Below are 1,068,841 nucleotides of genomic sequence, written 5' to 3'. Positions count from 1 at the left end.
CTTTTAAGAGAACAGGGAATGATTGTGACCGTGTGTATGTATGTGCATACACATGTGTGCCAGAACTGCTTTACATTCATCTAGGTTAAACTGCAAGTTTCTAAGAAGGGTTTTGTATGAACGGAGAATTCATTGACCAAAATTTGAAAACGAGTGACAGGACATATATCTCATTATCACTCTCTTACTTAACAACTTTCAGTGGCTCCCATAGGACAATGCCCAAAATCTTGTCATACTGCATAATAATTTTCTGCATTACCTTTTAAGAATGTCAGTAAAGCAGGGCCTGCAAAGCCTAGCATTATAGCCTCTTCAGGTGCTAGCTGGTAGGTATTTACTTTTTTCCCCCTCTTCTTAGTATCTCTTATTACCACCTTAGCTGTAAACTCTAGACGGAGATCTTTTCTATGACTCCATAATGAGCACCTGAAATGGTCCTCAGTGCTATTTTTAGTTATCCTATTGGTATCACAGCAGAAAACGTGACTTGTCTTTTTTATTTTTTTTGTGACTGTCTTTTATACAGGCTGAGTTCTGAGAAATTATCAGACTTTTGTATCACTGAGGATAGCTAGGAACCAAGATACTCTGAACGAAACTCCCCAGAAAGGAATAAATATAAAAGCACCCTGTGGTCTTACCATAGAGGTGGGCACAGGGACTGATGATTAAAAGCACAGCAGCCCCTTTCTCATTTGACTTTCTCCGTCTTACAGCACTGCCTCTTCATTAACTCAGTTCTCAGCAGAGAAACAGCCAGGACTTCTTGGAGACAAAAGAGATAGATAAACTAGCCAAGATAATGGGGCCCCATATTGTATATATGACATCATGTGACATGCTATCAATGAGTCTATGAAGGAACCTAACAGTACCTATTACCAGTCCCTTCCTTCTTATTCTTGAAACAATTCCAAGTCATCACTGATAGAACAACCCTGACAATGGCCAAGAGCTTTTCTCACTTGTGCCAACTAAAAGAAAAATCTCTTAGCCACACTGCCGCAGGCTCCTCTGACATACACGTAACCCATATCAATAAACGGGCTGATTTTAAAACCCGACTGAAAATTCCTGTGAGTTACAGTAAATGTAGATGAAAGTAAGCAGTATATGTAGAAACAAGTTCAGAATCATAGATTCTTCTCAGAAGTAATTCCACAATGTAAAGTTAGAGCAAATCTAGATGAAAGTAAGCACACATTTCTTTTCAGAAGTAACTTCCCAAAGTGAGTTAGTGTATGGCTCAAAACCTTCATTTGTTTAGATGCACAAAGTGTACTTTTCCAAGAGGGGAATTCATCCCTCTTACTCTTAAGTCCAAATTTCATGATCGATCACCATAAGTGCTCACATGCCACATTTGATTGCTAAGCTATGGGATTTGAACACAATATATTCCTTCAGTTAAATTCAGAATTGTGAGATGAGTGGCAAGTAATACCTACCTTATAGGGCTGCTTAGAGGGTTGGTGGTAATTTTATTTAAAAATTAGAAATAAATTAGAAGAAATCAAAAATAGAACAAGGCCCAGCATGTACAGTGGGTACATCAGAGCTACAGGTGTCCACTGTTTTTCTAAAGTTCCCTTCACACCACTTCACTTTTAGGAAAGACCTTCATGAGTACCTGTTTTTGCTACACAGAAGAAATCTGGAGAGGATTTTTGCTTTTATGAAAAAAGGTGAAAAGTGAAAATACTGTTTAGAGCCTTTTATAGAGGCAGCATGAAGCCGGAGCAGTGAGACTGTCACCACCAACCTCCATCCCCTGGAACTACACTTAACACCTCAGCATTAACCGTCATAGCTTTAAACTGTGTTGTCTGTGAGCATCTGTGCTTTTATCTGAATTTACTTTGTGCATCCTAGCAAGATGTGTCCTAAAGTAATTGCTTCTTCACTTTACACCATTTCAGCTTATGAAAGGTTTCATAGGAACATTCTACTTTCTACTTTCGGAAAGCGGGAGAAACCTGTATTGTATTATCACTCTCCTGGCTACTCCTTTCCACTGTTTTTTTCCAAGGGCAACGGGTTTGTGTGGTCCTTAAAGCACTTCCTACCTTCAATAAGGAGGGACAGGAATTTGTCAAGCATAGAGCCTTTATTTTACATATCATTTCCAAAGAGGACATTGTTTAAGTCAGCAGAATTTCCGAGAGAGAAAGTGACGGCAAAGGTAACTGGCTCAAGTCCCTCTGTGTACACCAAGTACATTTCATGTCTGAGCACCTTGTGTGTCTGGCTTAAGTAAAGGTAAGGCAGTGTAGATTGTGCGAACAAGAAATCTGTGTTCTGTGATCAGAATGGCTACTACATGCATCACGCAAAATGCACAACCTGAAACATTTCAATCTGCAACCAAAGTTTCCTCAAGCAAAGATGTGCGTGGACAATGATGGAACACATACAGAGCCTTGGGCTGAGAGAATGGATAATGCTGTGGGGCAGTGAGGTTAGCACACTGATCAAGAGCCCCAAGCAGGAGGAGCCGTCCCAGTGGCAGAGCAGGCTAGGAGGGTGAGCAGCAGCCGTCTCCAGCCACCTTGAGTTCCTGCCTTCACTCTAAGTTGAGCAGCTCCACGTCAAAGATGAGGGTGGCATTGGGAGGGATGACACCAGGGTGGCCCGTGGCTCCATACGCCACATCAGGGGTGCAGGTCAGCTTCGCCCTCTGCCCCAAGCTCATCTAGCAGGGATAGGGGCAGATGGGGAGAGGAGAAAGAGGACCCAGCTTGATTTAAAAGAAAAAAGTAAGATAACTATGGCATTTTCCCAAACCATCCTCATAATAACTCTGAAGATCTGAGATGCATTTTATATGTGGCACACTGAAATGATGCTAAAAGCTGTAACAAATGCAGATTCTGCCTTAGACTAGCAGAGACTTGACTGCGGGACAGTAACTTCTACAAAGTTGTCTCAAATTCATTCATCCAGCAAATTTTGCTGGTTATTCAATTGGTGTATGGCCCAAAGACTTCTATTTGTTCATAATTGTTCCTCACCTTCCAAAGAAGCCTAAGGACAGTGTATAAAGCACACGTACATGTATATACTCAAGTAGGTAACAAGAGCAGCTCATTAGAGAGGTTTAGAGATTAGAGGCCACAGCGAGGACCATCATATGCCTTCATGGATCAAGGAAGAAGAGTTTGAACTAGGGCTTATCACAGCAGTCCTCAAGAACCCATCTGGCATTAGTGGGACAATTGGTGAAATTTGAACAATCCATTTAAAAATTTTGAATAACCAATTCAAAGATTTGAACTGATTGGTTAATAGTATTGTATCAATATTAATGTCCTGGTTTTGATCATTGTACTATGGTTGTGTAAAACATTCACATTTGGGGAAGCTGGAGAAAGAGTATATGGGAACACTACTATGTCTGCAATGTTTTTGCAAGTCTGAAGTTGTTGTTGCTGTTTTTTAAGTTTTAAAAAAGATACACTTTGGCCTACCCCACCCCAACTCTTCTGCTGCCTCAGTCCCGAACAGCTGGTAGCTCACAGGCTTGCTTAGAACTAGCTAGGGAGATGTGCTTGGGATGAGAGCCCCCAGTGACACAAAGGAATCATGCTGGTAATCAAAGGGGTGGGGACACAAGGCCAGGACTGAAACTAAGTGGCATCACCATGCCCTAGCAGTAGAGTCAAAGTAGTAGTGGTCTGTGATAGGGTGAGGGTGGTGGGCCGAGTGCTAAGTCCAGGCCCTCAGCGCCTCAAATCCCCCTTAACAAGGATCCTCATCCTACCTGGGCTGCACCCTCTTCAAAACCTTTGATGACTTCCTGTTTGCCAATTCTGAACTTGAAAGGTTTGTTTCTGTCTCTGGATGAATCGAATTTCTTTCCATTTTGGAGCATTCCTGTGAAAGCAGAGATAGGGTGGAAAAGAGCTGTGGTTATGAGTTAACTCCCAAAACAGGTTCAACATGTCAGAAATGGAACTCCCATTGTGCACAAACCTGCTCGTTTTCCCATCCTCCCCATCCATCCTATTGGCCAAATGAGAAAGCTGGATACTTTCACATACAGCCTATCACCAAGTCCTATATGTCTTTGGAGTTCAACTATTTTGTCCATTTATTTTTTGGGGGGGGGGGAATGTGGGGGAAGGTAATTAGGTTTATTTATTTTTAGAGGAGGTACTGGGGATTGAACCCAGGACCTTGTGCATGCTAAGCATGTGCTCTACTACTTGAGCTATACTCTCCCCTCCTATTTTCTCCATTTCTATTACCACCACCCTGAGGCCTCATCAAGCCATCATGTCTCACCTGTGTACAGGAACCACCTCTACCTGGTCTTTTTGCTCTGCTCTTACTCCTCCATTCCATTCTCCACACTGCACCCAGAATGTTTGGTTTTTTGGTTTTGTTTTTTTTTTAAACACATACCTGATCATATTACTCCCTTGCTTAAAATGCTTCAGTAACTCCCCATGGCAGAATCCAAACACCTACCTTGTATCCAGGCACTTCAAGATCTGACTACTGTCTGCCTGATAAGCTTCTCTCTGCCCTCCCCTTTTTTTCCTTTCCCTGTCCTATTCAGGTCACACCTTTCTCAAATACTTCTGCAGGTTACAACTTTTCTCATACCACTTCCTTTAGCCTGAAGGTCTGTTTTCCCAGGCATTTCAATCTCAGATTGAGTTTGAAACCTAGTTTTCCCAAGGTTTCCCCAACATGCAAAATGCAAAGGTCATATGATCCTTTACTGCAGTGAACAGAATAAAGTGACCTAGCCAGTCAGTAGTGGCCTCCAGACCCCATTCAAAAGGGCTGTTTGAACCCAGATCACCCCGAGTTGTCTTCAGCAGTTGGGAACATCTCTCAGCCTCCAGCCACAGATACCTTGTCATTCCTGATGTACATGTGTTGTCTCAATCCCACTGCCAAAACCCAAGAGCTGCTCTATTTCAATTCTAATTGGTGTCTCTAGCTTAAAGAGCAGACCTGTAAATGATGCTATTCACTTCTTATGGCCCATGCACCACAACAGAAGGAAATTTGGGACCAGAAAAAGGCCTGGTCTGTAAATTCAGAGACTAGATTCTGACTTCACTCTGGCACTAACTCATTGTGTGAAGTTAGGCAAATCACGTCCCTTATAGCCTCAGATTTGCCACATTTAACATGAGAAGTCTGGGCCTGCTTAGCGTCTGAGCATCTGTGATTCCACTTCGTAATTCCTACAACTTAAATGTATACAAGAGACATTCTTATTTACCTACTTTTGGGGCAGAATAAATTGGGCTCTTGCCCTGAGTACTAAATCAGGCAAGGGAGAAAACCCTATGGCTACATGAAGATACACACAGATGGATACTTCTGTATCAAATATGGGAGATAGAATACAAACTCACGCATACACACAGGTTGCTAAGATATTCAGAGATGCGCATGCATGCTCACGTGCACTTATGCACACGCACTCAGAAAACCCCGATGGCCAAACAGATGCTACGAAAATATTTAGATACACAGATATACTAACATTCACAGACACACACTTGTACAAATATACATATGGATATGCACACAAACACACTCACTCACACATTCACACAAACCATTTAAAGATTAGCTTTCTCATTCTCCAATTTCTTCAGGTTTCAGATGACTTAATCTACTTCAGACTATATACAGTTATCTACTGCTGCAGGTTCAGCCAAAACCATGCAGTCCAGAAACACACCCAAAGATATATGGTGACCTGATTTGCAAAGGTGCCACTGCAATGCAATGGATAAAGGATGATTTTTTTTTCTTTAATGAATGTTGCTGTATCAGCTATATATGCCTATGGGGAAAAAATGAACCTATCCCTCCTGTCTCACCTACACATAAAAAAAATCAATTCCAGATGAATCACAGACCTAAATATGAAAGATAAAATAATAAAGCCTCTATAAAATACTAAACAGAATAATATCTTCCTGACCTAGGAATAGATAAAGATTTCTGAACTGAACACAAAAGTACTAACTATAAAAGAAAAGATTGATATGTAGGACTTCATTAAAATTAAGAATTTCTGTTCAAAAGATGCCAATAAGAGTAAAAAGGCAAGCCATAGCATGGGAGATGTTTGGAATAGGTGTAACCAATGAAAGACTCATATCCAGAATACATAATAAACTCCTACAAATCAGTAAGAAAAAGACAAACAACCTAATTTTTTTTTTAAGTGGACAAAATTTGGGCATACTCAAGAGGCTAACCAGATGGCCAGTAAGCACATGAAAAGGTACTCAACTTCATTAATCATCAGGGCAGTGCAAATCAAAACCACAATGAGATACCCTGAGCACCCACCAGAGTGGGCCAGAAACCTGACAATACCAAGTGTTGATGAGGCTGTAGGAGAACTGGCACTGTCGTACATTGCTGGTGGCAGTGGAAATTGGAAGGCTGAGAACAGAGAGAACCCTGTGCCCCAGCAATTCCACTCCTGGGTATAAAGCCGACCAAAATGTATACATATGTGCACCAAAAGGCATCTACAAGACTGTTCAAAGCAACACTACTCCTAATAGCTAAAATCCAGCAGCAACCCAAATGTTCATCAACTGCAGAGAGGATAAACTATATACTCAAACAATGACTTGTACAGGAATAAAAAAAAGCAGCAAACTACTCCGGATAAATCTCACAGGTATAAAAAGTGAAGTAAGTAATATAATGAGTGAAATAAGCCAAATCCAAAAGATTACATACTCTACGATTCCATTTATATGAAGTGCAAAAGTAGGCAAAACTAATGCATAGGGACAAAACATTAGAAGGCTGGTTCCCTTTAGGGAGGTGTAATGCCTAGGAGGAGGCATGAGGGAGACTCCTGGGGGTGCTGGAAATGTCTATGATGATCTAAAGGATGGTTATATAAGTGTGATCACTTTTGAAAAATTTCACTGAACTGCAAATCTTAGAGTTATGTTCTCTACTGTATTTACATTTAATTTAAAAGTTTAGCAAAAAATCCCATACAGTCTCCTGTTGGGTTTGATAAGACAGTCCCTCCCCAGACCAGAGCCACTCATGGCTGATGTCAGTGCTTAATGCACATTGCCTTCTGTATTGTGAAAACTCTTTTCAAAAGGATGTTGTGGTTTCAGTAACTTGATAAGTACTGGTCTGTCTGCAACATGTAGAACAGATAAATCAATTACACAGGTCAGAGGCCCCAGAAGACTCATGGTAATTAGGCCACATCACCGGGAGATAAAACACAGCTCTAGCCCGCTGACGTCAGCGACTGGCAACACAGCTATTGAGAAATACCCACACCGTCTGCCTAGAATTAACCTGGCACTTCACCCTGGCCCAGAGAATTGCTAAAAATGGCCCCATCTGAATATGTCCTAGGAATTAAACTGGCCTTGCTTTCTGCTAAGTGGCTGTCACCAGGTTTGCCACATTGGGAAGCAAGTCACAAGGCAGAACACTCACCCGCCTTGGAACAAACACCTGCTCATGATCTTCCTGCCAGCCGTCCTCAGGAACTTCATCTAGAATGTTCCTCAGCCCACCTGGCCTTCCAATCCAGATCACCCCAGAGGGCTGAGCAGAGATGTGGGGCCCCCCTCTGGCTCCCACAGCACCTTGAGGCAAGCACTGCCATCACCCATCCCTCACATGGCGTCAGAGCCTCTGGCTGACTTGTCTGCCTTTCTCCAACCCCCACAGCCCCAGTGAAGGTAGGGATTCTTGTGTGTGTGTGTGCGCGCGCAGCATGTGTCCAGTGCCTAGAACAGAATCTTGCACACAATAGGTGCTCAACAGCAGTAGCTGAATTGAATAGTCTATTTCTGAAAAAAGAAAGGAAATTCTAAGGAAGCCAAATTCCTCTTCTAGAATAAATACTGTTGGATGAAAAGGGAGTCTATAGGGAGGGTCAGGGCTCTCAGAGCTGTAAGAGGAATTTCCAAGTACTAGACAGAACCAGGAGGGCCAGGGCTCCACCCCGCCTGCAACAGACAAAAGGGGAGTGGAGGTGGCTGGCTCAGTTAGAGGCTAGCACCATGATGGCTCTTGCTGGTGTAAGTGGGAAGGGGTTAACCTTGTAAGCCCCCTTTCTCATCCCCTCAAGGCTGACTGGGAGGAATGGGAGGGACAGCTGGTCAGAAGGAGACTTGTCTGCCTTAGGCCTTGGGCCTGATCCAGCAGGGAAGATACCACTGGAGAGGAGTGTCAGAGGAGAGACCTGCCTGGGGAGGAGCAGGTCTGGATGAGGGCTAAGGGAGCGAGGCCTACCTGTGTAGTGCACCACACACGTCTGGCCCTTCTTGGGGAATGTCCTTCCTGCAAGGAGACATTAGGGCTGATGAATGAACAGCATATAGGAAAAAGTCGCCTGGGACATTTCAGGTGTGATGTGACCAAGATCTATGACCCAAATTCCTCTCCATACCATGGAGATGCCCATGGCTCCAGGTCTGGCTCTTGCTTTGTATGAACCAGATTAGTCACTTCACCTCTCAGTCCTTGATTTGAATTTTATTCCCTTGGGTTCCTCAACTCCACTCTCTGCTGGTTCTTTTCATTTCTTTGATTGCTCTTTTTACTTCCCTTCATCAATTCCATGAGCATTTCTGACAGCCTGCTCTCTGCCAGGCCTGGACTAGATTCCAGAGACACAGAGCAATCTATGAACTCATGAAGTTAGGAACACAGACACATAAATAATAGACTATAATGCAGGGTGATGACTGCGCTCAAGAATGAATAAATACAATCATTCACAAATGTTTACTGCATAACTACTACATGCAAGACCTGGGCCTGATCTCAGGATACACCAGTAAATCATACAGACAAGATCCCTACTCTTTTGGAGTTTACATTCTAATGGAGGGAAACAAACAATACTCAAATAAACGAGACAACATAGATAGTGATAAGTTCTCTAAAGAAAATAAACAGAATGATGAATTAGGCAGAGATTTAGTGGGATAGGCCATTTTAGAATGGGTGGTCCGGGGCAGCCTCTCAGAGAAGATGACATTTGAGCTGAGATTTGAATGATGAGCAATGTGCTGGGAAAAGCACTGCAGGAAGAGGGAGCAGCAAGTGCACAAACCACGAGGCAGGAATGGATCAGTGCATTTGCAAAACAGAAAGGAGCCTAGAAGACTGGAAAGATGGAAGAAGGTGGAGACAAGTGGGAAAGAGCCAGATCATACAAGGCCTTGCAGAGCTGGGTTTAATTCTAAGTGGAACAGGAAGCCACTAGAGGGTTTTAAGCAAGACAATGACATAATCTGAATTAAGATTTTATAAGATCACTCTGGCTGCTATATGTAGGATGGACAGTTAGGCGCCTGTTGCAATAACCCAGAGAGAAAATCAATGATGGCTTGAATTAACGTGGTTGGCAGCAGAGAAGAGAGTAAAATAGATGGGAGATATATTTTGGCATCAGAGCTGACAAGGCATGCTAATGGCTTGGAGATGGGATCCAGGATAGGGTGAAGGAGAAAACAAGCACGATGCTTGGGTTTTACATCTGGGCGACAAGAAGGATGGAGGAGCTAATTCCTGAGATGGGGAGGATTGAGGAGGAACAGATTTGTGTGGGTGGCAATCTTAAGATGCCTATTAGACATCTGAGTTTATATTGCAAATAGGCAGAGGGAAAGTCTGCACTGGAGGTATAAATTTGGGTGGGATTTAAAGCCATGGGGCTGGATAAAAAAGCCTTGGGAGGGCTAACAGCTGAGCCAATATTTAGATGGGGGCCCAGAGGAGGGAGCAACTGACAGAGTGTCAGGTAAAGTATCTGAGAGGAGACAATGGTTAAACTGAGTCTTAAAAGATGAGTAGTTTGCCAGAGGAAGTAAAGGAGATAATCTGGGAAGAGTGAGCCACATGTTCAAAGGCCTCAAGTTGAGCAGTAGTGGGAGCCCATCTGGTTCCCTGCTGTAACCCCAGGGCCTAGCACACAGTATATGTTCAATAAATATTTGCTGAATGACTGGTGTATTTAACAACTTGCAGACAGCTCAATAAAACCAGAGGAAAAGTTGGTGGTGGGGGTAGGGACTGGTAGAGATCAGGCTCTAGTGTGAAAGGTAACAGGAGGCTATATCACTGTCTGCCTAGAGAAAGAGATGGAAGATTCATTAAAACATTTTATGCCTAGCGAGGGGCATGGTCAAATATGCACTTTAAAGAATCCTCAGACTGTGATGGGGAAAACAGTGGGGGTGAGGTGGGAGGCCAGATGCAAGGCCAGGGGCTGAGACTGGAGGTGAGGAGACCAGTTTAGAGACTGCAGAAATCCCAGTGAGAGATGACGATGGCCTGAACTAGAGCAGGGACTGAGGAGATGGAGCCTTAGAGATACTCAGCAAGAGAACTTGGCAGGATTTGGTGTGGGTCCAGTCAAGACAGTCATCCTGAATACAACAGCATAGTTGTTGAAATATTAATTGGTACATCCCCCTTCTGGGATACAGCACGGTAGCTGGCCCTTTTGTGCTTCCTTGACTCAGAGGTTTAGACTGACCTAAAAACAGAAGGCCAAAGCTCCTTCAGGCTTTCCCTAAATATCTGATCCCCTTCAAGAGAAAATGCCCCTTGTCCTTAGAAAAGATGAAGAAACTCTAAAGGCTTCTGTGAACCAGAGAAGGGAGAAGAGGCCTCCAGGCCTCCGGCAGAACTCTATGGCAGTGCCCTGGGGTGGGTGACAAGGCCTCAGGGAGATATTTCCTGGGACCCAGAACCATGGTTCCCAGCATGGAAAAAGAAGCCTATACCTCCTGGGTGATCCAAGGCTGTGGCTGGGGCTTCTAGAGACCAGTGCTTTTCTTTAAGGAGGGTGGCCTGGAACCAAAAATCCCCCCAATTTCCTGTGGGGGGTGTCAATAATGTCTGACATGCAGTTTGCCTGTCAAATTCTGCAGAAATGGGGGCTCCAGTCTGAATTACTGTTGATTCAAGAAATAAAGAAATAGCTACTCCTTGCACATCCAGATTCAGTTACACAAGGGTAACGCCTGTAATATCTGGCTTGGGAAAGTGAGTGGTGCCAATCCTGAGGCAGGAAACAGGGAACACAGAGGAGCGCTTGAGAGTGGGGAAGCAGAGGAGCATGAGTTCTGTTTTGGACTTGCTGACTTTGAGGGATCCGTGGGATGTCCAGGTAGAGGTTGAGCAGAAGCTGGATAAATGGACCACCGTGAACTCAGATTGGAGGTCTGGGCTGGAGGCTTAAGTTTGGAGGCCATCGGTTTGAAGCCCATAATGAAAGTCATGGGAGTGGACAGGATGGCCGGAGAAGCTGAGTGGGGCAGGAAGGATAAAGCAAGATGCGGAGGCAGGAGAGGGAGTTCTCCCTTTCCAGACTGGCTCTGTCCTTACAGAGTCTCACCGCCCAGATCGCAGAGGGCTGCCAGACAAGAGGCCCGGCGGCAAGCGCGTTAGAAGGGGGCTGCCCCGAGCAGATGAGACCCCAAAGCATGTCGTTTCCCCTGTTTCCAGAGCTCACCCAGCAGGGCAGGGAAGCGGAGCAGTAGCGGAAACCTGGGAAATCAGCAGTAGTAGGTAACCGAGTGGTTCCAGCCGCGGCAGTAGCAGCCAGAGGCCCCCGGGGCGGTGGCGGGCCGCAGACCCCAGCCTCCCGGCCGCCGCCTTCTTTCCTCTAGGTGAGCAGGAGAGGAAAGGGATGGCGAAGGATGTCTGCTAGATCCCCAACAATCCCGTCTGGGCTTTTCTCCCGCCGCCCCCATCCTAGGCCCGCTCCCCCTTCGGCACCCTCCGCGCCACCTCGTTATCGGACCCCCGCCCGCCGGGCTCCGCCCCGAGACCCCTCCTCCTCCCCCAGCTCCGCCACCCGGTACCGTCTCCCGGAGAGATGGTCTCGATCTCCACGCCCATCGCGGTCCCACTGGCCCCGCCTCCGAGGGTCCCCGCTGTTGCCCTGACCCCGGCTCAGCTCCGGCCCTGGCCCGCTGGCGTTCCTGCTTGCCTCCCCGCCGCCACTGCAGAGTCGGAGGAGGTGCGGCTGGAGTCGGGACCTGCGCGGGGAGGGGCCACCGGGAAGGGGGCGGCGGGGCGGAGCGGCGCGGAAAGGTGGGGTCGACCGGGGCGGGGCCCGCGGGAAGGGACCCTGACGCGGCTGCTCTGGAGCTTGACCAGGCTAAAGATCATTAACCTACTGACTGGGAAGGAAGGTGAGGGAGGCATGCAGACAAGCGCATTTACCCGCGCACCCACCCACCCATCTGTCCATCCATCTATACATCCATCCATCCATCCATCCATCCATCTGTTCAACACATTTATCTCCACATTTAAGCTCCAGGAGTCAACTCGGTCTCACAGACTAGGGGAAGAAGGCTGGTAACTAAACCAACACTTTAATTAGATGCGTTCACCGCCATAGAGTTCAGAACGTTATGGAAGCACCAGAGATGTAGCTACCCCAGCTAGGCAGCCCGAATCTGCAGGGGCAAGCTGGGGTTGAGGTGGGGTTAAGGGGGGGGGGTCGGGGGAGGGATGGGGGAGGGGAAGAAACCAGTCATTACTGACCCTCCTGCACCCAACTTAAACCCCTCTTCTCCATCCCACGCACAGGTGGGTTCCCACCTTTCAGGGCAGAGAACTATGCCCTGGGGGTACCAACTGAATTAAGACAGAATTGCTGTCCTCGAGGAATTGAATCTGAATCTGTGATGGGTGGGGTCACACAGTAACAGCGGTGGCGTGATTCTGCTGTGGGATGACTGAATGAGTTCTACCTTGAGTTCCTCCTCCACGCAAGACCCTTCGCCTCCACCCAAAGGAGATCCAGGAATCTGGAAAGACATTTTTTTGGAGGAGTTAACGTTTGCTTGAAGAATGAATGAGACTTTAACTTTTGTTTCATTTTTTTCTCATTCTTCAACGCATTGCTGCAAAAACTGATGTATGATTGTGACGAGTCGGCGCCGGAATATAGGCATGGGGAGAAAAGCCAGGGCAAAGATGTCCAGAGTGGGCCCGAGAGGTGTTCTTCCTCCACTTCCCCTCCCACCACTCTCCCAGATGATTAGGGCAGAGACTTAAGTTATCAGCATTGATGAAGGAGGGCTGGTTGTGTTGTTCAAGAAACATGACGATCTACCGTACTGTGAGGGTCAGGGTCTGAAATTCCCCACGGGCTGCTCCAAGGCGGGGCCCAGAATGTCCCAGGGGTATAGCTGGTCTTAGCCTAGTGTCGCACTAGCTCCTTGAGCTGTGGCCACGGGCAGGCACTGTTGGGGTAAGTGTAGAATAGGAGTTTGTAATTGGGACAGGTCCGTGGAGCGGCTTCAGTTAAATGCACACCATTTTGTGAACGGATAAGAACATTTTTCTGAGGAGATTTTTATCTTATTTTAAGGAGGGCTGCGACTCCTTCCCATCCCCGACCCCCACCACCTCCACCACTTCCACAAAAGAAAGGTTAAGGAATTGTGTTGACTCTGGGGCTCCCGGACTCGTTCTTAGACTAAGAGAACCGATGAGAAGTGGGGAGAAGGCGCTAAACCTCTCACGGGAGAACTTGTGGCAGGTTTACCGTCGGTGGTGCTTCTCGGGGAATACAACTCCCAGAGGCCCGTGCGGCAAAGCCCGAGCTTATTGGCCAGTGGGAAGGACCCTATCCTAACGGACATATATAAAAGCCAATAGGCCGAGGCATTGCCGAGCTTGCCAGCCACCGCTCACCTATCAGGGGCCTGGGAGCCGATGCTTCCGGTACTCGCTTACGGCTTCAGATCCGCGGTGCGTGAGCCCCGGCGGACTCCGGGAGACTGATTTTCTGTGGGGCTGTGAGGCCAAAGGTATTTTGTCTCCACTGCTGTCTGGTCTGGCCGGTTTGGGGAGGCTGAGGTGGGCGGGGAGGGTAGTGGAGGGATCGGTACTTTGGGGGTGGGGAGGAAAGAGGATGTGTCACAGGTGTGCGGAGAGGATGGGGAGAATTGGTAGGGGGCCGCGTGCGAGGGGCTGGTGGATGCGGACGAGCAGGGGGTGGGTGAGTTTATATCAGTGAATATATTCTCTGTGTCACGAGTGACACTCCTATATATAGGTATATGTCCTAAGTCTGCTATTCAAAATGAAGAACGTGCTTTATACGTAAACACCTTTATCACAACGTTATTTATAGAAGGATGAATTTGGCCATAACCTGGTATCTCACCAGTGAGGGAAAATTATGGAACTTCCTCAACAGTGAGGAAAAGTGAATATTAAGTGGCTCCTAAAAGTAATTAATAAAACTTTTAAGTAACTTGGGAAACTGGTAATATATGTGAAGTGAAAAAATCGTGATACGAAATTGTACAGTATGATTGAAAAAGTTTAAAACTGCATAGAAAAAAGGCTGAAGGGATGTAGTCATAATTTTCTTTGATGAATAGTTTTTTGTGAATTTACCTTTTTACCTTTCTTGTGTTTTAATTTAAAACAATAATAAGTGTAAAGAACTTGGAATTATTTTATAGTGAAAACACAATAAACTTAGAAAAACAAATTGCAAAATATGGAACTCTATTTAAACCTACTGTAAGTGCTCCAATTCACCTAAGCCCCTAGATTCTCACTGTGAGTTGTTTTTAAAGAAGATTAAAAACAGAAGAATTAAATGGGCATAGACTGAGCACCAGGTCCTGGTTCTGACCATCTCCCCCCTGAACTAATACAGTCAGCCTTTCTCTCTGTAAAACACCCAGGGCCCCTGATTTGAGAAATATTATAGTCTGAGGATTGAGACCAGGAGATACACAGTTAGCTTCAAGCAAAATGTAAATATTTAAAAATATACAAAATAATTGGAGAACACCTGAAGGCCATTTCAGCCTTTGTCCTCTTGGCTCTCTTGTAACTTTACAGACTCTATGATAGTGACCCCCAAATGTTTACCTGTGACTGCCTAAGGTGCAGTTCTACCCTATAGACAAATGAAGCACATTTAATACTAAATTTGTTACACACTACACACTGTTCTTACCTTTGAAGCATATTTTGCCCTCTATCTCTGTTAAATGGTTCAACAATTTCCCATGTTATCCTTAATTCTCCTTCCTCACTGCTCATCCTACTTGATGTCTGTTTCATCTGTCTTAGAAATACCTCTTGAATCTGACCCTCTTTCTCTACTGAAGTAGCTACAGACTTGGCTTACTTTCTCATAGTAACATTCAAACTATTTCCTGGTCCCTTATTAAACTTGTCAGCTTCCTACTTTCTCTGGTCCATTCTGCACATTGTTGCATAAATGCGTGCTGGTTCCTCTAAATTCCAAATTCCTCAGCAGGCCCTTTATGATCAGGGGGATAAGGCTGGAAAGGTCTAGCAATATAGGACACTTTACGGCCTTCAATGCTTTGCTGAAACATTTTGGAAGAACTTTTATATGCATAGACTGTGGAGACTTATCAAAGGCATTTGAGCAGAAATGCAAAATGACCAGAGCTGTGACTTTTCTCCAGATAATTCTACCCAACATACAGAGTCCTGGCTCTGTGGGAAAGAAGAGACTGGTATGAAGAGGACTTCTCCTTGTCCTACCCTACTGAAAAGGAAGAGGTGCTCAGGACCTGGACTAATAATGCAGTAGAAAGGAAATGGAGTAGAAATGAAAGAATTAGAACAGATTTTTGTAATTATTAGGATTTTGAGGGAAATAGGCCGAATTTCTTCTTGTGATTTAAAGATGAGAATATTAAAGTTAATTCTTCTAAAAATCTCAGTAACTTTATTATCATTTATTTTTCCCTTATTCACAAGGGACATTTATCCCTTACCTTCTGTTACTCCTGGCCATACACACTCTTAATGACATTAGACTGACTTGGGTGGCCTAAAACATATCATATAAATTGCCTTTGATACAATTGGCCCATTAGGGATTTTCTCTGCCCAGGAAAATACATCATGCATTATTTATCAATAGTCTTTTAAAAGTACATAAGTAGATATTAGGAAAAAACATATTATCTTATACAAGACCAGTAGGTTTGAGATGGCAGTTTTTGTTATTAGTAATGACAGAGGAGATGTTTCTTCATTTAGCAAGTCACTGCCGAACCACTTAATCTGACATCATGTGTAGAAGTATAACAGACCATTCCGTCTTAGTAAAAGATTCTAAGAGCAGGGACAATGGTAGCAAAGAGATATGAGAAATAATTTGCAGATAAGTTAAAAGCAAATCTGCCAGTTTGGTGGAGAATACATTTCTTTGAATTTAGAGTCTGAAGGCAATTTCTCAGGTTCTGTCTTTAGTTAGGAGTCAGTATTACAAGATCGAAAAATGTCCATTGGATTCTGTGAGGTGGATGGCACTGATGAGTTGGTGAGAGTTGTTCTAGAGAAGAGGTAGAAATGGTGTCAGTTTGCGGTGGATTAAGAAGAGAATGGATGAAGAAATGGACGCTGCAAGTTTAGACAATCCTTTATGATAATTAACAAGCTTAAACATCACTTAGAATATACTTTTTGATCATCATATTATTTTGTAAATTGCCTGTTGGTTATCTTTGTCCACTTTAAAATTTAGCGTGTTTTGTCTTTTTATCTGGCTTATAACAGCTTTTTATAAAGTAAGTATTTTTTTACATTTAAATGTTTCCTTTTTTCAATTACAAAAGGACTATTTGAATACATACATATTATAAAAGCAATTTTTCCCAAAAAATGCAGAAGTATCCCAGTGTCTTTCTTACACCACCTCACTGCATCTCAGTATGTACTATGAACACTTTGGTATGTGTCATTTCTGATCCTTTTCTGCATCTTTATGTAAGTGTACACGAACACACATGTATATAGACATACAGAGGTGGATTTTTTTCCATAAATAGGAGCATACTAGACATGTTACTTTGTGAATTTCACTGCATTTTTTGCGAGGAAAGATTTTTTTCATATCAGTACTCATGGAGCTTCTTTATTTTTATTTAACTGCTTCCATATTGATGTACATTTGGGTTTTTCTAATACAAAAGACGCTACAGTAAATCCATATATGTGTATGTGTTTGAGTGTTTCTATAGTTCTGTCGAAAGTCTTTCTTTTAAATCTGTTATGTTTTTGTTTTACACATTTGGATCTTTATCTGGAAGGTGTTTTGTTGTAAGATGTGAAAGGTTAGTCTCTTTTTAGAGCTTCAACTTTGTTGTCTCTCAAATAAGAGTAAGAATGCCATCCTTATAAGACTATTACAAGGATCATATCAGATTCTAGGTGACCAGCACTAAGTGTGGCACATGCTGGACATGTTTATTCCCTCATTTCCTTTGGCAAGTTCAGGTAGTATCTGGGTGTATTTATAGAGTATGGTCTGTTTTTGCATATTCAGTAACTGTCATCCTGATTTCCTTTGTTTTGGCATGTCTCAACATTTCACAGAAAGGCTAACAGTAAAATTTTACCATTGAAATTGATGGAAGTTAGTAAGGTTCTACCATATTTTAATTTGGTGACAAATGGGAATTCAAGTCTTACCTTTTGCTTTCCCTTTAGTGTTGAGAATAAAGTGAAATAAAGCATACTGACAAGGAGTCAGATATGAGCAGTCTAAAGGAAAAGTATATGTGAAAGAAAGATATTTGAAAGCTTTAAAAAGATTCTTTTCAAACATCTCAGATCCTTAATTGCAATAAAAAATATGACTCAAATAACATGGTGCATTTTTTTAAATTGAAGTATAGTCTGTTTGCAATGTCGTGTTAGCGTAATTCTGGTGTATAGCATGATTCGGTTATATATATATGTATATATATTCCTTTTCATACTTTTTCATTATAGATTATTATCAGGTATTGAATATAATTTCCTGTGCTATACAGTAGGACCTTGTAGTTTATCACATAGTGCATTTTGTAATTAGGCTTTGGCATTTAATTTTATACAATTGTAATCTTTAGGCACACGTATGATCTTATTATATACTTGTAATTGTTATGTGCTCTATTTACAAAAGAATTTGAGGCAGCCGTCTACTGTGTTGATCAACTCTGTGATGAGTTGACTCATTTCAGGCCTTACGTGCATCTTGCATATTTTATTGGCTCTCTCTAATTAATTATAGCATCATAGTGACGCTACATTCAAAAATTATGATTACAGTAACTTAAAGAGACATGGGGTTAGTATTCAGAGTGTACATTTTTTGCTTGTTTACCTGCTTTCCTATGAGTGGCTTGGAATTTTGAACCAAGAACTATTACTATAAGCATTATTATTGTTTTGTCTATATTGCTGTTTTTCAGTATTCCAGTTCTGTGATCAGAGAAGTTTGAACTAGAGGTGTCCAGAATATACATTTGGCTCCATAAATTGAATAAAAATCAGTATTCTGCAGAGGTGATCATAGAGTGAACCTGTGGAACAACAAGAAAAAAATCTGAAATTTCATTCTCTTTATTAAAATTTCACTGAAACAGTGTAGTCATTTGGCTTCAAAAGTTTGACCTTATTTTGCAGGAACAATAATTTCTAAGCACTGCCAGGCTGTCTTTTAATCTGTTACATTCCTTCCATCCTTTTATCCCCTCACAGTAATGACTTGTGGAAGGGCTAAGCCATTGTCTGGTAAAATGTTCTACATTTTGAATTTGTCTAATTATATTCTCATGGTATAACTTTCCTTCATAATTATTTCAGATAACCTTTATCAGAAAGGATGGAGTTGGGAAAAGGAAGACTTCTCAGGACTGGACTGAATGCATTGTATCAAGCAATACACCCAATTCACGGCCTTGCCTGGACTGATGGAAATCAGGTAGTCCTGACTGACTTACAGGTTCAGAGTGGAGAGGCCACGTTTGGAGACTCAAAGGTCATTGGACAATTTGAACATGTGTATGGGGTGTCCTGGGCCCCACCTGGTACAGCTGATACACCTGCTCTGCTCGCTGTCCAGCACAAGAAGCATGTCATTGTGTGGCAACTGTGTCCTAGCACCTCGGATACAGGCAAATGGCTGATGGCTCAGAACTGTGAGATAAGACAGTCACTCCCTGTCCTTCCCCAGGGCTGTGTGTGGCACCCAAAAATTGCTGTCCTGACTGTGTTGACTGCACAGGATGTCTCCGTTTTCCATAATGTCCACTGCAACAGTTCCCAGGTAAAAGTGGACCTCAACACCCAAGGCCTCATTCACTGTGCGTGTTGGACCCAGAATGGCCAGATGCTGGTGGTGGCAGTAGGCAGCAGCCTGCATTCTTATATTTGGGACAGTGCTCAGAAGGCTCTTCACAGGTGCTCCTTCTGCCCAGTGTTTGATGTGGACAGCCACGTGTGCTCCATCGGAGCCACTGTGAACTCAGAGGTTGCTATAGCCACTGAGCTTCCACTAGGTAAGATTTGTGGCTTAAATGCATCTGGAACCTTTGACGTTGCCCCTAGTGGTGAAGACACTTGTTCATATACTTTACCAGTTACTGATGAAGTTTCCTCTGTGGATAACGACGCAGTCGCTTCTGAATCAAGTTCTGAAACACCGGTTTCTCCCTTTTCTTCATCCTTTTCTGATCTTCTGGATCTAACTCATATACACTTCAGCAGATCTAAATCTGAGGGTAGTTCTCTTATTTGTCTAAGAAAAAAGGACTATTTGACGGGAACTGGCCTGGATTCTTCACATTTGGTCTTCTTGAACTTTGAGAAAGAGGTTACGCAGAACAGGAAAGTCACCATTCCAGGCATTCTGGTTCCTGATCTGATAGCATTTAGTCTTAAAGCACAGGTAGTCGCAGTGGCTTCCAATACGTATAATACAATTTTTATCTATTCTGTCATTCCATCATTTATGCCAAACATCCGGCAGATTCAGTTAGAGAGTAATGAAAGACCAAAAGGCATATGTTTCTTGACAGATAAATTATTATTAATTTTGGTAGGAGAACAAAAACCCACTGATTCAGCATTTCTTCCTTCTTCAAAGTCTGATCAGTATATCCTTCGTTTGATTGTTAGAGAAGTGATGTTGGAAGAAGAATCTCCAGTGACGTTGAGTGAAAACCAGAGTGGTTACTCTGCTCTCAGTACTGTGTTAAACCAAGCAAATAAAAAGCTAATTGAAAGTCTTTCCCCAGATTTTTATCACCAAAATGGAGGGCTCTTGTTAACAGCTAATAGCAGCAATCCAAGTAGGAATCCTGGAAGAACCCTTATTAAAGAAATCAAAAGTCCTCCATCCAGTATCTGTGATGGCTCCACAGCCCTAGAAACTGCAGGTGCCGGACCTGTTAACCAGCCAGTAACACTGCCCAGACCCAGCGGCACTCCAGACCACACCAAGACCCCAGAACCTACTAACTTACAAAGGGAAAAGGAAATTTATAAGCTGTCTAAAGAACTGAAAGTTTTATCCAGGAACCTAAATGAAGTGCAGCAATGTCTTTCTGAGCTCACAGACTCTCTACAGAATGGAAAGAAATCCTCTCCTTCGTATCCACTCTCTCCGGATCTACCGTATGTTCACATCACTTGCCAGGTAACTTCCCCTTTGAGGAGCTACCACTGGCTCCTGCTGCCAGTGGGTGCTTGCTGCAAGAGAAATTTATTGATGAGGAAGATGGTGTTGTAATTGAACTTCACTGACCTGGGCATGCTATATTCAGGCAAGTTCTTATACCTTTCCATGTTGGTGGCCTGCCATCCAGATGGGCACATGTACCAGTGTACACTGTGATTTTATCATGTGCGTGGTGTGAAAACATGAATGATTGTACTCATTCTGGTGTCTATATTTAGAAAAATAATTTTAAATCATGCTGTTTCATTGTGAAAACCTTTTCCTTATGCACTTGCAGACACTCTTCCATTTATAAGAAAGGTTATAGTGATTAAAAATTTTTAATGCTTCTATTTATGCCTGCATATGCAAACATAAAATATTACATAAATAGGACCACATCATATCTGCTTTTATCATGAACACTTTCCTTCCCCATTGAACTTGACCCTGCTCCTCCTTTCTGGAACCCCTCTTTAACTAACAGCTCTATGTGGAGCCTTCTGTATTTCACTTCACACTCATATAATCTTACACAGAGCTTTGTATACATAGATATATTATGTGGAGGGGTGTTAGTGGTGATTTTGTCATTGTTTTACAGGAATGGGGTCATAAGGTGCATTCTTTACTTCATGCTGAGAGTGTGCTGTTTATTCAGCCGTTCCCTTGTTGATGGACACTCACTTTGTTTTCAGTTCTAAGCCACTCTGAATAGTGCTGCAATAGTATTCTTGTATGTATCTATTTATACTCATACTTTTATTTTGGTTGGCTTGGTTCCCAGAAAGTGGAAGTACAAATTTGAAGACTATGTGTGTATATATATATGTATAGAGAGAGATAGAGAGAGAGAGAGAGAGGAGGGAGAGAGGGAGAGAGAGAGATGTTTCTACTTCTAATAGAGTTGCCAGATTGCCTTTCACAGATTTTTTACTAAACAATGCATCATCACATGCCCATCAGCATCCTATGGGACTGTCCTGTCCCTCACATCCTCACCAATCTGATGAGTGTGAAGTGGCATTTCACTTCTATTAATTTGTATTTCCTTTGTTGTTAGTGAATTTGAGTATGTGTTCATTTTTTTGGCCAATTGAATGTGAATTACCTGTTGTTCATTTTTTCCTGTTGAGTTAGCAGTTTACAAGAGGTTTTTGTATATTGTAGAAACTGATATATATGTAATAGTCTAGATTTTCTTGCGTTATTTTATTATATTAGTTTTTACATTTAAGTTTCTAAACTTTAATTAAAATTTTCCAAGAGTTAGATAACCAGTTGTGCTACCAACATCCATCTTTATCTCACTGAACTTGATCTACCACATTTGTCGTGTAAACTTGTAGATCCTGGGATCTAATTGTGGATTCTTCTTGCTGCAGCTACTGTAATGCTGATCTCTTTACCTAGAACTTTAATAATACCACACTGATTTGATTATGGCAGACTTACATATCTTCGTTTTAAAAGATATTTGCAGAATGTTGGTGTGGAAATCAATAATAAATAATATGTAAATTGCTATTTAAATAATAGTCAAAAAGAGATACTTTAGTTTTTTCATAAACTACTGTTTGACTCAAGGATGTAGGTTTTTAAAAGAACCAAAGAATACTTAAAACTGAACTAAATATTTTTATTATAAAAATTTCAAACATGTAGTAAAATGTGTTTTTTATTATGAAAAGTTGTAAACATATAGGAAGACTACAAGATGAAACCCTATCTATGTGTATCACCTGGATTTAACAATTGTTAATATTTTGCCATAATTGTTTCCTTTTTGTTGTTTTTGTTTTCTAAAATATTTTTTTAAGTAGAGACATCATGGTATTTCACCCAGAAGTATATTGGGATGCTATTCTAAAGTGTAAGCACATGTTCTTTAATTATCACAGTACTATTATCATACTTGATAACATTAATAATAATTACTTAATATCATCTAATACCTAGTCCTTATTCAGATTCCTAAATTGTCCCCAAAAACCAGTTAAATCACAAATAAATCAGTTAAAAATCAGTTAAATCACTTAAAATTTTTTTAAGTTAATTTCACAACCATGTTAGGGATCTTAGTTGTATCATGTATCAAAGCTAATTGAAATAGATACTTAAAACATTTAACATCTCAATTCTAGATTTTTGAAGAGCATTTTTCCCACATTGTCTTCAGCCAGAATAGACATTTAAATGGTTTTATGTAACTCCATGAAGTTTTCTGTGTATTTTCAGTAAATAAAATTTTTGTTTTAAAAAATTATAGTACTTATAAATGTGAAATCTAGTTTGGATTTTTTTCCCTCCATGATTTTTCAGATTTTTTTTTCTTTTTTCCCTTGTTCTTTCTCTTTTTGAATAGGTAATTCATTTACTTGGTTTAGAAAAGCAAAACATTATTTTAATAGAAAGCTGTATACTGAGAAGTCTTACTGTCACCCCATCTCTGTTCATCCTGTTCCCCTCACCTCCCATAAGTAACCATTTTCATTTTTATTTCTCTATGCAGATATTAGCAGGTCTTGTTATATATTTTTGTTTTTCCTTTTGTTACACAAAAGGTAAAGTACTATATACAGTATTCTGCATCATGTTCCACTGGGTAATATATTCTCAAGAACTCTGTATCAGCACACAGAGCTCTTCTTTTTTTTTTTTTTTTTACAGCTGCATAGTATTATTTTCCCCTCATTACAGAAGTAAAATATGCTCATTGAAGAAAAATTTAACCAATAAAAGAATATTTAATGTTGAAAGTGAAAATTCTTCATAACCCAACCCTTAGAGAAAACCACAGATGTAGTTAGTAAAGGAAATATTTATTCCATTTTTTTCTATGCATTTACTAAAACTTTTGTTAATCTAAAATACAATACCTAATTGTTTGATTTTATTTTTATTTACATACATTATTTTATCAAACAATATATGTTTTAAACATTTGTAAATATGAAATTCTGCATTTTTTTAAAGTAAGAAGACGTGGGTTTTTTTTTACCTTTCAATTCCTCAGCTTCTCAGTTTATAATGAACTAATCCAACCAAACTGTTATCGGTAAGTACCTCTGGAGGGTAGAATTTTGGGGACTTTACTATCTGCATTATAAATTTCTGTTTTACTTTTTAATATTGAACACATATTCCAAGAAAAGAAAGCAAAATAATCAAAAGCAATGAAGTTTCCCCTATACTTTCAGAAGCCCCATTTTATATGAGTTAAAATAAATGATTAGTTGCTTATGGCCAATACAGTTTATTCATGTGACATCTTTTAGAATGTTACTACATAGTAGACTTACCTTTTGAGTTTTTCATTCTACCACATTTACCTTTTATTGTTGAAATTATTTTTTATTATTTAATAATTTCTTAGCAGTCAGAAAATGAGTAGTGATAATTTTAACAAGAAAATGTTAGACATACAACGTGTAAAACTTTAAAAAATGCTTACATGAAGATATTGCTTCAACTAATATAGAATTAGAAGGTTTTCTTACTCTTGTGTTCTGTGGATATACTTTTGGACTCCATGTATCTTAAATTAGAGCAATAGATGTTTTATATTTTCTTTCTCTAGGGATATTTGAAACCATTTTAAAAGATGAGTTAATTTTTAATGACTTTTTAGAATTTAAACATCACTTTCACTTATACTTTTTTCTCAACTAAGTGGATTTACCACAGTTTGTTTATTTTATTTATGCAAATTCTCTGCTACTCTACTACTTAGGGCAGTCTTTCTTGGAACTTTTTCCCTAATAAAGAAAACACAAAGTTTCTTAGTTATACAGGCATACTTCATTTTATTGTGCTTTGCAGATATTGTGTTTTTTACAAATTGAAGGGTTTTGGCAACTCTGGATTATCAGATGATAAGTAGCATTTTTAAGCAAGAAAGCATTTTTAAATTAATGTATGTACATTGTTTTATGAGACATAATGCAGTTGCACACTTAAATGGACTATAGCATAGCACAGACGTAACTTTTATTTGCACTGGGAAACCAAAAATGCTTGTGGCTTACTTTATTGCAATATTTGCTTTATTTTGGTGATCTGGAACTGCACGCGCAGTATCTCTAAGGTATGCCTATACCTAAAACAGCCAAGCAGTTGTTCCTCACCATGAGATTGTGTCTCTCAGGCTGCCATCCATCATCCTATAGTGTTATTAGTCATATCCTAGGAAAGCCAGTAAGTAGCAATAAAGACAGACCCTGGAGAAAGAGCAGAGCAAAACGAAAAGGAAATTGGGGTTAGGAGTTGTGTTTTATCAGATTCTTTAGTTATGTTAAATAATGCAGCAAAAAGCTCCTTATTTAAAACTGAAGTCTAGTTGATAGTGCTAATAGAGAAGGATTTTTAAAACTATGCGTTCTGTTCTTAGGAATAGAATAGGAATTCTTAGGAATGTTAATGCCATTGATTCTGCAATCAGTTTAATGACTTTAATTTTTATTTTTGAAGAAGTCTTGTTTTGTAGGTCCTGTTGTTGGAAAAAGAGATGTCCTTCTCTGCAATGGCAAATTAAGACTCAGTACACTTCAGGAGACTTTTGGCCTATCACTTATTGAAATGCTGCATGGTAGGTAAAATTGAGAAATTGACTCTACCCAACACCCCCTTCCTCTGTTTTGTAACTTTTCACTGGTAATGAAAATGAAGTGTACCAACCATCAGTGATTCCTTAGATCGTTAAAAAGTATTATTAAATTGCCTACTGTATACCCAGGCCTGTTATAGGTTCCAAAACACATGGAAAATACGGGTTCTGCCCTAAGGAACTTACAATCTAGCTGGAAAACCTAAGTGGACACATGAAAAAACTAGAATAGAGCAATATATTTATATATCCATGGCACTAAAACATAGAGATCATAGCATTGCAGAATATTTCTTCAAGGAGTTGTCATTATAATATGCAGCAAACATATGGATGTGAAGGACACTTCTTGATGGCAAACGACTGAGTGCTGCCTGATTTCCATCTGATGGAGATGGTGGTGGTTTTCTTATGCCTCATTCTTTGGTAGTCGCTGCACTGAATATAATATTTTGTTTCATTTTTTTCCCCCTTAAAGTTGTAGTATCAGCACTTTTCTTTTTTGACACATGCATGTATGATATGACTTCATAATTGTCATTTTTACTGGGTGGGATTAATACTCCATCTGGGGTGAACCATGTATTTTTTCTTCAGTTTTATTGAGATATAATTGACATGCAACACTTTATAAGTTTAAGGTGTACAGCATAATGATTTGGCTTACATACATCATGAAATGATTACCACAGTAAGTTTGGTAAAAATCATCTCATGTAGATGCAAAATTGAGGAAATAGGAAAAATTTTTTTTCCTTGTGATGAGAAAGATTTAGTCCCTTCATACTGTATTTTACTTTGCCATATTTTCTTTGACATTTAGGTGGTTTCCAATTTTTTACTATCATAAATAACACTCTAATAAAAACTCTGCATATTTTACATGTTTTTGGAAAGTGTAGATTTTCAGAAGTAAAATATACAGAGTCAAAAGGTGAGACACAGTTGACTCGAAAGAACCAGAGAAGGTCTAGGCATGTGTTATACTAAGGCCCTATGTTAACCTGGAACAAATCATTCAGGGTTATCTGGACCATTCTAGTCTAGCTCTAGTCAGCTCAGCCTCCTTGGGTGTCTAGAGGCTGGTATGGATCTCAAGAATATAGACGATTCCTCCATAGAGTAACTATTCCCAACTTCACATAGTTTCTGGAGAAACTGTGGGACAGCATGTAGATAAGGTAGGGGCATGCCACACACAACCTCTAACATGTATGCACACACAAGTTCAAATGCATAGCACTGAGTGATTAATGCCTAGATGGGGTAAAAATATATGTCCCTTAGCTATGCCTAACTCATCAACATCCCCTTCCTGCCATGTAACCTGACCCTAAGTTATACACAGTCCTTTCATCTCCCCATTCTCTAAAGTTTTGTGATGATCAGGTTTAAGATTGTCAACTACTACATTCTCAAAAAAATCATATTTGTCATATTTTTCTTTATAGAATAAGATAAAACATCCTAAACTGCGTATGTGTCTATTTTCCTTTGCAGGCTCCCACTGGATCCTTCTCTGTGCTGATAGCGAAGGCTTCATCCCGTTAACTTTCACAGCCACACAGGAAGTAATCATAAGAGATGGCAGGTCAGATGTCTTTAGAGACTCTGTCTGAGACTCTTGATCTTGGTCCTTGAAGTTTGTAGAGACCTCTAGCCCATAGTATACATACTAGCGGCTGTCTTAACCATTTAGGCAGTGTGGCCTGATACTTGTTTGCAGAGTATTTGCTGAGTAGCCCTTCAGATGAGGCCATTACAAACAAGATCTGTTTTCCGAGGCGGACTCTCCCCAGCTGGGATTTGCACTGTTGTTCAGAGGTGAAGCACTTGCCATGGTTGGCTTGGCCACTTTTCTCCCTTGGGGCTGACGCTCCCTGCTCTGCAGCAGAGCCCAGTCTTTGTTAGATGGCACAGAAAGTGGTTAGTTATGTATTCATGACTATGTGGTTTTGTCTAAGGGCAGAATTCCCAGCACAAAACAATATTATGGTGCCATATGGATTGTGTTTTATGGTTTCTCTGAGGCTTTCTGTCCCTTGCCCAAAATGGTATTAAAGCTCTTAGAAGCACTTAAAAGATACCTCAGCATTGTTAAAGATCTTTTTCTTGGCTTGAGTGTGAAGAGTGCTGGAGAACATCTGCTCCAGCATCTTTTTACCCTAAACCAGCAGGAATTGGCAGAGTTCAAAGTAAGACAAAAAATCGGTTGACTTCTCCTCCTAGTGCTTCCTGGAACAGGAAGTAGCTCTAATGTTGACTGGACCTCAGGATTTAAACCTAACCCTTTCGCTTCCCTAGAAAGTTCTTGCCAACAGCCGTCCAGATACTCGTAAAACTGGCCCTGAGCAAGTTTCAAATGAAATTTAAATGCTTTGGCTCCCTCTGGGTCCCACTTGTGTGTGTCCTGATGTTACTGATGTGGGGCCTATGGCATGATTTTGTGCTGTTGCCCCTAATGATTTTCTCCCTGGTAGGTTCCCCCCTCCCCCACTTTATGGATCATAAAAATACCCTGTTTCTCTCCCAGTAATCAACTCCCTTAGTTAAACTATCGCTTTAAATTTTGTTATTTTTCTCCTCCCTTCCCTGCCATTCAAATCTTAGAGACCAGCATAGAGTCTGTGAGAGAAAGTATTTCAGAAAATTAGAGGTTTCACTAAATCTGAGATATTTTATTATAATTATGGGCTAAAGTGCCAGCTTAGTATAGTGGAAAGAGCCCTGATTCCAGGTTTGGATGGACTCACAACTCCTCACTGCCTTCAAACAGAGTCATAAACTTCAGTCACTGCAGCATAACAAGTGGATTGGCATGTGGCTAGTCAGAGCACATCTGCAGATGAATTTTTCTGCCATAGCAGCTCATATGCATAGGAGTACATATGCATCTTTTCCCCATTTTCTTTTAAAATTTTCTGGAAAGAAGTATTCTGTACCCTGAGGACTCCTGTCTGTCTGTTACAGTTTATGAAGATGGAGCTGGGATAGGGAAGAAGCGAGGGCCCATTTGTGGTTGAAACGCATTAGAGAGATGCTGGGATAATGGAAGTGGAGGCCACTTGTCTGTAATCAGTCGCCTGAGAGCAGTGGCTGAGTGGTCTGAGGCCTGGCTCCATTCTCAAGGGAAGTGTCCGGCGTAACATATAACTGAAGCCTCAAGAGGGGGCTTGGTCGTCCCTGTAGTAAATCAGTGTGGGTGCCTCCAAGTGTACATTTTAATCATCATTTCATGAGTCTTCAATAAAATCACTAATGGTTGTTTTGGCTGCTGTGAACGTTTTGATGGTATTTTTGTGATTGTTGTGGTATAGACGAACATTCTTGATTTTACGTATGTGTATGTTGTATTTCTTCTGCTGGACAGTCCATAATATAAATTATTCTTTACAGCAAATCTGATTCCATGACAACTCTCAAAAAAAAAGATGTTTCCTTGGCCTCTACTGTTTATAGTCTTTGGAATAATAGAAGATAATTCAGTATTGGTTTTGGAGACAGGGAGAGAAGAGCTAAATTCTTTAAATTATTCTTTAATGTTATATTGAGAATATTTGGGGGGAAAAAAGACATTATTTACAAATTCCATTTTGTGCCCAAATTTTTCTAAATTTTGTATTGGTATTATTTCAGAAGTGCAGTAGTTGTATAGGAGGGCTGAATAAAAAGTAAACCACGTACCACCTAATTTAAGAACCAGAACATTAATAGAAACCATTCAAGTCCCCTGGGTAGCCCTTCTGGATGCTTCTCCATAGAGGTAACTCCACCCCAGAGGCAACTAATCTCTTGATTGTTGTAATTATCATTTCTTCATTCCTTTTCTTTCTTTTTAAAAGGATTTTCACCAAAATCACATGTATACATTGGCCTAAACAATGTAATGGTTATTTTCCCTTGTTTTGGAGCTTTATACAATGGTATTTTACTGTATATACTTTTCTACAGCTTGTCTTTTTTTTCTCTCAGTACTGTTTGTAGGATTTATACTTGTTATGTGTATGTTCCACTGCTTTCATTGTTTCGAGTTACCACAATTTATCCAATTTCTTGCTGTGCACATTTGGATTATTCCCTGGTTTTATTTTTGCAATTATAAACAGTATTGCTTGTTAAACGTCACCTGATGCAGGTGTTTGAAAAGTCTAAGGGCTCTTACCTAGACATGAAATTGCTGGAGCACAGGGTGTATGTAAATTCAAATTATTTTCCAAGGTAGCGTGGACTGAAATAAATGCACAACCTATAAGTTGAGAGTTATGTTTTATTCGGCAGACTTTGAGGACTCGAACCTGGGAGGCAGCCTTTCAGATTGCTTTAAGAAACTGTTCCAAAGTGGCAGGGGAGGCGCCAGGACATATAGGGGTTTTGCCACAAAGACTAGGTAGTCAGAACCTCAAAAGATGACTGTCAATTAAAGAAAACCGGATATCTCAAGTTAAGGAATTTAATGCTTTTCTTTGTATGGGAAGGTGCAAAGTTCTGGGCTCACTTGAAATCATTCTTTTGATATGCACCTAGCTAACTAGGGCCAGCATCCTGTTCTTTCCATCCTGACTTCCCTCAGGGTGCACTGTTGTGGGTGGCAGCAGAGCCCGGGGCTGCCTACTTGTCTGTATCCTGAGTTCCTTCCATTCACTGTCGTGGGTGATGGTAACAGCTGATGACTTGATGGCCACAGCATCCTTTCTTTACTGATATGGCTGGCACTATTGTTCATTCACAGTGGTTATGTCAATCTTCACTCCCAACAGCAATGTTATCAGAGCTCCTATTGTTCTATAGGCTTAAGGCTTCTTAATTTATGACCCTCTAGTAGTTCCAAATGGTTTCTCATTGTGATCCTAATCTTTATCATAAAATTGAGCATCAATTTATTGGCCATTCCAGTTTTCTCTTTTGCAAAATGTCTGTTTATGTCTTATGCCCAAATTTCTATTGGGTTGTCTTTTTTTTTTTTTGTCCAGTTGTAGAGATTCTTTTTATTTTATTTTATTTTTATTGAATTATAGTTGATTTATAATATTGTATTACCAAGTTGTGAGGGTTCTTTATATATTCTAGATATCATTAATGTGGCTAACTTCACCCAGTTTGTGACTTGTCTTTTTCTTTTTCTTTTTTTTTTTTAACAGTTTTTGAGTTATAGTCATTTTAAAATGTTGTGTCAAATTCCAGTATAGAGCACAATTTTTCAGTTATACATGAACATACATATATTCATTGTCACATTTTTTTTTCCACTGTGAGGTGACTTGTCTTTTTCTTGATTGTGTGTTTTGTTGAAGAAACATAGTTAATTTTAATGAAATCACATTATCTTTCTTTTTAATGAAAGTTTTGTCTTTCACATATTTCTCTAGTCAGCATTCTGTTGGGTACTTGAGGGGAACCTGTAAATCTCCCAAGGTTTCACTGTATGTCGTTCTCTCTTCCACTATTCTGACCTGCAAACTCTAGCCACTTTGGTGTCCTCCAGCTCATCTTCTCAACTCAGGGTGTCCTCTGGGCTCCAAATGGTTCTCTTCACTGTCATCTGGAAACTCTCAAGATGATAAGCTGGGGCAGTCATAAGCTTCACCTTATTTGTTTCCTGTTTCTCAGAGATTACTCCTTTGTTGCCTGATGCCCAGGGCTTTGAAAACTGTTGTTTCATATATTCAGTCCATTTTTTTTTTTTTTTGATAATTGTTTCAGCCAAGAGGCAAGATGTGGTCTCTGTCTACATCATGGCCAGGAACAGAATTCTTCCACATCTTGTTCATTTATTCTTAAGTACTTTATATTTTTTGTTGCTACTGTGAATGATATCTTTTAAAATTTATATTTTATAACTGTTTCTGGCATATAAAAATACAATTTGTTTTTATTTTATATCCAACTGTTAGAGCAGGCAGATAGCTAGATATGAGCAGAGAAAGGGGGACACAGACCAAGTGGCAGAAAGGCAGGGCACAAGCCAAATGCAGGAAAACATACATCATGTAAGCACCAGGGGTCCCTGGGCAGAAGAAGAAAAGCAGGAATCTTTGGGCTGATAAGGGGCCACACCTTTTGGCCTGGAGACCAACAAAGAAAGGTCAGAAAAGGCAGGAATTTCCAGTGTCCCAATGTAATCTTTTGCTTATTATGCCCTCATTTCAATAAATTAGCCTTGCAGATCAGAAGTACCCATCATGCACCAACACCATGACACTTCTGATCCAGACTAAGGACAAAAATCCCTCCTCCCTTTGGGAAGGTGGAGTTGGGATGATAATCAGGAAATATGACCCCAAGCCCTTCCCTCCTCAATGAATATTCCGCCCATTCATTTTTACACCCTATGTAACTAACTTGCCAAAGAAACTCAGGGCAGCTGCTCACCTGAGCCTGCCCGCTCTCCCTCTGAGAGTGTACTGTCCATCCTTGAATAAATCCTCGCTTTACTTTTCTTAATCTCTATGTCTTGTCTCTGAATTGTTTCTGGGACAGGACAAGAACCTGGAACACTGGTTGGATCCACCAGCAACACAACTACCTTGCTATATATTCTTATTAATTCTAATAACTTATCTGTAGGTAGATTCTTTTGGGTTTTCTATGTAGGCAATCATATCATTCACAGATAATGACAATTTTGTTCATGGTGGGTATGCTTTCCTTATACCTGATTTTAAAGGGATTATTTCATCATTAAAAATGTTTTGCTTGTGGGGAGGGTATAGCTCAGTGGTAGAGTGCATGCCTAACATGCATGAGGTCCTGGGTTCAATCTCTAGTACCTCTGTTTCAATAGGATGGATAGATAGATAAGTAAATAAATACTAATTACCGCCCCAAAGTTAAAAATAATGATGTTGTTTGCCCAAGATTTTTGGTAGATATCCTTTCTCAGGTTTAAAAATTTCCTTTTCTTCTTGGTTTACTAAGAACTTTTATCATGAGTGTTAGATTTTTATCAAATGCTTCCTTCTACAACTGCTGAGATAACTTTTTCCACCCTTAATCTGTTAATGTGGTAAATCTCACTTGATGAATTTTTCTAACATTAAACAAACTTTGCGTTCTTGGAATAAACCCAATATGTTGATGATGTACTTATTTTTTAGACATTACCAGACTCAGTTGCTAATATTTTGTTTTACATTCTTGCTTCTGTGTTCATGAGTAAGATTAGCTGCACTGTCTCTTCAGCAGGGAGGCAAAGGCCAGGTTTAATGGATTAAGGAGGTAAGGTCAGGTGAGGATGAAGAGACAATACTATGGAGCAGAGGGTGTGGGGAGAAGAGTAAAGCAGATTATTTGGAGAAGAGAATGCTAAGGGAACAAGGAAAGGCTGTTTTTGTTTGAGGATGAAGGCAAGTGAGCATTCACTTGTTCATTTAGCAAACACATATTCCTATTGAACGTTTAACTTCTGGGCACCAAGGATGTAGTGGTTAAAGCCCCCCTCATGACATTTACATTTTAACAGGGGTATCAAGCAATAAACAAGAAAGCCATTGATAAATTTATAACTGTATGTGGAGGTGAGCTTACTGAATACAAGCAAAGCAGGCGGAGCTTAGAGAGTGCTGGGGGTGGAGGAGGCCATTGTTGGGGGAGCAGGGAGCAGGAAAGGCCTCTCTGAAGAAGTGACATTTTAGCAGCAACGTGATCTTGTGGAGCCTTGAGGCCATCCTAGGGGCTAAGTTGGTGGGATGCACAGGAGGGGCTGGGAGGGTCTTGAGTAAGTGAATGGCATGATCTTCTGGATTTACATCGAGATGGAAAAGGCAGTGGAGAAGGAAGGGGTGAGGGGAGATGCCTGCCTTTACCAGCCGTAGGCCAGGGCTGGCCTTGGTGGCAAGGAGAGATCCTTTCCTCTGAAACAGGAGGACGGGCCCGGAGGGTGGGTGTCAGAGGAGGGATGTGCACATGTGCAGAGCTCAGTTGTCAAATGTGAGCCAGACGAAGGTCGGAGGCCAGGAATAATGGGAATCACAGTGGAACTGGAGCATAGAGTCAGAGGCAAGATGCTGGTGTTTGGTTTCAGAGGAGAAGTGGTCCTGTGATACCAAAGTCTGGGACCGGCCATTCCTCCAATAAATGTTTTAACCCCTGGCTAGCTCCACAAGCTTTGGAATCAGGCCAAATTGGATACAAGACCATTTCTACTACCAACTGACCTTAGGCGAGTTGCTTAATCTCTCTAAGCCTATTTCCTTATCTGAAAATGAGAATAGTACTGCTTCATAGGACTGCTGTGAGGAAGAAATGGAATAATACATTTTTTGCCAGCCCACCATCACCTCCTGTCTGAGATCTAACCCCTGACCCCCAGAGGCTGCCCCCTGCAGCTGTCTTTGTACTGAATAGCTCTACTCCTTTGAGACTGCACTCTGAGGAAACACAGATAATCTAAAACGTAGCACAAGCTTCTGACCCCACCTGCATTGTCCAGGTTTCCAAAGCGGAGCGTAACATAGGAGAGTAGGAACTTTACCTTGCCTTCTGTGGTGCCAGGTACTGTCTGCACTTAGCCAGTGATTGTCCAGTGTTAAGAAACTGTTCTGTGTGCGTGCATTCCTATGTGTGAATGTATGGCTAAGTGTGAGTGTGCGGTGTGTGGCCTGTGTGCCTGTGCACAGTGTGGGGTGGGCAAGGAATAGAGGCTGACCCAGCTCTTTCTGTGGTGCCTGTGACCTCAGGGATCAGACGTCCATGTCAATGTCACAGGGCCAGGAAGTTCAGGTATGGGATAGACCGGGTCACATCCTGCACTCTCTCTCTGAGGTCAGGTTCCTTCTTGTGCCACAGCATTTGTAGAGGATGCTGAATGCCTTAAGCTGTGAGGAGCACATCCTGTCTGTGTGTCTGAGCTCTGGCAGTCTTAGTCCTCACACCTAATCTCACGTCTGTCTGTAAGAGGCAGCGAAGTTCTAAACGGAAGTGGAAGGGGGCCTAGCCCTGGGCAATGGGCTCAGGAGGGGACAGAGCCGGGGGCTGGGGAGTAAAGTGCAGAGCAAATCTGTACCTCCTGAGCCCCTTTTAGATAGTAAGGCTTCTCTGGGAGTTGCTGGGGCATCAGGTCCCCCACAGGTCCCCAACTCCTCCCCAGATCCCAAACCCACATGGGCCACCATCGCCTACTGCCCTGGGCCGCCACAGAGTCACAACTTTTTGTCCCTTCCAAAGGCAGGAAGGAACACACCTCCCACATGGCCTCTCTGGTCTGAGGAAATGCAGACTTGGGGATATATGGCTGAGGGGACATAGCCAGTTTCAGTGACATTAGGCACCCTCCCCTTCCCTTCTTGGGGCAGGGCTTTCCCAGGAAGTGGGAGGAGAAGGCTGGCCGCAGTCACATTTTACAGTCTCAGTAGAGGATAAACCCTTTAATTTGTTTCTGAAAAAAATAAACCTCAGTGGATCTTTCTTCCGCAAAGACATGGCTTCTAGAAAATGGTGCTTCCTGTGCTTTTGTAAGATAAAATTTCAGAAAAATATTTCCACAAAAATGCCTTTTGGTCATAAAAATGACTGATCTTTGGTGGTTCAGTATCAGTCTCTGTCCACTTCTAAGGGAAGGGTTTGAGAATCACCTCACATGCCCTGCCCAGTCCCCCGCCTCCGACTGCTGGCCCCATTCATGCCCCGGGTTCTGTTGGCTTCGCTGCACCTGTGTGTGTCTTTCCTAACTGGACATCCCAGCATGTCCCTCTGCCCCCACTCTGCCCACTCACATGGTGTCCGCCTCTCTCTCAGATGTCCACTAGAGTGTCAGGAGGAACAGGAAGTCTGTGTGTCTGCCCTGTCAGGTAGCTTTGCCATCCAAGCAGGTTGGTGGGCCTGGTGCTCCCATGGGAATTCTGCAGACCAGGCTAGTAGGGGCTTCCTTCTTCCAGGAATAGTTGCTACTGGGATGCTTTACAGGTCACAGGTTGCCTGGAGCTGGGTAGTCAGGGGCACAGGCCTATCTGAGATGCTCTGTGGTCAACAGGCAAGAAATTACAGGTGGGGGTCCTGGAGCCCAGGCCACTCCTTCCAGGAGAGTCACTGAAGACTCCATATCCCAGGGAAAAAGATGGATCATGTGTAAACTGTGAAGCAAGGATGCTGAAGGGCTGAGATGAAAAGGGAACTTGGAGCCCAGAAGATGCTGCTCCTGCGTCCTGGCTCACAGAAGTCTCAATTCAAGCGAGGCTGTAGCTGGTCCTCCTGTAGGAAAGAAGCCAAAGAGAAGGATGTGGGTGGAGTGGGGTCCTGTAGAAGTATCAGTGGCTGGTCCTTGTCTTCCTTGTAATAGCTCACCTTCTTGACCTTGTGAATGAAGCTACAACCCTGTTTCTCTAAGTCCCGTCAAGCAGTTCCCCATCCATGTGTCATTCCCTGGTGTAACGCGTGATCTCAGTATGATGGGCTAGAGTCCAAGGCAGGGAGGGGCCCACGGTGATGCCACTTCCTGCCTATCCTGTGTGGTCCTCTGTATGGACATATACTTGTATTTGTAAGTGTATGAGCACCTGCAAAAATGTGGACATGGCTTGTGAATGTCTGCTGGACCAGACATGTTAATACTGCAATACCTCCTTGGCCTCAGGCTCTGTGTGGAGCTCTTGGGCCACAAAAATGAATAAAACTCAGCCCCAGCCATCAAGGTCCCTGTAGTCTACTAGGAGAGCCAGGCAGTGAGCATATCGTCCCTGTGCAGTGAGATCGGTGCTTTGAAAGGGGAAGGACAAGGCCAGAGAGCTGCTCAGTGCAGCCTGTGGTGGGAAGAGTAGAAGATGACTCCTAGGTCTGGGGTCCCAGGCTGCAAGGAGGTGCAGTTCACTGGGATGGGGGTACAGTAGGAGGAGAAATTGGGGTGAAAATGAATTTAGCTTGGGGCATTAAGACTGACTGCCGTGTTTGTGAGACACCAGGTGGAGATGTCCAAATGACAGCCGGACATGTAGATCTGGAATTTGAAGGAAGTCCAGGAGCGGGGCAGATTAAGAACTTACCAGGCACAAGAGGTGCCTGAGGTCAAGCAAGTAGCTGAGGTGCCTGGAGAGCAGAAGGAATAGGGGCCAAGAAAGGAGGTGATGGAAGGAAGGAGACTGAGCTGGGATGAGCAGAGTCGTAGAAGAAAATCCAAGAGAAGATGGCATCACTGAAGCTTAGGGAAGAGTCTCCAAAGGCAGGCCTGTCCAGCTGTGTAAATACCGCAAGGAGACCTGCGGCCTGGTTAGTCAGTCCCACACCAATGCATGGCCCTCTGCCTCCCTGGGTGTTGGTAGTCCTGATGTGTGTACCCATGTGTGCGGGGTGCCCACCTCCGAAGGCTCAGCGGGCGGGGGGTGTCCTGACGTGGCACCTTTGGAGTGGGGCCGACCATGAGGATGCACACACCGGTGAGAATCATGCAGGTAGGCACGGCACCGATGAGGACTTTGAGGGTCACCACCACCTGCTCCGCCTGCTTGCAGGCTCCTGCCTCATAGCCCGCAAAGCTGGAGAAACACCATCCTGTGCATTGAGTTCAGATCCTACCAAACCTGGCTGCCGGGCAAAGGGGTCCCAGTTGCCCACCACACTATCTGGAAACTTGAATTCATTTCATGGCCAAATAAGCCTAACAGTTGAGGGAATGGGCAGGCCAGGGAGGAGTTCAGAGAGAACTGAGAATGGGGAAAGCAGAGGCTTCAGAAGGGGTACAGCCACCAAGAAAGGCCAATTCTCAGTCATGTGCACAGAGAAAGCTGGGGCAGGGGGTTCCCCCACACTCTCCAGACTCAAGGGTGGCCCCTGGCTGGCTCGGGTGGGGGACTCTGCCCTTTCTTCCCATGCCACGAGTCTTTTGTGCCTCTGGTACAACCCAACTCTGGGACTCACTCCAGGCTGAGAGTGGAGATGCCCAGGGCGCCTGCGCCTGAAAGCTTGGTGAAGAAGACATAGGATGAGTAGAAGATGGTCTCCAGCCCTGGGCCATGCTGGTGCTGGTGCTGCAGCTGGAAGTCATCCACCACATCTGGAAGCATGGACCTGGGAGAGGGGGCTGCAGAGTTATCCCTTTTATCCCTTTGACAGCCACCAGCCTGTGAACTCCCTGGGGACAGAGACTGAGTCACCCCTGGGTCCCCACTGCCCAGGACCAGGACTGGCCCACAGAGCCAGGGAATAAGTGTGCTTGTATTTCCCCAACACACAGCTGTCCACCCTTCCTGCTGTCTGGTGCTCTTTTAGGAGGGCTCCAAGGACCGAGCTCGTGGCCTCCATCTCCATCTCCCATAAGTGGGAGAGGCCCTCCCCAGCACAGGCTGGGCACAAGGGGCCTGGGACAGCAGGTTCACGTGCACAGGGCTCCCATACCCCTTTCCCCTCACCCAGCCTACCAGGGCAGCAGCAAGGACACAGCAATGCTCACGCCAGACACAAAGGCCACGACATACGCCACAGGTGCTGTGGGCACAGCAGCCAACAGGATTGCAAACGGCACTATCCCCTAGGGAGACAGACACACTAGCTGCTCCCTCCAGCTGCACCTCCCCCTTGCTCTTCGATTCACACACTCACCAGTCTTTACTGATGAGCCCCTGTGCCTGGTTCTGTGCTGGGCACTGAGGACACAGCGAATACAGATGCAGCCCTGCCGACCCCCAGGAGGAGGCTCAGGCTTCAAGGTCACCTCCCCCGCAACATCACCCTAGGCCTTGCTTCCCGCCTCACTCACACAGATACCGAAGGCCGACATCCTCTTCCCAAATCGCTGTAGAAGCCACTCCCAGAGGGGGGTGCTCAGGACTGCTGAGACCTGTAAGCAGCAGAATCATCACAGCCCAGGACGCACTGCCAGCGCCTTTGCCAGGTTCTCAGAGCCCTGGGTTTTAGGTGGGATGCCCAACTTCAACCTCCCACTCTGGTTGGAACCTGTGGTTATGAACTTTATGACCCTGGCCCCAATCCCACCCTCTGCTGAAACACAGGTGACTAAGACCACAGCAGAGTCCCAGTGTTGACCATCAGAACTTGGGCCACACATGTCATGTTAAGGCCCACACGTCCCCAACTCAGGCCCCTGAATGGCCTTGCCCCCACCACCCCAGGTCCCCTCACCAGGATGGTTAGCACCAGGTTCTGGACATGGTCATGTAGCCGGGAGGCATGTGTACAGAACAGGACAAGGTAGCTCTGCTCCACCTGAGGAGGTCGATAGGAAGTGGGCATGTACAGGAAATGGTAGAAACTTGGAAGTCGAGGGCAAGGTCGAGGTCTCAAGTCTGGCCTCCCCTTTGGGAACTTGAGCTCCGGTTCCTGCCTGCATCATGGCAGGATGGCGTATTCTCCCCAACAAAGGATGCTTATACCTGACACAGGTATAAACACCATTCCTAGTCCCCCTCCCTGGCACAGCTGAAAGCTGTGGACTTTACCACCCCAGACACTGTCAGCTTCCTGGTGCCTGGCCCTGACCTCCCCAGTCCCACAGGCTCCATTCTCTCCTCCTAGCACCAGCCTTGCCGGGCCCACGCAAGCCACTGGTTCCTCTGTGTTGCGGTGGAGATGAAAAACTGAACCTGAACGTATGCAGGGTCAGTATGGCTACAGCCAAGCCAATGCAGATCTGTCTGGCTGGAGGTACCTGAACGGCTGCTGAGATGAACAGGAAGGAGATGACCAGCTTCAGGTAGGGCGGGTGCCGGACTGTGAGGCACAGCCCAGACAGGAAGCTCAGGCCCTGGCCAGAGGCTGTGGCAGAGGGGTCTGCAACACAGGAAGGGGATACCATGGCTTTGTGGAGTTCAAAACCAAAACCCACACCCAAGAGGGGCCCTGTCCTAGCTGCTGTTTCCTACAGTGCCTTCACCCCCATGCCGTACCTGGTCGCTCCTTCACGCCGAGGCAGAGCAAACCACTGCACACAGGGTAAGTCACAGCAACCACAGCCGCTGCAGTGGAGTAGAGACGAGCCTGGAGGACAGGACAGAACTTCAGTGAGGATGACACCTCCAACCAATGGAGGCGGGAACACCTAGGGGCCGGGCAGGAATACCTCCCAGTGGGAGCCGAGGGACCCACTGCCCAAGGTTAAGGATGCTCGGTGCCCCGCCTCCCAATCAGCCCAGCAGGGGAGGGAGATCTAAGGGGCCAGAATGGTCCTTCTGCTGACCCCGTGCCTCCTGCGTGCACCCATGACACCACGAGTCTAAGCCATGCCCCGCCCCACCCCCTCTCATTTTTTTAAGCAAACGTTCATTGCTGCTGATTTCTGTGTGCTAGATCCTGAGGTCACAGTGGTGAATAAGTGACCTCTGTGCATCCACAGTAAGCGGCTTGGAGGGTGTGTGTGTGTCGGGCTTGGGGAAGACGCGGACCCAAGAATAGACAGTTACAGCACAGTGTGAGGCACGATGACCCAGATAAACGTCAAAACCAGACATGGTGCCTCCTATCATTGAGGGTAAGACACAGAGGTAATAAAATACACGTAAGACACGCATGGGAGTCAGTCATTCAGTTCAGGATAAGGGCTGTTTCTGGTGGGGGAGGCGGGCCGGGCTTCACCCGTGCAGCTGCAGCACAGTTGCACGGGGCCCCACGTTCAGAAGGCGCGGCACTTGGGAGTTGATGCTCAGCTGTCTTGAAATTCTTGATGATTTTATCTACGAATTTGTGTTATGTAAATGAATTTGATGGGACAATAGAGCTGGAACTACCAACAGGCACCTGAATGCTTTGCACCTTGGCTCACACAAGGCTCCGCGTCCTGAAGGTGGTTCTCAGCCTCCTGCTCCCTACTTCTTGGCACCCCAGGACCCACCCAGCCTCTTGCTCTCCAACCCGAGAGGCCACTGCCACCCTCTGTTCCACTCTCACCCAGACAGCAACCCACCTAGTAGCTTTGGGGAGGGGGCTTGTAGAGACCTCAGAGACCTCAGAGGGGCCCAGTCATGGAAGTGGGGAGGGTAAATCTGGGAGGGGCAAGGGTGCAGGCCTCTGGTCTTTGACTGGCAGCACCATGATGGGTTCTGAGGACAACTGGGTGGAGCCTCTCACCAACCCTGATCCAGGCAATCCTGTGATTGGGGTGGTGAGCCCTGGGACAGAGGACTGACTTCCCCATACTCTCTGGGGGCCTAAAGCTTCATTTTTGCACTCTACACAGGCAAATTCTGTAGCTGAGCTGCAGATGGGTCTGGGGATGAGTATGCAAGGACTTCATGTAATGAGTTCTTAAGAGTGGTGAGCCGTGGGTGTTGGTGTTATTATTCTCACACCACTGAGTCTCAGATGTTGGTGGAAGACAGTGATGTGTTTTCCTTAAGGAGAAAGGGGAGGAATAGAAGATGAACTTGACTGATAAATAGATGAACTTCCCCTAATTGCTGAAGAGGGACCTGCTTTGAGAGGAGAGTAAGGGCTACTGCCCCAGGTTTCTATTCTCCTTTCACACTGGGGGTGGGGCTTTACCCGGAGCTCTGCCAGGACACCAAGCCCTTCTGCTGTCCCTCTCCCGTGCCCCTGCCTGTGGCCCTTCCCCACCTCTTTCCCTTCTCTGTGGTCTACCTCCTCCCCTCCAGATGGCCTGCCGATCCATCCTTTTACTCTATGTTTAGGTGGCACCCAGGGGGAGAAGCAGGTTTAGTGGGGAGGATGGGTTTCATGGGCTCAGAAGAGCAGGGAACAAATTGGAGGGTGTGGTGTGCAGAGCTGAGCCCCCAGTAACCATGAAGAGACCTGGGGGAGAAGTGGCCCTGGAAGGAAGAGGCGACCCTGAAGTGGGGGACCCAGTGGGTCCAGGCAGTCTGGGCACTCACCGCACTGGGGGCAACGGCCACCTGCCCTGGGAACGTGTCCTCCTCACACCTTTGGGACCCGTGGGCACCAGACACGATGAGTCCATGGATGGTGGCGCCCATCAGTGTCCCTGCCATCTCCATGGTCATCCCTGGGATGGAACACAGAGCAAGGTGATGGAGCTCATGGGGCCTGGGGGCAGAGCCATCTCACCCCACCCTACCCCCACCAGCGTGCACTCACGGTATGCAGTGCCAGAGTCCCGATCCCTGGGGTTGGGGGTCAGGAGCATGATCAGCTGCTGTGTAGGGCACCTGGAAGAACTGGGGCGCCCAGACAGAGCATGGGATGGCCCCTACCGCCAGACTGCCAACCCGGGCCACAGCTTCCCAAGCCTAGGCCCACACCAGGCTGGCACATCCCCACTGATCTCCCAGGCGTTAGGGGTGAGGGGCAGGAGGGATATCTAGCCTAGAGCCCATGAGAAGAGCTAGTGGTAGATCAGCAGGCACTGGTGAGCAGGTGGGCAGTGGGAACCTGGACACCTACCCCTACCACACACACACTTCACAGTGGCCACCGGTTAGTAATGGGGTTCCAGGAGTCCAGGCCCAGGAGGCGGGGCCACCTGCTTACCGTGGCCAGAGCCTGGAACAGGCAGTAGAAGGTCATGTACCAGAGGCCTCGCAGGCTGGTGAAGGGGGACAGGTACCACAGGAAGAAGTAGGCCAAGGCAATGAAGGGCATGCAGCCCAGCACCCTGTGGAAGCACAGCCTAGGTTGAGTGCCCTGCAAGCACCAGGACAGGGGATGCAAAGGGTGGGCCTGGAGCACCCTCACCTCTCTGGGCATAAGCCCTCTGCCCCTAGAGAAGCCCTGGGCTGGAACTCTCACCGTGGGAGCCATGGAGGGGGAGAAGTGGCTAATGGGATGAGGAGTTGGCTGGGAGTTGGGGGCTGGGGTGCTTGGGGGCTCCGTGGTGCCATTCCCTGTATCCAGGACCCTGAGACAGAAGCAATTGTTATCTCCTCTGTAAGATTTTCCAAGATGTCCAGCCCAGTCCAAACACACTCCTAAACCTCTGGGAGGCTTTGAATAGTCCTGTGCCACCAGATGAGGGAGAGCCCCCAGGAATGTCTCTGAATTCCTGTATGATGCAGTCTGACTCAATCCATTCCCGTCACCTACTGTCCAGTTTTGTCTCTAACCATCCACAGAATTTTCCACTAAGAAGCAGGGCTGTGACAAACACAGTGACCTCAAGCCAGGGATGGGTGCCAGGATCCTAAGATCCACGGGGCTGCTCACCAGGGCATGAGTCGTCCAGACCCTGTCCTCCTGCTTCTGTTGATGAAGAACCCAGCCAGAGGGTCGGCAGCTGCCCCAAACACCTTCCCTCCAAACAGGACAAGTGACACCTGGGCAGCAGAGATCTGAAAGGGACAGGGGAGGGGACAGCCAAGGCCTAGCTGAGTCAGAGGGGGTGTCTGGGACTGCCTGCCCAGCAGGAGGAAGATCTGGGAAACCGGCTGCGGCTGGAGTCCCAGTGTCTCTTCCCCAGGACACGAACCCAGAAGGCTCTGAGGGCACATCTGAACCAGTGAAGGAGCAGCTGAACACCAGCACATTGCTGTTATACTTAAGCCCAGTCACTTTTGGAGAAGACTGAGAGACTCTCACCCAAGTTGCTCAGTGTAAGAAGGGTGCACCGAGGCTGACAGTCAGAGGCAGACCTTGTGTTATGCAATGTAAATGTTTTATTGATTTTTCTGATGACATAAATGATACACTCATAAACACAACCAAACAGTACAGAAAAATATTGACCAAAGCTCATCTGAAATTCCACCATCCCGAGACAACTACCAGAAGCATTTTGATCATCCTTTCACGCATTTCTTTATGTGTATTTGCAATTTTTAATTTTACATAAATAGGATCATAGCAGTGTCATTTTAAAAAAAATCATGGCTACCTTATTAAAATTCTCATTTTTGCTTACACTCTATCCTCCACCATTCCTTCCTAAACTCAGCATTAACAGTCTGGTGGATATCCTTCTGGAAATTACTTTGTCCATGCTCATCCTTTAATCATGTACAGACATATACATGTCAATATACCTACGCACACACAAATATATGGCATGTCTTTGGTAAAATGGGATCATTTTACACCCTTCTCTAAAACTAACTTTCTTCACTAGACAGCGCATAATGAAAATCCCTCCACGTCAACTAGTATGGGTCTAACTCATTCTTTTGAACGACTACACATTAGTCCATCATATGGATATAGCTCAACTTATTATCCAATTACTTCTATATTGTTGGACATCCACATTGTTTCACATTTTTCCACTACAAACAGCCTAAAATAAATATCCATAAGGAGACTGCCTTCAGTAGCATTTGGTTTTCTGTCAAGCTTGGAAGTGCCACGTGCCAAGGATGGTGTGGGTGGAAGTAAAGGCGGGGTGAAAGAACCAGACACCAAGGAAGATGACAGACAGTAGAGGGCCCAGGGGCTGCTGTCCACACTCACCTGTGCCACATCAAGCAGGAAGAGTTGCAGGTAAAAGGCTACGGCGCTTGAGGCCACCTGGTTGGGAACCCCGCCAATGCCATAACACACCTTTGTACAGAATGAGAGGCGACCAGCTCTGCTGTCCTGCAGGAGACACAGGAGCTAAGCTCCCACCTCCATAGACACATCACAACTCCCCACAGCCCCCTGATTTCCAAAAGCATTCTGAAGTCTCTATGTCTTGAGGGCTTCTCCAGCAACCTCTCAGCCCTGATTTGTCCCAAATCATCTTAAAAGGAAGTGAGACAAAAAGGAAAAAAAAAAAAATCCTAACTATGACCTGTAAACATTTCCAAGGGAAGTTCTTTCTTATATCTGCCCCACAGGGCTTTCTGCTGCAGTCTGTTGTATTTTCTGAATCAGCCAGCCAGAGTAAACTGGGGGTTGAGAGGCGCCCCCAGCTTTGCTACCAACTGCCTGAGTGACTCTGAATAAATCACTTTACCTCTCTAAGCCTCATCTGTCAAACGGAATATTCCTGCCAATTTCAAGGGTTGTTTTCATGAGCAAATGAGTCAATGGCTTTGGGGGCTGACTGTTAAATGTTCAGGACTTTCACAAGCCAATTGTTGAACCACTGGCAGCCTGAAATCAGCCATGGTGAGAGTATTTACACCACAGAAATCAGCAAACACTACAAATCAGAGCTTTCCTTTTTTTTTTTTTTTAACCCTGGAGACACTGTTTAGCAACCCACCACTGAAATGAAGTAATGCTTATGACCCCAAATATGTGTGTGTGCATATATACATATATATATATATATATATAACTGGGGTCATATATATATACCCCCTAGGCTACCCAGTGAACTCCCAATTCGAAATTAGACTCTTCTCCCAGCCCCACGTGGTTGCTGAATAGGCATTTCAGTGTAGCATGGTCAAAACACAGCTCCTTATTTCCATTCCACTGTCCAAATGTCCCAAACCTATTGTCCCCATTGCATTAAATGGCCCCACTCAGCAGCTCAGGTCATAAACGTAGGAGTCATCTTGATTCCTCTTTCCCAATTCCTCTGTCTAATCTATTGGTGAGAGCCTCCTAAGTGGCTTCCCTACTTCTACTCTCATTCCCTACTATCCACTCTCTGTCCAACAGCCAAAGTGATCTTTTCATAACATAAATTAGATTGTCTCATCTCTATATAAAACCCTCTGACAGCTGCCCAAAACTCCAATCCTTCCCATAGAGCCAAGGGGCCCACCCAATCAGCCCCCACACCCTTTCCCACTTCACTTCTGATAGCTACCTCACCAACCATGGTAGTCTCCTTCCTGTTCCTCAAAACGACCATGCCTGCGGCTGCCTCAGGGCCTTTGCACTTCCTGTCCCTTCTCTCTGGAAGGCTCTTCCTCCAGGTCTTTGCAAGAGCTGACTCCTTGCCATTCAGGCTGAAGCCTAAGAGGCCTTCCCTAACCACCCAAATCCCTCTCTCAATTATACTTACTACATGATATATTCTTATTTATTTCCTGCCTCTCTCCACCAGAATATAAACTCTCTGCGAGCAGGAACTATATAAATTTTATTCACCACCATGACCTTCACACCTAGAACAATACTTGGCATATAGATGCTCAATATATATTTGTTGAAAGAATAAATCCTATGAAGACACTGCATAAAGTTCTATTTCTTCAAAAGATGCTGGGAATCCTTCTTTTTCATCCTTTGCCTGAACATGGGAGGGGGAGTGGAGAGGGCTATTGCTTCGCCCATTTTGGTATCTTGCCAGACACCCCAAATGGGCTCTTTTGAACCGAAGGTCTTCCCAGATAAGGGTTTATCAAATCCTCTGCACACGCTTCCTTACCCACAGAAGAAAACTACACGAGGCAGGATGTGGTCTCCTTTTCTGACATTTGTGTGAACATTATTTCAACTTCCAGAAAACTTTAACAACAGGCAGAATCCAACATGATAGCCCTTCCCACACCTCACTCCATAATGGATTCTGGTTTCCCTCTAAACGTACCTATCAAGTTTCTGGTACATAGAAGTCACTTGAAAAAGACATTCTAGCTGAAACTAGTTATATGACACAATCTTGGAATCTTGAGGAAGACAGTTTTACCTACTTAAATCATAAGCCCTTCACAGTCAACTGAGAAAAAGTTTCAGAGTTAGACAAGCTTAAATCCAAACTCTCTGTCTGCCATTTCTGGCTGTGTGACCAGGGCAAGGTACTCAGTGAGGATGAGCTTCATCTCCCCCCACGTGAAGGGGGATAATACACCTCACAGAGTTGTCCTGAGAGTTAAATGCTAGCATGTAACTGGCAATGTTGATCTGGCCATTAATCTCACCGTGAATATTTAAATTTCCCTGGGAAATGAGAGTCCTCAGAGGGCCTCTTTATCTCACTAATTCTTTCTTGAGGGCCACAATCTTTTGCTCTGAGGTGCCTGAGAGGAAGCACTGAGTCAACAGGGAATTGAGGTGGTGGTGAAGTGAAGCCATAGACAGAATGGGTGCATTGAGCACAGAGCTGGCAGTGGACTTTTGCATTCAGCAGAAAGCTCAGACGTCCTAACTCCTCTTCAACAGCTACCCTGAGCAGCACGCTCCAGTCCCATGCACGGAGTGAGGACAGAGGTGGGGGATATGGAGAGGCTGAGGACACCCCTAGGTTCCCACTTGCCCTCCACCCTTACTCCAGAGCCAGGAAGGACATCTCTGGGGGCAGTCATCCCAAGCGAGGAGAGCCTGGGACCTGGAGGAAGCCAGGGTTTGAGAGGGTAGCTAAGTCCACAGCATCTGCCTGGAGATTGAGGAAGGGTGGCAGCCTCCACACGCACAATTCAAAGTCCTACCCGCCCAGGGTTCAGGAGAACTAGGGAAGGCCTGGAGTGTGACGGACAAGAGCCCTAGACTGACACTGACCATGCCTGACCAGTTGAATTCAGCAAGTCAGGTAACTTGCTAGGACTCAGTTTCCCAATCTGTTCTGTCTAGGACTACCGAATATCCTCTGCCTCTCAACTGTCAAACCCCAGCAGGGGCAGTTCAACAGCCTGAAGGCTTGGGCCATGGACCCTGCGGAGCTGCCGCTGGCTACACCCAGACGCCTGGAAGGTCCCGGAGACCCCACCGGCTCGGTCCCGCGCAGGAAGGAGCCCAGCGCCCACCGTCCGCGCCTGGCTCAGCCCCAGCTCTCCTCGCGCCCCTGGCTTTGCGCTCACCGAGTCGGCCTCGAAGACTTGCGCTTCCCGCAGGGTCAGCGGCGCCTCAACCGCCGGGGCGGCAGTCCCTTCTGAGGACACCGCCATCGCGCACGGCTGCTCCAAGACTGCGGCCCTCCCTCTCGGGGTTATCACCCGGCCGGCCTCAGCCCCGGCCCCGCGGGGAGGGCGGCTCCCGGGCCGAGTGGGCGCGGCGCGGCGCGGGGCGGGGGCAACGCGCGGGAAATCAGGATGCCGCGAAGTGGGCGGGTTGTTTCCCAAAGTAGAAAAAACCCGCCAGGAACCCAAATTTGCTGCGCTGAAAGGCTGGCAAGTTACTTGGGGCAGTTTTTCTTGGGACAGGTCTCCGAGGGAGTGAGAGCCAGCGGCGGGTCCCGCTGAACTCTTCTGCGAAATCCTCTAGAAAGTCAAAATCGACAAATGGGCAATAAAAACTTGAAAAGATATCGTCATTAGGGAAATACAAAACTACAAGACAGCACTCCCCTGGAAGTCTATAATTAAAAAGATAGACAATAACAAGCATTGGTAATGGAAGTGGATGTGGAAAATCATACATTGCTAGTGGGCAAGTAAACTGTGCAGGTGCTTAGGAAAACTTGTCAGTTCTTCAAAACTATGAAATTATATGACTCAGCAATTCCACTCCTAAGGATGTAAGAGAAATGAAAACATGATCATACAACTTTAAGACAAATGTTCATAGCAGCACTACTTATAATAGCTAAAGTGGAAACAACCCAAATGTCCATCAACTGATGGATAAATAAAATGTGTTAGGAATATTCACACAATGGACTAATATTCAACAATAAAAAGGACATGGATGAACCTTAAAAACATTTTAAGTGAAAAAACCCCCACATATTGTATGAAATGTCCAAACAGGCAAATCTATAGGAAGAATGTAGACTTGTGGTTGTCTAGAATTGAGAGTGGAGAAAGACTGCTAATGGGTATGGAGTTCCGTTGAAGAGAGAAAAATTTTCTAAAATCAGCTTGGGGTGATGATTGCACAATCCTGTGAATACACTAAATATCTAAAGTACACTCCAAATGGGTGAACTGTAAGGTATGTGGATTACATCTCAATAAAGCTTTTTTAAAGAGGGAATGGGTGTGATTCTTTCCACTGGATGAAATGATGAAATGCAAATATGACTGGTGCCAGCGAAGCTATCTGGAGACCTCGAGTCAAACTGGTGCTAAGGTCTGCTGATTAACAATACAGGAGTCATTGTTTCATGAAGTTGATCTAGCAACCCTAAACTGCTTCCCTCCGGACTTTTGCATGGGAAATAAAAACTTATTCTGTAAGCCATTATTATTTTGGATTTCCTATTACAGCAAAATTTAACCCTAAAGTATTAACTACCCTGTCTTTCCACTTTCTATGCCTCAATTCCTTAATCTAGAAAGTGGGTACCTTCAGTTTCCTTGATTGAAGCCCTAGCAAATGCTGGAAGGATAATTAGGTAATGTAGGTGTTAAATATTTTATTCCTTGGAAACTAAACATAAACATAAAATGAAGTTTCTTTGGATAATCTACTTAAAAAAATTTTTTTTTGGTTGGGGAAGGTAAATAGGCTTTTATTTATTTTTAGAGGAGGTACTGGGGATTGTACCTAGGTCTCGTGTATGCTAAGCATGTGCTCTACTGCTTTAGCTATAACCTCCCCAGAGATAATCTTTTAAACACAGTACTTTATATGCAATTTTAGCAGGTTTGGAAACACTTCACTCACAATACTTGTAACACTTTGTTGCACATACTACCATTATTTTAATTTTGAAAGGAAGCAGACAAAGAAAAAACCTTCCCTCTTTTTGCACAGAAGTGCATCCCCCTCCCAAATGTTACTATTCTACTTAAAGTGATGGTATATTCCTAATGCAATTTTTAAAGACAAATAAATTAGACTTCAATAAATAAAACAGGCTTACAATAAATAACCAAGAAACTTGCCTCTTAAAACTAAAGACTGATACACTTAAAAATATCTAAAGAGATGCACACCAAAATGTTACTAGTGATTATCTCTGAATGGTGGAATAATAGGTGAATTAAAGATAATTTTAGCATAAATACATTTTATAATTTTTTTACAATGAGTATGAATTAGCTGTGCAAAAACCACACATTTAAACCAAATGACAAAGAGCCAGTAACAATGGTTAAAGTATCTGGCAAAACAGAAGGCACCTAATAAATGTCTGTCGATTCTCAAACTGAATGACTGTGCCAAATAAAAATGACAAATGCATCCATATGTAACTACTTTACACAAACAAGTAGAAATTTCACAGATCCTTTTAATAAACAGTATTTCATCCTTAAGACAACAGTTCTTTAACCATTAGCAAGATTGCTTTGAAAATGCTTTAAGGCACTGAAAAAGATGCATAAATATTTTCAACACAAATATAATGAAGCGTATTCTCAATGAGAGAAGTATATAAAATAAATAAGATCACTTTTATAACCTGGATAAAGCATAGTAATTTAACCAATAAATTAGAATCTGTAAAATTAGGTATGTACTTCTATACATCAGTCCGAATGACAATTTTAAAGAAACTGATTGATGCCAATTTTGAAACAACTCCCTAGGTCAAACTGTATTCCACATCTAAGATGCTGGCTTATTTTCAAGTATGCCTTCCCTTGCTAAATTCAGTTTGTTTTCTAAAGTCAATATACTTTAAGTATTCTACACAATTAACAACTTTAGAATTTTAAATTTTCACATAAAAAGCTTTATCAGATGGCTCTCACTTTAGAAAACCTTTAAGAATATCATCCACATTAAAGTTTTCAGTTACAAAAACGAGAGTTATTGCTAATAACAGGTCTTTCTCTATAGCAACTTCTCACTGGGGTGTATTCTACAGGTACATACAAGAAAACCTCTAATGTGCCTTCTGGTTAATAATTACTATAAGCTGGAAAAGTCACAAAGGAGGCTTTTCTATACATACAAGAAAAATATTTCCAACGAGAAGCCCCTTTTTAGATATATATGGAGAATCACATACTAATAATTACGCAAATAAAAATTACAAAATGCTTCATGATAGGCCTATATGAGACATTTCTTACAGATTCTTGAGAATACATTAATCATCTTGTTATATCTGATTTTACCAACCCTTCATTTTTGTAAGAATGTCATTATTTTTCTTTCACTAGAGAGAGGGCTCAACCATGGCTTTAAGTATCTGTTCATTTCTGAGGGAAAATGACAAAAGGAAAAGGCTCTCCTTTGTCTTTCCTTTCTTCCTGATAAAAAGACAGACTTCTACCATGTGGAAGGCTGACAGCTAGAAAAGGAAGCATTCTTAAAATGGACCTCAAATAGAAGACATATCTTATAAACCAGGTCATCCTGGTTATGTGTGTATTTCCTTTCTGTTATCCCTGAGCTATTAATTAAAAAAAAAAACTCATTTAAATGTTGCAGCCTTGTCTCAGCTGTGTTTATAGGAGATAAACCACAGGTTTATGTCATGATTAGTTCAGAGTTAAAGCAGGGAGGGGGAACAGTCTAAGAACAAACTGTGTGGGATTAAGATAAATTTAAAAGTCTAACAGTTCCATAGCAGAGGAGTCTTGCACTGTCCATGGTGAAGCATATAGGTTTTATTTTGTTAGGGTGGAAGCTTAATGCAGGATTTCCTAAAGACTGGTTCATCTACTATATACCTAAGAATCACTTGAGATTAAAAATGTAGAGATCTGGAACCCATCCCAGATACAATGAATCATTAGAATGTGTGGTAGGTGGCAGGAATAGGCATTCTGAAAAGCTTCCCAAGTGATTCCTACTTATTAAGGCTGAGAATCACTGCTTTATAAGATTTGTTCTTACAAGGGGTCTGCAAGGTCCAAACTATTTTCATAATCATACTAAGATGTTATTTGCTTTCTTTCACTTTCTCTTGAAGGTACAGTAGCATTTACTACCAGCTACATGATGTGTGATATCGCAACAGACTGAATGTAGAAGCAGATGAGATTCCATCTGTCTTTAAGTCAGAGAGTAAAGATATCTGCAAAATTGGAATACAATGCCACATTTCTCAATCTTTTCACATTTTAGAAAATATTTTTCATAAAATGCTATACATTTATTATTGTAATGAATAAATATTTTATAACTTTTATTTTAAATATTAATATATATAAACCCATATAAGCAGAAGGTCTTGAGATCAAAAAGACTGAGAACTGCTCCTTCCAGGCAGACGTCCAGCACCCATGAACATTACTGCTAACAGGCATGACCACTTAGTTCCTTAGCACACTCAATGTATATTTCATTTTTACTATGATTCAATAGATCATCTGCAAAAAAAACCTTCTTAAACTTATTTTCAGGCAAGGGGATTTAATCTGACAGTGAAATGCTGAAGTATAACCATTTTTAGTTTAAAATCTAAGGTATGAAGTATGTTTTCCTGGGTGACGTAATGTGACAAATAATCCTTTATATTAATATATAAACACGCTGACTGATATATGGAATAGAAAACCATACTTTACATGACGCATTCAAAAAATATTCATTAGTAATATGACAACACAAGCATTAGATTCTCAGTGAGTGATGGCAAACAACTGGCCCACTCCAAATGTCAGCTAAGAACAAATCCCTAATTTCTGAAAGAAAATAAAATAGGGGATGAACTGGGGTTCCTAGAGAAGAAATAATTTTTAAAAATTTGTATGTTTCAAAAATACTGAAATGTGGGTAGGCAGATTGATACTGACATTATACTAAGCTACACAAATTTATTCTTAATGAAAATACATCCCAGATACTGTTGCCAAATTAATATCTGAGTGTATCTTAACATTACAGAATGCAAATTGGGAATACTTTGAAGGTTTACACATAGCTGTGGTGAAAGCAGTTCCTTCCAGCCTTTTGATTGTATATCAGATATAAAAAAATTATACTGATGTTTTTGACCTGCCATGTACAATTTTTTTTAATGTATTTCTATTTTAAAAAATCTGAGACAGTTAACATTTAAATAAGTCACTGCTGCTTGGGAATGATGTTTGAATGAAAGATGTGGTGAACCTATTTGCTAATGTATACCCTATTAAGGTTTTAAATGATATAGTTATTTAATATATCGTTACGTTGAATAATTGGTATTTGAAAATAAGTATATTTTTCTGGGTAGCCTTCCGGAAAAGTTCACAGAATACACTTTCCAGTCACAGTTTAAGCTGCTATCTTGTACTTATTTAAAAATCTCACCAGGAGGGAGCTGAATAGTGCCAAACCCAGCAAATCTGACTTTCCCCCACTTTGGTTTGCATGTCCACTTACAATCATTTCTCTGGAAACTTTCCACTTAGTGTATCTAAAACCAATGTTATGAAAGTTCTTTAAAAGGTTCAGCAGTTTTCTTGAGTCTCTGAATGATTACAGCATTCTGCAAATCTGCTTCTTCCAGTGTGAGTGTTTCATCTAGCAATTTGAGGAAAGGAAGAGCTGTTGCCAGGGAAAAGGGAGGACTTCTTTGAGATCCTTGGTATTTTTCGATGAAGTCTTTGATGTGGCTTATCCTGTAAAATAGCACAAACTATTAATATAATTTTATGAAAACTTGAATAAGCTAATTTAAGGTAATAACTTGTGATGATATCCGGCTATGTTAGTGTATAGAATAATCAAATTATGATGAAAGAATTACTCATTTGAGCTATCTTTTAAAGGCTGATCCCTGATGATAGTAAGGAATTATTATTAATTATCTTGTATGTGACAGGGTTATTATTATAATCTGAGTACTTATCTTTAGAAACACAAACTGAAATATTTACATATTAAAGTATATGAAGTCTGGATTTGCTTCCACATAGTTCAATGGGAACTGAGTGATGGATCATTATCCCTTGTCTTTGCTTTTGCATATGCCTAAAAGTTTCTATAATAGAAAGTCTACATATCCAGCTCTGAATGGATCAGAAGGGGTCCAACCAGTAATACTACAAAGATATAGATCGTATCTCTTAAATATCAGGTCATGTTATGCTTAAAGGTAATTAAGAAAACTCTTAACTCAGTGCAAGTATATCTTCAGTTAGTAAAATGAACACTATAATGTAATATGATCACTGTAATCTTGAAGTCAGCCCAAAGTTATGTTCATGTAAGTATATGCGTGTGTATTTAGAGAGAGCATGTATTCAGTTCATCAAAACTAAGATGCCATTGATTTTAAGATCATTCTATATATTACTAAAAAAAAAATCCAGTTTATGACAAAATACTTTAACACTTAGAATTTTTATATTTATTGAAAGAGCACTTTTAACTTATTGCCACATAAACATTCATCAAATCGCTCAAGTACTTCTGTCATAAAACTAGAATAAAAAGGTTGTCATCCCTAGCATTTGAACATTACTCAGATTCAGATCCTTCGAGTCACTTCTGATTCAGTCATTAATGTATGTGTTTTTCCACATACTATATACCCCTCTGTATCATCAGGTGTGCTCATATAAAATTTCCTTAAAAAATACCCCACTACTTTCTCTGGGGTGATCTTTCATTGAGCTGACACTTGATCTGCATGCTTTGAGGCAGATGCCAAGGCAAAGACAAATGTATCATGACTGTCATATGGCCAACAATAGAATATAGGATGTATTCTTATTTCAGAGATGCTAAGATGTGAAAAAATGTGCAAACAAGAATTAATGAAATATGACATCACTAAAGACAGAATTCTCACGTTCAGTCAATTAACTAATTGCCACTCTATTAACTTGTGCAGATTACCAGAAAAGTCAAGAAAATGGTCACTTATATTTATTTGGGTACCAAAAATTGGGTAACTAAAGGCTAAAGCTTACGGCAAAAATTATAAAAGGTAAGAAAACAATAAAGATTAAAGGAACTATGCGGTAAAAACTTAAAATATGACTGTGGTCTCTACAATACTGTTAAGAGGACAAAGAAATGCCACTCTGAAAAGCTGAAAGAGAAAAAAAAACAAATACTTATTAAGCTCAAAAAGAGGCGAGAAAGGAGGAATGAAAAATAAAAAGATGTGGGGTAAACAGAAAAAGAGCAAGATGGTAGTCTTAAACCCAACTAGTCAATGGAGTAAATAGTCTAATTAAAAAACAAAGCTTGGTTAATTGTCACTTAGTAAGTACTGTTGGCTAGACAAAGTTTTTAAAATGCTTCATGTCATTCAGGGGAAAAAAATCTAGGTGACCATTTGTTATGGAAAATGCCAGAAGTATTCTTCTAGACAAAGAAGTTGGGATTAAAATATTTTACTTCCCTAAAAAGAAACAAATTTGGACCAGAATAATTCTCGTTTTCACATCCTTAGTCTGCCCTCCTTTCCATTAGAAACAAATTTGGGTCACAGAAGCACTTTAAACACGTTTCTTCTATTATTATGATAATCATCTCTCTGATTCTAGGTGTCTAGGGTGATTCTGACATTAAGAAATATTTTAAGTGAAATGCCTTGAAGAGAGCTAAACACCTAGACAGCCCTCAGTAGATGGTAGCTAACTAAAAAGGAAACAAAAACACAAAACAGGAACCAAAAAAGACTGTTAGCCTACATATAAAAACTAAACTCAACTATTTACAAGAAACACTGTTAAATATACAAATACAGATAAATACACCACTAAGCTGAAATTAAAAGGAAGGAGAAAGATATACCATATCATGAAAGCGCATTATAAGGAAGCTGGTGTGACTATATTAGTAACAGGCAAAGTAAATTTTAACACAAATTATCAGGGATTAAGAAAGACATTAGTAGTGCTAAAGAAGCCAATTAATCAGAAAAAAATTGATCAATGTCTGGACCTAATTATATAGCTTTAACATATATAAAGTAAATGGTGACAGAAAGAAAGGAGGTCTAGACAAATCCACAATCATGGTTGGGGACTAGCACAATTCTTTAGGTAACTGATAAAATAAGCAGGGGGTAAAAGGCAGTAATTTAATATATTATAAAGTAACAATAATTAAGACAATGTGGAGTAGACAAAAGGAAAGACAGACAGAATGGAGAGTGCAGAACAGATCATCTGATTTACAAAAAGATGTCATAGAAACTGGGTCAGGGAAGAATATGCTTCTACAAATAGTGGAATAAAAAGGACCTGGCCACGTAACTTGCTCTGACCAACAGGATGTGAGGAGAGTGATACACGTAAATGCTTGCTTAGTGGGACTAGCCCTCTTGAGCCTCTGCCCTTGCTATGAGAACTACAGGACCAGGTAGTTTGCTGATTCAAGAATGATGAGACACAAAGGAGCAGACTTAGGCTCACTGACCAGCAGCTTAAATTAGAACTCTCCTAGATGACGTGCAAATAAGTCAATGAGCTCAAATGAGATCAGCAAAGCCACAACCACTGACACATGAGAAATAAAAACTTAATATTCTATGCTGAGATTTTTGTGACTGTTTACTGAGCAATGTTGACTGATACATCCACTGTAAGAAGCCAAGTGGGGTTAAGACTATATCCAAATTGAGAGGTAGGAGAGGTGGTGCACAGCAGGCTGTCTCAAGTACAATAAAAAGAACATTCATACAGAGGAGTGGCCAACTCCAGTGTGTCACAACCAGAAGAGTAAAGAGAACAGCCAAGAATGGGGGAGGACAGCCAGCACTGACCGCCAGAGCCTGACAGGGTGAACAGCTCATGGGAGTGATTTGTCAAGAGGCCCAGCAAGAAGACGAAGGCTTCCATGTCAGGGAGAAGGTAGCAGTGGAAAGAAGTGACTGGTTACATACAACAAAACTGATCAACAAATAAATATATTAAGAATAACTAGTCAGGCATCTCACTGTGAAGAAGTTAGTTACAGATATGGAAGGGGGAAAACTAGAACAAACCCTGTGGTGGTGGATGGATAGAGGTATCTATGTGAATTCATGGCTTTCGACATGCAAAGATATAGAAATACAGATATAAATGTATATGTGTGATGGGTCTCTCTCTCTCTTTATACATATATGCTTATGTGTCTGTATGTGTGTGTGTATGCATACACACTGGCAGCTCTTCCCACTCGGAGGGCCTGGGAGTGGTGGCAATAAGTATACCTAGTAACCAGATCCCGGCTTCTCAACACCACTGTCTACTAAAAAGAACCAGGGTTTCTTAGAAAAAGTACAATTGAAAATTTTGTGCCAGTAAATAAGAAAACACTCAAAGAATGATGGGAACCTGTAAAAAGTTTAAAGGAGGTCCAACTAACTGTATCCTGTACAATTTGGGCATTAAAATAAATACCTTTGGTAAGAGATTATAATTACAACTCACTCAATAAGATAGTTATTCATGAGTCATGGTTATGACTAGATAAAGGCATCGATTCTGTGACAGTCCTGCTAAAATCAGTGACCTAAATAAAATTATGAGAAACCATCAAATAAAAAATTGATCTGTAATTTAAAAAAATGTCAAGGTCATAAAACTCAAGGAAAGAGTGAGGAATTATTATTTCAAACTGAGACATGACAAGTAAATGCAATGCATGTTTCTGAATGGTCTTTGGTACAAAGGATGATATTAAACGTCAAACCTTGACCAGCATCCAAATAACAGTTGACAGAAGTGAATCAATGTTAAATCCCCATCTAAACATGGCTCAATTGTGGTCACATGGGACAATGTCCTTATTTGTAGAAAATACAAACTAAAATATTTCAGGTTATGGGTCATCAGATTGGTGATTTACTGTTTTTTTTTTTGTTTTTGTTTTTAATATTCTGGAATAGCTTATTTCATCCATCTTGTTACTTGAAGAGTTTTACTGTTATACATCAATATACAAAACAAATTTTTACATTACATTTAGTCATTACAGGTATCACAGAGAACTCAGTGCCCCCTCCTGGGTCTCAGGACAGAGAAGAGATAAAGAGCTTGTCAACTTGTTGCAACTACAAGGAGCATATATACAAACACAACTGAAAAGGTAAACTTATAACCACAAAACCTTTCCCATGCTGTTATGACAAAGCTACCTAGCTCTTAATGTATTTGATCTTTGCTTCGGATTCTTGAAAAGGGTTATATGCTTTTTGATATTCTTAATGATATCACTAAGGAAGAGCTAAGACACCTTAGACTATGGCAGAACAGCCTCAGAACATGTCGTGTAACAGAAAATGACTTTTTTTGGTGTGACACACTGGCAACTTACTCTTGAATCATTAGGGGGAAAAAGTTCTTTATACTGTTCTTAAAACTTTTCTGTATGATTGTTTTAAAAAAATTATTTGAGGGGGAAGATATAGCTCAAGTGGTAGAGTGCATGCTTAGCATGCACAAGGTCCTGGGTTCAATCCCCAGCACCCCCTCTAAAAAAAATAAATAAATAAACCTAATTACTTTCCCCTCTCCCCCCAAAAATTAATTATTTGAAAATGAGCAAAACAACTCAGTATTTTTTAGGGATACACATATACTTGGTAAAACTATGAACAAAATCAGAAAATGATTAACACAAAATTACAATCTCTTGCACAAAAGGAAAGAGATGTTCAGGCAAAGGAATACAAGATATATTGGTATATGTTTAGAGCTAGGTGGTACATATGTGTTTATTTTATTATTATTATTTTAACTAAGCATATGTATGTATAACATATGTTTTATTTATCTGTATAACATCCCCCAATTTTTGATGCTTTTAAATAGAGGGAAATCTATATACAGTATGTTCCTACTCTTAAAATGAAAAATATTTTAAGAGATAAAACAGTAGAAAAGTCCATCAAACTGGTAATAGTGATTATCTGTGGGTGATGGAATTTAAATTGACTTCAGTTTCTTTCAGTACTTTTCTGTATGTTCATTTTATTCTACAATTAACAAAAATATGCACATAATGCCAACAATCAACTTAAAGACATATTGAAAATAATTCTTTTAAAATTTTGTATCTAGTTAAGCAGGAAAACTAATGAAATGATAAGAATGATAATCCATAAAACAGACTGAAAATACTTCATTAATGTCCAAGATTTTCATTGTCATGATATATTATGTTTAGAGAACTGTTTATTAAGAGTCTTGGTTAGTTCTTAAAAACAACTGCTGACTGATTTGAAATGAAGAAATAAAATGAAAACTTAGGGGAAAAATCAGAGAAATAGTGAAATGAAACAGAAGACTCACCTATGAGAAACGTTAAATTTCTGGACAATCCTTTTCCCATTGGCTAACCAGATCTGTATATTAGTGATGGGTTCCAGATTGTTTAGTGGAACAGTCGACAACTTATTTTTATTCTCTACTTCAATACTCTTTGCTTTAGAAACAATTTTTGGTGTGGCACTAAGAAAATCCAGACAACAAAGACAGATGTATGTTTTTCATTAAGCAGAACTTTACCATTAAATAATCACTATAAAACCTTTACACTAAGTATAGTTTTAGGAAGGTTTCAGCCAGTCACAGCTGTTCCCTCAATAACACATTAAGATATTAATATCAGTTATACCGACCACACACGATGATTATAGGAATCTAATGAAATACGCACATCCAAGTAATTTGTAAGCTTGTGGAGCGTTACGTAAATACACTGTTAGCAGTATTTGAAGAGTGTCTTACAGAAAAGAGAATTTTACAGTGTTGACAGATCTATAAACTTTACCTTTATCTACTCCTCAGATTAAAATTTCTAAAAAATTTTAAGTTCTCTGTAGAGAACAGTGTTTGGGTTATAAAGGAAAAGAAAGGAAACGAAGTATTTCTTCCTCATTCTGGCAGTCACATTTGGGTATTTTTATATGGGTAGATGAATATGTATACATATATTTTACCAATCTTGATAATTAATATATGGAAATTCATTTTTAAAAAGCAGTCTTATACCTAACCTCTTTGCATTTTCTGTCATAGGCATAATTAGGTAAGACGAAGACTGCAAAGTCTGAAAATAAAAAAGCTTTGATACTAATACTAACTTTCAGGGATTTTTTCATTCTTATTACCTCAAAATTCAGATACTGATCAAGAACACAATGTTGAAGGCATTGGTAACTATAATATAGAACTCCATATTCAAAAGCCTACTTTATAACATTAATGGCAATGATCAAGTGGTGGATACAGGAAGAAAAAATGATTTATCCACCCAAATTTGCTGAATGTCTTCAATAAGCCAGGCCCTTCTGATATGATAAAACAAAAAAAGCCTTCATGATTTTTTAGTGTAGTGCCAATATATGTTAATATAACAAGGTGAATATGACTTAGAAGTTCTCATAAAAGTTAACATGAAAAATCTCATTTCCAGTGAAGAGAAATGATAAACTCTATATATGTGGTCTACGTGGTAAAAATAATGACAGGCTGAGTATCTGTCAAAACTCTGCTTATGGAAAGCACAGAGCAAGAGACTACTCACCTTCCCAGTCTGTGACCCTGTCCTGAGAAGGGCTGGAACACAGGCTTCGTTGACATACATACTTCATTTTTCTTATCTTCAACTTCAACATCCACCTCCTCTTTATCAAAGACTCCCTGTAATTCTAAAGGTAATTCCCTTGGAAAGTAAAGAAACAAAGTGATAAAGATCCTAATACGTTTTTTCTTTCTCTGAAAAACATTCTGTATGTAGAAATAATAGACGTTAAGAGGCATATAAAAACTAAATATATTTAAAATAATATAATTACATAACATGAATAATTAGAAGAACAATACAGAGTAATTTTTAAGACTACAAATTCACAAACAGCTTGTTATTCAATGGTACCTAGAACACTAACATAATGAAATATTTGATGACTATATACTGCTAAACTTAAACAATTTGATCATTTCTATAGATGTCTAAGTAGGACTAAAAATTTACTAGAAAAATCAAGTTCTTATTTCATTTTTAAAGTGAAAATATAATTTAATCCAGAAATGACAAAACAAAAAAACAAAACATGATAGAATTTTAAAAATGTTTTCACATTTCATCCACCTAACAGAGATAGAGAAAGTGACATAGTTGGGACTGTCACTCAGTCTGAGGCTTTGTCTACTATACCATAGATGCCTCTCTTCTGAACAACGTAAACTTTAGATAAGCAGGGACCATATATGTTTTACTCATAAACATTTTCAAATATTGAGTACAGTGTCTGGTACGGAGCAGGACTTAGATACCTTTTGAATCTTATAATCTTTTAAATGTAGGGTCTTTTCTAAGGAGCAGTTGACAGTTTATAATGTTACACTTGATAGATAAGTAATGAACTTCCATGGGGAAATTTTTTAACAATTATAAATTTTAACAAACTTTCATAAAATAATTGACTTTCTTCCTGGTAACAGAAATGATACCAATTAATTTAGTATATTCTTGTGATTTGTGTACTTTTCTGTATATGTCATCCTCCAAAATTTTTATTTAAGAGTAAGTAATACATGCTTCTAAAAAAAGACACAAAAAAATGTAAACACATCGTCAATTCAGAAAGTGACAGTCCAAAAAAAAAAAGTGACAGTCCTTATAATTCCATTCTCATGCTAATAAAAACTTTGGGTTGTGTCTCCTATATTTTCTCTGTATATATAGTAAAATTCGACATAATTATTCTATTTTTCCCAATGATGGTATCATTCTACACACACTATTCTGTATTTTGGAAACTGCTTTTTCTTCTTTTTCTTTTAAAGCAATATACTACAGAAATCTCAAGTTAGTATATGGATACATGCCATTTATTTTTACCACATGCACACTATTATTTTGTTATAAAGTAGATCAAATGGCAAAAACACATCAAATATTCTTTCCTTCTCTTTCTTATTGATTTGTAAGAACTGTGTATATATTCCATTTATAGGCTATATGTGCAACAAGTATTCCTAGTTTGGTATTTGTCTTTTGACTGTACATAGTGTCTTTTGGCTTATAAGTTTTTAATATTTACATAATCAAATTTATCCATCTTTCTTATATTGCTTCCAGGATTCAGGCCAACTATAGCTATATGCAACAACATGGATGAATAGCCTAAAGAAGTAAGCTGAATAGAAGGATCTGAATAGACATTTCTTCAAAGAAGATATACATGTGACCAATAAGTACACGAAAAAATGCTCAACATTACTGGTCATTAGAGAAATGCAAATCAAAACCACAATGAGATACCACTTCCTATTTACTAGAATAGTTATAATTTAAAAAAAAAGACACTAATAAGTGTTGGTAAGGATATGGAGAAACTGGAATGCTCACACCATTAGTAGGAGTATAAAATAGTGCAGTCACTTTGGAATATAGATTGGTAGTTCTTCATAACAGAGTTAACAACAATTAAGCCCCTAGACCTGAGAAAATTGAAAACATATGTCAACACAAAAACTTGCGTAAGAATGTTCATAGCAACATTATTCGTAATAGCCAAGATGTGGAAATGACTCATACATCTCTCCACTGATGAATGTGGTATATCCATACAATGCCACATCTGGCAATAACAAGGAATGAAAAAAACTTAAAAGCTATAATATGGATGAACTGTGAAAACATTACACTGAGTAATGAGAAAGAAGTCAAGACACAAAATGATTCCATTTACATGCAATGTCCAAAATAAGTAAATTCATAGAGATAGAAAATAGATTGTTGTTGTGTAGGGCTGTGAGGAGGGGGAAATGGAAAGTGATTACAAATATAAGATTTCTTTTTAGGGTGATGAAAATGTTCTGGAATTAATAGTGCTGATGGTTGCATACTGTGAATATACTAAAAAATAATGGATTGTATACTTTAAAGGGATTAATTTTATAGCAGGCTGATTATATCTCAATAAAGCTGTTATTTTAAAAAATATTTAAATACAAGGATAGTTAATAGATTTTTTTTATAGTGGGAGACAAGAAATAATCTGTCAACCACTAAGAGTCTATATAAAAATTATAGGTCATCACTATGATAAAAGAATATGCAGATGTATTGAAATATTTCAGGATAAGGTCAAAATTTAAAAAACATATATACCTATATGCACATTATATATGAATCCATGCACAGAAAATGCCAAAATGAAATTCAACAAAAAACTTAATGGCAGGGGGTGGGTATAGCTCAGTGGTAGACTGCATGCTTAGCATGCATGAAGTTATAGGTTAATGGCAGTAATACTTCTGGGTAATGAAATTATAGGTGATTTTCAGGTTCTTAATACTTTAAAAAATTTTCTAGACCAGGTACATATAACACGTAAAATCGTTAAGTATGTAACAGAAACACTACAGGGCAACAGAAGTCACAATTCAAAAACTATAAAGTTATTCAAACATAAGCATTAAATAACTAGGATGTGATGTGGTATTAAGTAACACTTGGTATTAACTAACACTTGGCAAAGTGAATTAGTTTAAGTCAGATTTTGGTTGATCAGAATTCAAATTCCTAACCCTTCAAAGACAGATGTGGCTCTCTTAAGAAAATCTATCCTATGAAAATCTGAATTTATAAAATAAAAAGTATCTGTGAATGCATAGGGATGTGTGAACAACATTAAACAGTAATCTTCCAAAGGAAACATATCTAATATCCTTCTGTTCACAAAGATCACTTACCCTTTTTTGATGGAGTTCAGAAACTGCTGACTTGCACCATCAGAATAACTTCTGAAATCATCATTGACTGTGAATCCATTTTTCCATAATTTTATACTTACATCTACCTGCAAAGCAGTAAGAAACAAAATGCATCAAGTTAATAAAAAGTACTAGTAGATTAAAAGTCCTTTGAAAATTTCTTCTATCAGTGTATATTTTATATATCTTTTTTTAAAAAATTGAGATGAGACATACATAACATTGTATTAATTTTAGGTGTACAACATGATTTGATACATGTATATATTGCAAAGTGATTACTAGAATAAATTTGGTTAACATCCATTACCACACACAGCTACAAATTTTTAAAAATGTATCATTCTTAAGTATAAACTTCAAACGTAAAATATCAAAAATTATAATGTACATACATAATATGGTTCGTAATAAATGTTTTAAAATAAATCATTAATAGTTCTAAGATAACACATTTCCAGAAATATTATGTGTCCTGCCTCACAGGACACTAACTTTTGGTCCAGAACAGACTTCTCAACAGTTAGAGAAGGACTTTGAACAGAAGGGGAAAAAAAACCCCTGAGTGATTAATTAATGGCTTTTCCTTCAAATATAAAATATCAGTGCTACTGTTATCAACAACACTTCATCTCTCAACATCTTGTTGATTAGCTCTTACTGAACTACTACTCACTCATTCAATCAAAGTCACTGTATAAATCTAGAAAGGTTCAGAAATACAGTACAATGCAGGGATGCTTCAGGTTGAACACAGAAGGACTAATTTAAAACTGTCTAAGAGGGTATCAGACCATTACAGCCCCTCTCTTGTCTCTAGCATTTATTCAATCATTTATTCAATCAACACATGTCTATTTTCTGTCTCATACATAACACACTCCATTAAGATGTTAGGGAAAACAATCATAATAATGATAGGATATATTATTAGCCTGCCTACCTAATTTACCTATCTATCTGAGAGACCACTCAGTATGTACCAAACACTGTTTAAAGCATTTTTCCTATATAAATTTATTTAATCCTTCCAAAATCCACACAAAATGGGTATTATTATCCTTTTTATAGATGGGGAAATAGAAACACAGAAGATTAATTAAACTGCTCAATGTCACACAGTCAGTAAGGGTAGAGCCAGAGGCCGGAATCCATATTCTTAACCACTATACTATATTGCCCATTTTTATCTATAACCAAACTGCCAAGACTCACATAGAAGACAGAGAACAAAAGAAATGGGAGAAGAGACATACACATAAAGACACGGAGGAGAGTAGAAGAATTTTAAAAACAAAAATCCAAAAATGATAATTAATGCACATAAGAGAAGATGTTTGAAAGGGAAGTACGGAGGGAATATTCCAAGGAAAAAACCTCTTAGTAAATGAAAATGGAAATTGAATTTAATAAAAAAAAAAGGTCTAGAATCTGAATGTGGAATATGAAACTTAATTATCTTTTTGTATACCTGTTATAATCCTCATGACACTTGTTTTTTAATTCATGCATCATTTTATAACATCACGTATTGATCATATGGAAAATACTGGCTCAGTGATTTATGTGAATCTTCTAGATGTTGATATATTTCATTACATGATATAGATAAAAAAGACATATTTATTAATATGACAATGATCCCATCAGAAAAATCTTTTAAGTTCTGGGAAGCACTCAGGTACATGATGACAGTTTATCAAAATTCTTATTTTCACTTAAAAAAGTCGATAAAATCAAATCATTTGCAATAAATATTGTAAGTTATTTTCCTTGAAGTGCCACTCACTTCATACACATTGAGAAAACGTCTGCTGAATATCCAAGTCTGAATAATCAGTTGTCTATAAATCACTTTCACATAAAAACAGTACACCGTGAAGCAAGTTGTTCATCTTGCATCTAAAGAAACTGTACTTTTCCTTAAGATCCTTACATACATTGCAGAAATGCTTTATGTATAGTTCACATTTTGTCAGACAATATTAGGAAGATGTGTACTGAAGAGCTGGGATTTAATAAGATTTGTAAGTCTTACTGGTTCATCAAGGACATTCTTAATTGAAACCAGTGTTTTTCCCCTCTACAAGTATAAGGAAAGAATGTAGTAATTACTGGTACAGTTTGGTGCTACTGGCCTCCGAAGGGGCCAGTTTAACCTGTCATTGCTTTTGCAGTATCAGTGCAAAGTCAACACAGTGAAAGATATAAATAATATCTATTATTATTAAAACAGTTTTGACCTCTGAAGGTCCGTACTTTGAGAAATACTGGGAGAGAAAAAAGTTATGGACACTTACCTGTTTCTTTTGTTCAGTCGGGGTCAAACATTTGGCACCAACCTTCTGAGCTTCCTCAAAAAGACTGTCAACAAAATATTCACAATTTGTTTGTCGATTATCACTAAGAGGCTGGTGGTCAGATCCTGTTTCACAAACCCTACAAACAAAAAAGAAAACAAGCAGTAGTCGTCACTCACTCTCTAAAAATTTACATAAATTGTTCTAGTTAATGGATCTTGAACTGACATGCTACCTCCATATCCCCAGCTAAGACTTTTCTAAGTTAAGATAGTAGATACGGGGCCTTGGGAAGTCATCAAACCTTTTGGTCTAGAGAGGGTTTTCTCAACTTTAGTCTGTTGACATGTGGAGAAGGATACTTCTTTGTTGTGCAGGCTGTCCTGTACACTGTAGGAAATTTAGCAGCTTTTGCGGCCTTTACCTACTAGATGTCAGAAGCATGCATATCCCCCTACCCCTCAGTGTTATAACAATAAAAAAACACCTCTATACATTGCCAGATGGCCTCTGGCGGGGGAGGCAAAAATCTCACCAGGCTGAAAACGACTTGCCCAGAGTTTAAAAAAAAAAAAGTGCTCTTTGTAAAGGTCTCAAAATGGCTTCTTTTAAAAGGTGTTACTATGTACTTTTTGGTAACAAAGCACTCTTGAAACTAAAGGTGATAACATGTCAGGAACAGTCATCATAGTTTTACTCCTTTACACATTTCAGAATGAGATTTCCCACTCAAGACTTTCATTTGTAGTGGTTTAATACTCTACTGGGTTTTTCTTTCTTTTTTTCTTTTTAAATTGAGGTATAACTGACATACATTAGTAGGAAGGGTATAGCTCAGTGGTACAGTGCTTGCTTAGCATGCATGTGGTCCTGGGTTCAATACCCAGTACCTCCATTAAAAAAAAAAAAAAGAAAGAAAGAACAATGGCTATAATTAACTAAACACATTGAATAAAATAAAGATCCATGAATCTAATGATACTCCAAGGGAAAAAATTTAATTGGTGAGCAGGGTACTTTAAAAAAAAAAAAGAGAGAGACATATGTTAGTTTCAGATACATAATAATGATTCAATATTTGTATATATTGCAAAAAGATCACCACACAGTAATTCTGGTTAACAGTTAACATCTATCACCATACATAGTTATATAATTTTTTTCCCTTGTGATGAGAACTTTTTAGATTTACTCTCTTTGCAAATTTTAAACACTCAATTCAGTAACTATAGTTGCCATGATATACAGTACATCCCCATGATTTATTTATTTTATAACTGAAAATTTGTACCTTTTGACTCCCTTCCTCCCTTTTCCCACTTTCACCTACTGTTCTTTGTGTTTATATTTTGTCATATAAGAAATATTACCTAAGATTTTGTCTGATTAAAAGATGGTTCCTGGCTGATCTTTTCTAAAGTCATATAGAAAATTCATAACGTACTGAGATATAACTTCTCAGCTTTCATAAATAATAATCAACAATTTTATAGCTCTTACACTTTGTCAGGAACTACAAGGCAGATATTCTTATCCACATTTTACAGATAAGAAAAATGAATCACAAGGTTAAGTTACATGTTAGAGATTACACAGCTAGTAAGTGGCAGAAACAGAATTCAAACCCTGTTTATCTTCCATGTCTACTCTTAACCATGATACTTTATAAAGCCTCTCTTAATAGCTATTATTTGTTGAGCATTTATTAATACATGTTAGGAACTATTCTAAGTATTTTACATATGTTAAGTCATTCAGTCCTCACAATGAACAATGACTGGGTGAGGACTCTTGGAAGCTTGTGCCTGGTTTCCCCTGGACTTTGTCCCACACATTTATTTTTCCCCTTTGATGATCTTGCTTTGTATCCTTTCACTGCAGTAACTCTTAGTCATTAGCAAGACAACATGCTGAATCCTGTGTATCCTGTGAACAAATCATTACACCTGGAGGTGGTCTCAGAATTACAGTATCAGATGTTTATATAAAATAAGTACTCTAGTGAGAAAATAACAAAAATATTTGTTCAGCATAGAAAATGTTTACAAAGTATTTGTAAGTATGAAATAAATGCTTATTTGTTTCCTTAAATGGGCTATGAATGAGTCACCTCATCAAGTACTTAAAACAAAGAGCGTAATTAAAAAATAAATATCTCACCTCAAACAAGTGAGAATAAAGAATTCCATATTAATAATAACCACAGACTTTACATCCACTATTTACTGGGTGCCTGCTATGTGCTAATACTATCCTGAGTGCTTTACATCAGCTATCTAATTCTCACAAAAGCCTTTCAGATGCCTCTATATATCTTCATTTTATAGGTGAGTTATTGAAGCTCAAATAATCTACCTAAATTGCTCAAAGGCCAGAGAGGTAGTACAAGACAGAGATGGAATTCAAATCTAGGTTTATCTGACTCCAAAGCCATTATATTTTACTAAGACTCCAAGACAGTATAACAAAAGAGGCTAACAAAGTAAATAGTTACTTTAATTTCACACTTAAATAACAATGTGAGCAGAGAAAAATTTTACACTTGATATTAATAACAACAACAACAAATAGATTTAGTAACTTCACTAAATTCCATTCAAAGCAGCTATGGTAAAAAAAAAAACTTTCAAATAATCACTATTAGGTATTTAACAGATAATCATAATGAAAACTTACTTTATCAGTCAGTGAAATGCAGTAAAAATAGACACAGTAACAAAGGCATTAGTAACAAAGAAAATTCGTAACATAACTTACCATTCTTCTTTTATACTTTCAAGATTATCTACTTCTTTCATTCTCTTCTGCCTTACTGTAAAAGTAAGTAAGTAAATAAATAAATAAATAAAAGCTAAAGCCCTTAATATAGTATATATTTTACTAATTTTTTATTGAAGTAGTCAGTTACAATGTGTCAATTTCTGGTGTACAGGACAAAGTATATACATACATATATTCCTTTTCATATTCCTTTTCATTAAAGGTTATTACAAGATATAGAATATAGTTCCCTGTGGTATACAAAAGAAACTTGTTTTTTATCTATTTTTATTCATAATGGCTAATATTTGCAAATCTCAAACTCTCAAATTTTAATATAGTATTCTAAATAAATTCATTCCAATGGATGCATTAATACTCTTTAAACATTAAGTTATTATACAGCCCTAAAGTAGCTTAAAGGGTTCTTAAGAACAAGTGATCAGACTCAAAGCTGTCATTTTCATCTATAAAGCAATAATAAAAAGTAAATTTTGGTTTTGGACAATCTTCTGACAGAAGAAAGATTTTATAAAAGTTATGATTAAAAAAATTATAATGTAGCTTTTGGTTTAATAACAAAAAAAGTGAATGAAAGCACTTCACTCAATCTCTAATAGTAACAAAATATCAAATCAATATAAACTCATCCTTACAATTCCCCTGGAAAGCAAACCCACCAGATGTATTTACATGTTGTACAAATATTCATATCTTTTGATCTTGATCTTCCACATTTCTCAAAACTGAAAAGTACAACAAAGTAAGCTATACACATAAGATGTCGACCACAGCTGTTATTTGTTAGCAAGAACTGAAAGTAAAGTAAATGGTCATGGTGTAGCCTTTTGATGGGATAATATGTATCTGTTAAAAATAATTATGATGCAGTTTATGTGGCCAAATATAAAAAGATATCACAAAAGTGAAAATACAGGAAACAAAATTATTCATTAACTAGGAATGCAACAGAATGCATACAAGAAAATAGAGAAGAACAAAGGTGAAAATAATTGTTGGGGGTAATAAAATTACGGATTATTTTCTCTCTTTCCCAAACTTAATGCAACACTGTTTTGCCTCTATAACAAAAATAATGTAAGAAATTAGCAAACAAATCAATGTTTAAAATAGTTCAAGTCATCTGCCCACTGAGAAGTCCTGGAAGCAATGACACACTAGAAGCAATAAGCATACCAAGTGCAGACATCTTGGTTTCTAAGTACAATTTTCCTAAAAAAAAGGAATCATGGCTCCTTAGAGAATAGGCTGATTCCAGGGCTGGGGCACAGAAAGAACAAATGAGTTGGAAATTACTTCTTGCTCCGCAAATGTAAGATGGTACTCAATGAATGATGAAGACATATCAAAAGGATACAGAGGTTGCAATAAAGTCGTGGGAAGTGAGCACAAGAACTGTATGGTATGTCTCAAGGCTGCTGTGGACTCTTCCCCAAACCAGGGGAAGGCAGCGCCCTGCGCCATCTTTGCATAGCTGCCAGCGTGCAGGGCCCTGATTCTAGAAGGTGGGTCCACAGCACCACAAAGGAGTTTAAGATGTCCATGTCCACCAGTGTGTTATCCTTGAATAAAGCATGAGCTTTGGAAGCCCAGACAGGGGCAGTGCCCCTTCACATAGACTCAGGGCTAGCCTGGTGACTGAAGGACTTAAGGTTTGGAATTCTCTTGGGGAAGTTATGTTGGGATGGCTGGGATGCCTACGTAATGGTTCCTGCCACTTCAACAGCAGGCTGTGACATGAAGTGAAGAGCCACGTGCCTTCTACCTGGGTACTATGGATTTTGCTGATACAAAGGATGTCCCATATCTGGTGTTGGAGAGACCTTAAAAACTTCACATCTTTCCTGCATTAACCTGTGTGAGAAGCTGTCAACTTACTGGAGGAGGGGAAACTGCCTAGAAATTTGGGGGCACTTAAATATCAATTAGACAGCCTTTATTTTGTCTTTAGTAAATACTTTATCAAAAGGATTTCAATAAAATATTTTAAAGCCAAAAAAAAAAAAAGAAAAAAAAAAAGACACTGAAGCCACGTAAAGGAGCACCCACTGGATAAACCTGGACCTGGGAAATGGGACATCAAAGTAAATAATGATACTAATGGATTATAACTCACTGAATAAATGACCAAAAACCCATGAGGAGTCCACACTATTAGATCTAAAAAAAAATCAGGGAAAGATGGACTTTTAAATAAATTCAACAGTCTTATGGAGTCACCGTTACCAAGATAAATTCCAAATACATCCAAGATTTAAAATTTAAAAATTGAACTTGAGAGTGGTGTCAGAAAAATGGCAGAATAGGCAGCTCCAAGCTCCTGTCCCCACAGAAACATTAAAAAACAAGCAGAAACTGTCCAACTTAGTTTGAACCCTGGAAAGTAGTCAAAAGTTTATAGCAATCAAGCAATGATGAATCAAAAAAAAAAAAAAATACAACTTAAAAATAGCAGGCAAAACAAACCAATCCAAAAATGGGCCAAAGACTTGGAACAGACATTTCTCCAAAGAAAATATATGAAGAGCCAATAAGCATATGAAAAAAGATTCTCAACATCATTATTTACAATGAGATACCACTTTATACACATTTGAATTATTTAATAAAAAAAAAAAACAAGTGTTGACAGGGATGTGGGGAAATTAGAACCCTGGTATAATGCTGGTGGGAATGTAAAATGGCACAGCTGTTGTGAAAAAGAATTTGGGTGGCTGAGACATTATTTACAACAGCCAAGAGGTGGAAACAATGAAGATGTCTATCAATAAATGAATGTGTAGACAAAATGTGGTATCTACATAAACAGAATATTTAGCCATAAAAAGGAATGAAATTTTGATACATACTACAACATGAATGAACCCTGAAAACATTAAGTGAAAATTATTGCCTAATGTGCACAGGGTTTCTGTTTGGGAAGATGAGAAAGTCTTGGAAATGGATAGTGGTTATGGCTGCACAACACTGTGAATATAATAAACACCACTGAATTGTACAGTAAAAATTGGTTAAAATGGCAAATTTCATGTTTTATATATATACACACATATACATGTATTTTATCACAATAAAAAAACTTAAACAAAGGCAAACTCGCTAATTATTAAAAGAAAACATGGTAAATGTCTCCATAACTGGAAGAGAGGACAACCTTCCTATAACTCAAATCCAGAACCAATAAGGGAAAAGACAGATACATTTAATTATATAAGGGGAAAAAAAATTCAAACTTCTACAAAGTAAACAGATAAATGACAAACAAACCCCAAAAAAGTGAACTGGCATTACAACTAAAACATTAGTATATAAAGAACTGATACAAAGAAAAAGGCCAACAATCAATAAGCAACAAATATGAGCAGACTTCTCAGAAAGAGAAAAGCAAATGGCCTTAAAATATGTGAAAAGATGTCAGTCTCACTTATAATGAGAGAAATGCAATTGAAACTATACTATGATACCCATTTCTCACCAATCAGATTGGCAAAAATTCACAAGTCTTGCAAAACATTTTGTTGCTGAGAGTATGGGGAAACAGCCTTACACATTCTTGGTGGGAATGTAAAATGGTACATCTCCTAGAAAGGGAATTTGGCAATACTTAGGAAAGTTATATATGCATATGACAGAAACTCTCTCCACCAAATTGCAGTCAGGTTCCTCTGAGGCATCTTCTCAAGGAGGTCTGAACTTGGGCTTCCATTTCTGCCTTTGTAGAGCCCAATTTTAGCAAGAATCCTGTTAAGTAGGTTTAGCCAGAATCCCCTCACCCTTGATATCTAACCAAATTCCTCATTGCCCACTATCCCTACAGATGACACTTGATCACCCTGGCCTGCCTTCAGCAAGAACCCTGTAGGTCAGTTTAGCAAGAATGCCTCCTTGCCTTCGAAGTTTCTTAGTAATTTTCCATCCATTGACCCCTACCTTGTTTTTGGCTATAAATCCCTACTTGTTTATGATATATTCAGGGCTGAGTCCAGTTTCACACTGAAGTCTCTTTATCCTTATCGCATAGTTCTTGAGCAGAATCTGGTTTTACTACTTTACTGTCCAGTTCTGTTTTTTATTTTGATGCATATATCCAGAAATCCCAGTATCTAGACAATCTATCCCAATTATATTTTGGCAAAAATATAAAAAGGTGAATGCACAAGATTATTCACTGCAGTATTATTTACAGCATTGACTGTTACAGGAAATCCTACAAAAATCCCAACTGTTCATTAACAGGGATTTGTTGAGCAAACTGGTAAATCCACACAGTGGAATGCAGCAGTAAAAAAAGAATTTTTAATGGTTGCAATCAATAGGATATGCTGTTAAGTGAAAAGAGCAAAATGAAGAAAATCATGTGTAATATACTAGTGTTTATCTAAGAAAGAGGTAGACATGAATATATGTTTGTTTATGTTAGAAAAAAATGAAAAAGTAAACCTTAAAAAATAAAATTAATAAGGTTACCTATAAGCTGATAGTATGATACCTATTTCTCTGATATATTCAGAGAAATCCAGCTTCTACCCTGTGAAGAGGGGAAGGGTAGAAGCTGGATTTCTCTGAATATACCTTGTTTTTTAGATCAACTTTGGACCCATGTAAATACTTATAATACATAAAACATGCTAAGTTTTTAAAAAAGAAATCCTTAAAAACAAAGTTAAGATGAAACAAATTAGTAAAACTGACAATCAAGTTGGTAGGAAAACCACTTGGAGACAAATTATTTAAAGCTAATTTTAAAACATAGTAATTTTACTGTATATTCTAGTGGGATGAACCCAAAGAGTAAAAATAGTTTCTAGTAATCATACTATCAGCAATAATATATTAGTATTGTTTTAATATATTAGTATTAGTATTATTTTAATGAAACTATGGTATAAAGATGAAGCAGCAGGTCTCAACCAGGAGGCAACTGTGACCCTCAGAAGACATTTGGGAACAGCTTGGAGGAAATTCTGGTTGTCACAACTGGGGTGGAGGATGCTGCTAGTATCTAGTAGATGAGGTCAGGGAAGCAAAGGACAGCCCCCACAAGAAAGTATTGCCCAAAATGTCAATAGTGCTGAAGCCGAAAAACCTTGAGATAAAGAAGTAATTATGATCTGTCCCCCAAAACCAAGATTTTCTTCAGAGTAAGAGTTAGAGAATAGAAACATAAAAATCAAAGAAACCAAGTTAAAATTCTGTAATCCTAAATTTTATTTTATTTTTTAAATTTTTTGAGGGAGGAGGTAATTAGGTTTTATTTATTTTATTAATGGAGGTACTGGGGATTGAACCCAGGACCTTGTGCATGCTATGCACGCACTCTGCCACTGAACTATACCTCCGCTCCAATCCTAAATTTTCAATTGGAAACATCAGTATGAACTTATGCTATTGAGAAAATACATAGTAGCTCTGTCCAATGAAAGGCCAAAAAGTAATAAGAACACCTAGTACCTCAATTTGTTGTCTCCAAATACCATTTCCCACCAAAAGGAATCAAAGTTTCTTAGAGAAATGGATGACTCCAGGTCTGGGCCAGGAAATGTGTACTTATGCCTTGTATTGACATCTTGGATTAGTGTGAAAACGATTCAGGAGTCAATCTGAAAAGTCTCAAAAAAGGAAAAACAACTATGTGAATTGAAATACATCAAATACAAGCTCATACTGATACTCATTAAAACAAACTCAATTCACTGGTCATCTTTCCAGAGAAAACTAGCAAATAAGAGAAAGAATCAAGTATGCATCCTGCCTTTCCTATATGAACCCAGAGTAAGAGTTAAGAATTTCCACGTTCTGGGTTCTCTTGATTGCATCCCTGTGATGTCATCTGTTCATGTTCCTCTGTGCCCTATATTTCCTGTAATCTAATGGTTAGATCTAGAGGCTTGAATGGAGTTAGATTCACATTTTTGGAAAGAATTCTTCACACTTGGTTTGGGCTTTCATGCTGAGGCATGTATTTATGTCTGGTTTCTTTTCGTGATGCTAGCAGCCATTGATATCATTGCCTAGATCAGTTTGCATTAGGGATTGCAAATTGGGAATACTCTAATTCTGTAATCCTTTATTTAACTGAATTCATTTGCAAAGGAAACTTTGCAATCCCTAATGCAAACTGATCTAGGCAATGATATCAATGGCTGCTAGCATCACGAAAAGAAACCAGACATAAATACATGCCTCAGCATGAAAGCCCAAACCAAGTGTGAAGAATTCTTTCCAAAAATGTGAATCTAACTCCATTCAAGCCTCTAGATCTAACCATTAGCTTACAGGAAATATAGGGCACAGAGGAACATGAACAGATGACATCACAGGGATGCAATCAAGAGAACCCAGAACGTGGAAATTCTTCAAGAGAAATGTTCCATATTCTTCAACATATATATTACCAGGGAGAAAAAATAAGTAGATATAATCTTTTAAAATATTCAAGAGATATATCAACTAATTAAAATATATGGGCCATATTTAGATTATCATTTAAAAAAACTGGGAAAAAAGCTATGAAAGAATCAGGAACATGTGAACACTGACTAGATATTTAATGATATGTTGAGTAACTGTTAATTTTAAAGATGCGACAATGGGATTGTAGTTATAATCTTTTAAAGTACTTATTTTAGCTACATACTGAAATATCTAGATGAAATTCCATAACTAGAATTTGCTTAAAAATAATCAAGTCTAGTGGGGAGTGGAGGGACTAAATAAAAAACAAAATGGCTTTGACTTGATAATTACTGAACCTGGGTAATAGTATACATGAGAGTTTATTATTCTCTACATTTTCATGTTTGAAATTTTTCATAATAAAAATTGAGATAAAAAAGCGATCCTAAAAACATACACATGTAGAGTCCTACAATGTCATTTCATTACCGTCTTAATAGCCAGTACTTTTGCTCTAGTAGTAAACTGCTCAGTAATCCAAGAATGGCAGTACTTCCAAAGATTTGTATCCTCAGTGAAAAATGTGCTTCTTACTCCCCAAATTACAAATGTGAAGTGATGAAAAGTACTATGAACTCATACTTAAAGAGACAAACATGAGAAGTAGATTTATCCTGTTTAGGACAAAGATAAATTTGTAAAAGAGACAACCAAAAGAGCTCCATAAGACGTTTGACTCATGGCTTGAAGGCAATGTGGGCACAGAGAGAAATTCTAGCAGTGCATAGATGTGGTATGTGAAGTCAAACACAGACAATAGTTATAAACTGTCTATTGTACAATTAAAGTTATCAGCTGTCTAGAGGGGAGAGGATAGCTCAAATGGTAAAGCGCATGCTTAGCATGCATGAGGTCCTGGGTTCAAACCTCAGTACCTCTTCTAAACAATAAATAAGCCTAATTACCTTCCCCCAGGGAAAAAAAACAACATTAAAGTTACCAGCTGTCAAAACTGAAGTTAGGAAAAATCAGGTCTGTTCTATAGAACCTGGAATGTCTGGTTATTTAAGGAAAACATAAACAAACTGATTATGGAGATAAAGGAAAAAAAAATCCAGACTTTTTAACGTTTTAAAATTAAGTAAGTTTTAAAAAATTCAGAGTGCAATGTTTTAGTAAATGTATGTAGTTATAATTCATGACTAGACTTTTAAAAGTGACCCAAAACCAGATTATAATTATTTCTTATATGTGCTTAAAAAACAAATAGTTAAGAAAATGTTACTGTTAGGTCACAATAGGTTGTTTATGATAATGAAGGACCCAGAGTCTACTCTATAGATTTGAAACTAAAGCAAAACACTTTACTGAAAAGAAGACATAATCAAGCTAGACATTTCCACAAAGCATTAAAAATATTTCAATTCTCAGATAGACCTATATCAAATACAGAAAATATCAAATATAGAAAATATTGAATGTTTCTTAAATTTGTATATAAAAAGCAAATACCTCTATTTAAAAATCTAAGTGTTATCTAATTACCCCCCAAAATAAAAATGAATAAATAAATAAAAATGTAAGTTTTAGGTATACTTAAATAGAGGGTAGCCCTGCTTAGTAATAGCCACTGAAGACCCACCAGACCCATTCCAAAGCAGTGAGAGCCAGAAAATGGGTACTATGAGCAGTAGCATACTGTTCCCATTAAGGTCTCCAAGGTATCTGGAGGTGAATTTAATCGGGGTAACTGAGGCTTCAGCAGCAGCCTTTCACCAGATAACATCAGTCAAAATGATCTTAGATCCTGACTTCCATTCCAGTTTCCCACTGCTAATGGAACTGGGCTCATAACCACAGTCAATTTGGCTGGAGCGCTGATTTCCACTTAGCCTCTGTTTCGCTAGGAATGAAAGCAGGATAGTGGAGTCAGCTCTGGAAAATACCATTGAAAACTGTTTTAAATGCCTCTATTGTTTTCATTATGAACTGAATATAAACTGATAGTGAATGTTTTTCTTAGCCTTTTCATAACAAAATTGTGAGCAATTCTGAGAGGCAAGGGGAAACTGAAAGGAAGGCAAAAGGAAGAAATGCAATGAGGCAGAGGAGTGAGTACCCAACATAAAGGGCACCTGCAATGGCACCCCCAACAAGAGCTTCATGCTCTACCTTTTAGCTAGAGGGTAAGGGAAGAGTCACTAAAGCCACAGTATCCAAGGGGATGGCATCCAACCATCAATGCAAACTGGATGGCTCTATAGTCTCAAGCAGGCATTTTGTATTTCTAACTCTTAATGTATCACTCTTCAAAATTATTCCCTAGACTTAAAAATGAAAACAGGCCATTATTTCATCCAAAGAATTTTAGTCAATATTTATTAAATGTAAGGCACTGGATTAGGCATTAGATTTACTAAGTAAGAAATCATATAAGCGGGAAGATATTTTTTATAATCTCTAAAATGTATATCATCTTAAATGGGTTATGTGACTAAATAAGCTATATACTGTAAAAACACAGCCATTAAAAATGACTTAAATGTAAAATACAGCATTGTCAATGTTCTTTTGAGCTTGCAACTGTTTATTACTTTTAATAGACAAACATAATTATACCATCTCTGGGCCAAGGATGAATCTGAGGTCTAAAAGGAAAAAAATAGTGTATACTTTTATTTATGGCATGGGAAAAATTGACCTAAAACCATTAAAAGGGTGTGAGAAGGAAAAGCGGGTAAGCATAAGAGAGCTAAAACAGTTATCTATCCTGATAGCAATATCTATCCTGATAGCAATGTAATGTTCAAGATCAGTAACTCAAAATATACACACTGTTTAGAAATATGGCTATAAATTACAGAAGAAATAGCTATGAGTTCAAAGTAGTTGTCTTTAGGGAAAGGAAGTGGGAGCATTTTGAGTTTTAAGTCTTCTAACACTACGTATTTGTCTTTTAAACTATGTGAATATATTACTCTGATGAAGAATTTTAAAAAACAGAAAACAAACTCAAAACATATTTAGAAAGCCAGAATTTCATGGTTTTTCTCCTAAGACTTTGTCCTTCAAATCTTATTTCCAAAACTAGTTGCTTCACTTAAAAAAACTGCATTCCTTTCAAACATATACAAAAGAATAGAAAAAAATATAAACAGCCACTTCAACCATTCAGATTTCAAAAGTTTCTATTTTGACTTGTTTCCTTCTTTTATACTTAAGGAAAGCATTATACACTTAAATATTGTTTCATTTAAAAATACTTATTACATGGTATGTCTTAAACATGTGCATCTTAGTGCACATTAATTATACCTAAATAAAGTTGCTTAATATATTAAAATGTATATTTATTCAGCACACACTATATACTATATATGCTATTTATCTATATATACTATATATACTACTCTAGGTGCTTGGGATACGTACTGAACAAAACAGACAAAAATCCCAGCCCTTCTGGACATTACATTCTGGTAGTGCTGTTTGCTTTTCACTTGACAGCTTTCCAACAGTATTTTCAACTACTCTAAAATAATCCCTTAGTTTAGATATGATCTTAACTGTCTCATAAACATAACATATTCATTTCATTTCTTTGTCCACATTGTCACCATCCTTCTAGGCATCTGAACCTTAGTGATCCTTTAAGTCCCAGCTCAAGATGTACTGTAAAGTTGAAGTATTAAATTCCTATTAATATTCCTCTCCTAAAGCATTTAGATTTTTGGCATTTAAATCATACTGTCTGATATTATTTACTATTGTTTCTTTTAGTTCTCTCTACTGGATCCAAGATCCTTGAGCACAATTTTCATGACTTAAACATCTCCTGTTCCTTCCAGGGTGCTGAGCAAGTGCAAAGCAAGGAGCAGCCATCTTTAAAGTACTTCACTATGTTTCCCTTAATAGATGACTGTTCTCTAGCAAATCGCTAATATTTTTCATTACTTCAGAGTTATAAACTACTATAAATTGTTTTTATTTGTTTCATGACAACAGGAGAATATAGAACAGACCTTGGATTCAAAGTGACCTGTAATGGAATACTGCCTACATAATATCTGAGCTGGGTGATTTACATGTTAACTTCTCTAAGTCACAGCTGCCTAACTTCTAACTTGGAGATAATCCTCCTCCTAAGGCTGTTTTGAGAACTAAAAGAAATACTGAGAATAAACTAATGTTTTGCTCCTTTCTCTTTTCCCAGCCCCTGGTCACAAACTCTGTTACAAGGATTTATGGTAAGAAACACCTTCAGACTGTCTTAAAACTTTTAATTTTGATATGGCTAAGAAATTTTACTTTTAATTTCATTAATTAAACTTAAAAAAAAAATCTGTATACTTAATGAACCTCCCACCACTGTGTGCAAGGCACTGCTTCAGAACTAATGACAGAAGGAACAGAAGGGTCAATAGGACAGATCCAGTATCTACTATCAAGGAGTTTATAGACTAACAAGGAAAAAAACATACTGAATTACTAATTGCAAACATGGCATAGAATTATGAAGTAAAAACTGATTATAAACAAGTTTCTACTATATAACACAGGGAACTATATTCAATATCTTGTAACCTATAATGAAAAAGAAATGAAAAGGAATATACGTATGTAAATGGTGACTGAAACATGCTGTACACAAGAAATTGATGCAACATTATGAACTGACTATACTTCAATAAAAGCAAAACAAAAATCTTATTAAGTAATCTGTAAGATTAAGTATTTCAAAAATAAATTGCTCTATTATATTATTTTTTAAAAAACCTGATTCTATAATGGACATAAGAGTCACTATTATTATAGGTATTTTCTATCATAAATTAGTAATATATAAGTGAACCATGTAAAATTCCTCTATATCAATTGAGTGAGCTTCTACAATCATCATAATCATGTGAAACGAATGAACCGATGTACTGTACTGTATGTAGAGAATAAAAAAGAAACCATCTGACAAATATCTAAGTTACCAGCATGAAGCTGGGCATCAGAATGGACAAACTGAACAGAATTTCCTTCATTTTGCTTCAGTTTACTTCCAATTAATACCATTACCACCTTACATTTGTGTTGTTTATCAGTTTACTAAACACCTTCCCAAATACTATCCCACTTAACCCAACAACTGCAGTAATAAAATCAGTCGGGAACATATCCACTAAAAGGAAAATCCAGGCAAAATAGATTTAGACTACTAAGAAATGTATTCTTTCTAATGTATACATCAGAATTCAAAAAAAAAAATTTGCATATTACAAATTTTACTTAATTTTTTCTCCCTTTCAGTTTTCTTAGGTAGAATCATTACAGTTCAACTGCACATACACATTATATTGCATGTAAATACATACATAGACAGTATACTACACTTTTTTAAGTTTACATATATGTACTAATTATTGTTTCTAAGAACAGATTAGATCTTTAGCTTTCTAAACTTACATAGTTACAAAGGAATAAAGCCACCTACAAAATAAAAATCAACAGAATGCAGTAATCCAATCATAAAGGACAGTCTAATGTGCTTACACATATTCAAGACATCAAAATATTATTTTTATAAACATTTACTATAGGCTACTTATTTTTAAACAGATTATGGATTTATATCAAGATATTATACCACTAGGCATGATATATTTACATAGAAGCTTTAGTTTCTGCCTAAGGACAAAGCCATCCAACACAAGGGAAGAGAAACCAATGGATCAACTTTCAGTTACGTCTTCTATGGAACAGGATTAGACCTCCATCAGCAAACTATGGCAGCATTAGAATCAAACACTTTAAAAGGCAGTTTACTTGCATATTTTGTGAATTCTAGTTTATTAACTATTAAGTACATAATAAAAAAATGAAACCTTTTGGGAAGTTTCAGCTTAGCTCTAATCACAGTAATCAAAAAACACAATTTTGTTGTCTTCTAGAGAAAAATTGTTTATGAGGGAGTTGTATGCTCCCAAGTACCAAAGTGACAGTGAGAAAGGTAATTTAAATGAGAAAATCCTAGGAGAAAGGTGGTGAAACTTCTCAAGGTTACTGAGTCAGCCTCCCTTTGACACTAAGACATTCTCATTCCGAGGCTCCATTCTAAAATGTTATTTATCTTGAAAAAAATCCATTTAAAATACTATCTCCTTCAGAAAATCTTCCACAGTTCCTGCAAGAGACGTGAATATAGAATTACTAACCCAGCAAGAAGAGATCAGTTAGGTACTTTTAGAATTTGCCCTGCTTCCACAGCCACAAATGCAGCCCACTATCAATTCTTAGATAGTTTCCCCATACCCACTCTTGTCCCCATCCAATTCAGTTTCTACACAGGAGTCAGGGTGAACTTTAAGATACAAATTTGATTGTGGGACTTTCTTGCTTAAAACCCTTCAACGACCTCCCATTGCTCTTCATTCTGAAAATAACTATTATTTTACAGTTGTTCAGGAAAGTTCCTGGGTTGCTGTGACCAACACAGAACCACAGAACAAAGGATTAGAGCAGATCAGTCAGTCCACCAGTTTTCCATTGCTCTTAAAATATTAATCCTTTGGATAACATTACAGCAGGGTTCACTGCATTTGGGTGGTTTGAAAATTTCCCTACAAAAGTTAAAAAAAAAAAAAAAGGCCCCAAATCCTTAACACTGCTTAAAAGGCCCCACATCATCTCTCTGGCTCTAACCACGGCTCCCCTTTGCTTTCTACATTCAATCCAACTGTTTTGAACTTCAGTTCCCCAAATCGTCCCAAGTCCTCTGTGGAACCGATTTCCTTTGCCTCCACCTTTGGGAGTCACCTTCACGTAATTACCTATAATAACTCAGCTCCAAGATTACTCTCCTAGGAAAATCTTAACTGATTTCTCCAGCTGGGATATGTACCCTGGTTACATGCTCTCACATCACCCTATATTCTTCCTTTTTAGCCTCTCTCTAGGTTAACTGGCATTTACTTGTGTGATTGTTTAATGTTTCCTCCAATGACAATGCAAAGTCCTTAAAGGCAAAACTTATAATGATCACCAACATACTGTCGGCACTTTATACAATAAGTACTAAAAACATAAGAATGATAAACTAAGTAATTAATATTGAATATTAAGTAATGTGTATAATTACCACGTGCAGGGGCAGAGTCAACAGTAGTAGTTTTTGTTAATACTGTATTCTGCCTTGCATCAATTGTTTGTGTGCTTAAATCACTCCCCTCCATCCTGCGCACAATTCTTACTCATTTTTGGATTCCACCAGTGCCTCGCTCTAACTTTAGTGTTATACATTAGTCCTCAATATTCATTGGATTTAATTGCTTTTTAATCAACGTGACTTTCAGTATATTTAGACAGAAGACACAACATCAACTTTTAAAGTTTTTCCCATTAAAACTGAAGTATTATTAAAAACCTTATAAACAGTCCAAAAACACATTGGGCCACGACTACGAAATACGGAACCTGGTTTTCACGTCGCTTATACAACCTGTCATACAATTCCACGTTGACATATATAGACTGTCAATTTCCTATTTTTTTCCCGTCTTTTATTTTCAATGATCTCAAATTAAGTACTAAGGAACCAACGCTGGATGCCATACTAACATTGTTATTGCTGACAAGTAATACACTGCAAACAGCAAGAGAAACGCACACACAGAAAAAAGAAATGAAACATGAAAACAGCGAACATCAAGCCTACAAAATAAGTCAGTTGCGGGAGCCAGCTAACGAAGTTACCTAAGAAACGGCCACCCCAAACAGACGTGCTTTGCATTTCTGTACTGTGCTTTTGCAGGGTTCGCCTTTGGAAATGCGGCATTTTGAGAACAGAGAACTCGAAGTTTCTGAGCGCCCGCAGCGAGAGAAAACCAGTCGCTGCGCTTCCCCGGCGTCCCAGCTCAGGAACGCTGCGCAGCCCGCAGGCCGAGCCGCGCCGCACCTGGGCTGGCGGCAGTCCCGCCCCGGCCGCCGCCCGACCGCGCCCTTTCGGGGTCGCGGACACGGGCTCCGAAACCGAGACAACACAGAGCGCGGCGGCTCGGCGGGACCCAACGACTCCCACCGCCCCTCCCGGGAAGCGCCCGCCCACGGCCGGCCCGGCCCCTCACCGCGCCGAACGCCGCGCGGCGCCGGGAAACTCACCTCCGGGCGCGGCCGCTGGAGGGGGCCGCGCCGCGCCGCGCCGTCGCCTCGCGGCCTCGTCCTCAACTCGCTCGGGGGCCGCGGGCGCCGCCGCCGCCGCCGCCGGGCTGGAGCCCCTCAGACGAGAAGCACCGCCGCTACCACGCTGTCTCAGGCTCGGCTGCCGAGCCTACTGGGACCCGGCCCGCCTCCCTCTGTCACCGCTGCCTGGCGCCGAGCGCGCGCCGAGGCCGGCTTTGCGCAGACCCGAGAAGCGCGCGCGGGGACGCGCCAGCGCGCGCGGGGGCGGGGCTGGCGGCGCCGGCCGCCTCAGGCCTGGGCCCTACCCGAGCTAATGGCGGCCGCCGCCTCCCTGCAGCGGGTGCAGCTGCCGGCTGTCTCTCAAGCCTGCGCGGAAAATGCAGGGAGCCAGGTGTGGGTTCACCTGAGAACCCAGCATCAACTTACTTCTTTGCCTCCTCAGCTTCTGATTGAATCCGTGGAGAGATTTCCCTGCATTCGGACCGTGTTGAACTTTACCTGAGACCTGTGGTTGTGGAAAGCGACGGTTAAAGAAACCCCCTCACCCTGTCGTGTTCCTGAAAGGGGTGACAAGCTACCCTTCCCCATGTGGTTTTGATGAGACTCACGATGCCCCCTTGGTTACCTCTGATAAGGTCAGACAGACTCCCCAAGTTCTCAATCTTTTTGCCTCATAAGTGATTAGCTGAACTGACAGTACTCACCAATCAGGACAAAATAACCAGCTAACCTTGATTTGACCAAATTTACCTGTTTCTCCTTCCTCCAGGCTCCTAAACTTTGACCCACCCTCAGCCTTATTCAGCATACAAGCCTTCCTTCATCAACTTCTGAAAGTAGGCTGACCTCCTTGAGAAAGATTCTGTAGTCCGCTTTGTGATCACTGCCACCTCCACCTATCCATCCCACTGTGCCCCACACCCAGTTCCTTCTGGTCTTTTGCTTGCTCCTCCCTATGAAAGAAAGGCCGTTTTCTGCCTAAACTTGGAGACAGTTGCAGAATTCACTGTCTTAGCGTTCCCCTGTAACAGTAGTTGTCCCCTCACCACCACCCACCTCCACTGCAGTGGTTCCTTTTCCTCTTATTGGAATAATTGGTCTCCAGTCTTATTTCAATAGTCCCACCCCCCGGCCCCCTTGGAATAATCCTTTCAAGTATAGTCTCCATCTGCCTAAATCGGTATTTGTTTTTACTTGGCAGTTATCAGTGCTGGGAGTCAAATTGATATTGGGCCTCACCTACAGTCCTGTGCCATCCCCACCCCTGCAAAGGCACCCTGTGAGTGCTTTGAACTCTTCAGTTGAGCAATTCTGGGATCCTGTGGTGAGTTCCATTTTCAAACCAAGTCTCCAGAAATCTTGTCTGTTGAAGCCCCCAGAGAAGAAGTTACTTTGAAGAAGTTACTTTTAGAGCAAAGAGACTTTCCTATCACTTAAGTGAGGCAGGGCTTCTGCCTCTTCTTCCTCCTTCATAGAATGAGTTAGAAAGTGGTTCCTCCTCTTGTGTTTTTCAGAATATTTTGAGCTGGTTTGGTGTTAATTCATCTTTAAGTGTTTGGTACAACCAGTGAAGTCACCTGGTCCTGGGCCTTGTTGGAAGGTTTTTGATTACTGATTGAGTGTCTTGTTACAGATTTTCTATTTTTCCTTGAGTCAGTTTTGGTACTGTGTTTCTAGAAATTTGTCCATTTCATCTAGATTATCTAATTTGTTGTCATATAATTGTTTCTAGTATTTTGGGGTGACTTTTATTTCTGTAAGGCTGGTAATAATGTCCCCTCTTTCAACTTACAATTTTAATGATATGTATTTTCTCTCTTTTTTCCTTGGTCCATCCTGCTGAAGTTTTGTCCATTTTACTATGCTCCATTGTTTTTGTATACTCCATTTATCTCCACTCTACTCTTTATTTCCTTTTACTAGCTTTTGGGTTTATTTTGTTCTTTCTCTAATTCTTTCCTCTTTGGTGGGTGGGTTAATTAATTAATTAAATTTTAGTGAAGGTACTGGGGATTGAACCCAGGTCCTTGTGTATGCCATGCATGCGCTCTACCACTTGAGCTATTTTATTTTATTTTTTTTTAGTTACAAGTCTAACCACTCACAAAGGACTGTAAGCTCCTTAAGGGTGCAGACTAAGGTAATACATTTGATAGCTATTCTCCAGAGCACCTTACACAGTAGCTATTACACAGGTACCTAACTGGGTTCAGTAAATGCCTCCTGACTTGACAAAGACAGATGATCCATGACACTCAGGAATTTGCTCATGACCCTGCACCCCCTATTCTAATTGGTAGCCCCTCCAACCATCCATTTCAGGTCATGCACACAGTGATGATCTTTGAGCATTTCCCCATCTCAAAATGAATTTCTAACGTAGAGCTGTCTAATATAACTTTTTGAGATGATGGAATTATTTCTGCACTGTCCAATACATTAACTACTAGCAACATTTGGCTAGTAAATGATTAAAATATAGGTAGTATAACTGAAGAACTAAAGTTTAATTTTTTAATTTAGATAGCCACATGTCATAGTTATCACATTGGAGAGTATAAAATTCTAATGTCACCAATTCAGACTTTGTCTCATGATTTAGTGTTCATAAAAATGTGTCATGTTTCTTAAAAATATAATCTCTTGAAACTCATGTTTATGGAATCAGTAACAATTTTTCTCTGAGGACCTTTTTATAGAGTTACAGTGTCTCACCTTAACTCCATCAGAATAAAACAAAACAAAACAAAAAAACCCGACTAATGTTGTCATTGTGTTGCCAGTAGATGTAACCAGTGTTCAGGTTCCTGTCCTGTCCCAGAAAGAATTCAGAGACAAGACACAGAGGTTAAGAAAGTAAAGTGAGGATTTAAGGGACAGCCGGCCGGCTCAGGTGAGTGGCTGCCCTGAGTTTCTTTGGCAAGTTGGTTACATAGAGTGTAAAAATGAATGGGGAGAATATTCAACGGGGAGGGAAGGGTTTGGGGTTGTATTCCCTGATTTTCATCCCAACTTTACCTTCCTGAAGGAAGGAGGGATTTTTATCCTTATTTAGTCTGAATTGGAAGTGCCATGGCATCAGTGCATCATGGGTACTTTAATCTGCAAGGCTAATTTTATTGTAATGAGGGCAGAATGAGCAAAAGGTTACATTCAGACAGTGGAGATTCCTGCCTTTTCCCACATTTCTTTGTAGGCCTCCAGGCTTCTTGTCACCCCAAAATGTGTGACCACTTATCAGCCCAGAGATCCCTGCTTTTCTTTCTCTGCCCAGGGACCCCTGGTACTTACGTGATGTATGGTTTCATGTATTTGGCCTGTGCTCCTCCTGTCTGCCCAAATCCTATCATTTGATCTGCATCCCCCTTTCTCTGCTCATATTTAGCTATCTGCATCCTCTTAACAATTGCTCATCCTTTCAGTTAAGTCTTTATTTTCTATATCATTATTTTCTGTTTTTATTTTTATTAATAGTTTCTCCCACTCTGTGGCTTGCCTTTTGCCCTCTTGCTTTTCTTAAAAGTGTCTTTCAAAGAGAAAGCCCAATCTATCAACTTTTTCCTTGATAGTTTGTTTTTGTGGTCTTTGTAAGAAGTCTTTGCCTACCCCACGGTAGGTTTTATACTAAAAAATTTACAGTTTTGGCCTTGTGTTTAAGTCTGTGATCAATCTGAAGTTAGTCTTTGTACATAGCACGAGGTCATGGTCAAGGGTTATTATTATTATTGTTATTATTACTATTTTGCACAAGGAAGGATATACAGTTGTTCTGTATATCCTAGAATCATTTATTGAAAAGAATATCCTTTCTCTATTTATTACCTTGGCCTTCTCTTTGCAAAAATCAATTAATCATATGTGTGTCTCTTTCTATATTCTTTTCCGGTGAGCTATATGATTATATATCTACCCTATTTGATTATTATACCTTTGTAATAAGACTTAAAGTGAGGGAGTGTAAGTTTTTTACTTTTGTTCTTTTCCTGATTGTTTGGGTGATTCTGGATTCTTTGAATCTCCATATAAATTTTAGATTGTTTCTTAATTTCTACAAAATGTCTGCTGGGATTTTGACTGGGATTAGCTTGAATCTATTGATCAATTTGGGGATAATAATTTTCATCCTGATAATATTAAGTCATCTGGTAAATCTCTCTACTTCTTTAGATCTTCCTTTTCCTCAGCAATGTTTTTTAGTTTTCAGTATATAAACATATATTTTGTTAATTTTTTTTTTTAATTCTTAAAGAGATGTACACTCCATAGGCAGAGTGCAGGCCATCTCAGAAGGCAAGAGAAAGGCCAAGAGGTACGGGGTTGGGTGTTTAGTTTAAAGTAAAAGTAGATACACCCTCCATAGACAGAGTGTGGGCCGTCTTGGAAGGTAAGGGAGCAAGAGAGGCCAGTATTTTGTTAAATTTATCAGTACTCTTTCAAACTATGCACAATTGTTTATTTTAAGTATATAGAAATAAATTGATTTTTTATAAATTTATCTTCTATCCTGTGACCTTGCTAAACTTTGTCTCATATTAGACTTAGTAGGTTTTTTGTTTTGTTTTTTCAGATTTCTTAAGATTTCCTATAAGATTTTCATAGGACATAATAGACAATTCCTTCTTCCTTTCCAAATTATTTATTTTTTATTTTTTTTTTCTTTACTACCACATTGCCTAGGACATTCAGTACAATGTTGAATAGAAATGATTAGAGCAGACATCCTTGCCTTGTTCCTGAAATTAGGGGGAAATCAATTACCTTTCACCATTCATTACGATGCTAGCTATAGAATTTTTTTGGGTGTTGTTTGGTTGGTTGAAGAAGTTACCTTCTATTCCTATTTTATTGAAATTGCTAGAATCATAGGATATTGAACTTGTTAAATGCTTTTTTAGCATGGTTATTCTCCTTTATTATGTTGGTGAGATGAATTGCATTGATTATTTTAGTTTCAAATGTTTCAATCTTGTGTGCCTGGGGTAAACCCCACTTGGTCATGATTTATCATTCTTTTTATATATTATGGGTTTGATTTGGTAATATTTTGTTAAGGACTTTTTTTTATCTTTCTATGAGAAAATTAGTTTGTTTCCTTTTATGTTAACAGTTTTAACATAAGAGTAATGCCGACTTTATAAATGAGTTGAGAGATATTTCTTCTTCAATATTCTGAAAGATTGGTGAAAATTGGTATTCTTTTTTCTTACATATTGGATAGAATTCACCAGTGAAGTCATCTGGGACTGATGTAACATTTGTAGGGTAGTATTTAGTTACAAATTTAATTTCTTTAATTAATGATAGCAGTATTCAGGTTATCTATTTCTCTACTAGTGAGCTTTGGTAATTAGTATCATTTTGAGTAATTTATCTACTTCACCTATGTTTTGAAACTTATTGGCATAAAGTTAAATTGTTTCCTGTTATTTATTAATTGTCCCTTTAAAATTTATAGTAGAGGTTGACAATTAGCAGCCCATAGGCCAAATCTAGTCTGTCGCCTGTTTATGTATATTTGTGAACTAAAAATGGTTTTTACATTTTTAAAGGATTGTTAAAAAACAAATAAAGCAAAAACCAAACCAAAAGAAAGAATATATGACATAGACCATGTGTGGCTTGCAAAGCCTGAGATATTTACAAACTGGCCATTTATAACAAGAAAAAAGCTTGCTGACCTCAAGCCTATAAGGTCTTGAGTGATGCTTACACTTCATTCCTGAAATGTGTAATTTGGGTCTTCTCTCTTTTTTCCCCCTTTGATTGATATGACTAGTGGATTATCTTTCCTTTTTTAGTTTCTTTTTATGAGAAGCAAGTTTTGATTTAATTGAATTTCTCTATTATTTGTTTTCTATTTTACTGTTTTATGCTGTCATATATGTTATTTCCTTCCTCCTGCTAATGCATAATGCCTTTGATATTCATATAAGTTTTTGCATATATCACTAGTTAATTCTCGTTTGTTGTTGACTAGTATTGTATGTTTTGGATGTACCAAAGTTTGGTTAACCATTGACTTATGAGTGACTTTTTTTTTTTTTTTTTCATTTTGGCTATTACAAATGAAGCTGCAATGAACTATGGTCTACAGTTTTTTATGTGGATATAATTTTCATTTCTTTGGAATAAATATCCAGGGTTGTAATTGCTGGGCTGTATTGTAAGTGTATATTCAGATTTTTGAGAAACTGTTAAACTGTTCTTCTGATTGAGATTTGTTGTATCATTTTACATTCTCACCAGCAATGTATGAATGATCCAATTTCTTTGCCTCTTCATCAGCATTTGGTATTTTCACTACTTTTTGTTTTAGTTTTTCTAATAAGTATTTAATAACTCCTGATGGTCTCAGTTTGCATTTCACTACTGGTTAGTGATGTTGAAATATTTCTATATGCTTACTTTCCATCTGTATATCTTCTGTGAAATATCTCTTCTGATCTTTTCCTCATTTTCTAATTGGATTGTTTGTTTTTTTAATTTTGCATTTTGAGAGTTGTTTTTATATTTTAGATGAGTCCTTTGTGAGATAAGTGGCTTATAAACATTCCTTCCAGTCTGTTGTCTGGTTTTTATCATCTTCACTGGGTAATTCATAAAGCAAAAGTGTTATATTTGATGAAGTCCAAGTTACTCTAAGAACTCTACTCTTTTTGTCAGTTTTATCTCATTCTTTTAAAATTTACTTTGTCATTTTTTGCTTATTATCAGTATTTTCTAACCTTTGATCTGTATTACGTATCTGAATAGAAAGAAGTCCTTTGTGTGTGCTAATTTGCATACCATATACCTCTTCAGGATATTTCAAATACTGCTTAAAGCCAGCTTTCTGCAGGAAGTGAAATTGTTTATTCTGTTCAATGATCTCATGGCTAATTGACACAGGAAAACTCCCAGGTCTCATTCCATTATGAGGTCTCCACACCCAAAAGAGGCCAGCACTAAATGGTGGTTGAAGTGTCCTGGTGAGGGTGTGGTATGCAAATTAGTGTAAGAAGGATTTGTCTTTCCTGGAATCCTTACTGTTTCCCTAACAGAAAAACTATCTCTATTCTCAAGGCATTATGCAGTTTTGTTGAACAACTGGGAGCTTGGATGGCTACAATTCTCTAATTTTGATGTAGCTTGGTGATTTTTACAAGACTTTTCTCGAGTCTTCAATTTCTCTTAGCTAGGCAAACAGGAAGAACTTCTGCCAATAGTAGACTCTGTATCGCTAAGGTACTGAGAATTTTTGGAAATGAACATACAGCAGAGCTTTTCATAGTGTGTCCCTTAATCTTTTTCCTTGAAAGTTAAATCACACATTTTATATCTTTGTGTTCAGCTTTTTGTATTCTTAACTCCTGCGTGGGCGGGGCAGGCTTTTAGGAGGAAGAATTCATTCTTAATGATTCTTCCTTAGATCCGGCTAAGGGTATAGAAAACAACACTGCCTTGCTTTGTTTAAAGACGCAGGGTTCTAGCGTTTGTTCTTTCTTAAGCTTACCGTGTGTCAGATACCCCACAGATCTATTTTATCATAGTTATCATTCACATTTTTACAGCCATGAAAAGTGCGACTCAAGTTCACTGTCTTGCTTTGGGTGTCCCTGGGATTCCAACTCAGGTCATGCGCCCTCACCTTCACTGGTCCCCTCCCAACCCTCGCCTTCACAGGCTGTTCCTTGCTCCATCCAGGCCACCTGGGGTGATGGTAAGGGTGCTGGGATACTCGGCCTGGCAGGGTGTGAAGGCTCCAAAACCAGCTCCTACTCGCGAGCTCGCCCGGCGCGCATCCTGATTTTTCCCATCCCCCTGTCCCGAGGCGGCCGGCCAGATCTGGAAACCATAGAGCTGATACAGCCCAGAGCGTCCCTTCCCTGACCGCCCAGCGCTGACGGCTCGTCGCTGGGCGGGGCCTACTGGAGGGGCGGGGGAAGAGGAGGGAGCTGCCGGCATGGGAAGGGCTGGCCGGCCTTGCAGCGCCTCCAAGCGGCCACGGCCGGAAGCGGTCTCGTAGGCCCTGCGGCGCTGGAGCCCTGACGCACGGAGCTCAAGAGCTAGAACGGGAGAGAAAGGGGCAGAAATGGCGGCTCCGCTCGGCTCCCGCTGAGGAGGGCGAAGCCGGCGAAGGGTCTGAGCTGTCGGCCTGGAGCATCGCTTCCGTCTCCCGTTACCTGCCTTCTCACGCCGACTTCCCTTCCTCTGCCCTACTCTTGCCTGTCCTCGTCTGCGCTCCGCAGAGAGCGGGTCGGCTTGTCTCTCCCAGCCCGGCTCCACTGGCCCTGATTGCCCGGCCGGCGGGCCGGCCTTCCTTGGCTCTCCCGGGCGCGGCGGGCGCGGTGTGGACCCCGTCCTCCTGGCTGGACCATGGTGAACACCCGGAAGAGCTCCCTGCGCCTTCTCGGGTCTAAGTCGCCCGGGCCCGGGCCTGGGCCTGGGGCCGGAGTAGAGCCTGGGGCGACTGGAGGCAGCAGCCATTTCATCTCCTCTCGGACCCGATCCTCCAAGACCCGCGCTGCCAGCTGCCCCGCCGCCAAGGCCGGGGGAAGCGGCGGCGCCAGCGTCGCTCTGGACGAGGCCCGGGTAAGAGCGCGGCAGTCCGAGTCCGGAGGCTTCACGCGTTGGCCCGGCCGCCCGGCTTTGTCTGGCTGGGTTGGGGCAGGAAACCTCCAGTGGAGACCGCTCGGGCGGCTGGAGACTGGGGCTGCGGGTGCGGTGGAGGATGGCAGCCGGCTAGGTAGGGCCGCGACAGCTTTGCTGGCCCGGCTCTTTTGTGTAAAGAACGGGACTTGAGTCCAGGGGAGAGGGCTCTGGGTGTGTGTGGGGGTGTCTTTTCGGGGACATTGGAACGGCCTGCTTTCAGTGTCCTTGTCCTGCCTGAGAGGGGAATTCTAGGGGAGCAGGAGCGAAGGGAGTCCCTGGGTGGAAGGGCTGGAGAGGAGAAGTGAAAGTTTTCTGCGGTGTCAAACCCTTCTTGTAAGTGTGTCAGCTCCTGCCGGTGTCTAACTCCGGCTTACGCTCAAACTGTTTGGGGGTGGTTCAAGTTAGTGAGGAAGTGAACGGAGAGCTCCAGTTGGCAGCCGGGCGGGGATGCTGAAAAAAGTTTGTAGCTGCTCTGACACCAACTTTAAAAACAAAATCAACACCATCGCCTCTCCAGGCAGGAGCGATCAAACGTGATACTGTAGCTGGAGAGTCAGCCAGCCAGCTAACCAGGGTTCTGGTAGGGACCCAGTAGAGCTTTCTCGTAGAGCCTTCAGGTTTCAAAAGCGGCACTTCGAAAGAAACATGTCGAATGTTGTGGATAGTAGGCACTATCATCTCCGAATTGTATGGTTTATTGGATGTCCCCATTTTTGTAATGGAAATAGTTTATAAAAGGTGAATTAACACCATCGTTGTCACATTGCTGCAAAAGTGACATTTGAAGAAGGCCGGTGATGATTGAGGTTTTTTTTTTTAAGTGATAGATCTTGAAATTTTATTACAGTGTAAAGCTGGCACGTGTTTTTGATCACTTTAAAGGAATTGTTAAGGTTGTTTTACGAGACTGGTTGTGAATTCGGAAAAGTGTTGCTTCTGTCTAGAGAGGTTAATTTACCGGGAATAGCTTGACTGGAAATTGTCAATTGAAAATACTCATTTAAATTCACACCATTTTGTTATTCTTAGGGGAGGGAGGCAATATTTTATTTTCTGTAGTGGTCGACAAGATTATGGTTTGTGTGTACATTTTCTCTGTCTCATACTGGCCTGACACGAATGAACTTAGACAAATACCACAGACATATTTAACTGTATTTTTCTGAAATATATTGTATGTTTGAAAATATATTTGGCTTTTAGTTTGCTAAAAATCTGGAAAAATTTTTTTTTTTTTTTTTTTTTTTTGGTGAGGGGAGGTAATTAGGTTTGTTTGTTTGTTTATTAATAGTGGTACTGGGATTGAACCCAGGACCCTGTGCATGCTATTCACGATACTCATACTGAAAACTAGGCTTTCTGTAGAAATTATTCCAAACATGTACAAGGTTATTGACTTTCTGAAGCTAACATATATTTTAAAATAAAAGTAATTTCAGAAAGATTTGTTCTCTATCCTTAAGTACAAGTGAAATATTTTGAGTGTAAGCATTTAATTGTATAATTGCTATGAGTAACAAGTCTATTAGAGCAGTGTCTCTTTATCTGAAGCAATTAGCTCATCTGTCACTGATCAGTTTGTAGTCCCATTTTTGAATTCATGGATATCATGCTGTCCTTACCCCCTGAGGAATAAGGTGAAGTAATTTGTCAAGCAGCTGTTAGGAGACATTAAAAGGCAAGGAATCAATAATCTAATGTAGAAATGAATATGTGGTAGCTTTTAAATTGCTAAAAGAATGAAAGCTGTTAGCTCTTTCTAGAAGGATGCTAATGAAACTTTGTTTCGAAGGTCCTCTTAAAGTGTTTTAAACGACCATAAACAAGAGACTAATAAAGATTTGAAATATTTGTTTTTCAGTTTTAAGATTTATATTCAGGCTCTAGTAGATGATAGAGTGATCAAATTTCTTTTCTCTGAGAAATTTAAGAAATTAACTAATCCTATGTTGTGATTGGTTTTTTAGAAGATGGTAAGTTATAAGTCTGAACTTAGGCTTGTGGACTGTATATTTATGAAGCAGGCTGTATATTTCTTTGCTATGTATTTCTGAAATGGATTGATTTGAGTTGGGTAAGCGCTCCCTCTCAAGTTGGTTTTACATTACAAGAATTTAGCACCTCTCCTTGTTCACCCTTTCTAGTGTACTTTAAAGGCACCCTGTATGTCTGTGGTGTCTTAGACATTTGCTAACGTCTGTAAAGACTCACTTGGTGGAAAATGGGGTTGCTTGTGCTGTTGCTTTAGGAAACTCTTATTTCTGTAGGAAGAAACATATTCCTCTTTTTACAATATGAATTGAAGAGGTTCCCCTTTTTCTGTTTTGTGTGATGTTCTTCACTTTACACTTGATGCTGATTGTTCTTTCCCTCCCCTCTCTTTTTAGACTATTTCACCCATTGTCTAGAGATACTTCATTTGCTTAAAAAGCCTTAGGACCATGGGCTGTCCTATAGCTTTGCCTTTTCCCCAAGTATGTGCAGGGTGGGGAAATAAACATACGATACACTCTGTAGGTTATCGGAATGATTTTCTTGTGCTCAAACTTTTTTAATGTCAAGTTAACTTGTGCTCTGTAGTTAGTTGTATGTAATTAGTATATACTTGGCTTTTTTGTTTGTTTAGCATGATTAGACTTGACCTCTTTTAAATCAATTAATCTGATCATCAGTAATTAGCATTTATTTGCTCCACCTAAGAGTCACTCTCAGCAAACTAATACTGTATTCACAGAATCTGAAAGCAGTCTTTGAAAAATATTTCAACTTTTTCTATCGCTGTTAAGCCTGTTTGATGGTACTTTTAGCTTGTCACTAGCTTTTTGTGTTTTTTTGAGTCCACATATTAGTTGCGAGGATCAAAATGCATATTTTAAATAACTTTGTAGGTAAATTTTCTTTATCTTAATTTTTTAAAAAAAAAACCCTCTCTATCCTTCTTTAATACGCTTTTTCCCCCCCGTTTTTCATTCTGTACTTATTCTTTTCCGACACTCATGCATTTGCCAGCGTAACACAAGCAGAGTGGTCAAAACTGAGGGATAAACATGAAAGAGAAGTCTGAGAAGGGAATGTAGCCATGTAGATAACTCTCAGATGAGTAGGGAAAATGCACGTTCCTCAGAGTAGAGCAAGTTTTTCCTTTTATCAAATTCACATGGAGCATCACATAGGTGATACTGAGTAACGTGATAAAATAATTTCTCCTGTCACAATTTTGAACCAAAGCAGCTGTAGAGTTCATAGGATTATCTCTAGTGTCCAACTGAAAATACAACTTAAAAAAATTCAATTATTGGCCATTTCTGTAGTCCAAGTAGACAGACTTGCAGTTTTTTAGGTCATGGGTAAAATTTACAACACTTGTATAAGTAAATACCTATTAATTTCTTAAATCATTTTCCCTGGAAAGTTGTCTTTTTAACTATCTTTTGATAGGTCCTTGATTGCATGAATCCTAAATACCTAATTGTAGATAAATCTGTAACCTGAAAGTTAGGTGGACAGGTGGTAGGATTAACCCTTGTTAAAAGAACTAAGGAGCCCAACCAGTGTCTGCACCTGAATGGGGAGTGATCTGTCTCTTCAAGGATCCACTTCAGGGAAGTCCTGCATTTGAATTGTGTATTTGGATTGTTTTTTTGTTGGCGAGAGAGGACATGCACAATGAAGTTTAATTTGTGTACATCACTGAGTATTTCTTGATTTCTGGGTTTTTGGTCTTTTGCTAAGAATATTTTATATTTCTGTTATGTCTTCCTGGGGACATAACTGCTCCCCCTCTGCTGTGGGAGGATTTTGTGAACAATGAGTTATTGAGTAAAAAGCGTTTGGATTTTTGGATAAAAAGTTCTGTGGAAGTACAAAGCTAGGGGGAGAAGCCATATGTAAAATGTGTTAACTTTATTTAAATATGAATTAGACATTTTTAGAGAGAGAAGTGTTGTATGTGGCTTACATCAAACAATAGAAAAGATATCTACATTAAAATTAGTAGGCTATAATTAGCTTTCAGGTACTTTGAATATATGCTGTAAGAGTCTAAACTTCAAATGCTTTTGAATTATAAAGTATTTTGGTATAAGATTTTTCCCCCCATTTTTAGATTGTTATTGTAGTTTTATCTGGAGGAAAGATATATATACCTTTGCTTAAAGTTTTTTTTCCCCTAGACCCTTTTATTAGATTGGGTTATAAACCCTGTAAGGGTGGCCTCTATAGCTTGTTTTCCCCCTAACTGCTGTATTCCCAGGGCCTAGTGCAGCATCTGGCATATAGAAGATGCTTCATAAATATTTGTTAAATGAATGAATGAACAGCTTATTAAGGAGCCGATCTAGTATGTGAAAATTGTTATGATTGGACTTTGAGAATAGAGAGTAAATAAGACATAGCCCCTACCTTCAGGGCTCTAATTGTGCATGTAGTATACATATGAGAAATTACTAACAGGATAAATCAGTTCAAGGTAGGGGCCAGATGACATGAAACTCAGATAAGAGTTCTAATCCTTTACTCACTGAATGTTTTGAGTGGATCTCTTGGATGTTCTTTAAGGATAGATTGTCATGTTCACTGCTGTGTCCTGAGTGCCTGCAACAGTGCCTTCCAGACATAGTGCTAAATAGTTTTTTGAGTGAATGAGTGGAAAGTACCCTCATTTGAAATTATTTTCATATTGGCAATCTTCACTTTCACTGTATTTACTTTTTGCAGTTTGCCCTTTAACCCATTTGATGATAGCCTAATAAGGAGAAGAGTAAACTAAGGTTAATTAGCATCTCATGCCAAATGTTTAATGCTGTCTCATTTAATCCTTGCAACAACCTTATAAGGCAGGTGATATTAACCCCCTCCCCCCATTTTACAGAGGAGTAAATTGAATTGCTAAGGAGGTTAAATAGCCTATAGAAGGTCAAATAGGCAGTAGGCAGTAGGGTAATACTTAAATCTGGTTCTGTCTTCTCCACTTGTATGTCTTGTCTCATCTGTATTTATCAGTACTCTTTGATGCTATTCAATCAATTTTCATAGACATCTGAGAAAGTGAAGAAGGCTGCTGTTGTACAGCCAGGAAATACTGTACAATGTGTGTATAGAAAGATTTTTACTAGACTGTCTGGAGTTGTGTTTTGTAGTATTGTATTGGGACTGGAAGTATGAACAGTAGCCTACAGGGATATGAAATATAGGACAGCAATTTTCAGTAATTACTTGCTGCCTGATTTCAGAGGGTGGGTGTTGGAAGAGGAAAAGACATATCATGTAGAGTTCTTTTTTTTTTTTTTTTTTTTTCAGTATTTTTGTTTCCCAATATTTTAAAGATGGTTTAGGGAAAAAAAATCTCTATAAAGAGACCAAATCTGAGGCCTTGTGATCTCCATTAGATGTGTACTTGTGCTGCCATCTTTCCCTCTGCTTGGTGATACTCATTTATCATTGTATATCTCTGGGGGAGATAAGTGTTCTTTCTCCATTTGAAAAAAATGTTTCACATTTTAAATCTCTTGAAAAGACATTATATGGCATATTTATATATGAAGATACATATTGTTGACTGAAACATGTTTAGTGTTACTACTTTGTGCTAGATAGGAACTTGGAGATAATTGAGTCTGACTTTTGGTAGTGAGGCTTGCTTATTCCTTTGTTCTTTCATTCAATCAGTAAATGTTTATCAACCCGCTTCTAGGTTAAAATGTTAAGTGCCATGTGGGCAAACATTTTTGTCTCTTTGTTTCATTGTTACTGGGCAACTGTGTTGCAAAAGTCAAGGAGGCACCATTCTCAGTATAGTCTATGTGACTGGCTCCCCTTGGAGTTGTACAGTGCACTCCTTGTATGTTATATGCTGCAATTAAATACCCATGAGTAGAATAGAGTATACATGTACTTAAATATTATCTCCAGATTCGCTGTTCTAGTCTCCATTTCTAGTAGTGTATAGGGGTTCCTGTGTCCCCACACCCCTGCCAATATTTTGGTAATATCTAGCCTTTTAATTGCTTTTCTTTGATTATTATTGAGAATGAGCAATTCTTTATTTCCATAGTAAATTTTTTTATTTCTTCATCTTTAAAATGCTTGTTAATATTTTAAAATTTTCTACTGGAGTTGCTATTTCTTTTTCCCAAGAATATTATAGATCAGTGGCTTTTAACCTTTTTTGTCCCATAATAAGGGAAACTTTTCATGTTGTGAAACTGTACACATGTATAGTTTTACTTTTCCTGTTTAGGTCTTTGATTATTTTATTCATTTTACTAGACAGTCTATCCTTTGTAGTACCAATTTATAATACACCAAGTTCCCATATATATTCTGCTTTGATCTCTGTATTCTTTTTTTTGTTGGTCTGTTTATTCTTATGGCAGTACCATACTGTTTCTGTGGTTGTGGTTTCAAGGTATGTCTTAATATCCTGAGAGGCAAGTTCTTCCTCTTTGTTATTTTTCAAAGTTGACTGTAATGTTCAAGGATTTTTATTTTTATATTTATTTCCAGTTCAGATTATAGAGTTCTCAAAAGATCCAACTAGAATTTTGATTGGGAATATTTTTGAATTCCTAGATTAATTTGCAGAGAACTGATACTTTCATAATAAGTTATCCAAGATCAAGGAACATCTATCACATAACATAGTTTGTGTATTTCTCTTGTGGAATTTGATGCTTTTTTTTTTTTTTTTTTTACTTAATGAATTGTCAGTTTTGATAAATGTTCTTTGTGTGCTTGGGAAAAATGTGTATTTTCTATTAGAAGTAGAAAAATATAAATATATATACATGATGGAAAACATTAAGATATGGAAAATATAGAGTGAATTTATTGATTGTTCAGATACTCAAATAACCTATGTTGTTCTGTATTAAGATTCAACCTGGGGGGAGGGAAATAGCTCAGTGGTAATGAGCATGCCTAACATGCACAGGCATGCACAGGGTCCTGGGTTCAATCCCCAGTACCTCAAAAAAAAAAAAAAAAAAAAAAAAAAGATTCTACCTAATTTTTTTATGTTCAAATTCTATTGGTATACGTATACTTTTTTAAAAATAAATTTATTTTAGAATAGTTTCTAATTTTCTTCTTGCTTTATTCATTGATCCGTTGGTTCAAAGAAAAGGTAAGAAGTGTATTGCTTACTTTTCAGAATTGTTGTACATTATTTTCAAATTATCTTTTTACTCTTTACTTCCAGTTTAATACTCTTGTACTCAGAGAACATATTCCATATGATTTTGATATTTTGAAATTTGTTCTGGTTTATTTTTGTCACACTGTTTATGGTTAGTTTTAGTGATTGTTCCATGTACAGTTGAAAAGAATGTGGATTCTGCAGTAGGGAGTGCAGTGTTATAGATATGTCTACTGGGTCATATTTGTGCATCTTCTGCTGACTTTACTTCATTTATTTTTAAGTTGCATTATCTTTTTTTTCTGCTGATTTTAAAGTTAAATATTTTCCTTTTTGTGTGTGTGTCTGTGATTGCCCTTAAGATCTAGATGTATTTATTAACTTATTTTTTCCTAAATTATATTCCCTCTAACCATATGGCCTTGAACATGCTCTTGTAGTGTCCTACCTCTTTTTCTATTTTGAGTTTATTTTTGTGTATGGCGTAAGGGAGTGTTCTAGCTTCAGTGATTTACATGCTGCTATCCAGTTTTCCCAACACCATTAGCTGAAGATATTCCATTGTATATTCCTGCCTCCTTTGTTGAAGATTAGTTGACCAAAAGTTTATGGGTTCATTTCTGGGCTCTCTATTCTGTTCCATTGGTCCATATGTCTGATTTTGTACCAATACCATGCTTTTTTTTTTTTTTAATTAAAAAAATTATTTTTTTATTTTTAAACATTTTTTTAATTGAGTTATAATCATTTTACAATGTTGTGTCAAATTCCAGTGTAGAGCACAATTTTTCAGTTATACATGAACATACATATATATATATATATATATATATATATATATATTCATTGTCACATTTTTTTTTTGCTGTGAGCTACCACAATATTTTGTATATATTTGCCTGTGCTATACAGTACAATCTTGTTTATCTATTATGCATTTTGAAATCCCAGTCTGTTCCTTCCCACCCCCTGCCCCCTTGGCAACCACAAGTTTGTAGTCTATGTCTATGAGTCTGCTTCTGTTTTGTATTTATGTTCTTCTTTTTTTTAGATTCCACATATGAGTGATCTCATATGGTATTTTTCTTTCTCTTTTTGGCTTACTTCATTTAGAATGACATTCTCCAGGAACATCCATGTTGCTGCAAATGGCGTTACGTTGTCGGTTTTTATGGCTGAACTTTTTTTATGAATAGTATTTCATTGTATAAATATACCACATCTTCTTTATCCAGTCATCTACTGATGGACACTTAGGCTGATTCCATGTCTTGGCTATTGTAAATAGTGCTGCTATGAACATTGGGGTGCAGGTGTCATTTTGAAGTAGGGTTCCTTCTCCCTAAAGTAGGTCTCTTGTATGCCGCATATTGAAGGTTCTTGCTTTATTACCCAGTCTGCCACTTTACGTCTTTTGACTGGAGCATTTAGTCCATTAACATTTACAGTAATTAATGATAGATGTGCATTTATTGCCATTTTGAACTTATTTTTGCTGTTGATTTGGTATTTCCTCTTTGTTCCTTTCTTCTTCCTTTTGTGGTTTGGTAATTTTTCTTTGTATTATCTTGGATTTTATTTAGTTTTTGTGACTCATTTGTAAGATTTTGGCTTGTGGTTACCCTACCATGCTGTTTTGATTACTGTAGCTCTATATTACAGTCTGAAGTCTGGGAGAGTTATTCCTCCAGCCTCTTTCTTTTTCTTCAGTAATGCTTTGGCAATTCTAGGTCTTTTGTGGTTCCATATAAATTTTATTATGATTTGTTCTAGTTCTGTGAAATATGTCCTGGGTAATTTGATAGGGATTGCATTAAATCTGTAGATTGCCTTGGGCAGTGTGAACATTTTAACAATATTGATTCTTCCAATCCAGGAGCATGGGATATCTTTCCATTTTTTAAGTCTTCTTTAATTTCCTTAATCAGTGTTCTATAGTTTTCCATGTATAAGTCTTTCACCTCCTTGGTTAGATTTATTCCTAGGTATTTTATTACTTTGGGTGCTATTTTAAAGGGGATTGTTTCTTTACTTTCTTTTTCTGTTGATTCATCGTTAGTGTTAAGAAATGGAACTGATTTTTGATTGTTAGTCTTGTAACCTGCTACCTTGCCAAATTCTTCGATTAGTTCTAGTAGTTTTTGTGTGGACTTTTTAGTGTTTTCTGTATATAGTATCATGTCATCTGCATATAGTAACACTTTTACCTCTTCTTTTCCAGTTTGGATCCCTTTTATTTCTCTCTCTTGCCTAATTGCTGTGGCTAGGACTTCCAAGACTATGTTGAATAGGAATGGTGATAGTGGGCAGCCTTGTCCCAGATTTTAGTGGGAAGCTTTTGAGTTTTTCACCATTGAGTACTATGCTGGCTGTAGGTTTGTCATATATAGCTTTTATTATGTTGAAATATGTTCCCTCTATATCCACTTTGGTGAGAGTTTTTACCATAAATGGGTGTTGAATTTTATCAAATGCTTTTTCTGCATCTTTGAGATGATCATGTGGTTTTTGTCCTTTCTCTCATTGATGTGCTGTATTACATTGATTGATTTGCATATGTTGAACCCCCCTTGTGTCCCTGGGATGAACCCCACTTGATCATGATGTATAATCTTTTTTATGTGCTGTTGGATTCTGTTTGGTAATATTTTGGTAAGGATTTTTGCATCTATGTTCATCAGTGATACTGGTATGTAATTCTCTTTTTTGGTGGTGTCTTTGCCTGGTTTTGGTATCCTACCTCTCTTTCTACTCTATATTCTCTAGAATTTTAGTTTTGAAGTGTTAGGGGTGTAAGTACTTTGTCTTTTTCTTTTCTTTGGACTTTTTTTTCAGTAACAGTAAGTTTCACTAAGGTACCGTATTTGATTTTCTTACTTTTTATATCTTGCATTATTATACTGTACTTATTTCTCTTCTTTGTGAGTGCTTCCTTTAAGAATATTTTAGTCTGGGACTTTTGTGACAAACTGTCTGAGGCATTACATGCCTGAGACTATTTTCATTATACTCTTTCATTCAAATGGAAACTTGGCTGGATACAAAATTCTAGGTCCAGTACTTCAAGAATATTACTTTATTGTCATCTTGCATCCTCTTGAAGTTTAATACTTGTCTGATTCTTTTGTATGTGTTTTGTTCTTTCTCTTTTGAAACTTCATATGATTTTTTGATCTTTTTTCATAAATTGTGCTATATTTTAGGCATGGGTTTTTCCTTTACTCTCTTGTTTGGCGGTCTTATGTCTTTTAGTCTGTGGTTTTTCATCTATTTTGATGGTGGTAAGTTTATCATTATTTCTTAATGGAAATCTAAAATTACTATTTCTTCAAATATTACTTGTCTCTTTCATTCCTTCAGGAAGTCATATTATTCAGATATTGGCACCTAGAAAAATTTTGTCTGTAAACTAATAATAAAGCAGACTTTTTAAAAGCACTTTTGATAGCATGCTGGAGAAATTTACTGTCAGTTACTTGAATAAACAAGACTTTTAAAAAACAAAACGAAGCCCTAGCTCAGAGCTGTACCTTCTTAATCAGTGACACATTATAAGAATTCTAAATGTGTGTATAGAAACAGGAGAAAATTATTTCAGAGATATGCACAGAGAAGAGAAAAACTGATGGGGAGTGGTTTCTATGTTAAAAATTTGAAAATGTTTAAAAATTTTTATTTTTTAGCTTTTGCTTTTCTACTTAAGTCTCCAAGTTTATTAGATGGGAGAATTAAGGAGAAGTGATAGTTGCCCAAGGCCATGTGATTATTAGAAGCAACAGTTCAACTGGAAATGGAAGTTTCTTTAATTCTTTAATATCTTTAATTGAGTGACTCTATGTGCTAGATACTGAAGATAAAGGAGTACACAAGACTCTTGACCTCAGCTCTTTGGAAAATGTTTTTAGTAAAAAATTATGAAATTAGTATTTCAAACAATATGGAGGTACACAGAAAAAAAATAAAGGACTTCCTCTGCTCCCCTAATGCCTATAGGGCATTCTTCCTAGGGATAACCACAGTTAAAGCTGGTGTACATCTTTCCAGACCATTACACATGTATGTGTGGGTTATTTATATGTGTATATTTTTAACAGAAATGGAATCATATCTTATATACTACTTACGATAATTTTTCTGCTAAACTATGTATCATGTACGTTCTTTCACATCTGTCCTTGCTGACTTTCTAATATTTTGTTTTATCATTATACAATCACTCTTTAACTGTTCCCTATTGGTACACAGTTAGGTTGTCTCCATGTTTTTAATATTATAAATAATGTTGCTTAAAATGACCTTTCTCTTTTAGGTGAAGTGGAAGTACTGGGTCAAAGGTATAATGTATTTTAAATTTTTTTAGGTTTTGCCAAATTGTTCTATTAATAGGCTAAATCAGTATACATCCCACTCTCCAATACTCTAAGCACTGTTGATTTTCTGTACTGGTTGGCTTTTATTGGCTGATTTAAGGAGTTAGGCTTTAAGTTTTTTGAAGGGCAGATTGTTTTATCCTCTAACACAATAATAGGTGTTAGTAAATTTTGTTGTGGAAGAAATGAATCACTGAAGATAATGAATATGTTTATGAAGTTGTATTAATCCTACAAAGCCAAACAAGTATCCTTATGTTAAAGTGTATCCACTGTCAGACTGTAAGTGTAATATTTGTTACTTACACTTCCTCACCTGGTTCTAACAATATTATGAGGTAAATAGTCCTTGAGTCACAGTGGTGGTGCTGCACTCACTGTAAGAGTGGTTTGGTCTAACTTAAAATCTGTGGCATTTTTCAGTATCCCCATTGTCTCCTTTTTATTTAAAGTAATGTAATATTTTCAGATGAAAAGTTATCTTTATCTTCCAGGAAGAAAAAATGCATTTTAAACTGTAATAGACTATTTATCTTTTACAACTCCTCTGTTCACTTTTGTATTTTTCCCCCTTTTTATATTCTTTCATGATGATTGTTTAGAGACACTAAACTAGTAAGCTAGTACTCTTGGGACATTTTAGGACATTTTGTGTGCCTGAAGTTTTATGACTTTGTAGAATAGTATTGGCTCTAAGAAAATACATAGCAGTGTGAGTTTGTTTTCTGAAGTCATGGTAACTGCTGCCCTTGTGGATTCTTGTTACAAATGAGAGAAAAAGAAATTGACGCACTTGTAAGCTTTCTCATGAAAACAAGAATACTTATTTAAAAAAAAAAGTAGAAAAAAAAGACTGTCTTATAAAGGAAGTCGGAAAAAAGATTGATTGCACCCATATATTTTCTGATGTAGCCTGGGGAAATGAGGTTCCTATTCTGTTTTTCCATGTCTCTTTGAGGATCTTTTTCTTATCAGTTTTCTTGCTCTTTAAAACTTTATTTTATTTTATTCTCTTCTATGGTTCCTTTTTTTCTGTTTACCAGAAACCACATCATCTTTTAAAAAAAAAAAGTCCTTCTCTGACTTCTTTGACTTTGCAACCTCTTTAAAACTATTCTCTACTTTCTGTCTTAATTCTGACATTTAAGAGTAGCTCTGCAGTTATCATTGGTACATTCTCACCACTCATTCAGTTCTTCACTTAGAGATTTCCACCTCAGCATTTGCAGAAATTGTCCTCTCAGAAGTTATAATGACCTCCTAATTACTCATCCACAGGTTTATCAACTTTCATCTTATTTAGTCTTTTTGGAAGCAACTTCCACTCCCCGTGTTTGAGTGAGACATTGTATTTTTCTCTAGTTTATATGAGATTATTTCTGCTCATCCCTTTGATGTAGGGTTTGTTTTTTTTTTTTAATTTTTGACTTCTACCCTCGTGTTTTTTCGTTCTGTATATTACCTATGACCCTTTTATTGCTGCTTCATATCTAGCTCTAGTCCTCACATCACTCATCTCAGAGCTGCATTTCCCACAGCCTGATGGACATCTTCCTAGATTTCTGGATAGAATTCTAAACTTAACTTCTAAACGTAAGTTCTTTTACCTAATTTTATGAGATTTATGGTAGAACAGTGTTCAATATTTGTGATGAGTGTGGCTTAAGAGACTCTAAGACTGGAGGAGAAAATCATTTTTGCAAATTGGAAAAATTATCTACCTATTTTAGAATGTTAGAGTTTAGAGAAAAAGTCGAGTGGGGATGACTTAACTTTTCATTGTACTTTTACTTTCTGTAGCATTTAACTCTGTTACTATTATACTTCTCTTAGAAGTTCCTTGAATTATGTTCCTCTGAGCATTCTAGGTGTTCTATTTTATGATGTTGTTACAAGATAAAGTCCACATCATTTATGATGTCTTCTTTCATCTCTACTAGCAATTATCTTTTTTTTTTTTTGCTTTCTGAGAATTGTGTATTTCTATTATAGTATTTATTATAATATGCCATATGTCATTATGGTGACTGTCAGTTCTACTGATTGCGTATTGAGTTTAAATAGGTCTTAATCTTCTTTTACCTGTTGCCCTCCTCGTCCCCCTATGTCTTATGTACATAATAGGCCCTTACCAAATGTTTGGTAAATGAAATTATTCCCTTAGTTTGAGATGCTTTTCCTGCTGGTGGATTGTAATCACTCTTGACACATATTGCTTAATGACTGTGGGTAGATTGCATAATCTCTCTTAAATATCTTTGTCCTGAAACTGGCAGTGCATTCCCTCAAAGGGTTAGGTTATAATTAACTAGTAAAATGCTTTGAAGAAGTTAAAGTTGAGCATTTTGATCATTCTATTAAAGGTAAACTTTTTAGTATAATACTGGTAGGTAAAATCTTTCCTAAAGCTTGAATTTAATCAAATGATGTTGAAGTAATTATTTTGTAGTATTTACATCTTGGTTATTTGCTTTACTTGAATCCCTAGATTTCTTTGGACAGAAGGAGTCTTTTGTAATGTTGTTTATTCTGAGGTCTCTGTCACAGAGCCAAATCAGGATTGAAACCCTTTCATTATAAGAGTAGTACAATAGTAAAGTGCAGCAGTTAGGATGATGTGCTATACTTAAACTGTATTATATGCCAGAGGGCCTCTGACTTTTGTGTACTAAACATTTGGAGGCTCTCATGTAAAATATCCCACCTCAAGAGATTCTAGTTTAGCAGGTTGTTTCTTTAATGAGAAATACAGGTGATTTCTGACTCGGTATGTGGACAACATTTTGAGAAACACTCTTGAATGGAAATCTAAAAAGCCAATAGAATATGACAGAATGACTAATATATAAACATACAACCTCATTTAAATTGATATTCAAAGAGTTATATAATAACTCACATTATTTAAAAAATGACTAGACTTTAAAATTTTTACAATTTTATCTTTAATTCAGTAAATACACAGCACTTCTTCCCAGAATGTGTTTGTGAAACTTCAATACCTACAGATGCTCCATGAATAAAGAGCTTAATCAGATAAGTTTGTGAAATGTTATATACTGTCTTTCATACTTAGTAGTTTATACTGCATGTTAACATAGACTCCTAGAAGTTCTGAAGCAAACAATCTCGGACCTCATTGTTTCTCAAACTTATTTGACCATGAATCTTCCTTTGTTTCCCCTAATAATTCCAATTAATAATTTACTGGACACACTTGGGGAAATCTCGCACCCTCCCTTTTTGACTTTGTATTGTGTGGAATTAAAAAGAAGTAGGGTATTTTTTTTTATACTTAAAGACCTTAAAGTCTTGCTAGCATCTCAAGATTTGGATGTGACACTTTAAAGATGGTAAGTAATATACTACTAAATTGAATATAATCAAGTGCCAAAATGTAGAGTTGCAGCTAGCAGGGGGAAATTTAGGATAGATTCTGCAGATAAGATTTTTGAGGGAGAGATGGGTCTTGAAGGATGTCTGATGGGATTTGATGAGGAGTAATGCTGGCTTGGAGTATCTGAATTGATAAAGTAGTTTACAGATATCAGTTTCTTTATTCACAGATATGTCTTAGAATACATGACAGTGCTTCCTCAGTGACTGTTATATAATGCTTTTCAAACTCTAATGTGCACAAGAATTATCTGGGGATCTTGTCAAAAATGGTTTCTGCATTTGGGTTGAACTTTTTGTCATTTTTATTTTGTGGGGATTTTAGTTTTGCCATTTTTAGAGGGGTGGTTATTTTGAGGGTTTAATATGTCCAGAAGCTGTTGTGGCTGACACTTGTCATGATCAACAACAACAACGGAAAAGGTTGAAAATATCCCTACTGATGTAACTACTTGTAACAATTCTCTTAGGGCTTTAAAAGATGAACTATTAAAATAGAATGATGCTTCAGGGACTGAAACTTGAATCACTGCAAAATGAATATAGGTTGCTGTCAAATTCTTTTCTTTTGGGTGGTGGGGCTTGATGTAGATTTTACTCTATATGCAGAATTTAATGTTGAATTTATTAAAATAACAAATCTGGCATGGTTTGGGGAGGTTAGATTTACTGGAAAGGTATTCATACTGTGAATTGTACTCCGATGGTTAAAAAAATGACAAGAGTTGTCAAGCATTCCTTATTAACAATGAATGTAGAATTTTTTTTTTCAGATGGATAAAATATATATGGTACAGATGTAAAGTTTTCTATGTAAAAATTTCTGTGCAACTTTCAGTACAATATTGATTATCATCTGGCATATTTCTAATTAGGTTATAGGTCAATAAAGTTTTCGGATTATTTAAAAAAAATGGTGTCTGATTGGCTAAGTCTGAGGTGGAGCACATTTGGAATGACAAATGTAGAGGCTAATCAAGTCTTGGATGAGTAGTTGAGTAAAATGACCTCTGAGGCACTCTTTACCTTTGGTATTTTGTAAATATTCTAGGGTGGAGTGTCTGAAGTAGTAGAAAGAGAACTGTATTGGGGATTGAAGGACCTAATTCTGTTTTTTTGTTTTGTTTTGTTTTTTTGTTTTTTTTTTTACTCAAATTCTGTCAGTCATTTGTTAGCTATATGACTTTGGGCTAGAGTTAGTTAACTTGTGTCTGAGCTTCAGTATTTACTCTGTTAAAGGGTGGGGTTGGAGAAGACAAGGGCCTGGGGAAGTGAAATAATACAATTTTAAAAAGCACCCATTTCTTGACTACATTAAGCATGTTTACTGTTAAGTACTATTACATGATTGAGTTCCATCTTAAATGGTTTTTCTGTCCTCTACTGGATAGTTTGGAATTAGCTAACCGGCTTTTCTTGGGAACATAAACAATTAAGTAGTGGTGTATGTTACACAACTTGGATGTTTATTATCCTTTAATTATAGACACTTCGATGTTTGAAATTCTAGTTGTTTTTCCTTTTGTGCCTTTTATAAAGTACAAATGTGGTCTAGTGGCTTTAAAAGTAGCTCAAGGTAAATTGTATTACAGCATAAAATTAAAACTTGATCATTTTTTTGAAAAAATTTTTGGTAAGTGAATTCATTCTATAGGTTATACTTGGATATTTTTAAACATATATTGCGAGTATTTCTTTTGTTTGTTAGTGGCTACATTTTGACTGATTATTTGTGTAATGTGTTGCTTTGGGGAAAAATGATACAGAAATGACATTTATGGAGTGGATAGTTTTTTTTGATGGCTTAGGTTCATTTTATTATTAGATTTTGAAATGGATAGTTTTAATATATTTTTATTAAAAGAAATTTGTAGCATAAAAGGAAATAAAACTCAAATATGTTTATGTGGTAGCATATTGAAAATGATCATACATGCCTTTGAAGTACTGATCTATAACCTCAAGTGATAAAGTATTAACATACGAATTGAATCTTCTCTAAAGAGAAAGTGATTCCTCCATTTTCTCCCTCACTTGCCCAGTATCTGAGGAATAGGGTGGGGAAGAAGAGAGCTGCTGTGCAAAGACAGTGACTCCTGTAGTTTGAAGACTTGAAGCTAGGGAGGGAATAGTGAAAGTATGTTGGATAGAGATCTCTAGTTGAGAGATTGTTTATATTAAACTAATTAATTAATTGATGGAGCAAATGAATAAATGTATTGAAGATAATGGAAGCCCTGTTTCTCACTGGGGAGGGCTTATAAACAGAAAGAGTCCAGAAAGAACCTTAAGGTGTGGAGTTAGAATTAGAACCATTGGTATAACACATTTGTTTCATTCCTTATGCTTTATTTATCCACAGATAAAGAAATAGGTATAGATGTATGTATTTATAGGTATGTCTATATATTCGATTTCCTAGCTTTCTTTGCTGAGATGACTCAACAACAGTGAAACACTGGTAATAATGAGCATACCTAGTACCCAGGTCTTGATTTCTGAATACTATCCTTGACTAAGAGGAAGCAGGGCTCAATTTCTCGGGGAAGGGAGAGAAAGTACAAGATGAACCTAGAGATTTCTTTTGTGCCAGAAAGTAAGGAAGTACTCAGAATGATGGGGACATGTCAAAACAATACAGGAATCACTTTGAGAGGGCTTCTGATGGCCAAATCTTATATTTTTGAGCAACAGAATACAGTAATGGATTATAACTCACAGAATAAAATAAGAATTCATAAGTCTGTACTGATATAAACAAATGAGTGAATGAATTGGGTAAGGAGGGTTGGGGAGGGAAAGTTCTTTTAAGTAGAATGTCAACTAAAAAATATGGGAGTGATGGGATTAGAAAATCACCATGGTATTGGATAAAGACAAGAGTAGTCAGTGAATGCCATGGCTGGTAGGTGGAGGTTTGATTAGGAACAGAATATTGGTGAGTTATCAGAGTGATTCCACATAAATTAATCTAATACAAAGGGAAAAATAATGACTTTACGGTGAAGAAACCTGACAGACAGCAACTTGACTAAGTGATCAAGGTTATACTTTGTTATGGGTAGGTATATCATGCATAGTATCATGTCTATGTAGTCTTTCCACGAATGTTATGGCTTGAATTGGGTTATGAAGAACACCAGATAGACCCAGACAGGTGGTCATCCTAGAGAATGAAAAGCCTATTCTCTTTAGAGTCAAGGGCATGAAGATGGGGAAAGACTAAAGAACTGTTCCAGACTGAAGGAAACAGAGGAGATCTGATAGGTAAATACAGTATATGTTTCTGGATAGGATCCTGAACCAGAAAGAGAGACATTATTGGGACATCTTATAAAATTTGAATGTGTCTATGGAGTGGCTTTGTGTTATATCAGTGGTGATTTCCTGATTGGAAGAGTTGTATGATGCTAATGTGGCAGAGTGTCCTCATTTTTGGAGTTACACACTTGAGTATTTAGGAGAAGAATGAGGAATCATATTGTAAAAGGTATATATACACATACCTTTTATGTACGCTTGAAAACCATCCTAAAATAAAAACAAAGAACATACTTTTCTAAGTAGAAATTTAATCTAACTCTTCTGTTTCTGTATTTACAAATTATTACATTTTGCTACACTTGCAGAGGAATTCATTCAGTAAATATTTATTGGTTGAACGAACACCTACTTTATCTAATTTAAGAATTCTATGTATTTTAATAGGAGTAAGAAATACATTTTAAACTTTTGTCTTTCAGAAAGCTGAAGTTGATGGTAGTTTAAGTGATAGCCACGTGTCTCCTCCAGCCAAACGCACTTTGAAACAACCTGATTCTCTTTGCAAAGACAAATCAAAATCACGAGGTACTGGTCAGCGAGAGGAATGGAACATATCAACTGCACAAGCCAGGTGAGAAGACAGAACTCATCCATTGTTTTTTGATGAATTATTTGATGTTAGTCAGGACTGTTATTAATGCTAGTTTTCTTCAATTGTAAAGCCACCGGTCTAGAAATACCTATAAATTGTATTAAGCTTATTTTATAATTTTTGTGTGTAATTTTACTTTCTCTAAATATGCCAAAAAATATATTTGCTTTCTAAAAATATGTAGTTTTTAATAGAAACTATTATTACTAAAACATTAAGGATTTTGATAGGTCTTGAATGTGCATATATGTTTACAGTCCTGAAAATTTAAATAAAAACATATGGTTAGAACTGTATTTTTTACTTCAAAATAAGATAAAATCTCCACTTTCTTCCCCCCTTTCTTAAATTATTAAATACTCTACTTGAATTGGTACACTAAAATGTAATAAAATCTAAACTAATTTTTAAAGATATTTTTTCATCTGCTTGTTTTCATCTTAAATTTGCTTTGTGTGTGTTTTAATATGTATTAGGAAAAGTTTTACTCACTCAAGGTAAATGGTAGTAGTTTAATGTAGATAGGATAGGTGTACACACACTCAGAAAAAGATTTAATTTTGAGCTCAGAATCTTTAGCTTTCTTTTTTCTCCAAAGTCTTTGATGTAGGTAGGTACTGATGATGTGCCAACTGCAAACAAAAGTAAAAGGGAAATCCTTTTTGACAATGTTTTGATTTTCTAAGTGTAGGTAAATTCTGGATACTGTTAGTCTTTAATGAAATAATCTTTGAGGTTATATAGACTTTGACAGGCATTGTACATTTCCTAGTCTCTGAAGAGTTTACACCTTTTTTTTATTTAAAAAAAATTTTGGGGGTAATTAGGTTTGTTTATTTAAAATTAGATTTATTTATTTTTGATTAGGTTTGTTTGTTTGTTTATTGGAGGTACTGGGAATTGAACCCACAATGTCATGCATGCTAAGCATGCACTCTTCCACTGAACTATGCCCTCCCCTGTACCTATTTTAATATGTACTACTTAAAGATTTTTATTTTGCATTGTCTGGGAGCTAAGTAGAAAAACATGTGAATCATAGTCTGTTGATTTTTTTTATTCCACTTTCCTGATCTCATTCATCTGTGAGATGACTCACATCCAGATCACCATAATGATGTTACTTAAAATGAGTACTGCCCTTTAATTACACTCCTAGACTTGATCTACCTGTTGTAATCTGTATCCTGTATTTATTAGACGAGTGAATCAGACTTCTTTTTCTAGATAAATGTTTCTGAAAAATGTTGTTTTTATTTTAAAGTTTGATCTTTAACTGTAAGATAATTTTAACCGTTTAATTCAAGTATGAGTATATAATACAATAAATTTTCCACATCTGATTCACTCAGAAGTCTTTTATGTAAATTAATCTTAATCTTGTCTTTCATATAAAAAAGCCTTAAAACTTTTTTCACGGGAGAGAGGTAGTGTTCCTTCTGGTTGGGTACCCTAGAGTTTGATAGTCCTTTATTTAAAAACTATTAAGTACATTTTGAATTAAAAGCTTAGGAGATACTGAATACTGATAAAATTTACTATTTCTGTTTTGGTAGAAGAATTATTTTTCACAGTTCATACAGTTTAAAAAGTTTTTTGAGTTAAACTTTCATCCAGGGATATGATTGAGCTACACTGTTAGAATTTTTTAGTGTTTCTGATGATCTGAAAAGAAAATACCATTTGACCTAATTAGATTCAACAGAATTAAATTTTAGGGAAACTTGTAGTTAAAAATATTTTAGATTTCGAGATAGTATAAATACAAAAATCAGGATTTATTTGAAGGCTTGTGTTAGTTTTTATGTCATGAATTTAAGAATCCTGATTCTTTTATTTTAGTAATCTGAAGTCCTAAATGAGCATCTAAGGTAAAATGAAGCTCTTTCACAAAAATGATTTGTTATAAATACAATTCGTTCAGAGGAAAATTGAAAATAGATAATAATTAGTATTAGCTATGAAAAAGAGTGAACCCTGAAGCACTTTGTTAACAACCACTAAATTCTTTACAGAAACTACTATTGATTGTTGAAATAACTTTTCTTTTTAGAGATAAATAATTGGATGAAGATAGAGGTTAAAATGGAACTAGAACTTTAAAATCTTTATAAATGATTTGAGATAGATTATGAGTTTTCTTTCGGGAGATAACTGGGTTTATATATTTAAAGACCCACATTTATCAACATAATTATGATGATTGATAATTTTTGGTAAAATGAGGATTTTCTTGGTCAAAATCCTTACTGTATTACATCTTTTCTTCTTTTTAAAAATTTTTTTGTTTATTTATTTTTTTGGTGGGAGCTCATTAGATTTATTTATTATTTTTCATGGACATACCGGGGATTGAACCCAGGACCTTGTGCATGCTAAGCATGCATTGTACCACTGAGCTATACCCTCCTCCTCCCACATCTTTTCTTTTTTTATCTTATATGTAGGGATTCACAAATATACCTGCTAACCTAGATAGATGTTGTAGCTTACAAATATTTTAGTACAGAATCTCATTTTATTGTCTTGTTAGCTGACATTTATTTAGCCACTAGACATTTATTAAACTTGGAGACTGTGTGTGTGTGTGTGTGTGTGTGTGCGTGGGGTTGCGGGAGACAACATGAAGAATGTGCATGCATTTGATACCTTTAGAATAATAGAAAGGCCTACTCTAAGATACAGACAATATTTAATCTTTGAAAAGACTGAACTATGCACTAAAATTTGTGGAAGTTTTGTTTTGTGGTCGGATGATGAGACAGTAGTGAGATGAGGCAGAACTGTAATCATCACTGCTGATGTACATTAGAATTGAAGACTAGGGGGAGGGTGTAGCTCAAGTGGTAAAGTGCATGCTTTGCATGCATGAGGTCCTGGGTTCTATCCATATTATCTCCTCTAAAAATAAATAAACCTAATTACCTCTCCCCCCGCCACTGCCAAAACAAAATAATTAAATAATACATTAATAAATAAATAAAATATAAAAAATAGAATGTTTAAAAAAAAAAAAGAAGTTTTGAAAAAAAAAAATTGAAGGCTGACAGTGGTTACAGTCCTTCCAAATGGATGCTTTGCTGAATTGAGATTTAAAATCCTCATAAATCATTGAATGCCTTGAGTTTATGTGGGAAAGGAAGAATAAGTAATGATTTTTGGAATTGCATTGTTAATGTGCTCCACATAATTAAAGATTTAGAAAATTTTAATATCATAATTATCTAATGCAAAGTGATACTGTCTCCATTTAAAATTTTTAGGATACAGAGATTAGGGAAAATATTCCCCAACTACTTCCTCTTCTTAAAAATAAACAAAGGAGACTTTATAATCATAAAGGACTTATTGGAGGATTCAGTTAAGCAGTGAACCCACCTGGTTACTTTTAAAAAATTTGTCTGTCTGTCTGTCTGTCTGTCTATCTATCTAAAGAGCAAGCAAGAGAGCAATTTATTTTATTCATATAAAAAGACCAATAGCAGCAACAGCTTTACCAAGTCCACCTGGTTACATTTTAAGTGATTACTTTTTGGGAACATTGATTCAAGAGTCTTTTTAGGTACATATATTATTGTATAGGCAGACCATAAAATCCCAGTATTCTCTCTTTACATACCCAATGTTTCATATTCTGTCTCCTGTTTTTTCTTTCTCCTTTTTATGAAGAGAAATGATAATGGTAAAATGGTGACAATAATCTGTGATTGCAAGGTAATTGGATTGACTGATGAGCAAGTTTCTTTCCTCCCCTACCTTAATACAGATCTTTCATTAGCAATGAAATAAAAACCAAGGAAGCACTATCTTCTTCAGAGGAAAAAAAAATTGTTATTGTACTTTATTTCCCAGTGATGTTGCCATTGTTCAGAAAAGTTTTAGGGGTTTTTTTTTGTAGAATGATTTTAGGGCTAGTATCTTATTCTGTTGAATAATTTTAAGTATGTAAAATTCCAACCATTTAGTCTTGTGTACACCTAAAATTCATTTTGGAGCCAAACTTACGATTAACTGATTAAACTGAGCTAATGTTATGTTGGGTCCAAAGCCAAAGTATATTTATGGCTTTTCAGTGTGTTTTTTGTTTGTTTATTTGTTTTAATTTTGTTGGAGGGAAAGTAATTGAGTTTATTTATATATTATTTTTAATGGCGGTAATGAGGATTGAACCCAGGACCTTGTGCAGGCGAGGCATGTTGTCTACCACTGAGCTATACCCTCCCTTCATCTAATTGGTTTTAAGTGGGTTTTGAGAGTGCTTTTAGAGAATCCCATATGTATAATCATCTAAGGAGTGACCTGTTAATACGTCAATTTATTTATTAATTTTTTTAAGGAAAGTACTGTGGATTAAACCCAGGACCTCCTGCATGCTAGGGATGTGCTCTGTCATTGACCTATACCCACCCCCCAATACATCAGCTTTATTACGTTAGATTCAAACTGATATATCAGGAGGATCGTGTATTTGCATATAAGGTGCTAAAAATGAAATACTTTGCAAGAGGTAGTATAACAAGATAGTCATGTTGTTTTCTGGAAAAAGGAAGACTGGAGTTTTTTATTTTTGTGTTTTTGATAGTCTGAAAGCATGTAATAGTTTTTGCTCATATCCTGTAGTCATCCTATCTGACAGTTTTTCAGTAGTGGCATTTATAATTAATATTTATAACATTTAACATTCGTAATTTAACATGAAGTTAAAATGTTAGAATATTTTAGTTAAAAATTTTTTGTGCAAATCACATAGAAGATAGTCATAAATGTTTACTATTTTTTGAATGTCCTCTCTCCTCCCTTTTTTTAATCTTTGAAAATAATAATTATTGAATATTTAAAAAATATCCTAGTAAGTTTACATGGACAGCTCTTTTATTATTTAAAAATTTAGTTTTTGTTTTTGAATTTCTTATTATAGGAGGTATACTGTGACTTTTTTCGTTAAGTCTTCACATTTTGATGAGCCTTTAAGTATCCTTCTAGTGACTTAACATTTCTGTTCCTCCACCAGAAGGGAGAATTGTACAGTGGCCTTTGAGAAATTAGCTAAGTTTTCATTTGTCAGTTTAAAATGTGTAATAAAATACTTCGAAAAAAAAATATTAAATGGTATTGGTGTTCAAGTACTTTTATCTTCTTACAATGTATTATTTAAATAAATTTGTCATTGTTTGAATTTTATGTTGTTAATGAAAACCAATAGTAAATGTCTGTGACCATTGTTACTTATGATATCAGTTAACTTTATGATACATATTAAGCTTAAGCATTTTTGTTGGATTTTAAATTATAGAGTTGAAGATGGAGTAAGTTCAGTTTGTAATCTATTATAAAAGCTTTTCTTGAAGTAATGAAAATGACTCTTAGCTAGTGTATTATATTAATTGGTATATTATCAAACTTAGGGTTAAAAATGTTGTCTTTACTCTTAAAAAAGTAATATTATATTACTAACACTTTAAAGATTAAAATAGTTCCACCAGTATTGCATTTCTTGCTTCTTTAAATGAATGTTGATGTGTTTGCATATTAAATATAATTGTGTTCTAGGTTAACTTCTCAGCCTGGTGCTACATTACCAAACGGACATAGTAGCTTATGTGAGTATTCTGTTATGAAACTGGTTAGTATTGAAATTCTTACATTGTTAGAACTGTTAAGGTGGGGTAAAATAGAGAGATTTACTGGTATGCTCAGCATACAGTTGGAAATGACTGGATATCAGTCCTAATAAATATGTATATAGTTGTTAAACGTTGAGAAATTGGTACAACTGAAATAATTTAAATTATTATGACAGATTGTAAACAGTTATGGATATTAACGTCATTTGAGTTTATAGTAAACTTTTAATAATCTTTTAAAAGTAATTTTTGATTTTTTCCTTTCTTTTTATACCTTGTACTTTGAAATGGAAATCTTTCTCTTCTTTGTAGCTCTTCGAAGCCATCCCCTTCGAGGGGAAAAGAAGGGAGATGGGGACCTTTCTTGTATAAATGGTGACATGGAAGTCAGAAAAAGTTGTCGTTCCAGGAAAAACAGATTTGAAAGCGTGAACCAGAGTTTGTTATTTGACCAACTAGTAAATAGGTATGAATGCTTTTGCAGTAAGCAGTCACATGTAATTGTTGGTTTTTAAAGCCACTTATGTTTTAAAAAATAACTGAGCACTGACTTAGCAATCAATACAGTTGTTTTAAAAATTAATTCAAATTAACATGGTTATCAGTGATTGTCAATTTCTAATTACTTTGCTAGATTTAATACAGTTTGTGTGATAGCTAAAATTTTGTCATCTTTTTAAGCTCTTTTGTATAGTTAGATAATATAAAGGTAATTTTATTCTGTCTTCACTACTGTAGTCCTTTAGTACTTGTTCATTTAACATTTGTGTTTTTGACAATTTTCAAGCAACATTAGGTTCCTTATGGATACATAGTAAGTACAGTGTTGCTTAGTCAGCATTCTAAATTGAAAGTCTTTTGAGACTGCAAATGTTGAATGTACCTAGTGAATGATCCTAGTTGACTGCTCAGCATCTACATGCAGTGAAGCTTTATTCTTCTCAGATAGTAAATACATCATCCTACTTAATCCTTGCAATGGCCTGGAGAAGGGAGGTCAATATAGTCCCTGTTTGAAAGGAAGTGAAATTATATTCTATAGTGATAGTTTCAAATTTGAGTGTTACTATTTGTTAAGGACTTAGATCAGTATATGGACACATAGTAAGTGATATGTATGTGTTTAAAAGGTAAAATGCGCCAATGTCAGCATGTATTTCGTTGATGTCAGTGTCATCTGATTTCCAGAAGTATCTGTTAACCTTATATTGGCTTTAAACTTTTTACAGTTTCTTTATTCTTTACAATTTTAACATCACCTTCAAATAAAAAGATTGAATTAGTTTTTTTTTTCTGTTGGATTTGGTGATCAATTATTTATAGTGTTTTATGGATTTAAATATCTGGAGACTTATAAACAAAAGTCTTCTATTTTATAAATTTTACTTTAATAAATATGTTAAGGTAGAAGATGTTCTCTTTCCATCTTTTTGAGGGGCATTATCTTCTGATGGATGCCAGTTCTGAAGGAGATATTTGTTGGGATGCTTTGTAGAGCTGAGATGATGTAATTAATGCTTTGATGAAGAGCTCTTCTACGTGTATGACACAGAGTACGACCCCACATTGCCTAAACCATAGTTTTATTATAATTGTAGTACTGCTGAAGCTGTACTGCAGGAAATGGACAACATTAACATCAGAAGGAATCGGCGATCAGGAGAAGTAGAACGACTTCGGATGTGGACAGACACAGAATTTGTGAGTATAGTAACTTTAACAACCTTTGCAAGTAATTTTTGTTTTGATTGAGGAATTTAAAGAGAGATAGAGTAGCATTTGGATTTTCTTCAGTTAATGGAGCTGTTCCTTCTTCATTTCTACCTTAATCTGAGGCTTTATTTCTTTTTTTCCCCATACCTTACTTGCCACAACCTTCCCCAAAAGACACTCTACACTTTTGCCAGAAGAGTCATCTTGAAGGACAGCTCTGATTCTGTCAACCTTTCTGATCTGAGCCTTTATGGTTTTTTAATATGTACTGAATTAATTAAAAACACCTTGACCTTCATAATCTGGTTTTAGCTTTATTTCTCACAAACCATTGCCCAAATATAAGCAAATCATTCTTATTTTCCTATCTTACTCCTGTTAATACTTCTGGTTAGGGACCGATGCAGTGCTACCTTTGTTTCAAGGCTCATTTCAAATGCTGCCTGCTCCCTCCACCCTGCCCCCAATGTACTCAGAAAGAGGAGGGTCATCTTTTTGAATTCTAAAGTATTTTGTACCTTTCTTTATGGCATTAAACTTGTTTTACTTTCTTTTATAGTTACCTGTATTTCATCCTACTTGGCTATAATTTGCTTAAGGGAGAAAGTATGTTCATGGCATTGTAGTTTTAAATTTTCAAATATTTTATAAGTTTTAGTTTTCCTCATGTTTCTCACATTTAGTGAATTCAGAAAGCTCCATTTTCATGAATCTGTGCCTTGCAAATAGGTGCTCAATACATTCTATTGAGTCGGCATGTCCCATTGGGCTAATGATATTTATAGTTGGGAATGAATTTCATGTTAATATTTGATAGATTTCTCTCTTTAAAAGGAAAACATGGATATGTATTCAAGAGTGAAAAGGCGAAGAAAGTCACTGAGAAGAAATACTTATGGTATACAAAATCATCATGAAGTCTCTACTGAGGGTGAAGAAGAAGGTTTGTAAAGCACTTTATGAAATAAATACTACAGAGTTTAGGTGGGAGTGAAGAAAAATATATACAAGTAATATATGTGTAATAGTGCTGCATGGGTGATATTTGACTTTAAAGGCCTTTATTGTATAATTTGAAATAATTTTTATTCCATTGGTATTTCTGAGTTTTCATAGCCTTCATTTGGAAAAATGCCTTTACTGTACACTATGCATTGTTACATCATGTACTTATTGGTAACTATTGGTAGTCCTTAAGTGACCTAATCAGGTGCAGTATTTGCCAAGGGCTGATTTGCTTGTGAGGTGAGGCCTCTTTTGTATTTAGGTATCTTCTAACTAAAAGTCTCTGTCCATAGTCAACCTTCCACCCATAGCCTCTGAATCTCTGATTATTTGGGTCTCAAATTTAGTTATGGACTGAGGAGGAGTATATGGTGAAGGAGAAACTGCTGATACTAGTGGAAGTTGTATGGCTCTTTTCTGAGGCCTGGTTTGGGGTTTGAATCAGAAAAGTGTGACTGAATTTGTCAGGCTGGAGCTGGGAACAGATGAATGCACATTTGCCCCAAGGATTATAAATTGATGACCAGTACATCTATAGGATTTAATTCTGTAGATATTAACCTTCATTAAAATGGATTCTCAGAAGATTTGGTGTATAGTAAATGCAAGGTAGTGGTATTTTACCAAGAAATCTTACTGGCTCCTACTATTTCTGTATCTTAGATGAAGAATGGATTTATTTCTAAAATTCTGTAATTAATATATTATTAGCAAGTTTTGAAGAGCTGATATTTTCTAATGAAGATACTTTATTGAGCAAATATTGTTGTTGTTACAGCCTAGAACCTCTATATTGCTTCCTTTGGAGAAAATCAGTATAGGTGAGACAGATTATAATGTCATCTTTGCCTTTCCATTAATTGAACACCTTTGTAGAGTTCCCAAAGTAGATTTGCCATGCACAGGATTTCTTCCCATAATAGCATGTTATTATGCAGACTTTTATTCCAAAAAGTAATTTTTTGAAGGTTTAAGGAAACTTATTTGTGTACAAGTAACTTATAGTGTTACTTAGTTAAGTAATACTGTATTTGCAGATTTTCTCTACAACCTAATAATAAACATTTTTATAAACTTAAAATAAGCTTTCAGATGTCATAAGTAAAATGTAAATTCCTTTGCATTTTTAGTCTCCTACTTCATTCAGCAGCGCTGACAGTTATAGATTTTTTCCTGTGCCTTAATGTGATTGTGTTACATTGACAATTCTTGTGGTTAAAAAGTTAATCATAAAATACAGTATTTGGGGAACATAAGCCTATACATAAAATATAGTATTTGGGGAACATAAGCCTATACATTTTCATCAGACTTTTAAACTGTAAATAGATATCACATCATAGCTATAGTCAAACCACTTTTTAAAAATAAACTTTTAGGATTCATGTACATTATAATTTTTTTAAGTGTATAGCTAGGTGAATTATCATAAAGCAATTACTCATGTCAAGAAATAAACTATTATCATTACCCCAGAAATCTGTTTTATGCTTTCTCCCAATCTTTGCCTAAATTTTTCTACTAAAACATAACTAATCCATGTTTACCTGTTGTCAGCAGGCCATATAGTGTCAACAAAAATTTCTCTTGCTGTAACATTAGTAATTATCTTTTAAGCATTTTTTTAAAAAAACTATCAAGTAGTATTGTGAATGCCAGCCTTATTCAGTAGTTAACTGGGCACTGAATGAAGTTTGCTTCATTGTTGTAGTAAAGTTTTGTACTACAAATTGTAGTAAAATTTTGAATCATCCTGTGTTACTGTTTTGTATGACCAGAGAGGTTGAAAGGTCATAGGTAAATCAAGAAGTTTAGATATGATAATATGGATTTATTTAGCCAAGAACTTTGTTGATTATTTTTAGGAAAGACATCTAAGTTGATTTTTAATTGTATTGATTTATGCTGTGTCATACATTGTTGACACTTCAATGTTAGCTGTGAAGGAAGAATAAAAGGTAAAATATAAATATTTAATTCTAGAGTGGACCAATCCTTGTGGATGTTAAAACAGTGTTTTTTTGTTTTTTTTTTTTTTTTTGGTTTGTTTGTTTTTCTTTTGTGCATGGGAAACTAGAATCTCAAGAGGAGGATGGAGATATAGAGGTTGAAGAGGCAGAAGGAGAAGAAAATGATAGACCGTATAATTTGAGACAAAGAAAAACAGTGGATCGGTACCAAGCACCTCCAATAGGTAAAAGTGTCTAGTTAACTTCTTTCCTTTTTGTAGTAGAGTAGCTTATTCTGCTCGACCTCTTAGAAAAATTAGTGTTGCTGAATTTAAAAGAATGAAATTTCTTATAGGTTTCATCTTTTATTATATTTACTTCTATTCACACATGCAACTGAAAGTTGAAGGAAATAGTTGCAATATAGAATTACATAGAATATGTACATTTTATTTAAAGAACCTTACATTTAATAATAAATACTTTTGATCCTTTTGTGTTATAGTTTATTCAGTACTTTCATTTACAGCAGCAGTTCTTTATGGCAAATTTCTCTAGTGTTCCAAATTGTGCAGTAATTTAGCCAAAGGCACAAAAGTGCAGTTTGCCAATAACGTAGGTGGATTTTTTTGTTTCAGTTTTTTTTTTTTTTTTTTTTTTTGAGAAGGAAAATGTTTATCTTAGTGATGTTAAATCTACTGACAAATATTCAGGTCCACAGGTACTATTTTATTGACTCTCCCTCCCCACCACCAGCTTTTGGGAAGTTCCATCACTATTGGTTCCCTCCAATTAAAATAAAAAAGTTGAGGGTATAATTCATATACCTTGAAATTCATTATTTTTTGCTGCATTATGCTGATTTTTAATCTGTAAAATTTATTGGTTTTTAGTATATTCACATGGGTGTGCAGTCATTACCATTATCTAATTCCAGAATATTTTATTACTTCTGTGAAGTTCCATTCCCCCAGCCCTTGACAACCACTAGTGACTCTGTCTCTATAGATTTGCCTATTTGTGACCTTTCGTGTCTGGCTTCTTTCACTTTGCATAATGTTTTCAAAGAAGTACCTGTGTCAATTTACTCAAACTCTTATACTGCAGACATTACTCCAGTTAGGAATCACTGCCATAGATAGTCCTATTAATAATGGAGGAGCTATGTTAGGGTAAAAGAAAGATTGTGAACCATTTTCCAGTTTTTTTTTTTTTAAGCTTTATTGAAGTATATGTAGTCCATTGCCATTGCACATATTTAATGTGTGCAGTTTGGTAAGTTTGAAATACCTTAGGGGTATACCTATGAAACTGTCACCACAATCAAGAGAATGAATATGTTCATCACCCCTCCCCCACCAAATTTCATTCTGCCTGTTTGTAACCTACTCTAACCTTCTTGTGCCTTCCCACTCCTAAACCTCAGGTAGTGACTGATCTAATCTGCTTTCTGTCATCATGGCTTAGTTTACATTTTTCTCAAATTTTATATGAGTATATACTCTTTTTTGTGTATGTTTTCTTTCAGTCAATGTAATATTCGAAAGACTCATCCATGTTGTTGAATATTACAACAGTGTGTTCCTTTTTATTGCTAAATAGCATTCCATTGTATGGGTATATCACAGTTTGTTTATCCATTAATTTGCTGATTGCTCATTTGGATTGTTGACATTTCTGGTGTCTAGCTATTACAAATAAAGTTGTTAGGAACATTTATGTGGAAGTCTTTGAACATACGTTTTCATTTTTCTTATAAACATCTGGGGATGGAATGGCTGGCTTTTATGATTTAGGTATACGTTTAAGTTTCTAAGAAATTACCAAACTGTTTTCCAGAGTGATTATACTGCTTTACATTCTCACTAAGAATGTATGAGAGTTCAGTTGCTCTATATTCTTGACAACACTTGGTGTGGTTAGTTTTTAAAATTAATTTTAATATATATTTATTGTAGTTTAAATTATATTTCTGTAATGACTAACAACATTGAGCATATTTTTGTCTGCTGATTTGCCAGCATTACCTCTGGTGAAATAATCAAATCTTTTGTTCATTTTTTAAATTCACTTGTTTTTATTATTGAAGTTTCGAGAGTGCTGTGTGTACTCCAGATATCAGTCCTTGTGATGTGCAAATATTTTCTGTCTGTAACTCTTTAAAAAAATTCTCTTAAATGTGTCTTTCAAAGAGAAGAATTTATAATTTTGATGTATTTCAGTTTATTAAAATTTTTTTTAATAGATTGTGCTTTTGGTGGGTGTATCTAAGAAATCTTTAACTTGAAGATGCAAAGATTCAGTTTAACATTTTTTAGAAGGTTTATGTACAACTTACAGTTTTTACCACAAAGTTATTATTTTTGTTGTGCTTCTTCTAGACAGCATTTAGAACTTGAAGGTGGATGACTAGCTTCTGTTCAGAAGTACTTTATACTTCTTTAATATATCAGTTTATCAATTTATTATTAGTTATTTCTATGTTAATTTTTTTCTTTAAGTACCAGCTCATCAAAAAAAGAGGGAAAACACGTTATTTGATATTCACAGATCTCCAGCAAGAAGAAGCCATATCAGGTATGTTTTGTTGTTTTTGAAAGGAGGAAGTACTTATATTTGTCATTTAGATATATCCTTTAAGTAATACATAGTGTAATGCCTTACAGTTGGAATATAGATATTGATGGTGTTAATGCCAACGAGTAACTAAATAGCATCTTTCTTTAATTAGTGACTAATAGTTGTTACTCTATGTGTGACTGTTACCTTCCTGGTTCAGTTTGCCTGAAATAGTTACTTTTAACAGTTATGTTCCCTAAAGCTATGCAGCCCTCTGGTCTCTTAGAATTGAATCTGGGAGACTCATGTGGCTTTCATTGGAAGTATTGGTTCCATTAGTCTTTGCTACTTTTTGTTTTCTTTTGCCCTTTCTTTTATGTGTAGGTACAAAGGAGACTTTTTGTTTTTGAAACTTTATCTTGTCTATTAAGTTTTCTGAAAAAGGTGATATATTCCTTATGGTTCAAAAATAAAAATTAAAAAATAAACATGAAAAGATTTTTTTCTAGCCTCAATAATCTCTCAAGATCCTGTAGAAGCATTGATACTGGTTTGTATATCCTTAGATGATATGTTCATATATGTGTATGTATATTGTTACCCTTTTTACACAAAGTATACTGTGCACATTGTTCTAAACCTTGTTTTTTTCACTTGATTCATTTTAACTGTCTGTAGTGAAATTTCACATTTAGTTTATAGTTATGTATGTAACTATACTGTCATTTTAAAACTAGCTCTTTATCAAGAGTCAGGTTGTTTTCAGTCTTTTTTATTACAAAATACAATATAATGAATACCCTTGCATAATTGTTATTTTACATTTGTACAAGTATATTTGTAGAATAACTTCACAGAAGTGGAATTTCTGAATTAAAAGGAATATGAAGTTGTAGTTTTGATTACCTTCAGTAGTGTTGAATCAGTTTGCAATCCACCCAGCAATGTATGAAAGTACCTATTTTTGCATATTCCTGTCAACAAAATGTATTCTCAAACTTTTGGATTTTTGCCAGTCTGAGAGTTGAAAATGAGATCTTGATTTATTTTAAATTTTTATATCTCTTATGAGAGTTTTTTCATGTCTATTAAAGCCATTTATTTTTCCTGTTTTTTGAAATATCTGTTTTTAAAGTTTGTCTATTTTTCTAATAGGTACTTTTAGTCCTTTGTCACAAATTGCCAATCTTTTTCATCAGTTCAGAGTTTGTCTTTTAACTTTGCTTTTGGTTGTCTATACTAGAACGTTCTTATTTTTAGGTAGTCAGATTTATGTCTTTTAAGGTGTTCAGATTTTTGAATCAGTTAGAAAAGCCTTCTCAAATCTGAAGTTTTAAGGGAGTTCCCCTTTGAATTTAAGGTTTTATTTTTTTACTCTTAAATTTTGATCCATTTGAATCTTATCCTTGTGTGAGATTTATGGTATGGATCCAGCTTTTTTCCCAGGTGGAAAATGAGTTGTCCCAACCTCATTTATTGAATGAATCTATGATTTCTCCATTGATTCCAGTTGCTAAGATTATTATCAAGTTATATATAATATATAAATATTACATAAAAGATGCCCCTGCCCCCCTTTTTTCCCCATTCTTCTGTTCTTCATTTTTCCATTATATTTTCTCTCATCTGGCTGTTTATATGAGAACAGTAAATTGCTGTGTATTAATTTTGTATCCCACTTCTTTAATGGGAATGCCTCTAGCATGTCCCCATTAAGGTTGATGCTTAAGAATGATATATTTTGTGGTAATGGCATTGTATCTTTGAGAGTGCATGGTTGTTAATAATCTTGCCATTGGGGTTTATAGGATTTTTGTTTTGATTAAGGATGTCAACTTCAGCCAGCTTTTGGGCCATTTTTATTTCTGTTGAATTTTTGCTTCTGAAGATCTTTTCTTCTGTATTTAATTTTTCTTATTAATCAAAGTAATACATACATGTGGTTAAAATAACAAATAGATAGGTTCAATGCAAGTGATACTCCTAACCCACTCTACCGCACCTCTAGTCCTACTGTCAGTCAGCAATCACTTTGAATATTTCTACTTTTAGTTATTTTGATAGCTACTTCCATAAACTGTATAAATGACATTCTGTTTCTTGATTTATCAACTTTAAACATTGTCTTTTGATTTCTTCCTCACTCTTATATAGTGATAACACTAACCTCAATTTTTCTTTGGTCACATGAAATTTCAATCATTATACTTGAATCTACAATTTTGTTTTATTAATTGTAGGCAATATCTTTGACTCCCCTCTTTTAAGATTAGGACCCTAATAGCTACTCTTGCTATTTCATTTTTTCTAGCTTTTTATATTGCCAAGATTGATAACATTTACATTTTCTTCTGTGACAATTATTAAGTCTTCCTTGATTTATTTCTAAGTTAATTCTAAAAGTTGAAAACCCATGGGTAGCTTTTACATTTCTATGAATAATAATGGTGTTTTTCACCATAGAGCTACATAGGAGGCTAAGATTAAATATCCTCCTCTTACGGATTTTACTGCCACCTCTGGCCTCTCAATGGGAATCGTTCCTGAAGTTAGATTTATTCACTCTTTCAACAAATAAATGTTGTATACCTTCTATATGTACCAAGTGTCATTCAAGGCACTGGATATTCAGAATTAAAAGTATAAAAATCCCTCTTCTCTTGGAGCTTTCATTCTAATAGAGGGAGATAAACTAATGGATATATAAAATACATAATGTGTCAGATGTGACAAATGCTTGGAATAAAATGGTGAGGTGAAGGGGAACATGGAGTTCAGAGGGATAGGAATGTGGGATATTGTATCACTTTCTGCACAGCCTGCATATTCCTGCAGGGACGGGAATGTATGTGGGACTTCTTGTGGTGATTCGTGTAAATGGAGAAAAAGGACCCAATGAGATTATCTTCTAATAGTCTCAGCAATGGTGGTAATTTTAAGAGTTCTCCTTCTCTCACATTCAAGTAGTCTCAAGTTTCCCAAGCTTCTGATTATATTAAAATATTCATATTCTTTTTGTCAGATAACATCTTTCCTAGTGTCATCTCCCTGTTCCTCTTTGGGGAGATGCTTTTCTAGGCCTGCTGCAAAGCTGTAGGACTTAACACTGCTTTCATGGGTTGGATCCCCTTTTTACTAGATCCTTTGTCTCTTTTTTTGCTTTACTGTTTCATTTTGCAGGAATATAGTCTCAAGTAATTTACTCAGAAATAATGTGTGGAGGTCAGTTTTGCATCCTTGTATCTTTGAAAATGTATTTTATTTTCATAGTTTCCAATACTTTTGTGAGTTAATAGAATTCTAAATCCAAATAGGTTTCCCTTAAACTTTCGCAGTTCTTATTTCACTGTATTCCATGATATATTGTTGCTGTTGAAAAGTCAGTCTGGTTTAATTTCTTGTTTCTTTGTAGATGTGTGTGTGTGTGTGTATATATATATATATATATATATATATATATATGTTTGTGTATCTATCTATCTTTCTATATCTATATAAAATTGTTTTTTCACCCTTTTGCTAGGCCCTCTTGCTTTGGAGATTTTCTTTTTTCAACTCTAGAAAATTTTCTTGTATTATTTTTTGCTAGATTTCTTCTCTTCATTTTTTACCCTCATCTATTTCAGTAACTACTGTTGGTCTAACATTGGGCCTCTGTAGCACTTACCCTGTCTCTCATTTTTCATGGTCTTTTTTGCTCTCTCCCCCTCCCCCTTTTTAAAAATTGAAGTGTTGTCAGTTACAGTGTGTCAGTCTCTGGTGTACAGTATAATTTCCCAGTCATACTGATACATACATAATTTGTTTTTATATTCTTTTTCATTAAAGGTTATTTGCTCTCCCTCCTTTCTTTTTCTGAGAGATTTTATTCTTGTTGTCTTCCATCCTTGTAATTTTATTTAGGCAAACATGTTTTTTAGTTTGAATAATTTTATTGTTTTCTGGCTTTTCATAGTATTCTGTTTTTATTTCAGATCATCTTGAGTTTTGTTTTCTGGTATTTTTTGTAAACATTTTTTGTGAATAAACATAATAAAATAAATAATGTAATTAGCTTGCAAATACTTACATATCTAAAGGATAGTTTCTTATCTTGTAAAAACTATACTCTAGCCACAAAGGACTGGAGCAGCATCACTGATGTCTCACCTAGTTGTTTTTTTTTTAAAAAACAACTTTATTAAGATACATACCATACAATGCACATAGCATACAATCCAGTGGTTTTTTTTTTTTTTTTTTTTGTATATTCACAGATAACTGTGGAACTTTCACCACAGTTTTAAATAATATTTCATCTCCTTGGAAAAGAACTTGTACTCTTTAAGTCTAACCTTCTACCACTCCCACTATCCTCTAAGCCCTAAGCAACCACTAATCTACTTTCTTCATAGGTTTGCCTAATCTGGGCATTTCATAAAAATGAGAATATAATATGTGGTCTTTGTGATTGGCTTCTTTCAGTTCACATGTTTTCTAGGTTCATACATGTTGAAACATGTATTGATACTTCCTTTTTATGGTCAAATAATGTTCCAAGGTAGGGTTATGTTACATTTTCTTTATCTACTCATCACTTGATGGGCATTTGAATTTTCCAGCTTTTGGCTTTTATCAATAATAATGCTATAAATGATTCATGTACAAGTTTTTATGTGGACATATTTTCATTTCTCTTAAGTATATACCTAGGATTGGAATAACTGGGTCATGTAATAACTTTATGCTTAGTCATTTAGGAACTGCCTGAATGTTTTCCAAAGTGGCTGTACCATTTTACATTCTCTCCAGTAATGTATGGGGCTTTCAGTTTTTCATATCCTCCCCAACACTTTCTATTATCTGACTTTTTGCTTCTAGTCATGCTAATGGGTATAAAATGTGTCTCACTGTGGTTTTGATTAACATTTCCCTGATTACTAATGATATGAAGCATCTTTTCATGGGCTTTTTGGCCATTTAAAAATTTTCCTTTGAGAACTGTCTGTGTCCTGTGCCTATTTTAAAATTGGGTTCTCTCTTCGTCGTTGACTTGTAAGAGTTCTTTATATAGTCTAGATTCAAATTCCTTATTAGATATATAGTTTGCAAATATTTTATCCTACTTTGTGGGTTGTATTGTTACTTTCTTGATGGTGTTCTTTGAAGCATAAAGGATTTTAATTTTGATGAAGTTCAGTTTATCTTTTCTGCTTTTGTTCGTGTTTTTAATGTTATATCTAAGAATCCATTGCCAAACCACATCACGAAGTTTTACTACTATGTTTTTGTCCGAGAGTTTTATAGTTTTAGCTTTATGTTTACGTCTTTGATCCATTTTGAATTAATTTTTGTGTATGTTGTAAGGGCTTTCTGGTAAATTGCATATACAACTCTGCCTTTAGTGGTGTTATATATGTTATATTTATAAATTTAACAAACATAGCAATAAACTATCAGAATTATTTATATAATTTTGTGTCCTTTGAAAAAGTTGAGAGAAGTAAGTCAGCCAAGTATGTGCTTATAGTTTTGTATAGTAACCTTTTTATGTATCATTCTGCTTCTCTTCATTTGTTCTTGTGCATTTGAGTTGTCATCTGGAGTCATTATCTTAGCCCAACATGTACACTTTTGCTTCTGCCCACTTCATTGTGCTGCTGTTGGCAGATATATTATATTTGTATACATTAGGCCCAACTCACACGCACGCATGTACATACACACACATACAGCATAAGAAACTTGGAAACAGGCATTTTCCTAATGGAGAGGGAAGAAGTAAGAGAGAGGATAACTATCAAAATTGTGAAAATTGACTAGGTAATTATTATAATAGTCTTTATGAACTTTTTGGAGGCATTAAAAACTGATGCAGATGAAATGAAAGGATTTATATTAATCAGTAGAAGGAATTTAGATAGGCCTAGGATCTTAATGAGAGTTGGGGAAAATCTGGGTTTGCTATTGAGGTTAGTGGGAATTGAAGTAGAGTAGGGCTCTGCAGGCTGTGGGCCATCCTTGAAGGCCAATTTAAGTTTGAAATAAATTAATTTATATCAATTCCTCCATACAGTTACCATATTTTCTAGGTATCCTAGAGATGTCATAAGTTCTATTAGTAATGTAGAATTCATTATTATTTCTCTTTGAGAATGAATTTAGCTTGATACATTATCTAATCATTCCATTGTAGTTCTAATTATAAGCTGTTACATTTTTTTCTTCAGAAATACTTTATACATTTTATAAGAAATTCAAACAGGGTATAAGTGTTTTAGGTGGAAAAAGAAAACCCTTGATTCTCTATAATCCAGTGTTTTATTTTCTTTAGTGTCTGGACTATTTCTGATTATTTAGGAATGGGAAAATAAGAAGAGAAAAAGAATAAGCTTTCTTTTCTAATAAGTTTCCCCTGTTATTCATGAGTCGATGATAGATATTCCCTAAATTTGGATGCCAATTAAGTTTATTGCTTTGATTCAGAACGTGTTTTTAAAAGCCCTTTGCTGATGTAATGATTTTAAAGATTTTACTGTCTTTAAATAGGAGAAAGAAACATGCCATTCATAGTAGTGATACAACTTCCTCTGATGAAGAACGCTTTGAAAGAAGGAAATCAAAGAGCATGGCAAGAGCAAGAAATAGGTTAGTAAACTTTTGTTATTTCCATGGTAGAAAAAAAGGAATAACAATTTTAACTATTTGAATGGGATTCTTATCTGTACTATAGCATTTTGCTAACAGTGATATTCAACACATATTTTAGACTAGAGTAATACACTGACTTGGTTTTTACTTAGTAATTCTTAGAGTAGAAATCTAATCTTGGGAAACTTCCTATAAATTACTGACTGTGTAAGTATTCAGTAAAATAGTGTGTGGGAAGGTGAAGAAAGAAGAGCTAGGGGAAGAGGCCAACCTCTATAAGAGTCTTTTCTTCAGTGCCTCTCTTCTAATTCATATCTGTCTAATGAGGCTGATTTTAGATGCTTATAATGATTAGAGCACTCAGAGTAAGATTTGGTTTCTAATAGAATTATCTCAAGAGCCCTTGGATTTCGTTGGAAAATTTGTTTTATTTTTGGTTTAATAAGTATGTCTGGTGATCTCTGCTTAACTAGACTAAATACTCTGATTACTATGTGGCTCATTAAAATCTCGAGTTTTCAGTGGGGAAGAGTATCAGTATTTTGTCTAGTAGATAATTAAAGAATCAAGTTATAATTTATTCTTTAAAATTTAATTTAATTTTCTAGCTTACATTTATAATGCTAAGCATAAATTCTATTTAGATATTTTACATTTAGCAAAACATTTCTATAATTTGGTATTATATATCTACTGTAGAAATACCAAGTTTTCAGTTAGTTGGCCTTGGAAACAAGTTTGGGTTGGTGCAGATTGTATGCTGAAAAGAGTTCCTCATGTGAACGATGGAAAGAAAATGTAAGAGAAAAACCTAAGTTTAAATAAAACATTTTAATGCCTCTTTAATCTGAATTATTCTGATACCTGCTTTGGAAATACATTTTGAAAGTAGGTTTGGATTCAGAAATGTCACTGAAGGTACATAGAAGCTATACTTTTTTTGAGCCTGTTTATGTCATCTTTTGGTGTTTACACAGTGTTAAAAGAGAAAATAGATTATATTTTCTTAGGGGTAATTTAAATTAAATAGTATAGAATTTTAGGCATCTGAAGATCTATTTTAAGATAGGTACACGAAAGATAAAGCTTAGTTCTGAAAATATGATCTGAAATTGGTTTACCTTGAATAAAAGGGAAAGAAATTTCTTCTATCATGTAAGCTGAGTAAGTATACCCGTATGCTATCTGAAGATAAATTTAAATATATAATAAAGCTTGATTTCATTTAATATCATATAGTACATATAGTAGGTCTCTTTTTATTTTATATATGTGTAATATGGAATATCAGGTTTGTTAAATTTTCTAAGTTGGTATAGATTAGGGTCTTTGGACAAATAGATTAATGATCTTATTTGTTTTGTCTAGTGAATAAATTATTTTTGATCTGTTTAAAAGAATTTAGTAAAAGTAGTTTAAAAATATGAAATCCCTTGTCATTTTCTGGGTTATGAGAAAAAGGAGAAAGATGAAAATGTGTCAAAGATTTAAACTTATTATGACATTAAGAATATGAAACTTTTAATGCTGTCTACTTGAATTTTTATGAATTTCAGATGTTTGCCTATGAACTTAAGAGCAGAAGATTTAGCTAGTGGTATTCTCCGAGAACGTGTCAAAGTGGGTGCAAGCTTGGCTGATGTTGATCCGATGAACATTGATAAATCAGTAAGTTTTGTAAATAGTTTCCTAGAAATAGCTTTAATTTTTTTTTTTAAGGTTATTGGTTCTAACTCAGTACACAATAAAAGTAGAAGATCACCATTAGTGTTTTGATGTGTATATTTTAGAACCTAGCACTTCAGGTCATGTTTGATAATTACTCAAGTGTTTCTCTTTTTTTCCATTTCAGTGTTATTGGAACTATAAAATGAAAAATGGGTAGAAAATCAGGCTGACAAATATGACAAGGCCCCATAAACCATGAGAAGCAGTGGTGTATTGTTGAAGCTGCCTAGATTTCATGATCATATTTGCATTTATTAATTTTTTGGTTTTTTTTTGAGGGGGGGTAATTTTATTTATTTATTTTTAATGGAGGTACCGGGGATTGAGTCCAGGATCTCCTGCATGCTAAGCATGCACGCTACTACTTGAGCTATACTCTCCCCCACTGTATTTGCATTTTAAGTAGATCACTCTGTCTATGATGTAGTTAATGAATTTGAGGGAAGCAAGGCTGGCATTAGGGAGACAGGTTTGGACATAGTTGTAATCTAGTAATCTTTAGTAATGATCATGTTAGAAAGTAGGATAATGATGGAAAGAAGTAGTAGATGGATTTAACAGAATTCAGGAGATATTCATAGATGACAGAATTTGGTGAATTAATTGCTTTGGGGGAATGAGGGAGAGAAACACCTTAAATGTATGACCCAGGTTTCTGGCTTAAGTGTCTTGGTGGGATAATGAATAGTTCTACTCTCTGAGGTTGGAAACACAGAAGAAGGTATGTTTTAAGATGTGAAGATGACTTAGTTGTAGACATGGTTAGGTATCTGCGACACATCACAGTTGCAAGTAACTTGTCGGAAATTGGTTATTTAGGTTTGACATTAAGGAGAAGTATCTGGGCTAGAAATCTGGATATGATCACCAATGTAAGGATCATTGTGGTCACTATGGAAAATGAATGGTAGTACCCAGGGAAAGTATGTAGCATGAAAAGAGAGACAAGATTTAGAGGACATGGTAGATTCTTACTGTTAGTAGAATCTTTTGGGACGTACTTACTGTTAGTAGAATCTTTTTTGGGGGATACTTTGGGATAAGGTTACTGCATAACCAAGAACATACTTGATATTTCTTCTTTGCGCTCATAAACCTTTCTATACAAATTATTTAATTGATTCTCATGTGAAAGGCTTAAATTATCAAATGGTTTTGTGTATATTGTTGAGAATGAAATACTGGCTATCTCTAATCTGAAGTCATAGGGGAGAATATTTTACTACTGAGAAACTAAGGAAATTTCAGATTATTTCAGAATCTCATGTCTAATAGTTCACATTCTCAGGGGACCAGACATAATGGTCTTTGTTTAGTTGGGTTTACCAGCACCTTATTCTCTTGAATCTAGTTAACTTTAGATGTCTCTATCACTCAATTAGAATAACTTATTTTTGTTAAATTTGAAGTCATATACAAGAAGAATAAGCTTTTCTTAGAATGTTTCTGTTATTTAAACTCCATATTTATTTTTCTAGATTTTTTTTCAGTCATATTTCTATCATATTCCCTTCAAGTACTTTTTTCTATACAATTTTTTACTTTACAACTTTAGATATTTGAACAGATATGGATGGGAGGGAAAAAAATCTCTGTTGCTTCTTGTGATAGATTAGTGTTTCTGAAGCTATTTTTTCATTGTCTCCTAAGGGGAAAAAATTAAATTTCTCTCTAGATAAATTATTATTGAAAAATAAGATTTTGTCAGGTAAAATTGAGCATTGGAGGGCACAAACCATTGTAATAGCTAAGATTTTTTTTTTTACTTACTCCTGAACTAATTTTTGCCCACCTTCGGAACAATATTGCCCTATTAGAGTGTTAGATTAGCCATTAATCCTGGTCCTTAGTTACAAGAAGATTAATGAATAATAGCTTTATTTGCCTGAGCTGAAGTGTAAACTTGAATTTTACTACCAACTTTATTTTTCTACACTTATTTCAGAAATGTAATTTTTTGAACTTTAACTTAATAATGAATTTTTTGTTTACACTTCAGTTCTTGCTGAAGGCATGCATTTCTGAATCATAAGATTATCTCATAAGTTTAAAAAAATGTATGAACAATTAAAATTATTTTATATTAATCTTTTCCCTTTCTTTCCAAGGTGCGGTTTGATAGCATAGGTGGATTGAGCCATCATATTCATGCACTAAAGGAAATGGTAGTATTTCCACTTTTATATCCAGAAATTTTTGAAAAATTTAAAATTCAACCTCCAAGGTAAGCAGTGTCCTAGATGTTTATTATTATTATTGCTGTTAATTTATCAATTTTCAATTAGTAAGTGATTATAAATATAAATATTTCATATGTATTTATTTGATGTGTTCTAGCAATGAGAATTAGGAATGAAATTTTATATTTAGGGTTCAAAGGCTGTGGTACTAAATGTATTCTTGAAGTTTATATTTTGGCATTTAAGAGTCAGGGACAAGATGCGATTCTTTATACAGGCCTTGAATATACAAGTGGATTGCCCAAATGGATTTCCTTAATTTGGTTTTAACCAAATTTACCTTAATTTGGTTAGCATTGAGTTTGATGCTATATATTGATTAATCTTCAGAAGCATAATTTCAATGAAACGTTTCTTTGACTTGATGATGTGATATTTTTGAAATGGTAAGCTTGATAGTTAACTTTTATGATCAGATTGTTTTTAATCATGAGGTGGTTAACTATTAGAAAAGGCTGAGAAATTATGTCAATGGAAATTGGGCATAATAAAATATTCTGAAGATGTGTGTATAGACTATTAGATTTAAACTGCTAAATGTCCCTTTTCATTTAAGAAGTACTTTTATTCACACTTGGTTTTAATTCATCATTCCTGTGTTCTAGGATGTAGAAAATCTTGCCAAAGAGTGACCTTCTGTTTGGGTGGAAAAAAAGTTGGCCTGTAATTCTTTAGTGACTTTTAAAAATCATAATAGCAATTTATTTGTTTTTCATATGATATAACTTGAATTTAAAAAATAATTATTATTTTCTTCAAAGCAATAAAGTTATATAGCCTTGGGAGAAACCTTAAAACATGGACTTATAAGCAGGAAGTGTTATAAGCAGGAAGTGTTATAAGCAGAAAGGAATCCTACTCCTTAGTGATGAAAAGTTTTTTATGTTCTTTACAGCTTTCTTTTATATATATATGCATATATTAAGTTTATATTTTGCCTATATTATACACATGTAAACATTTAATATAAATGAGATTATTCAAAAATACCCTTATGTAACTTTGTTTTTCACTCTATAGTATATTATAGACATCTTCCCATTTCAATAATGTGTATTATTCATTTTGGCATCATATTAGTGTTCAATTTATAGATATAGCATTGTATATATGTGCCCCTTATTATTAGATAGCATTTAGATTAAAAAAATCTATCTTTATAATATTCTTTTTAGTATTTCTATATGACATATTCTAAAATGTGAAATTTCCTGATCACAGGGAAAACACCTTTAATATTTTGATGTATCGTGACAAATTACTCTCTACTCTGGTTAAACTAATTCTCTTCTGCCAAAGCTTGGTGCTTTGAGAACATCCTTGAGTCCTCTCAGCAAAGTGTAACTTTTGTCTGTATAGTACAAAAAGCATTATCAGTGTCGAATAATTATAATATACATTATTACAAAATTATATGGGAGATGCATGCTTTTATATTGGTTATTAGTGGTGTTGATAACATTAATTTACTTTTGTTGATTCTTTATTCCTCTAGGGGCTGTTTGTTTTATGGCCCTCCTGGCACAGGTAAAACCTTGGTTGCCAGAGCGCTAGCGAATGAGTGCAGTCAAGGAGACAAAAAGGTAGCTTTTTTTATGCGAAAAGGAGCAGACTGTCTAAGTAAGTGGGTTGGTGAATCTGAGCGGCAGCTTAGGCTTCTTTTTGATCAGGTAAGTGAAGTCAGCTAATATGAGAATGTCTTCTTTGGAATATTTAATATGTTTAGTCTATAAATACAAACTGTTCATGACAAAGCATATTTTCTAATCAGTATGTTAAATTTAGGATCAGTGGTCTAAATTTGTATGCTTAGATATTTAGTAGCAGTTTCACTGCTAAGATGGATGCTAAGATGACTAAGATGATTCACAAAACATTTATTGGGGTGGCTACTAGGCATATAATACCATGTTAAGTGCTCTTGAAAACCCTGGGTATAACATATGTATCACTAGATTAAAATTGAGGAAATAGAGCAAGCATAAAAAGTTAAATATCTGTGCAAGAAATCTCACAAAACAGTATGTTATTTATTTTCATTAGTGTAAATATGGTGCCAGAAGAATTCAGTAATAAATGCATGCTTTTAAAAGGCAGAGTAAGGTGGGTAAACACCATGTAGGCTACTTTAATTCTTTATATATGACAGTAACTTTAAAAATATTTCTTAATACTCATAAAAGTTAGTCTGGATGAAAATTCACTTTTAATTATTTGAGCTACTAAAGAAAGTCATTCATATTTGGCAATGCAACTTATATTTCATTATATCTAAGGAAATCCACATAAAATTAAAAAAAATTCAACAAGCATCTGTTGAGCAATCATTACTGATTTGATGTGTATCAAAGTCCTTTGTAATTGGTAAAGCATTTCAGGTATTATTTTTACTGTTAGAATTGAAAACTGCTGTGTTCTAGATAGTGGATAGTAGAAAGAGGAATAAAGTAAAAATTTTACCATCGAGGTGCTCAGTGTTTATTGGGAAGTCAAACATATGCCGTCTTCATGCTTCAAGAGACTTTAATAATAATTAGAAAATAATATAAAATAACATTGGTGGTTTAGGAAAGAGTTAGCTTGGGAATGCTGGCAAATTGTCCAGTGACTTAATTTTAAATTTTTGACAGAGTTATACTTTTTGCCACTTATGCTGGGAGTAGGAATGTCTCTTGGTTTCATTCAAAACCATAGCATAAATCATGCTGCTTTTAAAATCCGTATTTATTTCTGTTTCATAGTTTTCTTTGTGGATAAGAGTAGTTGGAATGTTTGCTTCCTTTAAAAAAAATACTACTGATCGTCATTAGTGTCTTTTTAAGTGAAAGGGTCTACATTTCCTGAATTAAGGACATGCTCTGTGTACCAAATGAAAGTAACGAGGTACAATCAGCCCTCCATATCTGCTGGTTTCACATCCACAGATTCAGGCAACAATTTGATCTGTGGTTCCTTGAATCCACAGGCGTGGAATTTGTGGATGTGGAGGGCCAACTGTATTATGCCATTTTATATATGGGACTTGAGCATCCTTGTATTTGGTATCTGCGTGGGGTGTTGGAATCAGTCCCCCACGGATACCATGGGACGTCTGTACAATATATTGACCAAGAGTTTGACCTGTGGTGTCAGAAATATGTTAGTTCATCTGACTTTGCTAGTAACTATACAACTTTAAGTAAATGAAAGCATCTGATCCTTGTTTGCCTCTTCTGTAAAATGGGGGGAGTAATAATTATCTCACTGGACTACTGTGAGTTTTCACTGAAAGGAAGTATATACAGTTGACCCTTGAACAGTCTGGGGGTTAGGGGCACCAACCTCTGTGTAGTCGAAAATCTGTGTATAACTTTTGACTCCCCCTAAACTTAATTACTAATAGCCTACTGTTGACTGGAAGCCTTACCACTAACGTAAACAGTTGGTGAACACATGTTTTGTATTATGTAGTATATACTATATTCTTACAATGAGGTAAGCCAGAGAGAAGAAAATGTTAAGAAAATGATAAGGAAGAGAGTATACACTGAAAGTTTACATTGCCTGATTACAAAATAAATTGTCTTTCAGCCTACATCAATATTGTCTTATATGGTACAGAACACTGTAGATGTTATACATATGACTAACACTAGGCATCAGAAATGAAAAGATAATATGAAAAAGACATTCACATTTATTTATAGGTATTGTGTATTGATAATGAAGAAGCAGCAGTATGACTACTTTACAGTAGCCTCGTGTAATTGATAAGATTGTTTCACAGTAGCCTAGCCTATACACTAGTGAGTGAATTGTTATTAAATTTTTATGGTATACAGTATTACAGTCATATTCTTAATACAGTATTGGAAACATTGCTATATTAGGAAAAAACTCTTATCCGTGTTGATTTGCTGATATGCAGTTTCTCCAATTACGAGAGGGGCATGCTATATGGTAATGTAATTCTCTGAAAGCAAAGTTATGAAACTAAGAAAACTAACACATTTTTAATTTTTCTATTAAATATCATTCACCTTATACATAGTAAGGATAGACTGTTTCAGTACAAGTCTTGCACTCGTTCTACATAATGAATACTTAAGTGATGATATGACACAAAAACACATCACACAGTTTTAGCTGTACGGTTATTAGATTTTTCACATGGTGACACAAGTACATAATAAATAAATTTAACTGTACAGCATGATGATTGTTCACTATTCATTAAATGGAAGTGGGTCGTCATAAAGGTCTTCATCTTCATTGTCTTCATGTTGAGTAAGCTAAGGAGGAGGAGAAAGAGGACAGTTTGGACATGCTATCTCAGGGGTGGCAGAGGCTGAAGAGGTGGAGGAGTTGGAAGGGGAGGCAGGAGAGGCAAGCACCTTGCTTTAACTTTGTGGAAATACATGTAATTTCTGCCTAACTTTTTTGCTTTTTCATTTTTCTAAAAATGTTTCTATATGGTGCCAATCCTTTTCCTACAGTTTGCTTTAGTTTCAGTGACTGTATCATTGAAGGGTCCATGTTGTAAAAGAAGTCAGAAGCAGTCTTGAATAGTCAGAGACCTGCTGCTAGATTGTCTAATGTCAGTTTGTTTTCTGGCACTGCTTCTTCTATGTCTTCTTTCTCATTTCCTGGCACAGGTTTGGAGGCATTCATATCCATTAGTTCATCTTCTGTTAATGTCTCTTAGTTCTTGAATTTCTCCAAGATTCATATCTTGAAACCCATCACCCCCCACCTTTGTTGCCACATCTACAATCTCTTTCATGATTCCCTTTATTGACTGTCGTTAAATCCTGTGTATACATAACATCTCCAGTTTTCTCCAGCAGGGATTTATTGTTTTGGGCTTGATGGCTTTCACGGCTTTTTCTCTAACAATGATGACTTCCTCAGTGATGTAATCCTTCCAGACATTCATGTTCTCTCTATTGGGGTTCTCTTCCATAGTGTTCACAATTCTTTCAATAGAGTGTTATGTATAATGAGCCTTAAAGATCCTTATGACCCTTGATTGAGAGGCTGAATTAGAGATGTTGTATTTAGGGACAAGTAGGTCACTTCAACACCTTCGGGATTGAACTCATGGGGTTCTGGGTGGCCAGGGGCATTGTCCAATATCAAGAGAACTTTAAAAATCAGTCTCTTACTGGAAAGGTGCTTCCTGACTTCAGGGACAAAGCATCGATGGAACCACCCCAAAAAAGGGTTCTCATTGTTCAGGCCTTCTTCTTGTACAACCAAAAGACTGGCAGCTGGTGTTTACCTTTTCCCTTCACATCTGGGGGTCAGCAGCTTAATAGATAAAGGTAGTCCTGATCATGAGTGTGACTGCATTTGCACAGAACACTGGAGTTATTAGCCTATCCCTTCCAGCCTTAAATCCTGGTGCTCACCTGTCTTCCTTGCTAATAAGTGTCCTTTGTGGCTTTTTTTTTTTTTTTCTCAGAATAGAGCTAGGGTACTGTCATCTACATTAAAAAACTGTTTAGCTCTTACCAAAGTGGGTATAGAGGGAACATATCTCAACATAATAAAAGCTATTTATGACAAACCCACAGCCCACATAATACTCAGCAGTGAAAAGTTGAAAGCCTTACCACTAAAATCTGGAACAAGACAAGGATGCCCACTCTCACCACTTCTATTCAACACAGTATTGGAAGTCCTAGCCATTGCAATCAGACAAGGAAGAGAAATAAAAGGCATCTAAATTGGAAGAGAAGAGGTAAAATTGTCACTGTATGCAGATGACATGATACTCTTATCAAAAACCCTAAAGGCTCCACACACAAACCACTAGAGCTGATAAAAGAATTTGGCAAGGTAGCAGGATACAAGATTAATAGAGAAATTATTTGATTTCTTTACACTAACAATGAAATATCAGAAAAGGAAAGTAAAGAAACAACCCCTTTTAAAATTGCATTCAAAAAAATAAAACATTTAGCAATAAATCTGACCAAGGAAGTGAAAGCCTTATACACAGAGAACTACAAAACATTGATTAAGGAAATTAAAGATGACTTAAAGAAATGGAAAGATATCCTGTGCTGTTGGATTGGAAGAATTAATATTGTTAAAATGGCCATACTGCCCAAAACAATATACGGATTTAATGCAACCCCTAACAAATTACCTATGACATTGTTCACAGAACTAGAACAAATAATCCTGAAGTTTGTATGGAATTACAACAGACCTAGAATTACCAAAACAATACTGAAGAAAAAGAACAAAGCTGGAGGAATAATCCTCCCAGATTTCAGACAATACTACAGAGCTACAGTAATCAAAACAGCATGGTGTTGGCACAAAAACAGACATATGAATCAGTGGAACAGAATAGAGAGCCCAGAAATAAACCCACAGACTTATGATCAGTTAATCTTTGACAAAGGAGGTAAGAATAATAGAGAAAAGACAAGTGGTGTTGGGAAAACCAGATAGCCACATATAAATCAATGAAGTTAGAACACTCCCTCATGCCATACACAAAAAGAAACTCAAAATAGCTTAAAGACTTAAACATAGACAAGACACTGTAAACTTCCTAGAAGAAAACATTTTCTGATATAAGTCTTAGCAATATTCTCCTTGGGTGGTCTACACAGGCAATAGAAATAAAAGCAAAAATAAGCAAATGGGACCTAATTAAACTTAAAAGCTTTTTCACAGCAAAGGAAACCATAAGCAAAACAAAAAGACAACCTACAGAATGGGAGAAAATATTTACAAACAATGCGACTGACAAGGGCTTAATTTCCAGTATATATAAACAGCTCGTATAACTTAATAACAACAACAAAACAAAACAAAACAACCCAATCTAAAAATGGACAGAAGACCAAAAGAAACAATTCTCCAGTGAAGACATATAAATGGCCCATAGGCACATGAAAAAATGCTCAATATCACTAATTATCAGAAAATGCAAATCAAAACTACAATCAAAATTATACCAGTCGGAATGGCCATTATTAAAAAGTCCACAAACGATAAATGCTGGAGAGGGTGTGGAGAAAAAGGAACTCGTATTGCAGTAAACAGGAAGAGAAACACAGAAGATCTGGGAGAGATCACTTTTTACTGCGATATGTATTGTAATTTACAAGAGAGATGAACTGCTCACGAGGAGGTTAGATTAGCCTCACATAGCATTTAGAGCAGATAGTCCCAACACTTGAGGTCAGTGCAATAGTAATAGGAGGTGGCTAAGAAATTATTATAGTAGTACAGTATGTACTGTGGTTAATTTCATACAGTTATGATTTAGTCCTGCATCTTTGTACATTTCTCTGGACTGCAAGTGGTGCCATGTACAATGTTTATCATGTAAGTTTTGATAGATTTTTAACTTTTTATAATTTATGTATATTTTATGGTAGTAAATGATAGATTAGTATCTACATATATTTTGTGCATCCGTCACATACTTTGTGGTTAAATTTTTCAGTATTTCTGGGCTGTATAATTTGTGCGTCTTTTCAAATTGTCATAAATCTCCCCCAATTTATTCCTATATATTTTTTTGAAAAAAATACATGTATAAGTAGACCCTCAAAGTTCAAACTCGTTCAGAGGTCAACTGTAAAGTGCTTATCACAATAACTGGCATTAAAAATACTGTACTTGGAAAGGATATAGCTCAAGTGGTAGAAGTGCATGCTTAGCAAACACAAGGTCCTGGGTTCAATCCCCAGTACCTCGTCTAAAAATAAATACATAAGTAAACCTAATCACCTCCCCCAACAAAAAATAAAGTAAAATTATTAGAAAAACTTATTAAAAATACTATGCTTGCTTCTTGCAATTGTGTGAGGCTATAGTTCTAAAATAGAACTGTGTGTTTCATTTATGTAAAAGTAATAGTGAACTCTTTACTCTTCTTGTCTTACATAATTCTAGTCTTACGAAGTTCTTTTCTGAAACCTAAGGTTTGTGGTTGATCTGTCTTTCAGTTAAAATTATTAGAGAATACTAGAAAGGTTAACGAGTATCATAGCAGTCGGAGAGAAAGGAAAAATTTGTACCCTTTTTTTTTTTAGCTTTATTTATTTATTTATTTATTTTGTTTTGCGGGGGAGGGATGTACTTAGGTTTATTTATTTACTTACTTTTTAGAGGAGGTACTAGGGATTGAACCCAGGACCTCGTGCATGCTAAGCATGTGCTCTACCACTTTGAGCTATATCCTCCCCCTGTACCCTTTCTTTAATAAGCTGACCTGCCTGTGAACCAAGAATTTGCTATAAGTAATTTTGAAACAAAAGTCAACTATTAATTTGAGTAAAATTGAGTAATTTGAGTAACAGAGTTTTCATTTGTAATCATTTCAGTTAAATTAAGTTTCTGCTTAGATCTAAGATTTAAGTGAGAAAAATATTACTGTGAAAGTACCAGAAGAAAACTATGAAGAAATTTGTTTCAAATCAGAGTAGGGAGAGTCTTGACTATGGATGAAATGATCCACTGTATAAGATCTTTTTCTAGATTCTGCATGGCAACAAAATAATGGTAAGCAAAACCAAAAGATAAATGAGATCCCCTGCAGAAGAAGATTTGTGTTTCCTTTCACAGAGTCTAACTTTTAAATAAATAGCTCCTAGAAATCAGTAAGCAGAAGATCAATGATCCAGTGGAAAATTGGCAAACTTACATAGAAAAAGCAATATAAATAGCTCTTTAAGCTATTAAAAATATTCACCTTCACTGATAATAGAAATAAAAATTAGAATGAAAATGAGATAACATCCTTTACCCTAAAAAATTAGTCAAGAACAAGAAGTTTGATAATACATTGTTGGTGAGCACTAAAATATTTCTGGTGAGAAGGCTAAACTGGTACATCAATGGAAGGCAGTTTGCAGATACCTAAATTAGAAATGACACATGCCTTTTGAACCAGTAGTTTCACTTTAAACTTTTAAAATTTTGATATGTTTATACTCATGTACACAAATATTTTTTCTAGCATTGTAGATAATAGGAAGAGATTGAAAGCTTAAATATCCATGAATAGGGGAGTCTTTTTTAATTATGGCATGTACATACAGTGGGGCATTTTGTAGCTATTAAAAAAGAATGAAGCAGCTCTTTATATACTTACATGGAAGCTAATTAAAATATCTTGTTACATAAAATAGGCTGTGATGAAAGCAATGTGTATAGTGTGTTCAAATGTATTAAATAAAGTAGTGTATTTAAAAAATACATTTTTTTGTATGTGTATAAATGACATATGGAAGAACAAACTGAAAACAGTAATTGCCTTCTGGGAGAGGATCTTGTGGTTGGTTGGAGACTGGGGTAGTAAGGAGCCTTTCTTTTTATTGTGTAATCTTTCTTACCTGCTGTATGTTGTACCATTTGGTTATATTACCTATTAGAAAAACACAGTAATTAAATTAGAAATGAAAACTAATATAGTAATGTTTGTTTTCTTTTTATACTAGGCATATTTGATGAGACCATCTATAATATTTTTTGATGAAATAGATGGATTAGCGCCAGTTCGCTCTAGCAGACAAGATCAGATCCACAGGTAATTTTTCCTAATCTGATTATGTTGAATTCTTTTCATTTGTTGACATAGTATTTAGATTTAACCCTTGGATAAGTGCTATGAGGCTTAAAAGATAAGATCTGTGTTCTTGAGGAAGACTTCTTTCATTTAGCACAGGGGTCAGCAAACCACAATCTAAGGGCCAAATCTAAACTTCTCATTGCTTTTGTAAATGAAGTTTTATTGGAACACAGCCACTCTCATTCCTTTTTGCATTATATATGGCTGCTTTTGCACTACAAGAGCAGAGTTAAAGGAGGAGTTGTGAGAGAAAAATCATATGGCTTGCAAAACCTAACACATTTACTTTCTAGCCCTTTACAGAAAAAGTTGCCTAATTCTGACTTAGAATAATGTTTTTGAGATTTATCCATCATGTATACTAATATCTTGTTCTTTTTTATTTTTGAGTAGTATTCCTTGGGCTCTGTGTGTGTGTATGTACCACAATTGTTAATTCACCTGATAGAGATTTGGGTTGCTTCTATTTTTGGCTTTTATGATAATACTACTGTGAACATTTACATATACATTTTCATGTGCGTATATCTTTTCATTTCTGTTGGGTAAATAACTAAGAGAGGAATGGCTGGATCCTATGGTAAATGTATGTTTAAGTTGATACTGTTTCCCAAAGTCGTTTACCATTTTATGTTTTTCCCTGTAATGTATGAGGATTTGGGCTGGTATTTTTATTCTGTTTACTTTTCTCCATTCTAGTCAGTGTGTAGTAGGGGATTAATCTGCATTTTCCCAATGACTAACAATATTGAGCGTCTTAGCATGTGCTTATTGCCCATTTGTATGTTTTCTTTTGTGAAATGTCTCTTAAAATATTTTATTCCCTTTTAAAAAGAGTCATATTGTATGTCTTACTGTGTTATAAATTTTTTTTTATATACTCAAAACTTAAGTAAGCCCTCGTCAGATCTATGTTTTGAAAAGTTTTCAAGTAGTTTGGCTTGTCTTTTTGCTTGTTTAACTATGACTTTTTGAGAAACAATAAGGTTTTAATCTTGATGAAGCCCGTGATACAATTTTTTATGTGTATTTTTTTGTGTGTGTCTTAAGAATAATTGCCTAAGCCAGATTATCAACAGTTTTATATTTTCTTCTGATATTAGTAGTTTTAGCTCTTTAGTTTTGGTCAGTGATTGATTTTAAGTTAACATACATATGTCAGTATAAAGTAAGGGCTTGAGTTAATTTTTGTAGATGGTTCAAGGTATACACTGCAGTTTATTTTTTCCATTTTTTTCTCCAGTTGTTTCAGGACTGTTAATGGAAAAGATTACCTTGTCTTTGTAGAATTACTTGACATCTTTGTCAGAAATTGGCCATCAAGTTGTCTGTTCCTAAACTTGTTACTCGGTTTCATTGATCTTTAGGTTTATCCTTACACCACTGCCTTGATTATTTAATAGCTTTGTATTGAGTCTAATTACTGTGACCTCTCCAATCTTGTTTTTAAAAATTTTTTTTAAAAACTTCTTTAAAGAGCAGTTTTAAATTCACAACAAAATTGAGAGGAAGGTACAGAGATTTTCTCTTTACTCTGTGCCCGCACATGTACATTGCCTCCCTCATTATCAGCATCTTTTATCAGAGGGTACATTTGTTGAAGAACCTGATCTATCATAATCACACAAAGTCCATAGTTACTCTTGGTGTTGTGCACTTTATGAATTTGGGCAAATGTATAATGACATGCATATATCATTATAGAACTATACAGAGTATTTTCACCATCCTAAAAATCCTCTGTGCTCTATCTGCTTATCCCTCCTTTCCCTCACCATCCTACCCACTCAGCCCTTGGCACTACTGATTGTCTTACTGTATACATAGTTTTGTCCTTTCCAGAATGCTGTGTAGTTGTAATCATCCTGTATGTACTCTTTTAGGTTGGCTTCTTTCATTTAGCACTATACATTTAAGGTCTCTCTATGACTTTTGTTAGCTTTTATTTTTATTTTTTTCCTCTTTGCTTTGGGTTTAGGTTTTTCTTTTTCCAGATTATTAAGATGGAATTTTAGATTTTGATTGAAACTTTTTTCTTTTCTAATATAGGCACTGAAAGCTCTAAGTTTACTTTTAAGTACTACTTTAGCTGCATTCCTGTTTTTGACCTCTTCTATATTTATTATCACACAGTTCAAAGTGATTTCCAATTCCTCTTGTATTTCTTCTTTGACACAATGATTATTTAGAAGTGTGTTGTTTAATTTACAAATTTTATTTTTTCCTGATTATTATTTACTTATAATTTAATTTTTTGTTAAGATATAATTTACATAAAACGTTATATTAGTTTCTCTAATATTATTGTTATCAGAGACCATAACTCTTACAGTCATTTTAAATTCACTGCTGTTTCCTTTATGTCCCAGGTATTGTCTGTCTTGTGAATTTGTATTCTTCTGTTTGTGGTATAGTATTCTATATATATATATATCAAGTAAGACAAGGTTGTAATAATGTTACGCAGGATCTTTTGTGTTTTTCCTGATTTTTTTGTCTAGTTATTTTATGAGTGGCAGAGAGATGTGTTAAAATGCCCAACTATGATTGTAGAATTGTTTCTTTAGTTCTACTGGTTTTTGTTTCATTTATTTTGAAGTTTTGTATTGGGTGCATACACATGTATTATTTTATGTCTTTATTTTGAAGTTCCCTTCTTATTATGAAATGTACCCTTTTATCTTTTTATAATACATTTTATTTTGAAATCTATGTTCATTAGATAATAATTAAGCTAATCCAGACTTCTGATGTTTTTTGCTTGTCACATTTTTTTCTACTAATTTACTATCTACCTTTTAGTGTCTTTATATTTAGTGTTTCTCTTATAGATAATATATAGTTGGGTCTTATTTTCTTAATCTGACAATCTCTTCAGTTTAATTTGATTATTTAATGTATTACTTTTAATGTAATTATGGACATGGATGAGTTGGGCATTACCATTTCATGTTTTCTATTTGTCTCTTTTATGTTTCTCATTTATTGCTTTTCTAAAAAGAATTTTTGAAGGCCTTTTAGAATCTCCTTTTTATTTTACTGTTGAGTTTTTTAAAGCTGCTTTATTGAGGTATAATTGATACACAATATATACTACATAAAAGCATTATACTGCATAAAGCATATAAGCATTGACATACTTAGAGTACACTTGGTAATTTTTAACGTATGTATATTCCTGTGAAATTGTAACTATAGTGAAGATAATGAATATACCCATTTCCACCAAAATAGGCATTTACAGTTAATGTGACTATAGATATATTTAGGTTTAAGTTTATCATCTTTATGATGGCTATCTATTTGTCCATCTGTTTCCTGTTCCATTTTTTCTTGTTCTTCCTTCTTTTGGATTACTTGAATGTTTTTATGACTTCATTATATTTCTTTTGTTAGCTTATTAGTTAGGACTATTTTATTACTTTCATGGTAGTTTTAAGGTTTATAGTGTATGTCTTTAACTTTGTACCATCTACCTTCGAGTATCTACCACTTCACATGTAGTGGAAAACCTTAAAATAGTACACTTGCCCTGTTTCTTCTCTTGAGTTTTGTTATCTTATTGTCATACATGTTTTTTATACCATACAGTCTTTTAAAGAGATTTAAATGATGATGATAATAATATCTTAAAGAATTACTCATGTAGTTATCATTTCTGATTTTCTTTATTTTTTCATGGCTATCTGTATTTCTATGTGCTATAATTTTCTTTCTGCCTGTATTTCTTATAGTAGGTCCAAGGTCCACAGGGCATAAATTCTTTCATGTTTCCATATCTGTAAAAGCCTTTATTTAACCTTTAAAATTTATTTTATTGAGTTATGTATTGTAACATTCATCCATTTCCAGTGTAAAATTCAATGATTTTTAAAATAACTATACTGAATGGTACAAACATTAGAATAAATCAGTTTTAGAACCTTTTCCTTCCCCCTATAATAGCCATCATGTGTTTTTGCAGTAAATCCTTGTTACTGCACCCCCCCACCTCCTTTTCCCCAGCCAACTAGTAATCTACTAGTAATCTGTCTCTACAGACTTGTCTTTTCTGGACATTTCATATAAATGGGATCATATAGTATGTGATCTCATGTGTCTGGTTTCTTTGACTAAGTATGATGGTTTTGAGGAACATCTATGATTTAGCACATGTCAGTAAATACTTCCTTTTTATTGCTGAATAGTGTTAATTATATGGTATACTACACATTAGGTACATCTGGTTGTTTCCAGTTTGGACTATTATGAATGATGGTGCTATGAATACTCATGTGCACATCTTTATGTGGACATATATTTTCATTTCTTTTGGGTAGATACCTAGAAGTAGAATTTCTAGGCTGTGTACTAGTTTTATGTTTAACTTTTTGAGATGCTTAGCCTGTGTTTTTTCTTTTTTTATTGAAGTATAGTTGATTTACAATGTTATATTAGTTTCAAGTTGTGCAACATAGTAATTTGATATTTTTATAACCTATACTCCATTAAAATTATTATAAAATACTGATTATATCCTCTGTGCTGTATATTATATCCTTGTATCTTATTTATTTTATACCTAGTAGTTTGTACCTCTTAATCCCCTTCCACTGTCTTGCCCCTCTCTTCACTGGTAACCTCTAGTATGCTGTCTATGAATCTGTTTCTATTTTGTTACATTTGTTTGTTTTGGTTTTTTGGATTCCACATGGAAGTGAAAACATACAGCATTTGTCTTTCTCTGTCTGACTTACTTCACTAATCATAATATTCTCCAGGTCTATCCATGTTGTTGCAGGTGGTAAAATTTCATTCTTTTTTATGACTGTATGTGTATGTATATATGTGTGTATATATGTATATATACACACAGGTATATATAATATATATATACAATTTTATAGTTATTGTGTGTATATATGTGTATGTGTGTGTCTATACAGTACATCTTTATTTATTCGTCTGTTGACGGACACTTAGGTTACTTCCATATCTTGGCTATTGTAAATAACGGTGCTGTGAACATTGAAGTGTATATATCTTTTTGAATTAGTATTTTCATTTTTTACAGGTAAATACCAGGAATAGAATTGCTGAATTGTATGGTAGTTCTATTTTTAATTTTTTGAAGAACCTCCATAATGTTTTGCATAGTGGTTGTACCAGTTTACATTCCTACTAATCACTAGGGTTCCCAATTCTCCACATCCTTGCCAACATTTATTATTTGTTCTCTTTTTGATAATAGCCATTTTGACAGGTGTAAGGTGATATCTCATTGTGGCTTTGATTTCCATTTCCTTGATGATTAGTGATGTTGAACATCTTTTTCTGTGCCTGTTGGCCATCTTTATGTCTTCTTTGAAAAATATCTATTCAGGTCTTCTGTCCACTTTTAATTGTGTTGTTTATTTTTTATATTGAGCTGTGTGAGCTGTTTATATATTTTGGATATTAACCCCTTATCAGACACATCGTTGGCAAATACCTTCTCCTATTCAGTAGGTTGTCTTTTTTTTTGATGGTTTCCTTTGCTTTGCAAAAGCTTTTAAGTTTAATTAGGTCTTGTTTGTGTATTTTTGCTTCTGTTTCCCTTTCCTGAGGAGACATGCAAAAAAAAATTGCTAAGACTTATGTCAAAGAAAGTGTTGCCTATGGTTTTTTCTAGGAGTTTCTGGTTCTGGTCTCACATTTAGGTCTTTAATCTACTTTCAGTTCATTTTTGTATATGGTGTGAAAATGTTCAAATTTCCTTATTTACTATTACTTATTACTAAAAATAGGTAGCTATTTTTAGTCTGTTTTTGAAGATTTTTCTCTGGGCATAGAATTCAAGTTTTACACTTTTTTTTTCCCTTCAGTACTTTAAAGATGTTGGTCCCTGCCTTCTTCGTATTGTTTCAGTAGAGTTCTTTTGTTACCTTTGTTTCTTTGTTTTGTAATGTATCTTTTTCCTATGAGTGCTTTTAGTTTTTTCTTCTTCATCAGTGGCTTTGTGCAATTTGTTTACGGATGTTCTTTGGTAGAATATTCTTATTCTTGAATTGAACTGCTTATATCTGTGAGCTTCTAGTTTTCATCATAGCTGTAATGTTTTTGTCCATTATTTCTTAAAATATTTTTTCTGTCTCCCTTGTTCCTGTCTCTCTCTTTGTGGACCTCCAATTACACCTATGTTAAGTTGCTTATATTCCGCAGTTCACTGATGATTCATTAATTTTGCTTTAAACTATCTTTTCTATGTTTCATATTGGGTAGTTTCTGTTGCTTTGTCTTCTAGCTCACTCATCTTTTCTTCCTCAATGTCTAGTCTGTTTTAATCCCCTTTGTTATATTTTTCTCCTTCATATTTTAAATTTTATCTCTAGAAGTTCTATTTGGGTCTATTTTTAACATATGTAATATGATTATAGTAATTAATGTCCTTATCTGGTAATTCTAATATTTTAGTCAATTCTGGCTTGGTTTTTTAAATTCATTTTATTGTTTCCTTGTGGACTATTTTCCAACTTCTTTGTGTACCTGGCAACTTTTATTGCATGCCAGACATAAATTTTGACTTGTTGAGTGCTAGACATGATATTATCAATAAATATTCTTGAGGTTTTTTTATTTTATTTTTTTAAGACAGTTAATTTACCTGAAAACAATTTGATTCTTTTGAGTTTTGCTTTTAAGATTTGTTATGTGGATCTGGAGTAGTCTTCAGTGTAGGGCTAATTATTCCTCACTAATGAAGGAAAGTCCTTCTGTGTATTCGACGCAGTGACCTGTGAATCATGAGGTTTACCAGTCTGGCTTATGGGAACTGGCAATATTCCTGGCTCTCTGTCAGTGTGAAATACTGTTTCTTCTAGTCATTCTGGGTGTTTTTTTCATAAGCCTTGAGTAATTTCCTCACATACACTTATCAGTATTTATCTGAATTCTTGAAGGGTCCTGTGTATATTTCCTAAGTTCTCTTCGTGTGTAGTGGTCTCACCTCTGGTTCCCTTTCTTAGGATCGTGGTCTCCCTGGAATCTCAGCTCTGTCTCTTCCACTTAATGAGTCAGCTGATCTCTATCAGAATTTTATCTTCATTACATTGCAGCCCAGAAGTGGAAAGTTATTATTGGGATCATTGTTCTCATGCTTAATAGTATGTTGTTTTTCTCTCGCTGCTTTTGCTCTATATCTTTGGTTTTTAGCAATTTAGCCATGATACGCCTCAATATGGGTTTTGTGTTTATTTTGATTGGTGTTATGTATCTGCAAATTTGTCTTTTTTCAGTCATCTTCTCTCTTCAGTTTGGATAATTTTTTATTGATCGTCAATCAGTCTTCACTTTCCTTCTCATGTCTATTTTGCTATTATGTATGGCCAATACATTTCGTATTTCAGAAAGTTTATATTTCAGTTGTAAGACTTAACTTTTGATTCTTTTTCGTTATCTATTTTTTCCATTGTGATTTTCATGAATTTAAACATGTTTTGTTTTACTTCACCAATGTTAGTTGATAATAGTTGCTTTAAAATCCTTTTGTATTAGTTTCAGTATCTGGTTCATCTCACTGTTAGGCCTGTTTATATTTTTTTCTCTTAAAAATATGTTCTGTTTTGGTTCTTGATTTGTTGGGCAATTTTGTTTGGGTTAACTTAATAATGTTAGTTTGTGGAGCCTCTGGATTCTATTATTATTCTTTTATGAGTAATATTTCCTTTGTTTTAGCAGATAATTTTCTGGGTTCAGTTTGAAATGCAGACAATTTCTAGACTGGCAGCATTGGTCTCCTTTGAAATCATTGTCTTTAGCTGGATCCTTTAATTGCTCTGTGCCTTTGTTAGGGATCGTTCAGAGATGTGGGAATATCTTCATTGGGTTGTGCCCTGGTAGGATCACCACATTCTTCAGTGTTACTGGTTTTCCACTTTCTCTTTTCTGAACTCTCAGACTGGAAAATTAAGGGGTTTCCTCATATAATCTTCCTCTGCTACCTCACTGTACTCAGACACATGCTAAAGGCCAGAGAGAGGGCAATTTGATTTCTGTATGTCTCCCTTTATCCAAATGATCATGAATTGCCACCAGAATATATCTGTTTCTATTTACTCACCAGTTCCTTCAGGTATATGCTTATGTATTATTATAGTACATATTTTGTAGTTATTTTCTGAAGGGAAGCAAGGGGTTGTTCGGCAGGGTTTTTATCCATCATACTTGAAAGTGAAACCTTTGAGTACCAAGTATTTGGTTTAAATTCTAGAGTAATCACTAATACAATAGAAACATTATATAATTACTAAACTATTAGTAGGGGAAAATAGAATAATTTTTAAAGATCATTCTAAAAGCAATCAAGAAGGGAAGGGAGAATCATAGAAGCAGTGGGAGAAATAACACAAAATATGATTGTAGACTTAAAACTCAGATATGTCAGTAATTACATGAAGTGTAAATGGCTTAAATGTTCTTTTTGAAAGACAAAGACTGTCAGACTGGGGAAAAACAAAATATGCTGATGTTTTGTTCAGAAGAGACACATCTCCATATAAGAATACAGAAAGATTCCAAGTGGTGGAGGAAAGACATGGAAAAGCTTAGTCACAAATATTCTTAGCAGTGTTATTCATAATAGCAAAAACATAGAAATAACTCAAATGTCCATAAGCTGATGAATAATTAAATAAAATGTGATATAGTCATATGGTGGAATATTACTCAGTCTCAAAAAGGAATGAAATTCTGACCCATATTGTCAGTTTATCTTATACATGTAACATTGGTGAACCCCAAATACTTTATGCTAAGTGAAACAAAGTCAGACACAAAAAGTCACATATTGTACTATTTTATTTATATAAAATGTCTGAAATAGTCAAATTCATAAAATAGTATAAAATTACATCATCAGGTAAATACTTACAGAAAGTTACTGTTGCTGAGGAGGATCACCTTATAATGATAACAGCTTCAATTTGTTGAAAGATGTAGCAATTTAAAGTTTAAAATTCCCTAATAGCTACATTTCACACTATATAAAACAAAAATTAACAGAACTGCCAAGTAAAAGTCATATTGATAATCATTGTGAGAGATATCATGTACCTCTCAGTAATTAATAGACCAAATGAGCAAAAAATAAATTAATCCTCTAGATTATTTGAACAACCGTATTTTATGAATCTGATCTTGTGGGCATACTTACCTAAGGCAAACATAGCATGAATACTATTTTCAAGCATACACAACATTTACAAAACTTGATTGAGTGTGCCTTAAATCACAACTAATTTCCAAAATTTAGTAATAGACAAAATGTAAGAAACAAGTAAAAAAAAGATAAGTAGAGGATTTTATGTTTGTTATTAAGAACTATTGCTCTAATTCTAAGTAACCTATGGTGCTAATAAAACAAAAACCTATAGCTAACAATATGTGAACTGCAAATAAAGATACACAAAAATCAAGAAATTCAAAAGTTGCTTCTTTGAAAAAAATAATAAAATTGACCAACCTCTGGTACAATTGATCACGATAAAAAAGACACTGGTAAGCAATGTTAGGAATGCAAAATGTGATGTTTCAGATTCTGTGAACATTAAAGATTAAGAGGATAAAGGTGTAAGCTTAAGAGGTAAAAGTATAAAACTTCTAGGAAGAAAACCTATGGGAAAAATCTTCACGACTTGTATGTGAATGTTCATAACTTTTTTGGTAATAGCCCAAAACTGGAAACAATCTAAAATGGCCCCCAACATGTGAATCAAGAAATTGTGATATATCCATAAAATGGAATACTGCTTAATAATCAAAAAGAATAAACTATTATCAAACCAACTGTGTGGTGAATTTTAAAATAATTATGCCAAGGGAAAGAATCCAGGAAAAAAAACTACTTATGCTATATAAAATTTTAGATAATGCAGGCTAATTTATAGTGACAGAGCTCAGATCAGCAGTTGCCAGGAGATTGGGTAGAAGTCAGGAGGAACAGTGGGGGTGGATTAGAGAGGGCATGAGGAAGAGCATAATGGATATGTTACTTATTTTCATTGTGATGATAATTTCATAGGTAAATACATATTTCAAAACTTATCAAATTGTATACTTTATGTTCAGTGTATTGTATGTTCTTCAAAAGACTTTAAAAAACCTGTTTAGAACAATATGAGAAAGTTAATTGGAACCTAATTTTACTTGTGAACACAAATATAAAAATCTGTTTTATTAGCATTTAAAAGTGATAAAAGTTAGTATAAGCAGCAGATTTTTACAATTTTTTCTTTCTTTCCTTTGAAAAGTTTTTAATTTTTTCTGAAAATTTTGTTACAGCTCTATAGTGTCAACCCTCCTTGCTCTTATGGATGGATTAGACAATAGAGGTGAAATTGTTGTTATTGGTGCTACAAATAGACTTGATTCTATAGATCCCGCTCTCAGGAGACCTGGTCGTTTTGATAGAGAATTTCTTTTCAACCTCCCTGATCAAAAGGTAAGGGTTTCTGTTTTTGATATATTAAAATGTATTTGTGATTCCATTATGAAATGTGTGTTGTGTGTGTATGTATACACACACACTGTGTGTGTGTGTATATATATATACTTTGAAAGTGAAATTTTATGAATTTTCATTTAAAAAATTTTTTGTGCTTATCAGGGGTCTTAGTTAAACTTTAGGAAACTTGTTAACTATTGAAAAGTCTTTTTCTTAACAATGATCAGAAAGTTTATGACTTTTAGGAAGTAAGAGTAAAATCCTTGATTATGTTGGTATAGATGCTTACTTACTCTTTTCTTCAGTTCTCCAGATTGTAGTAATTACCTTGTGAGGAAGTTTATATGTCCCTCGTTAGCCAAATGAGCTTTATTCCCAAAAAAATAACATTTTTAGAATATTGGTGGCTTTATGAACAAGAGTGCAATATGCAAATTTTCAAAGAAATGACTAACATCATAATTAAAAGCAGCTAAAATGAAATGCTATTCATTATAGTGTAATTTTTAAAAGAATGTATAATTAAAACAGGGCAATGCATAGTCATTGACTATGTAAAATGGTATTTAATATACAAAGTTCTTTTTTCCTATTTTTCTTGGAATTATTTTGTTAGTCTTGATTTGACCAGTTTAATCGTTGACTGTCATCTTAACTGGGAATTAAAGTTTGAGAGGGAGAGACGTATGTAGAGAAGGTAATATATTTGACAGTGTTTTCCATGTGATTTAACACACCAAACCTAACTAGAACATTTATAATATATACCTATACAAATATAACCTAAAGAGAGCAGAGAGGATACTATATATGAATATATAACACACACACAAACACACACACACACTCTCACACACACACTTGCTGTTATATGGCTTTGATTTTGGATCTCTGTGAAATGCGTGGTTTACGTACATAGATGTGAGAGGCTTAGTGATCAGTACAGTAAAGAAGACCATAGGGAAATGAATGCAGTGGCTCTGCTGTACAGAGCAGTCTGTGTAGAGCAGTTAATACCTCAGTCTGACAGTCTGTACAGCCACTATATTTGTCTCAGCTTTGGATTGACAATCCAACCTACAGGCGTTTACTTAGCTTTGTCAGGTTAGGAAACATAGTATATACAGCATCATCTTTTTACCCAAGTGAGCTTCTAGGACTGTACAATGTAGAGAATGCAGTATAAAAAGTCAAAGTAAGGTTTTATAAACCTTTGGTTTATTCAGTGAGTTCAATTAATATGGAGATTACCTTGTTATATATTAAATGTGAAAGCATCAACTAACAAGATGACAATATGCATTATATTTCTTAATTGAAAACTTTTTCAACTTAAAACTTTTTTTTCAAGTTTTAAAATTACCTGTCCTTTAGCTCATTGTCAGTCATGATACTTTAATGCATATTAGAACCAAAAGATCTGTGAAATCTAAATATAAGTTTGTTTAAAAGTTAAGATTGTTATAACACGTTAAAGCTTTTGTTTATATCTTTTCACATGTTAAAAATGATGTGGCGGAAAGTCAAATTTAGTTTTTAATTCTATTCCTAGATCAGTCACATAGTCATATGTGCCACTAGTGAAGTTCCTTGACCTCTCAGAATATTAAATGTCTTAGTTTGTGAAACAGACTGTTTAAAAATAAACAGTTGCTTTTCTGGGATATGTTTATTTCATAAATTTGTTCCAGCTAATACTTTTGAGGGGTTGATGATATTTTGTTTACTTGTACTTTTTTCTTAGGCAAGATTTTATTTATCTGTGTTTTTCTTCTTAGGCAAGAAAACACATTTTACAGATCCATACCAGGGACTGGAATCCAAAATTGTCAGATGCTTTTTTAGGTGAACTGGCTGAAAAATGTGTTGGTGAGTGCTACTATTTGAATTTCTTGATTGTTATTGTTTGTTCTGCTCAGCCTCCCTTTCCCCTTATCTTTGGAATGTGAAAGAGTATAGTTACATTTTTGTGCAATACATGGCTTTGCCTTCAAATGTAAAAATTATTTTAAACATTTCACTCGAACACTTGTAAATTAGAATTTTAGCTGCCATTAAGTGTTTTGATTCACAAAGCTCAGTATTAATACACCTTTCAATGATTGCTGGATTTCCATGTTATTACTGCAGTGTCTTCTTTTAGGAATTGTCCCCTTTCAGAAATTTTACTGAGAAAAGTAAGCTTAGGCTTGAGAGATAAAGGTCAGGGCAGGTCTATAGTCTTTTACTTTGCAGATTACATGATGGACTCATCCTCATGCCTGTGGCCTAAAAAAGAAGTTGAGTGAGAGGAATCTTCAAAGAAAATACTTTAATGGTACCTGTTAATATTTCCCAAAATCTAAAACTTTCCAACTTAATGTTAAGTTAATCACAGTAGAAGATTTCCCATGGAGTGAATGAACATTACTGTCCTAAAAGGATATGGTCAGAGGGTTATATCTACATACATGGTTATTCATAGGAGATGGAATTCAGAGGTTTTAGAATTCAAGATTTTGGCTCTGTTAGGACTAAAATTAAAATGAATATGGTATTAAGCAACTGAATGTACACACAGGTATTTTTCCTCCATTCTTTTTCTGTCTTTTGTCTATTTTACTCTCATTCTCTCAAAAAATATGAGTTAAAAATAAAAAATCTCTCTCCACGAACTTTTTAAACAATATGACGAAATCCCTCAAATAAGTCCATTAACAGTGAACAGTCTACTTGGGAAAACTTTAAAGTTACCAAAACCAAAAAGAATGACTTAGTTAAAAAAATCACTGTGGTCCACCATCAAATAATTAAAACTTAAATAGAACATTAGTCCATTCAGTTAGCTACATCCGAATTATCCTCTTCATCCACAGGGACCTCCATCTCCGAAGCAGCATCCCTCAGCTTTTGAACCACAAAGACCTCGACATCTTCTGGTGAGGAGAAAACGTAAATCTCTCCAGCACTACTCCAGTTTAAGCTTTGCCTGGTATAAGAAAGCATGCGCCAAAACCATTTCATGTAAATTTGGCTTGACCTTTGCAAAGCCTTGTGCTGCTTTATGGGAGAGGGTGGTATTTGGTACACAATCCAGTCTTTTCCCTTTTTGAAATTTGTCCCCTTTTATTTCCTGCTACTTTTATGATATTATTGTATTAGGATATAGATCAGAATGGGAAATCTTTGTAGATTCTTCTGTGAATTTGTCACAGAATGATCCTTAACTGAAATAAGCAGAAGTCTTCAAATAATTTTGTACATTCCCTAAAAGTAATTTTAAAATTAATTTCTGTTACCCTATCGTCTGAAATATTATACACTCTAATTCTTCATCCTAAATATTAGACTCTTAGATTCCTTTTTCATTTTCAGAGGCCACTACTTCTCATTTTTCCAAGTGATTTATTTTAGCTTCAGTTTCTTAGGTTAAAAAAATTTTGAGACATACTTTCTTATAGGACTGAGAAACTTCTCTTGCCTTTTTTTGAGGGTGGCATTGGTGGTTTAGAATCTGCTTATATATACTTCATTTTCTTCCTGGAGAGTGACAAAAATCCATTCTAATTAACTGACTTCTGTTTTTGATCGTGACATTGTTCCTTCCAAGAAACCAGTTCACATTAAAAACAAAACAAAACACGAGCAGGTGTTCAAACAGGATGAAATAGCAATAAATTTTAAATTCTTTATAAACTTAGCACTTATTTATCCCCAAAATGGTTTACCATGTATGGGTTCGGTTGAGTGAAATTTATGCCTAACAAATGACTATGCAGTCTTGATGGACAGCTGCAAAGTTAGCTTACCTCTTGTTAGAGGTTATGGATTTGGTAACTTTTACCTTTAAATGAATTCCCAAGTACTTGGAGGTGTTTGCATGCATTATAGTTGTGATTTTTTGTAGTCTTCACATAATTTTGGTATCCAGAACATCTGTACAAATAGTATGAGCTTAAGGTTAAAGAAGAGCTTAAACCTAATTATATTTGTCTATTCGTTTTCACTGAGGGCCAAATTTATCAGTGAGATAAATACACTTTCATTATCAGTTGTTTGATATTTTACTTAAAAAGTAACTTCATAGGGGTGAGTATAGCTCAGTGGTAGAGCACATGCTTAGCATACACAAGGTCCTGTATTCAATCCCAAGTACCTCCATTAAAAAAAAAAATTCATAAAATTTTGCCTTTTTCTAGTTTGTAACCTCTTTGAATAGCTTGTATTTTTAGTCTTTCATATTTCATCTTAATAGCAGTATTCAAGAATACTTTTTCTTTTGATACTGAGATAAACGTATTCATCACAGTATTAGAATTGTAATGGATAGAATTAGTATGGTTATGGAAGGGATATTGATATCTATAGCAACTTTTAACTCTCAAAAGGCTGTAGTATATTTTCAGTGTTTCTAGAATGGTCATATCATCTATTTTTCTAAACCAAGACCCTTTTGAGAGTGAAAAAAATACGTTGTTGATTATGACAAGGCAGGTGGCCTATACCTGGACATGTTGTCACCCTTAACAACCTATTTAGCCATGGTTATGATGAACCTTTAATTCTGTTTTAGAGTCTAGTAAAGAAATTATTATTTCTTTTATAAAGGTATTATTATAAAGGTATTAATTTAGTAGTTCTCAGTTTTTTTGTATATCAGAATCAGTTGTAAAGCTTTCTCAAAATACACATTTATGATATTCATTCACCAGAGATTCTGATTCACCAAGTTTGTTGGGAATCTATTTTTGATTCATTTTCATTATTTTTCCAGATAAGTAATCAAGGTTGACAACTGCAGATATAAACTAGTAATTCTCATTCACAAGCAAATGTAAAGAAAATAAATCCTATTGTTTATAATTGATTGGTTATGATAATCCGTGTAAAAATTTACTTCTTTAAATGGACTCTATTATTGTTGATAAACTTCTAAATTCTCTTTAATAAATTAAGAAAAATGCACAATACATTGCTGTTATGTATGTTGTTAACATATTATGTCAAAAATAAATGTTATGGGCAACATTTACTACATAAAATACCTTTTAGTGGCTTTTTTCTGTTCTACATTATTTTTGAATTTTTTTTCTTTTTTAACTTAGGCTTTTGCAGGTTTATTCATGGAGAAATAGAAAATAATGTGAGAGACTAATAGTAAACTTGATTATTTTGAAGAATTATTTGGGAGATTGACTGCTGTCTTGAGACAGTGTTAATGCTTGATTTGCTTATAGTTTTTTGAATTAAATTCTAACAGCTCATATTAAATTTCCCCCTACTTCTATATACATGTTTCTTTAAGAATACAGTACTTCATAATTATCATTGAAATTTTTAATAACAGTAAGTTGGCTTAATGGTAAAAGAATTTAGCTTTCTTAGAAACAAATGAAAAGCCCAGTATATTCATCCACTTCTTTTTGGTAGTGCATGGTAACCTAATGGTTTTACCTTCCCAAACTGTCTTGGAGTTACTCTTCTCTTTTCATTCATTCTTTCACTCAAGAAATATTTACTGAATGCCAGGCCAGGCCTTGTTCTTGATTTTTGAGATACATTTAGTGAGCAAAACAGATAAATACCCCTATTCTCACAGAGCTCACATTCTGGTTGAGGGAGGCAGACAATAAACACACTAGGTAAATGAAAAGATGGTAAGTGCAGTGGAAAGAGGAGAGCAGGGTGAAGAGAAGTTTTCTGTTACATGTAGGGCTTGGTTAACACGATCATTTGCCGTACTAATAATAGGGATGAAGTTCATTATAGATGTGTGATTTGGCATGATTTATATGGTTTTTTCCCTCAATGTTCTTTTTCTTCCAGTTAGTTTGGGGCACTTTCTTCTCTGCTCTTAGTCTTCCTGTCTAATCACCATTTTTATTTCAGTATATAAGTGTTCTACAAGGTCATTGTGAGGTATAAAAAAAATAATAAACCTGATACCACTCTAAAGAGCTTAGGGGCACACAGTCTGTAACTTGTTCAGGTGGTTCCCCCTGCTGGCATAACTGATAAAGGTGGCCAGATGCAGGTTTAATTAGTGATACAAAAAAAACATGATCAGTTTGAGTTTTTCTTCCTTTTTGTGGTAAAGACCTAACAGTTCAAATGTCTTTGTACGTGTTTGTTGCTCAAATGAATGAAATGACTTAAGAGCACTGTGGACTTGATTTGTTAACTACATGATCAGTTAAATATGGGTAATGGTTGATACCCCATATCTCTTAAGCCTTTGGGCTAGATTATCAGTCATCTTAAGCTAAAATATATATATATATATATATATATATAAAGGGAATTAATGTGGAGAGTTAGTGCATGCTCATTCCCTTTAATATCTTTGGAACTATCAGAGATGATCACAACTTGATAGTTTTTGGAGTAATTAGTTATTAACTTGCTAATGGGTTGCACTCAGTTGGTAGTAGAAAAGCTCTGATTCTGAAGCTTGAGCTTATATATACTACTTTGTACTACTCAATTATATGTGTTTGGAAATTAGTAATATTAGAAAAATTTATAGGAAACTATAATGTCACAAGGACTAAACTAGTGATTGGGAATATTGATGAAGGATTGATATGAAACTATTACTCTTTTGAAATCTTTCCTGAAGAAAGTTATACATTATAATCAGTGGTTTTAGCACAAAATACATGACTTGTTTTCTTTTAATATCATTAGTTCATGTGTTCGTTAATTAAAGCATTCGAAACATTTTTAGTCTTTATGAGTAAACAGTTTCATTAAGTTGTTTTAAATGGTCAGTTTTCATTTTGCTGATAGATTTGCATATAATGATTGATTTAGTGTTAATTGTTTTCTTAAAGATGTGCATCTTTGTAAGACATAGTTGGTACTTGAAAAAATGAACTTACCATGTTGTCCTTTTCCTTTTGTGCATTAGGCTATTGCGGAGCTGACATCAAGGCCCTGTGCACTGAAGCTGCCCTTATTGCCCTGCGGAGGCGTTACCCCCAGATCTATGCTAGCAGTCATAAACTGCAGCTGGATGTTTCCTCAATAGTGCTCAATGCCCAGGATTTTTACCACGCAATGCAGAATATTGTGCCTGCTTCCCAGCGTGCTGTCATGTCTTCGGGACATGCACTATCCCCCATCATAAGGCCACTGCTGGAAAGAAGCTTCAACAGTATCCTGGCAGTCTTGCAGAAAGTGTTTCCTCATGCTGAAATTAGCCAGAGTGACAAGAAAGAAGGTAGTATAAATTACTTTTTCATACTTTTAAAATGAAACAAATACATGCATAAATAAATAAATTCTGAGTTTCCTTATAAAGTTATTTATGTGTTACTCTTTTATATTTGCCATGAATATAGAAAATGAATCTGTTTCATTCACCACTGTATATTATAGGCCTAGCATATCGCCTGGCATACAGTAGTTGGCTAGTCAGTGTCTCTGAAAACAGTGAATGGATATTTGTTCTGTTTGCTCACTCTTGGGCCATTCTGACTTTCTTGATGTAGGAGTGTTACTGTCTTTAGAAAAGTTGGCTATAATAATAATGGCTTACATTTATTTAATTATTATAAAGCCCTTACATAAATTGTCATTTATTAATCTGCATAACAGTCCTGTGGAATGGGTACTCTTATTCTATAAAAGAGGAAGGTATTCACTCACATAGGGTCACTTAGTAAGTTCTAGGGCTTGCTCAAACCCAGGGTGCCTGATTCCAGAGCTCACGCTCTTAACTATGTTGCTATAATGCTCCTCTGGATTCATCTCATCAAATTGTTGTTATTGGCAGGGCACTCTGCTGTGTGCTGGAGTGTAAATTATTAGTAAGGTAGTTAATTAGAACCTAATTACAGAAGGTCTTGAATTCTGGACTCAAGGTTGTAGTTTGGATCTGAGATAAAAACAGAAACCTACTTGTAAAAATGTTGCTCATTTATAGGAAAATTTAGGTTCATATGCTAATCAGAATGAAGCCCATGTACTTTGAAGAGACAGTAATTTTAAAAAATTACCTTAATTTTCCCAGTTTCTAGTACCTTGTTTTTCATGTAGTCTGCACCAAATAGAAAATTGTTTAGTGAATTATGGTAACATTAAAACTATTATATGTAGTAAAAATCATCAATATTCAGTGAATTTTGCTGGCATAAGTATATTTTTCAGAAACTTTATTTTTTGGGGATAGATTCTCATGAAATATCACATGGATTACTTGATTTCTTAAATTTGTCAAGTAGGGAGGAGAACAAATATGTGTGGTCTAGCTACTTTGCCATGAATAGCATGTTTCTTATCTGATTTTCATAACTGAGGATATGTATCTTTCCCCCCCAATTTTTTATTTTTTAAAAAACTGTGTTACCTTTAGAAAATCATGACAATCTGACCTTCCCTTTATTTCATTTGAGAATTTTTGGTGGCATAATTATCTGTGTTTTCTTACCTTTTTTTTTTTTTTTTTATAAGTATAAAGTATTCTTTAGTTTCATTTTTTTCCTTTGTATACTGTGGAGAAGAGAAACCAAAGTTTCTTTGATGATAAATAATTGTTTTTAGTTAAAAATATGTCTATATTTAGAAATATTATTCTGGTTTGTTTTGTCTTAATTTTTTTTTGGATAAATATCCTTTCCTTGTATATGAAATTATCACTCAAAAGGTACTCAATTATTTTTCAGGTTAACTTTTACAATATTAGTTGTATTAAATATTTAGTTCTTAAAAGCCACTGAAATATGTGTCTGCCAGCACAATTCAATATCTTATTTTAGAAAGTATGCCTCTTTTTCTTTGGTTTTTGAGGGCAAGGATATGGTTTCTGTTCATCTTAATGCCCTCACATTTCTCCTACAGATGTAGCATTGCTTTTTATTGAATGCATGGACACTTTTGTTAGGTATGTGTGAAGTACAGCTATTAATACTTCAGGTTGTAGTCCAGGTAAATTTTTAAATATGGTGCACTTGCACTCAGTAAGAATTTTAGTTCTAGTTAGTCCATTGAGCAATAACTTAAGACCCATCTAGAGACTTAATCTTACTTGAATGAGTGCATTTTTTAAGATTGGCTTTGTTTTTAATTGAATTCTTGAGTCCCTTCTTAACTAGACTAGGTATTCCTTGAAATGTATGTATAGAACATGTGAAAAAATAAGTATCAATTTGTTCCTTGTTGCTTTTGTAAGAATTGGGCCATAATTCAATTGCTCTATTAATTAAACCAAATATCTTATATTAGATGTATTGGTTCTGGTCAGAATTACCTTAGAGATAACTAGTAAGTAGATGGATATTTTATGAGAGTGCCATTTCTTTTCCAGACTTCTTGTAGTTAGTCAGTCTCCCAAATTGCATCTTGTAACACTTAAGTAATCTGTAAAGGTGAAAGAATTACATTAGTTCCATTTATAAATTATTCAAAATACTGTAATTTGTCAGTTTGCCTGGTCAATCTGTATTATTTGTTAGATAACTTGGTTATTGTCACTTGGTTTTTAAACCAATTTTCCTTAGCTTTGGTAGGGCACTAATATTAAGTGACTTCTTAAGCCTCGTAATCTTTATGATTTTTTTTTTGAACAGATATAGAAACTCTAATTTTAGATGATAGTGAAGATGAGAATGCTTTATCAATTTTTGAGACAAGTTGTCACTCAGGATCACCAAAGAAACAGTCATCAGCTGCTGCTGTACATAAACCTTATCTTCATTTTACAATGTAAGCAATTTATATCAAATTTCTTTTAATTTAGAGTGGTTTTTACTACTTTATGGTTAGAATTATAGTATATTTTAAATTATGATTTTAACCTTGAGGGCTTTGCTTTTCTATTCACTGGACAATTCTGGAAAGCTTTTACTTTGTATATGTTTTTGTGTGGTAATAAATGGAGTTATTTGTCAACTAAAGATATTTTTTCCCAAAACTGATTGTGGAATTTTTTTTTTAAATCAGGATAGAAGGAAAGAGTACCTTTTAGAAAGTCAACCCATGTCCCCAATTTTATTGCTTTTTCTTTGAACTAAAATGTACAGAAATTAAATGTTTATCATGATCTAGAGTATTTTAATTTTTAATAAGTTTCACATGATAATTTAGGGACTCTAAGGGTACAAAGATATTTTGAATTAAAAATTGCTCAGTAATTAAACAAATAACTTTATGATTCTCCAAAGCCTCCTTAGTTTACACTTCCCTAATTTAGATTTTATGGTTCTTTCTATTTACACTTACCTTTATGTTAAAACATCTTTTGCTGTGCACTTAAGTGGGTAAACAATTTTAGTGCTAATGTAATTTTAAATTAAGAAACCAAATAGTTTTCAAATACTATCAGCATCATCACTTGCATTTACATAATTAGCATGATAGTTAAAGAACCATAAAGCTCCAGTCAGGTAGGTCTAATAGCACTTTTTTTTAGAAGATACTGGATTGCGTGTACTTTTAAGTAATTTTTCTTTTGACATATTTTGAACAAATTTAAGTTCTCAACTTTAATTGAAGTTTCCCCCATGTAGATTTTGGTGAAATGTTAATTTAGTTATTTGCGTTGATAACCCTTTCTTGTTTTTCAGTTTTTCAAATGAGACTAAATTACTTTACTCTTTTTTCCTTGGTTTGTTCTGTTGTGGGCTCTTCTGTTAGAAACTTTTTCTTCTATTCCAGATCCTTTCTTTTATTCCCTCCAGGAAGTTTTCTTAGAATATTTCAGGAATTTCACAGATCTGTTTTGTTGATGGCTAAGGGAGAACCAATCATTTTTTTCCTGACTCTCACCTGGCTCGCCTGTGTGCTGTGTATGTTACTTGTTTTGACAATTTTAGTTATTTGAATTTGAAATATATATAGCAGGAGCTAAGAAACTATCAAAAGACAGATTTTTTTCAATTTTATGTTAACATTCTGTCACTGATTTAATGTGTGTCAGTACTATGGCTCACTTTTTGGTTTAGCCTTTCTGAAGGAATTGGTTTAATTTTAACTTCTTTTTCATAAGCTTTTCTGGTTCGTTGATTTGACTTTAATAGTGAGAGAGCTATATCCTAGAATGAACTTTTTTTGTTATAGATGTTTTGATAAATTCCATGACTGTATTTCTTTGTTTATCCATCCATTCTGCTAATTTTTATGTGTTTACCCTATGCTAGGCACTGTGTTAGGTGCTGAAAGCATGAATAAGATATAACATAGTTCTTACTCTGGAGAAGTTCTTGTTATTGAGGGCTGACAAACATTAAGTTGTAGCTGGAGTGTTATGAAAGCAGAACTCAGAAGCTTTCATAGGGAAGCCCAGGAATGCTTCACAAAAGAAATGGTGACATGTGTTGTCATTTTGAGTATAAAGGTATAGGAGTTAGCATTTGTTTCTCATTACAAACTAGGCATGTGGTAGGTATATAAAGCTGCGACTTTATACATAGTAATACAGTTAGGCCTCTCAACAATCATTCGTAGTATCATCATTTTATAGATGAGGAAACCAAAGTACAAAGGAAGTTAAGTAAATGGACCATGATTGTGCTCCTGGCAGGGCGAAGAGCCAGGTTTGGTACTCTTTGTTTCCTGGGATCGTATTCTTTCTATTGTACTGTATGGTTTCCAGATTGATTTCTGAGCTTAATAGGTAGATAGGAAATTATATTGTTTTTTAAAATAGGTTGGGCAATATGATTTTTCATACTTTCCAAGAAGCATTTACTTTAGAATGTAAACATTTTTTAAACTTTCTTTATTGAGTTATAGTCATTTTACAATGTTGTGCCAATTTCCAGTGTACAGCACAGTCTTTCAGTTATTAGAATGTAGACGTTTAATAAGGGCTACACGTGTTTTTTGTTGTACATTTGGTTTGGTTTGGCTGGGTTTTTTGTTTTTGTTTCTGTTTTTTAACAACGTGTGCTTTTTCGCATACTCGACAAGTAGAAGCATGACTTTATTGCTGGTGTCAGTAACACTAGCTTGTGCATTGATGGTGGGCTTCTGTTTTGGGGAATAGTTTCCTAAAACAATGTTGAAACCTTTTCTTTAGATTTAAGATGAAGTGGAAGTCTAGATATTTAAGGTCTATCAGTCTGATAGAGAATCCTTATGATGGAAAATAAGTTTTCTTTCTTACTGTGTATTACCATAAGGGGACTAGCAACAGAGCTTTCTGAGGTTTTCCAAATGAAAATCGCTTTGTTTTTTCTGATTAGAAAGATGATATACTCTGTAGAAAATTCAAGTAATAAAGAAGAGCATAAAAAAGAAAGTAAATATTAAAGCCCAAGCACCTGAAGGCAATATTTGTTAGTATTTTGGGGACCACACGTCCGTATTCTCTATTGATATAGACAGACCCACGTATTATTTTATATAAAACTTTCCTTCTATAAGGTGGTTGTTGTAACTTGCTTCCCATCCCATGTTGGGAATATTATTTCATGTTAGTATATGTTTAATGTCATTCTTTTAAAATAGTATTTTTTTGGATGTTTCATAATTTATATAACCATATTGATAAAAATTGAAGCTTCCAATTTTCCTCTTTTATAAACAGTGCTGTGACAGACATCTTTCTAAGTACATATCTTTACACCTTTTTCTGATTGAGAGCTTAGGTAACATTTTAAAAACTGCTGTGTCAAAGCACATACACATTTAAAAACCTGATAGAGGTGGTTAAATTGCCTTCCAGAAAGATTGTACCAGTTACATTGCATCACTAATAAATGAGAGGGTTATTTTTTCTATACTCTTGTCAATTCTGAGCACTGTTTGTCTTTTTAAATCTTTACCAACTAGATAGATGAAAATAATATCTTCTTATTTGTTTGAATCATTTGTTCTTTCATATATTCATTCATTCATACAGACATTTTGTCAGAGTGCCCATCATGTGCCAGATGTTGTCCTAGGTACTAGGAATATGTTAGTGACCAAAATGGACTAAAATCCCTTCTTTTACTCAGCTTACATTTTAGATGAAGACAGAGAATAAAACAATCAGCATGCTAGATGAAATGTTAGAAGATATGTACTATAGAAAAAAATGTAGAGTGCTAAGAAGTAAGGAAGTCTCTGGGAATGGGATGAATTGCAGGATGTCCTTGGATATACATTTTCGTATATATTTGGCATATTTGCCAATTTTATTTCAGAAATTGTACTTTTTCCCATTCCCACTAATCATTAGAATACCAGTTTTCCCATCTACTCACTAATAATGACATAATTTTTAGTTTATCAATTTAACAGATATAAGATGTTTCTCAATATTCTCATTATTTTTTCATCTTTATAAATAACTACCGAGTCTTTCTCAAGCCTAGCTCACCCTTGAGCTTTAAACTCTATCTAGGTGCCTATCTCCCTTTGCTGTATCGCAGATCTTTCAATATATGCTGGCTTGTGTCTCTCCTTCTCTTCCCGTGAGTCCTGTGAGCTCCCATTCATTCAATTGTCCCAACTAGAATTGGACATCATTCTCAACTCCTTCCTCTTTCTTCTTCTGTTTCTAGTCATTGACCAAGTCTTATTGATTTTCCTTACTAAATAAGTATAATCTAAAGCTATCCCTTCTCACCTCCTCTGACATTGTTCTTGTGTACCCTATCATTAACATCTCATACCTGATTATTATAACAAACCCCTAAACTGGTCATCTTTCCTACTGTTTTGTCCTCTTTCAAAACCCTTTCCTATACTGACATGTGGAGCTAGAGTTACCCTCCGAAAACATGTATATGCTTATGTCACTTCCCTTACATAAGCATCTTAGAGCTTCCTTATTGTCTCCAGTGTACATTCCAGTGTTTAACATGGCTCACAATACCCTTTATAGCCCTACACAATCTGATTCTCCTTCCCTCTTCCCCTCCCCTACCCCATCATCTTTACCCCTCATTGCTCTAAAACCATAGAAGAAGCTGGCTGTAATGAACTACATCCACTACCCAAAAGGGACAAGGGCTTTTTTTTAGCCTCTGGTCCTTTGCATGTGCTGTTTTTATTTCTTGGAATTCATCTTTTCTGCCTCCAGTCTGTTGGGTTTGTCCTTTCACATCACTTTTCCAGGAAAGCCATCTATGAGTCTCTTAATAGCACCTTGTAGTTAAAGAGTGATACTTATTAATCATACTGAATTATAGTAATTTGTGTATTTCTCTTTTTCCAATAAATGCATTGGGTTGTGTGCTCTATAATAACAGTGGTATTGTTGGATATCCTGGACTATTTAGCATAAGAAGCATCATTCTACAATTGTGATATAAATGAACCTATTTTACAAAATGTTGCCTATTTCTGTTTTCTTTTTTAATTGTCTGTGTCCTTTGCACAGGAAGGTATTTTTTTGTTAAAACATTGTGAACACAAGCTCCTTAAGCATTAAAAACCAATCCTGTTAATGGCAGATTCTTTGTCTCATTTGGGTGTTTGCCAGTTGGCTCAGATTGTAATTTTTGAGTAACAAAAAGTTTTTAGATTTTTATGAATTAAAAATACATTAACCTTTGTTTTTCTGAAGTTATTTGTGTTGGAATTCATTTTGTTCTGTGAAATGGGCTTTGCACTTATATGACACCCAGTTGTGCAGTCTTATACCTAACCTCTATAGGACTTGGTTTCTTTATTTAGCAAGAGGAAACCTATGTATTTCATATGATTGTTAAGAAAATTAATCAAGGAATCCATATGAAGTGCTTAGTTACTACGATAGGTTTAAATGTTCTAAAATTGGAGCTAGCACACTTTTCCAAAATGTTTTTGATTTTTTTTTTTTAGATAATGTTGCAAATAAGTTTTAACCTCCTCCCCCAAAAGTTTTTGGGATTTTGATTATTAAATGTATAAGATAAAGGTCTACAAATATATAGTTAATTATAGCTAACTATAAATGCCTTGGAAGAATTGACATCTGTGTGTGTGTATATATATATATATATATATATATATATATATATATTTTTTTTTTTTTTTTTTTCCCCTGGGGAGGGGAGGTAATTAGGTTTACTTATTTATTTTTAGAGGAGGTACTGTCATGTATTCCGTATAGTTTCACATTTTTTTTTGCTAAGATTATTTAATATTGTTTATCATTTGTATTTTTGCAGTTGTGAATAGGATCTCCTTTCTTTTATATTGTTATTGGTGGTGTTTAGGAAAGTCTCTTGGTTTTTCTTTTTCCATCTTCAGTCTTGTTACTTTGCTTGTAGACTATGACAGTTATTAGTTAATTCTCTTGGATTTTCTAGTGCATAATTGTATTCTTTACAAGTAACAAGTTTACCCTATTTCTTTTCATTAATTCCACTTTTAAAATTTGCTTTATTCTTATTGCATTGCTTAGAATTTCCTGTATTACCTGTAGTGGCATTAGATAAATTTTTTTATTTCTCACTTTAATGTTGCTGTACAATCTTAAGAATATAAGTTGAATTTGGTTCAGTGTATTTCCCTAAATTTGCTTTCTCTGGTGCAGGGCTTTTGATGTCATATATTATGGTAAGAATTGTTAGTTTTTATTAGCACAGAAACAAAATTGCTGCCACTGAAAAAGCCCTACTTTTTTTTTTTCTAATTGTGGTAAAATACACATAAAATGTACCATCTTAGCCATGTGTTACAAAAAAATTCTATATTTACAGTAAGTTTTAGATGTTACCTCTTTGTTGGAGAAGTGGGATTCTTAACATTCGTCCTTGGATAATTAATAACTAAATTACACTTAATGTCCGAAGCATTTTCCAAGTTAATATTTGTGGTGTTATAGGATGAATACCTAGGTATTTTTATCTTCTTTTAGAACGGATTTTTATACTTTTATATCTTGGTTATTAATATTGTCAGAGAGATCAATATTTTAAAACAATAATTAATGAAAAAATGATTCACTGTACTTAAAAAAATAAGGTAAGAAAATTCTATTAATTTGGAGTTACATTCTTTTAATGTAAATATTTTGATCTTCAGAGTGTATGGTTTTTATGAGACTAACGTGCTGCCTGCTGATCAGAGTGTATGGTTTTTAAATAATTATTATGTTTTATGTGTATTATAGGTCACCATATCATCAGCCAACCTCTTACAGGCCAAGATTATTGCTGTCTGGAGAACGAGGCTCAGGTCAAACTTCTCACCTTGCTCCAGCACTTTTGCACACTCTAGAAAAATTCTCTGTGCACCGACTAGATCTCCCAGCACTTTATTCAGTTAGTGCCAAAACACCTGAAGAATCATGTGCACAGGTAGGTTTGTAGTGTATCAGAGTACTTCCAACTTTCTTATTGTTTATATGTCTGTAATGTTTATAGATACAAGTTTTTCAAAGAACAGTAATATGAATAATAACTTTTTTGTTATTTATTAACATTCTAATAAAGGCAGGGGATCCTTTTGATTTTTTTTTTTAATGTAAGCTCATTATTTTTCCCATGATACTTCATTCTTCTCTGAAATTTTAATAATCCTATTTCTTGTATTAAAGTTTCATTAAACAGTATAGAAAGGGAGTTCCTTTTTGTCTTTTTCTAACTCTTTTTTCAAAGTTGTGGTTTCAAAGCCTCTCTAGACTTCTGTCTATACTTACAGCCTTATCATAGAAAGGGAAATGATACTCAGTTTGAGAATGCCGGGGTTTAAAATTAATATAGAAAAGTGATAGCAATTTTAAAATTATATATGTTTGTGTCAGTAATCAAGTGTTTTTGATATTTTATTTTCAACTACTTTATATTTGCTAGCTTGTGAAGCAAAGTTCTCATGAGGCTATTTATATTTCTTAAGGTTTTAATATGTAACTGTGAATTTATTGAGTGTGTCATGTTGGAACTAGGGACTAGGGGAGTAAGTTTTTTGAACCAAGGGACCATGTCTTCACCATTTCTGTGTCCCTGACACAGTGCTCAGCTCATACATAGTACATGGTCATTAAATGTAGAAATTAGATGACTGAAGTAGTAACACTTAAGAGCATTGTACACAATTTTTTTTTGTTTTTCAGTTATAGTTCATAAATATTTTAATACATAAACTAATTGAAAACCATTCTGTATCTTGTAGTAAACAGATTTTTAAAAACAGTTCGTAGTATCAATTTTAGTTCTCTTTTACTTATAGTTCTCTGGATATGAACATCCTAGAGCACTTTACTACTTACAAAGTCCTATTTAAAGTTTTTTTTTTTTTACAAAACCCACAGCCTGACTGAAAAGCTATATACCAGTAATTTGCTTCAAGTTTTATATATTTAATTCATCCTGGCTGTGAGTGTTTTACAATAATATTGATTTATATTTTGCTCATATTTTTCCTTTATAGTGAGACAAAATTATTGCAGTTTTTATGCAAGTAGGAGAATTACTTAGTAACATTTAAAATAAATCCGAGTGATTTACAAGGAAAATATAAATTAACAAAGTTGACTTCAGAAGAGAGAGAATCTAAATAGATACTAGCTTTGGAGGAAGAAATTGAGTATCAGAAAGCACTAAATCCAAATAGTTCCAGCAGGTGAATTCTTCTAATCTTAAAGGATAAAGTCATTTTGATGCTCGTTAAACTGTTCCAAAGCATAGAAAAAGAAAGATGTGAAATCAACAGAAAGAGTGATGATAAACCCCTGAACAGAATACAAAGAAAACTGTAGACTAATCTCACTTAAACAGATGGAATGTAGTAGCACATCAAAAGAATAATATACCATTGTGAAGTCATGCAAAACTGATTCCGTTAGATGTGGAGAGATAAATATTGGAATGAACACGTGGAAGTTATAAATATTTACTTGTAATATGATTGTATATTTAGAAAACTTAAAGTATCAACTGAAAGACTATTAGGGCCAATAAGAGCATTCTGTTAAGTGGACACTTTAATGTTTTAAAATCAATTGTTTTCTTTTGTATAAACAATAACAAGTAAGAAATACAGCTGACCCTTGAGCAGTGAGAGTTTGAACTGCACTGCTTCACCTGTACATGGATATTCTTCAACAGGAAATGCTACAGGGTCCGTTGTTGGTTGAATCTGTGGATGCTGAGAAACTACAAATCAAGAGGGCCTGGCTAGAAAGTGTACACAGATTAACCCTTGCCTTGTTCAAGGGTGAACTATATAATGGAAGAAGAGGTCCCATTTAAAACAGCAACTAAGTTTACCTAGGAATTAACTTAAACAATTTGCAGGGCCTAAAAGAAGAACACTAAAAGTCACCTGAGGAGGACAGTTGAATAAATGAAAGGCACACCTTGTTTTTAATTACTATACTATAATTCAAAGTGTGGACTGAAGTCAAATTGTAAGATTAAAAATCTCAGCTATTTTCTTATTGGTTGTGGCCTTGGACAAATTGTTTAACGTCTTTGAGCTTAAATTTTCTCATTTATGAAATGAAGATAATGATACTGCATAAGGTTGTTGTGATTATTAAAAAAGCTCATCAGTAATCTTGGCCTGTAAGTACTCAACAGGTGACAGCTATCATCATGTCTATCACTGTTGCTCCAGCTCCTTTCACAACTAACGGCTGGTAAGACTCAACATTGAAAAGCTGTGAGTTCTTTTCTAAGTTAATGTATCAATTAAGTGCAATCAATTATAGTGTCCCCAAAATTTAAGAGGAGGCAGTTTTAAAAAGCCTCTGTGTTTCCTCTAGAACATAAATAAGAGCATAGCAAAAAGCCTCTGTGTTTCCTCTAGAACATAAATAAGAGCATAGCAAGGAGAATTCTAGAGGAAAAAGTGTAAAGAAGAAGCCCTCCCAGATTTTTACACAGGTAATAAAACTATGGTAATAAAGTATTTGTACCTGTGCAAGGATAGACAGACAAAGTAACAAAAGAGAGAATTCATGCTTAGGCCTGGGTGGAAACAGAATTTAGTATTTGATGATATGATGTTGAATATATGATGATGATATTTGATATCGTAGAATAGGTGGATTATTTAACAAATGGTCTTAGAAAACTGGCTGGCACTATGAGGGGAAGAAGAAAAAACAGAACTGGATTTTCTACCCCTTTCTGTAGCCCCCAAATAAATTCTAACTTGTTAGTGGAACTATAAAAGTGTTAGAATAATTCACAATGTCAGTGTATTATCTTGGAATGATAAAGTGATTTCAAAGCAGTGAACAAACGCTAGAAAGTATAAAGGTAAGAACAAATTCGACTTTGTAAAATTTTAAATTACACCCGGCAAAAAAACTTTCTTTGAATAAAATTAATCAACATAACCTGGTAAAAATTTGTATTTGCAACACATGTCAAGGACAAGTTTCCTAAATATACAAAGATACATTAAAATGAGTAAGAAGAAGGAAAAACAAACTAATATAAGAACTGGCAAAACAGAAGCATACCATTTATAGAAAAGGAAAAAGTAACCAATAAAAATTGAAAAGATTCTTTGTTTCATTTACTCATAAGTGAAAAAAGTGCAGATTAAAGTAACAAGATGCTATTTTAAAACAGCTATCAGCTTTGTGAAAGTAAAAAGCTTGAGAAACCTAGTGGAGATGCGGGCACTTATATTCAGTTAGTGGAAATGTAAATTTGTTTAATGATTTTGGAGTGTAGTTTGGAACTATCTTTAAAAATTTCAGTTACATTTTGACCCAGGGATTTTACATTAAGAAAAATTTCCTAGAGATACGTTAGCTTTAAGTATTCACTGCTTAATATGCAAGGATATTTATCACAGCATTGTGTAGAATTGCCAAACAAAATAAGACAAAAAGAAACAAACTAAATGTCCTTTTATGGTGGACTGGTTAAAATAGAGTATATCCTTACATACAAAGGAAAACTATGGAGTCATTAACAAGAATGAAGTAGATTTTCATAATTTGATACAGAAAGATGAAGGAGATGTTAGTGAAAAAGAAGTTGTGAATCAATCAAGTATGATCTTTGTATAAAAGAAAAAAAGCTTTAAAATTTGCTCATGCTTATATGAAAGTAGAAATTTTATCCAAGAATACCCTCCCCCCCCCAAAAAAAAACTGTTAATAATCGTTGCTTTGGCTTGAGGGAAGGAATTTGGAGGACTGGGGAATGGATAAACTTTGTCATTTTAGTTTACACTCTGCTATACAATTTGGAATTTTTTTTCCCTTTTACATGTATATTTGACAGTATCAAGCAAACTGAAAGATAAAATCACTTTGAAAGAGGAACATTTTCAAAGTGAAGAGGGTATTCAGTCTATAGTTATCCTTTATGCCTAATATGTATATATATTCATAAAGACAATACTGGCTTAATGTTAGGTAAGGAAATATTTAAGAAGCATTGTCGTAAATTATATGTTGATGTTAATGGGATCTTGGGATTTTTTTTCCTGAATCCTACTTGACATCATTGGCTAAATGTGAATTCTCACTGCGTATTCTTTGGTCTCTTCCACATTTCTTGATTTTACTACTTTTTTTGTTGTGTTGTTGGGGAGGGTGAGAGCAGTGTCACTTGGCAGTGGAAAATAACAAAAACCCACCATTTATTGTCTTCATTTGTACTACATTGCATCTAGTATGTCAAGACATCTCGTCTTCTCTGATTTCACATCTGAGCTTCTGAGTTAGAAGAAGGGCTTATTCTTGAGTGACCACCATGTGGATGTCCATTCTATGCAGGCACAGAGTCAGAATTTTGTAGTTCTGGTAGCTGAAGCTCTAACTTCCTCTGAATACTGACCAGAGATCAGATAAACTGTCCAGGTTAATCCCTGAGTGTTTGTATTTTAAGTGTGTATTTACAATTATTTTATGTTCAAAAACATAATACTGTCTCTCTTAAAAAATTCTTTAAAAAGAGGCTATTATATAATAAAACTTAAGACTTTTTTTCTTTACTTGTAGCCATTGGCAGGCTTGGTGTAAGTAGGTATAAAAGTCCTAGGGAAGAGAGTGCACAATTCAGGTGCTGAGATGCTGAAAAGATAAAAAACCCCTTCTCTCTATTCTTCTGTTCTAGATTTCCTTTCTTTTCTTCCCTTTTGTTTTACTTCTCTTGGTAGCTAGCCTTTCCAGGATTATCTCTAAATAGATGTGGAATCTAAAGGTTTGGTCTGTGGCAAGTTTTTCTTCTGTGATTGTCTCTTTTCCTCTGCCTCTAAGATAATACAAATTAAATTGGGTTTATTTAATAGTGTAACAGAAACACAAAGGGTAGCTTTAAAGTAAAGAAGTCTTAAATCACCTTTAAAGACCTGTGTTTATATATGTGATAAGATGGAAAGAGGGGAAGAGCCTTACTTGATATTTGTTTATACCCTGGGAACCATGTTTAATTCTGTATCTGTTGTTTAAAACATCCACACACAAACAAATATATAACAAAACTTCCTTTTCTTCTTCTGACTGCCTCAGCTATTGATTAATGTCATTTGGATGAAAAATGGTAGAGGAGTTAGTGTCTGCTGCAGGGTTTTATCATTGTTTCTTAAGATTTAATGAGCATAAGAATCTCCTGGGGGTGCTTATTACAATTTCTGATTCTCTGGCTTCACACCCAGAGATTCTGATTCATTAAATTTGGGATGAGCACAGGAGTCTGCACTTTAAGCATGCAACCTGGTTAGTACTGTTCTTGGTCTTCAGTAGATCACACTTTGAGATACAGTATTTTACCTGATCACAGGACTCTAGTTCGACATACATAACTGAAACAGTTGGCCAGAGTTCATAAAGTAACTGTGTGTGTATGTGTGTGTGCATGTAAGTCTGTATGTTAGTGGGTATTTCATAGTCTCCCAAAGGCTCTGGAAGGAGAATGGAAAACCCTGGTATAGTCTGAAAGATTTATGGTTGTCCCACTACCTTCACAAGTAATTATGGAGCCTTACAAGACTAGAAACATTAGTATCTATATATAGTAGAAGACTTACTGTATTAACATACTTAAAAAAAAAAGCAGCAACATCTTTGATTCCCCTTTCTGACATTTTCACCTGTTTTTTGTCTCACATTATTTCTACTAATTTGGGAAAAAAGGGATTGATGACTTTATTATATATCTTCATTAGTACAAAAATATGGTTGAATTGATAAATTTATATATGGTCTGTCAGAAGCTTGGAGTTTGGGTACTGTATAGTATTATGGGTAATTTCGAATGGTCAATAAGGTCTTGGGGTGAAAATTTTAGTATTTTTCTTTCCCTGGAAAGAAATTATATCTGGAAATTCTCAGGGGAAATCTGTATTAGTTAAGTAGCATTAAGGAATTAATATACTTACCTATGTGTATACTTTGGATGCTCTTGTATTTGTGTATAAGGATTTCTGGATATTTCCATAGCAGTTTATGTATACTTTGGACACTCTTGTGTTTGTGCACATGGGTACACATCTGTGTTTTACCATACCTACTTTTTTTTTTTTTTTTGATTTGTAAACAAGTTAAATTGTCCTGGTCCAAAGTGTATCACATTTACTGAAATTATTGAAGTTTTTAGCAATGAAAATATCAGAAAAGGAATTGGGTGATTTAATTTTCAGTAAGTGTTGATTTATGTGCATCCTTTGTTCAGAAACTCTAGTATAGCTGTGTTTTGTAGCATACTGATTTTATTTGCTTGTAAAGAAATTGGGCATTTTATTTCTTGAATCCTTATCTTCAGATCCCAAACAGTGCCTTCTTTCACAGAGATGCTCAGTAAATCTTAGATAAATGGAACATAAATGGAGTAAGTGACATTATGGAATAAAGTTATCAGTAATGCAGATATAGTATTTATTTTAATATTTTGATAGCATGATTTAAAAGTTTATTAAAATAAACTTATTTAAATAGTGCTTTTTAATTTTTATAAAATTTGAGAATATTTTAGCTCCCAAGATATTTATTTTATCTATATTTTATATAATTTTAGCACATTCATAATACTGTAACATGATCAAGACAAATTCTTGAAGTTTATTGATGACAAAATGTTGTTTTTCTCTTTTTTATATAGCTCCTTTTAGGAGGGTGAAAGCTGTACTGGCTTGGAGCTTTTTACTTCATTCACATTTGTATTTAAGTTGATTCTAGTTTTCAGTTTCTAACGAAAATGGCTTGTTATGGGCTATATATTCTTAACAAAAATACAGTAAATTTTCACACACTGAACATTTTAATTTGGCGTCTAAAATATTGATTTGAAATTTAGCTTTTGAGATAAGAACTTTTATAAATACAGCTGCAATTTATATTATCAGTACTTCCTTGCATGGATGCTTCTAATTTCAATGGCCTGATTTTTGCCTTTCATGTCTTTAATATTCAGAGAAAATAGTTTTTGATTTTTTTAATCAAGAAACTTTAAAAAAAGTTATATAAAGGGACTATGATGTCTGGGGCAAGAAGAGGCCAGAAGTATATTGTTTAAAGAATTAAAATGAACAGTTCACATACACTGGTGTTTGTTCATTTTACTTGTGCAAGAGTGCTGGTCATGTCAGAGGTATTTTGAAACGGTTGGTTCAGTAATTTGGCCTACTGTCTTTTTTTCTCTATAACAGTTTTTCTGTTTTCTACTACACCTTGCACATCCACCAATCCAAGACACCCTGTAGGTGAGTATTTTTCTAGTTATCAAATGGCATCACTTGTTCCCAAGACAGTTGCCGCTTCACTAAAACTAGGCTTTATTTTTCTTCTATGAAATATCTGGTTAATTGATTTCACAGAGTGTTATTCCACAACTTCAAAAGTTACCAGCAAACTGCTAAAGATCTGGTTTTATTTTATAGAAAAATCACAATAGGATTAAATCTTTTTCTGAATTTTTAAATACTATTCTCAGACTCTATTCTTTTTGAAATTTCATTACAAAAACAATTATTTTTAAAGAAAATATTAAAGTTTATTTTAGTATTTGGAGGTACCATGGAGTAAGGAATTAAAAAGGAAACTTGTTTTAGTAGTGCTTTTAAATTTTTCTAGAAATAAAGGATGTTTTTCCTTTAAAGGCTTAGGAGAGAAATTTTGGAAATATTTGGAGGATATTGGTATTGCGTATAGTTACATTAATTTTCAATCTATGTAATTATATATCCATGGGCCAGAAAGCCTGAGCCTTTTAATTTTTCTATATTTGTCTTAGACTTTTTTCCTGTTTTTATCCCTTCTAAGTTTTTCAATATAATTTCAAAAATTCTGTTAATTCAAATATTTTCCTAAAGTCTTTGGAAATAAAACGGTCAATAGTGTGATGTTCAATTTGCTGATTTTGAGAAGATTGAATGAAGAGAGTGAAAAAATAGAAAAAAAGCCTCAACTCTTTTAGAGTCGGTGATGCTTGTACATCTAGGGCAGCCTTGCAGATAAGTTTAAAACACCTACAGTAATGCATTATTTACCTTCTGGCACTGTAAAGTTTTTTATTATCACTTAACCATCTGTTGCTTTGCCCATATTCTTTGATACTTGTTAGCAGCTAGATGTTCTCAACACGTACTCCTAGAAAACCTAACCTACAAATAGTAGAATGCAAGGCAAAATTTAATTTTTTCAAAAAGGCATGTTTCTCATCTCTCCCTGGGCATGTGGTAACTTGCATGGCTGAATTAGTTAGGTAGTTTTGCGGTGTTTCCCAGTAAGCTATGTAGCTTATTAGTCTTTTTCATATAATTACCTTGCTCTCCCTTCTGACTTCCCCTATTTTTACCAGTACAGAATGGAGCTGGAAAGCAACAGTAGGCATTGGTCACTGTCTTCCACATACCAAATGCCTGATTTGGGTGGCTTGTGATTTTTTTATTTTTGAAATCAAATGCCTCTCTTGCCTTTGTGCTCCTGTGTGGTTCCTTCCTTTGCCAATATTTATGCTTGTTTTTCTCTTATGAGTATTCTACAAAATATTCTACAAGAACTTTGGAAAACAGTAATTCTTGAATTTTCAGGATCCTGGATAAGAGAGTTCATGTTTGCAGAAAAGGTTAAAATTTGAGAGTCCTGAAGGAGTTGTACTGTACAACTGTTCTGGATTGGTGGATATGCAAATATTAAAGGAAGGGAAGGAGCAAATATTTTGATGTGAATGATCATAATGTCTACATTTCCAATTTGGGGGGAAATTTTATTTGAGCATCTTTCATTTGACTTACTATTAAATTGGCCATACATTTTATTTTACACAGGAGATTTAAAGCTGTAGAAAGTATAGTATTTTAAAAATTCATGGAAGTGGTAGACTTACTTATTAAAGAAAACAATCCTTTTGAATCTTAGGAGGAATGTTTCTAATAATCCTAATCATTTAAAAGATTAATTCTTTTTTCTGTATTTTGCATATTACATAGGTTAATTGAATACGTTTAAAATAGTAGACAATTTTAGGAGTAGAATTCTCAAATTACATTGAAGAAAGATTTTTACACTTATTCTTACACTTGTTAAAAGTACTGCAGAGATGTCATATTAACCTGTGAGAATTTGTTGATGGGTTATTGAGCAGTTGTTGGCTTTTATGTAAAGGGCAGCAGTTCTGTTTGGCAGCTTAATAGCCAACCTGGTCTTCATTGGCATGTGTTGGCAGACTGTGACTGAAGCTATAGTTACAATTCTTTTGAACACCTGAGGAAACTTTAAATTTTGTATTTTCTGAAGTGAGAGTGTCTCATAGCTTTTTGCTAATTCATTTTTTGCTCTTTAAAGATTAAGGGTATTTTGTGACTGTTTTATAGAAGATTGAATTAAGGTAATAGGAGCTAAACAAGTGGTCAGCAGGTAGTTCATTAATTTTAAGCCCTAGGGTGGTACATCTTGATTAAAATACTTCATTCGTATGTTGAGTGATTTTAGGCATTGTGCAGGAACATGTAAACTATGTCTTCCTTTTCTTCTTTGTGCTTACTGATAGTCACTCTGACGTGGGTGACATACAGGTGCATGCTTATCTCTTAATTTGCAGCATATTTTGTAGTGGTGTTTTGCTTTAATATTTACATGATATATAAGTGGAGCAATTTGATGCCTTTATACTATTAATATATACTGAATAGAAATAATAAAATAACAAAACATATTCCTTTTTTTAGGTGGGATAAGGATAGATAGAAGCTGTATGTAAGTCTTGTGTGTAAAATCTTGAACAACTTAAATATCAGAGCTGAAAATAATTACAGTAACAGGCCTGACACATTTTATGTATTTGGGAGTTACTGTGTAGACTTTAGAATAATATCTATTTAAATTTTTAATGCTAGTTCTTTCCTTAATTAGATTTTTCGTGAAGCTCGAAGAACAGTACCTAGTATTGTTTATATGCCTCACATTGGTGATTGGTGGGAAGCTGTCAGTGAAACTGTGAGAGCAACTTTTCTGACTTTGCTGCAAGATATACCATCATTTTCACCCATATTTTTATTGTCTACCTCTGAAACTATGTACAGTGAACTGCCTGAAGAGGTAAGAACTGATGAAATATTTATCTTTTTTTATTATATTGTTTTAAAATAGCTGACCTTATAAATTTGACACATTTTAGTTATTATAAAATCAATACTGTCAAGGTTCATGCCTTGGTTGTACCACTTATTAGCTATGTGACTTTAGTTAATGTTTTAAATTTCAGTTTCTTTTTTGATATATATTTTGATGTATTCCTCATGTTGTGAGTACTGAGAGAATTCTTGCTTTGACTGGACCCCAACGTATGTACAGTACCTACTAATATGATCTTAGCCGTATTATCGTCAGTTCTAACTATCCTCATTCTTACCATTTGTTAGATTATTTGGTGGGATTTGACCTTTCAGCTCTTTCATTGGTAACATCATGTTAAGTTGAATATTATTATGACTGTGCATATTTTTCAAATCTATTATTTAGCTTTTGAATTCAAATCTAACTCATTTAATTAGTAGAATCTGAGGTAAAAATCGCAGTTGTTTCTGAAAAAATTAGTAGATCAGCTCATATGAATGAAATTGGTTTTTTAAAAATTATTTTAACATTCTGTGCTTACTAGGTTTTGAAATAATCTCCTTTAGAAATGCTTACAAGTAATTTGCCCAGGCAACACAGTTCTTATAAAAAGATTTACATATTTCAGATGCTATAATATAAATCTTGATTATGTAGAATGTTATAATTCAGATGTTTGTTTACCAGGCTTTTTCATTCTGTTTCAGTGTTTGTTATCTGTCTTGCTAAAGATCTGTACAACTTACTACTCTTGTAAGAAAAGTATATTAAATGTAGAATAGTTCTTTTCTGTTATTCAGAGTCTGGTATTATTTGGAGACCATTAATCAGAAATTTTTTTTTAATCACAGGGGCAGTAAAGTTTAGTGGAAAGACATATGTAGTAAGAGTCAGGAAAACCATGGTACTGACTTATATGTCTTTTGATCTTGGGTAAATGTTTGAACCTAGAATAGCCTCAGTTTCTTCATCTACAAAATGTGGATAATAACAGACTGGCTTGTTGGTGCAAGGCAATATATGTGAATTTATTTTGGAAATCACAGAGCTATAAAATGTTTGGTATTATATTAGTATTATAAAGTACGATTGCACTTGAAATTAATTTAGAAGAATAGACTGAACCTGGACATTACCTAGGAGCCACTTTTTAAAATTAGATCTTCACTGTTAACTAATTTTATTATAATTTTATAAAATATAAAGAAAAACCGGAATAATTAAGGGTTTTAGTTAGGAATATATACTTACCTGAATTTTCCTTATATTGTTTGAAAAATGTATAAATAAAAGTCTTAGTGAACCTGTCTTCTTCTTTTTTAAATATACTGTTAATTGAAGTATAGTCAGTTTATAATGTGTCAATTTCTGGTGTACAGCACAATGCTTCAGTCATATAGGAACATACATATATTTGTTTTCATATTTTTTCGCCCTAAGTTACTACAAGAGATTGAATATAGTTCCCTGTGCTCTACAGTATAAACCTGTGTTTATCTTGAACCTGTCTTCTTGATATGGTAGTTTTAATTTTGCTTATTCTTGTCTATTGGCATGTGTGATTTTATTGGTGGTTTAGTTTTTTAGAACTAACATTGCATCATACACATTTTCAATGTTGTCATAATTTTTAGTGGATTAAAAAAGCCTACTAGTTAGTAGGCTTTTAAAATTATTTGTTTACCAGTACCCTTAATTAGTAGCTAAAATATTAGAAATACATTAGCATTGAATCCTGAAATTTCAGCACCCCCCTTCCCACTTTTGTCTTCTGTATTCTTTGCCCTTATTAATCAAGCAGTCACTTAAGTTATCATGGATATTCACATCTGTAGGGTGAAGATTATGAGAATTTTCTCAGACTACTGATTACATAATATGTTTTCCACTAATTTTTTAGAAAGCCTCCTCTGCCCCCAAGCCTTTCATTTTAATTTCAGCTTTGCCATTAGAATATTGCTTTATTTAGGTCACAAACTGAGATAGTGGTGAATTATACTTAGCATATACTGATAAATATTTAGTGAATGAATAAAGAGCACGGAGAATTGCAGACCAAGTAACTGTAGGTTAGCAAGGTGCCAGCTCTATGGAAGTAATGAAGTAGACAGTGGGTAGCAAAAAACTAAGTGATTCTAGAAGAAAGAAATGATTAGTTACTACAGCGTATTTAAGAAAATACACTGGTAGGTTAGAATAACAGTAAGATCCAGATTTTAGCCTACTGAATAGGCAAATATAATTCATGGACAAACACAGACACAACATAGACAACATAAAAAAATACAAGCCTTTATCATAGCCTTTCTTCATGGGTTGGAAACTATCTAAATGTCCTATAATAGGGGACTGATTAGGTCACAGTAGAGTTATTCCATGAAACACAGGACTATTAAAAAAATACTGATGTAGAAAACATTTAATGTCATGAAAAGATGTTTGAATGTTTTTTTAATATATATATAAAACCATTTATATGTAACTATTAATAGAGATATTAAATAGTAATTATTTCTGAGTCTTAAGATTATAGTAATTTTTGTTTTCTTACCTGTTTTTTAAGTCTTCTATAATAAATGCTACTATTTTCATCAGAAAATAAACTCATTCAGAGATGAAAAGTTATTCTCTACTCAGTTTTTAAAAACAAACAAAGCCAAAAATGAATTAGTCATCATGAGACTGTTATTTTATTAAGGCTATAAAAATGTCTTCTTTTTGTGGGGTGAAGTGATTATCTCATTTTTTAGAGTTAAAGAATTCTCTCATAAATGTGCCTCTGTATTTCTCTCTGTCTCTTCTATTCCAGTTGTACTCGAAATAAGACAGTACGTTGGAATATTGAGAAAAACATCAGAACTTCTATTCATTTTAATTTTTTGTATTAAATATTTTATGTATAATGTTTTATAATAGAAATAGTAGTATTAGTAGAATAGTATGTTTAAATAAATATGCATATACTGGAGGGAATATTTTCAAATTTTTTACTGATGAGGTGTTTGATGAAAAAAAAATTGGAAGTCATTGCTCTAGACTCCCTGTTTTCAAAGTATGGTCCAATGATCCTTGTGAGCCCTATAAGACTTTCGGAGGTTGGTCTCACTTCTATTTTTTTTTTCCCTCAACAGTGTATCTTCTTGAATATGAGTTTTTATACGTCAGTCAGAACAACATTATTGTAACAGGTTGAATGCAGAAGCAGAAAATGAGAATCCAGTTGTTTTTCCTTAAGCCAGACATTAAAGAGATTTGAAGACATGGAAAACAATGCCACTTTTCTCACTAAATTTTATTTTATATATATTTTATATTTTAGAAAAATAGATCTTTCAAAAGAACATATTTTGGAAAAATAGATCTTTCAGAAGAATGTATTTTTAAATGTTAACATGTAATGAGCTTTAAGTGAATATGTAATTCGGAAAGTTCTTAGTTTTAATTTTTAATATTTAAATATTGACAGGTATAACCCACATAAACAAAAGCTCTTTTAGGTTCTTGAGTAATTTTTAAGAGTTTAGTAAGGTCCTGAGATCAAAATGTTTGAGAATTTTTGACCTAGACCATGAGCTCTTTGAGAGTATGGAACTGTCTTACTGCCCTTTACTTTCCTGACACACTGGAATTGCTTAGTGAATGTTTGCTGTATGAAAAAAAGGAAGTAACCATTGAATCACCACATAGGCTTTAGATAACTCGTGCCCAATGTCATTCCTTTTTTTTTTTTTTGTAACATTTTAGTTTAAGTAAAATCTACTTCTGTGGACTCTAAAGACTTTTTCTGAGAATAGTTGAAGAATTTTACTTGAGATATATGAGAATTGCAAAAGTTATTTCTCTTCAGGAGAATTACAAAAAAGGTTAAACATTAAAAAGAGACTTTTAAACAAGAAAGCATATAGAAGTAGAAATATTTGGAAAAGGAAAGCAGATTTTGGTCAGAAAGAATTGCACTTAAATTCCTGTAGAGATTCACAGTGTGTACTTTGGTATTAAATTATTGTGGGCAGGCTCAGAATGATATAATTCAGTATATTGGAAATGAATTTTAAAGAAATACCTCCTCAGCTACACTGATGAAAGTAAAGATTTCATACAGCATTTTGTCATCTCAGTATTTGGTGTCATTTTGTGTTTCTCAGTTTATGGTGGAACCTAGGAAGTAAAAACCAGTAACAAGTAGAAACATCAGGTAGGGGCATTGAAAACTCAGTTGAATGATCATATGTACAAGAGAAATATCTTAGTGTTAATATTTTGGTTGTAGAACAATATTACGATTCTTAAAATTTAAGAGGAAGGCATGCCTCCCAAGTTGGTTTTTTTTTAATTAAAAAAAGGGTTGTAAATGAACATGAATTATACTATTTTAAGGTATGTAAAATGTTAATTTTTATTTTTAATAGATTGTATACCTGTTTTGTTTTGAGGAAAGAAAATTTTATTTATGAAAACCATCTTAGGCTCTTTTCTGACCTGATTTTCCACATCTTTTCTCTTTGAGATTTTGAGTTTTTAAACCATTAATTTTCCCCGTTTCAGAGGTTGCATAAACTCTACCTTCAAAACTGGAAACTAACAACTCTAACATTTTATTAAATAAGGTAAAACAAGAAGATTTGCTAATGAAAGAATTGCTGCTGTTTATGTAGCTGTGTGCCAGGCACTGTATAGGCTAATAATATATATTAACTAACTAAGTTTTTAACTGTCCAGTGAGAAAAGTATTGTTTTCCCATTTGACAGATGAAGACACTGATGCCAACAGGGGGTAAAGTAACTTACCTAGGGTCTTATAGCTAGTGGTGGAGCAGGTTTGTCTGATTCCAAATTTCGTGCACCTATACTGCCCTATACTAAAACTGCAGAGAGACAGTTTCTTCATATTGTGATGCTTAGGCTGATGAGTGGTTAGGGAAATGAGGTTTTGTATTCATCAAGTTAAGATCATTGTTCATTCATCAAAAACGTATTGCCTGTTCTGTGCAGTGTAATGTACTAATAAGTCTGAATTTAAGACAGTGTCTCTTCTCTTCACTCTTCCGTTCACAGTGTCTAACTACCTAACGCAATTTCTGTATGTACACAAATCACACATAGATTTATATATATATACACACATATGAATTGCTAGTATAGTAAATTTTTGTTGAATGAAATAAAATAGGTGAAAACCTAGATAGCCACTGTTCTCTAAGAATTTAAACATTTAGAGAGAAGAGAGACTTGGAAAATATAATATAGTAGAAGTGCTGTGATAGTATAAAATATAAAAGCATGATCCATAAAAGAAAAATTTGATAAAGTGAACTTTACCAAAATTAAAACCTTTTACTCTTTAAAAGACACCATTAAGAGAATGAAAAAACAAGCCACAGACTGGGAGAAAATATTTCAAATTTGTCAAATCATGTATCTGGTAAGACTTACATCCAGATTGTATAAAGAACTCTTTCAGTGTGATAATAAGACTACATCAAATGATTTTCAAGAAGAGTGTGAATACCATTCATTGGGGAAAGGATGGTCTTTTCAACTAATGGTGCTGGGAAAGCTGGATGTTCACATACAAAAAAAAAAAAAAATTTGGACCCTTAACTTACACATATGCAAAAAACTAACTCAAAATGGATTGTAAGACCTAAAACTATAAAACTCTTAGAGAAGGACATAAGGGGAAATCTCCATGACATTGGATTTGGCAATAATTTCTTGGATATGACAACAGTTATACAGGTAACAAAGGAAAGAATAGATAAATTAGACTTCATCAAAATTAAAAACTTTTGTATATTAAAGGGGTACTATTGACAGAGTGAAAAGACAACCCACTGAATGGGATAAAGTATTTGCAAATCACATATTTTATAAGGGATTGATACCCAGAGTATATAAAGAACTCCTACAACTCAACAACAACAAAAAACCCCCAAACAACCAATTTAGAAATGGACAAAGTACTTGAATAGATTTTTCTCCACAGGAGATGCTAAAATGGCAGTAAAGCACATGAAAAGATACTGAACATCACTAATCATTAGGGAACTACAAATCAAAACCACATTGAGATACTACTTTATACTCAATAGGATTACTGTTGTCATAAAAACAGAAAATAAGGTGTTAGTCAAGATATGAAGAAATTGGAACCCTTCTGCATTGCTGGTGGGAATGTAAAATTGTGCAGCCTCTGTTGAAAATAAGTGTATTTTGCTGATTCTTTAAAGAATTAAGCAAAATTACTATGTGATCCAGCAGTTGCACTTCTGGGTATGTACCCAAAGAATTGCAAGTAGGGATTCAAACATATTTGTATACTCATGTTCATGGCAGCATTATTCACAATAGCCAACATATAGAAACAATATAGGTATACGTCAACCGATGAACCGATAAGCATAGTGTGGGACATACATACAATGTAAATTGTTTAGCTTTAAAAAGGAAGGAAATTTTGACATATTCTACAACTTGAGTAACTACAACATGGGTTAGCCTGAGGACTGTATACTAAATGATATGAGCCAGTTACAAAAGGACAAATATGATTCCTCTTATACAAGATTCGTAAGAGTAGTCAGATTCATGGAGACAGAAAGTAGAATGGTGGTTGACACGGGTTGGGGCAAGGGAGAGTATGAGGAGTTAGTGTTTAATGGGTAGAATTTCAGTTGGGAAGGATGAAATGGTTCTGGAAGTAGATAGGTAGTGATAATTGCATAACAATGTGAGTATACTTAATGCTACAGACAGTACAGTTTAAAACTGTTAAAATGGCAAATTGTTATGACTGTTTTACCACAACTGAATTTAAAAAGAAAACTACAATTTAAAAATGGGCTAAGGATTTAATAGACGTTTTATCAAGGAGTATTTATATTCTCGGGCTAATAAACATGAGAAAAGATACCAAGTATAATTAGTCATTAAGGAATGAGATACCACTACACATCCACTAGGATAGCTGTAATCACAAAGACAGACAATACCAAGTGTTGACAAGAATGTAGAGAAACTTGAATCCTTGTATACTGCTGGTGGAATTGTAAAATGATGTAGCCACTTTGGAAAAGTTGGCAGTTCTTAAAATGTTAGACATAAACTTGTGATGTGACTCAGCATTTCTACTCCTAGGTAACTACACCAGGGAAATATAAACATATGTTTATATGAAGATTTGTATGTGAAAGTTCCTACTGGTATTATTCATCATAGTGGAAACAACCCAAGTATTAATTGGTGATTGGTGAAACAAAATGTTGTATGTATACATAGAGTGAAATATTATTCAGCAATAAGTGGAATGAACTACTGATACATTCTACAGTGTGAATGATCTTCAGTTTTTTATGGTAAAAGTGAGAGAAGCCATACACAAAAGACTAATTGTTCTCAATATATGCAATTTCTAGAGGGGACGAATCTCTAGACACAGAAACCAAATCAGTTGTTGTTGGCTTGGAGTGTGAGTGTGGATTGACTGCAGATGGGCACAAGGGAACTTTTTGGAGGTAGTGAAAATATTCTAAAACTGATTTGTGGTGGTTGCCCAACTGAATTAATTTACTAAAAATGATTGAACTTAAAAAAAGTTTAACGAGAGATAGTAGAAGGTATGTCTAAATTTATCTGGGAAAGTCAGAGCAGCACCCGGAAAGCATCAGCTTAAGCGGAGAGTTAAAAAACTTTTGAGAAAGGAGTGAATAGCATATATAAAGACCATTATGAACCAGTGTGAAAGAGAATGTGATTTGCTCAGGGAATTACACGAGGCTTTACTTGTTGGAGCATGAAGTTTGAGGCTGGGTATGTCAGAAAATTAAGTTAGGGGTAAATTTAAAGAAAAATAAGCTGTTAGTAATAACCTGGCAAGAAGATCAGGAGATTATTGTAGACTTGCTCTTGGTATGTTTTTGTATTCACAAAGTTCAACACAATGTTAAAAATGATCAGATGGAAGAATATTTGAAACTGAAATTAAATGTTTTGCTACCCTTGAACAAAATCCTGGTACTTCTGTGGTACTGCATTCTGTTTATTTTTCAAGACCCAGTTAATGTTGGCATTTTCTGCTATATCTAATGTCTCTTCACCCCAGCCCTTTGCATGTTTCACTACCTCTGTTATTAACGCTTCTGGTAAGGTACAATGCTTTCTTATGAGATTTAAGATCCTTGACAGCAGGAAGTAAGCATATTTCCTTCAAGTTTATAACTGCAGTGTCTGGCATGATATTTGGCACATAATGGGTATTTAGTGGTAAATTTACTTGCCAGAACTTTCAAATAAAGGCCAGCAAAGTATAGATCAAAGGGTTGGAGTGAATTATACATGAAGGTATACCACTTCAAAAGAAAAAACGGAAAGTCACAAGGTGAAATTTTATATAAGCTCTTAAAGGATTTCATTTTGAGTTTTGAGGTAAATAATTTCCTATCCAAATGATGAATTCTGATGGCTGCTTTTCATTCATTGATTGTTTCTTCTCTATCTTAGAATTTTAGAGCTGGCAAAGGCCTTTAGTGCTTATAAAATCTAGTCATCTCTCTTTATTCACTTTGTGACTTTAAGCCAGGTAGTTAAACCTTTCCAAGCCCAAGTTTTCTCATCTGTAAAATGAGAAACTCCTATGTACCTTATTGTTACAAAGATAGATTAAAATAATATTTAAGAAATTCTTCAATTCAGTGAGTAGTTAGACATGAAAAATTGAATGGATTATCCAAAGTTTGCCAGAAATATGTGCCTAAATTTGGACTAGCATCTGATGTCTTGAATTTTAATTGTCTTTCCACACTGTCATTGTTGGTACTTCCTTCCATATTTAGTGACCTTGTCCTTTTTTTTTTTTTTTTTTTTTTTTTTGCAGTTTCCAATTTGATGTGGGCTGGGGAACAAAAATCACAAGCTTTACTCATTCAGTACATGTTTATATAGCATAACTATGTACTAGGCGCTGTGGTAGGTGTAGGAAAACACAAATTCTCTTCTCAGGTAGTTTTGTGTCTAGAGATAGGAAACAGACCTTCTCGAAACACATATAAATTAAATAAATTTTGTAGGCAAATGTGGATTTAAACAGCATGTCTTGCAAGGGGAGCATCTGAGGTCAAAGTCTTCATAGAGCAGGCAAACAAAAGAGATATGGTTGTCACTGACTGGACAAAACTGAGGGATATGAGCATGACTGGCTTATTTTGCTTGGGAGTTTTGCATAGAAGGTGGTGGTGTCATTGTGGAGCATTCTATGATGAGATCAAAGGTATAGTTTATCTGCAGTGAAACCAGGATTCCAAAGGATACAGTGGAATAGACTTGGTAGGGAAAAAGCCTGGGAAGGGAAGTTAGTGGACAGGAAATTACACAGAAACAGGGTAAGAGAAGGCAGGGTTGTTAGCATCCTCCCAGCTCTCTGTTGTAGACTCTAGGTAATTATTTTTCAGCTCTTACGCAGAAGCCTTTTGAGATTGTTGCCATCTGACTGTTAGAATCAGCTATCCTTTTTTATATTATAGTATAATTTATTAATGACTTGGGCAACTGTGTCACTCTTCCATTCTTGTTTAGTCCGTGGGGTTGAACCACTCAACAGCGTAGCCTAAGACTAGGTTAACCTTAACTCCATGTGAATGTTCAATGAACATTGAAAATGGTACCAAAGTTGAAGAAATTGTAATTTGGTATAATATGTAAGAAGCTTTTAATTCTCTAAATATTTAATGTCTTTGTGTGTGTGTGTATGTGTGTAGGTTAAATGTATCTTTAGAATACAGTACGAAGAGGTCTTGTATATTCAAAGGCCTATTGAAGAAGACAGAAGAAAATTTTTCCAAGAACTGATTCTCAATCAGGCCTCAATGGCTCCACCACGAAGGAAACACACTGGTAAAGTTCTTAAAGCCTTTAGGAAAATGGGGGTGGTTAGAGTTAAGAAATACCTTTCTTGGAGTCATTTTTTTGAAAAAAGAAAAAAAAATTTCTTTGTGGAAGTGAAGACAGTTTTTCAGGTTTTTTTTTTTTGAACTTTAGTTGGATACATGTGGAAGTGGCCATTGTGTTTACCTGGTTTGAAGACATTGGGAAGTACAGCCTCATTGTTAAAGTTTTACTAATAGGTGACTGTTAATGAAGTATTCTCCTTATCACTTCAGTCCAGATACTCTGGTAGTTTCACATTCTGAGGCTCAAAAATTCAAAGAAAAAAGACTATGAACAACAGGTGTTGTGCTGATTGCTTTCTGGGCCAGGGTGGTTTTGATGGGCCAAGAACTTCTTAGAACATTTGCCTTTTCTGGTTTATTGATTAATTTCTCAAATATTTATTGAGCACCTATTATATTAGGTATCTTATCCTAGGCACTTGGAAATCTATGATGGCTTTCTTTTAAGCATTGGAATTTTCTTGGATTTGGGCCCACAGCATTAAGAGGGGCCTCAAAATTTGTCAGATTTTAGTCCCCTGATTTAAGGACTGCAGTCTAAATCATTCAAAAGAGTTTCTTTTCCTAATCTTAAAGCTGCACAAAAGATAAGATGCCCTTGTTTAATCTTTCAGCCTCTTCTCGAAAATAACAGTTCTGTTTATTAAAAAATTTTAAGTCTCTTTTCCCTTGTTCTATTTTTTATGTTTCTTGTAGCTCTTCATTTAAAATACTAAATACATTTACCATATCTGCTAACTCTTTGCTTTTTCATATTCGTTGTACTTCTTTTTTAGTGGTTATATTACCCAATACTTTAATAAGTTTATTGTCCTTTAGTGACTTCTTTCCACATTTTCTCAGTGTTTTAAAGATGAACGCCTATCAAATGGTTATAGTTGTGGAGTTTCTTCCCCCCAGAAACTTTGGGAAAGTCAACATGGAAGTCACACCTTCTTATTATTGGTTGTTGCCTTCTGTTTTCTGTTAATCTTAATAACAGCATTTAAAGTATTTCATTATTAGAATGATTCATTTTAATAAGGTATCTTTCATGCTCCCTGTCGTACTTTAGTTCCATGGATCTGAATTTTCTGTGTTGAGGATGAACATGATTTTTTTTCTTTTTCAATTACTTCTGTTGACTTTTATTTTTCATCTTAGGGCTATTTAGAAATCAGCCAGAATACTTAGAATTTTAATCCTGAGCTTCAGTGTGATACCAGGAAAATGTTTTAAGGACTTAGAGAACATTATGATTAGGCAAGTTAATACTTTACCTTCTCAGAAGATGTTTTGTTTTATGGTAGATAGTGAATACTGTAGGTTTTATATATGGCACTTAAGACTGGGTTTTCCATCTTTTTTATGTCTTGGGATTCTTTTTTTAATTACTACTTTTTTATTTTTATTTTTATTTTTTTGCTCCCTGCAGGTGCCATTCACTATTCCTACTGTGTTGTAGTAAGAATGTGAGGGTAGGAGACTTGTCTAACATCAGAAGTCTTTTGGGAATGGGAAGGATCAAAGAATTGTTACTTGCCTATTTAACTTTCATGCATGTAAGGCACCTCATTTTGAGAAGCAGTTTTTAAACAAGGTTGACCTAAGCAAATCAGTATAGAAGTCTTTCATCTGAAGATACTTACGTTGATTTGAAATATTTCTCATAAGTTGTATGTAAATAATACCTTAAAATAAAATTATTTAAAATCATACAATTTGCCCTTTAAAGGAGTCCTGTTGTAAGTTATCTTTTAAAGTGAAACTATTCCCTAATATATTTTTGGTTTCCATTCAAATTTTTACTTGCTGGGTTTGCATGTTTCACATACATTTGGAATTCTCCTTTTTTTAAAAGGACATTTTGAGAGAGTGCCAGAAAAGTAATTGAGGTCCTGGCCCTGCTGTGCTGGAATCTTAACATTTTCTTCTATTTTCTTTAGGTCTTTGTACTATGGAAGTGCTTCCACTTGCACTACCTTCTCCACCTCGTCAATTGTCAGAATCAGAAAAAATTCGGATGGAGGACCAAGAAGAAAATACTTTAAGAGAGTTGCGGTTGTTTCTCAGGGATGTAACCAAGAGGCTGGCCACAGATAAACGCTTTAACATCTTCAGCAAACCGGTGGATATTGAAGAGGTCTTGTTTCAGTAGTGTGCAAACAGTGAAGTTGAACTGGCTAAAAGAAAAAAATGTTGACATCTTTTTTTGGAAGGAAAAAAAGCAAAGGCATGGATGAATATTACCGCTAGCCTGTAAAATTTTAATCCATGTGATAACTACCAATGTCATCAGCAAACATCTGGTGACTTTTGGATGGAAGTAGTGATGATTTGTTTATGTCTTCTTAATTAGTATTGATCTTTGTGATCTCTTACTCTTCAATTTAAGAAGAGGATTAAAAGTTACTTCAGTGAAATGTCCATACTAGACTATTTTTATTCCAGGATAAATCCTGCTTTCAAAAAGAATATTGGTATTAACCAATCAATACCAATTAATATTAACATTTCCCAGATTATGTATACCTTATCAAAAGAGGTGGCTAAGAAACCTGAAATTTGTCTTTCATATTTTGGAAATGCCTGTGGCTAAGCACATCCTATACAGCTAAAGTTATTTTTCTCTCCAAGTATTTTCTTCTGCTCCCAGTGGAAAATTTCTCACTTTCAATGTGTATTGTTTTGTGTCCTGTGGGAGCATGGTTTGTGATGATGAAAAAAAGAAATTTTCCATTTGGAATCTGCTATACTACTGTGAAATAAACCTTTTTTTTTGTTCTTTATTTTTTTTATCCTGGGATAATATAGTGTGTGGATGAACACATTGCAATCCTTACTGGCCTTCTCCTTAGTTCAGACTCCATGTTTGAACAGCTTTGGTGTTTTTAGTTTTAATTTTTTCTTAATTTTTAAAAATTTGAATTATGAAATGATTCAAAGTTTAATGTTGTGTCCTCGTTGTGAAATCTTGTACTCTTGGATCTGAGCAGAATCCTTTGGAACCATTACCTCATCTGTGCCTGTGAGCTAGCATCATGTTTTTTCCTGTTGGAAAGCCTGAAAATATCTATCTCCCTCCCCTCTTTTTTTTGGGAATAAAACATATTTGTATTTTTATCCACAATACATAGTTTTAGCCATTTGATACTTTCAACAACCTTGCAAAGGCATTATTATGTTGCAGCTAAAGAAACAGTTTCATTGGCAAGTGACACATCCAAGACTCAAACGTTTCTTAAAATTTGAAGCCCACATTCTTTCCATTACATCACAGCTACCTTATATCTTTTTCTACTGGAATGGCAGGGCTTGCCTATTTGCTTTTGCAATTAACACAAATTTTATATTTGTGAAGTATTTTTTTCCTCATAATGTTTTCAGATAATCTTAACACTATCAGCCCACTTTAAAGATCGATTTAAAGGTTTATTTTTATTTCAAATTGAGAATGGGAATTCTGACACTTAATTGATAAGAACTTCTTGCCCCCAAGTTAACCTCCCATCCTGGGAGTGAACCAATTTTGCCTTTGTCCAGGAAAACTTTTTCTTTCTAACTGTAGGAGGTTATCTGATTTCAAATGCCATCTGTGCTAGAGTAAAAGTTTTATAAATGGTGGTAAGGCAGTGGAAGTGGATAGAAAATGTTGGTCAGATAAAACTCTGTTTTAAGGGTTATGTTTTCTCTTTTTCCTCTTTTCTTCTCAGGTTTATTCTGTTACTAGGTTATTCATTTGCTCTTAAGGCTGAAAACATAGAGGTCTCTGAGAAAGATAGAGAGGGGAAACCAAGATAACATTTAAGTAACCTAAAACACAAAAACTTGTATTAAAATAATGAAATTTGAAATGTCTAAAAACTTTATCAAACTCCAAAGCAAATTGCAAAGAAAACAAAAGTTTAGAAAATAGTTGTTGAATTTAAAATTAGGCATAGGTGGTGAAACTTTACAGTCTTTAGTAATATAAATTTTTATTGTACAAAGGTTTATAAAACATTTTTCACATGTACACAACACATGTCAAGTGTCAGAGCCAAGAATCTAACTAATATCTTCCAAACTATCGCTTGTTGAGGATAGCTTCACTATCTCCCTTATAAGGAGACTGACTGGCTTTTTAGATCCTGGAAGTTGAAAAATAAATTAAAACATACACACACACTTACCTAAAATTTTAAAAACATAAAAATACATATATGTGTATTTATATGCATATATTTCTATGTATGTGTTTATGTACATTTATATATATGTAAAAATATATATTATATGTGTAAATTAAAAAAAAAAAAAGGCATCAGTGCCATCTGCAGTGGAGAAAACTAGTCTATAGTTTCATAGATCCAAAATTACCCCATCCCCAGAACTGGTCCTAGACTAATTAAATGTGTCTAAGACTGTATTTGTATCAGACCTAATTACTTGATTTGAAATTTGCATTGAGGAAGACAATATAGGCATACATACCTCAGAGATATTGTGGGTTCAGTTCTAGACCACTGCAGTAATGTGAATATTGCAATAAAGCAAGTCACATTTTTTTGGTTTCCCAGTGTATATAAAAGTTATTTACACTATACTGTAGTCTTTTAAATGTGCAGTGGCATTATGTGTACAAAAAATGTACACACCTTAGTTAAAAAATGCTTGATTGCTAAAAAATTCTGACCATCATTTGACAATACAGGTTGCCACAAACCTTCAATTTATAAAAAATGCAGAATCTGCAAAGCGTAATAAAGGGAAGTACAATAAAATGAATTATGCCTGTAGATATGTAGGTTGGAAGAGCTTTCTTATTGGTCAGGTGATATAAGACACGCAACTTACTGGGCAGTCATGACTTAATGTCATTTATTTTGGGTTATCTCCCAGAAAATCAGTACATAGAGCAAAATATATATATTTTCTTGCTTGTAGATTTGCTTATCTTTAGGGACAAGACTAGCAAACAAATCTTTCACTAGTCATGAAAGCAGTACTTATTTTTGTTATGTTATTGACTCAAAATATTTGTAATGACTCCAAAGGAGCAGAAAATGCTTTCCATGAAACGATTCACTATGGAAACTGAAAAAGAGAGAAATTTCCTTTTGTTAGAGATTTTAAAGAGATTTACCAGAGAACTTGTCTAATAATTAGAAAAAAATCTGTTTATTTTTATTTTCCTTTAAAAAATTTTTCTTGATGTAACATTTTTTGATGCTTATTGGGTGCTTTTACCTATACATTCTCTTCTCAGGTATGTCCAAAGGATTTAAAAAAAAGTTAGCTGACACAGTTGGTTTCATATTTCAAGATGCGAAACATTTCAGAGTTGATTTAGATATGGCTTGAAACTGAAGCTTTTCATGGAAAGTATGACATAGTAACTTTAGTAGTGTTACTTGCTCTATAATTTTATTCTAATCTGTAATTATTTCCTAGATATCTATATTTAATTTTTAAATAACTGTATAGTTTTATTTTGTGTTTTATGAGTAGATCATATGAAATACCAGAAGTAATTTTCATTAAAATATCCTGTTTGTTTTAGGTTTCAGATTATCTTGAAGTCATCAAGGAACCCATGGATTTATCAACAGTAATAACTAAAATTGATAAGCATAATTACCTGACTGCCAAGGATTTCCTGAAAGATATTGACCTTATCTGTAGCAATGCTTTAGAATACAATCCAGATAAGGACCCGGGAGGTAAGATCTCGCCCTGGGTAAGGTTGACTTTGGTGATCAGTGAGAAGATAATTTAAAGTTTAAATAAAGCATACTCATGTTTCAGATGGATAAGTTTATCTTAACGACATGTTATTGTATTTTGACACTTACTGATAAGGAACTAGTAATACACTTAAATAGTAAATTTAACTATAAATTCATTTATTAAATTATTAAATAATGTACTTAATTTAGAGGATTTTATTATTTTAAGTATTATGTTCAGGGTTTAATTTCTTGATTTACCTTTCACTTTTTATACTGAAATTCTTATTTTGTTCAGGTAAGATGGAAGACTGAATAGTTGAGAATTTGAAATTTATTTATTTAGTCATTATCACCAGTGATGATTAAACACTAGGAATTTTGAATTGTGGGGACTCACTAGGATAAATTCACATATCAAAAGACTCCTTTAGGTACGCATTATCTGATCTATAGGTTATAGGTATTTTTATATAATTTTACTCTTTTACTCCTAATTCCACTCTGTACTCAAATCTGTAGTCCCAACCCTTTTAATGCCCTCCAGGGAAGACCTCCAGGAAGCTATCTGTAGTTAAATAAGGTGGATTTATTGACACATTGTAACAAGGGAGAATGTCTATTATGGGGAACATCATATAGGATTTGAACTTGTGTTAAGTGATTTTTGGGGAGGAAGTAGGGCTTTGCAGTGGCTTAGATGCTCTTAGGAAGTGGGAGTAATTTTGAGACTGGTTATTTTAAGAACTTGAAAGGTATGAAGAATGGAGCAAGGTTAAAGCTGTGATTGGTAAAGAAGCAGCAGTCATTCATTTTATCCAGGATAGGATTATATTTATTTTTGTTCGTTAGGACAATGTTCATGCTTTTGTCTGTGTTCAGATGTGATTACGGAGTGGTCTTTTTATCTTGACCCATCATGCTCATAGAGTGATGTTCTATAAAATTGTTTAACATGAGTACACCAAGGCCTCCTGATAATACCAGGTCAGTTCCCAGCTGGCAGGGGTCTTTTTTTCTTTTTCTCACTCTATTCATATTCAGTTTCTTCAACAGGTTATATACAGGTAAGATACTTCTCATTTTTTAAAAATTCATTTAACTTTTAGTTATCTAAAGATGATCAGAATACAGTTTCTGCTTTATGCCTGTATTTATGGGCAGTGGTTCTCAACTCAGGCCACCTGTTAGATGACCTAGCTTTCTCATTTCTACATAGAATGAAGTATTTTTTGTCTAAATTTGGACCACAGTAAATTGCATATTTTAATTCCCAGTTAAGAGGTAGAATAAAATTTCATATGGCTGTGCTTGGTATCTAACAGTTTCTAAGCTTTGTATTAGGTCATTTATCTCTTGTAGTTTTTGTTGTTTGTTTAGCTTTTTTTTTTTTTAACTTTTCATTATGTCATATAGAAAAACAGTATAAAAATGAAGAAAATTAAAGTAACCTATAGTCCTATTACCTAGTGTTTTCTCCTTCTTTCTCATTCACATATAGATATATTATATATGAAATACATATATACATAATATATTTCCTAAAATCAAGATATAACTTTATAAACTTTCTTATATTTCTATCACATAATGTTAGTCATATGGCTATACTGTAATAGTTAATACACTATTGTTGGACATACTAGATATTTTAGTGTTTTTTATAACATTGATGAATATAGCATAAATTTTATGTACATCCTTAATTATTTCCTTAAGATAAATTCCTTAAAAAGAAATTTCTGGATCAAAGGGTATATATCTCTTTTAAGGCTTTTAATCTAAGTTGTTAAAATTTTCTCACAGTTTTTAAAATTTTCTGCTAGCAGTATTAAGGCAACTTGTTAGCCAGTGTAGCAATTTTGTGTGAATGAGAGAATCTCTTTTTCAGTGTAGATGGCATCTGCAGCAGGGCTACAATTTGGCTGGTAAAGAATGGGCTGGATTGGATATCAGCCTCATTTGATTCCCTTCCTGGATTCTTGGTGAGGTACAACTGTTCAAGAGTCTATATGGTGGTCTTGAGCAGTGGGTGAGAGTCCTTGAGTGCCTAACCCTCATTCTGTTAGTTTTTCACAACACTGAGTTTACTGCTACTGTGTAGTAGGTAATGAGAGCCTGGGTTTGAATGTACACCTAGACTTTAGTCCCAGTTTTGGTTCCTAGTTGTTTAAGTTGATTGAGTTAAGTCCTCTAAATTTTAGTTTTCTTATCTGCAAATAGGGATAATTATAGTACTCTTCTCATTGAAGTGGTCGTAGTTGAGATTAGATGAGAAATGTGTTACATTAAAACTTACGAACTTGCCATTTTCATGTTTCAACCTGAATACATTAAGCCCTTAGCATAGTGCCTGGAATGTCATAAGTGTTCCATAAAGGCTAGTCATTCATATTTTTATTATTGTTATCATTATTTACATTGTGCTTTAATTTTTCATAAATTGGTTTCTTGGTGGGTACTTGCATATTTGCTTTAGAATGACCCTTTGTACTTAATGCTTATTATATTCCCTGGGCCACATTTATAATTTAATCCTATTTTGGAACAGATCTAGGAACTGATAGTGAAAAATGAATTTGAGCTGTTAGAGAAAGCCAGTAGAAAGGATCGATGCAGATGTTTTTTTCCCTGTGTAACTCAATTACAACCACATTGAAATATTACTTTTGAGAAAGAAGCAGTGATTTCTGGTACCTAGTAACTGTTTACTACAGAATGTACTTGTATAATCAAAGAATATGGCTTTATCTCACAGTTAGAGTTGAAATGGTGCACTTGTAACTTTATTCTTTCACTGTTTTAGATGCAAAAAAAAAAGTGATATAGTTCAAAAGCATGATTTGGCTCTGCTCAGTTTTTTTCTTATCTTTAGTCAAGAGGCCTGTATTGTCTTAGCAACGGAACCACTTGTTATGTATTAGAAAAACAACCTCGGGGTCTGTTGTGTAGCAAACCAATTACATGAATGTTGTATTACTTTTACAAGTTCCTGTGAATATTTGAAAGCTTAGTATTCTGATTTGCAGAACACTTGGCCGTTTGAGGGTAGCGGGAGTGTTGGAAACCAGAATACACGTAGAAGACAAAAGCCAACATTTTGAAAGCTATACATGTTGCCTAAGTATTTACCCAAATTCTCCTTTGAGGATAATGTGGACAGAAATTAAATATGTTACTCAGAAGAATTTTAACTTGTAGGTTCTAAATGTGACTAGTATCAGATATTTGACCCTAATTATTATCTTACAGCTTTATGTGATATATTTTATGTTTAACTGTTCCCCGTTCTTTGTCTTGTACTGCATCCCTCCTCTAGCCCTCAAGTGCATTCACATACATACCATCATTTAGCTAATTTTGCTGAAATTTCAGCCCTAATCTTTTACTCTTCTCAAAATCTTGAATTTTGTGTCGGTTACTTAGGAATATAGCGCACAGATTCACTCCAGGTTTTGGAGCTCTCTGTGGGCTATGCTTCAGTCCAACTCATTCATATTTTCTGTCTGTATTTATAAGTACCATGTGTTGGTTACTAAGCTGGGTGTTTAGAATACAAAGATGACTATGACAGTCCTTGCCTCTTGAGTCAGGGATATTTTGATCAGTAACGTATATTGAATAAAGAATTGTGTGACAGACATTACACTGTGTGTTACGGTATTACTTTGCTAGGACTTCCTTAACAAAATACCACAGACTGGTGGCTTAAAGACCTGAAATTAATTTTGCCGCAGTTCTGGAGGTGAAAAAGTCCAAAACCAAGGTGTTGGCAGATTTGGTTTCTTCTGAAGCCTCTCTCTTTTGCTTTCAGATGCCCGCCTCCTTGCTGGGTCCTCACGTGGTCTTTTCTCTGTGTCCATGTACCACTGGTATCTCTTGTGTTTCCAGATTTCCTCTTCTTAAAAGGACACAAGTCAGATTGGATTAAGGCCTAGTTTTATTACCTTCTTTTACTTTGATTACCTCTTTAAAGTCTACTCCACATACAGTCAAATTCTGAGATACTGGGGGTTATAGTCTCAATATATGAATTTTGTGGGGGGAACACAGTTCAGCCCATAATAGATATATACACAGAGATAAATAAGCCACAATCCCTACTATCTAGAAACTCACTGTTTTATAGGAATGACAAATATTCTAATTATTGGTAATTACAATAGATTACTGAAGCATAGAGTTAGCGTAGAGGTGGCAATTTTGAATTTTGTCTTAAGGCAGCAGCAGATGATTATAGAGCAGTTTCATAAGGTCTGTATTAGATACATATACAGTGTGAGTAGAGCACAGAAGACACTACCTGCAGATGAACAAGATTAAAAAGGACATTCATTTTAGGCTGAGAAAAGTAGTGTACAAAGGTATAAAAAAGAGAGAATATGACTGGAAAATAGAGTGTCTGTGGAGGAGTGTTGGGAAATTTATTCACTTCCCTACTCACTGAATCTCCATTTACTGAGCATCCATCTGTGAAATACTCTCTTTGTATAAATTGTGTTCAGTGCTGCAGATACACAACTCTGGCCTGAGAGATGCCTACATCCTACTTCATGGGGAGTCTGGCAGATAAATAAATGTCATAGTAAATTTCCTGTCTTCTTTTGTTCCAGTGTAAGGATTTCAGAGTTAATTCCTTAGATGATAAGGAGCCACTGTGTGATTTTGAGACGGAAAGTGATATGATTTGATTTGCATTTAAAAGTATAGTATTAAAGGCAGTATAGATTTTGTGGTAGAGGTCAAGGGAATGATGAAAAGGAGGTTGGAAAACCAATTAAGATACATTTGCAATGGCAGCATAGATTGAACATAAGGGACTTAGTGACTGACCAGTTAGGTATGACTGACAGAAATCTAGTGACTGACCAGTTAGGTATGACTTCTAAGAGTTTTTGGTCTGGACATTAGGAATCTGAGAAGTAAACCAATGGAGGAATAGATTTATGGGCAGTATGCTAAGTTTGATTTTGGATGTGTTATTGTGAGTTACCTTTGGAACACCTGGATAAAATGCAGACATTGTATAGTAGTTGTATATATGTGTCCAGAGATTAGGAGAAGTTTGAGTAAGAGACCTGGTTGGAGTCATTAGTGGAATCATTAGCATATAGGAGTGAATGAGATCACATAGACAGTATATAGAAGGAAAAGAGAGGGGAGCCCTGAAGGAACCATCCTCAAAGAAATATGGTCCCAGTTCTCAATTTAAGTCTCAGTCTTACTGTTGGTACTTACAGGACCTTTGTTAAATGTGTTGCCTCCGCTGGGAGTGTGTACATTCTTTCCAGTGTTTAAAGTGCATTATTTTTAAAACCACACATATCTTTTAAAATCCCACTTATCCTTCAAGGAATATTAAGTGTTATGTTCATGAAAGTTTTTCCTGATTTTCTTCCAGTTATAAGTAATCCCTTCATCTAGGAACCATAATACTGTGTAACTTTTCTGAGACACGTATTCTTTTCTTTTTTTCCCTGGAGTAATTACTTATTTACATATCCTTATCCTATGTTTTAGACTCTAAGCTGATTGAGAGCAGGATCTTTATGGGCATCTTGTATAGAGTATGTTCTTTTCCTTTTTTTTAAATCTATTTTTATATGTAGTGGCTAAAATCTGTAAATTGCAAACTCCCAAATTTACCCTTTCCCACCCCCTTTCCCCAGTAATCATAAGATTGTTTTTGAGTCTGTTTCTGTTTTGTAGATGGGTTCATAGTGTCCTTTCCCCCACTTTTTTTTTTTTAGATTCCCCATATGAGTGATATCATGTGGTATTTTTCTTTCTCTTTCTGGCTTACTTCACTTAGAATGATGACCTCTAGGTCTATCCATGTTGCTGCAAATGGCATTATTTATTTTTTATGGCTGAGTAGTGTTCCATTATATAAATATACCACAACTTCTTTATCCAATCATCTGTCGATGGACATTTAGGTTGCTTCCCTGTCTTAGCTATTGTATATAGTGCTGCTGTGAACATTGGAGTGAATGTATCTTTTCGAATTAGAGTTCCTTCTAGATGTATACCCAGAAGTGGGATTGCTGGATCATATAGTAAGTCTATTTTTAGTTTTTTAAGGAATCTCCATACTGTTTTCCATAATGGCTAAACCAAACTACATTTCCACCAACAGTGTAGGAGGGTTCCCTTTTTTCCACACCCTCTCCAGCATTTATCGTTCATGGACTTTTTAATGATGGCCATTCTGACTGGTGTGAGGTGATACCTCATTGTAGTTTTGATTTGCATTTCTCTTATAACTAGTGATATTAAGCATTTTTTTTATGTGTCTGTTGGCCATTTGAATGTCTTCATTGGAGAATTGCTTATTTAAGTCTTCTGCCCATTTTTGGATTGGGTTGTTTGTTTTGTTACTAAGCTGTATGAGCTATTTATATATTCTGGAAATTAAACATTTATCAGTTGCATCATTTGCAAATATTTTCTCCCATTCTGTAGGTTGTTGTTTTGTTTTGTTTATGGTTTCCTTTACTGTGCAAAAGCTTGTAAGTTTAATTAGGCCCCATTTGTTATTTTTTGCTTTTATTTCTATTGCCTGGGTAGACTGCCCTAAGAGAACATTGGTAAGATTTATGTCAGAGAGTGCCTATGTTTCTTCTAGGAGGTTTATTGTGTCTTGTCTTAAATAAGTCTTTAAGCCATTTTGAGTTTATTTTTGTGTATGGTGTGAGGGGGTGTTCTAACTTCATTGATTTACAAGCTGCTATCCGGTTTTCCCAACACTACTTTCTGAAGAGACTGTCTTTTCTCCATTGTATATTCTTGCCTCCTTTGCCAAAGATTAACTGACCATAGGTCTGCATGTTCTTAATAAATGTGACCAGTGAGTAAATTTTATCAACTGTCCTCTTCTTAGTTACTAACTGAAGGAGTCTCAGATTAAATAGAAATTATAAAATGGAGACATAATAACATAATGCAGATATGAGCCAGGAAATACAATGAAGTTTCTTATTTATGAAATAATTCGGGGTGAAAATTATCCCATAAAAATTCATTTAAAAAAATTACGAGTCTTTCTTAATTTTGTTGAAAAAAGCAGCTAATATACTTCTGTTCACCAAAATACAAAAGAAACATTGATGCAATGAAATAGTTGTTACCTTCATAAAAGTAGTGTTTTGTGTGTGTGTGTGTGTGTGTGTGTGTGAAGGGGAGATAATTAAGCTTGTTTATTTGTTTGTTTAATGGCGGTACTGGGGGTCAAACGCAGGGCCTCATTCGTGCTAAGCACACACACTACCGCTGAGCTGTATCTCCTCCCCGATTGCATTAATTTTATAGATACTCACCAATTTATCCTAATAGCCATTGCTTTTTATTGAAGGCAAAGCTAGGTGGTAATATTTTTATAGATACAGGGAAATTGGGACTGTGAGAGGTTATGTAATTTGTGTGCAAATCCGCAAATATTATATGACACAACTGAGTGGATTAAGATCTGTCCTAACTTCAAAGTCACTGTGTGTGGGTTTTTCTGCTGTGCTTACATTACTTTTAGATTTCATGGATTTAAAGGATATTAAAGTATGAGACAAAGTAAAAGAGCTGGTAAATATGCAACTATTATACATGTACAACTTTAAAGCAAGGACTTTAAGTCTGTTTGGCATGAAAGGGTATTTGAATAACCACATTAAAAATTATATGCATGTATATTATACTCTTCCACTTTCATCACATGCTTTTAAGGATCTAAGATGACCCCTCCCCCCAGAAAAGATGAAGATCCAAGATATGGACATCTCTTCTAATTTTAATACTCTGTAGCCTTATAGTTCTATGCTATGTATAAACTTAGGTACTCTTCTAAGTTATGAATGATTTAAAAGAATTGTAATGAAAGGCACATGAAAAAGAATTGTTCCCTCATCAAATGCAGATGCTCTTTAGAATAAATGTCTTGTCCTTCAGAACAGTGGGAAATTTTTATGGAGTTCTTTTTTCGTTAATTAATTAATAATTCTTTTTTCCCCTTTAATTGAGGAAGGAATGTGGGCAGGAAGCATGTGTTTAAAAAACCAAGAAGAAAGATCACTGAGTTATTTTAGAGTGATGCTACGCCAGATATGTGGCTTTATATTTAATCTTAACCTCTTTTTAGTTTTTCCTAAGCTTAAGTGGAAAGCCAGGGGCAGAAATTCCCAATATTGCATGGGCTACAAATACTGTATTTTCAGCTTGAAAGCATAGCTGCTTCTAAGGATGTTCATTGTAGTTTTTTGTTTATAGTAGTTAAAATTTGAAGCAACTTCCAACTGTTACTCTATTGAGCAATAATTTTGAAAAATGAAGATACATTTTACTTTGGATTATTACATGATTTGGTTTCAAAAATTATTTAAAAGATATCAGGAGACTTCTGATTTTGGCCAAGATGGAGTAAAGGGACTGAATTCCTCTTACCTGAAATAATGGGGGGAAAACAGCAAAATATATGACAAAGCAGTTTTGAAGACTTTGGATATCAGGAGATGAGGCAAATGATCCCCGAAGGATGGGGAGCTAACAAATTGAGCATTATAACTATGTTTGGAGAGGGTCCACACTGTGGCTCAGGAAGGAAGAACCTAGATAGAGTCTGGAAGTCTTCCTGAATTGAAGAGGAAGAGCTGGGAATGTAAGGGGGCCAAAGAAGGTAAAATTCTCAGGGTATAGAGTACCAGGAAGGAGAAAGCTGCAGAGAGAGGACACTGGGGAGATCTGCAAAAGATCCTCCTCTAGTTTTTAGCTGAATGCTGATTAGCATATTCACGTGAGGAAATTACTTAAGGCCAGAGAAAGAGACTATTCCTTGAAGTTCATACAGGGCTAGCAATGGTGTAGCAAATAGTTAGAGCTAATAAGCCAACAAACAGAAAAATGGAATCATAAAAATGTTCACAGTTAATGCAAAAGAAGCGAGGAAAAGAGGAACAAAGAGTATATGGGACAAGTAGAGAATAAATAGCAAGCATATTAATAATCATATAAATTATAGTAAAAGTAAATGGTGTAAACCAAGGATCAACAAACTACAAACTGGCTGCCTGGTTTTGTAAATGAAGTTTTTATAGTTGAAACACGGGCATGCCCATTTGGTTACATGTTGTCTAGGGCTGCTTTTATGCTACAAGGGCAGCTTTGAGTATTTGCCAGAGACCTTATAATCTGAGAAGCCTAAGATATTTAGTCTCTGGATTTATACAGGAAAACTTGTTAATACCTAGCCAGAACATCCCCCCAAAAAGCAGAGTGTCATTTTGGATAAAAAAGCAAGACCCGACCATATACTGCCTACCAGAAACTCACTTGATGAGACTGACTCTATCTAATGCACTAAATGAGGCTCCTTTATAAGAAACCTATTTTTTAGTTTGTAGGTTGGACCTCCAGGTCCAGCCATGTTGTTGCAAATGGCAAAATTTCATTCTTTTTTATGGCTGAGTAGTACTCCACACACACGCATATATATGTGTGTGTGTGTGTGTATAACATCTTCTTAATCCATTCATCTGTTGATAGGCCTTTAATGTTACTTTTGTATCTTAGCTATTGCAAATAATGTTGCTGTGAGCATTGGAGTGTATATATCTTTTCAAATTAGTATTTTCTTTACAAGAAACCCACTTTAAATATAAAGCCACAAATGTGTTATGAGAAAAGCATGAAAAAGATAGACCATAAAATACCAAGCAAAGGGAAGCTGAAGTAATTAAATAAATATCAAAGTAGATTTCAGACCAAAAATATTACCTGGGATAAAGAAGGTTATTTCATAGTCATCAACTAGGCATAATAATTCTAGACATTTATGCCTCTGAAAACAGAGCTTCAAAATTCATGAAGCAAAAACTGATAGAACTGCAAGGAGAGACAGAAATTTATAATTTCCTGGAGATTTCAATACCCCTTTCTCAAAACTAGATAAAGCTAATACACAGAAGATCAGTAACGATACATAAGACTTGAACAACCCTATCTGTCAACTTGATCTAAGTGATATTTATAGAACACTTTTTCCAATGACAACAGATAAACACATTCTTTTCAAATGCACAGGATTATTTACCAAGATAGACCATATTTTGAGCCAGACCATATTTTGAGCCATAAAATAAGTCTAATTAGATATAAAAGGATTCAAGTCATATAAAGTATGTTCTCTGACTATAATGGAATTAAATTAGAACTCAATAACAAAAAGTTATTTGGAAAACATATTTGTAAATTAAATACCACACTTCTCAATAACCCATGGATCAAGGAAGAAATCAAAAGAGAAGTTTAAAAGTTTTTAAGGTGAATAAAATGAAATATAAAAATTTATGAGATGCAGTTAATTCATTATATAGGGAGAAATTTATAGCACTAAGTACTTAAATTAAAAAAGAAGAGAGGTCTTAAATCACTCATCTCAGCTCCCAACTTGACTAACCAGGAAGCAAAGAACAAATGAAGCCCAAAGTAAGCAAAAGAAAGGAATAATAATAAAAATCTAAGGTGATCCATACAGGGAAAAAATAAAAAATAATGGGGGGAAAAAACATTGAGAAAGCCAATGAAATGAAAAGCTGTTTCTTTTTAGAAGATCAGTAACTGATAAACCTCTGGTGGAACTGATTAGGATAACAAGAATTCATAAATTACCATTAGCAAGAATGAAGGAGATAACATTTCTACATATTCTACAGATATTAAGAGAACAGTAAGGGAACATTATGAACCGTTTTATGCCAATAGATCTCACAACTTCAGCAAATTTGTCCAATTTATCTGAAGAGAAAGAAGAGCTCATGAAGGAAGGAATGTATAATGTGAATAGTTAATGTTTTTTCTATAGTTAAAAACATTCCCATTAAGAAACCTTCAGACTTAGATGGCTTCACTGGTTTATTTTACTGAACAATTAAGGAAGAAATAATACCAGTTCTACATAAACTTTTCCAGAAAATTGAAGTGGAAAGAATTCTCTCCAACCTGTTCTATAAGGTTAACATTACTCTGAAAAAGATACTACAAGGAGAAAAAAAAAGACCAAAAACTATAGACCAATATCCCTCATGAACATAGAATTTTGGCAAGTTATATGCAATAGTTAAAAAGATACCTTTGTGGTCAGGTAGGGTTTATTCTAGGAATGCATGGTCGGTTTGAAATTTGAAAGCCAATCAATGTAATTCCCTGTATTAACAGACTAAGAAATGATTATCTCAATCAGCGCACAAAAGCATTTGAGACAGATCAGTATGTATTCCTGATTACTAAATGTAAGCTAACTAGGATTAGAAAGGACCATTCTCAGTCTGATTAAGGACATCTACAAAAAGCCTACAGTTCGCATCATATTTAATGACAGAAAACTAAATGCTTCCCCTTAAGATCAGGAACATTGCAAATACAACCACTTTTACCACCTCTACCCAACATTATGTTGAAGGTTCCAGCCAGTGCAGTAAGGTAAGAAAAAGAAATAAAAGTCGTCCAGTTTGGAAAGGAAGAAGCAAAACAGTAAAACTCTTCATTTATAGACAGCATGATGTCTACATAGAAAAGCCTATGAAATTTACAAAAACACTATTAGAAATGACAAGTGAGTTTAGTGAGGTTTCAGGATACGAGTCAATATACAAAACTCAGTTGTATTTCTATATACTGGCTCCAAATAATAGGAAATTGAAATTAAAAATTGCTGTCCACATTAACATGAAAAAGCATGAAATACAGATCAGTCTGACAAAAGATAAGCAAGACCTGTGTATTGAAAACTTCCCTGCTTAGATCTTTTAGACGACTTTTTACTGCTCTTAGATTAAACTCTAAAATCCTTTCAATATGGTCGGATTCCTGTTTGCCTCTTGCTTATTCTAACCACATAGGCTACCTTTCAATTTCTTGAAATCTCCAAGATCTTTTTACCCCAGAGATTTCTCACATGATCCTGCACTGGTTTTTGCCTCTTTCAGTGGCTACCCCAATTCACGCTTCAAAGTCTCAGCGTAAATGCCAGTAAACTCAGGGAGGTCTTTCCTGACTTGCCCACTTAAAATTGGTGTCCACACAAGTATCTTGTAGGTTTTCATCATCACTGTTACAGGGTTTTGATAATGGGGGGGGGCATAGGAGGAGATGTTTATATGTGTGTAAGAGAGATTATTTGGTTAATACCTCTTTTCCTGTACTACTCTAAATGGCTCTGAAAGTAGAGACCTGTCTGTTTTGTTCACTGCTGTGTAGCCATCACCTGACTTAGTTCCTGGTACAGTTGACAATCAATATTTATTGAGTGAATGTTTAGAGAAAATATATTGGGAGGAAATATACCAGTAGATTGCCTTTTGAGTGCTGCATGTTTGTTTTTGTAAGATTTCTACAATTAGCTATTAGACTTTCTAATAGGAAAAGTTATAAATGAAATACATCATTATACTTTTTGTCTTTACTAGAGATGAAAAAGCAGATATTATTTTGTAACTTGGATTCTATTTCTAAATACTGTTAAAAATTAAGTGACCTTGATATATTTACTTGACTTGTAATATCTTGAAGTTGTGTAGCTCTAGGTGGCGCTGCTTTTGTCATAGTGTTAATGAACGAGGACTTCTCTGTTGGTGTAAAGCAGAGACTCTTCTTTTAGTACCAACATGAGGTATAGTTTATCTAGAACAGAGTATGCACTTCTCTCCTAGATCCACCTGGAATTTATATATCATCTTGCATTCTTAGTTTAGAGTGTCTTATTGTGTATGTCGCTATCACAGTTTTTTAATAGGTCACTCTTACTTTGTATACATTATATTCTTTAGCACAGTTTTGACTACTTTTCTCTTATGGAGAAAATTACATAAGATTTTCTGAAATCTGTGTATCTATCTATGGCAGCTCTGGTGCTGGGCCTATGGTGAATATCCTCTAAATCTTTTAAAACTTTTTATTGAAAATCATGCATTTTTATTTTCAAAAATATAAAATAAAGTCTTGTATCTTTAAGGTAGTGATTTGTTAGGTCTCTGAAGTTCTGAAAAGTACAGTTATCAGTTAATTGTCAACTTGATTGAGTAGTTTGTTATATTTCTTTTTTACTCATCATTTAAATGATCTTCTTACCTACAAATGCTTTTCAGTTTTATTTAAATGTTTGTGTTCTTTTACTTTTCTTTTAAAGATGCCCCTTGTTAATGTTACTTCATCTGTATGTATAATAAATATCTACTACCTTTTTTAACAGATAAAATAATTAGGCACAGGGCTTGTACCCTGAAGGATACTGCACATGCCATCATTGCAGCTGAATTGGATCCAGAATTTAATAAACTATGTGAAGAAATTAAGGAAGCAAGAATAAAAAGAGGTAAGTTACCATTAGAGACCAAGAAGTCATTGAATGGTGTTTCCTTAGGGTTGCTGGTATTATGAAAATGTATTTTGAGGCACAGCCTTCACTTAATTTCTGATACTAAAATATGTCATGTAAATTCTCAAGGATATTTGAAAATTTTATTTGAAATATGAAACTTTCCTATGACAGTTTTACTGTGACATTGCAAATTACAGAAATAAAGTACTTTTTAGTGAAACTTCTTTTGTAGGAATATATCTTTGTTAATTATTGATTTCTATTCTTAAAGGATTTAAATAGGCTTTCATAGTTGAAGAGGGTTTATTTCATCAATTTATATCCCAGTACTGGTACTTAAATATATTTTTAGGAATACTTTGTTTTTTTTAACCTATTGATGTTTATGTGCAGTTTCATTAATACAGAGACAGAATGAATTAGCAGATGTGATTTATTCATTCAGTATATAGTCCTTGAGGAACTCACACTTTAGTAGGAAAGAGAAGTTTAGTAGTAAAACAAATCAATGATTACAATGATTGAAGCTTATGCATAGTGCAGAGGAGAGATCTCCTGGTAGGAAACCCAGCATTTTGATCAGAGTTTAGGGAATGAATATGGGAGTGTTATCTCTAGTAGAGTAGAGGAAGGGAGGCAGTGACAGAGACGGGGGAGGTATTGCAAGTACGGCACACAATAGTGTGTATAAAGGCACAGAGAGGGAAATAATGTGGTATATTAAAAGAATTGCAAACTGGTATTGGTATTGCTAAAGATGTACAGAATGGTGGGAAATAGAGCTTAAGAGGTGAGCTGGGTCCAGGACCTTGAAGTTATAAAGATGCTTTTCTTCTTCCTTAGTGAGGCCTTCTGTGGCCACCTAATCTGATATAGGCCTTGGTCACCATAGCACTTGTCATTTTGTTGTTTTTGTTGTCTCTCTCCTCCTTGTTTAGAATGTAAGTGCTATGAGTGTCTTATTAATAGCTCTGCTGCAGTCCCTAGAGCTGTCTCTAGTGTACAGTGGGCTTTCTATGGATATTTGAATGAATCAGTGCCATGCTAAGGAGCTTGGATTTTACTCTGTAGGTCAGTGTTTTTCAAAACATGTGTGTCTATTTCCCCCATCAGCTTAGAACTGGTGAATTAAACTCCCTGAGAGTAGTAAGGCTGAGAAATCTGCACTTTGACAAACTATTCAGGTGGTTTTTATGTACACTAAAGTTTGAGAACAGTTGCCATAGTCAGCAGGAGTCACTGAAGTATTTTAAGCAGTGGAACGGATTGGTAAATTGCTTTGGCAGCAGGAAATAGCAAGATACTCAATGTGGCAGGGTAGGAAGATAAGAGACCAGCTAAAAATGTCGGAGCCAGTTTGGAAGACATTTTGGCAGTTTCTAAAGAATTAAGCATAATATTTACCATAGGATGCAGTGATTCTACTCCTAGGGATCTGCCCAAGAGAAATGAAAACATATGTCCATATAAAGACTTGTATAGGAATGTTCCTAGCAGCACTATGCACAACAACTAAAAACTGGAAACAACCCAGATGTCCATCAGCTGACGAATGGGTCAGCAAAACAGGGTATACTCTACAGTGGTGTACTCCTCAGCTATAGAAAGGAATGAAGTACTGTGCATGGTACAACATGGGTGAACTTCAGAAACAGAATGCTCAGTGAAAGAGCCAGTCACAAAAGACCACATGTCGCGTGATTCCATTTATATGAAATGCTCACAAAAGGCAAGTCTGTAGAGACAAAAAGTGGATTAGTGGTTGCGTGGAACAGTTACCTAAAATTGGATTGCTGTAGTGTTTGCACAACTCTGAAATTTACTAAAAATCGTTTAATATTATGCTTAAAATGAGTGATTTTCATGTTACGTAAATTATACCTCAGTAAAGCTGTTGCAGGGGTGAGGAGGGATGGTTGGGGGGCAGAGGAAGCTGTTGGAGTAGTCCAGATTTTTAATTAGTGAATTGGGAATGAAGGTAGGATTAATATGAGAGCTGCAGCTACAGGGTGGAGGGCGTTGTGAAGGAAGGAAAGGAAGAGTCAAAACTGGCTGCCATATGACTGGTTTAGTGACTTAGTAGATGCTAATACCACCAGTAGAGAGGGGTTCTATATAAGGACAGGGTTTTTTTGTGGGAAAGATAAATCAATTATCTTTTATTTCACCTGTCTTAAGGATGTCCAGTTGGAAGTATCAAGTAGGCAATTGATATGGATCAGAAGCTCAGCACAGTTTTGGGCTAAAGATGTAATTTGGGAGTGATTATATAATGGCAGTAGAAGCTGAAGGCATGGATGATACTTTGTGGTGGGAGGTGTAGATTAGGGTGAGAAGAAAAGGTATTCCAGAGATAGCCCTCAACATTTAAGGGCAACATAGAAGAAAGAAATCTAGTAAGGGAAAATGAGATGAAATGGTTATTTCTATGAAGATCAGTGCAGGAAAACCAAACTTACACTGTGTGGTATGCCAGGCAGCTAATGTCAGATGGAGACAGTTCATGTGAATGGGATTTAGTGGCTCAGTAAATGCTTGTACTTTCTAAGATGGCAGAAATCATGACTCTTAGACAGTGTATAATCTCACTGTCCCACAGTCATAAAAACGTGAAATGTATCCCTTTGCAAAATAAAATGAATAAACATTGGGCCCCTTTGGGGAAGTGTAAAAAAAATGTAAAGTGCCATTTTATTTTTATGATTTTATATCTAGTTTCTTTCCCATCTTAAAACAAAAGATACTATTTTCATCCAAATTACAAACTGTCCAAATATAATTAATGACTTTAAAACTCAGTTCTGTATTTCAGACATTTTTTTAACCTTGTTAATTTATGTAGCTGGGAATATTTAAATAGGTATTGCTTATCTTCTGCTTGCAGGCTTATCGGTAACAGCAGAACAAATAAATCCTCATGGTACTGGAGCTCGAAAGACAGAAACTAGAGTTGAAGAGGCATTTCGGCACAAACAACGAAATCCAGCAGATGTCTGGCACAGCTCTGCAAGTAAATGTGCTTGTGAGTATTTGAGATCATGTTATCCAGCAGTTGTGAAGGAACAGTTGTGAAGGAGGCAGATGTGTTAGGAGCTGGGTGCACACACCAGAGGACTGCTGTTTTTTCTCAGCTCCTTCAGTCTTCTGTCTTTTCAGAGGTGAAGAGCTTGTGGGGTAAGGTGCTGAATCAGAATGCGTTTCTTTAACTTTCTTTGCTTTTTTCTGTCTCCATCCAGTGCTTGTTGTTGTAACCAGGTTTGAATTTTTTCAGTTTTAAACTTTGGTTTTTGGATAGAGATGTGGAGCCACTAGACTTTTCATTCACCCTTGCTGTCTGCAGCCACTTGCTGTATGCTATGCAGGATGTTCTTATTCTGGTGGGAAATGGAAACTCTGGCATAAGAGAGTGACTGAATTGACAGTAGGAAGTTGATTTTTCTGAGAAGAATCTTTTTTATTGGGTTTTGTTTAAGTGAGATGTATTTAGAAAGGGAAAATGTAGTGTTCTAGGTTTTCATCACTTTTCATCATTCATGGTGATCCATAAAGTTTCTTAAAAAAACAAATGTTAGTAAACACAGCATCTTCCTAATACATTGCTTATGTTTCACAGAAGATAGCCATCTTTGGAAGATATATGCTGTTCTTCTGACAGAAAGGTGGTAATTCTGCTTCAACTGTCAGTAAAGATGGCCATAATACGTTCTTTCACCAGTGGCTTGAATTTGAATGAGTGAACTGTGCTCATTTTTAAAAATCTTGTTCTCTTTATGATAAGTGGCATTTATGTGTGAGAACATTTGAAGGACTTAATGGTATATTTAAACTGTTTAAGCTGTTTTTCCTAGTTGTACCTTGGATCATGACCTGGATTATGTAACACAGCACTCTAATTTAAACCTTGAAATCATTACATTATCTGCACCTGATGAAAATACTAACTAAAATACATTGAATATTGGCTTCAAGCAGTTTTAAGTTCCTTTAAGTTAAAATGTTATTTAAATCTGCAAATGTGAGTTTTGATTTCTCTTACCAGTAGATGGCGTATGTGACTCATCATTTGTCTGTTTAACATTAGGTTACTTAAATCATAAATCTAAATATCCCTAAGGAAAAGTTACTTTCCTAAGATCTTAGTTTTGGAAAGAAGCTCAGAGATGCTATAAAAATTGATTCTAAAGATTATGCCTGTAAATGGGCTTTTCACACAAAGCACCCCTGAAAAAGGAAGTATATATATTAAAGATTACTTCCATAAATATATACTACTGCCACATGCCAGGTGCTGTGGAAACACAGCAGTGACTAAAACAAAAATCCTTGTTCTTGTAGAGCCCATACAATCAATTTCTCTTATTTTACCAAAATCATACTAACCATTAGAAATAATTATATAAGGAGGGGGAAATTATCTCTAGTTTGACCTCCCCCTAGGTAAGAACATTTTCTTTGTTCTTAGCCAGGCTGAAAGTATTAAAAGTAACCTTGCTGCAGTAGGGCTCCTAGCCTTTGCTTAGGGTGCTAGTATGTATCAAGTAATTGAGGCACTCTTGATTGAGCAGGGTCCAGCTTCTTGCTCTTGTGTTCCATGGCTTCATTTGGAAAGAAAAGGGAACCCATTGTATTTTTAGTTATTGGAGAATAAGCGAGGACACAATGTCAGCAGTGATTTGTTGGATAGTAAAACTTAGCAGTTCTACTCTTTAGAGAAAGAACAAGCTGAATATTTTTCTTTAATTTTTAATGTGCACTGGATCAGTTTTTTAATATAGTTACTGGACTGCTAACAAATGCCCGTCACTTTAGCCTGTGCTTTTAAAAGTAGACTAATACAGAAATTTCATTTCCAATTACCCTGTAACTATAAATTGTGAAAATAGAAATTAATAGAGGAAAAAGGAATGGAGAGATGATTGTAATGGTAGTACAACTTTGAAGGCAAAATATATTTTGAGCCAAGTGACTAAATAGCTTGAATTTTGGAAATGATTTCAGAAACCTTTAGTAGCTTTGTTCTTAGATAAGAAAGAAGAGTAATATTTATGACAAAATTTGTTCATTTTTTGTGAACACCTTGTATTAAAGATGAAAGGATGAAAAAAGTATATAAACACACTAACTATATACTGTTGATAGATCATAAGTTTTTATTAAGTGCTGGAATAAAGAAATGAAGGTTGTCCACAGACCATATTCCTTTCTATTTGTCTTTCAGAAGCAATTTTTAAACTGTGGATTAAACAGTCTACATTTAGTGATCTCATATTTGTATTTTTTTTTAAAATGTCTTTGCCCAAGAAGCTTTTCAACTTTGATATATTAAAAATATATATTATCTCTTTTTAAATTGAGCCAGACTTTGACATTCTTTTATAGCCTCAGAAAAAATGAATTATTTTTACTCTGATGGCTTTCAACAAACTGATACTCAGAATTCGGTGTTAGACATCAAAAGTGATAGATCTCTAGTTTAACTAGTTTGCTTTTAAATTTCTTTGTGCAAGTGTCCCAAATTGTAAAGTAAAAGCTAACTTTTTGCTTAATTAAGGAGCAGTGCGGTACAACCACATTGTCTGTATAACCTTCTTGGGGCTTCTATCCATGACCATACTTACTGGAGGTGATTCCTTCTTGTGGAAGGAGAGGCAGTAGAGGTTTCTCTGTAGGGATATCTGTTACTATTCGGTCTTCATATACTGGATCATGCCTTTATTCCCTTTCATGGTTTAAGAGCTTTTGGGTGATTTTGCTGGCAAAGCACTCATTTCCTAGTGGAAACCCAGGGCTGTTGCTCCAAACCTTCCAGGCAGCCGGGTAATGTGGTCATTCCCTAAGTGTGTATATTGTATGCATAGCCCCTAGATGTTAGGAATTAGGAAAAACTATAAAGTAGAATCTAGGGCAGTAGTAAAAAGTGAGTGCTGAGTAAACTCATAAGAAATAAATTTAATTTTTTTCATTCTTCAGAGTTCATTCCTGACTTCATATCCAATTTACGTGTAGGTTGTGTGGATTAGTCAGCATGGATGTCAAGAGCTAAGTAGTTTTTGTTGCACTAGTATAGATTTACTTTCTTTTGAATCTTATTTAATAAACATTTATAAGGAAGTATTGTATTTCAAGTTCTACATATCTTTTTTCCTTTTTTGTAAAATAGTTAGAGTTCGGAGAAAATCAAGGCGACGATCACAGTGGGGTAAAGGAATTATTAAGAAAAGGAAAGTCAATAATTTAAAAAAAGATGAAGAGGACACCAAATTTCCTGACTATGAGAATCATATGGAAGACAGGAAATTGCTAGAGAATGGAGAGTTTGAGGTAAGCACTGACTGTCATGAAGAAAATGGAGAAGAGACTGGAGACTTATCTATGACCAATGATGAATCATCCTGTGACATCATGGACATGGACCAGGGGCAGAGGCTTAACAATGGAGCGGGCACAAAAGAGAACTTTGCATCTACTGAAGAGGAAAGTTCAAATGAGTCTCTACTCGTCAACAGCAGTAGTTCTTTAAATCCAGAACAGACATCTAGGAAAGAAGCTTTCCTTAAAGGAGGCTGTCTAAATGGTGAGGCCTCCACTGACAGTTTTGAAGGAATACCAGTTCTGGAGTGTCAGAATGGCAAAATTGAAGTAGTTTCTTTCTGTGGGAGTGGAGATAAATGTAATTCTGAACAAAAGAGTCTTCTGGAGGACCAGTCAAAAGAAAAACCAGAAACTTCAAATGAAAATCAAGGAGATGATCCTGAGAAACTAGAGGCACTGGAATGTAGCAATAATGAGAAGTTAGAACCTGGCCCTGATGTGGAGGTTAAAGATGCAGAACTGGATAAAGAAGGTAGAGCTAATGTTTTACAGTTTTTCCTGAAGGTTTAAACTCCAGAGATAATGAAGTGCATGTTTTGTCTGGTCCCCAGTAGCAGTAACTGATAATTACACCCCTTTGAGAATCTGTTGCAGTTTTCACCCCTTCTCTAGAAGAACGTACACATACATGGTAAATTTTGGTGACTGTTTCAGAGTTTATGATCTAGAATGTGTTGCTTTCCTGGCTGCTTACTTTTCTGCTTCTCACTTGATTATCATCCCTCTCCTGACAGATTTGTGACTAAAAGCTGAGTAAATCCACAGGGGTTAAAAAGATGGATTTCTAACAGAATTATTTGGGTGGGGGCTGGGGTGGGCTAAGAAGACTTGGGTGCTGTAGCAGTACAGTATATGAGTCGTATAGATTCCCACTCAGCTACTACTCCTGTTCATTATAATCCGGTGACTCCGAGCTAATCACTTGTACTCTCCAACCCTGTCTTTTTCATCTTCTAAATTAAACTTCAGAATGATGTCATTGCAGGGATTAGATAAATCATGTATGTTAATCATCTCTCATGGTACCTGGCACACACTAAGGTATGTTCATGCCACGCAGTCATTGTTAGTTGAATCTGAGGGATGTTTAGTCTAAGAGGCTCTACTGCTTCATGAGGCCAGTGATGGAAGAAAGCAGCAGAATCCTCACTGTCAGAGTTGCCTTGTTTTCCAAGAGTCAGAGCACTCTGCCCACTTCTGACTTCCTTTGGCCATGTGGTGTGGTTTTTTTTTGTTTGTTTTGTTTTGTTTTTTTTTTTTAAAGGAGAGGCGGAAAGGGGGAATTGAGGGTTTCTGGCCCTGCTTTTCATTGTTCTCTAGCCCACAGTGCAATGGGGTGAGTTAGAGATCTGCTCTGTTCAGTGTACAATTCCTTCCTGAACAGATGCTCTTATACTATACTAGGCTGTCTTGAAATGTATCATGCTCTGTAAATTGTGTGGAGTATAATGCGTTAGGCTGGGATTTGGGCTGTGTGGAACAAATTATTGAATGCCAGTTTTTGAGTCCTCTGGCAGAATTAGAAAGTAGGTCATGTTACTTTAGTCTTGGAGTTCTTTTAATGGATAAAGAGAGATGTAATGCTCTTGAATGCTTTCTGTTGAGAATTTTCCTTTTTCTTCAACGTTTAATAATAGAAAGTAGTTTTAAGGGCATTATTTATTCTGGGCTATCATGTAGACAGAACTTAAAAAATGTGTTGAAGCTATGGTTAAGTAATGAATGGGACAGAGTGGGGAAAAGGGAGAAATCTATGTTATGAGGCAGAATGGGTGGGAGGGCAGAGTTCTTTTTAATGCTACTTCACTATGAGATTTTTGTAAGCTTGCAGAAAAGGTTTCCATGAATATTATGTTCAGTTGGTGATCTAAAAGCTTTGAAGGTATTTGTTGTGTAAAAACTTCACCTGAAGTTTTCGTTTTAACTCTCCAAGGTACTGTCACCTAGTGCAGTGGTCCCCAATTCAGCTTCTTGGGCCACTAGAAGTCCATGGGTGTGATAATGAGGATCAGTATGGTCCTAGCAAAACTCCTGGTATATATTAATTGAACTATAAAGTTTACTCTAAAGGCTGTCTGAAATATAAAATTTCTCAGATATATCATGGTATATGGGTATGAAGGCAACATTTTGGTTCTTTTATCATTTATGTATAAAACAGGCACTGATGACAAGGAAGGCTTGGGACTAAGAGGACTAATGTAGGAGGGAGGAGGAAGGTTCTCCTGAGGATCCCAGTCAGGGGTCAGGTTCTGTGTAAAGTTCTGAAACAGTCCAAGTTTGTCCTTGTGTTCCTTCCCTCTTGGCCTCCTCTTATTAGAGTACACCTACTTAGGGAGTATAGGGTTCGATGGTCTGCCTACCCTCCCCTACTTCTCAGAGTGCCTGATGCTGTCAAATTATACTCAACCATCTCAGAATTTCTGCTCTTTCAGTGTGGCTGGTCTCAGCAAGATGTTGGCAGGAAAGTAATTAGATTAAACTAATTCACTCTAACATGGGAAAGGGTACTAGATCTTTTACATTTTTAATGGGTTTATATTTTTTAGAGAAAATGTCGTAACATAGATCGATTTCTAATAGAATTTTAGGCAGTGTAACAGAAAAAAATAAGACATTTCAGGCAGTGTAGAGGAAAATGTTTTGTATTGGGAGGCAAATATGAGATAGGTTGGCCTCACTTTGTGTATCTGCTTTTCTGGGTTGCTTCCTTCTCATTTTGAAGGCTCTAAATTTTAAAATAATGATTGTCATACAGAGAGTGAAGACTGTTTTAAGTTAGTGCTTAAAGCTAGTGATTGCTTTTTCGTCCTTTTATAGAAATGTTTATTAGATGATACTCTGGTGTGACTTGGCTTTCGTAGTTGTGGTTTAAATTTAATTTGAGTTGTTTATTTTTACTCCCCACCCCCAAAATCATGTATTATTTAAAGAATTACACCCTTATTCCAAAAAGGATTTATGTTGGGAAAGAGAATATATAATTGTTTAAGCCTGATTTTTCCCTAACTTTTACTTGCTGCAGTGCATTTTTTTCCTCCTCAATTGTAGGTGCTTCTAAAGTAAAGAAATATCGTAAGTTAATTTCAGAGCAGGCAAAAGCAACAAGCCTGGACCTGGTTCCAGAAGAACCGTCTGAGCCGGTGCCACCTCTTATAGTGGATCGTGAGAGATTGAAGGTAAGCTTAGCTGTTCCTAGGCCATTTTAAATGAATGGAAATAAAACTAGTTTTGATCATCTCTCACTTTAACCTAGGAATATAAGTGCTTTAGGGCTTCTAGCAAAAAAGAATTGTGTGTGTTTTGAGGGCTTTAGAAATACGAGAATGGTCTTGGTAATAAACTAAGCCCTGGAATCTTCTAAACTCAGGTGTCACTATTACACCATAGCATCTGGCATCTATTGTCTAGTCATTTGAATGAAACTGTTTAAATTTGAACAATGAAATTAAATTTTATTTTATTCTTTTGGTTTTTCATAGAAATTGCTTGATTTGTTGGTAGATAAAAGCAACAATCTGGCAGTTGATCAACTTGAGAGATTATATTCTCTTCTTAGTCAGTGCATCTACCGTCACCGTAAAGATTATGACAAATCACAGTTAGTAGAGGTGAGTGCTTAATTCATCTGTAGAGTAAGCAAATATCTGCTTTTGCTTGTCCCGGAGAAAAACAGAACATTTTTTAAATCTGTATCTTTCACCAAGTAACTGAATAATGGTTTGAAGACTGAAGATTAGAAGAATTATTAAGAGTTATAAAAATAGGCTCTCTGTACCATTTTGTCTCAGGACAGAAATAATTTGGGATTATTTGTTTATTAAAACACAGAAATTCATGATTCTGGGTTGGCAAATACACAAAATAGCCTGCTACAGTTCTCCCCTCCCTTGCTGATTACTGACATCACGAGTTAAGCGTATCTCTTGGGCCTGTTCAGTGTGAGCATGGCTTCACAGTTCGTATTACCACTGCTTCCTAGGTAGCCACTACTGATTAAAAGGAGTTGGCATGAGCAATGAGATCTGTTGGCCACCCTAGTAATAGTTGAAAGAGAACTTAAAGTTGACTCATTTAGTCAGATCTAGTCCTGTGAAACAGCCACATGAAGGGGTGGTTGGCCTTGTGCTTGAGACACTTTAGAGGTGAACCGTTCCTTTTTGAGACAACACTGGGCCATAAGAAAGTTTTTTGTAATTACGAGCTTATATCTCTGCTCATATAATTTACATCATTACATCACACTTCTGCTTTTTGAGGTCATCTGAGCAAATGTAATTCCTCATCTACTCATTAAATGGCTCAGTGACTTTATTAGATTCCTTTTGTTTATTTGCCTGTTAGTTCACTTATCCAGTGGTCAAGTTATTAAATATTTATTGAGTACCTATAGTTCCAGACACTGTGCTAGGTGTTTGGGATGCAAAAAATGAAGACAGAGTCTCTGCTCTCAAGGAGCATTTCTATTATATTGAAGATTTAGATGCAGAGGATGTGATTATTTTGCATATGTAATATTTTGCATACCTTACTGTATTGCACTTTGCAGATGTTACATTGAAGGTTTGAGGCAACACTGTGCCATTTTCCAACAGCATTTGCTCATTTTGTGTTTCTATGTTACATTTTGGTAATTGTTGCAATATTTTAGACTTTCATTATGTTTGTTACGGTGATCTGTGATTAGTGGTCTTTGATATTATTGTAAAAAGATTACAACTCACATAATAGCATTTTTTTAAGCAACTAAGTATTTTTTAATTAAGGTATGTACGTTATATTTTAGACATACTGCCATTGCATACTTAGTAGACTACAGTATAGTGTGAACATAACTTTTATATGCACTGGGAAACTAAAAAATGTATGAGTCACTTATTGTGATAGTTGCTTTACTATGGTTGTCTGGAACCAAACCTGCAATATCTCTGGTGTATGCCTGTATTGTACTTAAAGCAACAGAGCATTTATGAATTTGCATTGTCCTTATACAATATATAGAAATAACCGGAAAGCACAATGAGAATATAAAAACATCACTCATATCCTACCACTTAAAGAAAACTAATCAGTATTAATCTTTTGGAGTATCTTCCATCTTTTAACAATGTCGATTCAAGATGTACATCCCATGTATATAAACATATGAATATATGTTTAAAAATTGGGATAGTATTGTATATTCTGTTTTATAACCTAACTTTTCTACCATTCAGTAACATATGATGAAACATTTAACAGGAGTGATTTTGATTGATTACTTATAAGAACTTTTTGATCAGATGATAATCTGTTAGTATGGTCTATTAGTTCTCTAGAGATGTAGAATATAATTTCTTTGGAAGTGTTTAAAGTGTCTAAAGGAAAACCAAATGTCTCACACGTATTTGACATTTGTCCATCCGAAAGTAATGTGTGAGGTAGAGTTCTTTTACTTTTTTTATTCTAGAACTTCTTTGTTCGGATAGTTGACATTAGATTAGCTTGAATGGGTTGAATACTCTTCAGCAGTGAAACATCTTTCAGTATGTGTCTTGGAACCCTGTAATCTAGGGGCCTCATTTAAAAGATGGAAGGGATCTATAGCAGAAACACCTGTGAGTGGCATTCCTGGTGGTGATGGCATTGAGTCTTTCTGGCCTTTTTCTTTGTTTTAAATTAGCAAACTGTGTATGTGTATATATATATTTTTTTTCTTAGTAGAATATCTGGCATAATAAGTATTCATTGAGTGTTACTAGTATCATCCTCATTAGCCTAAATATAAAACAGGAGGCATTTGGAAGTGTCTAGGGTAGACAGTCTTACACAGTAGCTATGGTATTGTAATCAGGAGTATATTTAAAGCTTAACTTTGTATCTAAAATTCTTTCTCTAAATTTAATTTGAAGTGAATTTTCCCAGAATATTTTTGTCTTTCCTTTAATAGATAACACATACTTTTTTTTTCCCTTATAGGAAATGGAAAGAACAGTTCATATGTTTGAGACATTCCTATGAACCTTTCAAGATGATTGGTTTATCCCCTCCAATCTGCTCCTAACCGAGCAGTCTTCTGAGCCATTCAATTTCAAATTGCACCAATTACGTGCGGAGCCTTGGTGTAAAGTGCTCTCTCACTCATTCTTTCTCTGTTGAATTTGGTGCTATTGTCTCAGGTACCTGAAACCAACCAGCCTACAAGAACCAAACAGAACTTCAGAAAACATGTTGTATTTTCCACAAATAAAAAATACAACCCCACAGATTGGAGATTTTGGTGCTACAGAAACTGCTCTCACTTCTGCTCCTCTTTTTGTGCACTCTCTTTTGGAGACTTCTCTCTTAGGGAGCAGACCAGCAAACATGAGGAAACTGGATGGGGCAGTTCAAACTGTGTTGAATTGTTTAAATAGTGGGCAACCTGTTTTTTTCCTCCCCCTTCTTCCTTTCTACCCCTTTATCATTTGTTTTTATTTTCTCCTCTGGGTAATGGACTGAAACCTGTTTTAAAGCTGGCTATGGTATATTCTGGTGGGAAATTGAAGAAACTGGATAAAATTAGATTAGGCTCTTTAGAACTGCCTTTAATGTGCCTTTTTATTCATTTGAGAAAGATAAGGCTAAACACGAGGATGGGCTTATTTGTAGCAAGTGAATTAGAATGTTTTCTTTGGTCACAACCTTGGAAATCAGTTTTGATGCTCTGTGTCATCAAGAGGCAATCAGTGTTTTGTTGTAAAATGCCTGTCTTATGTTCAGAACTCAATCAAGACACGTGTTAAGCCACATAATATACTAAAATGGTAAGTTTTCCTGTATGGTCCGTTTCTGTTTAAGAAACGTAATAAAACAACAACAACAGCAAATAATATACAGTCCACCAAAAAACCCCACACACTTTTGGTATTGATGACAGTAATAGCCAGAAAATAGATAGCAGTATCCTGTTTTCTTCTGTCAATGGCGATTTAATAGTTATTCATGTTTGAGTTCCCAGAGAAGAATGATTTTCATGTATAATAAATTGTTACTGTTTTGGTTTAAAGCCAGGACTTGCCAAATGGACAGAAAAGAGGAATTTGTCAGAAGCTCCATAAAATTCATTTTCTATGTTCATAGTTGCAAGTGAGCTCTGGTATGGTCCTTGAATAACAGTATTAATGTTTAAATCCCTTACCATAAACTTACCTTCACAACTATTCATTTGGATTGGAACCCGTTTTGAATCTTGTTGAGCGATTTCTGTGACTTGTACTTATCTAAAATTAATTATGGGTTACTAGTTTTACAAAAACTTTCTACAGATTTGGAGACACAGTCTAGGCAGTTGCAAAGAGGCAAAGGGAGTGCAGTGACATTTTTTTATCAGATGATTTTTAAACAAAAAAGTAGAAAATTTTGACAAGTTGGCTTGATATCTTCATCCATGATAGCCATTGACTGCAGGTGTGTCTTTCCAATATATGCAACACATGTAGTTTGGGTTTTAGTTAGAGCAAACGGTCTTGGACTACTGCAGAGATACTGAGCTACCTCAGCTTTTTGTATTTTAGTTACCAACAGTGTTTACAGAATTCTGTATTCACTTCGCCACCGTTTACATGTTGAAGCTAAGGTATTTGTCTCCTCGTCTCTGGCTGTTTGTAGTGTGCTGGACGCCAGCGCAGAAAGCGCACTTTGGCCAAGGCTACTGCAGTAATCTTAAGTGCTTCTTTGCATTTACATGAACTTTTACGCCTTCTAATTCTAGCTTAATTTTTAAATAATGCCACTTGTTTTCTTCATACCTAGTCTATGAAGTTTTCATAATATTCAGTTAGTCATATAATTCAAGATGCTACCGATGTAGACACACTGTATTTTTAAGGTGGGCAAGTGCGATTAACGATGAACCAATTTTAAAGGGGAGGTTATTTGAAACCTCTAATTTGATTATTGGGAGGATTTTCATGCTTTCTTTAGTATTTATTACCATCATACCTGTTCAGGCTATTTTACTGTCTAATACATTAGCATTTTGTATTTTGATGGAAATTGTTACAGAATTTAAGATTTGATGAAATAAGATGTAGCAGACTTTTTGTAGCAAGTTTCTGGTAAAAGGGTTTTTTGCAAGTCTCAGGTTCTTGCTGCACTATTTTTCTTTAAATATTTATTCCAGTTACTCTAATTCAGAAGCATTCTGTTCAAGTAACAGCAGCACTTGTGAAAGGAAAAAAAATGCACATGTTCTTAGTAGGTTACTAAATTTGTACAATTTTAGCCATCAGTGAGTTTGACAAGGGAAATTTATTTATGTTCAGCATTAAAATGCTTCCAAAAGATCAAGTTTTATAATTTTAACCTTGAGATAGATGGAGAAATAGAAGGCAACCTCAGTATGATAGGAACTGCCACTTTGAACAGTTTAGGTCTTAAAGAGAAAGCCAATCTAATGCCAGGGGGGGAAAAATGAGCTGAAATTGTACCAACTCCTCTGGCCTTTTTAAAAGAAACACCAAACTAGTTCTGCTTATTTTACAGATATCTGGTGGTTCTATAGTTTAAAGCAGCTTGTGAAATTATTCAAGTGGACTCAATTTTGTTTACCTTTCTGTAAGTTCTTAATTTTTGCTGTATAGCATTGGCAAAAATATGTACAAATTGACCTCTGTTCTTATTTCCTATTGTGAGCACTATAAATGATAAGCTCCTGTGTAAAACCTTGCTCTCAGATCACTAAAATACATATCACAGCACAGCCCAACAATAGTTAATATTCAGCTGTGGGGACCATAGGAGCCTTTTGAAGATGATGGAACCGCACTAGGGTTGAAACTGATGGCTGTGGAGTTAATTGTGTTTTTGAGCTTGAATTTCACCTGTGATTAATTTTTTTGTTTTATGTCCTTTCATGACTTGATTTTTCTCATATGCCAATGTATTTGTAGGTTTACTGGATTTTATTTTTAGGGAGTGGGGTGGTAATATCTTCCCATTTTTTTTGATTAAGTTGGTTCAGCTATGGTGCTATTCAGTAGGTATCTTCAGTGTCAGGTCCCGTAGCTGAATGCCATTGTTATTATAATTATTATTTGTAATCACATTGTAAGCTTGAATTTGGACTTGTACCTGCATCTTTTATATTTTGTACATTCGGTTATTTAGACTTTGGGAGTCCTCTTTGGTTTCAGTCATGTATGTCTGCTTTGTAGATTAAGTAGACTTCATCAACTATGGTCTATTTTGGGTTTGTAGTTTAATTTAGAATTGTGTTAAATTGATGTTTTGCATTTGACTTCATTTTACATTAGTTCGAAGTAAATTATTTAATTTTTGAATTCTGGAATTTTGAACATTTACTGTAATTTGTAATATAACTGCTGTGAAATACTTGAATAAAGATGACAAGAAAAACATGTCTTTAGCTTAATTATGGTTACTGTTGGCTGCAAATGCAATGCTACTTTTCAAGCTGAATTCATCTGTTCTGCAGCTAAGGCATATTGATGCTTATTAAGCACCCCAAAAATCTTGTTAATATGATTCATTTATATTTTAGTAGCCCTCAGTATTTTTTAACTATAAGTTCTTTTGTTGAGAAAGTGTGGTTTTAATTTCAGTTGAAGATTGTCTAAAATATGTTGTATAGAAGCAAATGGATTACTTCTGGAATTTGTTTTTCTAATTGGAAGACTATGCTGCAACAGACGATCAGGTAGTATGGTTCACTTATTTTATAGTGTTTTCTCTTTGATCAGGTGATTATCAGCATATTTTGAACAATACATGGAATTTAAATATGGAAAGAGATTTCATACCAGAATTTTGAGAGGCTTGTTGCTTTACGTGAATAGATGTTCTTAGCTTTAGACTGCCCATGTTTCTGCTGTCTATCATGAGCTACCTTTTCATGTCCCAAGGTTAGTATACTAATCTTCCTCAATATAAATCTTTAACTTTCTTCTCTCTCTCTCTTTTTGGGAATCACAGTGAAGAGGAGCTGGTAGAATTTATGTAAGACTTTGTTTTTCTTGATTTTGCAAGTTGTATAATTTTTACTTTTGGTGGTGTCTATCTATCAAAAGACTGGTAACGGTAAACCTGGGAAACAAGATTTTTAAAAATTTTATCTGAGTGTTTAGATAAGCCTCTATCTGGCTTTTCTAGAGTCTAGCCCCACTTTACCAAAACTTAGTTTCTTCTTAGTTTCTTATGACCTTTCATACTGTATCATATCACTTTATCCATACCAGTCACTCTGGGGTATCTTTATCTTCACCTGTTGAAATCTTGCCCATATTTCAGGACTGGGCATAGATTCTAAACCAATAAATCTCCCTTACTATATCGTTCCTTCTGAGAGCTTAGCTGTATTTTGTACTATGTAACATAGTAAATTACTAATATTATGTAAAACTTAGTATTTTATTCATGTGAGAAAGGGGATACAAGGGAAGTACCATATTTTATATTTCTTGTAGGAATTTAAAACAATGTTTGACTGTTCAATGCTTAATTTTTTTTGGTTTAATTGATATAGAAAGCTGAAATTTATCTAAATGATCCTTTTGTAGATTCAACAAATATATAGGAAGTTCCTACTATATGCCAGGCAATGTTGATGGAGCTGGAAATAAAGCAGCAAACAAAACAAAGTCCTTGTCTTCATGGAACTTAAATTCTTTTAGATGTAATGTGCCAGATTTCTCTCATGGTTGATCAGGATTCAAAAAAAAAAGAATAATTTTTTTTAAGTGTTCTTCTCTCTTTAAGCATTGAATGAAACATTTTGTTAAAAATTTGCCAAGAACTCTCCTTTTTGCTTTTCTTATATTCTCCATCTTGTGAATGGAACCATACTCATAAAGTATCCAAATCCTGTCATCCTAAATTTTATCTTCTTAATGGTGTATCTTATTCTAAAATGCAGCCCATTCAGTTGATTTTTTTTCCCCCACTCTAAACATGCCTCATATCCATCACCTTTCTCTATCTTTATTGCAGCTGACTTAGTTTGGGCACTAATCCTTTTGTTTGGACTAGCGTAAAAGTCATCAATTTGAGGGAATGTAAACATGGGCAAGGCATTGTGTCTGCCTTCAATGAGGTTTTTTATAACATATTTAATATCGTATTTATTAGGTGCCAGGGACTGTTCTGTGTTTCACAAATACGAATAGACAGTATTTTAATCCTGTGAGAACCTTGTAAGTGTTCTTATTATCCTCACTTTACAGATCAGGAAAGTGAAACGTGAAGTAATGTGCCCAGGGTCACACCGCCAGGACTCCAGTGCAGGCTGACTGGCTCCAGAATTGATGCTCTTAACTGCTATGCTTGACTTCCTGTGTGGACAGACACACACACACACACACACACACACATCATTTCCATATGATACAGCACATGTTACGATTGAGCTCTGCATAAGGCACTGTTAGGTGTACGGAGGAGGAGCATGTAGCCCAACCTCAAAGAAGCTTTCCTGGGAAACCTGACGCCTGAGCTGAAGCATCAGAACAGACAACGTCTCCAAGGGGAAGGAACAACAGAAGCACAGGCTGAGGAGTGAAACAGCATGACAGCTGCAGGGGAAAGTACAAGCAGTTCCGTGTCACCACAGGTCAAAATTTATTCAACAAATTTCTTTGAGCAACTGCCACTTGCCAAGCACAGTTCTTGGCATTAGAGTTATAGCTGAGGACAGGACAGCAAGGTCCTGGTTCTCTTGGAGCTTACAGTTCAGTGGGCAAAGAGTAAACAAGATGTTATCTAATAGTGGCCAATGCTTGGATGACAGGAAGTATGGTAGTAGTGATAGCAAACTTCTGAGTGTTAGGTACTGTTTTAAGAATTAACCATTTAATTATCACAGCAGTTGTCTGATGTTAGAACTGTTGTTGGTTCCACTTCACAGAAGGGGAAACTGAAATAAGGAGTTCGTTAAGCAATTTGCCCAAGGTTACACAACAAATGAGTGTTAACTGGGATTCATCTTGTGTGGCTTCAGAGCTTGGATTCTTAACTGACCTATCATTAAGGTGAAAGATAATTTTTCACCCTTATTAATAAACAGTTTTTAAACTACAGAATACTACAGAGAGTAATACAATGTGCATGTTCCCACTGTCCAGAATTAAATGTTAACAGTTTGTCATAATTTTTTTCATTCTTTTTTAAAGAAAAAAAATTCTCAGTAGGGTTGAAGTTTGCTTTCTACTCCTCCCCACTCCCATTCCTTTTCTTTCTTCCCCAGAGGAAGCCACACTGATGCCTTTGATGAACATCTTCCCTGTCTATGTTTTTAAGTTGTTATTTGAGAAGATAATAGTATGGGTGCTGGAGCCAGGCTGACTGAGTTTGAATCCTGATTGTGTTATTCTTGGCTGCATGACATGCTGCAAGTTACTTCACCTGTCTGCACATCAGTCTATGTGTAGGATGGGGGATAATGATAGCATTAAACCCACAATGGTTATTGTGAAGGCTATGTACTTGAGTCAACGTATGTAAAGCACTTAGAACAGCACCAGGCACCTAGTAAGTGTTCAATAAGTTTTAATCATTATTTCTTTAATTATACAAATATTACATTTGCATGTATCCATATAAATGGTTTGGGTTTTTTAAATACTATAAATGAAATTATTTTAATCTTGCTTTAAAATTTATTTTTAAGTTGGAAACATGTATGTATGTAAGTACTTTGAAGAATAAAGTAGTTCTAGAATGCTTGTTATAAAAACCAGCAATCTCCTGATTTCCCCTGTGCCCCACAAAAAGAAACAGTTTCCTCAGGACCAATTGTTTTCAACACCTGAAACTATTTTGGTAGGCAGCTCTATGTTTCTAAATAATATTCTTATACGATTGCTTTTTCTTTTTCTAGTTTTTCCATTGTCTTTTGCTTTCCCACCATGGAAGAGAAGAGTCATACCTGTCTCCAACACACCCACACGTCTTGTTTTCTTATCCTCCCAGCTGGTTATAATTTTCATTACATCATTACTCAGTTTTTACATTATTGTGACTATGTGAGAACTATTGACAGTTGAACTATTTAGTATACTATGGTTAGTTTTCCTTCCCTGTACACTTTTTGCTTAATAAGTCTTTGTTGTTATTTGCCTAGTTTTCTATGTATTAACTACTACTTGTCCCTAAATTCAACCCCAGCAGTCCAACACCCTTTTTAGTATCTTCAAACATGTAAGATATGCTAGCATTTCATCTCAAGACAAGGTCTCCTGGAGCATTCTAGCCTTTGCCAATTTTGCATTGGTGTGTACCAAGGTCTTGCATAGTCATTTTCTTGAGACCTCCTTCACTGCCATCCTTCACCTTTCTCTTCTAATTGTCATTTATATCCTGTGTTGCTTTTGAGAATTCCAGTGCTGTTCTGATCCTTGACCCATTTTCCTGATTTTGTTTCTCTTTCCTGAAGCTTTTAGAATCTTCACTCTCCCTGACATTCTGGAATTTCCCAGACATGTCTGGGTGGGTGTCTGTGGGCTAGCATCCATTGGCCTCTCCACTCTGGAAATTCGTGTCCTTCAGTTCTAAGAAATTTTCCTGAGTTATTTCTTTATAATGTGCTTCCCTTTGTTTTCTTTGTTCTCCATTTCTAGAACTACTGTTACTCAGATACTGACCCACCTAGCTTGTTCTCTAAATTGTGTCGTTTCCTCCCCAATTTTTATTTCTGTATGTAATTTTTTAAAGCTATTTTTTTCCCTTAGTTTTTTTTTTAAAGTATCATTTTGTTCTTGTTGCACGGATGCAAAATCAACTCTTCTCTCTGAGGATGTTAATAATTATTTTTTCTTACTTAGTTTTTTCTGCCTGCATGGACTCTCCTCCAAGCTGCTTTTCCCTTTTTGTTTTAGCCCGTTTAGTATTACAGCCTTTAAAAAAAAATGTTTGGTAATTCTTTGCTATCTGTTCATGTGTAAGAGTGGGACACTTAAAAAGCTGCTTTCAGAAAGTAGGACAAGACTCTCCAGATAGGAGAGTAGCAGAGCCTTCTCTGGGAAGTACCATCAGCCCAACAGGAAAAAAGCTAAAGATAATAACATTTGGGGTTCACTTATGAAACCGTCCAGCCAGGACACCCGAAAGAATTGTATAGATTAGAAATAATAAATACAAAGATGGGTAAGTGTTGGCTACTTTAATATTCTCTATTCTTTTAAGAACTGACCCTGAAACTTTGTGGTTTGGTTGGTTATCCCAACAGAAATCTCTTAGAAGGAATGCCTTCATTTGGGGATTATTTTTACAAATCGTTTTGAGATATTTGAATAATCACATGTGCTCCTTGTTTGCTCCCACCTCTGCCCTCCTAACCTCATTTTCCTTTCATTAGGCTAATGTATTAGGTACAAGAAATCAGAGGGAATAGAGTGTTCTTTGGAAGATTTTGCACTGGTGGCTTCTCCCCGCTTTAGGGGCAGCAGTTATCTTCAGAGTGAGCGCTTCTTGGTGATGGAGTCAGGTTTTATTCTTTCTTTGACTTGTATTAATGCTGACTTTTCTCCTGACAGCACTCTTGTTGCAGAAACAGAAACGACTGGTATATTGGTCTGTGTAGGACCATTTGGGTTAATGATTCTACCATTAATGGCTGATGTGGCAGGTCTAAGAGGCTACACACTAAAGGTCATAAGACACCCTGATTTTCTTACTGAAATTCTTTTTATTTCTTTGTGAAATTCCAGCTGTCTAGAACTTTTTCTGCTTAGTGTTTTGTTTAACAGAAGAAGCATGGCTTCGGGGAAGGAAGTCTTATATTAGCTAATCCTTTCCTCTTCGTTCCCGATGAGCTTCAAACTAAGAAAGATGAAAGAAGCCTGGACTGGAGGGAAAAAGGTGAGTAAAGCAGAAAAAGTTCAGTGTTTTTCTTCTGTGATGACTTTTACAAGTTAAACAAAAAGATACCTTGGCCTTTCCCCTACTAGTCATTTGCTGGAGATAAAGAAGTTGGGAGTGTGACCATTCCATCCAGGTTATCTATTACAATGCTTTTAGTGTCATACAGCATTGTGGATTAATTGCTATTGAGTTGCTAAGTAAGTATTGAATTTAATAGGCCAACATTTTTATGGGTTGTAGTATTTTGGGGAGGTAGGGGTCAAAAAGTTGTTTTGGAAGACTGTTAGTAGACTGGCTTAAAATTAAAAATACATGTATAAGGAAATATAGTGGATGATAAAGCTATATAGGTAGTTTGCAGGTCTTGTTATAGAGGACCAGCCTTAAGATATTTGTACTCTATCATGTGAATAGCACCATGGCATGTTGAAAATGGAGCTTTAGAAATATTAATTTGACAGATATATACCAAATGGAAAATAACTACTCTCTTTCAACAAGATATGTTGACTACCTGTCATATTCCAAGTGTGTGCTAGGCATGGGAGTTAAAAAGCTAGGTGAAACAGCCCCCTGCCCTTGCAAATAAATATTCAGTAGAAGAAGACATAGTAAGAGGGAAAAATACATGGTTTAAATTAAGTAAATGCAGTAATAATGGTTTAGTTGAGGTGCTGTTGGAGCATAAAGGAAGGGAACTTAAGTCACCTAGGAATTCACGGAAGATTTTTCTGGTGGATATGATATTCTAACAGCATCTAAAAAATGAAGGAATATGTGTAGTAAAAAAATTAGTAGAGGAGAACATTACAGGCAGTAGGAACAGTGTAGAAACAGAGGCAAGCATGTTAAGTTCAGGCAACTATGTGCACTTCTAGTTTGCTTTATTTTAAAGCAAGGCGAAGGAAAACGTAGTATGAGAGGTCAACAAGGACTTTATTTGCCTCTCTTGTATTCGAGGTGAGAGATGCTGTAGATCTGAACTAGGAAAATTGTGGTATGGGTGGTGAGAAAGGGACAGTTTTTAGAAAATGTAGAGGTAAGCTCATTAGGACTGAGTGATCGCATTTTGGGGATGAGGATAAAGCAGGAGCCTGGAATTGCACTTAGGTTTCTGCCTGGATAATCAGCTAGATTAGTAGCACCATTAACTGAGAACGAACAGGAAAGAGTAGCAAATCTGGAGTGAGTGCGGTGTTGGACAGTTTGACATCTAGGTCCAACAGATATTCAGATGTATCTAAAGCTTAGGACAGTTCAGACCTGGAGACTTTGGGGGTTAGCTGCCATAAGTGTTATTCAAACTGTGAGTGTGAAATTAGACCACTTAGGCAGTGCTTCAAAGCAGAATGAAAATGGTACATAGGGGAAGAGCAATGTTTAAACAGCACTAGAAGAGATCTCTCACAAAGGTGACTGATCATAGTTTCTCAAAAGCAGGATAGCCAAAAGTGGTGTCACAGGAGGAGATAATTTTATGTTCAGAATGGACAACAGTATCAAATGCTTTAGTGGAGACCAATGAAACATATACTAAAACATTGCCAGTAGATATGACAATTGGTGATCTTTGTTGTTTTCAGGAAAAAGGGAAGGAGTGAGATCATAACTAGAGAGGAACACAGCGTTGATGAAAAGATTTTGATGAAAGTGAAAAAAAGCTGAGCATGTTTGTATACTGAAGGAATGGAGATAATGGTAGCTAACATTTATTGAAAAGATACTGGATTTCAGACCCTCTTTTAACGGCTTTACATCTGTTAACTCATTTACTCTTCACAACAACCCTGTGACATAGATACTGTTTTCCTCATCTTCCTAATGAGGAGAGTTAATCACAGAGATTGTTACATGGCTGACAACTAGTCCAGAGCAGAAACAGAATTTGAACCCAGGGATTTTGATGCAATAACCCAGCTGTTTACCGTTACCCTATATTTCCTCACTAGAACAGTTGGATGTTGAAGATTTGGAAGAAATCATTATTAATGGATCGAGATTCCAGAGGGAAGGGTATAAAATCAGGAGCATAGGTGGGAATGTTGGTCTTGAGTAAGAATAAGGATATTTTATTCTTGAAGACTAGAAACTGGGGGTACAGTTTGGAGGTGGTAAGTTTAGGGAGGGGATGGGATATTGTGAAGTTTAGGAAATGAATACCTGATTATGTTATCCTTTTCCTATCAAATATTTATGCATGTGTTGAATTTATACCTTTTTTATTACAAAACATAATAGATATGGAAAATTGCTTAAAACAAATGTGTAGCTTATCATAAACGGTTTTAAGATGCAACCATCACGCAGGTAAAGAAAATAACACATTGTTAGCCGATCCAGAAGCTTTCCAGTTGCTCCATTCCAGTTAAAATGCTCTTTTTCTCCCCAAATTGATTATTTAAATGTGTATTGTTTAGTTTTCAAATATTTGGAATTTTCCAGCTTTTGAGTTACTGACTTCTCATTTAATTCTATTGTGGTCAAAGAACATAGTCTGTGTGATTTTAATTCTGTTAAATTTATTCTGGTTTGTTTTGTTACCTAGCACATGATCTATCTTGCTTAATGTTTTAGGTTGACTTGAAAAAAAGAATGTGTATTCTGTTGTCATTGGGTGGAGGGTTTTATAAATTTCAGCTCGATAACACTGGTTGCTCATGTTGTTTAAATCTTCTATATCCTTGTTGATTTTCTGTCTACTTGTATTAATTACTGAGAGAGGAGTGTTGAACTCCCCAACCGTAACTGTGGATTTGTCTGTTTTTCCTTTTAGTTCTGTCAGTTTTTGCTTCTTACGTCTGGAACCTCTGTTGTTAGTTGTATACACATTTAGAATTGTTATGTCTTCTTGGTGCATTGAACCTTTTCTCATTATGTAATATTCCTCTTCAATCCTTTTAATTGTCCTTGTTCAGAGTCTTCCTTGGCTGTTATTAATATAGCTACTTCAGTTTTTTAAAATTAGTGTTTAAATTAGTTTTTTCCTATCATTTCACTTTCTTTTCCCATAGCCTTTTATCTTTCCATTTATGTATCTTCCTTCTCCGACAAGAAATATGACTCCCTTTATCCTGAATATATTTATTTTCTGAATTCTGTATTACATAAAAAGTAGTTAAGTTAGCCCACACCACCAAAAAAACTAAGCCTACTAAACAGAGTTCAAATTCTATTTATAGTGCTTTTTGTCTTTAGTCTAAAGGTATATTGTCTAAATTCTGTATTCAAAAGTTACTTGGGTTAATCTCCTCTACCCTCATTTACTCTGGTTATGTTATTCTTTGAAATAAAGTTATAGTTAAGTTCTTTTTTTGTTGTTATTTGTGTTCAATTTTAAGGTCCTTCTCATTCTTGTTGTTTGTGTGTTTTGGAATGTAAAACAGTGACATATTTCAGAAATTCATGACTGTGCAAAATAGGCCCAGAGAAGTGTCACTGCCCCCATCCCTTCGACTGTGGACAGTGAGCAATCTCATTAGTTTATCTGGTGTTTCTTTTGTTAAATAAACAATTACATGTATATTTTCTTATTTTCTCCATTTATTCTTACACAAGAGGGAGTTATCATAGGTACTCATTTGCACATTGCTTTTTTAAAATTAATAGACATGTGTTTTGTGCTTGTGCGTGTGTGTGTGCAGTTTTAGGTTTGCAGAAAAATTAAGCATGAAGTACAGAGTTCCCTTGTATCCTCTTACCTGTCCCCCCCACCTGTTTTCTTCCTTATTAACATCTTACATTACTGTGGTACATTTGTGACAATTTATGAGGAAATACTGATACATTATTATTAATTGAAGTCCATAGTTTAAAATTAGGGATCACTCTTTGTATTATACGTCTGATGAGTTTTGACAAATGTATTTAATGACATGTATCCATCATTGCAGTATCAGTAAGACTAACTTCACTGCCCTAAAAGTCTTTTGTGCTCCGCCTATTCATTTCTTGCTCTGCCCTGGCAACCACTAATCTTTTTACGGTCTCCATAGTTTTGCCTTTTCCAGAATGTCATAGAGTTAGAATCATATAGTATGTAGCCCCTAGCCCCTTGAGATTGGTTTATTTCACTTAGCAATATGCATTTAGTTCCTTCATGTCTCTTTGTGGCTTGATAGCTCATTTCTAACACTAATATTCCATTGTAATGGGTATACCATAGTCTGCTATCTGTTTGCTTATTGAAGATTATCTTCTTTGCTTCCGAGATTTGGTAATCATGAATAAAGCTGCTGTAAATATTCATATGCAGGTTTTTATGTGAACATAAGTTTCAGCTCATTGGGTAAATACCAAGTATCATGATTGATGGATTATCTTAGAAAGAGTATTTTTAGTTTTGTAACAAACTGCCAACCTGTCGTCCAAAATGGCTTTACCATTTTACACTTACACCAGCAACAAATAAGAGTTCCTGTTGCTCCACATTCTCACCAGAATTTGATGATGTCAGTGTTTTAGATTTTGGCCTAATGGGTGAGTAATGGTATTTTCACTGTTGTTTTAATTTGAAATTCCCTAATGATATATGATGTTTAGCATCTTTTTCAAATACTTATTTGCCATCTGTATATGATGAGATGTTTAAATCTTTTGTCTATTTTTCAGTTGGATTGTTTGTTTTCTTCCTGTTGAGTTTTAAGGTTCTTTGTATACTTTGGATACTAGTCCTTTATCAGATATGTATTTTACAAATATTTTCTCAGTCTGTGCCTTGTCTTTTCATTCTCATAACCATGTCTGTATTACTTTTAATTTCTCTGTATTGTTATGTTTTATGTGGGCTTCTTTTAGAAAGAAACCTGGATATTTTTAGTCTTTAAAAACTAAAATGGGGTGTTTAGATTATTTACATTTAATGTAATTTTTAAAGAGTTGTGGTAAGATATACACAACATAAAATTTACCATCTTAACCATTTTTAAATGTACAGTTCATTTAGGGATTAACTACATTGACATTGTTGTACAGCCATCACCAGTATCCATCTCAAGAACTCTTACTTACAGAACTGAAGCTCTGTACTTAGTAAAGAACAGCTCCCTATTCCCTCCTCCCAGCAGCCTCTGGCAACCACCATTCTACGTTATCTCTATGAATATGACTGAGTACCTTATGTAAGTGGAATCTTACTGAATTTGTCCTTTTGTGACTGGCTTATTTCACTTAGCATAATGTCCTCAAGTTTCATCCATGTTATAGCATATGTCAGAATTTCCTTCCTTTTTGAGGTTGAATACTGTTCCATTTTATGTATATACCATTTAAAGAAAATTCCATTAATGGGCACTTGAGTTTCTTCTACCTTTTGGCTATTATGAATAATGCTATGAATGTGGCTGTACAAATATTTCTTTGAGTCTCTGCTTTCAATTCTTTTGTATATGTACCTAGAAGAGGAATTGCTGGATCATACATGGTAATTCTATTTTTAATTGTTTGATGAAACACCCTACTGTTTATAATCATGGTCACACGATTTTACATTTCACCAGCAGTGCACAGAGTTTCTAATTTCTCCCCATCCTCACCAACACTTGTTTTGTTTTTGTTTTGTTGTTGCTGTTGCTGAGTGTGTGTGTGTGTGTGTGTGTGTGTGTGTGTGTTTTGGATGGCAGCCATCTTAATGGGTGTCAAGTGGTTTACGTTTAATGTAATTATTGATGTGTTTGGATTTAACTCTATCATTTTATTATATGTTTTCTGTCGGTCCTCTGTTTTTTATACCTCTATATTTCCCCCTTCTTGGAGTCTTTTGGATTATTTAAACATGTTTAATATTCTTTTTCAATGTATCTATTGTAAAAGGGACTCTGCAGATATGATTACAGATTATGAAATGGGGAGATTATCCTGGATTATCTGACTGGGCCCAGTGTAATCACATGGGCACTTATAAGAGGGAGGTGGTAAGATCAGAGTCGGGAAAAGATGTGCTGACAGAAGCAGAGGTTGGAGTGATATGCTTTGAAGGCAGAGGAAGCGGGGCTGAGCCAAGGAATGCGAGCAGCCCCTAGAAGCTAGAAAAGGCAAAGAAAAAAAAAAAGTCTTTCCTAGAGCTCCAGGAAGGAAGACAGGTCTGTTGACACCCGATTTTGGCCCATAAGACCCATTTTAGACTTCTCACCTCCAGAATCATAAGATAATACATTTGTGTTGTCCTAAGCCACTAAAACATAGTAATTTTTGAAAAATTGAAGTATAGTCAATTTATAATTTTGTGTTAATTTCTGTTTAAATGCAGTAATTTTTTTACAGCAGCCATAGGAAACTAATACAACTCTCCATATGGGCCAATCTAGCAAGACATGGGGGTGGTCTCCATCATGGTTTGGATCTCACAGCTCTTGCTCTGTTGACCCTGGTCAGTTCTATGCATGTGCAAGTCAGGATCTCATACAGTAATTTAAAGGGCTTGATTCTCCAGCCCCCTACTCTGTGATCTTCTCTCACACTGTCAGTTTCCCAAGAACCCCCTCTCCTGGTTGTCTTTCTAGAAAGGCAGAAAAGAATCTTTAGGGTTACACCTGTTTTCACTGTCACTACTACCATGAGGAGGCTGATTCATTACTGGGGCTCACCTGGGTTTGGGTCTGGAGGGTGTAGGGAGAGCATTTTTCTTCTGGGATTCTGGCTGCCCTAGAATATAAGTTGGGGGATATGAGCAATAAAAGACAAACTAGGGAACTCAACCACTTTGTGGGTCATTGTTTGAATTTTGAGTTTCCTACTGAGTTCACATGCTTTATTTAGCTTTCAGAGCCCTTGGCAATTAACTATATTGCTTTATGTCTGCTGTCCAGGACTTTTAGTTGTAATCAGTGGGAGAGAGAGAGTGTAGTATGCTTACTCAGTCCTATCCAGAACCAGGAGTTTCTTCATTTATTTTGTTACTTAAAAAAATTTCCTGCCTTTTTCCCTGTTCTATTTGTCTTAAGGCATTATCTGTTTTTTTTATTAACTCTTAAGTTCTTTCTACTTTAGTGTACATTTCTAACATGATTTTTTTTCTAATTCTTTCTGAGTTATTTCACATCCTTTGTGAGTTTTTCTAATTTTGGCTTATATTGTTCTTTCATTCTTCTATTGCTATTTTTGTCCTTTTGCTTGTTTTGAAATAGTAGGTTATAGTTTTCATGTTTGTGTGGGCATGTTTTTCTGGAGGGCCTTTATTGCTTGAAGGGGTAGCTTTCTTTAAAGTTTTTCTTTGTAATATATTTATCTGGGATTTTCCCTCAATCCTTTTATTCCTCATATTTATATGAAATTACTTTCCTTGAACTTTTACAAGGAAGCCTGAATTTTATGGCTCTAGAGCTCTCTCTCCTGTTATTTTTGTGAAGTGTTTGTAAGTATATGACTGCTTATTTTCTGAAATCTCCTTACTTTGTTCCCTTCCAGAACTTTTATCTGAATTCTTCTTTTGTCCCTCTGCTGTTCAATTTAGATTCTGTCCCTAGTAGTTTTGTCTTACTACAGTGCTTGGTCCTGAAATGGGGCCTTGGCAGATTAGCTTTGCTAATTCACAAGGCTCGTACGTATCACAGAACTAGAGGGTACAGGACGCTTCTGCGTCAGGTGCTCTGAGGAACCCCCTCACGCCCCACCTACCTGAGCTTTTTCTGTGGCGGTGGGGGGATGGTTCTTACTTTCATTAGGTGCAATAACTTTCCTCTTCTTTTGTTCTCACACGTGTACCACAGTCTCATACGGGGTTAGTGGTTTGATCCAACTCGCTTGGGATTTGGAGTCTGGCGATTCCTTGTTATTTAGTTTTGTTTTAGATATTATCCACGAGTCTGCATGTTTCAGCCTGGTTTCTCTGTTTTTAATGGTCAATTCAGGAAGATTTAAAAAACTGTACTGTCACTTGCCACCATCCTCTGCATTAGTTATTTTGATGAAAAGGTGTGCTTTTCTGATAAGAGTGAGGGGTTCTAAGTAAGAAATTTAAGGAGAAGTGGTGAAGGTTTAGAAGTCACTGATGGAAAGAGAGAAGGGAGCTCTCCAGGAACAGATGAGAATAAGGTAAGGGCACAGGTGGGGGCTGGGGCCGTGTATTATAGTGGTGCCAGCCTGTGTGAATGTGGGTTTCTCCCCCTTGCAGGTATCTCCCCAGATGAAACCTCAGAGGAGGATGATAGTTGGATAGGACTATAATTAGGATTGTTGGTCCAACTGAAGGACCAGAATGTTAGGGAGTTGAGATAACTTTTGGGAGAAGAATTCCATTCCTGGGTATGAATGGAAATAAAACCAGAGTGGGGTCACTAAATTGGAAGACAATGGAAAGGATCTGGGGACTGAATGTCTGTATAAAACCAAAGAGCAAATCGATGAGAGGAGCCATGTGAATGTACTGGTTGGAGACTTTGGGCAGAGCACAGAGTTTGAGATTTCTTAGGTAGAACAGGTTTTTTTAAAAGGTCCAATGTCAGGTACAGTTTAATATATTTGATCTCTGATAAGTTATTAAGTGCTCCGGGATTTCTGGTTTTGCAAGTGGTAAATCAGTAAGCTTTGCTCCAAAATTGTATATTGTCGCAGGAACTTGAGAGCCACCAGCAAAACGACAGGCTTAAGAAACTATGGAACTATTAATAATAATAAAAAAAACCCAAACACAAATAGCCTGAGTCATATGTCTACAGCTCTGTACATAGAGTACAGAGCTTTTCTAATGTTCTCATTATGACAACAAAGCAAAATTAATTTTGATAGGAGATAGCATTATTTCTAAACATTCTGTATAGTTTCTTTGCTTATAGCTTAAAGTTCCTTGAGAAAGTGTTGGAAATTAATTACAAATTTCTATTTTAGCATTTTAATAAGTGCGAAGTGTTTTAACAAGACTTTGCAAACAGAATGTCCTTTTAAAAAAGAAATGTGACAATCCTCAAGTAACATTATACTTAATATGTTTCTGAAATAAAAGTTATTTGTAGTGGGAAGTCTCAAATTACTTCACATATTTAAAGGAAACATCAGTAAGCTGTCAGTTCTGTAGTTAATGACAGTTTAAAAAAGAAATTTCTTTAATAAAGTTGTTTTAAATGGAATTTGTAGCAGAGAAAGGAGTAATTGCCTATCACACTGTAAGAAATTAGTTTCACATCTTTGGAATGTTTCTTTACACTTAATTTCCACATTGTTTGAGCTTAAATGTATATCTATAGAGACAAAAAAGCAAAAGATCATCAAAAACTCTTTTCTTTTCCAGATGTGCTCAAGATTTTATAGCAGGAATTGGATGAATCTTTGTCTCACTATTACCACAAATGGTAATCTAAACAGAAATTAGAATATTTTTATGTCTTAATATATTCTAATAATAATACTGGAATTAATGTGAAAGTTTTTGAATTTTAAATATTGATGGGACAAGTGATTAATTTCTCTGTTACTGTGTTGCAGCTTACGTGTTGAGAAGATTGTCATGTTCTTCAAGATTAATAAAGTACAAAATGCCCGAGAGTCTTTTCCAGAAATTATCAGGTCACACTTTTGCAACTATCATTGGAAATGTGGGTTGAGTATTATAGTTGTTGTGTAGAATGGTTGTTTTGCCATTATTTCACTTTTTCAGTTGTTTTTCTTTTAATATATATATTGCAGTATAGGAAATGCTGAAGTCTTTTTGGAACTTAGAAAATTGCAGTGAAGCTTATTTGCTGTAGTCAGAAAAAGGATTTTGTTAATTTCAAAGAACACTGATCTTATTCCTTTGCTACCATATAAAAATGTATCAATTTTTCCTTCAATATTTTGAGAATTCTAAATTTGCTTCTGAATATTTCACAATATTACCTTTCCTTTCTGATGTGCTTCTTTCAAAGATGAGGGGTAGAACGTACTGACCCTAGAATCCCATGTAACTGTTTGAACTTGGGTCATAAGTTAGAAGAGAAGAAACGTTTCCTAGATTTGGGGGGTGGGGATAATTTGTGGCCAAATAAGTTCAGAAAACACTGCTTTGTGTATTCACTTCAGTAAAATTGGAATGATTGTTAGTCTGTTTTTGACACAGAAGTTCAAATTTAACCTTGTTTCCCAGCATTTCCCAAATTCATTTAATCTCAAAACCTTGTATACAGTTGTTTATAGCAGCATTATTCTTAGTGGTTAGAATGAGGAAGGAACCCAAATGTCCATCAACTGAAGAATTAAACAAAATGTATCTCATTCAATGGAATATCATTTGGCCATAAAAAGGAATGAAGTGCTGGTCAGTACTCCAGCAGGGGTGAATCTTGAGAACACTATGGTAAGTGAAAGAAGCCAGAAACAAAAGACCACATATCCTGTAATACGATTTGTATGAAATGTCCTAATAGGTAAATCCGTAGAAACAGGAAGTAGATTTGTGGTTGCCATGTGCTGGGTTGGGGGAAATAGAGAATGATTGCTAATGAATATTGGTTTCTTTTTGAGATGATGAAAGTGTTCTGCAGTTAGATAATGGTGGTTGCTCAACCCTGTGAATATTCTAAAGACCACTGAGTTGTGCTCTTTAAAGGGTCAATTTTATCATATGTGATATGTCAATAAAGCTGTTATTTAAAAAAAATAACATAAAAAAGAGGCTGTAGCAACAACGAAGGAGGAGTGATAAGGCCTGAAAATAGGGCAGTGGCTATAGAGAGGTACTGGAGAATGTTGGGGTGAACTGAAGAGCTTTAGAGACTTATTTTTACTAGCAGGAACTCAAAGGCCCCAGGGCCAAAGCCCTGAGGAGATAGTGCAGATGGGTCCCGGTGTGCACAGGTTGGCACTAGCAGTGGCTAGCTTCTCCGAGAATGGCTGAATTCTATACATGCAGTAAGTAAAAACCCTTTAACAAAAAGTTGCTTCTTTAGTCATCTGTAGACAACAGGGATGACTAAAGCAGTGCACAAAATTGTGACCTTGCCTTTATACTTTTCATAACTCAAAACATTTTTCATGCTGCCAATAGAGTTTGAGTAATTTGGCTGCCACTGCTCATCAGGGTGAGGTGCCCTGTAGGGGAGGATAAGAGGACGTGGCCCTTGCCTGCAAAGATCATAGTCTTATTGACCTAGTGTGATCCGCTCAAAGGCTGTGCTCATCTTTCATGAGGAAAGAACCCAAGTGGCCCGCCAAGTGTTAACACAGAGAGCAGCAGAGCACATGGATTATAAATCCGGGAAGTTGAACACAGATTTTTGGATGTTTAATTTTTGCCATCATGTGGAAAAGGCAGACTTCTTGGAATTGGGTCCTCATTTCAGTCAGCTCTTTGACCCAGGTGGGAAAATTAACCTTCTACCTCCTTGGGTGCCAAGGTCATGGCATGCCCTTTGGAACTGAGGATCGTGCAGCCAGTGCTCATGCTGTTCTCCCCCTTTTCCTTTACTCTCCCTGACCCGGGTTGTGGTCAGCAAGAACTCCTTAGGAGCTCATTGCAGAGTGAAGGCTTGCGGGAGGAAGCAGCAATATCTTAGTCAGTGGACCCTTTCCTTCTGCCAGACCCAAGTTTCCTGTGTAAAGCCAAAGCCTTCAGTGGAGGAAGCCAGTCTGTTATTGAGACTCTTACCAGGCATTTCAAAAATTCCTTCTAAAGAGGACTGTGTCTAACACAGAGCTGAATGTCTGTCATATTCACAGAGTTTTCTGTTTTCTTTCTGAGGTAGCTTGGGGAGGAGGAAGGAGGCTTCGTCTTGGAGCCATAAAAGCTGCACATCTCCAGGCAGACTTGGAAAGGAGGTGTGCTGTAGCACAGCCTCTCTGGAGTCCCACTGAGTGGGATCTGAATTCTGATATGCCTTAGACTGACTGTCTGCTTCATGTGGTCTCACCTGTGCAGCCAGGATAACCATCCTCTGCAGGGTTTGCTGAACAGTAAATGTGATAGTGTATGGAGAACACCCGGGGCATAACTATTACTGCACAAGTCTTTTTTGCGATCTTTTTGAGATTGTTTCCTTTTAAAGAGTGAAGATGATGTCCTATGCCTTTTAGGGTAGTTGAGAGGATAAAATGAGACAATGCATGCAATTACATTATAAAATATATTATTGAGGTTTAATTAGAGAAGACCTTCACAAGGATCTTGGTAACCTATTCCAGAGTTTTCACTAATACATATATCCTTATGCTGAACTGGGATTTTTCCTTCTTTGTTATTATCCTTTTCATCTTTCTTGACCTTCCAAGAACACAGAGAAGTGTTGGTGTTCATTTGTTTCATATAAATCTTCATGCACTGAAAGATATAATCCATTCACTCCTGGCCTTTAGGTTTAAAAAAAAAATCTTGATTATTACTGGCAAACTATTATTTGTAATTGTTTATTACATTATTCTGAACCTTTTCTAACTTCTCCATTGCTTATGGAGCCCAAGATAGGAATGATCTTTGAGAATTTCTCCAACTGAAATGTAGAGGAAAGGTTACTTTCTGTCCTTCGTTCCCCATTAAAAAAAAAAATATATATATATGTATATATATATATATATTTTTATATCTTTATTATAAAAGTAATGTTACCACTTTATATATATTTTGGAGAAAAGAGAAAGAAAATTGCCCACAATTCCACCAGTTCAATTAATAGTTTTATGACTGCACATCTGGTCGTTTATATATATATATTTTTTTTTTTAACGTATCTTTATATATAACTTACATATCTTTATATACATATCTTATATAATCGCAATCCTATACAAGTATAAATCCTCCTTTTCACTCCTCTTAAAATGTTTTGTGTATTGCTGCGTGTCTTTAGTGCCTGTCTTGTAGAATTATGAGGATTCAGTGCTTTAAGTGCTTAGCGTGGTGTCCAGTGTATTGTTAGTGTCAATAAATAGGGGCTAGTTATTATGACTCTTTCCATAATTTGCACTATTTTCTGATGGATGCCGAGAAGTGGATTTACTGGGTTAGGTGTTCTAGGCTCTTGATACATGGCACCTGCCACATTGCTTCCTAAGAGCCATTTCAGCTTACAAAGCCCCGGGTGCTACTCAGGAGTTCTACTTCTCCTCACCAGCACTTGGAGTCCCCCCAACTCCCCGCCTTTATTTTTAGGTTTGGGAAGGTAATTTAGTAGGTAAAGATGTTACCTCATTATTTAAATTTCATTATTTAATAAATATCCATGTTGAACTTTTTTATTGTATGTTTATTAGCAATGTTTCCTCTTCATGGGGTCTGTTTATGACCTATTTAACAGTTGGAATCACTTAACATTTTTTTTTCTTTTTTCTTTTTTTTTTTTTTTTGAGTAAAGGCAGATTTATTTAGAGAGATACATACTGCATAGAGTGTAAGGCAAGAAAAAGGCCACAAGTTTTGGGAGTTGGGAACTCAGGCTAAAGTAAAAGTAGGTACACACTCCATAGACAAGAGTGTGGGTCGTCCCTGAAGATGACGGAGCAAAAAGAGGCCCACTTAACATTTTCTTATTGAACTACTTGGGCTCTTTAATAAAGATATTACTCTTTTGTCACATGGACTACAAATACTTTTCCTGTTCTAATTTTGGCTGAGTTTTTATTTATTTATTTTTTTAAAGTACACACACACACACACACACACACACGACCTATGTCCTGTTTGAGGCTGTCACAATAAACTCTCTCACCATCCATGCCAGGTCTGATGGTAGCACCTTGAGTCCAACAAGAGAGACTCTCCCCATGGTTACACGGGCACCTAATATAGCAGACACACGTATCTTTTATGGTAAGTACACACTCTTAATCCATCCTTTCCTTCTAGGACTGGTGTTTCTGAAGATACCACGGCAGATATTTTTGGCAAGTGTATGGTCCACTCATCCTAAGGCCTCAGCCGAGTTCTCTGAAGAACTCTCATTCCCACCTACCCTGACCTACCTTCTTCCGATTTTTTTCTTGCAAGGAGACACCAGGTCTTGGTGAGATCTGGGGGTTAAAGGCATGGGGCTCTTCGCATGGGTAAAATGCTGGTAAACTTACCTTCTCCTACTAACCCATTAAATCTACCCTCTTGCCCTGCAGGAGAGCGAGCTGTCTGGTGTTCTACACTTTCCCCTAGGCTTTGCGTGGGTCTTCTTAGTAGAGCAGAGCCGGTCTGTACAACAGGTTAGAGAACAGCAGGCAGGGAGAAGGCGGGGAGGCCACGCGGACTGGATTTTAGGGTGGAAGTCTCACCTTGTTCTCCCTAGAGGAAGTGTGTTGTGGCTCTTCTCAGGCTGATGAGTTGGAGCTGGCACGCCGCTTTGCCACAGTCCTTCCCAAAGGGTCTCAGGTACAGGAGTCAGACCAGTGGGAAGCTAACTCTGAAGATTTCAGCTGCACAGGTGTGACAAGAAGAGCACTTGAACTGAAGGGAGATCCTCAGGGTCAGTGCCAAAGTGTCTGTGAGTTCCCTTAAACTTTGACCTTTAAGTGCCCTTTATCCTTGGCTTTCACTCTACACATTCCCTTGCTAAGGAGTCCTGTCCTCTGATCACCGAGATCTGCATTCAGGTCTGTAGCAGGGCCCAGACAGCTGCTGTGGGAGGACGTGCAGGCCTGCCCGGGGGTCGCTGGCACACAGAGGCATTACATTGGCTTCCGAGTCTAGATCTATAAATATATTTATTATAATATAACAAGAACTTAACAATAAACGTATACTATGTACAATACCATTACAGAGAACCCTGTTTTATATCATTCACAGAAATAGCCAGTTTTGCTCCAGTGTGATAGATGAGGAGAGAAACGGAATCTCAGTGTCATCTGTGTGAGTCCTGCTGACCACTAGCACCTCCTTTGGAGGCAGACGCACATCATCGCTAACGTTAGCCCTGCCCCAGGCAGTTAGAAATTTGTGCTCCAGTCCTTGGGTTCACACTTGCACCCTGTTTGACATAAATACTTTAAATGACATACAATGTATGTAGTTTTGTGCTTATTACTTTTTAAAAGAATAAATAATATTAAAAACTGCATAACGAAGCTCGGTATCTTGTCCAAGTGGGAGCCACACTTGTAGTGCTAGAAGTTGATGCCCGACATTGGAATCGGAATTTTGTGTCATCAAATACTGAAAGATGGAAAGCATGTCCTGTCCTCTTCTCCATATAAATGGTTTTTTTTTTATTATTATTATGAAATGACGGCAAGTTGACTTCCCAGATATAAAAATGGTAAATGTGTTATTTGGTACCAACTCCAACTAAACAGCAGCAGCAGTGGCAGCCGCATCCTTCGTGCCCTGGAATGGAAACTGGTCACCGCGTGAGGTTTGTGGGTCTGAGGACTAGCGGGAAGGCCTTCTTCTTTGAGCCATGGTGTGACCTCCCTCCTGGCTCCCCCTTCTCGGGTTAATATGCTACAAGAAGAGTGATTCTGCTCTTGCCCCTCAGGCCTTGGCTCGTCTAAGAAGGCTGTCCCCATCCTGAGAGCTCTTGTGGCAGGTGCCTTAATATATAGCTATAAATATCAAAAATAGTCTCCTGTGCTTTGCAGACATTTATTCTCCCTCCTTCCCTTCCAACCCGGCCTGGGTCCTCAGCTTTACCTCATGGAGGGAGCTGGACTGGTGTCACGAGTCAGAACTGGTTTCCTTCTGGAACAGAGTCTTCTTCCTTTGACAGTGCCTCCATGAGGCACAGCTTTTATGGGGCTGTCTGGGAGTTACTTTTTCTAAAAATAAAACGGGGTCATTCACACCCCCCCAGGAGAGATCCTCTATTCTGCACATAGAAAAATTAGAGCAAATGCCCCACTCTGGCACTACCTACAAAGAGCTTTGGGAATTCCTGCATTATCCCTCTCGTGGCTGCCGCTTTCTCTCGGTACTTAAAAATAGCCTTTTGTTTATCAAGAAAATGCCTTGGAAACCTAAATAACTCATATTGGGTAACAGAAAGCTAGCACAATCACCTTGTCCTTCTCCAGCAAAAACATGGTAGAAAACCCTGTGAAGGGACAGACGGCTGTCCCCAGCTGTCCCCGCCCGCGGCTGCCCCTGCAGGGCTGCTCCAGTCAAATCTGGCTCCTCGCGGCGGCTGGACTTTGCTTCGACCCAGCGGGGACCAGCAGCCTCCTAGGCCTCGTGCCCCATAGTATTGTTCCTTGTTTTCTGTCAGCCACTGGATGTGTAGATTGTTTAAATACAAAAGTAGGAATCAAAGTGATAAGGACACTTTGATCTTATTCCAAGAGAGCCTGATGCCTACATTGTCCTAGGATAACTATGGTTGGCTGGGGATCAAGCTTGCTCTGCAGGAAGGAAAAAACAGCTTCTCTCTCCCAGTTGAAAAATACGTGGAACTCTATTGCACCGGGCAGAGTGAGCGCCTCCGTTCAGAGCAAGTCCCTCTGCAGGAGCCCCCAAGGCCTGGCTCGCTTGCTCAGATGGTTGTGGTTCCTGCTGCTTGGAGGCTACGCCCCCATTTCCCCCAAAGGTGAGGATGATTTTCTACATTCAGTGTAGAGAGTATTCAAAATGTTTAGAGCAGTGAGTTCCTCGATTGTGTCGGTCGGCCCCTTATTGGTGTTGCTGAAAATTGACCTCTGTGAGTAGCATTTGCCTCACCAGATGCGTCCACAGTCTCGTCGTGGGCTTTCTGCTGATGTCAGCCGCTTTGAATATATTTCTTTATCACGACGCAGCCGTGTCTGAACACAGGGCAGGGCATGTGGGGGAGGAGGGTCCATGTGTTGGTTGCAGGCTCGTAGGCTTCCATGTTGCCCAGGGCAGGCCCCTCACTGCTAACAATGCCTCCAGTTGCATAAATCTTGCCATCGAGCACCACGGCACTGTCAGAGAAGGTGGGAAGAGAATTAGCTCTTTGATTTCCACCGGGGACCTGGAGGTAGATTCTCAGTACCCTGTCCTGTTGCAGGCTGCCTCTCCTCTTTTGCAAAAGTCAGGTGGGATCTTGCTACTCTTCTTTGTCCTCCGACCTCAGCTGGTATAAGAAAAGCACCTTTCCCCCAGGGCCAATCAGGAGGCCATGCTATATGACCCGTCAGGACCCAGGCAACTGACTGAAGTCAGCTGGAGAAGAGCAGCCTCTGTACAGGTGCTCGGTTCAGCTCACTGGGTCTCTATGGAGCATCTTTTGGGTGTTGCCCAGACAAAGCCTTCCTACTGCTCAAGTCCAGTTGGGATCACAACTCACTAGGATGATAGCAGACAGGATAATAAGGAGCTAAGTTGTAACTGAATATCGGCCACTTGGGAGTTTCACCCTTGCTGAGGTGCTCAGAGTCAGAGTTTGCTGCTGTGATTCCTTCACACGTGTGACCTGATGCTGCTGCCCGCCCGTGACTGCGAGGGCCCGGGGAGCTCTCTGCACCACTACCATGGCCGCCCTGGATGCCTTCCCTGTTAAACTCACGGTCCTGCTGTCTCGGGTGGCTCTCTGCTCCTCTGCACCTACTCCCTTACTGCATCTCAGCTACCCCTTCACGTAGACGGCTACATCTACATTTGCAGGCCTGATTTCTCCCTCCTCTCAGCTAATGGCCATTTCTTCTTGGCTGTCCCCTGAAACTGAACAGATACCCTTTCAAAGTCTCCACCCATTTTTGAAAGTCTGCGCCTCGATGGAACATGCGTGTCTAAACTTCTCACCAGACGCTGAAGCTCCCAGCCTTCTCTCTCAGAGCTCCATGCCCTCTGGGCCCCTCACACTTCTCCCTTTGTGGCACATCTTTCTCCTGCTTCTCTTGCAAGACCCAGCTTAAGTCTCCCCTCAGGCAGCATCTCCCCACGCCCACTCTTACTCTCAGATGGGGCGTGGGAGCTCCCCCACCACCAGCGGTGCTCACACTCCGGTCGTCTTGATCAGTGGACGGTATTGTCAGAGTTGCCCTGCACGCTGCCACCATTTAGAGCATGGGACAGGGAAGGAGGGCTGGAGAGCTGCAGATTCTTCACGCCAACAGGAACTTAGCCGTTACCTAGTCCAACGGCCTGTTTCATAGATAGAACTAGCCCAGAGAGGGGAACTTATTGGCCCAAGGTCACAGGGCACGTTAGTGGTCAGTTGTAGCTTTTCTAGCCTTGCCACACAAACAGTCGGCACTCAATACATGCTTCATGCTGTTCCCACACTGAGGACTTGGTGACCACCTCTGCACAGGTACAAGATGTCTCCAGGAAAGCTCTGCTATGGAAATGCTACAAATGGGATCTTTTGGGCCCCCTTTTTATTCCTTGTTCCTCAGTCTAGGGAAGGATGGGGTAGAAGAGCAGGGTCTGTGTCTCACTGCCCAGGGTGGTGCTTTCTCTGGGCCAGAGCACCCGGGAACCAGCCCGCTCTGACCTCTGCCTCTCTCTTCCTGCGGGGCTGGTCTGGGTACAGTTGCTGCCCAGTCAGCTCAGGGACTCCAGGGGCAGCTGTGCCTTGTGCCTCACGGGGTCCAGCTCCAAAGAGCCATCAGGATCATGTGCACCATCAGAGCATTCTCCCCAAAGCCACTTGTCCCACTTAGGGTGTCACACAGCTCTGGCCTGGCACTGCATCTTGTCTCCTGGGGGACAGCTGACCTCACAGCACCACCCTCACCTCCAGCTGACCGAAGGGGTGGCATTAGGGACCTGGCGCTGGTGCCCATCGGAAGCCCTTCATGTGCGGCTTTGAGACGGGGTCAGTTGGAACCACAGGGTCAGGCTTCTGGGCCAAGGGCTGCTCTGGGGCGTGTCACACCCTGCTCTGGCCTAGGCACTGCTTTGGCCATTGGATGGTGGTCAGTTACTGTGCTCCAACCCCTCCTGCTGTCCTCCCCCGCCTCCTCCCCAACCCTTGCCCTGGTTACTGGCCCCCTCACCTGCAGAACTGGCGAGAGTGATTCATGTTGGGGCCCGCCTTAATGTTCCCTTTGTCAGGGTCGTAGATGGTAGTGGCTCTGGCATAAGCCCCGCCCAGGATGAAAACGAAGCCGTTGAGGGTGACGGCAGGAGCGTACTTGTTGTCTGCGGGAAAGCAGGGCAAGGCAGGCAGGTCAGGGCCCTCTTCTAGGCTTCCCCTCCCCTTCTCTGTCCCAGCAGCCCCCCAGAGGATGGGAGCTGGAAACACCTCCGAAGTCACCGCTTGGCCTGCGGACAAGGCTGGGGCCAGGAGGCACCTGGCATGGATTGGCCCACCCTCTTTCCAGGGAGTGGGATCCGCAGCTGCACCTGGGCTGGGGGCTCGCCTTCCCCCACCCCTCGGCCTTGGGTCTGCAGAGCCATCAGGCTTAGCCAGCCCTCTGGGCTTGGGATACTGGGACTGAATAAAACCATGAGGTGGGGCTGGGGAGATTGCTGGTTCTCACCAATCATTGGGGACTCGATGAAGCTCCATGTGTTGGTCTGTGGGACATAAGACTGGAGGACGCCGGCAGCTCGGCCCGCCTCATTCACACCACCAAACACATAGATCTTACCGCCACACACTGTGGCTGCTGCTGAGTGCACCGCCTTGGGCAGAGGGGCCACTGCTTCCCATTGGTTGGTGATGGTGTCGTACCTGTTGAGAGAGCAGAAAGCCCGGAATCAAAGATGGGCCTTGTGCAGGGCAGGGGCCCCAGCCAAGGCAGCAGACTTTGGGGGAGCACCACCATCCGCTTCCTACCTGAGATCACACAGCTGGGGCACTTGGGATGAGTCACTCAAGGCCCAAACCAACCCTCTCAGCCTTCCTCCTGAACCTCTGCGAGGCTCTTTTCTGTCTGTCGATACTTTTATGCAGACTCTTGTCTCCCTTCCTTTGCTCACACAGGGAACCCCAGGTTCTGGGCCTCTCCATCCAGCTCAATCCCACCCTTTCATTCAGCAGTCCTGCACTGGGCACCTCCTATATATCCAGCCCATGGGCTGGAAACTGGGGAAAAAGTGGCCTGGCTGGGAACAGAAGGGGAGGTGAACTGACAGGGTTCAGTCATTAATTGACATCTCAGTTCAGGGAGTTGCCTAGGGTGCCTCAGGGTCTCTGGCTTGGGAAACTGGATGGAGGGGGCACTACTCATGACACAGGGAATCAGGGTTGGGAGAATTTTGGGGAGGAGGATGATTTTGGTTTTATTCACGGGGAGTTTAAAGTATCTGTGGGTCACAAACTGTGGGCAGTAGGGTATGTAAGTCTGGATTAAATATTCAGCTTTGGGATCACTGGCACACAGATGGAAACTGAAGACGAGAGCGTTCACAAGGAGAGTGAGGGGCGAGGATGGCCTCGAAGAGTGAAGAGGCGATGTGACAGGAGGCAAAGCTGCAGGGCAGAGGCTGTGGCAAGAGAGCAGGCAGAGTCCCAAGGAGGACGCCGGTGGCGGTGTCAAGGGCACTTCGCCCAGAATGGGCTGCTTGTGTGTTGAGGAGGGGCTCCAAGCCAGACAGTGGAGATGGCCTGGGGGCCGTCTCTTGGATGAAACTTAGCTGGGGAGGTGGTTAGGGAGGGTGGGACCTAGAAAGGGCTATGGAGCTAAAGGGGTGATATGCTGATAAAATAATTAAAAACTAGTGATATGCTGATAAATCTTTAAAAACCAGCTCTCTCGGGAAGAAAGTCTTGGTGTGTAGCATTTGCTGATTTCTGCGATGTACATTCTCTCGCCATGGCTGATGTCAAGCAACCAGTGGGACATCACTGAATGTGGAGTTGGGAAAAAACGCCTGGCAGCACACCCGGACAGAGTGTCCTGCGTGTACAGATGCAGTGGGTTTATATGACCTCCAGAACATAAGTGATAGTAAAATAGAGTAAAAAACCCTCGATAGTGATGAGTTTTGAGTATGGATTACCACTGTTTTTAAATAATTTATTTAGTTCTAAGTTTATATGACTAATTTTTAATAATATCTGTAGCTAACTTGCAGAGTTCCTGAAAATTTAACAGTAGTATGAGCCAGCTCCAGCAAACCATGGGTTTTAATTTTAGGGGGGAAGTTTTAATTGTGTTTACATGCTGATAGAAAGGAGCCTAGCAGGATAAAGAAAGATGAAATATATTGGAAAGAGGGGGGCGAGCTGATGATGGGAGGCTCCTGGTAGGTGGATGCAAATTGGATCCAGAGTGGAGAGGGAAGTGGTGTCCTTTTAGGTATGAGAGAGGAAGGCAAGGATGGCATGAGCGTAAGGACATATGCAGGAGCAATGGCGTGAAGAGAAGCACATTCTTGGTTAATGGCTCCATTTTTTCTGTGAAGCAGGAGTTGGAGTGGGTGAAGGTACTGGAGGAGTCTGTGGGGTAAGTGCCTTGAGGAGAGAGTGAAGATGGGAGAGGGCAGGAGACAAGAGAAACACAAAAAGATGCCCTGTGCCATGAGGACCCTGTGGAGTCTGCAGGGTCTGCAGGACTGCAATACATAGTGGGGCCAAGCTATAAGACTGGGATTTTCTCCACCAGCAATCAGCCCCTGTGGGCCAACATGGAGATGGTAAAGGGATGGATTGAACAGGACAGAACAGATCTGCCAGATGTGTGGTGCAGGACAAAGTGGCAGAGTCAGAGGATGGAGAAGTGATAGAACATGAATTTCAGCAAGACAAGGAAAGCAGTGAGAACAGGCAGCAGCTGACAGCAAGGGCAGGACTGGCATGAAGCCGACTGGCCATTGAATGGGGGTCTTCCTTCCTGGGGCAGCGGTGTCTCTGTCAGTTGTTCCCTGGGGCCTGCCCTCCCGAGCATTCACTCTGGATCCTCTGTCTGTGGCTCACTGTGCTGTTCACTGCTCTTCCGTGGGTTCTGGACCCAAGTAGGGGGCCTGTTCCGTGGGCTTGCTACACCACCATGCACAGGTCTCTCCCAGCACACCTTTCCTGGGAAGCACACAGGGCCCACTTTCCTCTCGAGCCTCCTTGGGACATAAGCCATCACACAATCACAGCTCAGTGACCCAGGAAGATGGCCTCTCCCAGCCGGTGCCCCTGGCTGTGAGACGTCCAGCTCTGTGCCTGCACAGACTCAGGATTTGAGAAGAGGCTGGAGTACCTTAGAGGGCAGCAGGGGCTGATTCAATTAAGCCCCAAACCAATGATATGTGGCTAATAGGCAATGAAGTAAGTGCCTGTTTGGACAGTGTCAGAAGTTCAGATATCTGTTTTTAAGCCAATGTGGCAGAAATCCAAAGAGCTCCTGCAGAAGGAGCTGGGAGACAGTGGAAGATTATGTGGCTGTTAGTCTTCAGGCTTTCGGTATAATGGCACATTCTGCCCAATGCGAATTTCTTGTTATTCCAGGTGGCTGATTGCCAAGCCAAAAGCCCTCCATCAGCTCAATCTGTCAGCTTCCTGCTTGAGAAGGATATGCTAATGACATGCAAATGACCCCGCGGAGTGAGGCGCTCTGCTATCATTTATCCGGTAACCACAGCTACTGCAATATATTGCTATAAAGTATTAGACCCAGTTATTTATATAATGATATAATACAGGTTTGTCTATTACACTGTTGTTTTAATCTATAATTATATAATCTTACTCTATTTCTGTAATACAGTAATGTAATGTAATTATAAGGCACCATACATCTCATTCATTATCGATATAAGAGCAATTTGTACCATTAGTGCTTCCTGGGGAACAAAGCGCCCTCGTGTCTGTCCCCATTCCCCTGACCCTCCTGTCACCCTGAATTCTCATCATTGCCACTGTGTGGCACAGAAACTGACTTGACCAAAGGGGGTCCAGCCATGCTCCTTGGGAAACAGTAGGCATCCCTTCCCTGCACCTTCCACCCAGGAGCCTTCAGGTCTGCATCCTGTCCCTACAAGGATGGCTGACAGATCCCAGTGGGCTGGAAGGGGCTCAGGGCACCCTGTTCTGGACTGCTCCTCCATCTACTAGGGTCCCCAGGGGCGTCTTGCTCATTCTGTGCCCCAGCTGATATTTTATAGTGGAACAAAGGTTTGGCCAGCACCCAGGGCAGGCTGGTGCAGGCTGCTCCCGGGCCTTGGAGAACTGCTCCTGAACTTAAGGGGAGTGGAGTTTGTTCCCCCATCTTGGTACATTTGATCCTTGAACAAATCCCTGTATTTATCAACAACTGTAAGTTTGCAAAATGAGTAATCAGTGTCTTAGGAGATTAAAAATAGCTGACAAAAGCAAGACAGGATGACAGATCTAGCTCAGTTTACTCCTACATAGAAAATGTCTCCTTTTCATGTGTTTATAGTGGATGACAAACGATTGGAAGCTGGTGCTTCTGGAAAGCTCAGGGCGTGATGGCCGTTCCATGGGTCCCACTGAAGGCTGTCTGCACGAGGGCTAACCCAGGTTCAACAGCAGCATTACTAGCTCCATGATCACACGGGGATTCCCCATTACCTCCAAATCAAAATGACAATTAAATGTTGTTGCGAGCCATCTCTGGGCTCCACTTGGGGGAGTTAAAAGCCCACAGTGAACATCCAGAGCCTGTCTCACTCTGAAACCATCACTGCCGTAGCATTTGTCAAGTGTCCAATTAGCCATCGAGGGAAAAATACAAATTGAGGGGTTTGTGCGACTCCACAAGCAAAAAGCTATCACGCGGGAAGATGTACTTTCCGTGGCAACTGATGAGGGAGGCCGGGGTTGTGGGCTAAGGTGTGGGGAGAATGTGGGAAAAGGGCTTCGGTGGTCTTAGTTGTGACCCCCTGGGTTGGAACCCGGGCCCAGTTCAGCCTAACTTGTCACTGACTGAGGCACTAGTTTCTCCAAAAGCAGGACTGCACCACAGTGCCCCCGTTCTGCTGCTGACTCGTGAAGCGTCACGAGCTCCTTCCGCAGCTTCTCTCCAAGGTGTCTGTTCTCTGCAAGAACATCTCCCCGGCTCACAGAAAAAGGCTGTGCCCCCAGAGAAGTGCCCACCTCCGGCCCACACCTGACCCCTCCACTAGGTGCCGCCGGTTTCAAAGGGCTGCAGTGAAGAAGCCAGCCTGGGACTTCCAGCAGAGGGCAGGCTCATACACAAGGTTCCCAGGACCATGGGTTTGTACGCTCTTCTAGAGAATTCTAGCAGACTGGCCAGATCCGTGTGCAGTGACCCTTCTCTGTGTTACAAGCAGATTTCCTGGGATGTGTGGGATGGAGGGAGGAAGGGAGCTCCCTGGTGTGTCAGCTCCGCTTGGCAGGGACACAGAGGCACCACCCCCAGCATGGCACACATTTGTGCCATTGGTTCCAGCTTAGCCCTACATCCCAGCAAGTCTCTGGGCTGCTGCTTCCAGGCCGAGTAAGTTTCCTAACTGCCTGGTCAGGGCAGCCAGGCCCATCCTGTGCTTTTCCATGATTGCGTCTTGTGCCTCCAGCTTGTCTGAGCTCCTGAATGGGACAAGAGTGCCCCATCTCAGTGACTGGACAGCTGTCATCCTCCCTGCCTCTACCCCGCCACTCCCAGTTCTCTCCCTCTGCTGTGCGTGAAGAGCCTGGGACTATGGCCTTTAAATGGCCAGTCTCCAGTGGGTCTTAACTGGGTGGGCGCTGGGGAGGAGCAGTGATATGACTTTAGCTTTCAGGGATGCCCTGTCGTGACCGTGGCCTCATTACCTCTCCACGTGGTCCACGTTGCCTGCCACGCCGAGTCCCCCGAGGGTGTAAATCTTCCCATCGTAGACAAGGCTGTTGTGCCGACAGCGGGGGACCGTCATTCTGGAGACAAGGTTCCAGTTATCGAGCAGGGACATGTAGCACCAGACATCGGCCAGCGTCACCCCTGATTCCATCCCACCTGTGGGCAGTATGAGAGGTCCAGAGAGCAGGCAGGGAGTGAGGAAGGGCCCAAGGCTGGGCAGGCCCAGTCCCAGCGTCAGGAGAAGGCTCCACCGGCAAAGCAGACTCTTCTGGGCCTTAGCCTTCCTTGGCCCTGCTGTGGGGAGGGCCCCCCTTGGGAAGCCTGTGCCCCGTCCCCAGCCCAGCCCTGAGGGGCCTCACCTGAGAGGTAGATGTTGTCCCCCGCACTCACTACACTGAAGAACTCGCGGTCATAGAAAGGCAGTGAGGCCAGGGGGTACCACTTGTTGTTCTGTGGGTTCCAGCAGGTGACGGCCACCAGCGAGCGCTGGGTCATCCCCACCATCTGACGGCCCCCAACCAAGACGATGACCTCGGCCACACCTGCAGGGACACAGGTGGGCACCCTTGGGACACACTCGACACTGTGTCAGCATCTGTGCCCCGCTGGGGGACCACCCAGAGTTGGGTTGGCCACACAGCGCCTGCATATGGAGGGTCCCTCCATACCTGCCGAGAGGCGGGGCCGCGTTCGGGGCGTCTGCATCTCCTGGCGGGCATGGGGCAGCATGTGGTAGCGTTTGGCCTCGTTGACCAGGTCCCGACATGCTTCCGATGACTTGATCAGCTCCTCGTTGTCAACCACGTTGAGTAGGTAGCTGGGGTGGATGAAGGGGAGGCGGACCACTGCCAGGAGCTCCGAGGCGTACTGCGGGGTCAAGGAGACACGGAATCCTCTTAGATTATATGGTGGAACCACCTCTCGAGAGCCAAATTGAGAAGGGAAAAAGGAGAGGTGTGGGACTGTGTAAAACGGGCAATTCAAGTCTGTGTTTGTCTTGGGAGGGTCGATACTCAGCTTGCCCCAGCCTGGCACAGATAGTGGGAGCTCCCAGCAGCCCAGGCGAGGAGAGAAAGAGGGGGGAGTCTGACTGGCTGCAGCTGACCCCGGGGGGCACCATCCATTTGTCTCTTCAGCACCTCCTTCCTGCCGCCACTCAGGTCGTGGGCCTCTGCTTCATACCAGGCTGCAAGGGACTGAAATGAGGGTCCTGATCCTGGAAGAGGTGTGCCTGGGGCAAGAACTCAGGAACAGCTGGGAGGGCCCAGGAGAGCTGATGGTGACCATGAAACTTGAAAGGCATAGCCATCAGAACCTGGCCTCCCCACCACCAGCAAACCCCTTTAGCGGCATTCTGTTGGATGCTCTCACCTGCACTGAAGTCTTTTTATGAACTGATCTAAATCCCTGCTCCTGTCTGGCAAACTCTTTGTTCATCACTCTAGTTTCATCCAACAAATAATTGGTGACCACTTTCTGCTGTGCATTGAGTTTGTTATTGGGGGTGCAAAGACCAGTAACACCCGTCTCTGACCTCCAGGTGTACACAATTTGATGGTGGGGGGAAGACGCGTCACATAAAGGGTGGGGCCCAAAGGAAGTCTAGTTAGTGGTTGTGGGGGCGCCGGATAGGGTGACATCTGAGCCGGGTGTGGAAGGATTGCCGACTTCTCCAGGCTTCAGGTGAGAACAGGGAGGGCATTCAAAACACACGCAGAGGCACTGGCGTGTGAAAGAGAATGGTGCATTTGGGGGTTTCTGTGGAGTTTATTCTTGTTGGATGCAAAAGATTTTGATGGGGGATGGAGAGCAGACAGGGAGAAACCAGACTGGAGAGGTCAGCTAGGCGCTGGCCTCCCGGATCTCATGCCTTGCTTGCCAAGGGCTGGGTAGCGTTTCCTGCAGAGTGGGCGAGGCACTCATGATGGGTTTTAAACAGCGACTGCATGATCACACACGCTCCTTATGAAGACCACCAGGCGGCAGCGTGGGAGTGAATTGGAGGGAAGAGACTGAATGCAGGGAAAGCTCTCAGGAGACGGCTGCAGTAATCCTGCTGAGGCGTGGGGCCCTGAATGGGGAGAGAAAAGTCTGCCCTGGTAAGAGGGAGTCAGGAGGCAGAAGTGACAGCCGTGTGTGGCCAAAGGGAGGCGGATGGTCTGGGAGGAGGCCCGGCTTCTACCTTGAGTGATGGACTGAACTCACGATGTCTAGGTCTGGGGGCTTATGAATTAGAGGGGTGGGAGGACATCAGCCAGGTGTCCAGTAACAACCAAAGACAGAGGTCTGTGCTGGAGACTTAGATTTGGGGGTTGTGGTGGAGAAAGGCAGTCACTATTACAGCTGCCCTACCCGACTCTCTTCCTCTGAAAAAAAATGTTGCCCTATCCCCACCGGGTCAGTCAGAGGACCACCTTGTCCTGGCCCAGTGGCGGGGGCAGGCGGAGAGCGTCTCTGCATCCTGCACCCACCCACGGCTACGGATCTCAGCACCTGGCCCATCCCAGGTGCCTCTTCTTGCTCCACATGCAACAAGGTAGCCGCTGCCATCGGTCGCTCAGCTGCCCCAGCTCACTCTGGACCCCCTGGCCCTGTTGTCCCACTTGTTGCTCTCTGGTGGACACTGAGCTCTCCTGAGGGCTACCTGTGTGTCTGCACTAACTGCCGGAGGCGCCTCACACACGAGGACAAGGCAGTTCCGTTCTAAGCAAGGCCGTCAGCCAGTGCCTTCTGGTCCAGAGATGCCGCTGGGCTGTGCTTGACTTCCTGGGACTCTGGTGCCCTCCTGGGGGCCCTGCCCCCCTTTCCTTCTGCCCTGGACTGTGGCTCTGATTTCTCCAGCTGTCCCCTCTGAGGGACTCGCCCTCCCTCCTGTCCGGTGCGCTGTGGTTTCCCATCTCCAGCGTGGCTTCCATTTGTTCCAGGTGCTCTCCACCCTCTAGACAACCAGAGGTGGGGCTCCTGCTGCTGGGTCTGGGCTCACGGGAGCCCCAGGCACGCTGGCTCAGGCACACACTTCTCTCTGCAGGGGCCTTGTGCCACCCACCTGGCCCTGTGGCCTCTCGGTTGGCTTGGGTCTCCTTCAGTTGTACTGCCAGCCCTCGAGAGCCCTCTAGTGCCTGATTTCTTGTCTCTCATTCCTCCCCCCGCAACCTGCCTGCTGCCCACGGGAGCAGTTCCAGCCTCCCTCTGCCAGGCCTGCTGGCTGTCATTCGCTCCCACTGCTGGGCAGACCAGGCCGCCCTGCCTTTTCTACTTCCCTTCATCCCTGCTCCAGACGAGGTCCCTCCCCTGTAGGGGAGAGTGGACAAGCAGGGTGCGGGTGGGTGGGCCCTACCTGCGCGCGGGACACAGGGTCCTTCTTGATCCACTTGATGACGGTCTCGTACACGAGCTCCTCGGCCTTGGTGTTGAGGCTGTCATTGGAGATGTAGGCGATGAAGTCGTCCTTGGAGATGCTGAGGATCTCCTCCTGGGCCGCCACCTCGGGGAAGATCTGCAGCGCGAAGGCCTTGGCCATGTGGTAGAGCTCGCTGCACCGCATGGCCTCGGCCATGGCCAGCACCCCCAGGCAGTTGCTGGCCGTCAGCTGCTTCTCTGGGGAAGAGCACGGGATGGGACCACTGACCGTAGGGCCCTGGAAGGGGTCATTACCTGTTCCCATCACCTGTCACTCTGGATCCCTCTCGGAGCCCATGCCCTTGTGACCTGCCTCTAGCACCCAGTGTCCCCACAAGACCATTCCCTGTGTCCCTGGAGCTTTAGACCCCTCTTCTGAGTTTCCCTCTGCCCCATCGCATGCTGACTCCCAGGGGCCTCCCTCTGCTCCTGCAGGTCCCAGCAGAAGGACCGAGACTGTGAGTGTGGAGTGTCAGAGCCAGGCTCGGAGCCTCCTCAATGCGTGTGAGTGAAGGAGCCCTGGGCCTCAGAGCCTGGACCTGGGCTGGGGACAGGGGTCACACTGAGGCTTATGGTGTCTTCCACAATTGTGACAGGTCAGTCTGGGGTCACAGACTCCTCCTACAGCAGTAACCCCCCTCTATCTCCCATGGGCCCTGGCTTCCCCCAGTCTGACCTCCAGGCCTGGGGTCAGTCTGGCTGGTGCTCCTGAGATCTGACTAATGGTTATTCCCACTTAGATGTGTCTGGGTCCCAGGAGGCCCATCACTTTTGTGAGCCTAACTCTGGAGCTGTGGTTCCTGGCCCTTCTAGATTGTTCATTCCCCGGGTCACATCTCAGGCCCCCAGCCATCCCCCGACCTACTCCCATCCCAGCTCTCACTCCCCAGCGGCCACAGGTTCTTGTGACTCCTGTCTGTGCCCCTCTCTCTCCCTGCTCTCACCCAGACCGGGCAGCTCCAAACTGTAAGCGTTGGAGGCCCAGTGGAAGCAACTTTGTTCGGTGTTTGGAGAACAGGGCTGTGAGCCCAGGGCATGGGCTCCCTCACACAGGCCTCTCTGCCTGTTTGTCCTCACCAGGTTGCCCGAGGTCCTGGAGTGGCCTCTCTGGCCCATAGGGAAGCAGTGCAGAGAACCCCTCTGTCCACCAGCGAGCAAAAACCTTTCTGTATGGTTATCTGAATTACCATTTTAGAACTGCTGTGAAATCCAGCTACAATCCTGAGGCTGTCTGGCTGGGCACACACAGCCCTCCCCTCTCAATCCTTACTGTTTTTGAATTTTTTGCACTTCAGCGCTGTTCCCTGCGGCTCACCAAGAAAGGACACGCAGACTTTGCAGAAGGTGTGGAACTGGAACTTGCTGGCCGCCTCCAGCAGAGTCTTGGCGTTGGCCGAGTCGATGACCAGGGAGCCTGTGTAGACAAACTCCAGCAGCAGCTCGAGGACATCGGCCTGCAGGTTGGACAGGACGAGCTCCAGCTTCTCCCGGCCACACTGGCTACCATCTTGCACCGACCTAGGCACAGAGACCAGGGTGTCCTTACCTGCCACCCCGCGGCCACGGCGCCGCCTCCTCACAGGGCTAGAGCTCCCTGCACACCTCAGTCACGCCCTTCGTTTTAGGACTCAAGGGACACGGCAGTGACACACCTGAACCTAGCGACCTTACACGGGATCTGAAAGAGAAGAGTCTGACCAGAGATGCCCAGAAGAACAGAAAACCCTGCTTATCACTACTCGGCATGTCCATGCAAAAAAAGATGCAAATCAAAAAGCATGAGCTGTGGATGGGGACGAGGACCAGGACTGGCCTCAAAGGGAAACAATACGGTTCAGCTCCACTGCTGGCCCCGGTGTCTCCACCAAACAAGGCCAGCAGGGCGTGGCCTCCGGGGCCCAGCGCCTCCGATGGGAGATTCTCCAACGTGACTGAGGCTCCCAAGCGGCTGTGATCACAGCCAGTCCCTCAATCGCCCCAAAGACTGAGGGCCCCAAGCTGTCCCGGAATCCCGACTCCAACCCCACCTCTTTCCAAAAACATATTGTTTCCTTTTAGGCATGGAAAGGAAGCCCTTCATGACATTGCTTTGAAACTGAGGACGAGACGAGATAGACGGACAGAATGGTCAGAGCCGGGAGGAGGGGAGGGGAACAACCAAGGACTTCCGCCACAGACAGCCAGCAGCCATGACCTAGGATCTGGCCCGGGGCGGGGCCCTCCTGCCACATGGAACACGGGGTCAGAGGTCAGAGTGGCCTGCGTGTAGAGTGTGCATCGGGCTTGTGAACTGGGGGAGCAGGGGAGGGACACAAATATATAAATATGTTTATATCTGGTGTCTACAGAAATACAAAACCATGGCAAAGGCTCCTAAGGCCTGGCAGCTGCGCCCTAAAGCTGGACCTGGAAGGAAACAGATAAGATGAAGCAAAAACAACACCAATATAGAAGTGACCAGGAGAAAAAACACCCGGAGCGTTAAGAGTCAGGAGGTAGGGTTCTCAGAGGCGATCGGCTTGGCACCCGGTCTCGGCCGCTCTGACCTGTCCTATTTCCCGCACTGAGCCTGGTCCTGCCCGGGTCTGGGTTCAGCCACGTGGCTGGGAGGTGACCTCTGCTTCCCCTCCCCGACCCCCATCCTGAGGAGGCCTGGGGCCAAGACTCTCATGACTGGTCCCTTGGGTGCTCCTGTGGCTGGCAGTGGGGGTGTGGAGGTGTCCGGCAAGAGAGCAGGCTGGCCCCAGAGAGAGGCCGACTCCTGTGTGAGCAGGGAGTTAGGGGACCTGGGTGCCCCAGCTCTGCCACCGACAGGCAGGCAGCCTTGGCCTCTCTGGCCCTCAGGCTCCTTGTCTGCAAAATAAGAGGGCTGAACGGGGTGAGGTCTAAAGTTCCATGGAGAGTTTAAGTGACAGAGGCTGGAAAACAACCTTCCCGGGTGACTGCGCTGCGCGACAGCGCTTGAAGTGCCACCATTAGAGCGACACTCTCTGGTTAGGCACTGGCCTCCCGGGGCCTTTACAAAGCAAACATGACTTGGGAGGGAACAGGTGAAGCTGTGAGCCTGCTGCCTGAGCGAGTATCCAAGGGACCCCCCGCCAGGGCTCTGTGCTTCCCCCAACTCCACCCTCCACAGACTGGCTCCTCGACCAGGGGCCTGAAGGGGCATCCTGCCTCCAAGCCCTGGGCAGGCCACAGGGAGCTGAGAGGAAAGGTGCAGGCTAAACGCAGGGCCTGAGCAGAGACCCTTCTCAGACCCACAGACGCACATGGTGTGCGTGAGTTTTAAAGTGACTTAACACACCTAATCTTCTGCTGTCAGGGTGGACTTCTGCACTCGGGCGACTTGGTTAAGTATAAAAATGGTTTATTATACAATCACTAGAAACCACAGACATTCTGAGCAAGCCAGGCCTCAGGGGTCATCTGGTCAACCTCTTACTCTCCATCTTTGCTGCCTCTGTCTTCACTCCTACAGGCCACTCTCTGGCCTTTCCCCCACCCCAAGCCCTCCATGCTCTGGGAAGGTCATGCTGGGCCACAGTCAGGGCAGGGCTGATGAGGCCAACGTAGGGCTGCTCATCTTCTCCCAAAGTCCCCAGCCACTGCTGCCTCCCACTCTGGTCGGCCCTCCTGTCTCCTCACGAGTCATCAGCAGTCAGTGAAGAGCTGAGGTGGGACTTCAGGATGTGCACACAAACACACACACACATGTGCACACACATACGCAGTGAAATGCATGTGACATGTGACCCTGAGAACCAAGGAACCACCCTGTGAGGAGGGGTCTTGGGCAGATGAAAGCCAGTGGAGCCCACGGCCCCGAGTGATGGGTCTGATGGGACCTGCTTGGCTGCACTTGTGGGGAGATGCTTGTTTTGCCCAGAGTCTGAGCCCGGGAGAAGGTCCTGGAGACAAGCTGGTGACTGCGTGGCTGAGGAGCCAGGAGGCTGCAGGGGGAGGCACGTGGATGTTGACCATCACAGGTGCTGCCAGGGTTGGAGAGGACGCTGTGCCTGGGATGCACGGCTGAGGCTCTGCTTCCCCCGGCCCCCAACCCCCATGGCGGTAGCTCGTGCCAGGATGGGGCTACGGACCTGACACTGGGGTGGGAGCTTGGGAATAGGGACAGGCTGGTACCACCCAGCCCACACAGGGCCCACGAGTTCTGTCAGAAAAAGAAAACTTCCTGGGGTCACCTTCTGCCAAGAGGGGGTGTGTCCCCAGGGTATGGGACAGCCTCTGCTTGGTAGGCCATCCTGTGGATGTGCTAGAAGTGCCCTGTCCCACATATTAGAATGTCTGTGATCCCAGTTCCTGGCGGAGGAACGGCCCTCTCCAGAATTCAGGACACAGTCCCTCACCTGCCCCCACACACCTCAGTGATCAAATGCTTTCATTCTGCACATTGCATCTGGAACTCCTGGGCCAGTGGTGGGTGGAGGACAGCCACGGAGCAGGGATGGATGTGGAGGAGACCCTGCTCTGCTCAGGAGGGTGACCCTGCCCTTCTGATGTGATGCCCACGCTGCCCTGTGGAGAGGAGCGCAGGCCTGCCATCAGGTCCAGGGCACAGACACCAGACGGACGGGGTCCTGAGGGCTTGCCTGGCTCGCGCGGGCCCTGGCCTACCCACGGTGACTTGGCGACGAGTCTGGCTCATGTCATTCTGCCAGCATTCGAGCGGTGCGACTCTCTTTTCATCTGTTCTTCTAGCTGCTCTGGTCTATTCTCCCAGGGAAGGGGGCAGACGGCCACCCACAGAGGCCCAACTTCATGGGGAAAGAGGGGGAAGGCGTGTGGCTTGACCTACTGGATTAACATCAGCTGGGCTCCCCTACGTCCAGGGTCTGTGCCACTAGATTAGAGGTCCTTTCAGCTTCCCCTGGAGAGGGGGCCAGAGGGAGAAGCCCAGCGTCTGCACATGGGGCTCGTAAAAGTGACCCTGGACAAATCAGTTTGTCCATCTGTTTTCACTTCATATGAAAAGGGGAAATAGTTCAAATGTGTCATTGGCTCCAACAGGCTTTGCGAGATGAGGGTTTCAGCTGGAAGGCAGAATGCCAGGTCTCTGTCCCATTTGGTGAGATGAGGGGGCCGCTTTCCTCTGGGGCTGGGCATATTCTCCCACACGCAGACGTGGGGAGCGTGCTCGGAAGTGTGGCAGGGAGGCCGGTGCCTCTACTATCTCTAAAGAACAGTCCTGTCCTCTCTGATGGGGCCTGCAACCTGCCCGCCAGGGAGGGCAGCCAGTGCCCCGGTGGCACCAACCATCTTGAGAGCTTCTCAGCTCCTGGGGAACAAGTGAAGGGACTTCTCCTCCACGGGCCCCAAGAGAAAGTCCAGGGTAGATCTAGGTCATGTTCGCTGGGGTTGAGAAGTGATTCTGGACTTGGGAAGCTGCCACTCCAGGACCCCACTAGGTCTAGTCTGCTCAAAGCATCCTCTTCCTTCCCAAAGCCTGGGGCTAAGCCCACTGTCTTCCCCTCCACTCAATCCAAGCTGGAGGCAGGCGAGGTGTGGTTGTTACACAGCACTGGCCTTCACATTTTCCAAAGACAAAGCTGTACCTCCTTTTCTTGCAAGGTTTTTACCTAATTATCACAGGGACTCAGATGGGCCAACAAGGAAGCCCAGTGGTCTCAGCCTCGGCTTTGCTCTGAGCTTCCCCGTGGCCTCATGTGCTCTTCTCCTGGCCTCCTCCAGCTCCTCCAGCCCTCACTGCAGAGGACATAGCCCCTCCTGGGTGTGTGGGGAGGGCCTGCCTCGTAGATGCCTGTTTCAGGTGGGTATTATGTCTTCTCTTGGGCAGATCCTGTTTCTAACACACACACACACACACACACACACACACACACACACACCCCCCACATCTCTTTTCCTGGTAGATCTGCCCACACTGTCAACCCTGAGATTTTACTTCCCTTTCGTACAGAATTTGTGCACAAAAACTACACTTTTGGTCTTCTCTGAACTACCAAATGTATGGTAAGAGCGTGAGCTTTGGGTCAGACCTCAGTTCAAATCCCAGATCTATTGGTTACTTAAAATTCTCTGGGCCTCAATTCCCTCATCTGTGAATGGGGTATGAATGGCGCCTGCTTCTCAGGGTCAGTGGGAGGACTTGCAGGATGATATCAGATAACTCCACCTGTCTCCCTAGGGGCTGGTTGTCACCTCATCAGAGGAAGAAGACAAGAGTTTGAAACTAAATAAGAGAGACGAAGGGCAAAAACTCCTGCAGCCTCAGCAAAGGTAGGAACACGTGGACAGGTGGACACGGTGGGGTTAGCTGGGAGCCTGGAGGACCGGGCTCTAGGCAGGACAGCTGTATGGCTACGGGGCTGAGGAGAGGCTGATGCAATGCAGACGGGCCTCTGCACCGAAGGGGCACCCCAAGACCCAGCTCTCCCACTCACGTTCTGACTGTCATTGTGAATCGTAAGTCTGGCCATGACACTCCCCAGGCTTAAAGCCCTGTGACCCGACTCCTGCCTCCCACGCCACCTCGGTCCCTCCGTGTTCACCTTGCACTTGGCATTGCAGGGACTCCACTCCTGCCCTCATCCTGCTCCCTGGTCATACCCCTTTAGCTTCTCCCCCACCAGACTGTGAGCTCCCCGAGGGCAGAGACCCATCTCATCCAGAGGTTTGTGCGGGACCTGCTCCCAGGAGGGACTCCTGCTTGTTTGCTGAGTGATGAGTAGGGAATTATTGGTTCCCTGTGTATGGCCTGTGTCTGGGAGAGTGTCCACACTGGGTTGGGGCCAGTGCTGGGACGGGGTCCTCCATGGGGCCGGAGTGGGGAACACGTCACCCACCCCAGGCTGGAGGTGGGAAGGAGTCCAGGCCTAGCCTCCAGGCCTGAGGGTCCTGGGGCAGCAGAGGGTGGGCCCCCACCCCTGGCAGTGCTCACCTAGGCCCTCATGAAGGTAAGGACCAGGATATCACGTCTCACAGGTCGTCCCCGCTCCCCCTGCTTGCCTTAGTGCAGCTGCCCGAGAGGGAGGACCCTGTCTGGGCTTCCGTGGGCAGGGTGTCTCTCCTGCTGGGTCGTTCGGGCCACGGCACTGTGTCTCCAGAATCCTAGCCTCGAGGAGGCTGAATGACGTATCAACATCAGCTGCTCCCAGACCTCTAAGCACGTGAACTTCTCAGGGATTTTACATGGTCAGAAAAAAATGTCACCTTCCTGTATAGAGTATGCTTTCCTCCCCACAGAAGGAATTTGTTTGCAGCTATCGGCCGAAATGGTGTTGTGTGCCCACGGTTAGGACTTGGGGAGTAACAGTGGCAACACTGAGCCACTGGGGCGCGTCTGGGCTTAGCTTCAGCCTCCTCTTCTGCCTGAGTGACCCTCCTGGACGCTGAAGACACAGCCCTGTCTGCCCAGACCTCAGACCAGTCTGGGTTTGGATCCTCCATCTGGCTGCCTACCGGGTGTCTCTGCTCGGGTCTTTAGCCATCTTCAGGCTGCTAAAACTTGACATGCCAAACGCTCAATACATCATCTCCCCACAGCTCTCCCCTGACCTTGGTCCATGGGCCTGCCTGCCTGTGACTTTGCCCTTCTCACCCCCTGGTGCTTGCACTTGGGAAGCCCCTCCAGGGCTGGCCCTGCCCATCACCCCCTTACTCTCACGCTGGGATGTCAGAGCTGGAAGGAAACCTGGATGTCATTTGAATCAACCTCCTGTTTTACAGATAAGAATACCCGAGGCCTGAGAGAGAGGACGTGACTGGCCTGGGGTCACAAGACAACTGGCAGAGTCAGATGTAGAACCCAGGTCTCCTAGCTCCCGAGGGGGTGCCCTCTCTCCTCCAGCAACTGCCTCTCAGCCCCAGCACACATCCTTCCTGGTTAGGGTCAGGGAGGCACTTCCTACAGTTCTGCCACCTGCAGGTGGGCATCCCCTCTCCACGGACCCGGAGGCCTCCACACCCTCAGCCCAAGCCCAGGGTTCTAGCCTGGCAGTCAGGGCCTGTCTGCTCAGCCTGTCTCTGGGAAGGCCATGTTCCCCTCCCCACTGCTCTTGACTCTCTCTGTCCTCAACTTTTTATTCCAGGCAACCCATTTCTTGCTTGGAATGTTCTTCCTCCTTCTTTTTTGGTCTGTCTAAGAAGCCTTCACTACTTTGGGTTCCCACCTAGTGGTGTGTCTGCTCTGCTGTGCACAGAGTCAGGCTTTATGTGTAGGGCCTCTGAGGACAGTCAGAGGCTCTGTGCTCCCCTCGCCCACATCTTTCTAGCCCAGGGCTGGGCCGTCGCTCAGTACCAACCTGTCCCTGCATCCCACCCCCTCTGTGCTCTCCAGCTGGCCTGGAGCAGGGACCAAGGCTCAGGATGCCACACCTGCAATCCAGTGGCCATGTGCTGGTCACTGTCAGTTGAGGATTTGCCAAGAGTGGCAGCACAAAGACCTCCCTTGGCCTGAAGAAGCCACTGGCCGTGCCCCTTCACCCCAGAGCTCATGCCCCTGACCCCTGTGCTTGGACAGAGAGAACCCAAGCACTGGGGGCGGGAGACCGGAGCTGTTCATGAGACTGGAAGTCACAAAGAGCCTGACCCTTCCTGCATGGCTGGGGCCAGTGTGGCTGGGCGGGGCTTGCACGCCGGGCAGCTCAGCTCTAAGTGAAAGGACACAACAGATTGGAAAGGAGATGCCAGCCAGTGTGCCATCCTGAAACAAAACACAGTCACTCTGGGGTTAGTTGGCAAGTCCAAACACAGCATTGGGAAGCAAGCAGAGGTCCTGTCCTCCCACTCTGAGCACAGTCCTGGCTCAGCGTCCGCCCCGGAGAGGCTGCAAGGCAAAATGAGCAGCGGCATTAATCTGCTGATGGGTGAGAGAAACAGGAGCGTTACCCTGGGCCGGCCCCCTCGGCTGCTCTCCCTCACTAAGGAGCTAGAAGGTGGCCCCTGACTTCTTTGCAAGGGTATGAAGCAGACAAATTAAAAAATCAACATAATGGAAGAAAAAAAAAAGATGCTCATGCACCATTAAGACTCATTCAGGTAGAAATAGCCGGGGCAGAGGGCAGAAGGGGAGGGGAGCAAAGGCTGAGAGAGACCGTGTTTAGGACACTCCTGGTCTGTGCTCAGACAGCGCTAGTTTAGGCTCAGTGTACAAGTATCAAGACATGCAGCGTGAATGAGGCTTTGGCTACAAGTCAATTCTCTCCGACTCGGGCTGCAGAAAAGCGGCCCCTTGGGTGCCTCGTGCTTCTCGGTGGGGGACGGTCTGGTCGATGTGCTTTCCTGGCATTAGGTTCACTATCGACAGCAGTGATGATGGTGCTGGGACCTGTGCTGGCCCAGTGGGGGCAGTGTGCAGTGGTCCCTTAAAGTGGAGTCTACAGTCCTCCTAATCTCAGGGAGGGCTTGTGAGCCACTGAGAATGTGGGATCCTTGGGATGGGGCGGGGTGCTGTCTACCGCTGACAGAGGCCTCTGGGGACCAGAAAAGCTGTGTGGGATGGGCTGGGGACAGTGGCTGCTCTGAGGCTGTGTGTGAGAGGGCACTCGGGAGGAGGAGGAGGAGGAGGAGGAGGAGGAGAGATGGCTACTGGCTCTGTGACAGGGAGTCACGCTTCAGGAACCTGCAAGAGAGGGGAGGAGAAAAGCGACACAAAAGCGTCCTACAAAGGAACAGACCCGACCACAGCTGGAAGGAAGGCAAACCTTTGAATCAGGTCCTTGAAATACAAGCTGCAGGAAGCTAGAACATTTTGGTGGACTTCAAACTCTCTGCCTTCAACAACAATTTTCAGGTCTGTAAACGCTTTCGCTCTGCGCTGCTGGTTCAATTCCTTCAACATTTCTGCAGAACAGAGAAGACAGACAGGGCCAGGTTCCCATTAAGAGTTTTCTTTTTTTTAATTAAAAAATATTTTTTCAAGAAGTAGAGAAATAGGAAAATACTTGATACTGTTTCTTGGCAAGACTGGCTCAACACTGACAGTCAAAAGAAGTCACAAACATAATGCGTAAACAAGCAGCAACTGGGAGGGGCTACATAACCAAAGGAATAACAACTTTCAAAAGCAAATAAATAAATAAATAAAAAATTTAAAAAATTAAAAAAAAAAAAACAAAAAACCAAACCCAGAAATTGAAAGGCTGGGGGAAAAGATTCCCATACTGACAGTTGGAAACATAGAGAATACATCACCACAGACAACTAAAAACTGTAATTTAACTACGGAACAAGTTCTCCAAATGCCAATGAGTGCCGATGTATTTGATACCAAGTAAAGCATGGCATTGTGATGTAAGATGGGCTGGATATGGTTCAAAGGAATAAAAACCACAAAACCTGCAAAAACAGCATCCCTTATGTTAGACACTCACAGCCATGGCTGGGGCGAGCTACCTGGGGAGGGGTCCTGAGAAAGGAGGCATGGAGTGGGGGCCTGGCAAGCACTTCCCCTTCACACTTCCGGGATGAATGGGGAGAAGCAAGCAAGGGGCAGGGATGGGGTACCTCCTCCCACTTCCTGGGTCATTCTCTCAGGAACCCCCCCCCCCCCACCTGGGGCTTCAGCACCGGGGGTGGGGGGGAGCCTGGCTTGCAGCCCCAAGAGTCCCAGGAAGTGGCCTCTGAGGCCTTCCCACCCCGATGCACACCTACCTTTGCCTGGTGTCTTGGCCACCCGGGGCCAGCACAGAGAGTGCCCCAGGTCGGGGGGCTCCGAACCCGGGGATGTCAGAAGCTTCTCCCAGAGCCACCTCCAGGCTTAGAAGTGGGAAGGAGGAGAGCCTGACAGCTACTCTGCTTGGTTTATATAAGCCTTCCATTTGCAAAGTTAGGGCCTTCAGATCAATGTTCCCACCAGCCTCGTCCAGTCTGCCCACCCCCAGACTCCCTGGTCAGAGCCTGCCCTTAGCATTGCTGGTAGCTGGACATCAGAGGCCCAGATTCTTGGGCCAGTATGGCCTAGATTGTTTGGCAGGTGAACGGGAGAGGGCTGTCTGCAGAGCTGAGCCCCACCCTCTAAGTCGTCCACCAGCACCCCGAGCCCTCTGGGTCTTTGCTGAACCCTGCCTGGTGTTCTGGAATTACCCTCCGGCATGCCCTGCTCCAGCCTGACCAGTCATCTCCGTCCACTTGGGCGAGCATCAGCTGCCTGCCAAGGTGCCCTGCTGGGCCCAGCTCCGCCTTTGCCACTATGTCCGTGGACCAGCCCCCTGTGCTTCCAGGCCCTCTGTTTCTATGTCTGTAAAATGGGGCTGGGGGATCCTATTCTGTTCCCAGAGCCTGGTGAAGATCATATGCTCAGGACCAGAGATGGACAAGGGCTTGTGGGCTTTGAGGTCAGGCAGACCCTTCTTTGAGAGGACACACTGGGCTCTGGCTCTGCTGAAGACCACGGAAGACTTCTGGTGGGGGGACTCTCAGAAGGGGGGCCCTGGAACACATCACCCCACATGGGGGACTGAGGTGTTGGGGCAATGCTGAATCACTGTTCCCCACCAACTCCATATAAGGCAGAGCTGGGGTCGTGGCAGGGCACATGCAGGGTTGTGTGTGTGTTGGGTGATAATGGCTGCAGGCTCCAAAGACTCCCTGTGCCTGGAGCAAGAGAGACCAGCAAGGCTCACAGCACCAGGTGTGGGTGCCTGGGAGCAGTTAAGGAGGGAACAAAGGCCTGGAGGAGAGACAGGGTGTGATGGGTGGGCAGGAAAGGTCAGATCTCAAGAGCCTTGTGAGAGGGCTCAGGCTGAATCTGTGGACATCGGGGAGTCAAAGGGAGTCTGTGCAAGGGAATGACAGGGTGAAACTCTGGCAGACACATCAGAGGATAGTGGGCAGGAAAGCCTTAGTGCCAGGCTTGAGAGAGAACCTATCAGCTGTGTGACCTTGGGAAAGTTAACCAGCGTCCCTAAAGCCTCAGCTTCCCCCTCCGGTGAAGGTTAAGGGAAGGAGCCCAGGGTGAGTTGTTAGCCGTGTGCCTGCACGTGGTAGGTCGACATATTGTCGATGGTGGTGCTCACTCTGTAATCCAAGTGCGAAACGACAAAGGCCTGAACTACAGCAGTGCTGAGGAAGGGCAGAGGAAGACAGGTGTTCACGCTGTGGATGCCACGGCTCCATGGCCGGCAGTGCTGGAGGGAACGAAGTGGGGAGGTACGTGAGGACCACATTCCGACTTCTCCAGGGGGACATCAGGAAGGAAGAGGGGATGAGTTGTTGAGTTGTGGGGTTAGGGTAGTGCCGTGGGACACTCTGGGGAGAGGCGCAGGAGGCCACGGCTGGGGCCTGGGCTGGCGGGAGGCAGTGGGGACGCGGCCGGGTGGGTCTGACTCAGGGAGAGCCTTCAGGGTCGGGCAGGGTTAAGGCTGAACTGCTGTGCTCACACTTCAGCTCCAACAAGAGCCACCAACTGAACTAATTCCCAAACCATGAGCCAGGTGGGTGCTGTCACCTTTTTGAGTGAAGTCCTGTGGGAGGGAAAGAGCTCTGGGCTGGAATTTCTGATTCTTGTTCCAGCTTTGCCGCTAATTGGCTCTGTGACCCTGGGCAAGCTGCTCTCGATTCCCTCAAGCACCCACGGGCACCTGCTCTGGAGGCCCCGGCTGTCACACTGCGGTGAGTGACGGATGCAGCCCCACGTGCCTGCTGAGTTAACCACGCTCAGGGTGCCGGGAGAACACAGAGCCACACAGAACGCCACTCCTTCTGGACCCAAAGCATACTGATTGTTTTGGAAGAAAAGATTTTACTTGAAACCAAGACCCCAGCACTGACGGCGTCTGCAGCCCCAGCCCCAGCCGTGACGCCTACTGCCCTGGGAAGCCCGGGCTGGGTCTGGGAGGAGGTGCTTGGAGATCCAGGTCATCATAACTGTAGGCGCTGCCTACTCTCACTTTGTGGAAATTTGGATTTAATAGCTGGGCAAGATTACTCAGTATCAGAAGAATTTTTCAATTTATGAAAGTGCTCACCAGGGGATTCCTTTTCACAGCAGGGCCCCAAGTGCATTCACAGTATTGATCAGTCAGTACGTGCTTACTGCTGTCGGCGGAGCCCAGCCGGGGAGACGGCGTTTCGGGACATTACAACCCAGGATCCAGGGGAGGAAGCCAGCATTGGCTCCGGGCACAGGCTGCCCTCCTGCCCACCCCCTGTCTCAGCAGAGGGGGACCCTTCAATATCTGAGGAGCTTGGTGGCCTGTGGGCTCCTGGGAAGCCTTCTAACCAGCTGCACTGGTGCCCAGGTTGGGTGGACTGCGGACCTCAGGGCAGAGCCTGGCAGGGGCTGTGTCTTCAGAGTGGACTCCAGCTGCATGCATCCCAGCACATTGCAGAATTTGGCTACTTCAGGCTTGTGAATAAGAGAAGTCTTGATCTCAGGGCCCCTCTGTGTTAGTGGGCATCAGGGAATCACTTTCTGGTCTCCCCGGCTTTCCCTGGGATGCTCCCCCTGTGCCTGAGGAATGCCAGGCCCTTGCCTTGCCCACACAAGTGGCTGTCCTGTGCCCTAGGCCTTGCCCCTCCTTGGAGAACTCCAGCTGCTCAGACCACCCGGCAGAAAGCACATGCCCACAGCCCACACATTTGCTAGGCTCCTAGCTGACTCCTCCCCACCCCTCGCCACACCAAATCCTGCCTCTTTTACCAACTAGACACCTCTGCATCATTCTCGTCTGGCCCTGGTCGCACCTATTTGAACCACCATCTTTTTACCTGAGTCACCATAGCAGTCTCTAAGGCTGTCTCCCTCCATACAGCAGCCTGACCATCAGCCCCTGCTTAAATCACTCTTCAAGGCTGGAGCAAGGCCCTCTCTGATGCCTCCCTCCCCCACTGGCCAGCTCCTCCCCTCCCTGGTGGGTCCTTCACTCCCCTCTGAAGCCACACTGCACAGCAGGCAGGCCCCCCTCCCAGCCTTCACTCATTTCTGCCACTGTGCCCCTCTGCCCAGATCTTTCTTCCTCCTATAGTCTAATTACCATTTTATTTTGCAATTCCAGGTATTATTTTGTTGCAGGCCTCTTTGCCTCTTTTCTTTCTTTCTGCCACATCCCTCTGCCCTCTGCCCCCCTGGCATCCTGAGCTTACCTCTTTAGAGCATACTGTGTATTGTATTTACTTATTTACATGTATGTTTCCTGCACTAGATTGTTTTATTGTTTTATTTTATTTTATATATTTACATATTTTATATATATATATATATATATATATATATATATATATATATATATTTTTTTTTTTTTATTTATAGGTGGTGTGGTAGATTGCAAAAATTCTTTGCAGCCCCTCCTACCAAGGGGTGGAGTTAACTGCCCCACCCTTTGAATCTTGTCTGGCCTTGTGACTTGTTTTGGGCCACAAAATACGGTCTAAAGGACACCGTGTGAGTGTGAGCCATAGCCTCAAGCGGTTTTGCTTGCTTTTGCTCATTTTCTCTGCCACCACCGCCGTATGATCACTCCCGGACTGGTCTGTTGGAAGATGAGTGACTATGTGGAGCAGTGGTGAGCCCTCATAGAAAAGCCATTTACACCAGCCAGTCCCCCACCAATATCAGCTGAGCCGGACCCAGATCAGCCAGCCAAGCCCAACCCAAACTGACAACCAGAATCATAATCTAAATAAACATTTGTGGTTTTAAGCCACTAAATCTCAGAATCATAGAGCACTTTCTCTGTGTCGGTTTCTCCTTTGCTGGCTCAGTTTGAAGCTACTTCTTTTTTTTTTTTTATTGTTGTAAAATTTACCATCCTAACCATTTTTAAGTTCAGTAGTGTTAAATACATTTACACTGTTTTGCAATCAATCTCTAGAACTCTTCATCTTGCAAAACTGAAACTCTGTATCCATTAAAAAACAAATTCCCACTCCCCTCTTCCCCCATCCCCTGGCAATGACTTGTCTACTTTCTGTCTCTGTAAACTTGACTACTCTGGGTATCGCATATAAACGGAATCATATAGTATTTGTCTTTTTGCGACTGGCTTATTTCACTTAGCATATCCTCAGGGTTCATCCATGTTGTGGCATATGTGAACATCTCCTTCCACTTTAAGGCTGAATACTATTCCATTGTATGGATTGAGCACATTTTGCTTGTCCATTCATTTGTCAGTGGATACCTGGGTTGCTTCCTCCTTTTGGCTATTGTGAAGAGTGCTACTATGAGGTGAATTCTTAATACCCAGTTATGCACGTCTCTAAATAAAATACCCGTCTCCAACTCTGTTGTACATGGTTAGGGTAACCTGGCTGTGTGGACCCAGCAAGTCCAGCAAGTGGCATCAGAGGGAAAGGAGACACTGGGGAGGGGCTGCCTGGGGCTGGATGCTTTGCTTCGAGGAGAGTGAGGCCACAAACACAACCAAGACTGGAGATGAAGTTGCAGCCAAACTTCTGCATATTTTTTACCAAACGACACAAGTTATTTGTCAGAGACTAATGGGCTCATTCCAGCTGGACTAGAAAGGCTGTCTGAGGTGGTAATAAAGAGGAAGAGATGTCAAATATTAAAAGGCAACGAATTTCAATGGCTTTGCAGCAGAGAAGTCCATTAAATCAGAGCCCCGAGAAAGGCTGTGCAGCCAAATAATTTTTTTCAGAGCTCACGTAAGAACCCAGCTAGGTGATAAATGCTCTCAAGTCCATTGGTGTTTATGACACACATTTGATAAAGGACCTGAAAAAATTATAAACTCAGAGCAGTTGTGAAATATACTGAGAAAGCCCAGCGAAGACCGTGTCACGCACGCCCAGAGGATAATTCATCCGGGGGCAGGAGCCCGACGCGTGCCGACACCGACACCGCGGGGACAAATGGCGGCTTTACACAAACAAAGCCTCCTGCTGCTGCTACCCAGCCAGGTCACAGCTGGTCTGGAGGCCGGGCTCCCACGCTGGATGCTGCCCTTCCTCTCCCCCTCCCACATCCAGCAGATATACTCCTCTCCCCCGTCTCCTTGGGCTCAGAATCAGCCAGCTGGGATCCAGCTTCTAGTAAGACAGAAAAAAACCACCTGTGGAACACACACCCAGCCTGAGTCAGAGGGACCAGCCTTCTACTGGGAAGTCACTGAGTCCCAGCCCCACCACTCTGCGGGCAAACCCTCCCAGGAAATGGAGCTCTCCAGAGAAGGGAAACGTGAGAGACTCAGGTTTCTTGCCTCTGACAGAAGCCCTAAGAACAATCACTGCTTCTCACCAGCCTGCCTTTTCCAAGTTGTCCAACGCTAGGTGACAGACTTATTTCTCAAACATTGAAACTTGGCACCCAAGATCTTTTCTGTTCCTATAGCCCCTGCCCCAGGCTGTACACCAGTGGGAGCTTGCAAAGAATTTGCTGGGCAGAATGAAGATTACCTTCCAGTTAGAACATTCTCATGTCCTCCAAGATGATATAAACGTAATTTTGAAATTTTCTCCTTAAAATTACTTGAAACCCTCCGAAAACTAACAGAAACATCACCTTCTCTTCCTCTGTGTCTTAGGTCCAAAGACTGACCAGAGGCAGATGCCAGCCTGGGCATGGGGCAGATGACCAGGAGACCTAGATCAAGCCATAGAATCACCATGACTGTCCTGTGACCTTGAGGAAGAGCTCTTCCCTCATCTAGAGGCCACTCAAGCAAGGAATGTTGAGTCCCTTGTTCCTAAACTCCTTCCCAGTGGCTGTCAGAGCCTTCTAGGAATTACTTTTAACCTTTGTTCATAGCCTCACTTCTATTCATGTCCCCACACATCCCTCAACCCTTTTTCTAAGTTCATGCCCACTATGTCCTCCTGTTCCTTCACTTTCATTATTTTTCTTTCAGCCCCTTTGGCCAAGTTTTCCCTAACACTTTTTTTAGGGTCTCATCCATCCCTTAAGCCTCAGCTTAAATTCCATCCTGTAAGAATTCTTACGAAGTTCCCTGATCACAGACCTCTCCTGTGGTCCCCTGAGACTTTGTTGGTGCCTCAATTGCAGTAGACACCCCTGGCTGCCTAATTCCAGAAGAATGTCTGTCTGTCTATCTCCTTTCTAGGCTGTGATCTCCTGGAGGGCTCGTCTCTCTGGCCCCTGAACACCTGGTACCATGATTTGCACAAAAAGTTCCTTTCTGATTGGAATTCTGGGTGAGTTACAGACCAGATGCAGACATGTTCTGAGTGGTAAGAATAACTTCCCCAAAGTATGACCCAGAAGAACCATTTGAAATGTCACAGTTGTGTGGAGTCAGATGGAAAGAATGTGAAAACAAAGCCCCTTCTAACTTCAGGATATACCAGTGTTAATAATAACTTTGTATGGCATCTACAGCCGCTAAGCATGGTTACATCCACTAGGTCCTCCTTGGGGAGGGATTTATCTATTCTGTTCAGCTCCAATGGCTTTGAAGAGCCTTAAAGGGCTCTCTTGGGAAAGACTGACCACCCCAACAGCTCTGCTGAGCCCAGGTGCAGCCTGGAACCCTCAAGGCAACTCTGCAAAACAGGGGCCTTCACACACAGGGGCCAGAGAGAGGTGGCCCTCTCAGCTTTCCAGGGTCCCGGTGGCCTGGATGGTAAGACCTGCTCACACGTAGGCCAATAACTGGCCGCTTTCACTGACAGCTCTCACCTTGAGACCTTGGGGTAGGAGTCCAAGGGGATGGGCTTTTGTTTGGGGAGGGATGAGGGAGGCCAGGGGGCAGAGTGTTAGAACCCCAGTGGCCAGAGTTGGTCACTGTAGAAGTGGGGGCAGATCTTTGGATGAGCAGGGAAGGCCACTAGGCAAACCGTGAGGCTGCAGTTGGAGGGAAGTACCTGGGTAGGTCGACACTGGCAGCCCCAGTAAAGAAGGCTCCATCTCCTGCTTTGAAGATGGAAGTCAAGGGGGCAATGGGACTACTCTGAGCAGGAGAGGATGAAAATGTCATGGCATTGCAGGGATGTGGGTGTCCTGGAGAAGGCCAGGGCTTAGGAGAGTTGGGTGGGAAATGAGGTCAAGACCAGTGTGCGGGGAGCTCTGCAAGGAGCTGGGACTCTAGGCTAATGTGCTGCAGTGGGGAGGGCCAATGGGCAGTGAATTAAGTATCCAGGTGAGTCAAGTCAGGACCCTGAGGGTGGGGTTCACAAGGGGCTAGTGGGAGCCCAAGGCAGATGATCTGGGAGCAGCCAGGGGCTGAGGGATTTGGAGGGAAGGTAGATCTCCAGTCCCTCTGTGAGGCAGGAGCCTCCTCCAGGAGCTAGAACTTGGCACCAGGGAGGCAGGTGCCCTGAGGGGTCTTGGTCCTGAGAACTAGGGGAGGATGAGACTGTGTCTGGCCTCAAGGACAGAGTTGAATCTGATGTTTGGGGTGGAGATGAGGAGCTGTCTCCTCCCTCTGTGCTCTCATAATGCTTGGTGCCTCCGTGAACTATGTTCTGCTTATAGTGTATTTATAGACACTGCTTCTTGTCCAACAGGAGGTAGATTCTTGGAAGTTGGGGTGGTTCTTGGCTACAGGGACTAGAGTCAAGAGGCCAGGACAGATAGCTGGGGCCAAGTGAGACAAGCAAGTTCAGCACCTCAGAGAGCTCCAGGTGCTCAGGGGTCAGGGCAGAAAGCAGGGAGGTTGGGGTGCACTGGAGCAGGAGACTAAGTCCACAGCTGAATGAGGTTGAGGTGTGACTATCCCCTTTCGGAGGCAGACTCTGGGAACGGCAGACACCTTGTGTCTGTTTGGCCCACTTGTTTATCCATTAAATAGATGTTGTTTGTCTCCTGTGTGCTGGGCACTGGATGGGGTCCAAGGACACACACGGATGCACAAGTCTGCAGACCTGGGGAGCTCACTGTTTAACAGGAGACACACTAAATAACTGTGATGCTGAGTGAAAGTTTTAACGGGGCAAGGACCGGGCAGAGGAAGGGTGGCTGGCTCTGCTTTCTGGAGAGCAGGGAGGCTTCCACGGGACTGGAGATGATTAAGGGAACACTGGAAAGATAAGTAGGAGCTCACCAGGTGGGCTGGAGGGGCAACATGTGAACCACGAGGACACGTATGTGTGTGTGTGAGTGTGTGTTGTGTATAAGTATGTGGGCATGAGCATATGGCATGTGTGTGCATATGGTGTGTGTATGTATGTGTACGAGCATATGTGTGTGTGAATGTGTGTGTCTGAGCATGTGATGTGAGAGGCAGGCCCATATCAGGCTGTGAAAGAGATAAATCCTCCTGCGATCTCTATCCCACAGGAAATTGGGTAGTACTGGTGGATTTAATGAGTCAGTTTTGTCTCTTATACTCAAAAAGGCTGCTCAGAGTCAACTGTGAGTGGTCTCACCCCACACACGTGGGCCCCCCGTCACACAACACCTTGGCCCCCATCACCCTCTTCCCCTGGCCTTTTGCACACAATCCCCTTCTTCCGGATTGCCCCTCCGCTCTTCCAACCCATTCTGATGATCCTCCTCTGAAATCCCCAGGTACACAATTAACCAGCCCAAGCACATTTGTCAGGTACCTTCAAGATACAGGGCATTGGGCTGAGAGCTGGTGGCGGAGGGGAGCTGCAGAGAGGGGGCAATAGATGAGCAGGATAGTCCTCGTCCCAGGGGAGAGGGCGGCTCAGTGGGGACACAAGGCACCCAAGGTGAGAAGCTGGATGAGAGCTACGTGAGCAGCGGTGATGCTGAAGGCCGACTGAGGAGGGAGAGAGGGGCGGCCTAGGGATGACCGGGAATTGCAGGGGGTGGAGAGAGATATAAAGAAAAGGGGAAACGCAGTCCTCCTCCATGTGCTTTAGCAAAAGCCAGTATTTCCCAAGAATTCTGAGCGCCACGGTCCCAGCAAATAAATCAATAGTTTAAAAGGATTTGTGAGAATTAGTGAACCGGAGCTGGGAGTACAATCAGTTCAGTTACCCAGGTAAAGAAGGAAATGAAACGGAAACCTCAGATGCCGGGGGCTAATGGCAGCTCAGAGCTCTGTGAATCACATCACAGGAGAAGAGAATTCACAGCCCGAGAGGACTTGGGGTGAGGAGGCAGGGGAGGAGCGATCATGTGTGTGCGCGCGCGCGCGTGTGTGTTTTGTGGGGGTGGGGACAGCTCTCTGCTCCACTTCTGCCTTATGTAGTCTTCTTGGAAGGGGAGTCTCTCCGTGGCCGTCTGCCCCAGGTCTCTATCTGTGCTCACCCTTCCCAATGGCCTGGCCGGGTCAGGTCTGGGCAACACATTGTCTCTTGTTATTTCAGGGGAGGCGAAGGCCCAGGCATTATTTCAGTTTCTCCTGTTGCTAATGGTCTTTAGTCGCCACCATCATTCCAGGAAAATTAGAAAATAAGCATAAAAGAAGAAAGTGGGGCAGTGCCCTCCAGGCAATCAGGCAGCCCAGGAGACACTGTGCCCCGGGGAGGAGCCAGCCCCTGGTGATGCTTCAGGTGGGCCCACTCTCAGGTGCCCCATCTACCAGCCACTTGTCCGACACACCTGCCCATCACACTGGCTGGTGGGGTGCTGGGTGCATGCGAGCCCACGGATGAGGCACCTCGGCCTGGTCCCAGGAGGTCCCTACAAGGGTCCCCAGGTGAACCCTCTTGACATTCCCTTCAACCCCGCCTCCTGTCTGCCAGTTCAGGCTTCTCCCCTGCCAATCCCTCCCTCTTCAGTGCATGCCATTTGCCTGCTGAATTCTGCCTCTGGTTAGGCTGTGAGCTCTGGCTGGGCAGAGATGCTGTCTTTTATTCCCGGAATTCCCAGAGCCTGGTTCCGGCTCTGGAACCCACAGGAGTGGTCCTGGGGCGGCTCACACACACTGGCTCCAAGCAGCGACATACACTGCAAAGACCCAGATGCAGGAAGGGCAGGCCTATTTGGGCTCGTGTGCTCCCTGACCTTCTGGGTTGATTTCCCTGACAGGGGACCTTTCACACTATTATTTCAGCTGAGCTGCCAGCTTTAATGATATCCCTCTCCGCGCGATCACTTCCCCACAGGTATTTAGCCTGACAGTCTATTTTTCTTGAGAAGCTGAACCTATTAGAGTCTATAATAAAGCTGGAGTACTGTTTTTACAAACTCTCATTGGAAGTAATTACCCAAGAGGGGCTGTCCTGTGAGGGCAGGAAAGGGCCTGTGTCTCGGCTGCAGCCCTGGGTTCTGGGTCCTCCCTGCTCTAGAAGGGCTGGACACAGGGGCTGGGCATCCCTGGGAACCTGCCACTGAGCTCAGAGACTGGCTGAGCATGGCCACATGGGGCGGCTCTGTCCCCTGCACGGCACAAAAGCTAAGAAGCCCAGCCCCAGCCCAGTCTCCCCCATGGGCTGTGTCCAGCACGGATCAGCCTACACAGACGGAGCCCTGCCACGTGCAGGTAGGGAGGAGACCAAAGTGAGCCCGCTGTCCTGCTTTCTGTCCTCACGAGCTTTCTTGGCATTAGGTGCAGCTGTACACAGGCTGGGGGGATGATGGCTGTGAAGGGAAGTGAAGGGTGTGGGGTGGCCGTGGAGGGGCAGCACCCAGGCTGCTTCTTGCACAGGCAGCTCCCTTCGTCTGCACTACTCTCTCCTCTTCCTCTTGCAGGACCTGTCTATTTGTCCCATAAGACCAGGTTCAGATGCCATCCCTGGACTCAAAGCACTGGGCTCACCAGAGAGCCAGGGTTATTTTCTCATCTGTCAGGCCCTTGGACTGTGGGTGCCCAAGGGCCAGGACCCTCGGGGTGAGTGTTGCCGCTGGTGGGTGGAGGTGAGGGGGACACAGTGGGATAGGAAGGTCTGGTGGAGGTTAACTACAGCCCTGATCCCAGGAGGAAGCATCCAGGCCCTGGGGCAGGCTGGGAGGGAGGCTTTCCCCAGCACAGCTGCCCTGCACTTGGCAGGGGAGGTGGGAGGTGGGTGTGTGTCTGCAAATCAAGCCATAGAGTTCCCTGAAGCTGCAGGAATGACCCCATGTGTCCCAGCAAAGGTGGATCCAGGGCAGGAGTGGGCTGGCTGCCATCAGAAGCCTCTCCCTCAGCTCCCACCTGCTCCCCTCTGCCTCCTGAAGGTTCTGAAACCAACACTTCCCTCCTTTCTTGGCCTCTGCAGGCCAAAGTACGGCCATGCCTGTCTCCTGTTAGCAAGACCTGTATTGTCCACCCTGAGCAGCGTCTGTTAATGCGGTGCATCTGCACAGCAGGAGGAGACAGGAACTTCCCATATCCCTGCAGGTGCTGAGGAGGAGAACAGAGTGGATTTTGATCACTGCTCAGAGAAGCTCTCAAAAGCAGAGCCTCGGTCTGACCAGCCTCTGTACCCCAGAGCCTGGCAGAGCTTCTGACCTTGAACAGGTTTCAGGTAAGGTTTGAACGAGTGACAGAGGGAATTAATAGTTGCTGGATCAGACAAGGTGTCATGGAAGAGGAGGCACTGAGCTGGGTCTTGAATGGACAGGAATTGAGCCAACAAATCCTGAGTCCTTCTGTGGAGGAAGGGCTGCCCTCAGAGTGCATGGCACAAGCAAAGGAACAGAAGCAGGAAGGCGCATGGAGGGACCAAGGGCTCTAAGGAGCCTGGGGCCGTGGGCCCGGTGGATGGGTGGAGTAATGGATCAAGCAGGAAGAGTGAGACACTGCAGGACTCTGGGTCCGACGGCACTGAGTACGAGTGCAGTGGGCATTCCCAGATCTCCAGCATCCTTCTTCCCCCAGACAGCACCCACCAGGGAAAGAAAAACCCTGCAAGCCCAGCGCCTGGCTCTCTCCCAGCCTGGAGGGAGGAGCAGAGAGAGAGGGGGGCAGGGCTGGGCTGGCTCTCTCAGAAACACGCTGTCTTCCCCTTGCAAGCACCCACTTCCCAGGCACCTGGCAATGGTGGAATCATCAGCCTGGAAGTTATTTTGAAGGAGGAAGGACCATGCATCTCGGATCCTGGGCCCATCCTGCAGCACTCGCTACTCCTGGGGGCTGATTGGGGGCCGGGGTGGAGTCCAGGGTGACCTGGGTCGCAGGGCCAGGAGAAGCAGCCAGGCCTCTAGACGCTCTGGTCCTACATGATGACACTGCAGAGAGATGGTGATGATGATGAAGGCTCCTTTATTAAGAGCCGACTGTGTGCTGGCGTGGCCCTTCACGTACCTCGCGGCACTTGTTTTGAGTGTCACGAGTGTCTCGTACATGTGAGGAAGGTGAGGTGAGGTGAGGTGCCCAGTGTCTGCAGCTGGAGGCTGAGGCTGGTGTGATCTGACATGGGCCTGCCCTGTCTAAGGCATCAGTTCTCAACCTTGGCCTGTGCATCAGACTCAGCTGGAAGCTTCAAAAAAATACTTATGCCTGGGCCCCACCCCTAGAGTTTCTATTCAATAAGTGTGTGTGTGATCTAGGCACCAGGATTTTTAAAAGCTCCCCAGGAAATTTTAATGTTCAATAAAGTTTGAGGCCCTCTGTCCTCCTGCCCCAGTGCTGTTGTTGTTTTTGCCTTTTGGTTCTCATTCCTGAAGTGTTCAGATCTGCACTCAGAACTCAAAGAAATCTAGTGAAAAAAATAAAATAAAATTAAGGAACGACAGCTCCAAGAGCCAGCAATTTATGCAAATGAATGCAAATAAACACACACTTCCATACATATGTTTATGCAAATATTCTTGTGGTCCTTGCAAATCACTCACCCGCCTCCAAACAGCTGCCTATGATTTCTTGGTGAGAACTGCGGGCAGGGTGCTCCTGTTAATGGCAGGTGGTATCACGACCTCCCAGCACAGATCTCTCTATTAGAAAACTCATCCCAGAAGTCCCCCAGGGAACCACTCACCCAGCCTAGCTCAGTGCACCAGTCTCTCAGGCTTCGGGGCTCACTCAAGGCCACAGGCCAGGAAGGGATCAGGAACAGCTGCCTGGTGGGTGATTCAAGGCTACCAGAGCCGTGGGCAGAGAGAGTGGGGGCCTGGCAACTGCTTGGGGCCTGATAGCTGCGGGAGGACAGCTCTGATGGCCGAGGGCTCTAGGTAGACCGTGCCAGTCTGGGTGGGCTAGCGTGTGGCTGGGCACTCAACCCCACTCAGTCAGGGGTGTCCCATGTGTGCTGTCTGCCCGACCAGGTCCTACAGCTCATTTACATAAACCCAGTGGGAGACACGGAACTTCAGAAGACAACTTGCTGGGTCAAGAACAGAGACTGGTACCCCCATCCACATCCCCTCAATGAATGCTAACTGTGCCTCCAGCACTAGTTTGCAACCCCTTCTCCCAGGCCTCAGAGACTTCAGTCTCCCTTGCTTTGCTGCCTCAAGGAGGAGCCAGTTCTGCAACCCGCTGGCTCTGTTTCCCTGAGAAGGACTGAGTGAAACTGAAACCTCAGTGCTTCTTCCTGCAGGCTCAACATTTACCAGGGTGTCCTCCCCGAGCCGGGGACACTCCCCTCAGCCAGTGGCTGCCTGGGGTGGAGGGAGTTCCCCCAAGAGGGGCTGGGATGTGACCCTGGAGATCCACCTGAAAACCAGGCTCTGGCGTTTTGGGTTAGGGTTAGCTGCTGTGCACAGCCCTGGAAAGGTCACACTCAAGTTCTTATTTCTCTCATCCAGGAAGTGGAGGCCATGGCTATTTGGGAGGCTTTGAGAAGCCAGAATGTGAGCTCCATGAGGGTTCTGTTTGTTATGCATAATAGGCTGTCACTCCGTTTCTGCTGGCTGACCCAGAGAGCCTTTCCCCCACAGCACCCATGCCTCGTGATCTTCCCCAGCTGTCCCTGTGACTTGTGCAGGGCTTGGGATGGGGAGGCGTGACCTGTCCTCACAAGGGTGCTCATGTCGTGGAGGGCAGCTGTAGACAGCGTCCCTCAGGGACCCAATGCACAGCCCATGTCTGTGACAGCCTCCCCAGCTGAAAGGTCAATTCACCTGAGCACAGCTCTCATGCTGGGTGATGCTGGCGGTGGGGAGGTGCAATCCTTTCAGGCTGTGATGGAAACCCAGTGACTGGTTCAGGCGGATGCCAGAAGTCAATTCAGGTAGGGTTCTGTCTTAATAAAGAGCTCTTACAAAGACCTTCCCAGCAAGTACAAAAATCTCTGAGCCTGTGGTGACAACCCACCCTCCAAGCCCCTGTGTGCCCTGGGAGTCCAGTAGCAAAGAGAAGTATGCCATGTGGTGTTGCGAGACAGAGCTTAGCCTCAAAGTCCATCCTCCCTCCACTTGCTGCCCTCAGGGTTCACTCTTAGTTCTTGTTGGCCCAAATCTGCAAGAGGAAAAAGAGCTTTCACACTTAGAAAAATCTCTGCTAGAGTACCAGCTGGCTCCAACTCAGCTACCAGCCTCCCCAGAGTTGCTGCCTGGGCACCTAAGAGAGGGCCTTCCACCCCTGGAAAGCGCTATCTCCTGCTGCCTGCTTCACTCTTGGTGGCTCAAATTGAGCTCTTAAAGAGCGATTTTATTCTTTAATTATTTCAGGCTAACCCTTCACCTCCTCAGCTTTTCTGGGCTGTTTGGGAGATTCCTTGTGGCTCCCATCACTCAGCAGCTGTGTGATAAGGGACAAACGAGATAAAGCCATCTCCTTGGAAGGAAAGGGGGTGTGATTAGCCCCAGAGCCTCAAGGCTGGCTGGCTGCGGGCCTGGCCAGTAAGTCTGAGTCTGTTCCGTGGCAGGCTGTGGTCCTGAGGGACCAGCCTTCACCCATGTGATGATTTGGGGCAGGCCAGCCATGAACGAGTGGAGTGCTTCCCTCTTCTTTGTTGAAAATTGGCTGGAATGGTCAGAGGTGAAGGGAGGGCACACAGCATAAGTTTCTGTGGTCAACCTGATCCACCAAACTAACAGGAAACTAAATCAAGACTGTTAGGAAGCATCCTTTCATTCCTTTCCCCTGCTCTGGATACAGACGTGCTGTAGGGCCATCTCACTCAAGACGCAGGGACCCAGAGTGGGTCACCTGGAGTCTAGAGTTGAGAGGGTAGAACCAGTCCAGAGCCCATGACCTAGAACAAACTTAGAATTTACATCTAGAGCCCCAGAGTTTAAAATTTAGAACTTCAAGCCCCAGCCAGTGTTTGACACAGAGGCTAGATTCCTGATTTAAAAACCTGGAGCTCAGATAAATGGACCCAGTTCTGAGAACTCTCCCAGCTCCAATGTGCTAGAAATTTCCCTTTGCTGCCTCCAGCCCTCTGATTGGCACCTGACAGTGTGTGGAGTATTAATTATGGTCAGAGCTTTTCAACATCAATAAAAAGCCTTTTAAACCATTCTGATGGGAGGTGATTAACTCTATTAAGTGGCATTATGGATCTTCCTATCTGTTGCTTTCATAAACATAGTTGTAGGCGGAATGTTTTATTATGGGCATAAAAATGTCCCACATTACAATGCATAAGCACATATTGATGTTGTATTTCTTTACTGTGCTGCACTCCCCAGTCCCTAACCACTCCGAGAAGAAACTACACGTCTTAATAATTTATGCTCCAAGTTTTAACTAGGATTATCAATGGCAGCTTTTGAGCTTTCTCTTTTGGCAACACAATAGATCATAGTAAAAATGCACCGACAAGCGATGTGTCCGTTTGATTTTTTCCACCTGAATCAGCAGCCCAAACTCCAGACACAGCAGTTTAGGGCAAGCAGCAAGCTGAAGAATTTAAGTCTAAGCATTTAATCTGTTCTTTCCATAAATTTCTGCTGCTTGTGCTTTATAATGTTTCTACCAGAGGAAGTTTATTTATATCGCAGATTTTCAGCATCAGCACATTGAAAACACAACGGCGATCGCTCAGTCAATATCTTACAGCCATGTATAATATCACTCCGGAAATCAAAAGCCCATTTGAAGAAAAGAAGGCTCAGATTAAAGTCACTTTAAGACATCAATAACTTGGAACTGGCTGAAGAGAAGTTATAAATATCCAGCCTGCGCATATGCAAATACGCGTTTGCAGACGCGCCACCGCCGCACGCCGGGGAACCTCCCGGTCCTTCCCTCCGGGTCCCTCCCTCCCTGGCGGCACGTGCGCGCGGGGGGCGGGCCCGGGCTACGTCACTGGGGGCGGGTCCTCCCCTCTCCCGAGAGCCGCGGGCCCAGCCCCGCGCGGGCGCCTGCACCCCAGCCGCGAGCCTCTGCCTCTGGGTGTTGGGCAGGGCTTTAAGGCCGGCAAGGAGTTTCAAGCATCTAACATTAAAACCTAACGGAGCAAACTAGCGCCTTTGTGGGTTGTTTACCACGTATCAGGTGCTGGGCCAAGGGGGACTTTACATCCGCCGCCCTCAGCCATCTTTCTGACTTGTAAGTCTTATATACCCAATAGCCACCCGCTGTCGCCTTCTTTGGGGTGGGGGGAGGGGAGGCAGCACCTGCACTTTGAAAAGCCCCCACGGTGTGTGCTTCCTGCCACGCCGCTGAGATCCACAGATTACACTATCTCCTTTTATTCTCTCGGCAACTCTATGACTGAAGGTCTCCATTTTACAGATGAGGAAAATGAGGCTCAGAGAGGGTAACTTGTCCCTGGCCACAGAGTGGCAGAAGCAAGATCTGAATCAAACTCTGCTTAATTCGAAGCCCTGCTTTTATAATTTCAAGTTACTGTATTTGGCTGCTTCCTCCTTGCCCTAGCCGCCTTTTTCAGAGCAGGTCAGGGCCAGCCCAGGAGCCTAGGGGGATTTAGGGGTCACTTGGGAAGGTGAGGCCCAGGGTCCAAGGAGCATCATAAACGGTCACAATGTAGATAGAGGAGGGGGACGTGGATGGTCAGGGCTGGGTGGAGCTGGCTGGGGAGGCCAGCTGCAGGGCTGGCTGGTGGGGCCTGCTGGGTGAGTTCCTTGGGAAGGACCCGAGGCTGGATAGGAGGAGCCAAGGCAAAGCCCAAGCCGTGGATCTGGGAGAGGGGGGAGGGGCCTGGGCTCTGGACTTGAGGTGGGGTGGGTACCGCAGACCTTCAGGAAAGGAGGGAAGGCAGAGTGGACTCATTGGGAGGGGCTGGGACCCCAGGTGAGGCTGGTGAACTCAGTGGCCACAGACTGGAAGCTACATCACCCCTGGGCAGCTCTACGAATGGCCAAGGGCTTAAATGGCCAAAGCCCCTAAGGTTACAACCACCCCTCAGGGGAAAGAGGAACCCTGCTCAGGAGCGTGCTGTGATCCTGCACAGGGCCAGAATCCAAGAGAGAGGGAGTTACCTCTGGTCAGTGGGCAATAATAAGATAATAAGGTTAAACCCTGCAAAAGTGGACAAGACAAAATGTGACAAAGGACAGAACATTTCAATTAAGTTATATAAAATCAAAGAGGATGACTGAAAGAGGACAGCTTTCTTCAGCGTGACTTTTGCCTTAAAGACACCCTAACTCTGGAGCCACCTCGATGCCCTTGCTCAAGCTATCCCATCCCCCAGACTCCCATCCTGTGTCCACAGCACTGTGGTAAGCTTTATGCTTCACTACCGTGGGCAGAATGGATCACTTTCAGCTACAGTCATTCATTCATTCACTTATTCTATTCACTCATGCATTCAACAGATATGATTGTTGCAGGCACTGGGGATACAGCAATAAACGAAACAGACGCAAAGCCCTACCCTTGTGGAGTATGGATCCTGGAGGATGTTTGGTGACCTCCCTGGCCCTCCTTCTCAAGGGCAGATGGGTTCAGCGTGCTCATGAGGGCTGGGCAGCACAGTCACGCAGAGAGGCATCCTCACTCATGCATTGGCTGCAGTTGGTCCCAGAGCTCCCAGCAAATAGCTTTTCAGAGCCCAAAGCCACAATGACTCATCATCTCTCTGCCCTTCTTCCTAGCTAGCTGGGGAGGTTGTTCTTTTTTTTTTTTTTTGGAGATCCTTCCCAGGCCAAGGGTTTGTGTGTGTGTGTGTGTGTGTGTGTGTCTCTACTCTCAGATGGGTAAGACCACACCCTTCCAGAGAAGTGACCTACTCTGGGGAGGGGGATTATACACCATGTTCCCCTCTCTCCTGCTCCAGTGCCAGGAGGGCTCCAAGCCCAACTCCAACTATAGCCTCTGATGAAGGCAGATGGAGGCTGTGCACACACGTGCAGGTGCCCCTGTACAGTTGGTGCCTCCTCAGGAGGGTCTCCTGGATGTATGGAGTGTTCAGAGCTTGGGCTTCTCTCCTTCCTACCAACTGACCAGGATAGAGGCTGGCTGGATGCCCCTGATCATTCCCAGCTCTCATTCTGGCCATGACACTGCCTGCTACCAGGGGAAGCGCTGGATTCCCAGGGGTCTGGAGCCTCAAGGGTTGGGGGCTGGAGGACAGTAACTTGAATCCCTCTCTCCCTTTTGGCTGCTAGAACCAGCTTTTGTTGGGATGGAAGACTCCCGTTTCCTGGAATTCTCTGCCCTTCTGGGAACTCTCTGGCAGGCCTGTACATACTCTGTTTTCTACACTTCCTCAGGAGGGTCCTCTGGTTTCTGTTTGGTGGTCACAGGGGGTCTGGGGATGGTGGCTGCGAAGCCCTGATGAGGCCACACCTGACTTTCGCCCAGGAGGACAAGCTGTCGCAGCTCGGGTGGAAGCACCTGCATGAATCAGAAGAGACGGGCCAGTGTTGGCTGAGGGGAGGGGGGAGCTGGGGCTCACCATAGCCACACCTTGGGTAGCTGGAAGGGGCAGCAGTCACGAGTGACAGCTGAGGGAGATTAGTGAGAAATGAGGACCACTGAAGGGTTTGGACTCATGTGCTTAGAAGAGCGCCTTCTATGGGTGAGGGGAGGTAATACCCTCTGTGAGTCACTAATGGGCTGCTTGGGTTGCACACTGCACACCTCCAGGGGACGCCATTCACTTCGCATCACCATAGGTTTCTTTAGTTATTGTGACAGTTTTCTGGTAGGTGGCAGGCAAGGGTCTTGAGAAAAGGGTATCTTAAAATTTCACATAAAGTTGCTAAATCGGCTGTGGCGGGGGTGTTCTAAAGTCATTCACAGTCGAGTGGGGGAGACAGACATGAAAATAGACCATCAAGATGCTCGCTGGAGAGACGGGTGAGTGAAGTCTGCGCGTGCTGGGGTTAGCTGAGGAGAGGAGCTGATCTTCCTGTGTTCCTCCGTTTCTGGCTGAGGCTGGTGCCTCAGAGTTCTGGCTTGAGAACCGGGGGTTTATAGGAACCCTGGCCTCATAGGAGGTCTGGGGCTGGGGACAGCCTTGCTCCCAGACCCTCTGATTGTCCGCCCAGACTTTACTGCCACAGGTGGGGCCACGGGGCTGCGGCTCCAGCTCTAAGAGGCCCCAGTCCCTTTCCTCTGCCTTAGAATGTAAATATTGCCTTCCTCTCACTCTGCGTTCAATTCTGCTGTGGGAAAGGCAGGCGAACACAAAATAAATAACCAGAAGACCTCTGCGCGCCAGGCTCCCTTGGCTCCGTGGTGATTCCTGACTGGCTCATAATTCACCTCCCACATCCCACCACAAGGCAGGCCCGCAGTTCCTGAGGTGGTCCTCCGGGCTGGCCCACCGCGCCTGCTTCCGTGCTTGTTTCAGCCCAGGGAAAACCGAGCCCCTAGCCGCTGTCTGTCGAGGGGACACGGTGGCCTGTGCTGAGAACATGGGGGGACATTTGTGAGCTTTGTGGGGGTGTCCGAGTCAGGCTGCCCTCCCCCACCTCTGCTGCCTCCCCTCTAATCAGCCGTCAGTGGAGGTCAGACTCCGACACCCCCAGACTGAGCAACTTGAGCTGACGGGGGTGTCTTCCCCACCTTGGTGACCAGGGTGAGGGGTGTTTTTTGAAAGGGAGGGACTTCCGTCACAGACCCTGGAAGCTGAGGCTGGGTTAGGCTCTGGTGCCACAGGCTGCAGAGCCGTGGAAGACAGAGCTCCCCCCCACCATGCCGGCCTTGGTGGGGGAGTGTGGGGCCCTCGGTGGGAGTAAGTGGGGCGGGGGGAAAGGGGGGAGGGGAGGAGGGGCCAAGTGTGGGGCCTCAGAGGGAGACTGCAGGCTCTGGTGATGCATCCTCTGCAAACCTCCGCAGGGCCCCTGTGGGCCTTTCTCCTCAGGGGCCTGCTGGTCCCTGAGGGCTTCTGCCAGGCAGCTGAGAGGCCAGGGGAAAATACGCATCTTCAGTCTCTCCGCTCCTGCACCCACGAGAACCTGTAAGGCTCCTCGGCAGCAGGACACCCAGGTGACCATCCAGCTCAGGTGAGGCTGATCTGGCCAGGATGGGGCCAGCTCCTCCCCTGTGTTCCAGGGGAGCCCTGGGCTCAGGGGAACAGAGGATGCCAGCCAGGCCTGCAGCTCTGTCCTCGAGGCCTCACAGAGTCCCGAGCTCCCTCCCAGAGAGGGCCAGTGACTTTCTCCTGCTCTGCTGAGCTCCTTCAAAGATATCAGCACATGGTTAATCTTCCTTCTGTTCAGAAATGCAGAGTAATTTGCCCGAATGGGGATTTCTGCATATTTATACTAATGTCTGTGTTTAAAGCTTATGAGACAGAGAATTGCTGAGAGATGTCCATTAGCAATATATACAGACTGCAATTATTTCTTTATGGTATGTGGTTTGACTGCAGAATATTTTATTTCAATGGAAGTAGCAGGCTTTTCCTACTGTGTTTTCTTATGTGCCCAAAGAAATCAATAAGAACAGAAAAGAAGTGAAAAGAAGCAAGAATAAAAGGAGTGTGACCTTTTAGGATTCTGGGAGCCTTGAATATGCTATTCCAGGAACTGCCTTCGTCCTCGGAATCTAAATGCTTGCACTCAAGTAGGGGGAATTCAGTACTTTAAAGAACATGGATGAGGACTTGAGAACCTTCCTCAGGATGGAGGTGAAACTCTCAATTCATTTGTCCCTGGAGGAGCCAGCGGGGGTGCCCCGTCAGAGACAAGCAGGAAGGGAATGAGGGGTGTCCTCAGAGGACCCCACTCCTGTCCTCCAGCTGCTTGTGCCCCATTTCCATCCCAGGGACAGAAGCTAAGAAGGAAAGTAGGTTTGGATCTGAAACAAAATAAGCCTCAAAGCCTTAGGCTCACAAACCAAGGCTTTCTGGAATCTGCTTGGAATCTGGTAGAAACCCAACTTTTTTCTGCAGGGGGAGTGAGGGAGGGAGAATGAGCAGGGCTGTTTCAGAACCAATGAGCTGAGACATCTGGCGTGTAGACCGGGAAGGGAAAGCCTCATTGGGGAGTTGCCATCAGTGGGGGCCCAGCCTGGGAGAATGTGGCTGGGAAGCCAGGGACTCCCTCTCCTCTGAAGTCCCACCTCGTGCCCACCTCAGCTCCACCTCAATGCCCACCCCACCTCTCCTGGCCTCTCACATGACTGACTTTTCTATCTTGGTGCCAGAAGGTTTGAGGCAGACAAGTGCGGAGCAGGCCTCATAGACATATTGGACCCCTGTGCACTCTGGAAGTAGGCCTCAGTTACCAGCCCCTGGGAGGGTATCACTGAGCCCACGGTGGCCCCCAAGATGCAGAACTTTCTGGATAAGAAGGGCTGGATAAACTGGGCTAGATGGATGCAAACGGATGATTTCTGACTTTGTGCAACAGCAAACTGGTGTTGACTGTTTCTTGCCTTCTCCTGGGGCTGCAGGGCCTCCCGGTCCTTCCCCTCCTGCCCTCACATCCCTCTGTCCTCCCAGGCGGCCCCCGACACAGCCGGAGCATCTGGGCAGCGCCAGCCGGCCGCTCCCCACCTCCTTCCCGCGGTGCCTGCCATCTCCTGGCCTCCACAAAGCCGGCTTTCATCTGCCGCCTCAACTTCCCCTCGGCAGGGAGGCACCATTCTTTTCCGGCCTCAAAATAGTCCCCTGAAGTCAGTGTTGACTTCTCACTGCCTTCTTGCACAGAAATCTTTTCCAAGAGGCGCCAGGGTCCAGAAGAGGGACAGATGGTCCCTTTCTTTTTATAACACGGCCAGTTTTTTGAAGTGAAGAGCTATAAACACAAGTTTTGCCTTCAGCAGATGTTCTGTGGGCACAACAAGTATCACTTTGTGCTCTTCAGCAACTGTGAGTGGCGTTAGCTAGGGAGGAGGCTGACGTTGGGCAGAATGTCGGTGTGTATTCAGGGAGCCCAGGGGCCGTGGCATGATGGGCCCTGTTTGGTCTGAGCCAGACCTCGTGTTTCTGCTCAGCCTGTTCCAAGTCTTCACTTCCTTCCTTCCTTGCTCTTGTTCCCCGAGCCAGGGACCACCCAGCCCCACATCCACCTGGAGTGGCCATTTGTGAAGGGCCGGTAGTCTAGCTATGTTCTGTGCGGCTCTCCCAGCTGATCCTGGGACCAAGCCTAAAGGCTGGATGCTCTTCAAGAGATCTGAGGTTCAGTTTGATCACTTTCTCCCTTGCATTATTTACCACAGGGTTGTCCAGTCCCCACGGCTGTGCTGGACTGGGCTGATTTGGGCAAGAATGGACAGTCAGACATATCTGTTGAGCTCCCCAGGAGCTGAAGGCTGTGCTAAATGTCAACTGGAAGCCAATACCCAGAGCTCTACCCTGGTGGTTCCACGTCCATTGGTGAGAGAGATAGGAGGTGTCCACAACTACTTCTGAATGGATGTGTTGCTATTTGGTAGATTTCAAAAATTTCATTCATTTAAAAGGGCATAAGCTCGATTAATAGACCTCATTAACTTCAAAGATGTATCATCTTTGCACAGAATTGGCTCTTTCGCAGGGTGACAGGCTCCATTAACTTTACTGCGCTGGTAATACTTTGTATAAGGCGTGGGAGATGCAGCGACAGGAAGGAATCTGCCTAACTTTCCAGCTCCAGCAGCTCCCATGGTGGCCAGTGCCCTGTCTGCAGCTTCCTCAAAGGGCCCAAGGTCCCCCATGAATTTACTTTGAGAATTAGGCCCACCCATGCAGTCACCCACCCATCACTCAGCACTTTTGGGGATGAGGAAAGAACCCAAGAATCATCAGTTTATATTGAGAATATCAGACGCATGACTCTCGGAGGCGTAAGACAGCCCCTGTGGGACTTGCCCATCCTTAGCCCAAACGTGCCTCATGACAGTACAGGCTGCCACTGAAACATCAAGGTGTGGTGTGGTGGAAAAGGGATGGGCATCAGAGGCAGGCGGTTTTGATACTGACTCCCACTCCCGTTCTACGATGTATCCTTGGTGAGCATCTCACCCAGGCCTTGATTTTCTACCTATGAATCTGCCTCACAGGCCAGCAGCAAGGATTACATAAATACAGAGTGAATAGATACTGAATATAAACGTCCACTCCCCACTCCAGGCCCTTCCTGGAAAACAAGGCTGCATCTACCAGCGTCGCCCGCCAGCTCTCCTGGGACAGTGGTCCCTGACTCACAGCCCAAGACCACCCAGCAGGGCCAGCCTCATAGTCCGGGTTGGTGTCATTACTGTGAAGACTTGGGGGAGGACACACGTCTACTTCTCTGCCTTCTGGAACAAATGACATTAAATTAGGAATCCTGGAGCCACTGCCCACACCAAAAAAAACCTTGCCTCGTAAATAACTGTGGGTTAGTCTAAGAAGGTAACGAACATCTCCATGTAGAGGGAAGACCGAAAATACAGGAGTTATTTTTGGATCAATCAGAATTTCTGAAAGCTGCCTGTTCAAATGGCCAGATGGTCCAAGAGCCTTCAGAATCACCACATGGCGGTTCCTAAACTTAGGGGCCTCTGAGGCCTAGGCAACAGGTTCTATTTGAGGTCTGAACAAGAGTAAGCCATCCTGCGCATGTGAACTGGGCCACTGTTTTGGTTCTCGAAGGGGCTCTGGACTCTAATGGCCAAGCGTGGCTGACCACCAAAGGTGTTCATGCTTCTAGGAAGGAGCTGGGCCCTTTAGATGGGCCTCAATATACCGAAATAACCACAATATGACAGCAGTTTTGAAAGGTCAGGTTGAAAAACAAAACCAGAAACCACCCAGTATCTGTAGAGACCTGGAGGGCGGAACTCTGCTCAGAAGAGTGCACTAAACAGGCACGTCCAGGACCAGCCCCCAGCCGTGGGGGTGACGGGGTGAGGCCTGGGGCCTGAGTTACAGAGCTTGCTTTGTCATCTTTCCCTCTCCTTGCTGGACATTTCCTCCCCATCAAACCGCACTCCCAGCGCCATCACTGACCTGGCCCATGTGGTGCCATTGTGACTTGGCCCCCCTGTAAGTGTGTGGGTGTCTTGTCCTTCCCTGTCTTCCCACTCATGCCTTGTGGAGCTGCCAGCGAGCACAGGGCTCCCGTGCGCTCTGCTGCTCTGATCACAGCGGCCTGGTGGTGTGTGCCCCACAGGCAGGGCCTGGAGAGGCACAGTGGTCGGGCCCAGTGCAGCCCAGGCAGCCCCCAGGCCTGTCTCCACGTGAGTTTCAGTCTGCGGGGAGAGGGAAGCTTCTAGGATGAAGAACCTCTAGCAGCAGATGAAGTAATTTTATGGGGCACCTAGGGGGTGAGGGGGGTGTCATAGGGAATTTGCTACAGGTAGTTTCTTGTGGTGTCTTGGTGACACTTCTGAACCTGTTTCCCCACCTGAAACATGACCTTTAAGGTAACATCCTACTCTAATGTTCACTATTGTGGTGGGGGAGGGACCGGATGGTTGGGAAGGAGGGGGATGGAGTGTTGCTTAGGAGCGAAATCTCACTGACACAGGGGCAGGTGATGAGTTCTTAGGAAAACACAGCTGGGAGGTGGGGGCGGGGTGGGCTGAGCTGAGATACATCTAAGCCCTAGACTCAAAAGGAAATAATTTTGAAAACAGAGTGCAAAGGTTAACTTGCTGCTATGGCCTAGACTATGGGGCAGAAGGGCTCCGAAGTGAAGGGGGTGTGCCACAATCCTGATCCTGATGAGGAGGAGGAGGCAGGAGACCCCAAAGAACCAGTGTAGTGGACAGTAGGGCTTTTGTAAGATTTTTTTTTTCTTTTCTTTTAATTCAGAAGTTGGAGTGTGTGTGCTGTATGTTTATAAGTGTGTGTTTTACACAAATAAGTCATGCTTATTGTAGAAAAGTTAGACTATCTGCAGTGTGATGCTCTGGACCAAAGAGGTGACTGTCCCCTGTTGCCTGGTATCCCTTTAAGAGGCACATGGACAAGGTGGAGTGTGACCAGGCAGGACCCGAGTGTGGCAAAGGACTGAAGGATCCCACAGGATGAACTGCTGAGATCACTGGAGATATTTCTAGAAAAGGAAATTCTGTCGCCATCACAAATCTGAAGGGCTGTCATGTAGAACAGGGGCCAGCTTTGCCCTGATGGCCCCAGAGGGCAGGACCACGGAAGTCACAGGAAGACAGCTCTTGACCGTTTTAACAGGATAAACCATCTAGCAATGGGTGGCCGCTGCTAAGTCCCCAGTGGTGGAGGGCAGATTCCTGCTTCCACTTGGTGGCTTCTGAGATCCCTCCCAGCATGAAAGTTCTATGGAAGTAAATAGTAAACCCCAAACACAGATGATTCTAATAATGGAAAACACAGTTAGTGCTCAGTTAACTGGGAGCAGAATGAGCGACTTGAAGATTAAAAAAAAATGACAATAACAAATTTATGAAAAGGTTCATATTACTATAAACCATTCAAAGTCCCCGCAGTTACATTGTTTGTCACCGTATGGTCACTGTGCTGTGGGAAGGGGCCACCTTTTCCATTTGCCAACTAGACCCATACTGAGCCTGCTATGGACTGAATTTTGCCCCCCCCCCCAACTCCAACAAATCCTTGTTGCAAGCTTAACCCTCCATGTGAATGTATTTAGAGATGGGGCCTTTAAGGAGGTACTTAAGGTTAAACGAGGGCATAAGGGTGGGGCTCTAATCCAACTGGACCTTATAAGAAGAGATCCCAGGGGACTACGCACAGAGAGAGGAAGGCCACGTCAGACACAGAGAGAAGATGGCCAGCTGCAAGCCAAGGCCTCATCAGAGACCAGCCCTGCTGGCGCCTTGATCTTGGGTTTCCAGCCTCCAGAACCGTGAGGAAACACACTTCTGTTGTTTAAGACCCCTGGTCTGCAGTATTGTGTTGTGGCGGCCTGAGCCGACTCATACGTAGCTCGTGACATTGGCCCTGCAGAAGGTGGTCAAAAAAAAAACTAGTAGATATTTGCCTGGGACGTGTGTAGACCTGGGTCTGAGACACTGAGCCATGATGACACTGAGAGGTCACTGGGAGGAGGGGAGGAGAAGGCAGTGAGAGGCCTGTGGGCAAAGCCCAGACAGTTCAGGGCGCTGTGCTCGGGCATCCAAAAGGCTGCAGGGAGAGCTGGAAAGTAAAGAAGAACATTTTCTCGGAGCTGCACTGAAAACGGTGTATATATATATACATTTTTCCCCATTTAATTGTAGTATAGTCAGTTTGTACAATGTTTTGTGTTCCTAACCTACTATGTGTGTATTTTTTTGCCTTTTTCATTTCTAGAATAATCAGTGCACTCCTGAATGGATATAGTTTCAACCAAATCGTTTCTCACTGAGCCAGGTTTGTGCCATGGTGTCATGGCTTGGGGTACCGTTACCTGCCCATCACACGGGGACGGGCAGCAGGCATGCCACCCCTGCCCAGTCTCCTCCTCTTGAAACTCATTCCCATCCTCGAAAACTGAAAAGCCCTAGGGGTCAGCCTGACAGGACATGCCTTTCCTAGTCAAGAAGGCACACATTGGCTGTTTGAATGGTGGTCAGGCAACAGGAAACTCACCATTAATGTCTGTTACGATAGGTAACAGGAAGGTTTGCAAAGAATTCCTGGACCCTGGGTGTGCACTGATTTCCCAGTCAGGGGTTAGCGGCCCCCAAGTGCTTCCTTCCCAGATGAAAGCTCATGGAGAGCCAGTGGTCTTCACCCTGTAAGACCGGAATGGCCTTGGGGACTGAGAAAATGGCCTCTTGCCCAAGATCACGGATCCTTACTGCGCCATCTCTGACGGGGACAGCCAGGCAGCCTGAGGAAAGCCCAGGCTTCCTGGACTTTATATGTCAAGAGTTCAGAGAATGGACTTCATGGGTGGGCCCTTCAGCATAAATCACTAGTTGAGCCTGTCCCGGATCAGGACAAGCCCCATGAGCCATTTGAGTAGAAGCGTGTGTAGGTAACTGTGGTGGCGAATATATCGAGAAATCACAGTTCTGGGTCACTGGTGCTTATCTCAAGCATTCTTCCTAAGATGCGGTGTTTGTGGAACTACCTGCCTTCTACCTGCCTCCTCTGCAGCATTCCGACTGTCTTTAAAGGCCCAGTCTACACTGACCTCTCTTTTCCAGCCTCTTAGCTCTTATTACTGGCCCCCAGATCCCCCACGTAGAGTACAGTCTCCTCCAGGAAGACTTCCATCCCTCCCCGTGCCTGGCATGGTGTCTGGATCACTGTGGGCATCACCAAGGCCTCACGTTCAGCAGGAGCCGAGACCTGTATGAGGCATGCGTCTGACCCACTGCCTTGTATCTTTTGCCTGGAGAAGCCAAGTGTGGACCCTGCACACAATAGGTGCCTAATACTACACACATTAGTTGCTCAATAAATGCCTGGTGTTGTGGCGGGGAGGGAGGTGACATGGCTCGAGCCTGTCAGTGGCTTCTGAGTGTCAGTGGTCCAGAACCTAGTGGTCACCCCTGCTGGTGTCTGCTCAGCCACTCCTGAGAGAAGGCAGGGCTTGGGACCAGGGCAGCTGGCTTCCTGCTGTGGGTCAGCACCATTTCCTGAAGCCCCAGGAAGGAGATGTTCCCTCCCTTTGCTCCCATCGAAGAGCCCTTGCATTCCTGCTGGCGTCTGGACTCCTCTGGCCCTGCCTGCCAGACAGTTAGGGCAGAGTGGGATTTCTGACCTCAGAGATGCTTAGCAGAGATTTGGGGCTGAAAACCCATGTGACACTCCCAGGTTGGGAGGAGAGGGCCCACAGTGCCTCGCTCGGCCTGTGCCCTGCTGAGAAGTGGGGCCCCGAGAGGGACGTACACAGGCGGGGGAGCAGGGGTCACCTCCTGCTCCGAACGTGACACGATCTCTGGGTGGTCAGGCTGCTTTGCAGCCTCTTTCCGCTTGCCTGGTTCATTCATTGTCAAATGATCTGTTAACAAAACCGTTAAGCCCTGGACAACCCTCCAATTAATGATTAACAAACCCCTGGAGGCCAGAGCCCTGTGAAGGGAAGGAGGCCCTTCTGAGGCCGGCTGGGGGCCGGTACCATCCAGGCGAGGAGGAAAGCCCTCGGGCTGATGGACTTTCAATTCCACAGGCTCCAAGTCATGTATTTCCTGGGGGAAACTGTGTATTTGGGGGCTGGAAAGGGGAATGTTAGGGTAATGGTGGGACTGTGGGTTTGGTTCCAGATTTGTGTTGAGTGTTCAGTCAGTCAGATCTGGGAGATATTTTGGACACCCTTGCTGTAAAAATAACGGGTATCCTGAGCCAAAGGTGCTCCACACAGTATTTTTCCCCTCAGGATTCTTTAGAATTTACAGTAGTGGCAGTAATCACAACAGCTAACATTATTGTCAGCAGACTTGTGCCAGGCACTGTGTTAAGACTCTACATACTTTATTAAATCCTTAGAACATGTCTGAGAAGATGGCACTATGATTATCCCCATGTCACAGATAACTTAGAGGTTTAGAGATACCACTTTCCTAGCCAAGTTCATTGGGTTAGTGGGCAGTGGAATTTGAATTCTACCCAAGCAACCTGGTGCAGAACCAGGGCTCCTGGCCACCTGCCATGCGCCAGCCACATGCTCCCAACCCCCTCTTCACCTGCAGCCTTGGTTGGTAGGTCTGCAGGACTGACACAATTCTATTTGTTCCATCTATTGATATGGTCATGGAGGAGGACCCCTGCAGTGTCCTTGGCACCCCAATATCAAACTGAATGTCAAAGAATGCTGAGAGCCCCGTGGATGGCTGGGAAGAGCCCTCCCAAGACAAATAGCCCCTGGAATTAGGGGAAAGGTCCCAGCAATGGGCTTGTTCCTTCTGGTTGTTATGGTGACGGTGGAGGGCTGTAAAATGTTACCAGGAGAGAAAGCAATTTTCTTTTGTACAAAGTGGACCTCCGGGAGCCAGATGCTTCGAACATCATGATGTTAATGCAATCTCCTAAGACTCTGGAAGGCAAACTGGTCTTTGGCTTTCTCATGTTACCCTGGGCCCCTAAGAGGCCATGGACACTGAAAGATGGTCCTGGTACCAGGAGTGGAAATCATCATGGCAAACACTTTTATGGTAATTACAGTGTGCTAGGCACTATTCTAAGGGCTTTATGTAAAATAACTCCATCAATCCTCACAACTGTAAGAAGCTGGTTCTATTATTATTCCCCTTTTATAGATGAGGAGACTGAGGCAGAGCTTCAGATCTCATATGCTCTGGGGCAAGTAATCTGGTGGACGTGCTTGGGTACAGGAGCAACTTTGAAACAGAAGGACTTCTGTTCCCAGAAGTGTGAGACAGGTGTGGAGGGTGACCATGCAGCTGCAGAATGAAGCCTCACCCGGACTTTCCTCTACATCTATGCCCTCAAGCACCAACCTGCCGTCAGCACACAAAGGGAGGAGGCAGCTGCAGAGAAGTCACAGAACCTCACTGGGTAATTCCCAGCCCAGTGCTTTGTGCCTTTGTTCCCCTAACTCTTCCTGAGCATCTCTTAGTGCCAGGGACTGGCTGGGATACTAGGGGTGGAAATGGGGTGCAGTCCTTGCCTGCCCCCAATCCAGGGGCTCGTAGTCAAGTTGGGAGAATGACCCAGGTACAGGCAAAGTGTATTGCAGGCACTCAGCCAAGGCCCAGAGCAAGCTAGACAGGGGAGAACTCAGGGGGCGGAGTGGCTACAGGGCAGCCTGCGAGCAGAACGGTAAGAGATGAAGCGGAGGGGTGGGGGCAGGCAGGAGCCGGCCCCTGAAGGACCATGTCAAGGGCTGGGCTCTGTCCCAAGAGCAGTGGGGCTGCTGGAGGCATTCAGCGGGGAATGACAGGACCAGACCTGTATTTTGGAAAGATCACTCTGGCTGCAGCATGGACCTGGACTGGAGGGGACACACCGTGGGCTGGGAGGCCACCGATGCAGGCTAGGAGTGATGATGGTCTGAAAAGGTGGGTGATAGTGGGGATGGAGAGGAGAGGATCAACCCAGAGGAGGCAGAACCAAAGTTTCTAGACTCAGTGCATAAGGGCGGATCTGAGACAGAGACACTGGAAGAGCAGATCTGTGGGAAGATGATTTCAGTTGGGACCTTTTGTGGCTCTGGGATAACCATGTGTCGGCAAACAGCTTTATCATGCACCCCCAGCTCCTTCCAGAATGTTTATTGAGGGAGCGGTGTGCCCTGGCATGACAGAAGCTGGCGCAGGGAGAGATGAGATCTGTGCTGGGCGCCAGGGCTGGGGAGCAGGGCTGGGGGGAGCAGTCCTGGGTCCCCCAGCCAGGAAGGTGTCTCCTTCCACTCCCTATTAGGGATGGGGAACATGGCCCTCCCGTTAAACACTTGACCAGGGGCTGCCAGCCCTGTGAACAAGCTTGTGCTTCTTCCATCTCCTCTGCACTGGGGAGGGGACCCTGCACTCTACCCTTCCACCAGCCTCTCTCTCTGCTGAACTCCTCAGACCTGGGGCCCGTGTCGACATGAACAGCTGTTTTCAGTGATAAGTGGCCACAGTGCTGTGTTCAGGCAAGCCCATGATCTCATTCAATCCTCCTATGTGCCCGATGATTGTGGTACTGTCATCTCATTTTCAAGATGAGGGAAGGAAGGCTCAGAGAGGTTAGAAGACTTGCCCCAGTCACACAGCTGTTCACTCTGCCTCAAAGTATCTTTGCTGGATCCTGTCTTTGCCACTTGTGGAGACAGGGGCAGCTGCTGTCCAAGCAGAAGGGGCATGAGGGCAGACAGAGCTCTACAGGGTGGAGGTCCAGGGGCAAGGGTGGGACAGGAGGAGACACAAAGCCACAGGAAGGGGCTACACACACCCCACTGCATGACACCCGGCCCTGAGAATCCTCATGGCCCCTCACCCTAGGCCTATGAAATCGCAAGTCAAAAGAGACAGGTCCCTCCACTTCTGGTCACCCTGGACTTTGCTTTTTGGTCCAGAAGCAAGAGGGAGCAGGTGCAGCCTGGCTTCTCGCTCCTTGGACATGCAGGGGAAAATATAATAGCTTTTCTACTGCTCACCATTAGGCCCAGTGTCTGGCTTTAAAGGGTCTCCAGCCATGCTCTTAGGCACCAAAAATCCTTTGTGGAAGAAGATAGGGGCTAGAAAGAGTGACATGAATATCTTGCACCCCTGTGGTGACACAGGTGGGCTCACGTGTTACCGGGGCAGTGACACTAGACTTTGAGGGCTCTCAAGACCTGATGCTGGCCACCACCGCTGCCCAGGAGTTCCAATCCAACAAGACCGATGGCTCAGGTGTTTTATAACGGGATTCAAGTGGAACTAAATCTTTTTTCCTCCCTTATCGCTTTGCACACATGAAATCTATTTTAATTAGTTTTCAATATATAATCGAGGAAAAAAAAAAAAGAAATCCTACAGATTGCTCCCACCCCCAAATTGTTCTTCGAGAAAGAAAGGTTTATCTTGTAAGTTTCCTAAGAAAAATCTATATGTGCTCAATGCATTTAAATAACACTCATTAAAGTGAGCTCCACGCAAGCCGGCTTCTCTAGTCACAGATGAGAGACAATCGCTTGACCTACTGCAAATCAAAAAGCATTTCCACACTACCTTTATTTTTCAATTGGTTAAGTTTTAAATTAAAGCCCCAATGGCCTTTTTGGGAAGGCAGACTAACGGAGCCCCAACTGAAATTTCAGCTCAGCCGATGGGAAGATAATTACAAGAAACAAAATGTGAAATTTAAAATCAGGGCACTAATGAAGTCTAAAAATACCAGTGGCCCATCCTTCTGGCTGGCAAGACCCGTTCTTCGTGGAGGGGATCTCTCCATAATTACTCAACCCCGCGAGAGTCCAGGTTGTCACGTCAAACAATGGTAGGAAACGTCGTGGGGCTTTAATGAGCTAGATCTCAAGGAGTTCTATGGTGGATCTTATTATAATGCCGGGCAAGCTTTCAAACAGAGAACAGGAGAAAAGGAAAGTTCTTTTTTTTTTTTTTTTTTTAAAGCAGAGTTCTGAGTAGTGTTGATGCCATCACGCAGGGCCTCCTGGTTCCCGCTCGGAGCCAGCTGCCTGTCATTTCAGAGTGTGAAATCAATTGGGCTTCGGAGATGTAAAATCCCTAGGGGCAAAATTAAAAGTGACCCACATCCAAGCCCACGTGGTCTTGTCAGGAATATGATTCTCACATAGCAAGTTTCAAAGATTTGGTTTCAAAATTCAGGTTTCTTATTTTAAAAAATATGCAGTTGTTTGACATTAGAGCTGACAGACAAATTATAGCTTTAGCAATAAAGGCTTTTAAGATTAGAAATGAAAGGAGAAATTACCTTAAAAAAAAAAAACCACCCAGGCTTGAGTTGGGAGGTGTGTGTATACTGCTTACTTCATTGTCTTTCTTCACCACAAATATAAGGGACTAAATCAGCTGATGAGAGCCGTAAATAGAGAAACGAGTTAAATGCAAGTTCTGGAGACACTCCGGCTCACTGGAAACCCATGGAAGTCAGCATGACGGGCCGGTCAGCAGCTGGAGCTGGGGGTCTCTAGCTGGCTCACCAGAAGGCGGGGCCGGGAACACTTTCTAGCCTGCACCATCCCTTGCCCTCACCTGGTGCTGAATGTACATCATAGGGACTGGAAGAGTGAACCCTACCTGGGACCCCCTCTTTTCTCCCCTCCTGTCTGTGGGCTCAGGCCCAAAGAGGATAGTTCTCACTGACTGGTCCCACACGGATGTTAGAGGCGTGGCCTGCAAGGGCCTGCTGGCCCAGCGCACACGGGGGCCCAGCAGGGACCTGTCTCTACCACCGATAGCTTCTTGATCTTATGGACTCAGATGCCTAACAATGATCAGATGCAATTGTGCCTGGCAGCTTCAGGGAGGTGGATCCCAGCTCTAAACCAGGGACCAGTCCCATCTGGGCCAGTTACCTGTCTGCACAGAACAACTCCTTTTCCTAGGTGCATGACTGAAACTGGCAAGTTGGCAAGACCTTTCAGTCAGCCCCAGGAGGCCCCCCGGGCGGGCCCGCAGGGTTGGGGGAGGGAAGCCCACCCAGTGTCTCAGGCTTTGGCACAGCCTTGGGAGCAGCCGGAACACCCAGTACCCAGTATGTCAGAGTTGGCAGCATGTAAACTGGGAGTAAGTTTTTTTTTTTCTTTTTTAAAGGGAGAGGGAGCTTAACCAAAACAATTCAAACAAACAAAAAAAAATGAATTTAGTCAAAAAATTTTTTTAAAGATCTTAAACAAAGCAAGAGTTTACCAAAATTTAGATGTAATTTTCTATAATTTTGTCATTTAAAACTAGTGCTGATTTCCAAAACAAAGGCAGTCAGGGCGCAATCAGATCCGGAATTAAACCCAACAGAGATCTAGACAAGGCTTTGTTGTTGGGACACTTGACAAGGCCTGAAAATTGCTCGAAGGGATAAAGATAGAAATTCATGAGAGCAGGCTGGATGCGAAAAGCTGGTTGGAGTCCTTGGTCTGCCCACTCCCGCCACACCAAGAGATGCCATCTCAAGGGGTTATAAGTAGGGAGGCTGAGAAGTCATGCCTGCGGTCCACACTGCCTAGACCACCTCCTCCCCTTTCAAAGGAGGCCTGGATACCCAGCAGGGCAGATCATCCATTATGTATCCTCTTGCCTGCACCAGGGTCCAGGTATGGCTGCCTCGCCTCTCCACTCGGTGGGAGCAGAGGCTGGCTGACTGGAGCTTGATGGTATATGCGAGTCTGGGGCAGATAAGCCCCACCAGCCTCAGGTCTGTGGGCCTCAGTCCTCCCACCATCCACTTCTGCATTCTGGCCGGACGAATCCTTCAGACAGTCATGGGGAGTGAGGCTGGTTTGCTGATGCCCTTTGCCCTAACCCTCGGGCTGGGGCTCAGCCTAGAACCCCTTCCTGGTGTACCCCAGGCTCTGTCCTCCAGGATCTGCCTTGGCGTTCCCCAGAATGAAAACTGCCCTGGGCTGGCAGGGTGGGGGCAGTTAAATGAAGGCCAAGGCTGGAAGAGCTCTTTCTTGAAGACTCACAGAACCACCTGTGGGTCCTTGAAACAAAACACTGAACTGGCTCAGGATGGTCCAGGAGTGTCTCCTGGGCCTTGCCTCATGCCCGGGAGCTGCTCTCATCCAATGGCTGGGGGATGGGTGCTTCTCTGGCCAGGGACTCAGACAGTTCTCTGTCCTCATGAGTGGAAAACGGAGAAGTCCCCACAGGGACTGTTCTTTGGAGCCCTAATAAGGGCAGAGGACTCCTGCTCATCCTGCACTTGGCTTGCCGTTGGGACAGAGGTGAGAATGGCCTGGGCTTGGGCTGAAGGCGGAAGGCCCCGGAACTTTGCAGGCTCTCCCCTCCCCTCCTCCTCCTGTGCACTCACACTCCCCCGCCTTCCTTGTCCTGCCCTCCACCTTCCCCTCTGCCTCCTCCGTCTGAGGCCAGGCTGTCTTGGGCAGGGGAGGCCCCCCTGCAGCCTGGATGAAACCAGTGAGGGGCCGCCGGAGAGCACGGTGCCAGGGCCCAGACCCCTGTCCGTGCTGTGTTAGTGACCACATAGAGAGGCACAGATATGGGCACACAGGAGCGTGTGGGCAGCCGGACTTACCTCTGGGGTGCCCGGGGTCGGTGAACTCATACTTCCCCACGCCAATGGTCCGTAGCATCTGCAGCCCGTGGGCCGAGTCTGATGTGGGGGGCCCATTGGTGGCAGGGGCACCGCTGGGGAGAGTGGCAGACGGCTGGGCCGGCGGTGGTGGAGGCAGCAGGGGCCCTGCCAGGTGGCCGTTGCCCACAGCGGTGGGTCCTGGGCGGGCCACCTGCCCCACACCGGGCAGTGTGGAAACAGCCAGGGGCTGTGGGCTGGCATACAGGGCCTGGGCAGGCATGTTGACCACCACGCTGCTCAGTGGCTGTGAGGGCGGCTGTGGGAGCGAGTAGTGGCCTGGCATCAGCGGGAGCTGGGGCCCCACGTGGGGAGGCAGTGAGGGGGTCACCCCAATGACCGGGGCCTGGACGTTCACAGCTGGGCTGAAGGTGGGAGGCTGGGCCACTCCATAGGAGTGTGCGATCAGGGCAGGCTGGCTCCCGGCGGCCACTGTGGTCACCCATGGCCCTGTGCCTGCAAGGGAGATGGAAGAGATGTCATCTACCCGTTACACATTCACTCAGCAAACACTGACCGCCCCTGACCCTGGGCTGGGTGCCAGGGTCACAGAGGTGGACGAGATACCTGTGTCCAGGGGCTCACAGATTAAGGATCTGTGATTACAGTGGCACAAAATAAGTCCTTTAGGAGTATATAAACATGGCCATGAGGGCTCAGAGGAGGAAACACAATCTGCCTGGGAGAGGTTGAGACAAAACAAAAGTTGCGAGAAAAAGGTGGAGATCTTCAAAGAGATCTGGATTCAAAATGACTCTTCCACTTACTAAGGGCCTTGGGCAAGTTGCCTATCTCCTCTGGGCCTCATTCTTCCCATCTGTTAAATAGAACTAGCAGCACCTACCTCATATGCCTCCTTGGAAGAATTGAATGAGGAAAATGTATTTGAAAAAAACTCCCCAAATTAGCAGAGTGTCTGACGTGTGTTAAATGTTCTATAAATGTTGGCGTTTTCCCTTCCTTTCTGGAGAATTATTGTCTGAGAAAGGCGGGGAGAAGGCTGGATTGTGAAGATAGCAGGTGTCTGGCTGGGCAAGGTGAGAGTGTCAGAGCCTGGAGCTGTGCAAAGGTCCTGTGGTGCAGGATGGGAAAGCCATGGGTAGGGGCAGTGGGAGAAAGCTAGCAGGGGCTGCTTTCCTGAGCCTTGCTTGGGGGCCAGGCTTTGTCTTAACCAACCTCTGTGTGGCCAGCCCTGGCGGAAACAAGGGAAGTCAATTTTGGGCCTGAAGGAAATTTTGGCTGAACAAGTGGGTCAGACATACCTCCTGGGATCCAATTCAAGATGCAAAGCCAGCTGTGCCTAAGTCAGGCAGAATAGGGCCCAGGCCCTCCTGAACTCAGCTGACACTGATGTGACCCAAGCAGGCCAGTGAGTGAAGCTGGAAGATACTGTGACATGGAGGGCCACCTCTGATTGAATAAGTCCAGGTCCAGTCTCTGTCACCTGAATGCCACCTTGGTTGTCATGGTGCCTCTGGAGTGGCATTGTAGATTGAGGGTGGAGACTGAAGGAGAGTGGGGACTGGGGGAGCCACTCAGGACCACCAGCCCGAGGCTGGAAGGTAGGGCTTGGAGCTCTCTCACAGAAAGATAATTTCGAGGCAGGGCAGGAGCCAAGATGGTGCCAACCACCAGTGGGTGCTGTCTCCAAGGAGTTGTCCAGAGGGGGAGCCACTTGGCACAGTGGTGGAAAGCCAGGCTTGGCACCGGACAGACAGCATTTTAGTCCTGTTTCTGCCCTTGCTAACTGACTGACCTCAGCAGAAGCCTTCCCCGAGGCAGTTTCCTCATCTGCAATGGGTCAGTAATACCAACTTGCTGTGAGCAACGAGGTGACACACAGAACAAGGCACATAATAAATATGTATAACAAATAGTTCTGATTTTGGTAATGAGAGAAGCTGGAGAAAACTAGGAGCAGACAAATGTGAGTGGAACAGTGCCAGCCAGCTCAGGGGGATCGTCTCTCAGCCTGAAGAATAGGAGGTGGCATCACTGTGAGCTAGCCTGGTGTCTTAAGGACAAGGCATATCATCTGAAGCTCAGTCCTCTCCAGGATTAGCCCGGGAGCCTGGAAAAACGCATCAAAGCTTGAGAGCACAGCTGGCGAGCTCCGTATGGTGAACATAGAGAGAGGTACTGCCGCAGGGGTGATTGATTCACGAGTCTGCGAATGGCCTAGAGGATGCTGGGAACATAAAGGGAGGTCTCTAATGATGTTGATGACAGTATGGAAGACTTATGGCCAAGTCTGCAGGGGACATAATATTGGGAGGGTTAGGCATAGGTCAGCAATAAAAGCAGGCATCTAAGAGATGCCAAGAGTCATACAAGGAGATATTGACAGGGTCTTGCCATTGGGTTCCCACACCCAGCTGCTTAAGCCAGACTGTGAGGAGATGGACAGGGGTCAGAGTAGCCACCATGACAATCTTGGGGTCTTACTGTTGAGACAGGATGTGATGTGGCTGCCAGCAGAGCAGAAGTGATGTAAGGCTACAATGATGAAGGTAGAGGGGCTGAATGGAGGAGGTGCTGCAGACCAATTGTGAGCTTTTTTGGGGGTTGGCACTGAGCGATGCAGAGAGAGGAAAAAACCCCCAGGAAGGTAAAGGGACTGGAAGCCATGGGCTCTAGGGCGTGGTGAAGGATGTGGGGTGTTCAGTCTGCAGAAGACTTGGAGAGGGGATAAGCCAGGGTCTTCAGATACCTGGAGGGCGTGGTGCGGGTGGCCAAGCCCACATGTTCTGTGTATCCCAGGGGGAGGTCTGGGACCAATGGGAGATAACAAGGAAGGCTTTTGTTATAGTTGGAGCTGTCCAAAGAAGGCCGGAGGTACTGTAGAAGGTGGTGAACTCCCAGATCTCAGGGAGGGAGAGGAGCCTCTCGGTTCTCACATAACCATTGGAAAGGCAAAACCTCACTGGAAGATGTGACTTTGGAATTTTGTGAATCAGAGTAATGAGGTTTAGGTATAACTATTCAACTAACTTGAAGCAGATTCAGTCACTCCTACAATGTCACTCTCCCTCCCTTGCCCTTCCCAATACTTTCTTGAGTAATGGGTAGAGACACAGCTACTGCCCAGGGAATTTCACGCAGTTCCCGCCTCCAGCCCCGCCCTGTCCCCAGTGCAGCTTGAGGTCCTGGCTGCTGCAGGCTGTGGGTCAGGACCACAGGAGGAGCTGGGGATACTCAGGAGGCCTCTAACACCCCTCGCAGCCCCAGGCGCAGGTGTCTTTGTCCGCCCAGAAGTACACACCTGGATTGTCGCTCTCCCTCATCTGTTTGGAAGGTGGCTCATCAGTGTCCCAAGGCGTGGACTGATTGATGGGCGTCTGCCCCCACCGGATGCTGGTCGTGAGTCCCTGGGACTGATTGTCTGCTTTGGAGATGCCGGGGGCCTGGGGAGAAGCAGAGAAGGAGGGTGAGCACTGCCTGGCAAAGGTCCTGCCCCGGGGCCCACCCTCCAGCAGTACTCCTGTTGCTTGAGCCATGGGGCCAGAGGCAGAGACCTGGCCCCGCACCCTGTTCCACGCAGGAATTGCAGGGCATTCTGGTGCCCTGTAGTAGCAGTTGCCACTGCTAAGCTCCTGCCTCCAGGAATATCTAACCCACCCGGTGCCTCCCCCGCCACCTACTCCTCCATCAGAAAGGAGGGAGGGCTCTGTGCTGTGAGAAGTGATGTTCCCCCAGTTCTTGAGTTATTAATAAAACACAACAACATCCATGGGCATGTGTTGAGCACTGACTGTGTACTCAGCCCAGGCCCAGTGCCCCAGGTGCCCAGCCCTTTTACATGTGAGAGGACAGCTCTCCAAAGCGTTACCATCAGGCCCATCCTGCCCCCACACTGGCTTCTGAGGCCCCAAATGTCCCACTCCACAGAGGACACGTGGGAGGGTGGGGACTGGGGCTCCTAGGAGGATAGCTCAGTCCTGCCACCAGAGCGGAAGGCAGGGAGCATCATAACTGGGACCCTCAGCTCCTCCTTGCAGAAGCAGGCAGGTTCCCTGCTCCCAGATCTCACTCACTAATTTAGATACTTAGATTAATGTGAAAATAAACCTCAGGGCAAAAACAAACATTAGGACGGCATTGGTCTCCCTGAACTACCACCTTATGGTGAAATACTATATAGTCATTAAAAATCACGGTTACTAAGAGTTCTTAATGAGTTGGCAAAATGCTTACACCATAGTGTTAAGTGAGAAAGGCAGGACATAAAGGACACAAATACAACCTCACCACGTAAAATTCTATGTGCAGGAGGGGAAAAAAACCCCAAATGTTAGCAGGACTATTTATTCTTGGGTGAGAGGATTCAAGGAAACTTTCATTCTCTTGTCTACACTTCTCTGTATTTGCCAAATTTTCTCCTGTGGCCATTGCCATTATAATATTATAATATTTATAATAAATAAAGAAAAAAATAGTTGGAGAGCCCAGGATTGGGATAACTGGGATGTGAGGGGGCACAAGTCTCAACAGAGGTGGTTCCAAGAAGAGTGACCACAATGCCCAGGAGTGCAGCCAGAGCCCAACCAGGTTTGAGGTAAAAGGTGAGGTGGGGTCAGATGCCCACTGGGGACAGCCACAGAAGGCCAAAGGAACCTCAAGGGACATCTGCAGGCTGCTCTCAGATGAGGACACGGTGCTCTGGACTTCTGCTGGAAGCCAACTAAGTGACCCAGCTGGTGGGGGGCAGCGGCCCCTACTGGGCATTTCTGAGCAGCGGGACTCTCCTCACCAGGCTGACTGGGGAGTACCCGCAGGTGGGAGGGAGGAAGGCCTTACTAGGGCTTTGATACATAATGCAGATGACAAACAGCGCCTGCATCAGGGCCTGCTGGGAGGAGCGGGAGCCACATCCTATTAGGACCCGTAGGCTGCACTGAGCTAATTGCATTAGGCTGCACTTTATCTTTGGCCTGCATTTCAGAAGCTTTGCTTCTGTGAACAGCACAGGAAACAAAAGAAGAGACTGAATCTCCTGAGGACAGAACAATTCAGTGGACAAGCTTCCTTATCAGAGGCCTCTGCTCTGTTTCTGTCTGTGGGACAGATGGGCGCTTCGGGTGGGCAAGAGGGCTGGGGATTTTGCCACACTTCTAGTAGTCTTACAGAACTTAGGGAACAATAACGTGGCTTTTACAGCGTTCTCTAAATAGACAGCTTTCCAGTGTGCCCCGTCTGCAGCCCTTTCTGTATTCCCAGGTTCTTGGGGTGCTGGTGGGCTCAGAGGTGCAGATGTTGCTTCCTCCATCATAAGAAGCATCTTGGGGGAAGGAGCCTGTGTGATGTCCCATTCAGGGCCCTGTTCTGGGGTGAAATTTGAATGTGGAGACCCCAGCCTCCTCACCAGCACCCCTGGCAGTACAGAACTACCTCCTGCCAGTAGGGGGCGCTGCTGCCCCTCTCTGCTGCCTGGAATTCCTGGCGGCCTCCCAGGCCAGAGGCAGGTTAAGTTTTCCAGGTCCTCCTGCAGCTGCCCTTCCCCACTGCTGAATCAGCTTTCATGATCCCCCCCACCCCCCAGCCTGGCAACTTGACAGGGTAGGGAAAGGCTCTGTGAACTTGGAGGCCCTGGGCCTGGCCTTTACAGCAGCCACTGCCACGAGAAGGGGTGGTTGGGGTCTCCTCCTTGAGAGTGGGTAGCCAGCCTCTAACACTTTAGGAAGTCCAGTTTTTGCCCTAAAATTAGGGGAGTTTCTGAACTTAAAAAACTGCCCATTTTCCCTCAGGCCCCTGATTGCAAAACGCTCCTGCTGGCTTGCTTTCTTGCACCTTTGCTGGTTCGTCGGTTGATTCTTCACTAAATAAGCCTGGGCCCCTGCTCTGTGCCTGGCCCTGCCCACGGCACGGGGGACGCGCGGTCACTGAGACTCAGCCCTGCTCTCAAGGGGCTGCTCTGGGCCAAGCCGACTGTGACCCGAGCCCCAGAAGGAAGCTGGGCGCTGGGGGCCGAGTTGTGGCTACAACAGGCATGCTGCCTGCCTGCGTCTTTCATGACTGTTACAAGTGAGCTCTTATGTACGAGACAGTGGTGCTGCTATGAGAAGGAAAACAGCCTATCTTTTTTGCTTCAGGAAAGATAAATAAGGACTCACTTATTCTATTTGGCACTAGCAACCTCTAAAGCTATGAGCAACTTACAAGTCAGGATTTTTATTTATTTTATTGAAATAAAGAAATGAACATTCCTTCCTTCACTCCCTCCAGAGAAAACACGGACGCGGGCTGGGCGCCCTGCCCTGGCGCCCGGCTGGCCAGGTGATGAGGAATGTTGCAGCAGGTGATGTGAGGCAGCTCGGCCCGACCGGAGCCCCGTCCTCCTGCAAAGTGCCCTAGGCCCAAAGAAAACACGAGGTGACCAAGTGCGGGTCTGCAGCTCCGGCTCTGAACTCTGCTCCTACTAAGCCTTCCCCCTTGGTTCAGAGTCCCCAAGGTCAACAACTTCACCCCCAGCCCAAATGCCAGGACTCCCCCAGTTTCACTTCTCGCTAGGGGGCTGCCAACCCCTGAGAATGTACAGGCAACAACTAGGAGAAGAGCTCCGGCTGGGCGAGGAGGGGAGGGCTGAAGAAGCCTCCTCTCAACCCTTCCCACTGCCGTTGCCAGGACATCAGTGAAGCCATGAAGACACCTGGCCTCTCCCCTGAGTTCCTGGCCTTGCTCTGCTCCCGTGACACGGTGGCAACAGCACAGACCGGCAGCCGAGGAGAGCCCTCCTCCTGTCCCGGTTCCTCCAAGTAGCCCTACATGCCCATCATCTGGCCCGAGCAGTCTTCTCTCTGCTTCCCTTTAATGAGATGCTAATGGGATGCATCATTAACGCAGTAGCTTTTAAACCCCGAGCTCTTGTAAATTTTCAAAGGTCACATTTTTACGGTGGCTGACAGCATCCCGCTTCTTTCAGTGACTGAAGAACACTAAGGACCCCAATCCTTTACGGATGACGCTCTGTGAAGGGTGCCATGGGCTGAAGCGCCTGTAGGTCAGAGGGGCCAGGAACCTCCACCAGCGACAAGCCTCCCGGGGCCCCTGGGTTGTGCTCTATCAGCTTGGGGTGAATCAGTTACTCGTCGCCCACAGAGCGGCACCGGGGCCCTGCTCCATTTAGGGGACAGCACGTGGGGCTGCAGGCGGGGCACTGTGTGAGGATGCCTGGCAGCAGGGACAAGGGGGCTGACACCCCCGGGGGGGCAGAGGTGCTTTTCCTCCCACAGAGCACCATTTGCTCACCAGGCTGTGCACCCACGAAGCTTTGACAGCCAGGAGGGAGCTTTGGCCAATTTGTCCACCCAGAGGGAGCCCTTTTTTCTTTGTGTACAGGTGCCATATAGACCAGCAGCATGCCAGGTGGTCAGAGAGGTTTGAAAGATGACCGGAAGGGATACCCTGGGACCCTCCCATGCCTTGACTGTTCTCACTCCATGCCCTGAGCATGTGATAATCACAGCCTCAGAACGCTGCCTTCCAGGGCTGGTACTGACCTGCCAGGGCCGATACGGGGGTGAGCTCCAGGATGGCAGGGACCTGCATGGTGCCTGGCCCAGCTGGGGCCAGCCGGGTGTAGGTGCCCGGGGAATGAATGAATGAAGGCACGGTCTCTGCACTACTGTGTTGACCAACAGTGGGAGTGTTCATCACTGTTGGTTCATGAGTGCACAGTGTGCACTTCAGAAGAGTAACCGAACAGAGATGTGAAGTGGCTTAGTGCGCTTGGGAAACCTGATGCAGTGAGTTCCCCTCACTGGGAAGATGACCTTTCCAGACCGTGAGGGCCTCATGTGCTGGGACCCCTAACACCATTGCCCTGGATGCTGTCGGAGGCTGCTTGGAGGTCTAGTGGCCCAGTCCACGGACCCCCTCTCGCCCCTCCTGGGCATGGTAGATGTGGCGTGCTGAGGTTGACTCCTACCTGCGTGGGGCTGGGAGATCGCCTGGAAACCAGAACTCAGCTTCTTCCGCTATTTACCCAAGAACGTCAGAAGGGGGTGAATAAACGGAGCCTGGAAGTCAGGGAGAGCTGATGTTGGACCACAGAAGCTAGGTAGGACTCAATAAGGCAGGTGATTCTGGCCAAAGTTGCCATCAAAGAACCCCACAGCAGCTGGTGTGATTCCAGCCTCGATACATTTGGCAGAGCCAGACTCCGGAGTCCACTTCCGGGGTTCACGTGGGCCTCCTCTAGGGGGAAGGACAGTGCCAGCACTCATGTCCCTCTCTTGCCAAGGAACCTGCCTCCACAGACTGGAGCCTGCAAGTCTGAACACTCTTGTCACTGGTGTGGATGTGACAACACTGGTAGGGACTGCCATCTGCTGAGTGTCCTTGAATACAGCAGTGAGCCCCCTCCCCACAGGGAAGCCTGGAGTCCCCCAGCCCTCATCTTGCTTTAACTGATCAGACAATACTTCCTCTGGGCCAGAATCACCACAGGACACCAAGGCACACCCAGCTGAGGGGAAGGGGGTTGAGGGGGGTGAGAAATGGCCTTGATGGACACAAGCCACAGGGAGGACAGCAGGGGGCAACCCAGGGCTGACTGCACTCCAAGCTTCATCTGCAGCCTGGTTTTTATCTCATGATTCCCAGGAATTCCCACCCAACTTGGGAAAGACCAGCTTTGGTGAGACACGCCCACAGCCCCTGGCTTTGTATTCCAAGGGCCCCTTCTGACGAGGGACTGCTGATGTAGCCTGAGCCCTGCAGTGGACCTTTGACAAATTTTTCCCTCACTGCCTGGCCCCTTTTGAACACCGCTGTCTCGCCCCTATCTTGAGGCGGAAGCCAGGACGTGCCCTGCCAGCTTCCCTTGCAGCTAGAGCACAGGCCTATGCCGGCTGCTTAGACACACTGGAGTGAGATTTCAGTCTGGGAGCCGGGTGATGCGAGGAAACCAGCACAGCTCCAAGTCCACATTCTGCAGAGGTGAGTGGCCGAGCCACGCTGATTTGGGAGCACAAGGATGGTGGTGGCTCTGGTGTCCTGGGCCCAGCATTGGCAGTGAATGCTCTTATTTCCTTTTTCCCCTCACTCTGGAGGGATCTCAGGTCTCCTCTGAGAACAGCAAGAGCAGGTTCCCATGGGGCTCCTAGCAGACGTGGGTGCTCAGGCTTCTCCGACCACGACCATGAGGCCCTGAGCTGTCCTGGGAATCACCTGCTAGCAGCTGCCCATTCCAGGACTGAACATAGCTGGACAATCTGCTCCCTGCAATGAGTGGACATCTCACCTCCTTTTCAGCATCCCTCCCCCTACAAGGCACTTAGGGGCATCATGGTGCCCAAGTCCACCTATGGGGACTGACAGAGGCCAGCTTTTGGTAAACTAATTCACACTGGTGTATCGGGGACCGAGTGTGGGACCCTCTCAGGGTCCCTCACACTACAAAGGTGAAAGCCAGAAAGCAATTCTTACTTAAAGGAACAGTGTTCTAATGGTGGAAATCTAGGCTGCAGAGGAGGATATTTTGGTGCCTGGGTTTTTTACGTCAGCTCAGGGGTTTATACCTAGACGGCTGGCTTTCTAGGGCTTGCAGTTTATCCATGAGAGCAAGGATTCCAAGATCACACAGGTAGAGCATCGACCACCTCCATGGCAGGGGTCCTCTGATTCATGTGAGTGCATGTTAGAAGATGCTAGGGGCGCTGTTAAGAAGGCGGGCTTCTGAAAACATGGAAGCAGCCTAAATGTCCATCAACAGGTGACTGGATAAAGAAGATGTGGTATATTTATACGATGGAATACTACTCAGCCGTAAAAACTGACAACATAATGCCATTTGCAGCAACATGGATGCTCCTGGAGAATGTCATTCTAAGTGAAGCCAGAAAGAGAAAGAAAAATACTGTATGAGATCGCTCATATGTGGAATCTAAAAAACAAAAACAAAAATAAACAAACAAAAACAAAGCGTAAATACAGGACAGAAATAGACTCATAGACATAGAATACAGACTTGTGGTTGCCAGAGGGGTGGAGGGTGGGAAGGGATAGACTGGGATTTCAAAATTGTAGAATAGATAAACAAGATTGTACTGTATAGCACGGGGAAATATACACAAAATCTTATGGTAGCTCACAGAGAAAAAAATGTGACAATGAGTGTGTATATGTCCATGTATGACTGAAAAATTGTGCTGAACACTGGAATTTGACACAACATTGTAAAATGATTATAAATCAATAAATAATGTTAAAAAAAACCCCAAAAACATGGGCTTCTGGATCCCATTTTCAGAGCTTTTGATTCAGTAGATCTGGAGTAGGGGACCCAAATGTGACTCTTTAACAAGCCTACCAACTGACGCAGTTCATAGACCTCACTGTGTGGGGAAATGACGTTCAAGTTTGCAGGTCTCTGTGCCCCAATGTGGGGAACCTAGGGGCTGATGCTGCTGGGCAGGTCCTGATTGGGACGGATTTTTGGGGTCTTGTTCATGTGGCTCATGGGAGCCAGATGGGTGATGCTGTCTTCAGGGACTTCTGTTCCCAGTCTAGGTTTCAAGGGGCCTGAAAAACGAGTTGACAGACACCAGACCTATAAATCTGTGGCCTCTGGGAAGACCAAATGGCATTTATGGGCCTCGCAGTTCTCATTTCATGATTGCTACTGAACTACAGACAAGAAAATAATCGCAGTTAAATCCCCACTGGGGGCCAGGGGAGGCTCTCCAGAGCCCCTCCTGCCCTCATTAACCAGGCTGCCCCCTGCTGAACCCAGGCTGCGCCCTTGGCACCCCTTCTGAGCAGCGCCACAATGCGCTCTGGAGCCCGGTGAAATTTCTAATAATACTAACCAATGATGTGTTAAATTGAGACACTTCTGGCTTGCATGCCGGAAACTGCACGATGGTTTAAAGGACCAGTGCTTACCTTTCTCTATCAATTTGCTGCTAAATTACTGCTTTCGGAGCAACTTACAGAAAAGTAATTCTTTATTTAAATTTTAATTTCAAACTTGTCATTTTAAATATATATTCAGATTCCAATCATATTACGGAATATGATGATGGCTCTGGAGGGCAAGCGTCCTGCCAGGAGCCTGGGTGGGGGCAGAGGATGTGATGGGGGTGGGTAAGGGAGCGGAGTAAGATGGGCTTGACCCTGGGGGACAGCTTGTCGAGGGCAGCCAAGTGCTGGGGTGGGAGATAGAACTGAAGAGACCAGTGGTCAGCCCCTAACCTGGCCCTGCAACTCCAGGCTTCGTGCCCAGCCTGAGGGTCATCTGCGAACATTTTAATTTGAAACCATCAACCACCTCTGGTGCTTTCTCTCTCTTACTAGATCATCATAAGGACCCAACAAACCCCAGCCATAAACGGATGCCAGGCACAGGTGAGAGGGGGCTGCCTGGCCTGCTGGCATCCTAATGGCTTACGTGTATTGAGCGCCTCCTACAGGCCAGACATGATGTGATTTCCTTTACTGAGGAAATCTGCTCTCACCTTCATTTTACAGATGAGAGTAAGGCCCAGAGAAGTTTGATGATGGCTACAGCATGACAGACTTGGGGCTCTAACCCAGGTCTGTTCCATTCTAAGACCCTCAGAAGTGCTCTGTGATGGCTGGAGTGTTCCCAGGCCACCCCTGCTGTGGTGGACAGCCCCATATCAAGGCCGTGTCCACTTTACCCTGTTGGGGTTACCACTGGATCCCTACCCTGGTGACCACAGGAGTACCAGTTATGGCCTCTCCTTCCCCCGCAGTGTCCAGCCCAAGTGGGCCTTCTGCTCTGACTCTGACTGCACGCTGGGGCCAGGGAGCCAACTCCAGTGTGCTTCCATCATCTGTCCCACCCACTCAGACCCCCGAGACCATAAGCCACCACGGACGTGTTCCGCCAACCCCTGCCAGTGAAGTCTTGGCCCTCTCCAATGGGGCCAATTCTTCAGTCTCAGACCAGGGCGGCCCAGACTGGCACCCTCTCCAAAGCTGGTGATGCACTTCCACCCCTCACGTCCCCTCTCCCTTCAGCACCCTACTCCCTCTCCCTCTCCACCAGCCCCTTCCCCTTGGCTTTCCAACCTGGGGACCAAAAAATCCTTGTTTGACCACTTCACTTGCCATTCCAGCATCCATCTGCCTTCCTATTCCCCCCCATTCTGTGGTCATCCACATGGAATTCAGGACACCTGGTACCCACCCCTGTTACCCTCAGCTTTCACTCCTTAACTCTTCCCACCCCTGCACTTCAGTGAAACCATCCCCTTTAAATGGACAGTCAGCTCCCAACACCAAAGCCAGCAGCTCCCTTTTCTCTGATCCCTAACATTGTCTTCCTCTCCTTGAAACTCTTCCCTTCAGTCTCTGTACTGTGCCTTGCCTGGTTGCCGCGCTGTTCACTGGCGTCTTCTCTTGCCGGTTCTCCAGCGTGGATCTGTTCCAGGGCTCACGCCAGTGTTGCTCTGGCCCCTTCTCTCAAGTCCGTTTGGGCCCTATCTTCTTTCATAATGATTTTTCTGATTTGAAACCTCTGTGTGGTAGCCATTGTCTTTGACAGAACCCAGCTTCCTATAGTATTCTGGAAGCATATTTGCTTTTCCCTTTTCCAACATCAAAGTCTATACCTTGGAAACATTTTTGCTGAAACTTCAGCTCAGATGGCCTCCCCTGCAAACATAAAGCAACCGTGGCTGGGGCCGGTTTGTGCACTGTGCTCTCTCGTGTGCCCTGTCCAGGCCCCCAGCCCCTTCCTCCAGGCCCCCTCCCAACGGATGGGCCTTGTGGACAAAGGAAATGATAAATCTGGCGGAACCTTACAACTCAAAGCTTTCAACGTTTCTCTAACAACTTTCAACTGAAAACTTCTTAGTCCCATTTCCAAGTAACTTTTCATCCATTACAAAAACCCACAAAATTTTCAAAGGGGCTTTGAAATAAGATCACCTAGAAAAAAAAGCCCATCACAAACGAAAGTCTTTGAAAAGAAAGTGGCCTTTCCTGTGCTTCAGCTCCCCTCTGATATCAGTTTCCCTTTCATTCTGCTGAAAGGTGCAGGGCAGGCCTGGCCCTCAGCAGACGCCTGTGATGTGAGGGAGCCAGTGGCCCAGACGGACAGACGGGGCTGCGGAGGAGAGCGAGGGACACCTGCTCGCGGCGCTGGGACGGCCTTTCATCGCCCCCTTCAATCGGCCCTCACGGCTCCCCCGACAGCCATGTGCCTTGTAACCTGCCCGGCCTGTTCCTGCTCACCTCCACACTGGTGACAACGCAGCTCCCTCCAGAGCGAGGCGACCCAGCTTCATTCTTGTCGCCAGAGTGGGCGGGAAGGTAGGCGAGGCAGGGGCAGCCCTGCTCTGATCTTTGATGGACGTTTCCCAAATGCTGGCCCTGCAGGTGGTGACTCTGGGACCACCCCTTGACCTCCCAGCCTCAGAGCCTGTGACCTGCCCATCCTCCCCGGGGACAGCTCCAGACTCGCAGACACACATCAGACCACAGCCACATCCAGGAGCTTTCGTTATCTTCAGATTTGAAATCCTCAGTGAATCTGGTGAGGAAAAGTCCACTGTACAGGGCAGCTGAGCTAAGAGAGGGTGCGGGCAAACGCGGGTCTGTTACTGAACTATGTGCTCATCTGGCCCGGCCCTCCGAGGCCGACCCTCTGAACGCCAAACAGAAATTTGGAGCCAGGCCTTCCTGGAGTGGGCTCTTAACCACCCCAGGCAGGGGAAGCAGCAGGCTCTTAAGGACAGCTTGTCTGGGGACTGGCCTGGCCCCTCTGCCCCCAAGGCTCTCCCAGCCCCTCTGAAGAGGGCATTCTAGAATTAAATATGATTTCCTTGCATATAGGACCCGCCGAGCCAGAAGGAACCCCAAGAATGAGTACTGGCCCCGCTGTCTGCAGCTCCCCTGGGGTCCCTCCTTCAACAAACACCTGACACTCCTATTCAAACTCATGGTCCACCTTTTGAGCTGTGGGCCTGGATGAAGCCTCCCTTGTTTTTTGTTACAGACAAAGGCTCGCCAGCGAGAGGGACCAGTTCTGAGTTCTCAGCCCTGTGCTGCGTGACTCTCACGGCTGACTCTCCGAGCAGAAGTCGATTGAGAGCCTGACTCTCTTGCCCGGTAAGACGGTCCTGACACAGACATCTTCAGCGACCTCGTTAGAAGCCTAATAAGAGGGAGGATTGTGGCAGGGTCACCTCGAGGCCAGGCAGGACAAAGAAACAAACAATGCAGCACAAATGTCGCTGTGAGGCGGCTCCTCAGATGGGGAGGCACAGCGGAAGGGGCTGAAGCAGCTTTACTGCCAGGACTTCAAGACTCACTGAAGCAAGTCAGTGCCTGGGTGTGCATCTCAGGACTGGAGCCTACAGTCCGATGCAGTGTGGGGCTGGGAGCCTGGTGGGATGACCTGCTCTGCGGCAGAATATTCTGGAAGTGCCCTACGGGGGACACTGATCAGTTGACCTTCCCCACTGCCTGGTGCTTTCTCCCACCTGGGCTTTCTGTAGGGAGAGCAGCGCAGCCCAGACAGGGTCCGGAGGGAGGGGCATGCCCTCTGGCCACAGTCCAGCTTAGCTACAGTAGTTCAGAACTGAGGTGGGTCAAGTGTTTTTTTTTTTTTTTTTTTTTTTAAGGAAATGGCATCATTCAGCTCCAGCCCATCTTTTTAGGCTTCAGAAAGCTTTCTGGTACAGACAGATTCTATCTAAACTCACTGGAGGTCCAGGTGCAAGAGGGAAAGTGGTAAAATCATTAACAGGTGGTGAAGAGGGGCGGGAGAGGTGGAAGCAGGGCCTCTTGGGGTAGAAGGACGGAAAGCCTTCTCCTCTGGGGTGATGTGGGAGGAGGCGTGGGGCTCTGGGTGAGCAGAGCAGTGTCAAGCTCCGGCCCTGCCCTGCAAGAGGGTGGGGCAGGCGCTGCACCATGCCTGGGGCTGTTGGGCCAGACTCACCCTGGAGACGGCTAGGAGATGGCCTGACGGTCTTTTGCCCGTGGCTGCTTGCCGGGATCCTGGGTCAGGGAGAGGGGATCCAGACAAAGCCCCTCAACTGACACCCTTTCCTCAGCAGGCTGTGTGGGCTTCCTTCCCTTCGCCTCCTTGCACTGCTGCCTGGATACCACAGCTCCGCCCGTTCCAGGCCTGGGCCTGCCACCGTCAGACGTATCATTCAGTCACTCATTCATTCACCCCACACTTACTGAGAAGCTATCCTGTGCTGGAGACACAGCAATGAGTGGTCTCTGGCCGAGGGGAGTGCACAGGAGGAATCATAATCATAACAGCCGGTATCTGTTGAACCCTTAGGTGTGCCAGTTTACAACTCTCAAAACCCAGGAGTTCTCTGAGGCTCAGATTGGGGTGTCCATCTCAGTCCCCCCCCTATATTAGTCAGCTTGCATTGCCATAGCAAAATACCATAGACTGGGTGACATAGCTACAGAAATTCCCACAATTCTGAGGGCTGGCAGGCGGCGATCAGGGTGCCAACATGGTGGGGTTCTGGCGAGGGCTCTCCTCCTGGCTTGCAGACAGCCGCCTTCTCACTGTGGCCTCACACGGCAGAGAGAGAAAGTTCTAGTCTCTTCCTCTATTTATAAGGACACTAGTCTCATCCTGAGGGCCCCCGTCCTCATGACTTCATCTAAACCAAACTATCTCCCAAAGGCCCCCTCTTTAAATACCACCACATTGGGGGGTGGAGGAATTCAACCCTATGAATTTTGGGGGGAACACTGCTCAGTCCCTTGCACACACATAAGCATGCACGCAGTAGATGTTGAGAAAATGCTTGCTGACTTGGGTTGAGCTTTATCTGCCTGTTGTCTCTCTGCCCTACTTTGTCCAGCAGACCCTGAAGGTGTTCAGTGGAGGGCCACCCACAGGCCTGGCCAGCATACGCTTGGTCCTCCCACCAGCCTGAGCTCTAATTTTCTGGTGGTTTGCTTTTTTCTCTCACAACATAATCTCCATGATCTCTAGTCTTTCCCGAATGCTGTTGAAAGCCTTGTTGTATTTATCTCCGGAGAATCCGCCGTGCCCCTGTGCAATTTTCCATTGTCATGGTTCATTTTAATTTCCTCTAAGGCTGTTGGCCACTCTCGTGTTCAGAAATAGCTTGTTCCACTTAATAAAAGCGCTTAAATATGCAGACACAAGAAGTTTCCTTTGCTTGCTCCTAAACATCTCAGTAAGTGGAGTGAGATGCACGCCCTGCTTCATGCAGTGACGCTGAGCACATGCCAGGTGGCTTCCCAGGAAGGAGGGGCTTGGAATGAAAGGTACAAGGGCAGAAGCAGGATCAGAGAACTTCTAGGGGAAACCCAGCCAGCCTGGGAGGCCACACACAGTTGTCCAGCTGGTAGCACGTGGGCCTCCTGATAGCACGTCCCATCTTCATTCTGATCAGAGCTCTGGCCCTTCAGGTGGAGGGTCTGGGTTTGAGGCCTGCACCACCTCTAACTTGCCTTGTGACTTTGCACAAGTCAATTCACCTCTCTGAGCCCTTGCTCCTTCATCTAGGAAACTGGCTTGATAATCCTCCTTCCAAAGACTGATTTTGGCGAGGAGTAGAAACCCCGCGTTTCCAGGGCTTATCACAGAAGCTGGGGCAAAGCAGGGGCTCAGCAGATGGCAGCTATTATTACATTTAGGGGAGCCCAAGAATGCATGAAGGATGCTGTGCTCAAGGCAGAGTTTTCCTTCTACGTCCCCTTTCTCTGGGTTGCTGGAGCCAGAGCACCCCCAACGCCCAACCCCAGGCTATGGATTATTACAAAAGGACAAAGGAGAGGAAAGCAGGCTGGATTCTGATTCACATACCACATCTAAGGAAGCCTTGCTGTTTGACCGTGAGCCCAAAGCCAGGGCACCGCAAGCTCTGGTGGTAGCTGGTCTGAATTGCAGGTCAAGGTCTCAGAGCTGTGCTGGGCCCGCAGACCCAGGTAGCCAGGGGCAGAGTCCCAGGGCACCCTTCTTTGGTTTATAACAGCAATAAGGAATCAAGAGCTGGGTAGGGTACACAGTGATTGAGTGCCATGCTTAGCATGCTCGGGGTCCTAGATTCAATCCCCAGTACCTCCATTAAAAAAAATAAACCTAATCCCACCCCACTCCCAAAAAAAGAAAAAAAAAAAAAAGGAATCAAGAGTCTAGTGACTGGTGAATGGGGATAGGAAGAGGGACGCACAAGGTACTGACTTAAAATCCCCGATAGAATGGCCGCTGAATGTTCACGTGGGTGCACAAGTGTGCATGCACACACACTTGCCTGCTCACACACCAAGCCCCCACACATGGCTTCCACACTCCAGCACAGACCCACACAGCCCCAGCCTGCTCGGGCTGCGGCGGGGATCCAGCCCCCACAGGGCAGGTGACGCTGGCAGACACCCCCTGTCTGCCCCATGGACTCTTTTTTTCCCTCCAGTGGCCCTGAAGCACAGAGTCCCCCATGGCCACTTTGAGCTTCCCTCTCAGACACTTTTTCCTAAATCAGCTTCCAATCTGACTCATTTCAGCTTTAAAACAAGAAAACATCAATAAACACGATGAAGGGAGACAGATGGTAACAATTACAGGAGGGAGAAAACAGCCCGTTCCCTCTACGAGGGGCAGGCAAACAGACTGGCCCCAGACAGTGCATCGTCCTCCGGCCACTATGGTGTAAACCTGGGCGCAGGGCTGCCAGGGCCCGTCCCTCCCGCAGGGCACAGGCCAGCACCGAGGGGCCACGAAGGCCTCCAAGTCCCACTGGGCAGGCCCGCTGGAACCTGGCAACTGCCAGTTCTCCAGGGAGGGAGGGATAGATGTTCTAGCACATTCCAGTCTACCTCATTACCTCTGACGCTCTGTCTGAGGCCTGAGATCTGTGTGGGATGGCTTCCTCCTCTGCACCGGGGCCTACTGTGGCAGCAGAAGCCTGTCTCCCCTACCAGACGCTGAACTCCTCAGGGCAGGATGGGGTTTCTCACTGTATGTGGTGGTTAGAGCTGGGCGGCCTGGTTCACATGCAAGTTCTGCTACTTACAAGTGGGGTGAGCTGGGAAAGCTGGTGGACCTCCCCGTACCCTCCTTTCCTCACCCCTAAAATAGAGAAAAGTCCAGACCTTCACTATAGGATTACAAATTAATAAGTGCAAAGGACTTAGATCCGAGCCGAACACACAAGGGTGCTGTGTGTGGATGCTGTCTTGCTATCACCCATGCAGACGGCCGGCTTCTTGTCCGGCACTCACGTAGCATTGGGAAGGCCTGCCCAGTAGAAGGATGAGGCCTAAAGCCGGGCCCTGAAAGCAGGAGGTGCTCCAGTTTGAGGAAGCCACACACTGAAGTTAGGGCTGAGAGGGTAAGCCCATGCTGGAGTGTGGTGCCCGATGGTCTGGAAGCAGATGGCCAGGTCCAGGGGCCTGAGCTGGAGTTTACTGTCCTCCATCTCCTGGGACCACCATTTGTCCATCCTTTGTGGTTTGAGTAGGACAAGGATTCTGCCCTCCAGCAGATCAGGTGGTCAGAGAGACAGGCAAGGAAACAGGTGCAACCTGGAGAGATCAAGTGCTGTGACAGAGCGGGGCACCTACCTAGCCATGTGGGTCCAGGAAAGCTGCCTGGAGGAGGAGGCTGAGTCCTGAGCGACAGGAGGAGGGGCGTGGTGGGGATGAAAGCAGGGGACGATGTGCCCTTCTGGGCACAGGGAGCACGATGCCTCTGGGGTCAGAACATCAGGGCATCCAGAGTGAGGGGTTTAGTGCCCCTGTTCCTTCATTACCCAAGTCCCCCTGGTAAGGACTGAATGTCTCTAAGCCTCAGTTTCTCTACCTGTACAAGGAGATACCCTGTTCTTCCCCGGCCTGAGGAGGGGTCTAAGTCAGGATGTGCATGGGAAGTGCCTGGTTGACTCCTCGCACAAGATGCTCACGGAAGGGGCTGCTGTTGTGGCCTCACTTACACACACAAGTGCTTGTGCATAATAAACATTTCGCATTGCAGCAGTAGTCGCAAGTGTCCTCACACACTGTGACTGAGTGTGTATCCCTCCAGAGTTTATATGCTGAGATCCTAACCCTTGCGTGATGGTATTAGGACGTGGGCCTTTGGGAGGTCATGAGGGTGGGGCCCTCATGAAAGGGACCAGTGCCCTTAGAAGAAGACAAGTGCGCTTGCCTCCTTCCTCTCTGCTCTCCCTGTGGGGGGGTGCACATGGAAAAGTCGGCATATTGCAACCCTGAAGAGGGTCCTTACCAGCACCTGATCGTGCTGGCACCCTGATCTCGGACTTCCAGCCTCCAGAACTGCAAGAAATCAATGCCTGCTGTTCACAAGCCACCCAGGTTAGGTTTCGTTACGGCCGCCTGAGCTAAGACACACATGCACCTCCCACGTGTTCACATGCCAGGGTACGAAGAGCAGCAGCTGGCAGGCACCAACGCCATCTCCCCCTTTGCCCTGACATGTGCTCCCACCTCCCCTAGTCGACCCGACTCTGCTGAGCCTCGAGCCTCGGGGGAAGTGCAGTGGCCCCCTCACGCTGGGGCCCTGGATCCCCAGAGCTGCATTTAACCATCTCAGAGTGACGTCATTCTGGGCTCACTTTGAGCGTCAGGCAGAAGGAGGCTGCGGAAATTTCAGGATGAAGGGGAGGAGGGTATAATTTACCCCCTCCTCGCCCCCGTCCGCCTCCCGCACCCCGCCCAGGGCCTGTTACAGATGTGCATCAGGCAGCCTGTCTGGTGAGCCCTCTCCAAAGGCAGGGGGAGACCTTCTGTTGCACATTTTTTGGCGGCTTCTATTTTAAAACACATGAGTGCTCCCCTTGTTCTCCTGGGGGGCTCAGCATTTTCACATCTTTCTGGGGTGCCCATTTGCTGGCCTGGAGGAGTCCTTCCCGTCAGCACCAGGGCCACGCACACTCCTCTTCCCCCAGATGCTCTAGACACGACCTTTCCCAAGCTTCTGCAGGAGGGCAGTGGCCTGGGAGTCGGGAGGCCTGGGCTCCGGGCCACACAGACAAGACCCTTCCCTGCTCCGGGCCACATTTAAAAACTGGGCAGTTGGAAAACAGCAGCATGTTTTAGCCTGGGGGGCTTTCCCATTCTCTGCCCTGGGCAGTCTCCCTCAGGCGGGATGAGGCAGGGCCCGGGGCTCTGGGCTGCGGATCCCATGCCTCAGCTGCTGCTGCTGCTGGGGGAGGTCGGAGAGCCCTGCATCAGCTGCTCTGCAGGACCAGCCTCCTGCACAGGCAAATGCTGGTTCTTCCCCACCAGGATACTGGGGCTTGGAGCACCCTGGTCCCTCCTCCAAGGCTGTCCCTGCAGTGGGGCGTATGCCTCTGGCTGCCAGGCTGAACACCATTAAGACAACATCCCAGTAGCTCCCTGCCCGCTGGTCCCATGATCAGGACCACACAGCCTTGCCCACGTGGTAGTTCTCATCATGCAAGGCACGCTGGCCTCGACATCCATCTCTGTGGGCTTGGCCTCCTCTCTTTAACTGCTGGTGTTTCTCAGGGTTCTGTAATGTTCTTCTCATGATCGCCTGACTGCCACGTCTTTGCCACTTTGAATTCCAGACCCCACATATTCAGACGCCTCCTGCACATCTCCGCCTGGATGTGCTACCTGCACCTCACACTCAGCATGTCCTCACGGGATTCCCAATGTCTTCCTCCCCAGCCCGGATCTGCTCTCATGGTTGTGTGCTCAGTCCCTGAGCTGGTTCCCCTACACCCTGTCACCAAGGTGAGAACAGGGCCTCAGCTTTCACAGCCCAGCTCCCTGCCACCGCACTCTCCACCCACCAGCAGCCTTGCTGATGCTCGTCTCAGTATTTCCCCAGCAGCCCTGTCTCCCTGCCTCCCACGCCTGCCTTCCACCTGGCTGTCCTGTCACTGTGGGGTCCGCCCTACTCTGATCCTCTGTTGCAGCCAGATAGTTTTCTAAAATGTAAATATGATCACATCACTCTTCCCTCTAAAACCCTGCAGTCCGTAGTCTAAGGGGTCAAGCCCAAACTCCCTGACGTAGTTCCCAAAGCCCCCTGGTATCCCTGGCCCCATCTCTTGCCCCTCCTGCCCTGGCACTTCATTCTCACCAGCACTCCCTGGAAGTCTGCTGCTTCCTCTCTCCATGCCGTGGCCCAAACCTTCCCCTCCGTGTGTCCACTGGGCTCCCCTTCACCAGGGCTCACTCCATCCTACCCTTGAAGACTCAGCTTGGGCATCACCTCCTCGGAGAAGCCTTCCCTGAACAGCCCTCTTCCCCAGCCGGGCCACATGTATCACTTCTGGGGATGGAGCCCCCATGTGCTCCTGGATTATAATTCCTATTAGCTCATCTGTTTCCCAACAGATCATGAATTCTTGGACGTTGAGACTGTGTCTTATAGCCAGGATAGGGTCCGGCACATAGTAGGTGCTCAGTAACGATTTGAGGGGTGAATGAAGTCTTAATAGGGATCTGTGAGCACATTGGGTGTGGCCGAGCTACTGCATGCTTCACCAGGATGCTCTGAGAAGGTGGGGCGGGGTAGTCTGCGTTTAGTGCAGTTGTTGGCTTCAAGGCCCCAGAAATGCCTCCATCTCTCTCTTCCTGGTATGATTCCAGGGCGAAGTGAGTTTTGAGTTCTTTCTAATCAAGCTGTCAATAGAGAGTCCTGACACTAGGCATTGATTTTTCACCAAAGGGGAGGAGGCTTCCCCTCTGCGTTCTGCGACTCGGCGATCAGTTCATAATTCTAGACCATAATCTCTTCTGTCATCACAGACTATGGTCCGCTTCCAGGTCCCTGGGACCTGGTTTTCTAAAATCAGTGTCAGGACTCCTGTCACTTGGGATGCTTGGATTTCAATAGGAGCCACAGCCAAGGCTTTTCCATTGAGTGGACCCATTTCCCAGATCCATTTCTCTCTATGCCCCAGTCATGCTGAGGCCCTAGACCCCTCTTAGAGTACCCATCACCCTCAAAATAGCCTACTGGCCCAGGCTGGGACCAGGCACTTAAATTTCAGGAGAAGTGAGCCCTAGCTCTCAGTGCAGCCCTGGAGATGCCCCGAGTGGGACATAATAGGCTCAGAGCCTCACCTGCAGCGGGGACAATCACAGACCCATTATTTTAAAGCATGTCATTCACATTCTCTTCTCCCTTTTAGCAGGGGTTGAGCAGAGGGGCAATCACCAAGTCTAGGGACCGAGGAGCAGGGGCTCTGGTTGGAATCTGCCACCTGCAAAAGAGAGGCCCCTCTTTCCTGCTGCACATATGTTTGGCTGCTCCCGGAAGCCAGAGGTTTTGTCCAGGGACAGCTGGGTAGCAGGTAGTTTGTCGGAGAGCAGGGACCTGCGAGCACATCTGGTGTGGCTGAGCTGCGGCATGTATGTGGTTGTGCAGCGCCTTTCTCTCCTTGCTAAGCCATGTGTCCACGTTGGCGGTGGGGTGCGCCTGGGATGGTTAATGTTGTGTGTCAATTTGGCTGGGCCACAGTGCCCAGAAGTTTGGTCATACGTTATTCTGGATGTTTCTGTGAGGGTGTTTTTAGATGAGATTAACATTTAAATCAGTGGATTTTGAGTGTTCAGATAGCCCTCTCAATGTAGGTGGGCCTCATCCAATCCACTGAAGGAACAAAAGACTGACCTCCCTGAACAAGAGGGAATTCTGCCAGCAGACCGCCTTTGGATGTGAACGTCGACTCTTCCCTGGGTCTCCAGCCTGATGGCCCTCCTGCAGATTTTGGACTTCTAGCTCCCATAATTACACAAGCCAGTTCCTTACAATAAATATTCACTACATGTACACATTCTATTGGTTTATTCAGAGAACTCTGACTAGTAAATCACCTGTACTGAAATTGCATAGAAGCCCCACAAGGACTAGTGGGCATTGTGAGAGGGGATCTGCCACTTGTGCAGAGTGTGTGCTGCATCTCCAGTGAAGGCCTGGCTACATCCTGGCCTGAAGGGTCCTCCGAGTGGGGGGGGGGGTCCCCTCTGATGTTCTTACAAGGAAGCATCACTGCTACATTCTAGGCTGTAACTTTCCAAGGTGGGCAACCTAGCAGGCCCCTCCTATGCTTTCAGAAAATGCAAACCTGGCCATGCCACTCCTGCTTCAAAATCCCCAGGGGCCTTCCGCTGTCTTCAGGTCAAAGCTCAAGCCCAGCCATGTAGCCGATGAGTCCCTCCAGGACCAGACCCCTCTCTGGTCTCCAGCCTCATGCCTTACCATCCTCCCTCTCAGTCCTACCCCTTCTCCTTCTTGTCTCTCTGGCTTTGCACTTATAGTCCAGCTCTGCCACCATCTCTTTGCTTGCCTAACTGGAACTTAAACTTCAGCACTGGCATTACCTCTTCCAGGAAGCCTTCCCTGACCACTCCCTGTGCCCAAGTCTGGGGTGTCTCTTCCTCCTCTGAGCTGTAATGGGGCTCAGGGCTGTTGATCTTGGGATTCCTCACAGAGTATCATCTGCTTCCTCTACCAGGCTGTGAGCTCCTTGAGGGCCTGGACTTGGACGTGGTTGGCACAGTAAACTTTTGTTGAATGAATGAATGAGAGTATAAATGAAATAGTAACTTCATAGGGCTTCTCTTGGGTTTCCCCCAGTTAAAACACTCCATTGGGTCACTGAGACTCATTTTGGCATCATTTTCATGGGATGATGTTATTTGCCAACACTCTAACATCACATGTCATCTTGTGGGTATTAATATACCTGGTAAAAGGTGCTGATGATTTAATAGGAAAATGATAACAATATTTTATTGGGCACCAACTTTATTAAGCACAGAACTAAACTCTTTACTACATAATCTTATCTATGCCTCATAACTAGGTTCACAGGTGAGCCTCAGAGGGCTCAGAGTTACACAGCTAACAAAGTGGAGTCGAGGTGTGAAGCTGGGTCTGGTTAGAACACCTGTCTGCTTTACTGCTGAGCTATAAAGCTTGGCATTATTTTCATTCTTGGTAATAGTGCCTGGGTGGGTGATAGACTCTGTACCAGCTGGAGCCCGCATCCCATATGGACCCCATAAACGAACGGCTCATAGCTGACCATTACGTGTGGACGCCAGGTGATAGCCAGTCTCTCGGGTAGGACTCTCAGCTCCTCTCAGTTTCCAGTCCAGGGCTGTGCCCTGCAGCCCCTTCCTGCTCCTCCCAGCAGCCCCAGGGCCCTGACAACTGGGCAAAAACAGAGGCTGTGCAGGTAGAAAGGAATCAGGACCTCTCTGTGGCCAATGGCTGCCTGGGGAGATGCAGTGGGTGAGACGGCAGCTGCTGAGGTTGTGAGAGGGTTTTCTGTTTTTCCACCAAAGCAGTTCTGAGGGGTGGGAGGGACTCTTCCACTGACCTGGGTCTCAGTCACAGTCAAAGGGTGTCTGCAGCACTGGAATAATGTTAGCTTTTACTTCCCGGAGCTCAGCAGATCCATGCGCTAAACCTGCCATCAGGAGGCCCAGGCAGGCTGGGAGCAGGTGATGTGGAGCTGGGTAGCAGGCCCACTCTGCTTGAGTCCTCGGCTCTTCCAAGGGGCATTCTGGGTGGGAGGAGCCAGAAGGCGCCAGGTGAGCGAGGCAGGTGAGCCCAGGGCTGTGCCCGTTTCCCTCTCCCTCACATCACCTTCTCCTATTTCCTAATACATGGCCTCTGATTTTCTCAGCAGAGAGGTGTGGCCAGAGAGCTTTCTGGAGCCACTGGCCACATTCTGCACACTTTGGGGATTCAGTGACCCTTTTCTCTTATAGAGGACACAGCTGATCTGGTCAGGTTATAGATTCAGGAACGATTGTAATGTTTCAGTCCCTACTTTACTAATGCCATCTGTATTAGTCACTCAAGGTTCTCCAGAGAAATAGAACCAACAGGAGATATACGTTATAAGGTTTATTTATAAGGAATTGGCTCAAGTGATGATGGAGGCTGAGAAGTCCCAAAATCTGCAGTTGGTAGGCTGGACACCCAGGAGAACCAATGGTGTGTGTTCTCGTCCAAAAGCTGGCAGGCTCGAGGCCTAAGAAGAGCTGATGTTTCAGTTTGAGTCTGAAAGCAGGGAAAAACCCCAATGTCCCAGCCCAAACAGTCAGGCATGAAGAGTTCCCTTTTATTCAAAGAAGGGTCAGCCTTTCTGTGCCATTCAGACATTCAACTGATTAGACGAGGCCCACCCACATTAGGGATCTGCTTTACTGGCTCCACTGATTCAAATGTTGATCTCACCCAGAAAGAGCCTCACAGACACACCCAGAATTACATTTGACCAAATATCTTGGCCCTCAGCTTGGTCAAGTCAAGTTGACATATAAAATTTACCATCTACTACAACTTCCACAATGATATCACTCCTTGTTGCAATTTTCATATGAATCTCCTCTGGGGAGGGAGAGTCCAGGCAGCAAAAAAGCCAAAACAATAAGAATGCTAAGCAGAGCTTGAAAATTCCTTCCGTGATTACAGGACTTTTCCTCCAGCTCTTCCTTTCTGATAAATACTGCCCACTCCCAGGAGAGGCGGGGTCTGTCTGCCTCTTCTCCATCCCAAATAAAAGAAATAATGCCACTTCCCAGCCACCTCTGCTCCCACATCTCAGCATATGCCCCACCTTGCTTGCTTCCTAACCATTCAAACTATAACAGGCAGTGTCTTTTGTGGTTCCAGCACCCTCGGGTACCTCTCCCCGCCCAGCTGCTGCTTTACGCATTACCCACAACATCAAAAATGTTCCACTGGTGGTTTCAAGATTCCTAAAAAATAGATTCAAAACATCTTTAACACTCTGCGAAGAAGCAATGTATCACAGAAAAAGCTGTAACCTTTAGTACTGCTGATAGCATCCAGGCTGAAGGCTGATCAGGAAGGTAACTGCTGCCTATTCCTATTCTGCATGGCTGCTGCCAGAGGCGCATTGTAGCCTGTCCACCCAGCGTGTGCGCTCCCAAGAAAGGAAGCTGCTGAATTTCCAAGTGTTTGCCTAATGCCCTTTTATATAACCTGAAAAAGAGTCACAGTACTTGAAGGTGATATTTTCCAAGAAACAGCCTTTCCTTATTAACACAACACCCCTGAAAATAATACTGACCGCAAAAAACAAGTCCTGCATGGAATGCATTCTCCTTCCTTTTTTTCCCATTACAGAGCCAAGAGCACGGAGCTGTGGCTGAGCCTTGCCAAGGCCAGCTGGACAGAGGGAAAGCTAAGTGAATTGTTATGTATGAGAGCTTCACAGTGACCAAAAGCCAGCAAGGAACTCCCTTCCCCTAAGAGGACGAGGGGCAGGTGTGGGGTGGGTGGGACGCTCATGGAGGCCTCCCTGGTAGGTCCCGAGAGGGTCTGCGGCAGGTGCCGCTGCCTTGCCTGAAGAGGATGCAGAAATCAGATACTCGGATTTGCCAGGTTGTTTACTTTCGTTTCTTTCTGAAGGTTAATGTTATGGGCAATCAAAGTGAGCTGAGAGGAGGAGACGAAAGGCAAAAAAATGGAAACCCTTCAGACCAGTGAAAGGTTTCGTGTACCTTTGGTAAATAAAAGTGTGTTCCTATTTTCACAAGGATATTTCTATTTCACCAGCTTACGATTCCAGCTGGGCTGGGCAAACATACCGTGATGTGGTCACAGCTCTAACCCAGAGAGAAAGCTCTGAAATGGGAAACAGAAACCAAACGTAGGGGTCCCCCTGGGATGCTCCTTAGCTTTGGAAGTCAGAACAGCTTCTGGCTGGGGCTGGGGCCCATGGAAGCTCTGGCGTGGCCTCTGGCCACCTGCCTTGATCTGGGTGGTGCTCTGTCCTGAATGACACTGAGGACAGTACCAGAGCCACCCAGACTTGATACGAGCCACAGAACCACCTTTTCCATGCTCTGTGTCCTGGACGGGTCGCCAGACTTCTCCAAACCTGTTTCCTGATCTGTAGAAAGGGGATGGTGTCAATCTTACGGTTCATGGGGTGGGCAAGAAGGATGGATGGCCAAACCCACAGCCCAGGGCCTGGCATGGATTTAGCCCCTCCAAAATGATAGCTTTTATTATTCTCATTATTCCAGAAAATGTCTTTGTGAATTGTTTGCTTGGTGATTGAAACAATGTTTCTTTTTAATAAAATCTTGATTTAAAAAAAGCCTGAAGGCACCTCTATTTTCTTTATTTGGTGGAATGGAGTGTGGTGAGGACGATATTCAGATACTTGGCCAATCTCTCACTCTAATGTTTGTTGCCATGTTTTGTTTTCCCTCCTTTCATTTTTTTCCCTCTGTCCCCACCAACCTCTGGAGCCCTCCTGTCACAGAGTTAAAGAATATGATGTAGCCAGGCTGGGTGTGAACTTTGTGTAGAACTCAATAGAAGAAGGGAAGCTGAGTCACTAAAGAAAGGCTCCGAGGAGCTGCCGGGGGCAGAGGCTCAGTGGGGCAGCCTGGTGGGACTGCAGGGGGGCAGCGTAACCCTGCAGATGTGCTGCGTGCGGAGGCACGGCGGGAGTAGGCCTGGCACAGTGGACAGGAGCACAGAGGTCCCCCAGTGACCCACAGGCCCAGCGAGGTCTTTCTCATGAGCTCTGAGGGGACTGTCCCTGGGATCCCTCATGAGGAAGAATCGAGGCCACTGGGCTGGAAGACCAGAGTCCACAGTGAGCCCAGTTCCCAGAAGAAAAGCAGAGGCGGGTCCTGGGGGCCCTGGAGCCAGAGCCAGGGTGGAACATTTGCTGCCAGGGGACAAAAATGAGCAGCAGCAGCTGAAGGAGGGGATGGTGACATCGCTCTGCTAAAGGCCAGTGCAGCTGAACCACACTGACTCGGCCACTGCATTTAAACCCAAAACCCTCAGCGCAAGCCGCATCCATGTAGTGACCCCAACAGCACATAATCACTTGCTGCAAATGTGCCAATGCCTGTGCATATGAAGCCACCTAGACTGGAATAAGGGGTTTTCTCCAAGGAGGAGACACGAGGCTGGGTGGGAGGCCCACGCAAGTTGCAGCATCAGTGACGTTCCTTCCCACCACGCCTGGGGATCTTGCGCAGATGCTCTGCGGCTGCCTGGGTGCTCGGCACACACCCACCTGCCGTTAGATGCAGCCTGGCTTCTCTCAGAGCAGAACGCACTTGAGAGAGGCCTCTGGGCATGTGGGCCAAGAGCACGACCTTCTCTGCAAGCTCCCAATGGCTCTGAAATCAACGGCAGGGATGGGAGAAGGGGTAGGTATCTTCCCCAAGCACGGACCATCAGGAGGCTGAAAACATGCCAGCTGCAAGGACGAAGGATCAAGAAAAATACTTGGACTTTTCTGCTAGTTGTATCAAGGCCTAACGGGATCTCAAGCCATGCTAGACTCTGAATAAACCCACATGGGGTCAGAGATGTTGTGCAAAGTCCATGGATGCAGAGGAGCCAGGACTGACACTCTGGGGGCCACTTGTACCCACAGTGGTTTCCAAAGTACTAGAGAACCCTCTTGGCAACTGTAACTCTGCTCTGGGGTGTGGTGAAGGGACCATGACCCGGGGGTCAGAGGACCTGGGCGTGGCTTCTGCAGCTCTCCACAGGGACCCCGATGGATTATGTTTCTGAGTCTTGGCCTTTCCAGCTATAAAATGGGACAATAATACCAGCCTCATTCAATCATTCATTCACGAAATACTTGCTAAGCTCCTGCCACAGGACAGCATTTCTGTAGGTACCTGGGAGACAGAACTGGAAAACAAACAAAACCTGCCAGGGACCCCATCCCCACCTTCACGGGTCTAGTGGAGTTTGGAGACAAAAATAAAGCAAGATGATTAAATATATAATACTTTTTCAGTGTTAATGATAGTGATGATTGGTAGTAATGAGTGTTCTTAAAAAAAATGAAGCAGGGTAGGGCTTCAGAGTAACAGGGGCAGTGCCGGGTATGCTCAGTTTTACCTCGTCCAGGTCCACTCCTCCCTTCTCCATCCACCCTGCTCTGTTGGGGAAGGTGACCTCTGAGGAGTGCATCCTGGGCTCCCTTGTCCATCGGCTCCTGGGTGGGTTTGGCCACAGGAGATGGGAGGCCAGGGAGAGGTGGGGGTGTCTGCTCTGGCTGCTCCTTTGGGCTGAGGTTGAGAGCAGCTGCGTTCCTGTACTGACGGACACAGCTCCCGGGCACGGCCCCTCCTACAGCTGAGCTTTCCCCCTAATAACCACACTCTCCTGCCTGGCCTCCTCAGGCCTAAAGATGGCACCTGCTTCCTGCTGTGCTCACCCTGGGGTGCTTCGTTCCTAAACATTCCTAACCCGAAGCATACTTCAGTAAGTAGACCCTTCATTCAGCAGTCTCCATCCAGCTGCCCCCTTTGAGTGTGCCATCTGTCTCTTGCCCAGACCCTGCCAGGACAGGTATGACTTCAGAGAGCTTGGTCAGGGGAGGCCTTCCTGATGAAATGCCATTTGGGCTGAGCACTGGACCCTCCTGTGCAGACAGCTGGACTCAGGACAGTGTTCGAGTCGGGGCCCCCACGACATGCGAGAAGGTCAGCAGGGAACGCGGGGAGGCTGGGGCACAATGAGCAGGACCGAGGGGTGGGAGATGAGAACGAAGAAGCAGCCAGGGGTCAAATCTTGTCGCCGAGGGAAGGAGTCTGGATTTTTTTCCCAAGTGACGTAGCGAACCATTGGAAGCTTTTGAGCAGAATAAGGATATGATCATATTTATGTTTTAAAAGAATCTCCCCGGCTGCCGTGTGGAGAACTGACTGTGGGTGGAAAGAGTGGAATCAGGAAGACCAGTCAGGAGGCAATACCGACAGCCCAACAAGAGAGAAGGTGGCCTGGACGAGATGGCGCAGGGCAGGAGGTGGGAAGTAGCTGGATCTGGCATCTCTACTGAACGTGGAACCGATCAGATTTCCTGGGATGTGGGACTCAACCCTGACTCTACAGCTTCTGGCTTGAGCATCAGGGATGGAGAGTTCTTGTGACGCATGGATAGAGGAGTGCACAGTTCCACGGTGGGGCTAGAACCTCAGCCAACCCCAGACTCCTGAACTGAACCCTTCTCTTCCTCTTTGGGAAGAAGACTTTGCCTTGGGAGATGGGAACAGAGGCCACCAGAGAGCCTCAGTCTGGTTAGAAAGACAAGACACACGTGCAGCAAGAGCAGAGGTCAGCAGGAGACAGGGTGGGCCACATGTCCCTGAGGGCTGGAGCCGGCAAAGGTGGCCCAGCGGGGAGGGGGAATCTGAACTGGATGGAAGGCTGGATGGGGAAAGAAGAGGGAGCTTCTCCTCTGCCTTCTCTGGACTGGAGGCTGGGGCTGGACATTTGTCCCCTTGGTGCGACCATTCTGATAGCAAGATTTGGAGAGCAGGATGGGGCGGGGTTCCTGAGTCTGCCCTGGCAAGGGCTACAGAGCTGCCACCAGGGGCAACAGGAAGTGTCTGAAGGAAGCTCTGGGGGTCCTGGCTTGTCTTCGGGGCCCAGAGATGCAGACAGGGTGTGAGGAAGAGCACTGACCCCTGGACTGGCTGCCCTGGAAGCTGGGCCACTGGCAGAACCTGGTTCCAGTTCAGATGGAGGGGCAAGTGAGCATCTGTGAGGAGGCTGGCTTTGCAAAAAGAGCAAAATCCCAGAAAGGGTTTTCCCATCTGTCAAATGGGATAATAACACCCCCCCCCCCACCCCGCCCGGGCTTGCGAGGATGAGATCAAGTACCTGAGAGGGCCCGGCGCATTGCATATTTTCAGTGCGAGTTCCATAAAGCCCGGGTTTAGGGTCTTCCCTGAAAAGACGGCTGGGCGAGACACGGAGGATGGGCTGAGCAGTGAAAGGGGGTCGAGATCAAGAGATGATGAGAGGCTGGAGGGCTAAGAAGACACGGAGAGGAAGAAGTAACTGGACATCTAGAATAGAATTTTGGAGGAACCCTGTGTTGATGGAGGCAGAGCTGGCCTGGCTCTGTAAGGGGCAGCAGCCCCTGGTTGCTGTCAGCAGCGTCCAGGGTCCTGGCACCGCTCACTCGTGGGGACCCACGTCTTCTCCCCACTCCCCTGCTGCCTCTGCCCGCCCTGCCAGCCCCGGCTGTTTCCTGACCGGGCATCTGAGTCACTTACACCCTGATGTCCTTCAGGTCTCTGTTCAAACGCCTCTTCAGTGACATCTGTCTTGACCCCCTTATTTAAAACGGCACAGCCAATATTCCTTAACTTATTTTTCTCCATTGGTGCTTATAAATATTATCTGTGATTCTAAGGAACGTGCATTCCCTAGCTTTTGTGCACAATATTCTATACCTGTCCATTGAGACGTGTTTACTAATTGCATTCTCAAATTTTCTGTACCCTCACTTTTGTTTTGAGCTGCTTGTTCTATCCATTGTTTAGCAAATGTGTCAAAAATTTCCCACTGTGGTTGTGGATTTTTTTCCATTTTTTCCCTTGTAGTTCCATCAATTTTTGCCTCATACATTTTGAGGCTATGTTCTTATGTGCATGCAGTTATTGTTATATTCCTGGTGAACTGAGTTTTAAAGAAATAATGACAGGATGTCCTTTAACTCTGTTTTTATCTATGAAAGTACTGCTTTTTGTCTTCAAGTCTATTTAGTTTGATATTGATGTAGTCATACCTGCTTTTCACATGGAATCTTTCCCCCCCGTCTTTCTACTTTTAATTGTTCTATATATTTTATCCTTGAATGTGTTTTTTTTTTTTAATAAACAGCATATAGTAGAACTTTCAAAATCAGTTTGTCTTTCAGTTGGAACATATACATTTGATAAACTTACTGATGTATTTTAGGTTTAAATTTATCATTTTATGAAATGCTTTCTATTGGTCTCACTTGTTCCACATACACCTTTCTCTCTCTTTCCCTTTGCTTTTTTTCAGAGTAAATATTTTGTCTTATTTCATTGTAATATCCATAAATTTTACTACCTGTATCCTTGCCTTATTGATGCCATATATTAATTGATACCTATACTCTCTTCCTTGTCAGTTCAAGGGCCTTACCATAATTTAACTCCCCTTTCTATGCCGTTTTTGCATCTACTTTTTTCTCTCTATGTGGTAAGCTCCATACGAGAGTATTTTTTATTGTTTATAAGCTAAGATCCATTTAGACATACATGTCTACATTTCTGTTGCTTTTCATTCGTTCCTGAAACTGCAACCTTTCATCCCGAATTAATTTCCTTCTGCTTGAAGAATATACTTTAGTATTTCCTTTAGCATGGGTTTTCTGGTGAGAAATTATTTCAGTTTTTGTTTGTCTGTAATTAAAAAAATCTCATTTTGTTCTTGAAGGGTATGGTCACTGGATATAAAATTCTAAGCTGACAGTTTTTTCAGCACTTTAAAGACATGCCCATTGTCTTCTGTCTTCCAAAATTACATGTTTAATTATTGTACCCTGAAAGTAATCTTTTTTCCCCTGATTTTTCCTTGTTACCAGTTTTCAGCAGTACTGCTATGAGTGCCTCAGTGTGGTCTTCTTTTTATTTATTCTGCTTGGAGTTTGAAGAGCTTCTCGAATCCGTGACTTGATGTCTTTTGAAAGTTTCGGAATGTTCTCAGCCATTATGTCTTGAACTACTGCTTCTGACCATTTTCTCTGAACTTCCTTTGGAATTCCAATAATACATATGTTAGACTTTTTCACTGAAACAGCAATGTCTTTTACCTTAAATTACTTCTTTTGGATAATTTTTTCTCTTGTCTCTCTGTACTTAAAGCTGGTATCTTTTCTAATCAATCTTTTAACTCATGTTTCTCTCTCTGGTTGCATCTGTTAAACTCACTATTGAGTTCTTAATTTTGGGTATTATGTGTTTGTTTACATTTGGTTCTTTAAAAAAATATATATAGTTTCTCATTCTCTGTTGAAAGTTCCGATTTTGTCTTCTAACACTTTGACCATGGTAAGGTATAATTGTTTTAAAGTTTGTGTCTGTGCCTGTAAACTCCAGTGTACCTGGGGCCCTGGTGGGTCTCAGTTTCTATTTTTGTTGTTTTGACTGATGTTTGCTCATGTTGTCTTCTTGTGTCTCCTTGTACAAAGGATGTGGGCTCTCCACTGCTTCTGCCACCACGTGAGCCCCAAGGGACTGTCTGATGTATTTTTCACACCAACACTCAAATGCTCATCCTTCCCAGCTGAGTGACAGACCTCCCATGGCCACGTTACTGAATGCAGTAGTTGGGACTATGGGCTCTGGAATCAAACAGCTGTTTGGGTTCAAATCCAAATAGGAGTCTGGTTCACATTTGCCACTTAGATTAGCGGTGCGTACAGTCTTGGGCCAATTATTTAACTTCTTTGTAGCTCAGAATCCTCACCCATAAAATGGGGATAATAAACACTACCTCAAAATGTTTTGTTTAAAGAGTATATCAGATAAACATGGAAAGCACTGACCGTGTTTCTTGGTCTGGAGAATAGTAAGAGCTCACTGAACACCTGTCATTGTTATTGTCATCACCTGTCCCGAATTTCTCGACCCCTCCCATTTCTCTTTTCCCCACTGTTACTACTGATATCCAGGCCGCCCTTATCATGAATTTCTGCATCTGGCTCCACCCTGGAGGTCCTGCTTCCTGTTATTACCCTGAGATGCAGCCAGAATGAACATTCTGAAGGGCAGGCCTGATTACTATTCTGATAAACCCTTCAGTGGCTCCCTACTACACTCAGGATGTGGTCCAAACTGACCTCTCCAACTCAGGTCTGATCGCTACCCCTGTCAGTAAAGGAACTGAACTACTTTCAGTCCAACCAAGTACCCAGCTCTCTTTTTGTCACTGGGTCTCTCCAGGGAGCTCACTCTTCCCCACCAGCCAACTTTCACCTGGATGTCTCCAACTCATTCTACAGGTCTCAGCTTGGACAAATTACCCACAGGGAAAGCTCCCCCAAGGCTCGCAGGACCTACCACCACCTTTGCTGATCACATCTTACTGTGTAATAGACACACGCATGTCGGCTGCCACCCCGGACCTCGAGAGTGGGGACCATTCTGGTTACCATTGTACCCCCAGCATCTAGCACTCTGTCTGGCACACACTTAATACATGTTTGTCATGTGAATGAGTGACTAACTGATCACGATCAGGGGAACCAGTTAACAGAATTACAGACAAAGTATAACTCTGTAACTGACCTCAACTCCCAGTCAAAAACCTCCTGGAACAGGCTCTGATACAAACCTTCTTGTAGTTACTTTGTTCCTGTTCCTAGTGTGAGGCTTTCTAAAAACCCATAAATATTTTGTTTCCTAATTGCTTATCTGCACCTTAATCACATAGTCGTTTTATTATTATTGTTATCATTATTGTTATTATTAATGGTGATAAATAAAACGAAACATAAAAGTATTTCCAGGAAAAAACAATTGTGTGATTTAGAATTTTTAATTAATATGAGTTGGGGTTTGTATCGAGTGCTGCTGTGCGAGAATGGATGATCCTCAGTACCTCCCCCAACGGGTTTGGTATCTAAATGCTCCATATTGTAATTTACATCCTGAGGGGCTCACGGCACTTAGAAAACCATCAGTTCTCCAGTTATCTGCTTCCTATCAGCAACGCTTTCTCAAATGAATGCATTTCAATTAAAGGAAGAATTTACCCGAGTACACGCGAGGTGTGTATTTTGTGAATTATAGCTCTAACTTTGAATAAACACAAAACAACAAACATTTTTCTGAGCTCCTATGATATCCCAGGCATTGAAGATAAGACAAAGAGGAAGAAGGCAGGCTCTAACTCCAAGGAGACTGCAGCCTTGCTGGGAAGAAGGATGTACATAAAACCAAACCGTTCAATGCGGTTCGGGGCAAGAGAGGGGAGATCTCACAGTACGAATGGGAGTTCCGGGCACAGACAATAAGCTATAGATGTGTTCAAGAGAAAACAAAACAAAAGACTAAAACTTGACAAGGAGATACTGCCATTTTCATGTTTACCGACACAGTTTTACTCCCTTCTGTATGTAGTAACGTCTTCCAGATTATTTCTGGGCACTGTTTTTTTTTTTCTCATCACACCAGGAAGAGAGGTGGATATTACTGACATCTTGGTGTGAACACCAAAAGGTGACCTTTTTGGCCAACGATGGGTAACCTCAAAGCTGGAGACTCACTGCCCCTCCCTCCCTATCCTGGGTCACTTCAAGGCCCTGAGAAAGAGAGGGGTGTGTGAGAATCTAAATTGACTCCATGATAACTTGGGAAATAGCAGCACATATTACAACAGAGCCTTGCTCACCGAAGAAACAAAGTTCGGGGCCCTTTAAAGAATGAGGTACCAGGTCTGTGTATAATCGGGTATGATTCAATTTCAGATACTCAGTTAAAAACAACTTTCCCATTGAGTCCAAGACTGAAAAAGCCAAGTGCATCACTGGTAGTCTCCCACCTCCTCTTCTGCGTTCCCTCCTGGGGTTTCTCAATCATTTTTCCACCGCACCTCATCCCTCGGCACCCTCTTGGCATCACCAGCACGGGGCAGGGAAAAGAGATTCTTCTCTGGGGTCAGAGGGCCTGCTTTCAAGTCCCTGTGTGTTCTGGGCAAATGGCCAGCCTCTCTGAGTCACTATCTCCTGCCTGCAGGACACAGATGGCACCACCCTGAGTACTCCTTGGGTGGCTGAGGTACCAGGATAGCGTCTGCCATTCAGTGGGGGCTCAGCGGGTCTCTAGCTGCCTCCTCCCCTCCCTGATGAGCCCACAAGCACCTGCTCCCTGAGTTCCCAGACCCCCCAGGTGAGACTCTCCTCTTCCCCTCCCCTCTGGCTTCCATTTAGCTTTGGGAGAAAAACTCTGATAAAACCTACTCACACAAGGCAATGAATGATTCATTCCCTCAGGAGGTTAAAACAGCTAATTGCGTTTTATAAGAAGAAGAATTTCATAAAGTGAAACTTTCCTTGTTAAATTGGTCAGGCTGAACACAAAATTTTGGGCAGATCCCTTAAGAATCTGTCAGACAATGTCCAACATGGTGCCTTAGATCTGGCAGCTAGACAGAATGGACAATCAGCTCATGACAGCAAGTCACGGGAAGGGCAGTCCCAAAAGGGATCCTAAACAAATGAAGTCACAGAGACCCCCCGCACCGCGCAGCAGAGCCTGCCGGGGGAAAGGCCTCCTGGCTCTCTGAGCACCCGCTGGGCTCAAGGCCCGGTTTTGCCGCTGAAGCAGGGCTTCCTGCCTGCAGCACCTTCCTGAGTGTCTGAAGAATGTTCGGGAATCAACTCTGTCCGACTCTCTTGAATCTCTCCCTCTCTTTCATACACACACACACACACACACACACACACACAAAGGTTGACCCTGACCCTCACCCCCATATACTCTAGTTTGTCCTTCAAGGACTTCTCCCAGTTCCTGAAGATGTGGTGGGACTTCACAGTGCTGAAGTACCCGAGAAGGAGGCGGCTCTGGATAACGTTCCTGCTTTTATTAGAATTCCTCCTTCTTTCAGGCCCAGAGGCTAGGATATGTGTCAATCTGCACAGACACTTTAATCAATAAAAATGAACATTTACAACAAAACAGAGAGAAGATTCAGGGTGAGGGCTTCCTCCGTGTCCCTCACAGGCAGCCGTCCCTGGGGAGCCTGCACCCCTCGGACCTCCTCCAGCAGGGACACAGTGCAGCATGGAGGTCATCCAACAAGAAACAGGGCCATATTGTCCTCTAAGCAGTGGAGGACTTACTCCAGGGTCTTACGGAGTAAAGAGGTCAGGTCAGGCTGGATCAGGCGGGACTCCAGCAGGCAGGGCAGACCCTTGGCTGACTGTCCATAGGACCTTCCTGCATCACCATCAAAGGGGACTGGCCCTGGGTTCTGCAAGTGGCCAAGAAGACAACTGCTTCTGGGCCCTGGCTGCAGCCCCGGGTGAGGGCAGTGAGCTGAGTCAGGAGGGGACCTCACGCCCACAGCCAGCCAAGCAGCAGAGAGGAGGAGTGTCGGGGATGGGGGGAAGGAGGCAGCTTCAGGGGAGGGGTCCTGCCTAACTGCGAGGGGTGGGTGGGATCCGTGCGTATCTTACAGGCTTCCTTTCTGTTCCCATGCCTGCTCTTGCTCCTCTCTCGCTTTCTCCCTCTGACGAACACAAATGACCCAAAGTGGCTTGGTCTTTCCATTTTGCAGATGAGCACCCAGTGCTCCAGGGGCCTGAGTCCTCGGGGCACGTCCAGTGTCAGAACCAGAGGGAAAAGCTCTCAGTGTCCACCTCCAGGGCTTCTGCTGCTGCCTGGAAGCGACACTGCCTCCCAGGAAATCTGCCACCTTCATCATTGTCAGTTCTTTCCTCAGGTGACACCCATGTCCCAGTGGGACCACTTATCAGCAGGCCTTGTAACCAGCGGCAACTGCCTCAGTTACAGGGTGGAGAAGCGCCCTTCCAGCTGTCGGTCCTGGGTCCAGATGCCTCATGCTGGGTAGCAACAGGGTCCCCACTGGGCCTGCTCCCACCCCTGGGAACTGAAGACAGTCCCGCCATGGGACTGTCCACTAGGCACCCAAACCTGAGCCCACGGAATTGACTTCACGGAGCTGTGGCTGCCTCACCACAAATCCAGGCACCTTCTCTGGGCAGAGCCCCTCGGAGGACATGGGTACAACGCTGGATGACCGGGGAGCCTCACAAGACCCTTTCCTGCCCTGAGCTCCACAGTGAGCCGAGTGCAGACTCCTCCTCCCTCTGGACCTGAGTGCAGCTGCAGTATCAGAGCCTTGGATGGTGAGTCTGCCCGGCTCTGCCGTCGGGCAGCCACTCCCCAGCACTGGCCCCGGGAACGGCCGGGGGGTGTGGACTCACGCGGGTTCATATGCTTTCCTGGGCTCCAGTACCACAGAGAAAACATTCTTCCCTGGCCACACCCCCTCCAGCTCCCTCTTTCAGACAACCAACCAGGGGAGACTCCTCTTCCAAACACCCCAGGGGCTCTGAAAAGGCCTAGGCCTCTGAACCCACCTGTAAAATGAGTGAATTCTTTCAGCTCTGGAATCCCATGTTTCCATTTGCTGATGGGCAAGAGCTGTGACATCATTTCCTGAGAAATCAGGGGTCCATGAGTCACAGAATCGCTGGCCAATCCAAGCTGGCCTGGGGTGGGAGACCCTCCCCCGAGTCCTGATCTCTCTGAGCCAATGGGGTGCAGTCCCCAGCGGCCAGGCTGGGGTAGCACCTGAGATCCAGCCTTACACCCCCCCAGAAACCAGACCCTCGGGAGAGAGGGCCCGAGTTTAAACAAGCATTTTCTTTTAGAACAGTTGCCTGAAGCTGTCCCTTGGCTGGAAGGGACAGTCATGTGCTTCTATGCCATGGCTGTGGCTTTCCTGACCTCCTTGTAGCTTCCCAAAGGTGCTCACTGACCTCACCCAGGACCCCAGGCAGGTGGGGAGTAGGCTTCCTGGGCAGGGTGGCGTGCTGACTCAGGGTCAGCCCTGGGACTGACCAGGACAGAATGTCTCCAGGGGACCTCTGTGCAGGCACTGCAGCCAGCGCTGTTACTAAGAAAAGCCCAAGGAGAGAGGGTAACACAACACGCCTGCCTGGGACTGGCCTAGGGTGGGGGCAGGGGCAGATGACTCAGGAGATGCTCCGGGAGGCACGGGGAGGGCGTCATGTCTAACTGTCCAGCACACTGTCCCCTTGTTTTTCAGGGTGAAGAGGCCTTGCACTCTGGTTGTTTCCAAATCCTGCAGAAACTAGGCATGGCCCCGCAGGCCTCTGGGGCCCTAGAGAGTGGACAGCCCATGCTTCTCAAAGGGGCTGAGGACCAGGGACACACTCAGAGACCCTTGCTGTTGTCCCCTGCCCCTGGATAAGTGGGTTTCTCCAGGGCTGTGACTGCCATGGCCACTGGACTCTGCTCTGTCCACCCTGCATCAGCCTGGCCATGTGCTTTCCTCTGGACCCAGAGCCTCGAGGGCTTCCTTCTCTCGGTGACGCTGAAGCAGCAGCTGTTAACAGAGCCCCATGTGTGTCTGACACCAGGAAGCCTTGGGTGTATATCTGGCGATACACCCATGGGAGGTTGGGTCATAAACAAACAACATGCTAAGATATGGGGTGGAAATCTCTGAAGACAACATAAAAAAGTCGTCAGGCAAGACCAACTTGGGCAGTGCAGTGGGCTAGCCTGGGAACCTAATAACCATAGATACACTGTTTAGTGGGGGGGATGTTATGGACTGAATGTTTGTGGCACCCCAAACTCATATATTGAAATCCTAACCCCACAACATGATGGTATTAGGAGATAGATGAGGTCATGAGGATGGAACTCTCATGAACGGAATTAGTGCCCTCATAAAAGAGACCCCAGAGAGCTCTCTAGCCTTCTTTCTGCCCTGTAAAGACACAGTAAGAACTCAGCAGTCTGTAAGCTGGAAGAGAGCCCTCATCAGAACCTGACCAAGCTGGCACTCTGATCTTGGACTTTCAGTGCCCAGAACTGTAAGGAATAAATTTCTCTTGTTTGTAAGCCACCCAGTCTATGGTATATTTGTTATAGCAACTGGAACTGACTGAGACAGAGGTGCACTTGTATTTTTCACTGGGCATCTCAGAGCTAAGAGTGCATCCCTGCTCTAACCCCCCCAACTCCAATGGTTTTGCCTAAAGGAATTTGTTCTTATTCCAGGACTGTAGAAACTGGAAGGAAGGCACAATGAGATGGAGAACACAGCTTGGCTCTCATAGACCCTGGCTTGGTCCTGAATTCCCACCCTGGGGACCAAGGTGGTCCCTAAAGGGTCTGCTCTTACCTGAGGGCATCATTCACAAGCACAGCATGGTTTAATAAGACCCCAGACCCGCCAGTGCTTTCCTGGTGGCAAACCACCCAGAGCGGAGGCTTGAAAGTACATGCCTGTTCCAGCATGGAATTTTGCTCCTTTACAACCATATAAATTACTTCATCTTATTTAACTGCCATTAGCAAATTGTTCACCCAAATTCACACACCCAGAGTGAAATCACTGGACTCAGACATTTTACTATTAAGGATGCTTTCCTCTCACCCAAAGCCCATTTAACATGTATGTGAATTTTAGCAGCCCAGCAAATCTTCCATCCCAGCTTGCTGAGCCCCTCAAAAGCCCTTGAAGGCATTTACAAACTCTTCTCCCCTTTTAATGATGCTTTTTGTTCAGTTTTCGAACATGTGAGTCTTCATGGGTTGATACAGCACAGTGGAGTTGTCAGGAGCCCAGAATTGGGGGTGAAACTCCAGACAGTGCAGCCATTGTGGAAAACAGTATGGAGATTCCTTAAAAAACTAAAAACAGACTTGTATGATCCAGCAATCCCTCTCTTGGGCATATATTCAGAGGAAACTCTGATTCAAAAAGGTACATGCACCCCAAAGTTCCTAGCAACACTATTTACAATAGCCAAGACATGGAAGCAACCTAAATGTCCATTGACAGATGACTGGATAAAGAAGTTGTGGTATATTTATACAATGGAATACTACTCAGCCATAAAAAAGAATGAAATAATGCCATTTCCTGGAGATTTTCATACTAAGTGAAGTAAGCCAGAAAGAGAAAGAAAAATACCATATGATATCACTTATATGTGGAATCGAAAAAAATTATACAAATGAACTTATTTACAGAACAGAAACAGCTTCACAGACATAGAAAATAAACTTACAGTTACCAGAGAGGAAAGGGAGTGGGCAGGGATAAATTGGGAGTTTGGGCTTTGCAGATCCTAACTACTATATATAAAATAGATAAACAGTAAGGTCTTACTGTATAGCATAGGCAATTATATTCAATATCTTGTAATAGCCTATAATGAAAAAGAATATGAAAAGGAATATACATATATGTATAGGTGAATCACTATGCTGTATGCCAGAAACTAACACAATGTTGTAAATAGGCTATACTTCAATTAAAAAAACCCTCCAAACAGTTTGAACATTAGCGAGCTATGGGTTAACTTCCCTAGGCCTCAGTTTTCTTATCTGTAAAATGGGAATAATAGTACTTACGTCATAGGGTTGTTGTGAGGCTTAAGTGAGATGATGCAGAGTGTTCAGTGCAGTGTCAGACGTGCTGCAGGCATGCAGGAATGATGGCTATCACTGTGGCTGTTTTTATTCTTAGCTAAGTAGAGGTGGACAGGGTTAAAGGTGGCCTCTTCTGCTCTCTGACTGGGAGACAAGAACTTGATCAGTGGCCCTAGAGCAGACTCTGGCAGGAAGGGTTCCGTGTGAGCCAGGTCTTTTCCCGTCTCCAAGCCTGACGGATTCCACTCCTTCCTTGAGCTCTCTTCTTTCTGGCAGGAATCTCCATTCAGAGAACATTGCATTTAAGAAGGTCCTGCATCGCTCATCCAGGAGTCAGGGGAGGCAATGTCATCAAAAGGGTGAAAGCGCAAAAGCTGAGCTGGTGGAGGAACAACGCTCCCTACATAAGAAGGCCTGGGAGTGCTGCCAGGTACACGTGGACATCAGCTTGGGATCCTGGGACAAAGATGCTCATCAGACCGGAGAATGGAGTCACAAACGCCCAGTGCCCGGGCTGGAAGACCAAGGACTTTCCGCCTCAGTAGCTGAGGCTTTAAGTCTCTAGCCCTTTCCCTCCTTCTCCACTTCATATTTTAACAATAATGCTATTTAATATGGGCCCGTCTGAATAACTTTATTCTTCCCTTAGATCTATGCCTATAAAAGGATGCTATGTTGTCCAGGCCGCCCATAATTCATTATGCTGAATTCCCTTCCATCTGGAGACTTATACAGTTGTTGAAAAGCTGTCACTATAACCTATTGTCACTGCAACCTTTTATGAACCAGCCTACATTTTTATGTCAAAAATTTATCTTAATGGCCTCACAGCTCTTACCTCCAATTATTTCGGTGTCACCAACCTCCAGCTTGGGCTGTGTTCCAGCTAATATGCGGGAACAAATTTCCTCTTTGCTCCTACGCTGGCCCCACACTTGAAACCTTGTGGATAACGTGGCATCACCCCTCAAGTGGCACACATATACACACACATATATATATACACTCCCTGCGGAATGTGAGTAGGGCCAGGACCTTTGGGGGACACACTAAGGAAGGCTGGTGGGATGACGAAACCTAGACAGCAGTGGCTGAGCTCAGAGGAGCTCTATGTCACCAGCATGTGGAAGGAAGCACAGAGGAGGGACGTGGCACCTTGCAAGGAGACTGGGCTCATTTTTCTCTTTTGTTTAAAAATTACAAACAGGAATACACATATTTCCCTGTCCACGCAACTGACAAATGCTAGAGGGAAAAAAATCATGGGTACTTTTAAGAGTGAGTACCAGTATCCTCATTAAGGATTCCTCTTGCTCATATTTTCCAACATTTACTATGTGCATATTTACATGTATACAAATATGTAAATATTTATATATGTAAATATAAACATATTTTCTATATTAAATGTATATAAGGTATTACATGACATATGTTATATATATTAAAATATTTAAAGATATTTCATGACTATAGGAGTCAATGACAATTGAAAAGGTGACTAAAGAAACCGACATGTCCTTCAATGTCTTCTCTTCTTGTTACCACTGATGGGACAAGCCCTGGCTTCCTCATCCGGAGAGCTCCTAGACATTTTCTACAACTGTGAGGTATTCAGGGGTATTGCATTGTCCCCACTTCGTAGGTGGGGGTACGGGGACCATGGCGTGCTAAGAGACTTAGGCAAGACCAGTGGTGCACCTGGGCCTTGGACTCACTGGCCTTGAAGCTCAGCCGGTGTCCTCACCACCAGCTTCAGACGGTTTTGCAAGATGCACGTCTCTCCTCACGGCCCCCGACACTGAGAAACAGAAACGTTCTCTACTCCTCGTGCCCCCGCCTGCCCCGCAGGAGCTGCTTACGTAATAACCGCTCCTTAATAGGAAAGAACGCTGGGACAGGCATCCGGGAGTTTCCTGGGACCCTTCCCTGGGAGAGCTGGACTGAGTGCTGGCTGCTCCCAAGGGGCAGCATGCCAGGCCGGGCCTTCCCATGCCCGCCTTGCTCCCCTAGCCTTCTGGGTCTGAAGAAGGACGCCCCTGGGATCGGGCCGCTGCAGGAACCACAGTTCTGTACTCTCAAGACTAATTTCAATATGGCCATTTTGAGCAATCTGGCTCCCCGTGCCAGTGCTGGGAGGGGGCCAGCCCAGGGACCCAGCATGATGAGGACTCCCCATCACCAGCAAAGTGCAGCCCAGGCCTCCCCTGAAGCCCTTCCCTGGGCCGCCATGGGGTTGTAAGCCGGCACTCTGGGATTATCTCAGTTGCAGACCCTGCTGTGCGTGTGAGTTTGTGATCTGTCCTTGGAGACGGGCAATCCGGTCTTTCTGCAACTGTGCAGTGAGAGCTCCCAGGTGGCCATCCGTGGTGACAGGGGGAGCTGGCATCAGGGAACGTGGGTACAACCAGGACAGGGCTGTGTGTGCCCGGGCGCAGCACATGTGCCAGTGTGCACGTGTGTATGCAAGCAGCCCAATGAATGCCGCCTGGATTCTCATTTTTGCCTCAGGCAAACACAGGGATGTTAAACTCTCACACACACTGTCTTGGAGTCAGAGGAATCTGAGTTCAAAACCTTGGAATGTTACTTACTTTGCAAATGATCTTGGCAAATGAAATTCCCTACCTCTCAGTTTTTTTCGTCTTCAAATGGAGATCACAATACCGGCCTTACAGGAAATGATGCAAAATGTGTGCACGGCTCTTATTCATGCCCGGCAGACAGCAGAGAGTCAATAAATGCCCACCATCATCACCACCGTTCTTATCACCCACCGCGCAAGCGCTCAGTCTCGTCAGTATTGTCCCCGTGATGGGATGCCACTTCCCCCACGCCCTGCAGAGCTGCCCAGCTGCCTTTCTGATGCCTCCAAGTCCTGCAGAACCAAGTGCTGCCCAGGTGGAAAAGGCGCCTTACTCCTGGAGTAAGACCAGAGGAGAGCAGGGCCCCCCACCCCAGCGCCCAGGGGAGAAGCAGCCCTCCTGGGACGAGGGCCCAGGGCTCCGAGGGAGGGTGGGGAGTGGCCCCGGAGCACGCACCTCCACAGACGCCCCTGTCTCTTCTCTTCTGAAGAATCTACAAGGGCTGCCCATGTCCTGCCCTGGACTGGCGGCACGTCAGGGCCAGAGAAGTCCTTGTGGATGCTGGTTTTAGAGATGGATGAAACCACACAGCAAGTTTGCAGCACAGCCTGGAGGAGGTCCAGGGCTTTGATTTCCAATTTCAGGACCAGTTTCCCTCCCCACCCCCCAGATCAAGCCCAAATGCTCATCTAGGCATTTGAGTCCCTGCTCCTTCCCCTTTTCCCTTATGCAGCCTCATTCTCCCCGGGTACTGTACTGTCGATTCCTGTCAGGCTGGTTTCCTCTGAGCCATCCTGCTGCCCCTTGGCCTGCCCTTCCCAGTCTCTGTCACCCCGATTGGTCCGGCCCAGCCTCCTTCAGGATGGCTACCATGTCTGCTGCAGCTGGGAGCCTATTTGCGCGTGGCCCCTATCTTGTTCCCTGACCTTCTCTTTGCCCAGCTCTGCCTGTGCAGCCAGAATGAGGGTCCCTGAGGCCAAGTGCTGAGCAGAGCAAACAATACCTCCTCCCTCAACCCAGAGACCCTGTGACTTCAGGCGGGTTCCTCCGTCTCCAGGCTTCAACCTCCTCCCCGACAAAATAGGGAAAATGCTAAACAAATGTCTAATTGTACATTTTTAAAAGGAAGCTTCCCCTTAAAATGTCTTTCTAATGTGCAGGTCTGGATTTCAGGGGAAGCCCATCTAACAAAAGCAGCCCTCCTCACCCCCCGCTCCATAAAGCAGCAAACTATTCAGCTCTGAAAGCTATTTTATTTCCCTTTTCAGTGGGAAGAGTCTTTGCCATTAGCTCTGTTTGATTCTAAACACAGCCCTGAGACTTCCTGCGTCCCCAGGCACCTATCTGGCTGGTACCAATCCAGAAGTACCACTTACGTTAGTGCTATGAGTAAGAGGGAAGAAAATCTGAAAAATGGGTAAAGTATGCACCGGGCATCTCTTATTTATTTGTGTCCTCCTGTGTCTGAGACGGAAGAAAGAATTTCACCGTTCTAGGTAAGAGATGGCTTTGTCTGGGTTTGGAAGTCTTCCTATCTCCTTCATTTAGAAGGAGATGCTCGCAGGGGAGGGATTAAAGATGCGCTAAAGAGGTATGTTCCTGCTTCAGCAGGGGACTTCCCCTAACACGCTGAATTCCCGCTAACACAATCTCATCGTCCGTTATGGAGAAGGATGACTCAGTGAGAGCTCTATTTTCTGCTTAAATTTAAGCCATGTTGTGCGCAAGGACAGTGTGGCACGGCCCCTGATTAATCACGGCCCGCATCCGAGCGACTCCGTCTGTTCCGGGCTGACATGAGTGCGGTTACTAAACGGGCTCCTTCTTCTCCCTGGGGACACAGCCACCAGGACACGAAGCCCTCTGCCTGGAGACTGAATCTCGCAGGGGCTGATTTGTAGCCAGAGTCTGGACGAGGACTCAAGAAACTCCTTGTGGAATGAAGCTGGTGTCATTTAAATTTAATATGTTTTTAACCTGCTAATAGCCCTAAGAGATGCGGATGCAGCTGGCTGGCTGGGTCCGAGCAGAGGGCATGGACCGCCCAGGGAGGGCACCGGGCTGTAAGGATGCTACCCTGCCCTGCCCTCGCTGTTGGACGAGGGCCATCTATTACACGTAGCACAGCTCAAACCACCGAAGGGCCCAGCTTCTCCATGGCAACCCCAAACAGCCTGTTCATTCTAGAGGCTATGCTGGCAGCAAGAATGGACCTGGTGCCGTGGAATGATGTCCTCGTGACAGACAACGCGAAGTATGAAAATGGTTCCTGATTGACTGCCTCCTGGGAAGTCTTCCGAGAATGAAGCCAGACCAAGGACGGCCAGGGATGGCCTCGGAGAGGCACAGGAGAGTGGTTTACAGACAAGGAGACCTGGTTACGGATGGGGGATGTTCGCTACATTGGGGAACTCATAATTTACTGACTCAGCAGCCTCCCTGAACAGGAGAGAATCTAGATGGAAAGAAAAGGTGGGAAGGATGGGAGAGACACTGGGGAGGGGGATTCCACGACTCAGCAACTCCAGGGTATCCAGATGGATTATCCCGGCGTGTGTTGGGGACAATGCCTCCAGGCACAGCTGGAGGCCTGTGCCTCCCAGACAATCAGGATGCTTCTCCCCCTCCACTAGGATACACACATTCATACCCACTGCCCGGCCAGTGGGCTCCACCCTCCATCCATCCTGCACCTTCCTTCTGTTTCTGCTCCCACCCATGCTGGCCGCAGCCTCCTCCAGCCTCTGCCCAGGCCAGGATACTAATGTCTGTCCTTGTAGGAGGGAGGGAAAGCGACTCCGGGCCTTGGAGTCAGACATATGTGGATCTGGACCTAGCGCCTGGATTTGAGTGGCCTTGGGTAAGTCAGCAAATGTGCAGGAACCTCAGTTTCCTTATCTGTATTGCAGACACATAAACATGGCTTTGGAAGGGTTTTGTGGGCACAAATGGGGTAATAGTTGTAAAAGCAAATGACACAGTGTGGGAGAAGGGGTTCATTTCCTCTCTCTGAATTCCTCCCTCTTCATGCCCCACTGTGCTCTCCCCTCCTGGCCTGGCTACGGGTCCCTCTTTCTGGGTACCTGCCCAGGATGACCAAAGTTGGGAAAAGTGATTACCTAAGGAGATGCCAAGAAAGTCCATCAGGATGTTCTGAACACTCCGTCTCTGTTGTGGTAAACGATGACTTTAATTTACAAAGCAGGCGAATACTAAATCTTCATGAAATTAAAAACTATATTATTTATGTGAGCGGAAACGGAAAATGTTCTGTAGCTAGCAGCAATCCGGCTTTGTAGGAGGAACACTAAAATAATTAAAACCACTCGTGCTTCAGTAATAAATAATGATAATAAATAAATGTCCTGACCTTAAGCGAAAATATAAAATTAAAACCCATTTGGTATGTAAATTCATTCAGGACGCTAGCGAGTCTCCCAGCTTAAGATGGTGTGGGACGGAGGAAGCGTTCACTACATGAATTTTGAAAGGAAAATCAAAGAACAACAGAGTGTGTGTGTGTATCAACTCATTATTCTCCTTTAATTCCATCTAATGCTGTGTGGAGCCTTGAGGCTGGGACATTAATTTTCTGCTTTTTCTGTTTCACCAATTCCTCGTGGAGACCAGGAGAAAGAATTTCAATCCTGGAGGCTGAAATCAGGGGAGGCCAGAAAATTGCAGGAGGGGTGGAAAACGGAAACTCAGAAATGCAATTTTTAATGTGTTTACAGAAAGATGATGAAAAGAGTGGTCAAAGAATGGCACTGGGGCTGGCTCGGGGGTGAGTGCCTGAGTGTTTGGGGCACAAATCATCCAGGGGGAGGGAAAAGTCCCTGGTCCTGGGTCCAGGTGGGAACGATTCCAGGGCCTGAAAAAGGCGGGCAGGAAGTCTATGGATGGCCTCTGACTTCAGGAAAACGCCAATCAGTTCCAGATGGTGTGCACTGCATCCCCCCCCCCCCCCGCCACCAGCCCCGCCGACAGCCCAGCACCTGGCTTTAACATGAAATTGCTGCTTGGTCTATGAAGCCTGTGGCTTCCTGGGCTCCCCAAATAAGGCCAGCCCAGGAAGCTGCAGGGCAGCATGCCAGGCAGAAAAATTAGAAACTTTCAAGCGCTGCTGTATGATAAACAGAGAGATACCCTTTTCATTTCAAGGCCTGCCACACCCAGCGTCTCATTTCAGGCTCCTAACTACCTAGTGAGGTGGGCAGGGCAGGGATGGTTATTCCAGAGTGACAGGCAGGGAAAGTGAGGCACAAGAGATCACATGAAGTGAGCGGCAGGGAAAGGGGCAGAATCCAGCTCCAGGCTGGTGCTGCTGTGTAACCGGGGAGCTCTCAGTGGGGAGGAAGGAGTCAGAAAGGAAGGCTCATTAGACCTGCCCAGTAAAGCAGGACCCTGGTCCTGACTCCATGTCCCCTGAGGGATCATCGCTGCCCCAAAGGAGTGGTAGAGAGGCTGCCCCATGGGAAAGAGGAACCCACACGCCCTGCTATCCCAGACAGCCCAGAATCACCAGCATCTTGGGGAGATGGGGCCCCAGGAGAGTGAAAGTCCTCTGGATCTATTCAACACAGACCCCCTAGTTCACTCTCTTGATATGACAAACCACTCACTCTTCCAGGTGGAAAAGAAGAGGAAAATCCAACCCAAATCCTTCAGTGAATGGTTCTAAACCATCCAGGCTTTGTAAACAAAACATTGGGATAAATCACAGATTTTCTCTACTTTTGAATCTCAGACATTAGAAATCACTGAACTGTGGACAGCTACCAGACCAGATACCCTGGTAACTGAGATGCCCTCCATTCCTGCCAAGGGGAGCCCCTCCCTCACACAGGACACGTGTGGCCCAGTCCAGTCCAACCAGGGCGTGAAAATCCCCTCTCATCCCTGCTTGCTTGTGTCTCCGTGACCTCATAATGGACACAAAGACAAAGAAAACACAGCTGTTGAGCAGAGAAGGCCTCTGGGAGGACCAGTAGGGGAGTGGGGAAAACAGCCTTTGAAAAAACCTACAAAAACCAAATGGTAAAAGTTTTCCTTACAGAAGCTTCTAGGTCAGGTATAAAGCCCAGGACCAGTGTGCCAACAGGGAGGGGCCAGAAGATGCAGAAAGTCAGGAAGGTTCCCACACAAACTCCTTTGGGGGCCAGAAGATGGTCCCTTTCTCCCAACAGATTTGTGAAGAATCTTCTCCTCTTGGCTCCCCAAGAAGGAGCAAGGTCACCTCGAGCTCTTGTTTTTCCCTCTTTTTTTCCCCTCTTTTTTGGGTAGATAAGCTAACACCCCTGGCATGTCCCCTCTGGAAAGGGGACTGACTATTCCTGCTAAAATGTTTATGTGACCCCAAAACAGGGGCTGACCTCGAGGCACACCAGCAGTTGGCCCGGCAGGACCCTGAACAGATCTCTGTGCTCCTCAAGAGGCCTTGGGCCTGTCGCCACATGGAACTTAAGCCCTTCTCTGGGCAGAGGGCTCACGTTCCAGTCCCTGCCCTGCCCTGCCCTGCCCCCCCGGTCAGAATGTGCCTGTGCACAGAATGTGCCTGCCCTGGGACGCCCATGGCAGCTCCCAGAGGTTGAGTTCAGAGATGACTGGGCTCAGCTTCCAGGACTCTTGGGTCTTTGAGTCAAGGTGATATGGAACCTTGGGTGGGCAGCACGGGGTTCAGCGTGGGAATCAATTCCCCTGGGACTAAAGACCACCCCTCCCCCAATTCCTACTCTGCCTCCTAGAGCTGCTGTCATGCAGCCAAATGCCCCGGGATTCTAACACCCTCCTGAGCTCCTGGCTGTGTCACTTTTGTGAAGCCATGGCTGCCACAGGCCAGCTGTTCCCAATAAGGACGACCCTCTCCCCAGGGGGCTACCCTAACTTCTCTCCTCCCACAGCAGTAGGTGAGCAAGGGCTAGGTGCTCCAGAAACACCCACTCATTCAGCCAACAGTTCCTGAAAACCTTCTGTGCGCCCAGTGCAATGGCCCAAGAACAGCTCTGAGGCTGGAGTGGACAGGTGCCGAGGAAGGAGTCTGGGGGACAGTCAGGAGTCTTCACTTCTCAGACTCAGGAGAGAGAGAGAGAGAGAGAGAGAGAGAGAGAGAGAGAGAGAGAGAGAGAGAGAGAGAGAGAGAGAGAGAGGGAGGGTGGGGGAGGTCGGTCCCTCTTTCATGGGTGGGAGAGCTGCCAGGAAAGACTCCAGCGAGGAGATGACAGGGCTGGGTTTTGGGAGATGAGTGAACGTTCCCCAGGTGGGAGGGGCAGGAGGAGCACTTCAGGAAGAGGAAGGGCAAAGGCTGAGATGAACCTGCACTGAGAAGGCCACATAGCTCAGGGGACAGATGACAAGGATACTTTAACAAGTAGATGGACGGCGATCAGCCATCAGCTGCAGGGGGTAAGGGAGAGGGAGGAGGCAGGGATGACACCAGGGCTGGACGTGGGGGTCTGAGTCAGGAAGCCCAGTAGGGGCCTGAGGGCTGACCAGCCACGTGAAGTGAAGCAAAGGTGCCCATGGATGTCCAAGGCTTTGCCTAGAAAGCAGGTGGTGGTGTGGACTGGGAACCCAGAGAGAGGGCTGGCCTAGAGACGGGAGGGGACGCGGGAGCCTCGGAACTGTGCCCTGGCTCTGCCTTGGCCCTTTCTCCCCCTCCCTCACGAGGTGGCCAGAGGGGTCCAGTTCAAATGCCTCACAGGCAGCGACCTCTCTCATGGTCCCTGCACAGGCTAGGCACACTCTTCTCTTGGGGTCTCAGCACTTTTTCATCCTTCTGCCTGGAATGCTCCTGCCCAGACACACATATGGGTCCCCACCCACCTTCTTCAGGTCTTTGCCCAAAGGTCACCTAAAATAGGCTTTTATTTATTATTTATTTTAATTTTTTTCTTGGGGGGGGAGGTAATTAGGTGTATTCATTTATTTTAATGGAGGTACTGGGGATTGAATCCCGGACCTTGTGCATGCTAGGCACGCACTCCACCATTGAGCTATACTCTCCCGCCTTCAACAGGCTCTTAAAATGGCAGCACACCTCCCTCTCCACCCTGGTACCCTCTGACTTCCTGCTCTGCTTTACTTCTCTGGGGCACTTTTCACCATCTGACACTTACTTCTTCATTCTATGATCTGTCTACCCATTAGCATGAAAGCCCCACAAAGGCAGCGACGTTTGTTCTGATTAGGCACACAGTAGGAGCTAAATAAATATTTGTTTATTAGTGAAAGAATAAGTTAGTGTCCTCTGGATGGCCCCACTCCCCTCTCCACAGAATTAAGGACGCCTTGATTTGCTGCTACTTCAGGAGTTTACTCTCCTAGCCTCGCTCCGGGTCTGGGCATTGAAGGCGTCAGGTCCTTGGACCTGGTACTTGGACCCCCTGGTTCTAGGCGGCCTGGACTTGGGCTGTTGCCCTGCAGCGTAGGGGTTGGAAGGCGGCCTCCCTGTGGGTGGTGGTCTTAGCATGGGCTTGGCCACCCTCGGGCCTCACATAGGTCTGCAGAGGAATGCAGAGCTTGGGCAGGACGCCTGGAGTTGGATAGAATTTATTGCTCCAAAGGCTCCCGAGTTTTAATATCTTGAACATCAACCCACATACTTTGGCGGGGGCAGATGCAAAAAATAAAACCCAAAAACCTACAGGAAACAATCTGGGAAGAGCTGGAGGGGGAGCGTGAAATGGACAAAACACATGGGCCAAAGCCTGAACAAACAGAGCAGGCAGCCTAGAGCCTTCGAGAAAACTCACAATTTAGAACGCTGCTTGGGAAGGCAGGAAATTCCAGAATGTGATCTCCCTTCAAAGCTGCATCCCTCACTGATACCAATGCGGGTAAAAATACAAGAAGAATCAAACAGAAAAGGTGACAAGAGGCAGGAGGGGCCTGGGGATCAGGAGGCCCAGCCATGCAGTTAGCTCTGCCATAGATGCTGTGCGACCTCGGTCAAGTTCCTTCCCTCCCTAGGCCTCTGTTTTTGTGTAAAGTGAGAGTTTTGAACACCGGGCCTTCTGGCTCTGCTAGCTCCTCCATTTCTCAGTATTCGAGCAGCCTCTTTCAAAATAGCCAGCTGGGCTCTCCCAGCATGCCAGCTGTGTTCTCTTGCAAGTTATCACAATATGGCAGGACCCAGAATGGAAGTCCACATTTGTTCAGTGCACAGCTCGTGCGCTGTATGTGGTAGCCTTATCTGTCCTGCAGTGCAGACACCAGCACCCCTTTTAAAGTTCATCAAGGCCCGGTATTTGGGAAGGCTCCTCCAAGAACTGCTCTGGGTAACAGGACTACTGGAGTTAGCTTCTGGGCTGTGTAGCATCCAGATGGCTGCTGGGCTGGTCCTGTTATGTCAAATTTTCCTCTGGAGCAAAAAGGAAAAGCTTGTTTCCCTGCAGGTCTCCAATGTGCCTTCTGTCTGCTGACCCTTGGGCTACACCCAGGCGGGGTTTTAGGAGTTCTTCACTGGAGTCCTGTGCCAAGTCTGCTCAGAACTGGGCTCCCACCTCAAGCAACCCGGGTCGACCCTGCCATGTTTCACATCGCCATGTGCAGCAGTGCAGAGCAGAGCCAAGCTGAGGGAGGTGGGTGAGTGGGATTCCAGAGTAACCCCCAAGGCCCACAGCTCCAGGGCCGTGCCGCAGGCGCGGGGCCTCTCCTCCGCCTGGACGCGCCCGGGCCACCCTATTAACAGCCCAGCTGCAAGAGTGCTGCCTCCTTCGGAGTTTCCATCTCACAGGCACTAGGTCTGGCTGTCCCAGTGGGGATGGCTTCCTTGCAAAACAAACAGCAGAATCAATATTTCCTTCACTGGGGAGGTGTAGGGTCTTCAGATGGCAGTCCAGGCCCTCTCTCATTCCTGCTGGTGGGGTCCAAGGAAAGGGGCACACAGGGTGACAGGCCCTTCCCCCCTCCAAATCAGCAACTTGATTACATTCAATTGACATTTATGGAGCATCCTCAACACGTCAAATGAGACAGGCCTGGGCTGGACGGAGCACGCGTGTTGTAGGAGACAGACCCCTAAACGGAGAGTTACGGGGGGTGCCGAAGTGGGGCAGACAGGGTGAGGCCAGGAGGACCAGAGTCTGAACTCCTCTACCTTGGGGCACAGTCAATGTCAGACCCAAGGTGAACCGGACCCGGCCTGCCTGCAGTGCGCACGGTCTGAGTGTGCGGAGGCTGACTCCCTGGTCCTTGTTGAGGAAGCCGCCCACCCACCGTCCCCACCAGGCCTATTGGGAGAACTCGGACTTGGATGAGGTGGCTCCAGGGCCGGAGAGGCTCCAGGCCAGGCACCACACAATTCCTCTCTGCCTCCTCTCTGTATCCTCCAGTCCACCTGCTGGGACAGCCAAGAACCACCCCAGCCTGAACCCTCAGGGCGTAAAAAGTCCAGGGAGAGCTTGTTAGAAGTGCAGATCCAGGCTGCAGTCCTAGAGATTCAGTATGCACAGACTCGGGTTGAGGGAGGGGCGGTGGCTGGGAATCTGCCTGATGCTTCTGGGACTGGCCGTGGGCTCCTTGGGCAGGGAGGGGCTGGGCGTTCACCTCTCGCTCAGCCCCTGCCACCCCCATCCCCAACACACACAGCATGGGAGTCAGACAGCAGCTGATGAATGAAATGCTGTAGGATGATTCTCTCAGGGTGAGAAGAGAGGTGCAGAGCTGACCCCAGGCCGCCTGACCTCTCGGGCTCATTTCTCCACGCCACAAACCTGCACATCCAGCCTGGCTGTGGGAAAACCTCCCCGACTTTCCACGTTCCACCTAGGGGATCTTTCCAGCTCTGGGCTTACAGACCTCGGCGTCAGTGGAGCCTGTGTGTGAGTATGTGTATAAGTGTGGGTTGTATGTGTGTTTTATCAGAATCCTGGGTCCAAGAAGCATCCAAATTCCACATGCCCAGAGATCTGAACATGACCCAACCCCCCACCACTCACTGTCCTTCAGGTGTCACGAGATCTGATGGGAACAGGGTGGATGGGTGATGGTCATGGTGGCCCCCAGACCTACTGTCAGCCACGTTCTCCCTTGAAGGCTCTCTCATTTCTGTATATTGTTTAACTTGCTGGGCGGCTGGCCTGTCCTGACCATCAACTGGGCTCTGGGAAGGGTCCCCCTTGGACTCGCCCCTTAGCTGCCCAGTGCAGAGCCCCGCCGAGGACTGGGCACCAAGAGGGCCCTCGGCAAACATCTCTGGCCAACTGGTTGCCAAGCCCCAGGCTGCCCACCCCAGCAGGCCCTGTGCATGGTGACTGGCCTCACAAACAGTGTGCACCTGGTGTGAGGTGAGAGGATGCAAAAGGGAGCCTCTTTCATGGAGGCCAGCCAGTCAGGGGTTTCAGATTGTTTCTCCATTTTGGGGGTTGGAGGCCCTCAGCACACACGGTATCATTTTGTTCACAAGCTGGGAGTCTGTGTGACTGCTAGCACAGGATGGAGTGCACTGCTCCGTCCCTCCCAGAACGGCTCCACGATGACAGCCTCTGTCCCCAGAGAGCCTCGGCAGGACCGGTCCTGGCTATTATGGGGAGCGAGAAGCCCGGAGGAGCCACTGTCACTGTGTGGAGGGAAAACCACACAGAAGGGGAAACAGCCTCGCCTGTGGTGGCAGCACGTGTCTCCAAGGCCCAGTCGCTGAGGGAAGCTTGGGGAGGCCCAGATGTGGGTCAGGAGCCCCCTCAGTGGTCTCACCTGGCAGGTGGCGGGAAGGGTGAGTTGAAGCCGGTGAGGGGTGCAGAGGCCTCATGACTGCCTCCTTGGCCTTTTCCAAGTGGGCAGGTGTGCTTTCCCACTGGGCAAAGGCAGAGGCCCCTGGGCCTCATGTGGCCTCTCCCCAGCTCAGCCTCCCTCCTGAGACGCACTTGGCTGTTCCTTCTTGAGCCCTTAAATTTTCGGTCCATGAAAACAAAACTATTTTCCCTGCCCTCAAGTCTGGCTTCAGTGCGGCACCAGAATGAGAAAGACCAGGCAGACTTTAGACCCTGGACACGGAACTGCTTAGCCGGCATGTTTTAGGATAATAAAGGAGACTAAAGGAGAAGTGGTGCTTCCTTCCCCCAAAGCTCCGATTAGACTCCGGAATATGGGTGACACGTACATGGAGGAGGACATAGCGCAGTTAGAATTCTGCCAGCAAACATTCTAAAATATTCATGAAACACGGGACCAGGCCTGACTGTTAACACTGCAACTGGTTCCCTCCACTGGAGTGACAAATGGGCGCCAAGCACTGTCATCTGTCCCTTTGATCTTTCCAGGTCCTGCCAGAGAGCGGAGGGGGGACTCAGCGGCCCAGGGAGGCTGCAGAGGAGGGGGACAGAGCTGAGCTCTCCCCGTGGCTCCTGTTTCCAAGTAAGAGGGCGAGAGAACAGTGCATTTCTTCAGACCATGAGGCAAAATAATTGATTCTCCAAGTCTTACTCCATCAGACATGATTAGTGGGGGGCCCTGGGGATTCCACGACAGCACACTCACCTCTTTTGTGAAAGGAGCATTGTTATATACACAAATCTCAACGCACGGCACAGGCAAAGAGCAAAATGTCCAAGAAAAGTAAATTGGCCTTCGAAAGAAAATAAGGAAAAAAAAAATAAAATGAACTCTTGGCTTCCTTGGTTAAGAGCTTCTTCAGAGCTTCCAGACACGCTGAGCAGGAACCACAGTGCAAAATTGCTGCAATTTAACAGGGCATCTAATTAAAAGGAGCGACACAAAGGGCCTTTTCTTCCTGCTCTGGGTTCTGTGTCTTTCCGTGCAGGGTTCAAAAGTCTGACAACTTGAGGACAAAGAGTTACGTCCCCAAACAGTAAGTAGCAGCATATCGGCTTCTGAATTACTGGTTTTTATATCCTTCTATCCAGCCAATGCTGCGGAGGCTTTGCTATATGCCACTGCTATGCCAGGCGCCGAGGTCACAGGGAGCAAGAAGACACTGGCAGTGCCCAGGGGGAAGGCGAGAGTGTCAACCACTGAAATATGGTGCGGTGTGTGCAAAGGTAGTGGGGCGCACGGCCTCCCGGGAGGGCAGGGTCACCCAAGCACAAGGCCCTTCTTCCTCCTACCATGACGGCGGGGTGGTCGTTCCACAAGGCCATCCTATTACCCTTACTTTAGAAGAGTCAGGCGTTCAGGAAGTAGGGGAAGGGGTGCGCCTGTCAAATGGGTCTGGGTTTCCTGCTGGGGTGATGACAGTGTTCTAGAGCTGGATAGTGACGACGGTGGCCAAACCGTGTGACTGTACTAAATGCTGCTGAGCTGTGTGCACTTGAAGATGGCGAATTCTATGTTTATGTATACTTCAGCAGTTTTTAAAAAGTAATGTTTTCTGAGATCATATTCAATTTAAGCTCTGTTTACAATGTCAAGGGTTCCGGGGACCATGTGTGAGACGCGGCAGGGAGGGGTGTGGGGGGCATCCCTAGACGGTGAGCCTTCTCAGAGGCTTGCCACTCACTCTCATCCAGTGCAGGGCTGGCTCCTGGCTGGGCTTAAACATTGGAGATGGGAGAAACCCTTTGGGCCACCGCTCAGCTGCCCTCTGAAAGGCCACCGAGAAACCGCTCCCAACAGCCTATTCTCCGGAGCTTTGCCTGGCCTAATTTTAAACTGTCCCCTGTGACAGAGTGGGTAGAATGCTCCTCCCTTCTTGAGAAGAGCCTGCTAGTGTGCAGTTCACTTCTGGGAAGGTGGCTGGGAAGCCGGGCACAGTCTCCTTTCCGTCACCCCGATGCCTCCTGACTCCACCCTCCTGTTTCCAGTTTACATATGGGTCCCTCCTCTTGGTGAGGGAGCTCACCAGCCACAGATCCCAGGAGGCCTACCAGGGGTGGGGGTGGGAGAAGAAGGGGAAGAGGTAGAAATGGAACTTTCCTCAGATTCGACAGAGACCTCAAGCCAGATCCTTCCCTTGGGTTTGAAGTGACCACGCGGCATCACACTCCTTGTCTGAGTCTCCCCTCTTCCCGTGACTGTGCAAATATTTGCTTCACCTTCGTGCAGCCGGCAGTCTGTCTGCTAACGTGCTGGCCAGACCAGGGCCCGGTGGCATGGAACTGACCCAGAAGTAGGTATAATCCTCTCTTCTAAGTGTGCTTAATACCACTGATAATCTTGTCACACAGATCTCCCGGTTAGCAGTGAGCTGCAGCTCTCGCCAGACTCCGAGGATCTTTCAGTAACGGATTCCACCTCCTGTAATCTAGCTCCTTCCTTAGACCGATTTCAGCTGCCATGTTGCTGAGAGCTTGTGAGAAACGCCCTGACCTTTAACAGCCCCGTTTCTCAGAGCGGTCTCTTACAGACGAGGCCAGCGGAGCCCATTCATTCGTTTGTTCGGCCTTCCTGAGGGCCCCTGGTATCCCTCTGCAAATCTCTGCCCCCTGACAGCCACTTCCTATGGGAGGGTCTGGGCCACCGTCTGCGTATTCCACTTAATCACTTCATTCGAGGTCAAGTGGTATTGCCCTTGACATTCTGTTCCCCACGGTCATCCCCCAGTCTCCATGCCTGAGGACTCACCCCAGCACTGCCAGTCTGGGGGGACATGAAGAGCCCAAACGTTTCAGATGCTCCTCCAAAGAAATTAAACTCCATTAAATCACCTCCCATACGTAAGTTACCAGTGTGAACACCACTGGGCACAGTTACTTCTTCCCAAACGTAGAGTCCCTGCTCCCAGAGCTCCTGCCATCCTGCTCCACACAGGGCAAGTCCAGGGGCGGGTGCCCTTCCCCAAGAGCGTGGGCACAGCTCTGCTTCTGCTCCCCCAGCAGCTGAAGAATGAATATCCTTTGAGCAGCACGGAAGCCTGCCCCACTCCGGGCTCTGGGCTGCCAGCAACAGCTGGGCACGCAACTGGGCTGCAACCGAATTTCACATCCAGACTCACGGGAACGGCTGGGGAAAAGGCCCTGCAGGCTGACGCGCCCTACCTGGGGATCTCTTGTCTTCTGAAACAGGCCCATGAGCTTACCTTTGGGTCTAGGCAGGTATGTGCGTTTGGAGAGGTGTTCTGCCCGAGGAGGGCCCACGTGGGTTCACTGGGACCAGCGCTGTCCTGCAGTTCTGTAAAATGCCCTGCCAGAGATAACATGGTCCAAGTGCGACCTTTGAGGGTAAGGAGTGACTGAGACCAAAGCTCTGGCAAATTCTTTTCCTTTCAGTTACAATGAGATAAAGAGGAGCAGAGACGGCAGCAACGAGAATTTTCTTCTGAATTAAAGTCAGCGAGAAGAGGGGATTGGTTAGTGCTTGGGGCTTTTCTTTGGCTTGTGTGGTTTTTTGGATTTAAAGAGTTTCCTTGATGGCTGTCTGAGTTTCATCAAGCAGCTTCTGCTAGAGAAATAACCAGCAGAGCCGTCCATCCCCATGTGCTTACCCCGGCTGAATAGGAGACCCGACGCAGCCTCACTTCACGTGGAGGCCACAGGAGAAGTCTCGCCCCACACCCATCAATCCAAACGTCTCTGTGTGGCCGCCAGCACACATGAGCGTGTGTGTTCCGAGAGGTTGTGCTGTAGGTTGTGAGAGGGGTCTGGGAGGAGTGGAGCAGCTCACTTTAATTGCCCTTTGAAAGTTTTCCAAATTGGAGCCCATATATTAACACGAGGCAGGCAGGTGGTCAGTAGGAAGCTTATGGAAACATTTTTTGACATCAAGGAAGAAGGTGTGATGGTGTTTCATCAACTCAGCGGTGAGGAGGTCAGCAGGCCATCCAGCACCGGGATTAAACTCTGAGCACCGAGAGTAAACTTCGCAAAATAACCAGCCCCCACTCAGGTGGGCCTTCTTTAAGGAGATGCGGGGAAGAGGGGCTTCCCTGGAGTGGAGTAGCTTCCTTAGGGCGGCTGCAACAAATGACCACAAGCAAGGGGCTTACACGACAAAAATGTATTCTTTCTCAGTTCTGGAGGCCAGAAGTCCAAAATCAAGGTGTTGGCAGGCCACGCTGTCTCTGAAGGCTCTAAGGGAGGACGCTTTTTCATCTCTTCCAGCTTCTGCTGGCCCCAGGCATTCCTTGGTTGGCGGCATTGCTCCGCTCTCTGCCTCCGTCTTTGCGCAGCCATCCTCTCCTAGTGTCAAATCTTCCTTTTTTTTCTCTCAAAAGGATACTCATCACTAGATTTAGGGCCCACCTTGATCCAGGATGATCTCATCTCGAGAACCATACCTTACCTACATCTGCAAAGACCTTATTTCAAAACAAGGTCACGTTTGCAGGTTCTGGGTGGACATACAATTTGGGGGGCTACTATTCAACTCGCTTCACGGACAGGGCCCTGAAATTAAAATCTTGTCGATCTAACCCTGCTTTCTCATTGATTCAAGTGTTTTAAAGATGAGACAGGTTTCTTTGGAGAAGGCCCGTTCTTAAAATATAGCTCAGATCCCTACCTGGTGGGGCTGGTGGGGCTGGGAAATCTTAGCAAGTTCACAAGTGAGCCTAGGACAGCTTTGGGGCACAAAGCCCAGATCCCCCAGTTGTGTTCTCAGCCCACAAAGCAGACAGTTGACTGGCATCTGAGAAGTTCCCTGTGAGACAGGGCCATCTCAGGCCACTGTGAAAACCACTGCCAGTCCTTGGGAAGTCCCCCAATGTCCCCACCCTGAGACGGAGTCACCCCTGGGCCTTCTCACTCTCCACCCTCCGCCGCCACTCCTGGCTCAGGGTTGGTGCTTAGAAATGTTAAATAACAATAATAATAATAACACGTCTGAATGTGACGCTTTAATGGCCAATCTGTCATTTTCCTACTTCATTTCTGAGATTTTAAGAACTGTGTCCTTCCTGCACAAAACATCAGGGTGCATTTATATTAAAAAATGAAACTAATTAAAATGTTTGAAAACCATAAACCACAGCACCATAAAACAGCAGCAGCCCTATTCTTCCAGCCGAAAAAGATTTTTCTTCTTCATTTTGTGGCCTGCCCTGGTGAGCAGACTAGTGGAGGTGGGAGCCTGTGGGCAGCCTGCGCTGTCTCTGAGCAAGGCCCCCGGTTCCCTGACTCTGGCGGGATGTCCGAGGGAAGTGAGGCCAGGCAGAGGGCTAAACTCCGATATGGGAGGCTGCAGAACAAGCTACCCTTCAGGTCATCAGAACTCAACCCACTTAATTAGGGCTTGTGTCTTTGGAGAGGTTTTCAAAGCCGAGCACCCATGCTGAAACACACAGTGATGCCGTCGGCCCCGCAGTGCGAGCCAGGCGGGGGTGGGTGCAGCATGAGGTTGATGGGCTGTCACTGCCAGTGACCAGCATAACCTTCACCACGAACGGGATGCCCCAGATGGGGAGGGACACTGTTTTCACAAAAGTCCATACCAAACGTCCAGGCCTTAAGAACCTTCTCTATAAACCAAGTGGGCACATTTGCTGAAGGACTAAGGGATAGGGAAATCCAGTGAGGTACCCCATGCCCCCATGCTGGGAAGGCAGGCAGGTGGCGTGGTGGGGACCAGCAGAGGACCAAGCACTGAAGGCCCAAGTTTCACTCAAGCTGCCCTCAGGCAAGAGGGGTCTGGCTCCCTCTGAAGAACACGGGAGCAACCAGCAAGACGTCAGTGTTTAAATGTTTACGCTTTGTATTTTCTCAGGTGAGGGTCCATTTCTCTAAAAAAATCGCCCTCCAGGAATTTCTTTAGAAAACTAAAGTCATGTTTCACACACTGCCATTACCACCTCCAGCAGTTACAGAGCACTTCCTGTTTGCCCAGTGATGGGCAAGTTTTTTTTCACCCGGAATTTCCCAAATTCATACACAACTCCTGTAAGGTAGTTTTGCTGTTGTCCTCATTCTACAGATAAGGAAAATGAGGCCACAGAATGCTTAAGCAACTTATCAGTGATGTGAGCCCAAGGAGGTCTTTCCGTTTAAGGCCTGTGTTCTTTCCAGTTCGTGTACTGCTGTGCATGGAACCACGGGCTCATACGCCTGCCCTGGCTGGTCTCACCTGCGTCAGATTTGGGGCTTGGAGCTGATGCAGGGCTGAAATGTGGGACATGAGTGGAGTGGAGGTGCAGAGGTGGGGGGACAAGCTTGGTGAGTCATGTGCAGGGGGGATGACCAAGAACCTTAAGCCACTTTACCTTCAGGGCCAGTTTGTAGTAATTGCCCTCTTTAAAGTAGAGGCCTGACAAGATCAGATTTGCAGTGGTGGGGAGAATGGATGGGAGGGAGTGGGCAGACTCAGGGCAGGGAGGCAGTGATGGGGATGGAGATGGAGGGGTGATGCGGATGGTGATGGGCGGTGATGGAGATGGAGGGGTGATGGGGAAGGTGAGGAGAGGTGATGGGGGTGGAGATGGAGGGGTGATGGGGATGGTGATGGGCGGTGATGGGGATGGTGATGGGCAGTGATGGGGATAGTGATGGAGAGGTGATGGAGATATAGAGGGAGGATGCCAGTGGCTTACACAGCTGCGTGGGTGGTAGCTCTGGCCCTGAGCTAGGAGTTCTAAGGGAAGGAGCCACTTTGAGGCTGAGGAGGTGGGGTTTAATTCTGGCCATTTTATATTTGAGGCTCTTGCAGATATCTAAGGGCAGACATCCAGGGAAAAGAACTGGGAGTCAGAGGCATGGACTCTGAAGTAAGAAAAGTCTCAGTTCAAATCCCATTCCTACCACTTATAAGCGAGTGCCGAGCAAGTTGCCCAGGCTCTGAAATTCCATCTCGTGTGCAATGGGGATAATTGCTGGCTTCCCACACAGGGCAGTTGTAAGAACTGAGGCAAAACATGTCCAGCTTTTGGCAAGGTGCCTGGACCTCCACAGATGGTTTGAAAAACAAAACAAAAGAACCACCACCACCACAACACAACTATCACCACAACCACCCACAAACAAAAGGTGGGTTGGAGCCCAGGACTGTTTAGGGCACAGGTTCTAGATTTGAGAGCATCAAATGCAGGAGATGATTTTTCATCTCACGAAAGCATAGCAATTGCTTTGTAAAATGCCCTACTTTGGGACCCCTTGAATCAGCGAGGAGCTAGCACATTTCAATACGTACTGAATTCATTTGTAGGCTATTGACTACAGTCATGGAGATGCCACACGGAGAACTAGGCAGTCACGGCACTTCTCTGAAATGGAATATATGGCCATGGAAAAGTGGAATATGATTTTCAAAAGTGCACAACTGTTTTTTTGGTAAAGCGAGTGAATTTTCATGACTACACTTTCTTCTAACAATTCAGTTTAATAATTCAGCACATATTTATGGAGCACATAGCAGGCCAGTGTGAGGTGCTAGCCATGCAAAACCTAAGAAGACAGGATCTTTTGTGTCAAGGACCCACATTCTAGAGGGAGAGAGAGACAGAGAGGGGAGGGCCACACCGGGAAGGCCATGGTTTCAACAACAGATCACATCCACGGAGCATGTCCTGGACACCAGACATTTGCATTATTAATTCGTCTCATCTCCCCCACAACCCAGTGAGGTAGACTACCATTATCCTTTAACAAAAGAGGAAACCAGGCTCTGAGAGGGTAAGTAACTCGCTAAAAGTCATACAGCTAGAAAGTGGAAGAGTCGGGATTCAAACTCAGGCGGTTTGAACCTGGAGCCTGGGCTGCTCACCCCTTCTCTGTGCTGGCACAGTGGTGTGCCATGGACTTACATGTCTGGTGTGCTTATACATCGGGTGTCCCAACGAGGACTGATTGATGTGGTTGGCTGACCAACTGATCATTTCACTCTTCACATGAAAACCTTCTGGCCTGACTGCCTCTCAAACTGCACACACCTCCTCCTCTTTCCAGTTGCTCCCAGGCATGCCATCCAAAGAGGTCAAAGTTGAAATCCTGGAACAACACCTCTAAGGACATGGAGGAAATCACTCATTTACCAACAGCCAGCTGCTCAGAACTGCCCACAAACTTGGCCACGGTCACAGGAGAATTTCTCCAGCCCCCTGAGTCCCTAGATGGGGATGAGGCAGGGTCAGCTATGGAGGGGCTTGTGAGCAAAGCCAGAGAGGCGGGGTGAGTGTCCCCCTGCTCTGCCCAGCTCTGCACACAGGGCGAAGGTTCAGTGCTACCTCCTCCACTCTCACATTTTTTTGGGAGCAGCCACTCCTCTGTTCTGATTCAAGTTCTTGGCTTTGATAACAAAAGATAGAAAGAACGTGGTCTTAGCCAGGAAGCCCCATTTATCTTTCACAGGCCACGAGGAGACAGCAGAGGTCTGCGCTAAGGGGTAGCACAGCCAGCAGGTGATGGATCCTCTGGGTGGCAGAGCAGGACCAGGAGGCCCACTGGAGGTGGGTGTCCCCATGTCATCAATCGGGGCTTGCTCCACCAGGGCTGACGTGGCCGATGCTTGGCCAGCTGCCTGACCGTGGACGTGTGCTGTTCAGGTCTTCCCCACTGAGATAGCCAGAGGTGGGCGGGAGAGGTGGGGGGAAGACTGCTCCTGACTCCGTGATGCCACCAGACCCCACCTGGGCCCGGGCTGCAAAGCCTGAGTTCCCGGGACTGGAGAAAAGGGAATATCCAGACTTGGGAAAATTTTGCTAGCGTTGGATGTGGCAGTTACTAATTTCTGCTGGAAGAAAGAGTCTTCTTGGAAGTGCGATGCTCACTCTATGCAGCCTTTGGCCCATCCAGGTGCAGACTTTCCCCACAGCCGTGTGAGCTGTCAGATCAACGGGGCCCCATCCGCCCGGGGAGCGAACTGCTGGGATCTCGAAATGGATACACCCAAATTCCGAGCACCAGTTTCTTCCTCAATTATTTACAAGGAACACGATGCAGTGGAATGGAATCTAATTCATAACGCCTCTTTAATGCCTTTATAACACAATATTCACAACGTTCCCTTCTAATCTCAGCAGATGACAAGTTGCCACTATTGAATTCCCATTAATATGAATTATGGGTACAATATTTTTTGCCCAATATCCTCTCCTCAGCCTAATATTGCGGGCGAATAAAAAATCACACCCTCAGCATATTCCTGACACATGAGGCGATGGCAGCGTGGAGCCAGTCTGCACCTGGTTGGGTTGGAGGTGCCATGCTGGGTGGTCGGCAGGCCACGCCCAAGAGCTCGGTTGAGGTGAGCAGCGGTGGCTTCCTCCCTCCCCACCCCTCTTCTCAGGGTCACGTGCACCATCAGAATCCCAGCTGTTCCCACCCCAGGACAGGCCTAGCTTTCATTAGGGCAGCATCGGGTGGCGGCAGTGAGCTGGACGGCACATGTTATGTACTGAGGTTGATCACGGCACCTGCCTCACACAGTCGCTGTGGGATGCAGTGGGTTAACGCCGGCGAAAACACTTAGACCCCGTGCCGGCCCACAGTGAGCACACAACAGATGTAGTGATGATGGTGGTGGCGGTGGCAGCAACCCCAGGACACAGCTAGGGCCCTGGCTGGCCAGCAGCCCTGAGTTGCTTCGTAGGATGGTTTCTGGGTGTGTGAGGTGAAAGTGCACAGTGTGTGTAGCTTGGGGAGCACCCTGGATGCTGGCGAGATTTATAATTGCTGCCGAGCACAGCATAGCTGAGGCCTCACTCGCAGTCCCAGCTCCTGGGCTGCTAGAGAAAATGAAAACAAACACACCCTCCAACGGCTCCAGCATCTCCTAGGACCTTCCTTCTCTGGGGCCTGGCCCTCCCACTGTGCTTGGCAGTAACCTGCTGCAGGTAGGGGAGCCGAGCATCTTCCCAGGGCCATGGGACTCCCATGTGAGTCAGGATAGGGACTCCTCAGTGACACCAAGGCTGCCCTCCTGGGGGCTGGGCCGCCCTCCCATTCCTTGGGGTTCTGGCCCACATTTCAATCAAGCCCAGGTCGGTCTGTGTTAAGTGCCAGCATTTGATTGGCCTCCATTCTAGCCGCTGTGATTGGCGCTCCCATGGCTCTTAATAAAGGAAATTCCTTGGTGAGTCAGGAACCACTCCCTGTTTTTACACTGATATTTCCCCTCTCTCTTTTGATAGCAGGGCACTTATTTATTTAAAAATATTTTTCGTTGTGGTCATATATATACATATGACATGAAATTTGCCATTTCCCCCATTTTTAAGTATACGTTCGGTGGCATTCATTACATTCATAATGCCATGTAACTGTCACCACTCTTCCAATACTTTTTCATGACCCCAAACAGAAACTCTATCCATTAAACAGTAACTCCCCATCCTCCTTTCACTCAGCCCCTGGTAACCTCCAATCTACTTTCTGTCTCTATGAATTAGGGCATTTATTTTTATAAAGCTCTTCTGCCTTCCTATTTCATGTGGACCTCACAAGAGCCCAGTGAAGTGGGCACTGTTGTGTCCAGATTTTAGGTAAGGAAACTGAGTCTTGGAGAGCTTAAGTGCCCTGCCTAGAGGTTGCTCAGCCCAGTGAAATGTGGATGTGGACCTTGAACCCCATATCCTGACCCCAGCCTGGGGTTTCCCCCTTAGTCCAGGGATGGCTGGATTTCCCTCAGACAGAAACATGGCCCCGGAAAGTGTGGTGGCTGTAAGCAATGCCCTAGTGTTGGCATTTAGGGAAGCGGCAGAGAGCAGAATCCCTGTAGACAGCAGCGAGTGCTGAAATAAATGAGTAACAGGTAGAGGATAATCACAAAGGCCAGTGCAGCCATTTTCAGTAAGCCAGTGTGCCAGGCGAGGTCTGGGAGATGGAGAAGACATCCTCACTGTTGCTTGGGAGCCAGTGTGCCAATGGAGGCAGTTTAAAAAAAATTTTTTTTTTTTTATACAACCAGCAAATGTGTTAGCTCAGGTAACAAAAGCCCAGAGGTAGGCAGGGATGCAGCATTAGGGTGCCGGTTCCATATTTCCGAAATTCTCTTATTTTTCCTATGCCTCATGTGTTGGCTTCATCCGCAGTCTTGTAGCATGATGGTTATAGCGGTTCAAGGCATCACGTCCAGACACTACAATGTCCAGAGGAAGAAGGATTTCCTTTTTCTTGTGACTCTTCCTTAGAAGCAAGAAAACCTTTCCCAAAGCCCCCAGATAGGATTACTCTCATGTTCCACTGGCCAGAACTGGGTCCATGACTCTTCCTAAACCAACGTTGGGTAAGGGGAATGGTATTACCACACTTGGTTTTGAACCATCATAATCCTAGCAGGGACTAGGTTTCGTTTTTCCCAAAGCATAGGAGGTGATGGATACCTGAACAGAATGGAGGCTGGGTAGACCGCCAGCAACACCCACTACAGACCTCCAAGTTCACTTTGTCAGGCCTGGTGTAGTTCTCTGGCATCTGCACAGTGAGAGCTCCTGACCCACCTGCAGGCTTGGTCATTCTACCTCCCTATTCCTGCCCCCTACCCCTTGGCCTGCCGGCTTTTGGGCCACATCTCACCTGAGGAAGGAATTCTTTAAGGAGTAGGTCATGAATCTGGATCATGTTCAATGCCAGTCTGGCACTGAGCTGGGCAGAGCACGGAGCACTATAGTTGCTGGCAGCCCAGGGAGGGGCATGGGGAGACACTTGGTACTCTAGGAACAAAAGAGGACAGCAAGCTGAATTGAGCTGCCCCGGCCTCAGGAGCAGGACTGGAGGAAGGGCCTCGTGTGGCAACAGAAGAGCATTTTCCTTAAGGACATCAGCCAAGGATTTAAGTCAAGGGAGGGAGGTTCTGATGACTGGCCTTCTGCGATCCCGGTGTGCACCTTGCTTTACTCCCAGTTCCCAGGACTCCTGTCATGGAGCCAGAGGGTCCAAAGTATTCGCCCATCTCCTCCATGAAACAGCAGGAGAAGGGTGGCTGGGAAAGCGGGACCCCTATCGCATCCATAGGAGAGGCGTGTGGCCCGCGTCTGAATGCACACTGATGCTCTGCTGAATTCTCCCGGCCCTTTATTTCCCAGAGCGAAAATGAGGCTCCCTGCCTCCGGGTTCTATAGATGCAGATTCCAATGCAAATGAAAATGTCCCGACTAGTGGACACTGCAGCAGAGCTGCACAGACAGCTCTCCTAAGCCTTCATTTTAGGGCCTCAAATGCGGTGTTGAAACTGATGGATAATCTGCTACGTTACATCAGCCTCGCTCTGCAGGGACTTCACAATGACGCCTCTCCGTGGCATTATGCTTTGGGAGGACTCAAGCCAATTTGGCTGCCTGTGTCATGACAGTGAGGAAAACAGGGATAGGGCCAGTCTGGGTTTGCAGGAACTCTTCCTCACGGAAATGAAACTAGATCTGTAGGAGCTGATGGTGAACAAATGGCACCGAGGGGCATTCAACTCTCCTTTTTATGTTTATTTCCCTGAGTTATTTTTAGCGTTACAGACAGTTTCCAGTTAACAAATGGGTTGGGTTCTGAAAGTTCATTTGTAATTTGGCTGTTTAGATTTCGGAACATACTTTCCTTATAAAAAACAATGTTATAAATGGTGATGAGATTCCCAGGCTAGTTCTGCAAAGCCTATTTAACCCATAATGTAGCTAAAATACTGTCCTTCTGCAATGAAAAAATATTGTTCAATTGCAACATGAGTAATTAAATGAAAGAGGGAAAACCATTAAAACTGAATAAGAAGTAGATTTATGTTCATCTGGAATGATGCTGTTTAGCAGAAAACCTAATTTAATTTAAGGAGAGGCCTTTTCCAAGGGCTTTTTTGGGAACTGCACGAGATTTATCCTATTAGGGAGAAAGAGCTGTGACGCTGTCCGATCGGCAGCTACTGAATATTTGCATCATGTCACTGGCTCTCTTTCCTGATTTTAGGCTCAACAGAAAGTCTTCTGGTCAAAATTTGTTTTCCTACGTGGATTCTCACAGGGAGAGATTCACTGGGCAAAGTCTGTGAAGGTGGTTTCCTTGGGGTGGATTTTTTGATTTTGAATCGGTAGGTTCTCCTCTGTCCTTGTGAGTGTCCCAGGAACAGCGGTGCCCCAGTCCCACCGACTCTGGGGCAGTGACGGGATCAGTGTTGGAGCCTTCAGGACCGAGGTCCAAGTCCTGGCCAGTGGTGGATTCTCAAGCTAAATGCATCCTGCTAGGTTCCCTGGGGGCCAGATGTAACGCCTTCTCCCTGGCAACACCTTCCTCACCAGTGTCTCCTTTCAGGCCTCCCTAGGCAGCCCCTGGTGTGGATGATGTGTGTCACCCAGGTGTGTGTAAGTCACGAGTGTCCCAGGTTGATTCTGTTCACCAGGCCACACAGAGGAGAGGAGCAGATTGACCGTGTTCTTTCTGTTTGAGGCATGTGAGCCTTGGCTGGAAACGAGAGGGTGAATAACTGCGTTTAAGCAAGTGTGCTGGCAACGCTGCTGGGGAGAAGGGGTATATTGCAAAAATGATCCCAAGTGCTTCCCATCCCCACCTGCCTGCCCCTTTGCAGTGGGGTGTTGTTGCACCTCCTAGTAAGAGGCAGGGTTTCTTTGAATCTGGCTTGGCTGTGTGACTGCTTTGGCCAAGAGGATTTTAACCAAGAGGATTTAAGCAAATGGGTCTCAAGCAGAGGTTAGAAAAGCACACGTGACCGAGCCTTGCCCTCTTGCTGCCCCTGGAAGCCTGAGACCCTCATGTGAACACCGCTGCGGTAGCTGGAGAGAGGATGACAGGTCCACGAAGCACTGAGACGCCTTGGCTGACGGCTGCTACGCATAGGTGTGTAAGCGAGGCCATCCCAGATGAGCCACCAGCCCCCAGCCATCACGCAGCTGACCACAGACAAAGGAGACAGCCCAGCAAAGATCAGCTCCGCCAGCCCAGTGCCACCCAGAACTGCCAACCAACCCACAGAACCAGGATGGTTTTACACCACTCAGTTTTGGGATGAATGTTACCCTGCAAAAGCTAACTTACATGCACAACTGGCCCCAGCCAAGCACATTCTCCTGAGAACCTTCCTTTGGAATCCCCAGCTGCCTGTTATCCAGACTCTGTCTCAGCCCTTACAAATAAGAGAAAATAGATAAATTTCTCCCCTCTCTTTGCCCCCTTAATCAGAAATTTAAGAAATCAAGCCACTCAGGTCTACCCTCCCCAAACTGTAGGCTTTGAAAATGGATACCGGGGAAGCCATGACATTTTTCACTTTTGCACACACTTCGTGACTGATGGGTGGGTTTGGACTCAATGAAGATACAACCCAAACTGTGGCGGCCACTTAACGTGCAGGCGAAACCCATTAGCTCGGCACGAACATGCACAGGTCGTCTCGCGATGCATTTTCAGTGCCTGATAATGTATCATGAGGGAGATCACAAATTCTCATTCACGGAGCAAGAAACAGCCTTCTGGAGAGAAATCACGCACAGTCTGGAAATGCACCATAAACGGGGGCTTGAGTGATTCCCCCAACTGAGCCCACTCAGTAGCCTTTGGTTTTCAACGTGAACACAGGAGGAAAGAGAGGTCTGCCTCTCGTTCTGTAACTGTGCAAAAGCCGCCTTTATCCGTTCGTGGACCCCAGAACCACAGGAGTGGGGGTGCTGGATGGGGCCCTGTGGTCATTCACATGATCCCCCATGGAAACCCCAGCTCCTCTCCTCCAAGAGGAGCATTTCTTCAAAGAATTTAGGGTGCAGGAGGAAGACGTTGTCTCTGGGGTTGTCTCTATGATGACAGACATCCCCCCTGAAAGCCCCAGATGCTCATAAATGTCAAATATCTGAGTGTTTGGTGCTGTGAGGATGGAGCCTGCAGATCCCATGGCCCCTTTCGGTTTTCCTTGGACCTGTGACACAGGCTAAGTTTCTCTCTTCCCAGCCCAGATTTATTTTCAAGGGCTTAGTGCCAAGGAACGATGGGAATGTTTCAGCATGAGTGCTTCTGACCACGAGGAGAAAAAGCCCCTAATACATTTCACAGACATCAGCGAGGATTCTGCAAAGTCCATTCTTTCAAGAACAAAATTGCATTTTATGAAGCCGTCCCTTTTCTGTTTCATCTGTCAAGCAGGTTTGCTGAGAATAATTTAAATTTCATGCAGCAGCAACTGCAGGGCAGCGGTGTTTCCTTTCCAGCCCATAAACAAGCCTGGCCGCCAAGTCGCGTTTCTGCTTCTCAGCAGCAGCCCCCCTCCCCCGGGGCTCTGACTGCCTGGAGCCCAGAGTGCTGGCGGGGCTGGAGGGGAACGGGGTGCCCTTCCAGCTTTCAGCTTTACCTCCTGCCTCATCAGTCAGCGGAGGGGATGGTCCAATAAGCCCCTCTACAGCCTACTAGCTCCAACCAACAGGGGGCTTGGTCTCCTCTCAAATGTATGAATACTTGGTTGGACCGACCTCTGATTTACCTTTTTAAAATTAACTTTTATTGAGTGCTTGACAAGTGGCAGGGTACTATTCTGTGCTTTTCTACACATATTGATTTAACCGATCCTCACACACCTCCATGAGAAACATACTATTATCATTCCCATTTTATAGACAAAGAAACCGAGGCTTAGAGATGTACTCAGCTCCTACGTGGCAGAAGATTCAAACCCAGTTCTGTCTGACTCAAGAGCCTGAAGTTCTCACCAGCTGTGCAATGTTTAGTCGACATAATCTTTGGCCTAAATTTTTCCATCTATAACACATGAGGTAAATATACCCATTTCCTTGCCAAAATTCAGTGTTTGCTGTCAGCTAGGTGGGTGAGAGGATGGGGAGAGTTACCATAACAATGCTGTAGTGATGGTTACCATGGTGAATGCCTGGTGCCAGGCAGCCTGGGGTGGAGAAAGGAGCCAGCTCAGGCCCATTCTGTTTCTCCCTCACTAGGTGACCTCTGTAAGTCTGTTTTCTCCAAGTCTCACTCTTCTGATCTACAAAATAGAGGCTGGGTGGCATGGTTACTCTACTTCTCCTGGGCTCTGTGTCCTAAGGTTCAAAAGCTGATCTTGGCCCCAGGGAAGCAGTTTAATGGTCTGGGAAATGAGTGAGTGTGTGTGTGTGTGTGTGTGTGTGTGTGTCTGTGTGTGTTTGTATGTCTGGCTAGGCCCCCCATTACCTCAGTGGCCCGGGAGGCTTGTCTTGTTGGCTGTGTGGCCTTTCATCAAAAACATGTAAGAAATCCTTAGGTCATGGAAAAAGGCAGAAACTGAAAAAAACCAACTTAGGCCTGAAGGCAGCAGTGACGGAAAGAATTGTCATCACCTCCCTAGTCAGCCGCTGGGAGCCTAGCCAGCCTTCCTTCACCCTGGAGAGCTGGGACTGTCCCCCAGGGCTTGGCAGAAGCAGCCCCAGCACTGGGGCAGGAGCCTGCGGGCAGGAGAGGTGAAGGGGCAGGCCGTCCTTATATTAGTGGTGACGGCCTGGGGTGCCCCAGGCCCACAGCCGCCAGAGCATGTGATGCTCACCCTGCTCCATGCCCAGCCCACTGGGGATGCACAGGCCTGACAGTGCTGACACTTGTCACCATGCTGGGGACCTTTCTCTGAGTCCTCAGGGGTGGATCTGGCTCACACGTGGCCCTAAACCCTTCATGGAGGAGGCCACGCCAAAACATTCAAGCAGCCTTTACCACTCAGGGCAGCAGGTTGCACACGGAGGGGAACAGCTCCCGCCTCCCCCACCGTCCACAGAGAGGGCCTTGGCCCTGTGCGCACACTGGGCTTTCTTCAAGGAAAGGGCCCCGTGGCTGAGCAAAGCTCTAAGCTCCCTTCCCTCCACCACCTGGCTTACCAGGTGGTGCTGACTCTGTAGAGTTTGAGGCAGGCTAGATGCCCTCGTCCCTCCAGCCCGTCCTGCTGCTATGTCACCCTGGTAACGTCACAAGTCAACCTGAGACCTCACCACTCACAAACCCATTTCCTTTCCCTGCCTGCTTGGTGCCCAGCTCCTGTTTCTTATCTGAAGCCTTACCTTTCCCTCTTGGTGAGGCTAGAAATGACCACCTTCCCTTACAGGGGCATGGCCTCGTCCCATACGCCTCCCCTGGGTGACAGTGACTGTGGTGGTGACAATAGCACCTGTATAGGACTTCTGTGTGCTGGGCTCAGCTCTGAGCACTTTGCACGTGTTTTAGCACATATAATCCTCCCAACAACTCTGACAGGCAGGCACTACTACCTATTCCTATTTTTTTCCAAAGTGAGGCCCAGAGAGGTTAGGTAACTTGTCCAAGGTCCCCCAGCAAGCACGAGATAGAGTGGAGTTCAAATCCAGGCAGTCTGGCTCCAAAATCTGTCTTCATCTACTCCACCAAGCTGCCTCTGCCAACAACCTCAATGGGAGAGACATTCTCAGGTCATTTGGTCACACCATCCAGGCCACAGATTAGTTATATCCTGGCCCGGGAGCTCCCGGAGGGCAAGAGCCAGCCCTTGGCTGCTCAGTGAAGACGCAGCTAGTTGACCAGGGAAACCACAGATCCCTCAGTTCAGCCTGCCTGTCAGTTGATGTGGTCCTGGTGTGGGTTAGACAAGGAGGCTGGGGGACAGGCTTCTGGGAGGTTGGCAGCTAGGTCAGAAGGACAGAAAAGCACCACTGCCCAAGTTCAATCACAGTGCCCTGGACAGAAGCCACTGATGGCTGCCGTCCTCCCTCGCCACACACACTCAGTTCTCCTGAGCACCCCAAAGAACCCAGAGTGTGATCAGGCACTTTTGTTTGACTAGACAAGCCCCTACAGGTATGAAACTGGGCTGGAGATGGTTCTGGAGAGAGACATGCCAAGGAGCTGGCTGTCCTCACAGGCATGAACTTTCGCCCCCTCTCCCCTCCCAGCCGCCCCGCTCAGTCCTTGCCCAGCTGTTGTTTTTTTGTCTGAGGCCAGTTTCCTTTCCTCCTATGTGCTGTGGTTTGGGGTCCAGCCAGTTAGAGATGGTGACTATCAAGCTGCCGGGAAGCAAAGCAGGAGCTGTGTGAGCAGGGCGAGCCCTCACCACGAGGACACTCCATTTCCCTTGCTCGGAGTAGTCCAAACCCCTGCCCTGAGGCGCAGCCTGACGCTGTCCCTAAAACATCCCTGAGAGGGCAGAAACCATTAAGTGGACTCCCTGGTCCAGCTCCTCTCCCCTCACCTGGAGCCCCCCAGCAGTCAGCTCCCGAAGCTGCCATTCCCCAGATGGCCAACAGGCTGGCCTTGCTGAGTGGCTGCCAGATGTGGCCGGCAGGGCAGCCGGCGGGGTCACTGGCTGGGTCCACTGGGCAGAGGTCACTGCATTGGAGCAGTCCTGGGGGCTGGCGCCTGGGGAGGAATGTGTTTGGCTGGTCTGGGGGCATCGTGCCCAAATAATCCTCCATCTCCTCTCTGCCGCCCAACATTCCTTCCCTCCCCACCTCAGTGGGGGTGGTGTTTTCATAACAGGAAAATAAAATCAATAAGGCACTGCAGAAGATGTCACTGTGCTGCGAGCTGGCCTCCAATAGCTCCATTGTCTCGGGCCTCCGCCTGGGCTCTGCGCCGGCAGCACTCACAGTTATTAATGGGAAGCAGGGCTGAAAGGGAGTTTTGAAAATCACAGAGACAAAGGCGCAGCACACCTGGAGCGCGACTTTCCAACATCACCGCCACCTCACAATGGCTGGGGCCGGGGCTCCCCCGCCTTTAACTTCTCTGGCAACTTTTATGAAAGCAGGAAAGAAAAGACTAGACACGCGCACAGACACACGCACGCACGCATGCCGCCCTGAGAGGGTTCCTGGGAGGCGGCTCTGAATGGCTGGCAGAGGCAAAGGCGTCCTGCAGAGCCCCTGCTTGCCCAGGAGACAGGATGGCGATGAATGGGCTTCCTGCCACCGGCCTGGGCCCCGTCCCTCAAGGGGCTTCGAGCAGCGTGGCGGGGACCAGCTCGGCCCGAAGCCAGGCAAGAGCCTTGGAGACATTTTCATTTCCATGTCGCAGCTGGTAACACAGCTTGCTCTCTGCTTTCATTCCCGAGGCTGGAGCCGCCTCCAGAAGATGGTGAATGATCTGAAACTAACACCCCTGAGGCCTGGGTCCCCGAGGGGGGTCCTACTGGGACCTCCTCCCACAGACTCCCTGGGCCACCGTGTCATCAACTGTAAAGCGAGTGACAAGTACTGATGTCAGGGCTGTCTGAGGCTTGGAGGAGACGGGGACGTGAGCATTCTCAGTAGTAATAGTGGTTATAAGTAGCAGATTTATGACCACTTAGGACTTACTGCTGATCAGTATCTTCTTGCAAACCCAAGTCATGAGTGCCCCCATGGGGACTTGCCTGGTCCACAGTCACCTATTGAGGGAACCTGTACTGCCAACTTGGAGTCTCACTGTCATTTCACTGATGAAATGCCTTTAACCAGCAGAGTATACGACAATGCACAGCATCTGCATCTTTGTACTAGTTAGTCACAGAGAGAGGCACTATGGAACATAAAACCATGCCAACTTTAACTTAAATACTGGCCCGGCCCAGCTCCAGGGACACCCACACGGTGGAGAAGCGCTCAGGCTGGGGAGCCTGCAGGGAAGCAGGGCCCCTCTGACCGGCGCCTGTTCAGAGAGGACGGAAGCCCTTACCTTGGTGGTGATGGCGGAGGCAGAGCTGGCCACGAGGCTGGTGATGGCCTCGCCACTGCCGGTGGTGCAGGGCGCGGGGGCCGTGGCGGGCGTGGGCAGCCGGGAGGGCACCACGGGCAGCGGCAGGAGGCCCGGCCGGGCGCTGAGGCTGCTGGCTGTGCCGCCACCGGCTCCGGCGGTGGCACTGCAGATGCTGGTGGTCCCATGCGTCCCGTTGGCACTCCACTCGCGGCGGTCCCAGCCCACTCGGTAATCTCTTTCGAAGCGGCTGTGGTGCCGGGACATCTCGGTGGGCCGTGGCTGCTCCTCACGGGGAAACAGAGGCCGGACCTGCTGGCACAGAGTGGAGAGGAGGGCAATTTAGACAAGCAGGCAGCCCTGCAGGCATGCGAGGAGGACAGCAACGGCCGCCAGCATCTATTAAGCGCCTTCTCTGTGTGCATAAAAGGGCTCTCGAACATGAGCTCATTTCATATTCACAGCAAGCCCACAAGGCATGGATCATTAGCCCCCATCACAGACGAGGAATAAATGATTTGTCCAGGATCACATGGCAAAAGTGTAGTCAATGAGATTTGAACCCACTCACAGTTGAAAGTAACGCTTTTCATTCTGCTGCATCACCTTGTCCTGGACGATGCAGGTGTGTGCCTTTCAGTTACAACTGGGGTTTTACCCCTCCATCCCCACTGTGCAAACAGCTCAGCCCTGTGATGGGGCGAGAGCATCGACATCTGTAGGCTCACTTTGTGGTGGACTAGGCCCTTGACATAGATCTCATTTGATCCTTAGAGTAGCTGTGAGTTGGCAAGCTCCACCCCCTACCCCTTTACGGACCAGGGAGCTCATTGAGAATAAGTGATTCCCTTGAGGTCAGGGAACTGGGAGGTGTGAAAGTGGCCAGGATCTCCAGCCTCCAGACTGTAGCTCAATGCAAGACTCAAGTCTGAGAAGGTGTTAAGCCTCCGGGAGTGAAGAGTTCTCTTTTGTCACCTACGACTCAGTGGATGGCGCCAGAGTCCCCGGTGCTCCCTGGCTTCTGTTAACCAGACCATCTCCCACACAACACTCCTGAATATCCAAACATAAGGCCCTCAGTGTTGTCATGGGGACCTAGACACACCAGATACCCTGAGGGCCTCCTGCATCACCAAGGATCGCATTTTGCTCAGCATGACAATGACTTGCCTGGCTCCCTGCCAGCCACCCTCAGTCAGGAAGGAGGTAAGGATACAGGAGAGGCTGTCTCAGTCTGAGAGGCCACAGCAAGGCAGAGGCAGATGGGAGAGAAAAGGCAGTGCCAAGGCACCGACGGGTGGGTTAGGGTGGAGTCTACTTGCCCACCACATCCCCAGCCCTGTCCCTGGCTCAGGCATGGTGTGGTTCTCTTTGACACTTTTCCGTTCCCCATGCATGTGCTGTCTGGGGTGTGAGCTCTTGGAGGTCAGGGACGGGTCCTGGCTCATTTTCCCATCCTGCCAGTCCAGCTCAGCCCAGGGCGGCGGGGTGGGCTCTGGAATTCCTGGCTAGTGAACAGACAGACCACTTTATTTTTAAACTTTCTATGAAGCCTGATTCTACTCTGGTCTTTGCACATCCAGACCTAGTTGCCAACTTCCAGGACCATAGAGCCAGAGCCTGGGCCAACCCAACCCAGGTTGTGGCTGGCAGGGCCCTGGCAGCCACTGTCCCCTCCTTTGACACTGTCCCCTCTACTGAGCATCTGGAGCAGACCTGAGCCCAACCCGCAGGCCCACCGGAAGCAGAGCTGACTGCACCTCTTAAGTTGGATGGTAGGCTCACTGTTCATTTTATCACTACACTTCACGGCTTACACAATGCCACAAAAATTATTTTTGTCTATTCAATATTAACATCATGAAAATAAAAATGAACTCCCTTTTGATCACGCTCACAAACTTTTCCAACTGAAGTTCTTGGGAGAATTGTGCCTGCTTGCCTCTGGTCACTGTCCCTCCTCCTGCTCACATGGTAACCCGCTCCCCTGTGGCTCTCACTCCAGCCAGCCCTCAGGGGTCACTCTCACCGAGGTCAAGAACGATCTGCTTGCTCAAGCCAATGGGAAATTTACTCCTGAGCCTACCCTGACTTCCCCCGACTTGGTTTGGTTGAGCTCACTCTGGAAAGCTCCTCTCTCGGTTTCTGTGACGTCACGCTCTCACTTTTCCACCTCTCTCTGCTACACCATCTCAGTCTGCTTTGCAAGATGATCTTTCTTGGCTCATCCTTGAGAGCCCCTCTTTCCTCCTCTTCTTTTCTCACCCCACATGCTCTCCCTGGACGACCTCATTCAGCTCCACCTCTTTAGTGACGACTCCCGAGGCTCCATTTCCAGTTCCCCCCTCCTCAACACCACACCCACCATCCTACTGCCTGAAAAGTACCTAAATATTATATGTCCCTAAATTAACTCATTGTTCTTTTGCTCCAACGCATTCTCAGGAACTCCCTCTCTCAGAGAATGCCACCCGCATGTCCTCATCTCCAGCCCCATGGCCCACAGCGGGGTCTTTGAGTCATTGCTCTAGTTGTTTCTCAAACCTGCCCCCACATCCACTCCAAATCATGTCTCCTTCATGGATTATCTCAACTGGTCCTCTGTTCCCAGCCTCACCCTTCTAATCCATCCTTCACCAACTGCCCATATGGCTTTTTAAAGCACAAATCTGGTCACCATCCTTTCCTCTCCTGCTTTAAATCCTATTCATCAGAAATATGGTCCAGAATCCTAAGGGTGGCCCAGAGGACAGTTTCTGAAGGCATCGGTGTCCTCTCTCAGCTCTGGGATAAGCCCAGCCCACGCTCCTTCTTTGGCAGAACTGTCTTCCCCCTCCCCTGGCTAAGTCCTGTGTGTCTGTTATGACTCAGCTGAGGCACCGATTCTTCTCAGAGGTTGCATTGACCGCCCCCTTGACCCAGCCCGTCCACCTGAACTTCCATGCACACCATCATCCCAATAACGATGAATGGCTGTTGTACGTTTGCTACCTTGAGACTAGGCTCCAGGCTCATTGTCTGTAATCCCAGCACCCAGCCCTTCTGCCATAGAAGGGTGTTCAAGACACATTTGCTGAATGAATAAACAAACGCTCATTTCTTCTTAATTGCGTAATGTTTCAGGAAGGGACAAGTATTTATGTGAAGGGAGAACTTCAGACACAAAAACCTTGAGGCTTCCAGCTGGAAATTCTGTGTAGGCACCAGAGTCAGGAAATGTCCTGCCTTCCCAGGAAATCAGGACTGGAGTCTCCAAGGACGGCTCTGTAAGGAGAATCTGCGTATCCAGGGGCAGCCAGACCCCACAGCTTAGGTTCCTGTCGCCCGAGATCCACCTGCCCAGGCAGGGCTCTTGGTGATTACCAGTGCCCTGGAGCAGAGATGATGCTCCAAGTTCACCACACCGCATCCTCTCTCTGCCTACTCAGGAAGACCCCTGCAGCCTCCCTTGCAGTTAGGTTGGGATCATGCACCTGGATCCAGGCAGACAGAATGAATGGGGAGCTGACGAAGACCACTTTCAGAACTGGTCCTTTAAAAATATCTTTTACGACCCTGTAGTTCCCTCTTCTCACTTTGGCAGCCCCGGAGGCCATGTCTCTCAGCTGGTGCAGCTATCTGATGGAAGACGGTTGCTCCCCACACCTAGCGTTGGACTTGGCACGATTGGGACATAAATCTTTATCATGTTAAGGCACTGAGATTGGCAGTTTATTTGTTACCTACGTCTAACCTAGCCTGATTGATACGCTAAATCAGCCCTTCATTCCTACAAAACAGAACAACCTCACATTACTGTCAGGGAATCCTCTCCTCCCAGCTGGTGAGGGTGGAGAGGTGGGGTGAGGGGCTGGCACTCAGGTGCCCAGCAATCCCTGTGCCCCTGCATGTGCCCGGAGGTGGCAGAGCGGGCTTGGGCTCAGGTCAAAGGGGCCTCTGGCCCCAGCGAAACCTCTGATGCCGATCAAACCTCTCAGCTCACTGGCTCCAGGAGTGCCGTCGGACCACACTGGCTCCCTCGTCCTCACAGCCCCACAGCTGCGCCTCCGGCCGTCCCCTCCCCTCCCCGTCTGTGGAGGTGGTGACTCAGGCAGCTGGAGGCCACACAATCTGGTCTCAGCCTCATTAAGGGTTTTCAAAACAAAGGTCAACTATTTGCATGCCAGGTTTGGGTTTGACTTCATTCCTCAATTTAATTTTCCCTTTCAGACGGAATGAAAGGAGCGTGCTGCCCAGCGTATCCTGGTGAGACGGCAGACTGCCAGCGCCAGAGGTGGCAACTTCAGTATTTCCTGCTGGGCTGCAGCCAGCGTGTCAAAAGGCCCGGTCCGCCCACGTGTGCATCCAGGGCGGTTGTGGGGGCGGCAGCAGGGAGCGCTCGCTGGGGCGGGAGGAGGCCCCCAACGCACCAGGCATCTCAGACGAGACGGGTCAAGCAATCAGACACAACATGTAAAATGCCTCCTTGTGCAGGGGCGCACCTTTTCCTGGCGGGCTGCCTGTGAACTGGCAGAGCCTGGCATGGGGCCATCACTGAGAGAGGAGCGGGTCTCACAATGCCATTCCTGAGTGTGGGGGGCTGTTTATGAGGACCCAGGGCCCACGCCTGGTGGCGTTCATGTGTTGCCAGCACCTTTTAAATTCTATGCACATGTGTGAGGAAAAAGCTCGAGGATCTAGAAAATCTTATACTTGTGGGTGGAGGCAGGTCAGGCTGAGGTCCAAGGCAGAGACGTTTTGGTGCAAGTCCTGGATTAAATCTGAAAAGTCTCCCAGAGGCGGGAGTTTTATGTGAGAGATTTGCTTCTGGCTTCTGGGATTCTACGTGGCAAAGCTGTTTCTCCACCATGAGTGCTGTCCTCTGCACTGTCCCAGGAGGCTGGGCTGGCAGAGAGGAGGGAAGGGTGACTTGGCCCTTCCCTGGGGCGGGCAGGGCCCCATTTTTGCTTGTCTGAAATCTCACACTTGCATGGAGCCTCCCAGTTCATAAAATGCATACACCTCCAGCATCTCACACGGTGGTCCCAGGTGCGAACATCCAGCTTTCCACTTTTCAGAGTCAGACCCAGACTCAGACTCAGAGAAGCTGAGCCTGGGGCCCGGTGCACCACTGAGGAGGCCAGCCCCGGCACTGGTTCCCAGTCCCTTCTTTCTGCACACACCTCTCCTCTCCCAGGGAAGAGTGAGGGGAGTGGAAGCTCTGCTTACAGAATCACAGCAGACATGATGAATGGGGGCTGAACACGTCACTCTGGGATGCTCCTGATGGGCCACAGTGCTGCTCTGAATGTACAACCATTGGTCCTGCACACCAACTCCCATTCCGTCCCCATCTCCCCATTCAGAGCCACAAAGGCAGAGCCTCAACATACTCAGGCACACTCCTGGGATCTAAGGACAGGGTCCCCCAGCACCCCAGAAATGCAGCAGGGCCACACTGACCAGCTCTGGGGAGAATCATGCCCGTCAAGCCTGACTGCCTCTTGGCTGAGATGATCCCTCAGAAGCGTAACCGAGGCCACCCTGGTGTGCCCAGTAGGATCCCATCGGCTGTGAGGAAGGCCTTCTGCCTTTTCCAGGTCTCCTCTCCAGTGGAGAGCGAAGGGCCTGTCCTGCGGGCCCCCACTCCTGAGGGATGAGATGCAGGACCCCGTGATGGCTCACCTGCTCACCACAAAGGCTGCGAGCTCCCGGGAGGGGCCCTGGCCCGGGGCCTCCACACACGCGCATCGCCCGTGGGCTCCCCTTCCCTTAGGAGTGAACGGAAGTTGGCTTCCCTGCCTACAGGTTGCTGGGGCAAGTCTTCCTCCCGTAAGCACCACTAGGGCTCCAGGCTGCGGAGGGACCACCCTGTCCCCAGGCTCTCTCAGCTCCCTTGGAGGAGACGGCCCGGTGGCTAACTGGAATAAAAGACAAATGACAAAGCTGCGCAGCCCCTGACTTCCGGCTCCTACCCAGCACCTCCGCCCACTGCCTGTCCCCAGCACCCACCTCCCTGCCGCTCTCCTCTCGGCTCCTGGTGCCCAGGCAGAAAGCACGCCCGGGGCCTCCACTGGGCACCCCATCTCCCTCGTCTCAGTTTTCCTGCAGCCTCTGAAAAGAACTAACTCCCTGCTTAGGAGAGAACCTGCTTAAAATTTGATCCAAAGTTTTAGGTGTTGTTTATCTTATCTTCACATTTTCTATAACGTGGTTATTTAACTGTAATGGTGGAAAATTTACGTCTCGACTTGGGAGTATAGGAAATAGGCTGGCATGACTGAGCCTGCCCTAGGAGTCCCTCCCCACTGGGCAATATGCGCTCCGGCCCAGTCAGTGCCTAGTTCAAGGTCTAGTTCAGACCCTGGAGAACCCTCACAGAGCTGGACCCTTTCATGCTGTGCTCTAGTCAGACGCCAAGAGCCGGGCAGGCCCCAGGTGTTCGGCACCTCCCTGGCCCTGCCACGCAGGCTGGCCACTGAGTGGCTGAGTTCCGGGGCCTCTCTGCAAAGGGGCCCACACTCCTTGCTCTGTTTGGTGAAGCTGTACCTAACTGCCTCCCCGAGTCTGAGTGCTGGGCCTGTCCCCTCTGTTCTGTCAGCTCCGAGTCCTCGGTGACCACTCCAGGACTCAACCTGAGGCCCCTGGGCAGTAGAAAGAGGGCCAGGTGGGGAGTCAAGAGGGTTGAGTTTGAACACCAGCACCATCCCTTACCAGCCCCGGGAACTCAGGGAAGCCTCCGCTTATTCATCTAGAAAGCGGGGATGGACAGCTCTGCCTGTCCCCAGGGCCACCGTGAGGACCAGACAGTAAGTTCTGGCAGCCCTCTGTGCACAGAGATCAGATCTGAAAGTTACAGGGAGGAAAAGCATAAGCCCATAACCCCAAGGCCAAAAGGAACTGGGCAGGTTTCTGGGTGAGAACGAAGGAGGCTGTGAACTACGAAGCTGTGTGGATCTGGTGTCTCACGGACTCCCTGAGACCCGCTGTGCTAGGTGGCCGGGACCTTGCAGGGTGCTCTGTCACCTGGGGCCACCGGGAGACAACACAGAGAGGTGGAAAGCAGGCCATCTTTGCTGAACACCCATGACCTAGGTGATCTCCTATCACCCAGGGCCTGCCCTGATGGATGGGAGCCTTCCTGTAGTTCAGGGGAGCTGTCCAGACCTGGAGAAGGAGAGTGAGCAGACACCAGGCTGTGCCTCTCTAACTCAGTCGCACATACACTTGCTGGACACCAGATGAGCAGCCCTGCCCCATGAACTTGCCTCAGCATGAATAACTAATGAGTAAGCAATCAAGCATTGCGAATGTGACAGTCTTTTCCTTAGTGTTGTCCACGTGGGGCTGGGGCACAGGGCCCACTGTCCAGGAGCTCACAGTCTGGCACACTGGGCAGCCCCAAACTTGCCTCAGGATGGTGGCGCCTGGTGTCCTGGGACACGCTCCGTGTCCCCCACTATCGACAAGCCCCGAGTGCACGTGCTGTCCCCAGGATCACAGGTGGCTAATGACCCTTCCCTCATTCCTATCATTAAGGCATTCGGAGGAGTGGGCACTGGCTGCGAGGGCCCAGAGGCGTGATTAATCCACAGGACAGTGGGGGAGCTGTGCTGCCTCCAGACAGGGGGCTGAGAAGGGAACCGCGGCCGCTTGGAAAATGTATGATTGCCTTGTTCGGGGCAGACGTGCTGCCAAGTCGGTTGGAACAGTCCATGCCCATCTTTCTTATTTTCATTTCCCTCTCTGCATCTTTTAGTCTTTCTTCTGGAGCAAAATAATAAAGAGCAGCCGGGACACCATCTTGGCAAATGCAACACAAAGGAATTCTCCGGGCGCTTCTGAAGAAGCTAGCTCAGCCCTGGCTTGGCACAGATGTTAGCAGGAGCCGGGGATGCCCCGCAGAAATGCCTCCCTGGTTCCTGGGGTTGCCTCTGCTCCCATCAATCCCCGGCCCCAGAGAGACCTTACTGACTCAGAAGGCTCACTGCTGGCTGAGGCTGGGGGCAGGCTGCTCCAGCCCCTCTGGTAGGAGGACTGCTCTGAGCAACCCGCTCTTCTCCGAGAGGTAGGCCGACCACCCAGCGATGGGCTGGCACGTTCCGCCCCACTGTGGCAGAGCCACTCCTGTAAGAGTGCACTCCCTCCAGACAGGACCACTCTCTGACTGGGCACAGGCTAGGCACCAGGGACAGGGCTCAGGAAACGCTCCCAGATCAAAGTGGCAAGCCCTTTCCAGCTCAGAACACATCATGAGGCACGAGAGGTGCCCAGGGTGAAAAATGCAAGGCCTCCCCGGACCCACCCCAGGGTCCAGCCCTGAAGGCAAGGGCTCCTAACAGATTTCCTGGTCCGCCTCACCAGTCCAGGCCCTGCTCCTGGGGGAAGGTGTTCCTTAGTGAGGAGCTGGTGTTCAGCATCTGAAGTGGATACAAAATGTGTGGGTAGTGGGGCCAGGTGTAGGTGCCAGCCTAGACCTGGGGCCCCATTTCAAATCCTTTGGACTAGCTCAGAAGCCACGGAAGCTCTGGAACATTCACAGGCTAATGCCGGCAGAGTGACCTGAGGTGCGGTTTCATTGTTAGTCCCTTTCCTTAAATACCCCAGTGAACTGGACACAGCCATTGCTGTCACATTTCACGCCTGCTCTGAAAGAGCTCTCCCCTTCCATCTCACCTTGTCCAGTCAGGACGGACCACCGTCTTCCTGTGAATATCCTTCAGGCTCAGCCATCACCGGTAACTCACTCAGCAGGGCCCGTGTGCTGGGCTGGGGTCGCTCGTCCTAGCCCCGCTACTTAGCTGCTGGCAGCTTCCACCAAGACCTGCTGCAGCTCCAGGGTCTGAACCCAACCAAGCAGCCTCTACCAGGCCCTGCAGGCTTGGGGGAGAGGGAAGTCAGGGATGTGACCGCCCAGATCAGAAACCAGGGCAGTGAAGTCTGACCTCTGCTTCCGCTCCCCAGGTGGCATCAATCTCTGTAACAGATGGCTTTAGGGTGTCATCTTTATCTTTAAAGGGAGACAGGGAACCTGCTTTCTCCACTGCCAGCTAAACCTGCGTATATTTCCTAAGTTTTGGCTCATCCAAAGCTTTGGGGGAGACACAGTCCAGCAGACTCTGGACCAGTGGGTCAACTGGCTCAGGGGAGTTGGGGAGGGTCCTGCATTTAAGGACCAGCAGCGGTCATGGCAACAATAGCATGGCCTTCTGGGGCCATAGAGCTTACCCTTCACAAGGCTCTTCAGAAGCACCACATCGTTTCCTTCTTATAACATCCCAGTGGTGTAGGCAGAGATGTGCTGGCATTGGGGACAACGGAGAGGAAAGGATGAAGATGGGGGCTGGGATAGTAGCCTAAGTGCCCCCTACCCAAGTGCAGCCTTTCTGCAGCATGGGTGCCACCTGGAGGCTTGTTAGAATGCAAATTCCAGGACCCGCCCCAGCACTACTGAGTCAGAATCTGCGTTTTTCACAAGACCACCCAGGAGGACTTGAATGCAGGTAGAGCCTGAGACATGCCAGCCTAATAACTGCCCGCTAGCAGGACCAGAATCGGCCCTAGGACCCAGGCATTCTGATGCTCCGGCAGCGCCCGCCGCTGCACTGTGGTCCTCAGATGGCCCTGGGGGGCAGAGGTGTTTTGGAGAAAAGCCATAGTCCGTAATTACAGGGCTTAATACATGACCTAAAAAGACAAATGTTGCGAAATGCTTTTCTGATGATAGGTTTCCAGAAAAATGCCACCGATTCCTTTCCTGGGCACAATTTCTCACGGAAAAAGCAATCTCCCTGCCTCAGAAAGGTGGTATCCAGCGCCTGTGTTAGAGGAACAATATTAAAAGAACAAGCCTCCCTTCCTCTCCTTCCCCACGTACACCTCTGCTCTGAGACATTCTGGCTGTGGGTTTTGATGTAGTGATTTTTTTTTCCCTAAAAGGCATATATGATTCAGAGACTTTTCTCATGGGACTAATTGACTAGGCATTTGTGCTATTGCTACTGGTGTAAATCATTATAATGGTGATAATGAAATATAAAAAAGATATTGGAAATGACAACTGGCAGCATAAACTGAGCGAAGAAGGGAGGCGTGTCTAAATTAGGGGCTCATAAACATCAGGATGGATGAGGCAGGTATGACGGGCGGGTTTGGTTTGATGGCACTGAGGACAATTATTCGGAGTCATCAGGACGAGTAACCATCTTCGCTCCTTCTGACTCCTAGTTCTTGGTGGCTCCGTGGAGAATGGAAACACTCAGCCGTCTTTCCCACGGTCCTGCAAACACACGACGGCAGAATTGGGAGCTAGACTTTGCAGTTACCTCCCTTCTCCAAGTGGGCCTCCGTCTCTCTCGCAGGTCGCCTCCGGCACGCCTGATTATTCCGAATCTTGCAGAACTGACTAATTCAACGAGATCCCTCTTCACAGCAAATGGTGTTCATCAATGACCCAAGTTGATGGATGAATCCCACTCGGTGCCTGGAGTCAGACCCAGCAGCAAGAGTTGCAAAGAAAGACGAATACATGCTCTCTATTTAGCTACCAAAAATGCTCCTGCAATTTGCTTTCTTCTAGACAAGAGTCGATTCAAAAGTCTATTTGGAAACATTAGGGAACGACCGTCACATGGCCGGCAGATCATACTGCCTATGACAGGATATTATCTTCCTTGGGAGAGACTCAACTGCTTTTTCACTTCACCGAGTAAGTAGCGTCTAGGCTGATGGCTGCAGAATTGCTCCGAGGGCTGGGGACATTAAAATCCCTGTCCAGAGTGAATGCAGAACCAACAGCCACTTCAGCAGCAGGATTTGTGCAACCTTCACCGCCGCTGGTGTGAGCACGCTGCTCTCCTGTTTCCATCTCTGGGGGCTCCTGCTTACCCAGCATCCCTCGCCAAGGAATCAGGAAGTAGCTGGCCTCCTTTTCTGGGGCTCCTCCTCCATGAGACAGGACTCTGTGCCCCCTTTTCCCTCCCAAGCAACCCTCTAGACATGCCCTTGATTAATCCCTGTTCTGCCTTTTCCTTGTCAAATCATAGCACATTTACTGACCACCTCTTGCCCTGTTAGGCCTGGCTCTGTGCAAGCTCCTGAGCGCAGGCAAGGATGGGGCAAGGCTCCTGCTTTGGGGAAAAGTAGGGCTGGTCAAGAGGAAAGCACACAGTAGGGATACAGAAAAGTACGAACGTGCCTGGGCTCAAGGGCGGGAGTGCCTGGTCAGGGCAGGTCAGGGTTGCCCTGGAGCCCAGGGCAGGCAGCTTCCTGGGGTGTCATTCATTCCAGGGAACAGACTGTACTGGAGCTAGGACACTGTGAGGGCGGGCACGTGGGAGAGGAAATAAATGTAGCGTGCCCAAGGATGGAAGTCGCAGCTTTGCCTGCCGTGAATCTGGCCTGCTGAGCTTACCCCATACGTGGACTATAACACCCCTCCCCAACAGAGAGGCCCCTAAAAAGCCTTCCCTTTAGCTTTAGGAGACGAGGGTCCACAATGCTCACTGGTGTTTCCTCCACGATCAGCAGGAGAGGGGAGGACTGTTTTGGGTCACTTGGGAGAGAACTGTGCCCTGGTCCTGGCCACGGACCCCTTGTCTTGGCCACTCTCTTGCTGACCTCTCTACCAGGGGCCTGGCTTGTCTCAGACCTCAGAGCCTCCTCCACCTTCATTTTGGGAGCTGCTGCCCTATCTTGATCTATTTGCTTCAGATTTTCACTATCTTTATTCTAGGTCTGTACTTTTAATTTAATTTAATTAAAAAAAAAAAACAAACCCAAAACACCCGGACCAGAGGGCAGCCTGTTGCGAGGTTGTGTGTTTTATCACCATCCAAGCATGCAAACAAGGCAGCCTCTGTTGACAAGTTCACATCTCCAGTGCAGAGCTGGCTGTTTGAACAGCTTGTGTGCAGTAATTGAAACATAGATTTTTTGTTGCCTTTCTGTTTATTTTTAGATTAACCAAGCAGGGACCCTTGGCTTCTAGGCTGCCACTTCCACCCCGTCGGGCAGCCTGGGGCTGCTGGCCTCCTGCCCACCAGCAGCAAGGACCACCATGTGCCCTCTGGGGTCCCCCGCCCTGGATTTGTCCTGCTTCTAACTCTGGTTTGACCTTCACCGTGACCCCCAGGGCTAAGGGTAGGGAAGCTGATGAATGTAGGTTGCCCACTGGCTGTTCCCTACCCCTCAGGTCCCTGCAGACTGTATCCTCATAATGATGGACTCTCAGAGCCACTCTGGAGTCAGCCACTCGCCTCAACAACATTTGTTACCCGAGGCACCGAACACTGGGGCTCCAACAAAGGAAGGGCCACGTGGCTCAGAGAGGCTGCTCTCAGGGCTAGTTTTTACTCAAAAAACGATGATTGCCGCCACCTGGATAGCTGAGTTACACTGTGACAATAAGCAGCCCCCAGTCTCACAGCTCAAACTACATCGTGTGCTCTTTGCTCATGCTACCCGCTCACCACTGGACACCTGGGAGCCCTGCTCCAGGTCATCCTTCTTTAGGACTCAGGCTGACAGAGTGCCCTGCACCTGCACTCTGCTGGCCACGGGGACAAAGGGAAAGAGGGTTTGAGGAATCAACACACTGGCTCTTAAAGCTGTCCCTTAGAAGGGACCTGTGTCCTCTCTGCTCTCAGGTCATTGGCCAAAGCAAGCCACGTGGCTGTGTCTAACTTCAAGGGGGTGCAGGAGTGCCACCCTATCATATGCCCAGAAGGAGAAAGGATTTTGGGAAAGAGACAGTGAGGGAAGGGTGGGCGTGTGTGCGCGTGTGTGTGCGCGTGCACGCATGTGTGTTCAAGTGCGTGTGTGTATGGAGTGCCGGGGCTGAGCTGAGCCCTCCTCCTCTGAACACTGCAGTGTCCCTGAATCCCTCCCTCACCGTCAGCCACAGTCACTTGACACACTATGATTTTTGTCTCTCCAGCCCAGAAGGCTGGCATTTCCCTGAGCTCAGAGCCTGCCTTCTCCTCATCTCACCATCCCAAAGCTTGCTCTAGGCTGGGCAGTGTATGAGCCCAGTAATATTTACTGGGCTGAACTGTCCCATGGACTGGGATGTGAATGACAAGGATGTGACAGGTACAAAGGTCCTCAGATCACTTTCTTCTCCCAGTGGGGTATCTCCACCTCTGCATGGCTTGAGGCCTTACTCTGTGCCACCTCTTTCTGGAAGCCTTCCCGGACCACTCAGATGGCAACCACGGCTGCTCTGGGTCTCACCCTGTACTCAGCACTGCTCTCTTTTTATTACAGATCCTATGAAATGATAGTCATGTAACAGGTTTATTAAATAGGCTGAACTCAGTGGGATATTAGCAGCAAACAGATTTCTTTTTCTCCCACTACTTCCCTTCAAACCTACCCTGTTGGACCCAAACAGCTTTCTGGGTGTCACTCGGGTACTACTTCTATGATGACTGCTGCTGCCGCCACCGTTACTACCGAGTGCTGACGCACTGAGCATTTACTGCGTGCCTGGCACCGCACTGAGGGCTGCCCACGCGTCAGCTCTCTTTATCCTCAGAACAAACCTAGGAGGAGGGTGCTTGTAGAAACTGAAACATGGAGAGGTTCAAGTAACTTACACGTTTAAGTAACCTACGTGGTCACACAGCTGAGTCATTGGCAAGGTCCACTCTAAAAACAGTCTCATCCTCGGCTTCTCCATAGACAAGTCCAATCTTTTATTGGAATTTTGATCTCATATCCAGTTCAAAGCTTCTCCCCTCAGCCCAGCCCCCATTGACTCAGGCTCAGAATCCCATAATCGGGGGGAGGGGGGACATGTGACACTCCAAGTGCTGCCTCCTTCCCACTCACTAACTGCTGCTTCTGGCTTCCTCAGAGTGGCCAGAAGGGAGGCTGAGAGGACAGAGGCAAGGTGTGACCAGAACGCTGCAAGTCTGGGGCAGTGGCCTCCGGGTGGCAGAGATCCAGTGGGCACCACCGGGGTTCTTTGCTGGAGCTGCCAAATGGTCAGGCTGTGCTCAGGTGCTCCCTGCAGAGCTCTGACAGCTCACGTGCTGCCAGGCTGTCCACAGCTCAAGTCTGACTCCCTCATGCAGTGTCCACTCTAGAAGTGTCATGGTGACCGGCCACCTCTGGTCGTGCAGAGTCAGGTACAGTGCTGGTGCCTGGTCACATCTTCCCAAATGCTCTGGTCTCAGAGGGCACCAGGTCCCACGGAGGAAAGTCTTGAGTTGATGGCGGGTGGGGGCATGTCCCCAGAAATGGGGGGAGACACCCTGCACTCCTTCCTCAGACAGCGCACTTCTCGGGAAGGATGGTCCTTGTAGTCATCACAAGGCTTATCTAACTTCTGGGCTGTGGGAGGTAGGAGAAGGGTCCTACCCAGCTTCTGTTTTATTGTGGGGGTCCTGAGCACCTTTCAGCCTCATCGGAGACTCCAAGACAACAGGAACGGTCAAACCTAACATCTCGTGAAAGCTGATTCAGTCCTTCTCCAGCTCAGTTCTTGTCTCCAAAAGGAAGCTGTCTTGATAATGCTGGGTTGCTCTGCTCCTCACACTTCGGCCCCGCTCCCCTCCAGCCCTTGCTCTGCAAGGCCCCATGTGCCTGGTCACACACTGAGTTCTGAAAACACTCAGCACTGCCATTCCCCATTGGCTGCCTGGGTGGAAACCCTACTTACAGCCGTCAGTCACATCATTTGTCCCCAGTCACATCTGTGCAGACCCCAGCTGCACAGGGCTCAGTCCCAGGGTCTACTGAGGGCAAGGGAGTGGGCATCACAAGGACAATTGGGGACGGGAGAGTTGGGGCCACTGAATGGGTGTTGGAGAGTTGTCTGCAGGCTAGATCTCAGCTGCAGCAGCCCCTGGGAGAGGGAGGGAGACGACCATCTGTTCTCAGCTCTGCCCAGTCCAGTCTGCACGGACAGGCAGTCCGTTGACAGTGGGCTGGCCTGCAGTGGGCCCCCAGAGCAGGGCTGACTCCCCACTGTCTGGGGTTCAACAAAAGATGCTACAGAAGTCTGGGCTTGGATGGGGAGGGAGGGAGTGCCTGCCTGAGGTTGGGGGATTCTGGTGTCAGATACCAGCCTGACACTATCAGGACGGACTTGTGGGGCCAGAATAAAAGCAGCTCAGTACTGCTCAAGCCAAGTCTTCCTGGCTTCCCAGAAAATCACCTGCCCCCAGGAGCAGCGTGCTCACCTCGCAGCCTCCTGGGCTGCTCACCTATGGGAAGTGCCTGGTGAATCTCACCGTGAAGTCAGAGACAGAGGCTGACACCCCCTGTGCTTGCATGGGTGTCACTCTTTATACCCCTGAGGCTTTGCTGGCATCAGCCTCCTGAGCTGGGGACCCCTCTCTGTTGTGTGGAGCCCTCCTCACTCAGCCGCAAGGACACAGCGGGGAGGAGGGCAAGCAGCGCCTGCAGTCTGCCTGTCGCTCTGAAAGCCACTTTAACTGTGTCAGTCATGGCACGGCCTTTGTTTTATAGGGGGAAACTGAGGCTCTGAGATGAGATGGCTGGCTCAGGGCCACAAAGGGAGGAAGTGGTGGTGCCAAGAAGAAAGCTCTTGTTTTTGGCTTTAAGGCCCATGCTCTTTCCACATCCCCTCTGGACCTCACATCTAGACACAAGCTCTGTGAGGCCTGGCCCTGTTGATCCTCTGCCTCAAACTCACCATGTTTCTCATATGCCCCACCCCCTTGACTGACAGCTGTGAATTACCTCCTGATTCCAATCACTCCTCCCCATTTCCATCCTGGCCACCCTGGTTTGAGCCGCTGTCACCTCTCACCCGCATTTCTGCTGGAGCCTCCTAGCTCCACTGCTTCCTTCATCTCTTGCCCTCATTCAGTGTATTCTCCACACAGCAGCTGCAGTGATCCTGCTAAAACCTGAGTCAGACCAGTTTTCTCTTCTGCCCAAGTCCCTGCAGTGGCCCCCATCTCAACCTGGGGAAAAGCCAAACCCTTACAAAAGTCCATAAGGCCTGGGGCCTCCTTCTCTCCTGCTTTATCTCCCCTCCACCCCCAACAACTCTGCTGTGGCACCCTGGGATCCTTGCAACTCTGCCGGTACTTTTGGCCCCTCCTACCCCAGGACCTTTGTACCTGCTGCCCCCTGCCTGCTCCACTCTTCCCTAGGCACCCCCATGACTAGTTCCCTGCTTCCCTTCAGGTCTCTTCTTAAATGCTACCTTCTCAGTGAGACCTTCTCTGACCATCTTATTTTCACATACCAAGCTCTTTCCCTGTTCTATTTTTCATAGCTCTTATTGCCTCCTTTTAGACCACATAATTTACTTAGATTTCTCTGTCTCTCCCACACTGGAATGTAAGTTTTATAAAGGCAGCGCCTTACAGATATTGATTCATTTACTCCACAAAACAATCAGCTATTACAATAGCTATCACCATTTTCCAGGTCAAGCAACGTGCCCAAAGTCACCCAGCTAGGAAGTGGCAGAGCCAGGATTCAAACCCAGGCAGTGTGGCTCTCAACCACCATGCTCTCCCACTGCCAGTTCTATTCACTGCTGGATCTTGGCTCAGACCACACCTAGCCTTTTATAGATGTTCACCGAAGAATGAATGAATGGGAACGCTGCAGTCCCATGTCAGTGTGGCTCCCACAGATGGAGAGATCCTGGATGGAGGACTCCTGTTGTCCCCTCCCATGCTGCCCCACCCAGCAGGCCGCCCACACCCGACGGGGGCTGGGTCGGTCAAGGTCAGTTAAGAGAATGAATCTGTCCTGAATCTTAAAGTGGTTCCGTCTGCCCGTGGTCACAAGGACGAGACAGGCAGGCTGGTTGGACAAATCCTCTTTGTCAGAACTATGGTCTAGACCACACATGATGCAGCCTGGGCCCCACTCCTCTCCCCTGTCCAGTGCCTTCACAGGGCCCTGGAGAGTCTGCTGGGTGGGTCTCAGAGCCACATCTTGGGTGGGGCTCCTAGCTCCAAGCTTCCTATTCATAACACATGGGCACCGGGAGCACTGGGAAGGAACAGCCAGCGCTCCCCCAGCGGCAGGCACATCCACAATGCAATTCCTTCGAGGAAAATTACTCGGGCAGCCATTTATTAAAAGACAACTGCTCCCGAGGAGGTCTTTGGGCAGTGGAAATGCCAAATAGCTTTGAAGCGCCGGCCATACCCAAACCGATGAAGCAGGCTTCCAGGCACTATCTGACTTTTAATCTGCCTGCTCTTTCCCCATCTGGAAGGTCTAATGAAATGTTACACCGCAAGGAAACAAGGAAATAAGTAGCTTCAGAGGTGAGGGACACGTATTTAATTTCTTGCCTTGGTCTGCTATTTGCATAAACCTCAAGGGAATAACTGGTAGAGGAAAGAGAAGAAAAATAACAGTATCTGCGAGGCTCTGGGGCCGGCCGGGAGCTGCGTGAGCCACCGCACCTTGCATTTAACCCTCTCGGCTGACTGGGGGGGAGTGTCTTGCTGGTGTCTCTGTGACAGAGGCCACTGGTAACTCCCCAGGTCTGTGCCCCCCTCTTTCTTGGGGTCCACGGTGGGACAACACCCCCTTATCTCGCATGATTCTAGCTGGGGCCGTGTGAGTGATGTGGCCCCCCCAGGCTGCAGGGTTACGAGTGCGGCTGTCTCTCTCCCCATCTCGTCCGTCGTCCTCTGCAGGAGTCAGGGACACACGGTGGAAGGAGACTTGCTTTGGGTTGGGGATCCTAATCTTGAGGCTGAATCCCTGAGGGTACAGGCAGGAGATCATCCCTGCGGGATGGTCCCAACCTTGCCTCCACCCTGGGGCAAGAAGTCAGGCTTCCCAGGGACTGGCTTCTTCCAAATGCCTGACTAGCTCTGGGTGTGGCACTTACTTTGTAGGAAAGGGCAACTCCAGAAAGCAAGACTCAGCAAATCAACTAGTCAAACCCTGAGAGTGTGCCACCCCATCAGAGCGCAGGTGCCACATGGAAACAGAACGAGATCAGGATGGCGGGGTGAGGGGTGGGGGAGCCTCCCCGGCAGACCTGGCTAAAGCCAACTGACCCTGTCATTGGCAGGAGTGTCCTTGGATACACGTGCCTCCAGACAGACAGCTCTACTGAGGCTGAAATACGTCCTCTAGACGACGAGTGAATTTTGTTTCTTAATGAACACGTGCACAGAAAAAGATGTGATTGAAGAAAGGATGGAAAAAGGACGAACTAACTGGGGAAGAAATACGATTGCTGAACTCTGAGAGGCTATTTTAAACCAGAGATTAAAGGGATGGAAATTAAAACAGAGCAAAACAAAACACCGCCTGGCCCTGGCTGCCTGACGGAGGCCTTTAGTCTCCTTAACGCTGCTTCCTAAGGCCACCAGCATGGCGACATTGTTGACAACACACGGCCCACACCTCAGCCACTCCCAGGAGTGCTATTTACTTCTCAGGATTAATTCTTCAGTTTACCCGACAGTTCCTGCAGCCGTGCCAGAAACCCAGAAACAAGAGCTTCTGGTTGGAAGACACACCTGCTGTTTCCCAGAAGCTGGACTTTGGGCCAAACCCCACACATCCTTTTGCACAAGAAGAAGGCACCAGCTCTGTTGAAGTCCATTGGGAGTACCAATTATGTGGGTTTTTTGGCTTGGACTTTCTTAAAAAAACATGTTGTCCAGGAAAAACTCCAATTTTTTTTTCTTTCCGTGTAGGGGAAGGCCCAGTCTTCCCTACTGTGGGTCTTTATCCTGTGGGTCTCCTTTATTTTTACATAGAAGGCTTACTTCTGACCCTCCTGGTCACCAAATGTGTGTGGGGTTTCCCCACAACAAGAAGCAAGTCTCCAAAAGCAGCTGCAATTCAACTCAGTTCTGACCCTTTCTACCTGGAGACAGCATTCGGTCCCATGGGTCAAGCTCCGTCCTATGAGACTAACCTCCTTACCCCCAGGTCAGATGCCAGTTGCAAGTCCAGGCTGTCACTTGTGCTTCTGACCAACTGGCTTATGGATGGAGGTTCCCAAGAACCCCTGCTCAGGTTCGATTAATTTTCTAGAGCAGCCCACAGAACTCAGGCAAACACTTACACTCACCGTTTATTAAAGGATATGACGAAGGATACAGATGACCAGTCAGATGAAGAGGTACACTGGGTGAGGTCTGGGAGGGTCCACCCCCGTGGAGTTGGGGTGCATCCCCCTCCTGGTGTGGATGTGCCTGCCCACCTGGAAGCTCCCAAACCCTGTACTGATGGGATTTTATGCCTTCACCATGTAGGCATGGTCAATTATCAACTCCATCTTCTGCCCCTCACCCTTCTCAAGAGAGTAAGGGGTGGGGCTGAGAATTCCAAGCTTCTACTCATGGCTTGGTCTTCCTAGTGGCCCGCCCTCATCCATCATCTAGGAGCCATATGGGAGCCCACCCAGAGTTGCCTCTCTAAAACAAAAGTCATTCTTATCACCCAGAAAATTACAAGGGTTTCAGGAGCTCTGTGCCAGGAACTGGGGGCAGAGACCAATACATATTTTCATTTGTGAGGGGCTTGAGAATGCACAGTGTCTGAGACCAGGAGTCTGGGGAGAGTTGCTGCCTCAGACACTGGAATGACCCGTGTGGCTGGTCAGCTCCTGTCTTCCTGTCCCTCTAAAACAGAAGGTGCACAGAGCTGCTTCCAGACTTACAGCCCACCAGCCAGTCCTGGAAGCCATGTCGTACTCTGCCAGGGACTGTGAGGGGTGTGGAGATGCCCTCGAGGATCCTTGGTCTGGCAGGGCTGGACCAATCCTCAAGGGGATCTTAGACCAGCAGACAGAGAGTGGTGCTTCTGCTGGGCATGAGTGTGAGCCCCTTGAGTTCTGGGACCTGGTTCTCTCCTCTTGCCTTCCCCACAGTGTTAGCTAAGTGTATGTGCACCCATCCTTCCATCTATCCATTCATCCCTGCACTCACCCACCCCTTCATCCCTTGATTTATTTATCTGCCCATCAATGCATCAGCTAGTTGTTGAGCATCTGTTTAGATGCCTCACCAGACATCAGGAAGATTACAGGACAAGGTGAGAAAAGTTCTGAGCAGAATTCCATAGTGAAATCTGTTGTTGTCTGCTATCCATTCCTTGCCGTCATGTGATAATAGAAGATCTCCCATGTGGAGCCCATCAGATATGGTTTGGGTGTTCTGACACACCATTTGGGTGAGCATGTGGCCAGGCGAGGCAAATCAGAGTATTCTACCCTTTAGGCCAAAACCCTGACTGATTCAGGGACCACGGACCAAACAGACCCAGCTCTCTTCGATCTATGAACTCAGAAATCAAGGTCTCTCTTCCCTTGGGATTGTGAACAGTGCAGATGTCGTGAGCTGGAACAGCTCCTGGCCACCTTTCCTGGTCACAAGGGGGAAGCCATCTGCACAGCAGAGAGTGAGGCCAGCCACAGAGAGAAGCAGAGACAGGAGCCTGACAAGAGTTCTGATATTACAGAACTCCTCAGGCTAGCTTGAATGGAAGCTGTTGCGAAACTTTCAGTTACAAGAGCTGACACCTTCCCTTTTTTGCTTAAATTTGGTTGAGTTGGGTGCTGTCTGCTGCAGTCAAACGAGTTCTAATATGTTCTTACACACTCTCAGAAGAACTAAGTTCTGTGTGGCTTAAGATGAGGTTTGAGATGTAAGGAAACGTCTTTGTAACTCTTTGGGAAGATTCAGAGAGAAGGAGGGGTGAGAGTATAGCTCAGTGGTAGAGCGCATGCTTAGCATGCATGACATCCTGGGTTCAATCCCCAGTACATCCATTAAAAAAAAAAGAAGGAAAGAAAGATACTCAAAAATGAAAGAACATTGTGAACCAGCACTGTCCAACAGAACTTTCTGCAATGATAGAAATGTTCTATAAGCCATGTTATCCAATATGTAGCTACCAGCCACTGCTGAGTATTTGAAAATTGGCTAATATAATTGAGGAACTGAATTTTCAATTTTATTCAACTCTCATTTAAATAGTGTATCTGGCTAGTGGCTACTGTATGGGACAGTGAAAGTGCGGACAAAGTTCCCTGGTGAGAAAATGTGGGGAAGAGTGAGCACTTCTGAAGGACTAGGGGCAGACATGAGGGAGATGGATTGGAGGTGGAAAACTGGAAACAGGGAGCTCATCTGGGACACTGATGCAAACAGCCCAGTGGAGGACTGATGAGGGGCTGAGCTGTGGCAGAGGAGATAGGGAGGAGCCAGGAATGAGAAGCTACAAAGGTGTTGGGGTTACAGCTCCCAGGGGGATGGTGAGAGCATGCACTGAAATGAGGCATGCAGAAGGGAAAGCAGGCTTGCCAGGGAAGTGAGGGTTTGGGGCTGGGATATATGAAATCTCAGGTGGGAAGACATTAGGCTGAAGGTCGCTGAATAGAAAGCTGGAGGCTAGAGACACAAATTTTTGGAGTCATTAGGGTTTAGGAAGTACTTGGTCAAACTGTAGAAAGAGAAAAGTAGAGCAAGACTAGAACCATGGTGACTACGTCCATAAAGAGGTCAGAAAAAGAAGGAAAAAGGAGAAGAGATACAGGGAGTAACCAGAAGGAGGTAGAATGCACGTAGTATAGCATTGTCCACGTTCTCTGGGATGATCAGTGAAAGTCTCATTTTTCTTCCATGCAGATATATTTTTGACATAAGTGAAATTGAGTCCTTTAAGTGTCCAATATTAACCAAGAACAAAATATTTTAGCTCTTGTAAAGACAAAATATTCTGAAATACACTGCATACTTCCCTATGTGCTGAACAGAGTTGAACATAATGGAGACACTGGGCTGTTAAACAGCATCATGCTTAGAACTGAAGGACCCCACCGGGTAGGACCCACTGTCCCAGCGGTGACCAGACCCAGACTGTGGTGCTTCCTAAGTGTACACGTGGAATTCCAGAGTTTTGCAGTTGCTTCATCTCCGATTAGCTTCTAGCAACCATTTCTTGCTTCTGTTATCTTTCCCCTCTCTTTACTCTTGCCAGATTGGGAGTTTGCAAAACTTGCTTTGAATTTTGAATCCAGGTAATCAGTCTTTTAGGCAGTTCATATTTTTTAAAAGAACAATTCTGAATTAAAGCCCAAGGGATTGATGATGAAAGAAAGAACCAGATTTGGGTGCACACACTTGGTGATCCTTAACTGCTCTGTCAGCTCTTCAGGTCTTTTCTCAGTCTAGGCTCTGGGTGGGAGAGGTTTCCAGATAAGAGAGAACCGGTAGAAAAAGCAGAGACCCTGACAATCTTGCCACTGAGGACCTCTTACTCTGACAGAGATCAATGGCACACACTGTCACATCATCACAAATGTGGAGGACAGACACTATGCACCAGAGTTAGTCAAGTTGTAGCCCAGGCAACTAACAGTGTGACATATCCCACAAAGTGTCCCTCCCCAGAGCCAGAGATCATTTCTCGTGCTCACTCCCACAAAACCACAGGCACACTCCTCCTAGTGCCTGAACGAACTTTTCAGTCATGAACCCAGCTTCCTGCATGCCAGAGAGCATCAGGGATCTGGGTAGCAAGGCGCTGACAAAGGGTGACTCACAACCTACTTGCTGGGGGTCGAGGCCAAAAGCTTTAGACATCTTGGTGAAAACACAAAACAGAACAAGAATGCAGCCAAGTGGATATGATGGAGAATTAGGGATTCCAGTTTGCACCCAAACCACTGGCCTCCTTGCCAGTGAAGCTGACTTCAGGCATCTTTCTTTCTCCACGTGTGGTCCTAGGACCAGCAGTGCCAGCATCACTTGAGAGCTTGTCAGAAATGCAGACTCCTCATCCCAGCCTACAGAAGCAGAATGTGCATTTTAACAAATCCTCAGGTGAACTGGGTGCACACTGAGAGCACGGCCTTGCTCACCTCATAATCCGTTTAGGTGATTAAAGAACTGTACCAGGAGTCAGGAGAAACCTGGGTTCCTGCCCTAGTTTCGCTACTTACTGGGTGCTGTGAATTTGCAGAAGTCCTTTCTCCTTTCTGGCCCCTGTTCTCCCAACTGCTAGCTGGAGTCCAGTCCAACGGGCTCAGGGCTGCATTCATGTCCTAACTGTTAAAGCAAGGTCTGTAGGTGCCCTTGGTGCCATCAGAGCCACTTCGCTTTACAGACCAGAGTCTCCTTCTTCCTCATGGGATTTCAGAAGTGTTTCTCACTGTCACGAAGGCTATGGCATAAATCCTGACATCCTCTGGACACATTCCAAAGCCTCCTGCAGCCCCAGATACCCAACCAAGCTAGCATCATTAGAATCCAGCCTTTCCCCCGGATCAGGAGTGTATGAAGGTGCTGGGCTGGCCTAAGACCTTCCTCTCCTCCACCTCAACATGCAGCTTCTTAGAGGTGGCCACGCCCTGAACGCCCAGAATTCCAGCAAAGAGGCGACGGGCCATCCCTTTCCAAATACCCAGATGGGGTATCTGGCTTCCTTTAGTCCATGCAGTTCTGTGCTTGAAATTCTGCCAACAAATGAATCCCAGTATATTTAATAGTTAAAACAACTCTGCATTCCAAGCACTAATGCAGCTGACATAATACTGGTCACGAGTGGTTAAACAGGATGCCTCCTCTTGATCTGCTGGAGGGGTGTGTGTGTGTGTGTGTGTGTGTCTGTGTGTGTGTCTGTGTGTAACCATTACATACAAAGTTTCATGGAGCCCATGTTTCTGCCCACTGCCGGAATCTATACCTCAAAGTCAACTGAGAAGTTACTCTTCCTTCCTAAAGGACTTTAAATGCCGTTTCCTTCAAGGAAGCACGATGGAGCGGGCAAAGAGGGGAAAGCAGACCCCTCCCCGAGTCCACAGAGTGTCCAGTGAGGCTGCAGGCTGCCCATGAGTCCAGGTGCCCATTGAACTTGGAACAAATGCAAAAGCAGATTGTAGGAAATTGATACCCAGAGAGGGCTGGTGTGGGGAGAGCAGCACGCACTCATCCAGGCTCCACAGAGAACAGGAACCTAACAGACAAAAAGGGACGCCAGGCAGGTCCAGAACAGTCCTTTCCACTGTCCCTGGAGAAGGGTGTGTGTGTGTATGTGTGTGTGTGTGAGGGGGCTGTATTTTGGTTTTCGTTAACTCATCAGGTAGGAGGAGAGCCTAGAAGCTTGTATCACACTGTTGCTGTCCTTGTTTACAACGTGTGGTGTGTATTTATTTACATCAATCTGAGGGTAAACACTATACGGTTTCTCTCCACCGAATGGGCTCAGGCATTTTTGACAGGTCCTCCCTCTGTTCCCCCCAAGGCCTGAACGCAACAAATTCTTATGGAGAGAGATCAGGACTCAACATTCCAGGTTTGTTTTGCAAACAAAAAGGTCAGCAGCCCTGGCAGAATGCCGCTGTGCCCAGACAGTCTCTCCTCTAAGCGTGCAAAGTGTTAGCAGTGAGTTTGAGGTGGTGACGGATGCAGCGTTATGACATTCAAGGGACAAGTCCAATCTGGCCCCCCAGGCGGAGGATGGGAGAGTCAGCCTCCTTAAGTCCTCAGCCATGTGGCTGTCTGAGGGCCTGGTTCCCTGCTGTGACAAGTGCTGAGTGTCACTCTGCATTACAGGCCAAGGACCAACCCACCCTGACAGCCAGGCTCCTTCTACAGAGTATGCTCCAATTTCTGCAGCTTGGGGGCCCCCTGGGTCTCGAGGACCGGGTCACCCCAATTATGATGCTGGGAGCTTCCAGGGCGATAAAGGAAAATTCACCCCTCAGCTGTCAGGTTGAGGCTGTGTGTTGCCTGAGAGAGTCAACAAGAGGAAATCAAGTTAATCCAGTGGTGTGACTGTGTCTGTGTTGACAAAAGGGACCCAGCATTCAGGAAGGACGCTTGTCACTCTGAAAGGGTGAGCACTTGGGTTTTAAGAAAGAGGTAGGCCTCAGAGAAGGTCTGTGTTTCCCAGCACTTCATTTTTAGTACCAGGAACCCAAGAATCACCTCTGAAATAAGAAATGTCAAAATTTATGGGGGTCAGAAGGCAGGTGCAGGCCTTGGATTTTTGTTGTTGCTGTTGTTTTTTTTCTCAAAAGATTTTTTTCTTGTGGTATAACACACAGGATGTAAAACTGACCATCTGAAGCATACACTTCAACGGCATTAAGTACATTCACAATACTGCGTAACCATCACTATGGACACCTGGGTAGCTTCCACCTTTTGGCTATTGTGAACAACGCTGCCACAAACAGGAGAATGCAAATATCCACTGGAGGGGCCTTCAGTGGATATATTAGTGTTAACCCTTCTCCCGTCTGGTGAGAGGTGGACTCCAGCTGGTGTCTGAGCGAGGCTGCAAAGCTGAGAGCAGACTGGGGTCAAGGTCTCCGGGAAGAGGATGGAGAGGCACTCGTGCACCCCGGCTGCACTCAGGACTGAAAGGATTCCAATTCCACAAAAGCAGAGGCTGCTCTGCCCCTTTCCTCCCAGAGCCATCCTGGGACATCCTGACGTTAGCCACGTGTCTCAGTGCTACCTCACCCCCTGTGGAAAGGGAAGACACAAGGACCAGAACAGGACCCTTCACCTGGCCCATCTGGTAGGGCTGCATTTTTTTTTAAATTAACTAATTTGATGGAGGTATAATTCCCGGGAAGTGACTGCTCAGATGCTAAGTGTACAGTCTGACAAGTTCTGATAAATGTGTGCACCCACTGCACCGCTACCCCAGTCCAGACACGGATCGTTTCCATCAGCTCATAAAGTTCCTTCGTGCCAAACTGCATGTTAGCAGCTTCTTTTAGAGCCAAATTACTGTGGCATCAGCAGGGTTAGGGGACTTAGAAAAAGCCTGTGGGGGCTTCTAGGCTGTGAAACCCCAAATGTCCTCAACTCTGAGCCACCACCAAAGGCATTTTTTTCCTTTCTAATTTTGCAGTTGATCACCACCCACAGTAGTCTGGCAAGGTAAATTTTGAAAAACTGGAGCCCAGAGCAGATTGTGGAACCTCAGCTTCACTCAACAGTTTGAAACCCATTCACTACAAGCGTGTGCCCAGCATCCACTCCTTGCTAGGCCTAGGGCTGGGCGTGGCCGTGGCTGTGGCAGGTCTGCGGTTAGGAATGGCCCCTCCGGGCAGGGGGGAGACACTGAGCAGAGTGGACAGAATGACATCTGGGCGGGAACACAAGATTGACTCTTGTGATGCCGCGAAGGCATACATCCTTCTGGCCGAGACCAACAAAGAAGGCTCTTTGGAAGCACAAGGGTTCAGGTTTGCCCTTTCGAGGATGCACAGCTTTTCAACAGAAGCCAGAAAGAGATGAAAACCCCTTCTCTTTCTAGGCTGGGAGGACACTGTGTGTCCTCAGGGCACTGAGACACAAGAGCTATCATTTATGATGTAACTTACCATGATGTACTAAGGCTGGGCTCAGTGTTTCACATTCAGGGTTTTACTTGACAAAAATAAAATAAAAATGCTGAGGGAAGTCCTGACGAGGAAAGTCCTACCAGGTGCAATGCGGCTGAGGGACCCCCAGGTTCACAAAGCATTGCACCTGGATTCCGCCCCGGGGCTGGGTGTTTCTGAAGCCCGTGCTGTTCTGCTGTTTACTGTGCTGTGGGAAGAAACACACGAAAACTGGAGCACGGCCTGCTGTGTGCACAAGGGGAAGAAGGGAAGGAATAATGCCGCTCTGAACGGCATTCCAAAGACCGGGCACTTGCAACGACAGTGGTTCCTCACTGGATTCAAATTTCACTTGAAATGGCAGGAGCAGTATTACCGTCACAAAAAGAGCTCTGCAAATTCTGCATTATGCATACATATACCCGTTTTTTTTTTTTTTAAATGCCATAGGAAAATCTCATTTATTTAAAACAATGGGGGCTTATTAGCAAAATTATTTTTTTCTAAAAGCAGTCTTATTTATACAAAATGGCCCAAAGCAGGCACACCAAGGTTGCAAGCACAGTTGGCTTGTAATCAGCACGACTGCCCAGGAACGGCCGTTCCAGAGGGTGTGCTGGCGGGGGAGTTCTGTTCTCTTTGTTACTGTGATGCCCCGGTTCGTGATTATCCTGTTAGTTCCTAGAGAGGGGGGCTGGTCCTCACAGTATTACAGACATCACCTCCCTTCCCTTCCCCCTAAGCGCCCCACCCCTCTCGAGCTACCATGGGGGTAGGTTTCTGGCAGCTCTCGGGGCCGTTTGCCTTTTATTCTCGGGTCAGGTCAAGGCTCCTGAGAAGCCACACAGAAGCTGTGGCTGCGACCTGGAGCTCTTTGCATTGCATCATATGCTGAACTCCTGGGAGAGGCTCGTGAATTCTCCCAAATGCTGCCAGTCCTGAGTCCTGCCAGGTCAAAGTGTCAAGTCTCCTCAACAGCCTAGTCCAGCCCCCAGGCTGGGTGGAGCAGCAGCCTCAGGGGGTGGAGGGGTGAGGGGCAGGGAAAGGTTCCTTAAGTGAGTCTCATTTCCATACTGCCTTGAATGGTGTGCCCAGAAAGACAGACGTCCCTGGATGCACCTTCCACATTACATCTGCAGCCCCACGAATGGCCAACAGGCAGCCTACTTGGACACACATGCACATGTGCACACACATTCAACCTACACACACGTACACACATGGTTTCTACATAGCCCCTGGACACCCAGGGCTACCGTATGTGTACACTATCCATCATCCTCCCCAAATATCTCCAAACCACTTTATGTTTATGGAGGGATTGAGAGCCACCCGACAAATAGAAGCCCTCGTTGGCAGAAGACCTATTGAGCTCCCCAAAGACTAGGCCCCTCGTACTCCTCTCTGAGCTTGGGGTCTCTGAGTTGCAAAGATGCAGGGTTGGTGGGAGCTCTCCCCCGGCCCCCAGGACTCCTCCCTGCCAGCCGAGCTCCTCCTCTCTGCCCACCTGCACACACAGCTGCAGGGCTATCTCCTTTCTCAACAAAAGCCCACCTCTCCCCAGCTGGTGGTCTGGAGCCAGCCAATCCCCTACTTTGTCCTGAATGCTCCTTGATTTGCAGAGGCCTGCAGTGACAAAGGAACAACTCCCAACCCTAACCCTTCTCCCAGTGCAGAGGGTGAGGACACACCTCCTCCTGTCCACACTCACACTCTGATCCCCAAACCACAGGCTCCCCACCCTCCAGGCTTCACCACATCTTGTAAGCTCCTCATTCTCATGGTTTTGTCTGGAAAGAAGTAGTTTAGCCATGAAAGCAAGCACAATTTAGGTTTGACATAGGAGCCAGAGTCTAACCACGACCACTTGGATCCCGTGATGGCCTGTGGGCAGGGGCCTCACTCTTGACCCAGGAGCAGGAAGCCGGGAACGGTGCAGAGGGCGTGTGGCCCACACACACTCCACCAGCTCCCACAGGCCTCCACTCTGCTGCAAGCAAAGCACATTGCAAACGAGAGTATTTTTTCTCCTTGCCAGTGAGCCGTTGCTGCGTATTCCAGGAGGAGGCCATTACGGGGAGTTAATAGAGTTTTAAATTTGTTTTTAAATTTTATAATGTAATTCATCAAATTCAGCATCTGAGCACAGCATTCATGTTCAGACCAGGCTGCATATGTCAAACTGGCCCCAGCCTCTCCCTACCCTTTTCCCCTTAAAATGAGGAAAGATGAACTCTTTAGGGTAACTGCCAGGCATGGCCCCAAGTGGGGTGGGAAGACAGGCAGCAGAGTGGGTTCTGGTCTGTGGGGGTCATTCTGGAACTGGCCTACGGAAAGGCCAGTGACTTATTTGAGATGCTCTGGGAACCTTTCACAGTCAAGTGTGATCGAGGCTGCCCTAGGCCTTGGTTGCCTCACTGAGGTGGTCACCTGGGAGTCACTGTGACTTGGTTCTTTCAGACACACATCTGTTACAGGACCAGGTGTCAGTGAGAATGGGCGACACCCAGGGCACAGATGTGGAAAGCAAACGGTGCAGCCTGCTGGTCAGAGACAGATGGGAGCTCATTTCTGCTATTTTTCACCGACAAGGATTTCCTTTAAGGATGTGTTGGGCCGAACTTAGGATTATTATTGTGACTTGGGACCCGCTGCTGCTGAATTGGAGGTAAGTGAGATTTATGGGAACACTCTTTTGTGAAGAACATCTCAGGTTTCAGGACTTGCAGCGATCTTCTGTACCATGAAGTGCAGTCAATCTTGCCTTTTATGAAGCGTTAACAAGTGCCTTCGGTTTGAGGGAAAGTTCTGGAATAGACGTTGCCAGCAAGTGGAATTCTGTCGGTCCCAGAGCTGACCTCAATAAAACAGCTTCCTTCTGGCAGCCCTGATGGCAGGACCCTCAGCTCTTCCAGGCCACAGAGTCCTAAGAGAGCGTGGAGAGCCCACTTGCCTGGTACAACCTGGAAGTGGGTGGGTGTTGGGGGCATAAGTATCAGAGCACAACACGGGCCTGGTCTTGGTGCTCATTTGCCCCTGAAATGTGCCTGTTCTCGGCTAACAGAACCCGCAGGAGATGGCTGCACCCCAGCCCCAGCTGTCTGGGCCCAGGTCAGGAGTGGCCAGTAGGTGGCAATAACTTGTGGTCACTACTGATCGGCGGCCTCCACTGTGCTGGTGACAAGGAAGAGGCTTCAGGCAGGCTTCTGCTGAGCCGCAGAAACCATCCTCCTCCATTGCTCTGAGCACTGAGCTCTGCGTTTCTTGAAAGGAACAGATCACAAACAGAAAGCTAACCCTTCCTCGAAGCCACACACCCAGTCAAACATCCTGTACTACTTTTCAGCTCTTGGGGGACTTTTGCCCAGTGATTTATGCCCTCCCGGCTGGAGCCTCAGTGCCCTCATTCTACGTAGCTTCAGACATTCTGCTTCTAATTTCACACCAATCACGATGCCAAGGTGGGCTGGGGCAAGAATCCTGCATGGCCTCGGCTTTCCTGAGCAGATCTGGAAACAGATGCTGAGGGCTGGGCACAGGTGGGATGTGGGAGCTGGGGTGGGGCTGGGCTTGGCAGCCGGCAGGGGCAGGGGGTGGGCTGGGGTGGAGGAAGAGCATCTTGAGGTGATGAAAGTCTTTTTGCATTCAAGGGCTTGCCAGCTTCCAACTTGCTACTTATTGCATTGAAAAATATTCCACACGATTGAGGAACTATTTTCCAAAACAAAATGCTGGTATTCATCAGGAGGCGCGGGTTGTGCAGTGTGAACAATTCACTTTCGTTAAGTACCATATGGCCGCTGGTAGGAAAACGCTAACATGTTTCAACAGTACAGCTGGGGTAGGGTTCCTTTATTCACCGTGCAGATGGCTCTAATTGACATCTCTCCTAAAACAGGTCTCCAGCATTTCTGCAGGATCATTAGAGTAATTAGTTATTAAATACCATCACCACTTTTAGAGACGGGGTCTGATCCCTGGCAACGTTCCACCACAGTGGAACTGACAGGTCCTGGCAGAGGACAAGCTGAGAGACGGCCAACAGGAAGGGCGTGTCAGCTCCTCCTCCTTGGTGGGAAGGCCAGGGAAGGACAAAGACCTCACTAATTCCAGAACAGCCCCCGGAGAGAACTTGGGCAACCAAAGAGCTCTGGACCAGGGTTCTAGAGCCAGGCTCATTGCTTCTTTAGCTGTGTGACCATATGGCATCAATCACACAGCCTGTCTGTTCTTCCCTTAAAAGGGGTCCTGAACTGGGGATCACGCCGGGTGTGTGGGAAAGAAAGAGGTCCCAGGACTGCATGCGCACCTAAGAGTTCTTCCAAAAAGTAAATACATGTTTCCAGAGGGCAATATGGGTTTAGGAAATAGCCTTTACTCTGAGCTCCTTTCCCCATTGACTGAGGGTTAATAGCATGACATTATTAGTTTAATTTCACAGTCTAATCAGTTTCCCGCATTATTGATCGAAGGACTTGGAGCGACTGTAATTTTGTAAAGCTCTTGGCTAAGGGAATAAAGATAGGTGGCTCTCAAGCTTGGGGGCCAGGTGAAGGAGCGCCTGGTCTGATCACACAGCTCATCAGACGGGGCCACACAATCCACAGGTAAACTGTCCGCCCACTGCTGAACCATGTGGAGGGTCAGAATGCCCAGACCCCACAGGGATGACAAATGGAAATGGAGCATCGGAAATGGAGACCAGCCTCGGAGAGAGCCCCTTTCTCAGGCAATACTGGAGCCCAAATCTACCTCGAATGCCATTCTGAGCCCCCACCCGGCCTGGGGCTTCATTGTTAAACACCCTCCGTCAGCAGGGCCCCATCTGTGCGATGGAATTTTTTTTGTCACTTTTTCAAATCAGAATAGAAACAATTTTTAGTCTATAATTATCATTTCTTTTCTCAACAGACAAATGTTTCCTTTTAAATTGTAGGGCGGAAAAAGCAAAGAACAACATTTTAAACCAAAAAGAAAGACTAAAATTAATTTCCTCTTTACAGAAAAATAAAATACAACAGCTCTAAGAAGCCAGGTTTTTCTTTTCCCAAAAGAGCAACAAAAGCAACAGTGCATTCATTGCCAGTACTGATGCCCATTGTTAAGAGGCAAGTCCTCGAGGGATGCTGGGAATGGGCCTGCAGACCTGTCTCCTGGACCTGATCGCCTAGGGGCTGGGCTGCTCCTGACGTCTGAGCTCACTTGGGATGAACCATGTGAAGCCCTCGGTTCAAGGAGCCAGCTCCGCATGGAGGGTCCCAGGAGTCAGGGGCCAGGCCTGGAGTCTACCAGTTGGCGCTAGTTTCTTCATCTCTGAAATGGGATTTTACATTTCACATTTACATTTTACAACGTCGCTGGGAGGATCAACCTTCCTCCTTTGGGCTAAGTGCTTTGGGAGTCTGAAGCACTGAACAAACCCTGCTGCTTTCACGGCAAGTCGAGACTAACCAGACTCACTGTTAAGAAAGAGCCCAGCTCAGATCCTTTCTCTGCCAGCGAGCTCCTCCGCCCACTGGGAGAAGCCAGTCCCCTCACCCACCTCCCCGATCCCGGCTCTCACACTCAGCCCGCGTGCAGTAGGACAGGCGTGTGTCTCCTGAGTGCACCCGAAGTGCCAGGCACGGCCCAGGCTTTCAGTGCCCAAGACCAGTGTTGATGGGGTGAGCTGAGGGGGTGATTTCCGAGGGCGGCTGGGAGGGAGGAGAAGCAAGCTGCCTCGGCGGAGGAGCTGAAAGGAGTTCAGTGTGGCGGGAACAGCCTGCTCAGGCGGGGAAGTGCGCGTTTCCTCTGGATGAGGAGGGTCAAAGGTTTCCTAGTCTGGTTTCAGAACTGGGAACAAAGGGTGAAGACGGTTCAACTCTCCCATCCCCACGGCCACCTTCCAGGCTCCTCAGCAGGAAGGGGCACGACCCCCATCCACAAACGCGCTCTGCCAGTTCAGTGTGGGCGCTGCTGACCCCACTCCTGTTCCTCTGCATAAACCCCATTAGGGGCTTGCCATCACCCAGCCAGCTCGGGGGGGGGGGTGCTCGGGGACAAAACAAACAAACAAAACTAGCTAGACCCAAATTTGCAGCATTTGCCTGTCTCTGTTGTATACACATTCCCACTTCAGACTGCAAGCTACCAAAAGGATGTCACAGAACACAGAGCTGGGAAGAGATGTTGATACCGGGCTCTCGGGAGCCACCAAGCCAGCCCCAGCTCCGCATACTCATGGGACTTGTGACGGAGTGTGGAGGGTGAGGCCACAGAGATGTTGCCCCAAGGCTGCTCTGCTGCTGCTCCGTGACAGGAAGACCCCACTCCCAGCGGCAGAGAGCAGAGCTGGCCACCACACTGCCACGCTCCCCTGTCTTTCCCTGCTCTGACCCTCAGAGGCTCTGATTCATCAGATCATGTCCAAACACCTCACCTGGCTTTCATGTCTTTTCACGCCTGGCACACTCCCCAGGCTCTTGTCCCTCTGTCTCTGCAGAGGCCCCTGTACCAGCCTCCCTGTCTCCTCCTGATTTCCAGTCACACCTTGGCTACCCCACTACATGGTTCCCTCTGCCTGTGACACCTCCCCTCCTGCATTCCCTCACTAAACCCTTCCTGTCCTTTAAGGCTGAACATCCCCAGGCCCTGTACCTGCTGGCAGTGAACCCCACGGTGCACACGGCAGGCCCCTGCTTGACTGCACTCACTGAGCATCTCCTGCAGAACAAGGACTCGAGGCCTGCTGCTTGATGAGCCAACACTCCTCAGGGAGGCATACCGAGTCAAGGTTCTTCCTGACCTGACTTTACTTTCTGAGCTTTGGAGACTCCCTCTCAGGGAGGCAGAGGAGGCCAAGTATGAGGGTCCAAGGTCCATGCTTCCCACAACTTGGGCCCAGGGATCTCAAGGACTCACTTGCCACGGCCAGAGAAGGCCGGAGAGGTGGCTGGGTGACATCGAGAGGGAGCTTAGTGGCTGCCCAGGCTGCAGCGAGACTCCTGTGGCAGAGACACAGGATCCCTGTGGCAGAGACACAGGATCCCTTTAACAGGTGGAAAAAAGCAACTGGGTGTCCTGCACACCTGATAGCTTTCCAAAAATAGCTGGTGGGCCCTGGCCCCGCGGACTTGCCTCTGGGTAGGGGCAGGGGTTGGGGCTTGCGGCTATTTGATTACTAAGTTTCTGAGGAAGGAGGCAAGTCACGGCTGGTTCTATACCTTACTGTCTCTGGCCACGCCCAAGCTCAGGACTGGGGTCCAGGCCTGGCCCATCACCTCCAGCTCAGCTCTGCTCCACCGCCTTGGGGGAAGGAACTTGTCTGCTGGTCATGCGGGGGAGGTAGGGAGACTGTCCAGAGCAGATGCCAGCGGGCTCTGGGCACCATTTCTTCTTGGCCAAAGGACCTGGGTACAGAGACATTCTCCTCAAACCAAGGCACTGACAGCATCGAACAGAAATGTCATGATCTGAAGCCACGTGGCATAGGAGGAAGCAAGAAAAGAAAAAAGGAATTCTCCAGGCTGAGCCCCAGAAATCTCCTCTGCCCTCCTTGGGGGCCAGGCTCAGGGACAAGCAGTGGGCAGAGGAACAAAGGGAGAACTCTTTTCTTTCAGAGGCGGGCCTGGCCTTTGCCTTCTTCGCTCCCAGAGCTCTGTCTCCTTTGGTGCTCTCCTCCCTCCTCTGTGTCTACACGGAACACTTAGCTCTTGGCACCCTGAAGTCATGTGTTCAGCCTCCTGTCCCCTGGACCAGAACCATGGGCTGCACCTGGGCCCTCTGCTGGCTCAGGGAAATCTTTTAAAAACAAATCCCACTCATTAAAAGTAACAGTGTGCATTCTCGCCGGTCGGAATGTCAGCACATTTTGGAGATCCCTAAGTCACCCAGCTGAGAACCCGTCTGAGAGGCGGTGAGTAAAAACTTACAGGGAGAAAAATTACTGCCAAATAGGATCCCTAGCAAATATAAATCCGCTCCACACACAAACACACACACACACACAGCTGGAAGATGCCTTTCTAACTCTTACCGAGAGGCAAGGAACCTGGGAGGCTTGTGCTTTCCCGAACATTTTCATATCAAGTATTCTCTCCCTGCGAGGTCCTTCAGATACTCTGACTTTTAAGGACAGTTTTCTCACTGGGTCTTGCGAAGGACACACAGCATTGCTTATGCTAAAAAAGGTGGCAAGGCCAGCAAAGAAACGGACAGAACAGATAGAACCAGAGAGAGCGATTCCCGATACCACCGTCCCTCCCCCAGCCCCCAGCCCTTCTCCCTGCTGAAGACCACAAACGCCTGGCACGTTCCCCCTCACTCTCTGTGCTGAGATCCTGTTGCTGAAATGTGATGCTTGGCCCACTGACCTGCCAGCTGCGCAGCACCCTGGCACCAGGGCCCCGCGAGCCCCCACCCTTGAGCCGCGAACATCTATCACCGTGACTAGGCAGCTGCAGCCCTGCGGTTCCCCGCGGCGCCTCTTCCGCGCAGCATCTCCAGCTCGCGCAGCCCCTCTGAGCACCAGCTTCTGCTCGGAGCCCAGGCAGGCCCAGCGGGCGCCTGTGCCACTGCGGTGTCGTCTGCCCTTGGGACGGCTCGGGTTTGGTGTAGTGGAAAGAGATGCAGATGAGGAGCCCGGCACTTGGTTTGGGCGGGCCCTGACACTCCCTCGCGGAGCTTGGAGCAGGTCACGAGTCGCCCCCTCTTTCTGGCATCAGCTTCCTTCTCTGCGAAATGGGAATACTCGGGGGCAACTCTACCCACCTCAAGAGGTGTCACGGGGGAAAGGAAATGCAGTATGGGGAAGGTGGAAGAGTGAAGCTTGCTAGTAAAAAAGTTCGTTATCATTACAGAGCAGGGCTAAAGGTGTCCAGGCAAACTCCCCAAAGAGGCACAAGGCTTCCTCTGTGATAATCTCTGTATGAGATGGGTACTCACTTCAAGGTTCCTGTTCCCGCTTTGCTAACAGGAATTGTAGAATCACTACCAAGTCCAAGCGGTACAAACAGCAAATAACCACTTGGATGAGAAGCCTGTTGAAATACGTCTTTGCTGGGCACAAGGTCGGCCGGCAGCCTGGCCCATAAATCAGCACTCCCTCCTTAGCTCATTGGCTCTCTCAAGGAGACGGGCTCAGTTAGACTCGGACACTTCGCAGCTCCTACTACCCTCCCCTGCACACAGTAGGGATTTAGACAGTGCTTGTTGAACTGATTACTGCAAAGACAGCTGGAAGTGTGAGCAGGCAAAGCCCTGCCCACTCAAATTGGAGACTGACTCCATAACGTGTGGCAAGGGGCCAAATCCGAATCAGACAGGACTTGAGGCTGTAGCAGGCGGGGCAGTTCATTCTGCAGCCTTGGCTGAAAGGGATTTCAGGGGGCGGGAGGGCTGAGAGAGGTCAGAATTAACATCCTTACTGTATTATGTTGCAGCAGTGATAAGACTAAAATTTTAGGATTTTCTTAATGAGACTCCTGCATTCACTGGTTTTCCTTATCAGCACTGGCAAGAACCACAGTTTTGCATTTCTGTCCTTTGCTTTAGAAAGGAGGAAGGATCATAGGAGGGATTTGAAAACTCACTCTGGAGAATAACTACACGCGTCCTTTCTGCTCTCCCTGAGGAACGCGGTCCTCTGCCCCCGGCCCTGCTCCAGAAGTGCTGCGCAGTTACCCACCTGCATCCAGGCAGTAAGCTTGCCCTGTTCAGAGTCCGCTGAACAAAATGCGGATTGGGGCTGGGGAAGGAACCAGTGGAAGTCAGAATGCCGGGCAGTTTGAAATGCCTCTGCCCTCCTTCTCCTGCCCCAGGCTTTTTTCCCACCAAAGGTCCATAACCACCCCCGAGAGGCAGGGACACAGGTTCTGACCCTGGGCTCTGCAGAGACAGTTGCTATGGGGGCAGCTCTTTGAAGACGGCGATCAGGGCAACTGCAAAGTCAAGGCCATAGCACAAGTCCTCGCGTCTACGTGGCACTTGCTGCCTCTCTGGGGTGGAGTTTACTCTCTGTGCAAACTCTGTCAGGTACTGGGGGCACAGCCACACCGCCATTTGACAGATGTGCAGCCTGGCCCTTAGAGATGGTAGATGACTTGGCATCTCCTAGGGAGAGCTGACACAGGAGTCAGGAATAGAAGCTGGAGCTTAGGGGGGGAAGGGTAGAGCTCAGTGGCAGAGCACATGCTTAGCATGCACAAGGCCCTGGGTACAATCTCTAGTAACTCCACTGAAAAAAAAAAAAAGATTAAAAAAAAACCCCTAAAAAACAAAAACAAAGACAAAAACAAAAACAAAAACACTAGAAGGTAGGGGTCCAGAATTAGGGCTGGGGTTGAGGAGACCAAACCACCTCCTCAGGGTCTGGGCCTTGGGTTCCTCCTCTTGCGCTCCAGGGCCTTGGATCCCCTGAGGGCCACCAGCCCACTCTGTGGGGAGAAAGCCTGAAACGGCTGCCTCACCTTCCCACCTCACCCACTTGGATGACTATCGAACCCTGCAAAAAAGTGTCTTTTTCTTTTTTTCTGATCAGATTACCAGGAGGTGAAAGTTCTCCAGTCTGCCCAGAAATAAGGAAGAGCTGTCCTTCCTTTACCCCAAAGAGAGCCATAAGTCAAGGAGCAGTCAGATCTGTAGAACAAGCAAACCAGGTGGCATAGTGGTGCAGAAGCTCCTTGATCATGGGAAAGCCTCGGCACCCTTGTTTGTGGTCTGTGAGTGCTTCCTTTGCACACGGTTCTAACGTGCAGTCCACAGCAGGTGAGCGGGTGCTGTTGCTTCGGGCAAGACAAGGACTGTAGCAAATTTCATGGATGAGAGTGAGAGGAGAGGCAGAAAGACGACGGGAAACGGGGGCACAAGCTCAGAGAGCACAGCAGCCTTTGGTCACTCAGTTCAGGGACAAACCTCCCACCTGCCACCACGGCCCCAACCCTGCAGCATCAGGGCATCGCTGCTCTGGAATTCCGTAGAGCCTGTGTCTTGGCTCGGACATTTACCATCTGCGTGTTCTTGAGCTTGAATTCTTGGAGCCCCTGTTCCTTCCTAGGCAGTGGGGGTACAAGTGGCTCCCACGCTCAGCTGTGGGGAGGAGACTGCGGTCAAGTGCTTGGGGGACAGGGCCTGGGTCGCGCAGAGGCTGTGCCTCTCCACCCATCATGCCTTGGAAGAGGGGTGTGTGTGAGCTGTCCCTTCAGAAGGATTTACCCAACTTGGTTAAAATAAAAGAAGGTTAGGGTTTACTGGGGGTAAACCTGGCAGAGAGAAGAAGACTCAGGGGAGAAGCTAGAGGAAGTGTGGGTGGGCATGAGGAAAGGCGCTGCCGGCAGACCCCATCACCTACGGAACCCCTGTGGGTGCCAGGCACCGGAAAGGGTGCTTGACGTGTTACCTAATTCCATCCTCCGGACTGGGCTGTAGTTCTTACAAAACTCCGTTTTACAGATGAAAGATCTTACACAGGAGTGAAGACACGTTCCTAGGGTTACAAAGCTCATCAGGGGGATTCGAATGCATAGATAATCTGAGTCTGAAGCCAGTTTCTTAACTCCCCACATCACAAAGGGAGGAAGCGAGGGAGGTGCTTCGCAGCTACTCCACGGGGAGGCATTTGCAGATGTCTGGGAGGAGGCGGACAAGAACAGCGGCCGCCCTGAGGGCCTGGGCAGACTGGATGCCAGGGAAAAGGGGCCATAGGGGTAGGCTGCACCAACAGCATCAGTGTACCACAGAGAAGGCCTGATCCTGAACCCTCCTGTGAGGTCCGAGTGTCAGTCCTAGGGGAAGCAAGTCTACCTGGAAACTCCCAGCACACAAACCTCACCTCCAAGTCTGCTGTGTGGGAGCCCCTTCCCTTTCTTCTGCAGGTCGGGCCAGCTAGGAGGCCTCGGGCCCACAGCCTCCTCCTTTGGGATTGCCAAAGGGTGGGTCCTCTTGTGGGGGCGCCCTGCGTCAGCCCCCTCACCCATCACTCCCTATACCCACCCTGACCCAGCTTCCTTGTCCCAGATGGCTGGCAGGAAGGAGGGACAGAGGACACAGGACCCTCCATCATAAACCCTTCTACTTCTCATTGTCTGGTTTGTGTATCCAGCAAAGAAACACACCTACCAAACAAACAAATGGTGGTGGGAGGGAGCCAGGTCTTTGTAAACTGTGGGTAGTAATCAGAATTTGTATCCAGAGAAAAATGACAATTGTGGAAACCCTACATGCAGCCTGAACTCTGGTTTATGATAATGTAACATGTCCAGCAATACTATTCGGGGAGGCAAGAGAGATGAAAATGAACTGAACTTTATTTGGGGATCTCATTACTATGAGAATGGTTCCTTTTGCTAAAGTATAGAAATATCTAGAACGAGGATATGTGTTGTCCTAAGGAAAAAAATGTGTGAAAAAGTGACCTTACAGCATGGGGAAACTTTTATGTGCTAGAATACAGAAGTTTGTTTCCCACTAACGAGTGGGGGTATGTAAATAGTCCACTGAAAGAAAAGACTTGTGTAATTCATCACTGGCATCTACCCTTCCCAGTGCGCTTTGGCGGTCTCACAGTCTTGGGACCCAGGGAACAGGAGTCAGGGCAGTGGCCTGGCCTTGACCTCTAGCAAGGGGTGAGGGGTATGCCAGTGAGTCTACAACTTGGATTCCAGCACAAGCAAACAGGCATCCTTTGTCCTCCCTTTCCCTGTCGCCCACATCCAAGGCTTTGTTTTTGTTTTAAGTGGTCAATGAATCAGACAGAGAAAGCCAGCCTGAAAGGCTCCCGGAGGCTCCTCTCCCTCCAGCCCTTCTATTGCACAGATTAGGAAACTGAGGTCCTAGAAGGCACAGGCGCTTGCCCTGGATCTCATGAAACTGCAGAGGCTAACCTTGAGAAAATTACCACAATACACACCCCAACCCAATACTCCATTTCCAGAATGTGTTTGACCCAGGGCTTCACCCTCCCCTGGAGTGGCCACTGATTCCCTTCAAGGAAACACAGAGGTCTTCAGCTCCATCCTGCAACCCCTGTGTCTCCTTTACCTGGCTTCTCCCTTGGGAAGGTGATACTGAGAGGTGGTTTATGCAGACACCCTCTCTGCTGACAGCCTTCGGTCAGGGTGACACCCCAAGCCCAGTCCTGTCGCAGGGCTGGCTGTGACAGCTGGGCACAGACAGGGCCTGGTGGGGGGCTGAGAGGTGTCCCAGGCTTTATATAGGCCAGAGGGTGCCAAGGTGTGTGACCCAGCACTCCAGGAGGGCTGCGCTGGGGGCTGGGCCTGGGGACGGGCCACACTGGGATGGAGGAGACGCACGGATGTGGTGGAATCCCATCAGGAGAGAAACAGAAACCACGAGAGTCTGGTATCCTCTCGTGGTCTGCATGTGGAAGAGATGTGAGAAGAACTTGGAAAGGCTGATGATTTCAAATTGAGTATATATTGAGTCCTTTTAAAAAATTTCTGTCAAATTGCTTATATTGCTGAGTTTAAAGAAAAGAGAAGTCTGCAGATGGTAGACCCCTGGACCAAAAGAGAGAGACTAAGAAAGGGCACTACTCACACTGGCCCCTGGACACGGGGCAGGGAAGCACACCCAGGACACTCTGCATGCGTCCTCCCTGTGGACCTTGCAGCCTCAGTGCCATGAGGCAGCTGAAATCGGGCCAAGCCTGCACCCTCTCCCGGACAGGCAGAGGCCTGTTAGCCACCAGCCTACCCTAGCCCACTCTGCCACTCGTTCCCTAAAGCCCTACTGTCCACTGTCCTCAGAGCCACAGGTGTGGATGCTCAGGGGTTGGGGGAGTTGGCTCTGCACCCAGACCCTACTGCCCCAGCCCAGATCAGACCCCAAGGGCCTTGGAAGCAGGGGTTCTGTGCACTAATTCCTCCTCAGCCTCCCCAGGGTCCAGACCAGGCTCCTGGTGGATTTGCTGATTGGCCAGCTGGCTTGAGGGTCCACTCTCAGACCCTGACTTGTAAGAAGCTTGAATTCCAAAAAGCCAACCAGCTGTTCATAACTCTGACTGTACTTCCCTGCAGAGTCAAAGCCATCAGTGATCATGGGCCTGTTCGGTTCTACTACAGAGGCTGTTATCTAGCTAGCTTGCTGAGCGATGGTGCCAAAGCCCAAATCTGCCCCTGGGGGCGCAGGGAGTGCAAGGTCGGTGGGAGGAGGAAGAGAGGGAAGGGGTCCGCTTTGTTTCTGGGTGCAGGCAGTGAGTTTGGCCAATTTAGCATTCTTGTGTGTGAGTGTGTGTGTGTGTGTGTGTGTGTATGTGTGTGTGAGTGAACTAAGGGGAGACGTTGAAATCAGCAAATCTGGAAGCTGATACTTGGGCCTGTTAAGTGCACTTACTGGGCTGCATGGAAGGTGTTGTGTGACCAGTGGCTCCCAGTTGGCCAGCAGGCCCACAGCCCCAGAGATGAGGATCTCCTGGAAGTGGGTGCTGCCTTCTCTTCCCACTTCCTCTACTGCTCTGCTACCAGGCTGGACAGGGCAGGAGGGATCCATACGCTACCCTGAAGCTCAGATCTAGGCGCCTCAGAGTTATGTTAAGTGAACTAAGATAGAGAAAGACAAATACTATGTGATGTCCCTTATATGTGGAATCTTAAAAAATGCAACAAACTAGTGAATATAACAAAAAAGAAGCAGACTGACAGATTTAGAGAACAAACTAGTGGCTACCAATGGGGGGGCAGAGGCAATATAGGGATAGAGGATTAAGAGGTACAAACTACTATGTAGAACATAAATCAGCTACAAGGCTATGTTGTACAACACGGGGAATATAGCCAATATTTTATAATGACTATAAATGGAGTATAACCTTTAAAAATTGTGAATCACTGTACTGTGTACACTGGTAACATATATAATATTGTACATCAATATAATTCAATAAGAATTTAAAAAATAAAAGCATTAGGGGTGATGGGGGGGGACCCTGTTGTCCAGCACCATGTCTGTTAAGGCCAGGGCTTGGGCAATCAGACCAGAGTTCATAGTGTGAGAATTGCAATTGATCATTTACTTCTTCAATAAAGCATGCTTGACAGTGCCTATCCTCTGCAGGCGATAAGCATCAATCCCCACGTGAGGCTAGGCCACCCCTGAGCTCGCTCACGGGCTCACTCATGGAGCCTCCAGGAGGAACATCTGCTCTGTGTGCAGACACTGCCAGGGCTGCAACTCCTCAGGCCGAGTCCCTGCCTGGAGTGAGTGCCAGGCCCTCAAGGGAGACAGGCTGGCCTGGCGCCAGACCCACGGGCTGTGCAAGGACCTGTCCCCAGCTGTGTAGGGGTGTGGCTCAAGTTCATCCATGAACTTGCTGTAACATGCAGTCATGTACCATCAGGGCTTAATGAGTTCTCTGCCCTCCATGTGCTCCTTGAGCTTCAGTGCAAGTTCAATGTAGATCGACATGTACGGAACCCCTTCTATGGGCCAGATGTGCCGGGCACTGGGACGGTAAGACGGATAATGCCGTGTTTCTGCCTTTAAGGGGAGACACTCATAGTTTATTATCATTGTGATAAGAGTTATCGCAGAGGAAAACACAAAGATCTGAGGGGCTCCAAAAGCCCACAGGCATGGCTGGAAAAGGCTTCCTAGAGGAGATGATGCTGGAGCCGTCTCCAAAGGAGGGAAGCCAGGTGAGGAGGGGGACAAGGACATTTGAGGCAGAGAAAACCTCCTTACCAGTGAAACCAGAGGCAGGAGGCTGCGTAGGGTGGTCAGGAGCAGAGCGGGGCTTGGGGTAAATGGAGCATGTCTGGCTGCGGGGGGCAGAGACCAAGACGTGACCCCAAACCCCAACTAGGTCATGGAGCGCCGGGCTGGTGAGGCTCCTGCTGAGGGTCCTTGGAAGAGAGACAATGTGGAGAAATAGCCAGGAGGTAATGTTGGTTAAGACTTGGCAATTGACCAGCTACTGAGCTCATTCAGGAGAGCCCTGTGTGTGCCGAGCTAGCACTGGTATGGAGGGGAGGAGAGGTGTCTGGGATGAATCCCAGTTTTTAGGCTTAAGAGACTGGGGGATGGCAGTGAAATTCTACTGAGATTGTGAATATTGGAGGAGGAACAAGCCCAGGGGAGACTCTGATGGAAGTGGAGGAACGTGAAGGCTGGGCGGGTTCTACGCAGGTGAGGTGGACAGGAAGGAGCCTTGCGGGTGGGGGAGCCAACGGAGCAAATGCAGTGAGGACAGAAGGAGCCTGTCTATTCCAATGAAGAAGAAACGCAGCCCTCTTCCGGGTCCAGATGTTTGGATTAGGAGAAAGAGAGCCCACCCACCAAGCCCCAGACACAGCCTCTCTTCCCACAGTGCCTCAAAGAAATCAAGAGACATGTGACCCACTGGCTGACAGGGGCTCCACATCTTGTGTGTCAAGATCCAGCCTCCGTGGCCAAGTAGCTCCTTTTCCGATTTTGCAGGCAGAGGCGCCAGGAATTCTGCCGTCGACTGTCCTTGGACCCCGCTGTCAGCCCTCGCTGAGGAAGCCGAGTGGGCACTTGTCAGGATGGGTGAGACTGAGGGAAGAAATCTGCAGGGGCGTTTAAGGCAATTTCCAGGGAAAACCATCTGTCCAGCTTCCTGTGGGGCTGTGGCTGCCTACCCACCCCACGTTCTGCTCCTGGAGGCCACTTAAGGGCTCTGATCCCGGGCACTGTGGCTACGAGGTTCCTGCTGCTTGTGTCCCTCTGCTCAGGTCTCTGAAGGAGCCTGGAAGATTCCAAGAGATGGAAAAGTGGGAAGCATGGTGCACCAACAGCTTCTTAGATGAAAAACAGGCGATTGCATTTCACGCTCCTCTGAGGCTCCCCAACCCCACTCCCTGGCAGCATAATTACAGATGCCTCACTCCTTACAAACCCTTCCTACGCGCTGCATAAAGGAATACAATTTCTGGCTGTCCAAATTACAAGAGACCATAATGCACAAAAGCAATAAACACAGGTTCTAACAGCAATCAGATACCACTTATCGTAAACAATGGTTTTTGTGATTTATTGCGTTTGAAGCAGGTTCGGCATTACTTCTTAGAAGATTTGGTTATTCTTGTTTTCAAGCAGAGTTGCCGGCAGCCAGCTGACGTCAGAAAAAATTGCTCAAGCGCAGCTAGATTTTAAAAATAGGGCCAATGTTGTGTTAAAATAATAATAACAGAAAAATTGGGGTAGCTGTACGCTGATGCGAAAGTCTAAAGACAGGGCCATTTGGAGTTTACAGGCTCCCCTGCCAAAGCCCATACGTTCTTAGTAGTGGGTCTTGCCTTCTCACTTCCTGATACCCAGCACTTCCAACCCCTCCCGCTGTCCTCCTGTCTCCTGAGTGACGTGGGAGGGAGGAGGAGACTAGTAGCCAGATTGTGACAAGGGACAGTCCGGATTAACACATCAGGCTGTTCATCTTCCCCACTCAGGCCTCATTTAGCACTGGTAGTCAGATACTGGGAAAGGGCAGAAAAGTCAAGTTCAAACGGCATATTTGAGCCAAGAGGTCTGCAGTGATGATCCACTAGGACATTGGCCTTGTTCTGGACAGAGTGGTCCCTTCTCTTCTGGACTCTGTCCTGTCCATGCTGCAGGGAAGGTGCTGTGGACACTGTCAAGGAACAGAGGCCAGCAGCAGGGGATGGGCTTAGAAAGTGAGGAGGATGCCCAGATGGAGCAGGAGTTTTCCATCTGGGTTCGGAGACATCCTAGGATTCCATGTGGGATTTTCAGGGGCTCTGGAAGGAGGGCACCCCCACTTTAACCAGGGAGCTCTGCTTTTATTGTCTCTAGTGGGTTTCTGTAAGATTGTTTGCAAAAAAAATTGTATTAGAGAATTAATCCACAAATAGGAGTCAACGATTCTGCCTCTTTCCTCCTTCTCCTCGAATTCAATATTTCACCATGACTTTAAAGCACAGGCACAGGGAAGAACTCGCCCCACACAGTGTCCCAGGGAGACCCTTGGAGAAGTATTGTGCTCTCGTAGCTGCCCTCTGCCCATATGGGGACCATCACATGTGGAGCCCCCAAGGGTGAGTGGCAGGAGACTGCAACGAGCCACCTTGGCCCTACCCACGGCCCACGCACATGGACTTGGTTCTAAGGGAAACTGAGAGTGAACAGTGTGCATCAGGGCCACTGCCTCACAGGAAGCAGAGCCCCCACTGCATGGACAGAAAAGCCATCTAAGCAGGATGCCTGTTCCTAGAATCTCTAGGAACTGGAATATTAACCAACACACAACTACTTTGGGATCGAAGGAGTATGTGCACACATGTAAACACACACACACACACACACACACACACACACACACACGGCCCATGGCCCTGCCCCTTGCAGGAAGGCTGAGACCTGCACTGGCTGATGCTTCATTTCACTCCAGGGGGGCGAAGCTCTCTTGCTTTAGCTTGGAGCAGAGAGCAGAAAAATCACTGAGCTATATAGATCACGATAAGGAAATGGATTTGTTAGTGAGTAGCCAGTCCCTAGAGAACAACCATGATACCTTGTTTGAAGGAAATCTCAGAACATCACTCACCCAGGTGGAAAAAAATGTATTGATTGCTAACATTTATTGCATACGTATATTCCAGGCACTATTTGAAACTCCTTTCGTAATTAACCTATTTAACGTTCACCACAGAACTATGGCAGAGGTAGTATTATTCCCCTGATCTTCCCGACAAGGAATCCGAGGCATAGGGAGGAGGGTGACCTACCAGGGGACCCAGCCAGTAAGTGTGAACACAGTTCCAAGCCCACAGGACTCACTGTGCTTCCTGTCACTTCCAGGCATGTTTTTTCCGCTGAGAGGCCTGACATAGTTCTACTGTCAACTGCTCGTTGGCTGGGATCAGTTCACAGGCAGGAAGATAGGATGAATGTCACTTAAAGCAACCACATCAACACCCATCTGCTGGAATCAGAAGCACCAAGCCCATCCTGTCTGGTGTTCACCCGCTGAGCCTCCCCGCCAGCCACATACCTCCCTCCAGAGAGATGAAGCTGCCCCAGCCGCAAACCACACAGAACACCCCAAGCCTTGAAGTTAGCAGATCTCTGCTGAGTGTTGATGTGTCGGGCATGGATATCACAACCCAAGACCGCAAACAGGAATTCCCGAAAACACACCAAATTTGCTTTTTGATAAAGACAAAAGTGATACACGGCTCAAGCATACGCTTAACAGTGAGGTTTGTTTTTATACAGATCCTCACATCTTCCAGTATCCTTGCCCTTTCATATTTCTGATCCTCAGACTTGAATTATTTCTGTGTGGAGGAAGATGTGAGAAACACCACCCTCTGGGACTGCTTCCCGACTCTCCTCAGTTTGGGGGAACCTCCTGCCTTCTCCAAGTCACCCCGACACTTTGGTCTGTGCTGTTCAATTGGCCACTTGATTACAAGTATATTGCATTTTATTTTCTCTGATTATTTCAAATAGGTCTTGTTTCTGTGGCGAGGGAGCTCCTTGAAGGTGAGCTGTGTCATCCTCAGGGCCACCCTTCCCTTCCTGCACACACACACACACACACACACACACACACACACACACACACACAGCTGAACTTCAGAGGGGACCAGAATCACCTGGGGAGCTGATTTAGTTTATTTTAATACCAAATCCTGAGCCACACCACTAGAGATTCTGATTCAGTGGCTCTGGCATGAGGTTCAGGAACTCACATTTTTTATCAAGTGTCCTAGGTGCTTGATGCTGGCTGTCAGGTTTGCAGTGTGGGAAACACTGCTATCTTGCTTCCCCAGGACAGGATCTGTATGGGCTGAATTGTGTCCTCCCCGAATTAGTACACTGAATGTGACCCAGAATATGACCCTATTTACAGATAGGGTTTTTACAAAGGTAATTAAATTAAAATGAGGTCATTAGGGTGGGTCCTAATCCAACAGGACTGGTGTCCTTATGAGAAGAGGAGATCTGGACACAGACAGGCACCAAGGGAAGACGGCGTGCAGACACAGGGAGAAGATGGCCGTCTCTGAGCCACGGAGAGAGGCCTGGAGCAGGCCTTCCTCACACCAACCCTGCAGACATCTCGATCTCAGACTTCCAGCCTCCAGAGCTGTGAGAACGTAGGATTCTGTGTAAGCCCTCCAGTCTGTGCTGCTTTGTTCAGGCCGCCCTAGCAAACGAACACAGCATCCATAGCAGGTATTTTGCAAATACACTTTTTTTGTCCAAACTCATCTTTGCCAAACTTTTGAACAGCCCTGCAATTCTTCACTGGGTATTCCTACCCCAGGGCAGTGACCTGTTGTTGCCTGACAGTCTGCCAGGCCCAACTCAGCAGCCTGGCGTCAGGACAGAAGACAGCTTGGGAAGGCATCTCTCACCAGCCCCACGCCTGCCTGGCCTTGGGATTCGGCCACAGCACTTCTCCCAGAGGAGGGGGGCCACCCTCCCCCAGAGCTCCTCTCGTCACTGTCACACCAAACGCTCGCTAAGCTCTGCTCTCTGGGGCCAGATGCCACCCCACTCACGCCACTTCCTCCGACACGGTATTCCTGCCATCCTTGCCTCCCAGACAAGCCTGGCATTATCACCTGGAAGGGCTGGCTGGTGACAAACGGGGGAGACCCTTGGGAAGGTGGCGCCTCTGTCTGGGAGATGGGCAGACCGGCAGCAAAGCCTGTTGGAGCTCTGCTCATGGTGACAGCTCACCGTCACCCACACCATGCCTGGGGTGGCCCCAGCCAGCGGCCCATGTAAAGCTTAGGTGCTCACAGTCGGGGCCGAGCTAAGGGAAGGGCTCCTGGGACATCAGCCCCAGGAACTTACAGTAAACTGTGTGCCTGATGAGGGGGAGGGGGTGGTTTGCCCCCAAGCCTCAGCAGCCGCAGTGGCCACGGGTCACACTTCTTGGCAAAAACGCCTCCCCCTTCTGGACATCGTGTGTGTTTCTCAATTCATCCCTTGCCGCAACGACTAGAAATAAGCCTTTCTGCAGGCAAGATTTAAACGGGCTCTCCTGGCACGGAGCACATGGCCTCACACTGAATAAAGGGTCTTTAGAATACTCTCAGATCCACCCTCTTCTCATTTCCTCCTCTCCTTGATCCTGTTTTCTCCCTGGGGTATGGGTGACTGTGCAGCCAGTGTGATTAACTCAGCCGGGACTATAATCTTAGGAAGGAGTGGAATGGAAATCATTTTTGGAATATAAATCAAATAGGATTTCAGCTGAAGTTATTTAAAAGAAATTAATTGACTTGTACTCGCCACAATACACTGATAAGAGTTCATTGCCAGGCCCATCAGGAGTAATGAAAAAACAGTTAATAAAATTCAGCTGTCAAAGGCAGTCTGTGCTGGGGCTCTCCGGGGATGTCCCGCAGCCCCCGGGTCGCAGGGGCGGAGCACACTGGTCTGCCGGGGCCAAGCTCAGGCTTTGCTGTAGTTTTCTCTTGTGTGGGATTACTCAAGTTTTAATACTATAAGATTCTCAGGGCTGAGACTTTTTCCCCAGCTGCTCTGTATTTCTATATAGCTCTCTGCACATACTAAATCACAACCCCACGAAGGATGTGGGCTAGATAAAAACATTTTGCATTCAGTCATTCATTTTTTTTCATTTGCAAGGCCTTCTGAAGAGATATTTCTCCTCCCTCCCCCTTATTGACTGTAAATGACCTTAAGGAGGAGGGAGTGGCAATATTTAATTAAAGCTATCTTCAACTCCTTTCCCCCACTCTCCCCAAACCATGGACAAGAATAAGTTATTAACTTAAAAAAAAACTACACACACACACAAAGATGAAGGAAGGTGAAATCTCCACACTGCAGTTCGACGCAAGACCCTGGGCTCGGTGACCGGCCCAATGCCCCCCACGGCACTTCCCAGCCCACGTGGGTGTGATCTGTCATCCTCATCAAAGATGTGAGTCCTAGCAATGCACAGGCAGAAATTACCCCATGTCTCTAGGACTCCACAAGCCACAGTCCTCCTGGACACACAGAGCAGCTGCTTCCTGCCCTGGGCTCTTTTTTTTTTTCATTTTCTTTTGTAATGGTTACCATAGGCCAAGCACCATTCCAGGCATGTCCCAAACAGTGACTCCTTTAACCCTCGTGGAAGCCCTACAAGGAGGGGCTTTCAGTGCACTGAACTGGGTTCCCCTCAAATTCATGGGTTGAAGCCCTAACCCCCAGTGTGATTACATTTGGCGGTGGGGCCTTTGGGAGGCGATTAGGTTTAGATGAAGCCATGAGGGTAGAGCCTCATGGAGTGAGATGATCGGGTTAGTGTCCTTATAAAAAGAGACAACGGACAGCCACGTGAGGCTGCCATGTGAGGACAAAGTGAGAAGGCTCCCATCTTTGAGCCAAGAAGAGAGTCTTCCCAGAAAATGACCAGGCTGGCATCTTGATCTTGGACTTCCAGCCTTTGAAACTGTGAGAAAATAAGTTTCTCTTGTTTAACCACCCAGTCTATGGCATTTTGTTCTGGCAGCCTGACCTAATGCAGAAGGTACCGTTTTCATCATCCTTATTTTATAGATGAGGGAACAACGGCAAAGACATCTTAAGGAACTTGCCCAAGGTCACACAGCAAGTGACATAGCCAGCCTTGGAACCAGCAGTCTAGTTCCAGTCTCTGCCTTCACCACTACATGGAAGCTGTGCTTTATGTTAAACGCCACCCTCCCCCCCAAAAAAATCATTGTCCCTGGGAACTTGCTTGCAGAGCTGCTTGTATTAAATCACAGGCCCTAGGAGACCAAGGTGGGAAACCCAAATCTGGTCAGGCCCGAGGAATTTGCTCAGAACAGACTCACAAGCACCTTGTCAAGGCTGTGGGTTTTATGTGCAAAATGGAGGGACCTGCAGAGATGCTGTGGTGGACTATATCTCATGTCCTTCTAGAACCTCCAGCCTCCCCCATTGAGAGGCGGAGTCTAACTTCCCTCCTCTGAAGTCCCAGTGGACTTGTGATTCCCTTGTAACCGACAGAATGGAGCAGAAGTGACAAGGCATGCCTTCAGAGGCTACGTCATCAAAGGGATGCACCCCTGTTTCCCCAGCCCTGGCCTTCCAGGTAAGAAAGCCACCCCCCGGGCCACCACACTCTGAGAAAGTCCAGGCGAGAGGAGGGGTCACACACAGCTGTCTCAGCAGACAGCCCCAGCAGAGGCCCGTGGGCAGCCAGTCCCATGAGAAAGGTGTCTCTGGGTGATCCCAGGGCTGCAGTGGAACCACCCAGCCAGGGAGTGTTCCCAGCTGAGGTCCTAGACATTTCAGTGACAGACTCTCCCTGCTGTGCCCTGTCTGAAGTCCTGACCCACGAACTCTGTGAGCAAGACAAAACGTCTGTTTACACCTCAAGGTCTGGGAGTGGTCTGTCACACAGCAACTGTGGCCAGGACAGATGCCACCTGCCTGGTCCCTCCTGTGCTCAGCACCAGGCCACAGGGGCTCTGTCCAGACCCCTGCTGGGGGGCTGAGAGTAGAAGCCTGATGAACTGATGGACAGAAGGAAAGATGGCACCTCAGGAACAAGCATGCTGCTCTGGGTGAATTTCCAAAGGCCGGGCCTGAGTCAGGCCAGCTTCTCTAAACTGCCCACAGAGATGCAGCCCTGGGTCTTCAGTCTGGGCTTTTAGAATCAAGAGACAGGTAAAGACACACTCAGAGCTACTGTTAAAAACTAGTCTTAAAAATACAACCTTTTCCCAGAGGCTCTGCAAAGTCCAAAAGCTGAGTCCCTGGTTACATCAGATCCCCAAGAGTGAGCTGTTCCTGTTGCTGCTGTTAAGGTTGGGGAGCAGGAAAGGAGGACGTGTGTCCCAGCGTCACACTGCTCCGGCGAGCCAGCCGTGGTGGAGATGAGGACCGTACAAGCCTATTCTCCGGTGGGTCGGAACATACAAACAGCCCTCTGAGAGGGGCACCCCTCCCACATGGGTTATTTCTTCCCCACTGTAAGCCTTCTTCAAGTCTCGGCTATTATCCGGCCCCTTACATTAGAGGATCCAGACACTCGTGGTGCTCACAGGCCTGGACCCTGAACCAAGAAGGCTGGGAGCACACACGTGTGCAGACAGCAGAGCCCACCTGTGCAGCCCCACCCAGAAAGGCCACCTTCGTAACTTGACTCAGAACTCCAGGGCTGGCCCCATTCACACTCCGGTCACGGCTTTTCTGCATTATATAAAAAGAATCTAAAGGATTTGGGTGTGGAGGCTTCTCTGACATAAACTCAGTATCCTCCCTTCCCCAAAGCCTGCTCTGGGGCTCCCATGAAGCTCTTGAAGAGAGATTTCTGCCCCCTCCCCGCAGGTGCTGGGGGTACAGGGCACACGGGGGCAGATGCAGAAGGCGGGACTTAAGAGAGCTCTGCTTCTGTCTCGCCTGCTCCTGAGTGTCCTTTGAGGAGTCGCTGCTCAGGTTTGAGCTCCCGGAGTGATGATGGTGTCCATCACTGGACTGGACCCAGGAAAGGAGGAGCTGGTGGTTCTTGGGGGGGGGGGATGCAGGTGCTGAGGGAGTGGGCAGATGGTCCAGCTATGTGATACTCTTCGTCTTGCTTCTCTGTTGCTCTCCCATGGCCCTTGGGAAAGCCCCTTTAAATGTTCCAGCACGATCTCAGTGCCCACAGAGAAGACGGTAATGGCCTTGAACACCCACATGTAGTCCGGGCTGGTATAAACAGAGTAAATGGAGTCCTTGTCTGACAAGGGGGCAGAGATGCTTGCGGGACAAGTGACTCCCAGGGGATAAGGGTGGGGCTGAAGGGTCCTACTGTGTGTGCCTCCCGGGGCAGGGACTCTCTCTTCAGCGCTGAGCTAGAGGGTCTGCTGCTTATTTTACAAAGGGAGGCAGAATCTCCTGACAAAGGCACCCAGGACGATGCGTCCATATTGACCTCGAGGCTGGAAGGTCGGGACGCGAGCTTTTCCATTCCTTCAAGTGCACAATGAGAGGCAGCTCCGTTTTCTAACAAACGACCTGTTAACAAGGCCAGCTGCCCAGTCTGTTGGAAAATGAACCACCAGCGGCAGGAAAGACTCCAAATCATGCCCATGTGGAATATGTCTGGACAGTGCCCACCCCTCCCAGGGAAATGTGCTTGTTTCCTCATCATCTTCTTGAAAGAGGAGGTGAAAGGATTGCAGGCATTCGCCACACAAAATGCTCCCGTCGCTTCCGCGAGTCGGCGCAAGGCTGTGATGGAGTGGTTGCTCACACCTGAGTGTGGCGCCCGGTCGCTGCCCGGCTGGGCTGCGCGGAGAGGGGACACTGACCTAATTAGCTTGGCCGGGAGCTGCCTGGCCTTGGCAGTGACAGACGGATCGTCCTCTTCAGAGGCCCGGAGGGCTGAGAGGCTCTTCCCAAACTGGGTCGGGAGTCCTCTGATGCCCCCTCTCCAGGGGAAGGCTGGGAAGGGGTTATGATGCAGACCCAGAAGCAGATCCCAGCCCCGGCACCCTGGCCTTCTCCGGCCCCTCTTCCCAGCTACAGACACAGCATGTACTCACGTCTGCCGATGTCGGGGAGGGCGTGTGTGCCGCTCTTGATTATACTCCGTCCCGTCACCCAGGTTAGTCCTGTGGGAGCCTCCCTCTGTTCCCAGGATCTGTCTGTGGGAGATTCTGGGGGAGGGGGCTGTTTGGGGGAACTCCTCTTTTGGACAATGGGGCCCAGGTAACAGATTTGGGCTGGGGTTTTGAGAGCCTGTTCGGGGTTTAGGGTGGGGCAGGACACGCAAAGTAGCACCAAAGCCAGTGTCTGCTGTCTCAAGAGTCACCCAGACAACCTGACTGAATGTCCACAGTAAGGGGCTGAGTGTGGATGAGGGCAGCCAGGACACACCCACGTGTGGGGGAAGCGGTCGCTGGGGCTGGGGTGATGCTCAGGGCAAGGTGAGGGTCCTCTGATGCCCTGAATCACGGGCTCTCAACCCTAGGTCTTCCTTCGGTGCCTGGGCCTCAGACTCTCTACTTGCAAACAATGGTGAACAACACTTACAGCTCCAAGGGAGAGAAATTTTCAAGTGTAGTGTGTCAAAGGCCAACGGGACAGAAAACAAAGCATTCTAGCTGAAGAGAGGAGCCCCATTAAGGGTGTTTGTTCCCTGTGGGAAGATTAAAGGCAGAAGGACCTTCTGAAAATGACAGCCTCTTGGGGGCAGGTTGGCAGATCAAAGCTGCCCAGTGTCCTGGAGGTTTCAGTTGGCCACATGGTTGGAGATAAGGTCACCAAGACCGTCAGGGGAGGCTAGGGGGCTTGGGAGGGAGGGGCAGGAGCACATCCATTGGCCAGGGCTTCAGACCACAGGCTGGGACCCTCAGGGACACAGCTGCCTGGCTGGCCCAAGGGCAGGCCTCGCCCAGGGAGCCCCAGCAAGCCCAGCCTGCACAAGAACCAGATGAAATTCACAACCCAGCCCTTTGTTCTGGCCCAACCAACACAGGTCCCCCATCCAGTTCCAGCTGCAACAGGAGCTGTGACCCCCTTTCAGGGAAATCCCTGAGCCAGGCTCCCTCACCTCCCGGCCCCCAGCTCCCCAGATGAGACCCTACTAATGGCCCCCGGGCCTTCAGAGGGCATGGCCGGCCAAGCTCGTCTTTGCCGCCCAGTGGAGCACAGTTGGGTCCTTGCCTGCAACCACAGGCCTCTCACTGTGTGGCCAGACGAGGACTGAAGCAGCCCGGCCCACAGCGAGCAGGGGCAGAGGAAGCGCCGCAGTAGACGGCCCGGCCCGCCGCTTCACTCCCAGCAGCCCCCGTCAGCGCCTCAGAAGCCCCTGCTCAGAAGGCTCAGGCTGGTGGGCTGTCAAAGCACTCACTCTCTGAGCTTCTCCCAAATGACTGCATTTTCCAGGGAAATGACGTTTGTCACTTTCAGCATCAAAAATTAATTAAAAAAAAAGATATTTAAAAAAGTAAAAATCACTTGTGACATGTATGATAAACTTGTCTGGCCCTGAACAGAGTATATGGAACTTGACATTGTCTTCCATCCATGACCTGGAACTGTTTTCAAGAATTTTGAGAATTACCGGCCTGAGGTGTCACTCGGCCAAGCTCTCCTGAAGCCCCCTGCTGGCCCTAAGGCCCTCAGGGATCGTCTACAAGAATGGCCCTGCTCTCGGGGACCTCACTGATTGGTTCAGAGAGTGCTTTTCTGAGATGCTTCCAGCCCAGTGACCCCTTTGGGCTGGAACAGGACTCCCAGTGGAGAAGCGGGAAGGGTGTGGGCACACAGAAGTGTTTTATCATTTATATGGCCTAGAAAGCTGGCCCCTTCTTCTAAACAAAGAAAGCAACACATGCAGGACTAAGGCTGCCGTGCTGAGCTCTGACATCCCCGTCTGCTTCCTCTTCCTCCTTCGCTGGCTGCTGCTGCCTCTTGGAATCAGGGCCTCACTTCTCAGCTGGGGCCTTGCCTGGATGGGGGCAGCTTCTACAAAATGAAGTGAAGGGGCCTGGTGGCCATGGGCCTCTGAAGCTCCTTTGGCTGCCTCACTCTGTATAACCAAGGCTGAGCGTGGCTGGTGGGGCTGCTGGCCGTGGTGGCGAGGAGTCTGTACAAACCACAAGCCATCAGTGGGACAGCACTAACTTCTATGGCCTCCTCTGATTTTTTGGTCTGAGTCTCTAGAACCTGCTAAATATTCAGCAGTGTAATTGGCAGTGATCATGGCAAACTTGTAAGTGACCAGTGACATCCAAGGAATTACAGAGCCTCAGAGGCTCACACTGGAAGTGACCTTTCAGTCCAACACTCACTCAAATGGGGCAACTGAGGCACAGGCCAGGAAATGATTTGTCAACAGCCAGAGAGACAACAGAGGCGGAGTGAGGACTGGGCTGGAGCCCCTGCATCCCAGCTCAGGGCTGTGACCTGCAGTCCCCCTCATGGGGAGCACCCCCGGTTCTGCTCTGCCTTCACCCGCTGCAGTCCCGTGCATCCCAATTATTCACATCTTTAATTCTCATGCCTTGCAGTAATTTTACAAAGGGCACGACTGTGACATTCAAACAAAGCACATACATTCTCAGGTTAGCTTTCCTGATTTAAATCCTGGTGATTAAACAGGAAAATACAATTACAGGTAAAAGAAGAAAAGAAATAAATAAAGAAAGACTTTTTTCCAAGCTTGGCCACCCTAAATAGACCTGAATCCTGATGAGGTTTTAGTAGCCAAACCAACGAGGTCAACTGCGGAGGGTCGCAGGGGAGACACCTGACCTAGAAGGGGCTTGAGTCACACTGCAGCCTGGCTATTTGTTCATGTTTGTCTTGCAAGCTGGCAGCTGGCTGCTTCCACCTGGAAGTGTCCACGGTTCCTAGCAAAGCCCGCTGACGACTCGCAGGAAGAGCGACAGGGCAGAGGGGGTTGGGAAACCAGCACAGCCCCTATAAGACTATGGACTGGCTGTCAGCATCAGGGGAACAAGACACACACGGCATCTAAAGAGGCAGCAGTGTGGTCAGAAGGATGGCCTGACCACCTGAGGCTAATGACTGGGGAACCCACCGGGCAGGCAGGTACGTTTGCGGGAATTTTATTTCACGAGGGTCAGAGGGAGGAAGGGGCATGGGAGCCCGAGCCATCTCTACCCTCTGCCAGGTCCTTCAGGAGTCATCCCGCCTCAGGAGCCAGAAAGTCTGGGGCAAAAAAAGGGGGAGCAGCTGGAACACCCGCCTCCCTCCCAGGAGAGCCGCCCACCAGCGAGCCTCAGAGCCGCACGGCAGCGTCTCAGGAACACACTGTTCTCTTTGTTGGGGCGGAAATATGTTTGCTGCTGATTATGCAGCCCGATGAGCAGCCTCTCTCTCTCCCTCCCTCTAATCTGGAGTCTTCCTGCTCAGCGGGCACAATTGCATGCAAGCGATCCTAGAAAAAGCACAGAATGAATTTTCTTGCCACCCATTGTTCTCCAGGTATTGCGAATGTCTGAGATTCCAGGTGTGGGTTGTGCAGAGACTGCAGACAACTTCCAAGTCTGAGCCGGCGGGGCACGGCAACCTCTGGGTCTGGCTTCAGCAGGGCACACCGTGGGCCCAGGAGCCAGCGACGGGCCTGCCTCGGAGGAAGGAGTCCTTTTCAGTTTCAAAATGCAGGTGATGTTTTAATTTAAAACATCAAATGAAAACACATGTTGAAAACAGTGGCTGCTTCTGGAGTGGGGAGGTTGACTGGGAAGGGGCCCAAGGAAATTTCTGGAACTTTCTGATGGAAATGTTCCTTTTCTTGCTGGGGATGTGGGTTACACGGACATCTGCATTTGCCAGTCAGTGCGTACCATTGAACCATACACCTAAGATCTAGGCATTTCCTTGTACAGAGTTACATTAAACCATTATTTAGAGAGGAACTTCTTGGGGGTGGTGGGAAAGAGTTCTGGATCAATGAGTTTTTCAGATAAAAATGGTAACCAGTTTAAAAATCAAAAACATTTTTAGTTTCACAATTTTGAAAGAAAGCTAACAAGCGGCAAAGCTCTAAAACTTAGAAAACAAAGAACACCAAATCATTTAAACTCTTGCTGACACAAGCTCTTCGACCTGAACACCAGTGGCTGAGCTGAATGACAATGGAGCTCAGTGTCTGGACCCGCAGCTCTCCTCTCAGGGTCTGGACCCTCAGCTCTCCTACGCTATTTCCACTGCACCTTACATCTGCCTCCTGTGCCCAAACGACCTCTTTCTCCACAACCAGCAGTCACTACAGTCCCTCTCAAACATGTTCAGTTCAATCGGTATCAGCCCCATGTCCTGCCCTGGAGAAGCTCACAGTCTAGCAAAGAATGGTCCTAAGATCCCAACCTGGACAGGAAGGGAAGCTGGCCATGCCGGGAAGAGCTGGGGATTTTGGACTTGACTCCGGACTGCCAGCCACTCTGAGTCTCAGAGCAGCTCCTGCATCCCGAATCCCTGAGATGACCCAGTTCATCACAACACTGACACCCCCAAACTATGGCAGGAAGCAATTTCAGCTAATCAAGACGCTCATCAGCGCTCCAGACGGGGCCAGCACTTTCCCAGACAGCGCACACAGTCCGCGAGGCGCTCTGCTGCAGACAGGCAGATGCCGTTTCCACTTTTGTTCTCATTAAACAGTAGCATAATCATGATTTATAAAAATATTCAAATCTTGAAAAGCATGTCAAAGTGCAACCTCGTCAGCTGAACTAGAAAAAGCGACTCACTGCGTGCGCATGATTTGAAATCTGATTTTTTTTTTTAATAGCCTCAAGGAGATGTGGAGATGGGGAAAGTAATCATGTTTTAAAATTCTTTTCTAGGAAATAGTTAATTATGTTTCCAAACTCAAAACAGATTCATTTTTTAAAATATATAAACCTGGAAATCAACTTCCAAAGCTCCAAACAGGTTTTTAAATCAGAGAAAAATGTGTTAAAAGTGGCTTCAGAATCACTGTTGATTGACCATCACATAAAAATCATGTCACCGCTATCAGAATTCTGTTTGTTTCTATACTTTTATGGTCTAGGGGGAACAGGGGGGGATGGTCAGGGGGCGTTTCTAGGTTGTAAGGACAGAGTTTTTCTGTAACACTGGTCTCCATTGCTAGAATCACAAACCGGGATCTAACAAACGGATACCAGGTGGTTTGTAAATTCATAAGGTTAAACACAGCAAGTATAGACCCAAAGAATTGGAAATTATAGTAATAAAACTTTCTCTGTGGATTCCCATCACTTACCTGTTTCTTTTCCCACCACCACATCTTTGTTCCAAACATTGAAGAGCCCCCTGCACTCTTTCCAGACATCTTAAAGTCTTTTCTGCTACTCATTTCAAGGCTTAGGTCAAGTTTCTCCTCTGCCATGAAGCCCTCCTGGACTCACCGTCTTCTGCACACCAGTGTCTGGCATGGCTACACCACCCTGCGTCCTTCCCGCCACTGTCTGAAAATCTTTCTCCTCCCTCCCAGACCATGCTGTAAAGACTCTCTCCCTTAGGGCAGAGATGATCTCATTCACTGTTTCCTTGCTGGGGGACAGTTGGCATCAATACATTTTTGTGGGTTAAAGGAGACTTCCATATAAATGAATTACTCTTATAATGCTAAACCCAATGCAAATGCATGTAAATTAACTGCAAAGCCTTCCACCCTAGGAAAAGCAGTCATCTGTTCCCACCCTTCTCAGCCAGTGGTCAGCTCTGTTTCTAGCAAATGAGACTCAAAGAGTAAGATTTTAGAATCCTAAGCAGTCAAGGAGAAAAGATGTGTCATAAACACAATGTGATGCCTGAACTATTCCCCTCGCCCCTCCATTATTTCCTGAGACCACACCAGGGGGTCTGGGAGACCCTACATCTCCAAGTCATATTCCATTCGACCCCTCTTCCCCCAAGATTTACTTCCTCCAGGCAGGGTAGGGATGGACCAGGGGCTGTCACCATGCCCCCGGCTCTGACTTGCTCCAGCTGTCCCCTTTTCTCCTTAGTATCCTTGTCCAGCTCTGGGAAGTGAGATTGCTGAAATCAGGTGGGGATTCTGATGCCTCCATCAGTCACCCCAGAGCCAGGGCACTTCACCAAACTACTGAAAATCCAGCCGCTGCTTGGGCTGACAGTTCTGGAACAAGAAAATAAATATCTGTCTAGACATTTCTAACTGACACCCAGAGAAGGCAGGCATTTTCTGTGGAATGTTTATCAAATTGCTCCCATCTGCCCATTTTCTGTAAGTGGTGGCAGCCAGCCCCTTGATTTTCTCTCCAATCACCCCCCTAAAGAAGGAAGAGATGGGGGCAACTCTAACTGGATCCCACCATTCTGAGCGGGAGGCAAGGCCCAGCAGCTAGAAATCGATGGTAAGTGGGAACCCAGGTACCACTTCAGTGAATATGCTAAAAATCCCAAAATAATAAAGCCTGCAAAACCATTTCCTTAGACAGAGGAAACTTTATGCAGAAAGAAGAAAGGGCTTTAGGAAAACCTGGAGGATCTTCTCCTGTGCCTAACAAAATTTAACTACGAAAGGAAGCCTCGGTCGCAGGGACCTCTGAAAGCGTTCAGCCCAGACGGATTTTCAGGGTGATTTCTCTCTGAGAGCTTCGTTTGCTCTGCCACTTTGAGGCACAGCAAGGGACAAAGTCAAAGATCTTCTGGAGTCTTGGGATGCACGGGGCAGCCTCACCCAGGCTGTCTTCCAGGGTCGTGTTGCCAATACTGTGTCTACTAGCCAGTGTGGTTACGTCAATTAAAACTAATTTTACTTGAATAGATTAAAAAAATGCAGTCACCCAGTCACATGGACCATATTCAACAGCACTAGACAGCATAGGACAGAATGTCTCCCAGGCTGCAGAAAGTTCTGAGAGGTGGGCAGAACTATACCAGGGAGTCCCTGACCTTTCTGGATTTCCTTACAGAGGCGCCCAGAAAGCAGTGAATGTGGTTGGGTGATGGCTGCAGCAGGATCAAGTTCTCCTAGTCTGCTCGCTTTCCTTCCCCCTAACCCTTCCTGACCCCACCCAGAGGGGCTTCTCTCCACCCAGAGGCCTAGAGCTCCATGCTGTGCAGAGCACATGGAGGCCCACGGGCAGTCTCCCACCTGGCTGGGCATCAACTCTGATTTGTCACATCCACCTGGATGTCCAGGCACCTCACTGGCACTCCTGCCCCGGCCCACCTGGCATTGAGGCCAAGGTCAAGATGGAAGAATGGACTCTACACGGGGATATAAGAGAAAGCAGATATACTGCTGCCCAAATCCCAGACTCCCTGATTGTCAGAGGAATCCTTGCCCGCTTTCCAGGTGATGACTTTCACATTAAAACAAACAAACAAAAAACTATCACGCACAGCACAGGCATTTGAGAGCTCATCGGATCTTGCTCTCATGGCCAGTGTGTATAATCCTGGATTCTGGCCTGAAATCCTGAGTCAACCATTCCCGCAGTCCTTAGACCCACCTTTGTCCCCCTGGACAGTCTCTGCTCAGTGCTCACGTAATACAGCCTTCTTGTTTAGAAAGGCATCCATGTGGCCGGGTTCCCTGGACTCCAGGGCTGAGGAAATGGCCCCTGGCCCTCACTCCAGCTCTGGTTGCAGGCACATATGCACCAGCCTCCTCTCTCTACCCAGCTGGCATTTCCTCTTCTCCACAGACCTTAAGGCTGTGTTGTTTTAGGATCCAGTGGAAGATGCTCAGGGCTACCAAACCTTCCTTGACCCCTCCAGCTGTCTGCTCTCCTTCTCTGAGATCCCTGTAGACCTTCCAGCCTGGCCCCATGTCTCCAGGCAGACGTGAGTTCTGGTCTATGTCTGCCCATCCTGGCTGAGTCACTGCAGCACTGTCCCTCACACAGGCCTGTGTAACTAAAATGTTTTGGGGGGGGGCGGGTAGGAGATGGGGACCATGTGTACATACACTGCCTGAGGTGCTGAGCATGGCTCTCCCCCAGGAAACCGTCGGAAGGAGTCAGGGAGAGAAAAGAGGAAGGAGAGAGACAAAAAGGGACAGCATTTGCCAGAGAGGCAAAACGATGGAGAGATTGTCAGGGAGGAAAAGAGAGTGATTTACTTTAATCCTGTTTTCAAGTAAATTTCAGTTGTCAAGAAAAACACCCAACCCGCCCCAAACATGTGAGGACTGGAGGGAGTCAGAAACTTCATACCAAGATAAACAGCACGGCCACGTAGAGGTGGCTATGACTGGACATTAAGTCATCCTAAAAGGGCTCATGGTTTTGTTTTGCTTTGTTTCCGGCCCTATGAGAACCTCGTGATTCTTATACGGTGGCAGAGCAAATAGAACTGTGACTTACGTTTCCTAGTTTACAGAGCTGATTTCATGGGCTTTCGACAGGAATATCTGACAATCACAGTTCTTCCTGACGCTGGAGTGTTTGGAGGGCAAATGTCCCATAAGCCACACTCTCTGGTTTGTTTTCAGGGCCCTCCAGGTAGGTGAGAAACTCTCATAGAAATGTAAATCTATGTGTGGGTGCTGTGGGTGCTGAAGTCTGAGCTCCCAGGTCCACATGCTGTAAATAACTTGCCCCTTGCAGTGGCCCCGCCATGGATGGAAGTCATTGGAAGAAGGGGAGATGCCAGAGAAATCGGCAAAGCAGAGCGAGCGCCTGCCTCATCTCCCTCCCTGGACTCCACGGGACAGCTCTGACAACTCCTGCTGGGCTGAACGCCACAGAGTCCTTGCTTCCTGGCCAGGTCCCCGCTGAAGGGTGGAGGTACTGCTGTCGCAAACTGGGTGCCCCCTGGGGGGAGTCCTTGCCCTCTGGATGACAAGCTGGTGGCGGGGAGGGGAGAGGAACCTTGGCCAGTGCTCTCCCTCCAGATTCCTTTCCAAATGTAAGGAGTATGGGAAGAACGGAACAAGAAAACAGTTTGGCACTATCCTTGTTCTTAAATTCAGAGGTGGGAGCATGTGTGTTCATTTTACTGTCAGGCTATAAAACTTATCTAAATGTTGTGTGTATTATTTTGAATATGTCTTCTCATATCAAAAATTGTGAGTGGTATCCAGGGATGTCTAATCTCTCTGGATGCAAAATGAAATCTCTAAGATAGATCAGCCTGGCTCTGGGAACTGCTGCTATCAAACTGTCTTAGCAGGAAAGTCTCAGGTCTCTCTACAACCAAGCGTGGCCCTCACTTGCCCTCTGAGACCTGGCAGTGCTGCCCAGGCTGTGCGAAGGACACAGGTGGCCAGGTGGCCAGGTGGAAAGGTAACTCACCTGAGGTCATGCCACAGGTGAGTGGCTGCAGCTCGGGCTGAGGGAGAAGCGAGGCCAGCCGATGTGGCAGCAGCTCCAGCATTTGGTTTATAAGTAAAAACAAGCAGTGGGGGAAGAACAGCTGGTGTTGAGTCTGGTGCTAGGATTAGTCTGCAACGCTAATCACAAGAAGTGGAAAAAATTAGGAGGTCCTGCCTGCCAAGGAGGTTTTCAAACACATGCATGTGCTGCAGTTGCGGCGGGATTAGATCCTCCCAGCGCCAAAGAGGCAGGCGCCCACAGCCAGGACCAGAGCCCGTTCCTGGGCGCCACACCCAGAGCCTAGCTCTGACAGCACTTGAGGAGGGCCAGTCCCCTTGCAAGGGGTGTGAGCACAGAGGGGATACCATGGTGCAGGACAGCCCTCCAGAGCTCCTCTGTGATGTCCGGGAGAGAAGCTGGGACCAATGGGCAGCAGGAGAGAGAATGTCCCTGGTCCCAGTGGGTGCAGCAGAGTTGACCATTATACTCACTGCCACTAAGAAGATTATGAGCATCCTAAAGGCTGAAGTGGGATGATGCTCAGGAAACACATGGAAACCAGGAGGAAGCCCAGACATCAGAAGACACAGCTTCAAACCCCTGTGGAGCAATATTATTGTGTACCCCAGGCCAAGTGGTGCAATGATCTGGACACAGCTCACCGACGAGCATGGTAAAGGGGTGTGGGGAGAGGAAACTAAGAGGTACAAACTATCAGGTATACAATAAGCTACAAGGATATACTGTATATACGGGGGATATAGCTAATATTTTATAATAACTATAACCTTTAAAATTGTCTCACTACATTGTATACCTGTAACTTATGTAACATTACTTTACATCAACTATACTTCGATTAAAAAGAAGCGTGGTGAGGGGGTGATGGGGGGGCACCCTGTGACCTCCCAGCCACCTCCTAGAATGCCACTACAGGGATGCATCCAGCAACTCCTCACATCTTGGTACAGTGGGTTTTCCTTCAAAGAGAATTGAGGCAGCAACTAAAACCCCAGACACTTGGGGCTGGGGGTAAGCAGAGAAGGAGAGGTCAACCCAACAAGATGAAATGAGGACTTCAAAACTGCTGTGGACTGAATTGTGTCCCTCCCAAATTCACATGTTGAAGTCCTAACTCCCACTGTGACTGTATGTGGAAACAGGGGCTTTATGGAATTAAGGTTAAATGAGGTCATAAGGGTGGGGCCCTGATCCAATAGGTTTAGTGTCCTTATGCAAGGAGACACCAGAGAAAGCTTGACTTCTCTCCCTCTCTCTTCCCTCTTCCCTCTTCTCTCTCTCTCTCTCTGCCCAGTGAGGACACAGCAAGGAGATGGCTGTCCGTAAGCCAGGAAGAGAACCTCACCAGAACCTGACCCTGCTGACACTGTGATCTTGGACATCCAGCCTCTGGAACTGTGAGGAACAGCTTCTGTTGTTGAAGTCACTCAGTCTGTGGTATTTTGTGATGACAGCCTGAGATGACTAGTACACAAAGTAACTTCATACAAAGCAAGGCCGTATGAACTGCAGGACAGACACCCTGGTGGCAATGGGGTGTGGACAGAAGACAGAAGGACCATGAGCAGAGGACAGAGGACCAAAAAGCAGAAGAGAAAAGTAGGTGATGGGTCACCAGAATCCATTCTGGACTCGATGGGAGCTGAGGGAGGCTTTAGAGGTCCTCAGCTTCAGAGTCATGGTGAGGGGTCACTCACAACATTTCCAGCCTTCAGTCCCTCCAGTCCTAAATCTTGGAAGTGTGCCCCATGACAAAGCACATGTCTTTACAGCAGCATGGATTGGTTTTGCTTCAATGTGGACTGCACGGAGCTGCAGAAGACGCTTGGGTCGGTGGTGTGCCTGGTCCTGAGAAACTTCTTGCTATGATCGCAGGAAAGCAGCTCTGGAGGAGCTGCCGGTACGGATGCTCCCCAACGTCCTTCCCGCCTCTCCCAGCAACCCCAAACCCTCACTTCGGTGTTGCTATTTGCTTCTACAAAATGTGGAGCTTTTCAAAAGACATTCAATTTCCTTTGTTGCTATTCAGTTGCCATAGTCAATTAAAATCTATCAATGCCCCTGAATAAATTTGTGCTAGGTGAAGAAAGAACCTTGGTGCAATCTCCCGACATGATCTCTATTACCTTATGTTACTTTAATAGCTAGAGTAATAGTTTGTTATTAATGGAATTAAGCAATTTAGTTCAAGCTTCCCAGAGGTCTTAAAAGACAACTATTATAATTTGTATTCTCAGATTTTCCATTGAGTAGATGCCATGTGTTTTACATTACTTGCTAATGTTTCGAGAGATAGCAGTAGTATATTTAATATCTGGCTTTGTTTAATGATTCTAAGCCTCTTTCAGCGTAGGTAAGTGCGGCTGGAATTTTGAGCAGTTTAAAAGTCTACATTGTACAAATAATTATCTCGAATATTATTCAGCCCCATTTCAATTTGTACTTTCACTTTGCCATCCATCCATCCTAAAGATTTGGTCCAAATGTGTTTTTCCATTTTTCTCACTGAAAACAGTCTCCTGTCCCTACGGAGAAAACCAGGAAACACGCTTCTAATGAGCACACGTCTCAGACACACACGCGCGTGCAAACACACACGCACAGATGCCACGCACACCAATTTAGCATATCTATTCATACAAATATGAATAGAGTCATATTTAATCAAAGATTTAAAAAAAACTTTTTTTTTGATGGCGGCAAAACCTGTTTTTAGAAGAAATAAATGTATTCACTGCCTTATGAAACAGCTTGAGAAAACAAGATCTCACAATGTACACCATCTCTGTATTTAAATAGTTTCATTTCTATTCATGAGCTCCCTGATTAGATACAAGGAAAATATCATCAGTAAAATATGAATAATTCTGACAAATTAATACCCTATTTTTTTTTAAAGAATGAAAATATGTGTAAGCATCTCATCCTCATTAGATAAAGCTGCTATTGGGGGTGCATGAAAATCGTGGCTCTCACAAATCCCTTGCAAACAGCAAGCAATGAAAGAAAAGGCGAGGGGGCCTCCAGGGAACTGAGTGGAAAGGGCAGCGCTATTTGCAAGAACAGGTTGGAGCAAACACTCAGCTGGCCAGGAGTGTGCACTGTTTCACCTTACGTCATTCCTGCGAGGTAGGCAGGGCAGAGATGATGACACAGATGGGAGTTTAGAGCAGGACAGGACCTCAGAAGTCATCTCTTCCCACTGCCCATTGCAGGAATACCTTGGAGATATTTTGGGTTTGGTTCCAGACCACAGCCATAAAGTAAATATCTCAATAAAGTGAGTCACACAGGTTTTTTGGTTTCCCAGTGAGTATAAAATTATGTTTATGCTATACTGTAGTCTGTTAAATGTGCAATAGCATTACGTCTGAAACAGCAAGGTGCAGACCTGAGTTGCAGAATCCTTTATGGTTAAAAAATGCTAACCATCATCTGAGCCTCCGGTGAGTCGTAATCTTTTTGCAACAGGCACATCAAAGATCACTGACGACAGATCACCATGACAGATATAATGATAATGATAAAGGTTGAAACATGGAGAGAATGACCCAAATGTGACACAGAGACACGAAGTGAGCAAATGGGGTTGGAAAATGGTGCCGATAGACTTGTTCGACACAGGATTGCCACAAACCTTCGATTTGTAAAAAATGCCGTATCTGTGAAGTGCAGCAGAGCACAGCACAATAACACGAGGTCTGCTGGGACACCTTCCAGTACGTCCGTTGTCGCGGGGCAACCAAGGGATGAACGTGCCCCGCCCAAGATGGCACAGCCACCATGGAGAGAGGCACAACCTGAATTCTGGCTTTTGGGCTCAGAGTCCAGTGCTTTTTCTACTGGGCTGCATGGAAATTAAACTATACCCGTCAGACACTTGACGCCTGGATGGTCCTCGAGCCCGTGGTGGGCAGTGGGGCAACATGGTACACGAGACACCTCTCTTGTCTCTGAGCAGCTGAGAGCCCTGAGTGGGAGACAAGGGGACCGTGAACACACTGCAAGGAGGCGGCCCGTGCGGAGGAAGGGGCACTGCTGTATGTGAGAAAGACTGGCTCACACCTCAGCTCTGTTGCTTCCTCACTCTGTGACCTTGAGCACGTTACCTAATATGTTTGAGCCTCAATGGACTCATCTGCAAAAATGGCAATAATTCCTACATGGCAGGATTACTGCAAGGTACTCAAAAGAAGCCATTCTAGGACCCCAGAGAACCCACCCACCCACACCAGCTCATGTGAATGGGAGGACTCTTGGGAGACTATGGTGGGGTTTCAGGGGGATCCAGCAGAAACAGGAAGAGCTTCAGGGACCAGCCACAATGAGCTCTGTCTCTTGCTCAAGGTCCTGCTTCTCCTGGGCCATCATCTCCCCTTTCCTTCCCCCATGAAGTCAATGCCTTTGAGACTGGACCTCATCATGTACAGAACTCCTGTCTCGCATCTGTATTACCATTCGGCTAAAGTGCCCAGCCCCAAATGGAACTCTCTTTGGTTCTCTGGACAAACATCCTATTAGTCTAGTTAACTTTTTAAAGTCAGGAGCAATCAGTCTCACATAGCTGGCCAGCCAGTGGAAGGGCACCCTTGAAGTCAGGAATCTGCCCCTGGTCTAGTTAAACTGAGGCTGGAGGGGTGGGGTCATTATCAGCAGCAGAGTTTGTGGGTGAGCACAGATGCTTCCAGAAGACAGCCTGGGCAAAGCAGGCAGCCCCAAACATGTCTGATACAGAAGGCCTTCAAAGGTTCATTTCCTTCCCTGCACTCGGGTATGAACAGCATGTTATGTGAAAATAAGGAGAGAGAGAATGGCTGATCCTGCCTTGGGAGGAAACCCAGGTGGGCAAGTCCAGAGAGGGTGATGGGAATGGCATTCCAAGTGGAGGAAGCAGCATGGAAAAGCCAGCATGGGACAGAGTACCAGAGTGTAATCACAGATGCTGCCAGCACAGGGAACGTGGGCAGATGTCTGGATCTCATCCTACAGGGGCTGGGGAGACTGGCAGTGTGGTTGGCACCCTGTAGAGGTCACTCCGGAGGCCAGTGTGCAGGAACTAGAAGGGGACAAGGAGGGAGGGAGGGAGGGAGAAGACTGTGTCAGGAGACCATGGTGGTCGTGCAGGTTAGAAGTGGCGAGGAGCTGCAGAACCAAGTCAAGAGCAGTGGGGACAGAGAGGAAGGATGGGTGGGGAGAGGGTAGGAGACAGAGCTGAGAGCCTGGGATGTAGGGGTGCCGGGTGACAGAGGAGAGGCCTAGGGGCACGCCCACACTTCTGACTTGGGGCCTGGGTGGATGGTGTGGCCATTCCCAGAGGTGGGGAGCACAGGAAGAGGAGTGGGCTGGAGGAAAGATGATGAAGCCTGTGAGGTCCTGTGGCACCCGAGGGACATCCTGGGGAGGGCAGGGGGACATGTACAGACCCTGGGGACAGGTCTGGGTGTTGCCAGTTTATAGCGGAGGGACAGGAGATCAATAGCACCTAGAGGGCTGGAAGATGGTGATAAGGCTTTCAAACCGCTTGGATGGGGATCAAGGAGGCAGCTACCTGAGCGAGAGGATCAGGAGTGGAGCTGATAGCCCGGCCGGGTGGAATGCTGGCATGAGTGGGAGCTACCAGCACCCTGATGTGACTGACATCCCCCAACCCCTCAAACATCGGCTCTTCTGGGAAGAGCCCTCAGCCACTTACGGCCCTGCCACCACTTTCCTGGAGGACCTGGGCCTCACCACATCTTCCTGGGCAGGAGTAGAGTCACTGGAGAAACTCCTTCTGAAAGCCCGAGCCCACACTTCCCTCTGCTAAAGGTCTGTCCATCAGGGCTCTGGGCTCAAGGGCAGCAGAGCCAGAGGCTGCTGTGGCTCACAAGCCCTGCCACCTGCAGAGGGGCTGGGAGCTCGCCCACAGAGGGTGGGGGCTCATAGTGGGTGCCGGGAGAGGGAGTGACTTTCTGGGTCATCAGGGGTCCTTGGCTCTGTTAGGAGCAGTGGGCTTCTACACAGTAGAGGTGAGTGCTGCTGGTCTCACCCACAGCCTCTTGACAAAAAAGGGCAGGGATTTTCACGTCAGAACCTACTGTGGAGGAAAGAGGGGTAGGGTGCCGCCTGTCTCCCTAGACTGGCACAGCTGAGAACCAGACTGGGCGCAGGCTGCCCTCTGCATCCTCCAGAGGCCCCCATGACCCGACTGCTGGCCTGGTGGGCTCTGGCCAGGAGCCCATGCATTTAACCAGCCCTGAGGAGGGGTGGGTGCATTAATATTGAACGACTCCCACTCTGTTTACTTTTACAAGACCCAACTTTCCATAAATCCAAGTCAGAGTCAATCATCTTCTATGGAAGATATTAATGGCAATTCCATTATTCAAATCCAATCAATGCAGCTTTTTTTTTTTTTCCTGTCCTGTTGTGTTGAGGCCAAGTAGTTTGGAGGGGGGCTTTGGACCAGGCAATGGGAAAAAAAAGGTCAAATGATCTTGCTTACGTCTCGGTATTGCAGTTAAATAACTGCTTAGGAAAAAGGGATTCGGTCTTTCTCCATTTACCCGACAGATTGGGAAGGTTTTAATTCCGTTGGCCTAGGAAAAATAAAAATTCGTCTCTTGCATTCACTGCATCCTGCCTGAGTGCTGTCAGGGACACTCAGTGCTATGGCTTTTTGAACTCAGAACTTAGCTATGATCTACTGCTTTCCAATCAAATTTTAAATTTTTATTTATTTATTTTTACTATGAACCCAACTCTTCCAGGAACTGGCTTCAATAGCCTACAAATTAGCTAAAACAAGTGGGGGTTATTTGTTCCCAGAAGTAAAAAGGCACAAAAAAGAGACAGAAACCTAGAGGTCTAGGAGATCAAGAGGCCAACAGCCCCCCTCCCCCACCCCCGAATATCTGTGCCTGGATTAATGCCCTTGCCCGGATTCATGCCCTTGCCCAGGGGGGCTTCCCCCAACATGTATGCTCACTAAAAAGGGAAGGACCCTGTGAGGACGTGGAACTCCTGATACACCACCAGCTGAGGCAGGCTGGAAAAAATCTGCTCAAGCTCCAGAGTAAAGAGGAATATAACTAAGAGAACTATGTTTTCAAACCCAAACCAGGGACCTGGAGGAAAGGGAATCCTTCTGGTATCTGCCTGAAAGCCTGTCCTTTTCGTCCTGGCTGACCCCTCCCTCCCTTGGGATTCAAGGTGGGTGGGTGGGTGTCACTCCCTTCTGGAAGCTCCCCCAGCTCCTGGCCAGATTCCATGCTTGCCCTTTGCACCGTGTGGGGCTGATCCACTCACACGCCCATCTCCCCTGGCTTCTCCCCTGGCTTACTCAGCATCCTCAGGGGCTACCTCAGCGTTGTGCACGGGGCAGGGGAGGGGTGCCTCTGCCACCACCAAGGCTCCCCCGGGATGAAGAATGGTCTCCTGCCTCAATGTGCAAGCTGTTCTCTCTGAGACTTCAGAGAAGGATTCAACAGAGCCGGTTTCTGAGAACGCTTCCACGTGGCAGGAGGTACAAAGGACTTCTGACTCACCCTGCTTTAGGAGGCTGCTGGGGACCAGCTCTTCTCCATTTCCACTCAAAACAAAACAAGGGAAAATGGGCTTAAATTTCAGCAAGGGAGATTTAGGTCAGATAGAAGAAAAGCCTACAGTAGGAGCCACTGGAACGGGGACTCTGGGAGCTGATGGAATTTCCTTCCCTGGAGATCTGTGGAAGCAGGTTCCCGCGTCAGGGCTGATCATCGCTGGGGCTCCCTGGAGCAGGGGGAGAAGGACCAGAGCAGACCCAGCAGGTGTCCGCTCCTCCTCTGCGGCACATCGCTCAGCAGCCCCACAGCACCCCCTCACCGAGAGCAGGAGGACAGATTACACGTGAGCACACGCGTAATAGAGCAGCATTCCTCAGGGGCTGTCAGAAGGTTGTATGTGCTGTCACAGCCCACGGAAAAGCCACGCTCTCTGCCTTGTGACAAAAGCCGATTTCTCTCACTCCTTTGACTGCCGGGGCTGAGAATGCCCCCTCCTTAAATGATAGTTTTGTTTTCTGTCAGTCTGTCTGCAATGGCACAGAAAGTCTCATCCCGATGGGTTGGAAGAGCCAGCCTGGAAGAGAGAGCTTCCTGCGGGGTCTCAGACTGAAGCTGCTGGAGCGGGAGAAAGTACCAGCCCCATGGAACAAGGGGATGTGCCCCTCCTTTTGGGATAAGCAAGACGTAGATGTCTCACATTAGTCACTGGCATCCCCATCCAACAGGAGGCAAGGTCAAAGGCACTGCCAATACAAATTGTATTTACAAACCCAAAACAGACTCAGGGACATAGAAAACAAACTATGGTTACCCAAGGGGAAAGGGCGAGGGAGGGATAAATCAGGAGTTTGGGATTAACAGATATGTGTACACATGGACCTACTGTATAGAGCAGGGAACTATATTCAATTTCTTACAATAACATATAATGGAAAGTTCTGAAAAGACATCTATGCATGCATATGTATAACTGAATCGCTTTACTGTACACCTGAAATTAACATTGTAAATCAACTACACTTCAATAAAAAATAAAATTAAAAAAAAAGGCATTGCCAAGCCTGGAGGTAAATCTGTGACCCACCTCTAGCAGACGTGGCAACTTCCCAGGTGTGGCTTCCCCGAGGCAGCATGCCCTGTGCCACTTCCCGCCCCTACGCTTGTTTGTCTCTCTCCTGCTTTTGGTTTACATTGTCTTACAGTATCCTTTTAAGTCACCTTCAGTCCTGTCTGAACTCAGTGAGGTGAAAACAAACAGAATAGAAAGCTTCCTGCTTTTCTCTGGCTGGGCCCTGGGCACAGCTCCCACCCCGTCAGGCATCCAAAGAGAGAGGGTTGGAGCCCCCCTTCCCCACCCACAGATGCCAGGTCGGCACCCTCGGTTCTGGTAATCTCCACACTGTGGAATTACAGCCAGTTCTGCCAAGAGCTCTCCAAGGCCCGTGAGAGAGGCTGGGTCAGTTCACAGCATCTGTGTGCTGACACGGGACCGGGGCCAAGACCTGCCAGAGCAGCACTGTGCCCAGGACGGCAGCTGTGCACCCTTGTCTGCCCTCCTCCAGTCCGCACAATTCGGCCCCATGCTGAACAATGTGCTGACATCATTGGCCAAAGGCAGGCGATGCCCCGGGGTGGATCCCGCATTTCTGGGTACAAGGTTGTTCAGGAAGGGGCCTGGGGATGTGTGTCAGTGCGGGAGTCTGACCAGCAGGACAGGACTGGTGCCTCCTTCAGGCAATACTTTTCAAAGGAGATGCGGAGCTTCTGTCTGTTTCAAGCTGTTCTAGAACGCAGCAAGGGCCCCCTTCTCCTGGCCTTGGTGTCTCCCAGTCCTGACCACCCATTCTAGAGTAGGAGAGGTCGGAAGGCTAAAAGGGGCCTCCCCCGGGGCTGGTTACCACAGTTATTGAGAAATGAGCACGCATGGGAAACCATTGTGGCTTCCTCCACCACAGGGGCTGGCCGCGAGGTCCGTGCCACGTTCCAGATGTGACCATTACAGGGCCAAGCATCCAGCAACTCCACCCTGTTCCTCACGGCTCCCAACTCAGGGTGGCTCTGTGGTCTGAGAAGTGTGCCCGAGACCGTTCCCGACAGCAGGCCTTGGGGAGGCTGGTGTGTGGGTGCTGATGCGCCCCAACCAGGGGAGGGCCGAGAATGGACCTTCTTAGCAGTGAGAGAGCTCTCCCCTCCTCTTCCTTGGGGTCCCTCCCTGACTGAGGGCCTCTGGGCAGGTCTTTGAAATGGTCCTGCAGACAGAGGGCGAGCAGCTGCCCTAGCTGGTAGGGTGACAGAGTGGGCGGGAAAGGAGCAGCTCTTGGCAGAGCCAACCAGACCCTAAACACAAACCAACCCATGCAGTCCTGTTCACAAGATCTGGGCGCAGAACTCCTTCCCCAGGACAGAGGTCTCCACAGGAACGTGGCCAGAAGGCTGCAGCACCTCCCTCCCTGATACGGGGAAGTGCGCCAGGCCCCTGAGAAGATGGAGCGTTCAGACAGTGTCCTGAAGACAACCCTCCCACTCCCCGCCCCAGGGGCCTTGGTTTGGCCTCCAAACACCACTAACAAGCCTAATGGCATCACTAACCAGCCAGCCGGCCGGTGAGGCTGTGGTCTGCAGGCCCTAGGAGACATCTCCTGGGCCCTGCCCTGGGTGAGGGAGACAGAGGGGGAGCACAGGCCTCCCGGGCTCCGAGTCTAGGTCACACGGAGACCAAGGCCAGACAAGTGAGAGGTTAAAACTCATGGCAGGAGAGAGTGTGGGACATGCTGGGGCAGAGGGAGAGCTCCCAAGTCACACCGACCTGGGCTAAGTTATTCAGCCTCTCTGGACCTTGGTTTACTTCTCTGTAAAGGCGGACAATAACAGTGCCCCCGTCCATAGGGTTGGTGGGAGAATTCGGAGAGAAAGCACATGGAAATCCTTTAGCAGAGCCCCGGCCCACTGTCAACACTCAATACCCATCCCTGGTACTCCAGAGACTAAATCCTGCTGAGCCAGGGGAGCAGGTGATGCCTTTGGGTGGGGAGGGAGGGCTTCAGAGAGGCTAGGCCCGAGCCGGGCTCTTAAGCAGGACCCCAGCGGCGAGGACGGAGTGGCATCCCCACTGCTGCACTGCCCCCGCCAAGCCTCGTTCTAAACGGATTATTGTTTATTGGCGGCTTATCCCATCTCTTGGGTTATGAATTATTTACCAGATAATGGCTTCATAATTGTTAATGACAGATGCCCCAAGGACATGCTGACATACCTTCTGAAGCCACAGTGCTAACTGGGGTGTTGTCCCAGAAGCCCCCATGTGGCCACATCCAGAGTGTCACTCCTCCAGACAGAGCCTGGCTGGCCCCTTGGGGATCAACCATGAATCCACTCCCCTCACGACACAGATAAAGAAACTGAGATCCAAAGAGGAGGCAGGGACATGCTTCCAGGTCCCAAAGCCGGCCAGTGGCAGCCCTGGGTGGTACAAGCCCCAAAGTCTCTGACGGTCATTCATCCACGGTTTGGGGCAGCTGTGGGCTGAGCAGGAGTTCAAGTCCTCTTTGGGGGTGAAGAAGTGCGGGGCTGTGACGGGTGCTGGGAGATTCCCCACCAGAAGTAAGGAGGGGCCCCTGGACCTTCTGCCGTTGTCTGCAGAGAATCAGTTTGCAGCCCAGTGGCTGTTTGGGATTCCTGTGGGTTGAGGAGGGCTGCCTCACTGGGAGCCGAAGTCCCCTGCTGACTGGATGTGTTCAGCAAGCAGAGGCCATCGGGTGACCAGCATGAAGGAGGGGTGCAGGGGGTGGGCACATCGACACCTTCCTTGGAAGTGCATTTGGTCCTGAGGACAGCATGATTTAAGTCCATGCCTTGGCTGGGGTCCTAGCCCTTAGGATAATAATAGCACACCCTTGTACTGGACTATGTTTCGTGCACTGCTCTCGGTGCTGCCTTATGTTAACTAAATCCTATAACCACCTTGTGAGGTAGGTATAGTTATAATCCTTATTTTGCAGGTGAAGAAATTGAGGCATGAGAGATTCAACAGTGTGCCAGAAGTCACCCAGCTGGTAAGGGGCAGGGCTGGGGTTAGAACCCAGGCGGTCTGGTTCCACCATCTGTGCTCCTGACCTACACTATGCTGCTCACTGTAAACATTCCCCAGATGAATGAATGAATGAATGATGAACAAATGAGTGAAGGCTGTGAGGCCCCTCTGAACATGAGACGCACCTGTCCAAAACAGTTTTAAATGTTAAAGTAAGAATATTGAGAGCCTGGTTTCCAGCAGGATTCAGGGAGCCTGTTTTCCTCCTGGTCTGGGGACAGTGCTTGGAAGAGTAGAAATGAGAGCTCTGGCCTGGGTGCGTGGTGTCCCCAGGGGTGGTGGCCTTGGAAGGGCTGGGTCAGTGCACTGCCCTCACTGCCCTACAGTAGGTGGCTGTGAGCTGCTCTGATGGGCATGGCAGGACCCTGAGCACACACAGGTGAGGCAGGTAAAATGAGATGCTTCTGAGTGAGGCACACAGGTCACTTACTCATCCCATGTGTTCCAGGGCCTTCTTTGTGCCAGGCTTTGGGGAGAGACCCAGTGACTGAGACACAGCCCTTGCCCTTAGCGGACGCCTAGCTGTCTCCCAAGGCAGACAAGAAAACAGCCAGGTGTCAGGTGAGAGCGTTCAGTGACAGCAGGGAAGCAGAGGGCCTGGGGGACCAGGAGCCACACTGGAGAGGCCATGTGAGTTGACTTCCCATGATCAGTTCCTTTACAGTGTTAATATGTGCTCAGCTCTGAGCTCACAGGGGCCCGGGATGAGCCTTCAGCACCGTGGACAGTGAAAGGACTGCACCTGACCCAACAAGAACCGGATGGGTGCTGGGGAGAGTAACAGCATCAGGAAGTCAGAGAAGAGAAAATTCCCAGGGGTGGGTGACCTGGGAGAACTTTGCCGGGAGATGCATAGGGACGGGAGAGGCAGGCTTAGTAGGACAAGGGCCCAGAGGTGTGATGCACACGAGCAGGGTCAGTGAGGAGCACTGGGTCTGTCTAGATGGGAGCAGAGGTCGTGTGTGTGTGTGTGTGTGTGTGTGTGTGTGTGTGTGTGTGTGTGTGCGTGCATGCGCGCGTGTGTGTTGGAGTGGAGGTCACGGGAGGCGAGTTTGGCAACCTGGTCCGGGGTCAGACTTACTTTTTCCGATTCACAAAGCCAGTGGTGCAGCTCTGTGCTCACCTGCGCACGATGCAGAGCACTCCGAGTGTGTTTTAGAAAGCCTTGAACTGGTGCTAAATAAATCATTGCACTGTTTATTCTGGGTTGGAGAGGGAGGGTGCCTCCTGTCCGCACTAATGGGAGGGCGAGGCTCTCTGGCTGACGGGTGGGGGCGGCCTCGTGCACATCTGTGAGCCTCAGCGCTGATCTGAGAAGGGACCCTGGACGATAGGCCTTCTCCATAGTCTGACTTTCATTTCCCACATTCAGCACCTGCCTGTGTACCTGGAGGAGGGGGCCGGGTTAATTGCTACCTGCTGCGCTGTTACTAGGTTACTTAGTGGAAGCAGAAATATGCTTTTAATGATTTTGTGTTGTTGTTGCTACCTCACGAACCAGATGCTTTTATCTAAATGAGTTGCTACAAATCAAAAGAAGGGCCCAAGAGGGTTGCTAGGCTGCATCTGTCTCACACGGGGAAGCTCCGGGTCCCGGAACGAGGCTTAAGTCTCCCCCATTCTTTGAGCTTCCAGCTCCCTTACAAGTAGGAGTGAAAACATGTATCAGCAGCTGTAATTAATGCGCCTCCGAGTGGCCTGGATGAGAGGACGCAGGAGTGAATGGTGTGGTCTCCCGGTGGCAAAGGCAATTCAGTTGTCTGTTCAACTCGGCACAGGTGGGTGACAGCCCGGGCCTGGCTGCCTGAGGTCCGTCGGCCTCTTGGGTCACGGTGGGTGGGAGGAAGGACAACCCAGATGGGATTCTTCCAGTTTCCCTTCTGGGTGCGGGTGGGGCTACATTGAAACCCAGAGGATGGCCACTCAGTGCTGGGCTTGATACACGGTAGGCGCTCAACTAACATTTGCGGAAGACAGGCAGGTGCAGACTGACACTCAGGGCTCCGAGGCGTCAATTTAAGGAGTGGCGTTGACACGGAGGCCACAGGGGCTCTGGATTGGGAACCAGGAAACAAGGACTCTAGTTCCCACCTGCTCTGATGGGCTGTGTGACCTTGGGCAAGACACTGGCCCTCTCTGGGCCTCAGCGTGTTGCTTGGTATAATTAATGGCAACAATAATCCCCCTCTGTTTCCTTGCTAGGGTCTCCTTCATGACCAAGTAGATGAAATTATGTGAAAGTATTTACTCTGAGAACTAAAAGCACTGGGTCATAGGAGGAGGTAAAGTAAGTCATACGATCTTAACCTTGGACATTCTAATGAAGTAGGGTTGGGGCAGCGGCTGCACAGAGCAAGAAGCTGCTAGAGTCTCTGGGGGTCAGGGAGTGCACGGGGAGCCTGGCTGTGAGAGTGGTCTCAGACCAGTGCTCCGTGAGCCCTCAGCTCTGTTCCCATTATCCAAGAGGGTGGGTTCTGGAGGCTTAGCGTTGCACTCAGTGCCCATCACAGCTGAGACCCAATTACCTTTCCAGCCACATCTCCCAACGCTTAGGTCTCCCTTAGCAGTTATGGTCTGAGCTCTCCTGTCCTTGCATATCTTCAGGCTTTTGCACAAGTTGTTCCTGTTGCCTGCACACACACACACACACAGACAGACAGATACACACACGCTACTTTCCAGCTTGAAGTTTCCTCTTTTGGGAAGCCTGTGGTTTTGACCAAACTAAGTGAGTTGCTGAGTACTCTCATGGCCTCACACGTGAGCTCTGGTTCAGGGATTTGGTCTCATGGTCACTGCTGTATCTCCAGTGCCTGGAATAATGCCTGGCATAGAGCAGGTGCTCAAGAAATATTTGTTGAGTGAATGAGTTCATCCAGAGCATATTCTGTAATCTCCTATTGCATTTATTACAATGTATTATAAGAATGTATCTGTTTGCTGGTCTCCCTCCTGGACTGCCAACTCCTTGAGGACTGGCTTTTGTCAGACCTCTCTGGATCTCAGACCTAGAACAATATACAATGTAGCTGCCAACAAGTTCTTGAATGAATGACTGTGTTAGGGAATATCATTTTGTTTTACTATGTGCTGGGAGTATTCCTCCTACAGCCCTAGTGCTTCTAACACTATCTGTCATGTTGCATGAGAAAGGGAGAATTTATGATTAGAAGACAAAAGCTTAAAAGTTCTTCTGAGTGACCTGCAAATATATGAGATCATCAGTAAGAGACAGGAGCCCACATATTCAGGAGCGTCCTTACACGGTCACTGGACAAAAGTGTGTGTGATGCTCTCCCCGAGCACGACTCTGGCAGGGCCACTACCACGCTATTCAGCATTTCTGCACAAATTAGAAAGAGGTTGTCCTCCCTCTGAGCACTCACAGGGCACAGAAAAGCTTGCAGAGCCTGAGCTGGGTGTCAGCTCCCATGCTCCCCAAGCCAGATGCCCTCCTGTAGGGCACAGACTCACAACTGTTCCCGGCAGCCCTGGCCTCCGGGGCAGGTGCAAGGGAAGGAAGGAGACAGGTCACTTGGAAAATCAAACTTGGACACAAAAATAAACTCTGAGGTTTTGCAGATAAGCTATTTCTAGCCCAGGTGCCAAACGAGGTTTTGCAGCAAGGGAGAATTGCTTTGTGTGCCCACCCCACCCCCATTTGCTAAGGGGAACTGCCTCCCTGTGTGTGTGCTCTTCCCGCACAACTCAGCATCCAGAAATCGGGGATCTGCCCTAAGGGCATCTCCTGCTTTTGGCCAATGATCTCAGCACGTTGTTGAGCATGGGGCTGAATCGTGCGGACGGAGGAGGGCAGACAAGGGTGCACAGCTGCCGTCCAGGGCACAGTGATGCTCTGGTGGGCCACCCCATCAGCCCCCTCTTGGCCCCGGTCCCGTGTCAGCACACAGATGCTGTGAACTGACCCAGCCTCTCTCACGGGCCTTGGAGAGCTCTTGGCAGAACTGGCTGTAATTCCACAGTGTGGAGATTACCAGAACCGAGGGTGCCGACCTGGCACCTGTGGGTGGGGAAGGGGGGCTCCAACCCTCTCTCTTTGGATGCCTGACGGGGTGGGAGCTGTGCCCAGGGCCCAGCCAGAGAAAAGCAGGAAGCTTTCTATTCTGTTTGTTTTCACCTCACTGAGTTCAGACAGGACTGAAGGTGACTTAAAAGGATACTGTAAGACAATGTAAACCAAAAGCAGGAGAGAGACAAACAAGCGTAGGGGCGGGAAGTGGCACAGGGCATGCTGCCTCGGGGAAGCCACACCTGGGAAGTTGCCACGTCTGCTAGAGGTGGGTCACACCTCTAGGCTTGGCGGTGCCTCTGACCTTGGCATCCTGTTGGAACTGCCTGGGGAGCGTCACAAAGACACTGATGCCTGGGTCCCATCTGGAGAGATTTTGATCTAATAGATCTGATGTGTAGCCTGGATATCAGCATTTAAAGAACTTCCCTGGGTGATTTTAATATCTGGCCAGGGTTGAGAGCCACTGTTTAGACCTGGAAGAAACAAACAAGGAGCTGATCTGTTACGATGTGATCCAACGTGAGACACTCCGACAGTGGCCCGGGAGGAAAATACGTGCTCAAATCAGAGGCACTTCTCCAAGGGTACCAGTGACGGGGTCACCAGGTCAGGAGGAACATTAACTGCCCCCAAATCCTAAATGTGGGCATCTCCATGTGATCAATAGAAAAAAAAAAAGATCTTCTAACAAGTATGGTTGATGTAAAAGCATTTTTAGGCTGGGGCGAGATGAACAGGGTTGCCACTGGATGATAACCAAGTTCCCTGGCTTTCAGGTGGCTAGATCCAGGGGTTAGGCTTTTAGAACATCTTAAAGAGGAGATAAATTACATATTATCCAGGAATTCTGTTTTGCCAAATCTCCGTAACCTTCGCCTCCATTGCTTAGGGCTTAGAATCCAGGAGTTTGGTAATATCTTTGATTGAGAGTAGTAGTTAAGGCTTTAGGATACACAGATGCCCATCCCCATGAGAACAGCTAAGTTAGAAGGTCTGGGGGAAGAACCCAGGTATGTTACATTGGTTAAAGGCCTCCAGGTGCCCACAGGGTTCACCGAGGGCTGAGCACTGCCGCCCAGGCAGTGTCATTTTCCCGCTGAAGCTGTCAAGCCCCCCCTGGGAGCTAGGATGGTGGGGGATTATTCTCCACCTACAGCAGAGGAGACAGAGGCTCTGAAAGCTGTCTGGGGCTTGCCTGGAGTTAGCGGTGGATTTGGGACAAGGTGGTGGATTGGGGCCAGTCTCCCAGTCTCGGGTCCTGTCCAACCTACATGGCCTGTGAGGTCACTCTGTCCAGCAGTCCTATGCCCTCTGAACTGAATAAGATCATCTGATCCCATGATGGGGAGGTAAAAGAACAGTCCCTGTCCTCCAGAAGCTCATGATCCAGGAGGGAAGATGACAGACTCAAGGCGAAGGAGACGGAGGTTCACAGTCGAGGGAGGGGCGAGCGGTGAGGCACCCCTAGAGGTCTGGCCAGGCTGAGTCTGAGAGAGATCAAGACAGGTGGGTAACGGATTCTCAGGACTCTGGAGAAGTGGTCGGGGCCTTAGGACAGAGGTGCCGCCCCAGAATCAAGCCCCAGGGACAGCTGATGCAGACAGAGGAAAGGGGTCAATGAGAGACAGGAAAGCTGAGGGAAACCTGGGAGCACAGACAACCTCATTTATAGGCAGAAGGAGGAAAAGGGGTTGGGGTGGCCAGAAAGACAGAGATGCCACCCACAATTCTCCACGAGACATTTCTCAATGGGACACAAGCAGTGAGATCATTTGTGGATCCCGAGGTGGACGAGGCCAGCTGGACGACTTTAGGACAATGGAGAAGGCGGGGAACAGCTGCAGGGACTGGGCAGGGAATGGACCAGAGATGTACTAAGGATACCCGGGCCAGGCTGAGGGTTCGGCTGAAGCTCCACCAAAGGACCTGTGCCCGAGCCCACGGGTTACATGGCCTCCTCGGGGGTCTGAGCTCCCAGATGCCCAGAGGAGGTAGGGGCTGCCAAGGTCCCCAGGATGCGGCCAGGACAGGCAAGAACTAAGGACAAGTGGGTGACAGCTTGTATGTGTTGGAGAAAGCAGCACTGAAATGTCAGCCCACAGGTCCATCCTTGGGGTGGAAGCCAAAGGGGGATGGATAAGAAAGAGGAGCCCACAAGGGGTGTATCCCATCAGATATGCCTGGTGACATCACTCTCAAGGTCCTTCCCGATCCTAAAATACATGCTTCTCGAAGCTTGGGATGAATAAGAGCCATGAGCCAGCTTGCGTCAGAGGCAGGGAATAGAAGACCCCAAAAGAGGGGCCATCAACCCACTGCCCTGGGTCTCTCCATCCCCACACCCCCGCCAATGAACAAGGCTGCCTGGAGTGTGGGAGAGAAGGAAGCAGAGGACGTGAGTGTGCTCAGCAAGGGCACCTGCGGGATGGCTTCACTGGGTGAAGCTCCTGTGAGTGTGAAAATCCAGGGCACGGTACACAGTGTCCTCTAGTGGAACAGCTCCCATTAGGTTGGAGACATTTGTGATGTCCTCTCAGGTTGCAGGGCACACAGAGGGGTAAGGGGCCTGCCAGGTAGCCCTGAGACAGTCCCAGGACGGAGGCTGGGATGCCGCAAGGGGGTGCTCCTCAGCACCGATGGGGATCGGCATTCACCCTGAGTCACCTCGGAGCCTAGGTGTCTGTTAATGCCATCCTTGGCTTAGCCTCCACTTCCCCAACTAACCGGGTCCTCAGCTGTACCTCCCCTCAGCCCCACCCCGGCGGGGGTCACACACTGCAGTGCTGGCATCGGATTTCGGTCCTGCTGGCTGGTTCTGGTACCATGCTCTTGCTCATGTAGAGGATCCTCATCACACCACTGACAGGCAGAGAGCAGCCCTCCCTCTTTGCATCCGAGCAGACTCCGCTTTGTAGCAGGATACACAGAGCCCCGTGACCTGGCCCCATTCCACAGGAAAGTGATAGTTCTTCTACTGGTCACCAGGGGCCAAAGTGGGCCATGGAAACTTCCTATCTTCTTGGGAATCAGTGGGAGTCCTGCACATGAGGGAAACATACAACCCAGCACCCGGCCACGTGCTATGGCTGTGTGTGCAGTGAGTATTTATTGAAAGCCCTGGCAGGTGCTGGGTGGGGGAGGTGGAAGGGAATACAGAGAGAATCAGATGTGATTCTCATCCTCCAGGAACTGGCCAGGTGGCAGGGAAGCCCACCGTGAGTTCAGTGGGAAGACCAGTCTGGTCTGGTGAGCACAAGGGGTGTATCCCATCAAATATGCCTGGTGACATCACTCTCAAGGTCCTTCCTGATCCTAAAATACATGCTTCTCGAAGCTTGGGATGAATAAGAGCCATGAGCCAGCTTGCGTCAGAGGCAGGGAATAGAAGACCCCAAAAGAGGGGCCATCAACCCACTGCCCTGGGTCTCTCCATCCCCTGCACCCCCGCCACACTCATACGTCTAAAACTTGAAGGAGTATTCTTAGAAAACTGACTTCTGTGAAGAGCAACTCCAGAATCTTTTCTCAGACACTTAACTCCACGTCTATCCCCACCAGGAGCTGAGAATGCCACGGTCACCAAATCCAAGCTCAGCTGTCTAGTTTTCCAACTCCCCTCCTCTGACCCGACAGCCACAGAAGCAAAGCACTCCCTAGTGTCAAGGACGACCTAGTGTCATGTCAGTGGCGCTCTTAGGAATGTGCCAACAGCCCCACAACACTCAAGGTCAGGAGCCTATCTGCCCGTGCTGGCCGCCCCTACTGGGCTGCTGGGAGGCAGCAGGCTGGATGCATGCGGATGATTCTTCTATTCCGGCGGCTGATTCAGGCCCAGCCTGGAGCCTCCTCCTACTTCCTGCTGACAGCCATGACTGCCCGCAACTCGGGATCCCTTCAGTTTGTGCGAGGGCTCTGGGAGTGGAGGGCGTCTCCAACCCTTCTGTCTCTGAGTCCAAAGAGAAAGCTCTCTGACCAGCAGATAATCCGGACATGGCAGGAACCTTGTCCGTCTGCTGCTGTGGCCCCTGCTGTGTGCGGAGGCTGGAGTTCAGGCTGCAGGCTGGCCTCAGGCATAGGCCACGAGGCTCTGGGTCTGAGGGCACCAGGGCGTGGCGTTGCTGAGAACGTGGCACCTGAGCCATGAGCTCCCCCAGCACCAGCCCTGGGAGGTATGCAGAGGTGGCTTTGCCCATGGGCTTCTACGTGCTCAGGTGCCACCAGGCCAGGCCAGGCCAGGCCAGCTCAGTCTCAGCTGCCCTGCATCTCATGCCCCCCGGCCCCACCTTCATTCCAGCCCAGCTGGCTGATTCATTTCACCAGACTTCTGCCCTCACAAGGGAGGCTGTGTTCCCCCAACTCTCCTGACCCTCTGGTCTTCATAATCTAGGCTGGACAGTCCTGAATCAAAATTTTAGGGCAGATCTCCATAAATTTAATCCAAGGAAATCATCAAATGACTATGCACACATACATACAGAAATGTTTGCTGTAGTATTATTTGTAAGAGTGAAACAGTAGAAACACACTAAATGTTCATTATTAAGGCACTGTAGCTTATTACAAGCATATGATATAAAGCCTTTAGAAATGCTATAGATTTGTATTTACTGACATAAAAAGGAACCTGCGACGTATCGTGAAGTCAAAATAGCGCATCACCGAGCAGTACGTATAGTGTGATCCCATCTGTGTATGTGCGCGCACGCTTGCATATACACATAGGGAAAAAGCATAAAAAAGGACCCTTAAATGCTTATTTCTCAGGATTACAGTTATAAGTAATTTATATAATTTTAGGTGTTATCTTTTAAAATATTTTTCCAATGAACAAATAATATTTTAGTGATATTTAATAACAAGAAAAGTTAAATTACAAAAGAAGAAACTATAGTTTTTGAGGCATGTAAGGGTCACTCAGCTGCTGAGTGTCCCCAGATCCGGCTTCCTGTGGGACCCCAGTCCCAGGTGAGCGAGGAGTGACAGCCATGCTTATGGGTGGATTCCAGGTAGATTGGGGTCCAGATGGCTTAGCTTGGCTCAGGGTACCACTTAATCCCTCCTCTATGGTAAAACTCTCACTGACCAAAAGGGTGAGAGGACCTCACTTCCCCCAGGCAATCAGTGGTAGAGAAGATGCCCTTCTGATTTCCAGGGAGCTGACCTACCTTGCGCCGTCCGTCTCTGGCAAGCTCGGGATTCGTCCCCAGGATGCAGAATCCTTGATAGCCACCAACACTTAGCAGGGTATGAGCATCACCAGGAGGCCAGGCTGTCTAGAGAGAGACAGGAGAGACAGGAGATGGGTAGGGTGGGGTGGGGGAAACGTATCATCTTTGTAGAAAGTTCTCTCTGGAATTCCAGTATTTGGGATGGTTCCCACTCTAAGGGGCAGCTAGTCCTTATCCTGGATTTCCAGGTGTAGGTGATGTCACACAGGGGGTCCCCAAACCCTGCCATGGCACCCCAAGATCACGGGGTCTGAGTGGGCAGCAGAGAGCCCCAAGGGGTAGACACCAGCTTTCGCTCTCCCATCCCCAAACACACAAAGCCCTCATCCCCAGAGTAGAGCCACTGACATTCAATAAGAGAGAATAATGACATTCCCTTCCATCTAATCCAAACCAAGAAATTCCAAACACGGGGAAAAATAAGAAATTTAAGTCTTGAATCTAATGCTGAAAAGGGAACAGGACACAGACCTTAGAATTACAGAAACAAATCATTACTTCTTTTACGCAATGGACAAGAAGACCTTGAGGAGGCAAAGGATGGGCTCCTTGGAGAGAAGGTTTAAAAAAAAATATAGATTTAATACCTCGTAGAAAAAGGCTATCTATTATGAGGAGGCAGGGCTGTTCCTCGTTCCCCCTTTCAAATATAATATATGTGAAAGCCATCTTCACGACAGGAAATGGCATCCTCTACTGCAAAAAATGCATGACTGTCATTACCTGCGAGTCAATATATTTTTCTAAACTGAATATATCATTATCAATTGATTTTCCTTTTTCCTCCTAGCACTCCAGAGTCCCGGCTAGCAGGGGAAAGCTTTAATGTGATATGAAGGATGTGGACAGGTAAATAAGTTATTGTAAACTAATCCCGCTCTAAGACGAGCTTCTCTCCGACGACGCAACGGGTCTTTCTTGGAGCCTCTCAAACTCAAGCTTTCTCAGCTGCTGCTGACACAGACATGTGGGCCATATCAAAGAGCCATTGTAAAGCTGGAGGTGGCAAAAATATTACTTTCCCCCAGGATAGAATGTTTCCTTTATGATTAAGAAATAACCTCTGTAGGGAAGCAAAGTAAGCCAAGGTCACCATTTAATTTCGACACAGAGCCAACGTCGTGAGTACATTTCCTCTACCAAGCTTATGTGAAGCCCACGGATAAATCGATCCCCTTGGCCACAAAGTATTGACAGTACTGGTGATAATAAAAGATCGATGTTTTTCTGGGAAAGATCCTTGACAGGTATGTGTTGGTGAAGGGAGAGGTCCAGTGGACAGCGTTCAGTCCATTTTTAGACCCTTGTGGATCTCATTCATTCACCTACCTATTCATTCATTCATTCATTTGATACATGTGTATGGAGTGCCTGCTACGTACCAGGCAGTGTTCTAGCACTGGGAATCTGAGTGAACCAAACAGGGGGAAAAAATCCCTGCCCTCATGGAGCTCACCTCCTAGTGGGTGGAAACAGAATAAACAATAAACTTAAATAATAAGTACGAATTGTAGCGTGTGTTAGAAGGGAGTACTATTTACTAGGGAAGAAGCAGAGCAGAGGATGTGGGTGGCGGGCTGCGGTGCACTTTAGCAAGGGTGGTCGGGGTAACAAGCCTCACGGGAAGATGACACTCAAGCACACTTGAAGGTGATGAGGGAGTGGGCTGTGCAGGTGTCGGGGAGCATGACTCCTGTGCTCCTGGGTCAGCAAGGACCCCACTGTGGCTGGACATGGGAGATTTTAGTAGGACTCTGAGCTAGAGAGGTGAGTATCCAGACTGGGTAGGGCCTTGCAGGACACTGTAAAGGCTACTAACCGAGAGTCCGAGCACCTGGCCACCCAGCTTTAGGAGGAGCTCTCATTCTCTTGAGATAAGCCTCTCGGTTGCCAGTGTCAGGTTAGGCTGTTTCCCTTCTCTCCAACCCAGGTGACCCAACGCTCCAGGGCTGTCCAAACTGTTCTGATGCCAGTGGCCTCATCCTTCCTCCTCTGTGGTCCCCAGAGGCCACCTCCAGAGGAGATAACTGGAACAAAGTTCTGAACAAAAATAAAAAGCCCATGCAAAGCCACATTCTTCGGGACGGTTCCCTGACATGCTTATGAGAAGATCCTGATGTGAGCCGACATGTGTGACATCACAGCTGGGGATCTTCTGTTTGCTCCTCCAGGTCTGCTTTCCATCTGGTTCTGTGTCCTGGGAGGCTTACTTCATCTGCACGGAGGGCATCACTCCAGCTCTGAGACCCTGTGACTTCTGGTTATGTTTAGGCAATGCAGACACCAGTGGGAGCCTGGGGGTGGGAGTGGGGCTGGGTGTTTATCTCCCTTCCTCCTTGCAGTGCCTTGCAGTGTCTTCATGGGATGGCTGTGACCCTCCACTGAAGGTCAGGGCTCTGGCTGGCGATGGGTAGGTGGAGGCTCCACATAGCTCCCTCTCTGCCTTCCAGGAACAGCTCCCTCCCCCCACCCCCATTATGAGCCCTGGGGTATTGCCCTGCCGTGGTCTCTTCCTACTGTGTCTACACCTTTGTGAATAGTCTTTTCATTGAACTCTCTTCAAATTACACATTTGAATGTGTCTGCTCCTGTCAGGATCCTAATGAATATATTATCAGAGATGGTTAGAAGCAGGACTTTGGAATCAGCCATCTGAACTAGAATTCTAACATGGCTCTTGGTTTTGTGACACCAGCTAAATTATTTAATTTCTATGAACTTTCACTTTCCATTTTTAAAACTAGAGAGACTGGTACATAAGTACCATTCTCAGCATTAGCATCTCAGTATTGCCATCACCCACTCACAGTCCCAGGGCCGGTCACACCTCCTTCATGACATCTTTGCCCATCCCAAACAGATGCTCCTCCCTTGAGGGGTTTCTAGTTGTTCTCAGCTCATATTTGGTGTTAGTTCATGTCTCAGTTATTTCATTTCTTTCCTCTTCTTGCTCTTCTTCCTCCCACCCAACTTCTACTCCTTGCACTCAAATCCTGGGCATCCTGAGGACAGACATTATCTTAATATTTGAATCTCTGGCCTACGACATCCATCACAGGGGGGTACACAATAGACCCTTCGTTCACTATCTTTTCTTCTTAGGAGGCCTAGAAGCTATATCCATGCACCTAAATTCATTCTACTCTAAGGAGATGCATGATATTTAAAGTGATTTTAAAATAAATGACTAGAAACTGATTTCTAGTAATAATTTGTTCCCAAGTTAACACTGTAAAACCTTAAATTTCCCAAGATCATGGCCTGGGAGAAATGAATCTCAGGTAAGAACCCAGGAAATCACAGAGAGGTAGGCACGATTTTCCGTCTCCAGGGGAGATGAAGGTACCACCTCTGGACTTGACCTTTGACAGTTCTGGTCAAACTGATCCTTTCTCTCCCACTCATCTCATCATCAAAGGGCAAGCTTCCAGGCTTAAGAAAGGATGAGTCACTAAAGGATGAGGGACTTTTTACTTTAGTTTAAAAAATACAGTAGGTAATAAGTCAATGCCTGTGAAATTGGTCTTAAGTCCTTTACCTTCTCAAGGCCCTGAAGAGATGCTAACTGAGTTTGACAGGGCATAAAGGCCAATATGAAATCAAGACCCATGAATGGGCTGTTTGGGTTAAATAACTGCCTAAATGCTGGGAGAGCCTCAAAATTAAACTCAAAGAAATTTTTGAGGCCCCCTTCCAACTCGAAGTCTATAATAAAGATGGTTCCTGACATGAACCAAATTGATAGCCAAGAGAATTATAAACAAGGGGCCCAGGATTTTTTTTTTTTTTTTACTTCCTTATAAAAGCTACCAACTTTTTGGAGGAGAAACCAATTAGGGAGTCTCCCGTTTGAGGCAGGATAAGAGAGCAGCCGTGCTTGGGTCTTGACCACGCTACCAATTACAGCTCCAGTGCGTGGGTAGCTCACCACCCCACAGACAACTGGGAAAGAGGATTCTAACTTCCTTGGAAGAAAAAAAGCAGAAGAACAGGAGGCTGTACACTGTAGGGAGGAAACCAGCTCCCATACCCACAGTCCTGTCAGCCCAGGTGCAGGACCCCACTGCACACCAGGCACCGGCTGGGATGTCTGCTCTGAACGTATCCTGCAAGGGGAACTCTGATTCACACTCTCTTTTATGAGAGAAAAACAGGCCAGCCATTAATAATATCAACCATGGGTTCACCAAAGCCTGCAGGCATCTTGCCAATCCCCAAAATAAACACTCTCTCTGAGTGTTTATCCATCAGGTTCTCGACTGAGGGGTCCGGAAGGCACTGCTTTTACAACGAGAGATTGAAGATGTAAAGATGACGCGCGGTCCGAGAGCCCACCCAGCACAACGCAGAGGCTTCCTCTTTCCATTAAAGAGCCAGAACTGGCCATTGATGAGATCCATCATGTATTCTCCAAGTAGGGACGCACCGCCTGGCAAGCTTTTCTGCAGGGTGCGTGTTCTTCAAAGAAAGATAGGATCTTCAGAGACCATGACTTGTGATTGAGGGATAATAACAATACTTTCATAATGTTCGACGATCACAAAGCTAGTCATTCACAGTTTCTCACCTGCCTTCTCTAATAAGTTTATGAATACGTTACTTTTAGTACTCCCATTTTACAGATGAGGAAACTGAGGCTCACGGAAAATAAGAATTACCTGAAGTCACATAGCAAGTGAGGGAGGGAGGGAGCCAGACCTGGAACCCTAGACCTGTGCCTCCCAACCCACATCTTTGTTCTGAATTTCGGCCCCCTTGTTCCTGGGACCTCAAGCAATGAGAAGCTTGGAGCTGTCCTGTGTTTTCTCTGTAGTCACCACCCTGGGCTGAATAAAAGCACAGGTGTCAGTGGGTGTCTGCACCCCAGTCAGGGTCCTGGTGAGCCCAAACCAATCCTACAACTCAAATGGCTACCCCCCAACCCCATCGCCCACTTCTCAGCAGCCTCCAGATGCCCCAGAGGTGGTCAGGTTCCGAACTGACCCCCTCACCCTGAGCAGACCCTCCTACAGTAGAGAAGCCACAGGGGGCCCCCTACACCTACCACAACACCTCTGTCAGCAAGAAGGCAGATCACCTGGATTCTTCGTTACTATTACTCATTGTTTCCAATCTTTTTGTTTTGTTTTGTTTTTCATTTCACCACCTCCCCCTCAACAAGAGAAAAACTAAATTCAATTCTTTCCAATGAGAGAAATTCAATTCTAAGGAGTAAGATTCTGTCAGGTAGGGTGGAGCTTTGGCAGGTCAAACACTGATATACTGAGGATTTTTTGCACTTTCCGCACTTCAGTAATCAATTTTACCCCTGCCCAACTGAGATGCACGTGTTTGTGATTGACTTTCCCCTACTTCTGCCACTGCTGGATCCTCCTCTCAGGGCCTGGCACTGCCCCCCCCCCCCACCCCCAGCACTGCTCCGAACAGTTCTCTCCAATCTCCACTGCCTGGGGCAAGGCCTCCCCACCTCTTACCTGGGTCACAGCAACAGCCTCCCAGTGGCCCTGCTGGTGCTGGAGGAACTATGCTCAGTCCCAGAACCGGTCACATCACTCCCGGACCAGAGGCTCTTCCCAGTGTCCTCCACTGCCCGGGTCTCCTGCGCCTAGACACCCCCAGCTCTCCTCCACTTCTGTGACCAGACATGCACCTGCTCCCCTTTCCTGGACCTCCCCCCCTTCACCCCTTCTCCTACTGAAAACTCCCCCCCAAGAAGTTTTTCCTGCACTCTCTGGAGTACAGACCCTTCTGAGAGAAATCACTGGAGAGTATCAAGATAAGGGCACATTGTCACCCAAGGAGGCTTCGTAATGGCCTGTCTCCTGGTCCCTCTCGGCTGGTCTGGGCAAGGAGAGTGGGGAGATACGGACAACGGGGTGCCTGTGCCTGATCGCACCTTGAGCCATGCCATGGCAGAGCTCTGCCAGAAACCCAGACCCACACGTTTCAGAAAAAAAAGTTGTAAATCAACTCCGCCCACACAAAACATTATTGCAGGGCAGACCTCTCAGTAATTAAATTAACTAGGATCCCCCCATTTCAGCCCCACCACTCAGTGCACCCCTTCCTGAGTTAATAGGGATTTTCCTGTCACTGGATCCGGAACTGGGATGACCTTGCACTTCCCGAAGGTCATTAGCTGGAGAGAAGGGCAGAGGCGCCTGCAGGCCTGTTACACAGACTCACCCGCAGTGGCATTAGATGTGAGCCCAGCGTGTAGTAGCACCTGGCACGTAGTAGATGCTCAGTAAAGCTCTGTTGATGGAAGGAAAACGCCTCTAAGACTCAACTCATTTTCTCCAATTTTGCTTCGAACATCTGGACGTTCACACCACAGCTTCATGATTGGAATACAAACCAGTTTAAAAGAAAATCAGACATCGCTTCCAGATTTCGCTCTTATAAACAGGCCTGCATCCTCCCTTTAAATTGCAATAATTCCTTCCCAGATGTTGCTTCTCCTTTAGACCCATAAATTTAAGCTTTTCATGATGACGCTTCACATTTGCCTGGTGCCGTGGGCTCTTTGGAGTGTTTCTGCATCTTCTCTCCTTCATTAGATGGCCACGCGGACCCCAGGAGAGGCAGGACAGGCGCCGGCATCCCTAATTCACTGACGCGAAGGCCAGCTGCTGATGCTGCTGGGCGGGAGTGCGGCAGGTACGGTGCCCCCTCCTTCCCGGTGCCGAGACACACGGTACCCTCCTCTCCAGCACCTTCTAGGTCGCCGTGTGGGTAGGGCCATCCCCCCCCCCCCATGCTGCCGCTTACAACTCTGACTCAGATGTGGACAAGTCTCTCCCCTTGGTTCTTCCCACACTCCTGGGGCCAGGCTATAACATTTGAACAAGACTTACCTAGAGTCCTAGGGAGTAAAACAGAACAGCGGGCCAGGAGGTGAGTGAGAGCAGTGGAAAGAGGAAGTAGAATGCGGCCGGATAAGCTGGCTGCCCAGCTGTTCTCCAGGAGGGTCCACGGGCCTGGTCAGGCCCATCCCAGCTCCATGTGGCAGCCCCCATCTCCACATCCACCACACCGGAATTCACACCCAGGTGAGAGCCCACCTCAAAGTCCGGACCCCACAAGCAGAGCTCAGAGAGACCGGGGCTTCCCTCTTCCCTCCCACCTTCTCTGCTCCAGTTTCTTATCTGAGGCCTGTCCCCTTCCTGGTGACTGACCCTGGGGACATTTGCCTTGGTTCTTCAAGGGGGTATTTGACCTGTGCTCACAGCACACGAGAGGCCAACCACATTGGCCCTTTATGGGGCCCACCACTATACATGTTAGGGGGCTGGAGACAGCATGGGGACAGGAGAGGCAGCTACCAAACAAGGTCACGGTTCCGGCATCTGCCCATTGCCAGGTCTGGCCGACATCTTGGCTGTCAGGGTTCAGGGTGCCCTGGACTCCCCTGCCCCTTAGAAAGAAGGGATGGGGGAAAAGTGGCTTCACAGGGTAAAACAAGGTAGGCTTTGAGACTCAGTGGGTTTTGGTCTCGGCGTGGAGTTGCAGGGAGGTTTGGGAACCCCTTCTCCCAAGTCTGAACCCTGTAGCCTTGCTCATGGTCTACGCGGCACAATCAGAGCTTGATGTTGATCAGGAGCACGGAAGATTTATCCTCTGAGAGGCCTAGGTCTAACCTGAGCCTAAATCTCTAAGGTTAACGGCAGAGTGATCACATTGCCAACCATCCACTCCACTCCCACCCCTGCCTCAGTCTCCTCCTCTGTAAAATGGGGATGATATGACTGAACATCCATGGTTGTTCTGTGAGTTAACTGTCTGAGTGGAAGAAAGGCACTTGGCATAGCCCCACGGCACCTGTAACTGGTGGCTGTAACATCACTACTACCAGGCCTGCCACCGGGGCACAGGACAGGCGTCCCTGAAATACCTCCAGCGCCCTGGGGACGGCTGGTGCCTTCTCTCCCACCACCTCTCCACCGAAGTGAGGACGCAGGGGACAGCTGGAGAGGGAGCTTCCTCTGGAGCTGGCTGACCAAGGTGCTGACCGTGTGTACAACTGGCCTGGGTCTGTCTGACACTGGTCAGCTACCACTCCCTGCTCCCTCCAGCTCTCTCCCTGAATTTCCTCCAAGGGGACAACTTCAGCCTTTACCATCCCCTTCTCCACCCACCTCCTCCCCAGGAATTGGTAAACAAACTCCAGGACTTCGGGCAGATGCTTTCATAGCTTCTACTCCCTCATTCCATCTTTCCTCCAAGTCCAAGCCCTAGGGCCAGCAGTTGAAAACCGTTTCCCAGCCCCAAGGGGGTCTGAGAGGCATTACTTCGTCACCCAGTAGAAAGCTATTTTATTTGAATAGATCTGAGGCTGTTTTTATGCGCTCAGGGAGAAAAAAAAAATTGTGAAAGAAAAGCCTTTGGAGATTACGGTACTTTTTACCCAGATATGATGAGTTATCCATTTAAAAATAAATCACAGACAGGCAAGTTTCTCTGTACCCAGGCAGAAAGCAGTCATTACCAGGAATTTCTGTAAATTCTCTGCTTTTCTTGGCCAATATAGAAACAGCCTAGGAACTGAAAATAGAATGAGAAACTAATTCTGTTTTCCTGATCTCTACCAATGTGTGTAGGCAAGTGGCTTGATCGCACCATGGCTTCACGTCCCATCTGAAAAAACACAGCACCATCACTCACCAACCTCACGGCACTGGTGTAAACTAACCCAGGGACCAGGGAGTCCGGCCAGAGCCCACAGCAGTCAATACAAATGCACCAAATTGCGGGGCCACAGCCTGGCAGGTCTTGATGTCCAGATGCGGGCAGGAAACAAAAGGCAAGAGCCTGTGAGTGACAAGCTCAAGGTGACACAGCTGATTAGCAGGAGAGCCAGGACCACAGTGCTGGCCTCCAAACTCCCCAGCCACTGTTCTTTTTTTTTTTTTTTTCATCCTGTCATCTCTCTACAGTTTAACTGTAACTGAAGATTCCAGGAAAGTCCCCTAAAAAGGTTAAACAACTTATCCCAACCTAGGCTTCTTTCCTGCATAAAGTCCTCCTCTCTCTGCTCTCTTTTCCAGCGAGCAGTAAATTAAATATTCCTTGCTGCATTACTTTTCAAGCTCGATGTTTCTAAATCCAAAGACATCTATAAATAATACATACTCATTTATATGTACATTTAAAAGATTAAAAAAAAAACCATAACAAAGATACCTGTAGATTCTTCTGAATACTAATGGCCTACTTAAAACACAGTGGAAGCAAATGGCTAATGAACACAGGTAACCACATATGTGAATTTCCCTCCATCTCGGGCCATACCCAGTGAGGGAGCCTCTGTTCTGAACTCACTCCATTCACTGCTTCTCTCCCACGGTCACATTTAGCCATCTGCTGCTTCTTTTATATGTGGGACTGTGTATTTTTTTCCCTCTTCAGTTTTATATGAAACATTTAGCAATGAAGTAGCAAATAAAAATACTACATATCATCTAGAATTCATATAAAATTGTAGTTGGCTTTAACGCATCTAAAGGTTGATAAAAAGAAACACATAGATGCTTCTTAAAGGCTTGTTTATATTTTATTACACATTACACACATCTCACTCCATTGAGAAAATTTAGAAGTTGATGTGGTTCCCTCTGCCACAAGCTGGCAGGGTGAAGATTACCGCGTCTAGAGAACATTTTTCCTTTGGAACACAATGCACTCGCCTTGCAATTACCCCAGCAGACAGAAATGGCACAAATAATCCGTCAGCACTCACATCAGTCTTTGGAAGAAGGGTTTTCTGTACTTTTTTCCCCCCCAAAGGGAGAGCACCCTCAGCGTTGCCTGGCTACCCCATCCTTCACCCCACCAGGCATCTCTGGTCTTTGCTCTAAACTGAGGATGTGGCTAGAGCACTATCACCTCTCAGTAGACGTTCAGGTCAGCTAGGAGCTGGCAGAGTTGGCATCTACCCCATTGCACACCCACGTGCAGAGAAACAGGGGAAGTCACAAGGCTGCAGGTGATGAGGGCTAAGTTAACTCTGCTGGCAGGGCTGAAGGTGGACAGAGGAGGTGGAGCCCCTGGGGTGCAGGAAGCTCCTTGCCAGGCCCTAATCTAGGTCCCGGAGGATGAGCACACCTGAAAGATCAACCTGAAGACGTTCAGAAGGACACACATCTTAGATTGAGCTCCCCTCCAAAGAGGACCCTGAAACACTGATTTGGATGTAAGGTTTTTTTGTTTGTTTTTTGAGTTGATCCAACAAAGCACCATGAGGGAGTAGGGATGTGAGACAGGAAACGGGAAAGTCGGTCAAGGAGGCACTGACTGCTATGAGCAACCAGGGCTCATTCCTGCTGGGGATCCTCTGAGTGACTGGGTAGAACATATCTTAAAGTTTCCCCCCAAGACAGGAAGGAAGCTGAGGTATTTATTCATTATTTCCTACTTCTCCTTAGTTGGCAAGTGCTTTGGGGGTATCAGTCCCCCAACACCTCCAGCCTGCCCCGTGAGCACGCTGGGCACCCTCACATAGAGAGAGGAGGAAGTGGGACTGGAACAGTCAGCAGGTGCTCCCCAGGCTGGGGGAAGGGGCGTGGCACTGACAGCCTCTGTTGGGGCAGGTAAGCCAGGGCTCTCATCAGCATCTGGGTACTACAGGGGGCTGCAGCCTCGGCACCTGTTCAGGTGCCGTGATCACCAGGACCCACCCCTTCTGAGTGAGCAGGACCACACGCTGCTTGCCACAGTAGGAGACCTTGAGTTTGCTCCTCCCCACAGTCCATGCTGTGTCAAATGCGTTTGTAATGGGATCATCTGCTGTCTGTTGGCCGTACAGCAACAACGTATGAAAAATAACATTGAGGTGCAAATTAAGTGATCTGTCTGCAAGCAGCCTGTTTAGATGAAGAAGGGCCGCCGTTGACAAATCTATTAAAATTATACATAAATTATCTAAGAGCACATAGATATAGCTCAGAATGAGGACATCGATTATGGGCATTTAAAATACAACCCGGATTAAATCACCTTGTCTCACTTGAATGGGGTAATAATAATTAAGAGAAGAGGGAGAAATAAATTATATCCATCACCTTCCTGACTGAAAAAAAAAAGTTCAGAATTTTCATCTTTCAGGATGAAGATGCCTTAAAACATTAAGACTTCTGGCTGATGCCATGAATCCTCCCCAAAACAGGACAGAGGGACCCAGAGAGCCCTCTGGGTACTCTCCAAATAGGAAGGGGAAAGCTGGGAGACCAGGTGTGCCTCTCTTGGAAAGCAGAACCTAGACAAGAATTTGAGGCAAATGGTTTATTTGGAGAGTGATGCCAGAAAGCTCAGGTAGGTGAATGGGGAAGTAAGACAGGTAAGTGAAGGAAGCCACAGAGACTGCCCTAAATAAGCAAGTCATCACTGCAGACACCAAAGCCAATCTCACTGGGGACCTCTGGGGGACAGAGAAGGGCATGTCTCAGAGTTGTCCCACCTGAGGTGAGAGGAAGCTGGAGTATTTGCCGCCAACTCCTATGTCTCATCGGCTGAGGGCTCCTGTCAGTGAATTAACTCCTTGGCACTTCAGGTCTGTCCCGAGTGGCCAGCAAATGGTCAAGGGGCACTGGGCTGGGGACAACTGTGGGAAAATGAGCCTCCAACATGTGCAAACATACTGTGCTGGAAACTCATAACCTCTGATTACTTGGATGGAATTCAATTTGCCACTTTCCAAAGCCTAACAAAAACAGAACCCCCCCCCCACCACCATGTAACCACTGAATAATATTATAATCATTCTGCATGGAAATTGCATTATTTCCCTGATGGAAGCATAGGCTTTGAACCTCTCAGGGCTTCACCCACTACATTACTTTTCAAAGTATGAAGTAGCAGGTTCCAATTATCTGAAAAAAATTTAAAACAGTCACAGCACAATACATAGTGTGATCCAGACAGAGAGAATGAACGTTCTCCAGGACAGACACCTTGATTAGTGCCTGTGACTGTTAAACACATTTCAGGTAATATAGTGATAATGGACATTAATAGTAGCAATAGTGCTGAAGTGCCTGAATATAATGATTTCTGATTATATTACTATTTCCTTTTGTGGTGCACAGTGCATATTTCCAAACGACTCTATGTTCATTAAACCACACAAAAGCCCAGCGGCAGTTCGGCAGAAAGGTGGCCAGAAGGGGCTTGCAGTTACTGGTGTTTGGGAAGTGGGGAAAGATGGTGGCCAGAGTTCTTGGCGGGGCCCGGCAGGCGTAGCACCACCTTCTGTGACCTGGGGCCATCGGACATATCTGCCTATGCGCAGTGTAATAGGCTGATGGGTGTTAAAGGAGAATTCGGTGAATTAAAATTGTTGGTCTATGCCCAAATATATGACTATCTTTTCTCCTGCATCTCCCTTAATCACTCAGAAAAAAAGGGTGTTGCCTTACATTCAATATAGCCAATGTATCATCTGATGGACTCTACAACCATAGAAAGACTCCTCTTATAGTGCACCCTCCCACCTAATTCAGTTAACACAGATGCAGTGGTTATTCTTGGGATTGTGACTTCACAATTTTAGTGTTGGATGTTGTTGTAAACAAGACTTTGAAAAGTCACTTTTAAAAAGAAACTCAGCAATGGTTAATTGCTGCAAGAGATCGTGAATATTTACCGATAAGGAAAATGAAACAAAAAATCACAACTGCCCCAGCTTATGGGAATTGGGACCTGTGGCTTGGGATGGCACTTTAAAGGAGGGCATAATCCGCAGGTTCAAAAAGAGCCATCTCTCAGGAACACGGATGGAAGTGAGGCACACGAGCCCTGGAAAACTGTCAGGGGACTCAAAAAGCCATTCTAGGGATTAAAAAAATACACTGGGAACAGAACACACTCTGGAGTTGAAACTGCACCTGACAGGTTTGGATAGTGACTCATGAAACATAAGTGGGAGAAAGCAGTATTGAAAAATCAACAGTTTACATATTTTATAAGGTTAAAGATGTGTAACTAAAGTAATTAATTACAAATTATAAGTAAACATTTTGTTGTTTCATTTATACTGCATTCCAAAAATGTACATATATTCAGGTTGGTTAAAAAAATATTTTGAAGCCCTTTTGTTTGGGAAAGTGGGAAACTGCCTTATATTTGGGTGTAAAGTTAGTTTTCTTAGCACTGCAGGTATGTAGTTGCCATCCTAGCAAAGGCTTAATTTAGTCTAGAAATCAACCCCTCTAGGGACAAGAGAAGGTCTGTAGCCTGACAGATCTTTCATCGTGGAGATGCGAAAACTGAAGCCCAGTGAATTCTCTGTCCTACCACGGAAGCCTTAAAGGAAGAATTGAAACGTGGAGAGAGAGCCTGAAAATCAGCAGTTGGCTTTTTAAAAACTGAAGCATAGTTGATGTATGTTGTGTTAGTTTCAAGTGTTCAGCAAAGTGATTCAATTATAAATCAATCAATCAATCAATCAATCCAGATTGTTTTTCATTATAGGTCATTACAAGATACAGAATACTGTTCCCTGTGTTATACAGTGAATCCTTGTTGCTTACCTATTTTATCTACAGTAGTGTATATCTGTTAATTTCAAACTCCTAATTTATCCTTCCTCCTCCTCTTCCCCTTTAGGAATCACAAGTTTGTTTTCTATGTCTCTGAGTCTCTTTTCATTTTGTAAATAAGTTCATTTGTGTCATTTTTTCAGATTCCACATATAAGTGATACCATATGTGGTATGTCTTTGTATCTGTATGACTTACTTCACTTACTAGGTAATCTCTAGGTCATTTCTATGTTGCTGCAAATGGCATTATTTCATTCCTTTTTATGGGTGAGTAGTACTCCACTGTGTGTGTGTAGCACATCTTCTTTATCCATTCATCTGTTGATGGACAATTAGGCTGTTTCCATGTTTTGACTACTGTAAATAGTGTTGCTATGAACACTGGGGTGCATGTATCTTTTCAAATGAGAGTTTTTGTCTTTTCCAGAAAAATGTCTAGGAGTGGGATTGCTAGATCACATGGTAACTCTATTTTTAGTTTTTTAAGGAACCTCCATATTGTTTTCCATGGTCGTTGCACCAATTTACATTCCTACCATCAGCGCAGGAAGAGAACATGGCTTCTTGCAGGGACACCCCACGTGACGGCAGCCAGGCCTAGGCTCTGCACCTGTCAGGCAGGGGTAATTTGGGGCTGTGAACTCACTGGTCACAAGCTAACTTCAAAGAAACCCCCTGTTGGGGTTAATTCCACTGCATAGACACCAGCTTTCTTTTCTAAAGGGCTTTTCCTCTGGATCCCAGACCAGTTTGCCTCTCCTTGGCCCTGCCAGAACCTTGCTACTGCTTTTTAAAAGTGAAGACACATTGATTTAAAAGCATACATAAATATGAAGATAGGTCTCCCGTCTTATTTCCAAATGGGAGGAGCCCTGCCGAGCCCTCTGTTGCCACCTCTGTCCACAACCTCGACCCCCCTGAGCAGCAAAAACCTCTCCTTCCCTCTGTTCAGGGTGCAGTACCGTCCACCTTCAGGCCTCAGTCTCCAGCTCTTTCTGTCTGTCAGTCCTGGGCCAGGAGTTGTTGCATGCAACTATCCCTCCTAATGGGAGGAGGAGGTACTGTAATTAAAACCCAGGAAAGCAGGATCTGTGCTGGCTAATGATGTAGCTTTGGGCTGTGAGATCTACTTTAAATTTTATTAGTTGTGTAAATCCACCCGGCCCAACCCAGCAAAAATAGAGGGAAAAAGGTACATTTGAGAGTGGGTGGGGTGTCCTGATGGAGAAGCTATATGAGATTACCAGGGTCCACATAAAGGTCTCAGTCAGCAAAGATTTCCCAGAAGCAAATGTTTCTCTTTCCACAGGGCATTGCAGCCACAAAGTCTCTAAAAAATTAACAGCTACGTGAGAATTCCTAATCAGGATGAATTAAACTGGCTACTTCAAGGCCACACTCCTCAAAGCTGCAGGCATGGAATTTTTGGAGCAGCTGCAGGGAGAGCTGGAACGGATGAATTATGAACCGAGACCCTGTAGATGCTCCAGTCTGGTTCCAGAGCCCAGACCGAAAGTGGGAGACAGGAAAAACTGCAGGTGACCTCACGCTGGTGCACAAGTCTCAGTCAAGGCTGGGGATCCCCCATTTACAAGCTTTTTTACCCTTTGGCCTCAGTCTCCTCAGCAGTATAATGGGAACAAGAGCACTTCCCCACTAGGGCTGCTGGGAAATTAAACGATGTAATCCAATAAAGTACTCAGAAAAGGGCCCTGACACACAGCAGGCTCTTAATAAATGTTAGCGATTATTGGATTATTATTTGATCTTGCTGCCACCAGAAGGATCTTCCTAAAACACAAATCTGGTTTCGTCTCATTTGGATCCCTTTAGTGGCTTCCCACTAAACAGACAAAATCCAAAATACTTGGCCTGGTATCTGTAGCCTCAGCCCGACTCTCATGACTTCTGCCCTTCCTGGCCATGGTGCCTCCACCCTGAACTACTGGAAGCTTCTGAGTGTGCACCATGCCCCCTCCTGTCTGTCCCTCATCTCCCGCCTGGCCAGCTCCACCGTGTGTGCGTATGTGGTTATCCTCTGGCGCCTGCGCTCGCCATATGCACACATTTATTGAGGCACTTTTCACCCTATTCAGATTTTGGACTGGATGCTTCTTGGTTGTGCGGCTGTGCTGGGCACACTAGGATGTTTAGCAGCATTCTTGGCCTCCACTCACTAGACGCCAGTAGCATCCCTAGTTCCCTCCTCGCACACCCAACCCCAAGCTATGACAACAAATAGATCTCCAGACACTGCCCAGTGTCCTCCAGGGCAGGAAAGGGGATGAAATTACTGCTGGTGGATAACCACTGCACTAAACTATTAAGCCCACAGGCTCTATCTTATTTATTTCTCTATCATGGGGACCTTGTCCAGCACTTGACAAACAGTAAGTGCTCAGTAAGTGCCTGTTGAAAAAGAAAGAAGGAAATAAAATGAATCCAGTGCTTGTAACATAGTAAGCATCTCCCCCAAGGATGAGAAAAGCATGTTGGATCAAATAATGAATAAGTGAATGAGACAGATAAAAGTCTGTTAAGAGACTAACTACACAGTGGAACTGAACAAGTAAGTCCTTCTCATCGCTTAACATCTTCAAGGAAAATTTCAGCCCCACCCCTCAGCCCCATCCAGCTTCCCCTCTGTCTGTCCTACTCAGCCCCTCTGCATCCCAGCAAAACGTCTTTGGGGTTGCCTGGGCCTCCTGTCAACTAACCCACCTCCTATTCCTTCCTCAGCTCACTCTTCTACCCATCACTGCATCTCAGGTTCTCTTGTTAAGGTCACCAGTGATATACTTGTAGCTAAATCCAACAGAAGGTTTCCGCTCTTCTTCTTTGCCATCCTAGAAACCTTCAGCGCTGATGATCATTCCTTGAAAGCAGGGATGAGAATCATGATATTAAACAGCTGGTACAGCAGGGGCACTGACCAATCACAGTGGATGCACTGGCCAGTCAGAATGACAGCTGGGCATCCGCGGTCAGTCCCATTGTGCTGTGTGTCCAGGATGAACACAAGCCTTGCTTAAACATTTCTGTCCCTCAGCTTTGATGCCACAACAGTCTTGTTTTTTCCCCCCACTCCCTTGGTTGTTATTTCAGTGTGTTTTGCAGGATCACCCTCCTCTCTCTGCTATTAAATATCAGAGTTCCTGGAGGATTTTTCCTAAGGCTCTCTACTCTTTTTTTCACTCCGTTCTCTTCCCCCAGATGCTCTAATCCATGCTCAGAGCTTCAATTACCTTCCATATGCTGATGATTCCCCAAAACATATTATCTGCAGCCCCCTCTTTTCCTCTGAGTTCCAGGCTGTACGTCTCATCTGCTTATCTGACACTTCCAACTTAATGTCTCAAAGGCAATGCAACCTGCCCCTTCCTCTGACCCAAACAAAACAAAGCAACAGGGACTTCCCCAGTGCTCTGGTCTCAGTGGGCAGACAGCACCACTAACCAACCAACTGTTCAAACATGACACTGAGGAGCCTCTCCCTCCATACCCACCCCATCAACACTCCTTCTGAAATCTTCATCTCCACGTCTCTCTACCTCCATTGCCACCTTTCTCATTGGTTCCCCTGAATCCTCACTTGCTCTTTTCTGTTCTCATGTTGCAGTCCCCAGAGAGACTTTTCTCAAAATGGGAATCTGATCCTGTGTCTCCCCTGCTTTCAGCTTTTCTCATTAGTCCCAGGTAGATTGGAGCCCCAAGCATGGCCCAGGGCTGTGCATGGACCACTTCCTCTCCTGCCTCATCTCACCCCTCTCCCTGTTCTCCTCCACACTCCACTCCACTGGCCTTCTTTCAATTTCCAAAATGTTCCGTTCTCTTGCCGCAGGGACTTTCCACATGTTGTTTCCTCTCTCTTTAGCTGGTTAATGCTGATTCAGAGCCCAACTCAAGCATCAACTCTTTATTTATTTATTTTTTTGAAGTATAGTTGATTCACAATGTTGTGTTAGTTTCTGGTGGAGAGCATAGTGAATCAGCTATGTATATATTCATAGTGAATATATATATTCTTTTTCATTATAGATTATTACAAACTATTAAATATGGTTCCAACCTGTGCTATATAGTGGGACATTGTTGTTTATCTATTTTGTATATGATAGCTTGTATCTGCTAATCCCAAACTCCTAACTTATCCCCCACCAACCATCTTTACACTTTGGTAACCATAAGTTTGTTTTCCATATCTATGAGTCTGTTTCTATTTTGTAAATAAGTTCATTTGTATCCTTTTTTTTAAGATTCCACATATAAGTGATATCATATGATATTTGTTTTTCTCTGTCTGACTTACTTCACTTAGTATGATAATCTCTAGGTCCATCCACATTGCTGTAAGTGGCATTATTTCATTCTTTTTTAGGACTGAGTATTATTCCATTGCATATAATACCACAAGTTCTTTATACAATCATCTATTGATGGATATTCAGGTTCAAAGCATCAACTCTTGAGGGAAGTCTGCCTTGATCTGAGACTATACATCACATCCTCATTTATAGAGCTATGAGAATTTATCTTTCCTTAAGGCACCTGTGTTCATAATTATAATTTGTTTGTGATTATATGATTAATTTACATTTTCCTTGCTTAGAGTGTAAACTTCACACAGACAGAAGCCATGACTACTTTTGTTCACATCTCTTTATTTCCAGTCCAGGGTGGGCAGCAAACTGTGGTCTGTGGGCCAAACCTAGCTCGATGCCTGTCAGTAAAGTTTTATTGGAAAAAAGCTACACCCATGAGCTTCTGTATTGTTTATGGCTGCTTCTGCCCTACAAAAGTTGACTACGTGCAACAGAGACACCATGGTTCTCAAAGCCTAAAATATTTACTCTACAGAAAAAGTCTGCCAACCTCTGCTCTAGGCTGGAGCACCAGTGCCCAGCAGAAAGCAGACACCAATACAAATTCGCTAAATGAAGAGTAAACAGGCAAGAATGAAATGAGTTTCTAGTAGATGCCTTGCTGTCCGCTGAGTGACTCAAATAAGCCCTCTCTAGAGCAATGTTGGCTGCCGTAGGCCTGCATCAGAACCCGTGGGGCAGTTACCAACGTGTGAACCCTCACTCTTCTCCCCGGGAGTGGGGATCCTTGAATTTCCTTTGGATTTTCAGCCAACAGGTCACCATAGGCAAGGAAGAAGCCATTTGTCTGACTACAGAGCCCTCGCTCCGGTGCTTCAGAGCCAGAGAAACTCTCACTGGCCATCCCGTTCCAGCTGGACCCTGTCAAAATCTTGTGACAACCCTAAAGGAAGAACAGGGAATTTCAGAGCCACACCACCTCAAGGACACTGTGGGGATTCTATGGGTCCAAAGAAGTCTCAATCACACAGTGGGGGTCCTGGGTGGAGAAGGAGCCCAGAACCACACCCCAATCCCTAAAGTGACCAAAGGTCCTCTTGCCCAAAGCCTCCAAGTCCCTGCAGCTCAACAGGAACGTACCCTACCACCCCCAGGAAAAGATCACCTTCCCTACTCCAGCCCCCAGAGACCTGGCCACTCCTCGTGCAGAGCCCACCTTGAATTCAGCCTTTGGTCAAACATCATCCTACACTGGTCACTGTGTTTGCACGGGCCCCTCTCTCTACACCCTGCACTGCTGCAGAGGAAGGCCTGTGCTTTAAACCTCCTCCTGCCTCTGCCACCACCACTTCCAGCTCCAGCCCCTGGACCAGGAAGACACAGAGTATGGCGCACAGAAGGGTCTCAGCAAACACCTGGGAAAAGCCAACGGGCCTCAGAACAGGCTGGATTCGAGCTGCACCGCCCGTGACACCTGAGATACTGATGGCCACCACCCCGCTCCCTTCCGCCCGGGCCTGCTTCTCCTGTGGCATGCGTGACCTGGAGTGACCCTGCCTCCCGCCCGCCTCTGCCCTCCGTCCAGCACTGCAGCTGGACCCTGTCAGCACATTTCAAACCAGCCTGGGTGCATCTACCGTCCAGCCCTGGAGGTTACTGGACTCCAGGGGGCTGCCCTCCTGGTGGGAGAAGACTCCAGAATTTTAATACTCATAAATAAATTGTAGAAAATTCCCGAAGCAGTGATAAAGCTGCATTCAAGCTGAAGAGTTAAATGTGGCAGGAACAGAAAACACAATGTGAGCATTTACACCCAAGCGCAAATAGCCAGAAACCCGCAGAGCTGGAGTGGGAGAACGTTTCCAGCTCTTCACTGGTGGGTGCTAGACGCACGCATCATGTGGCTTTACTAGAGAAAGGGCTTCAGATTTAGTTCTCAGATGGTTTGTTAAGATCCATGGAAAAGAGAAGGAACACTCCTGAGCGAGGCCCAAATCACTGCTCCAAGGATTCTGGATGCCCTCTTGCCGGCATCTTCCCCCTCATCCTTCCGGGTCCCTGGCACAGGTCTGGAAGCACCGGGCCACCCAGGGGCCCCGGCTGGGGGTTCTGTGGAGGCGGCTCCCCCTCGGGCCTGTCCCTGTCATGGCCCCTCTGCGTCAAGGGCTGGGGGCTCCTTTGCCTCGGCTTCTTCATTTACAAAACACGAGAGGACTCCAGCTCCTGTTCTCACACAGGCGTCTGCTCCGAAGCGGAATCCTTCAAAATAGGCTTGGTGGCTGTATCGGTCAGTGAGGGCGCCCATGACAAAATACCACAGGCTGGTGGCCTGAGCAGCAGAAATGAATTTTCTCACAGTCCTGGAGGCTGGAAGTCCAAGGTCAAGTTGCGGCGGTTCTGCTTTCTCCTGAGGCCCCTGTCCTGGCTTGCAGATGGCAGCCTTCTTGCTGGGCCCTCACACAGTCTTTCCTCCATGTGTGCACACATCCCTGGTGTGTCTCTGTGAGTCTAGAGTTCCTCTTTTTCTAAGGACACCAGTTAGATTGGATTAAGGGCCACCTTTGTGACCTCACTTAACTTTAACTGCATCTTTAAAGGCCGTATCTTCACATATAGTCACATTCTGAGGTCCTGGGGGTTAGTGCTCTGACATACCAATTTTGGGGAGACACAGTTCAGTGTGGAACAGTGGCTAACAAATGAGCCAAAGAGATGCTTTACCATGCCATGGGAGAATTAAGGAAAGCAGGGGACCACCCCTCCGTGGACACTTCACCCAATGGATGGATGTACCCAATGGCAAACTTGTGTGCCCTCAGAGGGAGTTCCTGAGCAGAAAGGTGAATATAATTCATACCCCAAAATATCTTATAGTCACTGGATTTCATTTGTGTTTAACAGAAGTCTTCACTGAAGATGGATGGACCAACCAATGAAGATGACAATAATAATAGTAAGACCAACTAACAACCAACCAAACCAAGCAAAGCTACAAACACGTTCATGTTAAAACAGGTTGACAAGCAGCCTGGCTGTTTCCTCCACACTCCACGCCTGGCCCTTGGCATAGAGTCTGGTGAGCAGTAGGCATCCAGAAATATTGATTGCATGAAATTAAAAAAAAAAAAACACATTCACCATGGAAGAAATCTGGGACAGAGGGGAGACAGGCAGAAAAATGCAAGATGAGAGGGACGGTGAAAATCAGAGACACTGTGAGCAGAGCACCTGACAATAAGAGACAGTGCAAATGAAATAAGTAAATTATGATTCCGTTTTCTGATATGATTATAAAAGGAAACAGAAGAAGCAGGATAAATAACTGCTTTCAAATGTCCAATCTGCATCTTTTCAAAAATCAACCCAGGATTTTGTAAAGAATGTACACCAAGGTTACACAAACCATGAAGACTATAGACCAGCCGAAAACCTTGGGGTTTAAATAAAATCCACCCCACTAAACATAAAAATATTAAGTTGTTTTAAAAACAATTACTACATGAAATAAAGAATAAACACCCTAGCTTACTACTCTTTTGCCAAGCTCACCATACAGTACAATACAGTAAGTCCCCTCTGCTGTGTGGACGGGGTGGGGGGGTGGGAGGGGAGGTGGAGGGAGAGGCTGATGTGTGAGGCTAGTCAGAAAGCTGCAGTCAAAGCTTAGAGGGCCTGGCCAGGAGGTTAAGGATTTTGTACTCTCTCCTCTGGCAAGGGGTAGCCAAAGGAGGTTTTAAAGAAAGAACGGCTGCATCAAATTCGTATTTTCAAAAGATGACTCACCGGTTAAAAGCCCCTAATGAAAAGAGTAGCCATCAGCTGAAACAAATACGGAACAATTAGGCACTGAGCAGGACCTCCAGCGCACACATGTTCTCCTAACCTGCCGTCTTCGCTGGACACTAGATGGCAAGAAGCCTCTGGTCCCACGTTTAGGGCTCGCTGCCCTAGTTTCAAATGCTATAAAACCCCCTGCATCATATATCTTCTCCCCAAATGCCGCTCTACAACATCTTCCTTCTTAAAGAGTAAATGCAGGTCAAGTAAAGAGTGCTGGGCTTGCCCATTGTAAGAGCGAGCCTGAATATTCTTTGTCAAAGGAAAAAAACCCCAAATACCAAATCCCTCTTATTTTATGATCTTGCTTTTTCTAAATATTCATATAAGCTGACCTTTTCAAGGCATCGCCTGGAACTGAAAACATGCTGGTAATAAATCCTGTTTCTCTGGCTTAAACGAAGCAGTGTCTTTGCTGTGAGTCACGAGTGTTTCTCATTCCTTGAGATGCCCAGAGAACTGGGCTGCCAGGACCTGGCAGGAGCTCTGGTTCCAGGGGGAAAGGCCCACTCCACACTCTCAGCAAGGATCTTTGTGTGTGTGTGTGTGTGTGTGTGTGTGTGTGTGTTTGTATGTATGTGTGTGTGTGCAAGTCACTCCCCCTACATTTCCCATCTTCAAATCCTCCAAAGCACTTTCCTGGAAACCGTCAGTAGAGGGTAACCTGGGACCAATGGCACCTTTGGCAGCCTGGTGAAAAGCCTGTGGACTCTTCAGAATAATACTTTTGAATACACAAAATAAAGTATGTAGGATGATAAAAGAAACCAGTTACATTTAAGTATAGTTATCAACATACCAAAAAACAAAATGCTAACATAATAAATGTCTTCTTTATTAGTGTATTAAATACTAAAGTCTAGTGGCATGTTTAAAACTATCATAATTTCAAAGTAATGATGAATATAAATGATATTTTGAGACATGTGCAACAGGAGGAGAATATCTGTGATTCCCATAGGTGACAAAGTCACACACTACTGTGGTTTGTCACCTACATTCATGAATCGAAGGGAGCGCCAGCTTTCACTGGGAAAACAGACATATGTTCCCCTGTTCACACTCACAGACGTCCTGTGCTAGACCAAGTACGCAGAACAATTGGCCCACAAATGTGTCCTGCATGCTTTAAGCGGGGGACGCTACTTCCCAACCTGATGTAATCATAGAGCATCTCTTGACCTCTCTTGGGAGGTGACTGCTTGCATGCCGTGGGACTGTTGTACCGATTTAATGGGAAGTTCCTTCCCTTAATTTTGAGTGTTAAGAAAGAAGCAATCAGTGCAAGAGATTAGGAACCGATGCACCCAAGGCCTGGACCTATACCCCCTGGAGATTTGGGCCTCTGGGACATGGTCCTGATGTCAAAATGGTGCTTATCAGGCTCTGGTGGGAAAATGGGGCCATATGCTTTGCGCACCATGAAGGACGGTTCAAACCGGAAAGACTGAAACTTGAAAACAATATTGTTATTCTGCAGTTTCAGGTGAGGTTGGTGGGGCAGGACTCCGGCTTCCACTGTCACTAGCTGTGGGACTTTCAGGTTGTGTTTCTTTTCTGTGCCCCAGTTTCCTTACTGGTAAACAAGCATCTTTTCTTCACAAAGCTTTGTAAAGATGAGATGAGACAACACTACACATCGATGTTGAGAGCAGAGCCTGGCACACAGTAGGCACTCAGTGACCACTGGCCACTTTATTAATTACAGCCCCGTCTCAGGCCATGACGATGCCTTGGTTCCTACATCAGATGCTTCCTCCTTCATCCTCCGACCGTCTGAAATAAAGCAAAAGCCTGGAATAGAGAGTGGATTCTTTTCCCAAAGTTCCCATATGGCAGGGAGGAAACTTTTATTTTCAATAGGATTTCCAAATAGTCTCAATATGGGAGATGTAGTACATGCAAACAAAATCCTGAAGCTTCAGAGAAATCCTACCTCTCGGCCCTGTGCCGGCCACTGATGCATTTTCCTGTCATCTCATACAACACAGGTAGTTCAGGGGACAAAAGACCCCTGCCAGACGGTATGAGGACTAAGCCACGGCTGGGGCAGGGTAGTGTTTTCCAGGCCATTCCCTGAGACACCAGGTCGTCACGTCAGTAAGAAAACGTCGCAGGCATAGATAAGAGACATATTAAAAAATTTCCTTTCCTTTTCTTTCTTTATGGCCTTGAGTTTCTTCAAGTGAGGGAGTGGGGATGGAGGAATGAAGGAAAGTTCTTCTCTTTCTTCTTTCTTTCTTTCTTTTCTTTCTTCTTCTTTCTTTCTTTCTTTCTTCTTCCTTCCTTCCTTCCTTCCTTCCTTCCTTCCTTCCTTCCTTCCTTCCTTCCTTTCTTTCTTTTTGAAAACACACACTCCTATAAAAGGAGACAACACAGTTCTTGATCTTTAGACGTTTACAGTCTCTCAGGGGAGAGAAACCCAGACATGGAAAAGACATAAAAACGCACAAAGAAACCACAGTCCCAGTGTAAACTTGCAGCCACACGGAAGTGCCACTCTAGTGTTCTGGGGTGGGGGAATCCACCTTCTGAGTCTCCCCACTTGGTCTCATAAAATTCTACCCACCTGCAGACGAAAAGAACACCCCAGAAGGAAGTCAGTAAGTATCTCCGGCTTGAGGGATGTAGTTCCCTTTATCCTGTGGCCTTTCTAAAGATGTTTCAATCATTTTTACAGTTGACACTATTAACACGATTGGATGACTGCACGTCAGCAAGTAGGAGTGTGGTTCCTTTCAACAAGGGCCATGGTTATACTTACCCTGTCCCAACTTGGGAGTAGAAATATTGAGGGTACAAAGGGGAGGCCCTCCAGGTGACATTCCCAGAACTATTGTGAACCTCAGAGCCCAGAGAGGGGCCATCAGGCTGCCCCAGGGAGAAGGGGTGGCGTGCAGGTGGACGAGGACTTGCGAGGCCCACGCAGGATTGCCCCATTCCCTGGGACACAGGTGCAGCCTCTGTGGGGAGAGTTGTGCAGACTGAAGTAAATGTTTGCTGGGGGAATGAAAACAGAGAGGCAGGGCCCCCCAAACAGAGCTAGAAACGTCTTCAGGGACAGCCAGGACAAGAAAGATGGTAAGAAATCAGGTTTACTGAAGACTGTGTCCCAGGCAGAGCTTGAAGCCTTCACGTGTGTTAACCCAGTGAGCTTTATGGGAGTGAGCATCGGAACTCTCCCCGTAATGAGATGGGGAAACTGAAGCTCAGAGAGGTCAAGCCATTTGCCTAAACTCACACAGCCAAGTGGTTGTGGAGCCAGGAGTCTTCTGCCTTCAAAGGTGAAACTTGAAAAAATGCACTTGGTTTAAGCCAAGTGACAGAATCCAGTCACAAAATACCACCTATTATAGGACTCCATTCATTTGATACGTCCAGAATAAGGAAATCTATAGAGACAGAAAGTAGATTCGTGGTTGCCAAGGGCTGGGGGAAGAGGGGAACGGGGACTGCTAATGGGTGTGGGTTCCTTTTTGAGGTGATGGAAATATTGACTGTGGTGACGGCTGCACGTATCTGTGACTATATTAAAAAACACTGAATTGTACACCTGCAATGGGTGACCTGTGTGGGATGTGAGTTCTCTCTCAATAAAGCTGTTATTTTTATTTATTTATTTATTCATTCATTTATTTTTACTTAGTTCAAATTCATTTCTTGAGAAGCAAACCAGGGAATACACAATTCTGCTTTCACTGGGGGTCAATTGTGTTTCAAAGGGAAATGGATCCAGATGAAAAAAATGAGAGGAATGCCTGTTTTCTTCAGAGACTCCTGCTGTCAGAACCGCTACCTGACCCTGGCCCTTGGGGGCGTGGGGAGCCCCTCCTGTTCTGCAGAGAAGGGTCTGGCTACACAGGGACCCGGGTCTCCGCTCTGTCCCCACAGCACAGCCACCGGGCAGCACTGTTAGGTTATTAAATATGCATTAAGACGACGTAAGACCTGCCTGCCGAAATCTAAGCTATGGAAAAACAACCCTGACCCTTCACATGATCCTGCGGCGGGGGCAGCCTGGCCGGCGCGACCTGGGAAATCTTGGGAGAGGCGCGCGGTCTCACTGAGAGGCCGGACGAAAGCCCGAGGACAAGGCCGGCGCTTGATTCCTGATTAACTTGCTCATGTTCTCCCCACTTGTGTCCTGAATTGCAGAATTGTTTTCCCTGCTATTTGTCACACTGAGGACATGAGCCTTTTAATTGGCGAGCAAGCAGACATGCCGCTTGAGATGTCAAAAGACTGTCTTTGTTGAGAAGCGGCTCCGTTAAGCAGAGGCCCTGCAAGTCGAGGGCTGTGTCTCTGAGTCAGCTGGCCAGCCTGGCCTGAGCGCAGAACTGAGCCAGCCAAAGGAACAGGGGATTTAGTTTATGCAGGACCTTGTAGGACAGCCCCTGGAGGCTGAATTCTGCATGACATTTGACACTGGAGTTCCAGAAGGCTTGGCCCTCCCTGCTTCCCATCCAATAGCCAAGCAGTGCTTTCCATGGTACCAGGGGCATGGGCTCATCTGAGGGGTTCAATATGGTGCCTTAGGTTAATGGCCCCAACTAATGGCCTCCCCTATCTACACCCTTTGTCCTGGAACTTTGTAGTACCCTTTCCACCATAACCCTGAGCACGACCATGTAACTTGGTTTAGAGAAGTAAATGTGCATCTCCGCTTCCTTTCTCACTTCTCAGGAACTGCTATGAGAACATGCTGGCTGGGTTTGCTGGAGGATGAGACCAGCCCACCCAGCCAGAGATCTGTCAGCTGAAACCAAGCCTGAGAGATGCCAGCCAAAACAACAGAGCCACCTAAATGGCCCACAGCTGACCACACAGGCACAAATGAACCCAGCTAAGACCAGAAGAACCAGTCATCCTACAGACTAGATGAGCAACATTAGATGTTTATTGTCTTAAGCCACTGAGTTTTCTGGTGGCTTAGTTGCATAGCACTGTGGGGTTCATAGGTAACTGATTCACCCAGCCAGTACAGGACAGATGGAGATAATCCATGGTGGTTGGATATCATTAATCACAGCCCACTCCCCAAATTCAGTCTAGCTTTAGAGCCCCCCCCCCCCCGCCCCGCCTTGAGCCATAAAGACACATAGATCAGTTGGAGATGTGCTGAGAATACACGTCACGAGGGACCAGCCAGGCCAGGCATGAGCTCATGGAGAGGCAGTCAAATTTACAGAGCTTAGTCTCTGGAGCCAGACAGTCTGGCTTCAAATTCTGGTTGTACCACCTCCTGTGTCATCTTTGAGAAGTTAATGTACGAAACCATAGATTGGCTCAATGGACATCCATTCAACCTTCCTCCTGATGTGTCTTTAGGAAAGCTAAAATGGCATGTTCCCTGGTACCTCCAGGGACCCAGATGTGTTTTAGGTTCTACCAAGCAGATGGGCTTGTATATGATCTGAGAGGCCACGGAAATGAGGTGGGAGCCATATGGCTTTAGATTCTACTCTCCTCCTGCCAGGCAGAGGCTAGGAGACCAGACGCTGGCTTTGTGGGTGTGTTGGAAGGCAGAATATCCACTCGGAAGCCAACAGTCGTGATGACCCATCCTGGTCCCTGGATGGCAGCGAAGGTGGGTGTCCTGAGGCTGGTATTTCCCACAGTGGGGTCCTGATTCCCAACCTTCCCACCTGCGGAAGCAGCAGTCCTGGTGGTGCATTCTTCAGTGCATGTTGGGAATCATTCCTGGAGGCTGAACCTAGATCCTGCCTTTCTCTCTGGTAATCTCTGTTTAAATAGCCAGAGAGGTTTCTGTTTTCTGGCTTATGAACTGTAATAGAGGCATTTAATCTCTCTGGGCTTCAGTTTCCTCATCTATAAAGGGATATTGATATTTAATGCCTCAAAGGGTTGTCACAAGGATTTGATTAGGTAAGTCATAGTAGGCAATTAGAACAGTGCCTGGCATATGGAAAGCATTTAAAATCTTATTATCAGTAGATTTCTAGAAACTTGCTTGAGCACCCAGCATTGACATATTATTGGGTCTACGAGATGTCCAGTTACATTCTGATTTGGGGACCTTTTTCTAGCCTTCATGCATGTCTTGTGGATCTTCCAAGGATGAGGAAGCTCTTAGTATACTGATTGGGTTTGGATATTTTCAGTCTTGGGCATCATATACTTTCACCTGGCGTGGGCCACTTCTCTGCATGAGTTACCTTGTCAGTCATATGGAGTGAAATTACAGGCATCTCGAGCCTCTGGTTTTATCCAGTTCCATAAACCCTTATCCCAAGTCCTTGGGACCAGATCTACTTTGGAATTCAGAATACAAATGCCATATATCATGATTCTCCCAGGAGGTTTTAGAACAGCACCCCAGAATCAGACATATTAAGTATTTCTATAGCAAAAGTTATGAATATTTACATTTACTGGGATAAATAAGGACTCTAAGTGGCCTTATGTCAGTTTAAGTCAGGTTCTTCTGTCAAATGATTTCTTACTTCCAGAGCTTTGCCTATTTCAGATATTTAGAGAAGGGAGATGGGTCTTTGCGTAAGGAACACTGACATGACAGTGGCCTACATGCCAAGACTGAGGGGAGCACGCTGGGTCACAGAGGGTCGGCTGGGTCCAAGCCCTGGCAGTCATCAGTGTTCGGGAGACAAGGCAGGCTGATGTGTGACTGGTGACTTTTTATATTCACAAGGACACCTGACCGAGTGTAGCAAATGCAGGCACTTCCCAAGCAATGACCCCAGCAAAGCTATCTTCTCCCTTCAAACATTTAAAAGAATGGGAGGACAAGACGCCAAAGGAAGACACGTCTGGGGAGGCAGAGGGCAGTGTCGTCACTTTGGGAAGAAGATGTGTAGCAGAGCACAGGAGGAAGCTGCATGCTTTGAACTAGCAGTCTTCGGGGTTCAGAAACCACTTTGGTGGCAGGAGTTTAATTCTGAGGTTTCTTTTACCTGCTGCCCTGGGCCTCCCCCCAGAGCAGTCTCAGAACCACGGCTCCCCCCTCGCTGTGCCCCTTGCAGAGCCTGCACCGTGAGTGCTGGTGCCCAGGACATCTTTGTCAGCATCACTGAAGGGCAAGATCTTCTTCTACCCACCTGCCTCCCTCCCTACAGGACTGATGTCACAGGACACTCAGGGAGGGCCGTTCTAACTCTGGGATTCTGGGCACAAACCTGTGAGAGAGGAGAACGAATTTATGAAGCAGGAAAGCAAGGTCGATTTTGTCACCTAAGATACAAGCAGAGCCCAGGGCTGGGGAGACTGGAGCAAGGGAATTTAAAGGGAACGAGGCGGCCAAGACTTCCTAGCTGTGGTGTGGTTTACACACAGGTTCAAAGGGCTGCTGGACCAAAGGAGAAGGGTCAGGAAGAGAGGAAGACAGCGACTGCATGGTGGTGAACGCCAGCAGAAAGGTCTGCGTTTGGTCCACGGGGCAGTGCAGCATCCACTCCAGCGCAGGCCCACGATGGCAAAGGTGGGTCAGGGTGCGGCCGTGTTCAATAAAGTCAAACACGAATGCCTCAAGCTGACTTCAGACGCCGAAACACTTGTCTGAACCTGTATCAGCCTTTAAAATCCTTCTGCATTTATTCCTCTCTGATCTAAAATGACAAGATTTAAAGGATGAAAGCTGCTTGACCTGGAAGCAAAGGTGTTTTTCTGCATTAGGTAAACCTGTCAAAGAGAGGTTCCTTTGAAAAGTGCAGTAAATCTAGGCTGAAATCAAGGACGGCGGCACATTGTTTACATATTTCAGCAGCGCAAAACCATCTGTGTGTGTGATTCCCTTCCTTCCTTCCCTCCTCTTTCAGAAATGTATCCCTCTACTTCAAATCAGTTTGCAAAGATGCAGTTTTAAAAAAGATACAAGTAAAATAATGTCAGGAGATCAGGATAAATATAGGAGAAATACGATAAAACCAGAGAGAATGCCAGAGTGAGTGTTCAGTAATACCCGTGAGTTTCACAGGGTTTTTTTCTTAGCACGTCCCTCAATATAGGACCATGATGAGTCACTAAAGTGTTGTTCATCTAAAGCAATTCCATGGAAGTCAATATAGTCTAGATTGCTATACGGTATCTAAGTGTCCAGCATGACCCAGGAAGAACTTTAGAGCATCCATTCCCCAAAGGACCAGATGCACTGGCCATCCCCCAGACCCCCTCTGTAAGTACTGGTGCCCTTAGCAAAGCTGTTGGTGTGGTTTGGGTTGCTGAGAGTCTGTTATGATGTCCGTCACAGTCTGACTGAATGGACCGCAGCCACTCCATGCTGAGGTTCAGCGGTCACTCATGAGCTTTCGCCCTATGGGGTTGGGCTGACCTAGACAATGTCAGGACATGACAGGGACACACAGTGCTTTTATCCAGAGGCGGGTCAAGGTGATCTTCATGAATCTCAGGCCTGACAGATTCATGAACAGAAAACTGGCAAGTAGACCCAAGTCCATTTGAAAATTTGGTATATGATAAAGGTGGCATCTCAATCCTTTGGGGGAAAAATGCATGGTCTTTGGGAAAAAAACTAAATTTGAATCCATATCTCATACCATTCACTGGAATAAACTCTAAATGGATAAAGTGATCTAAATGGATAATGAAATTAAACATGAACTAGAAGAAGACATGGGTGAATTCCTTGATAACCTGGGAGAGGAGAAGGCTTTTCTAACTTATGACTTAAAATCCAGAGGTAATGCAAGATTGATAAATTTGTCTACATCAAAATAAGACAAATTCATGGTGAAATACATTAAGTAGAGTCAAGATAAATGACAAGACTGAGAAAGGAAAACATTTGCAACTTATATCAGAGACAAAGGTCTTCTCTCTCTACTATTAGAAAAAGCCCTGAAAACTGAGACAAGAAAGGCCCAATGCATGAAGAAAAACAAAGGATGTATTCAGTTCACAAAGAGAGAAAGGGATGTGGCCCTTAGATCTATGAAAAAATGCTCAACCTTACTCAATAAGATAAATACAAATGAAAACTAAACTGGAATACCATCTCTTACTCATCATACTGGCAAAAACCCAACAGTGTGACAAGCATTTTGTGGTTCAGGCTGTGGAGACCGAGGCATTCTCACATATCACTGGGGGAATGCAAAAATGGTCCAGCCCCCAGAGAGGAGAATCTGGGCCTACCTGATGAAATGGTGTACGTTTTAATCTTTTGACCCATTAATCAATCCCACTTGAAGATACACCTTCTCACGTATGAGAAAGCACATGCTAGAGATTACTTATTACGGCATTGTTGGTAAAAAAAAAAAAAGGATGAGAAACAACCCAGCAGCCCATGGATAGGGACTGGCTGAGTCCACTGAGATACAAGGAGTATCACACCTGAGGGAGGAGGAGGACAGCCCTGCTGGACTGATATGGGAGTTCTTCAAGGCTACAGTGAAAAGCGGACAAAGCAAGGCGACGAAGAGCACATACGCTATGCTGGTGGTGTCTAAGAAAGAAGGGGAAATGAGGGTGAATACAAAAAAGATAAACCCAATGCTAACAAAATGGTTACCAACGGCGGGGACGTGATGGAAAAGACAGGAATGGAATCAACGTTTCTTATTACTTCTTACTGTATAGTTTTGACCGTTAAACCATGTAAACACTTTACATTTTCCAAAAAAATTAGTTTAAGAAGGATTAATTTAATTCAAACCTTATAATCCAAAACAAATGTCAACAAATGAAGCTGTTTATCAAACGGATAACATAATCACACAAAGAATGACTTTCGAACACAGCTCTTTCATAATAGGATATACTCGAAGGTAGAAAGACGTGCAAAGAGAAACTTCACTCAGCAGTTTTTCTCTTAGTAATAATATGGGTCTTGTAAGTGGAGAGCTATTTTATGTGTGTATGCGTATTATGTACAAAGAGGTAAATATGTTAATATATAAGATTCAAAATTTTAGCTTGAAAAGATACAAACATAAACAAAACCAAGAAGAAAAAAGCCTTGAGTATTACATTTGAATTGGAAATATGAATCTGAACATATAATTTGTTAAACAAATATATTTCCCAGCTCTATCCACTAAATGGTCTTAGAATGAGCATTCCTAGTGCCTAGATGTTGGTCTTAAATTCCAAACTAAAAAGAACCAGGGTTCCTCAGGAAAATGGCTGATTCTAGGTCTGCAACAGTGAAAACACGAGGTCTGTCTGGGACATATGGTGCCTAAAAGCAAGGAGGAGCTGATTTCAGCCAATAAATATAGAAAGAAAGGCAAAATTAGAAAATTATTGTTCTACACCTGAGATAACTAGCTTGGGTAAGGGTCCTCAAGGGATGCAGAAGTCAGTAGGTAAAAAGTTATTGCAAACAGCATATTTGCCCAGGGCCAAAAAATCACCCCACAGATTACTTGCAATTACAGAGGGAAAAGCCTATGTTTGCAATGGTGTGATGTGACCACTACCTTTAACCCAGTGATTAAACTTAACTTCACCGATAGGGGACACCTGACATTATGTGCCTCTGGGTATGAGGTCATGTAAAGGACACAGCATTATCTATGGTGTATTCTTGACAAAAGCACATATAACCTGAATCCAATCAAGCCTCAAAACCCAACTTCCAATCTACAGGAAATACAGGAGATAGAGGGACAGTTCAGACACCACCACGAGGAAATAACTGAGCAAAATTAGGATGTGGGATACCCCGCAATGCAACTGGCCTGGTCTCTTCAAAAAGTCAATGTCCTGAAAGGAGAAAAAAGGTGTGGGTTTGTTTCAGAATAAGAGACTAGAGAGACATTAACTAAATGTTACGTATGAATGGATTTTTAAAAAAAAGCTATATAAAAAATGTATTTTCTGGCCACTGGGGAAATATGAAGGTATACCAACCAAATGTCAGATGACAGTGGGGAATTATTGTTAATTTTCTTAGCTGTGATAATGGCAATGTGGTAATGTAGGAGACTGACCCTATAGTTAGGACACATGCTAATGTATTTAGGGATGAAGGGTCATGACGTCTGAAACTTTTTACATGATTCCACAAAAAAACTCACCTCTGTATCTATTTATCTAGATCAGTCAACCAATCTACAGACAGATATGCACACACATATAAATTAAGCAAATACGGCAGAATATTAACAATGATTGAATCTAGGTGGTGTGTACACAGAAATTCATTGTACTAGTCTTTTAACTTTTCTCTATGTTTAAATTTTTCAGAGTAAAAATTGGGGAAAGGAAAAAGAATATTAGATTGATTCTAACCTAAAGTGGCATCAGATTCAGCATGGCGGTAACAATTTTAGTTTGAAATAACTATAGAGCATAGATAACTAAATGTCCATCTTGACCAGGAAAAGTGATTTATAAGGCACCCACAAAATATTTAACTTTGAGCAAGATAACTTCCTGATGAAAACCCCATGATATACTGGTTTGTAAAACATATCCTGATTGGGAGGGTAGTCGGTTACCGTGGTGAACCCCCAAGTGAACTAAAGCTCCCATATTCACTCTGTGAACATCTCTCCCACACTGATTCTGGGCGTGGCCATGTGCGTTAGTTTCCTATTGCCGTTATAACAAATGATGACAAACTCAGTGGCTTAAAAGAACACAAATTTATTACTTTACAGTTTCTGGGAATCAGAAGTCTGAAATGAGTCTCACTGGGCTAACAGCAAGGTAACAGCAGGGGCTTCTGGAGCCTCTAGGTAAGAACCCATCTCCTTACCTTTCCAGCTTTGAGAGGCTGCCTGCATTCTTTTGTTCGTGGCCACTTCCTACATCTTCAAAGCCGACCTCTGTGTTACTTCAAACTCTGCTTCTGTCCTCATACCTTTTTCTCTGATACTGACTCTCCTGTGTCCCTCTTTCATTTATAAGAACCCTTGTGATTACACTGAGACACCCATATAATCCAGGGTAACCTCTCCATCTCAAGATCCTTAACTTAATCACATCTATGAAATCCCAATTGCCATGTAACAATAACATTCAGTTTTCGGGGATTAGAATCTGGACATCTTGGCGGGAGGTGGAGGGGTGGTCATTGTGCTGCCTGCTGTACCATGTGACTAGTTTTAGCCAATCAGATATGAGCAAGCATGATTGATATAAGCAGAAGCTTGAAAAGTGCTTGCACTGTGGGGCTTGTGCTCTGGGAACTTTCACTCAAGATACATCCTCTCAGAACCCAACCACCATGCTGTGAAAAACCCACCCCAGCCACACGGGAAGACCACAGCTGAGGCACTGATCGACAGCCCCAGCTGAGCTCCATTCCAACAGCCAGATCCATGAGCCGTCTTGGAAACGCACCTTCCAGCCTCAGTCCAGGCACCCCAGTGGCCATGGTGAAGAGCAGAGATGAACTGACCTGGCTGAGCCCTACTGAACTGCAGGGTCCTGGGCAAATAAATGACTGCTGTTCTTTTATGCTAAATCTGGGGGTGGATTTTTGCCCAGCAATATATGAACTGAGACAGGATAAGTTAGTGCAATGCTGGAGAACAACCCAGAAGTGTTGACTTTGGGTTTATAATAATTATTCAGCAGCCGTCTTTATGATAATAATTGGACAACAGAGCCTGTGCTCTGTTAGGCCCTTTCTGTATCTGTGAAAACAAAACCATGTCACCCATATAAATGACAATGCTTTCTTTCAAGTCTCTCTAGCAAAAGGGATGCCCCCAACTCATCCAACAGTGGGATTAAATCGTTAAGGACTATGTTCAGATGAAGGAGGGCCAGAATACCAGAATTCTGCAGGAGTTTTGCAATTGCAATCTGCTGTATCAAGAAACCAACCTCAGTCTCATGGCATTAAATGAGATTCTGAGATAAACTGCTGCTCCCAGATGCACTAGATCAGGATGATTGTTGGTGTCACCCAAGTCTGTTGTTTTAAGTAACTGATTCAATGCTGGTTTGCATAGACTTGGCCTCCTTACCACATCTTGCCCACACATCCCACTGAACTAGGGCTTTCGATCAAGCCAGCGACCCAGCTAAACCATAGCGCGGGGGATTGATTTTCAGAGTCTTGATCTCGTGATGAGCTTTACGAGGTGGAAACCAGTTACTCTCTGGACTGTGGGGATTTGTGTTTGCAATTTTTTTCCTCTTGGAAAATATGCTTAAAATCATTCATCCTCCATCCCCTTCTGGTCTGCAATGCTCCTAGCAACTGCAAGAGAATAAACAGACCCAGCTTCTTGTCAAAGAGATGGCACCAAAGTCTAAGGAGTTTTTTCTTTTTAATTTATAGCACTGGGCATGAACACGTTGACCTAGCAAGACATGGGCTTAAATGGTGGCCCTGACAGCAAATAGCAGAAATCATTCTCATTTTCTCCACAGCTGCAGAAGCCTGGCCGCGTCTCCAAAGCATTTTTAAGTCTACACGGAACGAACTTGACCCGAGACCCTGCAAATCGTCAAGGCCCCCTCTTCCTGCTTCCCAGCGCAGAAGGCACACCTGCGGCTTTGTCCCGCGAACAAGAGCCGCCCAGCACATCCACACCTGTGACTCATCTGCTTGTCTCCACGCGGCACTCGGTGCCGAAACCCACAATGCGGAAGGCAGAGTGACTCTGCTCTGGAGGCGCAGGTTCCACAGGGCCGTGGGCAATCTCCAATCAATTTACACCACATAGAAGGGAGGGGAAATTGGCTCTGCAACGTGGCTTCGTAACACCAGCCGACAGGAGACTGAAAGGTAAACTCCTTGGATGAGGGAAAAATAGAAGCCTATCTACCTCTCTTAAATCTAGAGGTGTTTACTGAGTCCGGATAATGTGCTCAGCAGAGGGCCAGGCACTGCAGGAATAATACCAAAGGAATATGAAGACATCCCTGTGTGCTTGGCTCCGTCATCCGCAGTAAAGCTTTGGAGGTGGAAGTACCAACGAGGGAAACGGCCATCCAAACGGCCATATACTTTACTTTAAGAAGAGCTGGAGGTTTGAAACACTTGGGGCAGATCAGAATTAGCAGGAGTGCCAGGGTTCCAAAAGCTGTTCAACTGAGAATGATAGCAAAGAAGGGAAGAAAGAATGGGGAGGAAACAATAGCCTTTTTTTTTTTTTTCTTTTTAAGAGAAAATCCAGAAGTAGCTAGATACAACAGCCTGGAGCTGTCCTGTGCTGGGGCAAGGAAGGGGTCCCAGACAACTCGACTGGCCTCGAGGCCCATGAGAACGAGCAGTTACGACTACTCATAGCAACAGTATCATCAGACTGTGGTTACATTATGTTCTACTTCCTCTGCTTAAAAAAGGCAGAGGGCGATGCTCAGCAGTCACTGTTTAGGAAGCCTTCTTCCAAAAGGAGCTAATTTAAGTTTGGGCGCTTAACTGAAGAAACTTAGTGGAGTAGAAAATTGATTTACGTGCAGCAGCAGCTCATTTCCCAAACTTGGGAGTTGAGGTTGACTTGTTTCCCGCGTCACCCACACTGACGCCCCAGGCCTGCAGATTCCACGCCGAGGCCATCAGCACTGTCCTGTTCAGGACTGTCATAGCCACCTGGATGCTCTGGCTCCTAACAGCCGGAAGCTCTTCTCCGATCCAGCCTAGCTTCTGCCTCCACTCGGCAGACCCACCTTCCTAATGTGATGCCATCACTCACATGCACAGAAGGAGACAGACCTCAGGATGGCCTTCAGGAGCATTCAGAACCTGACCCCGTCCCCAGTGTCATCTCCCAGCATGCCACTATGTGCCTTCGATGCTCACCATGCATTTTCATGCCTCTCTGCCTTTGGTCCTGCGGATCCTGCAACCCCAAACACACACCTCACTGCTTCCCCACGTCCCGCTCCACAGGCCACACTCAAAGGCTGCCCCTTTTAGGGTGTCTCCTCCTGTGAATTAATCATATCCTCCTCAATCCTTCCTCACACCCAGTTTCTGCCTCATGCTAGCCCCCAGTACACCATGCTACAGGATGGTGTTTTCCATCAGCTCTGTGAAGTCTTATTTATGGCAATACCATCAGTCTCCTCAGTCAGCCCCAGCCCAGCCCTTCTCCCTGCTTCCCAGATCCTCCCTCAGGCAGGTGGGAAGACAGCACATAACCACGGACAAGTCACTCCCCGCTGCCCACCCCAGGCCTTGACAGGCACAGGCTGCCCAGACCACACGATGGCAGGATGCTTGTGTTCCGCACACAGCTGGACCCCCAGCCCATGGGCCCCCAGGAAGATGAGGATTTAATCATGGTAATGGCTCAGTGCAGCCAGTCTCGCCCCATTACAGACAGCCATTTACAGCATGTCAAAACCCAGCCCCCTGGAAAGCCACTTCATCTGCCCCACATATTTGTCCTTTTGTGAAAATGCATATAAAACCCCAGTAACTGGCTCACCAGAGATAGCCCGGGGCAAGGAATCTTAAGCTCTCCATTTCTTTCTTTCTTCTTTCCTTTCTAAAAGGCCTGAGCATGAAATCAGGAGAACTTCAGTCCACTCTGGAACTGTAATTTATTGACTGCCTAAAGTTTTAATTAGGATTGCATTCTTGACTAGTGCCTTCACCCGATGGGGGGCTTGGGCAAGGCCTTTCTCTCCCACAGAGAAAACAAAACCATGGATCAGTGCTTTGTCAAAGCACAGGGTTCCTGGCTTTGGACCATGCCCCACGGGCCTGTCTCTTTTAAAAGACCACACACTCGCACACACCCCACTACACACACACACACCCTCAAAGAGGGAGAAAACTTACTGCATTTTAAAGGTTCCATTTTTCATCTTTTAAAAAGATATCATGGCTACTCTGTAAAATCTGGTTGGGGATCTGTTCGCCTATGTGATGTGTCTCCTACCAGTGTCTTCATCCCAGCTACCGCAGGGGATGTGGTTTATTCCCAGTCCCAGATCCCACAGGTGCCAGGGCACCTGAACAGCACAGCAAGGTGACGTGTGAGCCTGTGGCCCCCACGTAACCCCCCACTCCTTCCTGGGGAGAGTTGTGCAGCCAAGTCTTAGAATGACAGGATCTGGGCAACGGCCTCATCGGTCTCTAGCAACCATAATTCAGGTGCCCTGGTGACTCTGTAAGATATTTCAGTACACGTGTTGTAGCTTTTGTTGCCACAGCTAACCCTTCTGCTGGTGGAGACTCAGGCCTGGTGTAGACATCCATCCTGCTGGTGGACTTGAGGATGCTCTACAACCCTGCCCAGGGAACTGGCCTTCTCAGGGCGCCCACTCTGGAAATCAGCGAGAAGGCAGCACCAGGCTCCTCGTGGATGAACCCAGACATCTCCTCTGATTCCTCTCTCTCCCTGTTCCTCCTCCCCAGCCCCATCACCATGTCCTGTAGGTTCCAACTCCAAAATAAATCTCGCCTTTGCTGTCTCTTCATCCCCCTGCCCCTTGCCACACCACACTGTTCCCAGAAGGAAATCTACATACTGACCACGGCCTCTGGGTCCCAAGGGCTCTGGTTCCCATGACTTCTCCAACCTTTTCTTTGGACAGTGGTCCCCTGCTCCCTCTGCTCTGCCTCCTCCTTCCTCCACCACACCAGCCCCTCCTGCCTCAGCCCCTGTTCATCATGCTCAGCCCTTCTCTTGCAGGTTTTGGGTCATATGCCTCCTCGTAGAAGCCCCCTCCGACCTCCCACATTCACGCCAGCCCCCCTACCTTCTCCCTCAATCGCTCCATCACATCACACAGTTGATTTCGTGTAGCACTTCTCACAATCTGCAGTGATTTTTAAAATTTACTTGTTTCCTGTTTATGAACCATGCCCCCTTTCTAGAAGTGCTAGGATGGGGGATCTTGTTGTCTGGTGCACTGTTGCAGCCCTAGTATGTGACACAAGGGCTGGCACATAGTGGGAGCTTGGTAAATGGCTGTTTGAACGAATGAATGAATAAACTGCACCATTTAAACATACCCAGTGAACTAACTGGAGGTAACTGGCCAGTACACAACGATGTGTGTATTGTTCAGAGGGCAAAGTTTGAAAATAATTTAAACAGCCAACACAAGAGGACTGTGTCAATCAATGCTTCAGTGTTATTAATTATTGAACGCTATTTTAACAAGGATGAATCAGATCTTCAAGCACTGACATGCAAAGGTGCCCAAGATTCTCTAAGTGAAGAAAGCATGTTACAACATACATAAGCATGAATTTATTTATGGTTTAAAAAAAAGCCCTATAACACCCAATAGCATGTTTATAGGTACATAAAAACCTTAAATGAAATAGAGAATAAGGAAAGAGAAAGGAAGTACGATCTGAAACTGAGAGTCATCATTTTTTCTGGTTATCTTTGGCATGGGTGATATTATGAGGTATTTTCATTCATTTCTTTTTGGTTCATATTTTCTGATTTTTAAATAATGGATGTATATTGCTTTTGTAATAAGAAAAAAATAAGGGCAAATTGGAAATGTAGAATCCGCCATCCATATTCATGGCAGCCACTGAGGAGTAGCTGCAGGTGGAGGGGCCAGGGGGAGCAGGGCCAGCCAAGAGCCTGTCACACAGTCCCCTGGGAGGAGAAGGCGGAGGTGGGGCTTCAGGGAATAATTATTCTTGCCCCATTTTGAGCCTGCTTCAGAGAAAATACACTTGTTAGATAATAAAAACATAAGCCTCCAGGCATATTTCCTTCCCACAGAGAAAGACCAGCTGTGGCTTCCTTCCACATTATTCACTCCATCCTGAGCTCTGCACACAGGTCATGCTTCTAGAGGAAGGACCCATCTGCAAGTTGGGGGCCCCTGTGAACTCAGCTCCCACCCCTGGAGCGTCAGAAGAGCGGAGGGTGCCCTGGCTCCCAGGGGCCCCTTGTACACCTTGGGAATAGGATCTGGGATCCAAGCGCCTTCTCCAGTGGCTACCCATACAGGCATGAGAGAGCCCCTGGTGAGACAGTGGCTGTGGCTCCAGAGGTGGTCCCCAGGCTGCACAGCAGGGTGGGGAGGAGGAGAGGCACTGCACCCCGTCTGTCTCAAGTCTGTATGCTCTCAGTGTAGGGATATCTGGGAAGTCACTTTAAACAGTAAATGCATATCAGCAATAAGGTCAAAAAACAATCTCTGTTGTCATGAATTGATTCAAAACAGTTTGTAGGGACAGAGCTCTGTGTGACCTGGGACAATTCTCTTCACCTCTGGGCCTCAGTTTCATCATCTATACAATGGGAGACTGGACCAAAGGTCTTCCAAGGCCCTTGCAGGACTGACAGTCTGGGCTCTGGGATATCACGATCACTCTCTAGAAGAGACAGAACTCATTCTCAGGTTATAAATGAGGCCTTCAACTACAGTAATACCCATGTAACTGGACTCAGCAAGGAAGAGATCCCAAAGGGCTGGTGCAGGTACGGTGGGCTTCCTGGTGGAGATGAAAGCTGAATTGTGCCTTGAAGAATGGGACAGATGTAGGTAACTGGAAATGGTATTGGGCAATGATGTAATGATCCAACATACTGTCACTTTAGGATCAGCTGGAGGGCCCAGAGAGCCCTTCTCAGGGAGGAATATAACTGTGGATGGTTTTTCCTGGGCTCTTAGCTGAAGACACGGTTTATGAATTCCAGAGCATCAACTAATCAATAAATTTCTTTTAAAGAACATGCACCATACCACATAGCTGCTGAGAGTGATGTTTGTGAAGCTAAACAGCAACAGAGGGGGATGCTTCAGAATGAACAGGGAAATCAGGACCTGGAAGCAGGTCTGCACAGGGAAGCAGCAGAGACCAGGACAGTGGTTCTCAAAGTATGGCTCCCAGGGCAGCAGCCTCAGCGTCACGTGGGAGTTTGCTACAAATGCAGAACCTCGGGCCGGGACCTACTGAATCAGAAACCTCTGGAGATGGGCCGAGCAATCTGTGTCCTAACAGGCCTTCCGGGTGATCTTCCTACAGGTGACACTTGGGAACACTGTGCTAAGGAAGGAGGAAGGGTTCTGGGGTCACAAAGCAGGGGTTTGAATCCCAGCCCTTAGCAGCTGAATATCCTCAGAAACCTGCTCAACCTGGAGACAGTTTTCTCTGCCATAGAATGGGGTCCGTTAATTCCTATCCAGGAAAATTGTGAAGATTCAAGTAATTAATGTGTGCAAAGTGCCTGGCACAGTGCCAAGCATGAAAAGATTTTAAGTACATATTTGAAAAGTCACCAGAAGGAAATTTGCAAAATGACAGGGGCAGCCATTGGGGCTGCATTGTTCTAGGTGACTTCCCTTCCCCTCACCTCTAGTTTCTAAACTTTTGGTAGAGCAGCTTTGTTAGTTACGCAGCAAAAGAGAAACATTTATATAGCATGGTGAGAACCCACCATGGGAGCGCTGCTCTGTCCTTCAGGGCTGAATGATGGTTTACATGGCAAGGAGCACTCGGCAGTGGCCTCTCCCAGGACGTGTGGCTGCCCAGCCCCCAACGCCAGCAACCACTGCTCCCTGTGCTGCACTGAAGGGACTCACATGGAGAGGATGGACCTTGATAACGGTGATAGATTGGGACCCAGCCGGGCACGTCTGTACGTGTGTGTGTGTGCACGCATGTATGTGTGTACATGTGTCTAGGTGCAGGCTTGTCTTGGTAAGAAGTGAATGTTCATAATCATAACTCAGAGAGTCAGTCCTTCGTTCCAGCCGTCTCCTCAAGCACATGGAGAAGCTGAGGCCCAGAGAGGAGAAGGCATATGCTCAGCCAAGGTTATACTCTGAGTTAGCTGCAGTCAAAAGAGAGCCCAGAGCCCAGTCTTGCTCCAGCCTGGGCTGAGAGAGGAAGAGCAGGACTTTCCATGGATTGTCCAGAGAGGTACCTTAATGGGAAAGAGTGGGGCATTTGCAAAGTGAATACCAGAGAAGTATTTGGACGCCCTGCCCATCCTGTTGGGGGAGCTAATGCCCTCAGATCACTCCCTGCTTCTTGTGAAATCTTGTGAAATCTCAGGGTGTGCTGAGCTGTGATTAGACCCTGTGGTTCGGGGACGAGAACACGGCCTTTCCTCTCAGCTCAGCCATACGTTCATTCCTGTTTGACTCGTTTCGGCCACTTAACACTGTGTATCATCCCAAGTCAGCCCAGGCCACATAAGGTGATGTGTGTGGGTGCCTGGGGCAGAATGGGTTGCCTTTCTTGGCCCCAAGATACTATAACCCAGATGCACCCTGGTGGTGCTGGCTGCACACAGGGGTGCGTGGTCATTATTTGTGCTTGTAGGTAAGAGACGAGACACAGACCCTTCATAACGTAAGGCAGGTTAAAGTGATTATGGGACACAAGGAAGGAGGGATGCGATTTGGGGAAAACTAGTAAAATCCTGTGCCCATGTCAGAACCTAAGCACCTCAAAAATATTTCTAGGGGAATGTGGGCCTCAAACTCTCAAACCTCACAGGCAGGGGACAGAGAGACAGAGCAACATGTCCCAGAGTGACTCTGCCCCCCTCCACTTCCACCCTTGCATACTCCTAGTAGCTGCCGCACATGGCATTCCAAGGCCTCCTGCAGACGCGGCTCCAAACTCTGTTCCATCTGCGTGGCTTGTCGTGACTGAGGCCGTGCAGCAGGGGCTCTGTCATTAATCCATCAGCGGCGACAGCCTGCAACACTCTATCAGGGGTGACATATTTCCACACCAATCAAGAAACGAACTTGTGAGCCTGCTGATGGCTCATCCAGGCTCCAGACAGGGACACACTCCGGCACGCTTGTTAATGGCCTTCTCCATTAAACTGGAGCTGCCCAGGTATGAAATAGCTGCCCGGATGGGAACCTCCAGGAGCATAGGAAGACGGGCTGACGGACAGCTGATGGGATCCTGATACTGCTTTGCTTAACCACAACATGCCTCAATAGTCCTTCAGAACAGCTTCCAGTGTTTAAAAATATGTCACAGAACTGACATCAAGGACCTCGCTCATGAACCAACGGGATTTTACATTTTTATCTTTAAATACTTCCCAGTAGGTGAATTATCCAAATTAGTCAATAATAGAACCCAAAATGACTATGGTTAGCCAATTGAGTGTGACACCAAAATGCCTGACCGCATGAGCCATCTCTCCTCAAAGCCCATGAATGTCCCCAGGCGCTGAAGGGTTGCGATAGGCTGCGATGGTGGAGTACCACGGCTGAAGGTTACAAACTAATAAACACGTGTGTGGGCACGCAGAACACGCCACCCTTGGCGCCTCCCACAGAACTCAAAGTTACTGTTAACACATAGAATGTTTAAAAATGTCATTGCCACCAATATCAATTTTTCATCAGGATACATCATTCAGAGCATGACTCCCCACTGCGATAGACTTTGCTGGCAACTTGGGTTAAAGAAGTCATTCAGTAAAGAGTGATTTTTGACAGATTCATTCATTTCCTGGGATAATGCCATATTGTGACGTTCATCTCCATTTTGATGTAAATATAGAACGCTGCAAAAACATTCAGCCTTGGATGATCAACAGGACATATTGTCCTTCTTAGAAGAGGCTCTTGCACGATTACCCTGCTGTGTAATTAGCTGGCGCTTTCTGGTGGAATTTCAGGGGACCCTGAGCTCCAATTAGGTCCTCAGGAAAGAGAGCAGGGGCATCTAGAGGTGCCTCTGGTGGTCTCCGGGCCCGTGAAAAGCCAGATCAAGAGGCCTGGGATCATTAAGTAAATCACTGAAGGTCTGAGGTCCGTGTCACTCTGTGAAAGAGTGACAGGACTTTTCTGGGGAACAGAAAAAGGCCTTAGAAAGAATTGTTCTTTCTGAACAACACATGTGGTCCTTTCAGAGGTGAAATTCCACTGCCCCTGATGCACGCCTCACCCACATGCCAAACTGCATGGCCCCCACTAGAACATGGAAGCTTCCAGAAGAGCTGTCAGCTGTAACCAGGCCCAGCTGCTCAATGAGATCTTGGCACAAAGAGCTGGCAACCCTGTCCTTTGCTGCCTGGTCAGTGCTCCAAGCGCTGCATTTAGTTCTTGGGCCGCGCTTTCCACGGGATGTGGACAAACTGCAGCCCATTCAGAGACGCGTGACTGAGATGCGAGGAGGATGTGAAACATCTCGTGTGAAGAGCAGGGGACCGAGACGCTATTGCTGCCTTGGCATTTATCTGTGGCCACGGGGAAGGTCTTGTCATCATCTGTACATGTCCTGTGGCAGGTGGGCCAGGTGCACTCTGGGTGACCCCAAGGGGCAGAAGGAACAGGAGCCAGAGGGAAAGGGCTAGTCCAGCAGGGCCCTCCCCTCCGCCAGGCTGAGCCTGGAGGAATGGACGGCTGCCGGACAGCGCGCGCATTGCCCTCGGGGGAGACCGGCAGTGGCCGGGAAGTCACTTGGCAGGGGAGCCCCTGGGGAGCTTGTGAGTCAATGATTCTATAAATAATAGTACCTTGGATGGATACATCTGAAGATGGGCTGTGGCAGGTCAACCAACTGGAATAGATACAAATAAATGTTCCCGCAGGATGGGTCACAAAATACCTACAGAGCCCCAACCACAGCAGACGGTCTCTGCTGTTGCTTAACGTAATCTGCCCCAAACATAAGCCTTCTCCCCCATCGAGGCTGTCTCCTGGAGCCTGTGCTCTGTGTGAGAGCCTTTCCCCAGGACCCTGAGGCCATCTCCCAGGGTGTAGCAACGGTGCAATCGTCCTGTGATTAGTACCTTTTAAATGGCACATATGTGTGAACTAGACCACTCTTGAAGATTTTCTGGCATCTTGGGCCACCTGTGTGCAAGCCTCCTCCCATCCCTGGGCCTCGATGTGTCCCCTCTACAGAAAGAGAACTGGCCTGGATGACCCGCGCCCTGTGGTCCTTCCAGCTCTCACAAATGGTGCAGGGGATGAAATTCTCCCTTCGTGGTAGCCTCCTGCCAAGTCATGTGACAGCCAGTTCTCAGAAATGCTGTCACCTGCACCCCACCCACCCAGTCTAATCTAAGGCAGGCTGGCAAAGCAGCTTAGCTAAGGATTAGCCTCGGGATGCACCTTCCACGGCTGCTGTTTGGGGAGATGTACGCTTCATCGGTGGCCACAGGAACAGGGTTGGGTCCTGCTGAGAACCTGGGGTTTCCATCCGCGAAGGATGTACTTTTCATTGTGACTTAGTTTCAGGAAACAAGAGGTAAAGGTAACAAAGATCAGTGCCCTCATCTCTGACTAGCTTTTGGCATTTGCTGTGGGGATGGTCTCTGGCTGGTGAGAGGTGAGAGGGGTATTTGAGCCCAAGCAGAAGCAGCACGCTCCGTTCCAGGCGGGGCTGGTCCCTCCCTGTCCTCACCACCATAGCTCGCCTCTCTTCCCTCCTTCCTGCTCAGGACTGTGACTTCCTGGGTTTTGTGTCTCTAGATCAGCATTTCCAATCCCGGTTTTGACTAATGAACTCTGTTCACGATAATCTATAATTTCATGAACCCCCTACAATTAAAAAATACCATTTTATCACTTTTGCATGGCTTACGGTAAAAAAAGATTTTTAGTTAAATATTTTATATGAGTACATTATTCAAAGATTATATTAAATGAGCATTAAAAGACAATTTTTTAATAACGTTCATTACATATAAAGACACATTTCAACATTTTTCCATTTAACAAGTTGCACACATTTCATTTCTTTTAAATTAGTTGTGCAACGGAAGACTGATTTGTTGACAAATAAAACATGACATTTTGATTCTGAAACCAACATATATTTAAAACATAATTGAAACTTAATTATATGCATCAGCTTTAAAAGTAGATAAAACCTGTATTTTGTGATCTGATCTTTAGAATTCTTGCATTTTGAGCTTAAGAAAATCAACTGCACTATTTTTGTAATGTTCACATGTTACCTAATGATAAGACAAAGCAGGATTCAGAGAGAGATTTAAAAGTTCTTCAAAATAACACATTGCTGGTAATATCCCAATCAATAAAAAGACAACCTAGCTAAACTTTCTCTGTATTTTCTGTGGACTCCAACCCCACGCCTCCCCCCCCCCATTTGACATACTAAAGACATTTAGAAGACCTATATAAGAACTTGGATCAGATGATCACAACTTACGAATCTGGAAGAAATGACTCAGGCAAATTTTCAGAACTATCATTCTTAGGCTCCTCATTAGCTTGTGGTAGTTTAATATAAATGTTCTTTATGTTTTCTGTCTTTGTCACTTTTTATAGCCACACTTTCACTACATGTGAAACCATATATGACAAATAATAAAAGCAATTTAAAAGTATACAGCAGTCAAATTGATCCAAAGTCATAAACCAACTGGTGACTGAGAAATAAGCATGATTATCCAATCTTCACTAGCAATGCATTCTCAGGTGATACACACAGGTACACACATGCATGTGCAGGCACACACTCAGAGGTCCCCAGAGTGCCAGGGAAACTTACATAAGTAGTCATTTACTGGCTTAAAACATAAGTGATTTGAAACAGATGCATTTACCACCTCTAGCAACAGTAAGCCCCAAGCACTTGTTCTAGGAGTATCCAGCGGGAGTGACACGACTCCTGCAGGGGCTGTGCATGGAGGGGACGGCAAGTCAGGCCCGTGGGGGTGAAGGGTGGAGGGCTGGGAAGGAGGTGAGTGAGGAGGGCCCATTAGTAAATGAACTACACGTGAGTGGGAGGGGAGAGTCTGAGCAGCGGTCTCAATTGGGAAACTTCCAGGTCAGAGGCTCTAAACCGGATTTGGAGAATGCACATGGGGATGTGATAGGTGGGATTCCACACACCCTTTTGAGGAAAGCTGTAAGGAAGCCCTGTGCTATTCTTCAGGGAGAAAGACGTTCTGTTGTTTCACACACTTCGCACTGGAGCCTGGGCCACGGGGGAACGTAGCTATGCTTGGGTTACTTGCCTAGGACACTCAGGATAGATGAAGAGCTCAGAGGGAGTCCCTGAGCACAAGCCACGGCCCAGGAGGATGAGAGGCTCCCACAGCCCCGCTAGTGAGGGTCTGGATGATGCTCCCCTGAGACCCCCTCCCCACACCGAGGCTTGGCCTCCCCTGACCTACCCCACCACCAGCAACAGGCCCGCCAGGCTGCAGGGCAATCAGACACTCCAGAAATGACGGAGGCCATTTCCCTACAAGGGAAAGAAGAGCCCAGAGTTCTTCTTTAGATTGTTTGGGAATTTGAGAAGCAAGAGCATTGACTCTGCAGATGTTTGAGAAATTCTCAAAGAGGATTTGAAAGCAAGGGCCAACAGACCACTGGAGAGCCTCCTGCAGGGCAGAAGGAGCCCCTCTGTGAAGAGAAATGACCCCATGCTGGAGGAGCTGGACACAAGGGTCCATCCATGAGGTGACCATGAGGGGGCCCCAGCCCACATGTCAGTTTAGGAGAATCACATGGGCTCCTCCAGAGAGGAGAGAAGCAATAAGCAGGTGGGGAAAAATCACTTCCCACGACGTAAGCAGCTCCTCCAGGGACCACTTGTGGAGCCCGGACAAAGCCACCTGCTCTGCTGGGGCCCAGGTGGCGAGGGAGCCCAGCCCTCTGTCCACACGCCCCACACCTGGAGGCCACCCACCCTGGATGGTGCCAGAAGAGCGTGTTGGCATGACCCCCAGAAGGGCCCCCAGTGACCCACCCAGACACACCTCCCAAGGTGTGTTCTCATGGCCTCCAGCATCAGCGTGGGGCCTGCTCCTGCACATCCTTCCATTCAGCTGGACTAACCCAGCCTAGGGTGGAGCCTTCTGGAATCCTTTACAGGTCCTTGACCACCGCTCAGCACAGGTACCACGGGCTAGGCCCTCATCAAAGGCCCAAGCTCATGCCCAGGGGACCCTGCAGGACCACCGGGTGGCCCCGGCTCCTGTCGCCCTGGCAGGAGTCTCCAGGCTCCAGAGGCCGGCCTCCAGGTACCGGAGGGCAAATCTGCAAGACCCATTCACAGGCTGCTATGGTTGAATGACCTGAGTTTTTCATTTTCTAAGAAACAGGGACATAAATGGCTTGTTGGCATTTTACCGACAGAGGTGTGGGCGAGTGACTGGATCCCTCACAGGCTTGGCGCTGAACGGGAAATTAAAGGCCCCCGACAGGGAGCACGGCGTCATCTGTCAGGAACTCAAGGCAGTGCCCCTGTCTGCTGACTGCCTGCCTGTGCAAGCACATACACTCACAGGCACACAGAGACACACCCAGACACACAAAGGTACGCACAGAGCCACACTCAGACACATACGCACGGACCACAGAGACACACTCACTCACACACACTCACAGTCACACCCACATACACACACAGACCCACAGAGATATGCACAGAGCCACACTCAGACACATACACACAGACCACAGAGACACACACACTCACACACAGACACACACACTCATCTAAAACTTCTTAACCTTCAGGACAAGCAGAAGAGACTCTACCAGAAATCCTGTGCTTCCTCCCTCAAGGAGAAGACATCTAGGCAGAGGACAAAGAAGAGGCTGAGGCTGCCAAGAACCTGACCTCTATTCACCCTCATCCCACAGGTGAGCCCCAATGATGCCCCATCCCACTCTCCCGGTGCTGACCTGACTGTCTAGTGTGGGGAGGAGCAGACACACCGTGGGCAGTGGACACATCAGAGATCACCACAACACAGGGCACCCCCCGGAGATGCCAAAGGACAGGCTCCAACCATCATCCAGTGTATAACAGAAAACAAGGGCTTAAGGGCTCAGAGGGGCGGGAACAGGATAGACAGAACACTGGGCAGGAGTCATGGGGTGGAGATGAGCCTCGGCTGCACCACTGAGTGAGTCACAGGACCTTTCTGGGCCTCAGTTTCCCTTTGTAAAAAGGGAATACAGTTCCCAGAAGGTTGTTACGAGGATTGGGTTAAGGGAGGAGATGTTGATGGAAGCTTCGAGATGGGGACTGGCCCCGTCTCTGCACTGTCCCTGATGACTGGAAAGGAGCAGGAGGAACCCAAAGGGGCTTCTTGCAGGGGCTGGGATCTATGCTGGGATGTGATGGTCGGGTAGGACTTAGGTAGGTGATGGGTTCTATACATGCCTGTGTGCACCTACCATGCTCTTTTCAGACACTCTCCTGCCCAGAGCCCACACTGAGGACTGTGGCCCCAGCAGGACTATTCCTGGCAGAAGGGCGGACACAGGTGGGACTAGAGACGGGCCCTTGACCAAAAGGCAGTCAACACTCAGTCCAGCGGGCACTCTACAGAGAAGCTTTGGCCCAAATAGCTCTGCCCAGTGGGGCAGCGCCAATTCGCTAAGCCCACTGGACTCTGTTCCTTTGGAATTCTCACTAGAAAATACACATTGTGCATCAGCTGATTTCAGGGAAAAAAAGAAAGACAGAGAGGCTGGGCCTGAGCAGGCCTGAGGTGAAGACGTGCAGACACCCACGTCAGCGAGGAGGACACAAGGGGGCGATCTGGTCCTTGGAGCCAGCAGTCTTCCGTACCCATGGGATTCCTTCTCCCCTAAGGGAGTTTCTGACCCTTGCAGCCAGAAGGGTGAGAGGCAGTGGTAACATCGAAAGTTTGGGGGCAGCAAAGAAGGCAAGGAGACTGGGGACTGAGGGGCCACCAAAACATTGGGTGAGTTCCAGCTGGGGGCAGCTCTGAACTGCTGAGGAGGTGCTGCTTGTTTGTGGAGTGTGGGGAGTCCATGAGGGTCCACAGGCAGGGTGGACCTGGGGGTGTGGGCAAAGTCAGGGCTAGTGGGACTCTTCAAGGTTGGCTGGCCCAGAGTGTCCCTATGGTGAGCCAGTGAGAGTGGCCCAGCGGAGGCAATGGCTACCATGTGCTGCCGTGCAGGCCCTCGGTCCCTGGTGGGTCACCACAAGTAGCCTGAATCTCTTGTTTAGAGGAAGCACTGATCTGGCCTCTGTGATGTGTCATGTACGAGGCCCTGAGACTCAGAGAGGGGAAAGGAGCTGTGGAGAGTCATCCAGCCAGTCCAGAGCTGGCTGGGACAGGCGCCCAATCATGGAATAACAGACTGGCCACAAGTCCTTCCTCTACCGAATACCCCAAAGTAAGAGAAGGCAGCCACTATGCAGAAACTGGACACCTTCAAAGTGCAGGCTGACTGGAGCCACCTCAACCCTGCTTAATGTGCCACCTTGGCCACCAAGCACAAACTGGACTTCTCATTCAGGCTGCTGGTATCCCAAAGACTAATTCTGCTCATCACTTTTCAGGGAAAGGGCAATTAAAAATCTATTCTGAATAGAACGAAGACGTATTTTTAGGATGAAATTGAGAAGATACCCTGAAAATAACATAAACCATCCCAGTCCAGAGTAATTAAAAGGAGGTAAGTCAGCTATTCCTGCTCCGAGTCCCAGCGAGGGGCCGTTCCCTGGAGCCACAGGCAGGATAGCCAGCCCAGGACATGCCAGCCCGGAGCTGGCTTCTCCGCCCCGAACAGGCACAGCGAGAGAGGGTTGGGGAGGCGTGACACACTGCCGTGCAGTCACGTGGTCACACTGGCAGGCAGAGATCCAGCCACAGGCCCACCCAGGCTCCCCTAGAAAGTGTAGGCAAGCCGACCACCCAGCAGGGGGTGCTGTGGCAGTCCCCACTCCAACCAGGGCCCATCAGGCCTAGGGGGTCACCTAGAAGGACACAGCTCTCCACCTGGAGCCCTCCTTCACAAACTCCAGGTGTGGCAGCAAATGATGGGAGAGAACTAGCAAAATCGAGAAAAAGAAAAGGAGAGCGTTCTGAGGGTAAAGCCAGTACCTGCAGGGTTCAAAATGTCAAGCCACAAATCTGACTTCATGGAATCTCTTCTCTTTGGGACAGTAATACTGGCCTGGGAATCTAGGAGCCTGGTTTCTTCTGACTCCATCCACTTTAATTTAGTCAGTAGGACAATTTACTAGTTGTAGTCTACAACTCTAGACTCCAAAACAGACTGCCGGGGAACATGACAGGGTAGGAGGCAAAAGCAGAAATGCCCCATGAGGAGAGAAGAAAGCACGTTCACGACACCTCCTCCTTCCCACTCTAACGTACCATCAGGTGCCTTTGGGAACTGCTGTTACAGCAAGCCAGACTTCACATGGGTACTAAGGGACGGTCAAAAGGGGATAAATATTTATTAATCGCATACTATGAGTCAAGCACAGTGTGTTACATTCTTTCTCTCTTAATCCTCACAATAACCCTGAAAGGGAAGGTATGAGTACCTGGGTTCTCTGCTGAAATAGTGGAGAGGCAGAGGGGCGAGGTGGCTAACACAGTTAGCGAGCGGCAGTGCCAGCGTCCCCAGCCGCTGGGGTCCAGCTTCGCCCGCCACCCCACACTGGTCACTGTTTAGCACAGGCTGAAATCTAATCAACAAAGAAAGTTCCTGTGTCAGCAACAGTCCGTGGAAGAGAAAGCGAACATTAACAAATGCCTGATTACTGTAAACTAGCTCAGAAATGCCAGGGCACTAAATCATGCTGAAGGCTAACATTTCCAAACCGAGGCACTCCATCTGCTTCCCGGGCTGTCCCTTCAGGCCACAGGTTGGCTGGAAGGGGCAGGAAGGAGAGAGATCTGCCCTTGACCCAGGACACACCCTCCCAAGGGGGTTCCTAAAACAGCCCGTGCTCACACCATCCCATACAACGTGGATGGCCACAAAGACCACGGAGGAAGAGATCTAGGGGTGGGGTTGGGAAGATAGGCTGGGCTCAGCTTCAGTAGGTGCCTGTGGGATGCCCAGGTTTCTGATATGATCCTCAGAGAGCTTGTTTTATGGACCTTATGGTCAGCAGTGGGGTTTGGGTTGAAGGTCTGGATTGTTCTTGGCAGTTTAGAATAAGATTCAAAAGGAGACTATGCAGAGTGAGAAGAACAAAGATGGAGCCCTGGGAGAGGGAAGAGGGAACCTGACCAGGAGGGTCCCTGTGGGTGAGGCTGGTACTGTACTGAGACACCCCTAATAGGCCACAGTGAATGAAACAGCAGCTCCAGTAAGACTTTCACTAAATCCACAGACAATGGCTCCAGGCGGCATTACTGATGGAGAGTCAGGAACATCTCAAAGGATGGGGTGCCATGAATGTCACGGGCAGCAGAGGACGGTAGTCCTTCCAGCCCAGGACTGTAACTCTACGTAGTACCTCTTAAATTTGCATGAATAGAGCCTGGACTTTATTCTGGGCTCTGCCGCCAGCACACTGGCCAGGTGACCTCGGCCAGTCATTTGCCTTTTACCAAATGAGGAAAACAGAGGCACACAGCAGGAGAGGACAACACAACCTGTCCTGGCCATCCCGATAAGGCTAGAGAAGGAGGAGAGAGAGACAAAGGGGGACAATGCCTGCCGAACCACAGCCCCAAGAACCAAATCCCCACGCCAGGTTGGGCTTGGGTTGCTCTGGTGTTTTGCCAATAGCAGAGCTCTGTGGGGTTAGGGCTTCTGAACCTGGGCTCCATCAATGTTTGGAACACAACAGCTTCTTTCCAGCCTACAGGTGTTAGCAGAGAAGAAATAAATGAGGCTACCCAGGGGTTAAGGACGTCCCCAGGTACCTATTACCGTGATGGCAGACCTCCAACAGGGACACAAACAGAGTCTCAGGTGTCCTGGATTATTTTGGATCTGCCTCGAGAAAGCTGTTCTGGTCAGTCTTGATCCCTCAACCCAGCAGAATCACCAGTTCCTTATTGGCTGCTGGTTATGCACTTTATCCATGTTTTCCTGTTCACTGCTGGCCACAACCCTTACAAGTGAGGATTATGATCTTTGTTGTACATATAAGAAAATGGGGCCTGAGAAATCTGAAGCCACTCACACGAGCCCTGGGATTTGGACCCAGGCTGTCTGGCGCCTAAGGGCATAGTCTAACCCCATGGTTTCCAGTCTTTTGGGTCTCAAGGATTACTAAGCTTCTAAAACATTTGGGGACAAATAACAGGTTGCCACCTTCATATTTTGCCAATTAATAGCAATGTTTTAAACAGCAAACAATGAATCATGTTCACAAAGGAAAGAACATTTTTTTTACCAGGCACACACAAAAGCAGATACGCACAGACACTTAAGGAGGGAAAAGACACAGAAAAACTCCAGTCATTCAGTTTGGCTCTCAGCACCTGAACCCCTGATCTATGTCTGGGAATGCCCTTCCTGAGGAGACAAAAACCCACCTTCCACTGAAGAAGCTGCAAATGGCAAACACACCAATATCCCTTTGTCCACCAATCAGACTCATGGACACCCACTTTTAATCAGAAGCCCGTGAGGCAAAGAAGAGGGGTTGGTGCAGAATCACTGCAGGAGCAACACCCCTCGCTTGGAGCTGGTGGTGGTGGTACAGCTGGAGGTCTGACCCAGCAGGGCAGCTGTGGGATCTTCACTGGGTCAGACCTGGGCACAGCTGGTTGTTATTTCTGGCCATGTGGCCTCTGAACCCTGTTTCCACCCTCCTGGAGACTCTCAGCTGCCTAATACCCTTTTGGTAAATTCCCCCTCTGCTTCAATTAGCCAGAATTGGTTTCTGTTGCTTGCTACTTAGAATCCTGACTGATAGAACAGTCTTAGAATAAAGGCCAACACTTTAAATGGAATGTATTTAGCTCCATGAAAAGCTCCCTACACAGTGTCCGTGCTCTTTTGTTGCAGACCAGTCTCTGACAGTAGGGGCCTGGAGGCTGCAGGCTGGAGTTGGGGACTAACTCTTCTGCATCCCTGCCCTCAGGAGATTATCAACCAGAGTCAGGAGCCCCATAACGGTCACTCTCCTCCTGAAGCATCACCAGTGGGTCCACACTGTCTATGGGAAAAGGTTAAACTGACCTCTCCAGCCCCAACTCCCCTCAGAGATGCTTCAGCTGAGATGGTTTCCATCCAGCCTGCAGGACACAGTCAGCAAGCACATCCCCTCCTCTCACCTCTATTCATACTGATGTCCACCCTCACCCCTTGTTTTCTGCTTTTAAAAGTTCTGTTCATGTTTCCAGTCCTCCTGCAGCCCAGCTTCCCAGCCCTTGGAGATCCTTCCTCCTCCCGTGGTCTTACAGTCTTTCTGCCTCTGTGAATTTCTTGATTTTAAAAATTTTCTTTCAAAGAGAGGGCTGGGATATCTCTTTCTCCCAGAATGTCCCCTCCAGAGCTGCCCACCTTCCGGCCCAGTCTCCCTGCACCCTCCAGGCAGGGGGCTAACTGGCAACTCTGCTTGTTCTTTGCGACCCACTTTGTCGTCTCTCTCCCTTGGTGAGATGGAGAACAACTCATCTCTGTGCTCCTCAGGAGCACTCTTCAGAGACAATTAAGTCCCTCCTCAGCCTCTTTCTTCTGAAATGAAATTATCCCTAATCCTTTACCCTGTCTTCAAGAGCCCTGCTTTCCGGTGCTTTAATGGAGTGGACTCCACCCGAGGAACACCACAACTGGGAGGGTGGACGGGCTCAGACACGGAGTTCGCAGGCATCTGTGCCAGCAGCAGCCTCCTCTCGGATCATCTGCAAAGTGAAACCACCTGGCTGTTTACCAAAGATGGCCTCAGTTCCTTTTCTCTTTGGCTGATGGCAGCTTACCCCACAGAAGGGCACCCAATCCTCACCTGGAACCTATGAAGAAGGGTGGGAAGCCAGACAGAGGAAGGGAGGGTGGCCAAGGCTAACCCGAGGTCCTCAAATGCCAAGTTCAGAACACTGGGTTTTGGTGGAGAGCAATGGACTAATTAAATAGGGAATGAACAGGAAAATTAGCAAGCATCTAAGGATGAGTGGTACATGGCCATGAAACTGTGCTTTCCCTGGTAGGTCAGTGGTTTCCTTCAAGGTGGGGACCAGGGTGTTCTTTTATCTTCCCCAGTGGTATAAACTTAGTTTGGCATTGGAAAGGGGATGGGATTTTTTTTTTGGGGGGGGGTGGGAGGTGGATCTTAATAAGTGAGTGCATAATTACAGAAATCAGATTAATAACCTCTCCCCAAAAATGGCAGTCCTGGCTTGGTGTAGCGGGAAGACAATATTGCAACATCCATGTCTGGAGTGACCGGCCCTTTGCCACAGAGGAAAAGATCACACAGCATGTGGGCATGGTGGGGACAGAAGCGCTAGGCTGGGTGGGTGCCACCCAGGTGCCCTCCTCAACTCACAGGCTGGCCCATGGCTGGCTTCTGCATGGAGAGGGCCCGTGGCCAACTCAGTGCTAATGTGATTCTGCAGAAGAATAATTTTTACTCACAAATAATTCCTAACACAGGGTTGAGGAGTTGCCTTGATCTGTTCAGGAGCAAAAGGTTTATGGCTCAGCCACACCCTTCAAATTCACCAGGTCCAACACCTCGTAGTTCAACCAGTTCATTACACGCATCCTGGGCTTCACCTTTTCCCCAAATGAAATAGAGAACTGCAGGCATTTTCTTGAAGGCAAACAAGAAAATTGTCCAAAGAACCAAGTAATCTTCAAATGTCAAAAACATCCAGTGCGTGAATCACGCTTAAGTAAGAGCACAGGAATTTGGCAAAGTGACAAGCAGTGGTTTACAACATTAAAGGTGACTTGGAGACAGTCGAACAGTCAGAAGCAGAGGTAGAAGGGTACCTGGACCAGCCCTGAACCAGCCATCTCCCGTGACAGGCCCAGCACCTGCCCATTTTCCCATTTGTGAAAGGGCACTCGAGCTGTGAGCTTCCTAAAGAGGAGAAAGGCAATCCTTGGAGCATCACTTGGAGCCCAGTCAGCCTCATCAGACCTGGTAGAAGAGTTCTGCAGCATCACCTCTGACTCCTGAGCAGAGGAGACCTGGGCAGGTGTTCATGCTGTGGTCCAAGCCTGGTACCCACCATCTTCTCCCTCCACCAAATGCAGAGTGATTATCTTCCGAAAGAATCTGTGAAATCCTTTCATCCAGTCCCAGGTGCTCAAAAGAGCTTGCAAGATACCTTTAATCCACTAAAATCTCCACTCCCTCTGATTCTCACAGTGCTGTCCCCAGTTCTAGGGGTTGCAGGCCCCCTTTCCCTCAAGGCAGTGATCTTCAGGTCCTACAGTCTCTCCCCATCCCTGGAGGGCGGATCCAGATTCAGTCCATGCAGCAGAATTTATACACACTGGTCAGGCTTTGAGCTCCGCAGTCCACGGGCCGGTGACACCGACCCCATCTGCCTTGTCTCCGACCCAGTCTTGACTCCTCTCCTCATCTTCCTCTGCCCACCGGTGCCCATTACCAACGGGGCTGTGTGTTCAGTAAAGAGCAGATGAGAGCCTGGTCCAGGAATCAGAGACACTGCTTGGGACCTTAAGTCAGAGCAATGGCATAGATTTCCTTCCATTTCTTCTCTGAAATTTCTTAACTCAACAAGCTTCGAGCAGATCCATGTGTGAGCTGGCTGCTCCCTGACCCTGCGGCACCCCAGGCCCTTGGGTCTGTGTGGAGATGCTGGAGGAAGCCCAGCCCCAGCTGCCTTAGGTCAGAGCCCTATGACACTTCTAAGGAGCCTGGAAGTCAGACACGCCTAAAGGGAACTAAAGGTCATTCCAATGAGAATGTGAGTCAGAAAACATCCATGACTTAAATTCTCCAGAAGGTTATTAGTTATTAGACTGGGCCCACGCACAGGGCCTAAGCGACTCAGATAGAAACTTAACTTTCTCACTTCTGCCAAAAAAAGCCCAAGGAGACCCTCAGAACCAAGCACTCAACGCTGCTGATGCTGGGAGCTGCCATGTCCGTATCTGGGAAGCAGCGGAGGCAGACCAGCAGGACCTGTTAAGATTCCAGTCCAGGTTTTCATTTCCCAATGCTAGAAGAATAAGGATATTTTTGTCTCATCTCATCTCCTGACAGCAGGAACCGATGAGGCCGAGAAAACTCCTCTGGCACACGCAACAAAAGGAAATCCGGCCGACCTCACCACTTTCTTCTCGAGGGCCTGCGTTACCTGGAAGATGCTCACCTTGGCAGCTTCATCATCCCACCCCATCCCCCTGGATCTCCCTCATTCCTCGGGGCTTGTCCTCTCCAATCACACACACACACATACACCTTTCCAGCATGGTATATATTCCAGTCATGGAAACCATGTCACATTCCCCAAATACCACCTCTATGCCCTCACTACCCTGCCCCTGCCCTTTGCCACATGTCACCCTCACCCCAGCCCATTCCTGACTCCCTCCCCTGGCCTCATCTGATACTTGGCACATCCTTGTATTTTAGCATTTGTCCCATCAACATGATAATCCCATCTCTTCTGTCTTTTGTCTCCTCCCCTAGACTAAATGTTCCTAGCATGGGGTATGACTGTGTTTTCTTCACCATTTTCATCCATGCCACCATGCCTGGCACATACAGGCAGACCTTGTTTAATTGGGCTTCACTTTATCGGGCTTCACAGGTATTGCATTTTTTACAAATTACATCAAGCAAATCTATCAGCACCATTTTCCCAACATTATTTGCTCACTTCCTCTCTGTGTGTCACATTTTGGTAATTCTCGCAATAGTTCAAAGTTTTTCCTTGTTGTTATATTTGTTATGTTGATCTGTCTTCAGTGGTCTTTGATGTTACTCCTGCAATTGCTTGGGCATTTTTAAAGTAATACAGTATTTTGTAATTAAGGTAGGTACACAGACATAATGCTATTGCACATTTAACAGACTACAGTATAGTGTAAACATAACTTTAAAAAAATTTTATTTTTATACAATTTTAAAGGTTACTTTCCATTTACAGTTATTACAAGATATTGTCTGTGTTCCCTGTGTTGTACAGTACATCCTTGAGCTTTTCTTACGCTGAATAGTTTGCACCTTCCACTCCTCCATCCCATTGTTGCCTCTCCCCCACCTCCCCACTGGTAACCACTAGCTTGTTCTCTATATCTGTGCTTCTTTTATTTATTTATTTTCTTCTTTTAAAACATAATTTTTATATGCACCAGGAAAAACCCCAAAATTCATGTGACTCGCTTTACTGCAATATTCGCTGTGTTGCAGTGGTCTGGAATCGAACCCACAGAACCTCCGAGGACGCCTGTAGTAGGTGTTTCATAAATATTTATTGCACGTATGATTACAGAAGTGATCTTAAATTGAAGCAAACTTAATGTTCTTCTTGGCTCTTGTAACAGAATGATTGCGCTAGGTATTTTGAGGCTTATTGTTCAGAAATGAGGGGCTTTGGGAAGGCAAGGAAGGCTCAGGACAGAGGAGGGAGGAGGCAGGAGAGACTCTGGTTCCATCTGGTTACGCAGAGACTCACCAGTGAAGGGTGGGATCTACGAGCCTGGAAGGCTAGCGAGTCCATAGATTATTGAGACATGTGGTTTCTCTGTGTTTATGCCCTTTGTATTATCTCAGTGTTGACGCAGCCAGCACGTGGTGAAGGATACACAGGAAATCTCCACACTTGGGGAAGCACCATCTCTGGGAGCCAGAGTGTGGTAGTAGCAAGAGGGCCTGAGAGGACCAGGTCCAGCTGGCCAGCCCAACAGCTTGTCCCCGATATCTAAGGGTCTTCCTGAATCTAACTTGGGTGATTCCCTCCAAAGGTACATCTCTGGCCCTGATCTTTCCTCTGAGCATGTGCCAGACCCACACATTTAACTGCCGATCTGCCATCCTCTCCATGTCTCAGGAGCCCTCACACCTGGTCCTAAAGAACCTCAATCTTCTCCATCACACCTGACTCCTCCCAGTGTTCCCGGCGCCATCAGTACCACCACCATCCATCCACCCAGACCGGAAGTGTTGGTGTCACCCTTGAGGCATCCCTCTCCATTACTTCCTCACATCCAACCCACCACTGAGGCCTGTCACGTCCGCCTTTTAAAGTGTCTCAAACTCACTTACTTCTCTCCAACTGTACCATTACCTAAGTCCCAGTTGCTGCCATCAATTTTCACCTGGACCCTGGCAACCATCCCCTAATTGAACCCCATATTCTTCCTCAGCACTTCCCAGCACATTCCCACTTGGCAGCCAGCACCACCTTTTAAAAAATGTCATTCTGTCCCTTAAGAACCATAAAAGTCAGGCAGTGCTCTTACGATAGACAAAGATCCCATATATGGCCAACAAGACCCTGCCTGCTCTCTCCCTACCTAACTCTCCAGTGTCCTCCTGGACCACACTCCCCCTTGTTTTCTCAGCTCCAGCCTCCCTGGCTTCTCTCCTTTCCTGGAACATGTCATACTCTCTCCTATCCTGGCCAGAGTGCCTCTGTCCCCTCAGTGTATGATTCCCTCCCCAGCTCAACTGCCCTTTAAATCCTGAGGTCAATCACACCTTTCAATCTCAGCTCAGTCATTACCTGCTCCCTGATCCCAAGATGAGGCGGGGCTCCCTGTTACAGCACTGTATGCCTTCTGTCTCAACTCCCTGGTAAATATGTTTCCCCCATGAGACTGTAAGCTCTTTGAGGGAAGGAATCAGGCAGGTTTTTGCTCACCGTTGAGTTCCAACGCCAAGCACAATGCCTGGCATGTAGAAGGTGCTCATATTTGCTGAACCGCAAATAATGAGTTTGGGTTTTATTGAGGAAAGATGCACTGCCTTACAGTCTGGCTTCAGAGGAGATAGTTACAATGTAGAGACTTGCTGATGGCAACATATTCCTTCCGAAGGAGATTTTCAAGTGGGAGAAAAACAACCTTCTCAAACTGGCATAAAAATCAGAGAGTGAAAGAAGAGTTGTCCAACGGAGGAAACGCACACCGTCAGTACTTTCACAAGCTGTCTGTGTGGGGCTGCGGGGAGATTCCGCCCCCGCCCCCAGCCATATGCTGGGGAGAAGCCGGGGAGGAGAAATCCTTCCTTCCCCGAAACCGACAGAAAGCCTGAATTTGGACAGGACGACAATAGAACGTGAACTCGGTACAGCTGCTGAGGACCAAGTGCCCAGATACGACAGTTAAATTCCTGGTCGGCCATCCTCTTCTTCTTTTGCTCACTTTGAGGGGTTGTCTTTGTGCCTGGAAGTCTTGGGTGTCCTTCAGCGCTCATCAGTGGGGAAAGTGGTGTCTGACTCTTCCTTTGCACTCCAGTTTGTCTGGCTGTGAGCGTACATCTGGGTGAGATGAAACCTAACATCATAACAGCAGACTCCACCCAATAGGTCTGGGCCATACGTCCAGGGCTACTTCCTCCATCAGTTCATTATGACTAGTCCCCTCCTGCCCTCCCCACAAGGCGGGGCTGTGAACCCCAAACTCCTGTCTGAACACTGACCTCCTATCTGACTCTTCAGCACATCAGAATCACCAAAGCTGCCCATCTCTTCTGGAGAGGCCAACATGCAAGCATTGCCTGCTGAGGTTGTATGCCCCAAATAAATTGCATTACAGACTCAGGCTTAGTGTCGGGAAGAAATTTCATGGAAACGGTAGATAGGACACAATGAGATGCCATTTTCCTCCAAATTAATAAAGATTCTTAAATATGATAATATAAGCTCTCCCAGACACTGCTGTTGGATCAGCTGTACACACATTCTTTTGGTGAAATGATCAGCATGTTTTGAGAGCCTTAAAAAAGTTCTATTCATTAAAAAGCTCAATAACCTGGCAGGGTACAAAATAAACACATAAAATTAACAGCTTTCTTTTTTGTCAGTAATAAATAACTCATTAGAAGATACAATGGGACAGAAAGACTTCACTCTGTCTGTATGTAGCATCTAGAATGAAGTTTCTAAGAACAGTTCGGAGCTCATATGAAGAAAACCACAAATGTTTACAGAGAGATATGAAAGTAAACTTAAATAAACAGAAAGAGAGAGAGAGTAAATGGAATAGCACGTTCCCGAATGAGCAGTCTCAATACTGCAGTCAGGATGTCAATTCTTTATAAACCAATTTATAGATACCATCTAATTCATATGTTATGTAAAAAAAAAAGTCAACAAGAGATTTTTCAGCATGTTAAAAATGATTCTAAAGTTCACCTGGGCTATTAGATGTGTCAGAGATAGCAGCTAAACATACTTTGGAAAACAATAATAATGAAGTTGATCTGTATATCAGATTTTAAAACATAATATAAAAACATCTGTAATTATAATAATGTGGTATAGACTAGGTCAGAGAGAGAATGAAACAGAATAAATAGCCTGGAAACATGCCCTAGCTTATATAAGAATTCATTCAGTGTATGAGAGAAGTAGCATTTCATATTGGGGGAAAAGAAAGATCATTCAATAAACAGAACTGGGAGAATTACATAACTATTAAGAAAAAAGTTAAATTCCTATCTTATATCTTACAAGAAAACTGGAGCTGGATGAAAATGTGAACCTATAAAATGAAATCATGACACAGCTAGAAGAAAATGTAAATGAATAGATATCTAAAGACAGAGAGGGAAGGATTTTCCAAGCATAAAAACGAGAGGAAACATCAAAGTGAAAAGGCAAATAGGACAACAAACAAATTAAAGGCTTCTATACAATCAAGAAACCATAAGTGAATTTAAAAGACAAATGACAAACTGGGAAAAATATTTCTAACATTACACCAAAAGGTTAATATCCTCTTATGCATAAAGAGCTCTTACAAATCAATAAGAAAAAGATGAATATAAATAGAAGAACAGGCAAAGGACAGGAATGTCAATAAACACAGAAACAAATGCTCCAGCCCACTGGTAATCAAGGGAGTGCAAACTGGGACCATGAGGTACCATCACTCACCCACTGATCCAATGGACTGAGATAGTTTTAAAAATTATAATAGGTGAGCGTGGGGTAAAATAGGTGTTCTTATGCTATTTACGGGAGAGTAAATAGCACATGCTTTTGGGGGTGACCTGGTGATGCAGATCAATGTCTTCAGTATCCTCCTATGGCTAATCTGGCAATAACTGCTCTAGGAATTAATCTTAAGGAAATAACCCCAAAGGTCTGCAGATATTTATTTTCAACAACACCTGATTTCAATGTTATTTATAACAGCAAGTCATTATCTAGAAAAAAAAATCCAACAATAGTAAGTTTGTTAAATAAGATATGGCATATTAATACAATGGAATATAATGAAATACAGCCTTTTACGATGTTTCTGAATATGTAATGACAATGGGAAATCAATACAAGGTTAAGATGGAAAAAGCAGGAGATAAATATATATATAGTACAACTCCAATTCTGCTCAAAGTGACAAATAATAGATTCTAAAATGTTCATTGTTTTTATCTCTTAGTGAGGAGATGAGGCCTGGCTTTTCTTTTTGCTAAAATTTTCCATAAAGAACATTATTCTTATAATTAGAAAGTTATATAATTTTAAAAGATCAAACCTTGGTAATTCTATTTCTGGAACTCGATCCAAAACATCCTTTCATATAACTCTTACAACCCCCCCACTCCATGAGGCTGGTACTATTATCTCCCTGTGACACGTGGAAGACAGAGGCCTGGATAGAAAATGTGATGAGTCTATGTTGCCATCGGAGCTGGGCCTTGTTGTTTTTGCCTGACACCAAAATTATGAACCAAGATAACACATAAGAGGGTTACAGTAGGGAAAAAAAAAACAAACAAACAAAGACACCTGATCGGTGAAATGGCTGAGTAAACCAGATCACAGGCATAATGGAATACCAAGTAGGCACTAAGAAGTGATGTACAGGAATCATTTTCAATGACGTGGGACAACGTTCTAAAGTTTAAAAAAGCATGATGCAAAATCTTACTTGCAATGTGTCCCCGGCTACTGTAAAAATGCAAAACAAAAGGAAGACTAGAAGAAAATATGATAGAATACTAATGACAGCCATCCCTAGACAATAGGTTTTTAGGGATTACTAGTTACTTCATTATGCCTGAAAACATTACACAGTGGGTGTTGCTTTTATTGGGTGTTGGACCACAAGAGGTGTTCCATATTAACTTAAAATAATGAATATGTCACTCGTTATTACCCTCTTCCTCATACCTTTCTATCCTTTAAGGCCAAGTTGAAGGCTTACCTTCCCCAGGAAGCCCTCCTTGATTTGCTCAGCCTGTTCTGTTCTGACCTTTCAAAACATGTCTTCAAAGTAGAGCTTTGACTCTTGGCTTCAGAAACTGTCACACTGATCTCTAAGGGCATCATAGCTCTTGAGCTGAATTCCCTACCAAGTATCCTAGAACCCCTAGGATGGGAAGCACGACACCTTTTGCTCTTGTGTCTTGTATGTGTGGCTGTGAGCTGGGCAGGCTTAAGAAATTGGCGTCAACAGAGCTGCCATTACTGTGCCTTCTGCAGCTTGGGCCTGTGGTTGGGTAAAGGGTAGATGATTATCATGAGTGGCACTAGTCCACGGTGAAGTTCTGGGACCAAGCATGGATGAAAACTCAAGAGTGAATTTTCCAAAACACTAAGTTTATCCTATTTGGAATTATAGCCTTCCTACTCTTTGGTGTTAAAATTTTCATTGTTTTTTGAAATAATGGGGTGAAGAATAGAGGATAATTTATAAATGTTATTTAACACAAACTAGTAACTGTCAACTTCACGTTGCTTCTCCCATTTTCATCATGTTTCATGGTCCATGAGATACTAAACATTGCAACTAACTCTTTTGAAGAAGGGAGTTTAAAGAATTTATTACGTTTGTAATCTAAATAGTACTGGTATCCACTGAACAAAACTAGAATATCATTGGTTCCCCTTCAGAGAAGTATTCCTAACTACCCAATCCAAAATAGCCACCCCTTCCCTTTTCCCAACAATTTTCCCTCATAGCATTTATAATTATCTAGACTATACTTCAGTGTTTCTTTTCTTTTTTTATGCTAAGTCTCCTTATGGAGACTGTATGTTCCATGAAGACAGGGTCTTAGCCTGGCTCCTTGTTGACACACAGTAGTAGGTGCTCAATAAATATTTGTTAATAAATAAAGGAAGGACTCTGGAATAGGAAAGGGTGGGGGCTCATTGTACTAGAGGATTTTGATCAGTCTTAAAATACTGGAAAATCAAATTTAGTAGTAAAAGTCATTGACGGCTAAAATACCAGTTCTAGGAATTGATGATAGCTACAGACTAGCATGTGGTATCCTGCATCTGGAGAAAACTCTTGTGAAGGTTTCCTTTGGTGCCAAGTCATCCTGGGAATAAGACATTAAAAACAGAGTAAACACACTGAGCAGAATTCCTGGCCAGTAGCACTGGCTCCCGCACCGGCAGGACGTATTAAGTGGAAACATACATACAACTCAATTGCAAGTAGTTCTCCATCCCCAGCTTCTGATTAGCACTCTCCATCCCCCAGGCCTCTCAGCTTCTCTTTAAAAACAAATCGTTTTTACAGTAGTTGATGAGAAAATGCCCTCTTGTGGGCGTGACAGTGGACCACCTCGACAGTGTCAAAGATTTCCGAAAACATGGTTATTGAAGAGAACGCTTTCATTAGATTTAAAGATTTTTTTTTAAAATTTCAAACATCAACCCTTTGTTAAAGTGAAAATGCTTTTTCTAAAAGGCCATTAATAGGACTCAATTCACTTCTGCGTGTCTAACTTAGCAATGCAAGTTCTGATTATCTTGAACAGCATCATCACAAAGATAATTATTCTCCTTTCTAAACTTCTATACGATTTGCTAATGACTGGGTGACTTTTTTTTTCTTATCATCACCCAGAATCTGCCTCCTTTCTGCTCCCAGGAAACCATCACCTGAGATTGACAGGCAGCAATTGAAAATAATAAAATTATGTAAGATGAGCTTGTAATCATGAGCATTTCACAAGAAGCAAAATGCATTTCGCTCTGGCTGAGGAACTGAAAGTTTCTTCCCCATTTTAAATCTGTATCAGAGGTAAAGCCTTCTATTAAAACACAATTCTCGGTACACTTAGAGCCTCTGGCAGACTGCCAAGGAGACGATCATGGAACTATTGCTGCAGAGAAGCAGGCCGTCAAAGGCACGGAGGAGCATCCGGAGAAAGGAGCAGAGTCTCTGGAATTCTTGGAGGGTTTTGCTCACAGCCACCCTCACCCCTCTGGCCAGGCTCCTCTGCTGCTGAGAACACGCACATAGACAACGCTTCTTTCTGGAGGGGCGTGGGGAAGGTGAACATTCAGAACATTCTTCCCTGTCTTTTGCTCTACACACACACACACACACACACACACACACACACACACACACACACACACACACACACACAATTTGGTTTCTTCTTCCCTTTCTCACTCCTTTCTGTTTTATATTACTGCCATCATCGTTATTATTAAATTATAAACCCTGTGGTGCAGGATCTGGTTAATTGCAACCTTTTTGCTGGATGTAATTTACAGGTACAAGTGACCACTTGGGGGCACAGTTATTTGAGAAGGCTGGCACTCGGCTAGCATTCACCGAGGCAGGCTTTTTGGGTTTGGAGCCTGCTTTAGCTTAGCTGTCTCTAAGAAGCAAGCCCTCCAATCTTGGATCCTGCAGAAGCCCCAGGATGGAATAAAACCTTGAAAGAATTGTTCATTTAAGAGGGCTCTGAGATTTACTGTGAGGGATATTACATATGGGATTATATGATTATATTTTGTTCTTTCCTCCCTTTTAAATACTGGTTGTTCAAGAATTTCTTCCACATTGAGGCCTGTCCTTTCCATGTTTTTGTTAGTATTTGTGTGGGCATGTACACAAACACATTGCTCACTCTGAGGGTGGCAGGTGGCAAAAATTAACCTTATTAGTGCTGTTAAATTTCTTTCCCTGGTTAAATAAGTTTTAATTTTTCCCATTATGAAAGATACGTTGATTACTTTTTAAAAAATCTATTTTTTAAATAGAGAATTTTAAAATAGAAAGAGGACTGCTGTTAACATTATGGCATATTTTCAGCCTTTTGTTCTACGTCCTTCTTTGTTTTCACATACTTGATATCATAGTATATATATAATGTGTCCCCAATTTCTTTTCATTAAGCAACTTTCCAAAACGATTCTCTCAAATAAACAAACTCATGATAAAGTCAGTTTAGAAATTTTGTTTTCCAGAAACAGACTCACAGACATAGAAAACAAACTCATGGCTACCAGAGGAGAAAGGGGCTGGGAAGGGATAAAATGGGAGTTCGAGATTTGCAGATACTACTATATATAAAATAGATAAACAGTAAGTTTATACTGTATAGCACAGGGAACTATATTCAATATCTTGTAACCTATAATGAAAAAGAATATGAAAAGAAATATACATGTACATGTATGACTGAAACATTATGCTGTATGCCAGAAATTGATGCAACATTGTAAACTAGCTATATTTCAATTAAAAAAAAATATATAAAGAAATTTTATTTTCAAAATCTCCAAAGAAGTGTTTCGTATTTTTCCTTATAGTCTCCTGATCAGAAGAAAGGCAAGGAATGTTTTTCACGCACCTTTTTGCCACCCCTTCTCCAGCACCCAAACACATACTCCGAGGACAGAGTTTCCTCGAGGCAAACCAGGCTGTGTGGTTCACAGCTGGGCAGAGGGATGACACAAACCTGGATGAGGGAGAAGGAAGAGGATGGGGGTGTGGTGCACAGGTAACACCTGGGAGCCGATACAGACTGGACTTTCACCGATGACCCCAGGCCCCAAGAACATCAGATGAGCACACAGGTTTAGTGCCCTACGAAGATTTGTGTGTGATGTGCAGGAGAAATGGAGCAAAGCCCTTTCTTTGTGGCTTAGATTTGGATGCACAGTTATTTTACACCTTGGTGAAGGGATTCCTTATCTAGTCACACATTTCAGGAAATCATCCCTGTTTCCATGTGACAATAACCAACACACAGAGAGAAAATTCCCCGGGCTTTGCACCTTTCCACCCAGCACAGCTTGAAACAGTACCGGTCATGGGAGAGGATCCCTGGGAGCATCTGGACCCTCCGCTGCCATCTCTCCAGCTCGTGACGCTGCTTCCATGATCTAGGATTTGGGGTCCTGCTTCTCACTGGCACGTCTTAGATGGCATTCGCCTTCTCTGGGTCTCACTCGATCAAACTGTGACATGCGCCTAGCAGGGCCCTGGGCTTGTAGACGAAAATCAACAAAGGAATATAAACAAAAGATGGGATGATCAAAATTCCCCCAGGAGCACATGGTCAGCTGGGGACCTCTAAGAAGTGGTTACATGGAGAACGTGGTTACGGGCTCCTCCTGGAGGAAGGCATGAATGACAGGCAGGATCTAAACTGAGCAGAGAGATGTGAAAGCCTTCAAGAGATGGAAGAGGGGAGAGGAGAACCAAGGGTGGCCTCCGCCTGGCCAGAGAGTGTGGCTCCTTGGAGCCAGGTGACGGTCCCTCTGTCACCAATGCACCTTCCTACTCTCCAGCCATGTCCTGACTCGCTGAGATGGGCTCCACACTCCATTCCCCCATCCTCTGAGCATCAACACTGCAGGCTCTGGCCAGGGAGCCAACCACACAGTTCTGGGGCTCATGCACCTCTAGCTGAGCCATCGACATCTCTCAGAGGTGAATTCAGCGTAATGCCTCCTTTAGAAATCACAGTGCAAACCCCAGCTGGTCTTTTAAGCTTAGCTCTCGCAGGAGAGAGTAGATCTGTTAGTTGTATTGAGCTGGTGAGCTGGTGGACTTGGGACGGGGGTCAGGGGTGAACAGAGGGAGGCACCTGAATGGAGGGAGGGTGACCATCATCAAGACTCCTGCTCTTGGAGGGTCTCCAAATGCCCTGGTTCCTGGGGCTCCCCAGTGACGACAGCCCGCCCTCATCAGCCACCCCTGTCTTCCCAGCTCTCCCCTGTAGAGCAGTTCCAGCGGCCACCCACACACTCTCCTCCTGTATCGTCTACATCCTGCGATGAGGCAGCACCCAGGAATGTGGACCTCGGGGAGACAACTGAATTCAGCTTTCATGCAGATGAACTTTGTCTGCATTCCTGGAAGGCAAGAACTGCCCTCCCACCCCCACCCCACCCCCTTACAGGCCTGTTACAGGCAGTACATAGGGCAGTAAAGCTATTATTAGTGCCATTATATGAGGTGGCTACGTTCCAAGAGATGAAGTAACTTGCCTAGATTATGCCATGTGTAGGTGGCCTTGCGAGGATGCTGAGTCCAGACCTACCTGGCAGTGAAGGCTGTGGCTCGCGAGCACAAGGCCTCGCTGCTTCAGGAAATGAGATGCTGCCCGGAAATGTGGGAGTGGGGGACGCTGACCTCAGAGTCAGACTGCAGACTCACCAGAGAATGGGTCACAACAGAGAGGGCAAGGTCACTGTAAAGGCAGCTGTCACGCTGCTGTCTCAGACTAAAGGCATTCATGTGGCTACAGAAAGAACCCATCAACCAGCCCTGAGGCTCCAAGCCAGAGAGGAAGGGGCCGAGCCGGGGACAGGCCACCCTGGTCCTACCCCCTGCTATCTGGTCAGTTCTGCGGGTGGCTGCCTGAGCTGGGGCAGTGCAGTCATGGCTTAAGGGCATTGACCTTTAAGACCATCCACCAGCCTGTCCCCAGCGCAGAGTCACCAAGCAGCCTCCTGATAGACACTCAGCTTCCTGTGTGATGTGCCTTCAGGGGATAAATCTGTCTAGGAGCAGCACGAGCATCTGGCTCCCTGGAAGCCATACTTTTAGTGTAAATCACCCAAATGCCATGGCCATGACCCCATGACCTGGAGACCATTCAACTCTGGGTAAGCTGCCTGTCCAGAAGGAAAACCCCCAGCACAGAGAGCTTAAATGACAGCTCCAACCTGTGAGGACACTGCCAGTTAACCAGTCAACATCCTCCCTCGCTGCTGGCTGTCCCCAAACACTGCACCGCTCAATGTCCATCCACAGGAAAGTGGACACACCAACTGTGGCATGTGCCACGGAATACTACTTAGCAATAAAGAACAAACTACTGGGATAAGTGTCAGTGTGGATAAACGGTGCAGCTGGGCACCAGAGTACACACCACATGTTTCCGTTCATAAGAAAGCCAACAGCAGGCAAATCTCATCTATGGTGACTGGTAGCAGAAAATGGTTGGGGAAAGAAGCAGGATTGCTTGGAGGAGGCACACAGGAACTTTCTGGGGGTGATGAAAACGTTTTACATCTTGTTTTGGATGGTGGCTACACAGGTGTATATAGTTATCGCAACTCAGTGAACTAAACACTTAAGATCTGTGGATTTTATTTTCTCTGTACTGCCTCAGCTATTATCCCTCAAGTGAAATAAATAAATACAATGCCCAGCACAGGGCAAGATACACAGCAAATGCTCAGATTGTTGAACTGTTAGTAAATGACTTTTTCCCTCTAAGCAAATTGTTGAAAGAATTTATTAGGAGAACCAGTTTGGAATATGCTTAGAAGTCTATTTTTTTTTATTGTGGTAAAAATATATAACATAAAATATACCATTTTAATCAGTTAAGTGTACTGTTCAGTAGCATTAAGTACATTCATATTGTTGTATAAACATTACTATCATCCATTTCCAGAACTTTTTCATCTTCCTCCACTAAAACTGTACCCACTGAACGATGACTCCCCACTCCCCTCTCTCCCAGCCCCTGGAAAGCACCATTCTACTTTCTGTCTCTATAAACTTGGCTATTCTAGGTACCTCATATGTGTGGAATCACACAATGTTTGTCCTTTTATGACTGGCTTATTTCGCTTGGCATAATGCCTTCAAGGTTCCTTCCTGCTCTAGTATGTGTCAGAACTTCCTTTCTTTTTAAGGCTGAGTAATATTCCATTGTATGTACATAACATATTTTATTTATCCATCACCCATTGATGAATACTTGGGTTGCTTCCACCTTTTGCCTTTTGTGAATAATGCTGCTGTGAACGTGGGTGTATAAATACCTATTTGAGTCCTTGTGTCCTTGTTTTCACTTCTTTTGGGTATATATCCAGAAGCAGAATTAGATGATTATATGATAATTGCATGTTTAATTTTTGAGGAACCTCCATACTGTTTTCCTTGGTGGTCAGATCATTTTATATTGCCATGAGAGCAGTGCATAAGGGTTCCAATTTCTCCACATCTTCACCAACACTTTTTCTTTTCTTTTTAAGTAACAGTCATCCTAACGAATGTGAAGTGGTATCTCACCACGGTTTTAATTTGCATTATCCTAATGATTAGTGATGTTGAGCATCTTTTCATGTGCTTGTTGGCTACTGCTATATGTTCTTCAGAGAAATATCTGCTCAAGTCCTTTGCCCATGTTTTTAATCGAGCTGTCTTTTCGTTGTTGGGCTGAAAGCAAACAAGTTCTAATTGTAACTCTGTTTTGTCCTCCCCACTGTCACAAGCTCAGTCCCTAGATATTGATCTCATGTCCCCATCCTTACCCCTTAGTGGACCCCTGGTCACATGGAGCATGGGAGCCAAGAGTCAGACAGCCAACTGCCTCCTCCTTTCCCTAGGACCAAGGGAGACTACACCTGGCCTAGGTGCCTATGCCAGATACCAAAGAATGTCTGTGAAGGCCAGACATCCTGAGAGGCACACCTGGAATAAAAACAGCTGACAGTTCCTGCTCTTAAGCTGTGACTTCACAGTTCAGTGAGTGCCCACCCCACCCCTGCAGCCTCCCCAGGAGTCCTCATCAACAAAGATGGCTTTTTCTGGTTTCTGCAGAATCTAGGAGAGAAGCTTTACATTCCTAGGGGGGAACCTGCCCAGGGCGGTGGCTCTGGCATGCCCTCTTCACCGGGGGATGTGAGGGACGGAGAGTGGGGAGAGGCAGGGGCTGTCATCACAGCCCCACATGGAAACCCAGGGCTGGAGTCCTGGCTGCAGGATGACGGGTTGTGTGGCTTTATCTCAGCCATGTGGTAGCCTGAGCTGTTTTCCTCTTAGTCTCTCTATTGCAGCCTGCGACCTTCTCCTTATGTCCCAGGCACCAGTCACTGATGTCTCACAGGTCACACAACCCATATCCCCTCCCTCCAGACAGCCCCTGCACCGCCAGACCTCTCCCCCAGGGGTGGCAGAGCAGACCCTGTTAGATACCCAGAGCCAGCGGAAAAATGTCCCTTCAGTTACAAGAGAGGTGGTGACTTCATGGAGGGGAAAAAAATGACTTCCATGAAGCCTGGTTTCCATAAAAATCATTTTTCTCCTTGGGGGGAAAAGAGGAAATTTTAGATCTTAGTGCCATTTGATTGTGGAAAAAGGCAGCTTCCCCACGATGCATGAAGCAATCCAGGTGCTCCTTTTTTTTTTTTTTTTTTGCAATGTGTTGCCATAGATCGGTAGGTTGAGAAGCTTCAGAGCTTCTACTTGGCATACCTAGGTTTCAGCAAGAAATATGTTCCTTTCACAGTTTGAATATTATTCAAGTTCTGATGATTAAAGCTGGTTGGAACAGCATGAACCGAATAGATTACAGCACTCCACTTCTCGCAGGCTCTACGCTGGCCGGAGCAGCCCGGCACACATGCGGTACACAGCCTCCAGGTCTCACTAACCCGGCTTCCAAACGTGCCACTTATGCTTCCCAAATTCTGTGGCCCTTGCTTTGGGTTTGGAAAGCCAGAATCAGAGCATGGTCAGCTTATATTTCTTTAGATCCAACAAATAAGCTACTGAGTGGCAAAATAAACGACCCCAAACAAATCAGCTAATTCAATGGCGAAAGAACACACGCTTAGCTCAAGAAGTCAAAACAGCAGCACTGCAACAAGATGGCCTCATACGAACGTGGGTCTGAGGTTCCTGCACTAAGACCGGAAGCTCAGACTCAGCTTCAGGGAGATGACTGCGGATGCACATAAACACAGAGCAGGCACCCCCATCACAGCCCACCCAACATGGCAATTGTTTTCTGGACAGGACAGAACAAACCAGGCAGCGGCCCCTGCTGCAGTGAACACTGCTGGACTGGCCAAAATTCAATCTGCTTGTTGCCCCAAAGGTGACAAGCCTGGCCTCGCTGATGAGGGATTCTAGATCGGAGCTTTAGAAAATCACTGCATGTGCTCCGGCAAGACAACTGCATCTCGGCTCCCACGCGGCACTCTACCCTTCTGTGTGCTGAAAGACCAGGTTTGAGGGTTTTATTTGTATCTCCAATCTGTTAGGAATCAAAGCGTGGTCCTACCATGCATGGCTAGAGCACAGCTCACATCAAATGCTGCTTTATCAGCAAGTGACGTGGGAGGGTGATGTGGCCCCAACCTAGTGCACACCTTCTTCAATGAGCAAAGCCCAGGGATCACGCTCTTGGCAGTCAAGGCAGTACCAAATCCAACAGAGGTTTCTAAATGCTTATTCTCAATTGCTCTTGTCACAGACTGATAACCAATCTGTGGCCTGGCACCAATCTGAGGACCAGGCTTAGAGGAGCATCATTTGCTATTGGACTGGGCAGCCTGGTCAGCGGCAGCAGCACCCAGGTGGCTGGGCAGGATCACGTAGGGGTCCGCGGCAGCATTCACGATTGTGTTATTCCCCTGTGCTCTATTTTTCAGAACTTCCCAGGAACCTCCTGGACTGGACCACTCGTTGGTCTTACTTCACCTGCTCTCCACATGCCATGGGCTTCTGAGTCAGAATGGGAGCTCTCCTGCTCAGGGCCATGTCTCAGTGAGTACTCAACATGTACCAGGTCCAAGGCTCAAAGACAAAGCTGGTCCCTACCTTCAAGGAGACTGTGATTCCCAAAATGAATCCAGAAACAACCTCTTGTTCATGTGATATGAAACAGAGTACAACCTACCCTTATATGTAGACAGTAGTTAACGATATGCCTGGTACTGTTCTAAGCACTGTAAAGAGGAACCCACTTAATCCTCAAATGTTCAATTCTCATACATTTAAGTCAGGGAACCCTAAGAAGCCTTCTGACCACAAAGAGAAGTAGTCAGTTAGACCTAAGCCTTCAAGATAAACTCAGAATTGAACTTTTGTTCAGTTTACAAACAAGGATGGCAGTGAGTTTAAGTGTGATGGTGTTTGAAATTGTACCAGCGGGGTTTTGGTTTCTCTGAGTTTATTTCAAGCCTCCAAATAAAATTAGTTAGACCTCAATTTATTATGTCAACTGTCGTAGTCAGTGAGCAAGGTGGCTAAGTGTGTATCTATTCTGTTATTTGAATAAAGCAATTTATATTCCATATGAAAGGGAACACTGGCTCTCTTCTTTCTTCATAGGTTGGCAGTTGTCTGGAGGCCAGGCTTGTGCACTCCTTAAACCCCTCCAGCCACCCCTGTTTGTTGACCTGACCTCAGGCAAATGCTCTGTCTCTCTAGAACTCATCTGCAAAATGGGAATGACACTACCCACGTCCCAAGGGGAGCAACAAATGAGATGCCACACGGAGGGAGCGGTTCTCTCCGCTAGACCTGCTCAGGAAACGGTTACTGAGTCTGTACTCATTTAGAAGCTCCAGGAGATGAATTTATATCATTAAAGTTCCTCGGGAGGCTGAGTTCAGCTTTGGTTTTGATCTGAAAGCAAATGCTTAAAGCTGGAAATTTGAAAAGAGAAGGTAAAAGAGAAAGGTGAGGTTTTTGACTTTTTTTTTTTTTTAATTCACATTTTACCTTTCCCCGCCACTTCTCAATTTGCTAAATATCCAAAAGGAAAACAGGGATGATCTGGCAACTGTTAGGTCTCTAATGTGGCCTCAGCCTTTGAAGAGCTTTTTTTTTTTTTTGCTTTCCACAAGACAAAGAGAGTCCCCCTCTCTTCTCATGCCTCATCGTCCCCACCCTGTCCCTGCTCCTAAGAGCTTTGCAGGGACCCCTGAAGAAAAAGAAAGCCTCCCGCCTGATCCTGATTTTACCTTGAGGATAGAAGGGGGAGGTGTGGAGCTGGCAGGCACCCAGGAGCAGCTCGGCCAACCCAGGGCCCCTGCAGCCTCCCCCTTACCCACCATCTTTTCCTGTGCAAGTGCTCACTTACAAGTTTGATCACAGGCACCGTAACCATGCCTTTCTCACAGTGAATTCCAAACTGGAGGAGTCATTCCTTGCCTGAGAGGGGTGGCAAAAGTTAAAACAGGGAGCAAACACATCTTTGTGGTGTCTGCCCCAGGTTCTGTTCACTTTGCCCAACTCCAAAGACGAAACAAAACAAAACAAAAAAACAAAAAGCAAAACAAAACAAGAATAAAACTAGAGAATAAAACTAGAACAGAAGTTGGAAAATACAGTGTTACTGCCCCATCATAGTGGTCTCTGTGATTGAGAGGGGCTTTTATTTCCTTAAAAAAAATGCTTTTATGAAATTCCATAAATTAAAAATCTAAGTCAGGACAACACCTCACAAGTAAGTGTGATGTGAAGGACGGGCTAAGACAGACATTTGTGTCGACTCTCAAAAGTGCCAAATAAATTCAAGTTATTACCGGAATGAAGAAGCTCCAAGAAAATTAGTCTTCAAAGTCTCAAGTCATAAATCCTAGAAGATTCCACTTAGATTAGTTAGAATTCATCAACAAGCATATTTAATAGATATACACCCAAACATAGCACCTAAAATTCCACACAATGAAAATCCATGAAGAGATAGCTACCCACTACTGAGTGAAAGGGAAATCCAAAAAGCAGGCTTTGATGTCTATTACCTGACACCTTCTCTGGGCACAGATTTATCCAGGCAAACATTTTTACTATCAAGTTTTGTGCTAGGCACTGGCACTCACAAGTGAACATGGCCAGATCAGTCTTTAGTGGTCCTGGACGTATCCTTAGTCCTTTCTACATTGTCTGTACCCTTCAATTTGCTATTTATTTATTACACTGGCTCAACATGGAAACAGGTACTATTCTAAGCACCTAAAAGTTTTCCTCGTTAGCCTCCCAGGAATCAGAGTAAATGGAAGCAGGTGGCAAATCCAAAAGTGCTAGGAATGTTGTTCCGACCCAGTGAATATTCCTATTTAAGCTCACGTTTCTGCTAATAGAATTATTTTATTTAAAATGTTAATTAGCAGAGACAACGCGGTACCTGGAACATAATGGGCAGCATGAGGTGGTACAAATGCATTGAGATCCAGTCTGGATTATCACATATGCACACAGACACACACAAACACGGAAAAGAAAAGATAAGACAGATTGGTAGCTGAGGAATCTGGGTTTACGCCTAGATGTACAATGTGGCTAGATCTGTGGCCTTGGGCCAGTTGATTACCTTTCTGAGCCTCATCTTCATTTGTAAAATGTGGATAATCCCTACCTTGCAGCGTTGATATGAGGATTAGAGATAATATATGTAAAGTACTAGAATATAGTGGGCAGCCATAACTGGAACCTATTATTATTATATTATTGGGGCTTGATACAGGTTTGGTGATTGAATAATAGGTAGATTAGCTGACCTCTAAAATCTACATCAACACTAAAATTATGATACTAAAAATGGAATTAAAAGTTCATATATCAAATCCACTCAAGAATATTTTTAACTATTGTAATTGTGATGCAAATCTTTATGCTTTTCAGAATAAGTCCTGATAATGAGACTCAAAGAATATGATATATTTATATATACCCTGGCATATCAAGGAAACATTTATGATCAAATTTAACAGGGTAGGTGTCTATGGTTCTGAAATCTCCAGGGGTTGCTGTTCTGCTGCCTTTTCTAAATTGGCTACTTCACCGAAGCTCTTCTTTCTAGAGCACTTGTCTAGGCCAGACAACGTCATGCAGGTTTTACCAAAGTTACCTTGGCCACGATTACTCCCTCCATTTTCATAAAAGAAAATGGAGTTTTACTGAGATCAAGGATCTTTTCAAGGTCAACAGCTAGTTGGCACCAGGGACTGGACTTCAACTCTGATAACCAAAACCACGCCTTTTCCCACTCTGCCATATCGCTGCAACTCAGGCAAGTCCTAAAAGCAAAACGTAAGAGACTGGAGAGACTTGTAAGGGAATGTATACACAGAAAAGGAAAAAACAAATGTCAGTCACATTCACTGCATTCTTTATCTGACTGAATTCTGTTGACTGCATTTTCACCACGTCTCTTACACATAGCATAAGTGTAACACATTGGTGGAAAAAGTGGAAGAATCCAGCAATCCCTTTTCTGGGTATATCTCCAAAACAACTGAAAGCTGGATCCCGAAGTCATATTTGCTCACCCATGTTCACAGACATGTACTGTAGGATTTCACTTATGTGAGGTATCTGAAGTAGTCAAATTTAAAGAAACAGAAAGTATAATGGTAGGTGCCAGGTGACGGGGGAGGGGGAAATGGATGTGTGATGTTTAATGGGTATAGAGTTTCATTTCTGCATGATAAAAAAGTTCTGGATCTCCACTGTACAACAATAAAATATTAACATTCCTGAACCATACACTTAAAAATAGTAAGGATGGTAAATTTTATGTTACGCGCTTCCTTTTACCACAATTTTAAAAAAAGAAAGAAAAGTGGCAGAATACATATTTGTATATATGTATATACACATATATTATACATAACATATTTGTATGTATGTATGTGTATATATGTATTTATATTTATGTACACACACATCCTTAAAAGAGTCAATGATTTAAAAATTTCAAAACTCCATAAAATAATTATAAAAATTGACAGTTGTGGAGCTAATTGCAGCCTTGAAATGTTTGGGGAGCTGACCTATTGGCCCAAATCTGATCTCTGACCACAACAATGTTCCTTTTCTGGCTTTTGAATCACCATCAGCTGCTGCAGAGTCAAAAATTTAAACCGTGTGAATTTCATGCAGATATCCTCTCTCATGGGAAATGATAAATCTTCCCTTTCCCACTTTAAAGGTGGATATGTCCCAAGACAATAAAGTTCATTTCACCAGGAACTGTGCTGCTACTTCCAAGGATCACCCTACCTCATCTTTTTTTTTTTTTTTTTCTTTTTTTTTTGCAGTGTCGATTTCCCTGTATTCCAGTGATTTCCTTAAAGAGGAGACTACCTTTCTGACCTAGGACTTTGGGAAAGCAAGTGGGTAGCTGTGGTAGGAAGAACCAGAGTTTGCTTTCAGAGTGATCCTGATCTCAGCATTTTTTGATCCAACAGGCAGGTAAAGAATTCCGACACACTTTTTCTTCTTAACCAAAACGATTAAGATCATTTTTTTTTTGCATATTAGGAGATGACATCCTGATTTCCTGAGTAATAAATGATCATCTTCTGCACAAACTACATTCTTCTGGTTTCTAAACATTTGGGTCTACATGTGATTTATCTGTCCACAAAGAACTTTCTTATTCTCCAGTCATCCTACGTGGTTTCTCCCTTGGTTTATCCTCACCCACCGCAACCAAAGGCTGGATTTCTTATTCGTGATGTTTATTCCTCCCCCTACGCTCAAGTAATCACTTAGTTGACCGATTATAGAATCACAAGATTGGTTATAATTCCGTTTCTCCATCTGACTTTGAACTTAAGTGCTCCAATTACTTCGCCTGATCCTAATAAGTCAGTAGTGTGCTAATGCTCGCCTTGATATTTCTGAAATATACCGGGTGCGATTAGCATGGGACTGCATCATTAGAAAGCAAAGTTGAAAGCGGGTGAGCAAAATCATCACTTGCGTTTAAGCAAAACTGCCTGTTCAGTGAACTTACAAGGTTACAATGATCCTAGAGACACTATATGCTGCCACAAAATGTATATTGTACTTGGAAAAATCCTCGGATGCTCCAGAAGCTTCTGTCTTTGTCTACTATTGGAAGAGAAAAGATCCTAATAGAAGGACAAGCCTATTATAATATGCAAAGTCCTGAAGTCTGTTTGAGCCAGATATAGCTGAAGACATAAAGAATCCTTGAACCATAACAGGGTAGGGGGAAAAATGAAGAAAGGAAGGAAGGAATGAGAGAAGAAAAGGAAGGAAGAAAGGAAAGACTTTAGTCAATTTGGCTGAGTTGGATTGACATCTCCAGGCCATAAAGAGAGAAAGCTTTAGGATAAGCCTGCTAGAAGAAGGGGAAAAAACAAACAAACAAAACCAAACCCATGTACACACACATATCACATAAGATACTAAAAAACTACATTAGCATCAGTGGTGTTATTTGAATTAAAAAGTTTAACCCTTTTATATCTGTGTGTAACCAGGAATACTATAAACTTCTGGAAACTAGCAAGGAAAAAAAAAAAAAAGACAGAAACCCTTCAACCTGGGAATGATTTACAGCCAAATCAATTGATAAATGAAAGAAAAAAAGATGGTACAACTGAAATTGATGCCAAAGATTTATAAGGTTGACTAAGTAAACAAAAATGGAATGGATCACCATGGAAATGCATGAATATTGAAACAGGCAAGATTTGAATAGACTAATCATATGCCTCACTTAGACTGACAGGGTGTTGATAACAACTGTGATACTCAATCCACACCAACATCCACACTTCTAACATGTTTATTCCTAGAAAACAGGGGCTAGATTTAAAGGTTCCTTTGGTGAGAGCTTATAAACATAATAAAATTTTAATCTTAAAGGGACTAACTCGATTCTCATCTACTTGAAAAACAAAAACGGTTTTATCCATTCGCTTCCTGGATATGAGGAGCTGCAGTTAGCAGAAGTCATTCTCCTGGGCTCTACTAGTCTTTGTTCCAGTAAACCTCTCACGAAACTGAATTTTTGGTCTCGCTTATCTCCCACACTGAGTACCTGAAGTATGACCACCACTTATTAGAAGCATAATTAAAAAGACACAACACTAGATTCCTCCCTCCCATCACATACAGATGAAAACCAATAACCCTTAATCTATTTGTTACCATGGCTACCATAGGATATTTTATTTCAGTACAACTCTAGGTATTTCGTTTGGATTGTTGCTTGCAAATGAAAGTTGGAGACCTATAAATTTCTGTTAAGTGTGCTAGAAATGGAGAGACTGAACAGAAGAAAATGTTTTTCTTAATCATGGACAAATACGGTTTATAAGATGCTTCTGCAGAAAAGTTATTAAAATTGGTTAAATGCATCAGCTGACAAACTAATTTAAATGACATTAAATTCATATAGAGTTTAAGGGCACATATGCCAGTCATTCCCTGATTTATAGCAGGATGATAAACCAGGTGCACTCAGAACAAGTGGGACGCAGACTATAATCACCAGTGGCACTCAGCTCCATACTTGTATAAATGCCTAGAATATGTGACTACACAAATACACGCATATCAACCAGCCTTTAAAGGATTCACCTGTGTATTATCTGATAATGTTTTGGCCAAGAGTAGGGATAAACAATTTATAAAGTTGTTTATCCCCACACATCCTCCCCCAAAGAGTGAAAAAGTAGTTCTACAGTCCCCAATACAATTTTTAAAAACATTAACAAATGAGGTGGGCTAATTAAATCTGCTGTCATTCATCCTAAACTGAAATAATTCCTTAAATTTGCCCTCCCAGGGCCGAGTGAGAAATAAGACCACATGGCAAGAAAAGGAACGCTGTAGCGACTAGAGAGACAACTTTAAACCGACTGCAATTAGGGTAAATACAGCTGTAACCAGGACAGATCAGTCACTGCAAGAGGAGTCCGAATCCCAGCGTAGCTCGGCTGGTGAGAGGCTGGAGCCTGCAGCAGTGGAGCCTGACCGTCCCTAAGCTGACGAGGTGGAAGTTTCGCGGGCAGCAGCAGCTCGGCGTCCTCAGCGGTCCGGTCCCTCCAGCGCCGAGGTCTCGCCTAATGCTACATAAATACCTGCGTCCACGATTCGCCCCGGGCGCGCCGCGGCGCAAGCACCGTAGGGAGGGAGGAGAGCGTTGGCAGAGCGGCAGGAATGGCAAAGGCGGCGGCTCCTCACCCGTCAGCATCCCTAGGGACCCGCAGGAGGACCCGCCAACTGACCGTTTATACTATTGGGTTCCAGAGTGCAAGAAAGACAACCAGCTTCTCATCTGGAGGACCCAGGCAACCGAGACTCGCGCTTTGGCCCCATCACCGTTGGCTGCAGGCAGGCAGCGCATCCCCGCATTCCCGGGCCAACGCAGACCAGACCTGCCTCGGACCTACCCCTGCTCTCGACTCTGCTCTCCCGACCCCGGGCAAGCGCGCCCCTCCCTCGGGGCTCGGGGCCGGCACTGCCCAGCGCCTGCACCCGCTCCGCGACCGCAGATAACCCTCGAGCTCTCGGCCCGCTCCAGGCCACAGAGACCCGGACGTGAGCCCTTTGCCACCCGGCACCTCCCGCGGCAGTCGGGGCGCGCGTCCACACTCCCATATTACACATCTCCCTGTCCACACTATCCCACACATAAACAACCCCTCCCCACTCGACACCACATCCTCGCCCCTTCACCATCCTCGTAAGCTCTTCTTTCCGTACCCCAAACACCCTGGCACCCATGAGGTATTAAGGGAAGGAGGATCACAGCAAGGTCTGTACGGGTTTCCTCCCGATGGTTTTCACGCTCCTCTACCTTGAAAGTTACTTGGGATTGAGTGAAGAGACCCGGTCCCCAAATGAGGGGTCTGAGGACTAGAGGGGACAGAACCCCCCACCTGGCTTCCCGCTGCATACTGGCGCCCACCTCCCCAAAGGGCCGGGCGCGTGGCTGCCCCCAGGGTCCAACCCTCCGGTGCCTCCTCCTGGCCCCCAGCCCGGCCGGGGCCCTGGGCCGCTCAGAGGAGGTGGCCTGGGGAGGGACGCATGCTGTCGGGCCCAGCGTCCGGGGGCCTGGGGGGGGTCACACTCGTCCCCAGCACCCCGTACCTCGGCGACATTAGCCCAGGGCAGACCCGGTGCATACACACCCGGGGGCAGGAAGTTTTTTTTTCCCCTTGGAGCAGCGCAGGCGCAAGGGCTCCTGCAGCCTTGCGAGTCCAGACGCGGGAGGCTCCTGCCGCCGCCGCCGCGGGAGCCGAGCCCAGCGTTCCGGGTGCTCGGGCCCCGCTCCCAAACCCAGCCGGGCCCCACGCCGCCTCCAGAACCCGGCGTCCCCGGCGCCGCATCCTGGGCGCCCTAGCTTGGCTCTTACCTCCGGCCGCGCCGCTCCGGCCCCGGCCCGACGCGCAGAGAGCCTGGGGTCGCGGGTGGGCGCAGGAGGGCTGATGGATAGCTGAAGGCGCCGGCGGGTAGCGGTAGCTGGGGCCGCTCGGGTCCTGGCCCGGAGAAACGGATCCAGGTCCACCTTCTCGCGTTCCTGCTCTCCGCCTTCACCCCCCTTTCCTTCTCCTCCTCCGCCGCCGCCTCCCGGCAGCCCAGGGAGGATGCCTGGGAGAGGGAAGTCAGTCCTTTTGCCTGTCAGCCTGTGCGGCTACGCGCGGCGCGGCGCGGCTCTCACCGAGGCGGCGGCGGCGGCGGCGGCTCTGGCAGCATCGCCCCCCCACCCCCTCTCTCCGCAGCCGCGGCGGCCGCGGGGCTGGGGTTGGCTCCGGGCTTGGGGCTCGGGCTCCGGGCGGGGGCTGCGCTCAGGCGCGGCGGCTGCCGGGGCTGCGGGCGGGCCCTGAGGAGCCGGGGCCGGGGCTGGAGCGGCAGTTAGATCTGCGGCGGCGGGAACGGCGGCGGCGGCGCGGGGGCTGGCGCGGCCGCGGCGCGGGGACCATGCTCCCTTCTGGCTCGCTCCGCTCCGGGTACCGTCTGCTTTAGCTGCGAGGGAGGCGGGCTTCGGCGCGCAGCCAGGGGCGGGCGGAGCCAATCACGGGCGCCCGAGTGGGCGGGGGCGGAGGGTGGGGGAGGCGGGGCGCCCCCGGCCGGGCACCCGGCGCTGCTCCCCGGGCCCGAGGGATCCCCAGCAGCCGCGCGCGGGGCCCGGGGCGGAGTGCTCGCGGGTGTGTCCATCCGTCCGTCCACCGCCCCCGCCCCCCTGCGGTGGCTCCCGGCTCGCCCCGCTCGGCGGCCGCGCCCGGCAGATGCGCGGCGCGTGGCCCCGGCTCCTGGGCCCCGGCCTCTGGGCCCCGCCGGCCCAGGGTTGTGGGCGACCGGACTGAGGCGAGCTCCCTGTCCGCTCTCAACACCTGAGGAAACTGGCAGAAAAGTTTGAGAACGAAAAGTCCAATCGTCTTTCAGCTTCCGCCCTCCCTGTGACACTCCAGCCACGGTAAGGAGCAGGAATTGTTCAAATCTCTGAAGAACCACGGCTAGCCCTGCAAACCCTGACCACCGACGACCCTCTCTAGTCTGTCCAGGCTCGACTGTCCTCGAGGTACACGGGCTTTCCTGTCTACACTGACCCTCTTGAATCCACAGGACTGCTGTCTGTTTAGTCAGCCCCTACTCAGGCCACAGCAGCCTTTCATGTCCACACTGACTCTCACTGTCTACACTGACTTTCTTAGTCCCATCACTTCTCCGTCTCCACATGCTGTTACACAGACCCTAACTTCAACCCTAATAGGAAAGGTTTGGCTGGAGGCCGTGGCAGCCCCATTGAGGGCTTTTCCATTTTGCCAGAACATTTCATTTCGACACCAGTCTTCCCTTCTCTGATAATTCTCTGGATCTGTTTTTTATTCCCTGACCTCTCCCTCCTACCAGACCTCCCCCTCATCTGGTTTTGACTTTCGGAGGAAATAAACTTTTCCCCCGCCACCCCCACCCCACCCCCACCCCAAGCCTGAATGTAAGGCTGTTAGGTTTCAGCCTCCCCCTCCCCACTCCGTTCTCCCTGGCAGAGCCACTGAGGTCTGAGGCCGGGGTAGAAACTGGGGAGGAGGGGTGTGGTAAGGTAACATAGCTGCTCTCTCTTTGGTCTGAACTGGGAGGAGCCAGCCCGGGGCGGGCTTTGCCAGGCCCCGCCCCCATCTGCCAGGGCAGCGGGAGGGCTCGTTGGTAAATCTCTTTCTCTCAGCTCACGCCTCTGATGTCTGAATCCAGGCCTCTGCTCTCCTTGGCTGTAAACTCGGTGCAGGGATTGTGTCTTCTTTAATATCTTGTGGGAAGCAGAGTACAGTGTAGCGGCTGATAAATAATAAATAATAATAATCTACTGAGGGTAGCGGGAAGACTGTCAGTGAAAGGGAATGAGAACACCGGGGAGATGGCCCATTGGTGTTAGAGTAACTGCATTTCCTGAAAAAAGAAAAAAACGAATGAAGTTTTGGCTTGTGAAGCTGGGGGTGGGGAAGGGACAGAGCAAAGTACTGCAGGGAGCAATCCACCCTTGATGGTGGGGTCAGCCAGGAGAAGTGGTGTGTCTTTAAGACAGGGTGACAGATGGTCCTCCAAGGGGGAGCAGGGTGGGAGTAGGGGCAAGAAAGCTCCCCAAGTTTCCTCCAACAACCTGAAGGGGAGCGATAGACGTGGTTTGAATGCTAAGTTCTTAACGCGGTGTATAAAAAGTGATTGAAGGGTAATGCAGTTGGGAGGAAGGAGAAAGAGGGATTATTTTTGATTTTAAAAAAGGACTCAGGTAGCATCTCAAGCACTGAAAGCAGAGAGGAGACCAAAGGCACAGGTGAGTCAGTGTTCATTCATGCTGTTGGAAGCAGTCCTCTGAAACGATCTGCATGGATCCATCAGCTATGAGCACGTAGGGGAATCCACCCGGCTCTGTCCAGGAACAGAGGCACGTGGTACAGGTGCAGGCATTATGGTAATACGGCTACAGTCTGCAGGGTTAAGGGATAGGTTAAGATCTGGCAATCTGAGGCACTCAGTGTCTTTCAGATCATTTTTGAATGATCCTCAAATGAAAGAAGGAAATATGCACTCCCAAGAATCCTTCCTCAGCTACACCTCTAGGTGAAGGTGTAAGGATTCTCCCAGTTTTCCTGCTGGCATGATCAGAGAAAAGAGTCCATGCTGAATCTGCATCTACCCAGGTGATGTCAAGGGTGCCGGTTCTGGTGTGTTGCAACGCCTTCAGGGTTGGAGCTTGATAACAGCTCACTGGGGGTGCCAGCTTGTCTGGAGAAGGAGAAAAGCTGTGTGAATTAGAATCACAGTGGGCTTGTCTGCCCTCTCTTCACCCCACCCATCTTTCATCCCCAAAGCCTGAATGCAAATGAGGATTTCTGGAGTCTAAAGCCAAGCTCTTCCTCTGCACTGGGGCTCTGCCCAGCTAGGAGCAGTTGGGTTTGGACACTGCCACTTACGATCGGTCGGCTCCGGTGTAGACATAAACTCCCTTTCTCCTGGAGTGCTGCTGTTCGAGTCATCTGCCCCGATTCCCCCAGGGTCTTGGTGACATACACCTTATCTTCTTTGTGTTGTGTACGAAATCTCCCCTCTTCCTGCATAGACCTTGCTGGTAGCAGGGATCTGTTCTGGGTTATTCACCGTCCTGCTTTGTGGTATTTGGGATATGCGCCGTGGTTGGCATGGCTCTCTCTCCCTGGTGAATGGAATTTGTTGGGTGTTATACGTGGGAGCTCCTCTGGTCCTGGTCAAAGGTTGCTCCGTGAAGTGCATGATCAGCTTGGTGAAGTGTGCTTCCAAAGCCAGTTCTCTGTCCTGACAGAGATGCCCTGAGCTGGGCTCTGCAATCAGGACTAATGTGTATGCCCCAAGCAGGTGTGTGGTGAAGGAGTGGACTCGAGGTGCCCAGGGAGGTAGACTGGAATGCTCTAGAACATCCATTCTCTACTCAGAGCATAAACCATTATTTGTGCAGTCGATCAGGCAAGGACTTTGCGCTGGAAAGACTACTACTGTCACCCAGAGAGGCACCAGAGGAGCCACATCTGGACTGTCTGGAAGTGCCCACTGTGGCTGAGATGGCCTTCCCTCCTTATTTGTAGCAATAACCACAACAAAACAACCATTTACTCAATGGCTACATCATGCCCAGCGTTGTACCAGGTATTCTTCCTATACTACCCAATTAATGGTCATGGCAACCTGTGGAATCAGTGTTATCAGCCCTGAAGGCTCAGCCACAAAGAGGGTAGGTGATCTCCTGAAATCACACGGCCAGTAAGTGGCAGAGCTGGAATTTGAGCCTGGTTAGTTGGTTCCAGAGCCTTTGTTCTTTTCACCACACTCAACACACAAATGCAGTTTCTTTTGTCGTTAACCCAGTGCTTGTCCCTTGGAGAAGACCCAGTAGATGCTGATTTTGCCATTATCAGCAGCCAGTCCTGGACCCAGGACTGGAAATCCGTCATACATGATTGTAGGACTGTTGTAGAAGAGGGAAAAGCATCTCTGATTACTGAATGCACAGGTCACTTGGAAGAGTGGACGCCTCATCAGAAACCCTCAGGTCTGAGAGGACATCTGTTTCCAGGAGCGCAGTGGGTATAAATAGAGTAGGAGCCAGCTTCTCTGCTGGTTCAGTTTTGTGTTTGCTGTTTTGTTTTGCTCACATTTTGCTCTGCTAAAACCATCCCCATTTGGCATCAAATGCATTAATAAATCCTACATAAGTCACTGTCCCTCCAGTGGCTAATCAATCCATAAAAATCTATTTGGCACCTACTGTGTGTCCTGCATTTCAACTCCATGGTGTTGATTAAAGCAGGAAGTAAAAAGTCACAGCTGCTGGATTTTCACTGTGGCCACCCTGTTCTGTAGATGTGTCACAAAGGCACACGCTAATCATTCAACCGGCCATTTTCGGAGGGCCTCATGCATGCTCAGCCTTGTGCTGGGTGCTTGCTTTCAGGAATACAGGGAAGGTACAAGGTGGTTCATACTCCGCTCATTTTTACCCTGACTGTTCCCCCGAAGGGGCTGAGGCATCCAAATACAAGATAGGGGTCTCCCCCTTATCCACAGTTTCAATTACTGTGGTCAACCTCTGTCTGAAGAAATTAAATGGAAAATTTGAGAAATAAACAATTCATAAGTTTTAAATTGTGTGCCATTCTGAGTAGCCTGATGAAATCTTGTGCCATCCTGCCCAAGACATGAATCATCCTCTTGTCCAGTGTATCCATGCTGTGCATACTACCTGTCTGTTATTGTAGGAAAAAATCCCAGGTCCTATAATGTTTGGTACTGTCTGCAATTTCAGGCATCCACTGGGGGTCTTGGGACATATTCCCTGCAGACAAGGTGAGACTACTGTACTTGCTTCTTGTTCTTGACAGAGGTTAAGGTAACAGTGGTTGTTACCAAGAAACAGAACCTGGTGCTTAGTTGTGGGGAAAAGGCTCTAAGTGTTGTGAGCATCTGGGGGATGATCTGTAAGAGTTGTGCTGGTCAGGATGGCTTCCTGGAAGAGGCAAGTCTCGTACTGGATCTGAAGAGTGAGAAGGTTTCCATAGGAGGCAGGAGCCCAGATCAGTCGGAGTAGAAGGCAGTGACCAGGAGGTTAGGGGAGATGGGATCCCTGGACTGGGGAGCTCATCCCGGTATGATAGTTTCTGAAACACGACATGTTGTTAACAGTCATTTCCTTTGGGTGAAAATGAAAATGTATTTCCCTTCTTTGTTCAAATCAGTGAAATATTGGATTCTAAGATGCAGAGTGAAATCGGTGGTGTCTTTTTGGCATTCTCAGTGGTGGGAATTCAGCACCTTTTTTTAGTACCAGCTGTTTGCAGGTGGCAGGAGTGCTAATTAGATGGAGCCACTAGCAATTTTCCTGGGTGGTTCCGACTCCCTAACTGACAGGAAACACTGCTTGGGCGTTTTAAAAGAGCAGATTCTACTCTCCCTGTTGATAAAGTGATTCTTCAAACACAGTGGTCAAAGGAATGGGTTTAGTAGTTGCTTAATACATATTTATTGGGTGTTGAATTGTTCACAGCGACCAAAATTCCTCTTTATTTTTTCCATGTTTAAGAAGGGCCGGGTATTTCTCTATGAGACAGTATAAAAAGAAGACCCAAATGATTGGGAGGGTGGTTGTAGGAACATTTAATTTGAGTGTTAGGATTCTTTTGCTCACTGAAGCAGGTTTTTTCACTAAAGGGAAAATTCAAGAGACTTTTGAGAGAAGATTGGATCCTCATAGTTCTTTGCATACATATTTTTCGAGCTGTTTTTAAGAATAAAAGAGGTAACAGGCCTGCCAGTTCCCTGTTTGACTCCAGAATCCACAGGTGCCAGTGACTTTTATTTCCCTCTGAGTTTTCAGGAGAACTTGGGGCCTGGACCATGTCATTAGTGGGGTCATCCTACAGCCTTGAATTTGGCCAGAGGCAGGACAAATACTCCGGGGCAGGTGACTGCCCTGCTTTGCTCCAGGACAGAGACCCTTACACTCTCTGCCCTCTGCCTGGACTCAAGCTGCCTGAGAGAGTCTCTCAGTCCACGTGGGCTGTGGGAGAAGCAGAGTAGGATGCAGAGGACCACCGTGCAGAGCCTTTGGCTGCAAATCTCATTTTCATCAGCTGTTGAATGAACACAGCCAGGTCCAGGCCTCTGTCTCAGGAATTATTGTTTATTCCCATATCCCCAAAGCAGAGGCTGCCGGTCCTGTTCACAAGCAAAAGGCAGCCCCACCAGGGAACAAATTCACTATTCTCCCTGAAGACAGAGGTGTTGGGAATCGAGCCTCAGGATCTCTCAGAGTTTGAGAGAATTCTCCCTTTGCGGGGCGAAGTATCTATTGGTTTCAGCTGTTTCAGGTCCTTTGAAATATGTGTCCCTGCATTCCATCTTCATGTTTATCCCCACTAGAATCTGTGAAGCTGCGTGCACTTTCCATGCAGTGGGTCTAAGGGGAAGAATTTGTGAGGTCATGCCCAGTGGAAACATGACTGTCAACACATGACTGTCAACACAACACAGAGGCCCTGTCCCCAAGGAGTTGGAGGCAACAGGGAAGAGAAAAGCCATAGGTCCTGAACTCAGGGTACTTAAAAATAGCCTAAGCCTGTGATAAAAGTCACCATCTGGTCCAGGTGCATCTTACTATAAGAAAATATGATATATGAAAATTCAAAATGATTAAACAGAAGGATTTGCTAGTTTACATTACAAAAGGATGCATGAACTGCCTGCAAGTGAAGTTTTCTCCTTTGATATTTAATCTGTGGCTGATTTATTTAACATTCTGTTCTTATACAACTGGTCAGAAACACATTAATTTATTTTTATTTATTTAGGGCCTGTCACCTACCTGCTTTCAAGATGTCTTGATCAATTTATAGGTTAAAATGTAGGGCAAAAGGAGACATTTAGGAATGAAATAGAACAGACAGCACCCAAAGGGTGGAGGTGGGGTTCGAGGCATCAAGCATACAAGATGAATAGGTTCTACAGTTAGGATCTCTAAGGGAAAAAAGGGCAAATGTGCCAGATTACTTGATTGTATAAAGGAAGGCACATTTGTATCAGGTCATAAAAGATGTCTTGAATAGAAACTGCTTTAAAAAATCAGAGACTGTTACAAACGGAAGAATGTAGTATTGAGATAAAAGGTTTCTCCTTTAGACTTTGGAGACAAATGCTAATCGTGTAAAAGTGTAACACTACAGGCCTGTTCTGTTAACATTTTTCACTCCTTCTAAGCCTTTGAAAAATATTTACCAGACGATTTCATTTAAAGAACATCTCAATTGTTTATAGATTTACTTATTGCCAACTCAGGAAAAGGGTTGCAAATCAGACACGTTTCCTTGAGGTGGTTGTGAATTTTCCTACAAGGCAATAGGTCGGTATCTTCTAACTTAAGTCTAAACTCCTGGTATTTTCAGTGTAGCTTTAGGTCAATTTCAAAATTAGAGAGTTTTGGCTAATATAAAATTTCATTAGAAACAACCAAAACTTAAACATTAGAATAAGCAGGTTTAGAAAAACCTAGGAGGGCTTGGAAAGAGTCAGAGCAATATTTGGAAATGAGATGTTTATATACCAGTCTGCAAATAGACATATCCTATTAATGAACTTAGGATTTTAAAAGGGTTGCAGATATGAACTCATCATTATAATCAAGAACGTTTTTCCTGGGAATTAAGATCGACATGTGGCAATAGATGTGTATGTGTTGTTCAAAACCAACAGAGATGTTAGTTGGGGTGGCAGTATATAAAGTAATGAAGTACTGATGATGAAAATATCAATAATAGCTGATATTGGTTTAACGCTATGTGCCAGATACTGTTCTCAACCTTTAATTTTATTAAAAATGTTCTTCTTATATTCCTTACAACAAAGAACGTGGGAACTGATGAATCCTTAGTCTAAAAATTTTAATGCAGACACTTAGAGAGGGGGTAGATGTTCCATTATCAGTAGGGAGTCTGATATGACCCATTGATTAGAGGAGAGATGTGGCTGGCTCATTCTGGACACATGTCTCAAAGCCAGAATGGAAGCTGGATGTCATGTTGTGCCTTTTTACCACCTAAGCATATACCAGGTACCTCACACTGGTGAGCTCTGGGCATCCCCAGCCGATGGTTGTACCACTCATGCCACTGAAATCTGAGCTAAAGGAGACTGGAAAGTAAGATTAGAATGAGACACAACCCAATTGTGTTAGTTATCTATGGCTGTATAACAAATTTCCCCAAACCTTAGCAGCTTAAACAACATTCATTATCTCACTCAGGGCCTAAGGCTCAGGAGTCCAGGAGCAGCATAGCTGGGTGGTCTGGCTCAGGATTTCCCATGAAGTTGCAGTTAGACATCAGCTGGGGCCGCAGTTATCTCAAGGCTCCACTGGGGCTGGAGGACTTGGTTCCAAGCTCACTTTCATGGCTGTGGGCTAGAGGCCCCAGTTCCTTGCCTTGTGGGTCTCTTTACAGTGCTGTCTCAAGACATGGCAGCTGACTTCTCCCTGAGCAGCAAGTGGTCTGGGTGAGGGGGAGTGTGGGAGGGCAAGACAGAAGCTGTAATGTCTTTTATAACTGAATCTTGGACAAACAACACAGACCAATGGAGGTTTGATGTGAGAAGGGCCACAAGGCTATGAATACCAGGAGGTGGGCTCGTGGGAACCATGCTGGAGGCTGACTAACACAACAGTCACCTTAGATTCCACGGCTTTCAGAGAGAGGAAGAGTGGTCATGGTAGGAGGTAGTCACTGGATTTCAGGACTTCAGGCTTCAGAAGGTCCCCAAGAAATCGGAGGACATTACGTGGGACTCCAAAAGAGAAGATGGCTCAAGAACCCTTGTTAATAGAATTCTTAATGTGTGGTTGCCAATGCTCTTGAAGAGGAATAGGTGGGAATGGGTGTTGATGAAACCAGAGTGGCTGTTGGAAGGTTCATCTTTGAGTGCAGCTGGCAAAAGGAGAGAAGAGGCATAAATGTGGTAGAGTTACACTCACCTAATTAATGCTAATTAACTAAGGCAAAATGGTCAGGATGACAAAAAGCTTTCCTCATCTGACATGAGCAGAATATCAAGAAAGGATCTGATTGGTGATTGTGGTAAGATGTCTAAAACTAAGGATTTCTGTGGAGCAAACCCTTACTGGATGCCACCGTATACCAGGCAAAGTGCCAGGTGCTGAGGATACAAAGATAATCAAGACAAGGTCACTGCCCTCGAGAATCTCCCAGTCTAATGGGGAGACACACACCTATGAACAAAGCATGATCAGTACTGTAATGAGATTCAGTACAGATAGAACCAGAACCTTAGGAGGGGTCCTGCCAGTGCGATTTGGAGGCAGGTGGCTCGGAGAAAGAGAGAAGAGATTACACTTGAGCTGAGTCCTGAAGGATAAGCAGAATTTTGCCAAATGAACAGTAGGAGGAAGGGCAAGGAGAACAAGAATCTCCAAGCACAGGCTGGGGTAGCTGCTAGTGCTGCATATGATTGGAGCAGGGTGGAGAGTGCAAGCAGGGCTAGAGCAGAAAGAGGGGCCACTTTACCTTGGAGGCTCTGCACTGGGGATGCACAGGGCAGTGTTGCTTAGAGTGGGGCCCTACATCAGGATCATGTGGGAGGCTGTTTCCTAAGCCTAACTCTATGTCCACATCAGCAGATTGTTCACCATAACCATTTTCTCTTCTTCCTGGGCTAGACTACACCTCCCAGTGTCCTTTGCAGTAGGACTGCAGCTCCCAGCCTCCTTTGCAGTTAGACTATATTGCCCAGTCTCCTTTATAGTTAGGTGCACTCGTGTCAATGGAATGTGAGTGGAAGTAATATGTACCATTTCCAAATCTGACTCGTTAAAATCTGCCCTGAATGCTTTCCATGCTCTTTTACCTCTCTCCATGTTGGTGCAGGCAAGTACAGGGATCTTGGAAGCTACATGTTACAGATGGCAGGGCAACAAAACCCAGGAAGCCCTGGGTTTCTGAATTTGGGCATTAAGAAAATGAGAAATAAAATTATATTGTGTTTGAGCTGTTTTATTATTTTGGGTTTGTTTGTTTTTGCAGCTAATGTTACCCTAACTAATACAGCAATTGACTCAGCCTCTGAGAGGGGAAGTCTCTGGAGAATCTGCATTTTAAACAAGTACCTTAGGGAAGTTTGAGAATCCCTGCTGGAGGCGAAGGGGAATCAGCCACTCATGGGCTTAGAGGAGACCAAGTAATGTGATGCTGTTTGCATTTTAGAATAGCAGGAGGAAAGCAGAATTTTACCTCTTTCTTTGTGAAGGAGAACAATCTACTGACTAAAAAGAAAAAGAAAACTGTGGGAAGAGAAAATTGAAGTTCAAGATGAGTAAAGAGATTATAACAAGCATCAAGCTGCTGTAAATGATCTCAGGTCTCTTGGCCGGGACAAATTACACCCCAGGGAGCAGCAAGAACTCACCATCAAAGCAGTAGAGCCTCTGCTGATAATCTTTAAGGAACATGGAGAGTGGGAAAGAAAATGGAGTGCTGGAGATAGGAAAATACATCTTTCATTAGTAAAGAGGGGGGATGATTCTGCAGACTACAAAAGTGGGGGTCTCCTCTACCCTCATTAAGTTGATTATTTAAGGCTGATTTGTGAGCATATGAAAAATGAGGAATTCTCTGGAAACCTGTGTGGCTTCTTTAAGAGCAAGCCACCACAAGGTAACTGTATTCCCAGTTTTGCTATAGACTTGCTAGATTATTATGTCAGGGAATTGTGTTAGCTATGGTAGAGGCAAAGCATACCTCAGCTTGGTATTTGTCAAGGAATCTCATGATAAATTTGTGCACAAGTAATTTCAATTGCAGACTAGTATTTGGGTAATACATACCCAAAGATGCTGATCAATGTCAGTATGAAAGTACATTTCTTGTGTTTCCATGTGATATTTTTATTAGTGATGCATAAGACATAATTGAGTTAGTTCGTACTTAACAGATTTTGAGATGACATGGAGAGAAGACATGGTTGACGTAACAAGGTCCAAAGAATAGGCTTAAGTATTAAGCTAAATGTAATGATATGAGATGAAACAGACAAATGATAGGATTGAGCATGGGGTCCCAACAGTAGCTGTGGTCTGAGAGAAAAATACAGGAACGTGGCATCAGTCAGCAGGGATGTTCAGCTGCCCAAGGCTCTGTACAGACTCAGAGCTTAGCTGGGAAGCCTCTGGGATTAGCTGAGACCTGTGTGTGGTTATCTGAAGAGGTGTCAGAAGCAGAGGGCACCAGGCAGATTTCAGAGGGCCAGATTTCCGGTCCAAGTAGAGAATGAGCTCTCTACAACCATTTCACAGCTGCCCGGAACAACAGGCCGCTCGGAGATAGGCGCACTTGTCAATGGACGGGACCAAGTGGAGGAAGAAAATCCCTTGGTGAGACATCAAGGAAGGGATGAAGGCACCTGATGGGTGTTTGGCCACAAAAAAATTGTTAGAGTCCCTCCAAATATTAGTAGCTACTATTACTGGCTCCCTTAACATGTGCCAGGCACAGTGCTGAAGTGGGCTCAAAAATCCCGTGTTAGTTTTCTCTTGCTGCTGTAACAAATTACTACAAAACTAGTGGCTTAAAACAATACATATCTAATATCTTACAATTCTGGAGGACGGAAGTCCAAAATCAAGGTATCTGCAGGGCTCGCTATGTTTCTTCTGGAAGCTTTAGGGGAGGATCCTTTCCTTTGCCTTCTCCAGCTTCAAGAGGCTGCCTGTGTTCCATGGCTTTTGGCCCCTTCCTCCATCTTCAAGGTTAGCAGTGTAGCATCTTCAACTTTATCTGTCTGTCTGCCTATCTATCTGTCTTCCTCTCTGTTATCATATCTCCTCTAACCCTGATCCTCTTACCTTCCTCTCGGAAGGACTCCAGTAATTATATTGGGTTCACCCAGATCATCTAGATTCATCTCCCCATCACCAGGTCCTTAGCTTAAGCACATCTGCAAAGTCCCCTTTGCTATGTAAGGTACCATAGTCAGGTTTTGGGGACTGGGATGACAATATCTTTGTTGGGGGTTGTATTCTGTTTACTGCAAGCCCTTTATCTATTGTCTCATTTAATTTAATCCCTCACTCTCTCAAGTAGTTGGGCACCATTTCCACTTAACAAATGGAAAGTTGGAGCCACGGCAGAGTGAAGTAACACACTGCACTGCCATGAAACAGTGTGACTGGGATTCAGAGTGGGTTCTGACTCTAAGACCTGGGATTCTCACCAACCTAACGCTGTACTGCGTATGTTACTATCATTCTTAGAGCCATAGTTTTAAGCGCTAATAACTGCTCTTCTTTAATGGTGTTAATTTAGCAGTGACATTTTTGCAGCTTGTTTTTCTAAAATGTCACAAAATTCAGACAATTCTGGCTACCTATGAAATGTAACTGGCCTCCCCTGCTATCATCTCCTTAGCATCCTTGGCTCACGGCTCTTGCCCCTCCTGAATTTTGTCACCTTGGGCCGTCTCAGCTCCAGGACTTTGGAACAGTGTTATTTTCTGAATTCGGATCTGATCATCTTTGTTGACTAAAGGTTACATAGCTGTAAGAGTTTGGTTTTAACCCAAAGTAACAGAGTTATCAGGTAGAATGTAAAAAGATCCAAGAAATGTAGGCTAAAAACCTAGCGATTCAGTGAGATGAGAGGAGCAGCCTGGTGATGATGGCATTTGGGCCATAGGGTGGACATAAAAGTGGCAGTGCCTGGTTGAAGCCCACTTTCCCCGAAACTGGAGGAGTCTCCTGCTCAGGCCCTCTGTGCTGGAATATTTCTTCCAGCATCTGCACATCTGCAGGCTTGTCTAACCCACTGCAAAGCTGAGGGAGAGACAAGCCAGTGCCCCATTTTACGGGATGGGGACCCTCAGAGGCTCAGAGCTGTGCTCAAGGTCACATGAGCAACTCATGGCAGAGACTAGGCCCAAAATCAAGGACCCTGGGTTCTAGTCCTGGCTCTGCCACTAGCTGCTGCTCTGGAACAATGAGCATGACAGTGAACATGTCATGTCTTTTCTCTGGTCATCCTTCCAGCAAGCTCCATCTTGACCATTTGGAAACACAGTATGTCAGCATTGTCCAACCTCCATCTGTAGCCCAGTTCTCATTGTGCTTGGCTGTGCAGGGCTGGGCCCTGGGTCAAAGCTGAGCTGGATGTGGGTTAAGCACAGCCTGGCTAGAGAGAGGCCTGAGGCACATGTCAAGAGGGGTGGTCACTGATGACACCAGGAAGTATTTGCCAGCAAGAGTTTCCACGGGGCACGGGAGGGGCTTGGTTTGGGCTGTAGGCCGTGAGCTGACTGTGATGCTGAGTGGTCGCTGGATGGCAGGAAAGGAGGGGAAGGACCTCGAGTCTACTGGGTTCAGCTCCTGTTCAACTACTGGGACCCAGTTTACCCTCCCGGAAGGTGGTTTCTAGATGGTTCACACAGCAGTGCCATGGCAGCTTTCATCAAGGCTGTGTTGTAAGGTTGGTATTGATTGAGCACCGAGAGTCTAAAAGGGAAGGAAACTAACATTTTTAAACACCTTGTTCATGCCAGGTACTCAGCTAGAAAAGACAGAAACTGCCCTTACTGAGAACCTAGTTTGTGCTAGGCACTGGCTGGAGGTTTTCACTGACCCTGGATACAAGGAGGAATACGACACAATTCCTGCCCTTAGAGAGGTTAAAGTCCGCATGTCTGTGGATACTAACCTTTACTAGACAACATAAGGACTAAACAAGGTGGTAATTAATGAAGATAAAAGGAAGTAGCAAGAGTAGCAAGTGAGGAAGTGCTGGGTTTGGGAGTACCAAGGGTCTGTTTTCCTTCCAGAACTCTGGTGTTAAGGCATGAGAGGTGTTACTTTTAGAACATTTCCCCAAAGGGGACTTGATTTCTTAAAAATAACATTCCACTGCTAACTTGTGTTCGTTCAGTTTGGTTCATTCAGTTTGTGGTCCACTAGGACTCTTGGATCTTCTTTTCTCCATGCTTGCTTCTAGCTTTTGTGTAGTTGCTATCTTTCCCTGGAATGCTCCCTTCTCAACACTCAGCATTCCTGTGACAAGATGAGGGGAACAAAGGAACTCGTTTATTAAATGTTCAATTGATTTTCGTTTTCCCCTTTTTTTTTCAAAACAGCTTTATTGAGTTATAACTTACAGACCAAAACATTTACCCATTTTAAGTGTGCAGTTTTAGTAAATGTACGGAGATGTGCAAGCATCACCACAGCCAATTTTAGAATGTTTCCCTCACCAGAGGGAATAATTTAAGGGCACAATACAAGAAATATGGGTTTATTCAACCAACTTGAACATGCATTTCTGAAATTATTGTATGTAAAACTGTCAGCAAATTTTGAGTCACTTCACAGTATACTTCTGCAAAAAAAAGCAAAATGAAGTGGAAGGAGGAACCGCTGTGCTTTAAATCTTAAGAAACTATTATCCATTTTGCAGATTACTTCGTTAATAAACAAATTATTATAAAAGTAATTATTTTAGAGATGGCAACTGCCATTAGCAAGGACTGTGTTGTTGTCTACTGGGACTCATAAAAAGTCTTTTTAATTTGCTCTTCAAAAATCACTTATACCCACAAGACCACTTCAGTCAACGAAATAAATCTAGGTATGGGCAAACCTTAGTTACCATGGCAAAAACAGCTTTACCTTTTTACCTTTCTCATTTATTTCCGGTCAGATTGTCTTTCTTCTCCAGAACTCCCTGATTTGTGGAAGGACTTGTCTAGTGAATCCCATTCCATCCCTTTGCAAAAGTGGCCATTCTTTGGCCTGAAAGGCACCATTCAGTCATTCAGCCCTTCGGGGTGAAGAGTACACTAAATAATGGATGCTTGAATGGTTTCCATTGTAAATACCCATTTGAGAACACTCAAGAGCCAGAAAGTTCAGAATCTCTTGCTGGCTGCTCTGTTTGTTAGATAGACCATTGCTTGCGAGGCTTATCGCTCTGATGGGGTTTATTGGTGGGGTCCAATCTCCTTCCTTCTCATCTCATATTCTACCCTCCTTCTGCTGTAGATCCATCAAATATAGAGAATTATTTATTCCCAAGCAGAAGGGGAATCATTCTTCCAAAAAAGGTATAGGAAGAGCATGATCCTAGGTTGGAAGCTCTGAAAATGCTCTCCAGTTCTATTTGTGAGAGTAGGGTTAAACTCTGTGTTGCCGTCTACTGTTTGTGAGAAAGAGACAGATACCCAGGAACGAACTTGCATCACAGGCATATTTAGTATTTACTTGTAAGTTACCAGCGTTAAGTTATCAAACATTCAGTGCAAGATCTCAAGAAAATATAAATTTTCACACAGTGAGCATGCTCTCGCAAAGATAGAGAACATTGCTCACACTCCCAAGGCTTCCTTTACCCTCTGCCCAGTCATTACCTCCATCAAGTAATCAACATCTGTCTTTGATGCCATATAAATGGAATCACATAGTGTGTACTTTTTTGTATCTTTTTCACTCAACATTAGTGTGTGAAATTCATCCATGTTGTTGCCTATATATAGCAGGAGTTCAGCTTTTACATTGCTGTGTATCGTGTGCCATTGTATGACTGTACCGTGATAAGGTTAGCTTTCCTACTGTTGATGGACATCTGGGTAACTTCTAGTTTTTATCTGTTAGAAATCGTGTCTTTATGAACATTCCTTACACATATTTCTATGCACCGAGGTAAGCATTTCTGTTGGAGTAGAATTGCCGAATCTTGGGAACACCATGTTCAGCTTTAGTAGATAGGATAATTAAGACTTTCTAATTCTTCTTGTGTCAGTGTTTTCAGGTCATGGTTTTTAAAAAAGAATTTGTCTATTTCACCTAAGTTGTCGGATTTATTGTTATAACATCTTCTCATTGCCCCTTTGATGTTTGTAAGAATTCTAATGCTGGCACTTAAAAAAATCATTAATATTAGTAGTTTGTTCCTTCCTTTTTCTTGAGCAGTCTTTGTAGGGATTTTAATTAGTCTTTTCAAAGGACCAATTTTTGGCTTGGTTGATATTTCTCTATGTTACAGTTTTTTATTTCATTTTTCTCCTATTTTTATTATTTATTTCCTTCTAGTTTATTTACCTTGAATTTGATGTTCTTTTCTAACTCCTTGAAGTCACTGATTTTCTGTTATTCTTTTTTTCTAAAATACACATTTAAGTAAGGGTATATATTTTTCTTTTAAACTTAATTTAAGCTCTGTGCTACAAGTTTTTAACATGTTCGTTTACCATTATTATTCAGTTGAGAATATTTCCTAATTTCCATGCAAATTTCTAAGTTCTGATTTGTTTTTTGAATCACTGGTTATTTAGAAGTGTTATTTAGTAATTTTCAAACATTTGAGGATTTTAAAAGTGCTTCACATTGATTTCTAGGATTTTTCTATTCTGGTAAGAGGATATACTCTGTTGAATTTCAGCCTTTGCAATTTTTTGAAACCTGCCTTGTGACTAGACTATGGTTTATATAGTTAAATGTCCCGTGCACACTTGAAAAGAACGTAATTCTGCTGTTACTGAGTTCAGGGTTCTATATATGCTGACAGGGTCGAGTATGTTTATCCTGTTGTTTAAGTCTTCTTTATCTTTACTGATTTATTGTCTGATTGCTCTGTTAGTGGCTGAAAGATGTATTTGAAATCTTCAACGGTAATACTGGATTTATTTGTTTTTCCTTTTGGTTCTGTCAGTTTCTGCTTAGCATGTTTTAGGTTTTGTTTTTAGGTGCATACAAGTTTCAGATTTTTAAATAATATTCCTGCTGAATTGAATTTTTTCCATTATGAAATGCTCCACTTTATCTCTGAGAATACTTCTTGCCTTAAACTCTTGCTTTGCTTGATATCAGTATGGCTAAACAGCCCCCCCCTTTTATTTGGTTAGTATTTTCAGGGCATATTGTTTTATATCCTTTTATGTTTTATACCCTTAGTGCGTCTCTCTGTTGTAAGCAACACAGAGTTGAGTCTTGCTGTTTTCTATTGTATTTCCAGTCTGATAACCTTTTAATTTTGATTGGATTATGGAGTCTACCTACATTTAACAAATTCCTGATTTTTTGGTTTGAATTCCATCATCTTATTATTTGTTTTATATTTGGTCCACCTGCTTTTTGTTCTCTTTTCCTCTTCTTATTTTAATAAAGAGATTTTTGTTATTCTATTTCCTCCCTTTATTAGATTTTGTTATAAACTCTTTTATTATCTGTTTAGTGTTACCCTAGGGCAGGAGTTGGAGTTCTTTTCTGTAAAGGGACAGACAGTACATATTTTAGGTGTTGAGGGCCACATACATTTTCTGACTCCGTCCCCTTCACCCACCTCCTCCCACCCGCCCCGTTCCTCTCCCTTGTCCTCCTTCTCCTTTTCCTTCTTCAACGATGTTTTAAAAATGCAAAATAATTCTTAGCTCCTAAGCTGTGCAAAATAGGCTGTGGGACAGATTGGACATGGATGATAGTTTGCCAAACTCTGCTAGAGGTTTACCAGATACCTTCACAGAATCTACTTTTCAATTAATAATTTTACTACTTCCTGGACAATACATGGACCTTGCAACACTTTAATTCTATTTACAAAACTTTCTTCTTTTTGTGCTATTTTGATCATGTATTTTACTTCTCCATATATTTGAAACCCCACAATACATTATTACTTTCACTGTTTTAAATAGTCACTACTAATTTTGGTTTACTCTTAAATAGACCATTTCTGGTGCTCCCCATTGCATTCTGCATTACTATTCAGCCAACTGGAATCATTTTGTCTGAATAACTTCCTTTAGTGTTTCTTTTAGAGTGTATGTCTATTGACAATACATTTTCTTAATTTTTATTTGCCTGACATTTTCATCTTAATTTTTAAGAGTATTTCTACTGGATATAGGAGCCTGGATTAGCAGGTCTTTTCCCTCTCTCTGCATTTTAGCTTTGTCATTGTATTGTCTTCTGGCTTCTGTTGTTTGTGCTAAGTGTTGTTTGTTCTTATTATTGCTCCAAATGTATCCTTTATTCCTCTTCTGGCAATTTTAAGATTTTTCTTTTTGTCTTTTGTTTTTTTAAGGTTTACTATGATGTGCCTTTGTGTAGTTTTCTTTGTTTTTATGTGTCAAATTCCACAGTAGTTATTTTTCACTCTCTCTCCCTTTTTTTCCCCCTTATTTTTCTCTCTGTTCTGTTTCTTTTTGTGTATGTATGTGTGCATGTGTTTAATCTTTTTTTTCCATGCTTCAGTTTGGTTATTTTTCTATTTTTCTGTGGACTTATTTTCCAATTTACTAATTCTCTTTTCTGCTGTGTCTAATCTGCTCTTAAACCTATCTATACCCTATTTATTGAATCTTGAATTTTTGTTACCATATTTTTCAGTTCTGGAATTTCTATTTGTGTCTTTTAAAACAGATTCTGTTTTTTTCTATCTTTTTACGTATTTGTTTGAACATATTAATCCTAGGTTGATAAATTCTTTGATAATTACAGTATCTGGGTCCCCTGAATGTATCTTTCTAAGGTCTTTGGCTTTTTTATAACTTGGTTTTATTTCCTGTCTCCTAGAATGCTGGGTAATTTTTTGCTAAATATTGAATATTGTAATGAAAAACTGTCCAGGCTCTGCATAATGTTACCTTCGTTTAGAGAGGATTTTATTTTTTTTCTCTAGGAGGCAGTTAAAGAATGGGAAAATCACCTTGGTCCTGTCAGAAACAGATAGTTTAAGGCTGAATTTTAGGCTTTGTGAGGGCTGGTGTCTGTCTGGCTTGTCATTTCCCTTCGTGTGTAATCCTTCAGTTGTCTCAATGAAAATCTAGGTTATTTGCCAAAATTTGCCCTCCTTGATGGGCCCTGAACTTCAATATTTTTTTCTTTCTAACACTTTGAGACTGCTCAAACTCTCACGGTTTCCCAGGCTTTTAGAAGCTGTTTATAGCTTAGTTTCTTGGATTCCTGCCTATCACATGGAAAGCTAAGGAATGAGAAAGTTCCTTGAGAGGAATTCATATTCAGGATCCTGGCTTATTTCTGTTCGGGCCCTTTCTCCAGGATAAGTGTTCCCTGTGTTCTGGCTTTCTTGGTAGCTTTGAATTCCAATTTTTGTCTTCTCAGACCAGCAAGGCTGCTGTGGTTCTAGACATATATTTCTTCTCTGTCTCAGTGATGTCCTTTGAGAACTGATAAATGCCCTGAAGGAAAAACATGAGGGACCTTTAGGGTTTACTCCTGTGTTTCCCTTTTCTCCAGAATCTTGGCCCCTAAAGTCCTGGCTGCTTTTGTTCCTCTCCTATGACTCCAAACAGCTGTTTTCTGCAATATATTTAGCTTTTATAGTTGCTCTCAGCAGGATGGTTAACCTGATACAAGCCACTCTGTCAAAGGCAGAAGCCAACGTCTCCAGATATTTATTTTTAAAAGTGGTTTCCAGGACATGTCCTGAGGCCATTGCACATATTTAGCTCTGTCTCCTGCATTTTTTTGAGGCATCTCCAACTGAGGGCTGGCAAGATCTTTCGGCATCTTCAACATTATTGATAATAAATTATTAAGCGCTGTTTAATATAATTTCTAAATATTAAATATTTTGTAAGTATTTTGAAATTGGGATTAAAGTGCCAAGCATGATCATTCTCAATCAGATCACTCAGTTTAGCATAACACACACTGATTCTCTATGAAATAAAGTTTACCATCTTTCACTTTAAATTGTGAGGCATTCCATTTCAGACTTCACACACACGTACACACACACACACACACACACACACACATACACACACATATCATGCCTCTTTCTGCCCCTCTGGGAACCCTGACCTGAGCTGATATTCTGACTCCGCTATTACACTGTAATATGACTGTGGTCAAGCCCTCTTTCAACCCCTGGCCCTTAGTTTCCTCATTTGGAATATGAGTTTTAGGTGGGAAGTGGGATAGGACCAGGCAAGTGCCCAGGGTCCTCCCAGCTCTGATGCTCAATCTGTCTTCTATGCTTTGATTTGGGGAATCCTTGGTGGAGCAATCAGATACTTAACTACTCTGAGCAATGAGTCCTCACTCAGACTGCAGAACTCACTCCCCTAAGTCAGCCAGTCTCGTGGCTGTGGGCCAGTCCTCTCTGGGGCATAAGGACTGAATGGACCAGGCTGGGTCTATGTTCCTGACGGGCAGGCACCCTGGGCAGTGGGCCTCCCAAGGAACTGTACCCTGTGTGAATGACAGGAGAGAAAACATCTCATGCTGCCCCTAGTCCCCCAAACCTGCATCATTCAACCATCTTGGCCAGGAATTTCAAATCTACAGGTGGTTGCCTCTCAAACGTGTCCAAAATGTCCCCTTCCTGCTCGTTCTGAATGTGCTGTCTTGTAAAAATTGTCTGAGAGAGATTGACCCCTCCTTTGCCCAGTTATAAATTTAAAATCTTTGCTTTAGAATTAGTCCCTGAGCTCCACCTGAGCCTGTTCCCTCTCTTCCCCTGCTCGGCTCTGGACCATGGCTGGTACAGACATGTGCTGCCTGCTCTTCCATGCTCCCAGGCAGCAGGCTCCTGGTTGGATTTGGCCAGTGAGAAGCACTGGAGGGAAACTGAGGGCAAGAAGAAGGGAGAAGCCAGCTTATTTCTGTCCTTTTCTCTTTGCCTTGGGTTGACTGAATCCTTGGCAGAATCTACACATTCCATGGTCCCAGCTCCTCATGGATGGGCTCCCTGCGGTTTTCAGCCTCTCCTGGGTAACCCCAGCTCCCTGCTCAGGTAACTCTGGCTTTTCTTTGTCCCTTCAGCTGAAGGTTGGTCATAGTTTCCTGCTGTGCTCATCTCTAGGGTACCTCACCATCCCCTGTCATCTTCCCAGCCTCTTTTCTTATGTGGAAAACCAATAAGCATCATTAAATCCCCTGTATGTGAGTACTCGGAGGACTTGCTGCTTTCTTGTTTAGATTCCAACCAGCTGAGTTGCTAAAAACTGTACTTCAAGCATCGTTTTCTTTCATGAGTATCTAATTTAAGCACCACTGAAGCACATTCATCCTCATTTCCTTTATCACCTCCTAAGGTAGACAGGACTGTGCTCAGGGACACAGCAGTGAACAAAACAGGCAATATCTCTGGTCTTGTAACACTCACAGCTTTGTGGGCAAGACAGCCTCAAATTCTTAGAATCAAGTGTGTTGAGAATGAGACATAGAGATTTAGGACATGGACAGAATTGGGCTCAGGCCTCAGCCCTGTGACTTACTGCAGGCTGTAAAAACGCAGGCAAAGGACTTTGCCTCCTTATGCTTTAGTTTCCCCTTCTTTAAAAGAGCACTTAGTTACTCGATTTGCAACCACTTTACATGTCCAGGGAGGATGCTGATGCTGCTAACTTCATAGGATTGATCATGATTAAATGAGTTGCTAGAGACAGAGGTCCAGGAAACAAACTCACATCAAAGGTTTATTTTTAAAAGCAGCTTCTGGGGAGCACACATTCAACACTGCTGAGCGTCAGGTCCGACAGGCGAGGTGAGGCTGGAGATGTGACAAGAAGAGGCGAAGTCTAGACAGTGCTGGGAGGAGCACCCAGTCACAAGGCTGGAATTACGCCCATGGCGATTTCTGCTGGGAGCCAATCTGTAGCCGCACCGGTCTGCGTGCAAGTGGGGGCAAGAGCCTTCCTCTCTCCTCTGTTTGGCCAGGATGTCAGTCCCCCTGGGAAGGACTCACTGACGTCTAGTCTGGGCTGGCCTCCCTGGACTTTTCTCGTCACTGTTGTGCTCGTGGCCATCAGCATCACCATCATCTTCATCGTCATCGTCATCACATCATCACTAATGTTTACTGAATGGGGGATCTGCCGTGCTCCAGACATTGAGCTGTGGCTTCTCATGGCAGTCTGGGTTAATTCCAGTCCTTTTATTTTTCCTCATCATTAAGACTGAATGGTTCCCAGAGTGGGGAGGGAGGAGTACGTGTGTATGTGTGTGTGTGTGTGTGTGTGTGTGTGTGTGTGTGTGTGTGTAAATCTGCATGTGCCACAATAATTTAAATTTGATGCAGGACATTTCAAATCATCAAAGATTCAAAGTTAAGCTATGCTGAATATGATTTCAAATTTAATTGTGTTGCAAGTTTTTGAAAATTTAGATTCCACACAGGTTGGAGGGACACAGGCACTGGCTGCAGAGGGTTGAAAGACCTGGATTTGTTACTTGTTCTTTGTTCTTATCCTCAAGGCTGCATGTGGTCAGTCTCGCAGTGGGTCCCTGCAGCTCTGGACCCATTTTCTTGCTGCCCTCTTGTCTCCCCTGCTAGACCACAGTCTGGGTCCTCCTTGTGGTTCTCTCATCTCCTTAGATTCAGATTTAAGTGAATCATTTATTTACATTTTAATCACAATTTTTAATCATCCTACATAACAGCGTTCTAATAGCATTAAATAATTGCAAAATCTAATAAAAACCAGTCTTAACCTCATTGGAATCTCATTAAGAATAGGGATGCTCTTTTCGCTAAATTGTTGGAAGATTGTTTTGTCTGGTTTTGTTTTGTTTGCACTGCCCAGGAGAGCTGGGGCAGAAATGGAGTCAAAAGATGTAGGTTCACACACTGAAAAATTTTAGAATCCACCTTTGTAAGTTTACAGATGAAGAATCTGAAGTCTGAAGAAAGGAGGGGACTTTTCCAAAGTCACACATGAAACTTGTGGCCACTATGAACCAAAACTCAGGCCTCCTGCCCCTTAGTCTAGTATCTCCCCCACAGGATCTGGGCCTTGGGCTCAGGCATCAATTTGTGGATTTTGATGAGTGTATCATCAATTGAGCAACCACTAGATGATCAGCCAAGCCCTGCTTCACCCAACAAGTCTGGAGCCGCAGGATGGACACCAGCAGGTTTGAAAGATGCAGAAGAAACAGGCCTTGCCCTCTGGAAAACTGGACCGCCTCCAGGGATGAGGTTTACAGGATGAGGTTTACATGCAAATGATGAGATACAGTCTCCTTAAGTACTTGCTCTGGTCACACTGCTCACCCAGGCTTTTTCATGTCAGCCCAAGGGTGGCAGTTCTTCCAGTCTGTTCGGTGCAGGCCGGTACTGACAAAGGCTTCCCATAGCCCTGGCACTGAGACAGCCCCGAACTCCTTGTCCACTCTAACAAACAACATCTCCCTCAAAAGGACTCATTTGGTAGGACTGGGGAAGTCACAGGCTGGAGGGAGAGAAGGGAACGAGGCTCAGGCAGGAAGCCGTTTTATGATTCATCAACGCACAAATGCTGGCATCTCTCTCTCTTGGAAAAAAAAAAAACCCACCTCTAATATTAATAATTATGCCAGCTTTTGTACAGCACTTTGCAGTTGACAACGTGCTTTTGAATCCATTATCTCGTCTCAGCGTGTCTGTGGGAGAGTGGGGAAGTGGGAGAGCGCTCAGGGCTGGCATCTTTGGGGAATTAGCAGCCTTTGTTTCCCTCAGAGTCCAGCCCGGCCAGGTGGGTGGGTGTTGTCGCAGTGGCTGAGCTGGTGCTGAAGTTATTCTTGCTGTGGCTGTGCCATCTAGGACGACCCCCTGAGTTGCTGTTTTCCCAGGAAAACTTTAGCAAGTCTGTCCAGACCAGAATCTGGAGTGGTTCCGAGTTGTCCTGCCTGGAACTTCATTTCTCCTCAAGCTGAATGCTTGGCTAGTGCTGGACATCCTCCCTGGCCCTTGCAGGCCACTCTGAGAAGGGCTGGGCTCTGTCCTTGTGCCTGGAGCTGTGGGTAGAGTCGTCCTTTAACACAGCTGGGACCCCCCTGGGACAAAGGTGCTGCCCTGATGGACTTTGCCGAGTGCCACAGTCCTGAGATTCCTGCTGCCACATGTGCCCATTCACGACAGGCCCTTTAAACCCTGACGGGGGTGGAGGGGCTGAAACGTAACTGGCAAGTATTAGTATGTTCAGGAAAATGGAGCGTTAAAATTTTTTTCCAGAAATGGGGAATTCATCTTGCTTTCTTGCTGCTAGCAGGAGAGACACCAAGAATAATAAAAACCACAAATACTACCACCACCACCACCACCACTAAAAACAGTCCCTAACCTGACAATGAAGGTAGCGTTATTTCTTTTAGCTTAAGGAGTGCCCCTCTTGCTGCTCCAGTAAGTAAATCAATTAAAATGCGTCTTGTCCTTCAGGTCTGTGAAGCCCCTCAGGCGGGCTCTGCTCCTCTTACTCCTCCTCCCACTTTCCAGGGAGGGTGCCTGGGTTCAGGACAAGCTCTTGTCTCCCGGTTTTGATGGGCTTGCCTGGTCCATGCAGGGGTCCCTGGCTGACCTGTGTGCCCACTTGTCCTGGGGCAGCCTCTGGCCTCACCAGCTCCACCCCTGCAGTGTCCACTGCTGAGGACGGGGTCGGGGCGGGGGGGAGCTCGTAGTCTGTGTTCTTGACCGTTGACCCTGGTCCTGATGCAGCAGTCCCAGGACAGCAGGAGATGAGGAGGGAGTGCCATCCTGGGCCAGCTAGACACTCAGCCACTTCAACGTACCACCCTGGGTGGTGGTGGACCGCTTGCCCAAGGGATGGGTTTTCTGCAGACACTCTGATTTTCCTGACATATGCCCTGGGAGGTCAGGAGTAAGCTGCCGTGTGCTGGAATTTCCCTGCAAACTTGTCTGGCAACCCTACCAGTTTCTCTTTTACCCCCAGAGATTTCAACCACTAGAGAGAGCCATTAATGCCCGTCTGACCTTTTCAACATACTTTTCTCTCCGTGGGCTCCACCACTAGCCACGAAGGATGTTCTACTTCATTTTTCTGGTGTTTGGGGAATCTTTGTGTCACACCCTGCTTCTATGACCTTCTTTGAAGCCTTCTTCCACTTTCACTGGGCAATAAGCTTTATCATCTAGCCTGGCAGAAAGGATGCAAGGAAAAGAAAAAAGCCTGGACCCATGCAATTACATTGGGAGTCATTTCCAAAAAACCGTGGCACTTTATAACATCAATGTCACCAGGGATTGAAGAGCACCTTGGACCCCGTGAATCAGTCACCCTCTTTGGATCAGGTTCCTACAGCCCAGCCCTGCCCGGCCTGGTCCACTCCACTTTTCATGCGGCCTCAGAGTGACCCACAGGCACTTTGTCACCCTCAGCTTTCCTTCTGGACTCAGCCTACTTAAAAGAGAATTATTTGCCCAAAATTGGGCTGGTAAGTACTCCAAATAGAATTTAGGCAAGTGGATAAAGTTCCACATGCACTATCTTAATTTCTGAGTCTCTCTTTATGTGCACTCAAACCAGGAGTCCTGAAAGTTCACCCTTCAGATATGCTTTTAAACAAAATAACATGTTTTTGTTAATTTGGAGACAAACCTTTCACTAAACAGATAGAGCCAGAGGTGGTCTGCACCCTGCAATATATGCACCACTTATGATCTTTGAAAATAAAGATGAATAGCAGGCAGTAAATCCCACGGCTTTATGAGGACCCGTTGTCCTGTGGAACTGGAGTGAGGAGAGGGGGCTTGTGCTTTATTTTGGGATAGAACTGTGCACTTTGTTGACCTGCTTTCTCTTTTCCCCCAAATATCTATATGGTTCAAAGCTTGGCCAAGGCTCATGTTCTAATAAATTGCGTTACAGTATTAAGCTGGCTTGTCCGTGTGTTTGCAGTGAATGTGGAATCAGGACAGAGTTTGGTTGGAGGCTTGCTGTGAGGCTTCTGGTGGGTTCCTAGGGTGGTCAGAGGTGCATACAAAGCTCAAGTCAGGTGAGATCCCACCTGAGGACAGAGAGCCCACCTTACTCCAGCTGGCTCTTCCTCCGGGGGCACACCTCATGGCTCTGCTGTTGGGTTCCTGCCCTTCCCCTCTGTTTACTACCTACACTGGTCTCCCCGCTGGCCCCCAGACACATCCTACCTTCCAGCTTTGGACTTGTGCTCGGGCCCTTCCCCTGCTGGTGGTGCACCCTCTGCCCTCTCTCTGAGTCCTCCAGGACCCTCCCAGCTCACGGTCTCCGCCGCTCTGTGCTCCCCAAACCGCCTTGGCATAGCCCTGTCTTCCCACAGGCTCCCACAACTTCGAGTCCTGAGTTATTTGGCCTTAAGTGCACGCAGACCGGCTTTGCTGTGAACTTGGCACGTGCCCTTTTCTTTGGTTTTTCTGGGACTAGGATTGGGTTTTCCTCTTTTGTTCTGGTGTCATCTACCTTGGGTCTTGGTCCATCGTCATGATCAATAACTGATGACTGGGTGATGGATGACATCTGTCTTTTCCTCCTGACTCCAGTTTGTTTATATCTGAATTACCCTTAACATTCAGAAATGATTGGGACAAAGCTACATCTGAACAAAAATCTTGCTAATTCCTCCTCCCCTAACTTCGACTGTGTCTGCCGCCCACACTCCCCCGATGGCTGGGGCCCTGTGGCTGAGAGAAGAGGCTGAGTCACCCCATTCATAAACAGCACAAGTTGGAGTTGTCTTTGCCTCTGGAATGGGATTCTTGAGAAGCCTTTTATTTTCACCCAGCTTTTTCTGTAAATCATGAAAACAATGTGATTGTGTCTCAGAAATACAGAAATGTACCAGCTTTTCTCAATGGACCCAGAACAAATTTTTTAGTGAAGGCTGATTTTTCAGAAAAATAAAACTTGGGAATTTTTCTGTAGATTTTTATTGGATAAAACAAAGCTCTTCCATCAGTGGAGTGATAATGATGATGGTGATGATGGTGATGATGTGTGTGTGTGTATATGTGTGTGGCGGGGTGGGTATGTGGGTGGTCACAACTGGCTGGGCTTCTTCCTTCCCATTTGTGCCTGAGTGTGGACACACGGAGCTTCAGTTTCTTGTTTTCTTAAAACCTGAGAGTGTCATCCCAGTCTTGGTGCCGGTTGGTAATGGCTGTGTTGTAACAACATTCCTACCGTGGTGATGATTTATTGACATGCAGTCCAGCTGCTTGATAAGAGCACGTTTCCCCGTTTTGGGGGCAAGCCCACTTGCTGTCCCGAGTCTGGCCGGCTGCCCCAGTCTCCATTGCTCTCACCTGGTCAGGGGGCTGCGCACGGTTGGGTTGTGTATCTGCGTATGCACACTGAGAAACCAACCTGTGATTGACTGGAGGAAAAGCTGTTCAATCAAACTTCCATTTACATGAGACCAAATGGCCAGAATCACGTGTGAATTTTTTCCCCCTTCTAAACTGACAGAGTTGACTTATTGTTTTGGCACCTGGGAGACGCAAGTATAGAGAAAAGCTTCAAAAGCTTCAAAGCTCTCCCCAGGTGAGCTCATCCGTACCCATGCCTTGAAATGCCACCTCTATCCTGACAGTCCCTAATTTGCATCTCTAGGAAGGCCTCAGGCTCAGGGCTCCAGGCTCCTATCCAATTGCTGGCTTGACCTTTCCAGGTGGGGGTTACACAAGCATCTTAAACTAACCGTGTCTCTCACAGAACTCTTGATGTTTCTCCAAACCCATTTCTTCTCTCCTCTTTCCCACCTCAGTAGATGGCACTGTCATTTACTGATTTCCACAAACCAAAATCTTGGAGCACATGTGATGTATCCCCCTTCCTTGTGTCTTCTCTTCAGTGTGGCTCTCGTCGCCTTGTCCGTGACAGGCATCCCTGCCTGGACTGCCCGAGAGCCTCCCAGCAGGGCTTCCTGCCCCTTCTCTTGCTCTTCAGTTCATCCTCCACACAGCAATCTTTTCAGAACATAAATTGGATCGCATCACTCCCCTTTCCAAAACTTTACGCTGAATCCAACTGCACAGAAAATAAAATCCAAACTCCTTATCTTGACTTGTGAGGCCCTTCCTGACCTGCCCCTGGGGATCTCTGCAGCCCTGTCTGGTGCCTCTTCCCCTGTCCCTGCATTCCAGCTGCAATGGCTTCCCCCTGTTCCTGGACCACACCAGCCTCTTTTCCTCCCCAGAGCTCTTGCTGTTCCCTCTGCAGGAAACACTGTCTCCCTCTGACCACATGTCCGGTGCCTTCTTAAGGTTGCCCCTGAAAACCACATCTTTAGGGAGGGCTCTCCTGACCTCTCAGGTGAGTATATTCTCTGCCCGCTTTGCTGTTCTCCATCTCTGCTCCTCTCTTAGTTTTATTCCCAGAACTTCACCTTTTGTAATTAGTTGCCTACTTGTCTAGGTTCCTTCCTGGGGCTGTGAGTTCTGGGAGGCGCAATGCAGTATCTGCCTTGTTCACCTGGACCCACAGTATTCAACTATAACAAGTATTTGTTGAAGAAACACTGAAGACCTGCAGAATAGAGCTAGGAATACCACACAGGTTCTGCCCTGCTGGGTTAAAAGAGGTGTTGGGTATGCAAGTGCTGGGCAAACCAGATAGTGGTATCCGTGTTGTCAGTGGTTAACTGAGTACCTGGGGAGAAGCAAGTGTTGGGGGCAGTAAGGCTCCAAGCTTGACTGAAACCCTGAGAGCAGCTCTGCTCTCCTAATTCTTGGAGAAAAGTGAATTAGAGAGTTGTTTCCAGCCCAACAGTGATGCCAGTGGAACAACTATATAATGCACATTTCTTCATGCCTCTCTTTTTGCCTTTGGTGTTAAAAAGCTTAAAGCTAAACTGGGACTCAATTATCATGCAAAAATTAGCTCAAATTTTTTTTGTTAAAAACAGACAATGTTTTGTGAAAGTACCTAGCACCCTGCCTGACACACAGAGGAAGCTCAAAATTAAGCAGTAATATGTGAATAGGCTTGGATTTGATTGTGTCTTTGCCATTTTTAGAGTACATGACCTCATATCCTCTTTGGAGGCAGGGAAAACATCAAGTGGTTTTTTTTTTTTATTACTGTAAAAATAAAATGATTACTACTAGCCCAAAGTGGAAACAGCCGAAATGTCCATCACTGATAAGTGGATAAATAAAATATATATAGTCATCCCATTGAATATTATTAGGCAATAAAAAGAAATGGAGTATGGACACATGCTATGACATTGATGGACCTTGAGAGCACTAGGCCAAGTACAAGAAGCCGGTCACTCAAGACCACATATTATTTGATTCCATTCATATGAAATGTCCACAATGGGCACATTGGTAGAGACAGAAAGTAGACTGGTGGTTGCCTAGGGCTGGGGGATTTGGGGGGAATGAGGCGTGATTGTGAGTGGGAGTGGAGTTTCTATTTGGGGTCATGAAAATGGTGATGGTGATGAATGTACAACTCTTTGAATATAGTAAAAATCATTGAATTGCACTTTAAACGGGTGAATTGTATGGTATGTGAATTATACTTCAATAAAGCTGTTAGCATTGATTAATTAAGTTAGAGTAAGAGCACCCCTGGCTCTCTGATGATAGCATGACTGAACAGGCCGATCGGAGTGGGCGTGAATCGAATGCCAGCTTTGACTGGACGAGAATAATAGGTCCTTCCTCTCTCTCTCCATTCTCTCTTCAAACATTTCTCCTTCCCTCCTTCACTAAAGGATTTTCTCCACATTCTTCTGGAGGCTCTGACCCAGAGATAAAGTGGACATGGCCTTCATCCTCAAGGAGCTAGGTTTCGTTGAGGGCAGAGCAGGGTGGAGAGGAGAGGGGTAAAGGATGAGACTGAACGTAACTCACTGGGCACAGATAGAGTGTCCTGGTGATTCTGGCAAAACAGATCCTCTTTGTGTCGAGGAACATCTTTTGTTACAGCAAATACTGTTTTATTTCTTCTTATATGAATTCAACAGACGGTTACTGTGTGTGGTGCTGAGGATACAGAGATGAATAAGAGTGTGTCCCCATGGGCTGGGTGGGGCACGTGATGCGACTCTGCTTGCTCAGTGGGGTAGGGGCTGGAGGCTGAGGGAGGCCTGCAGGGTGCTGCAGGGGGCGGGAGAGGGATGGGAGTGGCAGGGGTGGGGTGGGGTGGGGGGGTGAAGCTTCCTGTGCAGTCCCTGTTGGAAAGATGAGAGTGCTCTTGGCAAAGCAGCCCGAGACCTTGCAGAAGGCTCAAGTTTGGGGCAGGACACACAGCTTTCCTGTCCGGTTACTGACTTAACCAAGGCAGAGAGCAGTTTGGCGGCCTCCCCTCCTCCCAGTCTGGGGATCCGCTGTGAACTCCGGGCTGGGAGCGGCCTGAGGCCGGAGGGGCTCCTCTGCTGTGGCATAAACTTTCCTCTGGCACAAGTGGGGGGCCCTGCTCCCTAAAGTGAGGAGGTCACCACTTCCACTTGGGAGAGGAGGACAGGCCCTGTGGTCCCTGCGGGAGAGTCTGCACGGCCTGGAAGGCCCTCCGGGCGAACGCCGGGCTCTGTGCGGGATGTTCGCCACTAGAGGGAGTGCTGTGTCATTTTCTGTCACCAGCGCTGGGCTCCCAGGCCTGGAGTCCGGGTGGGCGGCAGCCAGGGCTTGGAGGTTCCTGGGAAACTCCCTCCTTTGCCCTTTTCCATTGAAAGATGTCTCAGAAGCAGCTGGACTCAAGCATCCTTAGTGCTGTTTGTCAGGAATTTGCAGAACCCTCGAGTCCGGGGTACAGTCTCAGGCCTGCTGCAAACCCTGGGGCTGCTGTGGCCAGGATTCTGGGAGCCCAGAGAAGCTGTCCTGTGCTCCCAGGACCCGAAGACCTGAGAAAAGGCCTCAGTTCGTTCCTCTGTGGAGAGTCTGGTCTGGCCCTCAGAGCTTCCAAGGACAGGTTCCAGGGTTCTCGGCAGTGCCTCAGCCCTGTGCTACCTGGAAAAACAGTTCAGTGCTTGACAGGAGGGAAAGGTGGAGAGCCAGCTTAGGAAGAAGTGAGGCCAGGCTGGTAGGACATGCAGCTGGTGTCAGAGGTCAGGGGATAGGGAAAGCTGGCTCTCCAAATCTCAAACATGGGGTCAGTGGAGCTGATGGGCATGGTGGGGTGGGTCAGAGGGGCAGCACCCAAATTTCACAAGAATGAGTCAGCTGTGGCTTTTTTGACATGGCCCTTAGTTCAAGGGCAAAGGAAGGTTGCTTATGGATGCCCCTAATTCCTGCCAGGAGGGGCTCCCATAGGTTCAGGTCAGGCTGGCCTCCTGTGGTGACTGGCTGAGGGCTGCTGTCTTTGAAGGCAGGGATAGGACTGGACAGGGAGTTCAGAGAATGAGCCCTGGTCCTTGGCTACCACCAACATGGCCACTAAGACCCTGGGCATGTCCTAGACTTCTTGTGCCCCAGGCCCTGCTCAGGGTACCCAAGGCTCAGGGCCCATTTCTCCCTCCAACGTTGACTGCTGGGTCTGGTAGGTAGACCATCTTTTGCAGCCCCTGGGCACAGGCAGCAGGGGTGAGAGCTGGGGGCCCATGGGTGGCAGGAAGCTGGTGTACCATCTGCAGTAGGAGCAGGTCAGAGCCGGCTGGCTGAGGCTCCTGTCACTGCCGTGGTTAATGCTGGTGATTACCATGGTTACCCGAGCCTGGAAGCTCTGACAGTCAAAGGCAGAGCAGGAGAAGGATGTCCTGTCCCTGCTCGGAGCCACATGACTGCCTCTGCCTCCCCAGGCAATATTCTCCTGGCAAATATAAGAGCCTGGACCAGAGAAGTTATTTTGCCACGGTTCTGCTGGTCCAGGCATCATCAATCACCAAGCATAAGTGATCTTTGGGGGGCCCTGTCCTGAGCACATTCAGTGTGAGGGATGCAGAGGGGGTGTCTGGACTCTGCCCTCAGTCTTCTTAGTCTTGGGAGGACAGAGGAAGAGCAAGAGATGTTAGCCTGATGCTCGGGGAGCTCCGAGACAGAGGAGGGAAGCAGTTAGAAGAAGAGATGGAATTCAACATAGACTCTCGAGGTTACAGGAATGACTTTCTGGGCCTGTGCTTCCAGTGCCAGCTTGAGGCTGGGATCGCACCCTCTCCAATAGGGCACTGGCTGGGGAGTCAGGCCGCCTGCTTTGCCAGTGGTTATGAGCTTCAGCTCCTGCTGGGTCCTGGTTTCTCCATCTGCAAAATGGGGTTAATGATTACTAATCCCCCACCTACTTCAAGTCTGTGGGGAGGATTTTTTAAATGAATAATTTTGTGCATTGAAATGAGCCAACAGATTTCAAGCCTTTGGAGAAAAGGCCTTATTTATTATTATCATTCAACTCACTGAGCAGAAATTCCATTTATCGCCTTTGCTGCCTCTCCAGTGCTGCGTGAACTAAGAACCATATTACCGTCGGTGAGATGACAGGGCTCTTCACAGCCACCCAGATCCTAGCCCTAGGAATTGCTGGGGGCCTGGGGAGGCTGGGTGGGGCTTCCTCTGAGCTTTAAGGGGGTTTTATGGCCAAGAGCAGAGCAGGAACTTCATGTCCAAACACTGCAGCAAAGTCTGAATCTTCTCCCGCAGGGTGCCTAGCCTGGGGTGTGAGACCTGGGAGGAGGGAGGTGGGTGGAGGAGGCCTGCTCTGAAGCTCTTTCTTTTTGGTTCACTATCATTATATGTTGACTTTAAAGATGAGAAATAAAGACATATGAAAAGAAAGAAAAGTAAATTACTTAAATTAATTAAATTCTGATATTCAGGGCTGGTAAAACGTCTAACATACAGGTTCTCGTATGTTTCCAAGGGAATGAATGAATGCAGAAGACTGTAATCTGTCTGATAAATATCTGATCAACTTTGTTAAAGATAAAGATTGTATTTTTTTAGAGAAAAACCCCACTGATGTGGTTTGAGATTCACTGCAAAACTGAGAGGGAGGTCTGGAGATTTCCGTGTATTCCCTGCCCCTACACATGCACAGCCTTCCCCGTCACCAACATCCCCTGCCAGAGGGGGTCATTATCACCCAAAGTCCATGGTTGACATTAGGGTTCACCCTTGGTGTTGTACATTCTATAGATTTGGACCAACAGATAATGATATGCACCCACTATTATAGTATCAGACAGAATTTCACTGCCCTAAAAATCCTCTATCAGACTTTTGACCCTCTGTATATGTGCATATATAAATACTCTGTCCATTATAGTAATAGATACTATTTTTAAATATAGGATTACACCATAATATTGATTTAAAACCTGTTTTGTCTCAGAAAAATGTAATGAGGATTAGAAGTTTGAAACACCTCCTTCTCAACAATTTGGGTTTGACCCTTTAAGTCTGTTATTCAGACAAGATCATGAGGCTGAAGTAAGGAAGAAGGACACCACGTGACAAAGGACAGAGTCCCCCTGAGGCTGGGCAGGAGAGGAGGCAGAGAAAGGCAATGGGTGAGACAGAACATCCTTCAGCTGCCCGGTGCTCCCTTCCCTTTGTTCTCCGCAAAAGCTGTGCCCGCCCTCTCAGTCATAACTTCCTTTTCCAGAGTTCCTTACTCCTTGAGGGAGGTCACTTACTGAAAAAAAGATGCCTGCTAGTAAGATGTATCCCTATCTATCTATCTGTCTCTGTCGCTATCTACATATCTTTATCTCTATCTATGTATTTTTTGGTTCGTTGAGCCTTGCCAGCGTTCCCTGGACCCCTAGCAAATCAGCGGGTGTCTCCTGCGTCTCTCAGAGCCTTCCTGCACATGGGCTCAGAAGAGTCTTCCGTAACTCTAAGCCTCTGATTGTCCACAGCACTTCCTCTGTCTGTCTTATCTGTGCTGACAGCTACTCCTTTGTCTCCGCGGGTCAGACTCTTAAGTTTCCATGCCTGCTGGGCTGCACTCGAAGGACCCCCTACTTCCTCACTAGTCCTCTGGTTTCCTCACATCCTATTGGCTTGGTCCAGACTGGCTCAGTGGCCCACGGCAATGGCTGGGGGAGAAGGTGGGGCAGTGCCATCCCAGTGGACCCAGCACCGGCCCACCAAGCAGGGGTCACCCCGACCTGCCGGCGAGTCTGCAGAAGCAGTGCGCCGAGATCTCCTCCTTCCAGCGTGATAAGACTCCGGGGGTGTCCGACACCAGCTCCAGCTCGGCTGGTTAGGAAGGTGCTTTGTATTGCTGTTTCCCGGAGGGTGCAGCTTTGCACACCTTTGCTCATCACCCAGGACCTATTCCTCACCATGGAGCTGGCTGTTTACGAAGACTGAGCCATTTGTTCCTAAAAATCAGGGCTGCTGAAGGCTCTGCTTTTAAAGTTCTCCTGTCAAATCTTTATTCTTTCTCCGTCTCAGGTGATGTGCCTGAGGGCTCTGCTGTTCACCCACTAGAGTCACATCTCCTTCTTGCCTGGCCTATGTCTGTGGCACAGAGCTGTGAGGTAAAGCTGGCTTGTTGGCTGACAGGCTGCATCAAGGGGCCTAAATTTACAAAGAGAAACTCAGTGGGGCAGACTTCAAGTTTCCCAGCCAGGCCTTCTCTCCACAAAGGACTGCACGGATACCTGCGCACAGATGCCCACACTCAGAATGCTAAGGACATGCTCAAGACCCAAGGTGCATCATGCCCTTTTTTTGCCTAAAATGCACCAGTGTCTTCTTCCTGCACTCAGAATGAACTCTGCTCCTTTCACGGCCAACTGGACCTGTTGACCCTTCGCCGTCTCCGGGTCCTGCCACCTGGCCTGCCTTCAGCTGCCTTCACGTCTCAGCCCTTTCCTGCTGCTGACTTCAGGGCTGACTCCTGCCTGGCCAGCTTCCTTGGCCTCCTTCTCAGACGTCGGGAATTCACCTCTTTGGAGGGGCCATCCCTGGCCACCACATCCGACTTAGCTTTCCCTCTCCCCTCCTCGTATTACCTATTCTTTTTCTTCATAGCATGTATTTCAATTTTCTTATTTTTTGGTCTCTTTACTTATTTCTTATCTGTCTCTCCAAGTAGCCTCCATGAGAGCCTGGACACTTTTGACAATTCTCCTTACCACCACATCCCCAGCACTGGCAGGATGCAGGCCATGTCACACGAGCCCCATAAGTACTTACTGATGGTGGTTAAGCAGGACACGTAAGACTGTCTTGACTCCAGGAGACTTTAAATGCAACTTGAGTAAGACATTAGACTGGTCACTGCCTGACGGATACTTGCTCAGAACCAGGGAGAGCATCACCCCGTTCTGCTTACACAGATGTGGTAGTTCTGGAGCTCTGGGCACAGTTCTGGGTTCTCAGCATGAGAAGTATGTTAACAAAATGGTGGGTGCCTCGAGGAAACTGGGACTCGAAACCATGAGCTTTGACAGAAAGAAACTCAAAGCCTTTCACTTAGAAAGGGGAAGGCTTAGGGGATACCTATGTGCTAGCCACTGATAACTGAGTCATTACCATACTGTGAGAGAAGACTCATTTTGTGTGCTTAGAGTGGGTTGCCATTACTGGAGCTGTTACTAAAAACTTCCCTTGGTGAAGATGTGGGACTAGATGGCTTTTAAAATTGCCTTCAGTTCCACATTCAAAATTGTCCTTGTTGAGCTGCTCCAACAAGCATAGGACAGGTAAAAGGGGCAGGCACTTGTTTTATAGGACTTGTGGCCTTGCTGAAAAGCAGTTCTCTCTGGCCCTGTAAGTCTGTCTGTGTGTGTGCGTGTGTGTGTGTGTTTGTGGTAGATAGAATTGTTGTTGAGCAAACAGTCACTCAGTATCCCCTCTCTCTTCCTTCTCAGGATGGTGCGTGTTTATTTGCTTCATCCACTTCGGGCATGGCTGTGTAACCAGTGCTCAATGGCAAAAGTGTGCCTGGGCCTTGAATGTTTAGGTTTGCCCTCTGGTGCTCCTGCCTCCATCATGAGGTATGTATACCCTGGGTGAATCCCAGTTCCATGATGGAGAGACACATGGAGCAGATCTACCCAAGCCCAGCTGAGTCCAGCCAACCTGTGGACCCATGAATGAAGAGAAAGAAATGTCTGTTGTAAGCCACTGAGAGTTGTGGATTATTTGTTACAAAGCACCATCCCAGCAGAGCCTGACTAATGAGTGTTCATGGTTTTCTTTACATGGAACTGCTCCAATACTCAGATCTGATATGCGTGCTCTAATGCATATCATTGAGGAATTTGGATTTAGTAAGCGATTTTTTCCCCCCCTCCAGACTCCTTTCCATGGTCTCTTCCTGGAGTGTGCATCTCCTATATTTATAGGACAGTTAACTACATTGAAAAACTCTGCCTTCTCCCCAGCAAGCCCCTCTGCAGACTCTCAGACCTGCCTGTGTCTGATAAGGGCTGTTCTTGTCGTGGGAGGACCTCAGCTTTATGGGGAGGACGATGAGGCTGGAGCTCAAAGAGAAGGGGGATCCTCTGAGGCTGCAGCAGCAGGAGCAGAAGGCACAGCCGCAGGGCCCTCTGGAAGGAACAGAGAAGAGAGGCGGCTGAATGCTCGCGCTGCACGAGGACGTCGCAGACCCGAACCGGGATGTTCTCTGTGATGTCAGGTGAGCTGTTCCTTAAGCGCCTCTACCTCCAACCTACCCCGCACAGACACGCTGGAAAGTGGCTTTCAACGTGCCTTTGACTCTTCTCTCTCTTACATCACCCTGTGAAATGAAATCTCAAACACTTTAGTGGGGTTTGATGCAGAGAACAGTAAGCAGGTAGTGGTTCAAGCAGAAACAGAACAGGAGTCAAAAGCCCTGGAGAAAAGCATGAATGGGCTTGGAGAGGACAAATAAAATAGCGGAGACATTTATACGGGTCTCCCCTACCTCTCAGAACAAAACAATTATGAGATAAGAGAGGCACGGATGGGAGGGAATTCTTTCCTTTTTCACATTGCAAGCTAGAGAGATCCAATAGCCTGTTTATGAAGAACAATAAAGAAGATACATGAACTCATGAACTCAGTAAAGAGGTTGTTACACATATATTGGGTGGTTTTGAAAGTCCAGGGTTTTCTCCCCACTTTTGGATAATATTGTCAGCTAAGTATTAAACAATTTTTTTTCTTTTTCTTTCTTTCTTCTTCCTTTTTTTTTTTCAAAAAGCAATAACTGGCACCAACAGTTTGTTACAATTGGCAGAAAGAGTTATCACTTTTATTTAGGATTTGGAAATGCAATCAAAGAGGGGCAGATTGGAGCTTGAATTAAATGAAGCTTAAACAAGCAAAAGAAAAATCTCCGCTGGTCTTTTAAACAAACAAACACAAAAATTACAGCTCCTTGTTGTTAATTTGAAGCTATAAAAAATTTGACACTCACATTTGATAAAATGGTGCCAAGCAGAATGGTTGCTACTTTTTTTGTGTGTTGAGTACTGAATGTTCCAATCATTTTAAAAAATAAAAACCTATTGTTTTTGGAAACTCTCTGATGGGACCTGACTAGCTTATAGGCTGGAAGTTGCAGTGAAGGTTTTTTTTTTTTTTTCTGTTGGCTTTAGAGAAAATTATTCTTCCACGGATAACTTAAATAGACAGAAAAGCTGGGAGGATCAGGTTTGTTTTGTTATCTATTTTCACATTTGTTGTGTTTTGTGATTCCTGAATACCAAACTGCCCCGTGAAGGTGTGGAAACATTCCTACGTGACTTGCTCTTTGTTATTATTTCAATTTTGTTTAACTCATTCTGATACAGAAAGTCTCCATGTTATCTGGTAACTTGCCTTATCTAGATCACAGCTCTAAGAATCAGAATAGAAGCAAAAAATGTTCCCCTGAGAAGATAAAAGAGATGTCACAAAATGTTTGCTCTATATCTCCAGCATTTTACCTCCAGGTCTGTGAATCCATTCAAGGTTCTTAAATTCCAACTAGAGCAGCATTCTTGTTTTAAAACCCAGAGTGAATTAGAAATGAGGAGAGGTTCATCTGTGGGCAGGGATAGCGACCACCAGCAGTGACAGCAGGCAGTCTGGTAATAAGAGACAGGAAAACTACAAAACAGACACAAAATGAAAGAACTCAACAGCTTGGTTCTACTTAGTAAAGGATAAATACTTTCTTGAGTGTGAGGTTTAATTTTATGTCAATTTGATGGCCATGGGATGCTTAGATACTGGGTCAAACATTATTCTGGGTGTGTTCTGGGTGTGTGAGAGTGTTTTGGATGAGATTAACATTCCAGTCAATAGACTGAGTAAAGCAGATTGCCCTCCCCAATGTTGGTGGGACTCATCCAATCAGTTGATGGCTTCCATAGAACAAAAGGCTGACCTTACTGTGAATAAGAAGCAACTCTTTTGACTGACTTGACCTGGGATGTTGGCCTTCTCCCGCCTTTGGACTCAGACTCAGACTGGAACTTTACCATTGGCTCTCCTGGGTCTCCAGCTTCTAACTCTATAGCTCTTGGGACTTCTCTGCCTCCATAACTTGATTAAGAAATTCCTTATAATCCCTATCTGTCTGTCTGTCTGCTTATCTATCTATCTATCTATCTATCTATCTATCTACCTACCTATCTACCTATCTACCTACCTACCTACCTCATCCTAGGTTCTGTTTCTCTGGAGAAACCAGACTAATAGACCAAGCAGACTTTGGTCTTTGGGCTCCATCTGATTGGATTGACAGCACTCATCTGTGTCATGAAGAGAAGGTACAGGGCTTCTACTCCAGTCTCAGATCATCTGTCCCCTCCCCTGGACTCTGCCCAGCACTGGTACCTGTGTCTGTTCTGCCTGCTCAGGGCTGTGCCTAACTGGCTGTTTCTAATTTTGAGCATCGCTTCAGCTTCTAGAATATGGGCTCTGAGGGACGGTAAGTGACTGGTCCTCTGCTGTCTGCCTGTGCCCACACACACATAGTGACCTATCTCCTATAAACCGTTGTTAGATAAATGACTGTTCTCTGCACCCTTTCACAATGGCATTGAGTAGAAATAGTTGAAGACTTTTTTTTTTTCACTAGCTGGAATTTCCTAAAAAGTGTTAATGTTTAGAGAGAAAACTCTCATGCTTTGTAAACACCCTTACCTTGTCCCTCAGCACCTCCTTCTTCAGCCCTCCCCTCTGCCATTGCCCGTGAGTGTGGGATGTGCACACGGGCACGGCCAGGTGTCGTGAGAGATGTGTTGCAAGGGAACAGTGCAAATCAGATCTTATTTCCTCACTGAAACACTGCTGCAACACGGGCGTATTCCTGATTCACAACTTTTCATACAAACATGTGATATTTAAATCCTGAAGTAGATGTTGGCCTGGAATCAGAGCTGTGGTTGAATCCTGCTTCTTGCAGCCAGTAGCCTTGTAACCGTGGGCAGGTCCCTGATCCTCTGTAGGTCTCAGTTTCCTCATCTACTAAGTAGGGAAAAATGCCCACTTCACAGGGCTGTCGTGAGGATTAAACTCAATAATGTATGCAAAGTACTGTGTGTATTACCTGGTGCATAATAAGTGCTCAATAAATTTTAATACCCTTTCTCCCTTCTCCTCTTGCCAGTTCAATCAAGGATTATGATAGATGTGTTTCCTGTTCAGTGTAAAGCTTTTTAAAGGGCATATAAATCAGTTAAATAGGCCAATGCAGCAATTGATCACATAACATTTGTTTAAGAGATCCTGGGGAGAGGGGCAGAAGATTAGGGGCTTGTGGAAACCTCTGGAGAGCTCCTCGGAGGGGGCTCTTCAGACGGGGAATCCTGTGATGTGGTATGTGCCCGCTCTGCTTTAAAAATTCTGTGAGAAAGGGCAGGGCGTTGTGATGGGTTGTGACTTACGTCTGGGAACTTACACTTCAGGAGAGTGACCCTGAGTGGTCCTGGCTGCCAGGTGGGCCCCCACAGGAAAAGGCAAAATGGTCTGAGGAGTCACTGAAATGGCCATCTGACCTGCCTTCTGAATGCAAGGATTCGTGAACTAATCTCCTCAATGAGGGCCGCAGATAAGCCAGATGACTCAACTCTAGGTTTCTCACACTTGCCTGCTGTGAAGAGGAAGGCACGTTGGCAGGCCCCTTCCCCACTCTGGCTGCTTCAGTGAGCGAACCCGGAGGGCAGGATCCTCCAGGCTGTGTTTGGGTGACTCTGGGGACACCGGTACTGGGGGGGTGGGGGTGCCACGTGTCACAGAGAGAGGAAGGCGTTTGAGAGCTGTAAGGGGTGCTCATTCAGGGGCCACAGAATGGCCTCAAATGAGATTCAGATTTAAAGCAATTCTAAAAACATCCCCAGAGCATCATCTTCCCTGGGGGAGCACAGAGGGGATTCTGTTTGTCCACGCATGGTTCTTTTCTTCTCTGGTCCCTGGACCCTGGAGGACCCATGTTTTAGAGTGGAATTTAGAGGATGCGTTCTTCAGAATGAGCCTCTCTAGCGTGACTTTGTCTCAGCCACCCCTCAGGATCAGGCTCAAGGACTTCCCCTCCCTGCAGCGTCCCTGCCTGCTCCATCCTGTGCTCTCCCCAGGGACGAGGCGGGAGCTGTCTCGGAAGGGGTAGGACTCTATCTCTCTGCAGTTTGTGAGTGTTGCAAGATGATTCTCTGGGGGTTTCTGGCATTTCTGCAAGTCTTGTGAGCAGAGGCACTGACGGCCTTTGTTCTAGACTCTGTCTTCTGGGATATGTGTACAGCAAACAGCCTTGGAAGATACAGATAGTGTCTCCCTCCGGGGTAAGGAGCAGATAGCAGGTATTGTTACTGCCCAGTATAGTAAAGAGAATGACTCCCTCCAGGACAAAAGCCAGGTGGGTTTATGCCCATGTTGAAAGGTTTGGGTTTTCTAAGCTTGGATTCCGTCAGCTGTCAAGCAGACCTACTGTGTGTGCAGCATCTGCCTGGGCCCCTCCACATGGTCCCTGTGGGACTCGAGTGGACAAGATTGTCCCCATGGGACTTGGGTGGACAAGAGGCACCAGTGCAAATGCAGGGCTCATGCTGCCTGCTGGGCGGTGAGGAATAAAGAGCTTTATTTCATGTCTTCTACCCTTATCTGTAGAACGAAGGCTGACTTGTTAGCTGGCAAGAGGATGAAATCTGCGACCTTCCACAGCTCTTGACAGTGAACTCCTCACAGAGGGAGACTAGTGACTGTCCAGGGCTGGGGGCAAGGCTGTGCCCACTGGCAGGAGGCCACTGTCATGCCTAATAATGACCTGGGCAGCATCTTTCCCTCACTGAGCCCTCTCCCAGTCTCTCTCTGTCTCTGTGTCTCCTGGCCTCCCCTGCACCTCCTCCTGTTAGGATTTCCTGCATCTCTGGGCCTTGTGAGATGACTGGGTGTTTTATCTCTCCCCACTTTCCCCAGGGATGGATCTCTGGGCTCCAGCAAGCTCCAACGTCCTCTGCTCTACAAGGAGCAGTTTGTGTCAAGCCTTCTGCACCTGACGCCTGTCCCCGCCCACCCTGTGGCTTCCCTCTCTTTTCCCATGGAGGTGTGGCCTGGCGCTTCTCTTCGTTGTAATCCAGGCTTTGATGGCCCACTTTCCAGCATGCCTGACTACACCTCTTGTTTGGTAATTTTCCCACCCTCAGGGAGAGAAGGATGTTCCGGGGATGCCAGCACTGAGGGCAGACTTGCTAGAGAACCCTATCAAGTGTGAGGCATGTCCACAGCACTCCTGGGGCTCTTCATGGCCTGCCTAGATTGCAGAAACACGAGTGCCTGCCTTACGGTGTCGGCCAGGCCTGGGCCTGCTTGTTTTGTGTGTCCCCCCGACCCTGCTCTAACCCTTCACCAGCCGGGATCTATCATGGTGCCTGGCTCCCATTGGGGATGCAGAGAGACACAGATGAACAAAAAATGGGACCAGATCCAAAGCCGTCTGCAGCAGGCAGCTGGCACTGTCCCTCACTATTTCTTCTCTGTGTGTACTCACTTCTTGATCTTTCTATGTCATGTGATAGTCCCTTTCTCAATCTGCCCTCCTGTTGAAAAATACTATTCCTATAATCATGACCAAGCGAAAAACCAGCTAGCCTTGACTGAGGCTGCTCAGCCATGGACCTGGTTGTGGTCATGCTGGAGAGAGCTGGGGGCTCACCTCTGAGGGGAGCAAGGGAGGAAGTGCCCCCGCGGTGACACAGTGTGGGGCACAGGAGAGGGATGCTCTCCAAGCCCTCAGCATGTGTCTGTAGCAGACTGGAAGTCCCGGAATTTGGCCCAATGCCTGCTTCTTCAGGGCATCGAGGCTTAAGGTGGCCTCGCATGCATCCACTCCCCGCCTCAACCAGTGTCTGAGAAGATATTTTAGGTCCTCTCCTTCCCTAGATCCTTCTTTGGTCATCCCCAAAGGGCAGACAGTTGCATTTGCTCATTTTTTTCCCACAAAGAGGCATGCACTTCACCTGTTCTAGGTGATAAAAGGCTCTTCCTCTTTAGGGACAAATGGAATAGATTAAGGAATGTGAAGAATCCTGGAGGCTTTCAGCCTAGACTATTCTTGTTCCCCTCTTAAGTATTCATTCATTTATCTGTTTATCTGTCCATCCATCCATCCATGAATCCATCCATCCATCCATCCATCTATGCATCTATCCATCCACATCCATTCATTCATTTGTCTCAGTGAGTATCACTTAATGAACCTCTACTCTGTGCTGGACTCTGTGCCAGGCCTTGTGCTGCATGAACAGAGGCAAACAGAACAGGCATGTCTTCATTCTTGGGGAACTTGCAAGCTAATGAGGGAGACAAATGAGCCATAAATACCAACTGTCCTCATGCTTTGCAGGAAAAGCTCAGGGTGTTTTGAAAGCAAATCATAGAAGGGCTATCGTAAGTTGGGTGGCCAGAGGTAACGTGCTGTGGAAGTGACATTCCTGCAGAGGTCTAAAGAGTGAGTAGAATTAGCTGGGTGATGAGAGGGGGAGAAAGCACCCTGGGCAGAATTTAGCATGCTGGGCCCTGTGATGCCGGGATACAGTCAGAGCAGCATAGTGAGTGGAGGAAGACACAAAACAAAAATGAAAATGTCAAACCAACTAACCAAATAGACAAAGCATTCCTTAGTCTCAAGAGGACCTGAGAAATGGGCTGATCTGGGTCCTCCTGTTTGATAGACACACTGAGTTTCTTGTTCCCTGTCTGGCTCCAAGCAGCAGCTCCCCTGGGGTGAGACCAAGGGGGGGCACCAGGGCTGTGAGGCTGGATGATGGGAGATCACAGATCAATTGCCAGGCCGCTGGTGACTCTGGGCTTCTCATCCAGCCTCACAGACCTCTTACCTATAACATAATTTTTGCAAATGCTTTGCCAAGATGGACTCCCTGGACTTAGTCACCCCTGGCTGAGTCTTCGACTGAGATGCAGCCACCATGAAATTGAGTCTGAATCCCGGCTGCACGGTTCAGAGGCCAGGACCCCTACCACCGAGGGCAGAGGACAGGGGCACCTGTTGTGAAGACTGGTGGCCATGGTGGTATCAGCAGCTTTTTGTGCTGCGGTCGGGAGAAGCCCATCTAACATTTTCTAACATTTGCCCGATTGAATGAGTGGTTGTGGGTGCCACGAGAATGCTCATCTGTCAGTTTTGACAATGTAACAGAGTGCACATTATTTATGCTAAAAATAGTCTGTACAAAAGACGAGGCTCCAGTGGCAGCGCCAATGAAGTCTTAAGCTTCCGCCAGATCCCCTTTCCTCAGAGGTGATTGACAAAGTAATTTTCTGTTGGGCTTTCCTAAGCCAGAGCACATCATCCACACCAGCAGCCTTTGTGGCCCCACGGCATCACTCAGGCTCCTCGAGTCCAGAAACAGGGGTGGCTCTGTAGAGTCCACTGCCTACTCTCTCCATCAGGACCATGGTCATAATAGCTGCTGTTTACTGAGGGCTTACTCTGTGCCAGCCCTGTGCTGAGTGCTTTACCAGGATGATCTTGTGGTTTTCACATCAGTCCTAAGCAGAGGTGACACTAACACCAGAGGAGACTGAGGCTTCTTGAGGACTCACAGGGAAATTAGTCACTCCTCCTGACCACATCTAGGGGAAGGGAGTAGGGAGGTCTGATTCTGTGAACTGTGGGCTGGATGGTGATTTTTTTTTTTTCCCCATGGTCTCAGTGTTGGGAGTGAGAGGAGGTGGGGAGGATGGTTTCCAGGGGGAGAGAGGCAAACTGAAGGGTTCCAAATGGCTCTTGCATGTTTTTTGAAAGGCTGTTGAAGGCACTTGCTTTTAAATTGGGCCACATCTCTCCCACATCCCTGCCATGTTTTAGATGCAGAAAGTGGAATAGAGAAGCTTTGGTTTCATTTTTGTGAGAGAAGACCAGCTCAGGCAGGCTGCCTCAGCCCTGAAACTCCAAAGAGTGCAGAGCAGCACACAGTAGGTGCTTATTTGTTTGTGGAATTAATTTGAGTCACTTCTTAGGGAACGCATGTCTGCCCCTGTTTCCGAGGACAGCCAGGCTCTCCCATGGTCTCGGTCGTGCCATGTTCATGATCTCTCATGTGATGCTTGTGACCGGGATCAGCAGGGGCGGGGAGTGGATTCTGTCTTCAGAAGGGACCTGCGCCATTTACTCAGAGGCTGTGACTGCAGGGAGGCCAGGGTGTGAGGCTGGGTTACATTGGCTAAAGATTCTCTGGTGCTCTGAGCATCTGCAGCCCAGGGTCTCAAGAGACCCACAGTATTTTTTAATGGTGTTTTTGGACAAAAAGAGTGGAAGACGGGCCCCATTGCTGGCAGTGGGAAAAGTCCAGTTTTCATTTTCCCCCTTCTCCAGGAGTGAGCTTGTTTGAGAGAGTAGGAGGGCCAGGCTGGCTTCCTTCAGAGGCCAGATCTCCTGCCTTCGCCCTGCATTTGTCTGCCGGCCACAGACCGTGGCCTGATTGGAACTGACTTCCCCCCAGGCGCTCAGCAGAGGCCTATTAGCCTGACAGTCTGTAATGTGCTGGGAGAGGCCCTGGGTTAGCGCTGCTCCCAGGTGAGCCTCTCTCTGTCCCTCGAGGGCTGAATCACAGATGCTCCCTGACACCTGCATGCGCCTGGGCCTGTGCCAGACTGAGCTGGGGTGGGGGGTGCTCCTGGAGCACCGACCTGAGGCAGATTACTGCCCAGGATGACTTGGGAGTCCAGAGAGGAAGCCTGCCCACCTGTCATCAGACCCCAGGGCAAGGTGGGGATGGGCAGGAGGTCAGAAGACCTGCATTCTCATCCTGGACCTCAAGAGCAAGCCTTTCTGGGACTCAGCGTCCCATCTGTAAAACAACAGGATTGGAGCCTAAGATTTCTAAGAGTTCTTCTGCCTTTGATATTCTAGTTCCTTCTGATCCCTCAGCCCCTCTTCTGCCCCTGCTCCCAGGCCTGGCATGGAACTGATCACACAGTTGGTGCTTGATAAATGCTCACTGGCCAGCATTATGCACCATAGCCCAGATCTTTGAGCACAAATGGTCCCTCAGCCTTCCTTTCGCCTCCCAGAGGTCCAGGGCCCCACCACCCACCCTGCTGGAGAACTCGCCGAGCCAGTTTATGGGGCTCTCAATCACTCACTCACTTAAAGGATGCCTGCTGTGTGCATGGCCCTGGGCTGGCTGGGCTGTGGATGCAGAGGGAACTGAGGCAGCATCCCCCCGGGTGTCATCCCTGGCTGGCCCGGGGGGGGGGGAGGCCCAGCCCCTGGTTCTGTGGGCCCACTTGTCATAGGGTAGCGTCACCCTTAGTTCAGGGGACATTATATCCTGGGGCATCCTGACAGTGCGCTCATATTCCAGAGCTCACATTCAAGGTCTTCGCTAGGGCTTCAGCCAAGAAGAGAGAATCGCAGCCTTGTGACTCAAAGCAGCTTCGGCATCACCAGATGCTGACATGCAGGATCGCCACCCCATCCCAGGCCTCCGGAATCAGACCGTGCATTTTAACGAGGCCTCCAGCTGATATGGATCCACAGTAAATCTGGGGGAGCCCTGGCATGGACCAGTCTCCCCAGGTGCGGGGCTCAGGGCTTCCATTGCCTCTCCATAGCCCGTGGCCATGATTAACCTGTTAGGTGATACACCTGTTCTTGCCGAAGCCCGCAGGGGAAGAGTCTCCAGCTCTTCCGAGAGTCCCAGGGCTGAGTGTTGACTCCTCAGTGAGAGTCTTTTCTGAGAACGGCTCACACAGGACCACCCTCCTCTTTGGATCCTCACACTCACTTATTTGCAGAAAGGCTTCCAAAATTTCAAATGGAACAAATTAAAAGCTCTCTTAGACTATGCCTGAAGAAATGCAGCTCAGCTGTTTTCTTGTAAACACACACATATATGCGGAGAGAGGGAGGGGGAGAGAGAGAGAGAGAAATAAGTAGGAAAATCTTTAAAAGAGACATTGCCTATATAATGGCTTCTTAACCAGGTCTGAGGGTCTGTGATTGGAGCTTCTAGTGGAGTCTCTGAACCCCTGAATTAATATATGGAATATGTGTTTCTGTGCATTTTCCCGGTGAGAGAGAGGGTCCATGCTTTTCCAGTTTCTCAAAGGAGTCTATGACCTAAAAAAGTCAAAGAACCCTTGGTCTTGGTCCAAGTCTGTTTCTTGGGATTTATTGAACTCCTTGCTGTTTGGAGACAAATCAGGGACTAACTGAAGGGTTTTTTATGAAAACAACTTCAGGGCTGCGGTGAGGCATGCCTTTCCTTCCCTCTCTCTGCTCCTCCAAATTTCTCTTTGTTCTTCCTATTATCTCTATCAAGGGCTATTTTCAGGGCTGATTGGAAACGGAGAGTGGGTCTGGCGGCACAGCGACAGGAGAGCATGTTTGCCGGAAAAAGCACGGGCTCTCGTTGAGAGCAGAGGCAATTAGCCCTCAGAATTGGCCCATATTCCTTCCTTTCCTTTCCTTCTTTTTTTTTTTTTTTAAACAAGTGAAACCAGTGAAGCCATTTCTAGAAAATGGCAAAGAGCAGATTCAGGCCTGCAATTTCCTTGCCTCTGCCCAGATGGATGTTCTGGGACAGGTGCCATGTCACCGTGCTCTGGACTGAACACGGTGTTCTGGTCTCAGGGTCTGATTCTCTATTCATCCCTAAGGGTTTTGCTGTACCATGGGTGGGGGGCGCCTCATGGATAAGTCTGTTCCCTGTGGCTGTGAGGCCGGCCCCACTGGGTAGAAGTGAGTTCACCCCTCTCAAAACTGTTTGTCCCCAGCCACCTGCACCTTTAACCCATGTGGCTGCAGGATGACCACCTGTGACATTTATACTGCAGCCAGAAGCACTTCCAAGAACCCTCAGCCTGGCTCTTGCTTCTAGTTTCTGACCCATGCGGTGGCCTGACCTCTTATTTCTGGATACAAGTGGCCAGCTGCTCGCTTGTGAAGACAGAAATTGAGATTTCTACCTTTGTGCCATAACTCTTCTGAGAATGTGGCACTCAGCTCTCCCCACATTTCCTACCTCTTCAAATCTTCCTGACCACTTCTAATAATCGGTAACCCATCCCAGACCCTTGCTGGGCCTTGCTCATTGCAAGGGGAGATTTGGCCAACACAGGGCCTTTGCTTCAGCCAATCAGCTTTACTTACTAGCCCCAGACACACCTGTGATCCCTACCGCTGCATCCTGGCTGACACGTTTACCACCTTTCTGACCTTTCTACTTAAATTCTAGCCCTTCCAAATCCCACTTCTCTAACATAGCATCTCCCATCGGAATGTATTTATTCCAACCTCCTTTCAGGCCCAGATTCTTCCTTCACTTGCCAGGGGACCCTCTGGCCTGTGAACCTCTCGTGGACATGGGACTCATTTACTCGACACAGCCTACCCATCACCGGCCTTTAGCAATGTCTTCTTTACGCTGTGCTGACCTCTGCCTTGGAGTCTTCTCTCTACCGGCAGGTGTCCTCTGGGATTGCACTGTGGGTAGCAGCACTGGTTTTGGAGTCAACAGAGTGGAGTGTAAATTTCATCTCTCTCATTTACTGGCTTTGTGACCTCAGGAAAATCACTTAACCTCTCTAAGCATGAGTTTTCTCATTGTGAACTGGGGCTAATAATCATACCTATTTCGGTAAGTTGTGAAGAGTAAAGATCTTTGCGGCACAGAGTGGGCGTGGATTCTGAGAATAGGTGCTCTTGTTATAATGTTACTTTCTGCCTCCCTTAAACAGTCTCATTTGCCCTTAAATTGCTCTTACTTCATCTCATTTTTCAGGTATGTGTCTGGTTGACTTAACTAGACTGAGCTCTCAGATGGCAGGGTAATATCTTCATCTCTATCTCCAGCCCACTGTTCTCGGTGGGGCTGGGTGCACCATACGTGCTCATCAGTGGGTGGTTGATTGAGTCAAACCAACAAGCAAACACCTGCTCCATGTGTATTTATATTAAAGAAAACCTGCAGGTAGTTCAGATTCAACCTTGATTATCCAAGCTTGGTGGGTTTGCACCAAACGGGACAGTGATTATTCTCCAAACCGCCTCTTCTCTCTCCACATGGCCCTGAAAAGGCACACAAGTGGGACTCAGTCCCCTGAAGGAGGTGGGGGAACACTCCCAGTGCTGTTTCCAAGAGTGTTGCATTCAGAGCTGTGGCATCCGTCCACAAGTCAGCCTGGCACTGCCAGTCTGAGAGCCGGGGGAGGACTTCGGGATGGAGCAGGTCCCTCCCTGGAATGGGGATGGGAGGTACCGGGAGCCGTGTGGAGGTAATGCCGGGGGCGAGGTCACTGTCACTGCTCTCGGCAGCATCACCAGGCTGTTCAGGCTCTCGCTGGAAGGAGGTGCAAGGGACCAAGGGCCCACGGCCGGACCAGTTCCAGTGGTTAGAGCGCCTGCGTCCTGCTCCTTTTATGGGGCACAATGCTCACCATGGAACATCTTGAAAGTGACTTCCTGGGCTGCTGAGACACACAGAAAATCATACTCCAGGGGGAAGCTGCTGGGGACCACCCCCCCCCCCCCCAGGTCTCCGGCTGCTTGTTTTTCTCCAGGCCTCGGGCTGGCCCTGATGCTTGCGATTCCTGTGAGATCCGCTGACGCCGAGATTTATTAGTGTCTGTACCTCTGGGAGTGCGCTCCCCGAGGGAGAGGAGGCTGTGGTTTTACTTCCTTGTGATCAAGGCAGACTGTGGGGAAGAAGAAAGTGTGGAGATTAAGGACTGAATCCTCTAACGAAGGGAACGAAACTTTCATAGTTTATGTGCCACCCGGACCTCTTGCAGTGAGTGGGTTTGTGTTCAACGAAAACACTCTTATTTATTTATTTATCACAAAGGAAATTGGATCAGGGGAACATTAAAGGTCGGGGAGCGAAATGCAGAGAGCAGAGCTCCCAGCAAGGCACAACTTGGAGCCGGCCGTGCTCGCAAACCAAGGAGGAAAGCGACTCATTAGAAGGTGGCTCTCATTGGATTCCTGGATGTGAAGTCTCCCCTCCTTCTCCCACAGGACTGCCTAGAGGGAAAAAGGAAGCAGAACTCAAATTGGGCAGCGGTCCTGGGGAACCAGCCAAGTTCATCGGCCTCACCTGTTATGTGCCTGCTTGGGAGGGGGTCGCTCCCCTGGGCAGTGGCACTTCAGCCTGGCCTTGGTGGTGGGAGGCTCTGCCCACCAGGTAAAGGGGCACCAGCCATGAGGACTGGAACCCCAGGCAGTTCCTCTTCTTGTAGCCTGGGTATTATTTCAACCCCAGTGGCTCATCTCATGTCAACAGAAGCTTATTCAGAGGGAGTGTGTGGGGGAAGCCCTCCGCAGAGCCAGCCTGAAGTCATGGGAGATCATTCTTAAGGACTCCAAGAGGACAGATATTGCAAGAGCTCATCCTAACCTGACCAGGTGGGAAAGACCTAGAGAAAAGAGTCCCCTGGAGTCTTACCAAGGAACCTCTCACTGGGAGGAGAGGTCAGGAAAGCTGGCAAGGCATGGTAGGGGACCTGCCATTTTCTTCCCTCATCCACCCCTGAGGGGAGAACACTCCAAGGAGCTTGTGGGGAGTAGGATAAGGTGCTAGAGGGAGGGGCCCTGGGTCTCTGAGACACTACTTAAGGAGAGCCACACGGGAGAGCAATGCTGCATGGTGGGGGGGCGGGCCATAAGAAACGAATGTTTATTGTTGAAGCCACCGGGATCTGGGGTTGTTTGTCACAACAGTTAGTGTATCCTGCCTAGTACAGTGCTTAACTCCGCTTCTGACTTTGTAAGCTTTAGCCCAGCCCGTGGACAGGACTCATTTGGTCAACAAATAGTTTTTGAGCACCAGTTGTGGGCTAAGCAGGCAGTGAGGGCAGCCTGAGGAGCCTAAGCAGACAGGCACAGAGAGCACTTCAGAGTAAAAGGGGAGGATCGTAAGGACAGGGGTGCAGCCCACCAAGCTGGCTTTGTGCACACCTGGCCCGGTTTCAGGGAAAAGACATTGACCTTGCTTTGTTGAGCTCCAGATCTGTACCTGTCAGCTGTGGTGGTAGGGGTGGGTGGTGTGACCAGCCTGGCCATCAGACTTTAGCCTTTATACAGTGTCCTTGGAAGATATCACAACCCACACCCAGCAGGTCACCCTGGCACCTGGGGCCTGGATCACCCTGAAAGCCACTCGGGAGAAATGATTGCAGCTTCCCCATGTTTTGAATGATAAATACCGTCCTTTCACCTCCTGGCTTTTACACAGGCAAAGAGAAATGTGGATAAGGAGAGAAATGACATTGTACCCTCTGTGTGCTTGGTAGGAAGCGGTGAGGACAGGCAAGGGGAGTGCTCACAGCAGTCGACCAGATGCCCCGCTCCGGGTACCATTGGCAGCAGGCCTGGGAGGTGCTGGCACATCTCCCCCTGAGCCATCCACCAGCCTCTCCCAGGGCCACCCTGCCATTGCAGCACATGCATCTTTAATTTTTTCAATTAACAACAATATAGAACAAATGGAGTAGAGTTTTAATTATTCATAATTCATTTAGGAATAAAATCTCTGTAAACTAAAGGAAAGGAAGGGTCATATTACCTGTTCTTTAAAAAAAAAAGAAAAGCAGTGAAAGAGGAGGGAAAAATCTACTTATATTGACCTAATTTTTCTAAAGCTTTCCCTTTGGTCCATGCAGTTAGAGACAAGAGAGATAAATGGGAGAAAAGCCCCTTCTCTGCTAGTGGGTCAGAGGGCTGCTTTTTACCCCCACCCTGGCCTGGTCACTGATGCACTGTGTGACCTATAGCTTATAACTGTCCCTTCCTGAGTCCACGTGACCTGTCCCTATGAAAAGGACTGAGGTGACTAGGGCCACCAGTATGGAGTGAATTTAGATCCTATATATTGACAAGTATCGACAAAGTACCTTCACGGTGTGCACGTGCAGTGGGGTCCAAGGGGACACGGCAGGACCCCTGTCCACCCAGAACTTACAGGAAAGCCTCCCAGAAACATATGTCTCTATATGTACCTATACATCTATACATATGCACACATACATACACCCCCACGCCCCGAGCAGTGTTGGGAAGGGAAACTAGGACATCGTCGGGTCTAAATTTTACAGTCTAAGAGTCTGGGTTCAGAGAAGGGTGGCCAGGACAGATGCATCAGTCAGAAAAGGCTGCTCCTGGAGTCATCCTTGAAAGCTAGGGAGAGCTTAAATAAAAGCAGGAAGGAAGGAAGGGGATTACAGGTGAGAGATGTGCAAGGGCAAAGCACAGAGGTGGGTGGGAATGAGACTGGTCCCAGAGGGCAGAGCATCAGTCCATAATAGGGGGTGTGGCTCCACGCTGGGGTCTGGGTTCTGATTCCTCCCTCAGCGTTCCCTGCCATGGCTCTGGTTCAGACCAGCATCATCTCTTGCCTGGTCTCCATACTTCCATCATAATCCCAGCATCTTGTTGAAGCATCTATTCTCAGGAACCTCTCATTTGCTTAACCTCTTTAATGACTCCCCATAATCCTCAGAGTTGAGTCTAAGCATTTGCACAGGGCAGACCAGACCTTCTGTGTAGCAGCTCTTCCTTCTCCTGCCTGTCGTTACTGCAGTCGCCAACCAAGCTGGACTCTCCAGCCATGACTCTCCTATTCTTTTGTCATTATACATGCTATTTCCTCTGCTTGGAGATACTTTCTCCTCTCCTCTGTTTGCCAGGAGATCTCATTTATTCTTGAAGATGCATGTTAAATGCCCTTTGTCTGTAAGGACTTTTTTTCCTCCTCTCTGTACCCCAGATCCTATTTGAATTGGATACTTGGTAAAGTCTTGCTCAACTGAACGAATCTGAGATTGGCTTAAGAGGTATGAAGAGTGTAGCTAGAGGGTAACATGAGATACTGTTGGATTAAGAGGATGACAGAATACATCAGGATTCTTGGTTATATGTGTCAGAACTTAGATCAATTGCTTAAGCAAAAGAGGGGATATAATGGTGCCTGTGCTGAACTCCCAGAGTAGGCAGAAGTTGAACCAGCCTCAGAACTCTGTCCTCCCCCCGCCCCTCCTCTCTTCACTGCTTCCTTCTATGTGAGAGCTTTGTTCTCTCAAGCTAGCAGTTCCCATGAGGTGGAACCAAGGATACAAGTAGCTCCAGCTTAGATGCTTACAACCTCACAAGCAGAGAAAAGAAAGGGATTTTCCCCACCAAGTCTGCTTAGGAAAACCTCTCAGGGAGGACCTCTGACTGGCCCAGCTCGAGGCACATGCCCATGCCTGCATCACTTACATGGCTGGGATGTGGGAAACTATGACTGCCCCGCCTGGGTCATCTGGCCACCCCTGTGATGAAAGGGAGAAGGTTATTTTGCTAGAGGATGCCTTTTTGGGTGGTATATAGTTTCCTATGGCTGCTGTAACAGATTACTACACACCTGGTGGCTTAAAACAATGGAAATTTATTCTCTCACAGTTCTGGTGGCTAGAAGATTGAAATCAAATCACAGGGCTGAAATCAAGGTATTGGCCAAGCCTTGTTCCCTTCAAAGGCCCTACAGGAGAATCAGTTCCTTGCCCCTTCCAGCATCTGGGGGCTGTCAGCATTCCTTGGACTGTGGCTGCATCACTTTAATTGTCAAGGCCAGCATCTTCGAATCTCTCTCTGTTCCAGCTCACATCACGTCTTCCTTTGTGTGTGTTAGAGCTCCATCTGACTCTCTCATATGGACACTTGTGATGGCATTTAGGGCCCACCTGGATAATCCAGGATAATCTCCCCATATCAAGACCCTTGGCTTAATCACATTTACAAAGACTATTTTTCTATATAAGATAACACGGGTTCCAGGGAATAGGGCCTGATATCTTTGGAGGTCATTATTCAGCCCACTGTAGTCTGCTTGCTGGATCCTAAAAATTCACATCCATTCTGCATGCAAAAGACATTCACCTCATCCTAACAGCCCCAAAGACTCAACCCTTTATTGCATCAATTCAAGTCCCAAATCTCATTTAAGTGTCATCAACTCAAAAGTGCCAAATCTGATCTAAATCAGGTATGGGTGACACTCTGGATATGATACATCCCAGGGCAAAATTCTCCATCTGTGAACCTGTGAAATTAGAAAACAAGTTATCTACTATATCAAAGTACAATGGTGGGACAGGAAGGAGGTAATAGTGATAGACATTCTCATTCCAAAAAGGGAGTAAATGGAAGGAAGAAAGGAGCCACTGATCCAAAGCAGTTCAAAATCCAGCAGGATAAATTCCGTTAGGTTTTAAGACCTGGGAATTATCATTTGTGGCTCAAGGCTCAGCCCTCAGGGTCCACAGCTCTACACTCTGGACTGTGGCTCTGACCTTGGGGTCATTCTTCCTTTTTCTTGAAAGAGAGTGCATGTTTGCAGCTGTGTGGCTTTATCAGCCTGTTTCCTGCTTGTAAAATTTTGGGGAGGTCTGACAGTCTTCTTTTATTTCATCTTGTCTCTGTCCCTTTCGGTGCAATCTGGCAGAGTTTCTAAGGATATAACATTCTCAAAAACCTTGTGAGTCTCCTGTGTATGTCATCACGTCATTAAACAAGAGAGTCCTTTCACAGAGCTTTCGTAGATAATCCCACCTCTATTCCTGGTTTTGGGTGAGGTGGTTGAAGGGATCTGTGAATCATATGCCTAATCTCTTCAGTGCTAGAAAAAGCTTGTCAATTTATATCCTTGGACTTTTTTTCCAGAGAAGATGGGAACCTGGGAAGGCAAAAAGAAAAAAAAAAAAAGCTAATATAGGCTAGATTGTAGGGCACTTGAACTCCATGACGTATGGTGATAGTTCACGTGTAGAAATATCCATAGTGTCAGAAGTGCCTGAGTTCACCAAGATTGTGTAACAGGAGGAAATCCATCAGGATAAAGCAGATGGATTCCCCCAAACCCTGCTTCTCCCAAAGGCAGCTCTGTGGAGTGCAGGGTTTAAGATTTATCAAGCACTATGTGTCAGGCACGGGACTACCTGCTTTATGGACAATATCTTCCCTAATCCTCTCTACAACCCCATCAGGGTTTGTGGCTCAGGGAAGTTAGTATGAAACTAAATCAGGCTTCAAGTCAGTGTTTCAATGGGACCAAACCCTGCTCCAGAGGAAGGTGGGGAGAGGGCTTGTAAAAGTTTCGGGAGGTCTGACTGTCTTCCTTTATTTCATCTTGTCTCTTTCCATAGGTTGGTGATAGGTAATCAAGGAGGTCTTTGAAAATTAACCTGGTGCCGCAAAGGACCATGTCCTTACTCTGGATCTTAGTGTCTGACCAGTATGTCTAGTTCTGATTTGGTTGGTGGGTAGGGGAGATGGTGGCAGGGGCAATAGAGATTGAAAATGTAGCAGAGAACAGAGAAATGCCTTGGAACCTTAAACTGTGCGGAAATGGAGTCAGGCCTGCATAGACACCCCAATATACAACTTCCCACACTGTTCCACCCCAGCTCCTCCCCTCTAGAAAACCGCTCAGAGGCTGGCCACTGCCACAGCACAGGCAGATGACATGGCAGGGACAGCAGCTGAAAGTCACGGCTGCTTAAGCCCAGACGGGAGCATAGCCTGTATAGCACAAAACGTGGGCTCCGAGGCCGAGTCACAGACCTGAGAAAGTGCCGCAGAGACAGAGTCAGGCTGGGTGCAGACTCGGGCACAGAGATGCCGGCACAGAGACCTGGTCACGGGTACCGCAAGGTGGACCCTGAGCCACGGTTGCAGGCACAGAGAGAGTCCCTCAACCCACAGACAGAGGGGTGTGGTCACAAACGTGTGGCGTGAAGACTGAGACCAAATCCTGGGTGCTTGATGGCAGAGGGGGCCTGGCCCAGCAGCAGGCAACAGACTCCGCTGCCAGAAGGGGCGCAGGCAGAGGGACAAAGACGGTGGTAGGGAGCTGGACGGGGAGTGGAGTTTCCTCGTTGCTCTTGAATTGTCAGCCGAGGAAGAGGGGCTGAGTACCCTGCATGCTAAAGATAGAATCTGCCAACAATGGAGACCAGACATCTATCCCCCAAGTCAGGACTCTCATCTGACCCTCCGCCTCCAGCTTCCTTTTCCATGAAAGAAGGTACACAGGGAGAGAGGGGCCCCTGCTCAGGTTGACAGCGGTGCAGAATTTGTGACGGGAAGTTGGTGACAGCTTCCCTTCTGCTGCCTGCTCCCTCCCCCAAATCACGTGAGAGTGTTCCATTGGGTGATTTGGGAACACTGGTATCCTGGTCATCAGGAGTCAGGACTGTGGAGGGAGTAGCAGAGATCTTTGGAGAACCTGACCCTTTGAGTTTCAGGGTCCTCCTGACCATAGTTGCTGATGCCTGCTTGTCCACTGGAGATTTTTGAAATCAGGGGGTTCAAAGAAGGGACCTGGGGAGACTGCCTATGAAGAAGGGGATGAGATGGGGGCTTGTGCCTTTGGGTTTTCTGAGGACCAGAAAGGAGGCCTCATTGGCTCCTGTGGTTCCCTGGGAAAGAGCATGGAGACTGGGGTGCAGGAGCCACAGGCAGCCCAGGTGGCTGCTGCTATCACTCATTGATACCCTTTGAGGGGCTGTTGGGTGCGGACTGCTGATGGGGCCAAAGGGAGCTGTCCTCAGTGATGGAGGGAGCTGTGGTGACACTGGTCACACACCCGAGGAAGCTGCAGACAGATCTACCCAACGTGTATTACAGCCACAACCAGTGACCAAGTAAACCAGATGGAGCCAGGGTGAAATCAGGGACCCCACCACCACACCACCACAGGTGACCAATCATGTAAGAGGACACCTGCCGTCTATCCCATCTCCCCTCCTGACTTCTGTTTCCAAACAGGAGATGAAAGGAGGTGGGAGGGAGAAGCTGGTGCTGTCTCGTCTCCTGGTCCCACAGCCCGTCTGTTCTGGGTTTAAATCAGGAATACCCCATGGGCTGGACCAGACTTCCAATAACCGAGAATCACTGGAGAGCAAGTGGGATCCACTCAAGATGTCATTAAATGACAGAGAAGGGTTTTGACAGAGCATGGTTGAAGGCAGTGATGGCAAAAATAAAGCACTTGTGTGATAAGACATTACCGAATGGAGACTGCTCAGTAGCTCGTGTGCGGACTGGGTGAAGTGCCTCCATACAGCCACACTGCTTGTTCACGGAGGGCATCTGCTCTGACTGGGCGGTGCTGGACTAGTCCTTAAGTATTCTGAATATCAGGTGTAATCACAATGGCAGGAAACATTCACCAATCAGAAATGACCACAGGTACAATCCAACAATCATAATTCTAGGAACAGGCAGTAATTATGCATAGACGTAGCTCTGGACCTGGGAAGTCAGGGGAAAGATCTCAGATATGGTTGGCCTTGGACAGTTCTGATCAGGCACAGGCTTGACCCAGCGAAGCAAAGCAGGGAGGCACTGTCCAGGGCAGGGATCGGGGTGCGGACAGGTGCGCACAGACAGGCCCGCTGTCATAGAAGAACAGCAGGAACAAAGCCTCAAATGCTGACATGCAAGGGCACCGTCTCAGACATGGAAACCAAACTGCTCTCAGCCTTCCCTGCCTGATGCTGTCGGGGGATGATATTTCAGAGGGAAGAGTCTGTTTATGTTCCGGGGAATAACAAAGGACACCCTGTGCTTTAAAGTTCACCTCTTGTTCCTGGCTCCCTGGCTGCATTCAGTCTCCTGGAGGCTGTCACGTTTCCCACAGCAGGTATGGCAGTGTGGAGATTGCAGAGACAAGCAGTCACAGGCGGTAGGCGCTTTCTGGAGGGGCAGGGGGCCGAGGTAAGACGCGGGGGAGGACTTCTGTCTGTGGTTACCTCTGCTGTCGGGTGTGCTCAGGCTTGTGTGAGCAGGCTGCTGGTGAGTGGGTGATGGAGAGCTCTCAGACAGAAAGCCACCGTGCTAAAGCAGCTTCTCTAAGGAGGCCCCGTCCTTGGCTTTGCTCAGCCTGGGAACAGTGTCCTGAAATGATGGCAGGGCTCACTCCAACCACACGTTTGTCAACAGCAGTGTGCGGAGGAGTAGTCTCGATGAAGTTATTAATAGAGCTGGGTTGAGAAGAATGCAATGAGAAAGACCTAGAAATGGTGGCCAGACAGGGCATATAAGCATGCTTAGTACAACAACTACTATCACAGTGGGTTCCGTCACTCCTTGGCAATTCCTTCTCACCTAGACTGTTATCTCTGCCCTGGTTCAGTTCAGTCTCTTCATTTCTCCTGGGCGTCTCTGGCTGTCCTCACCTGATCAGCTCTGGATTTCAGAGTTTTGACCTGGAGAAAACTCTTTGTTCCTGCTTCTGCGCTGGCTCAGAGGTCTTTAATGGGCCAAATCTTTGTCATTACATTGCTGAGGAGCTGGACATCCCTTGAGTCCCCTCTGCATGAGGTTGTGATCTGCCTTCTTCAGAACTGGACAGTGGCTTCTTTGCCTATTGGCTTGCAAACACCTGAAAGCTCTGTGTTCACTGGGTAAATGTCTACACGTGAGCTATTGATGGTGGTTCAGGGTTTCAGAGTATTCCTCCTTTGGCAGACGTGGGCATTGTAGCAATTGTTGTGTACACCACTGAATGTTTTCACTAGCACCAAACACTCAAAGATTTCCACTTCCAGTATTACCTGCATGTCTGCTGGGGTTTATCTGTGGATCTGTGACCCCAGATTCTCAGAATCTCCATTACACACCCTTAGGTCATGGCCATGACTTGCAGTGAAATCCAAGGAAATGTATGGCTACTTCCGATTTTCTGGTATATTGGTCAGCTCCTCGATTTGCTAGGGATTCCCAGAGGATAGTTTTCTCTCTCTAAACTAGCGTTGTAAGCCTGAACTGTGCCCTTTGAGCCAGAGTTATTGTAAGGAACCAGAGAAACATTTATCCAGGCCAGATGTTTCTGCATGATTCTGAGTATCGGTGAGACGGTACATGCCCTTGGGGTTGAGGGCTGCCACTGAAGGTGTGCCTGGGCTCTGGCAGGTTTTCTCAGGCATTTAAAGTGCTTAGAGAGAAGAAAGCCTTTGTTTATGGCCGAGATCACCAAAGCCTTACCAGTGTTACCTGTGAACCATATCTGTGCATTGGTGACATGACTAGGAGATATACCTTGGATAACAAAAGCCTGGAACTACAAAAGCTGAAGCACCTAGATTACCTGTCCATCTTTGGCATCCCCGCTCCCTCCCCTTGCTTCTGGCACAGAACAAGGCAAGGTAGGCAAGGGAGAAGCTCAGAGATACTTGGAGATCCTGCTTTCTCTCTGAATCTCTTGTTAGAATCTCAATCTCTTTCTCCTCTTGGTTTCCAAGATGCTCCCTTGAGAAGTGCCCCAGACTATGCAACATTATTTATTATATTGATCGCCCGTAACATCCCCCAAAGGCTCGATGGAGAGGGAAGAGACTGGTCCTAATGGCCCAATTAAGTTGATTATCTTCTGGCTCCTGATGTAATGTTTCTGTCGCAGACTCCGCAGCAAAGGAAAGGAGCCTGGTGTGGGGAAGGAGCGGGGATGGGGAATCTGGAGGCCAGAGTGTGGTTCTAGCTCTGCCATTAGCTCACTGTGCGACCTTGGGTAGAATTTTACTCCTCCTTCCTCTCCTAGTTCTAAAAACAATAAAGAGCATTTATTGAGTTATGAGGCAGTGGGCTAAATGCATTATATGAATCATCTCATTGAAATCTCCCAACAAACCTAGGAAGTAGATACTATTATTATACCAAGGTGAGGAAACTGAGGCTCAGAAACATTAAGTGACTTGCCTAAGTTCTGATCTCTGGGAAACCAGAGGCTGGGTTTCAACATAAGATGTGTGAGTTTAGAGTCTACCCTCTGAAGCCCTCTGCTCTCCTGCACCTTCAGCCATCCTAAGGAGACCTGCTAAACAGGTGGGAGAGCTGGCTCTTGCTGCCAATCTTGATGCTATTCCAGCCACTCCTGCTCTCTGCGTCGGGTCCACGAACATCGCAAAGACCCATCCCATCTTGGGTCTTGTAATTAAGAGACTCCAGCTAGCCCTTACAATGTGCTGCTGGAATTCAGAATCCACTTGCATTTATATTATATTTGTACTTATAGCTCTTTAATAAATATAATATATACATGTATAAACGTATTTTTACTATTTGGTAAGACTGGTGCCCCTCATTGTGCCTCTTGCCTTTTGTTTTCTACCTTTTGTGCTCTCGCCTGCCTAGCAGGGGCTGCCACCTTGGACCAGCCCCCAGGGAGCCTCACTGGAGCTGAAATGGATCTTGTTTGCAGTGGTGGCCACTTGACATAATGAGATGGATGTTTGCGGAGCATCACTGGAGGCCGTGCAGAAGAAGTTTGGAATGAGGAGAGTGAGAATGGAGAAGAAGGCGGGAGATATATTTGAGGTTCGAGGTAGAACCTCAAAGATGTTATTTTAATTTTATTTTGTTTCCTCTGGTAGTTTTATGTATTCTATTTTTACATTTGTTTTTTTAAAAATTTAATACAATTTCTACAGCTCTCTTTCCATTTATAGTTATTACAAAATACTGGCTATGTTCCCCATGTTGCACAATGCATCCTACACCCAGTAGTTTGTACCTTGTATTCCCCAGCTCCCGTATTGCCCCTCTCCCCTCTCCTCACTGGTAACCACTAGTTTAGAACCTTGAAGATTTTAGCCAGAGACTTATCAGCTGTCAGGTGCTCAGCCCCCTTCTGGACCTCGCTCACTGTCGGTTTGACTTGACTTTGGATTCTGGGAGCCTACAGTTTTCCATCCCGGCCCCCTTTTCCTTCTCTCCCACCTCATTTGTTGGCTTGAGCACCAGAAGCCCAATCCAGGTGTGCCCGGCCTGGGACGGTGCTCATGTTGGAATTTCTGGCATGCTCCGTGTTTGCCCTTTCACTTCATCCTGCTGTAGTATTAGTGCCTCTTGAATTCAGCATGCACATTTAAGGGTGGCCTCTCAAACTGAACGAGAACCCTGAGCGCCCCTGGGGACTGGTGGCTGCTGTGGCAGTCCCAGCTCTGGAGCCCAGGGCTCTGTTGGGGGAGAGAGCGGGCGCTTTGTCCCTGTCCCGGAGCCTGGGGGGGTGAGACCAAGGGCTGCCAGGTGCGCTCTAATGATTGTTTTCACTGAAGAATTTTGGACTCCGCGCTATACAATTTTCATCCTTTTTGCAAAATGGATGATAATTTGAGTCTGTCTTGACTGCCAGTTTTGCATTGCTAATATTGGTGGGAGGAGGATTTTCGCCCAAGTTCTCTTAAAATATGAGAATTTCAGTCCAAAATATGTGAATTTTTAATTGCAATTCTGGCAGCCCTGGGTGGGTTTTGTGTGCAGCATCTGTTCCTTCCTCCATGCTCCTCCTGCAGTCTCTGCCTCGCATCCCTTTTCCTTTCAACCTTTTTCCTGGCCTGGAGCTGCCCCCTGATTTTCCTCCCCCTCAGCAGCCCTGACCCAGCTCTTCCTCCTGCCCCGGGGCGTGGTCAGCATCTTTGCATCACCACTCTTGCCCTCACAAATGCTATTTTCCAGGGGCTCTTAACCAAGTTACCCACATTTATTTGGGTTTGGAACCTGGCCTCCCAGGCGGGGTCTTGGCCCTTGCCCCAGCCTCGTGGTTCTGTGTGAAATCTCATTGCTGTCATTTCGGCCATTTTCCTGGTTGAGAAACTGGGTGGTGGATGCGTTCAGATGCCATTTCTTCGTCATGTTTGCACTGCAAGGGCAGCAACTGTTAAAGAAACAGTTGCCCCTCTTCTCCTGTGATCCTGCCCAGCCCACCAGTGATCAAACACGACCTGTGCTGGTGCTGCCAGAAGCCTGAAAATGTACAGTTTTCCCCAAGCTCCTTGGCTTTACACAGCAACGCGGTTTGACATTTAAAATTAATCTACGCAGTAAAGTTATTAACGTTTGAATGTTAGCACTGGAATATCCACAGTGACCTCTCCTCCCACGCTGGTGTTTGTTTGATAAGGATTCCCAAGCTGTGTCAGAGCTGAGAGCAACACAGTCCACTTGCTTTTTATTACTTCGGATACTGGGCCTCGCCTGGGGAGATCTCCAAGCGCTCTGTAGGAGCGCTCCGATTTCTCCAGGCGGAAGATGAAAGAGCGGGGAGCCAGCTATTGCAAATGCCAAATAGCCTCCTTCAACCTACAGAGACAATGAAGACCCAGAGAGAGGCCAACAGGATTTTTAATAGCTGCCGAGGGCCCATTGTTCTGAGGCCGTGGGGAACACAGATTCCCATGGTCTTGGGGCGTGAGCTCACATCCACACCTTTCTGTGTGTCCACGAGGGTGTACAATTGCACGTTGTGGTTACTGACCATCAGCTGGCCAATATCTATCCACAGTGATGAGAGGACCGACTGGTCCCCCTGTCTCTGCCTGTCTGCAGCATGGCTTAATGTACCTACATGTTAGTTTCTGGGTGACCTAATATTGATGGAGTCGTAAGAACTGACTTAGGGAATGTGTTCACAAACTTCTCTGGCAGGCATGATAGTCCAGGCAGGAAAGGCATTCCAGCAGTGGAACAGCATAAATAAAGAAACGGTGACAAAAAAGCAAGGGAAGTAAATGGCGAGGAAGTGATTTAGCTAGATCAAGGGTCTCTGTAGGGGAGCAATTACAAGATGAGTCAGGTGGAGAGTTTTGCAAGAAACTTAATAGCAGTGTAAGATGGTAGTGTCTTCGGGGCATTTGGAATTAGCAGAGGTCATGGTCAGATGGCACTCTCTGAGGATTAATGCCACAGCAGATTGGAGGATGGACGGAGCAGGGCAGCTATGTCTGCATATGGCTGCTGTCCACTGCAGCCAGCTATGTCTGGGTGAGATTCTTGCCTGGAAATTTCTCCTTCCTAGTCTCCAAGCTCTTCCACCTCCTGCTTTTCCTCCTTCCTCTATCACTCAGACTCCTTGTCCTTCTTCATCTGCTCAGACTGCCCCTTATAAAGTAGTATTCTCCAGGACTCTGATTAATAGCGTTCTTACTCTGCGCCCTCTCCACGGTGACTTCACACACTCTTACAGCCACAGCGACCATCCAGGTGCTGTTAACACGCAGCACCCCATCTCCTGCCTGACTTTGCTCTGAGCACCAGTTCTCGGTACCCAACTGTACGCTTATCTCCACCCCTTCGTGGAGACTCACAGACAGGGATGCAGGATCCACACCCATGAGCCACCTTGGAGGGCTCAATATTTTACTTTATGCCAAACCTACTCTGGTTTTAGAAGCCCCATCTTTGCTCCTCCTGTGTTGTATCTAGCATTTGTGAATTTCCCCTTTCTTTGTGGATTCTTACGCTTGAGAGCATCTCTTGCATTTCTACCACCATCTCTGTGTTCATATGCCTCCGCTCTCCCTGACATGCCACCCTTCCCTTGTAGCTCTGCCTGTAGACATCCTTTTTGGGCCCTAAACAGCTTCAAATGTCAGCTCCTCCAAGAAGCTGCTCCTTCATGTGATCTCTATGCCTTTCACTGCTTTGTTTCAGTTGAGGGCTGGGTACCTGTAAATGAACTCTGCTTTCTCGCCCCTCTCATTTCTCCAGGGTGGGCGTTGGTTAAGCTCTGTGACAGTATGGCCCTTCAGCGTACTGGGCCGCAACCTGAATAGAAGGGGTGGGCCTTATCCTAAGTGTTGTGTCCCCCAACCATCATGATTCTGTAAGGCAAGACCCTCAAGGTGAATGGGACCCTTAGGTGGCTCACGGAGTGAGGGTTACTTTAGCCTTGGGGTTGAGAGGACTAAGAAGGCTAAGAGGGTGGGAAGGAATATGGCCCTGAGCTGGGAAGTAAGGAACTGTGGCAGGGCTTATGCACTAGGTGTGTCAGCTTGAATGGTTCGGAGTTTCTGCACCTGAGAGGGGGTTGGCCAGGGCGAGTCTGATTCCTAGGTGTGTGAACCTGAGGGGCTTAGGTTTCCTGTTCTCTGCTTCCGTATTTACCCCACTGTGTTCTGTCATGTACAGCGGAGACCTTGTGGACTCAAGTCGGTTTCAGCTGGGCTCAGAGAAGCCAAAGGGAGGGCTTGCTGCTCTGGTGACACCATAGCTTCTGGGGGCTGGGTGGTGTGTCCAGAGTGAGGCATCCCAGGGGAAGGCACAGGTGGTGGGTGGTCCAGCCCCCTTGCACCAGCCCCTCCCAAGGTCCTTTCTCAAACATGCGAAGTGCTAGATGTTGTTTTTGGAAGAAGCTGACTCCCTCACAGCAGAATCCACGTGGGCTTCCTGAAGGTCAGGAGCTCAGTCTTTGTCATCTTCACTGAGCCCACATCCTCTCTCTGAGCAGATCCAATACACACCTTTTATTTTCTTCTCATCTTTCCTTCCTCCTCTCTTTCTTCCACTACAAACACACACATTTATTGTGAGATGAATGTCATTTACCAGTTTGAGAATGATGGTTCGGGGAGAAACGGAAGTCTCTGTACTTTTGCAGTTGATGACTGCGTGTGTGTGTGTGTGTGTGTGTGTGTGTGTGTCTGTGTGTCTGTGTGTCTGTGTGTCTGTGTGAATGTGAAGGAGGGGGAGCAGGAAAGAGGAGCCTTAGAGGTGAGTTTAATGGCTGGTGGGAGGAGCAAAGCCTCCGCTGGACCACAGCAACCTTTACCACCCAGTTTCCTCCAGTCCTTTAGACACGTTCCAGCCCTTGGCCAGGGTCTGTGTTTCTGGTCTGTGATCCTGATTCAGCCGTGGGGCTGCTGTGGGGAGGAAGGTGACTTTGGGAGGGAGCCGGCGCTTCTGCTCCCTCTTTCCATCAAGTCTTCCCTTCCTTCCAAACGTGATTGGCCTCTGTCCAGCGACAGGCTAGAAGCATTCTCCAGGCGAGGAAAAGTGATTTCCTTGACCCTCCTCCTTCCCTCAGTCCCAAGCTATGTAAATGGCAAGGCCCACCCACCCTCTGGAAAAAAAAAGGCACTCAACTATGAGGAAACATTCCTATCCATTTTCATGCTGCTCTGGAAAATGTTCAATCAAAATAGCTTTAAGGCTTGAATACTTAAGGCTTAAGATTTCTCTTCTAGTGCTGTGACTGAAGAGCACAGAATCCCATTTTGTATGAAGATACAATTATTCGAGTTATTATATAAAATATATAACACTCAAGATACATATTTATTTATGTACCTACACAGAAACACACCAAAAGGCAGCAAGATCTAGAATCTACATTTTGTCAGCCATCGGGGGGCTCTGTGAGGTTCTCCAGCATGTGACTTGGAGAAAGACTTAGTTTCCATTTTAGGCCTTATCACCAATCTGGTGACTGGTTTAATTTTGAATTGCCTTTCAAAATGTGAGCTAGTTTTTATACCACGCTTGTTTATTTATTTACTTGGTTAGGGAGCAGTGGGGAATATGGGAAGCGCTGTGACTCCATGCATTTGTAGCCTGGCATGGGGATGTGTTAATTAGTTATTTAATATGGCTACAGTTCTCTCCCAAGGAAAAACAAAAATCCACAAACACAACAAGTAATTGCTATTAATCTTAATTATTATAATAACCTTCCTATAAACAATAACGGTCTGGCTACCTTATCACGTGTTGATTTCATTACTGACAAGAGAGATCTTTAAACTCTCATGATAAATTAATGCTTTTGCCATTAGCTTCAGTACGTTGGCCATGGGGAAGAAAAATGATTGCTCAGTTTACAAAGCTGTTGAAAAAAATTTTTCTGCTCCAGCTCTCATATTCTAGATTTCTCATCTTAATATAATTCTTGATTTTTTATTTCCTTTTCTCCAAGCCTCTTCCCAATTTTGACTTTCTCTGTGTAAATGACTGTTGTTTCTTCCTTGCTCAGATTGGTCGCATGTGTCTGCTTTGGAACAATGTTTACAAGAATCCTCAAAGGATTTAGTGATTGGTCTCAGTGGTATAAGTGCCTGTTTTGTTGATGGGTTTTTTTTTCCTCTTTTTTCGCCTCAGGTCACAGTAGATCATGCTTAGCCTTGTCTTAAATAGTAAGGGGATGTGTTTATCTGGCATCTACAGATTTATTGTGAGCAGAGAGGTTAAGATACTTGCCCTGAGATACCCAGCGAATGAGTTATAGAAACAGGACCAGAATGTACCTATGTATGGGTTGCCAAATGCTGGATCCCAGAAGATCACCACGACAACCTGTAGGTAAGCGAAGGAAGCTGAGTTTATTGCTCACTGTGGTAAGAGGGCACCAGCTTGAGTCTAGTTGCATCTCACTGGGGCAAGAGCAAAGTTGGAATATTTACTGAGAATTTCAAGTCTGGTTTGAGGTGGACCTTTCAAGGCAGAAGCTTGGTAAGGACCAGGTAAGAATCATGATTTAATGGTTTAGGATTGGTGGACACACCAAGGTGAGGAGTTTGAGAGATGGGTTCAAAGGGTCTTGGGGGATAAAGTGCTGTGTGATGCTTTCTATTTAAGAGTTGAGTTTTGAACAACTCTTAACTTCCTGAGCAAGATTCTCCTAGAAAAGTGAAGTCAAGTTAATGTTGGCAGAATTGTGTGGATGTTTTGATTCTTAGCATGTGTGTATTGAGTTATTGAAGCATTAATTATTTTTATTCATCTTTAGATGTTTGTGGATTTTGTACTTGCACCACCATTGGCTACAGGGGTCTAGTTCACACTAGCTATTTCATATTCACTGTCGTAGTCAGTGAATTCCCCCTCCCCGATCTGAAAGGTACCAAACACTCTGAAATAGAAACAGAAACTTCAGGCCCCCTTGACTTTGAGCCATCAAGTCAAATTTGACTTTCGCAGAAATACTTCCCTGTGTGAGTGAAATACTTCCTGAAATTACTCCCGGATACCCTGTCTCTTTGGACTTGGAGAAACTCATGAAGGATGCTTGGGTATTTTCAACCTTTGAACTGGTGGTCCTCAACCAGTATGCCCTAGTACCCTAGAGAGAGACTTATGAACCCTTACAGATGAGTAGCCAGAATATTGAGCAGTGCATAAGATGAACTTTTTTAAAACAACCCACTCTGGTAGGGCTAGGACTGGAATGTTGAGCTGAATGGAATGGGCGACACAGTATAGAGATGATAGAATATGTTGCAAGAATGATGGCATCATGACACATCCATGCCATAGGGCAATCACATGTTCACTGCAAAAGCCAAGTACTTTGCCTCCTTCATATGTAATAGATCAAGTAAATCGACCCACTTAGGCAGTGACACAGTGCTGAAATGAGTAGTGTGACAATTTGCATGGAATGTATTCCCTTCAAGTGCATTGGCAAAAATTCTAACATTTGAAAATATGCCTAAACACAGAAATGAGAGAACACTATTCAAATAGCTTACTAATATATTAGTTAGGATAACTCTGGCTCTCGACATATACCATCTATATTTCAAAGGCTTAACACAATAAAGGTTTATTTCCTCCCTTGTGTAATAGTTACGCCTGGGATGCAGTTGGCAGGTGATCTTTTTCCAAATGGTGGTTCAGGGATCCAGCCATTTTCTGTCGTTAGACTCTACCACTGCCTAAGACTTCAGAGTCTTCTGCTTCCAGCAGGGAGAAAGGGAAAAGAAGAGTGAAGATGAAAACACCCCAGCTTGAAAGCGCTATTTATCTTTATCATGCACATTCCTTTGGGAAGAGTGGGGACACACCTAAATGCAAGGGGAGAGCTGGGAAATGCAGTCCCCGGCTGCACAGTGGCCTCCCAGAGACAGCTCTGCACGATGGAAGGGGCAACATGAATTGGTGGACAGCTAGTTGTCGCTGTCACTGTCTGTCCCCAGGATACCAAAAACCCAATGCACACCCTCCTTCTCACACTTTGAGTGTCCTCACTTCTCCCCAAAGTTAAATTCATGCATCCAGCTCAAATTTGTGGGATTTAAACCAGCAGGTCTGGATATGGCTCATTGTGCCCTAGCAACCAATGAACCAAAAGACATGCCCTCTGCCCCCCTCCCCCCTTCTAGCTACTCATGTAAATGGTGGAGCAGAGACAGCATCAGCACAGTGAGCCCCCCAAGTCACAAGAGGGAGGAATGGAAGACAGCAGACACTGGCCTATGGTGAGAACTCCTGTGCAGCTGTTGGGGGGGGGGTGTCCCTTGATGAGCCCTGATTCTGCATTCAGGGAGAAACTCTTGTCCACTCATCCCATGGTTCCCATTTTCTGGAAGGTATTTCTTTGTCCATCACCCTTTATCTGAACACATCTGAGTGGGCACTGGGGGAGTGTTCCCTCCTTACTTGCATTTTCATGGTGCAAGTTGAAGGGGATTGAGAATTGTTTAACAAATACAAGCTTTTTATAGAAGTCCAGGATTATGTTTCTTTGGTAATACAATTTTGTCAAGAATTTAACAGGCTTCTGATGGACTTGCTGTTTACAGTTGCATGTGTCCATAACTTCACCCAGAGTTCTTTCCTAGATACAATTATTAAGCCAGCCTGATTTCTTATTTTCCTTCATTCTTCTGTCTCAGCAGGATGGCAGCTGTCTTGAGATTGTCTCAACCGATAGGCCTGGGTGGGAATCCTGCACTTAACTCTTTGCTGCAGGATTGAGTCCTCCTGCTTCACTGAGAAATCTTCATGGACTTAGTTGCCCAAAGAACTTTTCAGTCTTTTTCTGTTTAGGGGTGTAGCAGGTGGCAGTCTTTTCTTTTACTGTCTGGGGGTGTAGCAGGTGGGCCCTATTATCTGAATTGTCTCTATCCCCTTTCATTTTTTGCTTGCGAATCAGCCAGTGTTTCTTCTGAGTGCACATCTTTTTGTTACACCTTGTAAAATGCTGGGAGAAGCAACCAAGACACAGTAGCATTCTAGCTCTTTCCAACCATTCCCTCTAAGCTGTAGCTGAGTAGGTGATTTGTCTGCCTCCCAATAATAGCAAGTGACAGTCTTGAATTCTTTGCCATCACATAACACGGGTCTCCTGCTTTCCAGCTTCTGATACCTTGAGCGTTGCCATCTGCTGCCCTGTCCCACCACTAAGGGGACAACATATATTTATATTTTTTGTTTTTGTGGCATGCCACTCGTTCTGCTGTCTGACCCTGTGCCAGCTAAGCTGGCTTTCTCTGTGTCATTGTCCCTGACTGCTCTGGACCACACTCCTCTCTCCCTTCTGAAGCTCCTCTGTCTGAACCCAAGTTTCTGGGCTCATTGTGGTATTTCAAATGCTCTTGGCATTTTTGTGATGCTTTTCATTTGATTATTAGCCACAAATTATAGGTAATTTTTCAATTGATTTTTGCTGCTTACAACGTGTGTCATTAATTAATGCTCTAGCTAAGCTATTGCATTCTGAAAATGAGGGTGGGCATAGACTCTGAGTGTGAGCAGTTCATGACCGCCCAGTTCTGACCGGTCGAATTTCCATGTGGATTGATTGATTTTAACATCAGTCAGGGAGACACATTCATATGGAGACAGGTTGCAGCAACCATTCTTATGGTGAAATCAAGGGGTGCACATTTTCTATGTCATGGTGTACATGATAGTATTAACATATTTTTTTTCTAGGTAAAGAATTGAGCATGTCCAATTCAATGGCTAAAATGTCACTAAACATAAAATAAAACATTTATATTCTTTGGTTATCATGGACCACCTTTTGGTAAGTGGTATATATTTATGGTGTATGACGTGATGTTTTTATAAACATATACACTGTGAAATGATAGCCACAATCAATCTGATTTTAACACATCCATCACTTCACCTCGTTACATTTTTTGTGTCTATGTGGTGAGAACACTTCAGATCTATTCTCTTAGCAAACTTCAAATATATAATACAGTATTATTAAAATAGTTATCAGATTATACATTAGGTCCCCAAAACTTATTCATCTTATAACTGAAAGTTCATACTCTTTGACCACCATTTCTCCCTTTTCCTACCCTACAACCTCTGGCAACCACAACTCTACTCTCTGCTCCTATCAGTTCAACTTTCAGTGTTCACATTTAGTGGTTAGGCCAGGAGGGTGTTCAGTGAAGTCTAGCTTTACAGTAGAACTTCATGTGCTCTTGGAGTCCTCCTTAGTTTAACTAACCAATATCCAAAGTCTGCTGAGATGGAATTTTCATTGGTGACTAGATTTATGGAAAGATGGAAAGTTCTGTATTGGTCAGGATAGGCTATGCTATGCTGTGGTGATATGACTAACCCTCAAGTTTCAGTGACTTGACCTAAAAAAGGTCTATTTTTCTCTCTTGCTTCACTATCTGATGTGAGTGGAAAGGCTTTTCTGGGAGCTCTGCCTCAAGGGATGACCAAGGTACTCAGACTTCTTCTATCTCGACATGTTGCTGTTCTCAATATGTAGCCTTCGTGGTTGCTGTGGAAGGGGAAAGGAGAGTGTGGACAGTTGTTGTTTTATGGCTGAGACTGAAAATCCTATGTATGATTTCTCCCCACAGCCCATATCACCTGGCCACCATGTAACTGCAAGGAAGTCTGGGAAATGTAGTCTTCCTGTGGGTCTAGAAAGGGGAAATGAGATTGGTGAGCATTTAGCCAGTTTCTACTTTGGAAACATAATGGTATCCCTTTAAATGTGAGGTGAGGAGAGGGTACAAGGCTGAGGGAACAGGAAGGGAGGACAGTGTATGCCAACAGTGGAGTCCACTGGCCGGTGGGAGTAGTTAGAAGTGGAGTGTGATGAAGCGGGAAGGAGTTTTTGTGCCGAGCTTCTGGGAGGAAGGGAGAGGGCTGCTTTTGCCTGGAGTGGAGAGGAGACTGAAGAGTCTATTGCATATAAACCCTTGCTCATGCCTCTCTTCTGACCCCATTTATATTTATTTCCCCTTATGAGAAATTGGTCTTCACACTGACATCATTTTGAGCCTGCAAAGCGGCAGTCTCAAGACCATAAGAATGTAGAGATAGGTTCTAATGGTTTGCTGGGCATGTTTTGTCTGCAGCATATGTAGGGTTAAGATTTTTTGCCTCCTTTGGGTAAATCAGTACTCCATTTTAGTTTTTAGAAGGTTCAGGAAAAGTGTCAGGCCATCTTTGCTGAGCTTAAGTTTTCTCATCTAATTGCACTATTAAATCAGCCTTCACCAATCAAGGCCTCCTAGGATTGAGGATGAAAAATCTTTTCCTCTTGATAATATGAATTAATGGTTAATAAAATACATCCTTGTTTATTTTCCAAGGTGAATGCATTGTGGCTGCCTGCACAGAGCACTCTGAAATGGAAATGGGGCTATTTGGTCATTATTTGGTGAACTTGAGTCTTTCTGGTAACTAAAAGGATATTTGGCCAATAAACACATGAAAAGATGCTCCACATGGCTAATCATTAGGGAATTGCAAATCAAAACCACAGTGAGGTATCATGTCAAACACATTAGGGTAGCTATTATAAAAATAAAAACAGTGTTGGTGACGATGTGGAGAAATTGGTACCCTTATGCACTGCCGGTGCTAAAAATGGTGTAGCCACTCTGGAAAATGGTATGGAAGTTCCTCATAAAAGTAAAAGTAGAATTACCATATGATCCGGCAATTCTACATCTGGGTATATACCTAAAAGACTTGAAAACAGAGACTTTCACAGATATTTATACACCCATGTAATGACAGTGTTATTCACAATAGCTGAAAGGTGGAAGAAACCGAAGCATCCTTTGAAGATGAATTGATAAACAAAATGTAGCACATACATATATTGGAACATTATTCAGCCTTAAAAAAGGATAGTCTGACACATGGTACACCACTGATGAATCTTGACGAAGACATTATACTAAGTGAAATTAGCCAGTCACAAAAGGAAAAATACTGTATGATTCCACTAATACAAGGTACCTAGAGTTGTCAGATTAATAGAGACAGAGAGTAGAATGGTGGCTGCCAGGGACCAGGGGAGGGGGAAGTAGGGAGTTAGTGTTAATTGGGTACCAAGTTTCAGTTTGACAAGATGAAGAATGTTCTGGATATAGATGGTGATGGTTTCACAGCAATGTCAATGTACTTAATGTCATTGAACTCTATACTTCAAAATGGTCAAAATTGTAACTTTTATGTTTTATGTGTTCTACCATAAGTAAAAAAATATTTGTACACATTTTCCATCATCCAACATTTGTGGAGCCAGGGAGAGGTGGGTTCTGGGTGAGGATGGCTGAGTGAGGCTGTAGTGCAGCTGCAGTCCGTGTTTGGTTGTCACCCACACAGTAAGCTACCCATCGCTAAACAGGGCTCAGCTTTTTTTCTGCCTCCATCAGCAGTCCTAAGGAATCCCTCCTGCCGCCACAGATGTGGGTTGATAGAGAGGTGCCGGTCAATAAGAGTGGACAGCAGGAGTTTGAGCTATCTGCTCCTGCAGCTTACTAGTGCCCTATGGCTCTGTTTGTGCCCTGCCCCAAATGCAGAGCCTTGATCTTAATAAGGATTATTGCTGGGCTCTCTTATGACTTGATGGATCTGATGGAACTAGTCTATGGTGGGTAATTCTGCCCACATGGTCTTCTTGATGCCCCAGGATTAGATTCTTTATTTCTGCTAGGGCCCAGGATTCTGCCGGAAGCTCCTTTTTGAGCGGTGTGTAGTTCTCTGTTACAGAGGGCATGGCCTTTCCTCCAGAACTCCAGGGCACCAGGCTGGGATTCCTCTGTCAGAGTTTGCTGTAAACACCACATGGCGTCTTTTTCCTGCGCTCTAACAAAGTGGTAAATCAAGACATGTGAAGGTACTTATCAGAACAAAGAGGCAGAAGATACCAGAGCTGTTGTCGCTTGAGATCAGGACTGGTGGATGAGGGGAGAGACGGAAGGAGGTTTCCGCCTCCCTTTTAAGTGTTAGCTCTATGTGACTTTTATTTAGACTAGGTGCATGTTATTTTGATATAAACAAGCATTAGGTAAAAATAAATATTATAATCACTTTTTCCCTGTGATCTAGACATTCATTTATTCATGCATTCGTGCGAGCCTTTTTTCATTTGTTTAGTCATTCCATAAATATTTCTTCAGCTCCCTCCTCTGGGGCAGAAATTGGGCTGGGGCTGGGGGTGGGGAGGCAAAGGATCGTGGTCTCTCGCCTTCGCGTATTTTGAGGCTTAATTGGAGAACAGGCAACCCGAGATGATCCGTGCTGTAACAGCACTGAGAATGGAGTCACTAGCCCTGGGGAATTTTCTCCTGGAGCCTTCTAGATGAGCACCCCCACCCCTAGTCTTCATTCAGGCCAACTTAAATACGTAAATCCTGTGGTTGGAGGGCCTAGGTTGCTTCCTGGGTTGGTGTCTTGTGAATTCGCGCTGAGCTGGGAGCCACCCTGGGGCACTGTCCAGACCTGTCCTCAGATCCAGGTGGTTGTGATCTCTTGCTCTCCGTCTGAGCCAGGGGTGGGGAAGAGGCCCAGGTAGGAGAGAAAGGAGAATATGAGACAAGAAGGAAGGGCCGTGTTGAGAGGGAGGATGCGAAGGGAGAGATGTAACTGACAGAGGCTACCACGGAGAGACTGCCAGGGAGGAAAAAAGGGACTTCTGTTTAGACATTGTTTTCAAATACCATTGAAGTGATTTCTTGTTTTTATTTTCCATCTTGATGGAAATTTCGTTATTTTTACACTGTCATGGAACAAATGGAACTGTGACTTAGAGATCACAATGTATATAGCTGTTTTGATGTACTTTTGACAGTTCTGACAGGCACGATTTTTTCTCCCCTGGGATAGCAGGTGTGGGGAGACAGGCTGCCCAGATGTTCTGCGTTTGTCAGGACTGTGTCCACGTGTGCAGCCTTGCCAGGGCATGGGGAAGCTTCTGAAAGGCCAGCCCCAGGCCTTGGGAACCCAAAGAGCAAGGGCTTGGCTTCTAGGAGGGGGCGAGGGGGCAATGAGTTGGAGGCAGAGACGGGTTCTTGGAGCCCTGTGGTGGTCAACATCAGCCTCTCAGTTGAAATCCAAGTCCAACACTGCAAAAATCACATTAGTCACGGAAGAGGAGGAAGCATGGGAGCCAAGTGGGAGGCGCCGTGGCAGGCTCTGCGTGGAGATGTGAAGTAAGCAGGATGGCGGCCAGCAGGAAGGTCTGGGGCTCCAGCACCCTCTGACGAACAGTGCGTTGAGGCTGGAACCTCAGCTGTCTGCACAAAGGTGCCCTCGTATCCTGGTTTCCCTTGATTCCTACGGAATGAGCAAGTGTGAGGCCTGGAGCAGGTGGGGGTAGAGGAGTAGGGGTGGGTGGGGGGCCTTTGGGCAGAAAAGTTTGCTTGTTGAGTGAATGCACGCATGAGTGAATGGACTGCGGTCAGGCAGCAGCCCTTCTCTAGAGAAAAGTTTGTCCGACTTGATCTCCACTGGTTTTACATCTCATATTCTGTGTTCTAAATCCTTCACACAGCCTCCTGACCTGTGAGTTGGCACCCGAAGCCTTGTGACATCTCTCTAGATGCAAGGATCCAATAGGTTTTCCAAGGTGCCTGGAAGGAGAACCCATCATCAGTTGTTGCCAAAACAGTTGATGTACAACCCAGAGGAAATCCAAGCCTGGACTAGTCCATTCTGTGAGGTCTTTACAAAGGATGAGAAGGGAGTGGGTGAGAAATGGCTTCTGGGTCTAAAGGATCATTTCTGTTGTCCATGGTATGAAGTTAACTTTAGTCATCTGTCCTTATTGTCTGGCTCTTATGGAGAGGTCATGCTGTGGCTTGTGGAAATCATGTTACGAGCTGGAAGTGGTTTCCACTTATTTATATCCACATGACATATACTGGACACCTGTCAAGTACCAAGCACCATGTTTAGGGTTCTACAGGGTTTACACAAGACAGTCAATTCAGGACACGTGCTAAGACCCGCTCTTCTCCTAAGGGGAGGCACGGAGGAGTGGTGGATTGTCTAGACTCTAGAGCCAGACGACTTGGCTTCAAGTCCTGGCTCTGACTCGTGCTGGCCATCTGTCCCTGGGAGAGTTACTTAAGTCCTCTGTGCCTTGTTTTCCTCAACGCAAAGAGTCATTTTCCTACCATATGGGGCTTTAATTTTTTAAAAAAAACTTTTAATTGAACATAACATACATACAGAAAATGGCACACATATAACTGTTTGGCAGATTGAATTTTTCACAGAGCGAACACACCCATAAAACCAGCACTAAGTTCAAGAAACTGATTGTCACTCCTACCTCAGAAACCTCCCTCGTGCTTCCGCACAGCAGGAGAGGATACACCAGTCCCCACCCCAAGGATAACCACCAACCTGACTTCTAACTCCTTAGGTTGGTTGGCTGTGCCCGTTTGTGACCTTGGCATTGATGGGATCGTGCAGTATGTGGTCTTCTGTGCCGTTTCCTTCTCCTGGCATGTTTGTGAGACTCCTCCACACTGCTGTGTGTCCTTGCACTTACTCATTCCCGTTTAATTTGGGAGGTTCTGGGACGGTCGTGCTGCGACTGTACACATCTTTGGGGCACATACGGACACGTTCCTGCACCTAGGAGTGGAATGGCTTGGCTATGACGTGTATGCATGTTCCCTGTCGGTAGATCCTCCTGAACAGTTTCCCACAGTGGTTGTACAACTCGCAGTGACGGGGATCTTCAGCTGCCCCATGTCCATGTCAACACTTGTGATTTTCATTGTAGCTCTTCTGGGGGGTGCATAGGGGTTCTGCATTGGGGGTCCAATTTACACATCACGCATCTGAATAATTAGATATGTCGATGTACAAACAGCCCTCAGTGCCTGTGCAGAGGGAGCACGTGCCATCCTTCACCTAATCTCATTAGGTGCCTTGAGGTCAGGATGTCCCTGAGAACTCGCAGTACACAGGTCCTGATTCCCCTCTTCCAGCACGAGCTGTGGTGTCTGGGGTTTGAGGTTGTCAGTGATGGCAGCTGAGATTCTCAGAAGAGTCTGGAATCCCCAGGGACTGAGTGATGAGACAGACACTTTGCTTGCTAGAGTCTCTTAATGATTGGCAGCCCCAGGAGGGATTTCTTCCCTGACGGCCCACCTGGCTCCAACTACGAGCTGGTCAGGAGGGTGCTGGAGCTGGTGCAAGTTAGGATTTATGGTTCTTTCCTACCACGATGCTCCAAGCTCAAGTCAGCATGAAGCACTGGGTGTTGGAGTTTAAGCTCATCAGCATCCTGCACCCTAAAGGTGCCACTCAGACACCAGGGTTGGGGAAGGGCAGGGAGAGGGCACCGGGTTTGTGTGGAGAAGGTCACCGTGGGAACTGAAATGGCAGTCTGCTTGCCTGTAGTCCTTCTTCCTCAGATTTTAAAGACATCCTTCATCCATGCATGCAACCAGTGGCCAAGGCTGGTCTGTATTCCCTTCTAATTCCTTCCATCCATTCTCCCAGCCTCTGCCTTGGATCAGGCTGAGATGGCCTTGTGCCTGGACTCTTGGGACAGCTTCCAGCTGCTTCCAGAGAGCTCTTTCCAAGAGAACCTGACTGTATTGGTTTGCTAGGGCCGTCTAACAAACTTTTAGTGCCACAGATGGGGGGCTTAAATGGCAGAAGTTTATTTTCTCACAGTTCTGGAGCCTGGAAGTCCAAAATCAAGGGCTGGGCAGGGCTGGTTTCTTCTAAGGCCTCCCGTCTTGGCTTGCAGATGGCTGCCCCTCTCTGAGCCCTCACATGGTCTTCCCCCTGTGCCTCTGTGTCCTGATCTCCTCTTCTTAGCAAGGCATCAGTGCTATTGGTTGATGGCCCACTCATATGACTTCATTTTACCCTCATCACCTCTTCAAAGGTCTTATTTCCAACGCAGTCACATTCTGAGGTCCTAGTGATTAGAACTTCAACATACGAATTTTAGGGGTGGGGAATACAATTCAGTCCTAACACAGACCATGCATTTTTCTGACTGTGACACATGCAGGTCACATCTTCCCTAACGTAATTTTTATCTGACTTTCTTACCTTGGCTTGCACTGTTCTCCTGGCTTTAGATTCTCCCCTTAATCTTTGTGTCTCAGAGCCTCCAGTTCAGTCCTCTGCCTCCACCAGGAAGCCTTCCATCCCCATAGACCGTTGTCCTTGCTCTCCTAGAGTGTTTTCCGTCTGGTTCACTAGACTGAATGCCTAATCCCAGTTTTCTCCTGCCCCCTGTTGTTTCACAGAGCGTGGTGTGCCTCTTCCATTTGACTGTGTGCTCCTCGAGGACAAAACTCATGTTTCTCTTTCACCTGCATCTGTTTCATGTCAGGTGTTCAGCTGGTGACAGATAATGTTGATGACTGATTAAAAACTGCCCTTGCCTGTGCCCTGTGAGGAGCTCCTTAAACGCTGAACAAAAAAATACTTCTTTGGTGGGCGTGGGGTGGGGGTGTGCTATCATCCCGAACGGCCTCAGGAGCCTGTGGCAAAGGCACTCTCACTTTAAGAGGCAGTGAATTCGGGAACCTGGGAAAGGTTTAAACATGAGTCTTAAATTATTTGCTCAGCTTTGATTTTTATTTTACAAGATGCTGGGGCAGTGCTGGGAGCTATTTGCAGAAGGGGTGCGTCAGAGAGATGAAGAGAGACTGGGAGTGGATTTACCTAGATGTTGCCTCACAGAGAAATATGTGCACTGGCAGGGGCCTCTCTGATTCTGAGGCAGAAAGAACCCCAGTTTCTGCCCCTGGGCTCACTGGAGGGAGATTTGATTTCTGGTTTCGGCGTTTTTGTCCTTCTGCCGGGGATGCATTGAGCTAAGCCACGGTTGAGAACGGCCCCTTCGAGGAAGCAAAGGAAGATCAGCTATTTATAGGCTGAAGTCAGACGCGACCCACCTTTTCAGCCTGTAATTTACAGCATATGATGAGAAAATGAACTTCTATTGCCGCAAGAATGTGAAAGGACAGGAGACCAATTTTTCAGCAGCTTGGGGTTTGGCTTATGTGCTTATGAAAAGTCTGTGAAAATGGTCACTTTGCTTTGCCAGACGTCTCTTCCCCTGGTCCAGAGTCATCAATGCAAAGGGTGCCCCTGGCCTGTCTCTCTCTCTGTCTCAGGGACTGCTGGCATCTTCACAGCTGCATGGGTGGTGGAGGGAGGGATAGTCTGTACCAGGGAGGGGAAAAAAGAGGGACAGGAAGAAATGAGCAGGGATATGGTGTCTTATGATTTAAGACAGCCCTCTGGGTTTTACAAAGCAGTGCGTGTAGCATCCAAGAAGCGGCCTCCCTGGAGTTTGACCATGATCTTGGCTATTGTTTGGGCTAGAGCTCCTGGCCTGAGTCAGAGTCCTTGAGGAAGCTCAGAGATTGATGATAACTTTCCATCCCTCAACAGACTATATTTCTGGAGCTCTCTAGAGAACATGCAAAGTTCATTGTGTGCCCATTCAAGTAATAAACTTTTATCAAGTGTCTATTATAGGCGAGGTGTAGAGGTGAATAGGACACACGTGGTCCCTGCTCTGAATTTAGAGGGAGACTGTCACCCTTCCAGGTCTCCCAGCTTCCATCCACCGTAAAACCATGGCATCCACCAGGCTGCTCACCAAGGAAGCCTGCAGGCTGTACCCACATCCATGCTGGCTCCTGCACTAAACCCTTGCCTTCTAAACTTGCATTTCTGACATAAACCCATGATGCAAAATAAGGTTGTCAGGGAGGTTGTTGGAAGGGGATGACAAGAGAAGAGGACAGAAACTTGGGAAAACCAGCAGATGAAGTCAAACATGTAAAAGAAACAGTGAATGAGCAGAAAGAGAAATGGGAAACTAGCATCATGGAAGGATAGTTATCAGAAAGTTTCAAGGAGAGTGTAACCAACAGTTTTAAAAGCAGAAGCATAAAGATTTGGTAGCTGGGAGGTCGTCGATTACTCTTGGGGGCCACTGTTTCAGAGAAGGGCTGGGAGTGGAGGCAGTTGGTTGAAAAGTGGATGGGAAGTGAGGAAGTATAGTGAGGTCTCTCTATAGATGCTCATTAGATCAAGTTTTTAATTATGTTATTCGAATCTTCTATGCCTTTGCTAGTTTATGTTCTCCTTAATGCATTAATTATTGGGAGACTGCTAAAATTATTGAGGGGTGCTAAATTTTCCTATTGTGATTGCTGGCTTGTCAATTTCACTATAATTTCATGTATGACTATATGGCAATTCTGTCAGTCTTTGCTTTACATATTTTGCAATTGTGTTTTTAGATGTGACCAGTGTTAGTATTGAGATATCTTCCTGAGAAATCTTTTTTTGTTTTGTTTTGTTAATGGGTAGTGAACATCTTTGTCTGTAATAATGCTTTTCCCTTGAAACTTAATTTTATCAGGCTTCTTTTGGTTGGTGGTTGTCTGGTACATCTTTTCTCCATCTTTTTACATGCAGTAGCTGTCTTTTGTTTGAAGCATGCTTCTTGTAAACAACATGTAACTAGATTTAGTTTTTCTATCCAGTCTTACAATCTGGGTTTTAATGGCTGAGCTCAATTCATTCAATTTCTTGTGATGACTGATTATTTGGATTTATTCTTTTTTTTTTCCTTTTGCTATGATTTCTCCTCTCCCTTCCTAAGTTCTGTGGATGGAAAGCATTTTCTTTATTCTTCCTTAGCCCTTCTACATATTTGAAAGTTACATATCCTTTTCTCATTTTTTATTTTATTTTATTTTTTATTATTATTCTTTTGTATATATATATATATATTTATTGAAGTATAGTTAGTTTATAATGTTGTATCAATTTCCAGTGTACAACATAATGCTTCAATCATACATGGACATGCATATATTCGTTTTCATATTCTTTATATTGTTTCTTTTGTCCAATGTTTGTAGTTCCATCTTGATTTTTATGGTCCCCAAATTAATCCTGATTTTTATCATTTATATGGTTATTGTTTAGGTTTATAAACATGCTTACTCATTTCTTTTTACATCTTGCTCCTCTGGCTTCTGTTTCCATTTTCTTAATTTTCATCCTTTGTATTTGGAAGAAGAAAATTATTCTTTCAGCAAAAGTCTATTAGTGGTATGTTCTTTCAATCTTTACTCTTATTCTTCAGTGATAACTTAGCAGAGTATGGAATTCTAAGTAGATCATTAATTTTTTTTAAGGTCTTTGAAAATAATATTCTTTTGTCTTCAGTCTTCTGTTGGGGCTGCTAAGATGTTTGCTGATACTCTTCGCAGGTAATGTGAACTTTTCAACTGGCATTGTCTCATGATAGTACAAACTGACCCCCAAATGCTGTTTTTCATCAACGTTCCAAGAACATCACCCTGAATTTTACATGATTGAAAAAGTTTTTCAACTTTTCAAACTTACTGAGATTAGGACTCTACTTATTGGATTATGGCAGAGTTCTGCTGAATTAGTAAAACATAATTTTACTTATATACTTTTAGATCAAATAAGTAAAAGTTAAGATTCTAACATTTAATTCCTACTCTCTAATAGATCATCTTGTGAGTACCGTGTGGTTCTAAAAGTGGTGTGTGCACAAAATCATCCATTTTAGAAGGCTTCCTTTTAAATAAAAGGGTGGGAGGGGGGAGTTTATATAGATTTTCTTAATATAAGAGATAAGCTTAACAATTTGTGATCTGTGAAGAAAGACCCAGAAGAGTGGGGAATCTGAGAATATAAATAGGGAAGGGAACACTGGGGGATGGAGACTAGAGACCTAGGCACCAAGCAGAACTTCTTTTCCTCCTAGGTGGGGATTCTGTATTTTCTGCCTTGGATTCTTCAGCTTCCGTATCTTTCTCCCAAAGGCAAAGTTCACTCATACCACTTCCAGTCCTTCCACTTGGACCCTGGCTCTGATCATGATCTTCAATAGCTTCTTGTTGCCTAATGAAAAATGTCTAAGCTTCCAAAATGACATTCAGAAACCTCTGAGATTTAGACTCTTCTTAAATTAGACCGTTTCTTGCATGGTCTTATCTCTCACGTCTCCTCCTCACATACCCTGTCTAGTGAAATTAGTCTGCTTGCTATTTTCTGAGCATGCCCTGCATCCTCTCATCTCCCTGTTTCTGGTCCTGAGTGCTCTCTCCCTGGCAGGCTAGTTCCCTCTCATTTTCCCATCTATCCAGACATCTCTCTTTCAAGGTCCAACACAATTTCTTCTCTTCTGTGGTTCCTTTTTCTTGATTTCTCCAACTAGAAGGAATCTCCTTCCTCTGCGGCCCCACAGAGCCGTGGACCCTTCCTGGGGATAGTTCTCATGGCCTGCCTTGTATTCCTTTATTGAATACAAGTTTCCTTCTACCAGACTAAGAACTTCTGAGGGCAGGAAACATGTCCAATTCACCTCTGTGACCCTCAGTGTACCTCATGCATTAGCGTTACCCTCCAATGGTCATGGATGAATGTGAAAGGGATTTTTATCTACATCAATATAAAAATTGTTGTCAAGAGTTATGAGAACTGTCTCTGCTATCTGGGTGCCCTGTAGGTCTCACAGCAGAGGGGGCAACTGCTGTAGAGTGTCCGTGACCCCTCGGGTGGGAGTGGGCCTCATCCTGGGCTCCTGCTCAGTCCTCTTATGCGGAGGGGCCGCAGGACTTACTCTGCAGACTTGGGTAGCAGAGAAATAGTGAGATACCTAATTGGGAGAACATTGCAAGAGAGAGGAGCTCTTGACTTTGGTTACTAAGAAGTCTCGGCCTGGCAGGAAGAATTGACCCAGCCTCAGACCCATTCCACCTGGAGATTTCTGGGAGGATGAATTTGGCCACTCCCCTTCTCTGGAGCATCTGCAGACACAGGAGGAAAAAGAATGGATTAGAAGATCTCCAGGTGATGTTCCACTCTGACAGTCTCAGAGCCTCTCCAGACAGGACCCTCGTCTTTCATCTCCCTTTCTTCCCACTGCTTGTTCCCTTGCCTGTATTTGGCTCCTCCTGTGATATTCAGAGAGGATCAGCCACTTAATCTGTCCAGCTGGTCCCAGTGAAGAAAGACCAAGAGTCTGGATATTCATGAGCCTACAGTCAGTTTCTAAAGGAGAGACACAAAGCAGTGAGCGGAAGCCCAAGATTGTGCCAGCACCTGACAGAGATAAGGAGGTATCTTTGCTAGGAAGGCAAGGATCTGTACTGTCTGGGTCCTTGAGAAAAGTTAGTGCCTTGGTTGGCTGATAACACCAACACTCCTGAATGCTATCCTTCTCATGAAGAACTCCCGGGGAGGGGGCGAGTGGATTCACCTGTGTGTGCCCACCACATTCTAGGACCCGTGCTAGGGGCCTGATGTGCCCAGTGTGCGATACAGGATGGTTCATGGTGACCCTCCTCCCCTGGGAGTTCATGATGAGAATGGCAGCGTGAAATACACTAAGCTTCTTGCCACACAAATTAAAGGCTTTGTTCTAAGAACAGCAAAGGCCATTGCCTCCAAGAGCAACTTCCAGCAGCTCCTCTGTGCCTGGCGTCTGCATGCAGAGCAAACTGCCCACAGGGGGCAGAGGCATTGGCTGGGGAAATTTTATATGATTAGTGGGGTGGAGTCAGACCCTTAGCAGCTTGGTGCCCTGCCAGGCCTGCTGAGCAGCCACCCCTTGGTTGAGGGCAAGGCTATCCACAGTACTTGTTTTCTTCTCTTTTTTCCTGAATTGCGAAATGTGGCTGAATGACGGATGGGACAGGGGGAAGCAGTCTGGGACCGAATTCTTGGATGCTTCAACAATTGTGGGTTCTGGAGGACAGGGCTGGCTAGCCAGTCAGTTTTGGGCACCCATTCTGGTCACTTGAGAGACAGTCTGTTACTCACCCCATCCTGGGTGCCCCAGCAGACCCTGCACTGTTTCTTTTCCACGTACCAAGATGGTGCCTTCCCTCTGGGACGCCCTGAGTCTAGTGGAGGAGCCGGAGGCATGCAGGGAACTGAGGCAGAATGTGAACAGTGTAGTACAGTGTGTCTCAGCCTTTTAAACATATGTCTCCTGTGGAGAAACATATAAATCTTGAAAATTCTTTTAAAGTTTGTGTTTCAAAAGCAATAGAGTAGGTTTTTTTTTTTTGGTTTCCAAATATGAAATTATAATATTGAATATATTTTAAAAACTACACATGTCCTCCCTGAGATGTTTTTCAAAAAAAATTTTATTGAGGTATAACATGCATATATAGCATAGTGTATGAATTTTTACATACATATGCATTGGTATGAATACCACCCAGATATACGTGGAGTGTTTCCAACACTCCAAGAAACTCCCTCATGTCCCTCCCAAGTTAGTCTCCCCACCCTGCTCACCCAGAAGTCACCACTTCTCACCACTTTTTAAATTTCTATTAGTATGGATTAGTTTTGCTTGTTCTTTTTATTTTTTTCAATGAAATATAGTCGATTTACAAAGTTGTGTTAGTTTCTGGTGTATAGCATAGTGATTCAGTTATACACACACACACAAATACACACACACACACACACACATATATTCCTTTTCATATTCTTTTTCATTGTAGGCAATTACAAATATTGAATATAGTTCCCTGTGCTATACAGTATAAACTTGTTGTTCATCTTTTATATATAGCAGTTAGTATCTGCAAATCCCAAACTCTCAGTTTATCCCTCCCCACTACTCCCTTCCTTGAACCTCATATAAGTAAGCCCTACAGTCGTGCTTTGTGTCTGGCTCCTTTGTATATGTTACGTATTGGTGTATGTGGCAGTGGTTTATCCTTTTTTGGTGCTGGGCAGTACTCCATTATGTGACCCCACACGATTTATGTCTCCATCCTTGTCATTTGAGAATCACTGGTGTCGCAGCTTAAGGGCTGTCTTTGGAGCCAGACAGACTTAGAGAGTCATCCCCCACTTTCCTAATGCTTGTCCGGAGCAAGTCCGTTCACCCGGAGCTTTGGGTTCCTCACTTGCAGAATTGGGGTCACCGTGTTGTCTCAGGGTGTGAGGAGAGGAGCCAACGTGGGGGAAGCCCTGGCATGGTGCCAGGCACACAGCAGGCCCCCGGTGGATGGCACGGTGATTACTGAGGGCTACAGGGTCAGGTGTTTGTTGCTGTGGAGCGCAGAGGCTGCAGAGCTCCCCTCCTGGACAGGACATCCAGGAAGGCTTTGGTCAGGCTCGCAGAGCAAGGTGCACTGTAGTAAGAGGTGCCCTGGGAGGTGTCATGTGTGCAGGGGGCTGACATTGCTGGGTGTGTTGAGGGCACAGCCCTGAGGAGAATGCAGAGAGGTGAAGCTGTAGCGTCTTCATGCCTGACGGGCTCCCCAGGAGCTGAGAAGAGCACTCGGACTGTGCTCAGGGCCGAACAAAACCCTGCTGGCCTGAGCTGCGGGAGCCCAGAGGTGGAGAGGCTCTGTGTGCTAGAGAGAAAACCCTCCGGAAGAAAGCAGGGCTGGAGCTGGAGAAGAGGCGGGAGGCGCTGTGGGAAGTGGACGGGGAGGGAAGAGCAAGGCCAAGGCCACGCAAGTGGGGAAGCTGGAGCAGATCTGGGGGACGACAAAGTCTGGCCCAGGCTTCCCACTGCTGCTTCCACTGCTCCTCTGGCCAGTGTGTTTGGAGCACTCGCTGTGTGCCAGGCACTGTGTGAAAAGGAACACGGATATTCTCATTCAATCTTCATACGGTTCAATGAAGTACATCTGATTCTTTTCTTTGTGTACAGATCAAGAGACCGAGGTTCTGGGAAGTCCACTAGCGAGGCTGAGGTTCTGCAGCCATTTCCTCCAGGGTTTACTTTTCCTCTTGGGGGCATAAAGATTTAACACATGGCCTCACCTCCCTCGGGCAGCTGAGCTAGCACCTCTGGTGGTGACCGCTTATCCCTTCTCAGTGCCTTGGAACTGGGCAGCCTCATATCTGGGTGGACGGTTGGTTCCAATTCAGTTGCCCTAAAGGGCTGTGGCTGTGGGGTTGGGGTGTTCCTGAGATGTGGGTGAGCAATTTCCATGTCCTTGGGAGAGATTGAAGCTGGGTCTTTATTTTTCTCTCCCAGTTACTCGGGTCTGACTTGAGGAGAGAATTTGCAACAGGGTGTGTTATGGTTTGAATTGTTTCCCCTCCAGATTCATGTGTTCAAGTCCTAACCCCTGGTACCTCAGAACGTGACTATACTTGGAGACAGAGAATTTAAAGAGGCAGTTAAGTTAAAACTGGGGTCATTAGGATGGGCCCTAATCCAATGTGACTGGTGTCCTTGCAAGAAGAGACTGACACGTGCAGTACAAAGAGAAGACGATGTGAAACATAAGAAGACACAAGGAGAAAATGACCATCTGCCTGCCAAGGAGAGAAGCCTCAGAAGAAACCAAACTTAATGATACCTTAGTCTCAGAAGTTCAGATTCCATGACTGAGAAAATAAATTTCTGTTCTTTAAGCCACCCAGTCTGCAGGACTTCATTAAGGCAGCCCTAGCAGACTAATACAGGGGATCAGCCCAGTCATCTGAAGCTCTGAGAGGAAAACGTATGGTTTTAAAAATAACAACAACAATAATAATATTAACAAGCAGTGTTAATTATCATTGTCAATGTACTTTGCATGTGTAAACACAGAAAGGCCATTTTGTAGGTGATGTGACTTGGGTATAAACAGGACAATATGTTTCTTACCAATCAAGCTGAATTTCTTTTTAAAATCTCCACCTTGACATAGCCCCAGGGAATTGAAATACAAAATAATTAACCTTGATTTACCTGCTTGTGTGCTGAGGAACGCTTGCACCCCTTGCCCCCCCCGCCGTGGGGAGCAGGGCTGTGGGGAGCCGGCAGGAAGCCCTGCAACAGGGCCTTGGGTTCCTTTTTTGCAAACATCCTTTGCAATGAGATGTGTCTGGACTCCAGGGGCAGCCAGAGAGCTCACGGAGGGGGAGGCTTATCACGGAGATGTATATCCCAGGACAGTCGTAAATGTCTCAGCTCATGATGTGTCTGGGTGAGTTACAGAGCCAATAGTTTTGATCAAGTGCCCAGCTCTGCTCGATTAGCAGAAGGATAATGAGAACTGAACAGCAAGGGGGGCACGAGGGAAGAAAGTGGGGCGGCCCGGGGTGGCGGGGGGAGCCGAAGGCGTTGGTTTGATCAGAGGAGGCCCCTCTCTACGCTTCCTGGGTGGGGCCTGACCTCTGCAGGGTTGGGGGGTCCTGGAGAGGCTCTCTCTCGGTTAGGCTTTCCCAGTCGTGCGAGGCACTTTCGCAGCTATCCACCCAAGCCCCTCCTCCCCGCAGCGCTGTGGGCAGAGAGGCGGGAAAGTGCATGGTCAGCTCTCAGATGAATTTGGGAGGGGAGTGAGACCTGAACCCCCTTGAGGCCTGCAGGAGTCAGGCGAGGGGTCAGGGGTTAGCCAAGGTCAAGCTCTGAGTCCCAGCAGGCGCTCTGGCTGTGCTGTGGAGGGGGGGGCGGCCTTGGCACTTTATTTTTTCTCTCTTTCCATTTTCCTTCTCGACTCCCCACTCTTCCCCTTCCTTCTTTCTTCTTTCATCCCTCCTGTTTCCTCTTTCCTCTCTTCCTTTCCAGTCTTTCTTGTAAATCCCCTTCCCTTTCCTCTTTCTTCCTTTCCTTTTTTCTTCCCCTCTTTCCTTCTCCTCCTAATTTTTCTCCATAGCATTAATAATTAATTACTTAAAATAATCTGCACCAGGGTTTGGCATCCAACACGCACCAGGTACAGGGGACAGGCTGACAAAGAGTGGAGAGACTGTCCTCACAGAGCTGAGCGACCGGAGGGCAACGCTGATGATTAAATAAGTAATTGTTAGAAGGCAAAGGTCTAAAGACAACCTCTCCTCTTTTTCACCCGATTTCTGGGCCAACGGAGAAATAAGACGAAAGGTAAAGGCAGATGGAAATCAAACGGCACTGAAATCCACGAGGAAGCTGCCCTGGAGAACGCGGCTCTGCTCCTCAGGCATGCGGGCCGCTTGACGCTGAATCTCAGAGCTTCCCGTGTGGCCACCAACCAAAGGCAGCCTGGGCCAGGGTGAAGGCGTCCCTAGAAAAATCCACAGTGAGAGGAGCAGCAGGCATGGGGTGTGCCTCCTGCAGGGAACTGGGGAGGAGGAGGTGGAGGAGGAGGAGGAGGAGGGCTGGGGTCCCCAGGCCCAGGCTCCCCTGCACTGTCTCCTTGGTCCCCTTTATAGAAATCAGTGTAAACTCAGCACAAGTGAACGAGGAGCAGTGAGAGAGGCCAGGAGCCCAAGGCTGGTGGAAGCACCTCTCAGGAGGAGGAGAACACCAGGAGTGGGGACGGAGTTCCTCCCCTGCCCTCTGCTCTGCACCACCACTCACAGGGTGTGTGTGTGTGTGTGTGTGTCTGTGTGAGACAGTGCACAGGAGAGGCCCTCACCCAGTATCAGGGCAACAACAGACGGCCTCACCTCACATGGGAAGTGACGTTTAATCTGAGACTTAAAGGATTGCTACCTATGTCTATGTGATAAAGTGCCAAACATAATCCAGAACAAATTAGGCAAATTTACTTCTTTCCTTCCTTCTCTAAGCTGCTTCTTTATAAAGTAAAACTCTGGGGAAGTGTTTCATTCAGTTATTCTGTCAACAAATATATATTTAACGCTTATTCAACGCAAGCCACTTTACCAGGCAGGAGGAACAGAAAGATGAATCGGATGTGGCTTCAGCCCTCCAGGAGCGTTTGGGTTGGATGCCGGCTAAGACATCCTCATAGACAGCAGACATGTGTGATGGGGTCTGGGGTGTTTGTTGCTCGCTGTTGAAACAAAGTGAGAGCTCTAAGTGAGCTGCACGAGGTGAGGGTTTTAAGGGGTTCATATGGGGAAGAAGAAACTTTCCTGTTAAGGGGAGGAGATGGTATTTGAGTTAAGCCTTGAACAGAGCACAGGCTACAAACAAATAGTGCCTTGGCCTTCCAAGTAGAGAGAATAGCCTTCAGCAGAAGCGCAGGGGCGGGTAATCAAAGATGGATACTTGCAGGGATCAGTAAGCAGTCCAGTGTGTCTTACATACTGTCTAAGAACGAAGATGCTGGCAAAATCAACTTTGAAGAAGGGGTGGGAATCCAGACCCTCGAAAGTTGGTGTCACAGTTTGGGCAACAGTGGTGCCGATGAAAGTTGTGTGACTTGATTGGATGTGCATTTTAGAACAATTGCTCTCTGGGCTGGAGGGTGCAGAACTCGGAGAATGTTGGATAGTTTTGGAATAGTTCTGGGTAGAAGTTCTGATTATCGGCAGTGGAAGCGAGGGTGGGGAAGTGGGTAGGTCGGAGGGTTTGCCCTATTCTGTGGCCTCCCAGCAGTGCCCCGGGGCCCATGAACACAGGAGGAGAAGAAGCCAGGGGGTGGCTTACTCTAATGGGATCTGATCAGCATAGGCACAGAGGAAGATCTCAGCTGTGGAATGCAGCCCTGGGCGAGAGGGCTGCGGGGCTGCAGCGGGACAGGATCTCAGGCTAAGTCCTGTGTGGCTGGGGAGTGGGAAGGGCGGTGAAACAGGGGACCGGAGCGGCAGGCTGGTGCTCGGTGAGGCCCTTGGGTTCTGCAGGAGCACCAAGGCCCATGAGCCCTCTCTGTTGGGCCTCGTTTCACCATGTAACAATTAGGTTCTACCAAAGGCAGACGATAAGGAAAGCCAGACCCAGAGAGTCAGACTTAAAGACAAACTCCTGATCACAAAGAAGCCAGATCGGAGCAGTGTTCCAAGCCCCTGCGTGCAGGTCCCCGCTGCAGGACGTCCCTTCCTGAGGTGCCTGCCTTCCTCCATTGCAACTTGGACTTCATGACTTTCTCGTTCTCAGAAAGAGAAAGGAGCTTATTAAGTGAGGTGGCTGCCAAGTGTATTTTAAGATGAACAAAGCCTAGATCGTTTTTTTCTCACCACATACCATACATAATTGTATGAAGGGCAGGATTTATTTGGTTTGCATTATGATTTTTTTTTCCCCCTAAGCTTAATTACAGTGTTAAAAAGGCAATTGCAACTTGAAAGAAACAAACTCCATGGTCATAGAGACCAGCATGACCATTTTGGGTTTCAAACAGTTTCTTTGTGAAGGGAATTAATTGTATGAGAAACTTTGGGGCTTATGTAAAACACATTTTTATGAAAATAAACTTGAACAGTCATTAAAAGGAATAGTTGTTTTAAATAAGACTCAAAACTGCATGGTGGTGCCAAGGAATTTTAGATTCCTTCTTTATTGGCTTTGTTTTGGGTTCAACTTGGCATTTTCTAAGACAATATCTGGGCCCCAGAGGTTAAGTCTTAGCTTATAACTGGAAATCAAATGTATAATTCCAATGATAGATTATTAGAGGAACTAAGGGAATGAAAAAGCTTGAATAGTATTTTGGTCTAAATAACTTCATGAATAAGTAATTCTGTGTTGGAGAATCCAACAAGTTAGCAGGAAGTATTGCCTGGTAGTCTGGCCTCAGACCAAGGAACCAATTAATAGAACTCAGCCTTCCAGGTTTGGGATGCTCCCTGGGCATCCTATAAATCAGAAATGTGCGAGATGATCCTAACTTTCTCATCTGCCAGCATTGACAAGGAGCACCTCAGGCTTAGACATCCATGTAGTTCAGGGGCAAGTCCAGAGCTGAGCTCTCAGCCGGGCTAGCTACTCCTGAGACTTGAGTAGCTTAAACAGTGCACTTCTCTGGGGTTCATCAAAGGTGAGAAAAGGGGCCGTGGACTTAGGGGTCCTACACAGCTGTGTCCAGAAAGGTCGAGGCGCGTTGGGGTGGGACACCTTTGGGCCTAGTGTTCTGTACCTCTCCTCTCGTTGGGAGTGGAGCTGGAGCAACACTGCTTAGCTGTGTGGGCTCAACTCCTGTTCCAGGGCAGATGGGAAAGTGACATCCTTTTTAATTGGTGGGAACTTGAGCTCATGGTCCCCAATCCTTGGAAGAATGCCTCACTGCTTTCCACACCCCCCACCACCCTACACACACATGGTCCCTACCCCACTAAATCACTAGCATTTCTCCTCTCCTTCAAGGCGTATTTCCCTCCCTGCGCTGAGATCCTTACAGTTATTTAGACAAAAACCTGCATCAGGGGAAAGAAGGGCGGCTCTTGGAGTTGTATGTAGGACGTACGAGAAGAGGTCCTCATCTGGTTGTGTCTTAGGGTACATAATTTAATGGGTGGCCCCACTGGCCTCAATTTCAGAACAGGTAATGACGCCATTTTGTGCTTCCCAGAGGGATGTTGTGAGTTCTCATCCTGTAGAGCGATAGCCCTTCCCAACCCACTTCTCTGAGTCCCTGCTGTGGTTCTTCTTGCCTGGATGGAACAGGGGGACCTAGAGGCAATCAGAGGCCTCCAGAATGATGGTGATTCGTGTAGTGAAGTGAGAGAGTGCCCAGGTGGTAGCTGCCAGGCAGCAGTGTGATGTCTCCCCTGGAACCTCTAGGTGCCAGTCTGAGCTGCTGTAAGGAGGTCTTCTTCACTTCTGCAGGGGCTGCTGGATGCAGAATTATCACTGCTGGTCTCTGGACACGTTTCTCCACCAGTTTGTCTCCATCCCCCTGACCATGGTGAGGATGTTTGTAGACTGTGATGGTATCAGATATATTGGTCCCATGGAAACTACAACCTGGGCTTCTTGGAATAGTAAAGCTGGCTCTCTCTTATCCCTTAGGTGTGGAGTTGACGCCCACATCCCCATGGTTAACTGCCCAAAAGTGAGGACCAGGGAGGCTCCACCTTCTGTTCCATTGAGAGAGACCCGGGGAAAGGCAGGGAACACCATAAATGCTTGGGAAGTCTTGTCCAGTGATTTCTTTTTCCTGGTGAAAACACATTCAAACCTAGAAGTTCTGAGGTGCTTTTTGATCTGGCCCCCAAAAGCATGCCTGGAAACACGAAAGCTTGCCACTTCCCTTCTTTTTCAGCGGCATGGCTCAGTGAATCAGTTCAAACCCATTAAGATCCTCAGAATGACAGGAGGAGGAAAATCCTTCCAGTGAACACTCTTAGGATACTGTGACCGAACACCATTTCCTTGGACCTGGACCATTTTCTCGTTTTGAAAATCCCATCAATTGCAATCCCTTCCTCGAGGCTGAGCATCTGGTTTTTAACTTTCCTATTTGTTGACACAAAAGCCTATAGCAAAGGTTTGTAGATACATGAATTACATACTTGTTAGTAACACCGTGTTGCCCCATGTTTAAGAGGTGATGTGGAAAGCGTTTTCAATTTTTCTGGGTTTGTAAATCTAAAGTGATAATTATCCTTTGAAATAGTGGGAGCGGCCACCAGGGTCAGGAAACTGGGCATGCAGACCTGGACTCTGCTCTTAACCCATCTTGTTATCCTTGTTGTTAGGATTCTTAAGTGAAACAGCAAGTGTGTGTGTCTCTGTGTGTGTGTTGTGTGTATGAGTGTGTGTGTGAGATGTCTTAAGCAAACTGTTTTTCTGTGGGAGCACAATTGAATTAAAAAAAAATCTAAATTAAGCACATCTTCTCCAGGAACACATCTGTTGCACAGAGTGAGGCCCCTTCCATCAATACAGTTGCCTGCAGAGCAATGAAGTCATCCCCATCTACTACCTGAAACCAGAAATGAGGATAACCGGCCAGTATTAAATATTAAAGTTTTTCACATTTTTGCTGTTCTCTTCCAGAGAACACAGAGAACACTGACATATTTTTCAGAGCTCAGGTGGAAAGCTAATGGACTGGAGAAGCTTTCAACTCAACTGGAGCGACACATAAAGAGAAAACTTAATTACGGTTAGGATTCAGTGGGTTAACTGGATAAACAAGTAGCCTGTGTGTTTCAAAGCATCTAAGACACTATTGATTTTAAGATGCACCATTATTTTATGTCCCTCTGAGGAAAAAAGCACTGCCAATTAAACTATGACCACATTGCCTTATAACTTAGAATTGTAATTTTATACTTAGTGTAAGAGCTCCTTAAGGCTTAGGGAGACACTTGTGCACACAGTAAAATGAAAATATAAGCCAAATACATTGGTGGCAATATTCTTAAACTGTCTTCATAAGGTGGGGTCTTCTGAAAGGCTCTCTGACTTAGCGTCGCTGCTTCTGTGGTTCTCCACGCCTCCCTCCCTGATGTCAACAGCAGTGACTACGAGCCTTTCTATCCCAGAGCATGACACTGCTGATCTGGGATTTTCTTCCCTAAACTTGACACCCATTTTCAAGTTCTAGAGCTGGTGCTCTCTCGATCTTACCAGAAGGTAAGAACCCAGAACTCATTTTTTTTTTCTCAAATGATCTTTAAAGAGTTTGTTGACTGTAAGACCAAGGTTTGCAATTATGTCAACTTGCCACCAGAACAACAGCCAAGTGTGCTTACGTGTGGCAGTGACAATGCCAGAATCTCCACCTTGCCCAGCAACAGCTGTGAGGTGCCACCTCCAACACTGTGAGGGCTGCCCTGGTAAGCTGCCTCCTACTTCCTTCCTCCCTGCTCTCAGAGAGCCATTATTTGTAGGACAGTCTAGGTATACAGCTCATCCAATGCAACACACGAATGAGGATGTCCACTATCCTATGTGGCCATGCCTTGTGAGTTTATTCCGTGGAAATAAGAAGTAGAAGAGGGGGTGGGGCATGGATTCTTGCCTTTGAGGACCAGTGACTGCACTCAGTGGTAATATATAGTTCAAGGAATGATCCGGCTTAAATAGTAGCTCCTGCTTCTGCAGCCTTCGTCAGTACCCTTTCTGTCTAATGTAGAACCTTGTCTACAAGGTTTACGTTTACGTGTTTATGGTGACCTCTTTGGGAGCAGCAGCCATATCTGTTCATCTTTGTAACCCAGTTTGTGGTGCAATGCCCAGGCCTCAGCAGGCTTTGGCTGACCGTTTGTCAGAAGACTGAGGATGGAGACAACGGGTTTAGAGATGATGGAGTCGTGCTGTTTGACTGAGGTCGGGGGTGTGTGACAGGAAGCAGGGGAAAGTCGGAGCAAGAGGGGAGGCTGGCGCCAGTCCATGGAGGGCCTGGGGTTCTGCCAGGAGGGAGCTCACTGGGTGGCACAGAACTTGACAAAGACTGTTTCAGAGCTCCTAAGTGTACTCCAGTGTGGATACTGAGTCACAGATGACGGTTCATGTGGCAGAATGAATTGGTCAGTATTAACCCTGCTGCAGGTGAGGTCATCCAAGCAGAGAAACTGATATGCCTGAAACCTGAGTAAAGAAGGTTATTTTTTAATAGAAACATTCATTCATTCAAAGATTCTACTATATGGTCACTATAGTGACCATGGACCAGACACTGATGAATACACGTGGATGAATAATGCATAATTTGCCTTTGGATAAATAAGTATCTAAGGTGTTTGTAAGACAGGAGAATATTTGGGATCCAGTGTACTTTATTCAGAGAACTGTGGGGGCACAAAGTAGGGTTCATCTTTACCTGGAGGGTGGGTCAAAGAAAATTCCACAGAGCCAAGGTGTTCCCTATAATATTTACGACCAAGGCAGAGGTCCTTTATAGAAGTATTTCCTGAAGAAGACTGGCATCCCTTGACAAAATTCTTCTGTGCTCAGTTAGGTTCTGAAAATGGTTCATGCTCCACTCCCATCCTGGAATTCGCAGTGTGTGGTAGTGTATTAAAGCTCCTTCAGAATTTGGTGGTGAAAACAAGCAATAAACAGAATGCCAACTTATTTGGTTTGGTTTAATCTACCATTTTTCCCAAAGTGAGTTGGCCACTGAACCTTTCTGTGGCAGAACACCTTTTAATATCTAAATATTTTAACACTCGTTACTCTCTCATACTTCTTAATATGTATCTTCACATTATAGTTTAGGAAACATAACTGATGTCTGACGTGGGTGAGGCTTATCTGAGAGCAGTGGTCATTGGGTAGCCTTTCTAATACTGTGAATTTCTGCTCTGAGAGTTCTCATAAAAACTGATATTTTTGTTATAGGTGTGTGAATGCATGGGTTTGTGCCTTTTGGTATCCAAAATTCTCTTAAAGACCAAAAAAAAGAAAAAATGTATGTATATATATAGCTTCTTCTTCAAAAGCCATATAACTGTGTGTGAGAATGACTACTGTACTGACATCAGCTGTTGTTACACTCTAAAATGCAAATAATGTTTATGAAATAACTTAGAGACTGGAAAAAATTACACACTTTGGGCACTGTCCTTAGTCCTTCTACTAAGTAGATTAAAGGCTTCTAAGACATTCTAGCTAGTTGCAATGCGCTCTTAGACTTTGTGTGTAATTTTGATATCTATGCAGAAATCACTGGTCAAATTACCTGGAAATTTTTTTCATCTCCATGGCTGAATATTGTAACACTCGAGATAAAATGCAGCCCTATTGTTTTAATGCAAAAGTTCAGTTTTAACTGAGCAATGAAAAGAAATCTTCACTCATAAACTTATTCTGAAGATTCTATTGGGCCTAGAAGGTTTGAAATGACTTTGGCTTTTTGGTGACCAACGTTCTGGATTGAGACATCCCCATCAAACACGTCTGTTAAAGTAAAATGTTGTATACCAAACCCATATTTCCAGTTTAACCAGAAATATATTCTGATTAGTAGACCCATCCATAGACAATGTTCAGTTCCTGCTTATTGATTGATTGGCTGAGAACGCTCAAATATGGACTCGGTCATCTGTCGTCTTCCAGATGCCCAGTTCCCTTTTTATACTCCAGGAAGAGGTTACAGCAGAATTTAGAAAGCATTGCAGCTGATGACGAGAAAAACATCATAAGCAGTTGCTTTGGGATTGTTTGAGATGCGGCTTCAATATAGTGTCATGCTGACACGATTTCCTTTGTGTGTATTTGGGTAAAAAGAAGGTTTTCGAGAATTATTTGTTAAATGAATGAATGAATGAATGCCTGGCCACCTTAAGCAACAATCAGACTTGAGTTTTTACACATCGGAGGGTAGAGCTGTGGATTTCTGGGCCAGGACCGAACCCTCCCCTCCATGTACACACTCAGATGATATTCAGCTAGTCCTAAGGATAGCTAGACCTGAAAAACCTTTCTTTTCACCTTCCTTCCAAAGTTGTTCCCCTCAACAGCCCTCCAGCCAAGTACCCCTGCCTGGGAAAAGTGCCAGGAGGGAGGAGTCAGCGAGCAAGGCTTGAAAGGCATCTGAGGGTAATGAGAAAAACACGTCTCACTGCGCACACGGCTCCTTCCTTGGCTTTGCCAGTGTGAGCTCGTGGGAGAGGCTGAAAAGCACATTCTTTAAAATCCTGGCCCTTAAAAGGAATGCATCTTGGGCAGAAATGTCAGCTTGGCTCTGCCCGGACTGCAGGACAGTTCTTTTATTGCTGACTTTTTGACATGGCAAAACCCAGCCTCTTCCCCTGCACTCTGGGGATGGTTCATAGAACTGATGGAATTTCAAGCCCTCACTCAGTCCAGTTATATTGGATTTTTATCACAACACAAAGATTTTACAAATTGCATTTCTATCCTTCCTCTTTGACCCCCCTCCATCGCATTTCAAAACCATGTCTTATCCGGAACCAGCCGCATTAGATGTCCGAGAAAGCTTTGGCTCTGGACCCTGGGGTCAGCCGAGTCACATCCATTTCTCTCCACCTTTTAAAAAGCCAGTCTGAGCCTGCACCTCACTCGCCCGCAGCAGCAGGTTGGGTCAGATTGTGGGCGGCCCGAGGATGAGCTCATCTGCTTGTCTCACTGCCCAGCTTACAGCTCATCTTGCTGAACTGTCACTTGCTGAGTTAAATCTGAGTTCCTAAAACATCATTCTTCAGCTATTTTCATCTTGGGAGATTTCAAGCATTGCTTCTTCAAATGTATTCCAACTTTGTTTGGAAATTTGGCTTTGCTGACTTCTGATCTTCCACGAGGCCCCCCTGAGTTTAATTGCCTGACGTTACTTTAGAACGAACCAGACATTACTGCTTCCCTTTCCTTGCATTTGGAAAGACAAACTGTGACTCCTACAGACAAGGGGCTTCTAACTGGGCTGGCTCATCCCTGTTCTGGATTTTCATAGGCAGACTATGTGCCTCTGAACAAGGGATCACACTGATCCATCTGATTAGTTTCTCAAAGAAAAGGCTGACCCAACATTTCCACAGACAAACATTCATTGGGTACCTACTTTACGAGAGATGATCAGGGTGGTCTGACAAGACCACTGTGCGTGGAGTGGAGCCTCGATTTAGACAAAAGCCTCATTTGTTCATTTGTTTGTTTGGGTATTCTACATCATAGCACTGCAGGAGGGAGTAAGCAGGTAATAGGATGGATGGTCTACCTTTTAGGGGTTTAGACTTAAAGAGAGATAAGATGTACATACTCACAGCAAAGTTATGTCCCAGCAAGACTAAGGTATCATGAGCAAAGTTTCTGGGTTCACAGGAAGGAGCAGAAGTGTGGCTGGGAATTAAGCAAACGTGGTCAACCAGGTGTCCTGAGCACTAAGTGAAGCTTCGACAGAGCCTGAGTGGGGCAGAGAGAGGAGCACCCCAGCCTCAGGAACTTACAGTCAGCTGGCGGGGAGAGGAGGAGCATGCAGGAGACTGAACCCTTGTCCAGGGAGAGGCACATCCTGAGACTGTGAGCTCTGGCTGGCTGTCACTGTCCTGTTAGCCCTGGTCATCTGTTCCTCCCACTGCCTGGAGGGCAAATCGCCCCTGGAAATTACAGTGATTCTAAAAAGATTTGATCTCCATTGACAGCCACATCTAGCTGGAATGACCAGGAAAAGCTGGTAATCAGCTCAGGTTTGGAGGCTCTTTTCCATCCTTGTACTTTTCTCCAAACCAGATTCCAGCCATTTCCATTTTCTGTGTTCCTAAGTGACTTTGATTTTTCAATATAGTTACAAGTGTCTTGGGCTTTAAGCTTAATGAAATGGCTTTTAAATAAGTGCAGAAACACTGGAGAAAAGGGCATGACAGATTTTCACCTGATCTCCCTAGCCATTAACCACTGGTCTTTGTTTGCCTGACCGCTGGAGTACTGTCCAGAATAAAGTACACTGACTCCTGGCCACTCAGGGGATGCGAGGCACAGTCTGCAGGAAGAGGGGAAAGGCCTCAGGAATCTGCATTTTGAGTGCTGAATTCCATTAGTTTTTTCACTTTGTGTCCCTGTCACAGAAGTGGGCTGCCATATTTTCAGTTCTTCCTGTCAGTGGTCTCTCTGAGTAGGTGGGACATGGCCAGGCTGAAGGGATGTTGGTGCTGTGCCTTATACATGTGCTTTGAAAGCCCTCATGTCTTCTCTTTGTATCGTGTCTTTCTCCTGTGTATGTGTGCATGCACGTAGATATGGACCCAGACACGTGTGGCTCCTCCAGAAGTATAGTGTAAGGCAAATGTTAGCCATTTTGCAAAGCCAGGTCTGTAAAGCCAGTGAAGTGTTGTGACGAAGCCCTGGCTAGGGGACTGGGAGGCTTCAGTTCTGGTCCTGGTTTTTAGCCCAGTATGGCTCTGGGCAAGTTGTCTTCCCTTTTGCCTCTTATTATTTCTCAATTGTACTGTTAGGTGTTTGACAATACCATCTTTAAGGGCTTTCTATGAGTCTAAGGATTTTTTTCCCTATCTTATTGGCCTCTCCTGATTTGAGGCAAGGATTGGCTGTTGACATAGATCAAACCTCACTTCCCACTGGGCCTGGGGTGGGAGTGGAAGTGGAAGTGTCAACATGGTAAGTTGTCTCTTATAGGGGATTGTTGGAGCCAAAGTTGACAATTGAGTCTAAGTGTGTTGTCCATCAGTTAGCTCCAAGGAAACCCTGGGAGTCAAGGTGCAGTGCTTCATGGATCTGGATCATGGGAGAGGGACATCAAGAAAGCAGGGCCACTATAATGCCCACACCTGCAGGGAACTTTATTTCTAGGCTCAATTTGCACAGATGGGCTGATTTATTTAAGGGAGCTAGGATGGAGTGAGTTCTGACTTTTCAAATTCCTTACTGGAAATGAGGAAACCTGATAATTTCCTTTAATGAGCAGTATGTTTTCCTTCCTCGGTGACATGCCAAGTGTTCCAGAATAAATCACTTAAAACACACTTAAGCTAGATCCAGGAGATTTTCAAATTAAATGGGAAACACAATAGTTTCTCTGTGGGATGTACTCAAGGACCAGAGTTGCTCAAGGGTAGAGACAATTGAGACTTACATTATAATCCATGAATACCAGAAGAGTTGGAGTCATTAAGAACCCTGAAGAGATGCAAATAAGTCTTTCTATCTCAAGTTCAAGAGTCAAGAATGGTCACCTAAACCAATAGCCTAATTATAATCACTGAAGAGGGTCTGGGCGAAGTTGTAAGTTCTGGGAGGAAAACATTTCTCAGTCAGCCCATCTTCACTCTGGTCCCATGATCCATGTGACTCTTTCTGGTAACTAATTTGGAGTTTATGAATGTTGGAGAATGGCCTAGTGTAGCTTTTCTATCCTAATCATGTACTTTCCGTTCATCAATCCATCATCCATCTATCCATCATCCATCCATCCATCCATCATCCATCTATCCATCTATCTCACCCATTCAAATATCAAACATTCCCTGAACACTTACTCCGTGCCACATGCCAATCTAGGTGGTGGAGATAAGATGGTATAATGGGTATTTATTCGTTTCCTCCTTAGGATTTAGTCCCTTGTTTCTTTTGCCAAAAAAAATTTTCCAAGGATTACTTTATAAGGGATTGCCTCTATCTCCAGTCATAGTTGTGGTCCTGATTAATTGGATCAGTGAACCCCATCACCACCACACCATCCTCCCAGTAGCTGGTCACAGTGATAAATTTGGTGAATGTCTTATGACCTACTTCAGGTCATCAAGGGTCATCAGGAGTCAACCCAAAGACTTTTGTTTGAGATATCAGGTATGTGGACCTCTCTTTTCCTCTGAATTAGAGCCTGGAAGCACATCCAGGAACTATGAATAGCCATCTGGTAATGATCAGGAGAGCCTGCTGAAGTTAGAGCCACGGCCAAAAAACTTTGGCTGAGAATTTGAGAGTTAGAACTCAGGTCCTCGTCACATCTCTTGAGCCTTTAAATCAAGTTTTGCCTAAAGCCACACCTAATTCAATTATGGGGGCCAATAACTCTCTTTTAATGTTCAAGCCAATTTGAGATTGTTACTTACAACTAAAAGCATCCTAACAGATGCAGAGGCAACATTAGTGTAGAGGTTAAGAGCTTGGATCCCCAGGATAAAAAAAAAGAGCTTGGACCAGGCTGCTTGGGTTTGAATCTCAATTTCACCACCCACTAGCCTCAGTGATCTCTTCATGCCTCATTTTGTTCATCAATAAAGTGGACATAGTATTCCTGCTTCATAGGATTGTTATAAGGATCAAGTTAGAGTATAAAGGCACTTAAAATGGTGCTTGGCACATAGTAAATGGAACATAATATCTAAATAACAAAAAGAGTAAATAAAGTAGTGAAAAACACTTAGTGTTCATTCTGGGGAAGCTTTCCCTTCTGGCTGCTACCTCCATGGAGGGGTGGCACCATATAATGGTAACATTAATCATCACAGGAACTGCTAATCTGAATAAAGAGTTCTCAGCATTTATTATAAAAACTGAGGAAAATATAAAACTTCTCCATCATTTAAAATGGTCAATTAGCTTTATAACTATGTATGTGAACAATATCACTTTCATTAAGAGTGGATGCTATCAAGCTCACTTGTAACAATGGCACAGCAAATTTGTCATACCACTTTTATGTGTCTTTTAGTTGCTAAGATGCTGATTGCATACAACAGCCTGGTTCTCTCTGTCATATTGCCCAACTGTATCGCTATGGAAGGAAGACATAATAAATGCGTGCCATGGTCATGCCATGGTAGGTTGTCTATAAAGACAATGAAAAAGATGTCACATCTGTCACTATGACATGGTATCCCTGACATAATAATTGGTATACATGTGTGTCACCATAATAGATGGTATCTGTCTGTCACTGTGACATGAAGTAACTGTCGAGGTGTCATTATAGTATTTTTCCATCATGATGACACAATGTCAGTTATGGTGACCTGGTATACCTATCATATACATAGGCTTATCTAATCTCTCCCCTTTCTTACTCCCTGTAACCAGTGAGTCATCAAGCCCTATTGCATCACTTCCTGAATATCCCCTAACCTGTCCCTTCCTTTCCATTCCTGCCGTTCCTGTTGGAGCTTTGGCTCTGGACTCCCTGACTCCAGAGCTGCTCCTAGCTGATCCATTCTCAACTCTACAACAGACTGATCCCTCTAACAGACTGACAGAGTCAGCCCTTTTCCTAAGAGCAACAAACCACCAATGGCACTTCATGTTTTCCAAATACAATAAATTCTCATATTCTCATTCTAGGTTCTCCAGGATTTGGTTCCAGCTAGCTTTTTTCCCTATCTTTATTGAGATATAACTGACATATAGCATCATGTAACTTTAAAGTGTATGATGTGATGATTTTATATATGTATTCTTTGTAAAATGATGACCACAAAAAGGTTCATTAACACATTTATCACTTCACATAGTAACCACTTTTGTTTGTTTGTTTGTTTTGTGGTGAGAATGTTGCTACTCTCTTAGCAGCTTTCAAGTATACAATACAGTATTGTTAACTGTAGTTATCATGCTGTACGTTAGATTTCCAGAACTTGTTTATCTTATAATTGAAAATTTGTACCTTTTAAACCAATATTTTCCTGTTTTCCCCACCTCCCAGCCTCTAGCAACCACCAATTTACTTTCTGTTTTTATGGGTTTGGTTTTTCAAGATTCCACATGCAAGTGAGATCATCCAGTGTTTATCTTTCTTTGTCTGACTTATTTCACTTAACTTGATGCCCTCAAAGTCCATCCACATTGTTACAAATGGTAGAATTTTCTACTTTTTACGACTGAATAATATTCCACTGTGTATACACACTCATATATAGACTACATTTTCTTTATTCAATCTTACATCACAGGAACTTAGGTTATCTATATGTCTTGGATCTTGTGAATAATGCTACGATGAACATCGAGTGCAAATATTTATTTGAGATAGTTATCTCATTTCCTTCAGCTGTACTCTCAGAAGTGGAATTCCTGAGTCATATGGTAGATCTATTTCAAATTTGTTGAGCAATCTCTATACTGTTTTCCGTAGTGACTGAAGCAATTTACAGTCCCACTAACAATGCATAAGGGTTTCTGTTTCTCTAAATCCTTGCCAGGACTTGTGATCTCTTATCTTTTTGAGAACAGCCATTTTAATAGGTGTGAGGTGATTGATACCTTATTGTGGTTTTGCTTTGCATTTCTCAGATGATGAGTCATGTTGCGAACCTTTTCATGTAGCTGTTGGCCATTCGTGTATCTTCTTTGGAAAAAATGTTTATTCAAGTCCTTTGTCTGTTTTTAAATTGAATTTTTTTTCTCTTGAGTTGTATGAGTTTTAATATCAAGCCCTTATTAGATATATGAGTTTTGGATATCAACCCCTTGTCAGATACATGGTTTGAACTATTTCTTCCCTTTCATAGGTTGCCTATTCATTTTGTTGATTATTTCTTTTGCTGTGCAGAAGAGTTTTTAGTTTGATGTTGTCCCACTTATTTATTTTTGCTTTTGTTGCTTGTGCTTTGGTGTCATATCCAAAAAATCACTGCCAAGACCAGTGCTAAGGAACTTTCCCCCTATGTTTTCTTCTAGGAGTTTTACAGTTTTGAGTCTTATATTTAAGTTTTTAATTCTTTTTGAGTTAATTTTTTGAATGATATAAGATAGGGGTCCATTTCTTTCTTTTGCATGTGAAAATCCAGTTTTTCCAGCACCATTTATTGAAGAGACTATTCTTTCTCCGTTGAATATTCTTGATTCCTTCATCAAATATGAGTTGACTGTATATGCATGAGTTTATTTCTGGGCTGTCTATTTTGTTCCATTGTTCTGTATATCTGTTTTTATGCTAGTATCATACTATGTTGATTACTATGGCTTTGTAGTGTACATAGTTTGAAATCAGGAAGTATGATGCCTCCAGCTCTGTTCTTCTTTCACAGAACTGCTTTGGCTATTCAGGGTCTTTTGTGGTTCCACATGGTTTTTTTTTCTATTTCTGTGAAAAATGCCATTGGAATTTTGATATGGATTACATTGAAACTATAGATGGCTTTGGCTAGTGTGGACATTTTTACAATATTGACTCTTAAAATCTGTGAACACAGGATATCTTTCCATTTATTTGTATTTTCTTTAATTTCTTTCATCAATGTTTTATAGTTTTCAGTGTTACAGATCTTTCACTTCCTTGGTTGAATTTATTCCCTAAGTATTTTATTGTTTTTGATGGTATTGTAAATGGCATTTTTTCCTTATTTCTTTTTAAGAGGGTTTGTGCTTAGTATATAGAAGCACAACTGATATTTGTATGTTGACTTTGTATTCTGAAACTATATTGAATTCATGTATTAGTTCTAAAAATTTATTTTGGTGAAGTATTTAGAATTTTCTATTTACAAGATGATGTCATTTGCAAAGGGAGATAGTGTTTTTTTAACTGAGTTATAGTCAGTTTACAATGTTGTGTCAATTTCCAGTGTAGAGCACAATTTTTCAGTTATACATGAACATACTTATATTCATTGTCACATTCTTTTTCGCTGTGAGCTACCACAAGATGCAAACAGAGATAGTTTTAATTCTTCCTTTCCTATTTGGTTGCCTTTTCTTTCTTTTTCTTTCTTTTTTCCTTTTTTAAAAAATTTTTTTTTTGCTTGGTAGCTCTGGCTAGGACTTCTAATAGTATGTTGAATAGCAGTGTTAGGAGCGGGCATCCTTGTCTCATTCCTCATATTACACAAAAAGCTTTCAACCTTTCACCATTGAGTATAGTGTCAGCTCTGGACTTGTCATATATGCCTTTATTATATTGAAGTATGTTTCTTTTATACCCAATTTATTGGGAGTTTATTTTTATCATGAAAGGATAGTAAATTTTGTAAAATGCTTTTTCTGTATCTGTTGAGATGGTCATGATTTTTATCTTTTATTCTGTTAATGTGTATCACATTTATTGATGGATATATGTTGAAGCATCCTTGCATTCTAGGGATAAATCCCACTTGATCATGGTGTATGATTTTTTTTAATGTGCTGTTGAATTTGGCTTACAGTATTTTGTTGAGAGTTTTTGCATCTATATTCATCAGGGATTTGGCTTGTAGTTTTCTTTTCTTGTAATGTCCTTATCTGGCTTTGTTATCAGAGTAATGATGGCCTTGTAAAATGAGTTTTTGGAGTGTTCCCTCCTCTTAAGTTTTTTGAAAGCGTTTGTGAAGGATTGGCATTAATTTTTCTTTTAATGTCGCTCTACTGTTCTCTGCCACCTGCTTCTGGCAGACACCTGGTATTTAATGGGGGTGGGGGTGGTAAATAAATTCTTTTACGTGTACGCTTATAGTTTTCTTAATAAATTAGAGAATCTTTGTAGATGTATTATTTGTTGTCTACCTTTATGTCCAAGTTGGAGTCAGAATCTGATATTTATGAATAGATTAGCTACTTGGAAATGGGCACATTTCTGTGTATTTACCTTGATGTATATGTACTAATGGCAGCAAGAATCATTAGTGAATTCATTAGTTTCGAATCCAAGTTGCACTTCTACTGCTAAGGTTAATTATTGATTTGTTTTATTCTGTGATTAAAGCCATTAACCACTATTAGCAAATGATGATGTTTATGCATGTTTGAATATCAGCTGGGTTGCATTTCATAGCAGGGGCCCAAGCTAAATTAGTATTCTCTGGGACTGACAGCTAGAATGGTGATACATAGACTTGCTAAGGGTAACCAATGATTTTTCCTTGCGATAGAAGGATAAATAGTGCCTGATTGTCTTTGTTAATTATTCTTCCTGAGTGCAGTCACTGACCGGAATTTAGTTTTAGTTGAATCTGGCCTCTGTCCTTTCTGATTCTGAATAATCAGAGACTTCTGAGTAGGATTTCCAGAGAAGCTAAGAAGGGCTCTGACTCTCCTGCCTGAAGACTCTGATTTTAAACTTTCCTGTATCCAGGAAGTAGAATGGGCTCACTTGCTCCTTGAAATAGTTGGGGATGGACTTTGCAGATCAGTTTGGCTTCAAAGCTTCTGCCAATGAGAGGAAGGCACTGCTTTTTGAAGTGCTCTCTGAGTGGGTCACATTTCTCTAACTGGAGGTGGGGTGGTCTGGATGTACTGGGATTGATGGAGCCAAGTGGCCAGAAATCTCATACGCTCAACTGCAAGGAAGTGTGTGTAGCCTGGCGGCTCTGTCTGGCAAAGGAAGAGAAATAGTTTGGAAAGTAACTAGCCAGCGTCTACTGCACTCTCCTTTGCTTCTTTCTAGCAGGTGAAACTAACCCATGCTAAGAGGGTTTTCATACTTGGGCCACTTTCTCAGTCCATCATCTTTTCACAAGGAAGCTGACCTTCAAGCTCATCCTTCCCCAAATCATCTTCAGATTTCGCCAGACAAAGGCATAAAAATAGCTTGAGGGCAAAGACAGCCACAAACCTGAATTCCTGAGATTCCAGCATGGTGTGGGGCACATGGTAAACATCTATTGAGTGATGATTAGCTGACTGAATAATGTTAGGTGAACCTAAGCTTCTTGTCATCTGACTTCGACATATATTCATTTTAGAAGACTCATCTCTTTACCCTTTGCACAAGCCTTCCTGATTGTTATCTACAGTTCATCTTTCCCAGGGAGATGGTTCAATTAAGACAACTCAGAATGAGTCCATGATTCAAAGGTACAGCTGACTGCACTCTGATTAACTTCCTATTCATCAGTCACAGAGACATATGATGGGAATTACCAGGGCAAGCAGAAGAGAGGGCAGGCGGGCTAGTGGGGAAGGGAGATAGAGCAGGCTGGGGGATCGTGGTTTGGGGGTACAAAGAAGATGAGGAAAGTGTTGGTGGGGGCGGGGGGCCCGAGACGAGGAGAAGCCTGGAAGACAGCATGAGATTGCACACATTCTTCTAGGAAATATAATTTGAAGCCTCGCTTTAGAGCATCTGACTCCAAAGTTAAATTGAACTTTCTTATGATGTGAAAAGTAATATAAATGTTAGATGGCAGAAAAGCCTGATGACTCCGAGGCTCCACTGAAGGAATTTTTGAGATCTGGAAGTCCAGCCTCCCGTCAGCAACGTGATCCCAGTACTTGCCTGAATGCACGAGTGATGGTTCTTCTTGGCCAGGGAGGATGCTGCTCCCCCTGTCACGGTTATAATTGTAGGACAGACCTCACACCCGCATTGTGGTTTCATTATTAAGGGTATACTGAAAACACTCAACCCCATACCCAAGCCCAGAATCCTTACCCGATGCCAGATCCCTCCATCCCAATGTCTGTCGAACGTCTCACCTGAATGGCTCATGAGCAGCTCCACGAGAACAGGGGAGAAACTGAGCCCTTCCTCTCCCCTTTCCTGTTTGCTCCTCCACTGTGGTTCCTAGCTCAAGGGACCACTATCTACACAGTCTCCAGAAATGCGGGCATCCTCTGTGACCGAACCCCTGCTCTCTCTCACCTATTACATTCAATTGTCCACGAGATCTTACAGTTTTGCCCTCTTAATCTCTCTCCAACCCCTGCCACTTTCTGAGTTTAGGCTACTGGGACGTTTGACCTGGATTATGGTACCAGTTTCCTAACTGAGCTCCTGGCCTCCGGTCTTGCCCGACCCCAATCCAACTTTGGTACAGGTGACAGAGTGACCTTTCCAGAGTGAAATTTGCTTAAATCATTGGCTCCCCATTGTGTTCAGCACAAAGCCTGATCTTCTGAATTGTTGTGTCTGACTGCTGCTTGTTTCTCCATCCTCATCTCTGGCCAGTCTTGCTTTTCACTCTCTGTTCCAGCCATATGAAAGCTCTAGTCCTTAGAAGACAGCCTGCTCGTATCTCCACACCTCTGCAGTTTCCTCTGCCTGAAACTCTTTATCCCCACCCTGCTCCCATTCACCCACAAACATCGACTCAATTCTCATGAGGCAGAGTGGGCACGACTTCCTCACCTTCCAACCTGGGACCCCTCTTCTCGGCTTCCATGACACTGTGCTGTCTCCTGTGTGGAGCTATCATGTTGTACTGCACTGATGTATTTTCCTTTCAGTTTTTCATGACCAGTCGACTCCAGGTTACCGTGATTTCTCTTGCCTGGGCTGTTTTCAAACCTGGCATCATACACCCTACCCAAAGCTGGACTTCTTGCTCCTAGACCTAGCCTGCTCCAGTTTAATCTCTAGAGCATTACTTCTGAAACACAAGTAAGAATTAGATCATGTCTCAGCTTCAAACTCTTTAGGGCGTTCCCTTTGCCTTTAGTATACGTTAAAAAAAAATTCTTAACCACTTTTTCATCAGCCTTTATCCATTTGCCTCTCCAGTCTCATCTTCCCTCCCTAAATTCTCATTGCAGTTTCTCTGAGCAACAGCAGCTGTCATGCCCCAGATGTACCCAGCTTTCTCTGGTCTCACCTCTAGACCTTTGTACTTGCTGTTCCTTCTGCTGGAAGGTTCCTCTCCTCCACTTCCCCTTTCCTCCTGCAGTGAGTAACAGTTTATGCTCCGATTCGACCTCTTTTCCTCTGTCAAACCTCCCTCTAAGTCCCAAGAGTATCCTGCAGTTCCCTGCCTGGTCACAGTAGGTGGGTGGGAATTGCATCTGATTCATTCTTGTATCCCAGAGTCTAACACAGTGGCTGGCATGAGAGCTAGCTTCATGGCTGTGTGACCAGGGCAGCTGCAAAAGGCAAAAGCCCTGTGCTCAACCCCTGCACTTGGGGTTTAATGTTCTGGGGTTGCTGACTTGACATTATCTTTGAACTTGTGTTTTGTAAGTGAAGTCCAGTGGAACATGGAAATAGAGCTATGCTGGGGGTCCCATGCTCCTACCACATCCCCAGGATGGGCTCATAGCTGCTCACTCCTCTGCCTTGACCCAGCAGCTTCTGCCACCCTCTGTTCCCAGAAGGGACCTGGGCAAGGGTGTGGCACCAACTTACAGAGCAGGACCTGTGATGGACTGGGCTTGCCCAGTGCATATCTGTGAGGCAGGCCCATTCCAGGAAGGTGCAGGTCTCCTCACATACAAAACTTTGGCTTAAGGTCTTACACTAGCCTTGTGAGCCTTTGGAAGGTTGCTGCAGTCCAGAGAGATGGAGAGAGTGAAGTAGAAGGGAACAGTTTTTCCTGCTTTTGGATCAAGTGGCCCCGTGTTTCCTGGATTTTCATATTGAAACAAGCCCTGAAGACCATAGGTTGTGGAAGACAAACTATCTGCCTGGCATATGGTGATGCTCAGGGATGGCTAGGTCTTAGTCTTCTTAATTATCTCTAATCCGCCCACATCCCTTCCCTTCAGCTTCCATGACCTTAATCCAGGGCCAAGCTGCTCCCTCGGACAGTTTCAACAGCCTCTGGTTGATCCTTGAATCCCAGGTGCCTAGTAGAGGGTTTGCACAGACAGGACCTCAATACGATGGTATACGATGAGCAAATGAATTAATTTAATAAGAATGAAAAATAGTCTTTAAAACAGCATGCTATTTAACAGCAGTTCTGCAGGTTAGAGGGCTTCAGTAAAGTGCCTCCCAGGGACACCATTGATAAATATCCCTGGGAGTTATTTAATCAGTCCTGCACTCTGGCCTCTGCCTGGAGCTGTCCAGAGCCCTGGGCTGCTCTATCTGTATAGACAGCCACTGCCCCACCCTTCTCCTTCCAAGAGCCCAACTTCAGGGAGCAGGTGCACAGCTGGGGAACCACAGAGCTTTCAAATGCTGAAAGCAGTTTCTGAGGCATTCTGAGTGACCAAGGAGGCAGCGTTTATTGCCAGAAACAAAGACCTATTAGGTCTTCAGTGATTTTCACAGGCCGTCTCTAGATAGTAACAGCTCTGCTGGAAGAGGAAGCCGTGTGGCCTGAGAGCTTGCACATGATAGTGCAAGGAGGTGAGGAGGTGAGAATGTAGTGCTAGCTTTTGGTTTTACCCCACTGCTTCAGTTCACCCGATGGAGTGTTTTCCCTATGGGACTCCAGGAGGTGTTTGCCGTAGTGTATGAGAGAATTGCTCTGAAGAAGTCGTGCAACGTCGCCCACCCGTGTTCTGGCTGGTTTAGTCTCTGCCACTCTGGCTTCACTAAACCTTTAGTGCAGACTCAAAGATCCATTGGGCTGAATCTGCTTTGCCTTCAAAGACATACCACCCAATCGAGGTTTCCATCTCCATGGGTGCAGAATTTATATCTGCCCATCACTGCGTTGGTCTCATCCTCTAATGCTTCAGTGGCTCTCACCATTGGGCAGCCGTCAAGAAATTTATAGCTGTGATGTGCATAACAGCACACACCACTGCTGGCACATTCTGCTGATGAAGTGCAGAGAAGTACATTTAGTGGTCCTTACAATAACATTGGGCCAGTTTTATTGGAGCAGGTATATTTTTCTGTGGTTCATGCAGTTTGGAGCAGGGCAAGATATATCTGTCAAGTGTTGATGTGACAGGTGTCATTGCTAGGGAGGGTAAGTACTGTCAGTGTGTGGAAGGTTTTTCAATGGTTCTGTTGGCACCGGTGACTCATGGTGAGAGGAGTGAGATCTGCTTCTTGATGGCTGTGGCCGCCATAAACCAACAAGGGATAAAGGCGTCTGCTGTTCTCCATCCACTTCCTTTACTAACGGGAGATAGAATTCAGTTGCTGTGGACAGTTTGGAAGTTCTTTCCAAGGTCTTTATGGGATCCACCACTGAATTCACACTAAGGTTGTATTTCCTGAAGGCTGTTTCTAAACAATGACTAAGCATAGCACGGGTGCTAAGGCAGGCCCATTTCAGCAAGATGCAGGCCTGCACCGACAGATGAATTTGGCTTGAGTATTTCCGGTGGCCTTGCAGAATCTTTCTTGAAACTGTGCTGCTGTCCAAGATGCTTCCTTCAGAGTCCTCTTTCCTTCCTGCTGTCCTTTTAGAAATGTCAGATCTGCACCGTAATCTGAAGATGGTCCCTTTATTCCCCTGCTCCCTTCTCCAGCCAGTCTTTTGCATGTCTACTCCTGTTTTGACTTCTCAGGGACCTAAATGAATGCAGTCCCTTCCCCCATCTAGCCATCCTCAGGTATAAGTAAACTTGCAGTCTCTGTATTTCAGGATAATGGAGGGGGTGGGGATCAAGCTGTTCTATTCAAGAAGTGGAGGAGATATAGTTGGGGAAGGGAGGCTGGAAAGGGAGTCTGGGGTTTGGGCATCTTTGAAAATTTTGGAAACTGACACTGTCTCACATGCAGGGTGCAGAGAAAGGAGGGTACAGAAGCTTTGATAGCAGTGGTGGAGGTTTCATGCCCAGCTTGCATTCAGTTAGTAACACCACCACAAGGAGTAACTCTGACCCCACAGAGGTAGTGGTGATTGAGATTACTAAAGACCAGATTCATAGTCAATGACCAAAGCGTTCTCCATTTTGCAATAAAAATAAAAAATATGACAAGTGAAAATTTGTGGGATGCATCTAAAATAGTACTTAGAAATTTATCGCACTAAGTGCCTATGTTAGAAAGATGAAAGGTCTCAAACTGATGATTAACTGAGGCTTGTCAAATTATGGCAGATGAGCAAAACTGAACCTGCTGCCTGTTTTTATAAACAAAGTTTTATTGAAACACAGCCATGTTCATTCACTTACATATTGTCTATGGCTTCTTTCATGCTACAACAATAGAGTTGATTAGTTGCAACAGGGATCATATGAATCTCAAAACCTAAAATGATTATTCTCTGACCCTTTATGGAAAACTTTTGCTGATCCTTGACCTAAGCTTCCACTTTAGAAACTAGAAAAAGAAGGCATGAAACACAAAGTAAGCATGAAAAAGGAAATAATAAAGCTAAGACCAGAAATCAGTGAAATAGAAAAAACAAAAACAGTAAGAATAAGCAATGAAATTAAAATATGGTCCCTTGAGAAGATCAATAAAATTGATAAACCCAAGCAATACAGAACAGGGAAAAAAAGAAAAGATACAAATTGCCAATATCAGAAATAAGAGAGGGAACAGCACTAAAGATTCTACAAACATGAAAATATAATACAGGAATATTAGGAACAATTTTATGACCATGAGTTTGATAATTTCAATAAAATGGATAGACTACTCAAAAGACACAAACTACCAGACTGTATTCTAAAAGAAATAAATAATCTGAAAAGCTCTATGTCTAGTAAAGGACTTGAATTTGTAGGTAAAAGAAATTCCCATAAATAAACTCTAGGTTCAAATGGCTTCACTGGTGAATTCTAGAAATACTTAAAGGGAAAAAAAGATACCAATTCTGCATGCTCTTCCAGAAAATCAGAGAACGAAATTTAAAGAACCAACTCATTCTATGAGGCCAGAATTACTCTGATACCGAACTGAGGGATAGATATTATAAGAAAAGAAATTGGCAGACCAATGTCCCTTATAAAAATAGATAAACATTTTGAGTTTTAGCTAATTAGGTTCAACACTACATAAAAAGAATAATGTATCATGACCAAGTGGGGTTAAACCCCAAAATGCAAAATTGGTTCAAATTTGAAAACTCAGTCAATGTCATTTACCATATTAGCAGACTACAAAAACCTCCTCTGCTCACCTCAACTGATGCAGCAAAAGCATATGACATGTGATAAAAACTTACAACAAACTAGAAATAGAAGTAGATTTTCTTAACCTGATGGAGTGAACCTATGAATAATTTATAGCAAGTAGTATACTTAATTCTGAAAGAATTAATGCTTTCCACTTAAGATCAGAAAGAAAGCACGAATGTCTGCTCTCCCCAGTTCCATTCAACATTGTACTAGAGAAACTAGCAATTGCCTTAAAGCAAGAAATAAAAAACATCCAAACTGGAGATGAATGAACTTTATTTGTAAATGACATGATCATCCAGGTAAAAAACCCTAAGGAATTTACAACAAAGCCCTTATAAAACTAATAAACTTAGAAAAATTTAGAAAAATTACAGGATGTAAGATTGACACAAAAATCAATTGTATGTATTCCAACCATTACTATATGCAACAATGAGCAATCAGAGAATGAAAAATTTAAAAACAACTGTATTAAAAATAGTGTAAGTGTGAAATACATAGGGATAAATTTGACAAAAATCATGCCAGCTGTACCCTGGAAACTAAAGAGCTTTGCTGAGAGCCTTAAAGAAAACACAAATAACTGGAGATGTAAACTATTTTCATGATGTAAAGATATAATAGTGTCAAGAAGTCAGTTCTCTCCAAATTGATGTATAAATTCCAGTGAATTTCAATTAGATTCTAGCAGTCTTCTTTTTCTATAAATTTGTAAGCAGATTCTAAAGTTTCTATAGGAATACATAGGATCCAGAATAACTGAAACAACTTTGAAAAAGAAGAACAGAGTTTGATTTCAAGACTGATTATAAAACTACAGTAATCAAGGAACTGTACTATGGACATACATATATATGCTGGTAGATTAATCGAACAGAATTGAAACGGAAGAAACAGAGGTGCATATATTTGGCCAATTGATTTTCTATAAAGCTTAATATAATTTAATGGTAAAATGACTTTTCTTCAACCAACTGTGCTGGAAGAATCACAATATGCAGAAAAATGGATCTTGACACTTAGCTCATACCATATAGAAAAATTAACTTGAAATAGATCATAGACCTAAGTGCAAGAGCTAAATTACAAAACCGTTAGGAGAAAACATAGGAGAAAATCTTAGTGCATTTGGGCTTGGCAAAGATGGTTTAAATATGTCCAAAAAAACCCAAATTATAAACAGAAAAATTCAATAATGAAAAATCATCAAAGTTAAAAATGTTAATTCTTTAAAGTAAAAGGCAAGCCATAGACTGTAAGAAAATATTTGCAAAACATGTATCTTACAAAGGACTGTTTATGAAGAATGTATAAAAACTCATCTGACAAAATTGTAAAAGATAAATAACCCAATTTAAAAAAGCGGCAAAACCTTGCACATAGTCTTCACCAAAGAAGATATATGGATGACAAATAAGTACATGAAAAGATGTTCAACATCTTTAGTCATTAGGAAAATGCAAGTAGAACCACATGACATATCACAACACATACACTATAATGGCTAAAAATAAAAAAGACTGACTACTAATTGTTGGAAAAGATGTGGAGCAACTGGAATTCTCATAAACTGTTGGTAAGAATGTAAAATAGTACAATCGTTTTGGGAAAATTTGGCAGTTTGTTGGTAAGTTAAGTGTACACCTATTATGCAATCCAGTCATTCTACTCCTAGGTATTTACTCAAGCGAAAAGAAAGCATATATCTAACACAAAGACTTACAAGAAAAGTCTATAGAAGCTTTATGTAGTATAGCTCAAACTTAGAAATAGGCCAAATGTCCATTGCCAGATGAAAAACTAAATTGTGGTACATCCACATAGTAGAATGCTATCAGCTCTAAAAAAGAATAAGCTACTGGTACATGCAACAATATGAATGAATCTCAAAATAATTTTCCAGAATGAAAGAATCAAGACAGAATGGATACATGTTATTTGTTCCCATGTATATCAAGTTCTAGAAAATGTAAGCTACTTTACAGTGATAGAAAGAAGATCAGTAGGAAACTTGAGATGGGGAGAGGGTAAGGCAAGCCTAGATTATAAAAAGATATGAAGAAACTTTTGGGGATGATAGTTATGCTCATTATCTTGATTTTGGTACTGGTTTCCCATGTGTACACATATGGCAAAAGTTATCAAATTGTACGCTTTAAATATGTCCTGCTTATTGTTCATTGATTATACCACAATAGAGCTGTAAATAAAGCAAGTTACTACTGGTAGACTGAAAACAGAAATATCTGAACCAAAACTGAGAAAACTAAAGACAGAAATAGACAAATCAACAGTCATAAATTGAGATTTTAACGTCTATAACTTAGTCATTGAGAGAACAAACAGAGAAGACGTCAATAAGGAAATAGGATGCTTGAACAGCATCATCCAAACTGACCTATTTGACAGTCATAGAAAAATCCCTCCATATTCTTTAAGTGTACATAGGATATTTACTAAGACAGATCAGATTCTGGACCACAAAACAAGACTCAGTAAATTTCAAATGGTTGGAATTAGATATATTGGAAATACCCTATTTTTTGGAAATAAAACTGCACTTGTAAATAACCAAGGAGTCAAAGGAGAAATCACAAGAAAAATAAGCAAATATTTCAAACAAAATCACCAAGGAAATATAACCTAACAAAATAAGTGAGATTATGCTAAGCTAGTTCTTTAAGTAAAATTTGAAATTTTAAAGCTTATATTAGAAATAAAGAAATGTTTCATTATTGAATTATTTAAACTTCCACCTAAAGAAGCCAGAAAATGAAGACCAAATTTAAATCAAACTAAGAAGAATCTAAAAGAGATAAAAGTGGAAATCAACAAAATAAAAGCCAAATAATAAAGACAATCCAAAGAGCTAAAACCTGACAAGAATATAAGAAAAGAAAATTGCAGAGCAATATCCTTATATATAAGAACACAGATGTCATCAGCAAGTTACCAGTGAATCAAATCTAACAATACGTATGAAGGACCAATTGTGTTTTTTTCCAAGAATGCAAAATTTCTTTAACATTAGAAAATCAACCAATGTTGGCCACCATGTCATCAGAGTAAAAGATCCTCACATAATCATCTCAGTATCTGTGGAAAATCAACATTCATTCATGATAAAAACTACTGACAAACTAGAAATGGAATGGAATTTTATCAGTTTGATAAAGGGAATCTACGGAAAACCTACAACAAACATCCCACACAAAACATTAGACATCATATAGTGAAACATTAAATGCTACCTTTCCTCCAAGAAACAAGGCAAGGATATCTACCCTCAAAATTTCTAGTCTACATTACACCAGAGGTCTTAGCCAGTGTAATAAGGTAAGAAAACAATAGAAAGATTGGAAAGGAAGAAGTAAAACTGTCTTTCTTTCTAGATGGCATGACAATGTACGTAAAAAATCCTGAGAAATCTATATATATATATTAAAAAAAACTTACTAGAGCAAATAAGTGAATTTGGCAATTCTACAGATCAAAGTTCAATATACGAAAATTGGTTGCACTTACATGTTTTAGCAACAATGAAAAATGGAATGGAATAAAAATATCATTTACATAAAATTAAATTAAAAACAAAATACATGGGAATATATTTAACATAAGATGTGCTAGCTCTTTATACTACTATAAAATATGAAACAGAAATTAAGGAAAATCTAATAAATGGGGAGATATGTCATTTAATACATTGGAAAACTCACTATTATTAAGATGTTCATTTTCCCTGAATTGGACTATAGATTCAACATAATCCCCATCAAAATCGCCCCAGGCTTTCTCTTTTTAAGAAATTGAGAGGCTAATTCTAAAAATAATAAGGAAATACTAAGAACCTCGAATAGACAAAACTTTATGAATAAGAAGAAGAAAGTTAGACGATACCTATCTGATTTCAAGGCTTTTTGTAAAGGTATGGTGATCAAAGCCAATTTTTTTTAAGGTACACAGATGGATCAGTGGTACAGATATGAAAATACCAAAACATATCCACACAGATACAATCAACTTATTTTCAACAATAATGACAGTGTGATTTAATGGGGAGTGGGAATATTTTTAATAAATAATGTTGGGACAACTGGATAGCTATACATCAAAAACTCCCTAAACCTTAAACCCTAATTTATAGTACACACAAAAAATTATTCAAGATGTGTACACACTTAAACATACAAGGTAAAATTATAGGGCCCCTAGAAGAAAATATTGGAAAATATCTTTTTGACCACAGTAAGCAAAATTTGTTTAAAGGACATTAAAAGGCACTACCTATAAGAGAGGAAAAATTGATCAATTGGACTTCATTAAAGTGAAAAACATTTGCTCTTCAAAAGACACTCTTCAGGAAGTTCAAAGGCAAGTTGCAAGCTTGGTGAAAATATTTGCAAGAACCATTTTGAACAGACCCTTTCCAGAGAAAGATATATGAAATGCTAACAACACATAAAGAAAGCACTCAGCACCATCAATAATTGGATAAACATGCATTAAAACCACAAAGAGATACCACCTTACACCCACTTAGATGGTTAAAATTAAAAACTCTTACAGTGTTGGAGAGGATGCAGAACATCTGGCACTTGGTGGTAAAATCTGATCACTTTGAAAACTGTTAGGTGATTTATTATGGAGTTATATATGCAACTACATTATAGCCCAGCTAATCTGTTAGATATTTACCAAGAGGAGTGACAATATACTGTGCAAGACTGTGTATAGTAGCTTTATTTATAATCAGCAAAAGCTGGAAACGACTCAAATATCTATCAACAGAAGAATGTATAAGGCACACTGTAGTATAGCCATACATTATTACTCAACAATAAACTGTAAGCTCCTGATATGTGCAACAAGATGGATGACTCTTAAAAACATCTTGAGTGAAAGACACCGAACACATACGACTCCATTTACATAAAGTTCTAGAACAGATGGAAATCAGAACAGTGGTTGCCTCTGGGGTCTGGAGAATTGACTGAAAGAGGCATGAGGGTACTTTCTGGGGGTGAAGGAAATGTTACACATTTTTTGGTTGGAGTAATTATATGGGTTTATACATTTGTCAAAATTAGACTGTATACTTAAGATTTATGCATTTTATTCCATATATATTACACCTCGATTAAAAACAGAGTATGGGAGAAATAAATGAATAAAACTGCTTCTCCCTGTCTCCCTTGACTGCCTCTACCTTCAGAGATAACCACCATTAACCATCTATCTCGTATTGTTTATTTCTTTCATAGCACGTCTCCAATTTGTACCATATAGACGTGTATGTATACATAAGTATATGTACATACAAAATTATTTAGCTTCCATTTAAACGTAGGTTCAGTGCTCATTATAGGTCTCTTTACCACCACTTCTCCATTCATTCTTGAATGGCTAGATTTTGTCATCGAATTTTTTCTCCTAGGGGATTACCGGGTGCTGTATTTCCTTAGTTCTTATGAATCTGTGAATGCCTGTCTGACACCTTTACACTCGAACAACATTTTGTTGGGCCTACAATTTTTGGATCACACTTTCTTCCTTCAGAAACTCACATATGCTGTTCCCTTTTCCCCCTGTATTTTAATGTTGCTATAAAGAAACTTGAGGCTAGCCTTATTTATCGGCCTTTTAAGTACATTTTTTTTGGTTTCCTCTTTTCAAATGCCTAAGGAATTCTCTCAGTTGTTTTTTTTTAATGTTCAGTAATTTACTAGGATTGATCTTGGTAGTGCTCATTCTGTCTCAAATTTCCTGCAACCTGGTCCACTTGGAATGTTCTTTTAATTACAGAGATTTAGTTCTTCATTCATTTAAGGGAAGTTTTTTTTTCCTATTATGTCTTTCATTTATTTTGTGCACTTGTTGTGTCTCTACTTCAGGGATACCAGTCATCCTTTGATCTATTGTCATCATTGGAAGATATCTATTATCTTGCAATTGTTTTAATGCATTTATCCTAAGTACACAGGCGCCAGCACTCTGCCTGTTTCCCATGTTGTGAGCTCTATGGTCTCTGATAGGAGGCCTTGCAGACAATCTAGAATAATAGGATCCTACCCAGGCATCACCGTTTCTGCAGCGGGACCTCTGCCCCCTGCCCCAGGGAACCATCTCAAGCTCCAAGAGCAGATACTCAGCAGCAGAGGCCTCACCGTGGGGTTGGACGGGTTTTCCTTTGTCCCTCAGCCCTTCATTTCAGTTCCCCTTTCCCATAATTTCTGTCCTCTTTCATGCCAACTCAGGTCTCAGAACAGGATCTGTTTTGACCACCAAGCTCCTCTCTCCCAAGCTGCACTTCCAACTCCTTTGGTCCCAAATCCTTCCCTGGGTTTGCAGACCTCAGACTAAGCTGTGGGGAACTGAGGGATTTTCCTGGACCTGCTGACGATTGGGTGGTCAGACTTACTCATCCTCCCGATTCTTTGCAGCTGATGGGTCTCACATCTCCATGTCTTAACCCCCATGGCCCTGATTCATGCAATGCACCTGTCCTTGTCATCCGGGGAGGGGGCTGCAGGAGTGTTTGCTCTGTTCCCTACCTACCCACTGACTTTGGCACCTACTTTGAAGGGCATCTGGTTCCTCACTCATCAGGGTTTTTCGTCTCAGGCAGTTGATGCTGTGCACGAGAGTCCTCTCACTCTCAAATGAGCTGTCAGTTTCTAGTTTATTGGAAACATCTAATATTTGTGGGAAACTTGATAAAGTATTAAGTTGGGGGAGGAAACATCCACAGACAGAGAGCTTTTCTGTTAAGGTGTAATTGCTTTTTATCACCTTTCTGGAAAAAGTGCTCGTTAGCTTAGCTACTTGAATTGCACTTTTCCCCTCTTTGATTTATTTTAAGGATCATTGAGATTTTAAAATATCTCTCACAATAGTTATTTCCAGCATTGGTTTTATGCACCCGAAGGTAGTAAGATGGGTGGGCTTGCAAAGTCCTGTTTCTTTCCCTCCTTGGGTGGAAATGCTGTTTCTTGCAGTCACTGGCTTCTTGTGCTCACAGCAAACTTTTTCTTTCCGATTACACTCAGCCCCATCAGGAAGTGAGGTGTTTACCTGCCCATCTCTTCATCCACTTAGATGGTGATATTCTTGCCGGCACCCAGAATTATGTGAGGCCCAGCAGAGGCCCTAGTGTTTGCTGAATGTTTGGTGGCTTTCTAATCATCAGCGGGGAAAAGACTTTTGAAATGCTTGTGCTGCCGCGGACTGGTTATTGCAACCCAATTCCTGGTTTTCTCCTTTAAAAATAATGCTTTGTTTCTGACGAGTGGTTTTAAAACATAAAAATCTCAGCCAGCGTGGTCAGTCAATCTGACCTTCAAACTGAATATTTCCTCATTTATATGGTTGACTTGTTTGAAACACAATACAAAAGGGAATGGAATGATGATTTTTAAGTAAGGTTCTACTGACCTCAATTTGAATAATTCTTTCAGCCCATTGGATGACGGAGCCTGGATATTAAGTGTCACTCAAAGGTAACTTGCAAAGCAGACAGATTACTATTGCTGGTAAACCATAACTTTTCATTCTTAAGCTGTGTTGCTTTTAAATTCTTAACCCCAATGTCATAGCAATGCATTGCATTGAATAATAATTGTGTTTCTCATAGGACGTCACCAATTTTTTGTCTGACCTTTAAAAGGAGCAGCTTTTTAATTTTAACCCAAGTATTTCCTTTTGAACTTTAAGGAAGAGCTTCTCTTAAGACCTTGACAAAGAGACATCTCTACTTGAGCCAAAGGTTGTTCACTATTTACTAGAGTGGACCTCATCTTGGGTATTAATGAAGTGCAGACTAATGGGAACAAATTGATCTCTTCATAATTTGTCAAGTGAAGTGCGGCTAGCTGAAAATTTCATTATCAGCACTGTTCTAGGGGAACTGTGAAAAAAAGTTAGCAAGAGTCAGTTTCATAGAGTTCCCTTTCAGGGTGAGGAGGATTCCTGGTTGTCATTCGTCAAAGAATCTGCTGTGGTTTCTATGAGGCTGTAGCAAATAAAAAAGTGATTTGTGAAGTTCCTCTCAACTCCCTTTGAAATGAGGGAGAGCCTCATTCCATTTTCTGAAACTGAAATATGATTTAAGGAGCAGCATTAAGAATTGCTGCTCTAGCCATTAAAACTATGATGTAGCTGCACATTTATCGACATTGAGAGATATTCACATTATGTTAGCGTAAAAAGTGGGTTACAGAATAGGATATAAAGTATGATCCTATTTTGGTTTTAAAAAAGTATGTGTATTTGTATGGGAAAAGTCTGGGAAGACATACTTGCATAACCACAGCGGGAAATAAATAAGGAAAAGGATAAACACACCAACAAAAATGAGCAAAACATATCAATATATAATTCATAGAAAAGAAATGCAAATACACAAAAATAAAGGAATATTTTATACTTCATTTGAAAGGGCAGAAACATAATTTAAAATGATAATGAGATTCCTTTATTTTTGTTTATCAGCTTGGCAAAAATATTTAAAATATAAGGATACCCAGTGTTCACGACGGAGAAGACAAAAGGCAGGCCCGTACATTGCTGGTGGTGGTTTATTTTAGCACAAATTTTAAAAAGAGTATGTTTACAACTTTATTAAGGTGTAATTAACACAGAAAACTGCACACAGCACACTGTGCATAGTGTAAACAAGGTGTACTCTATTTAAAGTGTATGATTTGATAACATTTGACATAAGTATATACTCATGAAATTATTACAATCATCAAGATAATGAATATACCCATCACCCCCAAAAGTTTCTTCCTGCCGTTTGTATTTCTTTCCTCCTGCACCTCCATGTCCCACCCCCATCCCAGGCATCCACTGATCTACTCTCAGTCAATATAGAGTGCATTTTCTGGAATTTTATACAAGTGGAACTGTACCCTACATACCCCCTTTATGTTCTGGCTTCTTTCATTCATCCAGCATGATTATTTTGAGAGTCATCCATGTTATTGCACGTACCTATAATTCACTTCTTATTTATAGCTGAGTAGTATTCCTTTATATGAATATTACCATGCTTAAAAAAAAAAAAACTCTATGTGTTAGATTGTTTTTATCTCTCTTCGTAAGAGTAGGAAGCTGAGTTTAGAGAGCTAAATTCACCGAAGGTAACTCAGATAATAAATGATAGAGACAGAATTTGAACCCAGAAGCTCTTACTCTAGAATTCCACATTCCCAATCACAAACTTTGAAATATTGTTCATATGATTTAGAAATATTTTAAAATCCCATCAATAGGGAAATGACATAATTATTTTACATTTGTGTAATAAAATTCATGCAAGCATTTAAAAATGATCTTGTAGAAGAAAATTTGAAAAAGACTTTAAGGATACATAATAAAATAACCCTGGTTATCCCAGGTGATGAAATCATGGTGATGTTAATTTTCTTTTTCTTTTTTTCCCTTCCTTAGAGTTTCCAGATCTCTTAACTTTGCTCATAAAGAAAAATAAGTAAATGAATGGGATTGCAGCCTCAGAGGCTTCCCTGTCCATCAGCCATGAATGAGATCTAAAACTGGACTTTTGGCCTACATTTCTGATGTTTGCAGCTTTCTTTTTCTTTCCCATTCTCATCTTTTCCATCTTTTCAGATTTTAGTCTGTCCTTTGTGGTCCAGCTCATGTTCAAATTCTCCTGGGCAGTCTTTTCTGATTACATCTACCACCATTTTCCTGCAGCACATAGCAGTCTGGATAGGAGCATTTAACTCATCTAATGATTGTCTTTGGGTGTTGTTCCTCTCTTCCGAGTCTGATTATGAACTCCTTGAGGGCAGTGCCTGACTCTACATGATCATATTTCCCCTTCTCTGGCCTGGGGCCATGGTGAGCACATCATGATGATAACACACCCTTTTCTGAGCTTAGGGCCACACAGTGACAAACTGCTTCCTTGGCTATTGGCTCATTTCAATCCTTTAGCAAACCCTCTGCAGTAGTGGTGGTTGGCGGGGGGAGGTCTTGTAACCTCTGTTTTATAGGGAAGTGTTCTGAAGCCTAGACTGGGTAAGCAACTTTCTTGAATATCACAACTAGTAAGTAGCGGAGCAGGAATTAAAACACAGATATCCCAAGCGTGAGCCGTGGTTCTTTCTACTCTTTGAAAGGCTGTGGGAATGGTCATGAAGCCTAGATTCCAAGGCTGAGCTCTCCCTTTCCACCTTGCTCTTGTCTGATTCCAGCCTCTTATCCTGGCTGCCTCTGGCTGCTTTTTTTTTTTTTCCTGGCTGAGGTGCTAACATGAACTTAGAGGCCATCAATGCTTCTCCCTGGATTATCTACCCAGTGGGTTGGAAGACATTTGCTTTTTTTTTTTAATTGAAGTACAGTCAGTTTACAATGTTGTGTCAATTTCTGGTGTACAGCATAATGTCTCAGTCATACATATACATACATATACTTTTTTCATATTTTTTTCATTGTAGGTTAATACAAGATATTGAATATAGTTCCCTCTGCTATACAGAAGAAACTTGTTATTTATCTACTTTATATATAGTAGTTAATATTTGCAAATCTCAAACTCCCACTTTATCCCTTCCCACCCCCTTTTCCCACGGTAACCATAGTTTGTTTACTGTGTCTGAGTTTGTTTCTGTTTTGTAGATAAGTTCTTTAGTGTCTTTTCTCTTTTTTTAGATTCCACATATGAGTGATATCATGTGGTATTTTTCTTTCTCTTTCTGGCTTGCTTCACTTAGAATGATGATCTCCATGTCCACCCATGTTGCTGCAAATGGCATTATTTTATTCTTTTTATGGCCAAATAGCATTCCATTGTATAAATATACCACGGCATCTTTATCCAGTCATCTGTTGATGGACATTTAGGCTGCTTCCATGTCTTGGCTATTGTAAAGAGTGCTGCTATGAACATTGGGGTGCATATATCTTTTTGAATTAGAGTTTCCTCCAGATATATGCCCAGGAGTGGGATTGCTGGATCACAGGGTAAATCTATTTTTAGTTTTTTGAGGAAGGAAGACATCTGCTTTTAAAAACTAAGCACATCCTCTATTATTGGCTCACTCTTTCCAGGCCCCAGGAAGTGAATTCTTAATTTCCCTCTGCCATTGCTCGGGACTAATTTGAATGTCCTGGGCCTGTTTAGTTGGTTTCCAAACCTGAAGGAATATGCAGCTCAAGTCTGTGCTTCCCTCGGCAGGATAAAGTGCCCTTTTCTCTCCCCAGTGAATAAACAGCTTTTCTATTGGAAATTCCCTCCTGACCTCCCCACTGTTAACCCCACAAGTGTCTAATGTGGTGCATTTTGACCGTGGAATTTATAGATTTTAGTGGTCTAAGTGGATGCTTTCCTGGATCCCGGGAGAAACTGGCCGTTGGTTTGAAAAAGAGCTGCATGCCCCTGATGCCCCTAGTAGACTGGGAGGGCAGGCAGCAGACAGAACAAGACACTGGGGCCTCAGCCAAGAAGGTGGCTTTAGACAGCGGCAGTGGTTTTGGTTCCAGGCCTAGGTTTACTGACCACTCACCCACTTTGCCTTTTTTGAGCTCAGCAGGGAGGAGAGCCCACTCTCATTCAGTCCTTTTCTAGAAATTTTGGCCTCCCTGTTGTATCCTCCCTGGTCCATGTAACCGCCCAGACTCGTGCTCAGGAGTGCCTGCCTCCTCATTTTGACTCATCCTGCTTTTTCCCATTTCTTACTGCCTCTGAAAAAGTGGCAACTCTCCTCCTTCTCCGAGTGGCCCATGGTTCTCTGGCTCTCTAGGCTTTGCTCCACTCTTCCTTCTCCTTCACAGGTTCAAGCTCTGCTCTGTCTTGGAGGCTTAGCTCAAGTTCTTACTTCCTCCAGGAAGCCTTCCTGGTAAATCCCATCCCATCAGTCTTTTCCCCTCCAGAGAACTCACTCGGGCGTTATTGTATTCGGGTGTCACTTTAGCATGACACTGTCTCGCTTCTTCATGGCCGGGCAGCATGTGTCTCAGTAGGCTGCGAATTACCCAAGGGCAGGAGTGTTTCTGCGATGCCTCACTCAGTGCACCCAGTAACTGATCAATGGCCTGAATTGTCAAGGTGTTGTGCAATCGCTTTAATGATAGCATCTTCTGATACTGAGCTGTTTGTTCAGATGAGAGATAATGAGAACTCTAGTCGGGGGGTAGAGAGTAAGGTATTCAGGGGTTAGGGTAGATAGTGCTTAGAGTTCATGGCTATTGGGGAATGGAGGGAGGAGGGGAGATTTGAGAATTATCCAGGGTTTGGTTCGAGCAGCTTGGAGGCTCATGAGCTCATTCATCAAGACAGGAATTTAAGAAGAGGAGTGCGTGTCTGTGTGTGTTGCACACATGTGTCCGTGCTGTGCGTGTGGTATATGTGGGTGTGTGTGTGTGGAGGGGGTTGTGGAGATGATGCATTCCATTTGGATATGTTACATTGGAGGCATGTGCAGCCGCAAACCTCCCTTGGGCCAGGAGTCTTGGACAGAGAGCTGTTCCTCAGAGATTCCAGCTTCTTCTGTGTGTTAGCCAGGAGAAGAAAGAGCCAGAACAATGAGGGAGCCAAAGTCTTAGTAATGCTGAGAGTCAAGTCAGGAAAATCGATGCACTGTGCGTTGTCTGGCTTCTCTCCGAATCCCCATGCAGGTCACCTTTGACAGGCTGGTCATGGGCTGCTGGCCTCCGATATAGAAAAGAATGGCTTTTTCCTTGGGACAATCAGCCATATTAGTTTCAATATTATTAAAAGGTGACATATACGTGGGAAAATTTGAATTCTTCTGTGCATCAGAAAAATGTGCCCAAGAACTTTTTATTCTAGTATGTTCTATCTGGGATGAAATATAGTACTTTTAATGACAAGTTGGTTGAGTTACCTTTTCTTTTTTGAGTCTAATGATTGAAATTCAAACAACTCAGCAATCATTCCTGTCACCTCCATCTAATTTCATATTGCGGAAGACAATGTTATCTGAGGGAAGGCAAATACATAATTCAAGTTTAAATTTAATAGGGAATAGAGATTTGAAGATGAGAGGGACTTTGCCATGGTCTAGAGCAGCTCAGGCTTTCTCGAGCTAGGGCCAGGCATGTCTGAGGGCAGGGGGACAGGACACAGGGGTTCAGCAGCTGGATGGCATTCTGGAGGGGATGCTATGCGGTGTCATGACACCATAGGCACTGCCCTTGGGAGTCAATAGCCTCCATGTCTCAGAGTTTGAGTCCCAGAATTAAAAATGAAACCTCTTTGTTCTTACTCTTGGATTCCTCTGGCACTCTGTAAATCCCCATCCTGGAATTTTGCAGCCCTGTGGACAAAGAGCTCCTGAATGGGGGAATATAATCTTCAGCCATCCTCACAATCCCTTAAATACAAAAGCCAAAGGCACAGCGTATTTTTGTCAGTCTTCTCTAGATGAGCATAATGCTATGAACAAGCATAATAACCAGCCCCAGGGAACAGCAACCATATCCTGGTTAAGTTACTCCCTGGCGTGGCCCAGTTGGTAAAGAGAGAAGGCCAGGCCCTGGAGGGGTGCCAGCTGTCCGTGGCCAGGGCTTTGTTGGTGTCATGCAGCCTGATGTGGTCGCTGCTTTCAGTCCGTGTGCTCAGACACCCAGTAGTCTCTTTATATACCGAGGTGGCCAGGTCCTCAGAGGAGAAGATACTCACCACAGTGGGCCTGTTGTGTAAGTGGGGACCAGATCATGCATTTCCAATGGCAGATGCGTAGATGGTGACAAGAATGCTTCAACTTGTCACTCAGGGCAGGCCGATCTCTGGACAGTGCTTCTGGAAGGATGAGATGTCACCTCAAACTGCTGAGTGGAATTAGAGCTGAGGAATTAGAGCCAAGGGGGAGACTTGATTTGGGCCTTGGTGGAGTCTGAGGGACACTCCCAGCTGAGAGAGGAGGGCACCTCACTGGTGGCCAAAATTCTAAGCCTCATGCTGGGCCTCCCTCTCAGGCACTGCTGGACACATGTCCTAAACTTGAGCTGTCATTTCATAGCCCAGGCTCCCTGAGGCTCCACCCAGGCATGTCAGTGGTCAGCATCTCAGCCTAGTTCTGGCAGATCGGATCCTGGCTTCCTTTTGTGGCTGGCTTAGCTCTTCCTGGGCAAACTGACTTGGCTTGATACCCAGAAGTTCTCTTTATTTACAAGTTTTGGGATAATCTGCACCCTCCCCCCTTAAATTAAGATTATACAAATCAAGGCCATTGTGACATGGAAACTACAGAAACTTGGAAAAAGTACAAAACAGATAAAAATACCATAAAAATAGGATACACAATTTTATGTAACCTCTTCTTACGGCTGTAAAAAAAAATGTGTATGTGGAGAAGGAGGACCAGAGATGATGGAGAAATGGAAACTTGACAGGATCAGATAGTAGGATTTTGTGTGTGACATTATAAATATGTTTTCATCATCAATGACAAAAAAAAAAAAAACCCACAAAACCTTGATTTTTATGTCCAACCAGCCGTGAGGGGGCCATCCGTTCATCTGGGTCAGAAGAGGCTGGAACCAGCTTCTCGCCAGAGCAGACCTCTCCTTGGATTCCAGTCTCTGTGGTCAGAATCTTCACTTTCTGCCTAAACACACACCCTGCCTTGCCCAGGCCCCACTGGGGGCGGTGCAGGTTCTCTGGAACTCGTTTTGCAAACTCCAGTGCTGGGAATTCTGATGGGTCTGAGGCCAGTGCCTTGCCACAAAGCCTGGTGATTTCTATTTCAGTCAGATTCTTAGGCTTGAGCTCCTCAAAAGGGAGATCACGATGGGGACGTAGGCTTTCAACCCCCAACACCAAAAAAGAAAAATATGTTTACGTCAAGCCCCACCCATGAGTGTGAATCTCTTTTTCTGATGGACCCTTCTGTTATTCAGCTCTCTCTCCCTTTTCCTTTCCTCTCTCCCTAAACAAAGAACCCCTGTGTTTATTTACTTGATCAAGTGAGATCTAATCAGTGGAAGTTATTTGTAAGACACAGAGCGCTGTGCAATGGAGAGGGTTACTCGTGGCTCTTTTGCCAGTGCCTATTTTGAAGGATCTAACAAAAGCATTATTTTATTAAAGAATTAATACCATAGAATTCTAATATATGTCTGTTCATCAAGGGAGGTGGGAAGTTAGTTGAGCAAAGCAGAAAACAGACTCAGTGTTGGAAAAATCACTTTGGCATATTAGAACCTTGAACGCATAATGATTCCTTGGGTGGCTGGTGTTGAGGCGGGGATGAAGCACCTGGTGGGGAAGTGTCTGGAGAGCAGGACTCAAATTCTCTTAGACACTTATGCCTTAGTGTCCTCATATGTAAAATGAGGGGGTTGACTGGGTGATCTCCGAAGGTGCTTCTAGGTATGTGTGTCTAGGCGTTTGTGACCCACAAAAACTTAATTGAGATATTTGGTTTCTAATATCTGATTGGTCTGTATTTTGTATTTATACTTAACATATATATTTGGTAAGTCTGATTGTTTATCACAGTGAGACACAGTTAGTCACAGGTTACTTTTGTACAATAGCCACAACTTAGAGTTAGAAATCCAGGGGAAGTGTTGCAGAGTGAGGTTTCTGAGATTTGTGGTTTCTTTTTTATTGGAAGTTCTCATTTGTAATAGAAAGTTGCAAAGGTACACTCTGGGGTCGGTACCCAGAGCAGACAGAGAATTTCCTATTCCATGCCTGGTGGGCAGGCAGGAGAGATATCACAGCATGAAAGATGGAAGAGGTCGAAGACAAGAACCCAATGTGGTGAGCACAGCCAGGGTCCAGGTTTCTGCCAGGAGAAAGTTTGGCCTCTCAGGATGCATCGGTGGCCTCAACCCATAAAACGATCATGGAAATCTAATTCTAGTACTTTTCATGGGTCTGAGCATATAATGTCTCCTCACATAAAAGATGCCCTAGAGGAGAAAAACCAGGATGAGGTACTTTATTTTTATGCATTGTGGGTCCTCTGCTGAAGAAAGCCAAAGAAGTTACGGAGTTGGTTAGACTTAAATTGTGGTTAGGAATTACCCACAGATCAGAACATTAACTGATGATTCAAATTCCCTTGTGTCTTGCTAGGGTAGTTGAATGGGGCTTTGATGAATATGGCTGCCGTGTGATGTGTTTCATTGCATGTCGTTCTAAGGTCATGTCTGTGCCTTATATAAAATGTTATGTAGAAGTTTAAAAATTATATGTGTCCATAAACTGTTAGGTAGTATCAGTTGTTATGTATATACTGTGTACACAAATATATATGGCAAGTGTAAATACAATACAATTTGGGGGGGAAGCCTTCAAACAGGAGCAAGGATGAAATTCTTATTTAAGCTTTATAGCAGGTTTACAAATTTCCTTGTGCTCTTCTTAACAGTCGTCCTTGACCCTGGAGGGCTGAGTCATTGGGTGATGCTGCATATCCCATACCTCCAGGCTCATGTTTGCATATGGCACTGTGGAAGGGTCAACTGGAGCTGAGGTGGCCTGGATAGGGCTCATCTTTCATTGAACAGGCTTGACTGGAGGCACCAACATAATGTCTAGACCCAAATCTCAGCATTGTTACTACCTGCTGACAGCATCACAATAACAAAAAAGATAAGTTCCATTCAAAGATAGTTGAGAACCCACGTTGACTGCACCTACCGAGGATTTGAAACTGATACCAGCTGTAGCCCTTGACCTAAGGAATTTATTGTTTCTGAGTTCTGGAGGTTGCTGGAGTTTGCATAGTTTTCGTAAACAGACTTAGAGAGATAAGTACAGCTGATGGGTCATTGGAGGAGGGAAAGGAGAGAAAGCTTGGGGAACACATGACCAGGAAGCCCAGATCTGCTGCTGGGGGGAGGCTGGGGGCATCCATCATAATTTTGAGAATTTTCCTAAAGTAGAATATTGAGACTTCAAAATAGGGAAAGAAGCAAAAATGATGCAGGAGAACAAATACATTTCTAGTAAGATAGTTCAAAAATGTTTGCAGTTCAGTCTATTTCTAGATTTTAATCTGGGATAGAGCTGGACCATGATAATCATGAATGTTTGGTCTTGAGCCACGGAGGATTGGGTCCCCCAGCCCGAGAGCCTCAAACTGAAACCCAAGGCCTCTGATTCTTTTGAGTGGCTTTTGGAAAATATCCACATGAGGAGATTATATCATAATGAAAAGATCTTTTTATTTTGTTATTATTTATTTCTAAATAGCCTTGGAAACCCAAGAGTAAAGATCATAAGCATTATCAGAATGCAAGGAAAAAGTAAAGTGAAACATACAATTAAAATATTTACCGAGGTACCATGTGTGATGTGGTTCACTCCTTGTAATTATGTATGTGACATGTATGAAGTATGTTTTATTATCCTAATTTTATAGGTTAGTCATTAATTAGGACAGCAGCCAAAATGGAAAGCATGGTTAAACAGGTTAAGAACTGAACTGTCAAACATGGCGCACTGGTTAATGGCGGGTTGTCGATGGATATTATCTGGCTGGTGGGTCTTCGATAAACTCTGCATTGACTTCTGCTCAGAGAAAAGTCTTGGGTAAAAACAAATTTATCTGAAACAAACATCACAATATTATGTTTTAAATCTCATGTATAAAAATTCAAATATAGAGTACACATATAATTTTCCCCTTCTTTTTAGGTCCCTTTGATTTTAAAACTGCTGTAACAATCACAGTCAATTTTAAAGTGTTGATGATAACAATACCGTCCTGAATTTTTATAGAGACTTTTTCTTGCAAGGACCTTGAAGTGCTAAAAATGTTGTCATCCATATAGGCAAACCTTGGGAATATCTAATTTAGCAAATGTCAGTGATAAATTCTTCTGGTGCCATTCTCCATGTCTTTGAATATATTAGAACGCCCTGGAAATAAGAATGTTTATTCTGCAGCAATTGACTGCTGGTAATATGGTTAGTTGGTATAATTCCACTTGTATTTACTGTTTATCTTTTAAATAGCTGCTGGGATTAAAAAAAATCCTTTATGTTTTCTTCCTATTTCTAAAGTGGTAGGTATTACCCACTGTTCAGTGCTTTCTCCAGGTGGGCTAAGGAAACACTGTCTTTAGCTAACTTCATCCTTATGCTGCTGAACACCCTTTCACAAACAAAACTAGAATTAGAATAAAAATTGGAACTTTAAAGTCCAAAACACACAGTTCCTGCACAAACAGAAAGGAGCAGAAACCGCAAGGTCACGTAAAGGAGTGAAGGATGCTGGGAGCAGATATCATGGACCTGCCTGGGCTCTGCTAAGTCCACTCACCCATTAACTGCCCAAGCTGGTCCTCGTTGGAGACTCCTGGGATGAGACTGAGGGTGTCCCTTTTTTTTTTTTTTTTTTTTTTTTGCAGATTACAAAGTCATTCTGTTTCACTGGGTGATTCCAAACAGTTCAGTCTTTGCTCTTTATTTCAATTTCCAATGACTTAATTAGTGGTAACTAAACTTTGTCCACAATAGCAGCATTATGTTTGAGTCAATTAAGTGCCAGACAGTGTCATTAAATGGGATAGCGCAGATGGCAGGATCTGTGGGAGCTGGCAAGCTGGGCTCCTCAGGGATGCGGTCAGGGCCTGGCCTCAGATCCCTGTCCCTGTGCCCTCCGCTGCCCACTCGCTGGTGGCCAGATTCCTCACTCTTTCCCACATCAGTGCCATCATGCCCTCAGGCCGTCTTCCCACCCCTCTCACAGATCTAAAGCCTCTCTACTCTTTAAGTTCCAGCTTAGATCACTTCCTCCATAAAACCATCTCCTATTCCCCTGCTCATTGTCAGCCCCCAGTGATGTTGACAAGAACCCCAATTATACTTGGGGAACAGCTGTTTGTTTCTGTATCTGAGGGTGGATCTGTTAAGTCTCAGCCCAGGCAGGATATAAGGTAGGGACATGCCTGGATTACATTTGGGAATAGGACTTAATTGCAAAAGTCCTTGGGAGCCTGAGGAAAGAAGGGGAGAGGGCTCATCTCCAGGAGGCTGGCTGGGGCCTGCCTTGCCTTGTGGGGGCACAGAGGATTCTCAGACCTTGGAGACAATGGCAGGTGTGCTCAGTATGGGGATTGGTTGACCAGCATCCTGGGACTGAGTGATGCCCCACACCCACAGTGATCTTCGGTGTGGCCCTAGATTCTTAATCCCCAAAGGGAGGACCTGCTTGCACTGTGTAGAGGCCCCTGATCCTGGGGGCCTTTTCCAGGTGGAGCGCGGACCTATCAAGAGAGTCATGGCTGAAAGGCAAGGAAGGGTGGGGATGCGGTCCTGTAAAAGTCCAGAGAATTAGGATATCTGTTTAATTCAGTACTCAAGTGATCATTGTTAATGTTATGATTAATGCTGGGACCAGAACCATCCTGGGCAAACTAGATGGGTGGTCCCCTGACCCAGAAGCCACCCAGTGTGATGACCGTCCACAGCCTCTCTCTGCCTCTCTCTCCCCTGTACTGGCTCACTGCCGGTTTAGATGTTCCACTGTGCAAATGGAGAGAAAAGAACTTGCAAGAGGGTCCCGGAATGGTTGATGGATGCAGATGTAGCCATGAGCTCACACCTGTGTTCCACCTTAGTGGTGAGAAGGAGCCCCACTGGTGACACCCCTCAGCCCTCCTGCACAGGGACCGGTTTCCTGGAAGTGCCTGAGCCGTGCCGTCTGTTCTAGGACAGGCACCTGCAAAGCCACTGCCCTGAGAAAAGGACTCAGAGCCCCTCAGAGCCCTGCTGATGTATGGACCTGAAGGCCTAAAGTCATAAATGCACCAGAGGGTCTCTTCTGCTGTCCACTGGCTCCACCTGCAAGGTTGTTCTCGGGTCTCAAAACAGCAAGCTGCCTCTTCTCGTGAGGGCCCTACCCCACGCTGTTGCCCTGTTTCCCCCTGAAATCCAGCAACGTGTAGGGCGTTCACGTCACCAGAGTCATTTTCCAAATGAACAAATTGTGTTTTCTTCTTCGTTGAACCTGATATTTGAGCCAATCTGTGCAGGCAATTTCCTCCTCTTTGTTTTGCTGACCCTGAGCACTCTCGCAGCCCCACAGTAATTATAGGGCCTCGCCCGCCGCTGGGAGTGCGGTCCTGTTCAACAACAGTGACGATTTTGCTGAACATGAAAAGAAAAAGGCCCCAATTCCCGGGTTTTGTCTCCCTTTCAGATTTTGGTTATTTACAAAGGCTTCATTTCAGTGTTGAGTTAGAATTTCTGGCGTCGCATGGGAAGCCATGGCCTGTGGCCTCTCCCTCCAGAGAGAGGCAGACGGCTCCCCGGGGTGTGTGTGTGAGGACAGCAGCCCCCCAAGGACAGGCTCACGTCACATGTCACACACACCCCTTGTTGCTGCTCTCCACGCATGTACATCAGGACAACACCGAGAATCTTTCCTGAGGCTCAGAAGGGGACAAAGGAATTATCATCTTGAAAAGCAAGGAGAAAGGGAAGGATGTGGCCAAGTAGAAAGGGTCCAGGACTGGGAGAGACTCTCCCGACACGTTTATCCCACCTTTTGCTCAGGGTCAAACACTTATTCAGCAGCCTTTCTGTTTTCTATCCATCCAACTGTCCATCTGTCGTCACCCCTCTCTTCTACCTGGCCCACAACATTTATTAAGCACTTAGTTTATTAGTGGTTATTATGAGCTGACTTGTGTTTTCCACAAAACTTGTATGTTGACCTCCTAACCCCAGGAGCAGAGATTGTGACTGTATTTGGAGACAGGGCCTTTAAAGAGGTAGTTAAGGTAAGATGAGATCATGTGTGTGGCCCTTAATTCAGTCTAAGAAGTGTCCTCAGAAGAGATTAGGACAGAGACACAGAGGGAGGACCATGTGAAGACACAGGAAGGAGATGGCCACCTACAAGCCAAGGGGAGAGGCCTCAGAATGAAATCAAACTGAATGAAATACCTTGATCTCAGACTGAGAAAATAAACTTCTGTTGTTCAAGCCACCCAGACTGTGGCATTTTGTTCTGGCAGCCCTAGCTGACTGATATGGTGGTCTCTTCCAGGTAAAGGAGACCCAGTGATGAGTAAAGACGGCTCAAGCTGCTCAGAGCCGAGTGGCGGACCTGGAGCCCTGCAGAAGCACTGGCAGAAGGAGGTAGGTGGGCAGCTCCCAGGCTTGCCCTTTCTTTGCATCATCCATCAAACAACGCACAAGGGAAGGAAGAGTCTTGCTAGAGCAGTCAGAGGGGTGTCTGCAGGATGGATCCTGGCAGGACAGTGTGGCCAGTGACAGAAGCCATTTGGTGGCTTCACAAGACAGAGTAGAGAAATGTAAGATGGGACCTTCCCAAGGACACGCTAAGGGGCTAAGTTAATGAAGCAAAATTGATTACGATTGCGGGACCCTGGTTTATACTCATACGCATTGGTTATACATGAACACTGGTCCATATTTTTGACATTAATCACCAAGTGTTTATTAAGCAAAGAGCCTTATCCTTTGAGTGGGCTGATTCTGCTGTGGGAGACTGAGGGGGAGGAAACTAGGGCCTGTTCTTGTCTCAAAAGACCTGGTCCTGCCCTTGGGGACACTACCAGTCATGGCAGGGGAGATTCATCCATGAGAGGATGGGAGGGATGTTCTGGGAAATGGGTAAGTGCCAGAGCGAGCAGCTCAGACCACGGCCGCTCCATGGGGTCAGAGCCGAGGAAGATCAATGTGGGCTAGAGCAGTTCATTTAAGTAGCAATTAGTTATAATTAATCAATTATGTAATTGAGCAGCACTTAATTATTTACTGCCTTGTTCAGTTTTCCAACTACTCACAAATGTCAGCTTTGTTTTCCCAGCCAGAGCTGAAGCTCCCCGAGAACAGGGGTGGGTTCCTTCCTTGGCGTCCAGCGGGGCCAGGGTCAGATTCTCACATCTAAGGGCAGTGGTCTGTGGCAACAGAAAGCATGGGACCGTCACTCTGAGGTCAAAACTGTGGTTCTGCCAAGAAATGACTGTCGAGTGAGTCAGCCTTCCAAATAAATGCAGAACGTGAGGAACAAATGCAGCTTAGAAGGGGGCGTGGTTTTTCAACTGAACTGAGGCGGAAGGAGGGCCACTGGGAGCATTGGCCCTCTGGGGAATGAATGGTGACAAGTAACACTCATGATGTCTCCAGCATCCGAGGGGTGTCCTCACAGCTTCCCTGGTATGGAGTTGTGGGTCTTTTTGATGCTTCCTGAGGGATCCCAGGCTGACCCTCTGAGCTGACACCCAGCAGGTCCATGAGGTGCTCTGAGAGTTAGCACCAAGGGCTGGAGGATGTTGTACAAGCTCAGATAGAGGACTTGGGCTAATTTCACCTCACAGGCGTTTGGTGCTGTCACGGTGTTATTCTCTGGGAGCTGCCACTTGGAAGCCAGATAAAAAATCAAAGGTAATGCAATGAATGGCTTCTTGAAAATAAGTGTAGAGTATCCTAGGATTTTAGGCTTATCGGAGGCACTGCTAAGCCCCAGCCATATGGCAGCCAAATGAGTCTGAAGTTCCTTAAAGGACAGATTCCTATAGTTAATGCTTAATGGGGTCTTGAACTTTGTGGGGAAGTCCAAACAGAGCGACCTCCTAAATTCCAGGTTTCCCTGGCTGGCTCAGGTCTGGCTCAGGTCTGGCTCATTTGCAGAGAACAGTGGTGCCTCCTCTCCCTCCACGAGGTCAGTGGGTGTTATTACCTGTCTCCAAATGGGGCAGAACACCCCGAGACTTGCAGACTGATTGCTTTCATTAACTTTAATTGGATTCTTTCGCACGTGGAAAGAGAAGTGTAACCAGGGTTTAATTGGAAGAGCATCTCAGACCCAGGGTGACACAGGATTGCAAACATTAAAAGTGCTACAGCTGTGTTGGTGGGAAATGTTGAAGTCACTTATGTTGTTTGTAAGAATAGCTCATAGACTTGGGGATGTTAGGAAGCTCTGGGCATGTCCAATTTGGGGATTATTTTTGTGCTTGTCCTGAAAAAAAGTAATGTGAAATCAGATGTGTGCAAGTGAAATTACAGAAGAGACCAAACACATTCCAACTGTGCCGTGTGCCAAAAGAAATCTACAGAAGCTGGGAGACCCTCAGTGTAAGTCCAGTGTCTGAGCTGGCCTGGGGCAGCATGCGAGGTCTTCTACGTTGGATTCCACCTTGTAAGCCCTCTCGACTCTGTTGCTTTGTAACTGTTGTGTCTTCTGCCTGAGATGTTCCTCTCTCGTTTTCCTACATGGCAAACTCCCACCCAGGCTTTAAGTCCTGGCTCTTATGTTACAGCTCTGAAGTCTTGGCCAACGGCTCTACAAGAGTTACTTCCTCTGTGCTCTGTGCTTCTTCTACAGAACTTTGTTCATTCAGTGAACACTCAGCAACCCAGGGAATAGAGAGCAGGAGAGGGAGAAAGAAGGGTCTCAGATTCAGGATTCCAAAATTGGTAAAGATACAATTATTTGAGGGAAGGTGATCTTTTTTTGTAATTAAAATATAGTTGATTTACAATATTGTGTTAGTTTTGGGCGTACACCAAAGTGATTCAGTTATATATATACTTTTTTTTCTGATTGTTTTCCATTATACATTATTACAGGATACTGAATATAGTTCCCCGTGCTATATAATAAATCCTTGCTACTTATCTATTTTATATATAGTGGTTTGTATCTGCTAATCTCATACTCTTAATTTATCCCCCCTACCTTCTCTTTCTCCTTTGGTAACCATAAATGTGTTTTCTATGTCTGTGAGGCTATTTTTGTTTCATATATAGATTCATTTGTATGACTATTTAGATTCTACATATATTTGTCTTCGTCTGACTTGCTTCATTTAATATGATAATCTCTAGGTCCGCCCATGTTGCTGCAAATGGCAATATTTCATTCTTTTTATGGCTGAATAATAATCCATTTTATATATATATAAATATATATATATACACACACACACACATCGTATCTTCCTAAACCAGTCATCTATTGATGGGCACTTGGGTTGTTTGCATGTTGAGATGATCTTTTTAAGAAGCTAAGTCGGGACTCTGGTGTTTAATATGCACCTGTTGAGCATGAGGATAAGTGGACTGATTGATAACCCTGGGAACTGCCCACCTCTCCTTTAGCATCTGCTACTGGCCTCATGGAGATGGATGCTGGAGAAGTCAGGCAAACTTTGGCTGACAGCCTGCCCGGAGAGCGCCCAAAGAATCCCCAAGAACGGAGTGGTGCCTGAGTCGCTGCCATAGCCCTCTGTTCCTTTCTTGCATGCCCAGTCCTGAGCACTGGGCCCAGCACCGAGATGGCATCAGGCAACATTTGTCCACCATGCCCTGTCTGCCATTCTGTATTCTTTCCCAGACTTTTCTTTTCCAGGACCTGCCCCTAGGTTCCCTCCTCACTCTGGGCTGACAATGAGTGTCTCCTCCTGGAGTGTTAAGTTTTAGGCAGATGTGCTGATGGTGGCACTGCTGAGCCCCACAAGGGGGCGATGGGGCCACGACGTCGTTTCATGCATTATCTTGTTACTGCTTCCTGGTCTGGGAGGTTCTGAGCCTCCTGCACAGCCTGGATTAGATAGATTTTCAAAGAAACGTCTCCAGCACGTTTTCCCACTTACCCCTCCAGGAGCCCGCTTTCATCTCTTTGCTCCCCGGCTGGCTTCCCCTCTGACCTGTGGGTGGCTCGCTGGTGCAAGAGGGCTCGACACTCACCTTCCTGGGATGTGATGAGCTTTCCATCTGGAGGCCAGTGCTCCTGAAGGCTCAAGTGCACGTGCAGGTCACTGGTGAGGAAGCCACTTCCCCCTAAAGATTGTTCTTTGATTTTAAAAATAGCCTTTTCCAATTCACATGAAGAAGTAAAACATCTCAGAAAAATTTTTAAAGGAGTTAACTGTTTCATCAGGGCTCAGAATGGCTGCTCAGATGGGAGATCCCATGAGATGCAAGGTTGGGCTGGCGGGGCTGAGGGGAGAGTTGGCACTGGCTGCCTACTCAGGTCCTGTGGGCACAGAGGCTGGCTTCCTCTGGTCCGTTTCAGACTGACAGACGAGGCACACTGGCAAATGCCACAGTGAGTCCGGGCACCCGGGCATGGTTCCCAGGCCTAGTCTGGAACATCACAGTGGGGTATGGAGGGCTTTGAATGAGATCATTTAGTCTGCACTATTCAAAAGGAAGGCCAGGGCCACAGGTGGCTACTGAGCACATGACATGTGTCTGGTCCACACTAAGATGTGCTATGTGCAAAACACACACACCAGATTTCCAAGACTTAATCCAAAGAAAGAATGGGCAATGTCTCATGAATAATGTTTCATGTTGATTACGTGTTGAGATGATCGCATTTTGAGTACGTTGGGTTAAACACAACATACTATTGAAATAAATTTCACCTGTTTCAGTTTTAAGTCACACTTTAAAAAGTGTGGCTACTAGAAAATTTAAACTTATTTGTGGCTTGCATATTGGTCAGTGCTGGTCTATGTCCTCTAAGAACAGTGAGGGTGAGGGGACATGAGGATGGCCTTGAGCTGGTGTCAAATCTGAGAAGCTGGTTGGGGCCAGAGAACTTGAATACATGCTATGTATTTGAGGAGGGGGGAGAAATATCTTCCGGTAACTTGTCCTAAAAACAACTGAGGTGAGGTTTCCCTTGGAATATCATCAATCCCTCTTTTTTGGATCTGGGGCAAGTATAATATGAAGCCCAAATTTTCAGACAGAATTGGACCTTCTTCAGACCCTGTTCTGGGAGAGAACCCAGTTTAGTTGATCCACCTACTTGGGGCTTCATTATTTTGACTACGGTTGCCAAGTTGAGTTTCCCTGGTTGAGATAATCCATTCACAAAAATTCCCAAACCAGTTCTTCAACTCCAGCTGGCTAATGACCACAAAATGATTAATTGAGGACACTCGCAATATGAAATAAGACCTAGGCAGAGTTTACTAACCTAAGTTAAGCCTGAGCACACACAAGTAACTCTATTCACTATGTGCCTTGGGGTCTGATTTAATTTCCAATTGGTTTTTAGGGTAGAATTGATGAATTTCTTGGAGAAATCTCTCCCTCCGAGTTCCACCTTGTTCTTTGTCTTTTACTGCCATGCTTTTGTTTCCATATCATGAACACATCTTCTTCTGCATTCTGCATGCTCCATGCTCTGTGCTAGTCTGTGTCAGAAAAGTCACTTGAGACTTCTTGGTCCCACCAAACATGATTTTTCAGGAATATATGTATATTTAATTCAAATATTGGAATTAAATATCTTATGTATATTTTGTTATATTTTATATATATTTATATATTTTATTATATTTGAATTAAATATTTTATTATCACAGTGTTCACTCTGAACTTGTTAGTTATAATCATATACACTTCTTTGTGTATTTATACTAATGATACATTAATTTTAATAAGGAACATTAGAAACAGTTTAAATGTTCATCAGTAAAGGAATGTTAAAAAAATGCATTACCAGTTCTATGGAATATATCACATAACCATTAAAAAGTAATTAAAAATTTGTGCATCTATATTGCATGGAATTACCAATAGACTTTATATTATTTGTCAAGTTGCACTTTCTCCTCTCTTTCACCTGTTTAATGTTTATAATTTTTTACTTGAATTTTTTAAAAAATAAGACCTGTATGTACTAAGGTATACAACATGATGTTTTGGTATATATACACACATTGTGAAATAATTAGTATAGTCAAGCAAATTAACATATTCATCACTTCACATGGTTACCTTTTTGTGTGGATGTGGTGAGAACACTTAAATCTCACTCTCAGCAAATTTCAAGTATATAATACAATGTTATTAACTATAGTCACTGTGCTGTACATTAGATCTGTAGAATTTATTCATCCTGTATAACTGAAACTTCATATTGCTTGACCAATATCTTCCCGCTTCCCTTAACCCCTACTCCTGACCCTGTAACCACCATTCTACTCTCTGCTTCTATGAATTCAACATTTTTAGGTTTCACATATAAGATAATGCAGTATTTTTCTGGCTTTTTTCACTTAGCATAGTGTCCTTCAGCTTCACATGCTGTCACAGGATTCTCTTCTTTTTTAAGGCTGAATAATTGTGTGTGTGTCTGTGTGAGCATATGTATATGTGTATATATATGTATATATGTGTACATGTGTATATATTTATATATAATGGATACAATTTCTTCACTCATCTGTTGATGGATACTTAAGCTGTTCCTTATCTTGAGTATTGTGGATAAGGCTGCAGTGAACATGGGCGTGCAGATGTCTCTTTGAGATACTGATTTCATTTCCTTTGGATACATACTCAGAAGTGGAATTGCTGAATCATATGGTAGTTCTATTTTTAATTTTTTGAGGAATCTCCTTATTATTTTCTGTAATGACCGTACCAATTTACATTCCCACCAACCGTGCACAAGGGTTCTCTTTTCTCTACATCCTTGCCAACATTTGCTATCTTTTGTCTTTTTTGATAATAGCCATCCTAACAGGTGTGAGGTGATTTCTCAATATGGTTTTGATTTGCATTTCCTGATAATTAGAGACATTGAGGATCTTTTCATGTATCTATTGTCCATTTGTAAGTCTTCTTTTAAGAAATGTCTATTCAGATACTTTGCATGTTGAGCTCTAAATATGTAAATTTTGGGTATTAACCCTACGATATTCAGGTGACCAAATATATTTCTGAAATGTATTTTGATCTTCTGCCACTGTTCCTGCCTCATAGCTCCCAAAGCCCTTGGAATTTCCTAAGTGTTGAGAGCGGTAAAGATGTCTTTTGCTATGTTGAGGAGGTGACTTTTCAAAAGCACTTAAGGGTGAGGGCTGCTTGCCAGTGGAACTAACCTTGTGATCAGAGGGTTGGAACTTTCAGCCCCCACCCCCTGACCTCCTGGGAGGAGAGTGGGCCTAGAGGTTGAATCAATTGCCAATGGCCAGTGATTTAATCAGTTGTGACTATGTAATGAAGCCTCCATAAAACCCCAAGAGAACAGGGTTCAGAGACCTTCCAGGTCAGTGAACATGTGATCTGGGGAGAGTGGCTCACCCCTTCCCCATAACTTGCCCTAGGCATCTCTTCCATCTGGCTGTTCCTAAGGTTTATCCCTTTATGATGAATTGGTAATCTAGTAACTAAAATGTTTCTCTGAGTTCTGTGAGGCTCCCTAACAAATTAATTGAACCCGAGGTGGAGGTTTTGGGAGCCTCTGACTTACGCTAGCTGGTTGGTCAGAAGTACAAGTAGCAACCTTCGACGGTGTCTGAAGTCCAAGTGAGGTAATCCCACTTGTTTATTTTGCTTTTGTTGCTCATGCTTTTAGTGTCATATCAAAAACAAAAAATCATTGTGAGACTAATGTCAAGGAGATTTTCCCTTTGTTTTCTTTCAGGAGTTTTACAGTTTCAGGTCATGAATTTAAGGCTTTCATCCCTGTATATGATACACTATAAGAGTCCAGTTTCATTCCCTGGCATGTGGACATAAAGTCTTCCCAAAACTACTTATTAAAAAAACCTTTTCCATTGTTTATTTTTGGTGCCCTTGTTGAAGATTAGTTGACTGTACATATGGGGGTTTATTTCTAGGCTCTAAAGTCTGTTCCATTGCTCTGTGTCTGATTTTATGCTGGTGCAACACTATTTTGATCACTATAGTTATTCTGAAATCAGGAAATGTCATGCAGCCAACTTTGTTCCTCTTTCTCAAGATTGCTTTGGCTATTCAGGGTCTTTTGTGGTTCCTTATGAATTTTAGGATTGCTCTTTCTATTTCTGGGAAAATGTTGGAGTGTTGATGGGGGTTGCATTGAATCTGTAGATCATATTGGTCCTGGGCTTTCCTTTTTGGGGAGGTTTTATACAGATTAACTCGCCTTATTTGTTACTCATCTGTTCAGGCTTTCTACCTTTTCTTCATTTAGTTTGGTAGATTGTCTGTTTCTAGAAATTCCCCCCCCCTTTTTTAGGTTGTCCAATTTGTTGATGTATAATTGTTATTAAAGTCCCTTCTGATCCTTTTTTACTTATGAGGCATCTGTTGTAATGTCTGCTCTTTCATTGCTGATTTTCTCTAAGACTTCTCTCTTTTTTCTTAGTCTAGCTAAGGGTTTGTCAATTTTTATTAACATTTTATTTTTTTCAAAAAATGAAATCTTTTATTGATTTTTTTCTATTTGATTTATTTCTACTCCAATTTGTAATATTTCCTTCTTTCTTCCAACTTTGGGCCTAGTCTGTCTTCTTTTTCTAGTTCCTTGAGATGTAAGGTTAGATTGTTTATTTGAGATCTTTTCTTTCTGGTTTTTGTTTGTTTGTTTGTTTGTTTGTTTTTTGTACTTTTTTGCTATAAAACTTCCTTAGTACTGTTTTTACTACATCTTATAAGTTTTGGTGTGTTGTGTTTTTGTTTTTTTTTTTTTTTGATCTCAAGATATTTAAAAAATTCCCTTTGATTTCCTTTTTGACTCAGTGGTTCTTCAAGAGTGTGTCATTTAGTTTTCATGTATTTATGAATTTTCCCATTTTCTTGCTGTCATTGATTTCTAGTTTCATTCCACTGTGGTCGGCAAAGATTCTTCGAATTATTCTATCTCCTTAAATTTGTGAAGGCTTGTTTTGTGACTTGTGATTTAGCCTGGAGAATGTTTTGTGTGCACTTGGAAAGAATGTGTATTCTGCTGTTGGGTGGAAAGTTCTTAATATATCTTTTAGGTCCATTTGGTCTATAGCATTGTTCAACTCAACTGTTTCTTTATTGATTTTCTGTCTGGATTTTCTATCCATTATTGCAAGTGGGGTATTGAAGTCTCCTGCTACTATTGTATTACTGTCAATTTCTCCCTTTAGAGCTGTCAATATTTGGTTTACATATTTAGGTGCTCTCTCTGATGTAGGGTGCGTATATGTTTGTAGTTGTTAGATCATCCTGTGAATTCACCTTTTTATCATTAAATAATGACCTTCTTCATCTCTGGGATAGTTCTTGACTTAAAGTCCATTTTGTTTTTCTGTCTTAAGTATACATACCCCTCCTTTCTTTTGGTTACCATTTGTGCAGAATTTCTTTTCCATTCCTTCACTTTCAGCCTATGTGTGTCCTTAAGTCTAATGTGGAGCTCTTGCAGATAGCACATTGCTATATCTTGCTTTTTTATCTATTCAGCCACTCTAAGCCTTTTGATTGGGGAGTTTAATCCATTTACATTTAAAAATAATTATTGATAGGTGAAGACTTAAGTATTGCTGTTTTGTTAGGAGTTTCCTATCTCTTTTGCTCTTATTTTATTCCATTCTTCTTCCCTTGCTATCTTCCTTTGTTATGTGATGATTTCTGGGTTATATTTAGGTTGTGTCTTTATTTTGGCTGCTTTTGGTTAGCTCTAGTGACACTGGTTCCTATTCAGGTGGTGCAAATAGAGTTTCCTTTTTTCCAGTAAGTGATCAGCAAAATGCCTACCATAGTGCCTGCCACAAAAGTTAGAAGTGATCTTTGATCCTCTAATTTGCTGAATCTCTTGTTTTGCTGCAGCAGAAACTGGAGTTGTGCAGTTAACCCTAAATTCTGTTGGGAGGAGAGTAACTCCCATCTTGAGTGGATTTGAAAAATTTTCTTTCCACAGCACAAAAATCATTGACCCAAATACCCTTCCTGCCTCATGGGTGGATGAGACAAGCAGTTGTCACCAAGGTATAGTTTGAGGGGAATTCTGACAACCATCCTATTAAGACCAGCTTTGACATGGGTCTTCTTCAAATATCCCAAAGTCCCACAATATAGGCAGTGTTTTCAGTAGAATTGTCCTTGACAGAGGTCTAAGCTAGAGCAAGTCACGAACACCTTAGTGTGAGTTAGGTTATTGTGTTCTTTCCTCCTGCTAAGGCAACCTTTAGGGAACTATATGCTAAATAGATAGAATAACCCTTGATATATAATTAAAAAAAATAAACACTTAACCATGAAATAAGTATAAGAAGGTCCAAGAAAATTCTTGTTTCCCCTAGAATGATGACTTGGGTGATTTTTGAAGTATTTCAAGTATCACATTTGTTCAAATACATATTTTGGTGCTTCTGTTTTGTCAGTGCCCTGATTATAGCTTAGATTGGCTAATAGATCAGGGCTGTGGGGCATGAAATGGGAGGAGGGTATGAGGGATAAAAATCTGCAGAGGAGGCAGTGAGAACTTCACTGATGGTCCCTGGTGTGGGGGGGTCACTGGCCTCGAATTTCAGAACTTATGGGCTGGGCTCCAGTCCCTGTACAGCAAGTAGTCAGGGGAGGCAAACTTTTATCTTATTTCTCTTTGTACGTGTTGTGTTCAGTGACCTACGTTAGAACACCTGTTACTGATGTAGAGCTCATAAAGAGATCAAGTCTGCACAGCCTACTCCAAACAACACCCTTATTTCTGAACGAGGAGAAAGAATACAATCTGCAGAGAGATGGACAGAATCCCAGAACCCCTCTCAGTCTGTCGTGGGTGCAGAGAATGCATATCCCAAAATGTTCCTTGCACAGTGCCCGGTATATGGTAGACCTTCAGTACATTTTTCCTGATCAAATGAATAATTTTATCAATGGTGGTTTCAAGCCATATGGCATCCTTCTCAATCAGACATTGGGACAACCAAACCTTTTAATATTTGGCTAAATTTCTTGAAATGATCATAGATACCAAATATTTACTTATCTGTTAGATTTTTAGAGCAGCATTCTTCATTCTAAAACCTCAGGGTGCATGTGAATAAAATTACAAATAATTAAAATCTTTAAAAAAAACCCCATAAAAACCTTAAAAGCAAAAATGATATTTTATGGTTAATAAAGCTAGAATATAGGCATGATTATAATGCTATATAATCACGTATGTAATTATTACATAAATAATATATAATCATCCTAATAAACCATGCAATTTCAGCCACTCCTTCCCCTGAAGCTTCTCTATTTATAGGCGTGATGTGGTTGCCAGGGGGGGAAAGATAGATTTAGGGGAGGCTTGAAGATTAAGCACAGTGTGTAGCTTGGAAGGGCCCGTGCGGTTTACTAATTTAAGAGAATCTGCATCTGAACTGAATGAGGAAAACCAGCTTTGGGCTCAGAGGGGCTCTTAAGGGAATCACCTGGACACAGCGAAACTGGTCCCTCTCCATCCCCCTCCCAGCTACCCTGCTTCCCGCTTGGGTGCTCATCAGACTCCCCATCTCCAACTGCACACAGGAGTGCCTTCCTCATCTCTGCCTTTTCACATCCAACTTAGTCCCTGAAGGCTCATTGCTCTCCTCCCCAGACCCTCCCACCTGCTGAGCAGTGCCAGTCACTGAGCAAGGTAAACCAGTTACACGGTCTGGGGGTTTCTGGCCCTTTGCTGATTGTCTGTGGATGCTGTTCTTGCTCCCATTAACCTTGAACTTTCCCCAAGGCTGGGACACGGGGTGGGCCCTTCTCTTCTCTGTATCTCTCTCATCCCCTTGTCTGTCCCAGGCTGAGGAGGGCCTGGTGGGCTTAAGCAAGGCAGTAGCCGTCATCTTGGGATGGAGACACACCTACTTCAGACAAGTCATAAGTTCCTTTGAGCAGTGGTTCCACGGTTAAGTGCACTTTAGAATCACCGGCAGGGCAGGTTAAACACGGCTTTCTCCTCCTTCCTCCTCTCTCTGCATTAGGATTTCTGATCTGGTGAGTCCGGGTGTTGACAATTGGCATTATCAAATCCCTATGTGATCACAAGTTTCTTGGTGATGCTGGTGAGGGGGCTGCACTTTGAGAACTGCTGGATTAAGGGAAGATCATAGGGGCCCATCATGGTGTCAAGACTGATGGCTTCCAACGTGAAAATGATAGTTATCACCTATGGCTGTAAGTGCTTTACTGTTTACAAAATGCTTTCTCATACATTCTTTCACAACCATCCCAGGCAAGAGAGGGGATCGATGTTGATTCTTGTCTAATGGTGGAAAGGTTGAGTGACATGCTCAGGGCCCCCAGATAATGAGCAGGGGAGCTGGGGTTTGAGTCCAGCCCCTTTCCCGTATTCTTCAGTGCCTCCCAGCATTTTGTCTTTGGATGAGACTTGTTCTGTTGGTTTGAATTTTCAGGGAGCTCTTCATCCAAGGATGCAGGCAGTGAAACAAAATGTTCACTAGTTTCCTGGAGGGCTGATTGCTCCACTAGTCCTCTAGAATCCCTCATCCCAGACTCTTCAGTCGATAAAGCACATCTTTCTCACATGGGAAGGGAAACCAGGCAGTCATTTGCAAGATGAAACACCCTGAAGTTTGGGCCCATCTCAGGGGCTGTTAGTAGCAGTGACGGTTGTCAGGGAAGAGAAAAGGCCCACCAAGTTTCACTGTTGCTCCCTGCCCCTTGTCCAGATGATCTGTCCAGTGACATCTCCCTGACCCCAGGTTCTGGAAGGCCATGGGCTTCAAAGTATACAGCCTGAGACCACATCTCAGGGAGAATTTACCCCACGTTCCAAGGGCCTTAGGTAATGGTGGAGTACACGGGAGTAGACATATTACCAATCTCACTGTCCACTTCAATCTGAACTTCACATTCTGTCCTCCTTTCTAACTACTGTTTGTAAAATCTAGTAGAGAGATAATCTATTTATGACAGATTTCTCTTTTCTGTTAGAATAGAAATGCGGTATCTTGGCAGATTATTGCCCAGGGACCCCTCCTGATAGCTTCTGCACCATTTACTCCCCTACTTGTTCAGGGAACATCCTGAGGTGCTCACGAAGCCTCTAGGTCACGGTCAGCTGCCTGAGTCTTCAGGTCCTGGAGTGATGCTCAGAAAGAAGAGCACAGCTGAGATCTGTGTTTTATTTTCTGGTTCTATTTTGTCTTACTTGGAAAACACCAGTAGCGAAAAGAAGACTGTCTCAGAGACATCTGTATTTTCAACAACGATGCTCATAACACAGAAGAAAATCTAATCAGCAGCTTCTGTGTTGAAGAAGAGAGCTTGGGTTGGAAATGATTTGAAATGCGGAAGCCAAGGCTGAGACCTCCGTTTTGGAGGCGGACTCTTGCATTGTTTCCTGGGCATTGATCGTATCGAGGACTCAGTGGCTTTAATTGTCACGGTCACACTGTCCCGTCTTCATGGTGCAATGGATGCTGAGCCATGCTGCCTTCAATGATGTCTTTTTTTAGGGCTTGTTTATCCTTGGGGCTCTGCGGGGAGCTGATGAGCCTTTCACGGGATGCGCATGCCTCCAGGACCGCGGCACAGGATGGACAATCGATGACCTTGTGGTCGCTGCCGTCCTGCAGAGGGCGAGGCTGGGGTTATTCACAGCTTGGTAATTGGCCCCTATGCTGAGATCTTCATCCTGAGCAAATGCAGGCATCAGGGGGGCAGTTACAGATCAATGCAGGGGCGCTGAATACACAGGCCCCAGAAAAAAATACCAAAATCAAAAATGGATTTGTGTTTAGCGTGCATTGTATATCCTGGTCTGGTTATGAATAATTTAGCCTTCCCCAGGCTGAATAGACTATATTTAGCAAGCCTATTTTGCTTATAATATGTCCTCTCCTTTTATGAAGCAGCATAAAGCATAAGAGAAGTGCTCAGAATTTGGGGTGACTTCATTCGGTGGGAGCAGGAGCGTGGAGGCATCCTCTTCGGCAGTCCCAGGCTTACTGCATACTCCTGGGATGGACAAGGGCAGAAGGCTCTGGGTGCAGGAGCTGAAAATGGCCTCTGGAGTGTCTCTCCCTGATTGGGCAGGGGACAGGGCTACTCTGCCTTTGTCACTGGTGGCTCCCAGCTGGGTCATCTGTCCACGAAAGGGGAAGCGGCAAGGGGAGAGGGGAAGTGGCAAGAGTTGAGGGGCCCGAGAGGTTTTACTTTCCTTCTGTACTGTTACTTCCCAGCAGGACGAGGGTGGCTGCAATTTGAGGGGGCTTTAATAGATTCTGTCCAAAGGTGGAGGCAGAATGAAGGGAACCCACAGGGGATAATGCAGATTCCCAGGGCAGGAACAGCAGGGCTTCTTGCCTCCCCTGGGCCTGAAAAAGCAAGGGTAGGGAGCAGTTCCTCCACCCAGAAAGGGAGGGCTGTGCGGACAAGGTGTCTAATGGGAGTTGAGGCTTTGGTTGGGGCTGAAACTTGTACTCTCCTCCCTTTTCTCGTCTCCTGTGGGTGTTCCACTATTGACCAAACCCAGTAGAAAGCCAGAAGCAAGGGAGCCCCTCATGTAATCCGTGGAGGTCAGCCTCCCAGGGAGACAGAATGGAGAGTGGATCTGGAGGAGCCAGGGGAAGATCCCAGTGCCCCCTGCAACACCTCTTGTAATGCCATTCCTGCTGCAGGCGCACCGCACTGTCTCTAGGAGGTACCTAGTAACTTGCAAACCTCTAACCTTGGGAAAGTGATGGCTTAGCCATTCATAACAAGTCCGAGATGGCTATCAGATTGGTTGGCTATCAGCTGTCTGAGGGATGGAACATGGGACAGGTACATTTTTATAGGTAAGGTGAACACAGTAGCAACAAGAGGCTAATGGTTCAGGCTTGGGGGCTCAGCGAGAAGCAGTCAAAGCAAGCTCTCCACTGGGCGCCTTTGTCTGTGTAACTGCTCTAGGCACCCGAATGGTGGTGGGAAGGGGCTATGGGGGAGGGGGTCTACAGATATGGAAAATGGAAGTCACCAGCATTGTTTTAGGGCCTGCCAGACTCTGAGGTCCTTGGGAGGCAGATACTCAGTCCCACTGCTGACTGCCAGGGGTATCCCAGGAACTCATCCCTAAGTCCATTTTTTCAGAATGTAAAACATATTTCCTTATAAATAGCAATTCCATGAAAACTGATTAAGATTCTTGACTGCTCCTCAAAAGTCGATTTAAATGCTAGGTGGTAAGTACAAGGGCAGTTTGTTAAATTATTTTCTGTTTTTCTTTTCTGTATGTTTGAAATATTTCATATGTAAAAATAAAACAAATTAAAAATTCAATTTAATACATATTATTTTGACCTCATGTCATGGGAAGAGGGTCAATGGAGGTGAGGGAGGAGAAGTTAAAGATGGAAGGGAGGATAAATTAGGGGCTTGGGATTAACAGATACACACTACTATATATAAAATAGATGATCAACAATGTCCTACTGTACAGCACAGGGAACTATAGTCAATATGTTGTAATAACCTATAATGGAAAAGAATCTGAAAAAGAATAATAGATATATATTTATAATTATATAAATAATATATAATGTATTTATATATATATATATAAATTACTGAGTCACTTTGCTGTATACCAGAAACTAACACAATATTATAAATCAGCAATACTTCAATGAACTAAATAAATAAAAGAAAAAAAAAGAAGAAAAAATAAAAAAAAAGAAGGAAGAGAATCCTCTTTCCCTTGATTTCTTTTTGGGCAAAACTTTGAAACAGGGTATAGATATGTCCTTGGCTTCCGCTCACATTCCCTCTTGTAACCTCACCCAGCTGTCACCTCATCCGCTGTGACAATCCCACAGCGCCAGTCAGCCCTTGAACACAGTGCTTCCCTGTTCTCCCCCCTTCAAAACTATAGTGTGGCTAGTCTTGGGGAGTGGTTAGAAAGTTCTTCAATTTCCTATTGATGCTCAGTGAACTGTCTTAAAACTTAGTAGCTTAAAACAACAGCCATTTCACTTGGTCACACTTCTGAGGGGCAGGAATTTGGATAGGGCTTAGGGGGACGTATCACTGACAGTTTGTGTGTGATCCGTGATGTCTGGTTTCGACTGGAAAGGCTCAGGTGGCCAAGGGCTGGCTGGGCAGCTCAGCTGGGCCGTATGTCTGGGGCTCTGCTGCTGGCGGCCAGCTGAGTTCTCTGGTTTTCCTCCATGTGGCTGCTCCATGAGGCCAGCTTGGGCTTCCTCACAGCGTGGTGGTCTCAGAGTAGTTTGGTGTTCAACTTCTCCCAGAAGAATTGGAAGCTGCTATCCTTTGAGAGGCCAGTCCAGTTACTGCAGGGTCACGCTCCCTTGTGCTGTATTGATAAAGCCAGCCCAGATCCAAAGGGAGGGGAATGAGATGCCACCTTCAGTGAGCAAAGTGACACACGTGTAACAGTGGAGGAAGGGAAGGAATCCATGGTGACCACCCTTGGAGGCTAAATTTCCCATAAAAGAATCAGCCTGGCTTAGATCTGTCCTGGGGTGAATGTCACTAGCCTTATGTGGAATTAAGAAAATGGCTGCAAATTCCTCTCCTTGAATCTGGGTTGGCATGTGGCTGTTTAACTAAAAGAATTTGGTGGAAGTGACTCTGGGGGACATCAAGGCTAGATTAAAAGGGCCACGAAGATTCTGCCTGGTTCTCTCCAGACTCTCAGTTGAGGGGAAGCCAGGTGCCCTTGTAAGTCTGATCATCCAGAGGCCACCATGCTGGAGAGACCACGTATAGGGGTATCCAGTCTACACCGCAGCTGAGCTTCCAGCCAACAGCCAGCATCCACTGCCCTGTATGAGTGACCGTCTTGGACGTCCAGTCCAGTGAGCCTTCATATGACATGGCCCCAACTGCCATCTCTCTACAACCCCAAACTTGGTCCTACTGAGAGACCCCAAGTAAGAACCCCTCAGATAAGCCCTTCCCAAATTTCTGACCTATGAAATGGTGAGAATAATAAAATGGTTATTTTAAGCCTTTACATTTTTTAGGGGGATTTGTTATACAGCAATATCACTGGAACATCTCATAAACTTCCTGGAGGTATTTCCATTTAAGCTATTTCCATTTGCAGAATTGAAATTCAGCAGAGAAGTAAAAATCTGGGTAATGGGGTAAGGATATTTGAGCCTGGAGGAGGTTCAAAGTCAGATTCACTTTGACCAAGAGTCTGGCTTCTCTAAGTAGCTCCTACTTTGCACAAACTCTTTCCTTCCTCCAGTTATGAACCCACAGATGATCACAACCTCTAGGTAAGATGGGTGCCACTTCCCTTTCTGAACCCCAGTGCTCTTGTCTGAAAAAGGGTACAGATACTTCCTTGAGTTCCTGTGAGGTAACTTTAAGAAATCATCTAGCATGTTGCCTGCCGTATAATTGTGCAACGATTTATTGATTTATTGATTTTATGAATCTGAGAACGTACTCATTCAATAATATCAACTAGTTTTGAAATCTTATGTTAGGTGCCAGATTTCAGGGGGTTCTTCGGAGAAGAAATTGTACAGAGGTATCTCTTGATTAGTTTATGTCCAGTGTCTGTACCTACTAGGTCGCCTCATATTAGGGATGGAAAAAGAGAGTAAACAGTCATGGGTGGAGGAAGAAATTTCATTCCTAAGGTGTAGTTTCATCTGATCTCTCACAAGGAGCACAGGGCACAGAAGGTCTCAGGGGTTCCACGTCAGGAAATGTTTAAGATTTAACATGGTGATTAGGAAGATGCAGTTGAGGGGGTCAGAAAGCCTGGCCCCAAATCCTAGATTTTCCATGTATTAGCTAATGAAATAGTGATAATCATAGCCATTAACCTCATGTGATTATTGTGAGCCTTCAAGTTGAGTGTCAGGCACATTCCAGTCCTTGGTCTAGACCACCCAGTTCTGCTGCTGATGATATTATTATATTATCATTGTCATTACACTTAACCTTGAAAACTCTACTTAGACAGGTACAGGCAAGTTCCGGGGCTAGGCTGGTGAGGTCTCGAGTGGGAAGCATAGGCAGTTTGTCCTATAGACAAGGGGAGATTTCTAGCTGTGGAATGACCAAATCAGGCTTCATCTCCCTCCCTTTCTTCTGCTCCCTCTGCCCTTGCTTTCTCATTTCCTCTCCTCTCCCCTCCTTTAAAATGATGACGGTATGTTCAAGTTGTGCAAATCAAAGGAATAGATTAGAAACAGGAGAATAAATGTGCTTAGCAGACCCAGGAAATCTCCAGGGGATTAGAATTGATTACCCAGCATGTAATATACAAAACCATCATTTTTCTGCATGTGGTGAACAATGGGAGTGAAGTAACCTCCCATTCCAATCCTCCTCATCTGGTGGGGTTTTTCTCAGTGATGTTATGGAATCATAGGGGTGAGCAGGCACAAGCTGGGCCACCTCCCAGTGGCCTCTTTTCTGGAACGGTTGGCGTCAGGGGAAGATCAGAACCCTTTCCAGTGAATTCATCTATCTGGTTTAATTTGAAGAAGACCTTGCCTGTCCTGGGAGACGCTGGGACCTTGGAAAGTTGTGTAGATGAAAAGATTGATGCTTTATAACTGAGGCTTATAAAATATATCCTGTTGCCTTTCTCCATGTGAGGAAGGACCTCTTTATGTGGGCTCTGTGTGAGCCCCACATAGCCCCATTGTCATCTGGGATGGCTCTGGTACTGGATTTCTCTTGATTCAACAGGGCCAAATTTACTTCAGTATTTGGAGAGCCTTGATTATAAGATGGATGCAGGTTAGAGAATGTCATTCAGGCTTTGAGCTTTGGAGTTTTGTTTTGCAATTCATTTTAGTTTCAGCTGAGATTGGCCATGAGAACTTGGCTTTCGTGAGTTCAAATCACTGTAGGGAATGAAGTCACCATTTTGGTTAAGCTGCTCATCCATCTATCTGGAAGGGTAAGATTCTTGTTTTCACCTGCTGCTCATCTTTTTTCATCCTGAAGTTGTGATTTATTTGAATAAAGGGATGACAGGTAACATGAGCTGCCAGCCTATATGATGTCTTTGCATATATTAGAAAGAAGCACCCTTTCAGAGCATACGTAGCATGTTAAACTCATGACTCAGGAGTGAGCATGGCCTGTACTTTAGCCCCCTAGTTCTCTCCTGATCATGGAGGATTTGAGCAGTGCCCAACTTGCACGTGTAGATGTGGCAGCCTGCATGAAGTGAAAATACGTTATAATAGGCTGACTCAGGGCTTCAGAAGAGTAGCTGATCCTGGGTGGCCTTTCTGATTTAGTGGTTTCTGATAAGTAGTTTAGAGTTTCTGATTTAGGAGGTCTGAGGTAGGACCCAATAATTTGTATCTCTAGTAAGTTCCTAAGTGATGCTGATGCCCTTGGTCTGGGGGCCGCATTTTAAGAGCACTTCTCTGCAGTGTAATTCCCTGACCCAGATTTTCCCACTTCCAGGCATTAGTTATCTGATTTGCTCATCAAAACCAAAGATGTTTTCTTACTTAGTGGTGTAGGTTAGTCTCAAATATATGGCTTCACTGGAACTTTCTGGAAGAGGGTCCCTCTGGCTTTTTCTTAGCAGTTCCCTCTGCTCTAGGAGAACATTGATAAGCTTGGTGGGTCTGCAGCACCTCAACCAGCTCAGCCATCAGCATGAGAGTGGAGTTGAACCAGTTCTCTTTTTTCCAAACCCCTTGGATCCTTCATAATTCTCTCCTAGAGTATTGTTTCTTAGACTCAAATGTCGCCTGCTCAATTTTAATCTAGAGATCTATTTTTCATAGTCTGTAGAAAATATTCTCTGCTGTTTTTTCTTACCTAAGTGTAAAAAAACAAAACAAAACTTAGTGTACTAGGAAATTTTGCAGAGACAGTTGAATACTTAGACAACTTAAAACACACGTACACAGACACACACGCACGCGTGGCGATGCAAGCTTTAATGGGCTGATTGGGCACTTGCGGTGGAGCCAATGAGATTTAGTTTTGCTCAACCAACTTGGAGTTTGGTTATCGGTGTTATGACACTCCCTCTGGGCCATGAAGAAGTGAGCCTGGGATGCTCATTTTGGAATGTCATGCTCCTTCACGGTCTTGGCAATGGGCTTGGTGTGCTTTCAGATGTCGATGGCTTTCCCACTGACACTTTGCAGGACCATGGGGCATTTTTTAAAAGGTTGAGCACCAATTCCCCACATCTCGTTAGTGGCAGCAGTTGCTTTATCTGTGAGAATAACTGTCCTTCCTAGCTTCTCAATTTGTCAGCTGTACAGTGATTTATTACCTTCCAAAGCTGCAGTAATTGTATAATGATGCAAAAATAATGACAAGCCATTCTGATAAACTTTATTACCTGTAGCATCTTGTATTCAGACTGCATTCCAGCATGTTCTATAGGATTACAGAGCACACCCCCATGGGTGACGGCTAGTAGGGAGGGCAGCTTCTCAAGCCTGAGAGGAAAACAGAAAAAGAAATAGGACTCAAACTTCCTGAACAGAGGCTAAGAAGAATTGGTCTGGGATGAGTTGATTCCATCTGGGGAACACATCAAATAGAGTTAGCTTCATTTTTATCCCAAGAATGTGGTATTCACTTGACTATTTTAAATTGGGAATATAGAATTGGCCCTTAAAAATCTTTAATGAAATATATATTCAAAAGAATGTATATTAATGGCATGCAGTTGAACTCCCATTTTTAGCTTTAACCCCCACCTTTAGAACATCTCCTTTTTATCAAATGACTAAGCTTTCTGCTTTCACACAGGCTCAGACACACCTTCACTTGAGCTGAGTTGTAAGGCGTTGGATGATGTTCTGGGGCTAAGGGTATAAAGGACTCAAGAAGGCGGTATTAGGAAGTAACTTTCAGATTTGCTTCTCATTTTGGAAAAATATATGAAGTTAAAATCTCTTTCATGTGGAGTTGAGAACTGAGATACAAAATCATAATCAAGTGTGGTTGTTAAGAGAGTTCTTTTAGAAAACAGAACTTACCTAACTTGGGTCTATGGTTGGAGGGTCAGGTCATCAATTATTTTCCTGAACCAAAGAGTAATGAGGTCCCTTGTGGAGCTGACTGTGGAGGCAAAGATAATGGATAGGAGTCTTGTGCTGTCTTCCGTCTCCTTTCAGACCACCTGCCAATGACCTCAGGCAATACCTGTTTCTTTTATGACGGATTCTCTTGGGATTGTACCAGGGGGCTTAGGCCAAGTCTGTATCCTGAGTGTGGGGCTTTGAAAGTGAGGAAACATAGGGATTATATTAGAGGACAGATGTTGCCAGTGTTGACCAGCGTCCACTTTTCTCATCTCCACAGGCTTGCAGTTGGATTGCATTTCCCAGCCTCTCTTACGGTTAGATGGGGACACATGATTTGCTCTGGCCAATAGAATGTAGATACTTCCAGGACTAGCCGTAACAATCTCTCATTCATGGTCCTCCCTCCTCTCCCTCCGTCACCAGCCACTGGAGAAGGTGGGTGCAAGACAGAAGGATTGTAGATGGAAGTGGCCTATGAAGGTTGAGTCACTTCTTAGAGGAGAGACTCCTAGGATTCCACTGGACTGTGATGTGAATAAGGAATACATCCTTTTTTGTCTGTTAAAACATTGAAACTTCAGAGTTAACTTGTTAGCATAGCATAATTTATCCTATTCTGACTTCTTGGCTCTGACAATCCATGGAAGAAGTTAGTTCTATGCCCACAGCTATACCTGAGCCTCCTGGAATCTGGCCACGGTCTTTCTGATTGACCAGGGCTGTATTTCCTTCTTCTGAGTTCTCAAAATTGGGTGCATCCCATTTCCCCACCAAATTGTGACAGTCAAAATATCTCAAGACATCGCTAAATGTCCCTGGGATGGGGGCAGAAGCACCCCTAGCTGGGAACCACTAGGCAAGTCCCCAGCTTGGGACATTGGGAACATGAGTTTTCTTCTCTTTGTGGCCAGAGGAATGCCTTCCTGCTTCTTTTCCCTACTTCATGCCATGGCTTCCTGACTGCCCTAACTTTGTATTTCCCTCTCATAGTGTAGAATGGTGATCAGAACTGGTCACCCAGCCAGGGTCTACATTTCTCAGCCTTTATTTGCCTCTAGGTGGGTCCATGTGACTGAGCTTGGGTCCTAGAAGGTGGATGGAAGTGATATATGCCTCTTCTGGGCATGGCCCATAAATACTTCCCATTTGGCTCCCCATGTCCCACCCTCCCCCATCTGCTGGCTGGAGGTATGTGCCCAGAGCAACACTGGAGGTTACATGGTGTGGATGGCAGGCTTCACCTCTGTTAATGGGGTCCTGAATGATTCTGTGGAGCTGACTGTCTGCTCCTCCCACCATGAGAGAGACAATACGTTTCTAATGTGTCAAGCCTGTAAGATGTCAGCGTTTGTTTATTACAGAAGCTAGCATCACTTAAAGATGATAATCACTTTTTAACTGTTGGGAAAATCACTTAACTATTCTTGCCTCAGTGTTTTCATCTATAAACCGGGGATAATAAAAGTTATTATTACTTAGGGTTGTAATAATGAATAAATGAAACAAGTCCACATAAAGCACTTAAAACAGTGTCTGGCCGGTAGAACATTCTTACTAATCTTATCTATTCTTACTGTTAATTAGAATAAATAATTGCCATCTGCCTGAGCTCGATTATGGGGAAAAGACTTTTTGCTTCAAAGCAATTTCCTTTTCTGATCTGTGGAGACTTGCAGGGATCCAGCTGGGACCCAGCTATAAGAGAAATCTCTTGTGTAGCCTGGCTTAAGGAAAATCCAGGTGGGCACAGGGGCGGGGACTGCATAATCAGTCTCTGGGGTCCTGGCTGTCCACAGGCTTGAGAGGCGCTGTGGCTGTGGGCATGGGAGAGGCATCCTCCCCACGCAAACATCTGATGGCCAGGCCGTGCCCGACCAAGGCACCGGTGGACAACTGGCCGCAGTAGGGCAGGAGCTGGGCAGTGGCTGCTCAGGCTGTGTGGCAGCTTCCTTGGATTCTTCACCTTCCAGCAGGGAGTTAGCAGGCTCTTGGTCCTTGCTAAGCTCATTCCAAAAATCAAAGGAGTAAAGCATCCTGCCTCCCCTTTAACAACCTTCATTCCTGCTTGGCTCAGCCGTTTCCCCACTTGTGAGACCATGGAATGGCCATTTTTGCCTCAGTGGCTGAGCTGGGGTGGGAGGACATCACTTTGACTCTGCATCACGCCCCACTTTTACTCGCTACCATTTTTCTGTCGGGATGCGTCAGGCGCTCTGGGGGGATCTGTAGTGGTCCTCCCGGTCTTATTGAGCTAGGAGATGCACTTGGGGAAGGCTTCGCTACCTCAACGTTTTGGCTCCATCTGTACAGGCTGGGGATTTACTGAGGTCAGCAACGGTCAGATGATCAATAAAGCATTTCAGATAAAACTCCACTTTTGCCTCCAGCAAATTCCCAGCGTTACTTTGCCTTTGTAAACAACATCTTAAGCAATGCTGATTGTAAATCATCTCCAATGCATCTTTACATCCCTCATGCCGTTTGTTCTCCCTAATAATTTTTTTTCTTTTTTTTTTACGGAAGGCAAAAAAGAGTGTTTGTGCCAATGAAGAAACTGAAGCCCAGAGGATTTGGGTGACTTGCCTGAGGTCACCGTGAGTTAGGTGGGCACAGATGGACTCCCAGGCTCTCAGCAATGGCCTGGGGCATTTGCCCCTGCCCGGCACAGTCTCCAGCCTCTCAGTTAACTCAAGGCTTTCTCCTGACCTGGCTCTGGGCCCCCTGTGTGGCTGATGAGTGCTAACCGGTGGGTGGGGTGCGGGCAGCCACAAGTTCTCAAACATTGTCGGAGCTGAAGGCTTACCTCACCTGCTGTCTGGGCAGGCTGGCGGGTGATCACATGTTCCTCTGGACCCAATTATTGGAGGAAAAAAGAATATTTCCTGTAAATTCCTTGAACTCCCCTCTAAGCAGCCTATAGGCAGAGGTAAACTGAGGCTGGGTCTTGCCCCTGGAGGGAAAGATCCGAGTGCGTGTGGATGGGCCGATGCAGCATGACCTGATGCTGACTGTGTGTGTCCAGAATTTCAGCTCTTCAGGCTTCTCATCAATCAGAGAGAAGCGCCTTCCAGCCTGTACTTAGTGCAGTGACGTCAGTGACCTCCAGATGTGGTGATGGACGAGGGTGGCTGGAGGGCATTGCCCCATTTCTGGGCAAAATGGCAGTGAGAAAGTGAACCACAGGGCACATCGCATCTTTAGAACAGGCCTGAAGGATGCAGGAGGCGGGGCTGAAGGTCCCTTGGAATTCTTTCACCAAACCCTACAGACGTCTCGGGGGAGCCAGCGGGGTTCCTGCATTAAGCAAGGATTTCTCTAAGGTGCTGGTGGGCGAAGGGATGTATCCAGGGGTTGCAAGTACTGGGACCCACTGTCGTACTTGAAATGTCTCCATCCCTTACCCCAAGCTCTCAAGTCACCTTCTGCAGAAGACAGAGGGGAGTTGCTTAGCCGCATGCACACATGCCAGAGCAGGTCCAAAGCGAGCAGAGGGGCACAGTGCTGCGGACCTGCTGTGGGCGGGAGGGCAGGCGTGGACGGCAGGCAGTGAGCTGCATCTCGACTGACCTGTTCTAGGGTTAAAGGTCTGCTCTGATGTCACTTAGGGTTCATGTGCTGCAGCCAGCTCCTGGGATCACAAGAGCCAATTGTTAACTTTTCAGGAATTTGCTGCATTCATTGATGTCTTCCTGAGAGTTTCCAGTTGGTCATGGTGGGGATATTTACACCATGAAAACCGGCAGTGCTCCACCCAGCTATGAAACACTTACCAGCCCATCCCCATGCAGGGTTCTCCCGAAGGACCTTAGTGAAATGCTGATATGCCCAGACTGTGCTGTGACTTACACATTGTGGCTTCCAGGCAACCTCTCTCCTGCCTCGGTGTGACCTAGGTCCCCTCTTCGCTCTGCTCTGACAGGTGTGCTGCAGGCTGCCATGGGGCACCCTGCAGGGTAGGAATTCTCTGTCCCCCTCAGCAAGGGGAGAGGCTGGTCCGCCTTCAGGTGACGGCTGTGATTCCTCTTCTTGCTGCTTGTCAGACACACATGCCGAGCCGCTCTGACCTCCAGCTCCTCTTGTTCTTTCCTCCATCCTGGCCCTGAAGCTGATCACTGCCATCTGCTCAATCCTCCTCCTTGCTCTTGGGGCGGACCCTCCGCTGGGCCAGCATACGCTGCCCAGGAGCCCACTGGGCTGTGTCAGGAACCAGCATTTGTTGCATTTGGGGATCTCCTTTTTGTTTAACTTTCAGGGCTCAGCTGATCTAAGGGATGACCCCTAATTTCACACCATCCTCTTTAGCCAGCCTTCCACCTGGGTGCTGACTGCATGCCAGGACCTGCGATGCACGCCTTGTCATTCCAGGTGCTTTTCACAAGGGCCCTACGAAGCAGGCATGGCTGTGAACTCTAGGCCACTGATGAGGAAGGGCGGCCAGCTGTGCCCCCGTCACGCAGCTAGTAAATGGCAAGACACAAACCCAAAAGCAGGTCGGTTTCGTTTTAAAGCCCAGGCTCATAACAACTCTATTTCAATGTCTCTCTGTCGCAGGGACAGGCAGGGAGATGCCATGACGGCCAGGAGTGAGGCATCTGCAGGGTTTGGAAGCCTGCAGTAACCGGTGCAGTGGTAGCGGTGGCCCAGAGGTTTCAGAGCTGGTTCCCTGCGTTTGGGATGGACATCGAGTAGGAAACGTACTTTCTCTCTCTATTGCTTTCTTTTTGTATTAGTTTGCTAGGGCTGCTGTGACTACAAACTGGGGGGCTCAAACAACAGAAATGTATTGTCTCACAGCTCTGGAGGCTGGAAGTCCAAGATAGAGGAGTAAGTGCAGCTGGGGTCTTGTAGGGACACAAGGCAGAGTCTGTTCCAGGCTACCGTTCTGGCCTCTGGTGGCTTGCTGGCCACCTTTGGTCTTCCTTGGCTTGTGAAGGCGTCACCCAGACCCTGCCCTCATCTTCACATGGCATCCTCCCTGTGTACACTTGTTGGTGTCCAGCTCTCTCTGTTTCACAAGGACACCAGTCAGATTGGATTGGGGCCCACCCTAGTACCTCATCGTAACCAATTATAACTTCAATGACCCTGTTTCCAAATAAGGTCACGTTTTGCGGCAGTGAGGTACTGGGTGTTAGGACTTCAACCTGGGAATTTTGTGGGGAACATAATTCAACTCACAACAATTGTGTTCATATTTGCTCTCAACCTGAGAAAAACTGTTAAAGGAAAATCTTTGTTCTTTCCCTTTCTTGTCATAAGACATTTTCTGCACTGCAACTTCTGATCAAGATGAAGTAGACACGTGCTTGCTCTTCTGAACTGACCCCTGTCTCCTCACCGTCACCTACGGGAACTCCCTGGGTCGCCTGGGTCTGCCTTCCTTGGCTCCCTATAAGCTTCTCTGGGACCTGTCCCCCGGATGTGGTGAAACCACAGGCAGGGCTGGTGCCTTTTCTCCCCCAGTGATCTGAGCTGCTTCTCTCCCAGACCTGAGTTTCCTTCTCTAGTGGGCTTTATTTGATTTGAATGTCCTGAATATTCTGCACTCTGCAGGTAGAACCCCCAGCACAGATGAAATGCCTTGACTAGTTCTGGTCAAACTAGTACTGCTGCTGCTTGGGCTGTGAGGAGCTTCACTCTAAGCAAGGTGCCCCCCACCCCAATGCAATAAAAGCTCTTCAGAGACTCAGGTGGGACATGGCTGCTGAGAGCAAGGAAGACAGGCTTTGTTTGTGAAGAGACGCCGCCTCTTCCCACCGTGGATGGGCTACAGGAGAGGTGGGAGCCGGGGAGGAAACAGGGCGGGTGCTTAGCCCTCGGTGCTGCTTCTCTTGAGTGTGACTTCGCAGTCCCCTCTCTCAGGGGCACAGCCTCGAGGCCCTGGAGGACTCTCCAGAGTCCCCCCTGCCCAGCGGCAGAGGCTGCTCCTTCCATCATGCATGAAAGCCTTAGGGACCACGTGATCATTCCCCAAACTCAATCTGAGACCCAAGTATTTCTCCTGAACTCCCAGACCAGACGTTTCCATTTGATCTCAACACTTACTCACCCATTTCTTCATTCCACCAAGGACAAGACTGGCTGAAAAGGGGTTCGAGTTGGGGAGGGGAGAGTGCACTGGTCACAGAGACAGAAGGCCAGGGGGTCAAAGGTGACTGAGAACATGGCCTATGCCTAACATGAACGAAGGTGGCTCTGGTTGGAGGGGAGGGTGAAGGGGGGTGAGTGCTAGAGAACAGGTGGACACCACATCAGGAAAGTTCATACTCACGAGATTTATCTTGAGGTCATTGAATGGTCTGAAGTATGAGAGTGTGAAAATTAATAAACAGAAACCTCAATTAAAATTGAGTCAGGAGGCCAGAAAGGGGAGCTCTCCTGCCCTGCGAGGCTAGCAGAGCCCAACAGGAGGAAGAAAGCCTTCCTCTTCTTACCTGGCAAGAGCCCAGCCAGCGAGAGGCTATCACAAGGCAGCCAATGAAAAGCTCCTGTACTTCGAACTCTCAGTTGCTCCAATGGACTCTGTTCAGTGCAGGCCTCCCAACTTCGTTTCCCCTCCATAAAGGAGTTCTCTTCTCCTTGTTGGCTTGAGACTCGTACACAGCTCACCATGGTTGCAGCCCCCAAATTGCAATTCTTTGCTGATCCTGAGTAAACCCATTTTTGCTGGAGAAATAACTGGCAGCCTATTTGTTTAAGGTCAACAAGTGTGACATGAAAGATTACTCTGGAAGTACGTGAAGAATGATTCGGATAGAGGTGAGATTAGAGTCAAAAGACAACTTAAGGGGCTATTACAATAATGCAAATATTCACTCCCTCACCCGCTGACGAGTTCCTAAGTGTTCTCCCTGGGTCTGTGGGGAGTAGGTGGAGTGAGCGAGGGGTGCGGTGCCTTCGTGACTCCTGCTCACAGCTGGTGGAGGCAGCTCTCCCTCCCCTTCACTGGGACGCAGCAGCTACTGGGCTGGAGTGCTCCAGGCTGAGCCCTGTACTTTCTTTTCCTCATTCTAAAAAAAAAATGCTGGGAGAGCAGGAGGCTGTCAGCTGTGTTTCCTGCTTCACAAGGAGAGCTTTGTTTGAAGAAGTTTCAGAGTGCAAAAGTCAGATGGAATACAGTGGAGACACAAAATGAAATTGCTCTTTACAAGAAATACAGGTGCAATAAAATGGAGATACACTTGCTTTAACACTGCAAATGTCCTGAGGATTTCTACAGGCTACTGAGCAGGTTGAGCAAAAGTCCAGTTGGGAAAGGAAAGGGGGAAGGCTGGTCAGAGGCTGGTGGGAAGGAGGGTGTGTGCACGTGGGTTGAAAGCATGGACTGGGCAGACTTGATGCAAGTGCTCTGAGCACCAGTTAAAACCCCAGCGTGGGACAGAGGCTACACTGTAGTGAGAACCATGGTCTCTTCCCTGCCCAGCTCTCATCCCACTGGCAGTTCTGTCCTCTGTACCCCTATGTTTGGCATTGCCTCCATGCAGAGAGGATGAGCCTCTCCCCAGTGACCAGTGCGTTGGCAGACACCCCCTGCCCCTGGATCAGAGACCATGGGAGAGAGGGGTGAGACGCAGGACGCTCCACAAACTGTATCTGCAAAATGGGAGGCTCTCTTCCTGAAACGAGACTCTAATACTGGTCTAGGGTACTTTCTATGGGTGAGTACTTGGTACTTTATACTGAGTCAGTCATCAGCCAACAGCTGTTTTTTAAGTGCCTGCTGTAGTTCTGCACTGTTGTAGGGGCAAAACTTGCAATCAGACTGACAGTTTGTGGATCTAAATTGTTTTGTTTGACTTGACCAGTGCTAGCTGTTTCTTTCTTTCTTTCATTCATTCATTCATTCATGTCTGAATGCCTTTAGATGGAGCAAGTACTTGCCAGTTAATTATAGTTGTCTTACACCCAGTTGTTGTTTTACTTGCAATTCAGGCCAAGAGACTCCCACACATGAAAGAATTGTGTCCCTTCCATTCAAGGTATGAATCAAGGTTTTGGGCAAAGAGAGTCTGAGGCAGCCGGTACCTGAGAGAGCCATGGGGAGCAGGGGGAGGCTTTGAGGCAGCAGGCGTGCTCTCTGAAGTCAAAATGGTTAAAGTGCTATTGAACTTTTTTGTGCTTAACGCAGCTTCTATTTGCAAGAGCTTTGGACTTTGGTCCCCAGACAAGTTGGAGTTTAGAGGAAACAAGTGATTGGAATGACTAAAGAGGAGACTTTCAAAATGTGTTTCTAACATTGGGTCCAAACTGAGATGAGACTGGGGTGGAGCCCAGTTTCTCAGTCTGGACGCTCTCTTCTAAGCTGACTACATCCTTCCTCTGATTCATTCTCGGCATTACCCTACAACGAGGCTAGACTGAAGCCAGAGGTGGGAGTAGTTAACTGGGTCTTACCCATCCTGCTCGTGAGTATTCATGTCCTTTTATTCATCTAGTCATTCATTCAATTGATTATCGAGCACCTAATACGTGCCAGGCACTGTCCTAGATGCTGGGGTACAGCAGTAAGCGACACAGACACAAATCCTTGCATTCATGGTATTACATTCTGGTGTGTGTGGGGGTGGGAAGGGGAAACAGAACAGACAATAATATAAATGAGTAAATTACATGATACGTGAGGAGATAAAATGCTATGGGGAGCAGGATAGGACAGCCATTGGGGCAGATGGGGGAATGATGCAACGTTAAATAGACTGATCAGGGAAGACCACCGAGAAGGTGACATCTGATGCAGGACCTGAAGGAAGTAAGGGACAGTAATGCGGCAATCAGGGAGAAGAACATTCCAGACAGAAAGACTGCTCAGTGCAAAGGCCCTGAGGCAGAAATAGGCCTGCTGTGTCAGAGGAACAGGAAGTAGGCCAGTGGGATGGAGACTGGACAGGACAGCAATGGAAGTGGAACACACTGCACCTTGTAGGTGATTGTGGGGACTGTGGCATTCACTCTGATGAGGACAGGAGCCATTGCAGGGTTTTACGTAGAATTATGGTCTCTGCTTACCTTTTATTAGAATCATTCTGATAGACTGTAGGGGGCAAGGGTGAAGCAGAGGTTCACTTTGGAGGCTACTGCAATGGGCCAGGTAAGAGGTGATCATGGCTTGGACCACAGGGGTGCAGTGGCCATGGTGAGATGTGGCTGGATTATGGATAATCTGAAGGCAGAGCGACCATTTATCTCCTGGTCACTGTGGTCTCACTGAGGTAACAGGTAGGTTGGGAATCTGTTCTTCCCACTCTGTGTCAAGCACTGTCCTATGTGCTTCACGTAGTATCATCTCATTTAATCCTCTGGCATCCTGTTGAGTATGTGGTTTTCCCCATTTTACGGGAAGAAGTTGAAGCCTGAAGATATGATGAACTGGCCCACGACCCATATAAAGGGCAGAGGTGCGTGTCCCATTGGCACTCAACTCCCACCCTCCCCCAAATTGAAGAAGGAGTGTGGTAACTTCTGGTTCCAGTGGACCCTTCCGGTGGAATCTTCCAGTGGAAGATGTTGGTGCTCTGCCTGAATGAGATCAGCTCTGACTCAGCTGGGAGTGTCCGAAACATGGAGCCTTTATGGAGCCCTGGAGGTCTCTCTGGGTGTTCACATGTCAGGTGGTTCTGCAGATCGGGGGGCGGGGGCTCCCCTGGGGCTTCCTTCACTCCCTGCCTGTCCCAGGCAGGGCCGACCTCTGCAGCTGTGCCTTGAGCAGCCTTTTCTTGCCCTGTGGCAGTTTTAGCTGGCCCTTGGACTTCACTCTTTAACCAAAGCCTGGATCAAGTAAAACTGAATTCTCCCCTTTTCTAAAATGTGAGCTAAACGCAAAGGAAGTAGAAGGCCAATTTAGACCTAAATCTAAACTCGCACACATAGCAGGAAGTTGAATGGATTTCCCTGTTGACCCAGAATTGGTGATCGGGGCTGAAACTATGTCCAAAGAGATGCTGAGTTCTTTACATGCTGGGGAGAACCAGCAACATTTAGACTCCACACTAGTCCTGTTACCATCAGCTCTGCCCTAAACCCCTCCCCAGTTTGTATATGAGAAGGGACGAAGTGGGAGAAGACTCTGACCGAGGTCATTATCACCCAGGGTTCTCTATGAGAAGTGATTCCCTCGTCTCTCACCCCAACCTCGCAAGTCAAGAGAAATGGGGGTTCTTACAACAAGGAAGTGAAGCTCATATTCTAACTCCAGATGACATGTCTTCTTAGATTGCCAACTTTCTGATCTGGCCCTATACATGGAAGAATAGGAGGAGAGAGAACTAGGGAGACAGGGCAGCATGGACACGGAGGTGAACAGGGGAGAGCCTGTACGCCTGTGTTTTGGTGTTTCGGGGGCATGAGTTCTCCATGGGTCTAGCAGGCAGTGTGGACAGGGCTGGGCTTGCAGTATCCTGCCTGTCGCGCCTGTTGCCTGATGGGTGGCGGATGCCCGCAGCAGGGACTGGGATGTGTGTTGGCACGGTATCTTAGTCTGTAAGTATTATTATTACCAAGGCAACACAGACTGGGCAGCTTAAACAAGAAACATTTATTTCTCACAGTTCTGGAGGCTGGGAAATCTAAGATCAAGTTTCTGGCAGGTTAGGCATCTGAGGAAGACCCATCGATGCTGGCTTCTTACTGTGCTCTCACGTGATGGGAGGGGTGAAGGTGGTGTTGGGGGAGGGCCCCGTTGTAAGGTACTAATCCCATTCACAAGAGCGTCATTCTCATGACCTAATCACCTCCCAAAGGGCCCACCTCCTAACACCTTCGCATTAGGGGTTAGGGTTTCGGCATATGAACTTGAGGGGGAGACAAAGGCATTTGGTCCATAGCACACAATACAAGATAAGAGCTGGACTTGGACTTCTGATCCGAATGACGTGTGCAGGGGAGGGGGTGGCTCCGAAGAAGTCTACCTGTGCCCTGGAGAGAGCTGGGACCACCAGCAGAGTTAAGCAGTGATGCTTGATTCCTTGTTCTCCTCTCTTCCCAGCCCATCAGCAGAGTGGCCAGGCCTTGAAGGGTTGGGAGGACCAGGGGGCCACAGTCCCCCACTGCAAGCCGTCAAGGTCCCTGTCAGCCTTGCTGAGAAGGAGAGGAGCAGCGGACATTTAGTTTGACGTGGAAGTTGTAAACGTACATGACTTTTAATGACCAAAAGTGATCAGAAGGTCATGAAATTTGAGGAAGGTGTTGTTAAGGGCTGGGAATGGGAGATTGGATGAGGTTTGATCACAGGCAGTGAATCGAGAACACTCATATTTATATCCCATCATGTTAAAATCACTCAGTAAACGAGTTGCACCTACTTCAAGGCGTTATCAAAGCAGAACTAATACCAGAAAAACATCAACTATTCAAACCCAGCCCTGCAATGACCTAGATGGCCCTGCCTGGATTCCTTCACCTGCCTGGGCTGTGGAACCCTTGGTGTTCCTCTGGCCAAACTGTAGAATCGAACGTCATCCAAGTCACAGTAACAAGCGGAGAAGCTCTTTAAAAACCTTTAGTGAGCACCAATTGATTGTATTAATAATTAAAGTGTGCACAACAAGGAGGAAAGCAAGAGAAGTTTCTCCTTAAGCATCTTGCAACTGGGAAAACCCCAAAGAGGCAGCAGGCAGCCACCATCTGACATAAGCCTCATCCATGCTGAGAATGTTCTGGGCCAACTCTTTCCGATTGTGAATTTTATGGACTATTTGGAACAATAACAGCCACTGGGACTGCCTGAACTTTTCATCATCAGGAGCCAGGGAGCCTCCCCAACAACTGGGAACCAACTAATCAGGGCATCCTTTTGTGTAAAACCTTCTCGTAAAAGGTTTTTATAAAAAATTGAGGACTTCTTTTATATAGATGGGAAACCCATCCATAATTCCCCCAATTCCTTCTTCCCTAACAGAATATCTGGCTTCTGTTTGGCATATCTTGTGTTTTGGCCACAGATATGTATTTTCACCCAGCTGTAATCATAGTGCAGATGGAACTTTGGTCTCTTCTTTAACTGTAAGCGAAGACTTCCGACTACTCCTCTTCGTAGCTAGAGGATGTCTTATTGTCAGTGCCAGGGCACACTGAGCTGTTCCTGTGCTGATTCGTATTTTTAAGACCACAGATGCGACTGCAGTGAACATCTTCCTACATGTATAGAGCTTTGTCCTCTTGAATCATGTTCTGAAGATATCATCCCAGAGGTGAGATTTCAGCATCAGATTGGATGGGAATCATTGCCCACAGTGATGTTTCCCTGTGCGTGGTCCTTACTTACACACTGTACACCATGTAACAGGGGTGTTCCCTGGAGAGATGAGTGGGTGGTCCCATAAGGACCCCTCCCCAGCAGAGCCACACTGCACAGGAGAAGGAAATGCTTGAATATTTGTGGGCAGCCTGTTGACAGGATAAAGATCTTTGAAGGGACTGAGTTGACTTGTCATGTCTTACATAGGGCATTTATTCATCTCTCCTACCTACCTACCTAAGGTCCTTATGGTTAAACCTTTAAAAGCCTACTTACTATTTGTCACTATAAACCTGAATGGCCCCCAGGTTAGGTGGAGCCCAAGTCATTTATTCACCTTAAATCTAGCTCCAGAAGTGATCCCCGTGCCTAGACCTGTGTTCCTTGGTCTCATGGGGGAGGGAAAAGGTGGAGAACACGTAACTGTTACTTAGATGAAGCTTCCGTCCCTCCTCGGGACATTCTCTGATTGCTGCCCTGTTGTCTTCATCACCATCCTCAGCTGCACATGAACACTGACTCTGCACCAAGCACTGTCTACACCTCACCATCTCATTTCACCTTCACGTCACCTGTAAGGTAGGTTATGTGACTGTCCCTGTTTATAGAGACAGAAACCGAGGCATAGAGGGCACATAGCTAAGAAGCGGTTGTATTGGGCCATGAAGGTGGAAAGTTGACTAGGACAGTCTCTGGCACTAAGGGGCTCACTGTGTGTGTGTGTATGTGATATAATGACAATGGATAAGACAGACTTTGTAGTGGCACTGAGAGCTCACAAGGGTCCACCTTCCCCCTTGCTTGGTGGTGGTGGGGTAGTCAAAGAATGGTTTCCAGGGTAGGAAATGATAGTTAAATATTGAAGGAAGACTAGGAGTTAGATAGAAGATTACTCTGTGGTTAAAGAAGAGATAAAATTATAATATGACTCATTATGGTCGGGGGCAAAATGTGCGCCCCAGGCACTGGGTGAGAGTTATCAGCTAGAAGGGATAAAATGATTGCTGAGACAGTAGAGAACATGGTAGGAGCCATTTCTGACCTGAGGAAAGGATGAGTAGGGAAGAGGAATGCTGGGTCTGTCTTTCCCCTGACGGCTGAGCTGGGGTGTTCAGCAATGGGCCAGGCTGCCAGAACATTCCAGCTGTCAGGATAGGTGTGGTGATATCTCTTGTTTCCTTCAGTAGACACTCATTTCTTGCTCATTGATGATCAAGGCTATGCTGTATTTCTTGATCCTAAGACACCACTGATGTTTTGGACTAAATGGTGTACCTCCCAAATTCATACACTGAAGCCCTAACCCCACAGTGTGACTGTCTCTGGAGATGGGACCTTTAGAGAGGTAACAAGGGTTAAATGGGGTCATGAGGGTGGACCCTAACCGAACATGACTGGTGCCCATGTAAGAGGAAGAAGAGTCAGCAAGGATGCGAGGGAGCAAGAGAGAAGGCCAGGTGAGCATGCAGTGAGAAGTTGCCGCCTGCAAGCCAGGGAGAGAGGATCCAGGAGAAACCAGACTCACCCACACCTTGATCTTGGACTTCCAACTTTCTGGACTGTGAGCAAATACATTTCTGTTGCTTAAGCCACTGTGACTGAGGTGTTTTATTCTGGCAGCCACACACATGAATCCAACTAACTTAAGACACACCATCAATTTAATAGCACTTTTTGGGGGGAGAAAAGAAACACTTCATTACATGCCTATATCAGTTGCAAGTGTGCATCCAAATTTCAAAGATGTTAAAACATGAGAAATTGTGCATGATTCCCAGATTTGTAACTAGTAGAGCAAAGAATGTAAACATTTTATGATTCTTGATACACCGTACAAAACATTTTAGGTAATGCTATTCTTAATTCCCTTTTCTAACCTGGACACTCCATTTCAGATCTGATGTGACCAGCAGATATAAAACAAAGCTATGATTTCTCTCTCCTGGATACAATAGACAAATTAACGTAGTAGAAACACAGGGGTATTTTTTATCTTCTTGCATTTGTTTTGATTTTAAGCTAGAGAGTAATGGCTACCTTTCAGAAACAGAGCTGAGATCATGTGTAAGACGCAATCCCATTGTCCCAGAATTTGTTATGGTGGTGCAGGGGGGTCTGGGTGAGGTATGGTTTGGGCTGTATCACTCAGACCGTTAAAAGGAGCCCCACTGTCCCTTCCAGGTCAGGACCCTGTGGGGACAGAGGGTATCTCATTTTCCACCCTCTTTGGAGCTGGCTTGAGTAATGCAAGACTCCAGCATTTATGACCAAAGACCCAGGCTGCCATCGGAACGTCTTGGCCACACCACCCCAGCTCCATGAAATCAGGTAGAAGAGTGTGCAGAAATCTCACTTAGACTCACTGTGGGCGGGGGCCGTGACCTTTGCTTCTCCTCCTTGGATCTTTCCCTTAAGGATCCCTTCACATGAAGTTTCACTCCCCCACCCAGGACAACATAATGTTTTTAAAAGGATTAGTACGTGATGAATTTCTGGATCCATCACAGTTTTAAGACCATAAGCTGAAAGGTAGGACTTGGTATTTTATTTGGACCGTGCTTTGCTTTAACCTTGTTCTCGGCACCGCATCTTTAATATAGATCTATATGTCACGTACATTGCTGTTACATTGTTTTCATATAACCATATTTGACACCCCACTTGACAATGTCAACGTTCACAGTGGTTCCTCAATGCATTTGACAGTATCAACCCTTAAAATGTTTTCACAATACTTACATGTAAGCACATTTGACAGGATCAGCAGCTGAAATGTTCCACAAAACTGTGTATTCACAGTTTAGAATACCAGCAGCTACTGTGTTTACAATAGCTCTGCAGAGTGACTGTTCATTCAGCACACTTTGGGGTTTTGTTTTGTTTTGTTTTTTGAGAATTTATGAACCACCAGGCTCTGTGATAGGCTTTTTTTGACATTGGGTAGAAAGATTATTAAGATTTAACTGACCCTTCCATAAAAACTTTTAGTTCACCAAAAATCAAATACCTAGTAACCAGCATTTATTGAGCACTTACTAGGTGTCATGCACGGATCCAGTGGTTTTCATACAGCAATTCACTTAATCCTCCCAACCACCTTATTCATATGAGGTCACGCACAGCCATCCCATTTTACAGATGAGGAAACAGGTACTGAATGGATAAGCAGTTAGCGTGAGAGCCCTCAGCTAGAAAGAGGCAGAACTGGGATTGGAATCCAAGCCATTTTCCCCTAGTGCTCTCCTGCTCTCTCTCTTCAGTGTGTTCTGTGTGTTACATCATGATGATTACAAGACTGTGTGAGCAAATAGTGTGGACAAAGTGTTTGGTGTGCAAGGCAAAAGGGCCATTCGTTGCCTGGTGATGTTGAAAGAAGGCTTCAGGAGAGGAAAATATTTGAAGGGACTTCAAGGTTTTACTTGGAGTTGGGTCAAACAGAGAAGCCGGGAGAATGCAAGCGTGTGTGTAAATTCTAGGAGGCACTTACAAGCATGGTTTGAGAACCAGGTCAAGTTTAACGGGGAGCTGGAAAGTGTATGTGATAGAGGCAAGATTGGGAAGCACTTGAATGTGTTGGGGAGGAAAAAATTTTCTCTACCCTCTTAGGTTCAGTTCCTGGGGAAGCATGTATTAAATGAACAAAAGATAGAATAATAGAAAAAAAGGCATATAATTTTTTTTAAGTATTTGTATGCATGGGAGTTCACAGAAATGGAGCTAAACTCAAAGAAATGGTTAGGTGTTGGGTGCTTATATACCATTTTAACAACAGAAAGAGGCTTTGGGCTTCAAGGAAGCAATACATTGTGGGGAAGTGACTAGGACATACAGGGTTGACTCGTGGAAGATAAGGGTTATTACAGTGAGGTCTGTTTATGCAAACTCATCTCAGTGTTGACTCTCCGTCTCCAGTGATAAGACTTCTCTTGCCTTCCTGGTACCAGGGCTAAAGGACCTTCACAAAAGGAAATGTATGCCCTGTTTTTAGGCAGATAAGGGGAGGGCAGAGAACTCTTCCTGCATCTGTTGATTCTCAATTGCCTTACACGCAAAATAATCCTGATGCCAAAGTGGCATATTCTGGGGTAGCGTGTTCTGATCGCCTTCAAAAGCCATGCTAGAGAATTTGGTCTTTATTTTATATGATGAGAGGTTTAAAGCCTCAAGTGTGACATGGTCAGATCTGTGTGCTTGGAAACGCCTTCTGGCTGCAGTGTGGAGAAAGGTTTAGAAGAGGAGATGCTGGAAGCAGGGAGGCCTGTTCCAGTCTGGGTTCTACCCCCCTGGAGAAGAGAGAGAGAGAAAGAGACAGAAACCTGCAGTGGGATTCCCTCCCTTCTTTACGTCTCCCTGAAGGAAAGCTGGGATTTCAATTTGTATCCTCCTGTGCGGCTGCAGTTTGGAGGCCGCCGCGTCTGTGCAGGGCTTATCGCTGCGGCTTTCCATGACGCAGAACCCCAGAGAGCATCTCTAGCTCTACAAAACCCACCTGGGGAGCGAGCGTGCATTGATCACCCCAAACCTCTTGAAGGATCTCAGCAGAGGCAGCACGGAGGAGCCGCTTCTGCCTCGTACACTGTTGCCTGGTCCTCGGCAGCATCTGTCTTATCAGCGCTGCTTCCACCATCCTTCATCCCTTTCTTTGCAAACACTTAACTTCAGAGATCAGCTGCTCTGGGTGACACGCAATGGGGGCTTCATATTTCTAGTTCATTTTACAGCCTGGGGGAGCAGCCACAGACACATGCACAGGGGCAGGAGGAAGGAGGGGGGCCCTGTTCCCCTCTCAGCACAGGCAGGCAGAGAACATTCCCCTGCTCAGGCCTGTGCAGCCCCGGGAGGTTTCTTGGCTCTCCTCTCCCCCTCCCCAGGTTCCTGGGAGACTAACAACCCTGTTCAGATCTCCTTGGGCCAGCGGCTTCTCTCCCTGAGAGCATTTCTCTCCAGAGCTGGTATCATAGCTTAATGATGTTCCTCCAATAAGGGGAAGGTAATTGATTGTTAAGTGAAAATATAAATTGTAATTGAATCCGTCACATTTCAGTTTTTCATTATCGTGTGACAAGTCTGTTAGAGCATTTGCAAGGACTGCAGGGATGGGGGAGGGGTGGAGAGAGAGGAAGACAATTGTCCTGTGTTCCCATTTCCAGCGTGGTGGGTGTGCCTCGCTGGGCCTCCTGCACACGCCAGAGTGTGCCTGGGTGTGCACACACTTACCTCTGCATGGGGTCAAATGAAGCTGCGTTAAAAAAATGAGGGGAAATGCCTCCAAGCCCTCGACTGGAATATGTGGGTCTAGTTCAAACTTCAGATTTGTATTTCTAGCTTCCTTGGGCATTCAGATTCTTTAGTAAGCTCACACTGTCATGGGCATCATGCCAGGTGAGTTCACTGTTTTGATCTCATTTACTAATTTTTTTCTTTTTTTTAAATTGAAGTATAGTCAATTTACAATGTTGTGTCCATATAATAGTTCAGTCAAACATATACATACATATATTCATTTGCATATTCTTTTTCATTATAGGTTACTAACATATTGAGTATAGTTTCCTGTGCTATACAGTATAAACCTGTTGCTTATTTATTTTATATATAGTAGTTAGTATCTGCAAATCTCAAACTCCCAATTTCTCCCTTCCCACCCTCTTCCTCTCTCCCCGTAACTATAAGTTTGTTTTCTATGTCTGTGAGTCTGTTTCTGTTTTGTAAGTTTGTTTGTCTTTTTTTTTTTAGATTCCACATAAAAGTGATATCATATGGTATTTTTCTTTCTCTTTCTGGCTTACTTCACTTAAAATGACAATCTCCAGGTCCATCCATGTTGCTGCAAATGGCATTATTTTATCCATTTTCATGGCTGAGTAGTATTCCATTGTATAACTATAGCACAACTTCTTTACCCAGTCATCTGTCGATAGACATTTATGTTGTTTCCATGTCTTGGCTATTGTAAGGAGTGCTGCTATGAACACTGAGGTGCACGTATCTTTTCAAATTAAAGTTCCCTCTGGATACATGCCCAGGAGTGGGATTGCTGGATCATATGGTAAGTCTATTTTTATGAAGGATGGAGTATAGCACAGTGGTTAGGAAGTGGGCTTGAGAACCAGGCTGCTTGGATTAGTCAAGTTGTTTTGCCATTTACTGTGTAGTCTTGGGTGAGTTAGTAACCTACCTGTTCCTCTGTTTTCTCATCTGTAAAGTAAGGATCATGATAAATACTGCTTAGGGCTGTTGTGAGGATTAGACAGGGTTAATTTAGGTAAAGCACTTAGAAAAATACACATTAAAAATTAATACTTATTAAAAATTATTAGTATTATTCTCTTTCTGAAGCAGTTCTGTGTTATTATGAGCTTGGGTATCTAGAAAACAGAGCCCGAGGCAAAGCTCCAGTGCTAGTGGTTTATTGGGAAGCTGGGAGGGTTAATCCCCAGGTAGCAAGTGAGGAATAAAGAGAAGGGAGGCAGGGAAGGAAGGGGAAAATGCCAGGGGGGCTTTTGTCAGGGTTCCAGTTTGCCCCAGCTTCTCAAGAACACACAAGATTTCTCTAGGGGGCCATATGGAATGACTGCACCTGAGAATAGTATGGGGCAGGGGGTGTGGGGAGTGTAGGGGAGGGGGAGAAGGAAGGCTAAAAAATGTATTGATTGAGTCTTCCTAGCTCCTGTCTCTGATGGGTCAAAGTTCACTCCATGGGGCATTGTGTTCCTGGAATTTCCCAACTATGTTATGCAGCCTTTCCTGGCAGCTGTAGGGAAGTCAGAGCCTGGGTGCCTTTCCTTAGGCCAGACCTGGGCACTGGAGCGCCGGAGGCCCCCTGCCCTGCGCAATGAGTAGGAAGCTTTACCAGCCCACCCCTGAGCCACCACCTGTGTTTAGCAGGGGAGTTGGGGGGTGGGGGAGTAGCAGTGGGGAGTAGGGTGGGATTGGAGTGGTGGGGGGGGGATGGTGACCAGGGTTCTCCACTGACCACAGAGCTGAGGCCTGGGGGATATGTGGGTCCCAATACGGTTTCCTTGTGTCACCAAAATCCATCATACCCTCTTATGACCTTGTGTTGTTTTCTTGTTTTAAAGATCTCACCTGAGGGAACAATGCCCTGACTTTTTCCCTGAAGGAGAGGATGCTCTCCCACTCCTTCAGGGAATGTAAGCTCCATAAAGGCAATAATAGATACACTCTTACTCTCAGCTGGTGGTGAAGTATCTGCTACAGACAGAATGCTCAATGAATGTGTTGAATAACATCCCTCCATATTTTCGTTCATTCATGTTTTGTTGATATTTAATTTATATAAAATAAAATGCATAGATCCTAAGGGTTCAATTTGACTGGTTTCGACAATTGTATACACTTAGGTAATTGCCTCTGAAAACAACATGTAAAACATGTCCCTCATTCTAGAAACTTCCCTCATTCAGAGTAATTCCTCTTGTCCTGTTTTCAAGTTCATGAATCCTCTTCTCTACTTTGTCCAATTTGTTTTTTAACTCTATCGAAGGAATTCTTCACTTCTGATATTGTTTTTCTTATTTATAGCATTTCTGTTCTGTTCTTTTTTGCACTTTCCATCTCTCTGATCAATCTCTCATCTTCTCACATATACTGTTCATGATTTCTTTTAGATCCTTTAACATATTTATCATAGACTTTTTTTTTCTTCAAATTCCCTGCCTGATAAATCCAATATTTGGACTTTTTCTCAGTCTGATTCCATTGCTCTTTTTTTTTCTTTTAATCATGGATCATATTTCTTGCTTCTTTGTGTTTCCTAATTTTTTTAAACTATGTGCAGAGATCATATGTATAAAAAAGGACTGAAGAGGTAGAAGCAAATAAACTTTACGTCTAGGAAAGAAAAAGTCCCATCTTTTGTCAGGCTGGTAGTTTGGAAGGATGAGTTAATCTGATGTGTTGGGCTGGGCCTGAGCTTTATTGTGGCTCTGGTTAGATCCAGTTCACTTCTAGCCTTGAAAGATCGGAGGATATGATCAAGACTCTCCCTTCAGCAGGGCCTGGGATCTGAACACAGGCGAGATTAAAGAGATCTTTAAGTTTTACAGCTTCTTGAACAATGGAAGACTCTGTCGTAACAGACTCCCCGCCGACTTCTTGGGTCACGGGAGACTTCTCTGTTTTCTTTAGTCCTGATGCTGATTTTCCATTTCTTGGGAAGTTTCTTTGCATCCTGTTCCCCTGCTCCCAGCCTTCAGCGGCTCCAGTGCACTAAGCAAAGACCTCCAGGGGCTGTGCCTGGGCACCTAATAGAAGTCCGTGGTGTCTCAGGAAGATTTTCTCAGCCCTCTTGCTCTACGTCCACCTTGCAGGGGCTGCTGTCTTGAGATTCCAGAAGGTCTCATATGCTGTGGGAGGGGGGATCTCTCTCAGGTCTCTGCCCTGTCCCCAGCCTTTAATATACTACTCCCATATGCTTGTTGAAGGCCTATGGGAAAGGTAGGGGGGCATGGGTAGTGAGTAGTTCTGTAGATGGGATACCAGGGGCTTCCTATCTCACCAGCTCACACAAGCTTGTGGGAGATTCATGAAATGTTGGGCTGGTTTCTTTGTACCTTTGTCTCTGTTGAATTCCTCCTTTTCCACCATTTTACTAAGGATGCTGGTAACTCTGAGTCTCTACTCTCCAAGGAAAGGCTCGTTGCTTTCTGGAATTTAATTCATTTAGACTTACTGATATCCTCAGCTCTCTGATGAGTTTAAAAACTATAATTTTACAGTTTACCTAGCTTCTTCTAATGGTAACATGGAAGTGACACTCCCTTGTGACTTTCTGCATTCTAAACCAAACAACCATGTGTTGTTATAGCTCTGCTCTCTGGAAGTCTTCACTGGGGGCAACCACAAGTTTCATATCTGGACAGCGAAAGATTATTAAACTCCAACCAATGGCTGTTTTGTTCTTCTGACATCCAAAGAGCCATGCATTTAGATGCAGACATCAACACTCTTAAATAAAGCTTTTCACTTTTCCAGGTCATTGCCCCTAACATTTGGAAAGCAGTATCAGGAAGCAATATTAATCTGAATAGGCTGATTTTGGTTAGGGGGGTTTTATAAAGTAAATATTTTCTCTCTGACTTTGAGCAGTGGTTCAAACCTTCCACAGCACGTTAGAGATCAGAGCCTTCCCCCGCCCTCTGCTAGATCTAGGCCTGCTGTCTGGGGGCGGAGGAGGAGTTTCACAGAGTAGAGGAGCCATCTAGTTTCTCTTTGACTTTCATTTTTTTCCTGTAATCAGGGATGACTGCTCCGAATGACCCCTCGTATTCACCACCCACTTGACATAAGAACACCTACTCTGTCTGAGGTCTAATTTCTTCTGGAAGCTCAAGTCTGCTTCTGCTTTGGGTTTAGGGCTCTACTCCTCCTCCTGGTACCTTGACATCCCACAGCATCCTTTGGGATGGAATGCTGAGAAATCACTAGACATTGACAAGGTACCTTGGAGGGCAAAAGGGCTCAGTAAATTAGGAGGAGGTGGTACACGTAGCACTTTGTCAAAAATCGCAGCTACTGCAATGAGTACTGCAGTCGTTGTAAATCCCTGGGCTCCATGAGGTGGAAACGCTGTAGGCGTGATTACGATGCTGGAGCTAATGAGCCATTTTTCATAGCATAGTATTAATAAGGTTAATTAATGAAGAAGGCTCTTCACTCTCACAGGCGACCACGCACCCGGGTGCACTCAGGACCGTGTGCGTCTTCCCGCTTTCCTTTCCCATGGCTCGTGGTGTCAAGTTCACTCTCTGTGTCACGGGTTTGGCCTGTGACGACAAAGCAGGGAAAGCTAGCTCCAAGGTGGATTTCTAGTGCTGGTTAGAAACACTTTCGTCAGATGTCTACAAACAGATCCATAAAAGCTTGAAGTGGCGTGTTTCTCATAATTTTATCATAAAATTGTAAAAAATAATTGTTCTGGAACCGTTTGTACAATAAAGTAAGATATTGGTGATATAGAGTGTGGCCCCTGACTCCTAGGTCAGTGTTGCCACTAGATATGGTGATTGTCAGTGTTATTACAAGCAGCTTCGTAGATTTTAATCTACGTCCATTGACTTGAGGAAACCAATGAGCAAGTTTCTATTTTCGTAGGTATGGTCTGCAGAGTCATACGTGATGTTGCCACTGGGTGTCTAATACACAATTCAGATTTGACAACTTCGGTTACAGAACTCTTGATTTTTCTGTAAACCTCATGCCTCAATCCTTCTCATCCACTGGTTTTAAAGCCACAAATCTAAGCACCACCTTTGATGTTCTCTTTCAATTTATTCTCTACATCCAGACCAGCTGCAAATCCTATTGCCTTTACCTACCACAGATATCCCAAATCGATCCAGACTGTGAATGCATATGTGTCCATACATGTTCACATGTGCACGCACATATATGTGTATGCTTTTACGTATACATATGTATGCATATATGTGTGTGTGAATATATATTTTGTACTTCTCTTCCTACCTTCCCACCTAGCATGTGAGCTGTGCGAGTATCTTGACTATCACCTTGGTATCCTTAGTGCTTAGGACACTGAATACCTGAATGAACCCTGAAAGAAAACATCTGGAATTGCAGTTGGGAATTAAAATATCTTCTACACAGAGGGCACCAAGGTCCAGGGAGATAGAATTATTTGCCTAATTTCACTGGAGAAACAAGGTCTTGGTCCAAATGGATACTGTGGAGACACCTGGTAATGATACAAATGACGGATTCAATGTTCTTTGCAATAAGGTTGCCCACTGATGGCCCGAGGTCCAGATCTGGCCTGCATAATAGTTTAAAACATTTGGATTACTGGAAAACATAAAACAGAATCCATTTTCTGTGTCTCTTGGAAGTCTGCGTTGTCTGGCCACATAGGACTTGTCTTCCTGTCCAGCAACACACTGATGACACTAGAACTGAGAAGTGGCTGTCCTGGAGCCAGGATGCAGGCAGGCTCTCTAGTTGGCCACAGAAGGTTCTTGCTCAGCCCATTTCCCTCATTTACATTACCTGCCTGGCCTCCGTAGGCCACTGAGTTCGCGATCTTGTCCAGTCTGCATTTCTACAGACCATCCCCACGAGCAGGCATGTGGCGAGGACCCTTCCACGGCCCCCTCCCGTTATCACCAGCCTGCATCAGCCTCCAGTCCTAGATGGACACATGGAGACTTGAGGGCCAGGGCCTGGTCCCCGTTTGGACCTGGTCAAGTCAGACACAACCCAGCATCTTCCTTGATCTCTGGCTATTTCCCAGACGTTTTCATAAAAGCATGGTGAAGAGAGGGTGAATGCTTGAATCCACCACAGCCTCCACTCCTGAGGAAATGACCCAACATTCAGGTCCTGCTGATTTGGCCCTTTGGGTCATCTGCCTAAAGACCTTCTATTGACTGGAAGAAGTCATGACTCTTGCCCTTCTTTGTCATCCACGACCAGAACATGTTCTCCTCCACTTCACCTTGACCTACGCAGTGAGACGTTTCTCTGAAGTCCAGTCCTTCATCTTCCTCACACTTGTGGTTAAGGAAGCCGGTACCCTTCCAAGAAAAGAAAAAGCCTGCCTGGGTGAGAACCTGGGTGTCACTCATCCCGTGTTCTTGTTCTCTCGTACATGTGGCCAATTTCCTAGAGATTTTTATATTTCTCAAGGGCGGCAGGAGGTCAGACTTCTGTGAGAAATGACTCCCTTAGATGAAGTTGTGAATCCAAATTTCTCTTAATGTTTACACAACCATACAGCATCACTATGGCGTCCAGGAGACTTCCCCTGGGTTAGAAATGCCTATTCATTTTGTTATGTTGGTGGGTTGTTTTTAAGCCACAGAAGGAATACAAATAGACCACACCAAACTAGCACATGCAGCATAAAACTCGGGCTCAGACGGCAACCTCTGAATTCCACACGGTAGTTACATGCCAGCTGTGTTCTCGTTTATCCAGCTGCTGTTTTAGGACATTCCAGTGATCAATAGGTTTAACTCCTGTCGGGGAGGCTCCAGTAATGAACAAAAGGTGTTGGCTGCAGAAGGTGCCACGTTCTATGGTTACGAGCAATTTGCTAGTTTTCTCAGAAGAAGAGCTTAAGAAGTTTTCGTGAAATGTCTGCCTTCAGAATCGTTAACCATTGGTTAAACTCTCCATTTTACCTTAGGCAAATTTTGTTGAAAACAACTAACAGGGTGAGTAGGAGTGCTGACCACGGGGCGAGATCCCAGGAGGGTCGGGCCTGAGCCCACATGTGAGGTGCTCTGTTTCAGGCTCTTTGGAGAGCAGAGCTGGCCGTGTACCTTTTGCCTGTCCTGGGCGTCCAGTTTCTGTGACAGCTGTGTGTTTCGCTGCCGAGGTTCAACCTTTATGCTGGTTTCTATTAGTGAATTTATAAATACAGTCTGAAGAACGCTACCTGTCCCTTAGCTCTTGAACCATCATTACGATCCAGAATGGTAAATCCTTTGTAGGAGTCACCTTGGTTCAGCCGAGGAAAAAAAAATAAAAAATTACTGATGTGCTTTCAAAAGGTAGAAAGAAAAGTAGAGAGAGAGAGAGTTAGAAGTTTTTTTTTTTTTTTTTTTTTTAATATAGCTGAATAGGATTTTAAGAAAGCAGAATTATAATGTGGAGTGAAAGGAAAGCGAGAGGTTGGGTCAGAAACTGGGTTATCAGTACAAAGCAGAAAGGGAAAATAAATGCTAATAGACTGCACATGTGCCCTTCCTGCTAGATTAGAGACCAGGAGGGCGCCTACTGAAAGCTGCCCATTGTGTGGCTGAACAGAACACAGGGTCTGGGCTATTATCCCCTCCACGCCCCCTTGTGCCGCAGACGGTGGTTCTTCCTTCTCTTATCGGGGCCATGCATTCCATCCCTGTAGCCTGATCTCTTCTTCACTCTTCTGCTCTTACAGAATGGATTGATCTGCTGAAAGAGAGGGCCTGGGAGAGGGGCTTGCCTGGGAGGAGAGGGGAGCATGTGAAGGCAGTCAGCCTGGGAGGCCGGCTGCATGGGCAGGGCGGGGAGAGGGGCCGGCCCCCGGGGTATGGCAGGCACCAGGGTCAGCTCCCTGGCTTTCCCTCAGCCCTGGACCCAGCCACCTGGAAAACAGCGCCAAAGCTCTCAGCTGTTGAACAAGCAGCCTGACTCCCTCCCCTGGGGACACCGAGCCTTCACTGCTCCATCCCCAGGAGACCCGGGGCGCTGCCTTCTTGCTGGCTGACTGCAGCTGAAATTCAGCAGAGGTGAGCAGGGGCGGAGGACACAGGGCTGGCTGGGAATGATCCCTCCCAAGAGAGCCCGCCTGGAAGGATGAAGGGGTCAGCCTCGGGGCTGAATCCAGAGCCCAGGGTGGGCCTGGCCACAGCCTCTCCTCCTGATCCCCATGAAGCCCTGTGACTGCGTTCACATCCAGTTCTCCTACTTAGCAGCTGGGGGACCTGGGGAAATCTACTTAGCTTCTCTGGGCTATAGTCTTCTCCCCTACAAAGTGGTACCAAATTGACAGCATTACTGTGAAGATGAAAAAAGCTAATTCATGGAAAGGGCTTGGAATGCTGAGTGGCTTAGAACAGCACCTTAGAAAGTTGGCCATCATCATCCTCGTTACTATTACACATCTTTATCATCGTTGCCGTTATCGGTCCTAACATTACATGTTATTAATAGTATAACATACATGTGTTCTAAAGTATTTCATAATGGATGTGTATATACATTTATATATGGCATCATTTGTGTGATTTTGGGTGAGGTACTCAGTCTCTCTGAGCCTCATTTTCTTTTCTGTGATGCGGGGTTCACAAGCGGGATTATTGGGAGGGTAATGAGATAATGAATATAAATTACCCAGGACAGAGGCTGGCACATTGGAGAAGCTCAGCAAACGGGCTCTGGTGTTATTTTTACCTGCCCATGTGAACATGTGCTGTGTGCACCTGCCTGGGTGCTGTTTGTGTCCGGGTGGTTAGGTTTCGGTCCGTGCTTGTTTCACATGCATTTGTAGGATGCCACGTGTGTGTGGGCAGTGTGTGTGGGCATTGCCTGTGGGCTGGTGGTCTGAGGCTTAATTGGTCAGGCCCTGTTTGTGGCTCTTATGAACCCCTGAGCACAGTTTATGTCTCTCTTGGAACTGAGCTGCCTGGTGTACCTTGAAGCCCTGAAATGCAGCTTCGGTCAGGGAGTTAAGAGATCTGAGTTAATCCTAGCTCCCCGCTGTGCCCCCAGTGGAAAATGGGGATTGGGACACCTTCCCCTCCAGGCAACTTGTTTCACCATATTTAAGCCAGGGGGCTGGGCCGGATGAAGCCCAGATCCCTCCCAGCTCTGATCCAGGTTGGTTCCATGATTCCTAAGTTTTATGCATCTCCTTTCTGTACTTTCCCCACCCTCCGGCCCCCAAAGAGTCCTTCTCTTCCATTCCTCTAGAGGAGAAGGATATGCTCTCAGGAAAGAGTGAATGAATGGTGTGTGCCCAGGGGAATGTCATATGCAGATGCAGTGTCCTGTTTTCTGAGCATCCCTGCACTCTACCTTTGCAGTGGAAGCAGCCGTGACCGTCAGTGTGAACCTAGAGGCGAAGTGTCTGATACAGCCGCCCCGTCTGAAGCAGGGAAGGGGCTGGCAAGAACCAACGTAAGCAGAAAGAGAGGAGGACATCAGGATTCCCTTCTTTGTTGTGGGACAGGAGTTCTCATCTGAGTGAGGGCTGGAGGAAACTGTGAAGGGGCAGGCTGAGCGGCTCCAGGTCCCAGGTGCGGACTCCTAATAGTTAACTCAGCCGTGCCCTCCCCCCGCCTGCTGTAGAGGTGAGGGGTCGGCTCCCGGTTGTGCACTGCGCCTGGACAACCCCAGGGAGCGTTACTCACATTCCTCGTCATCCTAAGTTTATATCACCGTTATGCCAATTTTCCAGCAGATGGCCATAAAGTGTCTTGAGAAAGCAAGGTCTGTTTCTTCTTTTATAATTCGTGCAAGGTCACCATCTTGGCTAGTAAGGGGTCTGTGCTTCCGGACCACTTTTGCTGCCTCCGTCTGTTCTCCAGCCCTCCCTGTGTCCCCCTTCCAGGTCCCCTGCCACAGCCTCCTTCCTCCTCCCTCACCCCTAACTCTCTGTTTACCCCTGAGATTTTCATTTAGTAATTGCAGGAATCAGGTAAAAATGAACAGCCACGGGGAAGGTACACAGCTCGAAGCTGCTGTGAAGTGTGCCCACCTCAGTTTTCCTCCCGAGTGAGGTGCGCTGTGATGGCGCTGAGCCCCTTCCTTGATAGGATTCACTTCTGACCTCTCCTCTTTTTGGTTTCTTGGATCAGCCCTCCCCACTCCCTGTCCAGTCTTGCTTGTCAAATATTCCTGGGTTGAAGGACCTTAGTCTCCTCTCCCCCATCCTTGTTATGCTGTACGGTAGCTCTTGCCCCTGACTGCAGAGGAGAGAGGGAGGCCCCCTTAATGTGTAAGTCCTATTGCTGGGCCTGTGAATCCAAACATCTTGGATGAGACTTGCTGATGACAAGATTGGACATGCTGGCTTCTGTCTCCTTAGGACTTTGCTGGTTCATCTAGGCTAGGTGATCCAGGTAGTTCGTAGAAACAATAGAAACAAAGCCATGCTGACGACAGGAAAGTTAATATTTTAGAACAGGCATCTTGAGTGCTGAGGGTAGAGGCTCCTGGGTGCCAGTGGATTCTGCTACGTAGTCCCTTTAGCTTTCATAAAGAAGATCATCTCTTGGAAAGATCTTGGACTTGGAGGTCAACAGAGTTTGAGTCCCAGTTCTGCTACTTTCTACCTCTGCCACCTTTGATATGAATTTTCAACCTCAACTTTATCTGTAAAATGGAATAATAGTAGTTACCTTGCCTATAGAACTGGATTTTTTTGACCCTAAGCTGGGATGAAGCATAAGAAAGACTTTTGAGGACTGTGAACATCTTAAGTGAAAGATTATCCATATCTATGTCAAGAATTCTTAACCCATCCCTTACCCTCACCTCTCAGGCAGTAACACAATTTTGAGGCCTAGCAGTTTTGGACTCACTTTCTGCCTCAAGGATAGATCAACATTAATTATGTTTGATGATTTATTTCAATGCCCTTCTTTATTTCCCCAACGTTTGGTATTAAGCCCCTGCTAGACATCAAGTGTGTCATGGAGAAATGTGGTCAGCACACAAAGGGGATGCCCACTGGGGAAACCCATCCACCCTGCTGGGACTAACAGGACCAATGGTTGGCCAGTGATAAAATAAATCCAGTCTGAGGAATAAGCACTTGTGCTTAATGTACCATTGCATCCAGGGAACTATGACCCCTTCAAGCCCTCCCTTCCCAGGACCAGCTGATGCGCACAGGCTCTTCAGATGCCAGGGCTCTGTTGGAGGGATGAGGCTTGTGCATTGCAGCCTCCGGCTGGGCTTCTCAGCCTTCCGCTCCAGGTGGGTTCCCAGGACGTGAATGTACAGGTGATCCCTTCCCCCAGATCCAGAGCCCAATCCCGCTGAACCCGGACATCTCAGCATGCCGACGGGGGCTCTGCATGGAGTCTGCGGGCAAAGGATGGAACCTGTTCCCTTCCCTGCTGAGAAGAGCTGGGAGTGGGCAATTCATGGATCTGCCTGAGCCATTTCTTCTTTGATTTTCCCCGGGGTCACTTGCCGAAACAAAACTGACTCAGAGAAAGGAGTTCCCCAGCATTTGGAATACATTGATACATAGGTGAAGCAAATCAGTTTGATTTTTCCCTACACTTTCAACACTTTGTTTCTGAATAATAATAAAAAAAAATTCCCTGAAGCAAATACTATTTTTAGACTTTAGTTTCTGGAGGCTCCTAGCAGGCAAATCACTCTTTTTCTTGCTGTGATGTTCCTTTTAGTCCTAAAAAGAAAAGACTTAGAAGGAGATGATGGCTTTTATTTTTCAAACACTGAGCAGGTGTCTTGAGGAGGAGGCCCTAAAAGCTTTGGTGGCTCTAGGGGACAGAGCAGGGGGAGACAGGCAGAGGGGCCAGATGGAGATTTGGGCTGGAAATCAGAATATTCCAATTCAGCGGTTCCCAACCAGCCTCACTGTAGAACCATTTGGGAAGGTTTTTTAAAAACCATGTGGACAGATTTTTTAAAGAACCAGTTCCCACACCCCTCCCTAGGTAATTTTGATTTAGCTTGTCTGATACAGAGTCTGGGAATCATGTTTAAAGACTCATTCTATACCTAGAGAGTCAGAATTATCATACGAGAAATGGGGAAAATTTATTTCTAAAAACTACCTACAGTGATTTTGATGCAAGCGGGTTCCAGTGCCCATTTTCAAAAATGACTGGCCATTTCGAGATGCTCCATAAAGTTTTGGGGGCTCCCTGGGATAGAGCACCCTGTCACTCACTGGGGGTTCTCCGGCAGGTGCGGTAGGGAGCCTCTTGCTGGAGGGTGGGGTGGGGCTGACTGTGTGATCTCAAAGCCCAGCTCTGGCTTTGCATCAGCTGCTGCAGACATCACTTGTGTCCCCCAGAGCTGTCTGCTTGATGTAAAGCCACGTTCAGATTCATGCCCAATGTGAATGGAAGACCTGGTTGGAAAGAAAAAGGCCATAGTGGAGGTGGGGGTGGTGGGGGCTTCTTCAACCATGAGAGCCCCTCTTGGGCCAGTCTCTATGAGCTCTGGGAGTAAACTATAGACTTCCCTGCCTTGGCACTTTTGTTTTACATCCATCTTCCTGCATCAAGCACTTTGTACTTGCCTCTCTGTCTATCCACTTAACCATCATTGAAGACTCATCTTAACGTTCCATCTTCCATGAAGCCTCCTTTTGCAAACGTGTCAGGGGTGAGCTTAATTTATCCTCAGGGGATGTATGTCATGAACACAAACAACGAAACAAACCCAACCTTTAATCCAAAGACCTAAGTTTGGGCCAACGTTCTGTTCATGTTCAGTCATATGTCAGAGATCTTGGACAAGTCAATGTTTTGGGTTGGATTTCTCAGCTGTAATGTTCGGGTACTAATGCATAATCGGGTTGTCAAAAAGGATTAAGTGAGATCATGTTCGGTGTTGTGTAAATGATAAATGTTATAGAAATGTGAAGAGCTGTTGTTGTTACCTTAAACTCTAGTCTTGTGAGAATTACAGAAAGCTCTCATCTGAGTCAAAAGGATTTTATAAAATTTTTTAGACCTTTAATTTGCAGAAATAAATGAAGTCTTTTTCGTTTGTTCCCTCCCTCCATGCAATGCACATTTGTTGGACACTTACTATGGACGGGGCTTGGCACTGGGGAGACCACGAGGAACTAGGTCAGGTTTATGCTTTTATACAACTCATTGTATAATGAGGGAGAGATGTTAAAAAAGAAATTATTCTAAATTGGGATGCATCCTTTGACAGAGAGAAATGCCCTGGGTTTAGAGACTGGGCAGAGGAGGGAGTAGGGCAGGAGGAACTTCTTAGTAAAACTGATGTTTGCATTGAAAATTTTCCAGGAAGATATGCAGGAATAAAGTCTCTAGTCATTTAAAATTGTATCTGGGATGTTCTCAATGAGACATGGTAGACACTCTGGATTTTTTGGTTCTCTTCCTCAGAAAAGTGTTGGCTGGACTGAAACTCTCAACTCTGTCTCCTTTAGTAGAAATAGCAGCAAAATTCTCTGCTCTGTTCTTTCAGACTCAGCTGGGCATCTTCGTGTCTGTCCCACACATGCGTTGTTCTGGAGACAGCCAGAGATTTGGGCAGAACTTAAAAGCAGAATACAGGGCCCCCCTCCTGGGCTCATTCCCTTTCGGATTACCTTCTCCTCCTCCCAGCAACTACAGGGGCCATGAATTCTGTCCTCTGCTTCAGCAAGCCAGTAAGACCTCTGAGGGATTTCTTCCAGGTTTTTAACTGTGACACTTGCTGCTTCAGTGAAAGTCTGCCTTCAGTTAAAAAATGTAAAAGTAGAGAATTAACCCAGTGCCATTCCCTCCTTCCAATTGTGGCTTCCCCCCCAGTATCGTCTTATTTTTGACATTTTCATGTTGCCGTTTTAAAAAATATTTTCCACAGTGTATAGTTGTTATCTGCAGGAGGGCTGGTCTAATAGGAGATACCTGGTCATCACACTTAAGAAGCAAACTGTTTAATTAGAGGGACAGGAATCCAGCACAAGGAGAAGCCAGAGAATGACTCCAGAAACATGACAGGGCCAAGTGCATCATTCACTCACGTATTTATTTTTCCAACAAACAATGTTTGAGCATCTGTTGTGGGTGGAGCTCTTCTCCTGGCACAAGATGACATGATGTTGGCTGTTGATATACTTTCTATAGTCTTTCAAGCTAAGAGAGACTATTTAGAATAAGTTGATTTAAGAAGAGATCTGAAAAAAGAAAAGAAAAAAAAAAAAAAAACCACCCAGGATTAAGCTTTTCAGAGGGGACATAAAAAAACGGTCTACATTTTTGCTTTCCTACACAGTCTCCACTGGCCCATATGGTTATTGATGACTTGAATTATGATTAGTCTGAAATGAGATGTGCCGTAAGTATAAAATACACATCAGGTTTTATAGACTCAGTACAAAAAACAAACGTAAAATATCTCATTAATACTTTTCCATAATGTACTCTTTTGGATACATTTGATTACATAGACATATTATTATAATTAATGTCACCTATGTCTTTTTACTTTTTGATGTGTGCTATTGTGACACCAACTCCAGTGTATGTGTGTATTTTCCATGCCATCAAGCAATTCTCTGACACCAGCTGGGTGTCCCACAAATTGAACTCATTTCTGACACTCTATCTGGATATCGGCAGATCCCACAGGTCAAGGGTTCAGCTGCACAAGACTGACCCCACTTCAGATGCCAGTCACAAGTCCAAGTTGTCACCTGTGATTCTGACCAACTAGCTATAGATTGGAGGTTCCTATCACCCCCTCTTCGGGTTCAGTTAATTTGCTAGAGTGGCTCACAGAACAGAGAGACATTTTACTTAATAGAGTACCAGTTTATTATAAAGGGCTATAACTCAGGAATAGGCAGGCGGAAGAGAGTCTTAGGGCAAAGTGTGTGAGGAGTTGTGCAGAGCGTGCTGCTCTACAAATGCGCCAAATGCTCTCCTGGACTCTCCACGTGTTCACCAGCCTGGAAGTTCTCTAAACCCCATTCTTTCGGATTTTTGTGGATGCTTCATTACATAGGCATGATTGATAAAACCATTGGCCACTAGCCATAAATTCCATCTCCAGCCTCTCTCCCTTCCCTGGAGGTCAGGGGGGCAGGAAGGAAAGTTCCAACCCTCTAATTACACGATTGGTTCCCTTGGCAACCAGCTGCCATCCTTAGGTGCTTTCCAAAAACCACCTGGTTAGTATAAACTTAAGTGTGATTGAAAGGGGTTTTTTTAAATGAAAATTAAGACACCTTATCACAAGGGTTTTAGGGTTTTAGGAGCTTGGGTGTTAGAAATGAGAGGAAGACCAAATATATATTTCTCATTATAAATCACAATATTACTATGTGCCTAATTGACATTACACATATAGCTCACATTATTTTTCTATTGGACAACAGTGGTCTAGACAGGTCTAGACCAAGGGTCAGAAAGCTCTTTAAAAGGGTCAGCTAGTGAATATTGTATACTGTGCAGGCCATGTGGTCTCTGTTGCAACTCTGCTGTTGTGGTGCAAAGGCAGTATAGATAATACATAAATGAATGAGTGTGGATGTGTCACAATAAAACTTTATTTATATACACTGATATGTGAAGGTCATATAATTTTAATGTATCCCCAGACATCATTACTCTTTTGATTGTTCCCCCCCATCATTTAAATAGATAAAAACCATTTTCAGTTTTCAGGACCTACAGAAACAGGTGGCAGGCTGAATTTGGCCTGTGTACCATTGTTTGCCAAACCATGGACTAGAACATCATTTTGAAGGGCCTGAGAAACAACTGGCTTTGAAAAGTATCATGTTAAATAAAACCCATGGTATGCTGAATCACTGTTCGCAGTTCTTCCTGATCTCTGGCCTTAGAATTCCATAATCATACCCTTTTTCATGTGCATGGACTTGACCATGGGACTTATGCTGGCTAAGGGGACATAGGTAGGAGTGGCCAGTTCTAGGTTGAAGCTTCAAATGAATTGTGAATTCCCACCTACCTTCTTGAAATTTCTGTCATTAGCATGAAACAAGCTTCCTCTGGGTAGCTCTTGCCATTTTAGCCTGGATCCCAGAATAAGCACTGTGGAATAGACTGGAGCACAAACTTGAGTTGAGATATACCATTCCCAGCCTGAATTTCAGCTTGAAGCAGAGCCACCTAGACAAGCCCAGTGTAGATCAGCAAATTCACAACAGCTCCACAAGTAAGGGAGATCTGTGTGTCACTAAGTTTCTGTAATTGCTCATTACACAGCGTTTGCTGACCACTACAAATTCAATTTTCATTTTCTTTTTTTGTACCTCACTTTGTATCTACCCATTCTGTCCTAATCAGCAAAATCCGGGCACTTTCCTACCCATCAAAAGCACCGTGGCTGCTGCATTAGTATAGCACTTGCTTCTAGGATTTCTCAGTTTAAGGTATTGTTTATTTCATGCTGACAATGGGAGAAAGACAGCCAGTTAATCTAGATGCAATTGAATTTAGAAATAACTCAAATCTAATTTTACTCACTTCTCCATTCCCAAGTTACTCTTTCTGCTTCCTTTGGTTGTGTGTGTTTCAAATCATTTCCCACTGTTTATTTTTAATTTCTACTTTATTTTAATTATTTAATAGGTGGCATCTGTGCAGTGCCTGTCATTCATTGAGCAGTTTGTTTTCTGCTTATGGAATCACAAAAATATTTAATCTGCTGCTTCAGTGGTGTCATCATCACTCAGACTCTAGACCACAGGATTCCTCTCTTCTCTGTTTGGAAGAACACGATTCTCTGAGGTGACTGGGGTCCTCTGAAAAGCCAGCACCCAGACTGTACCTGAGCCCAGTCAATGGCAAGTCAGAAGGATTTCCTTCTTTCTCTGCTGCTTTTGAGAAAGTGTGTGTTTTCTTAAATGTCCCCAGGCGATATGATGTGGATGACCTGCTCAAGGACTGGTGTTAGGGACCAGTGCTGGAATTATCTATGTTTTCCCAAGCAAGGTCACCTCTCCTTTTAGGGGGCTGCATCCACTGGAGGGGGTGAACCAAGATGTGGATCTCTAGGACTGTCTCTGCTCATACTCCAGAAGCCTGACTCTAGAAGCCAAGGGAGTTCTGAGCCATAGGATGGAGTTGCCACAGAGACGAAGAGATTGAAGGAGATGGAGAGAGAGGCCCCTTAGAACATAATTAACAGAAGAATAATGATGATACAATCAGCATTTATCAGCATCATCTTATTCATTCCCAAAATATTTTACAATTTTCGGAGTTCAGGAGGAACCAATCCATGGGTTTTCTGCTGTTGCCTTCCCATTTGGGGACTTCCTCATCTCTAAAATGGGTTGGCTCAATGAAACAGCCTCCTAGGGCTTTGCCATTCCAGGCAATGGATGAATTCCATGTTCATGATCTAATTCAAAATAATTTCAGACTTGAAATATATGTTCTTATTTTTTTTCTTGCACTTTTATGAAAAGTCTAAAATCTTGCTAATACTTTGTGCAAAGTCTGTTGTGGGTTCTGAAATGATGATTGCAATGGCCATTTGCACCCCAGTGAGAACCATTGTGTGAAGCCATTTATGGTCCCCAACACCATCTGAAGAGAATCTGACCATGGATGTGGGCAGGTTGACCATCTGGGGGAAGGGTGTGATGCCTGGGAAACAGTGGCGTGGGCACATTTACTTGGGTTGCAAAGGAAAGGAAAACTCATTGAGTGGAATGTAGGGAGCTGTTTTGGGCTCTAGAAGGTTCCCTGGAGCCAAGCAGTGGGGTTTCCAGACAAACCAGAACAGTCTGCCCTAGAACAGATTGCAGTTGGGCTGGGAAGATGATACCCAGGAAGCAGCAGGAACAAGCAAGAGAGACTCCTGCCTGGGTTCCCAGCCTCCACTCTGGGCCCTGAACCATCTGTTCTGTTCTTGGCAGAGCAGTCAGTATGAATGCTGTAAGACTTACATCAGACTCTGACTTTTTTTCTTAAAACCCTTCCAGAGCTTCCTATCCCTCCAAGAGTGGAGTCGACCTGATCACCATCCTTGATCAAACTCTGTCTGGTTGCTGACCTCATTTCCTCCCTGCCCTCGTCTTGCCTCTTTAAGGATTCAGGTAGGACAGTATGGAGGGACTTGCTAGAGCTTACTGGAAATATTTTTGTTTTTTCAGAAGAATTTATTCATCAAATAGAGTCAGAGCCAGATGAACACTGATATCTTTCCATAATTCTCAGCTATGTGTAGTCCCTCATTTTCATCTGAAAGCACCATTGTTTGAACTTAGTTGCTCCTTGTTCTTTGTTGCTAATTTATTTAATTTTTTTCTACTCTTTATCTTGTATTAGTTGTGTCAATACACAACACAGTATCTTTTAACAGCTAAATCAGATGTTGGCATAACTATAGGGCTGAACTGGTGGTAGATGCTTCTTGGTTGAGTTGGACTTTATTCTTGAAGGGCTGATTGATTGCATCTAGCAGGCATAGTCAGGGAGGGCTTCCTGGAGGAGACAAGGCTTAAACTGGACATTGTCATATAAACTTGGAAAGAAAGAGAGAAAAGGAGGAAATTTAAGTACAACAGTGCCAGCAAAATGATCTGAATTCTAGAAATGGCAGTAACTCCTTCCTACCTTTCCTGCTGTGAAAGAAATTCTCTCTTCAATGTCTCATTATGTGCAAGAAAGAGGGAAATAGGACAGTAGGCCTCCCTCTAGCACTGAGATTATTGTGAGCATGCTCCCTTCACAGGGACAGTCATTCAGGTTCTGGCCCCGCACTTCTGGGAACACACTGTCTGGTAAGCGATAACACCTGTCCAAATTCCAATCTCCTGCCAAAACCCTGCCTCTGTCGACCTCCCCCTCCCTTTCTCCTGCCCCAAGGAGTAGAAAGGGAGAGAAGGACATGAAACTGACAAACTGTTATAAATCTGAACCACAGCTGAGCTTACTGAGATATGTCACCAAAGTGGACTAATAACGTGGTGTCTTGGAAATGTAATTGGAGTAAATGGAGAGCAAATTACTGAAACAAATGTTAAAAGTAGAAATTGTGAAAAAAAACAAAAAACTCACAAAACCCCCAAATTTGAATTTCTTTTTTATCTACCTATCACGTCACTTGACTGTGTTTTGGACTGAAGATGTCCAAAACTACACATCTTCCATAGGGCAGAAAATGTCCTGAGTCCTGGATAAAAGGAGATGGTGTTGATAAATGAGCTTATCACCCAGAGGACACATTTCCTGGTTTGAACGGGTTGCTATAGCTTCTAGATGCTCCAGGTCAACTTAGTCGAAGACTTTCTGAAAAGCTTTGACTTCAAAGAGTGTGTGTGTGTGTGTGTGTGTGTGTGTATCTATATATAAAATTAAGACTTAATAATTTTTTATTTTTTATTTTTTAAACATTTTTTATTGAGTTATAGTCATTTTACAATGTTGTGTCAATTTCCAGTGTAGAGCACAATTTTGCAGTTAAACATGAACATACATATATTCATTGTCACATTTTTTTTTCGCTGTGAGCCACCACAATATCTTGTATATATTTCCCTGTACTATACAGTATAATCTTGTTTATCTAGTCTACATATGCCTGTCAGTATCTACAAATTTTGAACTCCTAGTCTATCCCTCCCTCCCTCCTCCCCCTTGGCAACCACAAGTTTGCATTCTATGTCTATGAGTCTTAAACCTTAATAATTTAATTCCAAGACCTGTAAGAAATAGAGAATGAATATTGGAGCTTGCTCCCTAAAATGTATAGACTTTAGACTTATTGAAGGAACTAGAATTACAAAATTATCTCATCTCAGAAAAAAAAAAATGATCCTTGACACCATCTTTGCCTTTTAAAGGTAAACTGTGTAATCAGCTGGCTGTCAGGCTGTTTAACAAAGTAAAGAATATTAAAATATTTGTCTTGGCTTCTGCACTTCCTCTGTGCTGTAAAAAAAAAAATCACAGACTAGAGCCTGCCAATCATTTATCTGGCTGTTTGGATGAAGGAGTTTGATGGAGGCAATAGTCTGTAACTAAAGACGCCTGCAAAAACTGGGCTCTCGGGTGGCCTGATGGTATTTCCCAGAGTGAATCCCAGAGGCAGCTTTCTCCACTGCGCATGTGGGTGGATGAATTAAGCTTCAGGGCTCCTTTGGAAGGTCATCGCTGGTTTCTTCCTTTGCAAGGCTTTTGAGGGGTGAAAACCCATCCTGGGGCTGCCAGTGTCATGGGGTTCATGCCGAGAACCTCTTTGTTTTCTTGCTCCAATAATGTCAACTGTTGGGGTCTCTGAGGATGCACCCTATGAGGAGTACTCCTTCTATCTTCCCTGGCTCTGAGGAAGTTATGAACTGAACGAAGAGTAAGAATGCGCTCCAAGTGCATCACTGAGAGCGGCTAAGTCGGAGGTCATGGATACAGTTCTGTGAGCCAAGTGGGCTTGTTCATTCTAAGTCTCAGACCTGGGCAGGCTCCCGCACCCAGCCCAGGTAGCACTGAACAGGACAGGGCTTTTCACAGGGAAAGGGCTGCCCAGGCAAGTGTTTTGGGAGAACTCTTCCCTCTGGACTGGCTGGATCCCAGAAGTAATGAAGTTAGAGTTCAAGTGAGCATCCTTAGTTATTTTTCTTGAATTCCCCAGTCAAATGAATAATGTGTTGAGAGATGGGGAGAGATCAAAGTTTGTTAGCCATGGAGTTCCCTCCGCTTGGAAGGAAACTTCAGGGATGGAGAAAAAGCTTCCTCTACCTTGAATATCAACTCATGTAGGAATGCTCCCCTTGCTGGTGGGCCAAGTTCTCAGCCATGTCTGCTCAAGTGCACTCCACCCGCTCTGCTCCGCAGTTCCCCGTTTCTTCATGCAGACACAGTTGCAACTTTAACCTACTGTGTTAGAGATTAGTGCCCATGCACCAAACACAAATAGAGGGGTGCATGGCAGTAAGGTGGCTCTTAGATCCTCTCTGCTGTGTTTCCCAAGGCTTCTGCCAGGCTGTGGACTGGTATTATCTCCCATTTACGGGAAGGCAGCCGTGTTCTCTGGGACCTCCTGGAATTCTCTCTCCCACACTGTAATTCAGACTGCATGCTATCACTGGACTGATTTTCTGAAAACACTACTCTTACTGAGTCACTCAAACTCTCTGAGTCTCCATTTCCTCATTGGTAAAATGGATATGTTTATGTTTTCCCTGCTTGCCTACCTCATCTCGCTGTTGAAAGGACAAACAAGACCACAGATGGAAAAGTGCCCTGTAAATTGGCAAGTGTTGTGTATACGTGGATGTATCAGCCCATCCCCAGATCAAGTTTGCTGTAGTGGGCTTGGGGTTCAAAGCCTTCATGGACAGGCATGTTCCAGACCTCCTCTCCCCTTGTTATCCTGCAATCCTGGTTCTTTTTTCCTCCCTTACCCCTCCCTCCAGGAAGCTTTCCTGATTGCTCCTACCCTCAGGATTCTCCCTCTCATCTGAGCTCTTACAGATTCATAGTTGGAATAAATGGGTCTCAACCATGGCTGCACATTAGAAAACCCAGAGAGCTTCTGCGTCTCCCCTCAGAACAACTGAATTAAAATCTTTTGGGAGTGAGGCCAGGATAACTGTTTTCCAAAAGCTCTCCAATGATGCTAACGTACAGCCAGGGTAAAGAACCCCTGGTTTATACTTTATACTTTGCATTGAGTTGTTTGGGTCTCATGAATGCATCTTTCCGCCCTCCTTCCTCTGTGAATTTCCCACAGGATGGAGGCCCTGCCTCAGCTCCTCCTCCCCTCCTTCCTTCTGTTGTGCCTTTTGTCTCTCCTGGAAACATCTGGTTTCTGTGGGTTATACTTACTGAATTTGCTTCGGGAGACATTCATCTGCCCCTCTTCTCATCCCCCAAATCTGAACTCATCAAGCTTTAGCAAATACTGTGTGGTTGACCATAGGTTGAGTCCAGTCTGTGCTCAGCAGTGGAGTTCAGATTTATTATGTGTGTTTGAATATGCTTGGTGGACCGCTGAGGGACACTGACAAGAAGTGTCTTTGTATGAGGGACCCATCAGCCTCTTGGGAAAGGAATTTTTTTTTTTTTTTTAGATGAGGGAGTCAGGAAATAACTGAAGTGAACATTTAGAACCAAATATCCAGAACCAACAACATTAGGAGGCAATGAGAAGGCATTTTCATGCCAAAAAATTCTCTGGTGAATATGTGTGTTCAGGGCCTGGGTGCTTAAGATAAATGTCATTTAGCAATGACACCATAGTTCATGGTTCATTAAATATTAAACACTGGGTTTTCTTTATGCTCTGGCCTCACCATTTCCCTCTGCCAATAGAAAGCCACGTGGGGTTTGTCAGATCCTTCTGGGGATTCGGTGATTCTAATTGTGGAAAAGAGTTAGCAGCACTTAGAGCTCAAGGATGGAATTCCTATTTTCAGCAGACACATTTTCACTATTACGTTTGTTTCTCTGGCACCGTTCACGTGTGCACGGAGAGAGAGACACTGCACATAAGTGATTATACACCCACTCAAGGAAAGCCCTTCCTGCATTGGGGTTGTTCTAGTTACGATCATTCTTGCAGCCTGATCAACTCTGGGCAACCTCCAGGTTGGTTGCAGTTTTAGTGGAATGCTCCCATTTCATTCCTGTTATTCTTTTTTATGATTTTTTTTTTTTTATGGAGCTGGCTACAAATTCCAAGCATTATTCACCAGGTCTTCTGCTTCCCAGGGTCCTTCTGAATCTCTGCTCTGCTTAGTTGCTCTTCAGGGCACATCTGGTCTCTGTGGGCTGAACTGAGTAATTTTGCTTCAGGACACATCTATTCTTTGATGCCTATTTCCTAAGATGCCTTGCTCCGGTTTGTGAAGGGAAAAAAAAAAAAAAAAGCTTGATTGTATTGTTCTGCTGGTGCTGCACACTGAGTGTCTTCTCACAGATACAAAACTTCAGGCAGCCCATTGTACTTCATTTCCAGGCTTACCTACTACCCTTTAAATCTCACTCCTAATCAGTCATTTGGCATAAACTCAATAGTTGGCTCGACTTGCAAGCTCATTGTTAACAGTGACTAAGGAACTGTCTAGCGTCAATAGTACCTGTTACAAACGTCTTGCTTAATTCATACTTGGATGATTTTCTATCTAGTGAATGCCTGATGTTTTAGGACCACGGATCCGTGCTCAGTAGTGAATACTGCGCTGTGGTATGTAGTGGGATCATAGTCAAGTCTAATCCGTGTTCACCAGTGGAATTCAAACTTACCGTGTGTGCTTGGTAGACGGGTAGGGTGGGTCAAACAAAAGTCCTTCCTGGTTTATTGGCTGGCTCTCTGATGGCTAACTGGCTTAAATGCATCTTGACTTGCTTCCTTCTGTAGATTTGTTCATCTTTTTCTGTTGTCTCTGATTCTTGGAAGTCATGACCCTCTCTGAGGAGGGTCTGAGCACTGAGCTCAGAGCTGAGCACTTAGAACTCTAAGAACTTTCCTTTTCATGGTGAGAAAAGAAAGTGTTAGTGAGATGAGAACTGAGAGGGGAAGGCCTATGAGTGTTTCCTGGGACTTGATCTGACTGTTGATCATGCCACGAGGTGCCCTCCCTGATGGGAAGTTTAAGTGGCCCATAGATTTATCTCCTTCACAATAGATTCTTCTGAAACAGTCCACGACAAACTGTTTAGATTACTTCCCAGCTCCAGCTAATAAGTTCAGTGAGACATATCCCAGATACAGTCTCCCAGTCTCTTTGGACTGAGAAGGTCATTGCATCAAGGCTCTTTATTTGCCCTGGCACTCCACACATGTGTGTGTGCACACGTGCATGCATGTGTGTGTATGTGTGTGGTCTGCAGTCATGGTGCATGCCACCTGCTATGTCCCAGAGCGTGCTGGGCAGCATTGTTGCATTTGTGGGATCCTTTTCAAAACTGGCATTTATTTCAATAATTTCCCCTCCTTCTCTCAGGGTCAGATGGCACATCTGTGGAGACTGTGCCCCTCACTCAGTGGGGATGCTTGATGTCTTCCTGTCTGGCACAGAGAGAGAGGCACAGGGCTTGTGGGCTGGGCGGCGAGCGTCTGAGTCCCGTGGAGCCATTTCAGCAAGTGCGCAGGGAGGACATATGCTCGCAGTTATTTTTCCAGGGTTGGGAAAAGGGCCAGAAGCACTTTATTTCATTCATTCCTTTGTTCAACATGATTTAAGTTGCTAATGTGTGTCATGCCTGGTTTTGGGAGCTAGGGAGGGTAGAGAAGACAGATTTTTTTATAAGACATCTCTGCCCTCAAGTCTGGGGAGACAACACACACACACACTCACATACCCCAGAGTAAAACAGTGACATGAGTGAGAACGCAGCCCCACATGTCCGTTAGGCTGGGGAGGGGGCCTGTCAGTCTGAAGAGTTGACCCCCCTGGATTCTGCCACGATCCAGTCTTCAGCTCCATGTTCATTCATGGGCCTCATGGGTCTAGCTGAGAGCAGAAATCCATCCACACAAAGAAAGAAAAGGACGACTCCTAGTTTATGTTGAATGCAGGAGTCAGGAATGGAGAAAACGGGGATCCATCTGTTTTGGGTCAGTGTTACAAGATTCAGACATGCCTTTGTCAGATGTCTTTTGAATGCATCCTGGACTTCCTGGGAGTCTGGATCCAAAAAAGCTGTATTTGCTGCAAATAAACATTGTTTTCTGAAACAAAAGCCATAGATCTCTTTCCTCCGTGCTGAGTGGACTCCAGCCCTTAGAGGATCTGGACAAGGCCCTAGCTCCACCCACAATGGTGCCTGGCAGGGATCCTGACTGGTGGGGAGATGGGAGGAGGGAGAGATTTACTCAGAGGACTGAACTGAGATCAATAATTGATTCATGAAGACGGTTCTATCTGGTGTGAGGGACAAAGGTCTCTCCCTGAACCTCAGCTGAGGGTGAGCTACAGCAGGGGATCACTGCTGAAAAGAAGCTTCTGTCAGAAGCATTTCCGCTGGCCCTCGTGCTCTTCAGCCGTGGGAGGATATTTGAAAAATAGGAAAGAAGAGACACCAATTGTAGGGGCTGAGTTTTTGATGGATCCAAGAGTTGTGGGAAAGAAAGAAGAGAGTCTTCCCTTCCCCAACTGGGGGTGGATCTCCAAAGGATATCTGGTTTGTGATCTTTTATTCATGCTCATAATCTGTTTGGCTCTATCTTTGGGAAATTACTTCTATTCAGTGCACTTAATTGCTTAAATTGCTGCGGGTTTGCTGCATTTAAAAAAATTCAGTAAAAGACAAAGAGTAAAATGTGTATCAGGTGAAAATAATCTTCACAGATTCCCAGACCCAGGTTCATCTTACAAAGACTGAATTGGGAGGCCCGGAAAATGACTGAGAGGCTGTTCATTTTTCACTTGTCCACGAACAGAAAATAATAGAAATAACAATCCTAAGTTATGAATTTTTGAACACTGACAGTATGTTGGGCTGCTCAGGGTTTTGCATTAGATTCAGCAAAGATGAAGGAGTCTACGGTTCTGCTCTTGTCGACTCCATGACCCCGAGGACCTGATCTCCTGAGACCGTTTCCTGTGCTCAGTGATGCCCGTGCCGTGCAGTTAGGGGAAAGTTCCAGAAAGATCTCCCCTCAGCTCACACTTCTTGCTTTGAGGGGAATCTTGTAATGCCTTACAGTTTTTATGTATGGCCATACCTGAGAAGGAAGCCGAAACAGAGAGGTTCTGGGGACCTCCTTCCAGAAGCCGGCAGAGATGGCACTGACCCTCAAACCTGAGAAAGCTGGAGCTGCCTGATGGCCGAGATGGGACCACAGCAGCTGCCATAGGAGGCCTTTGAATCTTGGCTCTGTTCCCTAGTCGGGGCACTTGACTGTTTCTAACTGTGAATCTGAGGGCATGTTCCCTTTTTTTATTTACACTTGGCTTTCCTGATTCGTACTGACCTCTTTCCAGACAACATCTGTATTGCTTGTTACAGCAAATCAGAAAAGTGCCCTGCTCATTCATTCATGAAGCTTTGTCAGCTGTCTGTGGTGGGTGCACCACCGCAGAAGGGGCTTAAAGCAAATGCTCTGAGCACAAATGTCCAACCTCCCTTAGCACTGGCGTCTGCTGGGACAGGACTGAATGCTGTGTCAGGGATGCGAAAATCTGTGGACCATGTGCTCATAATTTTGTTCTCACCAGATTGGTTATTTTTGAAGCCCACTTGGCCTTTGGAGTAGTTCTGCCTCTGAGGGGCCACTTGGGAATGTGTGAAGGGCCTTTGTTTGATCTAGTGATGTTGCCAGGAGGGGGAGGGATGGGTCCTGCATGTGAGGAATTGTTCCACGTCCTGCACGATTTGTGAATGTCTCAGTGGATGCTGATGTAGGTGAAAAAAAAAAAAAACCTTCTGATAATTATCTGAGCCTAGATCTTAACTGCTCTACATATAACACCACGTGTTTTGTGCATAACGCTAATCTGCACTGGCTTTCCCGGGGACTCTATCTACTGTGTAAATTGAGAAAAGATTGCACTGTATGATGTTCAGAAATTTATCAGAAATTGTTCACATCACTCCCTCCATGGAAAATCATTGTCACCAATGGCAACGCCTCTCGTGGCATCAGAATTGCCCTATAGCACACCTGTAGCTGTCTGTGCCCCTAGTGGTCTCATTCCTGTCCGTGTAAAGACACAAGCATCTGGCCGTTTCACCGTGTCTTCTAGTCAGTCATCCTCCTGAGCATTTACAGACTGAAAGAAGTGCTATTTTATACGTTCTTTCCACTACAGTCGAGTTAGTGCGTTACACAGGTGTTTGCCTTCGCATGCTTTAAATCGCTGCTTCTCTTTCCCTAAGAATGCAGTTCCATTGTGGAATGAGGTAAGGCTGTACTTTGTTTTGCTCAGAACTTTACCGGGAGTTGCTCACCATTTTGAAACAATGAACTCACTGATGGAAACAGTGCTCACAGAATCTGAGTCATAAACACAGGCCTGGGTTTGAATGAGCCTGCATTTTCAGGCGTCACCTCCATGATGATTCTCTCAGATACAGGTATGGACCTCTAATGACTTTGTGTCATCCAGTGTAGCCGTGATCACTTACATACTGAGACATGCAGGTTATTGCAGATTATTTAACCTCTCCGTTTACTTACAGTTAGGACAATACATGTCTACTGTAAAAAAAATGAACGTGGGTCAGATATATCATCCACGGGCTTCGTTTCGGGGTGTTACTAAAAGCTTGCTGTGAAAAGAGAACATGGGTTCTGATGGGGCTCCGATGAGAGGCCCTGAGGAACAGCCCTGGTGCAGTCAGTGTCCCACACGAAGAAGGCCCTGCTGCCCCTGCCTCAGACCCTTCGTGGGGCGACGTGGGCGTCCAGCTTTCTGTTTCAGACTTTACCCCTAGATGGGCACATGTCTTGGTTCAAGGTCAACTTGCTAAATATCAGTTGGAAATTCATCCACTGGTCAGTTGATCTAAAATCGTATGTTCTCAAGATGTCTGTCTTTCTCTAATTCTGGAAAAGTCTCAGCTTGCACATATTGCTTCTGTGCTGTTCCCTCCATTCCTTTCTGCTGGAAAAATCATTTAACCCATGTTTGTGCCTCTTATTTTACTCTGTCTTTCTTAATGTCTCTTCTGCAGTTCTTACCTTTTTCTCTCTGCACGGCCTCTGGGTAAACTTCTCAGCACCATCTTCTCCTTCGCTAACTTGCTTTCACTTCTGTTTTCAGGCTAGATTTTATATCATTTACTGCTTTAAAAATTCATTTATATCCATGACTGTAATTTTCATTTCTATAACTTCTCACCTATTCGTTTTCATATCATTTTCTTGTTCCATTTTTACCTTTCATCAAAGGTGTTTTTTGCTTGTGTAAAGGCCTTATTCTTTCATTAATCCACCTAAGCATACTTATTTTCACACTTCGATAAAGGGATATAGATTGATTTTTTTTTGTTTCAATAGCTCTTTACATTTGTTTTCTTTCCTGGTGTTATATTTCTTTACGTGGTTGGAATTTTGACTTATGGCTTTATTTTGAGGGGAGATCTTATTTGTTCTTTGTTATTCTCTTTTTCTCTTTTCTCCTGCAAACGCTCACTCCTATCTGAGTGGCCGTGAGGTTACCATTCTGTAGTCCTAATCCCTGATCTTGGGACAGATCCCCTTAACGGTCATGTTTATTTCCAGCCCGGTTGTGTGATCAGGAAAATTACCAGCCTGTTCCTGAGCTAGCCGGTGCTTTGCTTAGTTCCTGATCTCGGGGCTGGGTTTGTATTGCCATGCAGTACAACGGCTCCTGCAGCACCTGGGAGCCGTTCTTTTCTGCCTCCTTTCTCAAGCGGTGTCTGCGTGTGGAGCGGGGAATGTTGGGGGCAGTCTACCTCCCAGCTTTAATCAGTGAGCCCGCTTCTAGCCCCCTGTGGTCCCAGAGGCATTGAACTCCAGATTCCCACTGCCTTGGTCTGGGTCTGTGGCTTCAGAGCTGTGTATGTTTCGGAGTTGCTGCTCTGTGTCTGATGCATGAAGAAGACATTTACTTGTTTCTGAGAGTGGCGATATTTTTGTGTTGTTTTAAATAGATCACTGCTGCATGTTTGGAGCCAGGGTGGTAATGTCAAGTGCGAACTTCCTGAGCTATTTTGATGGGAAGTTTCTTACTTCCATCAAACAGAAGCCACATGCCAATAGGATACTTCTGAACATCAAGAAGCTGCTGGCATATATTCTCAGGTCGGAGCTTTGGGAGACTTTATCTTTTTCCCTTCCTCCCTCACTGAGTAGCAGAGTCCCACACGCATCACTCAGTCGGACCTCACCTTTCTCTCAGCGCAGGAGATTTTCGGATGCCTCTCAGTGTGTTCACATGTGTAAAAACCTCCTCCTGGTATATTTCCGTTTCTTGCTGGAGCACAAAGGGTACGCTTGACACATGTAGTCTTAGTTTTAGGAGGAAACTCAGAGCTGTATAAATCCAGCCTCTCTCTCCCCACACGGGCATACACATTAGTGATTCTTGAAGAGGCAATTGGATTTTTCAAAACCCACTGAATGGTTGCCCAAGGCAATCTTTATAGATCCTAAAGAGCGATATGACCCTTGCTGACACCTGCACAGAGTTAGAAAGTTTTCTTACTATCAAGTCCAAATTGACCTCCTTGTAACTGACACCATAATGACACAAATGATGCTCCTGACATGAGAGCTGTTCAGACGTGGGAAGACATTCGGTTTTATACTCTGAGTTTTCTCTTGTCTGGGCTAAATCCTTCTATTTCCTACAGCACTCCTGCCTAGAATTCAGGTATCTCATTATTCTGTGGCCACCTCTTGAGAGGCGTGGTGTGCTTTCTTGGCCATTTGTTTGGACTACAGTGCTTATGCAAAGGACCAGGCAACAACTCTATAATTTCCCAAAGATAAGATCAGATCTTGGTCCCAGCTCCCCCGGGCCTTGAAAAGGATTTATTGGCTCCATGGCTGTCTTCATGGCCTAACTGGATGGTATGATTACATTTGCTTCCAGCGTGGGACCTGCAGCCCATGCTTTCCCCAGGCCTGTGTCCAGAATCCTGAGTTCCTACATTGGGCTGGTGAGCGATTCAAGGCAGTTTTCCAATCCTGCCTTTGCCTCTGTTGTTGCCTAGGAATTGTTACTTGCAAGCCACTCTGTAGATGGGGTAATGGCATATTGATCATTGCACAGGTGGTAGGGGTACAGTTTGATTTTTAAATATAATTCTGTTTTCTGCCTTTTGGCTTGTTGCTGGAAGGTGCTATAATCTTACTGTTGGATGATTTTGACTTCAGTGGTTACCAGGAGTTTTGACTTTCATTTTGTTGTTGTTGTTCTTCTCCTTTTTTTAAATATTAAAAAAAATTTTTTTAAGCACAGGCTGACATGGTGCATTGAAGAAATGGGAGGATTAGGCAAAGAAAAACTGATGTGATTTGCTAAATGGGGGCTCTGGAAAGAAAAGGTTCTCATTCAGCGGAACTAAGTGAAGCTGTGTGCTGGATGTTTCCCAAAGAGTACTTCATGGATACTGTAACCTTGTGTGATGCTCTGTAGATGAAGGGCTCCATGCTCACATAATTTGGACTTGATGTATAGTATGCTTCCCTCTTGGAGAGGACTCTTCATCTGATCATGTGGAAGGCTGTGAGACTTCCAGCGGTAAAGCAATATTTTCAACTTTCTGTGATTTAACATTGACTATGCTCATTTGGTCATGGGACTCTGTGTAAAGAAAACTGTGGTACCCATTAATGCCTCGGAAAATCTACATTCCATCTGACATCCTGTAGGAAATGCGCTGCTAAGCTCCATGTCATCCCAATGAAAACGGCCATGCATTCAACCCCAAACATACCAAATGCTATCGTGTGCCTTTGCTGCTTGTTGAGGAATGAATCTGAGTATTCACTCCATAGGGGATATCACCAACCCCATAGCAGTGTGGTCCCCGAGTGAGATGGCATTGAATAATTTGTGTTAGAAAATGGGGAAGAGCAGAGAGGAAAGATGTCATCAAAATGAGGTGGAGTTAATCATAATGCTATCTGGTAGGGCTTTTAAGGGAAAATTTATGAAAATGGCTGATATGGGTAACTAGGGAAGAGCATGTTAGCTAGAGGCAACCAGTTCTGCAGAGGCAAGGAGGAAGGAATTAATGACTAGAGGGTAGATGGAGAATAAGTCTGTTCCATATTTCAGCTGAAGCATGGAGATATGTTGACAAAGAGGGAGAAATTTAGAGAACAGCTACTGAAGAACACTCAATCCTCACTGTAGGGTTTGAAATAGATTTGAATGGTGTTTGGGGCCCCCTTAAAGCTCTCCAGGGAGGACAAAATGAAATTCAAATAATTTTTTTGGACCCAGACCCCTTTGTCTGCTGTCAGACATATTTGAGGTAATTTCTGCCCTGAGTAAAGGCTGCAGGGATGGAAGTTGGGGACAATTTGAGAGAAGAACTTGGTGATTACAAGGTGCAGGAGAAGAATCCAGTTTAACTCAACTGCTAGGATCATGGTGACTGAGATCCAGGAGTTTCTGAAAGGTACACTTCTCCTCAGGTCTCATAAAAATTGGCTTCCCTTCCCTCCCTGAAATAACACTGTAGTTGTCAATGAAGTTCTTAGCTGGAGGCTACCCAATCACCTTACAGTCATTAGGAGATAAAAAACTATTGATTATTATTTGTCTGTTGAAACCAGCAGGCCTCCTGTTAATATCTTTATCCACTTCCAAGGCTGTCAGCCTATTGACTTAAAAAAAAAAAAAGAATATAAGAGTTGATTGGAGTGTGAGAAGCAGAAGAAATTACTTTTAGCCAAATGATGGGGAATTTGATTATAGAACATCTGTAGAAGAGCATGGAAAACTTGTGATGACTCTTTTCTGATCTAGTGAAGGGGTAGGGGCTGGGAGTTCTGTCCTTCCTGTTAATCTTACGATCTCTTCACTTGAGAAAAGCCCAAAACACAAAGAAAGTAAGAGTGAAGAAGCAAGGTTCAGCGAGTAATCCAAAACTGCCCACACGATCTCCCCGGCCTTGGTTTACTCATCTGGGCAAAAAGTTAACTGGCACCAGACATTGCCTTATGTTCAGGCCACAAAGAAGTGCGTGGCTTCTTTGCAAAGGCTGCCGAAGCCCTGGGATGTGAAAAGCACAGAGTGGACAAAAGATACCCTTGGTTCTCTGGTCTTGTGCAGCAAGCCCTACTCTGTAGCCAGCTGCAGGGAGTTCTTACACGAGCCAGCACCTGGGACCCTCCCTGAGGCATGCTCTGATTGGAAACACCGTGGTCCCTGGTAGAGGCAAAGGCTGAAGGCACAGAAGATGCTTCTCCTTCTTCTTCTTCTTTTTTTTTTTTTTTTAATTAACAACGTGTCATCACAGAGTGAAGAGTATCCTTGTGAGGGAGATCTATCAGTGGAAGATATATCAACAATACAATCAACAGATAGCAATCGAGGCTCCTCAGCCCGGGCGTCTGCAGGTAGAGGAAGGATCCTGACAATGGGCTTCCTGGTTTCGGGGAGCTCAACCTCTATTTGGACGACGGAGATATTCTCATTTAGAACTGTTGTAGCCTGTGTGCAAGGATGGTCAGGGGTGAGAGGTCCTGAAAGGTTCCCTGTAGGAGGTAGGACTTGTTCTGGACTTGAAAGGACAAATAGAGTTTGAAGAGGCAGAGGGAAGGAGGGGGACATTTGAGGTGTCTAGCACAGTGACGATGCAGATCAGGCTAGGATACAAGGGATCATTGTTGGGGATACTGGTTGATGCCCTTGGTGGGTGCTAGTTACACCATGTGTGTGTGTGTTGGTGTGTGTAACTGATGTAATATGAACTTCACATATGTAAAGTACACAATCTGATAAGGCCTGACTGAAGTAGGGCCCAGGAATCCATCCCCATACTCAAGCTAACGAGCTGTCATAAGCAAAGTGTCCTTGGGGCCTTTTGTAACCCTTGCTCCCGACACTCCCTGCTCCTCACGTCTGCTGGTAACAAGTGATCTGCTGCCACTACAGTTTGCATTCTTGAGTATTTTACATAAATGGAATCTGACACTGGGGACTCTTTTTGTCTGGCTTTTTCCACAAGGCATAACTCTTTTGACAGTCATCCATGTTTACGTGTATAAATTGTTCATTCCTTTCATTGCTGAGTAGTGTTCCATTGTACAGATAAACCATCATTTGTTTATCTGTCCACCAGTTAATGAACTTTTGTGTTGTTTCCAGTTTTAGCTCTTATAAATAAAGTTATGGACATCTGTGGACAAATTTTGCATGTATACGTGATGGCGTTGTTCAAATATTTTACAACCTTCTTGATTTTCTTTGTATTTGTTCTATCGATAATTGGAAGATGAATGTTGACAACTTTGACTGTAATTGTGGACTTCCCTATTTCTTCTTGAAGTTTTATATGTTGTTGCTTCATGTATTTTGAAGTTTTGTTATAACTTACATAAACATTTAGGATTATTATGTGACTCTGGTAATTGATCCTTTTATCAATATGACATGAGTTTTCTTTATCTTTGATAATAGTCGTTCTGAAATCTACTTTGTATGTTATTAATATAGCTATTCTAGCTTTCTTTTGATTAATGTCATACACACACATACACACACACAAATATATACATACAGTTGGCCCTCTGTATACACACGTTCTGCATCCATAGATTAAACCATCTGTGGTTTGGGGTTGCTTGAATCCACAGATATGGAACCTGTGGATACAGAGTGCTGACTGTACTAAGCCATTTTATGTAAGGGACTTGAACATCCACGGATTTTGGCATACGTGGGTGTCCTGGAACCAATCCCCTGCAGATACTGAAGGATGTCTGTGTATGTATATAGATACTCCACTCTTTTTAACTTAACCATTTATGTCTTTATATTTAAAATATTTTTCTTATAGGTAGCACAAGTTTGATCTTATGTTTTATATCCAATCTGAAACTCTCTGCCTTAAATAAACTTTTATTCTGAGATCATTGTAGATTTACATGCAGTTGTAAGAAACGATAGAGATACTTGTGTTCCCTTTGCTCAATTTTTCTCAATAACGTCTTCCAACAATACAGTACAGTATCACAACCAGGATACTGATGTTGATCCAATCCATCAGACTTGTTCAGATTTCCTGTTTTACTTGTACTTATTTGTATGCATGTGTGTGTACATATGTGTTTAGTTCTATGCAATTCTATCATTTGAACAGTTTCATGTATTTACTACGACAGTCGTGATATAGAGCAGTTCCATCAACACAAATCTCTTCCATGTTTCCCCTTCCTCTGCCCCACCCTGCCCTTGTCTTTAACCCCTGGCAACCACTAATCTCTTCTCCATTTTTGACATTCAGTCTTTTACCATACGTATGATGTTAGCTGTGGGGTGTTTTTTGAGTGTAGATATTCTACTCTTTTTAACTTAACCATTTATGTCTTTATGTATTTTTTTAAAATCATCAATGGGTATTGGATTTTGTCAAACATTTTCTGCATTGTTTGACATTATCATATGACTTTTCTTCTTTGGCATGTTGCTATAATGAGTTACACTGATTGCTTTTTTGAATGTTGAGCCAGCTTTGCATACCTGGAATATATCCCACTTGGTCATGAGACATAATTCTTTTTGAATTTGACATATAATTCATCATTGGATTGGATTTGCTAATTTTTTGTTGAGAATCTTTGTGTCTGAGTTCACGTGAGATTCTGGTCTGATTTTTTTTTTTTTTGTATTGTGTTTGGTTTTGGTAATCTCTACCTTTCAATTGGAGTGTTTTAGATCATTTATAGTTAATGTGATTATTGATATGGTTAGGTTTAAATCTATCATCTATCATCTTGCTATTTGTTTTCTATTTGTTCCATCTACTTTTAGTCCTTTTCCTCTTTCTCTACCTTATTTTGGATGAGTGAAGTATTTTAAAAATATTCTATTTTATCCACTTTGTTGATTGGCTTATAGCTATAATTCTTTGTTTAGTTCTTTCAATAGTTTCTTTAAGGATTACAGAACATCTTTAAGTTATTATATTCTACCTTCAAGTAATGTTATACTACTTCACATGTGGTAAAAATTCTTATAATAGTAAAGCCCAGAACTCCTGGACCTTCAACTTCACCCACTTGACTCTGGCTGTGTGCACGGGCTCTGCCTAGGTTCCTTCTCATTGGGTCGTGGATTGGAGTCTCTTTCAAGACAGTAAGCTGGGGCAATTCTAAGGCTCTTCTCATTTGTTTCTTCTCTTTCGAGAATCACTATCTTTCATTTCCTGTTATACTGAGTCTTGCAAACCACTGTTTCATATACATTGCTGCTTTTTTGTTGTTTTGTTTTGGTTTGATTTCAGGTAGGAAGATAAATCTGGTTCCTCTTACTCCATCTTGGGCAAAAGTAGAAATTCCATACTGTTGTTTTAATGTAGGTTCTGTAGACTTCATATTAAAGTCAAAGTACTAATCTTTTCAAGAGAGTCTCTGCTGTGGACTGGAGAGAATGAAAGCATCAAGACTATGGAACATGTATCAGGTCTTTCCCTTCAGAAAGATCCAGTCCATGTACTGGAACCTCACAGAGTGGCAGATATTTGCACATGATGGTAGAACCCACTCTCTGGAAGGAGAAGGTGATTTTTGCAAAGGAATATTGTTGTATGTGTGTTTAGTCTCCATCCCACTTATTTTTCTTTGTGAGTGAGACTAAATCTAGGACTGTGAAATCCTCCATTTTACATTTGTCAAATAAATAACTCTACACCAAAGGCAAAGAAAATTGGAGAGAAGAAAGGGTATCACACGCTTAAAGAATCACATGGTCTTAGACTCTGGAGGTTCCTCAAGAGTAGCCCCTGCCTTTAGGAAAATAAGAGATTTATCTTCTTTATTTGACGTATTCTGCCATTCTGAATGTTAAGGAACTTATCCAAGATCCTGTAAAGTGTAACCTTAGTTTCTCTCTCCAAGTTTAAGAAACACCTGCCTTTTTAGTGATTCTTTCTGCAGTGTTCTTCTCTTGTTCTTTTACTGACTGTGGGGTGGTTTCCTTCCCTCCCTCAGCTCTGCTAGTCTCCTGCCTAGCTAGTGGCATGCTTTCTAAAGGCTTTCGGCATATTATGCCTCTCTAGATGGGGGAAAAACATATTTCCCTCTGAAGTTTCTCTTGGGAAGCTTTAAAGCTACACAATTAACAATTTCCCTGTTCATTTTCTGTCCCCTTGTGGTCCTGGTCTCTGACGGCGGATGGATGGCTGTATCATAACACTCCCTCCACATCATTTGTCACATCCTGGCGCTGTGACAACAGCTTCTCTGTTTCTAGAAGGCCTGGAACTAGAATGTCAGGCAGGGAAACTAAATAACTTTTCACCTTTAGGACATAGTTCCTTCTTCAGAAGGCTGCAGGCCACTGAGAGCTGGTGGTGGGGCCATTGAGCTGTTGAAGCACGGAGCATTTCTACCAGCCTGGAACGTGACTGTGAAGACTATATTCTGACTGTGCCTGGTCCTAGAGAATTGATTTGGAAAAATGACCAGAAAGCTTTGCAGACAATGGGATCTTTCCTTTTCTCTAAAGCAATGAGCTGCAGTGCTCTGGCATCTTTCAGCAAGGTGCTGTTTGCAAATAAGGAGTTATGTATAGCCAAGAGCAACTGTAATTAACAGGGCAAAAAATTTGGTATGGAGAATACAAATAACAACAACATTAACATTAAGCATTTTTAGAGGGATCGCCGTAAGTCTCGCACTGATCTAAGTTCTACAGTTATATTAACTTACTGAATCTTCACAATAATCCTTTGAGGTATGCACTCTTATTATCCCTATGATATTTCTGAGGGAGGTTAAGTGACTTACTCCAAGTCACTTAGCTAAAAAGTGGTGAATTGAAACCGTGACATTCTGACTCAAGTCTGTGCTCTGAATCTCAGTGCTAGATTGCCCCTGATTATGAAATTCCTCTTCTTCATCAAATCATAATGTGGAGATAAGTGAAGTGAGAAAAGTGTGGACTTTTACTAGAATAAAGAGGAGAAATACCTTTGTTCCCAGAATGAAATGGATGCTCCATAGGTGGCAAAGAATTGGTCCTATGGAGATTTCTGTCGACTTCTCTACTTTTCTCAGCCTCCCTTAATTTGGGTTCACTATAGAACTAGTTTTGGCCAATGAAGTGTGAGCAGAAGTAATATGGGCCAAGATGGTTAAGTGATGGAGTGATTTCCTGTGCTCCCTTTCCCCTACCTGCTGCCTTGTGGACATCCTTGAAGGGCAACCTCAAATTCATGATAAGGTAGAAGCAAAAGAGAAGAGCAAACTGGATCCCTGAATCACTGCATGGAGGAGAGCTGACCAGGCGTGTCTCCACAACCCAGAACCTGGAGTGGGTTAGAAATAAACTTATGTTTTGTTGTTAAGCCATTGAGATTTCAGGGATCATTTGTCACTGTAGCAAAGATGAACCTGCCCTGATTAATACATAACTTGCTTGTCCCAGCTGCCCAGTGGCCTTTTCTGATCACAGGCCCTTTCCCTGGGGAGAAGGAGGGCTATTCAGGTCTTCAGAGACATTGCGTGAGCAGATGGGAGAGCCCATTTCTGCCAGATGTGGTCCAGTCGTTTCCCAGCCTTTAGTAACCCACCTCCACAAGAGATATAAGAGAGCACAAGAAGAGACAAGGGAGGAGTGTTAGTTTCTGAATATATACAATAAGTGAGGGGCACCGTGTTACCTCTAAGGGCTCTTGAAGCTCTATAAGTCTGATTAATAGTCACGTATGGGGATGTTAAATAAAACTTTCTTGGATTGCTTGGAAATTCAGCTGATGCCCAAAGTCTGAGAAAAATATCTGCCAAGTGCACCCATATTTTAAACAGATAGCCTAGCCAGTCTATCAGGCACTTTAAAAGGAGCTGACCCCAAACTGTTCTGTCAGCATTAGCTCATCCCCCACCTCCAGGGTGTAAAGGGAAAGAGGTGGAAGGTAGGAGGCCAGGATTAAGGGTCCCTTTGGGGAAAGTTGTCAAGCGTGGTGATTTGTTCCACCCACATCCCAAGTCAGAAGGAGAGGTGGAGTCTTCCCTCTCTAATCTAGGCAGCTGCTCAGACACTTTGCCTGTGCTCTCTGGCCTTCACTGGACATAGCAGCTGGACTCTGCTGGTCGCCTCGGGTGGAGGCAGCAGAGAGGAAAGAATCAGAACTGCCCTGGGAGTAGCCTGTCCTTCTGGGGTATAACCAGGCTGAGAATGTGCGCCTCTTGTAGAGTAGATGAGACTCTGAGCAAGGGGGCTGCTGGGGTCCAGCTGCCCATGAAGATGCCCTGGAGAGATGAGGGGATGGGAGGATGGGGGACTGCAGGGTGCCAGTGCCTGAGGGAGTGCTGCTGGCCACGGAAGGCATTGTTTTTGCAAGAGAATGCAAGATGGGGCGGTCCTCATAAAAGCACCCCATGAAGAAAATATTTAGTTTTGAATGCCATTCTCTGAATTCCAGAAACATTGGTGTTGGATTATACCTGCACCATTCCAGGAGGATGTCTCTCTCTCTCTCTCTCTCCCTCTCTCTCTCTCTCTCTCTCTCTCTCTCTCTCTCTCTCACTCACCCCTGTGAAGACACAAATCAGAACGCAGAGTAGGGAAGAGGGACCAAAAGGAGAGAACAATGATGGCTCTAACTTCTCCCTCAGGCCTCCAAGACTGCAGTGGACCTGACCGGCGAAATCGTAAATTGGAGGAGATTTTAGAATTTTACTATTACATAGTACTAGACTTTTAAATGTGCCCCTCAAAAGAGGGTATTTGCTTTTGATCTGAGAGTTAACAAAAATGTTATGAGACTGCCAAATATTCATTTCGGAGCAGGGAGTAACAATCCTGTAGAAGAGGTTGAAAGGGGCAGCTGTGACAAAAATCCAGTTCTTGTTGCTTGGGTCCTATTGAGTCTGGTTTATTCAGTGAATCAGTTGCATGTGTATACATTGTCTCACTTTCCAAGATACACCCATCCATCAAATTATCAATTTGATACCTACCTGTCTGTCAGCTGGTTGGGTGCATGTGATCGGTATAGAACCTATTTGTGCTCAGGTATCATCCATGTGTTGTTTCCCTTGCTGAGCCTCAAACGTGGGCACTGCCTTCTGGGGACTCACCTCTGGTTTACTGCTGCTGCTCTTGTATTTGGAGACTCCAGCCCCGGAGAAGATCCAGGAGACACCCTTGTGGCCTCTCTAGATGTCCAGAAAAGGGAGGGTATTGTGCACCCAGGCAGTCAGAGCCGCTCAGGGTGGAGGGATGCTTTTGTATTTATGGGACTCTCCTCATCACTGTCTCTCATAACCCTACCTTCTCTGTGCAGCAGAGCTGTGAAGCTCGCCTTCCCATGACTCCTCCCACATATTTTGCTCACTTCTCAGGCTTTTCTTAAGCTTGTCTCTCTGCCTTTAATGCCCTTCTGTTGTCCCCATCATCCAAGTCTTGGCTTTCTACCAAGTATTATTCTGTCTCACTCTGTGCCCCCCACCCCCTAGGATGAGTGTTAATTCCATCCTTAGTTTTACTGTGCATGACTTACGTCTCTGTGTGTTCCCCCGATCGTAGTTGCCTGAATCATATCATTTGCGATGGTTTTTCTCTCTTTCTAGTCTGTGAGCTCTCAGAATACAGAGACATGGCTCCCCTCATTTCTGTATCATTGCTGGAACCCTAGGGCTGCTCACTGGGTATCTGTTAAATGGAATTAAATTGCAGGTTATCACTTGTGGGTGAATTGGAAAGGATGTGTGATTTAGCATGTCAAAAATATATTTTAAAAAGAGGTGGAGCTTGGACCCTAGACCCTAGCAAATGTGAAACTCTACTGGAATATTTCATGAGCTGTGTCAATCCATGGAAAACCCAGGTGTTCGATTCTTTGAATTCATAGCTGAGCCCTTATGAATCTTGTGTGAACCTAGAGGGGCAGTTACGTGCATCCTGATCGGAAAAGAATGGGGAAGTTGGTGATCTGGTTAATATCCTTCATAACCACTCTTTTGGCAGGTAAAGGAAAAATGAACTAACTAGGAGAAATAGAGGCCGGGTTGGGGAGGGTGGGCCAGGTGTTACAATGCTGGGTCAGTGAGGGCCCCCCCATATCCCAGAGGAGAGAGTCATGTATTCCACCACAGCCTGCAGCTGGTAATAACTGGTCTCCAGGAGGCTAGGTGGCGAGTTTTAACTCAGATGCACAAATACAGCAGCTTAGTAATGAGTCAGGGAATGGCTCTGAGCAAAGTGGTATTTAGGATGACCTGCTTGTCAAGGACAATATTTCCCCTTTTATTAGGAGGTAGGGAGAGGGGCATGCTAGGTGTCTCTCCTGTTCAGTACAGAAGGGGTAATAGGTGCAAAGACAACAGCGTTCAAAGCTACTTTTGCACCTACTTGCACTTGGCACTCTGCTTGGGGGTGGGCGAGGCATTGGAGGCAAAGTAGTTGGCAGTCTGCCAGGGTACAAGGCTTTAGCTTTAACAGGGTCAGGCTCTGCTATTTTGCTTGCTTGCTGCTCCTGATCATTTTTCTCTTCTGCCTTTTATTTTTCCCCCAGACCTTTTGGTACCCAATGATTTTTGATTAATTTATTTACCATCGTTGGGTGATTGATGCTGTTTGGTGCTGGTACTTTGTAACTTTCCAATTCTTCTAGTTGTCAATGTGACAGCCCCTTGATGATTAATTAGACCCTGTCCCTTGCTCTTTTCATTCTCCCTGTGCGCCAAGACTCTTGGTTTTCAGCAAATATAAATATTTCTAAATGCAGATTTAATGATTGAGAACACCCAGCAAAATCCAGAAAGATCTATGATACTTTCACTCTCCTTTACTTTCCCACTGAAATTTAACACATTGTGTTTTTTTTCCTCTCCCTGCTTTACTTAGATTTTGAGAATCCACTTGCCTTTTTGGAATCTCTCAAGCTATTTTCTTGTTCTTCTGGTGTCTCCATCTATGCGTGGTTCTCCTGTCTCACTTTCTCATCTCTTGTCATCTCCATGGTTTATGTGAACTCAGTTTCCTCTACATAATGTGTAAGTTTGGGATGGTGGCAAGAAAGGGAACTGATATTCATTAAGTCCTTCTTTTTTTTTTTTTTTTTTTTTTTGCACAACGAGAGGTTACTTTTCTACCAAGTTCTTAAAATATTTACCAGATACTCATTGTGTGCCAGAAAAACCCATAGAATCTTCATACAAGGTAGTCATTTTTATTTTATAGACAGGGGCATTGAAGCTTTGGGAGATCAGTCAATAGGCTTTAAGTTGTACAGATAGGAGATGGCAGAGCAGGGATCTGAAGCCAATCTTTCTGACTTTATTAACCTGTGTTATTTTCTATGACGCTATTCAGAAGGTGATCAAGGTTGGATGAAGAAATTCCTAGAGCCTCAGAATCTGGAAGGGACCATAAACTTTCTCTGTACAGGTGGTTCTTAAACCTCGGTAATGAGACCCATGCATGATGAGCTCCCTAAGAATCACTCTGGGATACTTACTGAAATACAAATTCCATAATAGTTAAAAAAATCTGGATTGGCCTAAAACTGTATTTAAAACACCACCTACATTATTCTAATTCGTAGCCAGGTTAATGAACCAGTGCTATCAGCCAACTATTAGCTAGTACACGACTTTTCTTGACATCTTTGTTGAGAGATAACCATCCAGCCTCTGGGATAGAGAGCTTCGCCTACGTCATAGCTTCCACGAGCCAGCAGCCTTGATACTTTCAGAGAAATCTTCCTCACGTTGGTCTGTCATCAGCTCCTCTGTCACCACAGCCTGTGATCCTTGTAATGTAAGTGATAGGCACTGCTTATTAAGTGCTCACTGTGTGCCAGCAACTTGCTAAATGCTTTAGATCTACTATGCCATTCAAGTGCCCCAACAGCTCTCTGAAGTTTGCATTATTATTATTCCTCCCACATTGCAGAGGAGATGATTTCATCCTGGAGATACAAACAGTATGTTTGTTCTCTCTCTTCTGTATCATCTCTCCAGATATTTGCAGATAACATCCTTCCCAAGCCCTCTACATTTTCATAATTCAGTGTGACAACAAAATTCAACTGAGTACTGAGTTTTTCCAAGGCAAGATGCTAACGTTGCCAAGGTGAAGACGGTCCGTCTCCTTAAGGCGCCACAGTCTAGTGGGGAAGACTCATGTGAACTTAACTCTACTGTAGTTTTGTGTGTGAGCTTGCCTTTCTCGGTGACTCAGAGTTCCTGGGGGCAGTGCCTATACCTTCCCCTCTTTTCTTCCCTGTGGTCAGACGGTTGGATTTGTGATGGGGAATCAGTAAAGACACATTGTCATGGATTGATTGAGACTCTTTTTTTGGTCTTCATATTTCCTTGGGTGAGTCAAGTGATTGGACAGAGAGCAGGGAAGGAGGCTCTCTTGGATTCCTGCAACATATACCTTTGTGATGGCCTTGTGAATTTCTCTGGAGTCCATGCATTGGTGATGCGGAGAACGTCTCCCTGGGAGATAACAGCTGTGATGGTTGATTTTTCAATGTGATTGGGCTAAGGGATGCCCAGATGACTGTTCAAATGTTATTTCTGGGTGTGTCTGTGAGGAGGTTGGCAGAAGAGATTTAGCATTCGAGTCAGTTGACTGGGTGAAGAAGATCTGCCCTCACCAACATGGGCACCATCCGACCCACAGCGGGCCTGAATGGAACCAAAGGGTGGGAGAAGGGCAAGGCTGCTCTTTCTTCTTGAGCTGAGACGTCCATCTCCTCCTGCTTTCAGGTACCAGAGCTCCTGGTTATCGGGCCTTCGGACTCTGGGAGTCACACCAGCAGCCCCTCTTTCAGCTCCCTTGCCCCCTTTTCCAGGCCATTGGACTCGGATTGAATTAGACCACTGGGTTTCTTGGTTCTCTAGTTTGCAGACAGCATTTCATGGCATATCTCAGCCTCTGCGATCATGTGAGCCAATTTCCATAAGTCTCCTCTACTTTATCAATATGTGTCCTGATTGGTTCTATTCCTCTGAAGAGTTAATACAACAGCTGCCTACAATGTCTTACTCTAGTAGATAAAAATGCAGTATTTATAACCCAAAACACTCAGGCATCCTATCCACCTCTCTGACCTTCTCCATCATCTTAGATCTATCCCCTACTCCATGCCGTGACTTTTCCCATCTGCCAAATGGGAATACCATTCCTTATTAGTTCTCACAGGTATGTAGAAGGAAAGTATTAGTTATTACTAATGTACTTCAAGCTTCTTGGTGACTCTGACTGCATAAATACAGATCTTTCTTGTTTTAAACAAGTGATGCTAAACAAAACCAAGAAATATTAAATTATGAATTACAGAAGTGATAAATTATGGAGGTAGTTATTATTTAAATTGCAGAAATATTTCTCATTTTCAGCCCAGGGTTCCTTTACAAAGCAATCTGTCTTGTGCTTTTAAAAAAGTAATTCAATTTACAAAAATTTGATTTGCCTGCAACTTTTTAGAAACATTTATCTTGTAAAGTGAGACATCATCTGACTAAATTAGAGAATTTACCAATATGTTTTGGCTTAGGATGAAAATCACTTCCTCCAAGGTTGTGAATATTGGCAAATTGAATCTCACTTCTCCCCTTCTCAGACGGAGACTATCCAAGTCCAGTTTCGAAGCATCTGGTCTGAGAATTAGTAGTCATGGTGGAAATACTTGGATTCATGCTCTAGATATGTCAATAAATCACTCATATCTCGGGGAGGTCAACCTCACGAGGCCTCAGTTTTCTCATCTGGAAAATGAGGTGGTTGGAGCTGACGGTCCCCTCTAGCTTTAGTGTCCATGGGTGGTGCTCATTGCCAAAAGAACTGATCTGAAGTCACAAAGAACAAGAGCTGGCATACTGCCAGTGTGTAATCAATGTTTAACCAATGGGTAAAGTCTTGCTTTTTCTTTCTTTCTGAGCTGATGCCGGGAATTCCAGAGTTTATGATAAAAACCAAACCAATTCAAGGAACCCTTTTCCTTCACCTTCCTTAACTTGACCTCTCCTTAATATCTTTTGCATCTTTTAAGTCTGGTGGGGAAAAGATCCTAGCTCTGTGTAAGTGTTGGGATTTACATTTCAAGTTATGAAGTGGCAGGTGATGGTTGCAAGTGCGTGGAGGGGCAGTGGCCACTCTCCACTCCTCTGGCACAGTTGCCCCCACACAGCCTGGCACCTGCCTGGGCAACCGCGGCGGCGGGCCAGCGTCCCACCCTCCCGCCGACCTCAAGAGATCTGCGCCTCCTTCCTCCCGTGAATCATCAGAGGTGCTGACGCTCCTCCAGCTTCGTGTTCCTGGCAGAGGTGTTGTTTCCTCCTGAAAGCGGAGGGAGAGAGTTGCTAAGGAACACATTAACATGCTGACAGCACAACAATCTCGGAGAGTTTGGGCCTCCGCCGTTTGACTCTAATCAGGAAATCATTTTTAGAAGGATTTGTCGATGTAAGAAAACAAGCTCCTGAACTAAATTAGGATCTGGATTATTTTTTCCCTCCTCTCCCAATCTGCCATGTGAGGCAGCTTGGAGAGCCCGTGTGGTTTTGTGTGTGGCGAATTTGTTTCTGTTGCGCATTTTAATTTGGAGCCCCTGAAGAAGGTGTCTGTGTTTCTAAGGACCGCGGGGTTTTTTTGTTTTTTTTTTTTTCTGGAGGGGCACCCTCAGAGGTGTGGGGCTCACCTCTTTTTTCTCAGGCTGGTTGGCTTTCTTGGCAAGGCGGCCCAGGCTTCAGGTCTCTTTAATCTGATTGTCTTTTTCTTTTCTTTTCTTTTTCCCTCCCAGTAATGAATGCACCGCATGTCTCTGGGAAATTAAGGCAATCCATTATACTGTTGTCTTCCCATCTCTGCAGCAGGGATAATAGTATTTAACCCACCTTTGCAGTATACTGAGTGGCCTGTCAGGGTCTCTTCTTCAGAAGGACAACTTGAAAACATTTTAATAAATGCTCCTTAACTGTATGCTTTAAAAATACATGGGGCCAAATGGCAAACGACTTGGTAATAACTAGCTCAGCCAACCCAACTGGCCATTCATCACTCTCTCTCTACGACTGACTTCTTCTCTCCACGTCCTTCCATTTCTCCACGGACACCCTGTCTCTATTTGGGGTTAGAATTTGGGGGTAGGGAGAGGTGGAGTTTTGGTGGTTACAGTCCCTGCTGCCCCTGCAAATCTAACCATCTCTTAAGCTGGGAACATTTCATACCCTGTAGGGCTCCCAACAGACTGAGCCTAAAGATGGAGAAGTGAGGGCCCAGCTCGGAGATGGCACGGAAAGGACGGGGTGTGACTGGATGCAGGTCCTCCGTTTGTTACATGCCTGTGGTTTCATTTCCAAGGCAGTAGGGACCTAGTCTAATCACACTTAGGATGCTGTCATGTCGTGTGTGTTTCAGGCTGCCTGACTCATGGTCACTCTGGGGGAGATGTTTGTTCTGGCGAACCACAGGCCTGAGGTCTGGAGTTCATTCCTGCAGAGCAGAGTCAGAAGTGCTTTCTAACTTCATCTTCTTGTTGTGTCCTCTGCAACGATGAAGGTGGCTTCAGACACTCCATGGGGTCGGGAGGGACCTATCAGAGTGCAGTGTGAGCCCATCGTAGGGATCAGAAGAGGAAGTCAAGGGCTGAGGCCTTGTGTGTTTGCAGGGCTGGCTTCTTGAGGGGACCTGGCAGTTAGTTGTCCCAGAGGCACTAGTTATATTACCTCCTGTGTTCACTCATAGTACCCAATAGTCAACCATTAGAGTTTCATTCCTTTGGGTTTGGGGGCTCTGTAGGGATTTTCAGAAACAGTGCAGTGTTAGCTCGAGAAGACTATTCCTCCTGTGCTTTCTGCTGCTCCTGTGTGCTCCTCTCGACTGGAGAGTCCTGTATTGATAAATGCCCTCAACCTTCCTAAGGCAAAGACTTCCTGAATAAAAAGACCTTGTCCATAGGAGGATCCCATAACCACATAAGCATCCAGGTAAATCTGAACGTTTTCATTTCTCCAACTTGTAAAAGACATGGTTTACATGAGCTGGAAAACGTGAGTTTAGATGAGTTCTCTCTGAGAAAATATGTGATGTAGGAATTGCTCTTGTTCTGCCTCAAAACAGCCACATGTGTAGGATCAACCAGTAGGTCAAGCCTGACTCTCCCAGGAAACAGTCCTTCTTACACTCTGAGCTCCTGGGACACACGCTCCAGAGAATCTACCAGCAGCAGAGTTCTGTAACTAAGCTTCCAAGCTGGTCAGTGAGGGCTTCCTTTGTCTCTACAGTGAGATTAGGAGAATTTCTCAGTCCTGGAGGAGCCCTCAGTGGATTTTGTGTGTGTGTGTGTGTGTGTGTGTGTGTGTATGTGTGTGTGTGTGTATGTGTGTGTTCAAGCCATGGAAACCTTGCCCCTCTACCAAATAATATCTTATGTGGAACCTCCAAATATTAAAGAGATACGGGGGGCAATCGTACTGAAGTGGGCGCTGGCATGGGAGAGTAGAATCCTCCTTGTCTGCCCCTCTCCCATGTGGACCCCTCCCCACAGTGGCTCTCCAGGCACTTCTGTGGAACGCAGGGCTAAACCACCCACCAAGCTTAACCCCTGCGCTTAACAGATGAAGTCACTAAAGCTCAAAGAGATAGTTTAGCCTTGCAATGCACCAGGCACCCAGGAAATGTCCAATAAATAAATCAAACTCAGTGAAATTCTAACAGTTGGAAGAGTTAAACGAAAGCAGCCAGTGGGGCGCTATGGCTGTGGGCTTCTGCCTTCCACGGAAAGCAAGAGGATGTTTGCTCTGCCCTCAGTTTTTCCTACTTTTGCGAGCTGGCTTGTTCCCTTCTGGGCCCTCATTGCCATCTGCACAGCATAACCCAGGTTGGGATGCACCCACAGGAGGGGACTCTTTGGTTCTCATGCAGGAAGGGACGTGACATCGATCTATCTGCAATTCTAAGCTCCATGTGTTTCCCTTAAATTTTTAGAAAAACCAAAGATACTTTGCAAGTGCAATAGAGCTTCCAATTAGGCATTTAAGCTCCCTATTTCTATCTCCCTAATGACTTGACTTGCTCTCTTGCTTTATGAAATGAAAATAGCTTTATTTGGGCACGAGGATGCAGCTGATTGCATGCTTAATATGCTTGTGCACCAAGCTCCTACTTGTGTCTAGCATGTGCAGGGGGCAAAATAACACATTTCCATGTTTATTTCTCCTAAGTATCCTTGGCCGTTTGCTCCAGTCCCATAACTGAGGGTGGTGCAGTCTTGGTAGAAATGTCCAGAAGACAGGTGTTTAAGTCTCCAGAAGGAAAAGGGTCCTTGAAGGGAGAGCATTGGCCCCAGGGCCCTGTCTAGTGGGGAGGGTATGGAGTTGTGGACTTATCAAGAGCTGAGAGGTGGAGAGCAAAGATGGGGCTGGTGCAAATGGTGCAGAAGAGTTGAAACACAGATACGGAGGACAAAAGAAAGATACTGGAAGGACATGAGCTGAGTTTTAAGAAATAGCCGGGATGACGAATCAGGTTCCGCAAAGGTGTAGGGCTAGGGGTTAAATAGTTCTTTCTTCACTGGGGAAACAGACCTGCAAAGAACAGATATGCCCACTTCCAAATCTATCTGGTTGAATACTGTGCAGAGTCAGACCCCCAGGTTCTGGAAAGCCAAAGGTCATCTTGTCTTTGGCTTTCGGGTTTGCAGAAAACATTGAATCAACAATAGCCCTGAGAGTTGTTCACATATCTGGGCAGCACTTCTGAAAACCACTTCAGAAGACGTCTGGTACTCTCCTCTCTGCCCAGATCTTGCCCTTCCTTCGAGCTCTGTGCAAGCCCAGCGCCTTCTGAGGACATCCCGGCCAGCACTCTGTGTACCTGGTCATGCCCTCAGCCTGCACAGTGTCTCCCGTGCATGCGTTAGGTCGTGCGCTTTTCTTCCCTGGCCCCCATGGCAAACAGCTGGGCCCAGGCCAGTGTTCCCAGAAGGCTTGTCAACTTACAGACAGGAAGTGGAGTGTGGTCCCGGGAACGCTGGAGCTAGTGTGGCCCTTGTTGGCCATCTTGGCTGGCAGCAGCAGGTTAGGAATGCCCTGTTGCTACTGCCTGGTGGGGGCCAGCAAGTGTTTCACAGGGCTTTTTAAGCGCAGAGCCCTCTGTGGAGAAGACCACAGCAAGGCTCTGCTGTCTGGGGTGCTTTGCAGAGCAGAGAGTAATCCATCCCTGCATGGTCTGTGGCTGCTCTTGGCTTTCCTGTCTAAGGTGCCCTTGATGAGACCTCAGATTATAGGGGAGCCTGGCCATTGCCAGGAGGCAGCCGTGGCTGAGAAATAGACAAAGGGAAGGAGATCTCACGTGGGGCCGCTCCTTCTTATTTCTGGGAACACTCTGCGCTCTCCTTAGAGTACAGCCCCTGCTCAGTAGTGTTGGCTGGCCTGCTGATGGGAAGGCCTGCTTTCCAAGTCTGAAGGAGACCCTGAGGTCATTGCGTCCATTCCCCTGCCTTCAGGCAGGATTAGAGATAAGCTGCCCTGCCAGAGGATAATCTCTTCTACTTGTAAAAGCTTCCAGAGCAGACCGGAGTCTCTCCCCAGACCATTCATTGCAACTTTTAACAACCTTCACCATCAGGAAATTCTCCCCCTAGCTATCCTAAATCCCTTATGCTGGGGATTAAGTTCCTTTCCTTATTCTATCCTCAGTAGCCACTGCCAAGACTTAGCCTGCACTGCCTAAGAACTCTTCTGATACCTGGAGACTGTGTGAAATCCTGCCTGCCTGTCTTCCCCCCTGAATAATCCCAGCTTCTCTTTCCCTCCCAGGCCCTGCTGCCTGGCCTGTTTATCACCTGTGAGGCTGCCCTCTGGTCCCTCTCTAAGTGCCACTCTCCCTGGATGGGAGCCCAGAACTAGAACCAGGAGTCTAGGAAGTTCTGACCCACCTCAGGTCTAATGAGAGTCTGTCTTGAACCCATGACATGAACATTACCTTCCTGTTCATGTACCCAAGTGGGGCTTGTGTGTTGGTGACAATCTTACTCAGAGGATGGGTCATCTTTCAACCTTGTAGCGTACCATTGTTTTTCTTTACTTGCTTGGATGTTAAGGGCAAAATATATCACCTCCACCACCAGCATCATGGCCTCATTTTATCTGCAGCAACACTCACCACTACTGGAGACAAGGAGAAGGGAGAGTGGAGATGGCTCTCAGGGCCTGTAGCCCTTTTGGCAGGGTTGGACCAAAGCCAGCAGCCCACATTTGTGGAGACGGTTGTTGGTTGGATGCGGGTCCTCACACCACTCTGATGACGACCAGCTCTCTGGGTCTGGTTGCTTTCCTTCCTCTCATTTTGTATGCCCTCTCGACCTTCTGGCCTCGGTCACCTTTTCACAGGGTCCAGGGCCCTCATACTGTGCTCCTGCTGCCCACTCCCCACCCCGCTCCCCGCATGCTCCACCCACGACCACCCCCTCTCCCCAGCTCCACTTCGGTTTCCCCCTTGCAGCAGATCTCACTTCCAAACCACCCGGGGTCTGCGCAGCCAAAATGTGCTCCCTCTGCACAGGGTGGAGACACAGCAGGGTGAGATGGCCACCTTTCTCAAGGAGAGTGAAGACAGGACAGGGATTTGAGACACAGACTTGGTGAATGGCAAACAGCAAGCAGGATCTGGCCTCCTGTTCCACAATAGGAGAGAGCTGTCAAAAGGCAGCCCTTCAAAAAGGCCAAGTGGCGTTCATTGCACAGGTCCTCAGGCTGGGGGCAGAGGAGGTGTTCTGGGGGAGGTGGGATTGGAATTGAGCTGGGTCTTGGGAAATAGGTGTTGGACAAGCTTAGAGGAGAGGGAGGTAGAACTCCCTTGATTGGCTCATGGCTTCTGTTTTGCTCCCCATCACCCCATTTCTTTCAATTCTTTCCATCTCTAGTTTCCAGGAGAGAAATCTCTCTTCCTTTCATTCCATTAATACAAAATAAAAAAAAATATTTAATGAGCATCTACTATGTGCTGGAACTAGTCTAGACCAGAGGCTTTGAATATTGTGCTGTGACACATGGTGGGCCATGGCTGGGTTTGGCTGTGTAGGGTTCTGATTCCTTCAGTCCCTGGGCTGGACGGACAGGGTGGTGCTGGTCAGGGCTCCTGGGCCCTGGGCACCTCTAATTACTGAGCGATCCTGTTGCTTCCCCACATTGTTCTGTGCAGTGTTTTCGTTGTCTGCATGTTCTCTGTGTGGTTGAAAGAGAGTACCTTTTCTTTCAGGAACTGACATCCACAAAGAGGAAATAGATTTTTTTTTTAAGGTATAAAAATGGCGAATCAAAGAAAACAATAAAAAATGGAGGTAACTGCTATGAAGGAAATAAACAAGAAAACTAAATGCCTGGGCCTGGAGACTCCCAGAAGGACTAACTCCAAGTTCTGAAGGTATAATTTAATGAACGAACAAATGCACGAATCAATAATTTCCCTGCCCCTGGATTTGCTGTATTCTGCTCAATTTCTCTTCTCTGAGTCTATTTCTCCTGGGAGGAGGACTGTGAAGTGGGCAGATTATCAGGAAAGAGTTTCAAGAGAGGCAGACAAGCTCCAATGTGCATGTTAGAGCGATGGCTGTGGTGGGGGTGGGTGGAGCACATGTTAGGACAGAGGCTCTCCCAGCGTCAGAAGGTGTGATGCGGGAGGCCTCGATTAAGAAATAGGGAGAGAGAGATGGATTTAAGGGACACTTAGGGGACAGAAAGATAGAACATTGGAGGTTTATTGGTTAAGTGAGAAGGATGTTAAAGGTCAAGGGTCAAGGGCCATATCCAGGGCTCTGGTTTGGACAACTGGATGGCTGGAAATGCTAGTTTACTAAAATGAGACATTAAAGATAAGGAGCAAGTAGGGGCAAGCTGTGAGACACTTCGTTTTCGACATGCTTTGTTGGAGGTGCTTGTCCGCTAGGAATTTGGTTACAGCTGTGCTCAGGCCGGAGCGCTGGGCCGGAGGTGCAGGTGCGGGTTATAAGCACAGGCGCCGGAAGCCAGGGAAGGGAAGGAGCCCAAGGAAGAGCTGGGCTTAAAGCCGGGAGAGGAGCTGGCAAAGGAAAAAGGTATTCAAGAGTGGGTTTAATTCAGGGAAACGTGACTTGGCTCAGGAGGCGGGGAAGGGGTGGGTCCCGAGCACAGGGGACGCTGCGGCGGCTCCCACTGGAGGGGCTCCACGAGGTGTGCAGACGTGCGGGGTGGGGGGAAGGTGAGGCCGCCCATCTGATGCTTGCTATTTTCACTGCAGGTAGGAGGTGAGGTAATCTGTTGCTTATGACTCTTCCCCTGCTTCTTTTTTTTTTTTTTTTTTTTTAAGAAGTGGAACTCCAGCCAGGTAAAATGCTCACAGGAAGGGGTTGAAAGTCTGGGAGAGAAGAGGAAGTGACGGCAGGGAGTGTGTGAGGGGGAGGACGCCCTTTCCAACCTTTCAGGAGGAAAGGGTGGCTAGAGGAGCCGGCGTGGGGGTGGGGGGGGGTATGTGTGTGCATTGTGTGTGTGTTGTGTGTTGTACATCTGTTGTGTGTGCATCGCGCGTACCTTATGTGTTGTGTGTATGTGCATTATGTGGGTCTTTTTGTGTTGTCTATGTTGTGTGTGTGTGTGTGTCTAAGACAGAGGTTCAGTGGTTCACACCTGGCTGCCTTCTGTATTTCCCGTGAAGTTGGAGGCACGCTCACATGAGAACGAAGAAGGTGGCAAACAGGTGGGTGAGCGGCGAAGGCTTGCAGGAGCCCCGTGGAGAAGGAGAGGGCGAGCTGGCCAGGAGGCTTCCCTCAGACCACAGCGCCGAGAGACACTTCCAGAACACACCAAGTGGCCAGGTTGGGCCTGTTATTTGAAGCCCTGCTGAATCTAAAACTGAGCAGCCTGGGAAGGTCAGCACTCTCTCGTCCAGAGCGCCTGCTTCCTTCTCGGCCTCCCAGAGTGGAGGCGGGGTGGCGGTGGCAGAGGGCAGCCTGAGTCACTGCTTTCCTGGGTGAAGAGTGGGGAGGAGACCACTCTTGACTTTTTAAGATAAGTGCATGCAAATCTTTCTGTCTCCATTTCTGTATCGCCTGTCTCACCACCTGCCCCTCCTTCCTCCCCAAATCTGTTCCATAAATAATTAATGACTGCGACAGTGGGTTCTGTTCCCATAACTGAAGACACCCTTTGGCAGCTTAGAATCTCTGGTGTCTTTCTTCGCCTCACAAGCTCAGCTGCTCACCTTGTGTATAAAACTGTGGCTCCAGGCAGTTTACTTCTGAGCGTCTTTGCATTACGTTGGGCTGCCACGGACGTCATGGCTATGGGACCAGTGCTGTCTGCACAAGTGAGAGTCTGGTGACACTGAGTTCTGGCGACCAGCAATGAGTGGTCGGGTGGGAGGAATTTAAAAGGTGATAGGGGCCAGAGCCAACACAGAACTCTAGATTGCCTGTTGTAGGAGTGTGCTGTCTTCGGTCAGGTTCCCTAGAAGCAGAGCCTGAGATGGGGATTCTTGAGAAAGTGATTTATGGAGGGGGTGCTTTCAGGAGCAGAGGACTGAGGGAAGCCAGACGGGGCAGGGGAGGAAAGCTAAGGAAGAAGATGGCCGCAGGTGCATGCCAGCTTCCCCTGGTCCCACAGTGCCCCCTGCAGTGTGACTTGTACCCCAGTGTTGGACTTTTCTTGCCTGGCCTTTCTTTGCTGGCTGTGATTTCCCCTGATGTACCCACTTAGACCAAGAGAAGTCTGAGAGAGCACCAGCAGTTCCATTCCTATGTCCACTTTGTTTCATATACTGAAGTCATTCATTCATTCATTCACTCAACAAATACGTATCTGTGAGTGGCTCTTCCCTTTACCCTTATGTTGCTGGCTGTCTCAGGACACATTTTTTTAAAAATGCTGCACTCGTCACTGAGAGCCAAAGGATTTTAGGCTCTGAGAAGGGCCAAGAAACCTCTCTTGCCTTTATCTGTTGGCTGTAGATCATTAGTGTATTCTTGGCATCTGCCTCCCCCTCTACATAAGTTTACACATCTCAGTGGGGTGGAAAATGAAGAGAACAGGAGAGCACTGCCAACTCGGGAAGAGGGAGAAGGAAGGACAGGGTGAGGAGGGGAGAAACGGGGCCCTAGTTTGGCTTCTAAGTCCCCCCCAGCTATTGCTCATTGCCCACACTTGGGATGGGAACAGATTAAGAAGAGACAGGCTTTGTAGGTAGGTCCCACCTGTCTAGCGTGGATGGAGAATTGAGGTGCTCGTCCAAGGCCACCCTGGGAGCTTGTTGCTATGAAAGTGACTTCTGAACACAGGGAGGCTGGGGCTCTATGAACCATCATTGTGCTCTGTGTGATGCCACAGTGAGGCCATCCATTTGTCCCTCACTTCCCCACGGGCCCTAGAACCCAAATCTATAAAAATGAAGCTTCTGATCACTTGATCTCAAAGTTCTTTTCTGGAGCTGAGAGCCTCTGTCTCAATGATTCCTGGCTCAAATGTTAAGGACAATTAATCCAGGCCTAGGGGACACTTCTACTGGCATGTCAGGAGGCTCTGCATGGTCAATATTTTACCTACAAGTTGAGTGGTGGGATGGTGGCACGCTGCTTGGGTTTTGGGGGGATTGAGATGATGTGGAGGGGACCCATCTTTGTGTTGGATTTGAGACTTATGAAACTTAAAAAGGCTGGATAAATGGACCAAAACCCAAAAGATAAACATGCCTCATTTTTAGTTAAAAACTAGTGGTTGCATAGACACAGTTGAGATAAACCTGGCTAAGGAACAATTCGAGTGAAAATACTTCAGAGTTTTAGTTCAGGCTATATTTATAAGTTCAATAAATATTAATTGGGTACCAGGCACTGATCCAGGAGCTGTGGACACATCGGTGAATAAGATGACATCATCCTCATGCAGCACACATTCTGTATTATAATGTAATGTAATACACAATGCATGCTATGCAATACAAATATATAGGTTATCTATATGGTACAGGTTGGCAATGGGTGGTGAGAGGAAAGGAGAAAGCGTAGCAGTAGGAAATGGAATGATGGGGTGCTGTTTTAAGTGGAGGTGGCAGGGAAGACTTCTCTCACGAGCTAACATTTGGTCCATTAGCTGTTTGACATGGCTGCTAAAAAGCTACTGAAATCCTGGGTTCTATGACCATTTATTCCCACTAATTAACGTGACCTGCTTGGATGCCTCCGCCTACCTAAGATCACGTGACTTCCTCCAGCTGCAGGATCAGCCCTGCGGATCACACCGGGCCTTTCAGGGAATTGCCAAGCCAGCCTGCCTGACCTTGGCCTCATTTCAGTTAATCTGCATCTCCTGGGCTCTCGCGAGCCATTGGCCATCGCAGGGCATCCCACCACCGATCACTTCCAACACTGCCGTTCCCATCTGTGATGATGCTACGGACACTTGGGACCAGCTGGGTTCTCCCCTACCCACTCCGGCCCCAGTGTGGGGCCACCCACTGCGCTCAGATGACCTGGCAACCCTGATTTATTCCACCTGAGCTACCCCGCTCCCTTCACTGTTTCAAAGTGCTCTCTTGGCACTGGCTCCAGAGTAAGATTCAAAGGGAACATTTTCTGTTTTATTGATGTTCATCTTCCTAAGTTTGCACAGTGTGTGGCATAAATGCTAATTTTTCTAGGTGGGGGAAAAAGTTTTCTCCCAAACTTCTTGCCATTTTATTAATAATGTAGCAAGTGAGACAACATATTCTGAGGGCTCAGCCAGCCCCAGGGAGGCAGCCCTGGCCTCTGAGCGCCCGCGTTCTTCCTCCCGCTGACTCAGTCTCTGTCTCCGGTGGGTTGCTGAGGCACCGAAGAGCAGAGGGCAGGGGGAATTATGCATGAACAGAGAGACAAGAGGCCGACCTTCTGTGTTTAAAGGTTAAAATGATTTCTTGGGAAATGGAGCAAACTCTCTAATCAGAAGCTGTTCTGAATTTTTTCTGCAAAAATTAGATGCTGTGATTCTCTTCACAAGCTGTTTGTGAGGATGGAGACACACACACACACACACACAACACACACATTTAATAACGATGTCAAGGTCAGCCTCAATTCATTGAATACCTACTATGTTCCCAGTCCTGGGATGAGTTAGGCTAATGGGACACAAGGTAGTAAATCAAAACCCTTAGTCACTTGTAACTCAGGTAACAGGACCATTCAGTGAGCCATCTTTCAGCTTCGTGCTACTTGAAAGGAATAAGGTACTTATTCCAGGGATTTTGTAAAAAGCAAACCAGCTTAGGGCCCATCATGGAATCTACCCGCACTTCCACAGTCAAGGTGCTGGTGGTGCAGCAGCGCTCAGGGTGAAGGTCACCGGCACCCATGACACGCATCCTCTCTCTTTCCCTCTTCATGTAGCTCAGGATTTAGCAGACTTTTTCTTAAAGGGCCAGGTTGTAAATACTCTCACCTTTGTGGGCCATAAGGTCTCTGCCTAGACTCTGGGGTTGTGAAGCAAAAGCAGCAGACAACCTGTACATGAAAAGGTGAGACTGTTTGCCAATAAACACTATTTACTCACACTAGCCAAGCTGTAGTTTGCTGACCCCTGATCTACCTGATTCCTGCTCATCCTGACCCTCTGGTAAATGCTCTCATTGCCCTTTGTACTTTTCCTTCAGAGCACTCATCTCGCTCTAATTAGTTATTTGTCCAATTACGTGCTTAGCACCGATTCTGGTGTTTGTGTTACAGCAGGGGCCGTGCCGTCTTGTCCTCGCAGCTCCCAGAGCTGGCGCGCGCGAGAGCCGGCAGGCACCTCCTGCTCACGGTGTGTGTGCCCCGCATTGTTCTGCTTCACCTTCGTGCATTCACTCAAGTCACGCAGGACTTGTAATAGGTAGACTCTGCTCTCATCTCCCCTTGTAAAAGAGAAGGAAGCCAAGGCGCAGAGAGGCTAAGTGGTGTGCTTGAAATCACACAACTAGGAAGTAGGGGGACCGAGATTTGGACTTAGTCTGGTCCTTTAAGCACAGTGTCATTCTGCCTCTTGATAAGTTGCTGGTGAAAAGTGAACCAAGTGAATAAGAAGTCGTGTTCCTCCTCTGACGGGACAGGGGACAGAGGTGGGGCTACCCGTGGGGATGATGGAAACCTGGCTTTGTCACTGTGGGGAGAGGAAGTGAGAGCTGACCATGGGCAGGGAGTGGCTTTGCCCTGGGATCTAAGTGAGGATGGAGGTAAGCATGGGTACGACTCCACAAGCTGTGGGCTTTCCTCTGGACGGATGAAACAGCTGAGGTCTGGGTTGATGCAGGTTGTGGGTTTGCCAGTGGGTTCTCTGGGGTCAGAGCAGCAGCAGATGGAGCCTGGATCAGATCACCCTTGGGTTCTGGTTTTGGTGCTTACTGACCTTATGATATGGACACACTGCCTAAATTAGGGGGGCCTCAGTTTTCTTATGTTCAAAGTGAATGTAATAAGACCTATGCTGGTGCTTTGGTGACAGTAAGAGCAAATGCATCTAAAAGAGCAGGCCTGCAATAGGAGCTCAACAGATTGGCCCTGCTCTCCCTTCTGAGAACTTTTTGTCCATGAGGCTCCATGAGGGTGATATCCGGTGCAGGATACTCAGGCCATGCCTTGGGAAGCTGCGCCTCCTCCTGCCTGGCTGTGTGCCTGCGTGCCTCTCTTCATGGCCCCAGCAAGTGTTCTCATTTCCAACCAGGTAGCACCTGGTACTGACTGCTTCCTGCCTACTGCATGCTTTGACCCATTTTGATGTTATATTGAGGTGCCTGTGTGGCTGTTTGCCAGGAGAAGTGCACAGCATGTGCCTCTGCTTTGTGGGAGGAGTGGGCTCATTCTCCTGTGTGACTTGCATAAATATGCATTTGAATGTATGTACATAGCGCTCAAATTACAACCTTCAGTTCCTTGCGGTGGAGACAAGTTTCTTTCATGATGTGATTAATAACTAAAAATAAAAAGGCGACTGTAGAGCAATGTTGACAAATCTTTGGAGAGTAGGGATCACGGTGTATAACAAACTCAGGGACCAAACATCTTGCAAAGAATGGAAAGGACAGGTCATATCTAATAAGATGCATTTTAGCAGGGGCAAAAGCAAAACAAAGCAAATCTTTTCTTTTTTTTTTTTAAGGTTCATATAATGAATTGGGCAAGTACACGGTAGAGGAAGGGGCTGAATAACAGATAATTATTTGGGTGAAGACACCCTAGAGGTTTTATTGACTGAAGCTCATTATGGGTAAAAGACTGCATGGTTGGGCTGGGCCTTTGCCCCCTTCCTTCCTCCTGATTGGGTTGTCTTCCTATTTTATTATCATCGACAAATAGTAATTGAGTGTGTAGTGTGTGATATTTGCAGGGGGAATTAATGAAATGTGAAATTTAAACTTTGACTTTTATACATTTTAATCCTTTCATTCATTCTACAAATTATTATTAAAAACCCACATTGTACTAAAATACAAAGGTGAATAAAACATAGTTCTTGTTTTAAAGAATCTACAATTTATTTGGGAAGGCAGGATCAACCCATAGGAAAAAATGTCTTCAATACAAGGATATGTGATGAGCATGTGATGGGCTACAATTCATGAGGTCTGCATATGCGTTCAAAGTCATTGCCTTTCTCCCAGAATGCCAAAGAGAATCACGTGGTCTCCACTTCAGTCTCCCCACTGCAAGGAAGGAAGAAAGGAGCCTCCTGGGCTGGGGGAGGAAGAGGCACTTTTTGGAGAGGGGTTGCAGAGCACACTGTGGGGGTAGCTTGTGGATGAGGCCAATGATGACAGAGAGCCTTAATAATATGACTGCAAACTATGCTTTTGGAGACCTTTTCATGTCTTTTGAGAAAAGTGAGTAGAGAATGAAATTCCTTTATAAGTACTCTGGGTGGTTGAAATTTTACTTCTTGAGATCAACCCTACCTTCTGGTTGTGAGGGAGGTAGATAATGCTGAATGTGTAATGTCATGGTAGCCTTCATGGTTGTGGTGAACTGGAGCCTGGCTTCCAAGGATGGGTGGGAGAAGCTAGGCAGACAGAAGGGTAAATAAAGGGAGGGCATTGCATGGTAGAGGGCTGGGGGATGGTGCGTGGAAAGCAGTGGTGGAAGTGCTTAAGAGGGAAAGCTCACAGAATCTCCAAAGGTCAGTGGAGAGGCCCATACAGAGGAGAGTTTGGGGATGCTGGCCCCACCCGTCCACTTATCTAAAGAGCTGTCCTTCATCCACCAAGGCTTCCTCCTATATTTCTTACACATATTGTCTCCCGAAAATCAGAGTCATCCAGGGCATGCAGTGATGATGGGCCCCTTCCTATCTCCTTGGCAGTGTTACCCCTTCTGACAAAAGTTCTACTGCTTGCCCTCTGAGTCTTTCCAACTGCGGACCTGGGTATAAGAATTCTTGTGCCTTGTTTTCACTTATAGGAAGCTTCAAGTCTCACATTTAGGGCTACTTCCTAAATGACAGAGACAGAATTCAGAGTCACATAAATGAATAAAATATTTATGATGAACCTGAGAAGTTAGTTCAATCACACACATCTCTTTCCTCTTGTGTATTAATTAATCCTGATAAATCCCCCTACCTCTTTTTTTTCCCTCCTGCTACATCTAAATTGCTCAGAAAAGGCATGTGTGTGGAAGACAAGCTGCAGGGGGTGTTCATCTTAAAAGAACAAGCCCTAAATATTTCAGATGGAGTCATGAGTGTAGCAGATCTGTCATCTGAAAATACAATTATGTTGACGTCATGAGAAAAATCCATTTTTATGTCCTTGAAAACTGCCTTTAACTTACTCTGGTCTCTGAGACCTTCTCTGTTATTACAGAAGTCCAGCAGGATGGGTCAGGTTTGAATCCATCAATATGAAACCAAAAGCTCTATCATCAGAACCGCCTGAGTCATAACCAAATTGTCTGGATATTTTACACTAGAGGATGAGGAAAGAATGGGGAGAGGTTTCAGGAATGATGATCCCCTTTCATAGCTCTTCTTCTATAGTTAGAAATAAGTAAATCTTTTTCTATAGTTAGACAATGGGTTTTACCCTGAAGGTGAAGGAAACCAACACGAGCTATCCAGCACTGAGATGAGCTGCTGCAGATGCCTCTTAAAGAATTCGCTCTGTGTTTTCTTCTCATTTAGATTCATCAAATTTCCCATAATTCCCAGAGTAGCTTTTGATTTAGTTACCTTACTCTGGTGATTTAACTCTTGCTCAAAATGAAATATTATTTCTGACGTTCATTTCCAGGAAAAAAAATCTGAGACAGGAGGCAATGTCTTAGTCTGTTTGGGCCGCTATAACAAAATACCATAGACTAGATGAAATTTGTTTCTTACCGTCATGGAGGCTGGGAAGTCCAAGATGAAGGCACCAGGGTGGTCACATGTGGTGAGAGCCCTCTTCCCGTGTGACAGTCCCCACTATGTCCCTGTGTCCTTACGTGAAGGAAGGGCATGGAATCTCTCTGGAGCCTCCTTTATGAGGCACTAATCCCATTCATGAGTGCACCACCCTCAGGATTTAAGAACTTCTCAAAGGCCCTATCTCTTAATACCATTGTCTTTGGGGATTAGGATAAAAAATGTATAAATTTTGAGGGGACATAAGCATTCAGACCATAGAAAGCGAACTGTAGTGAAAGGGAGCCTGTGGAAGAAAGAATAACATCACCCCTAACTTCAGGCTTCTCCAGGTATGGTGGAAAGAGATCTGGGGGTCTGGGTAAGCACGGTGTGCATGGAACAAGGACACCTATTCCAGTACAGCTAGAGAGGGACATGCATGGGGTGGATGATGGGAGAAGCAGGGGCCAGAGCACAGAGGACATTCTATGGCAGTAGTTCTCAAGACAGGCTGCTCATGAGAATCTCCTGGGGAGATTAAAAAATAAAATACCTTTGCCAAGTCCTATATCAGAATGATGTATTTTCAATAATTTATGCCTCAGAGTGAATTAATTCAATTAGATCACTTTCCTTCTATACTAGTTGGGAACACTGAAGAAACAGAAGTTTTGTTTGGGGGACTTAATTAACCTTGGAGCAAGGATTAATTAATTAATTGAGCAACCATTTGTGTGTTATTTTTCTAGGCAGTGTGTTAGAATGCAGAGATAAGGAAGTCCTTGTCCCATACTTTGAAGAGCTCACCCACCAGTGGAGGATATATGCACATAAACAGATATTTTACAATACTCTCAAAAAAAAAAAAAGTTCTCTAGGCAGAGAGAACCCTGTTTCTTTGGAGCACATAGTCTTTTACAACCACACTTTTGGCTCTTACAGTGACCTTAGACACCAGCCATCACTCTTGGGTCTTGAAGGGCTGTGTTCTGGCAAGGCATGGGTGGGGTGAGGTGATAGAGGGTCTTTTCACATGTGGAGCACAGAGGCAGATAAAGGGAGTCATGTTCTGAAGGGATGACAAGTCCAAGCCAAGGAGCTTGATAGAGTCTGACGGCCAAGAGTGGCATCAAAGAGAACGGAAGAGGGTTGAGAACTAGGGTACTAGTTTTTGGGGACAACTGGAACTGGTAGACTAAAAGGGCCCTGGAGATTTTCTGGAAGGATTGTTTTTATGGATTCTCCTAACAGCTGACGTGGGCTTGGCAGGTGCATTTAAAGGGCTGAAATAGAATGGGTACTAGTCACCATATGTATTACATTGTCTCTTTGGGAAAATGCATTCTGTATTAGGAAAGGAAGTAAGGTGGAAACCAAAGGCATTTAGATTCATATAAAAACAGTGGCATTATTGATGTTTTTCCTTTGCTTCATCAAGTAAATGGAATGACAAGGTAGCAACGTGATATGATTACTTGACTTCTCTGCTTATAGGGAAGGAAAGGAGAACTCATTATTTCAATTACCGTTGGAAATATTTCAAGAAAATATTAATCTACTTTCCTGCCTTGGTAATAGAGTGTAGTGGATATAATGGAATATTTGTTTCCCTGAACCTCAGTGGCCTCACATTTTGATGTTTTAATCACGTACCTTCTTGTGATATTTCATAATTACATCACATATGAATCTTAACTCCCTGCTGTGGTCTGAATGTTTATACTTCTCCCCACCCCCAATTTATATATTGAAATCTCAACCCCCAAGGTAGTGGCATTAGGAGGTGGGGACTTTGGGAGGTGATGAGGTCACAAGGGCAGAGCCCTCATGATTGGAATTATGCCATCATGTGAGGGTGTAGCAAAACAGCCCATCTCTGCACCAAAAGTAGGTCCCACAGAACACCAAATCTTCCAGTGCTGTGATCTTGGACTTCCCAGCCTCCAGAACTGTGACTAATACATGTTTATTGTTATCAGCTATTCAGTTCATGGTATTTTTCTTCTAGCAGGCTGAATGGACCAAGATATTCTCCAAAGAATCTATGAATTCTTGGGAAGTGGAACATATTTCCTACATCTTGGCCTTCCCTCCAAAAACCTAGCCCCTTGTCTTGGGCACCAGCAGTGACCCATGAAGAGCTGTGAATAGTTGGAATGACCAAGGAACACCCGTCCTTTGGCCATTGCTATGGTCTGAATGTTTGTATTCCCCCAGAATTCATGTTGAAATCCTAGCCCCCAAAGGTGATGGTATTTGTAGGTGGGGCCTTTGGGAGGTGATTAGGTCATGAGGGTGGAGTCCTCATGAATGGGATTAGTGCTCTTATAAAAGAGACCTCCCAGGGCTCCCTGGTCCCTTCCACTGTGTGAGGCCACAAGAAGTCTGTAGCCCAGAAGAGGACCCTTACCTGCTTGTGCTGGCACCATGACCTTGGACTTCCAGCCTCCAGAACTGTGAGAAACATATTTCTGTCTATAAGCCACCCAGTCTGTGGCATTTTGTTAATGCAGCCCAAACGGCTTAAGATGGCTGTTTTAGTTTCCTGAATAGTGAAGTGCTACAGATGCTTGCTTAATAAGTGATGCTGACCGATGAAAGAGGGTGAAGCTCAGGCATTAAGAATAGAAGTTGCAACACATAAAAATTAGTTCCTTGCCAAAGCATTAGGAGACTCTCTTAAAACTAAGTTTATTTGCTGAATAAATATGTGTTTTCTCCCATTTGAATCCGAGTCGCTGAGATTAGAAGAGAAAGGAGTGCCTGAGGGCTCCTTTATTTGATGGGTACATGTTGGTGACCCTTGGAGACCAGTCATCACAGAGTCTTGACCCACGTGGGCAGCCCACCTCCTGCCTGAGCAGAGGTTCACTGTCTTCTGCTCCCTCGCTGCTTGGTGAGCACTCAGGCTGGCAAAGGTTGGATTTAGCAACTGTTGAGTCTAAACTTGGGAATCTGCAGGGAGGAAGATTTCTTGTAGAGGAAATATTTTTACATGTAAGCTCAGTATTTTGCGGAAGAATTCTTTTTCTACTAAGGAAGACAGGATGAGTGCGCCAACATCCACGGTGTAATGATTTTATATCTAATCCATATCACAGGCCATACTGTGCAGGGCATGCAAAGTGCAAACTATGTGTGGCCTCGAACACATACACAGAGTGGATGCACATTTTCTTTCTAGAGTATGATTGAATTATCGTTGTGAAATGGGCAGGAATCACTGTGGTCTGGCCTTCACTAATCTGTATGTCTTTCCTTGAAGGAAGGCTTTAGCTGTTCAGTTTAGTTTTGTTTACTTAAAATGTTGTGTTTGAACTTTGCCTGTATGCCTAGAGGCTAGAAGGACATGGAAAAATATGTGTATTCTAACTAAATCCCAAAGTACATCTCATCAATTCAGACACAGACAGCTGGGGACCATCCTTTACTCCTAGAAGCAAGTTAGAGTGGACAAGAAAGCTCTTTCTACCCTTGAAAAGATGGAAAAGGAAAAGAAACATAGCATGTTTAAAAGTGAAAATTCACACAACAAAATCCTGTATCCAAAAATATAACAAAATTTCTGGGAGGATATTATGAGCAAATTTCCTTTTGCATTGGTTCCATTTCAAATTATTGTGTGTCCGTAGTTTCCTGCTAGTTTTAGTTTTTGTTACCTCAAGAATATGCTCTATCCCCATCTGATTTAAGCAATATTAATTGAAGCTTTCAATTATATTGAATGAAAATGTATTACGGTAAAAGGAGACAGGGCATCTGGAGAGTCTGTTTGTTAGGGTCATTCTAAAGGGTAAGCTTTTCTCTCTCAACAGCAGTGCTTAAAGAACAACTTTCCAGATTAATAATAATAATAAGAGACTAGCTGTCTCCTAAAATATTTTAGAGAGCTTACAGTTTATGAGAGTACAGGTTACTCTGTAAAGAGATTGTCTAATAATTGGAGTTTGCAGAAAGAAAAGCTAAAATATAAAGAAAAATAGGTTTGGGGTTTCCATAATGTAGAAAATATGGCGAAGATTAAATCCAGTTTTTGAGAGGTCAAGCGAATCAACATAATTAGCATACAAAAGCAACCTAGTGATAAAATAATCTTATGTTTTATGGGTTTGGGACAATGCCCAGCAAACCAAATATGCTTAATAAATTTGAAATGATATCAACAGTATTCCCTTGCTGCTGATAGAAAGTTAATGTTATCACTTTGGGAGACATTATTAACCCTTCAAATATGGTTTTTTCATTGAGTGAAGAGAGAAAGGGTTCATCAGGCAACAGTGTGGTGGAAATGGTGCTTCTTCCCACGATGAACAGATGTCTCGCCTCTCATTGAGATAACCGATTCTAATATTATTAAGCACAAGCCCAATAAATCTGCCCTTGTATTTTTCTGATACAAATACAATATACCTACCACTGCTCAATATCTTTCATATGTGAAGTAATAAAACTGATTCAATATTAAATCGTGTACTTTACATGTAAATTGGATTGCCATGGGCCGTTAGACTCTTTACATAAACAATATATTTTGTTTAAAAGGAAACTGTGCTCAGTCTAACATTCTGAAAGTTCATAGTGTGCAAAACCACATTAGTAGAGTAAATGGTGTTGGGAAGGAATCTGGCATGACCAACAGAGGCATAAAAGGAGAAAGGAGACTTAACTTCTAGTAAAACAACACTTTTCCTGTGGGCGGCTTTAACAAGATGGCTGCCAACAGGTGAAAACTCACTAATGTCAGGTGTAATGAAAAACTTTAATTCCAGAATCATTTTCGGAAGCATTCACAGTGTACCATGCCCAGGGGTTGAGGCAGAGAAGCCTAACCAAGGCAGCGAATTATTTGCCTTTCCCGAAAGACAGCCATTTCTGCACAGAAAGGTGATGACATATTGAGGCCGAGTCTGGCAATATTATATGATGTCACAGGATCCATTTTTGATACTAGATAACAGCCTTCATTCTGGTAGGTCAGTATCTCATTCCTTGGCTTATTTGTCTTCATTATGTACACAACCTGCAAACCAGAATTCGTAGACAAACCTCACCCAAGTGCACTGCAATATTTGCATCTTGGCCTCCTTTGCAGCACTGATCCTTGTGCTCTGCCACAGCTGTCAGAGTAATGGCTTCTTTCCCTTTTTATCTGGGTTGGCTTTATTCCCAGATTCCAAATGAAAGAGACAGCATTTTACTTGACCACCCCATTCCAACCGTTAAATACTGTGCCTTCAGGCTCTGATGCTCTAATGGTCGATTAAAGTTGATAACAGTCTGTCCAATTTCCATTTTTTAACATTCAGCCTGCTGAAATGGTAATATTGTGAAAATCTGAAGTCTGCAGGACCTGCCTGAGAATCTGTCTGGATGTCAACACATAACAATAAACAAGGGGGAAAAAGAAGTGATGCTAACAGGTCTCAGCATTTGCAGAGGCTGGGTTAGCTACATAGCCTAGCCAAGTTTGTGTAGAGTAGAAGTCGATGATAGATCAACTGACCTATCAAACAGGTTGTAGACTGAAGGCACTCACAGGGCATTTTACAGCTGCAGAAGGCAAAGCTCCTCGAAGACTCTCCAAACCAATGAACGACACATGCATTCCCTTCCCTGCCTCCCTTACCAAGAGCTCAGTCTTTATTTGGTCCTATTCAAAGCCTTTTTAAAACTTGTTTGGCAGACATATAACTCATAGCGCCTGGACTTTGTTGTCGTGGGATGAAGGGTCACAAGGGTACTAATCTAATTGAAATATTTTCGAAAATCTGATTTCTCAGGGGATCAGAATAAAATAGTTTGAAATAATCTCTTTTTCAAACCAACAGTGGTCTTTCTTGAGCCTTAGAAAAACAAAACTAAAACCAGGGATTCTGAGATGGATTTGTCGACCAGTAGAACTCGGAGATAAGCAGTTTGATCCCAGTCTTCTAAGTGATGGAAAAAAATGAACAGTTTTACCATGAGCCATGCTCCCTGTGTTGACAATATGCAGACTCTACCCAGTTCCTTCCATTGTACTAGTCAGCCTGCCTTTCTAGCTGGGCCTGCATTCTTTCTCTGAATGTGGATGATCGCCCAGTGTTCTCATCTTTGAGACTACTCTCGTCTTTTTCCAATCAATCGCTGGACTCTTGGATGCTTTTTTTCATGTTGGGGAAGCAATTGCCCATTTTCTGAGTCTTTGCTGCTGAAGTAAGTGCAGATAAGTCCTTCAGATTCTGAGAAATTTATCACTGTCGATAAATATGTCATTTCTGGAAACGTGGCTCCAAACTCCTTTTTCCTTGGCAGGCTGAAATGAAGACCAAAGAACTTGAAGGGCCAAATGTTTCGTTCTCCATGTTATTACCAGATCACAGAGCCTGTGCTTACTTTTTTAGACAAATCATCTTTTCATCTAAAAGCATGGATATTATTGCTTAAAAAAAAAAGATTCACTGTTACCTGACTGAACAATTTGAACCCTATCTCTTGTCCACTTCATCACTGTCACAAGTAGGTCTTTTCTTCCAGGGAAAGGATTATTCCTGTTTACTCATATGCGATGAGATAAAAGAAGAATATGCAGAAATTTAACATCAAAAATTGATGTGATTCCAGAAGTTTCCTTCCTCCTGTTTTTGGACTGTGGTGGCATGAAGTCTGCCCCCTTGCACGTAAGCATTGATGATTCTTGTCTTTAATGTTCTTTTTCTTCATATTACTGAAAACATTGGTGTTTACTGTTTATTGCTGAAGTGCTTTTGAACTTTGGGAAGCCCAGACTTCCGACGATGAGTATGAATTAAAGGGGAGACATACTCTGTCTTCTGGAAATGTCTTCATTTCCCAGAATAAGCTATTGATATTTGCTGGGTAGAAGCTTTAGGTCACAAACTTTCTGCCTCAAAAATCCATTTCTGTTTACGTGTTTTCTCTAGTCTCATCAATTTTCTTCTACCTTTCTGGAAACCCATGAAAAATCCTGGCACAGTAGATGATGATGATGATAGTAATGGTGGCAACTAACACTTGTATAGCATGTTCCTGAGAGTTTTCCAAGCACCTTACAAGGGTTAATTTATTTAATCCTTGTGACAACTTTGTGAGGTGGGTACCATTATCCTTCTCAAACAGAGGAGAAAGTTGAGGCAGAGACTGGTTACATAACTTGTCACTTGTCCAAGGTCACACAGTTAGTAAGTGATCAGGCCAGGAATTCTGACCTGAGAGTCTTCTGCTTAATTTATCCCATGGGGGAGTGTATTAGTTTGCTTGGGTTGCCATAGCAAAATACGTAGGTTGGAAGGCATAAACAAGAGAAATTTATTTTTTCTCAGGCTAGAATTCCAACATCAAGATGTTGGCAGGTTTAGTTTCTTCTAGGGCCTCTCCCCTTGGCTTGCAGACTGCAGCCTTCTTGCTGAGTCCTCACTTGTCTTTCCTCTGTGCGTGCGCATCCCTGGTGTCTCTGTGTGTTCAAATTTCCTCTTCTTATAATAACACCAGTCAGATTGGATTAGGGTCCATGCTAGTGGCTCTTCATTTTAGCTTAATCACCTCTTTAAAGGCTCTAGCTCCAATTTGGGCTGTAACAGTGAACTTCTCGAGACCCGTTTTCCCTGGCCTTTGAGTCTCCTGCCTTGCTTCATTGCTGGATATCTCTTTTTCTTCCCTCTCTGCTCTGCCTATTTGCCCAGACTTTGCAGACGTAGTTCCACCTGAGAACCAGATTAAGTCTTATTTAAGAGCCCATTTCCATAAGCTGTGATGAGGGGCTGCCCAGAGCCTGCTGTTGGGCTCCCTGAGGGGTGCTTGGGTCTTCTGTCGGCCTTGGAATTGCAGCATTTACCCAGTTTTTGTTGAGTATGCTTGATTGTGAGGTTTTCTGATTATCCCTCCACCTTCCTTGTAGGTTGTGAGCTCTGGCTTCAGTATCAACTTTGTGTTCAGCTCCTTCAAAAAATTCAAAACCCCTTAATCTAGATCCATCTCTGAAGTGCCTTCTGTGGTTCTTCAAAGTGATGATTGATAATGCAAAGTGAGTGGGAAAGATGGAGGTTGGAAGAAAATAGAAAAGAATTAGAATAACAATTAGAAGAAAGCAAGAAATTAAAAGTCTGCTATATAATGTGTCTTCTGGATTGGATAATTTACAGGAAAATGTTTGAAAAGCTTTCAATGCTCTCTGATGGGAGGTGGCATTATTATTATGGTTGTGGCATTTGTTATCTTATTCTTACTTCAGGATTCAGATTTCTGTCCCAGTTGAACATAGAAATAAATTGGTAGGTAGACTGGAAATCCAGAAGGCTGGGATGTTGTTGAACAACTGTAGGGAGGAAGCTGTCTTCCTGGAGCTCTTGCCTGTCCAGTGAGCATCCTAAGATTAAGGGAGCATTCAGTCCAGCTTCCTGAAGAAGGAACTAGAAGAAAAAGGGAAAGACGCATCTGTGCTACAGAGAGGAGAGGGGCAGAGCCAATTCTCAAGGCAAGGCCTTGCGACATTAGATCATACTGCAGGGAAAAGGTACAGGCCACCAAAACACAGAAGACATCTAGTCTAGCAAAGGGGTCAGTGAAATTCAGAAACACTCTTGCAGATATAGCAGAGAAGGAGGTGAGGCTAGAGAAAAAAATAGGACAAGTAGTAAGTGCAAAAGGGGATTGAAGCTAGTAATGACTCAAAAAACGGCTGAGCTGCTGAACCTATTTTAAAAGCCTCTTAAAAACAGAAGCAGAGAAGAAAAGGAACATGGACAGGAGTGGTACAAGGATGACCTTGAAGAATAATTAAGCCAAAACCAAGTGAGGGGCTCTTTGGAAGCTCCGAACATAGAGAAATAAGTGTGGGATGGCAGGATTCTGAAGGCATTAAGGGAGCTTGTGCTCTCTAAGCTAATTAGTTCACACGCTTACAGTTATTTTGGGGAAAAGTAATAGGGATCTAAGGACACTAAGAAGAGAAGGGAATATAAAAGGTGGTTTCAATCTTAAACCAAGACAGAAGCCTTGTGGAAATGCAGTTTGGTACAGCTGATGGCAACATGCAATGGGGAGTGTGAAGGAGGGACCCCGGCATCCAGAGGGTAATGGGATCATTGGCAAGAACCGTGATTGATTTTTTCCCAAGAACAAAGCAGGCCCAACAATTGATTTTTTTCTTGTGCACAGGAATTGGCCGAATTTTAAAAGATAGCATAAATCTTTGAACTTTACTTATACATTTGGCACCATGGTTCACATCATTTATTTCAAAGCTGGGGTAACTTGGTTGATGGGCCCTTGTCACATGGATTGAGAGTGACCAGAAGACAAAAGCAAAGGAGGAGGCGGACGGCAGTTTATCTAGCTCATGGTTGGGGGGGAGTAAAATCCTTCAGGTTAATGAAGCCTTCAGGTGATTCTCAGCTGGGGGATTCTGATGATTCCCTCTGAATGTGAAGTCCTGCACAATGAGATTAAGAAATTGTAGGATGAGGTTTGGCTGAGGGCAAAATTACTGTCTTAGTAATGTAACTGGGCTTGAAAAGATTCTTGCCTTGGATGGATGACTGGACTACATGAATTCTCATATTCCTTACATATTGAGTATTTTATCATTGTAGAAATAGTGGCTATTGTAATTTTTGAACAATTGGAGGAAACAGGCAGGCAGACCCACCAAGGGTTAAGTTGGAATCCCAGGGGAAAGAGGAGTTACCCCAGGTAATGAGGGTGACAGATCCTTCAATGCCCGCCCTTTTTTTTTTTAACCCATCCTCTGCCTTGTTCTAAGATTGAATCTGCTGTTTCTATTGCCCCTGTCATCTCTGAGTCTTGTACTTTTAATGCCATAACCTGTAGCTCATCTGATTCCTGAGTACCTCCATTGTTCCTAAGTTGAGCCTGATTTTATTTTCGGTAGAGTCTGAACTATGAAGATGCAAAGTAGGCAAAATAGGGATGGGGATATAGAGGCCAATGAGAATACATAATCTAGTACTTTATGACTTAAGTCTGAAATCCTCATGGGCAAAGATACATTACGTCTGTGAGATTCTGAATGGGAATCTGCTTTGACAAAGTGAAAGATGGGCTAATAGATCACATAGAAGGTCCTGGCTCATAATCCTTCTGAAAGCCCCCCTCCCTGTATGAAGCCTCCTGGGCAGGGTCTTTTCCATTTTATAGATGAGAATATAGAAACACAAGTCAAAAGGGACTTCCAGTTTTAGCTCCTCCATGTGAAGAGCTTGGAAGTCATCACTGCCATTCTTACAACAAGAAAAAAGCTTAACAAACTGAAAACCAATGACTTTTCTTGGGTCATTAGAGAATGATGTAGAGCAAACCTTCACTTTGAAACCTGGAGAGACAGGTGAATACAGAAAAGTCACACTGAAATATGCTTACTTGGAACAAAAGTAAGATAAAATTCTTCACCTTTCTTACTCTTAATTGATCTAAAGGATAACAGTTGAAGTCACAATAGTAATTGTTTATTTGCCTGATTATGTGATTGTATGATTTGGCTTAGAGATAAGTAAAGTGAGTAACAGCAATCATAGGTACAAGGAGGAGAAATTGGGAATACTCTGTTATGAGGTACTTTTACTAAATGTGAAACAGTGTACTGTTATTTGAAGGTGGGCGTAGATTAATTAAACATATGTATTTCAAACTCTAGGGCAACCACTAAATTTTTTTTAAAAAGAATAATTGATATGCTAAGAGAGGAGAGAAATGGATTCATGTTAAAATCATAGAAAGCACAAAAATGTGGGGAAAAGAAACAAATAACAAGTGCAATGAATAGAAACATTTACAAATATAATAGACATTAATCCAACCATATCAATAATCACTTTAATGTAAATTGTCTAAATACACCAATTAAAAGACAGAAATTGTCAGAGTGAATAAAAAAATAAGATCCAACCGTATTTTGTCTACAAGAAAATCACTTCAGATGTAATGACTCAGATATATTACAAGCAGAGGGATGGAGAAAATATACCATACTAACATTAATCAAAAGAAAGCTGGAGTAACTATATTAATTTCAGACAAAGCAGAATTCAGAAAAAGGAAAGTTCTTACAAATTAAGAGATTATTATATAATGATATTGAAGTCGTAATTATATCACGATAGAGGAGTCAATTCTCCAAGAAGATGTAATAATCTTTAATGTATGTATAACTAACAGAAGAGTGCCAAAAGACATGAGGCAACATTGACAGAACTGCAAAGAGAAATGGACAAACCCATTACTATAGCTGGAGACTTAATACCCCTCTTTCAGTAACTGATAGATAAAGTTGGCTGGAAATCAGTAAGGATATGATTGATCTGAATAGCATTACCCATCAACTTGATCTAACTTACATTTGTATAATGTTCCATTTCATAACAACTGAATATGCATTTTTCTCAAGCTCATATGAAACAGTCACCAAAACAGACTACATTCTAGGCCATACAACACATCTTAAAATTTTTAAAATAACAGAAACCATACTAAGTATGTTCTCATAATAAAATTAAACTGAAAATCGGTAACAAAAAGGTAACTGGAAAATACTAAAATATCTGGAAATTAAGCACAACACTTCTAAATACCATATGGATGAAATAAAGAGTCTTGAGAAATTAAACATTATTTTGAACCAAGTGAAAATGAAAATAAAACATCAAAATTTGTGGGATGCAGTGAAAGCAGTGATTAGAGGGAAACTGGTAGCATTAAATGTATGTATTAGAAGAGAAGAAAGATCTTAAATAAATAATCCAGCTTCCACATTAGGAAACTAGAGAGAGAAGTGCAATTTAAGCTTAAGTCAAGCCAAAAAAAGAAAAAAATTAGAGCAAATGACAACGAAATTGAAAACAGGAAAACAATAGAGAAAATTAATAAAGCCAAAATCTGGTTCTTTGAAAATATCAGTAAGATTGATAAACATCTAGTCAAGCTGACCAATAAAGATAGAAGACAAACATTTTTCAAAATCAGAAATAAAGGAGAGATCATCACTACTGAGTCCACGGACATTGAAAGGGTAATAAAGGAATACCAGATGTAACACTGTGCTCACAAAACTTATAGCTTAGATTAAATGGATAAGTTCCTTGAGAGATACAAACTACCGAACTCTTACACGGGTGAACAGATTATATGGATAGCCCTCTATCTATTAAAGAAATAATATCAATAAATTATAACCTTTCAAAAAAAAGAAAACATCCATCCTTGATAGTTTACTTGTGGATTAAGTCAACACATTTAAGGGAGAAATGATGCTTCTTTTCCACAGTCTCTTCCAGAAAAATAGAAGCAGAAAGAAAATTTCTCGATTGATTGTATGAGGCCAGCGTTCACCTGACATTACAGGAAAGGAAAGCTGTATCAACATAGAAGCAAAAGTCCTCAACAAACTATGAGTTAATGGAGTCTAACATTGCATAAAAAGAATTATAAACCACAATCAAATAGAATTTATTCCAGGTAATGCAAGGCTAGTTCAACATCAGAAAATCACAGTATAATCCATCACATTAACAGGTGAAAAAGAAGAATCATGGGATAATGTAAGTTGGTACAGAAGAAACATTTGATAAAATCCAGCACCAATTCATGAGAAAAACTCTCAGCAAACTAGGATTAGAGGGGAATTTGCTCAATTTGATGAAGAACACCTACTAAAAAACCTACAGTCGACTTTGCACTTCACGGTGAGAAACTTTCCCCCAAGAGCGAGAACAAGCCAAGGATGCCCTCTTGTCACTCCTCTTCACCGTCTTCCTGGAGTCCCAGCTAATGCAAAAAAGATCATAAAAGCAAATAAAGTTATACAGACTGGACAGGAAGAAATAAAACTGTCTTGCTTTGCAGATGTCACAATTGCCTAAAGTCCCAAAGAATCGAGAAGCAAACAAACAAGCAACTCTCCTGGAACTAAGAAGTGAATGCAGCAAGGTCATAGGACACAAGGTTAATAGACAAAAGTCAAATGTTCTCCTATATACCAGTAATGAACAATTGAAATTTGAAATTTAAAAAGTTATAATAATACCAGAAAATGAACTGCTTAGGTATAAACCTAACAAGATATGTACAAGATGTACATGTGGAAAACTACAAAGTTGTTGAAAGAAATCGAAGAACATCAGTAAATGGAACGATTCTGTGTTCACGGACAAGTTGTGAGACACACTGCGGAGAGGGCTGGGACTAAAGCCTCTTTTTTGAGATCCTCAAACCTGAACAGTACTTTAATTTGAGGGACTAGGTTTTGATGCCTTCTTAACTAGAACAACATTTTAAAATTAGCCAATTGATTAATTGTCTGATTTGTTTATCTTTACTTTTAGAAGGCAGTGCATTCTCAGAGTGAAAAATTCAAACAGTATAAAAGGTTGTGAAAAGTTAAGTTTTTCTCCATTCTAGGAAGCAATTACAGTTATCAGTTTCTAGTATGATTTTCCAGAAATGTTCTAATTGTGTATTATCTTTCAGAAGGTAAATCAGAGCTTGTAGCTCAAGGTGTTAAGGAGAATGATGACTTTTCCATTTGTGAAATCTTCATAAATCATATCCATGTGGAAACTTCTACTTTTTAGTTTGCACTGTTTAAAAAATTTTTTTTTACAAAGAATACTTACTAATTTCACTGTTAACTAATTCAGTTAACTCACAGATACTGATTTTATAGTTAACATGTAAAATTTCTGGTTTCTACTACCTTCTATTGTTTTGAGGCAAAATAATTCAAGAATGAGGTCAGAATTGGTGAGATTTTTTTTCCTGTCCTTTTCAACTGTGCACTGAGTGCGGAGTATGTGTGTGGAGTTTGGAAAGGGGAAAACAGCTAGAAAAGACGGGAAGCAGGAGAGAAGAAAAGACTTTTCCCTTTCTGTGTGTCTCCAGGTCCCCCAGGACTGTATAGGAGTGGCCCAGGACCTCTCCTGTGGACAGCTCTATTCTGGAATCACATCAGAGGCAGCAATCAGGGCCTTAAGGTACAGCAGGCCTTTAAAACCTGTGGCGTAGAGGCATGAGCCTGTGCAATTTTCCAGGGTCTGCTTGTGGAAAGGGAGGCTCTGCATCTTTAAAAAGATCTCTCTGGCTCCGCATTCAGAGTCTCTCAGTCTTCTTCATTCAGCACAGTGTGAAGTGAGGAGGAGAATGTACAAAGAGCACCAATCCATTCATGCACGCGTTCCGCTCATCTTCAATACCCGGCCCTGACTAAAACCAATACTGTCTTCCTACTTTTCACATTTTGAATTTCTTGCAAGCCGTCACAGGTAGATCCCACGTTGTAAAGCAAATTGCATGCCATTCCAATGGACTGAAAAAATTAGTCCAATAAGGAGGCGTTTGATGTGCAACTATGAATCCTGTGATGACGCTGGCATGTGGCAGTTGTCTTGACCAATATCATATGTGAAGATTTTATCCTGAGATTTCCATGAGTTTTGAGGTTGAAGCAAGCAAGATTCTGTTCTTTCAGTCATAGTACAGGCATTAGTGTGGGGCCTGTGCTGAGGTTAGGGCTGAAGCTAGACCAGGGCAGGGGGTTGAAGAAAGAGAGGAGGACATGAGAAATTGGGGAATGGCTTTCTTCTGCCCTTGAAGAACTTAAAATTTAAAAGGGGAGGTAGAAACTTTGAATAAACTTAAAAGCATTATTTCAGCAGAAATCAAATAACGCATTAATATCAGGGAATACCTTGAATGATGCAGGAGCCTGTGTGGGAGGAAAGAGAACAAAGAAGATGTGGTTGGAAGATACCACATGGACACAGGGGTGTCCAGGAGCATCTTTGGATTGTGATTGGCAGGTTGTCCTCAATTCACTATCTGGAGGCTCTACATAGCAAGGTCATGTTATCAAAAGTTCTGCCTTTGGAGTCCAGCCAGATGAGACCACTATCTTTGCTAAGAATTTACTGGATGCCGTGTTTGAGGTCCCTTGGTCTAGTGACATTTCCCTGTAATGTGGCACTCCATGCTATACAGCCATATGCAGCCACTGAAAATGAACTGCAGGGGGAATCTGGTGGTTCTGGTGTTTATCCCTTCATAGGCTTAAAAAGAGCACATCTCTCTTCCTGGATAATGCTGGTTCAAATCTTTCCAGTGCTCTTGTCTTGGTGAAGATAATAAAATTGTTGTCTTTGGTTCTCATCATTTCCCAGTGGAGTAATTGTTATGTTTTTGGTGCCCCATGAAGAACACCTTGGATTGCTCTGAAAAAGCACAATCCAAGGCCAGTTGTGCATCAGATCTGCGGATGTGTGCAAGGGCAGCTTGGGTGAGTCAGATCCCTCCTGTCACCAAATGAATCACCTGGAAACCTTATTAGGAACTTTCCAATGACAGGCTCAAATATATTTAGTTGACATTACCAAGTTCTTTTGACTTTAGCTTGCTCATCTCAGGAAGTAGGAGGGTGATCCTGGGTGCTGTCTTTGTCCACTCTGGGGAGCTCATAGCCGGGGAAGTGCTAACCCGTTACTGATGCATTTGAATGGTGTGAAGTTCAGCGTGGAAGGGAGCTTGATGGCATCTATATCATTCTGCAGCCTCAAGTCAAAAGTAGCTCCTTTTCTTCCCTGAAATTTTATATGTGGACCTACTATTTATCCTGTGCTTGCTCTGTGCCAGGCAGCATGCTGTAGGCCAAGCATTAGACCTCTCCTCTAATTCTTTTATTTAACTCTCACATTAAATGAGGCCCCATCTTACAGGTGAGGTAACTGAGGTGTTGTTTAAAGAACGCTTGTTTAGTTAACTCAACCAACGTCCCATCACTAGACTGTGTCAGAGCAGTAGAAACACCATGTTGACCTGACTTTGTTACTTTTTGGAAGTCCTCATGCCATGTGGGTTCATCTCAAAAAATTCAACTCAGGTTGATTAACCCCAAAGAAGATGGGCAAGGCGTGGAATGCAGACTGTTTAAACTAGGCACTGAAGATGTTTGAGGACTGGGGGGGAAGTTCTGATTCACGATTCAGCTCTCTCCTTCCTTGGAAAGAGCACACAGATTTTACTAAATTCACAATCCCTCCACAACCTTTGTCATATCCAGTTTCCATTTTTATCTGATGGTCTAACACATCTGTCAGCCCAATACAACCATTCTTCCTGTCTTTCCCAAATCATTCACTTGTTATCTGCCTCCAAACTGTTTATCTTGTATTATTTAGCTCTTTCTGAATGTTATAAGATTATACTGGGAATTAATTATTTTCATGCTCCATGACATCAGTAAACTATATCTAGTACCAAATACAAAGAAGAGGTGGTTTTGCTGTTTCTTTGCTAAGATCTTCACTCTTGGACTCACCTCCTCTGGGGGAGGCAAGCTCTGCCTTGTGCCAGCCTTCATCATGTATCTGTCTGAAGCTTGGTTTTGATCTCTGTAAATCAGTGGTAGTTATGAATCAGTTGCATCTAACCACCTCAAGGCTGTTGTGAGGACAAGGGAAGTTAATAATGTGCTCCAAAGAACTTCCATATACAAAAGAGAGATCGTGTGACAAGTGGTCATGGCATTGACCTTTCTCTTGTGGCCCCCCCGCCTTCTACCCTTGCCAAAACATGCCTCTCCTACTCATTCTTCTGTCTGAGATGTGTTGTCATGTCTCTCAGAAGCATTCCATCGCCACACCCGACGTGTGCTAGAGCTGCCAGTAACTAAGTACCCCAGACTGTGTGTCTTAAGTAACAGACATTTCTGTCCTCCCAACTCTGGAGGCTGGAAGTCACAGATCAAGGTGTTGTCAGGGTTGGTTTCCTTGGAAGCCCTCACTTTTGGGCTTGTAGATGGCCATCTTCTCCTGGGTCTTCCCTTTACATGTGTTTGTGTCTTAATTTTTCCCCTTATGAGGACATCAGTTACATTGCATTAGGGCCTACTCTGATGAACTCAGTTCACCTTAATTCCTTCTTTAAATACCTTATCTCCTAATACATTCACATTAGGAAGTACTGGGAGTTAGAACTTGAACATCTTACTTTTGAGGGGGCAGAATTCAGCCCATACCACCTCATTCCTTTTTCCCATTTCCATCCTTCCAAGAAACCCTAAAGTGTGTTTTCACAGCATCCTTTATTTTTTGCCCTATCGTGGCACTTACCACTGTTTTAATTTCTTATTTACTTGTTTATATTCCATCCTAGATTCTGTTAAATGTGAGTAGATCTCTGCTTTGTTCTTCCTGTATCCCCAGTTCCTAGAGAAATATATTTCTAATTAATCCCTGAATATTTGTTGAATGATGAAGTTTCTTGGAATGCTTCTTGTTACCACCTCTAACTATATAAAATTAGGCCAAATATTTATTCCATATTTATGATGTCTCAGATAACTTGTGTATCTTCTTTCATGTAAAAACCACAATAGCCCCATGAGGTAGATACTGCTATTAACATTTCTGTTTTATAGTTGAGTAATTTGAGGTACAAAAAGGTCAAGAAGTTTACCTAAAGTCAGAGAGCCAGTTGTACTGGTGAATGTGGAATTTGAGTCCAGGAACTATGACTTCAGAGTCTTCATGGTTAAATACAGTATTGAGATGTTTCTTGGTAGAACATCAACCAGTGTGGTTTACAGTTGCTGGTTTATCCAGGTTTAGCCCAATTTCCCACCAAACCATGTCTTAAACCAAGAGTTTTTTAAATGATTGTCTTGCAAGTGGTAAAATGGAGGTAGAGGGAAGGGAGGGAAGAGATCAGCAGGTTTAGGTCCCAGCATGGGGATTGTGTTTGGATCCAGGTTAGCAGGAAGAGAAACAATGAAGGAGATGGTAGAGGATGCAGTCTAGATGAGAGAGGATTCACTACAATTGTCATTATCCATCTTACCCATAGAGACAAACAGCTTCCAAGTCTTTACCATCTTCTCAGCACTCTCCCTTTTATCAAACCATGTGATTTTCAAAATAGTCAACTGACATAAACCAAGAAGATATTATTATCTGTATTTTATTGATCAGGAAACAGATTGAGAGTGGCTAAGTACATTGCCCAACATTGCCAAGCTAGTCATTGGAGTTCCTAAGGTTAAATTCTAAGACTTCTCTTTCTCTATGCTGGGGGTTGAATTTAATAAGGGAAGGAGGTAAAGAGAGAGCTAAATTTCAGGGGAATACCTTTAATCAGGAAGGGAGAGGAGGAAGAGTGACCTGGAAAGAAGACTGAAATGTATTGCTAGGAACCCTTGAAGGAGGACTAAGAAGGTGCTGGTGGCAAAAGTCAAGGGGTCAGGGAGTCTTGGAGTTGAAGTCATCAAGTGAGATGACTTATAAGAATACTTGATACATGTGAATGCTCAGAAGTTGGCAACTGGGAGACCACTCAGCATGTTCCAGAGCATGTTCTCAGTGGTACAGTGTGGTCAATTCTTAGTCCCTGTCCAGGTAAACTCTTCTCTCTGAATGAAGTTTGTATTTCTTTTCTCTAGAATTCCCATTAGTTGCATAACAGTAAATTGCTAGATACATTTTTATTTGCTTTTGCTTGTTTGAATTTTATCTGCCTGAAGACATACACCTTTGATCTTTCCAGGATGGGTCGGTCCTCTGTAGCAGGTTTGTTTTCAGCACCAAAGTACATGTTTGCTCCCACCTCCCCCTCCACATACCCAAGGTCCCTTTGTTGTAATGCAAACCAGACTATTATTTTAAACCCACTCTCTCTGAGATTTGGCATCTTAATTTTCATCTTGATTTTATTCTCTTCAGTCCTTCCATGGGTTAGAATTAAAAATTAGACATGTTTTAGAATATGCCTAGAATTAGAAATAAGGTGTTTTCTCCCTTATACCTTGAGGGTTCCTCAGCTCTCATTTCTTCCTCTGATCTGTTTTCTGACTCTGTAAATTGTTGTGTTGTGGTGACTACTCTATAAGGCAGCCTAACTTGTAGTGAGGATGCGATGTGCTTAGTTGGAGTTGCAAGTTGGCAACAAAGTCATTGAATCCAAGACAGGTAAAAAAAAAATGTTATTGGTCTAACTTCTAAGAATTCTCATGGACTCTCTTTATTCTTCCTGCCAGAATTAACACTCATCATTGGATTTTCTTATTTATCAGGATGAGTGCACATTAGCTTGAGGAAGAAGCACTATCCTGGTTAACTTCACAAATAACTTTTTGGGAGAGTCATGGAGTGAAAGAACACTTGGTCTGGACGTTTCTCTGTACCTTAACAGTGTATCCTACTGTGGCTAGAAGTCTAAAAATTTAATTTTCATACTGGAAGTCATTCAATGTTTGACAAAGTGGTTCAGCCCAGTATTGATGTACAGAGCCTTGAGTATCCATTGCTACCCTAACTCTCTGCTTTGATGAGGAGAGCTTGGGTTACTCTCGTATCTAGATTCTAGGTTATGAATTTGGTTTTGGATGAGCAATGTCACCTTCCCAAAATGTAACTGACCCATTCCTGCCTCTGAGGGTTTGCTAATTGCTTTGTCCTCAAATGCTCACCCCATTTTTCCCTCTGTGCAAATTCTACCTGCTCTTTAGATTTGATTCAGGTGTTGTCTCCTCTCAGAAGTCTTCCATGATATAAAAGTTAGCAGTCCTCCTCTGTATTCTAGTAGCTCTTTTTTTTTCTAGCCATTATCTAACATATATTACTAATTTATTTTCTATATGCTTAACCTTTGCCACTAGATTCGAGGCTCTCCAAGGCCAATGACTCTACCCTTTTCAATCTTTGTATGACCAGCATCTTTCTAGCACACAGATTTGTTTATAGTAGGTGTGAAATAAATGTGTGATATTGGTTGATTTATGAGTATGCTATCTAACACAAGACATATGGAGTTCATTGTCTTGGTGCTTAAGTGTCACCACCCCCACCACCACCCCTTTCTCCAAGTTATCCTCTTGGCCTGGCCCAGCTGAAGCTGTAGAAAGTAGATAAATCACTCAGCTCCTAGGTCAGACAGCTCAGAGACAAATGAACACAGCAGGTCGTTGCCACTATAATGATGCAGTGGCTGTGCTGTTTGCCAGTTTCTGGACAACAATAGATTGCTTTCCTTCTCTTAACTTTAATTCCATTTCTCATAAGCCTGAAATTGCACTTGCTATTTTCCAGCTCCCCCCCACCCTGCCCTAGTTCATGTCAGTGTTCCTTAACTAACATTTTTATGGCTTGAAAATCAATTCTGAACCAGATATAAAGACATTCTCTGTCTCCAGCCTTTGTTCTCAGTACCAGCCTCAACACCCTGCATCAGCTCAGTGCTGTGGCTTTGGACCTTCTTGATAATTTCTAGTCTCTGATTCATTTTATTTGAACTCTGTTTAGATCTGGGTTGATGTTTATGAAATAGACCTTCTCATGCTCACTTTTCATCAATTTATTCCCAGATAATGAAATCTTTGGAATCATGGAACTAAAAAGATACTGGTTTGAACAATTCTTGTTAATTGAAAGCCTCATTTATTCTACCCTGTTCAACTCAAAGATTTTGGAGGACAGGAGAGATTTGTGGGTTAAGGCAGAGGGTTTGGAAAAGACTTTACTGATTTTCAATGACCAGGCTCAGAGTAGTATTCAAGATCTTTTACAATCCGGATTCAGATTACTTTGTTTTGCTTTATGCCACCTATGCTGGTCTTTCAATTCAGCACCATGGACAGAGGAGATAAGATCAGGCAAAGGGAGCAAAACTCTGAAAAAGTTTAGTAGGACACGACAGGACATGCATTTTAAGTTGAGAAACTCATAACAGACACATTTGCTGCCCTAAACAATTACCTGAACTCAGAGAATCAGTAAAAAGCATGCACTTTAGAATCAAACAACAAAACTTGAATTCTAACATTTTTTAATGTTTGCTAAGGTATGACTTTGGGCCTGATACCCTCTCTGAGAACCAGTTTCTTTATGTGTAGGTTTGGGAAACTACTACCCTTAGAAACTCCTGCTTTGTTACTGTGACTAGCACAGCCCTTGGTATCTTCACTGGCTTCTCTGCTACCAAATGCTGCTAGATCGTAGTATAACCCAGTGTCCCTACCTGGCACCCACCTGAAATAGTCCAGCCTCGATGAACTGGATATAATGCAGACACTTCTGTCTCTACCAGAGACCATGTGGCAGCCTAAGGCTCGGAGGCCTTTCTGGGCAAGCTATATAGAGCTGGGCCTGCTGGCTCTTTTGTTTGCATACACCAAATTTGAGATGGGCTATCATTAACCAAATGGAGAGCAGCTGTGCTTACTGAGAAAGTGTGCTTCCTCAGACTTGTGGACATGCTGGAGATTCCACAGCCAGAATGTCTGGCTCAAGAGGCCTTAGGAACATGTGAAACTGCCTTAGTTAATCTTCCAGAAGAACCCCTTTCTCTGTGGCCTAATATTTCCTGGGCTGATTCAGTGATGAATCCTTATGTTTCTCAATTAGAAGATTATGCCTTTGGGTTGAGTAGGATTTTCTCTGTTAAAAGGCAAATTCCAATAGCAAGATCTTTCATTAAACAGTACCTGGCCAGTGATACCTTCTTTAGTGTGAATTAAGGGCTGGCAACTTCCTCTAGAAATTAAACACAGAGCTGAAAAGGGACCAAATAAGGGAGAAAAGTCCAGAGTACAAATCCCCTCACCTGGAGGCTACCAGGAATGAGCTCTACAGATGGAACACAGACTGCCAAAGATAATGTCTTCACCCCTAAAGTTGTGTCCAATGTTGCTGCTAGCTGAAACCAGGTTGATTTTTATTTGTTCTTGCAATATGATCAAACTTATGATTAAATAGACATCTCATCCACCTTTTTCTCTTTGTCTCTCTCTCTCCCCTCGATTCTTCAACACTCTCTCCTCAGTTCCCCAACACTTTCCATTTTTTTTTAAACCTCTTCTCTTTTTATCTCTATTCTCAATGGTCCAGGATCCAAGTTGCCACCAATACCTCACAATGCATGTTACCTCTACACTTCTAGGAACCCCAGAATGACTTGTGGAGACATGACTTCTGAATTGGTGGTTTGAGGAGCTCCACAGACCGTCTCCATTTAAAATCTCTGGAAATTGTCTTCAGGGCATACAGCAAATAAATGTTTATTCAGGTAGTTTACTGAATCTTGGTAAGAACAGTAATGGTGTGTGCCATTTGTGCCACAATTCACTCCTCCCTTCCCCGTCTCCTAGCTCACAGTGATAGACATCTACTCCAGGCAAATTCAGCCAGGAGCACAGGGCGCCATCTTCAATCTGCTCCCATTTGAGGGCCACCAGTACTTCTCATCCCACCCCTCCACTCCTATCTTTGTGTTTCAGAGGCTCTATTCTTGGCCAGAGTGACTGAGAGGTATAAGGCTTTCCTCCTCTACCCAGCCCCCAATTATAGGGTGGGAAATCTACTTCAGGCATGGAAGGCCAGGGACATAGGGCCCTAGTCACATCACCCTATCTTGGTTGTAAGGCAAGGTCTCCTTTCCAGGAAATGCAAGCTGCAAAGACTGGAGGCTGCTTCCCCAGCCTAGGTGACACTAATGAAGCTCATGGAGCAGGGGTATGACTCTGAGAGAAATAGGCCACTGCCTGTGCCCCTAGCTGTAGAGCAGTGGTGCAGATTTGTTACTCAAGAGGCGAGGCAGTCCGTAAGAATGAAGAGCTCGGAGAGGGAGGGTAGAGTGCGTGCTCAGTGGTAGAGTGCATGCTTAGCATGCACAAGATCCTGGGTTCCATCCCCATTACCTACACTAAAAAATAAAATCAAATTAAAATTAATTTAAAAATATGTAAAGAAATCTAATCCCCCCCCCACAAATAAAACAAGAATTAAGAGCTCAGAAGTTCTCCCCAAGAAAACTAACTTTATTGGTACCATAGTATGAAGAAGTTCAAGCCTAGGAGTGTTCTTAAAAACAATGGAGATTTTGGTGACAAGCAATTAAGAGGAGACTGGTAGATCCATGAGATGAACAAGCTAAACCTTAGAGCATATAGAAATTTACCAGAGAGAACTAAGGAAAGAGACAGTTAAGAAGAATCCTCCTGGGGCTGACACATACCTCTAAGACTGGCCTCAAAGATTACCCCTGTGAAGGGACCCACATTTAATTGCAACAAACTGTGGAGCAATTTGTACCCTAGGGCATTGTCAAAATAATAGAATAATCAGCCAGCAATTAGGGGAGGCTAATAGCTGGGCATGATATCAATGGAGGCAGACAATGGAGAGATCAGGGAAAGAGACAAAAAGATCGCTAATACAATCGCTGCCATCCCAGAGTGACAGTATGATGCCCAAGGCTGAACCCTCTGAGCAGTGATATCAGAGGCTGCTTTCTTAGGGGAAAATAGACCACTGACATAATCCAGCCAACTCACCATACAAATAGCAAACAACAAGCCCCAGAGGAGGAGATCAGTATATAGAATTGCAATAGTACTGTTATCTAAAATGTCCCGTTTTCAAAAATTATGAGACATTCAAAGAACTAGAAGAAGGTGGCCCAGATGGGAAAGAAAGCAGGCCGTAGAAACTGCCTGTCAAGGATCCAAATGTCATTTAGCAAAGACTTTAAAGCAGCTATAGGCATGCTTCAGAGATATTGTGGGTTTGGTTCCAGACCTGCAATAAAGCAAATATCACGACAAAGTGAGTCACACAAATTTTTTGATTTCCTAATGCATATAAAAGTTATGTTTACACTATGTTAGATGTGCAGTAGTATTATGTCTAAAAAATGTGTGCATCTCTTAATTAAAAAACTATTGCTAAGAATGCCAAAACAATTAAAATAGCAACATCAAAGATCACTGCTCACAGGCTGACCACTATAAAATATAACTTAAAAGTTATTAATATTAATAATGAAAATAATAATGAAAAAGAAATACTGTGAGAATTACCAAAATGTGAGACAGAGACACAAAGTGAGCAAATGCTGTTGGAAAAATGGTGCTGATTGACTTGCTCGATGCAGAGCTGACAAAAACCTTCCATTTGTTAAAAAATGCAGTATCTGTGAGGTGCAATAAAATGATATATGCCTGTATTATAAATATATTCAAAGGGCTATAGGAAACTACACTCAAAGAAGTAAAGGGAGGAAGGAAGGTCTAATTAATGACTATGTCTTATAAAATAGAGAATAATAATAAAGAGATAGAAATGATAAAAAAAAAAGAACCAAATGGAAATTATGAAGGTGAAAAGCACAATAACTGAAATTAAAATTTTACTGGAGAGGCTCAACTGTAGATTTGAGTTGGCAGAAGAATCAGTGAACTTAAAGATATATCAGTTAGAAACTATGCAGTCTGACTAACAGAGGGTAAAAAATGAAGAAAAATGAACAGCGTCAGAGAAATATGGGACACATATATGTAATAAGAGTACCAGAAGGAGAGGAGAAAAAGGAGCAAAAAATATATTTGAAGATATCATGGCTGAAAGCTTTCTAGATTTGATGAAAACCATTAATCTACACAACCAAGAAGCTCAACAAATTCCGAATGTGTTGATGATGAAGTAAGAGAAAAGGGATTTACTCCCAGATCACATCACAGTAAAAAAGCTGAAAGATAACAAAATCTTGAAAGCAACAAGAGAAAGTGACTCATAATATACAAGGAGACCTCAGTAATAATGTGAACTAATTTTTCATCAGAAACAATAGAGGCCAGGGGGAGGGTATAGCTCAGTGGTACAGTGTGTGCTTAGCGTGCACGAGGTCCTGGGTTCAGTCCCCAGTAACTCCCTTAAAATAAATAAATAAACCTAATTATCACCCTCCCCCATTAAAAAAAGAAAACAGAAAAAAAATTAAGTAAAATTAAAAAAAAAAATACAGGCCAGAAGGCAGTGGGATGACATATTCAAAGTGCTGGATAACAAAAACAAAAACCAAACTTGTCAAACCAAGAATCCTATTTCCAGCACAACAGTCTTTTGCAAATGAAAGTAAGAGAAAAACATTTCTCATATAAACAAAATCTAAGAATTTATTGCTGGTAGAGCTGCAAGACATAAGAAAGGAAGTTTTAAGGATAAAAACAAATGAACCCAGGCAGTAATTTGAAACCACATAAAAAAAGAGCAAAGATAATTATGTTATTATAAAAGACAGTATAAAAGTATATTTCTTCCCCTTTCCTCTCCTAACTGATTTAAAAAGCAGTTGTATTGAACAGTGTGTAGATAATTCTATTGTTGGAACTTTAACAGAGAGAAATACTATTTTTTGACAACACAAATACAAGGAGATAGGTGAGAGAAAAGCTATATTGGAATAAGGAAATAACACTAGTTGGTAACTTGAATTCATAGGAACAAAGAATCAGAAATGGCAAATAAGAAGGTTAATATAACAAATTCCTAATTCATCCCTCCCCCCATTTCCCCTTTGATAACATAAGTTAGTTTTCTCTGTCTGTGAGTCTATTTCTGTTTGGTAAATAAGTTTTTTATTTATTATCATTTTAATAACAAGGTCCTAATTTATTATACAGGGAACTACATTCAATATCTTATAATAACCTATAATGAAAAAGAATATATATATACATATATACATGTATGTATAACTGAATCACTCTGCTATATACCAGAAACTAACACAATATTGTAAATCAACTATACTTCAGTAAAAAATGGAAAATATCAAAAAATATATAACAAACTGTATAAATAAATATTTGTTCTCCTTTATTCTCTCAACTTCTTTAAAAGACATAAAATTTTATAAAATCATATCTATGACAATGTATTTTGGGGTTTGTAGCTTATCTACATATAATATGTGTACCGTTAACAACACAACAGGGAGAAAGAAGGTATAGGTTTACACAGGAGTAACATTGCTATGTCTCACTGTAATTAAATTGATGCAAATCTGAAATAGATTTATTTTCTGATCAATTAATATGTATCTGGTAAGCCCTAGAGCATCCACTAAGAAAATAACTTCCAAAAAGTGATAAAAGAATCATTAAAGGGGTTAAAATGTTACTTTGGAAAATATTTGCTTCATTCAAAAGGAAGCAGTAAAGAGAAATAAAGGACGAAAAAGATGTGAGAAAAATGGGGAAACAAGTAAAATAGCAACCATAAATTCAACTATGAAAATAATAGCATTAAATGTGAATGGATTAAACAATCTGATCAAAATACAAAGATTGTCAGACTGGATTAAAAAATATGTTGTCTATAGGAGATACATTTTAAATTCAAAGATACAAATAGAATAAAAGTAAAAGAATGGGAAAAGGTATATCACACACACATCAACTATAAGAAACCAAGAGTAGCTGTAACTAGGATCAGACAAAATAAACAAAAGGCAAAAAAAATGTTACTAGAAATAAAGAGGGACATTGTATAATCATAAAGTATCAATCTATCATGATGATATAACAATTAATATATATACACCTAACAACAGAACCGACAAATGCATAAAGCACAGACTGTTAGAACTATAGGAAGAAATAGATAATGCAAAACTAACAGTTGGAAACTTTAATGGTCTGCTTTCAATAATGGATAGAATATCTAGGCAGAAGATTAACAAGGAAATGGAAGACTTGAACAATAGTGTAAACCAAATTGACCTAACAGACATCAGTAGAAACAGCAAGAGCCAAATATACTCTCTTCTCAAGTGCACATGGAACACTCTTGGGATAGACCATACAGTAGCCCATGGAAAAAGCTTTGATAAGTACAAAGAATTAGAATCATACTAAGTATACTCTTTGATCATATTATGAATGAAATTACAGATCAACAACAACAAAAAAATGAAAATTCACCAACATGAAAATAAAACAGCTCACTCCTGAATGATCAACGGATCAAAAAAGAAATGGAAGACAACTTAGAAAATACACTGAGATGAATGAAATTGAAGACACATATACCAAAACTCACCACAGTGCTTAGAGAGAAATCTATAGTTTTGAATGCTTATATTAATTAAAAAAAAAAAAGATCTCAAAGCAATAACCTCATCTAGCGTCTTAACATGCTGAAAGAAAGAGCACGATAAACCTAAAGCCAACAGAAGGAAGAAAACAAAGATTTGAGCAGAAATTAATGAAAAATAGAAAATGATAGAGAATATAAATAAAAGCAAAAGTTGTTTCTTGGAAAACAAGATCAAAATTGACAGATCTTTGGCTAAACTGACCAAGACAAAATAAACAGAAAAGACTTAAATTACTAAAGTCACTACAGTTCTCAGAGTTATGGAGGTCCTGGTCAATGAAGTAACACATGCACAAAAAGACACACACACACACACACACACACTGATAGAGGGAAGATACAAAACTGTTACTATCTTATAAAAATCATCAGAATCAACAAACTACTAGGATCCAGTAAGAGAGTGCAGTTATGAAACAAGATGACATAAAAATATAGTGTCCTTCTATATCAGAAGTAACAAACTTGAAGATATGAAGAATATAAAGTGACATTTGCAATATCAACAAAACCCTGCAGGATATTAAGGATTAATAAGGATTAATCTAATGCAGGATGTGTAAAACACAAATGGAAAAAATTATTAAAGACATTTAAGGAGACTTCTTAAAAAGGAAAAAAATACACTGTGTTTATGAGTGGGGCATTCATGAAGATAATTCTCCCAATTTAATCTATGAGTGCATTCTGTGGCACTCTCCCCAGATAGCTCAGATGGAAGGCTGCAGGGAAGGGCTGATACGTGCAGACCCGGCTTCATTCCTGTGAGATCCACACCACATTGGGGAGAGGAAAGGTGAAAAGAGGGGAAAGAGGCCAAGGTAGGTATCTTACTGATCTCTCAGTTTACAGAGGGCCCAGAGGAGTGTACCAGGCACCAGGAACCAGTGGCAGTGAGTGACAGCACTCACCAGCAGGAAGGGGTGGAAGCAGTCCCAGGCTTTGGGCCCACCTTTGTCAGTGACTCATGTCAGATGGCAGGTGACTTACTGAATGATGCTGAATGATGCAGGATCGCCATGTGCACAGTGAGGGTACTAATCCCTACCCCGCCATCCTCCCAGGGTGGTCTGAAGATCTAATAACATAATGGAACTATTCCTTGAAAAATGTAAGACACTGTGTGACATTTGAGGTGACATACCAGCTGTCTTGCTAAGACACACAAAGTAACACTCAACTTCTGATCGTCAGAGACATCCAGGTTTCCCATCTCTTGTGTCATCCTCAGTACTGCAGTGGAAGACCTTAGTGAGGCTGGGGTTAAATTGGAATCAGTGCCCAATTTAATCATTTTAGTAACTTAGAGACTAGACAGAGGGCTAAGGAATGAGGTCTGCTTCCGCTGTAGCTGCTCCTGAGTCATGCCCAGCTCCCCGCACTTAGGGTGCCATCGGGGAATGGGCTGAGGGATTGTTGGTGCTGGTCCTGAGTATAATTGGGTAGACACTGTAGTCAGGGTCTCCCAAGGCAGTGTGGAGTGCATGCATACACGTGTACTCATTTCCCTGACGGAAATCCCAATTAATTTGTATAGAAACCGGTTTTTAAAATGTCACTTTTTGTTGGAATGGGGTGATCTAGATAGAAGACGACCTTTTCACAGTTGAAAAGCATTAGAGCAAGAACAGGAAGGTACACGGCAGCGTAAGTGGGGTAGCGAGCCGCTGGCATCCAGCAGGTAGCTGGGTTTACAGAGGAAAAACGCTGAGCAAGGGGCAGGGCTTTTTCCGTGATTTAACAGAACTGGCTTTGCTGCACCAGCCCATCTGAGGAGGCTCCTTCCTCTACAGCGCAGGCCTCTGATGTGGGTACATTGTGGGCTGGTAGACGGAGGTACTGAGACAGCCCCAAGGTCCGAGCAGCAGTTTATACATGGCTGTGGGTCAGTGGACAAGAAGATTCTATGTCTTTCTAGTCAATTAGAACATTTTCCAGAGGGGATCGGAGTCACCAGCATGACTGGTCTCCTCCTCTTTGCTTTCCTGCCTTCGCCTGAGCACGGAGGCGCAGGACAGCCAGGGGGAAGGTGCTGCAGAAATGGTGGGGTCACTCCACTATCTGACACGCCCTACAAGGAGAACATCCTGCTTCTGGCTACAGTGCAAGAAGGCTGCAGACAAGCTGCCAGAAAGACTTTCAGTGCCACCCCTGCACGCAATTTGGGAGCTGTTGTCCTGGAGGGACTGTTTTTGAAATTAAGATTTCAGATAAATTAAAGGAAGTCCTCTGATGAACCCTGGAAGTAAAAACCAGGTTAGGAAATGAATAAAAACCAATCTGAGTTAGAGAGGTACCAAGAGCATCTTGAAATGTTTTTTATTTTAAAATGTGGCTTTTTAGGACCCTTTCCTTCAGCCTTTCAGGTTTTCAACTGTGCTATTCAAAAAGTGACATTTTATGTTGGGGAATATTAAGCATATGCCAAGGCAGACAGACTCTTTTAGGGAACCCCCGTGTACTCCTCACCTGGTCTCCATGGTGGTTCACTTAAACCAAGACTGCCCTGTCTGCACACTAGGCATATTACCGCCCTCCCATATTATTTTGAAGGAAATCTTGTAAATCACATCATTTCCTCTATATAAATATCTTAGTGTTTCTCTAAAGGAGAAATCATTTCTCCTTTTATAAATGAGATAAACCTTTTGCTCATCCATCCAGGCCTGGGGGGAGATGAACCATGTGATGGATGTGGTCACACTTAGGTGAGGTCAGCCTCTTGAATTCTTGACCTTGAAACAAGCTTGAATAGAAAATGATGCATGTGTGTGAGACCCTGTGCTGCGAGGGCCCCTCCCTAGTAAGCGCAGGAAGGTGTTTTGACAGTCAGCCGTGCCCAGCCAGGCTGTATTAACTGGGTCATTTAGCTCCAAGCAGACTTCAGTTACTAACCGCAGAGGAGGGAAAGAGAAATTAGGAGGTTTAGAGGAGTCACGGGAAAAGAGATGGGTTTTTGTTTAAGACATATTTCCACTGTCGCGTAGGGCAGGGCGGGCTCGATTAGCAGTGGAAACCGGTGCAGTCAGAACCAATGGCAGGTGTGCTTTCTTCACACGTGGGGGACGGAGCCTGGCTGGACCTTTGTCCTGAGGCTGGAGGCCATCCTGAACGGGATGGTTAAGTTTACGGGTTAATTTGACTGGCTGAAGGGATGCTAGACAGCTGGTAAGACATTGTTTCTGGGTTGGTTTGTGAGAGTGTTTCTGGAAGAGATTAGAATGTGAGTCTGCAGACCGAGTGAAGAAGATCGCCCTCACTCAGCCCTCAGTCCAGTCTGTGAGGGGCCCAGGCAGAGCAACAGGCAAAGGAAGGCTTCTCCTCTCCCCTCCTTTTTTCAGCTGGGACTTCTGTCTTCCTCCACCCTCAGACATGACAGCTCATGGTCCTCAGGCCTTTGGCCTTGGACTCACTATAACACTGGCTTTTCCTGACTTTCCACCTTGCAGAAGGCAGATTGTGGGGCCTCTCAGCCTCCATCACTGCGTGGGCCAGTTCCTGTGGTAAATCTCCTCTGGTATTTCTCTCTGTATCCCACTGGATCTGCTTCTCTGGGGAACCCTGACTGATGCCCTGTGTCCTGGATCGCTGCCTTCCCTCTCACTCGGTCCCTGGGGTCCAAGATCAGCAGTAAGGAGGGCAGAGGCTGAGTGTGCCCATCTCCAGGCTTGTCTTCCTAAGTCAGGGTGGGCTCTGCTGACAAGAGCTTGTCCCTGCCCTTTCATTCTAGTGTCTACCCACAACAAGCCAGTGTGTTAACCGTGTTCATTCCTACTTCACAGTGGGTGTGCTGGTGAAGCCGCGGGTGGGAGAGCAGGGCTCGCAGGGTTGGAGGTGTAATCTAAGGCCATTAAACCTTGTAGGTTTAATAATTTCAGAAGTGTCTTTCTCTCTCTGGTTCTTGCGTTCCAAAGATGAACTATCCTTGGATGGGGCCAGTCAGGCAGCCTTGTTCCAGATGAAACAGTGCTCCTTCTGAGTGGGGCCAGCTCCAAAATGTATCCGTGCCTGTAAAAACGTGGGTGTCACACTGCTGATCATGAGATTCAAGTCCCAGCTGGGAAGATGAGACCCAAGGACCCCGGGCTCTAGTCTTCTGTGTAAGCTGGGATCTCAGTCGTTGTAGCTCTCACAGGAGGATAAGAACCACCACCATTTCTCAGACCTAGAGGGAGTTTGCCATCAGGAAGTTCTCCAAGCCCCACAGAGAAGAAAAAGCACAGGGGTGGAAGTCAGAAGACGTGCATTTGAGCCCCAGACCTGCTGCTGGTTGACTTTGGGACGCTCGATTTCTCGCCTGTGGAAAGGGACAAATAGTAGAAGTATTTGGGAGGTTGTTGTGTAGACAAATTAGGTCATGTAATCTTTAAGATCAGAACAGTGTTTTATTGTTTTTGTTGCTGTCATTGTTATTTAAAAAGTCACTGGATTTCTGTCACATAGGACAGTGGCCTGTCTCTCTCAGTAGTGTGATGATACTACATCCAACAGCTCGAAAAGGACCGTTCCACTCCTGCTATTTATTGGCGATAATTTTTTTTTATTGGCTACAATTTTAATGAAGAGGACCTCTGCTTCCTCCCTCCCACTCTTAAAAAATGTGGAAGATAAAGAATCTCCCCGACAATTAATTCTAGCAACACCCGTGCTAAAATCATTCTCATTTTGATTTCCTGGCCCCAACCCAATTCTTCCTGAGTGGGCTGGCTGCAGTTTTTCTTTCCTTAGCTTTTCTTTTCCCTGAGGACACAGAATATTTGCAAGGCACAACATTTTCCTTTAAAAAAGGTTTCCCCTAAAATCCGAATGTTATTAATGGATCACTCCTGGAAGACACTGACCCAAATATCAGACAGTCTAAAAACCATACAGTCGTGTAATGGCCTTCGACTTCTCCCCTCTGCTCTTCCTCTTGTCCTTGGATACGTAGAATGTGTTCAGAAAGTCACATCACAGTGCTCAGCAATAGTACTTGACAGTGTATCGTTTTATATTTTCTTGCCAACCTGATGATGGATGAGAAGGAACTGAAACTCACTTATGAAATCCTCAGCTGTTTCACAGTAAATACAGTTTCTTAACAATAAGGTTCATTTATTCATTTATGCATCAACAGCTTTTTGAGGGTCTACAGTGTGCCAAGCCCTTTGCTAAACATTGTAATACAAAAGTAAGAAATTCAGGTTCTTGGCCTCAAGGAGCTGATATCTAGGAAGGAGGTGGAAAATAAATAGAAAGATAGAAAAACATGAGAAAACAAAGGAAGGACTGGGGGATTTTGCCTGGAAGGATGGAGACGGCTTCCGGGCTCAGCTCCCATCTTGCTGCTCCGCACCTGCAGGGCACTTTTTTCACATCCAGCCTCTGCCAGTTCCCACACACCTCACTTCTGAGTCTGCTGGCCTGGACATCCCTCATCTGAAGGTGGACTTGGCCGCTTCTCATCTTTTGATGTCATACCTCTCATTTGCACTTTCCCTAGCACAGGAATTATGTCTTATATCCTTTGGGTGCTGGTTCTGAGGGGTTCTAAAGTATTTCCAAGGAATGTCAGTGAGAAGGGGGGCAGAAGGTCACTGAATCTAACCCCTCTTCCCTCCCTCGTCTCTCCAGCTGGCAAGGCTGCATGAGCTGGGGCTCAGAGTCCCGCTGCTGCTGAGACTTGCCTGAGGAAGTGTGAGGACATGGACCCAAGGGGCCATTATACCCGGGTCCTCCCTAAACACCTAATAGGAGCTTATCTCTGTGGTTGGCCATGCAGAACCACCCTAGAGGTGGGGCGGGGGTGGGAGAGTGGAGGAACTGTAGGGCTGGGGAACCAGAAATTATCAGAACAAAAAGTTATATGTCCAGCCCTGTGCTGGGCCTTGCTGGAATTAGGGGTGGGGTGGGGGTGGGCATGGCCTTCCAGGAGCCCTAGCTGTGCAGGTTTAATGTGTGCTCAGAGCCTAGAGAGGGTCAGAGGTTGACGGGCTTAAAGGGGCTCGGAGGGGTGAAGGCTCTCTAGTCTTCAGTGGTCAGAGAAGATTCTGCAAAGAAGGTGGGACAGACAGGTGAAACGGGGCTCAAACTTCTGAGGGATTTTGGTGAGGCTGAGAGGGGATTATGTGATGTCACTTTTGCATACCTGGATTCTTCAAGGTTTAGAGGTGGTGCTTTGTAATATTAACTGATTGATCCATTAGTTCTGGGTTGAGTCTAAGACTGGAGTGAATTCTAAGATCTCTTTTCATTTCACTGCTATACTTTCTCATTGTATTTCTTTCCTTTGCCCTAAAATGGAGACATTAGACTCTCTCTGTGTTTAATTAGATTTTCTGAAGAAAATCCGATGGATAATCATTCTGAATGACACTCTACAGCAAAAGGTTTATCTCGCCAAATGTTGGGCATAGGATACTCAGAACAAAGGCTCGAAACTGCCACCCTCATGTGAATGATTCTCCATCTAGGGCTCAACCATATCTTTGGCCAATTTATCCAGTCGTTTGCTGAATTTCCACCTGGATATCCCGCAGAGACCTCAAAGTTAACACGTTTGAAGCTTTCTGTTGTATCTGTCATCTCCCCACCCCTAACACACCCTCATCCTAGACCGCCTTCCTCAAAAGCAGTGCACCCAAAACACTGGGGTCATCTCCGACTCTGCCTGCTGCCTTCCTCACCCTTTACCTAGAGCTGGTATCTAAGCTCCACACCTGTAGCTGCTTAAGCACTCAATCCCACCCCTTCTCCTCACCTGTCCCTGCAACTTTAGCCAAGATTCCTCTGCATGTTGCCTAGATTATTCAGTAGAATATGGATTGGGATGCTTGCCCTGAAATAAAAATCTGATCCATCAGCCCCTTGCTTAAACACCCATCTGTGGGTTTGTCTGCAGTTGAAAACCAACTTCGTGTGGCTTACTTTCTCCCTCCATCCTCGTTTCCATCCTCACATCCCCTTTCCCCCAGAAAACTCTTCATGATCTTGAACTTGCCCACATTCTTGTCTTTGCACGTACCTGTGAGTATTCTTGTTGTATTATCTCTCCCTCACGTCTATATCTGGAAAAACCAGTGTCCAGGACCTAACCTCCTGTCTTTACTGAAGCCTTCTTTGACTGCTCCAGCAAGAGTGCCCCCGTCATGTGGGTTTTGGTGCCACCTTGGGTTACTACGTTTTATCATGACTGTATTTAAATTTGTATGATGATGATCTGTCCAACTGAGAGGGAAGGGATTACTGTCTTATCCATCATGGAATCTGCTTAGCTGAATACTCTAGTGTTTGTTAATGGTTAAAACAGAAAAGGGTCTTAGATCTTAAAGAGTTTAATTCCTTTTAAATTCATTTATTTACTCATTCATTCATTCGCTCCCTGTGCAAACATTCACTGAGTACCTACTATGTGGGAACTCGCTCGCTCTCTCTAGGCAACAAAGCCTTGATTAAACAGACATGAAAGAGAAACAGCTGCCAATCTTTCCTCCAGGAAGCTCTGCTCCACAGGACTTCATTTAAGGATCCTGGAGCTTCAGTTTTCTTTCGTCAGCTTTTTCCTTAATGGCCAAACTCGTGGTGGCAGTGACAATGGATTCTGCATTAGTATTAAAAATTTATTCAATAAATAATGGATTAGAACCTCTGTTTAATAATTATTAATGCACTGCAATTTCAGCTGCCCAAATCTCAAGATGTTTTAAACATAACTAATTGAAAACACAATTAACAGCAACTTGCCAAAATAAATCCGGAAGGCAAAACATCCTTGAAAGCCTCAGACTATAAAAGCAAAAATCCAAAAGCAGCCCCTTCCTCATATTCCCCTAAGAGTCAGGGTTCATGCTGGGCTCCAGCGGAAACTCTGGTAGCAGATGGTGTCACTGGGCTGGGTTTGGGACTTGAAAGTTGGCTTAATAACAGCTTCTCTGCAGCTACTGAAACTTGAGGTGACCACTTCATTATGCCTGGAGGCAGGGGGGATCTGCCTGACCAGGATGCTGTACTCAGGCACTTATATCATTCAGGCCCTTAGAGAGAGGCAGATTCAGCCACCTTGTTGCGCACAAACTCCGCAAAGCAAAGGCCAATCCCTGGGGTCTGGCAATGCATGGAGTGGGGCGCCGTCTCAAGTTAGGTCACAGGGTGAGTGTCAGAACTGTGGCTGGGAAACCTGGACTCCCAGCATCAAATGCTCCCAGCATTGCAACCACCAGCCCTGATGCCTCCCACATTCTTTCTGGGGCTGGTTCTGCTTGTCCTGACTCATTCCAGGTGGTGCATCTGGGTCTCTGGATCAGATCTAAGACAAGGGCCCCTGGACTTTCTTGCTTCAACAACAGTTAGCAAAAGTAGGAAATGCATCGAGACATTTACAGGATGAGCCCTGGATTGACCGTTGGACACTAGAATCCCAGAAGGGCACTGAAGAAAGACCTTGGCCTTTGGGTTGGGTTTAGCATGGGTAAGCATGGATCTTTTCCTCCACTTTTCAGCTTTTTATACCTGTTCCTACCTCACTCTCTACCCCAGGGACTTTTGGACCTGGATATATTGGCCTCCTCACTTTTTATTAATCCTTTGTAGGTTTTTGTTTATTTGTTTTTTGTTTGTTTTGTGTGTGTGTGTGTGTGTGTGTTTGTGTGTGTGTGTGTGTAAGTATTCAGTGAGACATTGTAAGGAAATTAATCAACAAAGCTGGCCAGTGGCAGGCCCTCAACACAGGGTAATTCCCCTTCCACTCCCGGCCTTGTCCACTGCGCCTGCATGTTTAATCCATCTCCAGGATTCTAAACGCTGCTGTGGGCATGCTTTCAACAGAATAATGTGGTTATTGAACACATGGATGTTATTCCTGGAGAACAGGAGGTTGCTAAGGAGCAAACTATCCCATTCAGGGGATCCGTCTGGAGAGGAGCTTGGCTGAAGCTTGAGGTATGAAGAGGACAGTAATAGATGTGACCAGAGAAATCAGAAGGGGATGTACTGCAAAGTACCCAGAGAGCCAGGCTAGCATATTTGACCTTCGTTTTAAGAGAGATGGTGAAGAATTTTTAAGCTGGAAAGTAGCGTGGATTTTAGTTTAATCTGTGTGCTGTTGAGCAGTGAATTCGTAAACTTTTGTGTGCATCAGGATAATTTGGGAGGCGGGTTAAAACTCGATTGCTGCTACTATGTATAAAATAAACAACAAGTTTCTTCTGTAGGGCACAGGGAACTATATTCAACATCTTGTAGTAACCACAATGAAAAAATATGAAAATGAATATATGTATGCATATGTATGGCTGAAACATTATGCTGTACACAAGAAGTTGACACAACATTATAAACTGACTATACTTCAATTAAAAAGAAAAAAAAGAAACCAATTGCTGGACCCCATGTCCCTAGTTTCTGATTCAGTAGTCTCGAGAATTTGCATTGCTATCAAGTTTCCAGGTGACGTCGATGCTGCCGGTCCAGGGACTAGGCTTTGGAAACCATTTGTGTAGAGGATGGCCTGGAGGTGGGTAGGCATGGAGTTGTTTAGGAGACTGACACACTAACCCAGCTGTAAGATGCTGTGAATCTGATTTAAAGCAAGAGCTGGGACTCTAGAAAGAAGGGGAGATATCACAGAAGAGTCACTAAGAGTTGGTAGCCCAACAGGGTGAGTGGGGATGATAGGAGAATCTTGGAGGTTTTTCTAACTGGGGATCTGAAAGAATGATGGCGTGAGCAGAGGCTTCCTGGTCAGGATGAAGGACAATCATTTGGCTGATGATTCGCAGGTACAAGTGCAACAGGAAACCTGAGGGTCTGCAGCTACTTCCTACCTGAGACCTCGACTGTGGCAGTGGCCCACATGAGTGATATTTCTAGGAGGGGACCCCCAGGCTGGGGCTAGGGTGAATCAAGCAAGGAGGTATCACTCAGGGTTGTACAACCTTGTCTGACCCCAGCTGTGAGCACCTCATTAAAATTTGTGCCCCAGGGGCCTTGTTTGACTCAGATGCCTTGTTCAACTCACTCTGATTTACTTTTTATTTTTGAGGGGGAGGTAATTAGCTTTATTTATCTTAATGGAGGTACTGGGGACTGAATCCAGGACCTCGTGTATGGTAGGTAGGCACTCTGTCCCTGAGCTATAACCTCCCCACTCTGTTCATCTCACTCTAGCACCAAGGTTTGGTGAAGCCATTGCTCCAAGCCTGGAAGGGGCCTGGTGAGCAGCAGGGTGAGGCGGAGGGCTGTGAACCCCAACTGTATATTGAATCCAATGCGGTTCAGTCCGCATTGGAACAAAGTCATATCCCATCATCCTTTTGTCATAGGGTCCCACACACCTGGACATGGCTTGTAGCAATCTGAATTTTGTATCCACAGGACTTGAATGGGGCTGGTCAATGGAGACAGAGGGCTAGAGAGCCTTACAAAGCCATAGTGACCTCTCTGGATAAGGTGGAGACAATCTTCAGATGCTGGCAGTGCCTGTGTTCTGCACCAGCTGAGCCAATGAACAGATCCAGCTGTTCTCTAGAAGGGCAAAGAGAGAGTCTTGCAGCGCCTTCTTGAGCAAACTTTTAAATGTATTTTGTTGTTGTTGTTGTTTGTTTTTGTTTCTGTTTTTGTTTTGAGGACTTAATCTATGGAGTGCCAACACACAACCACAGCAATCCAAGTTTAATCTCTAAGCATTCATCTCCCAAGTTCAGATTTTTCTTCCATCTTCTCAGCTGGTGCATTCCCCAACTTCTGAATTTCTAAAAATACCCAGCGTGGTTCCCTCTACAAAACACCAGCACCCTGCCAGCTGTTAAACAAATAAACTCAAAACAAAAATGCTGTAGTTGTGAAATAAGATATATTTAATTAAATAAAAAAGGAAAAGCAAGTGCTATTACAAGAACATAAAACTGTAAGGCATAAGATAAAAACTAAATTACTACAAGGCAGCTCGATCCAATCTAATCCTTAAAGATAAAGATGAAACCAGAAAATTGCATGTATTGAGAAATCAACATAAGCCCTGAGCAAATATTAACTAGAGATCTATAAACTGGTTGATAATAAACAGTACTATGAACATTAGGATTAGGGAAGGAAGTGGAAAGGGAACCTCTTTGGGGTGTGGGGGACTTGAGTTCATGTCTCCATCCTGCTTGGAACAGCCTTGATGGAATGATCTTATTAGAGTGACTTTTCCATTAGCTAATTTCAGTAAATCTGAGAGAAAAAAATTGAATGGCAAAGAGGTACCTGGCAAACTTCTATCTATCATCTTTTGAAAGACACAGGGATGATGTGATCTCATCTTATCAGGCTATAAAATGGAGCTTGTGGATAAAATGTTTGCCTTTTACTGTGGGTTTCTAACTCAGCTATTGACATGATTTTAACAGTGTGTTTAAGCATGAAGAATGGTCCAATTACATGTTAAGTAGCCTTTTTTTATAGTTCTAATAAAGGTTCATTTAGACGTTTATACTGACAGCTCAGTTCTTCGGAAGGGGATTTTTCAAGCTGCCTGCTAAAAGACATTTCCTGGCTGCAAAAAAGAAAAAAAAAAAAAAAAAAGAGAGAGAGAGAGAGTGAGAAGCCTGCTATTAGCTAGGAAATGTTGCTCCAGCTTTCAGAGATGCCATTTGTGTAGGGGCTGAGTCTTCTGATGGAGAAGTCGGCAGTGGCAGCTGGAAAAATCCAGCGAATTCACAGGTGAAGATGCCCTCTTTGTCACAGTTTCAGGCTCCGGGACAAAGACTCTCCTTGGAGAGCATTCATGCACTGCACGCCCCTCACAGGGAGCTTCAGAATACGACCTGAATGGGAAACCGACTCCTGACAGGCAGGGAACGCGGTTCTCCATCAGATCAAGGTGCAGGGACAGCCCGGTCCTCTGAGGGAACTGGAAGGCCCTCTGGGGACAGAGTTAGTGTTCTTAGGCCCCTGGGGATGCAAGTGACCTGGGGGCTCTTAGAAACATAGTGGTTTTTTTTTTTTTTTTTTTTTCCTCTAGTGAGACTCCAACTGAAGTGTTCCTGACAGAAAAAGAGATACCTATGTGCTCTTAGGTCTGGAGAGAAATCTCCACAATTTCCTGGAGTCTGGACTGACGTCGGAGTCCAGTCATTAACTCGCTGTGAGTCTTCTCGGGGTTTCACACCCTGGCTGCCAGCTGCTGGATGAAAGGGGCTTGTATTAGTGTGCAAGGGCCACCTGGTAACAAAGTGTTCCAGATATGGGGGCGAGGGTGTAAACAACAGAAACTTATTTTCTCATAGTTCTGGAGGCTGGACATCCAACATCAAGGTGTCCGCAGGGTTGGTTTCTTCTGAGCCTTCTCTCCTTGGCTTTTCCATGGCCATCTTCTCCCTGTGGCTTCACATGGTCTTCCCTTTGTATGTGTCTGTGTCCCAGTTCCCTCTTCTTATAAGACTACCAGTCCTGTTGGATCAGGGCCCACCCTAATGACTTCATTTTAACTTAATTGCCCTTTTAAAGACCCTGTCTTCACATACAGTCACGTTTTGAGGTACCTGGGATAAAGACTTCAACATATGAATGGGTGGGGGGACACAATTCTCTGCATCTTTATCTTCTTTGTGTATCTGGGGGTACAAATATACCTACTTCTTACCCTGCCTCCAGAGGATAACTCAAGAGGGAAGTGGGGAGCAAAAAATCAACCTCCTCTATTCTCCTCCTTCTACTAATGGAGAACAGGAGTGGGGCCATTGCTTTAGTTTAATAGTAAAAGAAGGAAAAAGTAGATTAGATGTGTGTGATTTCATGCTGTACTCAAAGGCTCCTTAACACGTTCCTATCTCTTCAACTGGCTCTTGTTTAAACTCCATGGCCACATTCCTAACCTACCTTAAGGAGTCCTATTTTCCAAGTCATTAATTGTTTTCTTGCATTCTTAGAGATTTTCAGGTTTCTCCTAATCCCTCCCAAATCCTGTGCATTTCACAGGTAACCTGGAGAGGCTCAGAGTGCCCCGGAGATGCCGATAATCTCCAAATACTTCATCTGGTGGAGGAGCTTTTCCATCATCCGCCCCTGCGTTTAATTCACTTAATTCCTGTGTATGTGCGTGTTGACACCCCACATGCAGGGAGGGCCGGAACCAATTACACACAAAGCAAATAAAACACCAGCTCTCCCTCTGCAGAAGAGGAGTGGGCTATGCAGGAATTTCTATTAAGGTAACTCTGGTGTGTGGAGGATGTCATCCCACCAAACTGACAAGCTTTAAAAAAAAAAAAAATCACCCCTTGTAGGAACAATAACAGTGACACAGAAATCACATCAATAAGGCTACGCTATTCATAAGTCACAAAATTTAAACAAAAAGGCAAATCCCAAAATTGAACCTCTAGGTCAAAATCAGGATGAGTCAGGAACTTTTGAGGAAATCATTCAGCCTGAGTGCTACCTGAGTGATAACTTTATGTGAAGGGAATTTGCCACTGTCTGAACTTGCCAGTCTCCACCTCTGTCTCTGCCCAGAGCCCAGAAGACCCTGCAGAGGGTTTTAAAGGAAGCGTGGATTTGGATTCGGGAGGAGCAGCCCCAGGGAGGGAGCCCACAGTGTTGGCCCCGGGCACCAGAGTTAGTCTGACAGGCACCGATGGGCTCTGAGCTGTGCCGGTGCAGACTCTTCCCTTCCCATCCTGACTGCTTCTTCCCCTACTGAGCTGACGGCCCGGGCCTCGTTGGGATCCGTCAGGACATCACAGGGTGTGTGCTGCATGGCGATGAGGAGGAGCTGGAACAGAGGGAGACTCAGACACTCCCAGGAATCCTCCAAGATTGAGTGTACAGATCAGCCAAAGTTGTGATTAAAATAACCATGTGTTCCAGTAAAACCCTGGGATGGGAAGTAATGAGTTTCCAGGGGAGGAGCAGGGAGTCAGGAAATGCTCGGTGGGGCCCTCTGAAGAACAGAGGGACGAGGAGGTCAGTGCCCTCTGGGGTCACCTAGCATCGAGCACTCCAAACAGCGGCTCTGGGGGCATGGTCAGCCTGGACAGCCAGGAGCGGTTTATCACCTTGATGAGGCCGTGGGTAGGGGCGCCCTGCAGGGTGTGGGATAGAGGAGTGGGAGCCAGCCTGGGAGACTGCTGACCTCAGCTGACAGAGGGAAGGCGCTGATGGCAGGTGGAGGCTTCAAGTAACAGGGGAGGCTCCCTCGGCCCTCCCACCTTCCGCCCAATGTGCCAAGGTTGGCCCAGACCTTGATTCCACTTTGTGCCTGGGGAGGACGTTTGGGTGTGTGGCGGGGGAAGGTGGGCAGGACTTGGAAGAAGAGAGCGTATGTGGGAGTTCCCGGAAACCCGCCCGCCTGTTGCCCACTTTAAGCGTAAGGGAGGCAAGGTAGAGAGCCACGCACTGAGGCACTATTGTTTTTTTGGGGACTCTGCCCAGCACTGGAGGCCTAGGGGAAGGCCTCCAGCACCCACGTCAGCAGTGAGGACTAAAAGGTCGGAGTGTGTATAATGGGGTCGTATTCCCTTGCCAGTGCTGCCCTACCAAAGCGGCACAAACCAGGCAACTGAAACAGCAGACATGCACTGTCTCCCAGTTCTGGAGGCCAGAAGTCCAAGGTCAAGGCTTGGCAGGGTTCTTCCTTCCGGAGGCTGTAAGGAGGGATGTGCCACTCGAGTCTCCTCGTGTCTCCTGTCATGCTGGCAGCCTGTGCGGTTCCTCTTCATCTCCCCTTGCCGTTCTCCCAAGGGCACGTGTCTGTCTCTGTGCACATTCCCCCCTTTTTATAAGGCTATCGTTATGCTGGACTAGGTCCACCCTGATGACCTCATCTTAACTTGATCATCTGCAGAGACTCCCATTCCCAATGCGGTCACATTCACAGGTACAGGAGTTTAGCACTTCATCAGCTTTTGGGGGGACAGAATTCAATCACAGGGGGCAAGGGTGCCACTGGGCTATCAGGTATACGGGGAAGAAGCTGATTTTTAGAACAGGCTGGGTTGCAGCCCTGCAGCATGTGAGTTAGGTGGGTTGTTCAATACTTGTGTTCTTAGTTGGAAAGTCAGGGTTTCCAGAGTGCTGCTTCACAGAGTAGGTGTGAGGGTGATAATGGAGCTGAAGACCCTTTGATTTTTGAAGAGGATGCACCTGGTTGTTGTTATGGTGATAATAGGCCGCCTGTATGTTCTCTCACTGAAGACAGTGGCTCTATTCTTGGTCCCCTTGTCTTCTCAACTGTGAAATGGGTTGAATAAATAGTGCATTAACTGGGCATCTAACTCTGCAGCATGGCAGTTATAAAAACGGGTAGCCATGTGTGTGTTGGCAGCAAGCCACATCTGGGAATTGGGGGCAGGGAGTTAAGATCAACAAGGAACAGGAGACTCAGGGGATTTGGTGAGGACTTGAGGAAAGGGAGGCAGCCCTGAACAGGTGGGTCCAAGCTGGGCAGAGAGCAGCAGGGGTTATGTGGTGCAGCAGGAAGACAAGAGACGTTCTAAAGCTTGTTTTCAGTCGTGTTCCAATCCATAATGCAGAGATTCTGATTCTCATTCTGATGGGTTTTTTCCCCCACACCAAGCAAATCTCTGATACCAGCTGGATGTCCTACAATTCAACTCAGTTCTGACACTACCTGGAGATGAGGTCCTACAAGTCAAGGGCTCAGTCCTGCAAGACTGACGCCCACCCTCCCAGTTAGATTCCAGCTGCAAGTCCAGGTTGTCACCTGTGCTTCTGACTGGTGGGCTGTGAATTGGAGGTTCCTCTGCCCCCTTCCTTGGGTTTGATTAATTTACTAGAGCTGCTCACAGAACTCAGAGAAACTTATTACTTACCATTGCCAGTTTATTATTAAAGGATATAACTCAAGGACAGCCAGATGGAAGAGATGAGAGGGGCAAGGTATGTGGGGAGGGGCACAGAGCTCCCATGCCCTCTCCAGGTGTGGTGCTCTCCCCAGATCTCCACGTCTCCACCAACCCAGAAGCTCTTCAAACTCCATCTTTTGGGGATTGTTATGGAGACTTCATGGATGTAGGCATGATTTATCATTAGTTCCATTTTCATCCTTTCTCTCTTCTCAAGGGAATGAAGGTTGGGGTTAAGATTTGCAAGTTTCTAATCATGCCTTGGTCTTTCTGGCCACCAGTCCTCATCTAGGAACTCACCCAGAGTTGCCTTGTTAGAACAAAAGACACTCCTATTACCCAATTACAAGGATTTCAGGAGCCCTGTGTCAGAAACCAGGCTCAAAGACCGAATGTTAGAATAAAAGATGTTCCTAGTGTTCTTATCGCTTAGGAAATTCCAAGGGTTTCGGGAGCTCCATGCCAGGTGCTGGGGATGGAGACCAATATGTATTTTCTCTCATCTCAGAGATGCTATTTTACAGGCGCTTACTAGCCAGGGCGCACGTGCTTGGGTCACACTGGCTGTGACCTGTGAGATCCCTCTCAGACTGGGGGGCCTGTGACTTGCTTCTTGAAAGTCCTAGGACTTCAGCTGCTCAGTGTTTTTACGGCTTTGTGTACTAGCTCGGTTTACCAATTTGGGATTCCTTTCTTTGATAGCTCTATTATTTACAAATATATGCACACCTTTGGTCTTCTAGCCTAAAGAAAGGAAACCATTCCTTGGAGGTGACAGAAAATGACCAGCCCCTCCACTATGACCTTGGTGGTCGAACCATAGCAGGTGTTGGGTCAGTGCCCCTCTGGCCTCACCCCTCCGCAGGCCAGTGGCCTTGCCGGTGGGCCAGGGTTGGCATATGTGCGTGTCAACCACAGTGCTTCAGCCTGGGGACCTTGCCCCTGACCTCCAGGCCTATTCTTGGTCTCCCCAGCCTCATCCGTTCCCCAGACTGACTTCTCATTCCTTCAACGCTGTAAGCCCACACCTTTCTCCGCAGCCTGCAAGGGGAGGTGAGAAAGAAAGCTATGGCTGGTGAGTTTTCTTTTTCTTCTTGCTCAGTTCTGAAGCTGAAAAAAATCACAGCATACTTCAAACTTGAGCAGTGGCTGTGAATGTATTCACTCTTGAATTCATCTGTGAGGTTATTATACGCAGCTTTGATGTTACAGCAAGACTACCTGGGTCGTTTTGTTCCAATTACTCAGTGCAGAGGAGGAGGACTTCACGCCACACAAAGGCGCCGACTTTGATGTTGTGTCGAGGCTGCCCTTCCCGGGGCTGATGCATCAGGAGCGACTCCGGGCAGCCGGGGCGCATCCACATGGTGGGGCCCTAACCCGGAGCGGGGCAGCTGGGTGCTGCCGGCCCCGAGGAGCCCTTGTCAGGGCAGCCATAAGCGTGGGCCTATCGAGCACATTTCCCATTGCATCACAGAGGATTTGGAAATAACCTCATTTTCCTCAATTAGGAAGATGGAGATTGTAATGGCTATACTTTGCTCTCTTCAGACGTCTTTCATCTCTGCATCGCAAAGTGCTCTGAAAGCATGATTAAGGAAGCTTCCCAACTCCCCAGCCGGGCAGGCGCCCCACTGCCTGCTTCTGTCAAGGCTAAATGGTTGAGGCCAGCTCACTGGGTGAACTCAGGGTAATGGGAGATCCTGCTGACCCCAGCACAGGGCAAGGATGGATGCTGGAAACCCGCTGGATAGGGGCAGGGAGGGAGCTCGAGGCAGCCCGGTGCAGAGGTGGATTCCTGAATGGGGAAGTCGGGGTCTCAGAGCCAGCCCTGGCTGTCACACTGGCCTGTTGTCAGAGTGTGGACCAGGTACCGCCACCCACCCCATTCTGGGTCTCAGACTCAGTGCGTGAAGAGCAGGAAGGGGAATTTGAAGATGTGCCAGGTACCCCGTGGCTCTGCTGTTCTGTCACGTGATGACGGATTTGACAGCCCTGGACTCCCCGGCCCGCCTTTCATCTCTCCTTGACATCCCTGCTCAGAACCCAGGGTGCTCCCCACACCTCCTATGGCCTAGAAGCTCTCCTTGCAGCCCGTGTCCTGTATCTTCCATAACCACCCCATCCCCAGGCACAGATTCCCACGCATCCTCCACACACCACTTTGTCACGTCTCCCGTTTAGAGCACGCGGGTCCCTGCGGGGTCTGCCTTCCATGCTCTGCCTTCGAGGTGCGTTCTCCACTCTCCCCTCTTTCCTCTGCCTTTCCTCCAAACAAAGTACTGGCTCCTTCGTTTTTTTGCCACACTGGATTGCGTTCCTCTGTCCATTTAGGCCAGAACTCCTCCTCCAAGACCCTCCAGCGCCTGTCAAGCCTCGGTTGTTTGCTCCGGCATCAACCACCCAGCTGACTGTGCTTTTAGTTTGTCTGTTCACTCTCATTGCTACCAGCATCCCTGCCTCCTGTTGTGGTCATTCCTGCCCCCTTCCCAGTTAGCTGTCCTCATGTGCCGTGGGCTAAGAACAAAACTCACCGAGCTGAAGTGGAGGTGGGACCAGAAGGCTGAGAGGCTTCGGTGTGTGTCTCTGCCTGGACGGCGGAGCCTCGCACCTGGGCACTCGGCTGCCTTTTTAACACCTTTCTTTTCTCAGCTGTGCCCCATAATGGCTGAGGACACAGGATACTCGCGTTCTGGGTGATGGGACGCAATGGATCTGCAGTAACGGGCGGTGCACGAAGGGGGCGGCTCTGGAGAGGGAGGGCAGTGGCAAGCCCATTTCCTTCTGCTTGAAGTGGGATTAAAAAAAGGAAAAAAACTAGACCTGTTCTTTTGTTATTGCTGATTAATAGATGCTTCTAAATGTTGCATTTTGAAAAAAAATTGTGATGCCACTCAAAAAACATTTTCCACCAGTGTTTTGGAAATCCCAAGGGATTCCTAGTTGAGAAAGTTGACAAGGTCAAATCATGCTTTGGAGGATGGCTTATGAATTGGAAGGTTCTTATTCTTGCCCTAGACGTGCCCTGCCTTCTCACTCTCTCATGAGAGGACTCTGCTGGGGAGAGGTGATCACCCTTGGCTCTCAGGAGCTGGGGCTTGGTGTGGTCACACTGTCCCCTTGTGGGTTGGTCTGACCAGCCACCAGGGCAATTCTGGGGAAAAGCTGTATTTTGTTGTAGTGGTTTTCAAGTGTAAAAAGCCCAGTAAAACTTAATCCTATCCTTTTTCTGGAACAAACAAAAAGAAAACTGCTGAAGTGGAAAATTCAGTATAGGAAATATAGGAGAGTCATTAGGTTGGAGTTTCAAAAATGAGAAAGAATTCCTGTGAGTATTTTACGGGTTTGCCGGGGGTAGGGCGGACCACCCATCTGTTGGGCAATGGACTCAGGTCTAACGGGCTGCTCTGCTGTGAGTGAGATGCTTCCTGCGGGCCCCTTCTATGAGCTGCTCTTTTGCTTGGCCTCATTGCCAGTCCTGACTTCATTTCAGCACCCCTGCCCCCACCCTAAGCTGCTCACAGGCAGGCTCACTGGTGCTGCCGACCACGTGCTCAGTCCTGGGGGATTCCTTCTGAATCTATAAGCAGCTGCAGGGCCCTTCCTGTGGCTTTTCAGGGCCCAGGGGCCCAGTCACCCTGCCGTGTCCTCGTGTGTCTATGCTGCTGGGCCTCCTCGGCTGCCGTCAAACTTGGGACAAGTGTTCCTAGGAGCGGTCCTCAGGGTTCCATCTGTGGGACTTGACTGCATCCTGATTCCTGAGTTTCACCTTCGCAACCTGCCTCCTCCAGTTTCTTCAGGCTCAGTAGTCACCCTGCCTGCCCCTTTGACTGATGACCAGGTTCCTTGCTTGTTTGAGATGGTTCAAACCATCGGTGACAACATGCAAAAAAGACAGGGTAGGGAGTGGGACATGGGAGGGGGAACTAAATCTCCTGCCCGAGAAGAGCTACAGGGTCCCATTTGGACATGGATGGTGAGGGGATCTTTTTTGGATGGTACATTCACAGAAGGCAGACAGTGAACTTTCTTTGTCATCTCTTTAGGTTATTTGTTTTATCACATTAATTTGCATTGCATGGCAACATGCAGTGGTCCATCATTTCACAAATACCTTGGCCTGTCACCCATGCCCTGCTAGTATTATCAGTGGCAGAAGTGGCCAACTAACCACCAAGATGTGTGTTCTGCGCCGGAGCATAGAACTGTTGGTGGGAGGGGCTGTCCCGTGAGGGCTACGCCCACCAGTACCCTCGTGTTTGGGTGGCGACCTGGGGATGAGCTGTTACCAATAGAAATGTTAGCCAAGTTGATGAGTATCATGTCTGGACCAAGGGAAGTAAAAAAAAAAGTCTCTCTCCACCTGTCAGCTGATTGGAAACCTTTGAAGGACTTAGAGTGGGCAGAGCCACAAGATGGAAGGAGCCTGGGTCTATGAGGTACCTGACCAGGAGCACCCTAATTGGACAGTGACATGAATGGGAAATGCATTTTCATTGTGTTAAGCCCCTGAGAACTCATGGGGATTTCACTTACCTAGTGTAAGAGCTGGCATTACTATAACTCATGCACTTTGGTTTAGTCAACTCAAGGTCTTTCTGGTTTTCACCCAGTGTGAGCCACCCTGTCCTGGTCTGCGTTCATCTCCCTGGTTTCTCTCTTCATTGAGGAACTCAGGAGGCGCTGCTGCTGAGCGGGAAGAAAGAACTATGTGAGAAGGCAAACAGGATAAGAGCTAAGTGAGGGTAGTTATGAAGGAATTTCTTCTCCGGGCCCTGGGAGAATTTTTTTTTCAGTGATTTCTGGGTCTCTTGAATTATGAAAGTAATGGAGTCATGAATATAATTACCTCTATTCTGTAATTACCCGGCAAATATCATATGAATACATAGGGGGTTTGAGTCAGCAGATCTGGCAGCTGCAGAGTTTGATTATGATGATTTAGCTGCTGGGAAATGCCAGGGATTAATTTCAGTCATCAGTGTAGGAACAACAAGGAGAAATGGCCCCAAATTAGGGAAGGACACAGGCAGTCTGCGTGGTGAGAGCCCTTGGTGACTGGGAGGTCAGTTAGTGGAAAGTTTCCCCCCTCGGAGGAGGCCTATCCCTGGAGTTGTTCCTGCAGGACCGGGGGCCATCCAGAGATTTGTCTGCACTCCGCCATGTCCCCAGGCCATGGCTCTTGGAGAACCTCACATGTGCGCTCTCTGAAGGTAACTGATGTGTTTGCTTGAACTCTCCGGCTTTTGCAGCATTGATCCCTTTTAGTGGCCATAGTACCCCAGGAGGTGGAGTCACACATCTACCCCCATTTTACAGATGACAGCGCGAGTCCTAAAGGAGCCAGTCTCTCCACACGGCACAGTGAGTGGCCTTTTCTAAGTCAGAACCCAGGTCCCCGTGTCCTCTTTCTTATCTTGTACTGACTTTGGGAAGGAATTACCTCCAATTGTAATGTTTTTTCCAGTGGGAAAAAGTGATTTCTTTTCTGATTGCTTTTTTCAAATGGTTCCCCGGAAAGCTTTAGGAAGAGTGTGAGTATTTGTCGCGCAAATCAGACCCTGGTGTCTGAGGAGGGAGTGGAGAACAGCCTCTACAACGCGGGGGCCCCTGAAAGAGGCCGAGTCGCCCTGTGCTCCTCGCTGTGCTGTGTGACGAGCTGTGTTGTGTGCCTGTTCCTAATTGGGGCCCATTCTCCTTTGTTGTCCCCACGCTGATGACTGAAATGAATCCCTGGCGTTTCTCCGCAGCTAAATCATCAGAATCAAACTCTCAGTTTGCTTCTACTTGCAGGGCTCCCTGGGTCTCTCCATGGGACAGCACCCACCCGCCACCAGTGGAGTAGAGAGGGTTGTGGTGTCTGGGCGAGGCCAGCACTGTCCTGGAAGTTTTCCATTAGTATGATCAGCTCTTTGCTCCTCTTGTTTTGGGACTCAGTGCTCACCATTTACTGTCCCCCAAATTCCCTCAAGGCTGTTATTCAGCTCCAAGTCCAGCTGCCTGGGAAAAGAGACTTGAATGAGGGCTGTTCGGGACCAAGGCTGCAGCATAGGGGTTTGGCTGTCCTCACCACTTTCTCTGTGGGGTGCAGGCTGCTGGTTTGAGGATAGGTAGTGTGAACAGGTCAGGGTGGGAGGGCTGGTTCTGTGCTGATTCCCTGGTGGGGAAAGGTCTGAAACCCTAGAATTCTTGTTCATGGCCACAGCAACACCAGGGACCTGGGGGCAAAGCCGCTCTGGGCAGTAGTTATACCTACCATATGCCTTCTAGATTTTTGGACTTATCGACACCAGATGCATTTCCAGACTCTTATCCGCGCTTGCCAACACACATTAACCTGCCTCATATCTACTCAAAACATAGGCTGGCTGTACATCCTTCCTCTGGGCTTTGTCAGTAACCTAAAGATAGCGTTCTTGAAGATCTGAATTCAGACCTAAATACTACTTTTGACTGAACTTCCAAGCTATTTTCCTGATGCTGATTTGGACTCTGACAATAATTCTAAACTCTTAATGTTGGCCCAGAACCAGATCTCAACAGCTTCTAATCCATAACCTCGATCCAGACATTAACTATAAGTAAATCTTGTTGCTGTAGATTCAAGCTCTAATTTGAACCCAGCTTTAAACCTAACCCCAACCAAGAAATATTTGTAAGGTCTGGCTTTTCTGAGCAGGAATTTGGTACTCTCATCTGTCATCTGTAGGAAAGAAAAATTTTCCTCTACCCTCTTCTATTCTCTGGCTAGGTCTGTGGAAACAGACAAACAAAAAACTAGCAACAGGCAGATTAGCAGGAGAAAAGAGATGCAAATTTATTTGATGTTTAAAGTTTTATGTGGCACAGGAGAGCTTCATAAAAAGAAAACTTCCAAAGAAAGAGCTAAGCTTGGAGGCTTTTAGACCACTTGGGGAAAAGAGGCTAAATTTAAAGAGAAGTGAGAGAGGGACAAGACAGAGGATGGGGACTTTGAGCTTCTAGGGTCAGCAAACTGTAAGAAGGCAAATATATGGGAAAACTAATTAATGGTAGTGAAGGACTAGTTAGTAAGTTTTGTTTGTGTAGATTCCTTTTTGGTGCCATCTCATCTCTGGTGATGAGGTTGTTCTTCCCTTCCTGATGTGAGAAGTGGGCTGGAGAGGACACCTTTACAGAGGGAATTTATGACCTGTGGTCGGGTAGACAAGGGGACTGCAGAGAGCTCATCCCTTGTCTACTTTTTTCTCAACTGCCTTCAGCTCAAACTATCCTTAGGCCAGAGTGGTAGTTTTACATTTTCACAAAAATAATTTAAAATCATGAATCCAATTTTTGGGCCATTTTTTCATCAAAAGCTCCCATTGGAAATATAAACATTTTTGGTGAAGGCTGCCATTAATAACTTTTCTGTTGAGCAGAGAGATCAGTGGAAGATGATGAAAAAAAATTATATGAGTGTGAAGCAGAAGTCATCTCTTAACATGTTTCAGTGTGACATAGGGAAAGAACAAAGCCTTTGGAGTTAGACAGATGGGTTTATTACAGCCGTGTTCCATTGCCAAGCGGTTATGAGCAGCTGATTCATTCCTTCATTCATTGAATCATGCCCTTCTATGTCTCCATCAATGACCAGAGTAGGCATCATTCCCGCCCTCACAGAGCTTCCAGTCTAGTGACATAGACACTAAGCATGCAAGCAAACATATATGTGATTATAATGTGAGATAAATTTTGAGATGTATAAATGGGGTATAGAATGAGAGGGTAACAGAAGAGGGTCCTCAGTTTGTGGGGGGTCAAAGAAGGGAATTCTGGGGCTGAAGGGGAAGTAGGAGTTAGTCAAAGAATAGGGGAGAGAGTTTGATTTGGACAGCAAGGCTCTTAACTGCAGGGGAATTTGGGCTCATTTCACAGTAGTGTTAGGGCTGCCTGTGCATGACTTTGTCATCAATGGAAATTGCAGCTGTTATATCATGATGAAATGATGGTAGTTACTAGACCCATTGCTGGATCTCATTAGTTAACAACGTGATAAAGAAGCATGTATATTATTGCTACATCCCAAGTATATATATTTTTAATAGATTTTTTTTAGAACACCTTTAAGTTCACAGCAAAACTGAGTGGAAGCCATAGAGATTTCCCGTAAACCTCCTGCCCCCCGCCCCCCACCTCATATGCACATCTTCCCCTACTACCAAAATCCCTCACCAGAGCGGTATGTCACAAATATCCTTTTAAAATAATATTTTGATAACTTTACTTTGATATAGTTGGTTCCCTTCATAATCCTATGCATTTTGTTTCATACACTGAAAAACATTGTGAGCAGGGCTCCAGAGACCTCACCAGGCTTCCAGAGCAGTTCAGAGCACAGAAATGGCTAAGAAAGCGGGCTGTCGAAGGAGCACCTGCAGAAGGAAGGAAGGAGGCAGCCCCAGTGCAGTAGGAGTAGGATCAGCCAGAAAGGTGGGAGGAAGATGACACTGGAGAGACTGTAGAGCCTTGAGGGTCACTTGGAGGAATTTGATTTTCTCTTATGAACAATGGAGAGCAATTGGAGGGTTTGAAGCAGAGATTGGCTTCATGATCTGACTTACATTAAAACATTAAAATGACACCACCACCACCATAGCTTCTTTATTGTTGCAGGCGAGTAAAGGAATGTAGGGTTGGTAGAGATAAAACAGGGAGACTTGCAACTTGGAGGAGGGTGATGGCAATTGAAATGTAGAAAAGGGAAGCCGAGTTAAGATATCCCTTGGAGGTGACATTGGAAGCTTGGGACAATGAATTCAACATGGGAGGTGAGAGGAAGAAAAGTGTCAGGATGATCCTCTGATTTCTTAAAGTCACTGGCGCACAATGGTGCCATTGTCTGTGATAAAGGAGACAAAGGCAGGGAGACAAAGGCAGGAAGGCAAAGTGGAGGGGGGTGTTCAGTTTTAGACGTGTCGATTGAGGTGCCTGCATGAAATCCAAATGGATGTGTCAAGTACCCGATTGGATAAATGAGTCTGGAGCTTAAATGAGATCTGGGTTGGAGATATGAATCTGGAGATGCCAACAGACAGATGACTTTGGAAATTGTGGAGATGAATGAGGCTGCCTTAGGGGAGAGTGAGATGAGAAAAGGACCTAGAATGGCTCTGTGAACTTCAAAATGTAGACATGGTGTAATAATGGATTATCCCAATGATTATGCAAAGAGCTAGCGTTTATTGAGGGTGCTAGGCATGGATTCTAAATGTGCTGCATGAATTTATTTATTTTCACAACCACCCTATGAAGTAAACTCAGTATCCAAGATCACAGTTAGTAGTTGGAGGAGCTTACGGTAGGAACCTAGCAATCTGGCCCCAGAACTTCTTTAAACCATGTGGAGCCTGAGACAGAGTAGCCAGAGGTGTCAGGAGATAGATGGAAAAGCAGCAGCATGATGTCCTGAAAGCTAAGAGCAGAATGTCTCAGAATGGAGGGGTGGCCAACCTGGTCAGATGCTTCTGAGGTCCAGCAAGATGAGCTCCAAAGAGCAGCCATCGGATCTGGCATCATGGGGATTGTAGGCAACATCAGAAAAGGCAATTTTAGTGGAGCGGCAGGGAGGTAGGAGTGGAATCTATTTGGCGTGGCTCAGAGAGAGAAGAGCTGAGGATGTGGAGATGGCATTTCCCTTCAGTGTCCCCTGAGGATAGAACACTTGCTTTGCAGATAGTTATAAGGTTTGGAGAAAGTGTCTATGGTCCACACAGCACAATGCTTAGCAAACAACAGTCATGCAATAAATGTTAACAATTTTAATACTTGTCTGCATAAATCTTGAGGTTATAAGGCCGGCAGTATTGGTGACACAGGAGCAAGAAAACAAATACACAACATTTGGTCAGCCAGCATAAATGTACGGAGGTACCAGGACATGTTCAATGAGAGTTCAGGATGAAGAAGACTGACTCTCCCCCCTGGATGAATTGCCAGGCTGGTAACTAGGTGAATGGCAATCCTGTACAAAGGTAATGAATGAGGCTGTCTCTAACATACTGTCCCAAGCCAGCATGCAAATAGGGAGGGTTGAAGGAGTTCAGAGGAGATACCTCAGGGCTCGGATGGGATGATATATTTGCCTGGGGAAGAGATGGACACTATTGCCTGGCCCCCTGTTTCTGCATAAGGAGTAAGGGCCTCGGGCAGAGGCAGTGGCTTTGCCCTGAGTCTTGCTGGGTGTCAGGCAAAGCTATCAGTCACACACATCCTCCCTGTGTGGCACAAACACTTCGCATTTAGTAGCACCTCTCTCCGCAGGGCTGAAAGCAATTTGTAAACAGAACTGAATGTATCTCATTACTCCTCCCCACCCAGCCTCCCATCCTGCTGTGTGACTGATGGCTGGGCCTGTGGGAAGGAACCAGAGGACCCTGGTGTGACCTAAAACAGCACTGGGAAGCTCCCATGGAAGTCACTTGGAGCTCAAAGTTAGAAAACTGGGTGTAGACATGGATTGTTCTGAGAGTTCCTCAGAGCAGCTTCTCAAACCCTTCCCTGGAGGGGCAGGCATGAAAGCGAGCCTCACTTACTCTTGGATCTTTTTTTTCCCCTTAGTGTCTTTTTTTTTTTTTTTTAATTGAAGTGTAGTTGATTTTCAATGTTAGTTTCAGGTGTACAGCAAAGTGATTTGTTATACAGATACGTATTTTATTTTCAGATTCTTTCCCATTCATTATAGGTTATTATAAAAAATTGAATGTAGTTCCCTCTGCTATACAGTAGGTCCTTGTTGTTTATCTATTTTATATATAGTGATATGTGTCTGTGAATACCCAACCCCTAATTTATCTCTCCTCACCCTTTCCCCTTTGGTAACCATAGTTTGTTTTCTATGTCTGTTTTTGGTTTGTAAATATAATTTGTATCCTTTTTTTTGGTTTTGTTTTTTTAGATTCCACATATAAGTGATATCATATGGTATTTGTCTTCCTCTGGCTGACTTACCTCACTTAATATGATCATCTCTAGGTCCACTGAACTGCTTCTGCTTCCTGAAGAAAGGTGGATCCAGATGTTTCCCTGCAGGGAGGCCATTGGTGTTTCCTTTCCCTCTGAGGCCATGTGACTGATGACTGAGAAACACTGGGCTTCTTTTTATTCTCATAGAAGACAGCCCTCCCCAGGCCCCTGCAGCTTTGCTGGGACACCAGCCCTGTGCCCTTGACAGGAATCCTAGGGGGTGGGGGCAGGTAGTGTTGGGGAAGGGCCAGGTAGGTCATGGTGGGTGGGCTGTGCGCCTCCAGGAATGGAGGGCAGGTCACGTGATGTGTAGTCACCCAGCTCTCCTGACCGCAAGCCCTGGACTAATCTGGGGTGCTCCGTGGCTTTCTGAGCCACTTGGAACTTGCCCCAGTTTTTCTGACATTCACACATTGCTCTCCAGTAAGTCTGCTTTTTCACACGATTTATATAAAACCATCTGCAAATGTGTGGAATGCCCTTGGTAATTCCTGCAGAATCTCTAAGTGCTGGGTGGAGTTTTTTGAAGGGATGAAGTGAGGTGAGCACGGGGAAGACTGTGCAGGAACTTGCAGGTTTGCAAGAACGTTTATCGTGTGAAATTAAAGGGAAACCATTCTCTTTTTTTGCTTACTATCTTATCTCCTCCTATCCTGCCTAATCTCAGTCATCATTCAAACCCCAGATTAAGTTCTATATCTTCTAGAAAGCCCTCCTTGATAATTTTTTTGCAGTATTTCTTTATTTTATTTTTTATTGAGGCAAAATGCATATAATGTAAAATTAATCATTAGTGGCATTTAGTACATTCACAGTGTTGTGCAATCACCACCTCTATTTAGTTTCAAAACATTTTTATCGCTCCCAAATGAAATTAGCATAATGTTTTCCAGATTCATCTATATTGTAGCATGCATTGATACCTTATTCTTTTTATGGTTGAATAATTGCACTACATACACACACACACACACTGCAATTCATTTATCCATTTATCAGTTGATGGGCATTTGAGTTATTTCCACCTTTTGACTGTTGTTAATCATGCTGCTCTGAACGCATCTGTCCAAATGGTTGTTTCAGGACTTTATTTTTTCACTTCTTTGGGGTATAAGCTTAGGAGTAGAGCTACTGGGTTGTACAGTTCTGTGTTGAGATTTCTGAGGAACCACTGAATTATTTTCCACAGCGGCAGCACCATTTTGCACTCCCACCAGCAAACCTTGATCATTTTATTTCACAGGAACTCTTCTACAAAGGAAATTATGGCATTTTTCTTCTGGTAACATATTCACATGTTCCACGGTTTCAGTTGTGGACATTTTAGGGTCCATTATTCAGCCTATCACAATCATACTACCTCATAAGGTTATTTTGGGATGAAATGAAATATTTAACAGAAAGCACTGGTGCTCAAAGGTGTTAGACATTACTGCTGCTCCTGCCAACGATGCCTGTGCCTATGGTTAGATTTAGGACCTGGGTCATAGTGAATGCCCTGTAGGTATCTGGGGGCTGCACATGTCTGACTGCCTAAAGTCTCAGTGATGTTGCCTGCTAAGAATGGACTGCCTTTCCTCAATAGGAACAGAGTCACTCATCAAACTCCTCACGTCAGAGTCCTCTCTGGGGTTCCATTGAGTTCAGACCTATCTCTTTGGGGGAATATCAAATCTGAGCACTAAAGCTCTCGTCTATCCCAGGGGCCTTAACTATTTCTGAATTATAGAATCAAAAGTTCTGGGTCACAAAAGACACCCCTGATAAAGGACTGTCATCCAAAATATACAAAGAACTCTTAAAATGCAACAGTAAGAAAACAACCTGAATAAAAAATGGGCCGAAGGCTTTATTTAACAAACACCTCACCAAGAAAGATACACAGACGGTAAATAAACATATGAGGAGATGCTCCACATCATAGGTCATCAGGGAAATGGAAATTAAAACAACAATGAGATACCACTACCCACCGTTTAGAATCACCAAAATCTAGAACACTGACAACACCAAGTGCTGGGGAGAATGCAGAGCAACAGGAACTCTCATTCATTGCTGGTGGGAGTGCAAAATGGTACAGCCACTTGAGAAGACACTTTAACGGTTTCTTACAAAACAGCACAGTCTTACCATAGGATCCAGCAGTTGCACTCATTGGTATTTACCCAAAGGACATGCAAACTTATGTCCCACAAAAACCTGCACATGGATGTTTATAGTAGCTTTGTTCGTAATTGCCAAAACTTGGAAGTAACCACCATGTCCTTCAGTAGGTGAGTGGATAAATGAACTGGTACATCCAGACAGCTGAATGTTATTCAGCACTAAAAATACATGAGCTATCAAGCCATGAAAAGATATGAGAGAATCTTAAATACATATTAAGTGAAAGAAGCCAATCAAAAAAGGCTACGTACTATATAATTCCGATTATATGACAGTCTGGAAAAGCAAAACTATGAAGATAGTAAAAAAAGATCAGTGGTTGCAAGGAATTGGTAGGGGGAGGAATGAATAGGCAGAACCCAGAGCATTTTTAGGAGAGCCAAAACACTCAGTATAATAGTATAACCGTAGGTACACGTCACTACATATTTGTCCAAACCCATAGAAGGCACAACACCAAGAGTGAGCCCTAACGTAAACTGTAGACTTTGGGTGATGATGTGAATGTAGGTTCATCAGTTGTAACAAATGTATCACTCTGATGAGGGGTGTTGATAATGAAGGAAGCAGTGTATGTGTGGGGGCAGGGATATATGGGAAGTCTCTGTACTTTCCTCTCAATTTTGCTATGAACCTAAAACTACTCTAAAAAATAGTCTTAAGAAGTTCTGAGCCCCTGGGAAGTCATAGTGAGGCTCGAGAACTCAAGGTTGGGAGATAGCTACATATGAAGGGAAGCAGGTCTGGAACTTGTGTTGAACTATGAAAGCTTCTGAACCGCTGTACACGATGGACCTTTAATCCCAAAGAACATTCTATTTATAAGAGATGTTCCGCCAGCAGAGGGAAGATCCCTAGAACCTTCTCATTGTGTCTTGCTCCTGGAGATGGGCTCAAAGGCAAAGAAAGAATGGAGACAAGAACCTTCAGCCAACATGATGCCCTAGTTGCTTGGGGGGAGGAGGGAGATTTTGCTGTTGATGTTGGGAGATGGGAGGCTGCTCTCTGAGCTCATGGCAAGAGCAGAGATTCCTTCCCTGTGTGTAATTTAGGGGCCTATGGAAGGCCAGGTCCTTGGATGAGGTGGCTGTAGGTGGGGATGCGGGACAGAGGATTCGGTCCTTGTGAAGAAACTTGAGTTCCTTGATTTTCCCCTCTTGGCCCTGGTCACCCTATCTGAAAAACCTGTGTGGATTGAAGATCTTGCACAAGTTCTAGCAGCCTGTGATTCTATAATTATATAAAGAGCTATGCCAAAGCATTTTTAAATAAATACTTCTCAGATGACTCATGTGAAGCTCATCTGAACAAAGTGTAACTCTTGAAATTTGACTCAGTCCATGGAAATGTCTGGGTCATGTCCTGCCTGCTCATGTTTACTCATCTTAACACTTAGAGAGGTCCTGGGGTCTCCTGAGTTCTGCCTTATATACATGAGTATTGCCACGGCCAACTGACCCCTTGGGAACTTTAAGAGGCTCCAAATTTCTTAGGGTGAAGGAGAGAGAAGCATACACTAAGGGTCATGGGATATTTCCTAAGAAAGAGAAATAAAGGTGCTTTTAGTGATCACTGTGGTTGTGGGAAAAGAGGACCAGAAGCTCAAACCCCTGAGGCTGATGCAGGATTTAAATAGCTCCCCTGCTGGGGAGCATCCCCTCTGACCACAGAGGACACGACCCTGAAAACCAGAGCGCTGTGAAATGACTCCAAAGTACATGACCTATAGGAAAGAGTCAACCCTTTAGATACTTTCTGGAACCCCTGAGCTTTGAGGGGAAGATGAAGAGTTCTAGGATGAAATGGATCTTTCTAATAGTTGGAATAATATTAGACTGCAAGAAGGAAAACAAATCAAGCCACATGGGTAAGAGAGGAAGGGCCCAGTGTGGGGAGAAGGGAGGAGTGGAAGGATGGAGGGAAGGCAGAAGGGGCTGCATGAGCAGAGGTCCAGGGTCAAGACCAGGCTCCGTGTGCCTGGGAAGCTACAAGCAGCTGAGTGTTTCTGGCACATGGAGTGAAGGGGAGGCAGAGATGTGATGGGCTGAGGCTGGAGAGGTAGGCAGGGGCCGGCCAGGGAGGGCCTTGTGGACCAGATCTTGTGAGGGGGTGGGGGTGGGGCGCCTTGCAGGGTATCAGGGGGGGACACGCCACGGTTCATAGAAGGTTCATGGCCCTTGTTCCTCGTCATCAGGTGCACGCTTGCTCTCTGTCTCCTTATTTCCACTGCAGCCACAGGCTCTTCACTCAAGGAATTGTCACTTCAAGCTGAGAACAAGCAGAACAACAAAATCTCAAGAGAAATCTGTGCTTTTCCCAAAGTGTTGCTTGCAGAGTGGGAGGAAAGAAGCTTGACACAAGATATTTGGGACTTTGGGGACAAACAGTATATTTTGCACATTGCTGCAGGGCATCAGGGTGTCCTCTCAATGCTTAATTACATCCTGTATGTTTTCTTGGGAAATGCTGAGACCACGGCATGTCTGCAGCCGGCACATGTCCAGCACTGTCTGACGATGCCATCCCCATCCCTGAATAGCAACCCTCAGAAGCAAGGCAGACTCCGTTACGGTCTAAGCAAGGGCTGCAGGAGATGCAAATAGGGTCAAAGGGAAAAGGAGAAACTCCTGTTGCTCAGTCTCACCGAACGCAGGAGGTGTGGCTGTGGCAGAACCTGTAGAGGTGGCCGGAGCCCCACGTGTCCAAATGTGTCTGAATCGGTGACTGTGAGGGAAAGCGCACCGTGCTGCCATCAGGTGTCTTCTGTTTCAATCCATTTGTCCACTGATGGGCTGTGTGACTTGGGGCAAGTCTCACTCCCTTTCTTGACCCCAGTGTTCCCATCGGAGGAACGAGACATTGAACTAGATGTTCCCTTCTTGCTCCAAACTGCTGTATATAGTCACCGGAAGGGTTCTTCCTCCAAGCCTGGGTCCTTCCGCCTAGTCTATCTTAAAGATGGTGTTTATTATTTATAACCAGCTATTTCCAAAGAGGATTTGAATCAGCTTACAATAAGAGATGTGTTTGCAGTGGATTCATTAAAAGGCAATTAATGATCAAATGTCATTTGATAGGTGGTGGTGATAGGGAGAAATATATCCCAGAAACCTAGGATGAAAATAGCTTTTTTAAGTGAGTCATGAAGGAGAGCTTTGAGCTGTCTGGCTGCCAAAGAGAAGGAAAGCCCCTGTCCTATGCTCAGAAGGAGCCCTTCACCATTGGAGAACTGGGTGTTTGCTGACACCTACGTGAGAGGTGCAGCAAGCACTTAAATATACAAATCATCAACAGCTCTTCTAAAAGATGCAAGGTACTCAAGATGCTCTACATGTGGCTTTGTTTATTTTCCCTCTCAGAGATTTCCATTTCTTTTGGCAGAAATGAACAGATGTGTCTCACAAACTGATGAAGGTTGACAGATTTCAGGTTCGCACTGGGCATTTTCTAGAAAGTGGGGGAAGTAAGCAAGGTCTGCTCTTTTTGGGGGTGGACGTGAAGCTCGAGCCTCCTTTCCTGAGGTGCTGACCCCCCTGGGCTCTGGAGGACCCACATCATGCATGGGATCTGAGCCTCTCTCTGGCCCAGCTCTCCTACCTGATGCCAAGCAGCCAGAAGGCAATCCTCTCCCTCCTCCAAACAGCTCCCCACGAGCCTCTCCAGCAGGGGCTGGAGAGGGGCCAGCGCCAGGCTTCTGAACGACTCTTTTCTCCTACTGACCTAGAAAACCCTTTTGGTGGGTTTTGAGAGTCTGCCTTCCCTGTTGTGAAGCAAGCTGAGAAAATGTCACGTCCTGAGTAGATCCTCTGCACAGCAACCTGTTGAAACCAGAGAAAATAAAAACTTTGCTTGAAAATGAGCAAGCTTTAGGTTCTGCAGCTGCCACATCAGAAATCCACGTGGGCTGCCTGAACTCTGGAAGAGACTGAAAACCATCCTTCAATCGACTGTGATTCTGACTGTGCATAAACTCGGGAGCTGCTCTGGGAACTGAGGGCTCTGAGACCTACTCTCTCTCCACTGCGTGTGCGGGGAGCTTACATTAAGGGTAATGTGAGATACGTGGGCACTCAGAAGCGAGCAGAATTTAACTCAGAGCATGGTGGCAGCGTTATGTGTGTGTATGTGTTTAACTTAGGGCTGGAAAAAAATGCTAAATGAAGAGCTCAGAACATCAGCTATATATCCATCCTTAATACCGTGCAACTTTTAAAGCTGCAACGGTTCACTTCAATCTAATCAGGCTGCACGCAGGATGGATGCTCCATTGAAAGGCTCAGGTGACCGCACACTCAGCATGGAAGTCGGTGGGGCTGGAGGTCTGGGCATCTTCTAACTAGGGTAGCCCAAGAACTCCAATCTTATTAACACTTCCCTTGCCTTTCCTCCTAATTTCCTCCTGTCCAATGACTGTCTTTCATCCCCATCATTAATTCCCTTTCTGACTATACAAATGCTGACTCACAGTCTCATCTTACTTCCTCTTTGCAATTTCCCTTGAGTACTCAAACCAGCAGTAATTGTATGATTGTAAACTCAGGGCAGCTCAAGGCTGACGGGGCCTTAGAGGACACTTCACTTCCGCCTCCAAGGGAAGGGGTTGCCTTAGAAAGTATCTCTCACTGGTGGCCCTCCAACTTCTGCTTGAATACTACTAGTGATGGGAAGCTCACTACCTTGTACTCAGGAACCTGTACTCTGGAACCAAATAGAGTTAGGTTTGAAATCCACTCTGCTGCTTTCTCATTGGTTGGTCTTTGGCAGTTTTTGCAACCTATCTAAGTGTCTTCATGTCTAAAGGGGAATTAGTAATACTATCTATTTGATTGATAGGGTTTTGGGCCTACCCTTTGTTTTTTTTTTTTAAATTGAAGTATAGTTGATTTACAGTGTTTCAGGTGTACAACACAGTGATTTGGTTATATATATAATATACTATTTTTATATATATATAATCTATATTTATATAAGATATTTTTATGTAATTTTTTCAGATTCTTTTCCATGATAGGGTCTTATAAGATATTAAATATAGTTCCCTATGCTAAACAGTAGGTCCTTGTTTATCTATTTTATATATAGTAGTATGTATCTATTAAACCCAAATCCCAAATTTATTCCTCCCGCCTTTCCCCTTTGATAACCATAAGTTTGTTTTCTATGTCTATGCGTCTATTTATGGTTTATAAATAAGTTCATTTGTATCATTTTCCACATGTAAGTGGTACATGATATTTGTCTTTCTCTATCTTACTTCACTTAGTGTGTTAATCCTAGTTCATCTATGTTGCTACAAATGGCATTATTTCATCCTTTTTTTGGCTGAGTAGTATTCCATTGTGTGTGTGTGTGTGTGCGCCACATTTTCTTTATTCAGTCATCTGTCAATGAACACTTAGGTTGCCTCCATGTCTTGTCTATTGTAAATAGTGCTGCTACAAACATTCAAGTGCATGTATCTTTTTGAATTAGAGTTTTCATCTTTTCCAGATATATGCCCAGGAGTGGGATTGCTGAACCATATGGTGATTCTATTTTTAGTTTTTTAAGGTACATCCATACTGTTCTCCATAGTGGCTGCACCAATTTATATTCCCACCAACAGTGTAGGAGGGCTCCATTTTCTCTACATCCTCTCCAGCATTTATTATTTGTAGACTTTTTGATGATAGTCATTCTGCCCAGTGTGAGGTGATACCTCATTGTAGTTTTGATTTGCATTTCTCTAATAATTAGTGATGCTGAGCATCTTTTCATGTGCCTGTTGGCCATCTGGATGTCCTCTTTAGAGAAATGTCTATTTAGGTCTTCTGCCCATTTTTTGATTGGGTTGCTTATTTTTTTACATTGGCTGCATAAGCTGTTTATATGTTTTGGAAATTAATCCCCTGTCAGTCACATCCTTTGCAAATATTTTCTCATATTCTGTAGGTTTTCTTTTTGTTTTGTTTATGGTTTCCTTTGCTGTGCTTAAAGCTTTTAAGTTTAATTGGGTCCCATTTGTTTATTTTTGCTTTTGTTTCCATTACTCTAGGAGATGGGTTTCCGAAAGGGTTTTGACCAAGGTTGTGTCTTTTAGAGGCTAACATCTGTAAAAGAGACTTTTATGGAAATTGTGTCTTTTCACTTTTAAAGAAGTCAATATCTATAGATAGCTGAACTGTGAAATAAAGCCAGCGTATCTACATAGACACTTACACAGACACATGTGCCACTCCAGACAGGTGCTACTGGGTTTGCTAAGGCTGCTGTGACAAAATACCCCAGGCTGGGAGGCTTGAACGACAAGATGTATCGTCTTGGCAGGGTTGACTCTTCCAGAGGCTGTGCAAGAAGGATCTGTGCAAAGCTTTTCTCCTTGCCTTGCTGACAGTATCTCCTCCTTGTCTCCTCACATCGTCCTCCCTCTACGTACATCTCTTTCTCTGTCCAAACTTCCCATCTTTATGACGACAGCAGTCATCTTGGCTTAGGGCCCACCCTAAGAACCTTATTTTAACTTGATTACCTCTGTAACCATCCCGTCTCCAAATAAGGTCACATTCTGATGTACTGGAGCTTAGGAGGCCAGCGTATCTTTTTGAAATAGGACACATCTCACCCCAAAACACTATGTAATGGATAAGGTACCAGGCTGGCTGTCCTGGGGCCCTGGCCTGGATGCAAATTCTATCAATGTCTGGGTGCATGATTCTGGCTGAGTCTCTGGACCTGCCTTTTGCCAATTGTGACATGCGTGGATTGACCAGAATGACCACTGATGTCCCTTCTACCCTAGAGGTCTATGGTTTGAGTGTCTCATCTGTTTGACAATGAACTGACAGAGATTCAAAGGGAAGAGTCTATGTGTGAGGCTCAGATAGTTGGGGGGGGGCAGGTATTTCTGAGTGAGGAGTTTTGTGCTGTTCAGTTGCCCTCAGATCACACCACCTGGATTGTAAGAAATGGATAGCTGCTTCCCATGGTTCTGAAAAAAATCTTTTCTTCCTGTAACATCCTGTTTACAATCCTGTTGCTTGGGGAATGGCCCTATTTTAGCTACAGTGCTGTATTTTGAAGGCCTTAAAAGCTCCATAAAGCAATGATTTGGGGCTGAGGTAGCTGAGGAATTCAGTGACTTTAGGAGCATATTTGTAGTATTTCATAAAAATAAATCAACTTTTACCTTTTATGGGAACAAACATTTTCAACTGGGAGAGTTGTGGTTTCTCTCCCCTCTACTCTAGTTCTTAGAAGAGTCTTGCAAAAATGGTACCCAGTAGAGTCCTTTGCGCATTTCTGCCTCTTGACGTTACTGTTGAAGACGTTGTAGGATGCTTTTATTTTTGTCAAGTGATAGTGTTTAAATGCTGATGCCTGTCAGCAGAACACCAAAGCCAGCAACCTATAATTGCATTAATATTAATTCTCATGTCAATGAGAAAGCCCCTCTGTAATCACCCATTATTTAACCCTGACTGCAACCTTTCCAGGACAGATGAGGACAAGTTGACAGATCTGAGCCATTGTGGTATCTCTCCATTTAGGGAAAGAGTGGAAGAGAATGGCAAGCCCCTCCATCACACGGCATGGTACTGGGCACACAACCAAGATTCTCATCAAAGGAAAGGGAGATTGGTGCTTTTTGCTGGATATAAGAATCTAGACTCCAGCCTGTGCTTCGAGTAGCTGATGTTTGTCAGATGTAACCAGGAGAGCCTGACTCAAAACAGCTGTACCCTGAATCGACTCTCATTCTGATCCACTTACTGATGCAGTGATGTGCTGGCCAAAGTTTTCTCTTGGAGAAAGTAACTACCTTTTGGGGTTGGGAACAAAGTGTCTTCAAGTGGAGGGACACTTCCATCACAGATCCATATAGTGATTGAGGGGGGAATGAGGGCTAAGGTCTAAGGTCTCCCAGTTAGTGCTTCCTTGGCCAGAAAACTGCTGTTTTGTCACATCTTGCAGGAGGAACAACACAGCCAGCTTCCCCCTTCCTCCTAAGGTGGAGGAGTGAGTGCTATGGAAATCTTGTTCAGCAGGGAGCGTGTAGGAAACAGTATTTTTCATCAGCCCGAATCTCAAAGCCTGGGCTATCTCTTGAGATGGTGAGAAATTTAGGCTGAAACTGCATTTTGCTTCATTCCTTTGTGAAGAAGTTGCCCATGGTATTGTCTTGCCTTTGTCAGGGGGATCTCTGGCTTGCTTTTCTGCCAGGAGTGGGTTCCAGGAGCTCAGACTGACTCAAAATCATCAGAAACCGAGGCCTCTGCAGTTGGAGCCCCTGGTGAGCCTGGGTCAGCATCCTAAATTCCAGGCCAAATTATGGCTGACTCAGCCTAGCTCACATTGCAGCTTGAAGAGTAATTGATGCATCATGGAAACCTCTGGAAAATATTTTGATCCGGGAAAATTGATTTTATACGTTCTAATGTGAAATCTTTTAGTAAGTGAAGCATTATAATCATGGTTGTGAGAACCTTTAAAAATGACAGGATTTCTTCTTGTTTGTGTTTATAACCAGGGAAGTTCCAGGGATGGGGCTTAGCTGAAAATTCTGCACGTGGAGGGGAGCGAGGCTGGTGCATGACTATATGAGACAGGGCTCCCTCGGGAACAAGAGGTGAGCTGGGTTTCGGGACTCTTCCCCTGAATTTGGGTTGAAGTAACCCTGTCCTTTCTATTGAGGTCAGGAATTGATTCCTTCCATTGCTTTACCTTCCATGACTTTTCTTTCTGAGGACAGGACAGAGCCCAAGCCTCTACCTCTACCTCCCTCCCATCTTCCCATAAAGCTCCTCATTGCTCAGAGTCTTTTATGGTCCATTCTTGTTCACTAATACATGTCTGTTCCTCTCTGAGAGCAACCAGCTGTCTTCAGCCATCAGTAGATCCTCCCTTCACCCCCCACCACTATCACTGTCTCTGTTCTTTGGATGTTGAGTCCCCAGACAGGAGACCTAGGATAATGTTTGGGGCTTCAGCCCTTCAGGGGTTCTATCCAACCACAAGCAAAAGCTGGGTTAGCATCCAAAAACCTTCCTCTTGAAGGCTGTGTCCTCTGCTCCCAGCTGCCCTCTAGGAAGACAGGTAGTGATGCTATTGACAGCATCCTGTCATCAAGGGTCTTCGGCAAAGAGCAAGCAAAGCTACTCTCCAGCATGCTGAGTCCAATTTGGTCACCCAGCAGGCAATTCCCTGCAGGGCCAACACGTGCCAGGCCTTGGGCCATGTGGCCGCTAAGCCTCTGTGCTTCCTCCTCTCAGGAACTCAGTCTCTTGAACAAGACAAGATACCCATGGGCAAAACTGCCTTATCTAAGACCTGAGATTAGCGTCTGCCACAGTGACTTCATGGCAAGGGATCCATACCTGTTTTGATGAATAATTAAATGAATGAAGTGCCAAATGGCTACTAGGAAGGAATTTCTAGGAGGAAAAGTGCTCTGAGATCTGGGGAAGGCAACAGAGAATGAGTAGAAAAAGCCGGGTTAGCCCTGCAAGGCCGGCAGGGGGTGAGCAGACAGAAGAGCAGGAGAGCCTTCCTGGCCGGAGAGTGGCCCCGAGGCTGGGAGGAACAGAGCGGAAGAGAAATGGAGCCAAATATATATGTATTTCTTTTAAAAACTATTTTAAAGTTTTCTTTTCCTCATTTTACTCTTTCCAACCCATTTTTGCTACTGCCCCCTACCCCCGCCTCACACTCTCTGATTTCTTCTTTCATATTATATATTTTTTAAAACCAGCTGGGGGAGTGCTGTATTTTAATGCCTCTCTTGCCTGCCAAGTTGTGCTCCCAAGTCCTCTAAGCTCCACATGCAGCCAGAATAACTTGAGGATGCAGCTCATTAATAATGCGCATGTAAATCACATCCTCTGTAGGAGGCCTGGAGAGGGGGGCTCTGCCCCCATCATCAAGCTTTCAGAGATGGCAGCTCACAAGTAGGACTGCCCCGTCTGGTCCCCACGGCCTGAAAGGCTGGAGCTGTCCACACAGGTCTCCCTGGGGTGGGGGGAATTTCTTTGCTGAAACTTCTTCATGCAAATGGGACCTCAACTATAGGAACTCGGGTCTCCCTGAGCATAGTTGCTTCCTTGCCGGCCTCTTCGTTGCATCTCTGTGGATATTTTCAGCTGGGGGCGGGGGATTTCCAACAGCATGTCACTGAGCATGAGGACATCCATTAGTTATAATTAAACAGGCTGCTGCATGATTACAAATGACTTTAGCACCAAAAGGATTGTATAGACATTCAGAGCCAGAATAGCTGTCTTCAGACGACAAATCGGCCAGGATTGCTTCCCGAGAGCACATGCATCTTAAATCTATTTCAGAACAACATCCTCAAGCCTTGGGACCCTGGGAGCATCTCCTTACTTTTTCCAATATTTGTGAGCCATTTTCCTCCCTGCTTCATTCTGAATGCACTTGTATCATCCATCTCGGGCTCCCTTCTAGGAGGTGAAGAAGCCTGCTGTTCACAGCAGGCTTTCCCTGTGATCTGGCCACAGTCAGTGCCCGTGCCCCTGCAGGATCCAGGGAAAGCCCGAGAGCACACATCAACTCCTCAGCCCTTAAACTGGAAATCTTTAGGTGGTCTCCCCGGACAGCCCTCCTCAGGCAAAGCCAAACCCGCCTTCTGCCCTCGCGGTTAAGCATACCATGGATATCAGCCTGGCTATTTTATTTTTCAAAAGATTGTGCTGTTGTGCCTTTGATATCCCCTAGACCCCAAGTAGGCAGTGTTTCACTAGACATCTTGAAATAGAGACACAAAATTTGGGGGAGGACGGTGAGGAGTCTCAAAAGTTTAACATAAAAATAAATTGGGAGAGGACTGATGGATGAGGGGAAGGCTCCCTGAGCAGACCATAGGGAATCAAGAGGAAAGACTATTATTTATTTAAGAGTCCAGCACAGAATGAGCAAGACTGTGTGTTAGTTTTCGTGCTGGCCCTTTGCATGAGGACAGCCTGGGGCGATGGTCCAGAGTGCGACCATCATTCTGTACTTGATTGCCTGGCTTGTAATCTTAGCTTTACTGCTTACTAGCTGGGTGACCTTAAGCAAGTAGCTTAACTTCTCTATGCCTTAGAGTTCCCATCTGTAAAATGAGGGCTTAGAGTATTACCTACCTCCTGAAAGTGTTGACAATTAAATGAGACAATTGGCTTAAAGTGCACAGAATAAGATCTGTACCTTGTGAAGGTCTGTTAGTTCCATTACCTCAATGTTTTCCCATCTTTAGACATTATTATCCCCCCAGTTTTGCTACAATCATGCACCTATGTATTTACTTAATATTTAAAGACTTTGTAAAACTTAAAAAAGTTGAAGTATAACATATTGAAAAGTGCACAAAGCATAGATGTATAAATTAATAAATAATCATGAAATGTCAAGAAACAGAACAGGGTAAGAGCCTCAGAAACCTTCCTCATGCCGCACTCCTGCTTCTCTAGAGGTGCCCCATTCTGCCCCTCACACTCTGTTGTTTGGTTTGCCAGTGTCTGCTCAGTTAAACACGTAGGGTCAGACAGTGTGTATGTTTCCGTGTGCATCTGACCTATACTTCAGGATTGTGTTTGAGGGGATCTCTCTGTTGTTGCACATAGCTGGGTTTATTTCTTTTCCCCTGCTGTGTAGTATTCCATTGCACGAATACAGCACCCTTGTGTATTTATTCTGCTGTTGTTGTTGTTTACTTATTTTTTTCTGCTGTTTATGGACCTTTGTGTTGTTTCTCATTTTTGGCTATTATGAATAATGGTAGTATTAACCTTTTCATACATATTTATTAAAGTACATATATGCTGACCATATATTTAGGAGTATAATTGCTGGGTTATGAGACATGATGTTCAACTCTAGGAAGGAGTGTCAGATAGGCTTTCCAGTGGTTGTACCATTTCATCTATTTTGTCATCTTTTTATTGATCTAGTAGAAATTCCTTGTATATTCTGGCTATAAGCCCTTTGTTGGTAACAGTGTATTACAAATACCTTTTTAACTCTGTGTAAACTTAGTTTAAATTTTAGATTTATCTTAAGTAATAATATTTGTGAAATTGAGTTTGATAGTTTTTTTTGTTTGTTTGTTTTGCTGAAAGATATTAGATAAAAGTTTGCCCCTGCTCCAACCTAAAATTATTTCCTCTACTACTGATAGTGGGCCTTATCACCCTTTAGGAATTCTCCATTGTCTCATTTAATCCTCACAAAGAACCTCTTTGGTATCCTGTTCTTATCCCTGTTTTCTAGGTTTGGCACTGGAAACACTGAGAGGTTTCACAACTTACCCAGAGACACAGCTGACCTGAGGACCCAGGTGTAGTGGCTTCCAGAGCTCAGCCTGTTTCCATCACATGGCTGGTCAGCAGGCGATTTTATCATCTGTTGTACACTCTGGATCCTTGAGAGACCCTCTGCATCCCCACAGAGCCTTGAATGTGGTGAAGCCTTCAGCAGCCATTTGGGGGATGGATGGATGGATAGGGCCAGTGGATGGATGGATGAGTTGGTAGATGGATGGGTGGATGACTTGGAGGGTCAGTGTTTTAACAAAAGCTCCCTGCCTAGGGAGGAGCCCAGGACCAGGCCCTGGGTGTCTGCAGCCTGAACTGTGACCCCACAGCAGCCCTGCTGTGGCCCTTCCCTCCTCAATGGCTTTCGAGTGGAGAGAGATAAAACTAGACCTGGAGCTGCGGTGAGGAAGTGGCAGTCCCAGCCTTCGTTGGGGAGAGGTGTGATCTCATCTCCATCAGTGCAGGGGCTGTTCTAGGAACTCTTGCTTGCGGAGGAAGCAGACAGAGGAAGTAGGTCTGCCTACTCCCATGACTTGTTAAGCCAGCTCTGTCTACATGTCAGGACCAGGGTTCGGATGTGGGCTCTCCTTTGGGACAACTTTCATACCTTGGTTGGGGGGCCATTCTCTGCTCCTTCTCTGGGCAGAGAACAGGCAGATTCAAGGATCGGTTCCCATGTTCTTGAGACCCAGTGTGCTCAATCTCACCTCACTCGTGCTCTCCTGTGCACAGTGGAACTTGTCCTTGTTCACGTGAACATTTGCTCGCTCTGTCCCAGGAGCTGAGCCGAGTGTTTCTGTAGAAAGGATGGTAAATTGGATTCTGCCTAAAAAGCACAGGTGAGGATTCCCACAGGGACAGCTCTGCTGGGGATTGGGATGGGGTGATTATGAACGTCACTGTTCCCTGGCTTTAAATCTCTCTTGAGGTATTTGTTGAAACTTTGTTTATAATAAGTAGCTACTGGAACCTCTTCCTATTCTGAGTGCTGGTGATGTGCTGTTCTGGACTCTTTCTGAGCACTTCCCTGGGAAAGTGCTTGTTGTATTTAATAAATTGCATTGATTTATTGCATTTATTGACCCGCTGAAGCACTCTGTATTATCAGAGGTGATAGTCTTCTTAGGAAAGCAGGGAAGGTCTCTTCATTAGCATCCATTTTTCTATGAGGCTTTGGAGGGTGAAATACCAAAATGCATGGTGTTCATTCTGGTGATATATTGAGCACCATCGGGGTGAACAATGGCTTCGGTATAAATCAGGTGGAAGGAAGGAATCGAGACCATTTGCCATAGGCTTGCAGGAGTTTTCATGATGAAATGAGCAGCTACTTTTCTTTCTTTCGGTTATGACAAGCTCCTCTCTTAATTTTCCACGAGGGAGTAGCAGCAGGCGGAAGCGGCTCTTTAGGGAGAAGGATCCCGCCACAGCCAGATCAGCCTGGGACTGGTTTAGCGCATCCCACTCACAGCGTGTGATGTGACAGCAGGCATGTCACTCGCCCCTTCTGTGCCTGTGCTTTTTGTCTGTGTTAGTTTGTGCCCCAACCTCACAGTGACAAGCTTTCTTCCTATCCCTCTGCTTCCTGCCCCAGGTCCAGCCCTGGATGAGACTAGCTCTGAGGCTTCCTGTATACAGCAGACCCTGAGTTTCAGTGAGAAGCCCAGATGAACCCGAGAGAGACTCCAAGAACCTAAGAGCATTGATCCTGGACACTTCCCCTGCTTTCCCAGGTTCTTCCTCAGGCGTCTCTCTTCTTCCTGGAGAAGCCTCATAGAGTCTGGTACCTGCTTTAACCTCACAGAGGATGCTGTGAGCTTAGGATCCCCACCACTGGGAGCTTTAGATTCTGACAAGTGCGAACCATTTGCCTTCCTTGCAGATGTGTCCATTGGGCACCCAAAGCTGCGAGGATCTTTCCCTCATGTGGCCAGAAGCAGTTCCCTCTCCTCACATGCTCACAGAGAACATGATTCTGCTCCAGGGGACCTCAGGCCAGCATCTGTGGGGATCAAGGACAGTTCTGAGTTTGAATCAAGTCCCAGACTGTGTGACCTTGGGCAGATTACTTAGTTTCTCTGAGCTTCAGGTCCCTTATTTGCATAATGGGTATAATAATGCCAAACTCAAAAGATTATCGCAAGGACTAAATGAGTCAATGTTTGCCAAGTACTTAGCAGTGTCTGACACATAATGCCTGTTTGAACAATGCCAGCTATCATCATTAGCGAAGTTTCTCTAAATGCACATTAAGCAGACTGCACTCAAAGTTGGGGCCCGCTATGTGCCCTGCTAACTGTGGGCTCTGAGGGTAAAATTGTGAACTGAGACTGACACGCCCCTGCCTGCAAGGAGCTTACTGTTTGGTGGATGAAACTGGCAGTGAAACAAGCAGTTAAAATACAGCATGAGAATTTCCATGGGTGGTGATGGTGGAAAGTGAGTGGGTATCACCGATCATAACAGAAGCATATCGGAGGGGCCTCTAATCTCATCTAAGATCTGGTATCTGCCCTCCCCAGGCTGAGTGGAGCATCTAGAAGTTGACCAGGACAGGAAGAGCTAAGGAGAAAAGGCAGTGTTGGAAGCCTTCTATTTATAGATGAACAAATCGTTCATAAAATCCACACCCCCCACCCCCACACCCTGGCTCACCCTGGCAAGGAAAAGCCTCCCACTCCCATTATGTCACGTGGCCCTTTAAAAACTATGTGTGATCATCCTGATTTCTCAATGTCTTTCTTCCCTGCTGGAACGGGCGCCCCCTACAGGCAGGGCTCAGGGATGTCTGTTACATCCATAGCACTCAGCACAGGGTTAGACACTTTTTCATAGCTCAGCAATATTAATAAGTTAATCGAGATGGAGCAGACACTGAGAGTTGCCACACTCTGTCCTTTCGGAAATACCCTAGGTCTTTGACGATCTCGTTCTTCTCCCCTCCTCCCCACAAGCTGGTGGCCGGCTCACGGAGGGGACGCCCTGGGCCCTTCTGACTGCCAGGGTTGGAACTTGAGCTGGGGGTTGTGTTCATCCTGGCAAAGCAGCAGCCAGCACCCCACCCCCACCCTGCAGCCACTTTCGGCCCCTTTGCTCTGGCAGTGGGCTCCTCCTTCCTCAGGGCTGCCCGTACTTCCTATCTGATAATCCATGCTGCCCTTATCTTCGGAGGAAATGCTGCCAGTGATGTCACATGCTGAATCGATTAAAAGCAGAACTTTGAACTCATCTGTCTGGAGAGGTCTCTGTAGAGTGAATCACTCGGTCCTCCTTTAATGTGGTCCCGATGCCTGCAGGAAACCCCATCGCAGAAGCAATCCCTGTTGTAGGGCCAGGATATCTCGCGTTTTCACAGATTGGCTACGGCAGAAGCCGTAGGATGTATTTATCTGCAATGAGATCACCTTCTTCAACCAACCCTCCCCTCCCAACTTTTGTTTTTAGCTTATTTCAAACAGAAAGACCTCCAGAGTTTCTTTGCTTTTCCTGTTTTTTTTTTTAATCCAATTGTTGTTACCATTGTTGTACTTTCTTTGCAGAGAAAAATCCCCACCAGATGGATGTTTGTATCCATTTTAATCTTCCCAGCCCTCCCTAGGTGGGAAGTGGAGATTCATGAGCTGGTTTCTTAATTCAGGAAGGAGCTAGGAAAGGGAGGAGTTCAGGAGGTGTGTGATCAAGGGCTGGGTTTATACTTTGGACAGTGGAGGATTCAGGAGTTCTGAGGGAGACACATGTGGTCTAGAAAGGCCAGGGAAGACTCCGTCAAGAAAGTAGGACTGGAGCTGGGTCTTGGAGGAGGAAGAGGCCAGAGATGGGATGGGGTGGGGGTGCTTTTCAGTGGGAAGAGGAGAGGCAGCTTGATAGAGCAGATTGCTGATGATGAGCATGTAAGCCCATGGAGAAGGAAGCAGGCACTGCCAGAGGTACAGGTGGGCAGATTGGCTAAGTGGGATGGCTGGAGAGCAGACAGAGAATGCTGTGTCTGATGGTTAATTTATGTGTTATCCTGGCTTAGCTATGGTGCCCAGCTGTTTGGTCAAATACCAGTTTAGATGTTGCTATAAAGGTATTTTTCAGATGTGATCAAAGTGTAAATCAGTAGACTCTGAGTAAAGCAGATTGCTGTCCATAATGTGGGTGGGCCTCACCCCATCAGTTAAGGCCTTAAGACTGGAGGTTTTCAGAAGAGGAAGGGATTCTCTTCAAGACTGTAGACTGTACCATTGACAGCCTGCCTGTGTTTCCAGCCTGCTGCCCTGCAGAATTCAGACTCAAGACTGAAATGTCAACTCTTAATTATCAGCCTACCAGCCTGCCTTACAGATTTCAGACTTGCCAACCCCCCACACTCCCAGGAGCCAATTCCTTAAAATAAATCCCCCTTTCTCTCTGTATATCTACTTAGATCCTTGTGTCTCTCTGGAGAACCCAGGCCACCACCCTGAGAAGACCTGGGGCTTTGCTGAGTGATCATAGTCCATAGTCTAAGGGTGGCTTTTAAAAACCAGGCTCCATTCGCAGGATATCTGAAGGCTAAATGTTGAGTCAAATTCTGCAACCAAGTTCCATGCCCATAAGACTCTACTTAGAAAGACTCATGCAAAGGGAATCACAGGGACTCTTTAAACTGAACCTTCCTTGAAGACATGTGACAAGTGTGTTGGGTGGAGCCTGGCTCACTGCCAGTGTTTTCATGTCTTGCATGGAGTTGATTTTAATTGACAAGAAGTCTCTCTACCAGTGGACATTTTCTTGTTAAAGCTGATGCTCTTGCATGCAGCAAAAAGATTGCTTTATTGGCAAGCAAGCCTTGGATATTTCCAAGTTAGCTGAGTGAGAAACATCCCTCCTGAAGGCCACTGTGTAAGTGAGTCCCTCAGAAATGTGCCCGAGCTGTCAGGTGTGGGGAGAAATGTCTTTAGTAAGAGTAGGTCATGGAATGAGACTTCCCCACTGCAGCATGGATGGGCAGAGAGGATTTCCACAAGGACGGTTCTTAAGAATCTCTGTAAAAATGCATGACTCCATCTGTCTCCTCTCTCTTCCTTGGCTTCAGATGAGCTGAGCCATTTAAAAATTCCCCAACTGAAGGACCCTAGGCACCAGAGGAAGTGAGGAACAGATTTTCAATTTGGCCTCGATTTGCATGATTTTTTTTTTTTTTTTTTTTGGCAGTTGAAATCGTTGTCTGAACCAGAGGCTGAAGATGGGTAGTAGGTCTCCCCCATAAGAGGCAGATTCTTGATTGGTCTGGACAGACCGCTGGTGCTTTAGGTGTGGTGCTCCAACCTCAGCTTCTGCAGAGAAGGAAGAGATGGCAACGGGGGAGGTGGAGAGGAAATGGATGATCAGAGCAGCTCCCAGGGGGCCAAGGAAGGACTCTGCATTCCCAGTGAGGAGCCAGATCCACCTTGTCTGTCCCCAGAGCTGCTGTCTACTTACTTCCAAAGGGGTGTCCTCTAGGGGGACGTCTCCTCTTCTGTGAGGCTGATGGATTTTTCTTCTGATGGGCTGCCTTGTAATTTTTCACAATTACAGGATAGTGGGGACCTCAGACAGAGCCTGGGGGTTCTGCTGCTGTGGGAACTAGAACGTGGCCCTTCAGAGAGAGCTGCAGAATTTCTATAGAGGAGGAGTTTAGAGGAGGCCAGAGGACATATGTTGAGGCTCCATATGTTGATAATTTGGGATGTCATGAGTGATGGTGGGGCAGGTAGTGCTTGGGAGGAATATAGAATAATAGTAGTAATAATATGATGATGATGATGATGATGATAGCAAACATCTACTGAGTGCTCATTCTGTCCCAGGCACTGGCCTAAGACTTTATTCATAATTCGACGCATAATAGCAACCTTACGAGGTGCATTTGTTAGTCCCATTTTCAGATGAGGAGAGATGTTGAGAAACTGCCTGCCTACCTAGCCAGCAGGTGGTGGTCCAGCTAGGTCGGGACTCAGGCGGTCTGGTTTAGAGCATCTCTGCACATGCTAACACTCCCCCTAACCTGCCTCTTTGGCCTTGACACCGTGTCCTTTTCTCCAGCCTAACGTGTGGGCCAGGTCCCCTGAGAAGTCTGTTATGCACCAGTGTGGACCTTCCGGGAGACTGCTGCAGCTGGGGGTCAAGGATCTTCCAACTCAGAAAGGTGTTTCCCTGGAGCCTTGTTCAGACCTTTCATCCTGCCCCAGTCCTCTCCAGCCTCCCTCCTCTTGCCGAGTCAAATCCTGCTGCGCAGCCTTGGAGGCCTCAGCTCTGGTCCCTCCCACTCACAGATGGTGTGCGGAGGGCTGCCTCCTCCTAGGACAGTGCTTTTTGGAAAGAAGTTTCAGTTTGTTGATCTGGCAAGCACGCTGGATTCACAGTAGAAATAGCAATGTAAACCTCTAGCCTAGATTTAAAACATTCCAGTCCCTCAGGGTGGGCAGGGATGTCCAGTGTCCCCTGGGAAGACAGTGAGTGATGGACAGGCAAGTTCAGACTGAGCTTCTCGACCCTTCCCTGTGGGGGCAACCCTTGTGGGGGCAAACCCACCCCTGGGATCCGGATCTTGCTTGCAGCCCCTCCCACTGGGCACAGAAACAAAAGGCCAGCAACCCCGGTCTGGGGGGGGTACCCGTGGGGAGGAGGTGAGTGCGGTGGGGGTGAGGGCTGGGGCGGGAGGCCCAGCCGGGGGCCTCTGCCGAGTCCGTGGAGAAGCAGGCCTTCCCCGTGCTGCTGTGGCCGCTCTGTGCAGGCAGTGCCCGCCCCTCAGCCCTCGGGCAGCGGGCACTCCGGCCTCACCCGTCGGCTGCCTTCTTCATTCAAGAAGGAGCCTTTGCCACGTAGGCACGAGGTGGGGGGAAATGGCCGAGAGGCCCGTAATTAAAGTGGTGTTGACCAGAGAGAATTAAATTATGAAAGTGATGAGACCGGCCCCTAATTAGAGCCCACTGGGCTGCAGGTGCTCGGGCAAGGCCGGCGGCATCCCCGCAGGTGGGCAGCGCTCGGCGGCCAGGGCCTGTGGCCACCGTTCAGCCCCTCATTTTACCAGTGGGAAGACCGAGGTCGGGGATGTGAAGAATTGCTCCTGCCGGGTTTCCGGCGACCTGACCCCCAGGCCAGGGACCCTACCTCAGCTCAGGTTTCTCCAAGGGCTTCACATTGAAAGAATCCACCTACCTGGGGATGCCTGGCTGGTACTTGTGATTGTATTCATTCATTCATTCACTCATTCATTCGTTCAACAAACGTTTATAGAGAGCCTTCCATGGGCTAGAGACTGTTCTGGACACAGGAGAGAGCTGTGAACAAAACCAGACAATTCTCCCTCTCATAGAGATAGTATTGGTTTTTTGGTTTTTTTGTTTTTTTTTTTTTGGTTGGGGGAAGGGAAGGAAGACATAAACACACAATAAATAAACATTGTGTCAGAAGGTGGAGAAAATGCGGACAAGAGGGTGCAGGGTCCCCTCTGCGGGCTGTCTCTGGTCAGAGAGCGGTGGCAACCCTTGGGCATAGTAAGGGTGGTCCAAGACTCCCCCCTTGGCAACAGCCCTCCCCACAGCCTCCCCCCACTGTTAAAGGGCAGGTGGTAGACTGGGAGGAGGACGGAGTTGGGGACCACAGTTCCCAAGCCCATGTGAGCGGGGCCCAAGGGGCAGAGTTCAAGGGCCGGGGAGAGTTCTGGGCGGTGGAGTGACCTGGCCAGGTCAGGGCAAGCTTCCTGGCAGAGGGAAGGCCGGGCTGGGCCTTGAGGAAGTGGCATTGGGGGAATTTTGGAAGGGCAGAAGGAAGTCTGGGGTAGGAAGTCTGGGGTAGAACTCCCCAGCTCGCTGGGGAGCAGCGTGCGGGAGAGGAGGAGGTGAGGGATGAGACAGACGTAGTTTAGGAACGGCCTTGAGAGGCGAGAACAAGCTAAGCTGGTTTTATCTCCCACGCGTGGGGAGCGCCTCGTGGTTTGCAGCTGGCGGGTGACATCGGGAAGAGGCCACTCTATAAAGGTCCCTCTGGCAGGTGCAGGAGTGTTGTGTTGGCAGCAAGAAGGCATCTGCGATCCTGAGCAGTGATTGTGGGGTGGAGATGGGATGGACGCAGAGAGGGAGGAAGAGCCACGGGACTTGATGCCTGTGCTCCAACTTCCTCCATCTGAGCCTGTTTTTCTAAGTTTTGGCTGGACCCGCAGCCTTCCGTTTCGCTGCTCTGTGAATGTGGCCACTTTCCAGGATGGGGAGAGGAGAGCTGAGTGCCCAGGGACTCTCTCCAGATGTTGAATCTCATGCTCTGACTGCCATACGCCCCCGCCCCATCTCTGTTTCTGTCTCTGCCTTCCCTGAGTCTGGCTTGGACTTAACCAGCCCAAATCAGGCAGAACCTGGGGGACAATTGGTAGGAAAAGCTGGGGTTAGCCCAGGGCTAGAGAAGATGCACACTGATCTATTCCTGGAAGACCAGCCAGGATGGGGGCTGGGGGACCTTGGTGTGCCGAGTCATTACAGTGCAGCCAAGAGGCCCCAGGCAGGTCTGGGTCCCTGGAAACCAACAGAGACAGCATGGGGAGGTTGAGGCACCAGGACCGCTCTGAGGATCTGACTAGTCTGGGTCCTTTGGCTTGCTGCAGCCTGGCAGGGGCTCTTAAAATTTTGGAGTGGAGGGGACCTGACCCAGTGCTCAGTGTCCCTGTCCCAAGAGTCATCACCTCCAGCCTGGGCTCCACACTGGGTCTGGGAGAGGAAGCTTACCGAATGCCCCTGGAGGGATCCAGACATATGTTCCCCAAGCCGCCTGTGAGCAGACCTGGGCTGGCTGTGAGGAGGCTCTGGGCACTGCTGGGGTCCTAAAGGGAACGTCCCATGCCTGCCAGAGCAATGGCTGCTGTCTGAAGCTCTGGACTAGCCTCAGTCAGGAGATCACAGGGGGACCCAGGCTCACGTGGAGTGGAGAGTAGCCAGGTGGGGAGAGCAGGTGAAAACTGGAGGCTCAAGATGAGAAGGGACCCCCATTTCATGGCAGAACAGGGGCTGGAATCTTGCCCTCCCTCTCCTAGCCCCCCGCCTCCTCCTTGACTCCCTGGGGTCTTGAGTGAACTGGGAGCTCTCAGTAGGCCAGGCCGGGTCCCCTGCCCTGAGTCCGAAGGCCAGCAGTCTGAGGCTGGGACTCTGCACTGACTCAGCCAGGCAGCTCTGCTGGGCTGTAGTTGGCTTCCCCACCCTCTCTGTGCAGACTGAGGTCTTAATTATAGTGCTCATAACCAGAGAGGAGCTGCTTGGAAGCACTTGTCATTTTGTTTGGGGATAACACACATGAAGCCTGGAAAATACCTGTTAGATCATCCCGTCCTGCCTCTGCCAGTGCTGGTGTGATTGCTGTCGGATCTCTCGGGTTTGCTTCAGCCTGCGACTCAGGCGGGCGGTGGCGGCCGGGCTGGGCCCCCTCCTTGGGAGCTCTGATCTCACTTTCCGTGTCTGCCTACTCATGTTTAACCCATGGATCTGGCCCTGCCGGCCTTGCTCTCTCGTGTCCTCCCAGAGAGCATCGAGCCCTCCAGCCCTGGTCCACGGAGCCCCCACTCAGTTGTGGGGATTCAGATGATGACGCCCACCCACTGTCCACAGTCAAGAGCAGTGTGAGACATGCACACAGGTAATTCCGATTTATGGCTCAATGTGGGTGCACCATGAGAGAAGGACCCGTGTAGGTTAGGGCAGAGAGAGGTCACCCTGGGCTCTGCTTGTGGGGATGCCTTCAAGGAAGAGATGGCATTTGAGCTGGGGGAGAGTTGATTAGGTGGAGAAAAGGGAACCTACCTCCCCTTCTCATCCTGCTGCCTGACCGGGCTCTGCTGAATGTCTTCTGTCTCCCCCTCATCTTCTTGGTCATCCCTCTAAATGATGGGAGGGACTGGCTCCCTCTAAATTTGACCTTTGCCACCTCCATCCTTTCTGTCTCCCTCTTGTCCTCCCACCTTTGGTCCATTTGAGATGCAGTGGGCAGGCAGGCTGAGGCTGAGGCAGAGGAGTTGGGTGACCAGCCTTCAGCCTCCCACCTGCAAAATGAGGGGTGAGGGCTAATCTCTCTCTATGAACCCTTCCAGTTTGACGTTCTAGGAATTTCTAAAGCAGAGAGCCACTCGGCGGAACCAGGATCCAGAGGTTGTGGCCTCGTGTCTATTTCTTCCTCTTTATAATTTCAACCACCACCACTAGCTGGGCAGCGCTCAGATCGGCATCTTCAGCACAGATTCCCCACCTGAGCTACAGAAATATCTCTCCCGCTGCTCTTTCCTGTGTGGGCCTCTGGAGGTGCCTTAAAATCAGCCTGTCCAAAGAGGAAATCGCTCTATTTTACACCCTTGCAGTCAGGACGCATGGGCATAGCACACTCACATACTCGCCCACTGCTAATCATGTAACTTTCTTGCTTAAAAGCACTCCACCAGGGGTAACCCCAGAGAGCTGGGCTTGGTGGGGCATGGGTCTTTTGTGACCTTCCCACAGTCTCATCTATGAAGACACCCCACTTCCCCAGACGCGGGGCTGCAGCCAGATTAACTGCTGAGCACACCCTGAGGTTTCGCGTTTCTGTGTCTTTGCATGTGTTTTCTCTATATAGAAGATTGTTTTCCTGCCATGTTTCCTTCCTATTCATTTGTTAAAACCCAACTTACCTAACACCTCTGGGGTGAAGCCTTCCCAGACGTCACTTGTCCCAGTTAATCGTTCCCACTTCCTCTTTTCTGTCCTGGACCTTGTGAATACAGTCATAGCACTCATCAATTAGCTATGATCAGTGTACTGGGCACCCCATCTCCCATTCATCTTTCGGCTCCGATTTTCCCTAGCACAATGCATAGCACCTATTAAGTGCTAAGGATTTTGTTTTTCAAATGGAACTGAACTGAGTCCTAATTTCTGACCTGTGGGACTCACAGCCCCTTGACATCTTGGCTCTGCCCAAAATCAGAAGGAAATTTCCAGAGAGCCCTGCAGTGGGGACCAGCCATACCAGTCTGTGTGCTTTCTGCTCACTGCCTGCCCTGAGTTAGATGTTGGGTGTTTTCTTGTTCTCAGGCTAGAGTGAGCCCTTGAGCTGACCCAGAAGCTCCGAGCATTTCTCACCTAGTATGACCATGCATTTTGCCTCCCCTCCTTATGCCTAGAGATGAAGGAAGAAATACAAGCTCATGTTACAAAGAGTATTTCCCTGGCTTACCAGCTCTGCCTCTCTCAGCTTGCGCTCAGAATGATTTCTTAGTTCTCAGCTTTTATTCCTCTGATCAAAGTGCCTGAGGCGGTGAGCACCAGGAGGGGAGGCACGAGCATTTCTGGCTCAGTCTCATGCTCCCCTCTTCTGGGCTGAAGGAAGAACCTGTAGCCTAGAGTTCTCCAATGAGGTGGGTGTGGCCTGGCTCTGGAAGGGTCTCCAAGGGCTTAGGGGGCCCGCCTGCCCTGGGATGCTACCCTGCCTCCACCTGGAGGAGATCAAAGCTGCCAGTACCCTTCTTTGTCCTCCCTTTCCCATTCTGTTCACTCAATCGCTCTTTTCTCTCCAATGAATTCAATGCAGAAAATCCATGAGCAGGATTTCTCTCTTCAAAGGATCAAATAACCTTTCTTTTTTTTCCCCCCTTTTTAATTTTTTTTTCCCAAACTGCAAAAGGAAAACATGCAAACACACAGCGTTAAAGGTGAGAGAAAGAAAGAAAAGTTGCAGCAAAGTAATTTCAACTTGAGAAGTAGAGCAGTTGAAACCCAGAAAAAAAATGTACACTCAGCGATATGGTCCGCTCCTACGAATTAATTAACCCAGAGCACTGTGTAATTAGTGTGAGGGGTAGGGAATTGAGCGGCTCCCACTATCTCTCACCCAGTTTAGAATTATGTTCACAAAAGAGTTTTCTCTTCCTTCCCTGAGAGGGTTGGAAGTGCTGCCCCGTGGGTCTGGAATCAGCAGGTGCCTCACGGCTAGAGACATATTTTGGGCTGGACTTAGACTCCGAGGAGGTGGTCTTGCGGCAGCACCCCACCCCCCACCCTGACTTCTACCTCTGTGCATGGCCTAGCTGGGCCTTCAGAGTTGGGGTGGAGGCCACTCTGCTCTGCTTCCAGAGACATGGACCCTGAGGAGCCCCAGAGCCCAGCTCTCCTGGCCTCTCAGTCCTGCCCACCATCCCCTTCCTGCCCCTAAGCTGCGTCTAAATTTTTAAGCTTCTGGCTTTGGCTGTGAATGTGGGTATTTATCACCTCTTGAGGAACTAGGAGAATTCAGATCTGTAAGGTGCCTCGAGAGCTATAATTGACGACACTGTGGCTGACAGGGGTCTTTGTGGCGGGGGCATGCTTCCCAGGGGTCATGGTGGTGGGGGCGGGGCAAACCAGCTTTTCCCTCTTCCCCATAGACTCTTTTGGCATCTATGAACGTGCTCTGGACTGAATGTTTGTGTCCTCCAAGCTCATATGTTGAATCCCCCATGTTATGGTATTTGCAGGTGGGCCTTTGGGAGATTATTAGGGTGGAGCCCTCATGAATGGGATTAGTGCCCTAATGAGAAGAGCTAGGAGAGAGAGGCGCTGTCTCTGCGAGGTGAGGTACAACAAGAAGGTGGCTATCTGCAGGAGCTTCCTCACCAGACACTGTCTTGATCTTGCACTTCTCAGCCTCCAGAACCGTGAGAAATGAACCTTTGCTGTTTAAGCCATTCAGTCCGTGGTATCTTGTTACAGCAGCCCGGACTAGGGTGGGAATCATTCTTAGCGTGTTTAAAGGCACAAAATAAAATTTATGGGATTACAAAGGAAATGAATTGTATTGACATATAGTTATCAACATATAAATAAAACAGATGTGTGGGACAGTCATATATGTGCTTCTTTATTAACTCATTGAAGAGCATGATCTCCTTATGGGTTGAATAACTGACAAATGTCTGAAATAACTAATATGTTGAGAAATCTGCAACAATCATAATATACTACAATATCTGATTTCTGCTTTTGAGAAATCATAGGCATTGCTTAAACTACTTCAGTTTATTGCCCACATTTGCAGTTGAAGGAAATGTTGTAGTTCAGTTAGAGGTTAGTGAAAATAAGGGTAGACATTTTCTCCACGCAAGTTCATTGACTCTCTGAATTCCTTTGGATGAGTCACTGCTGATGAATGAATGGTTTTCTTATGACCGTAAGTGAATCATTTGCGGCTTCTACTGAATCCTTCTATAAATTCCTTTGCTTGTGGCGGGGTCTTTGCCCCCTCTGGGGACTGGAGGATTGATTTCCTGGAGTCAGGAGTCATTGAGGGTTGTTATTGAGAAATTGGGGGATCAAGAGGATCAAAAGGACAGAAATGACAAGAGAAGCATCCGTATTATATGTGCACGATAAGCAGCACTAGGTTGTTGGCCTGAGCTGTGGGCTCAGGGTGAGGACATGTGCTTGTGCTGCGCTGTGCTTCCCAGAGCGGGAGGCTAGATGCTTAAGGGTTAAATTGGCAAAAGTTTGATGGAGGGATGTGGAGCCAGGCAGGATGCAAGGAGTAGGCCTTGGGGCCTCTTGGCAGTTCAAGATCTTCTGGCTGCAGGGCAAATGCGGGCTCTTCCCCAGCTCACCAGCATAAGGGACGTAGATCGGTGATGCAAGCGTATGGATTCTCAGATGCACCTGCTCACGTGGTTTGAGGTCCTGCTCTTCCATATGTTCTCCATGAGCCAGGCATCAGCGTTACCATGTGTACTTAAAACATTTCCACCCACTGGTCCTTTATTTCCTCAACAGCTTCTCCCAGATTCTCTTAAGCAACAGATTCAGGCTTCATGAACAAACATTGGTAAACCAGTTGCTCATTTGCCATCTATTTAGTGCCCGTGATAACTGAAATAATCTCTGAACAAGAAAATATTTTTATCTTCGTTGCTGTTCATAGGGCCCAGGGTGGGCAATTGAACTTCTGTCCTTGAGAAAGATAAGTTGCTCCAGGTAATATTTAATTTTACTAAAGAAAAATCCCAAAATGACTTTTCCCCTTAAGTTAATAAATTTTTTTTGTCCTTGAAAACAAAGCCCACATGATAGGTGGATGATACCTTGAAGTCTTTGTTCTCTGGGCTGAGTCTCAGAGCTGAGTGCATCAGACAAAGGACTAAAACTTGTAGGCTGAGGTCTAGAATCCCCAGTTTCTCCCTTTTAACATGAATCCCAGGCTCTTCCAGAGCACCAGGCCAAGCCGTTACAGGCAAGTGCCTATCTGGAGACTCAGAGGTGACAGATTAGATGACAACCCCTGTTCAGTATTATAAGTTATTAATGTGATATTTGTCTTCTTTCTTTTATGCCAAGTCTTCAGAATTCAGCATGCACTTTATGCTTACAGCACATCTCAGCTCAGACTCGCCTCGCCTCAAGTGTTTTGTGGCCACATAGAGCAAGTGGCTACCATGCTGGGCAGTGCTCCTCTCTCTCTCTGTATTACAATGTAGTTGACACGCAATATCATGTTAGTTTCAGGTGTACTAGACCATGATTTGATGTTTGCAGACACTAGGTAATGGGTTCCACAGTAAGTCTCGTAACCAACCGTCCTCATACAAAGTTATTGCAATGCTAGTGACAATATTCCTTAAGTGTATTACATCCCTGTGACTTACTATATAACTGGAGGTTTGCACCTCTTAAGACCCTTCACCTATTTCTCCCACCCCATCAACCCCTCTCCCTTCTGGCAACCACCAGTTTGTTCTCTGTATCTATGAATCTGTTTTCATTTGGTTTTGTTTGTTTGTTTTGTGGGTAGTGCTTCTCTGAGACTTGCTTTTCACAGTGAGCTGTGCTGCCCCTTGACTAACTTGCCCATGGAAGTCAGAAGAGTGTTGGGGGCTGGTCTATTAGGGTGATCACTGGTATGAAGGTGCACTGGATGCAAGGACACAAGAAGAAGCCCCGTGGGAGGGCATCCATGACCCCTGTCATTCTTTACAAAAGAGAGCGACCTGAGATTACCATCCCCTTCAGAAACCAGAGAAGGCACCTCTGTGAGCGTGTGAGTGCTCTAAGAACTGGGAGGGAGCCTTCTTGAAGGCTGCCACAACTGAGAGCTGCACAGAGCCCAGCGAAGAGATGTGCTCACTAAGAGACACCGTGAGTGAAGCAGCCCCACCCAGAACACCAAGATCTCTGCAAGAGGAAAAGGGAAAAAGCAAGTGTCTGCCCCCAACTGTCTCTAGTAGCTCCTGCATCATTGCTGCTCTTGTATTTTGCTGATAATCCCATTATTTACTTATTTACTTGAATTCCTCAAATGGACTGGATGCAGTTTACAAATATAGTTGGATTATGGCAAGATGACATTAAAAACTCCAAAAAAAAAAAAAAAAAACAAAAAAACTCCCCAAAAATGAGGCACAGGAGAAGGAAGATTAGAAAAGATAAATGGAACCAAGTATGATGTTGGTTCAAAATATACATCCCTTAATGTCTCACATATTTGCTCGAGAGGGGCTGCAGCGATCTGAGTTCAAGCTTTCTAACAGCCAAGGCAAAGGAAAGTGTGGTGAGTGACATGAGTCCTAGCCCAGCACATAAAAACACACAGGAGCGGAGCTGGCACAAAATCACACTGTAGTGCAGAGATGCGAGGACACTGGACAAAGCCAAGTGGGAAACATACCAGTGACACCAAAACTGTGTCACATCCTCAGAGTGACGTTCCTCTTGGATTCTGCCTTGAAAAGAAACTCCATCAGGCCCCAGCAGCCGACCTCAGCAGCACCTTGCATACATCGGTATGAAATCCTCTTCCGTCTTCCCACCCACCGAGTGTTTCTCTCTTGTCTCTGGACGGAGGGCACCCCTCCTTGCTGTGCTGTAGAGGCTATTCTGCAGAGCCTGCCTGATGCTCTCCAGATACTCAGCTCTTGGGTGAACTGGCTTAATCTGGGTCAATTTAAGGGATTTAGAACAATGCATTTCCATAGCAGGGACTACTTTGAGTTTACCAGTGCCAGCTTCCTTCCATCCTGGGCACATGAGCACTTTTTCCCAGATGCCTTTGCAGCTGGGTGTGGCCTTGACACTGAGCTTGAGCAGAAGTGATGTGTGTCACTCCCGAGTTGAAGTGGTTGGGAAGTAAATACATTCTCTCCATTACCCCTTTCCCCATCTGCTGGCTGAAAGGACATGGCTATGAGGACCCAGAGGAAGTGGGGCCACAGGAAGGAAGAAGTCTGGGCTACAGAAGGTCTGGTGGAAGGACCCCCAGCCGGAAAACCTTCACTGGGCTGTGAGATGAATGAGGAACCCAATTCTAATTTGTCAAGCTGTTGAGAATTCCGGATTTGCCTGTTAGAGTAGCTAGTATTACTTTAACCAATACAGGGCCCTTTGGGAAATACTCTCTAAACACAATTCCTCTCAACCAAGAGGAACTGAAAGGTTTGAGTGACACTGAGTTCAAGGTTACATTCCCTGACAACTACTGAGAGTGCAAATATTCTCTGTTGCGGGGAAGTGGGTAGGTGTAAAACCTTATGTTTTAATAGTCGCCCAAGGTGGGAGTAAGATTAACACACTCTTGTCAAAATTGTGTCACCGTACAAGAGCTCCTGCCTGAACAGAAAGCTCTTGTATCTTCTTTTGGAGAGAAGCCAGGAGGCACCTGTGGGTAAGGCCAGGATTCTCCTCAGAAAGTCATCCTGGGTTGCCTTAACACACCAAAAAACATGGTAATCAAAGCCACACAGTTTCTTACAATGTAATCTGCTATAGTAATTTTAATCTGAAAAACATTTTTAAATAGCTGCAGCCCTCTGACTGCTGCAGCCCTTAAAAACAAAACAAAACTTGGACAGTGAAGTTGGCCAAGTCCCCTTCTCTGCCTGGCTTTCATTTCAACTGGATGTCATGGGACAGAACCGCAGTGTGTAATCTACGTGTGTGATGCCAAACAGAAACGCTCTACAGCACACAGCCATAGCAGGTTAAAAGTAAATACAGTTCTGTTCCCGTCGTTCCTACAAGGTGTGAGCACTGAGCACCGGCTACCGTGGCAGAACAAACATTTCCAGGTGCTAAACCCATCATACAAGGTGAGAATCTCGCAGTATTTATGCAGCAGGTCCTGGGGGCCAAAACCAGGAGAGAGACGTAGCCGCAGCTTCTCCCGAAGAAGCTCTATGGGTATGTGATTGTATTTAGTTATCATGGGGAACTGGGTGGCTGTGTTGCCATCGTGTTAGATGTTCAGGGAGGATCCGGGTTTGCAAGCCTTGCTGGTGAGCAGGACGACTTTGCTCCCGATGGGAGTTTGGTGTTGAGTCATCTGCAGAGCTTGGTGAATTGCCCAGGAATGAGCTCACAAATTCTCCAGATTCAGTGACCAGACAAGAGCAACAGCATTGGAAGAGCCAAGTGATGAGACAGAATCGGGCTCCATGCTGGGCCAGTGCTCCTGCAGTGTGACATGTGCAGCTGATGTCCACCCATGGGACACAACTACCCTCCATTTCAGACTTCGCTCAGGCTGTATGGGACTTGACTCCTTTGTCCCTACAGCAGGTCAAGCCAAACTCTGGCTAAAGGATGAAAAAATCACAATGAAGAACCCCAGATCTGATTATTTACTCTCATTTGATGTCTTAAATCATCCTGAAATTAAGCTCTACGTTTTTCCCTCTCCCAGGAAGTTGGGGGGAGAGTGTGAGCAGATGCCCCCCCACCCCCACTGCTGGGATAGCTGGAGTCCTGGGGGCAGTGGGATCTAGAGTTCAAAGTGCCTTTTACCCAAACCCAGGCTGTGACCTGGGGGTGCTGTGAGAGGGAGGAGAATTTATCACCTCATAATTTATCAACTGTCCATCCTTCTCGGCTGACAGGACCTTGAAGGAGGCATGTATGTCCAATTTTGGGGATGCTCCAGGAAGCCCCCAGGCAGTGCCTCTCAAACTTCCATTGTGCCTGTGAAACATCTGGGCATCATGATTCTGCATCTCTAACCAACCTCCTGTGAGGCTGATGTGCCCTGAGGACCCCACTCTGAGTAGGAGGGCCTGGGGGATCGTGACAGGTGTGGAATGATGTTTGGAAGAGCAGTGTTTCTGTGCAGCTCCCTGGCGCCTCCCACGAAGGCTAGAGGGGTCTGTGATGGGAGGGGTGTGAGTGAGAAGAAAGTATCCAGGAGCAGTGGCTGCCCAAGGTCTGTGAACACCCCTCCTGGGCTTCCTTCCCCTTCCCCTGACTGTGTGCTTTGCATCTTTGCTTTTACGAATTTGGAAGGGGCTCATTATACCTTGCATCTGAGCTAGGCATTTCGACCAACCTGAGGCTATAAGCAAGCTGGCAGACGGCACCTGATGGAAAGCCTGGCCGGGGCCATGGGGGCTGGTGTTCACCCTCAGCTCTTTGCTCCCTACCAGGCATCTCAGGTCAAAGCCCGGCTCAGCCTTGTTCCCCTCATCCTCCTGGGATGCTGAGAAGGAGGACGCCTCCACTCTTGAAGAGGCTTGGCTTCTTGCATAGTGACACATGCATTTTTTTCTGTTTTATAGGAAGAAATGTGTCTTGGCTGGAGGCCCACGTTTCGTTCCAGCACATCCTTTTTACCAAAAGAGCGATCCCTGGAGCTGCCAACAATGTTTACAAAAGAGCCGGCCAACAATACTTTGGATCTGGGAGCATGGCCTGACCACAGACATGGCCTTCCCCAACCCGAGAACCATCCATCGGAGAGCCTGACACATCGTGTGAGTGTCTTTATTTTTACTCCAAAATGTAAGAAATGTAAAGCTGGTTTCTTTCTTTCCTTTCTTTCTTTTCTTCCAGCTGGGAAAACTCCTGTCAGTGGATGCAGTGTCCTTTCCAGATTCAATATTATGCAAACTACATCGCGGCAAATGGAGTAAACAAATATGTCCACGGAGCTTCCTGGAGCAGGGAGAGGGGGCTGCCCCGGTGCAGAGATGCAGACCTGCCCATTTGCAGGGGAGATGCTGAAACCGCTGCTCCATCAGCTCTGCCGCCATCTTTTTCCTTCAGAAGGGGTGGCTGGGGTCTGAGAGGCTGGGATGATGGGCCACTCAGATGCCCGGCAGCAGGGGGCAGCTGGAGTCATGCAGACCCAGGGTCACTGCAGGTCAGAGTGGAGCTGTCATTGGCTGGGGTAGGGGTGTCACCTGTCAGAGTTTCTGTGATGCTCGCCACTGGCCAGTCCTGCCCCTGCCCTAAGCCCCACCCTCTTCAGTCGCCACAGTGAGACTCTCAGCCCCTGGCAAGGCGGAGAAGTTTTATTTTTCAACTCTCCCCTGTATGTCTAGCAGATATGGGCAGGAGGCAGTACCCAATATGGAATCTTTCTGGCAGGGAGAACTTAGCCAAGTCCCTTTCCCACCACGGGTTTTAGTTTCCAGGCATGCAGAGTGTTAAAATGGGTGTGATGGACCGAAGGCTGGCTTTGGCTCTGCAGTTCCACAGTGTAGGATGCTTCTATGCTGCGACGAGTCTCAACCTGCTCCCATTGCAATAACTCAGTGAGATTAAGCACCTTTTAAATGTTCCCTTCTAAGAAGATGAGGAAACAGATTTAAAGGGATTAAACTGTTCTGTTGAAAGGTGGGCAGAGGATCAGTGGAGAAGCTAGCATTTAGACCTTGGGCTGTCTTTTCAGAAATCTCCTAGTTTCCTTTTGGCAAAATGGCATCAGGCTTCCCCAAACATCCCTGCATTCAGAAGACAAACAAACAAACAAAGGGACGGGGAGCATCCAAAGGGCACACCTTCAAAGCTGGAGATGGTATCTTATCCATCTCTCCTCCATGTGTCACCTCTCCTAACCTGGCTGGCTCAAGTGTTTTCTCTGTCCCCTTTGTCTCTGACGGGGTAGGGAAGGGAGGGGAGGGTGGGGAATCTGCCCATCTGCCCTTTTGGGAGAACCGTATTTCCCAACATGCTTGTTTCCTCCGACGAGCAGAAATCGGCATGTCCTCTGCTGGTTTCTGATGACGCGAAAGTCTCTTCTCACCATTAACAACCTCATGGAATTGGGTTTTGCAGAAGCAGTTGCTCAAGCAGACTGGGTTCAGTTACTCCCTAATGCACTTGGAGTCTCAGAATGACTGAGAACAAGTATTTGCAGCCATGCTCGCTGGGCCCCTGATAGACCGGCTTGTCTGTCCTTACTGTTGTAGAGGGGAGATGAGTTCTGAGGCGTCAAGAGGAAATGGCCCTGTACCCAGTTTCCCATCCTGAACAGGGCCCCTGGTGCCTGGGACGCCGTATTGCTGAGCAGATGGCAGTGTCACGGGTGTTCTTCTGGTGAAAAACCGAGATGAAACTGCGTACCCTCCTCGTGTTGACAGCTTTGGAGAATCTCTGCCAGCTCTTCCAGGGGAGGCACTGGGATGGGAGGGTGCAGGAGGAACGACCCAGGCCAGCACTTCGTGTGTGCAGCCCTTAGACATCTTTCTGTGGAGGCTGTTGATGAATTGGTTATCTGTGATCCCATTTTTCGCCCCTGGCATGTATCTGATATTTCACGTGGGTTTTGATTATCGAATTATGGAAGTTTTCAATTCTTTCCTCTTTCTAGAGTCTCATCGACTCCATTCTTCCTAGTGGGAAAGTGGGGAAATACATCAACCAAAATATTCTTTGACCAATCACTGTGCACACTCAACATTCAGACCCCGATGCCAATCAAGTCTTCTGCGAGTAGCCCAGGTGGCACAATTTGAGGGTCATCATTAGGCTAGATTTATTGCTCTCCCCTCCTCCGCCCTGTCTTACCCCCAACACTTCTAAAGTATAGGAGAGAGACCCTCATAACAGAGTTATGCCAATGAACTTATTTAGTAAGTGGTTAATGTGTGCAGTTGGCAGACTTACTTTCCTCATCGTGCTGCCAAAATTTGCTGTCTTTTGCGCCTTTTATCCTGCTTACCATGGCAGAATGTGTGGTGAATGTTCTTGTGCCCCACACTGCTACATGCTTGCTTCTTGCAGATGGCTTTTCAACTCTGTTTCCATGTCTCTCCCATCCACACAGCATGTGGCGGACAGACTCTGAGACAGACAGGCCCTTCACGGTCCCTAACTCCTGCTCATGTCCTGTATGGTACCTTCCTCTTGACTGTGGGTGAAACCTGACTTGCTTTTAACCAACTGAATATGGCAAAAGGGGTGGTGCCACTTCTGTGATGACATTGCATTATATGAGACTTTGTTCAAATTTGTTCACTGTTTTGATGAAGTAAGTGGCCACGTTGGGAAAGTCCATGTTGGCCTCTCTGAATAGCAGGTGACCTCTAGGAGCTGAAGGCAGCCTCCAACCATTAGCCAGCAAAAAGCTGGGGCCCTTGGTCCTATGGCCACAAGGAAATAAATTCTTCCAATTTCCTGAGTGATCTCAGAATCAGGTTCTTCCCCAGTCAAGCTTCCAGATGAGAAAACAGCCTGGCTAAAGCCTCATTTGTAGCCTTCTGAGTCCCTGAGCAGAGGACCCAGCTAAGTCACATCCAGACTCCTGGCCCACAGAAACTGTAAGATAATAAACGTGTATTGTTTAAAGTCGCTGAGTTTGTGATAATTTGTTATGCAGCTGTTGAAAACAGACACACAACAGTCAGGAGTTCTTGGCCGCCTGGATTGTCAGAGAGGTTCAGCGCTGTTACTCTAAAATCTCCTGTATGTCATCTGAAACATGTCCTCTGTATGCTCTTGAAAATGAAAAGCTGGGTGATTTATTGGAGAGAAGTAACAAACACCACTGGACTTACGTTCATTATTGTTAACATCTGGGTCTACAGGCCAATATCTTTCCTGAATTCCAGATCTTAATGCCTGCTAATATGTCTTCATTTGGTAGTTCCACCTTAGAATAAAAATGTCCCAAGTGCAGCTCCTTGTCCTCCACATTTGCCACTTCTCCATGCTTTTTTTTTTTTTGCCTTAAGAAATGCACACCTCCCCTGTGAGCCTAGATCCTCATGTCCTCCCCGCTTTCCGCAGCTAGTAGTTCCCTAGGATGGCCCTCAGATCAGATTCCTGAGTCCACGTCTGGAGTGGAGAGACACTGCAAGGCTCTGTAATTCCTGGGCCTTTTTAAATGTCCCCTGGGCTTCTGGGGGCTGTTGTCCTTGTCTCCAGGGCCTAAGGGAGTCTTTCATTTGGGAGGTAAGGAAGTCCCAAGCTCCAGGCCTGGAAAATAGACGAGAAAAATCACAGAGGTCTTGGGTCTTGGAGGCTCTCAGGATTTCTCTCAGATTTGCTCCAGACAGTGGAGGGAAGAGGTGGACTTCTGCCAAGGATACGTGACTCCCTGCCTCGCCTTCCCAGTCTATTAAACTTAACTTATTAAAGATTCAGAGAAACTGTATACAAATTTCCTCCTGCATTAAATGACATCAAAATTAACATCCTAACAAAGTTACCAAAAGGTTTGTTTACATCCTTACTAAGCCTGGGTGTAGATGCAACTACCCTTGACAGCTCACAGGTTAAGTCTTTGCCATGTTTGTCAAAATTAAGAGTCCTAAGAGCTGCATTTTCCAACACCTCTAATCTAAAGGAAGTGTCTGTTCAGATGAAAAGGTAGAGGGGCAGAAACAGAGACCGTGCTTGTCCTTGAAAAAGCAGTACTAAATGACTGAGAAATGTCATCTGAGAGAAGGAGAAGGGCCAGCCTGACATAAGAAGGCTAAAGGTGTAAGAGAAGAAACAAGCCACGGAGTCAGTGTGTAATTCTAACTGATGTATGTGTCATGCTTTACAGTGCGGTGCTTGGATGACGATGCAAAGAAATGTCAGGAGAGGAAACATGAGATGGAGCCAGAAGCAAGGTCTTTGCTCAGCTTGTGCGCTGTGCGTCCTACCATACTTGATGGACGTGGGTATTTGGTCCTCTGCAGCCACTGCAGACCGTCAGTCTGGTGAGTACAGCGGCTTGCTCAGTCGGCGGTGAAAGAGACATCCGCAAAGACCAGTGTTCTCAGAGAACATCTCTGGTTCTTCCCTAAACTGTGGTCGAAGGTGAAACAAAAGCCATTTTAAACTGTTTACTTATAAAAAGTCTTATATTTTATGTACAATTTATTCTTGAGTACATTATGTATTTTGTGGACATTTGAAATTTATTTTTCCATTGTGTTCTCTAACTGTCTAATGCTGGCATAGAAAACAGTCATTAATTTCTAAATAATTATTTTTAAAAATATCGAATAGTTTCTCATCTAAACAGTCATCTAATCCTCAACCAGTAATAATTGCACTTTCTTATTTCTTGTGGCTGAAGATTTTTTTTCTTTCCTTTTGCCTTATTCTACTGTCTAGAAGAACACTGTCCAATAGAAAAATAATGCCATTCATATATGTAATTTAAAATATTCTAGTAGCTATGGTAAAAGAAAGTTAAAAGAGACATGAAAGTAATTCAATAATATATTTTTTATTTAACCCAATATACCTAAAATATAATTTCAACTTAAATTGATATAAAAATGAAGAATTAGAAATTTTACTCTCTCTTTTTTTAAATTGAAGTATAGTCAGTTACAATATGTCAATTTCTGGGGTACAGCATAATGTTTCAGTCATACCTACACATACATACAGTCATTTTCATATTCTTTTTCATTAAAGGTTATTACAAGATATTGAATATAGTTGCCTGTGCTATACAGAAGAAATTTATTTTTTATCTATTTTCATGTATAATGATTATCATTTGCAAATTTTACTTTCTTTTGAAAAAGTATTGAGTGTTAAAAATCTAGTGTGTATTTTATGCTCACAGCACATCTCAGATCAGATGAGACTCATTTCAGGTGCTCAGCAGCCACATGTGGATAGGGGCTGTCATTTGGGGCTGCACAGGTCTAGAATTTCTAACATATAAACAATGACCATGATTGCAAGGAGCCTTGTCTTATAATTTTCTGTAAGTGGGAACACCATTTATTTTCCACTAGCCATTATTGGCGTTTGGCTTGGGACAGTTTTAATTTTTTTTTCTTATATCAAGATGTACTCTTCCATTCCTAGTTTATTGATATATTTTTGTTGTGGTGGTTAGTGTTATAAATTTGAAATGCTATTGAAGTCACCTCCCCATCTTTTAAGAAGATGTCTCAATTTTTTCTCCTTTGACTTCGTGATACGATGTTTTAAGATTTCTCCTAACATGTCACTATCTTTGCCTTCCTGAGGTAATCTTTACTCAGTTATGGAGCACACCTCTTTTTACTTGGCTGGAGTTGATTTGCTTTTGTTTCATTTCACCAGGTTATACTTCATCTCACAAGGTGAGACTTCCCGCCTGAAAATAGTATGATGAATAATGCCAGACAGGCAGAGGCAGGCTTTGGACTGAGTGTGAGAAGGGCTGCTTTTTCTCCTAAGAGCCAAGAAGCTGAGCATGTGGGGCAGGATGTCAGGTCAGACAGAGTGTGTGGCTGAGTCTGGAGCCTCCTAGACTCAGGCACCTGGGCACAGTGCAATGCCTTTGGGGAAATGACCCTGTGTGTAAGGAAGGTGCTATGTAAGGAAATGGCAGCACTGGGAGCTCAGACACTGAACGACGCTGAACCACCGTATGCAAGCATGATACTGGGGGAGAACCACGTCCCCTCCCTTCTCTGCATCCTGAGAACTTCCGCAGGACTAGCCTGGGTGTTGTGTGCCTCAAGAACCCCCACGCTTGTGACAGTGGCCCAGGAGCATGGACCATCTGGTGCTGGTGTCTGGACCACTGATAAGCTTTGATCCATGGACAAGGATGATCCCTGTTTCTGGGTCATGTGCTTTCAACAAGTACCGTGTCTGTGTGGTCCAAGAATAACAGGAGCAGCACACTTGGTCCTTGGGTGGACTGGTCAGATTTTCTAGCTTCTTTTCTATAAAGCTCGTAACCAGGACTTTTTGCACAGAGTAAGTGTCCCTGAGGTTCTTGGAATTTTCATGAAAGTGGTACCCAGAGAGAAGGAAAAGGGATATGTTTATGATGGTGGGATGGGCACTAGCCATTATTTAAACTTATATATTAAAAATGTGACTGTGCTGGTTTGCTAGGGCTGCCACAAGTACCACACCCTGGGTGGATTCAACAACAGAAATGCATTTTCTCCCAGTTCTGGAGACTCGGAAGCCCCAGATCAAGGTGCTGGCGGGGTTGGTTTCTTCTGAAGCCTCTCTCCTCGGCTTGTCGATGGCTACTTCCTTACATTGTCCTCACCTGGCCTTTTTCTTCTGTGTACCTCTGTGTCCAGATTCCTCTTCTTGTAAGGACACCAGTCATACTGGATCAGGGCCCACACTTTCAACCTTGTTTTAACTTAATTACTTTTTTAAAGATCCTATCTCTAAATACAGTTGCCTTCTGAGGTTTTGGGGGGTTAGGACTTCAACATATGAATCTGGGGGGAACATACCCATTTCTAACAATGACCATATTTTTCATTACCAAGTTGAAAAAGTATCATTTATAAAACCTTTCACTTCTATAGTCAAATGAAATCAGACTGCAGTTTTCTTTTCGAGTAAATTCTCTTTTGCCAAATTTTAGATCAGGGTTAACAAACTTCTTAAAATAGTTGAGAAACTTTTCATCTCTTTTCTATGCTCTATACCAGTTTATACAAGCCCACAAGGCCTGTTCTGAAACCCATGGGACCAGATATGTTTCAGAACTCAGAACCTTCAGCTTTTTAGAAAGGTGATAAAAGGATACATACCTTATATCACTCTGCATCACTCCAAGCAAGGCATAGGAAAGCGCATTACTGTTTCATACTATGACATGAAAACAATAACTGGCATAGTAAATTTTATATATATATATAATTCAGGTCCAATTTTACTGTTAAGTGAGTTCCCGTTGGGTTTTATCTTTTCAAATGTTTTAGGAAATAAACTGTGTTTAGAATTTTAGAACTGTAAGTAAGGGATTGTGGGTCTGGGTAGAGCCTGAAAGTTTCACCTGGATATAGTGTATATACATACACACACACATACAGATATATATATATGTGTGTATGTGTGTGTGTATACACACACATATATGTATATAGTCTTTGGAACTCTTTAAGGTTTACCTGTGATTATTGAATTGCTTGGCTTGTTTGTTTAATGAATAAGTTGTGGTGATTTATAGATTTTTATAGATTTATAGATTTTTCTAGAAACCCTTTTCCTAGTGATTTTCAAATATACTAGTAGGGTTGAAATAGTACTTATTTCCTTTTAAAAAAGTAGACATCATATTTATGGTTAAGTCACATTTTTATTCCTAATCTTTTCCCCCTTAACTGTATCAAATATATATATATACACACACACACACACACACATGCACACATATACTATATATATATTTGTTTCTTCAAAAAGTCAACTCTTGGAATTATTTATTTGTTTCTGCAGGTGTCTTTCTAAAATAGTATTAATTTGTAATATTATCTCTATTACTTTCTTATAAAACTTTCCTCATATTGTTGTGTCCTTTTTCTGACCTCTTGAGGTAGATGCTCAATTTCTCTGGTCCACTCTTTTTGGAAGCAATAGCGTTGAGTCTCAGTTGTCCTCTGAGTGCTGCTTCAAACTCATTCCATTAGCTTGGTATGTGGCTGATAAATCGCAGGCTTGATTAAGTCTAAGGCCAGTGGCTCCTCCCTTTCCTGACCCCGTCTCTCCCTCGAAACTTCAGAACTGCCAGTCTTCAGGACTTGCCACTCTTGATTTCCCTTTTCTTTCCTGTTTGTCCATCCTCTTCCTTTGTAACTCTTTCCATTGGCTTTTTCTTTTTCCTTTTTTAAACAAATCTCATTTTCTCCTATTAAGAACCCCAAAGAAGCCGAAGCCTTCCCCAATCTGCCCTCTCTCCTTCTGCAGGTGAGATGTAAAGAGATGTGTGTGGTGATTGATTTAGTTTCTCTCGAAGGTGGGGCACTTTTGGGAATGACAGGGTCTGATGAGAGACCATGGCCGTGGTGGCTGAAGCGAAGGCAGCGAAGAGAGGAAGAAGCTGGGATGGATACAAGAAGGCATGACCATCAAAAGCTGTGGGTGTTTTGTTCTGGTTTGTCTTTTAGGAAAGCACGGTTTGTCTTAATTCTGCTGTCTTGTTTTTCTATTTCCTCTTGTTTGTGCCTCCTTTTTTGGGGTGGTGGTGGTGACTTCTCTGTTTTTCTTCTATTTTCTGATTCTCTTTTTAGCAGTTTCTGTGGAATATAAATCCCTTCACATTCTACTAATGGTTACATTCAATAAATAATATTTTGGCTTATATATATCACTTATTATCAGTGCCAAGTGTCTCTACTAACTCTGTTGTCTAAGATGAAGAGATATGCTTATTTTTACGTCTCCCCTCCACAAGCCCATTTCCCCTGCTCTTGGCCCTCTATTGCTGCTCTGGCCTTGTGCTGATAAACTATTACTTTTAGTGAATTTCTTATTGTTAAATTGATTGTTAAAATTTTTTTATGTTATGTATATTCTATCAGAAAGATTATCTATGACATTTGCATTCTGTTTTGTGACCACATTTATAGCAGTTGTGAAGAATTGCTTTTTAGGGTAAATGGTTTTAGTGCCTGTTAGCAAGGTAGGAAGGAAAGGGCTGGAGAGACAAGCATTAGGTAACGTTTTGGAGGGACCCAGCTCCAGCCCCGGTGACACTTGTCAGGTGCCTCATGGGGACTTGGGAAAGGAGATTTCTTCTCTCATCTTATTTCCCAACATCGGCCACATCACTTACTCTCTCTGCAATGAGAGTGGACATGCCTGTAGGACCAGAGGCCAAAATGACACCAATGTCAGACAGCTTTCCTGGGTTTTAGCTGCCACACATCTTCCCTGCAAGGCAGCGTCCTATGGAAGTTCTCTGGCTTTCTTGCCCCAGGATTCCTTCTTGCTCATTTTTGTTGTGGTTCTACACTGTCCATGAGGTCCTTCCAGGGTAGCTTTGATCTTAGATATTTGGCTCGAGTGTAGTATGTCAACATTCTCCTAGGAGCATCCGGGTATTTTCCCACACTTTTCTTAGGGTAGATAAATGTTTGAGAAATTTCCTGGAAACAATCTGTGGATGTCCTGGGAGGTTGGCAGGGCTCTGGGTGGGGATTTCAGAGGCGTGGACCTCTGGTCACACCACAGAAGTGACAGTGAGCACTCTTGCATTGTTTCCACCCCAGTGGTACCCTTGCCGGTTACAGTCCTCACGGGGAACGTAGCAAATGTCTGGATGTACCAGATAGCAAAGATTCAGATGCTTTCCGGGATGCCATTCGGGCCTCCAGCTGAGTGTGACTGTGTTAATGAACTCCTCTCAGTCAGGTTTGGAGGCTTCTTGGGAGTGAGGTGGCCCTTTATTCTTCTCCAGGAAAAGGACTTGAGCCTCAAGACATGAACTTCAGTTCAGATTTGGCTTGCTACATGTTACCGTTTGAGTTGTTTTCAAGAGTTTAAGAAAACCTATAGGCTTGGACCCATTGTGATTGATTTACTGGTTTAGAGCCCTTCTTTTTTTACTTTTTTAAAAGTGTGTGTGCATGGGTGTGTGCGTTTGTGTATATGTGTTTTCTTTTTCATGAACTCATCTGGCTTCATCTTCACAAGACAGGTGATGTGATTCTGATTTGACAGGAGAAGGAACTGAGATTAAGCAAGGGCTCAAAACTAGAGGCTAAGGTTTCTTCCCGCACTCATCTCTTATTATTCTAAGATGCAAAACCCCACCACCCTACAAGCACCCCTCGGCTTATTTACACATCTATGACCCATCTTTAACTGTAGTTGGTGGCTGCATCTTAGAACAATGCATCCATAGAAAAGCAGCAGCTAGGATCTTGTTTGTTGATATGCATAACCCCAGGCGCCATTCCCCACCTACTGAATCAGAAAGGGTTTCAGGGAGGGGTGGGGGAGGACCCAGCAATCTGTATTTTAACAAGCCCTCCAGGGGATTCTGGTGCATGGTACAGAGTGAGAACCATTGTCTTAGAGATCATCCAGTCTACTCTTCTCAACCTGCGCACGAGGTGCCAGGACTGCCCCAGGGGGAAAGTGATTTGCTCAAGTTCACATGCAGGGTCCGTGGCAGACCCGGGTTTTGAACCCAGGTGTCACACGTGAAAACGGCTGACATTACATCTGGAATATAGAAGGGATTCGGGAAGTTACCTGTCCTTCCTCTTGCTTCTGCTCCTCTCTGGGAGCAGCAGGCAGGAGTTAGCTAGCGATGCACTGCTGTCTATCAATGCTCTTCTCTCTTCCCCCCTCAGTTCACAAAGAACCCTGAGAAATGTCCCAAGCACAAGCTGTTAAGTCACTGCGTAGCCGAGAGCCAGCCCCCTTGCCCGTGGTCCCCCTGTGATGAGGAGGCGGTGAGGGGCTGGCCTGCCCGCTAAGACCCCTTTCCAGTTCTGCCTTTCTGAGTCGCATGGCAGGCTCCGGCACGCACGTTCCCGTGGCCGGCTATCAGCGGCCATCTGGCAATTAGCAGTCTTTGAGGCAGCTAATCCCACTCTGAGCTGGATTAAAGCTGAAGTTTAAAACATGGAGATAGGCAGGTGATTTATGTTTGAGTCTTTGAGTCCTGCTGTCCCTGGCAGCCTGGTGTTGGAGGACAGGAAAGCTGATTTCCTCCCTTATCTATCTTGGGAGGCTCAGCTGAGCGGGATCAGCTTTCCAGAGGGACATCCTGAGCTGGGGGATGTGCTGGGTTGCAGGCAGTGCCGGGTGAGCTCCAGGAGCCCGGCCGCAGCCAAACTGGGGCACGGCGGGGCTAGCTGGAGGAGACTGGAGAGAGCCGAGGTCTGTTTGTGTCCAGCGCTGCATTGCTAGAAGCAGATGTGATGGGGAACCTGGGGGATAAAGGCCAGGTCACTTCGAACCACAGCTCCCAGATGCCATCAAGGGCCCTGGGGTGGCAGCCGACAAGCCCTCCAGCTCCTCTAGGGTGCCCTCTCATTAGGCAGCATGGTCAGACACCAAACCCGCGTGTTTGTTCACAGCCTGAGGAGATAATTAACTTGTCTCCACAGAGAGAGTTGATTACATTCCTAGCATGATCAGAATGAGAAGTCTGAACTTAGAAACACTGGTGGTGGTGGGACGTATTTGCAATGGTTGGCTGAGGAGCCATTTGTTCAGAAATTGGCCGAGTAATCAGACAAATGCCTCTTTTCCTAATTGTTGATAGAAATCAGTGGTTAAGGCAAAGCCAGGGACTCAGTCCCTAGACAACACATTACTTAAGGTGAGCATGCATCCGAATATGTTAGGATGATCTGAAAGCATTTCACATAACTTGAGTTTAAAAACAAGTTGTGCTGGTTGTGAATTTTGTATAGAGCTGGGCACAGAGGAGGCATGATTTACTGCCTGCATTTCGTGGCTGGCTTGCTACTACTGTCAGGAATCATCTTTCACAAATATTTACTCAGGTGGGATATCTTATTGAGCACCTACTGTATGTAGCTCTGTGCTACATGCTGTGGGGCTGAAGCAGACAGATTCTCTATCCTTGTGAAGCTTACTGCTTATCCTAACAGGATAGTAAAATAAAATATCCTTGAACCCTGAATTGTGCGGTTTATCCTGTAAGGGTTGTGGATGTTCCGTTGATGGAGTGGACCAGGAAGGGATAGCTCAAACTTCTTGAGAGCTCAGCTTGTACCAAGCATGGTACTGAGCATCACCCCACTCAATTCTCACACCATTTTGTGAAGGAGCTGCTACTACTATTCCTGTTTTGTGTGCAAGAAAGCTGTGGCACCGAGAGGTGAAGCACCTCCATCACCATGGTAAGGGGCCGTCCCAGGAGGTGCACCCAGGTTTCTGGATTTGCACAGAGAGATTGGTTTGCAAAGGCTGGACCTCTATCCCCAGTTTGCCTCTGCCACCCCCACCCTGTATAAGCACCCTTAGCAAGACTGGCTTCTTGCCGTTACTGGAGCTCACTCAGTGGCTTCCTACCTTGAGTTTTTGTCCCTGCTTCAAATGCGCTTGTCATCTCTGCATAGCTTTCTGCTTCTCCTTATCTGGGTCTCTGATTAAATATCCATTCCTCCCAGAGGCCTCCTTTGGCCATCGGATCTCAGACCACCCTCCCCACCTTCATTTCCTGAATCTCTTCATCTGTTCTGTTTTCATAGCATTTATCATTATCTGAAATTAAGTTATTTGTATATTTGTTCACATGTTTACAGTCTGATGCTCTTACCAGATAAGGTGATAAGGAATCCTTGGATCTTGCAGTTCTTAAGGCACTTTCCTATTTGGGTTTCCCAACAGTTTGGTGGGATAGCAGTTTGGGTAGTTTTTTCCCAGTTTTGGATGCTGTGGTGCCAATGTTCAGATTCAGACACCGACGTTCAGAGACTGGAATTGATCTATTCAAGGTCAAGCATCTTGTCTATGGAAGATGTAGACTTACACCATGGATGGGCTTTCTGCTGACTGGTTCAGTGCTCCTTTCCCTGCACCAAGAAGGATCCATTCCACGTGACAGGCAATAACCCATCTCATTATTTTAGGCCCTGGCGTAAAGCATAAAGTCACTGAATGGCACCAATGACACTGACCTAAAGCTTCTCATGAGTTCTTTTACCACCCCCTCCTCTGACATGTCATGTCAAGTGAAACAAAATAAGATAGCCTCAGCTGATAAGAAATTTAATTTCTGGAGATTGGAGACAGCATGTGATGAGAAAAGAAAGTTTAGACTATTTTATTAATTATTTTGTATGCCTACCTCAGCTCACAAAGTTTCAATTTGGCTACAAAAATACCTAATAAAATAAGATGCATTAAGTAGGAAATTAAAGCCAAAGAAGAGGGCAAAACTAGCTGGAAACATTCAATGGTCCAGAAATGAGACTCCAGAATGCAAAATGAAAAGACCGTGAACTACACACTGTGTAAGTTCAAAGTTTTCTAGCTGGTATTATCAAAAGGAAAAACATGGTTGGTTACATAATTCAAAATGTCTTTAAAATAAAAATAAAAAAATACTCAGGGGAAAAACCATACATTCCATTTTCTAAATTGGAGGTTAATTTCTCTTCTAAGAAAAGTATCTCGTACAGTATTTCTCAACTTGTCCAAACCTATGACCTTTTCGATAACAATAAAAACTTTAACACTTCCATTGAAGACTATTGATGCCCGGAAAATGGATGCTGTGTTCTCCATAGTCCCATCAACTAGGGCAGTTTTGTAGTTCTTTTCTGTCTATAGATTCTAGTAAAAATAGGTACTGCTTTCTTTTCCAAGTCAAAAAATAAAGCATCTGATCCCCCAGAGATCCTGGTCACCCCTTCTCGGGAGCGTGGCATCCCTTCTCATCTGGAACCATCGCAGTGATGGCTGACGTAGGCAAGAATCGCCAACAGGCGCTGAAACTGCTGCGTGAGGGCTTGATGAGGACCAGGATACTTACGTAATCTCGAAGCGTCTCCACTTATGAGTTACAAAGGGAAAAATAGCGGTTTTATGACAGATGCCCCCTTTAACGAAATGATCAAAGTTATCACCATTTATGGGACAAATGAACATATGCCTCCTGATACCATACCCTGAGGAAGACGCACCACCTCTGCGACATTCCTGCCCAAAAATGTGCCATCCGAATGCAGGCGTGAGGACGTATCAGACAAGACCAAGTTACTCCATGATATAACTGGCTTGCTCTCTCAAAAAGTGAAGGTCAGAAAAAGCAAACAGATGGAGGTACCGTTCCAGATTAAAGGAGACCAAACAGGCGTGACAACCGTATGCAATATGTGATCTTGGATTGGATCCTGGACTAGAATTTTCTTTTGATCGTTCTTCCTTTTTTAGTTACATCATTTAAAAATATATATATATAAGGGCTGTTCTTGGGACAATGGACAAAAGTTGAATAAGATCTACCGATGAGATAATATTAAATATTATTTTTCTGATCTTGATTATGTTACCCTACGTACGTGAAAGAGCACCCCAAAAAAATCACACTGAAGTTTCAGGGGTAAACGAGGATCATCGGTCAGCAACTTCCTCTCAAATAATCAAATATATGTATGCATTTAATTATATATAATTTGAATATATATGATTTAAGTGTGTATAATTTAAATACATGGTAAGTCTCTCTCGTATGTATAAAGTGATAAAATTTTAACAGTTGCAGAAGATCTGGAAGAAGGGTATCTGGAGTCCTTTTTATTATTCTTGCAAGTTTTCTGTACATTTGAAACCATTTTAAAATAAATACTGACAACCTACCAAAGACTGACAGATCTAATTAGCTGGGTTTTAAGGGCTCCTTGGCTAACAGGCTGCTGGTCCACCTGTAGGTGGGAGGAGCCTTTGTTGACTCCAGAGTAAACTTCAATCAAATGTTGCTTTGCATTTTCACAGACAATATTTGCCATTTCTAGGACACCTTCTTCTTAGTTGACTTATTTTGTAGACTCACTGGCAAGGTCCTGTCTCCAAATTTTATTGTTCTAGAATTCCTTGTTGGCACAGAGAAATGAATGGTATTCTAAGAAGGATTTAAGTATTTCTCACCTTAAAATATCCTACTTAATTATTAGCACCTTCCCCTGCCTCCATATTACCGTTATTTATATCTCACTGGGAGGGTTTCCGCAGGCATCTTTCTGTTGCCTTTCATCACCTCTTTTTGATATATTTTCTTTTCCTCTGCTTTTTCCTTCCAGTTTTTGTATTTTATTTTATGCCGACAGTTTTATAAGGAATGGTTTTAATAGGTACGTGTTGTAAAATGGAAATATTTTACTAGGATATTACATAAAATACACAGGAGAAACTAGGGTATAAATTATATTTTTTATCATAAGATTTTACTGCAAATAAGTTCGCATATACAATCTTTTATTTATGATAAGAGCAAATTCTTTTTTACTTATAGCTGCTTTTGAATTCGGTGCTTCAGTAAGGAAGCTATGTGTAGCTACATAAAAGAAGGTTCTGTTTTGATGAGAAATGAATCTCTTATTTTGAGAATGTTATTTTTCCTGTTGACTTTTAGAGGGAGGGAAAAGTGGAGACGGTGGTTGCTGAGGGATAGGGGAAGTGTCAGCCTCTGATTGTAAGGAAGGACTATGCTGTTTCCTTACACTTGCTAAGGGGTGTATGTCGTCAGCCCTCAGTAGAGCCTCAATGCCAGGGTAGCCCCACTACTTCCACCCAACCTCCCCTCTCAAGATCCAGCCTTTCCGTTCACTCCAGAAAATCTGCTCCTTGGCTGAGACCCCGGGATATCTCCATCAAACAGGCTTCTCCTGCTTACGGAAGCAAGTGGGATTAAAGCATATGAACAGGACCCATTGTTTGTAAACAATAATGCAGTTGTCTGTGTGACCCTTCTCCAGGATGAAGAGAGATCTTCCAGGAAGGGGAACTTCTACCACAAACAAGATCACAAAATGACTCTAAATTTTTTGCTTAAAATTATTCCTTGCCTGGAAATTATACTTTCTTATTTGCTATAATTTCATTGAAACATATGAATAATTCTTTTTTGGGTCCCAAGCAATACTTGGGTGCCACAGTGTATTTACCCTTTCTGCTCCCAGGGAGACAATGCAAAAGCCGGACCGATTCTATAAAGTGGAGCCGTGGTTTTGCTCAGACTAGCTTAGCTCCTTTGCAAGCAAACACCTTCTCATCTGCATCCAACATGTTTAGAACTTGAGAGGCCGGATTGCTTGGACAATTGAGGAACCCCCCTCATCATTAGTCACCTTTAGACAAAGAGCAAGGACAGTACAGGTAGATCCTGGCACCTGGGCCCTGCATTTGACTGGGAATCCAAGACTAGGGAAACTGCATAGCCTGTCTCTGTTTCTTGCTGACTTGCAATTTCTAGCTTATTGAAATAGGAAATTAAAGGAAATGCAGTCTTGCCCCTTGAGAGGAGGTGTTCCTATTTTGGCAGGCCATGAAAGATGTCCTATTGGAAACTGAAACTCAACAAATAAGACACTTTCATTTAATGGTCTTATACACCAATGTTTATTGAGCCCTCTGTACATTACAGGCTTATATTCCTTCCCAAAGCATCTCTTCCTTTTGATTTCCAGTTTCTGTTAATGGCACCATCATTTTTCCTGTTCCTTGGGTGAAATTAAACAACAGCACGTTTTGAAATGCAAAAATTCAGAGAAAGGATTTTTAAGAGAGCCAGTAGGTAGACTTATTTGAGTTTTAATTTGCCTCTTTTTTTTTCCTTTGTCAATCACTTTTTGTTTCTTCCCCTCTCATTTCCCTTTTACATCCTTTCTCTTGCCTTTCAGTCCTGCTCTTTTAATAAATTCTTTGCGTGAGGAGGAGGGCTTACTTAAAGCTCCATCTCTGAAAGTCATTTCTATGAAACAGTACTGGCGAGTTCTGGTTTTATTTATTTTTCAGACAGAATTAAGGTTTTGTGCAAGTCCTCTTTATGTACTGCAGCTCGGCACAAAAGGTAACTGGCGTTTCTTCTCCTTTTTACTTCTCTGTTTTTCTGGCCCGCTGATGTGCAAACAGTTTACACCAGGAATATTCAGTAGCTAATTGGTTAGGACCTCTGGTTTCTGGGTTCTAGTTTGTTGATACCTTGATATTTTTGGGGGCTCTGAGGCGGAAGAATGCTGAGTTAGCCTTTCATGAACAAAAGTCGTGGTAAACAATTTAAGAATACTATGCAAGGGGAAAATCAATTTTAAAATTTGCAGACTTCGGTTTCTCTAATACATCGACCTTTGCTATTGTCAGTTTCGCAAGCAGTCTGTCAAATACGCAAACACGGTTTTGACTGAGCTGTAATCAGTGTGCAGACGTATTTTTACATGCTGCTTTTATTCTATCTGTTGTAAACACTTAATCATCTTGCCACATAATTTTATTTTTTTTAACAATTGAGCATCTATGATGTGTCAGCAACTATGTTAAAAAAAAAAAGAGAGTGAGGCAGTATGTTAGGTATATGTGGAATCTGGAATCAATTAGACCAGGGTTCAAGTCTTGGCTATGCCATTTGCTCACTTTGTGCCTTGGGCAAGTTACTCAACATCTTTGAGCCTTGGTTTCCTCAAATTTTAAACTGAGACTAATTAACAACCTACTATCAGGGTTGTAAATTTTAAATGAGATAGGAAGGTAACATGCAGAATGAATAACACAATTCTTGGCATATAATAAGCATTAAGTAAATGCTGGTGAATAAGATGCTGATAGGATTGGTTATGGCGATGTGCCCACGACCTCAAGAAGTTTAATAGAGATATAAATAAAAACACATGCAATAAGGAATGACAGAAGCTTGTGATACACATCCATACAGGGTTCACTGACGGTCCCAAGGAAAGCATAGTTAATTTCACCTGGGGATGAAAGTGTAGAAAATGAAGAAAATATTTGCAAAGAGGCAGTGAGTAAGCTCCGTCCTAATGGCAAACTGGCACCGCCCAGATAAGACCTCCGCTAATTCTAAAGATGCGTGAGCAAAGCCCAGCCAACATTCTCAGCTGGGTTGTGAAGGATGAGAAGGATTTTAACCAAGTGGAAATGAAGGAAGGATATTCCAAGTAGAGGCTGCACCTCTGCCTGCAGCACAAGCAAGGACGTTGGGTTATGGGTGTTTATTCAGGAAATGAATGTGTTTATGTTGCATCTAACGCACGAGGAGCACAGGCCTGCAGGTGGGGCAGGTGCAAGAAATGAGCCTCCAAAGCTTGCAGAGGCCTTAGGGGCCTCTCTCTGAGAACTTGGAACTCCACCAGGCAGGCGATGGCAGTGCCATACTTGTAAGACCCATCTGGGGGCAGAGTGGAGCCTGGATGGGAGAGGACAAAGCTGGAGGCAAGGAACAAGTCTACTGCAATGGTCCAGACCAGAGTGGGTAGACTGAGCTAACATGAAAATACTCCACCGTACATCATAAACATCCTCTCGTTTGTGGGCACTTAATTTTGCACTCTTGCTGTTCTGAATATTGCTATGCTTTGCGTCTTTATCTATAGAAATACATTTCCTTCAGATATTTCCTTTAAGGTAAAAGGCACAAACGTCTGTGTGACTCTTGACAGGAACATGTCACCATTTGTTTCAAATGGGTTTTCTAAGTGATATTTTCACCAGGGTCCAAGCCTGTGTGGCCTTCACAGCACATTGGTAACACTGGGTCCTGCCATTCATTTCTTTGTGATTTTAGAAGATGAAAAGCCATTGTTTTCATTTGCCTTTTCTTGATATCTACAGAAGTTAAATGTTTTCCCCCATTTGCCATCTAATTACGTGTCCTCACTCGTGAATTGCATGTCCCATCCTTTGCCCAGTTGATAAGCAATTGTGTTAAACCCTTTTTCTGGACTGGCCTCTCTTCTGGCAACCCTCCACATGCACATTTCCCACAGGCTCTCTTTCTAATTTCTTTTCTCTTTGATCTATTGAAACCAAATCCTTTTTCTAGCTCCATATTACAATAGACATAACAATTCTAATTGCTGTATTGATTCATGGCCACTACAGTGGTGGGCACATTAGGAAGAACAAGATTTTGCTGTGAGAGACCAGAGTTTAAAAGACTGGCTTCTTGCTTTCTAGCTGTGTGGTTCAGTGCAAGCATCTTAATCTCTCTGACCTGGTTTGCTTACCTGTGAAATGGGGGTGTGGACTATGTTGGGATGGATTAGAAACTGTATTTGCCCATATCAGCAGAGACCCAAGTGCAGTGACTTAAAAAGTAGTAGTCTGTTCTTTTATGTTATTTTGGAAGTGAGGAGCCCAGGGCTGGTATAGCAGTTCTGTAAGTCTTCCCCACTGCCTGTAGTGCAGTTGTGGGATTAAATTCTGAGATTGGAGAGCATTATTCCTTAAAGACTAGGGAAGCAATTGGATAGTGGCAAATTTGAATCTATTCACTTACTCCTTGAACAAATATTTGTTAAGTCCTGTTATATGCTGAACTCCAAGATTTTTCTAATGGGAAACATACACGCTAAGTCAAGTAAGAGGGTCTTGGTTATTATATTGATGTCTAAATCATGGAGAATGATTATCTCCTTCTTTAGGAAGACCCAGATGTGGAATCTCTGAATTCCAAGGTGACTCTGGCCTTCTACACACTTGCCCCAAGTATCCGTACAAAAATCTACCATCCCAGAAAAGGCATCCCTGTAGACTCGCCAAATACAGTCCCACAAATAGGCTCTCAGGAGTATTCAAAGGATAAATTAATATCTTCAACACTTGATCAAGTAGTAATGGATGTCTCCTTTTTGGACCTATGCATTCTGTTGGTTAGAAGAATCAGCTTCATGCCAGTCAGAGTTTTTTTTTTTTTTTTTTTTTTTTAAGTGATGGTCACACACTTCATACAGATGATTCTGGAGAATCACAAGACCGATTCACAAACAGTGAGGTCTCACAGATCCCCTGCCAGCTCAGAGAACACAGAATCCTCTGGTTCCCCTGATATGTTTTATTATTATTATTACCAGTAGAATCATCACAATTCTATTTCTGTCAAAATTGTATTCATTACAAATGAAATTTCTGTTCAGATCTCATAGTTCATGCCTGAAAGCAAAGATATTAGAATTAATGAGCATTTTTGCTGATGAGAAGAAAAATCACTGAAGGGTGATTGGACTTTAGCCTTTTAATGAGTCTGATATTCTTCTTTCATCAGGGTTGACAAGGGCATATCTGGCTCCCGTATGCCGTGTGCCATGGTTTTAAAATATACTTTATGTGACAAGAAGCTAGGTTTTCTTTCACAATAGAATAGCTCAGTGTCATGAGCACATGTGAACAGAACTCTATGGAATGGTGAATCTGGGCAGAGGGAGGGTGACAATGTTAACCTTCTTAGCAGGTGATGGAAGGGCTTGGAATGGTTTATTAAAATGTTGGTATAATTTGATTTTAATTTTTCTTTCCTGCAGTGGGCAACAAGGATTTACAAAGAGCAAGCCCACTCTTGAAAGAAGTGAAGATGAGCCCTGAAGACAACCAGGGCATGGAATACATCCTTGAACAGATTCTACCTGTGGTTCAAATGGCTGTGAATGGGCACTCGAACCGGCTGTAACAGAGAGGGGGTCAAGTGTTGACTCAAGGGAAGCATAATTCAGAGACTTCAGGGTCTTGGATGCTTGGGCTTTCCTATTGGTGGAGTTGGAAAGAGTTTTCAACCAAAGATAGGCATTCAATTTTTTTGATCTGCAAGGCCATGAAATTACAGAAACCAGGGTAAAGAACTGAGGGATCAGTTTTAACAGGTTCTGTCACCATTTTGTGGACATACTATTCAGACAGAGAGGATGCAGGGCTGACGAGGGCGTAGTTAGAGGTAGGGTACCTCTTAGGTTTGCTAGCATATTTCTGTTAGATGGGTACAGACTTCCATGTGAACCTAATTGGCCTCTCTGAACTGGTTTTATCCACACTCCACAAAACGGGTGGCTTTTTTTTTAAGTTTTTCCCCCAACACCAACCAATGCTTCAATTCCCTGGACATCAACTGAGACATCACCTACAATTCAATTTAATCTGACACTAACTACCCAGATTAAGGGCTCCATCTTATAAGACTGCTTCCATGCCAGTCACAGGTCTCAGATTGACAGGTGTACTTCTGACCAACTGGCTATAAAATCTGGGGTTCCCAGGACTCCCTCTTCAGGTTTGATAATTTGCCAAAACACATCACAAACCTTAGGAAAACATTTAACTGATGTTTACTGGTCTAATAGAAAGGATATTATGAAAGATACAAATGAACAGCCAAATGAAGAGGTACACAGGGCGAGATCCAAAAGGGCCCTTAGCGCTGGAGCTTCTGTCCTGCAGAAGTGGGGTGTGCCACTTTCCCTGCACAAGGGTGCATTCATCAACCTAGAAACTCTTTAAACACTTGCTTTATGTAGGCATGATGGGTTAAATCATTGGCCATTGGTGATTGGACTCAATCTCTAGCCCTTCTCCCCTCCCCAGAAGTTAGGGGAGGGGACTGAAAGTTCCAAGTTTCTCATTAAGGCTTGGTCTTTCTAATGAACAACCTCCATCCTGAAGCTATCCAGGGGCCCCCAGAACCAGTCATCTCATTAGCATGCGAAAGACACTCATTACTCTGAGGTTTTCAAGGGTTTTATTTTAGGAGATGTATGCCAGGAATCTAGGACAGAGACCAAATATTTATTTTTTATTATATCACAGCTTCGCTGGCCAAGGGACCAGGAAAAGTGAGGCTGAAGTAGGGAGACACTTGGGGAAGATACCATCTGCATCTGAACACAGGGTCACAGGCTAGGCTGTGCTGTTAGGGTCGGATTGTCACACCCATGTCCTCACCGTCTTTTGCCATCAGTGTCCACCATCTGGCGTGTGCCAAGCATTTTCTGGGGGTAGTGTGATGGATACGTAGGTCACCTGGACATTTTTTACATCTCCAAGGAGCTCACAATATCAGAGGAAATGCGTGTAAGCAACTGTCCGTAATGCATTGTGGAAAGCCACATTCAGAGGCTTGGGAAAGTGCTACAGGGACACAGAGGAGAGAGCCATTAGCTACGGGGACACAGAGGAGAGAGCCATTAATTATGCCTAGAGGTTTGGGTAAGTTGTCGCAGGGGACGTCGCATTGTCAGCTGGGCTGTGAAAGATAAGCAGGGATGTTATCAATGGAGACGAAGGAAGTATATTCCAGGTAGCGGATACAACATAAGTAGAGACATTGAGTTGCAGGTGTTTATTCAGGGAACAGTGAACTGATCAGCATGGTTATAGCATAGGGTGTCTAACCAGGAGCCATCAGAATGGCCAACACTAATCAAACATCTATTAAATGCCAGGGACTTTTTTTGTGCATGTGAATTTATTTAATCCTAAGAACAATCCCAGGAGGTAGTTACCTATGTTTTCCAGAGGAAGACATAGAGGCTTAGAGAGGAAATTGCCTAAGGTTGTTCCTAACCTGGAGCCAGGACTGCAGAGCAAACAGGATGACTACGATTGACCAGCAGGGCAGAGCGTAGGCCTGTCTATCTCAAGCCACGGGCTTATTTTTAGTCTTTGTCCGTCTCAGAGTCCCCTGATGCAGGGTGTGCAGCAAGATCCATTTGGATGCAGGAAGCATATTCTCAAATTTTCTATTTGTTTTGGTCTCACCTTTTGATGATAACTTCTAGTGTGTTTCATAGTGTACCCACTGTGTTAGTGCATTAGAGCAGGTATATAATTTATAAATATACAGGCATGTATATTTTGGGGGGTTGTACTAAAATATTTTTTCCTGGAAGAACTGCAAATCAAACAAGTTTAAAGACCAATGGTCTAGGTCAATCATTTTCAAGTGTGGTTTCTTGACCAGCAGCAACAGTGTCACCTGGAAATTGGACAGAAATGTGAGTTTCCAGGCCTCATTACAGACTTATTGGACCAAATACTCTGAGAGTAGGGGCCAGCAATCTGTGTTTTCATGAGTCACCCAGTTCAGACTCATGGGTCTAGGCAATACAGTTTTTAAGGTGGAAAGTGAGATGGCTTAATTTGAGTTCTAGAAAGATCATTCTAGTTGGATTGAAAACAATGAGATACTAGAAATGAGGAATTCTTTAAATGATTATTAAAATGGTCATGGCAAGAATTGAGCAGGGCCTGAGTCAAGTAAGAGAAGTGGATTTCAGAAAAATTTAAAGGGACAAATTAAATATGAATGAATTTGGGGGGTGAGAGAGAAAGATTTAAATCCAGATATGACATCGAATATTCTAACATGCAAAATTGCTGTCACCATGTGTGCCTAGGTGTTAGTGTGGGTCACAGCCTATGACAGCAGGAACTGATCCTGAATGACCCTGTTTAATTTGAAGTGTGTGAAGGATATCCAGGAAGAGTAGGCAGTTGGAAACTTAGACTTTCAAATTCCAAAGGGACATGAAATTTGGAAATTTATATGTTAGAGTAAGAACAGCACATGTGTAGCAATAGAAACACTGGACATGGATAAAATTAGGAAGTTCTATCTTCTCTATATTGAAGGATGAGAAAAAATCGTCTATGAAGAATGCAGAAGTGAGATAAGAGCCTAAGTCAGGGACAAGTATTCAGAGCAACAAATGTCGGAAAGAAGAAGAGAAAGCAAAGCATGAAAGAAAACTAACTTACTGGCATGTTGACCTTTGAGACCGCGTTGGGCCCATGGCAGGTGCTTGACGTGTGCTGGCTGCCTGGAGAGTCCAGTGAGGGGTTTTTAACCTTTTGGTGCCATGGATCCCTTCTCTAGACTTAAGGAAGGCTACAGGTCATTTTTCAGAACAATTTTTTTTAAATACATAAATTAAAAATGAAACTGATTATAAGAAAATATTACCAAAATATCAAAAATAAATTTGGGATACAGCAGAATACATATTATAATAATATGTATATATAAACATGTATATATCTTTATTAAATAATGACTCTATCCCTGAGGTTAATAACCCTAAATTCAAAGTTGTGATGAGCATAAGTGATAATTTGAGATACTTCCAACAACTGTTATGTGGTATGAAACTATCGGTGATTTCTGCTGGTGGCAAAAATCACAGATACTGCTAATACTTTTCTGGTTTGCTACCTGCATTCATAATTGAAGTTAAATTCAGTTAAAGGTTCAGGAAAATAAATACATCACCTTTTCCTATGAAAGTAGGCAAACCCCTTGAACTCTATCCGTGGACTCCTTGAGGGTACATAGAGTTAAGAACTCCTGTGTTAAATGAATAGGCAGAAGTATATGCATTTACACAGACACACACACACACACACACACACACACACACACACACACACACACACACACAGAGGCACCGATTTGTTTGCAGATAGGAATTCATTTTCTGGATCAATTTTCATATGCCTTGTTCAAGGGAAATCTTGTTTGAAAGACTTAGCTATTTCAGATATTAAGTAATTTGGGTGCATTTAGCTAGCCCCTATGGAGAGTCATGGAGGAGAAATCAGTTTGTCTCTCTATGAAAACATTAACCTTGCTAACCCGTCTTCAGCCAGAAGGCTGGTTAGTGTGTCCTGACAATAATTCTGATGTTTGAGTCAGAAGCGACAGAATGTATAATCTTACTATCTATAGATCATCTTAGTGTCATCTTACTATCCATAGATGGCTTTATAAATACAAGGATCTCAGTTTAATAAAAATAGTTATGTGTTATTTTGCTCATATTGTTAAAACTTGAAGAAACTTAGAGGTAGGATTCAAATCTCACATTTTGTGGATGAGGAAACCAAGACACAGAAAGAGAAAGTGACCTTGTTCTGGTTACACACTGCTGCAAAACAACCCTCCCTCCCCAGACATAATAGCTTAAGTGAAAAATTGTTTGATTTTTTCTTTTCTCACAATTCTGTGGGTCAGGCATTCAGGCAGGACTTAGCTGGGCAATTCTTTTACTCTGCATGGCATTGACTGAGGTCACTCTGTAATATTCGGCTGGTCGATAGGCTGGTCCTCGGTGTGGACAGTTGGAGGACTGTGCTAAATGGAAATGCCATCTGGAATGCCTACCTGTGTCCTCTCCAGCCTGCTGGTTCCTGACCCCCAGAAAGTGTCACAAGAGGCCATCCAGGCGAAAGCTTCAAGACTTTTTGTAATCTCGTTTTAAAAATCCCAGAATGTCAGTTCTGCTACATTCTATCAAACAAGCCAAGGAGGCCAACTCAGATTAGAAGGGAGGAGCATTAGACTCCACCCTTCCAGGGGAGATCAAAGAAATTGTGACCATCTTTCATCCATCACAGTCCACAAATCATTTATATTGCTCCCACATGCAAATACATTTACCATCTCCCAAGACCTTCAAAATTCTCACCCCATCAGGCTTAAGCTGAGGTCCAAGAGCTTGTTATATTAATAAGCCTAGAAGTTACATACAGCTATGTTGAATTTGTCGTATAAAGAGACAAGTTATCTTCCTCTTCACAGCCAGCAGATGATGGTGATACGGGAAGAGGATCAACATAACAGACGTTCTCCTCCAAACAGGTGAAAACAGGCACAGAGCAGTCGCTGGTCTAGACCAACTCAGAAATCCAACTATTTATAAAGAAAGAACTGGGCATATGTTGCCATTTCCTTGATTAGGCTCAGCCTTCCTCCCTGGGAATGATTCTCCATGGCTCCTCTTTCTCTTCTTTGGGCTCTTGGTTTTCTCCTCCGAGTCATCTTCCCTTTCATGTAACAAATCACCTGTGCTTGCAGCTGAGTGGTTTTCTCAGTTGGCTTCCTTTGTGGGTACAAAGGTCCCTTTTCATTTTGGACTGTCTCCATCCAGCTCACTATTTCTGTGGTACAATTCTCTTAAACCTCTCTTTGTGTGTTTGTGGGACTCTTTTTTGGGTTAATTCCATTAGAGCAAAATCGTACTCACAATTATCTTCCAGATAAGCTCCTCTCTGGCTTGTTGTGACATAGGGTACTGTGGGACAAAGCCTTTAAGATTCTTGAAGCCTTTTTATCTAGATGAAGGATTTTACAACATTTTACCCTTAAGACTCTTAACAACTTCTTTCCTACCGAATGGGTCCACTAGGCATTTTCTAAAGATTTTTATCAGTCCTACTAGGCACACCCTTAAATCTTTCTGAGTCTCAACAAAGGTTTTATAGCAACACCCTTAAAGATTTTTACCCTGAGACCATTTCTTACTTAGAGATTATTTCACCATCCATAGATCCTGGGAATGGGAAACATTTTTGTTTTGGAAACAGGAAGTCTTGGCTTCTTTGTATTTCCTCTAAAATCTGCTTGAAAATTGTACATGTTTAATCTAATTCCTCTCGATGAGCATTTTATCACACAAAGTCAAATTTGCTACTTTTGATATTGTCTAGAAATCTCTCTGTCCTGATCTAACATTTCATTAGACACTTTTTCTACTTTCTACATTACTACCGTCAACGGTTTCACTAAACTTTCTGCTATGAAATCTTTTCTCCAGGCTCCAAAAATGTTTTTCCCTTGTCCTTCGACACTTTACCAATCATGTCCTCCAATCTTTTACCTTTCATCTACTTCTCCACTCCAAAGCCAATGCCACATGCTTTAGGATTGTGTTCTAATAGCACCCCATTTCCAGCACAAAATTCAGTTTCAGTTCCCTATTACTGTGTAACAAGTTACTTCAAAATTCAGTAGTGTCAAATGGTGACTATTTTAATATATACATTGTAATTGTTATATAGCTTATAGTTATATAATTTCAAAGCAGTGTTCGGCTTCAAAAATTTGAGAAGAGCTCAGCTGGGTGATTCTTCTGTTCCACATGATGTCAACTGGGTCATTCCTATGCAAGGTGTTTAGCTGACAGAAGGGTTGGTACTGAGAGTTTTACTCAAGCTGGTTAGTGAAATAATTGGGGTTGGAAATAGATCTTCCAGTTCCTACCACAGAGGTCTTTTCTTCTATCCCAGGTGGCCAAATCTATCTTTTAATTTTCTGTGGTAGGAAGATTTCTTATGTTTTCATCCAAACCTCTAGGAAGGAGAGATGTCTTCCTTCCTGGACAGGAACTCATCCTTGATGTCCCTGGATCTATATGTATAGATTCATCCATGGGATGCCCATGGGATGTTCTAGACTGCCATGCTTTTCAGATGTTCCTTGCACACTGGTAGCACAATTAGGAATAATATGTAAATACAATGTTTTCTTTTATTTTATCCTTACTGTCTGAATGACAAGGTAATCAATTATAACTTATCTTTAATTCCCTAAGCCCTGCTCTGCCTAACCTGCCCTGCTGACGACAAAGCAAATTTCCTGTATTCACATTTCCCTAACTGTTATAACTGGGGCTACCCAATAGGAACTATAATCCTTGCCTCTAGAAATAGGACTTACAATCAGGAGGTTATCAAGGCTTCAGCATCGTTGGAGCCTGGTAGTAAGTTTTATTCTTCCTTGTACTGAGATTTATAGAACTCCTAACCCCTTCCTTATTCAATTGACTAAGTCCATAGCCTTGCTCTCAGCAACTGTATTGGGTTTCACTTTTGGTTCATTTTGCCTCTGTCTATTTTTATGGGATGGGGGGGGGGTCCATCTTGCTCTCATTCTATCAGATAGAATATGGGGATTATTTAAAAACAGTGATAAAAGCACATCAGAAAGCTTTCAGTGGGAAAGATTAATGTGGATTCTGGGGTAAGAAATCAGTTTGCTTCTTTGCTAAAAAACACAATGAGTGGAGGAAAAATGAATCAGAAGAATAAAAAAGACACAGGACATTATCTCAAGCAAAATGGACATGAAAAACAAACTACAAAGCAAATACTGTGCACAATTATTGACCAAAAAGGAGAGAGGCTAAGATTTGGAAAAACAAATATTTTTCAACACCGACACATATGGAGCCAGAAGGCATTTTAATGTTTTGTGGGTTTTTTTTTAATATCATCTATGCCAAGAGAATTTATGATCACAACATTTCTTCATGATTCTTGGAATTAATAATATAAAAAAGGAGCTTGGTGTATTAAAATGAAGATTCTGTTTTCCACAGTAGATTCAGCAATAGACACCCCAGAATATCGCAACAAGCAGTGAGGAGAAGTGTGGAGGCTCAGGGGCCTTTACATTTAGATTTCCATCTCTTTTTATAGAACAAATGTATGACAGCCTGTGGGTTGGAATAAGCACATTAGTATGACCAATTTGAGAGTTTAAATGGTCGAGTTACCCAAAGTCTGATGCATAATAAGCTATCTATGAGAATTCTAGCTACTCCTCAAAGCAGACTTATTTTTCCCTCGGGAAAAATGGTTTTGTGAGGCCACAGTACATCATGCAGTATATACATGCACTGTGTGCCATATAAACCTGCAAGTAGACCACCACATTGGAGAAGACAGCAGACACACCAGACCAGGATTCCAAAGAGCGCCTCATTTCTGTTTTTTGACCCAGATGTACAGGAAATACCTTCAACTGATCATATTTTTATTCTGTCACATTTGAGACTGTTCCGTAAGGTCACAGAAACGATGTATTGGAAGGCCTCTTCCTGTGCTGGTGACAACATGGGATTCAGAGAGGTCAAGAGACCTTTCCAAAGTCATAGAGCCAGCCAATGTCAGGGCTGGGTCTAAATCCATTCTCCTCCTTCCTAAATTAGAATTTTCAAACCTCTCCCCACACAAGCAAGCACAGTTTCTGTATTCACTGTTTTAAAATCTGGTGTGTGTCTTATTATTATTATTTTGTATTCATATGGCTTTGGATTTTCATTACGCCTCATTTCCTCATTTATTCATTGATTTGGCAGATATGTGAGTGGCTACAATGTTACATGCTGGGCATGTTCTACGCTCTGGGTGACACAGCCTGTGTGGACTTTATATTCCACTGGGGAAAGGTAGACAATTAATTAATCAATATAAAGTAAAATAAAATAAGGGTCAAGGGTGCCAAGGGTAACTCTTTCATACAGGATGGAGAGAGGGACAACTTCTGTAATATAAGGTGACTTTGAAACAGAGCTCTGAAGGAATCAAGGAGCCAGGCAGGGCATATACATTGTGGGTGTACTTACCTGTGTCATCATACAGGTTCTGCACTTGATTTAATGCTCTGCTGTTGCCATCTTGAGATTCTTAATAATTTTTTAACAAAAGACATCTTGATTTTATAGTGGGCCCAGCAAATTATGTAGCTGGCCCTGGACCAGGGATGAGTCATGTGATGGTTGGAGGAGGAGCACTCCAGGCAGAGGACACAGGGAGAACACAAGGGCTGAAATGAACAAGGAATAGAAGGCTGGTCAACTGGAGTGGGACGGGCAGGAGGGATGAGTAACGGGAGCTGACATCAGAGAGATGTGGAATGGTGGACCCTTGGAAGGACTTTGGCTGTCACACTGAGTAAGAGGGCAAAGCCACTGAGCAGAGTGGTGACACTGACCTTCACTTTAAAATAATTATTCTGGATTTGAGCTAGTTGGTTATTATGAGTTCGGTGTAAGATTTACCTATTTCCCAAAATAGCAATTTTACGAAAATTAGCTACATAACCGATAAAGAAGCCTTTTTAGTTTTTTAAAATTCAAAATACTAAATAAATATATTAAAAACTTCATGAAAGTAACGAATTACCAACTCTCTATGGTTATACAGACTAAATTAATTTATTCTTTTTCCTGTATAGTTTGAATTTTTAGAACCTTACAGTTACAACTCCTAACCACAAATATTCCTGTCTACAGAAATACCCTTTTCTTTATCTAGTTTCACTAGAAAAGGGACCATACATATCCTAGGGAATGTTTAATCTTCTGCTATACTTCAATTTCCTCCCTTGAGAGAGAGAAGAAAAAAAAAATCATGCACCACTGTTGAATAACACCACTATATCATGAAAGAAGATGTTTCTGCCAAATGTCCAAGGGAAGGAATCTTACTAAATTCTATTGCTGGTTAGAGCATTTCTTCCCAAAAAATTAAAAATTATAAGTTTCTGAAATGAAATCTGAAGATTATCCAGTATTAAATATATAGAATTTTAAATATTGATACAGGAGTATGAAAAGCAAATTTGAAGTAGCCAAAGGATAGTCTAGAGTGAAAGAGAGAAGCACTGGGTACACAAAGTGTATTTGTAGTTATGGAAGTACCTTTGTAATGTGGGGTCCAGTATATCTGTCAAAGTCGACAGGAGGTTCTTGGAAGAGGAACACGTAATACATGTAGCATCCTTCCAGCACTTTGCAAGACATAGCAATTGCATTGAAAGCAACAGCCAAGACATGGAAACAACCTAAGTGTCCATCAACAGATGACTGGATAAAGAAGTTGTGGTATATGCATGCAATGGAATACTACTCAGCTATAAAAAAGAATAAAATAATGCCATTTGCAGCAACATGGATGGACCTAGAGGTCATCATTCTAAGTAAAGTAAGCCAGAAAGAGAAAGAAAAATACCATATGATATCACTTATATGTGGAATCTAAAAAGGAGACACAAATGAACTTATTTACAAAACAGAGACTCAAGACATAGAAGACAAACTTTTGGTTACCAGGGGAGAAAGGAGGTAGGAAGAGATAAATTGCGAGTTTGAGATTTGCAAATACTAACTACTATATATAAAATAGATAAGCAACAGGTTTCTATTGTACAGCACAGGGAACCATATTCAGTATCTTGTAGTAACCTAAAATGAAAGAGAATGTGAAAAGGGATATATGTATGTATATGTATGAGTGAAACATTATGTTGTACACCATAAATTGACACAACATTGTAAACTGACTATACTTCAATTTAAAAAAAAAGGGGAAAAATGTTAGAAAAATTTCTGATTTGCAAAAGATACTGTTAAAAAAAAATGAAAAGACAAGCCATGGACAAAGAGAAGATATTGGCAAGATAGAAAGGACTTGGATCCAAAATATGTAAGTTGCTCTGCAAATTCAATAATAAGAAATCATCCAACCCAATTAAACATGGAAAGATATTTGAAGACACTTCACCGAAAAATGGATAACAAATAAGCCTAAGAAATGTTGCTCAGCTGTTAGTCATCAGAAAAATGCAAATTAAAATCATAGTGCGATACTGCTACACACCTAATACAAAGGCTAAAATAAAAATATGAGACAATACCAAGAGGTGTTGAGCATGTAAAATGACTAGAATTCCCTCATATTGCTGGTAGGAATGCAAAATGTACAGCCAGTTAGCAATTTTATGTAAGTCACTGTACAACCCAGAAATGCCACTCCTAGATATTTACCCAAGAGAAATGAAAGCATGATCACACAAAAACTTGTGCCTGAATGTCTAGGGCAGCTTTATTTACAATTTCTCTAAACTGAAAACAACTCAAAATGTACTTAATGTTATAAGTGGATAAACAAACTCTGGCACATCCACATGAAGGAATACTATTTTGCAATGAAAAATGCAGAAAAATGCAGCATCCTGGACGAATCTCCAGTGCATTCTGCCAAATGAAAGAAGCTAGACTCAAAAGGCTGCATACTGTATGATTCTATTTATATAATGAAATAATATAATGAAATTTTGCCTGGAAAAGGCAAAATACATCAGTAGTTGCCAGGGGCTGAAAACAGAGGGAGAACTTGACTGCTAAGGGGCATAAGGATATTTTTGAAGGTGGCTATATCGTGATTCTGGTAGCTGTTACATTATTTATAACCTGATGTATCAAACTCATAGGACTACACATCAAAAATGGTCAATGTTATACGTAAATTATGCCACATTAAGTAAAATAAATGTAAATACATAAAATCTAGTTAAAATCAAAAGACATGGTATCTAGTTGACATCAAAAGAAAAAATATGCCAAACAACAGGAAAAACATAAGATGTCCAGGTGTCTCATATTTGACAGTAATTAAAAGTGGACATTTCCAATAACTATCTTTGAACTGAAAATTAGTCAGACATTTGACTGGTTAGAATCCATGTATACCTTTGAAAACTACATATTAGTGATAATTGAAAAATGAAATAGGGTGGTGAGTGATCTAAATAGATTAAATTTCATTTAAAAAATGAAATAACTGAAAAAGCCTTTACTTACTAGTTTATTCAATTATACAGAAATTATCTGAATAGTTGAACCTCCAAGATGTAAAATGAAAAGTATTTACTCAACAAAGGCAAACAGGGAGCAAGAAACATCACCTTTGAGAGCTGCTCTTCAATTGGTCAAGAGATGTTGATTTCTACGAGGCCCTTAGGAACCATTACAACTTCAGTTCTTAGTATCACATGTGATTATTGCTTATTTGCCTTAGGCAATTGATATGTAAATATTTGACATGGTGCCAACACAGTAGATTTGTTTAGAACCTTACCGATCTTTTTTATATTTCAGTTCTCATAGCTTTCATGATCTAGTTATCCTAATGGAAAAACCTGGTCGTTCTGTGGAAGCTCTTTTCCTGCCGTGGTCTTTGATGCTTTCTCTGCTCTCTTGTTGAAAATGCAAAGATCTCAAGTCTAGGAAACGTAATCATGCTTGTCCACGAGGGAGAGAAACACTGCTTTGTATCTGGGCGATCAGATTTTTAAAAATAAAAAATGGAGACTCAAAGAAGTACAAATGAAACTAACCTGGAAATACCATTTTCACATCTACTAAAATAACAACTGTAAACCAAACAATAGTTCTCAATCCTGCTGATGCTATGATGGAAGTGGTACTTTTTTTCCCCCCCTAAAATGACCTCATAAATTTCTAAAATTATTTGTGGTGACAAAATGGAGGTACATCGCAAGATCTTAAAAATGTACATTTGATTAAATACTTCACCATTTAGGAATTTATCCAAAGGAAATAATTTGATGGGAGAAAAAATGATGCCTGACCCATATATCATCCCAGAATGAGCTAAAATAGCATTAAAATAGAAAACTAATTAAATGTACACCATTAGGGGAATTGGATAAAAGAGAAAAGAAATTTAGTGGAATACGGACTGTGTGGACCTCTTAGGAAACACAAGAATTAGTTTTAGCTGCCTGTGGTCAGCACCTCTGTTTAATACATCCCGCTTCCTCCCGTATCACCCCTCCAGTGATTCTAAGCACCATTGAACAAACTACACCTTTTGTTATTTTCTTCATCATTTGTCTCCTTTAACCAGAAAGAAAGAAGAAAAAAAAAAAAAAAACACCTCATGAATGCGGGGATTTCTGCCTGTTTTCTTCACTGTGGTCTTTTCTGTACCTAGAGCAGTTCCTGGCATGTAGCAGACACTACATAAATATTCATTAAAACATTTAAAAAATGATTGAAAAGATACTCAGTAAGGACTTTTTAGTAGCCTGGTTTTGATTCTGTTTCTGTTTGCTTTTTATTTAGCCGTTTGTTTATTTGTCCATTCAGCAAATATTTACTAAGCCCTACTCTGAGACAGACCTCGCGTTATTGGTGCTGGTTCGTAGATGTGACCCTGACAGTTGTGATCCTGCAGTTTCATGAGGCTCTCAGTCTGATGGGAAAGAGGACCCTGGAGCAGGAATCACCAGGAAGAAGAAAGAGGAGGAGAGGGTGCTGTAGGGATGTATTCCATAAGGATTCCCCTCCTTAGGAATTAGAGATCCCCAGAGATCAAAGCCTTGAGGGGTGAAGAGGAGCTCACGAGGGGAGAATGTTCCAGGCCTGAACATGTCCAGACACACATGAGAAGGACCGGAACGCTGAGTCTGGCACTTCTGAAGACAGAAGGGTGGCCAAAGTCGCCGTGGGTGGGGAATGACCATTGCAGGGGGGGCACGAACCTGGAGGCACTCAGACTGGAGTGAGAAGGGCCTGGAATCCCTATTTCAGGACTCAGGGCTCTATCTCAAGAGCGATGGAAAACAGCTGACAAAATAGAGATGTGAACGGGGAAATGATCTGGTCACACTTGACGTTTGCAGCGATGGCTGTGGCTGCCGTTTTGAGTGTGGGTAGGAAGCACGGAAGGCAGGAGGCAGGTGGTCCCAGAGGGTAACGCAGGCGTGGGCTGGAGGTCCGGAGTCTCATCCCTGTTTGCTATCTGATCTCCCCTGGATAAAGGAGATCTCTGTTCTGTCTGCCTCATTAAGTGGATCTAAGAGATGCTGTGGTTATAAGGCTGCAGAGCCCTGTCAGTGAGAGGTGTGTTTGATTTCCTCCTCTGACCTGGGAAAGGAGAGCATCAAAATGAGGGAAAGGCTCATATAGTCTCAGTACTTACACGTGAGTCGAGAAATGGGCTTGTGTTCACCGACAGTCCATTTGACACTGATGTGAAGATATTTGTTCAAGTCATACTTTCAATTCCTTTGAACAGTTTGCACAGGCTTGGGGACGGGGTACATTAAGGGCTCTCTGTTTTCTTGCTTTTACCATATAGATTAATTCGGTAGCAGAAGCAGAGGGTTGCTATGGAATCATGAAAATGCTAATGCTTGCAAAGTTCTCCCCGCTGTCCCACAAACAGGCCTGGGCCCTGGCAGCCAGCCCTGAGGGAGGCGGGTTCCCTGCGGAGTGCCCAGACTCACAGGGGTGATGCTGGCTGCTGGTCCCCCAGTGCTCCATTTCTAATCAGTTCCTCGCCTGCTGTGGCTTGGGGCCCAGCCTTTCAATTATTCAAGAATTGGAAAGTATTTGTTGCCTGATGCAGGATTTGCTTTCATTCAACAGAACAAAACCCTGGTAGGTGAGATTCAGCACCCAGGGCAGCTGGGTCTCTGGATGCATGTGGATTGCCGACAGAGGGGCAGTTGCTCTGGGAAGCGGTTTGGTTCAAACGGCATATAGAGTGGATGGAAGAAGGGAAAAGAGACAAACAGAGATGAATAGGGAACAACCTGATTTCGCCTTCTATTCGTCCAGCTAGAAAACTAGAGCGTAAACCTCAGGCTGTGGCTTTGAGGAAAGAGGCAGCTTTGCAGGGAGTGGGGAGGGGCTCTGGGTTCCAGCCTACATTCTGCTGCTAACCTGCCCTGTGTCTTTGGGAAATCGTCTCTCCTCTTTGGGCCATCGTTTCTTCACCTGTGAAATGAGAAAGGTGGATTATTTGATCTCTAAGATTCCTGCACTTCTAATTTCACTTTTAATTTCAGAGTGATTTGCAAATCTTGGTGCCAGCCATTACCAGATCCTCTGCTTCGGATGGAGCTGGTGCTGTTACAGTCTCTTCTGTTCCTTTCATCCATTTAAGTCTTTATTCTTACTTTCAGCAAAAGGGGATTTGCTGTGTACTTGAGGGGAACCTTTCAGGGGATCCCAGACTGTGGTCCTTGTGTGGTGCAGCCAGATTATGGAGGGCAAGTTAGGCATCGCTTCTACTTTGGCTTTCTCACTAGACCCTGAAGACAGGTTTGGTTCTAGAAGCCATGAGACCTATTCATTTATGCATCTATTCATTCAACAAACATTTACTGAGCATAAGCTATAAGCCAGGTGGCATATAAGGGAAAATCAAAACTGAAGCAGGTAAAGGGCATGCCCTCAAATTCAGATGGTTTTCTCAATGAGACTGATATGTAATAGGAAAGCTATAGTGCACAGGGATAAATGCCACATAATTTTTACATGCACAGGGCATTATGAGCGCACACAGGAGAAGCACCTTTGAACATTAACCAGAGAGTCAAGGAGCACCTCTCAGAGGGGCTGGCATCTGAGTGAAGAATGATTTTTAAGCAGTTGCATTACTTTATTCTGGTTATGAAAGTTATATACATATATATGTATATATGGGATATATATATATAATTATGAAATACATTTGTATGAAATAAAATTCAGAACATTCAAAAAAGAAAATAAAGACAGTTATCCCGTAATTTGAGATAATAACTAATTTAATTTTGGTAAATTTCTTCAAGGTACTTTTGATGTCTTTTCTTTCATTTTATTGTTTTGACAAAATCCCACCACAAATACTGCTTTCTCAGTTGCATATTCATTTGGTAATATATCATTGACTTTTTCATATCAATAAATAAAATTCTACTTTGTTATTTTTTAAGAGTTGTATATCATATTCTATTGTATAGATGCTCTGTTATTCTTTTGAATAATAGCCTATTGACAGATTTGCATTATTCCAATTTTTCAATATTATAAAAAACATTGTGATAAACATGTTTTTCCTTAGGACAGATTCTTAGAAGTTGGTTATGTAGGTGAAAGGGTATTTTAAATATTGACACACATTGCCAGATTGTGCTTTAGCTTAAAAGCAAAATTGTGTGTGTGTGCACCCACACAATTACATGTATTTGCTTTAGCTAATACTGAGTACCTACTCTATGCCAGATAGTAGACTAAGCAGTTTAGATACACTATCTGATTTAATGATTGTCATACTTTAGCCCCAGCTGAAGTCCATACACTACTAATAGCAGATACTTCAAGAAAAATAATCCAGAAACACTTTTTATTTGCCAACCCAAGACATTTGGTAGTATTTGGAAGCAGAAGAGTAAGCATATACAATATGAAAGGGATAATAAAGTCTTAGTTTTAGCCTTGTTAAGAAGTCTGTCTTAGCCATCGGTCAGAGTCCATGACCTATAAACTTAAATCCAAGCAGAGAAGTTGCCCAGCTGGAGTCTGTGATCGCCGCCGTGATGAACATCCCACCTTGCAGCCGTCCATGACATTTTTAGTTCTCTGTACCAGCTCATGTTGCCACAGTGTTTCCTAGAAATAGGGAGCCCCTATGAGGGTCCTGGTCTATGCCTGTTGTCTCAAAGTAATGATTGATACGGCACCCTTTCATTCTCGAAAGTGTCCCACGTTGGAAAATAACTGACTTTGGGGAAATTCGTCACAGACTGGGCAGGGATTGCTGAGGCAAGTTTGAGCCACGAGGCCACCAACTGCTGTCCTTGCCTGACACTGTAGGGCAGGCATCTCTGCCCCTAACTTTCTAAAGAAGCTCGCCTCCCGTATCACGGGCTAGGATATCTGGTCACCTCACTTATCCAAATACTAGCTGAGAGTCCGAGAAAAGGCAAAAATATCTGTAGTAAGAATTAGTGGGTCCTGTAATAACATTCTTGCCTCTGTCTATGGGAAACATTCTAATTCACAACCTGTCTTCTCTTATTTTACTCACCAGCCCCCAAAAGCTTGGGTATCATATTTCTTACCCACAGGTGATTAAAAGGAGAGGTTAGAAAGAGAAAGAACGCCTAAGGCAAACACTTTGGCGTGAGCAAGGCAGTGAAAGTGGCTTATATGAGAGGGAAAAGGCAGCTTAAAGGGCAACGCAAAGACTACTGTTGCAGGTACAAACAACCGAGCCCACTGCAGAGAGTCAATGCCGGGGACAGCGGTGGGAGTTCATAATGATGACCTTGAATTATCAAGAAAATGTTCCATTGCCTTGGGAAGGCTGCATTTAAGAAGGAGGGGAGTAGCACAAAACAGTTTAGATGAGATCTCTATCCAAAATATTTCCTTTTACTGAAATTAGACTTGTAAGAGGTAAATCTTCAGTAAGCCATGCACCTTGATTATATGGAATGACTTAACCTTCTGAGAGTCCTGGGCAGCTGAGAATGTAATATATAAGCAAAGGCACTGGAGTCATCTTTCCTGCCCTCAATGACTTCAAATTCTTGTTGATAATATAAGTTTTCCCCCTTCCTAGATGTCTTTGCATTTTAATAAAGGACTTTAAAAGACCAAAATTACTTATAATCCTAAGGGATTCGAGTTCCAGTAATATAATTCTAGGCACTGAGAACACAGGAGGAAAGTTTTAGGATGTTTCTGGTTATCTATGCAGAGAGCGTTGGCTTTTCTTTTGTGAAGATCATCCTGTAAAAAGAGTGATCCTCTCCACCGCTTGTGTCCTTGGGAATCATAAACTCCCGCCTCTGAGGGACCCTCTGGACCTGAACCATGTCTAAAGAGCAGAGTGAGTCAGACAAGCTCATGTCCAAGCAGAAGGCGAAAGAGTAGCCAGAGCAACTGAGGGACTACTTGGTACTAATCAGAAACAAAATTAGGGATCATTTAAGTGCCAAGTGGTCCTAAGCTCTCAGAGTCAAGACTGTTGAGGTTCTGAGAATTCTTTCTGGATATCCAGGAGGTTTCTGTTCATTAATTCCATCCATGGCAATGTTTAAGGTATCATGAGAATTCAGTGCAAAAAATTAGAAGACTTGGAGCTTTTAATAGTTATCCCCAGGAGACGCCAAGTCTAAGACAGAGGATGGAGGGCACTGGAAGCAGAGAGGTGGATGAGACCACCTCCACTGCTTTGTTGCTGTGGTCATTGGTGCCCCTGCAGGAAACTCCGCCTGGAATGTGGAGGAGCTCCCTGATTGGATAAAGGTTCTAGATGGGAGGAGCCCCCCCTGCCCCCTTCAGAGGAGCAGTCTACCCTGTTATGGAAACCATCTACTCAACAGAGTAGCTCTCAGGTCTGGGATAGTCACTTAAATCTGCTGAACTGTGAGGCATTCCTGCATGTTGTTCCCCAAAGTAATTCAGATGTACATTTCCCTGGTGGAGGCTTGGTGACCCTCCCAGAGTGTCACTAACCCAACCCATACTCTTTCTCTGGGAGAGAGAACCTCAGTCTCTGATATTCAGGCAGGAAAGACAGCCACTCAGGTCCACACAGCCTTCCCTTGACTCCACTTGGCATTTCTATGGTTTGGGAGTGCTGGTTTCTCACTGTAACGCTGGAGGAAAAAAAGGCAGTGAGGCTCTGGGTAGCTGATTCAGATCTTCAGGGACCAAATAAACCTCACCATCCCAGTCGGGCTGAGACAGGGAGAGTGGCTGCTTCCTGTGCAAAGCACAATCTTCTTTATCAAAAATAATATCTATTTCTTTATCCAAAATAATATCTATTTTCTGTGGTTCTTTATTAAAAATAATATCTATTTTCTGTGGCTAGTATTTATAATTCCATCACTAAAGGCTTATTTTCTATAAGTGAGTTCACCTTCTGTGCCTCATCAGTCATTGTACTGCTCATGTGCTGGAGGAGGAGGGATGGGGGGGCCGAGGGATGATGGGGACCTTGGCCCCTGAGAACTGGGAGGACACACTGTAGTGCAGGAGGAAGGCAGACCACAGCAAAGGCACATTTCACTTCCTGACTTCTGGTGTGTGTCTCACATAGGTCCTGTCCCTTTACCCCATGTGTTAGGAGCTGAACTGTGTTGAAGTCCTCACCCCAGTGCTTCAGAATGGGACTGTACTCAGAGACAGAGTCTTGAAAGAAGGACTGTAATTAAGTTAAATTAGGTCATTAGGTTGGGCCTTAACTCCATCTGACTGGAGTCCTTATAAGAAGAGGAAATTAGGACACAGATGTGAACAGAGAGAAGACTACATGACACAAAGGGAAGACAGCCACCTGCCTGTCAAGGAGAGAGACCTTAAAAGGGGCCACCCTGCCAACACCCTGATCTTAGACTTCTTGCCTCCAGAGCTGAGAGAAAACACACTTTCGTTGTTTAAGGCACCCCATGTGGGGTACCTGGTTATGGCGGCCATGGCAGACGGGTATACTTTGCATCATGTCACCTCTGCCCCACCGACTCACCCCCCAAGCCCTATTGTCATCATGGTCTCCTGGGAGTAAGCTTGCTGAGTTTGGTTTAGCTTATGCCACCTGACCTCGAAGTACTACCTTAAGATCTAAAGAGAATCATATCTGCGGCTTTACTCAACAAAGCCAAATTTAAAATATTTTAGATTTTATCTAGTTCAGGCCTTCACAAGTCAGTTACTGTGAATAGTAACAAGGAAGCTCAGGAAATTAAGGGAAGAGAGGCTAACCCTAGAGTGGAGGCTCCAGAAATAGTGTTTTTTTTTTTTTATTTTAATTTTTTTCATTGAAATATAGTTGATTTATAATATGACATTAGTTTCAGGTGTACAACAGTGATTCCATGTTTTTATAGATTATACTCCATTAAAAATTATTATAAAATAATGGGTCCATTTCCCTGTGCTGTACAATGTATTCTGGTAGCTTATTTATTTTATACATAGTTGTTTGAACCTCTTAATTTCTTACCCCTATCTTTCCCCTGACTACTTCCCTCTCCCTACTGGTAACCACTAGTTTGTTCTCTATATCTATGAGTCTATTTCTGTTTTGTTATATTCACTCCTTTGTTTTATTTTTTAGATTCCACATGTGATAACATATAGCTTTGTCCTTCTCTGTCACTTGACTTTCTTCACTAAGCATACCCTCTACGTCCATTCATGTTGTTGCAAATGGGAGAATTTCATTCTTTTTTATTAAATGGCTGAGTAATATTCTGTTATATATATATATATATATATATATATATATATACACATATGTATATATATGTATATATATGACATTTTCTCTATCCTTTTGCTTGTCGATGGGCACTTAGGTTGCTTCCATATCTTGGCTATTGTAAATAATGCTGCTTTGAACTGTGGGGTGCATGTTACCATTTTGAATTAGTGTTTTCATTTTCTTCGGCTATACTCAACAAGGGAATTCCTGGATCATACGAAAAAGGACCACAAATAACAAATGTGGAGAAAGGGGAGGCCGGTTGTACACTGTTGGTGGGGATGTAAATCTGTGCAGCCACTATGGGGAACAGAAACAGTTTTTGATGTTTCTTAAAGAGTCATTTACCACCATCCTCAGGCCAGAAAAAAAACCTCGGTCAAGATCTGGGATGTAGAGGGTTCTAGAGTTCCAAGGACGGGCCATGGTTAATTAGACTGCTCACCCAGCTCCAACAGGAAGCAGGGTGTACTATCTCCCAGGGAGAGCTCAGGCTGAGACTATCAGCTGCCACTCAGTGCATGTACACACACACACACACACACACACACACACACACACACACACACACACACACACACACACACAATGGTAGAAGACTGGGGCCTGCCTGAACAAAGGATTTTCCAGGGGAGGAAGATTCTCTCAGTGGAAGGAGCGTTCAAAATGAGGACTGGGAGACGGGAGTCAGGAAAAACAAAACTATCAGCCTGATTTTACTCCCTAAAGCTGGGATGTTGCACTGAGCTAGTTCAGCCCGCAATCAAAGAGGCTCCTGTCCCCTGTCACACCTGCCTGTCCTTCCCAAGATATGAGCTGGGACAGCCCACCCCTCTGTGTAAATCATTTCCACATCACCTACACTTTCCAATCAGCTCTTGCTCTATTAGATTGCTTCCTGGAAGAGCCAAATAATAAAAATCACCGGTCAGCCGGTTCTTTATTCTGTTATTCACCAAACTGATTTTTTAAGTTCAGAACCAATAAAACTGTGATGGCGAAGAACGGATATAGATTTCTCGTTCTCACACACTCATATATAATAATAATAAAACTTTATTAAACAAGAGACATGTTGTTTCAGGGAATTTTTCTTTCCCCTCTCCAGTGCCCCAAGGCTAAAATATATACAATCTTATTAACTTCCTGGAAGAAGTACTCCATTCCCTTGGTGAAAACGCTGAGCATTCATCTTGGACCTGGAAAATGAGACAAGCCCTTGACATGAAGGTACGTGGGCCACAGTTCCATCCAGGGAAATCAAGGGGAGTGAGTCTGATTAGGAGATGCTCAAGGAATCTGCGTGGAGTCCAAGAAACCTCCTGGAATAGATCCTCCTGAATGTACCAGGTCAGAAAGAAAAGGACAGAGGATCTGATAGCAGGTTGGCAGAGCAGGGCATGCCAGGTTGGAGTAGACTGGACAGACCATTGACTGGTCTGACTCCTGGTCAGTCAGTCAGGGGGCTGAGGCTCAGACAGGAGCTGTCAGTTACCCAGTCATGCAGAATACATGGTAGAGCTGGAAACAAGCCTGGCGTCCTGCTCAGGGCTCCTGTTCCCCTTGCCTTCCAGCCTGCAGTCCTGGATTGATCTCCAACAAAGGAACTTCAGCTGTGATTCCCCATCTCCTGTGAGATGGCTTCATGCTCCTCAGGGAGATCAGGGCCACGTCTCCACCTCCCATCTCTGCCTACAGCAAAAGCAAGAGCCACGCTGCTCACATGGGCTGGAGAGTCCATCAGTATCAGCCAAAATCTGCTGAAGAATAAATGACCTCCACCAGGGCTCAGAAATCTAATTCCTGTAATTCCACCTGAACATGGACAGTGTACTGTCCAGGGAGGGCTGACAATCAGTGAGCATCTGGAAGCTGCCTGATGGTGGGAGCTGCAGCCCCGTTTTCCCAGCCCAGAGCCTTTAGGTGACTAGAAGACAAGAAGCAGGCTGTCACCACGGGTGTCCAGATCAGAAATTTGTTGATTGCTCAAGCAAGACTGCCTCTGGACAGCCAGGAGTTTATGACTAGTTTGCAGTGAGGGAGGAGGGGATCCAGGACTGACTGACGGGGTGATGAGCACTGAGAGACAACATGAGGAACCCAGGCACGGACTGGACCCGAGGCAGAGGAGCACCCCGACGTGTGACGCTCAGCCCCACCCAGCTCCACATAGCGGCGTCAGGATTTAGGGTGGTCTTCATGAGTGAGTGGCTGTTCTGGACACTGAACTGAATCCCTCCAAATGTCACACATTGAAGTCCTAACCTGTGATGTGACTGTATTTGGAAATAGTTCCTTTAAGGAAGTAATTCAGGTTAAATGAAGTCGTAGGGGCAGGGCTCTCACCTGATAGGGCTGGTGTCCTTATAAGAAAAAAGGTGACACAAGAGCTCCCTCTCTCTCCACACTTGCACACAGGGAAGAGGCCACGCAAGGACACAGCAAGAAGATGTCTGAGGACAGCCAAGGAGAGGAGCTCACACGAAACCTGCTGGCACTTGATGGGGGGCTTGTAATCTCTAGAACTATAAGGAAATAAATTTCTGTCATTCAAGCCCCCTAGTCTGTGATATTTCGTTGTGACACTCTGAGCAGAGTAATACAGGGCTGAGAGTGTCAAGCAGGCAAAGTGCAGAAGAAGTTAGGACGGTGTGCAGGGACCCGGGGCTCAGGTTCCCCCCGCCGCTCCTGATGGGCGAGCAACCTCTAACTGTCAGAATGGAACAGCCCTGGGCTCTTCAAGCACAGATCATCTGTGTTTTACCCTTTTCTGAGGTCCTGAAAACAAGACATGACCCTGTCATTAGCTGGGGTCTTTCCAGGAAAATGGAAAAAGGATCAAATGATCTTTAATGGCCTCTGTGGCCGTAGGACTCTGACTGGAGGAGCAGCACATGCAGAGATTTATCACTGAACGTGTTTTACTGGGATTTTCAAACTGCAAGATTAGAAATCTTTTAGCTCCAGAGAAAAGGCGCAACAATGGGCTAATTATAAATGAGTGTGTGTGTGTGTGTGTGTGTGTGTGTGTGTGTGTGTGTATAATATTCCAGATACTGTTCAGTGAAACCAAATCAGATGACTGTCAAATACACATGGTGTGCAGCAGAAGTTGTCTGGATATTTTCACTGTGGAGGAGATAGTTCTAACACACACAGCAGCTGCAAAGCATCGGACAGATTCTCTTGCCCACCCTCCTGCCCACCGTTAGCGGAGTTAATTTGTAAGGAGCCTCCCAGTGTTTCTCTGACTCCCACTCTGGCAGTATCAACACTCTGGCTCTGGACCCTGGGTCCAGCTTCCGCCCTCAGCCTAACTGTATGCTGCATTTTCCTATAGATCCCACTTAAGATCAAACGCCAAATGTTGTCCAAGCAATTACTGTGCACTCAGCTCTGTGCTTTGCTGAACCATGAGATAGTGACTCAAATGACCTCTGAGGTTACTTCCAACCTGAGAAACAGCGGGGGCTGCTGGGATGTGCATCTTCAGAGTTTCCGGGTAGTGCTCCCTCCAGGAAGCCTTCCTGATTGCACAGATAATGGAAGTGTTCATTAAGCCCCATTAATTCCCTTTCCTCCTGCATCCAGAGATAGGCTCTATGTTCCTACATTGCCTTCGTGGAAATGCGGTCCATGTGACAATAGGATATGGGTGGGAGTGATGGATGTCACTTCCAAATTTAGCTCCTAACGCATTTGCTTTTTGCTTGTCTACCAGTGGGAGAGGGAGAAATCAGAATAAAATGGCATGGTCCTAGGAGATGGTGGGGTTCTGCTACATCCGAAAAGCCTGGATCCCTTAATGACTACATGGAGCACAACCCCCTCGGCCCCCACCACATTAGACTGTGAGAAGAGTGAGAAATAAGTCTGTATTGTGGCTAAGCCACTGAGAGTTGGAAGTTGTTACAGCACTTGGCCTGTCTAGACTAACACTCTGATTGACTCTCAAGTTGAAAATAATTGTCATTTGATCTCTAATTAAACATGGCCTTGGATAGAAGCTCGTGAACATGTGTAGACAATTTTACAATATGGTAGAGCTATGAACACAAACCATGTCTGACCCCAGAGAGCATGCTCCCAATCTGTTTCTTCAGCATCCTCTCCTGGGCTACAGTGGTGACCATCAGGTACAGTGCGAGAGTATAAAAGAAAACCTAACTTGTAATATTCCTGAGCTGGAGAAAACTTGCATGTGGGCATTTTTGTTGCATAGTCTGAATTGTGTCCATCCTTATTTCACCAACATGTCCCTGTCTCATCCTCCCAAAGAAACTGTAGCAGCCTTTAAGCTGGATCTAGGACCATCTCTTGGGTAACTGTTTGACTGAAGGCAGCAAGCTCAGGGGGTAGGCTTTTAGAGATGGCCTTGCTGGCACTTTCCAAAACCTGCTGGGCTGCCCAGAGCTTAGCTGAGAGGTAGGGGTCTGAAGAAGTGACAGGCTAGGTCTGCAACCCACAGGCACACGGAGGTAAAGAGGCCAGCAAGGCCTAGGGCTGGGAGCCCAGGACTCCTGAGATGCATGTCTCCTATTTAATTGGAAGTTTCACAAATAGAGAAATTCATCGCATTCTCAATTCCTCCCTTGCTCAGCTGCCTCCCCGGCCTGGGCCTTGGCATCACTTGCCTTGGTATAAATCACATTCCATCAGCGTAACTGCAGGGCTTCGGGGATCATTTTGGAATACGAGGATGTTAATGCACTGGGTTTTGTTCCAAGCAGTGAGCCACCTCCTGGGATTTGGGAATTTCTTTTTTAAATCCAGATAGCACTAATGAGCTAGTAAGGGCTCCTGACCTCCTTGACTCATTCCATCACTCCTGGGGCTGCTCTGAGCATGGGGATCAGCCACATCTGGACTGCACTGCAGTCAGCCATGGGCCTGATACAGCCACCTGCTTTCAGTGCAACTGGTTCCACCAGAGGCGTTCAAACTGCGATTTAGTCTTCCATTTTTTTTTTTTAAATTACTAAGTACAACCTAAAAATGCTTTGCACATGTAGGCTCTGGGTAAATGTTTGTGGTTATTTTGATGACAATTGCACTGGTGTCCTTAATCACAGGGTTTGGCCAGGAGCTGTTCTCTAATTCTACCCCCAAGTGAAAATTATGTTGGGATGCCAAGGAGATGATTCTTGATGAGGAGGGAAATAAGGGAAGATGCATGCTGACAATCAGTTGAGTATCATTTAGCTTTAGAGCCAGGCCAGTCTCTCAGTGCCCCAAATTTATATTTACCCACTCAAAAAAGCCTCCTCTGACCCTTACTATGCATCGCGGGTGGTTCTACATGGTTTACAAACGTTTACCAATTTAACGTTCGGTACTATTTTTTTAATGCCCATTTTACAGTAAGAAACCTAGGACAACAGAGAGGTTAGGGAACTTGTCCAAAGTCACAGAGCGAGTAAATGGCGGCACCGGGATTTGAAGCTGCAAAGTCTGGCTCCAGGGACCACATACTTCTGCATGTGCCGTCCTCCCCTCTGTGGTTGCCCCTGCCTCTGGAACTTGGCTCACATGGTTCAGACTATCTGGAAGGTTGTTTCTGTTCTTCCTCACACTTCCAGATTCTAGCACATCTTTTAAGACTGACTTACAACCTAGTCCCCACAGGCGGCCTTCCTGAGCATTCTGCACCATGATCCAACGGCACAGTGGTTCAGGGTATGGCGTTTGGAGTGAAGCTGTGTAAGCGTAGTTCAAAACCCAGCCCTGCCACTTACTCGCTTTACCGTCTTGAGTAAGGTGCTTACCTCCCACGAGTGAAGTTTTCTTATCTGTAAAATGGAGATGGATACTGCGCCCACCTCACAGGGCTGTTGAGAGGATTAACTGAATTACCGTATCCAGAATACTTAGAACAGTGCTTGACTTATGCTGTGCGCTATTTACACATTTTGTTACTATTATTATTACGATTAGCATTATTTCTAATTCTCTCCTACTGCTGTTGTGTCCCAGTTCTGCTTTCCTTGTCTGATCCTGATTTCCTGTGAAATTGCAGGGTTCTCTACTCCTCTTAAAGATAAAGATGGCTTGTGTGTGTATATATATATATATATATATATATATATATATATATATATATATTTTAATTCTCTGACATATTGATTAGTATACTGCAGATAGTAAACATTTGTTTAATAGCCATAATTAATTAATGAGTTGAAGTTACCTAAAAGTATATCTCTAGCCACAAGGATCCAAAAATCTTTTTCTCTCTCCCACTGAACTGCATATAAATATAAGACACGGGTCTTCATTGATTTTGGAATGGTGCATCTCGGGGGAAATTGAATCTGTCATAGTTTAAAGAAAAAAACAACTTCTAAATAAATTAAGAGATGGATTCATTGACTGGGGTGGTCTAGTTAAAATAGGGCACAGATTTCATGGGATTTAAATATCACTGTCTGTAGAGGAGCATCAGCCTCCAAGAATTTGTGGCTCCTGATGCCATTTCCTTAACCTTTGCTTTCTAGTCTTGTCTTCAGAGAGGCAGCCACTTATTTACCAGGAAGATTCTGCAGATATCCCCTGCTGAGTAACTGAGAAACCTTTTGAAGACTGATGTCTTATTATCACTTGAGGGCCACAGCAAAGAACCACTTACAAAACCTTCTCTAATATTTGACTATTTAAGTCCTTAGGTCCACTGACTTTAGAATATTCTTAAGGAGTCATTCTGAAGGCAGTAAGTCTCCATGACTTACAAGGAGTCAGAAAGCCCCGACGGGCCCCTGGTCTGCGGTGGCCTGGGTCTCTGCAAGGCAGATGCGTGCTGCTCCCGCTGAAAACGGGGACGAGATTTTAACGCCGTGAGAGTGGCTGGCTCAGGACGAGGAGATGAGCTCAGTGTAAAGGGGCAGGGCCTCCTGCAGCCTTCCTGCGGGCAGCGTCTCATCCTTTATTGTTGTTGTGGAAAGGCAGCCTTTGGGAAGGACCCAGGGGGACAGGTTTGGACAGCAGAACCTACTTTTCCTATAACAGAAAGAGCAGAACCACACGGTGTTCAAGGCACTCTTTCTGGACCATGCATCCTCTCCCATCCCTGAGGTTATCAGTAGGGCTCCATGTAGCCATGATAAGGAAAATGAAGCACCAGGGAGCCGATAGGATCCCGATGGTTCTATCCTCCTACCCTCCATCTCTCACGTTGCAAAATATTTCCTACTTGCTTTCCCAATGAACCGTGTATAATTTTGAGGGGCTTTTGTTTCCTCCGGTTCAGGGACAGTTTGGGATGAGTTGGTGCATCATCTCACACTTCCCTGGCTGCCCTGAATAAATGACACATTGAATGGCGTCCCACAGATTGCTTCGCTTTTCTTTGACTGTCTGGCTTGGAGGAGTGGAAAAGAGGGAACTACTGGTTAGGCTCAGGGAAAGGGAAGTGGTGAGTCTTCTGGTAGAAAAGCAATAACCACCCTGTGGTGGTTGTGCTGCGGTTGCTGTGTGTGTGTCACTGGTGAATGGCTTCCCCAATCCTTCTAAAAGAACAATCTCCATAACTCTTCAAGGCGTGCTTAGTATTGTGAACAACTGTTGAGAACATCCTTTTTCTTGTTACACCTTGGCACCTTCTCCACAACATTACACCTTCCTTCACACGTTTTATTTCATTCAATGTTTCACACACAGTATAAATCACTGCCACTCATCATCTCTCAGTGTGTTTCCCTTGTCTCTGCGTCCACCATCAGAACTCCAGTGCAGTTCTCATCACTGCACACTCAGATGATACTGGTTCAACTGGGCATTCTGCCTCTCTTCCCCTTGGATATCTGTTATTGCATGCTCCCTGACAGGTTAATTTTCTAAAGTCACTGCCTTGCTTAAGAAAATTCAGGGGTCCTCCATTGCCTACCAAAGGTTAAGCTTAGCCTGGCTTTTAAGGCCCTCTAGAATTTTTTGCTAATATATACTTTATAATTTTTTCATCCCCAGGTTTACACCACATTTGGCTCTTTGCATTGCTGAATAGCCTGTTCTCTTCCTGGAATGCCCAGTGCCCTCTTCCTTGCCTCATCTGTCAAGTCACTTAATTCATTTGGCAAAGAAAGAGTGCCTCTACCTCCTCCAACATCCATTCTCTCCAAGAACCTGTTACTTAACTCAGGTCTGGCTGCTCGCTGCTCGAAAATCAATACCGAGGGGCAATTGTTGGTAGAAAGGAGTTTAATTTAATTAGAATGTTGGCAATCTGGGGAGATGGTAGACTCAGTGTCTCCCCAAAACCAACTCTGAAAATTCTGCTTGGCCATGAAGGTTTTTAAAGGGGAAAAAAAAAATCTTAGTTAATCATTGAGATTGGGGTCAGAGTCGTTGCCATCCCCCGCTATGTGCAGGCTCGTTGACTTCTTGTGAACTATCTTTAGATGCTATTTTGTTCACACAGTTTGTTCATGAGATTACTGAAGGGAAAGCTAGGAAAGAAATCTGGTCAACCATTAATTACTTATTCTTTGTTCGTGCTTCTTTGATCTACAGAAAGAACCAATAGGTTAGGCAAGGTATTGTGTGATCAAAAGATTTGAAAGATGTGCTTGGGCCAGAGATGAGTAGGGCATGGAGGCACCAGGTTTAAAAGTTAGTTACATGTAGCTTTGCTTAAATTGACCCAGAAAAGGGGTTTCCTCCTGAGGGTGGTTTCCTTCAAAGAGCTGCTTACAAATCCCCCCCATCAGATATCATTCCATTTCTATGCGATTAGGGATGAAGGTCCATCTTCTCTCACTTCTTTATGCTGAGAAAGGCCGTTGAGGTGTTAGAGTGAAACATATCAACACGGGTTTGAAGCATCTGTTTGCTGACACTTTTAGTTGCCTGTTTACATATATGGGCAGAACAAGCTACAATTATTTTGATGACCACAAAGATATGGATTATTATGAGCAATAGTGTTAATCCCATTCTCTTAAGGCCAGTTCTTGGCATTGTGCTGGCCATGGGTTCGGTACTGCTCAAGACGGAGCAGCTTATGTCACAGCTGCGGACTGGTCATCATGCAGTCAGCTTTGCCCCTCTGGTGGCAGCTAAAGTGTCAGGGGACATGGAGGGGCCTTTGTACTTGGCGGGATTGGGGGAGGACACAGGGTTCTGCTCAGTTCCACCTCTTTACATCTATTACCCACTGCCTTGTTTTTAGAAATATGAGTGCCTTCTGCCTACATTACTGGACCATTGGCTTGATGCCTTATGAAGTATAACACCAGTTCTGTCACCCCCACTCAGATTCTCTCCCTCTCACATCAGTACCTACCCACGTGGGGCCAGGATTATAATCTGTTCCATAAATATTTAAAAAAATAAATGACCTAAATTCCACCTTTGGGAACTAGATGACTGGAGTACAATCCTATGCAAAAGAAAAATAAGGTGTGTTTTATTATCAGCATTATTGTCAGGGCACACCTTAAGTTACTAACCCCTAGTAGGATCTTCCTTTACCTGTGGTGACCCTGAGTAGAAGGAAGGCTTATCCCTGAGTGCTAGGGGGATAAATTGCCTTGTTCTCCCTCACCTTCTTTGCATACACTATTTCCTGTACTTGGAATTCCCTTCTTTTCCTTTTTCCTTGATATACTCTTTCCCAGCCTTCAATATTAACACCAAATATTATCCTCCTAGTGACTCTTTGCCAGACCTCACCTCTCCATTGTCACTCTATGTTGTTCAAAACAAAAACATAAATGTAAAGGTTAACACAATTGCCCAGTACATATATGACCTGATTGTTTTGGGAATTTTAATCTCTCCCCATCTGTGGACCTGTGGCTTGTCTTGAACTGGCCATGACGCTTTCTCATTGTCACAGAGAGGTGCAAGCTCTGAGCATCTCTCTCTAGCTCTTCCTCCACAGAACGTGCTGGCATTGTGGCTTTCTCTATTCCCACGTATGAGAACTACATTGCCGAAGAAAAAATGTGTGGTTATTCTTTGGTCACCCAGGATAATGTACGGCCTTAAGACATTTTAGCCACTGCCTGTGTCCCCCATACCTGATGCACATGTGCATAGCCATCACTCCTCTGAATAGATCATCTTTCTTACTCCCTCCACCCCAAATACAAGATACTGTATCAGTCCCTCAAGGCAAGGGTGCTGTGCTCGAGTCCTCTGTTCTCTCATTGCTGATCGTGGCACCCAGCACTGAAGTGGGACTCAGTATCTACACACTCCTTGAATGCATGAACTGAATGAACACCAGGCAGATACCTTCCTCATCATCTTTCCTCATCTCCAGTTGTGTGCTCATTCTTAGGGGCATGGCTATGTGCATATTCATGATTAAGGAGAACTAAGTAGGTCAAGTGATGGAAAATAATGAACAAATCCATAAATTACATTTTGATTTAAGCTTCTCATTCTTTATACAGTAAGGTTCTCTGCTCTTCTGCAAAACTTTCAGACATTTGTGGGGAAGCATAGAGGCCTTGTGATGGTTATATTCCAGAAACTCTTCCTAAATCTAGGTCTTACATCGCTCTCTTCCTTGAAGCAGGATCTATCAACTCAGACTACCTTTCTTTTCTTTTTACTGTCCTTATCCCTGTTATATCCCTTGGTATTCCGTAATCTGGGAGGCACTGTTTCTCTTGCACTTGACTCTTACTGATTATCACTACAGGGGAAATGAGGAAACAAATAATAAATGTGGGGACATTATGAAAGTTTAAAACTTTCAGCCATGTCTGTGATTCCATTCTTTGCCTCTTTAATACGGTATCTGGCTAAAGAAGGCAGTGTAGCCCAATGGCTGCTTTGAATCCCAACTCAGCCCTCTGCTAACTGAAGAGGGACTTGGGTAGCCCATGTGATCTTTGTGCTCTCGGTTTTACCTTCTGAAAAAAGAGGACACTGAATCTGTTTCTCAGGGTGCTTGTAAGTGTCCCACTGGAAGACTGATACATGTGTGCTCTTAATCCAGAGCTGTGACATTACAGTTCAGATCACTGTAATTAGCATCAACTGCTGCCACTCTTGCTGGAGTTATTGGCAACTATGGTAGGTACTGGACGCTGGTATAACTTTTTCCTCCCAGGGGTGGTACTCCCTGAAATTCTGTTCCTTCTTCAGCCGCATTTTGAAGGGCAAGAGCAATCCACTTGGAGCTTTATTTGCCTTCTCAGCAAGACTTAATGAGCCATGTCCAGAAAACTCCAGCCAAAGAGAAGAGAGGCAAAGAGAAAAACCAGCCTAATGCAAGGATAGATACAAACTGGCTTTCTTAGGAGAAGGCCTCTGGAAGGATCTCATATGTTCACAGTTAAGTCAAGTGAACTCTAGGTGAACAGCAATACAATTTCTTTACTTGACTGAAAATTCCTTGGGTAGGATAAAAATTGTTAAGGATCCATGTTCTTATCAACCTGGGTGTTTGGGTTCCCTACTCTAGGCACCTGACTCCTGACTCCTGTCACCATCTTTACTGGCAGAACGGAGCCCAGACCTCCCCAGATATCAAAGACAAAACAATAAACTTTTTAAGTAAATAAATGAGTGACTGAATGAATAAATGAATGCATACATGAATATAAGAAAGACAAGGCCCCTGTGGCAGCCAAAGCTGTCTATATACAGTAATCCCAAATCTAAACCTACAGCATTTCCTAGGAAGGACAATATATATGTAAATAGAGCCGTCACGTTTAGAATGTCAGGCCTCAGAGGGTTCATCTGGCACTTGCAAAGGCCACTTCACATTTCTCCATGAAATTCCAAAACTTGACAGCTTTCTTAACACAGTGATGGTGAGGAATAAAAACTTCAAAAATTATGCTATTTGAAAAGTAAACTATTTACTGTTCAGAGGAAAGATTCTGAATTTAACTACTCGGCAGCTATCAAAATGTAACCCCAGGACACAGCAGTGATTTAAAATGTAAGTAGATCTTCGGGCATGCGGATAAGGGGCCTGCCATCGTCCAGCCAGGGTGGCTAGAGCTACCTGAGCCTCGTTCTGTAGACTCGTGACCCTGGCATGAAGAGGAATGACACCCATGCCTTCACCTGGTCACTGCCTGGACTGGATCTTAGACCACCTTAGTTTGCAGGTTATGACTTCACCTCCACCGCTCACTCCCAAGGATGTAAAGGAAGCACTCAGAAACATTTTCATGAAGGACATGTGCACTAAATGCAATCTAGGTTAATAACCAAACCAGATCTTCTTTAAAAAGTAACACGTGACCTCCAGGAGTGAGAGGTTGTGTGTGAACTGCACTGCGCTTTATGCCCGCTGTGTGACCTCATTGTATTAATTGCATCTAGACCTTGAAATGTGAATACGTGCCCAAATGAACACACTTAGGCTCTAGAGCTCTGTGCCTTAAAAGCATATTCAGTTCAACAAACCTTGCACTTTCCTGTCTAATTTCATAAGATGGAGGTGACCAGGCAAGGTTCCCTGGTATGCAGTGGTCAACACAAGCCTCACAGGTCTGTGAGCCCCTCCTCATCTGCGGGCACCTGCTGCCCCAGGGCCTGGCAGCGTGGACTGGGGTCGGTGCCAATGCATGTGGAGCCAGCACTGTTCACAGTTTCCCTGAGACGAGCTGGCAGACATTGCCTGGGCTGGGGGTAGGACTAGATGACCTCTAAGTCCCCTTCTCATCTTAAGACCCCGCCACGGACTTGGAAGCCATGACACTAATACTCTGCAGTATTAAACTCTCATCCCTGGCTATAATTCCACAGCCTCTTTGTGGATCGCTTCCACTTTTTCTCAGAAGACCCATCCAAAGTGTGCAGCATACAGATAGAAACACGATCGATCCATCAGTTTTGTTCTTATTTTTTTTTAACTGCACCACAGTATTAATATAATTATGTGAAAGCACTTGATAAAATATAAAATTCTTCATACATAAAGTCATAAACATTTCATAACTTGAGCCAAAACACTCAGAAGTTCCAGGCAGGAGTAAGCCAAGCTTAATTTTTAGATGAATATCGAAGCCAATAAAGCAAACCGAAGAAGCTGCCTACGGATATAAAATTTTGGGCACAATTCAGTTCAATTTAATTCAATTCAAGAAATGTATATTGAGTGTGTACTAAGCGTTGGGCACTGTGCCGGGTTCTATTCCGTATGAAGGGGGCTTGTTTGTTTTCAGGGGCTGATACCGCACAGATGGCTTTCATAGAGATGGTGAGAGGTAGATCAGAGCAAGGGCACAAATACGCAGTTTTTCATTTAATAATCGTAATTATAAAAACAGCTAAGATGCTACCATTTACTGAGGACTGATCATATGCCAGGGCTTATGACATACCAAGCATTATACATGTGTGTGAATGTTTGCATGTATAATCCCTAATCCTTACAACAACTCAACAAAGGAAGTTATTCTTACTTCCTGTTTTACATATGAGAAGAGCAAGTCACGGAGATGTTAAGTCACTTGAGCAAGGTCGCCCAGCTATTAAGCACTGAGCCAGATTTTGAAAACATAACTGTCGACTTCAAAGCCAGCAGGCTCTACATCGTGCCTACATTAGTCTACATTTTTACCACCTTCCATAATGGCCATTAGTACTTGGCAGAAGGGAGGAGGGAGGGGCTTAACCTGGCTTGGGGCTTTTGGTGAGAGTGGTTTGCCCCGTGCTCAGCCCTCCTCCCAGGCTTTCCTGCACCACCTAAGCTAGACAGCTCTTCTTGTAATTGCTCTAGACGGGCCAGATGGGTGATTCAGACAGGAAGCGTAGTGACAGCTTTTGAACCTGGCTTTGAGCTATGTTCAATCCAAGTAGTCAATTTAGGTCAAGTATTCCGACCACCTTCATATAGTCTTTCTTTCTTCTGTTTAAGTCAATTTGACTACAAATGCAACCTCCCTGATCTCAAGTCCATCAGCAGCTCTGAATATGGCCAATCTACCCTGCAGCCTGGTTTCTGGTCAGAGGGCAAAGCTTGCCTGGAAATGAGACTTTGAAATGGCACATGGCTTGGTTCCCTGAAGTAAGTCACATGCTCTCAGCCCTCTCGTCCTTCTCCGACTGTGAGAGCCACCCAAGGGGAAGCTCATATGAAAACAGCAGTTTACTCCCCATCAGCAAAGATGCATCTCTGCCCCCTGCGATGGGCTCGGCTGGTCTGGCAGCCACAGGCAAGCTGTGTTTTATTCGTGAACATCCTTCTTGTTTCAGCAGATAATGGACTCTAGTTGGGAGACAACATAGTAAACACAGCATAAACATTGGAATGTGCAGCTGGAATGAGTCTGCATATAAATAAGAGTGCTGGGAGCCAGGGAGGTAATAAGTCAGGAACGCAATGGAGAAAGGTTATTAAAAGAGGAGCTTGTAAAAATCTGCAACAAGGCTGAAAGCTTGGAGCATTTCTTGATTACAGGGCCAAAGGCAGCAGCCTGTCTCTCGTCTGTGCTCTGACTCGCTGAGTTACTGGACATCTTACTTAAAATCCTGCTGTTACTCACTTTGTTCAATCGTAAAGTTGAGATTTTATACACTTTAAAAAAAGTTCTAGGGCTGTTGTGAAGATGTGTGCATGAAAGCATTATGAAAAAAGCTGGTATTGCTGTACAAATGGAAGGTTACGTGATTCTTAATTTTGGAAAGTGGCTGAAATTATTCTTTTATACATCTAAGCCCTCTTGTTGATTGAATATCAAGCAAAGTTATCTTTTATAACAGAACTCTCTCAGGGACATATCAGGCATAAAAGGAATCAAAAGTATTTTCTGCTGTGTTATAGTCAAAACAGAAAGATCCTTTTTATTAGCTTTATATTAGTCAGCTTATGGTAGGTTATGCTGCAGTAACAAATAAATCCTGAAATCCCACTGGCTTAATAACAGTAACAGAAAAGAGGACGTCCATATCTTTCTGAGGCAACACCCAGTGTACATTGGGCATTCCTCCTGTGTGTCTCTTCCACACACTGAGTTCTGAGTCCTAGACTGCTTCCATCTAGTGGCTAAATCATGACTTCTTGCATTGCCATAGAAGGGGAAGAGAGGGCTGGATCCCGTGATGAAATGTTTTTAATAGTCAGGCCACAAAGTGGTTTATCACTTCCACTCTTTTCCTATCCGGAGCCCAGTTACATGGCTCCAGCCCAATCACAAGGGAGGCTGTGACATGTAGAGGAGCACATGGATGTCTTAGTGAGCTCTGTGTCTGTCTCACCTTTCTTAAACTTAGTCTCTGCTAAGGAATATACAAGGGAGCCATGCAGTCATGGAAGAGACTATACGAATCTGATGTTGTTCCAATGACCTGTCATCCTCTGGCCACGATTATGAACTTGCATACTTTGGAGACAGAACAAAATTCCCAAAAGGACTTACTAACCTGCTGTGTGAGTCCACTGTGATTTTAATTCTGGAAGCTGGGGTGTGTCTGCTCCCTGATTTATTCTGGGTAACACTTAAGTAATTTAACCATATTTCCAGGCTAATTACTGCCATACCCTCTTAGTAGCTATGACATAGTTGGGACAGTGTTACCTTTTAGCCTTCTAATGCTGAGGCTAATAGCTTTGGTCAGGCATTCTGCTACTGATTAGAACACTTTATTAAAACCCTTAGGGGGAAGGGTATAGCTCAAGTGGTAGAGTGCATGCCTTGCATGCATGAGGTCCTGGGTTCAATCCCCAGTACTTCCACCAAAAATAAATAAATAAACTTAATTACCCCCCCAAAATAAATGAAAACTTAAAAAATTAAAAAAACTTAAATCCTTGAATCATGGTGTGAAAAGGAAAACTTGTTAAAGGCACTCATATATATGTTATAGCCTAACATCTGGCATTTTCATAGTTTGAATTCATCATAAATTGCTGACATTGTTGCTACCTTCAACCTTTCTCAATTTTAAAGTGATTCAGTGGTAACTTTTAGAGTTGCAGGAGGCCATCAGACTGATATTGCTGTAAAGCCATGGTGGCCTATGTAGACAAACCAAAATCTAAGCCTGTATGTCTGAAGGTTACAAAATTGAACCCGAGGACAACCAATCGCAAACAACAAACTAGACTTTAAGCCAATCAATGATTTTCTTACTTTGCTTCTGCCTTTTCTCCATAAAAATCTGTCCTGTAGGTGGAGCACTCGTCAACACTTCTGGTTTGGCGCTACCTGACTGAAATCGATTTTTGTTCAAAAAAAAAAAAAAAAAAACCTCTTAAAATTTTTAATATTTCTCGGTTTAGCCTTTAACAGATTCCAATGTTATATTTTATGACTTTGAGGCCTACGTTTGAACAGAATGGACATCCATAGGAAGCGATTGTTACCTTAAAATAGCACTCTGCATTTAAGTTAATTTTAAATACCTTTTCCAGATGGACAGCCAACTGTTTTCATCAGTGTTTGGAACTTTCCAGCAGTTAAATGCTGGTGTGTAAAGGTTACCTTTTCATTTTATCTTCAACAATGCAGTCTGTTCTTAGACTGAGTCCGTTTTCTCCGTTTGTGAGCCTGATGATTTGAATGCACCAATACTAAACTCCATCTGTTTGTTGCCTGAAAACAGTTGAACAGATTTCAGTAAATTTAGAAACTGTAAACAAATAGTTGAATAAGCCTGAATGATGGGTAAGATTTAAACACTGAGGATGGTCAGCCATTACATTTATTTAAAACTTAGAGATGTCTCAGCATCCACAAGGTCAGATAAGAAATTCCTCCTTCCTCACACTCCAAGTGGTGACATCATTTCCTTCCAAACTCTGCAGAATAAAGTAAATTCAGACTAACTGTAAACTGCCAGATCTGTCCCCTCTGCTTTCCCTAGGCTTCTGAAATTAATTATCCAGACATTCTTTTTACATTTCCATTAGTTTCCCTACAGAAGAAACAATAAACAAAGGGAAAAATGGTAATACAATATATAAAACGTTTGTCTAGTGTCTTAAAAAATTTGAATATATTCTAACAGCAGAACTTATAGAGCTTTAAAGACATGGTTGAAACCCCAGGAATGCTGGGGAACTCACGTTGATATAAAATAAAAAGGACTATCTGACAAAACCCTCCTATAACAAGAGTTACCTTTTCCCCATAACCATTATTTAATGCAAGTATATTATATTGCAAGTTTTGCTAAGCATTTTCCTTACGGTATTCCATTAATGTTTGCAAAGAATTCATGAGTTGTATTTTCTGTCCTCGTTTAACAGATGAGAAGATCAAATCTGAAAAGGTTAAGTACCTCGCCAAAATCACAGGGCTGGTGAGTAGAGACGCTGGAATTCAAGTACCAGGCTTCTCTGTATTCTCTTCTTTTGATTTCTTCTGTTTATTTTTTTACTGAAGGGGTTGGGTGGTGCCTGTGAAAGAAGACGCATCTTTCTTCAAGTTCTTCATTGCTTCTAGAAAGTCTGTGTTGATTAGGTAAAAGAAGGTGCTCAAGCTTTTGTTTCATAGATGTCTTTGATACTCCTGTTTCAGATGATTCTTTTAAAGGGACGGCTAGGTCATGCATGCTAACTTTCTTCTATATACACAGTACTCAGAAATGGATACAGGTGTCTGAAGATGATTAGAGTCCTTTTTTCTATATTTCTGTTGCAGCAAAGTGTGTTACAGTTCAGTGTTACAGATCAGTTGTGACAGCAACCTGGATCCAGGAGAGAGACCAAGCAGCACTTGGAGGGTTGGAGAACTCAGGTTTATTATGCTGACAAGAGCCCAAAGGAGTTAACACTCCAAGCTCTGGACCCTGTCTGTAGGTTTACACAGGCTTTTATAGGCTGCCAGTCTAGACTTTGCAACATCATATGCAAATAAGGTGTAACAAAATTGACTAATCAGGAATGAGCTTTGTAGGAATGGGACAATCAGGAGTGATAGAAATAGGCCAATCAGGAGGGAGCTCCATACAAATGAGGTGCTATAAATGGGCCAATCAGGAGTTAGCTCAGGGAACCAATATACTCTTCAGGGTAAGTTCCGCTTTCCTAGAAGCAAGCCCTTTCAGAGGCAAAAAGTGAGATGATGCTGCCGGGCCAGGGAACCGGATGGTGCTGGCAGGAAAGTAGTGACCCTGCCTGGGGGTCTTGCTGGTCTTTTTATGGGGCTTCCCACCTCATTTCTACCATGAAATAGGGATTTAAAATACATTTCAGGTTCTGTTTGTTTTCATCTTGCCAAGCTTCCTGTACCTTTCACTGATTACCTTTCTGAAAATTAAATAAACTTTATTGAGATGTAATTGGCATACATTTAAATGAACTCATTATAAGTGTACAATTCAGTGAGTTTGGATAAATATATACACTCATATAACCACATACACGGTAAAGATAGAAATTTCCATCACTCCAGGAAGTTCCTTCCTACCTGTTTTTAGTCCATCACTATGACCACATATTTTGTTTAAGTGACAATTGATCTTCTTTATGTGACTATACAGTAGATTTGCGTATTATAGAAGTTCATATAAATGGAATCATACAGTACATACTGCTAGTGCTTTTGCCTTCTCTGAATAATGTTTTTGAGATATACCCCTTTTAAAATTGAAGTATAGTTGATTTACAATATTGTATTAGTTTCAGGTGTACAGCATGGTGATTCAGTATTTTTGCAGATTATATTCCATTATAAAGTCTTGAAAAATAATGGCTATAGTTCCCTGAGCTATACAATATATTCTTGTTGATTATCTATTTTATACAGAGTAGTTTTTATCTTTTAATCCCATTACCTTAATTTGTCCCTCCCTACTTCCATCTCCCCTTTGGTAACCATAAGTTTGTGGTTTGAGTCTGCTTTGAGTCTGCTTCTGTTTTGCATATACATTCATTTGTATTATTTTTTAGATTTCACATGTAAGTGATAGCATATAGTATTTGTCTTTCTCTGTTTGACTTATTTCACTAAGCATGATATTCTCTGTGTCCATCCACACTGCTGCAAATGTTAGCATTTCATTCTTTTTTAATGGCTGAGTAATATTCCATTATATGTATATCACATTTTCTTTATCCATTCATTGAGATACACTCTTTTTAATGTATGTGTCAGTAGTTAGTTCTTTTTATAGGAGGGTGGTATTTATTGTATAGGTATAACAAAACTTATCTATACCCCTGTTGATGGATATTGAAGTGGATTTTGGTTTTGAGCTATTATGAAGAAAGCTATTATGAAAATTTTGAATATATCTTTTTGTGAGTATATGCTTTCACTTCTCTGGGGTAAATAGCTCAAAGGAGCATTCCTGGTTAATATGAAAAAAGTATAGGAAACCAATCAACTATTTGCCAAAGTGGTATATTCCTACCAACAATTCTCATACACTCCTAACAGAGTTTCAGTTGCTCGCTGTCTTGACCAACTTTTGGTATTGCCAGTCTTTTAAAATTTTGGCTATATTGGTGTGTACAGTAGTTTTTATTTGCATTTCCTGATAATTAATGACTTGGGGTATATTTTCAGATGCTTATATAATTTCTTTTTTTTTGATGTTTCCATTTAGATGTTTTGTCCATTTGGATTATGGACTTCATATTGTTGAGTTGTAAGAGTATGGTATATATTCTGGACACAAATCTTTTTTTCAGATACAGGTATTGCAAATATGTTATTGTAGACTATCATTATTTTATTAGTATTTTTAGAAGAATAAATTTTTAAAATTTTGATGAAGTTCAATTTAATAATGTGTTCCTTATAAGGCTTGTATTTTTTTCTCTTCTATCTAAGAAGAAATCTTTGCCTATCTGAAGGGCAACAAGATTTTTTCCATGCTTTATTCTAAAGTTTTAAAGTTTTAAGTTTTCATTAATCTTATAATCATTTCAAGTTAATTTTTATATATAGTATGAAGTAATAGATGGCTTTATTTTTCCATATAAATATTCAGTTTTCCAGCACTTTTGTTGAAAAGACTATCTTTTTCCCATTGAAATACCTTGGCTCCCAGAAATCAATTGACCATATGTGCATAGGTCTATTTTCAGATCCTGAATGCTTTCCCATTGATCTATTTGTTTAGCCTTATATCTTACTTTGACTTTATAGTAGATCTTGAAACCAAGTTATATAATTCTTCCATTTTTTTCCCCTTTTTTCAAAACTGTTTTAGGTATTCTACATTTTTTGCATTTCCAAATACATTTTGAAATCAAATCACTTTCTTAAAAAAAATCCTGCTGAGAATTTATTTGGGATTGAGTAGAATCTAGGTATCAATTTAGGGAAGAATAAACAACCTGAGTCTTTCAATTCATGAACACGTAATTTCTATCCGTTTATTTTAGTCTGTATTTTTTCTCAGCAAAATTTTACAGTTTTAAATGAGCAGAAATTGCACATATTTTATTAGATTTATTCCTAAGTATTTAATTTTTGATGTAGTCTAAATATTTTTAAAATTCAATTTTCACTTGTTTTAGTATAGTTAATTTTTTGATCTTGTTTCCTGAAACTCTATTCAACTTAACAGTTCTAAAAGTTTTTCTCTAGTTTTTTTTAGAATTTTCTCTGTGTATGATTATGATACCTATGAATAAAAACACTTTTATTCTTTCTTTCCTTACCTGTATGCTTTTTTTTTTTCTTTTTCTAGCCTTATTGAGTTTAGAACTCTAGTGCAATGCTGAATAATACTAATGAGAGCAAACATCCTTGCCTTGTTTTTGTCCCTCATGGGAAATAATTTAGTTTTTACCATTAAATATTATGTTAGCTAAAGGTTTTTCATAAATACTCTACCAAGTTAAAAGATGAATAGGTGTTAAAAATTGTTAAGTTATTTTGCTACATCTATTCATAGAATTATGTGGTTTTTCTCCCCTATTACTTAATATAGTAAACTATATTGATTGATTCTGGAATGTTACACCAATCTTCCAATGCTGGAATAAGCCCCACTTTGACATGATGTATTTTTTATCTATTGCTCTATTTGATGTGCTAATATTTTATTAAGCAATTTTGCTTCTATATTCATGAAGGTCTTCAGTTTTCTTATGCTACCTTTGTCTAGTTTTGATATCAGCATAATAAAATAAGTTGCAAAATGTTCTTACATCTTCTGCTTAGTAAAGGTCTTGGTATAGAAATTGTATTATTTATTTCTTAAATGTTTGAGAGACTTCACCAGTAAAGACATCTCTACTTTTTCATTAGAAGTTTTTAAATGAAAAGTCAAATTGTTTTAATAGGCCTATTGCTATTCAGATTTTCCATTTCTTCTTATGGTGATTTGATAATTTGTGTTTTTCTGAAAATAAAATTTCCATTTTATTTTTAGTTGTAGAATATATAGCCAGATTGTAGTATTCTCTTACTATTTAAAAAATATCTATAAAATATCGCAAATTCTAGTGGAATATAGTCTGTTTATTTCTCACTCAAGTAAAATTTGCTACAGGTCATATTAACCCTCAGGCACTCCCAAGCATGTATTAGGTCAGTGATCTAGGCTGTTAGATCTTGTGTTTCTACAGTCTCCACGCATGGTTTCCATATTCATCGCTAAATGAAGATAGAGGTAGAATGTCTTGCAGGTTTTTCCTTACCTCAGCTTGTAACTAAAACATGTCATTTCCACTCACAGCCTTTGGCCAGAAATAATCACTTGGCTCTGCCCAGGTGCAAGGGATCTAGGAAAACTAGTCTTCAGTGTGGCCAGTAAGGAGGGAACTCAGTAGTGAGGCCACTAATGATGTGACCACAATGTGCATCTGTTACCTGAGATTTTCCTTCTCTTCAGTACTGAATAGGGTGCTTCTGACCACATCATATGTCTGTAATCCCTCCAACTGTTCAAAGGGTTTTCATATCCATTATCTTAATATATCTCCAAACCAATCTGTGGGTTATGCAGGACAGGTTATTTTTACCATATTACCTTGGGTGAAATGTAGTTAAGCCAAACACAGATCAAGAGAGAGAAAACAGAAAGATGCAGTTTTGTTATAGCCACAGTTCCCTGGAAAGAACACAGCCTGCCATGCAGGGCCACTTGGGGAAGCATCAGGGTTGGTAATAAAGCACCAGAAGGGGCACTGTGGGCAAGCACCTTTACTGGGGTTTCTGCAGGAAGGAAAGAGCAAGGCAGAGGCAGAGGCAGCAGATTTAAGATTAGCTAGTTTGAATATTTTCAGTAGGCTCTGGCCCATAAGGGCTGTCAAGAGTTGTCTGTAACATAGCCCTGGGATGATAAGGGTGGATTTACAGGGGGAACTGACTGGGCTATAGGTAGGTCTTCAAAACTGGGTCAAGATAGTGTTTAAAAATGACATTACAGAGGTATTATTTACTGCCCCCATTTTACATTTAGGGAAATGAGTCACAGGGTTAGATCATTTACCCAAGCTCATCTGATTATTTCCTCGAGGGCCCTAGGGTTAGAACACAAAAATTTGATTCCCTAATGGATATGCTTTCCTTTGCATTGCTTTACACATAAGGGAGGTTTAATAAATGCTTCCATGAATAATATTCCCCAATCAGAAGCCTGGGTTCCCCACTCTGTGGCCTCATTTAGGGGTGTGGCCCTTCCTTTTCTTGTGCAAGACCGTGATGTGTCAGTGTCCCAGAGGGGCCACTGGACTCAGAAGTGCCTTCTTACTCTAGTTCTCAGTGAAGGCCATCTTCCCATCTGCCTTCCTTGCAGGGATCACAGACATGTAATTTGGTTCGAAGGTGAACCACATAGGAAAAAGATAGCAGATACTGAGGCCAAGGTGGCAGCCTTCCAGGGGACAGCAATATTTAGAGCTAGTGAATGAAGCTTTTCCAAGATTAGATTTCCCTAGAACAAGGGTTAGTCTAAAACTTCAATGCCATCCATTTAAAAGGTGCATGCATAGAACTTTCACATTCAACGATGCTTTGAGTCTCAAGAACTAACTGGTGTTCTCCCACCATCACCCATTCCCCAAGCAATGCTGTTCAGGGCAAGCCTCCTGATTGCTGAATCCAGCTTTCTGGGGAAAAGCAAACAACCAGAAGGTGGCATGTTGTGGTATTTAGGCCATATGAATACTAAGACCTATTTGCAAACACTGTAGAAAAGCTAAATTGACTTAATTTCAATTTCTTGAGTTGAAACACTGAATTAAAAAACAATTTAAATGTCTCACATTTTTAGGAAAAAAAATCAATACTTTAAAATTAACTTCATTTTTTTAAATGTACTGTTAGCTCAATAAAGCCTTTTGGGCTTTTTAAGCTAATTGTCTTTGAACTCATTTTAAATTCAAAAGTCTTTATAATTTTGGTAATATTTTAAACACTTTCCTTGCTATAGCAGTTCACATTATAAGCTTAGAAGGATTCAGGAAAAATTAACAAGGCCCTTGTGCAAGAATGATACACATATTTTTGAACTGTTTTATTATTTTCGTAGAACAGTAGGAATTATCGCATTTTCTTTAAATAAATCATACATGTGTCTGTGTGTGTATGTATATATGCATAGAGTAAACATTTCTAAATTCATGCAGAAAAAATCTGAAAGACTCTACACTAAAATGTTATTTCTAGGGGATAGAACACTTGAGTATTTTGCTGTAAGTTTTATACTTTTGTTGTTTTAACTTGATTATTTCTAGCAAGTTGTTAAACTTTTTATAACTGACAAAACAGGTAATTTAAACATATTTTAAGCCCAGAAACAATTTGTTTGAATATGGTCGGTTCATTTTGCCCTGGTGGGAACAGGATGCAAGGCTCTTCTTAACAGTTTGGCCACATATTGTGAACATTTTCCAAGCCGTTTGTCTTCCACAGCAGCAATATTTTAAATAGTTTTATAAAATTGTGCTTGATAAAAGTATAACCACCCACTATCAATTTTCAAATTTCAAGGAGGGCACGCGTTCACTGGGAATAATACAGAGGTTAGGCAGAGCGAAAAGTAAATGGATTCTTTTCCCCACCACTTTCCTCTCCCCTTCTCTACATAAACACATTTCTCAAAGTTTAATGTACGTTTTCCTAGTCCTTTTACTATTTATGTACAATTTCAAACAATACAAGAGAGTATCCAATGAAAAGAAAACGTTCTCTCCCTGTCGCACACCTTCTTTTAACTGGTCTGGTTTTAATTCTTCTGATAGTAATTCCAGTATGATTCACCAACTTAAAATACCATTTGTTGATTTGCTTAGTATATGAGACATTTCTGTCACTTACACAGCTTCCTTTTCCTTTAAACTGTCAATTACCTTGTTTTAGTTTAAAGTCTATTGCTTTATTTTCTGGTTTTGAAATTACAAAAAATATCTATTTCTTGACCCATCTATCTACATTTGCCTTGCTCCTTTAGGGCTAGGGCTGGTAAAGGGTTGGGGACATGGATTCCGTGTGTTTTGTGTGGCATCTGCACAGAAGTACCAGGATTCTAGCTCATTTTATGACCCAATTCTTCCTTCTAGAGCAGCCACAGACCCTAATCTCACAGACATCAGACTCTGCATTCTGAAAACCTACAGGAAAAAACAAAAAGAGTAGGGAAAATGTGTATCCAGGGCTCGTGGTTTGTCTTCCTCCACTGTCTTGAATTCATTTAGGACCCACGTCTGACTTCTCTGTGTGTATAGGCACAAGTCCCTTGAAGGCTGTGACTAAAGAAAGTATTTACCCTCTTCTTTGGACATGCTAGTGAGCAAGAAGGAGGTTGAGGTCAGATTTGTCACCAGATGCTTGTCCATATTCCCCAAATTAAGTGTTGTCTTCAGAAGCATAACGTTACCAAGCAAAGAGCTGGGATTTTCTGGAAGTGGGTTTTAGAGAAGCATTATTTCAATGGCCTGGTGTGTCAGCCTGGGATCACACACAGGATGACAGAATTTTCAGACAGAATGCAGTTCCAATACCCCTGCTAGGTCCGGGCAGGAAGGCAGGGAGGACTTGGGGGAAGGGCAGCGAAGGAGCTGTCCTGCTCCCCCTTTTAGAAAGCATCCCCGTATGTGTACAGCACTTTCTGAACTCAAATCCATCCTCGGGTGGATGACATGTGATGCTTGCATCAGTCAGACCTAACCCATTCTCCAGCCAGTACAGCCAGGCTGGGGTCACTTACACTGCTCGTTCAAATCATCAAGGATTCCCCCACCTTGTTTCCTCTGTGCTCACATTCTGCTCATTTCTTCACTGCAGCTAATTTCCCACAATTGACTCCACTTCTGCTTTTCTGCAAAATCCTTTGAGATTCTTATGATTGTATTTCCTATATTCCACGTTGTTTACCATCTAACGGCCTGCTCCTTCCTTTTCTGAAATGACTCATCTTTATCAAGTCTTTCCAAGGCATTCTACTTGGTGTACAGAAAACAATTCTCTTTTCGTGTTCGTCTTCCATTGGTTTATGTGACATTTAATTAAACTACATCATTACAAGAGCACATGCGCTGGCATAAATGGTTGGGGTACAATCACAGCTGACATAGCTGAGCATCCCACTCAATGGATGGAAGTGACAGTGTTAATATATATGAGAAATTAGCCAACTTAGCAGAGAGCCTTCAGCATGCTGTGCCGTCAGTCAATATGATTTACCAAAGACACGGAGAGGATTCATTAAGTAGCTGGTGAAGGGAGAGCAGTTCGGAGAGCTTGCACTTCCATGAATTCTGCAAAGATTAGTCATCAGGGCCCTTCCTGCATCGCAGAGGACACTGCTCTAGCTTGTATCCCTGGGACCTGAGGTTGGGTTAGCCTGTACGTGGCTAGCACCTCGGGGGACCCATTTTGGATGTAGGAGGCTGGCGGGATGTGGGGATGATTCAGACGACTCTGAAATTGTCTTCTGAATTTCAGAGTTCAATGCCAGGATCACTAAATCGTGAGCTGAGCATAGCCCCAATTCTATCTACTGTGGGAGGCAGAATACTGCCTCCCCCTCCCCCAAAGATGTCCATATCCTAATCCTTAGAGCCTGTGGGTATATTAGGTTACATGGCAAAGGGAAAGAAAGGCTGCAGGTGGAATCCATGCTGCTCATCACCTTACCAGCAAATAGGGAGATTATCCTGGTGGGCCCAGTGCAAGCAGAAGGGTCCTTAGAAGTGGAAGAGAGTGAGTGGGAGGGAGGTGTGACCGGGGAGAAGGTCTGAACAATTTAATATCAGAAGGACCCCACCTGCCATCGCTGGTGCTGAGGATGGCAGGGGCCACAAGTCAGGGACTGTGAGTACCCTCGAGAAGCTAGAAAGGCAAGAGAAGTAATTCTCCCCATGATGGAATGCAGCTCTGCCTACCCCTTGATTTTAGCCTCGTGAGACATGCCTCAGACTTCTGACCTCCAGAGTGGCAAGAGAATAGGTGTGTGTGTTTTTTAAGCCACTAAGTTAGTCATAATTTGTTGTAACAGCATAGGCAGCTATGTTCTTACTTCTGTGACGTCTTCACTTTTCCTAATAAAGGAAACTACATTTACAGAATTTATTTAAGGTAGGCTTCAAATTTTCCCAACCCTAACTACTCCCCACTGTACCTAAAAGTAGTTTTAAAGCTGCTGCTTGTGACGAGAGGAATGTAAAAAAAAAAAAAAAAGGGCCAAACCTCTTTACAACGAAATGTTTGAAATGCTTTAAATATCCGAGGAGAGCTTTGAAACAGCAGTTCTGTCGTGGATGGAGAAGGAGCAGGAAGCATGAAGTGCCTGCAATGGGCCATGCTTGATAAGCCAAGGTCCTGGGCGAGCAAGTGTCAGACCCTGTTTGGAGATGGGAGGGCCTCTCAGGGCAGCTGGCATCCCCTGCCGTGCTCAGCTGGAATGGTCCTCAGAGTGACCTGGCAAACACCAGTCACTGCCAAGTTCATCTTGGTCAGTGTTGTCTATCAGTACAGAACCTCTTGCATTTAGACAGTGAGACCCCAGGGAGCTGCAAAGAGAAGCAAGGCCAGAAAGAACAGGCACTGTTAAGTCGCTGGGGCTTTGTACAAACCACTGGAAGAACCAGAGGAGGGAGCAAAACATCCTGCAACAGGTCCGAGGCCTTTCATGATGGGAGGTAGAGGGCTGTGAAGAGGTGGAACTTTGCCCAACTTAAAATCTAGCACAGAGATAAGATACACATGCAGACAAATGACTTACCCATGGCGGTGATTAAGTCCTGAGTGAGTGCCCATGTGGTCCGTGTTTACGGGGGACTTGCACTCCCAGATCAGGTGTCTGTGTTGGGGCCCAAGGGAAAGGCAGGAGAGAAACAGAAGAGGAAGATGCTCAGGGTTCTGGATGGGAGGCAGAGTGGCAGCACGTATGCTTGCTCAGGTGGCTCTTGGTTGACCAAAAGGAATAATGCACGAGATTCCGCTGTGAGACCTGTCCTGAGTGAGGAGCAGGTTCTCAGCAAATTGTGGCAAGTCTCTAATTCCAAATGAAGAAAATATACTTGGTCTCACTAACAGAGGTTCTCTGAGGTTCATGAGAATCAGGGTGACATATATCAGCATTTCTGAAATATTATGAATTTACAGATGGGAGGGAAGTTTGTCCAGGATGGATGGGTAGCTTGGGGCAAGGCATCTCACCTGAGACTCGATTTTTCTTGTGTAAAATGGGTCAAGGGGTTTCTCCTGTATCCGCAGCCTTGAGAAAAAGTGATATGTACCTAGACTATTTTGTAAACTTTGAAGTCCTTTGCTTAAGTAAGTTGTGATTAATATTTTCTTTGCTGTTAATAGATTGACTTTAATTTGTACCAATGCATCAGAATTACCAAAGCTCCAAAACAGTTTTTCTGCTAAGGTATTTTATAGTGAAAGAATGAATTGTTTCCTTTTCGACCCTGTGACCTTCTTTAGTTGTTACCCCGTATCTGTTCCCCTCCTCTTGACCAAATCCCATGTTTCTCATCACCCCATTTACTCCTCCGTCCCCATCACATTGGCTTATATATTCCTGTTGGTGTATTGAATTACATCACACTGGCTTATATATTCCTGTTGGTTTATTGAAATTACTTTGGACAAGGTCACTGATGATTTTCTCATTGTCAGATGCTATAATAATAGTAACAATAGTAATGAAGGTGATCGCTACTGTTTTTTGAGCCTTCATCATGTCAGACATGTTTCTAAGTGATTTACATATTAACTAACTTAACTTCACACTATCCCGTGAAGTATGTAGTATTGTCAATCAGATTAAGGAGGAAACTGTGGCACTAAGAGATGTCCCTTGCCCAAGTCAGAGTTTGCACGTGGCAGAGACAGGACGCAAGCCTCGGCAATCACACTCCAGCACCACACTTGGGACCGTTAGGCTAGGCCACCTCTTACGTCGGCTAGGCCACCTCTTACGTCAGCCAGGCCGCGAGACCACCTAGATGTGGGCATTGCCTTCACTGAGCATCCTTGGCTGGGGATGGGGCATGGAAAAGCAGGGTGGGTGTGGGTGTATTAGCACAGTGCAGCTGCCAGTTAGGTCAAGGGAAGCCCCTGCTCCTGGTACAGATGAGCCGAGGTGGGCAGCCTTTCCAAAGGTCCTTGGTTTGGGGCTGTGACAGGGCGAGTGCAGAAGTGCTGGCTGAAGCGGCTGTAATGGGGAGCCAAGGAGATTCTAACCCTGCATTTGGATGAGTCACCAGCCAAGAGGAGGGGTCAGTTCCTCCAGACCTGGGGTACAGGTAGGGTCAGGAGGGTGGTTCATGGGAAACCAGGGCGATTTTCAAAACCTCTTAGTGGCACTTTGGGGGCTTCTGGATCTGCAGTTTCCTCGTGCACAAGTGTCCCAGGCTTTATGATGATGCTAAACTCTTAATGTTCTTGGGTGGTTCTCGCATTTTCAGGACTTGGGTTACAATGGCAAACTAGCTATGCTAACAAGTTAGGCAGTATCCCCCCACACCCTTGTTAACTTCCTCTCTACCTCCCTAGGGGTACAGTGAAGCTGGACGGGAAAAGCAGAGCCCATCGGATTCTGCGTGTACATGTCTGCATCCTACAGAGATGTGAGAGAAAAGGACGGAAGAGAAAGTGACATTCTGAAATGCTGTTTTGAGGGAAAACCCTCAAAAATGAAATAAAGCTTTAATCAGCTAGAATGCAGATGTGATGAGGCTTGCCTGTTCTGGGATAAGTCATATTTTCAGACGTACATAAAGCAAGTTAGCCACTCATAAATATGATGATTCAAGACATAGTCCTTTAAAGAGCAATGTTGAGTAATTGGCCTGTTATTTTATGGGAACCGTTTAGTAACCATATAATGTAAGTGAGAGTCGACAGTGTAAACATACCTCAGCCTCCCAGTCTAGGGAGAGTCACTGGAGTGTCCTGGGTGACTTCATGTACCACGCCTGTGTACCTCTGCACATGGAGGTGAATGTGGGCACAGATGAGGGCAGCTTTGTTTGTGTAAAGACATTTTATTCTGTCAACAGAATGAAAATCACTTGACATGGCAATTCTGACTCTCCATGGCTGGGGGAATGTTGGTCTTCGTGTCCAGAAGAAAGCATGTTGGGTCTGGAAATCTTACAGCTACTTAAATACTTTTCTCAAATGGACACCAGATAGGACAATGTCTCTTTTGGGAGCCCAATTTCTTCCATGAATTTCCCACCTCCTCCAGAAAGTCACACCCCTGTTGGAAGCATGTCTGAGATGCTCTGCTCGTCCTGTAGAAATCCCCCAATCTCTGTTCCCTGGGCAGAGGATCAAATTACCGACCATTATTTCTTCTCACTCTCTTCTTCTTAGTAATAGAATGCTCCCTCCACCTGGAGTTTAAGCTAGGAATGTGGCCACATCTAGTGAGATAGAGGCTGATTACTCAGCCTCCCCATCCTGTAGCTGTGGCACGTGATTAAACTGTGACCAAGAAAGTCATAATAGACGTGATGTAGGCACATGTCCAGACTGGGCTTTATAATGAAGCTGCGTGTCTTTCTCTCTTCTTTCCCCCTCCCCTCTGGCTAGGAAATGGCGAACGAAGCTGCTCCCTTGGACCCTGGAGATAGAAGCTTCAAATTGAGGACAGCAGAGCTGTCCAAACTTTCTGGACTTTTTAATGAGAGAGAAATGAAGTTCTCTTTTATCTAAGCCTCTGGATTTGGGGGCTCTTTGTTATACCAACTTTTCTGTAACCTAACGAAAAGATCTATATGTAGGGCCAGTTGTGCCCTGAAATATTCTGGTTGACTTCTCCCCCCAAAGCCTAGATCTACTTCTTGAAGACTAGACAGAGCAACATGAGAGCAGAGGTCAGGACATTCTGGTTTGTTTAAACTACGACTCCTTGGAAAGTTACAGAATGGAATTCACTGCAGGAGCTGGGAGATAACCATTAAGAAATGCATAAATAAATGTTTTGTTATTGTTTCTGATTGTACAACTTTATTTTGATACAATTTCAAAAATTATATAAAACTTACAGAAAAGTTGCAAGAGGAGCACAGGAACTTCTGCAAACGCCCTTTTCAGAGTTACCAACTTGCGTCCATTTACTTTCTCAATTCTCCTCTTTTATGTGTGTGTCTACTAATATAGTCTTTTTTTCTGAGTTACTTGAGAGTAAAAGAGACTGTCTTTTGTGCTTTTGTACTTTTTGGAAAAACATAGTCCAGGTACTTGTAGAATGCTCCTCAGACATGATTAGATTCAGGCTGTATATTTTGGGCAGGATGCCACAGAAGTGACGCTGTGTCTTCTCAACGCCTCTTATCAGGGGTCAAGTGATGCCCCTTTGTAATTTTGATCACTGGGTAAAGGTGTTACCCACCAGACTTTTCCATTACAAGGTTACTGTTTTTCTTGGCCCTGGTACCAAACATGTGAATGAAGAATTCTCCACATGATTCTAGCCCACAGTTATTTGAAAACTTCTCAGTTATTTGAATCTTCCTGAGATCCTGATGTTGTGGTGCAGAGACAACTGTACCCCCTCTGAATTTCTGACCCACAACATCTGTGAGCATAGTAAAATGGTGGTTGTCTTGTGCCATTTTAATTTGAAGGGCTTTGCCGTGCCGGTGATAGGTAACTGGAGCATCTGTGCCTTTCCAAGTCCCCCTGAGGGACTGGGCCACCCTCAGGTGGGAGCCACTGTGCATTCTAGCCTAATGCTTTCACTTTCTACTCCTTGTCAACAAAATATATTTTTAGTCAAAATATTAGGATATGGTGAGTATTGTCTGTCTCTCCTGTGTCCTCTGGGGGAACAAGGTCGTGACTTCTGTGGGTTTTTTGGTAATGTCAGCAACCCTGAAACTTTAACCTTGTTTACTCTCTAAAGTTCACAAAAAAAAAAAAAAAAACTGTGGCATGTTTATGGGATACTGATTACTTCCAAACAATAAGTACTTATATTAAGAAATATCAGTTGTACTGTGCTTTTGGAATAGCTGTGACCCTGAAAAGGTGGTGATACAATGAATTCTATAGAAGGAATCATATTTCTCTAGAGGTGTGACATGCATTTGGAGCTGTATTCCAGAGCCTTCTGTCTCACTGCCTTGACATTAAAGACTGGGTGAGTGAGGCGAGTGAGAGCTTTGAGTGATCCCTGTCTTGTCGTGACATGTGTACTGTGACCATCTTCTCTTGACATCTAGTGGCTGACAAACCTGAGAGGGAGGCGGAACCCTGAACATTCCTCATTCATTCATTCATTCATTCATTCAACAAACCAGGAATTAATTGTATCAGGTTTTGGAGAGAGAGAGCACTGCAGAAGTCAGGCACCATTCCTGCCCTCATGGTGCTTCCATTCAACCTACCAGGATGGACAAAGAGTGGGTCGTTTACAAGTCTGGTGAATACAGTAACACTGTGCTTCTCACCACCTGTGGTCTTCCTGTCTCTGGGTCATCTATCCAGCATGTTTGATTTCTCATCTGCCATGGATAGATCTATCCTATTACACACAACTGAATACAACTGGGGCCATTGTGATTCACCCCCACATCTGACAACAATCAGACTAGTCTGTGTGCTGTTCAAAACAGATGAGTCCACAGCCTCCTGGTTGGATGTAGTGGAATGTCAAATTGCTCCCCAAGTATTAACACTTTTAACGTCTGTTTTCATCTCATCGCACAGATCACTGACAAATCGTCCACAGTGTAGCCCTCATCCACAGACCACACTTCGAGCAGCACACCTGTAGAGAACTCATATTAGAAGCGTATCATGTCAGTCACCCTTCTTCACGTATTTCTCAGCGAAAGCTAGAAAATCAGAGGGAGTTTTCTCACAATGCATAGACCATCTCATGTTCCAATTTCTCATTGTTTAATTCCAGGCTCATACAGGAGAAAGGATAAGCAGAGGCCAGGCGTCATCACCTCACCTTTTGGAATCTACATGTTGCTACATGGATGTGCTGGTTCCTCTCATGCTGCTCCCAGGATCACTCAGTTCAGGGCCCAGAGGGGATGACACAGGCAGAGTCAATTTGCGGTGTTCCAAGTTCTTACATACCCAGTGCTGATACCATGATTCTAAGGCACAGTGTTCTCAGGAAGGCATAAGGAGGAAAGTGATTCAGAATTGCTATACATCATTCCACTTATGAAATTCTCAGTGATATCATCTGAATCTTAAAGGTAAAGAAATGGTGACATACTAAGTAAGGAACTCTCTTGGGTGAACAGGTAAGAAAAGGGACAAATTTTGAATTACTCTTTTTTTCCAGGATTTAAAAGCCTGGGAAACAAAACCAATTTCAAAGTTTGGAGGAGGGTAGTTTTTCATGACCTAGAATTTCTCAACAATTCCAATGATAAATATTTTTCTTATGAATAGTTTCTCCTTAAAATTAAAAAATCCAAAATGCAAGGAATTATGCAGCAGCTAAGCAGAATATTGACCTCAAACCCTAGCTTGCTTTGTGCAAAATGAGAAAAAGCGTCTGTTTTATCCCAGATTGTACCTACCAGCCGGAAGTGAGAGGACTGGCCTCTCACTTCAGGGGGTGAGGCCTCCAGGGAAGATCATGCGGCCCCTCTACTTCGCATGTCTAATCTGGCCACAGGGCAGACTTTTGCAACAGAGCAGGGAAATCAGCTAATCATTGACACCTTGCCAGCTGTGGAGTGTATTCAGTGAGGAATTGGAACTGGCAAATGAAGTCCTGATGTTTGTGTCCAGATCTATTTGTCCAGAAAAAAATCATTCCCACCAAAAAAAAAAAAAAAATTCCTAAGAGCAAACAACAACATCCAAACTAAACAAGAAATTTAAAGGCCACCCAATAGTCATTTCTCCTGCCTTTCTTTCAAAATACCAGTGTTTATCTAATAGACCCACAGCCCCGGGATGGACACAAACAGATCAATCAGCAGGGTGTTCCACTGAGCCCATCATCCTGATGTCCGTTGATGGTATTTATCTGAGTCTGAAAGTCATCACACGGGCACAGGTGCAGCTGATGTGGCATGACATTGGTGCTATATAAAGGGCTGACAGTGACAGCATGAAGATAGAGGAAATTATGCCTGAGCTCTCCAGGCAGCCAGCCCACCTCCCAACCCTCCTGATACCCTCTGCCTCACCTGAATCACCTCCTGGTCGCGACCGCCATGTCTCATCATCGACTTCAGTAACAGTTGGTACTCTGCTTGCTGCTTGCTCTGCCTGCCACCAAGGCTGAGATGAATATCTCATGGGACCATCTTTCTTTGCTGGGATGAGCTAATGTTTTTGCTCCCTAGCATGGAGCTATGCTTATTTCTCAGACAGCATACAAGTTTCCATAGGTTAAAAAGTCTGCCCTTACTCAGAAGACAAAGACTGAGGCTATGAGAAAAACAAAACAAAACAAAACAAAACAAAACAAAAAACCTCTCACATAAGCCAGGAACTTAAGGACATGAAAGGCAATGAGTCCTCTGCATTTTTAATGCTGGTTTATGAATGGAGGAGAACTACCTACCACGTGGGAGCCAAATCAAAGCTAGTACTTTATGTCGCTTAAATCAATGAAATGCCACAAAAAGCCTGAGCTTGTCCAAGTTGCTGGCATGCTGGTTGCCCGAGTTAAAAGCCACTTCCTGGGGATTTGGGCAGAGTCACCAAGGAGAATGAACAGCATTCATCAACACTTTGGTGATGAACAAACAGTCATCATCCATCCAGGTTCTCTGAGTTGAAGCTCTGAAAGGAGCCTCTGTCTACAAATCCGGTCTTTTGGGAGCCACTTGTATGTTTCTAGGACATGAAGGTGTGTAAAGAAAATTTCACAGGTGTTCACAACCCCCTCAAAAGCTCTGCTTCCAACTGGGAAAGAAAGCACATTGCTGAAATCTGTCAAGTATGATGTGCATAGAACAAGCACAGACTGGGGGTCACAACACCTAATTCCAGGTATTGCCACGGAGGACTTGGTGATGTACTAGAGTAAGAATAAAGCATGTTAGGTCCACCTGGGAAGGTGATCACAAATGAACTAAGCCAAGGGGTGATCATGCCACTGACCCTTTCGAGTCCCCAACAAGGGTCCTTCTGCCTGGTGGTGTTCAGGCCAATAGAATGAGACACAGTTCAGTTCAGAAGCAAATGACATCTTTATTCTTTGGTCAAAGAATGGAGCAGAGCTAGCTCGTGCTCCAGAGAACACACCTCCCGGAGAGGCCAGGGGCGGGGCTGCTTCACAGGGTTCTCCCCGGGAAGGGAGGGGCGCAGCTCTCGGGGGCCTGGCGCAGCTCTCGCGATTTGGGCACCAGGAAACCGCGCAGCCGCTCCGCACAGGCACACGGCCCGACCCCGCCATCTTGAACCGAGGTGTCGTCGTTAGCGTCTCTGCCCACTGCCCGCTGGCTGAGCCCGAGCGTCCGCCGCGGCCGCTTCGTGTGGGGAGCTCTGGCCTGAAGAGCGCCAAGTGCAAGGTCTCCCGTGAGCGGAGTGAGTCTAGACGAAGCACAAGGGAAGGAAAGAAGGTTGGATTTTATTACTGGGATTCTATTTTGATTTCCCGGGAATTGTTCTTGGGCTTTGCCGGTGACGGGAGGGTTAAGAACACTGTTCGGCTCTTGCTGCTTGTTCTGGCAGCAGGCATCCCACCCAAGGAAGGACACACACACCCTCCGAATCACAGAGTCCCCGAGTGGTTGCAAGCGAGCTGTCTGGGTCAGTGTCATTTTTCACACCTGAAAAATGGGCTGATTTGACATCCCCAGGGGCTCCCTAGCTCACTCGCTAGGTTTTGACACTGTGCAAGGCGGGCTGCAGTTGGGGCAGGGGTATGAATGGGGTTCCACGTCCTGGAGGAAGGACTCCGAGAGGGGCACTGGAAACCTCAGCTCTGCTACGGTGGTGAGTGGTGCTGTGTACGTGTCATAAAGCCTGCCCAGGCCACGCCTTCAGGAAGGCTTCTCTCGGATCAAAACTCGGATAGATTTTTAAGTAGCATATTCGTTCATTCAGTCATTGATTCTCACATTATTTAACTCAGTAATTCAGCAGGTATTTTTATGTGTAATGAACAGTCTGCCAACCCCTCTTTCTAGGATATGTTTGGAGCCCCCAGTTTAAGTTCTTTTGGAAGGTTTACCTACCCTGTTCCTTCCTCCCTCCCTCCCTCCCTCCCTTCCTTAGCATCCTTGTACCCGACTCTGTAGGAGAGAAGAGCTAACAGTTCTTTGCCCAGGATCTCTGGTGTAGAGCCGGGATGATTTGTAAGCGGTAGACTCTTCCCAGAGCCAGGCAGGGGTTTGCCGTGCAGGGTCCTCCAGAAAGGTGGGTGTCAGTATTTGCTCTGAAGGAGGTACGTTAGGGGGAAAGGCAGTGACTCATGACTATTTAAAACTAGTCTGTAGAAGTTATGAAGATCGGAGCTGTACCCCTGTGAAAGCGCTAAGCAGAAGGAACAGAGTCATTGCGTCTTGAAGTTAGTTTTGCCATTACTGATTACCCACTCTTACTGTTTATACCCTGTGTAGTCAACCCCAGATGACTTCCCTCGTGCTTCCCTGTTACTCATTCTTCGAGCTTCAGCTCACAGTGCCCCTCTTCCAGGAAACTCCGATTTTAGCGATTGGTGAGTATGGCCCCTCTGAGCATCTCTGTCCCTTAGTATCTGCCTGCACATTTCCTGGAGGCCTTGAGGGGTTCAGAGTTCACAGAGGGCATATTGTTTCTCTTGCCCAGAGCTGGCCTCCTTGGAGAGCAAGCCTAAGTGCAGTCCCTCCCTTCCCATTCTTGAACAGTGAACACCTTGTTTCAAGGGCACTGATGACTTCATGATGCTTCAGTGGCTGGCCAGATAGGTAGTTGGATCATACCCTGAGGTTGCCTTGGCCAGGCTTTCTATACAGATAAGAACTTAACCCCTGCTGCAGGGAGGCCCATCTTCAGCTGTTTCTGCTGTGTGTGTTTAGTTCTTAGTGGTGCCTTGAGGGCTCCTGCTCCCATCTCTGCAGATTCTCCTGTTGGGACTTTGCATGTGTCAGTTTGCCTGCAGACACTGCTATGGTGTCACAATTGCGACTTGATGAGAGCAATTTTCCTAACTGAAACAATTCTGGTGATTAACTCCAGCTCCCTTCTGCCAGCCTGTACATCTGGATGGGCTGCAGTGTCTACACATACACGCACACACGCAGCCTGAGGGTCCAGCTTCCTGGGCGCTCTAGGACCCACTGGAACTCCCTCTGTAAGCCCTCCCTCCCTCCTGAGTTAACAGCAGTGTCCCAGATACATGCATAACAGGTTTCCAATTTATTTCTTTTCCAACAGCCCTTGGCAAACATTTCTTCCCCCTTTCTCTTTTTATTGCTTGCCTTTATCTGCTAAATCCCTGCTTGTGGGTCTCCAGCTGCCTTTATAGCACCTGCCCTTGTTAATATCTCCATGTTGTTGCAGTAGCTGCCCTTGGGGTCTTAATGAGGAGCGGGTGGATATTATCAGGTCACTTTCAGGGAAGAGGCTGGGAAGGGAACCTATTACCAACCAAGGCATTACATAGGTTATCTCATTTAAAACCATCCTTGTGCAGTAAATATTATTTCCCTGACTTTATAATGAGAAAATCTATCCCCAGGAAAGCCCCCCGAATATCATTCTTCTGAAATTCCCTATAAGAGTCAATCTCTCTTCTGCTTAAGTTCTTTCAATGGAGTCCTAGGATCTATTACAGAATAAAGATCACATTTCTCAGCCCAGTATTCAAAATCCCTCATGGCTTGGCCTTAATCTACATTTTCTGTCCCATTGCTCACCCACCACTTTATAAATATTTGGTGATCATCAAATTGAGTTAGTACCCAACCCTTTCCCACCTCTCTACCTGTGCTCCTGTGATTCTCCCCTTTATAATGCCCTCCTCAAACTGTTTACCCCACATGGATAATGCTTAATTTTTAAGAAGCAGCTCAGAAATCACAGGCCCCACGCAAACTCACCAGACTGCCTCAGCTGGAAGGAATCACTCCCTGCCCCACCATCACAGCACGTAACCTGGGTCTCTCTTCAGTCCTTCTTGTCATTACTTTGTCTGAAGCTATGATCTCCTTAAGGGTGAGAATCAGGTCTGATTTTAATTCATCATCCCACAGTATGTCAAGGGCCAATCCTTTCTCAGGGTTTATGCTTTAATAAAACTATCTGTTGAATGAATGATTTGGGAAAAGTCACCCACCATCTTCTTACTACCGTCTCCATCTGTGGTTAATAACTAGTGCTAAGTAAGAGACTTCTGACTAAAACATATGAGACACAAAAATTGGTGCTAAATGACTAACTTTCTAAAATTTTTACTTAGGCTAGTTCTTATACTTCCCAAATGGTTTATCTTCAGTGACTATCTTTGCATTTGGTTAAATAGACATGGGTCTCCTTTAATGTAAATTTGGAATTTCAAAATAAATTTTTTTTGTCCTCAGAATAGGACATATACAAATCAGAATCAAAGTAGGCTAATCCCTTTATCCACAGACAGTCGGTGGCTGTGCAAAAATGTACACATGGAATATGAAATATGCTTGCCAAGGAACTCATGTAGTCAACTTACCTCTCTTGAAGTTAACAGTTAATTTAATTCACAAACTTTAAATGTATGTATAAATGTACATAAATCTTCCCTAAATTTTAGACCTATACATTCATTATCAGCTCAAAAACTGTGTGGATAGCCTACAGTTCCCTGGAACCCTGAGACACCTAAACTTGAATTTACAGCCCCATGCTCTGTCCAGCCACGTCAAGCCACGTATGACCTGTTCTGTCTGCTCTTTGTGTTCAAGTAGCGGTGTTCACACCATCTCCTTCATAAGTTGGGTAATTATCCTCTTTTGCTTTTCCCCCTTTTTCCAATCCTGCTCAAGCAATCAATTATTCAGTACTATTGACTATACTGCAGAAATACCTGTAATATATTGCTTCTTTTCTTTTACTCCACTGCTAGTGTGTGCAGTTTTTTTTTAATAAAACAAAAAATGGTCAATATTATTAACAATGAACTTAATGTATTAAGTGTCTACATATTCTGACAGCATGCCAGGTTCTTGACAGATGTTATCTCATGTTGCACTAGCAAGAACTCTTTGAAGGAAGGCATTTCAAGCAAAATTTGTCTTACACGAGGAGACTGAGACTTTGAAAGTTGAACTTCCCAAAGTTTTCACCACTAGTAAGTGGCAAAATGGGATTTAAACGAGTCTCTGTGACTCCAAAGCCTAATGTCTTCTGCTAAACCACACTGCCTTTCAGTGAAGAAAATGATAGATTTGATTTAAAGCATCCATCGGTTTATTCTGCAGAGCCGCTGAGTGTGCACAGGTGCCGGGCTCTGTATTAGACTGATGATGGAGTGGTGCACGTGTTTCTAGAGGAGCTCCTGGCTCATCAGGGTTGGGTGAGGTCATGCCGGGGTAGCAGATATCTGGAACAGCTCAGTCACTTCACAAACATACATTTTATTGCTCACACACACCACTTACCTGCTGATGGTTGGCTGAGGGCTCTGCTTCGTGTCATCCCTTTCCTCACCCCAGGACCCAGGGTGATGGAGCAGCCACTTTCTGCAACATTGCTGGTTCCCTTCACAGTGGGTTAATAGAGTTTAATTGCTGGCTTCTAATGCTTCTAACCATAAATGTTGTCAGCTGGTTAGAAGCGCACACTTCATAGGCCAAAGAGAGTCACGTGCCACAATCAGGAAAGGAGGAAGGTAGGGGAAGGGCAGTAAATACTGCTGAGGAGTAATACAGCTTACCACATTGATGCGGAAAGTCACTTATACACATCCTACTGGGAAAGAAGCTTTAGTGTCCTCTCCCTTCATTAGAAGTGCCCCGAGGATGGAAGGACTTGCTAATGTGACTCGTTCAGGGCACTGGTTGTGCTCTCCAACACTTCCTGCTGCCCCGAGGTAGACAGCCCTGGAGAGCTGACCCTTAGGAAGGAGCTAGCTCATGCCCTTCTGTGTATATTCTGCAGTATTTGACAGAATGGCAAACTGAGGTGGCACCTTCTTTGGTTTGGCAACACCACCTTTTCTCCTTGCTCTGATCTCTTTTTCGTTATGGGCTACTAAGATGGTGGTAAGAGGCCAAGTTTAGATCTCACAGCACTGGGAGGGAGGAACCAGGAAGCCCCATTTAGGCCTTGAGCCAAATCCACTTCTCCTACCCAATCTTTAGGAGACTTCAGCACTGGGACTCTCTTGGCGCTGATGCAGGATAGTACTTTGTATCCCATTTGGCTTCATTTCTTTAAGACTATAGTCATCAGAATCCTATCTTTAATTAGTAGGATTCAATTTCTTCGTTTTTGGATTCTTGCCTTAATACCATCAAATTTCCATCAGTATTCAAAAAACATGCCAGTGGAAGCACACGCACATTTTATGGATCACCGGGGAAAACAGAATGATCAATATACTCTGCGGGAAGGTAAATCAGGAAAAGATGAGTTCTCTAGGTCCTGAAGAGTGGGAGGAAGCAGTAGGGCAGAAGAAACAGCAAATCCACAGGGTCGAGACAGAGCATTGCCTCCTAGGCAAATACCATTGGAATATAATGGATTCAGAACAAACGCTTTCTGGTGGGATTTGTCAAAAACCAAAGCCGAGAAGGCCAGATTATTAAAGGCTGCTGGACATAGAGAAACTTAAACCTGTATTTTTCATTTCAGAATCTCTATTACTTACTAGGGACTTAATTATTATTCAGGGAATGAATGAAAAAATGTATATATACACTTATGTATAAGGTGTTTAGGTTATTTACTATATGTAGGAATTAAATTATTATTTCTCTATATAAGAACCAAATGTAATAAATTACTATTGTTATGTCAATTAAAGATAGAAAAACTGAGCCATAGAGATACTAAGAGTTTGACATACTATGTATCAAAGATGCCTTTGGCTACAAGTGAAGGTATACTTGTTGTGAGATAATAGAAAATATATATATCGGTCTCTGCCCCTAGTTTTCAGCTGCACTCCTGCTCCCAGCTTCTCCAGAGAGGGGAAAGGGGCTGGAAATGGAGTTAATAAGTGACCATGCCAGTGTGAGGAAGCCTCCATAAAATCCCAGTAGTAGTGGGTTGGGGAGCTTCCTAGCTGAAGTGTTTCTTTGAGTTCTATGAATTGTTCTAGCAAATTAATTGAACCCAAGGATGGGGTGGTTGGAACATTCCCTCTAGAGGCAGTTGGTCAGAAGTACAGGTGATAACCAAGGCTTTCAACTGGTGTCTGAAGTGGAGGGTGGGAGCAGTGTTGCGGGACTGAGCCCTTAGGCTGTGGGATCTGACACTGTCTCTGGGTGAATAGTGTCAGAACTGAGTTGATGCACTTGCCTAAAAATGTTTTAAATAATGATAAAGGAATATTTATTATTTCTGGCAAGAAGAATGGGAATAATGGTGGTAATTCCCTTCAGGGCTAATTTTGCAGCTCAATAATGTTATTAGGGCCCCAGGCCCTTTCTGCTCTTCCACTTCTGGCCCTTGTGTTTTCTCCTCGTAGTTACAAAATGACTGCCACGGTTCCAGACCTCACATGAACTCAGGATGATGTCAACTGACAGAAAGGGAGATGACACTCTGCATGTCCTTATTCGGAAAGAAATTCCTCATAACTATCTTTAGGACAATATCTCAATAGCCTTTTTGGTATGGCTGTGAGAACATGATCCACCTGAAATGGCAAAACAAAGAGATTGCATTGCCCTGTTTATGGTGTTAGATAAAATTAGGCATTGGGGCAAGTAGAGAAGTAGGAGAGGTAAAGTGATTAAAACAAAAAGGAGAGTGAACTGAGTGACATTACAGGTGGTAGCATGGAATCAAAATTCTGGAAGGCTGAAGGAATTTTTTGAGAATTTAAAATTTTTTAATTTTCAAACTTAGAGTCTTTGTATCCCTGTGTCTATATTCTCTTCACTTTCCTGATTCCTCTCTAAATCCTGAAACAGGTACAAATTCCACATGTTTGTTTTGGAGAGAAAGTCAAGAAAAGGGACTGTATCCCCAACCTCCGTTGGCATAAAGCTCTGCATTTAAATGAATGTTGGGAAGATTTTGAGTGCACTCATTACAGGAACTTAAAGCTTAACCCCTGAGAATTATCTGAAATCTTGAGGAAGATGTTGGAATTTCCATAGCATGTGACATAGAGCCTTAAGAGAATTTTATTTAATTTTCAAAAGACAGGAAGACCTCAAATTTGGGTCACAAACAAGATGGTGCATTAAGTATTCCTAACTGTCAATCTTCGGCCATATTTCTGATAATCCCCTATGTATAAATTTCCGTAAGAGCAATTAGTGGTCAGAGGTTGTGGCCATACAGGAAGTCCCTGAAAGGCATTGCCAAGTGCTGTGACAGGGCTCACGTCCCTGTACCTTTGCCAGCGCTGGAGAATATTGTGATGTTTCAAAGCCCTTGTGTCTGAGATTTTAAGTGCCTGTGCACTGACCCTGAAGAAGTGCCTGCCTTTTGTTCCAGAAATTCCTGCCTGCCTGCAGTCTGAGCCATTATCCATAGTCTGGGTGTATTTGACTGTGTCTCCTATCCAGATGAAGTGGAAAAATGTGTAGGCAGGAAGAAGGAAGGCATATGAGATGGATGCAGGGTCTAGGAAGGTTACTGTCTAAGGAATAGCATGTGGCAGTCTTAAGGAAATGAGCCCCTTTCCTGAGAAATTGAATTTCTGAGAAGGATCTTTAAGTCTGAGATATCTTGGCCCCAAACTTGAGGTTAGGTGTTGTCTCTGGAGGATATTCTAATTTCCTCTATATTCCCCACCCCCCACCACCTCCACTGCTTGCAAGCACACGCGCGCACACACACACATACACGCGCACATGCACACATACACACACGTGCACACATGCACGCACTACCATCCTTTGCCGCTTCTGAGGTTGCAAAGCTATTGCTTTGAAGGAAGGACCCAGAGTAGCAAGGATTTGGTGAAACAACTCTTACATTGACCATCACGCTTTCTTTTTACAAGGAATTCGTCTTTTGCCTTTGGCCACCTGGATTAGAGGCAGATCCACTCACAGGAAACAGAATCCAGCACAGTGCTGGAGGCTGGGCTGTGTTTAGGCGCCAGGGGAAAAACCTAATGAATGGTGACACTAGGAAAAATGGACTAATCAGGTAAGTATTTTGTTTCTTTTCTGTATCTGCCATATGAGTGCTGTGTGCACCTGGGGGACAGAGCAGGGCATGAGAAATGCCACTGGGCACTTGAGGTCCTCCCACAGGGAAATTCTGTGTTATGGTGAGGCAGTCTCAAATGTCCTCCAGAGGAAATTCACCAAGCTCCAAGATCCAGCTTGCCTAAATTCATTCCATTTAAATACATATGCTGGTGAAGCTTGGGAATGATTAAATGTAGGCTGTGTCTCCTAATACGTAATGCCATCATCACCATCATCACCATCATCTCTCAGCACCACTGACATAATTTTTATCGCCATCTCAATTTCCCTTAGAGTCTTAGAAGCCCAGGGTTGATGTACTCAGTCATCAGTTCTGTTTGTCAGTCCACCGGTATGAAGTTGCCTGAGGGCAGGAGCTCAACTTGGTAATCTTAGTGTACTTACCAGGCACCAGTGGGCACTCAACACGTATTTACAATGAATGAGTGAATGCACGCACAAATGAATATGTCATGCCGCCATTATTTGTGCAAGGCGCCTCTTTTGTTTCATTTAATTTTAATTATGTTCCTTTTGAACTCCAGTTCCCATTCCCCTTCGTGCATAGGCCCTCCCTCCGGTGTCTATAACGGATGTCCTCCCGATTCAGAGAGGAAATCCTTCTCTCTCTTTGCTTTATACTGTCGTGTTATTCTGTGCAAAACTGGTTGATGATCTCTGACTGCGGCCGAGTGTTTCTCAGTAACCTTACACCGCATCTCATGTTTCTGTTCTCCAGTCGTGGGCATCTTGGTTGTGTCCCCTGCTGTCACAAACGATGTGGACATCCTCACAAATGTCTTCTTGGGGACCTATGAGAGGGCTTCTCTGGGACATCAGATCAGGGATGGGATGAATGGGAATCACCGTCTATGTGTATGGTTAATTTCAGTAACTTTTACCAGATTCTCTCCTGAAAGGCACCAGCCATGCATGACTATTTCTGTTTCCAACACTAGTTTTGCCTACTTTCTAATTTTGCTTATCAGATGATTACAATAATGATTACTGAGTCTGAGCACCTATTATTAGCCTTTTGGATCCCCTCTGAGTTGCCTCTTCTTATCCTTTATCTGTTTTGTATTGGGCTTCTTATCTTGTCTAGATGATTTACAGAAATCCTTCATATACCCAGATAATAATTCCTTATTAATATCTCCCAGGCTGCTTCCGTTATTGCCTTCACACAGAGTGGCCTTTGAGGTACAGGAATCTTTTTCTGTTTAGTTTTTTTCTCTCACGATTTATGTAGTTTGGGTTTTGTTTAATAAAGCCTTTCCCACTATAAGGTAAATGACTGTCCAATCTGAGGTAAACATGTATTACACGTTTCTTCTGTTAATGCTATTGCCTTTCACAATCTGTTTTTTTTTTAATCCACATGTATATTTGAAGTTGGTATGTCACAGAGACAGGTAAAAGGAATAGATCAATAGTCAACTTTTGAGAAGAATTAGCTCATTATTATATACATATGTATATATACTTTAAAATTTTAATTTTTTTCAGGACTTTTTTTGGGGGGGCATAATTAGGCTTATTTATTTATCTATTTATTTATGTTAATGGAGGTACTGGGGATTGAACCCAGGACCTTGTGCATGCTAAGCACGTACTCTACCACTGAGCTATACCCTCCCTCCTCATTATTATATTTTAAGAAAATAAATTCCAAGCATATTAAAGACCTAACTGTTTTCCTTTTGGTAGAAATTCTGTCTTCTGCTGTTAGTTGTTCCATTTGTTGTCTTTTTTTTCTTAAATAGCCCATGTTGTCTTTAGACACCTCACTTTTCCCCAGGAGCTCACTTCTTCCACTCTTGGGATCATCAGCTGTCTTGGCTGGTAGTGCCATCAGGATGGAGGAGCAAACCTTAGATCCCAGATTGTTCCACTCGGGGATGTGGAAACTCTGGTGTTGCTATTTACACTCCATCATTTTTGTACCCTTTCTAGTGCTCCCTGTTGCTCGCAGAATTCCCTAGTGCTCCCTTCCAGGGTGTCTGCCTCTGTGGTAATGGGCGTAGGATGGTTGGGGAGATGGAAACAGCTGCATTTCCACCCTGGTAGAAAGCAAGCCACAAATTAGCATGCTGGGGCTACCCTGGGGCTCCGAGTGGAATACCAGCTGTCTCCCACTTGATCCCTGGCCTGCCCCACTGTAGGCCGCTGCCCAGACTTACCCATCACTCTTCTGTCTCCCCAGAAACCTCACACACATTTTGCTTAATGTTTGAGCATCTCTCTTAAATACACAAGCTTCTTTTTTCCCTTCTGGCTTCTTCACAGTTGGTTGGGGAGGGTGCCAGCAGCCTGTCCTTGTTGGCCATGATGTGGAGGACTGGAAGCCTGTCAGAAATTTGTCATATTGAGCATCCAGTTTTGGAGATTTGTGCATGTCAAGTATAATTGTGGAATGCTTGATGAGCTTTTACTGTATTAAGTTATTTTATTCAGATTGCAACTGTCATCTTTAAAGTTAAAAAGAAACCTTCCAATATTTAGTGTTACTTGTTGGACGCATAATCATAACAAAGGTTTTGCTGAAAATAATAATGTGAAATTGAAAAGTAATCTCTATGAAATTCTATGTGCTCATAATTAATCATTAATCTTCCAACATCTTTGTAAGAACAGTAGGGTCTCTGTATTATTTCACAAAGGAAGAAACCAGTGTAAAATCTCAAATCACACAGTCTGAATCACAGCAGGTATTGGTGACACTTCCTGAGGCACAGCTGGGGAGGTCTCTGTTAAAAGACTTGTGCTTCAGTGACTACAGGGCCGCAGGTTCTCCTGGATGGGTTCTGTAGCCATCCTGGCTCTATTTTTCAAGCTGATGGAAGCTATATTCAACGTTCAGCTTTCAGCAGAAAGGAGTAACCCACCACCTATATCATCCCCACTTAAGATGTCGGGGGGACAGAGTCTAGGTATGGAAACCCAGAGACATGGTTCCCAGACCTGGGCACATGTCCACCTGAATGCATAATTTGGGGCCAGTTTCTTATCATTTCTGGGCATCAGTTTTCCAAAATGTGAATGAGGAAGCTGACTTGATACATCTCCCTCTTCATGCAGCTTTAAAGAGCTTGGGGTTTGTGATTCGGGGTAGGGACTCAAGCAGACCCTATATTCCATCCAGAAGCACTGAATTTACTTTCCTTCCAGAACAGGAAGTCTCAGTGTCAAAGATTTGAAAGTGCCTTTAGAGACAACCTAGACAGGTGCCAAGGCTGGGATTCCTTTTGCAGTTGTGTGAGTCTAGCAAGGCATTAGGAGTAGATATCTTTTCCAGCATATTCCTAGGTTTTCCATGGAAGGGGAAGGGAGAGCCTGTTTGCTCCAAGTTTTTGCTGTCTTCAGTGTAAGCCTGCCCCAACTTCTGCCTTCAGCGCTTGTAGCCACCCTATGGTTTCCAGAAGCTGCTTTTGCAAACGTGCAGCCTGACACGGGGCCATGACCAACGAAGGTGCTTCTGGACTATCGGTTTGTGATGTGCTCATTGATCCCGTTTTTGCTGCCATAATCTGTTATTATCTAATTCTATCTAAATACTTGAGCCAGTTTTCATATTTGAAATCCAGGCAGATTTAAAATGACCTTTTAAAGTCCCCCAGTTGTGGAATGAGTTCAAACAGGGTAGGAGGAGATGGGATGATATCCAGCGCGGGATGGATGGACGAGAAGAGTGGCGGTGCTGAGCAGAAGGCCTGCCCCAGGCAGCGAGCCTCTCATGTTGGTGGACCAGCAGGAAATAAGTGGAGATCTCGGCATCTCAGCTTTTTGGGTTATCCCTGAGCCCCTGCTGTGGCCCCAGTGACTGGTCCTTATCTGGAGGCAGCAGAGAGGTAAAGGAGATCTTTAAAACTGCGCAGCGGACGGCCACTCCATAGGCGTATCCGTTTTGACAAAATGCAGCGTAGATTTGTGCTAAGAACTCAGGCAGCAGAGACTGCAGCCTCCTCCCTGCTCATGCTGGAAGACTTTTTCTCCCAGTAATGAGAGTGCCGGGTGAGCAGGCGTTCCCCGCCAGCGCTGGCAGCAGGACAGCTTATGCCCGGGATGGATTTTTCTTCATTGATTCTAATCTTCTTCCTGACTGTCTGTCTTGGCTGCTTTGACATATTGAACACCGAATAGTCCCTGAGTAATTCTTAAACATTTGGGGATCGTTTTTATTTTTACAAGACAGTAGAATCCAATGAAGTGATTTATACATGTGCTAGAAGAAAACGAAGGGGAAAAAAAAAAACCCAACAACAACAACAAAGTGGTTTCATTCTGGGAATAAACACAGACTCAGTGACGATTAAGAACAACACCAAACAAAAGGTTCACGCCCAGTCTTCAATAATTTCATAATTTCTTAAGGATGTACAGAATCATGTAGCGATGCACAGTAAGGCATAAAGGGCTTTCACAGCTCCGGCTTCAGCCATGATTGATGAGAAAATGCTACTGGAGGGAGAAAAGGAAAATGAATATTTATTAATGGAATACAGTGTTGGGGGTGCTTAAAATCTAAGGAGATCCATCATTTCGTATTCAAGGTTGGATGCATTCAGAACAGAAAGTTCAGGATGAGGACCCCACAGCTGAACAGTAGACCAGAAAAATTCACAGGCGCTGCCGTCATCCGGACCACGGGGGACTTCCTGGAGATGTTATTCCCATTTCAGCCTCCATTTGCATCAGCTGAACAGGGCAATGTTACATGAGTTATCACTCCAGAAATGCTATGACAACAGTTGCCTTCACATTTTAGAACACCCAGAGCTATGTGGCCTGGTCATTCACCCGGAAATTAATATATCATATCTTCGTATTTTCTCTGTATACGGTAGTTATAGTCTCTGTGCTGGCAGCTTGGGAATTATTAGCAAGATTTTTTTTCTACCATGACTTCATCTGTTGTCCTTTGCGCCTTTTAAGTGCAGTTTAGCCAACCAATAGCACCTTTTCAAATCCCCCTGCATATTCTCTCCCCTTCCCTATCCTTGCTCTATTTAGGTTGGTGAGTTAGTTAAGACTCAGAAAAGACTGTTTCCTCTTGGTGAAATGTTACTCATCTGACCTTAACATCCTAAAAAAAATTGAAGTTGGAAATCCAAGGAAGGCATTGTGGATCTCTTCTGTGATGGTATTATTTCTCCATGTAAGCAGCTTGTTCAGACAATTAACAGTAGTGATACCGTGGCTTGTTGTTTTGACAGGGAAGGAGAAATTGACTGATGGCATTTAACTGCCTAATTTAACTTAAGGTATTGAAGTTGTAATGGAAGTTTCAGTGTGTAGACTTCAGCTAATGGGTAGCCCCCAAGCACATCACCCCTACCCACATAACCATAGGTACACAATGTCTTCAACTTCCCAGGCTTCCTTGGGATCTACAGTGCTTTACTGTAGAATGTGGTAGTGATGGCTTATTGGTCTCATAAATCCACATGCACTAAGATTTTGAAATCACTGTCCTGATAGATGGTCTGGGTCTTTAGACTGTCACTCCTGTTATTTCTGGATATGAGTATTTCTAGGTAGCAAATCTTGGACTCCAGGGGCTGGCTATTACTGGTTTGTTGTATATGTTATGCCAGAAGAAAATTTGCTATTCTGTTAGACAGTATGTTTCAATTTACTTTAAACCATTGATTCTACCAAATCCTCAGCAATAGAGGTGGATGGATTATCTGTTGGCCATCTCTGGAAGAAGACCAAGAGGGTATGGATTGTATTGTTACTTCTTTTATATCATGCACATTTCCCACCTCCCAGTACAGACTGGGTGGTTTGGTCCCTAGGAAAGGGCTGGATCTAAAGCAGGTATCCAGCAAATATTTAATGGGCTAGTTAATTTATAAGTTTTTTATTTGGATGAAAAGCAATATTGGAGTTTTATTCTGTCTGGAGAGGAGGATTCAGATCTACTGATAATTATGCAGCAGTGGCCAAAAGGTATGTGTTCAGGGAGGCTGCACATCTCAAAGGATAGAGTTTAAAAAGCCTCTGAGTTGAACAAAAAGATGAATGATCTCTGGAGAGATTTTTCTGGCTTGGCTACAAATAGAGCCAGTGAGGAAGAATGATGAGAGATGAAGCTAGAAAGGGGTAGTTAAAGGCAAGACCCAGAATATCTTGGTATTTTCTGGTTAAAGACTTTTAGCTAGGTCCTGTAAGCAATGAAGCATTAAGGACTTAAGAGGCCAAATTAAATAGATAATGCCTGATCTGATTTGGATTTTAGAAAGCTTACTTTAACGTTGTAGATAGAATGGAAGGTGGCAATAGTGGAGGAAGGAGGAAATGATAGAAGAGTATTTCCATAAGCTAAGACAGTAGGTATGTGTTATGACTTAGTTGTGTCTCCTGAAAATTCTTCTGTAGAAGCCCTAACTCCTGGTACCTCAGAATGTGACTGAATTTGGAGATAGATCCTTTAGGTAGGTAATTAAGTTTAAATGAAGCTGTTTGGGTGGGTTTCGGTCCAATCTGACTGGTGTCTTTATAAGAAGAAGAGTTTAGGACACAAGAGACACTGGGGATGTTCATGTCGAGAGAAAAGGCCATGTGAGGACACAGCGGGAAGGCGACCGTCTGTAAGTTAGGGAGAGAGGCCTCAGTGGAAACCAAACCTACCGACACTTTGATCTTGGATGTCCAGCCTCCAGAACAGTGAGAAAATACATTTCTGCTGGTTTAAGTCCCCCAGTCTGTGGCATTTTGTTACAGCAGCCCTATTCTCCAGAGAAACAGCACCAACAGGATATGTCTGTCTGTCTGTCTGTTTATCTATTTATTTATTGTAAGGAGTTGGCTCACACAATGATGGAGGCTAAGAAGACCTTGTAGTTGTCAAGCTGGAGGCCCAGGAGAGTGGATGACGTAGGTCTCAGTCCAAAAGCCAACAGGCTGGAGACCCAGGAAGAGCCAGTGTTTTAGTTCAAGGTCAAAGGCAGGGAAAGGCTGATGTCCCAGCTTTGGCAGTCAGGTAGAAGTTTCCTCTTACTTCAGAAATGGCCAGACTTGTGTGCCTGACTGCTGGGCTCATCCTCCTCTCTCTTGTTCCCCTGCACCCTATTGTGCTCACTTTCTGCCCTGCCATGCCCTGCTCTCAAGAGACACAAGCCATCTCCCCCAGCAAGCGGCCCCAGCCTGCCGTGGAGGAGGGCGGCACACGGCTCCGCTTTGCCCAGCTCTTGGATCACCTTATCACCCCGACCAAGGGGTCCACGCGCGCCACGGGCTGTGACCTGTAAAGTGCCTGTGATTACATGGTGCCACCTACGCAGAAGGCCCTTGTGAAGACCAGCATTCAGATAGCTTTCCCTTCTGGGTGCCTTGGAGGAGCAGCTCCATGTTCAGGCCTGGCTGCAAAACACTTCATGGATGTAGGAGCTGGTGTCATAGATGAAGATTACAGAGGAAATGTTGGTGTTGCACTATTTAATTTTGGCAAAGAAAAGTTTAAATTCGAAAAGGGCAATTGAATTGCATGGCTCATTTATGAAAAGGATCTTTTACCCAGAAATAGAGGAAGTTCAAGTTTTAGATGAGAAGGAAAGGGGTTCAGGAGGCTTTGGTTCTACTGGGAAGAATTAAAGTTTATGCCAAGAACAGAAAATGAGAAAATGTACTTTTTCACTGAAAATAAAAACTTCGCTTAAAGTGAAAAAAAAAGGGGGGGGGCAGCCTTTCTGTTCTTTTCAGGCCTTCAACTGATTGGGTGAGGGCCACCCACATTAGGGGGTGCAGTCCACTTTACTCAGTCTGCTGATGCAAACGTTAATCTCATCCAGAAACACTCTCACAGACACACCTAGAATAATGTCTGGACGAATATCTGGGCACCCCGTGGCCCAGTCATGTTGATACACAGAATCAGTCATCACAGCAACCCTAGCAAACTACTGTATGTAGCAGTAGCCCATGGAATGCATTAGAGGAGATGGATTTGAGAAATATTTTAAGTGGTATTATAAGGATTTGGTGACTGATCAGGTGCAATGAATAAAGAAGAGTGATTAAGTCAATAATATCTTCAGTATTCCTACACCAGATGATTGAGTGGGGGATGTGCAGGGGAAACACAGTGCATGTGCACATACACACACACACACACACACACACACACATAACACGGAGCAACTTCTATTAGATGTGTATAAAAGTTAAGGGGGAAATTGAGATTTAATCACTTACCCAGAGTTCACAATTTTTTGTAGCTATTAGGAGCGAAGCTGTTCAACAGGATCTTTGTAAACTAATAATACAGGTAAAAGTGATGCATTGAACTCATGAGACAGACCTTGAGGTCTTTAATAAGAACCTTTTAACTTATTTTGCATAGATACTATTTTTTTGTTCTGTATTTTTTCTCCCCCGGCCCACATTGGATCAGAAGCACTGCATTAGAGGGGAGTGCGAGTGTATGTATGTGCTTTGATTTGCATGCAGGAGGGAGTTCCAGTCCGGTAGATTAACCATATGTAAAACTGACTGTCAAAGCCTAGGTTTGAGGGAAGAAAGAGCAAATCTATAGGAAATGGTACATGAACTTAAAGGCACAAAGATTTGGCACCATTTTGACCAGGAACAAGCAGACACACACTGAGTGGTCTAGAAGTCATGGGCATTTGGTGTCTGAGTCATCAGTGAAAGGTTACATGTGATGGCCAGGTCTACTATCTAATTAGGTGGAAAAATAATAGGTAGGTTTTGGAACCAATCAATATATAAAAGAGGTTTGCGGTGAAACTCAATTGTGATGGTACAGCCATGGGCAGGGGAGTGAAAATGTTGACGGGAGTCCCCTTGTGATGGGGCAAAGGGACCAGAGTGGGGGCAGCAGGATAGGAGGGAGACTTGCACTCATCCTGGAGCCCCAGACCTCCACGAGCAGCAGCTGCCTCCTGCTGCACCTGCCAGGTGAGATGCTCATCTGCACAGTGTCTGCTCTCAGTGGTGCTGCCACCATCAATTGCTTTTCTCTCCGCAGTTTCCCAGCCCACCCTGATGGGGCTTGGCTGGTGGAGGTTGGGAGTTGATGAACTTCAACAAGTAGGAAATTATGGGGGAAATAAAGCACATCCTTTCCTAAAAGGTTTTACCTTTCCTTGTTATTTCAAAACCTGTAACTTTACACTTAGTCCAGTTGCTCTTCAGGTGGTCTCTTGGGTGAAATGAATTGGTTGGCAAAAGGGTGCCCACCTGTCTATTGAGAGATTAATGGCTTAGTTTTGAGAAGCCAGTGGCATTCTGCTGTGCAAGGGACTGCTCCCTCTTTGATCTTTAATCTGTTAGTACAATTGCAAGTGAAAACTCACAAAGAATTGCATTGCAAGCCATTTTGGGGTAGAACTTACATGTGATCCAGGGAGGCTGGTTCTGCATAAGCTGCTGACAGCCTTTTGCAAAATAAATTTATCCTTGATTAAAGACCTATATGTGTTGGGAGTGGGTGGGAGCAGGTAGAGAGGGTAGAGGAGTGGTGAGCAGATAAAAATCCAGGGTGAATCATTTGGCTGTTTAATGGAAAAGGTGATAGCAATATTTGTAAGAGTTTGTCTCCACAACACACATGCATGGAAGTGTTTACCACATGAGTGAGCGTGGAAGCAGATTGTGCCCTAGTCGAAATTTCAGATGACTGCAGCCTTCGCTGACCTTGACTGCAGCCTCATGAGAGACCTTGGGATGGAAGATCTGGCTCCACCATACCTGGATTCCTGACCCTGTGAGATAATAGTTTGTGTTAAGCTGCTAAGTTACGGGGTAGCTTGTTACACGGCAGTAGACAACTAATATACCACCTAAGATTTTTGGATAAGCATAATTTAAGCAAGGGGCTATGTCCATTACAGCAAAGAGATTTCTGTTGAAACTAGGAATATTCATTTTCAAATTATTGTCCCCATCTCCACCCCCACCTCCACCAGCCCAGGATTGCACACGGCCCTGGATAAATTGCTATACCGCATCATAGTTTACTCAGGTTGAAGAAGTAAAGTGATGGTCAAAGTTATTGATTTCAAAGACTCCTTAAGAAATTAGCCCCAGTCATTACAGTGAATGGTACCCAAAGCTGATAAAGAATCAGTTAAGCCATACTTTTCAGCCCATTTAGGAAATCAGGTTAAATAAACCATTAATATGAATGAGCCCTGCAATGATAGAAAAAAAATACAAATTAAAGCATAACAGCTTCTTTTTAAAGAACCTCTCTTTTTTGTTTGTTTGTGTTTTTTGTTGTTGCTGTTCCCACATCCAAATATGACAAATACTTCCTGGCACTTTTCCTGCTTGGGGCTTAGGATGGTCAGTGACCCTGAGGCCGTGGTAATAGTCACACTGTTTATTTATTACTCTTTAGACTCAGATGGCAGTCCCAGGCCTTGGAGCTCTGGACAAATTTGTATGAGCATCTGGCCAGAAAATGACTCTCCTGCTACCATGAAGCTAGCTGGCTCAGGCACCTGCTTTTTTTTTTTTTTTTTTTTTGAGTATGAATGATGCTCTTTTTCTTTCTTGGGGGCGAGGAGACTGACATCCTACTTAGTTTAGAAAACGTAGTCTAGAACCATGCCGTCCTATAGAAATGTCCAAGCCACAAATCCTAGCCCCATATGTAATTTTAAATTTTCTAGTGGCTACATTAAAAAGCTAAAAAGAAACAGTTGAATTTAATGTGAATAATATATTTTATTTAGCCCAATATATCCAGTGTTTTATCACTTCAACATGCAATTGGCATAGAAAATCATTTATGAGATAGTTCACATTCTTCTTCCTTTTTCATTCTAAATCTCGCAGTAAGATGTGTGTACTTACAACACGTCTTCGTTCACACTACCCACATCACAAGTGCTCAGTAGTCACACGTGCTTGATGGCTAATGTACTGGGCGAGGCTGGTCGTGAACCTGTGCAGAGCAGCCCCTGCCTCTCAGACTGCCTGGGACCCACCTTCACGCCGCTCTGCAGTCTCCTAGTGAACTCCCGCGTTCTTTCTGCCCCATGGTCTCCCTGCTCTGCGCCCTCCTCCTTGGCCAGCTCTTTCAGTTTTCCAGCTTTCTCGTGCTGTATGACCCGGCTACACTTGAGGACGATGATTCAACAGCAGGTTCTTCGGCTGCTCCTCTGAAGCTCTCTTTTGAAACAGGAAACATAATAGGATATACATTATGGCAACATTCAAACTGTTCATCAATTATCCATTACATCTGCCATCTCCCTTCTCCCAATGGAGGTAACTATGTTATTACCAAAAAAAAAAAAAATCTTATTTTAATTATAATCCAATCAGAAGATGCATCCATTATGTAGAATGCTTTGGCATGTTCTAAGAATTTAATTTTTGCACAAATAGTGGAGCAAATGCTGCAGAGAGGAAGGGGCTGGTTCGTTCGTTTCCTTATTAATTCAGTCATTCAAAAAATACATACAGAGTACTAGCTATGTGGAGGCATTGTGTTTGATGGGGGACACAAAGTTATACAGATCGTGGCCCCTGCTCTTAGGAAACTCACGGCCGAAAAGTAGAGCTGAGCCCTGAGCAGATGCCCAGCATGGCCACCTGCCTCCACAAGGGTTCTAACTAGGGTGATGGGGAGACATCTTGGAGGAGGCGAAATCGTGCTAAGTATGGAAGGCGTGGGTCGGCTTTTGATGTGTCACCGTGGATGAGAAGGGAGAGGCGTGGAGAGAATTTCAGAGACTGGCATGATAATATGACACAGAGAGGTAAAACCATACATTGAAAATATGTGCAGGGATGTATCTTTCTGACAGGCTGAAATGGAGAGGGCTGCGAGGACCCTGTGTGCAGTCAGGGTGCACAACTAGGTCAGGCCAGATCCTGGGGGGGCTTTCGTGCTGGGCCCGGAGACTGGATCTCCTTTTCTTGGCTGGGTGGAGCCAAGGAGGCTTCTAAGCGGAGCTGTAAGAGGATCGGAGCTGTGCCTCTCGAGGGTGGACCTGAAATGCGCATGCGTTTGTGCACAGGACTCTAGGGGGAGGAGGTGGCGGGGGAGGGCTCTGAACACTTTGTCTCTCGTGGGAACAAACAATATTAAAGTAATGGATTTATGCATTTTTTGACCTTTAAAAAATGGTATTTTCAGCAAACTTCCTCCTCCCCACCTCGCCCTCGTTAAATATTTCATCTCAACTGGAAAATACCCACAACAATAATTTTTTTTTATGGTTTTAGCCTTTCAGTAATAAACCAAAACAAACAGTGGGGAGCTTAAAAGGCCTTTCAGCTGAGAAAGATGAAAGCAGATGCCTCTGGTTTAGATTATTGTTAGAAAGCACTAGAGTTTTTTCTGGAAATCCTGTGAGGAAAAGGGAGCAGGAGGGAGAGCTGGTGTCGTGGCCGGCCTGTCCCTGGCCTGACAGTGGGGCAGTGCTTCTTGCTCGGCCAGCGTCTGTACGTGCGTGCGTCCAAGAATCGCATTCTCTGAAGTGGGATCCTCCTTCCCCTCCCGGCGGCTGGAACCCTCTTGTCGTCCAAGCTGTAGGGAAAGCCCCAGGGAGGGAGACAGAGAAATGGGTACATTTTGTCACAACACTATTGGGGAAGCAGCGATGCCTTCATGCCGTAATGAAGCCTAGAAGGCATGGTTTCTTAATGCAGCCCTTTGCTTGGACTGTTGACTTAAGCCCGTTTGTCACTCTAACTTTGAGTTGTCCAGAGCTTCCATTTTTTAGCAACAAGCAAACAGGCACTCCCTGTCTACTTAGACTGTTCCTTCCCACCAGCCTTTGTTCAATCCATTCCTTCCACCTAAAAAAGCCTGCCATTCATCTATTCAGACATTTGTTCAGCCAACACTTAATGAGAACCTGCTGTGTACCAGAACCCAAGGATTCAGAGACAAATAAAATGATAGTTTTATTTCGAAAGTGCACGGGCAAGTACACAGGTGCTAAAATACCTTGTGGCAAGTGCCATGATTGGTGTTGTCTTCAAGGCTATGTGGACACCCAGCCTGTGGGGTCAGGAAGTCTTCCCAGAAGGCAGGGTGTCTTCTTAGTTAATGACTTAGGAGCTAACGCCTTCCAAGACCTATCCACATTCAGCACATCTCCCTTGACCTTGTGTCTTCTTGTTCTGAGCATTGCCACTTGTCCCTCATGTGCATTTTTTTTTTTTTTTGGATTCCACATATCAGTGACATCATGGGGTATTTGTTTCTCTCTCTCTCTCTGACGTATTTCACTTAGCATAGTGCCTCCAAAGTCGATTTGTATTGTTGCAAATGATAAGATTTCCTCCTTTATCATGGCTGCATAATATTCCCCCGTGTGTGTGTGTGTGTGTGTGTGTGTGTGTGTGTGTGTGTGTGTGTATACACATAACACTTTTTCTTTATATTCATTCATCAATCAGTGGACACTTAGGTTGTTGCCATGTCTTGGCTGCTGTAAATAATTGTGCAATGAACATGGGAGTGCTTATAACTTTTTAAGTTGGTGTTTTCTGTTTTCTTTAGATAAATACCCAGGAGTGGAATTAATGGATCACACAGTAGTTCTATTTTTATTTTTTTGAAGAACATCTATGCTGTTTTCTTTAGGGGCCATGCCAATCAACATTCCCATCAGCAGTGCACGGGAATTTCCTTCTCTCCACATCCTCACCAACACTTGTTATTTCTTGTATTTTTGATAACAGCCATTCTAACAGGGTGAGGTGACATTGTGGTTTGAATATGCATTCCCATGATAATTAGTGATGTTGAGCACCTTTTCGTGTACCTGTTGGCCATATGTATGTCTTCTTTGGAAAATGTCTATTCAGATTCTCTGCCCATTTTAAAATTAGATTTTTTTTTGCTGTTGAGTTGTATGAGTTCTTTGTGTATTTTGGATATTAATCCCTAATCAGGTATGTGATTTGCAAATATGTTCTCCCATTCAGTAGGTTGCCTTTTCATCTTGTTAATGGTTTCCTTTGCTGTGCAGAGACATTTTTTAGTTTGATGTAGACCCATTTGCTCATTTTTGCTTTTGTTGCCTTTGCTTTTAGTGACAAATCCAAAAAATCTTCACCAAGATGGATGTCAAGGAGCTTACCACCCATGTTTTCTTCTAGGAGTTTTTTGTTGTCATGTTTATTTATTTTTGTTCTTATGTTTACTTTTTTTGACTGTTACCTGTCTCTTTTATTGGAATAAACAATGTAATGGGCTTATGTATATTTTGATTTTTTAAAAGAGTAATTTCAACAAACTTCCTTATCCCCCAAGTCCTTGTTAAATATTCTATATCAACTAGATAGCATATGATATCATTTGGGGGAGGGGTGTCCATCAAGACTGGGGAGGTTATATAAGCCCATTCTTTATACATCTGTTTAATAATCACATTTTAAACACCTATATGTTTTATGGTACTTAACGTGTGAACAAACAAATACAGTCCTTCCCTCATAAAGCTTATATGATAGTAGTAGTATAAGCCAATAGGTAAAAATATAAAAAACAAACGAGCAAACAAAACTTGGTAAGAAGCACTATGAACCAAAATAATGAAAAACAAAGCTTTTGGGAAGGTGGGCCTGTGATCTTTCTTCTCTCATACTGTGCTTGTTTTCATACATATATATGTTGGCTGCCTCCATGGTCCACAGGGAAAATTTGGTGCTGAGGGATGCAGTGCACAGGCTTCTAGATGTGGCTCTGGGCCACACAGGGGGCTGTGTTGAGACTGAGTAGCAAGCTTGGATCTGCTCCTAGGAGGCTTGCTGGGTTGATGTCAACTCTCAAGGTGTCCTGAAGCAGGCACCTAGGTGTCCAGAGCCCATGGAGGTCCCCCCTGCCCGGGGCCATCTCACTTCCTCAGAGCCCTGCACCCTTTCCTGCAGGGTATCCTGCAACATCCCCATGATCCTCCTGTGCTTTTCTTATAAACATAGCATCCCATGAGCAGAGTTTGGGGCCATTAGAGACTCCAGCCAAAAAAAAAAAAAAAAATGAGGGCTGACAGCTTTATTTTCGGACAAAGAGGTAAAAACTAAAAGGAAAACTTTGTGCTTTAAAAGGAAGTAAATTTAGGTGCTGGGGAGAGGAAGACTTAATGTAGGATGAGAAAGCAACACCCAGCCACCCCCATAATGACCAGAGCCTGGTTTCAAATAGACTTCTCTCTTTCTCTGAGTGACGAATAGAAACGGCCAGGCAGGCTACCTTGAACAGTGAGGAATATTTGCCATTTGCTTGGGGTAGTTGGTAAAAGAACCACCAGAATAACTCATCATATTAATCCAGTTTATGATCTTCTGCATCTGGTGGAAGACTATTTTTTTTTCGGTCTTATTGAGGTATAACTGACATGTAACATTGTACTTAAGGGCACAGGATAATGATTTGATATATGTAGAGACTGTGAAATGATCACCACAATAAATGTAGTTAACATCCATCACCTCACCTAGTGACACCTTTTGTGTATGTGTTGAGAACTTTTAAGATCTATTTTTTTTAGAAACATACAAATATACAGAATAGTATTGTTAATTGTAGTCACCAAGCTGTACATTATACCCCCACAACTTATTTATCTTATAACTGAAAGTTTGTGCTTTTTTAGTTTGTTCCTTTTGACCACCTTATCCTTTTGAAATCTGTTTGAAGAAAGGCTTTAAATGCCCCTTGTTCTTTTTTTTTTTTTTTTAATACAACTCAAAAGCTTTAGCAGTAAGCTGTGAAGGTTGAGGAAATTCCAGAATTTGGAGAGATGTCACACAGTTGGAGGCTGCAAAGAGCAAGACATTGTGTGCAGTGACATGCTCAGCGTCCCTGCATCACTCTCAGGACCCCAGCTAGGGTCCACCTGGACTGGGCCCAGATGGAGTGGCGTGACCAGCTGGCCCAGCAGTCAGCCTTTCTTGTGTGTTTGATATGAGATGTGTGCAGCGAACCATCCAACAACCAACCAACATGCTTTAATTGGCACCTGCTGGGTGCCCTGCCCATGCAAGATTACCACGGGGTTCGACAGCCCAAACGAGTGAAGGGGACACCACACTCTTGCAGGCATTGTACCCCAGAGGGCTTGCTGGTGGCCGAGCACCTGCAGCTGGCCTTAGTGGTTCTTAGAGATAAGAATTTCTAGAGGTTCTTGTAGGGATGGCTTCTTGGATCCCACCTTGGGAGATTCTGGTTTATTGGGTCTGTGTTGGGATCTAGACACCTGAACTTTTGGCAAGCACACTGGGACGGTCTGCTGTATGGAGCTGACACAAGTTTGAGACGCCCTCCTTCATGCAGCTCAGGTCAATCTTTTTTTTTTTCCAATCTTCTAGGAACTTTACTTTTTTAAACCACTTTATTGAGATATGACTGATACATAAAAGGCTGTACATATTTATTGTCTACAACTTGATGAGTTTGGGGATAAGTATACAACTGTGAAACCAATAGCACTATCAAGGCCAGAAATATAACCATCACCTCCTGAAGCCTCCTTCTACCCCCTTTATTATAATTACGATTATTATTTTGTGGTAGGAATGTTTAACGTAAGATCTACCCTCTTCGCAGATTTTAAGTGTACAGTACAGTTTTGTTAGAGGTAGGCGTAGTGCTGTATAGTAGCTCTCCAGAAGTTCTTTGTCATACGTAACTGAAACTTTACATTCTGCAATCTTCATCTCCACATTTCCTCCTCCTCCCAGCCCCTGGCAAGCACCATTTTATTCTCTGCTTCTGTGAGTTTGATTATTTTAGATTCCACATACAACTGAGACCATACAGTAGTTTTCCTTCTGTGTCTGGCTTATTTCACTCACCCTAATGCCCTCCAGGTCCATCCCTGTTGTCACAAATGGTACGACTTCCTTCTTTTTGAAGACAGCCTCATCTTTGATGGGAGTAAATGCTACAGAGTCCCAGGAGCAGAGCTTCTGGAGCCAGCTTTTTACAGAGTCCAGCCTTTTCTGGGCCTGCTGACCTACTCTGGTCCTAATTCCTCCATCTGTGACCACCCTGAGATGCTCAAAGTCAGTGTTGGCAAAGGGAGGCCTCAGAAAGTGTCCCCTCCTTTGATACAGAAAGGAGACCAAAGGGGGGCTTACTGAAATACTGCATTATTACAGTTATTACCAATATTTAAAATTACGATCACTTATTGAGAGCTACAGTAGGCCATGTGCTGTTATAAGCTCTCTGCTTCTTTACTGTATTTAATTCCAACAACTAATCTTTGAGGTCTGTACTGTCATTACCCCCATTTTAAAGATGAGGAGACTGAGGGAGAAAGAGTTTACGAAACTTGCCTGGGGTCACACAGCTGGTAAATAAATAGTTCGTGACTACGGAAACCCTGTGTGGAGGCCTATGACAGCATGAAGATGACGTGGGACTGGAACAAGAGGGTGGTTTCCACTTCTGGGCTTCAGTCTTCTCACCTATAAAATAGGGAATTTGGATTATATGACTCTAAGCAGGGCCGGCTGAGTGGGTGTGTGGCCTCTCTGGTCAAATAGGGCCCTGATCAGAAGGGCCCTTGGGCTTGGTTTCATGCTCTGCTGTTGCCATCTTGAAATTGCTCATAAATTTTTGAACAAGAAACCCCATGTTCTCATTTTTCATTGGACCCTGCAAAATATAAAGCTGATCTCATTGTTATACTGTTTTTTTTTTTTTTTCTCACCTCCCTTATAGATCCTTAACAATTCCCTGTGCATCCCTGGCTGTGGAACTGCCTTCTGCAGAGGTGATGGACCAGTGGGCTGACCTGAGCTTAATGGTGAGTGGAGTTTCTGGGCTGGTACTGAGTCCCCACAGTGTGTCTGCAGAGGCTGATGGTGGACGGCTTGTGAAACAGGGCACGTGGAGAGCTCTTCATGAGTAAGGGTGGTGTCCCATGGGAACTGAGACTGGCTCTTGGTAATAGCCATGGCCCCAGCCAACCACAGGTACTGTGAGTGTTATCACTAAGTGGCTCATCTACAGGGCATTAGCAATCCCTCCATGTGGAAGATGGATGAGGACTTGGAGAAACTGAGGTTTAAGAATTCAGTTCTCCCAGAGAGGTGTTTTGGGCCTTTGTTGACCACCCCTCACTCCTTCTTTGGCCCTGAGCCCCACCCCCGCTTACTCACCAGAAGCCCCACTCCCATCACCCTGGAGTCCCAGGAGTTTATCCCCGTGTGTGTTGCCTCTCCAAAACATTGGTGTCTTCCTGACCAGTGTTACTAAACGCACAGTGCACAAACTTCATTACGCTTGCTGCTGGAAAGGTTTGGCTCAGGAACAAGGGAAGGAAATGTTTATTGAGTTCTTATCATGTGACCTCCTTACTCTCTTCCCCTGCTCTTCTAAGTAAAGTTCTAGGCTTGCTTACCTTCTAAGGAAAAAAAAAATTAAAGGGGTGCTTACCAAGGTTAATGACTTAGATTCCTATCAGCACCTAAACAAAAAATTCAAACACAGACAATCCATCCAAAATGTAGGATAAAAGGTTCATTCTTCACACCTTGACACTTACAGGCAGAACAAAGATAAGCCACGAGGGAAGTGTCTGCATGTGCCTGTGTGTAAGTGTGTGTGTGTCTGTGTGTCTGTGTGTGTGTGTGTCTGTGCATGTGTGTGGACTAGGAAGGCAAAGAAACGTATGGCAAATTCTCTTGCCCTAAGTGGAAGTGAGACATTTTCCCCCCTCCTTCCTCCCTCTCCCCTTCCAGTGTTTAGATCTTTTAGATCTTTTATGAATTATGATTTGAGCAGTCGTCCCCTCATCTAAGCTTGGCCATCACTTCCTCCCAGAAGCCCACCTGCACCCAGTCCTGGTCAGGTTCTGATGTCTACTTCTATCCCCCAGAGCAGGCGCACCTAGCCTCTTAGTGCCTGCATCACTCGGGCACTGCCATTGTTTACTTACTCACCTATAGCCTGTGTTCTCCCTGCGGGCTGACAGTGGCGCTGTCTTGTCCACTGCTGCAGCCCCAGTGAGGATTAACAAATGTTTGTAAAAAGTGTGAAGAGACAGCATGAGGAGGAGCTCATGGCAGCAACCGAGTCCCAGTGTCCCAGGAGTGAAGACAGATGATTTGAGTGGGGTACAGTGGAGGCAGCTCTGCCTGCAGGGCCCAGCCAGGAGAGGCGTTCATAAATCTGTGTTTCTTCGGACTCGCCAGGTGCCCCATGCAAGGAACTTACTGGCATCACCCTATTTAATCCTTATAACAACTGGACAAAGTAGATCCTGATCAAGGTTTTATGGAGAAGGGAACGAATCTTGAACTGAACCTTGAAAGCTGGTTAGTCGTGGAAGACAGAGAAGGGCTTTCCATTCATTGAGGGCAGGTTGAGCTCTGTCCCAGGGGTGTGAAAATGACTCAGGTGAGTGTGTCTGTGTTGGAGGACAAGCAGAGTGGAGTGAAATGGGATGACAGTGCTGAACTTCACCCGAGTCCTGTGCTCCCGGAGACAGTGGCTGTTAGGAGGTCTCCCCACCTTTCTGTGTTCCTAGAAAATCTAACCACAAAACCCACCACCGTGACTTCACATATTCCTAGATAGACCCATCTCAGTTCTTCTTTATAACTTCCTTAGGACTTGCCCATGACTCCCTTGTTTACCTGCATCTATTATAAAATTCAAGGCCCCTTCCTTTTTCTTTGTTATCTTCCTCATTTGTTCTTCCTATTGCAATAGACATAATAAACCAACTCCTTAGTTGTCTGGCACATTTTTCCTACTCAGGGGTTACATCTGGCAAGGGAGGGAGGGACCAGATCATGGGGGCCTTGTAAGCCATGAGCAGGAGCTAGCACTTGATCCTGTATGTATGGGAAGCCAATGGTGGGGTTAAAGAATGTATATTATAGATGTATGTTATAGAAAGCTCATTCTGCTTCTGTATGTGAGAAGGATCAGAGAGAATTAGCTAAACACAAAGAAATTTCATATTCTGATAAGAAAGCATGGGGCTCTGAGCTGGGGGGGGGTTGGCTATGGGCGATGTGTCAAGGATACTGTCCTCTTGAACATATGTGGTACCTGGATGGAAGGCCAGGGGAAGGGTCTAGGAGGGCTCCCATGCGTGTCAAGGTGGTGTTAGTTCATTGGCACCGTCAGCCATCATGAGAGAGGTAATCCTTCATCTGGACCATGGGAAATGAGCAGCATGGAAAGCCACAGGTCGGCCAACTGCACGTAAAAAGTTAAAGCAGGTTTTGATAGCACTGTCAGAAACAGAACTCAGAGCAGGGGGCCTGCAAGGCTCTGCAAATGTAAATAAATGGAAATTGAGGGGAGGAAGCTTAAGTCCTCCATGGCCTCCCTCCATCTAATTGGACCATGGCTTTATTTTGGACAAACTATAGTCCTGCTTCCACTGGAGAAGAGATCCCTTAGCATCATGATCCCAGCCTGAATTCCAAGGAAAGCTGTAAAGATGATGGAATATGCACATATCAAGTCACCCAGAGAGATGGCTGTTGTAGTTTTGATTCTGTCCGTCCACTGGTCCATTGTAGGTTAGTGATAACCAGGCCTAAATGGAGACCTGGGTTTTGGGCTCCCTCGGCCTCTCACCTGCACATCAGCACTAAAGGAACGTGGGCATTTTATGGCAGCCGAGGGAAGAACTGTTTCTATGGCAGGTGCCACCCTTCAAGGCAGTGAATGATTCAGGTGCTAATTCCTCAGGGAGAAAGGCACCTTTCTTGTATGTCTTCACAAGCCTGTGCTCAGGCTGGAGCTGTGAGCTGTAGACAGCCTGGTGAAATGTCCTTCTCACTTGTTCTCAAGATATCGGTGGTTTTTTAAAAAGTGTTTTTCACACATTAATACCATTTTCAGGCTTTAAAAAAAAATCCGGTCTTTGATTGCCTGAAAGCTTAACATGGATGTGGGCACTTCCCTGGATTCTCAGAAATGTTACATTAATGTAACTATGGCAATGATGCTTCATATTGCCTGGTATCACTAATCTGGGCCTACAGAAAACTGTTCACGCAGAGCTCTGACTTAATCTCCTTCTTCTGAGTTCGAGAGTTGGGCACCTCCCCTCTGCGTCGTGGCTGCCTGGGGATGCACCAGTCCTGGGCTTCCCTTCAGGACAAGTCATGTGCTGGGAGCTCCCCAGTTGCTCCTGAACCCAGTCTTCTGCCCTGATATCCAAGCAGAGAGAACCAACCGTGCACTACCTTTCACCACCTGGTTTTCCACAGAAATCACAAAGCCCACATGTCTCAGTGTCTCCATATGGAATTCATCATCTTTCCTATCCTCCCAGCCCTCTCCCTCCAGACGGCCATTATTCAAATGTTAAAAGGGAAGCATCTGGGACAAATTTCTAGAGGAAGTGGTGCTGAACTTACAGGAGAAAGAGATATTAGCCAGGCAAACCCTGCAGAATGTGACTGGGCCTGCAAACAGGTCAGGAATTTGGCCAAGGGCTTCTTCCTGGATCTTGGATGGATGGCCAAGCCCCATGGCTGGATTGTCCAAGATGTCTGCCTACCTGAAGATTCCACACATAACAAACAGTGTGCTAACATGGCGATATTGAATGTGCTCTCACGATCCATCCCTCCCTCTCTCCCCTTTCTGCTGTGTTGAATTATTGATTGGAAGCCTGTTATAAAAATCTGAAGGTCTTGACTTTCTAATTAGCAAATGTCATAATTTAAAAATATTCTCTCTTATAAGTAGCCAGAGGATGGCAACTTTCCCAAAGTAACACCCAGGTCAGTGACTCAATCCTGCAAATCAACAGACATGAAGAGGGCCAGGGACCTTGTGTGAAGCTGTGAGATACAGAGAAGAAGGGAGAGATCGGGGTGGGGGAAAATTAGGATGATTTACAAAGGTCTTGTTTTTATGCAGGCAGTTCCTCTCTCTTTCAGGACTTTGACTTTGGACTTAAGGTGTGTTGGTCTGCTGTAGGGGAGACAGCAGCAGCTGCTCTAGGATTTCATTTCTCCTCAGTGAAGCCTCTGAGGACAGTAGCTCCTGCCACTTTAGAACAGGTAGTGCGTGCTTGGTGGGGATGGTGAGTGGGGAGATGTAAGGAAGGGGAGATTTGTGTGGGACAAAGGACTGCTTTTCCAATGTGGACAGAGTATATTAATGGGGAAATATGGCCAGTTTTCTGTCTTTTACATGTTCTCAAAGTATTCTGAGCAGTTGAATGATGACGGTTCCCATGCCCTTTAATCCATGCTCCCTTGTCTCCCTGCATGGATAACATGAAATGTTCTTTCCATGTGCATTCTATGGACCTACACTGTCTGCCAAACAGCCAGGAGACTGTGGCACAGAAGGGGGTGTGTATGTGTGTTTGTGTGTGTGTGCCTGTGTGTTTGTGTGTGAATGGCCTGGTTGGATGTGTGTGTGCATCAGTGTAGAAGTGTGAGCTGTGTTCCTGTATGAATACATTTACAAGGTGTTTTGCAAGTGAAGGCCCATTTCTTTATAAAAATAGAATTGCTTTTCTAAGACAGAAATGCTGAGTAAGCAGAAGGGCGGCTCTGAGTTTTAGAAGGAGCTTTCCAGAAACTGGTGCAAGGAAACTTGCTAATGGTGCTGGGAGATAGAAGGGGAGACGCACAGACCATGCTGTGTTTTGCATTTCAATCTCTTGTGGATCCTCTCTCCCTGCCTATGCATATTTAAAATTCCTTTCAATATATAAATAGGATAATTCTCTCTCCTCATCCCCACCAGAGTTCATTTAACAGGCACAAAAAGAATTGCACATCCAGGCCTGTCTTTTCCTGCTTCCTGTTATTACTATTTATTGGTTTCTCTCATCTTCTTTTCTTCCCCTCCCGTGTTGCCCCCCTTAGATTAAACTGTGTTTCAGGATTGAGCGGAGGGAGAAATACCATTTCTTCCAAACAAAGCTGAGCCTGACAGAGGTGTTCTACAGGCTTGTTCTGCTCTTTGGCACCAATCCAGACCTTCCAGAACTCCACTTTGAATGGAAAGCCCCAGGCCTTAGACAATCTGGGTTTTGCAATCTCCCCGTAATGCTGTCCTTTCAAATTCTTGGTAACAATTACCCATTTGCCCCATGAATGAAGCCCTGATACTTCCCAGTGTCCTGAAAGGCACAGGTGAAAGACAGCATTCTTGATGAGAAGGACACTGGGCAAGAATACGAGCTGGGGTCTGGGGAATGGTGTCTCCAATAGCCAGTCAAAGCCTTCTCCCTGGGAAAAAGCCCGAGGGTGCTTACATTGAGTCTAACGGTCTTGCTTCATGTGGCTAATGTGAATAATTTAGTCATTTTGGAAGAAGTTAGAACATGCATTCCAAACATTGTCGGGATTTCAAAATGGCAGTTAGTGAGGCTGTGTTCTTAGAATGATGTTCTACATCACTTTGCATACGATGAAAGGAGCACTGAATGCGGATCAGAAGACTTGAGTTCTGGTCCCGCCTCTGCTAGTGTGAAGTTCACAATTCACTTTCCATCTTAGACCTCCCTTAGTTCTCACTTAGCAAGCTGGTTTTATTGATATCCAATGACTCCTTTAATTACAACAAAGTGACCAACTTTCATAAATCCTTGGATCATATTTGGGGGCCAAAATATGTGTGTAGTGGGACATAGCATGAGGCACTGACTTTTACATACCATTGTTACGTAAAAATGGTGTCAAGGACAGGAAGAGTTTTACACACAAAGTGCAATGAACTTGACCCTGGGGCTCATTAGAATCTCATTCCTTGGGTTGAGCTCCCGTTGAACAGTGGACAGAATCCAGGAGCATATAACCAAGGGAAAAGGTCACTGCTGTATGACTCAGCACAGAACCTTGGGAAAGTTTATAACGATTTCTCTCAATTACAAGTGAGGCGAGCTGCAGATGTGAGCTTGAGGAACTTTAGAAACACGCCAGAATGTGGGTATTTCTGAGAGATTAATTTGAGGTAGAACCTACCCCTAAACCTGATCTGCCTCCTGAGATACCTGCTGATTCAGAAGGCTGCTTCCAGACCAGGGGACTGAAGGAGAGACGTCTAGTCTGGTCACAAATGCAGAGCATGAGGATTGCAGCTGAGTCTCCACCTAACCAGCATCCCACATGTTTGGCTTCCTCTTCATTGCACTTTTGCTGTCACATAATCTACATAGAAAGCTGATCTCTGCCATCCAGGCTGTCCTTGGAGGTAAGCTGTGTCACATTCCAGGCCTCAAGCACAAAACAAGGACTTGCCTTACAGGCCAAGTCCAGTGGTCTTCCACATCACTCTGAAACACTGAGAAATAGGTGGGCTCAAGCAATGAGTTTCAGCTGCTCGCACAGAGCATTTGACTTGGAGGAGATGCCTGCTCTGTATTTCCTCCTGCAATGGCTGTCATTTGGGGTTTGCAATCGATAATTTTCACATCTGGCCCATGGATGTCTCATCCGACCACAAGTATGGACAAGCCCAGGTTACGCTGTTCCACAGGGCGTCCTGAAACACACGTCTATAGTGGGATCCTGAACACTGGCTCAAAAGTCTTCAGCTTTTCATTTGTTACAAATATAGGAAAATAGGCAGCCAATGCTGAAGACGGCTCGAGTGCTGTAGCAGGTTCATTGACATGGATCACCCTATGTAACTCTCCCCTGGTGAGAGTCACTGTCCTTATAGATACATCCATGGCACCAAGCGGAGTGTGATGGGAGAGTCTGCACATTCCCTATGAATTCATTAACAGAACTCGGGGACATCACCAAAGCCCTACGCTGATATCACATTAGAAATGAGCCAGACCCTCTTGGGGAAGAAGGGCGTTTCCTAACAGGGAGTGCAAGAGGTCGGGGTCTGATCACGTAGAACCTGCTGTGTCTCTAGTCAGATAGGCAGTGATTCAAGACCATTCTGATTGCTGTGAAAGGACTCTCGGGCCTTAAATATCCTAAACTGAATGAGACACATGCCCACGATTTGTTGGAGTGGAAATTGTACTTTTCGCAAAGTTATTACATAGTAGACCCCTGATATGTTCTTGATTCTCCAAACTTGCAATTGCTATGATGGTAGAAAATTCCCTAAAAGGATGCATGTGCAGAATGAGCCAGATAAGGGAGCACCGCAGACCGCTTTTGGAATGCAGCCCCAGTGAACAGGCAGCGAGGCTCACTTACGTCGGTTTCAGCTCCCCAGCCTTTCCAGTCCAAACCTAGCACAATTACAAGCGGCCAAAGGCCAGCTGCCTTCAGGGTCTCTGTAGAATCTCCAAAATTCTGTAAATGATACCTGCAAGTCGAACAGGTCGCTTACACTTGAGTAGAAACGTGGACTTGGGAGTTTTGGTTGCTACCCTTTTGAACATTCACACTTTCTATTTTTATCTTCGTTGTTTGGTTGGTTGGTTTAGGCACAGTCAGTAGTAGTTACGAGCAGGGACACTTGAACTAAACTGCATGGGATCAAATGCTCCCTCTGCCGCTCCTAGCTGTGTGATCTTAGGCAAGTTACTTAACCTTTCTGAGCCTCAATTTCTTACCTATAAAATGTGGATAACAACAGGGTTGTTGTAAGAGTTAAATGAATTCATATGCCAACAGCTCTTAAAACTGTGCCTGACAGCTTACAAGTGTGAGCTCCCCTTTTGTAAGTCACCATTGCTGCTAGAGTTGCCATCTGGAAGGTGTGCTGAATAGCATGTCCTGCATAAAGACATGATAATGGCTCTTGTGTTTGCAGCTAGTATCTATTAATTAAGAAACCGTCATTTGTGCTCTGTAATTATATTTATTAAACCCCAACTCCTATCATAACAATAATTAGTTCTTGCTAATTAAATTTATCAAATTCCCCCTGGATTCATATCTTAGGTAAATATTTAGTAGCCCTACACTAATTATTTTAATCAACATGGAGTGTGTTTCAAATGACTACAAATAGTTCTAACTAATTAAATTGAGTACAAAATAATATCTTATGTAATAAATTTGCAGGTGCTAAAAAGAGTAGGAATGAGCCACAGGGTAATGTCTCAGCGACCTAACCACCTGACTTAGTGATCGCAGCATTTCCAAAGCTTAGCCAACATGCTAGGGGAAGTGGCCCGAGAAGGTTTATTGTTCCTGTCCCGATTGGTCTTCTACTGCCAATGTTTTGTGCACAGAGCAAGCTCTGTGCGTGATTCAAGAACATGCCATATGATTTGAAATTGGATCCATCAACACTAGCAATTAATGCAGAAGGGAGAAGCCAGCAGCAGCAATAGGGCGAATTCCTGCTTCAAAGAGTTTGAGGAAAGAAAGGCAAACTCTCTGAGGTTCCTTCTTCTAGAGGTTTGGTTTCCTTATCCTCAAACCACACTGTCAGTTCTGTCTCACACTGGGAGGTCCTCCCACCCCACCCTGCTGCTCCCAGCTCCTTCATAACAAAGAAGATGAATCCTTGGATTACAGCCGCCTGATTGGCGTCGTGCTGCTAGGGAACTGTAAAATGAATGTATCATGTTTCATAATAAAAATACCTCTGACCCATCCTTAGAAAGACATGCACACACACAACAGAGTGTGGCCCCCTGTGGGACTGGGTAGCACTGACCACCCACCACTCCTGTCCTCTGCTCCCTTCTGTGGTGGTTGTGAAATAACTGGCTCTGGTTAATGGTGGTCCCTCTCTGGCCACACACAGGGTTACCTGTAGCCTGAATTAGGGTTCTCTCCATGGCTAGGGTTGGGTCGGGAGAGTGGCCATCTATGGCCGGGATAGGGGCCTCAGTCTATGACTGAGATTGGCAGGATGTTCAGTTCACACCTGAGTTCCAATACCCAGAGTCTGGGTTTGGAATTAGAGTGTAGGCTGTTGTGAAGTTCTATTAGGGACAGAAAAGAAGAAAATGACCACTGAAGTACTGGCAGTTGGATTATATCGTAATACAAATGATCCACCTCGAGAATAAAAAGAATGAGTTCAAGTATTAATCTCCGTAGGAAACTAAATCTTTTCAAAATTGTCTCTAGCCTTTTCTTGTGAGTGACAAGTGAATTATCATAAACAAGCAGCGAGCAGCGGATGCTCAGGGCATGGTGTCCAGGATCACCCCAGGCTATCCTGACCTTCTATCTTCATCAAGTGGCTGGCGAAGAGGGGGCTGCTTCCTTGCAGCTTACATACTCCGCTCTGTTCCTGTGGAGGGGTCACGGGAGACATGTCCTGACAGTGGATCTGCACTTAACGCTCTCAGAGAAGTTCATATGCCCACGAGAGTTACAGAAAATGCACAGACTTTATCCCCCTCTCATTAAGCTGTCACCTGCCTTCGGTGCAGATCTATCTTGATTCTGAATATCACTTCCCCCCACTTCTAGCTCTCTTGAGTATTTGTGATCTCACGCGGCCACCTTTATGAGAGGTGAATCATTCCTATGGCAACCACAGTCATCATGAATCCTCTGAGTAAGCTGGCAGGAGAAAACAGCTTTCAAGATAACAGATCCTAGGAGGACCTGGGATAGTAGGGAAGCCTGAGGACACTGAACCACTGGAGGTAGGATCTGATCATGTCAGAACCAGAAAGGGTGAGATGACTGAGGCCCAGAGAAGGGATTGGCTTTGCTCAGTATCACACAGAGCTAGAACTCAGATCTCTCTCATTTTTATACCATGATGTACAAGTAATTGAATGAGCACAGACTTGCCATATATCAACTGAAGGCAAACAGGCCATATAATAGAATCTTTATTGAATCTTCATTTGAACCCATTGGCCTCAACCTAAAGTTTTGTTCAGAGAGTCTAATGCTTCAGGACTGAGATTGCATCAGGGCCTAAGACATGTTGTCTCTGAAAATCTCATTTTCTTCCATCCCATTTCTTCTCCAGAGGATGTGCTTGCTTGTAATGGTGGTAGTTTGGGGGCCTCTGGCCAATGGAGGCAGCTCTGCTGATAGCAATGATAAAGCCTATTGGAGATGGCCCCCTAAGTGAGAGTGTTAGGGGACCTAGCTATGTCTCTGCTGTGGTTGGGAGAATATACAGGTACAGTTTATTTAATAGTGTCTTAGAGATGGGGCTTAGGGAAGTCTACCTGAATGGAGCTGAGACTAGGTCACACGAACACATTTTGTTCCCTGGTGGCCACCACAGTGGCACCATTCACCTCTTGCCTACCTGTCAGTTCTGAAGAGTCACCATCAGTATCTCAGAACCATGCATGAAGATGCTCCCACATCCCATCCTTGCCCAAAGATGTCCAGGGAATCCTTTTAAAGGATGAAACGCCTTATTTTATGCTTTGAACAATTTTTAAACCAGATTGTGACCGAAGAATAGGAAGAAAGCTTACATCTTTTAAAAGAATCTACTACAAAAGAACGTGATATGCATAGAAGGGAGGCATTGCAGCCCTTTCATTTCTGCACCTTGCATGGAAGTCTCCTGAGATGGAGCCCTGAAGCCTGCCAATTGTTCTTTACCTTTAATGCATTAACCAACAGAGATCCAAGGCCCTTGGCACAATGGGCCGAGAACCATAATGTATGAGCACATTGCTCCTCATTCTGAGATTGGCAGAGTTCAAACTGTCATTATTCAATCCACTGTCATATAGCTGCTGTCCGGCTAATGGCACCCAGTTCTGCTGCATCTCTAAATCTAACAGATATTTTTTCAGTCCTGAACTTTCAGCAGAATTTAACATAACTGATCCTACACATCTTCACTCTCTTCTCTTGGCTCTCATAACAATACACTTCCTGAGGTTTTGCCCCTTTGTTTGTGGTATCTTATTTTCTTTTGTGGTTTTCTCAATGTTAATCCTGAAGTTTTTTTCCCCCCTATATTTATCTATTTTAAAGAATTCAACGATCATCTATGCTTGTATCGTCCAGTACGGTAACTACTAGTTAAATGTGGCCATAGAGCATTTGGAACGTGGGCATCTGAATTAAGATGTAATAAAAGTGTAAAATACAACCGATTTTGGAGACTTACTACAAACAACAACAAAAGAATGTATTTATCTCATTAATAATTTTTATATCAATGTATGCTAAACTGATAATATTTTAAATACATTGTGTTAAACAAAATAAATTATTAAAAATTAATTTATTTTATATTTCTGTTGGGCAGCATGCAGTGAATGTATCCAAACTTATCTGTAGCTCAGACCTCTCCTTTAAACTCCAGACAATGTAACTAATTGCCAACTTAACATTTCTGACAGGTTATCTGACAGGCACTTCAAAATCAACATGAAATGTGAGATTTCCTCCCTGACAAATCTAATCCTGTTTTAGTGACTAGTCCCACCACCATCTTCATTTCCCTTTTCTCTTCTCCATATGGCTTCCTCTTTCTAGAATTATAGAAATGTAGAATGTTCAGGTGGGAAGGTCTTGTGCATAAACACTAATCCTATGGTTAGTCTTCTCTGCATCATAAAATTTTTATGTGGACATGTGTAGTGATGGGAAGCACACTTCTTTATAAGGCAGTCTATTCCACTTTTGGATAGCTCTGTCAGAAAGTTTCCCAGTGATCAAACTACAGTTTGATTTCCTGGAATTTCTAATCATGTTTTAATTCTGTCTCCTGAAACCATATTAAACAAGTTTAATTCCTTTTCTACTTGTGAGAATTGTTTCATGTCTTGATTGCATTGACTTTTCTCAAGTTAAACATCTCTTGTTTAGTTGATGTGATTTCAAATCCTCTCAATCATTCTTGCCACTACATTTGAATACAGTGTAGTTTGTCTGCTTATTAAGAATGTAGTTGTCAAATGGTTCACCAATTTCAGTAGGTTAGCTGAAGACTAGAAAAGGACTCTTTGATTGCTGTAAATTCTGTATCTCTGTACCTCTCCCAAGGTGCTACTTGGAGTATGTCCGTTTGTTTGGGAGTCATCAAACACAGATACTGGTTTGTATTGGACTCCCTTTCATGTAAATCCATTGTACCTTGGATATGTAATGTAATTAAGCCAAGCCTCTTCTATTTTTACAGGTTTGTGTTACATATTTAATGTTTGTGGTTATGTTTACAGTTTGGCCCATTGTACAAGAAAGCCTACCTAGATACTGTTGATTCGACTTCGTCCACTCACTGTGATTTGTTTTGTGTCTTAGGTCAACATCATACAAAAAAAGTAAACGTACAATTTCACATAAATCATTAGCAGAAATATATAAAGGACAGGATGAAAATCAGAACTCTGTTTTATATTATGGAAGTCTTCGGTCCAAGTTATGTTATCCTATTAATTAACCCTTTAGATTACAGGACATAGTCATTTAACGAACTGTAAATCTAGGTGACAGTGCCTGCTAAATTCTTTTTCGTTATCACTTCAAACATTTCCTCTATTCTGTTCTATCTGTCTCCTTCTGAGACTCCAGTTACATTTCCATTGACCATTTGGTACTTCCTACTCTTCTTGGATTTTCTATTCTGTTTTTCCCCCTCCCTTTTTTATCTTTCTGTGGGTGATTTCCATTGGCATTGACATATTTTCAAGTAACTAATTTATTCCTGTGCTGTCTTCACCCTATGGATGAGCTCTTCAAAGAAATTTTTCATCATTTATATAATTTTTATTGGTAGCATTTTCATTTGACTCTGACAGTTTCCATCTCTTTGTTGTTATTCTCTATTTGTTTATGCATATTGTCAACCTTTTTCATTAGATCAGAGATCAGCAGGTTTTTTTTTTAAAGGCAGATAGTAAATATTTGAGGCTTTACAGAGTCTATAGTCTCTCTGCCATAGTACTTCAAAAGTAGTCATATAATTGTAAATGAATGAGTGTGGTTGTGTTCAATAACATTTTATTTACAAAGATAAGAAGCAAGTTGAATTTGTGTCCTGAAGGCCATCGTTAACTGACCACTGCTCTGGATCCTTTAAATAAGAATTTTAGTTACTTTAATGTCCCTATCCAATAGTTCTAGTCATCCCTAAGTCTGCTTCTATTGACTACTTTATCTGCTGACAATGGGTTCCTTTCATTGCTTTTTTTGTTTGTCTCACTGTTTCTGATTAAATGTCAGAGATGGTATGTTGAAAAACAGAAAAGACTGAAGTAAGCATTATTTACAAAAGGTTCTGTTAGGCCACTAGTGTAGAGGATTGAATCAGTCTGGTAGTATTTCAACTGAATTTTTTTTTTTTTTTGGTAGTTGTTCTTACTATAGTTACCTCTGGTGTAACGTTGCCTTTAAAGTTGAATAGAGATGAGTTGTTTTAACTCGTGCTTTGGGTAGGGAGGGGATGGTGCTGAAGGCTTTTTCTCAGTGTTGCTGTTCAACCTTTAGCTTTCAGTAGTCTTAGTGTGAACACATCACACAGGGTGTCTCTCTCCTCCTCTTGCCCAGCTGGTAGAATACTGTTGCTTCTTACTTGAGGTTAGACTTGTGGTATCAATGGAGAGGGGAGGGTTCTTTTGTGTCAAAGTACTTGAATTAACTCATATTTCAGTATTTCTATTTCTTATTTAAGACAATATTGTGATGATCCAGGTAAGTGGTTTGACAAATTTTTATTTATAGCTACCTCATGGTCCTGAATTATCAGACTAATAATGTAGAGAAAGCGAAAATAGTGATTTTAGACATGATTTTTTTTAAAGGAGAGAAATGCTAGCTTCTAGTAATTGTTGTTTCTTCTATAAATTCAGTCGAATCATACATAACCAAATTATGTATTTTATAGAATCTTGCCAGGGGTTGATGTCAAGACAACCTATCTCTAGAGTGTAGAATCAATCTTATTCCTCTTTAGCCTGAAATAATATTTGCTTTTCTGTAATTTTCTGTGTCTCCTTCACATTCTCCGGGATTTAAATCATTAACATAATCATGTATTTGAAGTCCTTTTCTCGTAAAGCCTCTTCACCTAGTTGGGCCTAAACTTCCTCCTTTTAATGAGTATATTCTTTACAGCCTCCAAATCATTGTAATTTACATTGTCACTATAGGCAACTATGTTCCTTTGTGTGCTAGTACAACAAAAGCTTATTTAGTCACTAATACATGTGGAGTTTTAGGTTTAACGCTTGAGAAACAAGACTGAATAAAATTCATCCCTATCCTCCCCGTGCAGATGCTGCGGCAGACGTGTAACAGGTATGTCTCCAGGTGCATTGTGATGAAAGCCACAGTAGGAGGATGGCTGATAACCTATGACTAGGGGTGGGGAAGGAGATTCAGGAAGGTTTCAGAGAGTTAGTGATATACATAAATTATCTTAAAAAAAGATAAAGACTTTCACTTGATACATGAGACAGGGAAGGAAATTCTAGACAATGTAAAAACATGTTTAAAGTGCCTTCATGTGTGCATTTGCATGAATTCCCACAATGGTGGAACATGGTGGCATATAGTGGCAAGAGATGAGGCTGGAGAGGAACCTGGGGCCAGGCTCTAAAGGTCATGCTTGCCTGTTTAGGAATTTAGACTTTATCCTGTAGGTGACTGGGATTAATGGAAGAACTTTGGATAGAGGAACGATATGCTCCAACTTACAGATTTGAAAGTGCACTTTGGCTGAGTGAGTGTAGTGAGTCCATGCAGATTTATTGTTAGGCTCTGCAGGCACAGTGCACAGGACCCATGAGCTACCCAAGGGCCCTCAAATTGCTTGAGACATGGGAGAGGAGACATACTAGCTTCCTAATTGGAAAGATGCCAAGTCAAAATAAAACTTATTGTAACTAAATTCCTGTAAACCGTGGAATTATGTTAACTACTTAACTACAACTCAACTGAACTCTAAAATATTTTCATACAAATTAGGGAAATGTTGTGTCGAATAAGCAGAACTTATAGAATACAGCAATATGGCAACTTTAATCTCCCTCTATCCCTTCATATCCTTCCTGTAGTTCTTTCCTTCTCTTTAGATAAAATGCAAGGAAAGTTCTATGGCTTCTCTAGTCTCTCTTTAGAAACTAAAGTTCTTATAGTCAGTCTAGTCCCTTAGTCTTTGTTCAATAACTAGAATGCCCAGCTCCATTAATAATCAGTACCACATACGTAAAGCTAATAGATCTTTTCTCCTTTTGCTTTGGGAGTTTTTGGTCTGTTGACCTGTGTAGAAAGAGGGTTTTGTCTTTTTCTGTATTGAACAATTAGGGTTTTAAATTCCTTTTTTTTTACTCACTAACTGCCTCTAGATCTTCTAGAGTTGAAACAGGGTGGGGGGTGGTAAAATTGGATGGTTAGGGTTGGGGAGAGACTGGTTAAAAATGGAAATGTACAAAATGTTCAAAAGTTATGTAGAAGGTAAGTAAATATACAACTTTGCCACCTGGACGTGAGAGTGAGAGAAGAGGAGGCATTTAGGATGACTTCCTGTGGGACATGCGATGATGGTGTCTCTAACTAGGCTGTACGTCTTTTCATTCAGGAGACATTAACTGCCTACCTTATATTTAGATCCATATGAATGAGGCATTTCCAATTCTTGAACGGCTCAAGTCTTTGGGGAAGAGAGGTAAATACACAACTAAAATGTTCTGTGATGAGAACTATAACAACATGGTGCTTTGGAAATTATGGGAACACAGAGGTGCATTTCATACAGCCTGGAGTAAGATGGGAAGGGGCAGCCTCTGGAGATGTAGACCAGTCAGTCTTAGTTTGGGAACTATTAATCATGGTACCTGTGAGGAAGCAGAAATGGTGTTGGTTATGTAGATCTAAACAAAGGAAAATGTTTGATCTAAAATATAAGTTTAGGAGCTGTCAACATAGAGGTATATGCAGAGGTAGGTGAGGTGTGTCATCTAGGGAGATACACCTCATCCATTTACCCATCCAGTTACCAAAACAGCGTGTCCAGAGAGCCTTCTCCTTCCTTACCCTCTGCATCTTTATTCTCAGTATCTCCTTCCACGTCATCTGAATCATTTAATTTCTGATCTCCTTTTCGTTTGAGTCCTACCTCTCCCTGCTCTTTTCTCTAGGTTCCCCCTTCCCTGCAACTCAAGGCTCCTGGAATGTGGAGCTGTGCAGATGTTTCCGTCCTGAGAGTGCTTGACTGTTTCTCAGATGATGTCTCTGAGCAGATGTTCTGGTGTGTGCCTCCCTCTTCCTCTGCTGTTGTATTTTCTGTACAAACACCAGATTGCATTGCGGCATCGCTCTTTCTGGAGAAAACCCAATTCACGCTGGTGATGGGGTAGGTGGTACTTTCAGGCTGTTAGAGATAGTCTGTGGTGCAAAGGTTTTGCAAAGCAGAGTGTGAAGCCAAAAGGCTTTGGAAATGTAGTTTTGTGCTGTGACTTTACTTATGAACTGCTGTTTCTTCCATTAAGTGGTGTTCTGCAAGACCATCTCTTCTCTCTACTTCGTTAGCCTTGCCCTGTATTTCCATGTGCCTCTCATGGTCTTTGGTAATTGTGTACCTTCATGTGAGCCTTTGCAACACATGGGTCCTTTGTCTCCTGACAACATGTGGGCTTAGGAGATGGAGTCAGAGAGTCCGGAGTCATTGCACATTATAGTAATAGACTTGAGAACCCTTGGCGAAAATAGGGAGGAAGCAGGGTTACTTGCTAGGCAGGCTGGCAGGAAGGTTAACTGTCCTTATGAGGGTCAATGGTGACATGCTGCAGTGGTCTGTCTCCCCTCTCTCTGTTTTCTCTTGGTTTCTGAACTTGTCTCGGATTGCTTACTGAGAATTTGTAGCAAAGGACCCAGGGGTGTGGAAGACAATCCCTGATTTTAAAAAGAATGCACTTTTACCTTACCTCTTGATTTGCTTTCGGGAATTCATGATTTGGAAAAGGCTTTCCCTTCTCTTTGTTCCATTTATGGCGAGTCAGTATCTTCAGTCCTTCATGTGATGGAATGAGTTGCATTCACCTATCACTGGCCATCTCTTCTTACTGGAAATAGCTATCTGATTGAAGCTGCCCATGGTCCTGACACAGACTCCTACAGACAGGGTATACTCAAGTGCATTCATCTGAGTGTTAAGGGGAGCCCTGAAGAGTAGGGAAAGACCCCAGGGAGAGTGGTGATGGAGTCTGTGGAGCCAAAGGAGAGGAGGGGCTAGAGTGACTCACTCACCAACCAGACAAGCCAATTGAATGATTAAAGGCAGGAGTGGAACTCAGACCTGGCACGTCTTAATGTCACCAGTATGGAGTACATTTTACAATCCAGGCCTCCCTCCATATAGCACGTCATCTTCCGAAAATTTATATGCAACATTCTCTCTTTTAAAGAAGCCAGCAATACATTTATTTATAAAGCGAAGAGTATGCTGCAAGGGAAAAAGTAGAACCTTCAGAAGCAGACACACCTGAGTCAAACCGCAGCTTTACCGCTTCATCCATTCATTTATTCAGTCCTTCATTCTTTCAGAAATGTTTGTCAAGAACATTCACTATCCCAGGCTTAACACCAAAAATCAGCGAGACGACACACTGGTGAATCTTTTGTGTCAACGTGGAAAATTTAGTAACTTCTCTCAGCCTCAATTTCTCATCTATAAAATATGAATAGTATTACATGCTGTGCAGGTTGTCATGCAGGTTGAAATAAGGATACGGTTTCTGGCATATATCAATTTTTTTTTACATCAACGATTATAATTATGTGGGAAATATCCCTTTTAGTGTATTCCATGAGTTTTTTTTTTTTTTTTGAAGTGAAGTCTGCCTATTTACAATGTCTTACAATTGTGTTGTTCTTATCAAGGTTTCCTGAGTAAACAGTTCTCTCCCACTGACAGATGAAACTTCTCACTAAAGCTCATTTGATGAAGGTTTCAGAAATCAACTCAAGTTGTAAATGTTACAGCTACACTATGGGACTTGGCTTTCTTCTTTATGGAAGAGCTCCAAAGAGCACAGGACTGGAGGTTCCCAAACCTGACTCAGTTTTAGCTTTGACACAATATAACCTGGAATTGTTTGCTTTTCCTCTCTCTGGACTTTACTTTCTCCACCTATGAAACAGTTGTTGCCTATTTGTAGTGATTTTGTAGAGCTTGAATGCAATAAATGATATGAGAGGATTTTAGTACTTTTTAATTGCATGTATTTTTGTTTTGCTTTCTTGTTTTTAAGGAAAGAAATGAAAATAACTAGGAATATTTTGCCCAGTTCTACATCTTCTTACAAATTATCCTATTTTCTTGCCTTTTATAAATTTGCACACTTAGATTTCTGTTTTCAGTGACAAGCAGTTATGATGGTGGATCCTGATTTGGAGAAGGTGGATTTGCCAGAATTTAAATTTACAAACTAGATACATTTGAGAATGACTGCTCATATTAGGAAGTGTTTTATTTTACAAAAGTGTTTTCCTTTGACTCTCAAACTAGTAGTCTTAGTCATTTAAAATATGACTTAATATTTTAGAAATATAGCTATTGCACAATTTGAAATACACCTAAATACTAATATCAGAACACAGGTTAATATTTGGATTTTTGTTCCAATACCCAGATCAATGTACACAGTGATGGGACTGAGCAGTTCCTACACTTACAAAAAACACTGTTGAATCTGTTGCTATATGTTTAGTTTGAAACTTTAAATTTGGGGGTTGGCTTTGGATAAATAAAAAAAAAAAAAACAGCCTTATGGCTTAGAGGTCTAAAAAGAAAATCAATGGAACAGATTCTAAAATACAGTCATTTGATCCACAGGTCTACGCTGAGTGCCTGCTGTGGATACTTGGCATTTTGCTAGGAGATGTGCAGTCAGAAAGGCTTCACTGAGGAAGTGACATCTGAGTTGAATCTTGAAAGTTGCATAGTCGTTTATCAAGTGAGAAAGGGGTCTCAGGGAAAACAAGGCAAAGAGAACTGTATGATCAATTTAGAAGAAGGACGATAGAACCCAGGAGCTGGTTTGAGGGTGGGGAGCATGTGGAGGAGTTCTCATGAGTGAGGCTGGAGAGGGAGTCAGGAGACAGGCTGGGGAGGGCTCCTACTCCATGTCGTAAAGTTGCTGAGAATGCAGTCACAGGAGTGGGTGTTTGATAAAACAGACCATATAAACCACGTCAGCTCATTCCCCATCAGACATTCGCATTATGAATTTTCTCACTGAGCTGAGGCAAGTGCTGTTTTGTTGTTATTCAGGGGGATTGAGGTTTCTTTGCTAAAGACTGCGCTCCTTAGCCCAGCGTGCGGATGAGCCGAGGTTTACAGAGACACACTGCTGCCTGGGTAGGCCACGTCTGATGTGTGCCGCCCATCAATTTCCTGTAATGACGGACCACATGGATTATTTTTTTTCCTGAGGTGCCTGATGTCTCCTTAGCGTGTACAGCGCGTGTGGCATTGTTAGCAGGTTATCACAGCATCATGCAGACGGGAGCTGGGAAAGCCCTGGGTCTCTAAGAATACAGTATGCAGCACAGGTCAAGACAGGTGGCTGTGAAGTGGGGCCCCACGAGGGGGGGGGGTGCGAGGGCAGGGCCTAGGAGTGGGTTAGGGGAGAGAGTATGACCTGATGAGGATCTGAAGGGGAGCCTGGTGACAGGGAAATCCAAAAGCTTAAGGCCAGGACTCTGATTTTGGAAGCACTGGAAATAGAGTAAATGCCCATTCTTGCCGCAGCGCCAAAATTTCTTTCGTGGGGGCCCTCTGGAAAGTGAGAGTCAGCCACCAGGCAAAGACAGGCATTAAACTAGAAGGCTCAGAGGCCCTGAGCTTGCCCTAAGACTACAGAAATACCCAAGAAACCTGTTTCAAGAAGAGCCAGAGGTTGTCGGCCACAGCAGTTGGAGGCAGACAGAACGCAGAGAGCAGAGGAAAGTGGAATCCGGGAAGACTCCTGGGCTACTTGGCCGCCAGGACCCAGCAGGGAAAGGCACTGCTCAATGATTTCTTGTTGTTAATCATTTTTCTCATTTTCCCTAGTTGTTAACCCTGGGACCATACTAATCAACTCCTCGTTTCCCTGCCCATGGCTTACATGGTTCCTTGGTTATTACATCTGAGTTTAATCACTGTCCAAACTGAGCTCCATGTCTTCCTCGCAATTTCACCCCTGATTCAGTGTGTGTTTTGCCAGGAACTGTAGCCGTGTAGAAATGGAAAGAATCTATTTAGAGAGAGGAGTGTCAGGAAGGGGAAGCACAGCCCAGAACAGGGAGATGGGGTCTGAGGTGATGTGTGAAAGATTTTCTTCCCCCAGTTCCCCAGGACAGTGCTGAAAAAAACCAGAAAAACAAACAAAAACCATTGCTGCCCGCGACTTGCGACACCACCTCTTTTGCTGCCTTTCCTCTTTCCCTCACTGCCTGAAGAAGTGGAGATGTGAATGGGAAGCGGGGAAGTGATTGAATCAAAAGCACCAGAATGCAGCGAGCTTGACACTGAAGAAGGAATTGTCTGGAAGTCATGTTCGGCTTCCGCTCCCATCTCTTGCTGCACAGTCTCCACTCTGGGAGTCCCTCATGTTTCAGAAACGGAGTGCGCATGAGGCAGAAGTAAGTCAATCACGGGTTCTTCAATTACTAGGAGCTGTCAGTGCTGGCCGACGTCAGCCGACGCTGTGAGACATCAGAGGTGTTATTTATCTCTCCACTCTCTGAGGCTGTCTAATTTGGAGATGGCAGAGATTAAAATCAGCTCCTTAGAGACAAGCTCTCAAACTCTTAAGGGAATTTATGAATAAATATGGATATATATATTTTTTTTCCAGGAAATACTGTCAGATATTCTGATACCCTGAGAAAAACCTCACTCAAGAGAATGGGGTATTTTCCAGCCATATACCAACATCCGTTATATTTTCCATCTTTAAAACAAATAAACATACAAATCTTAACACCTGCTTTCCACATCAACAGCCTTTAAAAGCAAATCTCCTCAAAAGAACTGTGTATGATATACACTGTCCCCATTTTTTCTCTTCCTGTTCTGAGTCTGCCTTCACCAATCCAATAAAAATTGATCTTGACAAGATCACCAAGAACCTCTGCTTAATAAGTCCAAAAATTACTCCCTAGCTCTCACCTTTTGGACTTCCAGCAACATCTGAAACAGTTGTTTACCTTTTCCTCCTGGTTACTGAATAATTCCTTTCTTAAACTGGATTCTGGGTAAAACACATACTCCCAGTTTTCCTCCAGTCACAGGCCACTCCTTCACAGTCTTCAGTGTTGGTTCCTTCTTGTCTCCCTGACTTCTTTATGTTGGAGTTTTGCAGGGCTTAGCACTCGTTTACTTATTTCTTCATGATCTTATTCAATTACATGGTTTCACACACCAAGTACAAAATGTGACTTCCAAATTTATACTCCAAGCACAGACCTCCCTGAGTTCCACTCCATATTTATATATGTAAATATCCAACTGACTACTCAATATTTCCACTTGGATGTTTAATAGAAATCTCAAACTTAATATGTTCAAGACTGAGCTCCTGATCTTTTTCCAAAGTCTGGCTCCCCTTAAAGTTTTCTTCCTCTAAGTTAGTGCCAAGACTATTTTTCCTGTCGCTGAGGCCACGGAGCTTGTTGGCATCCTTGACTCATCCCTGTTTTGTAGTTCTCATCTCACCATTAGCAAATCCTATTGGCGCGACTTGTGAAATACATCCAGAACTGGGTCACTTCTCACCCGTGTCACTCCTGCCATTCTGGTCCAAACCATCATCTTGGCTCTAGATTATTGTACTGCAGTTTATCTGAATAGCAGAGAATAGCCATGTGCAGGGGGGATTAGAGATGAAGGAGACTAGAGCCCAGAAGATAATTTGCTTGCTGGGCTGGTGGTCTGAGAATGAGGTGAAGGGTACACGGATGGTCTCAGCGGGGCTGTTGCACACACAAAGGACTGTGCTGTTGGTGGTTGTCCCTCTGCCCACCCCAGGCCCATTATCCACCTGTGTCCTGCTCTGTGCTCCAGAAGCCTGACTTCCATGTTCTACATCTTGTAGACTCTCTTGCCTGTTGCTGTTTGGGTTCAAATGATGGGAAATACAGGCAGGATCTCAAATGGCAAGAGAATGGAAAGTCAGGGTCTTACCTATGTGCCTGTCACACACTGGCAATGACTTTTTTCTAGCCGCAGCACGTCAGGTTGTCCTTACTGCATAGTTTCCACTCTCCCTGGGTTTTAGAAGCACTGTTTCCTCTCCTACTCCTTCAGGATCACTGGTGTTAACAGCGTTTTTCTGTTGCCCATCCCTGGGTGTCTCACCGTTCCTTTTTAGTTCCTAACTTTGCCCAAACCTCATTAAATAATGCCTTCACTATGCTCTTTCAGATGAGCCTTTTTGAGAGTGTCCTTTATTTCCTTCAGGGACTCTTCCTAACATAGGAAGAATTAATCTTTTGTTATGAAAATAAATATTAAATTAATTACATTTTATGAAAATAAATAAATACTGTGAAACACATTACTCACAGAAATCTTGAGGGAAGAAAAATGTTCATCCCTAACCACAATGCCACTAGAGAACCACTGTGAACATTTTGGTGAGTTGTAAAAAACTTAATTTTTATTCACATAATTTTAGTCTCCAGGTGGTGTTTTAAAACATTAATATTTCTTCTATAAAAAGAAATGTAGAAAATTTGGAATGCAGAGAAAATACAAAGAACAACAAAATCAAAAGTTCTTACTCAAAGAAAAGCTTGGAAAATTTTGTTATATTCACTTAAAATCTTTCTTTGGAGTTTAATGTAGCTTCTACTTCATGTAGTATAAAGTAGATAGTAAAGTACATGGTGATTTTAAAGTAAAGTGAATACAAATCACTTACAATTCATAGAACAAAGGGGAAATGAAGAGAAACTTGGTATACAGTTGACCACTGGTTAGTTTTTATTGATCTGTCCTAATGTTAAAAAACGTACTTTAACTATTAAACTGGAGTTTAAATTATAAAAATCAGTTTTTCAATTATCTTGATAATTACAATTGCTTCTCTGCTTTTGTGAGTGGAAGAGAAAGACTTTCATAATTTTCTTGGTAGGAAATGAAAAACATAAATACTGTAACTGTTGTTAGTGGTCTTAGTCACAGTGAAGTCATTGTTGTTTCTTCAGATTCCCGCACGACAGTAGGAAGAAGGCTGTATCTCCAGAGAGTGGCCTGGGTCTGGGAGTAGAAAGAATTCTGTTGAGGAGTGGCTGTGGGAAGCAGAGCAGGCTCAGTTTTGTAACTGGGTTGCATAATTTACATTCCAGCACATAAATAAACTGATTCTGAATTAGAGGTCCAACTGAGCAGTGAAAGGCTGCCATTTCTTTATATCATAACTTTCGTAATTGAGGTTTATTAATTTTGATTTTCCCTTGTGTCACTTTGTATGTCCTTAAATAATTATTTCGAAGAGAGTAGGTAGGTCAGTATTGTATATTCGAAGCTCTTGAATATTTAACTCCCTCTCCGTTGCTTTAAGACAAGAAAAAAAAATGAGTTATGAATGTAATCATTAGGCTTCAGTATATTTTCCTCAAAACTTTAGGTGTTTTGTATTTTTGAAGTAGCATAAAAAAGGATGCAAGAGATCAGCAGATTCCTGACCCTTTGTGAGTAACACATCTTTCCCTGTGTATTTGCTTAAAATTTTAGTCATTGTGTTTTTAGCTGACAGTTCAAGGTAATTTTCAGCAGGTTACTAGATGCAGCTTCTTCCTTTCATTGATTTTTGCCCATAATTTAGTCTGAGCCTGTGAATCAATACATATCATGTATGTTTCATATCAAGACTTTAAAAAATTGCCTTGATTATGGCTTTGTTGCAAATTTTTTTTTTGAGTTAGAATGTGTGTTTTATTAGATTGAATCTGTACTTTTACTATTTCCTTCATTATTTTCCATCTCCTTTTTGTTTTTCTCCAACTTCTCAGGTTGTTCTCAGTGTCTGATTTGATTTTTCACAAAATCAGATCTGCTGTCTATGGCCTTCTGTACAAATTTTAATTCTGCTTTTTTGTTTTGGTTTTATTTGTATTTCCTTTCCTCACCCATATCTCCTTATACTTCATCTTTTAATTTTGGTCTATGTTGTTCTTTTTTTTCTTTTCAGCTCCTATTTCTTATAGTATTTTCAAGGAAATATTTATTTTGTCTAACTTTTGCTTTTTAGAATGAAGTTTTAGTTGGTTTTCTCTCTTTCTGTCTTTCATATTGAATTCTGTGTTCCCCAGTGAGTATTGTTTTTCAGTATCTTCTCCCTTGATTTCCTGATCACTTTTAACAAGTTTTCTTTTTCCTTTAAAAAAATATTTTTAATGTTTTCAAAGAGCCAATTTTGATGTTGCTAAAACTCTCTTTTTATATTCAACTTCTATTTTTATTAATTTTATTACTATTACTTTTTTCTCATATTTGACTTTATTTTAGTATGTTGATCTTCCTTCTTAAGGTGAACATTTAGATCATCAATTTTCAGCCTCTTCTTTTTTCGAATGTAAAGATACACATTTCCCTCTAAATACTGTACTAGCTTTTCCTTTTGTGTTTCATAAGTAATTTCCTTCAGCGTTTAACTTCTAATTTTTATTTTTAAGTATAATTTTTTTAATGCATGAGTTACCACGAGTATATTTTAGAGTTATCTTGCTGATATCACATCTAACTTAGTTATGTTATGGTCAAAGTCTGTATTCTTCAGTTTACTCCATGATTATTTGTTGAAGGGTACTACATCCAAAGTACTGTTTCAGACGTTAGGATTTCATTAATGGATAAACCAGACAAACTCCTAACTTTTTGGAGCGTATATTCTAAAATGGGAAGAGAGATAGTGAATGTAGTTAGGAAGCAGGAATTTTAAAAGGTGGGAAGTGCCATGTTAACTAAACAGCAGGGTAAGGAGATTGGTCCTGCTGTATATGTACATGCATACACACAAGGATGCGGGGTGTGTGTGTGTTTTGCATGTGTTATGGTAGGAAGACTCAAGAGTGATCAGAGAAAGCCATCCCAAGAAGGTGAGATTTGGAGAAAAGGGATTCTTCTCTGAGGGAAAAATTCCAGTCCAAAGAAACATCCAATACAGAAGCTCTGAGGCTAGCTCGTACCTGCACATCTGAAGAGGCCAGTGGACTGCAGTAGAGTGACGGGGCAGGGGGTGAGGGGGTGCAGTAGTAGAGGAGATGAGAGAGAATAGGAGGGGGCACAGTTTAGTGTCACTTACTCATCTGCCAGGGAGCCCAAGATCTTGATTTATTTTTATCTGATATTCCTGGAAGAATTATTTATTCAAAGAATATTTTATTTTTCAGAAATTGTTTACAGGAATGACTTTATTTTGCTCTCCAGGAATCGTTAGATGACGCCCAACAGTGTAGGATCTTTCAGGTCCTTGTGAAAACTTTGGCAACTATCACCTCATCAGTGTTAAAGAAACTCAAGATTCTGCCCTTTTAATCTGATCTTTATACAGGAATCATCTACTCTTTTAGTCGACAAGTAGTTTTTTTTTTTTTTTTCCAAATTGCTTACAGAAATGTTCTTATGCTGACCTCTAAAAGATTTAGACAAATCAGCACGCAGCCATTCCATCTGGTCATTTCTGCTTTGAAATTTGAAGGACTTAAGCAGTCATCACCGTAACAACAGGTCATTATCCAAATTCTGCTTGAATGGTCCCATTCTTATTTATATGTTTGGTTCCATCTGTTTGAATCCATTACTGGATTATTTTAATTTTTGTCAAATTTATCTTATAATCCATCAGCTATTTGAAAAGAAGCCCCTGATTCCCCTCGAGCGATAGCTTCTCTGGCCCTTGCATTCTGGCCCTTCCTCTGTCTCTCATAGTCCTCCCGGACCTGGTGCTTCAGACTCCTTTCCATTTAGTTCACCCTCTTTCAGACAAGGGCATGGTCATTCTTACATTTCATTCTTTACAGTAAGAAAAACTCCCGGTCTTGACTTTGAATGTTTACTTCCTTTCTCACAAGTAAATTTCCAGCAGTAGTTACGGACAGAGACGTGATGAAAGCAAATCAATTAGATGCCAGCGTCGACGGCCATGCTAAGTACTTGGGCACGTTATGGGAAGAGTTACCTTCCCTCACTCACAGGAAAGCTCTGTAATAGATCCCCCTTTAGCCCTAGTGAAACTAATTACTTACTTCAGCTCAATTCGTTGTGTGCAGTTTCTCAACCTGCTCAAGATCCTAGAAACCAAGCTCAGCCATGAGTCAACATTTTTCTGTTTGGTTCCATCTGTGTTTGCAGCTAGTGTGACCCCTGGTGCCAAAGCAAGTGCCTGGTGGGTTACAAAAGCAAAGAGGCTAGCTGTTCCCTCTGGATTCACTTCCTATTTGTGATATGAAAGCAGTTAAGATGAACCCGATGAGGTATAACTTTTCCTGTTCTCTGTTTGCCCTGGTGATGAATATCACTTTCCCTGAGTGTCATGTGAATTTGTTCTGTTTTGGAAAGACCCCTGATTTATTGAAAAAGTTAAGTTGGCAGAAGCTCTCAGGTTCACAAAGCATCTGTCCGCTCATGCAAACCGCTACCCAACAAAGTTTCATTTTATGCCTGAGAAGGTCTTCTAGTATTACAGGGAGGTCTTTCTTCCCTGGAATATCTTTTTAAACCTTTTAAAAATCCCGTCTTTCATTCAAGGTTCAGCTAAAAATTATTTCAATATGAAGTTTTTCTTAGCCTGCAGGCAAAGTAGTATTTTCTTTCTTGAGGTGCCAAGATCTGTCCCGAGCACCTCCCCTGTGGCATCTATCCTACTTTCCTGGTGTCATAGTTATGTGCATTTATATATAGTCAGGTTTCCATTCCTGCTTCCTACTCCATACTGAAGCTTTTGTTACACGTTTCTCTTCTTCTTATTTTCTTGACCGTCGGAAATCTTAACACTCTTCCTCTGGTAGAATATGTCATCATGTCCGTTACAACGAGGGGCCCTGCTGCTGACTACAGAAGCCAAAAAGTCTGGAAAACCGTCCTCTCTGGCTCCCAGCACTGGGGCATGGGCACACGATGTGAATTAGCTGATCGCATGATCCTACCTAGAACTTTCATTTGGAGCATTGATGTTTCTCACCAGGGGCTGTTGAGAATTCGTTCCAGCCATGGGAACGACAGGAGCCATCGTCTGGTGGGATCGTTGCTCTAGTTCAGCAGTGGCCTCCAGTGTCCAAGGGCGATGTCAGCGGTGTCCCATCCAGATCACTCCTGTACTGTGATCTTGCCTCTGGATCTGGTTCCTACCCATTTTCTGAGGCTGATTCTTCACTTACATGTTGAGGTTACAAACTACCTAGTACTCTTCTAAGAAGTCATCATTTCCGTCGTTGCTAAGCAAAAATCCTGACTGGTGGAGGAAGAATCTTTGTTTTATTTAGGATTGATTACCATGTGCCTAGTAAATGTTTATGGAATGATTGAGATCATACTGGATATGATGTCTGTGGAAGCCAATGGGGAATTGATGGCCAAATTATTTCATTAGCTAAACTCATGTTAAATTTTAGAGTTTGAGATACTGGGCTGAGCTCTGGGATAGTCTTTCTCCCTCCACCCTCCTTTTCACCTCTGAATATAAGATCTTAGCATAGATAAGTGCATATGGGGTTGCAGTATGGATTGTCAGTTGCCTGTGGGTTAGCTTGTTACCTTTTTATAGTTTGTAGGGTCGCTGTGTTCAGTTTTGCTGAAAATCTCAAGCCCTGAGAAACTTCCCTGACATTTGGAGTCATTAAAGGGTTTAAAACAAAGGAGGGGCATAACTGAGTGGATTGCTCACTCCTCCTGCTGTGTGGCCTGCTGTTTGCTATTGCAAATACCAGGTACCCAGGCACAGAGGAAAGAACGACACAAGGTGGTGTCTCCTTGTTTTAGTTTTGCTAAGTCCTGATCTTGCCAAGGAATTTTGCAGAGAGGAGAGCTTTCCCAACTCTGAAAACGGACGTGCAGGGGCATGGAAGCCCTGTCTTTCCTATAACCAGACCGTTGGTGTACAGATAACGCTTTGAATCTGGAAAATGGCCTGAAGTTTCTCGGTATTTCCACGAACAGTGCTGTGCGTGCATGTGTGCGGGGGTGAGGCTGAGACCATTACCCCTCCAGGGACACTCACCCCCTGACAGCGAGCGATGAGTGTGCTCGTGAGCCCAGGATGGCTGCAGGACCGCCTGCAGGCTTGGTTTCTGCTCAGCTGCTGCCACACGACCACGACCATGCTGCTGGCTTCCCCGACCGCCCTGGGGAGCCCACTCCAGGCTCGTGCCACTTCGCTGACTCCAGTAAGCTGCACGTGTCCACCACAGCGAGTGAGATAAGTGTGTTTATCAACCACCAGACATGGAATGAGAGTCTTCTTGTGGGAATGCATCAGTCACTTCTCAGGACAGACCTTTTGTGGTAGTTTCTCTTGTAAATGATGTTTTGCTTTTCCTGATTGCAGAGCAAAATGAGAGCTTCGTAATTAAGCGTGTGGTAAACAATGAGGCGGTGGCCCTTGGGTTCCAGTCCTCTGAAAACAGCATTTTGCTGTAAGGTGTGGGGATAGCGGCTTGGGGAAAGATGAGATAGATTGGGAATTCCTTCCAACTTCCTGGTTACAAGTAGCCCAGAGGATACCAGATGACTTCTTGATGACCCCTGACCTCGGCCACTTCTGACTTCCTGCCCAGGAACCTGCCATATTTTACTTCAGGCCAAACCATTTACATGGAAAACCCAACTGAACGTCTTGTGTTCACACCCCCCAGTGTGCAGTGGCGGCCGAGCTCAAGAACTTGCCTTCCGGAAATTGAAACAACGAGGCATTTGTTCTCTTTCCTGAGTGGCTGTGAAACATTTCCAAGAACGTTTTGAGGCAGAATTATGTTGATTTGACTTGAGACAAAATCAATGGGCTGTTTTTCTGAGAAAGATGAGAGGCCATCGCGTCTTGACACACCCCCTCCATCTCCTTTGGAAACAGACCGCCTGTGAGAACACCATCCCTCGTACTTATTAGCCATACTTCTGGGGATGCTCCTATTAAATAGATTGTTTTGAGGTCAACATGAAATGCCAACTGGTATGTAACAACAAAAAAAATGGTATCAAAATAGAGCAGCCCTCTTTGTGATCATTAAGATGATGTTAAAAAGGCAGAAATCTATACTATTGACCCGACTTTGATATTTTCTGCTTTAGTTTAGGGTCGTCACCACAAATCTCAGTTCCTAAACTCATTACATGTTGTGGAGGCTCCCTACACTGTGTGATGAATAATCTTCCCTGAATCAAGACATCGCAAACAGCAAATTCCTTTCTGGCGCCTGAGAAATACAGCCGCCGAATCCAGCTAGGCTTGTCGGCAGCTGGGACCGTGATTTCTTCCACGGGAGCCCCTTCTGACCAATTGTTGGATCTGGATCTCTTATGACTTATGTTGTGCTGAATGACAAATAAACATCGCTGACAGTATTACGAGGCTTTGTTCCTCCTGGCTTCGGCTAGGTGTCATCAAGAAGCCTTCTTGTGACCAAGGGGATTGCGGAGGGGTTGCCAAGACCATAAGCAACTCTGTGTGGCTCATTTGTCACCACTCACATCCTCACCACAAATGTTTTCATCTGGAAGTTAACACTTCCAACTCGTAACAACAGCAACAACAAGAAAAAAACTGCAGTGACTACGATTTTTTGAGTATAATTGTAATTCCCTGATTGTGTGAGAGCTTCCCTATTGAAAGTTGGGTTATATGGTTATATTAGCAATATTCTAAAGCTTTGTTTTGCCTATCTTTTGAAGGATTGGACATCGTCAGTGAAAGAGCCTGGTTTTAACCAGGAAAACCAGAATTTGGAAGGCCGACCCTGGGTGGATTGGGGTGGAGGATGTGGAAACTCCCCCCCCCCCACTTTGTCCTGTCAGATTCAGACTTTGAAAAATGGAAGAGAGCTCTCAGATTGTGGTTGTCTGCTCATAAATAGGATGGGACCCAGGTTCTAAGTGTCTCAGAAGGCAAACGCATCTGGTAAGTGGATTTTCAGGATACGTGCTTTGTGGAGTTTTGCTTGTTTTCTTCTCTGTCTCTCTCATAATTTGATATTCTTGGCAAAGAAATATACTGTTAATTTTGTTAACTGTCCTCAAATCTAATAAAAGATTATTAAAAGAAAGATTTTGGCTCTGTCATTGGGCCCAGACTTTATAGCAGGGACCTTGCCTTCCAGAAGCCAGTGTAATCCTAGCAGCAGTTTCAGGAGAGAATATTAAAAGCATGGTGACTCAGGGAGCCAGGAATGAGCCTGCTGTTCCATATACTTCTTTGGGAATTGCTTCAGGAAACCGTCCTTAGGAGATTGTCTCTTGGAAGGTCCCGATGTTCATTTTATTAGTGACAGAAAATAAAGGAAAAAGAAATATTCCCGTGTTACAGATGAGGAAACTGAAGCTTAGAGAGGGGTAGGGACACACCAGTAATGAGGCAACTGAGCAAAAGCAAGAGTGGAACTGGGACCCATGATAGTCTAAGGACAAGGCCCAAACTGTGTGCATGGTAATGACCTTTCATGGCTTAGAGGAGAGGCCCGGACCTGGCTTTGCCCTGAAGAGAAACCCATTCTTCATCCTCACCTCTTTATCCAACAGCCTCATACCACACACACCTGTAAACTACATGGAGTAGGTTACCGTCTATGGTCACCATGGCCAAAGCAATGCCTAGGAGGCTGTCAAACAGGCAGCCTTTTCTATGTTACTTTAGACAAACGTGTGTCCTAAGTCCCGAAACTCTGCCTCTCTAACTGGGTTTCTTGGCAAGCTAGGGAAGTCATGTTTTCAGTAACAGTTGGTTAGTACTCATAGAATGTTTATTAAGTTGAATAGAAGGCTCCAAGTTTGAAGCTAACATTCTGCTTTTGCCTTTCTAAACATTTGAATATCCATTGTCTTATGGAAATTTCATTAAACACCCACTCTGCAAAGATGACCTAGTTTCAGGAAGGCTTGAAACTATCCCAAGTTTGTAGCACTTATCAGTGTTAAGTTGGGGGCTGGAAATCAAATCTTGGGAGTCTGTGATGCAGTGTGCTTATCCTTATTTCTTCCTGCACACTTCCAATCAGCCTTTGAATGTCTCAAATTGAGAAGAAGAATCCAATATTTCTTGAAGTGCTGGGTTCTCCTTAAAAAAGAGGAACTGGTGGCAATGAAAATAATGACGGTGATGTCAGACGGTTCTGTGTTGAACAATTAAGGCATGTCTTTGCATTCCCACCAGAACTCTCCTGATACTTGATTTCCTCTTGCTACCTGAGATGAGGGACTCCTTTATCCATCTTAGATTCCTATAGTCATTGGCTGGGGGCATATACTTTCCATAGGATTTTATTGGAAGATCCTAAATAAGACTGGTTTCCAAACAGATAGTGCCATTTTTAAGACTAGGGACTTTTATGACTTGGGGAAGGGTATGTTATATTGCCTTTTGGAGGGGGGGGGTTGTAATTTTAGATCTATTAAAAAATTGGCTGTTAGTAATGCAGGAAAGCTGTGGTCAGAGTTGATTATGTGCATGGGAGTTATTGCCTAAAAGACATCAAGAGTTAGACTTTTGGGTCCTGAGCAAACTGAACTGAACAGAGAGAGGTATTGGACTGGGGACTCCAGATGCCACAAGGTTTGATGTCAGTAAAACTTCCCCAGATCCTTTTTACTCACAGCATGGTTGATTCTTAGACCAGCAAGGTTGGTATCACCCACGAATTTGTTGAAACAGTAGACTCTCATGTGCCTCTCAGGACTGCTGAATCAGAGCCTGCATTTTAGAGATCCCTGAATGATTAACATGCACATAACAGTGGGAGAAACACTTCCTGTGATACTGTGATTTATGATAAGAAATACACATTTTGTCTTCATCTCTGTTTCTGGCATGGAGCTCCTAAAACCCTGGGACTTTCCTGTGAGGAGAGTGATAAACATGCCTTTTGTTATATTAGTGAGGTGACCTTTGGAAAGCACCTAAGGGTGGGGGCTGATTACAAGGGGAGCCAACCATGTGATTAGAGGGTTGGAACTTTTAGTCCCCACCCCTGACCTCCCGGGCTGGGAGAGGGGCTGAGGTTGACTCAGTCACCCTGGCCTGTGATTTCATCAATCATGCCTCTGTACTGCAGCCTCCATAAAAAACCCAAACAGAAGGGATTTGGAGAGCTTCTGGACTGGTGAACACTGGGAGGGGTTGGGAGAGTGACGCAGAGAGGGCATGGATGCTCTCCACCCCTTCCCACATGCCTCTTCCATCTGGATGTTCACCTGCATCCTTCACCATTTTATTTTATAATAAAACTGTGAACATACGTAAACTGTGTTCCTGACTTCTGTGATTCACTCTAAGCAAGTTACCTGAGCCTGAGGAGGGGGTCATGGAGACCTTCAATTTACAGCCCATCAGTCAGAATCACAGGTAGCAGCCTGGAGTTGTCATTGGCATCTGGGGGTGGGTGGGTGGACAGTCTGGTGGGACTGAGCCCTTGTCCTGTGGAGTCTGATGCTACCTCTAGGTCGATAGTGTCAAAATTGTGTTGAATTGTAAGATACCCAGCTGGTGTCTGAGAACTGGCAGTGTGGGGAAAACCTTCCATACATTGTAGTCGGGTCCTAGAGTCACTCACTTCTCAAGATAGTCTTAGGGGACACTGTATTAGTCAGGGTTCTCCAGAGAAACAGAACCAACAGGAAATGACATATGTATACAGACACAACTAGAAATAATGTTCAGCCAGATATCTGGGCACCCTCTGATCCAGTCAGGTTGACACATCAAATTAGCCATCAAAAGATACTAAGGTACTTAACTGTACCTGCTTTGGACTGAGAATTACACTGTTGCTCTTACAGGACAAGCAGGGTAAGCTCTCAACCTCCATTTATTTAGAGCCAAGGACATTGCTAAGTGGCCATTAAGGTTGATTGGAGACCATGTTGATTAGTTAATGTGAGCTTGAAGTTATAGTTCCAGCTATCCATGTGGTCCACAGACAGTAGCATCAGCGTCACATGGGAGCTTGTTATACAGGAAGAATCTCAAGCCCACCTCTGTGCTCATATTAGAACCTGCATTTTAACAAGGTCCTCGGATGATTTGTACATACATTAAAATGCGAGAGGCACTCACATTTAGTTGTTTAAATCTAGTTATTTGACCCAACTAGAAGTGCCTGCCCCTGTTCCTTAACTAAGCAAAGAAAATATATTCGGTTTCCACCACAGGCTGCTTTTGGGGTGGATTCTTCTGTGGGTGTTCTTAGGCGAAGAACACTAACCAAATACCCTGTGAAGCTGTGGCTCTCAGCCTTGGCTGCAGTTTGGAATCACCTGGAGAAACGTAAAAGAAGCCCCATGCCTGGGACCTACTCCTGATGATCTGGTTGTGCTGGTCTCAGGTCTGGTCTGGTTGGTCTGGGAGGAGTTTCCAGCCTTAGCAGAGGAGTATGTTATGCAGGCGTGCTTGGAAACCACCACTGTACACGGAGCGTTGGCTGCCCTTCTTCAGTCTAGCTGCAGTCCTGAGGTCACAGGTGGGCCTTTTGACTGCTCATTGGTGTTTCTCTTAGCTCTGAAGTAATCTGAAGGGTGTGGAGAAAACGTGGGCAGCTTGTGAAACTGTGGGAAGGAAGGCTGAGGCACGATTAAGGAGCGAGGCGTATGTGGGGAGGCACAGGGAGGTGAAGCCTGATCCCAGTGCTCCTCCATAACCAGGGCTCACGTCCCCATTGTGGTTCTTTTTTTTTTTTTTTTTTTTTTTTTTTTTTTTTTTGAGGGCCACGAAAGCGTTTGGAAAGCAGGATTCCAGAGCAGGCATTTCCTGGCTGCTCACAAAAAACCTCAGTGCCTCCCACCACCCCCTCCCACACACAAGTAAACCAAGCCCCAGGCAGCCTGGGTGGCCTCCCGAGCCCTGGCGCTGCGGATCTACTGCATCTCCGCTCGCCCGGGTCGCCTCCCCCATTGTGGTTCTTGTTTATTCCTGGTGGCACGGAACACCAGCTCTGAAGTCAGGTAACCTTTCAGAGCTGAGAGGGACTCGGGGAAACCATTTGGTGCAGTTCCTGTTTTCATTTGATGAGCATCTAGTCCTTCCAACACTGAGTAATGATTCTTCACAAGTCACAGAGACTTTTACCCGTAACAACCTCATTTGTTCTCTTCCATGCCACCATTTCTTTTTCTTCCTTCTTTCCTTAACCACCCCCCTCCTCACCCTTTCCTCCCTTCCTTCCATCTCTATTTTCAGTTTTATTCATTTATTTTTATTGAAGTACAGTCAATTACAATGAGTCAATTTCTGGTGTACAGCACAATGTCCCAGTCATGCACATACATACATATGTTTGTTTTCACATTTTTTCCATTAAAGGTTATTACAAGATACTGAACATCGTTCCCTGTGCTGTACAAAAGAAACTTTTTCCCCTTCCTTCTCTGTTGAACGCCCAGTTATTGAGCATCTTCTATATGCTTGGACATAATTTGTCATTTTCCCTTTGATTATGTGTATATATTGCGTTTTTCTGAACATTTCTGGTTTGCTCACATGCCTTTTAAGGTTTTATGTCTAAAGTGTAATCCAGAACTTTCAAGAAGGTCTGGAAAAGAGAAAGGGTGAGAGGAGTTTGACTTCTGAGGTTAGGATGTTTCTGTGTATGTTGAGGGCATCTTGGAACCCTTGTTTATTTTTCCTTGTCCCAAAGTGACCCACTATAGAGTCACTCCACCTTGCCACGATCAGTTGGAATGTTACTCCTGTCATGTGGAGGTGTTAGCAAATCTGCCTAACTTAGTATAGTCTGCAAATTTGATGAGCACATTGTCGATTCCTTCATCTCAACCATCAATTAAGGTATTGAATAGGCAATAAAGGTATTGAGTCATGTCATACTCTGGGACAAAGGCAGGGGTGCTTACAATAACACTGATGACCTGAGCAGTCCTGCTGATTGAACTCACATGTTCCTCTTGGAATCAGGCATCAAGCTCATGGGGACTGTACTTACCCAGAGAACTTCAGGTGTCACTAAAACTAGCATCAGCCGGTCTCCTAGCCTCTCTGCTCTTTCAGTATATGATGTGCTCCCAGCCACTCTCACTGTGGCCTCCAGTCCTTCACTTTCATCCTCCTCAGTTCATTGGGTCTTTGGCTTCATTGGTAACTTGGGTTGTGGACCATGTTGGTGTTAAAAAATCTGCACCTTGCCCTTGATAGCTTATGATTTCTAGCTGTGACCATTTCTACCGTTACTTTTTCTCCTCCCCAATTCACACTACCCTTCATGTCACAAAATGTAGTCTTTGTAGCTCATTTGGAAAGCAGCATAGGATGCTGTTCTGATGTCTGTAGGTTTACCGAGGCATCCTTGACAACGGTCAAGAAAAGAGTGAGTTTTAATTATTTTAAATGCTTGGACTATAATTCCTTATGCCTGTGGTGAGATAGGAGATTGAGCAAACTTGTTTTTGAGTTTCACCATAAACAGTTCCCTGATTGGGGCATAGAAGGAGTGCTCCGAATATTTCCGAGGCAATGATTCTTCATTCTGAAATGTCAGGTAGTCAGCAGCCGTGGCGAGGCCTCTTCTCAGTGCTTCCTCTTCGTTTGGCCTCAGATTATCCCTTGACTTAGAAGTAAAATGCCAGTACAGTTAATAATGTAACTGGCGGGAAGACATAGAGTCATTTGTCTCCATAGAGCGAGACAAAAGCCCGTATCAACCCAAACAAACAGAGGACAGTCCTTCCCTGCAAAAGAACTTTTGCTCATCACTGTCCATCCAGAAAACTTTTCGTTTTTGCTTTAATTTAAACCACCCATTTGAAACACCAATCATAGCTGAAAATAAAGACAAATGAAGTGCATCCCTCTAGGCTTTGAATTGGGCATCCTGCCTTTTCTCTGGTCCCGGTAACTACACACACTCCATCTCTTATGGTAGGCTATAAAGCTCTTCACTGTTTTCTGTATATGAAATGCCTATTCCAGCCTCCAAGACTTGACCTTTAATGCTAAAACGTGGAAAACAGCCTCCCATCCAGACCTCTTTAGTTATCTAAATTCTGCTCCCAGCCCCACCCTCTCTACCATTCCCTCCTCTGACCATTGCCTCTTCAGGGAGGATTCCTCACCCTCCACAGCTTTCTTCTTCCTCTCCTTTGCCAGATGCTTTGACACTTGGTGACGAGCTGGCTGTAACACTTGCTGTTTATTCGTTCACTCACTCGTTTACATGGACAGGTTATCACTGAGCACCTCCTATATGTCATGGGTTGTAGTAGGACCCATGGCACTACAGTGAGCAAACACAGATATTCACCTACCCTCGCAGAACTTACAGTCTGGTCAAAGACACTGACATCAATAATTGCAAATCAAATAAAATTAAACATTATTTTTTCTACATTTTTATTGCATTATAGTCATTTTACAATGTTGTGTCAAATTCCAGTGTAGAGCACAACTTTTCAGTTATACATGAACATACATATATTCATTGTCACATTGTTTTTTGCTGTGAGCTACCACATGATCTTGTATATATTTCCCTGTGCTATACAGTATAATCTTGTTTGTCTAGTCTACATTTTGAAATCCCAGTCTGTCCCTTCCCACCCCCCACCCCCTTGGAAACCACAAGTTTGTATTCTATGTCTATGAGTCTGTTTCTTTTGTATTTATGTTCTTTTTTTTTTAAAGATTCCACATATGAGTGATCTCATGTGGTATTTTTCTTTCTCTTTCTGGCTTACTTCACTTAGAATGACATTTTCCAGGAACATCCATGTTGCTGCAAATGGCGTTATGTTGTCATTTTTTATGGCTGAATAGTATTCCATTGTATAAATATACCACCTCTTCTTTATCCAGTCATCTGTTGATGGACATTTAGGCTGTTTCCATGTCTTGGCTATTGTAAATAGTGCTGCTATGAACATTGGGGTGCAGGTGTGTTTTTGAAGTAGGGTTCCTTCTTGATTGATCCCAGGAGTGGGATTCCTGGGTCATATGGTAAGTCTATTCCTAGTCTTTTGAGGAAACAGTTTTCCACAGTGGCTGCACCAACCTGCATTCCCACCAGCAGTGTAGGAGGGTTCCCTTTTCTCCACAGCCTCTCCAGCGTTTGTCATTTGTGGTCTTCTGAATGATGGTCATTCTGGCTGGTGTGAGGTAACGCTATTTTAAGTGTTTTTCCAGGGATAGATAGAGGATATCTTGAGATCTGACAGAATGCTTCTTCCTGACAAAGTAATTTTTGAGTTGAAGTTGATAGGATAATGAGGAATTATTTAGGAAAGGGTAGGGGAGAGGTAGAATATTCTTACCCTGGGAAACAGCAAACATGTAAGGCTCCATGATGGAAACAGATCAGTGTGATTTGGAGAGTGGGGCGTGTATGCTGTGAGACAAGGCTGCAGAGGGGGCAGGGCTCAGACAGGTCATGTCTTGAGACCTTGTGAAGAATTTTGGTTTTAATTCCATGAGCAGTGGGAAACCACTGAGGGCTTTGTAGTAGGACAGGGCCACAGCCTTAGTTTTGTTTTGCAAATATCACGCTGGGGTTATCTGAGAAAAGACCAGACAGGAGCAAGAATTTTGAGAAGAGTTTGGGAAGATCATTTAGGAAGAAACTGCAGGAATCCAGGGAAGAAATGTTGGCAGCTCCAGACAGGGTGAGAGTAGTGGAGATGGAGGGGGTGGAATTATATAGGAGGTAAGATAAATAAGGCTCTGTGATGGCATGGCTGTCGGGCAAGGAGAGATAGATGCTAAGGATTTCTCCAAGGTGTTTGGCATGCACGTGAATTGGAAGGAGATGCCATTCACTGAAAAGACTGAAAGAGAACTATATTGGAGCTGGGGAGATACTGGATTCAGTCTTGATACTGTTGGGTTTAGTGTATTTCTCAGTAATGCAAGTGGAGCTCAACATATGGTTCAGGACTTCCAAGGAAAGATCTGGGCTAGAGCTGCCTATGTGGAAAGTTTAGATGTTCAGAAGGTAATGGAGGCTCTGGATGTGAGTAACAATGCTTAGGAAAGAGGGTGAAATGCTTGCAGGTCTAACCAGACCTTGAAGAGTTATATTCTGTTCTTCTGTGCCCTTCATTTTACTGAGCACAACCCTGGGTTCATTCACTAAGTTTAATGAATATTTTCAAAACACTATGCTAGTCTATAGCTACTTTTATAATGTTTATTAGTTATTTTACAATATTTTAGTTAATGTTTACAAGACACTATGCACTAATCACCTATTTAATTCTTGTAGCTTTTCCTGTAATGAAGGTATGATTATATCAATTTTAGAGATAAATAAACTGAAACTCAGAGGGATTAAGTAAATATTCAACTCAGACAACTAGAAAGTACCAAAGCTGGATTAGAAACTAGTTTTTTTTTTTTTAATATCCATTCTGAGCTCCTGCCTATAAATGGGAGATCTCAGTAAATACCTGTTTGTTGGTTGATGCCAGATAAATTAAATGTCTGAGAATTAGTAAATACTGCTGATTTTCCATTTTTCTAATCATTAGCTATGAAGTAAGCCTCATTCTTGGGTCTACCCAAATCAGGCACCTGTCTCTTGATTAGGAGATTATACACAGCATATCTGATGTGGTCTGGCCAACATCACCCAAAAGCAGGTGGCCTGGGGTCTAAAGCTGTTCAGAAGGACAGGCAAACAACTAACCCCCTCTCCAGCCTTCATGCTACACTCCCAAATGTGTGATGCCAAGTGTATTTGAGGTAATAAAAATTCACATGAAAAGAACATTCCTTGTAAGTTACATGGGAGGAACACGGAGGTAGGGTGACTGCATTAGTCATCTCGGGTGCAGAAACAAAATACCACAGATTGGGTGGCTTAAATAACAGAATTTTGTGTCTTACAACTCTGAAGGCTAGAAATCTGAGATCAGGTGCCAGCACAGCCAGATTCTGATAAGGCTCTTTCCTTGGCTTGCAGACAGCCACCTTCTTGCTGTGTCTTCACTTGGCAGGGAAGGGGAGAGAGAGAGAGAGAGACTGAGAGCACTCTGGTGTCTTCTTATAAGGACACTAATCCCATTATGAGGACCCCACCTTCATTACCTCCTCTAAACCTCATTATCTCCCAAAGCCCCCATCTCCAAATGCCATCCCATTGGGAGTTAGGCTTCAACATAAGGATTTTGAGGGGACACAATTCAGTCCACTTCAGTGACGAACAGTCCCTGAGACTGAAAAGTTTCCTGGAACATGGACTTCGAGTGATAACACTGGGACAATCCTGGCAAATCAGAATAGTTGGTCACCTTGCATGGAAGGGAAATCACCTTTTTCCCATTATTCAGGAAAAGACTCATGGAAGAAGTGGAATTTCAGTGGCTATTTAAAGGATAAAAAAAAAATAATTGAGAATGGCATTGAATTGGGAAAAGGATAAGCAATGCAAGTTGCCAGGCAGATTACCAGGAGCATTAATTCCTTCAAGTCTGTTAATGGGAAGCTGTTAGGACATAAGCCCAGGGCAGTTTTGTGTGCTTTCCCCAAGGCCTTCCAGAGACAGTGACTAGGTTGTTATACTCTGCTCCTCAGATATTCTGGAGGGCGGTGGAATCTCTAACCTGGTAACTGGAGAACTGGTTTCACTGAAGTTGAAATAGTGAAATATTTTTTACTTACTCTTTCTCTGCTTTTTTTCCCCAGACCAGTCCTATTTTAAAAAGAATATTTAGAAAATTTTTTTTTGCAAAAGTGCAGTAAGAATCTACTGATAAGACAAAATATTATATAATTAGTTATCTGACTTTCTAAGAAATGCGATATTTGCACAGGAGTAAGTAGTGTCCATCAAATCACTTATAAAGCCTCCAAGAGCCAGGGCCCCTGGAGTCGGCAGATTTAAGGTCCTCGATTTCTCATTTCTCTCTAGTTTATCTTCAGTGCATGTATGAAGCAGATCTTGAAGATGAACACTTCCCAAAAAGACATAGAAATGCTGCATATTCCATGCAAAGGCATCTTGGTAGGCACCATATGCAAAAGTGAAACTAGGGAATGTGTCCACATAGAGTGCATGCAGTTAAGTCACAGTTTCGGCAGCTGCCTTAGTCCTGCCTGACCTGTTCTTCTCCTTGATGCTTCCAGGATAGAATATTTCTTAATGTACAATCTTGTAGTAATCAGAGCAGTATGATTTATCTCCCCAAAGTGGATTTTTAAAAGTTCAAACAAGTATATGAAAAGAGATGCTTTTCTTTTGTAAGTCACCATTTTTTTTTCTTGATGGCCAAGTGCAGACAAAGTTGTTATGGTGTTATAAAGGTCCTCTTTTTGTATCTTTGTTTTAACAAAGAATTACAGATTGTGAACTCCAGAAGGAACCTCACAAGTCCCTTGCATAACGCCTTTATTTTTATAGTAGGAAACTGGGGCTTTCTTCCACACTACATATCCGGTTGGTAATAAGGCCAGTATTAAGTGTTCACCTGGATCCTGTTCTAGGACCCTTCTCCTCTCACACACCCACCAGCTTACTGATGGGCAACCTTCACATGTCCTTCATCTGTTCAGGGGAAGATGATCGGCTTAGTTGGTGAGGATCGAGAAGGCGTATTCACTAAAAGTAGGAATGGAATTAACGGAGGGGCCTCTACCCCATGGCTGTAGGGGACGTAAGACCCAGAGGAGCAAGTGAAGGCAAAGGTGGAGTGGGGAGCCCATGGTCAGTAACTCAGTTCTCACAGGGTAGAGCTGAGGGACCAGAGCCAAAAACTGGAGGGACCAGGGAACAGTAATCAGATTAATAGATAATATACAAGGCAGAAATAACGTGGGAGATTGCTTGGCAAACCACCGCTGTCTGAAGCCAGCTTTTTTGTGTTGGCTGCTAGGCTTGTTTAAAGGGCCAGTCTGGCACAGACAAGACTGAAAGGAGAACATGCATGGGCACAGAAGGGAGTGTTGACTTTATACTGCTTCCAGAAAAAGAGGCAGTTTGATGAAGTAGAAAGGGAACACAAAAGCTTTGGAATTACACAGACCTGGGTGAAACCTCTGCTAACTTAGTTATGAGATGCATGGCTTGGAGGAGATAATTGCGCCTCTCTGAGCCTCCTCCTCTCTGTTGTAAACTGGGGTTTATGATACCCTCCTGGGTGGGTGTATGTAGTTGAAGAACCCAGCCCAGAGCCCAAGACATCATGGGACTTCAGCTTAGCAAGTGAATTTTTTCTTCCTACATCTCTCCTCTTGCTTTATCACCTCACCTTTCTTGCCCACTCTTGAACTTAACTTCTGTCTTTGACATGTACTAAAAGAAGAGGTGAATAAGGAAGCAGGTCTCATGTATTAAGGGAACTCCCTGTGGCCTTGAGTGAAGGAGCCAGCAGTGGGTGAAAAAATGGCAAAGGCACATGATTGCATTCACCTGTTAGCAGAGCCGGACCTGTGACTGTGTGTGTGTATGTGTGTCGTCTGTGTGTGTGACAACTGCCCTGTGTGGAGAGACAGCGTGACCAGAGACTCAGCAGAGGACATGGGGGTTTGTGACCAGACCAGCTTTCCTACACCCTCCCTCTTCCCTGCTAGAAAAGCCAACACAGAGTTTCAGGATCCCACTGATTTCTTCTAAAGCTCCGTCACTGCTACCCAGGGAGTTGCCAGAATTGCCGTTCTGTCTCAGGCGCAGTTCCTCTCTGTCACCTGAACTTCACAAATTTCTCCATGACTTGTTCATCCTAATTCAGTCATTCAACCAGAATTATTGAACACCCATTAAAAACCCAGTAATGTACAAGGCACTCGCAATAAGAAATATACACAAAACCAACACTGTTCTTGTGTTCAAAGAGGAGGAAAGTCAGGCATTTCATAATTCATATGGAAGCAATGAGACTGATTTCCTGGCCTGTTGGAACAAAATACCACAAACCGAATGGTGTAAGCAGCAGAACTGTATTTGTCCTGCAGTTCTGGAGCTACAAGTCTGAGTCTGGCGGGGCCACACGCCCTCTGATGGTGTGGGGGATGGATGTGTTTACGGCCTCCCTCCTAGCTTCTGGTGGTTCCTGGCAATCTTTGGTGTCCTTTGTCTTCTGCTGCATCACCGCTATCTCTGCCTTCATCTTTGCGTGGAATTCTCCAGTGTGTGGCTCTGGGTCTGAATGTCCCCTTTTTGTAAGGATGTCTGTCATACTGGATCAGCAGCCCATGTTACTTCAGTATGACCTCATTTTAATTTAACTAAATATATCTTCAACAACCCTTTTTCGCAATAAGATCACATAGTGATGTACTGGGACTTAGGACTTCAACACTTGAATTTTGGGGGACACAATTCTACCCCTAACAGTACTTAATGAAAATCAAGGTAGGAGAAGTCCAAAGTTCTGTGGGAAATTTCTGTTTTCTCTCTACTTTCCTAAATCCTACATGTTTCATAGGGTCCTCCTCCTCCTCCCCAGCCTCCTTCTAGGCTCCTCCACTCCATGGCAACGTTACACTTCAGCTCACGAGCCTTCCTTGGGCCTGTGTCTTCTTTCCTCTACTAGATTCTAAATTCTGCAAAAGCAGAGAATGTATCTTCTCTTTCCCTTTTGATTGCTTCAGCAGCAATTAATCACCAAAGCCAGCAGCTTATTGGAAGTGGTGACTTGGTGACTTTCCAGCACGGAGCAGAGTGGTGCCAGATACCAGCCTTCCCTGCCCTCACTTCTGTCCTCTTGCTAGTCTGTATCCTGCAGTCCTGGGTTTCTCTTGATCGTAAAGCCAACAGGAAACATCTCAGGAAGCACAGCTCCTCCGGAACCTTGTCCTGCAGCAGGGGCTCTAAGCAGAGCATTGGAAAGAGGCAACAGCAAATGTCTTAGCACCTGGACCACTCCCTGTGAAAAAGCCTGCCACACAGTAGCAACTAGCAACATCCTTTATTAATGAAAAAAAAAAAAAAAAAAAGACAACCTCATCAGAGATCCTAATGATATCCTTAAAAATCTTAGGAGGTACATACAGACCTCATGCTTTTAGCAGGAATATCAGATCCAGGAATATATTCACATGTTAGTGTTTTGACACATAATATAGAATGAAAAGAAAAAAAGAAGAACCCATATGCAGCTTCATTTGCATCCATAAAAAATTCCAAGAAAAATATATGTGCTTAATCAATAATACTACGTATTGTATAGAATATTAAGCCTGATTACAAACTTATGCTTCTGTGACCTTTCTGAATAAATGATTGGGTTTTGTGGACCTGAGGTTAGAGATCCCGGATGCTCCTAAGGCAGCAGAGCAGATGGTGCATTAATAATGGGGGTATTAGGAGGATCGGCTTCCCAATTCCAGTGTATTCATTAATACACTTTAGACAGTTTAATTGCTTCCTGAAACACTAATTGAAAGAGGTTCATTTGCAAACGCCTAGGTTCTAATAATATAAATCTGGCACAGTGCCACAAAAGCCCCTTAAATACCATTATAAGATGAATCGTGGTATTTAAATAAAGGCAGCTACCTTTTTAAAAATAAAATTGGTACAGTGAAATATAATGTATAAAATTTTTTTTTTTTCGGAGTAGGGAAAGAAAGCAGTAGGTGCTGAATCCTTCCAATACTGAGGTTTATGAAATACTCACCAACATCATGCCATTGAGCCTTGGGATCATGAACATCTGGTATACTCTGTGACTCCGGCAGCACAAAGTAGAATGCTCTGGTTTACATAGACTCCTTTCCTAGAGGGATAGCTATGGGGTGCGTTATTTCAGGAGAAGATGTGACTAAATGTTGTTACACCTTTGAAGGAAGGATTTTTCCCTTTAGAATCATTCTGCCTACTGACCTTCCCTAAATTGTATTTCATGCCTTTATAGGCATATTGATTCCACACACACTTCCCCAGTATTTACCAGCCAAAACTCCAAGCAGTTAGGCTAAGCATACATAAGGAGTTTGCTTCTGTGTGGAAAAAAAAAAATACAGATTGATCAGCACCTAGGTTTCAGTAATTCTCCATTTCTCTTTGTGTAGTACCTTTCTCCAACTAATGGACGTGAATGTTGGGTGTATTGCTTACAGGCTGCTGAAGCTATAGGTAAGCTGTGAACTTGTTAGGTTACAGTGATCAGGAGTTCCAAATCTTCCAACAATGAGTAGGACCTTTGGTGGCTTCCTTTTTTTTTTTTTTTATGCGAAGCAAGAGCAAGATGCTTTACATAAATTGTCATTGAATTAACTTCCAAGAACTGAGTTCAGTTTGGTGTCCAGGATGGTTTTGGGAATGGCTGTATCTACTTAAAGGAAAGACAAGTGAGACCCAGGTGCAAATGGAAGGCATGGTTTGCTAGCCAGTGGGCCAGGGAGTTAGGAGTGAACCTGCTACTTTTCGAGCAGGCACATGGCATTAAATATGAGGGAGAAGGGCCTCCTGGAGCCTTTGTGATAAGGCAGAGAAGCTATTTTGTGTTAGGAGCTACTGGGATTTTCAGTGGGGAGGGGAATAGTTTCCCTTGAGAAAATAAGCAACTTGTTGCTTTCAAATTATTTCTCAGTCCTGTTGATTGCTGCCCAGGTATGAATCTTTGCTCAAATTTCTCCTTTGAGTCCTACCTGTGTTAAAGACCAGCTGGCTTCTGATAAATCTCTGTATTAACTGTACACAATTCCTGCAACACACATCAATCATGTGCTTTTAATGTCAGTTATGATTTAAAAGTTACTTTCTTCAGTTTAGGGAAAAATTAAAATTTTCTTTTAAATATTTTAAATTTAAAAAATAAAATTATCTTACCTCTCCCTTATCTCTTGACCCACCCCCACCTTGGCCCTTTTACCCTTGAAGACAGAGATTCTGACTTTAACCAGATGTTGTACATAGTACCTTTCACAAAATATGTTACCACAAAATAATTTATTTTAGCCTCCCTTTATCACATCGTCTGTTTTCTTGCTTATCTTTCTCTCTCGCTTTTACCCCAAGGCATGATCACAAGTAGACACTCAGTAAATTTTAGTTGAATTGAACTGAATTGAAATGGAGATAACATATTCTTTAGAATGAATTGAAAGAAAATCAGTTATACTTCAGCTCAGACAGGAGGTGTACAAAGTCAGGGTGTCCCTATGTTTCCCCATTTAGTTGCTGAGCGTGTGGAACTGTTTGTTTGACATCCTGCAAAGGAACAAACTTTGAGAGAGATGTTTTAGTCCCACAAAACATAATTACTTCTCATGGAATCATTCTTAGGGCCAGAAGGAAAATAGGACCCTGCTGGTCCACTAAAGCCAACATGCTTTTTAATGTGTCTGAACATCTTCACTTCACCTGTACTTTTTGAAGCCTCTCCATGGCCCCTCACACTGTATTTGTGTGGCCCACAGACCTCAGGCAAGCTCAGAAAGAAGGCATGTCTTCAAATGAATCACCTCCCCTCTTTTCTTCACTCTGCATCCCGATGAACTCAGAAAACTCCAACTCACTCTCAGCTCCTCTCCCCTCTCATCATACCTTTATCTCATTGGCCACTAATTTTTGCCTGTCTTGTCTCCTCAGCTTCTAACTGGCTTTCCTGCCTTCTGTCTCATCCTCCTCTAATCCATCCTTGACGGTTTCCCACGTGAAGTTTCTAAACTTGAAGTCTGGCCGCATCACTCTCCTGCTTAAAATCTACAGGGTAAGGTTCAAATGCTTTACAAAGGTGTTCTTCCTCCGCAGCTGCCCAGATCTTTCTCAGTAGCAGGATTCTGGACCCCACTCCAGGTAGAAGTCTTCTCTCCTCTCTGCCTCCATAGAGCCTTTCGAGTTTCCCTGCTGTAACATGATACACAGCCTGTATAATCACTTGTTTATTTCTCCATCTCTCTGACAGTTGTCCTTTGGAGGGAGAGCCTCTGTTTGTTTTCCTTAAGAAATGTTTCTATTCTTAATCATTTGCTAAAAGATGGGGATGTAGTGAGTGCTCCATAAATGACTATTGAATGTCATTGAATATAACAGGAAGGTGAACAGTAGATTTAATTTTTTGTAAGAAAAGAAACTTAAGCAGAATAAGAACCATATAGTGTCAGATTTAGAGGAGTCAGAGGAATGTCAGATTACAAGGTATTATGCTGAATATGTGAGTGCTGTATACAGTAATATTTACGCTGTAGAAACCAGACTATTGATACCTACGATCTGTATGATTTTTCAATGACTCAGACCTTCATAGCTCCTCTGTGTAGAGTATCTAGCTATTACAGGGGAAAATGTTTATCTGTATGTATATATACTCCTATTTCTGCATGTATGTACATGGATATACATCTCTCTGTTTCCAAAGACCGAGGATACATTTTGAAAGTATAAACAGTGACACACCTTAATGAATATAAAATGTTACCCAGTTAGGTTACTTGATATCTAATGTACTTTTTCAACTAGCTAAAATCCCATCAGATCAGAGGTGAAAGTCTCAAATTACCTTCTTTAGGAAGATACATCTGTAATGTAACACAGTCCCATACATAATGTATTGTTTGCTAATGAGAGGTTCAACTGACACTGTTTCAGATTAGGACCCTGAGAGAAGAGGGTTTGGAGAACCAGATCCTGGACTTTAAGGGGAGCAGTATCATTAACTGATGTTAAGTTCAGGGGAAGGAAAGAGAAGGGGAAAGGTGAATAGGGGAGATTTTTGAGCCATGTTCTGCCTACAGGCATGTTGCTTTTGTTTGATTTTGAGAAAATATCTATTGTGAGATTGTTTCTCATGACTGGTAATTAGTGAAAGCAGATTGAAATGAAGAGGAAGCATTTAAGCAAGGAGCAGGTTAGGATAAGGGTGAGGGTGCTTTAGAGTTAGGTACTTTAGGGTATGGAAGTCCTGGACTCCCTTGCAGACATAAACTATCACCTCTAAAGAGTTAACATGCTGCTTCTCAATATTTAAATACCTGCCAATCTTAACCACTCTTTGTATTTCTTTCTCTCTCTGCTCACTGTTGTAAACACCACACAGTCATAGAGTTGCTGTTGCACATAGAGCATTTATTTAGAGATTGTCATTAATGTTTGGATCAAATGAAGTAAGGTATTGGGTTGAATCAGGATTCAAAAGTTTATATCCATCAAAAAGGAATCAGAGAATAAGATGTCTGGTATTGATAATAATTCTTAAAACATCCTAATGAAAACATTTCAAGTTAATTGCCTTAGAATTATATTCATTGAATACAGGCATGAGTAGTTAGTGTTAATCATAAGGAAACTATTAACCACATCCATTCGTTCTCACACAAAAACCAGTCTGCCCCGCACCTCTAGCCCTGCCTCTCATACACATACACACACAGGGTGCAGACCACTGAAAGCTACAGCAAACAATTTCATCTCAACTTGTTTGCATTTTCCTCTGTACAAGTCTTGAAGAACTAGTCTTATAAATCTAACACCACAATTGAGAGTGAAAGGAGGCATGTTTCAACTAAAACCAGGTTAGTTTTAAGGACTTAGACTGTGTGTGCCAAGTAGGTGCATCTTTCATACTCATTAAAGCAAGTTCAAGTAGATTTCTGCCAGGGAGCACTTCTCATGCATTGCCTCTACTTGAATACAGTGAAATCTCTCTTTTAAATAATCCAACATTTCACACTGAGCACTTAAGCTGGTTTCAAGTAGGGGACATTGGTCCTGTTTAGTCTGCCTAAACTGTCTCAAACCCTTCCTATTTGGGGGGTGTTTCACTTTTGTGAATCTTGATGGAAGGCCTGATGCTGGTATCTAAAGGAAGCCAGAGACTCCATTTCCCCTCCCCTCTGACCAAAAAGTGCAATCTTAACTGCTAGGCTTTGCCAGTTGACTGCTCCTGCCCCAAAGACACAGCGATGCAAAAACTATTTAGAATTCATTTTCATGGTGGTGGCAGCCCATGTCAGCAAGGGAAGTGTCAATCCATGGGGTCCTAACCATACTTTTCCTGTGGTTTCATTTTGGCCCTGATTTCTGCTCTCTCTCCCCTTTAAATTTAGCTATGAAATTTTTTTAAAGATTATTTAAAAAACGATCTCATAACCATATAACTTAGGTCAATTTTTCCACAGGTGTACTTTTTATTCCTTTACATAATATGTGTATAATATATTCTTAATATTTAATATGTTTTTAAATAAATGCATTTTCATCACATTCTACTTGGTGGAATTACTGTATTTATGCATTGCCTCTACTTGAACTGTAATCTGAAATTTTACACTGTCTCTTTTCCCTTCTTCGCAACTAAAGCCCTGAAATCTGTGAGCGTTTACTAGAGTTAAACTTTATAAAAGAGTAAGTTTTTGTTCCGTTTTGTATTTTGGTCTACTGAATTATCACTTGACATTACTGTCTAATCTGGGTTATGTTTAAAAGTCAAAGTCATTAAATATTTTAAGCTTCCTTTGAGGTTTATCTTTTCTTATTAGGGCTGGGGAATGGAGAAAAGGTATATCTGAAAGAAACTGGTAATGAAGGTGCCAAATCTCATGTGTAGGAAGGGTCAAGTTCCTGTGCAAGGCAGGAAAATTCTAGCTTCTGTAAAGATGAACTAAAGAGAACTTGATTCCAAGTCTAGGAGTTTCAAGGAGATTTAGAGGTCAACTTTTTCTTCCTTCTACCTAAATGTGTAGATAGTCTTTAAAAAAAAAAAAAGCCCAAGAAAATGTGAAGCTGGAGGAGGGGCCTGATAATAACTTATAGGTCCTGACAGTGGTGTCACAGATAAATCTGCAAAGCCAAATTACTTCTAAAATTTGTTCAGTTGTAATGGAAATCCTGCCTTCTCTTTTGGTGATCTGTCTTATACTAACAGGAAAAAAAAAAGTTCAGAACTAGGCTGATTAAAATCAATCAGGGTATAAGAAAATGCTACTCCAGATTTGCCTACTGGGGCATTGTCTTAGATGACAAGTCAGGCCAGGCCTGCAAAATGGTTCAGCTGTGAGGCAGGCTGCCCACCCAGCAGCGTGGACAGAGATGGTTCAAGGGACATGTGTTTGTTGTGCGTCTGCTCTGTGAAGACATTTAAGAGTTATTTCTTCTCTTTCCTTCCTTTTTCCCCTCCCTCCCTCCCTTCCTTTCTTGCTTCCCATTGGGATTTGGCTATATCTCATCCATTTTTTGATTGTAAAATACAGTCCTGAAGAGAATTTGGATGACAATGGGACCAATCTGGCTTCAAGTAATTGATGTGACAGCTTTAGACAGACATCGATTAATAATTCTGTCCTAGGCACTAAGTGTCCTCACCAAGCCAGTTTCCATTTTATTATCGTGTAAATATGTAATCTGCATAAAATTAAAGCTGTTGTGTGCTTGAAACATTGTCTGTTCAAGAGAGGCTTATTCTAAAGAACAGACGTGGCTGAAACTACTCTTTTTTTTTAAATTTTTAAATTCAATACTAATTTTTCCTGTCTCCTCTTCAAAGCTGTATTCCCTTGTCATTACTCCTTCTGAACTACACGATTCTCCATCTTAGGCATCTCTTTATGGAACTGGAAATGATTTTGAGTGTGAACATTCCGTGTTCATGTCACCACCTCTGCTGAAAACTGAACTGTTAAATTATGAATCCGTGGTCTCGTTTCACACCGCACTAGCCCAGGCTAACGCACTCCCATAAGAAATGTCAGTTTTCATCTAAACGCACTCAACAGTAAATGTCTTCTCCCTGGAGCCTGCCCTTTTTGTTGAAAAGAGACCCGGAAATTTCAGAGTTCACATGTTGCACTTTGGGATCACACAGCTGGTTTCAAAATTAGAGCATTTGGAATAATTAATAGGTGACTGGAGGCATTCTTCTGTTCAGTATGGTCCAAAATGTGCCTGACAACTAGAATGTTAGAATTTTTCCCTAAGATTCCTAGATGTCAGTGTGTTTGGAAGAGAGCCTAAATTAATGAGATTTTAGGGAGGGTTAACACAGAGTGTTTCATATAGACTCAGACATCTAAGCTCATGACAAGTCTGCTATAATATATTGTGAAGATGAGATGGGTTAAAACATATGAAGTATCTGCAGTTGTATCTCAGACGTAGCAAGTGCTTAATAAAATTGTCTGTTATTATTATTCCTTCTCTTAGTTCAGTGACTCATCTTGCTTTATGGTATTCAGAAACGGATACTGTTAAAATTTACCTTATGGTCAAACTGGAAAACGTAATTTCATGAAATGGGTGGTTGTAGGGCTAGGGAAGAGGGTTGCTTTTATATTTGCCAGTATCTTGAAGAAACAAATGACCTTACAAATTTCTGAAAGTTGTCTCTTAAGCCTTTCGTTCATGCATATTGATGTTTGGAGGATGAACATAGCTCCAGGCTTGAAAAGAACCCAGAGAGAACCTTATGAGGAAACACAAGTCCAGGCCTGCAAAACAGTTCATGCTCCATTCAGAAGTGTCCAAGACTTACCTGTGGGCAAACCTTCCTCCAGCTAGTTTAGACTCTCCCAGTGACTTCACTGTCTTGCAGATGCAAAAGGACAGTAGATCTGCATAGAGTGATTTTCAGCAAGGAAATAAAATGCTGAAAATACAGAAAGAGACTGTGGGACAAGGACAGGTAAGAAGCACCCTCCTTGGTCCAGGAATCTTCTTTCACAGCCCCAGTCTCGGCCCTCCTATTTCTGAAAACTCCTGCCTTAAACAATGGGAAACTCGAATCCTTTCAGGCCTGTTAGTTTTATTTCTCCAGTAAACCTGTGATTCTATGGGAATAGGCACCATTTCTTAGATTCACACCGGACCCAGGGCTGAGCCCAGTGCCAGGCACAGGTAGGCAACTGCCCAGATTGAAGCTGTGAAGACTTCATATCAGTATCACTAGAAATAAATCGGAGATTAAGGACATAGGAGATGGACGATTGGCTTCTTGTCCTTCCATCAACATATTTGAGCTTGGACAAGTTTGCTTAATGTTAAAGCTGCTTCTGTAACTAAGATCACAGCTACAGAGCTTTGTACATAGAAGGTACTTACCATATTCTTGTGAAGGGATGAATGAATAAATAAATATATTAAGACTTTTAGAACTTCTCTTAGATTTTCCTTCAGTTTCTCATTTGAAGTCAGAAGTAAAACTTGCACCACTGTGTAGACACCTGGATACATTTTCCATGGGGCTTTCTGCTTAGAGTATAAAACCATGATGTTAATGGACTAGAGTGCACATGATGGGGATTCAAGGCTTAGCTGGTCTGTCTTTGCTTGATCTTGAACAGTTTCATGAAGAATAATCCACAGTGTGACAGAAAGAACCTAAGTCATACTGGCCTCTCTGGGACAGAGCTGGAATATCTGTGTGAGTATCTGCTGTTGGACTGTGTCACATTCATCCATTCTTTCGTGCCAACCACAGGCCAGGCTTTGTTCTAGGGACTAGGACGTGGCAGTGAACAGACCTGACAACGGCCCTGCTCCTGGAGAGTATATTCCAGGCAGAGAACAATTTAAGTAAACAAGTGACTCTACAAAATGCCGATAGTGGAAAGACCTGTAGAACGTCAGAGCAGGGTAAGGGCAAAGTGGGTGGGGGCTAGGGAAAGAGTCACCCCTTAGCGGGAAGTCCTTTCTGGTCAGTCGGCAGTTGTGTTAACTCGGAAGAAGCTGGAAGTAAGCCTCTTGGGCTTTCTGGGCTCAATAGTTGGAACAGGTGAATTGAGAGGTCAGTAAGATATTCAAATAAAGATGCTGAATTTGCAGATGTTCAGCAGATAATTATTGTAATCTGAAGTTCAGCACTGGAGCTGGATGTTTTGGAATGGTCAGCCTATGGGAAGCATTAGAGTCTTAAGAGTCAGTGGGTCACCAAGAAGAACGGAGATAGGAGAGGAGAGGTTCAGAGGCTGAACCCTTAGGAACGTCGCATGTGGAGGTTGGCAGTCAGTGAGATCAGAGGAGAGGCAAGAGAACAGAGGCTCAGGAACCAAGAAAGAAGATTAATCCCTAAAAGACTAGTCAATACTAATTAATACCTAACCTAATTAATACCAAGTCAATTAAGTACAGGCTTAGAAGTTAATATCAAATACATTTGTAACTAATATCCCTTATAACTACAGTTAAACTACAGCTAAAAGGCTGTGAAATTTTCTGTATATTATTAAGCAGTGATTTCCAGCAGTGGAAGATCATATTGGCGTCTTGGAGGCATTTACACTGGCTAAAATGGAAACCAAATGTTTGTATCTGGAAGTGACATAAGGATGGCTGAAAAGTCTAAGCATTTAGCTTCATTTCCAAGGAGGTATGCCTAATCCTTGACAAAGTTTGGATTGATTTATTTAACTCCCAAACATGCTTCAGTTTCAGCAGAGATGGAAACAATTGTCTCATACCCACCATCTGGGGCTGGTTTCCCAGATGGAGTGCGAGTTCTGGTAACATTAGGTACCTCCAACTGGGGCTGTTTCTAGAGGCAAGTCACGGGAGAGGGTTCATGTCAGCTCGGGAAAACTTAAGGATGAATAAAGAAAACAAATTCTGATTGTGAATTAGTTATCTGTTTTGGGAGAAAATCCAGCAGTTAATTTGACCAACGGAGGACTTACTCTGTGTCACAAAAATATCACTAGCCAGATATCCAGGTTGTACAAAAAACAGAGGGGGGAAACACAGCAGCATTAAGTGAGAAAAACAGGATACAGAATTATAGTATATATGAGACATTAAGCAAAAAAAAAAAAAAAAAAGTTAAAGAAGTCTGTGTATAAAAAATCTGGAAGGAGAGGCACTTAGAACACTAGGTAATATTCTAATTTCTTCTCTACAATTTCCATATTTTCCCAGTTTTTCTAATATGAGTGTAACTGCTTTTATAACAAGAAAGTAAACTTTAATGAAAATAGAAAAAACTGGAATCTTTATAAATTTATTTTTTGTGTTAACATTCAATAGGGGCAAAAAATAGTGTTTATCCCTAGTTATCCTTCCGTGACGTTTATACCCTGTTTATGAAATTCAACTTCATCTATGCTAATGGCTGTGAAAATCGGGCAGCCACCCTACCTGCTATCACTGTGGATTGCCTAGGGTGCTGCTTCTCAAGCTGCTGTTTTATTAATGATCTTGAAACTGAAATAATAAGGAATGAAGAAGTGTTAAAAAGACTTAGTGATATGCTACTAACATTTGCCAAGAAAATGAAATAAGCTAAGATGAGAAAACACTGGGGAGGCCAATAAGAAGCCAACTGTTCCGTTTTTCTGAGCCTCTGACCTCTGCAGTCACAGTTTCTAAAGACACGCTCTCCTTGGGTCAGGCTCGGGCTGCCCACCCTCTGCCTGTGCGCAAACATCAGTCCTCTGAGAGGTACAGTTTGTCCTTGATAAGGCTCTGGTGGATTGATTTTATTTCCAAACATGTTTCAGTTGCAGTACAGTTACAATTTGGGATGGAAAAAAAAAAAGGCTTTAGGCTCCATAATAATCTCACTTTATTAATTTTTTTTTAATAAAGGAGGATTATTCAAGATATGATTATCCAGTGGCCCAGTTTGCATAAGTTAAATTACATATCATTAATGTGTTAAGTTTTATAAAATTAAAAATGCTGTTAAATGGTTCCAGAGTCTTTTTTTTTTCCTTCCAGGCTACATGGTTTCACTGCTTGTTTTATTTAAACTGAAGAAGATAGTGTGTGTTCAGAGGCTCTGATAGACACCAGAAACAAATTAAAAACCAAAAATGGAATTGTCGTGGAGGAGGTCTGTGGTCGTTCGCTTCTGTAGACAGTCATTGTATGGGGGGATTTTGCATAGAGATGCCTAGGTCTTTGGGATCACTAAGACATATTGGTAAAACAACACTGTGAAGCAAGACCTTTAAAGCCTCAAAAGAGTTAGTTGATTTTTAAAGCAGCTGATGTCTTCTATAAGTAAATAACCAAATTGGAGAGCAAAGACCTGAAGATTTATTTGACTGGGTGGTTGATATCAAATGTCTGATGCTTGGGTCCAGTTACCACGGAGCCAGAGAGATGACTGGGGAAAATGTGCAGTAGCAGAAGGAACCAGTGACGGGCAGCAGCATCTATCGAGTGCTTGCCGATGGATGGCCTTGCATTTCATAAACTATCTTATTTACTGCTCACAAATGGTCTCTTAAGTGCAGAGTCAGTTCTCATCTTCACAGCTTGAAGAAATGGGAACTTGGAGAGATCGATCATTTGCCCCAGACGACATTGTACAACAAGCTTTCAAACCTTGAATCCAGAATCCCATTTTCTTAAACACTAAACTAGTTCAGACTTTGACTTTATTAGACTCTCTGTGTCCCTCTGTGGCTTTGAGTTCTTTATTCATGCTTTTCAAACCTTTTTTTTTTTTAAGTAATTCTAAAAACTTTTTTTCTGTTGTCTTGCGTTGAGCATCTGCAAACAATCAACACCTCTAAAACAAAATTCACCTGAAATAGCAGGGACTTCTAGTACAATGAAACCTGTAAAAAGCACACCTGGTATCCTTGGGAAAAAAAGAAAGAAGCCCTTTTTTGGATGGATTGAAATGGGACTTCAATAATAGATATATTTAACCATGTTATATTTGACCTAAAAGTCACCTCAAAATTTCCAGATGTGCCTTTGTGAAAAGTTATATCAGATAATGTGTACTCATGTGATTACCAAAGGAGACTGGATAAAAATGGCTAAATTCTCAGAAGTAATGTAGCAATTGAAAAACAGTGTGTCTCCTACACACACTAGGAATGAAGAGATTCATTAACATAAGTGCCTGTGCTGTGGCCATCATGCTTTTTCCGAGTGCTTGGCCATCTCATCGGATGACTTTAGACTCCTCATCACCTCCCTCTACTCAAGACCTCCGATTGATTGGACAGTGATGTGTTAGGAGGTTTTTCTCGGAAAGCGTGTCCCTAAGGCTTCCATTTATCGATAGCTGAAGGAATAGACCCCAAAGAGGCCCAAGGGTTATACACCCAGCTTCCCTCTTGTTCCTAAGAGTTATCCTCTCAGCTTCTCATAATGGAATGAAATGATTCCTTTGTTGCTCATCACACCGCCCCGTCTGTTGCCGTCCTTCCATCTCCTAACTTAGAATCCTCTTCTCTGCTTTTCCCACTGGAGGTCCTGCTTTCTTCTCTCACAGTAATTAGTTAGACTTTTCATTATACATAATAAACTATCAAGGATAAGCCAACACTAAAGCAGAACCCATTTTGCATTGATTCATTAAACAAGTATTTATTGAACCCACACTAGGCACTGCTAGAGGCATTGGAAATAAATCAGTGAAGGAAAAGGCTTTTGTGGGGCTCACGTTCCTGAGGTGGGTTCAGATAACAAACATATAATTAGAGGGTCAGATTGTGATGTGTGCTCTAGGGAAAAATAATACAGAGATGGCAGGATGGAGGTTCTGGGAGGAGGTGCCACTTTGTTTTGAATGATTAAGGATGATCTCACTTGTTTGATGACACTCGAGAAGAAACCTGAAGGAAGTGAGGGGGAGATTCACGTGGATTTCTAGGGGAAGAAGGTCCCCGGTGGAAGCACCAGCAGGTACAAAGGGCCTGGGAACAAGGAGGAGGTTACTGCGCCTGCAGGAGAATGAACAAGGGGTAGGGAGGTTGGAGGTGTGGCCAGGTAGAAAGCTAGATCATGTAAGGTCTTGTACACCATTATAAGGGCTTGGGCTTTTACAGCAAGTCATATATGAAGCCTCTGGGTGGGTTTTAAGACGAAGGGTGACATAATCTGACTTTCATTTTAAAAGAATCACTGTAGCTGCTGAGATAAGAATAGGCGATATAAGGGTGAGGCAGGAGCTGGGAGACTATTGCAATAACCTAGGAGAGGATCACAGCTCACATCAGGCGGAAATAATGGAGGTGGAAAAATCGGTTGAATTTGGATGTATGTTACAACGATTCTCTTAGGAAAGCTTGAAATCAGTTACTGCAAATGTTTTAAACTTCTCCAGCTCCTCTAGTGTTTACATATAGCAAGAAAATTTCACGATATCTAGGTGTCCTGTACTCTATCTCAGGTCAAAGGCTGACCTATACCATAAGGGAAGAGGAAATGGGGTTGGTGATTGACAGTCCTAGGCTGAGTCCTGGTTCAACAGATATGTGACTGTTGGGGAAGTTGCCATACTTCCCTTAGCCCCAGTTTCTTTATAAAATGGAAATATGAGCAGCATCCATCTCCTAGGTTTGCGGTGAAGATTAAAGAAAATAAATTTATGATAAGTACTTAGTGCCATTGCTGGTATGTTGTTGGTATCTGTTTACAGATTTACTAATGTCTCTTCACCATCCTTTGGTCTTTGCAAACCTCCTTCTTCTCTGTTTCTGTCTTTTCTTTTTAACCAATAATCAGTCCAGAGAGGCTGCCAGCTCCTCCCATGTCCTGCTTACTAAATTACTCTTATGTATCTATTCTCTCCCTTTCTGGCAAGTTCTGGGTACAATTCCCTTTTTCACTTCTAGCTGTCTTGTAAGAGGGGGCATTTTGAGGGTGGGTACCTGGGAGAAAGAGAATGTCCAGGAAGTCTTTGCCTGCTAGGTGTTTTCTTGCACCAGTTAGAAGATCCTGACTATCCTAAATATGTCCTGATGAGTCCAGCTTTTTCTTCACTTTCTAACAGAAGCAAATGTAAGTGCTAGCCTCAGTGCCTCACCCTGCCCAGGTCTGCTGGCTTTGTTCCACATTTCTGCTCTTTGGGGACCTAAAATCGTCTGATGGACTTGTGGTTCCAAAAAGCTGGCTGTTATCCTTTTAATCTTATGCTTATAATGTTTGCTGTGAACCTTCCCACATCTTGGATTCGTCCATGATAATAACAATGCACTATATTAGCTTTTTTCCATTTCACATTTTTGTGATTTCCTGAAAGCAGCTCTTGTATTCTAGATGCATTCAAAAGAGAACTCAAGAGCTCTAATGCACACTCAATTTTTATTAAAAAAGTGTAAAAGAGGGTCCTCAGAGAAACATGACGGTGTTAAGAATTATTTTGGAGTATAAAACTTTATTTCTGGGATGTGACATTGATATCCTGAAATACCCTGTTTTTTTAAATGTAAAACTTGCATTTTCTCCTTCACTTTAATGTCTTTCTAATCAAACCAGATCATTTACACAGCACTTTATAGGTTGTAACGTATGTTTATTCACATTCTGTTATTCAAACAGTGTCTACAGCACAGAGAATTTCATTGGAGGGAGACAAAAATAAATCAGTTTTCTCCCTCAAGGAGTTTCCTCTCTAGTAGGATAAAGACAGGTAAAATAATTATCATTATTCTTTAGTGCAGCTAAGGCTCTTTAATAGGTAACGTGTCTAGATCTGTGTGAGAATGGCTGAAGAAGCTTCTGATGCACCTCCCTCTTTGCTGGCTGAGCAAACAGCTTAATCCTCAGCTTCTCCACCTGTCTTCTTGGGAGTGCCAAGAAGTCCCCACCCAGTCTCCCAACTCTGGCCAACTGTGCTGGGCTGGGTTTGTGAACCGATTGCATATGTTACCAAGGAAATTATTGGGATGTCAAATGGTGGTGTCATCTTTCTGGCAACATATTCTTGAGCAGATTGTGATCCAGTGACCTACAGGCACATCGTTCAAAATGCCAGTCCCACTGCTGGTCCATCCCCTACCTTTGTTCTACAGGCAGGAACCCCATCTGGCAAAGGAGAGCTGCAAATGGATCCAGAATTCTATTTCTCCAGTCTTTTTCTAAAGCTATTGCTCCTAGGTTGTCAGTTGGTCCTGATAGCTGGCAAGGTACAGCTGGATACACATACATGCACTGCCTCTTTGTCCTTCTGCGTTAGCTTTTCACACATCATGCACGAGATCTCCCTACAAGTTCAGTAAACTCTTACGAAGATTGCAAAGAGGGATGACAATTTTCTTAAAATATTTTGAACTATTTTTTCATATTTTAAGCTACAAAATAAATAAATACTTAACCTATGTAAAAAATATTTTGCTCAGAAGAGTTCCTCATCTTATTCCCCCTGGATATCAAATACTTTTCCAACCCTTTCTCTTTTCTTGAGATAATTGTGTGTCTGTGTTCTTGTACTGCCCCAGGTTTTTCCATGTCCCTTTGATGTAGACTTAGCTTGATATTCTAGATGAATATTGTGTTTATTTAATTACATAAAACCATAATTCTCTTCAAAAGTCAACAAGCATGTTTGAGCTCCTCAAAGCCTGCCGTACACACACCTAGTATGAAAGTCTGGCTTGTTTAATTCATTGATATGTAATCTTCCACTAATTCACTCTACAAACTGTCATCGTACAGAGAGTAAGGCATGATGCTAAATAATACGAAGTTAGTAAGATAAGCAGATCTTGTACTATATGGCAAGAAACAGTACAAAGTAAATATTATTTTAAGTTGAGTATGACAAATGCCAAGAGAGAGATACTTTAAAAATATGGAAAGGCGTTACGGTAATTAATATTTCCTTTCTGTTTTAAGACAAAGGGAAACATTTCCAATTCTCTTAGTAATATTATTGCTTGCCTTTAAAACTCATTTTTATAAATTCATTTTTAACATAAAGTCTGTGTCTTCATTTGAGCATAAAAGTGATTTTAAAACCATTCTAATATAAATATTGGCTTAACTGGTGACCAGTGGTCATTGCTGCTACGATACTTTACCAGATTACTCCACAAAGGATTGTTTTCTTCATCGATACTGTTAAACATCTCGGACATGGTCCCTTTCTTCACAAGCAGAAAAAGACACCACTTTGATCTTCAAAGAACTTGTGGTGGAGCAGGGCCAGCAGAGAAGCACACAAGGTTCAGACCATGAATGGTTTCACATAGGGCAAATTACTTAACATATCTTCTTTTTCTCGTCTGTGGATAGGGAAAATAATGTCTTCCTCACACAATTCTCCTGCTGTTCTTTTGAGATCGTGTAGTTGCTGTGACAAGCATATATGATGATTTAGGGGACTTGCATATTTGATGGCCACCTTTCTAAGCTGTGTGGTTCATGATGGCTTATAAGCTGTAAAAGGTTTGTGAAAATTTTCACAAAGAGATATAGGAAAAAAACCACAACTTGAGGCTTCTCCATTACTCTGGTGGAAAATAAAACATTTTGGATATTTAGGACAGTCATAGCAGGAAATTGAAAATGTAAAGATTCACATGCTTGCCAACTGTGCAGTAAGAATTTTGGCACTTCATGTACTGAATTCTGATAGAATTCGTCTGAATTTATAGAGAATTGTTTTCTTTCTCTTTCACCTCTACTCAGATAGAATCAGGAAGACTTGATTGTTTGATACTAAATTCTATTTTCCTCTGCATGAAGCACTTTTTTCCCCCCTGATTATTTATCTGTAAAACTTCTCCACTTTTCATTCTTGTTGCCTTTTCTCTCAGTCAAACTTAAGTGCTCATTTCTCTGGCTCATCTCAGGCTTTGCACATAGGTCTACTATGGCACTACAATAATCTATTGTAATTGTTTATTTGTTTTATATCTTCTCAGTGAACACTAAACATATATTTCCACACCGCCCAGAATGGTAACTGGCTCATAGAAGCCATCTGATAAATGTCGAAAGAAGAGAGGGAGAGAAAGAGGGATAAAAGGAGTAAGAAACTAAGGAAAAGAGAAAAATCAAGAAGGTAATCTTTTGGTCAAATCATGTCAAGTCATTTCTTTCCCCCCTTTTTTCTTTGGCTTTAAAACAGTGTAAGAGTAAACTATGATTGTTATAAAATAGTCAACAGAATTACACGGAATTAAAATTTAGGGAGTGGAAGACTGTTTTGGTCTTTCCACTTAAAAATATGCACTAGGTCTCATGTAGTAGCCCTCCATGCAGATTTATTAATTTATTTTGGCAAAGCAGCCTGTAGTATGGGTGGAGCATAAATTAAATTTCCACCTTTTTGTCAATGGATAATGGTTTCCAATAATTTCCCTTTCAAACACTGCTGCAAAACATACCTTTGCATGCATGGGTCAATATTTATGTAGAACTAATTCTTAGAAGAGGAACTGATGGATCCAAGCAAATATGCTTGAACCTTTTGATAGATACTGCCAAAATGCCTTTCACAATCAGTGCTGACATTTTCCATACCATCAGCAACACTGGACATTTTCCACCTCAGCTTTTCTTTTGGGTCAGCTTTATGGATCAAAAAAAATTTTTTTATTTTAATTTGCATTTGCAAGATGATCAGTGAGGTGACTGTCATTTTATACATGTTCATTATTTCTTGGACTTCCTTTGTGCCTGTTATTTATTCAAAATTGTTGCATGCTATATTAAAGATTTTAACACTATGTCTATTGTACATACAGTAAATAATTTCTCCTAGTCCCTTAGTAGGATTTTGGATAAAATTCTTATAAAGATCCACTGTGTAATGTAATCTAATTTCTTTATAGTTGCTTTTCCATGTGCCAGTTGCACAGTATTTTTGAGTCAACAAGAATTAGCCAGGGCCTTCCAATCCCCAGCGGTGCTGTGTAACAAGGATTTCACACCACCTTGGTCCCCAAGGGAATCAAATCCTATATGTAAAACAAGGAGTTCCTCATGATGCTGAATATTTAATGAAATTGTGCTCTGGGTTGGGCTGATATGATATGCATGTGCTGCTTTCCTCCTGGTGAACTCCTTGGTGTTCTGAAAAGCAGGATAGTGATTCTGACATGCCCTTCATGGTTTAACAACTTCTTTCAAGAGAGAAGCTGTGCACCTGCAAATTGTGCTTGCATCTGATCTGGCATGATCAGAGGCCTCATTATTCTACAGCAGGTAGATTCTATTAAGGGTACTGGACAGGGCTGAAATTTTTCACTTAATTTTTGTTTCACACTACTAGGTCAGAGGATGTGTATTATATTTGCTGGTTCATTTTCCTTTCACTCTTGTTTGATTTCACTACTGGTAAATCTGCTGAGTCATATGGTAAAACTATGTTTAAATAGTTAAGAATCACTGAAATACTGTCCAGTGTGATTGTATTATTTGCACCCCCATCAGCAATATATGAGAGTTTTAATTTCTCCAAATCTTCACTATCACCTGCTATTGTTAGCCTTTTTCATTTTAGCAGCTTCAGTGGGTGCGTGGTAATATCTCATTGTGCTTTTAAATTTGTGTATTCCTAGTGACTAATGACATTGTACATCGTTTTAAATGCTTATTTATCACCCATATATCTTTGGTAAAGTTTCTGTTCAAATCTTTTGCCTATTTAAATATTTGAATTATTTAGATTTTTATTATTGAACTGAAAGAATTCTTTATATATTCTGTGTGCAATACTATGTGAGGTCTGTGTTTTGAAATATTTTCTTCTAATCTGTGACTTATCTTTATTTTCTTAAAAATATCTTTTGAAGAGCAAATTCTTTTCATTTTGGTAAAGTCCAATTTATTATTCGTATGTCTGTATTTTGCTCCTTTTGTGTGCTAAGAAAACTTTGCTTATCAAGGTTACAAAGATTTTTTTCCTTTATGTTCTTTAGACTTACAGTTTTAGCTCTTACATGTAGGTCTATAATCCACATTAGGCTAATGTTTGTATATTATGTGAAATAAAAGTCGAGGTTCATTTTTTGCATATCTAATTCTTTTTGAATTATTTCACGCATATAATTAACTTGATACCTTTTTAAAAAATGTATTGACCATATATATATGTCACTCCATTTCTGAACTTTTAATTTTATTCCAGGGATTGTATACATATAGTCACACCAGTACAATGCTCTCTTGATTATGTTAGCATTAAGGAAATTTTTGAAATTAGGTTAAGTCCTCCAACTTTGTTGTTTTTCAAAATTACTTTGAGTATTCTCAGTTTTTTGCATTTCTATAGAAATGCGAGAATCCACATGTGAATTTCTACACACACACACAAAGAAAACAATCAAACAAAAACTAAACAATTCTAGACCAATTTAGAGAAAACTGACATTTTAAAGATATTCAGTCACCTGATCCATGAACATGGTATATCTCTCCATTTTTTGAAGACTTTAATTTCTCTCAACAAAGTTTTTTAGTTTTCAGTGGATAGCTTTGCATATTTTCCTGAAATTTAAGAAAATCTTGTTAAATTTTGCATGTTTGATTAGATTAATGCAGCTTGGGGTGTGAAAGTATCCAACATTATCTGCATGGGCCCAGTGTATTCACAAGGATACTATAAGTATGAGTCAAAAAAGGTGTGATGAAGGAAGCAATGGTAAGAGTGATGAGGGGCCATGTGCCAAGAAATGTCTTATCTACTGTTAAACCCCTCTATTGGCTTCTCATTAACAATTTTATTTTTTAGTTCTAAAAGTACTTTTGAAGATTTATTTGAAGGTTTAGATTTATATTTTCAATCTTGTCATCTGTTTTCTTGACCTTATAATACTGGCTTGTTGAATATTACTTATTTTAAAGTCCATATTTGATAACCTCAATAACTTGGTCACCTATGGATCCACTTTATTATCTGTTTTATCTTCTGTTGGTTGATCCTACTTCTTGTTATACATGGAAAGTTTTGATTGAGCACAAGACACTGTGTATTAAAAAATTATAGAGTTTCTGGCTGACATTATCTTCCTTTGGTGATGATTCTCTTTGTTGATACCTGGCAGACAGCTATCGCAGATCATCTCTAATCTGGACCTTAGCTCTTTAAGGGCTGATGCCTTTACTGTCAGACTCAGACTAGAATGGACCATCCCAGTTGTAATGTCAAGCTCTCCGGAGGCACCAACATAGAGACTGGGCTGTTTGATAGGATCCCCCCCACCAGGAAACTCTGATTTTTATCTCTTCTGTACCTTGTGACTTGGTCATTCTGTTCAGTTATTCAGTTTATTTTTTTCTTTCTGCTTGGTTTCTTAGCCTCTTACTCTGTATACCTTAAGGATTTGGCAAATATTTTAAGAATCTAAATGCTTGGTTATCAGTCAGAGTGATTTTGCTCCTCAAGGGACATTGGACAGTGTTTGGAGATAGTTTTGGTTCTCACAACTCTGGAGGTGGGGGGTAGGGGGTGGGTTTTTACTGACATCTAACGTGTAGAGGCCAGGGATGCTGCTAGGTAGTGTACAATGCTCAGGAAGCCTCCTATGATCAAGAATTATCTGGCCCAACATATCAGTAGTATAGAGGATGAGAAACCCTGGTCTAAACCACTGAGTGTGAAGCTTAATTTTCCCTCTGTCTCTTCTCTCATAGTCTTATTTCCTTCAGACTTGATTGCTTTGGCAACTGCAAAACTTCCTATTTTTTTAAAAAAATTCTCAGCCTTGTGAGGTATTGAATATCTTTGCTAGTTTTCTGTCTTGTAGCAGTGAGTCTCTGCCAAGCATCTCAGCTTCATCTTCTGTGCCAAGAATAGACAAGTCCCTGGGGGTAAACATGGCTTCCAGAAAGCTGTGCTCACTTCAGTGTGCTTCCTTTCCCTTAGGATCAGGCCTCCCAAGTCCAAGCTGGTTTCTTATAACTCGGAGTCTCCACCAAAGTTCTAAAATTTTTGTCTAGCTTTTTCCAACTGTTCTTGAGCAGAGCATGGGCCTTTTAGAGCTTGAGGCCATAGTCCTCTTAGCTGATGAGAAAGCAAGATGTGGTAGATAGAAGTTCAGCTCAGAGGAATAACCATGGAGAAGAGAACCATATTAGATTGGAGACAGGAGGCAGGCTCAGTGTCTCTTTCACAGTCAGTAAAAAGAGGCTGGAAAAAGCTTTCTGCCAAAAATCTGCTTCATCCATGGCTTTAGAGGAAGCTGTGGGCTAGAGAGGGAAGAAGGAAAAAGAAAAAAGCTTCATAACAAGAAAACCAGAAAAGCCACCAGCTAAATCTGTAATATTCTCAAGTATCACTGTGAACCAAAGCCCTGGCATGCCATTTAAAACCTAGTTCTGGGGCCTGGCAAGCGGCAAACTCAGACTTTGTACATTGAGGAGACTAAGTACAGAGGGAGGGGGTCCCTGCACCTGATATGAGCTGCAGATACAATACTCAACCACACGAAGAAGTCACGTGTTCCGAAAGAAGGCTCACATCACTAAAAATTCCAACATCAATTCATTCTTGTGAAATGAGTTTAATATTATTTTAAATAATTGATACAAGTATGTTTAGGATGTCAAAAGAGAAATAATTTGATAACATCCATTAAAATGAAGGGATTATGATAAAAATAAACTGAAAAAAAATGTGAAAGGGTTAAGTTGAAATCTTGGAATTTATGAAATTTGAAATTAAAGAATGTAATAAATTAGAGAACATGTGGAAAGGACCCAAAGAAACAAGAGTCCTTTGAAGACTATAGTCTTCCCAGAATCAAGTAGTGACAGGAAAAGAATGAAAACTGGAAAATCATTAAGTTAGTGGATGGTAGATTAGTACACTCCACCGTATGTTTAGCATGAATTCTGGAAGAAAAGAGATGTAATGGTAGAGAAGCAATATGGAAAGACATAATAGGTGAGATTTTTCAGATTTTAAGAATTTCTAAGTCCTTAGAAAATACACAACAAATGCCATATGGGAAGAACAAAAACAAATTCACACTGTGGCATGTAGGAGTGAAACTGTTCAACATGAAAGGGAAAGAAAAACCTTAGAAGCTAGCAGAGAGAAAAGATGGATTACCTACGCATAAGTTGTAATTTGACTGCAGACAGATATCACCCAGAAGAATTTCCAGAAGGCAACAGAATCATATATTCAAAATCTTGAGGGAAACTCACTGTTAACCGAGACACTCAGCTAAATCTCCATTCCTGAGTGAGGGTAAAGATATTTTTCAGTTATACAAAGACTGTTACCATTTACAGAATAATTTCAAAAGATTTATAATATATGCACTTCAGGTAGAGGAGATGTGGACTCAGAACATTGAAAGCCAACAAAAGTGAGCACAGAAAAAATAAAACTATGTCTGTCAATGAAAAAAAATTGTGTTCAAAAAAGTAAAGCTAAAAATATAGACAGCAATAACATAATGGGAGTGCTATGCATTTTTAAGACTTGCTAAGATTTTTGACAAGTTTTGCAAGGCACAAAAAACATTGAATAACTTCAGACTTTATTAGAAAAATGTGTGGTTAAATTTCGGTAAAGGTTGAAGATTAGTAATGCAATTTATATCTTCAAATCAGTGGAGAAAAATAGGTTATAGAAATCTTTATTAGTCTAAAAGAAATCAGGAACAATAAAAAAACAAATGATGAATCAGTTTAAAAGTTTCCTATGATATATAATTTATTTAAGAAAATAAAAAAGAAAAATTCACATAACTATGAGACTTTTACATATTTTATACCAAAACAAGAAAAGGCCAGTACAAGAAAAAAAAATAGACCAGTTTCACTTTTGGTTATAGATCCAAAAGTCTCCAATAAATGCCAAGGAATAGACTTCAGTATTAATATCCTAATTAATAACAAACTATGACAAAATAGATTTTATGTCAATAATGTGAGGTCACCTCAATGTTAGAAACTACCTTAGTGGTAAAAAATCAATATCAAGCACTGGCAAGCAAACATAGAAGTTCTTTGGAAAAAAAACTTTGTTCTATAACTGAAATAATTGCTACGAATAGTTTTTGTTTTTTTTTTTTTATGAAAAAGCACAGTACAGTCAAAAGTAACCAAGCATCAAAGAAAGAAAAAATATCGTGAGGGTTTGCTGTAGGCATGCAAGATTATTTTAATATTAGAACATTCAGTCAGTGTAATTTATTACATTTAAATAAACTAATGACAATTCATACCAAATCAAAAGAGGCATATTTAAACTTTACACCTGGTTTTTAAAATAACTTAGGGAATTAGGAATAGAATTTCTGGTTAAAATTAACAGTGGTGGAATCGTTCATTAGATTCTTAGATTTCAAACAATCTACACGAAACATACTGCTTAATGGTGAAGTGTTACAAGTTTCCCTGTGAGACTGGGAACAATGTGCAGTGTTTCCCATCATTTCTCACTTGGATTACTACAACACTCTTATACTGTCTCCCTAAGAACAATGTAAAACATCTGTCAGATTGTGACAGTCTCAGCTCAGATCCCTAGTGGCTTTGCATTGCAAAGTGGGGTCCCTACATGATCTGGCTCTGTTACCTCTCCTATTATTTCTTACCCCTAGTCATGTTGTTTTAACCCACCCCCCCAATCCCCAGCCTCCCTGGTATTTCTTAAACATGCCAGACACTCTCCTGCCTCAGGGCCTTTGCACCTGCCATTTCCTCTGCCTGGAAAGTTCTTCTACCAGATATCTACCTACCTATCTTGCACTACCTTTAATTTTTTTCCGTTGTCGTTTTCTTTAAAGGGTCACCTTGACTCCTGTATTTAATACTGTAGCCCCCACTTGTGGCTTCCCCTAACCTGACCTATATTTTCCTGTTCCCTTGGAACTTACCACCATATAACTATTGAATAACGTTTGTTACAAGTATTAGGTATTGTTTGTTTTTCTCAGCCACAATGGAAGTTACACCAGGGCTGGGATCGTGTCTGTTTTATATCCCAAGTGCCCAGGAGTAGTACATCACATTTAGTAAGCATTCAAGAAATATCTATTAAGTGAGGAAATTATGTGCAAAAGCTAGATACATTCAGAAGTGTATTTTAAGGAAAAAAATGTTTGGTGACCTTGGGTCTTTTGGATTAATTACCTGTATTCTAAAATGTATATATACATATATACATTAGTAGTCTCTAGTCACTTAAAATACCCTTTTCTCCCAGAAGAACTTGAAGATATTTGTAAGAAACACAGTATCTGATACTACTTGTATATGTTCGAAACTGAGAGGCTGCTTTCTCAACAGTGTTTTCAACTGGAAGGCTAATCAGTCAATGTTTGATTGATTTTAAACACTAAACACACAGTTTCATGGGGCAGAAACCATTAAATTACTCACTCTGCCAAGTGGATACTCAACATACATACATATATACATAATATGTACATACATACATATAAATCTATGTGACACACCTATATGTACATGCCTAATATCTCTATACATGCATTCACTGACATGGTTATGAATTTTTATGTCGCTGGAGATATTTGGATTCTAGTCTTATAACTGCCATTTACTACATTCAGTACTGAAGGGAGAGTCACTTAGCCTTTTGAGTGTCATTTTTCTCATTTGTGGTAGAGAGTAAACTGGGTAAGCTTTAATGATTTGATCAACCCAGTTGTTCTCCCTGTTTGCTCCCTTGTCTCTGTGTTTATTTGTGTCTGTTAGCTTTGGTGGACTTTGGAGCTGTATGCACAAGAGCTTCATCACTGCTTGGGTCTGAATCTCAGGTCTATGAATTACCAGTTTCACAACCTTGAGACGAACACTTAGCCCTTCTTGGTCTCCCTTTCCTCATCTGCACAACAGAGAGATTAATAGCAAGTTCATAGGTGTAAAGCCCTTAGAACAATGGTACACACCAAGTGCCAGATACATACATTTTCCTTCTTTTTACTTTGTGAGGGAGTAAAGATGGGGACTGGGAAAGATAAGTGAGAGAGTCTGTAAATTAATTTGCCCACATGCACCTTCTCAGACAAGCCCAGCTACTGTGTCTGCAGCACATCCTGCTGTTGCGGCGTCTGTGTCTTCCGGCGCGATGTCCTCCCTACCCGGAAACCTTCCTCGTTTGGGGGTAAGTCCTGTCATTGTTCGAGGCTCACCCCTGGGCTTACTCCCTCTGAGCATCTGCCCTGCCCCTCCTCTGCCTCATGTGCAACATGTGTCCATAATTACAAACAAAAACTGAATATCCAAATCTAACATATACTTAATGGATTTTCGCTCTGAATTCTGCATTATGCTAATGACTTTATTTGTATCATCAAGTTTAATCCCTCTCAACGATGCTGTGAGATGTTAGGTGTGTTATTTCCAATATTTACAAGGGAGAACGCTGACATTCAGAGACAAATATTGACTTCTCCAGATTCTCAGAAACAGTAAGCGGTGGAGTTGGAATCATGCCATTTGGTTTCTTTAAGCCACAGCCTTTTTGTCTTGAACTGTGATAGCTGATTAAGTTGTCTGTCTCTTCACCTACATTAGAGGACTATTTTGGAAGAAATTGTATCATTTAGGTTTCATACACCCGGTGCCTAGAACAATTTCTCATAAAAGGTAGGCATTAGGTAACTGTAGGTTGATTGAAAAAATAGATGAACAAATAGTTGCTGAAGGAGCTGGCAAGAAACTGGAACATATGGTAATTTGGAACCAAACTGAGGAGGGCTTTTTACAATATACTGTGAGCTTCATCCTAGAGATTTTTAGGTGCTAAAATGGCATTTGATGTTGAAGAATAACATATCAAGATACACATTTTCAGATGATACCATGGCAGGTGAATTTGGAGGAAAGAAAAACTAGAGACCAAAAGAGCTTTAAGGAGGGTTGTTACAGTAAATGAGAAACAGACCACTGGCCAACAGGAATGCCAGCAAATTACCTTACTCAGTAACTTAAAGCATGAGTCCGGAGTCTGGGCAAGGCTTAGCTGGGTCTCCTGCTCTGGAGCCCACAGGCTGAAATCAAGGTGTCGGCGAGGCTCTGTTCTCAAAACTCAGAGTTCTTGTCCAAGCTCATGGGGTTGTTGGCAGAATTCAGATAAGAATACAGACCGAGGTCCCCACTGTCTTGCTGGCTGTCACCTGGGGGCTGCTTTCAGTTCTGGAGGCTGTCTACAGTTCCTTACCCTGTGGCCTTCTCATAACAGGGCAGCTGACTTCTCCAAACCCAGGGGGAGACTCTCTCAGTTCGGATTGCTGAGTCCTATATAACATAATATAACCATGAAGGGCTACCCCGTCACCTTTGACCTATTTTCTCATCTAGAAGCTATCTCAAGTTCTGCCTGCACTCAAGGGGAGGGAACTGCCCAGGGTGTCACTTACTGTGGCTCACCTTAGGGGACTTGGGCCACAGGACTCATTTTAAGTTCAGACTCATTTTAAGTTCAGACGTTGAGGTGCAAGGGTTGGCTGTCTACCATACCAGCAGCAAGGAAGTGAAGTAGAGAGGTTAAGATGGGAGACTCCAAAGCCAGACTGCCGAGGCTCTGTATGGGCAGGTGCTCTGGGCTCTCTGTGCTTTACCTTCGTTATCTGGAAACGAGGACAATAAAGCATTGCTATTAAGTGAGGGAGTGCTTGTGAAGAAACTAGAACTTGGTAAGTGCTCATTATATGTTCACAGTATTACTATATATTGACCGAGATGGCCTTAACATTTCCTTCAGCTTGACTAAGCTTCAGGTTGGCCCTTAATCTCCCTTTCCTTAGAGCATGTAGTTTAGAAAAACTGCAATTGTCAATTCTCCCAGCCTCTTGCCAATTTTATAACCCATGAATGATTTTCTCAAAGACCTGGGAGACATCCTTTGAGATGTTATCAAGAAAGATAGCACCCCTATCTCCCAGTCTCTGTGGGAGGGTAGGACCCTAACTTTGATAAGAGACTATGAGCAAACACAGATGGCTCAGTCAGATTAGCCACCCCCCGCCCCAACTTCCTCTAGTGCTTTTTTTTCACTAACTCAACCCAGTGCCTAAAAGCTTCCCATCTATTTGACATTGAAGAATTTTGTTTCAGTGGCATTGAGTTCAGTCTCTCTCCTATTGCAGTAGTCTTATACAAAGTATTCCTTTTCTATTGAACTCTGTCTGGTACAACTTTGACAATATCACAGCAGTCCACATGGTAACCCTCCTTTTGTGATCCAGCTCATGCGTAGCAGGTTTGGAATATGGCCAGTAGGCAAGGAAGAAAATCGATGGGTTTTGGCATCCTTCTACCTCCCTTTTCTCTGCCTGTTTTCCCTGAGTGACTGTTGCCCTCATGGACATTAAGACCTTTCATGTAATGCCCACACTCTAGACGTACTGTTCCCTTCCCAACTTGGTCCATGTAACATCTGTCATATAATAAAGGATGTCATACAAAAACTTCTCAGGGAGGTAAATAACAGATGATAATTCCTTATGTTGTATCTTCCAGGAGAATTTACATTTTTAACAAGAGGACTTTACTTACTCAAAATAATTTTCTCGAATCGTGGAAATTTATCACTAATTCCAAATCTGGGGTAAGAGGCATTATTAGACACTTGCACTTTCTAGAAACTTGCAATTAACTGAACAAATTGCAACCCATTTAGCTTACACATAGGCCTTGGTTTGTAGAAACAGACAGAGTATATATTTACACAGAGAAGAAAAGAAGGAGCAGATCCATGGCGACACAGAGAGCAATCCAAATCCAAGTTACATGGGCAAAATTAAATAATGACTCGTTAGCTCATTTCTCTAGCTAAGAAACAAATTAAATGGGATGTATCTTCACTTATAATTTTCAGAAAGTTTTAAAATAATTCAGTAAGTCTGATACATAAACGTCACAGAAGCTTCATCATCAGGTATAAGCAGAAATCTTACCAGCTTAATACATGTCCTTCCAGGGAGGGTTGCTCATTCTCAGTGGTTAGTAGTAACTTCAAAGGATACTAATGTAATAAATAAATCTCTAACTGAGGCACTATAGGACCATGTATCACAAACCTGTGTGTGCGTGTGTGTGTGTGTTTGTGTGTGTGTGTGGTGGGGATAGTGTTCAGAGTACACGATATAACAGGGTCGATTTGTATCAGATCTCTCAGACTCAGGAGGTGTGCAGAACCCATGGGAGGACATTCTGTTAACTGAACAGAATATTAATATTTCAGCACATAGCATCTGCATTTTCGGAGAAAATGTTGATTCTGAGTGACTTCTGATTTTGGAAACTCAGTTTGACTCCTTGCACTTGTAAAATCCTAAATACTGATTCCCTTACCAGAGAATGCTGCTTTTAGGGGCTTGTTTTTGGGAAACTAGAAATTCTATTTCTAGAATGAAGAATCTAGTAAAATCAGCTGTAGACTCATCAAGACTTTATCTTGATTTTAATGTTTTTAAGTTTTAATAGAGTAAGATAAATGGGCGATTTGAAAAATGAAAATAAATTGAAGAAGCAAAAATCCAAATGAGGCAAAAAAACCCACATTTCTTTTCAAAACAAAAAAAATGATGTTTTCTTGATTTGTCTTCTAGATGGTGTCAGAGGAATTCTTGGACATTCAGGTGACTTGTTCTTACAAAACCAGGCTTTCTGGCTGTTCTGGAGGCCTGGGATTTGGAGCACAGAGATAGGTTGTGACCTCACCCCATGGGTGTCACACAAGTTTCAGGATACTAAGACTTGAGAGTTCTGAGTAAAGCTCTTCTCTTGCTAAGGGTTATGCTGTTGCGTCGGAGGACAGAAGTACTGGGGAGAAGAGAGTTGTTTTGGGGGGCAGAGCGAGTTAAGAAGCATGTTAGGCACTGTTCCACTAAAGGAGACCTTGGGAGCAAATGCCAGCTCCTTGAATCTCCTCGCACTTTCATGCAGGAGACAATGTCAGTGGTAAATGACGTGGAAACTCAACCACGGTGAAGTACTTCAGGCAGTTGCTCTAGAATTAAGCTGGTCACTTATAGATCTAGGAGTCAACCTTTTCAATCTGCAGGGAGCAGCCAAGATCATGACCTACAACCAAGGCAGGAGGGAAGGCTGAACTTGAATAAAAGGAAAAGTGCTGTGAGATAGGCAGCCTCTTCCTTTATTAAACAGAGAGGCTGGGGCAGGAAATTAGATGCCAGGTTACTGTGGACATAGATTTTTGATACATTTCAAAAGGTCTGGACTTGACTTCCTGGAATTATTCACACACACACACACACCACACACACACACACACACACACACACAGCCTCTTTCACACAGTACCAGCAGGGAGAAGCATGTAGCGTGCACAGTTGGCCCCATCACACAGAACATCCACTCTTACTCTCAGTCAATCTATGAAGTCTTCAAGCAGAGAGCCTCCCTCTTGGGTTGTCCGTCCTAGGGCTCTGCACAGAGTAGGGGTCCCCCTCACCCTTACGTGGTCCTTTGGTGATGGGGACCAGAAGTGAACAGACAGTAAGGGTGAGAGCAATGATGTCTTGGCTGTTGAATAGAATTGTGTAAATTTATGATTTCCCAAATGCTCTTCCCTAAGCCTGCTTTTTGACACAGGTGTTAAGCCTTTAATTTTGCAGAGAGATCAGGGTTAAAGCTCTGATTGAGCCCGGGAGGGAGCACCGAGACAAACCCTCCTAACCCAGAGACGTGAGCCTGGGAGAGGACAAGGAGAGGACACCGGCAAAGGGACAGGGCTTAAGGAACGAGGATGACTGTAAATGTGCCCTCAGAAGAAAGGAAGGGAAGTGCCCAACTCCTCAGCCTCTTTGCCTTTCCTGGGATTTCAGTAAAAAGGCCTAAGTTAGTAAGGAAATCGTTTCTGCTCCAGACGTCTCCCCTTGTCCGATGGCATCTTTCTTTCAGTCTTGTAACATCATTTGCACCTCCAGCCATACTGACAGTCTCAAAAGTGAAACATGAAGCGTATTTTCCATAACCTGCAGAGAATCAGTATGTTTCTGCGCACTCTCCCAGTGCACACGCCGCTCTTTGCAATCATCAGGGATAAAGAAAAACCCTGGGCTGGCTGTGAAGAGTCCGGTTCATGTCATGGACCCACCATTTCTCCTCTGTTCCCCAGTGGGCGGCAGGTTCCAGCACATCCTGTATTTCATTTGAAAGTGGTGTTGGGAGGATATACAGCATATCCCCGCCTTGCTAAAGCATCACATAAAAGGCAGCGTGTGTCCTGTGGGCCACAGAGCAACTTGCCACTACGGGTGCTGATTTTGTTGTTAGTCTTCCTTGTGTCTGTGGGGGAGGGGGGAGATGGCAGGAGAAAGGTGTGTGAATGGTCAGTGCCGGCTCTTCCATGGCACTCCCCTCGAGGCAGTGTGCAGAGTGTCTTCTGCCACTGACTGCTGATGTTTTACTGTGGAAACAATAGGATGTTTTTTAAATCTATACGACACTGCCCAGAATCCTACCATCATAAGTACCACACATATTTAGTTCATTTTATATTAACATCTGCTTTTAATTTTCGTGTATATTCGTATTTTAAATAGATGCAACCATAGGGTGCACATTACATTGTATTTTATCAGATAACGTCAGATGGTAAACAATCCAGCACTCTCCTGTGCTTTTTTTTCTAGTCTTCATAATTACTGTTTTCATGGAGGTATGATGTGCTATCAAGTTGATAGACTATACTTAATCAACCCTCTCTTACTAGCTGCTTGTATTATTACCATTGTTTTGGCAATGAACCTTGGGGAGGAAGTGCTTTGTGTCCATTTTCAAAAATGTGGCTACGGAGTCTAGCAGCTTGGGAGCCTGCAATGAATGTTGTGGATTTTGGTTCCCAGATTAAGGAGCTGGTGAGCCAGGCTTCAGTCCAAGAGCTGAACAATTGGGGTTGAGTCCTGCACACCCCAAATCTTCCTCGCCTTCCTTTCTTTAAATCCCTCTCTGTGAAGAAACTAAAGAGAAAATCAGATCCATTATGCATAAGATTATATTTTCTCTCTGAGGACTCTAATGTGCTTGAAGGGAAGATTCCCCACAGTGTCAATTTGATTCAACAAAATATGGGGCTACTATATAAACACACACACACACACACACACATATATATGTATATATGTGTGTATACACACACACACACACACACACACACACACACGGTGAGACTGCCGCCTCTAGGCAGTCTGTAATGGTTAAGCTCAAGGACTCTGACTCAAAGATCTGGGGTTACATCTCTGCTCTGTTACATAGTGATTGAATAGCCACAGAAAGTTACTTCATAGTTTTAGGTTACAGGTTCCTTACCTGAAAAAATGTGGAACACCTGAGACAAAGAGGTGACATTGTCAGCACCTCTCTGGCCTAGAGTCAGCGTGCCATAAAGCATAGTTGTTGTTATTATTATGGTTATTCTGTGCAGTCCACGCTAAGCACCTTAGGCAAGTTTTTTTTTTTACCTTCTCTAAGCGTCAATTTCCATATCTACGAAACAGAGCCCAGACTAGGATCTACCTGATGGTGTGTTGCAAAGATTAAAGGAAACAATACCTGTGCATAGCTCAGACCAGTGCCCAGCCCAAGGCAACCTTTCACAAAGTGTGAGTTGCTTTGGTTTTTCTTTTAATGATCAGAGGACATTGGATAGGTGTGTATTGCTATGTCTCCTTGTGCTGGTGAGAAATGGAACCCCTGAGGGGTTAAGTAGCCTAAGTCAATCACTCACCAATTAGACGTAAGTGCCAGAGTTTAAACTGGATGTGCTTAACCTCAAACGCATGCTCTTCCCACTCTTCCAAACTCTCAGGGATTCTGAATGATGAGACAAGGTTCTCCCCTTCTCCCAGTTATACTGAAAATGTGGAAATCCAGGGAGGGTGTGGGAGTCCGTGCTGGGGGCACCGAGACAAGATGCATCCTGCCTGGAGAGGGGCCTTGGAAGACCCTGTCGGGGAGGAATCAGTCCTGGATGTGCGGCTGTTCCCTGAACTGATAGCAACTGTGAATTCCAGGACAGCGGTGTCGAAATGAACTTAATATTTCTCCAGATGAGAAAAGGTGCCCTTAGGGAAGGAAAACCTGGTTGGGCTCTGACGTTCAATTTCCAGCACTTTAGCTTCTAAGAGAACTCTAAAGACGCCTTCCTAACCCACTTTTCTGCTACTTTTCCCGGCCCCTCTTCTGCCCCCACCCCTTTCCCTTCAGGCTGCTGCTCAGGCCACAGGCTAGAGGTTCTTTGAGAAGGAGCTCACTCTGCTCTGGGCTCTGGGAGACAGAATTCCTGACCCGGGCTTTTCTTTGTAGGAAGGCCGTTGCAGAGGGTTGAAAAATGAGAGAACAGGCTGATGACTGAAGGAGGAAACTGCGCATTCCTACTGTCCTCTCTTTAACTCACGGGTAGCCAATTTAGTGGAAATATATTGCATTAAAAAAAAATTAAAAACCCCAGTAAAGTCATTTGGAATACATTTTTCATTGAATGGAGTGTTAGGAAGCACCTTCCCATTTGATGTTGAATTCACATTTGTGGCGATGCGTCGTTCTGCACTGGCTGTACCAGTGTATTTGCCTGGAGGAAGTCCTAAGAACATTCCCAAGTGCTCTCTTTTAAGTAAGCTGTAAAGAAGAGCTAGGTTGGGCGGTGGGCAGAAGCCACGCTGCTCCCTCTCTTGCACTTCGAGCAAACACCAAGGACAACTTGTTCAAAGTATGAGGGCAGAAATGAGCTGCCACTTCCACATCCCGAAGGGCTTTCTCCCACATCCAGCCGTACGGAGCAGCAGCAGGCACGAGGTCAGAGCCGATCTGCTTGTGAGTAGGTGGGCCTGGCCTTGGAGGACTCCAGAGGGTTGAGTGGGGCTGAGGACTTCAGCCCACGCACAGCTTTCTATACTCCTACATAATTTTGTCCATGTAGTGACAGCTGCTGTATCACACTTGTCCCCTGATGGATTTGCCTCCCCAGTTTATCTGTGAGCTCCTTGAGGCAAGATGTCCTTTATTCAGCACGGTTTCCGGATGCGGAGGCTGTTCAGTACCAGGATGGTACCATGAGCAGTGAGAGCCAGGATTCTAGCAGGAGGCCTCCTGGGTTTTAACACTGGTTCTGCTGCTCACCTTGTGATGCTGGCCAAATCACTGGACTTCCCTGTGAGTCAGCTCCTTCACTCATAAAATCAGGCTAATTTTTAGTGCATATCTCAAAAGGGCAGGCGTACAGGTTAACAGGCATACAGACTCTACTGAATGCATTGCTGGACACTTCGAGCTCCTTTCCTAAATTGGAGTTGTCATTGTTATTGTTTTCACGTTTAAAAACCGTAGAAAAGCTAATGGGAAAACGGCATGTGTTATAATGAACATTCTATTCTTGCTTTGTTTTCTTTCCTTCTTAGTCTGACTCAAAATTATGCAGGTGATCAGATAGCGATTTCTTTGGACAGTGGGTTTCTGGCTTATCACATCTGATACTATATGTCCACTTACTGAACACTTAACTTATCTTCTGTCTTCCTCTACTCCTGGCCAGACACTTTCATTCGAATCCTTCACTGCATGATGCTTTAGCATACAGTAGTTGCTTAGTAAATATTTGTTGAGTTACTGACTTGGTGAAGAAAAACATCGCTGGAGTTTCATATTTATTAGGTTCAGGCATCAAGCAGAGAGAGTGCCTATTAGTTCCAAGTTCAAAAATCCCAGGGAAGGGGGTCCTGAGCCTCGTTTGGGTCAGGTGCCCATGTAGTGAGTATGGTCTAGGGCCACGTAGTAATGGACATGTGGGGTGGAAGGCAAGGTAGCACTCTCAGAACGAGGCGGCAGTGCTGAGCAGGTAAAACAGCAGACACCGAGCAAAAATTATACAGTCCTCTCATCTAAGGAGTGTCCCTGTAGTAATTTCATCCTTTTCTCTCTAGTTTTGAATTTTGGAAGAGCAAGGCCATCTTGACCCAGAAAAGCCCTTAATGCATTTACCTGGAAGAAGATTACTTCCATCTTATCCTACAATCAGGCAGCGAGTATTTACTGAGTAATGATTGCCTGCCAGCAGCATGCAGTAAGTACCCTGTGATGCAGAGAGAGACATGCAAAGTGGAGAAATAGATTTGGGAGCCATTTACATCCTGGTGAGAGCGGAAGCGCTGCAAGCAGATGAGCAGACAGGTGGGGGGGAGGAGTGGGACCCAGCCTCAGGAGGCACCTCCATGGAGGGAGGCAGGCTGGCAGCCACGGGCCGCAGGGGCTGCACAGACCCGGGCCAGGGGGTGGACCTATACAAGGGGGAGCCCCTGCCGTAAACACTGTGAGCGCCTCGAAGACACGGGCTCTGTCTCCCCCAGTTTGTTTTCTCTCCAGCGCAAGGCTCTTTTCTTCAACATCCGCACTTGGCGTTTGTGCTCATAAAAATCTCGGTTCCGAATACATGCGCAGCGTGTGGCGGTCACAGGGGAACACCGTCACTCTCTCTGCCCTCCAAACTGAAAGACAAATGGTCCGGTGCCATTCCCCTTCCTTGTTTGAGCTTGGTTACTGTTAGTTATCTTAACAAGCCTCTGGGAGGTCTCTTCCATGCTTCTGAGAGATCCATAAACACGATAATCCCAGGAATAGACGCTGTCCTTAGGGATATTCAAGCACACAGAGTTCTAGCAGCATAGGAGCTAAATGGATAGACTTTTAAAAATGATTGACAATTACCAATAGCTGGAGGTTTGAAACTTATTTTATGCACTCTGTGAATATACTGCTTCAACTTCTGTTTCTTAGAGGGTTCATGATTCATCCACTGCAGAAAGAACATTTTTTTCAAACTGTTCAAGGGAAATCTGGTAAATGAAATAAACCAGAAGAGATCAGATACTTGTTTGGTAAGTGAATCGCGTGCTGCTTACTTGGTTCACCTCCTGTGGGCTCTCCTGCCGTGCCAAAGGCAAGCTTGTTCCTCCGCTTAGCATGTATTACGCACCATATGATGGAAAAGGCACATCCGTTGCACTCCAGGAAGGTAACGGCTAATAAGGAAGGAAAAGGCAGGTACACAGATAACTACAATGCCAGGCAACAGTTGGCAATTACCAAACATCTGCATACTTCCCGGCAAGGTAAACTGTAATGTTTTTAAGTAAATGAACAAATAAATGCTTTGACTGGGACCAGGTATGTAAGTAAGCTCAGAGGAGGGAGATGGAGATCTCATGAAGTGACAGAGTATACCTTCCTGTTGGATAAGGAGTCGGAGACAAAGGAGTGGATTTGGGTGGGCAGAGATGAAGGGGGAAAGGATAGCTTATATTTGGGGGAAGAGCCTGGCCAGAAGCATTGAGATCGGAACCAGAGAAACCAGACAGCTCATGCAGGCAGGTTTGTAGCAGATGGCAGGCAAGCTTGCTCAGAAGATATAAAGGATCTTGGAGAGTTGTGATATTTATCATGGCTAAACACAGTATGTTAGGGGACTTGGTTCTCATTTATAAAATAGATAATGAACTCTTTCTTGACACAGTAAGTCCTACAAGTCCTACAGAGCTCAGGCGACCATAATATACATAAGTCACTCTATTTATTCTATGGGGTCTTCAATAAATGTTTGTGCTTTTTATATCCATAAACTTGGGTAAAGTAGAGACAATCCATAAATGACATTTTGAAATAACTTTAAGAGGACAATGATGTTTACAATTATGCATCTGGCATTCTTATTGGAGATCCTCTGACAAATATATAATTCTACTTTAAACAGAATGGTACGTAATGACTTATGCACAGTCTCATAGCAGTTTTTTAGTTCTAAGAGAATAATTGCTATTCAAAAGAGATTTTATGATTTCAGATACCTTAAGTGTATGTAAGGGAGATATCTCAGTCTTGTTCTCTCACTTTTTGTATTGAACACATTGGATAAATGTTGGAATCCTCTTTCAAGCGTATGATGTCTCAACATTCTGAGATGAAGGCTAACCTTGGAGGGGCTGACTTTGCCCACCAGTGTACAAGGGATACATTGTACTCTGTGTAAGTACACTGTGATATTCTATAACCTTTCTCCTCACTGTGTGATAATTTTCCTGAAGCTTAGATCTTAGGAGCCATTGGGAGAGGGGTACAGAAATATGGATGACCGATGGACATGTTACATTTAAATAAACCCACAAGTCTAAACAATGATTTTATTGGCTCATTTCATTGTAGACCAACCTTCTGCACATTGCGGCTTGGGCCATTGGTTGGTTTTTATAACTACTTTATATGCTATTTGAAATAAATGGGAGTATAAATAATGAGTAAATGAATAATCTTTGACTATAATAGACTAGTGAGATATCAAATTAGATTAAATGAAAGCAGCCATCTCTCCATATCTGATACAGAGATGTGAATTTATTCCTTGCTGATTGAAGGAGAATTTACTTTTGAGCCCTCCCTGAACAAAGCAGAGAAATTACCTTGTGTAGGGAGTCAGAAATTGTGGAGTTCAGGGATTGGTAGAATTTCAGAAACAAGAGTATTTAGGTATTGGTGGATCTTAAACTGTGTAAGTATGGTTATTGAAAATCATTGCTACTCATTGGCTAACTCTTAGAACTATCAGGCTGTCACTGATTGGCTGGCCTTTAGAAACCAGGAGCCATTTGCCCTGCATCTGCTGGACCCGGGGTTACCCTGAAGTTATCCTGTTGGGCCCCTTTCTGCCTCTGGGGAGGAGGATTAAACTCCTGATTCAGATACTATTTTGATGTACTGGGTTTGTCCAAGTTCAGTAATTTTGAAGTGGATGAGGGAGGGGAAGGTCAGTTGCTGTTTACACTGTTTCTATGAGTTTAAAAAAATACTTTAATTTAGTTTGTAGCTCAAGAAACGTTGTTTGGTCTCAGTTTGGGGTTCATAGTTACTGAGGCTCACTCTGGGTTTTGACTAGTGATTGGTTCCAGTGTGTGCTTAGGAGGGGCGGGGGCAAAATGGAGGCAGACGCACAGTTCTTGATACGAAGTTGTTATTGATCAGTTAGGATGGATATAGAATTGGTTCTGGTGATTACTTGCTGCTATGGCTGAAGATAAATCAGTCCTTTCCTATGAGGAAAGGAACCTTTTTTTTTTTGTCTCTAGAAACCATTGTTATCATCCTCCATGCATAAAATTTAAAACTCCAGTCTGACCTCTTTTTTTTTTTTCCATGTTGAGGAATACAATGAGAAAGGGATAAAATTCTTTTCACAAGATAAAGTATAAAAAAATCCAAATATTAAAATAGGCTGTCAGAAGTGTTGACAGGTGGAGATAACAAGTGATATATGAATCGTTAACTTTTGAATTAAAATTTTCTCTCTCTGGTTATGTTACAGTCCTGAAATGGTCTAAGCGTGACTATGTATTTGCACTGCCTCCCATTCACTTGCTTCAGATCTATGTCATCCTTTGGAGAAAAATGGACAAGATAAATTGAATTAGTTTGACATATTAGTTTGGAAAAAAATAAAGGCATAAAAAGGTGTCAGGTTTAAATAACTATTCTTTTTATTTCCTTTTTGTAAAAACTGTCTTTTGCAAGAAACTTGCTGTGAGCTGGTGTTGAGATGAGTTAAGGCCGTGGGAACCAAGGCCATGATCGGACCATTGAGATGAGTTATAGCCGTGGGACCCAAGGCCACGATCAGAGTATGTTTGTAGTATGCAGTAAATAATTGCTCCACGCATGCGTCAATTATATAAGATTTAGAACAAAGAAAATAGAAGTACGCATGTGCTAGAGATATTCTGTAAGCCTGATGAACAAAGAAACTCAGACCGCGCATGTGCTGACAGAAAACAGATAAAAGCAGGACAGGTGCATCATAGGGTGCACCTCCCTGTGGCAATAAAGTGTTGTTAACCCCATGGTGTCTCCGGCTGAAGTCTGTCCAGCAGTATGGCAACTCCTCGTGCATTTTTTCGTTTGGGCCGCTCACCTCCTAGAACCCCACATCAGCCTCCCTCGGCTGACACTTGGCGTAGCCGGCAGGATGAGGTGAGTGCCCCTTCTGAACCCCCTGCCCCTGACGGGGATGCTCTGGTGGAAGCAAAGTGGCCCCCTACCTCTGTATGGTACCCGGTGGCAGCCTATTTGCTGACGTGGGCTCAACCTGAGGATTGGGACACATTGGCGCCCCAGCCAGATGACATTCGGAGGGCGTTGGAGCTGTTAGAAAATAATGTCCCATTAGCCCACCGAGAGGCAGCCTTAGCCTGGATGTTCTTATCTGTGTTACGGCATGCTAGCCAAGACATGAGAGATTTACAGATGCAAGTGGAGGAGTTGCAGTGCAAAGAAGAGGAGCTTAAGCAGAGACTCAGCACAGCAGAAAGATGTCTGCATGGTCCTAGCTCCGCCGCCTCTGAGAGCAGCTATGCCTGTATAGCTCCGGTCCCACCACCCCTGGGAGCAGTAAGTCCGACACCTCCCCCCATTCCACTGCGTCTACGGCCAGTGGTGAGGCAGCGGATGGAAATGGAGGAGCCCATGGCTCAGGGGGGAATTCCTGCGGGGCCACGGCGAGTGACAAGAGAAACCACCTATACATCCTACACATCAATGGAGTTGAGAGACCTGGCAAAGCAATGTAAGCAGCGTATGGGTGAGTCAATCCCCGCATGGCTATTGCGCCTTTGGGATGATGGGGCTGACCAGACTGAGCTATCTCCGAAGGAGATGGGCCAGCTGGCCAGCATAGCAACTGTCCCCTCACTGCGGCAGAGGCTGCAAATTATCCCCCAGTCAAATGCTGATGCTGGCAACCATACGCTGATAAGTTGGTTAATGGCTGCTGTACGCACTGTGTGGGAAAGTGCAGGGGACTTGCCTGAACACGTGAGTAAATGGACCACGTATTTGGACTTAGCGCAAGTTATCCGGGAAATGGGCATGCGCCAGATGATGTTTTCTTTGCATGTCTGTAGTCCAGATGATGAGCTCCTTATAGCTTGAATGAAAGATTTGATTTTGGCTAATGGCCCAACGGGAACGTTTGGGAGTATGGCGGCGCTACTAGCACCGTATGTAGACCGCCCCATTCATGAAGTAACTGAGGCTCTGGCTCATCTGGGGGACATAGAGGTGCGCCAAAAGGGGGTACGTGCTGCCAAGACTCAAGGTGAGTCCAAGACCCCCTCCTCCTGTGCAGTGACGCCGAAAGGGAAGTCCACACCAAGGAGGAAAAAGGGGAATGCTCCAATTTTAGGAGGGCCCCAAAAGCTAGATCGCCGGCAGATATAGTGTGATTTACTGGCAGCTGGCCTGGACCATGTAAAATTAGATGGCCAGCCATTGGAGGTGCTGATGGCCTTATGGAAGAAATTATGGCCTGAGCAACAATATACTCCATTGCCAACCTCCCATCAGGCCCGAGAGGTGGCCTTTGCTGATTTCCTCCCAGACTAGGAGGAAAGCCAAGGTGTTTGGGACGTGGGGCACCCTGATGACCGGAGGCCACATGTTGAGCTGACTATTCACTGGTCCCCCATGAATAAACAGCGAGTGCTGGCACTAGTAGACACAGGAGCTGAAATTACATTGGTGCATGGAAATCCGGAGCATTTTCAGGGACCATGGGTTGATATAGAAGGATATGGAAACAAGCAAATGTGTGTTAAACGAGTGACTCTGATTTTGGGCATTGGCCGTCTGCCCCCTGCTGCATATGAAGTGCATATATCCCCAGTAGCTGAATACATTTTGGGGATAGACATTTTGCAAGGATTGCAAATACAGACGACTCAAGGGGAATTTCGCCTGAGAGTCCATATGGTGAAAACAGTTATACGGGGGCATCCTCATCATGCACCTTTGATTTTGCCACAGGCCACATGAGTGGTGAATGTCCGGCAATATCGACTGCCTGGAGGCCATGAGGAAATAGGACAGACTATTCTGAAGCTTGAGGAAGCCGGTATAATTCGGGCTACACATAGCCCATATAACTCTCCAGTATGGCCGGTGCAGAAGCCAGACGGCTCCTGGAGGATGACAATGGACTATCGGGAACTGAATAAAGTCACTCCCCCCATGCATGCAGCTGTGCCGAATATAACAGATTTGATGGACCGACTGTCCCATGAACTGGGTACTTGTCACTATGTGGTTGACCTGGCTAATGCATTCTTCTCGATAGACATAGCTCCTGAGAGCCAAGAACAGTTTGCCTTCACCTGGGAAGGCAGACAATGGACATTTGTTGTGTTGCCGCAGGGATATCTGCACAGCCCTACACTGTGCCATGGCCTGGTGGCCCAGGACCTGGCTACGTGGAGCAAACCGGATACCGTTCGCTTGTTCCATTATATTGATGACATAATGCTAACCTCTGATTCTCTTTCAGATTTGGAAGCCAGTGCCACAGCGCTGCGAGAAGCCCTGGCGGGCTGGGGGCGGGCCGTGAACGAGGACAAAGTGCAAGGACCTGGATATTCTGTCAGATTCTTGGGTGTTGTCTGGTCGGGTAAGACAGAAGTGCTGCCTGGAGCAGTAATAGACAAAATCCAGGCATATTCCCGTCCTGAAACAGTTAAACAGTTATAGACTTATTTGGGTCTTCTGGGATACTGGCGGGTGTTTATTCCTCATTTGGCCCAAATAGCCAAACCCCTGTATAAACTGATTAAAAAGGGACAAATCTGGAACTGGTCTGATGAGACCGAATGTGCATTTGTTGAAACTAAGAGGGCAGTGGCCCAGGTGCAAGCACTGCGCACTATAGATCCAGACATCCCTTTCTGGTTGACAGTCCATGTGGACAATGATGGATATGGCTGGGGCTTATGGCAGAAACATGGGCAGCAGAAAGTGCCCATAGGATTCTGGTCTCAGTTGTGGAAAGGGGCTAAATGTCGTTATTCTCTGATTGAGAAACAGTTGCTAGCGACTTATGCATCCTTGATTGCCACTGAACCCCTGACGGGGAGGCAAGAGGTCCAAGTGCAGACCACATGCCCTGTTGCAGGATGGGTACAGAAATGGGCAAAGCAACCCCGATCGGGAACTGCCCAAACCCCAACTCTGACGAAGTGGGGTGCTTATTTGGAACAGAGAGCCCAGTACACCACTAGCCCCTTGGCTGCAGAGTTGCAGCAGGTGTTAGGGCCTGTGAGATTTGTTGCGCCTGACGTACAGACACTCCCACAACAAGGGGTGGACCCTGTGCCCAGTCCCTTTCGTGAAGGGAAAGGGCCACCCCCGGGAACTGCTTGGTATACTGATGGATCTTGTAAGGGCAGTCCGCCCACTTGGGTTGCAGTAGCACTGCACCCTGCCACTGAAGCTTTCTGGTATGAGACCGGAGAAGGCCAATCCAGCCAATGGGCTGAGTTATGGGCAGTATGGCTGGTGTTGATGAATGAACCTAGCCCCTTGCAGATTTGTACAGATAGTTGGGCCGTATATCGAGGCCTTACATTGTGGATACCCCAATGGGCCCTGAAAGACTGGATGATTGGGCACCGGCCCCTGTGGGGACAACAGATGTGGAAACAGTTATGGGACAAAGGCCAAGAAGGCCAGTATACTGTTCACCACGTACCAGGGCACCGCCCAGCCCTGGCACCAGGCAATGATGCTGCTGATGTGCTAGCCCAACTCCGTCCTGTACAGGCTATGGTCCCAGGGCCCGATATAGGTCCCTGGCTCCATAAGAAACTTGGTCATGTTGGCTCATACACAATGAGGCAGGTAGCCGATCGGTGGGGCCTGCACCTGAGCCACAGTGAAGTCAAAGATGCCGTGCGGCAATGTCCATGGTGTGCAAAGTACCACCCGCACCGGCGGCGATGGCCCCAACAGGCGGGGAAGGTTGCACAGGGAATTCAGCCATTGCAGGTATGGCAAATAGATTACGTAGGCCCCTTTGCTCTGAGTACGGGCTTGCGGTACCTGCTGACAGCGGTAGACACCGCTACTGGCCTAGGTTTTGCTCACCATGTGCCCCGAGCTACACAAGACTCTACTATTAGAGCACTGGAAGTTTTACGGGCCTTCTATGGGACTCCCTTAGAAATACAAAGTGATAGAGGGACCCCTTTCACTGCCCAACAGACCCAGGAATGGGCCAAGGAAAATGATATTAACTGGATATTGCATGTGCCTTACCGTCCTCAAGCAGCAGGAATGATTGAACGGTACAATGGCCTATTAAAGGACAAACTGAGGGCTCTCAAATCACAAGGGCGAGGCTGGAACAGTGTCTTGTCACAGGCGGTACGTCTTTTGAATGAACAACCTCGCCATACAGGTATGAGCCCACTGGAAAAGTTATTGAAAGGGACTATTCGGAGGCTCAGAGTTGGGCCTACGCAGGATGCCTCCGATGTCTCAATAGTGGGGCATGCGTTAATATTACGCGCCCCCAGGGTGTTGAACTCAGGAAAACAGAACACCTGGACATGGAAGAATCAGGTCCAGACTGAAGGTCCCTGGCTAGCCCTTTTGGAACCATGGGGCGATGGGCTAGAGAAAGCTCTGCAGGTAACCCCACGAGTGGGGGAATGGCCTTTTGATGTGCAGGTTACTCTAGGGAAAACAGGAGTGTCCCTACTTAAAGGAGCAGAAGCCCTATGGCTTTGGGCAATTCCACTGATAGCTCCTGAAGCTCTCCCAGAGTGTAACCAACCTAGTGTGGGCGGGTTGGTGTGGTACCACCGCCCAGGGCGAACGGCCCTTCCTGCCACTGTCCTCTCACAGGATGAGAAAGTGGCTTGCATCCTCCCAGAAGGGAGAGATTTGCCAATCATGGTGTCCACCTCTGCTCTGTCCTTCCGTCCAGGGTAACAGCAAATACCATGTTCTCCTGGGCACACACTTTCGCGCGAGTCCACAACGTCTCTCACTGTTGGGTCTGTACTGAACTTCCTGTAGACGCAGGAGATGGACTGCCATGGCACCTCCACCCTGCGTCCAGAGCTAATTGGAGCACCTTGATTCGATGGAATGCCAACAGGACAGCGAGATCGCCCTGGGACTTGCGGTGGCAGACTATTGAAGAAATACTCCGACATGAGCGGGGCAATGCCCCCCCCCCCAATTGGAAGGACTGCATGAAATAGACCAGGAATTGGATCGCATAGATCATGTAACTCAAGACTCCCTTAAGAATTGGTGGTCATCCTTGACGTCCTCCTGGAGATGGAGCCTAACTGTCCTGGCTATTGTTGCTGTCTGTGTATTGGTAGGATGCTGTACTCTGTATTGTTGTTGTGGTCTTTGGGCACAATGCTCCGCCCTGTGGGATAAGGTTCCCACGACCTAGGGGGTGGAACGTGAGCTGGTGTTGAGATGAGTTAAGGCCGTGGGACCCAAGGCCACGATCAGAGTATGTTTGTAGTATGCAGTAAATAATTGCTCCACGCATGCGTCAATTATATAAGATTTAGAACAAAGAAAATAGAAGTACGCATGTGCTAGAGATATTCTGTAAGCCTGATGAACAAAGAAACTCAGACCGCGCATGTGCTGACAGAAAACAGATAAAAGCAGGACAGGTGCATCATAGGGTGCACCTCCCTGTGGCAATAAAGTGTTGTTAACCCCATGGTGTCTCCGGCTGAAGTCTGTCCAGCAGTATGGCAACTCCTCGTGCATTTTTTCGTTTGGGCCGCTCACCTCCTAGAACCCCACATCAGCCTCCCTCGGCTGACACTTGCATTCAGGCGCTCTGATAGTGAGGATGATATGAAGGCCATTGGCTGATGTGTGTCTGAAGGAGGAATCAGTCTGGAGCTAAACATTTTTCTATATGTACCGAAATTAGCCATTATCTTCTGAGGATATTGACCTCATCTCACTGTGCTTTACTTAGTACTTCTGGAGAAATCTGTCATACCATACCCTGGAGACCACCCTTGGGACTGCTAAAAGATCCTTTTATTTTTAAATATCTGTAATTGCTACAGGTGTTTGTGTGGCCCCGTGGGGACCCCCACAGACTGGTTAGGAAAAGAACAAAGGTGTATCTTTGGGACAGAATGGGACGGACTCGGGTATAATGAGAAGGAAGGTAAGGATTGGCCAGGGAAGAGGTGATGGAGAGATCGCCTGGGGGAGATGTTAACACAGACCTGGGGGCACTTGGAAACAGGCTGATGGAAGAGGATTTCAGGCAGTAACTAGAGCATCAGCCCGGGGCAGAGCCGGACAGCGAGTGGGAGGAGAACCAGAGAGGAGCCTGGCAGCTGCACCGGGGGCGCCCCGTATGAGGAGCTGCTTCCTGTCAGTCCTGAATGGTGCAGCCAGAGAGGGGTGGGAAGGGTGACGATGCAGCCAGGGGAGAAAGGACCCTCTCTTTCTGACAGCACCCCCACCCCCTGCTGGAGCCACACCTTGCAGCCCTTCACAGCACTTATCATCACTCTGCTTAACGTTTCCTCGCTTAATTGCAGCTCCGCCTGTATTGTTCTCTAATTGCTTCAGGTGTGTCTCAGGCAGGTTTCCTAGAGGGCAAAGCAGCACTTCCATCTCTTAGCGCTTTGCAGCAGAGCGGAGTGCAGGGCTGAGAGTATAATTAAGCAAGCTCTCATTTCAGACTTGATTGGCTGACTGATTAAAATGGAAGTAAACAGCTCCAGTGATCATTTTGTTCACTGGTAGGAAGACTGGAAGACATTCCTCTCCTGACTGTCGCTGGATGGATCTGAGAAAAGTTATGGCTGCCTTCCTCCCTCTGACCTCAGTTGGACAATCTGTAAAATGTGGTGAATGTACTTTGGCAATGCTGGCGTTACTCCAGAAGGTTCAGGGGTCACATGGACTGGGATTCTGGGCTGCTCGTTGCAAAATGTTGGTAGCATCCTGTGGTGAAGCAATGCACATAGTTTTGTGCTTAGAATTTTAATGCCTGGGGAGAGGCAATATGAGTTATGCTTCTTTCCCTGAATTTAAATTCTTTTAAAAAATGGTGAAATGGTGAAAGCATCTTGAGAAATGTTTTACTATTTTACTTTTGGTTCCCAAATTATGCACTGCCTGGATGTGTGTACCCCACGATAATGAGGGAACATCACAGGCTAGCAGATAACAATAACTCCCGAGTAGGGTGAGAAAGTCGTTTATCTTTCTGTTTCCACTCTGCCGGCAAGCGTCTGAAAATCACTAACATTCCTATTTGAATAAATATTTTGGTGAGATATGTTCATTTGAATTTTTACCCTCAATAACTTAGATTGTGATGGGAAGAAAGGAAAGAGATGAAATAGTTTTTATTAAGAATTTCAACTGCATTCCTGAGAGTGCTGTTAATATTAGAATATCTTTTTCTGTTTGATATTTTTTCTTTTCCCGAACAGGTTTGATTCAGACTGCTAGAGGTATCCTGCTCAACAGGGATGTGTGTATGGGGAGATGACAACAGAAAAAGATTGGAGATATCCCTTATCCTCCCCATACATTCATCACCTGCTCTCTGCAGGTGTTACCAATTAAGTTACAGCTTTTGCTACCCCCAAGCCTTTTTATTCCCTCTTTTGGATTTCGGGAGGTAGATAGTGGAGTGTCTAAACTCAGCTGAATTCTGTGACCCTTGATACCAAATGCCTAACTTCTCCAGTTAAGACTGCTAATGATGACACATCCTGATGGCCCAGATGGAGGATCAGGAGCAGCTAAGTCAGAGTAGATGTCTCCTCCAGATTGTGAACAGTGTTTAACCTAATGGCAAAAAAAGTGGCATATTGGAGGAAATCAACAAGTAGTCACCGAGGGCCTCCTGAGTTAGTCCCACTGGCGGTGGGAAATACAGAGCTAAACAAGACAGGATCCCTGGCCTGAGGAAGTTCACAGGTGATTTGGGGAGATTACTTACAAAAAATACAAAGTGAAACAATATATGGCCCCAAAGTAAGTCAGGCTAAGCCAGCTCGTACAACTTCAGAGGAAGGGGATGTATCAGATGGTGATCCAGGGTGTGCGTGAGAATGCAATAATACAGTAAAAAGTGTCCATACATACGATGTAAGTTCTTCTCTTTTGCTCTCAAGCATCTCTTGCCCAGCTCATATTTCCCAGGTTCCGAAATCTTGCCCACACAACTTCTTTTGGGGACATGCACCTTCCCGTCATCCTAATATTTTTCACCTCTCTGAGTATAAGCTCTCTGATCTCTGGATTATATCTCTCCAGAACAGAACATATTATTCTGACTATCACCTCCCATAACCTGGATAGTCTACCTCTTTTAACACACCCCAAGAGTACATCAGATTTTGTCATGCACCGTCACACTGTAGTCTTAACATTTAGTTTATGGGCCTCTAAGATCTTTGCTTCACTTTCTATGTGAGTTCTTATTAACCTGTATCTCCCAAGGGAATTTGGGAAATTGAAATTTGGAATCTCTGAACAGGATTAACTTCAATTTTTCTTGAAATTCAGCCAGTTTGTTTTTACCTATTGTTTTAACCAGTCACATTTTTCTTACATCCTGAAAATATCATCACATGTACTAATGGCTCTTCTCAGCCTTTAGGTAACTGCTGTCTAAATTCTTTAGAATATCTGTGCTTTTTTTTTTTTTTTTTAGTCTAGTTCTATACTGCTTGGAAAGATTGAGAAGTTAGGTTTACTCATTCTCCTTGCTATAGGAAATATGTTTCATGTTGCAGAAAGGCCATTTATCCTTTTTCACTATAACAATCTGATAGCCTCATCCCAAATTTCCAGTCTCTCATCACTGCCTTTTATTTTTCCTCAGTGGCTAAGCCAATGGCTTCTTTGATTTGAGTTTGGTTCCTAAAGAGTTTGCCTTATCATAGGTGAAGTGTAGAAACAGTCAGCTTAAGTATCCAGATCTGTAGTTTAACACATTTCTGAAAAGGAGCAATAAAAAATGCTGTCTCCCCCACTGTGCCTTCCAAGATGACTTATGTTGCTTTATGCTAATACTAACGGGCTGCTGGAGGCTGGAGCAACATGCTGGAAAATTGTGGTCTGCAATGCATTTCCTCTGATGTGATTCCATACCAGATCTGCAGGGAGTGTGCACAGCCAAGACTGGGTGTAGTTCTCCAAGTTCAGAACTCTTTATTCAGTCCTATATCTGGGGACAGCTCCCTGTACACAGTGACCATCTTCCATTTCATTTAAGACTCTTCCACAAAGGACAGCTCACAGTTTCAAAGAAAACGCATTGTCATTGCCCATGTTTTGGGGTAGCGCTTGCTTACTGGTTTGCTTGAATAGAATTCCTCCTTCTTCTTCCTCTTCTTCTTCCTCCTCTCCCTCCTCCACTTCCTCTCTGCCTTATTTTCTTCTGTTTCTTCCTCCTTTATTATTATTGTTATTGTTATTATTAAAGCAGAGTGAAATCTGAGAGGAGGAGTGGCATATTGGCCATAAAGGATGCATTACTAGATGGCTCTAAACTGCTCTGTAACATTAAAACATTGGATATAGCTTCCACTTTGGTAACACTGTAACCACCTTCTCACTACAGAACACTGAAATTACTACCACCCTGTAAAACATTACTTAATGAGCTTCAGCATAATCATAAATACTGAAAAAATATGTGCTAAAGGTTTTACCCACACTCCCTCCTAAAACCCCCATAATAAGCCCACAAGGTTGGAGCCATGGTCAAGGTGAGTTGCTTGGGCTCTGAGGGAAGGGTGCCTGGTTCAAACCCTGGCTCCACCTCTCGTCTCCTCTGTTAAATTGGTGAAATCCCTTAACCTCTCCAAATTTCAGTTTTTCCATTTGTTCAATGTTGGTAATGGTTTTATATATACATAATGAGGTTGTTATAAGAATCAACATAAGATAATAGATATAAAGTATTTATTAAAATGCCTGGAAAATGGTAATAAAAATGGCTAACAGTAAGTAAGTACTTACTGTGTGCTAGCCAGTGTCCTAAGAGCTTTATGTACAGTGTTAATTTAGTTCTCACAAGGGCCATTACCTTCTCCAGTTTGCATATGAGGGAAATTAAGGTTAGTGAGGTACAGTAATGATCCAAGGGTGCACAGATCACTGGGAAGTCTGGAGCACTAGCAGAACTTGAATCTGGACATATGTCCCTGGTTCGTATTAAATAATCAATGAACATTCATGTTCATAATTGTCGTTGCTCTTTGCAACTCAAATATAAAGGTAGAAACTCTTCTCCAACATAATGAGAGAAAAGATGATTTGACAATTGCTTCACAGAACTAAATTTATAGACACAATCTAGTGAGCACGACTATTAGTATAATTAAACCACTTAACTGAGCACTTAAAAGCTAGATAATACCTTAGGCTTATTTCTTCTAGAAACAGAAACAGCTCCATACTATCTCTGTCCCCGTGGCTTCTGTTTTACGAGGCGAGAAACTGAGAGCAAGCCTTAGGAGGGAAATCAGATCTAGAGTTTGTACACGAAATCTCTCTTACCTGCATTATGCTTCCCTTGGAAATCGTCTGCTCAATAAAAGGAGTCTTAGGATGGATGAGAGAATCACGTAGAGATGTTTAACCCACTGTAACATGACCGTCCCATAGAACATTCTGTGACGTTTAAATATTCCACACCTGTGCTCACCAACACAGCACCCACTCGACATGTGGTTGTTGAGCACTTGAAATGTGGCTATTACCACTGAAGAACTAACCCTTTCATTTTGTTTAATTTGAATTAATTATAGTTACTGAAATCTCAATTCTTTTTTCTTTTCACCAGGGGCCATCTTAAATCATACAGTCTGGCTTCTTCTCAGACTGCCTTCTCCTTATCTTTTCCCTCAAATCTTTATCTCTAGGGCTGGAACTCATACTTAAAACCATGCGAGGCTGACTGTAGGTAACTGGTGGCTGGCTTTCATTTAGTAATACCATAAGCATATTCTTTTCTCACTCTCCATCAGCTACATCTTCCAAAGCTGTATTTCTTTCACTCAGTCCTCTGGGTGGTTATCATACAAATGATATGTTCAAACCATGCCATAGACTTGAGAATGAGCAACTGTCAAGCAACGCTGAGCAATACAGTAGCTTCGCTACCTTTTCCAGAATCCTTACTTTGATATTTGCTCCATGTTATGGCATTTTGGCTTGATGCACTTACGTCACGTAGCCATCGGCATCCACTAGTGACAAGCTGTCAGCAACAATGAGGAATTATCTGCCAGTTGTATACAATTTCTTGAGGACAGTGTTTCCAGTAACAAGGAACGAAGCATATGCCTTAGAACTTTGCAGGCGTAGAATATTTTCCTTCTTCTTAATTCGCAAAATCCCCATCCAAAATGTGAATTGAGGGAGTATTAAAGGACAAAGCTGGAAGAGTTGAAGCAAAGAAATAAAATAACATATGTGCCCAGAGATGGGTTACATTTTTGAATAAGCTTTCTTTAGAAGTGATAGAAACGAATTCAATCAGATGAGGCCGGGAGGACTCTTTTCATTTGGCAGAGACTCAACGTTCTATTGCAGAACAGAATCTAGTGTTGACAGACAGCCTGGGGGGAAGAGGGAACGCACGTCTTCTGTTCTTGACTTCTGGTCCCCAAGAGGACCGGATATTGTGATCTCCTCATTTACCTGGTTTGGTGAAAAATTTTTGGTCGTCCTTCCAACAGGACAACATGGTATAAAGTTATTGCTTGTTTCAAAACAACGTCATAATAAAAAGCAGCTCATTAAGCTCAACCAAATTTTTTTTTCTGACCCCAAATCCTATTTCAAAGAGTTCACCAAATGGAAGTAGATAATTCTGGCATCAGAACCTCTAAAGATATGCATTTGAAGCACAGTCTAACCTTTACAGATGTGCGTGTGTGTGTGTGTGTGTGTGTGTGGTCTTTTTGCTCTATGGTAAGTGATTTTTAGAAACCTTTAACTTCCCTGTTGTATCTTAAAACATATGCCTGATATTGGAAGGAAGTAGGTAGATAGATATTGTATTATCAGTAACCAGGCCAATGTGGCCACATGTTCAGAGATCACAACGAAAGAGCAATACTCATGAAGGTGGCCTTCTGTCCCTCTGCCTCAGCTAATGCAGTGCTCTAGGAACGGCCCTCACCTGGGGGTCAGAAGACCAGGGTTCAACGCTGATACTAATATCTAGGTTGCTGATTTCACCTCCTCCTTCCATTTGTTTGGTAAGCTTTCTGACCTCATCTTAGTGCTATTTGAACATCAAATAAAATAATGTTTGCAAAACACTTTGGGAATTATGCTGATTTGAAAATACAGTGATTTGTTAACAGATAGCACACAGATACAAATTTTAAGCAGTCTCATTTCTAGAAAGATGACATAGAGGCTTGTAAGCAAGGTTTTTTCTGGGCCAAAGGGGACAAAGCCAGAGAAGGGGTGTAGGAGGGAGAAAGCTACAAATAGACTTTGCGTCACATTTAATTATGGAATGTGACAAAATTTTCCTGCATTCGAGAGAGGGTAAATTATCAAATACATTATAGAATGAATTCCAGTAACAACTTCATTCCATAAATAACAAAGGCATCCGAATTCAGTTTGGAAATTTTTAAACTTTACATAAATCAGGATGTTTTACATGCATTATACCTACAAGCATGAAATCAAACTATAAGTAAATTCCATATGTTTGGTTCAAAGAATAGTTTTTCCAAAGGAAAGAAGATATATAATGAAATGCTCTGATTTTTCATGGTATATGTTATGCTTGGACTTACCTCCCCAAATCTAGAAAAATATGATGTTGAGTTTATGTGTACCAAGGTACAAGCCATTGTGAGTTTTCCTGGGGAAAAAAAAGTCTGTGTGTGGCAATAATCATAATGTGGGGGGGGGGTGGAGATTGTAAAATTAAAGGACAGAGTTTCCTGTTTGCTATTTTTCAAAATAATGACTGTGGGTTCTTTCCCCACAGAAAAGGTGCTATTTATTTTTTAATGATGAGCTGTTTCCCGGAGAAACAAAGTGGCATTCTGTCGACACCATATGGCGGCGGAAAAACAGATTCCACCGTGTTCCATTTGTTAGACTGTCTTCTGCATTTCTGTATCCATAATTTATGTGGGGGCCTCTATGATTGCCAAAATATTCAAATAGATTTCTCTTAGCAGGGCAGCCTGCATGAGGGGAGAAAGGTTTTCAAAGCAGCAGGACCTGAACAGTCTCCTGCTGCTCAGAGAGGAGAGCACGTCCAACTTCTGTCCTTCTGGCGGCTTTCATTGTAATACTAATTTACATCCTCGGTTTGGGGACCATGTTTGCATTCAGCAAAAGCAGCTTATGTTCCTTTATGCTAATACAGTCATACTTGAATTATAACCCACACCCTTAAAGTCGAATTATGCTTTCTGCCTCGGTGTAAGCGTAGAACCTGGCCTTTAAGACATTAATGGGAGCTGGTATGTAACAGTGGCTGAACGATACCATTTTGAGCACATTGATTCTGCAGCTGGTTTCCAAAAAGACATCTGAAGTGGTTATAGATACATTAAAAATAGTCATGAAGGCTTCCTTTGCTGTCTAAGCATGTGATTACCATCTATGTATTCAGAGGCTGTTTTCAGTGGAAGTTTGAGTGGTGTTCTCTGGTGTATAAGTAGAAACATGTTCAATACATGATACAGAATAGAAAGAGGGGCTTTGGTGAGTCAGACTAATTGATGTTTTGGCAAAAATGGAATGTCTGAAAAAAGTTACATGTTCCTATGCATGCCCAGATAACAAGAATCTAAACCATAAGGATTCTGTTGCAAATACAGATGCATATTTTTTACTTCAGAGAATCTCAGATGTTCTTTCAGTAGGTTTAGCCATTGCGTGTTCTATTGTAGTGCATTCAGGGAAACATAACATAATTTCATGTGGAAAAAGAAAACAGATGTAGAAAATACTGTTCAATTACAGATGGAAGGTATAACAATAATGCCATAATACTAGGAGGAGGGTTTTTTCCCTCAGTCTGTAGTAGAATGGTTAAAAGTTTCGGCTACCAAAAATAGGATGTTATTTGCCATTTGTGAGTATTAAAAAGAAGGTTAAAGCTTTGGCATATAAGGGACAGAACAAAAGACCTCGGACCCTTAATTGACTCCCATTTCTTCCAAATCAGTTTAGATAGACTCCTAGGAATCCCTGCTTTTTTTAATATAGAGAGGGGAGGACACAGCCGAGTTTATTTTCTGGATACTTACTCTTGTCAGGAAGCAGAATTTCAGTGGACACAAAGTATTGGTATTGTTGGCATAAGTGTCCAAGAAACTTGCCCTTCTATTAAAGAATCCTTCTGATGCAGGCTTAGAGACCAGTGAACTATAGGAAACCCCCTCACTGGTGTTCATGAAGACAGAATGGTCACTGGGCCATCCATGTGAGGTAAGGGAAGACCCTATCTTCTGTTATTTACATAAAATGTGATATCTTTTGCCTGGAGATGGGTCAAAATATCAGAGGCAGAGTTAAGCGTAGTCTCAACTGGTTTGCCACATTATTCACAGTGTCCGGTCACGTTGATCTGCCTCTAACCCTGGCTGTAATGGAAAACACAACACTGACTCATGTCTCCAGATTCCAAAATACTTTATTTGTGCAACATTGATACCTGAAAATTAGGACATTTTTAAGAACCTCAGTTCTCCCAGGAAAGCTTTTTAGAAGGGAAGGATTTAACTTGAGTCTCACCCTATTGTTAGAACTCAAATCTCATACTTTTCCCCTTTTCAATTAAAAAGTTATACATTCAATTAGACTACATCTGTGAACCTGCTTTAGCAGTAATTAAGATGAACATTATGATATGGGTAATAAAAAGTAATAGTTTCTTTCAATCTCTTGGGTTTTTTTTGAAATACATTTTCTCGATGGAAATCAAATTATTTTACTTCATAGAAGTGATTCCTCTCCATTCAATAGGGTGAAACGATGCGTGAGCTGTTGCTTGTACAACTACTAAGTCAGAATCATTAAGAATGAAGTTTAGTAAATAAAGTTATTGGGTGGCTGCTTTTTCACAAAAGGCTTGGAACTGTATTAAATTAACAGGAAATAGGTCTAGAGTTTTCTTTAACTAACCGATCCTCAGTGGAGAACAGAAATGAAATGGCCTTATTCAAGGACATCCATTTGAAAGCTATAAATATTTTATAAGGATGGAATAAATTGCTTATTTTCAAACAGGTGCTATTGTAAAAATTATTTTGATTTTTCTTTTGCCTCGGGCTCTTGAACAAAATAACAATATATCATGTACATAGTGCTTAGACATTAGGTTATGTCTGTGTTTTCTTTAATTGGCTCAGCGAAGTGGAGGGAAGCTCACACTTAGGGTTCCTCTGCTGTGTCCCCAGTGTCTTTCCATAAGGGAAATTATGCCTTAAATAGGACCTACATCTCATTGCTCATTCTGCAGGTTGTCAACTAAAATGGTACCATTTCCTTCAAGATAATGACAATAGATTGAAATGTATTCTGCCAACATATATGATCCATCAACAACCTCCATCAACACATTCAAATGTTCCCTGTGTTTTGTGGGTGTTTTCTCATTTGAACAGCAGCAGAAACACTCTAGTAGGGATAAATATTTTTTCATTTTTGATTTTGACTTCATTTTTCTCTTGGATTGTAGGCTTTCTCTAGGTAATGTGTATATTATAGAAGTTTGATGTGGAAAAATTTGCTCCTTCAAAGAAATGATGTGAAAAAAAGATGGTGCCACCACCCCACCATCTGTTTACTTCTGGTTGTATCTCTAGGAGAGGAAAGAATCTGAGCTGAGTCATCCAAATTCTGCTTCTCTGTTCTCTAGAGGACCAATGGTGTCCATTAAAGAGGTGAGCAGCGGGCTGAATTCGGGACCAGATCTGTGGTCAGGTCAGTGATCAGTGAGTGGCCAAAGACATAATGCATCCTATGGAGAGTATTAAGATGTTATTGAGATAAAAATTAGATCATTTTGTGGCCATGGTCAGGTGATCAGTAAGAACTTGTGAAACACTGTAAAAGGAACTGATTTCTATGACTATAAAAGTCTTGGAAAAGCAGATGTGCCCCTCACAAGAGGAAGCTGTCCTCAAGAGAAGTCAAACGTTGAGAAACCAAGAGAATTGCATACAGAAGACGATGGCAAGTAAAAGACTATCCTGGGTAGTCTGTGATCACTGTCTCTCTGCTTGTATCCTCTTTTAAGGGAATGTGCCCCTAATTGAACCGGGGAACTTCCTGATGAGCCAGCCTCATCCAGTCTGATTTTTCCTTTTGGAAATCTGAACTAGCAGATACAGAAAATTTGCAACTTTGTGGCTGAGTCAAGGTAATCATGATACTAGAATAAAGGTTCAAAAATATCACTCATGCCACTGAGCCACTGGGATTTCTGTAGCTGTGCACTTGGCCACACGTGGTAGATGGCATTAATGGCCCTGATTCTACGTTTCTCTCTATCCAAGTTTTCTACCATGGAACTTTGCAATTCCTCCTACTAAAAGAGCAGAGTTTGTGTCCCTTCCCCTTGATAATGCGTTTGGCTCTTCAACTTGCTTTGACCAATAGAAGGGGTGAACATGACAGTGTGCCACTTCACAGAGGAGGCTTTAAGTGGCCTGGAATATTTCCACTTGCTGTCTTGTGCTTTTGCTATTGGTTCAAGGAAACTTGGAAGCCAAAATAGTTATCCAGAGTTTCTTTGTGAGCATGGAGTTAGAATAACAGAAAGTTTACTGCAGGATAAGACATAGCTCATGCTCTACCATGTCCATAAAAGCCAGCAGTGGGGCACAGTGTGCCTGAGCCCTAGGAGAGGACACTATATACTGGATGGCATTGCCAATGCCTGTGTGTGTCTCTGTGACATTACCTTCCTGCCTTAATGTTCTTCAGACACGTTCTCAGCTTAAATTTAGCATTCCTCTACTCTGAAGCCATCTTTCTTTTTAGTGTGACCTGTGTATCTCTCTTCAGACTGACTATATGTATGGATAGAATTGCATAATCAACAAGAGAATATTATAATTTCTCTTTTTAAAACATCTTTGGGGACCATGCTTCTGTTGGTCCCAGGAGAAGAACAGACTGAACCTCTGATCAATTTTTGTATAAATGACACTTGTTTAATTTCTTTGCAGTTAACAAGTTCACCTAATATTTCTGGCAAAATGTGGGAAGATTGTTTTTATCTTGTAAGCAACCTAATATCTTGCTTTTTTTCCCCCTTTTCCCTTCATGGTGTTCTGAGTGTGGTAATAGAATTGAAAGTGCTCTTATGTAGAGGAATTCTGACCTTCTCCTTCGGGTCTGAGAGATCACACAGAGAGCAGGATGCACTGGGCCAGTGGTCTGTTCCCAGCGGAGCTAATTGATAAGGACCATATTTTATGAATGAAGTTACAAGATAAAAACTGAGACTAATGAAATACCCCAATGACTCTGAAGTAATTAAGGAAGGCATTCCATACACTACCTCTAATTAGACACTGAGGCTGAGAATTCACAACTGACTCGATATTCTCCAGTGGTACTGACCTCTTGTTTAATACAACGGCAGCTGAGAGTATTAATAACTAAGGAAAGTGAAACCTTACTTCTAAGGTGACAATAGGCCATTTAAGTGAGGCTGGGTGGGTACAAGGCAATCATAACCATAGTGAATTTAACACAGTCTCTATGTTTTTCAAGTCATTCCTTGAGCCCAAGTTCAAGAGATGTTTTTAAAAATAATTTTGGTGAGGCAACTCTTTTCAGCTTAAAAAAAAAAGATTAAAATAAGGTCACAAACCTTTTACAATGTGTTTATTTTCTCTCATCAGTCTTTTCTCAACTCTTTAATCCAGTCTTATAGTTTCCCTTAATCATTATTCCTTTCAAATATAATGCTCTCAATTCTCATTGATTCTTGCATATCGAACAGTGCTTGCTGCTTACTTCTTAGCTCTCTTTCAAAAGATTGTTCTTTAAATTACCTTCACAGAGATTTTATTGTTTCTCAAAGATGCGGTGAAACCATCATAGACAGAAGCCAAAAAGTAAATTTTAGTCAAGAGGTATTTATTAATGGAAGTACCTAAGGTGTGTTTTGGACATAGTGGGAAAGCAGAGGAAAACTTGACTAGGTACCTATGACCTAGAACATCACAATCTGTCCTCAGAACTGAGACGTACATACAAGACAGAGACCCTAACAGTGTAGGACAGAGTATCATTATGTGTGAGGCAGTGCACCTGACTCTGTTTTGCAGGGATTTGGAGGAGGGGAGGTGAGCAAAGCCTGAAATACCACGTAAGGCTTCTGAGCGAGAGAAGAAACTCAGAGAGAGGGCACGTAGAAGGCACTGAATTTGGACAAGTGAGGGGGGAGGTAGAATTGGTGGGCAGCAAGTCCCGTGAATGTGCCAGAAAGAGCACATTAGCATGGGTGCCCATGACATAGGGAGAGAGGTGGTGGTGTTGGTGAGTTCGTCTCCATCGCTGGCTCTCATGAAAACCAAGCCAAAATCATATTCAGTTGATCCTTGAGTGACCCCAGCAGACAAAAATCCACATATAACTTAGTCAGCCCTCCCCGTTTACGATTCCTCTGTATCTGTTCCAGCTCTGCAGATTTAACCACCAATGAATACCATAGTAATGCAGTATTTACTACTAAAAAAAAATCCATCTGTAAGTGGATCCACACCATTCAAACCCATGTTATTCAAGGTTAACTGTATAATTATTTCACTTGCAATAAATCAGGGCCATTTTGCCAGTTTATAAATAATTAGAGAGGGCAGGATGGAATAACTTTAAATCACTTTTAATCCTAAAAATCTTCCCTAAGGAATAATAGAATCTTAGAGCAGAGACCCTGGTGGGGGGAGGTGTCAGAGATTTAAAGTTTCTGTGTGTAGAAACTTATTCTGAACAATTGTTGGGGGGAATGGGGTCATGAGCCCTTAATATGTTATGTACTATGTTACGTAATATTTTGTTCAATATACATATCTTCACATAGAAGCATTTCATAGCTCTATCGCATTTCTAATGGCTTCAAACCTTTACAAATTCAGTGGTCTAGAGCATCTTTGCCAGGTGTTCATCAACGAATAGTGACAGAGAGCTCACTGCTCATCGGTGCAGCCAGTCCTAATTTCAGCAGCTCTTACTCTCCCTGAGTTACCCTGAGCTGAAGTCTCCCAATCAGCGGTCCTGTTGGCCCCACTCTGTGGGTCCAGATCTGTCCTCACAAAGGAAGATCTAATTAGGAGCCAGTCAAGATGAGACCCCAGGACAGGACACTCAGGTACCTCTCTCCACAGCACTGATAACTAATGCATAGCCTCTTCCAGGAGGATGTGATGATTGGGTTTTTAATTTGTTTTTATTCCCCTATAAAATGAAATTAAAATAAAGAATAAGACCGAGGAGACCTTCTGACTTTGCTCACAGAGCACAAGACACAGGCAGAGCAGCATCAGAATGCTGGTGCAACAGACAAGCCCATTTCTACCACTCCTCTTTGCTTTGCTGAGTAGATTTGCGAGGCATTTTTACTTTGGATTCATAAGTTTCCTCCCTAATGAGTAGAAGCTGTTTAAAATAACGTACTGATTCAGAGTTTTCTCTGACTTACTTTTTTCAGTGTGATATATTAGAATCCCCTTTCCACTCACATCTTTCAGAAGTGGTGCCAATAATGTGGGGGACAATAAATTATTCAAAGTGGGGGAGCCATATAACAGCCGAGAAGGCAGCAGTCTATTAGAGATAGCTGCACACAAATGCACATTTGGCGGCAATGTCGGCGACACATCAGAAATGATGGATATCCTTTCTCACATGCCTGCAACGTTTAATATCTTTGAACGGCATTAAAGATGTCAAATGTTTAGCCCGCAATCTGAGAAGCAGTGGAAATACAGTATCGCTGTTTACAAACGGGCTTGGAGCGGGGTCGCAATCACCTACGTCTGTCTTCTCCTAAAGGGTAAACATCTTTCACATATTTGTTTGCTTTGCAAAATAGTTCTGATCCTGAGGTGGTGTTTGTTAATCCAATCCCACTTTACCATAAACTAGAATTATCATTTCAGAGGCGGTTATACTTCATTTATGTTCAATTTCCGATTCTTGCAGGCTCCCGTAATTCAAATTTGCTTATCCCCCCTCCCCCTGCCCTTGGCTTAATATTGAATGATTTATAAGGCAACTACTTTAGAGCATTGAAGGAACTGTTTCTTTTTAAGCAGATAATAGTGAATATTTTTTGGAAGTGAAATATCATTTTACTAATTCTTTTGCTTTTATAAGCTGGATTTTGGTGTGTCTTCATTTTTCAAATTAATTTTACAATAAAACAAACGTAGGAAACAACAGAGAGTGGTATAATGAGCACTGTGCCCATCACCCAACCTCAACCATGATCAACTCATGACCAGTCATGTTTTAACTATACCCCATATGGCTTTATTTTAATTTGAAGCAAATATTAAAAGCCACATTAGATCATTTAATTCATAAATATTTCAGAAATTCTTAAAGATAATGGCATTTTAAAAAATGTAACTGAAATACCATAATTACACGTGAGAACAGTTAAGATTTTAATATCATCAAGTATCACTGCTTAAAATTTCCTGATTTTCTTGTCATTTTTTATTAGTTTGCTTGAATAAGGATCTTTATGACTTCTTTTTGTCATTGCCTGATGTGTGTCTTAAAAATATCAGTTCTTCCTCTATCGCTCTCTTATTTTTCCTTGAATTTTATTTGTGGAAACAACCTGATTTGGTTGTTTCGGGTGCTTTTTTGTGTTTGTTTGGGTTTTTTTTCCTTTACTTTCATGTACTTTATCTGTTATACCGAGTTTGTAACCATTGCCCGGCAGGAGGGTGTCTGGTCTGATACAAATTACTTTCCCGTTAACAGAAGAGAAACTCCTCCTTGTCTTTCGATCCCACCCCAGTCAGGCTGTTGTCCCCTCCACTCTATGAATATTGGTCATTAATACCTTTCATATCGACAGATTCAGTGGTCATTTCTCAGTCCTTTTGTTACCTGATTTGTGTACAGCGTCTGACCTTGCTATTTCTTTTCTCCTTGACTCCACTTAGTGTCAGGACCTAACACTCTTTAATCTACTTCTAGTAGATTTAATCTGGTTGCTTGCTACTTCTTCGTGTCATTTTTTTTTTTTAAGTACCCAACTCATATTCTTCCCACAACATTTTGGAGGGCACCAGAGTTCACACCTAGTACTTCTTTGGTTCTTTGTCCACGGTCACTCCCAGGTTGACTCCGTCTAGAACCATGACTTTAAATACTATGCAACATTTTCTTTATCTCTGACTAGATTTCTCTCTTGAATTCCAGAATCATAAATCTCAGTATCTTCTTGAGATTGCCCGTTCAAAGTTTATCAGGCATCTCAGACTTACCCTGTCCAAATCTTAACTTTTGGTCTTAATCCCAAAAGACCATTTTCCTGCCCTCCCCTCAGCCGAAGTTAACTTCATTCATGCTTAGTCTTCAGCCCATAGAATAATTTGTAATTCCTCTTTCTTTATTCAAAATTTACATCAGGTGCACCTGAGAATTGTCTCTGCTTTACCATCTGCACCAGATTCTGACCACTTTGCACCACTTCCTCTTCTGCCAACCTAATTCAAGACATTATCAGCTTTTAGCTGGATTATTATGAATACTTTGTGAAGGAAAATCTGGGCTGGGCTAACAAGATAACTCACAAGTCTAAGAATGTGGGCTAACAAGATAACTCACAAATCTAAGTATTGGAATACTGATCTGAGTTCTGCTGGACTAACTCGTAAATCTAAGTTAATTAGTGTTGGTTTGCTGTTCATGTTTTTTGCTAGCCAGCTGGATTTTCAAAGAGATATATCTGGCTTTGGAATGTTGGTTTGCTGCCTCCCTGCCTCCACTTTTGTGATAATGATGCTGCTAAAGCTGTTCCATGCCTATTGGCCGAATACCCCAAGCTTGTACTTTACCCTATAGAACCTCATGCGCATGTCTTGGAGGTGCTCAGAGCTTCGGAGCAGAAGCCCCTCTGAGCCTGCCGGCGTAATACATCTGAGTGCTCCAACCCTCCGAGTGGTGCTTGTTTCTTGGCTGGCCTGTCGTTTCCGTAACAACTTAAGTTTATTCTTATTTCTTTGCCCTGTTATAGTCTTACAGCCTGTTAACTGCACATAGCCAGAGTAATATTTTAAAAACCTAATTTAGATCATGTCACTCCTTTGCTCAAAAACATCCAATGGCCACCATCTCCACCTCACTGAGAATAAAATCTAAAATCCTCCCCATTGCCTACAAGTCCCTTTGTGATTTTGTCTGCCTGATAATCTCTCCATGATCTCCAATCCAATTTCTCGAAACCACATTCCTTTGGCTACGCCTACTCTGGTCTCCTTGCTGGGCCTCCGTGCTCGCTGTTCCCTCTGATTTGAATACTCAGTCCCTAACGTCTGAGTGGCTTGCCTCCTCATTCAGCTAGACCTCTGCTTAAATGTCACCCTATCAAAAAGCCCTTTCCTGTTCTTCCTATTTAAAATAGCACTGCCACCTTCACCATTCTCTATTCTCTTACTCTCTTTTTAAAAGCTTCATGACATTGGTCTTGGCAATGGTTTCTTGGATATGACACCAAAAGCACAAGCAACAGAAGCAAAAATAGACAAGCAGGACTACATCAAAGTAAAGAGCTGCTGCACAAAAAAAGAAGCAATCAACAGAGTGAAAAAGCAATTTACAGAATAAGGAAACTGTTTGCAAGCCGTATATCTGATGTCGACTGAAATAAATGTGCAGACTAAAAGTTGAGAGCTATGTTTTATGTGGTGGGAGGACTTGAGCCAGGGATGACAGCCTCTCGGATCGCTCTGAGGGACTGCTCCGAAGAGGTAGAGGAGGAGCTAGGATATATAGGAGCTTTACAGCAAAGCCCAGGTAGTTGGAACAAATAAAAGATAACTTGTTATCTAAAGAAAACCAGACATCTCAAGTTAAAGAATTTAGTACTTTTCTATGTATGGGAGGAAGCAAATATTTAGGCTCATTGAATTCACTCCTTTGACAAGAACCTAGCTCTCTAGGGCCAGTATCTTGTCCTTTCTTATTCTGAGTCCCCTCAGAGTGCACCATTGTGAGTGGCTGCAGTGGCCGGGCTGCAGGCTTGTCTTCACTGTAGGGGGTGGCATCAGCTGGCTGATGACTTGATGGCTTCAGCATTCTTTGTTTACTGATAATGATTTGCAGTATTTTTTGTTCACACTGATAAGGAGCTAATATCCAAAATATACAAGGAATTCCTACAACTCATTAGCAACCCCCCCCCCAAATAACCTAATTGAAAAATGGCAAAGGAGTTGATATAAAATATGAAATACGTCTTTCCAAAGAAGACATACGTGAATTAGGTCAACAGTTATATGAAAAGATGCTCAACATCACTAATAATCACAGAATGCAAATCAAAATCACAATAAGAAATCACCTCACACCTGTGAGAAAGGCTGTTATTAAAATAACAAAAGGTAACAAATACTAGCGAGGATGTACAGATGTGAGAACCCTACTTTACTGTTTTGGGGAATGTAAATTGGTGAAAACACAATGGTAAACAGTATGGAGGTTCCTCAAAAACCTAAAAGTAGATCTAGCAACCCCACTTCTGGGTATATACCCAAAATCATTGAAATTCGGGTCTCAAAGAGATATCTGCACCCCCCTGTCCACTGCAGCATTGTTCACAATAGCCAAGATTTGGAATTAACCTCTATGTCCCTGAAGGCATACATGCATAAAAAAAAAGTGGTGTATACGTACAACGGAATATTATTCAGCCTTCAGAAGAGGGAAATCCTGCCATATGTGACAATATAGATGAACTGAGGGGACATTATTCTGAGCTAAGCCAGTCATAGAGCAAAAATACTGCATGATTCCACTTCTATGAGGTGTCTAAAATAGTCAAATTCATAGAAACAGGAGGATGGTGGTTACCAGGGACTGGAGGAAGGCAGAAATAATGTTACTATTGATGGGAACAAAGTTCCTCTTATGTAAGATAAATAAGTTCTAGGATGTGCTGTACAATGCTGTGCCGTACAATGCTGTGCCTAAACTTCACAGAAACATTTTTAATTTTAGGTCTTGAGATACAACGTTGTTTGTTTAGTGTCTGTCTTCCCAGCAACGGAAATCTAAGTTCCCTGTGCTCAGGCACTAAGCTTTTTTTCGGTCTTTTCTGTATGCTCTATACCTCAGTCAGTGCCCAGGCCACTGGAGGTGTTCAACGGAATAAATAAATGTAGTGGGAGGGCACATAGTGCGTCTTATGAAATAGAAGGGGGCCAGTATGGGAAATTGACGTGAGGCGAGGTGGTGAGTTAGGCAGGGGGCCAGACTGTGCAGAATTTTGTAAACTATACAAGGATTTTTTTTTCAAAAGAACAACGTAATCTGTAGCCACTGGAGTGTTTTAAACAGATGGACTGATGTGATCGGCTTTAGGTTTTGGAAAAAAAGTAACTCTGATCTGGAAAGTGTATGATCATTTGGGCAGTTGTTCTCAGCCCCAGACTAATTAAATCAGACCCTCTAGGGATGAAGCCCAGGCAACAGTGATTTTGAAAGCTTTTCAGGTGATTCCACTCACAGCCAAGATTGGAAACTAGGGGTTTTGAGTAAGGTTCCTGAGAAAGCAAGATGGATAAGATTCAAAACACAGGAGAAGGGATTTTTCAGGTTTCAGCTTTGATATGTTAACCACCTGGAACTCCTTACAATGAGAAAAATACGTACAAGCTGAAAACTCAGTGATTTTCTCGGACCAATCAGAGACTTAAAGCTGCAGGCCACGGACCAATCAGAGTTAACCTTGCAGGGCAAACCACCACCCTGGAATCCGGAGAGTCAGGTGTGCCAGGAGAGGTACGCAGCCTGAGATCTGCTTGCCTGCAGCAGAAGCCGCTGGGACCAAAAGCTGGTAAGAACACTTCAGTGGTAATTTTGACAGATTGTTGGAGTCCAAGTCTGGCTAGCCTGAGAGCTAGAAGCTTCTCTTAGTTTCCTTGAGTTTTCCTTCAGAAACCCCACGAGTTTCTTACGGGGAGTATCTGAGAAGGCCCCTTCTGTAGTCTTGGCAGGGCAGGGATGGGGGAGGGAAGAGCTGCTGAAGTAAAACCCTCCCAGACGTTTCTTCCCAGCAAAGGACTAATCTCCTGGGTGCAGGGTTTCGCCAGAGGGCAGTTCTGAAACCGTATTCCAGCTCAAGGACGGGGAACGCCGCCTCGGCCTCCTGCTCCAGCCTTCCTACCTTATCTAAGAGAGAAAGAAAGAAGCCATTGATGGAGGAAAGGGCTTCACGGGATTAGACTGGGCAGGCTAAGGCTGGGAAAGAGATGAGAGGGCAATGGGGAACAGCCCCTACCCCTGGAGGACAGACAGACACCTCTGAAGTCCACACCCCTGAACACTAAAGACTGAGGCTCAGTTAGAAGGGTCTAGAACACCCCCTTTCCCCTGACCTTACCAACACACACCACACGGGCAAGCTTCTGCTCATAATGACAGTGGGTTACAGGCCACAGACTGGGCGGTACGCAGGGAAGCCCCAAAACAGAGAGAGAGGAGGAAGGAACCTCCTTAGAGGAATTTGAAGCACCTGTTGTCTCCAGCGGCAATGAATAGTAATCATGGCCCAACTCCTAGCCATTTATCATAATCCTTACACCAAAGGCCTATTTATTGTAGTACCTATTACCCTAAACAATGCTGGCTTTCAACCAAAAATTACAAATCAGCTCAGAAGGCAAGATAACACACATTCTGAAAAGACAAATAATTTTCACGACCAGACTCAGATATGACAGACGTTGGATTTATCAGACAGGAACTTAAATTATTATGATTAAGATGTTAAAGTCTCTCATGGAAAAAGTAGACACCATGGAAAATCATATATATGCGTAATGCAGGTGGAGAGATGGGCCCTGTAAGACAGAATCAAAATCTAGGTGGAGAAGGTGGTTTTAGGCAGGAACAGGGTCAACTCCTTTAACATAAGAGGGAAAAGAAATATCGGTGCAGATGTAGGTGTGTGTTTGTAGGTGTGTACTTGTATGCTGGCCTTGACTTCTCTGTGAATTTCAGTCCTCTATTTTGTGACCACCCCCTCCCCACACCCCAGAAACTAATGTCTGCTGACTGGGAAGGTGTGGGGTAAGGAGAGGCAATGCTAGGAGATCATCCTGTACACACTTTCTTGTCCTCCTTCTGGACTGTAAACTAGCCTACTCTCTCCAGGGCACCTGGGACGGCTGTGGGAAAGCAAATAAACGGAGCGGATGAAGAAATTCTTCCCCCAGTATGATCTCTGGGTGAGGTTTTACATAAACCAATGATCATTCAGGTTTAATTCTGTCACCTGGCCAATTGAAATAAATGCTCAAAAAGATGCTTTCTTTAATTTAGATATGGTTGGCTATTGTGCCACAATCTAAGATAAAATTAGGATTCTTACAGTCTACTAATAAAAAAAAAAGAAAAAAAGAATGGTTGAGAATGAACACATGTTATTGTGAAAACTACCATTTCTCAAGCACCTGCTACGTTTTGAGCACTGTTCTAGACGAGATCTTTTACAAACCTCACCATGCCCCTTCCAGGTAGGTTTTGTAAAAACCTTCATTTTGTAGTTGAGGAGCAAAAGCCCAGAGAAACAAGTAAATGTGCAGAGTTGGTAAGAGGTTCGTATCCCACGCAAACTCACATTTGTTTATGTTTCAACTCCATTCACCAAAGCCACTGCTTATTCCACTACACTATGTTGTTTGACATAATTTCAAAACATGGCAAAACCTAGAAGCAGCAGGAAAACCAGAGACATGGGCCCTGGAACAGAGGAAAAGTTTTTTGGTTTATTTATTTATTGTTTTGGCACAATTACTGAAGGTATTTTACTTGGATGTTTTCTATTTAAATAATATTTAAATCTAAATATTTTCTGTGTAAATAAGGATGAGACTATTTACAAGGGCAACTGTCAGGGAATTCCTGTACTTTATTTTCTGTCAGAATTTATTGGTGGTTGTGGTATTTCACACCCATGTCTGGAGCATCCTTGAGGAGCCAGAATAATAACTATAATGCCGTGATTTCTTGATGCTAAGAATCATATTTTGTGTTCAGATTTTAGCAGTTTGAAGGCTGAGATGCATTTTGTTGTGTCAGGAGAAACTGTCCAATGGGCAAGTAGAGGGGTAAGTTGTGATGACTTTCTTGTATTGCCTAAATAAATGAAAACTTAGCTCTCTATTAGAGGTGACATTTATCTGATTTGCACCTCAGTTAAATAATTTGCATCGGTAGCATTATTCTCCATTGATTTAAATGTAAATTTGGACCCCTAATGATTGCTTTTAATACCTTCACAAGATTATATTATGATGCAACATTGAAAAAAGTTATTGAGACTATGAAAGATTCCTTACCAAGTGCCAGAAAGTGCAATTAAAGGCAATGGAAATTGCTAAATATTTTTAAATAGGTCATATAATTTTGAAAGCTTGAGAGGCTGATGTGCTCAAGTGATGCAGTGAAGGACTCTCACTTACTTCTATTTTGAACTTCTGTTTTGTTGCAAGCTTCCAGCCAGCTTTGTAAACAAAGCTGTTTAACTTCCAGCAATGCACAATAAATTAAGAAAACTAAATAAAATTAACCAAAAGATTGACCAGATAGTCAATGCAGATAAAACTTCATGGCTCAAACTCACCCTGTTAATTGTAGAGGAGCTAAAATGGCCTGTACTGGTGGAGAATTTGTGATTGGGTCGGGGGGTGGCTGAGGATAGAGATGGAGGTCCTGCCAGGGATGCTAAATAACCAAACAAGGTTTCACTAATGCCACACAAACCTTGTACAAGAGAGGTTCCAGAAAATTCTTTGCATAAGCCAGATAGTTGTTATGGGTACAAATTTATGAAGGCCTTGAAGAAGAAAAAATCATGTCTAATAGTGATAGGGGAGACCACCTAGGAAAAGTGAGCATTGAAGGATGGTGAGACTCTCAAGAGGTGAAAAAGTTAGGAGAGGGGCCTGTCTCACATACGTTCCTTCCTCCTCCACCAAACTAGTGCCCACAACAGAATCTTCCACATAGTTGCACTAAAAAAGTGTTTGAATAGCTTGAAAAAAATGAAGGGTGACACCTCTTAATAGATATAGAGTGTTTAAGGTCATGGAAGAACATAAAAAAAGCCCAACAGAGACCATTCCACGCTTCATGCATCCACTCCAGATACATTCCCAGAATCAGCACCATCCTATTTTTAAACATTTCATTTCTCAGCTTTTTATTATTAAAAAAAATGTCCAATTTGCTTAAAGCGCCTTAGGCAAAGTATGATCAAATTCATTGATGACAGTGACATTGAACCAGAAGGGACAGGGACAGAAATACCAGGGCCCATTAAAATGGACCTATGGATAAAGAGCCCTCTCAGCTCTGTGCTCTACCACATCCAGGATTTAGTGAAATAAAACCAGAAACAGTCGTAGACTGATTCAGGATCGACCTCAGAGGCCGTGTTTTTACAGCCTAAGGGACTGAACTGTGCTATGGCCAGACCAAGAAATCCCAGAGGATCGTCTGAATAATCACCTTGTCTCCACATGGTATGTCGGCTTAAACTGTTTCCCTCAAGAATGTGTCAGGGAAGGAATGGCCCTTGACATTCTTAGGTGGAAACGTTACCTCAAGCACACGTGGATTTAGATGACTTTAAATCAGGGTTGTTTGTATTCTGTGAGTGAGTACAGCTGTGCGTTTATGAGATATTCCAGAGGAGAACCCGTATAGTTTCCCATAGTCTCTTGCATTAGCACGTAAACAAATCTCTGTCTATCACGTGGGCTGGGATTCTGAACATGACAAGCTCTTTCAGTATGGTAGCTGTGAAATGAAGTCGCAAGGAAGGAGCCGGACACAGCGTGCTGCATTATGAAACTGGGGAATCGAGTCCAGGGGAGTCCAGAAACGTTAGATTAAAACTTCTGTTTCTACAAGTGAGATACTACATCTGAGCAAGGGTGGTGCTTTTTCAGTTCTTTGAGATCAGAGTTGTTGAAGCGGGGTGGGGGACAAGGCAAGGCAACCCAGCCAGCTGTATGGAGGGGTTGTTCTTGTTGAAATTCTTGAGGGCGTCTTAAGATTCACAGTCCTGCCCCTATGGATGTACTTACCTTCTCCTTGAAGAGGCACCGAGCAGTTGGGAAGCTTCAGAAACCGTGGCCTCGGTAGAGACCACAGTTAAGACTTTCAGATGCTTGGATGGAAAGGGAGGGACAAGACATCATGAAAGCAGAGAGCCAGGGGAGGAAACCAAATGGAGAGGCTGCCACTTAAAAGCACCTGCTTAGCCTTTTCAACAAGCAGGACTAGAGCAATTGGATGTGCACTGGCAGGAAAAAGAAAGGCAAGCAAGGAGGAAGGGAAAAATAAAAGACCTTTGATTTAAGACCTCACACCTTATTAAAAAATAACTCGAAATTGGTCATGGACTTAAATGTAAAATGTAAAGCTATGAAACTTTTAGGAAAAAAACAGTCAGTTTTTGAAATCCAGGGCTAGGCAAAAGACAGTTAGACATGATCTTAAAATCACAATCACATGACCTCCCATCATGAAAAATTAATTAGACCTCATCAAAAATAAAACTTTTTTCCCTACGTCAAAAATCCCTGTTAACAGGATTAAAAGATAAGCTACAGTCTGGGAGAAAATATTTGCAAACCACATATTCTACAAAGATTTATTATTTAGTATATATAAATAACTCTCAAAATTCATCAGTTAGAAAGAATTCAGTAACAATATGTGCAAAGTCATGAACAGATATTTTATCAAAGAGAATATAAAATAACAAATAAGTGCATGGAAAATATGTTCACCAATGTTTGCCATTAGGGAAATGCAAGTTAAAACCACAGTGAGATATCACTGTGTATCTTTTAGAATAGCTAAAATTAAAAAGAAAAAGTAGTGACAACACCAAATGCTGGCAAGGCTGTGGAGAAACTGGTTTACTCATACATTGCTGGTGTCAATATAAAATAGTACAACCATACAAGAAAACAGTTTGGCAATTTCTTACAAAACTAAACATGCAGCTGCCATATAGCTCAGAAATTGCACTTGGGGCCAATTATCCCAGAGAAATTAAAATTTATGTTCACACTCATACATGAATGTGCATAGCAGTTTTATTTATAGTAGCCAAAATTTGTAATCAACCCAGATATCCTTCACCGAATGAATGATTTTAAAAATTGTCATATATGCCTCCTATGGAATATATCTCAGAAGTGAAAAAGAAAAAAACTATTGATAAATGCAGCACATTGGATGAATCTCCAGAGAATTATGCTTCATAAAAAAATTCCATAAGGTTGCATACAGTATGATTTTATTTATAGAACACTCATGAAATGATAAAATTTTATAACGGAGAACAGATTAGTAGTTACAAGAGATTAGAGATAAGGGTTGGGGAAAGGACAGGTGAGAGGTATGGCTGTCAAAGGTCAATAAAAGGGATGCTTGTGCTGACAGAAATGTTCTGTATCTTAACTGTCTTAATGTCAACATCTTGATTGTGATACTTACTGTTCTATAGTTTTGCAAGATGTTACCATTGGGGGAAATGGTAAAGGGTGTAAGGGATCTCTGTGTAGTATTTCTTAAAGATGCATGTGAATCTACGATTATCACAAAATAAAAGTTCAATTTAAAAATGTGCTTAATAGTCCATAAAATAAAAAAAATATATTTACATATATATGCCACCTCCTTCCAAAAGTGTAAATCACATGGAAGTGAGCCAGATTCTGGGGATGCAGAGAGCAATGGAGCAGAGGAAGCACTTGGACTTTATTTTCTAGCTATAGAAATGAATTATTTTAAGCACAAATACCATGGTAAGATTTGCATTTAAGAAAAGTCATGACTTTTCTATGAGATCTGGATTTGAAGTGGTAAGAGTGTTTAGGACTTGGGTAGGGAGACTAGAGAGAGTGGGATGAGAAAGAAGACGATTGCTCTATCCAACCAGGAGACCATGGTAAGGAACTAGCCACCAAGGTGAAAGCTTGGGGATGGTGAGGAGGGGGAAGTGCACAAGAAATACACAGGTGGTGGGTCCACAGCTTGTAGTGGTTGGTTTGATTTGAGGTGAGGCTGTCGCAAAGAAAACCGTGGATGAAGGACCATTTTCAGTGGGTTTAGTCACTAGAGGCGTGGTGGTGCTTTCCAGCAATCAGGTTGCAGGAAGGCAACTGCTAGGGGTAGGGGACTGTAGGAAGAATGGTCCAGTTGTCTAGTGCTCAGTCATTGCATACCCCCACCACCTCATAATCTTTCGATTGGGGAAACTGTGGTCTAGAATGGTGAAGTCACAGGTCTAGCATTATAAATCTTGATCTCCTAACTCTATGAACTTGAATTTTCAAAGAAATATCATAATTGTCCAGAACTTCCATCATCCCTAGAAGAAATCTATTTCTTGCCCTATTACGAAATTAAATGTAAGCAACTGTCCATGTAACCACATTATTGCAACTCTATTTTGGGGAAGAAGAGAGAAGGTCCTGTTCATTGCAGATCCACTCAGAAAGCACAGGGCTCTGTCTGGAGGAGGTGTTCAGGGTGAATGCGGTGTGGAAGATTTATTGAAACTGTCTCAAGCAGGCTCTGTCCCGAATGCAGTATCTTAGGCAGCTGGCCTGGGGACTCCTCCTTGGATTCAGCAACGAGAGACCTCAAACAGAAGAGGCTGTCCGTGTAAAGGTGGCAGACGTTTCCCTTTCCTTCAGTCAGAGTCTTAAAGCCCAGAAACTGGCTTTATGTTCTTCTGGTGTTTCCCTGTTAGGAAGAGAGAGAGAATTCAGCCTACCTTGACGGTCCCCTTCAAACACTGCAGTATTAGGAGAAGGGAGCGTCAGATGGTGGATTCCTCCTTACAGAAGTCCTCACTCTCATTTCTTAAGAAACTCAGGAACTCTGCAAGGGTCTGTCCTAGCATCTGTGCTCCTGCACAACTGGCCTCCTGGTCAGTTCTCCCTAGTGCCCCTTGGCTAAGCACATGAGCCTGACACAGATTGCCTTTTGCTGAGAACTGGTGAGACTAGGGATAGTCTCTACTCATGATGTGTGCTCGCTGCCACCCAGGAGCCGTTTCTCTCAGTGCCTTCACGGGCGGAGAGCAGCCACACCAGAAAAAAACAAGCTGCCCAAGTTGTCATGTGAGCACTTCCTCGTACAGCAGAGACCTAAGGGAGTAATTAAATCTTGCTGATGCCCTATCATCTTTAAGGTTGGGTTTTAGCCTTCTATAAATACCAAATTACCCTGTGGTGTTTATCTAACAAAATACCCAGAAGATCCGAAATGTGCTTTCACATAGGACTCCTCCCCCCACCCCTTTGTCTACATCTGTCTCACTGTTTCTCTAGGTCCACTCAAGGGATTCAGCCTAACCCTGGAAAGTGCTTCCCGGTGGTGAGAGCTGTGCTAAGTTTGGCCATGGGAAATGAGCTCTTTCCAGGGAAATACTATTTTTGTTTTTGTGTCTGCTTGAATAGACATGGATAAGAAATTAAATCTGGCCAGGGGGTTGACGCTGGAGCTTGTGGGGAAAAGGGGCATATGGAAGGGTCGAGGGTAGAGAGAAAAGCCTGGCTAGGCTGTAGCCCCTAAGGTGATCAAAGGAGGTCTGGAGACTTGCCAAAGCAGATCAGTGCGGCATTAGCGGCAGAAGAGATGTGCCAGCAGCTGATGAAATATGATCTTAAGGGAAAGCTCAAATCTAGTTATTAGGGGAGGGAAAGAACCGGCCTGGGCTGGAGAAGTGATTTGAAGTGGAGAGACATAAATAGAAACTGTGATTAGATAATGCCGGGCGCTTACCTGCTGCCCAGAGATACCGTGAGGAAGAACCGGGCTACGTGCTAGGTTCCTGACAGACACACAAGGTCCGTCATTGTTGCCGTTACACACGGCATCTAAAGAGCAGCCCACACGCACAGGCCAGCCCATCTGTGCATCGGCAGATGGGCTGGGAGCTGTCCGAGTGAAGCGCGCAGTGTGATTTAGGGCTGGATGTGAATGAACTGAACTTAGGACAGTTGTTCAAATATAGTTGCATTAATAAGGCTGTCTCAGATTTTTAACTGAATGAACCGTTTCTGAATTGATTTTATTGTTTAAAGTCAGGCTAGTTAATGGCTTTTCAAAATAAAATTGACTTGGGCTGACATAAACATCAATGGAAGATCTGAAAGAATTTAATTTGATTATATAATTAATCCCCAAATCAAGATTTCTCTAGAATTGGATATGCCGCATTTTTCCCCTTTGCAAACTGGCTCATTTCTGAACGTGCAATGAGCAAAAAGAAACCAAATAACAGGTGGATTATGACAAACGTGAGACCAAACTTCAGTCAAAACCTTTATTCTCTATGAATCATTGAGTCAGTTGCTTAATTCCTCAGTTTCCTCAGTAGAAAAAAAGGAGATACTATCTACTGTGAAGATAAAATGTCTAATATAGTGATCAGCCTATACTAGGCATTCAGCCAAGGTTTGCTACCTAGTTGTGTGTATTTTGCACATAGTTCTTATGTGTGTAGATGTGCGATGTTGACAAAGCCCCGGCTAGGAGAATGGGATGCTCTGGTTACATCCAACAGTGGGGAAAAGGCAGAGAAGGTAACAGGCATGATGCATTTGGGAGTATTTTTCCAGAGCATGAATCTTGAGAAGAAAATTAGCAAAAAGTTAGATCAGGGAGAGTCTTAGATATCAAGAGTTTAGATTGAATTCCTTAGGTCAGTGGTCAGCACGCTTTTTCCGTACAAAGCCAGGTAGTAGTTTCAGCTTTTGGACCATACAGTTTCTGTCATAAATATTGGAATCTCCCATGATAGCCTAAGGACAGCCATGGACAGTATGTGAATGAATGGACATGTCTGTGTTCTGATAAAACTTTATTCACAAAGCCAAGCAGTGAGCCTGATTTGGCTGTAGTTTGACAAACCCTGGTCTAGGTGACAGGGAATAAATCCTGCATCCTATCTTACTATTTCTTCATTTGGGACTCCACAGATATTTTGCTTTTTGAATTGGTTAAATTATAGCTAGCCCCAAACTATGTTCATTAATTCAGTCATTTAATAGATATT

At 44.0% G+C, this 1,068,841-nt stretch overlaps 8 protein-coding genes, 1 long non-coding RNA gene, 2 other non-coding genes and 1 pseudogene across 33 annotated transcripts; 8 read left to right on the top strand and 4 right to left on the bottom strand.

Annotated features, from left to right (window-relative positions):
- Nucleotides 1-2,091: 2,091 nt before the first annotated feature.
- On the bottom strand, nucleotides 2,092-12,031 carry FKBP1B (FKBP prolyl isomerase 1B). Of its 4 annotated transcripts, XM_032497123.1 has the most exons (5): nucleotides 11,856-11,993; nucleotides 11,504-11,656; nucleotides 8,269-8,316; nucleotides 3,764-3,876; nucleotides 2,092-2,695 (listed from the first exon to the last, which is right to left on the bottom strand). In XM_032497123.1, exons 4-5 carry the CDS (start codon nucleotides 3,872-3,874, stop codon nucleotides 2,567-2,569), a joined length of 240 nt encoding a protein of 79 aa, XP_032353014.1. In that variant the 5' UTR covers nucleotides 3,875-3,876; nucleotides 8,269-8,316; nucleotides 11,504-11,656; nucleotides 11,856-11,993; the 3' UTR covers nucleotides 2,092-2,566. The 4 variants fall into 4 exon arrangements, with proteins under 4 accessions (XP_032353014.1, XP_032353011.1, XP_032353012.1 ...); XM_032497120.1 differs by lacking the exon at nucleotides 11,504-11,656 and having other exon boundaries at nucleotides 11,856-12,031; XM_032497122.1 differs by lacking the exon at nucleotides 11,504-11,656 and having other exon boundaries at nucleotides 2,604-2,740; nucleotides 11,856-12,031.
- Nucleotides 12,032-13,695: 1,664 nt separating this feature from the next.
- WDCP (WD repeat and coiled coil containing) lies at nucleotides 13,696-29,361 on the top strand. Of its 4 annotated transcripts, XM_006192718.3 has the most exons (5): nucleotides 13,696-13,820; nucleotides 18,649-20,482; nucleotides 24,974-25,091; nucleotides 26,610-26,700; nucleotides 28,080-29,361. In XM_006192718.3, the coding sequence occupies exons 2-5, from the start codon at nucleotides 18,668-18,670 to the stop codon at nucleotides 28,084-28,086; spliced, it is 2,031 nt and encodes a 676-aa protein (XP_006192780.2). In that variant the 5' UTR covers nucleotides 13,696-13,820; nucleotides 18,649-18,667; the 3' UTR covers nucleotides 28,087-29,361. The 4 variants fall into 4 exon arrangements, 3 of the variants coding, with proteins under 3 accessions (XP_006192780.2, XP_014421518.1, XP_032353010.1); XR_004326179.1 differs by lacking the exons at nucleotides 26,610-26,700; nucleotides 28,080-29,361 and adding an exon at nucleotides 21,108-21,239; XM_014566032.2 differs by having other exon boundaries at nucleotides 26,610-29,361.
- A 2,032-nt stretch (nucleotides 29,362-31,393) lies between these two features.
- On the bottom strand, nucleotides 31,394-47,371 carry MFSD2B (major facilitator superfamily domain containing 2B). The gene is given in 15 exon segments (XM_032497117.1): nucleotides 31,394-35,294; nucleotides 36,395-36,571; nucleotides 36,954-37,103; nucleotides 37,454-37,563; nucleotides 37,792-37,872; nucleotides 38,175-38,258; nucleotides 38,701-38,822; nucleotides 38,939-39,029; nucleotides 40,877-41,007; nucleotides 41,100-41,154; nucleotides 41,156-41,179; nucleotides 41,493-41,616; nucleotides 42,165-42,289; nucleotides 43,401-43,526; nucleotides 46,628-47,371. Coding segments are annotated over 15 exon segments (1,512 nt in total). The 5' UTR covers nucleotides 46,715-47,371; the 3' UTR covers nucleotides 31,394-35,269.
- A 1,551-nt stretch (nucleotides 47,372-48,922) lies between these two features.
- On the bottom strand, nucleotides 48,923-82,088 carry UBXN2A (UBX domain protein 2A). Of its 4 annotated transcripts, XM_032497111.1 has the most exons (8): nucleotides 81,886-82,078; nucleotides 72,796-72,953; nucleotides 67,321-67,375; nucleotides 64,564-64,702; nucleotides 62,243-62,349; nucleotides 59,064-59,201; nucleotides 57,827-57,985; nucleotides 48,923-52,210 (listed from the first exon to the last, which is right to left on the bottom strand). In XM_032497111.1, exons 3-8 carry the CDS (start codon nucleotides 67,359-67,361, stop codon nucleotides 52,018-52,020), a joined length of 777 nt encoding a protein of 258 aa, XP_032353002.1. In that variant the 5' UTR covers nucleotides 67,362-67,375; nucleotides 72,796-72,953; nucleotides 81,886-82,078; the 3' UTR covers nucleotides 48,923-52,017. The 4 variants fall into 4 exon arrangements, with proteins under 4 accessions (XP_032353002.1, XP_032353001.1, XP_032353000.1 ...); XM_032497110.1 differs by lacking the exon at nucleotides 72,796-72,953 and having other exon boundaries at nucleotides 81,886-82,088; XM_032497109.1 differs by lacking the exons at nucleotides 72,796-72,953; nucleotides 81,886-82,078 and adding an exon at nucleotides 81,481-81,499.
- A 324-nt stretch (nucleotides 82,089-82,412) lies between these two features.
- On the top strand, nucleotides 82,413-232,708 carry ATAD2B (ATPase family AAA domain containing 2B). Of its 4 annotated transcripts, none has more exons than XM_032497106.1 (29): nucleotides 82,413-82,541; nucleotides 83,108-83,230; nucleotides 109,182-109,333; nucleotides 114,905-114,954; nucleotides 115,291-115,444; nucleotides 116,577-116,679; nucleotides 117,526-117,634; nucleotides 119,774-119,890; nucleotides 122,147-122,222; nucleotides 128,733-128,831; nucleotides 130,391-130,502; nucleotides 132,671-132,786; nucleotides 134,298-134,472; nucleotides 142,252-142,340; nucleotides 152,679-152,838; nucleotides 154,620-154,710; nucleotides 159,731-160,042; nucleotides 162,390-162,525; nucleotides 168,851-169,037; nucleotides 178,997-179,182; nucleotides 188,953-189,088; nucleotides 191,070-191,266; nucleotides 194,666-194,825; nucleotides 208,066-208,188; nucleotides 211,079-211,216; nucleotides 214,355-215,038; nucleotides 217,618-217,745; nucleotides 218,049-218,177; nucleotides 220,525-232,708. In XM_032497106.1, exons 5-29 carry the CDS (start codon nucleotides 115,359-115,361, stop codon nucleotides 220,564-220,566), a joined length of 3,891 nt encoding a protein of 1,296 aa, XP_032352997.1. In that variant the 5' UTR covers nucleotides 82,413-82,541; nucleotides 83,108-83,230; nucleotides 109,182-109,333; nucleotides 114,905-114,954; nucleotides 115,291-115,358; the 3' UTR covers nucleotides 220,567-232,708. The 4 variants fall into 4 exon arrangements, 3 of the variants coding, with proteins under 3 accessions (XP_032352997.1, XP_032352996.1, XP_006192775.2); XR_004326171.1 differs by lacking the exons at nucleotides 82,413-82,541; nucleotides 83,108-83,230 and adding an exon at nucleotides 89,799-90,477 and having other exon boundaries at nucleotides 220,525-229,398; nucleotides 230,985-232,708; XM_032497105.1 differs by lacking the exons at nucleotides 82,413-82,541; nucleotides 83,108-83,230 and adding an exon at nucleotides 89,798-90,477 and having other exon boundaries at nucleotides 191,070-191,251.
- An 11,260-nt stretch (nucleotides 232,709-243,968) lies between these two features.
- Nucleotides 243,969-539,522, bottom strand: KLHL29 (kelch like family member 29). 3 transcript variants are annotated; one of them, XM_032497107.1, is made up of 14 exons: nucleotides 539,154-539,522; nucleotides 458,636-458,743; nucleotides 376,790-377,119; nucleotides 306,140-306,281; nucleotides 302,821-303,333; nucleotides 266,961-267,099; nucleotides 258,596-258,798; nucleotides 257,219-257,478; nucleotides 254,550-254,748; nucleotides 254,241-254,423; nucleotides 253,857-254,037; nucleotides 248,665-248,858; nucleotides 248,179-248,323; nucleotides 243,969-246,159 (listed from the first exon to the last, which is right to left on the bottom strand). In XM_032497107.1, the coding sequence occupies exons 3-14, from the start codon at nucleotides 377,072-377,074 to the stop codon at nucleotides 245,976-245,978; spliced, it is 2,628 nt and encodes an 875-aa protein (XP_032352998.1). In that variant the 5' UTR covers nucleotides 377,075-377,119; nucleotides 458,636-458,743; nucleotides 539,154-539,522; the 3' UTR covers nucleotides 243,969-245,975. The 3 variants fall into 3 exon arrangements, with proteins under 3 accessions (XP_032352998.1, XP_032352999.1, XP_006192776.3); XM_032497108.1 differs by having other exon boundaries at nucleotides 376,790-377,122; nucleotides 539,154-539,431; XM_006192714.3 differs by lacking the exons at nucleotides 458,636-458,743; nucleotides 539,154-539,522 and adding an exon at nucleotides 411,455-411,566.
- Nucleotides 436,798-440,137, top strand: LOC116668911. The gene is made up of 3 exons (XR_004326177.1): nucleotides 436,798-436,990; nucleotides 437,096-437,275; nucleotides 439,119-440,137. It is a non-coding gene; the product is annotated as an uncharacterized LOC116668911 (long non-coding RNA).
- A 319-nt stretch (nucleotides 539,523-539,841) lies between the features above and the next one.
- On the top strand, nucleotides 539,842-1,034,422 carry LOC106730690. 5 transcript variants are annotated; one of them, XR_004326173.1, is made up of 8 exons: nucleotides 539,842-540,215; nucleotides 574,785-575,554; nucleotides 669,806-669,897; nucleotides 853,493-853,687; nucleotides 857,710-857,866; nucleotides 910,912-910,964; nucleotides 953,957-954,041; nucleotides 1,030,593-1,034,422. XR_004326173.1 is itself a non-coding variant. In XM_032497116.1 (7 exons), the coding sequence occupies exons 1-6, from the start codon at nucleotides 624,078-624,080 to the stop codon at nucleotides 954,026-954,028; spliced, it is 594 nt and encodes a 197-aa protein (XP_032353007.1). In that variant the 5' UTR covers nucleotides 624,035-624,077; the 3' UTR covers nucleotides 954,029-954,041; nucleotides 1,030,570-1,034,422. The 5 variants fall into 5 exon arrangements, 1 of the variants encoding a protein (XP_032353007.1); XR_004326175.1 differs by lacking the exon at nucleotides 574,785-575,554; XR_004326174.1 differs by lacking the exon at nucleotides 910,912-910,964.
- TRNAA-UGC lies at nucleotides 909,322-909,396 on the top strand. The gene has a single exon. It is a non-coding gene; the product is annotated as a tRNA-Ala (tRNA).
- On the top strand, nucleotides 916,989-917,091 carry LOC116669097. The gene has a single exon (XR_004326482.1). It is a non-coding gene; the product is annotated as a U6 spliceosomal RNA (small nuclear RNA).
- LOC102516587 lies at nucleotides 942,902-943,890 on the top strand (annotated as a pseudogene).
- Nucleotides 1,034,423-1,034,537: 115 nt separating the features above from the next.
- Nucleotides 1,034,538-1,040,092, top strand: LOC116668910. Of its 5 annotated transcripts, XM_032497112.1 has the most exons (4): nucleotides 1,034,538-1,034,679; nucleotides 1,035,071-1,035,271; nucleotides 1,037,027-1,037,146; nucleotides 1,039,463-1,040,092. In XM_032497112.1, the coding sequence occupies exons 1-4, from the start codon at nucleotides 1,034,549-1,034,551 to the stop codon at nucleotides 1,039,740-1,039,742; spliced, it is 732 nt and encodes a 243-aa protein (XP_032353003.1). In that variant the 5' UTR covers nucleotides 1,034,538-1,034,548; the 3' UTR covers nucleotides 1,039,743-1,040,092. The 5 variants fall into 5 exon arrangements, 4 of the variants coding, with proteins under 4 accessions (XP_032353003.1, XP_032353004.1, XP_032353006.1 ...); XM_032497113.1 differs by lacking the exon at nucleotides 1,035,071-1,035,271; XR_004326172.1 differs by lacking the exon at nucleotides 1,034,538-1,034,679 and having other exon boundaries at nucleotides 1,034,903-1,036,771.
- Nucleotides 1,040,093-1,068,841: the final 28,749 nt, after the last annotated feature.

Source organism: Camelus ferus, chromosome 15, assembly GCF_009834535.1.
Source record: "Camelus ferus isolate YT-003-E chromosome 15, BCGSAC_Cfer_1.0, whole genome shotgun sequence".
NCBI classification, from domain to species: Eukaryota; Metazoa; Chordata; class Mammalia; order Artiodactyla; family Camelidae; genus Camelus; species Camelus ferus.
This window is presented reverse-complemented; position numbering and strand designations above follow the sequence as displayed.

Bases quoted from the DNA above. Each gene is read 5' to 3' on its own strand.
- WDCP (XM_014566032.2), top strand. From the start codon at position 18,668: ATGGAGTTGGGAAAAGGAAGACTTCTCAGGACTGGACTGAATGCATTG. The intron at 20,483-24,973 runs GTAACTTCCCCT...TTATTTTTGAAG, and splicing joins ATGTTCACATCACTTGCCAG to AAGTCTTGTTTTGTAGGTCC. The intron at 25,092-26,609 runs GTAGGTAAAATT...TTTCCTTTGCAG, and splicing joins ACTTATTGAAATGCTGCATG to GCTCCCACTGGATCCTTCTC.
- UBXN2A (XM_032497110.1), bottom strand. From the start codon at position 67,361: ATGAAAGAAGTAGATAATCTTGAAAGTATAAAAGAAGAATG. The intron at 62,350-64,563 runs GTAAGTGTCCAT...ACTGCTTTGCAG, and splicing joins CGACTGAACAAAAGAAACAG to GTAGATGTAAGTATAAAATT. The intron at 52,211-57,826 runs GTGAGTCTTCTG...GCTATTTTACAG, and splicing joins AAATTTAACGTTTCTCATAG to GATAAGCCACATCAAAGACT.
- LOC106730690 (XM_032497116.1), top strand. From the start codon at position 624,078: ATGTCTCAGCTCATGATGTGTCTGG. The intron at 853,688-857,709 runs GTGAGTGTCTTT...CATGCTTTACAG, and splicing joins CGGAGAGCCTGACACATCGT to TGCGGTGCTTGGATGACGAT. The intron at 857,867-910,911 runs GTGAGTACAGCG...CTCGTTTAACAG, and splicing joins CACTGCAGACCGTCAGTCTG to ATGAGAAGATCAAATCTGAA.
- ATAD2B (XM_006192713.3), top strand. From the start codon at position 90,262: ATGGTGAACACCCGGAAGAGCTCCCTGCGCCTTCTCGGGTCTAAGTCG. The intron at 152,839-154,619 runs GTAAGGGTTTCT...TTTTCTTCTTAG, and splicing joins TCAACCTCCCTGATCAAAAG to GCAAGAAAACACATTTTACA. The intron at 215,039-217,617 runs GTAGAGCTAATG...CCTCAATTGTAG, and splicing joins TGCAGAACTGGATAAAGAAG to GTGCTTCTAAAGTAAAGAAA.
- FKBP1B (XM_032497120.1), bottom strand. From the start codon at position 11,892: ATGGGCGTGGAGATCGAGACCATCTCTCCGGGAGACG. The intron at 8,317-11,855 runs GTACCGGGTGGC...GTCTCCTTGCAG, and splicing joins GACCATCTCTCCGGGAGACG to GAAGGACATTCCCCAAGAAG. The intron at 2,696-3,763 runs GTAGGATGAGGA...TATCCCTGCTAG, and splicing joins TTGAAGAGGGTGCAGCCCAG to ATGAGCTTGGGGCAGAGGGC.
- LOC116668910 (XM_032497112.1), top strand. From the start codon at position 1,034,549: ATGGTGTCTCCGGCTGAAGTCTGTCCAGCAGTATGGCAACTCCTCGTG. The intron at 1,035,272-1,037,026 runs GTAAGCAGCGTA...ATTCTCTTTCAG, and splicing joins GAGAGACCTGGCAAAGCAAT to ATTTGGAAGCCAGTGCCACA. The intron at 1,037,147-1,039,462 runs GTAAGACAGAAG...CCTTCCGTCCAG, and splicing joins CTTGGGTGTTGTCTGGTCGG to GGTAACAGCAAATACCATGT.
- KLHL29 (XM_032497107.1), bottom strand. From the start codon at position 377,074: ATGTCCCGGCACCACAGCCGCTTCGAAAGAGATTACCGAGTGGGCTGG. The intron at 306,282-376,789 runs GTAAGGGCTTCC...GCTTCTCCCCAG, and splicing joins CCTCCGCCATCACCACCAAG to GCCCCCGGCATCTCCAAAGC. The intron at 246,160-248,178 runs GTGAGGGGGCCA...CTTCTCTGACAG, and splicing joins CACTCTCGCCAGTTCTGCAG to TGCCGTGGTGCTCGATGGCA.